General features: G+C 50.3%; 352 protein-coding genes and 12 non-coding genes across 364 annotated transcripts; 177 read left to right on the forward strand and 187 right to left on the reverse strand.

The window, feature by feature from the left end:
- Positions 1 to 5,821: 5,821 nt before the first annotated feature.
- AtWU_00212 (CAIB/BAIF family enzyme) lies at positions 5,822 to 7,686 on the forward strand (the record flags this gene model as incomplete). Its single annotated transcript, XM_035495328.1, has 4 exons — positions 5,822 to 6,197; positions 6,245 to 6,543; positions 6,592 to 7,092; positions 7,144 to 7,686. 4 exons carry the CDS (start codon positions 5,822 to 5,824, stop codon positions 7,684 to 7,686), a joined length of 1,719 nt encoding a protein of 572 aa, XP_035351221.1.
- Positions 7,687 to 8,107: 421 nt separating this feature from the next.
- Positions 8,108 to 8,744, forward strand: AtWU_00213 (uncharacterized protein; the record flags this gene model as incomplete). Its single annotated transcript, XM_035495329.1, has 3 exons — positions 8,108 to 8,291; positions 8,396 to 8,628; positions 8,715 to 8,744. The coding sequence occupies 3 exons, from the start codon at positions 8,108 to 8,110 to the stop codon at positions 8,742 to 8,744; spliced, it is 447 nt and encodes a 148-aa protein (XP_035351222.1).
- Positions 8,745 to 9,389: 645 nt separating this feature from the next.
- On the reverse strand, positions 9,390 to 10,504 carry AtWU_00214 (40S ribosomal protein eS19; the record flags this gene model as incomplete). The annotated part of the gene is made up of 4 exons (XM_035495330.1): positions 9,390 to 9,678; positions 9,754 to 9,814; positions 9,883 to 9,946; positions 10,475 to 10,504. The coding sequence occupies 4 exons, from the start codon at positions 10,502 to 10,504 to the stop codon at positions 9,390 to 9,392; spliced, it is 444 nt and encodes a 147-aa protein (XP_035351223.1).
- A 540-nt stretch (positions 10,505 to 11,044) lies between these two features.
- Positions 11,045 to 13,305, reverse strand: AtWU_00215 (RNA 5'-triphosphatase domain-containing protein; the record flags this gene model as incomplete). Its single annotated transcript, XM_035495331.1, has 2 exons — positions 11,045 to 12,816; positions 12,864 to 13,305. 2 exons carry the CDS (start codon positions 13,303 to 13,305, stop codon positions 11,045 to 11,047), a joined length of 2,214 nt encoding a protein of 737 aa, XP_035351224.1.
- Positions 13,306 to 13,841: 536 nt separating this feature from the next.
- AtWU_00216 (aldehyde dehydrogenase family protein) lies at positions 13,842 to 14,372 on the reverse strand (the record flags this gene model as incomplete). Its single annotated transcript, XM_035495332.1, has 2 exons — positions 13,842 to 13,988; positions 14,040 to 14,372. The coding sequence occupies 2 exons, from the start codon at positions 14,370 to 14,372 to the stop codon at positions 13,842 to 13,844; spliced, it is 480 nt and encodes a 159-aa protein (XP_035351225.1).
- A 370-nt stretch (positions 14,373 to 14,742) lies between these two features.
- On the reverse strand, positions 14,743 to 16,697 carry ilv3B (putative mitochondrial dihydroxy acid dehydratase; the record flags this gene model as incomplete). Its single annotated transcript, XM_035495333.1, has 3 exons — positions 14,743 to 16,196; positions 16,248 to 16,461; positions 16,539 to 16,697. The coding sequence occupies 3 exons, from the start codon at positions 16,695 to 16,697 to the stop codon at positions 14,743 to 14,745; spliced, it is 1,827 nt and encodes a 608-aa protein (XP_035351226.1).
- A 624-nt stretch (positions 16,698 to 17,321) lies between these two features.
- AtWU_00218 (pex2/pex10/pex12 family protein) lies at positions 17,322 to 18,885 on the reverse strand (the record flags this gene model as incomplete). The annotated part of the gene is made up of 3 exons (XM_035495334.1): positions 17,322 to 18,194; positions 18,245 to 18,508; positions 18,577 to 18,885. 3 exons carry the CDS (start codon positions 18,883 to 18,885, stop codon positions 17,322 to 17,324), a joined length of 1,446 nt encoding a protein of 481 aa, XP_035351227.1.
- A 1,735-nt stretch (positions 18,886 to 20,620) lies between these two features.
- Positions 20,621 to 22,090, forward strand: AtWU_00219 (acid phosphatase PHOa; the record flags this gene model as incomplete). The annotated part of the gene is made up of 3 exons (XM_035495335.1): positions 20,621 to 20,806; positions 20,867 to 20,928; positions 20,992 to 22,090. The coding sequence occupies 3 exons, from the start codon at positions 20,621 to 20,623 to the stop codon at positions 22,088 to 22,090; spliced, it is 1,347 nt and encodes a 448-aa protein (XP_035351228.1).
- Positions 22,091 to 22,480: 390 nt separating this feature from the next.
- On the reverse strand, positions 22,481 to 24,098 carry AtWU_00220 (aldehyde dehydrogenase family protein; the record flags this gene model as incomplete). Its single annotated transcript, XM_035495336.1, has 4 exons — positions 22,481 to 23,368; positions 23,430 to 23,863; positions 23,914 to 23,983; positions 24,042 to 24,098. 4 exons carry the CDS (start codon positions 24,096 to 24,098, stop codon positions 22,481 to 22,483), a joined length of 1,449 nt encoding a protein of 482 aa, XP_035351229.1.
- A 465-nt stretch (positions 24,099 to 24,563) lies between these two features.
- On the reverse strand, positions 24,564 to 25,066 carry AtWU_00221 (uncharacterized protein; the record flags this gene model as incomplete). The annotated part of the gene is made up of 3 exons (XM_035495337.1): positions 24,564 to 24,696; positions 24,767 to 24,905; positions 24,970 to 25,066. 3 exons carry the CDS (start codon positions 25,064 to 25,066, stop codon positions 24,564 to 24,566), a joined length of 369 nt encoding a protein of 122 aa, XP_035351230.1.
- Positions 25,067 to 25,785: 719 nt separating this feature from the next.
- AtWU_00222 (putative importin 11) lies at positions 25,786 to 29,286 on the forward strand (the record flags this gene model as incomplete). Its single annotated transcript, XM_035495338.1, has 7 exons — positions 25,786 to 25,950; positions 26,015 to 26,115; positions 26,179 to 26,316; positions 26,370 to 27,385; positions 27,441 to 27,913; positions 27,964 to 28,152; positions 28,216 to 29,286. 7 exons carry the CDS (start codon positions 25,786 to 25,788, stop codon positions 29,284 to 29,286), a joined length of 3,153 nt encoding a protein of 1,050 aa, XP_035351231.1.
- Positions 29,287 to 29,669: 383 nt separating this feature from the next.
- Positions 29,670 to 31,043, reverse strand: exg1 (glucan 1,3-beta-glucosidase; the record flags this gene model as incomplete). The annotated part of the gene is made up of 3 exons (XM_035495339.1): positions 29,670 to 30,448; positions 30,504 to 30,898; positions 30,967 to 31,043. 3 exons carry the CDS (start codon positions 31,041 to 31,043, stop codon positions 29,670 to 29,672), a joined length of 1,251 nt encoding a protein of 416 aa, XP_035351232.1.
- Positions 31,044 to 36,390: 5,347 nt separating this feature from the next.
- AtWU_00224 (protoglobin family protein) lies at positions 36,391 to 37,336 on the forward strand (the record flags this gene model as incomplete). The annotated part of the gene is made up of 3 exons (XM_035495340.1): positions 36,391 to 36,505; positions 36,562 to 36,832; positions 36,898 to 37,336. The coding sequence occupies 3 exons, from the start codon at positions 36,391 to 36,393 to the stop codon at positions 37,334 to 37,336; spliced, it is 825 nt and encodes a 274-aa protein (XP_035351233.1).
- A 1,523-nt stretch (positions 37,337 to 38,859) lies between these two features.
- AtWU_00225 (aldehyde dehydrogenase) lies at positions 38,860 to 40,520 on the forward strand (the record flags this gene model as incomplete). Its single annotated transcript, XM_035495341.1, has 4 exons — positions 38,860 to 39,326; positions 39,406 to 39,799; positions 39,857 to 40,299; positions 40,376 to 40,520. 4 exons carry the CDS (start codon positions 38,860 to 38,862, stop codon positions 40,518 to 40,520), a joined length of 1,449 nt encoding a protein of 482 aa, XP_035351234.1.
- A 2,951-nt stretch (positions 40,521 to 43,471) lies between these two features.
- Positions 43,472 to 44,227, forward strand: AtWU_00226 (GPI anchored serine-threonine rich protein; the record flags this gene model as incomplete). Its single annotated transcript, XM_035495342.1, has 1 exon — positions 43,472 to 44,227. The coding sequence occupies one exon, from the start codon at positions 43,472 to 43,474 to the stop codon at positions 44,225 to 44,227; it is 756 nt and encodes a 251-aa protein (XP_035351235.1).
- Positions 44,228 to 45,168: 941 nt separating this feature from the next.
- On the forward strand, positions 45,169 to 45,654 carry AtWU_00227 (DUF2462 domain-containing protein; the record flags this gene model as incomplete). Its single annotated transcript, XM_035495343.1, has 3 exons — positions 45,169 to 45,227; positions 45,379 to 45,463; positions 45,529 to 45,654. 3 exons carry the CDS (start codon positions 45,169 to 45,171, stop codon positions 45,652 to 45,654), a joined length of 270 nt encoding a protein of 89 aa, XP_035351236.1.
- A 384-nt stretch (positions 45,655 to 46,038) lies between these two features.
- AtWU_00228 (uncharacterized protein) lies at positions 46,039 to 48,705 on the reverse strand (the record flags this gene model as incomplete). Its single annotated transcript, XM_035495344.1, has 5 exons — positions 46,039 to 46,647; positions 46,699 to 47,024; positions 47,080 to 47,188; positions 47,240 to 48,395; positions 48,461 to 48,705. The coding sequence occupies 5 exons, from the start codon at positions 48,703 to 48,705 to the stop codon at positions 46,039 to 46,041; spliced, it is 2,445 nt and encodes an 814-aa protein (XP_035351237.1).
- A 3,191-nt stretch (positions 48,706 to 51,896) lies between these two features.
- On the forward strand, positions 51,897 to 53,205 carry AtWU_00229 (5'/3'-nucleotidase SurE; the record flags this gene model as incomplete). The annotated part of the gene is made up of 3 exons (XM_035495345.1): positions 51,897 to 51,908; positions 52,132 to 53,063; positions 53,136 to 53,205. 3 exons carry the CDS (start codon positions 51,897 to 51,899, stop codon positions 53,203 to 53,205), a joined length of 1,014 nt encoding a protein of 337 aa, XP_035351238.1.
- A 630-nt stretch (positions 53,206 to 53,835) lies between these two features.
- Positions 53,836 to 55,440, reverse strand: AtWU_00230 (DUF5427 domain-containing protein MTC1; the record flags this gene model as incomplete). Its single annotated transcript, XM_035495346.1, has 2 exons — positions 53,836 to 54,818; positions 54,879 to 55,440. The coding sequence occupies 2 exons, from the start codon at positions 55,438 to 55,440 to the stop codon at positions 53,836 to 53,838; spliced, it is 1,545 nt and encodes a 514-aa protein (XP_035351239.1).
- Positions 55,441 to 59,198: 3,758 nt separating this feature from the next.
- Positions 59,199 to 61,367, forward strand: AtWU_00231 (uncharacterized protein; the record flags this gene model as incomplete). The annotated part of the gene is made up of 1 exon (XM_035495347.1): positions 59,199 to 61,367. The coding sequence occupies one exon, from the start codon at positions 59,199 to 59,201 to the stop codon at positions 61,365 to 61,367; it is 2,169 nt and encodes a 722-aa protein (XP_035351240.1).
- A 380-nt stretch (positions 61,368 to 61,747) lies between these two features.
- On the forward strand, positions 61,748 to 63,112 carry AtWU_00232 (putative C2H2 finger domain protein; the record flags this gene model as incomplete). Its single annotated transcript, XM_035495348.1, has 3 exons — positions 61,748 to 61,910; positions 61,955 to 62,331; positions 62,381 to 63,112. 3 exons carry the CDS (start codon positions 61,748 to 61,750, stop codon positions 63,110 to 63,112), a joined length of 1,272 nt encoding a protein of 423 aa, XP_035351241.1.
- Positions 63,113 to 63,598: 486 nt separating this feature from the next.
- Positions 63,599 to 63,998, reverse strand: AtWU_00233 (TMEM14 family protein; the record flags this gene model as incomplete). Its single annotated transcript, XM_035495349.1, has 2 exons — positions 63,599 to 63,913; positions 63,996 to 63,998. 2 exons carry the CDS (start codon positions 63,996 to 63,998, stop codon positions 63,599 to 63,601), a joined length of 318 nt encoding a protein of 105 aa, XP_035351242.1.
- Positions 63,999 to 64,432: 434 nt separating this feature from the next.
- Positions 64,433 to 66,318, reverse strand: AtWU_00234 (MFS transporter; the record flags this gene model as incomplete). The annotated part of the gene is made up of 6 exons (XM_035495350.1): positions 64,433 to 65,016; positions 65,080 to 65,443; positions 65,508 to 66,026; positions 66,094 to 66,122; positions 66,184 to 66,207; positions 66,270 to 66,318. 6 exons carry the CDS (start codon positions 66,316 to 66,318, stop codon positions 64,433 to 64,435), a joined length of 1,569 nt encoding a protein of 522 aa, XP_035351243.1.
- Positions 66,319 to 66,818: 500 nt separating this feature from the next.
- Positions 66,819 to 69,269, reverse strand: AtWU_00235 (M28 family metallopeptidase; the record flags this gene model as incomplete). The annotated part of the gene is made up of 3 exons (XM_035495351.1): positions 66,819 to 66,875; positions 66,930 to 68,305; positions 68,357 to 69,269. 3 exons carry the CDS (start codon positions 69,267 to 69,269, stop codon positions 66,819 to 66,821), a joined length of 2,346 nt encoding a protein of 781 aa, XP_035351244.1.
- Positions 69,270 to 69,756: 487 nt separating this feature from the next.
- Positions 69,757 to 71,285, reverse strand: AtWU_00236 (RTC4 family protein; the record flags this gene model as incomplete). The annotated part of the gene is made up of 2 exons (XM_035495352.1): positions 69,757 to 70,024; positions 70,087 to 71,285. The coding sequence occupies 2 exons, from the start codon at positions 71,283 to 71,285 to the stop codon at positions 69,757 to 69,759; spliced, it is 1,467 nt and encodes a 488-aa protein (XP_035351245.1).
- Positions 71,286 to 72,264: 979 nt separating this feature from the next.
- On the reverse strand, positions 72,265 to 75,829 carry AtWU_00237 (DUF726 domain protein; the record flags this gene model as incomplete). Its single annotated transcript, XM_035495353.1, has 2 exons — positions 72,265 to 73,563; positions 73,622 to 75,829. The coding sequence occupies 2 exons, from the start codon at positions 75,827 to 75,829 to the stop codon at positions 72,265 to 72,267; spliced, it is 3,507 nt and encodes a 1,168-aa protein (XP_035351246.1).
- Positions 75,830 to 78,155: 2,326 nt separating this feature from the next.
- AtWU_00238 (C6 zinc finger domain protein) lies at positions 78,156 to 80,523 on the reverse strand (the record flags this gene model as incomplete). The annotated part of the gene is made up of 3 exons (XM_035495354.1): positions 78,156 to 79,084; positions 79,144 to 79,421; positions 79,472 to 80,523. The coding sequence occupies 3 exons, from the start codon at positions 80,521 to 80,523 to the stop codon at positions 78,156 to 78,158; spliced, it is 2,259 nt and encodes a 752-aa protein (XP_035351247.1).
- A 3,576-nt stretch (positions 80,524 to 84,099) lies between these two features.
- AtWU_00239 (putative mannosylphosphorylation protein (Mnn4)) lies at positions 84,100 to 85,381 on the forward strand (the record flags this gene model as incomplete). Its single annotated transcript, XM_035495355.1, has 8 exons — positions 84,100 to 84,253; positions 84,307 to 84,316; positions 84,384 to 84,407; positions 84,461 to 84,605; positions 84,660 to 84,974; positions 85,026 to 85,153; positions 85,206 to 85,247; positions 85,303 to 85,381. The coding sequence occupies 8 exons, from the start codon at positions 84,100 to 84,102 to the stop codon at positions 85,379 to 85,381; spliced, it is 897 nt and encodes a 298-aa protein (XP_035351248.1).
- A 1,371-nt stretch (positions 85,382 to 86,752) lies between these two features.
- AtWU_00240 (putative C6 transcription factor) lies at positions 86,753 to 89,259 on the forward strand (the record flags this gene model as incomplete). Its single annotated transcript, XM_035495356.1, has 2 exons — positions 86,753 to 87,361; positions 87,412 to 89,259. The coding sequence occupies 2 exons, from the start codon at positions 86,753 to 86,755 to the stop codon at positions 89,257 to 89,259; spliced, it is 2,457 nt and encodes an 818-aa protein (XP_035351249.1).
- Positions 89,260 to 89,793: 534 nt separating this feature from the next.
- On the forward strand, positions 89,794 to 90,511 carry AtWU_00241 (putative oligosaccharyl transferase subunit Dad1; the record flags this gene model as incomplete). The annotated part of the gene is made up of 3 exons (XM_035495357.1): positions 89,794 to 90,084; positions 90,186 to 90,373; positions 90,445 to 90,511. The coding sequence occupies 3 exons, from the start codon at positions 89,794 to 89,796 to the stop codon at positions 90,509 to 90,511; spliced, it is 546 nt and encodes a 181-aa protein (XP_035351250.1).
- A 378-nt stretch (positions 90,512 to 90,889) lies between these two features.
- AtWU_00242 (putative mRNA splicing factor RNA helicase (Prp16)) lies at positions 90,890 to 93,691 on the reverse strand (the record flags this gene model as incomplete). The annotated part of the gene is made up of 2 exons (XM_035495358.1): positions 90,890 to 91,246; positions 91,304 to 93,691. The coding sequence occupies 2 exons, from the start codon at positions 93,689 to 93,691 to the stop codon at positions 90,890 to 90,892; spliced, it is 2,745 nt and encodes a 914-aa protein (XP_035351251.1).
- A 444-nt stretch (positions 93,692 to 94,135) lies between these two features.
- Positions 94,136 to 94,735, forward strand: AtWU_00243 (putative prefoldin subunit 2; the record flags this gene model as incomplete). Its single annotated transcript, XM_035495359.1, has 4 exons — positions 94,136 to 94,175; positions 94,240 to 94,330; positions 94,435 to 94,627; positions 94,703 to 94,735. The coding sequence occupies 4 exons, from the start codon at positions 94,136 to 94,138 to the stop codon at positions 94,733 to 94,735; spliced, it is 357 nt and encodes a 118-aa protein (XP_035351252.1).
- Positions 94,736 to 95,078: 343 nt separating this feature from the next.
- AtWU_00244 (Zn(II)2Cys6 transcription factor domain-containing protein) lies at positions 95,079 to 97,641 on the forward strand (the record flags this gene model as incomplete). The annotated part of the gene is made up of 6 exons (XM_035495360.1): positions 95,079 to 96,429; positions 96,485 to 96,787; positions 96,837 to 97,252; positions 97,335 to 97,488; positions 97,543 to 97,563; positions 97,628 to 97,641. 6 exons carry the CDS (start codon positions 95,079 to 95,081, stop codon positions 97,639 to 97,641), a joined length of 2,259 nt encoding a protein of 752 aa, XP_035351253.1.
- Positions 97,642 to 97,955: 314 nt separating this feature from the next.
- On the forward strand, positions 97,956 to 98,939 carry AtWU_00245 (alpha/beta hydrolase; the record flags this gene model as incomplete). Its single annotated transcript, XM_035495361.1, has 1 exon — positions 97,956 to 98,939. The coding sequence occupies one exon, from the start codon at positions 97,956 to 97,958 to the stop codon at positions 98,937 to 98,939; it is 984 nt and encodes a 327-aa protein (XP_035351254.1).
- A 1,203-nt stretch (positions 98,940 to 100,142) lies between these two features.
- On the reverse strand, positions 100,143 to 101,870 carry AtWU_00246 (DnaJ domain protein; the record flags this gene model as incomplete). The annotated part of the gene is made up of 1 exon (XM_035495362.1): positions 100,143 to 101,870. One exon carries the CDS (start codon positions 101,868 to 101,870, stop codon positions 100,143 to 100,145), a length of 1,728 nt encoding a protein of 575 aa, XP_035351255.1.
- Positions 101,871 to 107,014: 5,144 nt separating this feature from the next.
- Positions 107,015 to 107,104, reverse strand: AtWU_t10. Its single transcript is given in 2 exon segments — positions 107,015 to 107,049; positions 107,068 to 107,104. It is a non-coding gene; the product is annotated as a tRNA-Asp (tRNA).
- Positions 107,105 to 108,234: 1,130 nt separating this feature from the next.
- Positions 108,235 to 109,514, reverse strand: AtWU_00247 (metallophosphatase domain-containing protein; the record flags this gene model as incomplete). Its single annotated transcript, XM_035495363.1, has 2 exons — positions 108,235 to 109,169; positions 109,313 to 109,514. 2 exons carry the CDS (start codon positions 109,512 to 109,514, stop codon positions 108,235 to 108,237), a joined length of 1,137 nt encoding a protein of 378 aa, XP_035351256.1.
- A 665-nt stretch (positions 109,515 to 110,179) lies between these two features.
- Positions 110,180 to 112,048, forward strand: AtWU_00248 (putative serine palmitoyltransferase 1; the record flags this gene model as incomplete). The annotated part of the gene is made up of 1 exon (XM_035495364.1): positions 110,180 to 112,048. The coding sequence occupies one exon, from the start codon at positions 110,180 to 110,182 to the stop codon at positions 112,046 to 112,048; it is 1,869 nt and encodes a 622-aa protein (XP_035351257.1).
- A 969-nt stretch (positions 112,049 to 113,017) lies between these two features.
- Positions 113,018 to 114,199, forward strand: AtWU_00249 (60S ribosomal protein uL13; the record flags this gene model as incomplete). The annotated part of the gene is made up of 5 exons (XM_035495365.1): positions 113,018 to 113,038; positions 113,223 to 113,358; positions 113,565 to 113,618; positions 113,708 to 113,966; positions 114,061 to 114,199. 5 exons carry the CDS (start codon positions 113,018 to 113,020, stop codon positions 114,197 to 114,199), a joined length of 609 nt encoding a protein of 202 aa, XP_035351258.1.
- A 1,807-nt stretch (positions 114,200 to 116,006) lies between these two features.
- Positions 116,007 to 118,055, forward strand: AtWU_00250 (putative AMP-binding domain protein; the record flags this gene model as incomplete). The annotated part of the gene is made up of 5 exons (XM_035495366.1): positions 116,007 to 116,186; positions 116,283 to 116,478; positions 116,548 to 116,994; positions 117,052 to 117,681; positions 117,751 to 118,055. 5 exons carry the CDS (start codon positions 116,007 to 116,009, stop codon positions 118,053 to 118,055), a joined length of 1,758 nt encoding a protein of 585 aa, XP_035351259.1.
- A 1,529-nt stretch (positions 118,056 to 119,584) lies between these two features.
- AtWU_00251 (putative ubiquitin ligase complex F-box protein GRR1) lies at positions 119,585 to 121,481 on the forward strand (the record flags this gene model as incomplete). The annotated part of the gene is made up of 3 exons (XM_035495367.1): positions 119,585 to 120,316; positions 120,378 to 121,064; positions 121,122 to 121,481. The coding sequence occupies 3 exons, from the start codon at positions 119,585 to 119,587 to the stop codon at positions 121,479 to 121,481; spliced, it is 1,779 nt and encodes a 592-aa protein (XP_035351260.1).
- Positions 121,482 to 122,150: 669 nt separating this feature from the next.
- On the forward strand, positions 122,151 to 125,126 carry AtWU_00252 (M28 family metallopeptidase; the record flags this gene model as incomplete). The annotated part of the gene is made up of 1 exon (XM_035495368.1): positions 122,151 to 125,126. One exon carries the CDS (start codon positions 122,151 to 122,153, stop codon positions 125,124 to 125,126), a length of 2,976 nt encoding a protein of 991 aa, XP_035351261.1.
- Positions 125,127 to 126,110: 984 nt separating this feature from the next.
- Positions 126,111 to 131,987, reverse strand: AtWU_00253 (DNA-binding ATPase; the record flags this gene model as incomplete). Its single annotated transcript, XM_035495369.1, has 4 exons — positions 126,111 to 126,405; positions 126,459 to 131,822; positions 131,889 to 131,906; positions 131,977 to 131,987. The coding sequence occupies 4 exons, from the start codon at positions 131,985 to 131,987 to the stop codon at positions 126,111 to 126,113; spliced, it is 5,688 nt and encodes a 1,895-aa protein (XP_035351262.1).
- Positions 131,988 to 134,275: 2,288 nt separating this feature from the next.
- AtWU_00254 (uncharacterized protein) lies at positions 134,276 to 134,797 on the reverse strand (the record flags this gene model as incomplete). The annotated part of the gene is made up of 3 exons (XM_035495370.1): positions 134,276 to 134,422; positions 134,506 to 134,642; positions 134,770 to 134,797. The coding sequence occupies 3 exons, from the start codon at positions 134,795 to 134,797 to the stop codon at positions 134,276 to 134,278; spliced, it is 312 nt and encodes a 103-aa protein (XP_035351263.1).
- A 225-nt stretch (positions 134,798 to 135,022) lies between these two features.
- On the forward strand, positions 135,023 to 137,957 carry AtWU_00255 (secretory pathway Sec39 family protein; the record flags this gene model as incomplete). The annotated part of the gene is made up of 3 exons (XM_035495371.1): positions 135,023 to 136,556; positions 136,606 to 136,759; positions 136,814 to 137,957. The coding sequence occupies 3 exons, from the start codon at positions 135,023 to 135,025 to the stop codon at positions 137,955 to 137,957; spliced, it is 2,832 nt and encodes a 943-aa protein (XP_035351264.1).
- A 1,474-nt stretch (positions 137,958 to 139,431) lies between these two features.
- On the reverse strand, positions 139,432 to 141,137 carry AtWU_00256 (pkinase-domain-containing protein; the record flags this gene model as incomplete). The annotated part of the gene is made up of 4 exons (XM_035495372.1): positions 139,432 to 139,561; positions 139,615 to 139,984; positions 140,040 to 140,331; positions 140,388 to 141,137. 4 exons carry the CDS (start codon positions 141,135 to 141,137, stop codon positions 139,432 to 139,434), a joined length of 1,542 nt encoding a protein of 513 aa, XP_035351265.1.
- A 6,681-nt stretch (positions 141,138 to 147,818) lies between these two features.
- On the forward strand, positions 147,819 to 148,562 carry AtWU_00257 (GPI anchored serine-rich protein; the record flags this gene model as incomplete). Its single annotated transcript, XM_035495373.1, has 2 exons — positions 147,819 to 148,399; positions 148,457 to 148,562. The coding sequence occupies 2 exons, from the start codon at positions 147,819 to 147,821 to the stop codon at positions 148,560 to 148,562; spliced, it is 687 nt and encodes a 228-aa protein (XP_035351266.1).
- A 2,033-nt stretch (positions 148,563 to 150,595) lies between these two features.
- Positions 150,596 to 151,426, forward strand: AtWU_00258 (uncharacterized protein; the record flags this gene model as incomplete). The annotated part of the gene is made up of 1 exon (XM_035495374.1): positions 150,596 to 151,426. The coding sequence occupies one exon, from the start codon at positions 150,596 to 150,598 to the stop codon at positions 151,424 to 151,426; it is 831 nt and encodes a 276-aa protein (XP_035351267.1).
- Positions 151,427 to 152,226: 800 nt separating this feature from the next.
- On the forward strand, positions 152,227 to 155,940 carry AtWU_00259 (nuclear GTPase SLIP-GC; the record flags this gene model as incomplete). The annotated part of the gene is made up of 9 exons (XM_035495375.1): positions 152,227 to 152,341; positions 152,397 to 152,600; positions 152,653 to 154,787; positions 154,833 to 154,908; positions 154,952 to 155,070; positions 155,119 to 155,135; positions 155,187 to 155,228; positions 155,275 to 155,564; positions 155,618 to 155,940. 9 exons carry the CDS (start codon positions 152,227 to 152,229, stop codon positions 155,938 to 155,940), a joined length of 3,321 nt encoding a protein of 1,106 aa, XP_035351268.1.
- A 996-nt stretch (positions 155,941 to 156,936) lies between these two features.
- On the forward strand, positions 156,937 to 159,271 carry AtWU_00260 (DnaJ and TPR domain protein; the record flags this gene model as incomplete). The annotated part of the gene is made up of 3 exons (XM_035495376.1): positions 156,937 to 157,750; positions 157,809 to 158,970; positions 159,019 to 159,271. 3 exons carry the CDS (start codon positions 156,937 to 156,939, stop codon positions 159,269 to 159,271), a joined length of 2,229 nt encoding a protein of 742 aa, XP_035351269.1.
- A 299-nt stretch (positions 159,272 to 159,570) lies between these two features.
- Positions 159,571 to 160,477, reverse strand: AtWU_00261 (translation initiation factor IF-2; the record flags this gene model as incomplete). The annotated part of the gene is made up of 2 exons (XM_035495377.1): positions 159,571 to 159,943; positions 160,026 to 160,477. 2 exons carry the CDS (start codon positions 160,475 to 160,477, stop codon positions 159,571 to 159,573), a joined length of 825 nt encoding a protein of 274 aa, XP_035351270.1.
- Positions 160,478 to 161,540: 1,063 nt separating this feature from the next.
- Positions 161,541 to 163,724, reverse strand: AtWU_00262 (uncharacterized protein; the record flags this gene model as incomplete). Its single annotated transcript, XM_035495378.1, has 1 exon — positions 161,541 to 163,724. One exon carries the CDS (start codon positions 163,722 to 163,724, stop codon positions 161,541 to 161,543), a length of 2,184 nt encoding a protein of 727 aa, XP_035351271.1.
- A 1,843-nt stretch (positions 163,725 to 165,567) lies between these two features.
- AtWU_00263 (putative serine/threonine protein kinase) lies at positions 165,568 to 168,647 on the forward strand (the record flags this gene model as incomplete). The annotated part of the gene is made up of 3 exons (XM_035495379.1): positions 165,568 to 166,450; positions 166,497 to 166,594; positions 166,641 to 168,647. The coding sequence occupies 3 exons, from the start codon at positions 165,568 to 165,570 to the stop codon at positions 168,645 to 168,647; spliced, it is 2,988 nt and encodes a 995-aa protein (XP_035351272.1).
- A 2,123-nt stretch (positions 168,648 to 170,770) lies between these two features.
- nut2 (mediator complex subunit NUT2) lies at positions 170,771 to 171,394 on the forward strand (the record flags this gene model as incomplete). The annotated part of the gene is made up of 3 exons (XM_035495380.1): positions 170,771 to 170,801; positions 170,852 to 170,948; positions 171,028 to 171,394. 3 exons carry the CDS (start codon positions 170,771 to 170,773, stop codon positions 171,392 to 171,394), a joined length of 495 nt encoding a protein of 164 aa, XP_035351273.1.
- A 955-nt stretch (positions 171,395 to 172,349) lies between these two features.
- On the forward strand, positions 172,350 to 173,615 carry AtWU_00265 (uncharacterized protein; the record flags this gene model as incomplete). The annotated part of the gene is made up of 1 exon (XM_035495381.1): positions 172,350 to 173,615. One exon carries the CDS (start codon positions 172,350 to 172,352, stop codon positions 173,613 to 173,615), a length of 1,266 nt encoding a protein of 421 aa, XP_035351274.1.
- A 1,152-nt stretch (positions 173,616 to 174,767) lies between these two features.
- AtWU_00266 (HET domain-containing protein) lies at positions 174,768 to 176,453 on the reverse strand (the record flags this gene model as incomplete). Its single annotated transcript, XM_035495382.1, has 1 exon — positions 174,768 to 176,453. The coding sequence occupies one exon, from the start codon at positions 176,451 to 176,453 to the stop codon at positions 174,768 to 174,770; it is 1,686 nt and encodes a 561-aa protein (XP_035351275.1).
- Positions 176,454 to 178,192: 1,739 nt separating this feature from the next.
- Positions 178,193 to 180,622, reverse strand: AtWU_00267 (uncharacterized protein; the record flags this gene model as incomplete). Its single annotated transcript, XM_035495383.1, has 2 exons — positions 178,193 to 180,490; positions 180,575 to 180,622. 2 exons carry the CDS (start codon positions 180,620 to 180,622, stop codon positions 178,193 to 178,195), a joined length of 2,346 nt encoding a protein of 781 aa, XP_035351276.1.
- A 286-nt stretch (positions 180,623 to 180,908) lies between these two features.
- On the reverse strand, positions 180,909 to 182,249 carry AtWU_00268 (putative erythromycin esterase; the record flags this gene model as incomplete). Its single annotated transcript, XM_035495384.1, has 1 exon — positions 180,909 to 182,249. One exon carries the CDS (start codon positions 182,247 to 182,249, stop codon positions 180,909 to 180,911), a length of 1,341 nt encoding a protein of 446 aa, XP_035351277.1.
- Positions 182,250 to 182,642: 393 nt separating this feature from the next.
- On the forward strand, positions 182,643 to 183,933 carry AtWU_00269 (uncharacterized protein; the record flags this gene model as incomplete). The annotated part of the gene is made up of 3 exons (XM_035495385.1): positions 182,643 to 183,486; positions 183,560 to 183,817; positions 183,872 to 183,933. 3 exons carry the CDS (start codon positions 182,643 to 182,645, stop codon positions 183,931 to 183,933), a joined length of 1,164 nt encoding a protein of 387 aa, XP_035351278.1.
- A 69-nt stretch (positions 183,934 to 184,002) lies between these two features.
- Positions 184,003 to 185,014, reverse strand: AtWU_00270 (putative inositol phospholipid biosynthesis protein Scs3; the record flags this gene model as incomplete). The annotated part of the gene is made up of 2 exons (XM_035495386.1): positions 184,003 to 184,104; positions 184,166 to 185,014. 2 exons carry the CDS (start codon positions 185,012 to 185,014, stop codon positions 184,003 to 184,005), a joined length of 951 nt encoding a protein of 316 aa, XP_035351279.1.
- Positions 185,015 to 185,370: 356 nt separating this feature from the next.
- Positions 185,371 to 188,304, reverse strand: AtWU_00271 (beta-glucosidase; the record flags this gene model as incomplete). Its single annotated transcript, XM_035495387.1, has 7 exons — positions 185,371 to 185,604; positions 185,656 to 186,514; positions 186,570 to 187,761; positions 187,813 to 187,865; positions 187,920 to 187,964; positions 188,013 to 188,155; positions 188,248 to 188,304. The coding sequence occupies 7 exons, from the start codon at positions 188,302 to 188,304 to the stop codon at positions 185,371 to 185,373; spliced, it is 2,583 nt and encodes an 860-aa protein (XP_035351280.1).
- A 4,280-nt stretch (positions 188,305 to 192,584) lies between these two features.
- On the forward strand, positions 192,585 to 193,861 carry AtWU_00272 (arsenic resistance protein; the record flags this gene model as incomplete). Its single annotated transcript, XM_035495388.1, has 4 exons — positions 192,585 to 192,816; positions 192,882 to 193,024; positions 193,071 to 193,157; positions 193,205 to 193,861. The coding sequence occupies 4 exons, from the start codon at positions 192,585 to 192,587 to the stop codon at positions 193,859 to 193,861; spliced, it is 1,119 nt and encodes a 372-aa protein (XP_035351281.1).
- Positions 193,862 to 193,912: 51 nt separating this feature from the next.
- Positions 193,913 to 194,709, reverse strand: AtWU_00273 (bZIP transcription factor; the record flags this gene model as incomplete). Its single annotated transcript, XM_035495389.1, has 2 exons — positions 193,913 to 194,629; positions 194,686 to 194,709. 2 exons carry the CDS (start codon positions 194,707 to 194,709, stop codon positions 193,913 to 193,915), a joined length of 741 nt encoding a protein of 246 aa, XP_035351282.1.
- A 1,168-nt stretch (positions 194,710 to 195,877) lies between these two features.
- On the forward strand, positions 195,878 to 196,743 carry AtWU_00274 (uncharacterized protein; the record flags this gene model as incomplete). Its single annotated transcript, XM_035495390.1, has 3 exons — positions 195,878 to 196,433; positions 196,495 to 196,576; positions 196,629 to 196,743. The coding sequence occupies 3 exons, from the start codon at positions 195,878 to 195,880 to the stop codon at positions 196,741 to 196,743; spliced, it is 753 nt and encodes a 250-aa protein (XP_035351283.1).
- An 839-nt stretch (positions 196,744 to 197,582) lies between these two features.
- Positions 197,583 to 200,395, forward strand: AtWU_00275 (putative C6 transcription factor; the record flags this gene model as incomplete). Its single annotated transcript, XM_035495391.1, has 2 exons — positions 197,583 to 200,323; positions 200,386 to 200,395. The coding sequence occupies 2 exons, from the start codon at positions 197,583 to 197,585 to the stop codon at positions 200,393 to 200,395; spliced, it is 2,751 nt and encodes a 916-aa protein (XP_035351284.1).
- A 704-nt stretch (positions 200,396 to 201,099) lies between these two features.
- Positions 201,100 to 201,171, reverse strand: AtWU_t11. Its single transcript has one exon. It is a non-coding gene; the product is annotated as a tRNA-Gly (tRNA).
- Positions 201,172 to 201,180: 9 nt separating this feature from the next.
- Positions 201,181 to 201,251, reverse strand: AtWU_t12. The gene has a single exon. It is a non-coding gene; the product is annotated as a tRNA-Gly (tRNA).
- Positions 201,252 to 201,750: 499 nt separating this feature from the next.
- Positions 201,751 to 201,822, forward strand: AtWU_t13. Its single transcript has one exon. It is a non-coding gene; the product is annotated as a tRNA-Gly (tRNA).
- Positions 201,823 to 202,298: 476 nt separating this feature from the next.
- Positions 202,299 to 203,837, reverse strand: AtWU_00276 (putative vacuolar sorting receptor (Mrl1); the record flags this gene model as incomplete). Its single annotated transcript, XM_035495392.1, has 4 exons — positions 202,299 to 202,484; positions 202,944 to 203,070; positions 203,118 to 203,405; positions 203,464 to 203,837. The coding sequence occupies 4 exons, from the start codon at positions 203,835 to 203,837 to the stop codon at positions 202,299 to 202,301; spliced, it is 975 nt and encodes a 324-aa protein (XP_035351285.1).
- Positions 203,838 to 204,218: 381 nt separating this feature from the next.
- On the forward strand, positions 204,219 to 205,810 carry erg24B (c-14 sterol reductase; the record flags this gene model as incomplete). The annotated part of the gene is made up of 3 exons (XM_035495393.1): positions 204,219 to 204,298; positions 204,350 to 204,654; positions 204,702 to 205,810. The coding sequence occupies 3 exons, from the start codon at positions 204,219 to 204,221 to the stop codon at positions 205,808 to 205,810; spliced, it is 1,494 nt and encodes a 497-aa protein (XP_035351286.1).
- An 82-nt stretch (positions 205,811 to 205,892) lies between these two features.
- Positions 205,893 to 207,564, reverse strand: AtWU_00278 (tRNA-specific adenosine deaminase; the record flags this gene model as incomplete). Its single annotated transcript, XM_035495394.1, has 3 exons — positions 205,893 to 207,195; positions 207,275 to 207,320; positions 207,396 to 207,564. The coding sequence occupies 3 exons, from the start codon at positions 207,562 to 207,564 to the stop codon at positions 205,893 to 205,895; spliced, it is 1,518 nt and encodes a 505-aa protein (XP_035351287.1).
- Positions 207,565 to 207,802: 238 nt separating this feature from the next.
- On the forward strand, positions 207,803 to 208,131 carry AtWU_00279 (splicing factor 3B subunit 5 family protein; the record flags this gene model as incomplete). The annotated part of the gene is made up of 2 exons (XM_035495395.1): positions 207,803 to 208,045; positions 208,120 to 208,131. The coding sequence occupies 2 exons, from the start codon at positions 207,803 to 207,805 to the stop codon at positions 208,129 to 208,131; spliced, it is 255 nt and encodes an 84-aa protein (XP_035351288.1).
- A 298-nt stretch (positions 208,132 to 208,429) lies between these two features.
- AtWU_00280 (uncharacterized protein) lies at positions 208,430 to 210,499 on the reverse strand (the record flags this gene model as incomplete). Its single annotated transcript, XM_035495396.1, has 1 exon — positions 208,430 to 210,499. One exon carries the CDS (start codon positions 210,497 to 210,499, stop codon positions 208,430 to 208,432), a length of 2,070 nt encoding a protein of 689 aa, XP_035351289.1.
- Positions 210,500 to 212,085: 1,586 nt separating this feature from the next.
- On the reverse strand, positions 212,086 to 213,123 carry AtWU_00281 (uncharacterized protein; the record flags this gene model as incomplete). Its single annotated transcript, XM_035495397.1, has 1 exon — positions 212,086 to 213,123. The coding sequence occupies one exon, from the start codon at positions 213,121 to 213,123 to the stop codon at positions 212,086 to 212,088; it is 1,038 nt and encodes a 345-aa protein (XP_035351290.1).
- A 4,546-nt stretch (positions 213,124 to 217,669) lies between these two features.
- On the forward strand, positions 217,670 to 218,041 carry AtWU_00282 (uncharacterized protein; the record flags this gene model as incomplete). Its single annotated transcript, XM_035495398.1, has 1 exon — positions 217,670 to 218,041. One exon carries the CDS (start codon positions 217,670 to 217,672, stop codon positions 218,039 to 218,041), a length of 372 nt encoding a protein of 123 aa, XP_035351291.1.
- Positions 218,042 to 222,131: 4,090 nt separating this feature from the next.
- Positions 222,132 to 222,541, reverse strand: AtWU_00283 (thioredoxin family protein; the record flags this gene model as incomplete). Its single annotated transcript, XM_035495399.1, has 2 exons — positions 222,132 to 222,429; positions 222,519 to 222,541. 2 exons carry the CDS (start codon positions 222,539 to 222,541, stop codon positions 222,132 to 222,134), a joined length of 321 nt encoding a protein of 106 aa, XP_035351292.1.
- Positions 222,542 to 227,553: 5,012 nt separating this feature from the next.
- AtWU_00284 (uncharacterized protein) lies at positions 227,554 to 229,924 on the forward strand (the record flags this gene model as incomplete). Its single annotated transcript, XM_035495400.1, has 2 exons — positions 227,554 to 229,830; positions 229,886 to 229,924. 2 exons carry the CDS (start codon positions 227,554 to 227,556, stop codon positions 229,922 to 229,924), a joined length of 2,316 nt encoding a protein of 771 aa, XP_035351293.1.
- A 642-nt stretch (positions 229,925 to 230,566) lies between these two features.
- Positions 230,567 to 230,983, reverse strand: AtWU_00285 (uncharacterized protein; the record flags this gene model as incomplete). Its single annotated transcript, XM_035495401.1, has 1 exon — positions 230,567 to 230,983. The coding sequence occupies one exon, from the start codon at positions 230,981 to 230,983 to the stop codon at positions 230,567 to 230,569; it is 417 nt and encodes a 138-aa protein (XP_035351294.1).
- A 570-nt stretch (positions 230,984 to 231,553) lies between these two features.
- AtWU_00286 (N-terminal C2 domain-containing protein) lies at positions 231,554 to 232,874 on the forward strand (the record flags this gene model as incomplete). Its single annotated transcript, XM_035495402.1, has 5 exons — positions 231,554 to 231,566; positions 231,659 to 231,675; positions 231,732 to 231,755; positions 231,815 to 232,227; positions 232,295 to 232,874. The coding sequence occupies 5 exons, from the start codon at positions 231,554 to 231,556 to the stop codon at positions 232,872 to 232,874; spliced, it is 1,047 nt and encodes a 348-aa protein (XP_035351295.1).
- A 313-nt stretch (positions 232,875 to 233,187) lies between these two features.
- Positions 233,188 to 235,530, forward strand: AtWU_00287 (putative respiratory complex assembly protein Rmp1; the record flags this gene model as incomplete). The annotated part of the gene is made up of 1 exon (XM_035495403.1): positions 233,188 to 235,530. One exon carries the CDS (start codon positions 233,188 to 233,190, stop codon positions 235,528 to 235,530), a length of 2,343 nt encoding a protein of 780 aa, XP_035351296.1.
- A 312-nt stretch (positions 235,531 to 235,842) lies between these two features.
- On the reverse strand, positions 235,843 to 237,033 carry AtWU_00288 (ribosomal protein S3; the record flags this gene model as incomplete). The annotated part of the gene is made up of 2 exons (XM_035495404.1): positions 235,843 to 236,803; positions 236,888 to 237,033. The coding sequence occupies 2 exons, from the start codon at positions 237,031 to 237,033 to the stop codon at positions 235,843 to 235,845; spliced, it is 1,107 nt and encodes a 368-aa protein (XP_035351297.1).
- Positions 237,034 to 237,857: 824 nt separating this feature from the next.
- AtWU_00289 (phosphatidylinositol-3-phosphatase YMR1) lies at positions 237,858 to 240,274 on the forward strand (the record flags this gene model as incomplete). Its single annotated transcript, XM_035495405.1, has 3 exons — positions 237,858 to 237,881; positions 237,967 to 238,461; positions 238,517 to 240,274. The coding sequence occupies 3 exons, from the start codon at positions 237,858 to 237,860 to the stop codon at positions 240,272 to 240,274; spliced, it is 2,277 nt and encodes a 758-aa protein (XP_035351298.1).
- Positions 240,275 to 240,893: 619 nt separating this feature from the next.
- Positions 240,894 to 242,192, forward strand: AtWU_00290 (40S ribosomal protein uS3; the record flags this gene model as incomplete). Its single annotated transcript, XM_035495406.1, has 3 exons — positions 240,894 to 241,047; positions 241,316 to 241,629; positions 241,860 to 242,192. 3 exons carry the CDS (start codon positions 240,894 to 240,896, stop codon positions 242,190 to 242,192), a joined length of 801 nt encoding a protein of 266 aa, XP_035351299.1.
- A 995-nt stretch (positions 242,193 to 243,187) lies between these two features.
- On the reverse strand, positions 243,188 to 245,448 carry AtWU_00291 (phenylalanine--tRNA ligase subunit beta; the record flags this gene model as incomplete). Its single annotated transcript, XM_035495407.1, has 9 exons — positions 243,188 to 243,351; positions 243,410 to 244,218; positions 244,274 to 244,515; positions 244,572 to 244,838; positions 244,895 to 245,024; positions 245,081 to 245,157; positions 245,217 to 245,236; positions 245,299 to 245,339; positions 245,396 to 245,448. The coding sequence occupies 9 exons, from the start codon at positions 245,446 to 245,448 to the stop codon at positions 243,188 to 243,190; spliced, it is 1,803 nt and encodes a 600-aa protein (XP_035351300.1).
- Positions 245,449 to 246,439: 991 nt separating this feature from the next.
- Positions 246,440 to 248,764, forward strand: AtWU_00292 (protein phosphatase 2A structural subunit TPD3; the record flags this gene model as incomplete). Its single annotated transcript, XM_035495408.1, has 9 exons — positions 246,440 to 246,502; positions 246,576 to 246,681; positions 246,750 to 246,901; positions 246,961 to 247,452; positions 247,515 to 247,629; positions 247,679 to 247,823; positions 247,882 to 247,982; positions 248,038 to 248,375; positions 248,426 to 248,764. The coding sequence occupies 9 exons, from the start codon at positions 246,440 to 246,442 to the stop codon at positions 248,762 to 248,764; spliced, it is 1,851 nt and encodes a 616-aa protein (XP_035351301.1).
- A 522-nt stretch (positions 248,765 to 249,286) lies between these two features.
- On the forward strand, positions 249,287 to 250,375 carry AtWU_00293 (putative metalloreductase Fre8; the record flags this gene model as incomplete). The annotated part of the gene is made up of 2 exons (XM_035495409.1): positions 249,287 to 249,611; positions 249,825 to 250,375. The coding sequence occupies 2 exons, from the start codon at positions 249,287 to 249,289 to the stop codon at positions 250,373 to 250,375; spliced, it is 876 nt and encodes a 291-aa protein (XP_035351302.1).
- Positions 250,376 to 251,466: 1,091 nt separating this feature from the next.
- Positions 251,467 to 254,318, forward strand: AtWU_00294 (uncharacterized protein; the record flags this gene model as incomplete). The annotated part of the gene is made up of 4 exons (XM_035495410.1): positions 251,467 to 251,554; positions 251,646 to 253,677; positions 253,732 to 253,800; positions 253,847 to 254,318. 4 exons carry the CDS (start codon positions 251,467 to 251,469, stop codon positions 254,316 to 254,318), a joined length of 2,661 nt encoding a protein of 886 aa, XP_035351303.1.
- A 2,081-nt stretch (positions 254,319 to 256,399) lies between these two features.
- On the forward strand, positions 256,400 to 258,521 carry AtWU_00295 (putative serine/threonine protein kinase (Nrc-2); the record flags this gene model as incomplete). Its single annotated transcript, XM_035495411.1, has 5 exons — positions 256,400 to 257,294; positions 257,348 to 257,521; positions 257,568 to 257,693; positions 257,747 to 258,128; positions 258,176 to 258,521. The coding sequence occupies 5 exons, from the start codon at positions 256,400 to 256,402 to the stop codon at positions 258,519 to 258,521; spliced, it is 1,923 nt and encodes a 640-aa protein (XP_035351304.1).
- A 774-nt stretch (positions 258,522 to 259,295) lies between these two features.
- AtWU_00296 (DASH complex subunit DAD3 family protein) lies at positions 259,296 to 259,957 on the forward strand (the record flags this gene model as incomplete). Its single annotated transcript, XM_035495412.1, has 2 exons — positions 259,296 to 259,487; positions 259,634 to 259,957. The coding sequence occupies 2 exons, from the start codon at positions 259,296 to 259,298 to the stop codon at positions 259,955 to 259,957; spliced, it is 516 nt and encodes a 171-aa protein (XP_035351305.1).
- Positions 259,958 to 260,317: 360 nt separating this feature from the next.
- On the reverse strand, positions 260,318 to 261,661 carry AtWU_00297 (mitochondrial 37S ribosomal protein uS5m; the record flags this gene model as incomplete). Its single annotated transcript, XM_035495413.1, has 2 exons — positions 260,318 to 260,565; positions 260,623 to 261,661. 2 exons carry the CDS (start codon positions 261,659 to 261,661, stop codon positions 260,318 to 260,320), a joined length of 1,287 nt encoding a protein of 428 aa, XP_035351306.1.
- Positions 261,662 to 262,098: 437 nt separating this feature from the next.
- On the forward strand, positions 262,099 to 263,700 carry AtWU_00298 (tRNA (uracil(54)-C(5))-methyltransferase; the record flags this gene model as incomplete). Its single annotated transcript, XM_035495414.1, has 1 exon — positions 262,099 to 263,700. One exon carries the CDS (start codon positions 262,099 to 262,101, stop codon positions 263,698 to 263,700), a length of 1,602 nt encoding a protein of 533 aa, XP_035351307.1.
- A 169-nt stretch (positions 263,701 to 263,869) lies between these two features.
- AtWU_00299 (MDR family NADP-dependent oxidoreductase) lies at positions 263,870 to 265,153 on the reverse strand (the record flags this gene model as incomplete). The annotated part of the gene is made up of 3 exons (XM_035495415.1): positions 263,870 to 264,007; positions 264,064 to 264,230; positions 264,310 to 265,153. 3 exons carry the CDS (start codon positions 265,151 to 265,153, stop codon positions 263,870 to 263,872), a joined length of 1,149 nt encoding a protein of 382 aa, XP_035351308.1.
- Positions 265,154 to 265,678: 525 nt separating this feature from the next.
- Positions 265,679 to 267,200, reverse strand: AtWU_00300 (actin-related protein 3; the record flags this gene model as incomplete). The annotated part of the gene is made up of 4 exons (XM_035495416.1): positions 265,679 to 266,578; positions 266,646 to 267,007; positions 267,072 to 267,094; positions 267,166 to 267,200. 4 exons carry the CDS (start codon positions 267,198 to 267,200, stop codon positions 265,679 to 265,681), a joined length of 1,320 nt encoding a protein of 439 aa, XP_035351309.1.
- A 1,181-nt stretch (positions 267,201 to 268,381) lies between these two features.
- Positions 268,382 to 270,104, forward strand: AtWU_00301 (asparaginase family protein; the record flags this gene model as incomplete). The annotated part of the gene is made up of 6 exons (XM_035495417.1): positions 268,382 to 268,488; positions 268,554 to 268,753; positions 268,823 to 269,719; positions 269,769 to 269,878; positions 269,922 to 270,028; positions 270,077 to 270,104. The coding sequence occupies 6 exons, from the start codon at positions 268,382 to 268,384 to the stop codon at positions 270,102 to 270,104; spliced, it is 1,449 nt and encodes a 482-aa protein (XP_035351310.1).
- Positions 270,105 to 270,440: 336 nt separating this feature from the next.
- AtWU_00302 (TFIIH/NER complex subunit TFB4) lies at positions 270,441 to 271,689 on the reverse strand (the record flags this gene model as incomplete). The annotated part of the gene is made up of 2 exons (XM_035495418.1): positions 270,441 to 271,549; positions 271,644 to 271,689. The coding sequence occupies 2 exons, from the start codon at positions 271,687 to 271,689 to the stop codon at positions 270,441 to 270,443; spliced, it is 1,155 nt and encodes a 384-aa protein (XP_035351311.1).
- A 471-nt stretch (positions 271,690 to 272,160) lies between these two features.
- AtWU_00303 (glycerophosphocholine phosphodiesterase) lies at positions 272,161 to 275,927 on the reverse strand (the record flags this gene model as incomplete). Its single annotated transcript, XM_035495419.1, has 4 exons — positions 272,161 to 272,403; positions 272,454 to 272,854; positions 272,912 to 275,725; positions 275,792 to 275,927. The coding sequence occupies 4 exons, from the start codon at positions 275,925 to 275,927 to the stop codon at positions 272,161 to 272,163; spliced, it is 3,594 nt and encodes a 1,197-aa protein (XP_035351312.1).
- Positions 275,928 to 278,884: 2,957 nt separating this feature from the next.
- Positions 278,885 to 281,326, reverse strand: AtWU_00304 (UNC45-central domain-containing protein; the record flags this gene model as incomplete). The annotated part of the gene is made up of 1 exon (XM_035495420.1): positions 278,885 to 281,326. The coding sequence occupies one exon, from the start codon at positions 281,324 to 281,326 to the stop codon at positions 278,885 to 278,887; it is 2,442 nt and encodes an 813-aa protein (XP_035351313.1).
- Positions 281,327 to 284,720: 3,394 nt separating this feature from the next.
- Positions 284,721 to 287,459, reverse strand: AtWU_00305 (protein arginine N-methyltransferase; the record flags this gene model as incomplete). The annotated part of the gene is made up of 4 exons (XM_035495421.1): positions 284,721 to 284,984; positions 285,045 to 286,606; positions 286,671 to 287,292; positions 287,346 to 287,459. 4 exons carry the CDS (start codon positions 287,457 to 287,459, stop codon positions 284,721 to 284,723), a joined length of 2,562 nt encoding a protein of 853 aa, XP_035351314.1.
- Positions 287,460 to 288,138: 679 nt separating this feature from the next.
- Positions 288,139 to 290,573, forward strand: AtWU_00306 (DEAH-box ATP-dependent RNA helicase PRP43; the record flags this gene model as incomplete). The annotated part of the gene is made up of 3 exons (XM_035495422.1): positions 288,139 to 288,452; positions 288,523 to 290,389; positions 290,445 to 290,573. The coding sequence occupies 3 exons, from the start codon at positions 288,139 to 288,141 to the stop codon at positions 290,571 to 290,573; spliced, it is 2,310 nt and encodes a 769-aa protein (XP_035351315.1).
- Positions 290,574 to 291,449: 876 nt separating this feature from the next.
- Positions 291,450 to 293,639, reverse strand: AtWU_00307 (uncharacterized protein; the record flags this gene model as incomplete). The annotated part of the gene is made up of 1 exon (XM_035495423.1): positions 291,450 to 293,639. The coding sequence occupies one exon, from the start codon at positions 293,637 to 293,639 to the stop codon at positions 291,450 to 291,452; it is 2,190 nt and encodes a 729-aa protein (XP_035351316.1).
- A 434-nt stretch (positions 293,640 to 294,073) lies between these two features.
- On the forward strand, positions 294,074 to 294,763 carry AtWU_00308 (nucleobindin SSP120; the record flags this gene model as incomplete). Its single annotated transcript, XM_035495424.1, has 2 exons — positions 294,074 to 294,188; positions 294,279 to 294,763. The coding sequence occupies 2 exons, from the start codon at positions 294,074 to 294,076 to the stop codon at positions 294,761 to 294,763; spliced, it is 600 nt and encodes a 199-aa protein (XP_035351317.1).
- Positions 294,764 to 294,916: 153 nt separating this feature from the next.
- On the reverse strand, positions 294,917 to 296,266 carry AtWU_00309 (tRNA(Phe) (4-demethylwyosine(37)-C(7)) aminocarboxypropyltransferase; the record flags this gene model as incomplete). The annotated part of the gene is made up of 1 exon (XM_035495425.1): positions 294,917 to 296,266. The coding sequence occupies one exon, from the start codon at positions 296,264 to 296,266 to the stop codon at positions 294,917 to 294,919; it is 1,350 nt and encodes a 449-aa protein (XP_035351318.1).
- A 646-nt stretch (positions 296,267 to 296,912) lies between these two features.
- AtWU_00310 (FAD-binding oxidoreductase) lies at positions 296,913 to 298,705 on the reverse strand (the record flags this gene model as incomplete). The annotated part of the gene is made up of 6 exons (XM_035495426.1): positions 296,913 to 297,190; positions 297,259 to 297,458; positions 297,513 to 297,852; positions 297,912 to 298,002; positions 298,110 to 298,171; positions 298,252 to 298,705. The coding sequence occupies 6 exons, from the start codon at positions 298,703 to 298,705 to the stop codon at positions 296,913 to 296,915; spliced, it is 1,425 nt and encodes a 474-aa protein (XP_035351319.1).
- Positions 298,706 to 299,915: 1,210 nt separating this feature from the next.
- On the reverse strand, positions 299,916 to 301,515 carry AtWU_00311 (phosphoinositide binding protein ATG18; the record flags this gene model as incomplete). The annotated part of the gene is made up of 5 exons (XM_035495427.1): positions 299,916 to 299,964; positions 300,018 to 300,894; positions 300,950 to 301,109; positions 301,243 to 301,397; positions 301,464 to 301,515. 5 exons carry the CDS (start codon positions 301,513 to 301,515, stop codon positions 299,916 to 299,918), a joined length of 1,293 nt encoding a protein of 430 aa, XP_035351320.1.
- Positions 301,516 to 302,029: 514 nt separating this feature from the next.
- Positions 302,030 to 305,520, forward strand: AtWU_00312 (tRNA methyltransferase PPM2; the record flags this gene model as incomplete). The annotated part of the gene is made up of 6 exons (XM_035495428.1): positions 302,030 to 302,134; positions 302,249 to 302,466; positions 302,550 to 302,914; positions 302,979 to 304,660; positions 304,717 to 305,007; positions 305,062 to 305,520. 6 exons carry the CDS (start codon positions 302,030 to 302,032, stop codon positions 305,518 to 305,520), a joined length of 3,120 nt encoding a protein of 1,039 aa, XP_035351321.1.
- A 2,971-nt stretch (positions 305,521 to 308,491) lies between these two features.
- pps1 (tyrosine/serine/threonine protein phosphatase PPS1) lies at positions 308,492 to 310,804 on the forward strand (the record flags this gene model as incomplete). The annotated part of the gene is made up of 6 exons (XM_035495429.1): positions 308,492 to 309,242; positions 309,294 to 309,380; positions 309,431 to 310,324; positions 310,384 to 310,504; positions 310,556 to 310,612; positions 310,678 to 310,804. The coding sequence occupies 6 exons, from the start codon at positions 308,492 to 308,494 to the stop codon at positions 310,802 to 310,804; spliced, it is 2,037 nt and encodes a 678-aa protein (XP_035351322.1).
- Positions 310,805 to 311,545: 741 nt separating this feature from the next.
- Positions 311,546 to 313,906, reverse strand: AtWU_00314 (mismatch repair ATPase MLH1; the record flags this gene model as incomplete). The annotated part of the gene is made up of 4 exons (XM_035495430.1): positions 311,546 to 313,204; positions 313,259 to 313,525; positions 313,580 to 313,759; positions 313,811 to 313,906. 4 exons carry the CDS (start codon positions 313,904 to 313,906, stop codon positions 311,546 to 311,548), a joined length of 2,202 nt encoding a protein of 733 aa, XP_035351323.1.
- Positions 313,907 to 314,368: 462 nt separating this feature from the next.
- AtWU_00315 (uncharacterized protein) lies at positions 314,369 to 316,569 on the forward strand (the record flags this gene model as incomplete). Its single annotated transcript, XM_035495431.1, has 3 exons — positions 314,369 to 315,041; positions 315,106 to 315,357; positions 315,413 to 316,569. The coding sequence occupies 3 exons, from the start codon at positions 314,369 to 314,371 to the stop codon at positions 316,567 to 316,569; spliced, it is 2,082 nt and encodes a 693-aa protein (XP_035351324.1).
- Positions 316,570 to 316,973: 404 nt separating this feature from the next.
- AtWU_00316 (proteasome regulatory particle base subunit RPN1) lies at positions 316,974 to 319,973 on the forward strand (the record flags this gene model as incomplete). The annotated part of the gene is made up of 5 exons (XM_035495432.1): positions 316,974 to 317,121; positions 317,223 to 317,287; positions 317,354 to 317,518; positions 317,575 to 319,884; positions 319,941 to 319,973. 5 exons carry the CDS (start codon positions 316,974 to 316,976, stop codon positions 319,971 to 319,973), a joined length of 2,721 nt encoding a protein of 906 aa, XP_035351325.1.
- A 705-nt stretch (positions 319,974 to 320,678) lies between these two features.
- On the forward strand, positions 320,679 to 322,016 carry AtWU_00317 (protein kinase RIO2; the record flags this gene model as incomplete). The annotated part of the gene is made up of 3 exons (XM_035495433.1): positions 320,679 to 320,741; positions 320,807 to 320,951; positions 321,022 to 322,016. 3 exons carry the CDS (start codon positions 320,679 to 320,681, stop codon positions 322,014 to 322,016), a joined length of 1,203 nt encoding a protein of 400 aa, XP_035351326.1.
- A 310-nt stretch (positions 322,017 to 322,326) lies between these two features.
- Positions 322,327 to 323,115, forward strand: AtWU_00318 (mitochondrial 54S ribosomal protein uL23m; the record flags this gene model as incomplete). The annotated part of the gene is made up of 3 exons (XM_035495434.1): positions 322,327 to 322,415; positions 322,505 to 322,795; positions 322,905 to 323,115. 3 exons carry the CDS (start codon positions 322,327 to 322,329, stop codon positions 323,113 to 323,115), a joined length of 591 nt encoding a protein of 196 aa, XP_035351327.1.
- A 359-nt stretch (positions 323,116 to 323,474) lies between these two features.
- AtWU_00319 (putative LON domain serine protease) lies at positions 323,475 to 326,399 on the reverse strand (the record flags this gene model as incomplete). Its single annotated transcript, XM_035495435.1, has 3 exons — positions 323,475 to 323,559; positions 323,613 to 325,845; positions 325,928 to 326,399. 3 exons carry the CDS (start codon positions 326,397 to 326,399, stop codon positions 323,475 to 323,477), a joined length of 2,790 nt encoding a protein of 929 aa, XP_035351328.1.
- Positions 326,400 to 327,170: 771 nt separating this feature from the next.
- Positions 327,171 to 328,241, forward strand: AtWU_00320 (porphobilinogen deaminase; the record flags this gene model as incomplete). Its single annotated transcript, XM_035495436.1, has 2 exons — positions 327,171 to 327,453; positions 327,520 to 328,241. 2 exons carry the CDS (start codon positions 327,171 to 327,173, stop codon positions 328,239 to 328,241), a joined length of 1,005 nt encoding a protein of 334 aa, XP_035351329.1.
- Positions 328,242 to 328,529: 288 nt separating this feature from the next.
- On the reverse strand, positions 328,530 to 329,720 carry AtWU_00321 (IGBP1/TAP42 family protein; the record flags this gene model as incomplete). Its single annotated transcript, XM_035495437.1, has 3 exons — positions 328,530 to 329,111; positions 329,169 to 329,445; positions 329,509 to 329,720. 3 exons carry the CDS (start codon positions 329,718 to 329,720, stop codon positions 328,530 to 328,532), a joined length of 1,071 nt encoding a protein of 356 aa, XP_035351330.1.
- A 791-nt stretch (positions 329,721 to 330,511) lies between these two features.
- Positions 330,512 to 335,852, forward strand: AtWU_00322 (putative RNA helicase/RNAse III; the record flags this gene model as incomplete). The annotated part of the gene is made up of 16 exons (XM_035495438.1): positions 330,512 to 330,714; positions 330,768 to 330,961; positions 331,016 to 331,119; positions 331,174 to 331,439; positions 331,489 to 331,596; positions 331,645 to 332,326; positions 332,377 to 332,435; positions 332,489 to 332,558; positions 332,611 to 332,679; positions 332,725 to 332,907; positions 332,966 to 334,036; positions 334,087 to 334,487; positions 334,543 to 335,056; positions 335,114 to 335,299; positions 335,349 to 335,501; positions 335,556 to 335,852. 16 exons carry the CDS (start codon positions 330,512 to 330,514, stop codon positions 335,850 to 335,852), a joined length of 4,560 nt encoding a protein of 1,519 aa, XP_035351331.1.
- A 691-nt stretch (positions 335,853 to 336,543) lies between these two features.
- Positions 336,544 to 349,706, forward strand: AtWU_00323 (dynein heavy chain; the record flags this gene model as incomplete). The annotated part of the gene is made up of 3 exons (XM_035495439.1): positions 336,544 to 336,826; positions 336,897 to 349,201; positions 349,260 to 349,706. The coding sequence occupies 3 exons, from the start codon at positions 336,544 to 336,546 to the stop codon at positions 349,704 to 349,706; spliced, it is 13,035 nt and encodes a 4,344-aa protein (XP_035351332.1).
- Positions 349,707 to 352,418: 2,712 nt separating this feature from the next.
- Positions 352,419 to 352,923, forward strand: AtWU_00324 (uncharacterized protein; the record flags this gene model as incomplete). The annotated part of the gene is made up of 2 exons (XM_035495440.1): positions 352,419 to 352,523; positions 352,765 to 352,923. 2 exons carry the CDS (start codon positions 352,419 to 352,421, stop codon positions 352,921 to 352,923), a joined length of 264 nt encoding a protein of 87 aa, XP_035351333.1.
- A 3,247-nt stretch (positions 352,924 to 356,170) lies between these two features.
- AtWU_00325 (histone H4) lies at positions 356,171 to 356,980 on the reverse strand (the record flags this gene model as incomplete). The annotated part of the gene is made up of 8 exons (XM_035495441.1): positions 356,171 to 356,200; positions 356,284 to 356,304; positions 356,362 to 356,379; positions 356,450 to 356,509; positions 356,561 to 356,648; positions 356,733 to 356,748; positions 356,804 to 356,835; positions 356,919 to 356,980. The coding sequence occupies 8 exons, from the start codon at positions 356,978 to 356,980 to the stop codon at positions 356,171 to 356,173; spliced, it is 327 nt and encodes a 108-aa protein (XP_035351334.1).
- Positions 356,981 to 357,402: 422 nt separating this feature from the next.
- Positions 357,403 to 358,808, reverse strand: AtWU_00326 (survival factor 1 family protein; the record flags this gene model as incomplete). The annotated part of the gene is made up of 5 exons (XM_035495442.1): positions 357,403 to 357,501; positions 357,555 to 357,931; positions 357,985 to 358,409; positions 358,491 to 358,706; positions 358,789 to 358,808. The coding sequence occupies 5 exons, from the start codon at positions 358,806 to 358,808 to the stop codon at positions 357,403 to 357,405; spliced, it is 1,137 nt and encodes a 378-aa protein (XP_035351335.1).
- A 614-nt stretch (positions 358,809 to 359,422) lies between these two features.
- On the forward strand, positions 359,423 to 359,997 carry AtWU_00327 (mitochondrial 54S ribosomal protein uL11m; the record flags this gene model as incomplete). Its single annotated transcript, XM_035495443.1, has 2 exons — positions 359,423 to 359,551; positions 359,665 to 359,997. The coding sequence occupies 2 exons, from the start codon at positions 359,423 to 359,425 to the stop codon at positions 359,995 to 359,997; spliced, it is 462 nt and encodes a 153-aa protein (XP_035351336.1).
- Positions 359,998 to 363,468: 3,471 nt separating this feature from the next.
- AtWU_00328 (putative protein kinase) lies at positions 363,469 to 366,285 on the forward strand (the record flags this gene model as incomplete). Its single annotated transcript, XM_035495444.1, has 4 exons — positions 363,469 to 363,520; positions 363,591 to 363,889; positions 364,061 to 365,438; positions 365,501 to 366,285. 4 exons carry the CDS (start codon positions 363,469 to 363,471, stop codon positions 366,283 to 366,285), a joined length of 2,514 nt encoding a protein of 837 aa, XP_035351337.1.
- An 865-nt stretch (positions 366,286 to 367,150) lies between these two features.
- On the forward strand, positions 367,151 to 368,205 carry AtWU_00329 (putative mitochondrial carrier protein (Pet8); the record flags this gene model as incomplete). The annotated part of the gene is made up of 2 exons (XM_035495445.1): positions 367,151 to 367,210; positions 367,288 to 368,205. The coding sequence occupies 2 exons, from the start codon at positions 367,151 to 367,153 to the stop codon at positions 368,203 to 368,205; spliced, it is 978 nt and encodes a 325-aa protein (XP_035351338.1).
- Positions 368,206 to 368,358: 153 nt separating this feature from the next.
- On the reverse strand, positions 368,359 to 369,030 carry AtWU_00330 (cupin domain-containing protein; the record flags this gene model as incomplete). The annotated part of the gene is made up of 2 exons (XM_035495446.1): positions 368,359 to 368,496; positions 368,554 to 369,030. The coding sequence occupies 2 exons, from the start codon at positions 369,028 to 369,030 to the stop codon at positions 368,359 to 368,361; spliced, it is 615 nt and encodes a 204-aa protein (XP_035351339.1).
- Positions 369,031 to 369,882: 852 nt separating this feature from the next.
- On the forward strand, positions 369,883 to 373,464 carry AtWU_00331 (WD repeat protein; the record flags this gene model as incomplete). The annotated part of the gene is made up of 8 exons (XM_035495447.1): positions 369,883 to 369,919; positions 370,070 to 370,148; positions 370,263 to 371,499; positions 371,547 to 371,757; positions 371,810 to 372,804; positions 372,852 to 372,937; positions 372,983 to 373,154; positions 373,204 to 373,464. 8 exons carry the CDS (start codon positions 369,883 to 369,885, stop codon positions 373,462 to 373,464), a joined length of 3,078 nt encoding a protein of 1,025 aa, XP_035351340.1.
- A 532-nt stretch (positions 373,465 to 373,996) lies between these two features.
- On the forward strand, positions 373,997 to 374,833 carry AtWU_00332 (nucleoside 2-deoxyribosyltransferase domain-containing protein; the record flags this gene model as incomplete). The annotated part of the gene is made up of 1 exon (XM_035495448.1): positions 373,997 to 374,833. The coding sequence occupies one exon, from the start codon at positions 373,997 to 373,999 to the stop codon at positions 374,831 to 374,833; it is 837 nt and encodes a 278-aa protein (XP_035351341.1).
- A 3,442-nt stretch (positions 374,834 to 378,275) lies between these two features.
- AtWU_00333 (NmrA-like family protein) lies at positions 378,276 to 379,325 on the reverse strand (the record flags this gene model as incomplete). Its single annotated transcript, XM_035495449.1, has 3 exons — positions 378,276 to 378,882; positions 378,933 to 379,165; positions 379,221 to 379,325. 3 exons carry the CDS (start codon positions 379,323 to 379,325, stop codon positions 378,276 to 378,278), a joined length of 945 nt encoding a protein of 314 aa, XP_035351342.1.
- A 513-nt stretch (positions 379,326 to 379,838) lies between these two features.
- On the forward strand, positions 379,839 to 380,646 carry AtWU_00334 (kinetochore Sim4 complex subunit FTA2; the record flags this gene model as incomplete). Its single annotated transcript, XM_035495450.1, has 2 exons — positions 379,839 to 380,090; positions 380,158 to 380,646. 2 exons carry the CDS (start codon positions 379,839 to 379,841, stop codon positions 380,644 to 380,646), a joined length of 741 nt encoding a protein of 246 aa, XP_035351343.1.
- Positions 380,647 to 381,024: 378 nt separating this feature from the next.
- Positions 381,025 to 382,704, reverse strand: AtWU_00335 (uncharacterized protein; the record flags this gene model as incomplete). Its single annotated transcript, XM_035495451.1, has 2 exons — positions 381,025 to 382,459; positions 382,565 to 382,704. 2 exons carry the CDS (start codon positions 382,702 to 382,704, stop codon positions 381,025 to 381,027), a joined length of 1,575 nt encoding a protein of 524 aa, XP_035351344.1.
- Positions 382,705 to 383,919: 1,215 nt separating this feature from the next.
- Positions 383,920 to 385,306, forward strand: AtWU_00336 (ubiquinol-cytochrome-c reductase cytochrome c1; the record flags this gene model as incomplete). The annotated part of the gene is made up of 2 exons (XM_035495452.1): positions 383,920 to 384,400; positions 384,462 to 385,306. 2 exons carry the CDS (start codon positions 383,920 to 383,922, stop codon positions 385,304 to 385,306), a joined length of 1,326 nt encoding a protein of 441 aa, XP_035351345.1.
- Positions 385,307 to 386,953: 1,647 nt separating this feature from the next.
- AtWU_00337 (retinol dehydrogenase) lies at positions 386,954 to 387,733 on the forward strand (the record flags this gene model as incomplete). Its single annotated transcript, XM_035495453.1, has 3 exons — positions 386,954 to 387,061; positions 387,116 to 387,408; positions 387,463 to 387,733. 3 exons carry the CDS (start codon positions 386,954 to 386,956, stop codon positions 387,731 to 387,733), a joined length of 672 nt encoding a protein of 223 aa, XP_035351346.1.
- A 63-nt stretch (positions 387,734 to 387,796) lies between these two features.
- Positions 387,797 to 388,888, reverse strand: AtWU_00338 (nitric oxide synthase, oxygenase domain family protein; the record flags this gene model as incomplete). The annotated part of the gene is made up of 3 exons (XM_035495454.1): positions 387,797 to 388,457; positions 388,512 to 388,630; positions 388,688 to 388,888. 3 exons carry the CDS (start codon positions 388,886 to 388,888, stop codon positions 387,797 to 387,799), a joined length of 981 nt encoding a protein of 326 aa, XP_035351347.1.
- A 2,444-nt stretch (positions 388,889 to 391,332) lies between these two features.
- On the forward strand, positions 391,333 to 393,247 carry AtWU_00339 (gamma-glutamyltransferase family protein; the record flags this gene model as incomplete). Its single annotated transcript, XM_035495455.1, has 4 exons — positions 391,333 to 391,479; positions 391,533 to 391,557; positions 391,609 to 391,958; positions 392,015 to 393,247. 4 exons carry the CDS (start codon positions 391,333 to 391,335, stop codon positions 393,245 to 393,247), a joined length of 1,755 nt encoding a protein of 584 aa, XP_035351348.1.
- A 499-nt stretch (positions 393,248 to 393,746) lies between these two features.
- Positions 393,747 to 394,859, reverse strand: AtWU_00340 (putative isopropanol dehydrogenase; the record flags this gene model as incomplete). The annotated part of the gene is made up of 1 exon (XM_035495456.1): positions 393,747 to 394,859. The coding sequence occupies one exon, from the start codon at positions 394,857 to 394,859 to the stop codon at positions 393,747 to 393,749; it is 1,113 nt and encodes a 370-aa protein (XP_035351349.1).
- A 1,087-nt stretch (positions 394,860 to 395,946) lies between these two features.
- Positions 395,947 to 396,909, reverse strand: AtWU_00341 (threonine ammonia-lyase; the record flags this gene model as incomplete). The annotated part of the gene is made up of 1 exon (XM_035495457.1): positions 395,947 to 396,909. The coding sequence occupies one exon, from the start codon at positions 396,907 to 396,909 to the stop codon at positions 395,947 to 395,949; it is 963 nt and encodes a 320-aa protein (XP_035351350.1).
- A 775-nt stretch (positions 396,910 to 397,684) lies between these two features.
- On the reverse strand, positions 397,685 to 398,428 carry AtWU_00342 (alpha/beta hydrolase; the record flags this gene model as incomplete). The annotated part of the gene is made up of 1 exon (XM_035495458.1): positions 397,685 to 398,428. The coding sequence occupies one exon, from the start codon at positions 398,426 to 398,428 to the stop codon at positions 397,685 to 397,687; it is 744 nt and encodes a 247-aa protein (XP_035351351.1).
- A 1,201-nt stretch (positions 398,429 to 399,629) lies between these two features.
- AtWU_00343 (MBL fold metallo-hydrolase) lies at positions 399,630 to 400,590 on the forward strand (the record flags this gene model as incomplete). The annotated part of the gene is made up of 2 exons (XM_035495459.1): positions 399,630 to 400,020; positions 400,100 to 400,590. The coding sequence occupies 2 exons, from the start codon at positions 399,630 to 399,632 to the stop codon at positions 400,588 to 400,590; spliced, it is 882 nt and encodes a 293-aa protein (XP_035351352.1).
- Positions 400,591 to 401,089: 499 nt separating this feature from the next.
- AtWU_00344 (metallo-beta-lactamase superfamily protein) lies at positions 401,090 to 401,563 on the forward strand (the record flags this gene model as incomplete). The annotated part of the gene is made up of 2 exons (XM_035495460.1): positions 401,090 to 401,203; positions 401,258 to 401,563. The coding sequence occupies 2 exons, from the start codon at positions 401,090 to 401,092 to the stop codon at positions 401,561 to 401,563; spliced, it is 420 nt and encodes a 139-aa protein (XP_035351353.1).
- A 583-nt stretch (positions 401,564 to 402,146) lies between these two features.
- Positions 402,147 to 403,049, reverse strand: AtWU_00345 (glutathione S-transferase family protein; the record flags this gene model as incomplete). The annotated part of the gene is made up of 4 exons (XM_035495461.1): positions 402,147 to 402,477; positions 402,555 to 402,738; positions 402,811 to 402,945; positions 403,013 to 403,049. The coding sequence occupies 4 exons, from the start codon at positions 403,047 to 403,049 to the stop codon at positions 402,147 to 402,149; spliced, it is 687 nt and encodes a 228-aa protein (XP_035351354.1).
- Positions 403,050 to 404,055: 1,006 nt separating this feature from the next.
- AtWU_00346 (cytochrome P450) lies at positions 404,056 to 405,577 on the forward strand (the record flags this gene model as incomplete). The annotated part of the gene is made up of 2 exons (XM_035495462.1): positions 404,056 to 404,094; positions 404,153 to 405,577. The coding sequence occupies 2 exons, from the start codon at positions 404,056 to 404,058 to the stop codon at positions 405,575 to 405,577; spliced, it is 1,464 nt and encodes a 487-aa protein (XP_035351355.1).
- A 1,941-nt stretch (positions 405,578 to 407,518) lies between these two features.
- Positions 407,519 to 409,399, forward strand: AtWU_00347 (MDR family MFS transporter; the record flags this gene model as incomplete). Its single annotated transcript, XM_035495463.1, has 4 exons — positions 407,519 to 407,737; positions 407,790 to 408,684; positions 408,758 to 409,218; positions 409,283 to 409,399. The coding sequence occupies 4 exons, from the start codon at positions 407,519 to 407,521 to the stop codon at positions 409,397 to 409,399; spliced, it is 1,692 nt and encodes a 563-aa protein (XP_035351356.1).
- Positions 409,400 to 411,943: 2,544 nt separating this feature from the next.
- On the forward strand, positions 411,944 to 412,578 carry AtWU_00348 (uncharacterized protein; the record flags this gene model as incomplete). Its single annotated transcript, XM_035495464.1, has 2 exons — positions 411,944 to 412,267; positions 412,336 to 412,578. 2 exons carry the CDS (start codon positions 411,944 to 411,946, stop codon positions 412,576 to 412,578), a joined length of 567 nt encoding a protein of 188 aa, XP_035351357.1.
- A 256-nt stretch (positions 412,579 to 412,834) lies between these two features.
- On the reverse strand, positions 412,835 to 417,613 carry AtWU_00349 (S8 family peptidase; the record flags this gene model as incomplete). Its single annotated transcript, XM_035495465.1, has 7 exons — positions 412,835 to 413,857; positions 413,919 to 414,120; positions 414,233 to 414,436; positions 414,497 to 414,926; positions 414,996 to 416,341; positions 416,603 to 417,374; positions 417,496 to 417,613. 7 exons carry the CDS (start codon positions 417,611 to 417,613, stop codon positions 412,835 to 412,837), a joined length of 4,095 nt encoding a protein of 1,364 aa, XP_035351358.1.
- Positions 417,614 to 418,339: 726 nt separating this feature from the next.
- Positions 418,340 to 423,878, forward strand: AtWU_00350 (uncharacterized protein; the record flags this gene model as incomplete). The annotated part of the gene is made up of 6 exons (XM_035495466.1): positions 418,340 to 418,540; positions 418,604 to 418,666; positions 418,740 to 418,805; positions 418,871 to 419,110; positions 419,183 to 423,463; positions 423,591 to 423,878. 6 exons carry the CDS (start codon positions 418,340 to 418,342, stop codon positions 423,876 to 423,878), a joined length of 5,139 nt encoding a protein of 1,712 aa, XP_035351359.1.
- Positions 423,879 to 424,794: 916 nt separating this feature from the next.
- AtWU_00351 (uncharacterized protein) lies at positions 424,795 to 425,652 on the reverse strand (the record flags this gene model as incomplete). Its single annotated transcript, XM_035495467.1, has 1 exon — positions 424,795 to 425,652. The coding sequence occupies one exon, from the start codon at positions 425,650 to 425,652 to the stop codon at positions 424,795 to 424,797; it is 858 nt and encodes a 285-aa protein (XP_035351360.1).
- A 2,276-nt stretch (positions 425,653 to 427,928) lies between these two features.
- AtWU_00352 (Zn(II)2Cys6 transcription factor domain-containing protein) lies at positions 427,929 to 429,879 on the reverse strand (the record flags this gene model as incomplete). The annotated part of the gene is made up of 5 exons (XM_035495468.1): positions 427,929 to 428,569; positions 428,619 to 428,881; positions 428,928 to 429,520; positions 429,588 to 429,654; positions 429,722 to 429,879. 5 exons carry the CDS (start codon positions 429,877 to 429,879, stop codon positions 427,929 to 427,931), a joined length of 1,722 nt encoding a protein of 573 aa, XP_035351361.1.
- Positions 429,880 to 430,862: 983 nt separating this feature from the next.
- On the forward strand, positions 430,863 to 431,924 carry AtWU_00353 (MFS general substrate transporter; the record flags this gene model as incomplete). The annotated part of the gene is made up of 3 exons (XM_035495469.1): positions 430,863 to 431,205; positions 431,265 to 431,722; positions 431,781 to 431,924. The coding sequence occupies 3 exons, from the start codon at positions 430,863 to 430,865 to the stop codon at positions 431,922 to 431,924; spliced, it is 945 nt and encodes a 314-aa protein (XP_035351362.1).
- Positions 431,925 to 432,551: 627 nt separating this feature from the next.
- AtWU_00354 (tRNA lysidine(34) synthetase) lies at positions 432,552 to 434,590 on the forward strand (the record flags this gene model as incomplete). Its single annotated transcript, XM_035495470.1, has 3 exons — positions 432,552 to 432,696; positions 432,747 to 432,929; positions 432,984 to 434,590. 3 exons carry the CDS (start codon positions 432,552 to 432,554, stop codon positions 434,588 to 434,590), a joined length of 1,935 nt encoding a protein of 644 aa, XP_035351363.1.
- A 413-nt stretch (positions 434,591 to 435,003) lies between these two features.
- Positions 435,004 to 439,768, reverse strand: AtWU_00355 (putative Rho guanyl nucleotide exchange factor; the record flags this gene model as incomplete). The annotated part of the gene is made up of 3 exons (XM_035495471.1): positions 435,004 to 435,564; positions 435,630 to 437,488; positions 437,539 to 439,768. The coding sequence occupies 3 exons, from the start codon at positions 439,766 to 439,768 to the stop codon at positions 435,004 to 435,006; spliced, it is 4,650 nt and encodes a 1,549-aa protein (XP_035351364.1).
- A 2,440-nt stretch (positions 439,769 to 442,208) lies between these two features.
- Positions 442,209 to 447,230, forward strand: AtWU_00356 (Sec7 domain-containing protein; the record flags this gene model as incomplete). The annotated part of the gene is made up of 6 exons (XM_035495472.1): positions 442,209 to 445,387; positions 445,443 to 445,788; positions 445,839 to 446,227; positions 446,286 to 446,392; positions 446,447 to 446,829; positions 446,883 to 447,230. The coding sequence occupies 6 exons, from the start codon at positions 442,209 to 442,211 to the stop codon at positions 447,228 to 447,230; spliced, it is 4,752 nt and encodes a 1,583-aa protein (XP_035351365.1).
- Positions 447,231 to 448,321: 1,091 nt separating this feature from the next.
- Positions 448,322 to 451,108, reverse strand: AtWU_00357 (mRNA splicing protein SYF1; the record flags this gene model as incomplete). Its single annotated transcript, XM_035495473.1, has 5 exons — positions 448,322 to 448,607; positions 448,662 to 450,673; positions 450,767 to 450,820; positions 450,883 to 450,999; positions 451,067 to 451,108. The coding sequence occupies 5 exons, from the start codon at positions 451,106 to 451,108 to the stop codon at positions 448,322 to 448,324; spliced, it is 2,511 nt and encodes an 836-aa protein (XP_035351366.1).
- Positions 451,109 to 451,474: 366 nt separating this feature from the next.
- Positions 451,475 to 452,672, forward strand: AtWU_00358 (H(+)-transporting V1 sector ATPase subunit D; the record flags this gene model as incomplete). Its single annotated transcript, XM_035495474.1, has 8 exons — positions 451,475 to 451,489; positions 451,568 to 451,680; positions 451,745 to 451,755; positions 451,817 to 452,142; positions 452,195 to 452,243; positions 452,295 to 452,304; positions 452,355 to 452,395; positions 452,443 to 452,672. 8 exons carry the CDS (start codon positions 451,475 to 451,477, stop codon positions 452,670 to 452,672), a joined length of 795 nt encoding a protein of 264 aa, XP_035351367.1.
- A 288-nt stretch (positions 452,673 to 452,960) lies between these two features.
- On the reverse strand, positions 452,961 to 458,315 carry AtWU_00359 (ARM repeat-containing protein; the record flags this gene model as incomplete). Its single annotated transcript, XM_035495475.1, has 7 exons — positions 452,961 to 453,358; positions 453,455 to 453,761; positions 454,626 to 454,791; positions 454,840 to 455,178; positions 455,225 to 455,507; positions 455,554 to 458,059; positions 458,142 to 458,315. The coding sequence occupies 7 exons, from the start codon at positions 458,313 to 458,315 to the stop codon at positions 452,961 to 452,963; spliced, it is 4,173 nt and encodes a 1,390-aa protein (XP_035351368.1).
- On the forward strand, positions 454,216 to 454,286 carry AtWU_t14. The gene has a single exon. It is a non-coding gene; the product is annotated as a tRNA-Gly (tRNA).
- Positions 458,316 to 464,163: 5,848 nt separating the features above from the next.
- AtWU_00360 (uncharacterized protein) lies at positions 464,164 to 466,246 on the reverse strand (the record flags this gene model as incomplete). The annotated part of the gene is made up of 2 exons (XM_035495476.1): positions 464,164 to 464,765; positions 464,815 to 466,246. The coding sequence occupies 2 exons, from the start codon at positions 466,244 to 466,246 to the stop codon at positions 464,164 to 464,166; spliced, it is 2,034 nt and encodes a 677-aa protein (XP_035351369.1).
- A 707-nt stretch (positions 466,247 to 466,953) lies between these two features.
- pkcA (protein kinase c) lies at positions 466,954 to 470,738 on the reverse strand (the record flags this gene model as incomplete). Its single annotated transcript, XM_035495477.1, has 9 exons — positions 466,954 to 467,015; positions 467,071 to 467,476; positions 467,530 to 467,731; positions 467,785 to 468,313; positions 468,371 to 468,784; positions 468,850 to 469,245; positions 469,295 to 469,876; positions 469,956 to 470,222; positions 470,306 to 470,738. 9 exons carry the CDS (start codon positions 470,736 to 470,738, stop codon positions 466,954 to 466,956), a joined length of 3,291 nt encoding a protein of 1,096 aa, XP_035351370.1.
- Positions 470,739 to 472,762: 2,024 nt separating this feature from the next.
- AtWU_00362 (putative MFS efflux transporter) lies at positions 472,763 to 474,253 on the reverse strand (the record flags this gene model as incomplete). The annotated part of the gene is made up of 1 exon (XM_035495478.1): positions 472,763 to 474,253. The coding sequence occupies one exon, from the start codon at positions 474,251 to 474,253 to the stop codon at positions 472,763 to 472,765; it is 1,491 nt and encodes a 496-aa protein (XP_035351371.1).
- A 691-nt stretch (positions 474,254 to 474,944) lies between these two features.
- On the forward strand, positions 474,945 to 475,414 carry AtWU_00363 (putative eukaryotic translation initiation factor eIF1a-like protein; the record flags this gene model as incomplete). The annotated part of the gene is made up of 2 exons (XM_035495479.1): positions 474,945 to 475,255; positions 475,309 to 475,414. The coding sequence occupies 2 exons, from the start codon at positions 474,945 to 474,947 to the stop codon at positions 475,412 to 475,414; spliced, it is 417 nt and encodes a 138-aa protein (XP_035351372.1).
- Positions 475,415 to 475,589: 175 nt separating this feature from the next.
- Positions 475,590 to 476,989, reverse strand: alg3 (dolichyl-P-Man:Man(5)GlcNAc(2)-PP-dolichol alpha-1,3-mannosyltransferase; the record flags this gene model as incomplete). Its single annotated transcript, XM_035495480.1, has 3 exons — positions 475,590 to 476,186; positions 476,258 to 476,781; positions 476,869 to 476,989. 3 exons carry the CDS (start codon positions 476,987 to 476,989, stop codon positions 475,590 to 475,592), a joined length of 1,242 nt encoding a protein of 413 aa, XP_035351373.1.
- A 456-nt stretch (positions 476,990 to 477,445) lies between these two features.
- On the reverse strand, positions 477,446 to 477,880 carry AtWU_00365 (uncharacterized protein; the record flags this gene model as incomplete). Its single annotated transcript, XM_035495481.1, has 1 exon — positions 477,446 to 477,880. One exon carries the CDS (start codon positions 477,878 to 477,880, stop codon positions 477,446 to 477,448), a length of 435 nt encoding a protein of 144 aa, XP_035351374.1.
- A 757-nt stretch (positions 477,881 to 478,637) lies between these two features.
- AtWU_00366 (serine/threonine-protein phosphatase) lies at positions 478,638 to 479,997 on the forward strand (the record flags this gene model as incomplete). Its single annotated transcript, XM_035495482.1, has 2 exons — positions 478,638 to 478,654; positions 478,734 to 479,997. The coding sequence occupies 2 exons, from the start codon at positions 478,638 to 478,640 to the stop codon at positions 479,995 to 479,997; spliced, it is 1,281 nt and encodes a 426-aa protein (XP_035351375.1).
- A 1,063-nt stretch (positions 479,998 to 481,060) lies between these two features.
- On the reverse strand, positions 481,061 to 483,990 carry AtWU_00367 (putative C6 transcription factor (NirA); the record flags this gene model as incomplete). Its single annotated transcript, XM_035495483.1, has 5 exons — positions 481,061 to 482,210; positions 482,269 to 482,637; positions 482,692 to 483,652; positions 483,708 to 483,762; positions 483,817 to 483,990. 5 exons carry the CDS (start codon positions 483,988 to 483,990, stop codon positions 481,061 to 481,063), a joined length of 2,709 nt encoding a protein of 902 aa, XP_035351376.1.
- A 1,077-nt stretch (positions 483,991 to 485,067) lies between these two features.
- Positions 485,068 to 485,718, reverse strand: AtWU_00368 (NRPS-like enzyme; the record flags this gene model as incomplete). Its single annotated transcript, XM_035495484.1, has 1 exon — positions 485,068 to 485,718. The coding sequence occupies one exon, from the start codon at positions 485,716 to 485,718 to the stop codon at positions 485,068 to 485,070; it is 651 nt and encodes a 216-aa protein (XP_035351377.1).
- Positions 485,719 to 485,814: 96 nt separating this feature from the next.
- Positions 485,815 to 486,255, reverse strand: AtWU_00369 (NRPS-like enzyme; the record flags this gene model as incomplete). The annotated part of the gene is made up of 1 exon (XM_035495485.1): positions 485,815 to 486,255. The coding sequence occupies one exon, from the start codon at positions 486,253 to 486,255 to the stop codon at positions 485,815 to 485,817; it is 441 nt and encodes a 146-aa protein (XP_035351378.1).
- Positions 486,256 to 487,424: 1,169 nt separating this feature from the next.
- Positions 487,425 to 488,834, forward strand: AtWU_00370 (aminotransferase class I/II-fold pyridoxal phosphate-dependent enzyme; the record flags this gene model as incomplete). The annotated part of the gene is made up of 4 exons (XM_035495486.1): positions 487,425 to 487,543; positions 487,636 to 488,192; positions 488,247 to 488,389; positions 488,457 to 488,834. 4 exons carry the CDS (start codon positions 487,425 to 487,427, stop codon positions 488,832 to 488,834), a joined length of 1,197 nt encoding a protein of 398 aa, XP_035351379.1.
- Positions 488,835 to 491,389: 2,555 nt separating this feature from the next.
- Positions 491,390 to 492,889, forward strand: AtWU_00371 (uncharacterized protein; the record flags this gene model as incomplete). The annotated part of the gene is made up of 1 exon (XM_035495487.1): positions 491,390 to 492,889. One exon carries the CDS (start codon positions 491,390 to 491,392, stop codon positions 492,887 to 492,889), a length of 1,500 nt encoding a protein of 499 aa, XP_035351380.1.
- Positions 492,890 to 495,439: 2,550 nt separating this feature from the next.
- On the forward strand, positions 495,440 to 496,069 carry AtWU_00372 (uncharacterized protein; the record flags this gene model as incomplete). The annotated part of the gene is made up of 2 exons (XM_035495488.1): positions 495,440 to 495,743; positions 495,996 to 496,069. The coding sequence occupies 2 exons, from the start codon at positions 495,440 to 495,442 to the stop codon at positions 496,067 to 496,069; spliced, it is 378 nt and encodes a 125-aa protein (XP_035351381.1).
- A 2,542-nt stretch (positions 496,070 to 498,611) lies between these two features.
- On the reverse strand, positions 498,612 to 502,130 carry AtWU_00373 (putative C2H2 transcription factor; the record flags this gene model as incomplete). The annotated part of the gene is made up of 7 exons (XM_035495489.1): positions 498,612 to 499,531; positions 499,588 to 499,732; positions 499,781 to 500,041; positions 500,097 to 501,455; positions 501,516 to 501,636; positions 501,767 to 502,004; positions 502,100 to 502,130. The coding sequence occupies 7 exons, from the start codon at positions 502,128 to 502,130 to the stop codon at positions 498,612 to 498,614; spliced, it is 3,075 nt and encodes a 1,024-aa protein (XP_035351382.1).
- A 1,933-nt stretch (positions 502,131 to 504,063) lies between these two features.
- irs4 lies at positions 504,064 to 505,545 on the forward strand (the record flags this gene model as incomplete). The annotated part of the gene is made up of 1 exon (XM_035495490.1): positions 504,064 to 505,545. The coding sequence occupies one exon, from the start codon at positions 504,064 to 504,066 to the stop codon at positions 505,543 to 505,545; it is 1,482 nt and encodes a 493-aa protein (XP_035351383.1).
- Positions 505,546 to 507,509: 1,964 nt separating this feature from the next.
- On the forward strand, positions 507,510 to 510,488 carry AtWU_00375 (uncharacterized protein; the record flags this gene model as incomplete). Its single annotated transcript, XM_035495491.1, has 10 exons — positions 507,510 to 507,655; positions 507,841 to 507,886; positions 508,116 to 508,266; positions 508,320 to 508,524; positions 508,582 to 509,158; positions 509,214 to 509,252; positions 509,306 to 509,374; positions 509,445 to 509,704; positions 509,758 to 510,386; positions 510,445 to 510,488. The coding sequence occupies 10 exons, from the start codon at positions 507,510 to 507,512 to the stop codon at positions 510,486 to 510,488; spliced, it is 2,166 nt and encodes a 721-aa protein (XP_035351384.1).
- A 1,037-nt stretch (positions 510,489 to 511,525) lies between these two features.
- AtWU_00376 (uncharacterized protein) lies at positions 511,526 to 514,308 on the reverse strand (the record flags this gene model as incomplete). The annotated part of the gene is made up of 5 exons (XM_035495492.1): positions 511,526 to 511,781; positions 511,842 to 511,991; positions 512,046 to 512,125; positions 512,185 to 514,086; positions 514,165 to 514,308. The coding sequence occupies 5 exons, from the start codon at positions 514,306 to 514,308 to the stop codon at positions 511,526 to 511,528; spliced, it is 2,532 nt and encodes an 843-aa protein (XP_035351385.1).
- A 501-nt stretch (positions 514,309 to 514,809) lies between these two features.
- On the forward strand, positions 514,810 to 517,400 carry spb1 (rRNA methyltransferase spb1; the record flags this gene model as incomplete). The annotated part of the gene is made up of 4 exons (XM_035495493.1): positions 514,810 to 514,827; positions 514,886 to 515,035; positions 515,102 to 516,776; positions 516,844 to 517,400. The coding sequence occupies 4 exons, from the start codon at positions 514,810 to 514,812 to the stop codon at positions 517,398 to 517,400; spliced, it is 2,400 nt and encodes a 799-aa protein (XP_035351386.1).
- A 477-nt stretch (positions 517,401 to 517,877) lies between these two features.
- AtWU_00378 (ATG16 family protein) lies at positions 517,878 to 518,645 on the reverse strand (the record flags this gene model as incomplete). The annotated part of the gene is made up of 3 exons (XM_035495494.1): positions 517,878 to 518,036; positions 518,097 to 518,473; positions 518,561 to 518,645. The coding sequence occupies 3 exons, from the start codon at positions 518,643 to 518,645 to the stop codon at positions 517,878 to 517,880; spliced, it is 621 nt and encodes a 206-aa protein (XP_035351387.1).
- A 512-nt stretch (positions 518,646 to 519,157) lies between these two features.
- Positions 519,158 to 520,140, forward strand: rab7 (Rab family GTPase YPT7; the record flags this gene model as incomplete). Its single annotated transcript, XM_035495495.1, has 6 exons — positions 519,158 to 519,187; positions 519,271 to 519,324; positions 519,387 to 519,482; positions 519,553 to 519,732; positions 519,828 to 519,975; positions 520,031 to 520,140. The coding sequence occupies 6 exons, from the start codon at positions 519,158 to 519,160 to the stop codon at positions 520,138 to 520,140; spliced, it is 618 nt and encodes a 205-aa protein (XP_035351388.1).
- An 880-nt stretch (positions 520,141 to 521,020) lies between these two features.
- AtWU_00380 (DMT family transporter) lies at positions 521,021 to 522,645 on the forward strand (the record flags this gene model as incomplete). Its single annotated transcript, XM_035495496.1, has 6 exons — positions 521,021 to 521,140; positions 521,228 to 521,587; positions 521,651 to 521,656; positions 521,710 to 521,782; positions 521,838 to 522,259; positions 522,319 to 522,645. 6 exons carry the CDS (start codon positions 521,021 to 521,023, stop codon positions 522,643 to 522,645), a joined length of 1,308 nt encoding a protein of 435 aa, XP_035351389.1.
- A 604-nt stretch (positions 522,646 to 523,249) lies between these two features.
- AtWU_00381 (PH domain-containing protein) lies at positions 523,250 to 524,591 on the reverse strand (the record flags this gene model as incomplete). The annotated part of the gene is made up of 3 exons (XM_035495497.1): positions 523,250 to 523,480; positions 523,554 to 524,285; positions 524,346 to 524,591. The coding sequence occupies 3 exons, from the start codon at positions 524,589 to 524,591 to the stop codon at positions 523,250 to 523,252; spliced, it is 1,209 nt and encodes a 402-aa protein (XP_035351390.1).
- A 3,763-nt stretch (positions 524,592 to 528,354) lies between these two features.
- Positions 528,355 to 530,091, forward strand: AtWU_00382 (glycosyltransferase family 15 protein; the record flags this gene model as incomplete). The annotated part of the gene is made up of 5 exons (XM_035495498.1): positions 528,355 to 528,626; positions 528,693 to 529,094; positions 529,149 to 529,235; positions 529,291 to 529,696; positions 529,750 to 530,091. The coding sequence occupies 5 exons, from the start codon at positions 528,355 to 528,357 to the stop codon at positions 530,089 to 530,091; spliced, it is 1,509 nt and encodes a 502-aa protein (XP_035351391.1).
- Positions 530,092 to 532,048: 1,957 nt separating this feature from the next.
- AtWU_00383 (uncharacterized protein) lies at positions 532,049 to 534,583 on the forward strand (the record flags this gene model as incomplete). The annotated part of the gene is made up of 1 exon (XM_035495499.1): positions 532,049 to 534,583. The coding sequence occupies one exon, from the start codon at positions 532,049 to 532,051 to the stop codon at positions 534,581 to 534,583; it is 2,535 nt and encodes an 844-aa protein (XP_035351392.1).
- Positions 534,584 to 535,157: 574 nt separating this feature from the next.
- Positions 535,158 to 538,710, forward strand: AtWU_00384 (putative Ran-specific GTPase-activating protein 1; the record flags this gene model as incomplete). Its single annotated transcript, XM_035495500.1, has 9 exons — positions 535,158 to 535,454; positions 535,658 to 535,916; positions 535,973 to 536,101; positions 536,162 to 536,228; positions 537,719 to 537,870; positions 538,001 to 538,146; positions 538,223 to 538,363; positions 538,435 to 538,555; positions 538,622 to 538,710. The coding sequence occupies 9 exons, from the start codon at positions 535,158 to 535,160 to the stop codon at positions 538,708 to 538,710; spliced, it is 1,401 nt and encodes a 466-aa protein (XP_035351393.1).
- A 1,309-nt stretch (positions 538,711 to 540,019) lies between these two features.
- Positions 540,020 to 540,975, reverse strand: AtWU_00385 (phosducin family protein; the record flags this gene model as incomplete). Its single annotated transcript, XM_035495501.1, has 3 exons — positions 540,020 to 540,035; positions 540,092 to 540,321; positions 540,385 to 540,975. The coding sequence occupies 3 exons, from the start codon at positions 540,973 to 540,975 to the stop codon at positions 540,020 to 540,022; spliced, it is 837 nt and encodes a 278-aa protein (XP_035351394.1).
- A 2,826-nt stretch (positions 540,976 to 543,801) lies between these two features.
- AtWU_00386 (WD40 repeat domain-containing protein) lies at positions 543,802 to 545,190 on the reverse strand (the record flags this gene model as incomplete). The annotated part of the gene is made up of 5 exons (XM_035495502.1): positions 543,802 to 543,822; positions 543,893 to 544,012; positions 544,083 to 544,172; positions 544,230 to 544,942; positions 545,076 to 545,190. The coding sequence occupies 5 exons, from the start codon at positions 545,188 to 545,190 to the stop codon at positions 543,802 to 543,804; spliced, it is 1,059 nt and encodes a 352-aa protein (XP_035351395.1).
- A 6,691-nt stretch (positions 545,191 to 551,881) lies between these two features.
- samB (MYND-type zinc finger protein MUB1) lies at positions 551,882 to 553,699 on the forward strand (the record flags this gene model as incomplete). The annotated part of the gene is made up of 1 exon (XM_035495503.1): positions 551,882 to 553,699. The coding sequence occupies one exon, from the start codon at positions 551,882 to 551,884 to the stop codon at positions 553,697 to 553,699; it is 1,818 nt and encodes a 605-aa protein (XP_035351396.1).
- A 693-nt stretch (positions 553,700 to 554,392) lies between these two features.
- On the reverse strand, positions 554,393 to 555,863 carry AtWU_00388 (putative oxidoreductase, 2OG-Fe(II) oxygenase family; the record flags this gene model as incomplete). Its single annotated transcript, XM_035495504.1, has 6 exons — positions 554,393 to 555,073; positions 555,157 to 555,310; positions 555,385 to 555,401; positions 555,458 to 555,511; positions 555,581 to 555,640; positions 555,693 to 555,863. The coding sequence occupies 6 exons, from the start codon at positions 555,861 to 555,863 to the stop codon at positions 554,393 to 554,395; spliced, it is 1,137 nt and encodes a 378-aa protein (XP_035351397.1).
- Positions 555,864 to 557,357: 1,494 nt separating this feature from the next.
- AtWU_00389 (heat shock factor-binding 1 family protein) lies at positions 557,358 to 557,863 on the forward strand (the record flags this gene model as incomplete). Its single annotated transcript, XM_035495505.1, has 3 exons — positions 557,358 to 557,411; positions 557,504 to 557,603; positions 557,685 to 557,863. 3 exons carry the CDS (start codon positions 557,358 to 557,360, stop codon positions 557,861 to 557,863), a joined length of 333 nt encoding a protein of 110 aa, XP_035351398.1.
- Positions 557,864 to 558,178: 315 nt separating this feature from the next.
- Positions 558,179 to 559,323, reverse strand: AtWU_00390 (disulfide isomerase; the record flags this gene model as incomplete). The annotated part of the gene is made up of 2 exons (XM_035495506.1): positions 558,179 to 558,747; positions 558,813 to 559,323. The coding sequence occupies 2 exons, from the start codon at positions 559,321 to 559,323 to the stop codon at positions 558,179 to 558,181; spliced, it is 1,080 nt and encodes a 359-aa protein (XP_035351399.1).
- Positions 559,324 to 559,806: 483 nt separating this feature from the next.
- On the reverse strand, positions 559,807 to 562,434 carry AtWU_00391 (MKT1 family protein; the record flags this gene model as incomplete). The annotated part of the gene is made up of 9 exons (XM_035495507.1): positions 559,807 to 559,896; positions 559,949 to 560,141; positions 560,196 to 560,427; positions 560,481 to 560,727; positions 560,777 to 560,863; positions 560,907 to 561,755; positions 561,817 to 561,914; positions 561,976 to 562,344; positions 562,428 to 562,434. 9 exons carry the CDS (start codon positions 562,432 to 562,434, stop codon positions 559,807 to 559,809), a joined length of 2,172 nt encoding a protein of 723 aa, XP_035351400.1.
- Positions 562,435 to 563,835: 1,401 nt separating this feature from the next.
- On the forward strand, positions 563,836 to 564,831 carry AtWU_00392 (RTA1 domain protein; the record flags this gene model as incomplete). Its single annotated transcript, XM_035495508.1, has 2 exons — positions 563,836 to 564,112; positions 564,173 to 564,831. The coding sequence occupies 2 exons, from the start codon at positions 563,836 to 563,838 to the stop codon at positions 564,829 to 564,831; spliced, it is 936 nt and encodes a 311-aa protein (XP_035351401.1).
- A 444-nt stretch (positions 564,832 to 565,275) lies between these two features.
- Positions 565,276 to 566,647, forward strand: AtWU_00393 (WD40 repeat domain-containing protein; the record flags this gene model as incomplete). The annotated part of the gene is made up of 2 exons (XM_035495509.1): positions 565,276 to 565,532; positions 565,582 to 566,647. The coding sequence occupies 2 exons, from the start codon at positions 565,276 to 565,278 to the stop codon at positions 566,645 to 566,647; spliced, it is 1,323 nt and encodes a 440-aa protein (XP_035351402.1).
- A 36-nt stretch (positions 566,648 to 566,683) lies between these two features.
- Positions 566,684 to 569,014, reverse strand: dbp7 (putative ATP-dependent RNA helicase; the record flags this gene model as incomplete). The annotated part of the gene is made up of 1 exon (XM_035495510.1): positions 566,684 to 569,014. The coding sequence occupies one exon, from the start codon at positions 569,012 to 569,014 to the stop codon at positions 566,684 to 566,686; it is 2,331 nt and encodes a 776-aa protein (XP_035351403.1).
- Positions 569,015 to 569,420: 406 nt separating this feature from the next.
- Positions 569,421 to 570,600, reverse strand: AtWU_00395 (pantoate--beta-alanine ligase PAN6; the record flags this gene model as incomplete). The annotated part of the gene is made up of 2 exons (XM_035495511.1): positions 569,421 to 570,487; positions 570,573 to 570,600. 2 exons carry the CDS (start codon positions 570,598 to 570,600, stop codon positions 569,421 to 569,423), a joined length of 1,095 nt encoding a protein of 364 aa, XP_035351404.1.
- Positions 570,601 to 570,724: 124 nt separating this feature from the next.
- Positions 570,725 to 571,075, reverse strand: AtWU_00396 (uncharacterized protein; the record flags this gene model as incomplete). The annotated part of the gene is made up of 2 exons (XM_035495512.1): positions 570,725 to 570,920; positions 570,963 to 571,075. 2 exons carry the CDS (start codon positions 571,073 to 571,075, stop codon positions 570,725 to 570,727), a joined length of 309 nt encoding a protein of 102 aa, XP_035351405.1.
- Positions 571,076 to 571,225: 150 nt separating this feature from the next.
- Positions 571,226 to 573,994, forward strand: AtWU_00397 (lysophospholipid acyltransferase family protein; the record flags this gene model as incomplete). Its single annotated transcript, XM_035495513.1, has 7 exons — positions 571,226 to 571,775; positions 571,826 to 572,044; positions 572,094 to 572,349; positions 572,402 to 573,080; positions 573,133 to 573,444; positions 573,497 to 573,750; positions 573,823 to 573,994. The coding sequence occupies 7 exons, from the start codon at positions 571,226 to 571,228 to the stop codon at positions 573,992 to 573,994; spliced, it is 2,442 nt and encodes an 813-aa protein (XP_035351406.1).
- Positions 573,995 to 574,196: 202 nt separating this feature from the next.
- AtWU_00398 (arylsulfotransferase family protein) lies at positions 574,197 to 575,786 on the reverse strand (the record flags this gene model as incomplete). The annotated part of the gene is made up of 2 exons (XM_035495514.1): positions 574,197 to 574,898; positions 574,962 to 575,786. 2 exons carry the CDS (start codon positions 575,784 to 575,786, stop codon positions 574,197 to 574,199), a joined length of 1,527 nt encoding a protein of 508 aa, XP_035351407.1.
- Positions 575,787 to 577,737: 1,951 nt separating this feature from the next.
- On the forward strand, positions 577,738 to 578,336 carry AtWU_00399 (ankyrin repeats (3 copies) family protein; the record flags this gene model as incomplete). The annotated part of the gene is made up of 2 exons (XM_035495515.1): positions 577,738 to 578,267; positions 578,324 to 578,336. 2 exons carry the CDS (start codon positions 577,738 to 577,740, stop codon positions 578,334 to 578,336), a joined length of 543 nt encoding a protein of 180 aa, XP_035351408.1.
- Positions 578,337 to 581,692: 3,356 nt separating this feature from the next.
- AtWU_00400 (LEA domain protein) lies at positions 581,693 to 585,112 on the forward strand (the record flags this gene model as incomplete). The annotated part of the gene is made up of 2 exons (XM_035495516.1): positions 581,693 to 584,536; positions 584,585 to 585,112. 2 exons carry the CDS (start codon positions 581,693 to 581,695, stop codon positions 585,110 to 585,112), a joined length of 3,372 nt encoding a protein of 1,123 aa, XP_035351409.1.
- A 3,140-nt stretch (positions 585,113 to 588,252) lies between these two features.
- On the forward strand, positions 588,253 to 588,747 carry AtWU_00401 (uncharacterized protein; the record flags this gene model as incomplete). Its single annotated transcript, XM_035495517.1, has 1 exon — positions 588,253 to 588,747. One exon carries the CDS (start codon positions 588,253 to 588,255, stop codon positions 588,745 to 588,747), a length of 495 nt encoding a protein of 164 aa, XP_035351410.1.
- Positions 588,748 to 591,724: 2,977 nt separating this feature from the next.
- AtWU_00402 (sensor histidine kinase/response regulator) lies at positions 591,725 to 595,498 on the reverse strand (the record flags this gene model as incomplete). Its single annotated transcript, XM_035495518.1, has 7 exons — positions 591,725 to 591,936; positions 591,986 to 592,100; positions 592,148 to 592,418; positions 592,466 to 593,494; positions 593,542 to 594,255; positions 594,312 to 595,391; positions 595,479 to 595,498. The coding sequence occupies 7 exons, from the start codon at positions 595,496 to 595,498 to the stop codon at positions 591,725 to 591,727; spliced, it is 3,441 nt and encodes a 1,146-aa protein (XP_035351411.1).
- Positions 595,499 to 597,244: 1,746 nt separating this feature from the next.
- AtWU_00403 (Zn(II)2Cys6 transcription factor) lies at positions 597,245 to 599,570 on the reverse strand (the record flags this gene model as incomplete). Its single annotated transcript, XM_035495519.1, has 5 exons — positions 597,245 to 597,784; positions 597,841 to 598,064; positions 598,113 to 598,411; positions 598,462 to 598,637; positions 598,713 to 599,570. 5 exons carry the CDS (start codon positions 599,568 to 599,570, stop codon positions 597,245 to 597,247), a joined length of 2,097 nt encoding a protein of 698 aa, XP_035351412.1.
- A 1,339-nt stretch (positions 599,571 to 600,909) lies between these two features.
- On the reverse strand, positions 600,910 to 602,614 carry AtWU_00404 (MFS general substrate transporter; the record flags this gene model as incomplete). The annotated part of the gene is made up of 4 exons (XM_035495520.1): positions 600,910 to 601,545; positions 601,613 to 602,040; positions 602,093 to 602,365; positions 602,425 to 602,614. 4 exons carry the CDS (start codon positions 602,612 to 602,614, stop codon positions 600,910 to 600,912), a joined length of 1,527 nt encoding a protein of 508 aa, XP_035351413.1.
- Positions 602,615 to 603,906: 1,292 nt separating this feature from the next.
- Positions 603,907 to 605,135, reverse strand: AtWU_00405 (ankyrin; the record flags this gene model as incomplete). Its single annotated transcript, XM_035495521.1, has 2 exons — positions 603,907 to 604,863; positions 604,926 to 605,135. The coding sequence occupies 2 exons, from the start codon at positions 605,133 to 605,135 to the stop codon at positions 603,907 to 603,909; spliced, it is 1,167 nt and encodes a 388-aa protein (XP_035351414.1).
- Positions 605,136 to 606,163: 1,028 nt separating this feature from the next.
- Positions 606,164 to 607,076, forward strand: AtWU_00406 (kinase-like protein; the record flags this gene model as incomplete). Its single annotated transcript, XM_035495522.1, has 2 exons — positions 606,164 to 606,196; positions 606,249 to 607,076. The coding sequence occupies 2 exons, from the start codon at positions 606,164 to 606,166 to the stop codon at positions 607,074 to 607,076; spliced, it is 861 nt and encodes a 286-aa protein (XP_035351415.1).
- A 960-nt stretch (positions 607,077 to 608,036) lies between these two features.
- AtWU_00407 (uncharacterized protein) lies at positions 608,037 to 608,443 on the reverse strand (the record flags this gene model as incomplete). The annotated part of the gene is made up of 3 exons (XM_035495523.1): positions 608,037 to 608,108; positions 608,179 to 608,288; positions 608,353 to 608,443. The coding sequence occupies 3 exons, from the start codon at positions 608,441 to 608,443 to the stop codon at positions 608,037 to 608,039; spliced, it is 273 nt and encodes a 90-aa protein (XP_035351416.1).
- A 404-nt stretch (positions 608,444 to 608,847) lies between these two features.
- AtWU_00408 (kinase-like protein) lies at positions 608,848 to 609,783 on the forward strand (the record flags this gene model as incomplete). Its single annotated transcript, XM_035495524.1, has 2 exons — positions 608,848 to 608,862; positions 608,938 to 609,783. 2 exons carry the CDS (start codon positions 608,848 to 608,850, stop codon positions 609,781 to 609,783), a joined length of 861 nt encoding a protein of 286 aa, XP_035351417.1.
- Positions 609,784 to 610,983: 1,200 nt separating this feature from the next.
- AtWU_00409 (sugar (and other) transporter family protein) lies at positions 610,984 to 611,363 on the forward strand (the record flags this gene model as incomplete). Its single annotated transcript, XM_035495525.1, has 3 exons — positions 610,984 to 611,156; positions 611,211 to 611,284; positions 611,344 to 611,363. The coding sequence occupies 3 exons, from the start codon at positions 610,984 to 610,986 to the stop codon at positions 611,361 to 611,363; spliced, it is 267 nt and encodes an 88-aa protein (XP_035351418.1).
- A 736-nt stretch (positions 611,364 to 612,099) lies between these two features.
- Positions 612,100 to 613,470, forward strand: AtWU_00410 (flavohemoglobin; the record flags this gene model as incomplete). Its single annotated transcript, XM_035495526.1, has 1 exon — positions 612,100 to 613,470. One exon carries the CDS (start codon positions 612,100 to 612,102, stop codon positions 613,468 to 613,470), a length of 1,371 nt encoding a protein of 456 aa, XP_035351419.1.
- Positions 613,471 to 614,484: 1,014 nt separating this feature from the next.
- On the forward strand, positions 614,485 to 616,580 carry AtWU_00411 (Zn(II)2Cys6 transcription factor domain-containing protein; the record flags this gene model as incomplete). The annotated part of the gene is made up of 5 exons (XM_035495527.1): positions 614,485 to 614,504; positions 614,590 to 614,786; positions 614,864 to 615,074; positions 615,125 to 615,621; positions 615,691 to 616,580. The coding sequence occupies 5 exons, from the start codon at positions 614,485 to 614,487 to the stop codon at positions 616,578 to 616,580; spliced, it is 1,815 nt and encodes a 604-aa protein (XP_035351420.1).
- A 531-nt stretch (positions 616,581 to 617,111) lies between these two features.
- AtWU_00412 (MFS sugar transporter) lies at positions 617,112 to 618,814 on the forward strand (the record flags this gene model as incomplete). The annotated part of the gene is made up of 4 exons (XM_035495528.1): positions 617,112 to 617,185; positions 617,266 to 617,568; positions 617,633 to 618,194; positions 618,245 to 618,814. 4 exons carry the CDS (start codon positions 617,112 to 617,114, stop codon positions 618,812 to 618,814), a joined length of 1,509 nt encoding a protein of 502 aa, XP_035351421.1.
- Positions 618,815 to 619,074: 260 nt separating this feature from the next.
- AtWU_00413 (short-chain dehydrogenases/reductase) lies at positions 619,075 to 620,171 on the reverse strand (the record flags this gene model as incomplete). The annotated part of the gene is made up of 3 exons (XM_035495529.1): positions 619,075 to 619,715; positions 619,770 to 620,048; positions 620,096 to 620,171. 3 exons carry the CDS (start codon positions 620,169 to 620,171, stop codon positions 619,075 to 619,077), a joined length of 996 nt encoding a protein of 331 aa, XP_035351422.1.
- A 791-nt stretch (positions 620,172 to 620,962) lies between these two features.
- AtWU_00414 (carbon-nitrogen hydrolase family protein) lies at positions 620,963 to 622,071 on the forward strand (the record flags this gene model as incomplete). The annotated part of the gene is made up of 3 exons (XM_035495530.1): positions 620,963 to 621,129; positions 621,195 to 621,634; positions 621,692 to 622,071. The coding sequence occupies 3 exons, from the start codon at positions 620,963 to 620,965 to the stop codon at positions 622,069 to 622,071; spliced, it is 987 nt and encodes a 328-aa protein (XP_035351423.1).
- A 1,089-nt stretch (positions 622,072 to 623,160) lies between these two features.
- On the reverse strand, positions 623,161 to 625,030 carry AtWU_00415 (MFS transporter; the record flags this gene model as incomplete). Its single annotated transcript, XM_035495531.1, has 4 exons — positions 623,161 to 623,214; positions 623,277 to 624,233; positions 624,282 to 624,647; positions 624,692 to 625,030. 4 exons carry the CDS (start codon positions 625,028 to 625,030, stop codon positions 623,161 to 623,163), a joined length of 1,716 nt encoding a protein of 571 aa, XP_035351424.1.
- Positions 625,031 to 625,681: 651 nt separating this feature from the next.
- AtWU_00416 (uncharacterized protein) lies at positions 625,682 to 626,218 on the forward strand (the record flags this gene model as incomplete). The annotated part of the gene is made up of 1 exon (XM_035495532.1): positions 625,682 to 626,218. The coding sequence occupies one exon, from the start codon at positions 625,682 to 625,684 to the stop codon at positions 626,216 to 626,218; it is 537 nt and encodes a 178-aa protein (XP_035351425.1).
- Positions 626,219 to 626,362: 144 nt separating this feature from the next.
- AtWU_00417 (putative MFS quinate transporter) lies at positions 626,363 to 628,172 on the forward strand (the record flags this gene model as incomplete). Its single annotated transcript, XM_035495533.1, has 4 exons — positions 626,363 to 626,637; positions 626,690 to 626,885; positions 626,934 to 627,062; positions 627,111 to 628,172. The coding sequence occupies 4 exons, from the start codon at positions 626,363 to 626,365 to the stop codon at positions 628,170 to 628,172; spliced, it is 1,662 nt and encodes a 553-aa protein (XP_035351426.1).
- Positions 628,173 to 628,593: 421 nt separating this feature from the next.
- isn1 (IMP 5'-nucleotidase ISN1) lies at positions 628,594 to 630,191 on the forward strand (the record flags this gene model as incomplete). The annotated part of the gene is made up of 8 exons (XM_035495534.1): positions 628,594 to 628,618; positions 628,671 to 628,681; positions 628,725 to 628,745; positions 628,800 to 628,814; positions 628,867 to 629,014; positions 629,068 to 629,862; positions 629,919 to 630,058; positions 630,111 to 630,191. 8 exons carry the CDS (start codon positions 628,594 to 628,596, stop codon positions 630,189 to 630,191), a joined length of 1,236 nt encoding a protein of 411 aa, XP_035351427.1.
- A 296-nt stretch (positions 630,192 to 630,487) lies between these two features.
- On the forward strand, positions 630,488 to 631,798 carry AtWU_00419 (NAD(P)/FAD-dependent oxidoreductase; the record flags this gene model as incomplete). The annotated part of the gene is made up of 1 exon (XM_035495535.1): positions 630,488 to 631,798. The coding sequence occupies one exon, from the start codon at positions 630,488 to 630,490 to the stop codon at positions 631,796 to 631,798; it is 1,311 nt and encodes a 436-aa protein (XP_035351428.1).
- Positions 631,799 to 631,923: 125 nt separating this feature from the next.
- AtWU_00420 (ATP-dependent 6-phosphofructokinase) lies at positions 631,924 to 634,377 on the reverse strand (the record flags this gene model as incomplete). The annotated part of the gene is made up of 3 exons (XM_035495536.1): positions 631,924 to 633,072; positions 633,119 to 633,580; positions 633,637 to 634,377. The coding sequence occupies 3 exons, from the start codon at positions 634,375 to 634,377 to the stop codon at positions 631,924 to 631,926; spliced, it is 2,352 nt and encodes a 783-aa protein (XP_035351429.1).
- A 1,448-nt stretch (positions 634,378 to 635,825) lies between these two features.
- Positions 635,826 to 635,898, forward strand: AtWU_t15. The gene has a single exon. It is a non-coding gene; the product is annotated as a tRNA-Lys (tRNA).
- Positions 635,899 to 636,363: 465 nt separating this feature from the next.
- AtWU_00421 (putative heat shock trehalose synthase) lies at positions 636,364 to 638,592 on the reverse strand (the record flags this gene model as incomplete). Its single annotated transcript, XM_035495537.1, has 6 exons — positions 636,364 to 637,022; positions 637,074 to 637,183; positions 637,233 to 637,697; positions 637,754 to 638,029; positions 638,073 to 638,479; positions 638,536 to 638,592. 6 exons carry the CDS (start codon positions 638,590 to 638,592, stop codon positions 636,364 to 636,366), a joined length of 1,974 nt encoding a protein of 657 aa, XP_035351430.1.
- Positions 638,593 to 639,430: 838 nt separating this feature from the next.
- Positions 639,431 to 640,989, reverse strand: AtWU_00422 (FAD binding oxidoreductase; the record flags this gene model as incomplete). Its single annotated transcript, XM_035495538.1, has 3 exons — positions 639,431 to 639,582; positions 639,637 to 640,792; positions 640,852 to 640,989. 3 exons carry the CDS (start codon positions 640,987 to 640,989, stop codon positions 639,431 to 639,433), a joined length of 1,446 nt encoding a protein of 481 aa, XP_035351431.1.
- Positions 640,990 to 641,731: 742 nt separating this feature from the next.
- AtWU_00423 (oleate hydratase) lies at positions 641,732 to 643,394 on the forward strand (the record flags this gene model as incomplete). Its single annotated transcript, XM_035495539.1, has 2 exons — positions 641,732 to 642,273; positions 642,323 to 643,394. The coding sequence occupies 2 exons, from the start codon at positions 641,732 to 641,734 to the stop codon at positions 643,392 to 643,394; spliced, it is 1,614 nt and encodes a 537-aa protein (XP_035351432.1).
- Positions 643,395 to 643,600: 206 nt separating this feature from the next.
- Positions 643,601 to 644,140, reverse strand: AtWU_00424 (3CxxC-type zinc finger protein; the record flags this gene model as incomplete). Its single annotated transcript, XM_035495540.1, has 1 exon — positions 643,601 to 644,140. The coding sequence occupies one exon, from the start codon at positions 644,138 to 644,140 to the stop codon at positions 643,601 to 643,603; it is 540 nt and encodes a 179-aa protein (XP_035351433.1).
- A 661-nt stretch (positions 644,141 to 644,801) lies between these two features.
- On the forward strand, positions 644,802 to 646,927 carry AtWU_00425 (mediator of RNA polymerase II transcription subunit 17; the record flags this gene model as incomplete). Its single annotated transcript, XM_035495541.1, has 3 exons — positions 644,802 to 645,157; positions 645,221 to 645,606; positions 645,657 to 646,927. 3 exons carry the CDS (start codon positions 644,802 to 644,804, stop codon positions 646,925 to 646,927), a joined length of 2,013 nt encoding a protein of 670 aa, XP_035351434.1.
- A 772-nt stretch (positions 646,928 to 647,699) lies between these two features.
- AtWU_00426 (kinase-like protein) lies at positions 647,700 to 649,125 on the reverse strand (the record flags this gene model as incomplete). Its single annotated transcript, XM_035495542.1, has 5 exons — positions 647,700 to 647,887; positions 647,945 to 648,110; positions 648,194 to 648,495; positions 648,548 to 648,870; positions 648,935 to 649,125. The coding sequence occupies 5 exons, from the start codon at positions 649,123 to 649,125 to the stop codon at positions 647,700 to 647,702; spliced, it is 1,170 nt and encodes a 389-aa protein (XP_035351435.1).
- A 2,807-nt stretch (positions 649,126 to 651,932) lies between these two features.
- AtWU_00427 (carbonic anhydrase) lies at positions 651,933 to 652,669 on the forward strand (the record flags this gene model as incomplete). The annotated part of the gene is made up of 2 exons (XM_035495543.1): positions 651,933 to 651,945; positions 652,035 to 652,669. 2 exons carry the CDS (start codon positions 651,933 to 651,935, stop codon positions 652,667 to 652,669), a joined length of 648 nt encoding a protein of 215 aa, XP_035351436.1.
- Positions 652,670 to 653,519: 850 nt separating this feature from the next.
- Positions 653,520 to 654,873, reverse strand: AtWU_00428 (uncharacterized protein; the record flags this gene model as incomplete). The annotated part of the gene is made up of 6 exons (XM_035495544.1): positions 653,520 to 653,961; positions 654,025 to 654,105; positions 654,151 to 654,273; positions 654,323 to 654,513; positions 654,561 to 654,677; positions 654,724 to 654,873. The coding sequence occupies 6 exons, from the start codon at positions 654,871 to 654,873 to the stop codon at positions 653,520 to 653,522; spliced, it is 1,104 nt and encodes a 367-aa protein (XP_035351437.1).
- A 2,297-nt stretch (positions 654,874 to 657,170) lies between these two features.
- AtWU_00429 (2OG-Fe(II) oxygenase) lies at positions 657,171 to 660,119 on the forward strand (the record flags this gene model as incomplete). The annotated part of the gene is made up of 4 exons (XM_035495545.1): positions 657,171 to 658,400; positions 658,466 to 658,815; positions 658,871 to 659,134; positions 659,183 to 660,119. 4 exons carry the CDS (start codon positions 657,171 to 657,173, stop codon positions 660,117 to 660,119), a joined length of 2,781 nt encoding a protein of 926 aa, XP_035351438.1.
- A 281-nt stretch (positions 660,120 to 660,400) lies between these two features.
- Positions 660,401 to 661,810, reverse strand: AtWU_00430 (transferase family-domain-containing protein; the record flags this gene model as incomplete). Its single annotated transcript, XM_035495546.1, has 1 exon — positions 660,401 to 661,810. The coding sequence occupies one exon, from the start codon at positions 661,808 to 661,810 to the stop codon at positions 660,401 to 660,403; it is 1,410 nt and encodes a 469-aa protein (XP_035351439.1).
- Positions 661,811 to 662,513: 703 nt separating this feature from the next.
- On the forward strand, positions 662,514 to 663,914 carry AtWU_00431 (integral membrane protein Pth11-like protein; the record flags this gene model as incomplete). The annotated part of the gene is made up of 4 exons (XM_035495547.1): positions 662,514 to 662,717; positions 662,783 to 662,819; positions 662,881 to 663,388; positions 663,440 to 663,914. 4 exons carry the CDS (start codon positions 662,514 to 662,516, stop codon positions 663,912 to 663,914), a joined length of 1,224 nt encoding a protein of 407 aa, XP_035351440.1.
- Positions 663,915 to 663,995: 81 nt separating this feature from the next.
- On the reverse strand, positions 663,996 to 665,117 carry AtWU_00432 (Gfo/Idh/MocA family protein; the record flags this gene model as incomplete). Its single annotated transcript, XM_035495548.1, has 1 exon — positions 663,996 to 665,117. The coding sequence occupies one exon, from the start codon at positions 665,115 to 665,117 to the stop codon at positions 663,996 to 663,998; it is 1,122 nt and encodes a 373-aa protein (XP_035351441.1).
- A 1,737-nt stretch (positions 665,118 to 666,854) lies between these two features.
- On the forward strand, positions 666,855 to 667,751 carry AtWU_00433 (CorA-like Mg2+ transporter family protein; the record flags this gene model as incomplete). Its single annotated transcript, XM_035495549.1, has 3 exons — positions 666,855 to 667,219; positions 667,283 to 667,508; positions 667,566 to 667,751. 3 exons carry the CDS (start codon positions 666,855 to 666,857, stop codon positions 667,749 to 667,751), a joined length of 777 nt encoding a protein of 258 aa, XP_035351442.1.
- A 759-nt stretch (positions 667,752 to 668,510) lies between these two features.
- AtWU_00434 (magnesium transporter CorA family protein) lies at positions 668,511 to 669,677 on the forward strand (the record flags this gene model as incomplete). Its single annotated transcript, XM_035495550.1, has 2 exons — positions 668,511 to 669,034; positions 669,089 to 669,677. The coding sequence occupies 2 exons, from the start codon at positions 668,511 to 668,513 to the stop codon at positions 669,675 to 669,677; spliced, it is 1,113 nt and encodes a 370-aa protein (XP_035351443.1).
- A 103-nt stretch (positions 669,678 to 669,780) lies between these two features.
- AtWU_00435 (cytochrome P450) lies at positions 669,781 to 671,334 on the reverse strand (the record flags this gene model as incomplete). The annotated part of the gene is made up of 1 exon (XM_035495551.1): positions 669,781 to 671,334. The coding sequence occupies one exon, from the start codon at positions 671,332 to 671,334 to the stop codon at positions 669,781 to 669,783; it is 1,554 nt and encodes a 517-aa protein (XP_035351444.1).
- A 773-nt stretch (positions 671,335 to 672,107) lies between these two features.
- Positions 672,108 to 673,170, reverse strand: AtWU_00436 (SDR family NAD(P)-dependent oxidoreductase; the record flags this gene model as incomplete). The annotated part of the gene is made up of 6 exons (XM_035495552.1): positions 672,108 to 672,297; positions 672,352 to 672,404; positions 672,460 to 672,482; positions 672,542 to 672,654; positions 672,709 to 673,069; positions 673,122 to 673,170. 6 exons carry the CDS (start codon positions 673,168 to 673,170, stop codon positions 672,108 to 672,110), a joined length of 789 nt encoding a protein of 262 aa, XP_035351445.1.
- Positions 673,171 to 673,820: 650 nt separating this feature from the next.
- Positions 673,821 to 675,731, reverse strand: AtWU_00437 (cytochrome P450; the record flags this gene model as incomplete). Its single annotated transcript, XM_035495553.1, has 7 exons — positions 673,821 to 674,202; positions 674,255 to 674,523; positions 674,590 to 674,834; positions 674,885 to 675,036; positions 675,090 to 675,281; positions 675,350 to 675,482; positions 675,536 to 675,731. 7 exons carry the CDS (start codon positions 675,729 to 675,731, stop codon positions 673,821 to 673,823), a joined length of 1,569 nt encoding a protein of 522 aa, XP_035351446.1.
- Positions 675,732 to 677,637: 1,906 nt separating this feature from the next.
- AtWU_00438 (uncharacterized protein) lies at positions 677,638 to 679,070 on the reverse strand (the record flags this gene model as incomplete). The annotated part of the gene is made up of 2 exons (XM_035495554.1): positions 677,638 to 678,978; positions 679,029 to 679,070. The coding sequence occupies 2 exons, from the start codon at positions 679,068 to 679,070 to the stop codon at positions 677,638 to 677,640; spliced, it is 1,383 nt and encodes a 460-aa protein (XP_035351447.1).
- A 1,567-nt stretch (positions 679,071 to 680,637) lies between these two features.
- AtWU_00439 (NAD(P)-dependent alcohol dehydrogenase) lies at positions 680,638 to 681,763 on the forward strand (the record flags this gene model as incomplete). Its single annotated transcript, XM_035495555.1, has 3 exons — positions 680,638 to 680,920; positions 680,986 to 681,415; positions 681,475 to 681,763. The coding sequence occupies 3 exons, from the start codon at positions 680,638 to 680,640 to the stop codon at positions 681,761 to 681,763; spliced, it is 1,002 nt and encodes a 333-aa protein (XP_035351448.1).
- A 1,367-nt stretch (positions 681,764 to 683,130) lies between these two features.
- On the forward strand, positions 683,131 to 684,646 carry AtWU_00440 (uncharacterized protein; the record flags this gene model as incomplete). The annotated part of the gene is made up of 2 exons (XM_035495556.1): positions 683,131 to 683,582; positions 683,632 to 684,646. The coding sequence occupies 2 exons, from the start codon at positions 683,131 to 683,133 to the stop codon at positions 684,644 to 684,646; spliced, it is 1,467 nt and encodes a 488-aa protein (XP_035351449.1).
- Positions 684,647 to 684,722: 76 nt separating this feature from the next.
- On the reverse strand, positions 684,723 to 686,196 carry AtWU_00441 (glycoside hydrolase family 76 protein; the record flags this gene model as incomplete). The annotated part of the gene is made up of 3 exons (XM_035495557.1): positions 684,723 to 685,289; positions 685,351 to 686,060; positions 686,118 to 686,196. 3 exons carry the CDS (start codon positions 686,194 to 686,196, stop codon positions 684,723 to 684,725), a joined length of 1,356 nt encoding a protein of 451 aa, XP_035351450.1.
- Positions 686,197 to 686,956: 760 nt separating this feature from the next.
- Positions 686,957 to 688,465, reverse strand: AtWU_00442 (monocarboxylate transporter; the record flags this gene model as incomplete). Its single annotated transcript, XM_035495558.1, has 4 exons — positions 686,957 to 687,124; positions 687,181 to 687,619; positions 687,678 to 687,932; positions 687,978 to 688,465. The coding sequence occupies 4 exons, from the start codon at positions 688,463 to 688,465 to the stop codon at positions 686,957 to 686,959; spliced, it is 1,350 nt and encodes a 449-aa protein (XP_035351451.1).
- A 367-nt stretch (positions 688,466 to 688,832) lies between these two features.
- On the forward strand, positions 688,833 to 690,431 carry AtWU_00443 (homeobox protein meis; the record flags this gene model as incomplete). Its single annotated transcript, XM_035495559.1, has 1 exon — positions 688,833 to 690,431. The coding sequence occupies one exon, from the start codon at positions 688,833 to 688,835 to the stop codon at positions 690,429 to 690,431; it is 1,599 nt and encodes a 532-aa protein (XP_035351452.1).
- A 928-nt stretch (positions 690,432 to 691,359) lies between these two features.
- On the forward strand, positions 691,360 to 693,293 carry AtWU_00444 (alpha/beta hydrolase; the record flags this gene model as incomplete). Its single annotated transcript, XM_035495560.1, has 6 exons — positions 691,360 to 691,404; positions 691,461 to 691,647; positions 691,716 to 692,855; positions 692,916 to 692,994; positions 693,049 to 693,109; positions 693,168 to 693,293. The coding sequence occupies 6 exons, from the start codon at positions 691,360 to 691,362 to the stop codon at positions 693,291 to 693,293; spliced, it is 1,638 nt and encodes a 545-aa protein (XP_035351453.1).
- An 873-nt stretch (positions 693,294 to 694,166) lies between these two features.
- AtWU_00445 (transporter, solute:sodium symporter (SSS) family protein) lies at positions 694,167 to 695,736 on the reverse strand (the record flags this gene model as incomplete). Its single annotated transcript, XM_035495561.1, has 4 exons — positions 694,167 to 694,263; positions 694,315 to 694,561; positions 695,038 to 695,158; positions 695,473 to 695,736. 4 exons carry the CDS (start codon positions 695,734 to 695,736, stop codon positions 694,167 to 694,169), a joined length of 729 nt encoding a protein of 242 aa, XP_035351454.1.
- Positions 695,737 to 696,363: 627 nt separating this feature from the next.
- On the reverse strand, positions 696,364 to 698,916 carry AtWU_00446 (sodium:solute symporter family protein; the record flags this gene model as incomplete). Its single annotated transcript, XM_035495562.1, has 12 exons — positions 696,364 to 696,573; positions 696,634 to 697,130; positions 697,179 to 697,497; positions 697,544 to 697,714; positions 697,762 to 697,812; positions 697,857 to 698,043; positions 698,091 to 698,174; positions 698,217 to 698,316; positions 698,366 to 698,552; positions 698,600 to 698,657; positions 698,703 to 698,766; positions 698,811 to 698,916. 12 exons carry the CDS (start codon positions 698,914 to 698,916, stop codon positions 696,364 to 696,366), a joined length of 2,034 nt encoding a protein of 677 aa, XP_035351455.1.
- Positions 698,917 to 699,698: 782 nt separating this feature from the next.
- AtWU_00447 (LLM class flavin-dependent oxidoreductase) lies at positions 699,699 to 701,523 on the forward strand (the record flags this gene model as incomplete). The annotated part of the gene is made up of 8 exons (XM_035495563.1): positions 699,699 to 699,765; positions 699,813 to 699,953; positions 700,008 to 700,218; positions 700,274 to 700,286; positions 700,337 to 700,396; positions 700,459 to 701,015; positions 701,070 to 701,247; positions 701,296 to 701,523. 8 exons carry the CDS (start codon positions 699,699 to 699,701, stop codon positions 701,521 to 701,523), a joined length of 1,455 nt encoding a protein of 484 aa, XP_035351456.1.
- A 146-nt stretch (positions 701,524 to 701,669) lies between these two features.
- On the reverse strand, positions 701,670 to 703,439 carry AtWU_00448 (histidine phosphatase family protein; the record flags this gene model as incomplete). The annotated part of the gene is made up of 3 exons (XM_035495564.1): positions 701,670 to 703,011; positions 703,076 to 703,229; positions 703,277 to 703,439. The coding sequence occupies 3 exons, from the start codon at positions 703,437 to 703,439 to the stop codon at positions 701,670 to 701,672; spliced, it is 1,659 nt and encodes a 552-aa protein (XP_035351457.1).
- Positions 703,440 to 704,375: 936 nt separating this feature from the next.
- AtWU_00449 (uncharacterized protein) lies at positions 704,376 to 705,299 on the reverse strand (the record flags this gene model as incomplete). The annotated part of the gene is made up of 2 exons (XM_035495565.1): positions 704,376 to 704,715; positions 704,782 to 705,299. 2 exons carry the CDS (start codon positions 705,297 to 705,299, stop codon positions 704,376 to 704,378), a joined length of 858 nt encoding a protein of 285 aa, XP_035351458.1.
- Positions 705,300 to 706,163: 864 nt separating this feature from the next.
- AtWU_00450 (pepsin-like aspartic protease) lies at positions 706,164 to 707,667 on the reverse strand (the record flags this gene model as incomplete). Its single annotated transcript, XM_035495566.1, has 3 exons — positions 706,164 to 707,059; positions 707,122 to 707,431; positions 707,497 to 707,667. The coding sequence occupies 3 exons, from the start codon at positions 707,665 to 707,667 to the stop codon at positions 706,164 to 706,166; spliced, it is 1,377 nt and encodes a 458-aa protein (XP_035351459.1).
- Positions 707,668 to 710,141: 2,474 nt separating this feature from the next.
- AtWU_t16 lies at positions 710,142 to 710,255 on the reverse strand. The gene is made up of 2 exons: positions 710,218 to 710,255; positions 710,142 to 710,185 (listed from the first exon to the last, which is right to left on the reverse strand). It is a non-coding gene; the product is annotated as a tRNA-Leu (tRNA).
- A 50-nt stretch (positions 710,256 to 710,305) lies between these two features.
- Positions 710,306 to 711,109, reverse strand: AtWU_00451 (FMN-binding negative transcriptional regulator; the record flags this gene model as incomplete). The annotated part of the gene is made up of 1 exon (XM_035495567.1): positions 710,306 to 711,109. The coding sequence occupies one exon, from the start codon at positions 711,107 to 711,109 to the stop codon at positions 710,306 to 710,308; it is 804 nt and encodes a 267-aa protein (XP_035351460.1).
- Positions 711,110 to 711,935: 826 nt separating this feature from the next.
- Positions 711,936 to 713,256, reverse strand: AtWU_00452 (uncharacterized protein; the record flags this gene model as incomplete). The annotated part of the gene is made up of 2 exons (XM_035495568.1): positions 711,936 to 712,601; positions 712,660 to 713,256. The coding sequence occupies 2 exons, from the start codon at positions 713,254 to 713,256 to the stop codon at positions 711,936 to 711,938; spliced, it is 1,263 nt and encodes a 420-aa protein (XP_035351461.1).
- Positions 713,257 to 717,497: 4,241 nt separating this feature from the next.
- On the forward strand, positions 717,498 to 717,609 carry AtWU_t17. Its single transcript has 2 exons — positions 717,498 to 717,535; positions 717,566 to 717,609. It is a non-coding gene; the product is annotated as a tRNA-Leu (tRNA).
- Positions 717,610 to 718,141: 532 nt separating this feature from the next.
- On the forward strand, positions 718,142 to 718,502 carry AtWU_00453 (FAD binding domain family protein; the record flags this gene model as incomplete). The annotated part of the gene is made up of 2 exons (XM_035495569.1): positions 718,142 to 718,191; positions 718,256 to 718,502. The coding sequence occupies 2 exons, from the start codon at positions 718,142 to 718,144 to the stop codon at positions 718,500 to 718,502; spliced, it is 297 nt and encodes a 98-aa protein (XP_035351462.1).
- A 237-nt stretch (positions 718,503 to 718,739) lies between these two features.
- Positions 718,740 to 720,226, reverse strand: AtWU_00454 (FAD-dependent oxidoreductase; the record flags this gene model as incomplete). The annotated part of the gene is made up of 5 exons (XM_035495570.1): positions 718,740 to 718,932; positions 718,990 to 719,065; positions 719,117 to 719,416; positions 719,487 to 719,772; positions 719,855 to 720,226. The coding sequence occupies 5 exons, from the start codon at positions 720,224 to 720,226 to the stop codon at positions 718,740 to 718,742; spliced, it is 1,227 nt and encodes a 408-aa protein (XP_035351463.1).
- Positions 720,227 to 721,536: 1,310 nt separating this feature from the next.
- On the reverse strand, positions 721,537 to 722,864 carry AtWU_00455 (uncharacterized protein; the record flags this gene model as incomplete). The annotated part of the gene is made up of 6 exons (XM_035495571.1): positions 721,537 to 721,830; positions 721,889 to 722,188; positions 722,244 to 722,435; positions 722,488 to 722,555; positions 722,604 to 722,640; positions 722,688 to 722,864. The coding sequence occupies 6 exons, from the start codon at positions 722,862 to 722,864 to the stop codon at positions 721,537 to 721,539; spliced, it is 1,068 nt and encodes a 355-aa protein (XP_035351464.1).
- Positions 722,865 to 723,489: 625 nt separating this feature from the next.
- Positions 723,490 to 727,110, forward strand: AtWU_00456 (putative MFS transporter; the record flags this gene model as incomplete). The annotated part of the gene is made up of 9 exons (XM_035495572.1): positions 723,490 to 723,696; positions 723,755 to 723,863; positions 723,921 to 724,468; positions 724,523 to 725,136; positions 725,721 to 725,870; positions 725,927 to 726,252; positions 726,303 to 726,601; positions 726,685 to 726,847; positions 726,899 to 727,110. 9 exons carry the CDS (start codon positions 723,490 to 723,492, stop codon positions 727,108 to 727,110), a joined length of 2,628 nt encoding a protein of 875 aa, XP_035351465.1.
- Positions 727,111 to 727,324: 214 nt separating this feature from the next.
- AtWU_00457 (cytochrome P450) lies at positions 727,325 to 729,272 on the reverse strand (the record flags this gene model as incomplete). Its single annotated transcript, XM_035495573.1, has 7 exons — positions 727,325 to 727,712; positions 727,794 to 728,065; positions 728,127 to 728,371; positions 728,426 to 728,577; positions 728,638 to 728,829; positions 728,885 to 729,014; positions 729,074 to 729,272. 7 exons carry the CDS (start codon positions 729,270 to 729,272, stop codon positions 727,325 to 727,327), a joined length of 1,578 nt encoding a protein of 525 aa, XP_035351466.1.
- Positions 729,273 to 730,202: 930 nt separating this feature from the next.
- AtWU_t18 lies at positions 730,203 to 730,274 on the forward strand. The gene has a single exon. It is a non-coding gene; the product is annotated as a tRNA-Ala (tRNA).
- Positions 730,275 to 730,698: 424 nt separating this feature from the next.
- AtWU_00458 (cytochrome P450) lies at positions 730,699 to 732,294 on the reverse strand (the record flags this gene model as incomplete). The annotated part of the gene is made up of 1 exon (XM_035495574.1): positions 730,699 to 732,294. One exon carries the CDS (start codon positions 732,292 to 732,294, stop codon positions 730,699 to 730,701), a length of 1,596 nt encoding a protein of 531 aa, XP_035351467.1.
- An 880-nt stretch (positions 732,295 to 733,174) lies between these two features.
- On the reverse strand, positions 733,175 to 735,384 carry AtWU_00459 (putative poly(ADP)-ribose polymerase PARP; the record flags this gene model as incomplete). Its single annotated transcript, XM_035495575.1, has 6 exons — positions 733,175 to 733,744; positions 733,793 to 733,875; positions 733,929 to 734,774; positions 734,827 to 735,096; positions 735,147 to 735,260; positions 735,318 to 735,384. 6 exons carry the CDS (start codon positions 735,382 to 735,384, stop codon positions 733,175 to 733,177), a joined length of 1,950 nt encoding a protein of 649 aa, XP_035351468.1.
- A 792-nt stretch (positions 735,385 to 736,176) lies between these two features.
- On the reverse strand, positions 736,177 to 736,260 carry AtWU_t19. The gene is given in 2 exon segments: positions 736,177 to 736,211; positions 736,224 to 736,260. It is a non-coding gene; the product is annotated as a tRNA-His (tRNA).
- A 271-nt stretch (positions 736,261 to 736,531) lies between these two features.
- On the reverse strand, positions 736,532 to 738,811 carry AtWU_00460 (MFS transporter; the record flags this gene model as incomplete). The annotated part of the gene is made up of 4 exons (XM_035495576.1): positions 736,532 to 736,805; positions 736,862 to 737,980; positions 738,053 to 738,603; positions 738,701 to 738,811. 4 exons carry the CDS (start codon positions 738,809 to 738,811, stop codon positions 736,532 to 736,534), a joined length of 2,055 nt encoding a protein of 684 aa, XP_035351469.1.
- Positions 738,812 to 739,376: 565 nt separating this feature from the next.
- Positions 739,377 to 740,408, reverse strand: AtWU_00461 (ketopantoate reductase family protein; the record flags this gene model as incomplete). The annotated part of the gene is made up of 1 exon (XM_035495577.1): positions 739,377 to 740,408. The coding sequence occupies one exon, from the start codon at positions 740,406 to 740,408 to the stop codon at positions 739,377 to 739,379; it is 1,032 nt and encodes a 343-aa protein (XP_035351470.1).
- A 374-nt stretch (positions 740,409 to 740,782) lies between these two features.
- AtWU_00462 (sterol desaturase family protein) lies at positions 740,783 to 741,832 on the reverse strand (the record flags this gene model as incomplete). Its single annotated transcript, XM_035495578.1, has 1 exon — positions 740,783 to 741,832. One exon carries the CDS (start codon positions 741,830 to 741,832, stop codon positions 740,783 to 740,785), a length of 1,050 nt encoding a protein of 349 aa, XP_035351471.1.
- Positions 741,833 to 743,648: 1,816 nt separating this feature from the next.
- Positions 743,649 to 745,834, forward strand: AtWU_00463 (GMC family oxidoreductase; the record flags this gene model as incomplete). The annotated part of the gene is made up of 6 exons (XM_035495579.1): positions 743,649 to 743,732; positions 743,779 to 744,161; positions 744,210 to 744,239; positions 744,295 to 745,171; positions 745,229 to 745,730; positions 745,788 to 745,834. 6 exons carry the CDS (start codon positions 743,649 to 743,651, stop codon positions 745,832 to 745,834), a joined length of 1,923 nt encoding a protein of 640 aa, XP_035351472.1.
- Positions 745,835 to 746,034: 200 nt separating this feature from the next.
- Positions 746,035 to 746,295, reverse strand: AtWU_00464 (uncharacterized protein; the record flags this gene model as incomplete). Its single annotated transcript, XM_035495580.1, has 1 exon — positions 746,035 to 746,295. The coding sequence occupies one exon, from the start codon at positions 746,293 to 746,295 to the stop codon at positions 746,035 to 746,037; it is 261 nt and encodes an 86-aa protein (XP_035351473.1).
- Positions 746,296 to 747,081: 786 nt separating this feature from the next.
- AtWU_00465 (zinc-dependent alcohol dehydrogenase family protein) lies at positions 747,082 to 748,237 on the forward strand (the record flags this gene model as incomplete). Its single annotated transcript, XM_035495581.1, has 3 exons — positions 747,082 to 747,598; positions 747,653 to 748,010; positions 748,063 to 748,237. 3 exons carry the CDS (start codon positions 747,082 to 747,084, stop codon positions 748,235 to 748,237), a joined length of 1,050 nt encoding a protein of 349 aa, XP_035351474.1.
- A 202-nt stretch (positions 748,238 to 748,439) lies between these two features.
- AtWU_00466 (lysophospholipase 1 precursor) lies at positions 748,440 to 750,418 on the reverse strand (the record flags this gene model as incomplete). Its single annotated transcript, XM_035495582.1, has 3 exons — positions 748,440 to 749,367; positions 749,417 to 749,556; positions 749,609 to 750,418. 3 exons carry the CDS (start codon positions 750,416 to 750,418, stop codon positions 748,440 to 748,442), a joined length of 1,878 nt encoding a protein of 625 aa, XP_035351475.1.
- Positions 750,419 to 751,436: 1,018 nt separating this feature from the next.
- Positions 751,437 to 752,924, reverse strand: AtWU_00467 (MFS transporter; the record flags this gene model as incomplete). Its single annotated transcript, XM_035495583.1, has 2 exons — positions 751,437 to 752,703; positions 752,767 to 752,924. The coding sequence occupies 2 exons, from the start codon at positions 752,922 to 752,924 to the stop codon at positions 751,437 to 751,439; spliced, it is 1,425 nt and encodes a 474-aa protein (XP_035351476.1).
- A 492-nt stretch (positions 752,925 to 753,416) lies between these two features.
- AtWU_00468 (uncharacterized protein) lies at positions 753,417 to 754,401 on the reverse strand (the record flags this gene model as incomplete). Its single annotated transcript, XM_035495584.1, has 3 exons — positions 753,417 to 753,791; positions 753,858 to 754,087; positions 754,152 to 754,401. The coding sequence occupies 3 exons, from the start codon at positions 754,399 to 754,401 to the stop codon at positions 753,417 to 753,419; spliced, it is 855 nt and encodes a 284-aa protein (XP_035351477.1).
- A 793-nt stretch (positions 754,402 to 755,194) lies between these two features.
- AtWU_00469 (putative integral membrane protein) lies at positions 755,195 to 756,277 on the reverse strand (the record flags this gene model as incomplete). The annotated part of the gene is made up of 4 exons (XM_035495585.1): positions 755,195 to 755,489; positions 755,540 to 755,682; positions 755,739 to 756,065; positions 756,134 to 756,277. The coding sequence occupies 4 exons, from the start codon at positions 756,275 to 756,277 to the stop codon at positions 755,195 to 755,197; spliced, it is 909 nt and encodes a 302-aa protein (XP_035351478.1).
- A 1,250-nt stretch (positions 756,278 to 757,527) lies between these two features.
- On the forward strand, positions 757,528 to 759,692 carry AtWU_00470 (choline transport protein; the record flags this gene model as incomplete). The annotated part of the gene is made up of 9 exons (XM_035495586.1): positions 757,528 to 757,665; positions 757,732 to 757,802; positions 757,919 to 757,942; positions 758,004 to 758,103; positions 758,157 to 758,229; positions 758,301 to 758,678; positions 758,746 to 758,765; positions 758,830 to 759,159; positions 759,240 to 759,692. 9 exons carry the CDS (start codon positions 757,528 to 757,530, stop codon positions 759,690 to 759,692), a joined length of 1,587 nt encoding a protein of 528 aa, XP_035351479.1.
- Positions 759,693 to 760,097: 405 nt separating this feature from the next.
- Positions 760,098 to 761,072, forward strand: AtWU_00471 (GNAT family N-acetyltransferase; the record flags this gene model as incomplete). The annotated part of the gene is made up of 3 exons (XM_035495587.1): positions 760,098 to 760,195; positions 760,350 to 760,672; positions 760,738 to 761,072. 3 exons carry the CDS (start codon positions 760,098 to 760,100, stop codon positions 761,070 to 761,072), a joined length of 756 nt encoding a protein of 251 aa, XP_035351480.1.
- A 557-nt stretch (positions 761,073 to 761,629) lies between these two features.
- On the forward strand, positions 761,630 to 763,630 carry AtWU_00472 (GMC family oxidoreductase; the record flags this gene model as incomplete). The annotated part of the gene is made up of 7 exons (XM_035495588.1): positions 761,630 to 761,681; positions 761,729 to 761,993; positions 762,063 to 762,216; positions 762,271 to 762,641; positions 762,695 to 763,003; positions 763,056 to 763,545; positions 763,598 to 763,630. 7 exons carry the CDS (start codon positions 761,630 to 761,632, stop codon positions 763,628 to 763,630), a joined length of 1,674 nt encoding a protein of 557 aa, XP_035351481.1.
- A 281-nt stretch (positions 763,631 to 763,911) lies between these two features.
- AtWU_t20 lies at positions 763,912 to 763,992 on the reverse strand. The gene is given in 2 exon segments: positions 763,912 to 763,947; positions 763,957 to 763,992. It is a non-coding gene; the product is annotated as a tRNA-Arg (tRNA).
- A 1,108-nt stretch (positions 763,993 to 765,100) lies between these two features.
- Positions 765,101 to 765,869, forward strand: AtWU_00473 (alpha/beta hydrolase; the record flags this gene model as incomplete). The annotated part of the gene is made up of 2 exons (XM_035495589.1): positions 765,101 to 765,478; positions 765,549 to 765,869. 2 exons carry the CDS (start codon positions 765,101 to 765,103, stop codon positions 765,867 to 765,869), a joined length of 699 nt encoding a protein of 232 aa, XP_035351482.1.
- Positions 765,870 to 766,030: 161 nt separating this feature from the next.
- Positions 766,031 to 766,736, reverse strand: AtWU_00474 (FKBP-type peptidyl-prolyl cis-trans isomerase; the record flags this gene model as incomplete). The annotated part of the gene is made up of 6 exons (XM_035495590.1): positions 766,031 to 766,088; positions 766,138 to 766,179; positions 766,233 to 766,253; positions 766,323 to 766,383; positions 766,433 to 766,500; positions 766,600 to 766,736. The coding sequence occupies 6 exons, from the start codon at positions 766,734 to 766,736 to the stop codon at positions 766,031 to 766,033; spliced, it is 387 nt and encodes a 128-aa protein (XP_035351483.1).
- Positions 766,737 to 767,594: 858 nt separating this feature from the next.
- AtWU_00475 (similar to An18g00890) lies at positions 767,595 to 769,145 on the forward strand (the record flags this gene model as incomplete). The annotated part of the gene is made up of 1 exon (XM_035495591.1): positions 767,595 to 769,145. One exon carries the CDS (start codon positions 767,595 to 767,597, stop codon positions 769,143 to 769,145), a length of 1,551 nt encoding a protein of 516 aa, XP_035351484.1.
- A 698-nt stretch (positions 769,146 to 769,843) lies between these two features.
- AtWU_00476 (alpha/beta hydrolase) lies at positions 769,844 to 770,665 on the reverse strand (the record flags this gene model as incomplete). The annotated part of the gene is made up of 1 exon (XM_035495592.1): positions 769,844 to 770,665. One exon carries the CDS (start codon positions 770,663 to 770,665, stop codon positions 769,844 to 769,846), a length of 822 nt encoding a protein of 273 aa, XP_035351485.1.
- A 2,010-nt stretch (positions 770,666 to 772,675) lies between these two features.
- Positions 772,676 to 774,388, reverse strand: AtWU_00477 (Zn(II)2Cys6 transcription factor domain-containing protein; the record flags this gene model as incomplete). Its single annotated transcript, XM_035495593.1, has 1 exon — positions 772,676 to 774,388. The coding sequence occupies one exon, from the start codon at positions 774,386 to 774,388 to the stop codon at positions 772,676 to 772,678; it is 1,713 nt and encodes a 570-aa protein (XP_035351486.1).
- A 272-nt stretch (positions 774,389 to 774,660) lies between these two features.
- On the reverse strand, positions 774,661 to 775,449 carry AtWU_00478 (FMN-binding negative transcriptional regulator; the record flags this gene model as incomplete). Its single annotated transcript, XM_035495594.1, has 1 exon — positions 774,661 to 775,449. The coding sequence occupies one exon, from the start codon at positions 775,447 to 775,449 to the stop codon at positions 774,661 to 774,663; it is 789 nt and encodes a 262-aa protein (XP_035351487.1).
- Positions 775,450 to 776,075: 626 nt separating this feature from the next.
- On the forward strand, positions 776,076 to 776,921 carry AtWU_00479 (type 1 glutamine amidotransferase; the record flags this gene model as incomplete). Its single annotated transcript, XM_035495595.1, has 3 exons — positions 776,076 to 776,444; positions 776,506 to 776,580; positions 776,637 to 776,921. 3 exons carry the CDS (start codon positions 776,076 to 776,078, stop codon positions 776,919 to 776,921), a joined length of 729 nt encoding a protein of 242 aa, XP_035351488.1.
- A 983-nt stretch (positions 776,922 to 777,904) lies between these two features.
- On the forward strand, positions 777,905 to 778,688 carry AtWU_00480 (O-methyltransferase; the record flags this gene model as incomplete). The annotated part of the gene is made up of 2 exons (XM_035495596.1): positions 777,905 to 778,424; positions 778,477 to 778,688. 2 exons carry the CDS (start codon positions 777,905 to 777,907, stop codon positions 778,686 to 778,688), a joined length of 732 nt encoding a protein of 243 aa, XP_035351489.1.
- Positions 778,689 to 778,810: 122 nt separating this feature from the next.
- AtWU_00481 (DsbA family oxidoreductase) lies at positions 778,811 to 779,694 on the reverse strand (the record flags this gene model as incomplete). The annotated part of the gene is made up of 3 exons (XM_035495597.1): positions 778,811 to 779,382; positions 779,442 to 779,586; positions 779,647 to 779,694. 3 exons carry the CDS (start codon positions 779,692 to 779,694, stop codon positions 778,811 to 778,813), a joined length of 765 nt encoding a protein of 254 aa, XP_035351490.1.
- A 743-nt stretch (positions 779,695 to 780,437) lies between these two features.
- AtWU_00482 (ankyrin repeat domain-containing protein) lies at positions 780,438 to 780,983 on the forward strand (the record flags this gene model as incomplete). The annotated part of the gene is made up of 3 exons (XM_035495598.1): positions 780,438 to 780,549; positions 780,606 to 780,634; positions 780,702 to 780,983. The coding sequence occupies 3 exons, from the start codon at positions 780,438 to 780,440 to the stop codon at positions 780,981 to 780,983; spliced, it is 423 nt and encodes a 140-aa protein (XP_035351491.1).
- Positions 780,984 to 781,235: 252 nt separating this feature from the next.
- Positions 781,236 to 782,472, reverse strand: AtWU_00483 (esterase/lipase family protein; the record flags this gene model as incomplete). The annotated part of the gene is made up of 6 exons (XM_035495599.1): positions 781,236 to 781,337; positions 781,391 to 781,564; positions 781,619 to 781,930; positions 781,990 to 782,046; positions 782,099 to 782,324; positions 782,381 to 782,472. 6 exons carry the CDS (start codon positions 782,470 to 782,472, stop codon positions 781,236 to 781,238), a joined length of 963 nt encoding a protein of 320 aa, XP_035351492.1.
- Positions 782,473 to 783,373: 901 nt separating this feature from the next.
- AtWU_00484 (uncharacterized protein) lies at positions 783,374 to 785,433 on the reverse strand (the record flags this gene model as incomplete). Its single annotated transcript, XM_035495600.1, has 4 exons — positions 783,374 to 783,900; positions 783,959 to 784,542; positions 784,602 to 785,085; positions 785,178 to 785,433. 4 exons carry the CDS (start codon positions 785,431 to 785,433, stop codon positions 783,374 to 783,376), a joined length of 1,851 nt encoding a protein of 616 aa, XP_035351493.1.
- A 627-nt stretch (positions 785,434 to 786,060) lies between these two features.
- Positions 786,061 to 787,338, reverse strand: AtWU_00485 (glycosyltransferase family 69 protein; the record flags this gene model as incomplete). Its single annotated transcript, XM_035495601.1, has 1 exon — positions 786,061 to 787,338. One exon carries the CDS (start codon positions 787,336 to 787,338, stop codon positions 786,061 to 786,063), a length of 1,278 nt encoding a protein of 425 aa, XP_035351494.1.
- Positions 787,339 to 789,956: 2,618 nt separating this feature from the next.
- AtWU_00486 (uncharacterized protein) lies at positions 789,957 to 791,226 on the forward strand (the record flags this gene model as incomplete). The annotated part of the gene is made up of 4 exons (XM_035495602.1): positions 789,957 to 790,139; positions 790,205 to 790,539; positions 790,601 to 790,952; positions 791,032 to 791,226. 4 exons carry the CDS (start codon positions 789,957 to 789,959, stop codon positions 791,224 to 791,226), a joined length of 1,065 nt encoding a protein of 354 aa, XP_035351495.1.
- Positions 791,227 to 791,605: 379 nt separating this feature from the next.
- AtWU_00487 (MFS transporter) lies at positions 791,606 to 793,559 on the reverse strand (the record flags this gene model as incomplete). The annotated part of the gene is made up of 9 exons (XM_035495603.1): positions 791,606 to 791,663; positions 791,717 to 791,789; positions 791,855 to 791,988; positions 792,051 to 792,107; positions 792,160 to 792,303; positions 792,383 to 792,606; positions 792,664 to 792,844; positions 792,908 to 792,964; positions 793,015 to 793,559. 9 exons carry the CDS (start codon positions 793,557 to 793,559, stop codon positions 791,606 to 791,608), a joined length of 1,473 nt encoding a protein of 490 aa, XP_035351496.1.
- Positions 793,560 to 794,258: 699 nt separating this feature from the next.
- On the reverse strand, positions 794,259 to 795,011 carry AtWU_00488 (alpha/beta hydrolase; the record flags this gene model as incomplete). Its single annotated transcript, XM_035495604.1, has 1 exon — positions 794,259 to 795,011. One exon carries the CDS (start codon positions 795,009 to 795,011, stop codon positions 794,259 to 794,261), a length of 753 nt encoding a protein of 250 aa, XP_035351497.1.
- Positions 795,012 to 796,857: 1,846 nt separating this feature from the next.
- On the forward strand, positions 796,858 to 797,167 carry AtWU_00489 (uncharacterized protein; the record flags this gene model as incomplete). Its single annotated transcript, XM_035495605.1, has 2 exons — positions 796,858 to 797,006; positions 797,065 to 797,167. 2 exons carry the CDS (start codon positions 796,858 to 796,860, stop codon positions 797,165 to 797,167), a joined length of 252 nt encoding a protein of 83 aa, XP_035351498.1.
- A 1,635-nt stretch (positions 797,168 to 798,802) lies between these two features.
- On the reverse strand, positions 798,803 to 800,790 carry AtWU_00490 (uncharacterized protein; the record flags this gene model as incomplete). The annotated part of the gene is made up of 2 exons (XM_035495606.1): positions 798,803 to 800,132; positions 800,204 to 800,790. 2 exons carry the CDS (start codon positions 800,788 to 800,790, stop codon positions 798,803 to 798,805), a joined length of 1,917 nt encoding a protein of 638 aa, XP_035351499.1.
- A 3,882-nt stretch (positions 800,791 to 804,672) lies between these two features.
- On the forward strand, positions 804,673 to 805,700 carry AtWU_00491 (muramidase; the record flags this gene model as incomplete). Its single annotated transcript, XM_035495607.1, has 4 exons — positions 804,673 to 804,696; positions 804,759 to 805,015; positions 805,089 to 805,396; positions 805,465 to 805,700. 4 exons carry the CDS (start codon positions 804,673 to 804,675, stop codon positions 805,698 to 805,700), a joined length of 825 nt encoding a protein of 274 aa, XP_035351500.1.
- Positions 805,701 to 806,316: 616 nt separating this feature from the next.
- AtWU_00492 (aquaporin-like protein) lies at positions 806,317 to 807,177 on the forward strand (the record flags this gene model as incomplete). The annotated part of the gene is made up of 2 exons (XM_035495608.1): positions 806,317 to 806,503; positions 806,567 to 807,177. 2 exons carry the CDS (start codon positions 806,317 to 806,319, stop codon positions 807,175 to 807,177), a joined length of 798 nt encoding a protein of 265 aa, XP_035351501.1.
- A 337-nt stretch (positions 807,178 to 807,514) lies between these two features.
- Positions 807,515 to 807,604, reverse strand: AtWU_t21. The gene is given in 2 exon segments: positions 807,515 to 807,549; positions 807,568 to 807,604. It is a non-coding gene; the product is annotated as a tRNA-Asp (tRNA).
- An 827-nt stretch (positions 807,605 to 808,431) lies between these two features.
- Positions 808,432 to 808,992, reverse strand: AtWU_00493 (Hsp20/alpha crystallin family protein; the record flags this gene model as incomplete). Its single annotated transcript, XM_035495609.1, has 1 exon — positions 808,432 to 808,992. The coding sequence occupies one exon, from the start codon at positions 808,990 to 808,992 to the stop codon at positions 808,432 to 808,434; it is 561 nt and encodes a 186-aa protein (XP_035351502.1).
- A 1,379-nt stretch (positions 808,993 to 810,371) lies between these two features.
- Positions 810,372 to 810,637, forward strand: AtWU_00494 (six-hairpin glycosidase; the record flags this gene model as incomplete). The annotated part of the gene is made up of 2 exons (XM_035495610.1): positions 810,372 to 810,425; positions 810,476 to 810,637. 2 exons carry the CDS (start codon positions 810,372 to 810,374, stop codon positions 810,635 to 810,637), a joined length of 216 nt encoding a protein of 71 aa, XP_035351503.1.
- Positions 810,638 to 811,217: 580 nt separating this feature from the next.
- AtWU_00495 (putative integral membrane protein) lies at positions 811,218 to 812,654 on the reverse strand (the record flags this gene model as incomplete). Its single annotated transcript, XM_035495611.1, has 6 exons — positions 811,218 to 811,818; positions 811,872 to 811,926; positions 811,977 to 812,113; positions 812,178 to 812,349; positions 812,416 to 812,458; positions 812,517 to 812,654. 6 exons carry the CDS (start codon positions 812,652 to 812,654, stop codon positions 811,218 to 811,220), a joined length of 1,146 nt encoding a protein of 381 aa, XP_035351504.1.
- Positions 812,655 to 814,974: 2,320 nt separating this feature from the next.
- On the forward strand, positions 814,975 to 816,443 carry AtWU_00496 (S-adenosyl-L-methionine-dependent methyltransferase; the record flags this gene model as incomplete). Its single annotated transcript, XM_035495612.1, has 5 exons — positions 814,975 to 815,142; positions 815,208 to 815,334; positions 815,409 to 815,532; positions 815,600 to 816,066; positions 816,130 to 816,443. 5 exons carry the CDS (start codon positions 814,975 to 814,977, stop codon positions 816,441 to 816,443), a joined length of 1,200 nt encoding a protein of 399 aa, XP_035351505.1.
- Positions 816,444 to 816,983: 540 nt separating this feature from the next.
- Positions 816,984 to 818,819, forward strand: AtWU_00497 (purine and uridine phosphorylase; the record flags this gene model as incomplete). The annotated part of the gene is made up of 1 exon (XM_035495613.1): positions 816,984 to 818,819. One exon carries the CDS (start codon positions 816,984 to 816,986, stop codon positions 818,817 to 818,819), a length of 1,836 nt encoding a protein of 611 aa, XP_035351506.1.
- Positions 818,820 to 818,954: 135 nt separating this feature from the next.
- On the forward strand, positions 818,955 to 821,154 carry AtWU_00498 (ankyrin repeat domain-containing protein; the record flags this gene model as incomplete). Its single annotated transcript, XM_035495614.1, has 3 exons — positions 818,955 to 819,532; positions 819,630 to 820,335; positions 820,396 to 821,154. The coding sequence occupies 3 exons, from the start codon at positions 818,955 to 818,957 to the stop codon at positions 821,152 to 821,154; spliced, it is 2,043 nt and encodes a 680-aa protein (XP_035351507.1).
- Positions 821,155 to 821,876: 722 nt separating this feature from the next.
- On the reverse strand, positions 821,877 to 824,145 carry AtWU_00499 (GMC family oxidoreductase; the record flags this gene model as incomplete). Its single annotated transcript, XM_035495615.1, has 6 exons — positions 821,877 to 821,968; positions 822,032 to 822,094; positions 822,173 to 822,625; positions 822,691 to 823,591; positions 823,662 to 823,703; positions 823,783 to 824,145. The coding sequence occupies 6 exons, from the start codon at positions 824,143 to 824,145 to the stop codon at positions 821,877 to 821,879; spliced, it is 1,914 nt and encodes a 637-aa protein (XP_035351508.1).
- A 1,116-nt stretch (positions 824,146 to 825,261) lies between these two features.
- On the reverse strand, positions 825,262 to 837,223 carry AtWU_00500 (lovastatin nonaketide synthase; the record flags this gene model as incomplete). Its single annotated transcript, XM_035495616.1, has 3 exons — positions 825,262 to 828,033; positions 828,117 to 836,864; positions 836,939 to 837,223. 3 exons carry the CDS (start codon positions 837,221 to 837,223, stop codon positions 825,262 to 825,264), a joined length of 11,805 nt encoding a protein of 3,934 aa, XP_035351509.1.
- A 1,118-nt stretch (positions 837,224 to 838,341) lies between these two features.
- Positions 838,342 to 839,815, reverse strand: AtWU_00501 (FAD-binding oxidoreductase; the record flags this gene model as incomplete). The annotated part of the gene is made up of 2 exons (XM_035495617.1): positions 838,342 to 839,616; positions 839,678 to 839,815. The coding sequence occupies 2 exons, from the start codon at positions 839,813 to 839,815 to the stop codon at positions 838,342 to 838,344; spliced, it is 1,413 nt and encodes a 470-aa protein (XP_035351510.1).
- Positions 839,816 to 841,467: 1,652 nt separating this feature from the next.
- AtWU_00502 (cytochrome P450) lies at positions 841,468 to 843,086 on the forward strand (the record flags this gene model as incomplete). Its single annotated transcript, XM_035495618.1, has 3 exons — positions 841,468 to 841,818; positions 841,888 to 842,463; positions 842,538 to 843,086. 3 exons carry the CDS (start codon positions 841,468 to 841,470, stop codon positions 843,084 to 843,086), a joined length of 1,476 nt encoding a protein of 491 aa, XP_035351511.1.
- Positions 843,087 to 843,995: 909 nt separating this feature from the next.
- Positions 843,996 to 845,652, forward strand: AtWU_00503 (FAD-dependent oxidoreductase; the record flags this gene model as incomplete). Its single annotated transcript, XM_035495619.1, has 4 exons — positions 843,996 to 844,779; positions 845,028 to 845,123; positions 845,213 to 845,244; positions 845,332 to 845,652. The coding sequence occupies 4 exons, from the start codon at positions 843,996 to 843,998 to the stop codon at positions 845,650 to 845,652; spliced, it is 1,233 nt and encodes a 410-aa protein (XP_035351512.1).
- A 1,518-nt stretch (positions 845,653 to 847,170) lies between these two features.
- On the reverse strand, positions 847,171 to 849,002 carry AtWU_00504 (MFS transporter; the record flags this gene model as incomplete). The annotated part of the gene is made up of 2 exons (XM_035495620.1): positions 847,171 to 847,974; positions 848,082 to 849,002. 2 exons carry the CDS (start codon positions 849,000 to 849,002, stop codon positions 847,171 to 847,173), a joined length of 1,725 nt encoding a protein of 574 aa, XP_035351513.1.
- A 554-nt stretch (positions 849,003 to 849,556) lies between these two features.
- On the forward strand, positions 849,557 to 850,418 carry AtWU_00505 (dienelactone hydrolase family protein; the record flags this gene model as incomplete). The annotated part of the gene is made up of 3 exons (XM_035495621.1): positions 849,557 to 849,644; positions 849,715 to 850,155; positions 850,210 to 850,418. 3 exons carry the CDS (start codon positions 849,557 to 849,559, stop codon positions 850,416 to 850,418), a joined length of 738 nt encoding a protein of 245 aa, XP_035351514.1.
- Positions 850,419 to 850,575: 157 nt separating this feature from the next.
- Positions 850,576 to 852,528, reverse strand: AtWU_00506 (Tat pathway signal sequence domain-containing protein; the record flags this gene model as incomplete). The annotated part of the gene is made up of 1 exon (XM_035495622.1): positions 850,576 to 852,528. One exon carries the CDS (start codon positions 852,526 to 852,528, stop codon positions 850,576 to 850,578), a length of 1,953 nt encoding a protein of 650 aa, XP_035351515.1.
- A 3,701-nt stretch (positions 852,529 to 856,229) lies between these two features.
- On the forward strand, positions 856,230 to 858,180 carry AtWU_00507 (sugar porter family MFS transporter; the record flags this gene model as incomplete). The annotated part of the gene is made up of 8 exons (XM_035495623.1): positions 856,230 to 856,298; positions 856,349 to 856,400; positions 856,453 to 856,708; positions 856,755 to 857,003; positions 857,054 to 857,295; positions 857,351 to 857,738; positions 857,794 to 857,924; positions 857,975 to 858,180. 8 exons carry the CDS (start codon positions 856,230 to 856,232, stop codon positions 858,178 to 858,180), a joined length of 1,593 nt encoding a protein of 530 aa, XP_035351516.1.
- An 859-nt stretch (positions 858,181 to 859,039) lies between these two features.
- On the forward strand, positions 859,040 to 860,416 carry AtWU_00508 (pectinesterase precursor; the record flags this gene model as incomplete). Its single annotated transcript, XM_035495624.1, has 5 exons — positions 859,040 to 859,201; positions 859,270 to 859,377; positions 859,444 to 859,835; positions 859,890 to 859,954; positions 860,010 to 860,416. 5 exons carry the CDS (start codon positions 859,040 to 859,042, stop codon positions 860,414 to 860,416), a joined length of 1,134 nt encoding a protein of 377 aa, XP_035351517.1.
- A 254-nt stretch (positions 860,417 to 860,670) lies between these two features.
- On the reverse strand, positions 860,671 to 862,354 carry AtWU_00509 (amino acid transporter; the record flags this gene model as incomplete). The annotated part of the gene is made up of 5 exons (XM_035495625.1): positions 860,671 to 861,494; positions 861,554 to 861,796; positions 861,880 to 861,995; positions 862,060 to 862,168; positions 862,237 to 862,354. 5 exons carry the CDS (start codon positions 862,352 to 862,354, stop codon positions 860,671 to 860,673), a joined length of 1,410 nt encoding a protein of 469 aa, XP_035351518.1.
- A 1,495-nt stretch (positions 862,355 to 863,849) lies between these two features.
- Positions 863,850 to 865,458, reverse strand: AtWU_00510 (metabolite transport protein; the record flags this gene model as incomplete). Its single annotated transcript, XM_035495626.1, has 3 exons — positions 863,850 to 864,773; positions 864,873 to 865,244; positions 865,333 to 865,458. The coding sequence occupies 3 exons, from the start codon at positions 865,456 to 865,458 to the stop codon at positions 863,850 to 863,852; spliced, it is 1,422 nt and encodes a 473-aa protein (XP_035351519.1).
- A 1,073-nt stretch (positions 865,459 to 866,531) lies between these two features.
- AtWU_00511 (seipin co-factor family protein) lies at positions 866,532 to 867,212 on the reverse strand (the record flags this gene model as incomplete). The annotated part of the gene is made up of 1 exon (XM_035495627.1): positions 866,532 to 867,212. The coding sequence occupies one exon, from the start codon at positions 867,210 to 867,212 to the stop codon at positions 866,532 to 866,534; it is 681 nt and encodes a 226-aa protein (XP_035351520.1).
- A 491-nt stretch (positions 867,213 to 867,703) lies between these two features.
- AtWU_00512 (aminotriazole resistance protein) lies at positions 867,704 to 869,489 on the reverse strand (the record flags this gene model as incomplete). The annotated part of the gene is made up of 3 exons (XM_035495628.1): positions 867,704 to 868,568; positions 868,634 to 869,143; positions 869,215 to 869,489. 3 exons carry the CDS (start codon positions 869,487 to 869,489, stop codon positions 867,704 to 867,706), a joined length of 1,650 nt encoding a protein of 549 aa, XP_035351521.1.
- Positions 869,490 to 871,040: 1,551 nt separating this feature from the next.
- Positions 871,041 to 871,720, reverse strand: AtWU_00513 (WW domain-containing protein; the record flags this gene model as incomplete). The annotated part of the gene is made up of 2 exons (XM_035495629.1): positions 871,041 to 871,572; positions 871,653 to 871,720. The coding sequence occupies 2 exons, from the start codon at positions 871,718 to 871,720 to the stop codon at positions 871,041 to 871,043; spliced, it is 600 nt and encodes a 199-aa protein (XP_035351522.1).
- A 974-nt stretch (positions 871,721 to 872,694) lies between these two features.
- Positions 872,695 to 873,033, forward strand: AtWU_00514 (uncharacterized protein; the record flags this gene model as incomplete). The annotated part of the gene is made up of 2 exons (XM_035495630.1): positions 872,695 to 872,717; positions 872,769 to 873,033. The coding sequence occupies 2 exons, from the start codon at positions 872,695 to 872,697 to the stop codon at positions 873,031 to 873,033; spliced, it is 288 nt and encodes a 95-aa protein (XP_035351523.1).
- Positions 873,034 to 873,699: 666 nt separating this feature from the next.
- Positions 873,700 to 874,497, reverse strand: AtWU_00515 (uncharacterized protein; the record flags this gene model as incomplete). Its single annotated transcript, XM_035495631.1, has 1 exon — positions 873,700 to 874,497. The coding sequence occupies one exon, from the start codon at positions 874,495 to 874,497 to the stop codon at positions 873,700 to 873,702; it is 798 nt and encodes a 265-aa protein (XP_035351524.1).
- Positions 874,498 to 876,902: 2,405 nt separating this feature from the next.
- On the forward strand, positions 876,903 to 877,430 carry AtWU_00516 (uncharacterized protein; the record flags this gene model as incomplete). Its single annotated transcript, XM_035495632.1, has 1 exon — positions 876,903 to 877,430. One exon carries the CDS (start codon positions 876,903 to 876,905, stop codon positions 877,428 to 877,430), a length of 528 nt encoding a protein of 175 aa, XP_035351525.1.
- A 412-nt stretch (positions 877,431 to 877,842) lies between these two features.
- On the reverse strand, positions 877,843 to 878,933 carry AtWU_00517 (Kelch repeat protein; the record flags this gene model as incomplete). Its single annotated transcript, XM_035495633.1, has 2 exons — positions 877,843 to 878,705; positions 878,774 to 878,933. The coding sequence occupies 2 exons, from the start codon at positions 878,931 to 878,933 to the stop codon at positions 877,843 to 877,845; spliced, it is 1,023 nt and encodes a 340-aa protein (XP_035351526.1).
- A 220-nt stretch (positions 878,934 to 879,153) lies between these two features.
- AtWU_00518 (Zn(II)2Cys6 transcription factor) lies at positions 879,154 to 880,494 on the reverse strand (the record flags this gene model as incomplete). Its single annotated transcript, XM_035495634.1, has 1 exon — positions 879,154 to 880,494. One exon carries the CDS (start codon positions 880,492 to 880,494, stop codon positions 879,154 to 879,156), a length of 1,341 nt encoding a protein of 446 aa, XP_035351527.1.
- Positions 880,495 to 882,248: 1,754 nt separating this feature from the next.
- Positions 882,249 to 882,569, forward strand: AtWU_00519 (EthD domain-containing protein; the record flags this gene model as incomplete). Its single annotated transcript, XM_035495635.1, has 1 exon — positions 882,249 to 882,569. The coding sequence occupies one exon, from the start codon at positions 882,249 to 882,251 to the stop codon at positions 882,567 to 882,569; it is 321 nt and encodes a 106-aa protein (XP_035351528.1).
- A 1,391-nt stretch (positions 882,570 to 883,960) lies between these two features.
- Positions 883,961 to 885,692, forward strand: AtWU_00520 (cytochrome P450; the record flags this gene model as incomplete). Its single annotated transcript, XM_035495636.1, has 3 exons — positions 883,961 to 884,008; positions 884,081 to 885,229; positions 885,336 to 885,692. 3 exons carry the CDS (start codon positions 883,961 to 883,963, stop codon positions 885,690 to 885,692), a joined length of 1,554 nt encoding a protein of 517 aa, XP_035351529.1.
- Positions 885,693 to 886,537: 845 nt separating this feature from the next.
- Positions 886,538 to 888,034, forward strand: AtWU_00521 (uncharacterized protein; the record flags this gene model as incomplete). Its single annotated transcript, XM_035495637.1, has 1 exon — positions 886,538 to 888,034. The coding sequence occupies one exon, from the start codon at positions 886,538 to 886,540 to the stop codon at positions 888,032 to 888,034; it is 1,497 nt and encodes a 498-aa protein (XP_035351530.1).
- Positions 888,035 to 893,213: 5,179 nt separating this feature from the next.
- Positions 893,214 to 895,088, forward strand: AtWU_00522 (amino acid permease; the record flags this gene model as incomplete). The annotated part of the gene is made up of 5 exons (XM_035495638.1): positions 893,214 to 893,542; positions 893,599 to 893,800; positions 893,856 to 893,897; positions 893,951 to 894,099; positions 894,161 to 895,088. The coding sequence occupies 5 exons, from the start codon at positions 893,214 to 893,216 to the stop codon at positions 895,086 to 895,088; spliced, it is 1,650 nt and encodes a 549-aa protein (XP_035351531.1).
- Positions 895,089 to 895,528: 440 nt separating this feature from the next.
- Positions 895,529 to 897,773, reverse strand: AtWU_00523 (Zn(II)2Cys6 transcription factor; the record flags this gene model as incomplete). Its single annotated transcript, XM_035495639.1, has 4 exons — positions 895,529 to 895,933; positions 895,992 to 896,283; positions 896,336 to 896,729; positions 896,825 to 897,773. The coding sequence occupies 4 exons, from the start codon at positions 897,771 to 897,773 to the stop codon at positions 895,529 to 895,531; spliced, it is 2,040 nt and encodes a 679-aa protein (XP_035351532.1).
- An 835-nt stretch (positions 897,774 to 898,608) lies between these two features.
- AtWU_00524 (TauD/TfdA family dioxygenase) lies at positions 898,609 to 900,003 on the forward strand (the record flags this gene model as incomplete). Its single annotated transcript, XM_035495640.1, has 4 exons — positions 898,609 to 898,858; positions 898,921 to 899,407; positions 899,476 to 899,781; positions 899,844 to 900,003. The coding sequence occupies 4 exons, from the start codon at positions 898,609 to 898,611 to the stop codon at positions 900,001 to 900,003; spliced, it is 1,203 nt and encodes a 400-aa protein (XP_035351533.1).
- Positions 900,004 to 901,186: 1,183 nt separating this feature from the next.
- Positions 901,187 to 902,127, reverse strand: AtWU_00525 (SDR family oxidoreductase; the record flags this gene model as incomplete). The annotated part of the gene is made up of 3 exons (XM_035495641.1): positions 901,187 to 901,527; positions 901,574 to 902,032; positions 902,097 to 902,127. 3 exons carry the CDS (start codon positions 902,125 to 902,127, stop codon positions 901,187 to 901,189), a joined length of 831 nt encoding a protein of 276 aa, XP_035351534.1.
- Positions 902,128 to 903,645: 1,518 nt separating this feature from the next.
- On the forward strand, positions 903,646 to 904,558 carry AtWU_00526 (uncharacterized protein; the record flags this gene model as incomplete). The annotated part of the gene is made up of 4 exons (XM_035495642.1): positions 903,646 to 903,838; positions 903,904 to 903,999; positions 904,092 to 904,285; positions 904,340 to 904,558. The coding sequence occupies 4 exons, from the start codon at positions 903,646 to 903,648 to the stop codon at positions 904,556 to 904,558; spliced, it is 702 nt and encodes a 233-aa protein (XP_035351535.1).
- A 432-nt stretch (positions 904,559 to 904,990) lies between these two features.
- On the reverse strand, positions 904,991 to 906,111 carry AtWU_00527 (mitochondrial carrier; the record flags this gene model as incomplete). Its single annotated transcript, XM_035495643.1, has 5 exons — positions 904,991 to 905,459; positions 905,516 to 905,688; positions 905,743 to 905,886; positions 905,951 to 906,019; positions 906,079 to 906,111. The coding sequence occupies 5 exons, from the start codon at positions 906,109 to 906,111 to the stop codon at positions 904,991 to 904,993; spliced, it is 888 nt and encodes a 295-aa protein (XP_035351536.1).
- Positions 906,112 to 906,379: 268 nt separating this feature from the next.
- Positions 906,380 to 908,726, forward strand: AtWU_00528 (C6 transcription factor; the record flags this gene model as incomplete). The annotated part of the gene is made up of 4 exons (XM_035495644.1): positions 906,380 to 906,451; positions 906,514 to 906,599; positions 906,653 to 906,984; positions 907,057 to 908,726. 4 exons carry the CDS (start codon positions 906,380 to 906,382, stop codon positions 908,724 to 908,726), a joined length of 2,160 nt encoding a protein of 719 aa, XP_035351537.1.
- Positions 908,727 to 908,845: 119 nt separating this feature from the next.
- On the reverse strand, positions 908,846 to 909,977 carry AtWU_00529 (DUF453-domain-containing protein; the record flags this gene model as incomplete). The annotated part of the gene is made up of 2 exons (XM_035495645.1): positions 908,846 to 909,667; positions 909,732 to 909,977. 2 exons carry the CDS (start codon positions 909,975 to 909,977, stop codon positions 908,846 to 908,848), a joined length of 1,068 nt encoding a protein of 355 aa, XP_035351538.1.
- Positions 909,978 to 911,086: 1,109 nt separating this feature from the next.
- On the reverse strand, positions 911,087 to 912,686 carry AtWU_00530 (sugar porter family MFS transporter; the record flags this gene model as incomplete). The annotated part of the gene is made up of 2 exons (XM_035495646.1): positions 911,087 to 912,512; positions 912,571 to 912,686. The coding sequence occupies 2 exons, from the start codon at positions 912,684 to 912,686 to the stop codon at positions 911,087 to 911,089; spliced, it is 1,542 nt and encodes a 513-aa protein (XP_035351539.1).
- A 2,570-nt stretch (positions 912,687 to 915,256) lies between these two features.
- Positions 915,257 to 917,231, reverse strand: AtWU_00531 (uncharacterized protein; the record flags this gene model as incomplete). Its single annotated transcript, XM_035495647.1, has 5 exons — positions 915,257 to 915,996; positions 916,067 to 916,401; positions 916,467 to 916,789; positions 916,861 to 916,937; positions 917,000 to 917,231. 5 exons carry the CDS (start codon positions 917,229 to 917,231, stop codon positions 915,257 to 915,259), a joined length of 1,707 nt encoding a protein of 568 aa, XP_035351540.1.
- Positions 917,232 to 918,067: 836 nt separating this feature from the next.
- Positions 918,068 to 918,956, reverse strand: AtWU_00532 (fumarylacetoacetate hydrolase family protein; the record flags this gene model as incomplete). The annotated part of the gene is made up of 2 exons (XM_035495648.1): positions 918,068 to 918,492; positions 918,902 to 918,956. 2 exons carry the CDS (start codon positions 918,954 to 918,956, stop codon positions 918,068 to 918,070), a joined length of 480 nt encoding a protein of 159 aa, XP_035351541.1.
- A 325-nt stretch (positions 918,957 to 919,281) lies between these two features.
- AtWU_00533 (putative metapyrocatechase) lies at positions 919,282 to 920,238 on the forward strand (the record flags this gene model as incomplete). Its single annotated transcript, XM_035495649.1, has 3 exons — positions 919,282 to 919,568; positions 919,628 to 919,697; positions 919,846 to 920,238. The coding sequence occupies 3 exons, from the start codon at positions 919,282 to 919,284 to the stop codon at positions 920,236 to 920,238; spliced, it is 750 nt and encodes a 249-aa protein (XP_035351542.1).
- Positions 920,239 to 922,186: 1,948 nt separating this feature from the next.
- On the reverse strand, positions 922,187 to 923,070 carry AtWU_00534 (class I SAM-dependent methyltransferase; the record flags this gene model as incomplete). The annotated part of the gene is made up of 2 exons (XM_035495650.1): positions 922,187 to 922,876; positions 922,939 to 923,070. 2 exons carry the CDS (start codon positions 923,068 to 923,070, stop codon positions 922,187 to 922,189), a joined length of 822 nt encoding a protein of 273 aa, XP_035351543.1.
- Positions 923,071 to 923,317: 247 nt separating this feature from the next.
- On the reverse strand, positions 923,318 to 924,205 carry AtWU_00535 (uncharacterized protein; the record flags this gene model as incomplete). Its single annotated transcript, XM_035495651.1, has 1 exon — positions 923,318 to 924,205. One exon carries the CDS (start codon positions 924,203 to 924,205, stop codon positions 923,318 to 923,320), a length of 888 nt encoding a protein of 295 aa, XP_035351544.1.
- Positions 924,206 to 924,523: 318 nt separating this feature from the next.
- On the forward strand, positions 924,524 to 926,215 carry AtWU_00536 (putative isochorismatase family hydrolase; the record flags this gene model as incomplete). The annotated part of the gene is made up of 1 exon (XM_035495652.1): positions 924,524 to 926,215. One exon carries the CDS (start codon positions 924,524 to 924,526, stop codon positions 926,213 to 926,215), a length of 1,692 nt encoding a protein of 563 aa, XP_035351545.1.
- A 1,530-nt stretch (positions 926,216 to 927,745) lies between these two features.
- On the reverse strand, positions 927,746 to 929,486 carry AtWU_00537 (MFS general substrate transporter; the record flags this gene model as incomplete). Its single annotated transcript, XM_035495653.1, has 2 exons — positions 927,746 to 929,218; positions 929,280 to 929,486. 2 exons carry the CDS (start codon positions 929,484 to 929,486, stop codon positions 927,746 to 927,748), a joined length of 1,680 nt encoding a protein of 559 aa, XP_035351546.1.
- A 954-nt stretch (positions 929,487 to 930,440) lies between these two features.
- Positions 930,441 to 931,297, forward strand: AtWU_00538 (beta-ketoacyl [acyl carrier protein] synthase domain-containing protein; the record flags this gene model as incomplete). Its single annotated transcript, XM_035495654.1, has 2 exons — positions 930,441 to 930,767; positions 930,818 to 931,297. The coding sequence occupies 2 exons, from the start codon at positions 930,441 to 930,443 to the stop codon at positions 931,295 to 931,297; spliced, it is 807 nt and encodes a 268-aa protein (XP_035351547.1).
- Positions 931,298 to 932,965: 1,668 nt separating this feature from the next.
- Positions 932,966 to 934,840, forward strand: AtWU_00539 (fungal specific transcription factor domain-containing protein; the record flags this gene model as incomplete). Its single annotated transcript, XM_035495655.1, has 4 exons — positions 932,966 to 933,488; positions 933,539 to 933,965; positions 934,016 to 934,304; positions 934,364 to 934,840. 4 exons carry the CDS (start codon positions 932,966 to 932,968, stop codon positions 934,838 to 934,840), a joined length of 1,716 nt encoding a protein of 571 aa, XP_035351548.1.
- A 1,072-nt stretch (positions 934,841 to 935,912) lies between these two features.
- AtWU_00540 (putative urea carboxylase) lies at positions 935,913 to 936,803 on the reverse strand (the record flags this gene model as incomplete). The annotated part of the gene is made up of 4 exons (XM_035495656.1): positions 935,913 to 936,071; positions 936,215 to 936,488; positions 936,553 to 936,672; positions 936,733 to 936,803. The coding sequence occupies 4 exons, from the start codon at positions 936,801 to 936,803 to the stop codon at positions 935,913 to 935,915; spliced, it is 624 nt and encodes a 207-aa protein (XP_035351549.1).
- A 1,177-nt stretch (positions 936,804 to 937,980) lies between these two features.
- Positions 937,981 to 938,823, reverse strand: AtWU_00541 (M24 family metallopeptidase; the record flags this gene model as incomplete). Its single annotated transcript, XM_035495657.1, has 1 exon — positions 937,981 to 938,823. One exon carries the CDS (start codon positions 938,821 to 938,823, stop codon positions 937,981 to 937,983), a length of 843 nt encoding a protein of 280 aa, XP_035351550.1.
- Positions 938,824 to 940,791: 1,968 nt separating this feature from the next.
- On the forward strand, positions 940,792 to 943,352 carry AtWU_00542 (Zn(II)2Cys6 transcription factor; the record flags this gene model as incomplete). Its single annotated transcript, XM_035495658.1, has 7 exons — positions 940,792 to 940,836; positions 940,917 to 940,998; positions 941,061 to 941,215; positions 941,276 to 942,215; positions 942,271 to 942,501; positions 942,579 to 942,850; positions 942,903 to 943,352. The coding sequence occupies 7 exons, from the start codon at positions 940,792 to 940,794 to the stop codon at positions 943,350 to 943,352; spliced, it is 2,175 nt and encodes a 724-aa protein (XP_035351551.1).
- A 2,514-nt stretch (positions 943,353 to 945,866) lies between these two features.
- On the reverse strand, positions 945,867 to 947,510 carry AtWU_00543 (F-box protein; the record flags this gene model as incomplete). The annotated part of the gene is made up of 1 exon (XM_035495659.1): positions 945,867 to 947,510. The coding sequence occupies one exon, from the start codon at positions 947,508 to 947,510 to the stop codon at positions 945,867 to 945,869; it is 1,644 nt and encodes a 547-aa protein (XP_035351552.1).
- Positions 947,511 to 948,127: 617 nt separating this feature from the next.
- Positions 948,128 to 949,444, reverse strand: AtWU_00544 (uncharacterized protein; the record flags this gene model as incomplete). Its single annotated transcript, XM_035495660.1, has 4 exons — positions 948,128 to 948,324; positions 948,711 to 949,049; positions 949,110 to 949,206; positions 949,250 to 949,444. The coding sequence occupies 4 exons, from the start codon at positions 949,442 to 949,444 to the stop codon at positions 948,128 to 948,130; spliced, it is 828 nt and encodes a 275-aa protein (XP_035351553.1).
- A 722-nt stretch (positions 949,445 to 950,166) lies between these two features.
- On the forward strand, positions 950,167 to 951,214 carry AtWU_00545 (nucleotide-binding domain-containing protein; the record flags this gene model as incomplete). Its single annotated transcript, XM_035495661.1, has 2 exons — positions 950,167 to 950,451; positions 950,759 to 951,214. The coding sequence occupies 2 exons, from the start codon at positions 950,167 to 950,169 to the stop codon at positions 951,212 to 951,214; spliced, it is 741 nt and encodes a 246-aa protein (XP_035351554.1).
- Positions 951,215 to 951,401: 187 nt separating this feature from the next.
- On the forward strand, positions 951,402 to 952,586 carry AtWU_00546 (nucleotide-binding domain-containing protein; the record flags this gene model as incomplete). Its single annotated transcript, XM_035495662.1, has 1 exon — positions 951,402 to 952,586. One exon carries the CDS (start codon positions 951,402 to 951,404, stop codon positions 952,584 to 952,586), a length of 1,185 nt encoding a protein of 394 aa, XP_035351555.1.
- A 961-nt stretch (positions 952,587 to 953,547) lies between these two features.
- On the reverse strand, positions 953,548 to 954,258 carry AtWU_00547 (sulfite reductase [NADPH] hemoprotein beta-component; the record flags this gene model as incomplete). Its single annotated transcript, XM_035495663.1, has 1 exon — positions 953,548 to 954,258. One exon carries the CDS (start codon positions 954,256 to 954,258, stop codon positions 953,548 to 953,550), a length of 711 nt encoding a protein of 236 aa, XP_035351556.1.
- Positions 954,259 to 957,930: 3,672 nt separating this feature from the next.
- Positions 957,931 to 959,488, reverse strand: AtWU_00548 (FMN-dependent alpha-hydroxy acid dehydrogenase; the record flags this gene model as incomplete). Its single annotated transcript, XM_035495664.1, has 6 exons — positions 957,931 to 958,058; positions 958,136 to 958,452; positions 958,522 to 958,967; positions 959,039 to 959,131; positions 959,192 to 959,256; positions 959,320 to 959,488. The coding sequence occupies 6 exons, from the start codon at positions 959,486 to 959,488 to the stop codon at positions 957,931 to 957,933; spliced, it is 1,218 nt and encodes a 405-aa protein (XP_035351557.1).
- Positions 959,489 to 960,095: 607 nt separating this feature from the next.
- On the reverse strand, positions 960,096 to 960,611 carry AtWU_00549 (aldo/keto reductase family protein; the record flags this gene model as incomplete). Its single annotated transcript, XM_035495665.1, has 1 exon — positions 960,096 to 960,611. One exon carries the CDS (start codon positions 960,609 to 960,611, stop codon positions 960,096 to 960,098), a length of 516 nt encoding a protein of 171 aa, XP_035351558.1.
- Positions 960,612 to 960,946: 335 nt separating this feature from the next.
- On the reverse strand, positions 960,947 to 962,473 carry AtWU_00550 (flavin-containing monooxygenase; the record flags this gene model as incomplete). The annotated part of the gene is made up of 1 exon (XM_035495666.1): positions 960,947 to 962,473. One exon carries the CDS (start codon positions 962,471 to 962,473, stop codon positions 960,947 to 960,949), a length of 1,527 nt encoding a protein of 508 aa, XP_035351559.1.
- A 469-nt stretch (positions 962,474 to 962,942) lies between these two features.
- nrps14 (PKS-NRPS hybrid synthetase psoA) lies at positions 962,943 to 974,456 on the reverse strand (the record flags this gene model as incomplete). Its single annotated transcript, XM_035495667.1, has 4 exons — positions 962,943 to 967,384; positions 967,434 to 967,992; positions 968,047 to 970,882; positions 970,936 to 974,456. 4 exons carry the CDS (start codon positions 974,454 to 974,456, stop codon positions 962,943 to 962,945), a joined length of 11,358 nt encoding a protein of 3,785 aa, XP_035351560.1.
- A 403-nt stretch (positions 974,457 to 974,859) lies between these two features.
- Positions 974,860 to 975,406, forward strand: AtWU_00552 (EthD domain-containing protein; the record flags this gene model as incomplete). The annotated part of the gene is made up of 2 exons (XM_035495668.1): positions 974,860 to 975,006; positions 975,071 to 975,406. The coding sequence occupies 2 exons, from the start codon at positions 974,860 to 974,862 to the stop codon at positions 975,404 to 975,406; spliced, it is 483 nt and encodes a 160-aa protein (XP_035351561.1).
- Positions 975,407 to 975,921: 515 nt separating this feature from the next.
- Positions 975,922 to 977,268, forward strand: psoB (hydrolase psoB; the record flags this gene model as incomplete). Its single annotated transcript, XM_035495669.1, has 1 exon — positions 975,922 to 977,268. One exon carries the CDS (start codon positions 975,922 to 975,924, stop codon positions 977,266 to 977,268), a length of 1,347 nt encoding a protein of 448 aa, XP_035351562.1.
- A 582-nt stretch (positions 977,269 to 977,850) lies between these two features.
- Positions 977,851 to 979,195, reverse strand: AtWU_00554 (aldo/keto reductase; the record flags this gene model as incomplete). Its single annotated transcript, XM_035495670.1, has 5 exons — positions 977,851 to 978,195; positions 978,268 to 978,602; positions 978,667 to 978,868; positions 978,931 to 978,975; positions 979,034 to 979,195. 5 exons carry the CDS (start codon positions 979,193 to 979,195, stop codon positions 977,851 to 977,853), a joined length of 1,089 nt encoding a protein of 362 aa, XP_035351563.1.
- Positions 979,196 to 979,548: 353 nt separating this feature from the next.
- Positions 979,549 to 981,511, forward strand: AtWU_00555 (acetyl-CoA synthetase-like protein; the record flags this gene model as incomplete). Its single annotated transcript, XM_035495671.1, has 4 exons — positions 979,549 to 979,602; positions 979,668 to 979,880; positions 979,950 to 980,641; positions 980,728 to 981,511. 4 exons carry the CDS (start codon positions 979,549 to 979,551, stop codon positions 981,509 to 981,511), a joined length of 1,743 nt encoding a protein of 580 aa, XP_035351564.1.
- A 1,039-nt stretch (positions 981,512 to 982,550) lies between these two features.
- AtWU_00556 (Zn(II)2Cys6 transcription factor domain-containing protein) lies at positions 982,551 to 983,843 on the reverse strand (the record flags this gene model as incomplete). Its single annotated transcript, XM_035495672.1, has 1 exon — positions 982,551 to 983,843. The coding sequence occupies one exon, from the start codon at positions 983,841 to 983,843 to the stop codon at positions 982,551 to 982,553; it is 1,293 nt and encodes a 430-aa protein (XP_035351565.1).
- Positions 983,844 to 984,859: 1,016 nt separating this feature from the next.
- AtWU_00557 (MDR family MFS transporter) lies at positions 984,860 to 986,673 on the forward strand (the record flags this gene model as incomplete). The annotated part of the gene is made up of 2 exons (XM_035495673.1): positions 984,860 to 985,095; positions 985,179 to 986,673. The coding sequence occupies 2 exons, from the start codon at positions 984,860 to 984,862 to the stop codon at positions 986,671 to 986,673; spliced, it is 1,731 nt and encodes a 576-aa protein (XP_035351566.1).
- A 658-nt stretch (positions 986,674 to 987,331) lies between these two features.
- AtWU_00558 (dimeric alpha+beta barrel) lies at positions 987,332 to 987,911 on the reverse strand (the record flags this gene model as incomplete). Its single annotated transcript, XM_035495674.1, has 2 exons — positions 987,332 to 987,688; positions 987,753 to 987,911. 2 exons carry the CDS (start codon positions 987,909 to 987,911, stop codon positions 987,332 to 987,334), a joined length of 516 nt encoding a protein of 171 aa, XP_035351567.1.
- Positions 987,912 to 988,462: 551 nt separating this feature from the next.
- On the forward strand, positions 988,463 to 990,152 carry AtWU_00559 (cytochrome P450; the record flags this gene model as incomplete). Its single annotated transcript, XM_035495675.1, has 3 exons — positions 988,463 to 988,528; positions 988,603 to 989,709; positions 989,823 to 990,152. 3 exons carry the CDS (start codon positions 988,463 to 988,465, stop codon positions 990,150 to 990,152), a joined length of 1,503 nt encoding a protein of 500 aa, XP_035351568.1.
- Positions 990,153 to 990,421: 269 nt separating this feature from the next.
- AtWU_00560 (amidohydrolase family protein) lies at positions 990,422 to 991,429 on the reverse strand (the record flags this gene model as incomplete). Its single annotated transcript, XM_035495676.1, has 1 exon — positions 990,422 to 991,429. The coding sequence occupies one exon, from the start codon at positions 991,427 to 991,429 to the stop codon at positions 990,422 to 990,424; it is 1,008 nt and encodes a 335-aa protein (XP_035351569.1).
- Positions 991,430 to 991,950: 521 nt separating this feature from the next.
- Positions 991,951 to 993,378, forward strand: AtWU_00561 (amidase; the record flags this gene model as incomplete). Its single annotated transcript, XM_035495677.1, has 1 exon — positions 991,951 to 993,378. The coding sequence occupies one exon, from the start codon at positions 991,951 to 991,953 to the stop codon at positions 993,376 to 993,378; it is 1,428 nt and encodes a 475-aa protein (XP_035351570.1).
- Positions 993,379 to 993,508: 130 nt separating this feature from the next.
- Positions 993,509 to 994,825, reverse strand: AtWU_00562 (serine hydrolase domain-containing protein; the record flags this gene model as incomplete). The annotated part of the gene is made up of 1 exon (XM_035495678.1): positions 993,509 to 994,825. The coding sequence occupies one exon, from the start codon at positions 994,823 to 994,825 to the stop codon at positions 993,509 to 993,511; it is 1,317 nt and encodes a 438-aa protein (XP_035351571.1).
- Positions 994,826 to 1,009,032: 14,207 nt separating this feature from the next.
- AtWU_00563 (uncharacterized protein) lies at positions 1,009,033 to 1,010,858 on the forward strand (the record flags this gene model as incomplete). Its single annotated transcript, XM_035495679.1, has 4 exons — positions 1,009,033 to 1,009,470; positions 1,009,602 to 1,009,844; positions 1,009,914 to 1,010,095; positions 1,010,144 to 1,010,858. 4 exons carry the CDS (start codon positions 1,009,033 to 1,009,035, stop codon positions 1,010,856 to 1,010,858), a joined length of 1,578 nt encoding a protein of 525 aa, XP_035351572.1.
- Positions 1,010,859 to 1,013,703: the final 2,845 nt, after the last annotated feature.

Genomic DNA, 1,013,703 nt, shown 5'->3' on the forward strand with positions numbered 1-1,013,703 from the left:
GTTCGCAAAGGTAGATCACAGTCGGGACAGCTGTGCAGACGCAACGCTGAGGCGTAGTATGCAGGGTAGATGCGATGCGACGCGCTAACTCAGCGTACTACTGGGCAGGAGAGTTGATAGGAAGGATGACGCGACAGGTCGAGACAAGCAGAACCAGGATGATCGAGCCAACAAGAACCAGGGGGGGAGGTCAGAAAGCCTTGGGGAAGTTCTTTGATGAGGAATAGGATGAGAGGAGAGAAAGGAGATTTGGCAAGTAGAAGGAGGAAATGAGACGGAGAGGAGAAGGAGGGGGGTAAACGCAAGGAGTGGTGGTTGCAGTCCGTCAATAGTAGTAAGAATAGCAATAATGGAATGTCTGTCAGCCGGGAAGGAGGCGCCTTCTTTCGGGGCAAAAATAAAAAGGGAATTAAGTAGGTGTGTGTGTATTATTGATTGAAAATAAGATAAAACAAAATAAAATAAAATAACTCAGTAGATGCCAGGTTTGAAAGGTACGGTATTTTGTTCTTTTTTTGAAAAAAGATCCCTGGCAAAAAGGAGTTAAATTAAATTGATCTGATTGATGATGAACCCCCTCTCTCCGGTGAGATACACAGTAAACTAAGTAGATAATTAGTGTGGGATGACGACCTCCTTTAAGGATGGAACTGCCTGGTATGTCCGAGTCTCCAGTACGACCCTCTTATCATCGACATCTTTCCCATAAAGTTCCCCTTATCCATCCTGTCAGACCCAGAACCTCCTTCTTACCGACGCAAGCAGTCCGCCGTACCAGCCCGTGGCCCGGCTGATTGGTTGCCAGCCTCAGGCCCGCCGTAGACAGCGCCGGGAGCTTCCGGGGGCAATCGGCCCTGATTTCAATCCTCGCGTTATCTTACCGTATTTTGTAAATTTCCACATACACGCACACACACACACACACACACCGGCTTATCACTCACACTTTCCATACCGAGAAAGTAGATAGTAACTCTGTAGATACTACTTATTGCAGAAAGCCACTCCATTCTTGGGCTCATATTTTTTATCTTTACAAACTAATTAATATGATTATCCCCATACCCCCCCCTCCATCCTAGATGCTTTCGTCATTAATTTCACACAGACTACAAAGAGTAAGTCGGTGACGAAGCCTGTGATACCCGCCCCAAAACCCAACCGACCACAAGTTGGTTGAATTTCACCACACCCCCCCAATGAGGTAATTTCAATAGGACGTATACTACAACCACCACCTCCACTTCCTTGGTTTTAAAGAGTAGTAGACGGAAAAGCAAACGTTTCCACTTGATTCCATCGAGCATATCAAGGCTGGTGCCTCGTGCCCGTGCGCCCCCTCCCCGCGTCTAGGAGGGTTGTTTGCAGGGTTCTTACCCTACAACTGGATTATCCTTCATGGATTTTTGTGGTACGCGATAACCTTCCATGATGACGGCACGTGGGCTGTCGGGCACCGCACATGCGCAGGTGGACGCTGTGGTGACTGGCTGTGCATCCCACCCTTCATCCAACCCCCATGGAGAGTTTCTTTCTTGCAGAAGCCTAATAAATGTGTATTGAAAAAAAGTGTAGAAATGTGGATTGTTCCTTGTGTGCGGGATTCATGGGTAGGAACTGGGCATTTTAGGTTGCACCGGAGCTTGCTCTCAATTTTTTGGGTTGGCAACAACAACGTGATTCTAGAGAGGCATTTAATTGATTGACTAGCGAGAATCCTCTACTGCGTATCTACTTCATCTGATGGACCCATTAGATGCGTTCCCAATATTCCCGTCATTGCATCATATACTTTTTGCTAGATATGTCGACGTTCATTAGATTGCCTGTCTGCTTTTTGCTCATGCAGCAGGCTTGCATCGAATAGTACGGGGGTGTCATGTCCTCATCGGCCATATCAGGCTGGTTGGGATGTCGGTTGGGGGAAATGGACAATCGCTCACTGGCTGAGACGGGCTCGTGATATCTATGCATCTCCGCTCGGGCCTTTTTTTCTCCTTTGCTTTTTCTACTCTGGTTCTAATGTCGTTTTGCTTGTGCCGCATGCGATCAACATTCGCCCCCACCAATCGTACTAGAATGAGGAGTTGACGGGGGATGGTTCTCCGTTCGTTGACGATGATTATAAACTGAGGTGTCGTTACACGTTGACTTCAAATTGTCGGGGTGGATAACATTATTAAATAGTGGTGTATCAGGATGCTCGATCTACTATTCAATAGAGTAAGTATCTACTGCAGAGTGGGTATGTTATTTATATCCTTAGAAGTGGATTCAATAAACTAGAGGCTAAACGTAGACTATTTCCAGCAACGCCGCATCTAAATAAATAGTGGTGGTCTATTATTGTCATTTCCCCCTAAACAATAGGGACTGTTATGATCTATCACCTTTATGCAGATTGGTTGGGAATTCGATGGAACTTTCGATTGAACATCCTATTTTCACGACTAGAAGGAAAAGGCAGCCTGAGACCCATAGTTGAAAAGCAATATACGGGATCTACATGTTCCATACGATCTACCGCAGCCGCAGCCACAGACTACAACCATAAACTGTGGCGAATCTGTACCACTTTTATAGCCAGGCCATTACCATAGCCAAATATATAGACTACCAAAATTACAACTTGCAACACAATGTAACTTCATAAATATAGACGTCGGGCAGCCGGATAGTATATTAGGGGTGATTGATCGATGCCCAATGTAATGTTATCCGGGTGCTACGATTCGTTCTGATACCACCACTGAGCCACTGAGCCACTGAGCACTCATGGAACTTATAAGCTCATACAAACTCCTGTCGTCCATATGACCTTGTAGTGCACTTGCATGTTTGACAATCGTACAGATGAAGGAATCGGACCGCAACACTTTTTGATTATATTTTTATGGGTGCATCTTACTGCTAGGGTCACAAGGGATCCAAGCATCATGCACCTACTTTTCTCGAACCTTTCTAGTGCCTAAGAGATAACACATCTGGGGCCTATAGGCGTTTCCACATACAATGCTAACCGTGGTGCTTTGACAGATTTTTAGTGTCTGGTAGTCCAACCATGTAAGACCTTTCATTTCTGCAACCCAATGTCCCTCACTCCACAGGATTGAGAGAGTCATGCTCCTATTGTTATCCAAGCCCAATCGATCAAGATATGTGCGAGCTTAGTTGACCCATGAAAATTCTGAGCTAAGGGAGGTCAGTATATGACCATGCAGAACCAATGTATACCAATAGGGCTAGAATATCAGATGTCAAAATGGCAGCGTGCTTGCCTCTTTCGGTAAAGACACACCGGCTTCCCCTCTGTTCCTTCCACTTCTTTGAATCATCTACTCCTTTTACTAACATGAATCGAATCATCAAAGGGAACAACACTTAAAACACCATGGTCCTCTCTGTTCGGCACGAACGTTATCTTGTCCTTTAGCGCTTCCGGGATGAAAGTGGCGTCGACCACGATAGAATGTTTGTTCTTGATGAAGAGATCAAGCACGGTGTATAGAATGCCAAAGGTAGACAATTTCTTTTGCTCAACGTTATAGACATTCGCGGGCTTCTCAATTTCAGCGCCAGGTCCGACCATAGCAATACCGTAGACGATGATCTTATCTTTCATCGGATACTTGTAATCGGTCAACTAATTTCCCGTCGAACGCGCCACCTCACCGAGTATGTAAGACCCACGGAACACTGGGTACCAGCGGATGCCCTTCTCTCCAGCCAGATGGTCGGACCGCGAGGTATGCGCTTGGGGTGTATGTTACCCTTTTTTATTGGAGTCACTAGCCCACCTTTGGCCTCGTGTAGTAGCAGGGATACTGGTATCATGTAAGATGACATAAAGAAATCTACGAGTCGGACAGGTGCGCGCAGGATGGGGGCTCATTCCATCGCGAGATGCCCCCTTCGATCGGCCAACACGCTTGGACGAATGGCTACTGGTACGACAGAATGGCCCCCGCTGGACATGCTACCAAGCTGCCGCGTTCGCTCAGGTCCCGAGCGTTCAACGACTTCTAAGCGGTGGATATAGGTTTAAGAAAGATGCAAAAGATGGAAATCATGATTCCCGAGCTGCGAAGACCGCCTCTGGCGTGGGGACCGGAGCGAACGCGACAAAAGTCATGTATCTCTGAAACAGTGGAAAATGGGCATTCCTCCCATCCTCTGAGTGAGGTCAATCTGGCGCGAAGACTCAGGCACCCGATCATGGCGTGGCTGTCCGTTGGTCTACACGTCGAAAGTTGGGGAAGTTGGGAACGCCATAAATCAAACCAAGGATTCTGGTTCCAGCTCCTACGGTCTACTAAACAGACGATAGGGGACAGATATAGAGGATACTCATTCACACTGGCTCTGGTCAGTTCAATTCCTCAAATTAGGACCTGCCTCAGACCTGTCACCATAAGATCCGAGTCTACATCAACCACTCGCAGTGGTTCTACCCGGGTGAAGCCTATAGATGATGTGCTAGGCTGCTAGGTATAGAACTCTGGTCTTTCACTAGATGACCGGGGAGTGGCTCGTTTGCAGTAATTGGAGTTTTTACATTTAGAGCGACTAGGAGGGGTTCTGACAGCCTCATCCCCTGTTTTTGGGTTGATTATCGACTCCGACCAGTTACGTGAAACTAGACCTATTCTCACTAGGAGACATCGAATTTGGATTACCTGTTATACTTCTATTACGCAGTAATAACATGCAGTCGTCTACCAAGCAGAGCTTGGCTATTCTCGCATAATGTCCTGTCAGACTTCTACTATAAATATCCGGCACAAGGTGTCTCAAATCAACTATATATGTAAGCCTATTTAGCTACACAGAGCGCTCTTTGGTCCTAGCATACTTACAGAAATAGGTTAATACAAAATAGGGAGAATATACTGTTTAATCTCCCCCAGTCGCCTGCGCGTCTGGTACAACAATAATTGGAGTGAACCTGCCAATATACTACTAAGCTATATGCGTAACCTTTTGACATGGTAACACTGGCTGATAAAATCGGACTAGAAGGTCTCGTTGGTGGAATACAAGCAACCTTCTTAGGTTATGTCATAATGGTGATCTGTCTAACATATCAAGCCAAATAGATATACCATTGAGTCTCTTGTTTCCCTTTGCATAGGAATGTCAATTGAGAGGTGACTTGGAAGGGTTCGTCTCCGAAGTACAATGCCGATGGTCTATAGACATGCAACATCTTGTCTATTGATCATAGTAGGTCTACAGCAATAGAAATCTAAGATGATGCGCGCTAGCTTGCCAATCTCTCGAAATTCAATACATGATATATGACATACAATAGAGATAAATGAGGTCGACGCTTATCTCAGCCGAGTCAAAGCCGGAGGGTTCCGCTTCCGATCTTATCGGCGACGCATCCGAAAAGTGCACGTCGCAAAGCCGGTCCACCTTTCGGAATCCCCTCTGCGGGGTTCGTCCCTCTGCCCTTATCCTGGCCCATAATTCGCCTCTCCAGCAAGCATAATGGTTTCCTGCGCCAATTCACCTACCGATTGGTCCACACCTGCGCGTTCACAGCTGTGCAGTTACTCACAGCCGTGCGTTCACCACTGCACCTTCACCCGACGGACCAAACATCGGAATATTCCCGGCGCAATATTCACTGCCATTGAAGTAGGCCCCAGCCGTGCCGAAAATCTTGCCTATTAAAAGGCAAGGTTCACCTCAAACTATTCCTTGAAACTGACAGCCGTGTGGGATCCCGCGCTAACAATTTGCTTTTGCAGTTGAGGAAGAATCGTTGTTGCACACACATCTACTCACGAAGCTCCACCTAGTACTGACTGACATCATGGCGGGATCTTCCGCAGTGGACTATTCACCAGTTCGCGAAGCTGGGCGCATCTTTTCTTATCTCTGTGATCAAGCTGAGCAGCTCGATTTACCTAAAGAAGTGATCGAGGGCAAGGATGCCGTTTCTTTCTCTTCAACACATGACGAAGTTTATTTTCCAATTCCTTTTAAGGAAACCGAGACGCTTGCTGCCCTTAAGGGTGTTGAGGGTTCCGTAGCCGGTGCTATTGCAGACCTCCGCTATGGACCTTCTGAACACAAGCGCAATGTCAACATAAGTCTTGAACGGGCGACTGCGTTCGGCTGCCAGGCTTATATGGCTAAGGTCGACGGGCTGTCCAAGTTGGACCCCGAGGTGAAGAAGAAGCTCAAGGGTAAGCTGCCCATTTCAAGCACATTCAACCCAAGCTAACAGACGTAGATACCGACTTGCTTGCAGCCCAATCCAATGGCTACCGCCGGATGTCGGCGAACCTCTACAAGACCAAGAACGACAACGAATACTTCCACATCCATGGCTCGTTGGAGGCCACCACAACGCTCAACATGATTGGCCTGGAAGGGCAGCGTCCCGACCTGACAGACTACGAGGAGATCATCAAGGTCATTGAGAGCCACGTGCAGAAGTACAGCGCCGCGGAGCTGGAGGAGATGAACAGAGAAAGACGACAGGCGGGTGTGACCGCATTCAAATATGACGATTTCAAGAAGACCCCACATGTATGATCCCTGCCATATACCCACCAAGCAACGCTGACAAGCTACTAGGGAGCACTCAACGTCCAACAACCTCCGTGGACAGTCAGCCGTCTGAATGGAGACTTGCCGCCGAACCCCTTCCCAGCCAGCCGCAACGGCAGCAAGAGAGTTCTCGAAGGTGTCAAGGTTCTGGAGTTGTGCCGCATCATTGCCGGCCCTACTGTTGCACGCATCCTGGCCGAATACGGCGCGGACGTTCTCAAGATCACCAGCCCCAACCTCTCCGATGTCCCTTTCTTCCAGGTTGACGGCAACATGGGCAAGCATGCCGCCGACCTGGACCTCAAGAGCGAAGCGGGTCGCCGCCAATTTGAGGAGCTCGTAGCCGATGCCGATGTTGTTGTGGACGGGTACCGCCCTGGTGCGCTTGAGAAGCTGGGCTATGGCCCCAATGCTCTTGCTGCTTTGGCTGAGAAGCGCGGCAAGGGCATTGTGTACGTTAACGAGAATTGTTTTGGTTATGAAGGAGAGTGGGCCGGCCGTCCTGGCTGGCAGCAGATTGCCGACTGCGTAAGTGCTGCCTCCAATTAAACACTATTATAAATCACTAACATGCAACAGGTCACCGGTATCGCCTGGGCTCAAGGTCAATTCATGGGCCTCTCCAACCCCGTCGTCCCCCCATTCCCCATCTCCGACTACGGCACTGGCTGCATGGGCGCCATCGCCGCCCTGACTGGTCTCTACAACCGCGCCAAATACGGCGGTTCGTACCACGGCAAGGCGTCTCTCATGCACTACGACCTGCTGCTCTTTGCCGTGGGCCAGTACTCAGACGCCATCCAGGAGAAGATGCGCGCCGCGCAGCCCGCAGAGTTCTTCAAGCTTCGTCATTGTGACAGCGTTGATCGCATTTCATCGACCGTTCTTAAGATAATGCAGGCACGTTTCCCTCACCTCTACCGCGCTCCTGAGGAGGCGGGCGCAGAGGCCCTTACGGAGAAATGGTTCTCCAAGGCGTACAATGCGGACATTGAGATCGTTCGCCCAATTGCAGAGATCGAGGGTGTCGATAACTCGTTTGTTCGGTCCAGTCGCCCCAACGGTACTGATGCAGCGAGCTGGGAGGACTTTGAGAAGGATGTTGATAGCCGGAAGGCGTAGACCTACGTACATAGGACCATTTATGACAAATACTACCAGTAATGAACATCACCACAAAGCATGCACAGTAAAATAACTATACTACGTAGAAATAAAGCAAAGACTAGCCAAATACCCCCCCAACTCTTACGCAAGCAAAACAGCCCTCCCCTCAGCCAAGTCGGATAAGAATACAATCACCATACGGATCGGATCCGATAACCATCGCCGCCATCCATCCATTTATCGGAAGTCCCTCCATCGGCCCGACAGATCTTGTTCTCCCCTCACTAAGTTACTACTTACATCACCGATCTATGCAAGCATCCCAATTGCCTTCTATTAAAATAAAACTATACCCCTCACAACTACCCCTACACTACCCAATTCACAACACCCACCCCCCAAACCCAAGAATAATTAGACATACTATACATCAAAAATGAGCTACACAATCACCACCCCCCCATCCACCCTCCTCCCCCCCACCAGCGCCGCCATGATCTCCTTCCTGGAGAACTTCTACCGCATCAGCGACACCGAATCCCTGCACAATGAATACGTGACGAATTTCACCGAAGATGCGACGCTCATTATGGGCTCGAAGGTTGCGAAGGGGTTGGATGGTATGCTTTCCCCAATTCCCATTTCTTCATGCAATCAATTACACCTACTATCAATGAATCCGAACCATAACTCTGACTTACACTAACAAATATTGATAATACAGAAATCCTCACCCTCCGCCACGGCCTCTGGACCCACGTCGCGCGCCGCAAACATACCCCCGAACGGGTGTATTTCGGCGCGGAGCGAGAACTCATGCTGTATGGAACGGTGAGGTATGTGCTGAGGAAGGATGTGGAGGCTGGAAAGCCTGATGAGGAGGTGGAGGTGCCTTGGGCTGGGAGGGTCGTGTTTGATGAGAAGGTTGAGAAAATGCGGTTTTATCAGGTTTATTTGGTATGTATCCCCCCCTCTTCCCCCGGTTTTTTTCTTGGTTGGTGGTGGTTTGGGGATGTTGGCTAATTGATTGGTGATGTGTTTAGGATCCGACGGCGCAGGGTGGGAAGAAGTAGGTGCTTTGTTGGGATTGAGGAGTAGGTTGTGGGGTTTAGAAGGGGAGGGTATCAAGTGTTGGATAGATGTAGTTGGTGGATGGGGATTGATTGCATGGTGATGGTGTATATAGTTGGTTCTTGTATATGGTTGTATGCATTACATTGTTCTTATGCTGCGGTTCTCGTTGATGGGCTTGCGTATATGCTCAAATACCTATGTCTCTGGTGGCTGGCTTCTAGACGGGCTCTATACATCTATCGGGAGAGGAAATCTAGGCAAAAATTCTACACCATGTATAAATTGTCCTTTATGCCCGCAGGAACAACCAATTGATCGATAAAAAAAAGAGAAAAGGTAGTAGTAGTAGTCAAGTCATCCTCTCCCTGTCGTAGCCACTCATTCGTCCCAATATTCCATTTCCCCATCTAACCCAACACACCCCCCCTGGGTGGCCCCCATCCAAACCCGCGCGGGATTTGGTGTCAGAAGACAAACGGGGAGTTTTTATAACAAAAACACAGCAAAGAAGCTAAAGCCTAGCTCAGCTTCAATAGGGAGTTTGCCAGGTGTAGGTAGAGAAGACAGAAGGTAAGGGGTTCGGAGAAAAAGAGTAACATCAGGACTTTTTCATTATTTTAGCTCGAGCATCCGGAGAGACTAATTTACTCCTCGTCCTCCTCCTCGTCAACGGTGGTCTTGGCGATACGGTCAAGATCACGCTGGCCGCTCTGGGTGATGCGACGGCCACCCTTCTCCTCATCGTGCTCGAGGACACCGATCTTCTCGAGGGACTGCATGACCTTACGGTCGACGGAGCCGGAGGCATCGACGTGGTGGGCGGGGCGGGAGCCGCGGTTCTTGGTGGAACCGTGGACCTTGCGGAGACGGCCAACACCGACGGTCTTGCGCATGTAGATGTGGCGAGCGACGGCGGCGGCGCGGATGTAGTACCTATTTGCAAGTATTCGTTAATCACGCTGGCTCTTTTTTTCTTCGAGATGTTTGAGTTAATGGCAGTTGTCGTACCAGTCGGCATCCTGGGGAGGGAGCTCGTTGGAGGCGGAGGTCTTGACAGTGTCAACCCATCCTATTTAACCGTATTAGTCTTTTGATCTGATTGTTGCGATTGTTCGAATGAATTCCGTGTGCACGAACCAGGAATGGGGAGCTTTCCCTGACGCTTCAGGAAAGCAGAGTAAGCAGCGATGAACTTCTGCGCCTATAGCCATGGAAAAGAATCCTGTTAGCCGTTCCGTCCACAAAACATCCTATATCGTAGATTGTCTGGCAGGTGCGCATTCAGGCATGGCATGGCATGGCATATAACATGGCACGGCACGTATCGGCAAATCTGGACATATCCTGCAAGTAGCGGCGGCAGTAGTCCCAGTTCGTTCCTGACTCCATAACATCCATTTCATCCAGAATTCCCATATTCCACAATATATGGCTGGAGTATACAATCGCGTAGTCGTGCAAGCATTGCATATTCCCCAATCGATACCCAAAACTCATCCCATCTGATACTCAGAGAGTATATGTACCCAGCCTTGCTTGATGCGCCCAAATTCGATCCCAGATAGATATATATGATTGTCGTTTGCTCCGTCGAATGCCGATACCAGATAAAATCTCATTTTTTTGTCGGTTTGTCCTGATCGTGCCGTGCCATATTGTGCCATGCCATGCCATCCATCCATTCCGCACCGACCAACCCAATCTCGAATCTTGACATGACATGACTTACGTCGACATCGCGAACGGTGACACCACCCATTTTTGCGACTTGTTGAACCTCGAACGGGGAATCGAAGAGAGGGACGAGGGAGGCGTGGAGGGGGATGGGTCGGTCGTTGTCGTCGTTGAAGGGGAGTCGGGGTCAGAAAGCCTCGAAATTTCGGATTCGCACACAACTTTGCGCGAGTAGTGCTTCTCGGTTGGCTGTGGGCGCTTCGCTTAGCCTCTTTGGGTTAGCCGTACCCTAAGTTGGTGCCTGGGGCAGATGGTGCTGGGCGGTGAGTTTTTTATGGGTCATGTGACTGGGGTCGTGCGTTCAGGCATGAATTATATTGATGCCTTAGTTTAAAATCATGTAGATCCGTGATTAGTGAGCAATTACTACTAACTAGATAAGGAGCATGTTCAACATACGTATTTCTCTATTTCATCTCCATCCCTACTGTACAGTCTATGGTATAATTATCGTAATTCATAAAGCGAAAACCCATTATCCTCCATTACGAGAAGAGAAGAAAAAAAAGTAACCCGAAATATCCCAGCCAACGCCTGCCTTCCTGCCAAACCTAACTCATTCTTCCTACAGCGTTGGCGCCCGCTTCAGGCCAACGCAGTATCGCACAAATAGGGTATCAATAAAGTGTTCGTGACGAATGCCTGGTGGACGTCGCCGTTCGAACTCCTCGATCGCTTCCGGCACACTGAATCCGCGCCGTTCGATCAGGTATGAGACAATCAAGAATCCCGTGCGATTGAATCCGTAATGACAGTGGACTCCCACCACTGGACGTGGACCCTCGGGATTGCCGGACTTCTCCATCTTCTCAGTGATTTCATTCTGTAGTCGGTCTACTAGTGCGATGAAGTCGCGAACCTCGTCTGGAGTAGGGGGGATCTTTGACACCGTGGGATGCTTGTGGTAGTGGATGCCGCCTTTCTCCATGGACGCGGGATTGTACACCGGATTCTCGTAGCTGATATCTATCACAGCGTAGATCTTGTCGCGGTAAGCTTGAGAGAACAGCACAGGGTTGTGTTCTTCGTCCACCTCCCGGAGCATCTTGAGCGCCGCAAAGGTGTCAGCAATTCTTTCTGATACTGGAGCAACCTTCTTCCACTTCGCCAGGTTCTTCACGTCCCACTTTCCTGACGTATTGAGATATTGCAGCTGCCAACCCATGCTGAGGCGGTTATCGATGTGCTGGCTGAGAAAGTCTTGGATGATTCCGGCAAGAGTGCGGTACGTCGCACGGTCGTAGATCAAAGCATGAGACGCCGGAGCAGGCAAGATAACAGTCTTGACCGACCGCCGAGATCCCGGCTGATCAGACTCACTCGTGATCTCCTTCTCTTCAATCTGTGGCTCCACCCCGAATTCCTCTTCGTGTGCCCGCCGATCATACGATGCCGGCATCTTATCGTGAATTGCGGATGCATCGGGAATGGAGCTCACTCCATCCGCGTCGTCATCCACGCTGCACCCTGCTCGGGCAAAGAACTCTAGGATCTTCTTTAGCTCTGCAGGTTTGTTCACCGCATCCGCTTCACCAGCCACTAGGAGAACGGGCGTGCGCACGCCTGCCCATACATCTTCGCCCGGGATGCCTCCGACGGCCTTGCCATTACTGTCATACGACGGCAGTGTTCCCCATGCCATCCGTCTCCACACGGCCGTCTTGCTCTGCTTGTTATAGCGGACTTGGAGGCCTCTGGTATCGGGATCTGCTGCTGCGCCGACAAGCCTGTTCACGCTGGTGCTGTGTAAACCGCCCCGCCGATCCCAGTAGCGCCAGAGGTCGAAGATTGGGCTGGGTACATGAAGAAGCCGGCGAAATTTGGCAACATCATGTGGGGGTGGGGGTGCAGCGCGAGGGCAGACGGCAATGAGACCAAGAATATGTTCTTTCAAACCAGCGCCTATCGAAGACGTGGAGGATGCTAATAGAGCAGACAGCGAACAGCCCAGACTATGAGAGATTAGAACCACTTCTTGGCCTGCTTCCTTGTCCCGGTGCTGCTCAATGGCTGTAGCAAGCAACTCTGCCAGCGCTTCCACAGTATACGCGTCCCAAGAAGTGGGCGAAAAAGACGACAAGCCGCACCCAGGGAGATCGATCCCAAAGCAAGGCCCGACATTGGAAAGACTCGTAAGCAGATGATTAAATTGCGCAAGAGATCCACCCAAGCCATGCACAAAGACCAACAACGGAATCGGCGAGGGCTTAGTGGGCAATTTGTCCTTTTGAGGATGCGGACGGAAGAACGTTCTGATAGAAGGATATGTCGCCGTAGATGTTGTGTATGACAGGTATGATGAGTGCTTCTTCAGGAGGCCTGGGTCTGTATCATGGGCTTGTCTATGTCAGTATCCAAAATTGAAACACTGAGAGAGTACCAACCATTCTCGCTCTGCTTTTGTTGAGGCACTTCCGTCTTCTCCGCAACAGTGCCTTCAGTGCCATGGCGTAGAGATCCCGTGCTATCATAGTCTTCCTCATCTGAAGAAGTGACCATTCCTTCAGAGCGCTTGGATAAGCCTTTGCGCGTTCGACGAAAACGTGCCTTTCCTGAGACTTGTCCCCAGGCCTTGCGCCGCAGGACGGAAGAAATGACTCCGCAACCCAGCATAGTGATGAAACAAGTAGTCAGGAAAACGACCTTTCCCCAATTCACCGTGCCATCGTAGCTATATGCTTGACAAAGACGGGCGAGTGAAGCAAAAGCACCAGAATTGGTGAAGGCAGTGTAAGTCGAGTCCCAAAGGCGTAGAGAAGCACCAAAATCCACAAGACCGGACCGAGAGGTGGTAGGGGAGGTTAAAGGGACATCTGTCGACCCCATCCCCGGCGGTGACGAAGACAAGGTTGGGGATATTTATAAGACTACCGACTGGTCCAGGCGCGAAGCTGCGTCGCCCCTAAACAGGAACCTTATTACCGCTCACCGATCGCCCACGCCTTAACACCTAGTGTCAGGGATCCCTCCGTTTAGGGACCAACGATCGGGAGCGAAGAGGATCCTTTCTGGAATGCGAGTCGAAGTTCACACGAGCCGAGAGAACGGCACCTCTTTGGCGGGCCAGGAGAGTCTCCGGGATCGATAGTGAGGCAACGGAGCGGGTCGATCGAAACACTCAGCAGCCGGCAAGCCCAACGATAGCGCGCTATGAGGCAACGAGTCTGGAGTAGACTAATTTGAGGTAAGGAGAGCTTGTTCTTAGGCACGACTTTAACTGCGCCCCGGGATGGTTTGGACCAATGAATGCTGCGTATCCGTCACGTTGGTCTGCTGGCTGCGCCTAGGCGTTCCGGACAATCTGACAGCTCCACCAGGTCTTTATCTGAACCAAAGCAAGGAGGACGACGGCCCAATTTGTTTTAAGGACTGTTCCCAACCGAAAGACGACGATATCTCAATTGTTGGTTGACCCAAGTAACCTCCGGGTCACATGGAGCGTTTTGCGCGGAGATTCCAGTCGGCGGGAGAGTGATGCGGAGGATGATGCGCCTGACGTCGCAAAAGAACTGTGAGGCAGGTCAGCTATGATACCAAAGCCACCCAAAAGCCAGTCGTACAGGGGACTCATGAGAGTACAGCGTCAACTTCAGAGTAAATGGTGGGCGGAGTTTGGCAGCGGTGGGCACACTCATACCTAGCTTTGTGCAGCACCAGCAATAGAAAATCGCAACCACACTTTGCGACTGAGGAACGCAAACCTTAACTGGAGTAACTGCAGGCGGGCTGGATCGCGGAGCGGAATCCGGAAGAGAAGCAGAAATGGTGGCGGATAACGACAGGGAGCGGCGACAAAACAACAGGCCTGTCAGAGGGTCGGAGGCAAGACCGTGGAGGATCTGCGATACTTTGGTTTGTCGCAAATTTGCCGGCGGTGATTCACATCCACTCATGGCGTCACGCTGCAGCTTCCTGGATGACTCATCCCTCGCTAGTCCCTTTGGGGTCTTTCGGATGCCGGAGTTCTCGCCGCTCCAAACACGAGACCATCTTCTATAGATTTAATAGGAAACTTGTATAATAGATGAATATGATCCTAGAAGGTCAGAGAATTACTACCAACTGTCCTTTGTTGTCATTCTGTATTTTGATTCCTGATGTGTACATAGTATCACACTATTCCAGAGTACTACCAGGACAGGACAGCTGCGTCATTGGAGACAGTCTCCACAGCCAAGTTGGGTTGTAGTATGGATACATCTTGGAATAAACAACCAATTTTATTGAGAAACTGGGAACTGAGCCAAATTCATACCAATCCACCTAAAATAGATCCGTCATGGCACCGTTCGAGGCATCTCCCACCAACCGGGCATATTTGGCCAGCACACCTCGTGTGACATGCGGTGCTGGGGGCTTCCACTCCCGCAGACGCTGCTGCACCTCCTCATCCGATACATCCATAGTGATGGCATTTGATTCGGCATCAATAGTGATCACATCGCCGTCCCGAACAACGGCAATGGGCCCTCCTACGGCAGCTTCAGGGACAATATGCCCCACAATGAATCCGTGACTAGCGCCAGAGTATCGACCGTCCGTAATCAGTGCCACGTTGGTGAGCTTGGCTCCCATGAGCGCTGCACTAGCCTTGAGCTGTTCCGGCATTCCCGGGCCACCCTTAGGGCCCTCGTAACGAACAACAATGACCAGGTTCTCGCCGTGAGGGATCTTGCCCTGGTTCAGGGCCTCGTTGAGCTGATGCTCCTTGTCGAACACGCGCGCCTTACCCGTGAACCGGAGCCCTTCCTTGCCGGTAATCTTAGCAACCGCACCGCCGGGTGCAAGGTTACCTCGCAGGATCTGAAGGTGGCCCGTCGCCTTGATAGGGTTGTCCAGGGGGCGGATGATGACCTGGTCAGCAGACAACGATGGGTGTGATGCTACGTTCTGTGCCAGAGTCTTGCCGGTCACAGTGGGAATGTCGCCATCAAGCAGACCAGCTGCGATCAACAACTTCTGGACCGACGGGATGCCTCCGACTTCGTAGAGGTCTGCCATGTAGTACTTTCCACTAGGGGACAGGTCTGCAATGAAAGGTATCTTGTTGCTGACCCGCTGGACATCGTCTAGTGTAAGGTCCACGCCGGCAGTGCGGGCCATAGCCAGGAAGTGGAGCACACCATTGGTGCTTCCTCCCAGGGCCATAGTCATGACCAGGGCATTCTCGAAAGACCGCTTGGTCAACAAGTCCCGAGGACGGATGTCCTTTTCCATGCAAACCTTGATGGCTTCGGCTGCTTTGACACACTCACGCATCTTGGTTGGGGAGGAGGCAGGGGTAGAAGACGAGCCGGGCAAGGAGAGGCCCATGGACTCAATTGCTGTAGCCATGGTGTTGGCTGTGAACATACCACCACATGCTCCCGCGCTCGGGCAGGCATGCCTCTCCAGATCATCCATAATCTCATCCTTGCTCTTGCTAGTATCACCTCCATCATCCGGTTGACGGAGAGTGTTATATGTGTAGGCACCAGCAGCTTCGAAGCATGTCGAAACGCTTACACGCTTCCGAAGAAGCTGGGAATACCCAACTTCTATAGTACCACCGTAGAGCATGATCGAGGGCCGATTGTGTCTCGCCATACCCATCACCACACCAGGCATGTTCTTGTCGCATCCGGGGATGGCAATGCAGGCGTCATGGTATTGAGCGCACGTTACAGACTCAACGCTGTCTGCGATGATTTCACGGGTCTGGAGAGAAAACCGCATACCTAACATCCAGTTAGACACGGCCAGCGTATTGGCGTTTATTCAGCACCAACCTTCACTACCCATGCCAATCGCATCCGACACACCAATGGTATTGTACTGCCATCCAATCATGCCTTGGTCCGTGATCGCCTTTTTCACCGTCTTGGCCAGGTCCAACAGGTGCATATTGCAAGGATTGCCTTCCCACCACACAGACGCAACACCAACCTGGGGACTCCTCGTCATGGCATTGTGATCGGGGATGCCTGCCGCGTAGAGCATAGCCTGTCCAGTTCGCATGAGGTCAACACTCGTCCAGAATCTGCGGGGAGAGGAATATGCAAGAAACACTGGTTACCAACCTTCGCGCCAGGGAACTCATGGCCTCTGGTGATAGTAGAAGACCAACGGTTCAAGACAGGGGTACCATCTTCGTGCTTGGTGCCCGCTGGTACGCAGGGAAATTCGAGGTACTTGGCCTCGCCCAAGGTGGATGACACGGCAGGTTTGGCGGGGTCCATTGTGCAGAGTCAGGAAGGGTAAGAGAGAGAATAGGGCTAGTGGAGTGGACAGAAGGTATTGAACAGCTGCACTGGCCAATGGGCCATATATGGAGGGGATGGAGGATGAGGGGTGATGAGAGGCTATACCGAACTCCGTGCTGTATGTGTGCGGTCTGCAGTCCCAAAGCCCCTCGTTCGCCTGGAGACTCGGAGGTACGGCGAGCGAGTGCCCCGGTTCAGTCGGCGAGCAGTCCGTTGCGGGGAAGACACGATCCGCGGTATAATCATCCTCGATGTGATTAGCTGCACTTGATGCTCGGGGGTAGGAACCGCTGGTTGTGATTCGAGCAGTCGGGCAGCTTGGGTGGGGTTCCGCTTGTAAAGAGTGGGCCAGCCGTCATTCCCAGTACAGTGCGAGATTAGTACTAATACTGCTCATCATATCTCTACTATTACTGCATTAATTGCGAGCACAGAAGAGGTCAAGAGGAGCATACGCTGCTGGGTATCTTCCATTAAGAGCCAACTCCAAATAATAACTGTCATCATCATCCATGCATGATACCGACGACTGTAGATCGGCAATGTGCCAGAACGATGCAATGCTATCCTCCAGTAACATCAAAACAGGACGCCGGATCTCTACTGTACTGAGCCGTCCGTCTCTGCCTCCTCATCATGTACCTCTTCCAGTGCATCCTTCTCGATGGTCGACCATTGGCTTGAGTGGTGAAGCGCCTCATCCGACGTAACCTCCTCCAATGGGCTTGATTTCCCAGTGCTATCCTCCGCCTCCAGCTCGTTTGCAGTGCTGTCATCGCCATCCACTGCAAATCCCACCATCTTTCCCGAGCTTGACTGGGGTCGTGTTTCTTCCAGTACATCGCCGTTCCAGGGTTTGCACTTCTTCACAATCTCGCCACAGCGTAGACAGACCCAGCCTTCTCCCTCTTCCCCTTCGAGCTTCTGCACAATGCAGACAAAACAATATATACAACCGCAGGGTATAGTTTCGTAGGGGTTAGTTATATCCGTCTGGGCTGATCCGACGATGCCTCCCGACGAGGCTGACGCGGCTATTGCTTCACCCTCCGTCGTGGACATGGGGTTGTTGTCTTTATAGCATATCGCGCAGGTTCTCTCCGGAAGGAAAGCCAATTCGCCCTGCTTCCTGGTCTGTTCTTCGTCCTCGCTGCCGGACTTGAGAGTGGACAGTGTCTTGCGCCACAGCCGGGAGAGCCACCGGCGCCACCGGCTAATACCCACGAGCGGCAAGAGGAAGAGGAGAAACTCCGTCATCGCGTGCCACACAAGTTGACGATTAAGATATTCGAATGACACCTCACGACTCGCCTGCGCGGAAGGCGGAATCAAGCGCATACGAAGCACGCGGTCGACCAGGGTCCGATATCGGCCATTCACCAAGAATACAAGAAAGGAGACGAAGGCGGCGATGGAGTGAGACGCGGAAACGAGGTCTGTCATGCGGGCGAGCATGCGTACTTCCTGGGACGGCTGAATTTGTGAGCGCCATACACAAGGATCCGATAGACTTGGATTCTCACCTCCTCGTACCCACTCTCTTGGTTAATCAGCCAGCTTTCCCATTTCCCCCAAGCGTAGCGGCCACCGACTGTAAGCAGACCATAGAGGGATTTCTGCCACTTTGTTGGTGCCGAATGCACGGGTCCTTTGCTGCGACTATCGATGTATTTTAGGTTCTGCAGCGCTGCGCCATAGGAGGCATCGTGGTCCCATATCGAGAGTTTGAAAAGGATCGCACGGAGGGCGAATTGAATCTCGTGAGACCAGTCTTCACGTAGTTGAGGCTGATACAGATTGACGTTAGCATTATCCACGAAATATCGCACAATCTCCTATCTGGATCTCGACTAACCCCGTAATATTTCAATGCGTCCCCCACCTGTCCTTTCAACAGTCCCAGTAATTCTTCATCTAACAGTTCGGCATCGACCTGGCCAACGCGATACGCAGGCCTGATACCCTCTCGGCCTCTAATTGTATTCCATAACGAGAAACCCGACTGGGGCAGTTTATTCAGGGGATAAGGGAGTCGCTGAAGATTGGGATGATTGAGCGGCGACGTCCGCTGCTGCTCCGCCAGCCGGGCGCGAGCTTCCGCTTCGCGGAGACGACGACGTTCCAGAACCCTTTCCTGGGCAGCGGCGAAATTTGTAGAACTCATCGTTGAATCATTGTCGGGATATCAAATCTGAAGGGTCTATAAGGGCGCTTGGAGAAGGTTGTTGAAGGTCAAGGCGACAACCTCGAAGTCGCAGTGCTGGCAATCATAGTAGGTTCGTTGACGGCTCCAGCTCAGTCGGTTGTCCGTTCGGAAGAGAAACAGCCGAGGTTGAGATAACAACACGTGACTTGACCGATGATAAGCCCTTCCTGTCTAACTATCAGGTTATCTTTTTACTGGATATGTGCAAACAAGAAGTGGTCGATGATCAGCTGCCCCTAGCAGGATATTGAGGACAATTGCCAATGCCGTTGAGCAATATTATATTTCCTATGTTGTTCTAATATAAAAAGCGTATCAATGCATGCCGTCCTACCGAAGAGCATGCACATAGTCACATGGCGATAGCAATACAGCAAGATAGGAGTCCATCTTCATCATCTTAATTTCCCGCCTGCTTGCCGGCTCCACTGTGATTACTATTCCCTGTGCCAGAAAAGGTAGCATATCACTTGACTACATAATAGACGTGAGTCTACCCCTCACCTTTGAGCCCATCACATAAGCCGAACAGCCTGCAGTCTCACAAGTTGTGAATGAATTGAATACAACCCTACCCTACTTGCTATCGATGTCAGCAACGGGATGCCAGTCGAAAACCAAGAGCAGAGATTGATTCAGCCATGAGTGAGAACAATATGTGCCAAGCATGAGCAAGGTGGCATGCGACCACAATCCCCGGCGCCCTGAAATGATGTTGTGTCGGTGTTCAACCGACATGGAGCTCCTGCTGGTGAAATCCTCCGAAGGGACTAGTAATGTTCCATCTGCTGCACGAGGGTCGAGCATACTGACATTCAGCACGCCCTGGTTGGTTGGCCTCCGATCCAGGGCCGAGAGATTTCCTAGCCAGTGGCCTTCACCACGCTGCAGGGTGTTCGGACTAAACAGAGCCAGCCAGCGGTGCACGTGCGGCCCTCGACTGCCTCTGACGCCCCGCTCGGGGTTGCGGTGCCAAGCCGCTGGGAAGCCTTAGTGCCTGCGGAGCTGAGATCCCTGGCTGGAGATATCTACTACTATACTATAATTCCCTACTTCATAGTTGGTCGAGCAATTCTTGTTGTCTTACCTTCCCCCTGTCTCCGCACATGAATGAAAAAGTGGTATGCCGGCATTCGGACGGATCTCGATTCCATCTCCCCACTTGCTAAGGTTTTGGCGTACCACACTCCCAACAATATCGGATGATGGCACCTTGGTCTTGGTCTTGGCCTTGGTTTAGGAACAATCCTGCTGTCGACGGTCATTCACTATCCAGTAGTTATTCCCAGTCAGAGCCAAGAAAGGGCAGACTGTCATCGAATAGGAACATCCGCCTTGGCCGCGTGCTTCTCTCAACCCTCACTCTGTAGTCGCTTGGTGAAGCGTTATCGTGTACCTGGGTGGATACGCCCTTCACTGCCAGGGTACCGAGTCGTTTGCGCCGTCAGCCCATGGAAAGGGCACATGGCCTCGCGTGCTGCTGCTGCTGCTGATGCTCACCTTGCTGTCTGCTATTCTAGTTGTAGTACCAACGCCCGCTCTTCTCCTCTCCCCTGGCAGTATAAGAAGTCGCAACCCGCTCATGTCTCACTGGAAGTTTCTCTCTCGTAGTTGACTGCTGATCATCCTCCTCATCTGTCGCTTCTCACCTGACGATTGCCAGCTTACTACCGTCAGAGAAAGTCATCTCACGATGAAGACTACTGTCGCTTTTCTGTTGGCGGCAGCCTCGGTAGCATACGCCCAGGTTACCAACGTGTCGGAGCCTTCCCTCTCTTCAATTGAAAAGGATGCTGCCACCATCAAGCCGTACTCGCCGGTGTCGAACGTTCAGGGTCTTGCCTTCAACCGCTTCTTTCAGATTTGGCTTGAGAACATCGTATGTGCCAGACTTTCTATCACGCCTGGGTGTACTCTTCTGACTTGCCATCTCATTCAGGACTATACGGATGCGGCCGCCGACGATAATATGAAGTGGCTCGCCTCCCAGGGTATCACACTGTAAGTCTCAAACTCATTAAATGAGACCACCCAGACTAGAAGCAGATATTGAACGCTTCATAGGACCAACTTCCACGCCGTCACTCATCCTTCTGAGCCGAACTACTGCGCCTCCGCCGGTGGAGACACCTTCGGCATGGACAACGATGATTTCATTCAGATTCCCGCCAACGTGTCAACCATTGCCGATTTGTTCGACACCAAGGGCATTTCTTGGGGAGAGTACCAGGAGCACCAGCCCTACCCTGGATTCCAGGGATTCAACTACTCCAACCAGAAGACTTACGACCCCGACTATGTGCGTAAGCACAACCCTCTCGTCCTGTTCAACTCCATCGCCGAGAACAGTACTCGTTTGCGCCAGATTAAGAACTTTACCAGCTTTGAGGATGACTTGGCCAGCCACAAGCTTCCTCAGTGCGGCTTCGTTACTCCCAACATGACTAATGATGCGCACGACACCAACATCACATTTGGTGCGAAGTGGGAGCGCACCTGGGTTACTCCCTTGCTCAACAACTCCTACTTCATGAATGACACTCTGCTCCTTCTGACATTTGATGAGGACGAGACTTACGCTAAGCACAACAAGATCTTTAGCATTTTAGTGGGTGGTGTCATTCCTGACCACCTGAAGGGTACCACGGATGATACCTTCTACACCCATTACTCTGTCATCGCTTCCCTCTCCGCGAACTGGGGCTTGCCGTCCCTTGGACGCTGGGACTGCGGTGCTAACATCTTGGAAATTGTTGCGAACAAGACTGGCTATGTCAATTATAACGTTGACACCACCAACTTGCATGTCAACGAGACCTATCCTGGCCCGTTGTCTGCCGGCATATACTCCAAGTACTCTTCTGTGTGGCCCAACCCCTTGACCAACGCCACCTGCTCCGCCGGTCATGGCATCCTGGACATTGTGAAGGAGACCTACGCCAACACTCAACCTACCTACAACTACACGAGCCCCTACCCTTATGACACCAAATCCGGCTACAATGTCAATGTCACTGCGACCAAGAAGTCGACTACCTCCAGCTCTAACTCCACCTCTTCTTCCTCATCCCCTAGTCCTTCCACAAACGCTGGTGTCTTCCTTGTGTCGCCCAGCACTGGTCTGTCCGGTCTCGTCATGGGACTGATGCTCATTTTGTTGTGAGGGTGATCTGCACTTGAGCTTGGGCTTAACTGTAAAGCGCCAATTGCATTTACAAATATAACTGGGGCATAGGCGATATGAAGTGGGACAGAATCATGGAGGAAAGCGGCTTCAATGTATTTTACGAATGGTAATGACACTCATGAGATGAGAATTCAGAGCATCACTAATGCCGAACGGCACTGAATCGTTCAATAACTCTTGCTATTTGCCTTCCTACAGAAGAAGCCGGTGTTCGTAGATGCTTACGAGATATGTGACTGCGCAGTATGTCATTGAGGTAGTCAATTTGTTTCGAGTAGATTTAGTGCAGCTAGTACAACCAGTTACGCGCAACGGCAACGCCAACCCTAAGTTGAAGTAAACAACATGCTATCTATCCACCAGTCATCAAGATCCCGTCTGGATCAAGATAGCTTTGGTCTCAAGATAACCATCCATGCTATGCAGAAAGCTCTCACGGCCCATTCCACTTCCCTTAAAGCCACCGAAGGGCATATCTTTCGGCATACAAGGACTCGTGCAATTCACACCGACAGTACCGGCCTCCAGCAGCTTCGACACTCGCACAGCCCGGTCAATATCCCTCGTGAAGACGGCCCCATACAAGCCGTATTCACTATCATTGGCTTTGGCGAGTACCTCTTCCTCCGTCCGGAATGTGTTGATGACAACTACGGGCCCGAAGATCTCCTCTTTCATAATTTGCGCATCCTCTGGAGCATTTTCGAACACCGTTGGCTTGATAAAACACCCATTCTTGGCATCACCTCCGAGTGTCAGTTCACCCTCCTTCTCGCCAGCGAGCAAGTATGATTTGACTCGCTCATACTGGACCTGATCGACCTGTGGACCAAGGGTAGTCTCCTTGTCTAGAGGATTTCCCAGAACCGCAGCTCCGAACATGCTTTTGAACAAACCCAGGAACTTGTCTGCCACAGACTCGTGCACGTAGATACGCGAGTTGGCATTGCAAGTCTGTCCACTAAAGATCTGGATACTGAATGAAGTCTGTGCTGCTGCAGATTCAAGGTCTGCATCGGGGAAGATAATGGCGGGAGTCTTGCCTCCCAGCTCCGCATGCACTGTCTTCATGTTGGACAAAGCAGCATATGACTGGATTTTTCTACCCGTCAATGTTGAGCCTGTGAAGCTGAGACAGCGCACTTCCATGTGTGAGGCTAGAATAGCACCGGTGGTTGGACCATAGCCTGAAAGCACATTGACCACACCCGGTGGGAAGCCGGCCTCAGCGATTAGTTTTGCTCCAAAAGCACACTGCTAAGTGTTAATTCTGCTAACTGAAGGGGTCTCAAGATATTCTGTGAGATTGACTTACTGTAAGGGGCGCTTTCTCGCTGCTTTTCAAGACTATAGTGTTCCCGGCTGCCAACGCAGGAGCAATCTTGATGCCGAAGAAGGCGAACGGGACATTCCAAGGTATAATAGCAGCCACCACACCATATGGCTCCTTAGATGTTATGTTGAGCTGGCCGGGGGTGTTCCAGCTAGACAACCCTTGGACGGTCCAGCCCGCTTCAGCAAAGTAGGAGAATGCATCAGCTGCCACGCTCGCATCGATGTATCGGGACACTGGCTTCCCAGAAGACAATGCCTCTAAGCGGGCAAACTCTTGTTCGTGCTCACGGATGAGGGAGGCTAATTTATGGAAGTATTTGCCTCTCTGGGTAGGTGAGAGATCCCTCCACGCTGGGAATGCGGCTTTCGCTCCTGCAACTGCATCGTTCACGTCGGCTTTATTGGCTTCGTGGACTAAGAGTATGTAAGTTCTACTGGACTTTGATATAGCCTTACCCACATACCGTCCGCAGCTAGCTCATGAGTAAAGGGATTGATCACAGGAAAAGTTTTGTCATCTGACGAGGTTCGAAACTATAGTTTGAAACTGCAATGAGTACGGAAACAACCATTTGCAGGACATCGACCCTACCTCGCCGTTGATGAAAAGCCGCGTCTCGATTGGAGTCTGGGTATTATTAATCATCATGATGTGATGGTGTTGACTAGGAGAGCTCACTTACACCCTAGCAGATTTTAACACAATGACTTAAGTATGCCCGAAAAATCATTTATTATATGCATCTCACAGCCATGCTGGCAGTAGAGTTCACTCATTCCAATGCCAAATGTAACCAAGCTAGCTTGGCTGTTGACGCGCACAGAGCTCTAAAGCAGGTCATCTACACATATAGCATGGAAGCAACCTGCGTCTCAAGAAACTTCACATGAACTACTGCTATGTACCTGGAGAAATGGGCAATCAAGCTCTACCGTTGTCGAGGTGGCATACAATTTCCCAGGTAACTTTTCTCAACTTCCTGGTACGAGAACGCCATTCCCGATCAACTCGGACAACACTACTATTGATTATCTGGAAAAGCAAGGCTAAACAAGGCAATCCAAGTTGCTTTTAATCTCTCATAAGGGTTTCATTATATCATACATAGCGTGTTTAAGGAGCCAGTCCCTCACGCTTCAAATCCTGGATACCCAAAGTATCTTGATCACCAGGGCGACGCTCAGACTCCAGCTTCACCTTGTCCTCAGGGCCACCAGGGCCGTTGTACTGTCCAGCCTTTGCGAGCCTGGAAAGCCAAATCATATTAGTACAACCCATACTTGATGGATGACCTATGTGGGTGACAAAAGACTTACCGGCCGCGATCATCACGACTGCCTCCCTCATCTTCTGGGATGGGCTTGCGGTCGCTGCCGGAAGCGCCTGCTTCTCTGCCAGTACGAATGCCTGTCTCGAACTTCCTGTCCACCATCTCGTTCACTCCAGACTCAAGGGCTGCAGTTGTTCAGTACATGATTGTCGCAAAGGGTGGTGTGTAATCTCTAGACGAGAAACATACTGGAATCGCTCTTGGGACCAAGGCCCTGCTTGGCCTGGTAAGAGTTGAGGTCCTTTTCGGCATCGTAAGCGATGCGAACCTTGTCGTAGTCGTTCATTGTGGTAGTGAGAGTAGAGTTTGTTTTTGAGTGCTTAACAAGAGACTTGGTAGAGTTTCATTAATGGTGAATGCTACAGAGTAAGTAGCAACAAATAGACCGAACTATATATGTGCCTTCTTCAATGTCTTCGTCGTCAGGGACACTATGAGTATTGCATCATCCTACATCATAGATATGTAACGAGTAGTGCAGGAGTCTCCAGTCGAACCCCATTTCTTACTGCTGGAACCTGGTCTCAACATCCAACCCAAAGAGGTGGCCAGTTGGGATATGATATCATCACCCCCGTTACATCAAACCTCAGGCTCTACCCTTAAATCCAGCCCTAAGTAGTCATGTCCGATCGGGACTAGCTGCCAGGGTCCGGCCCTAGGGTTTTTCGGAAAGGAACAACCATGGCCCGGACGGTCCCTCCTCGGCGGGGAAACCCGAAGGAGAGAATCCGTGAAGCCCGATGACTGGCGGCGAAGCTTGCCTTGGCCTTCATTGTTGCTTTGCTCCCTTCCCCGTCAAAGGATCCGATTTCGTGTCGACAGCCGGCATTTGAGGCACCAAGCCTATATATCTGTCCCATCTATATACTAAGTGGTCAGAGGCCCTGTTCTGGCCGTTCTTCGGTTTGGATCCAATTACCTTCCGAACTACTACTTTGTAGTAGTAGATACATCCCCCCTCCTTGACAGCTTCAAGCTGCCGACAATCATACATACCATACAATGGCCCCAATCGTCGAGTTGGCTGGGGAGGCCAACCCCCTGACCCCGCATAATGTTCTCAATGCACTGGTGCTTGCAGCTAGCTCAACTCAGCAACAGGTGCAATCGGGCACCCAGCAACTCCAGAATTGGGAGAAGCAGGAGGGTTACTATACTTCGCTTCAGGTATATACCTCAGCTTCCCTCCACCTTGTGCTTTTCTCTACCACTCTATGCTCACGCAGTGCAGGATGTATTTCTGGACCATTCTGTTCCCCCTGAAGTTCGCTACCTCTCCATCATCCAGTTGAAGAACGGCATCGACAAGTATTGGCGAAAGACTGCGACAAAGTATGCGCGTTTTCACCCCCCTCGGATCGATACATTGTGCAACAACAGACTGACCTCCTCAAGTGCCATCAAAAAGGAAGAAAAAGAACGTATAAAGACTAGGGCCTTACAAGCGGGTGTCGTCGAGCCGGCTCCTCTTCTGGCTCTTCACAATGCGTTGATGATCGCTAAGATCATGCGCTATGAATTCCCTCAGGACTGGTGAGTGCGGACGCGCTGGGAATTTACTTTGCATTGTTATTGACCATGTCTAGGCCGGATGCTATCACCTCACTCATTGCCCTCCTCCGCTCGTCTACCCAGCCTGGCGCGAACCCGTTGCAATTGCCCCGGACCCTTATCATCCTCCTACAAATCATCAAAGAATTGTCAACCGCCCGTCTGCAGAGAACCCGCGCGAATCTACAATCTGTCTCTCCAGAAATTTTCCATCTGTTGGGGAGCATATACGTGGACAAGGTGAACAACTGGGCTATTAACCTGGAACAAGGGGGGTTTGATGAGGCATCGTTGCTCGAGGTGCTCGAGCAAAGCTTGGTCTCTCTCAAGGTCATCCGACGTCTCGTTATTGCCGGATATGAACACCCCAATCGCGATAAGGATGTCTGTGACTTCTGGGTCCTGACCCATGCCCACTTCAGTAGATTCCTGGGATTCATCAATGGCCCCGCCACAATGTCGGAGCAAATTCATAGGGCCGTCGAGAAACACTTGTTGCAACTTTCCAAGCTTCACGTCGAAATGGCCAAGGATCGCCCGGCATCTTTCGCGTTGCTCCCGGACAGTATACCGCTTGTCCAGTCCTACTGGACCCTAGTAGTCAAGTTGGGCGAAAACTACAGTCAATTGGGCGGGGATGGTGAGCCAGAGGGAAAGTCCCTGATGGAGAAGACTGGCCTCAGGGCTCTCCTTCTGATCAGGGCTTGCTCCAAGATGGCCTTCAACCCGGCGCAGACATTCAAGTACCAGACACCGCAAGACAAGGAGGAGAAGAAACAGTCCGTGGAACTCATCAAGGCCCAGCTGTTTACCCATGATTTCGTCGTCAACGTCATGGAGCTTCTCGTCACCCAGTTCTTCCGGTTCAGGAAGAACGACTTTCAGGAGTGGGAGGAAGATCCTGAAGAGTGGGAGAGGAAGGAGGAGGATATTGCCGAGGCCTGGGAATTCTCCATCCGGTCGTGCTCCGAGAAGCTCTTCCTTGACCTCGTCATCCATTTCAAGGAGTTGCTCATTCCGCGTCTTTTGACCGTCTTCTACAACTTCGCAAGTAAGAAACCTCCACCGAGCCATTCCAGAAGCATCTCACTAAACGATCTCAATAGGCCCTGATAACCACGACGTCCTGTTGAAGGACTCCTTGTACGCCGCCATTGGCCTGTCTGCAGCCAGTCTGGAGCAACATTTGGACTTCAACAAGTTCCTTGAGACGACACTTGTGCCCGAAGTCCAAATCCAGGAGCAGGGATACAATGTCCTCCGGAGACGTATAGCCATCGTCTTGGGCCAGTGGGTCCCCGTAAAGTCCAGTGAGCTCAACAGGAACGCCATCTACCAGATCTTCCAGCATCTTCTCAGCAAGCAAGATCCGTTGAACGACCTGGTGGTCCGCATTACCGCCGGACGGCAGCTCAAGAACGTGCTCGACCCCTTCGAGTTCTCCCCTACTGAGTTCCTGCCGTATGCACCGGCCATCCTGCAAGACCTAATGTCCCTTGTCCAAGAAGTTGAGCTTTCAGAAACCAAGATGGGACTTCTCGACACAGTTCGAATGGCAGTTGTGAAGATGGAAGACCACGTAAGTGCCATCCTCACCCTACTTGCTCCACGCCTCTAACAACCGAGTAGATCGCACCCTTCTCAGACCAAATCTTGTCCTTACTGCCCCCGCTATGGGAGAGCTCCGGCGAGGAGCATCTGATGAAGCAAGCCATCCTAACGCTGCTTTCATCTCTGATCCACTCCCTCAAGCAGGAATCCGTCAGATACCACTCCCTGATTCTGCCTCTCATCCAGAACTCTGTGGAACCAGGCTCTGTAAGCATCCCCCTCCCCCTCCAATCCATCCCTCACCCAACCCATCTAACCGCCACACCCCAGGAAACCCTCATCTACCTCCTCGACGAAGCCCTCGACCTCTGGTCCGCCATCCTAATGCAAACGCCGGCTCCCGCCTCCCCCGAAATTCTCTCGCTGATCCCAGCCCTCTTCCCCATCTTCGAAGCCGCGACCGACAGCGTCCCCCAGGCCCTCCAAATCGCCGAATCCTACATCCTGCTCGCCCCACAAGAAATCCTCAGCGACCGCATCCGCTTCCCCCTCCTCGTCTCCTTCGAAACCCTCCTCAAACTCACCACCAAGCAACGCCTCGGCGTCGTCCCCCGCCTCGTCGAACTCCTCCTCCGCGGCGCCAACACCGTCGACAACGGCAGCGAAACCACCTACAGCATCATCACACGCTCCCTCCTCGACAGCTCCTTCCTGCCCGCCCTGCTCGAAGGCCTCCACTCCGCCCACGAAGCAAGCCAAACCACCGGCCCGAACCGCAAACAAACATCCGTCTACGGCGTCGTCGAAACAGACTACTTCTCCGTCCTGGCGCGTCTCGCCCTCGCCTACCCCAAGATTTTCACCTCCGCCGTCTCCGCCGCCACCAACAGTCCCGAGGAAACCGTCCTCTCCTGGCTCCTCACAGAATGGTTCCTCCACTACGACAACATCGGCAGCTCCACCCAGAAGAAACTCCACGCTCTGGCCCTCACTCAACTCCTTACCATCAACGGACCGGACTCTCAGCCCCCATCTTATCTTCTCAATAACCTCCAGTCCTATCTAACCATGTGGACCGACATCGTCACTGAACTCGCCGAAGGCGCAGACGATGGTAGTGGGGCTAATACTGACGACCCCCGCGGTGGTAGTGATTACTTGATCTATTGGAATAATGCCCAGACGGGGGCTGTTGATGAGCATGAGCCGCCGGAGAATGTGCGGCGTAGGGAATGGGATAACGAGGATGTGCTGCATAAGGTCAATATTAGGGACTTTATTCGGGAGAGGCTGCATTCGTTGATTGTTGGGTGTGGTGGTGAGCAGAGGTTCCAAGAGGAGTGGTTGCTCAATGTTGATCGGGAGGTGGTTGCGTCGTTTGGGGCTTTGGGGTTGTTGTAGATTTGCGAATGGGGGAGTGAGTTAGGTTTGAGGTTTGTGGGTGGTAGGAAGGGAGAGTGGTGACTTGACATTTGTGTTCGCCCGTGTGTCAAATCGTCTACTGGACAGTAACTTGCATCTTTATGGGATAGCATACTCTACATAGTTGAATACCCCTTACATAGATAGTAGCTCTGAATTTAGAGCTGAGCAATGAAATTACCATGCGAGACTGACTTTGCCAAGTAGTGTAGATGAAAAGGTAATAATAATAAGGCATGCAAGACTCAATAAACATCAGTACCAGACGGGTTAAGCCCAATCATGAATCACGACGAATATGGAAGAATGACCGGGATATCTTGAGAAGTGATAACCAAACGTTAAATCACCAGGTTGACCGTTCAAGAACACTGGTGGGGGTATTGTCTATCAGTAGGCGAGGTAGGGAAGAGTTGGTTAGCCAGAAGGTCTTGCAGGTCCCATCCTGGGGCACCCTCGGTCTTCCAGGTCCAGAAGAGCCATCCGCTCTTCATCTCGTAAGCCTCCAGCTGAGCCTCAATGTAACGACGGGTGTTCACTTTCTCTTCAGCTGAGAAATCAGCTACAGAACCCGTGCTCTTGCCCGTGCAGTCACCGTACTTGGTGGTGGACATGTATGTGCCATCGTAGCGAGCGGCATTACCAACGCCGTTGAGATATTTGGCACAGTCTGTCAGAGCACCGGTCCATTCACCCACGACGACGGGCTTATCTGATTGCATCGTATGCTGTGTAGCGAGAGAACAGGCCGTTTTGACATGGTCGTCGATGCTCATAGAAAGCAAGCCAGTGTCAAAAACCTGATAGTGATGTGTATCCATGACAACGTTGCTACCTTGCATAAAGCCGTTCCAGGACTCTACAGGCTGAAAGCCGTCCGACATGAACAAAGTAGTAGAAGGGTTGAGACGCTGGACATCGGCCAAAGCACCGTAATAGTAGTTCTTGAGGCCACCCTCGTTTACGCCACCAGGAATGTTGGGTTCATTGATGGCCTCGATCGCTGTGACGGTATCGGACTGAGCGTAACGCCTTGCAAGGGCGTCAAATGCGGTCATAGTCTGGTTAACCGTGTTCCCTTGCTGCCATTGGATAGGGCCTCGGTGTCCACTATTGTCAAAACCATTCTGAGAGCCCGGCGCTATGTTTCTGTCAGAAACCCAAAAATGAATTGCGCCTGAAATCTCACAACTTACCACCATGCAGATCAACGAGAACCTTGAGACCAGCAGCTCTAGCCCAGGTGACCGCCTGGTCAAGATAGTCGATCTGACCGCTGACATACGGCTCACCATCAATGGGAGCAACGGCCCAGTATCCAATAGGAATGCGGACATGATTCAGTCCTGCCTGAGCCATACGGTCAAAATCACTTTGCGTGACGAACGAGCTCCAGTGAGATGACAACTTGGCCTTAGCTTCGTCCTGGCCCAGCGTCTGACACAGCGTCCATTCATCTACCGCACCACCCCCCGTACTGTCATAAAGTGAAGGTGTAATCCATGGCTCGGTCACCAGCCAGCCACCTAGATTGACACCGCGGACTATCTGACTCTTGTAATCGAAAGAGCTTGCGTTGCTTTGCCGGCGCCTATACTCAACAGTAAGTCAGCGACCACAAACAGAAGGGATAGATTTGATGTATCCGGCACAACTGACACTCGTGGAACAGCTTGTGCACTAGCAGCCAAAAGAGACAACGCCAAAAGCGCCTTCTCTACACCTTCCACAAACATAATGAAGATACGGTTCCGTAGAAAAATCAGCGAAGAATATCAGAAGGCTGGAATGGAATATTGCCGTCTATGGGAAGCCAGCACCGGATAGGATGGACTTCGCCTGCTTTAAGTAGAGGAGGCTGAACACGCTGGCTGTCAATCGACCGCAAGCAACCAACAAGCCGTCTCCTAGATCTGGATCGCCAAATGATCTGCAGAAATCTTAATATCAACTGGTCTGTTTGCAGATATCGATTTCCAAGTCAACCACGACCTCCGCACTTGATTATGAGATGAGACCCACCGAAAGCAGACGCACGACAAAGCGGTGTTCGTAAGGATAGTAGATAAGGTTGAAGGAGAATGATCCACAATAGAAAATGTGGAGAACAGGTTGTCTCTACTTTCCTGTGTCGTAGACAACGTTACAACACCGCAATGACAACAAAAAACTGTCTAGACCTAGCCCTGAAGTAAGACTTATTGAAGTGCTGGATATCGATTCAGGCCGGCTGCATGGAAATACAGGATACGTGGACTTAGGCGCAGTGAAGTCACTCTGACAGGACAATAGATTTAAAGGATATAAACAGTGGAAAAGGTGAGAGAAACTGAGCACCGGTGATATAAGAGTGAGCCGGACACTCGCTGTCAAGATTTGCTAGGTCCTCGCCCATCTATGGTTTGGATGGGAGGACTCTACCACTCAATTCGCGTGGTTGAGGAAGGAACGGCCCAGCCAAGACTCGTTCTCAAGGCACAGATGCGGCATTTGCATCATTTTGGGCATTTACAGCCACTGTAGGCCAGGGGAGGCAAGGTAGAGAGACTCTGCCGCGGTGTAACATCTTCACCAATAACCCAGCTAATAGCTGCAGTAGCCTTACATGTAGCCAGGGGTCAATGCAACTGCTATGCAGTGCGCATGACCTGCGGTATCATCGTCATGAGCAACCATCGTCCTCTTCATCCGCATGGAGCTGTTCGATGTCTATTGTTGCGTACTATTCTGGGGGTGGGTAACATCTCCGCGCGAGCAACGTGGCAAGTCATTGTGTGATGCTCGATCCGGCGAGCATCCAAAGGAAGAAGGATACAGATCCGGAAGGCAATTACCAGAGGATAGCGCGGAGCCAAGACGATGAAAGTAGAATATCGAAGGAAAGGAATGAAGAGGGAAAGGTTAAAAGCCCAAGAGCAAGTAGAAGAACTAGAACATGGCGGGGACGGATCCGGTGACACCCCATCACGTGGCCCCCTTCCAAGCTGGAACTTTGCTCCCCGCGCATCCAAGAAGAATCTGGAATCCGAAACAAGTTGCGTCTTCATTATTACGACGCATAGATCTCCCCAATTGGACCATGGTACGAGATCAGGAGTTCCAACGAGTGACCGGCTCACCACCCTGCCAAGGAACTTACTTCAACCTCCTTCCCAGGCACGCCCCAGGAGTTCGCGTCAGGCAACAGCAATTAAAATGACTAACAGCTTTCTCTTAGTTAAATATTCCTCCGGACTCCATACCTCAGCCGCAGTGGATTCCAACGGTCGATAGTGTCTTGAAGTGGACGAACACCTGAATGATTAAGGGTGAATTCTCCATCCTCTCACTCTACCACCAATCGAATCAATATGGGGACTGTGATTATATTTCAGGGGAACTATGGCCCCCCCAAGACCCGATGTCCATTTCTATACTAAATGGTGGAATCCAGTCCTATTTCATCTAGAAACCTGTTTAACAGGCCTCCTGGACGAATCATGAGCTCGAGTCAACTTCTTTGGACTCGGATAAAGAACTCAAAGCGGCTTTTTTCCTTCGAGGCTAGGGGGCGGATACTAATGCGGAGAATTGCCCGGTTGACGTATGCGGCTTGGGACCAGGCCGAGCCACTTATGGAGAAAGTAATGCTGCTAGTTATACGGAAGAGAACGGAGGACTAAAGAGCCACCACATTTGAGAAAGTGCCCTGCCCCTGAGCATGGTGACGATGAACAACCCAACTGCCGACGCTAAGTCGGCTCAGAGATCCGGACCGCCTCGCCGCCATCCCGTCTAGTGTGGCCTTGTTTGTGCCAACTTGGTTGGCTAATATTCCTTTGCCATGTCCAGACGGACTTTACTTACTGGCTTCCCGAACAGGGCGGCGGATGAGACTTCTGCCTACGCAGGTCAAGGCTGAGCACAAGGACCATGTGGTTGAGGAGGCTGTGGTAGGACCTCACGAACTTTCGGGTGGAAGCTTCATGTCTCGTTTTACCCACCCTTCCGCTCTCGATTTAGATAGATGTTGTGACTGCTTGCTGTTGCTCTCCTTAAACCTCGACTACCGTAGATGCCATTACTAAAAGCTCAGATCTTAAGTCTCTCGGAACTCGGAACCACGCATTGGAGACCCATAGTAACATAACACCTACGTACGACTGCTACTCCGCTTCTGCTATCAGTCGGTCCATCAAGACAATGGCAAAACATGCCTAACGGTGGTTTCAGAAATGCCGATCGTGGCGACAGCGGCGCTTTCATCTGTAGTCACGAGTATCAAGAAAAGAAAGAGCGGTGACCATACCTGGCAGTGCGCACGCGAGTAGCGACTCTTTTCTCCAGTACCGACGCTCCTGTAATATGTGCCTGTAGATCAAATCCGTGATTTCGCCTACGTTTTACCTAGCCCAGGACCAAGGACAGTAGGTGGACTGGGATGACAGAGCAAGAAGTGATTGGAGGCGGACCCCTAATGGAAGGCAAATGGAAAAGAGTCCGACGTTCTTTGTTGAGATCTCTGATTTTGATCTAGCGAACGGAAACGTTGCTGATCAGCGAATGAAGACCATGGATCTTTACTTAAGATGGGCAGTTAACGGTAGGGACTGCCACACTGTTCTTGGCGGCCGCCTGCATCTCGGAAGCAATCAACATTCAATGTGCTGATGCGTAGCACACTAGTGGGCTAGGGGTCAGATAACCATATTCGGACATCAGGCATTTTGCCCGGCCGAGTCGGCGCAGATGTGATGGGATTTTACTCCAAATTAGTCATTCCACTTCCGAGGGGAAACAATACCCGTCAGTGGAATCCAGTTGCCGGGTAGTATAACCAGCGTATCGACTTGTGTAGCAGGTATCCATTTGGCGGGTGGACCGACCCATTCGTTTCAACGGCACTGGACCGCAGCGGACCGGAAGTCTGTGAGGCTGGCCTCGAACACACGGGAACCTCCTCCTTCGTATGTTGCCCACGGCCCTATAGCCATTCAAGGAAGTTGTATTCAAGCGAATCGATATAAGTAATATGACTACCCACGGTCTGCAAGGAAAAGACCATCCGGAAAGCTTGTAATCTGTGGAGCTGGGAATGATTTGGTTGCCCAAGATGGTTTGCCCACGCGGACGGCTACTATGGGGCACCAATTCCATTAGCATTACGACTCCACAGGAAGGGAGGAAGAAAATATTGCCTGCACTGGCAGACACTATTATGGCGTTGGAGCAGAAATAGAGCCATACGCACGCTGAACTAGTGATTGGTCAGGTTGACATCATAGCTTGTAGTGGAGCGTCTCAGGCCAGATGATGGCAAGGTAAGTAGACTAAGATAATAGGAGGTTGTAAGATTGACTACTACTCCGTACGATCTTCTCAACTGCCGGGTAAGCGAAAGTGCCCAGCGATGATGTGAGGGGTCAGACTTCATCTAATGATGACGATGATGGATAGCATTCTAGTGAAGCAGCCATTGTAGTCAGAGTGAGGAGGGACAACGGAAGGGCAATCCGAGAGTCGTGTGATCCACGGAAAGCCTCAGTTGGTTGAGTTTGGATGGAATATGTCTATATGGCCTGATGTTTTAAGGAGAACCCGGTTCGACGCGATCACCTGCAGCACAGCCAATCGGATACGAGCTTAGTCACCCGTCCCGACAGATCACATCCTCGACAGAAGAGAGAGATACCTCACATTAATATACGGGGCAATATATCTGACTTTGGTCGCAAGGAGAGACAGAGTTCTGGTTAATCAAATTGATGCATCGGTTGACCACAGACTCGCTCATCTATCTAGACATTCCATGAAGACAGAGCAGGGGCAGGGGTCACGAGCGAAGATGAAAGTCGTAGTACTCCGTAGGTACTCCGTAGTTAGTCGTGAAGATGAGAAATACCACCGCGGTCCAAGTTTAGACTCGGTCGCGCATCGGCTCCGACTCGTTTTGAGCCCGGCGGAGAAAGGGTTGGAGCCCAGATGACGACTGAGAGGGCGTTATTCCCGATGTTCTGAGGCGTTTGCCCCTTCTTCCTCTCTTCTTCCCGCCTAAGCGCCCTTACAGGGAAGCATCGAGATTATTTGCAGCCATTCCGATTAGCTGCCCATCAATTAGCGGACCCTCCCTAGGTTGTGCCATCGACCTTTGGGCGAGCGTGTCATTCGGCAGCTTTCTTTGCAGTTTGCACTAGTAGCATCTTCTCTCCAAAGTCAATTTTCTGGAGCCTTGAATTAGACGACCCTCTTGCTCATCATAATTTTTTTTTATTCATTTTTGCTTTTTTCTGTTCCTCCTTGGTGTCGCGATTACTGAGAAAATTTGTAGGCTGTCAATCAGCTGCGTCGAATTGCCCCACGGCTCCAGACTGTCATGAAGAGTCTGGCCCGACACTGCCGGTCGAGCGGCCTTTTCTTGTTTCTGTCCCGGCCAGAACAGCAGGCTGTAATCAAAGAATTGAAGCAGAAGGTGGTATAATCTCATAGATACTGTGTAAGCGTGTTAGGACGAACAAACTAAAAAGATTAAAATAAGAATAAAAATAAAAACCATCAGCATCAGCTGCACTAAGTCGGTTTAAAGGCCGCATCAGACCACCAAGACTCCTCAAGGCTCCAGATACTGACGGCAGGGAATAATATCGCCAAGGTTCGGGATCCCCCGTGGCCGTTGCGCGCTGTCTGGGCTGATGTTGGAACTTGGGTCTCTTTCCTCTCCTAGCCTGAAACCCCGTTGTCTTGCTTTTTTCCCTTGTGCCCACCATCACGATGGGTCCGCTCTTCTTCCCCCCCTTCCCGCGTGGAGGAGGGTCGGATGTCGGACTTGCTTGACTAACATCCATGCGTTGGGTCTCCCATTTGATATCCAGTCCAGTGGCCATGCATCTTAGCCAACCCTATATAATCGCATGATGTCTCCATGCCTCCCACAAAATCCCAGTCCTCCCATTTTTCCATCTTCGACCTTCCAAGCTTCCATTTTGACCCCAGGGGTTCGTGAAAAGAAATCAACCGCCCCTCTCGATCTAACCGAGCCATCTTTTATCTTACCTGTTCCTCGAATATCCACTCATACACCCCTCCTGCAAAGCCAAGGTTCCCAAAATGGAATACACTCTCGAGCCCAATCGACCAATGAAGCATGTCGACCGCAAAGCCCTGTACACCCGCCTAGAGGCGCGCATCACTTACCTGCGAGACTTTCTAGACTTCAATTCAGGTTCGTCCACTTCCATCCTCGTTGCCTTCGATCATCAATTAACCGCATGGATGTAGGTGACGTCGAGGCATTGGTGGCAGGCTCCAAGTATATCAAGGCCCTGATCCCCGCCGTGGTCAACATCGTCTATAAGAAACTTCTCGAGTCCGACATCACCGCTCGTGCCTTCCACACGAGAGATACCGCCGACGATACACCCGTTGAGGAGTTCTTCACCGAAGAAAGCCCCCAGATCCAACGTCGCAAGATGTTTTTGCGTTGGTACTTGATTAAGCTGTGTTCCGACCCGTCCCAGATGGAATTCTGGCGGTACTTGAACAAAGTTGGGTATGTCTTCCTATCTCTTAGTCGGTCAGTGTGTACAAAGTATCATGTGACACTAACGGTCATAGAATGATGCACACTGCCCAGGAACGTCTGTACTCGCTTAACATCGAATACATCCATATCGGCGCTTGCCTCGGATTTATTCAAGATATCTTCACCGAAGCCCTCATGTCACATCCTCACCTGTCTCTCCCCCGCAAGACCGCCCTGGTTCGCGCCATCAGCAAGATCATCTGGATCCAGAACGACCTCTTCGCCAAGTGGAGAATCAGAGATGGCGAGGAGTATGCCGATGAGATGTCGGAGATTATGGTTGACGACAAAGAAGGGTACCTGGGTGACAAGAAGATCCTGGGCGATAACAGCAGCACCTCCGCAAGCTCGAGTGAGGATGACCGCTCAAGCATTCACAGTGGCACGGTCCCTACTTCAACCCCGGCATGCCCCTTCGCAGATATGGCGAAGCCGGCATCGGAGACCAAGATTTGGGCCGGGTCTAACTGAACTAGTCGGTTGTCTGGATGGTAATAGAACGTCACGGATGGTATACATGTTTAAAGAGCATAGCGGGCGTCAGGCATATGTGTTCCGGTTATCTTGTTTGTTTCCTGGTTTTGTCGTTTCCAAAGAAATCGTTCGTATCTTGGAGCATGCATGGATGGTGTTGGGGTTCACACAGGCGATATAGTAATTAAAGATATCCAGATTTAGATATTGTGACATCACTTCTCCTGCAGTTGTCGGACAGATCTATCCGCTGCACGTCCATACTCGGTGTCGAGGCTATGCCTCTCCTTACCTCTCTTAGGGTGTCAATAACAGAACAGAACAAAGTATATCAGTCAGAAAGTAATGGACGCTCCCTTCCTACCTCGGCAGTATAGAAGATGATCGGAGTCTCTTTGAGACTGCGCACAGAGGTCCCCGACTGCTTTTTGTCAGCAACTTATGCTACCAGGTAGACCATCGCGTCACTTTGGTTTGGATCCTAACCGACCCCGAGTTGAGGCATCTGCCGGAGTGGAGGCCACGAGCCGTGTCTACCAATAAGCAGACGAATTTCTGTTGCGGCAGCTGCGCTAGGGGGCCAAAAACTGACGATCATTGGATCCGTTGAAAGTAAGGCCCACACACTTCTTTGGGACAAACGATCTGGTGTCTCCAATGTTCGCAGCAAGGGAAGAGAGGATGGACCTGCGGGATCCTATCGCGATCTTCCTGTGGGTGAGAGGACATTGAAACTCTCAGTTACAACAACGATGTTTGAAGTAGCATCCCAATTTTGTGGGTTGTCCAGCTGCAAGTACTAGTGAGGGTGACAGCCGAGGCGGCGCTGACAGGGGGCTAAAGCGTTACAACCGTCAACCTTATCTCCGGGTGGGGGGGAAGTGCAGGAAAAAGGAGGAATTCCGCAGTCGGCACGCATGGTCAAGTCACTGTTGCTGAAGTTGTGAGTCGCGGCTTTGAGTGGATAGTTCCCCTGGATCATCTCCCAAGGTTAATGTGTGCCATCGGGAAGTCTCCCCCACTCAACATCCGAGTCATGATGACATTTTCCAACAGACGCGCACATCTGCCTGCCAATTAGTATGCAGCCATGCAGAAGCTTCCGTAGTCACAGATGAGGGCCCTCCAAACCATGCGCCGGAAGGGCAATATCATTGACAATCTTTCGGCTCCATCACGTCGGGAAAAGTCCCGAAAATTGCCCCCTCACTTCTGTGGCTGCAGATGCAAGCAAGACCAGTGTCTGCGACTAACTAGATTATTGGGGTTTCGCGCTGTTCCATTATCGCGCCATTTGTTAGTCTTTGACCCCGTCTGTTTGACCCTTTCCCCTCATTTTTTTCGCCCTGGCCTGTTGGTACTTGGTTCAACTTAACCCCATACCCTCTTGCTCATCGCTGTCACTCCACTTCTCTAACTATCTATCTGTTCATCCCACCCTCTTTCTCTCTCTTTTCCTTTCTAAATCTAATGCCATATAGACCAACCCCTTCTAGATCCAAGTAATTCTCGAAGAAGCCATGATTGCCAAGAACCCCAACGGAAATACCGCGGTTATCCCGCTCCTGATTAACAACGAGTCCTCTGTGACCGAGACGATATTCGACGTTACGAGCCCCGCGACGGGTGAGGTGATTGACCGTTGCGCCGGAGCAACAGTCGACGATGCCAACCGTGCTGTCGCGGCCGCGAAGGCCGCCTTCCCTGGATGGAGCAAGACCAAGCCGTACGATCGCAGGGATATCCTCATTAGGGCTGCGGACATTATGCTCTCCCGGAAAGAAGAATTGATTCGGTATCAGATGGAGGAGACAGGTGCGGGACGTATGTTTGTGGAGAAAACCTTTATGCTGGGAGTCGGGTTCTTGAAGGACTTCGCGGCGCGGATCCCGTCTATCGAGGGTACAGTGCCGTCTGTTTCTGAAGATGGAGAGTGCGCAATGGTTATCAAGCAGCCATATGGCGTAGTATTGGGAATCGCGCCTTGGTATATTACCTATCCCCATTCCCACAAGGCATTAGCTCCCGCGTCAGTCTCATGGTCGCTAACATTATCACCTCGGTAGGAATGCTCCCTACATCCTTGGAACCCGTGCAGTCGCTCTACCCCTCGCCGCAGGTAATACAACGATTCTGAAGGGATCAGAGCTGTCCCCCAAGTGTTTTTGGGCAATCGGAGACATCTATCGCGAAGCTGGTCTTCCTGCGGGATGTCTCAATGTCCTTTACCACCGTCCCTCGGACGCAGCGGCGGTCACGAATGCCCTCATCGCTCACCCGGCTGTGCGCAAGATCAATTTCACCGGTAGCACCACAGTGGGCTCAATCATCGCGTCCACTGCCGGCAAATATACGAAGCCGGTACTCCTCGAACTGGGAGGCAAAGCCTCGGCCATCGTCTTGGACGATGCCAACCTGGAAAAGGCCGCCATGTGCTGTGCACTGGGATCCTTTATGCATGTAAGAGCTTAGACGTTGGTCAGTTTAGCATAGAATCGCCTGCTGATTCGAACATAGTCCGGACAAATCTGCATGTCGACGGAACGCGTCATAGTACAGCGGTCTATTGCAGACAGGTTCAAGCAAATGATGACGGAGGCGGTGGAGAAAGTATTCGGCAAGCACGGGCCGGCATTGGTCCTCGTTGCACCTGCTGCAGTGAAGAAGAACAAGGAGCTGGTAGAGGATGCGCTTGCCAAAGGCGCCAACCTTGTCTATGGCGACACCGCGGCCGTTGACTTGAACAACAGCAGCATGCGGCCTGTGATCGTTGGCGATGTCGCCAAGAACATGGACATGTACTTCACGGAGTCATTTGGCCCGACTGTATCCCTCATTGTCGTTGACAGCGAGGAAGACGCTGTGACACTGGCCAATGACACGGAGTACGGCCTTACTTCGGCCGTATTTACGGGTAACTTGTTCCGTGGCCTCAGGGTTGCCAAGCAGATTGAAGCAGGGTAAGTTATGTTGGTCGAGATCGCTCTCCGTCTGATCCGAAAGTGCCATCTGCTGACCCCTTTTGACTATGAATAGAGCTGTACACATCAACTCTCTGACCGTGCACGACGAACCTGTTCTTCCCCATGGCGGCTGGAAGAGCAGCGGATACGGTCGCTTCGGAGGAACCTCCGGTTACGACGAGTGGCTGCAAACCAAGACGATTACTTGGGTAGAATGAGGAAAGAGCGCGGGACTGCACCGACTCGTAGCGCTCAACGATCCCTGGTCGGGTTTGTAATTGGAGGCCTTTGGGAAGTTGTCGTCCACTAGGAGGACGAATGAGAGGCCACATGGAGTAGACCGATGCCAATAGTTCGATATTGGGACCATGGCTGGCATTATTACAGCGAAGGGGACTGGACTGGACCCTTGATCACAATACCCACTCGATGCAGGGTTCAGTAGGGCCCAGCAATACGAAGCACATCATCTTATTTGGCTTTTCGTTTTTTCAATTTATTTAGCGATACCGGGAAGAGCCACTCCCGGTTGCATCCAAGCCTTTCTCACAGTCTGGACCAGTAGTTTATCACTGCTCGCTGATGGGTGGCGGACCAGGAACCGACCGACTGTTACTGTAAATAGAGCGTGTATCCTGGGAGGCTTTGTCAAGCGCCGGAAGTCGTATATTGTGCACGACTGCAAGTGCACGGAGGATTGTGTAGAATACTGCACATCTTCGGATAAGTCCAATCCGGGATGCAATTGGTCACAATTTCACCGACAGTCTTTGGTGATGGCGTGAACTAAACTAGAAAGCTTCCGCCACCTATGATATCCACAGCAGATGGATCATGAGCAGTCAGACTGCAGGGTCAGGTATCGGAGTCCGAGACATTTGAACTAGTCTCCGACGCCACTGGGAAAATTCCTGCACTCACCCACACGTGGTAAGCGATACGACTACATGTTGTGTGGGCAGCAGAATTTGGCCTCGAGCGGAGATAGCTTGCCAACACGAAGGCCACTGGCAGGCGTGTTCCTGAAAGCCATTCCGTTGTTTTTGTTTGGTTGATCTGCAAGGTACATACTTGCGGGAGTGCTTGTCCCTTGAAGGTTCGCAGTATGACGGGTCATTTTCATTTTCCCTTGGTACGGAAGACCGAAACGAAGGCATGTTATCAGTTATCGTGCCTTGTTAGTGGCATTGGCAGTCGGAACGAGGGTCCACTAACCCAGTCAGGAACGAGGAATGAGCGACAGGAACCGGAGAATCTTCACCCAACATAGCCATGGATGACTTCATTGGGGACGTTGATCACAGCTCTTGCGGGACTTGATTGTAGAACGGTCAGGTTGCAGAATGAATGTCTCGTTCCGAGCCCCCTTGATAATCGATTGATCTGCAGCCAGCGGGAGAAAAGGGAGGGAATACGTGGGTAGTCGTCGAGTAGTAACATGACTTTTTTGTGTTTCTCCGTAGCAATTTAGGCGACTATCCGATTACACGGGGGTGGGGACACTGGACAGGTTCCTTGGTGCCTTTGGACTTTAGGAGAGGACACGAGATGGATTGGGTGCCTCTGGTCCCAATATTCGGAAGTGGTAATTAAACTCTGTGCCTGGCCACTTTGGTGATTTAACGCTTCGGCCTCGTGGCGTGTCTATGTCTCATTTGTGCCAGACCAAGACTGACCGGAAGAAGCTGGCAAGGCTCCGGAAGGCGAAGCCAATCAAGCACCACTTTATGAGGGGCACTGATCCATCCATCGTAAATTTTACATGAATGTAATTTCCCAGGTAATTTGCCCTGCGGGCTATGTCATTGAGAATGGAAAAGTCTCCGGACGTTATTTGCCAGAAATGTGAGATGTGTGAGAGGGGGAAAAAACGCTCGAGCTTCTGGAAGTGAAACAAAGCTGGAAGGAAAGGGACGAGCAGACGAGGAAAGGAGGTAAATGATGGTGGTGGTGGTGGTGTTTGTTTGTTTTGTGCGAATCCCTTGCGGGCCAAGTTCCACCAACAAACTTCTCTTTCTACTCTTTTTCCCTTCCAGTCGTTACTCCGGACTGCTGCTGCTAGTCATCACAACAACATCCTTCCTCCCTTCTCCGTTCTCGGGGTTCCTCCGTTGTTCCTGGCTTGGTCTGACATAAGGTTATGATTGTTTCACATGTCCCACGGCTTCGCCGGCTTAGAGCTGAGACCCTCTTCTGAGTCAAATGGTACCATTTTGCCGATTTCGTGGCTAGTTCTCTTACTTTTACGCTCTGGATTTTGGTACCGTTGGCATTAGTTTGATCTACTCCGTACTAATAACAAGCCTAGTTTTAGGCGGATATACACTGTTACCCACAGGTGGTAGCATTCAGTAAATATCTCCTCCCACTCTTAGGCTCCCACGCTGAGAGCCTTGATTCGATGTCTCTCCTAAAATTGCTAGGCTGTTAGCGCCCTGGCAGATGAACCCCCGCTCATCCCTCGTATCTGCGGTCTCAATTTATCTCAATTTCTGAGTGGCCCACGCCTCCGAGTATCTTTGAGCATATCCACGATGGAGGGGAGCGATCCAAGCGGACTAACAGCAGACTAAACCGCCGTGTAAGCCAGTCAGAGAGTCATACTGGCTTGAGGTGACATCGCCTATTCATTTCGCAAGGTTTAGTCGGGGAAGGGTAGGCCCCATACATTCCACCGTTCTCAAAGTTTACCAGGCATCTCTTAGACTAACCATGCAATAGTAGGTAACTAGCAGTAGTCTTGAACGCTGTTCCTGAGCAAGCTCCCAATCAGCAATTTGAAAGAAAGAATAATTTCCCTTGACCCACCGGGAAATGAGCCGCAGATTTGGCGATGTTGGGCTTGGAGCCTGGTAGGTTGTAGTGAATGTCATCCCCTCCATAGGGGGGAATTGAGAGGGGGGGCTGTGAAGGGACTTGTCCTACGCCTGTCACATCCCCATCATTCATATACTTGAATGTTTCTCTCCCCCCTCCTCCTTCTCTTTCTCTCCTTCCCTTCTCACGATTTGACGTCCCTCGCATTTTCGCCCTCTCCCACGGTAGTCACTCCTTTGCACTACATACACGAAGTTTTACTTCCAGTCACTCTTTGAATTACACTCTCCAATATCCCTACCTACTCTCATTCTTTACATCACACACAAGACACGAAAGTGAAATCGAAAAAATGCGTTTCTTCTCCACTGCCCTCGTCTCTGCCCTTGCGGCCCTGGCCTCTGCCTACACTCAGCCCGACTACTCTCAGAGCCCCACCGGCAATGCCATCCTCACCCCCGAACTGAACCAGATTGTTCCTGCTGGCAAGCCCTTCGAGATCACCTGGGACCCTACTACCTCGGGTAGCGTGTCTCTGGTCCTTCTCCGCGGCCCCAGCACCAACGTTGTCCCCCTCGAGACCATCGTCGAAAACATCGGCAACTCTGGCAGCTACTCTTGGACTCCCAGCACCACCCTCGAGCCTGACACCACCCACTACGGCATCCTTCTCGTTGTTGAGGGCACTGGCCAGTACCAGTACTCCGTCCAATTCGGCATCTCCAACCCTGCCTACTCTTCTTCTTCCTCTGTTGCCGCTGCTACTAGCACCACTGCCGCCGCTGCTGTGAGCTCTGATGCCTCCGAGACCAGCGTCATCATCAGCAAGATCACCAGCACTATCTGCCCTGAGACTGCCACCGCCACTGCCGACGTCAAGCCCACTTTCACCTCCGTCCCTGTTGTCGGTGGCAACAAGCCCTCCAGCTTCGTCGTTGCTCCCACTGCCTCCGGCTCTGCCAGCCTCATCCGCAGCTCTGCCACTCCCTCCGGCACCCCTGCTGCCAGCAGCTCTTCCGTCTCCCCCGTCTTCACCGGTGCTGCTGACCGCAACGCCATCAGCCTCGGCGCCGTCGCCGTCGGTGTCGCTGCCGTCCTTGCTTTCTAAGCGGAGCAGCAATCCAGCATTCTTAAGGAATTTGTAAAGTGATGGAGGATGTACCTAGCTGAGACAGTTGTATGTACAAGAACGCGCAAGAGCGCGAGTGAGTTGTTGAGAGTATTTACGTTTGCAGCGATTCGATTCGATTCGTCGACTCTTTACTTATGACAATATACCCCCATAGTTAATGAGCAAGGGTAATAATAAGAGCATTGTATTATACCAGAGCTGCACTCATGAACATTTAATAGTACATCGTAAATCAGCCTTAGAAGGCTTTCCACATAGAATCTTAGGATAGATAGTCTATACACAGTAAATGATCTCCCACTAATGTTTCATCTTAATGGACCCCCTTCGATCCTATCAATGACCGATAATCTAAGATGCCAATTTCCCTTCCATCCCTTCATCTTCAAAACTAATCTAAAATCTCCGCCCTGTTAATTCTTTCTTACGTATGTATGCCATACCAACGGCTTACACCGCATCCGCATCTTAAACTGAAACTTGCAAAGAATCCGACCCCATCCCATGCGCCCCCCCTTTCCCATACCAACAGATGACAAAACAAGATCCAACAATCCAACATGCACATGCAGATCATAACATTATCACATAGCTCCCTTATACACATACATAGTCTCCAAGTAATTAATTATGCAATTATTAGTATGTATACACCATAGAATTGTATCCCCAAAGCTTAGCTTACTTAACTACCTATTATACACTCCCTCCATAAACTAGATCTAGGCACGTGATATATCGATAAGCCCCCCAGCAACCACAACTCCGCCCGCCTCCCCGATAAGCAATTTTCTTTTCTCCGATCCGACTGCGACCACACCTCTGAACCAACATACACATATACATATTCATCGCTGCAGGCAGCTACCTTCTCTACACCAAAGAAAAAGAATCATAATAATATAAAACTCGCAACCATGGTCCAAGGATCTCTCAAGAAGAAGCCCGCCGGCAACAGTGGGAATCTTGTGAAGCGGTACGTCGATACCTATCTACCAAATCTACCTACCCATGCAATTGTCTATCTATGAATGAGATATTGGGGATCTTGATGGATCATTCATATCACATACACCAAGAAACAAGATGGAGATCAATCAAGCTAACCTCTGTGAAATCCCGTGCAGTCCCTCAGCCCTCGGCCCCAAGCGCGGACCGAGACAAATCGCTCCTAAGAAGACGACGTTGGTGAAGCAGCAGAAGTTGACTAAGGTATTTTCTTTCTTCTATTACTTATCTTGGTGGTTCAATAATGCTAATCATGGGCATATGTGTAGAAACTCACGGCGGGATTGGTGGCCCGGACGGAGAAGAATCTTGCAGAGAAGGCGGGACATTTGGAATTGTTGGCGGGAGGAAAGAAGGATAAGAAGAAGGATACTAAGGGGAATGTGAAGAAATAGAGGGGATATAGTATAATTTGGGATTCTGTGATTAAATAGAGGGAGCTGTGTGGGGGTTCATATTGCTGTTGCTATTACTTCATTCTGTTCAGTATATGATTAATGAACATACGATACCCTTTTACACACTACTGCAAAGTTTTTGCTTATCTATATTTGAAATAGAACCGAAATAGAATGAAATCTATAACTATGTATGAGAAAGATGACATATACACAGCCCAAATAATAATTATATCCACGAAAATTAGCACGGATCATCACTCATAATAACGCAAAAGTAGAGGAGACGAGACAAAAGTTATATCGCTTCAAAGGGTATCTCAAATTCAGTATCATTCCATCCGCCGTCTTTTTTGAGTTGTTTTCTCCAGGTCAACTCGTCTAGGCGTTCTTGCCTAGCTTCGCAACACAGGTCGGGGCACCGGACTGCTCGACCAGCTCTTGGCCGCGATCAATCCACCTCCGGAATCCCTCGTCGGTAGGGTCCACTGGGAAGTCATCCCACACGGCATTCTCGGCATCGGCATAGGTGTTCCAGATGCCCTTGGGAACATCGGCGGCGCACCAGGAAGGAAGCTTGGCCAGAACGCAAGTGTAGTAGACGTAGAGAATCCGGCAGAGTAGGTCGACCCGATCCACGTAATGTTGCTTACTGGGGTCGGGTTCGCGACCGCCGTCACCGAGACGTCGCCACCAGGAGACTCGCCAGCGGAGGGTAAGCAGGATATGGCCGAGCTCGCTCAGGAAACGCAGGTGGGTTTCTTGAGAGATCTGTTTCCACTTGATGTTGTAGAAGTCGCGTTCCAGCTTTCGGAATCCCTCCACCTCGAGCATGCGGCAGATGATGCGAGACAGCTGTGCTGCAAGGAGAATTTCGCGGCGGTCCTCAGGGTTGTTGATGTCCATGGTTCTCTCCTGGCCTCCGGCTTGAAGAGGAACGAAGCTGTAGCTAGCACGGCTAGGCATGTTGTTCCATTGCGAGAGTAAGGACTATTAAAGTCAGTAATTGTTCGCATTAAGCAGACATCAATGATCACTTACATAAACATTGTTCATCGGGTCGCAGTCTTTCACGCATGTGAGCCAGTTCTTGGACTTGTCCTTCGACTCGACAATGCGCCGATCAATGAAGTCGAGAAAGTTGGACTTGGAGTTGCCATTGTACTCGCTAAGTCCGCGGAGGAACTTGTAGGTCTCCCCAAGGTCAAGGACATAGAGGGATCCCCAGGATTGCTTGGCACGGATGTTGAATCGACCTTGTCGCTCACCGAGGAATGTGATCAGATCATTGAGGTCGAACTCAGAAGGAATGTCCATCCGAATGCGTCTAGCACCATCTGTGGTGGGATGGTTGATGGCTCGTTGAGCTGGTGTCCGTTAGCAACAAAGACCAATACTACTGATGTGGAGATCGCAACATACAAACATAGTTACATGTACCGTACTCGACGATGTTGGCAAAGCAGGCGCGTGCGCATGGCTGCTCGTGGAGCGTAGGGCGGCAAGCATCGCACGGGGCGTTGCCATCACACTTGCAATTTCGTTAGATGCAAATCTAGAATTAGATCGGCTGAGTGCATACCTTGCGCTTGTTCAGTCGACACTGGACACATGTGTCCTTGTTCTTTCGTCGCAGTCCAGCATTGGCCCTGCCGACCATGCTCAGAGGGCCCTTGCGGCGCGCTCCCCGAGGCGGTGATATGAAATCTGCTGAAGCAATAGATCCTCCTTGGCCGTCTTCCTGCACGATCTGCAAAGGCTTGGGCAGGTTCTGGTCCAGATGCACGCTTGAGTTACGTTGCTTGCGCTTTCTGACCGTGGCCACTGTCTGCAGTGCAAGAGCTTGTGGCCGAGCGGGCGCCCTCTGCGCAGATGACGAGGCTCTGGGTCTTGCAGAGACCGGCGTGAAGTAGGCCTCCGATGGGTCTTCACTGACCATGAAGGCGGTCGCATTTTGTAGAGGTTGAGATGTCTCCGAAGAAGTGCTCTCCTTCTGTGTATCTTTCCAGAGTCCATTGTCTTCGAGTTGGCGATCGGCAAAAGCGGGGATCTCATCGTTACTAGCGGGGAATGGTTCGTAGACGCTGGGAAAATCTCCAGAAACCGAAGAACTCTCCGATTTGTATTGCAAGCCGTCATGCTGAATTCTCTCCTCCTTGAAGAATGTCGCGTCCTGGGGGATCGACAAGGATGCAGGCGATGTCATGTTGGAAGACAGCTGAGACTCCAGTCCTTCAAGCCAGCGAGAATCCAGTGATCGCATCGAACCCTGGTAGTCGCGGATGTGTCCTGAACGTTTGGCAGCTGATTGCAGACCCATCGACAGAGATACCGGGGTCTGATTAGGCAGGTTGTCCGTGGGAGCGGGCGCAGTCGGAGCCGTCCAAGTCTCAGCGGTCGAGAAGGGGAACGCCTGGGGAATATTCTGGAAGGAGAGGAACGGATCGGGAGGAAGATCGGACAAGCCCTGTCCTTGCGGCAACTCTCCGGTGTCCTCTACAATAACCGTGTTGGTGGAGGCAGGCTCCTTAGCGTACGGGTACATAAGGGGAGCCTCCATGGGAAGGCCAGCCGTCATGGCGTTGAACAGTTGAAATGGCGGCCATGACTCATCCAGCTGGAAATTGTCGTCGGCGGAAGAGGGCAGCGTCCTGGGGCTGATCGTACCACTCACGGTGCCTTCGATAGGACCGTCGTTGATGCTGAACTTTCCGGGGGAAGTGGCACCATGTTTGCTGCTGCACGGGGAGGGGTACCTGTCAGCGGGAAGCTCCAAGGTTAGGGAAGATGAGACGAATCGCACCTGCTCTCACTACCTCGATAATCGCCAGCATGACCTACCACCGGGACGGTGGATTGGTCCCGCGACAGCGGACCACGAAGGTTGCTCAGATCCACGACATCCGCATCGCCTGGACTCGAGTCCTGGCTCGCATCCCACTCCAGCGGTTGGTCGTAAGCGGAATAGATCGGAAAAGTATCCGATTGCCAGTTATCTAGAATTTTGGGGTCGATGCCCGCAGCCGTGCCAGTCGTCCCGCAGTCCATACAGGGGGGCAGATGGAAGGGGGATGGTGATGTAAGAAAGACCTTTGTGAGAAGCCGGAGCAGGTCTTTGGCGCGTTCCTGAGTCTGTTGGGAACCGAAGCGGGCGGTGGGTTTAAGTGGGTTTTGGCGGAGGTTCGGAGTTATGTAGTAGTTGTTGGTGGTGGTGATCGGGAAGAGGGGAAGGACCGCTAGATATATAAGCGGACAGGGATGATGATGGAGATGATGACCGTAAAGGGCGATGATGAAAGTGATGCACGAAGCAGGAGTGAAAGGGAGAAGATGGATAGTCAGTGCTGGACTGACGAAGCGAGCAGAAAATCGGCGTCCGTGGCTGACTGACTTGGACCGACTGGGTTGGCGCTGCTTGGTCTTCCCCACCAAAGATTTTGCGACGATCGGCCTCCGAGGTGCTGCTTGCATTAAACATACTTGGATTTATTCTACTAATTCTACTAATTCCTCTGATAAGTTCCGCACTGACCAGGTCCGCATACGCACGAGCTGGGTTCCTCCTCCGCGGCCTCGTTCACTCATCGATGGCAGCTGCCTACCACTTGACTCGTTCTACCGTATATTAATCTTAATATATCTTGCAGCTGGTCCAGCGTCTATCCCTGATCATGATGAGGGGAAACCACACACACACACACACACACACACACACACACACACCGTGACCACACAACTACTAGTAGTACGTACGCCTCTCTATCTATTCATGTCCGTCGGAGTTTGATCCTCAGGGGTCCTCCCTACAAACCAACGCGGTACAAAGAGGGGTCAAGCCGTGGATCGTCCCCTCGCGCCTGAAACTACTGCAACCTACAATGAACAAGGAGGACCGACGGACACAACGACCACTTGCAGCCATTAAGCCAGTGTGCAAGGTGCATACACACACACACACTACTGACCACCCCAATCCTGGTTGGTGTGTGATAGCGTTTATGGCCCAACATGACAGTCGAGGATTACGCGAGAAAATCATTCCCGTTGAAACCGACTACGGGGGGCTGTCCTCCGCGGATGGATCGATATTATTGCTAGAAAAGGTCGGTCCAGGTGCCGGTGGTCAGAGGGGCTGTTTGACTCGCGGCTACCACGGAGTAACCACAACGCCATGGAGCAAAGCGTGGATAGAACAGACCCGCCGAGAGGAATGATTGGCAACTTGGCGCCGGTGGGATGGGACCGTGGTTGCTTTTCCAACTAAGAATAAGGCGCTCCTGAGCAATCAGCGTGTGTGGTCCTGCGGCCTAGCACAGTAGTCCTAATTCTTATTCTAGAAGCCTGTCCATGGCTGGTTGGGAAGTGGACGTGGGTTTGCATTTCCCGTTCAGGATTCGCATATAAAAATTCATAGTGTGGCCCCATCAGGGTCTGGGAAAAAAAGAAAAATTTTTAAAAGACAAGAGCAAAGAAAACCTAAACGACCAACAATAATCACTAATAATCAGTAGGGCACGGGACCACCCTAAGCCTGCAATAGCCGCACACACCCGTGTGCCATTCTGGACTTTGTGTGGATAGATAGTTAGTTAGTACTTAGTAGGTGGGTGTCATGATAATTATTCTACCGATTATTCATGAGTGATGTGCAATAATTAATCGATCAGTATGATCATCTTAGCTAAGAATATGCATACACACATGACCTCTTTTACCCCGAAGAGTTCAAAACCCTCCGTAGATAAGCCAACAGCACTAAATGGCACAATGATGCCAGGATCTAAGTAAATATGTGTGTGTGTGTGTGTGTGCGTGTGTGTGTCTTAATGTCCCCTACGTGAAGAAGTATGCAGACACTAGGGGCCTTCAGTGCATATGTACGGAAGAGTAGCATTCCCTTGGTATCCCAACTGATTGGTGACCACAATTTCCTTGTCGGATTTATCTGGTCTTCTGCCGTCTACCTTATTGTAGTCTAATCTAGGGTATCTGAGGCAATCGTTGTGTTGCATTGAACGTGCGCCGCCTGATGATGCTCGTGTTTCCTTCTTTTTCCTTCTTTGCTTTTTGCTCCGAGCCCCATAGTCAGTCACCTTGCCTGCACCTCCTGGTGCCTTACTCTACGGGGTATTTTCCATCATGCTCGGATCACCCTCTTATCCTACTAGACATCTGGCTAGTTCGTAGTAGTTTATAGCCATGACCGACATAGTGTCGTTTCACAGGGGTGCCCCGATGAAATGCCCTACTATTGACATGCGACGGGGATACTATTCTTCAAAGATCTACTTGACGAAATCAATCTATTATCTAAACAATAACCCGAATCACTTCTTCTTCTTCTTCTTTTCTCCTCAGCTGACCGTCTCACTGCCGAGTTCTCAGGCCGGGCGAATTCCCTCCTTGGAAATGCACCCGTTCTGGATGGTCCGATTCGTCTTCTTGAAATCCCCACGAGGTGTGACTTAATCGCAGGCTTTGCTTTTCCTCACCGCAGCCTCTTTTCGGCGTCCCTCGGCTGGTCTCCGTCCCGTCCTGTCACATACGGTATTATTACGTGTTTAATCCTTTCTATTCCATAGTTCAATCACTGTTCCATACCCGTCCGGTCACCGTCATAACGGACGCTCGCAACCACAGTTGACGTCTTCAGAGCAACGCCCCCCCGCAGCGCAACAGCTTCACCGTGACCGATTTGGAGATGGAGGCCAGATTCTCCCCGGTTTCTCTTCGAGGTCGGGGTAAACGGTGATCGAAAATGGCTGTCGGGCTCAACGATTACCCAGCTAAATCTTCCCTATAAATACCGGGGGGATGGAACAGCTGGCAGATGTTGATCTGGAGAAGCAATTATCATATATCATAATACACTATCACTGCAATACAAACTGCAACTTGAACCCTGAACCCGAGTCCGAGCCCCCGAGCCCCAAAATAATCCCAGTGCGGATCCATCCACTTTTTTTTCCCATCGGAGAAGAGCGAAAAAGAGTGCAACGCGCGTGTGTGTGTGTGAGAGAGAGTGTGTGTGGGAATCTGAGAAGAAAAGAAAAAAGTTGGGAAATTATAGGTCGCTGCTTCTGTAAAATCCGATTTCAAAAGTCCGAAGCATCAAATTCAATCAGTCAATCAATCCAATCCAATCCGATTCCAGAAAAGAAAAAGAAAAAGAATATACCATTATTCTTCTCTTATTGCCCCAACACGAGTCAAAAACACCTACTAGATCTTCCTCCATCATGCATATATTGGTATGTTTTTTTGCTTTTGCTTTTTTAACATCTTCCCTCCTTGTCATCATCAATTGAACTTTACATGTGCTGCCCAATGTCACCGCTTCTTTGCCAACCCCCATGTTCCCTACCTACCTACCTGTCTACCTATCTACCCTCCCTCCGTATACGGAGCACGAAAGCTACATGACTAGTCTCAATTAGCTAAACACACACACTAACACAAAAACAAAATAATCAGGTAGTCAACGATGACGGTCCGCCGTCCAGACGCCTCTCCCCATACATCGAGCCACTAGTGACGGCACTCGAGTCCGCCGGCCACCGCATCTCCGTGGCCATTCCCGCCGCCTCCCGCTCCTGGATCGGCAAAGCCCATCTAATCGAAGCCTCACTCACAGCCACCTATGTCCCACCCGCTGCCTTTCGCGGTGATGGCACATGGGATGAATCCTTCCAACAAGATCCCACTACCACCAACAATGCCAACGACGACTGGGTGATAATCACCAACGGCACCCCAGCCAGCTGCGTCCAACTCGGCCTCCACAACCTCTTCCCCGACCGCGGCCCCATCGACCTCGTCATCTCCGGCCCCAATCACGGCCGCAACGCCTCCACCATCTACAACCTCTCCTCCGGCACCGTCGGCGGCGCCCTGGAAGCGGCTACATGCGGGAAACGCGGCATCGCCATCTCCTTCGGCAGCAAAGATGAACAGCCCCTAGATATCATCCACGCTGCCGCTCGTCTCGCCACTAGAGTCGTTAACCATCTCATCCAGAACTGGGATGACCAGGTCGAGCTGTATAATGTGAATGTGCCCATGCGTCTGGACGTCGAGTCTCGTCCTGTCTTGTGGACTCGCACGTACCCGTATTACTGGGCGAGAGGGTACTTGTATTCCGAGGTCTCTGGGGAGAAGGCCGCGCCTGTTGTTAGTGGTGTCAATGGACATGCTGCTGCTGCTGTTGCTAATGGGGAGGAGGAGGAGCAGCAGCAGCACCTCACGAATGGTAATACCACGAAGACAGTCACACCCAAGACTGAGGGTGGTGGTGGTTTGAAGAAACGGAACTTTGCCTGGGCGGCCGAGTTGTCTGATATGAAGAGGGCGCTGCAGGAGAGTCCCGAGGGGACGGATGCTCATACGGTGTTGAGTGGGTGTACTAGGTTAGTTACCTCCTTTTCCTTTCTGTGGTCCTGCTTGGGGATTTTAAGGATAATGCTAACAATAATGTGCAGTGTCACCGCCCTCCGCGCCAACTTCTGGCATGTTCCTGGCCTGGAAGGGCAATTGCTGCATCTGGATTGAATCGAGTTGATTCATGCATGATGCGTGTGCGTGTGCGTAACGCAAAACGGAATGGAATAACGACCTTGTAGATTGAAGATGATGTGATAAGGAGACTTATGTGTCTTGTCTGCTTGTTACTATCTGGTTTACTACTTACTACCTTAGATACCCGCAAAGGTTGTGTTTGTTACTACTTATGTTCCCTGAGAATTCGGAATACAATATATGATTGTTTGCTATTTTGTTTGTCATTTCTAAGAGTTTGGATGTGGGCACGTGTAGTAGATGGCGTAGACTGCGTTGATTGTATTTGTTTGTTTGGCATAAGTCAGTCATATGTACATGGGACTGGTTGGATACGCGGTTAGTGCAAGGTATGTCTGTGTCTGTATGTATATGGTATTAAGGACGCCGCAGATGGCGCCAATATGGAAAAGCTGTCATGTCGTGGCTCAATAGAACGAAGATAAGAATATGTGGGGGTTGAAAGTGTAAGGGGAGAGGGGGGAAGTCATATCGTATCATGTGGTCATGTGAAGGGTTGACAAACGCCCCAAAAAAGGCAGACAAGATGAAAGAGTAAAAGACGCAAATACGATAAGGAATAAGAACAGGATTGATCGACGTATCCACCACATCAACCTAACTCTAAATCGCGCGTGCGGCCTCGCCTGCGCCACTGTCCACCACGGATGCCTGCTCAGCACGCATCTTGCCCTTGGCCGGTCCGCCCTCGCCGACGCCCATTCTCCGCGCCACGTAGCGTTGTGCAACCAGCCCCGCAGCCAAGGACAGGCTCTCCTCGATCCACTCGGCTGCCCATTCTCGGGGGTCGACGCCGCCGTTCTCGATAATGTCGGCGATGTCGTCGGGAATGGTGGTACGAGGGACGCTGGCGTCTTCGGACTCAGGGTCCTCCACTGGAATAGCAGGGGTCTCGAGCCAGTCGATCCATTTCTGAGGAATGGCCTGGGAGAGCGTGTGGAAGGCGATGCCGTGGATGGGGTCGTGGAGGTACAGTGCGAAGACGACTTCTTCCTCGGCGGCTTCGGGCACATCGACAACGCCTGCTGGAGTGGCTTGGTCGGTTGTGGGGCCCGCCTGGAAGAGCTCGGTGGAGGTGGTCTGGCTGATGGCCTGGATCGCGAGGAAGATGTCGCTGCTGCGAACCGGGTTGGTCTCGCTCAGATCTTGGGTAGCTTGTTTTGCAGCCGCTTCGACGCCGCCCTTGGCCGAGAAGTACTCAGTAGCGTAGGCTTCGGCGCTGGCCCGCGCAAGCTTGGTGGCCTCGACTGTGCCTCGGATGGCCGACAGAGTGCGAGGGCTGCCGGGCGTCACGGTGCGCCACCATGGGCCATCATGCCAGCCCGGGCCAGAGAACTGGGCGCCGCCGATATCCAGTCCGCGCTTCGGGGCTGACTCCTGACCCCGCTGGATGACAAGGAGGTCCCCGCCTTCGACCTGCGCCATCACGCGCGAGAAGACCGCGTACACCAGAGGGTCGATGCTGGGGTAGCCAGACAAATCATGTGTTACGTGGATTTGAAGACGTTCATGGGACGAGATGGGAGGGGCGAGCGTGTGGATGAAAGAGGTAAACGTAGGAATAGCCATGTTGCGCAGCTCCCCACCTGGTGGTTTGTCGTTAGCGGTCATTCAGAACGAAACAAGTCTGTCTAAGAAATACATACCTAGGTCCTTGAGAGCTCCCACATTGCCCTGAATCTGTTGAGCCCACTTCTGAGCCTCTTCATTCTGCTGGATCTCCTTGACCGCTGCCTCAGCCTGCTTCATGGCAGCGCTGGCGGTTGCAAAGATACCACCCCACCATCCACCGCCACCACCGCTCGAGGCAGGTTTCTCCTGGGCCTCTGGCTTCTCAGTCTCCGGCTTCGACGCATCTGCAGCCTTCTTCTCTGTAGCGGGTGCTCTGATGCTCTCTTCCGACTTACGAGGCGCCTGTTTCTCTTCACTGGAACGGCCGGTGGAGGGGGTTGTGGTAGTGGCAGCCGGTTTGGGCGACTTGATGGTAGGTCTGGGTTCGTTTGTGGACACGCGCGGGGTGCCAGGGCCACTGCTGGGGCGCTGAGTAGCTAGACTGTCCAGTTCTGCGAGGATGTCCTGCTCGGACTGTGCGGTAGTGGGTTTGGGAGCCGCCTTGGAGGGCTGCTGCTCGGGGGCAGAGTCGACACCCAGGTCGTCAAATTGAGCGAGCAGCTCATCACTGGTGGGTTTTGAAGACTTGGGGCGCATCGTGCAGACGGTAGCGATGCCTTATGAGTGAGGGTATGTTATATTGAAAGATGGTGGGCAGGTATAACAGTCAAGAAGAAGACAATAATATCGGGGAGAAATGGACGGCAAGCTGGAGCTCTGGGGAATCCGAGGTTGGGCGGTGGAGCCCGGATGACCTGCGCCAAGGGCCCAGGAGGCGTTAGCGGGTGAAGTATCTTTCTTACTCTACTTTTGGAGGGATTCGTCCAATGCCATACTTACTCTAAACTATAGATGGCGGGTGGCTTTCTCGCAGTGGCTTTTTGTCTCACTTGAATCGACTGGCGAGAACCGTCGACGCGTGTATACTAGAAGCACTGCAGGATACTGCAGTCGCAACAAACTAAGCTATAAATAGATATTCGACGGACAATCCAACTAGTACTGCATTGCCCACTGTAAAATATATATTGTCCACTAGCGAGTTATACTAAGTAGTACTCACATTTTAGATTCTTTGAGCTACCTTAAGGGGAAATTACCAACTAAGTACTATCACCCAGATTTTGCCTGTAGAGTGTAACTTACTGAATCATGATCAGCCACACCCTCAAGTCCCCATGTATATACCCAGTTCAACAAAGTACGCCTGCCGACAACCTTATGGTAAAACATAGTACTGTTAATACAGTCACACCCGATAACCCACTTGACAATAGCTTATATATAACGCTGAGTGGGACGGCAGCTGGTGCTTTTCTGAACATGCATTACCTGCTACCCAATAATGCAAGAGAGTCCAAGCGACACCAATAGTACCTCCTGCTAATCTCATAGTAAAAGAAGCAAAGGCCTCCCCACCTCACTCCGTCCTGCATATGAAAATTCAAAACTCAATCCTCAATCAAACAGACCGCCGCTATATCTATTGCGCAACATGTCTCTGTATGTACGGCCAATATTCTCAAAGATATTTTACCTATCTGACTTCATGCTCGACACGAGTTATGATTAGATGTTAACGTAGGGGTATGTGAGTGTCAGCGCTGCAAGTCGATCTTCCATGAGTTTTCACCCCCTTGCTTGCCAATATCCGGAAGGAAGACAACATCCTCGCTCAGTTTGTAGGTTTTTATGACCCCAGCAGCAATCCTGTTACCGGAGACGGCGCTTCTGCCCCAGTCCTTCATAGTCGAGGGATGAAACACGCTTTGCGTGCTAGCATTTCAATACGCTGCCGCGTGGCGGCTCCCTGTGATTCAATATCAAAAGAATAACAGCGCGCGTTACTGGAAACAATAAGAGCACGAAAGCAGTGTCAGGCTATATACAATATGATAAAAATAAATACATCTCAGAATCTATAGCAAGCTTCGCAGCAAGCTTTGAGGGGCGCGCGGTGATGTATATCGACGCCATAAAATGTATAATAGGCCAAGAAAACTTAATGCCTCAACGGCAGGGATATGGCGAAATCTATATCATTAAGCGGGTACTTTCGGAAGATATGAGAATTTCTTAGGTCTTAAAAAGCCATTGATTGCTACAGTGATATTATGTATGGACCATTCTAAACATTTTGCTGAACAATAGCGATGGGACAGCAGAAGAATTCCGTGGCGGTGGTGTTATGCCTGATAAGACCGGGAGATAACACAGGGATCAATTGATTAGGAGCAGCCCGAATCAGTCAAGGTGAGCTGGATATTAGGTCTAGCTTGCGCTATAATAACAATAGTACCATCATAATAATACTTTGTCAATGATAATGATGGGTGTGAGGAGGACTGGGCCCACCAACGCCTACGCAACTACCTAACGACCATGTCAGAATCTGCCAAAAATCGATCAATTCCCCCGCTCGTCTCATTTCATAGTATGCCTTCAGCATGGATTGTTACCGAGACATTCCGTGATGGTTCATCAACCACTGGCAATTTGACTGGTCGCTCCCGAACACCATCAGCCCATTTCTCCCACATTGCCCTTTGTTTGGAAAACAGGAAAAGGTCACTCGATCCTTTCCAGCTTAAAGTATAGCTATGATGCATTGGAAGGGAATAATCTGACTATTATTGACTAGAGAATTTTATCCCTCAATAAAGTACCGTAGTAGATGATGTCACGTAGACGGGGTAACAATACCGCCCCATGACTCAGGCAGGTACACGGTCGATGAATGTCCATCTATCAGGTTGGCAACCCGAAAGATGAGACCAAGTTGACGCCAACTGTGCTGTGATCTACCCCCGGTTCCCCAGGTGGAGTTGACGGCTACTGCGATAGTCAATACTTTACCTGAATCAGGGGTACTTTTTCACTCAAGAGTAGCCCCTGGTAGGGAAAAGGAAAAAGCATCCCTCAGCATCAACAAGTCCATCTTCAGGGCGCTCAAGGTATACCTCCGACCTGGACTACAGGACTGGGGGGTATTGTCCGGTAACAGACCAGCAGACCACTGCGATTATTTTGATTGGCCTGATCAAGACTACGGCGACTGCGTGACGGGGATCTATCCGGAGCTGGTCTTTTTCCGGGCGGATCAGAGCCCCAGATTGGCTATTTAGGTGGGTCCATACAGTAAAATAAGGTAACTTGCGTATGGCGCGTACCAGCACCAAGCGGTGCCGATACCAACCCAGTGCGAAAAGTTGATTGCAAAGGCCAGTCCGGCCAGGTAAGGTAAGTGTAAAGCTCAAGTACTTTCTTTACTGGGACTTACTATTCCTACTAGATCGCTTTGTGAAGGCGACCTGCTGCCTCTACAAACTAAACTCCAAGTCTTTCCCTTCCTTTTCTCCCCCCAGCATTCACTGTGTCTAAACATCCCACAATCCTCTCTTGCTTGCCTCTTCTTGCCCGCTTCCCGTGTTGGTGCTGGGCTGTTGGTGGTGTTCCTTGTGGTTAATCCCCCCTCTCCGAATCTTCTCCCTTTCATTCTTCCTTTTCCTCCCTCTTTCGCCATCTGCCCGTCTTCCCCCATTCCGTCAAGACTTCATAGTTCCACTGCTACGGAAAGCTTTGAAATTCCCACCCCCAGCTCTTTTCTCCTCTCTACAGCAAACATATCCTGCCATCTATCTCAATCCCTTCATCTTGTGCATCTTATCTTCTCTGTCTAGATCTCTTGCTTCTGGTTTCTTGGTTTGTTGCCGGCGCTGGCAGACGCATAGTTTTTCTGCTTACCCGCTCGGCTTCCTACTTTTCCTCTTCAAGAACTACGAACCTCTTAAACTATCCCTGCCAACCGTTCGCGGCGTCCACCGTGGTTGACTCTGCACAACAACCACAATACTTCTGCTCTATCGCGCTCCTCAGAGGGCGATCTTTTCACATCTTCAAATATTGTTCCTCTCAGTTTATTGGAATCACTGACGCGATTTTCCCTCGCCCAAAGGTATGTTACATATCACCTGCCTGACCCATACTACGCTCTACTTGTGCCTGCCAAAGCCATGTCTGCCACGTTTCTGTCAACGTTTTGGTCCATCCTCCAGTGGAGAGCAGCCCAATTCCTCATGCATCTCACTTGTTTCGATTGCTCGACCGTGTTTTGGTTTCCCCTTTCCCACCCTTACACTCTCGGGGCTCTGGTGTAGAAGATTGCGCTGCAGTTACTTCTGGCGTCTTGGCGCCGCAAGCGAACTTTTCAGCCGGAAGTTAGTCAACTAACACTATAGCCAGATCCCACGTTGGGCCCCTCGAAGGAGGATCAGATATCCCTTTCGCTAGTATTCTCACATCCTATTACTTTCTATCTGACTACTTCTTCTCCTCACCTTCTTTTTCTGTCCATTATGGCTCCGCTTCCTCATAACGAGGCGGAACTGGACAGCCATACTTCGGACTTGGCCAGCCAGGACTCTCCGCTGCGCCGACAATTCTCCGAGCCATTACACGCTCACTCTACTTCTACCCAGGCGTCTCCATCCCCTTCTCCCATGACGCACAAATCTAAATGCTCTTGGTGCGGCAAGGAATTTGAGTCTGCCAATGATTCCAAGTCGCAATATGATGCTCTCAAAGAACATATTGCTACCGTTCATCCGCAGATTGCCAAATTCTCCATGTATGAGGGTGCCGACGAAGATGAAGAGTCTCAACTCCACGAAGCCGACCCTCAAGCAGAGGACAATGCAGAGGTCGCGGCTGAGAGTGAAGCCGATGACGAAGAGCAAGATGAAGCCGCTGCAAATGGCGTGACTGAGGCGACGGAAGCTTACGATAACGACAAGGACCAAAGCCTCGATGGCGATGAAGCTGACGGTCCAGAGGCTGACGCTCTTTCGAATCAACTTCATGAGTTCTCTCGCGGTCAAGACTCAGTCTCGTTGGATCAACGTCTGCATAATCTGTGGAGTGTCAATGATATCCGTAAATTCTCGGAAGACTATGACGAGAAGTCGTCTGACCTAGATCACTCTTGGTCCATGGTGCTCCGGGGCCCGAAGCGCGCTCAAAAGCGTGAAGACAACGAATTCGCTGAACGGCCTGGACCGTACAAGCAAGTTAAAGCTGCCAAAGGGGAGTTCCTAGAAATGACTCCCCTAGAAGAGTTTTTGGCGCCGCTTCGGGATCCGGAGCACCGCTCGACCGAAGAGCTGTATGCTATCACAGAAAACGTGGCATATGCCTTGAAAGCGTGGCAGGACGAGTATATGGCCATAGAAAAGCTGCACAAGGTAGCGACTCGCCATAATGCCAAGCCGACCAGCGACCCGAGGAAGTTGCAAAGGCCTCAAGTATTTGAGGATAAGAAGGAAGCCATGCTCTACGGCTACAAGTACGAGGCCAAGGAGGATAAAGTGGGCAACCAGAACCCATTCACGCAGGGCGGGTTCAAGCCAACGCCCGCTCAATTCCGAAAGATGACGGCCAAGATTGGACCCAATCATCCTAACCCGGATGGCTGGCGCACCATCGTCAAATTCGGAGTCGAGCACGTGCCGAAGTTCCAGAACCCGCCACGCGAGGAATTTGTTGGCAAGGCAACGCGCAAGCGCAGGGCCGCGGAGCTGGAGGCGGCTAACCGAGAGATGGCAGCCTCTGGCTCCGAAGAGCCCACTATCGAGACACCGGCTCAGACTGACACCGAAGAGTACGGACCCAAGCGGCGCACGCGTGGCCGTCGTCCTGGCACCGAGGTCGACGAAGCCCAGGCATCCGCGACACCCCCTCGGGGTGCGGTTCGGGGACGTGGAAGTGGCCGCGGCCGCGGTAGAGGTGCAGCTCGCGGAGGTGGAGTCATTGCTTCGACGGAGATATATCAGCCGGTGGCCGCTGCGACCTCAGCACCACGGCCGTCATCTGGACGAGGGGAACATGTGGCTAGCTCCCTTCAGGCACGACCTGCCACTGCCCAGTTGGCACCGATCGAACCGGCACCTAGCACGACGCCTACGCCTCCCGCAAGCATCCAAACCGGTAGCACACTGGAGGATGGGGTGGATCCCGCTGAACAGGCCCGGCGACAAAAGATTGCCAACTCCAAGAACCCGAAGCGAACAGAGGCCATGCTGAACCACTGGGCACGTTTCAACCGTGAGGGTCGCGTACGCAATCCCAAACGATCTAAGGCTCAGATTGAGGCCGACCGCGCGGCGGAGGCTGCTCGGAAGGCATCTGAGCCCCCGAAGCCGGGAAAGATCAAGAAGAAGCCGGAGGGCGGGGTGTATGGGGAGCCTGCGCGACCTAACGCAGGGCTCGCGCCCGCACCTATGCCTGCATCGACACCTTTGGCTCCTGGTCCTCCTACGCATCATCAGCTCGCGCCGATTGCTGCACCACGACCGTCACTTACGCCATATGCTCCTATTGATCCTCGAGCGGTGGCACCATTTCCAGGGCCTCATGGTCTTTTACAGCAAGCGCCGCTGCAGCCGTATCGCACACCATACCCGGAGTACTACAGTCCTTATGGGGCGCCTGCGCCTGGGCTGCCACCACCGCATCCGCGACCTGCGTGATCCACCCTGGCTTGTATCCTAATTTCGCTCGTATGTATTATTGTGCTTTTGTTACCTGTGATTAGTGAGCGTGCTTTCAGCGACAGGCGTCGGGGCTTTGCGATCCGTGGTTGGTTGTGAATATTGCCAACCAGGTAGGATGTACATTGGGCATATAAAAAGCTGTATTATACATTAATGCCATACCTTTATTCAGCTGTCTCAGTTAATGTAGATATAATACTGATGATATTTGTATACTTGATGGGATGGATGACGCAGGTCACATGATGAACTCCACGTGACGCAACACTTCAACTCCGCGCTGGTCGGCGACCAAGTGAGCTGCTTCACCACCCATCACTTTTCTTTCATTTCACATCAACACAGACTCAATCACTATGGGTAAAAAGAGACGCGGTCCGACGCTGGATGAGCTTCTGGCTCGTCCATGGTGCTACTACTGTGAGCGCGACTTTGATGATTTGAAGATTCTCATATCTCACCAGAAGGCCAAGCACTTCAAGTGCGAGCGCTGCGGGCGCCGGCTGAACACTGCAGGAGGTAGGCCATCCAATGCGCCGTGGCGATATTTACTAACAGCACAGGGTTATCGGTGCACATGAGTCAGGTCCACAAGGAGCAACTTTCGGCAGTCGACAATGCTCTTCCCAACCGATCCAGCCTCGACGTCGAGATCTTCGGCATGGAGGGCGTCCCGGAAGACATCATCCAGTCGCACAATCAGCGCGTAGCCACCCAGTTCCAACAGGCAGAGGCCGAACGGCAGGCCGTGACAGGCAATCCGCCTCCGGGAACCGGTGTTGGCGGACAGCCAGCGAAGAAGCCCAAGCTGGAGAGCGTGTCGGATCTGAAGAAGCGACTGGCGGAGCACAAGGCTAAGAAGGCGGAAGCACGTACTGGAGGCAGTAGTGGTGAAGCTACTCCAGTGGGCGCAGGACAGACCCCGACTATGGGCGGATTCGTGAGTATTCTCTCCCATAACATTAGTGACGTGACTAACAATGAGGCAGGGCCAGCCTGCTCCTGCTGCTGCCGCGCCCGCCGCTGCACCCACCACTACCTCACAGTTCTCTTACCCTCAACCCTACGGCACCGCCTCTCCTTATCCTCAAACCGCCAGCCCTGTTTATCCCAATTTCTCCCCGGGACAACCCCAATTCCCTCCAACCGCACAATACCCTCCGGCGGGATATTCACCACAGCCGTTCCAGGGTACGCCGGCGGCATCGTTTGGAACCACACCTCCGGCATTCCCAGCACAACCGTCTCAAACCCACACCCCTCCGCAGACGGCTGGGGCATTCCCGCCCCGGTCGGGTAGCCTTCCTATGCCCCCAGGACTGCCGCAGCGACCGGCTGTGGCAGCACCACCGGTCAACGCGTATCAAATGCAGCAGATGCACATGGGCCAAGCGCCGGCCTTGAACGGAGGCGAGACGACACAAGCGCCTGATACAATCTCGACATCGGTGGACGATCTCATCTCGGGGGCCGCGAAGCAGGCGGAGACCACAGCAGACAAGCCCAAGAGCGAGGAGAAGCCCAAGAAGGACAAGTCGAAGGCAGTACGACTGGTTTACTCGGATAATGAGACGAGTCCGGAAGAGAAGATGGCACAGCTGGCAAGGTACGCATTTGTTCCCGAACAGAAGGGCGAGACGGTTCTGGAGGAGGTACCGGCGTCGGTGGTGACGGGCACGACGCGCGAGATGGATACGGTGGAGGATGCAGCGGATCGGTAGGCACCAGCCACCCGCCAGACGGTATAACAGCTTTACGAGCATGCGAATACATGGAGGGCAGCGACAGAGACAGGGGATCGGATCAAGCAGCTAAGTTCAGTTTCTTGCACGATTGGAAATGTCTCTTACAGTGTAGGGCGGCGAGCGACACGAACCGTAGCATGGAAGGCAGACAGACACACAGAAGGGGACAGACGGAGTCAGAAAAGAAAGAAAGAAAAGACAAACTGTAAGTTCAACATCGAGCAGGTAGGCTACATACAGACTACTACACCAATAGTTGAAACAGCTTAGCTTCTGTATACATTGTAATGAAGACCATCATCATCATCCATTCATCCACTTATAATAAATAGTAGTATACTATATCATACACCCCCATCTTCCACTAGTAACTAACCACCAACCTACCCACCCCCCACCTCTTCTACCAAGTACTAGTATTCCCCCACCCCCTCCATAACCTCCTCCTCAAATATCATCCAATTACTGAGAAAGAAGTGCATTCCCAAAAACCACCCCCCCAAGCACCGCCACAACCCCCAACCCCATCGGCACCCCCTTCCCCGTCTTAATCGCCCTAGGGATCGACGCACCGCCGAGGATAATGGACGCCAGAAGACCAATCTCTGCCCCGTAGGGCTGGTTCGCGCGTAGTCGGAGGTACGAGAGGAGGTACAGGAAGGAGACGGATAATCCGGCGATGAGGGAGGGGAGGGAGCGCGCGCGCAGGTACCCGGTTATGCCTCCTATGGAGGTGAGGATTGTGAGGAGGGCTGCTACTTTGGCTGTTGTGGTGGACTGTTTCCATGTCATTAGTTGGTTGTTGTTGGGTGGGTGGTAGGTATGTGGTTGAAGGGAGGAGGGGGAGGGGGGGACGTACCATTGTGGTTTTGTGGTTGTGCTGTTGGTGTAGGTTTGGGTGTAGATGTGATGTGGATGTGTTGTGTAGGTAAAGTGTAGAAGAGGTAGTAAGTAGGTGGTGGAGAGGTAAGCTAGCTATGTAATATGGAACTGGGATGATGGCATGATCTAGGTTCTGGGTAGTACCTAGGTAGGTAAGGTAGGCTAGTGTAATTTGTGGATGCTGATTGGTTGATGCTTACACTACCATCTATATAAGTACTCTCTACTATGTACTTCTCTGTATACATACTATATAGTTATATAACTCATGTCCATTCTATCATATCATATCATATCATAATATCACATCATCATATATATGCATGCATGCACCATATCCCAAACAAACAATCAATCAATCAGGCAACTTTTCTTTTCCCCTATCAGCCGCCCCTCCCCTCCTCATGATACTATTTACCTCCCCCCAGTAGCTCCATACCCCCTCTCCCCTCTCCCCCCCTCTTCTTCTCTTTCTTCTTCTTCTTCATCATCAACTTCCTCTGCATCATCCCCCTGCAACACATTCTCCTCCCCAATCCACCCCACCGGCACCGCACTCAACATCCCAAACACCCCACACACCCACCACGGCAAAATCCCCCAACCCCTCTTCACTCCCCAGGAATACGCCCCCCCAATTACCGCAGGTCCCACCGCCCTCCCCACAGCACTCACACTCGTACCAACCCCATTCAACGTCCCCAGCACACTCATACTACTCGCCGAGTTCGTCAACAGAATCGTCGTGCACGGGAACCCAAAGATCGAAGCGGCCAACTTCCCCAACATGAGCAGGAAAATGGCCACATTGCGCAGCCACGGAACTGGAAGCAGCACCGTGAATGGCGTGAGCATGTAGATGATAGGGAACACGCTGACCACGGCTTTCAGGCAGTTGAGTACGCCGAAGCGGTGGGCGGCCCATGGGAAGATGAGAAATTGGATGAACATGCCGAGAATGCCGATTAGGGTGTAGTAGATGCCGATGGTTTGGGAGTCTATTATCTTCATTTAGTATGGAGGGAGCAGGGGATGGGGTAAGATGGGGTGGGGATACGTACCGATGCCGAATCCACCAGTGAACTTGAAGGGCAGTTTCATGTCGGGATTATCATCGTATTCCTGCACCGGGCTATGTAGAAAGACAGGCAGGACGGAGTCAAATGCCATGGCGTGCATGGACATGAGAGCGTAAGCGAGCAGGACGAGTCGCGATTGCGGCGTGAAGATCTCGGCCCAGGTTGGTTTGGCTTTCTTTGTCGCTGTTGCTGGATGTGTAGTAGTTGATGGCAGAAGGGATTGGCGCTCTGCATCCGATGCATGGGACTCCGACTTCTTCTTCCGAGAAGAAGTACACGAGTTAGTCAGTGCCTCGCCCACAACCAACCCATAATCACGTTGATGTTTCTTCGCCGCCAGCGTTTCCTATACATCCACATTAGCACACCACGCCCCTCGATCCCTGAGATATAGAGGGGGATGGACGTACATGCAAAAACAACCACCCCGTTGCAATGCCCACGACAAAAAACGCCGCGGCAGCAATATTCGGCAACGCAAACGGCCAATTCCTCAAAAACTCCGACCTTCCAAACAACCCCGGATGCTTCTCCGCGGGTCTCGCCAACGCGCCTCCAAACGCCGGACCAAAAATACTCCCGATCGTCCACACCAACGGCATGATACTAAACGCTCGTGGCTGGAGTTCCTTCTGGGGAACCATTTCCGCGACCATGGTGCGGATGATGCCCACGTTGCCGTTCATGAGACCCAGCAGGGCGCGGGAAATGACGAGCATGGAGAGGGATGAGGAGAAGCCGAAGAGAAGCGAGAAGACCATGGTGCAGGTGAGTCCGACCAGGATGATGGGCTTGCGGCCGAGAGTGTCGGAGAGGGTGCCCCAGGTGACGGCCATTAGGGCCTGCGAGAAAGAGGTCACCGCGCTGGTGATGCCGACCCATTTGGCGATTTCGGATTTGGGGACCCCGACGTGGTCGATCATTTCGGGCTGTACATTATTAGTTTTTGGTTTTAGTTTGGGTTGGATGTTTGGGGATTGGGGGGAGAGGATGTACCAGGTAGGGAAGGACGGAGGTCAAGACGACTGTTTTTGTTGTATATTTATTAGAAGTAATTTACTGAGAGGGTATGTTGAGTGAACGTACCCGGCTCTGCAAAGCGACATATTGCTATGTATATCGGTCAGTATACAGCTACTAATCAGCTTAGGAGATTCATTTGCAGTACATACAGAGAATGACCAGCTGCCGAACAGGCAGCCGGGCGGGTTTCTCCAACATGGTGAGCAGACTACCCCCAAAAAATATTTTGAAGAGAGGAATGAAAGAAGAAAAGAAGAGGAAGAGGAAAAGAAAAAAGACAAGAGGAGTAAGACTCAACAAGCAGCGCGTGTGACCAGGGCCAACCAACTAATCGGCACTCGGCAGTAGAAGACAGTCTTAAGACACGCTAAGCAGGCCCTAAAATGGCGAATAGCCTCGCAGTGGGTCGATCGCCGGCGGGGAAAGTAAGCAATCAATCACTTGAAGATAATCGGTAAGCAATCAACATGCCCGCTTCTAACTGCTATCTATCTACTTAAAAGTACTTCGTACTAATTTCCCTGTCGTCCTATCTCATACTTCCCAACTATCTCCAACGAAAGAATGACCTTGAAGACTTGCACATACACCAATAAGACATACATACATACACAATCTCCTCCCTTGACTTCCTTGCTTCAACGGCAGTCACCTGGCATCCGCCAATCGGCATTCATCTCCAATCACGTCCATCTGACTCACTGCAGTAGCTTCGTCGCAGCTTCAATGCGCTCAATGATAATCGCGCGCCATTTCTAGACCTCGTTAGCCGCTGAAATTAATCAGCTACGTAAATCTGGGTTTCTCACCTGAGAATTCAGCAAATCACCCGCTTCCAAGCTCTCCACCAATCCTGGGTACGTCGCGCCCGAGTATCCCGTCCAGATGCCTGGTGCAAACACTACGTGCTTAAACCAGCTGCGTCCATCCAGACCCGGCTGGTACAGGAACTGCCGTTCAATTCCCTTGTACTTGTCGTTGACGATGCGGATCTGGAAGTAGAGCCGCACCTTCCTCCACCAGTGGTACCACGGCACATCGTCGCCCAGCTGCTCAGTCAGATCCGCCGCATAGGCGTCGAATTTCGCTGACACGGCTTGGAACTTAGCGATCGCTGCGTCAAGCGGCCCAAAGTCGAACGATGCTCCCTCGGGGAGTTGCTTCGCCGCCGGCTTGATCTTGTCAAGATACTTCTCCAAGCCCAGCGCGTAGTCCGTCGCATTAAAGGCGATCACCGGCGTCTCCACCAGCTTGGCCGCTGCCAAAGCCCAGATCTTGGTGGTTGTCTCATGGTACTTCCAGCCCGGGTCGCCGAACCGATCCATCCAGTCGAAGCTGTCGTAGTTCGAGTGGTAGTGGTACACTGGGTCCTTCGGACCGCGGCTGAATCCAAGGTCGTAGCTCGCCACACCAGCAAAGTCCTGGAAGGCCGTAAAGTCACTGCCACTACCCATGGTGGCAATGTCACCGTCCCATAGGTCCCGGACGGTCTGCCCAGGCACAGTCTGGTTGGGCGACTTCACCAGACCAGTAACCTCGTAGATCAGCTTGTTCAACAGCGGGCTGGCCCTCGGGCGCAAGCTCGTTCCTGACGCCGCCACGTCCACGTTGAGATAGGCAATGTTAGCCTTGGACAACCAGGGCAGCTGCTCCTCCACCCATTCGGTGGATCCGAGCAATCCGTACTCCTCGCCGTCCCAGCTGGCAAAGACAATGGTACGGAGCGGCTTCCAACCAGCCTTGAGCGCCTCGCCGAAGCTGCGCACAACTTCGTTGAGAGCGGCAGATCCGCTGTTCGGATCTCCAGCGCCGCCGGCAATCCAGGCATCGCGGTGGTTACCCATGATCACGACTTCATCCGGGATGGCTCCCTTGATGACACCAATGACGTTCCACAAAGGAGTCGTCACGTACTCCTGCTCATTGTACAGATTGATCTGGACATCATCCGGGGTCGGGCCAATGTAGTACTCGACGCCCTTGCTGCCCAGCTTACCGCCCTGCCAGTATTCGTTCAAGTCGGACGCCTTGGGACCGTGGCCGTTCAGGGCCTTAAGCAACGGCACCACCTCCTTATACGAGATGGGCAGGGAGGGAATCAAGGGAATAGACTCATACGGATCCTGACGATCACATCCCGGCTTGGACGGGTATCCGGGGGTAGTCGGGTCACCCGGTGCGATACCTACTCAGTCAGCTTCATCCAACAACCAAGCGGGAAGATAGGATAACTTACTCAAAAACTGGGTACTTCCTCTCTGCACAGCACTCGGGTTTCTAGCCGGTCCCTCCGGATACGGAGCATAGCCATTCTCCTCGATAATCTCCCCATCGGACTCGGGATCATCATACAGAATAACCCCAGACATACCGAGTTCCTGCGCTCTCTTGACCTTCAATCCGCGGAAGATCCGTCCATACTTGGCAATAGCAATCTTGCCTCCCAGACTGACATTCCGATCCACGAGGTCCTGGAAGTCATCCACAGTACCATAGTTCACAAACACATACGGCGCCGTGACATTCCCACTGGCCGAGTATCCATGAAACACAGGCACGCGGTTAGGCAACCCACTGGTGTGGTCTTCCTCCAGCACGTCCTCTTCCAAGGTAGCCTCGAATACGACCTCGTCTTTCTTCAGCAATGCCAACCGATGATCCACAGGGTAATTGAGGAAGATATCATATGCCACGATCTCAGTCTCCGGGACCCCGAACTCGGCCCAGCGTTCCTTGGTCCAGACCGCCTGGCTGAGGTTCTTCCCGGCCAGGTGCGGACCAGCGGTGTAGTAGGTGCTCCATTCGCGAGCCTTCTGGGCGCTCGGGGTTTCTTTCAAGACGGCTTGGAGCTCAGCATAGCTGAGGCCATGGCCTTCAGGCCAGGAGGAGTGGGGAAAGGGATTCGCCCAGGGGAGGTAGCTCCAGATGGAACCGTGAGCGCGGGGGAGGAGGGCGGTGGGGGTCAGGAAGAGACAGAGTGAGAGGGTAAGAATGGAGGTGAGAGTGATGGTGCAGAAACGGCGGAGAGAGTGATGTGGGTAGCGGTGTCGATGGGGGCGGACGCCGACCGTGGTGAGGAGAGGCGTAGATTCGCTGGGCATGGTGGAGTAATGATAGGCATCGGCCTTCTCCCGCATTTCGGGGGGCATGATCGGGATACTAGTTTAGAGATAAGTTGGAATACTATCCATCTCATGAAAGAGGGGAGATGGAAGTGTGATGGAAGAGTCAGAGTCAGAGAGAGATGGGAGGTGAGGAGTAACTAGCAGCAGCAGTAGTACATTCTCACTATGGATTGAAGGAAGGGTTCGGACAGCTCCGCACGACGTAACCAAGGCTATCAGCTAATCAGCAGTCTCCGCTATCTTATCGCCGGCTCCACCTCGGCCGGACTGAAGCATCACCAACTGTGGAGTCACAATGGTGTCAATTCGTCTCCTGCACGCGCCATATTCATTTTCATTTCTCCCGACAAAATCACGGCACAACAGCCTGGCAAGCTGGCCAGCTAACATAGAGGTATCACTCATCGCCTTATATACAACACAGCATTGGTCCCAGGACTGCCCAATAAACAGAGTCCGACCAGTATAAGAATAACAATCCCCAAATACATCATCACCTCTGCTATGCATCTCACTGCACCTCGGCTTCAGACTCCTCCGGCACCGGCACCTTGTCATTCAAGGCAGGGTTCACCTTCTCCCCAAGGTCAATTGTCTCGCGGAGAATCTGCCGTGCCGTCTCCTCATTGACCCCCATGTCCTCCTTGACCAGTCGCACCGCCAACTCTGGCACCAACACCTCCTGCGCATATCCGACAGGCCCGGCCATCTTCACAATCTGATCATCGGCCGCTAGGCGACGAAGCTTCCGCCCGTATCGCGAGGTGATCGCTTGTAGCCTGTTTCAATTAGCCTGCGCCCATAAAAGACCATATCAAGTAGATGTAAAGGTGAAGCGTACATTTTCCCTGCCCCTCGAGTCCCGTAATATCCACAAGAGATCTTTTCCAGTCCGTCTCCGTCCAGCGAAAGGCGGAAGTTCTTAGCCTGTCCGGTCTTCAACGCCGTGTCCAGACTATTCCGGTAGAAAGAGGTACTCTCCGGCACCATGACCGTCTCCAGGTCCGCGAAATGCTGAGCGATTCGCTCATCGAACGTATCCCAGTCAATCTCCGGATATCCCTTCTCCCTCCACTCCTGCTCCGCAGAAGTCTGTTTATGAGAGTCACAGAATTGTCGTTGTTCGCGCATGCGCTGTTTTGGTTGCGCGCGGAATCGCAACAGCGCCCCTGGGTCCACAGGCGCTTTGCACCAAGGACACACGGCCGGTTCATCTAGCAGCGCTGCTTCTCCATACTGCGAGAGCTCATTCATGAAGCTAGATGACGCCGTGCTAAGCGGCGTGCCGACCGAGGAATCATCATCATCAAAGACCGCCGCATCCAGAGCAGACGAAGTAGCATGTGAAGAGCTCGAGATCATATCATTAGTCTCAGGCATCGGAGGAGGCTGCTTGAATTCAGGCTTGGGGCTCGACGCACGCGCCTCGTCCTCAATATCCCTGGGAACCTTAAACTCCTTGCCCATCTTCTTAGCCCCATTACTCATACTCTTGCTCTCCTCCTTCGAAGCCTTCGGCGTTCTAATACTCCCCGCCGGCGACTGCGACGAGTTCACCAACGACTTCCTCGACTGATACCCGCGACTCTTGCGTCGCTTATTCCCATTATCTAATTCGCGAAACGAGGCGAAAAACCCCTCATCCTTATCTTCATCCGCGTCATCGTTTACCATCTCACGCGAGGTCCGTTTGCGGCCCGTTGCCGGGGTACTGTTCTTTGTATCGCTTCCTCTTTGTTGGCGCGGGGCGCGCGGCGTTGTCTGCGATCTGCTCTTGGCGAGCTTCTCATCCAAGCTAGGACCCGAGACTCGTGTGCGGGTTTCCGGCTCGGAATCGTCCTCGTTCAAGACATCGTCTTCGTCGCTAGAGCTAATGGGCTCGTCGTCTGTCGCGGGCTCCGGTTTCACGGGTTTCGGACGCTCATCTTTGCCGTTGCTGTTTCGGAAGGTGGAGAGGAGGGATTGGCTGGGGCCGGATTGTCGTGTGAGTCGGTTGGAGGCGTAGCTGGAGTTGGGTTTGGGTCGGGTTTGCAGGACCATCGTGTGTATATTGTAGCTGTAGTGGAGATCAGTTGGTCGTGGAGATGGATGGGTTGGCTATGGCTGTTGTGGAGACTGGTCGGTATCGATAGGGGCAAGAGAAGAATTGCAAATCAAAATGATACAGATAGAAAGGAAGGGAAAGCGAAGTGGCTTGAGTAAGTATTTGTTTCAATGATAAATAATCACGTCGCAACTGTGGCCGAGCTGCTTGGATGGAGAAGCACGAGAGCAGGTCGACCCCCGTTTGAGTGATGGAGTGAACCACGGAACGAGTGTGAGCATGTGCATGGGCCGCCCCTTTGAATGTAAACAGTAAAGATGCCCCGGGAAGATCTGTGCTTGCGGGGTCCTGGGCTGGGTGTCGTTCGGTGTGGAGGGCAGAGAAGAGGAGGAAAGTCATGAATCAAATTGGCTGGGGATTCGGATGAGGAGGGACGCGTGTGGTGACACGCTATTCTCCGCACCCGCTGCTATAATTATGATCCCGTCGGCTTGGGTTCTATGCCGACTGGTCGCATCGACCGTCAATCAGTGGATGGAGAACTCCTTTTTGCATTCAAGGAGCAGAAGATTTGCTTCGTATAACTGATACTAGAGGTAGTAATAAAGACTGCTTCATGCTAAACTAATGGGGATGCCGACCAGCACATCCAGAACACCTGATATCCAAACAGCCACACCGCAAGGTGAATCAAGCATGCATGAGAATTAGACTGGCTGTATCATGTCTGAGAAAAGTGTATGCAACAAAGAATGAGGCTCTAACTTGGCAATCGCATGCCAAGCTCTGAATCTATCATAACTGCAATCGTCCTCCCGCAGCGTCATGCACGGACACAAGCAAGTAGAATGACAACGAAAAAGAAATTATAGCAACCCATATTAAGAAAAGTAACCCCCGGCACAGACCCGGCTCGGTCTATCAACAAACAGCTTATAAACATACAGAAGCTCGTTCCCATCGTCTCGTTCATCGTCACTCAAATGTCATCTGGATCTCTTCTTCGCCGTGGCCAAAGTCGTGCTCAGCCCAAGCATTTGGCTCCAGAGCCATAGCGCCTAATGTGCTGGCCCCAAGGGCCGGCATCGTAAGGGAAGACCGAAGCTCAGGCCTTGTGGGGTGTACATCGTGAGAGGCGGCGGGCTCGAAGGACGACTGAGAACGGGGAGGGGTATCGTGGAAGGATGTATCGAAGGTCATCTCTACTGCTTCCTCTTGAGGTGCAGGCGTGTGTGCGTCACGAGTAGGACTGTATTCGCGGAGTGTCCCAGGAGACGCACGAGCCGGAGGCGCTGGACTTTCAGGGCTCTTCAGCTCTTTGCCGGTGGAAGCAGGAGCAGATGGAGCCGGGCTTGCTGGTGAACTCAAGTCTAATTTCATCGGGGGAAGTGTGGATTCAAGCTGCTTGACTTCGATACTTTCCGAAGCTAGCTCGGCTCGAATAGCGTCGATATCAAAGAGCACCGTTCCGGAGCCGTTGGTGTCGCTGGAGCCCCGGCGTATCGCATTGTTGCGTTCAACATCGTACGTTTCCCAGCCTTTCTTCTGCGCCAACTTTCCGCGTTTGAACAAACCAAACCGCTTCTTTTCCGGCTTTTGTTCAGCCTCTCGTCGCGCCTCGTCAATCTCACGGATCAGCTCCCTTTGCCGCTCAGCGTGGTTCTCGGGATCAGGATCCTCAATCTCGGCGAACTCTTCGCTCAGAACTTCCCAGCCGACTTCCTTCAACAGCCGAGGAATTGCTGCACGATAGTCCATATGGCCATTCACAATCTTGGTAACATCGAAGTTCTCCAAGCCGGGAACCCCCTCCACTGGTGCAAGTCCAGCCACCCTCATGATACCACCACTGGTGGCGCGGAAAAGATACCCTAAGATCCAGTCGTTGGAGGCGAATCCATTGACAAACCGCCCAGACACCACGCTGCGGGCTTTGAGGTACTCATCTCGGTTGGCCACAATCGGAGACCCGAAAAGATACACGTTCTGAACCAGCCCATGAGCGCCCTTGTCTGCAAGCTCCTTCAAACAAGAGAAGATGACTCGCGAGCCAAGTGAATATCCAAGAAGAGTCACTGGCCTCTTTCCCAGATTATGGTCTCGCAGCGAGTCAGCCAGAATCAGTCCGGCCGCATTTGCGCGTGTAAGCGATACGTTCCAAGGATTGTCGATCAAATAGGACAGCTTGGTCAGGACGAGTGGGAGTTGCAGTGAAGCCATCAGGGCAACTAGAACTGTCTGGCCAAGGACCTGTTGCAACCCCTGGGTCAAAGCCTATTCCAAGCATGTTAGTGTCCGCATGAGCGCATCTGAGCATAATGTTGCAGCCTACCTCCGTAGCGAGAATGTTAATAGTGTCACCCATACTTCGGAGCATCTCAGGCTCCCACAAGACTGAGTACAAATCACCCATGATGGGATCGACTGTACTGAAAGGCAATCGGACATCATCCACCTTTCCTGTCATCCAACCAGCGACGGTGATAATCAGGTTGACTCTCTTGTTATTATGCAAGGGGCGGTATTCAAATGTCTGGACAGGGCCCGTCCGTCTCTGAGAAGCCCTCAGACCAATGGTACTTCCAGTCAAGGTAGCGCCGGAGGCAATCAACGCTGTACCTCCAGCACCGCCCAGAAACGCGCTCGTCCCCGTAATTCCGACGGTGGTGAATCCAGCTGCTATACCGGCGCCGATGACCGGGGCCAACAAGCCAGCCGAAAGGCCTATCACCAGGCCACCACCGACAGTGGCTAAGCCCATAACCATATACTTGCGCTTGAGGGCCATCTTCCGCCGCTTCTCCATATGCTCCGACTCGTCCCATGTCTCCTTTTCTGCAGCCTCCTGCATTTCGAGGGCATCGATGACCCGCTTCTCGAAGCGGGCAATTTGCAGCCATGCCACCTCCATCGAAGCACCCACCCTTTCGAGCAATGTCCGCGACCGCGCATCATAGGCCGAGTCTGCAATGAGGACGAGGAACAAATCGCAGAGCACCGTCCATCGGAGATCAATGTCAATCTTCGCGGAAGTGGGCAGCTGCGATGGAGTCCGGACCTCTGGCAAGTCTTCCCCTTCGTGAGTTTCATATGGTGGAGGGGATGTTGATCGGGAGGACCTGTCCATTTCGGTGGATATGCTACTCCGGTAGTCCTCCCTGAGTCTAGGGGATGAAGGCGAGGACATCGACTTCTTTGGTGTTTCGGGCTCATCCGCCAATGGATTCGCAACACGAGCGTTACTCATTAGCGGTCGGACAAGGTCTGCCGGCTGCACGCCATGTTCAGCCAATTGCTCTATCATCACCTGCTCCGCGGTGTCGATTTCCATGTGAGAATAGAGCCTGGCCATCATTGCTTGCCCCCACTTCCGCATAGCATCGATACCAGCCTGCCTTGCCTTGCGTGTGCCCTTGATGGCGGGGAGCTTGTTCATGTCCAATGTCATTTGATGAATCGTCAGTCTAGTCACTCCAACATAAGCGATTCTCTGGCTCTCAGTTAGAAGATCCTTTGTCGCCTGCATTTGGCTCACGCGGTCGCGCAGCTCCTCCTCTACACCGGCGGCAGTGTCGGCGGAATCCTTGAAAAGATAGCTTGTATCTTCATCCAAGCTGGTTGCTGATTGGGCATCTTCGTCGAACTGTACGCGAGTGTAACCCTTTCCTGCACCACCTAGACCACTGTACACAGCTTCATTATCCTCCTGCTTCGCACCACGGGCAACTAGCCGGCCATAGTCATCATAGTAATCGAATTCCCCCAAAGCGGGCATTTCTTTCCAACCCCCATCGTCCTCTTCTGCCTCGCTATCATCATCCGACTGCCCGGCCACATAGAGTCGCTGATGAGACCATTCGGAAGGCTTCACAGATGCACGCTTCTTCTGCATAGAGGACCGATCGGCACTGTTACCATGATTCTCCTGAGCAGGACTCTCCGTGTACGGCGGTGGGGGTTCCTCTTGTGAAGGATGGGACGGGTAATCGGAAAGAGCACGCTTTTCGCTAGCCGTGGAAGTCTCTGGGACTTGCTCGGGAGAGTGACCATGATCCTCGGGCACAGATGTCGCAGACGGCAATGACGGGTCCTTATTTACTTGGTTTGCCGCTCCCTGAGGCTTTTCCTCCACCTTGTTATTCGTGCTCGAACCCTCCGGAGCAGTTGCTGGACCTTCTCGGTTCCTCACATCGCCACTATCATCCGCATTCCCGTGTGATTCATCCACTTCGTGAAATACTTCCTCGCTCTCGGACGACTCCCTCTTAGGACGCACGCGGATCGGCAAACCGAAGTCGTCAAACTCCTCCACTTTGGACTCTATAACCCGGCCCGAACCTGCGGCCTGCTCTGGTGCAGATTGTCCTCCATCCGGTCTGACATTCTCTTTCTGCGTGGCAGCATTGTCGGAGGTCGTGGTGCTTTCCGAGGCCGCGGCCGGAGCGGAGGGGGTCGGAGTATTGGATGGTTGTGAGATAGGTGGCTGATCGGCAGGGTGGTCGACAGAATGGTCAACAGCCGGACTGGAGACTGAGCTCATTCTTCATTGACGTGTCAAATCAAATAATGCATGCAGTTGTCCTCGTGCCGTTCTTCTCGGGAATACCTAATATCACCGTGCAAGTTCCGACATGAATGGGGCCAAAGATGACCCATTCGTGCGAAAAGGCACTTTGGGTGATTGTGGCTGATCTAGCACTGAGTTGCTCCCTGGACACTCGTTCTATCCCATGTACCTGACAGGGAAACTGAGTCGTGTCGGGGGGAGCTCAGTAGACAGCTGGGGAGATCTGGAGACGATGAATGGGACTGGGGTAGTGACGGAGGTGGGAGGGAAGGGTCAAGGTACTTTTGCGAACGGCGGGGACGGAGCTGTGACGGCGCAAGAGGAGATGAGATAGAATTAGGGGGGGTATTCTGACAGTCGATTGAGTGTGTAGGTAGTAGTGGACAGAATTGAAAGGATGGATGGCTCCTATTTTCTTTCCTCCCAGCTGGTTGACAGTCAGCCCAGATGAAATCGGGGCCGATTTGGAAAGCAGCCTGCGACCGGGAGACGTGGTGCCGCATCTGGGGAGGGAAAGTGGGCAACCACCGGCTCTGCTGGCCTCTGAAAGCGGTCATCCCCCTTCCTGCGGAGGCAATCCATCCCCCTCATGTTGATCGCGGATTATCCGGTTCAGTTTCCCTCTCCCCAACATCCTCTCCAGATATAGAGCTGAACATACTTTCGAGCTAGAGTGAATGATTTTGGATTTCAGGTCGTGCATGGACCATTATTGGGACCTTTCTCAATCGCCAGCCAGCTCATGCCATAACAATTTGTTTACATAGCTCGGGGCCCTTTCCGTCATCCCAATACATGCATGGATCGGAACTTCACTAGGCTGCCATTTGCATGATCGGATGACCACACAGCCACTTTCTTCAGCGTCACCTTGATTGGAGCTGAAGACGCCCTCAACACTACGGTTTATGTCAAGGCTCAAAGCTTGATTTTTGACAGCTGATGCAGGACCCAGCACGTACGTTTCTACTAGTTGTACTGCGGCTGTCCCATCCGCTGCATCGTCCCAGATTAGCCTGTTTGATGGGGAGATCTACCAAGAAGTGTCAAACTGCCTGTAGATGATTTAAAGGTTACCAAGAAGCAGACTTGTCCTCTACGATTAAGGCAGAAGATCCTCGCAATCTATGTCACCACTGTTATAACGTTGGATAGTAATTTGCGTATCCCATCTTGGACAAGCAATAACAGCCACCCTGCCATATGGGAAGGTTCTTACTAGATAGCTCCAGTGCTTTCAGCGAACACAACAAAAGATATGCGAGAGTATAAGAGCATCCATTATTCCAACAATAGTGCATAACCTGGAAATGGCTTTCTATAAAGCCTGGTGGGGACGGACGTGGCGCGGTACGTGGTTTGATGGAGTCTTCTGATGTGCTCAGTGTCATTGCACAAAGTATGAAGTCATGAGACTCGCACCAATACAGGTAATACTCGGGCGTGAGCATAGTATAGATACATCATACAAGTTTTGCAGGGACTCGAACCCAGAATAGCAAGATGAATGGCCATCGGCAAGGAGACGAGAGATTCGGCCCGATTCCGAATTGTCGGCCGATATCCAGAGACACTGGAACGGAGCCAGGCCAATTATTCGCCGTTGTGCAGTTCCGCATAAATCTCGAATATGCCCCATGTTCATGACATCTCACGATCATCAGGCGATCCTCTCTGATGGGTTATTTCTCCGTGGGTCAATCGCTTGCTCAATGTGCAGCTCCACATGAGCCAGTGGTACCTCCCAAGTCCCAACAGTCGAACTTGCAGCTAGCTGCACAAGGCCACAACCCACATGGTGACCGGGTCTAAAACAGCAAACCATCATTGAATAGCGAGCTTGAGGAGCCTTGAAAGTCTCCACAAATTCCCCTTTCGGAGAACCCCGGCAGCTGTGGACGCTGATGTTGGGGCCTTGGGGGAAATATACTACCCCAACTGGATGTCGGAGGTTTCATGTCTACCGAACCCCCGACGGAGTAACCTCGAGAGACATTGAGCATGCATATCGCTTACTGTGGGACAGAGTTGTTAGTTCTGCGGACCCCATCTTGGACTCTTATTTTTTTTCTTCTTCCTACTGTGTGCTCTTATTCGAGTTCTCTCTCGATCCTGAAGACTTCTTGTCGCAATATCCATCAAATACTGGCCTTCTGGCGTGCCTGCCTCTCCATATGGCAGGTGGATGAAAATGATTGGGAGGGCTTTCCATGTCTATGCTAATGTGTGCAAACAGATGGCCACTTCCAGGTGATCCATCTTCTCTATCTAGATTCGAAGGCTTTTCAGCGACTGCTTTTCAGAATCCAGGCAAGCTGGGCATCGCAAAAATACTGCCGTCCGGCATCCACTCATCAAGCTCCATGCCCGTTCTGGCCGGTGATGGGTTTCCTTGCTGACCGCTCTCTGGCGGTGTTCGCTGTTGCTGTACATCATATCCATAGTGAGGAGGCAACATTGCAGGCTGATAGCCGGCAAAGGTATTCATGTGAACCATGTTTTGGTAACCCCCGCTCTGGTCGGGTTGCCATATCTGATCCGTCGGCGGCGGTACGCCGTAATTCACATTCATCGCCTGGAAAGGAACCATGGAGGAGTACTCCGTCTTCATTACCAGTGACGCATTTGGCTGTGATGGGTCAAATGGCAGCTGATTCTGAGGGGCGGCATGACTTGGAGAGATTGGCGTACCAGCGCTCAATTGAGGAACGAAACCAGCATTTCTCTGCATCTGTTTCTGCTCAAAGCGGTCATACCAATTTCGAGCCTTAATGGCAACGACGAGATACCATCGGCTGGGAATTTTGTATTTCTGACCACCGCTTGCCTCCGCTAGTCGCCTGGTCATTGCATCCAAGTATTTCTCGACATTTACGGACTCGGCAGTCACAAACTCCCCTAGCGCGCCAGATCTAACGGAGAAGTATATTTTGAGCAGAGACAGGATGGCCACTCCGACCCGGGTGTAGATGAGGTTGGGGATCTTCCGCAGCATCTCCGTGTCACAGCCTAGGAAGAAGTCGAGCATCTCGTGGGCGGCGTTCAGCCACTTGATCGTGAAGTCTACACGGACCGCACTCAGTGGCGCGCTTTTTGACTTGTCACTCTTTTCCAGTGATGGGAGAGTATAATATTGTTGCTTGATCGCATCAGGATCTCGATAGCCTTCTCCAACAGCAAGCTCATAGATCGCGAGGTTGGTGTAATGGTACTCGAAATTCATGGGCACTGAGGTATGATATTAGCCACTTCACGTGCCCACATCAACCGTTTTGGGAACAATTTACCTGTGTGCATCTCCATGGATAGATCTTTCTTCCATGTCTGCATCCGGTTGTCAAACCATCGCAGGACGGCTTGCAGCCGCGACTCGGTGAGCGGGGCGGTCGAGCTCGTGTCGTCGAGCCCAAAAGATGTCATCGCCTCATCGACTACTCGCTGAAGCTCAAACCAAGTGGCCATATGTCTATCGACTGCATTTGGCGAGCGCTCCAAATGCTTTACACACTCGCTCATCCAGTCGTTGAAGAGAAGCAAATTCGGCCGGCGTGTTTTCATTGCGACACTGTTCTCCATTAGCAGGTCAATCTCAACAGTATCCGCATTGAAGCTTACATGGATGTCAAATGATAGCAGAACAAGATGGCTCTCGCTTGTTCCGCCATTGGCTCATCATATGCAGTCTTTTTATTCGTTCTGCGACTGGAGCTTGGGGGCACTCGTCGTTTTGAAGCCAAGCCAATCTCCAGGGCCATCGTGGCCGCTATATGAGTATACTGATAGAATTGCAGTTTCAAAGGAGAGTCGGGCGGGAAGTAGAAGACAATCATGAGCAACAATGCCTGGACTAATTCCAAGGATTTGTCGCCATTGATGAAGAAGCGTTCGGCATACACTCGAATCATCTCACGGTTGAGAGCAGCGGCCAGGTTGGCATCCAACGAGACAGCTGCTGCGGCAATGACTGAGAGAAACAGCACCGGCTTCGAGCAACGCAGTTGGTAAGCAGTTGTATCTGGGGGCAGTACGACGATTGGAGCAAAGGCTGTGAGCTCAGTGATAAAGAAGGCGACTAGATCGTTGGCGTATTCCAGTGATATCAAGCCTTGACCGACGACATCCCTTTCTAGAGTTGCTTCAAGCGAATAGCTCGACGATACAGGATTGGAAGCTAAGCCGGGAGTGGCACCGCTGTCGAAGGTATTGGGATATGGAGAGTTTGAAGGGAAGCTAGGTGAAAAGTCCATGGGTCTAGCCGATCCCGATGCGCTGCTTGGAGGATCTGAACCTGCGGGCATCGAATCATTGATGCTCGGCCCCAGGTCGGGTTCCCGAGAGTCCTCTCTTTCGCTGCCGACGCTTTCGGCACTGCTTTCATCCACGCGTAACCTGTCCTTGAGCAGAGAGCGCATCTGTCGCATCTCTCTCTCCAGCTGAGCGACCCGCGAGTCAGTCCGCTTGCGTGGCCGCCGCCTTTGGGGCGCCACGAAGATACAGGGTCTGTTGGCTTTCACACATCGTTGGCATTGGTTGGGCGTCGAAGGATCGGGTAAGCAACGGACTTTGAGTCCTCGACACGATTCGCATGATCGATTTAATTGTTGCGCGGTCGCCGCCTGGGGCATCGAATTTGAGTCGCCTGGAGGATTTGTGGGTATTTTCGACATTTTGGCCCCCACACCTTGCTACAAGGCGTAGTATCCGGGCCACTGGTGATCGACGATAGACGCAAGGGTCGGAGGATAGTAGACTAAATCCAGATTAAGTGTGCACAGCGTCTGTTGAGGCTGACTAGGCGATATTGCTGCTTCTTATTATTCGTCTCCGGAAGCGGTATGTAATCAATGGAAGATGTAAAAGACGGATATTAACATCGTCGTTTGCTGTCTGACAAACCAGGTTTGAGAGAGCCTCAGAAGTGATAACGTGGAGGATATCGCAAGAATGGAAACAAAATCAACAGGTATATCGAAAGTCGAATCTGGGAAGAAGACATCCAATTGGACGCCCGCCGGCAGGGGAAACTGCAGAACTCGCCATGTACCCGGTGCCGCAAGTAGTCGGAGTTGGTGCAGCAGCAGAATCCAGCTGAAGCAGTGGGACGCATACAAGCCTCAGTCATGTGAGAATCCAGCCACAAAGGGGGGAAAGGCTAAAGAGCCTTTTTCGGTGCTTTTAAGGGCCAAGATGGTGCCATTGCTAAGAGGGGTTTGGCCTGTAGGAAAGAAGTCTAAGGCTAGTGCAATTTAGTCCCCTGTTCTCTTTGGCGAGCGGAAGGCCAAAGTGGAGAGATTAGATCAAGTTGGAACTATGGTACAGTTAGTCTCCCATCTTGGGTGCACAGTAGTCGGGAAGATCCAAAGATTAATTAGTGCCCAGTGAGTGCTTACCGCATGTAAGCTACAGTCCTATGTCCCTGATCAAGAATTAATCTCAGTTCCAGTGCGTTGCTGGATATGGAGTGGAAGTATGCCGTTGAACGGGCTCGAGACTCTCTATACCGCTCATGACTGTTTCCAGTAGAACAAAGTTCTCAGGCGGCAGGAGAAAAGTCTCGATGTAGAGAGAGAGACAGCCTAGTGCTTGGTGCACCCCGTAGACGATACTTGATTAGTACTATTAGCCCCCCAAATTAGCAGCGATAACCCCGAAGTCAAAGATAGAAAAGGAAGACATCCCAAACCTGACGAATCATCGGAACCGATTTCCCCGATGCGCCGGCACACTTCCTCCACATCCCGACCAATCAGGCAGCCACGTTCGGCGGTATCGAGCGCCGCAAGGCACCACTTGGCCCGATGTGGTAATCTATAAGGGCCCGTGAATATCCTTGATTCTTTAGTGGAGGCTCGTGTTTACTGTTTATCATGCGTCAGCTTCTATACCTAGATAGCTGAGCTGCTTGTCTCCTACTAACTTTGGATAGATCCCAAGCCAATGGACGTATGCAAGTCACGGTCAATATCTTTCAATCCACCTCACGGTCTTATTTCGCCGGTGTTATCTTCCACTACCACCTGACAAGTATGTAGTTGTGACAATTTACATAATCACATGTCGAGAATGATCGCCTGCCGACAGCTTGCCGGCAGGAGAGCAGTGAGCTCAAGCATCAACATCCAAGGCAATAGTGGCATCCTGGAACATCAAGCAATCGATGAAACGTTTTACGCTTATACGCAGCTTTCCAGTCCGCGCTGAGTGAGGTTTCCATAGTAGTCCCAGTGCTTACGAGCCTTCGACCCCTTTGTATGGCCTCCTCTCTGAAGCTGACACTGCGTGCAGGCCGGTCATAACTCAGTTGAGCACAGCTCAAGCAATTCGGAAATATTTTTAGGTTTAGGCTCTACAGACTGTGTACAAGTAACGTCCTCATTGAAGATCGACTGCGTGTCATGGCCCTAAAGTTGAGCAGCATGTCTCGGCAGCCTAAGCCCGCCTCCCCGACATGCGATACTACCTTTCGTGCAGTGATAAGGCATGTTTGGTAAGTACTTAGATTTTACTTGTTATGCATCCTAATTTTTGTCTCGTGTACATGACTCGCTCTGAAAATAGAGAATGTGCATAGAGTTTGCTGACGACCAAGGAGACCCGATCCCGCATTGTTTTGATTAGGGGATCTTGTCAGAGATCTCAGTCGGTTCATTCAGAAAACAAATTTGCTTGTTATTCTTACTAAAGTCCAATGGTCGATGCTGAGACAATGTGGTCCTTGGTCAGCGCCCGAGACGGCAAGCTATGGCTGTGGCTTCTATTTATGTGTAAGGGCACAATAAAGGGAAAAGACTGGCAGGAACAGCGGAGAGCAAGAATAGCATGATGAGCGACGATCGCCGTACATTTTAAAGCCAACGTTCTGTTCGATGCAGCGGAGTTCCCCCACTTTTAACACTGCAGACTCCTCCCTACCCTTACAGTGACTCCGTGCAACACAAAACCGTCACGCCGTCACATTGGAGAAGGGGGCTTTGGGGGAAAAGCTTGACCGGAACAGTGATTTAGAAACCATTCTCGTCATCCGAGCTAGGGGTGATGACAGCAGCTGGAAGGACAACTGTCACCTGAAACTAGAGACAAAATGGATGCAGAGCGGGTAATTCAAGGAAGACATTGGACTCTGGCGGAGAGGGGGAGAAATGCCGCTATCAGACTATGACGCGGCCCCAGTGTTTAGGGCCACTTTGCACGCATTTCAGCACTATAAACTGGCGAACCCAGGACAAAGGTAAACGCCATCGGACCAAGTCATTCGGAACAGGCCGTGCGAGATTCGTCATGCTATTGGCCTGAGACTACGCACGCAAGGTACTAAGACGGGCGTCTAGCGGATTTCTAGTGTCGGTGGTTGGTAGGAGTCGACTATTCATGTAGTGCTACTAGTCCAGTCGGAGAGATCAAACCCGAGATGTCCTGGTGGACTGGGTGTATTGATGTATTGATGTATTATTGATCTCGTCCAAAAACGGTCTTTACATGACGATTTGTGTGAACCGACCAGGGTGCATCCGTAGGTTGGACACCCAAGGAAACCGATGAAATCGCTGACACCAACGAGTCAGACAGCACAGAGCGTGGCAGATTCTTCCAGGCGTTCCAGTCGGATCGGCACGGTAAGCCCAGTAAGCCCATCGCCAAGACTGGCAAGGCTGTTCAAGTTGTTTCCAAGGTTCCTTGCCACTCTTTGGGCTGGACGGTAACTGAGCACGCGACCGGGGGGCCCCCCGTAACAGTACACAGTAAAGTAGCACGCCGGTTTGGCGGCGGTTCTTTTTATTCTTTTTATACGTCTCTTCCCTGCCGATCGCCCTGGCGATTCGTGGTTTTTTTTTCTAGGCGCCCCCCATTTGTACTCAAATCTAATTTATTGACGACTATTCACATTACTCCCTCTTATGCGCCGCACTGATTACGTCGCTTTCCACTGAATAATTATACTCTTGTTTCTTGTTTCTTGTTCAATCTTCTTCTCTCTTTCTCTTCTATTCTGATTCCTCCACACACGTACATACATACATCTTTTGTCCCTCTCTTCTCGAACTGGGTGGCCCCTCCAACTTGTCTTCGTCCGTTCCCCCTTTGGCCCCTTCGGCCCCTACAACAAATCCCGCCCATTCCGGTTTTATTGGCAGCGCGGACATCCCCCGTCTTATCTACGCCATCGTGCAACCTCGGATAAGAGCATGCGCTTTACGGTCTCTCAACATTGAAAGAACAAGTATCGTCTATCGTTTCCCGCCACTATGTGGTCTTCGACGCCCCGTTTGATTCTCGGCCTCTATGGGTTATTATGTGCTGTTGGATCGGCAAGCGCCGATGTCGATTTCATGAGTGTGCGGCCTGATATGGTCAAGGATTACTCCGGAAAAGGGGGGGAACCGGGAGAGAAATACTTCAGTAAGTCTGGCCTAGTGCTGCGGTTGTTATCGGCTTTGTCTAACAAGTTACAGAGGAATCTAGGTATGCCATAGGATCTACTCGGGCGGTGTTTCTTTTGTTGTCTTTGACTAACTCTAATCTGAACTAGCTTCCACTACCACTATGATGGACGGTATGTCTGGTTCCCCACTGGTTGATTTTCACGATTGCTGATCTCCTTGATAGCTTCGCCGATGAACCTCTCTCCGAGGCGGAGACTGTTCCGCACCTGTCGGAACTCATCCGGACCTATCTTTCGACAATGGCAGACCTTGGGGCGGAAACCTGGATAATGCATGGAACTCTGCTGGCTTGGTGGTGGAACCAGAAGGTGTGACACAAACCATGGGTGTGTACGATGCGCCGCCCGCTAATGGATGGATAGATCTTTCCATGGGACAACGACCTCGACGTTCAAATTTCCGAGCCGACCATCCATTTTCTTGCCGATTACTACAACATGACCGAGCACCACTTTGAGATTTCAGGCGTCGACGGCGGCCGAACCTATTTGCTGGAGATCAACCCGAACTATGTCGTCCGATCGACCGATGACAAGCTTAACGTGATCGATGCGCGGTGGATAGACACATCGTCTGGGCTGTTCATCGATATTACGGCGGTACGCAAGGACGACGAGCGGAGGCAGAATGATCGCGAGCCTGGGGCATTGATGTGCAAGGATGGCCATCGGTTTGATGTAGGTGGCGCTTGAACTGGTGACACAACAATGTGGCTGACCTGGGGTTAGGAAACCGAGATCTTCCCACTGCGGAACAGTTACTTCGAAGATGTTCCGGTCAAGATCCCGTTCGAATACGTTCGTCTACTAAAGAAAGAATACGGGTCGAAGTCGATGACTGCTTCCGTGTTCCAAGGGTATGCTTCGATCTATAGTCAATGTCTTCGCTCTTACTAATGCGTGGCACAGATACCATTTCAACCAACAGACTCAAGTATGGGATAAGATGAGGTAGGTTTGATGCGCCCGAGCCATTCGCGATTCTTGCTTACATGTTTCGATTTAGCCGGAAGAGGCACTTTGGGCGACGGGAGACCGACATTCCCGTTCGGACTACGCCCCTCGGGCGCCTGTTCAGGGGTTGATCGTGCGACTGTATGATATCGACCGAGCTCCCTTGATGCGCTTGTATCACGTCGGGCTTGTGTATGACGGTAACGATTTGAAGTGGCCCAGCACCTAGACTTTTGACTTTATTTGCATATACGGCGTTTGCCTTCGGTGCGCTACCAACTCCCGCATGTTGGCTATATATGGCGTTTGGGAATGTTTCTATATATACTCTGGATCTTTTTTTTACTCTGGGACATGGGACATGGAATACCGTTTGAAAATGTGGTCGCCCATAGTAAGATGGGCTGCTGAGCATCAAAGCCCGTTGTGTGGCTTCTGTGAACATACTATATAATGCGACTTACTACCTAGTAGTACTACACAATGGTGTGAATGTATATAGGGGGGGTGGGTCTCAATTACAATTAGAGTGATGTCTGCAATCAAAATAGAAGTTACTCGTGTGACATCCTTGCTGTTTTCGTCTTGGCTCTACACTGTTTTCCAGCAGCCAACTCTTAAGCTTGGGCACTACCACAACGATCTCCTATTGACGAACAAAAGATGAACAAATATGAACATCTGTCATAAAAAGTTGTCTAATGCACACGAATTTATGAGAAGGACTGATTGTTCCTTCTGCAGGATCATCCTGCAGATAGATACCAAGTTAAACTGGATTACAGTCTCCTCCGCGGACCACCCGCGGACCATCCGCGGACTGTCAAGGAGACTGGTGCAGTTTGAAATAAGTACAATCGGAGAAAGCTTGGGCGTCCGGAAATAGAAGCGTGTTGACTTGGCGGACTTTGGGGGTTAACTCCGGGGTTGATCAGATAACTACGGAGTACTGTGTGTGGGCAATCCGGTGGTGAGAATCAGCAGCCCTGACCATCTGGAATGACGGTATCTGGCTAGTGACGTGTGTCCGTAAACTGACACTGCATGATCGCCCCAAATCCCGCAGCCAACAAAGTCCGAGAATCGCGCCGTCTCAATCTTATCCTTCTTTATCTTTTCAACTAATTCTTGCCCTACACTTCCCCATCCACGTGATTGTTCAGATGGGATTAGTAAAGCAGGGCTAGACATGACCAATCACAGACCCCTTAACCAAAGCGACGGGTCCAGAACAGGCCGGGTGTAGCCAATAGTGAGAGACCATCCATCCCGGGGTTCCACTAAAGTATGAGTCGATGACTGAAGATCCAAGTCAGGCGCGACAAGTTGATAATTTATCTAACCATTATTGTTGAAGTTAAATCCTTTATTTCTCACTCTGCTTTTTCTAACCGCTCTGTTCCTGTTTTTCATGTCCATCAATCGTCTCCTGCTACACATTCTCCTTGCGTGAGGATGAGGTTTGGTGGGGCTCCTGTCATTATCAGCAACAGTTCCACGCCATGTCCACTTCGTCTGTGATCTCACTCTCAGCCCCATCGTCCCTCTCGCCCAGGAACGGGTCTGACGTTGTGCCTGGCCCGCATACCAGCCACGACACCCACGGCATCCCTTCCCATTCCGCACAAGACCACAGCTTGCGCAGCTGCATCACTTGCCGTCGGAGAAAAGTTCGCTGCAACAAGAAAACCCCTTGCTCCAACTGCGCCAAGGCCGGGATCCAGTGTATCTTTCCCCCACCAGGAAGGGCACCACGCAAAGTCAAACGACCACAAGATGCGGAGCTCCTGTCTCGCTTAAGGCGCCTCGAGGGTGTCATTGAGCATCTCAGCGAAAAGAAAGCGACCGGTGCTGCGGTGTCATCTCCTGATACGCCTTCCCCGCGGGTACAACAGCATCCTCAAAATTCACCCGCACCCCCGGCCAATGCGCAGGCCTCGGTGCCTGATGGTGATGGTGATGGCTGCCCGCTTCTTATGGATGCAGCCAAGCTGGATCCTACCAGGCCGATAGCGCCGCGGAATATTGAGCATGAGTTTGGTCGATTGGTTATCGACGAGGGTCGAAGCCGTTATGTTAGCAATCGATTCTGGGCGAGTCTCGGAGATGAGGTGATTAACCCTATTTTCTTCTTATCTTGTAATTATGCTAACGTCAATAGATCGAGGAACTGCAAGATATTCTAGACCCGTCGTCTTCGGACGAGGAAGACTATCCGTCTCCTGAGACATCGTCAAGCCATTCGGCCAACCATGATGGGTTTTTATTCGGGTTCTATTCCGTTTCACACTCACTACACGATTTCCTACCGCCGAGATCCCAAATTCCCTTATTATGGAATACCTGGTTGGAAAATGTGGCGCCCTTGATACCAATCGTTCATAAAGCAAGCGCCAGGCAGCTATTCACTACAGCTTCCCAAGATCCAAACAGCTTGGATAAGAACTTTGAGGCGCTATTCCTTGCAATGTGCATGGTCGCGATTATCAGCATGTCGCCCAGCCAGTGTTCAGTTCACCTGGGAGAAGAGAGGGATGTGCTTGTCAAGCGATACCGGTTTGCAGTCGAGCAGGCGCTTTCCAAAGCGGATCTCTTGAATACTCAAAATATCACTCTTCTACAGGCTGTGGTCATATTCTTGATAGGCGTTCGTCGAGAAGATGACACCAAATTTGTCTGGTCTATGACAGCGCTTGTTCTTCGCCTTGCGCAAGGGCTGGGTCTCCATCGTGACGGCACCAACTTCGGCCTGAAGCCTTATGAAACGGAGATGCGACGACGACTGTGGTGGCACATTTGCTTGTTGGACATCCGGGCAGCCGAGGATCACGGGTCTGATGCACAGATTCATGAAAGATTGTACGATACTCGACTGCCACTGAATATCAATGACGAGGACATCACGCCGGACATGAAGGAGCCTCCTAAGGAGAGAGTAGGCTGGACTGAAATGACATTTTGCCTGATTCGCTGCGATATTACAGTTGCTGTGCGTCGAGTCAGCTACACTTGTCCGAACGCCCCTTTCATTTCGGCAACCCGACAGCTCAACCCTGATAACTGCTCCAAGGTGATTAGGGCGATCAACGACCGCATTGAGGACCGATATATTAAACATTGTGACATGAATATTCCGATTCAGTGGGTCTGCGCGACGATTGGTCGTCTGATCCTGACCAAACTCTGGCTCGTCATTCATCATCCGATGACCCGGCCTGAACGAGGCTTAACGCTGAGCCACGCAAATCGTGAGAGCTTGTTTGCTACTTCAGTGGAGGTGGCTGAGTTCCAGCGACTGCTGGATGGCGACGTCAAGACGTACAAATGGAGCTGGCTCTTTGCCACGAATATGCAATGGCATGCCATTGCCTTTGTGCTGTCAGAGCTTTGTGTCCGCCCACTCAGTCCTCTTACCGACCGGGCATGGAAATGCGTGAGCACCCTATATACAGAGTGGATCAAGAACAGCAAGCAGCGGAAAGGCATGCTCTGGCGTCCGCTTTCCCGCTTGATGAAGCGAGCAACCGCGTTCAGAGCCAAGCAAGAGGAGATGCGCGCGCAGATGAGTTCCGGCATAATTGCAGCTCACGATGTCACTGCCCCGAATTGCCCTGGAATCTCAATTATACAGCCCCCAGTCCTGCCCCGAGCACTGGACTTCCAGGCTTCACCAACAACCCAAGAGAATGAACCCTTGCATGGTGTGCCCGAGAACGGCGGACTCGATTTCGATTTGCGCGACGGACCAGTCAGCGTGATCAAGGATTTATTCCCCGACACGGACTGGCTGAACCCTGCCACAGCAGCCAGCATACAGCAGCAGGAGTGTTCGGGCGCGTCGATAGACACGCTAGTGAGGCCGGCGGAGCCGAGCGAGACCCAGCAGGAGATGCCTAATGCGAATCTCAACTGGGAAGAATGGGATCAGGTCATGACTGATTTCCAGATGGACCTGCAAGCGTCCAATACGCAGAATCCTTTTGGCAATGCCCTGGACTGGCTTGCTTGATGATGATACCAGTAGTGTTGATACCTTGATGGCCCTGGTGGCTATTATCGGCATCATGAAGATGCCTCTGTACTGAATGTCTCCTCTCTACACGACCACCAAAACCTCTCCATTCACGATAATGAGAAATTTAGCTAGGAAATGAGCTAAAAGCTAATGATAAATTATGTATGTACTATGTACCTTGCAATGCAGCCGAGGCAGTACTTTACCTGTATACCTACACAGTAGGCAACACAACAACAATGACTGAATACAAACACACCAATTAAACCTCTAAATAAGGAACAATCATAATCTTCTTCAAATTAAACAATCAAACACAACCAACCCCCAAACACAACAATAACAACACCCCCGATCTATAAATCACGTGACACCGCGTAACCACCACCCGCCCAGGACAGGCCAGCTTGCGTAACTATACCTCCACCTACCTCCCCTTCCCAATCCTTCTTCGCCCTCAACCCAACCCCGACCTCAATTCCATTCTCCCCGATAGAAAAGAAAAAAAGAGAAATACAAATACACAACATGGCTCCAAAACGCACCGCCGCACCAGCAACAACAGGCCCCGTCCCCGCGCCCTCACCACCCACCATGCCCTCCGCATCATCCTCCTCCGCACCCGCAGCATCCTCCTCTCTTTCCTCCGGTCCCAAAACCCTCACCCAGAACTCCTCTATCTACGACATCGCCCACACGGTCTGGCAGCAGTATTTGGCTACTACGCCGCAGCGCACAATGCTGCTTGATGCGTTCATGGGATTCTTGGTGCTGGTTGGTGGTGTGCAGTTTGTTTATTGTGTTGTTGGGGGGAATTATGTGAGTTTACCCATACATTCTTCCTTTTTTCGGTTGGGGGAGAGAGAGAGAAGTAAATATCTAAGTGGGGGTTTGGGCTAATGTGTTTGGGATACTTATAGCCGTTCAATGCCTTCCTGAGTGGTTTCTGTGCCGCTGTAGGACAGTTTGTTCTTACGGCGAGTTTGAGGATGCAGACTAGTGCTGCTACTTCATCTTCTAGTGGGGGGAGTATTGCGAAAGGAAAGGGAGGGAAGAAGGTTGTCAAGGGAGATGCTGGGGAGGAAGGGAGTGGTGTTTCGGCTGAGAGGTGAGTTCAACACTTTGTTTGGGTGGTGATGTGAGTATGTCATTGCTAACTGGTTTGTTTTTCTTGTGTAGGGCATTCGCGGATTATGTCTTTGGGAGTTTGATTCTGCATTTCTTCTGTATTAACTTTATTAACTAGATGCTATCGGGTCTGGTATGGATGGATATATTTGAAGTGTGGGTGTGCAGCGGATATGATGGGAAGAGGGTGGAAAGGCAGAACGCTGGATATAAAGTGTCAGGTGAGGATAGGATAGGATAGGAAGGGTGCATGCAGGCTGTTTCCCTGGTGGAGTAGCCTTGTCCGGTCTGAATCCTATCCGGGTTTGGGAAGGTAAAACAAGTCGAGGATCTGTTATTGCGTTATGTTAGCTAGCTATTACTATTTATACCTGTGTATCAATGTATCGATTCTACTGTTTACACCCGGCTTCAACACTCATATAGCAATGATATCAGCTAATAATCTATTCGTATGTCCCTGGGTATAGTATATCCTATATTCTACTAGTATAAATCAAAAAGCCCGTCCCGGTTTGCGCTTGATCTGCGGCTTCTTCACCACGCTTCCGCCTCCACTTCCGCCATTGCGCGCACCACCACCACTACTCGAGGCCGTCACACCTCCTACACGTCTTGCCGTTGCGACAGGCCTCCGTACCACAGACCCCACTTCGATCTCCTTTCTGCGTCTGGTCGGATCGTTCCTCTCCGCTTCGCGCTGCTTCTCGGCTGCGGCGCGTTCGCGATCCGCCGCCATCTGGGTCTCGATCTCCACGCGCCGGTTGAACTCTTGTTCCGTGATGCGGCGCTCGCGCTGAGAGTAGCCCTTTTCTTTGACGGAGTAGAAGACGCCTCCGAGTTCGGCGAGCCACTGTTATCATATCCTATTAGTTTTTCCACGTATTGAGGGATGGGGCGGTAGACTTACATGTGGATCTACAGCAGTCACGGTGGACATATACTCCTTACTGGTGAGGATCAGTTCATGGTAGACCACGTACTCCGGGACATATCCCAGACCGTAGAGGGCACTGGTTGGGTGGAGTTGCATGCTGACGCTGGTTCGGAGGTTAAGGAACTCGCCGATACCCTTGACGCGCGCGGCTTGGTGGTAGAAACCCGAGCAGATGCACTTGCGGATCTCGTCCCAGTCGGTGCCGCAGCTGACCAGGGGCATCTTCTGCACCGTCATGATGTCGTGCAGTTGGTCGCGCACTTCGCGCGCCCGCCGCAGGGCCTTGGCGTGGAGGAAGTGGCGTGTGCACCAGCCGTCGGAGTAGCCGTTTGCTTTCCATTGCGTGTAGACGTGGAGTAGAGTGAGATGGTCGGATTCCGGGACAAAGAATTTCTCGCGCGCAGCGTCGGATTCTTCTTGGCGCTCTTTGGGGCGGTAGAAGACGCTGGGGACGGATAGCATGGATACGATGGTTAGCATCTCCTCGCTGCAGCCGTAGGTTTCTGCGGCGGTGATGATGAGCTTTGCGAGTGGAGGATCCATTGGGAATGGTGTCATCTGACGTCCTAGTGGGGTGAGGTCACCGAGGTTGTCGAGTGCTCCTAGGGACCAAAGCTCGAAGAGGGATGTGGTGATAGTCTCTTGGGGAGGGGGGTCCATAAAGTCGAAGTCGAGAAGGTCTTTGACGCCAAGAGATTTGAGGAGAAGGACAGTGTTGGAAAGACTGGTCCGCTGGATTTCCGGAATCGTTTGCAGGTATAGCTCGTTCTTGTACGCCACCTCGGTATACAGACGATATGCCTTGCCCGGCCCCGTACGTCCTGCTCGGCCAGAACGCTGGTTGGCATTGGCCTGTGATATAGGCGTGATCTGCAGAGTGTCCATGCCCATCTTGGGGTTGTATACCTTCAGCTTGGAGTAGCCCGAATCCACAACGAACATGATACCGTCAACTGTCAGACTGGTTTCCGCAATGTTGGTGGCAACAATCACTTTCCGCACGCCAGGCTCAGCCCGTTCGAAAATTTTGGCCTGTTGCTCCGCAGGCATCTGACTGTAAATGGGCAAAATGCTCAACTTCGGCGGATCGTTTAGTAGCTTTAACCGCTCATCGACCAGCTCGCATGTTGCTTCAATATCTTCCTGACCTGTCATGAACACAAGAATATCACCAGGACCTTGCGACACGTGGATGGCCAAGACCTGCTTGACCGCGCTGTCAACATAGTCCTCGCAGGGTGTGCGTGAGAAATGAGTATCGACAGGGAAGGTTCTTCCGGGGATGATGAACTCCGGTGCGCCACCGTAGAATCTGGAGAAGCGCTCTGCGTTCATGGTGGCCGATGTGACGATAAGCTTCAAGTCCCTGCGTCGAGCTAGGACCTTCTTGAGAAGACCCATAAGCACATCCGTGTTCAACGCTCTCTCGTGCGCTTCGTCCATGATGATACAAGAATACTTGTCGAGGTCCTGCTGGACAAGTGACTCTCGTAGAAGGACACCATCGGTCATGTACTTGATGACCGTCTTCGGGCCTGTGCAATCTTCGAAACGAATCGCATACCCAACTTCATCACCAAGATCCACCTCCATTTCTTCACTGACACGCTTGGCAACACTCATAGCTGCCACTCGACGAGGTTGCGTACACCCAATCATGCCATACTTCGAATAGCCGTCCTCGTGCAGGAACTGCGTCAGCTGTGTTGTTTTTCCAGACCCAGTCTCACCAACTACAACCACAACCTGGTTATCCCGAATGACGCGCAACAAATCCTCTCGGACCGCGAACGCCGGCAGGAATTCCCTCTGCTCCCGAAGCGTCTTGCTCTTGCTGAACGAACTCTGTCCACCTTCATCCTTTTTCAAATGTTGGGCGAACTTGTTTCCGCTCTTGTAGGCATCCTCCACTGGCATAGCGACCGCACTGTCACCCTCATCCTCCTTTACACCCATGAGGTTTCCCAGCGCCGTTCCCGCCATCGTTGTCGCCTCCTGCGCTTGCTTCTGGCGTTCCCGCTGCTGACGTCGTTCGCGAACCACTTTGCTTCCTTTCCGACTGAATACTGCCATATCACTCTGCGGGTCTCGGACAGCTGAGATAGGCTCGAGCTGTTTGGTGAAGATCGTGCGGCCATCGAGGAAGGGCGGACGGAGGTCATGGACTAGCAAATGAACTCGGGTGGCTTCTTCATCTTCGGGCATGAAATCGCCATCGAAATCGCGTCTCTGGGCGACACCAGATGTGAGCATACGGTTCGTTTCCCAGTTGTCGATGTCCTTGCGCTTTGCGTCGCGCAGCTGTGGCGGGAGATTGGAGCTCTTCAGCCTTTTGGCTGGAGGCTGGTCGTTGGAAGCCATGATTGTGTGTAATTGATGATCGAACAACACGATCGCTTGCTAGAGCAATTAATATGTTAATGCTTCGCAGGGGGCTACACCTCCCGCCGATAGTTGAAGATGCAATCGCCGCGAATTGCGGAATCCATCGTTTCTATCGGAGTTGCAGCAAACACTGCAAACTATCGCCGCCCGCTTCGTCACGTGTAACATCCCCTCCAAAGACAGGCAGAAGATGGTGCGGAATACATTAATATATTAAATAGAGCTCTGGTAGTTAGTTAGTTGGCTATAGTCAATTGTACTGTTTATATCTTATTTCTGCATTACTCGTGGTTTGTTCGTTAGCGACGCAAACATACTAGTTGCAACAAAGCGACGCCGCAAGCACCGCCGATCCATATCGAAACTCCCCGCATCGCAACTCCGGCTTTGCAACTGCACTTTCAATCAGATTTCGACATCATGGCCAGCCAAGCGCAAGTCAATCCCAAGAGGCAACAGGGTATGTCTTGTACCGAATCTGCCTTTTTGTTACCGTCTGAAGAAGCCAGACTGATTCGAAGCAGAGCTCCAGCTCCAATACTCCAACTACAAAAACACGCTACAACAATTGGCGCAGAAGATCGGTGACATTGAGCAAGAAGCAGAGGAGCATAAGTAAGCTGCCCTATTTCGGAAGTTCCCTTGTTGTCAATACTTGCACAAAAGGGTCTCGCTTCTACGCTGTTTGCGGATGTCAGCTAACGCACACTCAACGCTAGGCTTGTTATCGAAACCCTCGACCCCCTCCCTAAGGACCGGAAATGCTTTCGGATGGTGAACGGTGTTCTGGTAGAGCGGACAGTTGAGGACGTTCTCCCGTCTCTCAAGACAAACTCGGATGGATTGAAGCAGGTCTTGGAGGAGCTATTGAAGCAGTACAAGTCGAAGCAGACGGATCTGGATAACTGGAAGGTAGGAATATTGTTCCCTGGTGGTCCGCGTATGTGGGATGATCAATGGATTGCTAACAGTTCTGTCGCTTTACAGAAGAAGAACAACATCCAGGTTGTACAGCCTTAGAGCAACGGCGCTTGTGTTCTCACGGTTTCTGTATCCTCTTCATGCAGCGTTATACACTGAAAAATAATATTTCTATAGTAAAATCATGTAATTCTAGACATCCGATCTGCTATCATATAGTAAATCAGAAAACACCGTAGATGATTGTGAAAGACATACAACAAATATTATATAAAGTAGCATCATTAAAGATAAACCTGTGGAAGGCCTGCGTTACTAATCTGCCCTTCCGCCAGTCTTCATCTACAACTTCAATTGATCCGAAAACTTAGCATATCCATCACCCAGCATTATCAAGAGAAATCGCTTCACTGCGCACCTAAATCTGGAAATATGTGACAGCATGTCACAGCGCCGTCAATTTTCCAGTTGCGATCCATGCCGTCGCTCCAAGCGACGCTGCTTTTTCGCCTCTCCCCGAGGAGAGAGGTGTACTAACTGCCAACGACTGGGCCATTCATGCACCTTTGACTTTGCCAGATCTCGGAGGGTAAAGCCCAAGCAAGACCTAGTGCGGCCTTCCCCATCGACAAACAGCACTGAGCTACCAGGAACTCCACTTCTAGGCTTTGATAGTCCTGATGGTTACTATCAGGCCGGTACCACGCCCCCCGGGGATACCCTGGTCCCGGGGCTCAGCTTCAACGAAGGCCATGATACACAGAAGAGCCATGACGATATCATGGACCTCTATCTGGTGAATCGACTTGCGTCGGATTTTGTACCTCCAGTGCAAGTATCAAGCGAGGCGCAAACATCCGTTCGCAGCAGTCTGACGGACAGAGTGTCCTACGCGATGCCATTACTTGCTGGTAGTTCACTGACGAGTCCTGTCCGCTTGCTGAATTCCAAGCTGGATGCAACAATCATAGACGATCGGCTGGCAAAAATTTACCACGCGATCATTACTGGATGTGCTTCCCGGTTTGTGGATTACGACTGCAATTTGTATGCAACGGCGTCACGCTACCGACTGGAAGGTTGGAGTGAACAGCCCTCGCAAAGACATACACCTGCTACTTTGGATAGTTCTACAAACACATTTTTTCCGGATATCCCAGCTTCGGTTACACCGTTGGATGCCATATCTTCTCCGGATTCAGGGATGCCATTAAACGATCTCTCTTGCACTTTTACTGTTATCGGGGCCGTCCGTTTCCTTGATCATTTCGCGGGTCTCTACGGCAATCGCATCAGTGCAACTGCGCGTAAACAGTCTGATGCTGCGCTGAAATCAGTGCTTCGCACGTTCTCCCTTCAGTGGCTACCTACCGAGAGTACATTAACCGGGGACAGTATCTTGCAGGACAGTGTTAATGGGATATCCACCAGCGAAGCATCCCAGAACGCATTCTACGATTCTTGGTTTCAGACACAGGAGATTCTCGAACAGGCGCAATCAGTCCGGTCGTTCAGGGTTGTCTATGCCATTTTGCTTTTTGGTGGCATTACCGTTCCGACTAAAGCTCCAGTCGATTCAACACGCGAGTTCCTTGACAGCGGCCTGCAAAGCCTTTGTTCTCTGAATGAGCTTGTTAGGAAACACTGTACTACTCTGGGTACTTACTCTATATACAGTGGTCTGCTGGAAGCCAGTCTGAATGCTGTGCATTGGGGCGGATACATCCGTGACCTTGGGGCATCGCTCACCACAAATCGTCCATGCAGACTTCCCATTCCGGGTCACAATAAAGGTAAGCGCATTGTTATGGGCGATAAGTCTTGGATATCCAAGCTGAACTCGAATAGTGCTTTTCAGTACCGGCTCGATCTTGTCCACATTCGACTGGTCGAGTAACCAAGATTTTCCTCCCGGTCTGGATGACAGCATCCCAACTATCTGTAAGAAGGCAGTTGCTGAGGCGTTTTACATATGCAGGCAGATAGTTGAGGTCAAGAATTTACTACACTGTGATCAGTCTTTGGCTTGCATGGAGGATGTCACCTCAACAGTGGCAGCCGTGAGCAAATTCGACCAACAGTTCCGCCCGTTCATTAACTACTGCATCAACAACCTGGAGTGTCTTTCCTTACACTCTAGAACAGCTTCTGGTGGGTGCTTAAGCTAATTGATGTGTCCACTCACTGACAAATTGAACAGTCTCGCTCGTATTATTCTGGGATCTGAGCATCCTCATCTTAGCCGAGGCGTTGGCTCTCAGCAGGGGAAGCGACTTTGTTGACGACTTTATCATCGCAAGTATGCGCTCCTATCAGGCTGAGGCAATCGCATCGGTCACAAAAACAGTAGAACACGTACTCTCGCTACCGCCAGACTCTGCCTTCAATCTTGAAAACGGACTTGATGCTGAAGTCCCTCTCATCGCCTATCACATTACCCCGAGTTTAACGGCAACAGTCTACCACAAGACCGTTGAAACTTTGATAAACTCTCAGCAATCGCCGCTTCATACTGGAGAGACAGCCGACGACGTTTGGCAACGGCAGGTTGATATCGTGCTGAAAGGTCTCAGCTCACTCGGTGAGACCGTCGGCGGATCCGAGGCGTCCACAAGGGTTTTGCAGTCACTAATGCCGCGATATGGGGATATACTCTCTGAATGCTGGACTTCAGATTTCAGCACTTGACCGGTTTTAGAACACCTGCGAAGTACAGCGGGTCCGACATGCGGCGTTTACTATAAGTACGGGCGAAGCTAGAAACACGATTGTGGTTCCTCTGCGGGTTTCCACCGACATTTATTTCGTGGCTGGGGAGAAAAAGCAAATATGCAAGCGCTGCGATCACCAAGGTGGGCTTACTTGCATCATGTTGAAGCTAGTACTGTTATCCTAACCAAACGAAGGACTCTGTTCCCGCAGTGAAGGTAAGGCCAAGCACCCTAACTCCCCAACAACCGCCTGTTACCCAGTAACTAATGCCGCTACTAGCAAGAATTATTTGAATATATGGATAGAACAGTGTGTCTCATAGTTCACCTGTCACTATGCAGATACGTCATTGGAATGCTATCGGTTCCGCTCTGTCGGCTCCGACCATCGGTTCCGCAACCCAGAACTTTTCTCGAGATGCAGTCTGCCGATCCTCGATATCATCAAACAGTTCTTAACATTTCAGAACAACAATCAATTGGCTTCACTCTCCTAGGGTCAGTCACTTACTATACTCAACTCAGACAACAACACCACTACACAGCTTCCACACCAGCACCTACTATCTCGGAAATATATCCCTCCTCCTACTACTATATAAACTACAATGCCTACTACTACAACCTCCACCCCCCTCCCAACCCTAATCTTCATCCCGGGCGCCTGGCACCTCCCAACCTGCTACACCAAACTCATCACCTACCTCCAAACCCACCACCCAACCCTCAACTGCACGACCATCACCCTCCCCTCCACAACCGGCGACCCCAGCGCCACATTCAAAGACGACCTCTCCGCCGCCCGCGCCGCCATCACCCACGAAACCCTCCACCACGGACGCAACGTTGTCCTAATCGCGCACTCCTACGGCGGGATGGTCGCCAATAGCGCCATCAAAGGCTTCACAGTCCCCCAAACACCCACATCCGGCACCATCATCGGCCTAATCCTCATCGCCTCCGGCTTCACCCTAACCGGCTTCTCCTTCATGGACCCCTTCCTAGGCCACCCCCCGCCCTCCTGGCGCGCAAACCACACCACCGGCTTCGCCGAACTAGTCACTTCCCCCCGCGAACTCTTCTACCATGACCTCCCTGAGGAAGAAGCCCGGTACTGGGCCTCGCAGCTCAGACCGCAGAGTCTGAAAGCGCTGTTCGAGGGCGGTGAGTTCTCGTATGCCGGGTGGAAGGACGTCCCGTGCTGGTATATAGGCACGGAGGGGGATAGGGGGTTGCCGGTGCTGATGCAGCGGGTGGGTGTTGGGATCGCGAGGGGGTTGTGTCCTCCGGGATGGAGGGTGGTGTATAGGGAGGTGGTGGGCGCCAGTCATTCGGTGTTTCTGAGTAGGGTTGAGGTCGTGGGTGGGTTGGTTTGGGAGGCTGTAGGGGGGGTTATGGGGAGGAAGGATCTTGGGTTTGAAGGGGGCGGAAGGAAGGGGGTGGATGGTTATTGGGAGAGTCAGGGTGTGGTTGTGCCTGAGGCGGATGTTTGGAGGGTGTCGACGTGGTTCAAGTATGGTGTGCCTGCGGCGTTGGGGAGGGGGGTAGGGTGGGGGTTTGGGTTGGTTGGGTGGGTTAGGGGGTGGTGGTAGGTAGATTAGATATGTTAGTCTGTCTGTATATATAGTAGTAGTAGGTGACTTGGTCTGATGTATATGTTTATTTGTGGGTTGTCTGATTACGTTCGAATCCGGGGGGTTTTTCTATTTGGTAGTTGGGAATACTCTCTTCTCTCTCATGTGATTACTTAGCCCTCGGTGTATGTATGTATAATTATGGCGGTGTATACAGTGGAATTGATAGAACATACTGTCTGTCTGTCTGTCTGCATGATGAAATACAGGTTGTCTATGCCATCATACTACTTCTCTCTATTATCATATCGTCTCATCTGTATCAACTACTAAAACGTGTGATGTATGACTTCACCGATGGAATTTGCTAGGAAGTATATACCGAGCATACCTACATCATATTATATCCACATCAGTGGAATGATAGGTAAGTAAGAACCATGCACCATCAACCTACGTACCCAAACCTCATCATCAGCCTTAACGATTGGGACACTAGAATCTCTTCGAAGTCCGAACAACTAATAGTTATATACTATATACGAACTGCATAGATACCCGATCCCGGGGCAGTTCTTTATGCCTAAGAAACCTAAAGTAAGAAAAAAGGACAAAAAAATATTTCCATGTCTATGGTTCGTCTGTTTGTTTCTTTCCTCTGTAGTAAATAGGAGCGGGCTAATGCAAAGAAAGCCCACCCACATCAATTTCGTCATTCGTGATCGTCATCATGTACTCCTAAATGTGTTCAGTCCCACCGCCGTGAAATTCATTCATGGCCACACCATCCAAAAAACAAAACCAAATAATCAAAAAAAAAAAAAAAATATAAACCAAAATGCAACCAACAGGGTAGATAGATAGCCCTGGTCCGTGCGCCGACTGAGTGGCGGATGTTGTTATAGTAGTAATAAAAACAGGTATATCGTAGTGGGAAGAAAAAGGGGGAGGCGAAAATATCAGAATCGAAAGGGGATAAATGACAAAATTATGACATGGTACTCATCGAACATGGACCGTATACGCAAAACAGTGATAGCTGGGAGGCCGTGGCATGTATTGACGTCTAACGGTCAGACATGAAAGACGTCAAGGCATGCGGGTGCTCAGAGACTATCGGAGAAGAAAATGAGCTTCTAGAGCGGGAAGGGTGTGAGGGTAAGTGGGTGGCTTGCTGTTGCAGCAACCTGTAGACCTGACTTCTCAAGTCATCATTGACGCTCATCCAGCATATGTGGATTGCCGCCGTTCAGGGGGCGGAACCGGGTACTCCCCGTATGGCTGTCGCATGTAAGCCTCGCGGGGTGCGATGTAATCTGGCCCCACCTCTCGCGCATACCTGTACTCTTTGTCTTTGGGCGAGCGAACCTCGCCATACACAGGCCGGCTTGAGGAGTGTCGGGACACGCTGGGACGAGCAGCAGACTCATAGCGCATGTGTTCTGTGGGGTAGGTGTAGGTGCTACTCCGAACGGGAGGCTTCGGCATAGGGCGTTCTTGACGTGGCGGTGAACCCCCCCTTGCGTATCTGGGGGACTTCTGGGGTAGCGGTATGCTGGGTTCTCTGAGCACGGTGTCCGGTTCCGTCACAATCTTGTAGCGAGTCGACTTGGGCGGACTCTCGCCGGTTGCCATCTCTGGCGTGCCCGGACTCGAGTAGCCCGAATCGTACTTGTCCGTTCGCAGTTTCGCTGTCCGACTCGCCTCATGAACCATGTTATGCAGTGGATTTTCGCGGCTCATTCCCCTGGGGCGGGAATGGGTTTGTGCAGCGCTCGCAGAGCGCGAGGGCTGAAGAGACGGCCGGACAGAAGACGGAATCTTCACTGACGGTGAAGTTGCCGCAGTTGGCATGCTAGGTACCTTGACTTCGTAGGATCGGGCTTGGGACCCGAGCTTCTCATATGATCCATTGCGAGAACTACTGGTCCGAACACTTTCCTTGCTCGGTCGTTTTGTGCGGCCCGAGTGTCGTGACGAGGAAGACTCTGGGTCGGCGGATTCATAGCCATGATTGCGCGGGGGCGAGCGGGAGGTTTGCGGACGTCTGTCAATTTCGATCGGAACGGATCCCTTGGAGCGTTCAATGTAATCTTTAGCGGTGGTGTGTAGCTTGTCATGCTTTGACTCATGCCTCGACTCATATTCATCCGTGTACTCATCGTCGTAGCGGGTCGACGTGTGCCGGCGCGGGAGATCCGCCGGTCGGGACTTTCGAGAAGAGGCCTCCCGGTTGCGCCTTTCCGAGGGGCGCTTAATTTTCACATAAACCGTGGACGAGGCGCTGGAGTCAGATGCGCCGCCATCGTCTTCGGAGTCGCTGTACGGAACGGCCCGCTCATACTTCTCGTAGGCATCCCGTTGTCGTTCCCTGGTACGATATTTGGCTCGACTGCTGTGGGTCGTCCTCGAATTGTCGCGAGCCATATCCCTCGCCGCACGAGTACTAGGGCCTTCACTCTTGCTCTTCTTCTTCTCGCTCGGGGGTTTGGAGGAGTATCGTTTCTTATACTCATCGTATTTTCGGGACGTTGAGCGCGACTCTTCGGAGAATTGGAGGTCGTCATCGGAATAGGTGGCTGCATCAGCCGGCGTCCTCTCCTCGTAGTACCGTCCGTTGCGATACTCGCGAGGGGCGCTGGCGCGCGGGGTGGCATAGGCCGAGGTACCATTGACCGGTACGCCTTGTTCGTGCATTTGGCGACGCAGCTCAGCCAGCCGAGCTTTCGCATCGTACTTGGCCCTTCTCGTCTCATCCGAAAGCGTCTCGTAAGCCTGCTGCACCTTCTGAAATTCATCCTGAGCCTTGCTTCTCAGCGACTCATCTTTGATCTTATCGGGGTGACATTTCAACACGAGTTTGCGATGAGCAGATTTGATATCCGACAAGGCCGCATCCCTTGCCACCCCCAACACTTCGTATGGATCGATATCTGGCGCGGCTGCCATGATGGTCTGTGTAAGACACTAGTGAAAGATGGGGTAGAAAACATATAAACCAGCTTCAATGCAGGATCAACAGGAGATTTAAATAGACAGTATGATGATAAATGCAGAGCGACAAGAAAGCGACAAGTGCCGCGGTGTGGCGTTGTATAAGAAAGCGTGGAGGACAGCAGAAGCGGTAAGTACCTGAACGGAGGGAGGCGAAGCCGGAGGGTTGCAGCGATAGCGCGGATGTGTAAGGTACGCTGAGATGGACAAGGCGGGCGGATAGACGGCTCGATGGGGTGACGTGGGTGCTCGACGATCAATGGCGCATAGTCAGGATTGTCCCGATCGGATATGCGGCCAATTCATGGAGAAGGCCGGCGAAGACGAAAGAAGGGGAAGAAGCAGGATGACAAAAGGTAGGGTGAAACCGGCAGGCAGGAGGGGAGTCAGTTGTAGTGAATTGGGATGTGAAATTAATGAGTAATAATGAGTAAAAGGAGAGACACGGGGAGTTTATGATGAGTGAGAATATGAACCATGCAGGATAAAAGTCACTAGTAAGAGTCTGGTTTGGAGTGTGCAGCGGGTTTAAACCAAAGAGGTAGACAGAGAGGGTGGAGGGGAGGGGAGGGGAGGGGGAGGGAAATTGCGAGGCAAAATAACCCAAAATAATAATGAATTAGTTGGTAGGTAGGTTTTAGGTATGGTTACTGATGGATCCCCAAGTTGTATGGCAGGAAGATTCCCAAGTACCCAAGAGAAGAAAAAGTAAGAGGGGAACAGCTGGGGGCAGTACTTGGCCCGGGTAATTTCGCCCAGCAAACCAGACCCGAAGTTAGTTAGTAGTCAGAGTGGATGCACTCCAGTTCAATCAAGAGGGGGGAATATTCCTATCTGGTCGGGAGAGGCGACCAGCGCTGAGGGGCAAAAGGGGAAAAAGTCAAAAATACTAAAGAGAAGGAGAGGAAAAATGCGAGAAAATCAAAAGGGATTTTCCCCCCAACGGGCAAATACCGCCAAACAATCGGACCCAAGCACACTGCGCCACGCTGCTTCAACTGGAGACCGGAAGAGTGTAAGCTAAAAGTAGAAAAAGCAGCCAAATCGACTAAGACTAAAGGATGGTCAGATGAAGTGGCACCACGTTTAGTCAGGGTTGCTGGTCGAGTGAGGGAGTGAGGGAGTTAGCTGGTCAGACGCCAACGTCGATGAATAATGGCTGATGATTAAACTAGAAGACGCTCGATGATGCCACCAGCTGCGTCTGGTTGGATTGTCCTTGCTGGGGTTTAGGCCAAATGCGAAGTATATCGGTGGTATAAGAAGTGGGCAGGAGTAGCAGCAGGGAGGACAACTGGATTCAAACAGGATTGATTGGCAACAATGACGATATAAGAGTCGGATCGTCTCGTGAATCTCTTGGGAGTGATGATGATGATTATGATGAGGACGAGCAGCAGAAGGATGACTCTGAAGAGAGTAGTATGATGATTATGATACTCTCTGCATTCGAATTCCTGGTGCAGAGCGAGCCAACAGATGGACTGTAAAGCAGCGGTGAAGTGGGAAAGTGAAACCAACGATGGGGTCTTGTCACAATCAGGAAGCCCAAGGGCCCGCTTTGCGAGGAACAACAGCAACAATCGTCAACAGGCAAGTTGCAATAATGGAGAACCAACGATGAACGATTGGCAAGGAGCGGTCAATCATTGATGCCTTTCAGCAGGAAGGCAGGATGAAAACAGGACAATTGGTTCATACAATGTCCAAAAAGTAGATCACAGGAGGCATAAGAATACGGAATACAGGATCGAAGATTATTATTATAAAACAGCCACCAGAAGGTGATCTAGAGAATGAGACGTATCATCCTGCAAACGAAGGGAAATGAAACTGGACCTGATGTGGTACAAATACCCCGGTGGTGTTTGACCGTGGGTTTATCTCCGATCCATGAAGGAACCATTTCCATTGGAGGGATTGGTACCTGGCGAGAAGACTTCCAGGTACAAGAGAGAAAGAACTCGTAGTATCTAAGCCTTGACTTTTGTTGACCTTCGTATCATGTTGGCTTCTCGCAAACCCTGAAGCCCTATGTGCAACTGCGGGATCGAGTGAGAGGAAGATGCTGGGCCGTTCTCAGTCACATCTTCATCACGGTCACGGCGGGCGCTTGGCCAGAAATCCATCTTGCCTGTCCCATTGCTAGCGTCAAAGTTACGACGCAGAGGAGACTAAGCCATGGGTGTCTGCAGGACGAGTGTCTGTTTGGTCATCCACCTGGTGGTCCCCGGCAGATGAGCGAATTCGACTTTGCGACCGTCAGTCATCAGCCTGATTGATCTGCGGGGCCTTTTCCACGAGGAGATGTTCCTCTATGGAGTAAACTATCCATCTATCCGGTAGTACTCTGTAACTAACTAGCAGTAATAGGTTAGTAGTAAATAGTAGCTGAACAGGGCACTCTCTGCCTAGTGAGCGTCTAGTTACTACTAAGCAGTAAGTACTACTACTGTTTGGTTTCTAGGTTGATAATGACTAGCAAGTAGTAAGTAGTAGTATCTACTGCGTACTACCTCCCATAAGTACTCCGTACATATGGTAGTACGTCGTAACAGAATCTTTCTTCTCTCATTGCTCTGATTGAACCACCGAGACTTCCAACACCAACTAATCATCGACGTTTGCTTCGATCGGAACACACCCTCTCCCTCAGCACCGGGAGGAGTTGACCAGTCAGGCCGAGTTGTCAACCACCAAAAAAGACGCCGCGAGGAAAGAAACCCCGCACCACCTCCACTTCCCTCACTTCCCTCACTTTCCTTCCCAAACGCCGACTGGCAAACTGCCAACTGACTGGATCGACTCCCACACACCACCTTGGGTCTGTTTTGCCTCCTTATAGGCTGACCCCATTAATGCCCACAGCCTTTGCCCTTCACCGGGAGGGATTTACAATCCAATCACATCAGCAGTCACCTGCGTATGCGCTCTGCTAGCTGCATCCTATTTTGGGGTCGCCTCACCGGACACGATGCGCTGGGTTCGGCAGTCTGTCTGGAATTGGCTCAGCGAATTCGCTGCTCTCCTTCCTCTTACCTCCTCCTCTTGGCTTTTGCTCCTACAGCAGCATCCTTACTACTTTGAATGGACTAGTCCGGTGGAGTGGAACCAGCCCATCGCAAAATGGACTCATCCGTACAGGGATGATACCTCTTCCTATGCGTGGGGTAGAGAAAGAAAGAAAGAAAAAAAAAGGTACCTCGGCTGGCTGACTGAACTTCAGGAACATGATGGTTATGGTACCTGGAGGGGCGTTGTCCATGGTTACAGTCCATCATTATCCATCGATCCGGTCCGGGCGCGCGTGAATTAGTCCCGTGGATTGTTCCCGGAAGGTCCCGCCCTTGATTTGTCTTTGTCCCTGGGCTGATTCTCCAGAAACTAGTACTACTCACTAGTTAGCTACTACTTCCGGTTCCTCACGGCTGTGAAGGGGAAGGAAAAGGAAAACCATGAATGCTCGTCAGTGGTATGGTCTTCCATCCCTCGCGACGGTTATCTTCTGTCACAAGGTGTATCCTGCGAGTTTCGCGGGGTAAGGCCCCGAATCGTGTAGATCTATCAATTTGATCGGCATCAAACGGCCAAAGTTAAAAACGGCTGATACAGAGCATGGCAACATGGCTGGCTTGCTCATCCTGGGATCGTAACTAGTGGTTGCAGGGCTTGTCTTGTACCACGCAATGGCCTGTCAGCCTATCTCGCCTGTCCCACCCCCAGGTTATCCGTGCCCATGACACGCCGCACCGAACGTTCCTCGCCGAGCTGATTGTTCTCGAAGGAGTAATTGGACCCTGTGCAAAGTCATCTGCACCCGATGTCTGCTGCACGGCTCAGCCAACAATTCGCGCCCGCTGTCCATGCAATGATTGTCCCGGCATTAGTTTGCATGATACTGCTTCACTTTCGCGGTTCCGCGCATCCAATGAGACGCTCCCAATAGCCTTGGATCAAGGGGCGCTGGTGATCCAGCTCTTCGTCAAGGCTCGCAAGTGCAGGATTGATGCAAAACGTTAACAGGAGCTTAAAGCAGCTGTTCTCAGGTTCAGAAGCTTTGCCCGGGCTCTGGACCCATCGTCGGCTCGGGCGCGCTGTCAGATGAAGCGCCCATTTTTTTGTCTGCCAGGCCGAGCGAGTCGATTGATGCGGCCCCGACATTTACCCATAGCCGAAATGGTGTGTAGGTGTGTACTACTACAGCATTCGTATGACACGTTCCGATGAACGCTGAAATCCCGGCCTGTTCCTTTGGGGGTGACAGGCAATAAGCAGGGGGCTTCCTGTGAGGCCCATGCCTGTGAGACTCGCTGACCACAATGTCCTATGGTACGTACCTTGCTGGCTCACATCATCCGCCAATGCAGGCTTTCATGTGGGGTGTGGAGGTCCCAAGTGCCTCGTGGTAGAGGTTACCTACGCGTTCAATGTTAGTGTTGCAGTAAGCATTGCGAAACAGGGCCCCCCTCATCAGCCAGCTACACCCGGGGGGTTTTACCACGGCGCCCACCACCAATGATGTTGGCGAATATCAACCCCAACTGCATCTTATCAATCCAGTTTGGCGGCTTCCTAGCCTTCTTGAGAATCGGTCGTTACCCACCGGCCCCATCACAAATCGGTGGCTACGGCTGAATGGAGGGATATCAAGGCCTCTTTAGCGCGCTAACCTCAGTTCTGTGGCGTTGCTCGGTTTCATCCCACGCCCTGATCCCGGCAGCGTCGTTACGGGCGGGCTGCCTACGTACGCATCTCTTAACCCTTTCAGCTTCTGCCTTCACAGCTGACTCTGGATGTAAAAACTATCGCATGCCTAGCACAGTTAATCACTACAATGAAGAGTGGAGGAAGTGGTGACGGTGTGGGTTCAATCCGCAGCATCAGGTCGACCCGTCGTCTGCCACCTTGCGACACAGTCAGGTGCTCGAGATGGTGGCTCGGTGCTCATGCTGTGCGATCGTAGGATGTCTCAGCGATTGAACCAATTCCATCTAGGAAGCGATGCGTGGTGCTGTCTCGACCAAAAGAACAATCGATACCAAAAAGGTCAGTCGCAGGTTCTTGTGGCGCACTTGCGAAAGCCTCAAAGGCAAAAAAATCTCCCCGACTGGGAGTCGAACCCAGGTCTCCCGCGCTTGTTCCTATTGAGGATTGACAAGCGGAAATCATGACCGTTAGACCATCGAGGATGTTCACTTGTAACGTTGTTTATTATTTTGCTTCATAATCTTATAGTTTAATCGGAAGATTGGCCAACCCGATTGACATCATAGCTTGTAGCGGAGCAGATCGGTTTCTTTCCAAATCGTGAACCATCCAAGACCCACTGTGGGTAAGGGGCGTCGATAACGATACAGATAACTCGACGATCTGATTCTCCACGCAGACAGCAGCACAGTACACGGCACTTTCCGAGCTGTTCTGATGTTCTGATGTTCTTCATGCACGCAGCATTAATGGAGATGGGCTCACAGGGTCCGCTCACACATTGCAGTCAGGGGCCTAAGTAGGGGTTGGTAGGACCCGATGCTCCGTCTCAACCCCGCCACACTTCTTCACTGTCACTCATAGGACAGCATCAAGCGCCTCCATTCCGCGGCCTGTTCTGAACAGTCTTTACTCCTGGACTTTGACTGGTGTATGCTCAAAGGACTGGTCATGGCTATCTCCCTCTGGCTCTGGTCACAGACCTCTAACTGCCATACCCGTCTCAGAGTGACTTGGTGATCCTGCTCCAGTCTACTATAATGAGCAAAGGATGTCATTCACCCACATCACGTTTCAGATGATCTTTCATGGCCATTCGACACCTGGAACTGCCGTCCTCATTTGCTGCTTAATTTCAACGTAAGCATCCAGTGATCATTGTGCTGTTTACATCCCCTCAGCTACCACGCTGCCCCTGCTTTCCCGATCTTCCACTTGTTCCATTCCGGGTTTCTGGTTCATCAAATGACGGCCCGACACAAGACAAAGAGCAAGGGAGCTAGGGAGCATCACCACCACACCACCGCCTTGCTGCTCTTGAGTCACAGCGTAACTTATTCCCGCTCCTCTACAACGACCGACAACCAGTCCCAACCAGGCCGGTGTATATACTCAAAACAGTTTGGGGCGGAGTGCTCTACATGGCTGAAGTGTCTCCCAAATCCAAGGCAGCCAGTGATGCATCCGACCCGAAACGGTCGGCCATACGTCAAACCGCAGGTCAAAGCTCAAGCTGCCTGCTGCACGACAAGAGATATTCCATCTTGCACAGCCAATCGTTGGAGTCAATGCTAATCTGGCCATTCAGGACAGACGATATGAGCTACACATTCTAGCCGTGGGGTTCATTTCCTCCCTTCTCCTCTTCCCAGACTGGTAGTTCTAGATCGACCACAATAGGGGCATGGAACCGTTTCCCACCCCGATGCGGCCAACTGGTCGCCACGATGGCCGCATTGACAATACATGTTTCGCGTCGCCTTAAATTAGATCCGTCTTCATTCTCAGTGTGTCCTTCCTCTAAGCACAAAGGCCGGAAGGATGACGTTGATTGATCGGCTTCAGAGCCTTGGAATCCTTCAGATGGCCACTCAAAAGACGGTAACAGCAGGGCCTTTTGTGATGATCGGAACAGTTGACTGGCTGGCGCTCGAAGGTTGTTGCCGGCAAAGTAATTGTTATCGATTTTGGGTGCCTTCTTGCCCGTGAGATCGACCAGGCTCTGCTTCTTACTGCCCGGGGCAGGCAGCATAACTGGATCCTTATGCTTTTGGACATCCACCGTTGGTGATGACGATGCCTGCGAAGAATACCATCGCACCCTCTCCGAGCCTCGCGACTCGTGTACATGGCCACATACTGCTAGTGATGGCCGAACTTTGCTTAATGCACCCCGCAGGGCTGTGCATCCGACTGAAATGCCTTCAACTCGGCTATCGCAGTGCGAATAAGGCGGCGTATGGGTCACGGTGATATCCGTGTCCAATGGAATGCTGTTCCAAAGCGCACCAGCATCTGAAGACTCGTATCCATACGCCCAAATTCCAGGTGACTGGGAGTATGGAGAGCCAAAGACCTTGAAGATGGTATTTGGGCCGTTAGGCCGGGTCAACCGGATTAGTGCTGACTGGTGCCTGAGATAGACTATTGACGGTGATGCTTGGGTTACTATTTCCAGACACTTCTGGGTATCTTCTAGATGTTGGCCGTGAAAGCTAGACCCGTATTCAGCGTAGAACCCCGGGTCTAGTGTGATATCATGGTTTCCTGATGATTACCGGTACTCAGTACATATTCTTTGGCCATCGAGCTTCCCCGTTTTCTTCAGCCCTACGAGTGGCCTTCTCGGACAACAAAAGACCGTACTTAGAGGCCCAACATTTGGCAGTCTGGGCGGGAGGGAGACGAACCGCAGATGATGATTTTGACTTCGAAGTCAGCTGTAGCAATCCAGCTCATTGTCTTACGCAGTTCAGCAGCGCTCCCATGGTTGGTGAGGTCACCAGCATGGATTAAGACATCTCCGGCGGGAAGCTTAAAACCGGCCTCTGACGGCGTGTAGGCATGCGTATCAGAGACACAGACAAAACGTGTCTTTCGACGCATCTTCATGCTTTTTGCCCTGATCCGACGCCCCCTTCGTGTTGAGCTGTCAGCACAGCCCGATGGCGTTACTATTTCAGTGAAGGCTTAGCGAAGCCGTTCTGTGTTACCTAAAGCGGAGCGGACTATAGCTGCAGTGACAAAGGCGTAGTTTCAAATGCTGCCGTCACTGTAGGGTTATTGTCCAACATCAGCTGCCGTCCATATACGGATGTCAGCCCTAGGCAAAGAATTTGCTAGAAGGTTTTAGCACGGTACCCCGAGGATTGTACCACCTGACGAAAGGACAAAGCCTGGCTAATATTCTCATTATGTGAATTAACATTAAGCAGCAGATGGAAATGCAACAAGTTGCGCCCATGTGCCATCAGGCCATGCTGAGTCAGCGGTCTGGCCAATGAACTCCGAAAGTCTCCGCCTGGCCCGTCGGAGGCATCCGGCATCAGCCACCAATGATCGGGCGCCAATCTCACCCCCGAACAAGCCGAGTGGAACCGCCTCTCACCATTACATGATGGAGGAATCACGCTTCAGCGACCTCACGATACAACCTTCCCCTGTTCCCCTTCCCTTCTCACCTCACCCTGCTCAGCCGCCGTTATCTTAGCTGCATTCTTCAGCATCAGTACTATTGCTAGTTGTGGCTGAGGGTTTACCGTCAGCCCCTCTGCTTCATGATGCCTCGCTGGAAGCGCAGTAAACCGCGCCCCGAGAAGGATGCAGCAATCAGCGGCGGCAATTCCGGTGTATCCCCCGACTCCCCGACGGCTCATTCTACTGCTGTGGCCTCCCTTCGCGCTGTTAGTGGCTGCTCTCCCGATGCCATGAGAACAACAGCAGTAACCCAAGACCAGGCACCCTCCGACCCAGAAGCGATTCGAAAGCTAGCCAAGCAGCACGCCGAGTTCGGACCCCTGGGCGATCCGTCGCATCTCTACACCAGCGAGCATCCCGGCGGAGAGATCCCTGACCCGGTCATTGATGAGCCTCCGTACTTCGTCGTCCTGACCACCTACGTCAGCTTTCTCGTGCTGATCTTTCTCGGCCATTTTCATGATTTCGTGGATAAGTGGTTTCGCTCCCATACTTACCGGCACTTGAAGCCCCAGAATGGCTATGCGTCATTGTACAGCGACTTCGAGAGTTTCTATACGCGACGTCTAAAGCAACGGATTAATGACTGCTTTGAGAGGCCGATCATTGGTGTTCCGGGCAGGCATGTTACGCTGTTGGACCGCACGACTGAAGACAATCTTCATTTCAGACTTACGGGCACAACGACGGATACGCTCAATCTGAGTTCGTATAATTATCTGGGTTTTGCTCAGTCGGAAGGCCCATGCACCGACTATGCCGAGGAGGTACTTCGCCGGGATGGCATTTGCATTGCATCGACTCCCGAGGGAGGAATCACGAAGCTTCATGCCGAGGTGGAAGATCAAATTGCCCGGTTTGTGGGGAAAGAAGCCGCAGTTGTGTTCTCCATGGGCTTTGTGACGAATGCTACTATCTTTCCCTCTATCATGGAAAAGGGATGTCTGATCCTGTCTGATGAACTCAACCATGCGTCCATCCGGTTTGGTGCTCGTCTGTCTGGCGCGGCTATTCAGGTCTTCGCGCACAACAACATGGCCGACCTCGAGAAGCGTCTCAGGGAGGCAATCTCTCAAGGTCAGCCTCGCACGCATAGGCCGTGGAAGAAGATTCTTGTTACCGTGGAGGGACTGTTCTCCATGGAAGGTACCATGTGCAACCTTCCTCGGATACTGGCATTGAAGAAGAAGTACAAGTTCCACCTTTTTGTTGACGAGGCACACTCCATTGGAGCTGTTGGACGTCACGGACGCGGAGTTTGCGACTACTTCAAAGTAGACCCGGCGGAAGTCGATATCCTGATGGGAACGTTTACCAAGTCCTTCGGGGCGAACGGTGGCTATATCGCGGCCGACAGGGCCATCATTGACAAGATTCGCTGCACAAACGCTGGTCAAATCTTTGGAGAAGCACCATCGCTTCCTGTCCTGGCCCAGATCTACTCCTCGTTGCGACTCATTGCTGATGAGGATCCTCTTCACCCGGGCGAGGGACGCGAGCGGATGCAGCGCTTGGCCTTCAACTCGCGCTACCTTCGGCTCGGATTGAAGAGACTGGGCTTCATCGTTTACGGACATGACGATTCTCCAATCGTGCCATTGATGTTGTACAACCCTGCCAAGATGCCTGCCTTCTCGCGAGAAATGCTGCGACGCAAGATCTCTGTGGTTGTCGTGACCTACCCTGCCACGCCCCTGGAGCTGTCACGGGCGCGACTCTGCATCTCAGCCGCGCACACCAAAGACGATCTGGATCGCATCCTGCAGGCGTGCGATGAAATAGGTGATGCATTGGAGATCAAATTCTCTTCGGGCATTGCAGGTGGCCTGAGAGAACCATTGTCTGCGCACGATAGCTCGAAGGGACCCCGGGTGATTGAGCCTCCCCGTTGGCCTCTCGAAGAGGTCATTGCGAGGGGTACTTACGACGCAAATCAGCCTTTATACTAGGTGGATGTCACCGCTTAATGTGATTAGAAACAGGATATTCTAACGCCGCATGATGTTCAAGAATATACACGCCAAGAACATATAGCTAATGCCCTCTTTTTGGATTCGACTTGGGCGTTACGGGTTGTTTGAATTTTCTTTCGCTGAACAAAAAAAAAAGCTGGCATGTGAAGACGCCAAAGCATACTTGATGATATTAATAATAATGTATACAATAATGTTTTCTTTCTAGACAATATACAGACCCTCGCTGGACCCGGAGATCTTGTTCATATGGCGCTTACTCTTTTAGATAATAAGAAGAATACTATGCTAATCAGAGGTCATTTTCTGATTGGAGTTGCAATAGGAGTTTCATTTGCTGTTCTTGGGCATGAATGCGACCGTGGAAAAAGTCATATTGTTGAGTTTGAGTACTAGTAATAAGGAGTGCCTGGACTGTCTGGGGGAAGACTGGGTCTCTATCTAGTGTCGCGATACAGTATTTGCGGGGTGGACTTAGCATTGGTGTCGATGGAACATGACGGCACGCATAGTCACAATGAAGTCTACCATCCAATGGGTGAAAAAGTTACACCCACTTCCAATATAAGTAGATGAAATACTGAGCCAACCTATCAGACCTCCATGGCCAAACCCAAAACCACATGGACATTAGGACTCGCATAATAACAACCATAATAGATAAGGAAAATCAAAGGGCCCTTTGACGATCCGGAACGGTTCACGTGACCTACAAGCCACGGGCGTTAGGGCTGTGGCCCTCGAACGGGGCTCTTCCCGCACAAAGAGGAAGTAGCGCCGCTCGCTTAGCGACGACCAGCGAACTCATCCGACATCGTTGTGTGCGTTGAACCTAGCCCACCAACGACAACAACCGCCGACAACATACATCCCAAGGGAGTATCCTAGAGCAGCGCTCTTCCTTTCGCTGGATATATCCTTTTTGAACCGGTGACAGAGAGCAGGATGTCCGCCATCGAGCCAGTCGTGCGTACCGCCCCATCCCGAAACCTATCATCCACATATACATACAATCTCCTTGAAATTGAATATACACACACAAAGACATGTCAAAAGGAAGAGGGCGTCACAGGGCTCTGGAGTTGGGGAATTCACACATATACACAAAAGTACAATTTGTCGCTGACTTGAGTTCTTGGGTTTTTCGCAGGTCGTCATTGACGGCAAGGGACACCTCTTGGGTCGCCTGGCCAGCACTGTTGCTAAGCAGCTGCTCAACGGTCAGAAGATCGTCGTCGTGAGATGTGAAGCCCTCAACATCTCCGGCGAGTTCTTCCGCGCGAAGCGTATGTTCTATCCGACCCGGTTTCTTTCGATTTTCTTTTGCAATATGGATTTTTCTTTGGGATGATTGGGAAGAAGAATGGGGAATTGTGCGACAATTCGCGGCATATTGAGGAGGGCATCGACAATTGCATGGAATAGCTGTGGAGGAACAAGCAACACATTCGTACTGGTGGACAAACGGGCTGACCTGGATTTCGCGATATAGTCAAGTACCACGCCTACCTTCGCAAGATGACTCGTTTCAACCCCACCCGCGGAGGTGAGACTACCCGATGGCTTTCCCCCTTTTACGATGGGGGAAAGACGACGCTTGATTGTTTTTAGGGACTCAGTGCTGAATCGCTACAGGTCCCTTCCACTTCCGTGCCCCCTCCCGCATCTTCTACAAGGCTGTCCGCGGCATGATCCCCCACAAGACCGCCCGTGGTGCCGCCGCTATGGAGCGCCTGAAGGTTTTCGAGGGTGTTCCTCCCCCCTACGACAAGAAGAAGCGCGTTGTCGTTCCCCAGGCTCTGCGTGTTCTCCGCCTGCGCCCCGGCCGCAAGTACTGCACCGTTGGTCGTCTCAGCCACGAGGTTGGCTGGAAGTACCAGGACGTTGTTGCCAGGTACGTTTATGCTGCATTGGAGAGGATGATATGGGGAGATATTGGGATTATTGGGTGCAGAAAGCTAACGGATCCGTTTTTTCTACTTGTACAGACTTGAGGAGCGCAGAAAGGTTAAGAGCAGTGCATACTACGAGCGCAAGAAGGCCGCTCGCCGCCAACTCGTCCACGCCCAGAAGTCGGCGGGTGTTAACGAGCAGACCAAGAGCCAGCTCGCTTCCCTCGGATACTAGATACCTAGTTGCGCGGCTGGTTGCTTGTGTTTGTGATGGGATGGGATGGGATCGCGAAACGGTTCTCTGCGAAGAAGATGGACAGCAAACCGATCGACCTTTTTCTCACTGTCCCTACCTTTTCATGAAATACCACAATTCTTATGTTGTGACGCACATGGAGGCTGGAGAGATCGATTCTTTCTACATAAAAAATACAGGAGTCACTTGGGATGAAAGGTTGTTCAAAATAGCTGACCCGTTATTTCGCGCCGTGGCGGTTTAATCCAAGAATTTCTTTTCAAGAGTTCAAATGACTTTGCTGTGACGAATCCGATGCACCATTTACCACCGCTACTACTACTTACTACTGGCCCCTTGCAATTATGTGTATTTCTAGCCCGCCCCCCGGACGGAGAGAGAGCGAGAGTACTGCCTATCTTGTACTTGATTTGCGATATGCGACTACCCAGGATGCCGGACGAGGCTCCATGTTCCATCACCTACCATGCCGTGCCCACGCGATGCTGCCCCTATTTTGTTCCTGTGTAGAATGTTGCCCTGAGCGCCACCGATTGCCAGTCCAGATGATGCGTAGGACGTCACTAGGAGCCGTATCAGTCACCTAGTAAACCCCCAACTTTGCTCATTGAAGTCCGATATCCACACCTACGATAACCGATACAGATAGTAGATAGTAGACAGTAGAGATAGATCACGACACCGCCTGGGCAGCGGATAGAGTCATTGGGATCCACCTTTTTCAGGATAGTGGTCCCGACTCAGTTAATATCGCCTGGTGTGCTAAGTGACCATCTGTCTGATTTCTAGTTACCTCATATCTAGATAGATTAACTAATCCTCCTCAATCATTCCGCACTAACATAGCTGCAGACTCTCAAACACCGGTCTCGTCCAATTGATCATTAGAGGCCATTAGCGCTGCTTGCGATATGACAGGCTGGTCATTGGCTGACTTGAAGAAATTTCTTCAGTCGATCTGTGCTAAGCATAATCCCTGTATGTGTTCTGCACACTACGTATTTTCTTTTCTTCAGTATACCTCGGTTATAAAGAGGGTTCAAAGCTCGGGCACGCGATGAGTGTACACCATACGGAGTAGATTGAATTCGGTCCGGAGATTGCTCACTAAGTGGGTACACAGACAGGCACTACTACAGACAGCAACTGTGGGTGGAAACGGATCCGGATCCGGTGAGTTTAGTCTACAGTTTATTAATGTATCTGTTTGTCTGTCAATGGGTCTAGTGAGGTAGTGATGGTATGGTTGTGGTATTGAGTAAATAAATCAATTGATTGATGTATGGGAAGAATAGTAAAATGATACTTCTGTAAGATATTCAAAACCCTCATCATACAACAAGTATTGCTGAACAGACCTTCGTTAGGTATAGATGGACCTCCCGGCACTAGTTCCAGCCCAGCCCAGCCCAAGAATTGGTCCCCGTCCGCTTTTCCCTTCTCCGTCTCCGCTTATCGACGGTGATGGATGATCGGCTTCCCCCGCATCTTGTTCCTCTCTTTTTACCTTGGCTACTATTACTACTACTGTCTATTGTAGTACTTACTTGCCCAGTAGTAATTAGTCTTGTTACCCTCGGTCCGGAGGTATCCCTCACTAAAATTAAATGTCTCCTCCCTTTTCTTCCCCCTCCTCCCTCTCTTCTCCTCATCATATCCCTCTTCTCGTCACACACACACACATGATTATCCCCTCTTTCTTCCTCTCTATTGGCCAGTAATTCCACAAATTCCCAAATATCACTTACTTAGTAGGACTGGCCCTCCCCTTTGAATCAATTCAACCATGTCTTCCGCCAAAGATAGATTATCCGGCCTCTTAGGCCATCTGATCCCTTCCTCTTCTTCTTCCGATACCCAAGGCCCTTCTACAGACCAGGGGCAGAATAACAATAACAACAAAGTCAACTTCCACACACTTTCGCCCGCGTATTTCCTGCAGAGGTCGGCAGCGATTGAACCGGACGTGAGTTCATCTACATTGTTTTCCAAACTGAATAGGCGCAATTGATGAACGTTAGCGAAATTGTGGCTAAATGATGTCTTCTTTTGGTGGTTGTAGGCAGAAGCTATTTACCACATCACATCCGATGGTCAGGAACTACGACGAAATTACCTCGAGTTTGCAGACAGGGCAAGAGGATTAGCGTTTTTCTTGAAGAAGCGCGGTTTCAAAAGAGTCGGCATTTTGTGTCCGAATACCCCGGCTTTCTTGGAGTCTATTTTTGGGATTGGGGCCGCGGGGGCGGTGAATATTGGTGAGTCCATTGCTTTCTATTATTTTGTGTGTGGTGTTTCATGCTAACGGTTCTAATAATCTCTGCTAGCTGTGAACTACCGACTCAAAGAAGATGATATCGCTTATATATTTACGCACTCGGAAGCGGAGGTGATCATTGTGGATAAGGAATTCCTGCCTTTGCTGCGCGTATATAGGGAGGCGAAGCCGGAGACTCCCATTATTGTTGATACGGACACCGATGCCGCGGAGGGTCAATTGTCGGGTCCCTTTGACGAGGCGGTTTTGGAAGGTCTCAAGTACGATATAGCTACTGGAAATAACGGCTGGGAGGGGCTGCAAGCTCAGGCTGGTTCGGAAGATGACGTTGTTGCTTTGGCATATACGAGTGGGACGACGTCGCGGCCGAAGGGTGTCGAATATACAAATCGCGGTGCCTATTTGGCAGCTTTGGGGAATGTGGTCGAGTCTGGGTTGAATGTGTTCAATGGTCGTTGTCGGTATTTGTGGATCTTGCCGATGTTTCATGCTGTTGGTGGGTGCTGTCGAGCTCAATTGCATGTCGTGGATGGTTACTGACTTGGTTTGTTAGGTTGGACGTTTCCGTGGGCTGTTACTGCTGCGCGCGGTACGCACTATTGCCTGCGCAAGGTGGACTATGGGCAGATTTGGAAGTTGTTCAAGAATGAGGGTATTACCCATTTTAATGCGGCTCCTACTGTGAACACGCTGCTTTGCAATCACCCGGATGCTGAGCCACTGTCCACGCCGGTTATCGTCCAGGTAGCGGGTAGTCCGCCTACGCCTCATCTGTTCGAGCAGATGACCAGTCTGAATCTGCGTCCCGTGCACGTCTACGGTATGACGGAGACGTATGGTCCTACTACCAGGTGCTATATGCTACCTGCATGGGACCAATTACCACGAGACGAGAAGTTCCGGAGGATGGCCAGGCAAGGCCATGGTTTCCTGACCAGTCTGCCAACGCGGGTCATCAAGACGGATGTGCCTGAGGGCACTATTATCGACGTCAAGCAAGACGGCAAGGAGATAGGCGAGATTGCGTTTGTCGGGAACATCTGTGCTCAAGGTTATTACAAAGATGCCGAGGCGACGCGGAAGCTCTTTGCTGGTGGCGTTCTTCATTCGGGCGATCTGGCTGTCTGGCATCCCGATGGAGCGATCCAGATCCTAGACCGAGCCAAAGACATTATCATCAGCGGTATGAGGAACCCTTGACTATTGTGGTAGCCTTCTAGGAGTCTGGGCGGTGCATGCTAACGTCGTACAGGAGGCGAAAATATCTCGTCTGTCGCACTGGAATCCATGCTGGTGACTCACCCGGACATTCTGGAGGTGGGCGTGGTGGCGGTGCCTGACACACATTGGGGAGAGAGACCCAAGGCGTTTGTAACCACGAAGCAAGGTCGGCACCTGGAGGGGAAAGAGGTGATCGACTGGGCCCGGAACCAAAGTCAAATCAGCAAGTTCATGCTTCCGCGGGAGGTGGAGGTGGTGGCGGAACTGCCCAAGACGAGTACGGGGAAAATCAGGAAGAATGTTCTCCGGGACTGGGCGAAAGGGGTACCGCGATGAACCTAAGCTGAGGGTTGGGTTGGGGTGTGCCCAGGAGAGGGGAAGGAGGGATGGTGTGATGGTGTGATATAGAATAGAAACTGCGTGGTGGTTATTTATAGGGCTATATGTAAGTGAGGTTGTTATAGACTGGGAGGGGGACTCGCTATCACGGTCCGTGTACTTTCCGTTGTTCTTGGATAGCATAGACATGTTGGATATTTTGATCCGGACTCTTTTTTGATTCTTCTGAGACTGAAGTTGGGACTTTATGAGCCGTGAAGAAAGTACAGGTATTTTTAGATGCGAGATGAAGATGGATCGGAGCGCACAGACATCCCCGGGGTCTCGGTGATGCCCTGAAGAGGAGAGTTGGACAACAGTGGCATTGTTTGGGCGACGGACAACAATGAAACGGGTTATGCAAGTGATGCTCGATGGATGGGTCAAGCTACCCAAATGGATACTTAACACAGATCGTCACATAGTGAAGCAAACAAGTGTGTCGATAGTACTTTGTAGCAGTTGTGCTGTCTTTGGGCGCATCAGAGAGGGCAGGCAGGCAGGCAGGCATACTATGCTCCCTCTGCCAGCATCCAGGCCTCGAATCAAATAACCCCAACCCATTGTCTGTGCACAGGGCAGGGCGTCTAAGGGAATGCCTTAATTCACCATCCAATACAACAATTCTCCCTCAGTTAATTGATCATCTTCACGCCACTAGGGAATGTCAAGATTGGGCAGTGCTGGTTGCTGCTGGGGCTTACCTCACCAGGCACAGTGACGGTGGGCTGCCGACCGGGGCTAAGATTCCCCCTCTCTTCTTCTTCTCTCACTCTCTTCTCTTTCCCTTTCACATATCGTCACACCCGCCCATGCGATAAGTTACCCGCCGCCCTGCTTTGCCTGCATCCCTCCCTCTCCCTCTCCCTCTCTCCCCTCTTCCTCCTCTGGTAGAACACTCAACTACCTTACAAACCCTCTCTCCCTTTTCCCTCAATATTTCACCTTTCCTAGCGATACTCTCTACTAAATCTCCAACTTGCCTCTTCACGACTGGCGCCTTCTCTTGCTCCCCTCGCATGCCCTTCCGACGCTGGGCCTCCTCCACACCCCTCCTCTCTCCCTTCCTTGCCTTCCGCTCGCCTCCTCTCCCAGCTGCAACTGCTGCAGGCACGCCCGACGCGCGTTCTCTTTTATAAGCGCCCTTGATCCGCTGTCCGCTCAAGTGGAACTCGATTCTCCTCCGCTGACTTGGGTCTTATTGGACATCGACCCTTTCCCTCTATCCCTCACGACCCGGCTTCGATCTCAGGAACCAACCGCTCTTACACCTGCAGACCACACCCTCCCCCCCGGTTGGATCCACTCGCATCGGACCCAACGCGCATCTCACTCGCTCTCTCTCTCTCTGTGTGTGACGACAGTCGATGAGACACATTCCATGCCGATCAGCCTTCCATATTCACGGTGAGCGAAACCAGGACGCAACTGAGCACGACCAGGGCTCCGTTCCCGCACACTTGATACCCACCCCGACGGCGGTCCCGATGCCCCGCCAAAGGCAACCCGCTCGGTTCTCGAGCGAAGCTCCCTCCGAATCCTCGACTTCGTCGACGTCTCCGGATCGCACTGCGGACGAGGATACCGACTTCTTCACAGCCCAGGCGAATGACTCGCAATCGTCGGTCGGCGTCGCGACCCGTGACGCCCATCCCCATCATGACGCCGACTTGTACCTGCCGCCGATCGGGCGTTTACCCCCGGAGATTCTCATCGCCATCTTCGCGAAACTGTCTTCGCCCTCCGACATGTTGAGCTGCATGCGCGTATGCAGGGGATGGGCAGCGAACTGTGTGGGCATCCTCTGGCATCGGCCCTCATGCAATAACTGGGACAACATGAAGAGCATTACGGCTTCGGTGGGCAAATCGGACAGCTTCTTTCCCTACTCGCAGCTGATCCGGAGACTCAACCTCTCTGCGCTGACGGACGATGTCAGTGATGGTACTGTGGTTCCCTTTGCCCAGTGCAACCGCATCGAACGTCTCACGTTGACCAACTGCTCGAAACTCACGGACAAGGGTGTGTCGGACTTGGTGGAGGGCAATCGGCATCTGCAGGCTCTGGATGTCTCTGATCTGAAACATCTTACAGATCATACATTGTATACGATAGCTCGGAATTGTGCGCGACTGCAGGGCCTCAACATCACGGGATGTGTCAATGTAACGGACGACTCGTTGATCACGGTGTCTCGGAATTGTCGACAAATCAAAAGGGTAAGCGCTTGTGCTGGTGTATCTGTACCATATTTTGGAGGGCTCGACTAACGTAGCGCAGTTAAAATTAAACGGAGTGACGCAGGTTACTGACAAGGCCATCTTGTCGTTCGCCCAAAGTTGCCCGGCCATCCTGGAGATTGACTTGCACGACTGTAAGCTCGTCACCAACCCGTCGGTGACGTCGCTCATGACGACGCTTCAAAACCTGCGCGAGCTACGACTAGCCCATTGTACAGAAATTGACGACACGGCCTTTCTGGAGCTCCCCCGGCATCTGTCGATGGACAGTCTCCGCATTCTTGACCTGACGTCATGCGAGAGCGTCCGGGACGATGCCGTAGAGCGCATTGTGGCTGCGGCCCCGCGTCTCCGGAATCTGGTGCTGGCCAAGTGTCGATTCATCACCGATCGTGCGGTCTGGGCCATTTGCCGGCTCGGCAAGAATCTACACTACGTCCATCTGGGCCACTGCTCCAACATCACTGATGCCGCGGTGATTCAGCTGGTCAAATCCTGCAACCGCATCCGGTATATCGATCTGGCCTGCTGCATTCGTTTGACGGACACGAGCGTGCAGCAGCTGGCCACATTGCCCAAGCTGCGGCGAATTGGCTTGGTCAAGTGCCAGAATATTACGGACAATAGCATTCACGCCTTGGCAGGATCCAAGGCGGCTCACCACTCGGGGGGCGTCAGTAGCTTGGAGCGGGTGCATCTGAGTTACTGCGTTCGCTTAACGATTGATGTATGTTTCTGAGGGAGCTTCTACTTGGAATTTGATAGCATACTGACTAGCGCACAGGGAATTCATGCGTTACTCAATAGTTGTCCGCGATTGACACACCTGAGTCTGACGGGCGTTCAGGCCTTCCTGCGAGAAGAGCTGACGGTCTTCTGCCGCGAGGCACCTTCGGAGTTCACGCATCAACAACGAGAGGTGTTCTGCGTGTTCAGCGGCGAGGGCGTCAACCGCCTGCGCGACTTCCTGAACCGCATCATTCCGCCTCCTCCGCCGACGCGAGACATGACCGAGGCCACGATGTATGATGATGATGAAGAGCTAGAGGACGAGGAAAACCAAGTGACAGGCTTGATGCATGCGACCGCCGCGACGGCCATTCACGACGACGACTACATTGACATTGGACATACCCATGGTTGATACCCCCGCCTTCTTACAGCGAGTCTATTCACATCGGAGCCTATCATTTTGCACTTGCTTGCTTTTATTTTTTCGGCGCCTGTGTTGTACTTATCCGCGTTTTGCTCTGAGGGAGGGGTTGATTTTCCCTCCTGACTGTTGCAATGGCTATTCGGAAATTTGCATCGGATCGCGGCTCACGGGGAGCTGCCTTCTAGGACAGAGGGAGGCTGTGGTTTATTTCTCTTTTATTTCTCTTTCTCATTCGGTTGGGACGAACATCTCTGTGGATTTTTCTTTTTACCGGACTGATATATACCAGGCGATGGCATGGTGCTGTAGAGAAGCAATCCACGGTGTGCGTGAGTGTATGGGGGGAAAGAGAAAGGGAGCGAGAGACTAGATAGAGTATCTATTGTTATCTGCAAAGGATGGCAGAGCGACCATGTGCATGGACGGAGTTTTAGCTAGCAGCATTTGAATCCCAGCATCGGCTTATTTTTATGGTGACTTTTTATCTCCGAGTGTATACAGTGACCGGAAGTACTTAATTAACAGTTAGTGGTACAACGTCACTTTCCCCACCGCCTTCCCGCCCACTTGATCATCAATCAATCGGCGTCTCCTCACTTCCTCCGCATCGCTGCTCCAACAACCAACCCAGCACTCCTGCAGAGCTGCAATCCTCCGATGGCTCCTCTCAGGCTATCGCGAGCCAATCCACTGGCCTTCACCCCCTGGCCTGTCACCATAATCACCACCGTCGTCTATCTCGCCTTCCTCATCCCACTGCTTATCGTGCATCATGTCGTCCCCTCGCCTCCAACCGCCAACCCCGACGGTCTCGACCTCGCCCAAGCCTGGGCCGATCTCCAAGTCCTAACCGACGGCTTCCACCCGTACAACTCCCGTCGCAACGACGAAGTTCACACCTGGCTCCTGCAACGCATTCATGAGATTCTCGACGCATCACCTTCGGCCGACCAGTACCTCTCCGTCGATGAGGAGAAGCCGAAGCCCGCCGTCTTCGTCTTCGACGATACACAATCTAACCTCTCCTTCGTCGGCAACTCCCTGTCCAGCTCCAACACCGCCGTTTACTTCGAGGGCACCAACATCCTCGTCTACATCCGCGGATCGGAGGATGATCCCGAGAACTGGTGGGAGGAACCCAACGGTGTGCCCTCCGGCAAGGGCGGCGTGCTGGTCAACGCCCACTACGATAGCGTTTCAACAGGATACGGCGCCACCGACGATGGTGTCGGTGTCGTGACTTGCTTGCAGCTGATTCAGTACGTCATGACACCGGGCCATGCGCCGCGGAGGGGCTTGGTCGTGCTGCTGAATAACGGCGAGGAGGATTATCTGAATGGCGCGCGCGTGTACGGACAGCATCCGATCGCCAAGTTTCCCCATACGTTCCTTAATCTCGAGGGTGCGGGGGCTGGCGGTCGTGCTATCCTCTTTCGCAGCTCGGATACCGAGGTCACTCGTCCGTATATGAGTTCGAAGTATCCGTTTGGGTCGGTGTTGGCGGCGGATGGGTTTGCGACGGGTCTCATTGCTAGTCAGACGGATTATGTGGTGTTTGAGGGGGATTTGGGCCTGCGGGGACTGGATGTTGCGTTTATGGAGCCGAGGGCTAGGTATCATACGGAGCAGGATGATTCGAGACATACGAGTAAGAGCTCGCTCTGGCATATGTTGTCTGCGGCGGTTGCGACTACGGAGGGGTTGGTCTCGGATAAGAGTGCGCAGTTTGATGGCGCGCCCAGGGATGATGCGAAGATTGCGAGCGGGTCAGGGTCTAAGGCTGTGTGGTTTGATCTGTTTGGGACGACTTTCGTTTTGTTCGAGCTGCATACGCTGTTTGCGCTGTCGGTGACGCTGCTCGTGGTTGCGCCGCTGGCTCTGCTGGTGACGGGCATTGCGCTGACCCGCGCGGACAAGATGTATTTGTTTAGAACGACTGCAAAGACGGATGATGGTCTGGACTCGACTTCTCTACGGGGTCTACGTGGTTTCTTCCGGTTTCCGTTCCTCTTTGCGATCCCTACGGCTGTCACTGTTGCTCTGGCGTACCTGGTGACCAAGGTTAACCCGCTGATTATCCACAGCAGCGAGTATGCCGTCTGGAGTATGATGCTGTCTGCCTGGATCTTCTTGGCTTGGTTTGTCTCGCGGGTGGCTAACTCTGTTCGTCCCTCTGCGCTGCACCGCATCTACACCCTGACCTGGATGTTCTTGCTGGCCTGGGTACTCCTTGTCATCTCCACGGTCTACCAGAACCAACGCGGCCTGGCGGGCGGCTACTCCGTCTTCTTCTTCTTCTGCGGCACATTCCTCGCCACTTGGATCTCCTATCTAGAGCTCTTCTCCCTGCCGCGCAAGTCCGAGTTCGCGAACCAAAACCGGCCGATGTCCCGCCGGGCCAGCAGCTACGGCGGCAGTCGACTAGGCACAGCGTCAGGTGAAGACCACGAAGACGACGACCACGACGCCGAAGAAGAAGAAGAAGAAGAGGAAGAACATGAGCCCACCGAATCAACCTCCCTACTCGGAGGCGGCCAGCGCACCACCTTCGCCAACTACGTCCGCGTCTCCGGCGATCACCGCGGCTCCGACACCGACGAGCACCACCACTACCCAGGTGTCTACGAGAACGAGCAACGCTGGAGCGGCTCGCTCCCAGCCTGGATTTGGACCCTACAATTCCTCCTCATCGCCCCGCTAGTCCTCATCATGGTCGGACCCCTCGCTCTCCTCCTGACCAGCGCCCTCCACCAAACCGGCCAAGACGGCAGCTCCTCCTTATTCATCTACGTCGCCATCGCAGCCCTAACCACATACCTCCTCACGCCCCTCCTCCCCTTCATCCACCGCCACACCTACCACCTCCCCGTCTTCCTCCTCCTCGTCTTCCTCGGCACTTTAATCTACAACCTCGTCGCCTTCCCCTTCTCCCCGACCAACCGCCTCAAACTCTTCTTCATCCAAGACATCGACCTCACCACCGGCTCCACCACCGCCTCCCTCGCCGGCGTCCAACCCTACGTCCACGCCGCCGCTTCCACCCTCCCCAGCACCACGAACCAAAACATCAATTGCACCGAACACACCACCCGCGGCACCAAATGCGCCTGGCCGGGTCTCGCCCCGCGCGTTGTCCCAGACACACCATACTCCGACTGGCTCGACTTTACCATCTCCCAGCAACACAACACCACCGGATCCAACAACGAAGATGAAGATACCCACCCAAAGCAAGCCCGCATCACCCTATCAGGCCGCAACACCCGCGCCTGCAAACTCCTCTTCGACTCGCCCATCTCCTCTTTCTCCGTCCTCGGCTCCGCCACGGATCCCCGCTTCCCGACCACTTCTCCGCACGGCACGAAGGAGATCCGTCTATGGAGTAGAGAGTGGGAGAATGAGTGGGTCGTGGATGTCGCGTGGTCGGGAAACACTACCCATACTGACGATGATAATGGTGAAGAAGAAGGAAAAGGGAAGTTAACCGGCAAAGCAGTCTGTCTCTGGAGTGACAACAACTCAAAGGGTGTCATCCCGGCGTTGGATGAAGTCAGACAGTTTGCGCCCAATTGGGTGGCGGTTAGTAAGGCTGCGGATGGGTTGGTGGAGGGGTGGAAGGGGTTTAGTATTTGATCTATTCATTTTTTTTCTTAGTTTGGAAGTTAGGTGGTGGTAGTGGTGGATACCTCTAGCTTTATCTGCGCGTGTGTGTGCTAGTATTTGTTGTGTTGTGTTTGTTTGTTTATTTGTTGATTGTTATCGTTGTTGTTATTGTCTGCCTAGCTGGCTAGCTTACTTACTTTGCTTGTTTGTTCTATTGTTCTATTGAGTGATTGTGGTTATTATGAGGCGATGAATTCCATGCGTTGCAATCAATGAGATAAGAGTATATCTATCTCATTCACCTGTTCCACATACAACTTACGATGTATCGGCGTTTACGTTACTACTACATCTCATCATCGCTGCATGTTCGAAAACTCAGTATGGCATTGTAGCAATACAGGTATAATACATTATAACTGGGAGCGAATCGGTGTGTAGAAAAAAAAAAAAAACAGTAGAAAGAACTAGGATACATGTGGTTTGGTAAAAGGTAGAAATGTAGGTGTAGATGTAGTAGGTGAAAAAGACAAAAGGAGAAGAAAGGAAAAGAGAAATAAAACAAATCTATCTTCAGTTTCAAGGCCGTCCGTCCGTTCCGTTCCAAAGGGGGAAAAGTTAATCTCGTAGCACTCCGAATCATTCGTTCAATCAATGAGTTAGGTCTTGATAAAAAATGAGAAAAATAAGACAAAAACACAAAGAGTAAGAATGGTAGAATAACATAGTAGGTAAAATAAAACCAAATGTCTCAAGTCAACTCCACGCCGGCTCCCTGGTAAAGAAAGTAGTTTAACACAACACCGCGTAATGGATGGATAAAGTGGTAGGTAGGAAAGGAGAGAGAGAATCCCTGAAGGCCTTGCTGGATTTTTCTTTCTTTTGGTACATGGATGTGTGTGTGTATGCGAGGATGATGGAGGGAATGATGTAGGTAGTGGGTACTAGCGCTGCTTGTTGCAGATGCTAGGGTATTGAACTGCCCTGGATAGGGAGGGCGGTTGGGGAGGTTGGTCATGACTTCATTGTGGCCAGGAACGAGTCCAGGTTGTATTCTTCCTGGTATTGGCGGTCGTCCCAGAGCTCGCCCAGATCGTCTAGCCAGCCCTTCTTGCCCTTTTCTTTGACTTCGCCGTCGATGTCGACCATGTCTACTTCGTTGCCGGCTTGCTCGTTGGGTTTCTCGGCGTTGTCGGCGGTTTCTCCGAGGTTGAAGAGGTCCAGGAGTTGGTCGGTGTCCATTGTATTCAGGCCCGCGTTTTGTTGGTTGACCACTGTGGAGGCCACGTCGATCTTGAATCGTTGGAGACTGGAGAATGGTTAGTATTGGCAAATCAGTCAAACAATGTAGGAGCAACTTACTTCAGGATCTTCTCCTCCAAAGTACCGCGTGTGATCAACCGGTACACGTTGACAACCTTCTTCTGACCGATACGGTGAGCACGGTCCATAGCTTGGATATCCTTCTGCGGGTTCCAGTCGTGCTCAACGAAGATGACTGTGTCGGCTCCCGTCAGGTTCAGACCCAAACCACCAACGCTGGTCGTCAAGAGCAGAACATCGTAGCTGGGATCCGAGTTAAAGCGGTTGACAATGTCCTGACGCTTGGTGGCTTCCACGCCACCGTCAAGGCGGAGATACTGAACCGAGGGGAGAAGCTTGCGCAGCACTTCGCTCTGCACGATGTCGAGCATCTCCTTCATCTGACAGAACACCAGAGCTCGGTGTGGGCTGACATAGCTTGCCCCGGTGCCGAGATCACCTTCAGTGGGTGGGTCAACACCGATGCCACAGTCGAGTAGCAGGTCGCGTAGAGCGCTGAGCTTCGGTGCATGGGACACATCGCGAATATGGGACTGTTTCGTGGTGAGGTATTGTTGAACCTCGTTGTACTGCTTGTGTCCCTCTTTCACGACCAGCGCAGGAGAGTTGCAAAGACGGCGCATGTATTGCAGTGCTTGGAAGATGTGCTCTTTGTCGGATTTCTCGGAGCTACCCAGCTTGTTTGCCAGTTCCTTCTGCTCCTTCTTGGTAAAGTCCTCGAAAAGTCTCTTCTGGAGGTCACTAGGGTCACAGTAGTAGTTCTGAATGATCTTCGGTGGCAGATCGTTCAGGACCTCCTCCTTCAGACGACGAAGCAAGAACGGAAGCACCTGCTTGTGCAAGGCCTCAATAGCAAGAGCGCCCGCCTCTTGTTCCTTGGAAGACGACTTGCTGAAGCGACTAGCCGCGATTGGCTTGGCGAACCGATCTAAGAAGACCTTCTCTGTACCAAGGAATCCGGGCATAAGGAAATCGAATAGCGACCACAATTCCAGGACATTGTTCTGAATGGGGGTACCAGAGAGGATCAACCGGTGGTTGCTGGCAATCCGCTTGACTGCAACTGTGACCTTGGCCTTGGGGTTCTTGATAAGGTGTCCTTCATCCAAAACACAGTAGTTCCAGCTGATCGGTCGGAGAACGTCGTTGTCGTTCCGGCAGATGTCGTAAGAAGTCACGACAATGTCGGCATCCGCCAAGTTGCCCTGCAGCTTTGCGCGCTCCACCGGGGGACCAACGTAAGCGACGCAGTTCAAGAACGGGGCGTATTGTTTAACCTCCTGCTGCCAGTGACCGGAAAGAGACGGGGGGCAGACAATCAAAGACGGAAGCTTCCGAACTTCCGCTGACTGGGTCCGTGCATACTCATCAGCGCGCAGATGGTGGTCACTCGCGACAATGCAGATTGTCTGCAGGGTCTTACCAAGACCCATGTCATCACAAAGAATACCATGCAGGTTGTACCGGTTGAGGAAAGCAAGCCAGTTGACACCCTCTTGCTGGTAAGGCCGAAGCTCAGCTTTGATCGCAACTGGCAGCTGAAACTCTTCCACCTTGCGAACATCCAGCATCTGAGACATGAACTTCCTTTCCCGGTCTCGTCCCTTGAGCAACTCCTCGGATAGGCCTGGCGGATCGGGAATGCCAGCTTCCAGGGGAACAAGCTTAACCAGGGTAGCAAAAGACGTTGTAGCCAAGAGGCGCACGTCATTGTCCGAGTCGCTCATCCGCCCCAAAACCGGCACCACGAGGAAGATGACATATGGAAGGATTCCGTCCTCCATCACATGGATCAGGTGGTAGATGCACTCCACAGCTCCCTGGCGGTGGTGAACATCCAAGGGATCATTGATGGTCGGCAGTACCTTCTCGACCAACATAGTCATACCCTCAACAGTAATGACACTGCAGACGGTTGCGAAGCACTTAGCGGCGGCATATCGGATGACTGAAAGTCGGCACTGCAGAGCCTTGACAATAAGAGGCATGAGCCCGATAATCCAAGGGTGGAGACCCTTATCGAACTTCGGTAGCAAGGCGCGCAGTGTTGACAGGCCATCCACAACCTCCTGACCCAATTCGTTGTCGGGATTGAGGATCTCTTGGGGAAGGTCGCCGGCAAGAGCCTCTTTTAGAGGCCTCTCCACCAAGGTTGCAAGGTTGGGCACCTTCTCCAAAAGCTGGGATCCGAACTTGACGGCCAATTGCTCGAGGGCTTCCTTGGCACCACGGCGCATGATCCTCGCCTCCTTCGCCTCTCTCTCGAACTTCGCCGCATCCGGATGGTCGCGCCTGTCCTCTTCCTTGCGCAGAGACAGAATGGACTTCTCCAGAGTCGCATTGTGGTGAAACTCGGGCGTCTCGGAAGTGTCCACACAGCAATACTTGACCAAATTGCCGATGACCTTGTCGACGGGGCCTCGTTTCGTAGCAGTGGTGTAATATTCAACCAAGAAAGCGATAGCTGTGGCAGAGCGTTGTTGCAGCTCCGCATTCTCTTCCTTCTTGATGCTGTCCATCATGCCCTTGATAATGTGGCTTGGCTTCTTGGGAATGTCGTGCAATGCCACCAACGCACCCGCGGCGGCAGCCCGCACACGCAGATCCCTTTGTTCCCGGACACTTCTGGCTTCCTCGATGGCGCTTTCTGCGGTCGCACGGGTGTCATTCAGAACTTGGAGGGCGGTGATTCGCTGGGCTGGGGCCAGACCCTTCTTCAGCCGCTCAAAATCGGGCCCAGCAACCTTTTCGGCGTCGGCAAGGGAGAACGCACTGGGCCCAGCCTGCTCTTCTCCTTGGACAACGACCGCCAGCGTGGGTAGTCTTGACCCAGGAACATGAGCGTGATCTTTGAACGCATAAAGGAGCGAGTGGCACTGTGCGCGGGCAACCTGTAGATAGCATGCGATGTCGCTGTACCACAGGGGGCGTTCGCCTTCGATGATTGGGCGTAACTGCTCAGTGAGAAGGGAAGCATACTTACTGCCAGGTCCAGAGACCCTAGCGTACTCCTCGACGATCATGGCTGTCGACAATTGCGACGTCGACGCCGTATGCCTGAGACCAGCCAAGATGGTTTGCCACAGGCTGGGAAGTTCATTCTTATCCCAGAGGAAGAGCAACTTGCCAAGTGCTCTGGCCGCGTAGATCTTCGATCGCAGCATTGTATCTGCGCCCACCAGATCAATATCGCCCTGAAGCATGTGCCCATCCACATTATGAGCTGAAGGCGGGGGCGCTTCTTTCTTTTCCGCTTTCCGCCCGCGCTTCTTCGGTCCATCGGCGGCGGCATTGTTCGCGGTGGGCGAGGACTTTGCGGGGGCCGCGGCACTATTTGGGAAAGGCACCCCAGATGGCTTGATGAAGAGTGAGGCGTCCATGGGAAGAGGATATCTTGGGACACCGAATGGTGACATTGTGAGGGTGATGAGCGGTTCGATGTAGCTTAGGAGGTCACCATCAGCCTTGAACACCCCCCGAGATTCCAGGGAATTTAGCAGTTCCGACCACACTTGAAGCGAGAGCTTGAGCACCCCTTCGTTTCGTTCCACCAAGAGGTTCTGAAAGATCAAGCGCAGTGCTTTTCCATTCACCCATTCGTTGGTACCTTCGCCTTCCAGCTGCAGGAAGGTCATCAGGGCGCGAAGGACCGCCGAGCGAACGCTGGTGATTGTATGGCGCAAAAACGGGTAGAGACGAGGCACGAGGTTTCCAAACGACGACTCTGGGTCCACGGCCGCGTTGGCCTTCATGGCATCCAGGACCTCGCGGAAGGTACACAGCTTCGCCAGAAGATCCATGACTGAGCCGGTACTGGCACTTAGGTCGTCCTGTAGGTTTGAAAGACAGTCCCAAACAATGTTCATCAGGCTTCCTAGCGTGCTCTGCCTGGACGCGACGAACTCCTCCGCCATGGGAACAAGCGTCGCCGCACTCACGGCACGAACATCGTCGTCATAGTCACCCAACCCTTTCATTACTGCCTCTAGTACGCCATCCATCAAACTCCGGTCCTTGATCAAGATGTCTTTCCGAACAGCTACCAGGTACCTTAACCCGATCATACCACCGTGACACACCTCCCAAATGGGACGCTCCAAGCCCAGATCATTCTGCATGACAATGCGATAGAGGCACTTGTAGACAGCGACCACAGACCGAGAGGGGAGCTGTGATAGAAGGGCACCCAACGTCTGGCCTACTGTTTCTCGGATGGGGGCCACGACATTGTCGGAGATGTAGTCACCGAAACGGTCGAGCATAAGAACACAGAGAAGACGACAGGCCAGATCATCTAGCCATTTACGGTTTAGCACATCGTTCTCCGACCTGCTTTTGCCTCTTAAGCGCCCAGCTCCAGCACCCTGAACACGGATGACCTCTCGGAGGGCCATCGCAGCCCCATGACGAACCTCCCAGTTAGGATCAAAGATGTCCATCGTGAGAATTTCACACATAGGATCATACGGCCAGGAGTTGCTAGGTCCTTCATCGGAGGTGTCTGGTTGAATCAAGGGCTTCTCGGGGGCGGTTGACCCTTTGAACTCCGAGACGATCTTTTGGTCGTCGTCGCCTGACGACCTTTCCAGGGAGAAATAGTCTTGCTTCGAGTCGCCATTCTTCTCTTCGCCATTTTCCGCCTTGATGGGGTGGGGGGTCGTAGCCGACGGGGTGGTGACATTATCCGAGGGCCTCCGCGTCGACAAATCCACGACGCGAACCTTGTTGGCTCCCATCCTCGCGCTCTGCTTGTTTTTCCGCTTGAGCTGGTTCAATTGCCGCTTACTCAACCCAGACTCTTCTCCGTTAGCGCTTTCCATGGGAGATGCCAGCGGTGGCGCAGAGTTGTGGTGGTTTGTTTCCTTCTGCGGGGCTTCATCCTTGATAGCGGGGGTCTTCAAGACGAGATCATTATCGTCGATCAAGTCCTCCTCGATGTATTCCCCGGCCAATCCTAGACGGGAGGTTAAAGTTTTCTTTTGGTGCTGCAACCGGGAGACCGGATCCATCGCGGCTAGCGAGTACTCATACTCCTTACCCGCGCTACCCAGTAGCCGCTTGCCATACTTGAGGATTGATGCCAAGTCCAAGGTCTCAAGCTGGAGGAGGGAATCACTTGGGGAAGAGGGTTGCTCTTCCTCCGACTTGATCTCTACATAATCCTCGTCGAGCTTCTTGATCGTTTCGCCATCTTCCTCATTAGGATCGAAGGTGTCGGCGTTGGCCACGATCAAACCAATCGCCTTGGCAGCTGCTGTTCGGGTGTCCCATGACTTGGACTTGAGATAAGGTAAAATGCGCCCGAGCAGGTTGAACAGCTCATCGGGATGCTGTTTCTGAACATCTGCAAGCTGCTGGGCTGCAGTGTTGCGGATGAGAGGCGTGCTGCCCGTCTCGAGTAACCTACAAAAGAAATCATTGGTCAGTGCATTCATCCCGGCTGCGGGCTGCTGGCGCGGTAATACTCACGTGACAAGCCGGTCGAGTCTAGTGCGGCGCAGTTAGCGTCATGTACCAAACGGATGCGGAATGGGCGGGACGGCAGATGGAAACTTACCTGGAGGACATGGCTGGCTGGCTGTCACTCCTCGGAACTTTGAGGAACGAATTATTTCACAAATAAAATAGTTCAGAATCCGCAAGGAAAAGGGGTATCAGCAGAGAATAACATAGAAAGAAAAGTAAAACGTGGTTGCAAATGATCCACAATATTAGAAAGTAATTCACCACAACCCCCACAACACCTCTCTATAATTATTAGGTATAGTAAGGTATGGTAAGACAGAGGGAGTAATAACGAAGAGAGGAGAGGGAGTGAGAGGAGAGTGAAGTGGACGAAAGAGGTAAGGTATGTAAAGTATACAAGACCGTTACACCCACGTCACAGCCATCGAGAAGCGTCGAAGCGTGACTAATTAAGCAAAGCTGGACAGTTTCTGAAGGGCGATCGGGAAACAGAAGTGGAGATCACGGCTTAGTAGAAGAAACGCGGGTATTGTATTGATGATCGGGGGGGAAAGGCGGTTTGGACGTGACGCGGACCAAGGCGATATTACTTTTTAAGTATGGTCAAGTAATGAATCATAAAACAAGTCACGAAGGGCAAATGCCGGGATGGGGAAACGGGACAAGAAAAATAAAATGAAAAATTGCGGATGACCAGGAGATGAATGGAATCGGATCGACAGGGAGTGAAGAGATGGTGGTGGTGGTGCGTTGACTGGAATGGAGGTGGTGGTGAAGGGAGCAAGCCTTGTCTGGCCTGCAAAGTAAATGCGCAGGAGTATCAACAAGTCGTCCTCCGGTCCTGCTTTGCCTCCCCTCGAGGTCACGCAGCCTGTTTATATCATTGGGGGCATCTTTGGCTGGGCGCGCCTACCCATACTTGGGCCCTGCGCGCTAGCCTGCCTCGGGGTTAGCGCCCCCCACTCCCGTAAAGGTTTTCTACTGGTCACGTGATTCCTCCCTGCGCCAAACCGCCGCTTGGATCGACAGGCGCGAAATTGCTGCACTGCGATTCCTGCCTTTGGAGTTCGAGTTCCCTTCCCCCCCCCAAAGCTGTTCTGTCCTGCGTGTCCATGAGGCTGACCGGTCGGTTTGATCCACGGAATTTTGCGCCGCCCGGGATACCTTCGCGGCTGAACTCTCCAGTTTTGACCCTCTTTTGTCCTCTCAGCTTCCTGCACGCAGCACAGCTGAGGTAACCTCCTCTATTGGTGCCTGTAATGTAAAAAAAAAAACAAAATGGAAATGGAAAAAAACTCTACTCCGTACTTGTAGCGGTCATTCCCTTGTCTTTTTCCTTAAACTTCGTCTGCCTACTCATCACCTACATACTACTACCACTAGATAGCTACTACTAGTACTGTTAGTGAGCAGCAAGATAAAATTACCTTCTCATCAAGTCCGCCATGTGAGCTTGTTTCGATCGCCCACCAACAGCGCCAAGAAATGCCAGATGGCCTCCTTCAAGTTTCGGAATCCGGTCGTCCCCCAAACCAATGTTTCTTTCTCGGCGGTGATTCCCTCTCCTCTTGTTGTGACAAGGTTCTTGCCAGTTGCCTGAAATGCTGGTAACTCCGTAGTTACCAACCAACCAACTACTTACTAGTTCGATTCCTCCCCAAGCTGTCATTTCCCGCGTAGATGACGTTGGTCATTCCCGCCAATCAGATAGTCCGTATTTCAAGTGAAACCTATTGAAAAAATATAGATCACATACTACTAGTCCTACCACTACTTCACGTCTAGGCGCGAACTACTATTCACTTCAACGGTCTATTCAGCCATTCTTGGTCCTAATCAAAGGCAGCTTATTGTTTTGTTCAATCAATAAACCATTGTGATCCACATTTGAAAATAGCGTAATCTAGTATTGGTTGTGAATTTCCATTTCATGGCGGCATGTAGATCCTGAGGCCAAAATATATATTGAGAGTTCGCTACTATATATCCCCACATATGTTGGTAGCGGCTTCACCAGTACGACCATGAGAACACCACTTGGACAAAGTTCGCTCCCCCTCACATCCCAATTGACAGCTCTGCGTCTAATTACTAGTCGGAAGCCGCTGTTGCAACTGCCGGTAGCTACTACTCACAAAGAGTTAGAAGCTACAGTGGAACTCCGCTACACCCAGACCACCGATACCTGTCACGTCCTACAGGGCTTAGTCGACCGATCAGATATCCCACCCTCCATCGAAATCGCAGCAAGGACCCCAAAATTGATCAATGAAACTGTCCATTTCTATACATCGAAGGACTCCACAGGGGTAAACAGAAAAAACAGCATAGCTTTAGTGACAATGGAAAAAATCAACACGTATTCGCACCAGATATGCGCATATCATCCCTCAAGCCTTGGCCAAAAATGCCGCTGCCTCCTCCTCTTTCCCTAGCAGTCCCAGACTGCGAATCTGTTCCGCCTTGGGCGCGTTTTCACGGGGGGTTGCGGCCTCAGCCTTGCGATAGGCGGCCTGCATCTTCATCGTGCGGAGAGCCTATGCGTTGAAGGGACAATGTTAGCAAGATCCGCAAGATTGAATATGAACATGATCGCATGAAGCTAGACAGATAGCCGTACCTCCTTCTTGTGGTGCAGGCACTCGTAGTAGTCCTCCAGAGCGGGCACACACTTCTTCTTGCCAGCTTCACCCTCTCCGCCGTTAACGACGTAGCAACCGAGAACCTCCTGCCAGAAGTTGTAGCAGCGGGAAGGACCTGCACAGAGCGATTGAGATTAGCCGGGAATGTCCGCGGGAGAGTGACATGTCGGGCGCCCAATGTAGGCCAACCCGGACACTCTGGCTGTCAATGAACCTTGACAGCAAAGGATATATAGACGTACCGCCGTTGTTACCGAAACCGGAAGCCATTGTGAGTGAGTGTGGTGGGGAAGGACGGGGGGGAGCACGACGAGGGGATTAGGATTGCGAGGGAGCGGAGGTGAGGATCGCGATTGAGGTTCTTCTTCCCTCGCCGATGATTCGCCTGTTCCGCCTTCCGCCCCGGCCCTGGCCCGTGCACCTGACGTCTTTGTGTCTCCCGAACACATCACCCTCTTCCATCATGCTCTCTCTGCTGCTCCCTCTTCAGACGTCATGGCGGTCCTTCAAGGGCTCTCAGGTGCTCATGCGATTCTTCTGGCGACTCATCTCTGTGCCACCGGCAATGTGGCTGCTCTTCCGCACTTGCAGGCAAAGTTTCCTGCCCACCTCCCGCTCGAGCGTGTCTTGCGCATCATCTTGACCTTTCTGCCCGAGAGCACAGAGCCTAGCTCCTACACACCGGTGCTGCAGGCGCTGGTAGATGAACAGCTACCTGAAACCAGTGGTGCTAGCATCGATACCTCCTCCGTCAAAGACCTACCCGCCGCGGTCGTGAGGAAACGTGTACGGAAGATCCGTTTACTACCATTACAGTATCCCGGCGACGAGGACAGCCAGGATCCCTCTGACCTTCTCACCAAATTCCTCATTCACCGGGCCCATCGCATTGATTTAGAAACCGCTCTTCAACCCCTCGTCCTCGACCTTCTTCTCCCCTTCTACCAACGCTCGGAAGTATTGCGCACATGGTTGATCTCTAGTCTTTTACCGCTACTTCGATTGAACTACGAGTATTACCCCAGCCAAGACGAAACATTCTCGCTGGATATCTTGGAGTCGATGGACAACAGTATTGCCATCAACGTCCTTCTTTCGATGACTGGTGCGACAAAGAGCAGCATGGACTTGGTACGGAACCTACGCGGCCTTGTGGGTGCGTGGATGTATGGCAGTAACCGTTCTAAAAGACGGAGACTCAATGAAGCGATGCAAGAGACCTCGATTGTCCTACCTCAGGATGAAGCGCAACCAAAATCAGCCTCAGGTGTCGGATGGCAGCAAGTCAATGAGTGGCTGCTGGCACGAAGCCTGGTTGATCATGAGAGCGCGGTGAACGCCTTCGTCAATTGGGATGGGCCTGAGGATGTCGATTTAGGCGGATACTCCGAAGAGAATGAAGGCCTGTCTGACGATGAGCTGCGAGACTTGCGAAGGAGGTACGGACAGACTGGACTTGCTGTCGTATATGCGAACGCTGATCCCAGCCCTCCGGCGCTGGACGGTTCCGTCCGAGTACTCGCGCGCATCGCGGAGTTCCTGAAGCTCGAAGAACATTCGTTCATTTCACCAGACAACTCAGAATTCCCGAGCGTGAGCTTCGATCCGGCGCCGATTTCGTCGGCATCAAGGGTATCTCTGTTGCAGAATGCTCTGCTGGTGGCCTCAAACCCTCTGACGCGCCCTTCAGCCTCTTCAATCTCCTTCCTCAGTGGTATCTGCCTCTCTCTTCGGATACTAAACGAGTTAGGCCACCCGACTCCGTGCAGGACGGCGGCAAGCATCAGTCTCCTCAATAATCAGGAAACGCAGCTGCTCGAATTGCGCGGTGTCATAGCCTCTGTCGTAAGACAAGCAAAATCGGGTCATGACTGGAGCAAGACTCGCCAACAATTGCTGTGGCTACGAGACTGGCAAGCCGATCACACGGAACACACCAGCGACCATCCCGCCTACCATGGTCTCTTCTGGAGAGTTCCGCAGGATGTCGTCGAGGCAGAAATATTGAAAGCGTTGCTTGAAGCCAAAGGTGAGCACGGAAAACGTCTTTGTTATTCTGCCTTTACTAACAACAACAGAATACCACCTTGCTGTGAGCATTTACATTGTCTCTGGCTCAACCCTGAGCTCTACACAAGTTGAAGAAGCCGTCAAAGAGGCCATCTTCACAGCCTACGACAACGCGAGCAACGGAAATAGGACCAGGGGCGGAATGAAGCGAGCATACGACATGTAAGTCAGAAAATTAAACGCGCATTGCCTTGGACAGACGCTAATGCCCTGCAGTCTACAAGCTTTCCAACCTCACTTCTCAGATTCTGCCTCCTTCAAGCAGATCCAAGCTCTCATATCCGCCACACACGCCCTGTCTTTCTACTCCCTTACTTTGCAGCACGGCGTCCCTTTCCAGCCAGTCAGCATCCGTGTCCACCCAGACCCTCTCTCCCTGATCGAGAAAGTTCTCGACCAGAACCCCAAGAGCTACACCAAATTGGACGACTTATTAGCCATTGGCCGGAACCTTGTCCTCGCAGGCGTCTCCCGCTCTCCATCTGACGAAGATGTCTCCCCCTTCCTATCCCCTCCCTCACAGGAAGATGCCGCTATCACCGCCGAACGCCGTATCATGTCCCTCGCCATTTCCTCCGCCCTCTCCTCAAACGACTTCGGCACGGCCTACTCCTACATTCTCACCCGTCTCACTCCCCCATCCCTTCTTCCCACTTCCTCCCCTCTCACCAATCCTACATCACCCAAAGACGACATCACCTGGCGAGCCGTCTACAACGCCGGCCGCTACCGCGCCCCAGCCACCAGCGCCACCCCCAACAACCAAACCCAAATCACGCACCTCTCCCAACGTATGGAACTTCTCTCTCTCGCCCTTGTACTCGCCCCGACACCCGAACCTCTTCCTGAAATCCTGGGCGCCTGGCGCCGCTGCGACGAGGAACTCGCGGCCCTCCGCGCACGCGAATCCGAGGAAGAGGACATTTGGGACACGAAAGCCGACAACCTCACCTCCACCACCCTTCCAGGAGGCTTTGGCCCCACGGACAGCGAACAAGACGCGTTCGAAACGCGACAGCACCAAGCCCGACGAGCACGGGCACACGCCTCACAGAACCGTCTGCATCATGAAGAAGCTCCCATGGGTCTGTTCGAGGTAGCCCGCGGCGCCGCACTAGCGTTGCAGAAGAACGCCTTCCCGCTCCGGTCAGCTGCAGCATCTGCAAAGACAAACACCCACGACCAGGACGACCACTCCGTCCCTTCTGCATCTCATCTCCGCAGCGGCTCCTCCATGTCGAACGAGGAACCAGACGGCGAAGGCCGCGTCCGCAAGAGAGACGTCGTCAGTAACATGGTCACTGATGGACTCGTCAGTGGTATTGGCTGGGTGTTGGGTGCTCAGCCTGTCAATCGGTGATCTATTTACAACCACCACTCTCCTTGAGATCCCACTTAATTCAAGGTCAGATTACGAAATACGACACGATTGTTTGAAGTCCATGAGATGGAAATGTATGTCCCATCCAACACAGAAAGAAAGCTAGATGCTATCTTATCCTTATTTGTCTGTTTTCAAGCGTGAATTTCCTACAACATTGTTTTCTTCTTACTTCCTTCCCTCTATACATATATCGTCCATATTTCCATAGCTTTGCATGAGTGAGTGGGTTAGTGGGTTTAGTGAACGAGTGAAAGGTTGCATGCATAATCTAGCATATTAATGAATGAGAGGATACCTACAAGTCATAACCATTTCTTTTTTTTTCGACCCCCCTCTCCTTTGCTAGTATCTGGTCCAAGTCTTTTTCTATACATATCAAGGAATAAGTAACGCTTGAGTTATTACTATCATCGGCGACTTTGATATAGAGAAGAGAGAGAGAGGGTGTTTTCTGGAAAGAGGCAGTCACTTAGACTGATCTGCATGCCGGTCTGGTTATTTAGAGTGCTCTCTATTCATTTCTTTGTTTTATTGCCAATTATTCTTTTTCCCCTTTCGAACTAGCCAGGGTTTTTGACTTCGCAAATTTTCTAGTAGTTCGTTTACTATGATATCATGTCTGAGAAAATGATGGATTGAGTGAGTAGTAGATCCACTGTACCCTATACTTCATGTTTATAGAGGACAACTTTTCTAATGAAATCAGTCTTGATATTCCTGTATCGCTATTCCGGTGCCAATCACTATACACAATATGCGGACCCTGCCTTGTCACAACGCACGCTCACAAGCAGAAAGAACAGGCTAATCAGACTGTAAATGAATATGTCTTCCGTGTGGCTGTATGTATGTATCTGCATGCGTACAATCGGAGAATGAAAGCCGGCAATGATGATGAACCAGATCAATGGATGAGGATGATAAGAGGATAATGTATGTAGTATGATATATGGAACAAACTCGACAGGATAGATGATAAATAAAAACCAAAGATACCAATCTCTCCCCGTCTCAACCGGAAAAGAGGAACAAGCGTCAGCACCGCTGGCGATGGTTTTGAACAGAAACAACCTCAGGTTGCTGGATGAAATGACAACGGTTTTGGGTAGAAATAAAGAACCGAGATGACAATCGGACGCAATGCACAGGACGGGACAAATGCTGAACCAGCGGGGAGGCAAATTAAAGGAAGGCGTGATCATGTCGGGTGATGATAATGAAGAAAACATTCCCAACTCCATGATTCCAATAAAGGATAGACAGTGCCGCGAAGAAAATGAGTGTCGTCATGATCACAATTCGTATGCTTTTGACATCCGGGTCAACCAAGGGCCAGCCACTTGTAAGCATCAAAGGAGAGACCGTTATGTGCGATCGTATTAGAGGTGGAGCATTCCGTCCGGAAGGTGCATGAAAGATTGCCGAGATCCAGTTGCTGTAGGCAGGCAGTCTAGTCTTTCCAATCCCAGACTTGCCTTACGAAGTTGGCCATGTTGACCTTTTTGTTTTTCATGTCCAGCATCCAAGGATGTTCGAGCATCCGCCAGGGAGTCGCTCGTCGCGGGGGTTCTTTCTCCAAACTAGACGGAAAGTTAGTATAATTCATACACCAGTAGACTTTTTTTCAACGTACCAGCATTCGATGAAGTATTTGAAATTCTCGGACCATCGAATACCGTTGTCCGGCTCATCCTTCAGCTTGGGAATCGGTTGGCGGACAATGTAGGTCAGTAGATCGATCAAACCGGCGCGTGGCTGCATTTCGGTGCCGTCGGCAGGGAAGGGGAAGCGATGCTGGGCGACTTCGAGCAAGGTCACACCGAGTGACCACACGTCGGAGGTGATGGTGTATGATTGGCCAGTGATGCGTTCAGGGGCCATGTAGTACGATGTGCCGATAAAGGTATTGGCGTCTCCCTTGGTGCCAAACTCTCCACTGACACCAAAGTCACAAAGCTTGACCTGACCATTCCGGCAAAGAAGAATATTCGATGGTTTGATATCTGAAACACGTGTTAGCTGAATGATAAGCAACTGCGGATCTGGAACTCGACTGACCTCGGTGAATGATCTTTCTGCTATGAAGGTAGGTCAACCCGTTCAAGACGCCCTCGGCAACCTTGCCTAGCACTTTCTCTCCCGTCCGTCCACCAAGCTTCTTGACCTCCTTGTAGATACTGTCCAAGCTGCCACCTTCGCAAAATTCCATTGCAATAGAAATCGTCCCCGTTGACTTGTCCATAAAAGCACCGTAGTAGCGACAGATGTGCTCTGAGGCACAATCTTTGTTGAAGTTGAGTTCTCGAACGATCTGCTTCTTCACATCGGGGTTGGGGTCCGTAGTGATAATCTAGAGAGAGCGTTAGCATCCCAACCACCAGACAATGCGAAATGAAAGAAACCCACCTTCAACGCAAACACCGTCTTGCCCTCCTTGAGCTTGCATCGAGTGACAGCACCTCCTGCGCCCTCACCCAAGCTACCCAATTCCACGATCTTCTTCTGTTCACTCGCTGCAAGCCAAGCCTCATCGTCCAAATCATCCACATCGAGGGGCCTGCCCTTTTCCAGACTCATCTTGTCCAGATCCGGAATTAGGCTGTTCACACTGCTATCGCGCTCCATCTGTACCCCACTCTCCCGGTCGGAATAGACAGAAATCGCTGACGACGGATCGGGAGTGCTGCCGTGAGGCTGGCGAAGGCCCATGGCGAACGATAGGGCTGAATAGTTGGAGGAGGAAGCGGAGGCGGGCCCACTGGCCTTCCCGTCCAGGTACGTGAAGCTACCCGATCTCGAGTGTCCGTTCGGTTCGTTCAAGCCGGTGGTCGCCAACGGTGGGGGAGCGGGTCGACTCTTCACTTGTTGCACATTCTGACTGCTGCCCATGGGAGTTTTCAGGCGTAGCTGGGGAGGCGCTGGGCGAGCAGCTGGGCGCTGCAGCTGAGGGACCTCTGCTGGAGCAGCAGGCGCGGGAGCGGGAGCGGCGGCGGCAGCGGCGGCGGCGGTAGCGACAGGAACGCCGGTTCCCGTGACCGGACGAACATTTGGAGATGGAGGGATTCCCAAGGTGAGTTTGGGAGGTCGGGAACCACTGTTGTTGCCGCGGTTGCCAGGTACGGGCGGCTTGAGGAGAGGAACCGGCGAGGATGACATTGCGAGATTGTTTTGCCTCTCACCAGGCAAAAACAACTCGTTGGGGTCAGCCAAGGTAGCCAGATCGGCGGTGTTTGAGTGGGACACTTTGAAAGAGGGACGGGGGGGAAACTGGGGAAAAGAGATTAAGAGAAAGAGGAGGAGGAAGAGGAAAGAGAGGAGAAGGTGTGATAAGTAAGAGGAGGAAGAGGAGGAGTTGGACGAGGTGGTCGGAACAAAGAGGGCCGTGGGGTTAATTGGCTGGACGAAGCGGCGGTTGGCTGACAAGAGGGGTTGGCTGATCGGAGAGGGGGGAATGAGAATGAAGAGAGAATAGAAGAAGAAAGACAAGAATACAATAATATGAAAACGATGAATCAAAGCACTAAGCGAATGTTTGATCCCCAGCGATGATGATGATAAAATAAGAATGGAAAGACAAGTGTAAGTAGATAGTAGATATATAGGGAAGAAGGAGGAGAGAGGAGAGGAAGCAAAGAAGGAAGGAAGGGAAGGAAGAAAGAGGAGAAGATGTGACTCGGCGAGGCCAGCGATTCTTGCTTTTGAAACTGGGGCCGAGTTTTGTGTCGATTTTGTCAGTTGGCGGCTGGACTCCACCGCTCGTAGGGTGACCACTCAAGTTCCTTCTTTCTTTTCCCACTTGACTTGACTGGAACTGTCGTTTATTGTTTAGTGAGTGAGGAGTTAGACTAATTTATAAACTAGTAGTCAGGACAAGAAAGTCACTGCAGCATTGGTTAAATAGTTAAATAGTTCAATAGCCATATTCCTGTCATCAGTACTAATTCAATGCTCCGCACTCCCGACCGGCGAGGGATCGAATGGAGGCGCTGGAGGGTCGCCGGCCTGGTGGAACCGGCCTGTTTCAAAATGGCGCCTAAAACGAGAAGTGCTTGCGATGAGAGATATTTTGGGAATCTAATGCTACTATTCTTGACAACTACAGAGCTCCAGTTCATTCCTATGTCTAAGCTTTGATGTTTGTGGGTAGCAGAGCTCTGATTGTTTCTAATCTATCCTAATTCCTCTCAATTTAATATACTAGTAGCATTCTATATTGTTTTGTATCAAGTTGATGGTTGAGTGGAAGGGGAAAGGAACCTGCTCGGGTGCCTGAATCATCTGGCCTGGCCAGTCAGGCATCCCACATCAAAAAATCTCTGAACTTAAAGATCGACTCCGCCTGAATTGAACCATGTTTCCTCAAAGTTTCCATTTCATGAACGGTCAACCCCGACAGACTTTCTTTGATGATGTCGACGGAGCTGCTGTCCTTCAAGAAAACAAAAATAAAAATAAAATCTAGTGTGTCAGGGTCCAACATCTCAACCGGATAATGTCGAAGGACAATTCACCCAAAACGACTTAGTAGCGTGCGGATGTTTTACATCATCCGCCGGTTGAGTGTCTCTGATATTCGGTGCCACTATCGATATTGATGGCTTGCTCCATCCAATCTGCGCCGGCATCTTGCTCCGGGGCTCCACCCTCATTATGCCCCGACGGTGCTTGTTCAGCAGAATTTCATCTCGGCGGCCGTTACGCAGTTCTAAGAATATACACAACACTCACGCATTAGGATTATGGTCCTCGATGCTGTCCGATCATAGTAACACGGGCCCGATATGATCAGACAATCGCATTGACATCCGACATACTAGTAGCACTCTGGTACATTGCACGGCTATACATGCACCGTAATATTAATCTATCACAGTCTGATTCTCAACGGTAGATCCCTAATCATGACTACCAAGCAACTACTAGTTACCGTGCATCAACGCGTCAGCTACCGATACCGATTGACACGTGCCATTCTCAGCCTTGTCAAATCCCTCACTCTCACAGACACCGAACCGGACACTTCTTTCCCACTTCCCCCCTATATGGATAGATAGCTACTGATTAGGGACAACTGACATCATCCGGTCCATCTGTGACGAATCTCTCTACCGTCTCTCCTCGATCCCGATGCCCGCCAACTTAGACGATTTCCGCAGCCACAAATCGATCCCGACCCACTCCGGTTTAAAATAGCAATCCCTCTTCCCCCCCAAGCCTTTGCACCGCCATAGCAACGGGGCCAAATGGCAACACTGCGCCCCCGACTGACAAGCCAATAATAAAGATGACACCCAATCTAAAGGGACCACTAAAGAAAGAGACACATCTTCTTAATCATCATCATCATCATTAATCAATCAATCAATCAATCAATCCTCGCAAGCCCTACCCCTAACGGTTCGTCATGACATCTAAGCGAAACGCTCGGGTCAACCCAATGACGTTCACCGGGGGGGGGGTTAGCAATGTTCATCATAGGGAACGACTATCTATCTACCCATCATCTATCCACCCGGACCATGTCAACCAAGTAACTAGTGCCAGTGACTCCATAGAATGAACAACACTTCTTGGAAGTTTGGTGCAGGGTCCTGCCCTGCTGACCAAGTGATGATTGTGCGTACCTGGAAAATCTTCCCGTAGACGCGCGGCATGACGATCCTCGCTTGGATAAGCCCTCCCCCACCCGATCATCCAGCCGTTTTGCTGGATCAGTGATGGTTGTGGCCCCAAGGATGCTTACTGTTGATGATTACTGTGGAGTAGAGGGCAGTAGGTCATGGGTGTAACAAACAGCCAAATCGTCGCTTTGACGCCGGCATTTGCCCAAAGTACGGAGTAGTCTACTTTGTATATGCAGGGTTCCGTCACCATCTGTGCGTTCTCGTCACATATCACAGGATTTAGTCGCAAGCCTGTTGTTGACTTGATGCAGTGTATTCAATCATTCTCCTTGCTCTTCTTCCCTATAGGCCAATATAGCGATCTCGTAGACGCGACGACCCAAGAAAGAACAACACAAGTGCCAAAGGGCAAATAGCCAAGCACATTGGCAATCCTCCCTCCCGGGGAAGTGGTTGGCAGTTAGCTATCAGCCGTCCAAGACGGCCCATACATACCATCATCATCATCATCCTTCCAACAACCCCAACACCTCCCCAGCTGGCGTCGCTTATTTGCCGCACCGATGCCAATATAGGGGCCATCCGCTGAATAGATCAATACACGGGACAAGAGGAGTAGCCATCGCCCACATCCATCGGCCACAAAATTGAGAAAACAACAAACACAAACAGATACACACACAATCTAAACTTATCTTAAGAGAGGAGCGAGAGGGGAGAGGGGATGGGGGAAGTGCCTGCCTTTTGGACGTACGCAACACTCCATGGATCCATCGCAAGGAGCCCCTAAAACTGGGGTAAACCGTAAAGGACATCCGCCGCTGTCCGCGTCTCCCCTTTGGTAGAATTTCACGCCGACTGCCAGCCCGCCTCTCCCCTGTTGATCGGTGGAGCATTCAAAACTCAATTCTTGCACACATCATCATCCCCATCAGCAGCAGCGTCGGCTCACTTGCAATAATTATGATGATGGCATGTGGTTTGATGATTCCTCGGGATTTATTTATTTATTACAAACGAGTTGGGTTCTAGTTAGTTACTTACACATGATTACTAAGTAAGATCCTCTTGCTTGCTAACTCCTCCTCTACTTTGTAGTTATAGTCTCCTCTACTATAGCGGTTCACACAACAAAGAACAAAGACGGAAGATAGTATATCCTCAGATACTACTCCATATATAGAGATAAACTACGACTAGACACTGCAACTATTGATTTTCCAAATCAGGGAAAAACTGTCGTCCCTAAAAGACTGGGCATCAAACCCTGACAGATCCCCCTTTTTCGCAGTTCGTCACGAGAGCGCGCGCCCTAAAAAAAGAAACCAGAAAAATCTCCGTTCTCAACGGGACTGGACTAACTACGGAGTACCGTGGGAAGGATTCCGGAGACCTACTGTAAACTACTTAGTCCCTTAAGTAAGTAACTAAGTAGTATGAACCAAATATTTGCAATGGCAGCACAAAGTCTGAGCTTTTAATAGAAAGAAAAGGGTTTCAATAGTTTCATTGCTGATAATAGTCATGATGTGCAGATGCAGATTTTTAGCCTTTGTGTTTGCTATACACACTTACAGCTCATCACTCAGATGGTAGACAGACTGGGCAATAATTCAAGACTTGGCAATTGGCCCTATTATTCATGCCACGGCATTTGATTCATAGATTCGACATTGAAGATCCATCCGATGTAGTTCACTTTCCTGATTGCTACATGATTGTCAACCGCCGTCTTTTCTCGGCGCTTAAGCTACTACGTACTGTATGCAGCAGTATTGCGCACACACAATCCCTCTCTCTCGCTCGCTCTCTTCCTTTCCCTCTGGCTCTTCCAATTAGATCATCGCTTGCTATTCCGCCATTAGCTAACTACAAGGAACACGATTCTGACTCGTGAGGACCACGTCAAAAGTTGACGCACACCAGCAGAGATATGGTTCGGAATGTGTGCGCGATAATAATATCAACTTATTTCGAGCCATATATTATTATCCTACCTAGTTAGCATGGCTAACTAATATGATAGCTAGACTACTAGCTAATACAATGTCCGACATCCAGACTAGTCAGAGAGCAGCCTAGTCACTACGCACTAAGCTTTGATTAAGCAATTAATGAATGCGACCGTGGCGCCGAGCCAGGCCTGGCTCTAAGCAAATGAAGGCCCCCTCATACCAATAGAAACGGGGCCGGAGCTGTATGGAAGAAGTCTTTTACCTGTCGGATGAGCTTCTAGACCGATGCTGACAGGGATGCCCAAAAAGCGCCGAGAAATATTCACTTCCTGATTTAGTAGAAGAGAGTGTAGTGTGTGTGCTGACTTGCCTGCCTTGTAGGGTATATTCTGCTCGGGATAGAAACAGCGCGTTCGCATCAAAAATAGCCGGTATAACTACTACATCGGAAGATGTGGAAGGCGTCATACGTGGGGTGACAACACCACTTTGCTAACTACTAGTATCTATCTACTTCCTTTGTACCTTACAGTAGTAGATCGGCTGCAATCCACGCAAACGACGGGAGAGAACGCTTCCGCTGACGAATGCTTCTGACAATGAGAGACGGTTGAACCCGACATTTTTTTTCTTCTTTGTCTGCTGTTTCCTTTTTTTTATTCTCTTGTTTATTTTTATTCTTAATATACGCCCTTATCTTATGGAATAATATTTTGTGGGACTCTTGCACCTGTCACCCAAACAGTTAACAATAGTAATAACAACCAACCCATGAGCACTTATCCGAAGCGACCCTACTAATGAAACCTCCAGATAAAAATGGTACGTCTCGAGGACGAGATTAGTTAGTACTTAGTAGTAGTTTCCGGTGGAAAAAAGAGAGAGACAGGGGGCACAAGTGGGTCCAGCATCCAAGCAGCCATTGGGCCAAAAGCGGGGAAGAGAGAGCCACAGCGGGATGGTGGCCAGAGCGATGAGTGGCCAACGGCATCAGGAACAGCCTGCAGGCTCCACTTTTCCCAACACTGATTGGACAGCAGGGAGAAACATGAAACAAAGTCTAAGTTGGCATTCAACGTCCTGTGGCTCAGTAAAGCGAGGTTTCTGCCCCCTGAACTTATTTCCTTTTGATTATCGGGAGGGTGGATGATGATGACATCCTAATTTTTTGGAAGGTTTATTTACAAGTGATTGAGAAAAGTGACCAGTAAACTGAGCCCATCTTTTCCCGCTTTTACTTGCCGTTGGGATGTTGAATGTTACTGCCTGTTAGACCGAAGTATTTACTAGTGAGTAAGTAAACTACTCATAGTGGTGATGTACTCCGTATTTAGTAGTACTAGTAATAGTGACGGGACGATGTGCCTGAACTTGATGCAGGTACAGAATCCCGCGCGGTCCATCAAAGTAAATAATTGCTATTTACTATTGCTTGAAATCCAAAAAAGTTCGAACCTAAAAATCCAGTAGGGGAACCATTGATGACCCAACTAAGTATCAATCTACCGACCCCATTAATTCCACCCCCCTCCCCTGAGCCGAAGAGTTAGTCGAAGTGTTCTTCCGGTCGAAAAGAGCAATGGAGCGACCGATCAACAGCACTTGTCTCGCAACGCATGGACAGCTTGGACAGTAATTCAGGGCCAGGGACGAAAGTCACTTGGCGGCACTAGTTGGTCTAGTCAGACAGGCGAAGGGGCTGGTTGGACCAACCAAGAGACGTGGATGAGACGGGCGCAGAACCCACGAGGCGCGAAACGAAAAATGGAGCCAGAGAACTAAAGAAGAGAGGAAAGTGAGAGGGGGGCCAATTCGCGGGATTGCCCCAAACTTACCTATGGAAAGTTGCTCCTCACCCTCTCACTCTCACACACCGCATCGGCCCTCTGATTGACTCGGGGGCCATCAACTCCACCCGCGTGCAGTTGCGCTCTCCCCTTTTCGTCCCTGAGACGATCTCCAGGTTAATCTCCCGGCTCATACAAAGGCCCCCCGGTTCCCCCCTCTCCCTCTCAGCTCGTTCCTGGTTCTCTCTGTTCTTTCTCTTTCAAGACCAGTCTTCTTTGCCTGCTTGAAGCATCCCATTGACTTCGGTCAGCCACTCTTTTAAACCAAACCCCAACGCAAAACCCCAACTAGCCACACTCTCTTTATCTAAACGCAGCTCTCCCTGTGTTTCACATATCAAACAACCCACACATAAAATCAAATTTATCGACCTTGACGGTTTTATTTTTTACCAACCACAACAATTCAAGATGCGTTTCTCTGCTGCCACCGTCGCTCTCTTCGCCAGCCTTGTTGCTGCCATCCCCCAGGATGTCGAGACTGTCTACTCCACTGAGGACGTGACCGTCGTCTCCTGCGCTCCCACCGTCACCAACTGCCCCGGTACCCTGCACGCCACCTCCACCCCCGAGGCCGTCGCTGCTGCCACCACTGGCGGTGCTGAGGGTGTCTCCCCCGTTGGTGTCACCAGCGCTGTCCCTGAGGCTCCCTCCGCCACCCCCGCTGCTGGCAGCTCCCCTGCTGGTGGTGCTGGTGCTGGTGTTGTTCCCTCCGGTGGTGCTGCCTCCGGTGTTGCCCCCAGCGCTGTTCCCTCCGGTGCTGCTGCCGTCGGTGGTGGCGCTGGCACCACTGCTGCTCCCCAGGTCACCGTTATCCCCGTGACCACCTGCGTTCCCACAGTCATCATGTCCACTAGCACCATCGGTGGTGGCTCCGGTGCCGGTGCCTACGGCTCTGGCTACCCCAGCGGCAAGCCCGCCAAGTCTTCCTCCCCTGTCATCCCTAGCGGTGCTGGTGCCTACGGCTCTGGCTACCCTAGCGGCAGTGCTACGTGAGTATCCTGACACCCTTTCTCAAAAGTAACCAATCATACTAACAATACGCACAGCCCCTCCCCCTCTTCTGCTCTCTACACCGGTGCTGCCAGCTCCGTCAACGGCAACGGCTTTGCTTTCGCTGGTGCCGCCGCTGCCGCCGCTTTCTTCTTGGCTTAGATTCCCCTTCTTGTTTATAGTAGCCCCGGGTCACTCGTGAGTCCGGTTGCCGCTATAGGCGGGGATCTTGGGCGCATGTGAATTGGTGAAGAGTGTCGGGGATTGGTTCATACTTAGTTGCGGTTTTGCTTTGGGAGAGAAATCCGATTCGTTGCTTTTATATCCTCTCTTATACCACTTTTATTCGAAATTCCCTTCTAGATATTTACGCTTCCCGGATTGCTTCGGAGTTCTGTTGTGAAGCAATTGGTGGCTGGATACGATTAATGTAACCCATGAAGCTTTCACATACCCAATTCGAAGCAGTTTTTAGATTCAATCAACGCCGTGCTAGAGCTATCATTTCCATCTGGTCCAGATCACCACGCCATACACCTGCTGTAGAACTGCCAGACGATCGGACATGTCCGACAATAGGGGCCGGCCCGGATCTCAATGGATGGATCTACCCATCACCTAAGTAATTGCCGTGATGACATGGGGCAAGTTGGAAGGAACTCAGCAAACAAGTACTAAGCAGGAGGCTGAATGGAGGGCTGAATCCGGGGAGGCCGCTCGATCTTGGGGGCTACAGCGTAAATGTTTCAAGATCTCGAATTAATTTTTTTTCTATCTCTTTCATTTATCGGTGACCGGCTGCTATCCGAATTTTGCGGTTCGTCTCGTTGCTGGTCTGCGCCCACTGGTGTGTATCACATTGGTCTCGCCAGTGCGGGCGATTGATTGGGTGGCTGTTTCAGATATTCTCTGGCTTAAAATCCGAGTGTCGCCCTCAGCCCTATTTGTGCCATATTGATTACTTCTTTAGGGGGGTTTTGCCGGGCGATTCTGGAAGGGATTGACGATCGTCGATTTGTAGACGCTGTCAATGTGTAGTAAGTAAGTATTTCACGATCGTGTATGTGTGTGGCTGTGTTTGGGGGTTTGGGAGATCCGTGATCTGGAGGTCGGGTTTGACGCTATTCTCCTTTAGCCCCGGGGCCACCAACAAACAACACGTGCTATTTACTTGGTTGACAACGGCAACATCCTCGCTGTGTTTGACTCGACTAAGGCTACCACATGGCCATCGCGGTGAATAATGCAATGCAATATAGATTAGGGATGGAAGCAGCATCCAGTGCTACGCAAAATACTTTTCCCCTCTGAATTGGACTCATCCAAAGCTCGGACGACAAAGGATGTGGCAGTGTTGATTTTCCAACCTCATTCGGAATCCTTCAACCAACGAACCAAATGCCCCCATTATCGCGCAGCCTCCACTTGAGGACATGCTATATCGCTCAGACCCATGGAATCTCTCCAGATGGCGTCTAAATTCATAGGGGCTTCTATCTGCGCTTATGATCGCCTCCACGATGAAACTACAGCTTCATGGTTACGATGACAGCACATCCAGTCTCGGACCCCAAATCCTTCTTCTGCCCCAGTTCCGGGCCCATCCCGAAGGGCAGAAAAGAAACTATCGAGCACCGGGAGATCCTTCTACGGCGGGGTTTAACGTGAGCCGACGGATTGGTTTCCTTGTTCGCTCCTGAACCAAGGCGAACATCAGCCGGTCAAGCCGAAAGCTTTGCCAACAGGGCTTGCGCCCTTTCCGCAGCTGCAGTCCACTATTAGGAGGTTGGAACGAACTACGAGGAGGAATCCACTGTGAGGCGCAAGGCGATTTCCTGACTGTCATGGGTGTTGTTGGCTCGTATTATTGTGTCTTTGTTGCTGTGCCCGTCAAAGAAATTGGCCATAGCCGTGCAGACAGAAGACAACACCACCCTTTTCCCACAGGGGACATTGTTCCAGCACTGCCTCAAGTATCAACAACTGTCTGATATATGAACTGTGCTCTTCCCTTTTGGACCCCCCAAGTATATTTCACTCGAGTCTTGACGATCATACTTTTCCACACCGACTTTAATTCCTTCATCGGTACATTGGTCGCGTGCAATGATCTTTCTGTGACATTTGCGTACAATTGCTTGGCCTACATCCACTTTTATCTACCTTCTCTTTATACCGTCTTTCACATCTTCACAATGGACCTGTCATCCTTAGAAGGCCCGCCTATCGCCGACACTCGGTTCACTGTCTCCCCGCGACGAGCAAATGTCCCTAGTATTCGTCTGGACACGTCCACTCCAGTCAGCCCGATCAGCCCATTAACACCTCATGACCTCCCTCCACGACCAAGCTCGACGGACGCGATCTTCAGTCCCGTGTCTGAATCAGAGTACTCATTTGCGCTGTATAACCACCACCATGAGCCGGAAGCCGATCTCAGTTTCTACCAACGCTGCCACAGTCCACAGCCCCCGGTCACAGCCGACGAGCATGAGTACCAACAACAATCAAGGCCACAACCAACACTAAACCTACCTCCTCCCCCTCCTTCTTCCTCCTTCTCCCTTCACCCGTGGAGCTCCCGAACTCGAAGTGTTTCAGACCTTACCCCTCACCAATCGCCCAGCCCTCTGCTGAGCACAACCACCACAACCACAGTCACCACTCATGCCGTGACCACCACCATTACCACCGAAGGTAACCGTCTCGTCTGGCTCGAGCACGAGAAGCTGTGGTTCTTGAAACCTTCCTCATGCCCCTCACCACACCTCAGCCCCGACTACGCCGTGATCACCAGACCCACCCCTGATGCTCACTATGCGCCTTACCGCCCTTCTTCGTTTCATGGCCAAGTCCATCTTGCTGCTTTAGCACAGAGGAGAGATGTACCCCCGCCATATGGGCGGCACATCCTTGATCGGCCCTTGCCTCCACTACCTACGGATGACGACGAAGACGAAGGCTGGAGCGGATCTCGGTGGACGGCGGTTGCGAGGAGGAGGGCCAACCGGGCTGTGTCGAGGTGAGGGTGCCCGTTTAGTGTGTTAGGAAAGAGGCGGAGTTGTAGAGATGGATTGGAACGGATATTATCAGCTGCTGGCCGGCTATCCTAATTTAACATAATCCTTGTTCTAGTATAGTGGCGTCCACAATTATCAAGCATAGCCGGGTGTTTTAGGGGGTGCATGTGTATTACTATTAGATTGTCTGTTCCTTGATGCCTTTCATCCTGTACATCATCTCATTCGCTCTTCTTTATCTGCTTACTAGGTAGTTGTTCTACTTCGCTCGAGATACCCAATCTGTCATAGATCACTTACTCCTTTCCCTCTCTTCTCATTTCTTACCTCGTACTTTCCATTTCATTTCATCTCACCTCGTTCTCACACTCTCTTCAGTCACTCACCCATCCCATCATGTGATACTTTACAAACTAAACCATACCACTATAATCCCGCACTTCCAATCCCCATCACCACCACCACCTCATCTCCCCTTCCTACCCCCACACCCGATCACCATGGCCACCCCCAAGACAAAAACAAGCACAACTCTGCTGCTCAGAGACGCAGTGAATGATCATAAATCAACAAACAAAATATGCTCGCAAGACACGCTCAATTCACTCCACAGCTCCGCGTCTCCCCCTCAACTAACTATGTTTATGATCTTGACCTTCGCGTTCCGCTCCCTCGTTCTCCTCGGCTACTGGATCATCTACATTTCCTTGATGGCAATCGCCGTCTTCATTCTCTGCTGCTTCTTGTATGCTGTGTTGCAGTACTTCATTGAGGTTTCGTCGTGAGGGCACAGGACTGGGTTAACAATGGAGGACGTTGCGAGACCGAGATCGGAAGCGAGCATTCTCTCACTTGCTCAGCTGCATTTCGTGGCCGAGCAGACTGCGAAGCATGAGCGGTACTGGGAGGGGAAGGTGAATGGTGAGTGTTCCTTTCTACTTCTTCAGTAACTGGAAACTAACTACCATACGCGAAGGACCTCCATGTCCCAACTTCAACGCGATCTGGTCTTGTGTTACGCCTGATTGGCGGAGGGTGTACACTGACTGTGCCGAGTATGTTATATCAAAAGGATGGGATTGGGTATACCCAGATGACAACGGTTCCCTGAAAACACTCTATGAGGACTATTATGCGCGTAATGATCAGAGAGTGGTTCAAGAATTCTCTTGTCTTGATCGTGAGTATGCATTTTGTCTGGTTTCGGTTGCATGTTGACTGACGGGATTTAGTTGCCGAATTTAAGGCCTTTATTGACAGTATCGAAGGGAAGTTGACTTTCACAGTGTCTAAGGGAGATGGTGATGATGACCATGTCGTTCCTGATTCTATGTTGGTTGATCAGGAGGAACAGAAACCAGAATCAGAAAGGGAAGCTGATTCTTCAGACGAGGATGTCCCTATGGCGGACCCGGCTGAGGAGTCTTTGGCGTGCGGAATCAAGGATGCTGAGAACGAAGAGATTATTGCTTTGGAAAATGCCGTGGCTAACGGTGCCGACGTGTTGAAGGAGCTCTATGCGGTTTGTGAAGGCTCTGCTGCTTTTGGCACCGAAACAGACTGGAAAGCTGAGATCGAGCGGATCAAGAAATATGCGTGCACGGAAAAGGTGATCATCGGAGTGGTTGGAAGCACTGGGGCCGGAAAATCATCACTCATCAATGCGGTCCTTGATGAAAAGAATGTCTTGTCGACAGACTGCATGCGTGCCTCTACCGCTGTTGCAACAGAAATCTCCTACAATTACGGAAGCACGAAGTACAGAGCCGAAGTCGAGTTCATCAAGCATAGCGAGTGGGAACGCGAATTGGAAGTATTATTCGAGGAGCTCCGAGACAATCAAGAGGAAGTGACTCGAGGTGCTATGCTCAAGAATTCCGATGCAGCGGTGGCCCTGGACAAGATCCAGGCGGTCTACCCTATGATGACTGCAGATAATATCTTGAACACCTCAGCAGCCGATCTGATGGCAAATAGGAGGGTTACTGATCTTCTGGGAACCACGAAGGCCTTTGAAGGGAACCACCCAGGAGCCTTCTCTACGAAATTGAAGTCATACACTGACAGTAAAGGCAAACGTGGGCGATCGATGAAGTCTGCTAGAGATCAAAATGCTGCTGAACATCCAGACTCCGCCAGCGATACGGACACAGCTAATTATGGTATTGGACTTTGGCCCCTTGTGCGTGTGGTGCGGATTTACCTCAAAGCACCAGCGTTGGCGACTGGTGCGGTCTTGGTGGACCTTCCTGGTATATTTGACTCGAATGCAGCACGAGTTGCCGTTGCCGAAGACTACATGAGACGATGTTCGGCCCACTGGATTGTGGCGCCCATAAATCGGGCTGTTGATGATAAAGTCGCCCGTGACCTGCTTGGGAAGAACTATAAGTCACAAATGCAGATGGATTGTGCTTTTAATGACATGACCTTTATTTGCACAAAGACCGATGATATTGACCCGACTGAAGTCATCCAGTCTCTGGGTCTCGATTTGCCAGCATTCAATGAGGTTCAACAGCTGCCAGCCAGGGTTGAATCAATGAAGAACGAAATCGACTCTTTGAAGGAATCCAAGAAACAAATCTCCACGCAGCTCGATTGGATAGAGACCGAGATTGAAGAGCTTGAAGAACGTCTCAACGATGAGTTCGGCTGTGAAATATTGGAGATCACCCCAAAACGAAAGAAGCCTCACGGACATGAGCCCTCTGAGACGTCAGCAGTCTACGAGACAAATACCGCGGAGCTTTCGGAGGTGGACAAGCTTAAGCACCAATTCTTGGAGCGCAAGGTTGAGCGCAGATCCCTACGGTCTCAGCGAAAGCATATCAACAAACAAATGGAGGACAAAGAGGTGGAGCTGCAGAAGCTTGAAGATGGAAAGAAAGATATGGAACACATTGTTCTGAGCTCCTGCATAGAGGCGAGGAACAAGTTTTCAAAATGCCAAATCAAGCGGGGCTTTGCCTTGGAGATTCAAAGTCTGGACCAGGAATTTGCAGACGACGCCGAAAACCCGACACAGGCCCCAATTGGCGATTATGACGAGCTGGAGAGAAACCTACCTGTTTTTTGCGTGTCGACCAGAGCGTACCAAAGTCTTCGGGGACGCTCTGATTTGGCAAAGGTCGTTGGTGGCTTCTCGCAACTGGAGGAGACCGAAATTCCGTTCCTGCAGCAGCATTGTGTAAAGCTCACCGAGAACGCCAGAGAAGAGTCGTCCCGAAGGTTTCTTACTCAGTTGAACGAGCTCTTTCAGTCGATGACACTTTGGTATTCTGCGAGATCGGCCGCAAATGTATCCGAACAAAGAGTGAAGGAACTCAAGGCCGGTTTGGAATGTGCTCTGGATGCCCTAGACGAAGTATGCCTCTCGGCTGTACTTGTTGGACCGATACTGACCCTTTAGGATATGAAAGCGCATAAGAATCGATTCAACCGTAATGTCAGGAACATATTCCACCAGAATATCCTGAGCAAGCTCAGTATGTCTTCTGAACATGATATTGGATACAGCTAATGGCACAGGCGGAGCATCGCGTCATGTAATCCTCCAGTTTCCCGAAGCTGTTTCGCGCTGGAATGAGGGATTTCGATGGATGACCTACAAGGCCATCTGTCGCCGGCGAGGAGTATATCGTACTACTGTAAGTATCTCGAAGTGGAATCAATACACGGAGCTGACAGTCGATCAGGACTGGAATCGCGACCTGTAAGTGGAAGCTTTTACAACGATGCTAAAGATAGGTCTAATCGCGTACAGAGCCCGACCGTTGTTTGACAAAATCGCTGCTGCTTGGAGGAGGTGCGTTCACAATATGAAAAATTCTGGACGAACCTAACATGAACAGGACTTTTACGGAACTACTACCGCATGCGATGCTTACTTTGACGGATGAATTGGAAGTCGTGCTGGGGAAATTCCACAGAGAGGCCATTGATTCCGTCCAGCAAGATGTCTCCGATGAGACTAAGAAGAGATTGCAAGGCAACCTCGTCGCATGCCAGCAGTCTATGCGTCAGCGATTCTTAGAGCTAGGGAAGTCGACCACGCTGGAACAGAAGCGCATCAGTCGAGCCTTTGCAGAGGCGATCGCCGAGCGACTTGAAAAGACCTACCGGGCGTGTGCCTCCGAGACGGGTAGGACTTCTAGCAGCTAGTCGAGAAGTATTCTAACATGATCATTACGATAGGAGCAGGAAGCTTGAAGCGCAGCAGGGCATTGATGCAACAAGTGGCAGACGATCACGCCGACGACGTTCTTCGAGGCAGTACGGATCATGCGAAGCATGAACTTATGGAGCTTCTGGACAGTCAGGAAGCCGAAGTGGATCGGATAATCCAGTCTCGACTACGGAAAATATCACGGGATTATCATGGAGCGCTGATCGTGCCACAAATCCGCATGTGTTCGGAAGAGCAAGTGCGGATTAAGAGCGAGGTCGAGCAGATCATCCAGAGAGCTGAGGCAAAGTTACAGCTGGGCCACCTTTTGGGAGGAGTTCGTTCTTCGTAACAGGGGATAGCAGCCGTGCCTAAGAAAGTGGAGCACTGTGGGGAGGCAGGATCGATGCAGATGGAAGGCGGGAGAGCAGGAGAAGAACAGAGAGGCAGCGAGAAGGAAAGCCATGTTACACGTCTGCAGTTAGGGTAAACGTGGACTGGACGCACCAACATGCGGGTGGCCCCAGCTTGGGTAGAGAGAGGTGTGACGGAGCGATAAGCCAACCGCAGTGTCAAGATAGTCTAGGCCACATAGTAAAAAGAGAAAAAGCTTGTCAAACTGCGACCGCCATGACAGGCTAGAGGCGTAGGATGGAGGGGAATCATTGGCAGCGCGTAGTGTTGCTGTTGGCAACTCGCATGACGAAGGCAAGACGCTAGCCAGTGATGGTCGGTGACCCAGCCTCCGAATTTTCGAGCGACTGGGAGGGCCGTCTGGATGGAGACTATTAATATTAGTAGCAGCGTGACAGATGGAGGCCAGCGCCGTTGAACTTTTTTTCACATCACTTCATTCATCTATGTTTTGTTGAGTATTGACTTTTGACTTGACTTGAGTGTTTGTGACATTTGCTGTGCTGTGCTGTGCTTTGCTTGTGTTTTATTCCGCGAGCAGTGAAGTGACATTAAAAGTTGATTGATACTACTCCGCGCTGGCAATCTTTTCCGAAGCTGCAACTGAACAGATACGACCGATCATGATGAGTGCTTGAGACGGATTTAAGACCGATACGAGCAGTGATAAAAAATCGGGATTACGACAGGACCGAAAAAAAGAAAGAGAGTGACAGAAACAGTGATAGATTAACACTGACTGTCCACCGACACGACTAATAATAATTGATAAATTAACCAGGTGCAGAACCGCGTCAAGTGAGGGATAACACCAGCGGGATCTGAAGAGAGAGAGAGAGACAGAGAGAGAAAGAAAGAAGAAAGCAGAGAAACAAATTCCACCGCCTTCGCTGCCCTTCGATCGGCGCCACCAATCACAGTCAGCCCAGCGGCGATGGGGCTCCCGCATCTTTTCTCTCGTCACAAATCTTCTTCCTCCAAATCCTCTTCTTCCAAGTCTAAATCTACTCCGACAACGACTGCTTCTGCTCCTGTTCCTCCTACTCCTCCCACTCGCTCGATTCCTGCTTATTCTCCCCCTCCGTCTTCCTCTCCTCTCCCCCCTCCTCCTTATTCTTCTTCATTTTCAGCGAGTTCCCCTCCTCCCCCACGTCCATCCGCAAGAGTCAAGACCGACGACTCATTCCCGACTCGACCTCCGCCCCCTCCTCACCGGGCAAAGACCGTTCATTCGGCTCCCTCTCGCCACCCCCATCCTCCTCCTACGCCTCCGCTACACCATCCGCAGTCGTTTCCTACTCCGACTCAACGTCCTTCCATTCCTCGAAAACCTACTCGTCCGGCGCACAGTCGTTCCACCTCCACTCCCTCCAAATCAGCCTCGGTCCGGTCGAAACCCTCGTCCGTCCCCCGGTCCGCGTCGTCGCTGTCTGCCGTTCATCATCGGTACTCGCACGACCCTAACTTTCACCCGCTCAACCTTCATCCCGACGAACTACGTCGTCTTTCCGCTATGGCTGCCGCTCGCGATGATATGCGAAGCTCGATGGACGTCGACACCAACGATCCCCGCCTCGGTTCCCCTTCTGCCACCAACGGTGTGAATGGCACTCACACGGAGAAGAGCCCGACCCCGCCCCCTCACCGGTCCAATGGGAACACCGCTGAGGCGGACTCCTTCAAGCTGGCTGGAAACAAATTCTTCAAGGATGGCAACTATGGCCGCGCCATTGAGGAATTCAACAAGGGTAGGTTAATACCTGACTTCAGGCAGATTCTGGTGGCAGTTTAGTAACGATGGTACAGCTCTCGAGATTAGCCCCAACTCGTCCGTCTACCTGTCCAACCGGGCTGCAGCATACATGGCGGCCAACCAATACCTGGCTGCTCTGGAGGACTGCGAACGGGCCCGCGAGCTCGACCCCACCAACACTAAGATCATGTACCGCTTGGCCCGTATCCTGACCGCTTTGGGCCGTCCGACGGATGCCCTTGACGTGCTGTCTCGGATTGAGCCCCCGGCCTCCGCTACTGACCGTGCGGCCGCAGAGAAGATGCTCCGCTTTGTCAGCCAGGCGGAGGAGGCTCTCTCGCAGGACCGTGGTGTCTCGATGGTGCTGTTCTGCCTCGACCAGGCCCGCCAGCTCCTCGGACAAGGTGTCAAGGAGCCCCGCAAGTGGACACTGATGACTGCAGAGGCCCAGTTGAAGATGGGCAATGACAACTCGTACGGCAAGGCACAGGACATTGCTATTAGCATGCTCCGGGTGAACAGCCAGGACCCTGATGCGCTGATGATCCGCGCCCGGGCTTTCTATGGTATGGGTGACACGGACCAGGCGCTGAAGCTGCTGAAGATGTGCCTGGGTCTGGATCCGGATATGAAGGCGGCGATCAAGCTGCTGCGTACCGTGCAGAAGCTGGTGCGCACCAAGGAAGAGGGTAACACAGCCTTCAAGGCCAGGGACTACCGTCGCGCCATCGACCTGTGGGGTGAGGCGCTGACCGTCGACCCGAAGAACAAGGACCAGAACGCCAAGATTCTGCAGAACCGGGCGCAGGCCTACATCAACCTGAAGGAGTACGACAACGCAGTGGCGGACTGCAACGAGGCCCTGCGGCTGGACCCCGGGTACCTCAAGGCGCAGAAGATGCGCGCCAAGGCGCACGGCGGTGCCGGCAACTGGGAAGAAGCTGTGCGCGACTACAAGGCGGTGGCAGAGTCGAACCCGACCGAGAAGGGCATCCAAGAGGAGATCCGAAAGGCCGAGTTTGAGCTGAAGAAGGCGCAGCGCAAGGATTACTACAAGATCCTCGGAGTGTCCAAGGACGCGGGCGAACAAGAGATCAAGAAGGCGTACCGCAAGATGGCCATCCAGTACCACCCGGACAAGAACCGGGACGGCGATGCTGGTGACGAGAAGTTTAAGGAGATTGGTGAGGCGTACGAGACTTTGAGTGATCCTCAGTAAGTTCATCGCTAAATGTGGTGTTTGGCATTTGCTAACCAGCATAGGAAACGTGCTGCCTACGACAACGGCGACGACCTCATGGACCCCGCTGACATGTTCTCGCACGGCGGCTTCGGCGGCATGGGAGGCATGGGCGGAATGGGCGGTATGGGAGGAATGGGAGGCATGGGTGGTATGGGAGGAACCCATATCAACATCGATCCCAGCGTGCTGTTCAACATGATGAACGGCGGTGGCGGCGGCTTTGCGCACGCAGGAGGACAGCGCGGAGGATTCCCCGGCGGATTTCCCTTTTAGACAGCGTGCATGCTAAAAGTTGCTGCTGTTCCTGTTGATTGTTCGATTTGCTTCCTCTGATTCCCACCCGCATGACAGACTGGGCGATAGACTGGTTTTTTTTTATTTTCCTTTGGTTTTTTCCTTCATCCGTTGTGGACGGAGTGTCTTATTGATTATTGATTGATAGTATGCTGGCGGATGCCAGAGGCGTTATATACCTGGGATGACTGATGAGTTGGGATAGGATGAATGTATGATCCTAATGCTGTACTGAGTGATTTCTGAGTAGATTTTAAGTAGTGAAACTGTATTTACACCTATCCTTCCTCCCTATCATCCCTGCTGTCATTCTTCTCACCCCGTCCCTCCCCTTCTTCATTCTGATCATACACATCATCACCATCATCATCATCACACGAAGCAAGCAACCCCCCAGGATCATGAAGCACATCCTCCGGCGAACTGGTAATTACAATCGGCGCCGCAGTGCCCCCACTACTCGAAACACCCCTATCCCTCTTCTTCCCACCACTTCTACTTCCGCTCCCATCCCCAGACGCAATAGCAGAAGACCCTTTCCCTGTGGTCGTACTCCTCGACCCCTTCCTCATCTTCGCCTTCACCCTCGACACGAGGATATGCAGCGCAGGGATACAGCTGCAGATGAGCCCGAAACCTCCTTCCGCGTTCCTACCCCCAAAACCAACTAGTTAGCAAGCACACCACACAACCACACCAAACCCCCTTTCAACCACCCTCAGTGAAAACATACCCAGACAAAAGTATCCTCGCATAAACCTGACTATCCCCCAACCCCGCAGCCCCAACGCCCACCACCAGCACAACCCTATAAATACTAAACCCCACAGCCAACCCACCACATCCCAACATAGCCCCCACCTTCACCTTCTTCACCACGCCCAGTCGTAGCGGGAACATCAACCCGATGGGGAGTAGCAGGATAGCCAAATCCGTAATGACACTCATGATCGCATCAGCGAGAAACACCGCCCCCTCTGAGAGACAATTAGGGTTATGTGGGTTATTGGGCGATGTCCAGAATGTGGAAACCGGGTTGCAGATGAAGATCTTGATGAAGAAGATCGTGATGTAGTAGATTGTTGTGAGGGTTATGGTGAGGTATACGGTTAGGGTTTGGGATCGGCGGACGATGAAGAGGCGGGCGAGGATGGTGAGGAGGGTGAGTTTGGCGAGGAGGGCCATGGGGACGTAGATTATTGTTAATGTGTAGAATAACTATTGTTTCATCTCTTGAGGTTAGGAAGGCTGTATGTCATGAAGAGAGGTATGGTAGATGTGGATGGATGGATGTATTGTAGGGGAGTGTATATGGGGATAGGTTGTTGTACCTTGTACACGATGGTTGTTTGGGATGGAGTGAAGGTGGAGGGGGGTTGGGTGCCGTTGTTGAAGATGTCTATCTTCTTTGTTAGATATATATATACTTAGTATGTATGTAGGGAGAAGGGGGTGGGACATACAAAATAGAACTAATATGCAGTATGCGTCGAAGAATATCTACCCTTTTCCATTAGTCTCTTCTATACTCCGTACTCCGTACTCAGTATGGATATGGGTAGGGTAGTGTATATACCAACGATACAAAACAAAACCCTATCAAGACCATTAGCCAACACATTCATTTATACAAAGACAAAAAGTAGGGGGCAGGGATGGTACCATCCTCAACATCAACCCCCTTCTTAAATCTCCACGCTACAACCCCCCGTAGCGCTACAAACCCCGTTACCAGCGCCAGACACAGGATCTGTGTGACGAGGCTGATTGTCCAGAGGGACATTCTTTTTCTTTCTCGGGTATCATTTCATTGTTTTGTTCGATTGTTTGTAGTTGCTGTAGTAAATTGTTATAATAATGGGAATGGTGCTGGTGGTGGTGTTGCGATGGTTATGTCAGGATGGGTTGAGTTGGGTCAGGTTGGGGTTACGCGGGGAGAGTATTGTTTGGTTCCGACGTCATGACCCTGGGAAGGTTGTAAGGGGTTTTCCATCATGCCTTGATTATTGACTGCGGGGTTGGTGATGATGGATTCTAATTTTGGTTATCTGTGGTTTTTATCTGTCTATGGTGTGTATGCATGGTATGTGTATACATGTTTGGATAGATATCTGGCTTAGGGCTAACACTACTATATTACATTGGCATACTGGCATACTGGCATACTGGCATACTGGCATACTGGCATACTGGCATACTGCTGTACTGGTGAAAGCTCATTATGTGTACTGGTATATACAAGGTATCATCACTCATATCCTAATCCTGATAATATCATCCGACTCTCATTCACTCCCAACCCCATCACCCCCAATGCCCGCGACAACGTCCCCCGTCGCAACCGCTGCAGCCCAATCGCCACCTTCCATCCCTCCGTCTCCTGCAACACAAACACATACCGTTTGCCCTCGTGGTCGCGCACCGACGCCCGCAACACATGCAGCGTGCGCTGATCATCTCCTCCCCCGGTCGATAATCGGCACGTGTTCTTGCACATTTTCAGCAGGTTGCCCAGGAATGCTTCCGATTCCTCTGGGGTCGGTTCGTTGCCCCGCCGATTGAATGGCCCCGGCGGGGGCTTCGGTGGTTGACGCTGCGCCCCGAATTTCGGACACCATACCTCGACGAGGTTCATCGTCCACGCCTTGACGTCCCATTCGCGTTGGCCAACGCCGCGTACATCGTCGTCGATGAAGAGTCCCTCTGTCGTGATCCTTAGAACCAGTCCATCGCTGACCATGCCCTGGCCTGAGACGAGCTGCGCCACAGGAGTGCGCACAAAGTTGTTGTTGAACTCGAACACACCCTTGATAACAATCTTATCAGGGTCTTTGGTCTCATAGGCCCCGCGATTTGACGGCGGCGGGGTCGTTCGTGCTGTTGTCTGTGACGGCGCATATGAAGAGTCCGAGTACACTGATGACCCCGAGGTGGCACCGCCGTACGGCCGGCGAGGACGGTCAGTCGGTCGAAAGTTGGAATATGAGCTGTCAGTGTCGGTGCGGGAATAAGCAGGCTTCTTGGGTGATGGTGTGCGGGGAGTGGACGTGCTAGACGCCTTTTGGCTGGCGGCCTCTTTGGCCGCCGCCTCCTGCGCATCTTTGGCTTTCTTCTCAGCATACTTCTTCGCGGCAGCCTCTTTGAGTGCCGCAAACTTGGCATCAGCTTCCTTCTTAGCTGCAGCTTTACGCTCTTCCTCCTCTTTCTCCGCCTTGGCCTTTGCCTCAGCAGCCTCACGCTCTGCTTTGGCCTTGGCCTCTGCGGCCTCGCGCTCAGCACGGGCCTTGGCTTCGGCGGCGCGTCGCGCCTCTCGTTCTCGGGCTTCCTTTGCCCGACGTGCTTCTCGCTCGCGGGCCTCTCGAGCCTCCTTCTCCGCTTTCGCCTTGGCCTCCGCGGCCTCACGCTCCGCCTTGGCACGCGCTTCCGCTGCTTCTCGTTCCGCCTTGGCTCGAGCTTCCGCGGCCTCTCGCTCCGCTTTGGCTTTGGCCTCAGCTGCTTCGCGCTCCGCCCGTTCTCGGGCCTCGCGGGCGGCCGCCTCCTTGGCGGCAGCCATCTCCTTCTCGAGCTGCTCCCTGCGCTCACGCAGCTCCCGCTCCATGGCCTCGCGCTCGCGCTTCTGCTGCTTCTCGCGCTGCTCGGCCTCCCGCTTCCGCTTAAACTCCTCCATCTTGCGGCGCAGCTCCTCCTTGCGCCGGGTCTCTTCACGGGCCTTCTCCCAATCAGCTCCACTTTGAGGTTTGCTTTCAGAGCCGGTGGCAGACGAACCTGTCTTATTTGATCCGCCTGCCTGCGGCGGCGGTTGCGGGGATGGTCCACTTCCGGGCCCACCAGCATTCTGGTATTGATGGTTCCCACCATACTGACCTGCACCCGGAGGCGGACCCGAATTGAAGTTGCCCCCATATTGCTGCTGTCCTTGCCCTTGTCCACCAGGATGGCCATTCGGGCCCTGATTTTGGGCCCCATGCTGCTGTCCCCGTGCATACTCACCTCCGGCACCATTGCCGGAGGGTCCACCCGCGCCTGGACCCCCGCCGGTATTAAATCCAAAATTGGGCCGTCGTCGGCCTCCCCCAGAATCGGATTGTGAGGCGCCCACGGCCCACCCAGCGACCCCAACTCCGATAGCCAGCACGGCGATGGCCAGGCCATTGCCACTGGCGACAGTGGCAGCGCACCATGCTTTCAGAAGGGGTGATATGAGGGACCAAAGCAGGACAGCAAAGAGTGTGCAGGCGGATCCTGCGATGAAGCTGTTACGTTGTGGCTGGAGGGAAGGAAGGTAAAGGAATCCGGAGCCGGCGGAGTGAGGGGGGATGATAAAGATGTCGTAATTCCCCGGAGGGAGGTCGGAAGTCTTGCGATATTCGCCCTGGGTGGTTTGTGGTTTCTCGCCGTGAGGGGGAGGGGGTGGAGGAGGACCGTCGTCCATGGTAGGCGGTCGTTAAGGATGATTAGGCTTGATGTTTATATAATATATATCGTTTGTTGATGACTAGTGGAGGCGCACTTGCGATCGAGGCGACATGATCAAACAACGGCAGGCGCTGGAATCAGCGCATCTAGATCGAGATAGGTGGTCAGATAGCCCAGGAATCGTCAGTGAGAGCGCATACCTGGTGGAACAATAATAGTAGGTGACACAATGATAGCGAGGGAGGAGAAAGAAGACGAAGAAGAAAGGCGACGTGGGATGAGAGATCGGCTGGCGGCAAGAGGAGCGCCTAATCAGGATCGACTCCGTTTGTGTGATCCTCGCAGCAACGCTAACGGATCCCTGGCGACCAGCGTAATGAGATAGATGTACTATGTATATACAATATCGCTCACCCGTTGAGCGGTGGGATATCTGCTGTGTGTGTAACGTAGCTGATGTGGCAGTGGAAGGAGATGGAATAGTTGACGATAAATCGGGACAAACGATGATCAATGGCTGGGTTTCAGTTGCTGAGCACCACCGATTGATTGTCTCTGATTTGATCCCTTGTCAAATGGAAATACCGATGGGATCGGCTTCAGCTGTCCACTACATTCTGGAGAGCGATTGGAATTCTAACTGCACTACCAATGAGCCCCGGTGCATCCTGCTATACAATGTTGTGATGAATGCAGTGGCACGTCCACATTCCAGCGGAAGTCTATAGAGCACAAGCATCCGCCGCGAACCCGGCTGGGATCTCACAACCTTAATTAGAACCCTGGCCGGATGGGCTTAGAGTTATCTACTGGGTAGACGACCATGGATTCCTTGTGGTATCCGCTGATTGCAACAATGGAGATCAGATATGTCGATATCTCTGCAGGATCACCAGATATCGAGTGTTTGTGTTTGTTTTGGTTTCGCTGTTTTGGAGCATCGCGTGGGGAACCGGCAGTCGTCTGATTGGTCGATGTCTCCGCACTCGCTGGTTGGTTCAATTCATGACTAATGACTATCACGTGTAAATCTTTTCTCTTTGCTGCCTCAGGCAACAGAAGAGTTCGGATGGCCTCACGGATGACTTCCAGTCACATCCAACACTAATCCTAAATCTCCGTCCAGTCGCAGTAGATAGTAAAGCTAAACTGACCGCTGCCATCACTACTATGGTCGGATTCTGACCGCCTGCAGCCGGGATGATCACGATGATGCCCGTCCGTGATCTCCAGGCACCAAGCGATCACGGGATGCGTTAAGTCAGTTGCGGAGATGGAAAGGAGAGAGAAGAGGGGAGATACTTATGCCTCCAAACTTCTGTCTCTCTCCCTTTCCCCAGTATATAGTAAAACCACTTCTGCGACTCTGTCAGCCTGGGAATCGAGATCCGCCTTGTTTCAGCCTTTTGCTGCACCAAACTTACTGCCAGGCGGTGACTCCACGCTTAACGGAAGCCGGCCGACGCCATCCAATCCATTCAGTCTCCAGTCTCCAGTCCTGACGCCTGCTGCGTTGCTGCTGCTGGTCAGTCTGATCTCCATCCGGCTCTGCTGGCTGCTGTTTCCCATCCCCTCGACCTGTTTCCCAGAAATTCCCTTTTCTTTTTCCTTCCTCCGCTTCCTCTCCTCTCCTCTCCTCTCCACCCCCCTGTTGGCGTCATTTCTTGCCCCTGGCCCTGTCAGGTACCGCCCCCTTCCCCGCCGCCAACTGTCCTCTCTCCGTCCTGCCCCGGCTTCAGCCTCACCCGACCTCTATTTCTTACTCTCTCGCGCGCAATCAGCGTTTCCCTTTGATGCCGCTATAGCCTGTCCTTGTTGAACATCGCTCTCGTGCCCCTCGAGGGCCCGTCCCATCCACCATGTCCTACCAGTCCCAGGCGGCTCCGCATCTCCCGATCCCCGTCTACAACCCCATGGCCGCCATCAATGCCCCCGCAGGCACCTTTCTGCCCGGGACCAAGGTCCAGGTTGGCAGCCACCGGGTCGTGGTCGAGAAATACCTCTCCGAGGGCGGTTTCGCCCACGTCTACGTCGTGCGCCTACCTCAACCCGTCGATGGCTCCGATCGTGCAGTGCTGAAGCGCGTGGCCGTCCCCGACAAGGCGGCCCTGGCCAACATGCGCACGGAGGTCGAAACGATGAAGAAGCTCAAGGGACACCGCCATATCGTCACCTACATTGACTCCCATGCGTCGCAACTGCAGGGCGGCGGTTACGAGGTCTTTCTCCTTATGGAGTTCTGCGCCGGCGGCGGACTGATCGACTTCATGAACACGCGCTTGCAGAACCGGTTGACCGAGCCGGAGATTATCAAGATCTTCTCGGACGTGGCCGAGGGTGTCGCATGCATGCACTACCTCAAGCCTCCGCTGTTGCACCGGGATCTCAAAGTCGAGAATGTGCTGATCTCCCGTCACGGAGGCTCCACGATTTACAAGCTGTGCGACTTTGGGTCTACTGCGCCGCCGCGCCCCGCGGCCACTTCGGCGGCGGAAGGCCGGCTGATTGAGGATGACGTGCAGCGCCATACGACGCTGCAGTACCGCAGTCCGGAGATGATCGACGTCTATCGGAAGCAGCCGATTGATGAGAAGAGCGACATCTGGGCGTTGGGAGTCCTCCTATATAAATTGTGCTACTACACGACTCCGTTTGAGGAGGTGGGGCAGATGGCCATCTTGAATGCAAGCTACAAATTCCCAAGCTACCCACCCTTCTCCGACCGCTTGAAGATGCTGATTGGTAAGGCCCTCTGCGCGAAAGGAAGGCGTGACACTGACTTCTCCAGCCTGGATGTTGAAAGAACACCCGCAAAAGCGTCCGAATATCTTTGAAGTGGTGCGCGAGATCTGCCACATGCAAGGCAAAGACGTGCCGATCCGAGACGTAAGTCAGATACCTGCAGACGCAATGCGAAGGCTCACACAGATAGATTTACGCCAATCGCTCGACGTCGGAAGCCCGCCGTTACCAGGAGCTGCCGCCATCCCCCACAGAAACGCCGCAAGTGGGCGCCGTCTTTTCTCCCCCAATGCAAGAGACGCAGATCATCCCCGAGATTGCCCCCATGCGACGAGGCCGCCCGACCAGACCAACCCCGTCGCAGCACAACTCGGCCAAGCCGAGTCCGTCGCCATTTCGCGGAGGTGGCGATCCATTTTCCGTCTTGGATGCTGGAAACCGACAGCGGGAGTCCGCGGATGAGTTCTCGAACCGGTTCCCGTCGCTGGATCAGTTCCAGATCCTGCACGAGAAAGGGGGCAAATTCGACTTTGAACCCACCGTGTCCGAGAAAGCGGAAGATGAAGATTTGGCTCAACGACTTACCAATGCTCTGGCAGATGATGCGTTTGCCAAACACCCCGCTGCAGAAAATGATCCTCTTCCCAAGACAAGTTCGGAGCCGACCATTCAACGTCGTCCCCAGCCGGCTCCGATCAAGACCAAGTCGTCCGAGGTGATCGAGACTTACCGCGAGGAGGCCCGGCCTCAGGTTCCCTTGTACCAGCCTGTGCCGCAGAAACCCGCCATGGTCTCGACTGGTACAATGACCTCTCCGCCGGCGACGCCTGGCGTGCCGAACTCCAAGCCATCCAGCCGGCCCATCTTCAAGTTCCCGTCCAGCGACCACCAGCGTCGGCCATCCAGCCAACCGTGGCCGACAGAGGCGGATAAGAAAGCAGCTCGGCAAAGCAAAGCCCCGTCACCCACCTCTTCGTCCTTCCCCAACCCGCGAGTCTCGAACGACCGCGTCTCCGATCTGTCTGCTTCACCACGGCCGTCGCTTGACGGACTCCGACCTACCAACTTGGATGTGGAGGAGCCTGCTCGATCTCGGTCAGCCAACAGCCGCTCCCGGCCTGTTTCTGTCCACGCTAGCGCACGTTTCGAGCTGCCTCGCGGTTCAGAGAGCGCGCGCTCCTCCCTTGACCTGCCACGCAGCCCGTATGAAGGCGGCGCACCGCTGCAACACGCGCGCACCGAAACGGACCAGCCGTACGACCGCAACATCTCGTCGGACGTGGACTATCTGCGCGCACGCGAAGAGGAGAGCAGCCGGAAGCGCGAGAAGCGGTACAGCGGCACGTCCAAGCACACGAAACGTTCGAGCTTGTCGACGCTGTCTCTGTCGGGCACAAAGACGCTGTTTGCGGGACGATTTGGCGATGCGTTCCGGCGGTTCGAACATAGTAACCAAGAAAGCAAGGCGCAGTCTCCCGTGGCGGAAGAGTTCCCCAAACCCGTGCTGCCTTCGGCGGAGGTGACGGCAGAGCCGGCCAGCGATCTGATCGAGATGGACAGTGAGGACATTTCGCCGGAGATGCGGCGGGAGCTGGAGCGGCGGCGGCTCTCCCAGGAGGAGAAGCGTGTAGCCAAGGCGGCGGAGGAGTACCGTCGGCGGGTGGCCGAGGGTGGAGCGGGCGGCTTCAAGGGCGGCGACGGGTCCCGGTCGCAGGCGATCCAGAGCAAGGTGCAGTCGCTGCTGAGCGAGTCGAACCGGCCACCGGTTCCGCCCAAGACGGCGACGGGCTACGGGCGATACACGGACGAGTCAAGCGCCGCTTTGCAGGCAAAGCCCACGGAGGCCCGTCCGGACACGCGGGGATCGCGGGTCAGCGGCACGACAGCGTCATCGACGCAGGAGCGATACGAATCGCGCGGAATGCCCCGACAGGAGACGGCATCGACGGGATATGCGGCCTCTCAGCGCACCGGGTCGTCGCGACCGGCCCTGCCACCCAAGCCCAAGGGGCTCCGAGTGGGGGATATCGAGACGCGGACGGAGAGCCAGCCGGCTAGTCCAACGGTGAGCTCGGCAACGACGGCAGGCGATGACTGGGAAGCCAACTTTAGTCGGCGATTTCCAAGCCTATCGGGGTTAGAGATGGAGACGGAGATCGAAATGGCGCGGGTGCCGCTGCGGACGCGCGAGATATAGCCGAGTCAGATGTGAGGGTTGAATATAGATAGAGCGTAATCTGGTATACATAGGTAGACTTGTATCAGCGAGCGAGCATTGCATTGAATCATAGTTTCTATGAGTATACACTGTTAAACAGCCGACGGCTTTCCATCTTAACAATAGGTTTAAGTTAGCGCCGCTTTTCGCTCTGGGAGCAGCTAGGATTGTGCATGAGCGTGTCGGTGCGTGCTGATTACTCATGGACTGTGAGAAGACTACTAAGAGAACATGTGGAAAGGTTACAATGTATAAAAGAAGCCTTTGCATTTGCATAACAGTATAGGGAAACCTAATTTAATAGGCAAAACCTAAACCAAGGCGTCTAGAGAACCCTATCCAGATTTAGTGCCTAATCATCCATGACATACTCACAGAGGAATAGTACAGTATAACTCGGAATTTCCAATAAAAGTTCGTTGGTGAACAACCAGCATAATGTAATTCAGAGAAGTCTTACATGATTAAGGGATTGGGCGATACTGCAATATCCGGCAGTTCACGGCAAGACGTTTACTATTGCTAAATCAGTACAACAAGTCAAGTCTTAGACAGTAAGGCTCACTCACAGGGACCACTATCCAGATTCCATCACTGTCAACCTATACTAATCTCAAGTCTTCTCTAAGGGCAAGCAGAGAAGGTTAATCACATACCGCCTATCAAAATTTCATCAGCATCATTCTATAGTAATGTCCAGTCATGTCTTGAGGCACAGGAAGGTCAATCACATACAATCTATTCAAATCACATCACTATCCGCCTATAATTTGAAGTTATATTTCAGGTAAGAAAGGTAAATCACATACAAACTATCCATATTCAAATCACTGTCAGCTTATATCATGTTATTTCTCTCGGTCAGGAAAGGTCACGTCACCCACCTTCAGGTAAGTCCTATCCACGTTCAATCACTGTCAGTTCATATTCTCTGGTTATCTCTCTCTTAGATGGGAAGGGACAATCACATACACACTATTCATATGTCATCATCTCTGTCAGCCTATAATCTCCAGTTATCTTTCAGACAGGAAGAATTAATCACATACAGGCTATTCATATCCCAGTACCGTCAGCCTATAATCTTCAAGTCATCTATCTCTCAAGCACGGAACCAGACGACATACACTCTGTCTCTTCTCAACTGTGTTCTCGTCTTGATCATTAGCTTGCGCGGGCATTGCTACCGCAAAGGTAGTGAAGAGCATTGCATAAAGAACAGTCAATAACTTCATCGTGTCGATGTTCTGTGTTTGTCTGTTGTAAGAATGGGATTTCAAAAGAAAAAGAAAAAGCAGTTGCAAGATAATCGATGATATGATGGTAGTTCATTCATGGAAAGAAAGCAAGATACGGGTACTATGTATATTTAAGCCTTGGTCTTGATAATTGCTTCTTTCTCAGCTTAGATACAGTAGATACTCACGGTGAGTCCTATAGGTATTTTGTTCGCTGATCAATGTATATTGCATAGACTGCATGTGGATTACAGTTTCAGTCTCGACTTCCAATAGGAAATATCACTGAGAAATACTGTATAACTTGACGGTGGTGATTGCTTTGGGTATTTTGTTCACTGATCAAGTTTTCTTGCATAAAATGGTGTCACGTTAAGGTAGCTGATGCATAAATTCAGCCGTGGGCTTTCGCACAGGCTCGCGATCTTCTTCAAAGGCGACTGGAGTGACTGAAATATTTCAATCATATACATTTCATTTGCCATATTGAATCAATATCAGGATAATAGAAGGTTAGACCAGAGAAGGGTATCGTGTCTTTACGCTGATTGTAAATGTTGCGTTGGGTTCTACATGTCCTCACAAGACGTACAGAATCAGCCATATCAATTAAGTACTCAATTATTTCTCGAACAGTTTCATTGGCAGAGTTAGGGACGCGACCATTCAAAGCAAAGTAAGATGTGGTGCATGCTCTTTAAGCAACGAGTGTAAAGCGGCGGGATCCGTAGTTGAGCTGAATGGATGGAGCATCGTATTACCCAAAACGGTTAGTCTACCCCGGACTCGACTCTTCTCTGCTCTCGTCATCATCCAACAAGAATCCGCCTCAGCTCCAAGCTTCACGTTTCAGAGCAGCACATCATGGCTCCCATTCCCCTCAGCACGGTCGACAGTACGTATACCCTGTTTTTCAATCCAACTAAATACTAAAATCTGCCTCAGCCGACCTGAAAGACGTAATCCAACACCTGTTCGAAATCCAATCCGCCGTCCACGGCTACCTCGGTCCCGAAACCCAACAAGAGCTCGTTCGCAAAATGTACCCTCCTTGCTATCCCTGCCATCTTCCTCGCCTGATATTTATAACTCTACTAACGGATTACGTGTTACGTGTATAGAAAAAACCTCACTATCGCGCTCTCCACACTCAGCACACACACCTCCGATAATCACCCCGACGCACAATCCCAATCACCAGGAAACAGCAACGACCCTCCCATCCACAGCATCCAACTTCCCCCGGAGATTATCGATTACGTAGATGCAGCGAGGAATCCGGATATCTACACGAGAGAATTCGTCGAGTTGATTCAGCGCGGGAATCAGGATCTGAAGGGGAAGAAAGAGGCGTTTGGGAGTTTTCGGGATGTGTTGGCGAGGGAGATGAGGGGGGCGATGCCGGAGGTTAGGGGGGAGGTGGATAGAGTGGTTGCTTCGTTTGGTGGTGATGGGAATGGGAATAATAATGGGGAGGGCAGGGGGTGATGGTTAGTTCATTATGATGATGGTGATGATGATGATGGAATAGAGGGATAGAATCATATTGGGATGGAGTTTGGGGGTGGAGTTATTTTTCGCATGCTTTATTTTTGGGGTTAATTAATTATTATGAGTGATTTGTGATTTGTGATGATGGAAGGAATGTGATGATCGGAATCCAATGCCGACTAGACTGAAATTCAAGTCAGCAAGCAAGTAATGAGTTCAGCCTTGTGTGTGGCAGTGGCTGCTGTTGCTGCTGTTACTGCCCCTGGAGTTATTATTATCTCTTCAGACAAGGAGCAGAGGGATAAAAATAACATGATGAATGATTAAAATAAAAATAATGGGGGGAATAATGCACGTGGGGATGCAAGGACTGTTTTTTTCTCCTTTATTCTTCTCCTATATGATTTCATATGGAAGGGGAGTATAGCATAGCAGGTATGCCAACATAACCCTATCTAGTATCCACCTCAGGACGGAGTATCTCAGAGTTTAACACAACATTAACCAAGCTAACAGGTTAAATGCTCAGCTGAACAATAATAATGACAACAGAGAGGACACACTCCCCGCCCAATAAACCAGGCGAAGGGCAACTGCAAATAACAATGCACCGCGTCACGCCGGCCCCCGCCCGTCAGCCGGGCACTGACTGCCTTTCAATGTCCCCAGACGGCAAGGATCTGAGCCCGACGACCTGTCATGATTCTTGATTCATTACATGTCGGGTAATTGCCCGCCTGCCCCGGATCCTGCATCGGCCTCTGCTTCTGTCTGTCTCTGTCTGCCTCTTCCTCTTCTTAGTCGCTCTCTCGTCTAGCCTTACTCTGACTCGCTTAGTCTCGCTTCCTCTCTCTCCTCTTCTTCCTCTTTCTCTACTTCTGCTTCCTCTTCCTCTCTTCTCTACTTCCCTTTTCTTCCTTCCCATCGTATATCGTCTCTCTGCAATGGCATCATGATCACCGGCCCTACCGCCTCCCCCGGCAATGGCGTGGTTGGGCCCTACTCAGGCAACAGCCTGGCCCTGCGCATCGTCATCGCTACCATGGCCGCTCTATCCTGGTATAACGCCATCGAACTGGTCATTCTCGTCTTTGTGACCTTTTCCCAGTTTCGCGGTCCCTACTTCTGGTCTCTTCTGATCTCCGCTCTCGGTCTGATTCCCTACTCGGCCGGCTTTCTGCTCAAATACTTCGCTCTCACGTCCGCTACCGCCCTCTCCATCACCCTCATTACCATCGGCTGGTACGCCATGGTAACCGGCCAATCCGTGGTGCTCTACTCGCGCCTGCATCTCGTCCTCCCCAACCCCAAAGTCCTCCGCCGCGTCCTCACCATGATCATCGTGAACGCTTTCCTCTTACATATCCCCACCTCCGTGCTCACCTACGGCTCCAACCTCTCCTCCCACCCAGCCATCTTCATCTCCGGCTACAACATTATGGAAAAGATCCAAATGACCGGTTTTTGTCTGCAAGAATTCATCCTCTCCGTCCTCTACATCTGGGAAACCATCCGCATGCTCCGCCTCGATCCCGACCGCGGCAAACGCAAAATCATGTACCAGCTCGTCGCCATCAACCTGATCATCATCGCTCTGGATCTGGGACTTCTCGTCATCGAATATCGCGACCTCTACATCCTCGAGACCATGATCAAACCCGTCATCTACAGCGTCAAACTTAAGCTCGAATTCGCCGTCCTTGGTAAACTCGTCCTTCTTGTGCGCAGCACCCACAACCTCACCTGGAAGCCTGATTCGCCGCTCTATGCTGCCACCTCGCCTGTCACTATCCCGCCGCAGATCCCGTGCCGCAACGGTGACATCGTTAACGGTAATTTCAACAATAACAATGACTTGCCCGACTTTGTCGATGCCACGCGCGTTCCCTCAGATCTCAACCACGCCGCGGCCGGCGCCGCACCCCGTCGACGGCCCCCGCCCCGCATGGACTCGGAGGAACTCTCCATCGCCATGTTCGAGCACTCCGAGAGCGGTGGTGCGGGGACGGGCAATATCCTGAAAAGTGGGATTGGTCGAGACCGAAGTTTCGAACGAGATCATGGACATAGTCTGGATCTTCCGCCCACGGGACACTCGAACGGCTCGCAATCGTGGAGTGGGGAGACACAGACGAATAACTCCGCCACGGAGCGGGAATTAAGTCCGTTGGACTTTACCAAGCCGTTTGGAAGGCAGGATAGTAGGAGTAGTTTCTAAGCTGCTATGACGATGATGATATTGATGATGATTATGGTTTGATGAATTGATGATTGCTTTTTTGTACAGTACTGACAACCCTTCTGACTACTAACATTGTGTGTGCAATAGTTAGTTGTTGTGGTTTGGTTTGGTTTGGTTGCCTTAGCGGAGATACCCGATACGATACCCACTTTTGATTATCTTTACTTTTTAACATTTGCCGTGGGTGGGAATCGATCCATGGGACGGCGTTTATCTTTCTTTTTCACATTTCTGAACTGAGTATATATTTATATAGTAAAATACATAACTGAAATTACACAAATAGTCAACTTCGGTAAAATAAGCCCATAAATGAGTTCTGTTAATTAGGGAAAGTAAAGCGACAACCGGTAACCGGCAACCGGCACGAAATCCCACAGTCGAAAAAAGTAAGTAGTATGGTGAGTGAGTCATTTCTCCCCACCAATCAGAAATTATCAAATTGGTTGATAATCTCACTGGCCCAACACGGAGTAAAGTAGTAGTGTAGTTGGTAAATGGTTAGGGTTAGTAATTACCCCTCATTTCTCCATGAATGATAATCATTGATTCAGAGAGATGGAGAGTTTGTGTGTCCACTTGGTTTCCGTTCTTGTTTCTTGTGCTATGGTACACTTTACCTGTTTTGGATTGCGGGTTGAGTTGGTTTGGTTTGGTTTGGGTTGGGAGGGTGTTCACCGACTTTTTTTGTGTGAACTGGGTTGGTGATGGATGTGGAGGTGGGAGGTGAGGTGGATGGATGGATGTTGGGGGTAGGTTCTTACTTCGGTGGTTTTGGGGTTTTGGGTTTGTATTTGGTTTAAGGTTTGGTTTCTTTGTTTGTGTGGGCTGGTGGGTAGGTTGTTGGTGCTTGGTTAATTTCACATAGGTAGAGTGGTAGGTATGGATGGTGTGGTGGGTGTGATTATATAGGCTTTTGGACACATCCACCACAGTGGATTAGAGTAGTACCTTCGCAGCAGCATGAGGAAAGGAAGATGTTAGATACTTTCTTGTGTTATAGATCTAACACCCTCACAGGAGAGCTCGAAAACGGGAGACTTGCCAGCAACCTATCTCATTGTATGAGCTCGGACATTCTAGCTCGTACGTAGATCCCTCAACCAAAGTTTACCCTCTCCATATAGTCTAGACCAGAGTGAAGTTCCGATAATCAGGCGACGCAGCAATCCAGTCATGAAGCTCGACTGCACCTATAGCCACTCGCCGACTGAGTCCATCTCGGGTTTCGACGATCAATACATTGACAACGAATTTCACCATAGTCTTTTCATCTGAGCCGAGGAAGCTTCCCTCGGAATCATACCACAAGCCCCATTCGTCTGGGAAGCGATAAGTATCGCATTTCTCATACATCATTGAGAGAGCAAGTACATCCACTTTGGTACAATGATCCGTGCTGTAATCATGGTCGAGAAATTGCCAATGGAGAGGGTTAGGCCGTATCCACAAGTCTACCTCGATTTCACTGATGCTGTGCAAGATTAGATGCACGTATCCTTCGATGGCAGGGCTTGGGCACTCTTGGTCTCCACGCTTGACAATTTGAGCATGGATTGATTGTGTATGTGATAGCAATGCTCCCGGCTGATCGGCATTTTCCATGTAGAATAAGCAAGACATTCTCTCGAAATGCATCTTCCCCGAGCTACTTGCTATCCCAAGTGCTTCCTCAATAAGCTTATTAGCTGACGCCCATCTGGACATAATTAGAGCCAATAAATTTTTCCAGGTGGTGCTGATATTCAGCATGGACGGCGATGGCTTTGGAAAGCAGCCTTCCTTCCACATCAATGCGATGCCAATCCCTTCATACGATTGAGGCTCATACCATGACGGTCTCGGATTATGAGACGGGATTATGTGCACCAATTTTTTAGTCTTCGAAGATGGGATGCCCCACGCACCCAGCATGATACCGGGCACTACAAACGAGCCTCTGCCTGCGCCTGAATAAACCTCAACGGGTGTTATCACAGAAGACCACGACCAGGTTGGAAATATATCACCGGTTTCTGTACTTCTGACCTCTGGCGTTTCGAGAGCAGAGAGTCCACGGGGAGACCAGAGCATCCCCCCCAAAAATTCAGAGTATGGTAGGCCAAAGTAATGCTCCGTGCCAAATTTCGAATGCATGACGCCAGATAATGCCTTGAGAATATCCGCACTGAAGGTAAAGTCTCTAGAAGTGAAGTCCTGCACTATACGATGGTATCGTTTGTTCTTGTTGAACAATAATAACCTATATTCCTCTTTCGGCCTTCGGGCAAATCTATCTTCCTGATAACCTTGTGAGCACTCAAAATATACACCTACATTTGCAAACATCAGCATTCTTGGCGACAACATTGCCTCCTGAAATATCCAGCCGCGGGAATTCCATTTTGATTTCTTGACGAGCTTGGGATATTCTTCATCTATGATTCTTAGGCTCATCCCTGGTATCTTATAGGTCATACGGACTGCTCTTGCTTGCGAGACCCCGGGGAGACCGTGATCCATGTTGGCGCCTTCTAAATCCACTAATGTAAGGTAAGAATGGCTGTATATATCACCCATGGCATTGATCTGTGAATTTTTCACGGCAGCAGTGTCGTCTTGCACAATGCACAGTCTGTCGATCCAGAGGTACCGTATCTTCAATTCGATGCAGGCACGGATGCTATCCCTAATAGTCGCCGGTAGAGGTTGCTTAAATAGGTAGCCTTCTTCCTCCAGTGCTCGGATGTTGCTTGTTGTTGCCAATGCATAGTTGTCAGCAGTGCCACCCCACACGTAGCTCAAGGTAGCATATCTGCAGGCAGGAGGAGCCATTACTACGCATCCTCTTTTAGTGTCAATAACTCGAAACTCGCGTGGCGGTGTTTTTAGGGGCCCATTGTCGCATGAAATTTCTCCATGCCTTTGGTGATGCTTTTTGTAATGCTTTATGTCACACTGTCTTAACCATGTGTGAACGGTGCTCCAGTTCACCATCGGCTGCTGCCATATTGTTCGTTTGGCAAGAGCACAAACTACCGCTTGGGAAGAATCAAAAACCCCACCAAATGAGCCTCTTATATCATCTAACTCAACTTATCAGCCTAGCTTACGCTTAAACCAATGATAGAGTATTATACTAACCACCTGTCTGGACTTGTATGTTCACATCGATACCCTTGTACTCAAGGTCAAAATCAAGTTCCAGGCTACAATGCGACTCAGGATTGCACTCCTCTAAGCACTCTTGGACAATCATGCGACACAATACACAGCTTTCAGACCGTTGATGTACTTCCTGAAGCTCCCCGAGGTCCACCTTAAATTCGACCAACGTCCGTTTATGTCTGAGGTGGCACAGCCTGAGATGCTTGCAAACATCACAGAGAGAAATATCAGAGACATCATCGCATCTAGCGCAGGGCTCGTGGAAGTAGGAATGCCAAAGATATATAAATTTCCGGTTGTGTTGCCAATTGAAAAGATCACGACGGTACAAGTCAACCCATTCAAAACACCGACACAAGGAACATGTTCTAGCCACATCAACGCCAGGGTGGTTCGCGTCCCTATTCTTGCCCGTAATGCCTATTCGACAAGACAGACCACGCAGTAGTCTTGACATGTTCTGAAGGAACTAAGACTCCTAAGAGCGAAATTGCAACAAGCTGTAGCAGGCAGAACGACTGTAGTGTCGGTTGTGAGGAGGCTGGGGTGGAGTTTATCTCCATTTCAATAGAGTCCCCCCCTGCTGAGTTGGCAGAGCTGAAAGACAGGGATCTGCCTCAATGCATGAACCCCCACCTTTTAGGCGCCTGCGTGGGTGATCGAGCTAATCAAATCGCATCATGTGGCACTTGCGTGCTTAGTGCTGAATGGATCATCGACTCGAACGTAAGCATCGTGGATGAGCTGAAAGGTCTCCAAAGGTGCTTGATGCTATTTTGATGACTTGCTAGTCATCGTAAGTGGAGGATATTGAAGAAGGTGAAGATGTGCAAGTCTTCGAGAATTATGGAGGAGACGAGAGGAAGAAAAGAGGAAGGTGTAGTCCATTGGATCACCTGATTCAACTGTCAGATAGACTGTTTCTAGCATAGTATCCCCACCCCAATAGACATGGAATGTGTCGGTATCAGCGATGCCTTTGGACTGGCATAGCCTCTGTCTGTACCTTACTTATGCGTTGCTTCCAAGTGCCTCATATGCACGCAGTGTTATCACAACCTTCCTTTTGAAACTACTCCCACTGTTTACCACACAATCTAAGGCCAGAACAAGCTGCTGAACTAGTGGTATCATCTACTTCATCCGTGTAGTTATGAAAATAACTCATTAACAAGTAATATGATACAGTCTCAATTTCTGTATTCACCAATCAAACAAATCATGAACGCCTTGCATACGATGCATCCCAGCGCCTACAATTTCACAAGAATCAAAGTCCCGCAGACACCAAGCCAGACCACTAAATACACGGCAGCCGCCAAAGAAAAGAAGCATCACAAGAAATGTCGCAGTAAGTACCATGCGTCCAACGCTCAGAAATGCAATCATTGTAAGTTTCATTCAATTTAGCCACGGTTCTTCGGCTGCGCCAGCATGTTCAAGCGGCTGACGCTCAACACGCCCCGGTTGCGTGCGCGCACACTAGCCGGGGTGCTGATGCGTGGAGTGCTCATGCGGCTGGTCGTCGCCGATCGAAGGGGAGTGTGCGAGCGAGGCTTGGTGGGGCTGGGAGTCGCGGCTTTGATTGGGCTAGGGGCCGCAGCCTTGCGGGCACTCAGAATGGGCGCCTTGATCGGTGAGGGCGATGTCATCTTCATTCGTTTAGCACTGCGCGCGTCCGCGGTTGTGTCGACAGGCGGCACATTCTCGGTGTCGGTCTCATCCTCGAGGGCAGCGCGGTTTCTCTTCTTCTGACCGATGCCGTGAGGGACACCCGCGACCTCAGGGAGATCATTAGACTTGGTGTCTTCACCACTCTCACGGGTCCTCTTCTTGTGGCCGATTCCGTGCGGCACGCCTGCAACCTCAGGCAGAGGGTTGGCATGGACATCTGATGGGCGGACATGGCGGATGGTTGGGGTTGTCGCTTGGGCGGGAGACTTGGCGCTGACCCTGTTCTGCTCCGGAGTCAACACCGGCAGGGTGGGATAGACAACGTCGGAAATGGTCCGCGATGGACTGGCAACCGGAACCTTGGATGGAGACGGCGAGAACATAACCTCCTCATGGCGGGCCTTCACACTAGGAGTGAACTCTACGCGTTTCTTGGGCGACGGCGTCTGTGCAGGTTCCTCGGTTGTGCCTCGCGATCCGAACAGCAGGTTCGAGGTAAAGTCTGGAGCCGCTACATGGGTGCCCGCGGCAATCTTAGCAGGATCCTTGGAGAACAAAGGCTGGTGGCGGCGGAGGATCGATTTCAGGTTACCCAAAGTAGGCAAGTTACTCTTCAGCCGAGGGTTGAACTCTGTCTGAGGCGTGCGCGGCACATCGGCCGGCTTCGCGGCTGGAGACCGGACGAGCGACGGGATCATCGAAGTGCGGGGCGGCTTTGCAGTGACGGACGAAGCACGCGCCGCAGAGGACCGCGTCGGGGTCATCAACGAGCTGCGCACTGTAGATCTGGGCCGGGGTTGCACAGGCTTGGGAGGGCTGGCCGCAGTGGGACGACGCGTCGACGCATCATCGGCCTTGTCGTGCTTCACGCGTTTGTTGCTAGCAGGGGCAGCAAGGGCAGGTGAAGGACGTGCAATCTTGGATGGCGATGGCGAGTTGCGGTCCGAATCGTCCAAACGCGCCTTGGAGTTGGTTCTCTTCAATGTCTTGACCACTGGCTGGAAGCGTCCCGGGGTGGCACGGAAAGCCGACGCGTGACCAGCAATGGAGTCCATCTTCTTGAATTCGGCCATGTGCACGTCGCTGAAGCGGCTGGCCTTGCCCTTGGGCTGCACGATCTTCCGATCCGCTGCCTCGGCGCGGTTCTGGTCGGGTTCCAGGGTCATTTGGGCTTTGATCTTGGCAGCATCCTCGCGCACGGTCTCCATGAGCTTCTTCGCCTCATCACTGAGCTGCGAGTCGCAGGAGAACTTAAATTCGAACGCGGGGGTGCCGTAGTAAGGAGCGGGTGAGGCCTTGGCTTTGGTAGGGGTGTTGTCGGCGAGAGTGTCTTTGATCACTTTGCCTTCGGCGTCCTTCTTGATGGGCTTGAAGCCCAGGATCAGACCGGAGTCTGCCTGTTTGGTGGTGCTCTGGCGGACCTTGCTGGGGTGCATTTCTTGGTGGGACGGACGCACGAGGGTGCTGGAGGGGGTTCTGGTGGGTGTGCTTTTGTGGACGGGCGTGCTTCTGTGGACGGGTGTGTTCTTTTGGACTGGCGTATTTCTGTTGACAGGCGTGCCCTTAAGAGTTGGGATAGATTTCTTAGGAGTCGATAGCTTGGAAGCAAGTTCAGGTATAGCCTTGGTAGTAGGTCTCTTTTCAGTCTCAGCAGCGGCGGGTTCAGCCATAGCCTTGGGAGTAGGTTCCTTTTCAGTCTCAGCAACGGCAGGTTCAGTCGCATCCGTCTTGGACTGAGACTCAGCGATCGCCGGAGTCACCTCAGCAACAGGCTCTTTAACTTCAACCTTGGACTTTCTCTTAGACGCGGTCTCAGTCTTGGTCCTCTTCCGCGACCGCTGCACGGGGGCATCCTTAGCAGCATCAGCTGGCTCCTCGTGCTCCACGACGGGAGGCAATCTCTCCGGCTGTTTGCCGAGACGAGCCATGGTTGTGTCGATTTCGGACGTGTTCTCGGGGTTGTTGTGATTGTTCGTGTCGCAGGGAGCGTTGTTGTTAGTGACGACGGGGTCGGCAGGGGCCTCAGGCTCCTTAAGGTCGAGTCAGTGAATGTCATGCAAGGGCGCGAGCAGCCCATCGGAATGGAGGCTGAGTGGGATGGGTGGTGTGCTCACCTCGGTGGCCTGGCGGCTGCGCAGGCGGGCGGACCGTCGAACCGCCATGGTGGTGTGCAATGTATATCGGGTGACGTTGGAATTGGGTATCGAGATGTCGAAGAATTGGATTGTGTGGGGGGATGGATCATGAATTAAATGAATGCAGGGCGAAGGCGAGATTCAAGAATAAACAAACACCCGCAGGCGGTGAGCTGACGTCAGGGCTTAGCTAAGCGTGTTGTGCTGTGCATGAGCTAGTTATCACATTAACTATATCGTCCATCACCATTAATTTAAAACACTATCTACTTTTACTCCTTACAGTCCATTTTACCAATACTTACAGTCTACTCTACAATCCAAATGGATACGTCTCCTCCGTACCCATCGCCGTCCGCGGCTGCACCCGCTCCAACGGCTTGACAGCCTCGGTGCTATCAAACCAGACATACGCATCGAACTGGTTCTGCAGATCAGCCTGCGAGTAATGCGACATGCGCTCAGTGTCAGGCCGATAAATGACGCCAATAAATCTCTCCAGCCGCTGATCCTCCGCAGCCATGAGGCTCCTCAACTCTGGACTCATCCTAGTCGGCCTCAAATCCAACAAGAAGCTCTCAATTCCCGTCTGATGTGCCAACCACTCCCAACTATCCGGTCTCGACGGCTTGACCTTCATAATCTCCATATCCTCATCCCACTCATGCGCAGCCGCCACAGTTCCGGTATGTGTCCCACAGCCGATCAGCGCAACCTTATCCCGACCGAACTGCTCGCGACATAGTTGCCCGATATTAACCTCATTGCGCCGACTGCCCATACTCGTGTATCGCGCATCCCCGCAATGCGAATTATGCGCCCACACCACGGCCTTACTGCCGGGAGGCTTGTGACGAAGGATACGCCGCAGCGTATCCACCATATGTGTATCGCGCAACGTCCATGACGACGCAGAGCTATAATACATAGCCTTGTAGTATCTCTCTGCGTCACGCACTAAATACGCATTCTGCTGACTACTATGCGACTCTTCGCCATTATGCGGGTCCTCCTCCGCATACTGCAGTCGTTTTCGCAGCAGATCGCGTAACATGTCCACGACTCCCTTTTCGCAGTCCGCCAATCCGCGCAACGCCGCGAGTCCGTATGCCGTCGGATCATCCACCCACGGCTGCAAACAGCCATAGCGACGACGCGCCAGTTTTCCTGCCTCTGGGTCCAGGCGGTCGAGGTAATCTACGACGGCGCGGATGGACGCGCCCATGCTGTACAAATCGAGGCCGTAGAACCCCGCCTTCTGGTGATCAGGTAGATTGGCGTTGTGATCGCGCATCCACTCGACTAGGTCTTGCATTTCGCGATTGCGCCACATCCAGGTTGGAAATCGCTGAAAGGGCTCGTCCTTTTCATTGGTGAGATGGGCTTGGGGACCGGGGCGTTGGCGCACGTAGCGGTCGATAGCTTCAGCGTCAGGCCAGTCGGCTTCGACGGCGACGATGGTGAAGCCATGGTGCTCGATGAGACGCTTTGTGATTTCGGCGCGGGCGGCGTAGAACTCGGAGGTGCCGTGGCTGCCGTCGCCGAGGAGGACGACGCGGTAGTTGGCGAAGCTGTCGAAGTGGGAGGCGAAGTTGGGGTCGTGGATGGGGGGGAGGGGACGGGCGGCGGTGGCGAGGAGGTTTTGAAGGGACATATTCTTCTTTCTTTTGGAAAGGAATTTGAACATAGATTATACCAGGACGGTATGTATGATACTGTGGTTAGTCCATGATGGTTGTAGTTGATGAGTATCGGGATGTACGAGACGGCAGTATAATAGATGTGATTAGGGTTAGATGAGATCACCTCCCGCTCATGATGACTTCACTGCATATAGACATCAAGCATACAATAACTGAGCTCTTCTGCCGAACAAATCAATTCATGCCATGCTAGTTTCAGTATATACTCCAACTCAGACTTGACCCTAGCAACTTACCATTCTCACCCCACACCACCACTATATACACCCAACCCTACCTACACCTACATTCACATCCATACCCACCCATACTACCCTCACCACCATCCCATCTATACAACCATCATGCCCCCTCCGACCCCCACCCCCCAAACCCTCACCCTCTTCCTCCGCGCCCAAACCACCCTCTACGGCCCCTCCATAACCACCACCCCCTCCCCCAGCACCTGGACCCCACCCCCCTCCTCCGGCGGCCACCTCGGCCGGTACCTCTGGACAGACGCCATCGGCGTCCTAAACTTCCTGACCCTACACCGAATCCACCCCAATCCCCCCAGCGAAAACCACTACCTAACGCTCGCCTCGCGCCTCATCACCTCCGTGCACAACACCCTGGGCCGAGCACGCGATCCTCCCCACACACCCCTCCCCGGTGCATCCCCATCCCACCCATTAGCAGGCGGCCTACGCATCGGCAAACCCTCCGCGGCAGGCCACGACTGCGACGGCCAATACCACCATTACCTGACGCTGTGGATGTTCGCGCTGAACCGGATGAGCGTGGCGAGCGGCGAGGGGAAGTGGAATAAGCTGGCGGTGGAGTTGGGTAGGGCGATACATCCGCATTTCTTCATCAAGGGTGTGGATGGGAGGAGGTTGGATCGGATGGTGTGGAAATTGGATACGGAGTTGAGGAGGGTGCTTGTGGGGAGTGAGGGGAATTTGGACCCTGTGGATGGGTTTGTGGTTTTTAGGGTGGTTAGGGCTTATGAGTTGGCCTGTGGCGGGGATAAAGGGGTGTTGGAGGAGGAGATTGAGGATTATAGGAGGGTGATGAGACGGAAGGGGAGGCAGAGGGTTAGTGATGATTTGTTGGATTTGGGGATGGGGTTGTGGACGGCGCATCTTGTTGAGGGGGAGGAGGAGGAGTGGGCCGGGGAGTTGTTGGGGAGGGGGGTTGAGAGGGTTTGTATGTCTCTCTCTCTTTCTCTCTCTTTCTTGTTCTATTCATGGTGTGGATGGTGGTGGCTGACGATGGGTAGATGATCTGTTTGAGATTAAGCACTATCTACAGCGTGATCCGCGGTATCGGTTGGCGTTCAGGGAGTTCGGTGCCGCGATGGGGATTAAGTGTGTTGCGGAGCAGCTGGCCGAGAAGGATACTGCGGTTGATTTGAAGGTGTATGCTGATCAGATTGTGGATTTCTGGGCCCCGTATATGGCTGGGGAGGAGGAGGATGATATTGAGGATTTGAGGCCCATTACGCAGGTGATGTATGCGGCGGCGTTGATTCCGGGAGGTGAGTTTATTCCAGTTCTCTTGAAAGGTAGTGATTGGGCTGATTGGTGCGTAGCTTTCTGTCGGGGGTTCTTCGAGAACGAGCCTGTTATACCGCCAGTGCTAAATGTGTATTAAGGTAAGAAATGTATTCATCGTGTACTATACTCTACACCATCTATCATGCCGTAATCATATCATGTATACTCAAACACCCGGCAAGCCTACCACATTCCTCCACGGCAAGACCCGTCGAGGCAAGATGTAGATCGTATAAACCGTGCCGAGGGCGATCAACAGCCCCGTCAACTACAATCATCAGCATCATCGTCATCATCATCACTTCACCCCCAATCAGACAGCAACATACCTTCTCAAACCACGTATGGAACCAAATACCCGTCATCAACAACATCCACCACCCCAACCCAGCAACCGCCCAAGCAAACCTGCCAGACCAAACCCTCACAACATCCACCTCCTCACTCACCTCCTTCTCCGCCTCCCCATTCCCATTCACATTCACATTCACACCCCCCTTCCCCCAACCCTGACTCCCCCCGACCAACTCAAACACAACCAACGACGTCGCCAACACCAACAAAAACACATGTCCACTAACATCATGACCACCCCTCCACGCCCCACCGGCATGTTTACACGCCGCAGCCGTCAACAGCGTCTTAACATCCGCCGCGGCGGGCTCGTTCTCCGCCAACGGCACCGCCCGCTCACACTTCCCGCCCGTCAGCACAAAGCTGCGATCAATAATCGGCGGGCCGAAGAACCATTGCGTCGTGAGATACCACACTGTCGTGGCGAGGGCGTAGCGGAGGACGGCCTGGCCAGTGCGTCGGGCGCGGTGACTAGCGGCGAGGGTGTAGGCGGGCTGGGAGAGCAGGATAAAAGCGAGAGCAGCGGTGGTCCAGAGCCAGCCGACTTTGACGAAGTATAGATTGAAGATGTTGTCTTTGCGAGCGAAGTAGTTGACGGGGCGCGGCGGAGGAAAGGAGAGGTTGAGGTCTGACGCGATGGACGGGGCTAGGGGCTCGACGTGTGGGTGGAGGGTGCTGGAGCCGTCGTCGCGTGTGCCTTGTGCGGTGGGAGAGAGGACGGAGAAGAGTGAGCCCACGATTAGGGTCGCTGGGTAGATGAGGAGCGCTGTTATGGGTGGTTGGAAGGGTCGTATCGCTGGGGCTGGAGGGTCGGGAGAGGGCATGGTTGCTCGTGTGTTCAGGCTGGTGTAATTATGTCGTTGTCGTGGTGTTTATGTTGAATAGGAGTAGAGTGTTATAGTGATCGGCTGTTGTAGGGGCAATTGGCAATGGTTTCTGGATTAAGCGGAGGAAGAAGGCTGAAGATGAAAAGAAGAAGACTGGCGAAGTCGGCAGCGGATGACGTCGCTTGGTTTCCGCCCCAACTAGCGCCACTCTTCCTACCATGTGTCGGCATCGCTTGTTTCATCATCTACACGCTACTACGCAATACTCGTTCTACATCTACAGTGGTCTTGTTATTGGCATAAATCATTAATTCATATACCACGGCCATCATGGTATGCCATTTAAGAGCTATTTAGTGAACAGTAGGCAGAGACGCCCGGAGCGGCAGCTTCCGCGAGGAGCTTCCGACAAACACCATCTTGGGATACGACGTAATCTCCCAGTCCTGCTTCTCAACATTCCAGTTTGCAAGGTCACGGCGCGTCAGAGTCGTGCTCCACTTCGTCTCCTCCGACGGCTGCAGCGTGATGCGCTCGAATTGACGCAGCACGATCTTGGGCTCGTTGGGACCGCCAAGCGAAACATACTGCGACTGATTAGCTTTGTTCAACCTCGTTCGGACCTCATGTTTACTTACCAGTTGGGGAACTTCATCACCAGCAACCTTGCCGGTGTTCTTGATGGTCACTGACACGCGGATGAGCTCGTCGTACAGGCGAGGGTTGCCGCCAGGACCGCCACCAGCAGGCAGGATCGGTTGCGCAGAGCCATCGGTGGCTCCCTCTGGAAGATAGTCCGAGGAGTCCTGCCCGTAGCTAGCATCCCCGGAAGATGCCTCGAGATCGGTACCGTTGAGCCAGGGGTAGATGAACTTGGTAATTCTCTGCAATCCGCTGGGGTAGAGGTAATCCGACGCATTTCCAACCTCTCCGAAGGTTGGCGCTGCCTCGGTCTCACCCGAAGCAGGCTCGTATGCAGGGGCGCTCAGCACCTGCACCTCAAGGTTCGAGTAGTTGAAAGTGGTGTAGCTTAAACCATAGCCGAATTCGTAGATCGGGGTCTCGTTGCGCTTGTCAAATCCACGGTAGTCAATGAAGACGCCCTCGACGAAGTCTTCCTGAGGGGCTCCGTTGCCGTTGTTGGGCTCGGTGACCAAGTAGTCTTGGTAGGCCTCACGAGTCTTGCCCCAGGTAAAGGGCGACTTGGCACCGGGGTTGACACGGCCATAGAGGACGTCGGCAAGAGAGTTGCCAGACTCCTGACCGGGCAGACCACCCCAGAGGATAGCGGTAACATTGGGGTTGTCGTACCATTCGTTAACCAAGACTGGGCCGACAGAGTGAATGACAACAATGGTGTTGTTGCAGTTGCTAGCAGCAGCCTTGATCACATTATCGCCGTTCCTCCACAGGGTCAGGTTCCTGCGGTCACCCAGGTTTCCGTCCACATTGATGTAACCCTCGCCAGAGTCGGCGTTGACAAAGACAAGAGAGACACTAGCATGCTGTCAGCATCCATAGTACAAGAAAAAAAAATTGGAGATCTTCTTACCTGGCGGTCTTAGCAAGCGCCTCAATTTGATCGATAGCCCAGTTATCGGTGGCGGTGAATACACCATTCTTGTGCTTAAGCACCTCGTTTGAGATGGCCTGCTCGGGGGTCACCAAGTAGGGGAAGTTGGCAGTACCACTTCCCCAGCCCATCGCCAATGTTCCATTGTCGCATCCACGGTCACTGCAGCCGTTGGCACCATAAGGGTTGGAGCCCGCATCTTCTCCGATAAGCGCGACCAGGCGCTCCTTACCAGTCAAAGGCAGAGCGCCGTCGTTCTTGAGGAGCACCGTGCTGTCCGCTCCAATGCGGCGAATCAGTTCGCTGTGGTTGCGTTGCACGTTCACGTACTGGTTGACCTTCTCGTACGGTCCCTCCGACACGTAGTAGTACTTGTAGCCGTATTCATCTCTGGTCCATGAGCTGAAGTTGGGAGGAGTCCACAGACGGTCACGTCCGACCTTGTAGTAGGCGGCCATGATGCGGACAGCCATGTCATCAACACGCCATTGGGGCACCGTTCCGTTGAGCACGCTAATGGTCAAGTTTGTACCCCAGTAAGACGTACCACTGTCGTAGTCGACGTCTCCTGGCATAGACATATCCAATCCTGCCAAAGCACCACTCACACCAGCATGGTGAGCAGCCCAATCACTCATGACAAAGCCCTGGAAGCCCAGCTCGGCCTTGAGCAGCTTGTTCAGAGTGTAGCTGTTCTGGCAGCCATAACTGTTGTTGATCTGGTTGTAGGAGCACATCACAGCGCCAGCACCTGCACGGATAGCATCCGCGAAGGGCCAGAGGTACAGCTCGTGCATAGTCTTATCGTCGAGGTTCGCACTTCCACTCTCGGAAATATTAAATCCATAACCTTGGGCTTCAGGCGCCTGACGGAAATGCTCTTGCTCGTAAGCAATGTAGTGCTTAGCCGTCGCAACCACACCAGCATCTTGGATACCCTTGATGGTCTCGGCAAAGAGCACACCACTTAGGGCAGGGTCTGGGGAGAAGCCCTCCCAGTTACGACCACCGTCGGGACTTCTACCGAGAGGGCCGGCAGCTGGACCCAATTGGATATCGGCACCCTTGTCACTAAATTCCTGACCCATAGCCTTGCCGCGAAGGTATGCCAGATTCTTGTCCCAGGTTGCAGCCACGTTCATGCCGGCAGGGAAAGCAGAGTTGTAGTCGGCTGCGCCGTGTCAGTAAGAGCATCGAAGCCTAACAACAGCAGATGGCTTACAGTCGCGAACGCCCAGAGGGCTATCCTGTAAACACATTCCCGGAACTCCCAATCTGTCACCGTTAATCAATAAATGTCCCCTGTCTCGACAATATTTTCAAACCTACCGGGGAACACCGCCAGTCTGACCAACACATAGTTCCAATTCCCATCTAGAAGTTGTTAGCCGGAGCATACAGATTGCGCCATGTAAGCCCTACCCAGTTCCTGTGGTCAGATTGACCTTCTCATCCAATGTCATTTGCGAGACAATATCAACAGCGCGCTGGTATGCCTGCGCCCAGTCGCCCTGGCCATTGGCCCAAGGGGATGGGTAATACGGTGGGGAGTAGGCCAATTCATCCTATGAAATGACCATTGTCAGCGATGATGAAACAAACAAATGAATCTAATTAAGCACAATTGCAATTCTCAGGACAAAGTAACGGCACGTACAGCGCTGGCCAGCGAGACGGCAGTCAGAGCCACCGCCTCGATCAAAGTGAACCTCATGATGGCAAGGTCGCCCAAAGGGGGAGCAAAACAAACCAGGTGAGCAACCGTGCAACACCTGTCCAATGGAGAGACTGGAGGTTTAGGGAGGACAGAAACGAAAACAGCGAGAGAAAGGGGAGCTGGGCCATATTAAATAGTTTGAGCGCCACAAAGTGACCGTCCGCCACGGCATGCGAATTGAGGAACCCAACGATGATGTATGCCAGTGCAGCTGTCTCCGCAAAGCTACCCACTCATGCAATTCACAGTCCCGCATGCAGTGTCAAAGAGAGACACGCTAAGCATGGGCGATGGATGTTTGGTCCGGTATGCTGATCGACGTGGGATGTCCCGATTGGGAGACTGGGTGGAACAAGCCAGTAGACCGGCCCTGGAGGAGTCGGAAATTAGGCAAGCAAGGCACTGTCGGAGAAGCTGGAAGGAGCTCGAGCGATGATGCATTCGGGCCGGCAGAGCCATGTACAAACTCTACATCGGTTGGCAAAAGAGGTCGGAGGGTCAGGTGAGGTTGGGTTGACCGGGGTAAGGATTATTCCTAGCCTATAGACCAGCACAACATGGGGAACGGCGTCCGTGGTCGACGCTGGGACAAGTCTGGAGCCCCGCTTCCTTTGACCATTTTTAGTGCAATAGTGACCAAGCTGGAGATGGTCTTGGGTAGTGGGAAAATACGAAAAGCTGGGGAGAAAGAAGCCATTCGGGGAAGGGGATTTAGTTTAGTTCACTAGTTTGGCCAGGGGTCGCCCCGGTAATTACGTTACACAATACCTCGTCCAGTCCCTGCAGCTGTGGGTAAACCAGCATCATTACCTGCACCATCCAAGTTTACGTCAATACCACCATAGTTAACTAGTTATTAACTAACTCATAGAAGCATGATATTTTGCCTTTCTCAACTACATCCTTGTTGATGTATGTCTGATTTGGAAGGTGTATCAAATCAACTTTTACATTCTTCACTGAGACACCAGTCTAGCAGTTCATCTCCATGCAAGTCTGGCTCATTCCCGCCAACACTCGATACAGCAGGTGGAAAAGCCAAACAATACTCCATCCAGAGCGAATCCCGAGTGGCCCTGCACATTTTAGCTTCTACTTACTCGACGTGAATACCTATGGCGCATGGGGAAATTGAGCATGAAGCAGAGGGAGTTTTTCCGCTCTGTCGTCATTGGAGGAATTAGTCCTCAAAAGGTACTACTTCGTACTATGACTTACTAGCCAGAGTCCCATGGATCCGTGCCGTCAAGTCTATTGTTGGTCCGAATCCGGCTGGGCGTCTTACCGTCAGTCTTGTGTGTATCCAAGTATCCACCGTGTAATCCCGTCTTCTTCCACTCATCACCCCAGCATTCCCCGCATTTCCCTTCATCATCCCAGCAGCTTCCCAGCGGTCAGACCGATGGCACAACCAGTGTACACCATAAACCCAGTTGGTTAAACAGGTGCCTGGCGACATGTCAGACAAGCAGATACCGCCAAGCGCGGTCTCTGAGCACAACAAATGTCATCGTACCGACATGGCTCCAATGCACCTTACGTCGACCCAACGGCCTCCCGCAAGGGTCAGCCCATACCTTCCACTTTCTAAACAATGCACTCCTCCCTTGGGAATCTCTTAATTTCGGTCAACAGTAGAAGGGATGCTCCACTTTGGGAGGTGAAGGAGATGAGGTAAGCAGCTCCTTCTTCCTACAACACGGATGGGATCCCGTCGGAAGAAGAACGGGACGTCTTCACTGCTCTCGATATTCCGGGCGTCACTCTTGACTCCGATTGTCCTCGGTGTCGCCTAAACACAAATGTCGCTCATCATTTATCCAGGTTAGCGGTTAGCCTGGGGGAAGAAATTACCCCACTTTCGGCTAAGGTGCTGCTGACGGTGATGGGGCGCCACTGCAAAATAATAGTGGCTTTGTCAGACAGTCAGAGTACTCTCTGAAGATGAGAAATTGCTTGCATGACTATGGGTGGTTATCTAAGTCCTAGTCAAGACATCCACTGCTTGTACGCAGTGAGTTCTCGGACAAAGTCCGGACTGTTGATCGTCCACGCATCGCCGGTAGAGCGGACATTGCCGACCACATGGCAGTCTAATGATCTTGAACCATAACGCTTGACCGGGTTACAAGAAAGGCATCGTTTTCGTAGAATTTTCTCGGAGGGTGGCTGCTCTCGGTCAGGTGCCGCATGCGCTCATGCAGAGACAGGCCATTCGGGGTTAGTTGAAGATGTGGGGAATTTCTCCGTGGGGTACTCACTACTACTCACTAGTATGGTCTAGTACCCTGAGGATTCGGGATTCAGACTCGATGAAAGTCTTGTTTCCGTCATGGACGACAAACTAGCCCGCTCGACCTCCGATTACGGGTAGAAGTTGAGCCATTTCTTCCAATTCTTCTGCTTACCAATACGTCGTCTTCCTTTGAGATGTAACCAAAGACCCAGTTTGTTTGTGGGTACGGGATATACTAGATTGCATGATCGAAGATGAGTTCTATTCTTCGACTCTGAACTGCCGAGTACTCCGGTTGCGGCCCCCTCTGAGCCCGACGTGCATTACTATTTGCCTCTCGCTTGTTTTGCCTAATTTTCTGAGATCAATTACTGATCTCTCCAGGCGTCATCTGCCAAGATTTGGCTGGCTTTGACTCGAGCCTCCCACCCCCGCACCATCCGCGCTCCTGGTCTCACACACCCAGGATAACAAGCAACGGCATCTTTCCGCCTGACATCCTGTTTGCTGCTAGGCATGCCGATATTCGAAAATCATGTTGACGCCGAAAGCCTCGAGACGGGAAGCAAATCAGCTACATCGACCCGAAAGCCCCGAGCCTGGTATCCGATGTCTACGGGAAGTCGCATCTGTATCACTGATATAGAACAGGTTCAGGTAAAGTGTGCCGGCCACTAAAAGCTTACAAGCAGCACGACGCCCTCGTACATGCATTGGAAATGAAACCAGGGCTATTCTCCAACTGCATACTAATCAAGCAAAGCCCGGCAGAAGGTACTCATTAAACGGTTAGATACCCGAGTTACCCTTCGCAATTTCAACCCTTCCCCGTGTGGGGTGTATCCCGGAACTGGGGCCTCCACCAGCCACAACCGCAACAAACCCGGGGACATGTAGCAACTCACCAAGGCTCATCGACGGTTGAACCCGAACGGCATCCACACTGAGCCTGTCTTCCTGCCGATGATTACCCGTACGACGGGCAGGTGGTATGTCCGGTAGAAAAATTCCAGTGTTCTCGTATCCTACAATAATAAGTAGTCCTATAGTGTCCACCAAACGGAATCACGTCCCGCGGATATTCATCGGCGAGTTAGACATTTAGTAGAGGGGTCCGAGCGAAGTGAAATGCACTAGGCAGTCAGAATAATGAATCTGGAGATGTAACTACTAACTAGATCTAAATCAGAAAAGTATATTATACCTAATAATGCAAAAGACATCTAGATTTATGTCTGCCTTGTCGGACAAAAAGGAAAGAAAACACACACACACACACAAGACTAATTACTCTCTTTGTCTCTTCCCTGTCAACTATGACGTTACCCTGCAGATATGTATCTACTAACTAATGTATCCATGCCCATACCATTTCCCCATTCTCCACGGTGCGTGCTCAGCCCTTCTACTTTATACTAACTAGTAATCTTGTTAGATGCTGCGCTTCGGATCATCGGATCGGTTAGGCCCGAATCTTACACAGATTCATTACTTCTTTCTCTTCCTGGGGGTTTACTTTCCTTTCTCTCTCTCCTGCATTTCATTCCAAATGTCTGTGGGTTATATTGCCACGATTTGGGTAGGGGAGGGAAATATGTATTATCATTTAGTGGAAGGGATTAGAAGAGACATTTTATCAATCAAGTCACTACTAATTCGCTTCAGACAATTTGAGAACTCCTGCAATCTGGTCTACAGTGTGTACTTGCTTTGGTCGATATCAAGCACGAGTTTCTGCATCGATAGTACCCAGGCAATACTCTTCCGCTAGTGTTATGTTGCGAATTTCTGGATAAATCTATGATGCTGCGCTCTGGTATCTTTCAAATCATTCAATTCTTATTGTTCGATGCTCTACATCTATACTTACTCATAACCCTGGCTCTGTGTATCACGTGACATGCAGTATGTCACTGCTCGATTCTGATTGGTTGCTTAACTTGGCGTCCCGATGTATGGCATCAAAAAGCAAGGACCATGGAATGTATTCTCATTTTACGCTTGCACGTCTAAATATATTATCGAAAGGGTGTTTCCCACGATGGCACACGAGGAGAAGGACCATCCCGATGTAGAGGCATGCAGCGAGAGTCAACATGACCATTTCGAAGAAGGCCCATCGTCTGCTTTCCAGCAATTGGCTTTACTGGATCGCTTCCTTGCGGTCTGGATCTTCCTTGCTATGGCGGTCGGTATTATCCTTGGGAACTTCGTTCCTAATACGAGCAAAGCGCTAGAGAGGGGGAAGTTTGTGGGCGTTTCTGTGCCTATTGGTACGTTGTTGTCCATTCATTGATTGAAATTGAATATGGAAGAGTGCATGCCAACAGAATTCTAGCTATCGGGCTCTTGGTCATGATGTATCCCATCTTGTGTAAAGTGAGGTTCGAAACGCTGCATCGGTCATTTCGGGAAAAAGGACTTTGGGTCCAGGTTGGATTCAGTATCGTCGTCAATTGGATCATAGCTCCGCTGTTCATGGTAGGTCCGTGTGATATCATGGGTGATAGTGGGCTAATTAAGGTAGCTTGGTCTGGCCTGGGCGTTTCTTCCTGACGAGAGGGGCCTTCGAGAAGGCCTCATCCTTGTCGGTATTGCTCGATGCATTGCCATGGTATGACACTCCTGCCTGGAAGCAGTGCAACAAGCTGACGTGCATAGGTCCTCGTCTGGACAGGACTAGCAGGAGGTGATGGGGAATACTGCGCGATTTTAGTCGCCATAAATTCGATCTTGCAAATGGTCCTATTTGCACCCCTCGCAATCTTTTTCATTCGCGTCATTGGTGGAGCGAACCACGGTCTAACAATCGACTATTCGCTGGCTGCAAAAAGCGTTGGCGTATTCCTTGGTATCCCCTTGGGAGCAGCCATCGTTACTCGTTTCTCCCTTAGGTTCCTGATCAGCAGGGAGTGGTACGATAAGCATTTCTTGAAATGGATCAGCCCACTGTCTCTGATCGGCCTGCTGTTCACCATCTTGGTTCTGTTCGCGTCTCAGGGGCGACATGTGGTCCACCAGATCGTATCTGTTATCCGAGTAGCAGCGCCTCTGGTCGTCTACTTTGCTGTCATTTTTGGTGTCACTCTTGCCGTAACACGGCGCTGCGGTTTCGGATACAGATTGTCTTGCACGCAGAGTTTCACTGCGGCCAGCAATAACTTTGAGCTCGCTATCGCAGTCGCGATAGCAACATTTGGCGTGGATAGTGACCAGGCATTGGCAGCAACAGTTGGACCTCTCATTGAGGTCCCCGTGCTTCTGGGATTAGTATATGTGGTCAAGTGGGTTGCCAAAAGACAAAAGTGGGCTCCTTAACCGTATTGATGAGCCCATATTGAATACCATCACAAAACAATAGACATAATGTCAGCTGTTGCTTATTTCATCCAAAACCTGAAACAGTATATGGTTCTGTACTCTGCATCCCTCCTCTGTAGTGAGTCCTTTGGAGAAACCGGCCCAGAGTTTCCTGCGGATCTCTGACAGCTCCACTCCACGTGTATTGTACTGGTCGATCAATTCATCTGCAATGGCACAAAGTGTGGTATTCAAAACATCACCATTGCTCGGCCATGACTCCACGGCTTCCCCCGGGCCACAACCACAGACAGATTGGTCTCGGACGGGCACTTCAATGTCTGAGGCCGCCTGCACAATCTCCGAACGAGGCTTTGTAACACGATCACAGCTTTGTCCTGGACTAGAAAGGCCCGGCTCAATTGATTGTAGTGCACCGGTAGCAGCATTTCTCGACTTTGGCATACAGGCTGGACTGTCTTGTGACTGGCATTGTGCTTCAGTCGAACGAAGCTTCGGAATGGCTACCTTCTCAGTCAAGGCTGGATCATCGATTTGCAGATACTGTTCTAATAATTCCGACGACAAGCCCGAGCGAGTCAGAAGATATCTCAACTTCCTGTTCTCTGCCTCAAGCTTCTGCACGGCCATTCTATGTTCCACATCCCGGTGACGCGCTTGTTCTTGCAAAGCAGCCAACTTGTTTTCTAACTCGCGGGTGTGCTGTTGTTTCCTAGCGCGACTGTTTCGCTGGTTTTCTCGGATGCGAGCAAGTCTATCGAGATCCTGTATCGACAAGTTAGCAATTTGTGTTGATCATAAGCATGCTGGTGAGCTTCAACCTTTTGGTGCTTCTTGGGGTCCATCTCTTACCAGGTGAGAATGTGGTCAGTGCTCACCCGAAGTGATCTTCCCCGCGAACTGGCAATTCGAAACGACTATAACGTAACTATATGCTGCCCAAATGAGTGGGCTTCTGTGGAGAAAGCTAGCACTGGCTCTGGGGACTCTTCGGCGTATCTTCTGCGCTCTCTGCTTTTACGGCAAACCGTAGTCGCTTCGGGGCATCTTTCCCAACTGGGATACATGGAGCGAAGGATAACCGGAACGATCGAGGCAGGTCGATGGATTCTCATCTCTGACAAGACATCCTCGGTGGGACTGTAGAAGGCATGATTGGTCTTGTCTGTGGACTGTTTCCAATGCTTGGTGAGTGGATTCTGTCTCGGCCCAAGCTCCATTGAAGCCATAAGCACTTTATTTGGTGCAACGATCACATTAGGGGACAACAACACCCACGACGACCCACCGGTTCGTGAAACAAAAAGGACCAGGTGTCCGCTAAGATGAAGATCATGGCTGGGCTATTGGTTCTAGACTTTTAGATTCTGCTGCAGAGCGACGTCCAAGCGGAAGGTTTACTACACTGTATCTGTTAAGTACACTACAACACTATATCGTGTGACAAAGCAGAACATAGTGTTTTGTAAAGATGAAAGCTTGTCCACACTCTACTCATCTCTTTATTGATAAATCAAAAGGTCTAGGATTGACTACAAGCGAGCAACGCAACTACGTGCTTGTTTAGATGTCAGCGCAGCAAGAGACAGCTATCGGATAAACGTAAAGAGCCAGGCGGCGGAGAGTATATCCCCCTTCCCTTCCGCGCACCGCTGCAATCCCCACGAGTGGAGAGATCTTCAATCTCCCGGATCTATTTTCAACAAAGATTAGATATATCCGAGCTATTTAGGGTCCAGTCCAGATCGGGTCATAGAAATCTCATGGAAGGGAAAACGAACCCACCCGTCATACCAGCGAACAGGTGGCGCTGGAGCTCAACTTGGACGACGTCACTAACCGTCACTCATACTTGGGAGCCCCCCAGAAGGACTGGTTCACTTTTTCGCATCCATGCGCTCAATCTTCTTAATGTCTTTCACATCTTTATCCTCACATGGATCTCGTGATTCTTTTGCCCTGCCAATAACCTAACTCCTATCGATACGCTTCATTGCTTAGACGTATATCATCATGGTTTCCACGCGACACCATCCCCGCGACTTTCCGCCCCCCGCGACTGGGAGAGCTTCGCCGCCATCAACACCTTCTTCATCTTCTACAGGTGCCAATGGCTCTGGGAAAAAATGGGTGCATGTCCCGTCTGGTGCCATTACACTGTGGTTGATCTTCTCTGTTCCACTAGTACTATGGGATGCCAGCTACGTGTTGCTGCGCCCTCACCTGAAGCTCGAAAGCAAGCTACATTCCCCGATCTGGACTCCGTATGCGCTGTATGGCACAATCGATTACCTCTACGGCTGGCCGGCATTCAATGCGCGCAATGAATTTACCATTGCGCAAACGATCCTGAACCTTGTCGAGACCGCTGGATATATCTACTACCTGGTGATTGTGTACACACATGGGGTTACAGCGGGAAACACGTCTCGAGGCCAACGCAAAACCAAGAAAGGACCAATGTGGATGCTGAAAGAGTCCAAGGTTGTTACTGGTCGTCCCGGCGCGACTGCGCTTCTGGTGGCATACAGCGCCTCGGTTATGACTCTTGCGAAGACGGCCCTATTCTGTGAGTCGCCATTATGCTGTCAGGGTTGGTTTGGAATATGACTCTAATGAATATTGCATAGGGCTGAACGAGGCTTTCTCTGGTTTCGCCGACGTTGATCGCAACGACCCTTGGACCTTGTTCTTCCTGTGGATCATACCCAAGTAGGTTTTGGTTCTTTGATGGTGTTGTTGTTTCATCTAACGGTCGCATTAGTGCTCTCTGGATCGTCTTCCCTAGCTATGGCGTCTATGCTTTGGGTTCAGAAATCCAGGCGTCACTAGAGAGTGCCGCACCGCGTCAGCGAGTTGGGCGGCCCAAATCGTCGTAGGATGGCCCCGGACCGCAGCAAGCTCGGGTTAATGCTAGGTTGCATCCGGCTAGAGACGCTTGACCAGGATACGAGAGGGGAAGTCGCGTGCACCACACTAGCACGGAGTTTGATCACCGGCCATGAATGAAGTGATTTGGGGAAAGTGGGAGTGGGAGGAATAATGGAGGACAGATCCAGATGTGGACATGTCGGAAGATTTGGGTTATATATCCGTACCGTAATACTATAAGCCCCGGAGATACAAGCTTAGATAAATGCAACAATCGAGGAAATTGAGTAAGGAGACGTCTGTCAGCAAAGAAGCCAGCACTAGACTAGTAGTTGATAGCGTAACTTTTCCCCGGGATCATTGCGGGATAACAGCAGCCAGTGATACTGCGGGCTAGAAACGCCATGCATTCGTTGGTATTTACCCAACGTCGCTGCAGGCTTCCGATACGTTCCCTCGCTGCACGATTCCATCCACCGCTATTGTGTACCTCATTCCCTTTTCGATATTATTTGTTCTAGTTCTCCTGGAGATTGGTCTTGTCTAGTGGGTTCCGCAAGGGTCTGGGGTGGTTGAGCCAGTCGATGGTTGTCCAATAACCGCAGCCCCATATATATTACCACCGATGACACTCCGGACTTGCACGTTCAGCTATTGAACCTTCTTCTTTACAACACCCATGTTCTGGAAACTGGGTTCCTTATTGGCGCTGTACCTTTTTTTTATTAGCATTATTATCACTCACCCAGAATCCCCAACTTGACATTTCCTACAACTATTTACTATAGTGAAAACAATATCCGGGGACGACGAACATCCAAATTACTAAAGGGCAAATTCCCCCAGGATGACGACGGCGAGAGGTGCCAAGCCTCCAGTCAGCGCCCGTCCCAGCCAGCCTTCCCCATACCCACCGATTTCGACCACCGCCTCATCCCGCGGTTTCGTCCCGTCTTTCTCCCCAGAGCACCAGCAGGACCAGACCCTGTGGCCAACTCCCTCCGCATCCACCCCCTTCCTACCGAACGATGATCCGGGTCTTGTTCTTGGGGTACCTGCGCCCATCATGATCCCTCCGGAGTCCGACGAGTCCCCCTTGGCCTCCGGCCTGACCCTGGGCCACGACGATATCGTTCTTCCCGAAGACCTCGACAACCACAGCCGGGCCAGCTCGCGTGATCCCGGCAGTGCCGTTACTGCCGGTGATCCGGGTACCTCGCACGAGTCGGGGATCGATGCCCACCGGGACGACGGCAGAGGCGACCCCGCACACAATCACGATCAACAGGGAGGCGAAAAACCAGCGTGGAGCGAAATGAAGACGAAAGCCGGCAAGGAGCGAAAGCGCCTACCCCTCGCTTGCATTGCTTGTCGAAGAAAAAAGATTCGATGCTCGGGCGAAAAGCCTGCGTGCAAGCACTGCTCGCGCTCTCGAATACCATGTGTTTACAAGGTCACTACCAGAAAGGCGGCGCCCCGGACGGACTACATGGCGATGCTGGATAAGCGCTTGAAGAGGATGGAGGACCGGGTCATCAAAACCATCCCCAAGGAAGAAACTAGGGATATGGGTGCCATTGGCCGGTCGGTGGTTCGACCGCCTCAACCCGGACAGACCAACAAGGCGCAGAAGAAGCGGACAGCGGAAGAGGCTTTTGCTGCGGAAATGGATGAGTGGGCTCGGGAGAGCCGCAATGGTCCGCAGGATACCTTTCCGATGCGCCGTGAGAGTAAACCAGGTGATGCGTCGGGCTTAATGAGTGCAGGTGCCGAGTTTTTACCGTCATTGGAGATCCAGGAGCACTTGGCAGAGGTGTTCTTCGATTGCGTCTACGGGCAATCCTACCTCCTCCTTCACAAGCCAAGCTTCATCCGAAGACTCAAGGCGAGAACCGTTCCTCCAGTTCTTATACTTGCCGTTTGCGCCGTTTCCGCTCGATTTTCAACCCATCCACAGATCAATTCCGAACCACCTTTCCTGCGTGGCGAAAACTGGGCCAATCCAGCAGCTGCTATAGCCCTGAGTCGCCATGATGAACCTAATATTACTATCCTGACTGTCTTCCTCCTTCTGGGTCTTCACGAGTTCGGTACATGTCATGGCGGGCGGAGTTGGTCATTCGGTGGCCAAGCACTGCGCATGGCGTATGCCCTGCAATTACATAGGGAGCTCGACTATGACCCTCTACTAGTCCAGAACAATGGCAACGGATCGCAGCTTAGTTTTACGGATCGGGAGATACGAAGGCGAACCATGTGGGCGTGTTTCTTGATGGACCGTTATAATTCATCCGGGAGTCAGCGTCCGCCGATAGGAAACGAGAAGTTCCTGCAAATACAGCTCCCTATAAAGGAGTCACATTTTCAGATGGAGATCCCGGGGCCCACGGAAGACTTGGACGGCAATGTTCTCAATCCAGTTCCAGACGATGTTGGTCAGCTATCTAATGCGAAGGAGAACATGGGTGTTTCAGCCTATATCATCCGTGCAGTTGTCATATGGGGCCGCATCGTTGATTATCTCAACCTCGGAGGAAAAAGAAAAGACACGCAGCCACTGTGGTCGCAGGAGTCTGGGTACATGCGCCTCAAGCGGCAGATTGAGGAGTTTTCCGCGTCTCTCCCTAGCCATCTCTTGTTCACTTACGAAAACCTTCAGATCCATGCAGCCGACCGAATCGCCAACCAGTTCATCTTTCTGCACATTATCATCCACCAGAACATGCTCTTCTTGAATCAATTCGCCATACCGCTATCACCGGGAGGACGACCTCCCCGTGACATGCCTAAGGCATTCCTGAGCAATGCCGGCCGAGCAGCAGTGGAAGCTGCTCATCATATTTCTATCCTCATCGACCGTGCATCAGCTTATCCTCTCACTGTCCCGTTCGCTGGATACTGCGCTTATTCGGCCAGCACTGTCCATATATGGGGCATATTCTCGAAAAACGCACAGTTGGAGGCGCGTTCCAAGGAAAATCTGCGCCATACATACCGTTACCTCAATAAGATGAAGAAGTATTGGGGAATGTTTCACTACATGGTAGAAAGTGCCAAGGACCGATACCGTCAATTTGCGGATGCGGCCATCAAAGGCACGGTGGTTACGCAGAATGGTGGGCAGATTGCGCCTATGTTCCAGTATGGTGACTGGTTCGACAAGTATCCCCATGGGATGTCGAGGTCACATTGGGAAGAACCCGATCCTCAAAAGGCAAAGAGCGACGATGGTGTCATGAGTCAACGGCCAGACCTTCAGAGCGTCGAGGAGTTCTTTGCCAGTCTTTCTCCTACACCACAGCCGAGCGCCCCACGTAGGCATTCGAAGAAGAGCAGCAAGGCTGACAGCGTGAGCGGGTTCGATGGACCGACTCCGCCGCAGTCAATGAATGAAATCGCCATGGACGGCGCTCCGGGCATGCTGGGAACCACCGGTACAGGATTCCCTCAGCCGGCCGTATTCAACCAAAACCGCGCAGGACAGCAGCCCTTCGCACAACCCGGCTTCGACTTTTCTATGCCCGCAGCAGATCAACTCCCGCAGCTGGATCGACAATTTGTCTACGGCTCCTTTGGCGACTTTGACCCGTCTGCATCCCTCGTCCCACCCGAGAATCCGGCGATGCCCGCTCCCGTGAACCGCCCCGAAGCTCCTCCTAATCAAGATCCCTCCACCATCTTTACCGGTCAATTAGACCCTAATGCCCCGTCCGGTGCAGGTGAATACTATCAACCCAGCGCCTGGTTCTTGCCCTTCAACCTCGACCCCGTGGGCGCCGGTGGAGGCCTTGATCCAAATTCACAGGCCGCCGGTTCTGGTAACCCTGTCGTGGGAGGTCCCGATCTGTCTGGGTTCGGAAACATACCAATGGGGGCATTTGACTTAGGACTGGGGGTGAACCGGGGTTCACAGGCATGAGCAATTGTAATATTTGTGTCTGCAGGTAGGAGGAAATATCATTTGATTTGGCTTTTAGTTTTCAGCGGGGTACATTCGGGCTTGGGGCGGACGGTCTGGTTTTGGAAAAGATTTTGGAGTTTATGAACGACCTTGGCTATGTGGTATATGCGACGCGACGCTTTTAGTCTGGTCTGGTCATGTCATGCCTTGATGCTGTGTATTTATATTATGGTTATATATTCAACAGGAATAAATATACCTCAATCAAGAATTTTTATTCACTTTCGTAGATAATTCGGTGTATCTAAATTAGAGTATGCCATATATCGGTTGGACACGGTTAAGAATCAACCACGAACAGATTCAATCTAGCCCACCAACCCCGCCATCTAAGCAAAAAGAACAAGAATAGTAAATCAAAAGAACAAAACAGATAGATAGGTAGAGGGAAACAAGCAAAAAATGCATTGTCGGGGAGTCGAACCCCGGCCACTCGCTTGGAAGGCGAGTATCATAACCGTTAGACTAACAATGCTTGGAAGAATGCATCATCCGTGAATCGAACACGGGCCTCATCGATGGCAACGATGAATTCTACCACTAGACCAATGATGCTTCCTTGGACAAAGCTGCCAGTTATTTAGTTTATACCCCACCATGCACCACCAGTGAAGTAGGATGCGGGATTTGCATGGGGTGGGGTGGTTTGAAGTTTAACCTGCATGTGTCGGAAGGAATTATATTTCATGTTGCATTATTTTAGGGTAAATTGAAGGTAGTGTATGGTTATTGAGAATAGTAAGTATGATTTTTAGTATGTATTCAGTCAATTATAATTGCGAAATCATCACATGTTTATTTACATTGTCTAGTCTAAGATGTAACTCATATGGTCGCCTTAGACGTATTTGGTCGACTTACATACAAGTACGTTGCGTTATACACGTTCTACCATCCAATAAGTCATTTCCATGTTTCAATCATACATACTCCCATTAAGCTCAGCATAGCAGAATATACTACTCTGTTCATTAGTTCAAGTGCCATACCATAGATCTGACATTAGTGCTTTGCGCATTGTGAGCTGTTGTAGGGAGTACATTTCAACTAGCCAGCATTGTTAGTCTAACGGTTATGATACTCGCCTTCCAAGCGAGTGGCCGGGGTTCGACTCCCCGACAATGCATTTTTTGTTCTTATATACTTTTTCCTTCAAGCTAAATGATGAGATGAAGTAGTATGCTATCTGGGTGGTAGTTCGTTGTTTTTGTATTTATCTAATGTTTCTTCGTCCAGGACTTGCATGTATTGCTTAATCGAGGACATGTCCAGCCAATAGGTTTAACATCCCTGGGAGTTGTTTATAGGGTGCTACTACACATAGTTGACTGTGAAATATATAGTTATGGTACTAGACTTGGCCTCGGGTGTGGTAAAATGCAAAACATATTCTCATGCTCTTCATAGTAATAATACTCAATGACGCTATAAAACAGAGCCAGCTTAATCAATCAATCGACAAATCAACCCATGCATGCTTGCACCATCCATATGATAATCGGCCATTGTACAACAAAATACAACCAATGCTGGCAGCAATATATCATATAGTTGCGCTATAAACCCCAGAAACAAACAAAGCTAGTTAACAAACAGATCCTTTTAATCCTCCCACTCCTCATCTAACTGATCTATCAGTCGATTTTCGGCATCCACGTCACTGCCTCGTCGGCCGAAACTGCCGCGGTGGTTGACGCTGTTACCGCGGGTGTGACCGTGGCCGAGAGTTGGGGAGCGTTTTAGGCGGAGGAGGCGGGCCAGGGAGGAGAAGAGGATAATGATCATGTCCTGTTTTAGAGGGGAAGAGAGAGGAGATGAGGTTAGCTTAGGGTTCTGTATAATGAATGTATTCCTGAAGAATAGCAAATGTGACAGTTGTATGTGTTCAGATAGATGTGTGAAGCAAGGAAAGATTTCTAGAATCAATCAATCGAGCTATTGACATATTTCCAGCTTATATGGACGTCTTTGCTAGGCCTGCACGAGCAATGACTGTATATACCGCGTTCAACACGGCTAAATGTCCAAAAGGCTAGATGTCCAAACGAGTGACTTCAAAGACAAGCAAGAAAGGCAAGCGTAAGGAAAGACGAATGGCAAGCACGCCTGATGTAATTGAGCTCCAGACCAGCCAAAGCAGATTCAATCCATCCTCGAAACAGGTAACCTTGCATTGCCAAACTCCTTGTACGGGGCCTGCTCGTGCCGCCGGGACCGTCGGAACGGGATTAACGCCAGTATACTTACTTTGATGAAGTCGAGCATTCCCGCCCAAAGACTATAGTTCGGGCACTGTCTCCAACCGCGCTGGTGCATAACAGTTCGTTGGTATGCGCAACCACCGACCAGGTACGCCGCCACGGCAATCAAGGCACTATGCTTGTCAGTGATTGGTCCTATATTAGGGTGTTTCTCACTTACATTACGCCGAAAACGCCGGCTGGCGAAAGACCCGGGTTATCCGGTGTGGGCGCGGTCGCGCCACAAGCGGCAGAGCTTCGAACCTCGAAAAAGTATGTGCACTGGTCCATGGTGCCGACAAAGGAGACTGTCGCTTGAGAGGCAGGGGTATCGCGCTCACAAAGGAACGACATGATGGTAGATTTGGTGCGGGCGGCATTTCCGATGTAGTCGCCGGCACAAGGGGAGCCATTGGTATAGTTCATAACCAGCTTTCGGCCGCGGAAGAAGGGGTCTGATGCTTGTTGACTGCACCGCGTCAGTTAGTGATTATGGTAAGTGGTATAGAAGAATAGTGTCACCGTACCCAATGGAGTAGACTTTACCCTCCCTCTCGTAGTAGGCGCTAACATTCCTCCACCTTGCGCGGTCCACTCCAACCACATCCTTGATATCTTCGACCACAGGCGCACAGATATTTAACGTAAAGTTGGCATTGTAATCGTGTCCTCTGGCGTGCCAACTCTCGTCTCGGGCGCCTTTGCGCGGTTTGTCCCCGTCTACTGGGGGCGGAGATAAGGAGATGGTGTTGAGATCGTAGAATAGGCCGGTCGTGGGAGAGCGAACGACGCAGGGAGAGAGGCCATCCTTGGGAGCAGAAGAATCAGAGGCAGCCTGAGAGACAAGCGGAGCAGCCAGGAGGAAGAGGAACCTCAGCAAGGAGGATGTGGGTGGCTTCATGGTGGGAAGATGATCTCCGGTGGAGGCAGCCGGGACGGTCGGCGATAACGGTTCTAAGCCGAGGAAGGGAACGAGGATGGATCAGGAAGCTGGAAGTAGGAACTGATCGGTAAGTTTGGGAAGGTCGAAGGAGAGCAAAGCAAAGGAGAGACCAAAGATAAAGAGAAGAAGAAGAAGCGAGAGAAAAGAGGGGAAGGACAAGGAGGAGCAGCAGATGAAGCAGGCGTCGTAATGCGCGGAGATGAAACGTCGCATTTCTTGCGGAGATTCCATCGAGAGCTTCTCACCGCCCGCATCGTCGGCTCCGCTTCTGCCAAAAGTTCCGCGGCTTCTTCTCCAGTTTCTCCTTAATCCCCATATCAAGATCCAGTATAGCCCGTCATGGCTTCCAAGAAGGACTCTAAGACAAAGGTTCGGGTTCAGCCGGTTCCAGAGAAACGTGGCTATGAATTCGGAGGACCGTAGGTGTTTAATGCTCTGTTACAATTGGCAATTGCATACTGACCCCACAGTCTCGGTGCGTTTGGGATAGTGTTTGGTCTGCCCGTGCTGGTTTACAGCTTCACCTTCCTGTGTAACGATGTCTCTGGCTGCCCGGCTCCTTCGCTACTACACCCCTCTACCGTGACGCTTGACCAATTGAAGGCAGAGGTTGGTTGGCCCAAGGGAGGGTTTGCGGACTTCTACGATACAAGCGTGACACTTTGGGTACTGGGCTACTATCTGCTTAGCTTGGTCATGTATGTGTTCCTGCCTGGCCAGGAGGTCGAGGGCACTGAATTGGCATGTGGAGGAAGATTGCCCTACAAGTTCAACGGTTGGTTTCTCCACCTGACTCGTATCTGCCTCTCTAACGCCCTGCAGCTTTTCTGTCGGCCGTCCTGATCCTCTCCGGCTGTGCGACGGGCACCTACGTCTATGGCGCGGACTTTGCTGTCTGGACCTTCCTCTGGGACAACTACCTGCAGGTCATCACCGCCAACCTAGTGATTTGCACTGTCATCGCCATCTTCGTCTATGCAAAGAGCTTCACCGTTCCGGCCCCCGGGCAGCCCAACCCCGAGCTCCGCCAGCTAGCTCCGGGTGGTCACACTGGTAACGCGTTGTATGATTTCTTCATTGGCAGAGAGCTGAATCCCCGGGTACGCCTGCCAATTCCCTTTGTCAGTGAAGCTTCGCGCACGATCGATATCAAGTCCTGGCTCGAAATGCGTCCCGGCTTGCTGGGGTGGATCATCCTGAACCTGTCGAACATTGCTCGCCAGTACCGCACCTACGGCTACATCACGGATTCGATCGTCATCTCGACTGCGTTCCAGGCGTTTTACGTTCTGGATGGCCTGTACATGGAGCCTGCCCTGCTGACTACAATGGACATCATTATGGACGGCTTCGGTTTCATGCTCTCGTTTGGCGACCTCGTCTGGGTGCCGTTTATCTACAACTTCCAGACCCGCTACCTGGCCGTCTTCCCGTACGAGCTGGGCTTCAATGGCATCCTGCTCGTTCTGGCCGTCACTGCCGTGGGCTACTCGATTTTCCGGGGCGCCAACAACCAGAAGAACCGTTTCCGCACCAACCCGAACGATCCCCGCGTCAAGCACCTCAAGTACATCCAGACGGCCAGCGGCTCCAAGCTGATCACGTCTGGCTGGTGGGGAAGCGCCCGCCACATCAACTACCTGGGCGACTGGGTCATGTCGTGGTCGTACTGTCTGCCTACGGGCATTGCCGGCTACGCTATTATCCAGAGCATCAACCCGGCCACCGGGGACCTGCAGAAGCAGGCCGTGCAGACCCCCGAGAGCCGGGGCTGGGGAATGATCTTCACGTACTTCTTCCTGGTGTACTTTGGCACGCTGCTGATCCACCGCGAGCAGCGCGACGAGGAGAAGTGCAAGCGCAAGTACGGAGCCGACTGGGACCGGTATACGTCGTTGGTCCGGAGCCGGATCATTCCTGGCATTTACTGAAATTATGGGTATAGACCGAACAAACGTTCTTAATGTATGATACTATTCGTCTGAATGAGTCACATATCGGACATGACATGTATTACCTAGACTGGACATCTTTATTCTTATTAATATCATCACGCTTTCTCTTCTTCCCTTTCTGATCCACCAACACTTCCAATCCCCATTCAACATCCCCATCGTTCGGCACCCACGGCACCAGCACCTTTTTGGCCTCCAGCATAGCACATTCCCGTGCCTTTCCCACAGACGTCTCAAGCGCAGCCCTCTTGAACTCCTTATACGACGATGCCCTAACCACATGCCTTCCATCTCCGCCCTCAGAACCATCACCATCCAACACCCCCCTCAACGCCCCCCACATCTTCGCCCTCGACAGCGCCGACGCGCCCTTCCCCACCGGCACCGACGCCTTATACCCCTGCTTCATCCCCCCAATGATCGTCTCATACAACCCGGTCCACGAACCACTCAACTTCGGCAGCTGCTTTGCCCCATTCTCCGCCGCATAGCGATCCACCCCACCACCACTACCACTGTTACTCCCCCCAAGCACCGGCGCAGCCGTCCAAACAGCCGAGATATTCCCGGGCTTACACTTCATCCCAGCCTCCTTACTCTTCGGTTTCCCAAACGCCCACAACTCCTCCACCACCTCCATATCAACAGAGAGAACCCGGAACGGATGATACCCATACCCATACCCGTACTCATCCCCTCCTCCCTCTTGAAACCTCGATACCAAAGGCCCCATCCTCCCCTCCACCCCCCAGGCCCTCACACACCCCGTCTCACTCACCTCCTCACGGGGCATCACCACCCCCGCCAGATACGCATTCTCCGTAATAGCCACTAGCAAACTCATCCCCCTCGAGAGGAGAGACGACACCTGTCGCAGGGCAAGTTTGTCCGAGCAGGACTTGCTTTTCGTGGACGGGGCGTCTGCGCGCGCGGGCTTGCGGCGGACAATGCCTAGCTGGGAGAAGTTGGCCCGGCCGGAGAGGAGGCCTGCTTCTTCTTCTTCTGAGGGGGTGATTTCCCATGGTGTCGGGTCGTCTTGCGCTGCCATGGTGAGTTCCATGCTGGCGTCGCCGCAGGGGGCGGTTGTGCAGTAGAGGTAGATTTTTAGGGAGGGGTGGAGTTCGAAGGGGGGTTCTTTGTTGTTGGTGTTCTTGTTTCGGGATTGTTGGCGCCGGCGGATGAAGGGGGAGGGATTGGATGTAGATGAAGATTGTTGATGTTCATGGTCTATCAATGCGCGAATCTCACTCAACAGCCAGTAATTGAATGCGCGGAGGGCCAGGATCTCGGCGTGCCAGTCGTGGAGGACGAGACCGGTGCTGGATGCGAGTTGTGTGGTAGGGAGGCATTTTGCGCCGGAGCTGGATGATTTAGTATTTACTTGTAAATAATGTGTTTGTTGTATGGTTATATAGGGTAGGTAGTGGTAGGTGAACATACGTAATAGCCACACAGGTCAATTCTTCCTCCGCTGTATCACCATTATCTACACCAACATATTGTAAGCATACTACACAACAATGCCTAATCATAAAATCCAGCAGAGAAAGAATATACAAACCCCTCACAACCACAACCCCACACATAGGAATCCACTCCCTCGTCCCATCATCCCTCAAAATAGGTTTACTGCGTGCGGGCAAAGCATCAAAGTGCGCGTGCACAACTCTTGCAATCCTCTCTGCAAGTGCATCATCCCTAGAATCCTTTCCTTTTTGTTGTTGTTCCATTATGCTATATATATATCGTCTAGCTACGCATGCTGTAGTTTGTGCATGTCCCACTTCTATATCAAGTGGGCGGGCGTCACGTGACTTATCATCATCAATTATTCTTATCCATCTCATCTCCAACATCTAACTTATCCACCGCATTCCAACTACCTTCAACTCAAACCACACTCCACTCCACCACAACCACAACCAAACCAAAACCAAACCAAAACCAAAGGGAAAAAAGATAATCAAAATGGCCGACAAACTCCGCACGATCCAAAACCTCGAGGCGATGCAAGCGCGGTACATCGGTACTGGCCACGCGGACACGACGAAATACGAATGGGTATCGAACATTGTCCGGGATAGCTACGCCTCGTATATTGGTCATCCGCCTATGTTGTCGTATATGGCGTTGGGAATGGGCGAGTCGAAGGAGAAGGTTCGCGCGGCGATGATTGAGAAGATGGTTAGAGGGGCGGGGAATCCGCCGGAGGTTGGTTCATTCTTTCTATTTCTTTCTTGTTTGGGGTTTGGGTTTGGGGATAGGGCTGATGATATGGTGCTTAGACGCAGGAATAAACTACTATTACTACTGCTTAGGGGATGATTGGTGGTGGGGTTTGAGGAATGGGTGAGATGATATGAGTTGAAGGAGTCGAGTGTTTGATGATGATGGGATATTGTGGAGGGGGATAGATGAGTGTTGGTGGGATATGTGCTGTCGCGTTTGTATCATGCAGGTACTTGCATACTACTGGAGTTCAATGGTGGGTTAATGGCGTTGGCGTGGTGGTTTCATGCATTACATTACATACTAAGGATATGGACTAAAACAAATCGATTATCATGTACAACGCTACGCTAATATACAATCACATTACATGCTAATATCTGCTTTGTCATTTCCGCCCCCCTGCGCCGCTGCCAACCGCGTATTCTCATTCTGCAATGACCCGATCAAATCCAGCCATTGCTTGCGCTCTCCGCGCAGTCGGTGCACCTCCTTCTTGAGCACCTCTACCTCGCGGCGCAACGCCTCTGTCTCTGCCCGCGAGCGATGCTTCTCCTGCTTGTCTGCGTGCTTCTGCTGCCGCGCCTCGATCTTCGATGCTTCCTTGACCTGGTCTTTCTCGATCTTGCCGAGCTGTTTCAGCAGCTTGGACTCGTCGTGGAACAGCCCCGACGCAACCTTGTGCATCTTCGCCGTTTCGTGGTCCGGATTCTCGGCATGACGGCTCTTGCTTGACGTTTGGCCTTTGTGCACGCTGCTTGCTGGGCTGCTGCTTGGCGGTTCGCTGCTGGCTTGGTCGTTTGCTGCTGCTAGAGCGGTCGTGGATGTCTTGTCGCGCTTGGAACCTTCGACTGGTGAGGTCACGCGGAGGGCTTGGATGTCGGCTCGTACTTTATCCAGCTGTGCTTCGACGTTGCGTTTGCGTTCTGCGAGCTTCGCCAGCTGCTTCTCGTGAGAGGTCAGCTTGCCCTTTTTGTTCTTGGCCATTAGCTCCAGCGCGGATACGTCGGGGCCTGCTTCCAGTGATGATTCGACGCCCGAGTTTGCTGATGGTGCTATCGACGCTTTGTCGTGCGATACTGCATCGTCTTCGTACTCCTTAGCCCCCTCGACATCTGGCTCCGTGCTGCTGGCAGGGACACTCTGGGCAGAGACCTGGCGTGAGTGCTGCGGTAGGTAGTCCAGCACCGTCTGCGGCGCATACCGCTCCAGACCTGCGTTCACCAAATACGCGAAGCTGGCAATCAACCCGTGATGTTCGACTTCAGTGTATGACTCGTCGTCACTGTCCTCCTCACTGCTGGACGCATCCTCCTCATCATACTGACTATGACTGCCCACCGATCTGTCCGTGGACCTCCTCTTCCTCTCCCCGTCCCGACAAGCCCAATTCAAGAATTTGACAGCATCCGTACAGATGCTCTTGGGGGTACCCTTCTCCACCATCCATCTGGGGATATTACCCCCCGGATCACTCCTCGTCACCATCACCCACTCCACCGGATTCATCGCCCCCTCAGGCTTACCCTCCACAGGTATCTCCCGAATAAACTCCACACTCTCATACATCCCCCGAATATACCCCGGCACCGGAGGCACCTCATCATGCTCGCACGGTCTCGACACCATCATCCACTCCCTCCCCTTCCCTTCCTTCTTCCGTTTCTCCTCCTCACCCTCACTCTCATCCCAACTCACAATCAAACTCACAAAATCCCTCGCAGTCGTAGGCTTCGGAAACTGCGCCGAAACATGATACACCTGCACCTTACCAATCACCCCCTCCCCATCACCACTATCACCACCACCCATAACCTCCACCCCCTCAACCAACCTCTCCGCCCCAATCCCCCTAACCGCCTGATCCGGCATCTTCCCCTTCCTCACCCGTTCCTGATTCCTCCTTAACGTCTCCCCCATCTCACCCGACAACTTCTCCCTCCACCGCTCAAACCCTAACCCCTCATGCACGCTCCGCCTCCCAAACCAATGTCCCTTCCCATCTCCCCCCTGCAACTTATATATCGGAATCTGGAGCGGATTGTCCCGAGAATTGGTCACTCGTATCGGCTTGCTCCATTGTTTCCGAAGTGCTTGCACCCCGCTTCCTTTCCCATTGTTGTTGCTCTTCCCGCTCCCGCTCCCGCTACCGCTACTGCTATCGCCATTATTCCCGTTATCGTGATCCACCAGATCATGCACGGGGACCGCCGCACTCGCTTTCACTACCTTGCTCGCTGGATGTCCGCCATACGCGGCTTGCTGCGCTTGGATATCGTCGTCTGATGGCAACGGCACGGAATCGACAATCAGGTGCGCTTTGGTGCGGAGGTCGGTGATGTAGGCTCGTAGGGCGGCGGGGTCGGTGCTGGGCACGTCGGTCCACGTGGTGGGGGAGAGGGATTCCAGGGATTCTTGGAGCGTGGGGAGGGGCATTTTTCTTTCTTTCTTTCTTTCTATCGACTTAGTTGGGTATGCTTGTGGTTCGGGTTCGGGTCGGTTCGGTTCAATTGTTGTGTATGTGGTGTGGTGTTATTGGTCATGTGAGATCTTTCTTTGTTGTCTTGGTTCTGGGGTTATTCTCTGGACGTGAGAGAATTCTCTGGAGAAATGCCGAGGTCCTGTGTAAGATGTAGGAAATGTTGGAGTGATGATGATTGTAGATTAGGGAAGTCTCCGGGCGATAGGTGGGGGAAGTAAGAGGAGGCTATGTCACAGGAGGATCTAGGCAACCAGGCAGACATAAAATAGAATAAAATAAAACACTAGAATACCCATTAGAAGCTAATCCGACAAGAGCAAGAGTTCGTCGTCAGAATGAAGATAATGAATGGTACCTCCGGTTCTGGTGGTGTTGCGGAGTTCGGTGTCTGACGTCACCGGTCCGGGGCACAAAACGACCGTTCTTGCCGATGAATCCAGCAAGGTTCGCTCTCCCCTAACAGCCATGAGATCAGTACTTACTATTCTACGCCTTACCCTACATCCTGTCTACTGCGCAGTGCCGATCGTCTTGTGGTCCATTATGTCAGACTAAGTACATCGTGCCAAATAATTGAAAAAGATCGTAGTAATGCTTAGAATAAAGAACGAAGATCCAAAGAAGACTGGGCGCAGCCCTCCAGCATCCGATTCCCGCTCACAGTCTCACCCAGTGAGGATGTGAACGGGCGTATCCAGGTAATTTCAAACCCAGCCTGGATGATAGGAGATGAACCTACCGGACAGCCACATTGACGGGACAGTGAGCCCAGGTTAGTCTCGTAAGGTTCCACTGACGGTCACAGACCATTAGTTGCAAACCCGATCAGGTCCGCCACAGGCGGATCTTCAGATCAGAGACGCCCCAGGGCTACCTGCGCCACATCATCTGTGCTGCCAAACTCTGCAGCCATCACATCCCAGATGTAGATAGCCACAGCAGTCGCTAGCCACCTCTGCCATCAATGGGTACCTGTACCCAGCAGACGATGTCGTCAGGACGACCACCATGCACAGCACAGCAGCCCTCCTGACTCCGCGACACGAAACGAAGGGCGAACATTCCTCATCCAAATCATATCCCAAGCCGCGAGGCTAACCAGGTCTTCATGACATATAATGCGGGATTGAAAGGGGGCATCCCCCAAAATCAGAACAAACAGCCGACCCGCCGCTCTTGATGCTAAAGAACGAAAATCAAACGAAACGCTAGCGCTGTCAAAGGCAAACGAAAAGAACAGGGCACTTGTGGTGGAAACTGGTGTCATCGAATATGAAAAGAGATAAGAAAACCAATGCAAAGACGTGAGGGTGTATCATGTGTTTCGCAAATCATCAAGGGTAACGCCGTCATTGATGCCAATTAGTCTGATGAGGGTATCCGTGGGGATAGGACCCCGGTCGTTCTCGTGACTGTGTATACGCGGGCCCCGGTGGTATGGAGCCGTAGTCATATTGTCGGTACGGATCCTCGGATCTATTCCAAAGACACGCGAAGTCAGGGATACCGTTAACATCAAGTGTCTGGTTCCATGGACCTGTTACATTGTTGTCCCGTATGGCAGTGTAAAATCTTGGTACCGGTTCTCCCATCCAAACCCCGCCAGACCAGCCACTGTGCTGCACGGTTGCACTAGCATGCTCGGCAGCGGGAGCGCCGCGATGGTCGCCGACGTCGCCGCTGTGCTGTAGTATTGTGTCGCATTGTATGGTGAAGTGGTATACGGCTGGCTGAAGGTTGGGGAAGTAAGCTGCGCTTCTCCCATGCCGTTCATGGTTGTCCACATACCAGCGTTCGGCTCGCCAGTGCTGGTTGTTGCGGGGCTGGATGGGAGGACCTTCCACGACTCCAAAGGCAGTGTTTGTGGCATCGGCTCCTGCCACCAGGTTCCCGGTACGGTCGAGCTGGGAAGGATAGGGGTCGACCGGAGGACGTCAACTACACGTGGCGGCGGGGGAAGTAGAGGCACGAAGAGACTGGTTATCGCCGCCTTCGCGTCATCGCTGCGGCCGCCAAGCAGTTCGCCTGCGCCATCCTCCTCGAGCCCTTCCAGCGCGAGCGCCTCTGTGCGATAGACAAACTTGTTGACGGCTTGCACAAATTCCTCCTGCAGCTTCTTCAGCTGGCCATCCTTGTCGGACCAGTCCCAAGTGCTGGCAGCCGTGTCGACGGAATAGACATCCTTGTGGTAGTCGACGAGAGCCTCGATGGTCTCCGGAGTCAATTTAAAGGCGACTTCGTTCTGCGAAACCATGTCGACATGCACGACGTACGCTTCGATGTGGACCATCTGGTAGTTGCACATGGCCTCAACGAGAGGGTTGTCGTCCTTCTTGAGTTCCGCATCGGGGGCCTTGGGAAACATCAGAGAGCACAGCGTCCAGATGGCGTCGGGGGATGACAGCGTCTCCGTAAGGCATCTGGTATGCTGGGTAACATTGTTAAGGGGTCGCTTGACTCGGTTCACTCTTTTGAGGGTGGCAGTCAGCCAAGGCTCGATGCGCGCATTCAACACCACGTTCGGCGACGAGCGTGGAGCGAATGCGGCTGCCGACGAGGGCAGCAAGACGGTTGGCATAATTAGACTGCGCAGTGACGAGCAAAGATGGTGCTATACTTGACGACAAACGAACGCAAAAATGAAGGGCGGATCAGTAAAGAGAGAGATAAGATAGGGTGGAAAAAGAGCATAGAGGCGACATTCGCCCACAGCGAGTGATTTATCCCGATACAGTCCGAAGCGTGACGGAAAAGTAACTTGAAGTCACGAGGACCGAGGCGAGTAGGGGCAGCGCGGAAAGACTAGAAAGTAGTCGGAAGGAAGGTTACCTGCCCGGAGGGAGGAGGTTGGTAGTATATATTAAAATCCCCACCGTCAGGAACCGGGAGTGGAGTGGAAAGCAGTACTACTTGAGTAGTAGTAGTGGTGGTGGAGGAAGAGGGTTGTATAGGTCAAAATTACTGTTTGTGTGTGTGGGCGAATGCGCAATAGAAGTGAGGGTAAAAGAAAGGAATGGCAACGATGATAAGCAAAAGGGTTTAAAATAAAATCAATCAAAAAGAAATAGGACCAGACGAGCGGCAGAAGAGGGGAGGAAGAAAAGAAAAAGAGCGAGGCGGGGACAAACGGGGGAATGAGAAAGACAAAGAGAAGGAGAAGCAGCAGGAAGCAGAAGAAAGAGGAGAAGAGAGGGAAAAAGAGGAGAGGGGCGAGGGTGACCCAAAAGGGAAAGCAAGAGTCCCGACCAACTTTTCGGGATGGATCAGTCAATCCTAAATGGAGGTAAAAGTCAACTGAGCGAGTTGATGGATGGATCGGATGGGATGCAGGATGGATACAGTAAGAGGCAGTACTGTATGAAGAGGGGGGGAGGAGCAGCAGTAGCAGCAGCCAAAACTGTGGTTCCGAGCGGATTTATACAGCCGCCAAATGAGGTGAGAAGGGCAGATCTGTCAACCACTGTCAAGAAACGTTGGCTCCGACTGTCAGACCAAAAAGAAAAGAGATGTCGATGGATAAATATTAGAAGAATAAAAGAGAGATCAAAGGTGATCAATATAACATTATAGAGGTCACTCATAAAAAAAATTAAAATTAATAAAAAATTCAGATCCAAATCCCAACTGTAAAATCCAGCAGCATACTTACACACTGATACATACCCATATCCATACACACACCCACGCACACACACACAACACGCGCGCACTACATTTACCCATCCAGCTTTTGCCTTGGAGTTAGAAAAAAGTCTCCAATAGCGCAGACCGGCGACTTTCGATTTCCCATTTTAAGAATTTTAATTACTTTTCTTAATCTTTTCCCCTCATTTTTTTACTTGTTTTCCGAGGTTTTTTTCTTTTTCCATTTAGTACTCTCATTTTTCCTCCTTTTCTTAGAGGTGAGGATTTTTTTTTTTTTCACTCATGCAGACGCGGAATCCCGATCGTATGGTACGAGAAGAAAAAAATTGGCCACCGTCCGGATTGACCGTCCGATCTCAGGTGCGCAGCAGCAGCAGCAGCAGCAGCGGCGGCGTCAGGTCTGTTCCCCTTCGGGCTGGGTTTAGCAGGATGCAGGCGTCCAGAAGTGTCGTCGGTGGTGGAGACACCCGACCAGTCCTGGCGTGGTCGATCCAAAGATGTCATTGCTAAGAGATTCCCTAACTACCGTCTCGTTTTCCCACACCCGAGTCAAGAAATGGGGCCAACTTAGACCACACTACGATCGGGGCGGGTAGGTAGCATATGTTAGTGACTTAGTGTGTATGGCACACTAAGTAGATACCACTACAAAATCTGTGTAGGGTGGACACTCTCACTCAACTCTCACACACATAGTACCTAAATACGGGATAAGTTTGGGTCAACAGGCGCTTAGTCTAGTTAGTATTATCCTCTTTCTTTCCACACCCCCTTTAGTTTATCTACCCCTCCAAAACAATACCGGGAACAAAAAGACGAGGAAATGTTCCAAACAACTCTTTGGCGGCATCGCAAGAAAGTTCGACCAAGACGCCCGTCGTTCCCTGGCGGCATTGCGACCTGATTTGGAGGGTTTCGGATGGTTCCTCGGCGGTCGAATCGCGTGGGAGAGACAGCACAAAAGCTAAGTAAGTAGTGGTAGTAGTGTAGTAGTATTGTTGGAATCCCTCCCGGGCCTAGGTGCTTTTTTCCACCCCTTTACCTTTTTTTACTTTTTTCTCATAGATTGTGTTGCGTGTATTTCTTCATTTGATTGTTCTCTTTGGTCATAAACTCCTATTTTTCCCCCCCCTGCGGAAATAGGGATCTTGTCTGGACTGCTCTGGACATTACGGAGTGCGACGGTGGGAATAAGAGGTCGGACTAGACCCTCGTCTGTGTGTCACAGGCACGACCCAGACTGACGGTCGGACGGACCGTCAGGTCTGACATCCCGTTCACGCATATGAGTTAGAAAGAAGTTGGACGTTACACTGGAGGAGAGAGAGACGTAAAGGGAGAAAATGATGGTGCATGAGCCGTCTGGGGCGGCAGCAACAGCAGCTGGGAAAAGTGGGAGGCGCTGCAGAAGACAGTATGCATTTCAGTCCGGCGTGCAGGTAGACAGGGCACGGCGATGCCAATTGCAATGACCAAGAGGGCTGGCTAAGCCCCGATGGCTGATCCACTTCCGGATGGATGGAGGGCTGGAGTGTATGCATGCACGGATGCATCTCTCTCGGCTCCTGGAAAACGGTCCTGTGGTCGGCAGAATTGACTGGTCGGGTCGATTTATCTGATTCTGCTCTGTTGCCTTCACTGACAGCATTATTTCAGCAGTCATCCTGGATGCTGTCCTCTAGTTCAGACTCCATGGATCTTGAATGCTGTCGTAAATGAAAAGAACGTGGTGAATATCCTCGCTGAACCCCCCACCATTATCCTGGTTTGTGAAGATCACCCGATTGCCCTGGAAATTCTAATGCCCAATCGAGTAAGACAATAGCAGCCGGCGCCCATTCCGCCACCTGGTGGATCCCAACTTCAGCTGGGAAGAACATCTGCCTAGTAAACCGCTGCTTATGGTAGGTTGTTCGGCCCTCTCATGGTGGGTTTTTGAGAAGGAATCTGGTTTAGTTTCACTCTTAAAATACCCAAAGAGGGCATTTTCCACTAAATTTGTTAACAAGGGTGGCTTATTAACCAACAAGTGTATTAAGTCACGGGACAAAAAGGAGAAAGTTAACCATAATTCAAAGACACGAAAAAGCACAAGACAAATAAGACTGTATCATCAAAACTTCATCTTCCACTGAAAAGAGTAAATCCCCCGCGCGCTCAAGTTTTGCGCGCAACGGGTTATACAGACCGCTGCCCGCGGCAAAAGCACAATAGAACCCACATTTGCTTGCTGCATGACTCACAGTAGCAGCGCGTTGGACTCGGCCGTGTACATAGTAGAAAGAATATGCCTTCAATAGCACCACATACTCCATAACAACAATAACTACTACTATAGAGGGTCTTTCCGGATCAAGTGTAGAGGAACCAGATAATCTACCCGAAATCCCACGCTTTATCAACCAAAGGTTCAGGAGGGTCCACAAAGCGCTGACCACCAGTACGCTGTCGCACCGACTCGGTTCCAAAGATCGTGACCCAACGGATACTGTCTGCCTGCTGCGTATTGTTGTGCGGCACACTGCACTACTTCTTATCGCTCTTATTCTATGTTTCTTGCAACATTGGAGAGAACACACACTAAGATAAACTTGTGATAGGAGGAACTTCTCTCCTCCAAGTAAGCCCTGATCGAAACATGGACGCAGCACGCAATGGGGAAAGGGCAACGTGAAACGAACTCGGCCTGGTCGTTCCAATCCACAACATTATTCGGATCCCCTAATCCTCTTCGGGTAGCGGAGGGAAAAAGACCTCAGACTCAGCTGATGAATCATGGAGGGGTTGAGGGCATCGTGGGGCGAGCTAAATGTCCTTGGAAGTTGGTACAAGGTCTCTTCTGGCCTCAGATTCGCTGACACCCTCACGGTCCGGCTCATACGCCGCAGCTGAGATCCCTGCTACGATCTACCATTGGACTGAGCTTCGTCGACGGTCATCTCCAGACTTTCTCGAATGGGAAGTCAGTCGGACGGGAGGCCTCCTCGTAAGAAATGATACTCCGTTATTACACGCAGCACAAAGGGAGCGAAAAGGGGATTTCTCCCGTCGAACCTCCCCCCGATCTGCATGCATGCGCTTCTCGCGTTGCCCTGAACTACCCTAATGTGTAGAACTTGTCGCTAGTCTGCACGCCCACCCGCTGCTTCATGGTTGGCTGACTGAGAGCCCTGGCTTGTGCTCGTGTCATCCAGGAGACACCGGAATCTGGAGATATTACCATGACCAGGCACAAACTCCGAGCACATGGATCTGTGGCAAGCCAATGCACAAGCCTGGTATTTAGGGGTAGTGGGCGCCCGGCGACACCGGGACTGGCTGAAATGGCGATGAAAAAAAAGTTCATCCATAGATGCGGTCATGTCATCCCCTAGACTAGCCGACCTTGCACGACCCTCCTCGGACGGCATCAACCCAACCAGGGCCGGAGCATCAACCAAAAAGCGGCAGTGCCTGGGGTCAATGGGTGAGGCAAGACAATGCTAAACTTCGGTCTCAGCACGCGCCCAGCAATGGACTCAATCAAAGCGGAGTACACTCACCAGGCATGGGAAGAGATTGGATGGATGGAGGCACGAGAGGAAACAATGGCAGAGCGCATCGCTGTGGTCGGCTGGAGTCGGTTCCGGGCACCAGATGGCAAGGTAGTCAGTCTGGCGCAAGAATGCGGCATAAGCAACCAGCGCGTCGTCAGCTGTGCACTAGAGACCATGCGACCCATCAGATTGGATGCGGAATGCTGGAACGACCGTTATGGCCCGCACTATGACATATCGTGGACCCTAGCCTATACATACTTAGCAAGGCTGGAGTCAAAAAAAGAGGCATGGATCGCCTCATGGGGCAAATAGAGAGACGGCAAAATGGTATAAAAAAAGAAATGAAGCAGCAGAGAGTAGGCAAGCAAGGATATGCAGGATGCAGGCAGGCAACAGGAAAAGCCCCGTTGGTGGACAAGACGTGAGTTGACTGACGGCGGTGTCGGCGATGGCCGATTGCTGCGCCTCACCCGTCGCTGCTGTCATTTTGAGCCACATCACTGTGGCGAAGTTTCTGCAGAACCACCATGACATAATGGGCGGAGAATTTATTGGGAACTAGGGGCACCGCTGGAACAATGTAGAGTCGAACTAGAAGAATATTGTTTGACTAGTTACCTGTCGATAGTAGTTGGTAGTGAAGAATCTCCCCACTACTATCAGATACATCATGCTTAGCCTCGGGTCATATGGGCGATGAGATGAGCGGGACGAGTAACTAGTTAGCCAATTAACTAACTAAACTTACTCTCCTGCGCGGTCTACTACTAACTACCTACCTGCATCTGCATCCATCGAAGACTGTATACGAAGTACGATGCCTGCTAACCCAGAAAATTACCCCCCGGAATGCAAAGGCTCTTCCTTCACATGACCTTGGATTAGCGCTGCGCCCCATTGTCTGCCTTTGATGACCTTCCCCCATCACACTCATCACACGCCTGGATGCAACGGGCGGCTTCGATAATCGGAGGTTTCATGCAAGATTCCGGATTCAATCCGGACCTCCACGACGGAGACACGGCATGGCAGCCTTGAAGAAAACATTGCAACCGCGCGCGCATTGAAGCCGCTCGCAGGCAGGTCTGAGATAGCCTAATGATACCGCTAGTGAGAATGCAACCTGCATCATTACCATGCATTACCTTACATGCCCGCCTAAGCGCTGAGTCCTCGCCCATCTTAACCAGAGTCAGACTTTAGTCCCCGACCCGGACTGCAACTGGCCAATACGGGCTGCCTTGCTGAGGCTAATCCCTGTTCTGTGTTTCAGACAACCCCATCCCCGTGCGGGCGACCAGGGGGGCACTGGGTCAGCCATGGCAGAGGAGGGGGCCCCGTACTACTGTAGGGCATGCATACTACCGGGAGATATCTTGGGCTTTTAACCTCATTTTTCTTCCTCTGATCCCGAGTGTAATGGTGGTGTCGACCCACTTGGTTCTGCTGACAGTGCATGCCAGTTTGGTCACCTGTTCTACTAGCCATCTTAGGAAGGGAATGGACTGGCCTGGATGCTCGAAGAGTGTTGGAATGAGGTCATCTCGTTCGGATTCATCCTCCAGGGGAGCTGGGGTTATCTATTCTCCTATCTAAGGGGACACCGAGCACAAACATCCTGGAGATAGGTATGCGTACTTTGTCCGCTGATCCAGGGGTCAAAGCTACAAGGAATAATGGTCTGGACTCATCACTCTCGTACTTCTGGAGAGGTCTATTTATGCTAGAGTCCGAAGTAGGAAGTCCCTATTTTGTGAGCTGAGCTACTGATCGATTTTATAGTTCTGTTGTGAGACAACAGTCCTTCGCTCCTGACGTAACTGTTTACAAACTTCCCTCTTCGATGCTGCCAATCCCCAATCCAGTTGAGGAGATACCCCTCGCTCGTCTCCACCACCTCTTGGCCATCTAGACCCATCACATCGGTTCAGGTCACCCTCTAACCATGGTCTGTCGAAACCGGGGCACATTAGCTGATGTCAGCACCTAATTGCGACACTATTGATATGGCATAGCATGTGGACTGAGACCACCACAGCCAGCCAAACTATATTATATAGATACCAAGAACATCTGAGCACAGAGTGCTTTGGCTCCAGAATGAGCCGAACATCATGCACAATATGTCACACTGTCACTCACCTCTGATACGTACTAGAGAGAAGATCACTTTCAGCTGGCTATTTTGCATCTGCATTGAGCGAAAAGACCTTGGACAGCTGACTCTAATGTAACACCGCACATGCTTTCCGACTTTCTTTCAACTGCTGTGAATGCTGAAACCGATAAGTAAACGCGCTTGTGAGATCTGTCTCTGATGCCTGATATGTCACAACGGTGGCTTGAAGCTTGTACAACATAAAGTAAAGTCGACCGGGTTACTACCATCATAATGACACTGCATGAGGTTCTGAAAGAGGACCGGTCGTCAAAAGTTCGACCCCTCTGGTTCACGACAGATGCGCTTATCACCTGACCTGTCTAGTTGTGTTGCTTTTTCTGTCCAATGTATGGTCTATTTCCTATATGCGTAACATGTTAATGATTCGGATGGGAACATAGCAATATCTTTCTCATTTTTTAGTGCTTTTAATTAGCATATACTATGGCTAGAAGAGCAAGCGAAGAAGGAGCAGAGGGACTGCAATACACTATTAGTCTGCACGAGCTAAGTGAAACTAAGAGACTTACTCACTCGACAAATGCATATTACTTATCACTCAGTCCTTTTTATGCTTCCCATACTGACACTACTTCCAGCGCATCAGCTAAATAATGGCACCAGATAAGACTACCACTTTTACCTTCGACTCTCTAAGTAACACCAAACCAATTAGCACCAACTCCTAAGTATACCTTCTCTACCAAGCCATATTACTCACGATTAGCTTTGAAACTTAACCAACTGCCAAGACGATTGGCAAGTCTAAGATTGAACATACAAAGTCTGCAGACCAACGGTAAAACTGTACATCCCATTATGAAGCTTGTACAGCCAACGTCACGGATAGAGTGTTACACAGCCACACGAAGCTTTATTTCAGGAAAGAAAAGTTAAATTCAGCTTGGAGGGAAACTTTGAGATAAACTACTGTTTTTCTTACGTGTTGGCTAATCTGTAGGAGAAGTTCTGTTAAGAGTCACGATTGAGTATGCGTGAAGTTCTAAGAATCAAAAGTATGTATCCGGATGAGAGGTCATTTAGAGATATGGGGATAACCATTAATTTTCAGACTGAGTACAATGGAAAAGATGATATGATTGCATTCATAGATTCTAGTATTTGATACTATTACGATTACAAAAGTAACCAAACAGACCTCCAACTTGAATATAGCTATCCAGTTCGCTATTAAATATCTCATATATCGTTTCCAGTATTTGTGAAGAGAACTAGTAGACACCTGAAACATATGTAAGGAGCCACTCCGTATCTCAAGCATAGTCGACCTACCATCCCATTCTCAATACCAACGCCAACACTAACACCAAGCATGATCATGGATAATGAGAAGAATAAAATGAAAAAGAAGAAGTAACACGCACGCACACACACACCTACTCCCTCGGGAATAATCCCCCCAAGAAGTCAATATAAGGATGAAAGTGAAACCTTCATCTCCGTCAGGACCCCTAGTGATCCGCAATGACATGTGTCATGTCTAATTAGCATTAGTTGCTATTCGCGGGGCTTTCTTTGACAACATGCCCTCATGTTGGATTAGAGTCTGACTTAAGAGTTTAGTTTACTTCTCTTTTTATCATCCCTGGAAAGGTAATATCACTGTGACGGTAGGAGTAGATAGCTAGACTATCGTAGTGTCTCGATTCTGTTGGTGGGAAGGGATGGGCTGGTCAAATAGGTTCAATTTGAGGGTGTTTTGTGTAAATGGTTCAAGTTGGTACGTTTCTATGGGATATTTGCAAGTGCAAGTAATACAATTCAAGATTATTTAATGCCAAAGGGTTGTGATAGTCTATCAGAGATCAGACTCGCCTCCTCGAGCGTTTCATGTTATAATTCGTTTATAGTATGTCTGTAGTACTATATAACCAGTGTAATGGCCTGCCTTACTGCTCACTATAGAACGTGACACTAGAGTGTATAGTGCTAAGTGCATCATCCAACGCTTCTACTTACTGTCACTAGCGACAGCTATTAGTAATTATCTTCCGTTACCACTGTATGAAATTAGTTATCCTATGTGCTTTACGTCTACTTCCTGCTACAAGAATCGAAAGTTATACTGTCAACATAACCAAATGACTAGAGAACCACCAAGTGATTGAGAAAATATACAGAATGCAGATCCAGCAATCTCAAATCGCTTCACACAAAGACACAAAGCACAACATAGTAGTAGTAGTAGTAGTAGTAGTAGTAGTATAATTTCACCCAAATTTATGCATGTCGCTCAACAAGCTTGCTTAGGCCTTGGGGACTAGCACCCACCAGCTCGTCCACTTTCTGGCCATTTTTAAACACCATGAAAGTAGGCAAGGATCTGATTCCAACCTCTTGAGAAATCTCATCCTGGGTATCAGCATCGACTTTGGCGAACTGGGTCGTACTGAGCGCAGAATTGGAGGCAAGCTCTTCGAAGACTGGACTGATCATTCTGCAAGGACCACACCATGTAGCCCAGAAGTCGATGATTACCACACTGCCCGAGTTGATGAGGGCTTGGAAGTCGGAAAGACTGGTAATGTAGAACAGAGAGATTGATCAGTTACTCATTTGGAAGTTGATCAGGATAGGAGATGTTTATAATGATGATAAAGGACATACCTCTCGATAGCAGGAACAGGCATGATGCAGAAAGGTTATTGATAAGGATTGGATTTGAGGGTGGAGGATAGCGGTAAGAAAAAGTGGTGCTAGTAGTTGGTTTTCTAGTAGTCACGATTTGGATAGTAGGGGAGGTAAATGTTCAGAGGAAAGACACAGTCGCGACGGGAGGGAGATGAATGGGTTTTATAGATAGTTACCAACATCATGCTGAGTTTGTCACTGATATCATAATCATCAACTCAGATCGTATTCAACCCCACTTCGCTTAGGCCCTCACGTTTGTTAAAATGGAGAATGGATTGGATTTGCTGGGTGAACTGTACGGCTGAGCAGCTGAATAGCTGAGTCGAATCATCGCGGTTGATAATATCCACTAATGGATCGTCAGCCTGAACCCCCCCACTTTAGTATTTCACGGGATAGATCTGCCCCTCCTTCAGCCGTGCAGATATCCCCATCTCAGCTTTTCCAGAAAATGAAAATCGTCCAGATAATTTCTGATAGGAGATTATGGAGTGATAATGTATTTGGAAGGCTGAGGTACTCGCAATGAATGTTTGAGCGAAACAACACACTACTTACTTGTGTAGAGTTAGGGCCAAATACCAAACAAAGGTGAATTCTTTGGTTCCTTCGTAAATTTATTTACTCAAGTTAGTTCCTATCTCTAATGATATTGTGTATTGAGTAGTACTGTCCACTCGGGATAGGGAAGTGCATGACTTCTACATGAGTTGCTGGTGCTGACTGCTCTATCGAAAAGACTCAAAATATGCCTAGTCCCTGTCATCTACAAAAGAGACATATAACCACTGGCAGATATTTGGCATGCCTTTTGACGGATACTCGAATATGATGAAGGGGAAGGCTTCTTCAGTTTCTTATCTGAGAAAAAAAATAGTGTAGCTAACTAGCTTAGAACCTGTAGAGGCAGAGTTAACAAGACTTATTACCAATCTGGACCTAGTTCGTAGTACCTCAGGTACATCATACCAACATCCCAAACCTACCTATATCCTCGTGACGCAAGCCATGTATACGGATCGTTTCTATTAGAGCAGAAAGGGAAATGAAGAGGGAGGGAAATCCCATGCTAGAGTAAGAGGAATTTCTTTGCAAAGCTCTCGTCGATGCTTTCTTCTATCACATTTTAAGCATGCAAGAAAAATGAGAGACTTTGTCAATTAGACTGTTGAAAAGCTCAGTTGGGTAATGATCAAGCCTGAACCACTTCGTATCTATTAACTTTGCTGTTTCATATTCTATCAGATCCTACTCTTCCAAGTCCGAGTTGGTAAATCTACTCCGGGTAGGGAACGCTGAACGACATCGAACTCGAATACCATACATGAGAGAAGAGAGGAAAAGGGCATAAAAGCTGTCAAGGCAAGGGGACGAATAGATTTGATCTAGCTAGGTCTCGAGAAGGTTGGGTTCGATGGAGGATAGAGGTGGTGGTCGGAGACCATGTGGGAAGAAGAAGAAGAAGAAGAAGAAGAGGAGGAGGAGGAGGAGGAGGAGGAGGAGGAGGAGGCAAATGATAAAGTGACACCTATCTGGCTGCAGTAAATGCCTAAACACAAATACCAGCTCAATGAATGTGCAAAGAGAGGTAGATTAAATCATACAGTTAGGCTTCCCCGTCTCCACGGTGACAGAGCACCTCTTCCCGGGATTTACTGGTAGGTAATTTCACAGGCGAACCGCTACATCGCTCAGTACATATTGCAGACAGGCCTGCTCGAACAGTCAAGGCAGGTCGAACTCGACACCGTCCCCAAAGATCCCTACCCAGGTCAGGAAGGAACACGCAGGCCCCAGAATCATAGGAATAGACGCCGAAGACACTGGGTAGAGGACCCAAACACGCCCAAACCGAGTCAGCGGAAAGGCTACGCATAGTTATCAGAAGAAATAGGAAAGTAAAAAGTATGCAGTTAGTGACAGAGAGAGATAAGATGATGACTGGCAGGTAGCTAGCTGGCCAGCGATTTGCGACACTCGTTTCTAGGATTTCTTAGCATGCTGTTTAGCCGCGGCGGCGACCTTCCTACGCCGTAGCATGCATTGTTGCAAGTTTCTGCAAGTTCAAGAAAGACAGGACAGCGTCCAAGGCTAGGTTCTTGCTTTGATTGGTGAAGAATTCGTATACCTAGCATTTTACATAGCAAGCCCGATGAGGTATAAGAACAAAAAATGCGAATTTTGAATTGAATTGAACAGAATGCTGTTATGAGACGACACCAAGGACCATCGCCAAGTACTTAGTTGCTGAAAATTCTGCGGCAGGTGTATACGATATCAGTGTTGAATATACCAGTTAGAAAATGGCAAGTAGTTTCCGTCTGCTCAAAAATCGTTCCGATGAATAAATCACGCAATGTGTTGGAGGACTCATTTAGTGCGTCTACCCCCGAAAAGTCTGCTATAGCTAGCAGTGTCCTAGCCTGAGATGGTATATAGGTGAGTTCTTAACGGGTAATAGGGTATGTGTGAAACACCGGCTCCTAAGTATTCCATTTTGATATGCATGGACGGATGAGCCCCGGTGAAGGAATGAACAGGACCCGTAAAATCCGTTGCATATTCCGCCTAAGGTTGTTGGATCAAGCACTTAGAAAGATAGACAACGCATCTAGAACCGAGTAGAACTAGATAAGAGAATGAAAAGGCGATAAGATGACCCTGAATTTCGCATCGCAGCTTGAAACAACCTCAAAGATATACCCACCCCTTCGTGATAACCAACGGTGCAGCAGGAAGGAAAGAACAGGGTTTTCCGAAATAGAGGAATAAGAATTAGGGATAAAAATTAAGTAGCAGATCATCCAACTGACTCCATATTTGGGCCATCCACTGAAGCAGGCTACCGTTACAAAATAGAGCGGAAGTAGATCCGGTCTGATTTTTGGGCCCAACCCAACCCAGACCACCACCACACACGCACACCATTCTGCAAATAATAAACAGAACAACTATAATAGCAATGAATTAACTTCTCGTACCTGGATGATTCCATGGGATCTAGAAAGTGTCTATAATTATCATCGTGGTAGAAAACTTATCTGGTTATCTACGATAGAAATGGAAGTAAGTCAGCACGTTTTGGATGCGGCAAGATCGGCCTCCCTTGCTGATCGAGAAAGTAGGGCCCGAGCCGTCAAATGACTTTCCCCTTGCCAGTTCCAATTCCTGCATTTGCCTCTGAGAGCGTGGTAGTCTGGAAGTAAGGTCTACGCTGTGTCATGTAGCACAATGTTTTAGTCTGCAATATGCGATCTACCAGAGATAGGGTAGCCCCCCTTGGTTGTCTCATCTTCTTGACATCCCAAGGTCGGTGGTGGCTGGTGCGGTCGTCGCTGCGGATCACAATCTTTTGGAGCCGCGAAAGATCAATTGGCTTTTGAACTCAGATTTTTGAAATCTTGAAATCCTAGGATGAGACATTGCTCTGGATATGAAGGATGAGGTGCGATGTTCGGGTGGTGAGAGGGAATACCTCGGAGTCACGCAAAGTTAATGCGGGTGTGGACCACCATCTGCATAACATAGCCCGCACACTGCATCGTGGAAATTTTTATTATGCAGGTCCAGTAATGTAACATTCCGTTTCTTTCTTCAATTGATGCACTGTCATGACGTTGAAAAGAATGACTCGCGACCGAGGGGGATCTTGTGTTGACTGGCGATGTGAAAATGCGGGAGGGGACCATCCTCAATAGATGATAGCCAACTCAGAACCAACGGTTATGGGTGTGCCCTGTCCCATTCCTTCCCCAGCTTGACCAAGAAATCCTTCGTGTGGTTGTCGAGGAACCACGGCGCCAACCCCGCTTGATGGTCGCCGTCGATCATCAAGCTAATTTAGACCGAGTCCGAGGGGGAAACCTAAATCGCCAACTGCCCGCTCGCCAATTCCAGTAGCCAGGGCCATTGCTACTTCACATGTTACCGAGCATCTCTCTTGCCGAACCTCGCAGCACGGCAACTGCTCCTTGCGCTGTTTCGCGGACTCCGAGTGCAACCTCGCTGCTGCGGGTGGGTTGGGCACTTATGTTGGCCATTGCACTGAGGGCATTCCAACGACTACTCGTGCGAGTACATTGTAGTTGCGTCCATCACTGGAGACCCAGGTTCTACCGGTAAACTACTATTGTTTCCACCCGTCCCCGCAAAATCAAGTCGGAGAACATTTGCCGTAGATGGCTTAGGTGATAGTCACCCACAGCTTCCAACCTGATAACCAACGTGAACGGCGAACACTGCCACTGGGTAACAGTCGAAAGAGTGGGCCTCCCAGGTCACACCCCTTAGCCAGGAACTAGGACTCTCGTTTCCCAAGGCACATCCAATCACTGTTTGGGTGTCAACACCCACCGCGGAGTCAATTGCGACATGGCATCATAGCCGCAAGGGCAAATTTTGTCAGATGCTCGCTTGACTCAAAATGATGGGCTTTGATGTCGATCACCGAGGTACCCAGGAAGTTAGAGCGGAAAAATAAGCCCATATCGGGAGCCAAACCATGATCCTAAGTGCACCTCGTAATTTCCCTTCCCATTCATTCGCCCCCCCGCAAGGCTAAGTGCCCCTAACGCAGCTTAAGGTGCACGGTTCACTCCGACAAGCATAGGCTGCTCCAGATCAAACCATCTACTCGGTTGGATCAGAGGAGCATTCCCCTGCGGTGGGTAGCCAGTTCGGGTACTCATCTGGTGGTCCAATACGGACGATCGTCACGTTGTCCTTGACCAGGGACCGAAAAGGAATTATCCCCGTTAGGTTAGGACGAGGCCAATCCGCATGGTCTCGGTAGTATGGCTATTATGAGACGCCCCAGCACGTCCTAGTCATTTCACATGTGGGGTTAAGGACAGCCCTCGGCCTTGTCTCGATATTGGATCGATGTGGAGAGCGCGGGTGGCTGCCGTGTATCTGCAGGCATAAAAGGAGCCCTGCCGTCTGCATTGATCTGGACCCTGACCCGTCCGTCGTCAATTGCTGGCATTCCCTGGTGGAGAGCACCCTCAACATGCGCGTCTCGTCGGCCCTTCTTTCCGCCCTTTTGCTTTCCAGCACTTCGCTGGCAACTCCGGCCCAGGTTTCCTCATCCGTGGCCATCTCTACACAGGGGAGCCCAGCGCCAGAGGAACATGTTGCAGCTCAAACAACTGCAGCAGCAGAGGCAACTGCGGCGGCGGCAGCGTCGGCGGCAGCAACTGGTGCATCCGAGCAGACGGCCAGTACGAAGCAGCAGCCAGACAACGATGCTAGTGCCGACCAGCAAAACGCGAATGCTGCCACTCAGCAGTCAAACGCAAACACAAACACAAACACAGACACCAGTAACCAGCAGCCATCTGTCGATGTAGCTGGCCAGCAAACCACCCCCAGTGCCGTACAGCAAACAGCCGCAGCTCCGGAATCGACAAGCCAAACAACCGCCACCCAGTCACAGGGAGGAGATCTTCTTGGTGGACTGGTGGGTGGAATTCTTGGTGGTGGGTCCAGCCAAAATGCTGGAGCAAGCAGCACTGCTGCCGCATCCCCCTCAGCAGCAGGTCTTGGTCAGTCTGCCACCTCCACGCAGGACACCGCGTCTTCTGCAACGACGAGTTCTTCATCATCCGCAGGCGGCTCTTCCGGAAATCTTTTGACGGACATTGGTGATGGCCTCGATGGCCTCCTGGGTCTCTTGTCGCCAACATTCTTGAAGAATGTGGAGTCGTTCTTCAACCACTTTGCATATCTGTTCGATGACAAGACTACCGACCAGACGAAGTCATTGATCGACACTGCGTACAACCTGCTCACCAAGCAGTTGATCACTGAATTGACCGGTCTCCTCAACAATGCAAACAGCCTATTGACACCGAACTTTGTGAACGAGACCCAGCAACTGATCAACTCGGTTGGCCCGCTCGTCACGCCACAATTGTTCAAGAAGGTCTCTACCTTGCTTGATAATGGCAACAACCTTTTGACTGCTGAGTTTGTCAAGGAGGTTAACGGCCTGATTGGCAATGCAAACAACTTGCTGACAGCCGACTTCGTGAAGGAGACACGTGAGCTTATCGAAGCTGTCTCTCCTGTACTGACACCAGACCTACTTGGTGAGGTTGGCACGCTGCTCAACAACGCCAATGATCTCCTGACTGCAGACTTCGTTAAGGAAACGAAGTCGCTCATCAGCGCGGTCGGCCCGATCCTGACTCCAGAACTGCTGAAGGAGGTCAACACGCTATTGACTAATGCCAACAGCTTGTTGACTGCAAACTTCGTTAAGGAGACGACATCTTTGATTGATACAGTCGCGCCTAATTTGACACCAGAGCTGTTCAAGGAGATCAACTCGGTCCTCAGCAATGCCAATGGCCTCTTGACACCAGGCTTTGTCAATGAGACTCAATCTTTGATTGAAACTGTTGCTCCTAACCTGACCCCCGAATTGTTCAAGGAGATCAATTCTGTCCTGGGCAACGCTAATAACCTGTTGACCACCGACTTCGTGAAGGAAACCAAGAGCTTGATCGGCGCCGTTGCCCCTGTACTTACACCAGCTGTTCTCGCAGAGGTTGCTGGCTTGTTGGGCAATGCCAATGACCTGCTCACACCGACATTCGTCAACGAGACTCAGGGCTTGATTGGCGCCGTGGCTCCAGTCTTGACACCTGCTCTTCTAAAGGAAGTTGGCAGTCTCTTGGGCAACGCCAACTCTCTGCTGACTACCGGATTCGTTGATGAGACCCAGACATTGGTTGGCAATGCGAACGACCTACTGACGACCGATTTCGTCAAGGAGACCCGTAGCTTGATTGGCGATCTTTCACCGGTCATCACACCTCAATTGCTATCAGAGGTCTCAGGATTGCTCGACAATGCAAACTCCCTATTGACAGCGAAGTTTGTTAATGAGACGCAAGGATTGATCGACGATCTCTCGCCAGTCATCACACCTGAGTTGCTCGGCGAGGTCGGCGGACTTCTCGGCAACGCCAACAAGCTCTTGACCACCAAGTTCGTTGAAGAGACCCAGAATCTGATCGATAGTGTGGCACCTGCAATCACTCCTGCTCTCCTCACGAAGGTGAACTACTTGCTGGGTAACGCAACGAACCTGTTGACACCTAGTTTCGTCAATGAGACGAGCAACCTCATCGACGAAGTTTCGCCGATCCTGAGTGAAGTTGCGCCTATCCTTACACCCGAAATGCTTGGCGAAATCGGCGGTCTCCTTGGAAATGCCAACGACTTGTTGACTTCGAAGTTTGTCAACGAAACGCAAGTACTCGTTGAGGACGCTTCCGAGGTAAGTTTCTTCTAAACAACAACCGCACAGTGAGCCACAGACTAACTTTTCATAGTTGCTTCCCGCTTTGGTTAAGGTCTTGGGATCGCTGTGAATGTAATGAGGCGTGATATTTGAAGGATATACGATCTGATGGACAACGAGTCTACTTTAATCCTATGAGTAATTATGTGTTTGATGTTGATGCATTCAATGTTCACGACGCTTCTGCTGCCGGTTCAACGTCAAGTACAGACGACGTCTTAATATTAGCACATCCATAGTCATAAGACCTCCTAACGCCGTTCCCGGTGTGGAGCTGGCTTTGCCGTAATCGCAAGATCAACTCATCGCGGTGTTCTTAGATGAACACTTCCTGATTGCCTCCAAGCCTTGTATAGGAAGTAGCTCGATTTGCCAGTATGTTTTCCGAGCCGTAGAAGAGATCTCCATCGAAGCCGAACCGTATTCAAATTTGTCACGCCGGGTTTTTGGAGAAAACAATCCTGAATGAAGCCGAGCACACGGTATGGCTTATTCATCCCATCACTGGGTGCCAATTCCAGTAGAGCGGCTCAAAGAGGAGTTCAACCTGCTCGGCGCCATCTGCTAGTCGTCCGAGTTTCCAGGTCGCACAATGATTCATCTCTCATTGTATTTGTCTCCTCTGAGAAGACTGGCGGCGCCCTTTTGTTGATGGCCATGTATGAATATGTCTGCATGGTTTGTGTAAAGCTTATCTGACTGAACACAGTATTTAAGACGCAATGTTCGAAGTCTTGACTTCTTGGTATTTGGACAAGACCTTCATCTCTGTGTTGCGTTCCTTGATCTTCTTGTCCATAGCTTTCTGCACTTCTTCGCGCTTCTTCTCGGCATCTTCCAGCTTTTGCCTCACTTCCCTGGCAGCTTCTTCTTGCGCCTTCAGGGCCGCTTCTGGTGTCGGATATTCCTGGCGTAGTTGTTCAATCTGGGAGCGTATTTCTTCTTCGTCGATGGGAGTGCAAGTAACTGGATGGTATTTGTGCGGCGGTAATGGTTCGCCCGGAATACGAATCTCAGGTAGCAGTTCGTGAATCGCAGTGGTGCGGACAGGGGAGTCCTGCGGGACCGCCTTGGCTGTGGGAGAAGGCGTCGGCTCAGAAGGCGGAGAGAGAGGGAGTTGTTGATCCATATTGATGTAGGCTGTTGAGAACGGGCGTTTACTGGACAACCATATACAAAAGTCGAGTTCAATAGGGTAAATTGTGCCAGAAAATAGTGAGATTTCGCAGGTTATTGGAAACTGAGGTGATGAGAGTTCTTGAATGTTCCTGGGATTTTGTCAGTTGCCATTACTGCCATCTGCCGGTTCACCGCCATTAATGGTCACCTGATCCGAGACGGTGCCCCGCAGCTCCATTTGTATTCCAATGAGCTTCCTTTACGGCTCGCAGCAATAACTGGCTTGTCCTTACAGTTAGTACTAGTACTTGGAGGCTGTCTATACTGCCTCTAAATATCCACCAAAGCGTTCAATTTTGCAAGCCTCGAACGTTAGCGCGTACGTGATCCTGATTAGATACGTTCAGGCGGTCAGTTCCTGCCGTCAGGGGGAAGCTCGCCGCCTTGGCTCCGGATGTGGGGGTTCGGGGAGGGCCTCGACCGGCAGCGCCTCTCAGGATGTCGTGAAGCTACCCGGTCACTCGAATAGATGAAAGACAGGTGATACAGGTCTGTTTACTTCGCTCCGGGCTTGCCAATCATGCAGGCCTTCGGTATGTTACCCATTCTATATCTCATCAAACAAATCGGGTCACCCAACAGGATGACATGTCTTCTGGCAATTGCGCTAATGATGCACCTCTAGTCCCCAAGAACCGGAGAGTAAGTCGATCATGCTCGATCCATGGGAGTATTGAAGATGCCAATTCCAGGTGCAGCCTCGGTTTGAGTTAATACTCAGAGTAAGAACCATTGATCACATTGCAAATGACCTACCAACTAACTGCTATGGTGGTTGTAGATCATTGACCTCAATAATGTCCCCCTCGTGAGCGGTACCGCTTTCGTCAAATGGCGCCTACCGTCATCTAGTGCGCCTGAACACCACGGCCACACAGATAAGGCGATCATCATAGATCATCGGGCATATTGGAACTATGAGAAGGTCCTGCAGGTCAGGCTCACCATTGACCGCAACCAGACTTTACACGAATGCGAATTGTACTTCGAAGTCATTCAAGAGTTTGCGTCAGGGGGGAACAGTGAGAAGAATCTGCTAGGGAGGATCAGACTCAATCTTTCCGAATATGTGGATAAGAGTGACGATGACGAGGGCATCGTCCGGAGATACTTGATGCAGGATAGCAAGATCAACAGTACACTTAAAGTTGGTATAGCTACACGCCAGGTCGAAGGGGATCGGAACTACATTACGTATGTCGTATACTATACTGGGATGCGCTGCAATACTTTCGAGGAGCATGTTGCTGATGACATTCAGGCCGCCTCTCAAATCAGCCATGGTCTTTGGCGGAATCGCTGGGGTTGTGTCCTCGGAACAGGGCGAACACGACGATCTGGGCCGGCTTCCCTCGATAAACACCCAGAGCCGCGAAGTGACAGATATGCAAGACATGTACCGTCGCACACTGGCCGCGTCTTGGAATTCGCGGGCGGACGATTTACCGGCCGACAAGCTGATCGAAGAACTGTTCTCCGGTAGCATTAGCTGGGCAGATGGGCATGATGCCCGTGCAGAGAAATCAGTCGAGAATCAGGCAGATCGACTGTCACCACATGGGCGCTCAAGCGTAAGGCAAGCTTCATCAGACAATCGATTGTCTCCTTCGAATTTTGAGAGGCGACCAAGGAGTTCTTCAAGCAATCATTATCGCAACGATGTGAAAGGAACAGACTTTGCCCCAGCCGCTGATCATACACGGAAAAGCGGAAGCATAGAACAGCAACTGTATGACAATCCCAAAGGCAAGGCTTGGAAGAATCGTGGTTCGGAATTTGAACTGTCCGAGTTCGATGTGCGCGAGGATTTGCGAAGTTGGGAGGTCATGAACAAGGAGTGATTCAGTATGGTGCTTTGTGGCGTTAAGCAGTCTCTTGGATAATACCCCTATGACTTTTACTCGTGCCTCTGTTCTTCAATATGTCTGGTTTCTCACTTATGGCACCAGAATGTTGGGGTAGATAACTGCCCCATGTAAGCGTAGTCTCCGATAACCATATCGATAATCGAGGAACTGCTCGGGGTGGGTCCACATTATGAGCTAATCCACTTGTGGACTAGCGGGTAGTTCAGATTGCATCAATCTGAGCTTCAACTTTCCATCCCGGGCTTTTCTTGAACTCCGGTCTGGTGCATTTGGTTTTGTGGTCCATATGCTGTCTCGATCTTCCAACAGTGCAGCAAGTCTTCTAGGCTGCCGGCTGCTCCCAGAATGCAGAGCAAGCTTACTCCCTCCCTCCTTGCGCCGGCATAATGTATCTATCCGGTTCGAATCCACCGAAACTGATGCGAATCACGACGAGAGGCCGCCGCAACACGTATCTTCGCGCCGTACCCCTGGTCACAACCGTCTCCAGCACCACCGACTCAAACGGAGACTGGGTAAAAAAGTACCCATTTCTGTGAGCTCGCTTGGAAATCCTGGTGAGGTAGTAGTGGTCAAGGACCGGCAACGCCGTCGACTACGCATAGCCAAGGATGAGCCGAAGGAGGTCACCGACGAAAATGCCCTTCCTCTCTTTTTGAGGGAAATCGACAATGACGATCAAGTTGTTGATAGCGAGCTGCTCAAAACTCGGGTCGAAAGTTTCCGTCTCGATTATGAACCTCATCACAAGTTGCCCGTTGCCGATTGGACGGCGCTCCGAAACGAATTCCAGGCGTCATTTACTTACCGGCAATTATTGGACTATATAATAGAATGGAAGGAGAATGAGTTGGACAGGGACGGAACACCAGAGACGACGCCCACACGCTGGACGCCCGGAGTCTCTGAGTTTCTCGACAGCAGTTATCTTTCCCGAAAAGGTGTCGCCGATAGAGTTGCAGCGTCGCAAGGTCTCAAGGGAAAATTTTTACTGGCTGAAAGAATACTCCGTGACTGCTGGCATCTCGGAGTCCTCGATGAAGTCGGTCAACTAGATATACAGCTGCCGACGCATATACTGTCTTTGCTCCTCAGTTCGCAGCATTTCTCTTTCGAAGAATTGGCCAACATGCACGACGCAAAGATTGATGTTACGCATTCGCTTGGTCTTGTGAGGATCACAGGAATGCAACGTATCTGCGAATCAATCAGTGAGATTGTACACGATGCCATAGCCAGGGTTCGACAAGAAAGCATTGAATTGCCACCTGACGAAACGAAGACGAAAGTCAACAACCGCATCTACACTCCAGAGTTCCTCTCGTGGGTGACCAAAACCTATAGAGTCGCATTCGAACAAAATACACCACATACGCCAAGCCAAATCTACTATCTTGCCGAAGACAAACAGGATGCAGATAATGCCCGTAGGGCCCTGCACCTTGCCTATTACAGTGGAACTGCTCCTGCTGTACCGTTCAGCACATACCTACCCTCAACTGAGCCAGCCAGCGTCCATGACATTGATCCTGAGAACAACACGTCATGGTTCGAGAGGCAAAAGGCGTGGTTCCGATGGGCCACACCAGCAACGCAGTCTGACGAGGTGAAGCCCTCGGACACGGTAATGTTCGATAACCATCAAACTCGGGTATCCGACGAGCTTTTCAAGCTACTTCGACAGAAATCATCCGTCACTCATCAGGCACATTCTGAGACCGGCGCCGACTTCCATGAATCTATCACGGCAGCCGTCGGCAAATGCCTCTTCTTACGCAAGCCATTCTTCGAAGAGAGCTCGGTCAACGCTTCTCAGCTCGGCAGAATGTCACTCCCAAGGACCTTCACCACCGACATCCCTCGCGCAGCGCAATTTCTCCGCACGCTCACCCCTAAACCAGTGGACGAGCACCAACAAGCCTACCGCTTCCGACTCGTCCCATCAGCTCTTAACGCCAACGTCTTCCCCCAGCTCGAGCTAGAAGTCACTGCCAAGACAAGCATCACACCCGAAGATGCAACCCCTGACTTCTCCATGCGCAGCGCAAAACTCATCCTCTCCGAAAGCAACGTCGACTACCTCCTCCCCGAGAACGGACTTGACCTCCGCTTCACCCGCAAACTCACCCGGGAGCTCCTCCCCCAGTCCCAGGACAGTAACTCCTTCTCTCTCTCAAACATCGAGGAATCCCTCCGAAGCCTCTTCTCCCGCACCTCCACAACAGACAGAGAACTCCCTCTTCCTCCGTTCACACAAGTCACTCTCCCCCGCGATATCCTTCCCCAGGACGCCGCCGACGGCTCCGCAGAGTACATCTTCCTCCCCGTCAGCGACATCCGGGGAACTCGTATTCACAAGTACGATTTCCGTGGCCAGCAGCTCAATTATGCTTTTTACGAGAGCGGCCCGTTCAACCCGTACCGTACCACGGACTTGTTCCTGAACATGGATATGACGGACGGTTCTGCGTCGGCTGATTCCAACGTTGATGTTTCTTCCGAGAATGTGTCGCGGGATGCTGCTGCGTCCAAAGACGAGTTCCACACGTTCTATAACACTTCTTGCGCATTGGCTTTCGAGTTGGATAGAGCGAGGCGCTTGGGGGCTGTTTGGAATGATACTATTTGAGTTAGGCTGGCGGGGAAGCAGTGTTCGATTGTATAAATAGATTTTTATATTGATGATGTATGTACAGTATGATATAACTTGTAATTGAGAAGACTATGCCCCTCTACTTCAGTTTTGTGTATTTTATAGTAGCTGCTAGTAGTCCTGATGTCTGATGGTGAAGTACCGTTGTTCTTGATCACGAAATATATTTCCGCCGCGGTCTTGAGAAGTCAATGCATAAGTAGTAACATCTCCACTATCACTCATTGCGCTTTATCAAAGACATAAAAAGACTACTTTCTATTATCGACCGATGATTGCTTTCTGAAATCAAATCCTGATAAAGTCGTAGAAATCGTTAATCCCTCTCCGAAGACCATCCTCCCATGCTTCCGAATTTTCCTCAAGCTGCTCCGGGTCTATATCTCTTTTGCGCTGCTGAACCCACAACTCTGTATCATAGATCTTGTCCGCACCTTTCCGCGGTGCCAAGATACCTTGAACACCAGCGCCAAAGAATCGCAACGCATCATCGTATCCCAAGTTCCAGCCATGGACGAAGCTTTGACGTTTATTCGAGCCCCAAGACTCCGAGACTTGCGACAAAGCCTTCTCCTGGAACTGTGATCGTTCGGCCTTGGCTTGGTTGGTTTTCGCTCGGACCTCTATTTCGGGTAGCGTCATTTGACTAGGTATTTGGACTTTACCATTTAAGATGTCGCTCCTGAATTGAGAAATATTGGTCTCGCAACCCTCGAAAACCCGTTTGTTGCATTGTGCCTGGTTGTCGTTGATGTATACAGGCAAAGATGCATCAATGGCATTGGCTATTTGGATGATCTCGTCGTAGCATTCGCACATGTCTGGGGCGGGTTCACATCCGGAGGATACGGAGAGTCCGACTACCCCGGACATAGAATGAAAGGTTATCTCCTGCGCAAGGAAGGCGACACAGTCCCGGGCTATTGTTCGATCTTTGGCACTGGCACAGAGGTTTATACCGCTGGCGCTGGCCTGGAAGTCAATGAGGATGCCGATACCGTGGAACCAACATTTTTCGATGAGATGCTTCACGGTACTCCAACATTGGTGGTACACTTCTGCTGGATCCCCTTCGAAGGATGTTCCCCGACTGAATACGGGTCCGAGGGAGTAGAAGCTCAATGGTAAGCGGAGGGTTCGGCAGTGCGCTACATCTTTGAGCCAGGCAAGGTCATTGTCGGTCAATGCGGAGTGCCAGTGGGATTCCCATTTCTGTTTGGTTTGCTCGAGTCCGGTGGATGCTATGGATCTGGTCGTGGTATACCGCGGTTTAGTACCTATAGGGTAGGGATTTTGTATATGGGGAGGATGTCATGTGTTTTCTAGTACCTACGTTTTGAGTAGCTGTAGTTCATTTGGCTCGTCAGCAGTATTACGCGGACCGAGTACAAAGAAAGATCCCAGACTCGCTCCAAATTGCTGCCGGAAGCGGTATATGTCCTTATCCCTGGGCGGTATAGGACAGTATAGTTCTGGCATATTTTCTTGGTTGGTTCGAATAAAAAAAAGGGTAAATTAGATATTGTTGGTCAGGTGACAAGGATGTCTATGGAAATAATAGATTGGATGTGGTATGGAATGGTATTAAAGAACAAGGGTAAATAGTAACACTGAAATAGATCAGATGAAGAACAATTGTTCCGCCAGCAGCATGATAGGAGTAGTAGAGGATGATGAAGTGTTATGAGAAGCAGCACTTGACCCTGAAGATCAGATGAGTTTCCCAAAATGGCAACCCCTCACAAGCAATAGCTGCCCTAATGAGGGGAAACATTCATCAGACTCAGAGATTTCAGGGGGTAGAAGTGAATGGAGTGCCACGTAAGAATTACCAGTGAAACCGGGAATCTTAGGGTGCAGGAAAGAACAGAAGTCAGAGGCAGAAAACATGGTGATGGGGGTTACAGAATAAAGAGAAACCGGAGTGACCAAACCATAGGATCCCCGGGCGGGACTGACGTAGTTGGCAGACTGGAGTCTGGCTTTAAGGCTTTTTTTTTTTTGGAGAAGTGATGGATGGTTCAACTTCCGTTCAGACTAGCGAGGGGCTCCGCATTTGGCCGAGTGTCCGTGCTGCTGTTACTGCTGAAAATGTCGCCTGTCATCTTTCACTTCTAAGCCTCGTTCCTCTCCATTTACATATTGTGAACCGTTTTGATTTCTTGCGCTCTCCTCTTTCGTTTGATTTTTCTCGTTTCACGGGTCTGCAGCTCCAGTAGTCGCTGACCGTGCTGCAAGTCCGTGGTGCCCAATCGGTGTGTGTTCAGTCATGAATTTGATGCAGACCGAGTAACCGGCCAGGCATGGAGAGAACACGGGTTGCTAAGGTCAGTGCTATTTGAGTGCTTCAATCCAGCAGTAGAGCGCACCCACGATGAGATATCCCGACTAACGACTTCTGTGATGCTTCAGGTTGAAGATGTGACCTTGGCGCGCCGAGGCGAGCAAGTGGTCGGCACTCTCCACCTCACCCCTCACCATATTATCTTCTCCCACACTCCTCCTCCTCCTTCCTCCTCCACCGATGCGTCTCAGGCTCCGGGCCCTTCTGGTCGGCCCAAAGAGCTTTGGATTACATACCCCATAATCTCCTTGTGCACCTGCCGCCCCACCCCCGCCGCATCCCGCCAGCCGTCCTCCATTCGTCTCCGGTGCCGCGATTTCACCTTTGTCTGCTTCTATTTCACCACGGAGAGCAAGGCGCGTGATGTTTACGAAACCATCAAATGCTGGACCTGTAAAGTGGGCCGCATTGATAAGCTTTACGCTTTCTCATACCGCCCTCCCCCTCCTGAACAGAAATTCAATGGCTGGGAACTGTACAATCCTAGCAAAGAATGGGCTAGACAAGGCGTCGATCAGGCTGGCTCTGGATGGCGGATCTCTCAGCTAAATACAGACTATGGGGTATATTTCCACGCAAAATATCATGTGAATTGTTGTGTTGACTCTGACTTTCCAGTTTTCTGCCACCTATCCAGCTCTTCTACCGGTCCCCTCGGCCATTTCTGACAATACCCTTAATCACGCTGGAAAGTATCGGTCCCGAGCGAGAGTGCCGGTTCTTACATATCTTCATCCGGTGAACAACTGCTCAATCACACGGAGCTCACAGCCTCTTGTCGGTGTGCGACAAAACCGCAGCATCCAAGACGAAGCGTTGCTAGCGGCCATATTTTCAACCTCGCGCTCAGAGAGACCTCTTGCAAGCTTCACCCCGCCTGGCTTCGATTCGGATTCCTCCAATTCGACCCCAGGGAACGCCTCACGCAGTCATATGCTGGCTGATCTGACTGTCCCTGATGACTTGGAAGATGAGTTGTTGAGCCCTGTCCGTGAGAATCCGGAGGGAAAAGCCCAAGTTTATGGTGCCCAGCAGCACAATCTCATTGTTGATGCTCGTCCCACGGTCAATGCCTTCGCCATGCAAGCTGTTGGACTTGGATCGGAGAACATGGACAACTACAAATTTGCCACCAAGGCTTACCTTGGAATTGACAATATCCATGTGATGAGAGACTCTTTGAGCAAGGTGATTGATGCGCTCAAGGATTCAGATGTAACCCCACTGGGCCCAAATAAAGACCAGCTTGCACGGAGTGGCTGGCTGAAGCACATTTCCGGGATTCTAGACGGTGCTCGGCTGATCGCTCGGCAGGTTGGTCTCCAGCATTCGCACGTCTTGATTCACTGTTCCGATGGATGGGATCGTACGAGTCAGTTGAGTGCACTGAGCCAGATCTGCCTCGATCCTTACTATAGGACGATGGAAGGCTTTATGGTACTGGTGGAGAAAGATTGGCTATCCTTCGGTCACATGTTCCGACACAGATCAGGACATCTGAACAGTGAGAAGTGGTTCCAAATCGAGAACGAGCGGATTGGGGGTGATTCCAACCGTGGGTTTGGCGAAGGCGGTGGTGCAGGCAGAGCTCTTGAAAATGCGTTCTTAAGCGCCAAAGGATTCTTTAACAGAGATAACAACAGCCGCGACGCAATTGGAGAATCAGATGGGGAGATGCAAAGCTACGACGCAGAAAATCTGAAGAAGCCTAACAATGCTATACCCCGAACCGCCGCCGCCGACAAGGAGGTTACCAAGGTGAAGGAGACGAGTCCAGTCTTCCATCAATTCCTTGATGCAACGTATCAGTTGCTGTACCAATATCCTACCCGATTCGAATTCAACGAGCGGTTCCTGCGCCGTCTTTTATACCACCTCTATTCATGCCAATTTGGAACCTTTCTTTTCAACAGTGAGAAAGAACGCGCAGATTGGAACGCGAAGGAACGAACTCGGAGCGTGTGGGACTACTTTCTGGCGCGGAGGGAGCAATTTACCAATCCACAGTACGAACCTCAGATCGACGACCACAAGCGTGGGCAGGAGCGACTGATCTTCCCCCGAATCAACGAGGTCAGATGGTGGAGTGAGTCGTTTGGTCGCACCGATGCGGAGATGAACGGCGTGCGGTCCTCTGGTTCTAGGCCACCCATTGGGCGTGATGCGACTAGTACTCAGCCATCACCAGTGTTGACCGGAATTGAAACCGCTAATCATTCTCTCGGCGCTGGATCGTCTGGGAAAGATACTTTAAGTGCAGCCTCCACTGGAATGGCGGCAGTAACTGCGGGAATCTCGAATCTAGCCTTCCCTAAGAGCAAAGAGGACGGGCAGGATCCTAAGAGCTTGAATCGGATGGAAGTGGAGATGCAGTAGCCCACGCAACGAAAGCTGTGATTATGTGGTTACGAGGCAGTGGATTATGGTGAACGATCTGGGTATGCCCGGCTCGAGCAAGAAATTTCGTATCATCTCTGCGACGTATGCTTGTGGATCTAGTGCGTGCTTGGGACGTTGCATCTCCGGGGAAGTAGAGTACATTTTACAGTCAGACAGAGAGACAGAGAGAAGATTATGATTCAATGAATACAAAAGAGCGGGAACCAGCAGAATGCATACAGATGCTGGAATCGGGATATGGGCTTTGAGTGTTAGTTCCAGTTTGTGATCTTGGATTGAAGTCCATAGCTACTATAACTAGAACTAGAAAACAATCAGAGTTAATGCCTGAACCCCTGAAATTTGAGGCAGAAAGCGGGATTGTAGACTAAGGGGCTTGGCGGCCCAAAGCGGGAAGGTGCCCGCCGAACAGCAAGCGAGGTTGAGCCCTAGCCCAGAAGGGCCAGCAGAAGCCCTAAAGGCAAAAACTGCCCACTAACGCCGGCTCTCTCAAAACTGACTTGACCGCCGCCGCCCATTTCGCCCTCGCACGACACACCCCCAACCTACGCCCTCGGCCGTTTCTTCGCCAATTCAATAAAACAGAAACGCAATCATGGCTGCTGTCCAGGGAGCTATTTCGAAGCGCCGCAAGTTCGTCGCCGACGGTGTCTTCTATGCCGAGCTGAACGAGTTCTTCCAGCGCGAGCTGGCTGAGGAGGGATACTCCGGCGTCGAAGTCCGTGTCACTCCCACCGTCACCGACATCAGTACGTCCGCCCGATATTTCATTTTGCATTTGATTCCAGACCCTATGTGTTATGTTGGAAAAGCCCGGAAATTGGAGATTTGAAGAATGGACGCGGGACGAATGAATGGTTCATCCGGGAGGAGGAAAAGGAAAACAGATATCGCAATACGGCCGGGAATATTTCAACCAACAACGGGAAACTACTGGGGATTGGAGACGATTTTTTATATGCAAAGGAAGATGGAATATATGTGCTAGTTGCTAACGGATGCTCTCTTTCTTTACAGTCATCCGTGCCACCCACACCCAGGAGGTTCTCGGTGAGCAGGGCCGCCGCATCCGCGAGCTCACCTCCCTCATCCAGAAGCGCTTCAAGTTCCCCGAGAACTCCGTTTCCCTCTATGCCGCCAAGGTCCAGAACCGCGGTCTCTCCGCCGTCGCTCAGTGCGAGTCCCTTCGCTACAAGCTCCTCAACGGTCTGGCCGTCCGCCGTGCTTGCTACGGTGTCCTCCGTTTCATCATGGAGAGCGGTGCCAAGGGTTGCGAGGTTGTCGTCTCCGGAAAGCTCCGTGCTGCCCGTGCCAAGTCCATGAAGTTCACTGTACGTCTATCAACAAGCGATTTGTTTTCATTTCTCGAATGGTCGGATCGGTCCCGAATCAGTGGTGGAATTTGCGCATATCCAACGACAACATTATCAACTACGATCTGCGAAAACGAAGCAACTGTGCAAGGACCGAACCGAAGATACACCCACCATTCGAAGAACCACTCCATCATATGCATGATAGAACAATATCAAAAAGAACTAACAATCATTCTTCCAAATAGGACGGTTTCATGATCCACTCCGGTCAGCCCGCCAAGGAATTCATCGACAGCGCCACCCGCCACGTTCTCCTCCGCCAGGGTGTCCTCGGTATCAAGGTCAAGATCATGCGCGGTTCCGACCCCGAGGGCAAGGCCGGTCCCCAGAAGACTCTCCCCGATGCCGTCACCATCATCGAGCCCAAGGAGGAGCAGCCCGTCCTGCAGCCCATGAGCCAGGACTACGGCGCTAAGGCTCTTGCCGCTCAGCAGGCCGCTGAGCAGCAGCGTCTGGCCGAGCAGCAGGCCACCGAAGCCCAGGAGGGTGCCGGTGCCGAGGCTTACGCCCAGGAGTAAAGAAAAAAAATCATATCCCAAACAAAAGAAATTTCATTTGGTTTTTTTTTTTCTTCTCCATTAGGCCCTGCTTCTCTTCTTCCCTGTTCTCGAATATCATCTTCATTACCTAGTCTCCTGTCCCACCCATTAACCTAACCTAACCTAACTCGAAACCTCTTTCCTATATCTCTTACCTATGACGCATCCAAATAAACAACTACTTTGGTGACCTCTAAGCTGTTTATTCAACTCCCGGCTCTCTTCCTATCATAAATGATGGGGGAAGGATAGTTGCGAGACGCCCTTCTGTGTTTGTATTTTTTTCTGTCTAGTGGAGACTCTAGGCGGAAATGGGAATGAGAAGATGGAAAGGTTGATCATACGTCATAGGCTCGGTCTGGGTAGGACCTGGAATCTTAAAAGTAGTACTAGTACCTAGGCACGTGGGGAAAAGAGTTTGTTTGGTCTGCTGGTATTGAATTTGTGTCTGTTCTTTCGTAGGATTGTGTAGTCTTGCTACTGGTATACGTAGTTGGTTCCCTACATACTATGGTTTATGTATATATATTACGTATCGGTTAGTACTAACTGAACTAAGTACATCTTGTTTTTTTTTGAGTTGCCCCATAAGCCTACTACGTAGTACTATAAGAAGTTACCACTGTACTCTTACGGCAGGAAGAGTTAGTATGAGGTTCAATGGGCTTGAACTAGTTAGTAAGTACTAACTATTACCAGACCAAGGAAGATATAGTACTCCTAGTACTAAGATTTACTGCAGCTGAGCCGAAGGAGTGATGGCGAAGTTTTCAACACCTGCTGTACTTATATATCATGAGTATTATTGACACACACTAAACTGTGATAGACTACTTTTGGCTTCTGACAGTTCTCATTCCTGGTAACGATGACATCAAGAAGTAACAATAAAATAAATCAATCATGGCATCAGCTATTTTTCTATGTAACATCTATCGTCTACGCATGACTTTGCTTTGACCTCACGCCGTCGCTTACAGGAAAGCTTCGACGTTGATCTCCAGAGTGCTGACGGGGTACTTCAACTCGTAGTTCTCCAACACCGTCGGGTGCAGGATACCGAAGGCACCGATGACGTGCTCCTTGCCAGCTATGCGCACGTGGACGGAGGCGGCGTGTCCGGGGAAGTAGGTGGGTTCTAAGGCGTCCAGTTAGTGACCTGTATATCTCGGGATGACTATTTGCTTCTGACTTACCGTCAAGCTCCTCAATCCAGTACTGAGAGTCAGCCATGGCGGAGTTCTCAAGGCCCTCCTCACCAGTGATGAAAGCGCTCTTGAGCATGGCCATGACACGGTCCAGGAGACCGTGGACAACTTCGAAACCACTCGTCTTGCCGTACCAGGCAGCAGCGAAGTGCCTCTCGTTACGACTCTTACGCTCCAGAGACAGGTCCTTGAAAGCGACATCGCTGACTTCGAAGACCTTCATGGGCACGGCGTGATGCTTGTTCTCACGGATGGTCTTGAGCAGACCGGGCAGCAGGCTTGTGCGGACAACCTGGAACTCAGTGGTCTTGGGGTTGGCCAGCTTGACGGCGGTGTTTCCGTCGTCCTTGCGGTTGAGCCAAGCGAAGTTCTCGTCGTGCGAGCACAGGATCAGGGGCAGCACCTCAGACCAGCCGGCCATGGCAGCCTCCATGCGCACAATATCGGTAAGCTTGTTGATGGGGAGGGGTTGAGCAATGGTACCGGACTTGCTGGGGAAAGACCGGGGAAGGTTGTTGAAGCCATAAGCGATGGCGACATCCTCCATGATGTCGGCTTGGTGGAGAACGTCGGCTCTCGTCGGAGGGATAAACACATCAATCAGATCCTTGGAAGCGGTAGAGGGCTTCGCATCGTAAGCCATCTTCTTCAGGAGAGTGCAAATCTCTTCGGGGGAGAGCTCCAGGCCGCAGCACTGGTTGAGGTAGGAGACCTCGGCCTGAGTCGTACGGGGCGCAATGTCGGGGACAACTCTAGTCTCGTTGTTGTGATCGGAGATCACCTTAACAGGCTCAATCCTATTCGTCCAGTGAGCAGGGGTTTATTATTAGAACCGAGAGGAAGCGGGCTTACGTGAAAGGCTCGGAGGTGTATTGAGAGAACATGGACACAATGATCCGGTTAACAATCTCAACCTTCGTCTTGTCAAGTGCAGTGATCTCGATGAAGACGTTCTTGGTGTCCAGGGTGATCTTGGAGTGATCGCCGTTGATGATAGGAGGAAGAGAGCAGACGGTTCTCTTGGAGTCGTAGATCACGGGGTAAACGGGGGAGTCGCGGATGATGTGGAGGTACTTGCCCAGGTGCTTGTCTTTCTGTTACATAGTAAGCACCTAGATTATTCGTCTCGTCAGACACCTGTGGGCCATACCTCGTAGAAAGCCATCAACTCCTCGCCGTTCATTTCTTTCGTCTGGTTGAGAGGGACAAACTTGATGTCCTTCGGGGGAAGGGCCTCGTATGTGAAAGGGCCCTGGATGGTGTCCAGATCGTGGGTACCGATGGAAACAAGGGTTCTTTGCCTGGCGAGGTTCTGGTGGAGCTTATCTTGCAGGGCAATGAAGGATTCGTAACGCGCTTGGTCGAACTTGATATTGCGGAGAATGGCACCGGAGACGAGGGGGCGGATCTTCATAGTCTACGCTCACATTTTAGTTTCACTCATGTTGAGCCAGATTTTCGGTCGTAACATACGTCCTCCTTGACGATGATGGTCTGGAGTTCACCATTGGCAGGCTCGACCAGCTTGTAGTTGGGGAGAGGCTGACGGCCCAGGAAGATGTTGAGCATGAGGGCGATACCCTCGAAGCACAGCAGGTCATATCTAGACACCTCTCAGTATGTGAATTTTGGATCATTAGAGTTATCGCGGGTGCGTACCGGTTGGCGGGGATCTCGATCTTGAGCTGCGGGGGTTCCTGCTTGCCGTTCACGATCGGTCTGTCCGAGTTGGTGGTCTGGATTTGAGTTAATATTATGACTCTCAAGAGGCGAGGACGGTCGGAGGAGAATTTACGTCTTCATCAAGTTCAATTCCTGTGGTAAAACAGCAGTTAGCGCATTGCCCCGCCAATCCCGGTTCAGAATGTCCGACGTACCGAATTCGAAGCACAGCTCGTCGAACTCCTCGGTGGTATAACTAGGGAGGTTGGTCAGTATGAAGAAAGAGTATCCAAGGGAATAAATTGCGCATACTCCCGACCGAGCGCCTTGAAAAGCGCCTCCTTGTCAACGGAGATGGTAGGCATGGTGATGAGCGGGGGAGGTTTAAGACAGGGCAATAAGAAAAGTTAAGAGGGAGAAGAAAACCAACAGACTGCCTGAGGAGAAGGATAGTCTGTGTAAGTCCCACCACGAGGTCAACCGCAAGTAATCAGCGGGGGGGAAAAGAGGACGGGCAACAAGAGCGCTGGGCTTCAATCGGACAGTATGCCACCGTTTGGGTAACTCTACAGTTAGTCTAGTCGGAGTCATAAAGTCTTTTGTTCCCCGTTGGGGCTTGACCCTCTGTGAGGGCGGCGGGCAAAGCCACTGAAAGCGCACCGCCACAAGGCCATCACCCCTCCTTTTTTTCTTGCTTGGAGGTTCGACCCTCACCGGACTCGGACTTCCATACGGGACAGTACACCGCCTGCTTGCGCTCTCCCCTTCACCAGCCACAGTCCGGCCTCCAACAAGTCCAAAGCAACCTCTCCAGCAAGCCCATCTCGTCACCTTCGCAATCCCCCCCCCCTCCACGGATTAGCTTGATATCACCGCTCACAAGTCTTCCATTCTAAACCCCTGTCGCATCATATACGGGGGCCTTCTATCTTTCACGATTATCTGAGATTGGACCATATTCCCTGTTTGGTCCCGGTCCAATTGTCGAGGTATGATGATACTGATGTTCTTGCTGCTGCTGTTGTTGCTCAAGTGTCCTGCGGCGGCCCAAACCCCACGAAACCTCGCTCCGGGGTTCTCAACTCACCCTCTACTATCTCCCTCTCCCTCCCACCACACTTCCCCCCCGCTAACTCGATACCTTTTCACCTCTGTATAGGTTCTTAGCATCCTCCTTCCTCTTCACGATATCCCCGCCCCCTTTTGCCGGATTGCCTTTCTTCCTAGGAAATATTCGTCGTGTTCGCGTGCGAGCGGGTCGGATCGTAGCCTGAACGAGGACTTGGACCGGTCACATCCTTGCCTCTCTGCGTATTTCCCTAACATTCAACCTCACACTCATACATCATTTTCGCAATGGAGGGCCAAGGAGAGAACGACGAGCTTTACCCTATCGCCGTCCTTATTGATGAGTTGAAGGTATAGTTGCCCTCGTGGTCATCCTATCCCTGACGCACGAACATCGGCAGTCCTGATCCTGAGAATGTCACAGCATGACGATGTACTCCTCCGCCTCAATGCCATCCACCGTCTGTCTACTATTGCTTTGGCCTTAGGGCCCGAGCGGACCCGGGAAGAACTTATCCCTTTCCTTGATGGTTAGTACCGTCAACGCAAGAAGGATAGCTTTCTGGTCAAAATGTGTCCCCTAACTCTTGCGCCATAGATTCCGTCGAGGATGAAGATGAGGTTTTGACTGCACTGAGTGAAGAGCTGGGTAATTTCATAGAGTATGTCGGGGGTCCGGAGTACGGGCATGTACTCCTCTCTCCGCTCGAGAACTTGGCCGCTATTGAAGAGCCTCTGGTCAGAGAGAAGGTTAGAGAGCCGCAACCGTTCTTTTGTGGTACTCTCCCTTTGTGCTGACATTGTTTCAGGCTGTGGAATCCCTCAATAAGATCGGCGAGCAGTTGTCCGAGAAGCAGATCGAAGAGAATTTCATCCCGATGGTTCTACGCCTGTCGAAAGCCGACTGGTTCACCTCGAAGGTTTCCGCGACCGGCCTGTACTGTGTTCCGTATAGGAAGGCTTCTCCCTCATCACAGCAGACCCTTCGGCAATACTATGGAGGCCTCGTACATGATGACACACCGATGGTGAGGAGACAGTCGGGCAACAACTTGGCGAAGTTTATCAAAGAATTGAATACCCAAATCGTTATCGAAGAGATGATACCCCTGTTTCAGCACCTTGCAACAGACGAGCAGGACAGTGTCCGCTTGCTTACAGTGGATGTTCTCATCTCGATCGCGGAAGAGATCCCCAAGGAGCAGCAGCCCAGCCATGGTGTTCTTTTGACCTCCTTGCGCAACCTGTTCGAGGATAAGAGTTGGAGAGTCAGGTACATGGTTGCTGATAGATATGAGAAGGTATCTTCTGTCCTGACGATGCTCCTTCCGCCGTGTGTTGTGCCTTTCTGACCTTGTGGTAGATCGCTAAAGCTGTGCACGAAGAGGTTGTAACTCGTGATATGGTTCCCTCTTTTGTCAAGCTTCTGAAGGACACCGAAGCCGAAGTCCGTACTGCCATTGCTGGACAGATCCCAGGTATGATTCTCGCCTACTTTATGCTCTTACAATGGCTAACTGGCGTTAGGCTTCTGCAATCTGATTGACCGAGACACATTGCTCAACGAAATCATGACTAGCGTGGAAGACCTTGTCTCTGATCCATCTCAGCATGTGCGCGCCGCGCTTGGTACTCAGATCAGCGGTCTTGCACCGATACTCGGAAAGGAGGAGTCAGTACCACCGATTCGCAGACGCTGTTTAACCAGCTTACTTACAAGTCATGTTCAGGACTATTGCGCACCTCCTCCCGATGTTTTTGCAGATGCTCAAGGACGAGTTCCCCGATGTCCGCCTTCATATCATCTCCAAGCTGGAATTGGTTAACAAAGGTGAGACGAACAACTCGCGTTCATTATAAAGCATACATGAACCTAATTGTTATAGTTATCGGCATCGATCTTCTCTCACAGTCACTTCTCCCGGCTATTGTCCAGCTGGCCGAAGACAAGCAATGGAGAGTGCGTCTCGCGATTATCGAATACATCCCCCTGCTTGCAAGCCAATTGGGAGTCAAGTTCTTCGACGAACAGCTCAGCGAGCTTTGCATGGGCTGGCTCGGTGATACAGTTTTCTCCATTCGCGAGGCTGCTACTCAAAATCTGAGGAAGCTGACGGAAGTATTTGGTGTCGACTGGGCTAAGGGCTCTATCATCCCCAAGGTGATGGGGATGGGTCAACACACCAACTACCTGTACAGAATGACAACATGCTTTGCCATTTCCGTATGTTTATTGATCGTTCCTACAGACATTGCCCTGCTAACTTTATTCAGACTCTCGCACCCGTTGTTTCTCTGGACATCATCGAGAACTCGATTCTCCCCATCTTGGATCGACTTGTCTCGGATGAGATCCCTAACATCCGTTTCAATGTGGCCAAGTCTTATGCCGTGCTGATCGATACCCTGCGTCGCCTCCCCACAGAGGGAACCCTCACAGACCTGGAGAAGGCAGGTAAAACTGCCACGCCATCCCCGCGGGGTCAGGACCTCATCCAGCAAAGAATCCTCCCCAGCTTGGAGAAGCTGCAGGAGGACGAAGACGTGGATGTTCGGTACTTCGCAACGACTGCCGCAGGCGGCCACGAGGAAGTCATGCAGACTTCACCGTAGGCTACTTTCCCAACTCGGCGTAGGCCAGCACCTGCTTGTTGATGCAAAGCACCTTGGGTGTGAGTGGGAATAATATCAACGGCACTCGCACTAATTTGGGTGGAACTCAGTTTTGTCAAACTTAGAAATAGTCAGAGCGTCTGACTGGTACGAAATGCTCATGGCGTTCTAAATGTAGATTCTTTTGGTCCACGATCAACCCTCCTGCAAAAAATTTTCTCTTGTGTTTCCCGAAAATGTAATCGCAAATGTGTAGCACGCAAGTGCTACTCCATGAGAATCGCTGATTAGAAGCAGCAAACAACTTGGTAGATCTCATTCAGTATCATGTGATCCCGAGGGCCTAGGATGCGCTACTTCCGTAAAGCCGTCGGTGTAAGCCAGGCATCCGTCTATTTAATCTTTAGTCCACGTGTGATTCCTGAGTCTGAGAGGTTGCTCAATATCTCTAAACCGCCATTGACGTTGCTAGACGCCTCATTTCTTAACCTTGTTGTTTATTTATCCGCAGCCGTGAATACAATGTCGTTTTCTTGGCCGTGGCATTTTACGTCTCTCACAGACGCTGAGAAGCTGCAACGTCGGGAGCTTCTGGATTTACGTGGATTCTACGCCCAGTGCTCGGTGTTGGCTGCTCTTGTTCTGATTCGAGTATATAAGAAGTCCTTTGGCGAAGCCCCTGGCACCGAAAAGCCAACCGAGAGGCGCTCGCGGCGAAAGAACCTGGAGAAATCATGGTTGGATACGCCCCCAGTTGCTGGCTGGATGGAGACTCGAAGACAATACATCGTCTGTCTCATCTGGCTTGGCTGGCTTCTGAGTCTTTGCATCTGGAATTCTGGTGAAGGTGGGTCAATATTTTCTATGATATTTCCCGATACTACTAGTACCCGAGATGGTCGAGTTTGGGGCATAGGATTACATTTGTCTGGGCTCCGATTTGCCAGAATATACACTTTGTGTTCATCTAAGCTCCCGCGAACTACAACAATCCTGTGTCTCATATACTAAATCACCCACATCGTGGAGACGAAAGCTAAGCCATTGTTGATATAAACAGATTATCTCCACTTTACCAAAGCTCTAGCCCATGTCAGCCTCTCCCAGCTCCCCTTGCAGGTGCTCATGTCACCGGCCCTGTACATGAGTCCATCACCAGGATCACCGTCCGTCGTGTCGGTTATCACATCCGTTCCGCAGCCGACCATCAACGCCTACCATCGTCTATTTGGTCGGATTGTTCTTGCGCCGCTGCTCATCGCCCACGCTGTCATGTACGATTCTTTCTTCCTGCAGTCGAGCCACCCTGATTTCGGCTCGCTCTTTGCGAAGCGTATCTGGGATTCTGATGTCCAGTGGGGTATCGCTGCTGCCACCATGGTGGGCGCGGTCGCTCTCTTTGCTCGTCCGGCAGCCATGCCTCGCTGGGTACGCTGGTTGAAGCCGACTTCTGCCAAGTCCAGGCAGCAGGTGTTCTACCTTGTGCATGTTTCCATCGTGGGAGCCCTGGAACTTGCGGCTTTCTGCCATGTTTCGGTGGCGCGCACCTATATTCTTGAGTCATTTGCAAGCTCTGCGATCAATTTCGCCTGTTGCTACATGATGCAATAGACTCGATCTTGAGTGAGACCTGGCACTTTCGTTGCTGATAAGCTATGCTAGAACAGCAAGTCATCAGGGTTGTGGCTTTGGGGTACGGCAAGTGTTAGCGATACTGGTGTCCGACACAATCATGTTAGATATTCGAGGACCGATGGTGTAGATATACGAATAAACATAATGGAATTTCTGGAATATAATATATAGCATTATCTCTCCGCAACGCAAGTACGCATCAATTTAGTAATACAGTTAAATACTTAGTAGATAGTACGTACAAGGGCCAATCCTACCGACGAAACGTACACCCTGCGCCATCGCATTAAGCATCCCATTTACTTCTGCTACCAATGGGTAGCATTTCTTGATGAGCTTCTGGAGATCGTCAACTTATCATTTTATCATACAGAAACACCATAGGACCGGTAACTACCTACTGGAGCCTTGTTTGACACAAGTTATGCTTCCTCGCTGTAAGTTTGAGACGGTGGGATGCTTTCTTACTTTGTTGTGGTATCGCTCTTGCTGACCTGCTTCAAGCGTCTATATCTCTATCATTCAACAGGATATGTTGGCCATCACCATCACCACCCTGGACTTCTGGCTGCCAGAGCTATCTCTTCTTGATGAATCCTCCTGCAAACTATACCACACCAACTGATTGGGCGGTTCGACCCCATCACTGCAATTTACGATCCACCCAGCTATGTATGTATTTCAACCAGTGATCCACTGCACTCGATTAGGCAATGTAGCTGGTACATGCAAAACAGACTTCATGAGACTCGCACTGAGTTACTTTCGGCGCGCCAGTGCCTAGACTGACTAGGTTACTGGCTCCTCCTCTTTTTCCTTCCGGCTTATCCCAAGGGCAGGAGCAATACCTCCCAAGTCGCGTGCGCACTTTCCTAGTTCGTGCATGAAGACATTCCTATCAGCACTTCCGATACAGTCAATTCTTCGTTGTAGCACGTTGTTCAAACAAGAGACAGAGTCCTGCGCTTCTATCCCTTTCTTTCAAGCCTTTCACCCAGAGCCACTAGCTGCTTGGTCGTTTTCCCTATTTTGCATCCACCGGTGTGTTGTATCCACTAGGAACAGCCATGGTCAAGTATGACATTCCCACTTTGCTGGCACTCAGCCACAACGGACGGATAGATTTCAGCAAATTTACTGAGCAGGCCGTTGGAAGTAAGTCTTTCTTTTTCTTATCTAAATTTAGTAGTGAATGCTGGAAACGAAGAAGGATATTTTGCTGACACAGAAGTCTCTTCATCACTAGATAACGTCCTTCGACAACGCAAAACCAGTACGAGTGTCTTGTCGGAGCAGCCAGTCAACCGGTCAAGGAATGCCTCAAACTTGTCACGTCAGAGCGAACGAACTCTTTCAGTTCCAGAGCACGCTGTAATTTATCCCTCTCGGCAGCCAAGTGACCCTCCACAGAGCATCCGCGCGCACGCCGATGCCGGATTTGTTCAGTTTCTAAAGGAGCATACATCCCCGAAGCACCAGCGTGTCACTGCTGGAGGCCGAATCGTTCCAATGGAACCACAGTCCCCTACCCCCAAGGCGAAGCAGCCAGTGCGCAACATAAGTGCAACAGCCAGTGATCAAAAGATATCTAAGCCTTCGTTGCGAGATGACACTAAAATCAAACGCGAAAATAAACATGTGCTGTTGCAAGATAACAACGCAAGTGTTAATATTTCTATAGCTGCACCGCAGCCTGCTGAAAGTCACGACAATATACGTACCATACTGCCTCAAAGCGGTAGTGCAATTGACCAGCACTTCTCAAACTATGGACAAGCACCGACTCTTCTGTCTACGGCAGCTACCACAGGGCTGTTCTCCCAACCCAGTCTTCCATGGGCCATGAGTGACCTACCAATGCCTCAAATCGCCTTACCAGCCCCAGAAGTTATACCAGCGGCCTCGGACTACCCTATGTATGCCTTTGGAGATGGTCCATTATCGTGGGCTTCAAACATCTATCCTACCCTGGGTACTCAAGGCCCCGTAATTCCTTCCATGCCAGCAGTCCAGCCATATCCCACTGTTACCTCGACTTCTGACTTTTCCGCGGAAAGCAATACAAGTAGCGGCAGGGCGACCTCATTTCTTGGTCAGCTTCCACCTACCTATGACTCTCTTTGCCCTTCTCTGGGACCTCAATGGCATCAATATGCAGGTGGACAAGTCCCAGCTCTTAATCAGCCAATGATGGTTAGCACTCCTCAAACACCGACGTACCAGAAGTCTCTGGAAGATGCTGCAAAGGAGCATGAGTCTCTTACCAGTAAGCTATCCGGTATTGATAGGTACATGGCTGTGCACAGTTGGGATCTCGACCCAAGTGCCAAAAAGATTCTAGTTGATCAGCGAATGAGTTTGGTGAGAGAACTGGATGCGGTTAGGATATACAGGGAACATCTCGAATGGGTTTCTGGAAGATTGAACACAACGATCCCAATCAGGCAACATCCCTCGAACGTCGCTTCAATGTTTGTCGCCAGCGGCCTCACAGGTAGTCCATCTCTAATGGGACCTTCGCTGTGCACACCCAGCTCCGCTTCTGCGCTTCCAGCTTTTTCGATGCTGCCACTAGCAAACGCCCTTTCGCAGTCGCTCTCCCTCAATGAGACGGTTAACGCATCAATGCCACTACATGCTGTATCTGATACCTACCCATACAATGCGACAATCGGCTCAGCAGAGGTACGTCCAAACCATAACTCAACCAAGGATGCTAGCTTTTCGCATGCCGCACGAGGAGTTGAGACACGGATCGAACCCAAGAGGTCAGACAAACAAGTCCAGACACATGGCGAGGCCAAATCGAGAACTACTGACGGAACTGCTGGATGGAAAACACCTACGAAGATAACCGCTTTGGACGTTGAAAAGGTGCATCATCAAATTGAGGAGGCCACTCGCCGAGGCGAACCTCTCGATGGGCTTCTTCGGGAACTATCAGCCGCTACTTCCCAATTGATTAAACAAAGGCGAGATGAACTTCATGAGCCGCGCGGGTTGCTGTCAGCCGTGCCTGCTAAGCACAACCGCAAGAATCGCGCGGAAAGTGAGGCGGGTGCCGTCAAGGGACTATCAGACAAGCATGAAGCTCATGCACCTCTGCTGCGACACTCAACCAAGGCCTGGAAGCCCGGGAAGGAGCTGCGAAGGCCTGGACTGCACAGCGCAATGGGCCCATACATGAGTGCGAAAGAGATGGAAGAGGGTGATGACCGTCAATCTATATCGTCGTATGTGTCAACGACGGACTCATGGGCTACCGTTCATCAAGGAGAGTAAGTACTGTCCGCCTTGGAAGGGCATAATTCTGGAGTATACTAAGTTTGCAGGCGTCGACGTGACAAGAAGCTACGGAAGATCAAAGAAAAACGGGCGAATCGAGAGATGGTCGAAAGGTAGTAAGAATCTCCGAGCATAGGCAAGCAAGCTGATGATGTTGCGCAGCAGACCCCGTGGTCCACTTGAGCATCCCCATGTATCGAATGAAGCCTTTTTACCAGGTCCTCAACGTTCTCGAGGGCAGAATTTGGGCCAGCCAGGAGGACCACCGATATACAAGCCACGCAGCCCCCCAACGTTGGTAAACCCGACTGACCCGGCGAGGCAGACCAGCGTGGAGGAAATGAGACAGCAGTATCCCCAGCTTCTGACGCAGTATTTTAACAAGGACCGTGGTCTAGCCTTTCAGAAAACGGCTGCCTTGGCTGTCTCGCAGAATGTTAATGCACATGGGTTTCTGCCCCCTTTTGAAGGCGTAGGGAATGCGCCCCATAAGAACAGGAGTGCACCAACGGACATGACCGAAGGTGGAATGTATCTATTCAGCGGAAAGATGTCAAGCTCCAAGCAGCATGAGGGACCCGGACAAAGAGGCAAAGAGGCCCCTGGACCAGCCAAGCAAGCTGGAAAGCCGTGATTGAGTCGGGTAGAGCGAGGTCCCCGCGGCGTCCACATATACGATTCTTTCTGGAACAGATGAACGGGGTGAGATTACCACCAGCAATCAGCGGTGAGTCCTAGGAGCAGGGTTCGAAGGGCATTGGGGAAAGCAGTTGGAGATATGGCCGTATGGCATCATTGTATTACATGTATTCAAGGGTACCTCTCGTCCTACAGAGTCGGACCCTTACGGTTGGAGTATATCTTAGAATGAGGGATAGTGTTAGTATGGTATCACTGGAAAAAGTTATTTTCACAAGTCTTTGAGGATGAAGATCAGTCAACTTGTGCTGATGCAGCGAAACACCCAGGGGATATTCAGATAGCAGATGCAGTCGGACCTGGGTTACTGGTAAAATCGTTTGGAGTGGTATTTATCGATCAGTAGCGATCAGGAGAACTTGGCTTCAGCCCACCTTCTCCAGGCCAAGATAGTAGTCAATAATTTCATTGCTGGAGAATCAGGTGTGCAGCGGGAAAGACAGAGTCGATCGTTACTCTGTAGTTGAGGAGGCCAGAGCTCCCCTTGCGTGGATGATGGATTCCCCCACATCCAGCATCCGTCGCCTGACTGGTTGGTCCTCCGCCACACACCCCGCAAAGAAGATGTGAGGTCGCATCTCGTATTCTTGGTTTTGACTAGAGAGAGAGAGCAGGTGGATGAAGGTAGACTAGTAGTAGTAGACCAGTGACCAGCAGGGTATGTGAGTGTATAAGTGTATGAGTGTGTGTGGGTGGATGGTGAGAATACTGTAAATGTATGTATGTAATTTATAAATAATAATAAGAATATAAACGGAGTAACAAAAAGAAAAAAGCACAGCAATAATAGCAGCGGCGATAATGGCTGTGTTTTTTTCGTTCCATGTTTTGTAAATGACCCACGGTGAGGAGGCAAGTGGGCAAGTTTCGGGGAGGAGGGCCGGAGTGCCTGATGGTCCTATCAGATGTGTTGGCAGGCCCATGAGGGATGGCGAGTCATCCATGGGAAGTTCAAAGCTGAATCGAACAAGTCCAGAATGTGGCAACTGGCTAAGGCACCGGCCAATCTGCTAACTCTAAGAGCGCTGGCTGGCATTTGTGGTGAGCCCGATCGGATCTAAGATAACTTACTTGGTTGAGTAAGTAGTACTACGGAGTAACTACTTACTATACTGGTTACTTAGTTACAAAGAGGAAGATGGCATTTAAGGGACGAGCTGAATGAATGGCAGACAATACTAAGTACTTACAGTATACAACAAGTAATAGATACTGTGTGACATCGGATATGCATACCGATTACATACCGAGTCAGGAAGGATAGAAGGTATCTGGGCTGGGCTGGGTTGAAAGAAAGAGGTGATTGCTGTGCTGATAGCAAGATGGATACGACAACCCGATACTACGGTGATAAGTGAAGTGACATTTATCTATCGCCCGGGCTTTATCGGCTCCCCTTTTACACTTCCACTTAGTATTCCTTACTATTTACTCAGACAGTTTAGTGCAAATGGTTAGTGACGGTGAGAAAAACTAACTAGTGACCGTACTATACCCGGTATGGAGGCGTATGATGTATCATGCCCGGGCTGCGTGACTAAGCCCAGGCTGTGCCATTCCAACTTTCCCTCCACGTCTCCACTCCGTCTCCGGCCCTTTCGCTTTCTCTCTCTCTCTTTCTTGTCTTCTTTCTCTTCCCCTGCTGTTTCTTTTCTTTGAAAGCCCGTCTTTGGCCCGGGGATTCAATTCTTCAGCTTCTGTTTCTTCTTCGGTCATACCTTTGCGACCTCTGCGAACGCTGCGTTCTTCCCCGCCCGCGATCTAGCCGAGGTGTTGTCCCCCATTCACAGCCAACCCCCATCGTTCCCGGGCTGGAAGTGCCTCTAAATCCAAGTTTCTGGTGCAAACTAGCACCACCGCCTACCAATTTCCCCCGCGGCTTCTGGCCCGTTACTGGGGCCCCTTCCCTCCCGTCGCAATTATTATCTCTCATCGCCTACTTGACCCGTTCGTTATCACCAAACTCAACTTGAGTACCTGGCCACGTTCCTGGATTCAATCCAGGCAGTCACCGGCATGACACAACTTTTCGCCTCCAGTCCGTCCTCCGTGACGAACGAGAAACGCGGGAACTTTCCCAGTCTCTCTCTGGCCTCCAAGAAGCATTCCAACGATTCGAGCCACTTCCCCACGAGGATCAAGAATTTCTTTCGCATCAACAGTTCCAGCAGCAATTCTTCCCATGCCAGCCACCACAACAATGACCCGCGTGATCGCGATGGCAATACCTCCCCGCCCGCAAAGTCTGATGCCAAATCCGGCTTTAGACAATCCCGGTTCCTTCCCACTATCGGCCGAAATCGCTCAACCACCGTTGCCAGTGAAGGCAATCCGCTAGACGAAGGCGTCTCTCCGACCGCAACGGCCAACCCATACTTTGTCCATCAGGGTCAGCCTTCGTTGCAGCATCGGAACGATGGCTCGGTGCCGTCGTCCCCTCCAGATACCCCCGAATTGCAGGTGGACGGCGTCTCTGCTGCCGAGCAGGCGACTACAGCCAACAAGGTTGAGTTGGCTCGTAAGCTGCGCCGTGTTGCTTCGGCTCCGAATGCGCAGGGTCTGTTTGCCCGTGGCGAGTCTGACGAACGTCCTCAGACGGCTGAGACTGGAAAGGAACTTTTGGAGCCGTCTGGGGTGGATGATCCACAGGTCACCACGGTGGAGGTGGCGTCCGACAAAGATGTGAATCTTGCCGTGCCGAAACTTGGCCCCCACAGTAAGATTCCTACTCCCGGCCAGATTCGGGATTCGGTTGCCTTCCGCAGGACGTATAGCTCCAACTCGATCAAGGTGCGCAATGTGGAGGTAGGACCGGGGAGCTTTGATAAGATCAAGTTGATCGGAAAGGGTGATGTGGGCAAGGTGTATCTTGTCCGGGAGAAGAAGTCGAGCCGGCTTTATGCTATGAAGGGTGAGTTTATGCCTGCAGCCTTGCCTATTGGCGAAGTGTGCTGACTTGACTAGTACTGAGCAAGAAGGAGATGATCAAGCGGAACAAGATCAAGCGGGCATTGGCCGAGCAGGAAATTCTTGCCACCAGCAATCATCCATTCATTGTTACACTCTACCACTCCTTCCAGTCTGAAGACTATCTCTATCTGTGCATGGAGTACTGCAGTGGTGGCGAGTTCTTCAGAGGTATGTTCTACGTCCGATAGATACCGGCTGTCGCTGACTCTTTTAGCTCTTCAAACCCGTCCAGGAAAGTGCATCTCCGAAGATGCTGCGCGATTCTATGCCGCAGAAGTTACTGCTGCTCTGGAGTACCTCCATCTCATGGGTTTCATCTACCGTGATCTGAAGCCCGAAAGTATGTACTGTAATAGTCAAAGGTGTTGACTTTCGCTGACTATGTTTTTCTAGACATTCTCCTCCACCAATCCGGCCACATTATGCTGTCTGACTTTGATTTGTCGAAGCAATCCGGACCGGGCGGTGCGCCTACAATGATCCCGGCGCGGAGTGGCAACTCCACGACGTCTCTACCGACGATTGATACCAAGTCATGCATTGCCGACTTCAGGACCAACTCGTTCGTCGGTACGGAAGAATACATTGCACCCGAAGTCATCAAGGGTTGCGGACACACTAGCGCGGTCGACTGGTGGACGCTTGGTATTTTGATCTACGAGATGCTGTACGGCACGACGCCATTCAAGGGCAAGAACAGGAATGCTACTTTCGGCAACATCCTGCGGGATGAGGTGCAATTCCCCGAGCATGCAGCGGCCCAGCCAACCTCCAAGTAAGCTCTCTCGGTCTGCTTTGTCACACAGTTGCTAACATTCACAGCCTCTGCAAATCATTAATTCGTAAACTGCTCATCAAGGACGAGACCAAGCGCCTTGGAGCTCGAGCCGGCGCTTCGGACGTCAAGACCCATCCCTTCTTCCGGCAAACGCAGTGGGCGCTGATCCGGCATATGAAGCCGCCAATGATCCCTCACCAGAGCCGTGGTACGGATACTCTCAACTTCCGCAATGTCAAGGAGAGCGCGAGTGTCGATATCGGCGGACCAAGCACAACGAAGATGAAGGGTGTACCGATGGATTCGGGACTTGCGACGCCAAATGGCGAGATAGCCGATCCGTTTGAGGAATTCAACAGCGTCACCCTTCACCATGACGGGGACATGTGAATGGCCTGATTGTCACCACCATGCTTTCTACCTGCCCAAGCATATGCTTTGCTAGAGGCTTATTTTACGACTATGATGCATGAAAGATCTCTACACGGAGTTCACCATCTTACAGCTATTACCTGGAGTATCGGAAGTTTGACGTTGGGAGTTCCTTTTTCTTTTTCTTATACACAGGGTGGTTATCGATATATGCTGATATCCAATGACTGCGTCCCCTCATGCATGGGCTAATATTCGGCTGTCACTTTATGGTTTGATGCGGCAGCGATGTAACAGTTTGACTGTTTCTTTGTTTCTATCACAGTTATTGCAGCAGACGGCGTTAGCGATTTCGGTTGTACCTTAGCAAACAGATCTTTGAGCAAAACAGTGGTGTGGGCTGACTTGTTCACACCAGGACGGTTTTGGTCGGGGAAGCTTTCTGTTCTTTATTCTGTATTTGTGGGCGACTTATTGATGCTTGGATGTCCGATGGGACAGGCCCGGTGCCTTATGGACATGATTACGTTTATGAATTTATATGTATTTTCTAGACTCTACAGACCGCTCTGTAAATGTTTCCTGATATAGATTCTGAACTAGATTCTGGTAGTTGATTGAATGAGACACGACGGAAATCCATCCGCCGCGACCCAAACAAACCAAACCAGATCCAAACATCACCACCTACATTCAACATACACCAAACAACGCACCTCCACCAATTCCCAATACACACAGAGACACACAAAATCAAAAGAACCAGAATACCAAGAAAGAAACACCATCAAAATGTCCTCCCCACCCGACTCCCACTCCCACACCCCCCTCCACGACCAAGACCACGACCAAGACCCCTCCCCCTCCTCCGCGCCAGACTCAACCCCCAACAACCCTCTCCTCCGCACCACCAACCCTCTCGTCAGCTCCCTGGAACAAGAAGTCCTAGATGAGTATACGCGGTTATTAGGGAATGTGAATAAGGTGTGTACTTTCCCCAGTACCCATCATTCTACACTCAATCAATCCTTTCATCCTTCCATCCATCCAATCCTACTACAAACACATACATACACACGCTTTACACATCCACTACACGCATGCTAACCATACCCCCGAATGGGATAAAGCTATCAACCAAACTCTCCACACTCGCCGAATCCCCCACGACCCTCACACTGGACGGCCTCCGCGGCCTGGAACGTCAAACCGCCACCGTCTGTACCCTGCTCAAGGCGAGTGTGTATAGCATTGTTCTCCAACAGCAGATTTTTAATGAGAGTGAGGAGCAACAACAACAGCAGCAGATGCAGATGCAGCAGGAGATGGAGGGGATGGAGGGAGATGGGTATTCGGGGATGATGGGGCAGGGGGGTGAAGGAGGGGAGTATGGGTATGGGGATGGGGGGTATGGAGGGTATGGGGTTGAGGGGGAGAGTTTTGGGAGGTATTAAATGATTCTCCTTGCAGGGGGGAATAGGATATGGGATATGGTGATGGTGATGGTGGATTGCATGGTATGGGTTGACTGGGTTGGGCTATGGGTGTGGGTGGTGTTTGATAGATGTGATTGATATATGATATACCCCGTTTTGTATGTTCTAGATTTATTCTATTGTTGACGTGTTGATTGAGTATTGCTTGATGCTGGATACAAATACATGTTTAGACTGTAATACAAGATTGAACAGAATAGGAAAAAAAAAAAAAAAGGAAAGGAAAACATTATATACACCGCCCATGACGCAAATGAACATGTCTGCTGTCTGTATGCAGTGTTGTGTTCAGAGAGATATATCTTTCAAACCCAACCCTCAAGCTGTTCGCCGCTCACGACGGCTTAGAACACCCTTGCCAGAGTAGTACACTCCCCGTACATCGACCATCTTCTTACCCCGGGCACGGGCAATATCCTCGGGGTTGCGCTGGCTCATGAGCGCCTCGTAGGCGGCCTTGACTGTGTTCATGGGGTTTCTGGACCGGTTGACCCGGGCGGCGATATCGTGGATACCGGCCGCGCGGCACATTTCGAAGATCAGGTGCTGGCAGCGGAGACCGAAACCTGTGGAGATATCAAACGTTAGCACTGAACTAATAGTTCATGTATCGGACATCGTACCTGGGGGACGGTGCATCAACTTCAACTCCACAGCTCCGACCTTGCCCTCGACGTCACCGAAGATGGTCCGCTTCTCGTAGCGCGGAACAGGTTGCATGTTCTTTACAGCACGAGCACGAGCTTGTTGGCAGGCATCGACAATTTCATCGGACTTGGCAATTCCAATTCCCATGAGACCGTTCTGGTTACCGGCGACCGTGACAACGGACATACTCGGGACCTTACCCAGTCGAGTCTGGTTGCTGACACGGCGAATGACGAGGTCCTTGATGTACAGGGACTTGATGTACTCTCTACCGTAGCCCGTGACCTGGAAAAGTCTCTTCTCCGCCTCGTTGGGTTCTTCGGGGTTCAGATATGTGAGCTCTCCAAATCTGGTCCGGTATTGCGGCCTCGGAACAACCTCGTCACCCATATGTTCCAAGGTTTCTCCGTCCTTCAAAAGATTGGGCGAGAGCGCGCTGTGTCCGTTGCGCTCGTTCTCCTCCTTGCCGTGGGTTACCCGGTTGGTCTCGAGGAATCGTACGAAATCAGCCGGCTGGGGGTCCTCCGATGATTCGGCAAAGAAGCGGGCGAAGTCTTCCATGAAATCATCCTCCGTCTTGAATGTCGCGTTGTAGTCGGAGTTGGTCTTGGGGGCGCGAATGTGCTTGTCGACGCCGGGCTCAATGACCGAGAAATCATCGAGATACTTCAACCTCATGGGATCCCGACGGAGACGGAACTGTTCAGCCAGGTCTTTCGGGTCAATGGTCTTCTCACCGGCCTCAATGGCGGCGATCTGTTCGGGCGTGTAATGTTCCCGGAGGGCGGCCTTTTCCTCCTCGGTGTAGTGCTTGAAGTCGTCAAGCTTCACCTCCCGGTAAATTTCATCCAGGGTCTTTCCCTCGGGGGCCTTGTTGACTTCAGGGACCTTCGGTTTCCGATCGGAGAGCTGTATCGACGACAGGTGGAACTGGCGACTAGGCACGCGAGGGCCGGCGGAGGCCGCACGCGAGAAGCTGCAGAAGAGGCATCGGGCCGGACGTGCGAGACTCATGATGAAGCGGATAGGGAGCTCTCTGGCCAGCAGAGGCCACTTGAGAGCAGATAATCCGGGGTGGTGGAGAAGAGGGGGGGAGTAAATGAGGTGATGGACGGGGAAGTTCAAGACGGCGAAGGGAAGGACATTGAAGTTCGAGTGAAATTCTCAGCGGGTCAACTCCAGCCAATCCCCGCCCGCCTTTTCCTGCTCACTCACTTTTTCCTTTTCCTCCATCACCCCAACTTTCTTTTCTTCCTCCTACTTCAACTTTCCCAATCCCTCCATTTTCTGATTAACTGATTCGGGATTTATATATGTTTGCCTTGCGATCCCTGCGATCATATACTCTTCGAAAACTCCCAACCAGTGTCCCTCGACAGGTCCAACGGTTGGCCCTCTTCCATCAATCTGCTTGCCCGCGCAATGCGCAATTAGCCTCCAATCCTCCCACCATGCAGAATTCCCCCAAGAAGCCCGACACCGTCGCAAAGCGGCGCAAGAGAGTCAAGGCTCCCCGCGATAACAAGAGCAGCGGCTTCGACGAGGTCCTCCAGGCCGATATTGACCAGCTTCTCCGCAGACACAAGCCCGAAACCGAGCTCGAGACAGAAGAAGCTTCTACACCCCCGCAACCCACCCTTCCCGAGCCTTTCACCGAGATTGAAGTCCAGATCGCCGAGATTTCGTCAACCGGTGATGGTCTCGCCTTGTCCGAGAACCAAGATCATGTCTACGTTGTTCCTTTCACAGTCCCCGGCGACAAAGTGCTGGTCAAGGTGGTGCGGCACTTCCCCTCCCTGTCCTACAGCATGACAGACTTTATCAAGGTCATTGAGCCTGGCCCCAAGCGCAACGATGCCGGCATTGGTTGCCAGTATTTCGGCCGGTGCTCCGGATGCCAGCTGCAAATGATGTCGTATGAAGACCAGCTCGCGCACAAGAAGCGCATTGTGGAGAAGGCCTATGCCAACTTCTCTGGCTTGATTCCAGAACTGATCCCTGCCATCGACGAAACTTTCCCATCTCCGCTGCAATACGGTTACCGGACGAAGCTTACGCCGCACTTTGCAGCTCCTGGCGGAAACAAGAGGAGGGGCAAGGGACCCCGCGAGCCGCACAAGGAGGTGCCCCCGATTGGTTTCACTTTCAAGAACCGACGCATGGATTTGGATATTGAAGACTGCCCGTTGGGTACCGATATTGTCCGACAGGGATTGAAGAGCGAGCGCAAGCGTGTGGCTGAGACCATCGGCAATTACACCAAGGGTGCCACTCTTCTTATGCGTGAGTCGACCACTCGCGTGCCGAAAGAGCAGGACAGCGAGAACCCTCCTGCGCCCATCAACAAGCCCGGACAGGATTCCGGCGACGTCATCCGCGTCGAAAAGGATACCTACATTGAAGAGAAGCGCTGCGTGACCGACTCGAACGCCACCAGCATTGAGTATGTCGACGACTACGTCTTCACCAACAAAGCTGGCGCATTCTTCCAGAACAACAACTCCATTCTCTCAGGGTTCACCGAGTTCATCCGCCAACACGCTATGCCCCCGAACAACGACCAAGACGCCAAACCCATCAAATACCTCCTGGATGCCTACTCCGGCTCCGGTCTTTTCACCATCACCCTCTCCCCGCTATTCAAGTCCAGTCTGGGCGTCGACGTCGCCGGCGACTCCATCGCCTCGGCACGGGACAACGCCCGCGACAACAAGCTCCCGAACACCGGTTTCGCCGCCGCAGACGCAGCCGTTCTCTTCAAGGACGTCCCCTACCCTCCTGACCAGACTCTGCTGGTCATTGATCCCCCGCGCAAGGGATGCAGTGACGACTTCCTCCGGCAGCTGCTGGCCTTCGGACCGCGCCGAGTGGTCTACGTTAGCTGCAACGTGCACACGCAGGCGCGCGATGTGGCTGTCATGGTGCAGGGTGATGCGGAGAAGAAGATCCGGTACGAGATCGAGAGCATTCGTGGATTCGACTTCTTCCCGCAGACGGGACATGTTGAGGGAGTGGCTATTCTGAACAAGACGAGTATACCCGAGTCTGCTTGAATTCATATATATGATGGCGTTGGTGGTTAAAAGGAGACATGACTGATAGATTCGCGTACATACAATGAGCAAATACCATTTGCAGTTTGCAATTTCTCTTCATCTATACTCTACTTATCGTGCTGGTTCTTCTGATAACCCGCTACAGAACTAATCAACTGAGCTCAGTCTACAAATCAGGATCAGCAATCTTCAAAACCGCCTTGCCCAAGTTCTCCCCGCGCAGCATGGCAACAAACGCCTCGGGACCATTCTCAATGCCCACCGTGATATCCTCTTTGGCATTGATACTGCCCTCCTGCAGCCACTACACATCATCAGCAGCCATCCTCATACCGTACCCAGGAAGAATGATACACTCACAGCAGTAACCTTCTCATCTCTCTCCTTGATCCACTTAGGCCCCATATCCTTATCCCCAACAATAAACCCACGCATGCGCAATCTCTTCGTGACCACATTATACAGATTCTTAACCCCATACCGCTCCTCCGGCTTGAGATTATACTGCGAGACCATTCCACAAGCCACTGCCATCCCATCCCATCATCAGTCAGCATATTTCCCAAACCCAACATCCAACATCCAAGAAAGAGAAGAAAAACTCACCAACCCTCCCCCCATTATTCATAACCTCCAAAACAGCATCCAACTGCTCCCCACCCACATTCTCAAAATACACATCGACACCACTGCCCCCCTCACCACCAACCAACCTCCCCAACGCCTCCTTCGCCCCCTCAACCCTATAATCAAAACACTCATCGAACCCCAATTCCTCCACCACATACCTCCTCTTCCTCTCCCCCCCAGCACTCCCAATCACCCTACACCCAATCCTCTTCGCCAACTGTCCCACCACACTCCCCACCGCCCCAGCAGCACTACTCACAAACACCGTCTCGCCCTTCTTCGGCTCCCCGATCTCAAACAGTCCCGCGTACGCAGTCAACCCCGTCATGCCCAAGATCCCTACATACTGGGACAGCTCAATCCCAGATGGTAGAGGGGTCGGGATCTTCCGGATCGGGCTGTTCGCTCCGTCGATGTTCTCGAGCGTCCATAGCTGCTCCTCTTCTTCGGCTTCGCCGGTGGTAGGGGCAGGAGATGCAGATACAGCCAGCACGCTGTATTCCTGGACAGGCAGACGCGCGTAGATGATCTCGCCCGGGGCGAAGGATGCGTGCGTGGAGTGCACTACTTGGGCCACGGCGTAGGCCGTGATGGGCGTGTTGAGCGGGTATGGTGGACTGTAGGATTTGATGTGGGCGGGGCGCATGCGCCCGCGCATGTAGGGATCCAGGCTGGCGTAGAGGAGCTTGGTGAGGAGGGCGTTGGGGTCTGTGGGTGGGGTGGTGATGTCGAGGGGGCGGGGGAGGGGGGTTAGGTCTTTGTGGGGGGTGGGGAGGCCCGTGGGGATGTTGGTTAGGATTAGGGAGGTGTTGGGGTACATTTTGATGGAGGTGTCCTTTGGGTACTGTGTGTGTGTGTGATGGTGTATTGGTTTGGGGGGGATTGGAATTGAGAGGAGTGAGAGGAGGAGGAAGAAGGTGTACTTGGTGCTTGTACTTATACTGCGATGTTGTCGTATATGCGGGGAGTGTATGGTGCGGCGTCTAGTCGGTTTAGAGTAGGTCTATGCTTCTCTAGTAGGGATCGCTGGATGCTGAATGGTGTGATTTCTGGTACTATACTAGTAGTAGTGTGATACTGGTGCTTACTGCTTCCTGCTTAGAAATGCTAGTAGTGCTTAGAAATACATCTGGCTGTTTCTTGATTTCTGAGGATGTAGCGGCATTTACCTCCGATAGTGGTTTACGAGGCAGAGGAAAAGGCAGTCCTGGACATAACATAGCAGAGTAACTATACATTTAGTATATACAAGCAAGACAAAAAGATAACCGTCATCTATTTACTATCACCGGATATTGGCAGAAGCAGGAGCATATCAAGTTAAACTATAGACAGAACCACATATTTACGAACTGCCAGGGCCTCCCAACAGCGCGAAGCGGCGCACGATACTAGGACCAATCTCATCGTACTCTGCCTTGGTGTGGCAGTAACTGCGGAACTCCGGCGTCTGTCCCAGCAAGCTACCTCCGAACCACGGTCCGTGGCGCTGTCTCTTGTGTGTCACAACCGCCACGTCCAGTCCACCACTTCTGGCACCTCCGCTGCGCGCCTCCGACGCCCGAATGCGTGCATCCACCAGATGACGGATGTCACGCTGAAGACGCCGTCCAAAGTCCTTGTACAGCGTAGATCCACCGGACAACACAATGTTCTTGTACAGACCCCTTCTCACATCGATAGGGGAAGACTGAATCACGCCGTCGACGACGTTAGGCAGAGGGGTCAAAAAGTCCGACGAATAGATCTCGGGATTGAAGAAGATCTCCGGCGCCAGGAAACGTTCGTAGCCCACATCGATGCTCACGGTCCGGCCGTTGGGCGAAGTCACAGTGTGCTTAAGCAGGCGGTCCGGCTCACGGTCGTAGCGGGCGAATTCCTTGACGATGTCGGGGCACACGTAGCAGTACTCTTCCTTGACCTTCTCAGCCGTCTTCAGGCTGCTGTCCGGCTCACCGCGGTCACGGAGCAAGCTCTGGACAAAGTAGGTGATATCGCGACCAGCAATGGGTATACTCTTGATAGATGATCCGATGACGTAGCCTTCGGCGACGGGAATAACGTGTGTAACACCGTCACCAGAATCGATGACGGTTCCGGTGAGGGAGCGGTCGGTCACCTTCGAGGAGGTCCACGAGGCAGCAAGGGCCAAGACAGCCTGGACGGCGATGTAGAGACCGGCACAGTTGAAAGACTCGAACATGATCTCGGCGGTGTTCTCACGGTTCTCCGGGGGGTTCAAGGGCTATGCACACAATATCCGGTCAGCATCGCATCCGCCGAAGGGCAATTGGAGGAGTCGGAGGTCTTACCGGCTCGGTGAGGAGGAAGTAGTGGTCCTCCGGCTCGACACGCAAGTACTTGAAGATGGAATTCGACCAGAACCGCTCCATGTGGTCCCAGTTCTCGATCTGACCATGGCGAATGGGGTAGTTGATAGCATAACCGGGCCCGTTGGCCGCTGCCAGAGCTTCATCGCCAATGAAGAAGTCCAAGTCCTCTGTACCACGCTTCGCGGATAGATGGGAGCCTGCCCCACCACCGGTAGCTAGGAAGGAGGGTTTGTTCGCAACAGGAGGTCTACCGGAAGCGGAGGAGCCAGCGCCTCCGGCACCAGCTTTGGTCGCAATGGCGGTGGGAAAGACGAAAGAGGGCGAGTCGTTACCGGCGAAACCTGGAGACTTGTCAGCCTGGAGCTTGCCGGCGGAGCTCCACGTGGAAGCTATCAGGAGTCCTACCAAGCTTGGAATAACCGGTACCGCTGAGCAGAGAGAAGGAGCGGATTAGTGACCGCGCAAGTAAAGTGTGATTTGGGGATGGTAAAGGGCATACTTGTCCATGACAACGGCCGGAGTTTGGGAAGCCATGATTGATGATGTGGAGTACACGCACACTCCCCCTGATCAGTGGTCGGACTAAGGAGGTAGATGGAAGAGGTGAAACTAGACGATTGAATGGGATTGCAGGGATGAGAGCGCAATCATCCAGGAACTCCGCCAGGAAGGACGGGCGAGAATTATGACGAGAAGGGGATTGATTGGAGGGGAAGAGGAGGGGGGTAAAGGGACGGAGATGGAGATGAAGGCGGGCAGTCAGTTCAAGGATGGATGGAATGCCTGGATGCCCTGCCTGGATACTGCGGCTGCCCCATACTTTACGGGTAACGACGTCACGTTTGGTATGGTACACCCACTGCATCCACAATACACTGCAGATGTTATTACCTTCAATTTCACATGTAGATAGAATCTCACTCCTTTTGGTGATAACCTTAACTAGCAATGCATAGTCGGGGATTATCCTGGTTCTGTAGTGTACCTCTCATGTGACTAACTCCCATTGGGAGGTGAATCAGTTCTGTTTTCAAAGATAAAGTGTAGACTCCATCTTCATGATATTCGTGAAAAAAGTAAACCCTCCTCAGGAAACCACCTCCAATGCAGTTGCTGAGGAAGGAACTTGATCCAATGATCCCATCTACATGTCTGGGCTTCACCATCCCCCTTCTTCTATACAATTGATACCTACCATATCCTTAAACATCTTCTAAACACTTCTACTACCTCAATTCCTACCTTCTTTTACTACCTCCTCATCTCTCTCCCTCCCGCTCCGCATCCTAGGTGATCATTTTTACTATATCAAACCTATCCTTAACGGTTATACTCACCGTTTCACCCCTGTGTTCACTACAATTACGCCGCTCAAATTCAGAAAATCACCAATCGCCCCGGCAGCAAGCTAGTATCAAGAGACCCGCGTCTTCCTCTGAACAGTCAATATTTTCTTTTGTGTGTTGACGAGTTCGTTTCTTCCTCTCTTCATCCCCTCTTACTGCTCGCTTCTACCATCTTCGTCCCAGTGTTGATACCAAACCCAACCCTGCAAGTCTACGTGTACCAAAACCACGGAGGGAACCTCAACAAGTGAGTTGCCGGGGCCTCCCGCCCTGAAGCACTCACGGCCTCCGAGACTGCGTCGTCTTCTCCAGTGCTTCTCCAGGTTGCACCTCTCAGTTCGCCTGAGAGCCCAGCAACTGGATCCTACAATGAGTCGCTCAAAAGGAGGCGGAGATATCTCTGCCATCTTCGTTCATGCGGGAGCCGGCTTTCATGCCCCGCACAACGAGAAAGCGCATCTAGAGACCTGTGAGAAGTGAGTTCTCCACGCCCAACCCACCCCTTCGCAGGTCATGTCTGAACCGAGCTAACGAGAAGCAGAGCGGCGAGAGTAGCAATGTCGTTACTGAAGAACGGTGGATCGGCCGTCGACGCTGTTGAGATGGCCATCATGGTGCTGGAGGATAGTGAGATGACGAACGCTGGCTACGGTAGCAACCTCAATCTTGAAGGCACTGTCGAGTGTGATGCTACTGTTGTCAATCATCTAGGACGCAGTGGTGCTGTGGGTGCCGTCGGTCGTGAGTATCTCATGTCTTTCCCAAACTGATCTGTACGGTCAACTATTCAGTGCTAACGGCCTGGTGTAGAGGTCAAGAATCCAATCTCACTTGCACGGGTCATCCTTGACGCTTCCTCAAAGCCGCTCTCGCTGGCCCGAGTACCTCCAAACTTCCTAGTGGGACAGGGTGCTACGGATTTTGCGTACGAACACGGGCTGGTGGTGCTACCCCCTGATGGCCTAGTAGCTCCGTCGGCTCGAGAAAGGTGGACTCATTGGAGACGTGATCTGGAAAATGCGACTCTCCGGGAGAGGAAGCAGTCTGGAGAACATACCCGCCTGAGCTCGCACTTTCGCCGACCCCCCACCGCCAGTCCAGCCCAGCTGCTCTCTGCAGCTTCGAGCCCAGGACCAGCCCCGGCGACTGGAGGAAGCACTCAAAGTACCAAGAGCTCACCCACTGCAGACCCACGTCGTATCGTGCCGCCGGCAGGTTCGGAGCTAGCACCCTTTGTTGCCCCCAGGGTCAAGGATGGCAAGCAAACCGATGGTGCGCGGTCCATTGCTGTTGGGAACATGTCTACGAATCACGATAACTTGTCTAATGCCGAAGCTCCCCATGGCGTCGACGCAATGGACATTGACCGAGTCAATGATACCGTCGGCGCCATAGCCATAGACAGTAAAGGAAACATCGCAGCCGGCTCTTCTTCCGGAGGCATTGGAATGAAGCACCGCGGGCGGATCGGCCCTGCCGCGCTTGTTGGTATCGGGACTGCGGTAATCCCCGTGGATCCTAATGATCCAGAGGCAACCTGCATTGCGACTGTTACTTCGGGGACTGGTGAGCACATTGCAACGACCATGGCCGCCAGTACCTGCGCGTCACGCATCTACTATAGCCATCGAAAGCGCGAAGACGGCGGATTCGAAGAGGTCACCGAAGATGAGGCCATGAAAGCGGTTATTTCCAACGATTTCATGGGTACTACGCGCCACCTACATTCGAAGCTTACAAGCTAACAGGTGATTAGGACATCCGGGCGTCAAGAACAGTATCTGTAATGGAGCTATTGGCATCCTTTCGGTCAAGAAGACGGTCGACGGAGCGTTCCTCCACTTCGCCCACAATACCGACTCTTTTGTAAGAAGCACCGCCTCAGAGAGGTCTATGCTAACTACGTCAGGCCCTCGCGTCAATGAGTAGCGTGGATAAGAAACCCGTGTGTGTCATGTCTCGCAATGGCGGGGGCGGCAGAATTGCCCAGGGTGGCCGCGCCTGCAGAGCCAAAAGGTATTTGATAAAGCTAATATACAGATCAAGCTAAGCTGACAACATCAGACCCAGGGCCCCTAAACCAGCGAAATAGAGCCCCTTTCTTGCGTCTTCCGTACTATGTGCATCTGGCATCCGTGAGCATTCCAGCGCTTGTTTCCGGGTCGATGACGTTCGCCGACAGAATGATCGAGTGCAGTGCCGGCCACGCCCCGTCCGTTTGGTTGTCAAGTGTCAGCGTACATCCAGATTGAAGCGATGCCGCACGGGTCCTGGGTATGGATGCAGGGGCGAGTAACTATTTGCTAATTCGAGCCGACGATACCTAATGAACAGTATTCATTGGCAGCTCTCGTCCAGCCCATCATCCCGTAGCCAGTACGTAGACAACTTCCTCTTCACGTAGACAATCCCACGCCCACAAATACCTTCACGGCCCCGGTGTCGGCGTAGGCGTCGGCGTCCCTGCCGCAGACACTCCATTCCCCTTGACCTTCTTCTTCTTCTTCTTTCTCGCCACGACAGCCGGTTTCGCCCCATAATCACTAACATCCAACCGACTCCCACAAGTCAAACAAACCCCATCCCCCAACGGCTCACAAAAAATACTCAAACAAATAGAACACACAAACCCAACATCCACGACCCGTCTATGACAAAAACACGCGGCCCTAAAATCCACATCCACCCTCGTCGGCAGCACCAAATGCCGTCTACTCCTCTGATCCGGCAAAAACGCCATCATCAAGTACTGCAATAGACCCTTCGGCTCATCCAACGCCATATACACCCCCTTGGTCGCATCCGACGCCTGCTGCAGGAACACCGCATCGCCAGATACCTTGCATACATCAATCGGGATATGAAGTCTCTGGCACGCGAATATGGCATTCATGATTGGGATGTATTGATGCGCTGAGCCGGTGGAGCTTGAGACAGAGAGGATGAGGATGCGTGATTGGAGGGTTGATTCCGCAGTTCCTTTTGTATTTGAGGAGGATGATGTGGATGTGGTAGAGGATGGGTCGTTGGGGTTGGAGGTGTCGATGTCCCCTCCGTGCGCTTCATTCCATGCTAATGTGCGTCGGTTGATGTGGCTTAGTGCGAGGGTTAATGCGCCGGCCATCATGGTGGAGGTGGTGGATTGGAGGGTTGAGGGGGTGGTTTGGGTCATTAGGTTGTGGAGGTGGCTGGAGACTTGTTCTTCGACGATGCGGAAGGGTCGGTATTTGTTTATGTTGGTTGTTGTTGTTGTGCTGGGGGGTTGGGGTTGTTGGGTGGGCATGGGGATGTCGCCGTCGGGGTCGTTGTTATTGTTGTTGTTGTGGGTGGGGGATTTTTCGACTGGGTATAGCCATGTTGCTTGGGAGGTGTGGGAGGATACTACGGCCACTTCGTTGGCGTAGTTGCTTGCTAGGTGGGCGTTGATGAAGACGAGGATGTTGGCGATGGCGGTGGAGAGGGGGAGGGTTGGGGATAGGAGCGCCCAGGCGTGGGGGTTTGTGTCGAGGATGATGGTTAGAAGGGAGGGGGGACGGTCTATAGTTTGAGTATTGTTAGTTTGGGGAGATGATATCTTGGGATTGGAGATCGGCGGAGTGGGATGGGATGATGATGGATGTGGTGGACGTACCGTGGGCGCTGGTTTCGTAGTGTTCTGTTGCGTCGATGGTGTTCATCTTGTATATATATGTGTGTGTTTAGTGTGGGAGATTGAGGTGCGGAAGGTCAGATCTGAAGCTGTTGGTTGGTATCTAAGCTGTATACATTGTCGTGTGGAGGTGAGCTCGGAGGTGTATGCGGTGCGGAGTTGGTTCGAAGCTTCGATTCTGCGTGGCGGTTGTGTGGTTGCGGGTATAAGTTCAGAGGGAGTTTTCTGGGCAAGCTGCCTATTTAGATAAGTGAAGAAGCTGCGCTCGATATCCGGTGAGGTGGAAATGACCGATCGAGAAGTTTTTGTAGAAGAGATGCGATTACTTCGGACGCCGCACGGAGCTGGAAGATCTCCGGCGCACGTGATCTATACTGCGGAATGTACCGATACAATGAGCCTACATTTTCAGGCATATGTGAAAGTAACTGACAAATTAATAACAATATGCATTCAACTATGTCATCCAAATTCTAACAAATGGTAAATCACGCTCTATTTATCGGGGGTTAGATGTGATGGCCTCCGGCCTCACGTGTAGATGGTCATCTTTCTGCTCCGTTTGGTTCAACACAGGGATATTGAGCGACTCCTTGAGAGAACCAGACGTCGCTCTGGCCAAAGGACTAGGCTGCGGCGAGACGCCCGGCGTGTCGCCCTTGCCCTCGTGCTCTGTAAGACCCTTACGAATAGCAAGAACCGAGTCCACGATGACAGCGTCGATTCCCTCCGCCACTTGGAGCTGCGCAAGCAGTTAGTAAATAGATGACACAACTGGTAGGAGCTACATACCTTGACGCTCTCAGGGTCGTTGTTAATGGCACCGTACGACACACAAACCAGACCAGACTCCTTCACGACCCGGACCAAACGCGGGCAAAGCACTAGCGCTTCGGCCTGCGAGACAACGCCCAGCAGGTTCCAGCGGGACGCGAAACGAATCGCTTCCTGCAAGCTGCTGGCACGGATGTCTCCCACAGGCGAAGCACCAGAGTCCGTCAAGAAGAGGACCGGAATGGATGGCTGCTTGAACGAGAGCAGCAAGCAGATATCCGGGTTGAAGCTGGAGAATATCATGTTCCGGCCTTGACCCATGTCGTAGACCTTAGTGAGAACCGTGTCCACGAAGGAGTTCAGCTCCACCGCATAGGTATCCATCTCTTCTTCCTCGCTCTCGTGGAGCATAGGATATTCTGGCGATCTAGGTCAGATCGTCGTGTAACTGTTCTTTCAAGGGAAGAGGTACTCACTGAGTTCGATATTGAATCCCACCGACTTGGGCAGCTTCTGGAACAACTCGGCCAATGTGGCAAATGGGGCCTGAATGTGGTTGCCGCGACTGTTTCCCTTGAATCCCTTCTTCTTGAAATCACGGGTATGCTTGATCTTCTCATTGAGTTCGGTAGGGTCATACTCGGAACCGCCTACAGACATAGACCGCTGGCGGAAAGCAGCGGTCATCCCCTCTCCGATGCCGTCCGTACCCGGTAACGGGGATCCCGGCCTGCGAGCTGGACCCTTGTCGCCCAATTGGAGGAACTGCTCTAGGGTAAGGGTGTGGACCGGCGCGTCGATACCCGTCTCGCTGACGAGGAAATCATGGTAGATGACAGGAACATGATCCTTTGTGAGCTGCACATCAAACTCCACGTAGGACGCGCCCAAGTTCGCGGCAGCGATGAAAGACTGGACGGTATTCTCGCCCAGCTGCAGCGAATTTCGACTCGCCATGTTCTTGCCCAGACCGCGATGTCCAATCACCATCGTTGAGCTCATACTCCTCCAATAGGTCTGCTCTCCCGTAACCGTCATGTTGGGATGCTTGAAAGGCGTAATGATGAGAAAGTTGAAGGTCACCGAGCCAATGACCTCGAGGGTGTTGGCAGCCACAATAGGAACTGTGGAGTCGCCCTTGAGGTTGATACGGTTCGATCCCACCGATTGTTTGATACTGGAAAGCAGGGCAACACCACGCCCGACCACCTTGTCTTTCGAGCCAGCGTACGTAGGAATCAGATCAAAAAGGAGCCTGACCTTCGTGGCGTCGGCAGCGTGGAAGACAATGGGTTCGGTGGAGATATTGTCATGCACAGGGAGATCGATCACCTCCGGCTCTCCATGAGCCCCGTTAGCAGAGACCACCAAAGACAGAGCAGTGTCAAGTTGGGTGGAATGCGCATTCTCCATCGGGATCCGGTCAAGGTTAACTGCTGCCGTATGCGCCCGCATGTCCATCGTTCCCAGGCTCACCAAAATCATGGATTCATCGGTGAGATACCTGTGTCCAAAGGTCTTGATAGGCTCTGCATTCCGTAGAGAGGTCGGGGCAGGAGTACCGTTCGATCTTCTCTCAGCAAGCGACGACAGGGGAGGAGAGGGCGGATCAGAGGCCACAGGAGGCACAGGGATCACAGGCTCCGATTCACTGATAGTCGGCGCGGGGGTGACCTTGGCAAGACACCGCGCGATGTCAAGGTGACCTCTCAGAGACGCATGCTCCTTCGCGGTCCAGCCAGAGGAGTCGCATCTCTCCAGATTGGCACCGGCCTGGATGAGCTGCTCCACTACACTCAGCGCGCCATCAACACATGCAATAAACAAAGGAGTCCAGGAGTATGTGTTTTCCGCAAGCTCTGTATCTGCCTTTTGTTCGCCGTTGCCCTCCAGCAGGATCTTGGCGCACTTATCATGGCCGAACCGGGCTGCAACATGCAACGCAGTTTCGCCTTGTTCGTCCTGATAGTTAATATCCACGCCGGCCTCAACCAACAGCTTGACGATGTCCACAAAGTTGGCTTTGGTGGCTAAAGCAAGCACTGCACTAGACCGTGAGACTTGCTTACGGATCTTCGCCTTGTCTTTGTTGGCACCATGCCAATTCTCTGCCTCGAGAAGAGCACGGGTCGTCAACGGGTGGCCCCCAACAACACTCAGGTGCAATGGAGCCCAGCCATCGTTGTCTTGCCAGCGCGGACTATCAATGCCCTCGGTCACATCAAACAGGTCCCACGCCTGCAAATGCTCGATGATGACTTCGCAGACAACCTTGAATCCATACTGCGCCGCGTAGTGTAGCGGCGTGCGTCCCGCAATGTCCTTGGCGACGAGCGCACCTCGTTGGTTGGGCTGGAGCTGGTCCAAGAGATGCTGCAAAACCGACACAGAGGGATCAGACCGATCCAAATGACTAGGCTGGCCCGCCTCCATTATGACTGGGCGAGGGGGCTGCAGGGTCGGCAGGGCAGCGGGAGTGATGTAATTGGACGTTTCCAGAGGGAAGTCCAGGACCATGGACGCAGACTGCTCTGAGTCTGTGGTAGACTGCGCCCGGCCAATCGATATCACCAAGCGATGTATACAATTGCGCCTATTGATATCATCCTCTTCGTCCAGAGAGTCCATGCGACCCAGAAGGACCGAGATGCAGCGGGTGGAACGGTAGTTGATGGACCGCTGAAGGAGGCTGCTAAGGACCTTAGGGTATACATCTTCTCCCGACTCATCTGCCGCCGCTTTGAGAGTTTCAAGTAACTCCAGCAGCACATGAGTATCATCCTTGCGCAGCGCCTCATCGACCGTCTGAAGCATGCTCGCAGGCAAGTTCAGGTTGGGGCGTGCAGGGCCGTTCTTCAATGACAAGGAGGAGCGTATGGAGCTCGCATCGTCGTCGATCTTCTGCTCGCCCAGGACGGACAAGCGGTCATTAATCTTCCTCAATGCGTCAGTGACCCGAGTGTTCGAAGCGAACGGCGCCGGATCGACCTTGGTCTGCAGATACTTTTGCTGCGCTTGAGCGCCAACCTTCTTGTCGAGCTTCTTGGTGATTTTGACGAATCCTTGACGGTTGAGCTCGCCGTACCACTGCAGTTTACGCATCTGGCTACGCAGTTCCAGCAAAGCCGCCAGAAGGTCTTCGACATCCTGGGAATCCAATCGCTGACCACCATCCAAAGACTGCCCGTATCTGTCCTCCAGCAACTTAAGACGGCGGGAGAAATCGGCGTACTTTTTGTTGTAGAAGTGATCGACATCCTCGAGATTTCGATCGAGGGAGTAGAAGAAACCTATGCGACAGAGTTAGCTAGGATCACATTATGATGAACAACGCAATTATCCGAAGAGCGACTCACCAGCAAGGTCCGCCTCCTGGCCAGCCTTCACTTTTTCCGCCGCAGCCTTGATGAGCTTCTTCAGGGCCTTGTACTTGATGTAATCATCGCCCCACTCGGGGACCACTTTGTGGGATAATTGGCGTCCGAACTTCATTTTCGAAGAAATGTGTATGCAGGTTGTTTTGAGCGGTTTGTGTGAGAACCCAATGAGAACGGATTCTTGAGGGGGGAGTATATAAATCTGAGATCTGAGACACCACGGCTTTCTTTGGTTAAGTGAGATTCAAGAGAACAGACTTTAGCCCACGAACCCAACGGTGTAAATGCCACGTAGATCAAATATTATTCGACGGGCAAATGCGAGAAAGACAAAAGGAAAAGGACAGGTGAAGCTTGAAGGAGAAGAGCGCCATGTGTCAGTTTTATTGCGGAGACATGGAGAATGGTAGAAGAGACAGTTGAATTGAAAATATGGGAGGTGAAAACCTGAGGAATTAGGCGGCTTCAAGAACAAACCGTGGTTCGTAGAAGAAGATGCTGAAGAAGAGAAAGAAAAGGAGGAAGACGGAACAAGGCGAAGGAATTAGTGTGGTTAAGAGGGAAGGATGAAAGAAAGCGCAGTTCATATACTACTTACTACTTGATTGATCGTCAAGTAGTAGTTAAGGCGAATCCCGATAAAGGGGAGACCAACCGACGGAACCTATCAGCACGTGCCCAAAGGGAGGGTTTTTGTAGCTTCGAGAAGTTCCAGCAAGGTCCAGCAATTGCAGCTGCACCCCAGCTAAAGTAAGCAGGTAAGCAAGTAAGAAGAGAGAGGGAGAAGAGGGGCGAGCAAAGGGCCGAGGCCAAATAGTCTTTAAGTCTAAGGCGGTGCTAGCGAAATTCGCTAGTTAGACATGGTCTCCATCGTGACTAACAAAGTAACAAAAGATACTTCGAATACAAACTCCACTTGGCGACGTAAGAGGCAGTCCAGGCGACTCACCTCGACTTATCCAGATTGTTGGCCATTAATCGCCGGACGCTGGATCTGCTGCCCGGCGGACGCTCTCTGATTTGCCCGCGGCGCAGCGCGGATGAGCGGTTCGAACCACCGGATGAAGCAAAATGCAAAATTTCGAGTTTGCAAGGCACGGGATGATTATGATTGCCAATAATCTGAGAGCTCAAATGGCGGTAAATGAATGGACGATGATAATGATGCTGATGCTGCTGATGATTATTTTGCTTGGGATGAAACCACCCAGTAGAGGAAAGCTGATCCCTTTCACTGCACGAGTAAGGAGCAAAAGTGTAACTGGACCAAACAGATCACCACTATTGGTGCAGAGATTCTTCTTTCATCTCTATCCAACTTGAAACTTGTTACTTGTCAGTAGTGATAGACACTAACTTCTGTAACAATCCCGTCAGAGTTGAGTTAGTATGAGTCTGGAACCCCCATTCAGCACCAGAATCCCCACCCTATATATAGCCGGACGACCCGCCACCCACTCCTAGGGCCTGAAGGGGATCCAATCATGTCACTATCGTGAGATATTAATCGGCCACTGGAAGGAAGGGGAGAGGGTGCTCATGATCACCATCTCCTCTCCATCTCCTCCTTTCCCAACACCGCTTTCTCTTGGGCGCAGGATGATGGGTGGGCTGGAAGGGAGGGGAATGGGAAAATCACATAAGGGGGAGCCACTTTGTGTGGGGGAAACTTCAGGGTGGAAACTTGGCCTGCATGGAATGGATGGAAGAAGTGGGAATTCAACCATGATGCACGTCACATGCTCTCCTCCTCTAGTTGTCGGTGAGGTTTCGTTTCTTTGAAACTCCGAAAAAAAAAGTTCTGGCTGGTTGTGGTTCCTGACTCTGGTTTCTCCTTCCTCCGATATTCCATATCGTGATCACTCGTCGGAGGGTTTTAGTCTTTGGAGGGGAATGCCACTGATTGCTCAGGTTTCGTCCATAATAAACTATGTTAATAGATTACTACAAAGTACCTATCAACTGGGTGGGGAGCAGACCATGTACTACTTACTACGAATCTGACCATCTGCTTCCGACACCCTCCTACTCCGATGTAGCATCTATCACTTCATGTTGATCACTGCCCTCATCCACTCAGCTTCCTTCCTAACGATCGACCAGCGGGAAAGCTTATCATCTGTCACTTTCCTTTCCCCTCCCCTCCATAACGGATAGTACTCTGCTCGTTGTGTACACTAGTAAGGACAATACTACTCAATACTACTAGACTGGGGGTTAGCATCAGCCAAACTTCGAAAGTTATGGACCCTCGCGAGCTAGTATGTATATGATTCCGTAGCTTGTGAATAGTGTACCGACGTTTCTCGGTTATCAGCGGCATCCCAACGACTCTGTAGTACGAGGCCGCAATAAAGTATCCGTTCCAGAACTCTGGGATTCATCCAGGAAGATAGACCTGAATTCCTACTGCAACATAATAAGCATCTACACGGGACACAAATGCTATGGTGAGCCCCGCTCCAAGTGGCGTGTTCTGGTGTCGAGGCCAGTGCGACACCATCCCAACATCCATCGATTCCTATCAGGGCTGACTGCAGAGACAAGGATCCGGACGCTTCCGAATGGAACACTCTGGTTCCGACGGGGTCCTCCCAAAAAACCGCGCATTGCATCGTGAGTATCATTCAGCTAGAACGAGTAGATAGTTACTTGGGTAAATCAGACACGGCAACGATCCTGTCGACCGGGTCTATCGCGCTGTCAGAAAAGGGAATCCCACTCGATAATCCCTCATATCGCATGAAATTCTTGTCGACAATGACCCGGACACCATTCCCACGCTCAGAAACAACCCAGATTTATGGACAAATTGACATCGGTCACACAACGTGACGTGAGAAGGAACAACAAAACACCGGGCAAGTAAACTACCAACGCCATAAGGAAATCTCCATAAGAACAACATAGAATGTGAGAGAACACCAAGAAAACCAGAGACCCAGCCCATGAACTTGCAAAATCGAAATGACCGCTATCACAATCAGATCCAAATCACCCAAAAGGAATCATAAAAATGTATTAACCGCCGGAAGATACCCCAGCAAAGCACGCCGCTCGGTTGTCGGCTATCTATTCGACCAATGGCTTCAAGGCTTCGACCCCGACTTGGAGTACCGCGGGGTTCTTCGTCTTCTTCAGCACACTGCTCAGTATATTAACTCCTCCGTTTGCCTTGATGGCTTCCTTGGCCCGCCGGCCAATATCCCCCGTGGCGAGGCAGGTCATGTTCCGCACACAGGCTACACCGCGGTGCACTAGACCCTCATCTTCTTCCTGGCACATGGCCAGCAGTAACGGGACACCCCGAGGCCGTTCCAGGATACCAGCAATGGCTGCTTCGAATTCGGTCAGCATCGCAAGAGCTCCACCAGCAGCGCTCCGGGTTGCCATATCGTCCGTGTCGGTGAGAGCCAACAGCACATGCAGCCGTTGCGCAGCGCGCTTCGACCCATCGGCATATTTGACGATACCGGACTCGCAAGTCATCAAATTGCAGATCAGTTCGCAGGCAGCTCGCTGAACCATAGGACTACTGGAGAGTAAGAGGTCCTCTACTACGGGCCAGGCCTGACGGACGATAGCTTCAGGAGCAGTCTCATCCGGGTGAGAGGCCAGGTTCGTTAGAGCAAGCAGACTCTCAAAGACCGGTAAAAGATTCCGCGGTTGCTCCGCCGTCATGCTAGTCGTCTCCGGGCTTACCAGAAGCGCGGTCAGAGGCCGGATAGCGGATGTGATCTGGGGGAAGCCAGAAGACGGGAACACGTGGACCGGGTTGACGGAAATTAAAATTCGTGCAAGTGCTTGCGACGCATTCTGTACCGCTTCGGTGGCGTTTGTCCCCGCGGTCCCCTGCTTTGCGGCTGCCATAACGAGCAAGAATTTGACAGCACCTTGCTGTGCCAAGGTTCCCCGAGACTTTCGGTCCCATGACAGGGCAAGGACGATCTTGCCCATGAGACCTTGCACCGAGGAGAGATTCGTCTTGCCGCAATCTACCAGTAGAGGCATGACACCAGCCTTGATAAGCGCATTGCAACGTGCTATGACATGTTGCTCGTCATCAAGGGGGTCTGGCTTGGCTCGGGCTCCGCTAGGAGAGGCCTCGGCATAAGACTTGAGTTGGGACATTTTCTTCTGCTCTTCTGTCAAAGTGGGTGGGAATTGTGTGAGGTTCACAATGATCATGAGACCACCGTAAAGCACTGACGAATCGGTGCAGTTTTCGCGCAGAATCTTGACGAGATCCTGTAGGAATGCCACGTCTGTGGCAAGCTGTTCCTTGACAGTGGACTTAACCGATGCATAGGCCAAGCCCTCGATCACGTTGGACAGGTTCTCAGTCTTACGCTTCGACATCAAGTCCTTGAAGCGATCGACGAGCTCAGTGACCCGGCTGTTTTCTTCCTCTACTTTGCCGTTGGAGTCGGAAGAACCAACTTGAGCAGCAGTACGGACCTTGGCCAGAATGACTGCCGCCATCTCGGAGCTCTCGTCGCAGCCATTGGTGAGAAGGTGGGAAAGCCAGGTCGAAAGATGCTTTGAAATGGCTTCCCGACAGGCCGTGTTCATGCACGCAGCATTCAACAATTCCAGAAAATGGGGCTCGACCTTGCGGCTCTTCGCGTCCCTGGAGGTCAAAGGCGCCAAAGCAGCCAGATAGCTCTCCGACAGGAAGAGGTTGGCCGCGACTTCTGGTATCACGGGGAAGACTGCAGCCGTGGCCGAGAATGCCTCGATGAGATCATCGCTGCGACCCTTGACGACCTTGGCAGTTACGAGCCGAGAGAACCGCTCTTCGCCAACTTGCTTGGAGATTTCGAGGTACTTAACGGTTGCTAGGGTCGCCTGACTTCTCCACTCGAGGGGAAGCCGGCTGTCCAAAGAGGACAAGATCACGTCCAGTCCTTCATCGTCAACCAATTCTTGCAGCTTCGCCGCATCGACGGCAAGCAAACGTGCAATTCCTTTGAGGGAGCGACCGTCCATGTCGTGGCCCGACTCCATGAGCTTGGCGATGAAAAGCAAGAAAAGCTCGCGCTCACAGTGTAGACGAGCATCTTCGGACGGCCATACAGTGGGGTCCAAGACAACGGTGTCGAGGCATACGGCAGCCCCGTCGCCTCTTTCATAGATCTCATCGAAGAACGTGGTCACCGACACCTGGAGCTGCTCTGAGAAGTAGCGTCGCACGCTGGTGTTCTGGCGAACCAGCCCCGAGATAATGTCATCCTGCAGCGACGACAAGGCATGGGGCCTTTGCGCCAGCAGGAGCTTGACACATTCCAATGCAACCTCCTCGGGAGGCTTGAGTCCGTCGGTACGGAGATAGAGAGCGGCGTCTTTGCCCGCGGGCTCGTCCTTGCCACCGGTATAGCGTCGACAGAGGTCTAGCAGGTGATGGCCATTTTCTTCTTCCTGCTGGATCTTAACAAAAGCTTCCTTGACTGCCGGATGCTCTGGAGCTAAGGAGAGAGCTTCTCGGAGGTTTCGTGAGGCGGCCTGCAATGACATCACGAGCGAGTGGTTAGTCACATGGCACGAAGGTACCTATGCTGGCGACGGATGATAACCACCCAGCGGGGTCTGATAAAGAAGAAAAAGAGAGAGCAGAGCAGACATACCTCACGATGGCCAGCATCAATTAACTCAACAGCCTCCCGTGTCAAATGTACAGCGCGTTCCTCGCTCGTAGAGTGAACCATTTCAGGCCGGGTACAACAAGCCGACAATTGTAGGGTGGGATGCAAAGAGTGATGTTGATTCCGGTTTGGGGAGGAAATAAAGAAATCGGCGGGTGGAGGGACTGATAAGAAGAAACCGGTCGGAAGCGCGACGGAGGGAATCCGAAGACAAGTCAAATAGGTCGCCGGGGGAGTGGAGATTGAAGTAGTCGTAGTCAGAGAGAAAGAGGTAAAGTAGGTAGGTAGGTAGGTAGGTAAAGTAGAAAAAGAGCTGCGTCAACCCACGACCTCCGAAGCGATGGTCGAGCAACAGGACACACAGGCAATCATGGAGGGAAAAGGACGAGTAAAAGAAGTGCGTTGCGGTCGCAGAGACAGGGTAATGCTGACAGGCTGCAGGATGATGAATGAGAAGAAAGGTGTGGGAGGGAGAGGCTGTGTGGTGGGTGTGGTGTCTTCTTTTTTTTTTTTCCACTTGATTTCCCTTATTTTTTTTTTTACTTCCCTTTTTTTTCGCCTCTGGGCGTGGATGGAGGCAAGTAAGTTAAGTTACTTTTTTGGACTGAGCGTGTATGGGGGAAACGGAGGGGGAGGATTGGCGGGATGTGGGTTTGGAGCGTGAATGGCTGATACCGTAAGGTAAGGTGTGACAGACCCTCGGAGCTCCGAACGCCCAGACAAACCGGGGGAAGACGAACGCAAACCGTTTTATTACGGGGGTCTCCAGCAGGGACTCTATTTCCACCCCCGGCGGAGTTTCTCCCAAGCAATCATCCATGGGAATTTCATGGAGGGTAATCTACTTAGTACCGGTCTGCAGCTGCTCCCAGACGGGCCCCTTCCGCCCGACTGTCGGAGGTCTCCCCCCCCTTGGTTCGGCCGCCCTTCGGCGTGCGCTTAACTCCGGACTATTTCTAAAGAATATTATGGAGACTTGGAAGAGGGGGGGCTTTATCATGTTCCTCTGAATCATCAATATCAAGTAACAGGATCAGCATCACATCAGCATCATCATCGGCAAGCTTATCCTCCTGCTGTTGCTCATCGCACCCCCATTAATATAAAATCCGGCCAAAGAGAACGCCGGGGAGAGAACAGCCAGAACTATAATCCTTCCCCGTGACAGGAAGCCGAAGGAGTAATAGGTCTATCCCAGACGGTGTGGATTCCCCGGGTGGCTGGAAGTTTGGGTGGACATACTCCGTACATACTCAATAGGCATTTAGTGTGGGAGGCACCAGCGCCCTCCCAAGATAAGATGAATGGCTAAGAATAACTAAACCGGACACTACGGCCAACTTCCCACCACGCTTGGAGTCGGGCCTTCTAACCGATACACACTAGAAGATACTAGTAGCAGCCAGATCACAGTTACAGACTTTACAGGAAGCTACGGAGAACGGTGGACTAGACTACCTATCACACCCACTCAGTCACTCACTCACTGTATACCTTTCCCCTCCCCTCCCTCTCAACGCTTGGATATCAATGACGCCTTCACCGGCCTAGATGGGAACTGAAAGAGAGAATGGAAATGTCCAGCCCAGCCCAGTCCAGCCCCATCTCATCATCACTGTGCAAATAGTAGGTTTCAATGATAAGCCCACGCAGCTTCATTCAAATCAATCGAATCGGAATGATTCTTTCCTCATGCCGATAACACCAACCACAGGGGTCCGTTGCATCACGTTGCCCTGCCCGCCCTGCCGCGCCGAGCAGAGCACATCCCCCAACAGTACGGAGTAGTAGACACCTTATTCCCAGACGGACACAGGCCCCCTTTCCGTTCCAAGAAGGATTAAACACAATTTAGCCTGGAAAGAAGAAGGAAGAAGGAAGGAAGGAGAGAAATGATCCGCAAAACCCCCCAACTGTCTGTCCCATTTTCCGCCCCAAGAAGTTCTTGGTCCGAATAGTCCTGTCGCACTAGTGGTCGTCTGGTTGGCTTGGCTACATGTTCCGATCTACATCTGGGCTTTCCTCCTTCAACTGCATGTACTGCGCCTCCCCCCCGGCAGTAGATGGGTAGTAGATAGATAGATAGATAGAATCTGTCTACTGCGAGGTACTAGTTGGTGTAACTGTATGTATGTATGTATGTATGGTCCAGCCAGCCAGCCAGCCAAGCCAAGACTATCTACTCGACTATCTACCATTAACTACTACGTAGTAGGTACATGGATACCTACAGCTAGTAAGTAGGTAACTATCTATGTGAATATACGGAAAAGTAAGATGAAGAAGAATGCACAGCAAATACGTTATCTGCTGGGGATAAACATACTGTACTTATTCACCCCCCTTCTGAATTCCTAGGCAGGGCAATGGGACTAAGCACCTAGATACTACTAAATAGATACGGGATCTACGGAGTACTACTCCGTACTTGCGTACTGCGTACTACAGTATACATAACGCATACTTTATGCACAAGCGTAACCAAAGCCAAGTAAACTAAAGTCATGCAGGAATAGGGAAAAAAAAAAGTTCGGTTCCATCATTCTTCTCAACATTTTCCAAATGGGACGAAGCCACGTCCTACTTACTAACGAGTACCCATCCGGGGGGAAGACGCACTGATACATTAGTGCACCTTTCTTCCTCCCCATAAGTACTAGTATGGCTCGGTCGGGGAGGAACCAATGGTAGCCTTTTCATCTGCAGTGAGGCAGACGGTGGGTTTTGGGCCCTTGTCAATCAATCTCAATGGATGGGTGGTTTTGTCCTCCATCTATTGTACAAACAAAACACGAACAAACAAATAGGATTGTTGGGGGAGGACAAGATATGATAGTAGGTTCGGGTTCGGATTTTAGGTTTGGGTTTCTTACTTTCTTTTTGGAAGGGTTTCTTTTTGATCTGAACTACTAAGCAAGATTAACTATCATGTCAGATGGGATTGTTTAGTTAGTTATTTAGTAGTTAGTTGCTTATTATGTAGTTGCTTAAAATCTGTGCAAGTCCAGCCAGCCAGGCTACGATGCAACTTTACCTAGTCTTGACCGAAGCGGACGGCTGAAGATCCGCTGCAGCTGAGCTGACTTCTTACTACAAGGCCTTCTTCGGCGATCATCAATCCTTCTCGGTCGGAATAATTCATAGGTATGCTTTAACTACTCTTCATCATATGTAATTTTTAAAAAAGAAAAATGTCCATCATCACATCTTAGTCAGATTCGTCTGCTTCTGCAGCCTTTCCTTCTTTTCTTCTACACTTCACCACATCACATGAGGCAACCCTCCTTGATGCTGGAGTGCAGCTCGCTCGTCCCAACCCGGACACGTCGCCCGCCACGTGATCTCTGGGGCTGTCGCTGCAGATTGCCAGCCGCTGGAGATGTACCTTTGCCCCCACTCATCACCACTTCCTCTTCGTTGCCTTCCACGGCGAATACTTCCACCATCCACTCATACCATACCTTGCGGTCGTCGGTCTGCCGGTACATGGTCACCACCACTTCGCCATTGTCGGGCACATTCAATGGGGTCTGTGGATAGCAGATTGTTAGCATCCCACGTCGTAAAGCTAATATGTAGAAAAGACAGACCTTCAATGGGAAGTAGATCGGGAACCAACTGATCATGTCGGCACTCTTGGTGTCCATTGTGACGGGGTTGGTGGACAGCTCGATGTCGCGGTATAACACCGTCTCAAAGTACCCCGCCAGGCCATGGCACACTCCGCGGTTGTAGACTGGGAATGACAGACGAGTCCGGCGCACGTTATGCGAATTGGAGATCGTTGACGTGGTCGGCAATTGAGGGGGGATATGCCGGTTGGGATGCTCAAACGACCAGGTCGTCTGCACGAATGGGATGGGCGCTTCTCCAGAACCCGGTAGCGTGGAGATTGAGTCTCGGGCACTATACTTAGCGCCCCCATGACTGGAGTTCATTAGTGTAGATGCAGAGGGCTGATTCGTGGAGAGGAAGTCGATCGCGTGTAACATGACCACATACGGCGTCTCCGGCGCTGCTGGGTTAGAGACGGATTGATTCATGACATCGGCATGGAGCTTCGGCGCAGCGATGGGCGTAAGGTGAGCCGTGTAGGAAGCCGGAATGGAGATACCGTGAACAGGATTGAGTAAGTGAGTTACGCCGTCAAGGCATTCTGGCGAAAGCTCATTGTCGCCGAACGAGCCCAGCAGCTCTGAGATCAGAATGTCGATCGTAGTGGGAACGAGCTCGGTGACGGGGGGCGCGGCTGCTGATTCGGACGTCTGTGCCGATTCCTGCTCCTCGTTGGCATTGTAAAGTAACGAATCTTCGATCCCAAGGGATTGCCCTACCGGTCCTGTTTGTGCTCCCGAGTCACCCTGCTTCTCAACCTGCGGGCCTTTCCAGGCTCGCATGTCCGACTGCACAAGCTTGACTTGTCCACCCCATTTCTGCTCATTGTGGCGTTGGAGAAGGACGAAAGCATTGGTGTTCTTCTCAACTGCCCAGAGGTCAATCTTGACCCCAGTCTCGACACTGGCTTGGAGCGCCCGCGACACGAGCGGTCCTCGACCCGCACCAACCACGGCCACAACCACCCGGCCGTCGGGGTTCGAAGTTGGCTTCCCTTCACTTGCCCAGTCGGTAAGAGCTTTGGCGACCGCGCGCTCATACCATTTGTATTTGATAGGATCTTTCTCGAATACCTCATAAGTAATGCTCTCCAGGTTGACAGTCAACGGCTGCAAGGGCGCCTGAAGATAGTCTTGGTATCCAACTCCAAACCTCTCCATGGCACTCCTAGAAGGCTGGCGTTGCTGTAGATTTCTGAGGTAGGAAAGATGAGGGGTCGGGTCATAATGCTTCTTGTTGGATACTGCGGCTTGAGTGAGGCTAGGATAATCAGAGCCGGACAGAGCGGGTAGTTTGGTTCCCGAATTTTCTTGCTCATCTACGCCCGGAATTGGGCCAACATCGCAGAGAAGGATCCATGGGGATGTCCGTAGGCGCATGAACCGACCGATGAGCGCCTGGTGTGTCTTGGACAGTACGGGATAGCCCTTCTGGTTCTTGATGAACGTGTTGCCATCAAAGGTGAGCATGTGAACGGGCTCGGAATACCAGCGAGACTGCACGGACATGGGAGGGAGGTGCTTAGGCATTGACAGTGCTAATGATACCATCTTAGCAGCAGGTAGGAGACGCAAAATGAAGACCATGGGTGATTATCTTACCTACGACAAGCCTGGAGTGGTATTTACAAGTTCTTCGTATCATATCCCAAGCATCCCAAGTGCCAAAAGGATCCACTCGCAATGGCTGCCCTGTGAGCGGTTCTCCAAGGAACTCCTGACGAGCAAGGCGAGACAGATCGGCTATTCCATCTACTTCCAAGTCTGGATTATCAACCATAGGCATCCAAATGTGAAACTGTATGTAAGGAGCGAGGTTGATAGCATCCTGTATCGCTCTCGCATAGTAGCTCACGCCTTCTGCATGGATCTCTCCATGGTGCAGTTTCGGGCCGGGAATCAAGAGATACCCAAGGCCACAGAAAGCTGCGTACGCGACCTCCCGCATGAACACCTGACGCGAGATGTCTGCAATCAGGGGATCCGGGGAGCATAGATCGATCCAACCGCTGGTGACTCCAACTATCTGCGACATCGTCTCATCCGGGGTTAAGTGGCTATCGGCGGGAGTTAAGGGAGGGATAAAGATGGGGCGCATATTGTCGGTCGTCATCAATGTCCCATTGGCAGCCGGAGTCAAAGGAGCGTTTGGTTTGGAGCCTAACAGGGTGAGGATGCGAGAATGGAAGGCCTCCGTGGTAATTGGTGCCGTAAGCATGTCATACTGAGCGATCCAAGTTAGCACATGAGCCGGAATTTGCACGAAGACATGCGTACATTGCTTTCATGGGCTGCCTGTACAATTGCAGCCGTGATTGGGTTCTTGCGGTTGGTTTCATGCTGTCCGATGCAAAAGCTAGGAGCCATGTCTTCTGGATTGAAAGAGTCCATGTTCGACAACGGCGGATATTCTAAGACGAGAAAAGGGCACTGGGACCTGGTGATGGGGCGATATGACAAAGTTAAATGCAACTAAACAGTAGACACATAGGCTGAGATTATGAGGCAGAGAATCGTTAATCGGATTGTATATAGGGAAGGAAAGGCGATGAATATTGACAACGGTCTCTATCTAGGTAGTAGCTGGTTAGTCCCGCATCGCAGATCAATTGAGTTTCCCGGCAGTTTTCATCTCAAGGCCAGGCAGGTTCTGATATAAGAACGGCAACAAACATGGGAGAGCAAAGGAGGAGGTACAGTCGCGTAGGGATGCTAACCGAGAAATTAAACGCCCCTTCAGTGGGAACGTCGCGCGACAATGGGCTCCTGGATAGCCCCGCGTACCTGAGCAAACGTGCATCGCGACGGACTTTCTTTCATGCCTGGATGCCTGGATGCCCCTTGCCGGCGGTAAGCGATTTCTGTGGGGTTTCCAGCGGCAGAATACAGGGCGGTGAGGCGCGGAAAATGCAGCTGTGGCGACGGGCGGCCAACCTGCCTATCCGGGCCGCCTTTTTTTTCTGAAGCCGTTCGGCGACAATCCCATCTCTCGTTTGTCGCTCCGCAGCCAACTTCTTTCCTCTTCTTCCCCCACAATTTTCTTTCCTGGCTTCGCTCTCTGCTAGCCGTCATGGTTGATCGACGATCGGATTCTGAGAACGGTTCGCGTGCTAAACGTCAAAAGATGGACAAGTCTGAAACCGATCCCAAGGACAACCCGTACCTGGCTCACATGTATGCGGACAACGGCAACTCCAACACATGGACCGATGGCACCACAGATCTTCACCCCGCCTTTGGGAAGATGAAGAGGCACCAGACCACCGCTGCGTTGGCTAAGAAGGTGGAAGATGGCGATATCAACCCTTTCAACGGTCAACCCTTCTCCAGCAAATATGTTTCTATCCTGCAGACTCGTCGCGATCTGCCCGTACATGCTCAGAGGTGAGAATTCAACACCCGTGCAGATGGTTTGCTACATCGCAAATGGGTTCTAACCATGGTTTTTCTATAGAGATGAATTCTTGGAGCTTTACCAAAAGTCGCAGATTTTGGTCTTTGTCGGTGAAACTGGTTCCGGAAAGACCACGCAGATTCCCCAATTCGTCCTCTTTGATGACATGCCGCAAACTCAGCGCAAGATGGTTGCTTGTACCCAGCCTCGTCGTGTCGCCGCCATGTCCGTCGCTCAACGTGTCGCCGCCGAGTTGGATGTCAAGCTTGGAGAGGAAGTCGGTTACAGCATCCGTTTCGAAGATATGACCAGTTCCAAGACTGTGCTCAAGTACATGACGGACGGTATGCTTCTGAGAGAAGCCATGAACGACCACAACCTTAACCGCTACAGTACCATCATTCTGGACGAAGCCCACGAGAGAACAATGGCTACTGATGTCCTCATGGGTCTTCTCAAGGAAGTTGTGCTGCGCCGGCCTGACTTGAAGATCATTATCATGTCTGCTACTCTGGATGCACAGAAGTTCCAGCGTTACTTCAACGATGCCCCTCTCCTTGCGGTTCCCGGTCGTACTCACCCTGTCGAGATCTTCTATACCCCTGAGCCCGAGCAGGACTACGTCGAAGCTGCCATTCGCACCGTCCTGCAGATCCACGCGACAGAAGACGAAGGTGATATCCTTCTCTTCTTGACTGGTGAAGAAGAAATTGAAGACGCCTCACGGAAGATCTCGTTAGAAGCCGATGAAATGGTAAGAGAGGCTGATGCTGGGCCTATCAAGGTCTACCCTCTCTACGGTAGTCTGCCCCCGCATATGCAGCAGCGCATTTTCGAACCGGCTCCCCCTGCCCGCCGTCCGGGAGGCCGTCCCGGCCGGAAGGTCATTGTGTCCACCAACATCGCTGAAACTTCGCTTACCATCGACGGTATCGTCTACGTCGTCGATCCTGGTTTCTCGAAGCAGAAGATCTACAACCCCCGTATCCGTGTCGAGTCTCTTCTGGTGTCTCCCATCTCCAAAGCCTCCGCGCAACAGAGAGCTGGTCGTGCTGGTCGTACGCGCCCCGGAAAGTGCTTCCGTCTGTACACCGAAGGAGCCTTCAAGAAGGAACTCATTGACCAGACATACCCCGAGATTCTGCGCTCCAATCTTTCTTCTACCGTGCTGGAGTTGAAGAAGCTAGGCATTGATGATCTTGTCCACTTCGATCTGATGGATCCTCCTGCTCCGGAGACTCTGATGAGAGCTTTGGAGGAACTCAACTATCTGGCTTGCTTGGACGATGATGGAAACCTCACTCAGCTGGGTCGCTTGGCCTCTGAGTTCCCCCTTGATCCCGCACTTGCTGTGATGCTGATCAGCTCCCCCGAATTCTACTGCTCCAACGAAATCCTTTCGATCACAGCTCTGCTTTCCGTCCCCCAAGTCTTCGTCAGACCTGCTTCTCAGCGGAAGCGTGCCGATGAGATGAAGGATCTCTTCGCCCACCCCGACGGTGACCACCTTACCCTTCTTAATGTCTACCATGCCTTCAAGAGCCCCGAAGCGCAGGACAACCTGAAGCAGTGGTGCCACGACCACTTCCTCTCTCTGAGATCGCTGCAATCCGCAGACAACGTGCGCATGCAGCTTCTGCGCATCATGGAGCGTGAGGAACTCGAGATGGTGTCGACCCCCTTCGAGGACAAGAAGTATTACGAAAACATTCGCCGTGCGCTGTGCGCCGGCTTCTTCATGCAGGTCGCCAAGAAGGAGACTCAGGGCAAGAACATGTATGTCACGATCAAGGACAACCAGAACGTTCTCTTGCACCCCTCGACCGTCCTGGGCCACGAAGCAGAATGGGTTCTCTACAACGAATTCGTTCTCACCACCAAGAACTACATTCGGACTGTCACGGCCGTCAAGCCCGAATGGCTCATTGTAAGTCATACCTTAACTCTAACACCTAGACCAGTACTAACACAGCACCTACCAGGACATCGCACCCACCTACTACGACATCTCCGGCTTCCCCAAGGGCGAGATTCGCTCCTCCCTCCTTCGCGCTGCCGAGAGACTTTCCCGCAAGGAGAAGATGCGCTCTGATTCCAGCAGAAGACGATAGACTAGGTTAATTCTTTGTTGTCACGATATCTATAGATCATGTTTTCTTTTCACTTCATGCCCATGATAATCATGCAGCTCAATTAAAAAGGGTGTATCCGGTTCTTCCTTTTTCCATATTCTTTTTCATCTTATTCACAGTACTTATACATTCGTCTGTTACTTTATCATCTTTCATGTCTCCGGGCTTTTTCTTACTCTGTTACGGACTTTGGTCTTCCCGGGGACTATGCAGTATTTATTATCCACCTCAACAAATATACCTCTGAACTTAGATAGGGTACGGATTAGAAAGAGTGTTTGTCCCGGGACATAAAGTAAAACATAACTCAATCCCAGTGTAGATCGTAGTCGTTAGACCTCTAATCGAAATGCCCACGTCAAGTACAATAAACTCACGGAACAGCATACTTACTCCGCTAGTAACTTTATGCAATACTGACAACCTAGTCACTCCATTCAAGAGTATGGACCGGATAATACCTATTCAAGGGACTAGGAACCCAACGCTCAATTCTAACCCTTATTTATCATCACAAGAAAAATAAAATGATAAAGGAAAAAGTACAAGCTATAGTATAAATACTGTACACATGTTATAGGTAGTAACTAACCACCTAGAGATATAAAAACATCCAAAGCAATCCCAATGCAGGCCAGAGGTTGGCGAGCTTATCATCGACACTTTCACCGTACATGAGTGGTATAACGTAGGTATAGGATAGGATGTGATGGGTATACGGAGGGAGTATGTTCCATCTGAGTTTTGAGTTGGGGGAGAGGGAAAAGGGGGAATAGGAGGATGCTCTGAGGAACGGCAATTATTCGTGGCCCAGAGAGTAGCGTAAAGTACCTCAAGGGGCTGAGGTAACTGAGTCTACGACTTCATGTATCGAATGCTGACTTTGTTGAAAGAAGATTCGAGTTCCGGCGCAGGAGCAATGTGTTCGTGTTTTCGACGGAGGAGGTGGTCTTGGTGGTGGGTAGAGCGAGGGGGAGAAGGAGGGGGCGACGGTATGGTAGACTCCTGCTTGCGGGTCTGGTGGAGGTCGAAGACCATTTGCTTGAGTTGTGAGATTTCGGCCTTCAGGGAGGTGATCTCTTGTTCCTGGGCTGCGGCTGTGGACTCGTTCTCCTTTTTGGCTTTTTCGACTTGTTTGCTGATTTCTTGGAGCAGGCTCTGGCGGTCCTTATCTTCGAAGACTTGCTCGGGAATTTTAGGGGCGTTGGCTGACGCTGGGGATCCGGCGAGCATGGCGTTTAAGACTTGCTGGGAGTAGAGCTCTATCATGTCTTGCCACTTTTTGGAGGGCGATTTGCCCTCGTAGGCGCTCAGACGCTCGTTCATGACGTTCACGAAGGCGTAAGCTTTCTCCCATGCGAGCTTCTCTTGCATATCCTTTGGTGCGGCCTCCGCTGCCAATGACCATCTCTTGTGGTAGGGGTCGTGGGAAGACTTGATGTCTAGTTGCTTGCTGGCTGCTTCCCAGTTGAAACCGCTGTTCATGGCTGAGGTGATGATAGCCTCGGACATGTCGTATTGCTCGCAGGCATCGCACATGTGTACCATTAGTACGATGAGTCGTTCAAGACGGAAAAGCTGGTGCTCTGTTGACGAGACCATGAATGCCAGTGTTCTTTTGAGGGTCTGCACTCCCTTTTCCCAGTCGGTACGGATAGCACAGAACCGCAGGTAAGAGTTAAGGATTGCAAAGTCGTCCATATGCCCTGCAGATCTCGCAGCAAGGAGGTATGCATCGGCGCGATCCGGCTGATCGAAGCGCAGGCAAGACACAATAAGGGTGGCGTAGATGACAGGGTTCGCCGAATCCACTGGTGGGACGATAATCTCAACTCCATTGACCACTTGGCGCTGATACAGACCCAAGCCGTTCATGTCTACTGGATAGCCGTGTCCGTTCAACATCTCCAGGAATATGTCGAATCCCATAAGATTCTTTGACTTCCGGAAGAACGTAAGGATCGTGAGGATAAGAGAGGCGCTGAGCGGGAACTTATGTGGAAGGATGGTCTTCAAGATCAAATCACAGATATCGTTCTGACGGGTCTTGGTGAACGCAAGAATCATCTTCTTTATGACTTCTGGCCGGTCCGGATCCGTGCACTGCATCAGGTTGTTGGCTAGCCGGAGGAGTAGTTCCTGCAAGGGCATCTCATTCCGCATATAGATTTCGGTATCACGCTGGACGTCCCGATCGAGTCGATTCCGCTCTTCCGTCATCTGTCGTATCGAGTGCACACGAAGGTCCTTGGCTAAATCATCAATGTTAGCCTTCTCCGAGCCCTTCACTTGACGCATTCTGCGCCGAAGGCTGTTCAGTTCCGCTAGCAACTGCGGCACTCTCAATTGGGGTATTGAGAAGTCGGCACTGTAGTTCATCTGAACCCCCTGATAGCTGTGAGCAATTGCCGGCCGCAACAAAAGTCTAATGGCTAGCTGCTTGAGCGCAAGCTTCCGGATGACCTTCTGGCGAACCACATCCCCAGTAAGCCATGTGGGCGTATCGTCATCCTCCAGCGAAAGGCCATAGTCCTCATTCGCGTCCTCCGCCAGCGGATCCTCGCTCTCCGCGACCAGATCACGAATTATCTGATTATCCCTCTCATTCGCAAAGGCAGTCGTTGAGTGGAAGGATGCAAACGGTGCGTTCCTTCTGGGCCATTGGTATCTCATAGGTGCCGGGCGAGTCGCTGTGCTGAACTGTCTGGTCTGTAACGTTCCATTGAGAAATCCCTGCTTCCGACGCGACATAAGAGCCTCCACCAGACGCTGTTCCTCATCCACCAGCTCAATGACCTCTTCCTTGACTGCCGCGATCTTTTCCTCCCATTCGTGACGGCGCTGGCCCTTGGCCTGGGCGTCTGCCAAAGCAGCGGCGGCGAAGATGCTGGTGTATAGTGCTGTTACCGAGTTTCCGAGCCGGAGGCGTTTCTTGCTGGCAGCCGAAGTACCTCTCGAGGCCACCCCATTGGAAACGGTACTTAAGCAAGAGACGCAGCGGCAGGTGGATTGCGCCGGAGCGGCGCGGGACCAAAGACCTTGCATTCTCAAGTCATTTCTGCCGTGAACCGACTCCAATGACGAGAATCAGAGGATGGGGAATGTGACCAATTGATTGATCACAAGGATCCGACGACCAATGGCGGGACAGAATCGAGGTCGGGGGGGAAAGATGAAGGGGGTCGGAGGGGGAGGAAATATCGGGGCGGAAGGTCGAGAATCTTTTGATGATGATCCAAAACCGGCTAAACGAAAGTCGGACCACCGGCAATGCAAACCAAACAAACTGGGGGAACTTCCAGCTGTTGGAACCAAGACTGACTGGCTTGACTTGGTTTGGAATGGAATCAGCCATCCCTTTCTTTGTTCCCGGCGATCTGTCACATTCGCGAGATCTCATTCATTCTGCAATTTTACGACTCGTCGGATCTTCGCCTGGCAGCTCGTGGCTCTATAAATAAGTATATCCTCACCTGACAATGCTTGTCGTCCTCGCTACTGCTCTATTGGCCCTGAGCGGCAGCTTGGTGAGTGCCCACGGTTCTCACCCCGACCAGCCGCCCTCGTCGGATTGGGCCACCCGGCATATGCAAGGTATTTACTACTACCATCTATCATGTTGATATCCGTCCCGAAAGGGAAGCAATTGATTGTGTGACTGACTCTCTGGCCCCAATTGAACAGAGGAGCATCACATTGATGCCTTCGATGCTGCTTCCTTCTTCTCCCTTCACGACTATGATGAATCCGGGGCATGGACTCCCGAGGAAGTGCGCAAGACATACGGCATGGACGATGAGACGAATGCAGGTGCCACAGAGGATCGCAAGAGCCAAGCCTTGAGAGAGGTGTTCACGCTCTTCGACCCCACGAATACTGGCTTCATCACCCGCGACAATTGGATGCGCATCATCGCCGAGGGCACTCGGCTGCCCGATCTGGGATTCGGTCCGGGCCACCACGGCGACATTGAGTATGAGTACGAGATCCACCACTTCGAGAAGTACCATGGCGAAGATGCGACAGAGGAGGAGCTCACCCACCCCGAAGACATTGAGCACTTCCGGCGGCACGACGAGGAAGATCTGGCGATGGAGCGTCTCGAGCAGCTCGAGAGCATGCAGATCGTCGAGGCCAACATACCGCAGAAGTTCCTCAAGCAAGCTTAGATGAGTGTACATTAGATTCCTTATGTTGTTGTTATAGTTGATGATGATACTGTACATAATAAATGTGTGATGAGACGAACATCCTCGTGGGTGGTCATACCTTGGAAATAATGCCAACCCAATTCAAACGAAGCGTCCATGAGCGTTATAACGTTATACCTCCAGCGCCGGCACCTTGACATCAAACACGCAATGCATCACCCCCGGAGCATACGTCTTGACCTGTTCAACATGTCGACACTCCGCCACGACCTCACCTTCCACCTCCAAAACCTCCCCCCTCAACCTCCCAATCTCACTCGTGACCCGATCCCTCATCTCCTCAATGCGCCTCACATCCACATTCTCATGCACATGCAACCAACCCCCCAACCTTCCATCCACCATCCGACACGCATCCCCCCAAGCAGCCTCCGACGACGGCAACAACCCCAAATTAACATGCCTCACAGGCGCCCACCGCCCCCTCACCTCCATCACATCCCTAATCGTCGCCAAAACGCGCGCCGCAAACCGATTATCCCCATGAAACACCACCACCTTATCCCCATCCTCCCCATCCCTCAACCCATCCACCAACTCCTCCACCCCCATCCCACCCTCCAACACCCCATCCTCACCAACCCTAACAACCCTACATCCCCACCCATTAGCCACACACCCCCTCCGTAACCCCTCAACAGACCACCCATTAATCTCCCATCCCCAAACCCTCCTCACCCCGCGCCGGAGGTACGAAAACACAAAATACCCTATCCCCGCATACATATCCACCACACTCATCCCTCGCCCTGCCCCCTCAATATCCTGCCTGGCTAACCCCTCCATCCCCGATCCCAATATCCGCGCCTTCTCCGTAACATTCCCCCTCGAGAACATCGTATACATAGGCGCCCAGATCTGCTCAATGCCATGGTTCTGCACCGTGCTTACCCAGAACGCGCGTCCCAGGTCCTCCGCTGTTGGCGAGTCGAGGTTTCGGATTGTGCTGGGCGCGGGCCCAAAGTCTCCGTGCAGTGGGAGTAGACCGCCGGGACTGCGCATGCGGTTCTCGGTGCCTTGTGCGTCGGTTAGGGCGATGGGGGCGTTCATGGCGATGTGGGTCAGGTTGTAGCGGGAGAAGGCGGAGAGGATGCATTCGTACAGAGTCGTCTTTTGGGTTGGTGTTAGGGTGCTGTAGAGGGTGTGCCAGGCGGGTGGGGTGGTGAGGGCGTTGACGGGGAGGAGGAGGAGGGGGGCGTAGATTGTGAAGCGTTTGGGGAGGGAGGATATGGTGAGGGTGGTGTCATTGTTGTTGTGGTGGTGGGTTAGGTAGGTTGTGATGCCTTTTTGGAGGGGGTTGAGGAGCGTTGGTTTGGGTTTGCGGGGGTGGTTGTGGTGCTGGTTGTTATGGTTTTTCGTGGTGGTGGTGATGGCATTGTCGGTGGTGAGGGGGAGGGGTGATGTGGTGGTTGTGGTTGTTGTGTTGGTGGTAGTGTCGGGGTTGTCCGGGGGTGGTAGCATGGTGAGGGAGGTATGTAGGTGGGTGCCAATTGCTGTTGAAGCGTGTGGAAGCTGTAGATATAGATGCAGGAAGATATTGTACCTTGGTGGTTACCGATAGTGTATTGATCTGACGGGCGACGATGAAAAATACATGATCTGCGGGGAGTGGGGAATGTTTTGTGGTTCGGAAGTGGGCAGTCTAGTTGAATGGTACTATAGAGTGCAAGGTAGGAATAATAATGCCACAACAAATCCGAACTAATATCCGGTGGTAAGGCTGCTGGATTAAAGCCTTGTTATTCTGGATGCTATTCTCTTGGATGTAATTCGATTAAAAGACTATTTTCAGTATCTAGGAAGTAAAGAATATTCAGAGTCAATTCTTGTAAATGCGTCATGAAGTCAATATTATAAAGGTTGGATTTATTAGATCGATTGATTGCTTTTATTATTTTTCTGATCCTAATTTCTCTACATTTTCTCTCTAGATACTTCATGGACGACTCGTTTCTATAAATCTACATAATCCTGGAGTATAAAATCAGCCGGTGCCACTCTACAAACACATATCTTGGAATTAGAACATTCGGAAAGAAGTAGAAACCTCCCATAGCTATTAGACTATAAATATGTCCGCCTCCGTGCACCTCCCCGAAACAATCATCTAGACATTGTCCCGTAGAAGAAAGCCACCATTCTGCAGCTTCTGAAAAACGCCCTCCGGGTCATACTTGGCCGCCACCTCCTGCATCCGCTTAACATTCTCGGCCCTGTAGCTGCCCAGAACCTTCTGGGAAGCGGTAGCAAAGCTCATACACTTGAAATCCAGCAGAAGTCCTCTCGCCTTAGCCAGGTTCTGCACTTTTTCTGACATGGTATTAACAGCACTTTGTGCAGCAACATCATCGCCATCTTTGGGCCATTCGCAGGTGAAAACCCACCCTATTACAATTGGGGGAAGTTGCATTAGCCTTAACAACTGACATGCAAGGAATGGGGAGTAAACATACAGCATTGTGGAACACTCTCGTGGCCCATGATATTCTCACCACGGTCTTTACCAGCTTGAACAGCAGCTGTACCGACTGGCTGAATGGTATAATGTAGGACGGTATCAGCTGGAAGGGTCTTACGGACCTCAACCCAGGTTTTATACACTTCTTCGTATAGCTCGGGTGAGTTCCGGGTGGTAACTGTACAAATAGATCGTCTATATCTATATTAGTAACCATAAGAGTAAGCTCCAATTACAACTAGTACTTACTTGAGAGGTGTCTGGGCATGACCCATAGCTTGAGCTAGAGATAAAAGGGTACCATTTGTCGAGGGTAGGACTGTTGTCACCAAGCTTTTGAGGTCATGGAACGGCCTGAAAGTTTCCCGGGCCTCAGACTCAGCTGGATGGTCTCCATAGAGTAGGCCTACTGCAACAAAGCCGTTGTTGAAATTGGTAAACAGCCCTATCTTGGGATCTTTCTCCATAATTTGTTGAACTTCGAAAGTAGCCTGGTTAACTGCCGCATGATCCTCGGGGTTGTAGAGATTGATGGTATATTGGACATTGATCAAAGGGTGGGTTTCAAGATCAAACCGTGTCACAATGCCTGTTATGATAGAGATTAATTAACATATATTCTGAAGACAACTATGCCATTAGACATACCAAAGTTAGAGCCACCGCCCTTGAGGGCGCGGAAGAGATCGGAGTTCTCATTACTATTAGCATTGATGAGTTTTCCATCCGCGAGTAAGATCTGGAGGACTCGTTAATTTTAAATCCTGGTACTGCCATGCCCTACACTCAACTCCTCGCCCAAAATAGAACAAAAAAAAAGAATGTCAAAGATACTCTCGAACATACCTCAAAGTTCTTCACTCCATCAGCGCCGAGTCCATAAAGATTAGGCAAAGCCCCCAAACCTCCTATTGCGAAGTAGTCAGTGACTTACACCAAGAAGAGAGAGACAGAGAGAGGCAAGAGACAAACAAGCAAGCACACATACCTCCTAACAGAAACCCTCCCAGTCCTACCTGGGAATCCCTCCCCCCAATGGCAGACAACCCTCGCTCCTCCAGCCAAGCATACACCTCACCCCAGGTATTTCCCGACCCAAAGCGTGCAATACCTTCTTGATCAGACAGTAGTTCTTTTGACCTAAGCTCCCTAATATCCAACACCACACCTGCTTCACCGGCACTGCTGAATCCCACATTCGGGTTATGACCGGTTGTGCGGACAGCAAACTTGGTACCAGTCTCTTGTACAATAGCCAGGGCCTTCGTCAATTCCTCAACAGTACACAAGTAGACATATGCTGCCGCAGGAGTCCAGCAGGTCTGTGACCAGGGATAGGTCACAGCAGCTTGGTACCTGTCACCAGATTCGTTGATCACCACTTTATCGGGAGTATCATCGGGAAAGATAGATTTAAGCTGATCCAAAGCAGCGGCTGCCATGATTGTCCTGTGTAAAGGTGAGGATGGGGATTGAATTGTTATTACTTGTAGATAATGAGAGATGCTGAAGGCAATGAAGTGAGAGATAGCTGTCTTTTTGTTTTCTTCTCTTTTGGTTCTCGCACGAGCTCGACTGGAGGTGTCTGGGAGTTTTATATTACAAGAGACGCCTGTCACTCCGGCTCCTAGTCTCTCTTGAAGTCTCTGACTAGGAGGGATGTGCCCAAACGTGCATTGCTTGATCCACTTCACTCACTTTCTCTTTGTCTTTCATTCTCCTCCCACTGCGCCTCTCTCCGCTCCATCCAACCCCAACCCCTGTTTCTGTCCAGATCGGGGCAATGACAAGGCAGGATGGATAAGCACTAAAAGCACAGATACCCACATAAGGTGGAAAGTGGAGCCTAGCGGGAATGATCGGTTATACTATATCATACTAAGTATCTATCCAGCCGAACATGTTGGTTGTCACAGTTGATTGGAACTAGCAGTCTGTTGGTGATTCACAGCTAGTGATATTCCGCAGATTTGGTCACCCGGTTTCTCTCATTGGTGCCCTGCTGGACACCTTCGTGTCATTCAAGCAACTACAGGGTCTTCTGCGTGGTCGTGCGCTGATAATTCAAACTTTTCGTGAATGTTGTCTCTGGCGTTGGGATATAAGATCAATTACTCTAGATTTGTTGAAGTGGTTGTTGGTGTCGAATGTAACAGGCAAGAGAAGTTAGCCCATGATATGACCTCACCGTGATAAGGGTATTATTTATTCGTACCATACGACTTGTGGGTTGTATTACAGACGTCAAAATTGCTGGGGGAGGGGGAGGGGGGGGGGAGTCATGTGGGTGTTAGACCAAGTTTTCATGCATAAAGTACAATCACGTACAGTACAGCGCTCGAATATCAGAAATGCATGACACTCGAGGCGGAACCGACCTCCGTCACAAAGATACCCAGGGTCTAAGACATATGAGGTTACATGGTAAAGGCATAGAGACGAGAAGAAGTCAGTCATCACATGATAGTATTCATGCAAGGCGGATAGGAGTAGCGCCCTAAGAAGGCTTAAAGATAGAGTAAGAACAGATAGGAAGGCGTATACTGGCCCTATTAGAAGTATATGAACGCTCAAATAAAAACAGAATGCAACGGGCGCTGTAACGATCGACTTGTAGCAGCAGTAGACGTAACGAGTGGTATCATGGCGAGATTAATAGTCCATCACGGAGTATCCCAGGCGGTCATTTGTGTCGAGCACACTGCTTATCAGTCAATATCAGTCATTCTATACCTGTAGGTAAAGCACACTCACGAGTATTGTTTAGTCAACGTCCCTTCACCACCCTTAGAGAGATCGATGTTGAATACATAGAAGTTGCCGTCGCTTGTCACCACCATAACCTGGGGAGTGTTGGCGCTCATGGCGACCACACTGCGCAACGGGCCGTTGTTCCCGTTTGCTCCAGGCCCTTGGTTAGATTTCGGCAGTTTAATCCAGGCAAAGTCTCGGGCGGGCTCCCACATCTCGCTGACTCCCTTGGGGAGGTAGCCTCCAACCTTGGCAGCAAATGTGCTCCCAACGTTTTGGGAGGTGCGCCGGATCATGCCCATCAGAGTTCCATTGTGTTTCCTCGACGCAAGCTCGGATGCGGCCATGTCTCCACCTCTATCATCGGCATCGGATAATTGTCCAAGTGAGCTTTGGCTAGACCTTCGATCAGCGGCCGTAAGTGAAGAGGATGGTGTAGCGTCTGGCGACTGTGATTGAAGGCTTAATTTGAATAGGTGGATCGTTTCCGTGGAAGATGATACACAAAGGAGGGTCGAGGTGGTGTTGAAAGACATGCTGTAGATTCTGGATGGTATCGACCCTCGTCGGAACTGGTAAAGCTTGCGCCCGTCGGGGACAGAGAATACCCGTATGATCGTTCCTTTGTCCGACGCCGTGGCTATAAGTGTGCCGTCGCTATTCAACGTGATACACGCCAGCGGGGACCGATGCGCTTCAATGACGTTGATCGCTTCCAGCTTCAGAGTATCAAAGATCAGAACCTCGCCACTTGTAGGTGTAACATGTGTTGTGCCCGGAGGCGCGTGAGCTGGAGGTTGAAACGTAGAGGGCGGCGCCTTTTGCGGAAGAGGGTATGCAAGATAGCAGTTATCCGAGGATGGAGAGAGGGCACAGAGTGCTGCCAACAGTTAGACAACCAAGCACATCCGTATCAAAGGTAGTCGCAGCCTTACCGTTTGGGTTGGGAGAGGTCTCGATGGTATACAGGAGCTTCATCGTCTGGATGTCGTAGAGGTATATCTGGTCCTCCAGCACAATGACAAGCCGTTTCCGGTTCAGCTTCACAGCCAGCACGGTCGTGGGAAATGTCAATTCGCATATCGTCGATTGGCGCTATATGTTGCAGATGTGAGAAAAAGCGTTAACCATTTGCGCCTCGTGAATCGCGCAGCAGAATACAGGGAGAGATCATGCGATTTTTGAAAAAGAAGAATCTAACATCATGCGCGAAGGATTTCCTACGAACCTTGGTATTAGTTATTTGAAGGCGACGTGGTGATAAGATCAGCGCAACCAGGGACGTCGAGAACAGCATCTCAATAATAGCTATATTCCCTTCTTTCGTCTCATAGCTTTTTGCGAAAGGGTCCGTGGTGAAGATGCGAAACCCCTTGGAAGTCGCTGACAGGTGTCAAGACATATTTCATGAGTGTAGAAGGGAGGAGTTGGGAGCATGAAGAGCCTTACCCACAGCTAGATAGCTATAGTCCTGGTTAAACGTCACGAAGTTCATCGACATCGTTGCTTTGTCGATCACCGGGATCGACCACACCTCACTCCACTCTGCTTTCCTATTAAACCAATATATGACAGCACAGTATGCCGTGTGATGAATAAACCGAGAATTCCGAGATGAGCTTTGGTGATATCACGTCGCCTGGAGGAGTAACACGCTTTAGTGTCGGGTATGGAGGGGTTAGCAGATCCCTGGTTAGAGTCGGTTCCGTCACTGTTGATGGGCCTTGATTTGCATCTCTCGCTTGCGCAACTGTCACTCGAGTAACGGTTCGCCGTTTATATACTCCGAGCGCCTCCACAACCGCGAGGTGACGCCGACTTGGTTGGTTGGTAGCGGAGGTATCCGGGGGAAGAACAACAGTTCCTCTCCTTTGCCGCGGTCTGCGTCAGGCGCGGCAAGCGAAGCACCTGACGCTTGGGCCACATCTTGATCGACATTTCCGCCTTTCTTTTCGCAAATTTCCACTTTATTTCTTCCCTCTCCTACGATAACCCCGCACAACGTCAATTTCACCATGACGGCAAAAAAGGAAGCCGGCCCTGTCAAGGCAGCTACGAAAAAGCCGGCAATGGCTACAGCCAGCACGAAAGCTGAGAAGGAGGCCGATCTGGTTATGGGGGTAAGTCGCAATTGCATACTATGACGGAGTCCCACTATGCGCCTGGCGCAGACACAGACCACCCCCAGCGCCTACATATCTCTCGATTGCCTGTGCTACATCTAACAGTCCTAGACCAATAACAGTAGTATCGTATCTAAACGCAGCGTCGAAATGCTCTACTATCCCAAGCCCCATTTCTTTCGGTATTTCGTCAAAAAGCCCCAGCGGCGGTCGCCGTTGATCAATCGTGGATATTGGCTTCGTATGCATGCGATGGCAGAGTCGGTGCGACAATTTATGAGAGAGCCTACGGGAAAACCCAAGTTTGTCCTGAACTTGGGGTGTGGATTGTGAGTCGTAGCAAACCGGAAGCAACCGCTTGGTTGCAGAACCTATTGGTACCTGGATCGTATGCTAAGATGGGTTATCGTAGTGATCCCCTACCGTTCATTCTCCTCAGTGAAGATCCATCCCTGTGTAGAGATACGCAATTCGTCGATATCGATTATGAGAAGCTCATGATCAATAAGAAGACCGCCATCAAAAGGACCGATGAAATCACACAGGTTCTCCAGGATGTAGAGTTCCTATCCGACGAAAGCGCCGTGCAAATACGCAGCGCGAAATACCTAGGCATTGGATGCGATCTCAAAAATCTCAAAAAGTTGGACGATGTGCTGAGAGCCGAGGTCCTGCCCGCTGAGTGCTCAGTCCTCTTCCTAGCTGAGGTTTCCTTGACTTATATGGATGTCAAGTCTGCCAATGCGGTTGTCGAGTGGGCGTCAAAGTTGAACAACGGTACGGTGTCTATTCCGTGCGGCTCCGTGGCTGATCGCATGCAAACTAACGTCAAACCTCATAGATGCCAAGTTCTGTATTCTTGAACAGTTCTTCCCCGACGGACCCGATCATCCTTTCGCCTCGACCATGATGAAACACTTCAAGAAGCTCGGAGCACCGCTGTACTCGATTCACGAATACCCTTCACTTAACGAGCAAGAACAGCGGTTCAGGAACGCCGGATGGCAGCAAGCCAATGCCAGAAGTCTGTGGGATCTATGGTCGGATGACGGATTTGTGACCAGTTCGCTGCGATCCTCTCTGGATGCTGTGGAACCGTTCGATGAATGGGAAGAATTTGCACTTTTTGCTTCTCATTACTTCCTTCTCGTCGCCTCTACATCACAAGGAGAAACAGATCGCAGCGCAGCAAAGACCACGCAGGCCGAACAGGAAGTCGACGTTTCCAACCAGTACGCGCTTCTTGCAAAGTACCCGGCGGGAGGTGGCCAACGCAGGTTCGGAGCGCTTGTTCCAGATGGCACAAACTCGGTCGGTTACCATGCCGGGCTGGGACGGCAGACGCGACTAGCAACGACGGATCTGTACGCGAACACAAGCGACGTCACCGGTCCTACCCTGCCTGTACCTTCCCGCGACATCCCAGCCAGGATGTGTCATACCGTAACACAGCTATCTGGTGGCGATTGTTTACTTGTTGGTGGCCGGGCTTCACCCACTGCTGGTCTTCAGGATTGTTGGCTAAGACAGGGGACCCAGTGGCGTCCGACACATAACCTCCCAATCGAGCGGTTCAGACATAGTGCGATCAGAGTGACCTTGAGCTCCGATTATGTCTTGGTCTACGGAGGAAAGACGAGCAATGGCACGACGCTGGACACCTGGTTGCTATGGAGCAAAGAGGACGGGTGGCAACCCGTTGAAACGGTCAATGGAAGCCCAAATGCTAGGTTTGGGGCATGCCTGGCAAGCATAGACAGTACGTCTGGATTCCTCTTCGGAGGAATTGGAGCGGATGGCACTATCGTGGAAGATTTCTGGACATGGAAGTTGCACCAGCGCAGTGACGGATCGTACTATGTGGAGTTGCACGATGGCACAGAAAAGTTGCAGAAAGCTTCAACCACCTTTGAATATCTCAGCCGCTTCGGCGCCACCCTCAGTTGCTCCTCCCGGGGGTTGCTTCTTATTGGTGGTATCATCCCTCGACAGATTGTGCCCTATGAGAAGGAAATCATGCTATTGAATACGAAAGCGATTGTCGAGTGCCTTACTGGCGACTCTGCATCGCAGTCTGGTAACATACTGTCTGCAATAGGGCTTGGGCTAAACTTTGGTGGGCCAAGACCTTTATTGGTCGGCCATGCGGCTCATACCGTCGACGCGGACGAGGTTTTGCTGCTGGGCGGTGGTGCAGTTTGTTTCTCCTTTGGGACCTTTTGGACGGAAGGCACCTGGCTTCTAAAGAACATTGACACAGCTCTTGAGAACGAGTGGGGTCGGATCTCTGAGATTGCGCAACCATTGAAAGCTGAGGAGCCGTCGGTGGAGCCATCCAATGTGGACCAACAAAGCACCAAGGATGTCACATCGATTCCTCGTGTCAAGGTTGAAACTGCCGCGCAATTCCAACAGATACTTGTGGAAGGGAAACCAGTAATCATCGAAGGTTCCGACCTTGGTCCGTGCACCGAGCGTTGGACAAAGGAGTATCTCGCGGATGCTGTTGGCAGGGACCGCAAGGTAGAAGCCACCGACCCTGCTTGCCCTGAGAAATCTGGCTAAGAGCCTCTCGATAGGTTGTCGTGCATGACGCTCAGTCCGACCATATGAGTTTCCAAACGAAGAATTTCTCCTACACAACCAAGGAGTTCGGCGCCTTCCTGGATGAAGTGCACGCAGGTGGTCGTCAATATCTTAGAAGTATCTCCACTGAAGAGCCAACCAAACAACCTGCCAAATTAGCCGTAGATTTTCCCAATCTCAAGGATGATTTCAGACTCCCGGAGCCTTTTGCTATGGTTGTTGAGAACGAACACAGTTCTCCACTCAGGATCTCTGGACCAGTCACCCTGTGGCTGCACTACGATGTGAGTGTGCATGTGAACAGATACCTGCAGAAGTGAGGCACTGACTATGTCCAGGTCATGGCAAATGTTTTGTGTCAGATCCGTGGCGAGAAGAGACTCATTCTCTTCCCACCTAGTGATGTTCAATACCTCCAGGTCCCTGCTGGGGCATCAAGCTCCACCCTTAACATATTTCAGAATTCAGTAGACGGTTCAATTGCTTCGGTGCCACACACGACGCCACATGAAGCAATCATGCGTCGTGGCGACATCCTGTTCATTCCCCCGTTGTGGTTACACACTGCATCTCCGACTGGCCAGGTCAGTGTGGCCGTGAATGTTTTCTTTCGCAATCTATCGAAAGGATATGCAGCTGGACGGGATGTCTACGGGAACCGTGATTTGCAAGCCTATGAGAAAGCGAGGACCGATCTTCAGAAGATGGCAAAGTCGTTTGATGGCCTCCCACCTGACATGGCTCGTTTCTACTTGCTGAGACTTGCAAAGGAGCTCAGAGACAAGGCCGAAGCATAGATGAACGGAGTGTCCAGCCTTGACCCGAGGAAGCTGTATTGGCCGGCTGGCGTTAATCGCCAGTTGGCAGTCTATCAATCTCGCCACGAGATCGTTTGAGAGCAAGGTGGCACGACTTGTCTGACTCTCAGAGCCTGGCCCTGTGTTCGGGACTGCACATTCTGTCTGACCCCTCAACGACTGACTGCCTCACGATGCAGGCGGGTTGCATGTGTGAAGATCGGGCCGCTTTTCAAGGCCAGCAAGGCGAGAGGCACGTGGTAGAGGAGTCAAGTAACGCCGAGTGAACGGGTGGTGGAGTAGGCAGGAGCAGCGAGGAGCGGTTTTGGGTGGGAAGAGGGGCTGAGTTCTGCGGAGAGATACCCGGTTTAAGCTTGGCTTCTAGGGAAAAGCCGAAGTGGGGACGAGATGGACACGCCCGTGCACTCACTGGTTTGACACTTGGTTCGGGTTGGTTACAGCCAACGCAACACGGTCGGGAGGACTAACTGTGGGTGACCGATGCCCGATCTGCAGCAAGTGATACCGTAGAAGCCATATCAATGGAAAAGCAGAAGAAAATCGTGATACTGTGATCGGGTTGATTATGACTGTTTACCCACCCAGAAGGTTCAGGCGACACCATGGAAAGCCTTACTTTATCCGGTCAACGTTGGATCGGCCTCAAGATACTTAATTTCACGGCTTATAGGACCATGCTTGTCCACAGACCCCTCTCCTTGTCGCGTGCCTAATCTTAGGCATGTAGATGGCTCTGCATGGCTGTGAGCTGCACTTTGTAGAACCAGGGTGAGTGCGCTACATTATTACAACGCATACTACATGCAGGTCCCCCACGAGGCAGAAGAATGTACATGGGCTCTCGAGGAGTACAGCAATAGACCAAAGAAGCAATGAGGTCCATCGACTAGAGCAGCAAAGGGGCAGAAAAAGGCAAACAGAATTAAATTTTGGAGAAAAGTCAAAAGAAAGACATGCATACCATGATGGTCACGCATATACCCAGGGGTACATCTGCACTAGGACAAACAGCAATTAATGGGTCGGTAATGTAGATGTCATGTCGTCCAGATGAGTCCGCACCCAGACTGTGGTTGGGTGATAAGTTGGAGATGGGGGTGGGCAGACGCATGACTTGACAAGAACCACGGGTCCCTGTCAGCAACCGTTGTCAAAGAGATCAATGGCGAGGAGGGTACGGGACGTGCGTGGATGCCAATCATAAAGCCGGACCAGTCAGACTGAGTTTGACGGGCCTGCCACTTCTGTCGACCAACGACCTCTCATTCGGCAGAGCAGGTGCCGCACCTTGCCTTGTGTCGCCGTATCTGCGGTCCCCAGCCGGAAGACCACTGCTTCAAGGCCCTATTGGGCGTTACACTAGAGGTGTTGGCGTCAAGACTCCCAGGGAGGTGTGGGGGTTGGAAATTCTGAGACGACCCAAGAGTATTGAAGCAGCCCAGCCTATTGTGTAGCAGCGCACAGCATATTCTGGGCTGTAGTGACTAGTGAGATTTGCCTGAGCGCCGGGGGTGTGTGTGGAAGGAGAAAGGGGAGGGTGGAATCATTGGCCGCAAACGGGGAAGTTGTATTATCTATCATCTTGACACACATCTTGGACAGGCCGGATGTGGGGACCTTCTGCCCGAAATCAAGGATGGCCGATGGTGACGACAAGGTCGGGCCAAGGTTCCTGTTATCTACCACACTAGAATGATCGGGAGGGGCTGCATGAGATGGGTAGCAGATGAGACGAGAATCCCTGCTCAGTGGGAGTGAAGTGGCAGCAAGGACCATTACAATCAATTGGGATAGATTGGAAGATCGATGCACTAGATACTGCAGTAATGGATGGATGATTTGAATTTCTTTTCTTTCTTTTTTGGGGGGTGGTGAAAAGGGAAATGGAAAGCAGACGGGGCAGCCCCATCGCAGAGAAGCCGCGGCGCTACGGCGGGACTAAGTGGCCACTAGTGACGGAGGCCCACCGCGCGTTTCCTTAAGCCCCTCCCCACCCCCATACTGGATTGACCTGCAGTGAGCCAGTCAGTAGTAGTAGGAAGACTATTGGGATTCCTCTCCCTGGCTAATTAGTTAGTAGTAGTAGTAGTAGTCTTATTGTACTACAACCTTCCCTTTTCCCCTCCTCCTCCTCTCCGTCTCCTCCTTCTTTCTTCTTCTCCTCAACTTCTAGTCTTCCTCTTCCCCTTCCACGTCTTCTACTCCTCAAGAAGTCGTCTTCCCCCCCTCCCTTCATTCCTCCCTTTCTCCCTCATGATTCACTTCTGTTGGGTTATTACTTAACTTCACCTTATCTCCTACCCTTATCTTTCGCTGACTTCATCTTCATTTACACTTTCCACTCTCCCACTCCTTTCCCCCACATCCTGATCGTTTCTGGATCGCCTTGGGGTGCTTGTGTTTCTGGTTCCCTTTATCATTGTGGGGTTGGGCGTATCTTAGCTTGCTATCTGCTGTGGGTAAACCTTCTCCTCCCAGTTCCCAATTTAATTGACTCCCCCCCTCATTTAACGATCTACGCTGCCATGTATCTTATCACCTGTTGTCTCTTCTCATGACTTGCAAATTCACACACCTCATCTATTCCTGTTTCTTGGTTCCCAGACATACTTTCACCGGAATTAGATCATCTAAAGTTTAGTGTCTTGCTGGTGTATTGTGTATGTCATCGGCTCCCCACACCCCACCGCGCCCCCCTTCCTATGCGGAAACACAAGACGCGTTGTTGAGCCTCGATTCTGAACTACAGATGCTAATTTTATTCTAATTACAGAGAAGAATCGCTCTTTGGCGACTGAACCCGCGCGTGGTATCCTACAGGGTCTCGAAAATAAGGAATGCGTTGTTGATTGGCCTCGTTTGCACTGTCAAGATATTGGATAAATTCCGTTTCAAGGGATATACATCGCTGGCGGCACACGGAGTATAGAGGGCTTCCTACTTCTAGATCATGGCGACAGTTGTGGTGCAGCAGCAGACGCTGCGACACTCAACACCTCCCCCGACCGGCTTGACTCCCGCATTGAGTCTGAACAGAACTTCGTCTCCCATCCCAAACAAGCATATACCTGTTTGCCCCACGGGTCCCTCTCCAATTAATGCTCATGCACCATCTCCAGCTGCCAAAGACAGCTCTAATGATCAGACCTCGTCGCTCTTATATCCGCCTGATAAATCCCGGCGACTGACTCATTCACCTACGGTGTATACAATTGACCTCAAAACCCTGTCCGCTTCTTTGGAGCATTGGGCCGCCCAACCACTGCCAAATCCCGAATCGATGTTTCCATGGCTGCACGGGCTTCATCCAGATAATCACTTGCAACTGGGATTCTTTACGAAGGGAAAACGTTCTCTTCGTCGGACTCCGAGGTGCTGGCGGGGCATCACCATTGTCAAAGTCGGCGGTAATCTATCCTCCTGCAGGATCAAGGGTGCGGTAGCTCCAGAAGAGGTTCTGGCCCCGTCGGGAGTGGAATTCCTTGCGGTTGACCCTCGGGAAGGCTTCTCAGTGCGCAACTTCCAGATACAGACCGCAAAGTTGGCACCCTTATCTGACATTATCGTCTACGGTGAGAATAGTGCAACCCAACAACAGATTCTGGATATTGCAAGGCGAATGGCAACGGCACAGCATAATTGGAGAATCAAGAACGACCCTGACCGTAACTTTCCTGCTTACAACACCTTTGTCCTTGATTGTGAGTAACATGGTTCTACTTAAGGGTAACCGGGAGCTAATCAATCACTAGGTCCCTTCTCTGAGGTTGAGAAGAGAGCGTCGCACTTGGTGGCTATCAATTCCAGTGGCCAGCTTACGGGACAAGTCGTGGACTTCTGTAAGTGACATATAGGATGCTCGCTGGTTGCCAGTCTAACATGTTACTAGTCCAGTGGGAACGCTTGGAGATGTGTGAGATGTCCAAAGCCTCCGAGATCTCAACGAATGTCTGGCTTGGCCCTACACCCGATTACCTATTACGGCCTGGATCTTGCGGGCCTGCACCTACCGAGAACTTCGACCTCTTGATTGAGGCCAGCGAGCTCGCAAGTATTCCTGGCCCTCGCTTTCTGGCGAATCTCAATAAGCAACTCGAGGAAGGCCCACAGAAGTTGGAGTTTCCCTCATCCGGTTCGATCCTTTTGCCCTCAGGTGAAACCAGAGAGATCGATGATCTAGTGAACACGGTCCGCTGGATCTATTACCTGGCCAACCCGGATGAGCCAGACCAGAAGGCTGATGCGGATGGAGATATCCCAATGATCCCCCTCACCAAGACAGCCCGCAAAATTCTCATTCATTGTCCGGACGGCTACACTGAAAGCTCACTGCTAGCGATAGCTTATTTGATGTTTGCAGAGGGCATTTCGGCTCCGAATGCTTGGCTCAGACTGCACTGTGAGAAGAAGCGAAATTTCTTCGCCTATCCTTCTGATATTACCTTCATGAGCGGTGTACAAGCACGACTATTGCAGGAAAGCCCTGCAACTCGATCACACAAGATCAGGAGCCTTCCCGATCCTGCTTGGTTCAGATATTGCGATGGTTCCCTTCCAAGTCGCATTCTGCCGTACATGTACCTGGGCAACCTGTCCCACGCCAACAACCCGGAGATGCTTTCCGCGTTAGGCATCAAGCGCATCCTCAGCATAGGCGAAACCGTGACGTGGAACAACGACTCTACTAAGGTGGACGAGAAGATCATTCTGCACATCACTGATGTTCAGGACAATGGGATTGATCCGTTGACACGGGCGTTCGATCGCTGTCTAGAATTCATTCGTAAGTTGATATGATGCTGGCACCGATAGAACGAATGCTTATCAGGACTGGTCACTTAGGACAAGGAAAGCAGGACGGAATGGCCACCTTGGTGCATTGTCGCGTGGGTGTCTCACGTTCAGCGACCATCTGTATTGCCGAGGTGATGGCGTCATTAGGCCTATCGTTCCCTAGGGCATAGTAGGTCCACTGGATCATATTACATGCGACTTACACTAACGTTTGCCCCAGCTGTTTTGTCCGAGCACGAAGGCTTAACGTAATCATCCAGCCTCATCTACGATTTGTGTAAGTCCCAGCTCTACACCTGCTAAGCATAATCCTGGACGCTGTTAGCTAACGGTATATTTTAGATACGAGCTTCTTAAATGGGAGGAGTTACAATTACAGAAGCGAAACAAGCCTGCAAGACGGGAACTAGAATGGGCTACCGTGGCTCGCGAGATCGCATTGATGAACAAACCGTATTCTAGACAGTGAAAGCGACTTCGATCATGCAGGAAGCCTGCAGAAGTGTGACCCTGGGAGCTGTGCTCCACACGCCACATTCCGCCAGGTATCCTCTATACGGAGACAGACCGCGTCTCCTGCAACAAAAGACAACAGATATGATGATGACCGATATGTTTGACATGAGGGCACGAACAACAGCTAAATGATCTACTTTCTTTTTTCGCCGTTCTTGATTTTGGGCGTTCGAGGGACTTAATCTAATGGCACTGAGATGTTTGATTACGCATCCAAATATATGTTATGTGTTGTGTGTATGTGTGGGATTTCTCCAAGGACGGCGTTATCGTGGCTTGGCCTAGGAATCGGCATGATGTCTATCGTTAAAGGGTCGACCTGCTTACTGCCATTGATGTTGGGTTTGATCCTGGTATATTTATGCAGCTCAGACGCGCCGTCGTCTATGTTCAATGCCATTTCAAAGTCTAATTCCTGAACAAATGATACTTACTAGTAGCTTCTTTTACAGTACACTGTATGGCTATGAATAGTAACTCGTATCGCTGCCCTGGTTAAGTTCGTATCTGTACCACTGAAAAAAGTTACTAAGTTTCAGAACTATACAGTAATAACCATGTTGTTCCGGATACAACCCTTCACCATATCCTTCAACATAACAGCCAGATGTAGTATTTCCGTTATTATTACACCTGAACGAATACACTCTCTCACAACCATCAATAGATACTCGAATATAAATATCCAGCTAAATCAACACCGCTCGAAAACCCTATACAACCCCTTCAAATCCGCCACCTCGACCACCCCCTTCAACAGCCGCGTCGTAGCAACCATGCGCGCCCTCAACGCCGGGAATACCACATGTTCCAGCATCCGCGCCATCTGCGCCCGTCTCTGCGTGATGAACTCCTCCTCCACTTCCCCTTCCCCTTCTGCTCCTGTATCATTACTCTTCTGCACGTTCGGAGGCGGGGGCAACTGCTCAGGAGTATAAAAAGCCGCAAGCTCTCGGAGAAACGTGCGGAAGCATTCCTCCTCGTTTGTCCAGTCGACGTAGGGACCTAACCTGAGGAGAAATCGGGGCAGTTTGCCCAGGCTGGGGAGGTAGCCTTTCAGGAGTAAGGGGATGGAGAGGAGGTCCCCGTCTGGTGAGATTTCGAGGGAGAAGTACTCGTTTAGCATTTCGCGGCGGTCGATGAGGGTTTCGGCGACGAGGTCCGGGGCGTTGGTAAAGATTTCGTTGGCTTCTTCTGCTGTTGATTCTTGGGACGATTGGGTGCGTTCGGTGTCTGCGGCGATGCGGAGGAGGTCAATGAGTTTGGGTGGTGGGGAGAGCTTGATGACGCCGAAGTTGGCGAAGTCTGTAAGGCCAATTTGGTAGAAGAATTCGGTGCAGAACATGCCGTAGTCGATTAGGTAGAGTTTGACGCCGGATTGGATGGCTGCGATTCGGCGACGTTCGTCGACGAGCCCGACGTAGGTGTGGGAGGCGATGGTTTCGGTTAGGGTGTTGTGCATGGAGTTGCGGACGGAGGCGCGGAGGTTCTTCACGGATGTGAAGCTGATGCGGTGGGGTTCGCGGGAGGTGGTTTCGTATTGGAGGCCTTCGTCGAGGATGGTGGTGGTGTCTGCTTGGGAGGCTGTTGGTGTGTGTGGTGTGGCTGGGGTGAGCATGGAGGTGATTTTGCGGACTTTGGAGTCGGTGCGGACGAGATTGTGTTCGTATGGCTTTTTGGTCGTGGATGGGGTTTTGGGTACGGTGTCTGTGCTGCCTTCGGCGTCGCGGTTTGCGGGCTCCATTGTTGTTACACCTGGGAGGAGGGTTTGGGTTAAGAAGGTCCGGCTTGAGTCTACTTGGGCCAGTTTGGAGCGGATCTCGTTGCAGATGCATTCGATGATTTCGTCTTCGTTGAGGAAATTCACTTCGCGCTTGGTTGGATGTACGTTGACGTCAACACGCTGTGGTTCAATCTCGAGGTCGATATAGGCAAAGGGGTGTCCTCCTTTGGGGAGGAAGCTGGAGTATGTTTGTTCGACTGCTCGCTTGATGGCTGTGGATTCGACCGAGCGGTGATTGATGAAAAGGAGTATGGTAGTTCTCTTGACATGGTAGTTTGCGTTCGTGGCAAAGCCAGATGAGCGAAAGCCCAGCTTGTCATCTTCGACATTGAATTCGACAAGTTCGTTGGCGACTGCGCTGCCGTGGATTTGACGAATTCGATCTATTGTATTCGCTGCAGCTGGAGTGGAGACACTGACGCCTGAATCACCATGCTTGCGGCAGGAGAAGGCAACACCTGAGCAATGGACGGAGTATCGGCCGACTACATCGAGGATTTTGGCGTATTCTTCACTTGCTGATCGGAAAGCCCGACGTCTTGTCGGGACATTGTAGAACAGGTCCTCTACCTGGGATTCAAATGAGCTGTTGTACATTCAGAGATGAAGTAGTATCTCACTCACAGTTATTTGCGTGCCGCCGCGTCCTGCGGTGGCTTTGGGCGCAGCACTTTGTCCAGGTTTTGGGGGGACAAGCTTCCCATCGCTATAGTGTGCTCTCCATGCGCAGCTGGATCCGGCAGTTTTTGTGGTCACGGTGAGATGGGCAATATGGCTGATACTTGCCAAAGCCTCGCCCCGGAAACCGTACGTGCCTATGGATGAAAGGTCCTCAAACTGCTTTAGCTTGGAGGTTGTGAATCTTTCACACAGGATAGGGAGGTCATCTCTCTGTCTCTGAAGTCAGCCACTTTATCGCTGAAGAACTGTGATCGCTCTACTTACGTCGATGCCATGGCCATTGTCAGTAATCTGCAGGAGCTTCAATCCACCGTCTTTCACCAGAATCTCGATCGATGTCGAGCCAGCATCAACAGCGTTCTCAATTAGCTCTTTCAACGCATGCATAGGAGCCACAATAATCTCCCCTGCTGCAATCTTGTTTACAACATCGGGGTCTAAGGCCTATGTCGCGTTAATACCTAAGCGAAGATACGACTGGAAATGAGAACTGACTCTGATCCTTTTTGGTCTCTGTGGCTCCTCATTGTCCTCGGCAGATCTTTTCGTGCCTCGGGGCTCTGTATTGTCCAGGTCCATCTGGGGGTCCATGGTTTGAGAGGAATGGAACAACTGAATCAGCAAAAATGTTGCTTCTCTGGTATCGTGCGCGACTATATGAACTAATCCGAGCCACGGGATTGGTATAAAGCAATGTTCCAACCACTGAAAGCACGGGATACTGATGGTGACAAAGAAGCTGTCAGCCCATATGAAATTAGCTATAGCTCGACGCCAGTCAGATGTATTGGCCTGGCAGGCTTCTAGAAGCAATGGATGTTGACTGGAGGCGGTGGAGAAAGGCCGACCGAATGAATGGCTGTAAGGATCGGGGATAAGCTGCGGAGAGCCCATGGCTGATTAGTCGCCGCGGCCATCCCGCAACCGTCGAACCTCCACCGCGTGGCCCCTTCAAGATTCCATGCCATCCATTCATTGCTCTTCCGCCCCTCTCTTCAATGCTTACATCTGTCGCGCCAGCTCCAACGGAGCAGCTATCTTTATGTTTGAATAATGTGGCCCTCCAAACGGCCATTTTTGGCAGATGAGGAGCTTGGGAAGAAGGACGATGACCATCAGTCTCGCACAGTTCATAGCCAACCATGGCGCTCAAAGCAATGGAAACCACCACGGCCGCGACGATTCGTGTTAGGCATTGTGGCTCTGTATTTACTTTATCTGTTCTTCAAAAATATGCCAACTGATCTTGCTCCTGCTCCGGAGCGGTTCAACCCTGCATTGGCTCAAGCGCGACAGGCCGCACTTCGATTCCAGCAAGAGCACCTGCAACAACAATCGCAGCAGCAGGGGCAGCAGGAGAAGGAGGAGCTTCAACCTCCACTATCTGGCGCTCCTCCGCAAGGCCCTCCCGAGCGAAATGAAGCCGACGCAAAGCCCAGTGATGAACTCTATTACAATGGAAAGATCAACTTCTACTATTTGGCTAAGTCACTACATCGGTTTCAGGGACAAGTCTCCCGCTATCAGAAGCCAACCAGTCACGCCGTTGTCTTTGCTGCTGCAAGCCTGGAAAGCGTGTCGGATCTCCTTCCTCTTGCCTGCCAGATGGCAGGGAGAAAGCTTAACGAAGTACACATGGTGCTGCTGGGAAGAGACGACGTGTCAATCGAAGGTATTCAGCGCGTCAATGGTATAGATGATGCGAATTGTCCAGTCAACTGGCATGGTACGTTTTGCTAGTATCAACCCACCATAATTCATCCTCAAGTACTCATCCATTTGCACTGCAGATGCTAGGCCAGACTATGCACAATGGTCAACAGATGCCCGTATGGAGAGAGCGGTGGCGGCGGGTCTCACTTATGTCCGCTCCTACCTCCTTCCGCAAGTAATCCTGACACAAGGCGAGCAGATGGAAGAAATTTTCTTCTGGCGCGGCGTGCAAGGTTGGGCAGATGAATCAGGTGTTCCCCATGTCTCTCTCCCTAGCACAGCAAGGGATCTCATGTGGATGTCAACCCTAGACAGTGGCGCCCTTCAAGGTAACCTTCGAGACTCTGTCGGTCAATGTCTAACTCCGTGCTAATGCTTTTACAGCCTGGAATAACGTTCAAGTTGAATTTCTTGTTCATGCTCCTTCTGAGTCCTCTGGTTCCCTGATCAGGTTGCTCCGGACGTTGCAAAATGCGGACTATCTTGGCGGGACACCTAGCTTGACGATTGAATTGCCCCCTCAAGAAGACCCAGAGCTGCTTCGCTACATTAAGACGATAAAATGGCCTCCTCATTCTTCTGGAAAGGTCACTCTCCGTCGTCGAATCCAGCCACATGACATGAACTCCGCCGAAGCCTCCTTGAAGTCTGTTGAGGCCTTCTATCCTAGGGACCCGGCTGTGTCCCACGTGCTTGTGCTTTCTCCACAGACGGAGCTAGCCCCATCATTTTATCATTATTTGATGTATACCATGCTAAAATACAAACATTCCCGCACCAAACAGCTGTCTAGCAAGCTTATTGGCATCTCGCTTGAGCTTCCGTCTTCTCTTTTGACTGACGGCAAACCATTCGAACCACCAGAAGCTGACAGCAACCATGTCTCCAGTCCGGGCGATGGGGAGTTATTGCCTTTATTTCTTTGGCAGGCCCCCAACAGTAATGCAGCTCTATATTTCGGCGATAAGTGGGCCGAATTCCACGAGTTCTTATCAAACCGGTTCATGGTTCAGGAAAGTATGGGCCAGCAATCACCCCAGGAGAAGCTCATATCGAAGAAATACCCAGCCGTGATGGAGTACCTCCTTGAGTTTATCCGAGGCAGAGGATATTACCTGCTTTACCCGACGTTTCCTGCCAAGGGGAGTTTTACCCTTGCTACGGTGCACAACGAACTATATCATGTTCCCGAAGAGTTTGTTGAGGATGATTCACCTCAGCTCACCGAGCCGTCACCAGAAGCGATAACAGACCCCTCAAAGCCGCTTACACCAGGTCCTGCGGAAGGGCTCGGAGTCGTTGAAAAGCCACTGAGTCGAGCCTCAACAGTAATGCCGCTTCTTGAACGATTTTCCTTCAAGCTGCCTACTATTGATCACTTGCCATTGTTGTCCTACAGCGGTGAGAAGCTCTCTGGCTATGCTTATAGCCGGGACCTCGATGAGTACAGGGAATGGTTCCGCACTCGACATGGGGGATGTGCCGATGGAAGCCTCAGCAGCCAAACGGGTTCAGGGGGCTTATTTTGCCTGGGCGGATGATATTCGCTGTATGTAATGATGCATGGTCTGGGGCTATAAGAAGCTGCGGCTCATACCCCGTGTAATTCGTTCAACAATCAAGTTCGATTTTTGTCAGTACATTGGTAGAACATTCCAATCGATGCCTTAAGGCTGAAAGTGTAGTAGTTAATCTCTTGGCGGGCGCTGTCTTACATAAGCGGTGGGAGCTCCACAGGAGCGCAACGCCCGAGCGGCGACGAAGAGCGAGCTCTCTCTGTTTCCCATCAACAAGCTTATAACCCAATCCCAACTTCATCGCCTAGAGTGAGGAGGCTTATCGCATCAAAGCTCCCACTCTCACCCTCATCACTCGCGTTTTCTAAATCTCCCGTCTATCCGCGTTCCCGAACACACCCCGACTACTCGCCATATAACCGTCAGAGATGGCGCAAGACGGCGAGCGGTCAGCTCCCGCCGACAAGGGCAAGGGCAAGGTTGACGATATCAAGGAGTTGTCTGGAGGAAAGAAGACAGCAGCTGATGAGAAGCCACAAGCTGATGGCAAGCAGAAGGATGACGAGTCGAAAGAGGGTAGGTGGATATGTCGAGTCAGGCCGCGGACCTCCCGACGCCGCACCTGACATCACTAACGCCGTGCTCTGACCGAGGTGCTAACACGATGGGTATTACAGAAGAACTCAGTGAAGAGGATCAGCAGCTGAAGAATGAGCTGGAAATGCTCGTGGAGAGGTTAAAGGTACGGGGATGAAGCTGTTCTGTTGGGGTCCCGAGCGATGACGTTAACTCTCAACCTGCCATCTAGGAGCCCGATACCTCGTTGTACGCCCCTGCCTTGGACGCGATTAAGAACTTCATCAAGACCTCGACATCTTCTATGACTGCTGTTCCTAAGCCCTTGAAATTTCTAAGACCGCATTACGATGAGCTCACGGAGCTCTATGAGAAGTGGGCGGCCGGCCCGGTTAAGGTTCGTTGCCCGTCATGCAGACCATACTATCAACCTAACCAAGTATGTATTTCTAGGACTCGCTCGCCGATATGCTCTCGGTTCTTGGCATGACCTACGGAGATGAGGAGAAGCTCGAAACCCTGAAGTACCGCCTTCTCACCAAGTCCGAAGACCTCGGTTCCTGGGGCCACGAATACATCAGACACCTGGCACTGGAGATTGGGCAAGAGTACCAAAACCGGCTTAACGCTGAGAAGGATGTACAGGACTTGATCGATCTGTCGCTGTCTCTTGTTCCCTACTTCCTGAGCCACAACGCCGAAGCCGATGCTGTCGATCTTCTCAGTGAGCTCGAGATCATCGAGGAGATCCCGCGCTTTCTGGACGAAAACACATACGGAAGGGTCTGCTTGTACATGGTCAGCATGGTCAACCTTCTCACATACCCCGAAGACCAGCAATTCCTTCGTACCGCCCATGAGATCTATGTCCGCTACAAGGAGCTCACCAAGGCCGTTGTTCTTGCTATCCGTCTGAACGACATTGACCTCATTAAGAGCGATATCAATGCCACTGAGGATAGGTCGCTCAAGAAGCAGATGGCGTTCCTTGTTTCTCGGCAACAAATATGGCTTGACCTTCCTGAGGAAGAGGAAGACCAGTCCTTCATGGACAGCTTGAACAACACCTCCATTCCAAAGCACTTCAAGTCTCTTGGAAAAGAGCTCAACATCCTTGATCCCCAGATGCCGGAGGACATTTACAAGACCCACCTCGAAAGCAGCCGCGGTGCTGGCCTTACAAATGTCGACTCCGCCAGGCACAACCTCGCCAGTGCCTTTGTCAACGCCTTCGCCAACGCTGGATATGGCAACGATAAGATGATGCTTGTGGAGGGTGACAAGGGCCCCTGGGTCTGGAAGACCAAGGACGACGGCATGCTGTCGACGACTGCTTCGATGGGTATGCTTCTGCACAGGGATGTCGAGATTGGTCTGGACAAGATCGACAGGTATACCTACGCCTCGGAGGATCAGATCAAGGCGGGTGCATTGCTTTCTATCGGTATCCTCAACTCGGGTGTGCGGATAGACTCCGACCCTGCTTTGGCTCTCCTCAGTGACCCCGACAATCTCGAGGCCAAGAGTGTGCCCATGAGAGTTGCTTCTATCATGGGTCTCGGTCTGGCTTATGCCGGATCGAACAAGGAGGAGTTGCTTGAGGTTCTACTCCCCATTGTCGAGGATGGGTCCTTGGACATGCAGCTGTCTGCCATGGCAGCTGTATCCCTGGGTCTTATCTTTGTGGGATCTTCTAATCACCAGGTCAGTGAGGCCATTGCCACCACATTGATGGACGAGGAGCGGCAGAAGCAGCTCAAGGATAAGTGGACTCGCTTTATGGCCCTGGGTCTGGCGCTCCTTTACTTCGGTCGTCAGGAAGAGGTCGACGTCATCCTTGACATCCTGAAGGCAGTCGATCACCCTATGGCCAAACCGACCTCGGTCCTTGCTTCGGTCTGCGCCTGGGCGGGTACTGGCACCGTCTTGAAACTGCAGGAGCTCCTCCACATCTGCAATGATATCATCGACGAGACTGAGGAGAACAAGGGTGATGAACTTGTTCAGTCGTATGCTGTTCTGGGTCTGTCGCTCATTGCTATGGGTGAGGAGGTCGGGCAGGATATGATCTTGCGGCAGTTCGGCCACCTGATGCATTACGGTGCCAGCAACATCCGCAAGGCTGTTCCCCTTGCCATGGGCTTGATCACACCCAGCAACCCTCAGATGAAGGTTTACGACACTCTGTCCCGGTACAGTCACGACACCGACAACGATGTCGCTATCAACGCCATTTTCGCCATGGGTCTTTGCGGTGCTGGTACCAAGAATGCCCGTCTGGCGCAGCTGCTTAGGCAGCTGGCCAGTTACTACCACCGCGACCAGAACACTTTGTTCATGGTCCGCATTGCCCAGGGTCTTTTGCACATGGGCAAGGGTACAATGACCCTGAACCCCTTCCACACAGATCGCCAGGTCCTCTCGCGCGTATCAGCCGCAGGTCTGCTCACCGTCCTGGTGTCTATGATCGATGCCAAGCAATTCGTCCTCGCCGAACACCACTACCTCCTCTACTTCCTCATCACCGCCATGTACCCACGCTTCCTTGTCACGCTCGACGAAGACCTGCAGCCTCTCACCGTCAATGTCCGGGTCGGTCAGGCCGTGGACGTTGTTGGCCAGGCGGGTCGCCCTAAGACCATCACTGGTTGGCAAACACAGAGCACGCCGGTGCTGCTGGCCTACGGCGAACGTGCAGAGCTCGAAGACGAGCAGTACATTCCTCTCAGCAGCACTCTAGAGGGTCTGGTCATCTTGCGCAAGGTAAATAATCCGTGCTAGTGATAATATGATAAACCATGATGCTAATGTTATGGCAGAACCCCAACTGGGAAAATCAAGACTCGGTTTAATGGTCCTTCGACGTGACACGACTGTGTGGGTGAGCTGAGCAGGGGGCTTGCTGCTCAGGTACTGTGTTTTCATGTAATCAGCACGAATTGGAAAATAGCAGGCACCGATTGTCATTATATTCGATCTATCAATTAGACTGGTGGATGTGGCACGGGTGATTAATGCTAGTATGACTTCTAGGCTTATATATGTCTGAGAAACCTCAATTGAAACAGATTCTTTCACCAATAGACTAAATTAGTAGTAATAATATTAGTATTGCTGCTATGAAGTGATTCTTTAAGCTACTACTATTTTCCAAACTTGAAGCTGTTTCTCGACACCCGTCCGTAGTAGATGTATATATTATACAGTGTAACTAGTAAACTACCGGATTCGATAGGTGATGAGCAACTTCGAAGTCATAGAGGGGCATCTAACAAGTCAATTAAACATACCTTTACGATTTACAACTAAACCAGTGATTCTTTATATTCTCTTTTGGATATTTTCGTTGAGCAACCAACTACTCTGGACTATATATTCTGTAGGACCTTGGAGACATCCGAAATAGGAAACTAGGGCATAGGGCAGCGGCATCCTGACTTTTCCGCGCATCAATGTACTGGTCGACGCCTTCATCGACAGCGCAGACTCACGTTCCACGCTATACGCAGTCGGTAGCTTAACTTGTGAGCCGATCCCGACATCGAACACACTGCATCATGAAGCTCGATCCGAAAGCGATCCGCTACCTCACCTCTGAGGACTTCCGCGTGCTCTCCGCGGTATGCCCCTCCCCCGCCCTCTGATCGCAGCCTATTGTCTGACAGCTAACAGAACTGTGTCGCAGGTTGAACAAGGAAGCAGAAACCATGAAGTCGTGCCCACGCCTCTGATCGCGCAGATTGCTGGCCTCCGCGGTGGCAGCGGAGTGCACCGGTCTATCTCCAACCTCGCCAAGACCAACCTGATCGCTAAGGTTAAGAATGCGAAATGTACGGTTGTCGCCTATGTTGCTGTACGGAACTGAGTATAGTGAAGAATTTACTGACAAGTGCCTGTTAGATGATGGATACCGTCTCACCTACGGAGGTCTCGATTACCTCGCCCTCAACGCCCACCAGAAGCAAAAGTGCATTTACTCCGTCGGTAACCAGATTGGCGTTGGCAAGGAGTCCGATATTATCGTCGTCGCCGGCCACGATGGAACACAGCGCATTCTGAAGATTCACCGTCTCGGTCGTATCTCCTTCCGTACCGTCAAGACAAACCGCGACTACCTCCGACACCGTAACACTGGCTCGTGGATGTACATGTCGCGCCTAGCGGCAATGAAGGAATACGCCTTTATGAAGGCCCTACGAGAGAACGGCTTCTCCGTCCCCGAACCCATTGCGCAGAACCGCCACACCATCGTCATGAGCTTGATCGATGCGTTTCCGCTACGACAGATCTCCAAGGTCGCCCATCCCGCATCACTGTATTCGGAGCTGATGGATATGATCGTGCAGCTGGCGCGGTTTGGTCTGATTCACGGTGACTTCAACGAGTTCAACATCCTGATCAAGGAAATAGAGGATCCGGATGCTAAGGGGAAGGGCCGTGAGGATGACGAGGATGATGAGAATATCCAGTTGGTGCCAGTCATGATCGATTTCCCACAGATGGTGTCGATCGACCACCCCAATGCGGAGATGTACTTTGACCGTGATGTCAACTGCATCAAGCGCTACTTCCAGCGCAAGTTCCACTTCACTAGTGATGCTCCCGGCCCTTTCTTCAAGGATGCGAGGAAGCAGCTCATCCAGAACCCCGGGAAGCGGTTAGATGTGGAAGTTGAGGCGTCAGGATTCTCGAGGAAGATGGCGCGCGAGTTGGAGAACTATATGAAGGAGGTTGGCGCCAATGGCGACAACGATGAAGACAAGGAAAGTGACGAGGAGGAAGAAGAGGAAGAGGAGGAAGGCTCCGGCTCTGAAGGGGAGGAGAACGAACAATCACAGGAGGTGGACGAGAGTGCCCGGCGACTTGGGAACCTGCAGGTATCGGAAGGACAGTAAACAGCACACCAGTAAATGATAGTAATGACCATGACGAATATAAAATATTTCTCATTCAACCATATTTCAAAATGAACAAATTTTTATTTTCCTCGTACTTATAATAATAAATGTCTAGGACCTGTTACAAAATATCCGACCAAAAACCACACTACGGTACCCGACGCGGCCAACCACGCAATTTCACGTTTGCTCCCGACGAACTTTCCGCCGGGGCATATCAAATCAAATCAATCTTCCCTCTACGAATATCACCACCACCACCACCACCACCATCACCTCAATCGGACCCATTCAATTCACCCTGAAAATGGTCCGACGATTCTCCAAGTTCCCCAAAAAGCCCGCCGACTGGCTCGGTCCCGCGGCGCCTCTGTCCGAACGGAAGCAGATCTTCCTGTACGCTCCATCCTATACAATCCCATACCAAATTCCCATTCCATAAATAAAAAATGTGCAAAACTGACATCTGGAATTGAATAAAATAGTCCCGACTTCACAATCGCCCTAATCCGCACGCCGTTCCTCCCTCCCCGCTACGCCACCTTCTACGTGCCGCTCAACTTCAACAAACTGGATATGCGCGATTACCTGCAACGTCTGTACGGCGTGGGCGTCGTCAGCGTGCGATCATTCGTCGAGCAACAGAAACTGACGAGGTTGAAGTCCCTGGGTCGTTATGGATATGGCAAGATTCGTCGCCCGCAGTCGAAGAAGAAGATGACGGTGGAGATGAAGGAGGCGTTTGTTTGGCCTGAGGCGCCGAAGGATATGGCTCCGTATGTTTATTTTTCCTTTTTTGTTCTCTGTGGAATTGTTGGGTTTCGATTTGTTGTTGTTGGAGGATTGGTGGGTTTTTGGGATAATGCTGACTCGTGGTTTGTGCAGATGGGAGAAGGACCAGTTCTTCAAGGCTCAGAAATACCAGGAGGAGATCCAGGATAAGCAGAAGCCGGATGCGGGAATGAAGGCGGATGAGAAGGAGAGGGAGGTTTATAAGGAGGATGCGAAGAAGTTGTTGGAGGGTGCTAAGCCGTGGAGGCCGACTTGGAGGGCTTTGGGGTTGGGGCATTATGAGAGGCCGTTGGTTAAGTCGTGAGTTCCTTTGATTCATTGATATGTTGGTTTAGAAATTTGTTGTTTTGTTTGGTATATCAGGGTTCAAGTTAGACAGTTTGTGACTGAGGGCTGTCGTCGTGTATTATATTTACATTACTACCTACTTGTGTATGTTCAATACTATTCATTGTGTTTGGGATGAGCTGGGTGATTGAAATAGTATTTGGTTGTAACTGACAGATAACTATGTGTGGAATTGAGGATATGTTGACGCTGGTAAAGGAAAGTGGTCGCTGCGCTTAGAAGGACAATAAGAGAACAAACAATAAAGCACAAGTACTATCTACACGGGCTATTCTGCCGTGTTGGGATTGAATAGTGAGTGAGTGGAGAGAGCCCTTACAGTCGGCTCTCGATGAAGTTGGTGTGCTGACCAGGCCAGTGGGCATCTGGCCACACCTGTCGGATAGCTTCCCAGATATGCCTGTCTAATGTTAGCAATATGCAGCAGCAAGTATGGATGGTTGAGATACTCACGTTACATAAACAATTTCAAGTCCTTCGCTGACCTCCTGCGGCACGTCCTTGACATCCTTGCGGTTGTGATGGGGCAAGAGGACGGTCTTGACGCCGGCGCGGTGCGCACCGATCAGCTTCTCCTTGATGCCGCCAACAGGCATCACCTTGCCGCGGAGCGACACTTCGCCGGTCATGGCAACACTGGGAGGTACTGCCTTGCCGGTGAATAGGGAGATCAGACCCATCGTGTGTGCCAGGCCTGCCGAGGGGCCATCCTTCGGGATGGCTCCGGACGGGCAGTGGACGTGCAGGCTGCGGTTCTTCATGATATCCTCGGTGGGATCCGCAGTCAGTCCAAGCTCAAAGGCATGGGCTTTCACCCATGTCAGAGCCACCTCCACGCTCTCCTTTAGCACGTCTCCCAGCTTTCCGGTGAGCTGGACCCGGCCGTTGCCTGGCATGTCTGCAACCTCGATGAACAGGATGCTGCCTTGACCTCCAGTGGAGTATGCGACAAGTCCAGTGACAACACCGGGACGACCATGCTTTTCGGCGATTTCTTCCTCAAAGCGCTCGATACCTAGTATATCTTCCAATTCGTCCATACTCACCATGGGGTTGTACGCATCAAGTCGGCCTGCATCGCCCGCATCCGCAAACTGGACGGCCTTGTATCGACAGACCGAGCCAAGCTCACGCTCTAGGTTACGAACACCCGACTCTCTGGTGTAGGACGTGATGACTTTGTCAATCACTTCGTCAGACAAAACAACTTGGCCATCCGAAAGCCCATTCGCTCTGATCTGCTTGGGAATGAGGTGTCTCTTGGCAATGTGTCGCTTCTCAACCGTAGTGTAGCCGGACAGAGAGATGGTTTCCATCCGGTCGAGTAGGGGTGCCGGGATAGTGTCCAAAGAGTTAGCAGTGGCAATGAAGAGTACCTTGCTCAGGTCAATAGGAATGTTGATATAGTGATCCGAGAATGTATGGTTCTGTTCAGGATCCAGGACCTCGAGCATGGCTGCTGATGGGTCTCCTTGGAAATTGGCGCCTCCGACCTTGTCAATCTCGTCGAGCAAGAACACTGGGTTGGCAACGCCGACCTTTTTGAGACCACTGACAATCAGTCCCGGCATCGCAGCAACGTAGGTCCGGCGATGGCCTCGGATTTCAGCCTCATCTCTAACGCCACCCAGAGAGATTCTGTGAAACTTGCGACCGAGCGATGAGGCCACTGATCGCGCCAAGCTGGTCTTACCAACGCCTGGTGGACCAACAAGCAGGAGGATGGGCGACTTGTCGCCCATGCGACGAGTCTTCAGCATATGCAGCTTGGTCTCAACAGCGACTCGATCCGTCTCGGACAACACAGGTACCTCCTTCTCGAGGTCGCCTCCATCGGATGCCTCAAGCTCTTTCGACAAGGTCTCAATCTGGCGCTCAACATCTCTGTTGGTAGACTGCTTGAGTCGGAGCACGGCCAAGTACTCAAGAAGCCTCTTCTTGATCTTTTCCAATCCATAGTGATCATCGTCTAGCTGCTTCCTGGCTCTCTTCAAAGTCTCCGGTCCAAGCTGGTCCTCGGTCATCTTCGTCCATGGGATATCCGCGATATTTTCGAGGTAGGTCCGGCAGACACCGTACTCAGCATTTGCTGGGTTCATCTTACGAAGACGTCGCAGCTCCTTGTCCGCAACCTTTCTCGCCTCAGGGCTGAGCTGGGCCTCTTGCAACCTCTGCTGCAGCTCATCGACCTCGTTTGATTCCTTGTCATCGTTGTCATTGTTTCGACCGGCTGACAACCCGGGTGGCGTCAGTCCGCTAAGACCAGCCATCGCCTTCCTTGCCAGGATCTCACGGTCACGAGGATCGATCTGGTTAATGTCGAACCCAGAGCTAGGAAAGCTGTTGGTTGTGATTGTAGTGACCTTCACATTGCTCTTGATGCTCTGTAATTGCCTAGTTAGCATCTCAACAACTCTCTCTAGTCTGATCTTGACGTCAAGCGATGCTAAAATCCGAAGCTTTTCTTCGAAGCCGGAGTCGGCGACGTCCGCCATAAAATCGGCCAGTCTACCCGCATGGGAGACATCGGACTTGGTAATGAACAGTTCGAACTTCCGGGCAATGAGTGGCGAAAGGCGGCTTCCAGGAGAAGGTAGTAAGGAAGACAATCGCAGCAAGGTCAGGAGCTCGCGAGATAGTTGTCGCAGCTGTTGGAATAACTCTACTGTTTCAGCATCGCCGGAGACTGTTTCTAGAAATGACCAGATTAGACACTCGTCCAGATAAGAAGTAGCAACAACAGCGCAGACCAACAAAAGAAAACCGACCTTTCTCATCATGAACAATAGCTTCAGCCTCGAAGTACGGCCTTTCCTTCAAGACGCGCCTAACAGTGAACCGCTGGACACCCTGGACCACGAGAGCCGGCTCCGAATAGACACGGCGCTGGATACCAATCACTTTACCAACGGTACCATGACGAAACAGATCCTCCTTTCTGGCTTGTCCAGCATCAATCATCTCAAACTCCTCCCTCCGGTCTTCATCCAAGCTTCCGTCATCGATGAGTCGCTGGCCGTCCTTGCTCAGATAAGGTGAGCTGAGGGGAACGCATCCGAAGGTGATAGCCGTTCCATCGCGCTTCACCACGGCCGATCGATCAACGATTGTCGACAGTAAATTGGCGAGATCCGGGCGATTCGAAACAGGAATCCGTAGCGTAATGCCAGGAAGTAGGACCGATCCTTTGGGCAGCGGAACCAAGGGGAGCTTGGTTGTTCTGCCGCTGTTGGAACCCATCTCGGTATGCCAGAACACAAAGGCACACACTCAGTGGCGATGACAAGATTAAAGTTGATGGAGAGGTGAAATGAGAGGTTTGTTTCGTCTGGGGAACGATGGTAGATCAGGACGACAGCGCACGGGGCTGTCGTGGCGGTCGGGTTATAAGGCAACTAGTAGAGGTGAGGTTCCACTGTTCCAGAACCCCGTCGATAGATGAAGGCGTGACTCTGGGGAGGAGATCCAATCCGATAAGCGCCCTTCTCTCCGATGCCGAGGTTCGCACGGGGCAACGTCAATCCCCCCGTCTGCGGAAACCGGAGTCCTGCAGCACAGCTTCCGCTCTTCCAGAACATACCATGGCAGGCTGTGAGTCTCTGAAGACATTGTGACCAATCTACTCTGTATCTTCTCTATTGAATCTCCGAGGGAAAGTACATTGACCGGGGCTAATCAGCGTGATGTGGCACTCGATGCCCCAGAAGCACGAGACCCGCGAAGAAAGGCGGTGTCTCCTCATCCGGTAACATTACCCGGATGTATAATTACCGTCGGGGGCTGGGCCGAGTCGTATGACAAACGCAAAATACGAGTAAAATACCCAGCGTCAAATGTCAAGATTGTCTCTGAAACATTTCCCCTCAATGCTTGAGAGCCGTGCAGCCCACTCTTCTGTTTAGTACTTCGACGCCCGCAATATTCTTCGCCTAGATCACGGTTAGATATACCTCAGTTCAACTCTCTCCCTAGAAACCCAATCGCTCCCTGCATACACCAACCATCGTCGCAATGGCTTCTGCCCCGCCCCACGCCACCAACCCCTCATCGCGCAAGACCTTCACCATTGGCACGCGCAAGTCCAAGCTTGCTCTGCTTCAAACGGATCTGGTTCAAGCGGCGCTCAAGCAAACATGGCCCGACTATGAGTTCAAGATCCACTCTCGAGAGACCGCCGGCGACCAGAACACGACCATTGCGCTCCGTGACTTCACGACCAAGAACCTGTGGACCCAGGAACTGGAGGACCTTCTGATTGCTGGCCAGGTTGACTTTATTGTACACTCTCTCAAGGGTACACATCCGCTCGTTCTTTATCTCGCCTTAAGAAGTAAAAACTGACTTATCTCTATCATTGCAGATGTGCCGACTCTCCTCCCCTCCTCCTGCACCCTCGGCCCCATGATGAAGCGCGAAGACACAAGAGACGTCCTGGTAATGAAGAAGGGCCTTTCATACAAAAGTCTGGCCGAGCTGCCCGAAGGCTCCGTTGTCGGTACCTCCTCCATCCGTCGTACCGCCCAACTCGCCCGTCGCTACCCCCACCTCAAGGTTATGGATGTGCGCGGTAACATTGGTACTCGGTTGTCGAAGTTGGATGCAGAGGATGGCCCATTCACGTGTCTCATCCTGGCTGCGGCTGGCTTGCTGAGATTGGAGCTGGGCGATCGTATCACCAGCTATCTCGACTCGAAGAACGGGGGAATGCTCTATGCTGTCGGTCAGGGTGCGCTCGGCATTGAGATCCGGAAGGATGACCAGCAGGTGCTGGACATGCTACAGAACATCGGTCATAAGGAGACCACTTTCGCTAGTTTGGCAGAGCGCAGCCTTCTGCGTACTCTTGAGGGTGGATGCAGTGCGCCGTTGGGTGTTGAGTCCGAATGGGTCAATGGTGCTTTGAGGATGCGCTCCATTGTGGTTAGTGTGGATGGTAAGGAGAGCGCTGAGGTTGAGATTGATGGGGCTGTTGATTCGCCTCAGGCTGCGGAGGAGTTCGGTGTTACTGTGGCTAAGGCGTTGGTCGAGAAGGGCGCCGGCAAGATCTTGGAGGAAATCCAGCGCAACAAGCAGACTGCTTAGATAGAAGCTGTAAAGTCTATGTGGTGGAGATGCTGGTCTTCTCCTTCACGGGAGATATGATGATACAATGGACATATATAGATGGATACCCATATGAAAAAAAGAAGAATGTTACGTGTCTGCTGAAGATACTTCTCCATTGCAACTAACTTGTTTAGTACCAGTAGACTTTCTGGGAGATTCATGACAGGGTGTGCAGTACTATTCTATCATTTGGTACTCATATCAGATTGGCCAACTTGAATGGCCAATCAGCCGTTAGAAATATATATATAAATTTCATGCACATCAACCCCGATTCAATGTATTGCCAGAGCCTCTAGGATTCGCCTCTTTATACTCGTCCCAAGCTCTGGCCTTCATTGTTTCTTCATCAGCCAAATCCATGTCATCTTCATCAACCTCAGGCTTTATGCCTGACTTCTCTCCCCCGCCTTCGATGACATTACCCCTCCTTTTCTCCTCTTCAAGATATTCATCAATCGTCATAGTGGGTAGATTATGTCCCGATCGGAAAACCCCTTGCTGGAGCTGCGTCCTGCGATCAAGCAACGTGAATGGCTGCATAGGCTTCCCCTCCTTGCTCAGGATAGGTCCGAACTTCCCTCCTCTCAGCAGTTCGGCAATCGGACGATCTAGCCGCTCGGAGTAGCTCGACTCGCTTGCCTGATTCCGCCGACGTGGATCATCCTGCAATGACTCAGCGGGGTTTGGCGGAGCACTGCGGATGGTTGACAGCATAGTCAGTTCTTGCGACAGCAGATCCAAGGACTGGAATGACTGGTGGATGTAGAGGTTGATCTCGGCGAGGTAGAGTTTCCGAACATCCTCCTCGTCGCTTTGTAGCCGGCTTTGGTTATTCGCAAAATACTTGAGAGAGTGTAAGTAGATCGCTCAGTAACATAAAATGAGCAAAGCCTATCCAACCTCTAATTTCTGCTTCAGCTCCTTCTCCTCCTTGAATCTGTTTATCTTCACTTCTCGGCGGGTCGCAGCATCATTGGTTGTGGTCAGGGAAAAAGAGGTGGGGTTCGAGGTGTAACGTTCATAAAGCTTCTTGTCCTTCTCGTTAAGGACGTCGTAATCGTCTAGTCGGGCGAGGAAGCGTTCATATTGCCCAAGCGCACGTCGGAGGAGAGCTTCGCGGTCCGAGCTGTAGGTTCTTTGGAGAAGGTCTGCAAGATGATACTCTACCGTAAGGTATCTGGAGGTAGGCAAGAAGTTAGCGCATCCTCATGCAGCTCCGCTAGGTATGTCATAGCTATACTGGATATCTGTCGTGGAGATGTCCTCCAAAGGTTCGTTCGAGCTGAACAGAGATAGCAAGCCCACTTGCCGCTGGCATTCCTCAAGCTTGGCTATTGTTGCGTTGACATCACTGCGGTATGCATCCGTGTTGCTGTCGGGGCGGGCTTCTAAAGCTGACTTTTCAGCTTTCGCTTCCGCAAAAAGGGTTCGTAGATTTTGCGGCTGCTCCATTGCGCTGCTTTGGGATTGTGAGGGGTAATGTTGTATGAATTCAAAAGCTCCGCTGGAGAATGACTGCCGATCGGCAGATATGAGGGCTGTTTCATACACCGGCGTTTCTTTCTTACATTAATTACTGCCCAGTATCCACCTCACTAAGCTAAGCACGGCATTATAAAGGTCACGTGATATATGCGTAGCATAGTGCATGGTTCATCTTTGATCGGTAAGAGGATGATTACTTACGAAATGCCTGGGTTATTTACACTATTGCAAGAAATATCTACTTGAATCAGGAAAGCAACGTAAAAGGACTAAGCAATGTCTGGAAAAATCCATGCATGGATTGCCCCGCGTATATAGCCTTTGCCCCGCGGTGCTTCCCTTCTCTGAAGTATATATAGTGCCATCTTGTAGAACTCATCACTACTACTCAGTACTCCGATGGAAGTACATCGATAAAGCACCTCGTTGCTTTATAACTCTCACAACTATCAGCACTTATTAGTTCTTCACCTAATAGCTGTCACACACATCAACCTTGACCAACTAACAGGGGTGAAAGCAATAGCCGGTCTCCATCTTCCGCTGTTTGTCTCCGTTTGTGACACGACCATCGGCTGCCAGTGACTGCTCCCGGTGACATATTCACATCCTTTTTATCTTATTTTCTTCACTTACTGCTTTTAATGGGAAACACAGTCTTCTCGCACCTTCGATTGTTGATTTAGCCTTGAGCAGCTTTTCTGCTTCAGAACCAACTGTAGGATAAGACAACAATGCCATCAGCTCACGCTTTCAATATGGGAGTAAATTCCGATCTTCATGGGCCTGATCAGAACCTACCCGTGGAAACAATAAAAGGGCGCGCCGTGACGATGACTGAGGATATACTACAGGAAGATGACAGATCATCGGATGAATCCGACAATGACGAGCACGAAGACCAGATCATAGCAGGAGTTTCACAGCAACGTATTACCCAGAACGCAAAGTTCAAAGACCTGTCAGTACTTGAGTCCCTAAAGTGAGCATACAGGAGCGCTAATATCCATCAAGTCTTGCACAGCGTGCTGATTCAGGCCCCATCCATGACGCTAAAGTCACCCATGACCTGCCAGATGCTCAGCTTTCCACTGCGCACTTGGTAGCGAAACAAGACCTTGGAATTGGTACGCTGGATCCAAGAGAGTATCAATTGGAACTATTTGAGAGAGCGAAAGCGCAGAATACAATTGCTGTACTTGACACGGGTACTACCTTCACACAAAGATGAGTTGACTTGATGCGAGCTAATGATAATGTAGGCTCTGGGAAGACTTTGATTGCAGTGTTGCTACTTAAACATACACTGGAAAAGGAACTGAATGATCGCGCGGAGGGGAAGCAACATCGAATAGCCTTTTTCCTTGTGCGTTTCGCAATCTTCTTCTGACCCAAAATAGATGCTCTAACACAGGAACAGGTGGATAGCGTTACACTCGCATACCAACAGGCCGCGGTACTACGCAATAACTTGGATCAGAGTGTCGGGCATTTCTTTGGAGCTATGGGAACTGACCTGTGGAGCAAAAGTGTCTGGGAGCAGCACTTCCAAAAGAACATGGTGATCGTCTGTACAGCGGAGATTTTAAACCAGTGCCTGCTCAACTCCTACGTCAAGATGAGCCAAATTAACCTCCTAATATTCGATGAAGCGCACCATACAAAGAAAGATCATCCCTATGCACGGTGTGTATGATCTGACTTGAAACACATACAAAAGCTAATTACACTTCAGCATTATACGTGAATCTTACCTCGAAGAAGACCCCTCAAAGCGTCCACGAATATTTGGAATGACTGCATCACCCATTGACACAAAAGGTGATATAGTCGATGAAGCTACGTATGTTATGAAAACTGGAGCAACAAATGTAGTACTAATGCAGAATAGGAGACTTGAGAAGTTGCTTGACAGTAGGATAGCTACGACTTCCAACATGTCACTTCTACGGCAGGTGGTCAGGCGTCCGGTGGAGAGAGTATGGTCCTTCAACAGGTTGGAGCAACCGTTTGCTACTAGCCTATATAAGCAGCTTGAAGATCGTTTTGGAGACATGGCGTGCTTGGAGGGTATATTCAGATTTGCTTGGCAGGCCAGCTCTGAGCTAGGCCGATGGTGTTCAGATCGAGCATGGGCGCGTGCTTTAGCAGATGATGTATTGCCCAAGCTCGAAGGTAATGTTCGTAAGACGGCAAACTCTGAAACATCATCTGATGTGCCCGAAAGTGCTTACAAAGAGATCTTGCGGATAACGGAAGCCAGTGAGATAGTGAAGGGCTATGAATTCAGCAGTCCTGAGGCTTTTGGCCAGCTTAGCCCCAAAGTGCAAGTCCTTCGCGAAGAGCTTGTCCACTATTTTGGACGACCGACGGAGACAAAATGCATTGTTTTCACGCAGAAGCGCTACACAGCTTTGATTCTGTCTGAACTTTTTCAAACCCTGAATGTTCCCTTCCTTCGGCCTGGTGTGCTTATTGGTGTCCGGTCTGGGGATTTAGCAGGAATGAACATAACTTTCCGCCAGCAGTTTATTTCCTTGGTCAAGTTCAGGACCGGCGAGATCAATTGCTTGGTAAGTACTAGAATCCGTCTTCCAGTGTATCAAATGCTAACAAATCTTAGTTCGCTACATCAGTTGCTGAAGAGGGTCTGGATATTCCTGATTGTAATCTGGTCGTTAGGTATGGTGGTAACTCTGCTGTTCCCTACCCGAGTGCCTAACCTGATCAAATAGGTTTGATCTTTATCAAACGTTGATCCAATACGTGCAAAGCCGTGGGCGGGCGAGGCATTTCAATTCAACGGTAAGACCAGATGCTAGACGTGTGTTACAGGAATTAATGTCCGGAATTACAGTATGCGAGTATGGTCGAAAGAGGAAACCTGGATCATGAGCAGAGGCTACTTGAGGTTCAAGATGCTGAAGTAAGTCCCTATGAACAAGAAGCTGTATTCAAACTAACATGACAGAAAATGATGCAAAACTTTTGCAGAACCCTCCCCGAGGATAGGCTACTATATGGCATTGACCACGATCTTGATACAGTGTTACAGAAAGACGAGGGCAACAGGACTTTCAAAATCAAATCTACAGGTGCTAAGCTAACCTATCATTCAGCAACGGCGATACTTGCTCGGTACGCTAGTTCTTTGGTATGTGTGACATTCAACTAGGATTACGTGTCAATCCCTAACGAGTCGCGGTCTGTAGCAATACGAAAAGGAAATTTCGGCCCAAGTAACATATGTAGTGCTTCCTATCAACGGTGCCTTTGTTTGCGAGGTTATTCTACCGGAAAAGTCACCTATCCGAGGCCTCACAGGAAGCCCAGCAATGAAGAAGTCCATTGCGAAGCGCTCTGCGGCCTTTGATACATGTCTTTTACTTCGGAAGAACAAGTTGCTCGATGACCATTTCAATTCAATATACCATCGTCGCCTTCCGGCAATGCGAAACGCGAAACTTGCAATAACATCGAAGCGCACCAGCGAGTATGACATGATATCGAAGCCATCTCTATGGGGCCGGAAACAAGGAATGGCCCCCAAAGAACTTTATGGCACCGTTATCACGTTCTTGCCCTCCAGTCAACTATCGCACGAGGCCAGACCTTTGCTATTGTTCACACGAGAGAGACTGCCACACTTTCCACAGTTTCCCATCTTCCTCGATGACGACATAGAGACTACAATACTCACGACTCCCTTGGAAAATCAGATTCTACTTTCAGAAGAGGAAGTTGATGCCCTCACAGTGTTTACTCTTCGTGTTTTTCGTGACGTGTTCCACAAGACTTACGACAACGAGCCCGAAAAGATGGCTTACTGGCTAGCCCCGGTAAGGGTTCAAAGCTCATACATCCCGTCATTCGACCCAAGGCAGATCCTTGACTGGGAGAGCCTCAACTACGTGCGCGATAACGATAGCATTCCATTCTCTACGGAGATACGCCCAGAGAGCTTGGTTGATCTCTTTGTGTTCGATGCCTGGGATGGAAGATGCCGATTTTTCACAGTAGGAATCGAGGAAAGTCTGACTCCCTCTTCTCCTCCACCACCCTTTGTAGCCCGGCGCAGACACATGACCGATATTATGAATTACTGCTCGAGCCTCTCCAAGAACTCCAGGGCTAAATTCTTGTCGACTTGTCACTGGGACCAACCTGTCTTAAGGGCAGAGCTCGTACGACTCCGCAGGAACCTTTTAGACAGAATGACAGACACCGAGAGAGAAGTTGAAACGAGGTGCTTCATTTGTCTTGAGCCTTTGAAAGTATCTGCTGTAAGTTTATTCTCTTTCAAACGGAGAACAGACACTGAGCGCTAGCGAAGATCCCTGCAGCTACAGCATTCTCCTGTCTCGCATTCCCAGCAATCATCTCTAGAATTGATGCATACCTAATCTCTCTCCAAGGCTGCGAAAGCCTAAACTTCACCGTCAAGCTGGACCTCGCCCTTGAAGCATTCACAAAAGACTCCGATAATACCGAGGAGCACCGAGCTCAGCAGATACATGTCCAACGAGGAATGGGAAGAAATTATGAGCGATTGGAATTCCTCGGAGACTGTTTCCTGAAGATGGCTACCTCGATTGCTCTCTTCACACAAAACCCAGACGATGATGAGTTTGACTATCACGTAAACCGGATGTGTCTCATTTGCAACAAGAACCTCTTTAATGCAGCCGTAAAAAAGGAGATCTATAAGTATATTCGTAGTCGAGGATTTTCGAGGTAAGGCCTCTGCCGTGTGTGAGGGTTGAACCAGAAGACTAACAGTTGTGGCAAGACATACATGGTATCCAGAGGGTCTGAAGTTACTACAAGGTAAAGACCACAGTAGAAAGGCAACCACGGAGAGCAAGCATGCCCTTGCAGAGAAAACAATTGCAGATGTTTGCGAAGCTTTGATAGGGGCGTCTCTGCTTTCCGGTGGTCCTGAACATCGATTCGACATGGCTGTCAAGGCAGTGACTACTCTGGTGAACAGTCCCAGTCACATGGCTGAGCGATGGAAGGACTACATTTCTTTATATACGATACCGAAGTATCAGCGCCGAGCGGCGGATGGTGCCGAGATACACCTTTGTCGAAAGGTCGAAGAGAAGCTGAGCTACCGCTTCCGTTACCCGACGCTTCTTGGATCAGCTTTCACTCATCCTTCGTATCCATCTGCATGGGCTAAAGTGCCCTGCTATCAGCGCTTGGAGTTTCTTGGTGATTCACTGATCGATATGGTGTGCGTGGAAGACTTGTTTGCCAGGTATCCTGACCGAGACCCCCAGTGGCTCACAGAACACAAAGTAAGAAATCTTGTACAACCATTAGTAACCAAGCATTCATTAACAATACTGCTGTAGATGGCCATGGTATCCAACAAGTTTCTGGGTGCTTTAGCCGTGAAATTGGGGCTCCATACGCATCTAAAATACTTTAGCGCTCCGTTGCAATCTCAGATCACTCAGTACGCCGAAGAAATCCAGACAGCAGAGGGCGAGAGTGAGGGCGCGGTGGACTATTGGACTGTGACAAAAGACCCTCCTAAGGTAATGCCGCCCTTCTGCAATGCAGAACGCAGCTAACGTGGATGACCAGTGTTTGCCCGACATGGTTGAAGCGTATGTAGGTGCAGTTTTCGTCGACTCCGATTTCAACTTCGAGGTCATTGAGAAGTTCTTCCGGGATCACATCAAACCATTTTTCGAGGACATGGCAATTTATGACAGCTTCGCAAATAAGCACCCTACGGTAAGGCCGACCCTGACTGATTGTAATCTGGGCTAGATGGCTGAACCGAACTAGACTTTCTTGTACAATCGACTGACTAATGAATTCGGCTGCACGAACTATTGTCTGAAAGCTGGTGAGATGCCCAGCATTGATGGGGCCCCGGCTGGGGTTTTAGCGGCCGTGATCGTGCATGATGTTGTCATTGCCGAAGGTACAGCATCATCTGGTCGCTATGCTAAAGTTAAGGCCAGTGAGAGGGCACTCGCAGTGCTGGACGAGCTATCGTCAGCAGCTTTCCAGAGAAAATATCGCTGTGATTGTCGAGAGTCAGGAGACTTGGCAAGACCCGACATTGGAACGGCTATCTGAAGGAAATTGGGACTAGGAGCTTAGTACATGCGGTGAAACAGCCTGGGTAATTAGCAGATGAAATGGTAGGTGCGTGACTCAGGAAACATGTAAAAGGGGCCATGAAATTGTGCTAGCGGCAGTTTTTATATCATTCGAAATATTCATTTTCCCTCTGTCTTCAGATGTTGTGCCAGAATACTAGTAGATGCCCAAGTCGAGAGCAGTAGTTAGATAGGTGGTAGTCTATCTAGTCTAAGAGTAGATCCATGGACGCCGTCGACCCGCCCGCTGCTGTCCGGGACGCACTAAGCCCCATCTGGATTAGCGGAAGTTCCCCCTGAAGTGTACCACTTTCTTCTGGGTCGTCGCTCGGGCTCGCTGCAGCATCCGCAGCAGCAGCAGAAAACACGCCTGCCGCGTCCCCCAACTGACCACCACCCAACTCGACTGGTGGAATAGACGAAGACGGAGCTTTACTATGAACCTTTAGATTACTTTCTTTCTATCTTGTACAACTTTTGTTTTCTTCCGTTCTCTTCGTCCTCTTTCCCCCGTCCGTTGAACCCTCCCGGTTAATCCTCCCCATTCGAAGCCGACACCGCGCCCATTTCCCGTCAACATACAAACCAGCATTCTGTCGCGAATCCACGTCACAACCTTCGGTCGGCCTCTATGAGCTCTGCGAGCCCTCTTTCATAGAGTTACAACTATGGAGGTTGCTAACGCGGAGGTGTCAAATGGCGTCCCTGCGCCAGCGCAAACACCTTTGGTTGATTCAAATGCGGTGATCGAGTACCTGAGCGAAGTGCTGCGGGTGACTTTGGGAGCTCTGAGAAGTGAGCTTGAAAGCACCGGCAGTTTACTCTCCCCTGCACGATACAACGAGACCGTGCAGCGGTGTACGCGATTTGCGTCGGAGTCGCAAGTTGCCCTCTATGTACAGAAGGATGTTGTGGCCTCCGAAGAAGCAAATGGAACGGAGACAGGTGAAGGTACGTTGCCCCCGTGCATACCCTGCTGCCAGCTACAGCGTGCTAACTAAGAATCATCTCATGCTTCCAGACCTGTCGTCCAAATACGTCTACAACCTTTCCGCCGAGATTTCGTCCTCCTCGACCACGGTCGCTACGGTAGTTTTCATCAAACGGCCCACCGCCATTGACCCGTCGCTCCCCATACCATCGCAGATCCAAGTCGTGAACTTCCCTGGCCCAGCCTCACTCAGCAATGCCCAATCCCAGCAAGGAGCGTCTCAGTCGCCATATGAAATTCTACACTTGATGGTACACCACGGACTGAATGCCTACTTCGAAGCCAACACTCGGAGCCAAGAAGCAGCTGGTGGCGCAAAGCCCAGGACAGATACAGAGGCAAAGACCGGCGTGTCTAGTACGAAGAAGAAATTCGCGGAACTGGAACTTGGGCTTCGGCATTTGCTGCAAAATGTTGAAATCCCGGCGTTGAACCTGCCACTGCACGAGGTGGTCCAGGCTGCCCTGGTCGATGCAGAAAAGCGCGGAGTCAAGCCTTCGGTAGAACTGATTGACCCCGCCATCCTGGAGAATAGTACGTTTGTCAATAGTATTCAGAATACCGTGAATGCCTGGATTCGCTCCATCCAGACGATTACCAAGATGTCCCGCGATGCCGATAGCGACTCGGCCGCCCAAGAGATCAACTTCTGGCTGTCCATGGAAACCGCACTTGAAGGAATCGAGAACCAGTTGCGTGGTGATGGAGTCCAACTGGCTATGGACATCCTCCGACATGCGAAGCGTTACCAGGCCACTCTTAGTTTCGTAGCCGACACAGGTCTTCGCGAAGCAACTGATCTTGTGCAGAAGTACAACCAGCTCATGCGGGATTTCCCGCTCGACGAACTTCTCTCGGCGACTACCCTGCAGAAGGTGCAAGAGTCTCTTAACTTGATCTTCAACCATCTCAACAAAAAGTTGAAGATCTGTCCCTACCCGATCAAGCGTGCTCTTGCTCTTGTGGAAGCCATCTCCGGGGACCTAGACAACCAGATTCACTCCTTGCTCCACGGCCGGACCATTTTGCACTTGGACTACCGTGAGTTCCGTTCCCTTATGAAGACCGCTGGTGCGATTTGGCGGACTTGGGACGAAAACCTCAAGGAGTTCACCAATGTCGCTCGAGAGTCTACTAGACGCCGCAACGAAAAGTTCATCCCCATCAAGATCGCCGCGCGCCATGAGAAGACGCAGGAACGATTGAAATATATCAACACCTTCCGCGTCAACCATGAGCAGTTGCAGCGAACGATCGTCAACGTCCTTGGCCCGAAGACTTCAACTGCGGGAGATACGGCTGCCGGAGCTGGTTCTGACGGGGCCGTTATCGTTGAGGAAATCGGCGACGTCGACGCAGTTGAAGAGGTGGCGCAAGCTTACGCCGCTCTGCGGAACGTGGATGTGCTCGATGTTTCTCCAGAAGGAACTCAGCAGTGGATCAAGGAGGAGATCGCGTACAATGAGCGTACCTCCCGCGTTGAGAACTCGATCATTGCCCGTCTGCGTGATCGTCTTGCTACTGCAAAGAACGCAAACGAGATGTTCCGCGTCTTCTCGAAGTTCAATGCTCTTCTTGTCCGCCCGAAGATTCGCGGTGCAATCGGCGAGTACCAAACCCAGCTCATTGAAAATGTCAAGCAGGACATTTCTTCGCTGCATGAGAGGTTCAAACAACAGTATGGCCACTCTGAAGCACATGCTATGGCGCAATTGCGAGATCTGCCCCCCGTGTCAGGCGCTATCGTCTGGGCACGCCAGATTGAGCATCAATTAGATGGCTACATGGGCAAGGTAGCAAACGTGCTTGGAGAGGACTGGGCCTTGCATTCCGAAGGTCAGAAGCTTCTGGCCGAGAGCAATTTGTTCCGGAAGAAGTTGGATACTCGACCAGTCTTCGAGTCATGGCTACATGACGTGCAAAGACGGCACATCACGATCTCGGGACGTCTCTTCAACATCATTCGTAACCGAGCCGCAGGAAACACGTTTGAGCTGACCGTCAACTTTGACGCGCAGATTATTGCTCTTTTCAAGGAGGTCAGAAACCTCATCTGGCTCAACTTCCAGGTACCTCATGCGGTGAGCAACATCTCGAAGGAAGCCAAGCGTGTGTACCCGTACGCCATTAGTTTAATGGAAAGTGTCAGAACCCTGCTCCAGACCAATCGCTCTATTGCGGCCATGACTGAAGTTGCGATTCTTCTGAACGGCTACGTCAATGACACCCAAAGTATGATCATAAAGGGTGTTCCCCTCCGTTGGGAGTCGTTTGTGCATTCCTACGAACTTCATGTCAAGCAGTCAGCATTGGCTAATGGAGCCATTGACGCGGCCATCCCGACCAGAGGCGAGAGCAAGCATGTTCAATTCGTTCGAGAATTCGCTGGGTCGGCATCCGTGCTCCAGTCCAAGACAGCTGTTTTGGCTTCGATAAACGAAAGCATCCAGAAGGCAACCCATGAACTCAAGACTTGCCCTTACGAAGCGGCTGCATTTAGGCAGCGCCTGGACGCCATCCAAGTTGCCGTCGATAAGCTGAACCTCGAGAACTATGTTAATCTTGGTTATTGGGTGGCCAACTTGAATCAGAAGATCGAAGGCATCTTGCGCGAACGTCTTCATCGTGCTATTCGCGAATGGATCAACTCATTCCAGGAAGCAACTTACAGCTCGCAGAGTCTTCAAACATCTAGCGGAGTGCAGACGGGTGAAGGAGAGACGCTCTCGTACAACATCGAATTCCCAGAGCTCACCCACGAGATCTCCATGCGCAACCAGTTCCTCCATCTCGATCCACCGCTCCAATATGCTCGCGCGAGCTGGTTCGCGCACTTTGATAATTGGCTTGGTGTGATTTGCAACCTCGAGAAGATCAAGTCGTCTCGTTATCAGATCTCAATTGACGTCCAGAAGGTCCAGTTGTCTGAAGCATGCTTCGCCACTCTCCCACAGCACTGTACCAACGAGTTGGGTCAAGTCTACAATGCAGTCGAATCGAGGTTGAGTGAAGTATCTGCGTATGTCGACAAGTGGCTGCAGTTCCAGTCGCTCTGGGACTTGCAGTCCGAACAAGTCTACGACATCTTGGGTGACGATCTGTCTCAGTGGCTCCAGCTACTCCAGGAGATTCGCAAGAGCCGTGCTACGTTTGACACTTCGGAAGTGAGTAAGTCGTTCGGAAATATCAAGATCGATTACGAGCAGGTTCAGACACGGGTCAATGCAAAGTATGACCAATGGCAGCACGAGATCTTGCTGAGATTCGGCTCCAAGCTCGGTGGCCGGATGAGAGAGGTTCATTCTGAAATCGCCGCTGCTCGACGCGATCTTGAAGGCCAGACCCTGGAGGCTGCCTCCACGGCCCATGCGGTTTCATTCATCACGATTGTTCAGCAATGCAAGCGCAAGGCAAAGGTTTGGGAACCAGAGGTTGACCTCTTCCGGCAAGGCCAGGCCACACTCGCACGCCAACGCTATCAGTTCCCTAGTGATTGGCTTCACGTCGAAAACGTGGATGGTGAATGGGCCGCGCTGAACGAATTGCTTGCACGAAAGAGCAAGATCGTCCAGGACCAAACAGAAGGATTGCGTGCAAAGATCTCGGCAGAGGACAAGGTTATCAGCGACAAGATCACTGAAGTCATCAGCCAGTGGAACGAGGAAAAGCCCGTGTCTGGTACCATTCCTCCCGAAGAAGCATCTCGTACTTTGAGCATGTTCCAGTCTCGACTCGAATCTCTCCAATCCGAATATGAAATGGTCTCAAAGGCGAAAGAGGCTCTTGATCTCCCGGCTGGGGTTGAATCTTCTTTGCCTGCAATTCTGGAAGAGGTCCAGGACTTCATGTCCGTTTGGGCGGCCCTGTCGACTATCTGGAAGAGCCTCAACGACCTCAGGGACATGCTCTGGACAAGCGTGCAACCGAGAAAGCTTCGTCAATCTATCGATGGCTTGATCAAGATGACCAAGGAAATGCCCAGTCGCATGCGCCAATACGCGGCTTTTGAACATATTCAAAATGTTCTGCGTCAGCTGCTGAAGGTCAACCCTTTGCTCTCTGACATGAAGTCTGAGGCCGTCCGTGAGAGACACTGGCAAAAGATCTACAAGGCCCTGAAGCCAGGCAAGCGATTCTCTCTCGTGTCGCTGACTCTCGGTGATGTGTGGGACCTCCAGCTCACTGCAAGCGAGGTTATTATACGCGATATCATCGCACAGGCGCAGGGTGAGATGGCACTGGAGGAGTTCCTGAAATCCGTTCGTGAGACATGGCAGAATTATTCGCTGGACCTTATCAACTACCAGAACAAGTGCCGACTCATTCGCGGGTTCGACGATTTGTTCGCAAAGTGCAGTGAGAACCTGAACTCACTTCAGGCGATGAAGCATTCTCCGTATTACAAAGAGTTCGAGGAAGAAGCTACATCCTGGGAAGACAAGTTGAACAGAGTGCATGTTCTCTTCGATGTCTGGATCGATGTCCAGAGACAGTGGGTCTATCTCGAAGGTGTCTTCACTGGTAACGCGGACATCAAGCACCTTCTTCCCCTTGAGTCCAGTCGCTTCCAAAACATCAACTCCGAATTCTTCGCTGTGATGAAGAAGGTGTATAAGTCTCCCTTTGTACTGGATGTATTGGCCATCAATGGTGTGCAGAAATCGTTGGAAAGATTGGCCGAGCTGCTGAACAAGATCCAGAAGGCACTGGGTGAGTATCTTGAGCGCGAGCGTGTGTCTTTCCCTCGCTTCTACTTTGTTGGTGATGAGGATCTTCTGGAAATTATCGGTAACTCCAACGACATCGTCCGGGTGGCGAAGCACTTCAAGAAGATGTTCGCTGGTCTGTCCGGTGTTCTCATGGATGACGACAACAACATCGTTGGCTTCACTTCGAAGGAAGGCGAAGAGGTCCGCTTGAAGAAGGAAGTCAACCTCGTCAAAACACCCAGGATCAACGACTGGCTTACTGCTATTGAGACCAACATGAAGTTGACGCTGGCCGAGCTTCTCGCTGAAGCCGTGGAGCAGTTCGAGCCGCTTTACAACGCCTCAGAAGTTGACCAGACTGCTTTCAACGACTTCCTCGCCAACTACCCGGCGCAAATCGTTGTTCTTGCCAGTCAGGTTGTTTGGACCAGCGCTGTCCAGAGAAGCCTGGAGAACGGTGGCAGCACTCTTCAGTCTTTGTTCGACGCCCAGGTTCGGATTCTGGAGCTGCTCGCTGCCACTGTCCTTGGTGAACTGGATGCAATTAGTCGAAAGAAGTGTGAGCATATGATCACTGAGTTCGTTCACCAGCGCGATGTTATTTCCAAACTTGTTACTGCAAACGCTACCACACCCATGCACTACCTCTGGCTCCTTCAGATGCGCTATGTTTACCAACCCGAAGGGGACTTTCTTCAAAGACTGTACGTTCATATGGCGAATGCGAAGTTGAACTATGGCTTTGAATACCTGGGAGTCCCGGAACGTCTTGTCCGCACGCCTCTCACGGATCGCTGTTTCTTGACACTTACCCAAGCACTGTGCCAGAGACTTGGTGGTTCGCCCTACGGACCGGCTGGTACTGGTAAGACCGAGTCTGTTAAAGCGCTCGGTCTTCAATTGGGACGCTTCACTCTTGTCTTCTGTTGTGACGACACCTTCGATTTCCAGGCTATGGGCCGAATCTTCCTTGGTATCTGCCAGGTCGGTGCCTGGGGTTGTTTCGATGAGTTCAACCGTCTCGAGGAGAGAATCCTCTCCGCTGTTTCCCAGCAAATCCAAAACATCCAGATTGGTCTCAAGAATGGTGAGACTGATGAAAAGGCTCAGATCGAACTGGTTGGCAGACGGTTGTCTGTGAACCCCAACACTGGTATCTTCATTACTATGAACCCTGGTTATGCTGGACGTTCCAACCTTCCGGACAATTTGAAGAAACTGTTCAGGAGCGTTGCTATGTCTAAGCCCGACAAGGAGTTGATCACCGAAGTCATGCTCTTTTCTCAAGGTTTCAAGCAAGCCAAGCACTTGTCGAAGCAGACCGTGCCCTTCTTCGACCACTGCTCTACCCAACTGTCGAAACAGGCACACTACGACTTTGGTCTTCGTGCTCTGAAGAGTGTTCTCGTCAGCTCCGGAGGACTCAAGCGTACTAGAATCGCCAGTTCCGAGGAGGACCTGGGACCTGATGAAGTTATCGAGCCCCAGATCATCGTCCAGAGTCTTCGGGAGACCATTGCTCCTAAGCTGGTTCGGGAAGATGTGGACAGGATGCTGGAGATTCAAAAGCAGGACTTCGCCGGTGTGGAGTACGTGCCAGCGAACTACGAGAAACTTACGGCCGCAATCCGCGACATCGCCAAGGAACAGCATTTTGTCGACAGCGAGATGTGGATCACCAAGGCGTTGCAGCTTTACCAGATCCAGAGCATCCATCATGGTGTTATGATGGTTGGAAAGTCCGGTGCCGGAAAGTCTGCCGCATGGAAGATACTCCTTCAGGCACTGCAGCGTACCGAGGGCGTTGAAAGCGTTTCCCACATCATTGACTCCAAGGTCATGTCTAAGGAAGCTCTCTACGGTAGTCTGGACGCCACTACTAGAGAATGGACTGATGGTTTGTTTACCGGCATTCTGAGAAAGATCGTGGACAACCTTCGAGGCGAAGATTCCAAGCGGCACTGGATCGTGTTTGATGGTGATGTCGACCCAGAGTGGGTTGAAAACTTGAACAGTGTGCTTGATGATAACAAGCTTTTGACTCTTCCCAACGGTGAACGTCTCAATCTGCCGCCCAATGTTCGTATCATGTTCGAAGTCGAAACCTTGAAGTACGCTACACTGGCGACGGTCAGTCGTTGTGGTATGGTCTGGTTCAATGACGATACTGTCACGCCTTCTATGATGATTTCGAACTATGTCGAGTCTCTCAGAACGCGGACTTTCGAGGACCTGGATGACGACAGTGCTCCTTCTGGTCAAGCTGCCATCAAGACTCAGGATGCTCAGGATATGCTGGCCACCATTCTTAAGCATCTGTTGCAGACCGAAGACCTTGTTCTGCAGGCCCTCGAGGAGGCTAAGAAGTACAACCATATTATGGAGTACACTTTCATCCGCGCCCTCAACACTTTGTTCAGTCTTTTGAACAAGGCCTGCCGCAATGTTCTCGAGTATAACATCCAACATGTCGACTTCCCCCTTGACTACGACCAGATCGAGGCCTATATCTCTAAGAAGCTTCTTCTTGCGCTGGTTTGGTCATTCACTGGTGACTGTCCCCTTGCGGATCGCCAGTCTTTCGGACAGTTTGTGTCTGCATTGACTACTACCGATCTACCACCTGATGGTGCAGCATCCATCATTGACTTCGATATCACCCTGCCCAAGTGCGAATGGGCGAGCTGGCAGTCCCAGGTTCCTACTATCGAAATCAACACACACTCCATCACGCAGACCGATGTGGTCATTCCTACTGTGGACACTGTTCGTCATGAAGATGTTCTGTACTCTTGGCTCGCGGAGCACAAGCCTTTGCTGCTTTGCGGTCCTCCAGGTTCCGGTAAAACCATGACTTTGTTCGCTGCTCTCCGCAAGCTTCCAAACATGGAAGTGGTTGGCCTCAACTTCTCGAGTGCTACCACTCCTGACCTCCTGATCAAGACATTCGAACAGTACTGTGAATACAAGAAGACGCTGAATGGAGTCGTGATGTCTCCTAACCAGATCGGTCGCTGGTTGGTCATCTTCTGTGACGAAATTAACCTTCCGGCTCCTGACCGTTACGGAACCCAACGGGCAATCTCCTTCTTGAGACAACTGGTCGAGCAGAACGGCTTCTGGAGAACATCGGACAAGACCTGGGTTACCTTGGATCGCATTCAGTTCGTGGGCGCCTGTAACCCTCCGACCGATGCTGGACGTACAGCCATGGCAGAGAGATTCCTGCGCCATGCTCCTTTGGTCATGGTCGACTACCCAGGAGAGGTTTCGTTGAACCAGATTTACGGAACGTTCAACTCGGCCATTCTGAAGATCCTTCCTTTGTTGCGCGGATACTCTGAATCCCTTACGAAGGCCATGGTGCAATTCTACTTGGAGTCTCAAGCTAGGTTCACACCCAAGATTCAGCCTCATTATGTTTACTCGCCTCGTGAACTTACGAGATGGGTGCGTGGTGTGTATGAAGCTATCAAGCCCCTCGAGACTCTCTCTGTTGAAGGCCTGGTTCGCATCTGGGCGCACGAAGCTCTGCGACTGTTCCAAGATCGTCTGGTTACGGAAGACGAGAGAAATTGGACCGCAGATGCTGTCCGGCGCATTGCCCTCGATAATTTCCCCACTATTGATGACCAGGAGGCTCTGAAGGGTCCGATCTTGTTCTCTAACTGGCTGTCTAAGAACTACGTGCCCGTTGAACAAGAGAGGCTGCGTGATTTCGTTAAGGCTCGTCTGAAGACCTTCTGTGACGAAGAGGTCGACGTTCCCCTCGTGCTGTTCAATGATGTCCTGGAGCATGCGTTGCGCATCGACCGTGTCTTCCGCCAGCCTCAGGGTCACCTCATTCTCATTGGAGTTAGTGGTAGTGGTAAGACAACTCTTTCTCGTTTCGTTGCTTGGATGAACGGTTTGAAGGTGTTCCAGATCAAGGTGCATGGTAAATATTCATCGGAAGACTTCGATGACGATCTGAGAACCGTGCTTCGTCGCGCCGGTTGCAAGGGCGAGAAGATTTGTTTCATCATGGACGAATCGAACGTCCTTGATTCTGGTTTCCTGGAACGCATGAACACTTTGCTTGCAAACGCGGAGGTGCCCGGTCTGTTCGAAGGAGACGAATTCTCGTCTTTGATGACCGCTTGCAAGGAGGGAGCCCAACGCCAAGGTCTCCTTCTCGACACGCAAGAGGAACTCTACAAGTGGTTCACTTCCCAGATCGTCAAGAACCTGCATGTCGTGTTCACGATGAATCCTCCTGAGGAAGGCCTTTCTTCGAAGGCTGCAACCAGTCCTGCTCTGTTCAACAGATGTGTACTCAACTGGATGGGCGATTGGTCAGACCAGGCTCTCTTCCAAGTGGGCTCTGAACTCACACAATCCGTCGACTTGGACAAGCCGAACTTTATTGCTCCTGATAGTATCCCAGTGGCCTACCGCGAGTTGAGCCTGCCAGCCTCTCATAGAGACACAGTCATCAACGCCATGGTTTACATCCATTACTCGCTGCAAAGATTCAACCAGCGTTTGCAGAAGCAACAAGGACGCACAACATTCCTGACTCCGCGCCACTACCTCGACTTTGTTGCTCAGTACGTGAAGCTCTTCAACGAGAAGCGCGAAGACCTCGAGGAACAGCAGAGACACTTGAACGTTGGTCTCGAAAAACTGAGAGATACCGTCGATAAGGTCAGCGATCTTCGAGCCAGTCTTGCCCAGAAGAAGACGCAGCTGGAGAAGAAGGACACGGAAGCAAACGAGAAATTACAGAAGATGGTCGCAGACCAGCGAGAGGCAGAACAACGTAAAGCAGTTTCTCTCGAGGTTCAAGCTGCTTTGGAGAAGCAAGAGGCGCAAGTGGCTCTCCGAAGGGAAGTTGTGCTCAGTGATCTCGCTAAGGCTGAGCCTGCCGTCATTGAGGCACAGAAGAGTGTCAGCAACATTAAGCGTCAGCATCTTACTGAAGTCCGTTCCATGGGTAATCCCCCTGCTAGCGTCCGACTGGCACTTGAAGCCGTCTGCACCCTGCTTGGCCACAAGGTCGATAGCTGGAAGACGATCCAGGGTATTATAAGAAGAGATGACTTCATTGCTAGCATCGTCAACTACGACAACGAAAGACAGATGACTAGGAACCACAGGATCAAGATGCGGAACGAATTCCTTTCCAAGGAAGACTTCACCTATGAGAGAGTCAACCGGGCTAGTAAGGCTTGCGGTCCTTTGGTGCAATGGGTCGAAGCTCAGGTGAACTACTCCGAGATCTTGGACCGTGTTGGACCTCTGCGTGAAGAGGTTGATCAGCTTGAGGAACAAGCCCTGCAGACCAAGGCCGAGGCCCAAACCATTGAGAACACCATCAAGGGTCTCGAAGACAGTATCGCTACATACAAGGCTGAATATGCTGCACTTATTAGTGAAACTCAAGCGATCAAGACTGAGATGTCCAGAGTGCAGTTCAAGGTTGATCGAAGTGTGCGCTTGCTCGACAGTTTGTCATCAGAGCGGACGCGTTGGGAAGAGGGAAGCAGGTCTTTTGAGACTCAAATCAGCACTCTTGTTGGAGATGTCCTCATCGCGGCAGCCTTCCTTGCTTATGCTGGTTTCTACGACCAACAGTTCCGTAAGGCCATGATAGACGAATGGGTCACCCACCTGACGCAAGCGGGCATCAACTTCAAGCCACACAACCCGATTACCGAGTACTTGTCTAATGCCGATGAACGTTTGGCTTGGCAGGATCACTCGCTGCCGGTTGACGACCTCTGCACCGAGAACGCCATCGTTCTGAAACGCTACAACCGGTACCCCTTGATCATCGATCCTTCGGGCCGTGTCACCGAGTTCTTGGAGAAGGAGAGCACCGACAGGAAGCTCACTGTTACTAGCTTCTTGGATGATTCGTTTGTCAAGCAATTGGAGAGTGCTCTGCGTTTCGGAAACCCCATCCTCATCCAGGATGCTGAACATCTTGATCCTATTCTCAACCACGTCCTCAACAAGGAATACCAGAAGACGGGTGGCCGTGTTCTCATTCAACTCGGAAAGCAGGAGATTGATTTCTCGCCATCCTTCAAGCTCTTCCTCTCGACGAGAGATCCTTCTGCCACCTTCCCACCGGACGTATGCAGTCGCACAACCTTTGTCAACTTCACTGTCACGCAGAGCAGTTTGCAGACCCAGTCTCTCAACGAGGTCCTGAAGTTCGAGCGTCCAGATGTAGACGCGCGTCGTACCGATCTGGTCAAGTTGCAGGGCGAGTTCAAGATTCACCTGCGTCAGCTCGAGAAGCGACTCTTGCAGGCACTGAACGAGTCGCGCGGTAACATTCTTGACGATGACAACGTCATTGAGACCCTCGAGACTCTGAAGAAGGAGGCCGCAGAAATCTCCAAGAAGATGGTGGAGACAGAGGGAGTCATGACCGAAGTTGAAAATATCACGCTCAACTACAGCATTATTGCCCGTTCTTGCAGTGCTGTTTTCGCAGTCCTGGAGCAACTGCACCATGTCAACCATTTCTACCAGTTCTCCCTGCAGTTTTTCGTTGATATCTTCAACTCTGTACTCTACCAGAACAAGCGCCTCGCTCAAGAAAAGGACCACTCTGCACGCGTACAGATCATTCTTCGCGACCTCTTCGTGACAACTTACCAACGTACTTCATTGGGACTGATCCAGAAGGACCGCATCACATTTGCTATGCTTCTTGCCCAAGCAGCCCCCTACCCTATGGACAAGAGGATCATTGATATGATCCTTGATGAGTCCATGGAGAGCGTGGACCTGTCAACTTCACCTGAACTCAAGGACCAGGTCTTGAACAAGATTGCCAATATGTCGCTCTACAAGTCGATCTTCCCTACGATCACATCAGAGCAATGGGAGCAGTTCTTTAGCGATGAGCTCGCGGAGAACTCGATCCCTGTCGTCTGGGAAGAGACTACAGAGAACATTGACAGGCTGCTGCGCTCATTGTTGCTTGTGAAGCTCTGCAGAATGGACAGATTCGTGCCAACTGCGGAACGCTTCATCGAGGCCGTCTTTGGCAGAGAGCTCTTCGAGGGAAGCACCGACTTGAAGGACATTGTTAGCCAAGTCACAGCAACCACGCCCATTGCCCTCAGCTCCAGCCCTGGTTTCGATGCCAGTTACAAGGTCGATGCTCTTGTCGAGCGCATGAATGCAACCTGTGCCAACATCGCTATGGGTTCGAACGAAGGTCTTGAGAGTGCTGATAAGGCAATCAGCAATGCAGCTGCCGCAGGTAACTGGGTTCAAGTCAAGAACGTACACCTGGCGCCGTCATGGCTGCAAAGCTTGGAGAAGAGGCTCGAGTCCCTCAAGCCTCACAAGGACTTCAGACTCTTCCTGTCGATGGAATCGAGTCCCAAGATTCCAGTCAACCTCCTCCGTGCTTCTCGCGTGCTCATGTACGAGCAGCCTGCTGGTGTGCGCGCCAACATGAAGGATTCTCTGTCTTCGTTGTCTACCCGGGCCTCCAAGGCACCGGTCGAAAAGGCTCGTGTCTACCTCCTTCTGTGCTTCTTGCATGCTGTGGTGCAGGAGCGACTTCGCTACGCCCCGAGCCTGGGCTGGAAGGGATTCTGGGAGTTTAACGACAGTGATGTAAGTCAACCAACCCAACCTACTTTATCACAGCATCCCACTAACATAGTTGCTTTAGTACGAATGCTCCGCCCACATCATCGACTACTGGGTTGACACCATCGCCCAAGGCCGATCCAACGTGGCTCCTCAGAAACTGCCCTGGGACATGATCCGCACCCTCGTGACCGAGACCTACGGTGGCAAGGTCGATGACTTCGCCGATTTCAAGCAGCTCGAGAGCCTGGTGACTAATCTTCTTACACCGGCGGCTTTCGAGGACGAGCACAAGATCGTTTCCGGTGTCGAAAACGACGACTGTCTTACCCTGCCTGGTGGAACAAGCATTCGGGACTTTGTCGAATGGGTCAATAAGCTGCCGGAGCGTGAACCCCCGACGTACTTGGGTCTGCCGGCCAATGCCGAGAAATTGCTTCTGGTTGGACATGGTAATAAGATGATTTCGGATCTGTCTAGAGTGACAACGTTGTTGGATGAGGGAGAGCAGTTGATGATTGAGGCTTGATTTGAGGGGCGATAATAGAATTTTGGGGTTGTGTGACATCGCTTGTTTATCCTATATCTAATAGATCTTACATTGCGTTCAATTCTAGATCGTTGGTCTACTCTATTTCTTTTAATTGTATGTTTACTGCTACCACTGCTGCCACTGTGCAAAGTGCATTAGAGTAGCCGGCACCCCCCAGGAAGACCACAGACAAGAACTGTTTAATATTGTAGCTTGATGTTTTAGCGTAAATCCATGCTAGAAGCACATATTACTCCCCAGCACCTAAACTGTCAATGCATAAACATCCTCCACTTCACTCTACCAACCACCTAGTAAGTCTAGCTTCAGATAAACAATGCCCTATCTATGAACCCCTGTATTTCAGCGAATAATTCTCGAATGTCCGCCTTTCAGCAGAAACCCGGAAAGCTAGCCCTTGCTCCGATGTCTCTTCGTGCATCTTATGCTGAACATCCCTTGGCGGGCGATTCTCCCCAGCCCGGCAAATTTCTCTAGGCGCAGTGCCGCATGGTTGAACCTATATAAAATCCTGTGGTTCCTCACCCTTCTTCTCCTTCCAGGTCATCATTATCAGAGTCACAGACTTCAGGGGCTTCTGCAGTCGACGAGGTTCTGCCGCTTTTAGCGGTCAGAGGAGCGGTCAGACTAGACAGAATTCGTCCATTTCGGAGTAAGGCTTGGTCGCGGAGTATTCCAACCATTAACCTCATCTTAGGTGAGCCCTCAAGTATTACTAGATAGTTCTTGGGCTTCCTGCTCGAGACTATTCTGAGGCGGCTTCATGAACTTTCGGTAAAACAATTTCACTTCGTCTTCTTGAACAACAACTTCTTTTTCCCGGAGCTTTCTAAGAAATGCTGGGGTGAGAAGGCCTCTCTTAGTGGCGGCAACACTTTATCCCATGTCCTTCACGGTGACCAAGGCTTCTAGCATGATCAAAGTTGCTTTATTTCTTTATTTTTTTTTTGTTTCAAATATGATAGATATTAGCTGGCTTTTCTGCTGCTGTGTCTGATCTGATTATAATAGTTTTGTAGATTACTGTTTGTTCTTTTATGATATTTTCATAATTTATCAACAGTTTCTTGTCAAGCGGGTGATTCCATTACCAAGGATATAATATTCACAGATAATTGGGTACTAACAGACGCCATTTTCTTGTAACCATACGGTCACCCCCTGAGGCTCACGGTTGGGTCGTATCTCCCGATTTCTATTATTATTGCTCGTCCATCCCGGGCCTCGTGAAGCAATAGTGTTGATGAAACCAATGTCCTGGAAGGTAATATGGCGTAGGGTTCTTGAAGGATGAAGTGCAGCGTTCCAGCGTTGCTGCCGAATCGGGTAATTAGTTCCTCTTCTCTTTTCTTCTACCCTTCTACATATAAGTAGGAAGCAGTGGTAGCATGTCCTGGTTTAACTGTTCCTGTAGCATCCGCTCTCGGTTCTGCATCTGCTCCTGGTGAGTAGTGTAGTTTGGATCTGATTGGTCCAGGGTTTGTCTGGGATCCAGCACTTCCTGCCGTAGTCTTGCCATTTCAGCGGCCTGTTCTTCGGCCTGCCGGCGGCGGACACGCTGTCGTTCGCCCTCTTTCTCTTTGACATTCATGTCGTTGCTTTCATATACGTCTGAAATATCACATTCATTCAGTACTCGACAGGAAGGTCCGCGTCTGAAGTTTGCCACGATCTCTGGCAATTCCTCCACGATGCGTTTGAAACGAGTAGAATCAGTTGAGCCAATATTGGTTGTAGCGTGTATCTCCTGATACCGATTTTTATTCAGAGTATAATGTAATTAGGAAGCATCTCTTAGCATGATACAATCAACAAAAAATTGAACTACCTTCTTCTTTACCTCCGTTTTCTGCTCCCTGCACGGACCGTGCGGGCGCATCTAACATCTAACAAGAGATCAAAGATAGATAGAAATCAAAAGAAAAGATCTTTTCATTATGTTGTATCTCTTGTGTGTTACTAAGACTATATAAAATATAAAGAAAATAGATGATAATATTATTCTGCATAGAAGAAATAAGGAAGGCGTGGTATACCCGCTGTAAATACTCTTTTTTAGTAAGATGATATCCTGATGCCACTACACTTACAGGAGATGCTGGCCTGGCTGGTTAGTTATGTTGGCGGTCTGGATGTTTTAGGCTTAAGAATTAAGTAGATTAATTATGATATGTATAGCCCGCTGAACAGCAGTCATGCTATCTAGATTATCTATATACTGTGCCACAGTATACATACAGACTTTCTCCAGATATATGAACAATCATGGATGGTGTATCTTTTTTATTAAAATCTTATATTTATATAACAAGTATACCATGCGCACTGTGATATCACGGAGATTTTATTAGAGATAATTAAAGTACTTAATCATACAGACCAGGGTATCTGACTAGTTACTATTAAGTACTAACAGTGCTGCAGCCGTCCCAGGTACCGGAGATGCCGGTGGAGCTGGAGGTACCGGAGGCAGTAGAAGCAGTACAAGTGGAGGAACCGGTGCTCCGTACTGGAGCGAACGGATCAATGATGTCGGATCTATGTCTAATAGGATGTGAAAGAGGCAAACGTAGGCAAGGCAAATCATCTTCATTGTAACTAACTAAGTGTATTCACGTAAGAGATATCATTATACAAATAATGATCGTTCATCCGTAACCGGAAGGGGCGTCCTGCCCGCTGCAGAATATGCCGTTACTGGCCTGGCGCTGGTGGCTGGCCAGCCGTATTGGCGGCCGGCTGGGCGTTGGCATTCTGTTGGACGTTGGCATTCTGTTGGATATTGGCATTCTGGTTAGCGTTGGCATTGCGTGGAGCAATCACAGTATACATGGAGAGCTAAACCGCAGCGACACCATCCGGGTTATCTACATACTGAGCCAATGTATGTACACAGACCTCTCCCAAGATTATGAATAATTATAGCCAGTATATCTTTCTTACTAAAATCTTATAATCACAAGACACACGTGACATACGGACTGTAATATTACAGAGATTCTATTCTAGATAACTATAGTGCTTAATTATATAGACCAAGACTTCCGACCAGGCATTATCAAGTTATAGCAGTGCCGCAGCTGTCCCAGATACAGGAGGAGCAGGTGGTGCTGCAGCAGGTAGTGCCGGTGGTGGCAGAGGCAGTGCTAACGGAGCAACCGGAGATGCTGGTGCCAGTGCCAGTGCCGTATGAAAATCATATATAGCTATGTTCACCATGCGAACAGTTCTGGTTGCCATGTCAGGCGGTAGAGTATTTGCAGGCGGGTTATTAGTTATCAGATTAACAGCGGGTGTGCGTGTATCCGTCATATCAGATATGACTAGGTTAGTCCAGGTATTAATATGGGTACGGAAGGTGGAAACAGAATATTCAATCTGCGCTGTAGCACCGACAACCACTGGTCTGTATACAAATGTCTGTGACATGCTACCATCTTGCTCCCTGCACGGACCGTGCAGGCGTATCTAACATCTAACAAGGGATCAAAGATAGATAGAATTCAAAAGAAGAGGTCTTTTCATTATGTTGTATCTTTTGTGTGTTGCTAAGACTATATAAAATATAAAGAAAACAGATGATAATGTCATTCTGTGTAGAAGGAATAAGGAAGGCGCGGTGTGCCTGCTGCATTTTCTTCCTCATTTGCATAGAAATAGAACTGTTTGCTCCAGCACGGAGCATGAATCCTGGTCATGCCAGAATTGGGTGAGATCTATGGTGCAATTTTAGTAATTTGTATGGTCCTTTGGGAATGAATAGGTCTGATGTGTTGCGGCAAAGTCTGAATGAGTGAGTGTAAGGCTTTTGGTTGCTATATAGATGCATAAGTAGTAGAAGGCCGATGCTACCAAGATTTCCGTAAGATTGGATCAAACATGCATCTTCGAGAAGCTAAATCAATAAAATCGCGATAAATTTCCAAGCGAAGCTCTTCAATCCTCCTGCAGATATAATATTCCATATACCGTTTCGCCCCATGTAGGCAAATTCAGCATGCGAAATATAATGGTACAACCTGGACCTCCTGCATGTACCTCAACCACCCAGGGTCGTATTCAGAGACCGAGATGCATATATGTTTATAATTCTCTCTTTCTCCCAGTTGGCCTATCTGATATATTCAGCTACTGGCGACCCCCGCACATGGGGAATGCTTTACCCATGCTACCATCTCGGCCACCTCTTGTAGAGTGATTTTCCTCCAGGACGATGTCTGTATATCCTGCATGGATTCTTTGTATTCCTCAGATCGATGAATATATTGTATGGTAGTAGCAATGTTTTCTGCCCGATATGTGTTCTGAGCATAACTAGAACATATGATATATTTTAGATATGTCCTTTTGGTTATTATAAGTAGGGTTTTGGGCCAAGTATTGCCAGACCTCAATCCAGTAGGGCTTACAAAGTCTGATTGCAGCCACTCGCGCCAATCGTTCTCTGAAGCGAGCTTGAATAGCTGCATCAGTCCTTTGTTACTCTTCTTGGTGAACCTACTATGATTCCATTATGATATCTAATCATCCAAAAGAATGCTGGCCTGCATCGAGTGTAAAGACTTTTATCTCTTCCAGGAACTCCGTAGATGTAGCCATTTACCCTGAGCCAGGAAGGGGTTTAGTGTAGCAGGTATATTGATTTGGTGCTTATAGTTGGCAGAGTCCTACATCGATACTTTAGCTAATATAGATAGGCTTCTGCATATAGGTCCTGTGATCTGCGTATTATTCAGTCAAATGTCGGGATAATTACTGCATTCCGGCAACGGCCTTGATGGCACTCACGAAGCTATCCGAAGCGGAAATCCAGCTGATATATCCAGTATCACCAGGCAGGAAATGCACATTCTCGTAAGACTGGCGCTCCTCGAGAGTTGCGTAGAGGAGGCCAGGGTGACAGATTGCCTGGATCAGAAGAGTACCCGAGCTGTAATGAACTTTCCATACTCGATGCTGGCACATTGTCGAATTCCCTGTGATCGATCTTTCTTGGGGGGTGGGGGAGGATATCTGGGGTTTATATATGGGTATCATATCCATTCGAGACCGGTGCAATGAGACATTCTCTGAGGATAGCGAGCACCAAGCTCATCATCCGGGATATCTCTAGCATCCCTGCCAATGTATGACTCCTGTTTGTAGTATAGTGTGACCACAAAGATATATATATTTAGTAGATTGATTCGTTTTGATCGTAGTATTACTAGTAGGCTCTTCAGATATATAATAAGCTTCAAATCTGGATATAGAGATGGAGAAGAAGGAGAAGCAAAGCGGGTTGGAAGACGATATTTATACTGCTGCTACAGACTACAATGCACTTCAAGCACGGTGAAGAGAAGGTAATACTATGAAGTTCAAAGATTGAAGAGAATCCTACCTATTCACAAAACTTATTCCCAGCAGGTTAGTTGGGGAATAGATATATCAGTATCACTGAATGAAGAATGGAGGACTACTGCTAGTTCATCTATGCAGAATATTAAGCTTATCAGATCGTAGTTAATGGCATCGTTTTCGGTTGGCCATTAGGTGGCTTGAGAGTTTATTTTAACTTGCTGTGGTAGGATTTATGTTTTGGATGAATGGTAGTTTATATGATGTATGCAGGTAGCTTGATGGAAGAGGGTTGTCTTCGGGGTCAGTTGATCGTTGGTGCCAAGTGGATGGTGGTGATCTGGTGGATCCCGGTTACTTCTAACTTTAGATCGATAGTACTTTATATATGGGCTCCGCAAGAAGGAAAGAGAGGGTACACATGGACGAATCGATGCTTTCACCATCCAGTCGGTGTTCATTACACTACTACCTACCATCTTCGATGGACAGCCATTGATACTTGCCTGCTTCCGTCCTACTTCTGAGGAAGTAGACTACGATAACTACCTATCCTCATCACATCTTATAACATACCTTACATAAGACACATACTACTAATACTACTGCTGCTGCTACTATACGTCTTCCATGGCAGGTCTTAATCCAGTCTCATTAACATACCCCAATGTAAACCAGGTCAATTCTTCCATCCGACGAACAACAAGATCAGAAATAGCAACAAAAGGACAAAAAACACCGGGAAGTTCAACAATCACGTGCTGGACTAGATAATATGCCAATCGAAAGGAGTCATCGACGACATCACCAGAAGACAGCACCAGAATAACGAGACATATTGGGATTCAAGGTTGAAAGTTGACCTGGTTATCCATGAATGACATGATCAAGCTTGCTGCAGATCCTGCATTGCTCTCTCGTGCAAACCAACCGGAATGTAACTGTACAAGGCACCCTCACCATCCTCATTCAAGCCTGCTAAAACAGCAAGCACCTGATAAAGGAAGAAGTCTTTCTGGTAAAGGATCGTTGACAAGCGTTGGGCACATGCTCTCGCGAAATGAGAATTCCGCGTTGGTAGCTGTACATGAAGAGCGGTTCTAACCAAATCCGTAGAGAGTATGACCCATCTATTTCAGTGGGAATATGTTAGTATATGTCCGTCTGACGAGACTGGAAGTGGAGGCAGATCCAAGTAACCGGATTTACTTACTCTGTTCAATGCAAAAACGACCTTCGCCATCTTATGTCAGTATACGCATATGAACTAGCTAGTATGCTGGGTGCTCACATCTGTGGTACGGACAACCTAGAAGAAGTGATGTCAGTCCATGTTGTCAAAGCCATCTAACAAACTGAAATATTTATCGAAAACATACCTTGCGTTCGTGGCCAGGAGTTGTCGAGGACTCCATCACAAGAAGAATTTGCCGGATTATCTTGAACAATCAGCTGATAGTTCCCGATATATACATATCAAATCCACGTACCTCAGTCAGCCGGTTCTTGACAGTCTTCCGGACTTCAGGATAGACATCAGCGCTAATGCGAATGACGCCACCGCGGCGGGCAAGACGACTAAATCAGCGATGAGTTAGTGGTGTTATTCATGGTACACGTGTTGCTATCCTAGGAGACGCCTGTTTGATTGAGTTTGCGTACCGGAGCGAGGGGCGGGCTAGCCTTTGTTAGTGGGAAACTTGTGGTATTGTTTGTTGATTGTTTTGACTTACTGATTCCGTCTATGTTGTTCCGCAAAATCTTGCTGCAGTGGGATCCATTGTTAGTATATTTTACTGACGTAGGACAGCGTAACTCCACAGAGAGATTCGTGAGGGGATACGATACCGAAATCGCTTCTTAGGGAGGAATCTTTTCCCTCTTCTGTCCGTTACTAGTCTCGGGTCCATGGTAACTAGATCTGTATCTACAGACAATATGCAGAGGTGATCTGGGGGACTGGTAGACGTGATCTGGAGACGAGTTGTAGAGTAACAGGATGATGAGATCGGGAGAGGCTTGATATACTGCATCATGAACTGAGTGAATGCACCGTGCAGTTGCCATGAGTGTTAGTGCTCGGTGCATGGTGCATGAAGCAAACGGGGCCAAGGGGAATGTCATGGCAACAAGCGGGTCTGTGCAGTGAAGCATGAGGTTGAGGAAGACATGATTGAGTAACATTAGATATACCCTCTGGGAGGTTTATGAACTATTAGGGATGGATATTTGCGTAGCATAGCGTATAGGTAACGTCAACGGGAAAATATCAAACAACACTCAGAACGCCTTCGATGGGGTCCATAACCATGCCATATGCACCTGGATCGGTCTATGAGATGAACGTGGCCTCGGAGAACATGGTTCCCTCCTCGGTGACTTCGGAGTCGCCGACCTTGAGCTTCAGAGAGAGCTTCTCCTGGGGGCAGTACTAGGGTTGAAGTTAGTATGCTGCACCAGTGACATACGATTCAAAGGACATACCTGGAAGATGTATGGTCGCGTGCCGGCGACACTGCCAGCAATGGTCTTGATGAAGCCGGGCACTTCCGCCATCACGTCGATCCGGTCCAGTCGGTTGCCAAGAGCCCCGTCAAGCTCCGCATGGACTTCTTGTCCTTCCTTAGACTTGCCATCCCAGACCCACTTGATGGACTTGGGCTCGGGCCAGTCACTTTCAGCATCTTGCGATGAGTCGGTGTGAGTGGCACTGTTGTTAATACCAGCATAGATGATCTCTCCATCCTTGACGATACCGCCGACGTTGACCGTTGTCGATCCGTACGACGGAGGGGTGGTGTATTCCATCATCATGGCGGAGTAGGTAGGGGTCTGGAAGTTGACAAAGTTCCACCGGGCAGCTATACAAATGTCAGAAACTTCGCTCTTCGAGGTGTCATGGCGAGAAGCTTACCCGCGTGGTGAGGCTTCATGCCCTGAAGGGCATGGATGAACATTCCCCGGCCCGTAAGGTCGTACGTCTTCTCCTTGGTCGTGATGGTACCCTCAACGGCACATCGGGGCCAGAAGGCATGGCTCATCGAACCCCATGGGTTCTCGGGGTCCGTGCCAAAGTAGGACGTGCCGTCCTTGCCGATCATGAAACCAGGGGAAGAGCGCTTGAATGTCAGGTTCACCAGACTGTCTTCGTTCACAGCGGACTTGATGGTATAAGTATCGCCATCCTCGTTGAGTTGGACAGCGAGGTTGTCGGCACCAAAGGAGAGCATGCTTTCATCGAACATGAAGTTGGACAGGGGATCCGAGTGCCAGTTGTGGGGTCCATCGCCTTTGAGGTTGAAGATCTTCGATGTGAACTGAGCGGTGGTGTGGAGACCTCTGTGGGAGCACGAGCAGCATTAGAAGATGACACGAGAGTGAGGCGATGTTGAATCATTGGTAAGAAAAGGTACAACTCACACGATGTTGCTGTAGATCAGCTGAACCATCGCCAAGGTACCATCATCGGCCATGATGTAAAAGACCTTGTTTTCGACATTGGTGTACTGGTAAGCGCGCCAGCGCAGGTCATTCTTGCTGAGCTCGGTATAAGGAGTCTCTTGGGCCTGGCGGGCGACAGATTGAATAGCTTCAGGCCCATAGATGGGCTCCTGCGTACCGGCAACGGAAGCGAGACTAGAGGCGGGGGATTTCAGTTAGCAAACAAAAAACATGTATATCAGCTGATTCAGCAGAGTGAAAAGAAGAGCAAGCATACGTTGACTTGAGCCAGTTCATTATGGGCGATATGTGAGGTGTCGTGAGGAATTACAACGAACAGAGGGAGGTTGTGAAAACAAGAGAATGGGAGATGTGAGGAAAGATGGAAATCAAATCGATAGCGCGCGGGGCCACAAGGGGGGTTCGGTCGATCGTTCTATAGTAGCTTCCGGTGGTCTGGACAAATGCTGGGTCGAGCAGCTGGCGAGCGGGACAAGACGGGAAGAAGAGCCCAAAGTCACAAACAATCACAGTTGGTTTTCTGCCAACAGCAAAGGATCAATGGGGCATTAATCCAAATGAACTTCCGTGCAGCAGATGAGTGAGTTGGTGGCAGGTGAAGCGCTGACCGCCAACTGAGCGAGGAATCCGGATGACGTCCAGCACTCGAATAGCAGTCGGATTTCCTGTTTGGGCTTCGCTTGTGTCCCAAACGGAAAGTAACGCCGACCCCGCGGCGCCATCCCGAATCCAGAACCCCAAGAAAACTTGGCCGCAAAAGACGCTCGCCGACTGCCGCATTGATTGATTGTTGTCAGTTGCTGTCCGGACACCCCCATACGCTCCCTCACTTCAGCTCCAATTCGCCTTCACTTTAATCTTTATCAAACGTATTCTCGACCCTCATCATCATGGCGAAGAAGGCATTGGCCAAGGATCAGATCGTGAAGCTCATCGTGGGCGCCGGTCAGGCCAGTCCCAGTCCTCCCGTCGGTCCGGCCCTGGGTAGTAAGGGTGTGAAGAGTATGGATTTTTGTAAGGTAAGCTGAGAGCACACTCCATGGACGGTTCAATTGGATTTGTCTTCTGCAAGACGTCCAATGTGAGCTATTTGCACTAGAAGGACGCGCAGGGCTGATATGGTATACTGTAGGAATTCAACGCCAGAACTGCACACATCAACACCGGTGTCCCCATTCCTGCGCGTGTCACTGTCCGCCCCGACCGTTCCTTTACCTTCGACCTCCGTACTCCCACCACCACCTATTTGCTGTTGCAAGCGGCCAATGTGGAACCACGCAAGAATCGCATCCGTGGCGCCCAGAACCCGGGCCATGAATTCATCGGCAAGATCTCCCTCAAGCATGTCTACGAAATCGCCAAGATCAAGCACTCCGAGACGCGACTGTCTGGATTGAGCCTACAGGGATTGTGCAAGAGTGTCATCGCCCAGGCCAAGTCCGTTGGCATTCAGGTTGTACCATGAGGTTATTGCGGAGCGGGCGATTGGTGATGTCGTTGTACACTATCTTGTGCCCTTACTCCCGTAAGGTTACTCCTCTTCTTGTCTTGGGCTTACGAAATTGGCGTTATGTGGAACTGGGTTTGTTACCATCTGTATCATAGGCATTGCATGTTGTATAGAAAGCGTTGGCTGGTGCCTCAAGCGATCACATGAAGTGGATTTGACTGTCTGACCATGAAGGGCTCGGCTCTTGGGTATAACGGTGGGCGTAGGTTGCTGACGATGCATTCCTGACCAGGGCCTGCGTGCGGGCTGGTTGTCACGATACCTATACGAAGTAGTAAGAAGTCGGGTGGAAGCCCGCGAGTCAGCAATAGCGATATACACGCCTTTCTTCTTCACCTAAACCAATCCATGCCCATACACTTGACCAGGGGGCTTTATACACCCCCAATATTCACCAGCGGTTTAGAAAGTGTTAGAAAAGGGATACTAGACAGTCTGTTGCTAAGCAGTCAATATTGGCGCTGGCCCCTTGCCAAGTTGGAGATCGGAGGGAAGGAAAAAAAGCTGAGCAAGACACAACAGCGTGCCCAGAAATACCGCCGAGAAAGCCAAGAGGCGGAGGACACGCAAGTTTCCTCCTAACGTCTTGGATACGCGGCCAGGTGAGAGGTCGGGGGAGGAATCGTCGTACGGTTCTGTAATGACAAGCCCCTTTCTTCCACTATTTTGCTTGGCAGGCCTGAAAGCTGTTTCTCCGCTCGAATCCTCAGCAGTGCTCTTCTTGGCCTCACAACTCAGTAATTTAGTCGACGGACGGCAGAGGTTGACAATAGCAGCAAGCCAGGAAGCAAGTAGGTAATGGCCTGAGATGATGATTCCATAATCTGCAGATGTGATGTGATGGGGCTACCCCACATTCTATACGTGCTTCTGGAAGTGTACCAGAACATCCTTGACAAGGGGCAGGTGGCGACTATCTTGAAAAAGTAAGTAGCTGGCCAGATTGGGAAATGGCGATATACACTCCTGGCTGAAACTAGCGTTCATCAGAAAATAAATTAGTTGGGAGCCTTCAGCAGCCTGATTATACTTGCAGTGGATAGCCAGCCTTTTACTTGGATGTATGATAGTGCTTGTGAGGCGGCTGTTTCTCCATTGTTGACTCATTATACCCCAGCCGCGCTACACTACTATAAGTAGTAGAGAGACCCAGCCGTCATTATTCATTATTATCTCCATCGAAACGGAAACTTTCCAGATCGGGCTGGGTTTACCGTCCACTGGATACTTAAAGCGGAATGAGACGCCCCACAGAAGCACTAAACCCAGAACAGCATGGTGACGCTATCCGAACCAGGGCGCGGGTTACCTACCTGAACAGACAGATGAGGTGCTAGTTATCAAATAGTAAGGTTATAGTCCAGTAGGAATTGGGTTAAATCGGCGAGAACATTGAGCGGATAATTTCACGCGTCTCCGATCCCGAAGGCTCCGATGATTGACAGGAGGTGTGTGAGAGAGTTGTCCATGGACAAGGGCAGGCAGCTGACGGACGGACAGATGATCAAAGGGTGGCCGATTCATCAGCTGAGTGGACCGTGGGTTCGCCCTCACTCCAATCTGCATGCATTAAACCCACGCCAGATGAGATCCAGAAGAATCTAGCGGGGTAAGCGACCAGCCCATCCATGCCTGTGGGCTGTGCGGATCGGGGAATCTGGAGGGTCGTCGTCCAATACTGTTCGCGGATGACAAACTGTCCGGCTAGACGGCACCGGCAGCTGCTGTTCCTCCTCTTCTCGGTGCCAACTGACCTCCGGAGCAGATAGGATAGATGGATAGATAGATAGTGGAATGAATGAATGGATGAATGGATGATGGCAAAAGCCCGTATGCAAGCCATATAACATAACTAACCAATTACTGAATCACTAATCATCGGCTTATGACGGGCGGCCGTTCGGACAACTGGCGCAGACGTTACCGGTATTTACATGCCTGCCTGCCTGCCTTACCCGTAACGGCCGTGCCTTTGATGTCATGGCAGCCGTTCTCCGGGTCTACTTGTTTGTTCTCCATCTGTAGATGGTAGACCACGTCTGGGGGGTAATGACTCCTACTTTATGTACGCTACTCCGTTATGATTCATGATCCACACCCATCCCACATCCTCGGTTAGACAGATGCTTGCTTCAACTTCAATGTAAGAGGTGGGTAATTCCCGCACCATTACAGTCACCAGCTGCCTTTTTCCACATCTTTTGTTCCCCTCCTCTCCGCGGATTTCCGATTGAGAGAGTAGTCAAGATCCAATCTTTGGAGCACGGGGGGAACGCTTCGCTCCGACCGACCGCCAAGTTAACACGGTACAGACTGCATGTAACTTTGTGTGGGATACATTTGTTCCTTTGGGTTGGGATTTGCAATTATAATGATGATGATGATGATGATGCTTCTTCTTTTCTGTCCAGCCCTTCTGTTTTCTATTTTAGGCCGGGTGACCAGCTGGGTAATCTAGACCTGGGCATCCATCCCTTCCTGGGAGAAAATGGGCGTGTGGAGGAGGCTTCTAGAACGGGGGCTAAAGGGATCGAGTGGTAACGTGTAGATGGGTTTATACAACTCACCTAACCTCGTTTCAAATGCAAACATTCAATGAGGTGCAAGTATTTGAGTTGGTGGAAAGTTCAGTAAATGTGGTGGTGGTGACCGTAATTAAGAAAGAAATTATAATTAATCCACCGCCCTAAAAGAGAATTGTATTTTTCTCCCCGTCCATCCCGCCGCTATTGCCGCCGCCGTCGATTTGGCTGGTGGCTCCCAAAATCCCCCCCCAAGACCGCCGCCGCACCTGCTTTGCTTTTTTGCTTTTTGACTTTCTTGTTCAGTTCGAGTTCCAAGTCTTCCCTGCCCCGGTGGAACCTCTCCGGTCTGCCTTCTCCCCTCTACTTGTGTACTAGTCAGTAACTAGACTAGAACGAACTGCCTGACTAGTCTAGCTCCTGCTCTTGCTCCTCCTCCTCCGTCCCTCACTATTATCTCCCTCAACTCACTCTCCCTCTCCATCCTCGTCGTCGCTCCTCCTCGTTTCTTCACGACTGTCGGTCTCTCTCCCCTCCTCTTGACTCACCAACGCAGCCGTTCTTGGATGGGGCGAATCTCTCCCCGCCCCTCAGCATCCTCCCGCCCGTCCAAGTTCCTGCCCTGCGTCGACGTGAATTCGAACCACTACTTATCTCCCTCCCGCACCCCGTTTCTCGACGAAAGATTTGTTCCGTCTCGCATACTGAAACCTCCGTGCTCTCCCACTCTTGTCCCACGAACTGTCCTGAATCATCTCCTCCCCCCAAGCGACGTCGCTATTATATAGAGTATTACCGCTCTCCTTATTACTCTGCAGCCGTTGTTTCCCCATTACTGTTGAGTTCATTTTCCCGGTATCTTCCGTGGAGGGGCATGTGTCCCACCCTGTGGTCTTGACCAAGTATGACGTCTGAAGCGACGGATTTTGCCCAAGCCAACGCCAACATGAACTCCGGTAAGCACCACCCTTCCACAACAACCAATTCAGACTCTTCCCACTGACTCGGCAACTTCTCAACTTTTAGCTGCTGAAACTACCCAATCTCCTGACCAGATGACCCCTGGACAGGCGACCGAGTTTGCCGACAATGACTATAAGTTCAAGTCGCAACCCAGCCAGGTCCGGTTCTCGACCATAACGGAGGAAATCGAACCTTCGGATTCCTCGGTCCCTCCCCAAGTACCGCCGGCCGATGACACGATGAAGGATCAGAAGCAAGAGGAGGAACTGCGGTCCCTGGCTGCCAGCCTACAAAAATCACAGTTGCAGGAGACGCGGTTGCGACAGTTCTCATATGACCCGATTTCTCTTCCATCTTCTAGGGTATGTACCCCATCTGTTTACTCACAATGGCCCTGTACGCTATCCAGCATCGACGGTGGCGTGGAAGATCATGCCGCCTCCTCCGGGACAGTCGGCTCCTCGCATGGCCCTGCATGATCTTCCAGATCTTCCAGATCTGAACAGAAACTGACTGCTGCATCCCCCTTACAGGTTGCGTCGCGAGAGTCAAGCGACCGCAGTGGTCGCGAAGCCAATGGATCAGGACTGCCCTCTCCCCGAGACTCCCCGACGGTGTCCGCTATGCAGTCACCCCCGCTTACACCAGCTGCTACTCACTCACGGGAAGCCAAGTCTACTGATACCTCGTCAACATCAAACACTACGGACAAAGGAGCCCCGGGGCAGTCCGCTGCCATGACCCCCACTACTTCTCCACCGACAAGCGCGACTCTAAAGAACAAAGCCTCCCAGAGTGCCCCCTCTTCACGACCTTCTTCAACCGACCAACTGTCGAAACAGAATAACGTCGCGCAAACATCGTCCCATCCGCTAAATTCCCCGAAACATAGGGCGCAGTTCTTCGTTGGCCCTGCGGCTGATGGAGGTGCACAGGATGAAAGCCCTCCGATGACTCCGAGGGTTGAAAGCTATACCCCTCCCGGTGCGATTACACCCGTCGGAGAGCCCAATGATCCATATGCTCGCAGCAAACGGCCCCCACCACCAAAGAACCTCGCGCAACTGGACCAACGCTTTATCTTCAATGGCAGAGATGCGAAACGTCGCACCAACACCTCCTCGTCGTTCACCCGCCCTATGTCTCCTCGGTCCGCCAGTGCAAGTGATCTTAGGTCCACCGAAAAGCGCAGCGGCTTTTTTGGCAGCAAAAAAGAGGTCAAGCAGCAGGAACCGGAAAGCAAGCCCCACGGCCACATGTCCGAGCTAAAGCGCTTTTTCAAACGGAACCACCACAAGCATAAGCGTGCTGATTCTCCCTCATCTATACCCTTCAAAAAGTCGAGCCGGTCTTCGGGCAAGAATGGCCCTTTCCACACATCGGATAGTGTTCCGTTCGCTGACGACCATGGGCTCAACTCAAAGTACGGGAAGCTAGGCAAGGTTTTGGGTTCAGGAGCAGGTGGATCTGTTAGGTTGCTCAAGCGTAACAGCGACGGCGTGACCTTCGCTGTCAAGCAGTTTCGTGATCGCCATTCTTGGGAGAGCATGAAGGAGTATTCGAAGAAGGTGACTGCGGAATTTTGCATCGGCTCGACCCTTCATCACGGCAATATCATCGAGACACTGGACATCATCCAAGAAGGCAGCCATTGGTACGAGGTGATGGAGTATGCTCCGTTCGATTTGTTCGCCATTGTCATGACAGGAAAGATGGTGAAAGATGAGATTGCCTGCGCTTTTAAGCAGATACTCAGCGGGGTGGCCTACTTGCACGGAATGGGTTTGGCCCATCGGGATCTGAAATTGGACAATGTGGTCGTCAATGAACATGGCATCATGAAGCTTATCGACTTTGGGAGTGCGGTGGTTTTCCGGTACCCCTTTGAGAATGATATTGTTCCTGCTTCTGGTAAGTCGCGCCTCGCTGATCGATATGGGTGAGTTGGGCTTTCACCTTCTAACGCGTGGCAGGCATCGTCGGCTCTGATCCCTATTTGGCTCCGGAGGTGTACGATGAAAAGAAATACGATCCACGCCCCACGGACGTCTGGTCTCTGGCCATCATCTTCTGCTGCATGACCTTGCGCCGATTTCCCTGGAAGCAGCCCCGTGTCAGCGACAACTCTTACCGACTCTTCGTCTCCCCGCCCACTCCCGGCACACCAGTTCCTGATACAGACCCCAAACGTCACCGAGTCGTTAAATCGTCTCCTGACCTCCAATCGGCGGCTCACGAACAAAAGCCCCCGCAGGTTGTTGACCCCAAGAAGGGGCCCATCGATCAACCCGTGCAGGCTAATGGACGTCAGGAGCCCCCGAAGAGTACTGCTCAGACCGGGCCTACCGCTGGAGAAGAGAACCGTCCTCCGGAGAGTCCACAGGAACGTACACCTACCAACAAGACCGCGGTAGAGGACAAGAACGGCCCTACTCACAAGCCCACCCGCACCACAAGCAAAGAAGCCCCCCCTCTTCCCGCTTCATCCCAGCCTTCCGGCCAACGCCAGGAAGTAATCAAGGGTCCCTGGAGACTTTTGCGACTTCTGCCACGCGAGAGCCGGTATATCGTCGGGCGCATGTTGAAGGTGGGCGTCAATGAACGCGCAACCCTCGATGACGTCCTAACCGACGAATGGGTTCGCAACATCAAGGCATGCCAGCAGGAGCTTTCTGGTGAGGTCATCCGGGCCCCTGGCCATACCCATGTCCTGGAACCACCATCGGCCAGTGTTCCCGTTCCCAGCAAGGCCAAGTGATCTACTTCCTCCACTAGGTGTATGCGCTAGTGTTGGATCTCCGTCCCCGTTTCTATGTCTTATCATGTCTTATAATTCCCCTGAACCGATTCATCCTACATCTTTCTTCCCATTCTCGTTTGGCACTTTTCTCTCTACCTGATTCCCTACGGCCATGATGTTGGTCCGTTTCTGGGCGGGCTGTCATCATGATCTGGCTTGTTACTTTCTCGACGGTGGGATTCCAACTCAGCCAAATATACACCTGGAATCCACAGTAATCACCTCCCTTGTCCACTGTTTTGTTTATTTTCTCACCGCGCTTGTGCTGTTGGAAAGAGGATGTGGGTTTCCTATGCTTCTGGTGTTTTCTCATTCGATCTAGGCGTTGAGGTCACTGTGTTGTGGAGCGGGGCTGCTCAGGCAAATCACTCTCCCCTATAGAGGGTCGGCTGCTAGATTTTCTCCCTGTGAAATGCTGTTTCGCATGTTCCTTGCTGCGATTTCGTTCGCTTTGGTGCTTTTGGCTTCCGCATCTGCCTCGGGAGGGTTTTATCGTTTGCGCATCTGTCATGCCTCGGAGCCTTGTTTTTTCACCCAAATTGTCCTTTCACTGTAACCATGGAGAACAACTACTTTAGTAGATACTATAAATAAACGAGTGACTGTATACGTGCTCAATTTGACGTTTCATTTCGCTCCTTGTAGTTTCGTAGCAGCTGTAACACCTCGGAAGCAGTTGACGTAAGGCAGGAGATGCGGAGATTGCGGAGTTTAGACCGGGGCGATAATCGGAGCCCATCAAAGGCTTCTTCCCACGCGACCGGCTCAACAGATCCTGGACTTCATCTTCCACCACCCTTCCACCCACCAACTCTATCTGATCATGGCTCAACCAGGTGAACCGGAGCCATTGGTCTCCTCTTTATGGACGCGATCCCTAATTGTACGTCCTCCTCCTTCTCCCCTCTCCGCACAGCCATCCTCCAGCCAACCAAACTAACCAACCACTCACTCACTCAGTCCGGAGCCATCGCCGGCCTCACAGTTGACTGCTCCCTTTACCCCCTCGACACGATCAAAACCCGCCTCCAAAAAGCGCGCACACAAGGCCCTTCCACAACATCCGCCGCCGCATCCAGCCTCTCCCTCCGCCAAACCATCCGCGGCATTTACGCCGGTCTTCCCTCCGTGCTCTTCGGCTCCGCCCCGTCCGCCGCATCCTTCTTCATCGTCTACGATGGCGTGAAACGATACCTCCTCCCGTCCCCCTCCTCCGGCGTCAAAGATACCCCCTCCCGCTCCCACATCGTCCTCACGCACTCCCTCGCCTCCTCAATGGGCGAAATCGCTGCCTGCGCCGTCCGCGTCCCCACCGAAGTCGTGAAACAGCGCGCCCAAGCCGGTCTCTTCGGCGGCTCGAGTCTCCTCGCCTTCAAAGATATTCTCGCCCTCCGGAATGCCCCCAATGGTGGGGTGGGCCAGGTCCTCGGCGAGTTGTATCGTGGTGCTGGGATTACGATTGCGAGGGAGATTCCGTTCACTGTGTTGCAGTTTACTATGTGGGAGAGTTTGAAGGAGGGGTATGCGAAGAAGGTCGGTGGTGGTAGTGGCGATGGGGTTGTGCCTGCGTCGACGAGTGCTATGTTTGGGAGTGTTGCCGGAGCTATTTCGGCGGGTTTGACCACCCCGTTGGATGTTGTTAAGACTAGGGTTATGCTTGCGAGACGCGGTGGGGATGGTGAGAGGGTTAGGGTGAGGGATGTCGTTAGGGAGGTTTATAAGGAGGGTCTTGGGGCGTTTTGGAGGGGGATTGGGCCGAGGGTTGCGTGGATTGGGATTGGTGGGGCGGTGTTTTTGGGGAGTTATCAGTGGGCGTGGAATACGTTGGAGGGGAAGAGGGAGGGGGAGAGGGAGAGGTTGGAGAGGGAGGTGGTTTGATGGGTGGTGAGTCCTGTATATAATTTTGTGGTGGGTGTTGGTGGTCTGTATACTAATTAGGTTATGGTTGTTGGGGATGGTGGTGGTATACTTATAGACTAGATGGATGGGATTGGTTCTATAGAATGTTTATGGTTTGATTGATGATAGCATTTAGCTTTGGTTTTTCTCTATGGAGTTCTCTCTCAACATCCACGCCATATCTTCTACTTGTTCTGGAGTGAGGAGCTCCTTCATCTCCTGCAATGACAAGAAGTCATGATCCTCCATCGCGAACCCGGGCTCAACTGTCTACACCCAGCGTCAACTACCTGCATTTAGGATATTGTGTTATTGAAAAGAACCTACCTCAGTAATTAACAACCCCCTCTCCTCCCCATCGTCATCCTCATGTTCCTTCTCAGGCAACAAATAGCTCCCCTTCCACTTGCCACCCTCCACCACCCACTCCACCTTCTCCCCTCTTTCCACGTCGTGTCCCACCACAAACTGCTCTACCGTCGCCTTTCCCCCTTTCCGCTCATCCGCGTGAATCACCACATATCGCCCCCGTCCACGATGTAGTGTATGCACGGTTCGACTCTTGTTCCGGTGGAACGCGCCGAGCGGCGACCCCGGCGTCAGCAAGTAGTGGATGCAGGTACTGGCGGAGCGGGTGGCCGTGCCGTTGGCTATGGGGATTTCTTGTGGATGGCGGAAGGTCTCCTGGTAGTAGCCGCCTTCAGGATGTGGCTGGAGGTCGAGAGATTGGATAGTCCGGGTGGCAGAGGGGGATTCTTTGGTGGGTTGGGAGGAAGGGGGGAATGGTGGGTGGGTTCTGGTCATGGTTTAGATGGTGTAGTATTGTGATGGAGGTGGTTTCTTTGTTCAAAGTGCTGGAGACTGTTGGATGTAAGCTGTGAGGTGGTATTCAGTGGAGTTAGTATGCCTTTTGTTAGTAAACGGAGTTGGGGCAGGGTATTTAAGTAGTATAGTGGATGAAAGGTGGATTGAGATGATATCAGAAAGGAAGAGAATTGTCCTTGGCTATTGCCGCATCAAGTAGTTGATTGATTCAGGGCATTAAGTGAAGGTTTAAGTTGTCTAGATGGCCATTTGACCTCTCTTGTATAGTTCAGGTTCTGTGATATCATGGTGGAGATTAGTGCCGGTAACTGGGAACTCAAATCCGACTCTCAGCATGGTGAGAACAGAAGAGGGTAAATAGGAATAGCCTGTAGAATCCACATCGTATTTGAATGGCTGCTCATCAGTAGATCAAAGTGAAGATCAAAAGCAGGAGGGGGGAGAGAAGAAGGTGGAAGACGAGCAGATCCCCGAGGGAAGCCGGGGCTCGTGCCTCCCGCCAGAAAGGGAAGGAACGAAGTGAGCCCATCGTCAGTAACATCTCCCATTTCCATCCCCCATCCGCCATCCTTCCAGGCAACAAACTTCCCTCTTCTCCTCCTCCTCCTTCTCCCCGTCCTGCTCGCCCTCCTTTTCTGCTCTCTGTCGGTTTTTATTCATTCCTTATTGTGCTCTCTTCCCCTTCGGGCCTGTTTCCACTCCCTACCAGTCGGGGAATGTTCCCCTCCCCTCTGTCTCTGCGTGCCTGAGCGATCGTCGCTTCTGCCTCCGCATCGTCCCTTGCACCTCCGCATTTCCTCTTCCACTGCATTTTCTCTCCCCGCCCACTGCATGGCCCGAAAGTCAAGCCACCAGAGGGTCACTTATGGTATGTCTATTGTCTGAAGTCGGTCTGCTGGGATTTACTGCCATCTACTCCTTGGTTACACCACGGCTGCGTTCCGCGCTTATCTGATCCTCCCACTTATGCGCCAAAGTGGACTCGAGACTGACATTCAATCTCTTCTCTCCCCTCTAGTCCTCCCTCTGCCTGATGCCCCTGGTGGGCATAGACTAGGCGTCAATGGTCTGACTGTCGATACGGACAATTCCATCCTGTGAGCCTTCCCCGTCCTCTTGCGCCAGTTGGTCCTCCGCAAACCCGGCTGTGATAAACTCCGCCCGTTCCCGAGTCAAAGCCACGCCAGTTCTAACTCCACATTCTTGCAAAGGTATTCCGCTGGTCGCGATGGTGTTGTATGCTCGTGGGACCTCAACCGCCCCCTCTCCGGCGCATCGGCGTCGAAATCCGGTTCGACAACCTTCAGAAACCAAGTCCAGGCTCACAGCCATTGGATCAACGACATTGTCTTGACTAAGAACAACTCGGCGCTCGTTTCCGCATCGTCCGATACCACTGTGCGATTATGGCGACCGCACTCGGAAATCACGGAGGTGCCGCATCCCATCGGCAAACATGCCGACTACGTGAAAGCCTTGGCAACCCCCGGAAATCACTCCTCATGGGTGGCATCAGGCGGCCTGGATCACAAGCTCTATCTATGGGATTTGAATGGCGGCGGTGAGGTCCTTGGCATCGATGCGTGCGGGGAGGATCGGACGGCAAAGGGTTCGGTCTATGCACTAGGCGCTGTATCGTCCGTCCTGGCCAGTGGTGGACCGGAAAGCGTGGTCAGAGTGTGGGATCCGAAATCCGGAAAATTGATCACGAAGTTCGTGGGCCATACCGACAATATTCGAGATATCCTCATTAATCAAGATGGCGATACCATTATGACCGCGTCCTCCGACCAGACGGTCAAGGTTTGGTCGCTGACAGCAGGAAGATGCATGCACACCTTGACAATGCACAACGACAGTGTCTGGTCGCTTTATTCGAATCATCCTCAGCTGTCGGTGTTCTATTCGAGTGATCGATCCGGCTTGGTTGCCAAGACGGACACGAGGCACTCTGCGGATATCGAGCAAGGTGTCTGCGTTGCAGCGCTGCAGGAGCACGAGGGCGTTATCAACGTTGTAGCTGCCGGAGACTATATCTGGACAGCAACACCGAAGTCTAGTATCAATCGGTGGAGGGATATTGATACCACAGCCGAGATAGAAGCCCCAGCTTCAGGGGAACGAAAGTCCAGCGCTGAAAAGGATGCGACTAAAGGAATGCCCAAGAAGATACCATACGAATCGGTTCTCTTACTATCAAACACATCTACGTTCCCTAATTCGAGAGTTCCTCACGACGCGGCCCCAGGCGGCGCATCACATGCACAGGGCCAAGCTTCCGGCTCAGACATGGAGGATGAACTGGGATTGACCCTGCCCGTTCAGTCCTTGCCAGAGGAGACTATCGAAGGACAGCACGGATTGATCAAACACTTCATGTTAAATGACCGCAAACGGACTTTGACCCAAGATTCTGCGGGTGAGGTTGTCTTATGGGATCTTCTCAAGGTATGCTATGATCTTGGTCGGGACCGAACAAATGCTGATAGCTACAGTGTAAACCCATTCAATCCTTTGGCAAGCGGCATATGGATGATGTGGCCTCTGAGATTAACACCACGGAGAGTATTGCTCACTGGTGCACGATCGACATCCGCACCGGAAGGTTATCAGTGATTCTGGAGCCAGGGCGCTGCTTTGACGCGGAGATATACGCCGACGAAACAGACATAGAAGATAGTTCGCAGTTCCGCGATGACCAGAGAAGTATGACAACAACTCTATAGTTGCTGCGTGATCGAGTGCTGATGACGAGCAGTCAACCTAGGCAAATGGATATTGCGCTGGCTCTTTGCACCACTGGTCGATGAGCACGTTCGGCGCGATGCCCAGTATCGTGCCATGGCAGTTGCAAGAGCGGAGGAAATGGCCAAACTGACCACAACGAGTGCCTCTGCGCCAATGGATATACCGTCAGCAGATGGTTCAAGGCGGCCGTTAGGTCTGCAGACTCCTATAGATGCCTCATTCTCAACCTTCCGGTCCGGATACGACACTCTTGGTAGCCCTACGACGCCCGGCTTCGGTATCGGCTACGCAACAAGTCCGGGGACGTTAGGGTCACCCGTGCTACCACCACATAGCTACAACAACAATAGCTACTTTGGAACATCTATCGGCGAGACTTCGGACTTTCTGTCATCACAGCAAAACCCCGACCTAACTCGAACGTCTTTCTCGGACCGGTCGAGCGATTACTTTTCCTCCTCATCCAAGCCCCCGGGTCTGACTCCGCTAGACACAGAGAAGGCGCCAGGGACACCCGGAGAGCCGACGCCAACTGCTCTGCCTCAATCACCGGTCGAGCCTGACAAAGAGGAACGAAAGCGGGGAGGATCTATATTTGGGAAGAAATTTCGGATGGATTTCCCCAAGCGAATGGGCCGGTCCTCGTCGGAAGCCAAACCCCAGATCCAAGAAGAAAAGATTGAAGAATCGGACAAGTCGTCTGTCAAGGAAGAGAAGGTTTTTGAAACTAATCTGGGTGGCTTCATCGAGCGAACCCGGCACGAGTACGAGGAATGGCTGTCTGCCAACCCGGGGCAGGAGTTGGTGTCTGCCTTTGCTCCTAGTCCTGACAACGAGACACCCGAACTGCAGATACCTCCTCGCACGGCTGTATTCATCCAAGAGGAATCTGGCGACACGGCAGTGGCTTCGGACTTGTACAGGGGTACTGTGGCAGGCATTAGTCAGGAGATTGACAAGTTGGAGAAGTCCATCCCGTTATGGCTTGCGGACTTGCTGCTCAAGGTATGAATGCCCCTCCTTTGAATATGGTATCCAGCTAATATAGGTAGAATCAAATGCCATTGAAAGAGCCAGTGAAGATTGCGTTTACGCTGAAACCTTACGACGATCTTCTGCCGCCTGTGGTCAAGCCAGAGTATGTACAGTGTACCCGTGGAAGAGCTGTGACTAATCAGGACAGGCCGGCTACGAGCGCAAACGCGAACAACAATCGGCTCAACGCCAATCGCATGCTTCGAGCCAAGAAGATCCTTGCATATGTTGCAGAACGGATCGACCCACCTAATCCCGATGAGCCGCAAGAGGATGCGATGAAGCCGGAAGAGTATCTGGAGTTGTATTGCCAGAAGATGGTATGTAGCTTTAGTGTCCATGTACAAGTGTAAATGCTAACCAAAACAGCTGATCCCGCCAAACATGACTCTTGCGACAATTCGGGCACACATCTGGCGCTCGTCTGGGGATATGCTACTGTATTACAAAGCGAACGGAAAGAAGGAGATCAAAACCACTCCCGACGGAGAGAGCAACCACCTTGAGGGTGGCTCTCATCGATTCCTTGATCCCGCAAGCGCCGGCGGAGAAGCTGGAAGCGTGCCCCCAGGGAGCATCCACTCGCTGACAGCCTCAGGGTCGGGTGCTGCCTCGATCAGCAATACCTGATGCGTGTGGTATTAATTCTCTGTGTATATTGGTGTTGGCATACCGAGTGTATGGCTGTACATAAGCAATAACAAGTTAGCGTAAATCAACCAGTTCTACGGATATGTTGAATGAATGCATGCATGCACATCAGACTATACTAAGAGGTGGGAGTGACATCTGCATGAACCGATCTTCATGCATGACCACGGGTTCGGAGACTATTTCGGTTATCTACAGTGTTAACGGAGCTCTCACGTGCTGCCACGGGTCTAGATAATATTCATTCAATGGGGGAGGAGGTTCGAGAGAAGAACGGAAAACAAATTATAGTACTATCATTTCCTTTTATCTTCAAGATCATTGATTGGTAAATCTACAGGAGACTTCCAATGTAACAGGATTATCATGCAATCTCTAACCCCACTGGAAAATATATAAAGGCACCATCACATCCTGATATGGCTACCAACAGTAATAGTGTACTATCTCCCCCTCATCCCCGCTTCTCTTCACAACTAACCCACATACCAACTTAACTACTAGCAACATCATGTCCAAATCATCATCTCGATTCACCCCCTCCTTTCGCCTCCACAAACAACGAACATCTAATAGTACCTCCCCTTCAACCCAACCCACCCCAGAAACAATATCCGATCCCGATCCCCAACCCCAACCGCAGACCCAGACCCAAATCATGAACCCCAACATCAACCTCACCATCGAAACCATCCACGCCCCCTCTACCACCCCGCCCAAACCAACCAGCATCACAATCTTCCTCGCCGGCAGCACTCCCCCTTCACCCACAACCACTAGCAAAGACTCATCCAATCCAATCCGCATCTCCTCCTTCTCCTCCTCTTCCTCCCGACGAGACCACCACCAACAACCACCCCCAACATGGCGCGATACCTTCTCCACCCACCTAGCCCACTACTTCCTCCCAAAGCCACAGCCACAAACACACCCAGACAACACCAACACCAACACCAATACTACCCCCCAAACCATCCACCTAACAATCCTCGACCCCTTCCGTCCAGACTGGGACAGTTCGTGGCGCGAAGACCCATCTTTCCCGCCGTTCAAGGAACAGGTCTCGTGGGAGATGGAGCAGCGGGAACGGGCTGATATCGTGCTTTTTCACTTTGATCCTGCGAGTATGGCGCCGATCAGTTTGTTGGAGTTGGGGTTATGTATGCGGGAGCCTGGCAAGGTGGTGGTTGTTTGTCCCAGGGGGTATTGGAAGAGTGGGAATGTGAGGTTGGTTTGTGAGAGGTTTGGGGTGCAGGTGGTGGAGGGGTTGGAGGAGGGGGTGGGGGTTGTGGGGGAGTTTGTTGAGAGAATTAGGGTTGGGAAGGAGAGGGAGAGGGAGGGTTGTTGATTGCTGGTTGTTGGATGGTGATGGGGGGAGTTTGGGTAAGAATTCGTGGATTGGTTGTTCATGGTTTAGGGGCTCTGTTTGGGTATTGGGGGACTATTATAGATGATACTACATGATAAATTCTGGTCTTGGTCAATGGAATTGCTGTGTCATAGCCCGATATATTATATAAGTCTATACAGTTTGGGAGTAGATTATGTAGCTGAGCGAGGCAGTAGTAAGTATAATGTCTCTACAGCAGACAACCAGACCATGGCTAGAAAGCGGCAACACAATTAGCATTAAGTAGGGGATAAGTTGCTGTTTAGTTCAAACTTTCAATTCTGATTGCCATGCACTGGAGAATGAAATGTAGAACACTGATAATAAAAGATGCTGGAGATACCGAAAACCACATGAAGATCTTTCTGCATGTCATTCGCGCAGTATTTGCTTCAAGATATCTTGTTTTCTCTTTTCTAGGATATGACCATAGAACAAACACTCTCCTCTGTTGTAGATGATGAAATGAACATCATCATAACTATATATAACCCATTGTACACCACAATTCAACGGAAGAAACCGTTTGGGCTAAGTAGTGCAAGGAATGAGCAACACGCTGGGAATGAAATCCACATATGCTGCTTGTTTTGGATTGCGCACCCGACCCTCAACATATCTTGTGATAGGGATGCTAGGAAGCAGCGGATCTGTATAAAGTCTAGTTTGAGAGGTGTGCTAGCCTGATCAAGCATCTTGATCTGTCTGTGTCGGAATTATACTTCTTATCGAGATTCACGAGAGGTAGAATTGATAGAAGAACCGCCAAGTCAGAAGGACTAAGAGGCCTTTCATGAGTATGACTCCCTTGACAGGAAAGGCGTTTTGACCGAGCCGCTGAAGGAGTATCCTTCTATCTGGAGGAGGTGAGGCTTTTCTTTGTTTTGCATTAACCACCTGAAGCGTATTTGCACAGGAAAAGGCAGATGCTATTATCTGTAACGGGCAGGAGGAATGGTTAGCTCACGAGCTATCTTCCAGTTCGAAATTCGTAATCTCCAGGGAAAGCCCTATATTACTCATGTCACATGGACGTTCTTGGTACTACTCCAGCGCAAACCCCCGCCGATTCGAGTCTGGCATATCAACATGGCAGCGAACCCTCGCGTATTCCACTTTCCCCATTCCTAGCCAAAGGAGACTACTACTACCTGATCTTCCCTTTCAGGTCTAATCTTCTCTCTGTCTATCCAGTCAGAAACTAACACCCCATGTATGATAAACGCATAGCTGAGGGTTCAGCAAGGACCGAAATAGTCTCTGTCTTGATATGCACAGCCGCACTGTGAGCCCCCACGTGATGTTCTATCCCTTTGCAGGTGATGGTTGAGTTTGGATTGAGAACAACATTGGCAATCGTTGGATAGGGGAGAGGTAGCAATATAAGAGACCAGAAAGAATGGGTAAGGGTGGTAGCCATAATAGGGGAGGGGTAGATGTAACTGTGAGAGGATATGGTGACAGTACTGATGGATGTGGTAGTGGTAGTAGTGATGGTTGATAGTAGTATTGATAGACCAAGAGACACCATGACCTGATGGATGGTAATTTTCTCTTGGTCTTCTTGGTAGTATTCTCTTCAATCGTGATAGAAGCAGTTGTGCTAACAGTATAGATGGCAGCAATAGTAGTCATGGCAGTCACCGGCGCACGAGCACGGAGTGTATGCCGGTACAGACTCATCGATACAAATATGCTTTATGTAGGTCCACATCTCAGTCAAACGTGCAGAGTTCTGCGGGATCACCACATTCTCGTTATCTACTCCTGATTCCGAGAAGACGGGGACACCCACGAAGTCCTGCGACATGGATGATAGAGCAATGTTAATCAATCCTATGGTTCAACTAGGGAGATGATGCACGATGAACCTCCTGGGGAGTACAGGGATCCTCAGATGAGGCCGGAATCATACAAAACCCGCCCAGGACAAGGTATATCCTTGAGCTGCGCGTTGCCTCTAACTGGCTTGTCGGAATCACCGTAGCAGTACAATGGCTTGCTGGCCTGTTTTTCTATTACCAAGAATCAGAGATTCTGTTCGGGCAGTCAGGCATCAGTGTGTGGATATTTTTCGAAGCAGCCATGGGGTAATTTGTATCTGTTTCTCTAGAGATTCTATTTTCTGGTCCTTTCTGAGTGAACCCCTTGTGTTCGACGGTGTCATGTCTTCATGGTGCCGGGAGGTGTACCAGTATGAAATGCTTGCGAATTAGTAGGAGCATTCAGCATCACACCAACGATTATGCGCTATATCCGTGCTCGTTTACTTGGCGCGGTACTGGAGCGTGTTTCCTTGTATGCTGCTCGACGGCCACGCCACATGTTGTTTCAGGAACGTCACATATCTTGTAATATATATAATTCTTTCAGACCAGACCTTCGGAGAACCCCACCTGAACAAATGGAATCTCTCTTTATATATTCAGCAAACGCATAGAAGGCACAGTGGGCGAGACTGAGCGTCGCTGATTAAGAACGGTCGCATCCGTTGTCTCTGAAACCAAGGACGAGCACCCACATGGGCTAGTGTAGACGCTGTTAAACCCTAGATTGACCATATCACTTGTCCTATAATTATCAATGGATTCGTGATTAATGAGTATGTATCGTCGCATCTGTGACTTTGGAGACGTAGAAGCGATAGTATATAGACTTGTTTATATCTGATGACTGATAGTGCATGTGGAAGAGGCACTGTTGGTCATATCTTTTTGATCATGAAGGAGGAACGCCAGTCATGCGTGGTCGCTGCAATATCAGCACATGGTTTTGGTCTTGGGGCTTTCATCTTCATATTTTCTGCCAAAGCTGTTGCAATTGGGGGCAGAGATTGACTATTGTGTCCCACAGAACTTCTACCTCTACATGACCCCCATGCTGTTGGTTTCATGAGCGCCAAAAGCCCATGGGGGTTCTCCCAGGGTCTTTACCTGTATATAGATGGCTTGTTTGATGACAATGCTGAAGAGGATGATAGCTGAGGGAAACGGCAGTCCTTTATATAAGGTGGTTGCTCGTTGAAAGGCTTCCAAGTTGTGTAGGGAGCTTCCGATAATATGGAGAAGAGATCAAAAGGCAGAGACAGCGGGATTCTCCGGAAGTGCATCTAGAAACACGCAGAATGGAATTCTCCGTTGTGGTTAGGATTTTGTGGAAGTCTGTAAACATACTGCTTAACACATAGTGTACTAGGTGTCTGTATCCATCTGAAACAATCTTCGTGCTTCTATTCGGCTCTCTGAAATACCAAGTTCATCCCATCAAGTCTGCGTTCAAGATTGTGAGACACTGCAGCCAATGTTCAGGACCATTAGTAGTAGCCCCAGCCAAGCCCTACCAAGCCTATGAGATTTTGGTATTCCAGGAGGAATTGTGGTGCAATAATCCATCGCTATCATCACTTGACGTCAGTCCTCAGATATTGTTCCATCATCTGCCTAGCAGTTAAAGGCTTAATTTCGGGGAACACTTCATTCAAACTCCCCTCCCTAGCAATCTGCGCCTGGCCCGTAACCATCCAGGTCTCAACGATAGCCAAGAACCACTGAAGTCTGTCTTTGGGAAACTTGTTGTACGAGTTCACATGACCAGGTAGCTCCGTGATTTGCGATGTCTTGAGCTTATCGATATCATCATGGACAACTTCAAATTTCACCCCCTTTACCTCTTCGGCAAGCTTCAACAACTCATTGAATGTCATTTCGTCACCGACAATGCGAAACTCCCGCGGCCACTCTTCGAGGTCCAAGGCAGCAACAATAAAGCGCGCAATATCAAAAGTGTACGTAAAAGTGACTGGCATGTTGCCATCCCCTGGAATGGCTGCCATATTGTTCTCCACATCAAGCACCAGCACACTGTGGGGATGGTACGACTTCAGTGTTGGCGGTGCGATGTATTCCAGAAAGGTGCCATTATAGACAGGCGCCCATTCGAGATTACTATTTTCAAGGGCCCTGAAAGAGGCAAAGTAGTGTTCGAGAGGCGGAAGGATAGAGACGTCTCTGCGCAAGTTAGAGGTCATTAGGGTATGAACAGAAAGTTTGAACCTCACTCTTCTGGATAAGGAATTGCGAAAGAGCTAGGAATAAATCTCTTTGTTACTGAAGACGCTTTAGCAGCTTTGATGAGATTTAGTTGCGACTCTGCGAGAGAGGTAGCGTTGATGCCAAAGGCGCAGATGATCGTGTGGATACTGTGATCTTCCAGGAATAACTTGAGCGAATTGATATCTTCATAGTTGACTTGGAATGTCGGGGCAGGTAGCTGGTCATCTTTACTGGGATCCTAGGAAGAATCAGCTGATTTGTAGTACACAGCGCAGTAAGCCAGGCTGACTTACTCTTCGTGTGAGGGCGAATGGCCGATGGCGGGTCTGGGAAGCCATCACCTCCAGGAGGGTACGCCCGACAGCACCTGTCGCGCCCGCAATAGCAACATTGACCATCCTGAGACGAATATGCCAAGAACTCGATGCCAAATTATTGTGACTGCGATCTGTTCAGTAATGTGGAAGGGCACAGAGCCCTTTAATATACTTGTGTTTGGCGAAACAATGACGGAGTTAACAACCGGAGATAGGGCTGAGATGACAGCTGGACCAGCTTGGCCGACTAGTCGCAAAATTGTCGGCCCACATCATTCCCTAAATTGCAGAACCAAATGATTCCCTCTAGTCTATTCGATGACAGGACTTAGAGTGTGAAGCAGTATGATTTTGAAATCGAGTAGGGGGATGTTCGTGGACACATGCATCACGTGATTCAAAGCAAGGAATGCCACACACTTGACAATGAAATATCTTGCGCTTTACTTGTTTGGGCGCTGTGTCCTTTGTGTCAGCCACTTTATGTGACCTCCTCCTTACGGGCATCGTCCCTGATTGACGGCCTAATGTGATGCTTCTCTTATCAACTAATCGCAGTATCCTTCTAATGCCACTGCTGAGATCTTTCTCAAGATGGAAAATCATAAACAAGCACAACCGTATGAACTCTTAGTTGACCTATTCCTGTCAGAAGAGATTTTGGACGTCACAACCACCCGCGACTCCTCCATCATCAACATTAAGGAGGTAGTGAGACAAAGTCCCAGGTTAAAACGATTTGCTGGGCATGCAGATGACTTTGTTAAGCCTGTATTCATCGACAATGGTCAGCAAGGGTTTGTTTTCCGGTTTGAACACAACAAGCGAGATCTCTGCTTGAAGTTGGTAGGTTCCCTATCCAATGGAACATACTCAAACTAAGAATCATTGTTATGACTAAATGTACGTACAGTTCTATGACTACCAAGCACCCTACACTGTCCAAGAAAGAACCTTGGCCTTCATCTGCCCGTTTGCATGTGAAGCACGTGCCTTTGCGCGTCTATGTGATTTGCACGAAAATGGTCACTGGGCAGTGCAGTGTCATGGGTGGATGTATCTGACTGATTCCCAACTCCAGCAGCTTCGAAGAGTAAGTGGAAGAGAAAGGCATGGCCCAAGCTGGAATAACGCCCGCTGGGCGATTGTCAAAGACTTCATTCCTGAGGAGCCACTAAGCCGACAAGATGAAGGGTTCCAGCAAATCCTTTCCAATTTTGTCATTCCAAGGCGCGGTCAAATCATGCCCCAGGATGTCAAGAAAGAAAACTATAAAGTTAAATTAATCGTAGATCTGGGGTCTACTTTCACCTTTCCATTTTATCCGTCCTATGCAAGCCTGTACGAGTTCAATGCCATCTACAAAAGCCTAGATGAATATGGATTACCTTATTGGGATTAAGCTTGTCAAGTTCCTCAAAATCGGCACAAAAACATAGAATAAATCGATGCTGCATTCAATAACATGCAATGAATACCAATTTCCTAGCATACGCAATAAAGCGAGGACATGGAATTCCCAGAAAAATAAGATTGTAAGCAGTCCCATAAAAGCCCCACCAGCTATGTTTTACGAGCATGATAAATAATAGAGCGACAATAGACGCCTTAATTATTCTGTCAACCTCGACAAACACTAGAAGCTATTAAGATAGCGCTGACAACTATGCAGGCCCATTCACCTAGCTGAACAAGACTTCAAATCCCTTATTACTACCTCTCTCCTTCCACTTTTTGCATTCATCCTCACTTGACAAGAGCTACATTATCTTCTATCTACCTATCCATCGTAGCTGGAGTTTGGCATCTCCCAGGACCCAGAAGATGAGCTGGACTTGGGCATGGGTTCGGGCTCGGGCACGGGCTCAGGTTCAAATTCTTGAGGAGGAGGACACTCATCAGTTGGGATAGGTGATCCGAAATCGTTACCCGGGATGATTAAAGATGATAATTCCTGATTGTTCTTTTTCTTCTTCTTATCCTTCTTCTTCTTGGAAGAGGTCGACGGCCAGTTGTCCCAATCATCCTCAAATGCGGGTTCTGAAGCAGGAGGTTCACATTCCGGAAGAGGGAGTTCGAAATCTTTCCTGGGGATAGGATATCCCATTTTTATCAAATTTTTCTCCCGTTTCTTCCTCTCTTTGTATCCGAGTCCGTCCCAGTCCGAATAGAGAGGGTGAAAGGGTATTCCAGGAGCTATAAATTCAGGCTCAGGAGTAGGCTCTGCTTGCTCTGGCTCCGGTTCTGGAGTTGAAGGTTGTCTTGGCTCTTCTTCAATGGGTTCTAATAGTGGCTCATGATCACATGCATGGTCACACGGAAGCTCAGGCTCAAGCTCAGGCTCAAGCTCAGGCTCAGGCTCAGGCTCAGGCTCAGGCTCAGGCTCAGGCTCAGGCTCAGGCTCAGGCTCAGGCTCAGGCTCAGGCTCAGGCTCAGGCTCAGGCTCAGGCTCAGGCTCAGGCTCAGGCTCATACGCAGGCATAGGCTCATACGCAGGCTCAGGCTCACAAGCAGGCTCAGGCTCACAGTCAGACTCAATTATCGGATCAGGTACAGGCTCATGATCTCCCCTCAAATTGCCCAAGCTCTTCATCCTGTCTCGCTCCCTTTCGTAGAGTGCCAAGACCTCATCAACAACGAAATTATCGAAGCTTCCACTATTTCCAACTCCATAGTCCCTAATGATTTGACGCAGCTTTCCATCCGTGTTTATAAATGCCACATCCAACTGGTCTCGAACAAAATCCTCAAGCCACGTGCGTCCATAATGTTCATCGAGAAGGCTGCTGTACACACATCTTATGGCACGTAGAATATCGTCTATTGACAATCTCTCGGCAAATCGGGCCATAAAGTGCTGCGCCATGCTTAGTAGCCCTGGGATCTCGTACCGAACGGCAGCCTGATATACATAGGCTGCACGCTGGAACTCTTCTCTATCACGAGTGTTGAGCGTTGTGGGGATGTCATCCGCCGACTGAGGGATGTTGAGTGGCGTCTTGAGTGTCTCATACTGTCCAGTGTACAAGTAATGAATGAAGGTATGGGCACTTTGCGGCTCAATGTACAGCTGGTGATGATGACGCTCACTGCCCCAGCATTGGTGCATAACCTCCGGTTCGAATTGCAAAGTTTTATATGGTCGGAGGTACTGTTGTGGAATCCTGTAGTAGTTGTTGTTGAGCATGAATGTGATGATGGGAGTCGTATAAGGACTATATTTCAATCTTAGCAACGGCTCAATAGCACTGAAGGTATGGGCCTAATAGACCATGAAGAGAAGGTACGATAATGGAAAGGGAGAGAGGGATGGTCCTTACCATTCATCTACCTGGGTATACTCTTCGAGCTCTGGAATAACTAGGTCCGTGGGTTGCTCAGGCAAGTCATCCTCAACAGGGGCAATGACTGTGTTGGATATCCCCTTCTTCTTCTTCTTTTTATCATGACCTCTAGCCATGGTGATGGTCGTGTCGGGAATTTTGTCCACAAGCAACGGTGGTGGTGTCTTAAAGTCTGAGTGGACACCTTTATATCTGGGATCCCAGGCGGTAATAAACAGCGCCAAAATCCAGGTGCTATGGCGGGGATGAATCCAGCCCCTAGACGCAACGGACACGTCATACTCTATCGCTGTATGCAAGGCTACGATACTCGAGACATTTTGGGGTGTGTTGGCACGCAAAATTGTTGCGGGGTTCTATCCTGCTGGAACGAGGCAGCCTGTAAGAGCGGCAGCATGGCATACATATTTGGCTCAAGAGCCATGCATGGAGCTGCGAGACGCCAGCTGATACTATTGCCTACAGTAGCACCCTGTGAGCTATACAACGAAATTGTTGGTGGTGTTGTACTTCCATTTTAGGATAGCTGGAATAGATTCAGCCTTGCGCGCTTTCTGCCGGTGGTGTATTGCATGACAGAGTCTCAAGGGACTCCAGAGAATACTCTCAGAAGCTGAGAGCCTATCAATATGAGTGACTAGCAAATAACCAGGCGCTTAGGTGGAATACATGAAGCATAGCATCTAGGTGCCACCATGATAGCTGTTGGACGGCTCAGCACTAACCGAAAAGAACCCCGGTCATGTTGTCCGATATCTGTTGGATCTGCTAAGGACGCAAGCTCGCTGGAAATATTTCTGGCTGTGGTAGCCAACGTACTGATGCCGTTATGCCACCTGGCCCGGCAAGCTTGCCCGAGGCTGTACACATACCCCGCCGGACACCCCTGCTAGGCGCCTGCGCCAACTTGCATCTGCCTGCTGCGGCGGCAAAGGAATAATACCTTGACGTCCAATCAATTGAACGATTGTGACCAGCGATGTCTAGAATACTGCTAACGCTTTTTTCTTTTAATGTAGACAGCCTTGTTAGGGTCCCCTTTGGGCTCGTCCGGCACAGCCATTTCCCCAGCCACACAGAGGCGCTGGAGAGAAGCAATGACGATACTTTGCAGATGGGTGTCCAATATATAGTGAAGCAACAACCCTGGTTAATTATCGTACCAGTGACAGGCCTGAAAAGCCTCTTCTCTGCAGTCTACGGATTCTTTCAGCTCTAGGCATTCTATTCTTCGGTTCTATTCTTCGGTAGAATCGTTACAACATACTTCTTTCCTCCCATTACTGGCAGCCCTATCATATCACATCAGCCCCTATTACATCAGCCCAGTCATGCCAGCAGCTTCAACATATGAGCAACGGCAGATCTTTCTTGCCTGCAGGGCCATCTTCAGCGGTGCGAATGCAAGCATACGAAAAACGAAGACTATCCGCACACGCTTGGAAATGCATGAGAGCTCCTTGAGAAGGCTGATTCCAGGTTACCATCTCACTAGGGTAGTGTCGATTGCCAAACTTCTTCTAGAGAAAGGCCTTTTCGGTTCGACGGCCAAGGCTGAAGCTTATTTTCCTGGTCTCTTTGACCCGTGTCCCGTACGGCAGACGCTGAATGCAGTACTTGAACAGGAAGCGGCTCGCTCAAATGAAGAAGTGCTCGAGGTGGTTTCACAATCGTACGAAGAACACGGGAGTGAAGGGGAAGACGAGCGAGTGGACGCTGTTGCAGTTCCAACCACTGCACCAGCAGATGTTGATTTCACCCAAGAGGTGAAGGTTGAGCAGGACGTGAAGGTTGAGCAGGGCGATGATTCAGGTATGCAATGTGTAGATGGTGAGATGTCCTTTTCGGTTCATTAATAACGTGGAATTCGCAGATGAAACATTGATCCCAGAGAGACCTACAGCCTCACTTTTCCCATTGTACCTGCCCTATCATGCCCAACATCGGATCTTGACCAATGTGCAGCAAGTCCTAGAGGAGTGCATATTCGACTTTATGAAGAAGTGGCTCCCTAATTATCTTGAAAGGAACGGATGGGACTGTGCTGCAGCTGTTGAACTGACCAAGTGGACGAGACCTCCTTTCCGATGGACGACCGAGATCCCAGAAGATGCTCTTCGTCCAACAGACCATAAAATTGAGTCGATCCTGTCGAAAGTAGTGAAAGTGCGTCATACTGCTGTACATCGACTTCCGACGACTGCACGCGGGGTTTGCGATCTTGTTGGGATTGCAAAGCAGTTGACTGAAACTCTTGGAGATACCCCACGCACTTCACAGCTTGAGAATCTCCATCATGATCTGCAGGATAAGATCCAAATCCTCGAGTTCAACAAGAATGTTCTGGAAGAAAATCTAGCTTGTCAGCTCAGAAACATTGAGGCAGAGCGCGAACTGTTGAGTCGTCGGGAGGAGAGGCTGAGAGCCAAGACAGTCGAGGATGATAGGGAAAATAAGCTTATGATGGGCCATCTGTTAGAAGAGTCAATGGAACAGATATTCAGAGCTGAGGAGGTCCAGTCGGAGACTGAACGAGGCTGGTTGCGTCTGGGTAACAAATGGACATCCTTTAGTGGAGCCGTTTCCGGCTGGGCTCGAGACAGACTGGCTAAAGACGCTTTAGCCCTTCGTCTCGGGATTATTACCATCGCTTGTTTTATTTTGGTCTTTGTGTGGGTGCTGCTGCAGCGCTTCATACATATGACTGGGTTGTTGTAAGACAGGATGAGCGTTGAATGGGTTCGGCATTAAAGAACGCTGTCGTATTCATTGACCTAAATAGATAGTCAGTTAGATCTTTTTGGTAATATTTTAGCCGACGTAACTCCTTAAACTAGCACGGTCCTATTTTCTTCTACCCTAATCGTCACAGGTACCACACAGGAGCAATGGGGGTTACCCAGAACATGTCATTAGATCAACTGTTATGAGGTATTCGAAGTATTATAGATAAAGCGAGGGTGTCGGTGAAGAAGCCTACAAGAAAACAATAACAACAACAAGACAAAAAAAAAAAAAAAAAAAAATAGAAAATAGAAAAGAGGAGGAGAGAGGCATTTTGGGACAAGATCAATGACTCGTTTCAAGGAGCGAGGGAATTCTACTCCGTGCGATGATTATAGTAATGATCGCTTTCCGGTCTAGTCTGAATTAATTCCTCTAGTCAAGAAGTTCGCCGTCAGTCAGACTGCGGACTTCGGGCCGGAGGGGTTCTAAGAGGCATTAGAGGCGGCTGGGAAGCTGAGCGGTTTGGGGTGGGCATGTTGTGGTGAAGCTTTAGCACAAACAAGCAATTCTGTTGCCCATCATTGAGTTTAGGTCTCGTTGAAGGTTGGGATACTCAGGACGAGGCCTATATACCTATATACCTTCTCAACCCAGAAGACGCCCGTAGAGACTAGAATTGAGACGGCCGCGGCATGTGGCCTGTACCAGCTATGTAACAATAATCATTTATTGCGCAATCCGAGCCGTAGAATCAAGAAGAGCCAGATAGGAAGTGATGAGAAGAGTTTCGATTCTGCAGCACTACATTGCTAAACCTCCGGGAAGTTGAAATAAATGCCACTAATAGTATATTTCATCAAGACCACATCAGGCTCGCCTTAAACATGGACAGGACCAAACCATAACGATTCACCGAGCAACCTATCAAGGCGATTGTATCCATACCCTCCGTTCCCGGTATGGGGTAACCGTGAGTAAAATCCTCCAGCGCACAGATAATCGACCCACACCCGCATTTGACATGCGGCCGCACCCGCACCCGCACCTCGTCATTTGCCTCCGTTGCCCTCGAAGACTGGCGCATCTATACCAGTATTCGAGACAAGCATCTGCAGCTGCCCGGTCGAAGTATTATTGTAAGATAAAAGAGCAGAACAACCCGCAGCGTGAGCGAGACACAACGCAGCACTGTCCTTCCCCGGGTTCAAGCAATGAGTAATACTTCGCATGATTTTATCCCCCATCTCACTGGGAAAGTCGCCATCGTAACGGGTGGACACACAGGACTGTATGCCACTTCCCCTAACTCGATTAATTTCTTTCTCGTCCAGCTCTCATTTCTTCAATCTCTGACAGCGGCTTCGGCACCAGCATCGAACTTGCGAAACATGGCGCCCGGGTGTATATTGCCAGTCGGTCAGGCACGAAGTTCAAGGCTGCAGAGCGGGATATCCTTTCTGAGTGCCCAGATGCAGATGTGCGGTTTCTGATGTTGGAATTGGCCGATTTGAATAATGTGCGGGAGGCAGCAAAGATGTTTGCTCAGTGAGTTGTATTAGCGACTTTTGACATGTGTGAATCCTGTCTCTGATAATAGATGGTGTAGGCAGGAGTCATGTCTTCATTTACTTGTGAATAATGCTGGCGTGTGTAGGGTTCTTCTCCTCCTCAGGCATGGCTTACTCGTTCCAGGTTATGTGCGTTCCATACGAGGAGACAACGGAGGGGTTTGAGATGCAGATAGGGGTAGGTACAGCCTTATATACCAGCTTCGTTGGACCTATAGCTAAGCGCAGTTAGGTGAACTATATCGGCCATTTCCTGTTCACAAAATTGCTGATCCCGATACTCCAGAAGACAGCAGAAATGACCGAAAAGGGAAGCGTGCGTATTGTGAATGTATCTAGCGACGGGCACGCCAAACTCGCACCTAAGGAGGGCATAATATTTTCAGACATGAACATGAAGGATAATTTCTCTGTCTGGGCCCGATACGGCCACTCGAAGCTTGCCAACGTTCTGCATTCGAAAGCATTGGCGAAGAGGTATCCAAACATTCTTACATTGTCCTTGCATCCGGGAACGGTAAAGACGTACGTTGCTTTTCCCTGTCCAACCATTCGAAGCACGGATGTGACAATTATTAGGAACCTATCCGCAGGGCCGATCTCGTCAACTCCGCTCTATCGGCTGATAAAGCCTCTTGTTGAGCTGGGTGCGCCTGGTCCACGGAAGGGGGCAGCGAATATTCTTTTCGCCGCCGTGTCGCCGAAGCTACGGCTAGAGTGCGACAATGGAGCATATCTGCTGCCAATTGGAAAGGTGTCTGCGCCTAGTAAAGTGGGATCAGACCCGAAGATGGCGGAGGATCTCTGGGAGTGGACGATGAAGGCCCTTAGAAGTCGAGGGTATGAATAGGCGAATTCATACACCATTTCGTTCACCAGTCGATCCGTAGCAACCGTCTCCCAAAACAGCAAGCTAGTTATCATCTCCAGCAAGACCTTTTAGCAGGCGGAAATACCTCCACCCTTGCCGTATAAGAGTCAGTTCTTCGTCGTCGATGGCTGTCAATATGGTTCCCGCTTTGCTGATGAAAGCAACGCACGTATCTTGGTGCTCCGACGCAGCCGCGCCGGTAAAGGCAGCCCATGTGAACACTTCCGGAGCGTTGCGGATCCAGTATAACGGCTCTATTTGCGACAGGTATTTTAGAAGCTGCCGGACTGCATGGTCTCCAGCCATGTCTGGTGCTTGTTGAGAGTGCGATGATCGTAGAAGCACTTTCCAGAACAATTCGCAGCAGATTTGGCAGCATACATTAAGCGTCTCTGGCGGAGTAAGGGGGAGGCTAGATTCGGGCCTACCAGTCCAAGACTTCGTGGTTGCGAAAGAGAGCGCACGCTCAACTTCAGCAGAAATACTACCGCGTTCGCCGTGGACTATATAATCAAGCCGTGATATGGCTTCGTACACGTCCAATATTGCATCTGCAGTCTCTTTCTCGAAAGACGACTCATCGTTGCCCAAGGTGGCCCTCGACACGACATTCCGAAGGATGGTGTTCGGGCGAACTGATTCAGAGGATAAGCAGTCCCAGACAGGGAGCACGTCATATATGCAGGCGAACGAGAGCATGGCACTAGAAGGATGAGCAACAAATTAATCAGCTCAGGAAGGAATAATGGCCACGTACATCTTGACAATGGCAATCAGGGGTCCTATGTCGGCTCGAAAGGATTGGGGCGTCGCAAGAAGCATCTTCACCAGGCCTTTCTGGTGCGCGACCGCGGAATCTCGGTCAAGTGCAAGCATCTTTGAGTCGTTAGTACTATCTATCTGCATACTGTATCCTATAGGACGTATACCCACGTTGTAATATAGCAAGGGTACTACCGCTCCCAGAGTTCCATAGTCTAGGACTGGCTCTGTTTGTGCTAACCGTTCGTTGATCAAGCGGATAGCCCAGGTGTGGTGGTACAGCGTTCGTGCGCTATGCTGCTGGCCTTGCAGCATGTCAATCGATGCGGATGCACTGAACAGTGTGGCATGGAATAGACAGGGATCGGACATAGCGTGTTGCATCCATTGAGAACGGAGATGGTGTGCCAGACTGTAAGCCACCACTGTATCCGAGGGTAAAGCTATAGAGGTGAGAACTTTCGGGTGGTGAGTAGTTAGTGTATTTAAATGGGGCTCTGCAACATGACCCACAGAATTGTATTAAGTGCAACATATAGGAGCGACACCTCACAGGAGGTTCGAACGCCACTCCTAGGTCTGTCTGTGCCAATGGAGCGGAATCCATCCTTAGTTGGGCTCTATAGGTGCCTGCTTCAGTATCACCAGGGACAACGACCGTGGGCCGCGGGTTCGTCGCTCGGTATGTACAGCTGGATCCTATTCTAAAGATATTCCTCGTCAATACAATTTGGCGGTCCAATTATGCCCCCCTTGCCCCCCCTGGGGCGGCCCGGTAATTCCCAGCAGTCTATACGTACCTCAGACAGCGGGAGCACTTTGGAATGATGCGGTCACATCCACGTTTATGCACCTTACACCGGAAACATGCATCAGGCCAGAGCCTCTCCATGAATGACCCTGATTGGATCGGCTGAGCCACAGGTCCCGGTTGCGAGGCCGTTGGGTATTCGCATGGCTTGTCTAGTCTACAGGATAAATTAAAGTTAATATCCGTGGTGCATGGAACCTGTTTGGTCTTCAGTACTAAGGTGTCAATCGGACGTCAAACGTACTTTCTGCATCGAGAACAGATTGGAAGTCGCTTATCGCACTGTCGCTTGCCTGACTTGCAGGTCAAACAGACCAGCGCAGCTCTGCCCTGTTCTTGTTCGGCTCCATTTTCTCGGTGGGACGACGACATGTTAGCGACTGGGACGCTGCTTAGATAAAGTAGTGGAAGTGCCAATTCCGGGCCGGGGGCGGGGGCGGGGGGCCACAACTCAAAACGTGACCCAGGGTAAAATACGCTTTGGACTAACGCCAAGGCTGTCAGTCACATGATTATGCTCGTGGCTTACTATATTCTCCCTTACCGTCCTTATCCCGATAATTCGGTGCCGTTACAACTGCAGGACTGCGGGTATGTGTAGATTTTATGTCATTCCACCGGCCGTACCGGGAGTGGGTTCGTCTCACCCGCTGATTACCACCTGGCTCCCACCTGAGCCGGTTTTAAGCAGTTCGAGTTTTTAATTCCGACGCACATCACTGTCCCTTACAGATATCGCAAATCTGGCCAACTTAGTATCTCTGCGCAGCTTAATCAGATATTGTCCGGGTGTACTAGGCGTACAGGAGTCAAACTACACCGGAACAGCCATCCCGTCATCCTTGAAGCCACTCCCAGCTTCAAGGGCCTTTCGGAACCTCCGCGGTGAAACGCCCGTTTAATCTGCCGTCTCCCACAAAACTCTCTATCCCGCCTCGCCCGTACATAAAGGCACATAATGATGGGACACAACCCGCTGAGCCGGGACAACGGTGCTCGCAGATTATTTTTGAGGCTTGGCTTAAGGGGATTATTTCTACCCGAGCGAATGTGACCTCTAAAGTTGGATGGACATACACGAACCATGTTGAAACATACGATGGAGCCACAGCTATGTTCATTGATGGCACTGCCGCAACGCGTACAGACTGAACTCGCTATCTCGTGGGCTGTGATGGTGGCAGCAGCAGAGTCAGGAAATCTGCCGGAATTAAAATGCCTGGAGGTCAGATGTATGGACATTCTCGCCCTGGACCTCTTTAGCTTTACCAATTACTAGTGATCTTGCTGCTGCTGAGAAGTCACGTACGCTTCTACCTGGTTCACTTCTGATCCACAGAGCTAGCTCAGAAACTGCATTTCGGACGTTTCTGGCACGCGTTTCCAGTCGCCACCGGGTTTCTCATTAACCAGGACGAGAAGGATACCTTTACAGCACACTATCCCCTCCCTGCTGGTATCACCGAGCCTATGGACCCACGTGAAATCATCTATAAGATGCTGGGTGGGTGTCTTGGTAAGTGGCAATTCAAGATCGACGAAGTCCTCATGTATAATTTTATATTGATTTAATATTTTTATATTCGCTAGCATATCAGGAACATAATATTCTATTAAAACAAAAAGGGTAGATACGCAATAAAATAATATTTTAGATAGAATATTCAATATTAGCAAGACCTCGATATAAGCAATTCGATGGTGTGTCTCATATAATTGCTTATAACCATGTTTTACTGTATTTCCCCCTCCGCTCCTTAACTCCGGTACTCCGTTGCCATGTGGGCCTTGCAGCCGTCGTTGTGGGCCTTGGCTGGTCCTTGCCGGGGAGGACAGCACCAATTCCGGTGACGTTTACTTCAACCTCCTGTAGCGCTACTACAACATATATGTCGAGTCCACGAGAAACCTCTTAAGTCCTACGATGGCACGGCTCTCCAGAACATTCATAGAGACCTACTCACTGGCAAATCTGCTATCCTTTCTTGTTCCGATCTCATTGAGTATGGCTTTTCCCTTCCAGAAAACCCCCTTTAGCCCCTTCCTTGGTCGGAGGAGCGCTGTCTACAGTGTGGCTGGCATGATAGCATGCTCGCAGCCGCTGGCAGCGAGTGCAGGACAGGCCATTCTGGCGAAGGGCGGGAATGCAGCGGTTAGTCCTCCATAATCCCAGGGCGAGCACAACGGCGAATGACAGTCTACCAGGATGCAGCTATAGCAGTAGGTTCGTGTAAGCTACAACCGCTTATCCATTTATGCTCATTGACATTTCCACCGTAAGCGGCTGCTTTAAATGTTACCGAGCCAGGGTCAACCGGTATTGGCGGCGACATGTTCTGTCTCTTCTACGAAAGCAAGACCGGTAAAGTACGCGGACTGAACGGGTCTGGCCGTAGTCCCATGAATCTCACGCTTGATATTGCGCGGAGAAATCTGGAGATTTCATCTGGCCAAAGTGGTAATATTCCGCTTAACAGCGTATTGGCTGTCACGACACCGGGGGCAGCGGCTGGATGGGTAGACACTTTGGGATGGTTTGGTAGCGGGAAGCTTTCACTGGCGGAGATGTTAGAGCCTGCCGTCTCTCTTGCCGAGGACGGATTTCCAGTTTCTGAGATCTCTGCGAGATTGGTAAGGTGGTTCCTTCCCAGGATTAATACTGCTCTGGTGAAGCTGACGGTTTACAGTGGCAGGAGAACGAGCAGTCACTGCGAGAGGCGTCATCCAATTTCCGCGAACTTCTCAAACCCGACACCAGAGCGAAGGACGGAGTTCGCGCCCCCTTGGCCGGAGAAATTATGACAAACCCAAGCCTTGCACGGACATTCCGTACACTTGCTACGCAGGGAAAGGATGGCTTCTACCGAGGCGCAGTCGCGGATGCTATTGTCAAGGCAGTGGAAGATCGTGGTGGGTTCCTCTCCCACGCAGACTTGGTCTATCATGTCCATATGGGTACCGCAGAGACCGACCCGGTTCGCGTTCAGTTTAATGGAAATGTCGATGTCTGGGAGCACCCACCGAACGGCCAAGGTCTCGTTGCTCTCATGGCCCTGAAATTGTTGGAGGAGTTAGAACGCACCGAGCAATTAGCTTCCTTCGCGAGCCTCCGCCACAACTCCGCAGACTACATCCATGCACTTATAGAAATCTTCCGCATCGCCTTTGCCGATGGGACGTGGTGGATAGGGGATCCGACCTTCTCTCAAACACCTGAACTCTTGTCCGAAGCCTATATAGCGGAACGAGCCCGGCATTTCAGTCCGACCCAGGCTTCAGATACCATGACGCACGGCAGTCCCGCCTTCAACTCGTGCGATACAGTGTACTTCGCCGTCGTAGACAAAGATGGCAACGCCGCATCCGTGGTAAACAGCAACTATCACGGTTTTGGAACCGGCATTATCCCGCGTGGTTGCGGGTTCACGCTTCAGAGCCGTGGCGCCAATTTTACCTTAGTACCGGGACACCCTAACGTACTTGCTCCTGGCAAGAGGCCGTATCACACGATTATACCGGCCATAGCTACGAATCCAGACGATGGATCGTTACATACGGTGTTCGGGATTATGGGTGGGTTCATGCAACCTCAGGGACATGTGCAATTATTGATCAATATGCTCGTCTTCGGGATGGATGCCCAGAAGGCACTCGATGCCCCAAGGGTCTGTATTGGGCCTATGGGCCATTTTGGGTCGGCGAGCGTGGATGACAGAACGGTTTACATAGAAGAGGGGGTAGATATGTTGGTTGTGGAAGAGCTTAGAAGGCGAGGCCATGTTGTTCGCATGATGCACGGGTGGGATAGAGAGGTTTTTGGTCGAGGACAGGTCATACGGGCTGTTCATGGTGAGGGTGGGCAGACGGTTCTTGAAGGTGGAAGTGACTTCAGGGCTGATGGCATGGCCCTGCCGGCGTAGACCTTTCTGTCAGAGCCTAGTACAACACATTGTTGTATGATAGGTGCTCGCTTGTAGTCTCAGATGACGCTATGCATAGAACCCGTGTTCGTTGGGAGTAAACATCCTGCCCAACCGCTTTGGAGATATAAAGTTGTATCCTCTTCTATCCTCCTCAATTGCTTCGATGCTCTTTGGAAAAGCATGTTTAGAGATTGGGTTCTATGGAATGAATGAGAACCTTTGGAAGTCGGATCGGTAACCGCCGTCTGTGGTCCCAGCTGGAGGCTACGCTGTCTGGTCTCTATATGGTGTAGGGAGTACGGAACATTTTAACCAACATTTTAGCGGATGAAATCTAGCAGGCATATATGGAATGGGAATTGATTTCAAAGTGTCGTCCACATGAGACTACCCATGCAACTACCCAGCTGCCTTGCGAGCTGAGCCCGGGATTCTGCCCATCCACTCCACGGAGATAGCACATAGAGTCTCCGGCTGGTGTGAGGCTTTGTATACTCTACGGCTTGAGCACCACATGCTCACCCCAACCGCTCAGATTACCAGCGGACTCCAACGCCTGTTGGATCTCTTCAAGCCCAAACACCTTCGTCTGAGAGACACCAGACTTGCTGCCAAGAGGAAGCAATCCCGACTCGACCATCTGGATCATCTGCTGCACATGCTGGCGATCGTACATAAACCGCCCCTGGATTCGAATACTCTTGAACATGATCTCGAGGTAAGGGAAGTCGATATTTCCCGAATTGCCTCCCATAACAACGCATCGACCGAAGGCACGCAATGATCGAATGCCAGATGCTAGGAGCGATGACCCCTGAACTGCTGGTGGCGAAAGATCCAGATACACGTCTGCTCCATCCGGCTTCCCAGTTGCTGTACGGAACAATTCTGTATCAGCGGCAGCATCCCCGGTGATCCGGACCGTTCTTAGTCGATTTGTAAGATGAATACTCTTAAGCTTCTCTAACATGGTCTGGTTCCGCCCACCAGCAATCACCGTCGCGCCCATTGCCAGGGCAATGTTCACAGCGGCGCCGCCGTACCGCCCTGTTGCGGGAGCCACGATCACTACCTCGCCAGGCTTCAAGCCGACCTCTGAAAGACCGCCAAACGGAACAAGGCACACTGGCAAGAGACAGAGATCATTAATGCTGTATCCTAGTGGTCCAAGAAGAAGCGCTTCATCCAGGCGGTATAAATTCTCTAACGGGAATCGCGCGTACTCAGCGTACGTCGCGTTACGCCAGACGCCGTCCATAAGTTTCTGTGCTGCGGGATATCCGCCGCCATGGACACCATAGAGGATAGAGACAGCCGGGTTATCTCGGGCGCGAATGGTGATGTCGCAGAAGACGAGCTGGCCAGGTGTTAGGTCCACGGCATCCGGTCCAACTTCGTGTATTCGGCCAATGGCGGTGTTCCCCGGTGTCATGGGCACGGAGAGCGGGTAAGGGCGCTTGTTGCTAATCACGTCTCCCATGTAGGGTACGATATCGGCAGCGAGGATGCGAACAATCGCGTCACCGGTTGATGAGATGGGCCGGGGGACAGTTTCAAGGATGAGTGGCTGATCCCGGGCGTGGAGCACCAGGGCTTTGTGAGTCGACATTCTGATCGGAAGTGTTGGCATTCGTTCTATGATTTCTTACTGTTGTCCGGTCCAATTCACTGAATGAACTAGACTGAGCTGCGTCACCAACACTTTATAACACGCGAGGATGTTCAAACCGCGGATCAAGTTCCCAACTAGGTCCATGTTTAACGCCGGGAAAAGGTTATCTCCGTACAACGGGGCCATTATCCTTCTAGTGGCGGTGATAACGGTTGCGTGCGGCCGCAGGTTGACCGGTAATAAAGAAAATGGGAGATGCACGGGACAGCAACCAAGGAGAGGCGGGGAAGGGGACGGGGACAGTGTGGCAGAAACAAGTGGTCTCATAAGTGAATGTAGTCTAATTCACTTACGGCCCGTGGCACAGGGGAGACCTCCTGCGATCTAACCCCAATCAGACGGGTCATTGTAGACTTGGCTCGGACTAGGGTTGCTACGGAGTCTCTGACGTACTGCGCCTTTTCCGCACCCGCACCCGCACCCGCACCCGCACCCGCACCCCCTACATTAGGCACCTCTGCTGGAAGTCGGCCAGTGTCTCCAGTGAAAACGAATTTCGCCTCTCGTGACGAACAGCTGCTTCACCTTTGTTACCCCAATGGTTAGAAATCGAACCAGCCCATAAAATTGTCCCATCACACAATACGGGCCCCATTGGACACCCATTTCTTCTCCACACCAGGCGCGACTCTATAGTATTGAACCCAGCTTACATTTGGACAAAGTTGACCTCGATCGTGTTCTGCAGAAACAGACGGTAACATTGCTGCTGTCAGCTGCTGTCAGCCGCGGCTGAAGTGGGATGCATCATACGGGTCATCTTTTGATTTCTTTAGGTGACGCAAATTTATACATGGCGCAGTCAGCAAACTGCAAATCTATATGTGTTGTTTCCTGACTAGCGCATGTGTCATCGCGGAAGACATATACTGGAGTGAATGAGGTTGGACTTTGAGCTGAGTACGTCTGTTGGCTGGTCCAGAATCCGTCCAACGAAGTACGCTTGTGATAAAGTTAAAAGGGGGGAAGGGAGGAAGGGTGAGGGGGTTCGCCGAATTTATCATTTACCAAATCCATTCAAATGCTAGCTACATACTACCTTCTGGATATAATCATGATCAACATTCCCACCACATAGAAGGATGACACTGGTTTGGCCGGTCAATTTCTCAGCGACTTTATTGAATCCTGCAAGAGCAAGCGCCGCAGAGCCCTCGACGATAATGTTCTCCTGAGCAGCAAGAGCCTTCACGGATCTCAGGATCTCTGCTTCGTTGCACTCAATAACGTAGTCCACGACCGCCTTTGCGAGAGGAAGCGTTATCGTGTTTTGGTCAATACCGCCGGCCACAGCCTCGGCCAGGGTAGGGAAATGATCCGTTTCAACGACATGACCAGCCATTAGAGAGGCTGCCAACGCTTTGGAATTGCTGGCGGAGACTCCATATATCTTCGTCTTGGGGGAGAAAGATTTGAGAACAGATCCGACACCGCTGAGAAGCCCACCACCGCCCATGGAAATGAAGATGTTATCTATTTCGTCCAGCTGCTCAAGGATTTCAAGTCCGATTGTTCCTTGTCCGGCAATCACTTCAGCGTCGTTGTACGGCGAGATATAAGTGTAGGAACCCGACGAAGCAAGCTGCTGCGCGTGCCGTTCAGCCAGACCGGTCTCCGCACCATGCAGGATCACGTCGACACCGAACGACTTGATATTTTCTAATTTTGTCTGCACCACTGTCTCGGGAAGGACGACGGTAAGGTTCTTTGCGAGCACTCTGGCGGCAAAACTGGCACCGATGCCGTGGTTACCTGACGATGCTGTGATCAGAGGCCCCTGTGCTGATGGGGACGACAGTTTAGAAAGTGCCCCTCGTATTTTGAAAGACCCGGTGAGTTGAAAATTCTCTGCTTTAAACAGAACCTTTGCGTCCTGATCATGACCGATTCGTCTGGCTGGTATTAGAGGGGTTTTGTAGATGTGATGGCGAATGCGTCTCCTGGCTTGAATGGCGTTGGCCGCAATCTCCTGAAGTGAAATTTGCATGATGGATGATGTCCAGATTGGATTAGGCGAAGATGATGTCGGGTTGTTTGAGGGACGGCCAAGGGATGCCATTAATTGATAAAATACTCCACCGCTGTGAGTCACCCCTTCCTGGTCCCTGTCTGCGGTGCCAAGGCCTTAGCTTTATCAACAGGAGGTGACATTTTATATAATTTAATTCCTAAGTGCATTAGGATATTTAAGTCTAGTACATCCCTGATATCCACGACATCCCCGGATAAGACAGTTGAAATCTGGCGGTGGCGCTCGTACGCGGGGTCCAACTACAGAAAGCGGTAAATCTACAGGTAGAGCATAGGCACGTGAAGTTGCACGGACTGCGGGCTGTTTTCGTAGAGCCCGTATGGTAGCCCGCAGAATGTGTGTGTGGATCGCGGTGTGTTTGCAGTGCGGAAAGGGGCCTGCAGACCCGTGCAGGTTGTTTTGTTGTCCCCTGGGTTGTACTCAACCTGCACCGAGCGCTCCCTAGCAATAGATATAGAAGACGTCTTTCTTGTATTGTTTTAAGGTTTCCGCTTGAGATCCTTGTAGCTTCCGAGTATTTGATTCCTACTTTTAGGGAAGTGACTGCATAGCTGGTCTCCTCTACAGAGAGATTATATCTACCACTCTCAATTTCTAGTTGTGACTTGGTATAGCGGCCATTTTTGAGCCGGATGTAGGATTCTGTATATCGCAAATTTCAATTCTAGAGACATGTCTATCCAGAGCATCTCGGACTGTAGTCATCGTACCCTCTCAACATAACCTAGGATCACTGAGTAGCGGCCTTGATGGCATCTGCCACATGGTCTGGCGCTGTATAAAAAGGACTGTGAGATGCATCCACAAGGTGAGTTTGAATCTGGATCCCTTTAGCAACCTCCTCCACCATCGTTTTCTGCACTGAGAGTGAGATGGCCTCGTCCCTCAGACAATAGAGGTACGTGGACGGAACATGCTTCCAAGCCGCGAAGGTAATGTTGCTATGAAATGTCTGGTAACTATGCGGTTTTAGTGCTTCGACAGCCTTTTTTGCATCAAGTTCATTCATGTCGTTGTAGAATGTTTCTCTGGGGGTAGCCGGTGTCACAAGCAATCCATCGTCCGAGACTTGGAACCAAGGGAGATCATAGCCGCCAAAAGAACTCATCAATGATTTCCCCTCCGGAACGATAAACGAACAGCAAAAGAAGAGATGAACGACACCCCCTGGTTGACCCTGGCGCTGTCGAGATGCCCAGTCTAAGCCGCGAATTGCCTCGCAGCCCGGAAGCCCACCGTACGAGTGCATCGCGACCACCACTCGTTGGTCAGCATTGACAGCACTCTGGATCTGTTCCCTGATCTGAAGGACATCTTCCAAGAAATCGGAATGTGGCTTGTTAGGACCAACAGAGGGCAAGTGAACGACGTCTGTGTTGTAACCATCGGATTCCAGCCGTTGAGTCACTTTGTCGAAACAATGAGGGTTGTGCCACGCACCAGGGATGAAGATAACTGTTGTTGATAAAGCCATGAATAGAGTTTGCTATAGCGTCTTGTTGTAGCTGAGGAAAAAGCAAGGTGATGACAGAATGAGGCAACCTGCGTCCAAACCTGGCTCCATACAACATTTTATGTACGTTTGGTGAAGCTAGAGGCCATGCGGTCTCAGTCGTATGGGCCCAATGGTAACGGTAACTTGCTGGCGGAAATAAACTTTGAGGTCTTGTCGATGGAAGGCATGAGGCTGACTAGAAACTGTTGAGCACCCCTCGCTGCTTAACAGACGTGAAACTACGCCCCACTCCGCACGTACAGCCGCACCTATGCACCTCCGCGGAGCTGATGTCAACGAATCATTACTGACGCCGCATGTAGTTATGTAGTCTACGGGCAACGGGTTCCGTCGGAACGCCGTAATATACGAGCCTCATCCATGTTCATGTTCGGACAACAAGAAGTGGAACAGCCCAAGACAATGGCAGATATAGTAGTTTCATCATACGTAGCAAATAGCGTGAACCCGTCATGTTCGCATGTCGATTAGTGTCGCATCCTGTCGTATCAACAATCGTCCGCCGATACCGCTTATGAGAACAGAATGCAGAACTGACTACTGCTTTCAAATCGGTGGAGATGTTCTACTCCTCAATTTATAATCATCGGTCACCTTCAGCTATCGGATTCAATTTGATTTCAAATCTCTGAGAAGTCCCGCGGGGTACGATGCATAATCATTCTTGCTCGATGGCAATCCGGATGCCCAAATACCTCCCGGGCCGGATTTCACCTATACACTGCCACAGAGTTTAAATAGACCGATGTCTCCTTAAAACACAACCACTTGATCTATAGTAAAGCTTTCCGGTTCATTACGACAGACCAAATTATTTCTATTCGCCCAATATATTCTCGGCTTCATGAACAGCAATGGCGCCGTTGCTACCGTACGATATGGGCACGATTGTGGAGGTATCGGTTATCCACGCGGGACGAACGACAGTACCCACAGCCTACGTGGTTGACAGGCCAATTGCTGGGCATAGTGTGCTTGACATGCCTTGCTACAGCTTCTTAATCGAGAACAGAAGGCTGAATAAAAAGGTTCTCTTTGACCTTGGGATAAGAAAAAATTGGAAGGAAAAGCTGCCGCCGTCTAGTGAGCAAGATCCCCATCTATAGTGTATACCGGGCTATTCACCCGTGCAGCAAATGTTAGTCCACTATATATGCTAATGGTGATCGAACAAAAAGTCCTTCACCAAATCCAGTCTGCTAAGGCACTAGTGGACATTGAGCAAGACGTCGCCGATCAACTTCGCAACGCGAATGTCCCCCTGGAATCGATCAACGCTATTATTTGGTCACACCACCATATGGACCATACAGGAGATCCATCTCTTTTTCCCCCATCCACGGATTTAATCGTTGGACCCGGCTTTAAGCGCAATAAAAGGACGTTCCCGGGTTATCCTACCAATGCCGATGCTCTGGTGACTGACGACGCCTTCTCGGGCCGTAGCTTGGTCGTGCTGGACTTCTGGAACGCCATGACCATTGGTGGCTTTTTGGCCATCGACTTCTTCCAAGATGGAAGCCTGTATCTGCTCAAATCAACCGGACATAGTGAGTATCGCTATGTTGGCGCAACTTGATGCTTCTTGCTGGGTGGTAAGTTACTGATACTTTAAAAAAAAAAACATAGCGCACAACCACATCAGTGCTCTCGCCCGGACGTCGAAGGACCGATTCATCTTCCTGGGGGGCGATATCGCTCATCATCCCGGGGAGTACCGTCCAACCAAACACCTCCCGCTTCCGACCGAAATCAGGCCATCGCCACTCGGTGAGGATATCTCCTCGCCCTCCGTATGTCCCGGTTCCATTTTCGAGGCAGTTTCCTCTGCAAATATAAGAGGCTTAGATGCCAAAGTCACTCCTTTCTACCAGTTGAACGCTGCAATGAACGAGGATCTCAAAGATGCTGAGATCGCTCTAGAAAAGCTGCTGCGCTTCGATGGCTCATCCAAGGTTATGGTTATCATTTCGCATGATGCAAGTCTCCTGGATGTCCTTCCTTTCTTCCCAAGGAGCATTAATGAGTGGGACGTCAAGGGATACAAGGCAGAGGGGACTTGGAGATTCTTGAGGGATTTTGCTAGGGCTGCTGGTGGGACAACAGACGAAAGTGTATAGTCATTGGGTGTGAACCCGGAATTACTAGTCCGCTTCGGTCCGCAATTGTTAAGCTTTCACAATGATTTATGTCTGCATGAAAGAGACATTAGTTCGTATCAGGGGCTCTGCAGAAAGCCGGATGCGTGGACGCCGTGTTCTTTGCATTCAATTTGGCTGCCTTGCCTTTCTCGGTCCGTCACCTGCCATTCCACAACACATAATATGAAGGGCGTGTTTCCCGGGCGTTCTTTAGTATTTCTCCAGGACCAACAGGGCCAGCCCACTGGGACTTGTTCTTCTTGAAAAATCAGAATTGTCTGGTTATTATTGCCTTTCAAAAAGATTCAGCAATGGTAAGATGCTTGGCCGGTACTCGTCTTTCCCTGTAACTCGCCCATCTCCAGTGCTCCTACAGAATTATACAAACACAACAGCCGACCCCGAATACTACCAATTGCTTTCCTCTGTGCTCGCGTCTGCTAGGAATACCATATTCCCCAGCCAATGTACCTTCGACATGGCAGGTCTGGACGACTCAATCACATCGGTTGCATTCTCCGAGACCATTCGTCTGCGGGCCTCCGAGCAGTTTGAACGGGACTTCAAGGCCGGTGCAGCCGGAGAACTATTCGTAAGCCATCTTACCTATACCCTTACCACTAAGAATATATATCGATCGCAGCAGGTATTCGAACTCCTCTCACGACTAGACCCACCCCTACCTGCCTTCACCCGCGACAACTGGCAAATCGTGATCCGCAAATTCGTCACAGTTGTCTCCGAGTATTCCGACATGACAGCATGGCATGGTCGTGAGACAGCAGACATTACCTACGATGATCAGGACGGAGTTCTCACGTCCCTCTTCATAGACAAAGGATACCTACGGGATGATGTGTGGAGGGGAAAGACACCTCGGTTCTACATAGAAGTCAAATCTTCTACTGCGGACAACCTTACGCCTTTCTTCATGAGCAAGCACCAGTACTGACGGGTAAGAGAAGTCACCTATCTGTTGCAATCATATTACTAACCTATAGTAGATGCAAGAGATGTCCAATGGCGAGACACGGTCTGATAACATGGACATGGTGTATGTGATCTTCCGAGTGTATAATCTAGGACAGCAGGGCATGAGAATGAAGGTCTATGTGGATCCAGAAATGATGCGCGTGAGAGAGGAGTTACTATTTACTGCCGAGGGGTGGTCGGTTGTTCCCGCTTGATGATTTGTTTCCGGAGTGCCATTTGGATTCTGATGATCTTCATGAGGAAGTCTGTTGTATTGGGTCTACGACCCAGAAGTAGAGCCTATATGTTTAGTATCGAGGCACCTTTCGTTCTTCCGAGTTATATATTACAACTTCTAAGTATGCCCTCCCTTCCGAATATAGCTTTGCATTTGTATAATAAAGATGACAAGGCGCAATGACCGCGCTTTGTGTGTTCATCACACCGACAAATGCATTATTACTTAGGAAAAGAAATATATAACCAAAGAGGCCTATCGAAGATGGCACCGGCAAACATTCCAAATGTTTAGATATTTCCAATGATCAAACCCACCAATCTAATCAAGAGCTCTTCACCTCTTGATCCATCAACACCCCAACCACCTTCTTGACCGACTCCCTCGCCAGCATGGTTTGCTGCCAGCGTGTGAAATGAGGAAACTCCTCAGGACGCCACGCCTGATCGCCTTCACGACCAGCCATGAAGAACGCAATCTGCATATTCCACATGACGAACGCCAGGTCTGCGTACGTGCACTTGTCGCCCACTAGCCAATCGCGCTCCTTCAAAACAGAGTCCAACACGCCCGCTACACGCTTGACCTCGGCACCGTAGCGCACCTTGGCGCTTTCCGGGGATTCACCATAGATCTTCTCGTGGAAGATATTGAACCTTAAGAAGTACAAGGAATGTGTCAGAGGGTCGAACGTTGGTGGGCGCAAAAGGCTGGGTGGCATAATTTAACTTACCATGCAGATTGTCCAAAGTACGGACCCTGTCCTGATGCCTGGAAGTAAGACCACTGGATCAATTGATATTGTTCCGGGAATGTGTCGTAGGAAATCTTGTGGTCTTTGTCGTAGGTGTCGATGAGGTACTGGACAATGGCACCTGATTCCCAGAGAGTAAGACCGGTGTTGGGATCGATGATAGCTATCAATCGATTTTCATCAGGACCTGTAGTGATAATGGCGTGTTGCGGAGGAATGGATAGATTCTACATACCGGGAACTCGGCCGTTAGGGTTCACATCGGTGAAGGGCTTGGTCTTCAGGCCGTCAAGTTCGACCCATGAGGACTCGTAAGGAAGGTTAAGCTCCTCGAGGATGATGAGGACCTTGGAGGGGTTGGGTACTTGGTCTGGATTTGTTTTTCCGCTTGTTAGCATTGCTTTATCGGGACGGTAAGTTAGGAAGACGGAACATACTTCGCCAGAAAAGCTTGATGGGCTGCAAAGACGTCATGTTGGAATTGCTCAGTTCTATTTCTTGTTTTCTTTCGGAAACTGAGAATTAACGGCGCTTGGAATTGAGAGTGAGGACAATACCAGCGAGAGCCTCGCGAGGAACAAGGGCTATTATGTGTAAATGGCCAGGCTGGACTGGTCGCCGAAAAGATGACTTTACCGAGTGGTGGAGCAGATGTCTACACTAACGCACCAGAAGCACTTTAGCTCGAGATAGAGGGGTTACTTCGCCTCATTTCTTTGTTCCGACAGCATATATGGGAGGATCGGTCCAGGAATTTTCCGCCCGACGCACCGATGGACCAGCGGACCGAGATCCTTAGCAGATCCGGATATACTACACACAAAAGACACAGACAGGAATTAGGTGATCCCATTTGCGGAGGAGGGACGGTATCTAGTTTGCCTTGTCTCGATCAATCTAGAGCGAGGTACCCCTGGCACCATAGAGCTGCAACTAGCCTGATCAGGCAGGTTATTACATGAACTGTGATTTTAGGTGCGGAGTAGGATGCTATCTACTAACGAGCCTGTCATGTCTGGGCCGCTTTTAATTAGCTACCAGTCGCAGGCCCGTGCAGCAAATAGAACCACTATGCCCTCTGCTTGGGCTGTCAGAACGAGAACCACACAGGGTATGTGGGTCCCTCGGTTCTGGGGCGCTGTATGTCCAGAACCTACTGTGGCATGCCCTGTGTAAAATACGGCGTAGTTAAGGGACATGCCTAGTGCTTATTGTGGGGGCCACATCACTTTCTTGTTTCCATACAACCCCCGCATTTTAATTTAGTGTCAGCGAACTAACATGCTTAGCCCTCATGCTAGTTTAGAACGTAAACTCCGCCTCTCGCTAATCATGTTGCGATCGTTACCGATTATGCCCGGTGTACAGAGAGGCTACCTCACCCCGTACTCTTCCACCTCCTCGCCGGTTGTTTGTTCCAATTTTTTTTGTTCTCAGTATCTCGCCGTCCAACACCCCTCTCCTCCTTCACCACAAGGCAATGGCTCTTTTCATTATTGCGGCCATCCTGCTTATCCTCGTAAGTACTCATCTCCAATTCCCGGAAATTATGCAAGTCAAACTAACTAGAAAGTCAGTATCTCTCCACCCTTGTCATTTATAATCTCTTTCTCCATCCTCTCGCCCACTACCCCGGCCCTACTCTCTGGCGTGCATTCCGTTTCCCCTTTATTCTCACCAATATCAGCGGCCAACTTCCTCATCGTATACATGACTTCCACACCCAATATGGTGACATTGTCCGTGTTGCACCTGATGAACTCTCGTTCATAGACGCGCGCGCCTGGCGGGACATCTACACCTCAGACCGTGAATTTGTCCGCCCGCATCAATACAAAGACCAACCGCCCGGCAAGACAGCACCGAATCTAATTGCCTGCTCGGAGGCTGATCATGCTCGTCTTCGCAAGAACCTGGCACCGGGCTTTTCGGAGAAATTCACTGCACTTCAGGAACCGATTCTACAAAAATATATCGATGCACTTTTTGCTAAGCTGGACGCAAAGATTACGAGCAGTGGGCCCGACAGTGCCACCCAAAGTGCTGATTTAGACCTTGTGGAATGGATCAATTACCTCGCCTTCGACGTGATAGGTGATCTCACCTGGGGTAGCTCATTTGGGTGCCTCGAGGGTCTGCGGTACCATCCCTGGGTGCAAACAGTTAGCCAGTTTAAAGCTGCCATTGTTGTTGGCTCGATGAGATTCTATCCTCTGCTTTATCGTTTCATGATGGCCATCGCCCCAGCGGATGCCCTGAAGCCAGTTATGGAGATGTGGAAGGTCACGGATGAAAAGGTGGCGGAGCGGGTAGCCACCACTACTTCTAGTACAACCACGCGACCAGATTTCGTGGGAATAATGATGCAATCGGGCGCTATGACGCAGGAGGAGATGGAAGTAAACTCCATGCTGATCATCGCAGCGGGGAGTGAGTCAATTACGACCATTATCACGGGAGTCATCAATTATCTTCTGCGCGACCAGATGACCCTCCGTGAATTGGTAGACCTGCTCCATGACACCTTCCCGACGGAAAAGGATATTACAGCCATTCGGTTGAAATCTCTCTCATATCTCGACGCAGTTTTGATGGAGGGCATGCGCCTATGCCCAACTATCCCAGATGCAATGCGAAGACAGGTCCCGCGGGGTGGAGCCAGGGTGGCCGGGCATTTTGTACCAGAAGGAATGATTGTCTCAATCCCTCCGTTTGCTAGTTACCGCGCACCCCGCAATTTCACTGGGCCGGGCGAGTTTGCCCCGAGACGGTGGCTGGGAGAAGATATGAGTAAGCAAAAGGAAGCTTTCAATCCATTTTCACTGGGCTCGCATAATTGCCCTGGCCAGAATTTGGCTTGGATGGAGCTACGGCTCATTCTGGCACGGTTGTTGTGGAGGTATGATCTAGCGGGGGTGGATGTGCCGGCCTGGGAGAAGCAAGGGATTTGGTGGTTTTGGGATAAGAAACCTCTTATCGTGAGGGTTGGAAGGGCTCAATAGGGGGGTTGATGTGATGGATAAGATTTCCGCTCGTGGATCCACCTCCGGGGTTAAGAATTACTGGCTATGATTCGGTCATATCAGATCCGCTTGTGAACTCATGCTGCAAACATGTTTTCTTATGCAATTCAGTCAAACCCGGATACACCTGACCAAAGCGAGGAATATGCAGCCCCAGGGCCATGGAGACAGACAGACACTGGAGATGCAAGATAGAGAAAAATGAGTTTCTCCTTAAGTCAGCAGGGAACAACACACGCCTTAAAAGAATCAAATACATTGGAAGCAAGAGTATGGACAAATAACGGAGAGGGAGCAGTAAGTCACAAATAGCTGGCTAGACAGGTGACTGGATAAATGCGATACTCATATGCAATATCAGTCTTACCTTTCGTCATATTCCGCTTTGCTTTTTGTATACTTAGTTGTGTTCAGCTACGGGGAATACTTGCTACATCGTACCTTGCGTTGTTTCTACGTACTCCAGTGCGAAATTTGAAAAACTTGACAGCATTACGGGCATTATTCTTTTCTTCAAGCAGTTAAGCACCCCCACAAAATCCCGTCATACCAACTCATATCACAATATTACTTGACAAGTAATGACAACATCATCACGGGCCCATGGTACCTAATTCCGTCGACGCATTCACTGGTCATTTGCAATATCCTCAAGCCAATAGAAGCTCATGAAACTTCGAGATATTGGAAGAATCGCCAAAATCCACTTTGCTCCCCTAGCCAATAGCGACGCGGCGCTCCAATGTGTGGGACGCGACTTGTGGATGTGAGGAAGGATGGGGTAATCGAAGGGAAAAGGAGGATACGGTGGATGATGCGTCAAATGCTCATCATCTGTTGGGACATCTATCTGAGTCATCCTTGCTGCTTGGTGGCCATCAACATATCATTTTAGTCTACTTGGCAAATGTTCCAACATCATCTACTACTAACTGTACTCCCAGCTGTATAACTTATATATTATAGCATAAAGGGGCCTTCTATCGTTACACATCTTACAGTCCTAGTCAGGAACTTGTCCGACGGTATTTTCGGTACATTCATATAGCAAAGAGTTGTTATACCTACTTGCATAAGGACTATTGAGGACTTCACCCAGCTTAGGCATAGCGGTGACCTGCAATGCTCTGTAAATAAGGCTTTACATATTGCTATCAGAAGTGAGTGGTGACAGACGCTTGATACTATCCTGAATATTATCAATCTTAAATTTGGATAAGTTGCCTTTAACTTAGTAGTCACTTGTCACGGTCCTCGAAGGGGTGGTGCATAAATATATAATAAAAGAATATAAGAGAAAGGAGGGATTGTTTTGAGATACAGAATAGACAAGAGAGAAGTAAAAATGTACATGACATTCCCTGCCAGTAGAAGGCTAAGGTCGACCCAAATGAATTTCGTAAGACTTCGCTGATAGGAGTTAGGAGAAATTGGACTGATGCATACCAGGGGTAAGAAGCCGCGATGCTCAGCTTGGCGAAGCGTAAAGTTGGCGCTGATTGGCTGGCTCGTCAATCACCTTCCGCGAAGACGAAAAATGTGCCCTAAATGTCTGGACATATCCAGAGATAATCTTATATAAATGTCAATGGCAAATAGGATAGAAGGGGGCATTACGACTTGATATCTCCGTGTATTCTCTCCCTTTTGATTCTTATCATTGTCCAGTGGAGAGATCGCTCTCACAATGCCAGCAAAGCCACACTAAGACTTATAGTTCTGTTTGGGATGCGGCTAAGCAGGGATGTACGGTAGGAACCGGTGACGTTCAAGTGTCGCAGGAATCGCACCGGTCCAGCACTCTCCCGAGCCCGATCACGAGCCCGAAATAGCCTCCTGTGAGCTATTAATTTGACTCATTCTTCGACTATAAGAAGCCTCTACTCCCCTTGTTTAACAATCAATATTTATATTCCCAACATGGCTGCATCCTCCATAGATGAGACCGGCATAACTGCCAACTCAGGACAGGATGCTAATACTTCTACCGAAGGCCAGCATGCGGTCAGTACCGATGTCAACAATGAGGTGCCAGAGACAAACCCGAATGCGATGCACGGATTCAAGCTCTTTGCCATTTTTGTAGGCATATGCTTTGGCGCGTTTCTGATGTCTCTAGACATTTTTGTCATTGCGACTGTACTATTCCTACTCCCCTCCTGTCTCTATCAGAATATCTAAACATGCCTAGGCCATTCCCTCTATCACAGCGGATTTCCATGATACCGCGCAATTAGCCTGGTATCCAGCTGCCTACTCGCTCACAACATGCGCATTGACCCCGTTAGCAGGAAAGCTCAGCTCAATGTTCCCTCTTCGGTGGATATATGTATCATTCTTCTCCATCTTCCTCATCGGCAGCCTGGTGTGCGGCTTTGCACCAAACAGCAATACCTTTATCGCGGGCCGTGCCATTGCAGGTATCGGGGCATCCGGGGTCGCGAGTGGCGGCTTCGTTATCGTCCTCACTGTGTCTCCCGAAAAATCAAAACCAGTGCTCCTCGGCATATGCAGCAGTTGCTTCGCCATGGGCCTTATCCTAGCACCCGTTATTGGTGGTGCATTTACGCAGTACGCTACATGGCGGTGGTGCTTTTGGGTCAACCTTCCCCCCGGGGCTCTAACGCTGCTCACAATGCTGTGCTATTTCAGACCCCCGTCCATACAACGGGATCGGACGGCCGTCCAACGGATTATTGATCTGGATCTCATCGGTTGTGCCATTTTTATCCCATCTATCTTCATGTTGTTGCTCGCTATGATGTGGGGAGGTACGAAGGAGTCTTGGGATTCAGCGACAACCATTGGTCTGTTTGTAGGCTCTGGTGTCATGCTTATGATTTTCGTTTCCTGGGAAGGCTACAAGGGCGAGGACGCAATGATACCGGGGAATATCGTCGCCAGAAGGACAATCACCTTCAGTGTGTTGTTCTCCTTCTTCCACTTTGGGTCTGTTGGTATCTTGAACTACTATCTCCCCGAGTGGTTCCAGGTCGTGGAAGGCGCGAGCCCGTTGCAAAGTGGTACGCGAACATTGGCTTCGGTGCTGGCTCAAATAGTTGGAACTCTTTCTGCTGGCTTCTTTGGTGCGTTCAACATACTCAAACCCCACTTATTCTCGGTATCAAGCTGGAGCACAATCTGACACAGCGTTGACAGCACGCAAAATCCACTACTACAACCCCTGGCTGTATATCGGCCCCCTCTTCATGTGCACAGCCGCGGCGCTATACACGCACTTCTCGACCTTCCATACCCCGTCCAGCCACTGGATCGGCTTCCAAGTTATTCAGGGTCTCGGTGTCGGCATGGCACAGCAAATGCCGTCGCTCATTATCCAGCACTCTGTGCGCGACAAACCAGAGTTTATGCCTGCCGCGATTTCATTGAATCTCTTCTTCCAGTACTTAGGGGCTACTATCACACAATCACTTGGTGGGATTGTGTTTCGCTCGATTCTACTTCCTGAACTAGCAGACCATGCTGGTTTGAATGCTGATCAGATTGCATTGGTGTCTGCTGCTGGGATGGCGGATGTGCGTGATACAGTCAAGCAGTATTTTCCGGATCTGCTGGACTTGGTTCTGGAGGCTTATAATCAGGCTATTACTTCGACCTTCGTGAGTGTTGCTTTTTGTTTCACTGGTACTGTTGTGGAATGGAACTAATCAGATGAGATTATAGTATGTCGCTGTTGGGACTACAGCTGCGGCCTTCTTCTTAGCTTTTGGGGTGAAGTGGGAGAGGATTACCGAGAAAGCGACGACTGGACCAGAGGAAGTCGTAGCTGAAGAGAAGTAGATGTTTCCCTCATTGTGGGGGAATTTCTAGTGATTTCCTTTTTCCGTCCGATTCTGTGTATGGTAAAGATAATAAAATTCTCAACTCATCTTCGACTTCCGCTTGTCCACAGGTACAACTGACCGCTACTTATCAAGGTTCAAGACCATGCAGGGCCTTCGATTGCTGCCAAGTATGTCTCGCATGTCTGAAAACAGCTTTTCACTCACATGATATGTACTCGTAAGCTAAGTTCGCTCGACACTTTGAATTTACGGACGACAATTAGAATACCCGCTCAACTATGCTAGAGCAAAAAGACAGGGAAGCATGAGGCTGCCTAACCTCCCATTAAATACGCCGGTGTCCCGACGGAACATACTGTGGACTGATGCACACAAAAGCGGAGCATGATCGAGCAATCACCGGCCAGGAGAACTCATTAAGCTAGATAATCAATCGGGCATCTCCCGAAGGATTGTTGTTGTGTACAGATCCACAGTGGATCAGAGGATGGATTCAATTTTCTGACTGGCCGATCGGGCGAACTGTTAAAGGCTAATTTAGTGCTGCGACGGATTGTCTAGGCAGTGACTTTATGAGGCAGCTTACGGCGAACGGACCGTCCAATCTTTCTGTTTAAGATTAGGCATAAATATCTAGAACGGCTCTATGAAGATGAGATTCCTAATTGCAATAAAAATGAATGCTGTGTTCTCTGACTTCGGAAATCTCGTGATATAAAGGGGCTAATTACAATGGGGGAATGTATTTTGGGCTTATATTGTGGACTCTTTTAGGGTTACTTTTAGAGCTACTACAGACTGCTATGCCAATGGCTGTAAAGATAAATCGCACATCCTGCGATTTGGCGTGCGAAATGAGTAATGCATAATGCCACAAAACAAGAATGTCAGCCTTATCAAAAATCGAGATGCATTAAGATACCGTGTACGTATATGCTTGTCTTATAACCTATGTAGTTTCATTAGCGCAGTATGTGGAGTCTAATGGGAAAAGTAATCTCCTACGATTAGACCAATAATGGTGAATGGGTGGACGGGAAGACTCCGGTCTTTGTGACCATTCTAATGTCGGCTGGACCTGTTGATCACTGACGTCACCAAGAATTGCTTCTGGTCGAATGATCAGCTGTTAATGATTGAGCAGGCAATATGACCTGCGGTAGTGTTTTATATCTTCTAGGTTTCGATGATAACCCAACAGAGTTGATTACCTGAGTGATGCAAATAGGCTCCTGAGGCTTGGTAAGAGTATCACCCTGGTCCCCCTCGCTATGCATTTTCTGTGCGGAATGGCCTGTCGATGCTCATATTAAGCAAGCCAAGATGGCTGTGGTATACCGTGGTTCAAGAGTGATACATTAGTTGCAGTGGCCTACCACTATTATCGGTTATTCAGAGCCCATCACACTCCGAAATAGAAACTGGCAATGGGCTATTCGGTCTTCATTGCTTTAAGACGCGAGGATACCCGGTTTTGAACCAATTCCTGATAGAGTCCTGGTATTTTGGACTGGAGACTTGAATCTTTCTGCAGAAAAACCCGATGTTCTCCAACATAAAGTGAGCATAATTCCCTACTACTGTTCAATGAGCAATCTTAAATTGATTCGGTAATATAGATATAATCCCGAACTCCGAGATTATATTTATTTATTCGCAGTCGAACCTCTACGGAGAGTAAAAAGTGCTTATCGAGGCCATTTCTACACTAGCAAACCGATTGTAACTACCTAATGAGTCAGGATAAATGCCAGTCTGCTTGACAATATGGTACTAGAGCGGTGCTCGAACTTGCTCTTTCGACAGCATGGTGCTCTGTCTCGTGAAAGGCGCATTAAAGATGTAGGCTGCTAGATACCTGCAGAGAAAGATGAGGGGTCCTAATGTCCCAAAAATCAGTCTGATGCAGGCTTCAGCAGTAGCGTGATAATATACACACAAATCATGAGCTATGGTAGTAAGGGACATACTAGTCAACCATGGCGTTCCTAGATTTGTCACGCCATACTAGAATAAGCAAAATATGTGGAGACGATGGTGCCTTCCCCTCTTCAGTCCAGCGAGATCTACTCCGAGCTGAATAACGTGTATCCGAGCTAGTTATCGTAGAGCTAATAGTTCATGCACTGTGATGGTGCTAAGCAGGGTGATAGCATTGCAGAATTCGGGATTTGAATGGTGACAAGAGTAACAACAGACGAATTCCCTCTCATACCAAGGACGTTGAGCAATCAGCGCAGGACGATTCTGCGAACTATCCGGATAGATCCGGGCGATCACTAACTACCTGTACAAATACATGTTACACAGACGTTCCAAATGCCTGCATGAATGTATCCCCACATCACAACCCGTCGAAGAATTCGGACACACGGGCAACCGCATGAAATGCCTCATACCCGCATGCTATTCACTAAGTCTTCACAAATATAAATACCCACCCATGTCAAGTTCGATTCTGAGTATACCGAAACCAAACACTCATACTACCACAACGAAAGCTAGCTACTGGTGCAAGAGGACGAAGAATACCTACATCATGCGTTCAATGATCCCTTTTCTAGCCGCCGGCATCTCTCTCCTCGCCAACACCGCCACAGCCCTCTATTGGATTCCCCTTCCAAAAGGTAACGGCTTCTTTCTGATCTATGCCGCAGACAACGACCAAGAGGCCATCGGCTGCCTTGCCGAAGACGGCAAATGGACAAACGGGCAGGTCACTGCATGTGGTATCCCCTATTCTGATGGGGAGGGATACGTGGAAGGGTTTGACGGCTACCTCAAAGTGAATTCGAACCGTGTCATTACGACTGCGAAGGATGAAGCTGATGCCTCGGATTGGGGTTCATCTGCCACTGTTGACGTGAGTTATCCCACACTCCTCCTTCTTTCCCAAGGTATTGCCACGACGTACATGTTCGAGATATGTAGCTCACTATTTCTCTCATCTCGAAGGCTCTCCCGGCAATGATTCTGGCTGATGGTGGTCAATACCTGGACTTCGGTGGTGGTGGACCCTTTTGGTATGCTGCGGCTGCTCCGTCGGGGGCGGAAACGGTTGAACTGAATGCTGTGCCTATGGATGGGGATCAGGTTCAGAATGTTACGCTGTCGTGGCTGGACTATGATAGGTATAAGGCATGGAGCGCGTCTAACGATGCTGGCGAAGAATGAAGAGTGGCTGCTAGGTACGCCTTTGAAATTTTGAGGCAAATGTAGGGTATACATATCATTGTGTACCTGTGATATATATGTTGGTCGGACAGGCAGTCGCGGGCAAGTTGCAAACCGTGGTATATTGATTTCATGGTGTTTCGATAACTCACTATTTGAAAGTATTGAGGCAATCGTATTACGCGAACTTTGGGCGAGCCCTTGAAGCGGCAGATTGGACTGAGCCGGGCCGCGTTCAAGCCCTGAAAGTAATTCACTAGGCCTCAATGTCATGACATAGGTACCTGACTAAATCTCCCAACCTCTCAACTTTTTGCCACCCCTTGGCACTGTTCAACTTGTTGGTTGTGTCTGCAAAAAGACGATACACAGGAAGCTGTTTTGAATCCTCTGGCTCCTCTGACCCATGTGATCTGGCAATATTTCTCAATGCGATCTGCATGTTCTTGTGTATACGAAGGCTCTTTGCCAATTGCTGGAATGGATTTTTCTCACTGGAGGCATTCTGTGCGGGCTCTCGAGCTTCTTGACACTGGTCCACCCAACGAGCACAATGGAGGATAGTAGATATTAACCCAGCAGCCAGCGCAGTGGCTATCGAAGACCCGTCATGATATACAAGTGGTTTCAAGGAGTGTGGTCTTTGTGCTTCTTGGACTTGAATACCCGGGAGAAAATAGGAAATGGTTGTTCTGTTTTCAGTCATGGGGTCACGCTGCGCTTGAGAATCGCAGGAGCCGATGCGAAAGATGTTGTGCTCCGCTGCACAGAAGGGTAGATTGTCCTTCCCGAGGAGTTCTATGTCGTCCGCCGCAGAACACACCATGAGAATATTGTTTTCCGCCGCCTCCCTTATGGCCATTTCCAGTCGCTCGATTCCGACCTCATCGATTGACTTCTTCCCCAATGATCCAGGATCAACGGGCGAGCTGTGCAGTTGTGAAATTTGCTTGCGTATGGTCCACGACATGGAAATTACATCGACGTTGTGCTTGATGGCCGCCTCGACGGCTCGGGCAGCGCTGTCGGGTTGGATGGTCCGCGAGGGCGATCCTGGATTCGCGTAGGAGATACCATCCTCGATTCGAATGACCAAGAGATGTACCCACGGATTTATGCGGAGGATCATATTGGCCATTGCAGTTCCATGCCCGTTGGTCGACTTGTGCCATGGATGTTCGGTCTGCCCAGTGCGTGGATAGCAGCTAAACCCTCGCACTTCTGTGTGTGGATAAACGTCGAAATCACCGTAATCTAGGCCATCGTCGATAAGGGCAACCTGACGAGTTGGCATAGTTAGGACAGGTTAAGTAGTAACATAAGAAAGCCAGGCATCCTACTTTAATTCGCGGTAAATCCGCTTCAACTTTTGGAGAAACTTTATGCACCTCCAGCATCGCATCACGAAAATCTTCCAGCCGATTTATCCAAAGATACTGCTTCTCGTTTGTAGAGTCGCCAGGGCTGGGGATAGTACAGGTCTCTTCATCTTTTCGTGTGTCTATCACTCTTTCCTTATGGAATTCGTTCTTCACCTGTACTCTATTCTCTGTTATGTTTTCTACCTTTTCTTTAAATATCTTCATCATGATGTCTGTTCGCTCTTTAGTCTCAGATCCCTATGATAAGGAGATTTGGGAGTTAGTCCTCATACTCATATCGTAGGACAAAGGCCAGTACCTGATATGCATGCAGATAGACACAAGTTAGTTCCTTGAATTCCGTGTAAAGCACTAGGATTGCATCCGCCCACCCACGAAGAACAGTCTGACCTCCGCTCCAGTGCAGGTGAATGGACTTTACGTTGGGTTCCGCATCGTGAATCAGTTCAATGTTTATGTCTGGCTTTCGCCAATCCCTAGTATGTATTGTGAGCCCGGGAAATGTCCAGGTTGACCCAGATGAGGGAGAGGACTACCAGGTTTCTATATTCAAGGCCCCGATTCTAGTACCGAAGGAGGTTGACTCGCCACGATGGTCCGATCCAGTAATAGCCCTTTCAATAGCTGCGTCTGAATGGGCCATGACATCGCCGTTGTCTTCGACTTGGAGCCGTAGAATTTGCCGTACACCTGCAAGGGCCAGCTCGTCGAAGACGGATATTAGTGAGATGCGCCCCATCAGGGCCTTCTTGGGACCAGATGCACTATGGATCCCTCCTTTCTCGCTGGCTGTATTGGATATGGTAGCAGTTTCTGGGAGCCCGTCTGGCTCTGACACTTGCGGGATTCTGACGTAGGACAGAGTGTCTTCGAAACCCCCAGCGCGGGTTAGTTTTCTAATTAATTGGACAATCTGCGCTGCCCCGCGTCCTCTCAGGTGTGTGGCATCGAAGTACAAATTCTTGGCTAGAATGCAACGAACAGCAACATTAACTCAAGTATTCAGAACGATATTCTCGACTGTTTACTACCTACCTGAGGCGATATTGCCATAGAGCAAATTCCTGGCATCTGCGTCGGACATGTTTCGTATGTACCACATCCTGAGGTACTGCCGAATCGAATCTGCAGCCTGCCTTCTGATTTTGTCGTCAGATTCATCTTGCTGTATTTGATTGGGTGTCAGCTCTTTGGTCGCACTTGAGCGCGGCATCGCTGATGGGAACTGTGGGGTAGACGCCGGTCCTGTAGCCTTGCTGTTATCCTGGGAACACTGGGGGTTTTGTCGGGTGCGAGAATGTGTCGAATGAGGCGGCACTGTGACCTTGTAGACTGTGGGAAGCTCTGAATGTGAAGGCATCTGGGGCGGCTTGAACAAACCATCCTGCGTCTTTCTGATTTTTGTTTCTTCACCCGTCTTTTTTCCTTCCGCCCACTTCCCTTCGAGTCCGAGTTCCCGCCGATTTGGCTTCGACCCAGGAGTCGTTTTCACTGTATCAGGCTCCCAAGACGATGAAGTACGTTTCTTCTCAGCAGAGTCGGCTTCACTCTCGAGATAGATTAGGTAAGGAGATTTGCCGACTCCGTTCAGTTGGTCCTCGGCCTGCATCCGGCGACAGAGGCTCCTGTCGATTAGAGCGACGACGACTGGTCGGTAGACTGTCGAGTTCAAGTAGTAGCATAGGTTATAATGCATTGCATAATGCAGAGGAGTATTTCCATGAACGTCTTTTGCCGCGATGGCCGAATCTGGGGCCAGCTCGACCCACTTTTGGATGATCAGCGTGAGCATTCCCAACTCTGTTTTCTTTGCCTCCCTGTAGCTGTGGTCCTTAAACCGACCTACATTCTTCTGCCACCGAAGAAATATTGAAAATGCCTCGTGTAGTGGGTTGCGACCATCACCTGTATGGGAGATCTTGAGAAGGTGTGGCAAATGGTGCTGAAAACGGGTCGCGATGGTGTTGAGGAATCCAGTAATGCTATGTTCGAGGGCAATAGTGAGAATGGGATAAGGGTGCTTATCCTTCCCTATTGTATTGGCCTGGACGTGGTCTGGAGTTGCGCTTTGCTCTTCCAGATGAAGTCGAAGGAGAGAATCAAGGATGCAGTCGCGCGTAGACTCAGGAAGGTCGTAGAATCCATGTGCAAACTTGTCCTTCGACAGGTGATGAAGTATGGTTGGGACATCTCTGTTTTCATAATCGCGAAACTCGCTCACTGTTGACTGCATTCCTTCCCATGTCCCACCATTCGTTAACTGTCCCGTCAAATCTTTCATTCGTTCCTCCCATGACAACCTTTCCCACTCGTACTCGGCCTCACTGTACGGGGCGTCGTCAGATCTAGCGTCCAGCTCAAAGGAGTCCATAGCCGGGGAACTAGGAGAGACACTATGTGATATTGAGGCAGGGACCATGACAAGTACCATTAGGAGAAAATGATCTAGGTTCCCATACATTTAGTTGACTTTGCGGAAAGTAGCATCATAGCACCATGCAGGCCACGCTCACCTTGAAAGTCAACAATTTTTATCTTCATTAGGTCTGGGAACTGAGGGTACGGCATTCTCTTTACGTCCAGCCTTCCTCTACAGTGACTCCACAACATCGTTGCATGTTGTGTACATGGTACAACCCCACAGCCGATCTAGATTGGTGGCTCCCAGATTTTCCGCGTCAACTACAATCCCCTTTTCCAGCTGATCGAAGACCGGCTCAGAGGGACGGAATCGGATAGGATCATCCCTGTCCCGAGACGAGAACACCTGTCCAACCCAAGTCTTGAAGTCTGGAGTGACATGGATGTAGGGAACACAAGCAAAGTCATCCTCCGTTCCCCGCTTCAAAAGAATACAGGCTCTCAGTCGCGTAGGAATCCCGTCCTGCTGTGATACGTTCTCTGACAGCGAAAAATGTGCCTCATGCTGACTGCCGTAGATATCTGCAGGTCGGTCACCAGTGACAACCGTGTGATGAACTGTGACCTTCTCTACATTGTCCGAATTGGATACAGCGATTGAAGTGTTCCCAGCTCCTGCCAGTGGCTGGAACCCAAGCGTAAGCTCGAGGCCGGTTGTGCATTGCTCGGATTGCTCGGTGCGTGCAACTTTGAACACACGATCCGGCTGAATCCCAGCGACAGACAGTTCATTTGATTGACCTGGTATCGGCTCGAATCGGAAGCGAATGTCGGCTGCCTTGAGTCGGCACCCACGGTAGGAATGGAACTGGAACTCATACACCAACAGAGTGGCCCAGTCGCACGAGTCTTGGCCTCCCCCTCCCCACCGGCCATGGATCATAGCCTTTGCTTGACAGCTGACCTGGTAGGCAGATTTGCGTCGTCGCCCCATCTCAAAATTGGACACCATGGGTCTCTGTAGCTGGCCTGGTTTGTTGCGAGTCCGGAAGTCTATTCCCGTCCGTCCGTGTTACAGAGATGTCAGTCACATCAGGAGTGAAATCAAAATGGAACAAGGAAGTCACCAATTTGAAGAGACAGTAGGATTTTCAATTGTCAGAAATTGACTTACCACCAGCAGGTCCTTGGTACGTCAATTCCAAGGAGAATGAACGTGGATCTGTAAGCCCGCATTCCTCCTCTTCAGTCTGGTCGCTCAGCCAGAGCTCGTCATCAAAGCCAAAACTCATTGTCTTTCGGTACCTCTTCGTGTGTGGCGTACTAAAACGATAGGTTTATTTAATGTTGAATTGCTAGAAGCCTCCGAGGGAGGACACGTAGGGGAGATCCTCCTTATGACTACCACACGCCTATGATTGACCCCTGTTGTGTTCCAAGGCAACACCATGTGAGTGATACCCTAATGGAGCAAATGCCTACAGTGTTTGATTAGCTCGCGAGGCACATGTCCCTCTTGTCAAGCGTCCCCGCCAATTGGATATCATGCCTCCTGTTGGGCATCCCTTCCCGTGTTACATTATTGGAATAGTATGCGGGACTAACCTGGTAATAACTCTGGGTTACCTTTCCACCTCTAGTAATCTTAGGCTAATTTGGTCCGGGAAGAAAGGGTTACACGGACGCGACTTCCCATTTAACGTTCAAAATGCCGTCCATGAATGACTAAGAGGTAACACATATATAAGTTGCTTGCTATCCTTCTTTCTTCTCCAATCAAGAAATTCATTATTCATATGCGCCTTAAAGGATGACGCGAGAGTCCTCGAAACGCCCTGTTGCTTTCAGGATAGGGCAAGCCTTCCACGGCCTCGAACTTTCGCGGCAATTGACAACATTTGCACCTGACGCGGCCAGCGAGGATGACACTTCATCGGAATATGTGGAGTAAGAACAATACCCTTCAGCAATATAGGCCCTACCTACTAAGATGCAAACTCAACAGTATCGTGCATGTAATGGGAATCTCGCGACCGGAATGCATGAGCTTGGAAGCTGTCTTCGGTGATCACTTCGCCTCTCACACCGAACGACGAGAATTCGTATATCGAAGCAATGCGAGTCATTTTCTCTTTGGAGATCTGACTGGCCACTATGTTGAGAAAGAGGCACTCCAACTGTTAGCTGGGTTACTTCAATTTCGACGGTCGGGCGAAGGGGTAGGTGTTCTCAGCATATCAGACTTACAGAAGGGCAACAAGTACTGACATTACATGAGGCAGGCTAGTTACAGTCGATCTATTATCTTCATTGCTTATGAGCTGGGGGCCTTGGTTGTGGAAAGAGTTCGTTCTCCTCTGAAGCACACTTAACAGTCCGCTGGCAGCAGGATATGTTTCTGATACAAGTGATGTACAGGCTATTGCGATTGCTGGTTTCCATCAAACTAGCTGGACTAGTATATTCACCGATACTGTGAGATTTGTGAGTTGAATATGGACGCGTTGGAAGGATCGCGAGCACCAGGACTTATTTTGACATGGTGACAGATTTTCGCAGGCTGTTTCCACCGCAGGACGGATGCCCCCTCATTCGATGCCCGGATATGGAAGTTTCTAGAGATACATAAAACAGAAGAATGGGGTCATCTCATCAGTCCAACTGCAATCAGGGCGTTGGCAGAGACCGCCATGGAATCAACCGGTCTGTTTCTCAGCTCCCGCATCACCTTGCGCACTCGGATAATTAGCATCTATGCCAATCCGGAGACACCGGGAAAGATTGATTCAGTGAGTGATCAATCAGCATTATACACAGGTCTATGTGAGATACATTGGTTCTGACTTGAGGATTGACTCTAGGCATTTGATGAATCCACCGCGGTTCTAGGTATATGTACTGAGTTGGCTCTACCCGAAGAACCCACCGGCGAAGCGCATAGCCCGCTCACCTCTAGGCTGTCTGACATGGTCTTCAATGGATCATGCAGCTGGAATCGATCGTCATCGCGCACCGCCATTGAACGAACCCTACTATCAATGGCCCTTCCGCACCGTCAGTTCCTGTCAACACGCGTCATAGACTCACATCCAGTTTTTAGAAGCTCGGAGTATAGATTGTGGAAGACATCCAGAGGCCCCCAGATATTGTATATTCATGGTGAAAATCAACGGTTGACTACCGAGGCAGCTGAGCAGGTTATTCTGGCATGGCAACGGGAGCGGTTTGACAAGAACCTTTATGACACTGAAGTACACCCATTCTCTTTCTCCCGCTATGATCGAGCGCGTAACTCGATGGACGCCATAGTTAGTACCCTTTTGGTCTACAGCTTCTCACGCCTCGCTGAAGGCGTGCCCAACTTCACTACCTGGCTCTTGGAAAACCAGGGTTTGCTGCAGCACGGGTGGACCGACAAGGATCTGCAGAATATTTTGTGCCTAATGCTGCGAGATCACATAGAAAGTACAATGTTGTGTCTACAAAATGCTGATGACTGTAATACCGCCGAAAGTCGAAAGGTGTACTGGAAGGCCATTGCGAAAGCCTATAAGTTTACAGACATGCGCCCGAAGCTTCTCATAACATCAAGGAGGCCCGACGCCTTAAAGGAAGAGCTCCAACTCAGTGCCCCTAACATGACCCTACACTGTTACAGGGTAGGAGTGGGCAAGCCGCATGACTGCGAACTGGGTAACTGTCCCAGGGAGATGCTTATATCGCGTTTCTGTCCCTGTGAACACAGAAAGGCTTACATGCAAGCCCGTTTGAAAGAGCTTGCCTCAATGAATTGTGCTGTTCTGAGTGCGATCATGGATATCATCTCGTCTCATACGGGATGGCCCGAAGTCACATCTTCACAGACACATCTGCGATTTGATCAGTTCTTCAGCCGTCTATCTGTACACAGCACGACTCAGTCTGTTCTCGAAGACATATTATGCACCTTGCCAGACAGGTCTTGGATTCGCTCAACTCTCACCTGGAGCTTGTGTGGATACCGACCACTGTCATACCAGGAAATGGCAATGTTTTGTCGCTATCAGTTAGACCCAGGGGTTGAACAGCTACTCGTGAATATTGAATCCAGTATAGACCAGCCAGATATGGCCTACTGGATGAAGGGACTGCTGGAACCCCATCAGAACCAAGTCTGCATTCGTCAAGAGATCTTGGAAGTCTTCGCACGCGATGGCGATAGCCCTTGGACAGAGATCCGGTCGAATGGGCCTCAACAGACCTGCTGGTTCTTATATCGCTTTCTGACCTCGGCGAGGATCCAGAGGCAACTCTTGAGCATCTACCATGGATATCAGGAGAGGGTCTACTCTTCCAAGGAGCATATCACTCCACCACTGGTGTCAGATGGTCAGGATATAATCTATTATGCGACTGAATCTTTCCCATATCACTTATCCAAGGCCCCACTAGTACTTCAAGAAATTGCACCGGTCCTCCTAGAACGCAATGGGCCGTTGAGCGCCTGGATGAAGGTTTATTGGGCGATGCAAAACCCTTATTCTCGGCCGAAATTGTCCGATCTGGACCCTGCAGGCGTGTCCCTTCTCACACTGGGGCTCCAAAGCTTTGGGCTCCATGAATCCTTAAGTCAAAGTGGACATGAACTGCCTATCAGGGTAGCAGGGCTCTCTGAGGCCATGCGGGTAGGGGATGAAGATGCTGTTCTTTACTACCTGAACCAGTCCCATGGTTCCTTGTCAGTTTCGCTATTATGGAGAGCAGTTTTTCTGGACATGGCACGCGTGGTGGATACCCTTCTGAAGTATGGGATGGACCCCAATCCTTCCCCGGATCCTGACATCTTCTATCCTTCCCCGCTGTACCTAGCATGCAGTCTCGGCCATTGCCAGATCGTACAGACCTTACTGAAAGGAGGCGCTAACATTGATATTCTTATGGATGGTTATGTTGGCATCATGTTCAAGGCAGCTGCAGAAGGAGCTGATGATACCATTCGGGCGATCGCGGCTGTCCAACACACACTCTTGGATGCGCCCCAACCATACACACCCCTCTACGCGGCATGTTCCCGAGGTTTGTGGAAGACAGTAGAAACTCTGGTACAGCTCGGTGCCAGTGTCGACCTCCCATTTGACGGCAACAATGCTGAGCGAGGGTGGCAACCTCTATGTATTGCTGCCTTATATGGCTATCCCAGAACTATTCGAATACTCTTAGACAATGAGGCTGATCCTAATCTGAGGGGCCCGGGTGTCAATATCACGGCTCTGTCACTGGCTGTTTGCGAGTCAGGAGATCCAGAATGTGTCCGCTTGCTCCTTGGCCACGGTGCGAATCCCAACCACGAGCTCCACCAACCTGTCTTTCCAGTGCTCCTGTCCCAGAAGACAACGCAACTAAATGCCAAGCTTGAGATTTTGGATGTTCTAGTTAACCACTCTAACCCGGTCGATGTCAACGCCGTCGACAACTGCTGGTACCGTGCTATGACACCTCTGATGTATGCTGCAGCATCCGGGGATTGTAATCTTGTCAGGTGGCTTTTGTCGCATGGGGCAAACATTGCCATGGTTGATGAGAAAAAGCAGAATGCACTGTTTCATGCCGTTGAATGGCATCACAACTCAGTCGTGCAACTTCTACTCGAACAGGGCTCCCCACTTATAGAGAAGAACACGGAGGGCACTACAATGCTTGAACTCGCCATCGAGGAAGTTGCCATTCTGCAGCTCCTCTTGGACGCGGGAGCTGATCCGGAACTGGAAAGCAGCGACGGTTCGACCGCGATCAACAAGGCCGCCAGCCAAGGCCAAGTGGATTCTATTCGTGTGCTCATCAGGCGAGGTGTGAACGTCCACCACCGGGACGACGCGGGGTGGAGTCCCCTTCTTGATGCTTGCGGAACGACTCCCAATGAAGAGGCTGTCCGCATCTTATTGGAATCTGGGGCTAGATCGACAGACACAACCCCAGGGGAACAGACTCCTTTGCACCAGGCTGCAATTAAAGGGCAACTAGACATTCTCAAGATATTGCTTGAATATCGCAATGTGCTGAATATCGATGCACAAGATAATGAGAAGGACACTGCTCTTGCGGCCGCTGTCCGATGCAATGAACTTGAATGTGTTGTCACACTCATTCGGGCCGGTGCTAACATCAACTTGGCATCTCATAAAGGATGGACGGTTTTTCTGTATGCTTTGGTCTTAGAGCGACCACCAGAGCTCATCAATATGCTTTTATCCCAGCCAGACCTGGATATACATAGCGTCACAGAGGGGTGGGGAGCCGCGATTCACATTGCCTGCCAACATCTGCAACTCGACACGGTTTATAAATTGATATCCCGTGGAGCAGATGTCAACCAGCGAATAACAGGGCCTAATTCTACCCCATTGATTTCCATCTGCAACCCCCGACCCTCTGGAAAAATGAATCGCCAAGAGAGCCTGGACCGACAGGAACACCTTGTCCGCGAACTGGTCCAGCAGGGGGCTGACATCTCGGCGGAGCACGGCTTTATTGTCTATAATCCGCTTTCAGCTGCGTGTCTTGGTACAGGTAGGAGTATCATCAAATATTTGCTCTACAAAGGCGCTTCCCTCCAGCTTCGAGACCCACTGGGCCGTCTGGCAATTCATTTTGCTGCTGCCAACGGGCTGGAAAATTTCGAGACCGTACACCACGCCGCTCCTAGGCTTCTTATGGCGCCAGATAAAGCCAAGAAAATTCCCCTTCACTGGGCAGCTCAGTTTGGTCGCGCCCAAACCGTTGAGGCAATTCTGAACTATGTGAGCCTCCCAGCAGACCGGCAACGATACTTGAATGAAGCCGACATTGATGGTTGGACTCCGCTCTGCTGGGCACTTCGGCCCACAGAGTTGTTTTGGGACCCTAACATGCCCTCCGAGTATGCCAACTATGCAGAAACCGTTCGATTTCTGCTGGACAACGGCGCGAATCCGTCGGTACGCTGCCGCCTGGGCAGTGAGCATGACTTGTATACGCCCCTCCAGCTAGCCCGTCTCCATGACGCCGGTGATGCAATCATCGAGCTTCTCCAAGAGGCTTTAGGCAGTAGTATTTCAGACAGTCAGGACCTATCTAGTAAAGTATATAATCGACCTCATGGATATTTCTGTGGAATTTGCTTCACGGTGAGTAACCTTCTACATTATTTGCACCATGCTTGTTTCTGGGCCAGTGGGTATACTAACCTGTTCGTCACTCCCTCTCCGACTCAAGTGTATCTATGGAATCGCTTACGACTGTTCCATTTGCCAGAACTTCCTGGTCTGTCGAAAGTGCTACGGTCGGATAGACATTTACTTGGGCGATCGGCCGGTCCCTGGACCTGACGCGCATGTTCACAAGTTCCAATTATGGGACAGCGATGAGCCAGAATTCCAGAAAACCTGGCCGACTTCGCCTTCTGACGTTAACGAGTGGTCGAGCCAAGGGCTGGACAATCATGCTGGCAGTGACGCGAATGATCTTATTTTAGAAGATCCTCCTGGGTCTGTCGGCAGTAGCACAGCATCTGGATCTAAGAATCACGATGATAGGTGGTAGGATAGGGACGAGAAGTGAATCATTGCTTGACGTACAGTTTAGTGTGACATATTATCTTGATGGAAACATGTTAGATGATATCGATAATATTTGGACACTTTGTTGTAGGAATGATCTCATAGCTTTAATGACCCAGTAACCATTATGACAGTCTATGATGTCGCAGTTATCAACTACGCCTTCTCGAAGGTAGGTAGGGTCAGATCCCAATGAACAAGCTGGCTAGTTGGGAAGACATACAGCTCATCGTAGGCTGCAGGGTGCTTAATACATCATACATACACTTTCCCTCGAAACCTAGCGGAAAAGGAGGAGGGGAATAAGTAATTACATTGTCCGTATGTGCTAATATATAAAATTCTTCCCACAATCCGAAGCTCATATGACAAGACTCCCCGTATACATAAATCCATGCACATATGCAGGTGATGACCATCTCTCCTATCCCACAAGTCATTCGGGATATCCCACTGCAGCATTCATCGCCAATAAGCCCATGTCTCCATATGCCGGATAATAACCGCGGATCATAAAAACAATACTAGTGCTTTCTTTTGGAGTTCTATCACAATCAGGCGGTTTTATCTCTTGACATGCACGCATGGTAAATAGTCACTTTTATCGGTGTAAAGAATCTTACTGTGTGAGAAGATGGAGTACGACGCGGGCTATGAGTTGTCGGTTGACAGGTCTCTGTCAAGTGTACCCAGTATGGGTCGGGGCTAATGCTGGGTCTGCCAGCGGTTGGTTCTGGGGGACTGTATGTAAAGCTCAGGCACACAAGAGATGTGGCGTCGCAAATCTGATCGAAGGACAGTGGGTATCATTGTAGAATATGCTTAAATGTTCATCCAGAATAGTTCCACGATATATAATTTGAGACGCGAGTGTCTCCATAAGATTATATTGAAGGGCACTACCCTCCAGGCCTCTCGTTCATTGCTGGCAGTTCAGCCGGGTATCCTCCATCTGGCGGTACTTTATATTTCCCCGGTCCCGGCATGGGATAGTACGTATCAGCTGGTAATTCTGCCGTAAATCCTTGCTTAGGATCCTGCCGATACTGCTGCGCAAAGGCATAGGGCGTCTGCGAAGTCATTGACTCCGACCGTGAATACTCACTCGGGGACATGGGCACCTGGTATGATGATCGTCGGGACCGTTCATCCGGCTGCATCATAACGGCAGTATGTGTTCGGTCCGCTGGGTTATACGTCCTGAGCACCCCGTCTTCCATGATACCATGCAAGACACCTGCGTCGAGAAGTTCGGCTTTCTTGATCAGGCGATCCACTAATATCTTGGATGCAGCGCGCAGCTGGCTCTTCACGAACGAAATCAGTGTTATGTTGCATTCGATCTCGACGTCTTCGCGCAGACACAGTCCTCCATTGTTATTCCCCGCGGATTGTGTAACTGTAAAGGCAGGCGACGGGTCGTTGATTGGGTTCTCTAAAATGCGATACGTGTTGCGCAGATCGACTCCCATGGGCGCGTAGGTGTGGGTTTTGAGCCCCCATGGCTCGTCGTGGAAGCAGCCTTTAAAGCTGATTGTTCCGGGGACGTAGCGCACTCGCTCGGTAATCTCGTACCATGTTGAGTAGTACTCGTCTGCTGGGGCGTTGCGCGGTGCTTTGATGGGGTGGTGGGATATGACGAGGGGGTTGAGGGAGATGATCTCGCCGTGGTTGTGGAGAATGTCGATGGCTAGTTGTCGGGGGATGTTGGAGGGAAGGGAGATAGTGTTGGTGTAGACTTCTTTCTTGCGAAGCATTCTGGTGGACTGCCGTCAGTTGCGGACTGTGGTTGTGGAGATGCAGGGCAAGATGGTAGGGAGGCGCGCAGACTATGGTGGTGATGATGATGATGATGACGAGATAGTTGTTGATGCCTGCGTGGGAGAAGAAGTGGGGGTCAGCCGACCTCGTATTCGGCAGCTCAACCCAGAGTTTATCATGACGGACCAATGTCAGCCATCAGAGCGGAAGCAGAGATAGAAGTAAGCAACAAGGTAATTGTTCGCCTAGCAGGTTGATCTTTGACTTAGTATACCTAGGATCAACCTAGTATATAAAGGGTAAGTACTTCGCGAGAGTGGATTCATTCAGCTCCTGGGCATTCAGTGACCGTGTATCGCTGCCATGACAGTAGATAGTATGCTTTGGTATCACTTCAAAGGGCCATAGGACATATTCAATAAGGCATTGCAATAGGGGAAAGTCAATTGTTGTCTTTCAATTCCCAATGAACTATGGAATCAAATAACTCTAATGGGTTAGACTCAGAAGTGGGGAGCCTGGAAAATCACTTACCTAATCAAGATTCTGCCTTGTCGGTTTAATGTTCCTCCCTTCCGAAGGTATACCTCTCATAGTTGATTCCTGGGGAACCAATGGTGATTACACCTCCACCAAAGAATAAACTTGTTCAAGCAGTAACTTCGAGCCTTCTAGCCCGTGCAGTCACTATTGCCCCCTTATATATTGTCTTGCGATAATTTCTTGTCTTCATCTCGAAGGGGTCTGAAGCTTCTGTTGCGGTATATTAGTCCGTTGGATATACTAGCGAGGTATCGACTTACATACTCATAGTAGCAAATCCAGGTCTCATGAATCCTCCCAAGCTTAGCATCGGCTGTCTACTCCGTCGTTGGGTTAGGTTTTTAAAGGAGAAGGGTTACGCATCGGAGACTAACAAGGCCATCAACAAACTCATCCATCATTCTTTGTTCACGTTCCAACCAATCCAGGTGAGATTGTTTAATCGACTCGGACATGAATGTTTGCGCGCGACCAAAATCCATTCATAACACTCTATCAAAGCTTATCTGAACCATCATATTACGAGGATACGGATCTCCATGGTAAACACCAGCACGGTGCATCTCAAGCAGTATCTGCCGGAGCTTATGGAGCCGTTTTGGGGAGTAATTCGATAGATCAATTGGGTGAACATCTGGTATATACTCCATTAAAACTGCGTTCACAGACAAGGTATCCTCGATGAAGTCTTGAAGATGTGGTAGATGTTGAACTGGGTTTATGTGTTCGATTAGACCATAGAAATCTGGGATATCTCCTCGGTCACAGAAACCATGTTCTCGCAGTCGCAGAAAGGCTGTGCTCTCGCACTTGAATGGATTGGTCTCGCGAATTCGTGGGCGGGTTCGACGCCCGACAGGTAATGGCTGTGGAGAGTGATACTACGTGTAATCAAAGGGTCAATGGCCGTGGCAAGGATACTAGGCCGACTGCTTCATGACGCTTACCACTTTCAAGACGCAATCTTTCCCGCGCCATGTCGTGCGGAAAATACAAGATACCGGTGACTTCCTGATCTGATCCACAAAGATGACCTCATGAAGGCTGATAGCTGTCATGGCTGCTGGTTCTGGTGGTGCAAAGGACATCGAAATTCTATGGTGTCGGCAACCCCTTTGGTGACAAGCAATAAACGATAACTGCATACGAGGCTGGGGCTTCCCATACCTCCTCACATGACCCCCACATGATCTGATATCTGTCCCGCAGCCATGCAGAAAGGAACTGGCCCGCTGTAGAAAGTCGGCAAGCAACGTTTGAGGAGGATTTACTCATTGAGGACAGAATTTACCGGATACACAGGCTGCCACTCCCGATATCTCAGTAGTGACGAGTCCATTCAAGGTAGATAGTCCTTTATCTCCAGATTAACCAAGTCCCTCTCGTCATGATTTTCCACGGCTTTTGAACTAATAGTAGCTCTAGGCTTTCACACTCAGCCTTCTCAAACCACCCGAGCCTCCTAACAGAACGTCACAACAGTGATTATGACTGATAGTTGGCTGTGATGGAGACTGCGGTATGGGGCAAGTGAAAACATAAAAGTGACTTTAAGCTGTCCGGGCACCAGTCATATAATGCGCACAGTCTTCCAGTGCTAGAGGCTACTTTATAAATAGTGGTTTGCCATGTTGGACGGTGGTGGCATACTTCTCCAACTACTACTCCTACTCAGGCATGCACCCTTCCCTTTCAGTCGATCATAATATATCATTCAGTCGAAGGGCTTTTAGAATTCAGGCCCCTGAAATGAATGTACAGCTGATTGCTGCTCCACTGGGATTCCTCCTATCCATGTCAGATCTTGTAACATCTGGTGCCATACTATAGCATCCCAATCTTCGATCACAGCGGGCTCTGTGACTAGAGGAGAATCTTCAGGTACTGGCCCCGGCAATGGATCGGGGTTCTCAACTTCCTCTTTTCTTGATGTTTCTCTAGGAAGTTGTATTCCTTGAGACTTTGTGCGACTTTTTTCTAGCCATGAGAGCATGGACCCGGTCACTGCACGGCAATTATCCCAAACATCGTTGCCTCGTGACATTGTCTCCATCTTCTGCATGGCTGCAAGACCGAGATTGTGGATATCTCTGCTATGAACTTCGAGTGACTTGTCTTCTGTTGCGGCAGCCGAAAGCAAGCTCAACTTCGATAGAACAAGGAGGCCGTACCAGATAGAGGTGTAGCTGAACATAGGGAGATTAGGTGTTACCGAGGCTGGCGTTGCGAGGAATGCTGTCACAATATTGAATGCGGAACGCGCAATACGGAGGAGCCGATGTTGATTATGCTGGTGATGGCTATCTCTTTGACTAAGTGCATGTCCGAGAACAATTGCCGGAATTGCATTGAGCTCCAATCGCAGCGCCCCTATTGAAGTAAGTAAATGAATAAGCTGAACAGTGTCAGGTAAACACACAGGTATTATAGTTTTTGTTCTGTGCGAAAAGCTGCTCTATTTGATTCTCAAGTACGTCAATAGACCGGAATAGTTGGTCCTTATTTATTGCGTGAATAGGGTCATCGACCTCTAGCTCTGCTTTTCGAGCAAGTAATTGGATATCAATCAGTGCTTTGATGTACTGGTCACTGGGATACTCTGCTCTCTGCCCTAAGCGTTCGGCACAATAATTGACCCAGTCCGTATGCTTCATGTTAAGCTGTCGCCGGAATATTGAGGCCCTTGTTGCGTTAGTGGACAATCCCGTACCGATTGCGAAAGTCTCACTTAGAACATAGATAATAGCAACCTAAAAATGCGCGCTGCCCGTCAGGGGTCAGATAGAGTACTTGGCCCCCCTGGGAACCATCCATGTCTTCCCCATGGTCATAAATGTGTCGCATTCTGAAATTGTCGTATCTGTCAAGCCCCAAGTCAACAACGATAGCCATAGCCATCTGAAGAAGCATATACACCTGGGTATGGTAGTTGCGCCAATGATAATGAGACCATGCAATATGAACCAACAAGCCACGAAGTATGTCCATGTCCCTCTCCATATTCATCATTATACGGGTAGATATCACAGATCGAACTTCCAATTCGAACTTCTGCTGAAGAGCGGGCTTGTGCTCGAGACAAGCCGTCATTATGCATAATAGGAGAAAGGGAGACTTCTCACGCAATTCACCAAAGTTTACTTCATGTATAAGGACGAATGGGAACAGAGGCATCAAGTCGGTGCTGAATTTCAGGAGGAGCTCTTCACCTTCCGCAATATTGAGAAGTTCCCTATCAATGAAGTCGTTGCGCCATTTGGGCTTGGGGCTTACAGAACAGGTTTGCGTTTCTGATACGGGTGTCAAATTCATTCCCGAGCCCTATTGAAGAAAAGTCAATGTATATTAATCCGGGGGGCAAGGGCCCGGATCAGGTCGGAGTAGATACCTTATCAGCGTGCACTTGAGCAGCAAGTCTGTCGACCTGGTGCTGAATGGTATCAATGCGGCTATTTCTGGAGACAGGTGTACAATGTTACCCAACAGCCTGCACCGGCATAAGGTAAGTAGTCATGGGCGAACCTGATGCTTGTATTCCTGAGCGAGCCGTCTGGGAAGGTACAGTGGCGATCAAGTCTCGCACATCGCTGACACCGTCCATTGTCAATCAAGACGCATTTCGCTTTCAATTGAATACATCGTATACACGCATGCCGCCTTGACGGGGTTTTTGGATGCATTGCACTCTGCGTTGAGAAATACTTTGGTCTGGGGTGGTGGATGACTAAAGTAGAGTGTCGGAGACACACAATCACGGCGTGGATCGGAGTCGGCCTCGAGTCGGTCACGGGGCCGGAACCGGCGCCGGCCTACCCTAACAGTAGACTACCCAATTCAGTAACTGTCAGGAAATAGGGTTAGCATAAAAGTTGACTGCCATGACCACCAAATCTATCGCTTTGCTCATGATCAGACTTATTATTGATGTCTTCAAATTCACCTGACATAATGTCCAGGACACAGGCCGTTGGTTCTGTGAAGCTGTACAGCATTTTGGCCGGTATCATGATAGCCACGTTCCTGATATCATTGGATGTTTCTATCATTGCTACTGTAAGCTCACTGAAACTTGCTGCTTTCATTATTATTCTTCGCGTGGCTAATATCATCTTTCAAGGCCATCCCCTCGATATCGACTCAATTCCATGCTACGACAGACATCGGCTGGTATGGAGCTACATATCCTCTCACGATGTGCGCTCTTCAACCTATCAGTGGCAAGCTCTCTTCGTTGCTGTCATTGCGATGGACATACCTTTCTTTTTATGGCATATTCCTTCTAGGATCTCTGATATGCGGGGTGGCAAGCAGTTCCAAGATGTTCATAATTGGAAGAGCAGTTTCTGGTGCTGGAGGGTCTGGGATAGTATCGGGTGGACTCTCTGTCATTGCGTTGATAACTACTCCGGAACAGCGCCCCCTGTTTACTGGGCTGGTGACATCTCTCTATGCTTTGGGGACTGCTGTCGCTCCAATCATCGGAGGCGCTCTAGCTGAGCATACCTGGAGGTGGTGTTTTCTCATCAACCTTCCAGCAGGAGCAGTGACTGTCGTGACGTTGCTTTTGTTTTTCCATCCTCCTCAAACCACTGGGACACAAGGTGTGCCCTTCTTGAAACAACTTGATTTAATCGGATGCGCTCTCTTCATACCCTCCGTCATAATGGTGATGTTGGCGTTGCAGTGGGGCGGTGATGAATATTCCTGGAACTCGGCGACCGTGGTCGGACTTTTTGTCGGCTTTGCCGTGACGATGACAATCTTCATCTGCTGGGAGTGCTACATGGGCGATAAGGCTATGGTCCCCATTGTACTTCTGTGGGGCAGGTCCACAATGCTTAGTCTTGCATTTGCCTTTTTGTTTCTGGGTTCATTCGTCATTCCGGTCTACTATCTACCCGAATGGTTTCAGATCGTCAAGTCAGCAAGCCCTATCCGCAGCGGAGTCATGCTTCTACCTTCGGTATGCACTCAGGTTTTTGGTTCTCTTGTCTGCGGGATCTCAGGTAAACACAGAATAATTTACTTCGTCTATGTACATTCTACTGACGCTTTATAACTATAGCCAAGCACCTCAGATATTACAATCCGTGGCTCCTGGTGGGCTCTGTCTTTCTCTGCATCGCCAACGGTCTATATACGACACTCACTGCATCCTCATCATCTGCATCTTGGATTGGTTATCAGATCTTTCAGGGCCTGGGATGTGGATTTGCAGCCCAGATTCCCTTGCTTACAGTTCAGCTTGTATTGAAGGACATACCGCGGTACATTCCAGTTGGAATAGCGACTGTCCTCTTCACGCAATACTTTGGAAGTGCAGTAATGCAAAGCATAGGAGGCGCTATCTTCCAGAACGAGCTGAAGAAGCAGCTACAAGTTCAAGCATCGTTGGATAATAAGCAGATTGAGATACTTCTGAATGCTGGAACCCTAAAGGTGCGGGAAGCTGCTGCGCAAGCATTTCCGGACCGCTTGGTCGATATCATCAATGCATACAATGAAGCCATCACGACTATCTTTGTGAGTTGATCCCCAGTTCTATAACTTCTTCATCGGGTTACTAACGATTATAATACAGTATCTTCCAATAGCTGGTAGCGCTCTGGCATTCATTCTGGCCGGTGGTATTTCATGGCTCAATACTCGCTCGACTCCGAAAGATGATGTAGACTGTACAGAGGAAGCGGATCAACTCCAGTCTGACAAGAATGCCAATGTGTGAGATCAACACCGTGCCTGTGGTCATCAGGGATGTCACTCCAGGAGAAATATATTCTGTACTAGTACCTCGGACCGTCAACAGGTGGTATATTTTCGCACGACAACGGCATACGCACACTACTACGTTTCACTATTCAGGTACCCCTCCAAATTGTCTCACAGGCGATCCTATGTTTCTGCAGGGTGTCGAGCACAAAGCAACGACCATACATTACTTCACTATATTTCTTAACAACATACTCCTTGACAGTGTCGGAAGTTTATTTTCCCGATGACAAGACCACGTGACTTTAGATTTAATTGGTTGACAGAAGTCGACCGCATTAACATCAATATACATCCTGAATAGAGCTTTTCGCGTCTATTACCCCAACAGCCATGCCCATCGGGCTCTTGTAACACTATGCACACACATAAACATACAAACTGAATTCGCATTCCATATGCTGGTCCAAAAACGGCACTCGTCCCAGCCGTCCACATCACTTAATTCAATCCCCCTTCTACCGTATGTTTATAATCCTACGATCCACAAATGGTAGAACTCAATATTCCATAGTATCAAATACCAGTCCTCAATGTCCTCTTGACATTCAGTTTATCACAACCAGCCAAACGACCATTTGCCATGGCAATATCCCATCTCCACCGCCACACCTCCCCCGGCCCCCTAACCGTCAAACACTTCATCGACTCCTTTCAACGCATATGGCTGGAGTCACGACCAGCCCGAACAGGGCGGAAACATGACCCTCATCTCCCACGCAGACTCGGTTTGCTCCCTCCCATGCACCTACTTTAGTCCCAAATTAACACCCACCAGGCCTCGCCATAAGCGGCGGCGCCGACTCCATGGCCCTCGCCTACCTCTGCAAACAATGGGAACTTACCCAGAGGCAAACAAGCAACAACACCGTCTCCGTGACAGCATTCGTCGTGGACCACAAAGCCCGCGAGGAGAGTACTCGCGAAGCGAACATGGTTGCAGGCTGGCTTGACGATATGGGTATATCACTCCCATACATCTCATGATTCCATCATATATTAACCACAACAACAGGCCTAAAGACACAAATCCTCCCCTTGACCTGGCCATCCCACTCCATCTCCGCCTTCGAAACCCACGCCCGGCGCCTCCGCTTCCAAGCTCTCGGGCAGGCCTGTCGAGCACAGAACATCGAGACTCTCCTAATGGGCCACCACCAAGACGACAACGTCGAGACGACCCTCTGGCGTCTCTGCACGGGGGCAAGGGGCGCCGGACTAGCGGGTATTCCGGCGGTGACGCGTATTCCTGAATGTCATGGGTTGTTTGGGGTTGCGGAGAGTGGATCTTCAATGTCATTATCGAAACCGGCAAACTATACTAGCTATCGCATCAAGACTACGAATAACAACGAACTAAGACTTACAAAATCACCACCAACCCCCACAACCCAGGACCAACAAAAGCAGTATCTAATATCAACAGGCGGCATCTCAATAACCCGCCCCCTCTTATCCTTCCCCAAACGATCCCTCCTCGCAACATGCAAAGAAAACAACATCCCCTACGTCGACGATCCAACGAACTTCGATCCAACGTTGACTCCCAGAAATGCCATACGGAGTCTCCTCTCGGAGAAGAAACTTCCACGTGCGCTGCGCGAAGAATCTATACTTTCATTGATGAGGAAGAGCAATTCGCTTCTGAGGTCTGTAACGGAGGACTCAAATGAGATTCTTGAGCGATGCGAGGTTATTGAATTCGCGCCGGATACGGGGTGTTTGATTATCAAGTTCCCTCCACCATCTCCATCAGAGAAACCCACCCCAACTGAAACGAATAAAGACACATCATCCCTAACCCTCCGACGCATCACCGAACTCATCTCCCCATTCCCGGAGAACCATTTCTCATTGCGGAGTTTCGAGCCTTTTGTTTCTCGTGTTTTCCCTTCTTCTCCTCCCTCTTCCATATCCATATCACAGGAACGAGGAAATGCCCCAGCAAAGCAACAATCTTTCACGCTAGGCGGCGTTATGTTCCAGCCTCTTCGATGCGATTCACCACCACCCCCTTCCTCAACCACCACCACAACCACACCGGATATCACGAACCATGGAAATACATACCTCCTCACCCGCCAACCATACATGCGGAACCGCCTCCCTATTCTTCCCATCACTGTGCCTATCTACCCACCCTCATCCTCATCCTCATCCTCATGCTCTTCAACCCAGCACAGCGGGAACACAGAAACGTCCCAAATACCCATTAGTACATCGGACTGGCATCTCTGGGATAACAGGTACTGGTTCCGAGTTACGGGGACGAGTATACCGCCTCCATCAGGGGCAGGACCGACGTCGCTGTCGCTGGTTGTGCGGCCGCTACAAAAGTCTGATTTGAAGGGTATTCGCATGGCTGCGGACAAGGAGGAGATGCGAGCGTTGATGGATCGGTTGGGACGGGATGCGCCGGGGTTGGTACGGTTTACTTTGCCGATGTTGGTATTGGTTGGGGATGGGGGGAACGAGGTGCCGGTGGCGTTGCCGACTATGGAGATGTGGTTGCCTGGAGCTGAAGATACTCTAAAGTCAATGTCTTGCACTGTCCGGTGGGAGTGGATGTATAAAATGATTGATCGGGAACCGTTGGAACGGATGCGTTGGTTGAAGAACTAGCTAAGCTATGCTACAAAGAGATTTCCAGACAAGGAATGTACGCATAAGTGAAAATATCACAGAGAATAGGAAAGGAAGAGATCGACATGCATAACCCGCCAACCCGAAGCAAACCCCGTCGGATGCAGTCCAGAATAGCCAAGCAGACCCGCAGGCTATGCCACGACACAAAGGAAAGAGAAGTGTTATGCACAGTGCGGAATAAATGAACGACGCTCCTGAGCATCACCATGGCTCAGACGCCAAAACCACCGTAAAATAGATTCCAAGAAAGAAATGAAGGAAGGAAAAGAAAGGGCATCTCCAGTAACAGGCATACACTCATATCCAGTTCGAAGATATCCCAGGAAAGAAACAAAACATTAGAATAATGAAAATGTACGTCATGATGCGAGCCTGCTACCATACAGCGCTCACTCACTTGCCTTCAATAAGGCCACTGCGGCTTGCTGCGCACGTAATCCTGCCACTTCACGTTTGAGCCGGAAATTTTCCTTCTTCAACCGGCCAATCTCCTCCAGGGCCGACGACAGTTGTGTTTTGAGCGCATCCTCGACATTTCCAGCTCTCACATCTTTAGCGATTTTGCTCAGTTCGGAGTTGAATCGATCGTAAAGAGCTTCGTTTTCAGCGCTGGCCTCACGATAAAGTTCGTCGAGCTTCTTGGCACGTTTCTCGCTAACCACCAGAGACGACTCCAGATCCTTTTCGATCGCCGCGGTGCGGCCATTGAACTCCCCAGATAGCGTTTCAAACTTCATCTCGAGGTTGTGGACGCGGGACACCAAGAACGAATTGGCGGTTGGCGAGGCAAATGGCTCGTCAAGGGACTCGTGCCCTTGTGCATCACCTCTGACTAACGATGGAGTGAGTCTCATCGCCCGTAGTTCCTCACCAATGAGATCGAGCTCGTCCTTGAGACCTAGCTGCGCCATGTTTTGTGCTCTCTTTTCACTATTGAGGCGATCCCGAAGCTGTAACATCATTGTTAGTTATCATGCCTCCCAACGATCGCACATCAAGCAAGAGACAAGCTTACCTTTTGGGGACTCTGCAACCGCAGTTTGGGGGTCTTCTGAGAAGACGTCGGTTGCAGGCGTCTTGCATCGGAGCCGTTAACTTGAAGCGGTCTCTCCTTCAGACCAGGGGCCCGAGAAGAAGGAATACTCGTAGCCCGTGACCTTCTCTTGGCCTCTTGCGTGGGAGACACCGAGGCCTCGCCTTTTCTTCTCGTGGCGCGTTCCGTCTGCGGCATTTTGGGATCGATATTTTCTTTTCGGCTGGGCGTCACTGGGCGTGTCGGTGATCGGCGGGTTGGCGAAGGCATCCGAGTGGGAGAGCCTCCCTTGGCCGGTGATGTGCTTCGGACGGTAGAACCTGAGCCATGACTAGTTTGCGGTCGCGCCTGTCCAGCAGGAGTCGCCACGTCGGCTCGGGGTTGATTGGAAATAGACGACGGAGTTGCGGGTCGTTGTCTCACACTAGATACGATAGATACATCGGAAGAGGCAGTGCCGGGTCGCAGGTCCGAGAGGGAACTTCTTCTCTTGCGGCGCACTTTCACCACTCCATTTGTATTTGTCGGGATCCCACGAACGGAGGACAGAGACGGTGGTTGCTCTTGAGAACTATCTGGTCGTCGAAGATGTTCTTGGGAGAGGGATGCACCTGGGCGGTCGCGGGAGCCTGGTCGTAACAAGGATCCTAGACTGGTATCGATGTCGATCGACTTGGACCGTAGCAGCGACCCCTTTGGCGTACCAGGCTCTGAGTCACCCGAGCCTTTACCCTTGCTCAGTGTGCGGAGAATAGACGATACCTTGCTTTCGCCCTCCAGCTTAGAGTTTTCTCGGTGCAGACCGAAGCCGAAACGCTTCCGGAAGGAGGATGCGTTCGAATTCATGGAACCTGCAGTCTGGGAAACCGACTTTGTTTGGTCGCAGTTGAGGGTCCCTTCCAATGAAGCACCACCAGGAATGTATTCATCGAACAGGTTGTCAAAGTCATCCACTAGTCGGTCCAGCAGAGAGATGTGCTGCATTGGGTCGCCGTCGATAGTCAGAACTTCTGCAAAGGCCGCCGTCAAGGCTCCCCGATCACCATCGCTACCCGAGGCATCCAGCAGCTCCGCCAGCAGCCGGATCATGGAAGCCAGCGCACGCCGATTCTGGGGGCTCTGGTCTGCCAAGAACCGTCGGAAGCTCTCGTCAAAGTCCCGCGGGAACATGTTGTCAAATTGCGCTTGCAGAATCCTTAGCGACGGAGAGTCGATAACGGGGCCCATGTGTTCCCTCCACGCATTGGTCATGAACGTCTCGAAGGCCACGAAAAGCGTGTCGACGGGAACTTCAGCTGCCGCTTGGATCCGCCCAGGGTCTTCCAGCAGAATGTTGTACAGCTCATTGACCGACGACCGATCGACATTATCCCTCCCACGAAGAGACCGTCCGACAATGTTCCCACTCCGAGACTGCAGGGCGAGTGCATAAGCAGCAAATGTTTGCTCCAACGCACTAAATGGACTTTCCTCCCCCTTGGTCGGTGGAGCGCCCACCACTGAGATCTTGACTGGACTCTCCTCCTTTCCAGGAAACACCGAAGGCAGTGTGTTGGAGCGCGACATGTTGCCTCGGGGCGGGGGCATTTTAGGGTACTCTCCCAGTAGAGTTGCCGAAGTCGGTGCCTTGGAGCTGGATGCATTGCTGTCCTTGGACTGACTCCCCCCGAGAAGGCTGGAGAGCAATTTTGAGGGCGAAGGGGGGCGGAAGCCTCGGGGAACCTTAAACTGAGCCATGAGGTGGCCGGCAAGGTACCGAAGAATGTCAAAGTTGGAATGTACAATCGACTCCGTCATCGTCCGATTTCGAGGCCCATGGAGAGGGAGGAGCACATTCAGCACTGCCAGAGTCAGCATTCATTCCAGAATTGGTCAATTGGCGAGTACTTACAGCGCTTGGAGAGCACGGGCACGAAACTATCCACGGTGACCATGTCTGAGGAGGCAGTGCCGACTACGGAATCAACATCTACTCGGTATTGGTCTTCATTGGCCAGAGACACGGATACTATCACCTCCAAGTCGGAATCCTTCAACTTTTGGCTGCACTCCGCCCTAGGAGTATCGAAAATCACCCGGATCTTCGACAGATTGGCTCTCTGCGCGGCCTCTTCCGGCGCTTCTTCGAACACACATGCGAGGATCCCGAGATTTCCCACTGTACCGGTGGGGCTGCGCAGCGACCACTTGCCACTTTCGCGCTCGCTTTCAGAGAACCGGCCCTCGATCTTGGCTTTCGCAATCTCCTCTATGATTCGGCTCGCACGGCCTTCGTACATGGACACCGGCTCGAGTGCAAGCAGGTCCACTGTCGTATTCTGGTCGGGCCTTGAGGTGGCGGATGCTGGGGCCAAGAACAAAATTCGGCCACACGTGGACTGCGTACATCGCACAGTGTGTAAGTCGTATACTTGCACCACTCGAAGTTCGGATGAGGCGGGCGAATTGGGTGCAGTATTGGTTGCCGCGGCGGCGTTATCCAGATCGGCCAGGAGACCACGCGCTGTGGTCTTCGCACCCACTGGCTTCGATAGTAATACCAGACAGTTCTTGTAAATCAGCATAATGCCCGCGCTGGGCTCGGTGGGTGGGACATCGAGATGATAGGGCGGGGTTAGCTCGTTGAAGTCCACGGCGGTGATCAGGCGGCCGGTGGGTAGAATGGTAGAGGGCCATCCGTCCACCAGCTCTTTCAACCGTCGGAAGCTCTGGTCGTGATTCGTTGACGAAGCGTCATCCAGCGAGCAAATGTCCTTAATAACATCGCGCGCTTTCAGTAGTGGTCGGACGGCCGGGTGAACCAGAGGGAGACTGCCGGTCATAGTGTCGATCAGGAGACTATAGCGAGGAAGACGTTGCACCGGCTCCATGAGGAGGGAGCGCAGCTTCTGCTCTCCGGTTTCATAGACGCGCTTCGAAAAGCTCGAGTGCTTGTCTCTCATGAATGAATTGAGCGTCTGTGTGAAGCCGGTATGAGCCCGCATATAATCGGCGTATGGCTGGGAAAATCGGGGAAACCAGTCTAGAAGTGCATTGGCAAAGGCCACTGCGCCAATCGCATCCGTTTCCTCCCGCGAGAAAGATCGTTGCGACACCGATCCCGGCAGTTCTGTATCATCGGTGAGGTCATCAATGGCTTCTTTTTCCGTCTCCTCGAGAACTTGTCGAATCACCCCTAGGAAACCCATGTTGACCTCAAGAATCTCATTCAAGCATGGTGGAAAGAGCGTGGCCAGGTCGGACTCATTGGGGCTGGTGCTCGATGGGCCTCTGGCCTGGGCCTTTAACCGAAACTCCTCCGCTACATGACACACCAAGGTGTAGAGCTTGTTCACATATCTCTCCTCCGTGTCCACCACTTCGCACATGGTCAAGCGCAGAGCTTGTTTCTGGCCCTTCGAGAAGAGCCGGGACTTGCTCAGGTTGGTCGGTTGCGACGGGGCGCGCTTGAGTCGGGAAGTGGGGAGGAACATGGGCGCTCCGAGGGATCGTACCAGAGATGTATAGCGTCCGTATTGAAGATCGGGGGCATCGTACAAATCCGCATTACCATCATGAACATCATCATCGTTATCGGGCGGGGTAGGAGGCTGGATGACACCGGCGGGGAGGACCACATCGATATCCACCCAGGGAACCTTGCGCTCTTGGAAAGCGCCACGAATGTCGCGCACAATGTCGGCGGTATGTTCTATCTTCGTCATGCGATTTGCAATTTCCGCCGCGTGCATTTCATCGAAGAGCTTGGGCAGTCGGAGCCCCGGTTTCCCGGCGCGGGCGAAAGTCTGCAAGCACTCCTTGGCGGGGTCCGACAGCTCTGCGAAGTACTTCAGCATACTGACGGCGAGACCACGACTGACTTCATCGCCTTGCTTTTCTCGGGGCAAGTGGTTGACCGCAGCGTACAAGGGGGCGGCGGGGGAGACGGTGATGCGCGGGTAGCTTTGGAAGCCGGCGGGGGTGAGGATATGCGCCTGAATGCGCGAACTGCTGACGGTGGCATTTGCAGTTGCGACGGGACCGTAGAAGATGAAGATGGACGATAAATAGGGATCGGAGGCATGGTATAAGGAAAGCTGCTCCAGAGGCAGGTCCGATGGGGCGGTTGAGACCGTCGCCATGATGGCGGGCGGGGGGAGAGGGAGGAAGGAAGGAGGGAAAGCTGGGTTATCGCATGCAACGAAAGCGTGGGAAATGGCCGACCGATAAAGTGGCGGGGGTGTTGGATGGAAAGAGCGATCAAGGATTAGTTGCACTAGTAGATAGCCAATAAGTGGGACAGATTATTAAGGAAAAGGCCAATCTTAATGTCAATCAGAAACCGAGAACGATAAGAGAAGAGCTAAGCAAGTAGCAGGAAATAGGTAGGAAATAAAAAGTAGGCAGAGTTAGTGATCAGTGATCCGCGATCAGTGATGCCCAACCACAAAAGAACCGGATGGGCAGGTCCCAGGGAGGGGATTAGAATTAGTAGGGAAGGACTATGGCAAAAGAAGGTCGATGTAGTAGATGGACGAAGACATAATAGAGAAAAGCGGCGATGTCGCACAGTCAGTGGGCGTAACGAATGAGGGTCCTCACACAGCGGAAGGGGAAAGAGAAGGAAACCCCTCCATGGGAGGAACTGGTGAGGAGTGATAAGAAGAAGAAGAAGAAGAGTGAGGGAGTGAGTGAGTGAGTTGGGGAAGAGAAAGGCGGAGGAGGAGAAGGGAAGAAGAGGAGAAAGAGAAAGTCAAGCAGCGGCGGTGATGGCGATGATTTAATTAATCAATCAATGGATCGATCGGGATCGTAAGACGCGTTTCTGAGGGGAAGGGCCCAGACACACAGACACTGACGGACACTGAGATGGGGAGAGAGAGACGAGAGATACAGAGAGACACAGGAATAAGCTTGTAAGTGTGTTTGTTTTCGTCTTTTGACAGCCAGGTGAGGGACTTGCAGGGGATTTGCAGCGTTGGACCGAGCGACTGGCGACTAAAGTTGGTCGCTGATGGATTTAGTGCTGCTGCAGCCCTCCACGATGAGGGGAAGAGAAAGAGAAGATCGGGTCTGGCCGGTTTGGGAGTGTGACGCGCCCTTTTTCTCTTTTTCTTCTTTTTTTGTGTTTCGGACACGCGGGGGAGAGGATCTGGCAAACCCTTAATCTGGTTTAGTTTAGATCGGTGGCAGATCGACTATCCTCTTTCCTTCATTCACAGTGAATAAAAATTTAAGAGTGACACATAGTACGGAGTATGACACTCTTAATTTGGGAAAGGAATGCTAATAGCTTATTTCCTACAGTATGTACCCTTACCAAGTATACCATCTATAAAATTGTCCGGATTACTTCTAGTACTTTCCTTCCATTCCCAACAGCACAGAATCGAAGAAATCACACGCCGACACGTGTAGAAAGGGGGAAAGTGCGCCAACTGTCAACAATTGTCCGGAAAAAGAAAGCCACGGGAAGATTCATGGAATGTCCACGAGAGGGTCACACCCGCGCCGAAGTTACTCAATTACTACTCAGGTAAGGGTGGATTAGGGTGCATCATGGATGTGTTGATCATCCTGGAGGAAACAAGCAGTTGTTTACTATATCGTCAGTCAGATAACCAAAACAATACTAAACGATTTGATTTAAAAATAAAAATAAAAAAGACCGAATGTGGGACCGGTACATAGCTACTGCGGACTGCCAGATTGATAGATCGAGGCTACTGCTCTCACTGGCCACACCGCCCATACCTTCAAAACATCACACAATCCCAACCATGGATCCTTACTATCCTTAAACCCAGGCCCAAACCACACAATCAATCAAGCAATCAATCAATTGTTCTTCATGGGTGTGGATCGGGAATACCCTCCCGTTCCTTCATATATGTTCATTATAAGATTTTACCATAACCATCAGCTCTTCTCCTGAACAAATAAGTTATTACAGGTTTAACTTTCTGAGGATCAAGCAAGGCATCCTCATGCAACCCCCGCAACTATCCTCAGCAAATCGCCATGGGGGAAGCAACCCTTGCAGATTTCCCCTCCTCAAGCGACAAGAGTTATAAAGTAGTTACTGCAGCGACTGTCGCTTGGGTGCGTAGTAACCATGAGAGTTATTATTTTTGCCTTAGGGTTGATGTATTTTGAAAGGAACTTTAATGTCATAATAAATTACCTCACCGGTCAAGAAACCCTTAAATATTTATATTGTATGATATACCGACATGAAATATCTAGACACTAATAAATAGCATCGCATCTACTGCAGTGATTCTACTGTTTGGCCGCCGGAGACGGATTCGGGCCTAAACCCCATCGGGCAGGGATGGAGAACCTCAGGCAGGCTCTCCGCTCGCCGGAGCCCAAAGAAGACCAGCTGTTGTGTTCCTCCCGCTCGCCGAACTCAACTTGCCTCCTCCCCTCGGCTCCTTCAACTTCCTCTCCTCATTCCTCCTCCTCCCCTCCTTCCCCCTCCCTCTCGCTGCTCTGTTCGAGTAGGGCCATGATTTGAATTGCCTCCCACTGTTCGGCGACTTTCTTTTGGCCGTTCCCTCTCCCTTCCTGCTCTTCATCATGTCGTCCACGCCTTTACCCATCGCGGTCGATCCGGTCGCGTTGGTCATTACGGAATGCATCACAGTCACATCGGCCATGCGAAAACATGCCCGCTGGGCTCACTCGTCCGTCTCTGCCATCCTCGGCGGAGGCGCCGTCTCTCGTGTCTACGACCGAGATACATCGGCGCCCCCAAGCCCCCGCAATGGGTCTACGCCGCCCCGTCCACGATCGAGAATGTCCTCCGCCGATGAGGATCACGTCCTCGCGAACCGCTGGGGTCTCCGGGGCAAGAAGGGCAAGAGTATGCAAGATAACCCGCTGATTTCAGCCTTTGCCAGGTTGCGGAGCGACCTCAAGGGTTGCAAAGATATCCGATCCTTTGACGCTCCTGCCTTGCTTCACCCGTTCCTCCAGGTCATCCGATCCTCTTCCACCTCCGCCGCCATTACCTCCCTGGCCCTTGTCGCCCTGACCAAATTCTTCGCCTACAACATCATTAGTTGCGATTCTCCCAGACTCCCCATGGCCATGCAACTCCTCTCGGCCGCCATTACCCATTGTCGCTTCGAAGCCAGTGATTCGGCCGCCGATGAGATCGTCTTGCTGCGGATCTTGAAACTGATGGAAGGGATGCTGTCTCGGCCCGAGGGCGAGCTGCTCGGAGACGAGAGTGTTTGTGAGATGATGGAAACCGGTCTGAGCATGTGTTGTCAGGTCCGCCTGTCGGAGGTGTTGCGGAGATCGGCCGAAATGGCCATGGTCAACATGTGTCAGGTCATTTTTATGCGCCTGTCGCACCTGGAACTCTCCGAGGACGACGAAACCGGATCCCAAGCTCCTTTGCGCACCGAGTCCGAGCAGACCAACTTGAAGATGGATCCGTCCGTCGACGGGAATACCGTGACCTCGCAACATCCATCCGCCATGGGTTCCGACACCGGGGTCACTGATCGCGATCGCGGCAGCCGAGATGGATCGCCGGAGCAGATGCTGAATGGAAGTGCCGTTGCCGCCCCGCCCAACCCCCAGGACGACACCGGTGACGAAGTGAAACCATACTCTTTACCGTCCATTCGTGAACTGTTCCGCGTCCTCATCGACCTGTTAGATCCGCACAACCGCCAACATACCGAGCCGATGAAGGTCATGGCATTGAGGATCATTGACGTTGCCCTGGAGGTCGCGGGTCCGTCTATTGCGAAACACCCAAGTCTCGCGACGCTGGCGCAAGACGACCTATGCCGGCACCTCTTCCAGCTGGTTCGATCAGAGAACATCGCAATCTTAACGGCGTCACTGAGGGTCGCCGGCACTCTGTTGCTAACTTGTCGGCCGGTCTTGAAGTTGCAGCAGGAGCTTTACCTGTCCTACCTGGTCGCCTGTTTGCACCCGAAGGTCGAAATTCCGAAAGAGCCCGGCATCAATCCGGCCCTTTACGACGGTGTCCCGCAGGTGCCCAAGCTCGTGAAGCCGTCGCCATCGCAAACGAATAGTGGAAGATCCACGCCGGTTCCCGTTAAGGATAGACAACAGTTGGGTCTGGAAGGTGGGTCGCGGAGGCCGGAGACCCGGGAAGCCATGGTCGAGAGCATTGGCGTGCTGGCACGCATCCCGAGCTTCATGGTAGAGCTTTTCATCAACTACGACTGCGATGTCGATCGGGCCGACCTGTGCGAGGACATGGTCGGCTTGCTCTCACGTAGTGCGTTTCCGGATTCAGCTACGTGGAGCACGACCAACGTGCCTCCGCTGTGTCTGGACGCCCTACTTGGTTACGTTCAATTCATCTACGATCGACTTGACGACGAGCCGTCGCACGAGGGTTTCCCCCCCATCGAGCAGCTCCGGAGCCAGCGCAAGACGAAGAAGCTGATCATTCACGCCGCCCAGAAGTTCAACGAGGATCCCAAAGCTGGGATTGCTTATCTGGCATCCCACGGTATCATCGAAGACCCGAGTGATCCCGCCCTTGTTGCTCGTTTCTTGAAGGGGACGACTCGGTTGTCAAAGAAGATGCTGGGTGAATATTTGTCCAAGCGCAATAATGAAGAGCTGCTCGATGCCTTTGTCGAGCTGTTCGATTTCTCTGGAAAGACCATCGTAGATGCCCTCCGTGATCTCCTGGGTGCTTTCCGTTTGCCTGGCGAATCACCCCTCATCGAACGTATCGTCACCACCTTCACCGAGAAATACATGCAAAAGGCCCAGCCCGCTCAGATCGCCGACAAAGACGCTGCCTTTGTGCTAACGTACGCCATCATCATGCTTAATACAGAGCTCTACAACCCCAACATCAAGTCCCAAAATCGCATGTCCTGTACCGATTTCTCCCGGAATCTGCGGGGCGTGAATTCAGGCCAGGACTTCGCACCTGAATTCTTGCAGGAGATCTACGATTCAATCAAACATAATGAGATCATTTTGCCGGATGAGCATGATAACCAGCACGCATTCGACTTTGCGTGGCGGGAATTGTTGCTGAAATCCTCCTCTGCCGGAGAGTTGGTTGTTGGTGAAACCAACATCTACGACGCTGAGATGTTCGCCGCTACCTGGAAACCGGTGGTCGCGACTCTATCTTATGTCTTCATGTCTGCCTCGGATGACGCAGTTTACTCCCGGGTTGTCACTGGATTCGATCAGTGCGCCCAAATCGCTGCCCGTCATGGCTTAACCGACGCCTTCGACCGGATCGTCTTTTGTCTGTCCTCGATCAGTACCTTGGCTACCGAAAAGCCCCCCAGTACCGCTCTCAACACCGAAGTGCAGGCCGGTCAGAAGAGCGTGATGGTGAGCGAACTTGCGGTGAAGTTCGGGCGGGATTTCAGGGCCCAACTGGCCGCGGTGGTACTCTTCCGTGTATTGGCTAGCAATGAAGCCGCAGTTCAGCAGGGCTGGACCTATGTGGCTCGAATCCTTAGCAACCTGTTCATTAATTCTCTTATTCCTGCGCTCGATTCCAATCTTACCGCTGAGCTTGATATCTCGCCAATTCCATTGCAGACTCCGTCGCAAGTCGTGGACCGCGATGGACGGAATACGGAAACTGGGCTTCTATCTGCTTTCACGTCATACCTCTCCAGCTACGCAGCTGATGAGCCTCCGGAGCCGTCGGATGAAGAGCTGGAGAACACCTTGTGCACTGTGGACTGCATTACCGCTTGTTCTACAGCCGACATCTTGGCAAATATCAAGTGAGTAGTACCATTCGCGGTCCTTTGTTACTCGTATCTCTAACCTGATTTCTAGGTCCCTTCCATTGGAGACGGTGACTTTGGTTGTAGAAGCGCTATTGGCCCAGATGCCCGAAGAAAGTGCTCCGGCAGTCATTGTCGTGAAGCCCGAACGACCTTCAGCTGGCTCAAGGGCGTCCAACGGCAGGACCGATGGCAGCAGGTCCAACTACGACCCAGGCATGATGTACCTCCTTGAACTAGCGACTATCCTGACCTTGCGGGATTCGCAAACCCTAGAGGCTCTCGGGGAGAGACTCCTGACCACGTTACAAGCGTTCATTCGCGACGCGAGAAACATCCATTCTTTGGCCTTGTCCCGAATCATTCATTATCTGCTGAACCTGCTCCGGCTGAGCCACGTATGTCAGCTCCCTCCTTACGACCTTCTAGTACACTGACCAGCGTTTAGGATCAGCCTTTCATGAGGGTTCCTGTAATCTTGCACGGCATCTCTGGCTTTGACCAGGACATCTTGGAAAGCGTCGCCGTTACGGTAGTGAAGAGCTTATCCCGCTGCATCTCGAGCCCCGGGCTTTTGCGGAACGAGATCACCGTCTCTCCTGATTTCTGGTCCATCTTGCAGAGACTGCTGCCTCACAAGGAAGCTGCTCCACTTGTGTTCGATCTGCTACACTCCATTGTGGACTCGAATCCTCCCATAATCACTGCCGATAACTATGAGGCTGCCGTTGGCCTTGCAAATGACTTCATCAGCGCCGGTAGCGTAGGCTATATTGAAGAGCGTCAGCGGGACGCGCATGGAAGACGTGGCAAAGCTGTCAAGCCTTCAAAGCCGAGGTACGCCCTTGAAATACTCACGCTTGTACCGACTTTGTAATACTGACGATGCTGGTAGTGAGAATGAGGTGGTATCACGTGGCGTTAAGGCCATCGGTTTCGTCCTGCAATTGACCCGGCGTGTGCCGAGCCTAATCAAGCAGTCACACCTCGAGGAAAGCGAAGGTTCGTCTAAGAGGATCTCTATACATTAAAACTTGAACTAACCTGTGTTCATAGCCTGGTCCGCCTACTGGTCCCCTATATTCCAATCATTGACTGCGCAATGCATCAACCCATGCAGAGATATCCGTCACCATGCTGTTTCAGCTCTACAAAGAACTCTCCTTTCCCTTGAGATCAGCTCCACCGATGAGAAGGAGTGGACAGCCATCTTCGACCAAGTTCTCTTCCCTCTTATCCTCCGGTTATTGAAGCCCGAAGTATACCACTCCGATCCCTTGGGAATGGGTGAAACCCGCGTCCAAGTGGCCATCTTGGTGTGCAAAATCTTCCTGCGCTACCTCGACCAGCTTCCCAACCGTGACGGCATGCTCGATCTGTGGCTCAAGATCCTCGATATCCTCGACCGGATGATGAACAGTGGCCAAGGAGACAGCCTGGTAAGTTGCCTTACTACAACCTGAACTCATAGCCCAACACTAACCCCAAACAGGAAGAGGCAATCCCTGAAAGTCTCAAGAACATCCTCCTCGTCATGGCAGACGGAGGCTACCTGGTCCCTCCTTCCCAGGATCCCAGCAAGGAGCCCATCTGGACAGAGACCAAGAAACGCCTGGAACGATTCCTGCCTGATCTGTTCAAGGAAATCTTCCCCAATGCATCCGACGAGAAATCCGCCCCCGTCTCCGTGGCTCCCTCCCCTGCCCCGTCAACTCCAACTCCCCCTGCTGAACCCCAAGAGCAAGTCAGTACCAGCGCAGAAGAGCAACCGGCCTCATCTGAAGCTGCCGCCGAAGCCAAAGCAGAAGAGACCGAAGCACCGGCGGCTAAACAGGATTAATCATTCCAGTTACTGAGACACGTCAGGCACTGACGGGCACTGTAATGATCAATTTTATCCCCAATATTCACTTTTTTGTTACCCATTGTTTTCCATGTACCTCGGGCATTTTATAGCGTGGGTTATATTCGATTTTGCCTTTGCCACTTACCATCCATGTTTTGCAAAAATACCTACCCACCTACCTGTGTACCCTGTAAATATAATCAACTGCTCATCATGAAGAAAGACCGTTTTGCCTTTTCTTTGGTTTGATACATTGACTAATCTAGTGACGGGGACTGAACTATCCCCCAAGCATGCATATTTCATGTTTCGTTGTTTGTGTATGTGTCGAAAATCTGCGAGGTAACTAAGTACCTACTTGAAGCATAGATAGAACCTGCTGTTAGTTTCTCTCTTCTCGATGGTATTAATCATACAATCAGAACCATTCATACATAGGATCGAAAGAGAAACCTCCTATTTCCACCTTGGTAATTATAATTACAAATACCTAGTAGACACTGAATTGGACGAGAGAGAGAAAGGTCTACAACCTGAAACTCATTCACAGCAAGCATATTCTATAAAGGGTAAAGAAAGGTTCACGATCGATCAGCAACAGACAAATAAGCTCAGCTCCGATTCAGGCTGTCTATACTATACTATATAGTAAAGCAACGCCGAAGAGAATAATGGGATGTACTAACTAAATAGGTATCCTATAAGTATAACAAATATAGAGCGAGGTGGGAAACGAAAAACGCGTGCGCGTGCGCGGGCTGGTAGAATGGATTGGAGATCAGAACAAAGGAGAAAGAAGTTGGATGGTCGAGTGGTACAGATGATCTGGAGGGGTTGTTCTGGGCTATTCAAAAGGGTCCAGTAGCCACAGTGACTGCTCGGATGGGGTAGATGGTAAGTGGGGAAAGTATAGAAGAGTGATTGATGGCGATGACGATGGAAAGTCAGGAGATTTGCAGCAATTTCCATCTTGAATTTGATGGTGGATGATGAGATGTTGTCATTGAGATTGCAGTGCAGCTATTCAAAAGATAAAAGGAATGGTATACAGGTAAATTGAGCAAGAAGAAACGAGAAAGAAAAAACTAGTCAGCATCCATGTCGTCATCGAGGTCTATCGCATCCGGGTTGACTGGAGCAGCCGAAGGCTGCTGTTCCTGGCCAGCTGGAGGTGACCGATTGCCACCTTCTGGTCCGGTGCTGGCGGCGACAAAGCCCACGGGGGCACGAGCCTGTCGCTCCAATGCTGCCATTGCGTCTGCACGCTCCGCCGCCGCATCCTCGCCATCTTGCTCGTTTTCTTTGCCGCCGTCTTGGGTCCGCTGTTGACTGCGGGCAATCGCCTGGGAAGCGATGAAGTTGACATCGGTGCTGTTTTGAGGTTAGTCATGAGCTGGTTGCTTAATATATGTGGGTATCACTTACTTGTACTGTGCTTGAACACTGCGCTTGATACGAAGCATCTCCTTAAAGGTGTCCTCGTTTCCATGCTGGACTTCGAATGCCTCCCATTTCTGCCAGAAGGGCGCATTGGTACGGGGATCGCAGAACTGAGACGCGTGTCCATAGATCGCACGGGCCCGGTCGATTTCTCCGAGTCTCCGCTCCATTTCTGCAAACTTGAGGCACATTTCCTTCGCTTCTTGGTCGGGCAAGGCTGCAATGGCCCGTTCGTAGATGGGTCTCGTGGAAGTTAATCCGAAGTTTGAAGCCGACTTCGTGATGTAGAACTCGAACATCTCGAATCTGTCCTCGTCTGAGACGGCGCGGGTAGCACGCTCGTAAATTCTCATGGCATGTCTGGCCAGACCGCGCTCCTCTTCCAGGTTGCCGTACATCAAGTAGAGAGGTTTGGCAAATTTGGGAGGACATCCGTCCAAGGCCTGTTCGAACAGGTCGCGGAGTCGCTCAATTCCAATCTTCCGGTCAACGGCCTTGGTCAGGTAGAGATTCCACAGCTCGAATGCAACAGGGTAACTGAAGAGATCCAATCCACGCTCGTAGACCTTGAAGGAATCTTCGAAGTATTTGTTCTCTTCCAGGAGATTGGCGTAGTTGACGACGGTTTGAGGGGTAGCAATGCGCAGTTCGAAAATCCTTTCGTACACCTTCTTGGTCTCCTCCAGGGAAGACACACTTTCGACCAGATCGACATAGAAACTCCACAACTTCCAGCTCTTGTGCACACGTTGCTGAGGTGACAGGTTCTCGTCGAAATAGTCAACAGTCGATTTCTTCGGTGCTTGCGTTGCCTTCGCCATGATCTCCACGGCCTTGTCGAAGTTCTCGCTCCGGAGTTCCATTTCCGCCCACTCGCACCATGTCTCGGCCAGTTCAGCCACTGATTTGAAAGGAACCTTGACAGCCTTCTCAAAGATGACTCTAGCTGTGTCCAGGTCGCCTCCATTCTCGTAGAATTTGGCATAGTTGACCCAAAGTTCGGAGAATTTGCCATGGGCCTTCTTGGGGTTGATAGCTGCAATAGCTGCTGTGTATGTTTGCACGACTTCGTGTTTGTTGTCTCCCCAGAGGGCCACTCTCTTCTCCCACTCGATGACATTGTTGGGGTTCTGCCTGAGCAGCACATCGTTAACAAGGAACGGTCGTCGGTCCATCAGTTGCTCAAATCGCATCATCCGCAGATCAAGGTCGAAGTCGGCTTCCTCGTCACTTTGTCCCTTGTCAGTTCGGGTTGCTGCTGACTCCATCAAGCTTCCGATAATAGACTCCTCGAATTCGACATAAGAATCAAAGATCAGGGTAAAGTCTCTGACTGTCATGACCGTCGTGATACCTTCCTCAAAGACATCTCTAGCTTTTTCGAAATTGCCTCTGGTGATCCAGTACGTGGCCAAGCCAGCCCACAGCTTGCCCCTCTGGTCGGCAAACCGATCAATGCCGCTGCGCAAAATGGCGTCGACATCAATTCCTACCTGAGGGCCAGTCTCGATCTGCTTCGCCTTTGATACCAACAAGTCAACCATCTCGGTCCACAGCTGAAAGTTACTCTTTCCTTCCTTGGACTGGAAACGGGGGTTGTCGAGGATCTCCATGTACCGCTTCACGGCCTCCGTGTATTGGCCCATATCGACGAGCAATTGAATGTACTCCTCGGCATTCTCAGGGTGAATCTGCATGTACCGAGCCCAGATCTTCACAGCTGTCTGGCCTGACGCGGAACGCGCGAAAATCTTGTAGAGCTTCCAAATCCGATTGTGTTGTGTGATTGGCAGAGCTCGCAGCGCACGATCGAACGTCCGTCGAGTTTGCGTGACAAGAGGCTGCTGGAGCAGGAAGGAGAGGTACATTTCCCATATCCGCGGCATCTTATTGAGCAGGATGAGAGCACGCTCGAAGAGCGCGTTGACTTTCTGGTATTCGGCCCGATAAACAGTCGCGTTGCGGCCCTTTAGGTGGTGTGTTCGAAATTCGAGGTACTGCCTCTGGTCAGCTGTATTCTGACACCACGATGTGACACGGAATATAGTAATATGAGGGGTTCCGCAGGTAGAAAAAGAAAGGTTCCATACCATCTTCCATAGCTTGTAAGATCTCGGCAATTCTCTGCACGCCCGCTCCATGACCTGCACATGACTTTGGTTAGCACGTATATCGGGACGTCATTGCGACGACAGAGAAAACGTACAAAGGCTTGCTCGTAGAGCGTGCCATGTTGCTGTTTATATTCGATATAGGCAAGCCATGGCTTGATGCTACCGGGACTGCGAAGGAGATCCTGTTCGTAGACAGTATCCTGATCGGCCTGAAATCACATCGCACAGTTAGCCAGGGTTGTCTGGTAAATCAATGGATGCGTCGCCCCCACTTACAATCAGGTAGAGATCCGGCCCTGAGGCCGTCGTTCGGTCCATCTGAGCGTGTTGCCGGTGGGATCTCGGGGGCAGGATTGTCCCTGGCATTGCGCCACTCAATCGAGCGGGACCAACTCACACGGTCAACACGAAATCCGCAGAAAAGGGGGTCGCATGAACGGGTAAAGCTTGTCTGGTCGCGCGGGTTGGAGAAAAGCGCCGAGCGCTGCGGGCGATGAAGTCGGACGTTGTGCACGTGACCGGCAGTCATGCGGGCGGGCACGGGGTGGTCCAAGCTCACTATCGCGCATCGTCATCGCATATCGCGGCCCTCCCTCCTCGCTGCAGCTATCGTGGCCTTTGTCGGGTTTGGAGTGGCCCTGCTTGTTCCCTCTTTGTTAATTTGTGTTTTTGTCTGTATCAATCATGTCGGGTGCTGTGGTATGTCCAGATTTGATCCTCCAGTCTCCTTTCAGAGCTGTGCGGGGGCATGCATACTAATTACACTCACCTATTCAGGGCCGTGAGGCAGTTTTTCCGACTCGCCAGTCGTTGGGGTTGATGAAGGGTAAACTAAAGGGTGCCGAGACTGGACACAGTTTGTTGAAGCGGAAGAGTGAGGCTTTGACCAAGTATGTTCTTTGACTGGCGCTATTTAATTGGATCTTGTTATCACTAACCCATCCCGATCTACAGGCGTTTCCGGGGTATGACAGCCCTTCCTCACTGAAGCTCCCTACCATGTCGGACACTAACCCCGGTGTCTAGAGATCACTCGGCGCATCGATGAGGCCAAGCAGAAGATGGGACGGGTCATGCAAATCGCCGCTTTCTCGCTTGCCGAAGTCAGCTATGCGGTCGGAGGAGATATTGGCTACCAAATTCAGGAGTCCGCCAAGCAGGCCCGGTTCCGTGTGAGGGCCAAGCAAGAGAACGTCTCTGGTGTCTTGCTCCCTCATTTTGAGAGCTACACGGAGGATGGAATCAACGACTTTGGCTTGACGGGTCTCGGAAAGGGTGGTATGCAGGTCCAGCGCTGTCGGGAGACCTATGCCAGAGCGGTGGAAACGCTAGTGGAGCTGGCGAGTCTACAGGTTGGTTTTATACACTCGTGTCGTTCGTCAGACGAGTTAATGCTGTTCTTAGACCGCATTCGTGATTCTAGACGAGGTCATTAAGGTGGTGAACCGGAGAGGTACGTGCTACTGTCAGAATTTATATCGTTCATTAAGCTAACTTGTCACAGTCAACGCCATGTAAGATATGCAGCGGTTCGCCCATTAACCCAGATACTAACCGGTTACAGCGAGCACGTCATCATTCCCCGTACTGAAAACACCATTAAATGTTCGTATCCCTACCCTGACATCTTCCTCACCACTAACACCACCCAGACATCAACTCGGAGCTAGACGAGCTCGACAGAGAAGAGTTCTACCGCCTGAAGAAGGTTTCCGGTAAGAAGCAGCGCGACAACGCCGCTGCAGACGCAGAGATCCTGGCTGCGCGGCAGAAAGAAGCAGCCAGGCTGCAGGAAAGCGCGGATGCTGAGAAGAAGGCAGAAGAGGCACCTGAAGCACCCGACGTCCTCGGAGAGCAAGAAGATGCCGACGTGATTTTCTAGGCGCCGTTCAGATTCCCTTTCGCCCTGTAACTAGTACCTCACTCACCTACACTTTCTAGCCTGGAGCAGTTCTTTTTCGTCACTTCATATGCCTTACACTGTCAGATATCACACCGCCAGCCAAATGATTTACCTCAAAAAGAGACATCAGACATGCTTTCTTCCCAGATACCATCCAACAAATCAAGTAGGTAGTAATAGTAATAAAACAAGAGACATACTAGACACGAGGGAGAAAAAAAAATAGAAATACCCACCCCAACGCCAAACAAGCCACAACCACCCCAATCATTGTCTCTGGTAAGTAACGCGAATGGGCTTTCCGGCCTCTCCCATAGGCATCCCCGACGTCGCCTCCTTGGCACTGATAGCTCCAGACTCGTTCTCGTACTCGACGAACGCGATACCCTTGCGTCCGGGGACCAACCGAACCTCCTGGAATCCCTCGAACCGACCAAACACAGCCGTCAGACTGTCCTGATCCGCAGTATCGGGCAAATCGCGCAAGAAGAGAATCTTGTTCGGAGGCAGATACTCGTCCGGAATAACCGCCGCCGCAGCCCCACTGGTAGGCTTGAGACCAGCGCCCTTGGCAGTTTTCGCAGGACGGCCAGGTTCCGTAGGTGCACCGGGGGGTCGCTTGAGCTTCTTCTGAGCTTCGAGGGCTTCGTGCGCTTGTTTGCGTTCTACACCAGACACACACTACCATTAGCCTTGTCATCCAGAATGTAACCAACCCACAATATCAACTAGGAAAGGAAGGTAAAGGGGAATATGCATACCCTTCTCAGCCAACCTCCGTCTCTTGTGCGCCTCCAACTCATCCTCCCCGCCCTCACGTAACACTGTCATATCACTTCTCGTCTTCGCGTAATCCAACACCATGGGTTTATCGAAGAGTTCGAAGCCATTGATTTCGTCGATGGCGCGGGTCGCCGACTCCACGGTGTCGAAGACAACAAACGCCTGTCCTTTCGCTTTCAGGTTCGTTTTCGCGACGATTTCAAGTACCGTGCCGTATTCGGAGAAGATCTCTTCCAGTGCTTCTTTTAGCTGGTCGACTTTGATGCGCTCTTCCAGGTTGCGGACCTATTTTGTTTCGTTGGGCTGTTAGAAGATTGGTAAAGTTGTGGGGATGGGAATTGTGGGGGAGGTAACTGTACGTAGACTCTGTGAGTTGGTGGTTAGTTTGTGTTATTGCTATATGGGTTTGTTGCGATGCGGGTTCGGAGGATGAAGAGATGGGGGGAATGGCTTGGACTTACGTGCAGTTGGGGGGTATCGGGGTGGGCGCTGTTATGGACGCCATTGTTGCTGTGATTTTTGGTGGGATGTACCCTTGTTGGTGGAGGAGTTGGAGGATTGGTGTGAGAGCTCTCGGAATTACCTACCTGGAGTAGGTCTCGAACTGTAGATATGTCGGCGACGGGGCCGGTGGATGGGTGCCGCTTTAGCGGGTGAGCTTCGGGTCAGGTGATTGCTGCTGGGTGGAGCAGCCGGGCCGTTGATGATGTGAAACATGGACTTTTTTTCCACCACAACAGCATCATTGGTCTAGTGGTAGAATTCATCGTTGCCATCGATGAGGCCCGTGTTCGATTCACGGATGATGCACAGAAATTTCTTTTTTGCTTTTCGCATTTCTATCTTGCCGTTACTACATAGTAGACCTTGTATGTATCTCTTATTCATTATTCATTTTTCATCTCAATTCATTTTATGCGGAATGATAAGTCGCCGAATCATGGGATATCCAAAACTCCGACGAAATGCGCTAATTACAACTTAATGTCTTCCTCAACTTCTCAACCTGCTCTTTCAACTGCTTGGTCGGTTTGGACCAATCTTCCGTCTTGACGACTTCAAACTCCGTCTCTATGTATATATACTCGGCCACAGTGTTACGTACCTACTCTGATTAGCTGTAAACACCGCAGAGAAATCGCTACTCACCCTAGGGAACGGATGCAGTAGCAGCGCCGTCATTTTCTTGATCACTTCCGTATGTAGCTGCTCTATCCTCGACAGAGGTGCATAAGCCCGGACTGCCGCTTCGAGTCGGGCGATGTTTGACGATTTGAAGTGCGCTCTTTGTACGAGGACAAATAGCTTCCGCAGACTACTCCATGTTAGTAGACGTCGTAGCCTGCAAATGGGAGAAAAGCACCTTGGGATCGAGTCGTCGGGCGCAGAAGAGACAAAGCTGTCCAACAGGAACGCCAAGACCTCAAGCACAGGAATCGCGAACCGATCGTCTTGCAGGTTCTCGCCCAAGATGGCAGCCATGTCCTTGATTATGGCCAATACTGCAGCCTGTGGATCTTCTGCTTCTTGAATGCTCTGTACCAGGGCTGAGCGAGATGACCGAATCAGGCCTTCGCTACCTGCAACGGCCGAAGTTGCTAGGCCTTGGAACAGAGGCTGGCGCAGCCAGTCAATACTCTGCAACTGAAGCAGCTGCAGCAGATAATCTGTTGAGGATACATGACTGAAGTGTTCGTATTTCCTGATGTAATCAGTATCCTCATCTTGAAAACACATGGTAGACACACCTTGTCAACGGCGGAAAGCCATTGGCTGTTTCCCAGTAGCCCTGAAGACAATTCCAAGCTTGCACACGTACTTTGTCGAGCTTTTCCGCTGCAAGTCGGCAAAGGCACCCAACAATATCTTGCACCCCAGGCAATTGATTGGGAAGTCTTGGCCCTGCTCCTAGGACCGTCTTTGCGGCCTGGATCGCTTCAAGCCGAATCAAGGAACCGATGTCTCCTCGCCTATCGGTTGTATAATCATTCAAGAAACGTACGAGGTGATTCAGGATATCATCGGTTACGTCTTTGAAGCGTCAGCAGCTGCTTTACTTTTTGGTAATCAAACATACCTATATGCGGCAGAACACCGGTAGCCAAGCTCTTGACAGCGGCCACTCTCTTCTCGATTAGTTCTTCTTTCTCTGCACATTCTATGATGCTGTCTATGATAGATCTTCTGAGAGGACTGTTCTTGTCAATTTGTTTGAACACTGTGCCCAGGGCCGTGATCTGGCCGCGGCCCGTTGGCAGGTTCCAGGTAGTATGAATGTGGGAAAACCACCCCTGAATCATCTTCTCTTGTTCGTCAGGTGGTAAAAGAGGTAGGAGTTCGGATACTGCATTTGATGAGCTCTCAATAGAAGTGTCCTCGCTCCGTGATATGCATAGCAAGAGCGTTTCTTGAGCCTTGGTTAGTAAATCCACTGAGGGTTGAGAGATTCGTGGTTCACGGGCCAGGGTAACTGATTGAGCAAGAGAACATATCAACTGAGAAGAGGCCTCCGCTGTCAGCTCAGGCCGGAAAGTCTGAAGGGTGAGGTCATCTTTGGTTGGTCCGAGCGAAGAGCCAAATATCTCCCACGCCTTGGCCACATAATGCGAGACACTCGTTGCGTCCGATGCATCTATGGGATCCCTCTCACGGTGGGCGTTGAATGCGTCAACCGTAGCCGCGATGGCCAAAAGACAGCCATGTCTAGTCTCCACGTCACTGTGTGGAATACTAGATAGCCTATTGAGCAGCCGCTGGAACACCTGTTGCATTGTTTTGTATGACTGCTGCGTACTCAAAACTCCGATTGCTTTGGCTGCATGCCTGCGAGACTCTGCATCAGGCGAGCCAATACCTCGCCAGTGCATCAATGATTCGACAAGGGGGCTCCAGTAATGGAGGCTGAGAGCAGCGGTCGCGTTGGCAACATCGATCATTGCCCGCGAGCGCCGAGCCACCGCATGGTAGTCCACAACTTGCACAAGCGGTATACCTTCGGCAATTGTGTTGGGGTGACGCCCGATGAGCTCTTGCAGTGCTGCAGAAGCACCCCTCCGAATATTCCCAGACGGGTCAACGCACGCGGCACACACAAGTTCGATCGCCAGCATCTGCAATGTGCTTTCTTGTTTACCTTGAGCCGTGGCTGTGCTGATTGTCTGCGGTTTCAAGGCAAGCAGTTCCTGGGTGGTATACTTGCGAGACAGCGCCCAAATTCCGAAACACGAGGCGTCACGTACACCTGTTCCGACAGAGCTTCCGGTTGATGACCGTTGTTCGAAGTCAAGGCCCGAAACAAGTGGCTGAAGTACATCGCCAAGTTGATGGGTAGGAGGCGCACGGCGAAACAAGAGATGGCCGAGCGTCAAGATCAGCCCCTGCCACCTCTGAGCGTCCACTGCGCTCAAATTCCGTTTCAACGTGTTGATCCCTATCCTCCGAGCCTCCAGCGGTGTCACGATGGTGCCGTCCCGCTTCTCATACAGAATGTTCTCTTCCAGAGAGCCGGTAACAGCCTCGATGACCTCCGCGGCCATATCGGGATCCAGCTTCAATGTAATAATACTTAGGGCTTTACTCGCTGCGAAGCGCACAGGGGTATCCTTATCAGCAAGAGCGACAAGGAAGTGATCAATTGCATCTTCCAAAATCGTAGAAACCTGATCGTCCGAGATTGTACTGTCTCCCCTCTCACTGAGCGACAAGGCCATGACTGTTACCGTACGCAAGATTTTGATGATAGTCTTCCGTGCCAGTGCAGAAGACTTAATAACATCCGAGACCGCCGAGTTTCCTTGCAGGATTTGCAGCGTCTGTCCAAAGACGGGAGAAACCAGGGGAGCAAAGTCCTCCACCTGGCCCGACGCACCCAGGCGAGCGATGAAAGACAACACGCCAATACACGTGTAGACTGAAGGAGGTTCAAGATTACCTGCAGGCTGAACAACCGAAAACGCCCAGTCCGTCAGATTAGTCAAAAGCCCAAGCGCCTGCATATCACGCCGAAGCACCAGTCGTGCCAAAACAATTGTAGCGGCTTCCCGCTCTTTACCTGAGACGTTAACATAATTCAAGGCCACAGAAAGTAGAGACTTTGCAACCACCGGTGTGTGGTTTGGCATCTGTTTCAAAGTCCCAAGGTTGTCATACGGAACCGGGATATCATCCGACGACATCGAAGCCAGGTCGAAGGGAGCAAGTAACAAATGCGACAGCCAAATCAGCATCACATATCGTTCCTCCCAGACCAGTCGCAGGGGAATGTCTCCAAGGCCTAGCTCAGGCTCATCTTTGATGGCATCCCATTCAACGAAAGCGCGGAGCAGCGGATCAAGATACTTGGGCTCATTGTTCAAGAACCTGCTGATAACTTTGACTCCACGGACTTTGCAAAAGGTATAAAGCAGCCTGCAGATCGCTCTTGGAAGGGGATACGCTGTCTTCTGGCCTTGCAATCCTGCGGGTTTGGACGCGTATTGATCGCGATGCTTCAGCAAATATGCCAGAAAGGCATCAACTAAAGGGGGTAGAAGGGCCTGCAGGTGGGGGTCCAACAGCTGCGGCCACTCCTGAAACGGCTCTAACTACAAAGTGGTCAGCTGTCACTAAAAGGAAAATTCGTAGACTAGACATTGGGATCAGGCACGGCGTGGGCAGCTTGCTTACCAGGCCGACGAGTCTTTCTGTTTTTGCGGCGGGGGTCCATCTCCGTGGAATGCGGGTGTTTGGCTGGTCGGGTCGGGTCTTCCAAAGGAGAGATGGCAGCTTCTCGGAAAACTCTTGGACGAGGTCTCCAGAGGCACGCTGGAGCTTAACCTCCCTATCTTCGGCCGCATCCATGATGGAGTGCCACTAAGTATACTGAAGCGTTGAAAGCATCGAATCAGGAAGACTGAAGTCGCCGCGGGGATTCCATCTGCTGGTCGAGTGCTTAGTCATCATTATACAGATCGATTCCAACTGCATAATCATCCTTCTTAAACCAGTTCAACATGATTCTATGTACCTATTGTATATAATTATTTACTCTATTAAGTATTCTAGACGCTATTCTGACATTGCTACTGGTTTAGATTATCGATCCCGTTAAGGGTGTCGCCTGCTAATATCAGTCTGAGTATTATATATTTCTCTCCGTCGGCCTTACCCGTTTGGCTACAATGAGAGTTCATAGGTACTAGCTCATGCCCCGATATTGATCAAACCCCAAGTCTCTTACTCGATAAATATAGATAAATTACGGATTATACGGAGTCTACATATAAAAAGTCTTTCGATCCATGTATGTAGAGGAAACCCCGGTTGACGACATTCACATTCCATGCTGTTTTCTGAGGAATTGTATGAATCGCATTGAAGCACTATCACCAGTTGTATAGATTCGCCATATTGTGAATGATGCCTCATCGTGGGAATGTAACGAAGCAGAGTTACGATGAAGAGTAAATTTGGCTCAGTGACGATGCGATTGCAGTGAAGTCTCCAAGAGATCCGGTCTATATAAAGGCCTCAACCACCCTACCTCTCCAACTTCCCCAAATAATCTAAAAAGGATCTCTATTACATTATCACAAAGCTATACAATACGATTCATATATAAGCCCTTACCGCTAAAAATTGACATACAGGGATACTCCGTAACTTAACCCTCAATCGCAGGGGCACAATAGCATCTTCATGAAATCCAAGATAGAAAGATATTCGTACCTGACGACAAGGATATTGACCTACGAGGTACCACGAGGGTAGACCGACTTAATGGTCGGGTACATCGCAGCTACGGTATGCCTGTTGGTTGTCCGATTTTGGAAACCTGTCTGACCGTATCTCACAGAAGTCCGACATCAAAATCTCTATAATCGGTCCTCTGTACCATTCTGTACCGCGTGCGGGATCCTCGCTCCGCATAGTGAGAGCTTGAGACATGACATCCTTCGTTTTTTCCGTCTTTCCAGCTAATATTCTCTATCCGGTCTGACATCGTTTGATCAAAGAGCCACCACGCGACTGCGGCACATTGGAGCAGCGCTTACAGTATGGTTCACCATATGGACCAACAATCAGTTGATATAACTAGCGAGACATGAGACTTGATAGCTCATTGGCGCAGTGTCTCCATTGGAGAAAGTTTCTATTGAAAAGAACTCGAAGCCTTTTTCCCCAGCTCAGGGCTTTCTAAACGAGGAATATAGAGTGGAGGTGGCTGTTCATTGGTTATGAACCCCTGTGAGCCACATCAACAGACAGTACAATGAGAGTACCAGGTAGAAGCCGGGATATGGGGAGTATAGGCGTGCTCGGTCTACCATTCATACTTTACGTGGGTTTGTAACCTGGGCCCGGACTGCACCGTGTGAATAAGCCAGAAGAAGACGTGTTACCGAGTGAACACGTCCACAAACTTAATTACACCAAGCACACAGCGACTGATGAAACAAAACACAAACAACAACGGCAGATGGCATTTGGGTAGCATCCTGAAGTGGTTCCAGAAAGACTGAGCCAGGGCTACCCGGCGCCACAAGTGTGGCTTTCTGAATACGACGGGGGACCTTTGTTCCCAAAACCACGCATTTGTTGCTTGCGTCGAAAACACCAAGCTCCAAGTCTCTGCTCCGTAGGTCGGGGTGGAGAGAGATAGCCACGATACTACTGGGGCTGGGTCCCTCTGTGACTCGGAGGACGAGGCATAAGCTACAAGTTACTGGGATTACCGGCTCAGCCAACAGCTAATCTGATAGATATTCCCAAGCCGTGGCACATTGGTCACCTGGGGCACAACAACATCAAAACCAATTAGGTTCTGGGATATCGCAAAGAAACACCACAGGCCGCGACTTGTAGTCGCCACAAGGACTCCAACGCCGTGTATTGGGCGGGAATAACATCGACTGTCCTTGTGAGTGAGATGCGATGTTGGGAAGACATGAGCGATGCAAGACAACTGATGTTACTTGACATTGTTATATAGGGTTATAGAGTCTTCCTCTTCTTCGACCGCAATAACGAGCAAAAAGCGCAAAGCACAACATCAAATGCTGGTCGCCTCTTTTTTCATCCGACCTTGGGTAATACAACCATTTTGAAAGTGCCGAATCCGCCCACACTCGAGAGCACCCCATGAAAAGCATCAAGAAGGCTGTTCATGTGAGCATATGGTGGATCGTCACGATGGCGAAGGGGACTCGCCGCCTAAAGCTATACATGCCCGTGAGCATGAAGTTCAACTCCCGTATGCATTGTCTTCGCCACGCGATCAACAACTACAGACCTGCCCAAAGAGTTCCTTTTGATATCGGGTGCCAAATGGATGCGCGTGCATCTTTCTATGTAGCTTTTGTTTCGAGTATAATAAGCTATGCGCACCAGTGGGTTTCGCGCGCTCCCCTCTACTTAGTGTACTGATTGAGATGTCGAAGGCTCAGCAACAAGGAGGACTTTCCTGGCTACAGTCAAAATTCCCTGGTCCTTCTTGCTTCAATCGACCTTCCTCAAGCACATCCTGGACACTGATTTCTTGAATGAAAGGTCGACTGCCTCGGCTGATGGTTTTCAGTTCCATGCCACGAGACGAAGAACATCCGCCCTGAGCGCAATGTTCCCATCCGAGCACGTTACAAGTTCTATATACACTATCTTCGACATATCATGCCAACTAAGACTGCTGAAGGTGCTCTATATGAAATTGGATACTATATTAATATAAGGCTTCCGTGCTCTGTCACTTCGCTAACGGCGGCAAGAATACATGCGAACCAGTACGTTTCGAATGCTCCCTGGCTGCCTATTTTTGACTGACACCATGGAGACTATGTTAGGTATGCTGGATAAACGCCCACCATCTAGTGAAGATCGTCGAATAATGGCCCGCATTGGTCTTGAGTAATGAGAATTGGGACGACAACTTAAATTTATTGATCTCTGCAGATCAATACAACCTAGAGATTGCTTTTGGCAATGCTGAGGGCACGCACGCCCATGAACACATAAGGAAATGTGATAATGAAGCACGAAGATCCGGCACCATGTTCTCGATCTTCCTCAATCTATCGATTTATCCGACATAAATAGATAGCCCCAGACAGAGGCTCAAGGCCAATCATACTTTCTGACTCGATATCAGAGTTAACCACATAGCCATGAACTGGCTGGCTGGCTGGTTTCCGGACCACGATAAGGTCATAATAACGAACGAATAGCGCAAAATGCGAAAGGAAATACTCACTTTCTTATTCCTGCCTTAAATAAATCACAGCAGACATCAAGGACGGTCATGACGAACCCACTATGATCTAGCCGCCTCGCTGCGTGGCTGCGTGGCTGATGATTCACACACCACGATATACTTATCGCCACGGGGCAAAGCACCAAGCGACAACAATGAAAGATTTGCCTCTACAAATGCAGAGTGTTACTGGCGCCTTGATCAGAAACTGGCGGATTTCACAGAGACCATATAAATCCCTGCCTGATCTCGATATCGAAGAAATGGGGGCTTGCTGGCGAGTTGATCAGCGGTTCCTATACCACGACTAAATGCACCAGTTTCATCTAGCTGGCAAAAGCGCCAAATTCCAGTGAAAGAGAATCATCCAAAATCAACCGTCTTCGCTCATCACATAAATATGCATAACCAGCAAGGACGGAATGATATGTTAGTACATTCTTGACGAACTACCGGCTAGCCGAATGGTTCGCTGGTGGTTGGTGGTGACCACCACATCATCCTTCTAACGCCGACAATGTGTTCAGCCTAACACATACTTCATATCTCAGGTCCTTTGATTCCACACCTAATATCAATTCAAAAGTGTCATCAGCGAGGAAGTGACACTACGCTAAATGACAACATAACTACGGCCTTGTCGAATGGCTCTGCTGCAACTAATAGAGACGTCTGATCCCAACTTTCCTGAAGAAAATTCGAGACAAGGAAGTGGTTATTGGTGAGGACGAGGTCAAATCACTATACTAGAAGTTCAAGAAACTACCCAGGACCAGTCTTATGCAAGATACTCAACAACTGGCCGGGATGTTAAAAGGCTCACCCAGGATGAGATTTATAATTGGAATACTGCGTGACCAAGTCCTTCTCCAAAGTAACATGGCACTCGTGTGTACCTGCTTTCCAGGCGAGGATAACTACATATATACAACTCCGAAAGCCGCGGGTTTTGATTGCATGGTGCTGCACTCCGATCTTGATCACAGCAAGCATTATAAGCTCGTGAACAACTTTAATGAGCACCAAGATAAGAAAAATTCTCATCATGTCCTATGTGATGAATTTAATGGGATTGAATCTGCAGCAATCTTACAGAAATGTCCATCTTTTCAGCGTGGCTCTTGCCAGGGCCATTATTGAACAGGCAATCAGTAGGGTATCCAGAGTCGGCCAAACCCATATCGCTTAAGTGTTCGACTATTGGGTCCCAGACTCTTTTCAGGTTATTCTCACCAACCGCTCTACTGAAAAGGCGCTGCCCGACATAATGACTGATATGTCACCATCGCTCTCTTCTTTACTACAGCCTGAAGATGACTTTATGATCGCTACTTCATGGGCTATCCGAGACGGCCGGCTGGTATGGCCATCTGGCAGACTTTTCGATGGTCTCCCAAGCATCACAGTCATTGATGATCTGGATGATGTTACAGTCCTATACATACTCTGGAGATACAGACATTCCCATGGAAGTCCACGACATATGTTATTTGGGATTTGTCGTGGTATCTGGTAAAATAGCCATGATGATGACTACAAAATCTGAACAGCTTTATTTCATGAGCTGCTGTTAGCAATAAGGTTGGACGATAGCCCGGTATTAGAGCTGGCAGATACGTTCCACGCTTTTTTAGTAGTCAAGGGTGGTAAAGTCAACTTGACATTCTGCCTCTCTATGGTTTACATGTGCATAGAACTGGGGTGGGTGGGATGTGGCGGAGCCGACAATCACAACTATGACCCCAAACGAGGGGCATTGCAATATGATATTGAACGCCATATGGAAGCACACGCGCATCGATCCATTGTTCGCTCATGTTCCCACACCAGTAAGCTTGGAGAACGCCCAAGCGTGTGTGTTATACTTGAAGTATACCGGGAATTGCGAGATACCCTGGCGATTCGTTGGGGAAAATATTCCATAGGATTCCAACATGGAATATACGAGAAGAGAAGTTTATTGCAGCTGGCTCGTCGATCCCTTCTTTCTTTCGTAGTATTTGATTTTAGGAGCTTGTGAGAGGGAGAGGTTCAGGGCGTGAGGAGAATTATCATAAAATAGTGCGTATGATATTAAGAGATATGCATGGGATATGTGCACCAGGTACTATATTTCGGAACATTAATACTATAGTATTATAATACCAATTAGGCAAGAAACTTGAATTAAATTATCCACCCTACATCATCATCGGAATCACCACGTCCTCCGTAAACCTCCAACTTCTGTTAATGCCAGGAATCAGAGTGGGTAGAGTGATACTGCAGAAGTAGGGTCAATTTTGACCTACACTTGTAGATACAAACTCAAGGACTAGTAAATGTGCATCTCTATCATTTCATCTGAACATCTCAAGACAATTAAGTATCTGAAGTATCTAAAATGCACTGCAACTTGAATCACGCCACCTACGCAACTCCAAACCCATTACAAACAAACCCACCATCAAACCAACGATCCCCTCAACGATCAACATCAAAAGCCGAAGGACTACGCTTCCGTCCAGGCCGATAACTCCCCTTCCCTTGATGCGCCAACATCAACATAGTCCGACGAACATGCATCACCGTAATAGCAATAGCTAATGAGTTCCACACATCCTGACCGCGTTCCGACAAGTCAAACTGAGAGATGAACCGACCATCTTCTTGGCCGTTGCCGATCTCTCGAGGATCAGTACTATGGGTCAAGATGGCGACGATGGGACCGCAGATAATGAACCCGGTGAGAAGGGGGAATTTGGCAGCCTCAAGTATTTTCGCCATCTCTTTCTCTGTATAGGTGTTGTTTGCCACGCCGAGGTCTTCTTGGTGCTGTCGGGTAAGTTTCTGAAGCCTTGTGTTCATCTTGCGGACGGCTGTAATGGTTTTTTCGTGTTTCTTTTGAGCATAGATCACATGGACTGGTAGTGCATCTTTCATGGTGTGTAGGTTGACGTCAAAGAGAGCCCAGGAGATGTATTTCTGGATCGCTAGTTTGATCAAGGGTTCGGGCTGCTGGTGTAAGATATCGCAGTCGCGGACACGGCCTCCGACGGCAAATAGACTTGTCAAGGCTTTAATAGCTGGATATATATTAGTATCTCTCTTGTAACGCAGTAAGTGAATACTCACCATATAGATTAGAGCTTCGAGTGACGTCGATGATCGGCTTATCAGTCTCCTCGGAGCTCCTAGGATACAAGGATTCAGGTAGTGTCGGAAAGTCATACCGCCAGCTCCTGGGGACAACCGGCTCGAATCCGCGCATGGCAAGGCGAAAGAACAAATCTCTTTCTTCTTCATTGAAAAGACCCTTCGGCACATTGATTGCGCTGGCCCAGCGCTTCGCTCTTTCTACCGAGAAGTCAAAGACAATACCCGTCTTCTCCGTATGATGGATAGGCCTGTCCTGATACTCTTCGTTATCATCCTCGGTAAAGTCGGCTGGGATTACATTCTCGGTCTCGATGGACTTTATCGGAGTTCCCTCCGGTTCGGGAGACACTGATTCACCTGGGACGTACTCCTCATGTTCTTTTTTCGGAATCTTCTTCGGGACATGGCGAGCACGAGGAAGTGCAGACGAAGTGATTGCAGCTTTAGTTATAATTTTCTTTCGAAGAGTATCCGGCGTGGGATATGGGATCGCACCAAGATCCGTCATCACATTACCATTCTGCGAGAACCCAGTCACCCCATGTTGATACACAGGAGCGGTTTGAGCAGACGGCGTCACAGGAACCTCTGCCTTCACCGGCTTCTCAGGGGTCAGACGACGAGCATCAACAGACGATGCTAATGCAGTATGTGGCATCACCCTCCTCTTCTTGGAAGCCCTGACCGTCCCTTCTTCGGCCTGGCTGCTATCCCCACTATCATCTTTTCCAGGCAAGTATGTAGCATCCACATCCGGTCTCCTCTTCCTATTCCTCTGAGTAACCCTGTCGATGATCTCACTAGGATCCATCTCATTCGCATCGGGGTTGAAGACATCATCGTCATCCTCCTCTTTCCTCGGAATGTATGTGGCATCTACTTCCCTCTTCTTCTTCCTAGCTCTCTTAGCCTCTTCAATCTTCAGTTCACTCGGATCAACCTCATCCGCATCCGAAACAAACTCCTCATCATCCTCTTCGACCTTGATATTCTCTTGAATGTACTCCGGATCCTGCTCCGCTGGGACCGGCGCGCCCCTCCTCAGAGAGCCCCCTGAAGATACAGATCGCGCACGAATAGTCATCTGTGCGTTATTTTCCGGAGAATGAAACAAAGAGTGAAGACTCTCGCTGATGCTGTTACGTCGTTTCGTCGCTCCTTGTACGACGGTGGATACACTTGGGACAAAGCGATCACGATGCAAAGGCGGAGTTGGTAAGGGCGGCGATATATATGGCGAACAGAATGAGAAGCCTGAATTAGTCGATAAGAGGCTTTCGAAATCGGACGAATCAAGCTCTGTAAGGTTCGGGTCGGTATCGGTGTCGGGGGTTAATGGTGTTGGTTCGGAGACATTCTGAGGCGGAAGTGAGGAGAGTAGCTCGAAGAGGAGTTGGGAAGAAGACATGATGTCTTTGTCCAGTAGCATCAATGATTCTGTAAGTAGGGGCTCCTTGGATCATGCTTTGTTGAGCTGTGGATGAAGTGTTGGACGTTGGACAAAGAGGGACAGAACAAACAGAGGAGGGGATCTGTTTGGGAGACCGAGACAACATACTGGTCTGGGGCAACAATGGACTCAACTCCAAACCTTGGAGAAGTAACACTGCAGTCACTGGGTGAGACAAAGGATAAATCTAGTGTCTTCCCTCCGTACCTTGATTATGGTGCTTAAGTGGACAAAGCAAATCCGAAGAATCGGCTCTATAGAGCATCTACATTATATGCTATTCCAGATGCATTCTTTCACTCGTCAGTTCCGCGTCTTCCATTCAGTCATACAGCATTAAACAGTGAGTCGAGAGAAACGCTGAAGCAGAATTACATTCCAGGAACGGGAACTCGCCCGCAAAAGAACAGGAATTAAAAACAGCCTAAGATGCTGAAGACATATAAAGAAAAAATACTCCCCAATCAACCCCTCATTCCACATTCACAAATGCCATCATAGCGCTTACACCAGCTCTCAAAACTCTTATGGGTATGTGGGAATCCTTTCAGCGCAAATATGCCGAGCAGCCGGCATCAAGAATTCCGAGAATCAGATCGTGCCAATGTTGACATGAGGTAACGAGCAAACAACAGAAAGTCCGGACAACATTGAAGACGGCGCGATTACGCAAAGTCCGCGGTGTACGAGAAGCCGCGGAACTCTTCCTGCATTGCCTGGGAAAGGACTGGATACAGTGTTAGCGGGGAGACTAGCAGACACAAAATCTATCAGAATCTTACCTGATTGTACGGGTGTCAGGACAGGAGTGACGCTGGTAAACTCCTGGTCGAAGTTGCTAGTATCGGTAGGGCTGCTGATTTGAGGCATGAACGGCGGGGGGACCCGCTTGTGGTAGATGTCATCCCAGTTAATGTTCCTAAAGAAGGCATGGGACATGACTTCTTGGGCGTCGGTAGGTCCGGAGCCAAGACGCAGTTCCGGCTCACGGGTGAGGAGCTTCTGGAGAATCGAGACCGAGTCGCGAGGCATGTGGATGGGGTATAGCGGCTCGTCGGCAAGAATAGCATCGTAGATTTCGTCCTCATCTTCACCACGGAATGGAGACTGTTGAAGAAGCATCTGGTAGATAAGGACACCGAATGCCCACCAATCAACAGCACGGCCATATCTCTTATCCAGGAGAATCTTTTGAAAGCATTAGTACCGACTAAGACACGGATCACGAGCATTGCACTCACCTCGGGCGCCATGAACTCCGGAGTACCACAGAACGTGCTCGTGGTTGCACCATACCACATGTTCTCCTTGCAAAGACCGTAATCAGCAACCTTGATGTGACCGTCCAGGGTCAACATGATATTATCGAGCTTCAAATCACGGTAAATGACACCGTTCTCGTGGAAATACTTGAGTGCCAGCAGGACCTCCGCAGCGTAGAACCTAGAATAATCAGCAACTTTCTCTTCCGCCCACCGTGCCCGTGTATAACTTACTGTGCTCGCTTGAGACCAAACTGGCCGCGCTGAATGTGCAACATCAGATCACCACCGCTAATGTATTCCATGACGAAGTAAACACGAGTCTCCGTCTGGAAACAGGCGTGCAGGTTCAGCAAGAAGGGGTGACGCTCCTTGTTCGCGATCATGAAGACTCGCTTCTCGGACTTCGTGCTTTCCACTTCGTCATTCTCGATGATGAACTCCTTCTTCAACACCTTGATGGCGTACAGCCTCTTGGTGCTCTTCGTCTCTGCCAGCATGACCTTTCCGAAGTTACCCTTACCCAGGACCGCCAGGAAATTGAAGTGGTCCAATCCAATCCGGACCTTGGGCTGCTGAGGAGCCTCAGGAGGCTGCTGTGGAACCATCTGCATAGCCGGCTGCTGTGCAGGCATGCCATACGCGGCAGGAGCTGCATGCTGCATCGCCTGAGGCGGCATGCCTTGCGGGGCATTGGCGTACGGCTCGTACGCCTTGGGGTCATATGTAGGCAGCTGAGGCTGCATCGGGCGACTCTGCTCCACTGTACATTTCGAGTCAGTATCTAAGCAATGTTCGAGAACTGAAGACGTGAACGAACCTGGCATTTGCTGGGGAGAGGGCATTCCCGTCGCGACAGTAGCAGCAGCCACAGCCGCACTCGACGACGTTCTCGGGGGCATCTGCTGCCTTGCAGCGGCTGTCGGGGACTGAGGAGGCATGTACGAGTTGGTCGCTGCGCTCACAGCTTCAGCGGAAGGCTGCCGCTGAGGTGCTCCGTATGGGCTCTCGACGGGCTTCTGTGGGTAGGCCATAGCCGCACTGTCCTGAGGGCCCTGGGGTGTGCTGCTGGGCCGCAGGGTGCGGCCACTAAGACCGGAACTCACAGAGGCGGTCTTGTTATGGTTCTTGGTGCGGATCAGGGTCTCCAGGATTTGGTTGGCTGCCTCCATAGACATACCACAGAAATCAGGCACCAGATGTGTACAATGCGAGTGACAAGTAAGACCACACTCTGCGAAAAGTTAGCATATTCCGTCACTGCAAACCCCTTGAATATTATAATGGAAGACCGCATACCTGTACATCGCTTGGCGTTCTTCCGTCCAAAGGGAAGCAGATAACCACAGTGACAGCACCAGTTGGCGGAGATGTTGGAGAAGCCCTCGAAGCGATGGGGAATGCGGTGGTTGATCTTTTCTTCGTCGGGATCGGTCTCGTAGTTGGCTTTGCTGATACACTTGGTGACAACCTTCGGGTAGCACTTCTTGTGGCAAGTGTATTTGCAGTCGGCGCACTGCATACCGGCAGCGTACTTGAGGAAGTCGCCGCAGAGGGCGCAACGCATGATGTTGTAGAACTGCTGGGTGACGAACTTGTGGCCCTGCTTCTCGTGAACCTCCTCCTTCTTCTGACGAACTGCACCCTGACGGTTGAGACCGATATCGAATGGCCGGCGGTCCTTCAATTGCTTGGCTACAAAATGGGTCAGTACAATCGGGGTGCAGCTTTCGAACAAACCTACCGAAACTCATTGACAGGTAGATGCGACCAACTGGCTCCAGCGCGAACCACGAATCGATCATGACCTGGTTCCCGCCAGGCGCTCCGGCGCTTCCATCTCCGTAGCCTTGACTCGGCGCCGCACCAGGGCCCCCGGGCCCTGATGGGTGAGCAGAGCCTGGTCCCCCAGCGGTGTCCGGTCGTCCCGGCGCACCTCCATGCTCCATCTTATCCGCAGACACCCAACCCGATGCATTGAACTCAGACTCGATCTTCTTACGACGCATCTCTTCAGCGATGTCGGAAATGCGCACCCAAAGCATACCAATCGGCGTAGGTCGGTCACCGGACTTATCGTAGACTGTGAGCTCAATCTCGTTCGCCTTGTCGATATCGATGTTGAACGTTTCGTCCTGCCACCTGTCGATGCGTGTCGCTTTTGTCCGAGCCTTGATGGTATCCTCCACTTTCAGCACAATGAACGTCTCGGGACCTCTGGAGAACCTCGAGCTGGCGGCATGGTCGACGTCCTTCACGGCGTGGATGCGGAGGGTTAGCAGACCAGTCAGTGGCTTGCGCAGATTGGGGGTGCTTAAACTCTCATCTAGGAGGTGATATTAGCACGTTAGAAAACATGGCACGACAGAAATATAAGGGGAAGCCTCAATGGCAGGATTACATACCATCGGGAGTATCCGTCGATTCGATGTCGACATGGAGATCTTCATATCGCTTAAGGGCCTGCTTCAGCAACTGAATCTTCTGATTACTCTCAATCCGCCGGCCTTCGGCGTCCGCACGGCTCTTCCGATCACCCTCATCCTGATATAAGCGAACCATCTTCTCAATACCCGCCTTGTACTGCTTCTCCACACTCAACTTGAATTCGAGCTGCGACAGCATGAGCTGGATCTTGGGTCCGAGATATTGAGTGTCATATTTAATCAGGTCTAGCCAACGACGACGTCAGTCCCAGAAGAGCTAATGCAACAGACAGCGACCTGAGCTCCAGCAGCTGCAGAACAGTACATACCAAGCTTTGTGTAATTGGGCCGGGCCTTGGGCACGGGAGCGAAGGGTCGCGGGTCTGCATATGGGGCCCCTGACGGCATAGAACCAGCACCACCGTGCGGGTAGGCTCCGGAAGCATCGCCATATTCCTCGTTACCCCCATAACCCGGAGCATAATCCTTTTGAGGAGGGACGGGACCAGCCTCAGGATTAGGCGGGAGACGCTTATCGGTGGGGGAACCACCACCCTCGTGCTCCATGCGACGGAGCTGCAGCTCCCGCATCTTCTCCTCCAAGTAGGCGATGTTCTTCCGGCCATCACGGATGTTCGCATCGACTCGCTGTTGCACTAGAGGATTATCGGTCGACTGTCGCATATTCGAGGCGGCGGTGATGAGGGCCTTTTCCCGCTCGATCTTGCGGTAGACCGAGGCGATGAGATCGTCCCCGTCCATGGTGTGAGGTGTGGTCCGCGGACAATGGGAGAATCGAGGGGAATGGAACGGGATCGACGCAATGCGACCGGGGGGTTGCGGGTTGGGAGAAGGTGGGGTGTGGCCCTTTATGAATACGGGGGGAGAAGAAGGAAAAGACGGGAAGGAGGAAGAAGAAAGAAAGCAGAGGAAGTAACTAGATAAGTTACAAGGGGGAGAAGGGTGGGGAGAGAGAGAAAGAGAGAGAGTAAGGGAAGGGGGAGGGGAGGGGAGGGGGGGGGAAGAGGGATGAAGATGGGAAATGGCCGACGATCGGGGGAAGGAAGTTTGTTGTGGTGGTGAGGTTACGGAGAAGAAGGCAGAAAGAAGAAAAGCAACGGCAACAGCAGCAGCAGCAGCAACAACAACAACAATAATAGTAGGTGTCGCGGGGCTCTTGTTGACAGTTGCAGGGAGGGGGGGGAAGTCCGATCGATCGCGACGACGGGATGTCAGGTCAAGTCAGCTTTCTCCAAGGCAAGCAAGGCAAGGCAAGAAAGTCCAGGGTTTAAGCCACTCGGAAAACGTGAGACAAAGTTGGGCCCGTGGCGATGAACTTGACGGCTCAGAGTTCCTAAATTCCACCTGTGGCTGAGGCCGTGTGGAAATGTGGGAAAAAAGATAAACGGGTGTGAACTTCCAGTACCAAGTTAAGTATAGGGTTTCACTACAAAGATAAAAAGAGAAAGAAAAAAATAGAAAGGTAGTAAGTAGTAATAGTAAAAGTTAGGAAGAGAAAAAGAATAAACTCTGGTTAGTTCTTCATGTTATTATTTTTTCCTATTCAATCCATTCTGGTTCCTTACCGCCCGCAATAGTCACTCACACTCACTCTCACTCACATTCACGGTTCTTTCTCCTTCAGGCAAGCAGTCGCGGGTTCGGAATGTGATGGACTGACTGACTTAGTAACGGGATCGGGCAAAAAGTCAATCCGCACTGCTTTTCCTTTCCCCATAATTGATGGACTGATCTCTGGATCGACCATCGGGGCAACGACACGGCCGGGAAGAATGATGCAATCAAATCTATTCTCTCTCTTCAACTAACTAGATAACTGATCTGACTGACTGACTGGACTGGGGCTTGTTCCGCACAGGGTCTCTGGTCCATCCAGGGATGATCTGTTTCATCTTGCACACACGGAGAATATTTGCCCAGAGGAACAACAAAAACAACCCCAACATCAGTAGTTCTTCAGCCCAGGCACGCAATTCGGGCCCAACCACCCGAGATATCCTCGCCGGAGATGCAAGATAAACTACCGTTAAACTATAACGTCGTGTTCCCTGTCTTTCGGTCCTCTCTCCTACCATCATTCTGCCGTGGTGTTGATGGAATTGGCCCGATTCTCCTTCCTCTTGTGCCGGCCTTCGGGTGTCCACTTCTTGACCGTTTCCTCTCACCCTGCGTCTGCCGATAATACTAAAAAAAAATTTGTGAACTAAAAAAAGGCAAAAAGGCACTAAACAGTTTGTTTCCATGGCTGCTGCTGGGATCCTCCCCCATCAAAAGTATTGACTCCCACTTGGCATCCGAGATCTATGATCCCCTTAAACCCACAGCCACAGTCCCCGTGAATGACGTCTACAAAAAGGTCGAGGTCCACCCTCCCCTCCCCTCCTGTCGCCTGGATGAGGGGTTTGCTGGGGCGATTCTAGTGCCCCTTGCTTTTCAACCCACTCACATGTCTGCACCACGCTGCTTGCAGGTCATGTGCCGTCGGATCATCCGTCCATGGCTGCCTTACTAGCTTGGAGTCCTGCGATTGGGGAGACATATGCACCTAGAGAGACACCTGAAGACCGCGAAAAAGAAATGGGAAAGGCAACAGCTGAATAGGCCCAAACAACAGAACAAAGAGAACACATTCCCGAGAAGTAGGGAGGACATACGGTACTGGGATCAGAAGCGAAGGGGCATAACCACACTACAATGAACCTGTGACATCAAGCGTGACGCCAGATGACAAATTGTGACTGCACCCTGCAGGATGGCGGGCCGGTTTACTCGGATCTCTTCGAGATACGAGGAAGAGACAGCCACCCCATAAGCATTACGCCGTACAATCCAATGCATATTGGATGCAAGACGTACGTGCTCACTGTTTGGGCCAGCAGACCGGTGAAGAATGGCGATACTGCTCCCCCGCTGCTTCCCATGGCACTGATAATGCTCAGACTGGACGTCTGCATCGAGCGCGGCAGTAGCTTGCTGAACACTACCGTGGCGCAAGGATACACTGGTCCCAGTAGCAGACCCACTACGGCTACAGCCACGGCGTCCCCGATAATGTTGGGAATGAGCCAGGTCATGAGCTGAAAGGCAACTGATCCGAGCACCAGTAGGATGACGGATAGCTTCTCCCCGACTAGGTGGGCGGGATGCGATAGGACAAACCGTCCAACGGTAATGCCAGCCCAAAACCCGGCACTAACGTAGCCAACCCGTGAGGGGTCCCCATGACGATAGTTGATGAGGAACGAGACAACCCAGCCGGAAATGGAGACTTCCGCCCCTTGGTAGGCGAAGATAAACAGAGCCCCAAGTAAAGTGGGTCGACTCTTCAGTGCTTGCTTAAGAAGGTGTGTTCTGGCCGGCTGGACTGGGCCAGGCGTTTGCTGAGAAGTGGTCCGATGGAGCGCCGTCAGTAATTGTGTTGGGAGTTCCTTTTCATATTTCCGGAACGCCCAAGCGGAGAAGACCATGTTGATCAGCGACATGGCCAGGTTGATACTGTAGAAGTAGGACCATCGGACCCCATGAGATGCCAATGCCGTCGCCACAAGCGGGCCTATGATGCCACCGATGCCATAAGCACCATGAAGAGCGCCCAGAGCTGCAGTGCCGTTCACAAGGTTCGCGCAAAAGACATTATTCAGGGCTAGGTTGACAGCCATGCCGAGGCCTAGCAGGAAGAAACTGGCCACAACGGCAGGGAATGGTGGCTTGCAGACGAGGATGACATAACCAGCGGTCGTCAAGCTTGTAGCCAAAGAATAGGTCTTTGACCGGCCGAGCTTTAGCTCCAGCATCTGGGTCAAAGGGGCAGCAAGAATGAACCCCACCGCATTTGTTACAAAGATCAGCGACACGATAGCATAACCGATATTGTAGTCTTTTTCCATGTAGGGGATAAGGGCTCCAGGAGCGCTGTCGTTCAAACCCCCAGCGAAGTTCATGAAGCAGGCACTCAACAGTCGCCATTTAGTCATTGGCGGACTCTGTATTGCGGGAATGGAGTCCCCAGCTTCCTCTCCCGGCGAAGTGGGATGACTTTCCAATTCCCCGGGGCTCACAGGCGTCTGCAAACCCAGTGTGTGCTGAGAGGGTATATCGGCGGTCTGTTGACTGCGTTCTCGTCGGAGACCCTCTAGTTCATGGTCCGAGGGAGCATGAGGAATCCCTTGCTTATCCTTGCGCACCACCGCTGCAGGACTCGTGATTAGCGGCGGACTCTGAATGTCCACGAGAGTACCCAAGGCCGAGAACGACATTTTCAGCGGAGTATCCAGTCAGTAAAGAATTTCCTAGGAAAATGTAGTACGAAAACTGTGAGGACCCTAGGAAAGAGGATTCTTTCAGGGAGCTCTGGGGATCCCCGACGTGTCGGGATCATTATTAATATCAAAAGGAAGTGAATTAGCTTCAGCGGAATATCACCCCGCAAACCCCACCAGTAAGCAAACATCAAAGAGATAGGATTCCGAAGCCAATCAGGCACATGCAAGTTTCAAAATATGATACATCCACTTCAAGTGCCGGCAGAGGTGTCCAAAACACGAGGTCAAGTGGTCTAGATGCCAGGGTTTGCCCACACATTGTGCAGGAGACCTGACTCGCAAGCAAGGCCCTGGATCGAGGAATTCCATGGTGTACTGTGTAGCTGGCTTAGATGTCACATTTCTTAACGACCTTGTACTGAATATGAGCAAGGCAGTAGGTAGTAGACAGAGAGATCTAGATGGCGGGGATGGAGAGAGAAGAGAGAGCGAGACTGGCAAAGAAGCGGATGGGGACCCACACTCCCCACCGGGGATTTTCTACCGCCCGAATTTCTTCTCTCGAGAAAATCCTCCGCAGTCGACCGTTTTCGCATTTTGCTCGCGCATTCTTCAGTCTCCATAATAATCAATCAACGTCAGATCTTCATAACCTTCCACCGAACCGCTCGTGTGTACTTTCGAAATGGGTCCTCCTAGGCGCAAGGTTCTCGCTACGGCGGAAGAGACCATGTTCCCGCCGGATGAGCTGCCTCAGGGCCATCTGATCGCCCGGGCTGTTAAGGCGACCGGAAACAACATTTACTCAGTCGAGCTTCCCTCGAAGGAATCGGTTTTGGTGGAGCTCCCTGCCCGCTTCCGGTCGACCATCTGGATCAAGCGGGGTTCCTACGTGGTGATCGATGCCAATGCCCTCGAGGGCCGCGACAACAAGCTCAAGGGAGAGATTGTCAACATCGTCCGTGATGAGAAAGCGTGGCGCAAAGCCCCATTTTGGTAAGTGGATACTTTTATCGCGATGCCTGGGGCTATTACTGATTCCTTTGCAGGCCAAAGGAATTCGCTAAGCAAGCTGTTGTTGTCGCGGACGACTCGGACGAAGAGGATGAGTCCAATGTTGGCAAGATGCCCTCCTCAGATGAGTCAGATGCTTGATTGGAATCTTGCTTGATGCTTCAGGCATCAGGCCTTATCGCATGGGCAATAGACTACTTAACAGAGCAGTCTTACTTGTTCACGGCTTCTCATTTATTCCTCATGGGTACAAGGCCGATTGCGATCATCGATGCACCTGTCACAGCCCGATTTCGATATCGGCTGGATGTCACTTCTATGAAATATGCTCTTTACCGCTAAGTTTCGAACGCATGGTATCAAAGGCGCTGGCGCTATTCGCAAGGACGCCGAAACTCTGGGCAGCAAGTGCGAGGACAACAACGACGGAACTGAGGTTGGTGCTGGGGAATACGTTCCAAGCCCACTCTTGCATAGCCCAGATGAGGTACAGCAAGATGGGATGAAACCCTGCGCGCCAGAGGAGGAAGGGTGTCGCCCAGGAGAGATAGGCGAAGAATTGGTAATGAAGGGACCTTGCGCACAACAAGCCAACTGCAAGAGACGATAGCATCACGGTCATGATGTAGGGCCTGGAGAGAGATACTGTGCGCTGTCGACCCACAAGCAGATTCTGGATGAATACGGGCAAGCTAGACCCGGAGGGCCTCAGCCAGCCAGTAACGGCAAAAGCGCCTAGCAGCACAATGTGGATGACCAGCAATGCCAGGGAAAACTTCTTGGACAAGAATAGTTCTTCACCGACAAACCTCCAATTGACTGTCCATTTGAACATGAACTGTCTGGTTAGCTCAAATGCCCGCGAGAGATATCCTGCGGGGTTGTTTTGTAGGAACGGTATAGCAAGTAAAACCTGTAGCTCAATGTCAGACTAGTCTCCACGCAACTCGCCCTTGGCCAACCTGCAGCCTCGCGCGAACCTACCTGTATAAGCACGGCCAGAACCCCCAGTCTCACACTAGGACCAAGCGAAAGACTAAGCACCGTGACAACGGCAATAGCCGGAGCCAGCAGCAACAATGTCATCTTAATCGCAACACCAGTAGACCACACTGCGACCGCAGCCGTCCACTTCCGATTCATGAATAACAAAATGGCAACCCACATCGCCAGCGCTGCCAAGCCATCATTGAACAGGCGCAGGACATAAACGCTATGAAGTCTCTTGGAAAGGACCAACAGCGGGAGCAAATACGGCGGAGCACCCGACTGTCTATAACAGCACAGCACAACCACCAGCGTGATCAAGTAGAGCACAGCAAACAGTATCTGACCGAAGAAAATATCCCGCCCCTCATCGGTGAGATGATAGAGAAACGTATAACTGTATACATGGCCGGCCGGATAGACAAGGGGGCCAGTGGATCCTTTGATGAGAGTGTAATCGCGTTCACCGGACAAATAGAGCGATATCTGTTGCATATACGTAGTCCAGTCAATCTCGGTATCTGTGAGTAACAGCAACGGGGCTAGGTTAGTGGCATTGCTTCAACTTGTCGCAAAACGGCGTGAACGGAGCTTAGCTTTAGCCTTACAGGGAACTTTCCAGATGATCAGCGTGCAGAGAAAAGCGTCACCCAGGACCAGGAGCGGGGCCATCCATTTTGTGTGTCGGGGATCGAGACACAGATCGCGAATTAGGCGCATCCAGTCCATCTTGCGTGTGGTTGTTGATTCAGACTACATTCTTTTACAGTTGTAGATGTCGGGTGGCCTCTTCGTGCCGGAGAGCCAATGAGAGCTGCCCCGTTTGGGATTAGCGTTCGTGGACACACACAAGTCCGCGCGGCCGCATGTCTGCAGAACAGGTGGGTTCGTTACCATAGTAGAATTGAGGCGAATTGTACATCAATTGACAGTTGTATTTAATCGCGTATGCATAATCATATAGTAGACAGTATTTGTAGGTACACTATCGATACAAAGATGGGTATATTGCTGCCATGGGTCAGATTTTGTGCCCGGCCGAAAATTTCCGAAGCCAACCTCCGTCGAAGCCAACACGGCTGCTTCATGGCTTAATTCATAGTTTGATCCATAATTCCTTCACGCTGTACATGCTCAAGGCCAAGATGAGCCTTAATTGAGTCCTCCCCGCTTTCCTTTTGTCCGTTACCGACCCTCCCCAACCCGTTGTGACTGTGTTGTCGTCGACGTTGGCATATCTCCACTACTCGTAAAACCCAGCAGTTCGCCCAAAATCCCCCTAGGCTTGGGAACTGGACACTCGTGGCCTGCCTTGGCCAACCTCTGTGCTTCTTCTTCTAATTGTAGAAACGTAGACACCTCCTCATCAGCAGCCGGCTGCGTCTGGGCGAGCGGAATGCCATCCTGGCTGAGAAGTTCTTCGTCTTTCCGACGTCTTCTGCGGATTCTCTGAATTGGTTGCCCATCTGCCGACATTATCATCTCGGAATCGGCGAATGTGCGACGCGGGGCGGGACAGGGAAAGACATGTGGTAGGCCGACGACGACCAAGGAAGCCAGGAGCGTCCCGGCGAAGAGGGAGGACGTTGACCGTGACCGGGGATGTAGATGCGGCGGCATGTTGAAAGATGGATGTGATCAATTGAGGAGTAAGGAGAATTATTATGCGGAGCGGAGGGTGATGGTGACAATGATGATGCGTTGACTAGGTCGGGGACATCGGTCAGTTTCAGTGCATAACAACCATTGAAAAGAAAGGGCCAGTCAAACCTTGTAGCGACGAGAGCACAAAGGATTAAAGACAGGAAAGGCAGGAGGCCCCAATCACGGTATGGCCTCACCAATGGATAGCGGGGGGCGCGATAGAAGGACCACCGGGGAAGCCGGGGAGGGGAGAGAAGTTATGATGGGGAGACTGGAAAGGGAAGGGAACTGAGGCAGCAAATTCAGGCTACAAACTTCCCGAACTGGATGAATTCGGTCTAGTCTTGGCGATCAGATCTAATCTTATCTTTACAGCGTATGATTGGCCATCAGGGACAGCGGCGAGGTGCAAACTGGAAACTGAAGGGACTCAAACCGCCTGAGCTGCCATCGCCCACCTCTCTCACCTCTGCCTCCACTCTTCTGCCCCCTCCCCTCCCTCTTCCCATCTCGCCCGTTCTCGCTCTGCTTCAGTCGAGCACTGCATTAGACGAGAAAATGAGCGTTCTGTTTTTCTGCGCTTAGCGGTTTCCTCCTTCATCCATCTTGCGCCCTCCCCATCGGCATTGACTCAAGTGCCTCCTCCATTCTTCTGCCGTCAGGACCCACCCTCCCTGCTCCCTGCTCCAACTCAGTTGCTCATTCCGATTATCTCCTGCTGCGCTCGAGCACCATGAGCGACCTCGACCGGTATTCCCTCCCTTCCCACCCCTCTTACCCTCTCCCCCTGAGACCACGATAAGCTAACATCCCACTTTTTGTCGCGTAGGGCTATCGCGCAATTACGCGCTTGTCGGTTGATACCCGAAGCCCAGGTCCGCGAACTCTGCTACAAGGCGCGCGAGCTCCTAATCGAAGAAGGAAATGTAGTCTCCGTCGACGCGCCCGTGACAATCTGCGGCGATATCCATGGCCAGTTCCATGACTTGATGGAACTGTTCCGCGTGGGCGGCGACGTCCCGGACACCAACTACCTATTCATGGGCGATTTCGTCGATCGCGGATTCTACTCCCTCGAATCTTTCCTCCTCCTTCTCTGCCTCAAAGTCCGATACCCCGATCGCATCACCTTGATACGTGGCAACCACGAATCGCGCCAAATCACCACCGTCTACGGCTTCTACGATGAGTGCATCCGCAAATACGGCAGCGCCAACGTCTGGCGATACTGCTGCGAGGTCTTCGATTACCTTGCGCTCGGTGCCCTCGTCTTGGGCGCCAGCTCAGAGCTCGAGCCCACCGGCCCCAGCATGGATACCACCCAATCCACCATGCCGATCGATGACGAACTTGAGACCGAAATTCTCAACTCCAGAGGCGAAGTCACCATGAGCACCTATCGCCCCCGCCCACAATCCTCCTCCGACCCATCATCCATCTCCCCACCCCACGACATCTCCGCCACATCCAACCAAGCCCCCTTCCGCTCCGGCGCTGCCGGTACAAGCGCCTCCGGCGACGCCGGCGGGAGCTACGGCAGCCGCACCGGAGCCGTGCTCTGCGTGCACGGCGGCCTCTCCCCGGCCATCGACACAGTCGACAAGATCCGCCTGATTGACCGAAAACAGGAAGTGCCACACGAAGGCGCCATGTGCGACCTGCTCTGGTCCGACCCCGACGAGATCGACGGCTGGGGTCTCAGTCCCCGCGGCGCGGGGTTCCTCTTCGGCGGCGACATCGTCAAACGCTTCAACTACCGGAACGACCTATCACTGATCGCGCGCGCGCATCAACTCGTCATGGAAGGTTACAAGGAGATGTTCGACGGCGGGATCGTAACGGTCTGGTCCGCCCCCAACTACTGCTACCGGTGCGGCAACGTCGCCGCTATCCTGGAACTAGGCGAAGATACAAGCAACGGTGGCACCGTCGCCAGAAGCAATGGCGACTATGGAAGGAGTAATGGGATCATGGGATCGACCAATAAACCAGCCGTCCGCAGTCCCGGGAGACGGTATAGGGTGTTTGAGGCCGCGGCGCAGGATACCAGAGGCATGCCTGCTAAGAAGCCTGTTGCTGATTATTTCCTGTGATACCATTTGCCGTATGAACGAATGCATTTTTTTTCATCCCGTTTTATCTATCTACATCTGTTCTGCCTGTGCGTCTGCGTCTGCGCCTCCTATGTCTGCCTCCCAGCCGTCCTCCCATCCTCCCTCATATCCTGCGCATCTTCTATCCATTTATATAGGCCGGCCTGTGCATGAACATGACTTGTCTTCCCCTTGACTTCTTTTCGTTGTCATCTTTTCAACTACGATGTTCAGTCGTAAATGTATCGTGTTTGTTGGCTGGGACCGCCGTTTACTGGAGACTTAACATGATGATACATGCATGCATGCTTTCTTGCATTTCCCATACAGAATTTGAAGCTTTTAACTTCCTTGATCTCTTTCTTCCTATGTACTGTTGTGTTGTGTTTCTTTATTTCGGGCATATGAACGACGGACGGGATTTGTATGTGTGTGTGTGTGTGTATGTGCATCATCCATGACTGCTAGCATTTGGGTCACGATTGCCTTTTGTTACTGGTTGTTTGTATCGTTGTGTATGATCGGGATGACCGAATCCATTTTACTAAGGCTCTGTTTACACTTTACACTTACTCTGGTTTAGGTAGTTCATGGGTAGGTTTGTATATTTCGGGTTTTCATGGTAGTTGGGTTTGGGCATCCGCGATCACTACTTGATTACCCTGCTGCCCTCCGGGGCGAGCTAGTGAGGGGTTCTTGAAATGCGAGGAGGGGAGCAGATAGCGATAGGTAGGGTCAAGGCCGATCCTCTTGTAATGATTTTTTCCATTATACTGTTTGAATCGATATCTCTAATAAATCGCCCGAAAGGGTATGGTAGGGTGTCCATCTTCATATGAACTATACAAAAAGCCTGAAATGGAACCCGAATGCCAGCATCCAAGGATGATCCAGATTTCCAAGAAAGGCGAAGCAGATAGCACAAGACAAACATTAGTTCAGGCACATATGCCAAACTTATCGTAACATCGTAATTATTTTTCTTTATCTCAAGGCACTGCGGGGTGCAACTTGCGTTGCCAAGGACTGCAACGGCATTATCACCTTTTGATTGTCCCAGCAATCACACACCACTGTAGCCAGAGATTCCTGGATGCTGCTCTGGATTAGCACTCCCTGGAGGGGCTCCAACCCCAAACCTCATCGTTGGGGTTGGTCGAGAGCTATTCTCGGCTCCCGATGTCTGCCCAACGTTGGCGTATTGGTTTCCGAACCGCATGTCGGGTTCTCTCCCAGTCATACCAGGGTTCCATCCTGGCGCCCAATGGTCCATTCCAAAGGTCATGGCGCTCGATTCACGAGACCACCAGTCTTGGCTCTCTTCTACAAGATTTTCCGGCCCATCAAAGGGTGTTACAGGAGACGATGTCGTGGTTGCAGGAATGTTCTGCCCAGTGGTGAATGCGCGGATCTGTTCTTCGTCCGGGGCATACCAGACCTCCTGCTGGGCCACCGGAACGGGCTGGAACTGATTGTAGGCGTTGGTTACGGGCCGGAGATACGTAGGCTCAGGAAGCCGGGTAGCGCCCTGCGCAAGCTGGACGTTCAATGACCGCTGCGCTGCACGCACAGCCGACACAGAAGGTGGTATTGGAGGTCCCGTTGTGTGTGAAAATCCCATGGACCCCACCGAAGTGGGTGGCGACTGCATCACAGGACCGCCATGCTCATGTGAACCCATCGGTCTCCCAGCCTGTGGATAAAGCGCACTGCTTGGATCTGCAACCGGATAATGCATGGTTGGAGCTGGCGGTGACTCCTCGGAAGGCGGAGGAGATATCGCTTGATCCCATGAGCCCCAGGATCCCCATTTGGCATGTGTTTGTTCGAAAGTGGCTGTAGCCTCTGCCGGCAGTTCGACATGCCACTTGTTGGCAGAAATCTCTAGAATCCTGAGGGTGCGCCGTGCGCAGAGCCAACTCTCACCCATCTCTTCGAGATGCCGCAGGCCATGAATGACGTCTCGCTGAGCATTCTTCTCTGGAAGATTGAGAAGATGTACAGTCAACGCGGTATGGGCAATGTAGACTGCAATGTTGCATATTTGCTTAAACCCGTAGGTCCGTTTGTACATCCTCAGCAACTTTGAGATTGCAGAAGCAGCCTGTGTGCACAATTTCCGGGGAGACACATGTTGGGGAAGCGGAGAATTGACTTTAGAATATTTGAGGAAAGGTCGATAAAGGTGTATGAGAAGGAGCTGGTAGAACATACTTTTGGTCTGTCAGTGATACAGCTTAATGCGACAGCAGCCATCACCATGAAACTTACTGCATTAGAAGTGCCTGAGGAAGCTGGCCCTCTTGTGGTCTGAGTTCCTTTGGTAGATCCTTCTTCCAGGCTTCAAGCCTTGTATGCAGATCGCTGAGTTTCTTGAGTTCAGCCTGCTTAGTGGTGGGTTTCTCCTTCGGAGTCGGGTCGTAGAAGAATACAAGCAGGTCGCCATTGATCTCGCACAAGCGAAAGATCTGAGAGGCAACGGCTCGGATCCGCGACGGTTGAGTGTGCTCACGACCTACTCCCGTATCCATGTATGGGGACCATAATTCAGCTTCCTCGTTAGGCAATATATCCACTTTCGGGACGCTAATGCTAGATCCCGCCAACTGGGGCTGGCGACCGAGGTAATTAGACCAGCACCTGCGAATGTTAGAGCTCATCAAAGATCCCCTAAGAGACTGTATGGTCACGTACTTATCGAACAGAAAGCAACCCCAGAATGTTATCCGGCGTGCATCCACTTCTTCCTCGCCCAGATCCCGCGCCCCGAGCCTGGTCGAGTCAAAGTTGAGGCCCAAATCGAAGGCCATCCGAAAGCTCATCCCGCTGTAGACCCAGCCCTTGCTCTCGCGGCCACAGCCCGCCTCGCGTACCGACAGCAGAGCCAGCGCTTGTACGGTGCATAGCTTTGCATTCGCGTGTTCATCGTTCTCGAAGAATAGCCTTTTGGCCTCTTTGAAGAAATGATCGCCCGCCGTGGCAGAATTCTCTGGATCCTCCCGAGCGCCTTCCCAGGAGCTGAAATGGCAACCCAGAGCTAGCATTGCATTGACGAGCAAAGTCGAGCAATACTGGCTGGGCACCCCGCGTATATAGTCCCGATAAAATAAATCCTTAGAAAGGGTCGTGAAGAACGGGTAATGCCAGGTAAAGTACATTGTCATGAGATGACTGATCAGTCTCTCATCCTGAGTAACACGGGTCCACCGTGTGACGGAATAATCACCATGGCCCTGGTCCAATTCCTGGGCACCTAAAGATGATCTAAATTCATTCAGCTCCGACCCGGGAGGCAGGAAGATGAGGTTCGAGGTGCCCCCAATGAACTTGCGGGAGCCGTCCAAAACAAGCTCACTCATCTTCCCTGCTAACTCCGACTCGAACTGGTCGGTCTGCGTTAGGGCTTCATCTCCGCTAGCTGCTGTGTCGTCAGGGCCTGCCGTGGAACCTCTCCCTTGGCCGAGGATCGATTGTGCGACATCTTCGAGATTATCGCAGGACCGAATCTGACGAACCAAGTCGAATGCATCCTCTTCTTCGTAGTTCAATAAGGCTTGTATCAACGTCAACAATGTAGTGTTTTTCGTTCTCAACGCGTCGGTATCCTTCTTATAAACCCCTTTCCTGCGATGGTCGGAATTCGGATCGTAGACGCCTAGGGTATTGTGAGCCTCTATCATTTGAAAGCAGCATGAAAGGCAGTACTATACAGGCTGTATGATAGACAGAGGAACAGGCTGCGCAACTCGGTAGATTTCCATCGCACTAGACCACACCATCAGCTACAAAGAGCATGTACAGCGGTAGGATCGGTCGTACCTTGGATTTCCTCCTGCGGCAGGCGATACACGCCGTACTGACACAACGTCTTTTCGAAGCTGGGCCATTGTCCGATTTTGTAGCTTGAGTTCTGGTCGAAGCTTTCCCTCGAGAGCCTGTCAGGGTGGGCGTGGCGTCCATCTCTTGCGACTTCTCCGCGGAGCTGTCTTCCATCGCTGTCAGGTCCACCCAGGAGTGTTCGGAGAAAGCGTCAAAACAGGGCGAAGCATGCTTCTCGAGGGGGGAAAGAGCGGGTCGGGCTGCTGGAGAGGGAACCCAGAAGGCCCCTGCACAAAATGGGTGGAGGGGAAGCGCGGGTCGAGGGTACCGGCATAAGCTCGACAGCAAGAGAGCGAATCTGAGGCCGTGGTAGAGGCATTAGTTAGGCAAGCGCGCAGGAGCTAGGACGGTACTATTGGCAAAGTCGCAGAAGGAGCTAGTGCAGAGGAAGGATGGAGTGTTGCGCAATCGGCAATCGGAGGATGTCAGGAAGTCGAGAGATGCATGCTGGGCGACTCACAGATCAGTCCAGTCAGTCAAGCCGAGATTGAACCACAAAAAGAATTAGGCTACCCCGCGACGTGCAGGAATGGGTTGACGAAATGACCCGCAAGTGGAGGCGACGGATTGCTCTGGGTAGAGAAGATGGAACCGGGGAGGGGGTTTGTACGGGGTAAAGCAATGAGCATGGAATGAATGGAAATCGACGGAGGATGATAAGAGGAGATGATCTGGACGGAATGATTGGACAATGCTGGAGGGGGGGTGTTAAGTAAAAAGGAAGAGATAGCGAGTCTGTGCAACTGCGCGCCGGCAGCTCGACGATCTGGCCCGGTTGGTTGGATGTGCGGCGATAAGAAACGGTGGATGACTAATGCGCCCTTCCAGAGTTAACTTTATAACTGGCAACAGTTAACTATGAAAGAGGGTACTGTGGAAACATGAATGTCAGTTAGGCATTGGGCCAAATTATAGTGATGATCAACAGACCATGATAAATACTTGGTTATCTATTAGTCTTCGTCCATCTTAGAGAGTTCTGCGTGGAAATGACTAGTACTTCCCACTGGTGTTCATATCTGCAAGATAGTCAAGATATGCTTTCTTTTTCTCTATTCTGCCTATCCGACATATCTTATTGGAAGAAAGCATAACATCCCACTGTCGAAGGAATGATTTGGGTCGTTTCCGGTCGGCACCATCGCAGTTGTGTCACATGGCCCTCCATGCTTCATATTACAATCTGACCAGTTACAAGTAGTTAGTTACAAAGTACCGCTGGTTGGTTACTACTGAAAGAGGTTTAGTGTATGTGCCTGATCTATAGAAAACCTTGATGCTTGACCTGTGTATCGCGACGGCCGATGTAGTCCAAGAATCCTGGTTTATCCCGTCGCCATGCATGCCGCTTTCCTCGATAGGCTCCAGGTTATCGTCTAGCAGATAAAAAATTGCGTTTCCAATGGGCTGGCCAATACTGATGCGGTCTTCCAGGCAGTCCGGCAAGGTTACCCTGTACATCGTCGTCAGGGTAGTCCCCTCGGTAGGACCGTACCCATTGCACAGGTTTCCTGGAGGTTCCTTCTCCAGGACAGATCGCAGCGCTCGTGGATTCGCTGCCTCGCCAGCTGTTATCACATGGCGCAAAGCACGAAATGCATTGGGGGCTGTCGACGCAATAACATTGAATAGGGCCGTTGGGATGATCATCACGCTCGCTCGGGTGTCAGTCAAGAAGGCAGGAAGACGGCTTGGGTCGGTTGCGACTCCCTTTGGCAGGACCACGATAGTCCCCCGGGCTATCAGCGTGGCCCACATTTCAAACAGACTCAAATCGAACCCAGGATTGTTGAATGCGGTCACGCGATCGGTATGTGACAGCGGGGTCATGTTGTTCTCCATTGCCAAATGGAGGATGCTGCTTGTCTGGATCTGAACGGGTTTCGGCTTTCCCGTGGACCCCGATGTAAAAAGGATGTGACTGCGTCCGTCCTCTTTCTAGGGACAGTCTTTCTGAGTAACCAGGTGACCATCGTGGCGGAATAGCGCGGGTTCGAGGTGTTCCATCGGGTAAAGGTCGAAGCCTTCATAACGATTGGTACACAAATCCTCAATGATCACTCGTCTGATGGCAACATCACGAAACAATTCATAGATCCGCTTCGGGGGCTGGTTAGGCTCAAGAGGGACGCATGTTGCACCGACGAGACGGACGGCCACTTGGGCCACCACTTGACCCAGGCCAGGGTTGAGAAGAATACCGACGGGCTCTTCCGCCTCAACCTTGTCTTTCAGCTGAAGACTGTCCGCCAGGCATGTGGCACGGGCTAGCAGTTGCCCATACGTGAGGGCTTGAGGCCCGTCCAGCACGGCCATAGCGCCTGGATGCTCTTGAGCATGTTGCTCCAGAACTCTTTCCATCATGGTATAGCAAACCATTGTGAACTCCATCAGTTGAACTGGACTCTTCTCTTAGCGGAAAGTTGGGTCCAGTTCAGAAGTTAGTGACGATGTCTGGACTGAGCAGGTACATGCAAATGGAGGGTTTGATGAAATATGTATTGATTGAAAATCAAACGTCTCGATGCTTTCATTTGTGGTTTCTTCCTGCGGGCAAACAGGAGAGCAGCAAGGCAAGTACTTATCATAAATCCACGGCACCCTCCAAACGGCATCGCCGTTCAAAACGTACTCCGCTAAAGTCGCTCGGGGTGTTTTTCTCCACGGCAGTCCAACATCAACCTCGCAATTCCGCGGCCAACTGCCATGTTCGGAACGACAGCGACCCGATTGCCGTCCCATGCGTGGACGACGGGTGGCTGAGATCATCACTGGTCGCGACAAGGTGATGTATTCGACAAGAATTTGTCACTGCAACTCGCCGGATCCAGCAGGTGGACGAACTTTTGACTTTCAACTCGTCACGATGGCCATTCTTCTGACAATCTCCTGGCCCGCGCATGCTGATCAATGAAGGTTTACTCCACAAGAGAATAAGAGATCCGGTGCAAGGTGACAAGAAGACAAAAGCCGTCCAAAGGAGCATGGCAATCAATTGATCATTGTGTATAATCTGATCTCAGATGTGAGTCAATGCATATGCATAATTCTCGTCAGATGAGTGGGTCTGATGGCTAGATCGAGATGTCATGTAGCTATATTGTTGAAAAGAGGAATCATTGATATCATAGCATTCCATGTAAAGTTTGACCGACGACTGACAGAGAAGACTTTCATTTGCTGTCCATGCCACCTGCATCCCATATTGCGAATGGATCCCCTTGGGAAGCGAGAACGAGGGTTTGGGTCATATCCCGCAAGCGTCGGCCGGACGTTTGTCACTCATGGTTTTGAGCATTTCCTTTTCAAGACGCCCACTGGGTGCTACCCACCATATGCCAGCCAGTGTCGTTTTGTTTGTCCAGATCGACGTGCCCCAAGGACAGCAAAGACACACATTACCATGGATAGGAACAAGTCCCAGGCTTCCATACTTTGACTTATAAAGCCTCACCGACAGACTTAATCAAGAAATCAACTGCCCTTTGCACGCGTGGCTTCACCTGCCTGCGAATCAGTGGAATAAACGCTATACCTGAACCCACACGATGCAGCTCCCGCCCTCATTGACTGCGGCCCTGCAGTCGGGCATCGCCAAGCGACGACAGCAAGGCCAATACTTTGAAATGAGCCCTCCTGCCACTGAAATGGGCATGGTTGATTTCGGGTCCAACGACACGCTTGGCCTCCGATCCAGTTCCTCCATGCACAAAACCTTCCACGGAGAATTAAAAAAGAGCCCTGAGTTCGTTATCGGAGCTGGCGCGAGCCGATGCCTCGGTGGTTCACCAACGAGGTCACGAAACTGGAGAGACTACTAGCCGACTTCCACCACGGCAAAGAGGCTGTGTTCTTCAACTCAGGATACGAAGCCAACGTTGGCATATATAGCACCTTGCCTCAACCGGGGGATGCCATTATCCACGATACCATGGCCCACGCGAGCATCCGTGATGGGATCCGTTACGGCCGTGTGTCTATCGTGAAAGCTTTTGCACATAATAATCTCCAGTCGCTAGATGATGTGCTTGAAAAGGTTAAGCTCGGCTCGGCCGATATTAGCTGCGGGAGAAGAACGGTGTTCGTTGCTCTGGAGTCATTTTATAGTATGGAAGGGGATATCTCGCCCATCCCGGAGATTCTTTCGCATGTTAGATGTGCCCTACCGGCTGGCAATGGGGTGCTCATAGTTGATGAGGCTCACTCGACGGGTATTGTTGGACCCAACGGCTCAGGATACATATGTCATTTGGGACTGGAGAAGGAACCCATCATTTCAATGCAGAGCTTTGGCAAAGGCCCCGGTGCCTTGGGTGGTATGTGTCCTTCAGCTTCCTGCCTCCGTCACTGGCTAGCTTAACGTGCACCAGGTGTGGTCATTTGCGATCCTTTGATCAAAGAATACATGGCCAACTTCGCACGAGGCCTGATGTACTCGACCGGGCCTTCCTTCCCCACAATCGCCGCCATCAGAGCTTCGATCGCCACCCTCAGCAGCGCAGACGGGGAGCAGGTAAGAACACTAGTGATCAAACCCTCCAATATATATCCCAAGTCTAATTAGTGGTAACTATGAATAGCGCCGCCAGAGGCTCCGCGCAAACATCAGAATCTTCCACCAGCTCATCCTCATGCATCCATGGCGGCAGGCTCTATCAAATTCTGGGGTTCTAAAGTTCCCCTCCATTGAGCAGACGAAGAACGATGAGGTGTTCGTGGCCATCATCCCCATCATCACGGAGCAAGGACAATGCCACAAATTACGGCAGAGATTGCAGGAATACAGGTTCCGAACCCATGCAGTCCGATATCCCGCCGTCCCAAAGGAGGAAGAGCGTGTCCGCTTGATGCTGCACGCGGATAACCAGCCGGACGAGATCAGAGGCTTTGTGCGTGTGTTGATGGAATGGGGCTGGGAAATGATGCAGGTTGGGGTCAAGCCGGAGTCTCGACTGTAATTGGGCAGGACAGATGGCTCGTGTACAAATGTTGGTTCGGGATGGTAGGTTATTACGCTCCTTTGTATAGTGCACAGATCACACAACATCACTGTAGATAGTCACTACTGCTCAACACAAGCGACGAGACTCAGCGTCAGGACGGGTCAAGTTCTCATCTATGGGGACCATGTCGATAATGTCCCCAATAGATGCTCTTTCTAAGCCACATGAGATGTTTCTAGAACGCAAGGCGAGCCGAGGCGAAGGGCAGATCGTTCACAAATTGTTTGAATCGTCATCAGCCGTAATCGTGGCAAGGGAGCGGACAGGTCCGACTCGGAAGGAAACTCCCTCCTGTATTCGCGGATGAGCCTGTATTCGTCCCTTTTCCCTTTACTTTCTGTGTTCTGTTTCTCGCTAATCGCTATTTAATTGGTTATTGTCTTCCAAGTCGTTAGAAAGGGATATCGCCAAGAACTATGCAGCATTAATGTTTGATCACTCCTTTTCTCCTGTATTAGTAGAAATATGTTGGTTTCGCTCGAATCGATCCCTTCGATGACTAAGGATATATAGCAGCATGATTTAGGCCGAGCAGCTGTCTTGTCCATATCTGGTATGGTTATCACTGCACGTAACTGCAGATAGCCTGAGGTTGCTTTTTGCTGGGCTCAGTAAAACCGGGCCCCTAGAACAAACGATAATGACATTCTAGTAGATATCCGGTGGGCATGATCCCATGACCTTCGAGTTCCAGCCATCGGGTTTGGCCGACTTGCTGGAGGCCTTGCATAAGTCCACTGCTTTGTACAATGACAAGAACGGCCAGAATCAGATGAGTCATCTTGCTTCACTGTTCATTGATCAACCGGAGACAGATTGAATAGAAGGAGTAAATGTTGACATTCCCAAGGGACACTTTCTGCGCTTTACCGCTTCTTTCCAACCGCATATATGGTCTTGGCTTGATGCTGTTCTCAAAAAGTAGACGAGGCATTGGTCCTCGGCAGAGTGAGCGTGCATCGGGGAGACTCCGCAAGCGTCCTCCGTGCTTGACCCAATGAGGCCCAAGCAAATGCGATCCTCGGCGCCAAGCCTTACGGATCGTCTGGAGGATCCCGGATTATTAATTACCGGAAAAACAAAATGTTGGAACCTCTTTAGGGAAGAAATCGATATCTGCAGGCAGTCAGCCAGGCACAAGGCTGTCCCCGTCCTAATGTGTATGGTACTTTGGTGATACCCGGCGAAATCAATGTTTACCAGTATCTCACGGGATAGTCAGTATGTTTGCATGGAGAGGAGACGGACAAATGTTCCTTTGTCCCGACAGCATTTCCGAGGAAATGACACCCACCCCACGAAGATCAATCTGGGTGGTTGGTGGTTGGGCAGACACACAAAAGTCCGACCACCCCCGTCTCCCACAATAATAATGATGCTAATCGGTGATGGTAATGGCGAACCACCAAAGTTACGGTGTGACGGGGGAGAAGTACGTAACACTCGGTAATATGGAACATTCTTTAGTGGGGAAGGAGACATTCTGCCGCTGCCTCTTTGGGACACTGGCCGTTCCAGAAGTTACCGTGAGCCGAGGTGATACACGGTTGTTACCGCGCTAGAACAATTCAGGGTCACACGGTGGGCGTTGGGCAGACTGCTGCGGTGTACGAGGGATGTTCCGGGAGTCGGCACCCGCCCTTACCGCCTGAAACCAACCAACCCCCATTTGGCGCCTCACTGTTAGGTACTGGCGCTAAACTGTTTGGGGGGACTACAGACGACGAGGGCGCTAATGCTGTCCGATGCGGTCAGGCGCCTGCAACTTTTCTGTTATGCGATCAATATTACCTTTGCAGTCTAGTGGACTCCGCCGGGACCCGATGTTACGGACAAACCGTCATCCACCCACGTAACTAGTACTGGTTCAGCAGAGGTTAAGATTAATTGTTACCGTCACTTTCTCTTTTAGTGTGTTTCCCCGTTATCTGCCTTTTCTGGATTTCCTGGTTTGAGATCATTACTACACAGTTATTCCCTTTGCCGCTGACTGTCCTGGCTTGGCTTGGCTCTTCCTTATCCTCTCCCTCTCTCTCTCTCTCTCTCCCTGCTTCTTTGGTTCCTTTGAATCTTCTCCCTTGTCTACTCTCTTTTCATCCTCCTCATCTTCGTCGTCTCCCTATTCTTCTCTCTGAACTCGTTCCGGTGGACATCTACTTCACTTTCCGTCCCCATCTCTCTCGCTGTCTGCAATAGTCGCGTGCCTGCATACGGACCCGGCCGTCTTCCGCTTTTGGCATATTCCGCTCGGCTGGGTCTTTGGCCAGTGCCAACACAGCAAGTGTGTTGTTGCAAATAGCCGATCTGCTCAAACTACTACTAGTAGTGCTAGACTATATCTATCAGATATACTCCCACTGGGGAACCGCCCACTGGACGTTCCCCTCCCTCCTCTTCTGCTCTCGTGCTTTCTTCCCATCCATGTATCTCGTTCAGACTCTCGACCAGAGCGCCTCGACGGGCCTAGGACGCCTTATTAAACAGTTTTCCTCTGGATCTAAATTGTGAAGATGATGGTCCCAAGAGCTTATCTTTTCAGTTCCCTACCTCCGTCTCCGAAGACATCTCTCCGTCAACATGGTGAGAGAACTCCGGTCACCAAGTCCTCCCTGGATCTTCTCCCCGTCCAAGATTTTGCGAGTCTCGAATTTCCATCCGACTCTTCTCCGCAAACCATGCACACCAGTCCGGTTGTGATACCCCCGAAGCGGGCTCCTCGCGTGACCTCGGTACATTCGCAGACCGCAAAGAAAGGGCCAGCCACGCCGAAGAAGTCTAGAACGGTGTCTCACAAGTCGTCGTCGGCCACTTTGACTGACCGGTCCGTGCCAAGTTCGATTGCGTCGATTCTGGAAGCCACGGCAATCCCCGTGCCTCGCCGGGGCTGGACTGTTCGAGAGTCTCGCAACCGCAGAAAACTGCCTCGTGTGGATCATGTGCAGCAATTCAGCAAGCTGTTGATGGACGGTGTGGGCGATAATTCGATGGAGAGCACGGGCAACACAGTGCTGGATCTACTTCTGAGTCCCCCGGATGAGGTCGACAAGTCCACAGTTGGGAGTGATTGTGACAGTGAGGCGCCATCTTTCTCCGCTTGCTCTATGTCCCTTGAGTCGACGCCGTCGTTGGAGCGCGACTACGACTCACCATCCAGTCTCCCGGCACCGTCTACGCCGTCAAGCCAGCGGAGCCCGTTGGAGCGAAAGTTTCACCGCCAATCACCTTGTGAGAACTGCATCTTCGACCACCCTTTGCTAGAAAACGAAGTTTCGGACACGGAAGAGGATTTTGTCGAGCAGGCCTCATTGCCCGATCTGACCCCGAAAAGCCCGACACCATCTCGAACGTTCCCGCGGTTAGGATCCACATTCAAATCTAACCTAACGGCTTCTTTGCGAGCAATCAAATCTGCTGCGCAGAGTGTCTCGGCCTTTGCTACTCCTTCCGTTCAGCCGGACGACTTTCTGACCCGGTCGCTCTTCACGATCACGCCGGAGATGACGGACGACCGACGGCCTCCGCCCATGAACGAGCCGCCATCTCCCGCACTCCGACGGTACCTGAACCCAATAACGGTCTCACCAGCGGAGATGTATGCTTATCAGGAATACCCACACGAGTCCCTTGATAGCCCCAACTGCCCTGTTTCCGTGCAAATGCAAACGTACCATCGCTCGGGTAGGCGCGGCAGTCGCAGGAGCGGGTTCCACCTGGCACGCTCTGAGGGCCGCGACCGACAGCTGCTACCGTTCGACCCGGAGATCCCGCCCATGTCACGCCAGCGCGAGCCGCGGGAGAACAGCGATTTCCTGCGCATGGTGGTTCTCGAGATGAACATGCGACGCAGCGGCAAGCTTCGGGACGATGTTCCGACGCGGGCCCGGATCTGGCTGCCTCCCCGCAAGGGCAGTCAGGGCCGTTATGTTCGGTATGACTATTACGAGGATGAGGATGAGGACGAGAACGCAGTTCCCTCTCGTTGGGTCGGGATTTCCGTGAGCAGTCTGTAAAACAGTGCCACTTCACCTCAACTTCTTTTTGCTTTACACACACTCAATGCGCACAGCGAGGCGCATGGATTCCGGACTTGGCTATTCTTTTTACTTGGCTTTTTTTGTACATATTTTTGCATAGATATTGGAGGCGTTCCCCTTTGGGTTAAAGGGGCATAGCGAGGCGTTTGGGAAGGGGGGAGAACCACCTATTCATTTGGAATATTGCTAGAATACACCTGGCTGGCTTTAGGAAGAACAATTGCTACTATCATTTACTTTGGACATCATTTACAGACACCGCTTATGTGCGGGACAAACCGAACACAGTGAAACAAGTTGTTATCACCACCGATGAGAAAGCGATAAGTGATAAGTAACGGAGTCCGGAGTACACTACAGCGACTAAGACTACTAATTCCGGATCGAACTAACTAACTAACGCAGCTACTAAGTAGATAGTCCTTCTCTAGCGACCTACCTAATTCATCTAGCTCCAGGCTGTTTACCAGGCTACTCTACCCGTGCAGGACTGTCCCGATACGTGTTAGATTATTCTGTATTGGGCTTAGTTAGTTGGTGTTGATGCTTAAGTGCGCCTTCTCGGAACAGTTCCGCTGGATTTAGATCATCGTGATTTGATTTGCTTTGTATATTCTATCGCTAATAAAAAGTCGAAGTTCTAATCATCAAGATGTTTCAGATACATTTGTAATGAGTTAATAGTAAGTCAGGAGATGATCATAATGAAAGCATGCGTATGACAGAAAGTTTAATTCATGTGGTTGTTGGGTATCACGCGAGCCAAGGCGCATTACTCCGTACTACTATTATAATATTCCTTGGTAATATTGTGATCATTATTATTATTATTTTGTTTTGTTGTCCCCTGATCCCCGAGCCCAACCGCTGCATGTTAGTTACTTATGTCGTGTGTTGTGTGTCATTAGGCAGGGGGGACTGCCTTGTCTGTCTGCCAGGGATAATTTGAACTTTAGGTAGTATTTTCGATGAGTCCAAAATCATTCCCAGAGTTATTTAGACACCAAGACAAGGATACTTTATGCTTTAACCTTCACTTCTCAAGACAAGACAAGACAAGAAAATAATACGATCGCTGATCTACACCCACAGGAGATAAATATCTGGTATTGTTCCACCCCACGGTCAATAGGGAAAAATAAACTCACCACGCGGAGGTTAAATAATGGCCTGATGACGCCATGACAGGTGGGATAGAGTTCACGCCTATTGTCATCAGTTGTTGTTAGGTTATCCAGTCATGTTGGGGTATTTATGTATGTATGTATGATACTCCCGTTCGTATGTTATGTTATGTATCCTTTCAGAATCATCGATGCAGAGATTAGAATAGGAGAGCTTGAACAGGTAAAATACGAATCCGGTTTTATTGTAAACTACTACCTGAGAAGGTATGATGGCTGGCTGCCTGGCTGGCTAGTGATGGATGACACCGTGCAGGGTTCCCTTATCTCTGTCCAATGGGGATTCGATATTCCCATGACTCTTTCAATATGATGTCTCAGCCATCAGTGTTAGGTTTCATTCCTGATGGATTGCCTGACTGGCTTGGTTAGATTGGGAGTTAGACTATTCCTGAGTTTGTTTGCCTAGTTAGTGGTAAACTACTAGTAGTAGTAGAGAGTAGCTTGTGGATGAATACGGGGCTAGATTGCAGGGCTGAACTGGGTATTTCTGCTTAATTTCATGGAGGATGGGTGTATGATTTGAATACTAGTATCGTATCCAATCCATGCGATCTATTTGGACAATATAGTGGCATTCATGTCCTTCAAATGGGCGTATATTCTCCTGATACTGTGAAGTATTAGGGACGCTACCATAGAACCCCAGCATCAGGGGTTCTTCATAATTTCAACCCACGATAAATGGCAGAGACGGGTGTAAATTATGTATATGTTGGTACATGAGATCTTTAGATGGTGCATGGTTGGTGGTAAGACGTGGTGGTCAGAATCCGCTCCTAGTGTGCTTTAATATAAAATCTTCCGGATTCAGTATCGCTAGGCTATCCGGTAAGAACTGGAAACGTGAGTCAACAGACTTAGGACGCCCACCCTTTGTAAGCTTAGAAGAGAACGTGAGATCGGCCGGATCTCTCAGTGGTGGGCGTAGTCAGAGATCACGTAGGCAGATATGGTAAAGGATCGATGATGCCTGGCTATAGTGAGTGTCTCAACATCTCACATTCTGCAAAGCTATATGAGGATAGAGAGGACGATATCCTTCAAATAAAATACGAGATAGTATAGAGTATCTAGTATGGGAAAACTACTAACGAGAAATGAAGATTGAATTAGCAGCAAATGGTCACTATATTGTACGGCTGATATATTCTTCCGCTCCGTTATCTGCCTTCAGCTTGACGGCAGTGACCCACATCGTCGCTTGCTGCTTGTCACTACTGGACTATTTACTAGTAATAGGTTCATCGCTACATGTATACTTGCAACCATTGAGCTCATTAGCACCCTTGCACGCGAATAAACTAATTCTGTCTTATCTGTCTAACAAGAAGCTACAATCATGTTTTACCGTGCGGCTTACCGTTTCCCCACTACCTTGTACAGGACCAGACGATCGCCTTCAGCTCGGTATTTGCATCAAGTTACGGCAGACTTCCAGAACTACGACTCAAAAGGGAACCTAGTCACTGAAAAGGTCCCTGTCATTGCCGGTGATCCAGGCGAAACCTACCTTCTGGTGTATCCAGAAGTCGGCAGTGCTTTCCGTGCTGCTGCAAAGAAAGCACACATATCTGCGCCTGTTGCGGACGTTATACCAACATGCAAACTTATGTTCTTTCATGAGTCGCAGCATTTTGGGTTTGGTAAGCAGTTCTCTGTCATTCCAGTCAACATGAATCCTGTTTATTATATTGGTTCATGAATCGATATCAGAGTCGCCCAGTTATCCCCGCCTCTACGCCCCAACGCACATCCCACGTCAAACGGAGTCAAGTATATCCCCCGCGACATTGTTTCTGGATGGGAAAATGCATGAGTTTTTTCTAGATGGAACTGCAGATGGTATATTAATACATTACGTGGTTATGATTGGATGAACTCTAACATTGACATAGCTCAGTTTGCTTATCATGCAAGCGCTAGTGCACAGAATCTCAAGCATGTCTTGGAACAGTTAAAGGATGTGTGAAGGGTACTTACTTCTTTTCCTTGCGAGCACATCTAATGCTCATGCACTTATTAGGGGTCCTTTTTTCGTCACTAATTATGACAGACATGTTCCGCATAATCGAGATCATGACTAGATAATGCTTGATACTAACTTTGATCTTGCTAATGACCCAATCTAGCTATATTGCTAGAGAGTAGATAACGAATATTATCTGAAACATTTCTAAATAGTATATTTCTACTATCGCTTAAGGCGAGTTAAATATGAAGTCTGTGTACATTTTAAGGTATAGACTCTTCTCCTTATTGTATAAAAGGCCAGTCTCTTGGTCCAACCGTCATGGTCCAACCGTCATGCGCACAGCTGTGTCTTCCAAGACACTTAATAATAACATGATAGGCATAGTAGTACACTGTCTCATGGAGATGATCCCTACCATCTAAGTAGGAACTATCATGAACTAGCTACCCATTCTCATGAGAAATAACAAACTCATCATACATGATATAAACAACACAATATCCTATGTTTAGTATATAGCTCCAACACCTTATCTCTTTCTCTCCTACTATCCACTCCAGTCAGTTGTATGCACTATCCACCGAAATCCATCAAAAAAAAAACTAATAGTAAGATAACAGACTCCCTGTAAGATTATAGTTAGTTAACCGGTCACAAGACCATAACACGAACAGTCATTTCCACATTATTAATCAAGATCGAGCGTATGCGATCCACTGTAGCTAATTAATCATGAAATGAATCCCTGTCAATAGCAAGCCTTATTATATTGTAGTGATCTCACTGCTAGTCGGTGGAATTAATAACTACCTGTTATTGATATTTACATCATAATATACTATTCTCAGATCTGACACTAAGATATAATTACTAGTCATCTGGACCAGAATAGTATTCATTCTACAGCAAACACACAATCCAAAACACCCAAACGCAGAAAACACTCAAAACAATTTAGTATTACTTCACAGTCTACCTCATTTCAAATCAAGATAATACCAGCACATCCCACCAAAACGACCGAATAATACTTTAACTTCCCCACCAAACGGCCCGTCGCGGCCCAAACAAACACAAACAGGCACAAAAACAAACTTTACAGCCGCCAACAAAGCTCCATCCAGACTGGCTGTAGATAAGACCGTCATACTCCTCCCCTCATTCATCTATTATAGTTTTTTTCGACTGTGGCTGTGGCGGTCAGACTATTGGTGGGACAGGGGTAGATCCCGTGGGGTGGAGAGGATGTTTCTCCGGTGATCCATCGTGAGTCAGAGATAAGCACAACCCCATGGCCGTATGGGGTACATATCCATCTACCTACCTATCAACTTGATCTTCATGCATCATTCTTCTTTCAGTTGAGTTCATTCTATGCATCAGTTTTAAAGCGTGGGGTGTACAACGTATAGAGGATGGACTGACTGACTGACTGATCGGTGCACATGCAGCCCAGCCATCATCTGAGAGATCACAAACCAAGCAGAGGAATCGAGGATAGGCACAACGTTGCACCGATTACTGCGTGTATACCCGAGCTGATAAATCCTTGGTGTTTGATTAGCCCCTGCATTTGGTCGATCCTGTCCTTGTTGCCTTGCTGGTTTTGTTGCTTATCTATCCGTAGTGGAGTGGTGCAGCGGTGTATTTTGCCGGAGTTGATAGATCAACCCTGTAAGTAGTAGTCTCTTGTAGAGTAATGGGTATATTACCGTCTTGTTATGGATTGTTTACCCTTAGTAAAGTACTGATAAAGTAACTGGGTGGTATTAGGCTGTGCACAGTGCAGGCTAAGATTCTTAGACAGCGTACTTTTGGCTGGTTCTCTAAAAGGCGAATATCTAAGCTTTTTAGTAGTAGCTTCTCACGATGTAATTATAGCTGCTGGATCCACTGGTGGAGGTCTGAATATGGTCGCTATTTGACTGATCTAGATGGCAAGGTCTCATGATTTTAAATCCAAGGAGTAGATTCTTATCTCAGTCTGAGTATTCTGGTGGAACTCACGTGTCTTATTTATTGCACTGACGCCGTTCGTATACTATCTTACTCTAACTATGAGTCGGCATAGTGATAGTATACAGTGCTCTTTCATCCCATAGGATGCAAGGAACATGGTGATAGAGGCCATGTTGCTTGTCGAGTATACTTGGTGTTATGAATATTAGCTGGTCATGATGGTCAGAATATAGTATTATAAATGTTAACGGCGCTACTTACTTTCATTTCCATTTATAGTTGGTCACGTTGTGAGACTTGTTGGAAGCCTCTCTGTATAGCCATCTGTCTGTTCGTCAATTACTGGCACTTCGATGTTTGTGTGTTGGACCGAGGATGCATTGAATTATTGACAACCGTATATACTGTCGACGGAAGACTTTGGGAGCATGTGACACGACACCTCGACCACTGAACACAATGGTCGAATGCTACGAGAATACTCGAATCTAATGAAGACTGTTCTTTCATGATCTAACTATACAATCACTAATATACAACACGCCAGTGCTCATCACTTCAACGTGCTCAATAAGTCTGTCTACGACTTGGATGTTATCTCAGAAAGCTTGCCCAAGATCGCGGTGAATCGCTTGGATATTCCCCACGACGAAAGACCAGCAAGTATAAGACAACCAGCTTTGAGGGTCTCCGCTGGTCCTTTCGGAGCACATATATCCCCAACACCGGTCAGAACCGCTTTCATGCCATGGCCTTCGCGCACGAAGAGTTGGGCTAGTTCATCATCGCAGGGTCTATCGAGATGAATAAACAGAGGTTTTCCTGGCATGCCGTGTCCTGCTTCACGGCAGCTCGTCATGTCAGATAGTGAGGGGTAGCATGCGCCATACGCCCATAGAACTAGGGTTGCCAGGAAGACTGCGACAGGCTCATGGAACGAACGGCTTGAAAAATCGCGGGCATGTCTTAGCAGTGCACCTGCGTGTACAACTGCCAGGCGGGCCTTATACTGGTCATGTTTGACCCAGCGTAGTATGTAGTGCCATTCAAGGGCCTGTTCGCGTTCATGCCAGTGGGACTCTTCCATTGCTAAAGATGTTGCGAGTGTCCGTATTTCACGAAATGGGGCAAGGAGGATTATGCGAGCCAGATGGAGATGCAAGATTGTGGGATGTTCGAGGCCAGCGGACCTGGCTACTGTGCTGCCAGCAGCCCAATGGAGTATATCGAGGCAGTCACATGCACTGTTGCGCCATTTGGAATACGATGGTATACCGGGCAGCCATACAGAGCCAGATGGGAGTGCGGAATGCCGTGACTGCTTTTTCGAGGTTGGATTCCAGAAGGACAAGGGGCGGCGGAAGTAGTCTCCCACCTCCCACATACGGTGATATAACGCGTGAATGAGAAGAAGCTGGCTGAATTCACCGAGATCAGGTACTAGCTCCTTCTCGATGTACATCACAAGGACTGCATCGTAAAGGGAGGATTCTTTCTGGTCTTCAAGGCAATATATTAGCTGTAACTTCCGAGCTGAAAGACAAGACAAATGATACCTGATATTCCTCTCCGTACTTCTTCCCAGGCCTCTGGAGATTCTGCCTCCCAAAGAGCTTCATGGGAAGGCAGTGTTGCTTGGCTCTCGTCAAGAGAGAGCAGAGGACGCTTGTCAAAATGGTATGCTATGGTGCAGTCGAGAAGCTATTAACGGTTAGTGTTAGACCTCCTAGACGAAAGCAAAGCACGTACCCATATCAGGTAGCCTGTCCGTCTTCTGATCTCATCGTCGACCCAGGATACCCAGCGCAGCTCTTTCGTCTCCCCGTTTGAGGATTGTATAGGTCTGTGACCAAGAAGTTTCTCGCGGGTCACAAAGCCTACCAAGTTGCCAAAGGTGTTGAGTGCCAAAAGCCTAGCCCGTTCATCACAACTGTAGAGTATTCCAACGCAGTTGAGTACTGATGCTTGAAGAAGCCACACGGGTGCCCGATCGACAAGATACTTTTCTTCCTAGAGACAATACTAAGTCAATGATGGATCACCCTGTATCAAAGGACTGTCTCACCTCAACATTCGTAGCGCGTCTAAGAAACTCATGAAACACCGGTGCGCACTCAATCTGTTCTTGGGAACCAGCAAAATGGCTACCAACGGCCGACAGAGCTAGCACCACTATCCAATGGCACTTGTTTATATCGAACGTAGGAGTGTGAAATATTGGGTAAACAGGCTGAAAATGCACAAAGTATAAATTAATAAAGCTTGACAGTGTCTCCGCACCAGGTAAGTGATCGGTTTCAAACTTTGGATACAGTATACTCTCCACGCAGCACAATTGATTGAATGCACTGCGTATCCTCTCATATGTCGATGGTTCAAGTACGTGGTGATGGCCATTCTCAATTTCGTTCGTGGCATGACCCCTCGTCTCTGGAAATTGAGGGAACAAGTATTGACGCCGGGTATTCGCTTGCTGCAGCTGTAACGACGCATCCGCGGAAGCGGCACATAATAAAGACCAAGAATCCTGATTCAGTCTAGAGCTCGATGAGTTCGGAATAGCACCATCCACTGAGTGATTTCTAGCACGCCGGTTCAGATGTGATTGGCTTGGGCTTTCAGTGGTACCACCTAGAGACGTGTACCCAGATGGTGTCTGAGAGACATTTTCTGACACCAATGAGCTACTATCAGCACCATGTATGGCGGATGGATACCACGAAGCTTGATTAAGGGAGGTATCTAGAATTCTGGGGGTCTTTTGGTAGGTATTTGTCGAATGACGGCGGTTGCTAGACGCATTACCAAGGTTCTGAGGCAACCAGTTGATTGTAGGAGCAGTGGTCTGATCCAGTAAAGGCTGTATTAGTTCCATTGGTACCTGCTGACTTCCCACTGTTGGCATCATCGCTATACTATTAGAGCTTTTGGCGGACTGGAGCCCCTCAGTTCGGTGAGGGGGTTCTGTCATGTCTTCAGTCGATGTTGCGATTTGTGAGTATAACCCTTGTGTTCCCGCGTCACCATATTGCACAGAAGGGACCCGCATCTTCTTGAGCTCTCTAGTAGAATCGTGCAAGGATGAGCAAGTAAAATTGTCTTCGGCGCTGGAAGTTTGCCCATTTATCCTGGTCTCATCCGAACGCCTGTTTTCCGGTTCTATATTGTTGTGATCTGCGGACAACTTAGATGAGACTGCGTTTGATGCATTCGACATGGGCATCTGTAGCTGAAACTGTGTCATCTGGTAATGAAAGGGCGGCGGCATCGATTGTTCTCCATTGCGTGAAGGACGCAAGTCGATGCCATTTGTCCATGTGGGCTGAGCCAAATGAGAAGCTTGGTCGTACGATGTGTCGTCTTTTGTAAAAGAGGGCTGAGTCTCCTTACGCGTTTTCGCTTTCGATCGTCTCTCGGTCGGATACTGACATTCAAGGGATCGACTTTCGCAACGTGCGCATGGCGAGCCCCCACTGCATCGTACCCTTGCTATGGCGCATTTATAGCAAGCACGGAAGGTTTTGACGGTGATGCGGTGCGTACGATCCTTTCCCCCTTCCATTCCAGCATTATGATGACTGAGTTCGTGACGATGAAGAGTATCCCTAACGACGGTGTCAGTTGACCCTGCATCCAATAGATTAAATCCGGTAGATCAGGGGCCGTGTAAGATTTGCCAAGATCCTAAACAGCATTGGGGCACAGGGTTATGAAGGACTAAGCAGGGGGGCATACGTTCTGGAGAAATGTCGGCCACACTGCGCACACTCGAACGGCTTCTCCTTTGTGTGACTGCGAAAGTGGCGCTTTAAGTGCTCTGGCCTTCGAAAGCTGCTTTGGCAGATGGAGCATTTAGTCTGACCAGCCCCTGTCGAGCTCTGCGGTGCGTCATGATTGTGGTTGCTGCCACCGCTGCTGCTGCTTCTGCTATCGTCTTTCGTCGGCTCTTCGGCCTCAGGGCGGGTCACGGTTTCTATGTAATCATTAATCTACCTGCACGCCAGCGAGCCACTACAACTGCACACCCCCTCATTTGTTCCGCAGATGAAAGTAGGTCTGATCTCTTACCTTGCCCGACATCGCTGTTCTCCGGAGACATGGCGTCTCATGGGCGGTTTTCCGTCGAGAAACAACCGAGGGAAGTCTGGCATGGCACCTGAGGTTCACTGATGGAATCAAGAGCGAGTCGAACACTGAACAGCATCCCCGGGAAGTCTGTGGACAATCACCATTGTGTCGCTCTCAGGGACTCCCGTCGCGTGGTCCAGGGGTGGGAGGGGTGGGAAAGAGGTAACCGGGAAGAGAGAATCGGCGGAACGTGGTCAGACAACAGTCTGCGCTGGACAATACTGACTAGTAGTGGAGGGAGGAACCATTGGAACCAGTCTGGCTGTTAGTGTAGTTTAGACGGGGAGAGGGAGAAGCGGGGGAAGCTGGAGGTTGACTTGTGACTGGCGGAGGAGCCTCTTTTAGTGTCTTTAGCGCCGTTATTTCCTCGCGGGGCCCACGAACCCATCGCCCTCCGCGTGGGCGCCAATCGCCTTGATTGGAGGGGTCCCGAAGGTTTAGATTAATGTTGCATGTCTCGCCCAACAATTTGCGCCCGGATCCTGGGCATTTAGACCGAGGTCGGTTAATTACGCCTTTGAGGATCGATGACCGAATGGAAAGCTGTTGGTGTGAATATACCCTCAAACAGGGATACCTACCGTATACCTGGGAACCCTGTCAGACACTACATAGTATAGTAAATCTTAGTACGCCAGATGATGACACCCGTATATACTACGTACTCTAAATCAGATTCAAAACCAAATAATTATTATTGATCTTAGACAATAATAATAACAGGGTTTGCTCCCCCGAGTCATGTAGTGTTGCCTCCTCATCCCTTAACGACGAGCATAACTGTATATGGAAAGAACACTCATTCTCCACGGTTGACGCCGAGACCCAATTAACCTCTCATTATATGCACTAGTTCGTGGCCTCATACAACCTAAACATCCACGACTCGTAGATATAACTTGCATATGACACGCGTAAAAGTCATGAAGGCAAATGTCAACACCACCACCGAAACTGTCGGACAGAGTTTATTGCGATGCATATAAGCGCCATCCGATCGATAGCGGTGCTTAGCAAACCCACATGGTGGTCGCCTTAACCATAATGTGTCATGGAGTGATATGTCAGATTCTTTTTTTCTGCTGTCAGATATAGTTTTGACAAATACTTGTTTCCGTTTTTGTATATTCATTGGAATAAGTACTAAGTTGCTTTAGGGATGCGGGAGTGTCATCATCATCTCCCCGAGTTGTTATATATAATATACTTTGTACGGCCGGACAAAGCCGATATCAGTGCTTTCATCAATTTCAATAAACTCAGGAATCCACTTACACAGATTGATGGGTTATATTCTGATAGAGTAGTAGACTTGTAATATTATTAGTAGAATTGGTACCAAAAAGAAAGACCATATTATCTGGTTTGTTTATTTACTCACCATTAACCGCAAGTAGTTATATGATGTTATGGTGAGGGAGAGACGCTAAACTTCGGACGGCCGAGAACGCACGGACCCATTAGCTCAGCAGACTTGCAGTCAGGGTGTCCGTTGCCTTTCTGTATCTCCACGCCGCCATCATTCCGTTCAAGAGTTTCAACAACGTACTATTGAAGTGTGCCCATTGTCCTCAAAGACGCTTGTTGGTGCCTTTTGATTACATAAAGTGATCCCGCTGTGGTCGCTGTCCGCCCCCGGATCAAACCTAAACTACCACTCTTACGACCGCCGCAGAACCTTGGGTCGGGGTCCCCCATGAATGGCAAGTCCGACATCAGCTCTGGATAGCCGGTTGCCTCGCCATGCATCATCGGCACATGTTAATAGTACCGTGACAGCCCTTCAAGGAGCCACAGCTGCATTCAATGCAAATCCTGCCAGCAGAGCACGGTCACCTATTGCCCATTATAGGTCTGGCGCATCACCCATGGAGTCTGTAGGGGTCAGCCACAATAGTCCCGAAATGGTTCCGCCTCGCAACATTCAGACGCCAGAATTGCCCGAAAGTGGCTCAGTCAAGGACAAGATCGGGAAGTTTAGTGCCTATCAGCAGCAGCCCTCTAGTCTGAAAGATGCATTCGGGAAAACTCCAGTCAGCATAGGGGCGAATAGGTCACGCACTCCGCAGCAGATCGCTGCCCAGCTGGCCGCAGGACGATCGACGCCAGGTGAAATCATTGCCACGCATACGGGCGTAAGCAGGACGCAAGGTTCGATGCCGAAGCCCTCAAAACGCAGTGATGACAACGAGGGCCCGCCGTTGCTAGCCCCGAAGCCGGTATGGGCTTCGAGTGCAAATTCGGCCTCGTTAGACAAGCTCCTTCACAACGAGGCCAATTTGCCGATTAGAGACAAGTCGCTCCAACGAAGGCCAGTAGCTCAGATATCTCCCATAGAGGCAGCAAAGCTGGCGGCGAAGAAACCTCGTCCTCCACCCGTGCCACGAAAACCAGCTGCAGTTGTCACTGGTCCTACCTCAGTTCCTATCAACGTACATTCCAATGGCCCAGAGAGTCCAGAGCAGACCTCCAAGAACCACTCCTCACGTCCCATTGAGGATACTACTACTATCCCTTCCAAGGCTCCGCCAGCACTTCCTCCCCGAACGGGTGCTTCGTCCGTGCCCCGGAAAGACCTGACAAATCATCGACGGCTTTTAGAAACCAACCATGGGTCCCGGACGCGACCATCGACACCTGGCACTGCATCGCTCTATGCTGCATCACTGAGCAATAGTACTACGAGTTTGCTCGACAGCTCCTCAGGGCGGGACGAAGGGGCGTTCTCAGATGCGGTCGTGGCCTCGTCCAGAGCATCGATTCGGGCTTCACAGGAAAGAAAGGTCCCACCGCCCCCACCGCCAGAGCGCCGGGCGAGGTCTCGATCAATCAAGCGATTCCCGCATACTGCCAAGGGAGAACACACAGATTCCCCTAGTCCATCCACACATTTACGACAGACCCTCCGCGAGCCGACCAAGGTCGCCGAAGATGATGAGGGGTACCAAAGGCATAAGCATCTGCTTCGCAAGCATCCGCATAAGCATCACGAAGGTGATCGCAGAAGATGGCGGAGTGAGATTACGGAGAAAGAGCGAAGGCGGTACGAGGGTGTCTGGGCTGCGAACAAGGGATTGTTACTCCCACCCTCGCACTTGAGGGTCCCCGAAGCGTATCCGCCGGAGTGCTCCGAGATGGTGGTTAATCTGGTGGCCGCTGACATCTGGTCACGTAGTCGCCTGCCGCGGCATGTGCTAGCACAGGTTTGGGAGTTAGTGGACGGGCAACATATTGGTCTTCTGACTCGAGAGGAATTTGTGGTAGGGATGTGGTTGATCGACCAGCAGCTGAAAGGCCACAAACTTCCGCCGAGGGTGCCCGCCAGCGTGTGGGGAAGCGTCAAGCGGATATCAGGAGTGCACATCCATGGTCTTCCTCCTGCGTGACGAAGATGATGAATCGCGGGCCTTGACAAAGGAGTGGGGACATGTAATAAGCCACGATGGAGAATCCACGCCGGTGCCTTGTGGCTAGACGATCGCATAGTTTAATAAGATTACGCTAGTTAGGAAGATTTCTTGACTGCCTTGTAGGAGCGGGAAAGCTCCCCTCGATTGAACATTATTTGCAGCATGCATGGGCCACGGAGGACCGGCCGTGAGCTCGGCCGCGTTACGCCCGAAGATATTCCTTGTTTTTGAGGGGATAGGTGCCGGCCGGCTATTTCGCTCATTATTCATGGAGACTATGGATGCTGAGGAGGACAGATGCAGATAGGCTACCTAGCTAGTTCCCGGTAGTAATCTCCCGTGAGGAACTCAGCAAAAGGAATAACTTGCTTGCTTTCGTGCGTGTGAAGATTTGAAAGTTGCAGGGTGTTATTATAGGCCAAGTACTTACAGTAAGTAGTCGCTCGGGGTTTCTGTGGAGCCCGTGGATCGATCCGAAGTTTGCCCTCCCCCGCCTTCTCTTTTTGGTTTGGGGGAGAGAGCGTGAACGAATATACGAATGCAATAATGCAACTAGGAGAGTAGATAGACTACACCGTAGATAGATAGTCTGGGTGAAAGATGCCGGTCTGTGACAGGGGTGCTTCGGGAGAAGAGAGGGGAGGGGAAATCCCCATTTCCAGGATACCAGACAGCCGCCCCTCCCGTCGCCTCGATTCAAACCACCCTAAGAGAATGGGGACCTGATCCACCCGGACTGACGCGAGATCAATCCATTCCCTTGACAATAGTACCCAGAAGGTACAAGTGGTATGTGAGTGGTGCAGCGGGTGCGGTGACCTTTTCCGGTTCATATCACGTGATGGGCTGAGACGGGCTGCTGATCGCCCGATGGGGAAGGAGACGGATGGCGAGTGTCGGGCACCGCCACTCGCTGATGGTCCCCGAACGGTAAGTTAGTACGTAGGTAAGTACTTAGTACTACTGTACTAGTAGTGGGAAGAGGGCTAAGAGGGGCAAAATGAAGGAGGAAAGGAGGATTGAGGAAATTTTTTCACAAAAAGGTAGAGAAAGTAGGGTAACGAATCAAGCAATGCAGCAGCTGCAGCTCGTTAGTAGCTGCAGGCCCTCGAATTATAAAAAAAAAACGCTGTCGCAAGTTCTAGATATTTAGTATAGTACGTATATTGTAGACTGCTTACTTTTAGTCCGATCTGCCCCCAACAAGCCACACTTTCTTTAGATCTGTGACCCATAAAAAAATTGAATTGCAATTAAATGAAAATAGAATAGGATGGGAAAAATAAAAGAAGAAAAATAAAAAAAAACCATAAAATTCAAATATTGCAGAAAAATGGAATGAAAATGGTAGGCCATTCCAGAGACACCCAAGAGTTCAACGACAGGGGATCGACGATCGTGATTCGAAGAAATGCAGCCGACCCGGCGTGCATATTTTGCACTAGAAGGACTAAACTAATCGGGGGCCCCAGTTTGAAGCGCCACCTTACGCTGGCCTGCAATTTGACTGGCCTTCCAGCAAGCAAATCCCGAACGGCCACACTTCGGGATTTGCCTCTTCGGGCCTGGATGATGATTAAGCCGTGCAGGGTTCCCTTCAGCTGGAGGTCATTGACGCTGTGTATACCAGTCCTCCCCGTCCGTCGATTTGCATTAAAAAGGGCCTGATACATTGGCTCCCCTGAGTCAGGGAACTTCGATGGCTTTATTGTCTGTGCCATTGTTAATATCGTCGTCGTCGTTGTCGTCGTTGTTGCGGTTCAGACGGGTTTTGGCTTGGGACGCTTCCCAGTACTAGTCAAGTCAAGTCGGTCAAGGAATGCTTTGCCTTCGGACGCCAACGGTAACAGTAGTACACTCCGATAGGCGTTTCATGACCTTCTCCTCGGGCAGTCGCGCTCGTTTCGTCCACCTTCGTTGTTTGCCCAAAACCCGCCGTCATGGTTCGAGAGGATCCCGAACAGCCTGGTGGAAAGAATGGGATCCCGGCTGTGGCACTGGCAGTTACACAGTCCAAGACCGCTAGACCCACGGTGGTCCGCAAGAAGTTCGCCAAACCTCCCGTCAAAGTAGCTTGTTTGGCCTGGTAAGTACACTGGCCCCCCCGTCCCCTTCCATCCTTCCTTCCTTTTACCTTCCTCTCCGTGAGTTGATGGACAAGGATGGATACATACACACCTTGTCCTTTTTTGTTCTCGTTTGCTGCGGCAAACCCATCTTATCATGCGGTTGGCTATTGAGACGGGACTAATCGGTATCTATTTCTATCAGTCGTGCTTCAAGAACACGTTGTGATGGTCAAGACCCGTGTACCAATGTAGGTATACCTCCTCATTTCTGGATTGTCAGAGCTTCTCAACATCCTCCCGCGGGTGTTCTTTCCTATCTTCATGCTGTGGACCCAGTCTCTTCCCTCTTTCCCCTCTGCAGCTGCTTTTCGGCTCACCGGGCTGTTGTTGCTCTCCACACCTTGGTTCTCAAGCTTTTGCCTTCCCTCGATCACCCAGAGAACGTGTGAGTGCTAATCTGCTTGTCTGGAACTACAGTGTGCCAGTAGGAATAAGAGTTGCTCTTATCTGCCCAGTAAGCGGGGTGGCCCAAGGAAGAAGAAGAACAAGCCATCTGCAGCTGCAGAACCTCAACACGATGGTGTCGAGGATCCTACCATTTTCCCGGTGTCTTCGGGATTTGACGAATGTGCGGTCAGACCCCAGTTATAACCCCAAGTTCATCCACTAACGCACGTTTAGCATCCGGGTTGTTTGGACAAATCGACGTTTTGTCAATTCCGGGGGCAGGGTTGAGAAGCCTAGACTTCCCCTCTGATGTCCACGCCATGTTTGCGGATCTTTTTGTTCCAGGCACAGAGAACACCCATGGTCTAGAGCCGACCCCTTCCCCATCAAATATACCGTCTCGGGCCTTGGTCAGGACGTACGGCAGTGAAGATGCTCTGTGGGTGCTGACTCGTCTCATTAAACTTTTTTACAGCATTCTGACTTGAGATTACAGCCTTAACGCATACTATGACTTTATCCATAATTATTTCCCCATACTTCCACCAAGGGTTGACCCCCCGACTCCTGATCGGCCCCTGGATTGTGCTGGCTCGTTCACGGATTCCCCGTCAGAACAACCCATCCTCATCTATAAACCGAGGTCCCCTTTGAGTCTGGCGATTTCGGCGATTCTGGCCCTGGTACCACATCCAAACGACCCAGAACCATCGGGGCCTGCGTCCGTCATCCGCCGTCGCACTTTTGCACACACATATGCCCAGCTGGCAAATACAGCTATCGAAACCGATTGCGAGCTTCACGCTTCGTCCACCTACCCTTCAGATGCATTGACAAACGAACGGCCTCTCATTGATCGAGAGTCTTTTCATCCCAAGACTCCAGTGGAACTCGAAAGTCTGCTCGCACTTCTCGTACTTTCAATTTACGAATACAATCAACGAGGTAACCTCCTCAAGATGCGTTACCGTGCGGGTCAGGCTCTGGCCATAGCGTTGGATATGTCTTTGCATTGTCTTGGGGAAGAGTTCGACGAGTTTGCGGAGGCTCGGAGGAGAGCTTGGTGGATGACTGTATGTATCCTTTCTCTGCTTCGCGCCATGGTCACTAATATACGTGTGTTCGCAGTATTATTGCGTCTTGCAGGGCTCTATCGTCAGCACTACAGTAAGTATTTTCTCGCTCCCCTGACAGTGCGAATGCTAATGTCCGCTTCACAGCCTTTAGCTATCATCGCGAATGACCCCCAATTTGTCACTCCTTATCCACGGTTTTCGGCCGATCCTGATGTATGTCTTCCTATCGGTGGAAATTAAAAGCTGTGTTATGCGGATAATTGGCTTCTAACACGCTGTACAGGGCTGGTCAGTATTAATACAAGCTCAGCAAGTTCTTGTTTCAGCAACACAATTCATCATCGATCTAAATAAATGCCTATCCACGAGGACCAACATGTCATACATATTTGAACGGATGCAGCAACTTGATGCATGGGCGAGCTCTGTTCTGGCACAATCAAATCTACTTCCAATCTTGCCTCAGTCTATGGCATGTGGCGGGGAGATAGAGCTGACAACAGCTCAAAGTATTCGTGCAATATCACGAATAAAGCTGTCAAGGTGTGTATTCTTTGGGCCCCTCGACGACGGTCTTGTTACTAATGGTTCCCTAGCGCTCAAATTAAAGTGCATCGGTTCAGGGCATTCTCAGACTTACCAATTTTCGTTAAGAAACACTGCGATCTGACATCGGCTAATTCGAACAACACCATGCCGAACAATGCTTCCAAGAATTCCAAATCGCAAAGTGGGATTGCAAATATCGGATGTTCGTGTAGCCTGGAGCCGTTTCAACAGGCACCCAGTGACTACTCATCGTCGTCGTCTTCCGTGGCGTCAGATGTTCCGCAGTACCCTTTCATGCAAGGATTTCCATACAGCATTCAGCATTCGGCGAAAACGTGTCTGAGAGCATCCCTTCTCATCTCACGCATGTTCTACAGCCTACCCCTGCCGCAACCGCTTCTTGATGAATGTCAGACTCAGCAGGGGTTGCACATACTGCCGGATCAGTTACCACGAACTATGCCGTCATTTGCGTGCTGCCTAATGCAGGGCAGCTATGCTATGCTGATGATCTATTACAAAGCGCGCGGGGAGAAAAGGTCTCCAGAAAGTGGAACCGACAATACCCCCAACCCCTCGGACAGACTCATCGAAGAAATCCGCAAGGGGCTAGAGCGAATAATTGCTACTGTTACAAACTATGCGATTGCATTTGAGGCGTTAGATGGGATGAGGGGTAAGTCCAGTGCAACCTCAAATTTATTGACAGTGACTGACCTAGTACGTATCTGCAGATGAGATTGAGTGTGCATATCAAACGGCGTTTTCTCAAGCGTAGGCCTGCTTTTGTTTTGGGTGGACCCAAGAGTTCTATTTATTTCCATAAGAGTCTTCCAGGATGGGACTAGTCGCATACTACTACTTTATAGTATCCGCAACACATGGCGCGGGAGCCGTGATTTTTTCAATATACTCTCCGTTCCTTCCAATTTCGTATACATGAACACTTTTAAGTATTTTACTCACGATGACACGATGACGCTGATACCGCTTTCTCTTGGTACCTTTCAGCTTCCTGAGCTTGGTAGTTGATGCCTACTACTCCACATTTACCTGTAACAACAGCTTAATAAGTATAATACAGGCCACGATGTAAAAACTCCAAAGATCCACACGCAGGATCACTTAACTACCCAGCTCACATGCATAAATTATTTATCTAATCCATCTGCGTAACCTATATTTCTAATCTAGAAGCTAGCGAGCTTTGTATTTGGAATACCCGCCAAGAAACAAATCCGACACGTACAAAAAAATGAATGTGTGACGACATGAAAATTGATATGCAGATCGTGAAACGAGCCAATAAATGCATGAAAGGGGGAGAAAGTTAGATTTCCAGATGTAGTAAAACTAAAGTAAAAGGTCAGATCAGGGAGGGCTATGCTGGGTTTCCTGGTCTGGTTAAATTACTTGTTAGAGTATGACCCCCCTGTTGTATGGACTGGGGTGACCTAGGTCTTATTGAAGGTAATACATAGCCTTTAGTTTCGACTGTGTGAGTTCTTTTGTGGAGGTGGGTTTAAGTCTGAATGGAGGATGGATTGGGTACTTAGTAGTACTAGTATTGGTTTAGACGCCAAGACGAGGATATATATACATGATCATTATTCGAGTAACAGTACGATGGGTTCAAAACTTCTAGCAAACAAACAAACAAAGAAAGAAAGAAAGAACCTCCCATTATTTATCTATGCTTGGCTTAGCTTGGCAAACTATTGCACTTAAGTGATAAAGTAACTGCTATCTATAGTGAAAAAACTCTTTTTGTGTTTAAGGGAAGAGAGAAAGCTGGGATAGGAGAGGAGATAGGCTTCACAGTTTCGACCGTATCCCCTCTAACCGGAACTTGACATCCTTGAGCACCTTGCTTGTTGGCTTCCAGTCGTCGAATTGGCGGAGGAGTTCCATCGTCTCGTTGTAGAGTTCGCGGCGGACGTATTCCTCTTCGAGAATACCGCGCATCGCGAAGGGGAGGATGTAAGGGTTTGCGGGCGCTGGTTGAGTGCGTTTGATGTGCAGATTGGCGCTGTGAATGGTGGATGTCTCGAGGGCAAATTCGATGGCCAGTCTTGTTTTTCCTCATTAGCTTTGGGGTTGAGAGATTAGTGGGGCGGGAGGTATAACGTACCGGTATACAGATGGATCGTCGTAGAGACGGGAGTGCCCTTCTCCACTGTATAGACTGCCTGCTAGGGGGGAGCTGAGCTCGCGGATGAGACCGTGGTCTGGGATGCCTAGGTTGCGGAGCTTGAGGACGAAGCCGACTAGGTGAGAGAGACTGGTTGAGTGTTAGATGCGCTTTTGGTTTTGAGAGGGAAGGAAGTTGGCTTACAAGCTTGGGGCGTGGACTCTGCCATCAACGAAGGCTGCGCGATAGATGTATGGATGGGTCACCGGGGCGAAGAGGGATGACTAAAAAAAAGGTCTAGGATGAGTATGAGAGATGAAAGGGGTGATGTAAGGCACTTTACCTCAAGAGAAACCAGCTGGTCATCGATGCTTCCAATGTACGAAATCCGAATGCCAAAGTCGAGACAGGTTCTCAGCGCTGATTCATAATCCTTGGAGACTTGGCTATAAGGCAAGGCAAACTCGAACAGCTCTCCGGCGGAGCCACTAATCCAGCGGGATCTGAAGTCTGCAAATGGACCTAGATTGACACCGGCCATAGCACAGATGCCAACACGCGCTGCATTGAGACAGCCAAAGGATATCAACTTGGCGACCAGCATGATCGCAACAGGAACACCCTGACTATGACAAGCTACCAGGATGAAATCGGCTTTTCTGATCTCCTCCATCCAATTGAGTAATAACTTCCATAATAGGTCGACACGCTCAGCTATACGTCCCTCGCCTTCCAGGGCAATCTTTTCAATGTCGCATTTATAGCCATGGTCGTCAGCCCAGGTATTTATGGCTTCCGCTGCCATGTTCGAGAATCGGATCGAAGTGCCTGTCGGTTGGCCGAGGACACTCCGGATTAACGGTGCAGGAAAGTACCCATGTATCCCGATTGCCAATGCCCTTTTGATAGGGGGCGTATCCTTAACCATATGGACGTGTCTGTTATTCGATTCTTTACCATAGTGGAAGTATCGCCCTATTGTCTGCAACAAACTGGGCTTTTCTTGCACAGCAAAAGTTTCGTGGAACCTTGGCAAAACCTGATTGGGTAACACTTTTCGCAATTGTTTTGAAGCTGCAGCTTCAGGTGGTCCCGGAACCAAGTCATTGAGACCTGCTTCTGGACGTAATGTGGTTTTATCAGGTAGTGCAGAGCTGCTCTTGTTGTTCTTAAGCTTAACGCTTCCCTTTTTCGCAATCTCAGCCCTTGCTTCTGGCTCCGGTTCGGCTTCAATGGCTGCTTTTCTCAAAGAGGAATCTGGCAAAATAGAGGCGCTAGCCACCTCAGAATCTTGTGGGGCCTCTTTATCAGATCCCTTTGAAGACTCTTTGAACCAGAATGACCATCCAGAGGGCTTCGGGTCCTTCACAGGTATCGTAGCGGGACTGCTTGCCCCTTGCGTATCATGGTCTTGAGTTGGTGCAGGTTCCGTCTGCACGTCTTGCGTGGTTGGCTTATCCACGTCATCTGGAGGCTTGCTTGCAGGCTCTTCTGGCCCCTTTGTTGATGAACCGTACCACATTTGAAGCCAAGAACGTTTTAGAGTGTTCTGCGAACTATCATGCGTTTCTTCAGGCTTATCCTGTTCCGGCCTATCTGGCTCTGTTCGCCCCTGATCTTCCGAGATTGCCTGCTCTTCGTCTTTCGATACAGGGGGTTTCACGGGTGATTCTTCACTAGGCTCTGGTGCACTGGGCTCTGGCACAGGCTCTGGCACAGGATCTGGTACCGGATCTTTTGGGGCAGAATTGTCGGTTGTTGACGGGGCATAGAACCATGAAAACCATCCACCCGTTTGGACAGTCGACGTCGGGCCTGCGTCAGCACTGTCCCGGTTATCATCTGTAGTAGACTCTGGAGCAGCACTCAAATGGCCCTTATCAGCGTCATCCGCAGCTACTGTCTCTTGGTCTCTCGGTACTTCTTCCTCGGTCGGTTGCGTTGTTATGCCAGCCGGGCACGACTTAGCATCCTCTTCAGGGGTGAATGTAGTGCCATCAGAAGCTATGTTTATCTTCGTTGTCGCAGCGTCGGCGGGAAGAGACCTGCTGGATGCGCCGACTTTCCGAGTAAGCTGGAGGGAGGGATTTCGGAATGGTTTAGGAGAATCAAGCTGAGGAGTTGAGCGGGAAGTGAGTCGGGGTGCTAAGTTTTGAGCAGCGGAGATGCTCTCACGGGCAACCTCGGTAACGGGAGCCGCTTTGGATGCTCTGGAGACTGCCGGCCAGACAGCAGGATACCAACTCTGATAGTCCAAATGATATATTAGATACACGGGACGGATGCAGAAGAAGATATAGGGCTACTGAAAACCCGGACTCACCGCAGTGCTCCCCCTGTTCCTTGATTCTGCATGGTCTCCGCCTGCGGAAAGCGATGTAGCACCATCGTCGGACGCTGTTGGGGACTTGGAGTCCGCGCCGAGGGGGCTGGGCTTTACTCTCTTACGAGATCCCATCGACGGCATGAAAGCTTAACTAATAACATCACCGAATGCGAGATGAGGTGCAGGTCAAAGCATGGAAAAGCCGAAGACCAAGTGAAATGAGATGCTATGATGGGGGAAGGCCAGCAGACTAGCCACCAGCGATGGCAGCCGGAGGATCAGCGCGGGTCTTTGGTTGGTTATCAGCCAAATCGGGCCAGCATCACGCCTGACATCACGTCACATGCTCTCCGCTGACCGTCTTTGTTTGCCTCGCCGCCTCAGGCGGTGAACGGGTGTGCTGTGGCTGGTGTGCAGTGCTCCTGCACCGCCACGTGCATCCGGGCTGGAAGGGGAAATTTTTGTTTTTCGGGGCCGATGTGGAGAAGGCCAGGAAAGGATCCATCCAGGCCGCCGATAACTTTTTTTCCTGGATACATTCTTTTGTACCGCTTTCACCATTCCTACCCACTTGCATCCGCAGTCTTCTGTTTAGCGGTTTCGTTTTTTTGTCGAGTGTGCCTCGACCCCCCATCTCTCAAGATGGCGATTCAAAAGAAGGTAATGCGGCATTGGTCTGTCCCGCGGTCATGGAATTCCAGTACTGACATTGACTTAGCATGGTAAAGGTCGTTTGGATAAGTGGTATCGCCTGGCGAAGGAGAAGGGATACAGAGCGAGAGCTGCTTTCAAGCTGATTCAGCTGAACAAGAAGTATGGCTTTTTGGAGAAGAGCAAAGTCGTTCTCGATCTTTGCGCGGCACCCGGTGTGAGTACAACCCATCTGTGTGATTCTTAACGCGGAGTCTGGTGGCTGACCACTCTCGCAACACAGTCGTGGTGTCAAGTTGCTGCAGAATGCATGCCCGCACAGAGTATCATTGTCGGTGTCGATCTTGCGCCTATTAAGCCGATCCCCCGAGTCATCACTTTCCAGAGCGATATCACGACCGAGAAGTGTCGCACAACAATCAGACAGCACCTGAAGCACTGGAAGGCTGATACCGTACTTCACGATGGTGCCCCCAATGTTGGTACCGCCTGGGTTCAGGATGCTTTCTCTCAGGCAGAGCTGGTGTTGCAGTCTCTGAAGTTGGCTACGGAGTTCTTGGCGGAGGGCGGTACATTTGTTACGAAGGTCTTCAGATCCAAGGACTACAATCCGCTCCTGTGGGTTTTCAAGCAACTCTTTGCGTCCGTGGAGGCGACGAAACCTCCGTCTTCTCGAAACGTTTCTGCAGAAATCTTCGTTGTTTGTCGCAATTACAAGGCACCAAAGCGCATTGACCCGAAGTTCCTCGATCCCAAGCACGTCTTTGCAGAACTTGCGGACCCTACCCCCAACAACGAGGCCAAGGTGTTCAACCCGGAGAAGAAGAAGCGCAAGAGAGAGGGTTACGAAGAGGGCGATTACACGCAATTCAAGGAGGTCCCGGTTACTGAATTCATCAACACCACTGATCCCATTGCCATCCTGGGTTCATGCAACAAACTCAGCTTCCAACAGTCACCAAGTGGTGACCTTGCCCTCGCCACTCTGGAGAGACTAGAGGAGACGACCGACGAAATCAAAGCCTGCTGTGAGGATCTCAAGGTTCTGGGTAAGAAGGAATTCAGGAACCTGCTCAGGTGGCGACTGAAGGTGCGGGAGCAGTTCGGTCTCGCTGTGAAGAAGGGTGGTCAAGCCAAGGAGGATGAGACCGAAGAAGTGGCGGAGGTCGCTCCTATGGATGACGAGCTGGCCATTCAAGAGGAGCTGATGCGCCTTCGTGAAAAGGAAACCTCCAAGCAGAAGAAAGAGCGCCGCAAGGAGAACGAAAGGAAGCGCAAGGAAATCGTTCGGTTACAGATGCACATGACGACACCCATGGATATCGGAAAGGAGCAACTGGGACCTAATGGCGAGGATGCCACATTCTCGCTCAAGCGCGCCGAGAGAGGTGGAATCAGGGACACCCTTGCTGCCGGCCATGAAGCAACGATTGAAAGTGATAGCGAGGACAGTGCTTCCGAGTCTGACTTCGATGAGAGCGATGACGAGGAAGACCGTCTGGAGCGGGAACTTGACAACCTGTACGAGCAATACCAGGACCGCAAGGAGGACCGGGACACGAAGCTACGGGCAAAGAAGGCCAGGAAGGACTTTGAAGCCGACTCCTGGGACGGCTTTTCCGATGACGACAAGGAAGATGGCGAGGACTCCGACGACGAGGGTCTTGGAGTTGGCTCTGCCGGCGACAAAGCTCCCAAGTCAGCTTCCCTTTCCAACAGTGCGTCGCTATTCTTCGACCAAGATATATTCCAAGGCCTAGAAGACATCGACGATGTCGAGGATGAAGATGACGAAGTGGCAGATGAAGATAGCGCTATCGAAGTTAAGCCTAAGGGCAAGGAGTCTGAGAAGAAGAAGAAGGCAAAGGAAGCCAAGAAGCCTGTCCAGGCGATGGAAGACTCGGATGAAGAAGATATTGAAGAGCTTGAGGACCCCCGGAAAAAGAACGGGCAGCTCGGTAAGTTCGCAGATGTGGCATGTCATTGCCTTGTACCTGGACATATAATGCTGACTCGACTACTTAGATATCGACATCATCACTGCGGAAGCTATGGCACTCGCCCAACAGATGGCTACTGGAGAGAAGAAGTCTTCTGATGTGGTTGATGATGGCTTCAACCGATTTGCGTTCCGCGATAGCGATGGTCTCCCCGAGTGGTTCCTTGACGACGAGAACAAGCACAGTATCCAGAACCGCCCTATCACCAAGGCGGCCGCAGCCGCAATCAAGGAGAAGATGCGCGCCATCAACGCTCGCCCGATCAAGAAGGTTATGGAAGCCAAGGGTCGCAAGAAGTTCAAGGCCGCCCAGCGACTGGAGAAGTTGCGCAAGAAGTCTGCACTGTTGGCAGATGACGAAGCCCTCAGCGAGCGTGACAAGTCGCAGGCCATTGCGAGGTTGATGAGCAGAGCTACCAAGAAGAAGCCCAAGCAGCAGGTGAAGTTGGTGGTTGCCAAGGGAAACAACAGAGGTATCTCTGGACGTCCTCGTGGTGTCAAGGGAAAGTACAAGATTGTGGATTCTCGTATGAAGAAGGATATCCGGGCTCAAAAGCGTCTTGCCAAGAAGAAGAAGAATTAGTGATGGGGCTTAGTTGTGGAACTCGAAGCGATCTTTTTCATCATTGTCCATGTATATACCCGGCTAACATTATAGATCTCTGTATCATATCCATGGTGAAAGGGGTACGTACCTGTTATTGCGATCTAAAATTCGTTTCCATGTTCCGATGTAGATGGCCATGAAGCTGTCTCCTTCAGGACATATCAACATATGACACTTGAACTACCATGATACTGGCCAGTTATTTGCTTACGTCTATAGGAGTACTACAAACCTCTAATTAAGATGTAATACGTAGGGAAAGATAATTTTGGGATGATAAAACGTAGTAGATAATGACATTTCTTGAGAATCATAGCTTCTGCTCGTGTGCCTGTAACAGACACAGCATCATTCGGATATAATGTGTAATCTACGAAGATATTATATATCAATAATCCATCCAATTCAGGCAGATAGAGACATCATGGCCGTGTCGGTTCGTCGCGTAGCCTTCTATGAAAATTTAGAGGCATCGTTCAAGGCTTCTGCTTCCTTACCCATTCTATCCATCCAGCGATCAACAAGATCTTGGTTCTCCTTCTGCAGCCGGGATGACCGCTCTTCAGCCATATTCAGTTGAAGGTTCAACGATGCCAGCTCGTCTTGGAAATCCTAAAGTGGTGTCAGCAACACTAGAAGGACTCCAAGAAAGGAGGGATGGGAGCAGCATACCTCCAATAACTTTGCCTTCCCGCGCAATTCCTCATCTCGATCCTTTAAGCGTAGTTGAAGATGGGCGATCTCATTTTCAAATAAGCGAATCCGTCTGCTATCCTGAGTGCTTCTCTTCCGCAGCTTCTCCAAGTCAGCGGTCATGCGTGTGAGCTGGTCCTGCAGTTCGGAGCGTGACCGCTGCGCCTCAGCCAGGTCTGCACGTGTTGCTAGGAGAGTCTCTTGTAGAGATGGGTCTTGTGCTCCTGCTCCTGATGGCGCCTTGCTGGAGCGGGATGCTAAAGTGTCGGATGGCACATGCTGTGCTTCAACCGGATCTGAGCTCGGTGGGTTGCTAGCCGCTGCTCCCTGAACCGTGCGATCGGCCAGTTTGGTATCTAATGGTTTTGATCATAATGGTCAGCGAATGGTCAGAATACTTCCGGAATGTGAACTACCCCAGAAAGTGAGGATGATCGACATACAAGCATCGTAAATAGCTATGCTGGCTTTCTCTCGTCGATCACGAGCCGCCAGCGCGGCGGAGTACTCCTCTTTCCAGTGGGCCATTTGATAGCAAGTGGTGATAAGGTGAGAGTCTATCTAGCGGACGGACGGCGGACCCCTCATATCATGGAGCCATGGTGGAGCTCAGAGTCGCCGAGGGAGAGACGTATAGCTATATTCACAGATGTTACTAGGTTAATAAAGGAACCAAACGAGTTAAACCACGACAACCCCAACGACCTGCCACACTATTTGGAAGCGTGAGGGGAAGAATGGCTGCTGCTTGTCACTGACGGGTGGATGGGGCGCTGACCGCCATCTCCACCGCCCACGTCCGCGTGCATCATCGAAAGCCGCCGTCGCCGTTAGCTCGGCTCAGTTCACCGTCCAGGCCCAACCATCACTCTTCCTGTTTGTTACTTGACAACAACTACCCGACTCGCTCGGTGTCTCTGCCAACTGACTGCATCCCTCGCTGCGCTGACGGGATTATATTGAACATCCCTTTGCTTTTTCCCCTTCTATAGACAGAGCTTGACTTGTCCATACACTCACAGCCCCCTCACATCTCCACCATGTCGTCACGGAAGAAGGTCTTGTTGAAGGTACCTCGCCTCCCCCAACTCATGCAAGCCAAGCCGCCTCGATGAAAGCTTCAATTACTCACATAGCTCTCCGAATCTCTTAGGTTATCATTCTGGGTGATAGCGGCGTCGGTAAGACGAGTTTGATGAACCAATATGTCGGTGGCCTTATCTCCCAGCTGTTCCTCGGATCCCCACTCACCCTCATCTCGCTCAACAGGTCAACAAAAAGTTCAGCGCAAGCTACAAGGCCACAATCGGAGCCGACTTTCTCACCAAGGAGGTTCTAGTCGATGATCGGCTAGTGACAATGCAGGCATGTACTTCCCCGCTTGCGAAGATGAACGGAGCGATTCTGGGAATTGGAGTTAACCAGTTTTCAACAGATTTGGGACACTGCAGGACAAGAGCGATTCCAGTCCCTGGGCGTTGCATTCTACCGCGGTGCGGACTGCTGCGTTTTGGTCTACGATGTCAACAATTCGAAGAGTTTCGAGGCCCTTGACAGCTGGCGCGACGAGTTCCTGATCCAGGCCAGCCCTAGGGATCCTGAGAGCTTCCCTTTTGTAAGGACTTCTCTTTCCTTCAATCTTATCTGACCTAGGCGCATGATTTGCGCGATGGCCAAGACTGGTAGACTCGTATACTGACTAGGATTCAGGTTGTGATTGGTAACAAGATCGATGTGGAAGAGAGCAAGCGGATGATCTCTTCGAAACGGGCTATGACGTTTTGCCAGTCGAAGGGCAACATTCCCTACTTCGAAACGAGTGCCAAGGAAGCCGTCAACGTTGAGCAGGCTTTTGAAGGTTGGTTACTTATCCTGGCTACTCGAGTTCAATGCATGGCTAATTTTGCACTCAGTCATCGCCCGGAGCGCTCTGGCACAAGAAGAGGCAGAAGAATTTAGTGGGGAGTTCAGCGACCCGATCAACATCCACCTTGATGGTGAGCGTGACGGATGCGCTTGTTAATGACCCCTTTACTAGACATGCCTTGCGAACGTTTTATATTTCTGCTTCAAGCCCGCTCCATTTTCGCTGTACGCGCCTCCGAACGCTCCCACTTCGTGCTTGTCAGAGCACATCAATGCCTCGTATGAACTTTTGAGCTTGGAAGAGCGTAGCTGTTCTTTTGGGAACACCTGCACTTATACAGTTATGGAGCTCCTCATGTGTCACGCTCCTTGTCTTGTGTTTGCCTGCCAATTCGCATGGGATATCCGTTGATGGTCTTGATTCTGCTTAATATTTCCCTTTTGCTTTTCTGGTACGAAGGTACTATCATGTTCTGTAGGAGTCTGGAATATTATTGCTTATCTGCTGAAAGCTTGTACATTATAGCCGGTTAAGTAGGCAATTACCACACATCTAGTGTTGTATTACGCAAGACCTATGCTTCTCATAGTCAGTTCAAATTCCCAATTAGAACCCGAGAAGCAAGGAGGATCTCCGCTGGCCAAAGAACCAGTGGTATGGTGGAGGAGATCAGGATCGGCTAAGCGTCGCGTGCTTATCTCGGCGCATCTCGTGATGCTCGACGTTATCAGTTCGGGTTACACCGCAGAGTCACTCCGCCTCCGGTTTCCCTCTCTCCTCCGGTGAATCCCCCCGGTCTTACTCCGTCCACGCCCCCTTCTTTATCGCCTGCTGGAACAGGTGGTGTTCTCAACTTGTACGGCCTTTTATTTGCGCCCATGATCTAGGACAGATCACTCGCGGTCCGGGGGATCTAGTATACCTCGTATCGCGTGCGCCGGCGGGGAACTCTATAGAGCCTCGACTCACAGCGAGTCCTTCTCTTATCGCCCGCTACTGACAGCCAGAGAAAGTACGCGGAAAGGACCCAGAAACCATGGAAGTACCCGAGACCACGGAAGGCTCGATCTTGGTCGGCGCCGCGAGACGAACATTGGGCATTTGCCTGCTGCTCGTCGTGGTCTTCCTATGGACGGCCTCGAATTTCCTCGCCAGTGTATGTTATGTGCTTGACTACTCTTGACCCTTCATTGAATAATATACCCGGTGCAGTGCTAATCTAGTCTCTATCTATGTTTCACAGACGATATTCGCCGACGATACATACTCGAAACCGTTTTTCGTGACATACATCAATACTTCGTTGTTCATCCTTCCTCTCTTCACAATTCTCTCTAGACGGCTCTTGAAACTATGGCGGGCAGGGAAGCTCTACCGGATTCGATCTTTCAAAAGCCTATTGGAGCATCTCGATTCTCACGATACGAACGTCGAGGCACGGGGTATACTCAGTCACAATGCAGGTGGGGAGCGTTGGCGCAACGAGGACGAAGACCCTGAAACATGGGCTGGTGCTAGGTTCAATGCTGCATTCCGGGGTCAGCCATCTAAGCTGGGATTGAAGGCGACAGCTAAATTGAGCTTTGAGTTCTGTTTGTTATGGGTAAGCATATCGCTACACTGAATCTTTAACCTGTATAGAAACGCAGAAGCTAACAAGCACCAGTTCTCCGTGAGTACTAGCGATCAGTAGAGTCATCCATCCTCCAAAACTGACTGAATCAGGCAAACTACTTCGCAATGGCCTGTCTCCAATACACAACAGTAGGAAGCACCACTATCCTCACCTCAACAAGCGGTACGTACGCCATCACCCCGCATCATCATCCCACCAATAACTAACCCTAAACCAGGAGTCTGGACCCTCATCTTCGGCGCCCTAATTGGCGTTGAGCGCTTCACCATCCGCAAACTCATCGGGGTAATCGCCTCTTTAATCGGCATCATCCTCATCTCCCGCGTCGACATGTCACCCGCCGACAACCCCAGCAACAACAATACCAGCGGCAGCGGCAGCACCTTCCCCTCCAAAACCCCCGGCGAGATCGCCCTCGGCGACGCAATGGCCGCATTCAGCGCCATACTATACGGCGTATACACCATCGTGCTAAAAAAGCAAGTGGGAGACGAATCCCGCGTCAACATGCAACTATTCTTCGGCTTAGTAGGACTATTCAACACGGTCCTCCTCTGGCCGGGCTTCATCATTCTTCATGTCCTCGGTATAGAATCTGTAGGAATGCCTGATACGGGGAGAGTCTGGACGATTATCTTGGTATTGCCCCTCTCTCACGTCAGCAATACACAGATAACTAATACCAATTCTGAATATAGGTAAACGCCCTCGCCTCCCTCGCCTCTGACATCGCCTGGGCCTACGCAATGCTCCTCACCACGCCACTAGTAGTAACCGTGGGATTGAGTCTGACGATCCCGCTCTCGCTCGTGGGCCAGATCGTGCTTCAAGGGCAGTATGCGAGCGGGTTGTACTGGGCTGGGGCTACGGTGGTGTTCTTGTCGTTTTTGGTGGTTAATCAGGAGAGTCGCGAGGTGGATGGGGAGGGGCCTGTGGTGGTGGTTGGGAGGGGAGGGGCTGGTGCTGGTGCTGGGTATGAGGCTATTCCTGGGGATCGGGATAATGAGTTTGGAAGGGATAGGTGATAGGTATCTATACCTGCTATGGAGGTGTTGGTACGTTAGATAGGTAGTAGGCAAGGGGCTTACTTTACTATCACTGATTGAGGAACTGTTGAGGATGGAAGCAAATTTGGTAATGAAATTAGCATTGACACAATGTGCTCATGTCTGGAGCACAGAGAGCATTATTGGTACTAGATAGAATTACATGACCACAGTCAGACACAAGGTGTGCTGTGTGGGAGGAATGGAAAGAAAAAGAAATACATGAAGAGCACGCAAACCCCGCATCACTTTTCATGTCATCCAGGACAATCAAGCCATACGCGAGACTAACCCAACTTGTAATGTCTCTTACTCGCGGGGTCTCAACATCTCATACAATCAGTTATAAAATCACAAGACATTAAGACAAAATATCATGAAGAACATTGGGTATGTATCATCAAACAGGAGCAAGTGCGAAGTAATATAATACCGGCGAACATAGAAACCACAAAGGAGAATAATTGGGTAAGAATTGAAGTAGACTAGCCAGAATCCAAAGTGATATCGAGAAAACTTGAAGGAATGTATAGAAGGGGCGGGATCCGAAGGGTTCCGGAATCTGTTATACAGTGTACTTCTTTTAACGGAGGCCTGCTGCTCCGGGCGCAGGCTCCAGTTTCTTGCGGGCGACGAGAATGCTCTTCAAAGCACCTAGCCACTTTGCAAGAGATTCTTCATCTGGTGCGCATAGTCGATACGACTTTTCTTCCGCGATGATTTGAAGACAGAAGTGTTTCGAACGTGACATAGGGTCGACTTCAGCAGCGTCGATCACCTGTGCCATGGGTATGACTTTGACGGCGGAGTATTCCTTCAACATGGCACGGTTAGTCATGACTATAGAACTTGATGCTAGAGGAATAGCTAAATAATAGAATCCATACCTGTTCGTCTTTATAGAAACCAAGGCTTTTCGGGCGCAGCACAACCCATAGTCGCTTCCAGTGGCGCATAGATCCCTTGATTTTGAGGCATTGAAGATACCCGTTGCATACAACTCTCTCCGGGTCACGTAGGACTGCGGACTCATTGCGCGGAATCGAGGAAGGGCCGTCGCTATGAAGTGATGCAGGCTGGTTTTGAATGGAAGGCGATGTCATGCCAACGCCGTTGTTGTTCCCAGGGCCATCGGACCATTCTGAATATGACGTGATATCATTTCCCGAGTGATCATGGGGCGAGGCGAAACGCCTCGAATGGTAAGTGGGTGACAATGAATCTCCGACTTCCGGAGAACTTGGTCGTCCGCGCTGATCAAAATCGGAGTGGTCGGTGGTGTCATAGATGCGGCGCTTGTTGTTTCCGGCGGTGTCGCTATTCTTTGATAAGGCGAGGAAGGCCTCTTCGTCTTCGTCCATGCGGGTTTCTGATCGAATGTGTCGAATCCAAGCTTCGGCCTCTTTTTCCGAAGATGCCTGGAAGCGATAATTCTTCGACGGCGAGAAAACGCCAAAAACGTGCTGTCGGTTGGATCTGGGGGACCTGACCGACGCAACGGCCGTGACCTCAGACAACGTGATAGAGGCTCGGAGCCTCGTGGCCTCCTCATCCTTGTATACCGACAGAAGGTTGGGACGTAGAACGAGATATGCCGGTTTCCAGGAGGCCCTGAATGCCTGGTTTGACAGAGTTAGTTGGTTCTAGACCGAGCTCGGCTGACGGCGCAAACGACTAACATGTTTGTGCTTCACGCGACGAAACACCTTTCCAGTCTTCAGGACCCGATCGAATTCAAAGCTCCCATTTTCATTGACAGGCGAGAAAGTATCCAAGTTGACATGGCCGCTGCGATAGTGAGCGGATTGATTATTCGGGACTAGAAGCGCCGACGTCTGGACGGTGCCATCGGGTAGCTGGATCGCGGGAGCTTTGGGATTCCCTTCTGCAACCGGTGCGTACGATGTGGGAATTGGTTGAGTCATGATTATAGGAAGCTCGTGCTAGGAGTAAAGGTCTGTGTCGGAAATAGCTGTCGTGTGCAAGTGGTGTTCAAACGGCGCGCGAGCGGAGAGAAGGAGTGTATAGCGCTATCTATACCGGCTGGACGGGCACACCGGGACGGCGTCCACTTTAAGAACTGTAACGAGAAAAGATCGATATATAGTGAGTGGTAGTGGTTCGGCAAGATTAGAAGAAGGTAGGCAGAAATATTGGCCAAGTAGTAGTATCTGACTGCTGACGATTAGAGTCGGTCGCGACCGACAGGGTCATGGAGGCTGTGCCAAAAGGAGTGGTGAGCGGGTGGGAAGCGACAACGGGGGGAGGAGCAATGAGGGAATGCGATGAAGTAACGAAGCGCTCGCCGTGACGACAACCAGTAAGTACTAGGTTCACACAGAATAAAGAAGTATCATGACTCAAGTGAAAAAGGCGCAACTCCCTCACCAAACGAATCCCAAGGGTTAGGAGGAGAAAAAGGGGATCCTTTTTCGGGGACGAAAAGAGATGAGGAGAGAGGGGACGGAGGTTCTTTTTCTAATTTTCCCAATTCAACGGGACGCATGGACGTTTTTTTTGTTTTGGAGATCATCTGGGTTTAGTCCCGTTGGAAGCTGGAACCTCGACCCTCGACGGGCTCTTTCTTTCCCCTGCCGTTTCACCTTCGCGCCTTCTGCCATCCTTTTCCTCGCAATGGACCGGTTTTCTCAAACCCCCTTCCTTGAATGGGACTGCAAGACTCCCTTTATGAAACCCTTTGTTGATTTGATTCAGTTTGAAGAAGGGAAGGGGGAGGACGAACAACCACAATAACAATAACCGATGCGGGAAACAATCATAATAACAATAAGTGTGACTGAAACGGGCTGCTATACCTCGTGGGTAGTAGCCATGACCCCGACGACCCCCATTTCTACTATCTACTAGTAGTAGTAGTTATCATCTGCTCCCTCCCGCAACAACCACACCACCACGTTTTTGAGTTTCCAAAGACAGGTCTTCTTCCCCGACATTCTTCGGATTCATCAAACTACGTGAATCATGAACGGATATGATCTCTACTACAATTATACACGGCAGATCCACGGATCTGATTGCCCACACGGGTGGCTAATAATAGTACTATGTATGTACTGTAAGTTATTACTTACTCTCCGGAGAGCATCGAGTAGTAGATAGATAGATAGATGGATGGATTGTCCCTTGACCGCGCTGCAGATCATGACGGACAATACGTAAGTACTACACTACATACAGTACCAGCATTAATGCCTGAAGACGGCCGTGCATGAGATGAGTTATCGTCCCGGCATGCATGTTGCGTGTACCTACATAAGGTGTAGTATATGAAGGGTAGGTAAAATATCTACCGACCTACATGCTTTCACCGACGCATTGGATAATGTGACAGCTCAGCCGCGAAGCTCCGCACGATGCTTCCTCTCGCCATGAAAAAAGACTTGCAGTTATTCTCCCGGTAGTGATGTCATTGGTGAGATCCCGCGATGGACAATGATCAAAACTTACTATGTATGTAGTAAGCTCTGTCAAGCCAGTTGCGCATGCCTTGGGCGAAACTCAAGCGGGCGTTCCTTTCGGAATCCTAACGAGGGCATCCGTCTCTATCCAGGATCCGGGATAGAGACTGCCGTGTCCCAGCAAAGCCTTAAAAGGCCACCTTGACAGATCCCCCCTTAGGACCGGGGTCACGTGTGGGTCCCGGTGGGATTTCAGGGTTCTGGATGCATAAATTACCGGCTCGTAATACCACCAGGTACCAATGGCCCGCTTTTACCATACAATACATCTCCTGCTCAGTCGGGCCGAATTCACCGGCTAGAAACTACTATTAGGGAGTATCTATTCTATCTACTTAACTAACGGTATGGAGTAGTTATCTCCTGGTAAAACACGTAGTTAGGTTGCTAGAGCTAACCTAAGAGATAGTAGTGTAAGAAACTGGACACTAGACTAGATAATTTGCTACAACTTAGTCGACTCCAGATCTCCTATTCTCCTGCCATATGCGTAGGAGATAATCAGTCTTGATTTCATACAATGAATCAACCCCAGCAGAACTTGCATCCGAAAACCGAGTCAGATCTCGGACCCGAGTTGCAGGACATTGAAAGAGACATGCTAACGGGCCCATTTATTACACGACGAACGAGCCATGTCCGTCCGTCTGTCTCTATCGGCATCATGGCTAGGTATGAAGATGAAGGTAAGAAGGTAAAGGTGCTCTCTCATTCCTATAATATTGTAGAGGCAGAGAAAAACAAAACAATAGCTTGAAGCAAGTTAGTGTTGGCCCCTTTTAGGGAAGTTTGTCTTGCCTACTTACTACTACTTACCTAGACACACATGCGTGGTCAAGGGAGAGTGGTTGCATCCCGCGGTTACGAAGCGCGGCCACCAAGAGATCTAAACCCTCTGGTGTCTGACGACGGTCGCGCCAAGCTAACGAACGAGAGGAACTGGTTCTGGAAAACACTAAACATAAATAGAAATCTAATGTGGTCTCTCAACTTCTAATTGCCCTTCAAGGTGGTTCGCCATGCTGATCGTGAACTCAAAGGGTCCAGAAAAAATACCCTTTGACACTTGCTGACGACTGCCAGATTCCACCCGGCCAAAATTAAGAATGATTCAAGGAGGACGTGTTTTGCAGGTTAAGCTTCAGGGTCTTTTGCATGCACCAACTCTCCCAACTCCCAAAGTAAGTACCAAAGGCTGGGTCGGTAAGGCCTGTACAGATAGATTCCTAGTTCTTACCGCCCATCAGGCCCGAAATTTCTCTCGGTGGTGCTGTCTTGACTCGTTTCCCTTTAGTTCCCCCCAATAACCACAGTACAAGGGTTGTGTGGTTTCTATAGTGCCTTTTTTAGACGTAATTTTGGTCATTCTACTAAAGTGCCACCAATCTAACCGACCAAGTCAGCAATAATTTACCGCCAGTGATTTGGTCTGGGAGAAAAGAGGGATTTAGGAAGAGGGTGAAAACGAGACAAGAACGAAAGGGAGAATCAGTTGGACTACCGCAAATAGGCTAAGTGTAATACGTTACCAGAATACCAGTCTGGAAAGGAGAGCCGCGACTCCCGAGCTGGAGGGTAGGCTGTAAATTACCATCTGTGACCACGACCGCTTGCGCCTCCCTGGCCTTGGCGGAACTTCCACCCATCCCCATCCCCAAATAATCCTCTCTCGAGCCTTCATCTCATCGGTTGCCCTCCCGCAGCTCTCGGCTTCCACCCAGCCTCAGCCTGCCACCTCCCCCTCTGATCGCGATTAATGACCTCGTCGACCACAATCGTGTCTTCGGCCTCATTGCTCCGGACACCAGTCCTTTGCGTTGCTGTCGACTTTCCCCCCGCCCACCTCTGCTTGGCCGACTGAGAGGGAAAAGTTGGCGAGAAAGGAGGCTTTCCTCCGGCCGCTCTTTATTTCGACCCTTCGCTTCGTCTAGATCGGGATCCTCCATCCGTTCTCGATTATAATACTCTTTAATCGCTTCTTTGTGTTCTTATATCGCTCGGCTTTGGAAAGTGAAATATAGACCAGAGTCTCGCTCTTCGGCGCTCGCGTGCGGACGTACATATCTCTTTGTCATCGAGATTCCCTTTGGGTTAATATCCGACAAGAGAGGTCTCGATCTGAGAAACTTGTTTCATTTGACTGCTGATATTTGAAAACTACTGTGTGCCATCGCTGTTCAATCAGCCGTGTGGCCCATCTTTTGCACCCATGGGCCTCGTTCAACGGGTTACGAAATGGCTGCCCTCCACGCCGAGTCTGCCCCTAGATGACTCGTCGCGCGAGAAAGGCCGTAATCTGTCCAGATTCGCTTTCTTCAAACGGAGGATACGCTTAAAGGGCAACTCCTCGATCTCGATACCCCTGGGATTTGTTTTACTATTTCCATGCCTTGTAATAGTCCTTATCCTACTACTTTTTGTTCGACATCCTGCTTCCCCTGGGGGGATTCTCATCCCTGCCGGTACTCCGCCTTCTATCAGGTTCGTTCCACTCGCTAGGCACAAGATACATAATTTTCGATAGCTAACCACGCGCCGATTTGACAGGAAAATAAGCGAAAAATATGACAAAGTCTTCGCTACCGGCTGTCTCCCCGTCGAGAAAACCGACGCCCCGCGCGCAAATGCCGCCTTCGTCGTCCTTGCCAGAAACAAGGAATTGGACGGAGTTATTCAGTCGCTCAAGTCCATTGAAAGACACTTCAACCGCTGGTTCCACTACCCTTACGTCTTCCTGAACGATGGTGATTTCGATGACGCCTTCAAGGCGACGGTCAAGAACTACACCAGCGCCCCCGTTGAGTTTGGCAAGATCGATGAGTCCATGTGGGGTTACCCCGACTGGGTTGATCATGAAGTCGCCAAAGAGGGCGTTCGGAAACAGGGTGACGCCGCCATCATGTACGGAGGCATGGAGAGTTACCATCATATGTGCCGATTCTATTCCGGGTAAGTTTCCCAACCATTTCCGCTCCGCTGTCACTAATCCTGACCGTTGAATAGCCACTTCTACAAGCACCCCCTGCTCATGAAATATGAATGGTACTGGCGTCTTGAGCCAGAGATCAAGTACTTCTGCGATATTACATAGTACGACCCTCCCACGGATCCTTGCGTATCGGTAGTATACTGACATCCTAATCAGTGATCCATTCATCAAGATGGCGGAAGCAAACAAGACCTACGGCTTCACGATCGCTGTCAAGGAGCTTCGCGAGACCGTCCCCAATATCTTCCGTTACGCATCTGCCTACAAGCGGAAACACAACTTGGAATCAAAGGGATTGTGGGAGATGTTCCTGGAGAAACCCGAAGAAGAGCCTAAGCCCGAGGAGGAAAAGCAAGAGAAACTCCCTGAGGAGATCCTCCAAAATGAGCCTGGTGAAAATACTGTTCCCGATGTTGACCCGGAAGCCATGGAAGGCGAGAAGTACAACATGTGCCACTTCTGGAGTAACTTCGAGATTGCGCGGTTGGACTTCTTCCGCAGCAAGGAATATGAGGAGTTCTTCGACATGATGGATAAGAGTGGAGGTTTCTGGATGGAGAGAGTATGTTCTCGCGTACCTGACTCGTCTTCGATATGACTGACTGACTGATCTAGTGGGGTGATGCGCCTATCCATTCATTGGCCGCTGGTATTCTCCTGTCCCCCGGTGACATCCACTACTTCCGTGACTTCGGCTATCGGCACACTACTATTCAGCATTGTCCCGCCAATGCTCCTGCACGGCAATTGCCCCGAATCCCCTGGCTGGAGACGACAACCGAGGACGAAAAGGAGCGCATCGAAGAGGACGAGTATTGGGCGAACCCTGATCCCGTCAAGGAGAACGGTGTCGGCTGCAGGTGCAGGTGTGACACCGACATTGTGGATGTTGAAGGCAAGCAGGGCAGTTGTCTCGCCGAGTGGGTCGAAGTTGCTGGAGGATGGGCATCCCCATAGATTCGGATTGTTGCCCTTTAATGTTCGCTGTATAATCTTCGCCTCCTGGTTTCCGTACCTATTTGTTCGACTATGAGCATTACTCGGTTCGCCCTTGGAGTTATTTGCTTGAGCCTGCATGTTACGTTGGCTGTGGGTTTCTGGACGGCGTTATACGGATCTGACGGCTTCTTACGTGGAAGACGGTGTGACCATTCTCATCAATATGGACAAATACATCTAGCGTGCTTCGTATATCTCACCTGGTTTGCCGCAATCACTCTAAAAAGAAAACAAGTGTATGCTCAGAAGGTCGTGCTGTTGGGAATCCAAGTCGGCTACCAAGTCATTCGTCTGGACCACGTTTCTGGTCGGCTCACTGGAGCGATGGCAGGCCAGAAGCAATCTCGTTCCTCGTATTGAGCACAAACATACGTTGTGAGGTTGCGTGGCTGGATGCGTCTGCTTGTGATACCCAATGTCTGGTGGTGGTGGGCATGCTTTGGTGGTTTCTCATTCGCCCTCGTGGCTTACCCCTGACATTGTCAGGCAGCGAACAGCAAATCTCCAGTTGGTATTTGGGGGGGTGTTGTATGGACAAGCGAAGGATCGCCGACCGACAACGACCAGACATTGTTGCAGATCTCTTAGAGCCTACTTATTTACCTCCTGCTGAACGGGCCATCCGCACCGTACTAGCACCTATCAAATGTCTTTTGTCCCTACTTACCACCACCTGGTGCAAGCCTCATGTGTTCCTATTTTGCTGTTTTGACATCAATTTGCTGTTTTCTTTTCCCCTTTGAATATTTCTTTTTAGTTCGATGCCCCGTTCTTCCCACATCATGTCATGAAATGTACATATCTACTTTATATGCTTCTCTCTGTTCTCTCGTGCTGAAACGGGAGGTTTTTCATTTCATTTTCAATCACACAATCACGCGCATCCATATATTGTCATGGTCTCAAGTCTTGAAGTTACTGTTTGTCCATAGTTGCATGGGATGTTCTAGTAATGTGAAGTCCTCCTGGTATTTGGTGCTAAAATAATACTGTCTATCTGGTCGGTCATCTTCAGTTCTCGGGACAGTTAAGGAAAGGGTCAAAGGGGAGAATCAAGACCAAGACTTGGACCCTCTCCAAGATTGGGGGAGGGGCCTACTAGTCTAGATCGGGTGTAGTGGCCTGAGAGTAGCCTGATAACGGATGCCTTATCGGCGATAGTTTGGAGCTGGGGTCACTGGCGTCTCCTGCAGCCATGATAGACAGCCAACAAACACCTGATGAGATATGTTCCTACTACTTACTTACCGCTAAGCCTGAGCAACGGAAACCTTAACTCCCACCTGACCCAGCCAGAGAGAGGGTTGAGGTATTACTTAGTGACATCCAGTCACGACTGCCGTGATAATCCCATGTCAGGTGCCCCGCGCAAGATAGCCGTCACCTTCTCTTCCGGTCCAGTCACTCCAGTCATCTCTATCTATCTATCTCCCTTGACCGTTGCATTTCCCTACTACCTTTGCTCCCATTTTCCCCAACTCACCTTCGGTCGGTTTCTCTTTACAAGGCTTTCCCCCCTCCACTTACCGCTAGTTTCCGAAAACACGTTGATGAACTAAATCCATCTTGCCCCGAGTGAGGCACCTGACCTAATCTTCCGCCCGGGCCGCGAGGAACAACAGCAGCATCAAGCGCCTCACCCCCACTTGCAATTCATCGTCCGCCTAGGCTGTCATCGGGCATCTGCCTATTAGGCTCGGACAATCCAGGCAGACTCTCCCCCAGCCAGAGTGTTCCTGTAGTAGACAGCAGAACTTGCTTTGTTGAAGTTAACGTATACTTCCGCTGACTCTTCATCCTCTTCATTCCTGAGCTTATCCGTCGTCCTCTGCTTCCGGTCAAAGCTCCACTCTGCAGCTCTTCACTTGCTCTTTCCCTCAAGAACCTTACTGATGAACATTCACTCGCAAACACCATGGCTGACTCTTCAGAGCCTCACCCCAGGCCTTCCCAACACCCTTCAACCGCTTCAAGCTTACAGTATCCCACTCTCCCGCCGTTGAGTGCCTCTGTAGAGGAGTGGTTATCGCGATCGCGGCCTATCAGTATGACGTCAACTCCAATGGAACACCACTCCAAGTCCCTAAGCGAAAGCTGGGCGACGATGAGTGCATCCGACGTGCACTCGGAAGATGGCACTCGCTCTGAACAAACAGATCTTGGGTCTTTGATCGATCAGACCGGTCCTGATGACGTAGCAAGTCTCGATGGCCGGTCCAGCAACAGCGACATGGATACAAATGACGAGGATGGGTTTGATGGTGATGGCTATGAATCCAGGAGCAACGTTTCAGTGTCCCAGGAACTCTCATCGGCCTTCCCTCACATAAGAAACTCGATCGATGACAGCAACCTAACTACCAAGACGGCTTTACGGCAGTCGGTTGAGTCCATCGAGTTCATTGAACCGGAGAACTGGCCCGAAATTGAACGGGTAGAACTAAAGCATACCATCCGAGTGTTCGAAGGATCTGACACAGCAGAATTGGAGCAAGAGCTTCCTAACAGGTCAGAAGGCTCGACTGTCACGGCCACCGTGCAGCAGACCATGACTAGGAAAAGCCTTGACACCGACAAGCCTTTCCATGTGGTATATATTGGCAGCCCTGAATTTCGAAACATCATTCTCGATAAAATCGGTGATGTGTTAGTGTCGAGCACCTATAGCGGTTTCGAGAGCAGTTCTACAGAGTCCTCCAGGTATCATGTCGTTCCAACGTCCTTTGGTGCAGGCGCAGTTCCCAATTTCGCCGAGCTCCTTCCCATTCATGTTCAGCTTATTGTGGACGAATGCACCGAGGCTACCGCGGATCCCCACATGGACAAGCCCAGCACAATCACACTCAAATTCAAGGGTCGGCCACCATGCTCTTCGATGTGGTCAGGGGCCGATTATTGTATTTCATCTTCGGTCCAATGGGCGCTCCCTGATGTCGCCATCTTTTTCCTATCTGGCACTGATACTCCCGAAGACATTGAGACCCAGAAAATGGCCCGCATCCTCATGGAACGACACGGTATTCCGACTATGGTCATCTCGGAAAAGCCGCTCTGGACGATGTCTAGAGACCCTGTCCCTCTTAATCCCCACAGTCTCCACATGTGTCTGGAATTCCGCAATGCCCTGGACGGAAAGTCCAAGGTTCTCAGGAGGTATCCTATCGATCTGAAGACCTTTGAAAGTATTACACCCGGGCAACTCAACAGAAACCTGGCGTCCCTAGCAACCATCTGTCCCAGAAAACCATGTCAAATGGCGTTGGAGGATTTGGATTCCCCGCGCACCAAATCATTTTGGAAATGGTGCACATCCATCCATAAAGACCTCTCTCGTCCTTATATTGGCGACTATGGGGTGTCGATGTCTGCGTATCGTTTCATTGCTTTCAGTATCCTATCTATTGTATTCGTATTCTTAGGCCATACAGCCATGCTCGCCGCTAACTCGACCTTTTCTCGACAATATGCTGACCATACACTAACCAAAGCTGTCACCCCTGTTTCGAGCAGTGTCCCAGCTACCAGCTTCTTGCATACAGTGACATCACTTTCCGTGTTGCCTACATCGCTTGGCGACCTCGAGCTGCGAGGGGACCATGTGGGCAGCAACACGCGATTACACGACCTGATAGAAGGCGTACAGTATGTTTCCGAACGGCATGAAATGACGGACTCGTTTGAAATCCAGGTGGTCGGTGATTGTCATCTTGTAATCAAGCCGCCTCACAAACTTGGCAAAAAACAGCCAAAGTTTAACGTCCAAGTCAGTCGGAATGACAAGCCTCTCGAGTATGAACTCTCGATGTTATTCGACGGGGTGTACACGCTGAAACTAGATCGCGCGGATGCATACGGTCAGGTGGATGTGACACTAACTACGATTACAACGAAACCCCACATACAGACAACATCTGTGGACTTCGGGACACCGTGGTTGAAGATCCAGAACTGGAAACGCGCAGCCCATCTTATTGCCTCTCAGATTTTACGAGACTTTGCTACTGCGCAGACCGGACTGTCCGAGGTCTATGGTCGGGTCTGCACCGATTTGCAAGTGCTCATGGGAGATGTTGTAAGAAGGGCGCACTTTCTACGGAAAGAGGCGTCTACTTTGCGACCCGAGTCGGTGCAAATATCCCGCGAAACGAAGGACATAGTAGTGTCCCGATCAGAGCAGTTTACCGAAGTCGTCAAGAAAGGTGCCGTGCAGCCACTTTTAGCTGTCTCGTCTGCACTGCAGGCTCAGACCCATAAAGTGCATACAGGAGCCAGAGAGATGATGAGTGGCACATGGGACAAGATCAGCTCCCATGCACATGCGCTTGACCTTGGTGCAGTGAAAGAACGCCTCCGAGATGCGAGGAAATGCAAGGCTTTGGATACGGCGCAGAAGAGAGCCCGAAGTCTGGTGAGACGGAGGACTTGTCAGCAGTCGGAGTGTTCACAATAGGGCTATTGTCGCTGTGCCTCATAATTGGAGGCCAACATTTCGGCAGTAGTTTTTTCAGAATAACATTCATTCCTTTCATGTAATTTCCTATGTTGATTGCTTCTTGGGCTGGTTTATTGGGGTTGCTCGCAGGCGAAAGGATGGGTCAGATATCAGGGTCGGACTGAATCATGGGATAAATTCCTGAAATACATGCTGGATTATGTATCAGTGGAGTATGTTGACACTTGCCACGTGCATGACCTTTTCGATTTTCCTCACGAGTGAATTCGGTCTCTAGACGTCTCTCTGTAAGGAGTAGTGATAGAAGTTATAGTTACTGCGGATCGCCCGCCGGCATCAGCAAAGCCAGACTTGCAGGGCGGTGGCGCTAGTGCGGCCTTAGGCGCTTAGGCAATGAACCTACCCACCTCAAAACAACCCCGTCCATATTTTCCCACCCCTCCTCAGTGACTCCCACTTCCCCGATACATTTCTTCCTTTCCTCCTTCTTACCAGGTACATCCCCAGAAACATCCATATCTATCGGAACTTCCCCGCTTATAAATTTGACAGCCAACGCATACCACCCACCATGTCTGACGTCGCTGAGACCAAGCCCGACCCCACCATCAGCGCTCCTGAGGGCGCTGAGAAGCCCGAGGAGACGACCACCACCGCCACCGAAGAGACCAAGACTGAGGAGAAGCCCGAGGAGTCCAAGTCGGTGACCGAGTCCGCTGCCGAGGCCGTCAAGGACACTGCCACCAAGACCACCGACAGCGTCTTCTCCATGTTCGGCGGTGGCCCCAAGAAGGAGAAGCAGGAGGAGCCTGAGGATGCTAAGGACGAGCCCTCCGGCTCTTCCAAGGCTCAGAAGGGTGAAGATGAGGTATGCATTTGATTTTCGCTATGCTGGTGTCGATGGTCCCCTTACGCCAGTTCAACCGTTACCCCGCTTTCCCCTCCATTGATGTCCACTTTTCCTCTTTACCCCTGATTCTTCGTCCGCCTTTTGCTGGATTCTGCAAACGTTTTACGACAGAATCGTTATATTGGCTACTGGTGGCTAACCATGTTGTTACAAACTTATAGGACGAGGCCCCCGAGTCCCCTGAGGTTCACTTCGAGCCTGTCATCCGCCTGACCGAGAAGGTGGAGACCAAGACCAACGAGGAGCTGGAGGAGCAGACCTTCAAGATGCGTGCCAAGCTTTTCAGATTCGACCGTGACAGCAAGGAGTGGAAGGAGCGTGGTACCGGTGACGTCCGCCTGCTCAAGCACAAGGAGAACCAGAAGACCCGCCTCGTGATGCGCCGCGACAAGACCCTCAAGGTCTGCGCTAACCACTACAGTGAGTGTTGCCGTTCATCGTTTGGTGTGGACTTGGATGGCTAATCGATCTTTTAGTTGTTCCCGATATGAAGTTGAGCCCCAACGTTGGCAGTGACCGCAGTTGGGTCTGGAACGCTACCGCTGATGTCAGTGAGGGTGAGCCCGAGGCGCAGACCCTGGCCATCCGTTTTGCCAACAGTGAGAGTAAGTGGACATCGAGATACAGAAGGGGGGGAGGTTCATTTTGCTAACATCGAATTCTAGACGCCAACCTCTTCAAGGACGCTTTCGAGAAGGCCCAGCAAGAGAACGAGAAGCTGCTTAGCCAGCAGTAAGCAGGTTCCTGGCCTCGGATTTTCCCGGTCATCAGTGATATAGAGGGCTATTGTTAATGAACATTTTGATTCCCTTTCCCCCAGCATAACGAGTCTGATGTGGACTGCTCATGAAAGACCTATTTCACCTTCATCCCGACTTATCTTTGTTTCCCCCTTTCTCTTCTCACAAGCATCAAGCTCCTTACCATTTTCACTGCCCCTGCTTGAGAGAAAACAGAATTAATGACGCCGGTCATGGCGAGACCATGAGTCGATGCATGCATGGGTCCTTGGTTTTTCGGCCATGTGGTCCCTTGCATGTCGTGCGACTTGGTACACAGTAGATAGACATCACATGCCCCCAAAATATACGTATGAAATTCACGAAGTCTCTGCCTGCACCTATTGTACCTATACAATCGATCGATAGAGTTTGACTTGGCTCTCCCTCTGATGATAGTAGTAGTGGAGGGATTTCCCTTGTTTCCCTCCCCCCAAAACTTCGAATAGATGGATTATCCCGCGATGTTACATTCGAAAAATTGAAGTGAATTCCCGAGCACAGAAAACCCCCCTTCCTTGAAAAGCTAGTAGTAATGAGATGCAACTCGAATGTGGGTGGCTGTAGCTGTTGGACGCTGGCGGTTAGTTAGTGAGTGAGTGACCCTTGGGCGTCGTCGCGCCGCCGCGTCGAAAGAAAGAGGCCGTCCGGCAGTCAATAACCACTTCCAATCCCCCACCCGGCTTTCAGCCCGCGGAAAGCTTCACTCTCGCTCACTCCTCCTCCCTCTCTTGTTTCTACGTCTAACCCCATCCCTCGCTGGTCGGACACCTTTTGAACTGCACCCTTCCCCCCGCTAACAACCATTCACTCCGCTCCGAAATCTGCAGGATTTCCGACAGGAACTCCCGCCAAACATCCGACTTTGCCTCACCTAGGCATCGCGCGACCTCTACATCCGATAGCTCCTGCATCCCATTCAGACTTTCGCGGGAAGGGTCTCTGGGAAGACAACCTCTAGTTCTTTTCTTCTGATTTTGACGGGCGATTGATCCACCCTCCTCTTTCAAGATGCCTGACGTGAGTTCCGCTTCCCTCCCCAGATTCAGCAATGGCACCACTCTCCCACTGGCGCTTGACGCGAACAAACTCGGTCTACTTTCCACTCGATCGCATGACACTGACGTGACGCTTTTGCTCTACTTCTACAGGTTAAGAGAAATGTCAGATTGGTGACCGAGCAGCACATCGTGTACGTTGTCTCCTACTAATCCTCCCGGTTCCCGAGTCATTTCCTGAATCACCGCCGCTTCTCTTCCCCGTCATCGCTGCCTATCCTTCTCCCCTTCTTCACACATCTGTTGTCGGTCCTCGCGCGATGGCGATTCGGTGTGCGCTTGGCTTCCTACACGGTTACCTCTGCAGAGAATGGCACAAGGGCAGAAGCTTGAGATGAGGAAAGGTCTCTCTTTGCTGACCTCGTGCGCGTCTTCGCGTCTACAGGAACAAAGACTCCGGCGTTGAAGGATTCCCCCTCCGATCATGGTCAATTGAGATCTACGTTGTCAATGAGCACGGCGAGCAGGTGCCTGCCAATGTCTTTGACAAAGTGACATACACGCTGCACCCTAGTTTCGGCGACAGGGCCATTCAGAGTACGTCACCTCTGCGCTTCAGATACCCCTCGATTCGCGTCAGGCCATTGAAAACCGGGCGATAGAGCTGGTCGACTTTACACAAGAAAGTTGGGAGATGGATCACTAGCAGCTGCTGACATCGGAACAGCTTTCAAGAACCCCCCTTTCAGAATCTCAGAGGAAGGATGGGGTGAGTTCGACATGCAGATAGGCCTCACTGCCGCCGACAAGGAGCATTTCGTTACGCACGATCTGAACTTTGCTCAGCCTCGTTACGAATCCAAGCACGTTATTGTGAGTAGATGGCTCTCAGTGTTTTCCCAGCACTCCCAGACACCATTGATTGTGCTAATTCTTCTCTCCCGCACAGACGTTCAAGAACCCCAAGCCTGCCCTACTAGCCCTCCTCCGCGAATCCGGACCCGTCCCAGGAGACGAGAATGGCGTGAAGTCGAAACGCGCCGCAACCGGAGAGGAGGGATCCAAGAAGAAGAAGCGGACAGAGAAGAGTGTAAGCGATGTCTCGACCTCAGAAGAGGAAAAATCATACTAGAAACACATCTGACATGATCCCAATCCCAGGTCGACATGGACAAGCTGGCCGACGGTCTGCAGCGACTCGGCGAAGACGACCTCCTTCAGGTAGTACAGATGGTGCACGACAACAAAGCCCCAGACTCGTATACCAAGAACGATGTTGAGCGTAAGATACCAATACCTTTTTTGAAATCTCTCATCCCACTAACTAACCAATTCAATCTCATCACAGAGGGAGAATTCCACGTCGACCTATATACTCTTCCAGACACCCTAATCAAGATGCTGTGGGATTTCACGCAGGAGAAAGGCGCTTTGTGAACAAAAGCAACAACAACTTAGTTACCCCATATTTTCTCTTTTCTTTTTGCTTTTATCAGACCTCTTTTGGGCGAAACAATTGCTATCTTGTTGTATCTCTCTGGCTGTTATTTTCCCTCCCCCTTATTCCACTCAAAGTTTACTAACTAACTACCTACTACGGAGTACTTTACTTACCTTACCTTACCTTACTGGCTACATTTCGCATCTATGAACAACTACTAGGACTTGTCTATTGTCTATCTTGATTGATTGCTTACTTCTACCTAAACCTACTTGTCTATTTACTAGTCTCCATTTGGGTTGTATTTTTGGGTGTGCTTTCTCTCTTTACTATCACAAAATAAAAACAAACCAGGAAGAAGGGGAGAGAATTAAAGTGGTAAATGGATGCATGGATGGATGGACGGGTAATAATGATATCGTGCAATAAGTAGCGGAACAGAGACAGGCGGGGGGTGGTTTGGCTAGTATCGAAATAAAAAACAATAATTTGGGCACTGTATTGTGAAACAGGCGGGAATTGAGAAGAGAATTACCTCATTTTGAAGTATTGCACTTGATGATGATGATGATGATGATGATGGATACTGGCTTGACTTCAGTAGTAGTGGTAGTACGAAGTAGTAGTACTTTTGGTACTTGGTAGTTAGGTGAGGTGGGTGTTCTACTAAGTACTTTAACACTGGGTAAGGGTTTTGTTACGGGAAAATATTATGTATATAGTATCGTAATGATGTATGCTGATGAGTGTAGAGTCCGTTTGCTATGTGTTTATGAGCTATGGTATGATGTAATACAATGCCTGGTGGCATGATGTGTATGCTACGTATACGAGCGGTACTAAGTAGGTTCCGAGCAGTAGATAAATAAGTAGATAGGTAGTCGGTCTCGGATAATAACACATCGTGGCATCTGAAAGGAGATAAAACGAAAAGGAGAAAAACCAAGAACCGTGTTGGATATCTCAAGCTCAAGGTCAATCAAGCAAGCAACAATCAATCAATCAACCATGTAAATCAAAGGCCCAGCCTTGCCTGCCTGAACACCAGTAGTACTGTCAAGTATGTACTGTAGATCCGTCTATATGCATGCATGTACCCGAACAAATGAAAAAGAGAAACAAAAGGAAATAACAAACAACCAAGACACACTGCCGGCCAATCGAGGATGCAAGAGAAGGAAAAGAGGATAGAGATGACCTGGACGCCCGCTTTGCTGCATTTTGAAGTGTTCGTGCAGAGAACATTATCGCTGTCATATGAACGTGAAGAGAGGAATATTTAGCGTTTCTAGAATGCTTGTTCGTTTACAAGATACGGTATCTGTTTGATTGGTCAGTGATTTGGTCATTGGTAAGGGATACGGGGATGAAACATACGATCTGAGCAGGTCTTCAAGACTGTCTGCGCTGCAGCTCCGACCCTTGGGAATCTGTCTCAGGATCTCGACGATCGTAGCAAAGACATCGCCGTCCTTGTATGCTAGCAGAGCGGGGGCTTCGATGTGATCCATCTCGGCGATCTCGTGGTGGAGCTTGACGAAGTGAACAGTGGGTTGACGACGAGCAATGGTGTTGAGAGAGTCTTCAACAATGCTGCTGGTTGTGGACTATAGAAGCGTCGGGTCAGCGACAAGTTTTCTTGACAAATAGTACAATTGGGTAGAACATACCTCTGGGTCATAAACGCAGACGACTACTACCGTGCCGGATGTGACCTTCTCAATAGCATCCAGGTATCCCACCGCATCGACAATATCCACAGACCCGTACAATTTGCGACGCGGACTAGGCTTCCTCAGGCTGCGGGCCTGCATTTCCTGCATGCGGGCCGCGCGCCATTGGTGAAGAAACCGTTCCTCATCATCGCTAGCGGAAGATCCATCTGGTGGGGAGGAGTTCTGGAGGAGTGTAGCGTCATCGTTGACGGACTTGTTGTAGTGGGAGCGATCGAGACCAGCGACGCCGAGAAGGGTTCTGCGAAAGGAGCTCTTGCGAGCACGCTCAAAGGCCTGGGCATCGGCGATGACACCCTTGGGGCCAGTGTTGGCGTCGAACACGGTGTTGGGGACGCGATAACTGCTGGGGTTGCGGGAGTGCATGGCAGAGGGAGTGTCTTCGGCGTCCGAGAATTGGGGTTCGTCGTGGTCCGAGGATGCGTCAGAGGAGTGAACCGAGTCGTTGTCACGGTCCTCAGGATGAGAAGAGAATTTCTCCCGATTGTTGTTTATGAGTTGATTGAACTCGTCTTGAGCAGATGACATCGTGAAGGAGGAAGCGGGGGGGTTCCGGGCTTTAAAACAAGGTCGAAGACGATGACAATGTCAATGATATTCTTAGAGCTTGGCTGCGCCTTGATCTGCGTCGACGATGGGGTACCGTAAGGGCCTAGTTTATTTTTTCGATTTCAAAAAATTTTTGCCTGGTAAGGAGCAGCTGGCGGGGGGGAAGAAAGCGAATGAAACGAGAAAAAGAAGCGAAACCAATGACGAAGGGTCGTATCCAACACGAAAAATAGGGGGGGTAGAGGAGCGTGTCCCAGAGAGTGTTAGTACACGTTTCAGAATATTTTTATGGTTTTCGCTCCGGTGCTTTTCCTAAGAGAGAGGGAAATCCAGAGTGTTGATCCAAGGGAAGGCAGCAAAAGGCAAGAGAGGGAGAGAGAAGAGAGGCTGAGGGGGGATGTGGAAAGAAGGAAGTGGCGGGAGATGAAACAATCGAGGCCCGAAGGATGGAAGGGGAAGAGAGAGAGGGACGGGCTGCCCGAAAGCGAAGATCAGCCAGTAGGAAAAAGGGGCGGTGTTTCAGAAATCGGAGATCAGCCCCCGGGGAAAGAAGCCGCGAAGAACCTTCCATTTCATCCTATTCTGTTGCCCCAGGTGCCATGGTTGATCCCCCAATGGCTGTGGCCATGGTGCGGCTGGCGGGCTCAATTAAAAGAATAGCAATGGTTTTTCATGATTTAGTGTGTATAAGATCGAAATATCAATCGACTAGGGCTGGAATTAAAGCGAATGGCTAGCTCAAAATGTGACTTGGAAGTCCTTGTAAAAAATCGTACTATAGAGCCCACAAAAGCCGACACTCTAATTCATCCACAACGACGTGGGATCTCGTGGCAATGCTTTGGCTCTCCCACACTCTTTTCTCCCCTTGTACCCCCCAAACCTTCATGCCACCGCGTGATTACCCTTTAACTCAATGTCCACACGACTGATGACGTGGTGTGCTGGAGGACACGAAGGATGGGACTTCGCAAAGAGAGGGCCATTTGCTTGGATGGTTACCTCCAAATGGAAATCAGGATCCTCCTTGCTCTGACAACTGGCAGCTCCCCAGTGGATCTAGCAGCATCAGATGTGTTTCATCGCCATCAACGGAGAAAAAATCCTGTCGCTCCTCTCCCTCAACAAGAACTCCCAACACCGCTTCTGGTAAGTTTTGCGTTCGACGTGTTCACCTCGGATCCTAACGGTTTGCGCATCGCCCGCGCTGGCCGCCCTGGTGGAGACAACAAGTGACACATCTTTTGGATAGGGCCCCCAGATCCAGTGGGCTCCGCCGTCGGGCGAGATCCGGACAATGGCCTTCCAGGTTCTGGCCTTCCAGTAAAAGCTCGCCCTGCCCTCCCGGTTTAGACAGTGTCATCCTGTACCTGTTGATCTGGCCCCGTCCCCGGTGGAGTACGGAATCGTTGCCTTGCCTGTTCGTTACTCCTCTTCCGCGGGCAAATCCTTCATCCCGAGAGTGGTACGTAAGTAAGTATAGGGCGATAGATCAGCCGACCCCACGCGTGTGGGAACTATTAATAACTTGGGACATCCCGTGTACGCTGGTCCGTTGCCAGTAGGACTGACCTTTTGGCCGCTGCAAGCGATCCCAGCGCCCTTTTATCTATCACGGATATAGCCCCCTGGTCTCCCCAACTGACACTCCCGGTTCTATCCCAGCGAACCCTACCCAAGCAGGGTGAACCAAGCAGGAACAATGACACAAAACAGGATATTGCAAAGAGATTATTGAGCTTTTCCAAAAAGTATTGCCTGTCATTTGTACTAGTGGCTGCCTAACAACTCTCTGCCACACCTTGGCTGACCACCAGGCCGGGACATAAGAGTGCCGCGGAACATGACTTCGTGGGGCGAACCCCCCGAGGGATAAAGGAAAGATTTGCTGGAAACATGGTCGATTTCAACACCAGATATAATAAAGGAAAAGCCCGCTTGAAAACACTCAAATGACACAACCGACACTTTCAAGACGTAGGCTGATGATTAGAACAGAAGGAGATCGCAGTAAGAGTCAAAGGAAAAACGTCATGGCCTATCCGGAAACATTCCCTCCCTTTCCATCCATCACCCGCAAAAAGTACAGAAGATAGTGAGTAAGAAAGGTCAGAGAAAAGAAAAAGGGGTGGGAGAAAGAAAAGGTGAAAGTGGAAAGGAAAAAGAAAAAAAAAAAATACTCGATCAGGGTAGTAATCGAGGTCAGAAATTGAAGAAAAAGACAAGGGGAAAGACGTCGAAGAGGGGGATGGGGTTAGTAAGGGTGAAGGGTAAAACGAGATCGAAAGAAATGAACACAAGTAAGAAAATTAAGCCCGCGAATACATAAGAACAGGGGCCTGCAAATCTTCGAAGCTCAAAAGATGACATGTGAGATGCGCTGCCTCTTGCCCAGCAACGCACTGATATCCGTGCAACGATCCCGAGGTCTCAAACATCAATAGCATTATTACAACCCACCGCACCAGTAGTCGAGCATTGTCGGTTCGTGTTGGCATTCTGCTCTTCTCTTTGCGTATTCTTGCTCGTCACACCCAGCTGGGAACGGCGGCAGAATCCCAACCCCGACATGCTTAGGCACCCTGACTGCCCCGTGATTTTTCGCTTCTTGGTAACTTTGCCGGTACTCCGAGATAGTACATTATGGAGCAAGGGCGACAAGATTTGCTCCCGGTGAAAAAGATTATCGTACAATGGCGGACATTTAGCCTAGTGGCGCAGAAAAAGGAAAAAAGAAACTTGGAATGAGGACGTCGCAAAAGACTGAGACAGGGTATCTTTGCTGTTTTTGTTCGTTTTGCTTTTTTACCAGGCCCAGACCTTGAGCTGTAAGACGGAGGACGATTAGTATGCTGCACAGCCCAGTCCACCAAAGTGATGCTTTTGCTAAGCTTACCAGAGAATCCCAGGATCCAGTGCACAAGCTGATGCCATCGTTGCTGACTCCCAAGCAGCTTACGCGGTTCTCGTGACCACTCAGGGATCCAACCTTGTCTCCGCGCAGGACATCCCAGACCTGCAGGTGAAATATGATCAGCCGGTTGTCCTATATTACAACTAATTGGGCAGCTTCAGTCAGATCTTACCTTGCACTCGAAGTCATCGTAACCAGCAAAAAGCAATCTGCCAGAAACGGAGAAGGCCACGGAGGTGATACCGCACAGTATTTGGTCGCTCTGGAAAGATCATTCGTCAGCCACTGATTTATTCGCGAAACAGATTGCCAGCATTACCTGGTAGGTGTTGAGTTCGCGATCCGCACGAATGTCGAACAGACGGCAGGAGGTGTCGTCAGAACCGGTTCCGAAAGCGTTTCCGTCGGGGAAGAACTGGATGGCGTTGATGTCGGATTCGTGTCCAGCGAAAGTTTGCACCGCCTTTCCGGTACGGATATCCCACAGCTTGGCGAAGGCATCGCAGGCGCCCGAAACGAAAACGTTCTGGTTTGTCGGGTTGATGCTGATCGACATCACGTCGCCAAGGTGATCAGCGAATTCAGTAACCTTCGAGCCCGATTCGATATCCCACAGCATGCAAGTCATATCGCCGGAAGACGTGATGATTCTGCGATCGTTGATGAACCGACAGCAAGAAAGGTAGCCGGAGTGTCCGGAGAGCTCACGCGCGACACGGGTCGGACCCTCACGAGAGGAGAGGTTGTAGATCGAGCAAATGTTGTCGAGACCACCGCAGGCGACGTAGTTTCCACTCGGGGCATAGGCACAGGTCATCACCCATGATGACCTCAGCGGGATCGCATGGACCTTGTTCGTGGTGTAGGCGTCCCAGATGATGAGCTTTCCGTCCTGAGAGGCGGAGACGAGATGACGGCGGTCGGTCGACCAATGCATGGCGTAGATCTTGGCCAAATGTCCCTTGAGCGTCCGCCGGGGCTTCATACCAATACGAGGCAAGGTTTCAGTTTGGTTCTGCGCGACTTGACGGACTGTTGGGGGGGAAGAGAAGGAACCAGAGTCAGCAAACGAAACACACGACCAATCAAGAGTACAACGACGATTTGTTGTCCCCCATTGCGAGAAGAGGCCATGAGATGCGAAAGGGAAAAGAGGGATGCGTACGAGTTGTATCGGCCAACTCATCCTTTCTGCGCTTGATCTTGTCCTTCAGGCCTTCAGCTTCGCGCCTAGCCGCGGTAATCTTAGCCTGCATCTGTTCGCCGGACATGTCGGCCATCTTGACGGAACGAGCCCCTGGAGAGGGAAGATGTCAATTGTGAAACGGAAGACGGGCCTGAGGGGAAGAAATTGAGTTGACGGCGGGCGGCGGCGTCGTGAGATCCAGGGGACTGAAAGAACCGCGAGAGGGGGGTTGCGGGAAGAGGGCGGTAGGGGGAGGAGGAATGGGAATAGAGAGAGAGGGAAGGAGAAGGAGTGAGAGAGTGAGAGAACGAGGAGGGGGGTTGATTGGGTGTGGAGCGAGTGCACGGCGGAAGCGACCGAGCGAGAGCAAAGAAAGTTTCGACCCGGGGCAATGGTGAGGTGGTTCGGGCGTTTAAGTCAGCAGGGGGGGGGGAGGAGGGAGAGTAGTAAGTAAGTAGTAGTTAAAAGTAGTTAGTGGTAGGGAGGAGTAGTAGCAGTAGTGGTAAGTGTGGGAAGGAGGGGGGTGGGTTTTTTGGTTGTAAGTAAAGTGAGTGAGTGAGCAAGCAAGAAAGCAAAGCAAGCAATCAACTGCTGAAGCAGAGAGAGAGCACGAGGTAGTAGTGGTAATCGGGATGGGATAGGATACGATCTTGGGAAGAGAAAAAAAAAAAATTAAATTAAGATAAAAAACAAAAAATAAAAAAAGAGGGAAAGGGGGAAAAGAGAGAGGAGCCTGACGGACGGAAGGGCCAGAGAGGGAAAAGGCAGGGAAAAATCCAGTTGATGACAAGCAGTTAAGATGGAAGGTGGTCGTAGTAACTCCGTCGTAGCGCCAATAATAATCATGTATGGCCTCACCAGACTAAAGCAAGTCGTGCCCTTTACTCTATCGGGGCTCTGATGGCTTCTACTAGACGCGGCTGTACGGACTATGACCGCGGACTACTACGACGCCAACAATACATAATACACAAGACCGCAGGGACCAGAGTTCAGGATAGGATGGGATTAGGATGGGATTAGGATGGGAGGGGATGAGATGAGATGAGATTACATTTGATGATGTTACTCTTATTGCGGCGGTGGTGGGCGGCGATAATATTGGGCTGGTGATCCTGGCTGGTGAAACAATACCAATTATACAAGAACACTGCCACCAAATGGGTTCAAAACAATAAGACTGTGTGCCAGAAGAAGGAAGAAGCAGCAGCCAGCAGATGATGATTATCGGAGAACCGGTTAGTGAGTTAGTTAGGGGGAGCTCCCCTCTCTCTTCCTCTTCCCTCTCTCCAGGAGGATCGGGGGGAAAGAGAGAACGGAGCCTCCTGATGAAAAAGCCAAATCCGGTGGAGGATTAAGTTACCTTCCTGTGACAATACGAAAACCGTACCCGGCCAGCCCTTCATTCACCAGAAAGGGAACGTGCCATCCCTGATTGGCCAAACCAGCAGAAGAATTGGTCGGGTCAATTTCAACCGGTCCATCTTGTTCTCCTCGTTACATTACCCAGGGGTAACTTATCTCCTCCTCGTTGGTTTTAAGGGGAAACCAGCCAGAAGAAAAGACACTAGATACCACGACCACTAAGTCAAGTAGTCTAGCTCCAAGTACGAAGTGCCCAGGTAGGTAGGTACTCCGCCAAATGGTCCCAGGTCTCCATCAAGGCCACTAAGGGGGGGAAAGTGGTCTACACCCTGGTCAACCCGGTGGAGAATTTCCGCTGCCATTCCCCTCTGGTTGGCCAGATCGCCGACAAGTGGAGGTGCTCGGGACGCGAAAACCACAGGGGAATTTCTGAAAGGGGGGGGCATTTCATCGAATTAGTTGGGATTATTCTTCCGGGTCTTCCTTCAAATCTGAAATAGGGGACCTCCATACGGAGTAGTCGAGTATCTATTCATCTAACTAGTAAATCTCCAGCAGTTGAAGGAATGTTCATGGAAGGTTCAATGTAGGACAGGGTTCACTAGACACTTACATAGTACATAATCTCTACCGTTGACATTTGACATCTGCCGACTTTCATCTCCTTGCCCACGGGGCAAAGTCCGACAGTGCATGAATCGCCGGTTAGTCCAGGTTGCATATCCACAAGGATTGGTACCAAAAATACGCGAATTGCTCTCTGCATGCCGAATGGCGGTCCATCTAAGCCTTGCACGAGTCGACCCTCCTCCCCTTTCCCAAGACTATCTACTTAAACGGGTAGGAAAGAGGAGAATGAATGCTCTGCTTGCAGATCATGGTCATAGCTAGATAACGTCTACATTACGGTTCACCATGTCTGTCTCCTGCAGAATCGAGTATCGAATCCGGGATAGATGGGGACTCCGACGGACTTCGAGATTAATTCCACATCTACTCCATACTGCATGTTGCTTCGATCAACAGTTTGTCCCGTTCATAATGAGATACACCCTTTTTCAGGGACCGTGAAGGCATAAATCCGTTATTTGTTGTGCCAGGTTATTGGATTTTTCCGATTTTGCCTTGCAAAAAGATATCGGAATAGGTGATGACGAATATCTAGTGGATTAGTTACCCGCCGCATCCTTCGAGACTACTATTAGAGCCGTATCGTCTTTCAACCGTTCTCGCAAGATATGCATTGAGAAGTAAGCTCCAGCTCCAGCTTCATGCTGTGCATACCATGCAGCAACAATTCCTTGTGCAGATTTGCTAGGCGTTGAGCCGAAAGCCAAGCGGGGATGGATTATTGCGATGGCTGGGGCAAATGCAAGTCAGAGGTTATTCTCCATTCATTCCACTTGTTGGCCAAACATCGGAATTTACTGGGTGCTTAGTAACACGCTCACTTACTGCATCCAGTTGTATATCCGCAGGGAACAATGCTATTGTTTTCCTTTCCATTTGCTTTTGCTTCTTGTGGTTTGACCTATCTGCTGGGGGATGTGCCGGACCGGGTAGTATCTACCTTGCTCCTCAGGTTTCTCTAATTCTTTAATTCATTTGTGCGGCAGCGAGCCAACTCTTGTCCGCAAAGCGGCAGCGCCTACTGGTCATTTAATCTATAGCGTTGGAGACGGTAATATCCACCTACGTCAGGTTCCCGAATCTTATTGCCGGCTGCAGCTGCAAGAACTCATTCCTTTTTATCACGGCATAAGTTCGGCATGCTCATCCTCGGTGATGCATCACGATTACTACTTACTATCCAGGGCCGCCCCCGGCGAATTACTTCCGATTATTTTTGAGAAAGTGTCTCATCACAAAGGACAAAAAGTCCAAATTACGGGAGTTGCACCCCCAATGACTCGTGAGACTCGCAGGGGAGATGAATAGAATTAGATAGGTATGGTCAGTGTGCGTTGAAGCGGGTCTAACCTTCGGAAGGGAAATTGGTCACCACTTGTTGTCTAATTAGATGCCTATCGACTATCGACAGGAGGTCCAATACCAAGGCAGATATGGGGCGGGTATTGCTGCGTACGGCTTGTCCACCTGGAGAAAGGCGCTCCACTGGAGAGGAGGATCGCTCAACCTGTGCCTGACTAGCCCATCCGATGCCCCTCCGCCGGAAGGTCTTCATTTATCGGAATTATTAATGATATTGTCTAGTCGCATTCGTAATGGAGCTGCTGCGGCTTATTAATACCTGGTCAAGGCCAATTGTCCCCTGATGCCTTACGGAGTACGGATACTATCCGCAGCATGTTTGTTGTCCCCATCATTCTGCTTTGACGGCCTGGGCATGCAAGATGTACCATGGAACTCCAGTCCCTTTGTTGTTTCTGCCTACAATGAAGCTGCATGAAAGTATTTCAGCTGTTTTCACATACTTTCCTATATCCAGAATTTATTATTTTCATAATATTGCTCCACGGGCAATGGTATAATGCACCCACTTTCTCCTAACTTACATGTCCGTCCACTGCTATTCATTGGTTTTATTGGCAGTTCCGATCGTAACGACCCGCTGCATCATGATTTATAATTTTCATGCAGAGTGCCCTTTACATGCAGATTACTACTGCCTGCAGGCTAATAAAGCAATACATCGGCCCCTTTGCAGGAATACACATTGAATTTCTGCCTGGTGCAGCGCCTCATGTCCGAGCCGAGGCTGTGCCAAATCGACTAGTACCTAGTATGTAGTGCAGTTAAATAGTCCGCCTTACGGAGGACACCTTGTACTACTACTGCAATGTACCAAATTCACACAGCGGAGTTGGATGTCCGAGAAGCGCCAAGGTATAGATAGTAGTAGAGCAATCTAGACAAGGCTGGGTAGCGATCCTGATTTCAAATATAGACTTAGTAGAAGGTGACGGAACGGTTGTCTCTGGTCCCCCGGTTACAACTAATTTTCAAAGTGGTTTGATTCTGACACTTGAACAAATCTCGAACGTAGTATACTAGTAGCCGCCTGTGTCAATAATAGATATAGGCTCAACGCATGAACCAAACGAATCATGCACGTTAACCAAATCTCAATGCCGGCTATCAAGCAATCAATCACTGCGCATCAATGATACAGCCTGCCAGCCTTTCCTGCGAAGGACAAACAAACTCCGTCCTTCCAGAAGCAACTCCCCTCAGCGCTAATTAAAAACCTTAGCCCGTTCTATATATAGTCAAGGCTGACTTCAATGCCTACTACTATCAATCATCATGGACTCGAACCCGGTCCATCGACGATGAAACTTGAACCCTGCACACACTGTCTGGGGGATAAGCAGGCCTACTAGTAGTCTATTTCGCAGCATCTTCAGCCCGCTCGATGCATGTGGGTGTATCTGGAAGCTCCATGATCGTGCGTGATTCGTCCGCACCGGCATTGGCTTTTCTTCGTGGGCGGTTAATGCTGGGTACTTAGTATCTTGTCCGCAGCGGTTCGCGGCTAGATTGTGCCCTGTGTTTCTAATCATAGAATGTGACGGACTGGACTGTCTGTGCGCTTTGTGATAGAGGGGTAAGGGGGGTGCTTTGGTTGTTGATTGCTTGCCGGGTTTTTTTCAGGATAATAGTGATTGACTGGTTGATTTGTGTCTTTTGGGAGGATGGTCTTGATTTCTTCACGAGGACTGGTTGGTTAGTTATGGGTCTAGCAGGGGTGTTTACAGTTGACTTCTACTACTTATTAGATAGTAGATACTAAGGATTCTGCAAATCTAAATATATCATCTGTGAGAGTTATTATGCAGGAAAATTAAATTAGTTTTGAGGACTTCACAGTCTGAAGGTTTGGTTTATCGATATCCCTATCTATTTGTATCTGCGGGTAAAGATTATCTATCTCCTGCGAGAATCAGGTAATGAATGTCACATATTAGGGAGGAGAGATTGCGGAAAGATAGCTAGATCGGATATATTACGAAATTATCAATAATGACTGATAATCAGAAACACATATTCATATGAAAGGGATACCGATCATGTCGCACGGTCCCATACAATAGAATAGTAAACACCCTTCTGCCTCCCCCCTGGGATATTAACCCCTAAGGGTCATGAAGACCGGTGTACCTTGAGGGACTTAGCGTTGTAGTCGTACCACCAGCGACATGAAGGGGAGGGGGGGAACTCGTGACCAAGGCCGAGAAAGAGACTATAAGATGAGTATTTCAATGTTCTTAACCACTTCAGTCATATGCAGGACCACCGGTGGGTGCTCGGGCTGGTCATTGCTCCTGGATCTACACAGGACTCCGCTTGTTCTGGTAAATGGGGACCGTTCGAGAGGATGGATTATGCGCGCGACCTTGGGGGCAGCGACACGGTGCTATTACTGTAGATGTGAAAGTGGTTGACCAGGGATAATACCACTGCGAAAAATCTAGGACTGTGTAGCAAGAGAGTCACCAGGTAGATCTTCAGTCAGAAGGGGGTCAGGTTGTCGGATGCTGAATTCGGTGGCAAACCCCGAGAGGCAGAGAAGAACACCGAAGGGAATTGGTCATCATGGTGGTAAGGGCGCAAAAAGACACGGCCAAATATCGCTCATTAATTGTCAGTTCCGTGATGGACCAAGTTGATATATATAATTTCCGGGCGAGAGAAGGACCTGGAGTAGATCCCTTTTTTTAGTAAATCCGAGAAGGAGGGAGAAGACAGAGAGGGAGGGAGGGAGTAAGAGAGAGGCAAAAGGGTGGCGGGCCAAAAAGCCTGGAGGACGAAACCGCCTGACACGGCCAGCGGTGGTCTCTCTGTCTCTCTCTCTCCGCTTTCGCTTTTCCAGTCCGACCATCTCTCCTCCTCCTCTCCTCCTTTCGATTCTCAACTTCCCCCTCGGTCGCCATTTTCATTAACCCTTCGCCTTAACCCCAAGTGCCTTTTCGCGGCATCATCCAATTTAATCTGGCGTATTCCCGCAGTCTTTCCCTCGCCTAATCTCAGTCCCTGCGTCTCGCTCCCCCGTCTTTCGTCGACGCCTACTCTCCTTCCGTGATTCATCGTGGCCGCCAGGCTCTGACGGACCGGGTCTTGGCCTGAACAATCCTCTCTCCCCTTTCACGCCGCTCGTCTATCGTTCTACGATCTCCTGTCCATCCTTCCCGTCCATCAGCCTGCTCAACAGCACCCTCTCGTTGTTCACCTATTGTATATCTGACTCAGACTTGATGACGGGATTATAATCGATACGGATTTCGCCTCAGACTCAATTCTCCTCCTTTCCTCGTTTCTTCGCCCGGTCACGTTCCTACCGTCGATCTTCCCATCTCACCATAGGGGCTGAACTACATCGCCCTTGATCGAGACATCACATCCTCCTCTTCATCCGACCGGTCTTCATCCCGTGTCACATAGCCATCCTCTCGCCCACCATGCGGGAGGTCAACTTCAGCATCCCAAATGTCAACAAGGCCTCTGTAAATATCACAACCACCCTCTACGACCGGCGTGCCTTGGATTGCACATCAACGCTACCACTCATCAACTCCCTCAACCATTTGGCCTATCTCACCACATCATCAGCCCGTATCCGCGATATTCTGACCGTCGATGGCGGCATCGAACGGCTGGTATGTATCCTCAAGGAGGGTCGGAGTCGGGATTTGATGGAGATGTGGAAGTGGAGCCTCGCCTTCCAATGTGTTGTCAATATTGGTGTGCGGGGCTCGGAGAGCGTGAGGACTCGAGTCGTCGAAGCCGATATGGTGCCCGTGATTGCCACCATCCTTGATAACTATATTAAAGTGGTCGAGAAAGCCCGCGCACGGGCGGATTCAGAAAATCAGAGACATTCATCACGACACCACTCCAAAGGTGCACCCATCACCAGCGACGCCCCTTCGCGTCCAGTGTATGTGGACCAATCGACGAACACCGAGCAACGTCCCTCTCGCCGCCAGGCGCCACCGCCTCACATTGAAATCCCCCCTTTCTACCAAGACAGCCATGCCTCGGATTCAAACGCCATGGACATCACATCGTCCCCTCGGGTGCCTGTGACCTCCCCTCCGGAACGGAGCACCTTTGGACAGGATGCCCACAACCTTAGATCCAATGATACCCGCTATGCCCATGCTGCTCACCGCTACCGGGTGATGCAGCCCCTTGCCACTGCCCTTCCTCCTATGGATGCAGCCGATGGCTTTGGCCTACGCCCCGTGCGCGACACAGAGAGGCTTCCCAGCATGCTACCTGGTTTCCAGAACGGCCTTGCGTCTCAGCCTGACTCCCCAACCACTCCCAGCGGTCCTGCGCAGCTGCGCAGCAACACCCAAGCCCCTTCCGCCCGACCACGGCCTACCCTGAGGCAACAGCAATCAGCCTCTGGTGAGTCTGATGATGGAAACGGCGAGGGCTCGACCCTGGGTGACGACCCGGGTTCTGGAGAGACCGCTGAGCCGATCGTTGGTATCCAAAACCGGATGGAGATCGACGATGACGGCGACAGGCAAACTGTGCTGGAGGGTGTTTCCAACACGCACGACTTGACTGTCAATGATACCTCTGAAAGCCAGGAAGCCGAGACATTTAACATCACTCACCGTTCTACTGTGGATGGCAGCATGATCAACAACGATGCAACGCGCACGAATGGGGCCTTGGGCCTCTCACCCACGCAAGCCCCCAATACTACCAACTCGCCTGCTGTTGTTCCCAGCCCATACTCACTGTATGTGCGTGACCGATCAACCACAGCGGTGCAGGGCGTCTTGACGACGATGCCCAAGGACGAAGATGTCCTTATGTCGCTTCAGTTACTCGCATATGTTTCCAAGTACTGCAACCTGCGCTCTTATTTCCAGCACTCCCACCTCGTCCCTAAGCTCAAGGTTGACCGTGAGCTCCAAATGTTGGAGGACGGCGTGTCGCCCATCGAACCTCCGGAGGAGGAAGATGAATACCTGCTCCCGGACGATGTCAACATCTTCCCCTTGGTGGAGAAATTCACGGTTCGCCACCACTCCAAGGACATGCAATACTGGGCATGTGTGGTGATGCGGAATCTCTGCCGCAAGGACGAGTCGCGAGGCGGCATCCGGCAGTGCGCATACTATAAGTGTGGCAAGTGGGAGGAATTCCAGCGACAATTTGCCAAGTGCCGGCGCTGCCGTCGCACCAAGTACTGCAGCAAAGACTGCCAGAAGGCAGCGTGGGTGTACCATCGTCACTGGTGCCACACCACGCCATGATATGAACGCATGAAACTGTTTAATACCTCTAATGCATATCGGCTTGCATAGCGTCGTATCTGTCATCTGTTACCATTTCGTCATTCCGTTTCGTTTCCGAGGGTTTCACGTCTACCCGTGCATGGCATTTCAAAACCTGGCGGCGTTGCTCTTCATCCCAAAGATACCTCTTGTATGTCGTCGAATTTTATTTCATCATCATATTTTGATTTCTCACCTGTTTGATTAACGCGGGGCATAAAGCCTGATTCCCGGTCATATGGATTGATACTAGCGGTCATGAATGCGTGCACCTTTCTACCTTCTTCCTTGGATTGTTCTGTCTTCATCATCTTTTTTTCTCTCTTGTCACTGTTCGAGCCCCTAGTTCCTCCCCGTCCTGACGCCCAACGATTTTCCTTTGTGAGTAGCAGCCTATCTATCTAGCATTGTGAACCACCTCTCCCTCCAAACACAATCTTTCTGGAAGCGATTTCTTTGGGCATTGTGATTTACCTCTTATTGCTTGTTACTAAGAATCGGGCTGGGGCCGAGCCCGATCCGGTTTTAGTTGGGTTGTTGTGCATCTTTGGAACCTGTGCATACACGAGTGGCCTCCCTATGAATTGGACGGTGGCTATTGATCTAGTACTTATTCTGTTGACACTTCACCACCACCACCCTAGACCTTGAATAATCATCCTACTGTAATATTCATTCATCCTTCCCCTGCTTCTCCTCCCTCCGAAACCCATACGTAGCATCCAACCTCGCCATCAAATGTTCCTGCGCCGTCAACGCCCTCTTTCCCTCCTCCAACATCCCCGCCCCACCCCCAAACCCAACCCTGACCCCTCCTTCTCCCCCTTCCGTACTCTTACTCCTCCTAAACTCCTCCACAACCCTACTCGGCACAGGCACCAACTCCGTCCGATCCAACGGATGACAAAAATACACAATACTATAGCGGTCCTGCGCATTAGGCCTCTGCTGCTCCGACGTAGGGAACACCACCCTATGCACGGTACTCTTGAGTAATCCGTCCGTCCAGTAGCTGAGTAAATCTCCGATGTTGACGAGGATGGGTGGGAAGGGGAATTCCTCACCCCCCTTCCCTTCTTCGGAGGAGGAGGTGGTGCTGGTGGTGGGAATCACAGGAACAGGCGCCCACCCCTTCCCATCCGGCGTGAGGATCTCCAGCCCCGGTTGTCCGGGACGCTGGAACAACAGCGTGATGGAGCCGTAGTCGCTGTGGGCGCCGGCTCGGACGTCCGTCTTGTGGCTGTAGGTGGAGGTTAATGGGGAGGTTATGCTCGGGTAGAAGAGGTAGCGGAGGATGCTGCCTGTTGGGCCTGTGGTGGGGTCGTGCCGGGTGGTGAAGAATGTGGGGGGGATCTGGATTTATTTCATTTCATTCTTTTAGTGGGTGTTTGGTGATGTGAATATTGATGTTGGGAGGGAATGGGGGATGGGCTTACGCCGAGTCCCAAGGCTAGGAGGGTTAGGATCCGAGTACAGGTTTTGTTGCATAGGGAGGCGAAGTGAGCGATTTCGGACTCGTGCGGGGTTAGGGACGCTGGGAGGGGTTGTTGGGCTTTGTTGGATTGGGTGAATTCGCCGAAGTTGAAGGCTCTATTGATTGGTTTTAGAGTGATTAGTTGGTGGTTGTGGTGGTGGTCATGGGTATAGGTGGGTGGGTGATGTACTCTTTGAAGTCGCCGGTCTGCGAGTGGTTAGTGAGTGAGTATATGTTGATAGATGGGGGATTAGTTTGCTTACGCGTTGATGCTCAGGGTCCAGGGTCTCGGAGTGCATGCCGGACCAGCCGCGGTTCTGAGTAGGGTTGATTAGTTGTGATATCTAGATATTATATGTTAGAGTGTCGGGTGGAGTTTCACGAACGTTGGGTTCAATGCGACAAGCGGCCTTTTCCTCAACTGGGGAGGCGAAGAACTTCTTGGACTATAATTTGATACATTAGTATATATTTCTTATAGTGTATTGGGATATGTACCAGCTCAAATGCACGATCCACCTCCGCGGCCGTAAAGTCGGTCCCCCGGCTGTCGACATACAAAAAGCCATACTTGGTGGCAGCTGCCAGAAGGGCCTTCCCCGCCTCGGGATCGAGGGGGTTGGAGATGTCCAGCACGGGGAGGTCGATGGGAGGGCCAACGTCGGACATGTTGTTATGTCTTGACTGTATATAGATAGAATTAAGGTGATCAAGGAAGAGAGAGAAACTGCTGAAAGAAGGTGGAGATTATGACTTTATATTTAAATGGAAGCGATGTTGTTATCGGACAGCTGCAATACAGTTGAATGCGGGTCGAGCCGATGAGACAGTCATTGGCCCACCAAACCCTCAGGCTTCGGGTCCGCGGCCGTGGCTATCGGCTATCGATCGAATCGGGTCCAATGGCATGATTAAATGTCGGTGATTCGATTTGAAATGCGAATTCAGCTGTGGATTGCTGCGTTGTTGTATTATTAGGTAGTATGTTCTTGCCGAGGATGTGTTCTGCAGAGTTATGTAGGGTTCGGCTTTATACTGGCAGATATTGATTATGCTCCAACTAACAACGTTTGGGACTAGAAGTAACAAACGCTTCTATTTTCCTAGTAGTTGGTCAAAAAAGGATGATCAAATTTGTCTACAATGATACAAAGTGAGTGCAGTGAGAGGGTCTGAAGTATGACTCAATGTAGAGGGTAAGCCCCACTACTGTCTTGCAATTGCATAGCTACCATTCGGTTATGTGGACATAGAATTGAGATTTGTTTATCAGTGCTTTCTGTCATTCACATAAGTCATAAAATCCTCACCAGGCATCCTTCAAACTCCATTGATGGTGTACGACAATATCTACTAGCAGGAAGCCCTTCCATTTATACATGGATGTGCTTTTGACTCGTGATTGGCATCTGCATGCATCATGACTGCGGTCGATATATGTATGTCAGTCATGCCGGGAATAAGATGTTCAGTTGTATGCAAATATATATACTGGTACTAGTAGTATGCCGCAGAAACCATGCTCGCACTAACTATTACTACTAGTCGAAGAATAACACAAGAACCCCCACTACTACAGTCACACATAACATTCTAATACATTTCCTATTTCAAGAAAGAGGGTCCAAATAAAGTACTCGAAAACAAGTACCAGCAAACACCCGCCTATGCAATCCGCGGTACGTGACACATTTATACTTCAGAGACAAGTGCATTCACCAAGGACAGTTCCAAGGTGCAGTTACACCTAAACAATAAATTGTCTAATTTCATATCATACCAACCAGCACAGCAACTACCTCTATAATATAACAACTTCAAGACTGCCCAACAAATCTATACAACCACAACTATAACCACAACCACTGCCTCAGGCACACACACAGTCTAACGCCAAGCCCCTCTCGGTCCCCGTAAACGCATGGCACCATACCCAATCCGGCATCCAGCATCGCCATCCATCATACTAACCCATCTTATATCACCATCATTAAACTTACCTTACCTCCTATACTCATACTCATACTATACTCCCTCTCACTACCTTATATACAACACTCACCCTCCACCCTCTTCCACAAAATACCACTCACACACCTCCCATATCTAAATCGCAACCAACCCAACCAACCACCAAACCAACAAACCAAAAAGCAATCCAAAATGTCCGATCCCACCGCCGAAGCCGTCCCTCCCCCACCAACAACCTCAACCCAGGTACATCTTACCCCCTCCCTTCCTACCAATAACAAACCCACCTACACGATATAAACCGGTGCAGCAGCAGCTAACGGCCTTGATAATACCAGAACCCCGACGCACAAGGCCAATTCTCCGCCGCCGTGGACGATCTCCTCGACCAGCTACAACATAAATTCGATGGTGTTTCGAGGGAGATGTTTGGGAAGTGTACGCCATACACCCCCCCCTTTGTACCTGTCGATCTGTGGGAGTGATCGCAATGCTGATTATCATGGGTATTCTGTGTAGTGGACGATATGGCCAGACGGTTGGATGAGTTAGAGGCTTCGTTTACGGTTGTGGATGGGACGACGACTACGTCCGGGGGTGGTGGTGGTGGTGGTGGTGCTGCGTCGCAGACGGGGTCGGGGACGGGGACAGGGTCCGTGGTGGGGAGTGCGGCTGGGAGTGGGAGTCCTGAGAAGTGATTGATTACGGTTTATACTGTTTGGTAATGGGGTTATGGTGTTATGGGATTTGCTTCTTTGTGTATACTTGGGGGAGCTCTCTTTTGTTGTCTGTGAATTAGGGGGTGATACATACGGCTGGGTTGTGGTGGTTTGAGGTGGAATTGAAGATACCCTTACACTGATATTTACATTTACAATATACTACATGCACATAAGATGGATGATGTACTGTTCGCATCGATAACATTCTCGTAACTGCCTCTCGATATCATACAGAGTAATAGAAACTAGGTGACTGCCACCCAGCTAAACAAGTCATAATCCATACAATATCTACAGCTCATCCTTGGCCTCCTTCTCCTCACCAACAAACTTGCGAAGGATGTTGCTGCGGGAGATGAGGTCGTCGACCTTCTCAGGGGCCGATCCTCCCTTGGCCAGGATCTTCTCCAGACGAGCAAGCTCCTTGGTGGCGTACTCGGCGTTCTGGCTCAGCTTGTCGGCAACCTTGACATAATACTGAGCGTACTTGTCCTTCAACTCAGCAGCAGCCTTCTTGACCGCGGCGGCGAGATCAGCAGCGGAAGTGCTGGCAATCAGCTCGTCCAGACTGGCAATGGTACCGGCCTTGGTGTCGAGACCACCACCAACGGTACGGTGGGTGCCGGTCTTCTCGTTGAGGAAGTCAATGAAGGCCTGCTCGGAGCGGGCACCCTCGTAGGGAACAGATTCCGTGGAACCCTTGGGGAAGAACTTGATGGTGGGGTATCCGGACACGCCCTGCTCTCTGGCGGTGGCCTTGCCGTTCTCAGCGTCGGCATCGACCTTGGCGATCACAACGTTGGGCTCGAGGACGAAGTCGTTGGCCAGAGCCTCCCAGGTAGGAGCGAGGTTCTTGCAGTCTGTAACTCAGCGACAGTGTTAGTAAACAATTCCTAGAATGTAGTAGCAAAGCTGGAATACGCACGTCCACACCACGGCGCGGTGAAAGCAACCAGAACATCATTGTCACCACCAACAGCACCCTTGAAAGTCGCGTCGTTCAGCATCTCCACCTTGCTGGGCTCCTTCTTAGGTCCACGGGGCTTGACGCCGGTCTTCTCAGAGATGAACGAAGACAGACTCTCCAAATCACGACCACCCTTGTAGTCCTCCGGCTCATCACTCTTTCCATCGAACCACTTCAGCGTGGGGAATCCCTGCACGCCGAACTTGCGGCCCAGGTCACGGTGCTCGTCCGCATCAACCTTGCCGACGGTCACCTTGTCGGAGGCGTGGGCGAATGCCTGGCCCAGCTCTTCATAGACGGGCGCGAGGTTCTTGCAGTGACCGCACCAGGGAGCGAAGAATTCAACCAGAGCGGGCTTGCCGGACTTGAGGACAACGTCGTCGAAGTTCTTGGGGACGAGATCGACCACGGCTGCGGTGACCGCGGAGGCTAGGCCGAGGCAGCTCACGAGGTTGCTGAGACGGACCATGATGGGTGGTGTTGTTTGAGTTAAGGGAGAGGCTGAAGTAGGGCAATTGACAATATACTTGTCAATACCAGGTCTGTCCGTTCAGCGAGGAAGGGGTGGTTGCTGGGCGGAGTGTAGATATAGTCGTATGAGCTCCCGGCGTGGAAGGCGGAAGCGCTGCGGAGACCGAGCGGGTCGGAAGAGGACACTTGGTAAGTTAAGCATCACTAATCAACTCCAGCTCCATCAGCGGCTTTACGGCTAAATATATCGTTGTATTCGCCACTACGCTCTCTTGCAGGTTCTGACTACGCGGGGGAATAATAATACTGGTGTAGCGCCTGCCAGCCCCTTCAATTCCTAATTATACAACGTGGTTGGAGTAGAATTGGGCGAGGCTTTCAGGTGGTCCTGGACCACCCAGCCGCACGACTGCCATGGTTCGTGAAATCGTGGACAAGTAGTGTTTCCTCGGGTTCTAGGAGGATACTCTATACAAGTCCCTTAACGCCGCTCGGCCAACCAGCGGTTCGCATCCTCCCACTGCTTACCCTCCTTAAGTTCCTTGCCTGCGCTCTGCGTACCGCGGTATACCTAGGAAGTAGATGAGTAAATATGCCGGCAAAGATAGACAGTTCAGACTCACCGCATCCCACAGCTTAAACGCCATGTCCAGGTTGCCCGTAAAGCTGTCGCTATGCTGGAACCATTCCTTGCCCTTCGATTTCACTTCTGCCCGTGCCTCTGGCGATGTGGGATCCGCTTGCAAGGGCAGATCATCGAGGTAGGTACGGACAGCAATTCCAAGACCGCAGTCGTTGTCGTCGATGAACGGAAGCCTATGTTGCGTCAGATCACGTCACATGGCGCATCATGTCCACATGTCCACTTACTTGATGCTCAGTTCGCCCCAATCGTTTCGCTCCCGGTCAGCATCGCCGCTCAGGAGCAGACTGGCCAGAACCACCTCAATGAGCGTCCGTAGCGTAGAACGAACCTCGGAGATCAGGGATCGGTAGCAGAGCAGTTGCCGGCTTAGTGGTCCAGAATAACCGATGCTCTTGTGCTGGAGTTTGGCGATGCAAGCAAGGCGGGAAACAAGCATGTTGAGACTCTTATCCTCGTCTGGGGTAGATTGGATCAGCATCATTTCATGACTACAGAAACCTCAAACTTACCTGATCCTCTCATAGGACCTCCCGAAACATGGGAGAACCATTGCTTGGAGTTAAGCAGGCCGAACCGGATCATCTCAATGGCAAGGAATGTTGGCTCCTCAAGCGCATCCGCCGGATCAAGTCCCGACAATGCTTGCTCAAGGCAGACACCCCACTGGGTCAGCTGATGTTTCTCATCAATGTAGCCGCGAAGCTGTAGGAAGCGCCAGAAGACATTGGCAAGCAGCTCATCTTGTGACGATAATTGCTAGCATGTGTCAGCTCACTCGATTGCGATCTGGGGCAAAGATGCCTACCTTAGTGTCTTTCGTAGCCTTGGACTTCGCTACAAAGTCACTATCTTTCAAGCTCTGGACAGCAAATTGGAAGCGTCCGCACGAGCCCTGATCTTTGGTTAGCAGCGCGTACAATGGTAACGGAGGTTACACTTGCCTGCAGTTTCTGCAAGCTCTCTGGAAGCTGCTCGGTGGGAATCTTCCAAGACTGGATCGAATCCTTGACTGGAGGAAGATCTCGGAGGTTGATCGTCGAAGGGGATTTCTCATCAAACCATGTTCGCACATTGATAACCTTGGTCTGATAGAACCGATGGAGGGAGTTCGATAGCAGGCAAATCGACTGAGTCCGGATGGGTGTGAGGGTGCTGCCGGCAACTTGGCGGTAAATCTCCGTGTCCTCAACGCCCAACGGCAATGAGATGAGGACTTCACCCGACGTCAGATAGTTGGGCACATCAGGGCCCAGAATTCCCTTGGACAAGTAGAAGTAAAGCTCTTCTGGGAGGCGCAGGCCGATCACTGCGTGCATATCGGACGAGGCATTCTCCTGGTCCATAGGACCTACTCTGCCGTCAACATCAATATAGACATGGTGTTTCACAGTCATGCATGCGCGCTTGTAACGATCCGTGTATTCGAGCTCCTGCATCCGGCGATCCTCTTCAAATTGAGCGCAGAGAGCGAGAGCGCTTCGTCCTGCCGCGTTGAACATTGGCAGCGCATCTCGGACCGTCGGGTTCTTTCCGGGGAAGACATGGGTTTCGAACCCAGGGAAGGGCTGGAGGAAGGAAGAGCCCAAGAGAAGGCAAAAGTCCAAGAACTGATCATTTGATAGGCGGCCTAGTTCTTCCAGACATGTCTGTTTGTTGATCCAGAAAAATTGCGCCGGGTCAATCTCAATGCGGGTGATCAGCTTTTCCACGTCGAACATCAACACTTCGGAGGGGCCGCAGATAGCATCGATCAGCGGGTTCGGTCCCTTGGCCAGGTAGGAGAGCTATAATACACAAAGGTCAGAAAGGCGCAAATGGTGCCAACCGAGGCAGCGGCATTCGTACCTGAGCTGCAGCACTATAGGGAGCAACGATGTAATCCACGCCATGTTGAAGAAGTATGCGCTGCAAGAAGCGGTATAGCGACTCGGGTCGAGGGGTGCCTAGGACAGACGACAGTCAGGACCAGACGCTCTCAAAGGTCGGATTCCACCATTAACATACCGGCGCTGCTGAACGCATCCACCACTTGGTCCGCCTGCTGTTGATCGTAAAGATCCCAGGCCTGCTCGAATGCCCGGACCGACTCCTGCTGCACGTGGGGTCGTTGATCCTTTTTGCCAAAGTCGAGACCATTGAACACGAAAATACAAGCCACGCCCAGATCCTTGTAGGCCTTCAGTTCTCTTTCAATGTTGCTCTTCAGTGCGAATGGAAAGCCGCCGAGGGCGACCAGAAGGGGCTCGCGCGTAGACGGTTGGAGGAGGTGTTGAGAAATGTAGTGCGACGCATCGATACCGACAACCGCCCCTTTGAGAGCTGAGAGGGGGAGGGACTGGGTGCGGGTCGCGGCCCATTCATCAAGCGGACGGACTGTTGTGACAGAGAAATTATATTAGCTTGGAAGAAGACGAGACACAGGAGCTCCGCGGGAGCCACGACCATAGCAGACTTACTTGGCATGGTTTTAGCTGTAGCTGTGTCGCGGAGTTAGACGCCGGAGCGGACACCAGGCGTGGAGAGCCCAGGTGGGGAATGAGGGAGAGGATATATGAAGAGTTGGTGCGAGGATGACGGGGAAAGGAAGAGAAAGGGAGAAATTGAGGAGAAGAAAGGAAAGGAGGAGGGGAAGGAGAGGAGGGCCGGCGAGAAACCAACAGCTCAGATGGAGAGGGGAATGATTTGGTGGTGATGGGATGATGCGACAATTGAGAGCAGCAGTTACAGCTTGAAGCCAATCACGAGGGCGGTGTTGCCCGGGCCAACTGGCGGATCCTCACTCCGCTGCGGGATATTTGTAGTTCTTCTACTTCTCCCTCTTCTTCAGCTTATATCATGTATTCCAATTGTTAGCTATGGGAGTTACTAACCCGGAAAGGAATTTCCTATCAAAAGATGCATCATGGGATATTCTGGTTACCTGGCTTCTGGATTCCAATGGTTGATTATGAGTTCATTTTGACTTCTATGTTATCTCGACATCCAAACATGAAAGAATAATGAAGTCAAAAGCTGCAATGATGACATTATCACCTGACAGGCTGGAAGTTTGAGAGCGCGAATTATCTTTACTTTCATCTCAAAATACTACTAGCACTACCTTGCTATACTGCATCGCCATGAAACTCGTCACTACTTACAGTCATCTAATACACCCTCAGCCTGACACAAATATCAATACACTCCTGGGAGTGAAAACGGATTCTTACATCTTGCAATTTGTGACATCAGATAAATCAGAATCAGACCTCACCTAGCTATGATGTTCTGCTTACCTACAGAGAACTGTCACTCATTAGTCTCGCTGAGGGGACGTTCGCTGCCTGTTATTACCTTCGTCTCCTCTTCTCGCTCTCTCCCCTTCTTCACACCTCTATCCTACTTTGACTTTCTGTCCTTCCTTCTGCCTCCCTATCCTTCCCATCTAACACCTGAGGTCATTCATTTCCATGTGCTTCTCCATCCGCTCTCTGCGTACACATCTAATGCCTTCTATCGATCTGAGCAGGGCACATAGCGTCTCTTATTTTTGTGGGACCTCCACTCCCTTGCGGTACTCCTACCATGAAAACCAGCACTGAACACTAACTGAGACTAGAATGAAGTGCGCGACTATATGTTAGACATCCTACGCTGGCCGTAGATGGAATTGCTAGTTATGGTGCCGGCTGGGAGTTGGCCAGGAGCAGCTTCCTTTCTTACTCTTGGCTGTTGCTGCAACTGTCAGCCTCAACGCACCTGCCGTTTACTGATACCAAGGCTACCTTCTGCAGTCTCGATCGAAAGATGTGTCTTCTTCCTTTTCTCCTACTTAACGAACTTCCTACAAGTACGAGCAAGATTCCCCTAACCACACCGGACATCATGTCAACGTGGAACTGCTATTCATTCGATCCGGAGGTTGCACCGCTGCTCGGTTATCGCCCTTCTATCACAGCTGGAATCCTTTTCACGATTGCTTTTCTTGGTGTCTTAACAACCCATGTTTCGCAAGCATGCAACACCATATATCCCTGGATAGGATTGGTGCTATCACTTGGAGCTGCCCTTGAGTTTATCGGATGGCTTGCTCGTGCTATGGCTTACCGCTGTCCATATAACTCCACCATATGGGCAATACAGCTGTCAGCTTTGATGTCTGGTAAGTATACAATTCAATGAGTTTACATTGGCAACAACCCTGGCTAAAGCATACAACTAGCTCCATACTTTACAACCGTCGGAATCTACGGAGTCCTAGACCTCATGTACGCAATTATAAAACAAGTTCGACTGCCGTTCAGGCCGAAACGGTGGGCGATTACGTGCATGTTTATCGCGCTTCTTAGCCTCATCCTGCAGGTCATTGGGGGCTCGCTGGCACACAAGGCCTCCAGTGTTGACGACTCAATCAGTCTGGGAATAAATATTTTGTACGCAGGCAGTCACCTGCAACTCGCATCGCTTAGTATCTTCGCGGTGTTGTTCAAGTGCCTCATAGTTCGTACAAAAGATCGGCTCATCTGGAGGATGCCAATGATCAAAATGATAGGTGTACTTCCGTTTGCTTTACTTTGTTTAACGGTTCGGGATACCTACCGCGCCGTGGAGTCTACGAATGGATGGCGTGGTTATTCCTTCACATATGAAGTTTTAGGTTGTCTTTTCGATGGGCTGCCTATGTTTATCGCCAATGTCACGCTTAGTATCTGGCATCCCGCAGTGTTGTTGAACGAGGCGAGGCTAATGGAGGCGAGAGTTGCGCGAGCGGAGGAGGTCGAATTGCGAAGCATGGAAGATCAGAACGGGCGAGGAAGTCGCTTGCTTGCCGAGTACCGACCCGTTTCTGAGGAACTTGAGCAAGCCCTTCGTAAACGATAGTACTGATCTTATGGCTGTTTCAGGCTCATAGCTCAGCTCTAGTTAGCAGACGGGATCTTGCTTCAACTGCTTTATTGATACTTACCAGATAGTACTAGTTGAAGTAGTGGATGGGCTAGCATGTAGCAGTGCTTGTCTACATCAGCATCGATTACTAAGAAGCCAGAAGTGCTTGTCAAATTCTCTCAATAAGAAACAAGAGATTAGTGCATTCATTACCACCCGCACACTGTAATACAATGTAGCTGGTAACATCCATCTATGCTGGCGGAGACCAGACATATTGCCAAGACCGCAGTCATTCTGAATTCCCGTTCGGCATCTTCTCTCACTCAATCGCACGGCAGTACCATGACAACTAAATGAACAAATAATCTGACTGAAACAGACTTATCATACACACTACACCAATATCATACACAATAAGAAAACCAGAGCCACCAAATGAGCGCACAATCTCCGCAGGTGCGGCAACCACCGGCAACCCCCACTTACATTTTACGCGGCCATGCCGCTGCCATCCACGCGCTACAGATCTTCCACCAGAACCTAAGGCTTGTTTCAGGAGACGCAGACGGATGGATTGTCGTATGGGATCTAGTATCAAAACGCCCTCGGGCGACATGGAAGGCCCATGACGGCGCTGTCCTTGAAGTCAAAGGTTTTAGCTTCGGAAACGGTGCTGTTACAGAGGTGTTCACGTGCGTTACCTCCCCATTCTTCCCATGAATCATCTAACTTCTTCTACAGGCATGGAAGAGACCATAAACTGCGCGTCTGGAGATTCAGCGTCCAGGACGAGGAAAATCTTCAGAAGACCCTCCCCGTGGACATCGACAAAACCTCATCAGCTGCCGCAAGCCAGCCATGGCTGGTGCATTCGCTTCCAGTAAATGCGCTGAATTTCTGTGCTTTCTCCATGGTTTTCCTTCCCCAGGAAAAGGCCAACATGGCAAGCGATGCCGGTGGCTCCTCGAAAGAGAACACTTCGCTTTCAGCTGTGCTTATCGCTGTCCCTAACGCTCTGAACTCTGGCGCGATCGATCTCTTCCATCTCCCCCAGGAGAGACGTATCTGCACCATCCCAGCAGACACGGACGTACAGACCGGAATGGTCATGGCGGCCAACCTCGTCATATCTCCATCTGGGGAGCTATACGTTGCTTCCGCTTACGAAGACGGTCGCGTTATGGTTCATGGCTGCAGGGGATCCTTGCAGGAGAAAGACTTCACGCAGAGCGCCAAAACGCCGTGGAAGTGGGAAAAGCTGTATATTTGCCGCGCTCACTCGCAACCGGTGTTGTCGCTTCATGTCTCGCCTGCTGGCAATTACTTCTTTTCTTCCTCGGCCGATGCGGTGCTGGCGAAGCATCCCATTCCGACGCTGGGTAGCCCTGGACATGCCCCGGAAGAGTTGCCGATCAAGTCGATCAATACGAAGCATGCGGGCCAGCAAGGTGTGCGGATACGGTCTGATGGGAAGATTTTCGCTACTGCGGGGTGGGATTCTAGGGTCAGGGTCTACTCGTGCAAGACGATGAAGGAACTAGCTGTCTTGAAGTGGCATAAAGATGGATGCTACGCTGTGGCGTTTGCGGATGTTGATGTATTTGATGTGTCCGAGAAAGCAGATGAAGAAAAGCAGCCTGAGGTTTCGTCGAACAGCAGTGGGAATGAGACACAGCTCGCCACACGGGCAGAAACGGAATACTCGCTTGCAACGGTGCATCGCCAAAGATACGAGAAGGTGCAGAATACGCATTGGTTAGCGGCTGGGTCAAAGGACGGAAAAATCTCATTGTGGGATATCTATTGATTTGTCGTCAATTACTATTTACATGTGTGTTGCCGATCAAGCAAGATTGAACTCGCTTGCTCCCGCCATGTGCTCCTTCATCTTGGCCCTCATCTTCTGAGCTGCCGTGAGAGTGTCCGTTTGACGAGGAGCATCGTCGTCGTCGTCATCGTGACCACCAGCCTTTCTCTTCTTTCCAGCGACTGGTTTGCGGTCGGCCTTGAAGTCCTTCTTGGTGTCGGCCTGTCCTTGGCGGAGACCAGGAACGTTGATCTTGCTGGGACGATCACGCAGAGCGAAACTCTTCGCCAGATGTCCGAGATGAAGCTCCTTGATGTTGAACATGCTCCGCTCGTTGGCGATATGTGTGGCATAGGCGCGAATGTGAGACTGATAAGCTCGCCGGGCCATTTCGAGGTAGTTTTTGTTTTCCAATGCCCACCGTTCCACATCCAGCTGCCATTCGGTGGCCTTCTCCTCCCAGTCTACGTTCTGTGACTCGACATTTCCTCCAAAGCCGCGCTTCAGAATGTCGTCCGCGGTGTTGCGTGTCAGCGACTTTCCGCCGTCACGGTATCCCTTCTTCAGAATGTCGACGTAACCCTCCTCACAGCCGGGCATGAGGAAGATGTGTGCACGACCGTCACGTCCCAGACGCGCAGTACGTCCGATTCTGTGCAGATGGTCCTCGGCGCTGAAGGCAGGGTCGTACTCCACGACCAGATCAACGTTCGGCAGATCCAGACCACGGGACGCAACGTCAGTACAAATAAGCACGGATGGTTCGCGATTGCGGGCAAAGGCACCCAGGGTGGCCGTCCGGACATGCTGAGGCAGAGAACCGTGCAGTCTATGCAGCGTCACCGGGTTGGAGGGATTCGAAAAGGCCGTAGCAGGCGCGATAGTTCCATGAGCCGAAGCACCAAGCTTCTTCCTCTTCTCCTCTTCATCCTCCTCATCACTATCCTCGCTCTCTTCCTTCTTCTCCTCCTCATCTCCATTCTTCCGTGTAAACACCTCAAAGTGAAAGTCCACAGAGTCCGCACAAGACACAAAGATAATAGCCTTCATGACAGACCCCTTCCTCATAAACGTCCGTTTCATATACGCCGTAAGCGTAACAAGCCGTAGCTTCGACGCGACAATCGCATACGACTGCTTCAGCTGTGCCGGCACGCGGAACGCATCATCCTCATCCTTCTTCCTCGGCTCGCCATCCTCATCCGCCGGATCCGCCTGAATATGCACCGCATCCTTCAAACTGATCTCTCCCAGCTTCTGCACCGTCATCTTCAACGTAGCCGAACACAATATCGTCGTCCTTTTTGCCGGAATCCCAGGAATCCGACTCGGCCGCTGCCTAGCATCCAGCTTCTGAATAATCCCCGCCAATTCCTTCTCAAACCCCAACTCCATCAACCGATCTCCCTCATCCAACACCAACCACCGCACATTACTCACATCCAAGGCCTGCGTATTCTCCAAATGATCCGCCAACCGACCCGGCGTCGCAACCAGAATATTCAACCCTTTCCTCAACCGTGCCTTCTCACTCTTCTTCTTCTCTCCTCCAATCACCGTCCCCGCCACAATCCAATGCGCACACCGCAACAACCCCTCCAACACCACCGAAATCTGCTTACACAACTCTCTCGTCGGCGCCAACACAATAGCAAATAACCCACTATCGCGCTGCACTTGCTCCGCTTCCTCCCTCTTCTTCTGATTCAGCGAAATCGTCATGATCCGCTGTACAAGCGGCAACAGATACGCCATCGTCTTTCCGGATCCCGTCTCCGCCTGTATAAACGCATCGCTCTCCTCCTTCAATAGTTGCGTGATACTCGCTTTCTGAATCGCCGTCGGCGCCTTCACCTCCAGCTTCGTCAGCAAATGCGCCGCCAGCGGTGCCGATAGTCCCAGGTTCGTGAATGTGTCCAGTCCATCAATCAGCGGCGCGTTCGTCGGCTTGGCGTCTTCCTCTTCTTCGGCTCCGTTCTTCTTCGCTTCGAAAGCGGTTCGAGGTCTCGGGTTCTTCGAGAAAAGCGACGATACGACATGTCGGGGACCCCCAGGATGTTGTTGTTGCTGGCGTGGTTGCTGGTGCTGCTGCGATCCTCCATTCTCATCATCGTCACCAATGCGCTGTCTCTTCACCGGCCGCGGACCGGATACTTGAATGCGATTCGGGTTCCGGGGGTTGCTAGTTTGTTGCTGCTCGCCATCTGTGGATGATTTCTCTTTGCGCGGGTTGTTCGTTCGGTGCGCGGCGATTTTCTTTGCGCTGAGTCGGTCCCGCCATGTGCCGCCTTTTACTTTGGTTTTTTCGGGTTTGAGGACGGTTGTGTCGGGGATGGTGAAGTTGAGGAGGAGACCGTCGTCGGCCATTTTGGAAGATGTAGGGTAGGTAGGTAGGTAGGTGCCTGCCTGCCTTTCTTTTTCCTTTTTTCTTCTTCCGTTTTTGTTGTTTGCTGGGGGAGGTTCTAGTACTGGATCGATCCGGGAAGAAACTTTACTTTACTCCAGAGGGAAATTTTCTCGGGCCGGGGTGCTTCCGAAACCCTGCGATCTTGCCCTATTTTCTGTTTTTGGGTGATAGCTGGATATTGCAGAGGGGGTTTGTTATGGGGTTATTTAGGTGCTTTGGAGTAGTGTGTATGATTGTTTTTATTGTATGTGAAGGTATAGACTTTTAGGTACTCTATATACGCTATTGAGTTCTAGTTAAATGACGTCGGGTATATGACACTTGCTTTTGAATGGATCGGGTAACGGACAGACAGAACGAGCTTTTTTATACCCGCGGCTTGAAGATCAAGTTGTCGATCAAACGCACAGGAACTTGGCCATCACCGAGGCCGCAGTCCTCGCCCGGCTTCGCCTCCTCCAGCGGAGCCATCTTCACCGCGCCACTCAGAATGGCGCCCTTAGCGGGGTCGACAACCTCCAGCTCGTCCAGAGTATCCGGATCAGCCAGAGAGATGTAGTCAACCTCATACAGAGCCCTCTCCGTGGGCGCCAAGGCCTTCTGCTCAGACAGAACCCGTTCGGTGACGCTGTTCGCTGCGTCAAGGATTTCACTGCGGTTGACCTTGCCGGCGTTGTAGGCATTCTCCGCCGCCTTCATGGCTTCGTAGAGGACCAGACCCACTGCCCGTCTTCTCTTGCCAAGGTAAACGTTCCTCGAACTCATTGCCAAGCCATCGTGTTCACGAACAGTGTCCCCGATCTTGATCTCCGTGTCGATGTAGAAGTCCTTCACGAGACGCTTGATGACCACGGTTTGCTGCACGTCCTTCTGACCAAAATAAGCCCGGTCGGCATGAACAATGTTGAACAGCTTCATGCAGACAGTCGCAACTCCACGGAAGAAAACCGGCCGAGAAGCTCCCTCCAGCTTCCGGGAGAGAGGGGTGATGGTCACGAAGGATCCGTCGCCGTCGATATCGGACGAAGGCGGCAGCGTCGGGTACATGACCTTGGAGGTAGGCGCCAGAATGGCGGTGATGCGACCGCTGTTGGTGTTCTGGCGGGCCAGCTCCGCATTCAATTCCTCTAGCTTCGCAACATCACTGTCCCAAGTGCGCGGGTAGCTGGAGAGGTCTTCCGTTACACCGAACTGTGTCGGGTTAACGTAGATGCTGACGAAGACGTCGGTGTTCTCGGCCGCGGCTTGTCGGATGAGGGAGAGATGACCTTCGTGGAGAGCACCCATGGTCGGGACGAGACCGACGGTCCTGTTGGAGAGGAGGAGCTCTCGACGCAGCTTGCGAAGTGGGGGCACATCGCGGAAGACTTGGAAGGTGTGCTGCTGGCGGGAGGAAATGGCCATTGTGGTGGTTTTGAGGAAAGATGTGGCGGCTGTGAGAATGTGTGAGGGGATAATTAGCAGGTGTCATTCAGCAGCAGCAGGGGATAAATGATTGTGCGTTCAGGGGTTCCATACTGGAGAAGCGCCGTGTCCAGCCGAACATGGTGAATGCGAGTTCTGGGAGGTTGCAACGAAGGGCCCTGTCGATTGTACCGCAGGTGCCTCTTAAGAGTCCCGCAGTGGAGCAAGTCGCACAGCTCAGGCCCAATTAGCCACAGTGATGGTGTTTAGGAGGGAGACCGCAGCTGTTGGTGTCTGCGACGATGCTCAGCCCGGGTGAAACCAATGTAACCGAGACGGCATGCTTGGTGGTGTGATAATTTGGGCATGAAAAGCGTGCTCCGAGCTGCCGCGTTGCGCTCATCCCTCAAGCTTTCGGTGAACTGAAGTTCCTGGACGTCCAGTGCCATTGCCCAATCCAGCCTAGCGTACGGTTGCACGGGGCGCAAGGCCGTTGGGACTCACGTGAGCGGCGGCAGCACGAATCGTCCCGAGGCATTTCTGGGGAAGAAGCCGGGGATCTTCGCCTGGTTGGGACCCTCGCTTGCCTCCTCAGGAACCAGGCGCTGGTCGATCATGACAATGCCTATTATTGCTCTCCTTCTCTCTTGATGTCGCTCGACTCCATCCCAGCAGTCTATGACCGCTGAGATCTATCGACTTGCTTATTCAATCACAGAGCTCTCAAGTGAACATCCCCTCCCTCCCCTCTCCCCGCCCGAGACGCTATGCCTTCCGATAAGTCCCCGGTCGGCGACTCCGCACCGGATCTCGAGATCGTGGGAAACAAAGTCACCATTCATCCCAGTGGAGTTACTGGAGGGCTGGAACCTCAAGATGAACAGATTACCGAACGCAACCTCGTCCGCCATATGGCGAGGTTTCGCGAGAACCCTTTCGATTTCCTACGAGAAGTGAGCTTGTACATGTCAGGAACCGGTTGGCGCGCCTACGATGATGTGATCGGACAACCCATATTCTATTCTGGGTTTACGGATCGAATGAAGTCCCGGATTCTTGCAAGTCCCTTGTTGCAAGGGAAGGTGAAGGAGCTGGCGGAGGCACGGTTAACAGTGGAGGAGAAGGAAGGATTGTTGGATGTGACACCAGGACCCCTGGAGCAGAAACGGATACACCGCCGGAATGAGATACAAAGTAATCTGAAAGAGGTGGTAGATTCTATGCTGGATAACATGATATGTAAGATGGAGAGCAAGAGGTTCATCCGGGGGGCGTACTATCTCTGCACGCAGCTTCTGACGCGCGCTTACCATCAAGGTGGGAGGGTATCCGACGTATTGAAGGAATCCTGTTAACGAAAGTCTCAGGAATACACGTGTCTAGCGAAGAAGTCCTCCGGCTGAGATCTTTTGCGCAAGAGGCAGCCGCCAAGAAGCAATCCATTGTCTTTTTGCCGTGTCACAAATCGCATGTCGACTATGTGTCGCTCCAGCTTATCTGCTATCGCCTTGGAATTGGGCTTCCGGTCGTGGTGGCGGGAGAGAATCTCAATATCCCGATGCTGGGCCCTTTTCTCCAGCATGCAGGTATGGCTTGATACGCCTCAGAACCTAATGCGCTTGCTGACTTGCCTAGGCGCGATGTGGATTCGGAGGAGCTTTGGAAACGATCCGCTATATAACACCGTTGTACAGGCTTATATTGATACCATGCTGCAGCAAGGGTTCAACTTTGAATGTTTCATCGAAGGTGGTCGTTCGAGAACTGGAAAGCTTCTTTCACCCAAATTCGGCATTCTTAGCTTTATCTTGGACAGTGTTCTTTCCGGTCGCGTTGAGGACACCATCATATGCCCTGTCAGCACACAGTATGACAAAGTGATTGAGACTGAGTATGTGCTCTCCTCCTGATAATTGACTACTGAATACTAACCATACGTTCAGGTCCTACATCAGCGAACTGCTTGGTCAACCGAAGAGAAAGGAAAACCTGGCTGATTTCCTGTCCTCGTCCTCCGTCCTCTCTCTGAAGCTCGGTCGGGTTGATGTTCGATTCCACGAGCCATGGAGCTTGAGAGAGTTCATCAACCAGCAATTGACACGAATGCCGGAACAAATTGTCGCAAATGGTGGGCCGCAGCTGAGCTATGCTGATAGAGGCCGGGTTTTGAGATCCCTGGGATACAGGGTCTTGTCTGACATTAACGATGTGTCTGTAATGATGCCTACAGCTCTGGTTGGCACTGTCCTTCTTACGCTTCGCGGTCGAGGCGTCGGCAAAGGTGAAATGGTCCGGCGCGTCGAATGGCTGTGTGAACGTGTTCGAGCAAAGGGCGGACGGGTCGCTCACTTCTATCGTTACCCAACGGATGTCGTTGTCGACCGTGCGCTAGAGGTCTTGGGGCCGCAGCTTGTGGGCGAGGTGAGCGGACTGGTCGAACCGACATACTATGCTGTGGATCGTTTCCAGCTTTCGTTCTACCGCAACATGACCATCCACTTGTTCATCACGGAAGCGCTGGTGTCTGCGGGAATGTATACGAGAATCAAGCAAGGCGGCGGGCCGTCTTATCAGCGCATTTCCTACCAAGATCTCCTGAACCAGGTTTCGTTCCTATCTCAGGTGAGTCAAATCTATCATCATACCCTAGGATTCTCCCCGCTAACCAAACCAGCTCTTCCGTGGCGAATTCATCTTCCCTCCTGAGGGCCTGACAACAAACATGGAAAAGACCCTGCGTGGACTCGAAAGAGACAACATAATCACCGTGAGCCGAGACGCGGCCGGCGCGCCACAATTCGTGGAGCTCAGCGACGCAGAACGGCAATGTGGCCGCGAAAACTATGACTTCTACTGCTTCCTTGTGTGGCCATTCATCGAAGCCTCCTGGCTCGGCTCCGTCTCACTCCTAGGGCTGACGCCCCCCCTCAACGGCGCTGAAGATGTCTGGATTGATCTGAACAAGGCCCAAAATAGCGCCCAACTGGTAATTCAATTCACCCCCAATCCTTTCTAGCAACCACTAACATACAACCCAGCTCGGCAAAACCCTCTACCACCAAGGCGACCTCTCCTACTTCGAAGCCGTCAACAAGGAGACCCTCCGAAACTCCTACCAACGCTTCGCAGAGGAAGGCATTATCCAAGTCGCCAAAAGCAAAGGATCAAAGTTATCCACGATGAAGCTTGCCCCCGAATGGACGCCTGAGCGGGATCCAACCACGGGAAAGCTTCTTCCTCGTGGTCGCCTCTGGGACTTTACTGAGCTGATTGCACAGTCCAGACGTGAGGGGTGAGTTGACCCATAATCTTTCTTCCTTGTTATTGATTACATCCATTGGTCTGGTATACTGACATTTCGAAGCAAAAACCGCCGTGACGGCGCAACAGTCTCGTCGCGGGTTCTGCACATGTCGGATGTCGTGGGCCGCAAGTTATTCGAGGACGCGAGTCCTAGTCCCGCTGCGGCGGAGGAGGTTGATGTCTCCATAAGGCAAATGAGGAGGAAGGCCATTACGCCTAGTTCGAAGCTGTAGATGGATTATGCGGCAGGCGCATGAGACGAAGCGAAGCGTAGCGTTTAATACCCTTTTGTATATTTAAAGCCTTGCATGTGAGGACTACCGTTGATATCATTATGGCCTACTCACCAAGCATTAATTCATATAATGAAATAAATCATTCACGATATATACCTTACTCTAGCTATATACAGTCGACTAGTAGTAAGTAATCATACTATGAACACCCCTCACCCACCTTAACAACCCCAGACTGCACACCATCCCCGACCCCCCCAACAGCCTGCACAACCACCTTCTCCCCATCCCTCCCCACCACCCCATCCAGCACAATCCTCGTCTCAAACCCATTCTTCTCCCTCACATCCCCCACAACCCCCAACTCACTCCCCATCCTTACCTTCCACCCCCTCACATCCGTCGCCCCATTCCAACTCACATAAACCACCACCCTGCCCCCCTCCCGACACGCCACCGCCTCCGGCCTCGTCGTCGGTTTCCCAACCCACTCGCGGAACCGATACCCACGATACGACTGCGTCGACTCATCGAACCCAAACCGCGCGTTCATCACCAACGCCCCGTTCTCATCGTATTCCTCAATCACCGGCATCGCGCCGTGCTGGAGCAGCACGTGTCCGTTCGGAAGAGGCTGGAAGCCGCCCTGGCTTACGGCGAAGAGGGGGGCGTCGGGGTTCCAGAGCTTGCGAACGGCGGTTGCGGTGTGGTTTTGCATGTCGAGGGTGAGGGTTAGGCCGGTGGTGATGGTTGTGGGGGAGGTGAAGACGTTAGCGTTTTCGTTGTTGTGTAGGTGTAGTGTTAGGGATGTCGCGTTTGGAGAGTAGTTGATGAAGCGTGGGTCGTGTTGGTAGCAGAAGCTGCTGCCGGGGAGGAGGGTGAAGGAGGCGCCTTTTTGGCCCTGTGGGTGGGTGTGTTAGTTGGTAAAGGGGAAGAAGGAGGGAATGGGAGGGGAAGGACGTACGTGGAGGTGCCAGGTTACGTTGCCGTGTTTGTCGAGGAGGAAGATGCTGCACATGAAGCGGGAGGAGAGGAGGTAGGAGTCGCCGTATTTGGCTACGGAGTTGAGGTGGGGGTATTCGTAGGGATCGGTCTTGCTGGTGCCGGATCCTAGGAGGGGGAGTTCGGTGTTTGTTAAGGGGATCTCGGAGAGGTGTTCGACTGTGCTCCAGCGGAAGAGGACTTTGTTGGTCTTGATGTCGATTTCGTAGAAGAGCCCGTCTTGGACCCAGCCATCTTTGGGGCCGCCGATTGGGGAGAGGTCACATTGGGTGACGTTCACGGCTGTTACGAGGATCGTGCCGTCTGAGGTGATCTGGCTCTCGTGGATGTCGATGTAGGAGGGGAAGGTTTCCGGGTCGGCGGTGGTGACGAAGTGTTGGTCAGTCCCGGGGAGTGTTATGCGGTGGATCTCCTGGTAGGAGGCGTTGAGGATGCTGATTGCTCCAAAGCCATAGCCTAGGTAGTTGGCGCCCTGCCAGTAGGCGAGGACGGGTTCGCCGTCTAGCATTTGGGGCTGGTAGGCGGATGTGTTGGCATTGGGGCCTTGCCATACAAGCTGACCGTCGTCGGAGTATATGGCTGGGTAGCTCCATTCCATGCTCGAGGAGGACGGAGAGAAGAAGAGGTTGCCTAGTTCTGTTTTGCCATTCTTGGTGACGTTCAGATATGGCGCTTGGATAGAGGTACTGCGGAAGGTCTGCTGGGGCCAGGTAGACTCTGCGGCAGAATTTGTGGCCAGGAAAAGAGTGAGGAGATTTGCAGCATTGTAGCTGCTGAATTGGCGCATTTTGAGTCTTCTGTGATTCCTTGAAGCAGGCTTAGTATCCAAGGAGCCGTGGCAAAGGAATTGACATGATTTATAGCTCGCGAGCGTCCCCGTATGTGATATCATAATATGCAGTTTCGGCCATTATATCGGCAATCCCAGCTCGAAGCAGTGGGCACCAGCGGGGTAACAGGACGAAGAGCCCTGTGGCATAACGATTCGGAAAGTGGACATTGCCGTTCTTCCAGCTAAAGAAAGTAGTCTATGTTGGATGCCCAACCTGAGGAAGTCCGAGCGTATCCTCGGTAAAGTCTTCGCGGTGGGTGAGATGGACCTCGCCGAACATGCCCTGTCTGAACATGTTAGTAGCAGATATCCATGAGCTCTTGGGAAGTCGAAGTGAGTCAGTGGAGGTGCCATCTGTCAAAGGGATTGGATGATGGGATTTCCGAATGCGGAGAAGTTCCGGAACGTAATAGCAAGTGATGACATTGTGGGGGTTCGTGCTAGATCGACAAGTCGACAGGGTCGCTTAAGCGAAGATAAGATGCGGAGAGCCCGAGTTCTACTGAAAACTAAGCGGAATCGTTCCTGATGCGATACTAGGGCCCCATCTCCCCGGACTGCTGTGGGGTGGCGTGTGGGGACTCGGGTCTTGATCGTGCTGCTGCAGCAGGGCATTCGCTCGCTACCAGCCGCAGCCTAGTATAACTCCACGCTTAGAGCGCGGCATATATGGACAGGGCTTGGGGAACAGCCGACGGAATTGCCGAGCAGTGTTCAGGTGACCTTCTGCTGTTGTTGAGCAGCTAGGCATCGGTAGAATGAGGGGTTCTCTTCTAGCGCAGACTGAAGCCAGGTCTAAACACCTGTTAGCACAATGTCTTTCATAATCTAGTAATTCAGAGGAGCTCACGATGTTGTTTGCAGGAAGTGGACAACTGGTGGAAAGCCAGGCATACCGAAAATCGCGGCACGCTCAGGGTAAGAAGACAGGAGACAGAATGCAACCCAACGTAGAGAAGTTCCGAGACACCTGGTCCAACACCATTTCCTACCTCTAAATTTCGACTAAATTATCTGTTGTCATTATTCATGTCGCCTAGCATGTCAACTGCTAGCTCAGAAAGCCTGTAGGATAACCAGAACTTGGGAGCCTGTGGGAGAGGCTTTTTTGACCACATCCTGGCACATCGGTGAGAAAGAAGGAGGAGAGCTTCTATAAAAGATGATTCTTAATCACCTGACACATGCAAAGACATTTCGCCATAGCATTGTCTTATGTCGCAATATCGTTTTGTGATAGTATTTATGTTTGAGATGTGAGCGTGTATGCATGCATTCAGTTCCGCATCTAGTATCTCCATGAAGTAGATCAAGATACCCAAGATCTAAATGCCTGAGATGCACTATTCAATACTACCACTTCTCGACTGGGATGTGGTGGTACTCATAATGTCCTGAGACTAAGGTATCGTCCAGCGTCTAATGCAGCTGATATCGCCGCAGTTTCATCGTTTGATTTTCATTCTGTTTCTTCTCACATCCAGACCTATACTCATAGCAAGTGAGACCATAACTCTTGTCCAAATTGCTTCGATCTAGCAGATCGCAGATTCATATATCCGCGTGGGAGAAGAATATGTAGGGGTATATTCCAATAGAGGCAAGCTAGACAAACCAGCCTGCCTCCGAGGTTAATACATGAATTGAGTTACATGGAACCTGATTTCCAGGTATACATCCGAGCTGTCTGACCAATGGTACTCCTCACAAAGGCCATTGTTGGCAGGGCAAGTCCTGACGTCAGAAGCGGACGGTCCAAGCGGCTCCCCCAACTGGCATCCCCCATGCATCTTCCCCGCCATTCCCGTCACCACTTCTGCATCAACTGAACTATCGCTCCGATCGAGAACTGATAAACCGAATTCAATCTACAGCACATATTACTATAGCTAAGGGTGCGCTAAGCATGTTGCGAAATACGAAACTCCTCAGCTCCAGATCCCATCCATTTATACCCGTAACTACAAGAGCTGGTCAGCTGTGCCACCCGTCGGTATCTTCCTACCAGCATCGCTGCCTTGTGACTTCCCAAACCATCCACAAAGAAAGACATCTCGAGTCCGATCTGGACCGGCATCTACTCCGACCTGAGCATAACGAGAATACCAAGTCGGGCACCGACGACGAAGCAGCTCATCACTGGTCTTCGTACGATCCCACTATCACCGACCCGGACCTTGAGGTTCTCGCCTGCGAGGAAGAGTGCGAACTCGATGGTGAATTAGATGACCCTTTGTTCGTCAGCCCAGGCAATAGGGAAGTCAGTCGTTTCCTTGATCCGATGATCGGAGGGGCGGTGCATGGTGCTACGAGACCGGGCCCAAGTGGGAGGGGATGGACAAGAAAGCATAAGGAGGTGATCATCAAGAAAATCCCCGGAAGTCAGTTTGAGAAATATGATCGAATACTGCAGGAGCTGAGGAAGGCAGATAAGCGGTGAGTTGAAGACTTCCTCATCTGTATCCAGTGTGATCATGTTGATACTCGTCCAGGGCCACGAAATGAGTGTTGTAGTAAAGGGGTCTACCGGCCAGGAATTACTTCCTGCATGAAAGACCCCTTGTTGTCCGTGGTTTGCCAACTTCAACCCGGTATGAAGTTAGCATACATTGAATATGGATTCTTAGTGAGATGTTGATGGATGTGCATGTATAGTGTCGGACTCGGTTATGGCCAGAAGACGGGCCACTGTATCACTCACTCCCAGATTGTACCAAAATGTGATATATGAAACAAAGTAAAAACGATGCATCGCAAAGTCAATGTGAAGAATTATCACCTGTTATACTTTATACCTTGTTGAGCTGCCATCGACCGTACCTAGCCTTCGACCGAATGTGTAATGGGTTCAAAAAGACCGTGTTTCCGGCGTTGTCTGCAACTGCAACATTCCAATCAAACTAGATAAGAATTTGTATAGGCTATCTTTTGAATATCTAATTATGAAAGTGGTACAGTATCCAAGAAAACTCTACTATGACATGGATGGAAGTCTCTAGTCGACATGACCAAAACGACATCAACAAAGCCCCACTACCATTACCAAAACCGACAATTCAGGGCTTTTTCTATTCATGAATAAATAGAGGGCCCATTCAACTAGTGAAATACATATACTGTTGCCTCATCCCTTTTGCTCGTCACAGAATTTAGAAAAGTATCCCTGAACAGCCTTACCATTCAGGACATATAACAAATCAATATAATGTATGAAGATCACTTCTCGAACAGGACATCCACATAAAACCCCAAATCTTGGAGTGACCGGATAATGCCCTGGAAAATAAATTAAAGATAGATTAATATCCCACCCGCTAGCGTGGCCAGTCATCGTCGCATACGCCACCCGATCTCCAACCATTACGTCAGTCCGCGCACTGTGGCTGGATGGATGAATAGACTTGGAGAGTTTAGAGTTTGCTATTGTGATTGTACCTTTTTGTGATTGATTGTTCTATAGCTCCAGTTCATCGAATGTCTGTTTCGGATGGGACTTTTTTGAATGAGCCGAACTGGTAATCTGTACATTTTATACCATTGTATACTTCTGGCTTTATTGGGATGGCGTATAACGGTATGGGGTCAAACTTCACCTAAGCGTGGGATATGGAGTCGCTGTTTTGTGGGTATACCCAGGAACTACTACTACGTAGTAGACTGAATGTACGGAAAGGCAAGAGTATCGCATGTGCTCAACTTTTTTTGGTTATGAAGCAGGGAATGTGTAAGTAGACCTCAAGTCTAGTCTTCCTCAAGATAGCCTACAGACCCTAACACACTGATAAGAAGTTGATATGCCTATCTAATTCTGCAGTCAAGTTATTCAAGTATACATAGCTTCGATGATGGCTATTTTGAATAGTGCGTAAAGCCTCCTCTTCTGCATTCTCATCATTGGGGAAGGATCCGTATGCATCTATAACCAATCTCTGCAGCGCGGCGGCCTTTCAGCTTCTGGTCGACTCTCTGCAACCAGACACGCGGACAACGAACTCTGATCGGCAGAGATGACCTGCAATTTTTCTACTGCCCTAAATCATACTTAATATTCCGTGCATTATCGAGAGGTTCACGGGTGCACTTGAGTACACCGATAGGCCTACCTTCTCACAGGGGTGGCCTAGGCAGAAATAATCTTCTAAGGACAGATCCAAGCGTATAACTGGGGCTCGCGAGGGCTGATAAACCGCAGTGTGGCCTGTAGTGTGCTCGAAATATGGTGATTAGTACTTCATAGTCCATGCATATTTCTTAGCCTTTATTCGCAATCGTTTAATGCAGGTCTGAATGACAAACGTGCACAAGAATGACTAAAGCTTCAGACTATTTACCGCAACCTACGATCATGATAGATTTATCACGATATTTCAGTAAATGATGCGAAATCCAAAACATAGGGTCTGATATTTCGGGACCTGGATTTCCGGGTCAGTGGAGTGGAAGGTTTGATGTGTAGAAGATCGGAAATAGTGTCAGATAGTCGCTTGTGGCGCGGGATCAACTGCTAGAGGGAGATGCTAATTCTCCGACATGCTAGTAATTGGCTGCGGAAATGTAGGTATTTCCCATACACGATAAGGATGAGAGTGTAGAAGAGAAAGATTCCTGTTTTGGTAATTTCCTTTTCTTCACATCATCCTCAATAATAATACCTGATATTAAGATAAGAATCATAAAAGTCGAACTTCGACCAAGCCACAGCGTCAATCTCCGGCCTGAAGCTGACCCGTCCACGGATGAGATCATTCCCCACATCTGCAACACGAATCGGAGGATAAACCGCCCACAATGCCATCATTGCTGAATCGCGACAGAGCCACGTTGTCCGCTCATTGGATCTGATCCTAGCCGTTACATGTCAGATCTCATTTTATTGACTGGGGAGTCAATGCTCCTTCAAGTGCTGGAGGTGGTACGGGATGACGTTATCCGATGCTCGGCCGCGTGTCGACAATGCGATGCCCTGCGATCCGTGGTTGAGAGCCAAACTTTCGGCCGCGGACTTGATATCCTGTTTTCTGTACCATTGTGTTACTGTTGACGGGATGTGATGATGCTCGGATTTATTGGGCGATACTGGAGATGTATTTCGAAGTTGGGATATTGACAGTGAGATATGACAGTGAGAAAACTATTGTAGTAAATATTATGGAGCTGTCAGGGCTCGAAGGCATGGTTCCTGACTAATCTGCACTAAGGCACCTGATATCAGGTGTCTTTGCAGCGGACAAGAATAGAATGCCCCAGTTAATCTCCTCGAGAAGGAAAGCAGCAGAGATGATCCATCCACTTCTGACGCAAGAATGATCCAGCTCTCCGCGCTAACTGGGGCAGTGGGTCAGCCTTCATCTACTTTGTCTCTATTCTTTGTCTCTGTGCTCGATTCTAGATTCCGTGAATCTGATGGGCTGATCCTGCACGCCATCGTGCTGCTTGCAGCGATGATGTGACAGGCTTCCTACGCCACGGAGGCCCTGCATGTATCTGCTCGATGGTGACGGGGATGATAACACCCCAGATTTGATCCAGGCGCAATGACGTAAGTGGGCTTCGCTGCATAGTAGATGCATTTAAAGGGCCATGAAGCGTTGGACTGATGGTAAGCATCTAGTCAATAACTTATTCCTGCACATACCTGACACATACCTGACCTTAACCTCAAGATCAAACCTTACAATTGCTATCTACTTCTCAATTTTTTCTACTTGACGAATCACGAGCTACAAAAGGCTGTACGACTGACGAACGCGACGACAAATCAGCTACCTCTACTACTCTAAGACAACTATCCAATCAAGATCGGCGCATTTTTCTCTAATCCTTTTACGTCTAAGCAATCCATCCCATCTAATACATCAACTATGGCCTCTCCTATGACAAGCAAAGTCTCCAAGCTCAACCTCAGCCCCGACTCTAAGCGAGGAACCCCACCCAAGATCCGCCAGCAGACCCCCCAGAAGAAGACCCCTCCCAAGCTTCAGGCCCAGGGATCAGCCTCCCAGGCCGAGGAGCCAAGCGCCCCCTCTACCCCCACCCCCAAGGGTAAGGTCAGGCAGCTGCAGTCGGAGCAGCGCGCTTCCCCTGCTCCGGTCCCAGATGATGCCCAGTCCCAGGCATCTGGATCGGCAAGCCAGATCGAAAGACCCGCCTCTGATCTTGGAGACAAAGCCCAGGACACTGCGCAGAGTGTGCAAAATGGCGTCGAAGACCAAGGCGTCGGCCAGATTGACTTGTCTGTTCTGAAGGGTCTGCAAGTCGGCGAGGATGGTCTAATTCATGACCAAGATGGCAATGCCATTGGCCGACTTGCAGAAGGCCAGGCCGAATATCTGACCGGATATACTGTTGGTGACAACGGAGAGATCCTCGACGAGGATGGGGATCTCGTCGGAGTTGCCGATGTCCTTCCCGAGGCCTTCCAGAATGACGTTGGCAGCATCCAGGAGCAGGCCGAAGAAAAAACCGATCAGGCAACAAAAACCATCAACAATATCGCCGAGCTGGCGGATCGTCCTGTCTCAGAGTCTGGGGAAATCAAGGATGATGATGGCAACACCATCGGCAAGCTTGTTGAGGGCAACCCTGAGGATTTGGCTGGGTATGCTCCTGACAAGGAAGGAAATATTCTCGATGATGATGGTGACCTTATCGGTCGGGTAGAGATCGCATCTCAAGCTCAAGAAGCAGCTGAAGCAGTACCCGAAGCGAAACCAATCACCGATATTGCGGCCTTGGCTGATCGTCCTGTGTCGGCATCTGGCGCTATCAAAGACGACCAAGGGAAGCCGATCGGCAAGCTTGTCGAGGGCAATCCCGAGGAATTGGCAGGCTACGCCCCCGACAAGGAAGGGAATATCTTGGACGATGATGGTGATCTAATTGGCCGTGTCGATATTGCGTCCCAAGCCCGCCAAGGCGCTGAGAGCGTTGCCAGCTCCCAGAGACCTGCTAGCAAGCTGAGCCGTGAGGCTGTCGATGATGCGGAGCAGAGGGACACTTCAAACGCTGATCAAGCCAAGGAAGATGTCGAGGAGGCTGCTGAAGAAGCAGAGGATGACCTTCCTCCCCTTTCTACGCTTGAGGGTCTCAAGTGCAACAAGCTGGGCAAGATCGTCGATCGGGAAACCGGTAAGCCTGTCGGTGAATTGATCGAGGGCGATGCGAAGAAGATCTCTCGACTGGGAGCCCAGCTCAATGACAAGGGACAGTTCTGGGACAACCGCGGCAACGTTATTGGAAAGGCCAAGACCCTTCCCGTCGAGGAGCATCCCGATGAACCGCCCTTTGGCGGGTTGGAGGGACTCCACGTTGTTGAAGATGGTTGGGTGGAGGACCAGAATGGTAAGCGTGTTGGCAAGATCAGCGAAGGCGATCCCAAGAAGGTCCTTGGACGTCCCGTCGATGAAGATGGAGACGTCTTGGACAAGAACGGCAATGTCATCGCCAAGGCTGAATACTATGAGGCCGAAGACGAGCCCGAGCCCGAGCCGGAGGAAGCCCCTGACCTCTCCAGTCTGGAAGGTCTCACTCCTAACAAGCTCGGCTACGTGATTGGACCAAAGGGCGTCCCGATTGGCCGTGTCGTGGAAGGCAAGGTGAAGGAACTTGCCGGCAAGGAGATCCATGACGGCCAGATCTGGGACGGACCCAAGCCGATTGGACGTGTTGAGCTTATTCCCCCGGAAGAGCGGGAGAAATCAGCCGAAGGCCCATTCGCCGGACTGGAGAACCTTGTTGTAAACAAGGAAGGCCTCGTCGAAGATGACGATGGCAATGTCGTCGGCAAGGTCATTGAGGGCGACATCAAGAACTTGCGTGGACGTGCTGTTGATGAGGATGGAGAGATCATCGACAAATACGGCAACGTCAAGGGCCGTGCAGAGCCCTATGAAGTAGAAGAGCCGGAGGAGGAGGCACCGGACTTGTCGATCTTGGAAGGAAAGACTGTCAACAAGGCTGGCAACGTTGTGGATGCCCAGGGTAACGTCTTCGGAAGGATTACCTCTGGTGACAAGCGCCTTGCTGGACGGAAGGTTGATGGCAAGGGTCAGATCTGGGGTGATAACGGCAAAGTAATTGGCACAGCTGAGCTCATCCCAGGAGCCGAGGAGCAGAAGCCCGAAGGCGCCTTCTACGGATTCGAGAATCCCGTGGTCGGAAAGGACGGCGTTATCACTGATGCCTCGGGTCAGATCATTGGCCGCATTGTTGAAGGCGATGCGCAGCGTCTCCAGGGCCGCCAGGTTGACGAGGATGGCGACATCTTGGACAAGAACGGAAACACTATCGGCCGAGCTGAGCGCTGGCAGCCCGAGGAGAAGCCGCGTGATGTTAACCCGATGTCGGGCCGTAAGGTCAACCGTGAGGGTGAGGTGCGCGATGCTGATGGTAATCTCATTGGCAAGCTGACCTCTGGCAACCTGCCATCTCTCATCGGCAAGGAGATCGACGATAACGGATACGTGGTGGACAATGATGGTAACAAGATCGGAGAATGCACTTTGATTGAGAACATTCCCGAACCCGAACCCGAGCCCGAGGAGCCTGAGGAGCCTGAGGAGGAACCCCAGGAGCCGGAGATCTCCCCCGAGGAGCAGGAAGCTCAGCGGAAGATAGAGGAAGACAAGCAGTTGGCTAAGAAGATGAGCGGTATTATTGCCCAGACACTGGACCGCATCCGTCCTGTCTGCAAGATGATCTCCGAGGTATGTTCAGCTACTTTGATCACCGTGACATTACTAACCCTTTGATAGCACATCGAGAAGGCAGACCGCACACCCAAGGACGAACTTGACGAGGAGCAGCTGGTGAAGGATGTGAAGCCGCTCCTTGAAGAGGGCAACCAAATCTTGCAGGAATGCAATGGGGCCATCCGCGCTCTCGACCCGGATGGTCATGTCGCCGCCACGGCCAAGGCCCGTGCTGCTTCTCACGAAGCTTCTTCAGAGGAATACGCCTTGGCTGAGCAGCTCAAGGAGCTCACCGATCTGGTTGTCAAGACCATTGACAACGGCAAGAAGAGGATTGCAGGCATGCCTCATGCCAAGAAGAAGCTCAACCCTCTGTGGGCACTGCTCAGCGAGCCCCTCGGCCAGATTATCACTGCCGTTGGCCTGCTGTTGAATGGTGTCCTCGGACTGGTGGGCCGGTTGTTGCAAGGTCTTGGTTTGGGTCCCCTGGTGAATGGATTGCTGGGCGGACTGGGACTGGATAAGTTGCTTGGCAGTCTGGGATTAACTTCCTTGACGGATTCCCTGGGCCTGACTGGAAAGAAGAAATAATTGAATAGGCGATGGGATGTATGCTTGTGATATTATTCTTCTTGATTCAATATTTGCCATTGATGTCAGATTGACGATAATGATTTTCACCATGTCGATAGCTAGTTAATTAATTAGTGCTTCACCTTATCAACTCTATTCCATATCTTCATTCATAGTAGTCGGAATGTACCCACTAGTATGCACTGCCTCCGAAAGACGGACTATATATTCCTGCCCTCCCTCCTTACGTCAAATTATTCTTCTTCTACTACACTCCCCAGGCTTTCAGCACTATATAAATTCTTCCATATACCTTATTTCCCTACTATCTTGATGCCTCAAAGATAGCATTGGGTCACCTTATCTACATTACCTATATTCCACACATATACCACTTCCCTCACAAAAGCGGAAACTGTAACGCTTGTGGATGTATCAAGGTTCAATTTTCCACCCATAAACTCAAGCCCAACAGTCACCACAACACTCGTGGCAAAGTCAGCATCAGAGCCAGAGAAGGGAAAATAGAACTGGGAGAAGAAGGCTTTCTTCTCATGCCTCGTCTACATCCCCGACAGATACTGAATCCCGCGATGATTGTCGACGGAGATTCTTCATGAGATAAACGTCCCAGACACATCGGTGTTCCATTAAGATACTACGCACTGAAATGGATGACTCCAAACATGTCTGCGTTTTATAAAGAACCGACTACAAAAGGGAATGCAAGCCAAGAGCCTGACGGGCATTGTAATCACTGCCAAGATTAAGCAACTCCGTGTTGCAGAGGAGAACTACAATGTGTACAAAGCTGAGTTTGACCTAGTGGCTACAGAAGCGCCTTGAAATATCGATAATGCTATTGGAGCCTTTGCCCCATTCTGCATGGCAATATATGCTTCTAGTATATATAACTACCATCATGACAGATAAAGTGATCGTCGTCTTGTCAAAATTGAATGATGAGAACTATCTATGTTCGCTTGAAGTCTCACGAATTCGTGGGCCCTGAAAGAAATGCAGAGACACATTGTGTCTTGTTCATTGGATAGAACATGCGCCAATTGCAAAACCCGGTCTAGGTTTGATAATTAGTATAGTAAGTTCTCTATATTCAGCTCACGCTTAGTTGCTAATGTTCGCATTGTAGGGCTTGAAATGAAACGTCCACCGCTGTAGCACCAACTACGATCAACATTAAGTCTGAGTATGTCATGGTATCCGGTGCCAAACGCTCGCTTTGTTATATTCGGAAGACATATGCAAGCGGCAGATACGCGGAATTCTATCCAATAGACGGTGTTAAGCTTCTACTATGAGGCTGGGATTAGTATTCTTGACAACCAAGTTTCAGATATTTAACCATCTCAGCTTACGCTATCTCTGAATTGAGTTACCTCGAGTATAAGCCCACAAGGGTCTCTATGTCAGATAGCCTGATCTAGCTGCTTATGCAAAGGTTGAAGAGCCGTACTCAGCTTGCATGGAGTAGTTACCTTCGTGCAGAATATGCCCATTGCGGTTGGAGAAGATAAAGACGAAGGTGTTTCCTTACTATATATACTACGCGATCTATGGTTTGACCAGTGAGCTTTAAAGCCCGCAGTCTGTGTCATTGGAAAATCTCCAATATACTTTCCAACACCCGCACTTACACTTGTTAAACGTTATCAAACAGAACGATAGATACGTTTACAACAGGGGCAAAATTGCGGACCAACTGAAATGAAGCGTCTTTATATATCAAGATCTAGCTTTGACCAAGTGTTGCGCATTAGATAATAGGGATAGCGTAAGGTTGCATGATTCACTTGCAACTTCTGTCAGGGTGTCCTTTTCCACGTGCAACAAAAGATTCTGCAAGGTTTCGTCAAAGCGGTCGTTTCTATATATACATGACGCTTTTAGAAGCAGCAATCTTACGGAAAGGAAATTTGTTAGAGGCACATTTTCTCCTGATCTGTCGCGGGAATGAGTCATATGCGTGGAGGACGCCAGATGGCCATGTTGCTATTCGAGAATGCTCTACTTGAGAAAGGCCAATACAGTATTGTCTGCCACTGGAGAGGCTCATAGTTCTTATTCAATGCCCGTCCATTTCTGTCCAAGAAAGCTGGCGGGTCAGTGTCCTTTATTGACGAGGAAGGCCGAAAGAGCAACAACAGACCCGTTTCTAAACAATACTATATGGTGAATAAAACAACCTATGAACCAGACAAGCTTGCAGTTGAATGATAAGTACATGTCCCTTAGTATCACGGTCAGGCTCACAAATTTCCCCGGAAACAGGGGTGCAGGAAGTGATACGCACTGTCGGGATCATTCTCAATTTTACCGGAAATCGACTATGATCAACCCGCAGTGACAGCCCAGACTATATATGCAAAGCAGAAGAAGGTGATGAAGAAGTGCGTTCTCTCATTACTGACTATGTATCTTGAGCTCTATAATGACATGATCAACCAATGGACCGAGTACGAAAGCAAATAACTATGCAAGCCGTACAGATGTGCGCGAGATGACTGAACCACGGCACCAGAAGAGCCCAAGATGGATGTTTGCATGCAAGAATGTTGCTATGGATATAGAGGCGATATACCGATGATAAGGCAGTACCTAGATCTTCTTCCAATCAGGACTCCATGCTGAATCACGCTGTAAAGTAACGACTGTCTTCACAGTGATAACCTCCATATCGAAATGGATATTACACCTCGAAATAAAGTTTTATGATTATTGCTAGCACTGTCTCACTTAAAGACCACAGAAGGTGTCATGGCATCGCTGATTCTAAAGTTCCAACTTACAAAATGCGTCGGGATTTGTTTGTCTTCTCACACGAAAAGTATTATTTGGGACCTACACCACTTGGTCTAAATCTGTCTGCTCGCAGAAGCCATTAGCCTCCATTTTTAGGCAATTGTTTTGAATGAGCTATGTTTCCATATTTCTCCAACGATTGCTCTCTGACAACAGTGATACGATATGAGCACCATGCTTGAGGGTTAGGATCCAACGCAAACATTAGTGGCGACTTGCATTCTAATCATCAATACTCGAAGGGCTACAACATACCTGGAATCTACTCGATCAATTCATTCGAGACTTGAGAAATGCCTTCCTCATCTGTTGGGCCTCTCTCCTGTTTTGCAGCCGCAATGTCATCTCCTGCGAACACCACCAATGCTTCTGATGCCGACGAGGCTACGTCCAATAACAATGAGACTACTGAGCCCCTCGGCGTGACCTTTGCAGGTGTACAAGCCGTTCTGACTGAACACAGCCTCCCACTCAATATCGGAAGGGACGATCTTCGCGACCTCATGCTATTGACATTGGCTGACCTTCGTGACAACATACTCTTGGAATACGGTACCCAGCATACTCGTGTGGCTCCCGCTGCTCTGGCAAGATCATTTGAAGACTATGTTCGTGATCTTCTGCGTCTGATTGACGAAGCACTCACTGCTCTTGGGTTGATCGTTCTTTTCTTATTGCTACATTATCTAATCTTATCCAATGTCTTTCATATATCACCCCTCTTCATTCGTAAACATGACATGATGCACGCTAATTATCTAGTTTCATCGCAACAACACCCAGAGCAGCGCCGGCGATTTCAACCAAGGTATGAAGATAAAGAGGCCGCTTGAATCTTCCAGGCGGACTTTGAGGACGGCAATACAAGATCAAATTTTTGGCGAAAGGATTAGTCTTCCTGGCTTGTCCATAACCTTTGTCCTTTACTCATATAGTCTGTATATGCAGGATCCTACCCATTCTCTCACTCCACTATCCTTGTGGATCTCTTATCCTCCCCGGATCCTTTCTATCTTGGAGCATCTGCGGGAACTCAAGTTCTCTACAAATATCAGATACCCTCCTCACAAAATGCCACGGCTGTCTTCTACTCAACACTATCTCACCAAGTTGAGATCCCGCTACAGTGATCAGACATAACTATATTCGTTAACCACCGTTATTATCAAGCTCAACTCGACTGTCACACTGATCCCCGATTCGTGGTAGGAGTGCTATACTAGGGTGGATGAGAAGGCGATTACCAGCCTTTATGAGCACGGAAGTGATAGTAACTGATTCCTATGGATACATTCGAGTTGGGAAGATACCGTTGGACAAGAGCATGATGTAGTCCTGCTCTCCTCGATTGTCACACGGCCGACAGATATGAATTGTCGTACATGCGAATAATAATAATCTCGATGATCCAATCCAGTCAACAACGGAATTAGCCAGATTTTGGAGACAACACATCATTCAGTTTTATTTTTAAGAGGTCGAGTGGTCCAATGGTCTGGCAGACACTTGGGATATCACACTATTATCTTGTGTGTCGATGTGTGCGAACCTTAAGTTCAAATCATCGAAGCATGGATACATACCAGATTTAAGAGCACGACATGGCTGCCGTTGGATACGGGGGACGAGTATTACTCTTTACCAGTGGAAACTACCTGTTGAGAAATACAGAGACCACTTCCATGTACTTGGACATCAAATTGGTTAGCTCATCACATGAATACCCTAAGCATTCCTACAAATAGAACACATTTACAGGAACTACAAGATGCCTGGCAATAGAAAAAGAGCCCAACGACCTGATGGAGGAATAAACGGAAACATGGACCTGTTGAAGAGAGCACTCATTTGAAGTCTCCCGAGTATCATAACCTCGGTGTCAATCCAGGAAGGTAGATGAGGCATAAGAAACACTTGCAGATCTACATAACAACAGCGGCATATGTTTCAGAAGCTTTGGGTGCCTAATGTTCATTGCCCTCACACAGGATGTTTCAAACACACCGCTAGAGGCCAGCCATCACTCTTGCAGCAGTGAGGTCCTCAAGATTGGGCGCTCGCTCCTGATTATTTTATCAGAACCTGAATTATATTTCCAGATCATCCTGCGGATTCGAAATCTTGCATGAAACTAAGGGACCTTACCGTACCCATCAGCAATGCATATCGTCTGCGGCTGGCCCTATTTTGGGACAGGACCGGAACTATAGGGAATAATTCATTCATTAATCATCTAAAAGCGGCCACCTGCAACGCTTTTCTGACTACTCACTACTGGGTCCCAAGAATAGATAAAATTTTCGTCTCATCCTGGGAGACACAGGCTACGTTATCTGCTTGGCGGCGAACAAGGTTCCTAATCCTACATGGGAGGTAGCAAAGAATGGGAACTTGGTGTTGTTGTCCGGTACTGACAGCATTGAGTAAGTGGTTCGCGCAGAATACCCGCATGACGAACACCACGATCCATACAAACACAAGAAGTCAACCAGAGAAAACAACCGAAGCTCTGGTACATTGAACAGCCCCCAGAGTAGTTGGGCTTTGGATGAGCTCACGCGGTATAATGACCAGACGATATTCTTTAAACAAGGTTGGGCTTGAGACTAACAGTCAGCCCTGAAATTCTGCTTTGAATATTCTGAAACACATCGTAGTATGGTTCGACCCTGGCTTCAGATATCAGGCTCAAAACCAGGTATTTTGCAAACATGCCGCCGACCTGAATATAGTTCCGCTCCAAGGTGGAGGACTTGAGCGACGAGTGGGCTGAGAAAACGCTGGCTTGTCTTTCGATACGGGCTGGGCATGATTGGCATCATGAAATCAACAACGGCTAGTGACTGGTATTATGACCTAGTTCCCGGGCTTGGATAAACGCATGATTAAGCGAGCGTGTTGCGATACTCCAAGAAAGGAGTGTCCTTTCTATAGAGCAGGTCTATTCAAGACCAAGGCCAATGACGCGGATGCCAGCAGCGTCGTGAAGGTGAAGATGATCATTCGAGCACATATGCAAAACGACCGCAGCCAGCCTCCCGTTCAATTTCTCCCGATGAGGAGGGGGAGGAGGACGACGACGCTATTGATGAATCAGCCGATCTTCAGGACAAACTAGTAGGAACGACAGCAGAGGATCGTTTGAAAGAGTGGCGAAAGTCCAGAACCTATCAGTCAGGGATGACAGGGTATTTCGATCAATTCATTGCTGGCGAAGCACACTATGTCATGTCAATATGAAGCCGCAATCGCCCTGCATGGTACGCCCCTCTGGCTTCGATTTCCCTTTTTCATGATTGAGGCGAAATCTGCCGCACCTGGGGGAAATCTATACCAAGCACAAAACCAAGCGGCAGTAAGCGGTTCAGTGGCACTTCGGATTTTGGAGCCCTCCCTGATCCGTCTAGTCACTGGTCCTTCTAGACGTGAAACTCAAATGGTTTCTGACAGCTACACCCATGTGAAACAGGGCGATTGATTTGGGCGAGTCCCTGTCATAGGATATGCTACCATAGGAGGCGGTGGTTTATCGTGAATAGAGATGACTTAGGTTATTGGGCAGTTATACTGAAGATATGTATTATTTTTGATCAGATTTAATAATCTATTTAGATACTCTGTTCCACATATGAGAACATTTCGAGATACCCTGACTCATATTCGAGTCTATACTGATCCACCCTATACTTGCCGTGTCACGTAAATATTTGATTCCCAGTAAATACCTAGGACATTAACGCCAAGCGAATGTATGGTAGCTGTAAACCGTCAACGCCGTATCGCGCCACCCGTCCGAATCTATATGTAAAATCATGCAATATTCATTATTCGTTTCAGGTCGTGAAGTGAAAGAGGTTTCACCAAGTAGTCGTCAATGCCTGCTGCAAAGGCCTGCTGTTGCATCTCGCTCGAGGCTACGCCGGTAACCGCCATGATGGCCGCTCGTGGGAGCGAATGTTGTTCTTCGTATTCGCGGATCTTACTCGAGGAGACGATTCCGTCCATAATTGGCATTGAGATATCTGCACAATTAGTAAGCGATGCCGAGCGAATAAGAGGTAATGTACGTACCCATGAGGATGTAGTCGAAAGGCTTTGTAGAACTTTTGTACTTTTCTAATGCAGCTAGGCCGTTGGATGCTGTTTCGTAACTGCAGCCGATCTTTCGTAGGAAGGTGGCGAGGATCTGGACATGTTAGTGCTTATTGTAGACAGCTAATGGAGTGTGCATACCTTAAGGTTAATATCATTGTCATCCACAATCAAGACGTGGAGGTTCTTGCTAATCGATTCTCGCGGAGGCGATGGGGCGAATTCAGACACGTTTTCTCGAACCACGGGTGGCGATTCCGTGCCCTTCGCCATAGCAAATGCATCAGACAAGCTCCGGCCTCGGAGCGGGACACCGGAAAGGGGCCCTAAAATCGGACTTTCCGCATACGAAATCCCTTGGTTCGAGTCTGTGATCCGCTGTAAAGCTTGCAAGATCTTGCGAGGTGCAATCCTGTTCAACATTAGCAGACAGCTTCAGAAATCATTGAGCAGACTTACGGCTGAGGAACATAGAAGACATCAGCTCCTTTGATGGCAAAATCTCCGGGGAGTGTGACGCCCTGTTCGCCAATGACCACAACAGCCTTGAAATTCACGTCGATGAACCCCCTTTCCGAGAGGGCTTTTAACGTAGATTCCTCGATGACGGCAATATCTCCGGATGCCTTGTCTAGGTGATCGGCGAAAGATACCATCCACCCAGGCTGGCTCAGTAACACATTGCTGAGTGCGCCTCTTAGCGACAGCTTACGCTTCGCTTCTGTGCTCAAAAGACCACTTGGTGCTTCTTTGAGGTCTGCGTATGCATTGAGGCCCACCAAAGACACCCGGGTCATTGTCCGCGTTCCCGGGGCACCACAATCCATTGCGGAGGAGTCTTCCACGAACTCCACCGGAATGTACACGTCCATTTGCGTACCAGCCCCTACATCACTCTTTACCTCCACTTCGCCGCCCAGGTATGTCACCAGCTGTTTCAATACACTCAGACCCAATCCAACACCCTCTGTCAAAATGCTCTCCTGCGCAAATGGTTTGAAGAGGTGGTGTTCCAGGAAGTCTGGCGAGATCCCGCAGCCAGTATCCGTAATTGACAGGTGGGCTAGAGTCTTCTTCGTGTAGCCGGACCTTTCCACCTTCTTCGCCAGGGAAACTTCAATGAAGCCGGTTCTCGTGAATTTGAATGCATTCCCCAGGATGTTCATGATGATCCGCCTCCATGCACCAGAGAGTGACTGCAGGTGCCATGAGCCCAAGTCTTCAATCCGAACGATCACCGACAGATCATCGGTTTGCGATTGTGGTGCACCAGCAGGCCTGTTACCTACGGCAGATCCACCTGGTAGGTAGCGACTGGCCACCTTCGCAGCCTTGATGAGAGACCGGTGGCCTGCGTACAAGGCATCAGTCACGTCTTCTACAATTTCGTCCAAGTCAAATTCGGTCAACAGATTATCCATCCCTTCACCATTTGAACCGCCTCTTTTGCGCAGATGGGTCAGGTTATTGATTTTCGTAAATTCGAGCCTGCCGAGAATTAGTAAACATCATATAACGGAAGGAGGCGAGCTTACAGGTGATTCATCGTGTCCAATAGCGTGAGACCACATGTTTCTACCATGGCGACCATGTCTTGTTGAGCGGTGTCCAAAGACGTGGTTTGCAGAAGCTCTGTGCTGGCAAGCATGCCATGCAACGGGGAGCGAAGCTCATGACTAACAGATGCCAGCAAGTCTGACTTTGACTTCTCTGTAGCCGTCCATTCTATCTGGCAGAACCCAGAAACAATTGTATCCCCGAAGGACCTGAGAAAGTGCAGATCATCCTTCCCGAGCTGCCGCTGGTCATCGCAGGTCCAAACAAGTGTTCCTGCAAGCCAGCGAGATTTGTTCCAGTTCCACAGCGGAAGAAAGATCATAGACTTGGCCTCCGGATAATTGTGTGCCAATCGGGTGCTGATAGAGTGCCGCAGAGGGATCTCACCCTGGTTGCTTTGTATACTTTGCCTACGCTGATGCAACGAACTCAGGGCTGGCCAGCCGGAAGCCAGATGTGGGTGGATTATCTCGCCTTGCGGAAAGGCAGTGAACATGTCATGTAGCAGACCTTCTGTCAAAGGAATTCTAAACATGCTGGCGGTGTTTCCAAGGGCACGCTCAGACGAGGCTACCCCAAGAGGTTCACACTGCTTTTCAGACCAGCCACCATAGGACGATACACTAGGTGAGCGGAGAGAAAACCCGGAGTCACTTTCCTTGTCCCACTCCCCAACACTGGCGGTCGATTCACTGTGTCACCGTTAGCGACATTAAATAGCTTTTAATAGAAGTGTCATAACACTTACCCCCGAGTGTTGCTGCGTGACGCGTCCACAAAGAGAACCCCATCTAAATCCATACATTCCTGCAGTAGCCCACTTGCACGAGAAAAGAGTATCGAAGCTTTGTCAGAAATGGGAGTGCTTTCTGGCACCATGACGAGGTTGCTCGTTTCATCGGAGCTTTTCCTCACATGTCGCTGATGTATCCCATTTGGCACTGAATTATTAGTTCCAAAGGCTGGTATCTGGAAGAAAGGGGATTCTGGAGGTTGTGGTGGCGGATGTCGCGTGGAAGATGGTGAGACATCGCGATGATCAGTTGTTGACACGGAGAGGCGGTCGATCTCTGGGACATCAGATGAACGAGGCGAATTTGGCACTTCCGATGAACGGGGCGATACAAGACTAGCCGCCGCCGTACTTTTCCTTCGGCTCTTCCATCCGTCGTTCTCAGTTGGCGACTGGCCTTTGACGAACTTCATGAGCCCACCCAGCAAACGGTCGTTTTGGCGATAACGCCGTATTGCCCCGACATTCTCAAGGTGACTCGCAACAGCGTTGGCAACATCCTGCAGTTCGGCCAATTCACCTGCACCAAAATGATAGCAAGGCTTATTGTTCACAACACAATATGTTCCAATTACTTCTCCACAGGATGCAGTCAATGGAACCTCCGCGTATAGCCTGGGTCGAAATCGTTCCACGAAAGGATGAGACGCCAGATTTGCTTCCATACTAACATCACGAATGATGGTACTGAGGCCATCACTGATGATATTCGAAGAACGGGTGCCTTGAATTGCATTCTTTCCCAGACCTAGAGTGCTCATACCTATCGTATTACCGTTCAGGGATGTCTTGTTCCCGCACCGTGAGCCCGACGGCGTGGCTTCGGCGATAATATACGTCTCTGAGTTATCGACCAGCGAAACAAAGGCGATAGTACACCCTAGGCGGTAGGTCCCTAATTGTGCAAGAGCCACCAACGCGGGATCCGAGGCTGGGGTAGCCATCGTGGAGTGGTTATGCCCATTGACGATCGAGCCTGGGAAGACTTTGTGCAGCAGCCCGTTGGCTTGATCCGGAGCCTGGGAGCTGTAAAACCTGTTGCCATGATCTATCAGTGAGCAGTGCTTCTATAAGGCACAGCAGCCAATGCTGATGGGATGGATGCTTAGCGTGAAGTCGTACCTGAGAAGTTCCGCAGTCATCCGGGGCAGCTGCAGGGGACTAAGAGCTGCCGAACCCACAGCGTTTGGATGATCGCCTAGGACATTGCAAATGGCCGCGGATATTTGTTCAGGGCCAGGAGATGGTACACTTAACGGAAAGAACAAGCACCAGATATATTCCCAGATCTCTAGCCACGGCAGAGTTAGTCAGAGGCTTTAAGGTTTTATCATCCGGGCGCCACCGGTTTTGCAACAGATGCTTGCAAAGAGGGTGCTAGAGCTGACGAGAGCCGGCCAAGCGGTATGCATGCAGGTCTAGGCCACGGGCTTGATGTGCACGATTTTCTTAGTGCACCGTAGCGATGGGCGACCCCGCCGGCTGATGGCCCCGACCCCGGATAAGGGGATCATCGCAAGGCTCTGCATGACCGGCCCTGCCGAATTCCGGGTACGACCGTGGCGTGTTCCATGGTTCGGCTATCCCAGCTCGCCTTACAGACATCGGCCGAATAGCTTCAGATACGGCCGTGTCGTCGGCTCCGACGATTCCCTCGCTTAGGTATAGGGAAAACAGCGGGAAACACCGCCCACTGATGGTGGAAACGAGAAGATTCGATTGAAAAAGGATGTTTTGACGATGTATAAACACTGCCTTGCCGAGATCAATGAACAGGAGGAGAGTGGGATGAAGGCAAAGGTGAACGGGTCATTGATGTAACCCAACTCTATAGACTTGCGCGTGACGCGCCGCGATTCGTCCGGAGTTACTTTTCCCGGCGCCGCTTTCGGATCGTGTTTGCCTGAGGCAGGAACAGACCTGGACATGCCCTGGCAAGGTCTTGCCGTCGTCGGAGACCTTGATCGGGCTCGTAAGATCTCACAGTGTGTTGTCCATTTTGACACAGCGGAAAGACAATCGGCAGTTTTCCTAGCACTATCGTGTGGGTAATGGTTTCTTCACTCTTCCCGTATACCATTGGGCGGAAATTTACTCGTAGAGTAAGCAGGATGTGGCCGGAAGCTTAAAAGTTACTTAGGTGGCAGAGCCCCCTCCTTAGTCGATCCGTCCACTCAATTATCAGAGTCTAAGCCATGTCAAATACTCTTACTCTTTTGGAAGTCTGCACGCAAAAGTAATTAAGATAAGATGGAAGATGCCACGAGTATGTACGACTCCAGCTCATGGAGCTACTGCAGGGACCCTCAGTGATCCACAAAGGGAAAGGATCGGTGGTCATTACTCATCGACTTGGGGCATGATTCATCCAGTCACGTGGCGGTCGTTGTCACATTCATCCAGAGTCGTGTCAACGGTCTAGATCTCCTACCCCCTGCCGAACAACCCTGAGACTACTAGGCAGAGCAAGTGTTAATGATTTTGTCTCAGGAAAGTCTCACTGTTGTACGTATTAGGGTAGCTAAAGGCGTCGAAACCGCTCGTTAATCTGACGGCGCATACATGGCGTATCACTGTTTTAAAGCTCGTATTCGGGATCGCGCCCTGCAAGGGGCACATGCCAGCAGCCAGTCAGATCTAGGCTCGTGTAGAGCAATAGGCCCGTGTGCTTACTCTGTCCTCGTCAAGATCAATGGCCCAAGTCCAAGTTCTAGACCCACCCGCCCACATATAGCTGGTGGTGTAACCTTGCAGACAATGATCAGTCAGACCCAGTCAGATGCCATCTGATCGTATGAATGTAATGGCGCCCAATTGTCCCCATATAAGAGCCCTCTGATTCCGTTGGGCGAGTGTCGTGCAAGACCATGACCAATGGAACTCAGTTACTAGAACAACGGAGGGTCTAGAGTCGGATTGATAGAAAAGAAAGCCTCAAGGTCCATTGTTGAGAAGTCAAAGTCCCAACCCATATCGGACTGGGTAAAGTCGAGCAGGTCCTCTCCACTACCCAGGCTACCACTTGGCATGCGTAGGCCATCCTGCAAGGAGTTACCTTGAAAATCAGATAGCATAGAAAGACCTCCCCCGGCTAGGTCTGACTGCAGAGTGTCGGGAATTGGACCTTGGGGCTGATGAGCGACGCTGCTGGGGTAGCGTCGCACAGCACTAGCTTGGTCAATGTTATAGGAATTCCCTTTTAGCATTGCACCTGGCGACCATTCATACGATGGGTTAAGTTTTCTCAGGACGGTTTGTATAGCAGACATGGAGCTGGTAATCGGTTCGCCATGTCGCATCGATGAAAGACTCTGCAAGGCGGCGTGTATCCAAGGAAGGTGGGTGGATGCCAAATTTTCTCCATGCATTAGATCATAAATTAGGGCGAAGCTAGAGCTGCCCAGAAAATATCCGTGGTAGCGCAGTTCCTGGAGCGTCATCAGCACCCCTTTCTATTCGGCAGATGGACTGCGTCAAGACTCACCCGAACCAGTTCATTGCATATGGAAGCTTCGTATAAATGATGGATAGTCCTGCAAGCGGCACTGAGAGCTTGATTACAGGCTTCATTCAGCCATGTGGGGATTTCTGTTGGTCCCTTGGCCGTGCTGCTCCCTGGCTGTTGCGAGGATATCTTCATTTGGTGCTGCCACCGACCTCGAAAGATCAAAAATGGTCGAAAGGTCAATAGAATGGTATGATAATAGACTGAACTGTCAGCTTAGATCCCAGGTGTCAGATAACTTCGGAACATACGAGTTATTAGAACAGTCTGCCGTACGCCCAAGGTCCCCGGCTGAACCGGCTTATCAAGCCCAAACCCTAGTGCATGTTGCATTTTCGAGTCGTAACATCGCATGTCATCGGTTATTGATTTAGCAATCTTCCACATCTGCAGTAATGATTCATGCCGTCGGCCATACATCTCATCGGCTGATCGGGAGAATATTTTCGATAGATGGACTAGCACCTGCAAGAAGGGGTCCTTTGGTAGTGCAATTCCGATATCTTTTGCAGATAGGGATCTCGGTCGTCCAAGATGGAAACAAGTCCAGCTGTTCAAGAATCAGTATACCACATAATGATAAGCTCAGGAGTGACCGACACTTCGTAGAAGTACAATGACCAGAACGTGCATCGTCGTTCCTCAACACTATCAGCATCGTCACTCTCGGCGGGAGCTTCTTTGTGTAGACCAGCAGAAATGGCCTTTCGGGCAGCTGCGCCCATCAGGAGAAATGCGGAGTTAGGTCTTCCTTGCTCATTCTGGAAATGGACGTGCTGGCCAGAAGGTCAGTATTGTGTTGTTTGACTTCTGAACAGGCGTTTACTTATCATGAAGAGTGACAGTTGTACAGTCTGAAGGTTCACCACGTCGTCAAGAGAAGAGATAGACGCCTTTACACGCTCGTACAGGATATCCCCCCAGCTATGGTGCTGTGTTCCTAGCGAGCCGGTGGCTAGCCCCAGCAAAAGTAGTGATCGCGCCCATTTATCTGAGCGCCAATCTGGTGTTGGACGATACAAATGATCGAGTTGTTGATAGAAGGCTTCCTTAGACCAAAACGGCACGAGGTGATACAATGTTGCCAAAAAGCGTTCCAGAAAGATTTTGGCCAAGTCGTAGGGTAGAAACAGCACATTTGCATCGGGTCCGTTTAGAGTCTTGTTCGAATCATGCGACTCAGCCTGGGTTCCGAAGAAAATCCGACGGAAGCTAAACATGTCCAAGCCAGCTCCGGCTTCTTCAACTTCGCCCTGTGGCTCCTCCGTCTCCGCAGATTGATTGCCGGAAACCAGGCCCCGGTAAATTTCGTGCATGAGTGCAAAGTGAGAAGTCGAGCCATAGTATAACTGGACTTTGCACGATGGCGATGTCATATGCGTAGCGGAAACGCTGTTGTTGAAGGTCAAGCTGACGGAGGGATTTCTCCGTCGGGCTGGCTGCATCACCCCAGGAGACTGCTGCCGTGCGCCGTAGTCGGCCCGCGTGGCCCCATTGGAGATATACTCATCATTCGCGGGAGCATCTGTATATTGGTGTTTTTTCTTGCGCTGTCGAATAACTTCGCGATAGATACATGGGGTATGGCGCAGTTCGCAGGTTTTGCACGGATTGACACCATTGCATTTGATCTTCCTCTTCCTGCACTCTTGGCACGCCTTGGGGATCCGCCAGCCTGAAGGCTGCGCTGGGGATATGGCGTCTGCCATTTGTAGCCGGCCAGCAAATTAGGGCGATAAGAGGCCCCGTTATACTCATAAAATCCGTTGCAAGGCCGTGTTGCTTCTCGGGTTTATTTTTCCTGATGTTCCTGCGTCATGGACTGTTGGAGCCCCGAGCGGTCGGATTTATCGCACGTGAGTTTATCCGTTATTCCGAACCCCATTTAGTTTAGTCTCTTTTCGCATTTGGCACCTGACTCTCGCATTTCATCCCAGAATTAATCATAAACATTTATTGATTGCAAGTAATGATTCATCTATGCTGGAGAGGTGAGGACATTTTTGTTGAAGTTGTTTCTATCAACAACATAGGGCTACCACCACTGCTACTGCTACTAGCGGAATATATATAGCATCAATTTGCCGAGTCCCCACCTGCCGTCCATCAATCGAAGTAAATGATCTAATGTCTCCCACCTCATCACTACTCCGTAATTTAGTGATTTGCGAATCTTATACCTTAAGCCCGAACGACTGTATCAAAGAATTATTCAGGCTGGTACATAACACTGTTAATATTAGGACATCTGCGAGCCATTGTCGCCCGAATGTGAGCATTGCTTACAACAGATAGTATTGCCACTTAAGTTCCTTCTAACAAGGAAAGCCCTTTAATACGATAGAACCACAACGGTAATCGTTGCACCAAGCCGGGAGATATTGCCTGGGGAAAGTCAAGATATGTCGTCGGTGACACATCGTCGGTGACATGATCCATTCCCGAGTGGAGTACTAAGGACCGCCGGCGAATTCGAAGCCAGCCGATGACAGTTGGTGTTACAGCAGTTTCCTGTTCGAGAAATAGATCGACTATTACTGATACTGTGTAGTAAATATAGTCTCTAAAGAGTAAAGTCGGCTATTGAGCGGTAATTAGTGAGACAAAGAGGTGCCAAAAGACCCCCTGCGTCTCCCAATTAACCACATCATTATTGTGGCAAATTCTCATTTCTAAGCGGATTCGGTGCAGCGACGTTGGATTTTAGGTGTCTCGGAACAGAGTACGTATTGATCATCATCATCTGCGTTTTGGCTTATAGGCTACTTGAGCTTGCTAACATTGAAATGTTGACATACATACTGTAGACAAGTCAATTTCCTGACGCCTTTGTGTTTGCTTAATTTTACAGTAGCTCTACATTAGAACTTAATCCAGAAATCCCTGCTTATCTTATAAATTTCGTTAGGTACTTTCTAGTATAATCATAAAGAAGACGGAGAATTCGAATCTAGGCCAATATCTGGAGACTCTACATCAGCTCCATATATTTATAGCATATTGGTAAGCTATCTAAATCGATCATAACCCACTGAAAACAGCAAAGCATCAAATAGTGTACCTAAACGCCTTGTCCTCAACATCCGTATGATCCGAATCCACAGAAACCCCCATACGACCATTCCCATCGTCCCTATCAACGATATACTCAAAGTGCCCCTCGCTCGCTTTGCGATCACGCCTTCTGTTTAGCCTCTTCACCATGAGCACATAAACGAAGAAGGTAAGAATTAAGCAAGCCATGGCCGCAATACTCAGAATACAACCCTTCGTATACCTAGGTGCATCGTCCTCTGTCCAAGCCTGCGGACTAACAATGCATCCAACACAATATGCAACGAAGAAAGCAGTTGACACGATACTTTTCTTCGTGTTACCCTTCACATTACTGGCGATAATGCTGGCGGCGCTACTTATCAAGGAAGAGCTGCATCCTCCGAGCCAGGTCGCTACCACAATTCCCCAGTCTGCACCGCCGGAATATGGAAGCGTCATGAGCAATATTGATCCTAGGAGCGGGACGATGGAGAGACCGATGGCGGTGTAGACTCGTGTTCCGGGTATAACGCGAGGGATGATGGCGCCGATCCAGACGGTAATGAAGTTGAAAGCTCCGGCAGGTGTTCCGACGAGCATCGTTTTGTATGTTGAGTAGCCGAAGCCGTGTATGACGGTGGAGCTGTACTTTGGAGTGGGAAGAGTGTGGGTTAATACCTGACCGACGTATTCCAGATGAGGATGGCTGGCATACCTTCATTATGGGGGTCGTCAGGGTGATACATATTCCCATCAGGCAATAGATCCAAGTCATCGGCGACAAGAGTGCCTCCTTGAGTTGAGCTTTGCTGAACACTGCATGGTCTCGGGTAGCGCGATCGATCGCCATGCGCTGAGTTGCCACTTCTCGTTCCTGTGGACTCAGGAACCAAGCCGTTGTCGTATCTCGGGGCATCAAGAAGATGAATAAGAGGCCAGTTGCGGAGGTTAAACCTCCACATATCAGGAAGAGGGAACGCCACGGGGCAAGTGACATGTTTCCCTTTCCGATACCATACATCATGAGGGCGCCTATAATATTGGCTATACCGTTCATTGATACCCATGTAGCAACGCGAATTGGATGTTCCTTGCGCTTGTACCAGATACTAGTGATGATAATGAAAGCTGGCGAGACGGTTCCTAGTGGATTAGTTAGTCTTGGAAGCGGAAGGGTATATGAAGTGAGTCTTGCCTTCGGAGAACCCTAAGAAGAATCGCACCGCTGCCAGTCCCGCAAAGTTGTGAACAGCAGCCAGACACATATTTACCCCACCCCATATTACGATAGTTACTCCGACGTAGATTGTGATCGGAAATCTGGAAAGCATGATCGCAGCTGGGTATTCTGAACAAAGCTGGCCCAGATAGAATAACGAGACAGCCCATGAGAACTCTTGACCTGTGAGCTCGAGGTCACTTCGTAGACCAAATACCGCGGCCTGGTTAATTGTCTGCTTGTCGAGATCTGGGTAAAAAATTAGACCCGAAGGGAAATGAGTAATGAGTATCAGGATATCGGCTGACATTGGAAGAAATATACGAGCACCATCAGAGGCAGAATCACGCAGTCAAGTTTTCGAACGACCTTCCTCTCGATTTCGGGGTCAACGTTGTAGAACTGCGTATCATCTGCAGCTTCTAGTTGACGCAATTCACTCTCAACCTTGTCGTCGACTGGCTTCTCCGGGCCAGGGTTTGCACGGTTCCGAGCCATTTTGTAGCGTTCGACAACTCGAAGAGTTACCGCTATATGGAGAAGGAGTTCAAAGGGAATACAAAAAATCTCTCAGATATTGGCAGCGTGAAGACAACTTGCTTCTAGAGAGACATTTAAATAGTATCTTCGTCACCTCGAACGAGGGGTACAGCGCTACGTCGTTTCTACCCCACGGGGTACCCCAGATTGAGGGGACAACGGTAATAGGTTCTCCGCATCTCCAGCCACTAACCGAGAAAACTAGGTCATTGAATATTCTCAGAGTGTACACTCAGGTAGCAAGGCACAAACCATGGCCGAAATAGTATATTGGGAGGCCTATGTCGGTGTAATGTCAGAATCCCGAGAGAGTGCATGGCCAAGCAGGATAGTGGCTTGGCACTAGGAGTTCGTTGAAACTATGTTTGCCTGCGATACCATGATTCGGCGTCTATAATACCGAAAAGCCCCATACGCCCCCATCGACTTATTCGATGGGTCTCAGTTGGTGGTCACTTCTTGATGCTCTGCACGCGGCACTCGCAACCCTAATTTTCATTGGCACGGATAAACTATCTGGTACATCTTTATCCATTATACAACTGTAGCAGATCCCGGGATACGATTCGCAAATGTATTGGCATCGACGTCTTGGAAGGATGGTCAAACAGGCGAAGCCGACACATTTCCTACACATCAATCAATGGATAATGCCTACCACCCTCGTTAATGATCGAGTAGCATGGTCTTCATACAAACTCTCGCCTGTCGGGCAGTGAACGCAACCATATTGGACCATTACTGGATTATGTAGACATGCAGGAGGTCTAAGATTGTCATATTGTCGGATAGGTAGATAAACTATTATACACAATCTTTTATTGGGGCTCTAATCGAGATATTTAAAGCGGGGGCAAATGTGGAACGAAGGTGGTATTATACGTACTTTGAACTTTGCTATTCTGATTGGTGTAAGGGAGAGGAGGTGTCTGTATTCGGTTAAGATCATACATTTTCGGGTTTGGGAGGTAGCCTTTATAAGGTAAAGAGCCTTACTGTAAAAGAGAGCGGCACCATACAGAGCATCGGGAAGTTATACAGAAGCCGACGTCTTGCGGGAACACTCTGAGCATATATTTGGAAATGAATCAACGCACAGATTCTTTAGAGCCAAAGGTAAGAATAGATCGTCCCTACCAAAGCATTTATAACAGTTCCTGGAAGAAATGGCAAAGTGAGAAAGTATAGAAGACTTTATAATTTGAAGTTGTCCCAATGGGAAAGTCGGAAGGGAAAACCCCATTGTGACGCTACTGAACACCCATAGCTTGCTTCAACTTTTGTAAAATTTGCTTCGCTTGAAGTAAACGCGATCCTTCTAGGCATCCCCATGCGGAGGCCAGCTTTTCACACTTGTCAATGAGAACCTGGTCATATGGAAAATGGCGATTCTCGAGCAAGAGCTCCATGGCTGTCAAATATTGATATTCGATAGCAGACTCAAGTGGTTCGAGTTGGAGGGCCACGTCATGCTCCCAGGTTTCATCACCCCAACCCCAGAGTTCACCGCGGGCTAACAACGCTCGGATTACATCCAGACGGTTAAGGCTCACAGCACTCTCAAGCCTAATTATAGCAGCAACTGTAGGCTTGACATCTTCAGGCAGAAAATTAATGCCTTTGTTGAGAAGGTAAACTGCATTACTGGGACGTGAGTCAACGCATTCGTAACCGTAGGCCGTGCGTTGCAAACTGGTCCCGTACATGTTCAAAAGACTTGGTTTGACACTCAGAAGATATTCTAGAATGTCAGTACTGTTTGCAAACTCTGCAGCAATATGAAGAGCCGTGCAACGCTTTCCCTTAAGGTCCATGGATTTGTTGATGTCTATCAAATCCTCCTCAACCATGTACCGGATAAGCTTCAGAGCACAACTCGCCTGGCAAATGCTCCGAAAAAGCCACCCGACATTATCCGGAACTTTATACCCTTTGTCAAGAAGTAACCATGCAAGTGCTTCCTGAGACTTGGGGGGAGCAAAACGAAGAAAGTGCATTGGACTGAACCCATAACGCATGGTGCAATTGGGATCCGCGCCTCTATCTAGCAGCAGGTTTGCGAGCTCCACATCGCCATTGCGAACACAAAGGTGCAGCATTGTGCGACCGCATAGGCCAAACGCATTAGCAAAGACACCTGCATCAAGAAACAGCTTAACTGAATGATAAGCGCCACCGTTGACTAAATCCGCAAAAACCTCCAGGCCCTGTCGTGACCTTCGTGTAAGCGGTGAGGTATATCTACGAACCCATCGTATTCATGGCTTACAGTAATGTCTGGTATGAGTTTGACATTTGCCATATCGTAGTATTCCTGTTTTGGAAAAGCAATTTCCTTTGCAATTTTGAGTAGATAACCACGAGCAAATCCATCAAGCCTCCTGTTCGTCAAGCGAAGACAACAAAGAACCTTGAAATCTAGGTCCTCGATGATATAGTGGATAATCTCCGAAGGTAAGTGAGAAAGCTGAGCTTGCATCTTGGGCTGGTTCATGAAGTCTTCGTACAAGGAGAACTGTAAGTTAGAAAGTGATTGAAGTCGCTTCAAAACGATGTTGACAAGAGAACCTGACCTAGCATTCGGTATTTAAATAAAGTTCACGTACTATTCGACTCCAATTATTCCATTGCTCAACTGCAACCCTCAAGAATGAATAGCTGCAACGAGTATCACCAGTATCTTTGCATGGGTTTCGGGAATAACATCCCTTGTCTACGTCATCTTCGGGAAGGCTCCTGTTATAGGGTGTTGCACGAAGATATACCTCCCGCCTTGATGAAGGTCCCGTAGACGGGACGAGGATTAAGGGACACAAGTCAACGGCAATCTCTTTTCATCAAGGTTTTTCCGCAGAACAAGGCTTCTAAATTGTAGTTCACGCCAAAAGTTCTTCAGTTTCAGAACTATGCCGAAACTTTGTCCGGGACGGCTAAGGTGATTGTTTGACACAGAACTGGGAAAGTCCCTGGCTTAGTGGAATGAATAAAGAGTACTCCGTGGCTTTGTCTTACGCAACGAAGAGTTATTCACGATTGACATCATCTCGTCAGGTTCCGTACCATTAATGTACCCTACTGAGAGCAATCTCCGTCAATCTATCGACAATCTTTATTACGTTGTGGAGTTTACCATTCGCGCCTTTGGACCGACACGATAAGCGCTAGATGTGCAAAAGAATAACTTTTCTAAAAAGGTGTAACCTTGCTATGTAAGCAGTCAATAAAAAGGGGTCAACTTGTCTCCATTTTCCTCGTCTTCCTCCAAGCGCAGCGAACTTAAGAAAGGCGCAGATCATCGAACATTTTTGAATAGACGGGCTAGGCAACTGGCTGGCTAAATAATCCGGGTGAATCTCAAATCCTCCGATATTGCTCACCCTTATGCAGAGCCTTTCACCTCAATGCTGACCACACTGCGATTACTTTGGTCTCCGCTAGATACTGTGTTTATTTTTCTCTACAACCTTTTTGCCTAGCTGGAACCCTGACAAAGTTGATATCGAAGAAATGGATTCATCTTCCACTTTGAGCCCCAAAGATGTTGGTCATAATAGCTGATATCTCTTGTTGAAACCCCCTCTAACTCTCACAGGCCATCCCAGCTGCTGCATATGAAATTCCCGATCACCCTCCAAACGTCGAAGTGAGAATTGTTCGTCCGTATTATCCTCCTGGCGTGTCCCAGATCATTGGCCGCAGTGGTCGACATTTTATCGGCCTGCTCAATGAATCAACCGTTCTCAAGTACCCATACATTCCTGGTGATCGTGTAGGTATCGAGGTAGAGGCGGAGCTTCTCAATCTCGTCGGAAGCCACCCACGGATCATCGCCTCGAGAGGTCTCAATGAGCATGGCCTAGTCCTACAGTATGCAAGGAATGGCAACGTTTGCGATCGCTTCACATCGGGTCACGATATTTCCTTCGACCAAAAGCTCCGCTGGTGTAAACAAGCTGCGGAAGCCGTCAAATACATACACCAGAAAAAAGTTATCCACTGTGACATCAATGTCCGCAATTTACTGCTGGACGATAACTGTGACGTCTTACTTGCAGACTTTCAGGGTGTTTTCAAGTCGGAGAATGGCGAAAAACTGCTAGATGGGGAGTCTCGAGAAAATTCGAAAGCATACATGCCTCGCGTTCATGGTGACATTGTGAATGCCAAGACGGATATGTTTGCACTGGGATCTCTATTTTACCATATCATGATGGGACATGAACCGTTTCCGAAATTGAATGACTGGGAACATGATGAGGAAATTGAAGAACGTTACAAAAATGGCCATTTTCCTACTGATAGCCATGCATGCTCTCATATTACAGATAAGTGTTGGAGGCAGTTGTACGAGTCTGCTGATGAGATAATCTTTGACCTTTCTCAGATTCAGGCGGCAAAGGATGCTGGTACGGAATACTAAGACAATAGATAGATTGCAATTCGCAAATACGATTTGATTTCAAAACTATATAGTTCCCCCTCGTACAGTATTGCTGTTGCGTGGTCAGGAGTTTGCGTTTATCTCTGTCGCTATCTCAAGGCCAAGATTCAGAGTTGACGAAACTCCACGTATCCATTATCAACACTTCGGACAGGTTCCGAATCTCATGGTTAAAATTCCCCTGGTTTTGAATCCCATGTGCACATCCTTATATCCTCCGCAGTTTGGCCTGCCACAAGGAGGCAGAGGATCATAATAGGTAATTTTATGCTTCGGCTGTGCAGTGCAATTGACATAATTGACAGTGTTGACGAATCGCTCACACATGTTGATATGGGGAAAGAGAAGCCGTGCTATGTATGATATGGTTAGTCCTGGAATGGCCTCATGGAGAGATGTGGCACTTACGTTGATGAGGAGCACTTGTAATGGCAGTTAGAAGAATGATAGCTATCGATGGGCTTCGCAGAACTTGAGTGGATATGTTCTCTCACACGAAGAGTGGTGTTTGCATGATATTTATGCACAACTGGGGCTTTCTCTCAATGCTACCAAATAACATCGATTCGGAATATTCCTTGAAGTTGTGAAGGCATAGCCTGCGTGCATCGTGGGAACGTGAAAGGCAACAGCCGGAGTAATACATGATCCATACCAGTTCGTTTTTAAGGAGAATGATCCAAGGCATTTAAATCATCACACAGGGTGTCGACGCGCTGACTGCTAGACAGAAAACGATATATCGCGTCTATCCGATCAGCCAATGGAGAGGTATGTCTCAACAGACAGTCTTGTCAACTAGACCTGCGTGCCCCGGCGCATCGTTGGAAGATTCCTGTTGCAGACGGCACTGTCTTTGATATACCCATGTTAACAATGACATCCATTGAAAGCGAACAACAAACTATGAGTGCGTGCACCTCCAGGAGAAGCTCGAACCTAGCTGCATTGCTGATGCATGGCTTCAATCCAGCGATCATGGCCTGTGGCACCGACATGTCCCGTCCCGTCCTGCCAGGTATGAGTGAGTTATGAACCCATGAGCCCTTGCTCGCGGTTTACACCCAAATGATGGGAATACAATCGATTCTCCAAGTGCCGATGTACTGCCGTTGTATGAATTGTGGCTATCGGGAAATAGAGCCGTCAAGCATGTACTGGAGGATAGGTGGATGAAGTTGAAACTGGTTGCTGGCCGAGGCATTATCAATCAGTATATTGCGTACCTCTCCTGACAGTTAGCCCTAGTACTCACCTATAATAGGATGTCTCATATGTCGAATCTTATTTTGGGGTATCGTGGAGTCAGTTTCTTGGTCCTTGATGATTATGTTCTTGGCAGGCATGTTCTGTGTGGAAATAGATGAACAGAGTATGCAGAAACAAGATCCCATAATTCAAATAAATCACAACTGCTGTGATAGCTCGAGCTGGTTACATTAAGTGAATAGCGCGGAATAATGTATACCCTTCGTCCGTTCGTGATCGCCTTCACGCTAGACCTAACACCAGAAGTATGAGAGCATGATGGCTATCCGGGAAGTAGTTAATAATGTGTTAGTTTATTTCTGTGTAGAATTTCCCCTCGTAGCGTTCTTTTGCTCTCGTGGTTGCACCGTCGAGAGTACTATCTCTTGTGATTTAGATGGTAGTGAGATTTCGCTATCAACTCTCACGCATTAACGTACTGTTGAAGTTTGTTAAGACAGCGAGTTAAGCGGATCAACCCAAGAGAACTAGTGAAAACACCATGGGAGAGGAAAGAGTCAGTACTCGTGTGCCTTCTTGTACTGGTATAACCCAATCAATTGAAAGCTGCTTCTAACTTCGCAATGCCCAGACGATGGAAAATGGACCATCTCAAGCGCCAGGGTACCCAGAAGCCCTGCATTACAGGTTTATCCCCCCAAGTCTGGAGGGTCTCAATTTTGTGCCCAACTTCGGAGACATCGTTTTTCATGTGAAGGGCCAATTCCTAGCCTGGGGAGGAACTGCGGTCCTAGAACGTATGCCCTCAGGAAATGTGGTCAAGACACCGCTGCCGAACCCATACTTTCAACGTGAACATGAGCGTCATAGGAAAAGTATGCATATCGAGGCCATTATCTATGAGATTCTCCAAGATCATCCGCGCGTACCAAAATTGATGGATTGGGACCCAACCACCTGTTGCTTGACGATGGAGTATGTCGAGAACGGGAGCCTTGCGGACTTCATAGGAAGGAATCACCAATCGATAACTGATACTATGAGAAGCAAATGGGCAAGACAGGCAGCCGAAGGTGTTCAATTGCTTCACCATCATAATATCATTCATTCCGATCTATCGCCTCACAATTTTCTCGTCGACTCGAACCTGGACTTGAAGGTCTCGGATTTCGCTGGCTCCTCTGTTTTCGGTGCACCTGGCTCTGCTCTTCCCGGCACCCGCTATCGTGATCCACATGTTGAGGGGTATGTTCTCCGGTTCTCAGATGATATCTTCAGCCTGGGATCAGTCATTTATTTCATAATGACTGGCAAGCACCCCTACCAGGACCTGCCCAGCGATAATGTCAAGTATCTCTTCCAACGCTCTCAGTTCCCCGAAGTCGGTCACCTCTCATGTGGCAGTGTTATAAGGCGGTGCTGGCTGTTGGAATTGAATGCCACTGAAGTGTATGACTACTTCAGTAGGCATGGATGATTGGATGGTTTTTGTATTTCCTGATTACCAGCCAAGCATATGAGGTTCATCTTTTGTCCATTCTCAGTGGCCATCAGCACTGTATGTCATGGTAGTATTCGTAATTGCTATTTACAGTATAGTAACTGTGTACTATATGAATTATATCCCTTTTCTCGATGTGAGGGAAATCGATTGCAAGTTGCTGTCCCGACCGATAGACGTTCATCCTGTTTCTTGCAGACGCGTCGAGTAGTTGCGTTTTTCGCACATCAATTTAACACTCATTCACGGCCACCCATAGTGCAAAGCAGTAGCAACCAGTACGTCATATGTCCAAAATCAGAAGGTTTGCACATTTGGCCTTTTATGTTTGAGTCAAACGTAAGAAGTATTAGTGCCGAAATATTTAGCTGCTGAACAATCCAAGGAATCACATAATTGAGGTTAAATAGAAGGTTTAGTTTTAGAACAGCAGTAAGATGTGCTTTGTATATGCTTTATTGGGCTAGAGGTCCTCTAATGAGGACCGTATATTGGTTCTGGCCAAGGCAGGGAGAGATGTAGATGGTGGGATTGAGCCACAGGAGCCGCGATTTTACTAGCTTTCGTAGACCTTCCTTGAGTGAATTATAGAATTCAAAATGGCTACAGTATTCGGGTTCACCGTTTATCCGAGTGAAACCTTCGGAGCGTCATGTGAATGATCCTGTTCACCATATTGGACATTTCCTATATATGCAATGCAATCTAGAGAGCACATTTTCTATGTATCTCGCTACTATTCAGAGACCATTGTTTGATGTCTTGCTTTTGTTATTGATGTTACGTTTATGTCGCAAATTATGCTCTGAACAGCCAAAATCTTATTGGCTTGGCTGTTCTCTTAAGGAACCCATTTGTTCTGAGAAAGCATATCCTAGGCAATGAGATGTTAGGGTTGAAACCAAAACCTAAGGCTGCTTAGCATGACTATTGATGTAAATTGAAGTACGTAGAGCTATCATTCAATGGGAATAGACCTATTGATTCAACTCCTGGGCTTGGCATTCCAATGCGCGGTGACCCAGAAAGTTAATTTGGATGAGAGAAGAGTAGTGAAGTCATCCGTCAGATGACTCCCGCAGTTCCAATTTTCTCATATATACAGCCAGACATGAGAAATTGTTGAATACTGAAACCATATACCGTCCATTTTGAATTGGAATTTCTCATTTCATCATGTTCCCAAACCTACAGAGCTTGTCCGAAGAGGACGAATATAAGGATAACCCGGCACCTTCCGGCCGGCGGCGGTCGTCTGTGGTTCCACCTAGCCTGCAGTTCCTCGTCGATCAGGACTCTCAGCAAGCTAGTAATGAGCCCGCTGAGTGGGAAAAGTCATGGGATCAAACGTATGTTTCATATATCGCTGCGTGGTGAGCCAGTAGGTCTTCTAACCCCACCAGGACTGAAAACCCGGAGCTTTGTGATTTCTTGGATCGAGTCTCCTCTCGAGATCCAACTGATCCAGACCGACAAGGTGGGGACAGAATGAGAAGGGGTTCTTGAGTTAAAAGAAATCTCAGATGACGATCTCAGGGACTCAACGAATCATGTAATTGATGTTGTTGGAGCGTAAATGTGATTACCATTCTCTAATTTGTTGAAATTGCCAGACCCAATGGATTTTAGTTGACAATGTGATTATAATTGTCCTCCCTTGGTAGTAGGGTCGCTCAGCTGAGTATTGCTACGCGTAATGCGTGAAAATTGCTGTAGTCTGTAGCCAAAAGAAAATGCGCTATTGGGAGCACAGCTCGGAAGGGGGACAACTCTTGAACTCGGAATACCCGAGTATCCATCGAGACATTTTGTGTACAAGATGCTAGTGGGTCGAACCGGAGGAAATGGCATGTTCCAATAGTGATGGCATCACCACGTCAACGGATGTGGAAAGACTATAACCTAATAAGCTTCAGCTAGCCGAACACTCACCAATCGCCATGCATTTGACCCACAGCAAGTGGGCCATATCAGCCCATCAGAATCAGCCCATTTTTCATCCCTCCGATTAGCAGCGATTCTGACGTCTGCCCCGAACACCAGGATATCATCTCCACCTGGTCTACAATTGGCTACCAATGGGTCTAATTTTGAAAATATGTCGCAATAAGATGGCTTGCTTCTTCTTTCTCTTCCACAAACATACCGCAGAGTTCACGCATTTTTATCCAGGCACGGTGCCCGTCTTGCAGGGCATTTTCTTTGCCACGGTGTGTCGGATATAGATCAAATCGTCATCTGTCCCCTTTTCATCTATTGATTCACCTACGGAGTGATCCATAACTCCACAAAATGGACCGTCGCCTCACAATTGCATCCCAAGTCGCCGTCGCGGCCGTGGCTGGCTATTGCATCTACAAGGCCTTCAATGACAGAAAGCAACAACAATCCCTGAAGGATGCGGTGCCCAAGTCGTCTGCTGCTCCTTTGACACCAGAGCAGATCAAAATCATCAAGGCCACAGTCCCTGTTCTTCAGGAATATGGCACCAAAATCACCACTGCCTTCTACAAGAACATGTTGACAGCGCATCCTGAACTCAATGCCGTGTTCAACACCGCCAACCAGGTCAATGGCCACCAAGCACGTGCGCTAGCTGGTGCACTGTTCGCATATGCATCTCACATCGACGATCTCGGGGCCCTCGGTCCCGCCGTTGAATTAATATGCAACAAGCATGCATCTCTGTACATCCAAGCTGACGAGTACAAGATTGTCGGCAAGTACCTCTTGGAAGCTATGAAGGAGGTGCTTGGAGATGCCTGCACCGATGAAATTCTCGATGCATGGGGTGCCGCATACTGGGCCCTGGCCGACATCATGATTAACCGCGAAGCCGCACTGTACAAGCAGAGCCATGGCTGGACCAACTGGCGCCAGTTCCGGGTTGCCAAGAAGGTGCCCGAGTCGGACGAGATCACCTCGTTCTACTTGAAGCCAGTTGACGGCAAGCCACTTCCACCTTTCAGGCCAGGACAGTACATCTCAGTTAGTGTTCAGGTTCCAGAGTTGAAGTATCCCCAAGCCCGCCAGTACTCGCTCAGTGATACCCCTCGCTCGGATTACTATCGTATCAGCGTGAAGAAGGAAACGGGGCTCGATCCTCGTGCTCCGGGTGCTAAGAGACACCCTGGATACGTCTCCAACATTCTCCATGAAATCATCAAGGAGGGTGATCAGATCGATGTATCTCATCCCTATGGAGATTTCTTCTTGTCCACTGCTGAAGCTACCCATCCGATTGTTCTTCTCTCGGCCGGTGTCGGTATCACACCCATGATGTCCATCCTGAACACCATCACTCAGAAGAAGCAACGCAAGATCCATTTTATTCACGGATCCCGTACGACCGATGCTCGCGCCTTCAAGAGCCATGTTCGCAAACTGGAAAACGACATCCCTGATATGCAAGTGACCTACTTCCTCAGCAAGCTAGCTGGCAGTGACCAGCTGGGCGTCGACTACCACCACGCCGGAAGAATTGACCTGCAGAAGCTCGACGGGCCGTCTCATCTGTATCTGGACAACCCTGCTACGGAATATTACGTCTGTGGCCCCGACACATTCATGACGCAAATGGAGCAGGCTTTGAAAGCCTATGGTGTGGGCGATGACCGGATAAAGATGGAGTTGTTCGGTACAGGTGGTATTCCTCATAACTAGAACACTCTTCTGTTATGGCTTTTCTGTACTATACATTAGTTGAGATATGGTGTTTATTATGATATATAACGAATGGATTTTATAACCAGACTTGATGCCCATAAAAGGGAAGTATTTCGCTTGTTTCTTTGTGTCAATCCACAAAGACACAATGTTTGTACCTCAATGTATATAAAAGGAGGAGGAGAAAGATCTCAAGATGCCGGGGAGTCAGGGTTCATTCTAGACCGCAGGTAGCCCGAAACACAAATGTCAACCCAAGAACAGCCTCCATCACGTCTCAGTGCTCATCCGCCCCATCCATATTGACTTCATGCCAGTCAGCATACAAACGAGCGCCTAAAGTAAAGCTCACCGATCTATCAAATATCAAATAATTTAATATGATGCCTCCCAAGGTACTCTCGGTAGCATTACTAAGTTAGCTACAATAGACATTCCAGAATACTGCTTCGATCACCATGTCATTCGCCAGGATTGTAAATCTACCTCCCAGTTAGCACTACGTACTTCAGCGGCATAAAGTCATTGATAGATATCGAATAACAATCACACGGACTTCCGTATATTCGAAGGCAAAGCAAATCACCATTTCACTGAACTATATGCGTAGCAAATATAGTTTCAGAGCCCGGATAGACCAGATCCACTGGTTCTAGCGAGGATGCCGCGTTGATAACTGAATGGACGGCGCCTTCAAAGGGCAAGCTGAAATTCAGGCTAATTGGAGCAATATTTCCCCGTGGGACTTTCTTATCAAGGCTCCAACGAGATTATCATTGATGGTTGTGATTCGTTAATTAGGGTGTAGAACATACAGCTATCCGATGGCTTATGGCCGGCCTCGCTAACGTTGCCACTTTCCGAACCACCTAAAAAATTTTCCTTTGGCGGATCTCGCTAGATTTTCCTTCTTCGCCCCGCCACGTACACTGCCAACACTATTTATCTCCTGCACCAACAAATCGATCTATCGAGCAATATTCCCGGCCTGATGATTGCCTTCGGGCAGACATGCGCTCACACTTTGGCTGGTAAGGTGACGAACCATACCCACCCTTTTCCTTCTGTTTTTCCCAGTCCAGTTTACATAGAATCCCCTTATAACAATATATTTAGTGTGACATGTAGACAACGTAAAGTGAAATGCAACGAGGAGAGGCCTATTTGCGGCCCATGTGCCAAGTCCTCTCGTGATTGTGTCTTCTCCGACTGCATACTATTCCGTCACTACAGTGCCAGCGATCTTGATGCCAATGAAAGGGGATTTTCCTATCCGGAGGAAAGGCAGACATGGGTCAAAATACCATCTGATCGTAAGCTATACTTCTGTTCTTCTGGTTATTGTCGAAGATTAGAAGGATGGATTGAACAGATGCTAAGATTTCCGCAGTCATCTTTATCCAGGTCAAAGATCCTTTCGCTGAAGATGAGGAGCCAACACTCCTCCTGGACAAGCATCGCTCAATTTCCTGTACACCGATAACTCCTGTTACTGAGCATGGTGTGATTCCGAGTTCTATTCACAGTCCCGCCCTGCCTGCAGAGAATGGGGGTTTGACAACAATCTTGATACGACATTTCAAAGAAGGTCCTAGTCAATGGCATCTCTACCCGTTCGACTGAATGAACGATGAACTGACAGTCCTTACAGGTTAGACTGCTTTGACACTAATGCCTACTACTCCATTAAGGTGCCTGTCATGGTGGCTACGCGGCCCATGTTGAAGGCTGCTGCATGTGCCCTTGCCGCCAAACATCTGCACCGTATGTGCCAGGGAGAGCCTCGTCGTATCTTGCGGTTACCCCATCTTCGAAACAGCGCCCTTAAATGGGCCAATGGAGGAATCGACCTGAAATATGAATCAGTACGCCTGTATGACGAGGCTATCGGATACCTGAAAGAAGCGATTAGACTGGAAATTCCGGACAATCGGCGAGACGAGATGTTCGCTGTTGTTGCCATTCTATGCATGTATGAGTTGATCGATGCTCCCAGTACCGAATGGCGAGCCCATCTAAGTGCCCTGCCATTCTTGTATTGCGGGACATCAGATGATTTCAGCTCGACATCCACTTTGCCAAACTCTCTACTGCACATATCCCGCTCGGTCTTTTGGAGTCTTGTGCGCCAGGACTGTCTTTCTGCCTGTAGGTTAACCATTTACAACTTCTATCGACTGCATCCTACGTTTAATCGGATACTTATCATGGAAACAGTTATCAATGAAACGCAAACTCGCCTCGACCTCTCTGACCTCGTTATCTGGCGCAACTTTGGCCTAACTATCTCCGCTCACGGTCATCTCATGCCCCCATCTGTTTCCTCCACAACAGTGAACACTCCCATTTCCTCCTCTCCGAATCCTCATACCTCCGTCGCAACGCACTGTACCTGGCTCGAGGAAGATACCCTCAGCAACGGCTTGATTTGGATTATGGGCAAAATTATCAACTTCATCACGAGCGGTGACGGAATCTACCCAGGAGATTATGAAAGCCCTCCAGGCCAGCGTCCATGTTTTGGCACTACACAAGAGGACCTCCTGGAACGATGGAAGCGACTAGAGTTCGAACTGAGTGCGTGGTACGACACCTTGCCCGAATCCTTTACCCCGTGTGGTCGTACACAACTATGTCTATCCAATCTTGAGGCGACACACCACAGAGGCAACCCAACTCCTACAGAAAACGTCGGAGATGTAGGTACAATCGACGCAATCATCTTCACTATTCCCATGTGTGCCGTCACCATCCAGACCTACCACATGGGCCGCATTCTGCTTTTGAGCAATATGCCGCAGGAATCCACGGCTATTCGGTCAACCGTAACGGCAAGACTGCGCCATTATCGCCAGATCGCCGGGTTGGTGGTGCATCATGCGCGGGAGATCTGTGGGATTAGTTTGGCTGGGTTGCCGGATGCAATACTTTCGCATACGGTGCAGCCATTGTTCGTGGCGGGACAGTGTTTCGAAGGGGCCGAGGAGAGGCGCTTAGTAGTTGATCTGCTGCGACGTGTGGAGAGTGATACTGGATGGGCGACAGAGTATCGGGTGAAGGAGTTGCAGAAGCAATGGGCGGATGGGGGTTTGCGGTGTGGGAGATAGCCAAAACCATTCCAATTGTAATTTTGAATGCACTTGCGGTGTATCTTGGATAGCCGGCACATTGTGATTTGGTAAAAAGGGAAATGTGATGCATCTGATGCAATTGGGCCCTGCAGACATGATTCGACGCAGATAGCAAGATTATCATCACCGCATCCTATAGTACAGATAGTGGGGATACCCTCCCACAATGAAGAAATTTTCCCGAGACAAGTCTAGACCCAGTTTCTATTCACTCCACTACGCTTCTTCCCGCGCCCCTCAACTCACAGGGCAGATAGATAATACCCGATGGAAGTGGATCCATGCAATTAACAACGAGGAAATCTTCCCGAGAGTAATCTTTCCGAGCCGCCGATTCTCGCCTATCGCGGTTTTATCGTGCTTACTGCCTTTGTAGATCACGACGCCTACAGATTTTTAGGGCCCACGAAGATGATATAAAGGAGGGAGTAGGATCTGAAAAATAATCTTCTAGTCAATACATACTTCTGGAGTCCTAATATAACTCCCCTCGGCCTTCAGATAAACATGGCGCTGATACCAGGGCTATCTCGCTATGTCTGGGCTAGTATTCTATGCTCCATGGGGGGCTTTCTTTTCGGGTGTGTACATCTTGCGCTTGTCGCAAAATATAGCTTTGCAACGTTATCACAAGTTCGCTAACCATAAAACAACTATGCAGGATGGACACCGGCATCATTGGCTCCGTGGTGGTAATGGACCAATTCAAGCAGAAATTCGGCTCCTTCTCATCCATCGTCCATGGTCTAGTAGTCTCCTCTATCCTGATCCCCGCTGCTTTCTCCTCATTCTTCGGAGGAAAGCTAGCCGACTGGATTGGACGACCGAAGAGCATCGCAATCGGTGCCCTTATTTTCGGCATCGGATGTGCCTTTGAAGCTGGTGCAGTGCATCTAGCCATGTTCATCGTTGGCCGCGTCGTCGAGGGTCTCGGCGAGGGTCTATACCTGGGGACCCTGGTAGTGTATGTCGCTCACCCCATCCTACTCTGCTACCTACCAAACCAAAAATCTAATAAGCAACGAAAGATACATCTGCGAAATCTCCCCACCAAGTCAACGAGGCCCACTAACCACCGGCCCTCAACTCCTCGTGACAATGGGCCTCGTAGTCGGCTTCTTCACCTGCTACGGCTGCGAGAAGATACCTTCATCCATGGCGTGGCGAACACCGTTCACCGTTCTGGCCTGCATTTCCATCGTCTTCAGTGTCGCTGCGCTCTTATGGCTAATCGATTCTCCGCGATGGCTTACACTCCATAATCGCGTCGACGACGCCACTCGCGCTTGGGAGTATCTGCAAGTAAGCGAGGCCGATCGCGAGGAACTCCTCGAAGAGGAAGAGGAAGTCGACGTTCATGAAGAGGCGTTGACGCATCCGCTCGCCCCGACGGGGAGTGTCCTTGCGCCGAATACCCTCGACCAGGTGGTTTCGCGCCATAGTCGCGTATCTACCCGTGGGACGAAGGGTAAAGGAATAGAAGAGGCCTCGCTCTTCGATGCATTTAAGCCCGATGTGCGTAATCGCACGCTCCTGGGGTTGTTTCTCATGGGCATGCAGCAGATGGCTGGAATTGATGGGGTGTTATATGTACGTTCCACACTTCCTGTTAACTATCTTGATCATCAATTAACATGCAGAAGTACGCCCCCATGCTTTTCGAACAAGCCGGCATGACTTCCTCGCAAGCTAGCTTCCTCGCCTCCGGCATCTCCGGCCTCGTCATCTTCGTAGTGACAATCCCGGGCCTCATCTATGCTGACTCCTGGAGCCGGCGCGCCAACGTCATCCTCGGTGGTCTGGGACTCACCATCACCATGTTCGTGATCGGGTCGTTGTACGCTGCCGATGCCGTTCACCATTCCACTGGCGCAGGTCGCTGGGTAGTTATCGTTGCGATCTATCTCTTCGCCGCTATCTATAGTGTCTCGTGGGGTGTGAGTTGCAAGGTCTACGCGGCGGAGATCCAGCCCCAGCGGACGAGAGCGAGTGCGACGTGTCTGGCGCATGGGAGTAACTGGGTGTCGAATTTCTTTGTTGCGCTTATTACTCCCGTGCTTTTGGCGAGGAGTAGTTGTGCGGCGTACTTTCTGTTTGGAGGGTGTACGGCGCTGACGATTGTTGTTTGTGGGTTTTATATGCCGGAGACGAAGGGACGGTCGTTGGAGGAGGTGGAGAGGTGTTTTGTTAGGGGGAAGGAGGATTCATAGATTCGTTGGGTGGAGTGGGGTTAGTTGTAATGAGTGATGATAGATGATAGATATGTCAATAAAATGATAGAGTTTGGTCTAGAGACAATGCTGTCTCCATTATTGTCTGATCATGAATATCGAAGGGTTATGATGCTAGTACTTCACCTTTGTCCTGTGACCTGGCCATCATGCTTCATCCTCATCAATCCAAAACAACTCTTCCATCATAATTCACTAATTATTATTACATCATTTCATATAGTACATATACGCAGTCACTAATTCCCAGTAGCTTTCGCATACATATCCCTCGTATGCTCCCACACTTTCTTACCCACTCCACTACCCAGATACCCTTTAACCAACTCAGACTTCGCCTTAACAATAGAACTATCATAATCAACCCGATACGCACCACTTCCCTTCGCGCCATCAGTACCCACAGTATCCACCCCCTTCACCCGTGGCGCGAACAATGGACTCGTAGCCGCATACGCATGCCTCTCTCCAGACTCCTTGACAGAAATGAGCCCGATCGACGATAAAAGAGGCGTCAACACAAAAAGAGCACTGGTGAGTCCCCTGATAAGCGGGTTGAAATCTCGCGTGACGTTCGTATTCACGGCACCAGGACGGCTATGAACCCAACTAATGTTTGGATGTGCCGCGGCAAGTTGCGCCATGTAGAGAGATGTCATGGTGCAGCCATGAGCGGCTGCATTCGAGAGACTGTAGTTGCGCTGGAGGTCGAGATCATCTTCGATGAGTTTGCCCTCGTTTCCTGGGCTGAAGACGGAGACTACGCGGGCTAGGCGGTCTGATGAGGCGGCCTGGTCTAGGAGTGGGAGGAGGTTGTCGGCGAAGCGCATCCGGGCGTAGTAGTGGAGGCTGAGTTTGCGGTCAAGGCCTTCGGAGGTTTCTATTTCATGTTGAGTTGGTGTGAAGGGATGGGTGAAAGGGGGTAAGTACTCACCAGTCCTTCCCTGAGTGGTCAAGATACCCGCGCTCAGGAAGAGAAGGTTTACTTTTGACTCTTTTTGAGCGATCTCGCGACATGTTGTGTCGACGTTCTTTAGTAGAGAGATGTCACTCTTGATGAAGTCAACTGTTGCGGATTGGTTGACGGCACGGAGTTCTGAGATGATCTCCGATGCCTGCGCTTCGTTGCGTCCAATCAGGTAGATGTGGGGAGCTGTCGCATAACGAGTGAATTCCCTCGCTGTCGATAGACCGATTCCGCTAGTTCCACCCACTACTTATTGTTAGTTGGCGTCTAAGATAGCAAGGTCATGCACATACCGAACACAGCAACCAGACCCGAACCCAGGTTCTTGATATTGGGTAGCTGCCCGCGGACCTCTGAAATGGCAACCATGTTCTCAGTGATTTGTCGGGTTGTGTCGAAGAATGGATTATTATTGATGAAAGGGATGCTTTGCTATTGAATAATCTGGTTGGGATGGTTTTTCAAGCCATCAATTCAGTTGACTTTGTCGCGTTAAATAGCTGGGTGGGAGATAGATGTGGCTAACGTCAGCCACGGCCCGGCTGACCAGATCCGGCAGATGGCTGAAGTCAGCCACTACCCTACCTCAACTGCCTCATCAGTTTCCTGATGGTCTTGGGTATTGCACATGAATTATATGTCCGAATAATATCTCTGCTATTGACTTGGACTGGCGTTAGTCATTCGACGAGTTTACGCAGATCCACGCGGTTAGGTCAACGCCTAGTATCAGCTCAATATATTTTCCGTCAAGAAACATGCCGAACATCCGTTATCGGCGCCTTAATTGTCCACCACAATGCAAGGGATGGATGGCATTTCATCACCATTATTACAATGGACCAAGCAACATGGTCTAGCAACAACTACAACCACCATTAAGATGAATATGGGCCACACCATGATGTTGTGCATTGGTTGCCAAGTAACCTTAATCGTGAGCATGTCTGTACACGGGTGTCACAACAGCATCAAATTCAGCTGAAAATGGTAGTTTATCAACCTCATTATCATACGATAAGTCGGCTTGGCATGAGGGGTAGTCCGTACAATCGGCCGAGGTGCGAGTGTACATGGCATATAAATCCCGAGAGCTCCCTGCATGCAAATCCCGGACATCCTCCTCAGTTTCAAACATTCCGAGTTCCCACAACCCCGCTATGTCTTCTCAAGTACGCGTCGCAGTTACCCAGGCAGAGCCTGTCTGGCTAGACTTGGAAGCGACCGTGAATAAGACGTGTAACCTTATTGCGGAAGCAGCTGCGAATGGCGCTCAGTTGGTTACTTTCCCCGAGTGTTGGATCCCGGGATATCCTGCCTGGATCTGGTGGGTACAACTGCACCATGTGGCACGAATCATACAGACTGACAAATGATTATCGGTCTGCAAAGGACACGGCCTGTTGACATGCGTCTGTCATCTACTTATATACAAAACTCCCTGAAAATAGACTCCCCGCAGATGGCCAGCATCCAACAATGCGCAGCGGAGAATGAAATCGTCGTTGTTCTGGGCTTTTCCGAGAACTTGCATAACTCCCTGTATATCTCGCAGGCTATTATTGGAAGTGATGGAAAGATCCTCACCACCCGCAAGAAAATCAAGCCCACTCACATGGAGCGGACCATTTTTGGGGACTCATTTGGAGACTGTCTGCAGAGTGTAGTTGACACGTCGGTCGGTCGCGTCGGTGCTCTTTCCTGCTGGGAGCACATCCAGCCTTTGCTCAAGTACCACACTTATGCCCAGAGGGAACAATTCCATGTTGCCGCATGGCCGCCTCTGTTCCCTCACAGCGAAGACGGTTCCTTGTTTTCGATGTCCAGCGAGGGTATGGATTCCAACTGGACGAGGTACACAGATGGAATGCTAACAAGTCTCCTTTCAGGTACCATTTCCATTGCGAGGACATATGCTATCGAAAGCCAGTCTTTTGTCCTTCATACCACGACAGTGATAGGCCAGTCGGGTGTTGACCGAATGGCAACACATGGTGGTGCTCTGATGAGCACCCCTGGCGGAGGCTGCTCCGCCATCTTCGGGCCTGACGGCCGCCAATTATCGCAGCCCATTCCCAGCACAGAAGAGGGCATTATTTACGCCGACCTCGACTTGGATCAGATTTACCACTCCAAAGCCTTTGTAGATGTCTGTGGACACTATAGCCGACCGGACCTTCTGTGGCTGGGTGTGGAGGGCAGTGTCAAGCGCCACGTTAGGGAAAATGCAGCGACTGTCGCAGGAGAAGCGGAGCAGCAGGATTTATAGAGAATATAAGTGTCGAGATATCTCTGAAGCTCAGGATGTCCTGATTCTCTGCACTGCTTGACAGCGGAATCCTGAGTAGCCGGGAGAGAGCCGGAAACACACCCTTGATATACGCTCTGCACCTATAAATAGCGAAAGTTCACATTTCGCACGCATCGAATATAAGAATTAAATGCTGAAACTCAATATGGGAAACTTGCACCGTTCCTAACAGCCACTTCTGCTTGGCTGTTTCCTAGGTCTACCGGAATCCCTGTCCTCTGAATAGTAGTAGTTACTGGTCACTGGGGTGTGATGCTTACTATGGGTAATCTTTCATATTTTTTAATTCCCTCTCAAGGCTACCATCCTATGTCCTATGGTGACTGGTCTAACGATATCAGTTACATGGGGAAAGATTAGCACGTAAGTGGTGAGCCCATGCTTACTGGGTAGCTAGATAGCTGCTTACAATTCGGAAGGACCGGATTTAATCCAATGAAACTTCGCGGTCATAACTACTACATAAATTCTTTGGGCCGTGCGCACCAGCCTCAGCCACAGCAAAATGTACTTGCTTTCTGTTGGAAAAGGCTAGTACTGACCGGCATCCGATGGAACATCTCTGATTCGTTGAGTAGATGATACGGCTCTGCAATTTAGGTCTATAGCCTTGCAGTGCACTGATAAGGCTCTCAGCCTTGCTAGTCTCTTCTTAAAGCTCTTGCATACCTCCAACCTGCCGCTGAGGTCTCACATCCATCAATAACCTTCTGTACTGACGCTTCAGAATGCCACCGAGCGACGCTGGCCAGCGACAACATCCCGCATACGAACCACTATACAGTGAACACGACAACCCCGATATATGTGTGGTGCTTCCAGCAAATTGAGTGGAAAAGACCTCGGAAGTATCAAGAATCATGCAAGCTGACTCGCTGGTTGGTATCATTTATACGGTCGGATTGAACCAGATTGCTTTATTATCTAATAATACAGATAGTACATTTCCCACTATATGTTAACAGTGCTACGTAGACCAAACAACCAGTAATTCCATCTATTCCTCTACCCCAGCACTAGGACCCCAGTCTAAGGAAATCAACTAACCTATATATCCTTCCGCGCGTGCCTGCTATACCTCTTCCTCAACGTCTCCCCGTACTACACACCACATCAATTAGCCCGATTCCCGCACTTCCCCTTGAAAGGAAAAGAAAACTCACCTTCATCAACACAACCGGAATTGGAATGAATGCACAGCCCAAAAACGCCAACGTCGAGCTCGCCCAATCTACCCCCAGATTCTTATACATCGCCGTCGCGAACAGCGGAAACCCAGCACCAAACGCACTCCGAAACAAATCATTCCCGGCAAGCACACTAGCCGCATACTCCGGATATGCATCGGAGAGATAATTCAGCACGGGGTTGAAAAGCAAGAACGCACCGACGGAGAAGAATCCACTGCCCACAATCGGCATGATCCAATGAATAGAGGGTCGGGCACTCCATCCGAACCAAAAAAGACAGATAGGGATGAAGAACCCGCCTACAATAGCGGGCGGGAGACGCGCCTCCGGGGGAACGTTGCCTGTTTCGGGGTCGAATTTAGGTTCGAGGTATTTGTGCATCCACCAGTAATATGGGGGGATTGTTATCAGAGCGCCGGTTAGGATGCCGATGTAGGCTAAACCTTGCTGGCCAAGGTTGAAGCCGTAGATGCCTGCGAAGACGATGGCGAAGGATTCGAACCATACGTAGAGTAGACCGTAGATTAAGGCGATGTATAGGTTGAGTAGGAAGACCATTGGTTCGGTGAAGTTGAGTGTGAAGGGCCGGACGAGCGTCATCATGGCGAGTTCGCGCGCTGTGAGATGTTCACTGGCCAGTTCGGGCTCGCTGCGCAGGTTGGGCCGGTTGGTCAGTTTGCGGAGTCGGCGGGCGCGTCGGTACAGGATGTTGCTCGAGGATGTCTCTGGAAGGAAGATGATTAGTACGACTAGTGTGAATCCTGATAGCCACATTAGTTCCCAGATCGTCCAGCGCCAGCCTTTGGCTTGGGCGGCGAATCCGCCGACTAGGGGACCGAGCACGGGGCCGCAGATGGCGCTGATGCCCCAGATGCCGATGCCGTAGGCGCGTTTGCGGGGGGCGAACATGTCTGAGAGGGTGGCGCCGCCCTGGTGCTGTTAGTGCAGGACAAGGAATGAGGGGGAGGAGAGGGGTACAGTTGCGAGAGCAGGCGAGCCAAAGAAGCCAGTCAGAAAGCGAAAGGCTAGTAGTGTGCCCAGGTTTCCGGCCAATGCGACTGGGACTTGCAGGGCTACAAACACAATCAGTGTCGCGATGTAGACGGAGTTGCGCCCGATCTGGGGCACCTCGCTCATGGGTGACCATAACAGCGGACCCAGTCCATAGCCAGCCACGAACAGAGTCAGTCCTAGAGTAGCCGCTACTTGACTGATCTGGAACTCGGACATAACTGACTCGATACCGGCGCTGTAGATGGCGCTGCCGATGTACACGCTGAAGGTGAGGAGGCAGATTTCAAAGGTCACCACGACTTTCTTCCATAGCGGCCAGTGTTGGGGGTTCTGATGAGTTAGCTTTCGCTCAGCATAGAACAGTATATGCCTACCTCCGGATCACGATCACTCCACCAGTCGACGATAGTCACGTCGCGTCCCTTCTCTGGGTCGATGACGGCCCCAGTGATGCCTTGATACCGACGGCCATTATGCGACCATGCCGTGGAGGGCACCCTTGTCATGGACTCGGTGTCGGCAGCGCTGAAACGCTCAGGCAGTTCTTCATCGGCATCGGGACGACCAGCGTAAGCCATGCGGCCCGATTTGTTGAGGTTGACGTACTGCTGCCATAGCGAGGGGTCTTTTTGCTCCTCGAACCGGAAGTATCGGCCGCGCGAAACCAGGCGGATAAATTGGCCGAGGATGGAATCTTGGATGAGGCAGGACATTCTACCTATACTATTTTCTATCGACGGACTTTACAGAGCTATGATCTACCGGGATGAGTTATATAGGTGTGAACCCTGCTCGGTAACTGGTTTGGTTCCTGAATCAAGCAAGCCAGATGTATGATGTAGCCATGATCACACCTCGCCACCTGTAGTCAGCCAGACTCAATTCTGGTCTGGATGCTGCAATCGCAAACTCAGATCAACCAGATAGGTCTGGAACTTTTCACTATCTGAATAACAATCATCAATTACTTGTCAAATTCCCATGTTATCATTCTCATGATGGTAGAATGTGGACGGAGAAAATATTATGATGCTGATCCCACGGGTCTCACCCGCAGGTGGGGTAGGGTTAGGTTAGGCTGGAATCCCAGTGCCAGTGGGAGAGTAAGAGATATCTCATTACTAAATCACAGCTCTGGAACCCGTCGATCTTTTACCAAAAACTCCTCGCGACCGAGGCAATTGGCGCTGCACCCCGGATTGAGAGACAGCTGATCGATCGTGCCCAGCAACGTCATGTATCCCCCACCCATCGGCTTTGACCGACCAGCAGGATGGGCCAACCACCATCATGTTTGCTTTCTTAGTGCCCTATTAGTGTTGATTAGACCCTGCGCGAGGGACCCCCTTGGCTGAACCCCCCGCATGACCCCAAAATCTCACGCCGCGTGGCTCCCATCGAACATTCATCTCATTTCCCCAGGAAGCCATATCCCGTGCCTGCCAGCACTGGTTCCATCTCCGGTCTCCCGCCTGCCAAGCCTACCCCGAAGCCTTTCACTCGCATCTCGACGGCCTGCTTCCGTTAGTCCTGAGCGGAAGTTGACCGAGCCTCGTCCCCAGATTGTCGGTCTGTCCCACCATGACTCTCAGGACCGGGTCTTGGGGGTGACACGAAGAGGCTCGATCCCCGGATTGTCCCCCGCAGCCAAGGCGCTCCGTCCCACAACAAACCCAGCGCGTTTTCGGATCTTTGTTGCTTTCCAACTCGCCAAGCTGTCCAGCATGTCAAGCGGTGATAAGCTCGTCGCGACAAGTCGGATGCCAACGTGGGATGTCTCCCTGGTGGATATCGTTCCCTGCGCGATCCATTGGCTGCTCTCTCCCCGATTCCCCCGCATGATCACATTTGTCGTAGTGAATTCCCTCCCCGGCTGGTTTGTCCTACCTCACCATGAATAGGTGCCGTTCCGACTGGCTGTCGGTAACCGACGTAGTTCTGATGGGGGTGACTGCTATAAATGCCCCTCCTCCCTTGCAGAGGCCAGCTGGTTCAAAAATCCGTTGTGGCTCGTCCAACCTTTCTCCAGTTGACTGTGTACAATCATGGCGGGTTCCAAGAAACCAGTTAACATTTTTCGTTTGCGCAACCTCGCTGACCCCAAGGAGGTCTTCAACTGGAGACTATGGTTTGCCGTGCTCTCCTTTGGTCTCATGGGCGCTGCCCGTGGTGTCGATGAGGGGTTGATCTCGGGTGCTTTCAACTCCAAGGACTTTCAGCGCACTATTCATCTGGATTCGTACAGTGAGGTGGAACAGACCAACATCAAGGCGAATGTGTCTGCTATGGTGCAGATTGGCTCTGTGGGAGGAGCACTCTTGTACGCCTTCACAAAGATGACCCTTCAAGTCTGTCTGCTGACATTGTTCTAGTGCATTCCTTGTGTGCGACCGTATTGGACGGCTGTGGGCAACTCGCCAGCTATGTGTCCTTTGGATTCTGGGAATTGCCATCTTCATGGGTGTTGGTGCCAACGGTAGCTTGGGTGCTGTCTACGCCGGTCGCTTCGTAGCCGGACTGGGGGTGGGCCAGACTGTAGTCGTAGGACCTGTCTATCTGGCTGAGATCGTGAGTGACACATCTTATTCCCTGTCGAACTGAGTTGACCAGTAATAGGCCCCTGCATCCGTCCGCGGTCTCTGTACTTGTGTCTTTACCGGCTTTGTCTACCTGGGCATTGTGCTCGCCTACTTCACCAACTATGGCTGCCAATTGCATATGGGCGACCACACCCACAAGCGATGGGTAAGACATCATTCACCTTATCCATAGCAGGTTACTGACCCTACGTAGGAAGTTCCAACTAGTCTTCACATCATGTTCGCCGGTCTCATCTTCCTCCTCTCCTTCGTGCAATATGAATCGCCTCGCTTCCTCGTTAAGAAAGGCAAGCCCGAAGAAGCGTTGAAGAACCTTGCCCGTCTCCGCAACCTTCCTCCGGACCATGAATACGTTGTGGAGGAGTTTACAGGTATCCAGAATGCCCATCAAGCGGAGATGGAGGCTACAATGGGTGCTGGCTGGTTAGGTATTGTCAAGGAGGCCATCATGGTCCCTAGCAACCTGTACCGACTGTACCTCGCCGCCATGGCGCAGCTACTCTCCCAATGGTCCGGAGCGGGATCCATCACGCTGTACGCGCCGGATCTGTTCAGTCTCCTTGGCATCACAGGATCCAACGAGTCACTCCTAGTGACAGCAGTGTTCGGTATCGTCAAGCTGACCGCGGCGGTAATCTGCGCTCTGTTCCTGGTGGATGTAATTGGCCGCAAACGCGCCCTACTCCTAGGTATCACGTTGCAGGCTATTTCCATGATCTACGTCGCTAGCTTCCTTACTGCTGTGCCGGAAATGGGCATCGTCGATGACTTTGTCCTGCCCGAGTCAAAGAGGGGCAGTAGTCGCGGAGCCATTGCTATGATCTACATCTCCGGTGTAGGCTGGGCATTGGGCTGGAACTCCATGCAGTACCTGCTGACAGCGGAGCTGTTCCCGCTACGTATCCGCGCTTTGGCTACCTCTGCTGCTATGACCCTGCACTTTGTCAATCAGTATGGTAATTCCCGGGCGGTACCAAACATGTTGCTGGGTACTGCGGAGGGTGGCATCACCCCCAAGGGCACGTTCTGGTTCTTCTCAGCAGTGACGGTGCTGGGTGGACTGTGGGTGTGGTTCAGTGTGCCTGAGACAGCAGGACGAAGCTTGGAGAGTATGGACCGGTTGTTCGCACTGCCGTGGTATCAAATCGGACGGCATGGCAACCGTGATGCCGACCAGCAGGACCAGGTGGTGGCGGATAAACAGCAGCAGGTGGAGGATGGATTTGGAGGGGCGGAGCATCGCGAGCGGGTGTAACTGTTGCTTGATATGTTACTTAGCTTAGGACCTTGATCTATATGAATTAAATGCAATTGACGAAGCACATTGACCAGATGGATACCCTGTAATGAAAGCAATAGCTGACCGCTTGTGCATCCCCATGTGCATCTCAGCCCGCCAACTGGCGTGTCGGAGAGCTCCGATGTTATCTATGATTGGCTGGCAGCCCCGCTAGCCCGGTCAGATGACAAGCACTGTGTCATCCCTATCTCAACTGTTCAGCTCCTTCTCCTCCCTCCTTGCATGGTTTTTTTCCTTTCTTGTTTACTCTGTTCCATTCTCATTCATTCATTGACAGTCGTTAAATATCTTGTCGATCCCCCCTCGTTCGTGGTTGTGCCATTGACTCCCTCACCGCCGATCCCAAAGGACAGCTTCCACATAGCTTCCCCTCACGATGACTACCCGCTATCGTGTTGAATGTAAGTTGATGGTCCTTTTATTTTCCATTGGCTCATCTAATTAACCTCGCAGATGCTCTCAAGGTAGGCAGTCATCTCTGCTGCCAGTTCATGCTAACTTGCTCAGTCTCACCGTCGAGACCAATTGGTACTTCCCATTCCCTGTTCCTATTAGCATAGGACATGACTAACAAGTTCCCAGATTGAATGGATTAAAGTACGACTCCTGCCAACCATTAATTCAAATACCTCAATACTAAACAATGTAGGGCCTCCTGGCCGTCCCCTTCGTGCTGCACTCGCAGCCCACCGCCGTCTACAAGGAACACAGTGAGAACCTGATCGCCGTAGCGGCCGACACGCACCAACGCTATGCGGAGATCTTCCGCGACGTGGAGATGCTCATCCGCGACCACAGTAGCTTTCCCATTCTCTCTTAATACATGGACAATCGCAACTGACAAATACAGTAACCCACCAAGAAGACGACGCCCCGGGGAAATCCAAACTCAAACTCCTAGTCCCCACCGTAGGCACCTTCTTCACCCCCTTATACCTGGTCGACGCCTTCCGCCACCAAGACGCCCAACGCTTCATCAGCCGCCGACGCTTTGTGGCCCCTTCTTTCAACGACATCCGTCTCATCCTCAACTCAGCCCAACTTCTCGGCCTGGCCCGCACCACCGGCGTCGACCTCGTCACCTTCGACGGAGATGTCACTCTCTACGACGACGGCGCCTGTCTCACGGACGACAACCCCGTGATTCTGCGCATTATGCGACTCCTCCTGCAAGGACAGAAAGTCGGCATCGTCACGGCAGCGGGCTACACCGACGCCGCAAAGTACTACGAGCGACTCAAGGGGTTGCTCGATGCGATGTACGAGTCAACCGAGATGACAGATGCCCAGCGCGCCGGACTGGTCGTCATGGGCGGAGAGAGCAACTTCCTCTTCCGGTATGACCATGCCTCCCCCTCGAAGTTGAGTTATGTGCCCCGTGAAGAGTGGCTATTGGAGGAGATGAAGACGTGGCAGGAGGGGGATATCACGCAGTTGTTGGATATTGCCGAGTCATCGTTGCGCGCGTGCGCGAGTAATCTCAATCTGCCGGTCGCGGTGTTGCGCAAAGATCGCGCGGTCGGAGTGTATCCCACGGAGAGAGGGAGGATTAGTCGCGAGCAGTTGGAGGAGACGGTGTTGGTGGTGCAGAATACCGTCGAGCGGTCGGAGGTGGGGGCTAGATTGCCCTTTTGTGCTTTTAACGGTATACTTTCCCCCTCTACTTTAATGTAGGTAATGGTTATACTGATGCCTATTTAGGCGGCAATGATGTGTTTGTGGATATTGGTGACAAGTCATGGGGTGTGCGCGCATGTCAGCGCTACTTTGGGGGGATTGAGCCGGCGCGGACACTGCATGTTGGCGATCAGTTCTTGTCGGCGGGAGCGAATGATTTCAAGGTATCCCTATTCCTTATAATTTGAATACTATGCTGGATGCTAATAATAACAGGCCCGACTGGCATCGACGACAGCGTGGATCGCAAGTCCCGCCGAGACAGTGCAGCTCCTGGACGAGCTGCAAGGGATATAACCAGGGTATTTAATAATTTAGTAGTTACTTAAGATTATGTGAGAGTAAGAAAATAGTAGTTAATCTTACTGCTCCATCGGCACCATACCAATAGTTAGTTGAGTTGTGCAGATCGCCCGGGCGCTTATCAAGCAGCGGGAATGTCTGACAAACTCTCAAAGTATAAGAATTCACTAGCAGTAGCCACTACTACTTGAATCTACTTTAATCCCAAGTATTTATTTACATCCTTCCCTTTCATCACATACCACCACACCAACTACCTAAGTAATTAATCCGGTATACCACAACCCACAATGACCAATCCCGAAACTACATCAACAATAACAATCCCCATAATCGGCGCCTCCATCACCGGCCTCACCACCGCCCACTCCCTCCTCTCGCACTTCACCACACCCAACAATACCACCAAGAACAAGGGCCCAAAAATAAAAATCCTCCTCATCAACCCCACCCCAAGCTTCTACTGGGCCATCGCGGCCCCGCGCATCCTCACCAAACCAACTGCCTTCACAGAGTCACAATACCTCATCCCGATCGCCGATGGATTCGCAAAGTATTCTCCGGATGTCTTCGAATTCATCCTAGGGAGAGCAACCTCTCTTGATTTCGAGAATAAGGTACTAAATGTTGAGGAAGTAACCGACACTGAGAGTACTAAGACACTGAGAGAAATCAAATATGATTACCTCGTTCTCGCATCGGGGAGTACGCCCTCTGCTTCGTCAACGGAAACATTATTCCCTGGTGAGGATGGGGAGAAGGAAATATACCCATTCAAACTATCCCCCACTTCTACCACCACCATCACGGAGGCGATTAAATCCGCCCAGACCACCATCTCCTCCGCAAAAAGAATCACCGTCATCGGGGCTGGCCCTATTGGTGTCGAAATAGCAGGAGAATTGGGTGATCTCATCACCCCCTCTTCTCCCTCCTCTTCTTCCGAAGGAGAATCGAGGAAAGAAATAACCCTCATCTCCTCCACCCCACGCATTCTCCCGACCCTAAAACCCTCCGCCAGCGAGACAGCCACATCCCTCCTCACTAACAAAGGCGTGCGCGTTCTAACAGATCGGAAGGTCATTTCTGTTTCCTCTAAAGAACAGGGGGGTTATGAACTCAAGCTTAATAACGGGGAGACGCTCGAGACAGATATCTACATCCCGACTATCGGAGTCCTGCCTAATAGTTCTTATATACCCCGCGAAGTACTCGATGAACGGGGTTGGGTGAGGGTTGATTCGGAATTAAAGGTGGAGGGGGTGGAGGGGGTGTATGCGGCGGGGGATATAACCACTCATACGCAGAAGCTGTCGTTTAAGGCGGATGAGATGGCTGGGGTGGTGGTGGGGAATTTGGTAGATGATATTGGTAATATTAATGGTGTTGGGAAGGGGGGTAAGGGGAGGGGATGGTGGAGATGTGGTGGTGGTGGGAGGAAGACATATGATGAAGGTAATGATGTGATGATGGTGGTTCCTGTGGGAACTTCTGGCGGTACGGGGCAGGCGTTTGGGTGGGTGTTGGTCAGTTTTATGGTGTGGTTGGCCAAGGGGAGGGATTATTTTATTTGGAAGGCTAAGGGGTATGTGTTTAAATAGACTACCTTTACTGTGTACTGCTATCATTCAAATGTTACTTTGTATTGTACTTAATTCGGTATGCTCATAACCTTTCATCATCATAGCCTGACTCTATGTCTAGGCGTTTATCGCTGCTTTCTGCGCTAAACATTCTCGTAGCAACTCCACGTCGCATTGTTCACACTCGCCCGGCCAGACAGAATGTTCACCGTGTCCTGCAGCTCCAGCCAGAACTCCGTCTTGGGCCGGCGGCGAGCCCAATCCGTCTCGGTCGCTTCCAGTCCGTTCGCTCCGCCCATCGGCGAGAACAACACCTGCGAGCCCTTGATGCCAATGACCGATGCAGACAACTCATCGGCAGCGATCTCGTCCGCAGACTTGCCTGCATAGCTCTCCAGGTGCAGCATACACTTGGTGGCCATCCGCAGCGCCCGGATACGGTCCATCGGCGACGGCTTGCCACCCTGCTGGAAGTGTCCCGGCACCGCCGCACGGCTCTCGAAGCGTCCCTTGGCCTCCTCCTTGATCATGTCGGCCACCACCTGCGTCGTGTAGGTGCTGGACGCGCACTCGTTGCGCAGGATGATCTTACCCGCGCGGTTCGCTCCCTTGTCGCGCGCAAAGTTGTCACGCAGGAAGTCAATGTCGCGGGCCAGCATTTTAATGTCGATGCCCTCCTCGGGAATGTACACGGCCACCGCGCCCACGGACAGACCAGCCGTCGTGGCGATGTAACCCGATTTGCCACCCTGCGTCTCGATGACGAACACACGGCGACGAGAAGACGAGGCCGACTGGCGGATGGCATCGCAGAAGTCGATGAGTGTGTTAAGGCAGGTGTCGCTACCCAGCGAGTATTCTGTGCCCGGCACGTTGTTGGAAATAGTTGCCGGCAGCACGGTCATGGGGATCTTGAACTCGGGGTACTTCTTGCGCGCCTGACGAAGCTGGCTGACGGCGGTGAATGCCTCAAATCCACCCACCACGAACAGCGCGTCAAAGCCAAACTTCTTGAAGCTCTTGGCTGTCGTCGCGAGGTCATCGCCGGGCAGACCACGGTTGGTACCGATATCCGAACCACCCTCGTTGACCCAGCTGTCCGATTCCTGCCACGCCACCTCGCGCACGGAGCAGATCGGAGTGTCGTCATAGTGCCGGCACAGACCGGGGAAACCGTTGTGAATAGCCAGGGGGGTGTGGCCGCGAGTCAGGCAGTAGGCAACGGCCGCGCGGGTAGCCTGGTTCATACCACCGGCGGGGGCGCCAACGTGGATAATACCGATGCGCATTCTCTGCGAGCTGTTAGCTCAGTACCCAACGATTTCCAATGTGACATACCTTGTTCTCTGGGAGGAGCAGCTTCGGGTGGTCGGGCGTAGAGGTGTTAATGTATGAATAGTGGTACTCCTTGAATTCCGAATCACGGAGGGCCATAGCTTCGGCGAACTCCTTGTTCTGGATGTGCTTGGTGACCGTCTTGGTGTGCTGCACGGCGTCCATCAACGGCATGCGCAGGATCTTGTTCTCGCGGATGGTGATGACCGGGGACGGGGCCCCGGGCTGCATGTCCAGCACCGCGCGGACAGCCTCAACACCCTGCAACGTGGACAGCCAGCGGTCGTAGGCACAGGCAGCACCACCTCTCTGAGTGTGACCCAACACAGTCACACGAGTATCCAGGTTCAACCGCTCCGTCAGAATATCCTTAATCTTCGAGCTCGAAATCTTGTTGAGATGGCGATCCTGGGCACCTTCGGCCACGATAACGATCGTCCTGCGCTTTCCACGCTCCTTTCTGTTCTGCAGGGAGTTAGCGATGTCTCTGAGAGCTCTTCACGAGTCTCTGATCAACCCACCTTGGTGATGATAGCACACATGTCATCCTCCCATCCGTCCTTGGGCGGCATTTCAGGCACGAACAGCCAGTCGGCACCGGTACTGATAGCGGACATCAAGGCCAGCCAACCGCAGTGACGACCCATGACCTCAATGACGAATCCACGCTGGTGGGAAAAGGCAGTATCGAAGACATCGTCGACGGCGTCACAAATGCGAGTGAGGGAGGAGTAACAACCGATGGTAGCGTCGGTACCGGACATGTCGTTATCGATCGAACCCACCAACCCGACGATGTTCAGAATCTGGTATGGCTTGACCTGCTCTTCGGTCAATTCGCCCGTCTCGACCAATTCCTTCAACAGACCGGGCCACTCGGAACGGAATAGGTCGGCACCAGTCAAACTGCCATCACCACCACAGACGACGAGGGCATCAATGCCACGGAGGACCATGTTCTTGGCAGCGCGCAGACGACCGGGGCGCTCACGGAAGGTCATGCAGCGGGCGGAACCGATCAAGGTACCACCGCGGGACAACCAGCCGCGGACATCCTCCCAGTGAAGCTGACGGATCATGTCGCCGCCATTGACGAGACCCTCGTAACCTTCGTAGACGGCGAAGGCCTCACAATCGGAGTGGATGGCCATCCGGACGACAGCCCGGACGACACCGTTCATACCGGGAGCATCGCCACCAGAGGTCAAGACACCGATACGGCGTCTCTTGGGCGGTTGCACGGGAGCTTGGGTGGGAGCCATCGTGCGATGGGATTATGTGGGGGAGGGTGTTCAGCAATTGTTCGGGAAGAGCAACAGCTGAACAAGAAGGTTTTTAGAAAACAAAAGCTGGAGAAGAAAGAATGGAGTAATGGAGAGAAGAGGAGAGGCAAAGAGATAACTAACTTGTGTTTGAAAGGGTGGGGGAGAAGAGCAGCGCAGGTGCCGGTGAGAAAAAGCGGGTGTGGGCAACCAGTACGTCACTGACTCCGGCCGTCACTGCCCCGCTATACAAATACCTTTATTATTTGTTCCTTTTGTAACTAAAGTAAACTGACTGCCCACCACGGGGGAGGAAAATTCCCTGGTCTGCAGGTGAATGGGCTAGATGCTTGTCGAATGCTGATCGGCCGGGTGACCTTGCTGCACGCTGCAATGGGCAGATGCTACTCCAGTAATAATAATATTTAATAGCAAGGAATGTTCTTCCTCCGGCCATTTCCTCTTTCGGTCTGCAAAACCACACCTGATGTCACCGCCTCTGCTGGATCGGGACTAGTGCGGGACAATTCACGTGATATATGGGTTAGGGCCCGTACTGCACGTGATAGCTATACACGCTAGTCCCATTCAGGCAGACACGCCCCTAATCCCTCGTCGCTGATTGAACGATGCTACCAGCTATACAATACTTACCTGGGTATTGTTAAGGAGACAGGTGGCATGATAAAGACTCCTTCTGCTTCTTTCCTATCACCTCACTACCCCTGCAAAGGGATGGGTGCATGCTATCTGGACATTTACTCAAGCATGATGTTACGCTGAAGTACTTCCACTGCCGGACCCCTGTGGTCCACCCCCAATGCCCGGTTTGGCGGTGGAGATATGACAACATAGTCACCTCCAGCTACAGAGTGCCGCTCTACAGAGTACTGAGTGCAATCATATACTGTGTACTGTTTCTTATCTATCGCCTGTACCTTCGAACCCGGGGCACGATGATTCATAGGCTGGATGCTGCAACACACTCGACAGTGGCACTATCCCGCCGAGACCGTGGTGCAACACTAGTGACACGATTCGTACACAGCAAGTGGCGCGGTCTATCTCTACCCCTGTCTAAACAGCCTCGCAGTATAACCAAACCATCTTTCAGCAAAATTTTTCAGGATCAATGAAAGTGTGGACTATCACAAGATCCATGGCACCACCATATACACCACACCAGACACAAAGCCTTCGCCAGTACTAGGCAAACACCCTGCTAGCTGACACTCGTCCACGCTAACCTGCCATCAGTGCTCGGAGACAAAGACACGCAATTCAGATATGTCTACTAACATTCTCTCTAACATCAGATACCCACACCTTTTCTGCAACCCCATGTCCCTCTTGCTATCATGTGAACATTTCCTCTGGCATCGCACGAACCACACAACCTTCCCATCCCCCTCTTATACCTTCTTGACCAAGCATTCCTCAACGAGCAAGCCCGGCTAGCTCAATCGGTAGAGCGTGAGACTCTTAATCTCAAGGCTGCGGGTTCGAGCCCCGCGTTGGGCTTTACTTTTTGCTTTTGAAGGTTTTTACCTCTCACGGTGTGGTTCGTGATGGGGAAGCATACTATTTTTTTTTCTGGATCCGAAGTTGTGGTGGATCCACCGGGTCCACCCGTGATATTGGCCAATCAGAGATGTCGCTTACCGTCTACTCCAAAAGTGCTCTGTAGGAAGGAAATACAATTTACTTACTTTTTTAATTATTCACACTTACAGGTGAGGTAAAGCTTAGACACTCTGTTTCTATATATGATAGTGGTCATCGTCGGATGTTCTGACGCATAATAAGTCTGCCATGATAAGTAACCCGTTAGTAAATGCCGTGGTGGTACTGAACCATACAGGACGTGATGGTATTGAACTAACTACTACCTGATAAATATATAATCAATCTTAACACCGGGATATTCATACATTCAACAGCCATCACACAGTATTTTAATCCCACTTATATCCTCTTGGTAATTAACTACATACACCCCGCCTCCTCCATTGCCAACTTATTTATATCTCCCCCCCTCGGCTCAAACTTCACCCCCTTCGACAGCTTCGACGCCAAATACAACCAACCAACCGCATTCCCAACCGTAGTATTCGCATCAGACAGCCTCCTAAACCCCGCTCCTGCCTTCCCCCGAGACACCCTATCAACACTAAAAATCCTCAAAATACACCGAGCAATTCCCTCCTCATCCCCCTTGTCGACCAAAATAGCATTCTCCGATTCATGCACAAAAGGAAACAGCTCGGCTTCCCGAACAGCAACGACAGGCGTCCCCTTCTGAATAGCTGCAAGAAGCAACTCAGGGACCCCATGCAAAGTGGATAGCTGAACGAGTGCTCTTGCATTCGTGAGTAGGGTGTTCCACATTTGATCGACGGCTCCGATGGGGATGATGCAGACAGATGCAGATAGAGTCTCGCTATTGTCAATTTGGGACATTGCTGCGTCGTAGAAAACGGTACTTTCGGGGGTTCGGAATGGGCCGCGGTGGCAGATTAGGAGCTTGGGGACTTGGCGGCTTGGATGCTCTTTGGTGTAGATGTCGCAGAACTTGCGGTATGCCTGGAGAAGGCAGAGTGTTCCATCTCCGGGTCGGAATTGGGATAGGTGGAGAATGTATTGTTCTATGTGCAGACTGCTTAGTATGGCTGAGAGGCTGGGCTTAGGGATCTTACCCTCTGGATAGCGTATGATGGTCATCTGAAGCGTTCGGCATAACGAGCTGAACTCACGACCGTAGAAGCCGACGTCCCAATCAGTTAGGGGCTTGTTTTGACCATCGAGTCTATACTGCATCAGCATGCCTGCAAGGCATAGACGGGTGGGAACAGTACTGGTCAATAGAGAACGACATATAACCAACATTCTCCTCCGGCATTATACGCGGCGCAAGTTCCTTAGGGAGTAGCGACACCACCAAGTCCACGTGGGTTAGCCGTGTTCGGATGAAGTCCCATGCTCGGGACTGCGGACTATTGGGATCATTCAGTGACTCTCCCTGGGGCTGGAGACTGCTCTCAAAAATGACTGGCCGCCCAGGATCTTGTTGCTTGGACAGGAGAGCCAATGTTAAGAGCGGTGCACTGTCAATAATCACTACGTCGACGCCTCCCTCCGCACGAGGCCTGAGGGGCCCATTCTCGCACAGCCAGTATCTCCTGGCATTGGAGTATGCAAAGTCGAGGATAAGTAGCTCATCGTTGATGGTGATATCTGACAGGGGATCACCTAGTCCTTCCAAGGTGTCCTGCATCTTTCGAATGAGGGGAATCATTCCTGGACGTGGCTTCGGCACAAACCTGTAAGAACGATGTAAGAATCACAACTAACCGGCTCCAGGATATAAGAGTCATACCATTTAACATGAACCCCAACGCTCTCGGTAAACCTTGACAAGGCATGTCTGGTCGGAACATCAGGCTTGCCTTGACAGGTCATACTGAAGAAAGCGACCTTCACCTCCCTTTCCCTCAGATCCTGGGCAAAATATTGAGCCAAAGACCATGTGGCAGGATCGACTGTTTTCTCGTAGTCTTCCGCACTAGCAAGATGTACATGGTAACCTCTATCGACATCCACTGAACCATCAAAATTTATATGATTGTGCAGCACATGGCCAATACCAAAAGAACTACACAAGTCAGCATTAGCAACTACCACCAAGGCATACTAACCGAATGCACTTCCGCACCATTGAATCGGCTCGCTCGTCGAGCTCCTTTTTATGCCACCCGGCAAACGTCGCCAGCTCGCCCCGGTCATTATGTTGTCTTTCACGGTCCTTATGGTCCAAAACCAACGGGACAATGTCGAGTTCGCTCCAGAGTCGCGAGCATAGTGACGGACATCTATAGACAAGGGATTGGTGCAGAGCAGCGCTGACTATCTTTTCAGCGTGCTTTTCTCTGTATATTTCCAGCTCCGCGATTATGGTGTCGGTTGGGTAGTCTGAAACATTTGGACGCGGAGCGTGCCAATTACACACGAGGAAGTCGACCAGATCTGTCAGATTTCGGATAGCAATTGCAACTCTTCCGCTGGAATTGTCGCTAATAAGCTCTGTAATTCCAGCGTATATAACCTAGACATTGTGTCAGTATCTCGGTGGTATGTCCCTAAAGTGGTGGATCATCACACATTTAGTGGTCTTCCTGACCAGGACTCTGCGTCGAAATGTGAGCTAATGGAACTCATGTCTTATGATAATTAGAACCCTATATTGATCAATTTTATCATGACCGATCATACTCACCATGTAGATCAACAGATTATAACGCTCATATACCCTCTACTATACGTACTTTTGCCTTCCGGATTGCTTTCCGTACAACCCTACATGGGCTGTTGTTGCCGAACGCCGGGCCTGGAGCGGGGAAACTTTCGGCGTCCCAGAGGAACAAAGACGCCCCCTCTCGCCCTGACGCAGAAATGACATTCACCAACACTATTGCTACAACTAGACGATGGCGACCGTATGATCCAGGAGTACAGCATAGCCAGGCATCTCGCTTAGAAGCAACAGTCGCGTATTATCCGGCCGACGACGGCATCAACTCGGAAGGTAGGTGTTGGTTCGGCCGAGTAGGGCCTTCATACATTCCTTGCAACTATCAAGAAGCTGATGATGGAACGAAGTATGCTACTTAGATCTATACTTTCATGTAGCGAGAGAATCATTCTTCACACTAGTGAGTGAATATGGTTGTAGCAGTCCGTTATAATTACTCGACATTAGGATGAGCTATATCCAAAAATCAACAAGCCCACGGAGAAATGAGCAGGCCTTTCCCAGGGCAGCTACGAATGGCCTGAATCTCCAGATGGCCTCGAGGCAAATTACAAACTTTATTACTAGTCAGTGTGCCTGTTCTTTTAGTCACTGGCGAGCCTCTACGTCCTGTGTTGCCTGACATAGCACACAATCGGGCGATTGAAGACTGGCCTTGTTGTTCTTTATGAGGATGAAGCAACTTTGTTATTCAATCTCTCACCAGACTAGCACAACCCTCACATGAATGGGTTCAGTCAGACCCTATGATTTGTCCGTGTGCTCTACATGTGACTTTGCTGGTGCAATTAAATCATGCCACTTGCGGAATACATTATGTGGATCATACTTCCTCTTCAGCTTCTGTAATCGAGGCAGGTTAGGACCGAACAGTTTCTCGGCACTAATGTCATGTCCTATAGACATTAGCAAGAGAGCTCTTTATGCACAGCTTTATCATAGCTACTTACCGGCAAGATTGGGACACGCCACAACCTGATCATCAGGAATGCCTCGTTGCGCTTCCAAGATTTTGGAGATAATGCTCCGTTGAAAAGCATGCATCTTCGCATCCAGCTCAGAGTCATGCCAACATAATAAGAGCTTGGCGCTGTAATAAGACCCTCGATTGGCACACGCGGTTTCTTCAACAGGAATCTCCCCAGTTTTTTTGTATGGTAAAATATCGAACATCAACACGCTGTCTTCCATACGGGGGTACGCATTCATAGCCTCAGCGAGCTGAATGTAAAGATCTTGCAAAAGGCTTGTCTCGAGCGGTCGCATGATGTTTGCACCACTGATGCTTTTGCGGCCTTCTGGCACTGGGTCGACATTAGCAAATGCATTCATCTCTACATACGTCCTCATGCCAGTATGGTTGGTCAGAGGGCTCATCAGAGGGTTCTGATATAGGATGGGGCCAAAAAATATTCCGCCTTGATACGCAGACCCGTCGTAGAAAACCACGGCCCGCAATACCATTTGCTTTTCGACTCGTGAATATGCGAATCCAAAGTAGAAGCCACTGTTCGGATCCTGACGTCTATCGAACTCGTTCGCAAAATCGACAAGCATTGGTAGCCTATCCACATCGTACTCTATCACCCCTCCGAAAAACTCGTCTCGGACTTTATGGGCACGGAATACAAACTCAGTAGCAATACCAAAAGCTTGTCCTGCTCCGCGCATCGCCCAGAATAGGTCCTGGTTATCCTCGTTTGATGCTTCAACAATGGTGCCATCGGCCAGGACCACCTTGACACCCACCAGCTGGTCTGAAATCAGACCGTACTGCCCTGTTAGCCATCCGGAGCCACCTCCTAATGTTGAGCCGCCCACCCCAGCGTGGCTGGTCATGGCGCCTACCACAGCTAGCCCGTAAGGAGCAGTTGAATCATTGACCATATCCCAGGTCGCGCCTCCCTGGACACACACCGTCTCAGAGGCAGGGTCTGTCAAGACCTTGCGCATCTTAGCCAAGCTGATCACCACACCCCCATGCGACGAAGAAGCCCCGGTGGTGGAGTGTCCACCAGCCTCGACCACGAAGTCGATGTGATTCTTCCGGCAGAAGCGGACCACCTCGGCCACCTCTGCTGTGCTTGCTACACGTACAACGGCACCCTGTGCTTGGTCAGAACAATATTCAAGCGATCCGGAGGAGAGAGAAAGTAGTCACATACAGCTTCTTTTTCGCAGGTGTCACTCCATCGCCGAATGCTCGTCGCATAATCATCGCACCCGATACAGATAACCTCAGCTCTAGTTCCTTGCAATTGCCTCCTCAGTTCCAGCGCACGGGCATATGACAGGAACGGCATGGCTGAGATTTTGGTTACACGACCTCGGTTGGTTCACCGTGGAAATCATCAAATCGACAAGAGATTTGTAGCCCCGACCATACAGCAGGAGATGGGAACCGACTTATCTGCATGTTCTGTCAAGTGCCAACAGACGGTCGCTGTTTCGCTGGTAGATGAGAAGACCTACATAGGTGACATGGAAACGCCTCCAAGCTGGCCACTAGGACGTTCAAATCTTCTACAGTCGTGCAACGTATCAACTGCTTGACGCAAATCATACGATTTGACGGCTTTTTCATGCCGCATCCCCGACGTTCCATTAGACGTGGCTGATCCCGCCATGGATGGCTCTGCCTAGATCACGAAGCTGCACAACTTAAGGTTTCCCCAACCGCGGGCCCTTCCCACACGTGGGGGGATCTGCTAAATAGCTCTCCTGGGCTGACGAAAATGGAAGACACCTTCCGGCCAATAGTCATAAATACCATCCTTTGGGTGCACCGATTATGCTGTTTGTACTCCGGTTTCTCGTGATACTGCATCCCGTCTCATGACAGTCGGTTCTTCGTGATGATATCATGACACTGTGGCTTCTGAGCACTCCAAAGTATTGCAACCACTTCCCACTGATATCCAAACCTGCTCAGTACATAGTCTACGATTCTACAGGTTATTCTCACACAGATAATTAGTTCCCTTGTATCTTTTTAAATCATCGACCTACAACAACTAAGGATAAGAAGTAATCAATATAGTCAACATGAACCGCGGTAACGGATTGAAGCGGGATCCAAAAACCACGCAGGCCTGGCTCATAGGCAGTGGAATATCATCACTGGCCGGTGCAGTCCACCTCATTCACGATGCGGGTGTTCCTGCAGCGAATATCCATATCCTTGACGTGCACTCCCACGCAGGTGGCGGCATCAAAAGTTGCGGCGACGCAGAGAACGGTTACGTTCTGTACACTGGAAGTCTGCCTTACTTCCATGATCGATGTGTAGAGCACCTTCTTTCCCTTGTTCCCAGCACCGATAATCCAAAGCAGTCACTCCTTGATAGCATTAAGGAGTTGGACCGGGCAACCTCTCCCAAACGGGCAGCGCCAACACGTCTCATAAAACATGGAGATAAAGGCCCAGAATGCCTCCACTCCAAGCATCTCCAGATTGGACCGAAGTATCGAATGGAACTGATCAAATTGATGCTTGAGAATGAGCGTATGCTCGGAGAGAAAGCCATCCAGGACGTCTTCGATGAAGCATTTTTCAAGACTAACTTTTGGACGCTATGGTCTACTACGTAGGTTGATACAACGATTTCCCACTGTTACAAGGCTGATGGTATACAGCTTCGCTATGCAGCCATGGCACAGCCTGGCAGAGTTCAGAAGATGTCTTTGCAAACATCTGGCCGAAATTGAACGCCTGAATGACGTGAAGGCTCTGGATCGAACTAAGTATACAATCTACGAGTCAGTTGTTATGCCAATTGAATCATATTTGAAATCGCAGGGAGTCGACTTCCACTTCAACGCAAAGGTCACAAGCCTGCAGATGAACCCGAAAGAGGCCCAAACTACCGTCTCCGGGATCATTCTCAAAGATAACGGCGAACAGAAGACCATCGACGTGAGGCCCGAGGACCTTGTCATGGTTACCCTTGGATCAACAACTTCTGCAACCGAGAGGGGATCGAACGACAAGGCCCCGAATCCTGTACCCCAGCATAGCAAAGAGTTCCTGGATGATGACTGGGGCCTGTGGATCGACCTAATGCAGGCCTCTACGGATTATGGAAACCCGTTCAACTTTCACAACAACGTTGACCAGTCGACTCTAGAGTCTTTCACAGTCACCCTCCGCAACAGCGACTTTATGGAACGCTACGAGAAACTAACCAACAACAAACCCGGCACGGGGGCTCTGCTTTCCTTCTCCGATAGCAACTGGGGCCTTAGCATCAGCGTTCCGCGTCAGCCCGTGTGCTCTGACCAGCCCTCCTCCGTCGATGTATTCTGGGGCTATGGATTGCATCCCGAGAAGACTGGAAACTTTGTCCACAAGCCCATGTGTCATTGTTCTGGCAAGGAGATTCTGACCGAGGTGCTATCCCAGCTAGGAATGCCAGTGGATGACATACTCCCGAACTCGATCACGAAGCCTGTTCTGATGCCCATGGCCACGGCACCACTGATGCCCCGTCGTCATGACTTCCGCCCTGAAGTCATGCCTTCCCAGAGCAAGAACTTGGCCTTGGTGGGACAGTATGTTGAGATTCAGGATGATACGACTTTGAGTATGGAGTACAGCGTGCGCGGTGCCCAGATGGCTGTGTTCTCAGCTATGAAGCTGAACAAGCATCCTCCCAAGATTGAACGACACCTCTTGTTATCTGTTTTTGATTTGCTTGGAGGCGCTTAGTCGATACCTTCCAAATTAGGATCAGTGAAGTACTTGTCTATCGCTGTATTTCTTCATGGTTACTGCGCACTCTTTACCCAAGCAAACTGTATCATGTCTGTCATTGTCATTGCAAATATCGCTCAATATCCCATGCTCCTACTTAATGTGACATAACACCAGACTGACCAAATACCAATCCCATTACCAATCAAACCCCTCCCTTTCTACCATTTATCATCCTCATCCCACACCTCCTCCGCAAACGAACACCTCCCAGCCTTACACCCCTCACACAACTCCCTATTATGCGGCTTGGTCCTCTTCCTCTCATCATAAGCAGGCCTCTCCACATCAACCCCATACCACTTCTTCATGCGATACGCAATCCTCTCCGCATAGCTATCTTCATCCAAAAACGGCCGACTGAGCGAATTACACTTCTTACAACGCTGATGATACACCCGTGCATTGTACTCGTCGTCTGGGTACAGCCGGATCGTAATGGCGATCTTCTTGCTCGTCCAGCCGGTTGACGTGCACGAGTCGTTCGAGCAGACGAACCGGCCCATGATGTTCGTGTCGTATTCTTTTTTGCTGCTGCTGGCGTCGTCGAAGGGGTGGAAGGTTAGCGAGGTGATTGGGAGGGAGGAGCTCAGGTGGTTGAGGACGTCGCTGTGAAGGGCTGGGTACATGGACCAGCGGTTGCGGGGGAGGTTGGATTTGGGGTTGGATTTGGGGTTGGATCTGGATTTGCGGGAGGGCATGTTGGATGGGTGTAGCTTTTGGTGAGTGTATGGAGGTGATGGCTGCTGATGATATTTTTGGAGGGGATATTCAGGTTGATTGAATGTATTGGCAGGCTCAGGCAGAAGCGGGGTGTATTGGGTAGTTGTGAGAAGGCATGTGATGTGCTTGAATCGCATGGGTGTTCCACCTATAGGTATCTCTCTCCGGCTGTAGTACCGGGGTAGCTAGGTTTCGCATATGATTGGCTTGATCATAATTATGTTTTCGTCCAATTTAGATGCATAATACCATGTAACTGTATAGGACAGTGAGGTATAACATATGGAAGGCGTTACTGTTCACATAATCACATATTAGGTATGCTGAAGCATCTTAGGATATTATACTTATCGAGTTGGCTATCGCCGATGACGCTGCCACCGGTTATGCCTTATGAAGAGTGGCCTGAGCAATGTTTAGACAATGAGAGCCATCAGTCTTGCCCATACTACGGCAAGTTCTATGTAAATAAAGCTGGTGATGTGTATGAAGCAATTGAGACCCTAAAGTGAAATATATCCAATGGCACTATATCCATAAGGATTTCTTCCTGAGGCATAAATAAAGACCCACCATACACACCAGTCCATATCCGGACTAGCCCCTAGCTCCAGAGCAGTCACGTGCCTCCTACCAGCCATGCGATCATCCGTCACCATCACTCCATTATCAAACAACAATACACCTTCAACTCAACCTGCCCTCCGGCAGCGGACCACAACCATGGCCGACTCCTTCAGCCTTCCTCTGCGCCCGCTCACGGAGAAGCCCGACCGCCCCGACACCCTCCCAATCGAGATCGCCCAAATCAACGCCCGATGGGGCTCCTTCCGCGACGTGAACGAAGAGACATTACTTGCCAAGATCGAAGAGGACAAGAACAAGGACCCATGGGAGGAGGAAGACGAGGAAGATAAACCCGCCGAGGACGTGGACTCGACTGAGCGTCTGGAAACATTGTACAAGCGGCGGGCCGAGATCTTGCAGTTCGCTATGTAAGTAGGTGTCTGCTGTTGGCATAAGTGGGCATTGGAGCTAATGGTTTGCTGCGGGTGAAGGCAGGCGCATATGGAAGCTCTGTTCGCTTTGGATTTCGTTTCGCTTTTGCTTTCGAAGCATACCCCTCGTCAAGCGGAGACTTCTATGTCGACGTTCTTGAAGCAGGTTGCGCCGCTGGGGTCCTTGAATGCGGAGATCGTAGAGCCGCCGCCGAAGTCGGAGGCCGCTGTGCAGGATGTTAAGACTGTGTCGCGGGGTTGGAGGGCGCAGAACTTCAATGCTGCTGCGAATAAATTGCTCAATTCGGCGACACGACTGGAAGAAGAGGTCGTTTCGGAGACGAAATACTGGGATGAGGTCCTGGCGGTTAAGGAGAAGGGATGGAAGGTCTGCAGGTTGCCTCGCGAGAGAACTGCGCTGGGAGTACAATATGGGTTCTTGGAAGGTAGGATTGCTACTTGCTTACGGTGGATTGTTGCTAATTGCGTTGTATAGCCACGCCTATATTCCGCGACCGGGGTCTTGCTGCTCTACGGAGGGCTGATAATGGAAGTTTGATACTGGATAAGGGGCTGGCGCCGCAGAAGACGAGGACGGTTCGAGTGCGTGTGAAACACCGCGGCCAAATTACGGGATGCTCGAAGATGCCGGATCCGATCCCCGATGCGGCTTCGGTTGAGCGCACGATCTTGCAGGCTCGCGACACAGTCTATGAGGAGGAGCTATTCCATGAACTGATGCGCGAAGCACGTATTATGGGAAGTCATGGTGTGACGACTCGGCAAAACCTGGTCCGTGTACCGATATCCGAAGAGCAAGAGATCTTGCTGGATTTGGTAGATGCCGACCGTGAAACGCCCGACGAAGACAAGATCGAGTCGACAGAACACGACGTCCTTGCCAGTGGGCTTTCACACTCTATTAGGATCCTGCTCGCGTATGCACACCGTCAGAACCTGCGACGCAGAACCCAACCACCGCCTCCGCTCTCCCAGAAACGTCGACATACCCCCGAGTATCAGCTCTTGCGCCCCGTCATGGCGTATCTCCAACACAGCTCGCACGTCAGATGGCTGGAGTCCTTCATGAATGATATCTACCGGGTTCTCCGCGCGGCAGGGGTCGCGCGTGATTTCCACGCCCTGCCTTTTGCGTCTGTCAGCCTCCCGAAGGTGCAGGCTGTCCCGAAGGTAGAGAGTCTGGTGCAACAGTTCCTGATGCCCTTCGAATCGACATTTTCCGGCCATCTGATTACCCCTCAGAGCTCTTTCCGCGTGAAAATCCGTACCAACCCGGTATCACCGCCTTTTGGCACCCACTACGACATTTCCATAGACCTTCCTCACCATCCCGAAGTGCAGCCTCCCAGTCGGATTGGGTTGCAGAATGAAGCAGCCGCAGCTCTCATGCATTTCGTGAAATTGGACATCGTGTCGGCCATCGCGCTTCAAGGCTCGAAGACGGCCAAAAACACCAAGAAAGAGGGCGCCGAGGGAGATAAGCAATTGACCTGGGAGGCGGCATACCCACACCACGGTGAACTGCTGGCATTATCGAACACTGGCCAAAGTAAGAAGCTGAAGATTAGCTTGTCGCGGGAGGAATTGAAGGTGGAAACATTTCCGCTTCGAGGGCTTGAAGGGTTTGGCCGATCCGGCGCCACCAAGGCACCGAGTTTACATTCCCAGACATGGACATCGGACCAGACAGCTTCTAAGCCTGGCTTGATGGAGTTTGTGGCTGAGGTGTCGCGGGAGCAGTCATAAGCAGCTGCCGTCCCGTATGCTGAGCACGTAGGAATATCCCTCAAGATAGAATCGGAGCATGTGGCGAACTCCTGGATAGATAGGTGTTTTATGTATTGATACCCATGACAAATTATTCCAATATCTGGCACAAATGTTTGACTTGTCCACAGTTCCATGAAACTAACCTACTTGTTTGAAATAGCTAGGATGACCGCCTGACGGATTCGGAGACGCGGGACGAGGGAATGTTTTCACGTTGTGCATTCATTCACATTGAAGCCATATGCGCTGTCTAGACTAATTAACGTGTGCCAGTGACACAGCGACATAAAGACAAGCAGGGGAAGAGAATCAAATGAGTTCTAGTTGAGCGTCCAACTAGATCTATGCCATTGGTGTCCGGTAGGTTGGCAGCAACTCTATTCTCACTAGCCTGTACCAGAATGCTCCTTACCGTGGAATAGCGCTATGACGCCTCTGACAAGGCGATCAAGCCAACCAATGAGGGTCCGAGGTGGAGCTCAAAAGGTACTAGTATATCCATAGTGACCAAAATATGGGGGTTTGCCCGAATTGAAGCGCCTACCGATTAATCTGCGTATTCGCTAATAGAAATCATAGAAGAGAGCATAGTAAAGATAAGCCAGACCGTGGCGGCAGTGCCCGCATGCTTTCCACAACTACAATGATAATGTCCCCCCAAGACCAGAGCGTTAATATTTCCCAACTGCACAGGCTCTGGAGAAGTACAGCGTCGATTTATTCCCTACCATCTGACACAAAATGAACTTTACTGTATCTGTTCATTCAGCCAGGGATCTTTGAGGAGCTCCTTTGCCGTCTTCCTGTCCTCTGGGCGCCACTGGAGCATCCCCCTCATGAAATTCAGAAACATCTTCTTATTCCTGCCTTCGAGAAACTCTTCTGATTCCTCTAGACCCCCTGTCTGCGGTATTGCTATATCTTGTTTCCATTTCCCTGCTCGAACTTGTGTAAGTCCCCCATGCTTTGACAAGGTACACAATTATGACATACCGTCTTCGTTGAAGAATTCATGACTTCGTTTTCCACGCTTGATCATATCTAACGGGGGAGGTCCTATGAGACCCATCACCTCTGCCAGATGCGCACGGGTAGAGTACCCTTTCCCGTCGGGGTCATTTCCATAGAACATATGCTTGCCCTCAAATAGATCCCATATCTAGTGATTCCGTGTTAGTACTCGCACGGCGACAACGACAATTATAAGGAGAGCTATCGACAGCCAAGAAGAGCATAGCGTACCATAACACCCACGTTCCATATATCAATGGGATAACTCCACTCAGTCATCAACATCACTTCCGGCGACCTGTAAACATTGGGCTGGGCATCATGATCTTGCTTCTCATCGCCTCGTACCGCAGATCCAAAGTCACTCAATACTGCGCGTCCGAAAATTTTGGGTAGTTCGAATCGCCGCGAAGCATACACCGGTGCGCTATTTACAAATTTGCGGGGAGAGGGACTGTCCATTTCAGCTTTGGTAAATGCTTCAAGTATGGAGCTGTCTGCAATTTCTTGCAAAATGTTATCGCTCTTGATATCTTCTCAGTCGTCAGTATTCGTATCATTCATAATTAAAGGGGACTTATGTACCTGTATGAACAAGCTTGCATTCAGTGTGCAGGTAATCCAGTGCAAGGAATATCTGCATGAGACCGGCTTTGAGTAAATCCTCGGTAAACCGATGTGTGGGATTCCGATAAAGCAGATGGCGGAAGCTCTCCCACATGGGCTGCTGGACAAGACAGTGATGATTGCCTCCATTACGAGGAATGGTGAATAAATCCAGAGCTGTTCTCACGTGCGCATAGCCAGGGTGGGATGACTTGTGCTCCTTCAAGTGATTATAGATCTGGAATTCCTCTGCATTGTCTTCATCCCGAGTATAAACTTTCAGTGTCACATATCGATGGCCCCTGGCTGCATTAACACATCATGGCTTGTTACAATCATGAGAACTGCTCGGTAGATCAGACTTACTCGAGATCACGTGCAAGCCAGACAGTTGAAGTAACGCCAAATCCCAGCTTGCCAACCACTTGGTACTTGGAGGCGAAAACTTCCCCGATATTCACTGGATAATATTGCCCCTTCTTGAATCCATCGAATCGCTCCTCGTCAAGTATTTCCGACGCAGGGATCGTCTCCCATCCGCTGGTCGGGAAACACATAGGAGGGGATGGAGCCCTCCGGAAAGAGTTTCTGACCAACCTTAATAGCGACGCCATTGGGAATTACACAAGAAACAGAGTCATATAACGCTTGTGCAAGACCTCCATGGAATTGACGAGGAGGATGTGAGGATGCATGTAGTTGCGGGTTAGGCTATTTATGGCATGTGATGACTAACCCACCTCACCCATATCATTCTAACTGTTTCAGGTAGTCTGGTCGGATATCGCTATCCCTAGCATATAGCATGCGTTCATCTGGCTGGGCCTGTCCTCGGCGCTTAGCTGGCTCGCCTGCTTCCGCTATATCTCATTTCATTACGCAAGTGCTGTCGCTGGGTGCGGACACCGTATACCTGTAACTGGCTCTATTGGCTAGGCGACGCGCCGCCCCATCTATGCGTCAGTCGTGATAATGTTCGCCTCCATCTCAGCGACCACTGTTAACCTTGCACACAAATAATTCGGTCTACTTAGCGCCGGTGTTACAGTTTTGGGAGGCACTGAGCATGGAAGAACTGGGGTTGGTTATCTGCGCCCTAAGGTTACCGCCCGAGTGCAAGGCTGTGAAAGCCGCAAATAAAGGAGATGCCATGGCCTACCATCAGCACCTGACTGGAAAGTTTATGAATCACGCCAATTGCACACGATAGGCCCTCGTGCGCGCCCATCCCGCCAGCTAAGCGCGAGGATCGCTACCCATGAATATTTTGATTCCGAGGCTGATAGAATCGAAAGCGGGCAATTCTATGAATGTGGCATGCAACAGCCAGATTATTGAGACCATCGTCTAATGTATTGGATCAGAGTAACCTAGGACTCGAAATATGGGTTTCAGCCTTTTGATTACTTCTAAGATTAGGTCAAGGCAGACAAAGTTATACGATTGGAATCGCAAGATGCGCCTACAGGAAAGGAAGGCTTGCTCTATTATCTTGAAGGAAGTAGAAGCTGAACCGATCGCTGCGCGAAAGAAGAGCATAAATTGGGCACCATCACCCTCCATAATTCCCAGTAGATAAGAATCCCGGAATCAATTTTCAAGCTTCACACATCAGTTCCAATTATACTTCATTCAAGCCCCCATTTCATTGACAAAGCTCTTGTTCGACTGTGGCTGTCACCATGTCTAGGCTTTTCAGTACAACAGTCCGGACCCTTCTTGAGTGGACTGGATTTGATAGGCACAGGCTATCCGACACCTGGAAGGCTGCTGTGGAAAAGTTTACCCAGCCTGGTGGTGGTGCTGAATCTGTGAGTACTCCTCTTTTGGCTAGTCTAAGAGAATCATCTACTGATTAGGGATATCAGAGACTCGGAAAAATACACTCCGTCAACATCAAGCAGGTATTCGCCGGACTTGCAATGGTACCCATCTAACTAGCTGACAGGTCCCGCGGCGACAACCCTGTTCATCAATCTCACTTCAATCCTGCAGATAAAGAATGGGTCATCAGTGCGGAAATTGTTGGCACAAGGGCCAAGAAGACATGCCATATCTATGCAGATGGATCAGGCACGACCAAAAAGGGGGACATCAGGCGTTAAAACCTGCAACTGGTTGAATGTTGGAATTCAATGCTGGTAGTGTTGATTGTGGTGTAAAGCTCCTGAAGCACTGTTGTTTGATATCATGGACGGTTATAGTTACTTCTCGTTAGCAGTTTTCATTGTCTGTTAGTCATATTCTTGTGCAGGATTTTTGGATATTCGCATATTGCTTGTGACTGGAGTCCAATCCTCGGACTCAACTTGTGGAAATTTGTATTGCTGACCCTTATGCAACTGATTTATTTGGTATATGAAGCTGAACACGCGCCAGCGAGCCATCTCCATAGTTCCATAGACTGCATTTGTGCCACACTCTCTCTACACGTTCAGATGATGTACCTGCCTGCCTGTCTTCTAGTGCCATAGAATACCAAAACCTTGCATGTTCATTCTAATTATCTCATGGCTGTCTGCGAGAATAGACATCTCGTAGCAGCGCCACATCTCGGAGCTAAGAGAGTTCGTTGGTAATTGGCGTGTCTTACAATATTGGGCAGATGTTGATGTCCTGCCTTTTTAGTGGCCACGTTATAGTGGGCCGCTCCTAACAACCAGCTCAGCTTTCCTTAACTGATGGCACAATTATGTACGGTTAGCTATCCCCAGCATTCCAAGAATGACCAGATGACCGTCACATACGTGGAATCCCAGTAATCCAAATGCCACGTCCGGGGCTACTCAACCACTCGAAACAACTCGACAGTGCCGACACACCCGAACACTAGCGTTTCACCTCCTTATCAACCTGATAAGAGCATCACCACTACTATTTATATTTCCGCAATAGCCGATGGATTGATCCAGATTACCTCGGAAGTATATCCCTTGGATATCTGTATATTAATCCCTCATCCTCATCCCTTTTCGCATATCATATCCATACAGACGGAATGTGTATATGCCTCAACGATGGTGCAACAAGTCTGTGCTCGGATAGTATTGGCGAATGGGATGTGCCGGACGCAGAGATTATGCGCTGTAGGGCCAGTGTCATGTGTATAGATCGATCCATATCATGCAATCTAGATCATCTGGTGATAGATGATGGATGGAAAGGGGACGGGTATACGGCATGCTTACTTGGCAGTATCCCCGTCTGAAGGGAGGAAAGGTATGTAGCACTCTGTATGAGAAGTCAATAAGTATTTAGTTCATTCCTCATCGTCAGTCTTCTGCTACATACTACCAAGTCATCTCTACAATCATCTTTACCAACTTCTAACTTCAATATACCACTAAGTATACACCCATAAACCATGGCCGTCACAGGTACATCCTCCTCCCTCCCTCCCTCCCTCCCTCCCTCCCTCCATCAACCCCTCACCTCTCACTAACCAACCAACCAACCAACCACACAGACCTAACACCCCAAACCCCCAAAAAAGAAGGAGATACATACACCAAAGCCCTAACCCTCAACCACCTCTGGGCCGCAAAAACTACCCTCCAAAACCCATCCCTCTTCCCTACCCTCGCGCGCGCCCAACACCCTCAAATCCTCTGGATAGGATGCTCCGATTCACGGTGTCCGGAGACCACTCTCCTCGATCTAAACCCAGGCGACGTCTTCGTGCATCGCAATATCGCCAATGTGGTGAATAGCCAGGATGTCAATTGTGCTGCGGTGGTGGAGTATGCGGTGTGTCATTTACGGGTTAAGCATGTTGTTGTTTGTGGACATACGTGCTGTGGGGGGGTTGGGGCTGTTCTTGCTAGTTCTTCTTCCCAGGAGGGGAAGGGAGATGAGAGTGTACTGGATGCGTGGTTGAGGCCGGTGAAGAGGGTTAGGGATAGACATGCGAGTGAGTTGGGGGGAATACATGGGGAGTATGAGAGGGGGGTCAGGTTGGTGGAGTTGAATGTGTTGGAGGGGGTGAGGGTGTTGAAGGGGATGGGGGTTGTGAGGGAGGCGGTGGAGAGGGGGGAGGTGCAGGTTCATGGGGTGGTGTATGATGTGGGTTGTGGGGTGGTTAGGGAGTTGGAGGTGGAATAGAGTAGGGTGTTGTTTGTGAGTGGGTGGATGTTAAGTTGTACTTTATTGTATATTATGGGGTGGTATAGATTTCACGGTTGCATTAGAAATTTAGTGGGAGAAGTGAGAAGAAGTTCAAGATATTAGCAGAATCTGATGATATCATGATAAAGCCAGTTTACTGCCTGCTGATTGTCTAAATGAGGCTGATGATACTATCTGTGTATATGGTGCGATTACTTGCTCGCTGTGTCTAACTGGATTCCCCAAGTCGTATTTAGGGTAGAGGAATAGTATGATGCCAATCGACACAATTATATATGATATATATACTATGCACCATATCAAAGAGAATATGAATTAAGCAAGCTTCGCAGAACAATCTCTGGTAGTCAACCAAATCCATGGAGTGTACCGGTTACTGCGAAATTTGAGATAGTAACAATAGTAGCAAAAATATAGCAGTTCGCGGTGGTGCCACCCCACATACTACCACTAGTACTAGACAGGCTAATCAACTTCTAGAACAAACACAAGAAGACTACAGAGAGAAGAGAATAATCTAATTGACCACGTTGTGCAGTCCTGATCGTATGATCCATCACATTCCCGCGTGGTAATAAATGATTGTCTGACTCGCGCATATATTGAGTCCCCCACTGCAGCCGTTAAGGCTTGGCGTTGCTTAGCCCAGCAATAAATTAAAAATCTTACCCTGTTTCTATGAGCCCACTCATGCTTATAAAGATACTGAATCTCTATATGTGACTTTTTTGTAGTATTTATCGTTATTAACAAAAAGGAAATGTATGCAAAGAATGTAGTATACAATACCCCAACTCCAACCAGCCAGCCAACCAACCTCCAAATGCTAATCATACGCCACAATAACCTGCCGACTAACAAGAATATCCGTATCGCCTGGAGGTGTTCCGCCCGCAAGAATCTGCTTCTGACTATCTCCATCGCTCATCTGACTAGGTCGTCGCGTATGATCGGGTACCGAGGTAGTGGTGATCTTGTTGGTATGCTTCCCCTGCTCAGCCAGCTCGTAATTGCGAGAATACATGTTTGCCGGTCCCGTGCGCTGAGAGCTGTAGTATCCCCGGGAGTTGTATCGGTTGTTCGACGATGTCTTGCGGTCGCGGAGGACGCGGAATAGTGGGCGCAGCGTTGCGACGTTGCCGACGATCATGCCCAGGGCGTTTTCGGCGAATCCCCAAATCACCACGTTGGTGACGCTGTAGAGGTAGTTGGATTGGCTGGTTAGGGCGACGGTGTATTTGAGACGGACGCAGGCGGACATAGAGGCGCTGGGGAGACCAATAGTTAGTTCATGCTCACCAGTGTGTAAATTAATAAGAAATTGTTCATACAAGACACCCAGGCCCATTAGTCCGACAATCGAGATCTTGGTGTTGCGGTTCAGTTGGACATTCCATAGGAGAGGTACGGGCCTGCTTCAGTCAGTGGTATTCGATAATAGCTGGAAGTGGTCGTACATGAAAGCCGTCACCCAGTCAGTGAGAATGTTAACAGCCGTGCAGGCGTAGTAGACATCAGCCAACACGTAGGATGGCTGGCAGTGTCCTCCCTTGGCGAGTAGTGAGGTATCCCAGGCCGCCCTGTAAAGTCAACATCGGTTGTTACGCTCAAATAGGTCGGGTGTCGTACTCAACAGGGATGCAGTTGATCAAGATAAAGATCAATGCGATGATATTCATCAGCACAAAGACAACAATCACCACGTATTGCACGTAGAGGTACGCTTTGCGACCTTCGGCCACTCGGATCAACATCCAGCTGATACTGAGCTTGATGGGAATAATGGCAGAACAATAACCGACTTCGAAAATGAGGAAAAACTGAAGGGTCAGTCCGATGTAGCTGATAATATTCGTACAGTTCTTACCTTTTGTCCTTCTCCTTGGTATTTCACATTCTGTGGCTCTGCCAATACAGAATCACGAATACCAATGCCATTGAAAGCACCACCAAGACATCCCGCTACCAGCACGGCGAATGGAACCTTGGAAAATTAGCCACCAGTAAGACCTGCAAGGCTCTAAACCCACCAATGCAACCGTCATGATCCAATCCTCCACACTCCATGACTTCCTGGTCACTCTGCAGTAAACCCGCAGGCCATAAGTCAATAATGCCAGCGTCGTCAACATAATGACACTGCCCGCCAGCGAAGGCGCTGCACCACCGTAGATGGCCATGGCGTCACGATTGAAAGCAGAGTCAATATCAGCCTTGTGGTGCAGACAAGGACATGGGTGTCAGACATAAATTTGAGGCAACATGGGGGAGTGGACATGAGTGGGGAGTTAATACGGTTATGTTAAGTCGCCGCCATCATGGCAGCTCTGGTGAAATTCCTGCTAGTACCTGGTCTAATACTCTTTAGGGATATCGTCGAGCACGCCGAGACAACTATGGCTTGTGGCACGGAGTCGCCATCTCTTCCACTTCGGTAGCCGGGAATACGAGTGCCCCCCTTTGCTATCTAAACCTTAAGTGATCGCCCGTTTGGCTTGACAAACGGAGCCCATCTAACTGTATTCATGCGTCCCCACAGTTGCGCTAACGTCCGACAGGTTAAAGTCGATGCCCTGACTCGCTGGTGCGAGGCAAAGGTTTTCCCGGAAAGTGGATCAGGACTGCCAACAGCATGCGTACCCTCGGATGACACACCGCTGTCGCCATGATCTGCCAATCTAGAACTCCTGGAAACGGAGAGGGTCGAACATTCTGCGACCCTCATTTGGCCGCAGGAGGGGAACGGGGAAATTACTGATAGCGATTGTCCTGGAGTGGTCTCCGGGCGTCTTGGCAGCTTCTAAGCGAGATGTCCACTCCACGTTCATTTGAACATTACTGCGTGGAGGTCGTATTTGCCACAGAGGCTAAGAGTCCAGCTATTCTGACTATTGAATTGGCAACATAACCCGGGATAAAGAAAGCGCTTCGCAAGAGAAAATTGAAGGGGAGATGGAATTGCCGATAATCGCCGGGAACCCTAAAGGTAGTCCCCGCAATTGCATGTCTGACGCACTAAAGCAACAAAAACTGGGTCACCCCAACCGGATGGAAGGAATTGATTAGGAAACGACGAGCGCTGCAGGGAGAAAGCATGACTCGTCGGGCAACTGCTAGCTTGCAACACAGTAGGACAGAGTCGCAATCGATTCCCTAAATCCAGTTAGACAGGAAACGCCTGTCCCGTCCAAACGCCATCAGGGAATTCCGATTGCCCTCATCCCCACTGCTTGCGACCGAGCGCCAATCAAGGAATTCTTACCGATTGGTATGGAGGTTGACTGGAAAGCTGCCAAGGCATCCAATTCTGGGTCGATGACTTACGCACACAAATAAATAGACTTCTTACCTCTCCATCCGTCCCAAGGGAAGAGTCGGGGAACCCGAGCTGTCGGCTCCCATCTGCGCGGGATTGACAATTGACATCCTCTCTTTGGCTAATTGCCCGATGGAAGAAACTAACCCACTACTAGTTATCCTTGGATCATAGATAACCAGTGGATGGCGGCTAATTTCCTGCAGGGGCACCTACTAGTCCATCAGTAGGGCGTTCAGGGGCTGCTGTGTGTGTGTGTGTGTGTGTGTGTGTGTGTGTGTGTGTGTTTGGGACGGGAGGAGTCACAACTGGCGGGGGAACCGGAGACTGCGCGACCCGAATTCGATCCATGGAACGTCTGTCCCAGGGAAATTGCGTGAAGAGCTTTATTCCTCGTGTCGGTCGTCTATGAACAGGATGCCATATGTTGCATGCTGCTATGTTGCTACCAAGCTTTACGCTTCATGGCGGCGCAGGGCACGAGCCAAAAGACTGCGTCTGCGGTGAGCTGGTCAGACGTGGATTTTCCCTTTCTCTGATTCTAAATAGTCGATTTGTACGGAGTTCAGCATCTACATCTTCCCGGGCCGCGGTTATTGATCCGTTGATCGACAGGCATCACACTCTCGAGTCGGGGTCGATTGGCGTGGATGATCTTGAAGCTATATATAGAACTTGACGGCTGAAGGAGGAATAGGGGTAACTAAGCACTCGGAATCTTCTCCCCGGAGACGCCTCCACACAAGTTAAGGAGATATTGTCCGAGTCAAAGGAGGATTAAGTATCACGGAACCGCATTCGATGATCCCTGGATGAGTGGTGTTGGGTTTGCTGTCGGTGGATGGAATCTGTCGTCGCGTTTCCACTTCCAGTATCTACGCAGTAGGAGAATGTCCGGCCTGCCGGCAGGTATACTACAGAATGTCAAGTTTGATCCAGACATCCACACTATTGGGCGAGTCATAATAACAATTGTGATAAAATGTGAAGGTGACAGGGATTGATGCGATGGCTGGTTTTTGCCCGATGGCCACTAATGGCAGCATGTAACGCGACGCGAGTCGCGACCGGATAACCCTCTTCCCTACGAAGTTGAACTTTGACACCACATCCTCTATCTCGGCACCCACCACCCCAGCTCATGCAAGTAACAGAGGCAATATGAGTTCATGTTCGGATGAATCGCTCGAAGATGATGGCCACCTTGACCTCAAGCAACAACTCTTGTTCACCTTGGACACCATCCAATCTTCCGGATCCTTCTTAGCCGGGGAAGCTTCGCTGGGCCTTGCCTTGCCTGGCCTGGACATTCCAGGCGTAGGCAATATTCGACTTCCCATCTCAGCCGATGATGCAAAAGCCATCATCCAGTGTTGCGATCGCAGTCCCTACGGGAAAGGTTCCGAAACCCTGGTCGACGAATCCGTCCGCAAAACATGGCAGCTCGACCCTGGCCAGTTCTCCCTTCAAAATCCCCACTGGCAACAGCAAATTGGTATTCTGGTGAATGACGCCGTCACCGGCCTGGGTCTGACTGCTCAATCGGAGGAGGTCAAGGCGGAGTTATACAAGCTACTGATTTACGAAGAAGGCGCATTCTTCCTCCCACACCAAGATTCTGAGAAGGCCGATGGCATGTTTGCTACATTAGTAGTGTGTCTTCCCTCGAAGCACAAAGGCGGAGATCTCATTGTATCCCACCGTGGTACCAAGATCAACTGGCGAAGTGCGCCATCCTCAGAGTTTAGCTTTTCCTGGGCTGCTTGGTATGCGGATGTTATCCATGAGGTGAAGCCGGTCATCTCTGGATATAGAGTGGCTCTAGTGTACAATCTGATCCATCGCCCGTCGCTTGGGGCTAGGATGCCCATTGTCCAGACAGACAAACTGGCCCTTCTCTTAGGATTCTGGGCTTCTCGCATTGACGAACAGATTCACCCCGGCCACCCAGCTTGGGATCGTTATGTCGATCACTGCTGCCCGCCAGCACTCGTCTACGCTCTCGAGCATCAGTATACTAGTGCCGAGCTCAGCTTTGATCGACTGAAAGGAGTTGACCAAGCTCGTTTTGCACAACTGCAACATGCGTGCCAGAGGCTTGAGTTCGGCATATACTTAGCCAATATTGAGAAGACCGAATCTGGCGCAGCTGAGGAACCATACGATAGCCGTCATCGGAAGCCTTACTGTGAGATAAACGTGACGGAGACCAATCTAGAGTTCTTAAAGATAGTGGATGCGCTCGGAACTGTTGTCGCAGAGCATCTGCCATTTCACGAGGATTTGCTTATCCAAAGCGGGTTCTTTTTGAATCGAGACCCGAATAAAGAAGAATATCAAGGCTTTACAGGAAATGCGGGTGCCCAGGCCACTCATTTTTACCGAGCGACAGTAAGTCATGCTTTTGGTTCCCACATTCGCTGTGTTTGGTGTATGTTCGCTTCTCATAGTCATAGGGAGCCATAATTGTTCCAAAGGCTTTTCGCTTTTCGTTCATACTCCACCGGTTGAAGAACTCCGTAGATAATGGTGAAGAACTTCTAGATGAGTGCCACCGTTCCGTCTCAGAATGTCTTGATGAAGGTTTTACGCAGTGGGATCTGGTCGAGGCCTGCAAAATAACCTTACAAAAGGAGTGGCTGCCATCCGAGATGATTGACAAGGTCATGCAGATAGCCATTGACGTTGATGACGTGGCTCTATTTTGCCAAGCAGTTGAATCTCTTCACGGCACTGTTTCGCCCTCTCAGATTACTAACATCGCGAATGTCATGGCGAAACATGGACTCGAAGCTGTCCGCGAAGCGTATGTTCACATACACATATACCATGTACAGCGTGTGCGTCCTGACACTTTCTAGGGTGGACCATGTCTTTCAGGCCCAACGCCGTTCCCCCATGATCTATAATTTGATTTCTGCGCGATACGCCTGGCTTGATAGCTTGGTCCGGGAATATATTGAGAGCTGCGAGGAACGGGGCCGAGAGGTATCGCCCGACGTGCTCGATTGGGACATCACTACTGCCAGCAAATTGATCTCCATACATTCGAGGGACACAGCTCGTGATGGCCACGAACTTGCGGTGTTACTAGAAACTTTGCCCCGGGAGAAGTTATTCGCAAGGTAGATAGACGCCTACTGGTTCCTGACTTATTACGCTAACAATACCAGAATCCACCCTTTCCTGGAGACTAAGATTGAGGACAGCGCTTTTCTTGCTTCGTTTTTTGTCTCGGCCTATGATTACTCCACTCCGGATGATTACGACCTTAAACGTGTGGTCGATGCAATGATCAAAGATCTTTTTCCGCGATTTGCTCGCGCTTTCCATATTGAACGCGAGCATACCTTTGCCTACTCCCGGAAACATACATTGACTTTCAGCGTTAAACCGGATACGATTGTAAGGGTGCTCCGGATAGCTGATATCAAGGACCTCGACACCACCGCATTATTCGATAACCTCACGGGGTTTGCTCTGGATCTGCAAGGAAACGACATGGATCGTGTTTTCTCCGACTTCCTGTTGCCAGTGGTAAAAGATATTTGCGACAACGTCATCACGTCCCGGAGCCCTTCCACCACTTATAAACGACGATTTGTTAAACACGTTCTGAACAAATATGTGGTTGACTATGTCCAATCTCCTCCTCTCGTGCCAGCCGACTATAAGATCAAGACCCGTATAGACTGCTGCTGCCATATCTGTACTAAGCTTAAGCTAGACACTTTCATCGATGATCCTACGAGAAAGGCCACCGATGTTTTCATGGCTAATTTCGACAAGAAACACTTTGATCGCTACCTCGACGACGCTTATTTCACCAAAACTCTCATCGGACCTCCCCGTTCGGGCATGCTGCGAATAGGAAAAACGGATGCGTTGATGGCAGTTTCCCACTTATATGCATGGAACAAACGAGCTGTTGAGGCAAAGAGTCAGCTGGAACAGTTGAAACTGTATAGCTCTCTGAGAGAACTTCTTGGAGATAGTTACTATTCCTTGATGAATCACCCCAATCTTGAACTTCCTGTTGGTCATCCTGCGGGTATACCAGTTGAGGCTCTGGATGATTATCCTGTGCTAGGGAGCGTGGTTCCGAGTTAGCGTCGTCAAGAGTGGTGATCTACACCTCACCTGAATATGTTGCAAATACGGGCAGAGAGACTTTGAATCTGCTTGCTTTGTATATGTTCTTATAATACCCAACTTCATGTAATTTGATGCTACATTTCTACCACCAGATAGGCATTGAGTATGCGAAACCCTGCACCTGCTGCATGTGCTAACCTTTTACATACAACATGCGTTGGACTTGCTAGAGCAGCGCTATAAAAACAAGTCCTGTTTACCTACATATATATTCCGCCAGAGACAACCACATCACCTCACCGCGCCACGGCATACTTCATCCACAGCGGATCATTAAGCAGCCTCTCCAAACATCCATCCGCCACCCCAACCAGAACCTCCATCCCTCCCTCGCGCGGATTCGGCAACACCACCTGCAACCCATTGATCACCCCGACATGCGGCGCCCGCACCGACTCGATATGTTCTCCCAGCAACGTACCCCAATCCAGATTATACAATGCAAAGTCAACCCACGAAGTCAACATGCAATTGAACCCAGGTAGATCAACCAGCGAGGCAGGAAATATCTTCCTAATATCGTCGAGCTGCTCAATCAAGGAAACCACGTCGTCCGTGTGCTGGCTGCTCACTCGGTGCAATGCCTTCCGAATCAAGACAGCTAGATCGGCCAAGCGGGCGGAGGTCAGCATTTTGCGCACGGGCATCCTTACGCCGATGTATTCGAGGAAGCAGCCAAGCGTGTTCGGGTGGACTGGAGGATCAGTCCGTAATCGGCCGTTCAGGGCGATGTTGAAGAATGATTCTTGATCCTGGTTGTCACTATCTAGGGTTTCTAGCGGCCACTGGACGGCCATCACCGTTCGCCAGAGCAACGCGGACAGAGCATCGTTGGTCGATACCCACGGAACGTCTGTTGGTTCCGAGGCGTTCTTGGGAGATGCTTCCTTCTTCAAGGCGGCCAGAGCCTCCGGGGAGAAATAGAAAACTTGAGCCCGGTGGTTCTTGGCCAACATCTTCGGCGGCAGGCCTTCGGGCGGCTTGAACGGAAGGACGACGTATTCGGGGTGGTCTTCTATTCGGCCTGGATTACGCCCTGAGGAGCGCATGACTTTCTCACGGTCTGTGAAAATGGCTGGTGGAAGCACGACAGGATCGGTTATTTTCAGCCCCTGTGCGCGACGGCATTCCTCTGCCCAGATCTGCATCCATGTTTGAAAGGAGGTACCGTCTCCGGCCATATGCAGGATACACCATGTTAGAATCAGTCCGCCGCGGATGAAGTTAGCTTGGACGAGCGAGATGGGTAGGTGCTCTCCCGGGTCTGTTGGCCAGATGTCACGGCGGCACATTGAGTCGGCGTCGAAGGCGTCCACGGGAAATTGTCGGGCTTTGAGTTTGGCATAGCTTGGAATCGTTTCTTGCGTTCGTAGGTCTTTTACGAGGATAGCCTCTTCTGCGTTGGGCCCTAGCATCTGCAGCTTCATTACACTGTCCTGTCTGACGGTCGGGTCGGGGATGGCCTTGCAGGCTAGAATGGGGAGGCGCAGGGCTGCCGCGTCGTAGCCTGCTTTCAGGGCTCTGGACACATCTTCCAGCACGTAATCCTCGCCTAGGGGGAAGGTGAACACGTATCGCATGTAGCCTCGGGGGCCGATGAGTTCGAGCGGAGTGAAGGTTGGCACGTCGGGGGCGATGGAACCCATGGCTGTCTGCTGGGGAGGGGGGCTAAAGATTGTCGGATTGGCAGTAGGCAAGGCTGAGCTGTTCTTCTCTGGACTTTTTATCTGTCGCACCAAGCAGGCAGTCGGGTTGTACTTGCCCCGCTGGTTTATCTAGGAGTACAGCCTAGGGGGCATGGTTCGATTTGCATGGAGTACTAGTAGTGAGATGAACAGAATTAGCCGTGATCACTGCTACCTCTCCCAGGTTGTCATGATCATGACCACTATAGCTTCTTATGCTAATGTAGCACATTATCCCTTTTCAGTAACAGACAACCATGCTCCGGCTCGATACTACTGCATCGCCTGTTCGCTTGGAGTATCGGTTGAGGCTAAGGGCAAGCGAAGGAATCCGCCCCCGGTCGTGTGCCTTTGGGGCCCCACGCCGGCGACTAATTGTCGGTCCGTGTGGCTGCTGTCAGCGTTGAACTAAAGAAACGGTGGCTTGTCTTAATATCCGCTTGTAACGGGTTTCATCTCCGTGCCGGTATTGATTGGGTTGTATGTCTGGCCCCCAAGCTAGTCGGCCGATCTTAGGATGCGCCATTCCCGCTGCCAGGATGCTCAGCCGTCCGTAAGGGTCATTCCTGGTCGCCTTTATACCACTGTCTTCTGGTTTAATGAACCTGTTCGTGAGTTTTCCTTGTCGCTGCTGTTGTTTTGTTGTTGCGGTCAGCGGACCATTATGGCCGTGGATCCTGCCATTGTCGCTATATTCGGCGAGCCTCCGGATGATATTGATTTGACGGATAGTAGGGTTCAGCAGGATAATGCCGTCGTGATTTTTATTCTCTGTTTGGCTGTCATTTCGGTTGTCTTGCGCTTTGTTGCTCGGCATGTTTTGCGCAATTCTCTCATGACGGATGATTGGGTCATTATTCTTGCATTGGTGCGGTGACTTGTCTCCCACATGAGATCGTTTCGGGAAGGCTAAGCTAATTATACTTTGTATAGGTGTTTATCTGCACGACATCTGGTCTGAGTATCTCCGGTAAGGTCTACTTAGCTACTGCAAGCTTTTGCTTGACAACAATTGAGACTAACGAGAACAGGAGGCTTCTTCGGTGCCGGCAAACATGTCTGGGCTATCAGCGTCATCAAGCTGATGACACTATTCAAGGTTAGCAGCACCACGCATAGCACTGTAGCCCGCGCACTGACATTTCAGATCCTCTACATCTACGTCATGATATATTCCGCCGTATGCGCCGCCTCCAAAGTCTCGATCCTCTTCTTCTACCGCCGCGTCTTCATGGCCTCCCACGCAGACCTTTCTCTGCGCATCGGCATTTACCTCGGCTTCTTCCTCACTCTGTCCTACCCGATCATCATCTGCGTGACAATGGCCACGGCATGTAAACCCGCCTCTTACTTCTGGGAACAGTTTGGGGGTGCAAGTGGCACATGCATTGACACCGATACCTTCTTCTTAGCGCTGGGGATAATCAACATGCTCAACGATATCGTCGTCTTGTTGATTCCTTTCCCGCAGATCGCTAAACTGCAGATGAATCGTCGCAAGAAGGTGGCTATTAGCGGTATCCTGGCCGTAGGCAGTTTGTAAGTCTCCTCTCCTCTACACCCTTCAAAAGGAATAACATTGGCTTGTAGTGCCTGCGTCGCCAGCATCGTCCGCATCTACTCCGTCGACGAATTCACCAAACGCAACGACGTCACCTGGACCCTCGGTCCCGTCTTCATCTGGTCCACCATCGAGCCAGGCCTCTCCATCGTCTGTGCTTGCCTGCCTCATCTCGCCCCGTTGGTACGGTTGGCGCATATCAAGCTCTCCTCGAGCCAGGATAGCAAGCCAACACATCCGAGTACACCATGGCGATCCCGTAGTGGCATCGCCAATGGAGCTGGCACGCCTTCAGCGGGTCGACGCGTGCACAGTGTCCTGTCGACCAAGTATACGTTTGATGGGCAGGACGATGAAGAGATTGGACTTACGAATCATGTTACGACGAGTACGAGTCTAAGGAAGCCGCACTCGATGGAGTCGGTGGAGAGGGGGAGGGGGAGTACGGCTGATCAGTCGATTATGGTGCATTCGAGTTTTGAGCAGTCTGTTTCGAATAAGTAGAGGTTTATACTGTTTAATTTAATATCACACTATCAACCAGGCTAACACATCTCTACTTTCCACCTCACTTCCTCCGAACAGCTACTCATTCCTGGCCAGAATCTCCTCAACACTTTCCACCTTAACCACCTCCTCCCTCTCCATCGCCCTCTTCACCGCATCAACCACCACCAACGCCCTCAATCCCTCAACAGAATCACACCTCGGCGCCTCCCTCCCCTCCAGAACTTGCACAAAATGCTCTAACTGCAAATCAAACGGCACTCCCTCATCAACCTCAAACTCCTCCACTTGCAACTTCTGACTCCACCCCTTCTCCCCCTCAACCCCATCATAGCTCCACCTCTTCAAATCCGGCACACTCAACGACCCCCGACTACCCAAAACCCGATAAAATCCCCCTCCCTCACCACCCACCTTCGGAATAATGGGATTCTCACCCGTCCCGGCCTCGAAATTCCACGGCGACGGCGCACAATCACTCACCACGAAGGTACCCACCACCCCGCTGGCAAATCGGAAAGTAATTGCCGCGCCTTCTTCCGCCGTGTGGTCTGCATTACCATCTGGACCTCCGCGCTGGGGCAGGGTTTTCTCTGCGTAGACGCGCGTGATAGGACCGAATAGGTAATGCAGGAGATCCACGTCGTGGATGAGGTTGATGCTTAATACGCCGCCTTTGTTCTTGTCGCTTCTCCATGAGGTAGCGCCGGTGAAGTATGATGCTGGCTTGTGGAGAGTCCATAGGCCTGATAGAGCGAGGATGGAGCCCAGGGATCCCGACTCGAGAATTTCCTTTGTTTTGGTAATGTAGGGGTTAAATCTCCGATGGTGGCCGATGAGGATCTTCACGTCTGGGTTCTTCTGGTGCGCTTGGAGTAAGGGAAGCGCGGTGGTGATAGTATCGCTGATAGGCTTCTCGAGTAGGATGTGGATGTTGTGGCTGATGAGTTCGAGAGCAACGGGGACGTGCGTGTGGTTGGGGGTGCAGATAATGGCGGCGTCTGGGTGCGGGATGTCGGGTACAGAAGAGAGGAGGGCTGATAAAGAGGGGAAGTAAAGCGTGTTGAGGGTTTTAGCCACGGATGAAGCGCTTGGAGAGGGGTCGACCAAGGCAAGAAGATTAGTGGAGGGGTTGTTGATGACGGATTGGGCGTGGCGGGGGCCGATGAGGCCGGCGCCGACGATGATAATGTTAATCATGGTATTTACAGGTTTCAGGTTGCAATTGCGTGAAGAATGGTGGGTTTTGTGCTGGTGAGAAGGGTGTTTTTATATCGGTGAGTCAAGTTGGGATTCTGTGGTGGGTCTGGTCTGGTCTGGTCTGGGGTAAATGCAGTCCCTGACCGGGGAGTGGATCTGGATGCATATGACGCTGCATAGTAATGCGGCTGTTGCTCTGGGGCAACTTGTGGTGGGAATTATGCCTGACATTGTGCTAGGTAATTGGGGTGGCGTGGGAGGGCCGGAGAAGCGCTTACCCAGTTACATAATGTGTTTTGCCGGTGGGGTGCGGGCATTGATGGACATGGAATCTGTTCCGGCGGTATCTCCGCCGCTCGGAATCTATCCCGAAGACTGCTAGAGCACGAGGGTCTGCACTACGATTAGTGTGTTTGGTGGGGTTTACCCCGCTGGTCTACATTGAACTGGGAGATATATTGTCCGGGTAATGCGGTAGAGGTGTCTGAGTGTTTTATTGTCAATCAAGGTGGGAGATGGGATGCTAGAGATTGGAAGCGGCAATTTCCTGTCCCGAACACAGAACACAGATTCTCTCTGGTAATGTGACCACAAATCAAGTCCAGATTGATGACTGAGGATGAAGAGGTGGACTGGCTGCTCCCGATTACCAGAAAAATATCAGGGTACTGTAGATGTAATAATAAATTAATGAGGAGTGATGCTTTTGCGCAAGGGAAAGTGTGCATGTCAGGGTAAAACTCAGGATACTGAGACACTGCACAGGAGAATTTCATGAAGGAAACCTCTTGTTGACGGCGAATGATTTGGAATTTCAATGATTCTCACAGTTCCCATCTTGGTCACCATTCAGGATCTGTATAAGTTGCGTGAACAAGACAATATTTTGATGTTTCCATCAACACACCACGCAACTGCTATTGTGAATCTAATGTTGGTCTTCTATCCTCTGCTTTTCACTAGCTCAGGTGGAATATGCATAGCAAGTAAGGCTATTTTAGAAAAACATCATTGATAGTTCCAATTTCCCCCAGCCGAGTGTTCTCCATGGTTCATATTGATGCATTTTTGAGATGTGAATGCAGTCATGGGGGCACCGCATGGTGAAGATAGTAATTATGGCCATCATTATACTCTGCATATGAGATTTTCATGACAGGTGGTAATATAATCATTATTGGTGTAGATGGTGAGGTGTGAAGGCCATGTATAATTGGTTTGTATCGTGGACGACTTGAGAGCACTGCATCAATATAGCTGGAAGTCTTGTGCTTCGGCTTACGTATGCCAGTCACTGGAACCAAGGGGAACGTGTTACAGGAAATTCATCCAGTGTGTTCGAATTTACGAACATGTGTTCACACATGTTGGTCTTGTGAAGATGCAGGTCTGATTTACTACGCGGATATCCTAGTCGGCGCATCAACGGTGCAATGGGTCAAGAACGGAGGGTGAATGAGAAGGCAGGATCAATTGCCACCATGCAGGAGCAGCGGTTGGCATATAGCCCCGGGATTAGTAACTAAGTCTACTTCTTCTTGTTTCCATAGTAGACCAGAATCCTTTCCCTATAATGTAGGTGCTGTCACTGAGAGGTTTTGAGTAAGGTATCAGTTTCCGTATTCTATAGAGGACTTGGCCTGGAGATGCTTGCCTCAGGCCGCAATAACCGTCGCCAAGATTCGATCTCTCCCCCTTCCTCTCCAGCTCATCATCACCTCTCAGGACTCAGTAATCATGTCTGATCAGCAGCTTCTTCTCGAGCGACAAGCTCGTCGACATGCTTTGGCCAAAATTGAGGAACACATCAAGCAAACACCAAATATGCATGTTGAACCAAGCGACCTGAAGGCGGCTGGTATCCGCCATTTTCCTTTGTCCCTCGAGGGTGCCAAGGACCGGACGTCTTTCTTCAGACCTTACGAAGAGGAGCTGCCTCTTCCAGTTGAGGAAGACGAATTTCTTCAGATTGAGCTGACCCCGGATAATATCATGTGGGACACTCGTGCGTTGGAGGTCTTCCTCTTTGACCACTTCCATGACTGCAGAGGGTCTGCAAAGCGCGAGTATCCCCAAAACCCTCCGTATGGTGTGTACCGGGAGTATGTGACTTCTTTCCCCGCTATTCCGGTATGCTAGCTGGCTTTCTGACTATATCATCCTAGAATTGGGGATTTCAAGTTCGGCCAATTATTGGAGTGTGGGAAGTTTAACTGGTATGCTGTTTCGGTGACTGATTACCCAGACGAGAACTTGCCCCACATCAAGGCAATAGTGGAAAATGAAGCAATTGGTGATGGTAGACTACTCCGTGGAGAAATCATGACAATTAAAGACATCATGAGGGCCCGTCCAAGAAGCAACACACTGCGACTGCATATTGTTGCTCCGGTACAGTCTTTCTCTGACAGATTCCATCAAAGGCTTCTACTAATCCTTGTCTTGTAGATGCTGGTTCTTTCCCTCATGGGCCCCCGTCATGCCCGTGTTCTAGAGGCCGATTTTGATGGAGCGATGCTCAACATCCGTGCTTCGAAGTTGTATGATTTCACGCGGAAGAACACAGATGCTGTGCAGCTGCTGACGCGGTATTGGCTGGGTGGGGCATGCGGCCAGACCACGATGAAATCCTAAGTCGGTATATCTGATTCTGGCGTTCAGGTTTGGCGTTGTATATGAACTGGGACGGAACATGGGCATTGATCACGATAATATAGATTAGCTGACTGATAACGAGCGTCGTTCTGGCAATGACGTCGACATCTACGAGTTAGGTACAATGGGAAAATACTTTGCATTCATCATGCTCGGGAAATGGAAATTTCAAGGGTACATGCACAGAGAGCACTTCTACTAGAAACAGGCCATAGTATAGTAGACTCACTTGACATCACCAGTTCGTTCTAATGATTGCCTGTCCAGCTACTTGTCACGTGCTGTTTATGCCGAATGCGGCAATGCGGAGGAGATGACGATCCGCGACTCTGATTGGTCAGCGTCTAAGAGGGCGAGGAAGGACCTCTAGAGCCTCGGTTATTTTTAGATGATACTTGCACAGTTGATAGATCAGAGATATGGACTGTGAAGTGTCAAGGTGTTGATCAACTTTCTGTGAAGACTGACCGGGCGGTAACACGTGGATGGCCTGATCCCGTTCTGATTGGCCCACAGGCGGGATGGCAGGTGCACCGCCACGGCTCCGGCTCGACTTTTCTTCTCTCCCTGTCTTTCATCGCATCATCGGGCTTCATCCATCGCACACACAAATCGTCAGGATGCGCTGCGCTTCCCCCTTGGAATCCCTGTTGATGTCTTCTCCATTCCAGCTGTGCCCATAATCTTCAATCCGGCCTTCCCCGCCCAGGGATGGAGCCCGCCCCGCTGGCTGCAATCATGTCATCTGATTCGACCACCGACCCCCGGCTGGAGAAGCCCCGGCCGGCAGCTGTCAGCCGCATCAACTTCTTCACCTCGCAGCTAAATACCTCGATCGAGGCCTCCAGTATCGAGGACTTGTGCTCTGTGTATAAGCCCTTTGACCTCCTTCTGGAGACAGGGGCCCACAGTGGCCTATGGTGGCTTGATATCACGGCTCCAGCGGAAGAAGACATTGAAGCTTTAGCGCGATTCTTCAACCTCCACCCTCTGACTACGGAGGATATTAAAACCCGTGAAACCAGAGAAAAGATCGAACTTTTCGGTCACTACTACTTTCTCTCTTTGCGACCGCCGCGCCGACTCGAGACGGACACTGGCGTACGCATCGTCTCGCACAACCTCTACGCCGTGGTGTTCCGGGGCGGCGTTCTCAGCTTCAGTTTCGACCCCAGTCTGCACACTAGCCATGTGCGACAGCGTATCAAGGAGCACAGCAGTCATCTGCTGTTGACCAGCGATTGGATTTGCTATGCCCTGATGTAAGCCACCACTACTTTAGCTCTGTTACGGTGATGTTTACTGACGCTTGACAGCGATGACATTGTTGACGGCTTTGCCCCGTTTATCAGTCGTGTCGAAACTGGTGTTGTAACAGTGGAAGACTCCGTCTCCATCACTCGGCCCGACGACATGGGACTCGCCTTGCAGCGTATCTTCAAACTGCGCAAGGAGGTCATGAACATTCGTCAGCCGCTGCACGACAAGATCGACGTCATCCGGTCCTTTGCGCGGCACTGCGATATCTCCGACACCTCGTCATCGCAGGTTGCCCTGTACCTTAGCGACATCTGCGATCACGTCGTTACCATGATTGCAAACCTCGAGCAGGCCGAGCAGATGCTCTCGCGATTGCAATCCAAGTACCTCACCCAGGTTCACTTCGATTCCGGGCGCATGCGCAATGGTATTGCATCGGCACTCAGCAAGCTAACGGTTCTTGCATCTATTCTCGTGCCGATGCAGTTCATCACGGGTTTATTTGGAATGAATGTCAGAGTGCCAGGGAAGACGCATGATGGGGACAACTCACTCACTTGGTGGTTTAGCATTCTAGGTTTCATCCTAGGACTGACTGTTATATTCGCCTGGGTGGCCAAACGGATCGGACTGCTGGATCGATAACTGCTACACATACATACTATGTTGCATAGAGGCTACATCTTCATCGTACATATTTAATACCATATACCTAATACTATACTTTTCCTTGGCCGAATCCCCTTATTCACGCCCTAATATCCAGCCCAAGCGCCCGCTGGCTCTCCCGCACCTTATCCATCAACACCGCCATGTCCTTCTCTGCGTCATTCCACTCCCGCTCTACGATCGCCTTGGCCTTCTCACTGCGCGGCACAAACAGCGCCTCAAAAGGTTCCGGTGTCGACACAAAAGCTGAATCAAACGCCATATCATCCACCGGTACCGGTTTCCCATCATCTCCCAGCGGCGCCTGGATATCAAACGCCCAAAGAATCCTAGCCATTAGTAGAAACAACGAATTCCTCGCAATATGCCGACCCGTGCATATCCGCCGCCCATATCCAAAGAAATTGCGAAACCGACCATCCTCCTTCCCAGTCGCCTCGAACCACCTCTCCGGCCGAAACTCCAGCGGATCATCCCACGGCTCATCAGTCAGACACATCGACCAGAACAACGGAATCACCGTCGCCCCCTTTGGGATCCGATATCCCATGTAAGTATCCTCCTTCCTCGCAGCATGCGGTATCCCGCCCGGAGCCATCGACCTCCACCGCAACGTCTCATCCACAACTGCCTGCACATACACCAACTTCTCCTGATCCTCAAACGTCGGCATCCTATCCTCACCCACCACCTCATCTAACTCCTTCCTTGCGACCGCCACAAACCGCGGATCCGTCCGAATCGCCAACACAAAGATCTTCATCACCGCCCACGTCGTCTCAAACCCCGCATCCACCAAAATCCCCAGGTTATACGCTAAATCCATCCGCGGCATCCCCTCCGCATGCTTCGACGCGGAGAACTCCTTCGACCAATTCCACGCCTCACTCCTCAACCCCTTCTCCAGATGTCTTGTGTGTACACTCGCCTCCAGCCGAAACAGCTTCTCCGCCAGCCTCTTCCACGGCGCCACCACCGCCGGCAAGTAATTCAACACCGGAATCGCATCCACAATCCACGTTCCCACTCTCGCCGCGTAGGTAAAATTCCCCTGAATGGTCCGCATATCGCGCAACTCCTGCCCCTTTGGCGAGAGAAGTCGGAACCCGTACGCCAACGCGAACATCAAACTCCCACTATATCTCTCGAAATGCGCGTCGAAGTCATTCGACCGCAACAAGTCGAACATGAGCTGCTTACTCTCCAGATCCTGTATGGGGTGGTATGTATTCGACGCGCGGGGACTAAGCAGCGGAGCATCGAGGCGCTGGTGGAGTCGTAACCAGTCGTCGTATTGCCGGATGAGCATGTGCAGGCCCTTGGTGATGTTATTCGCCATAACGAGGTCTGGGCGGTCGGCATAGATGCTACCGCGTTTGTCGAGAAGATCGCGTGCGATGGTGGGTGAGGTTATCAAAATGAGGGTTTGGCGCCCAAATTGGGCGGACATGATAGGCCCGTAGGTTTTGCTCCATTGGTCGAAGACTCGCCACGGGAGGGTTTGAGGGGCTTGGTGCAGGTTGCCGATTAGGGGGAGGCGACGTGGGCCTGGTGGAAGGTTGCGGTCGCGTTTGTATTCGTAGAGGAGGCGGAGGGTGAAGAGGGCGAGGAGGGTGAGGAGGATGGTGGGCATTGTTGTGGTATGGATGGATGTACAGGTAGAGGGTGTAAGGTATCAGACTGGAGTGTTGGGCGGGGAGAGGGTCATGCTTATAAGGTGGTACTATTCTTATATACTGGTGCTAAGTATACTCTTCCCCGCTCTGATTACACGAGCAAGGATATTCCTTCAACACTACTCGACTCTCGGTTACGTTGCAATGACAGCCTTGCATTAGTTTGTGCTTCGGGCGGGTTGAGAAAGGCCTATTAAGGTAGTGGGGAAGTCTAATATCGACAATGGTAGGAGCAATATCGTCACGCTAGTTGTTGGATGGCTACAGTTTGGTGTCACTAAAACGTCCATGCATGACCTCCCCCTCCAGCAAGACAGTTGTGCCGTCTGACGACCCGCTCAGATGCATTAGTGCACTGACGGGGCGTCTGTCACTTGACGCACGGCCGTTGAGGGACAAGGGCTGGCTGGTGAAGAATTGTAATCGGGGTTTATTATTGGTGGGTGTGTGATTTGGGCCGTTCTGCGCTATATGGGTCTCCAAGGCAGGAATGCAGAATGGGAGACTTACTACCCGGTAGTTAAGAGATATATTTAATTGGTACTATCATAATTCGGACTAGCGGGACTGTGATCCATGATGTTCGCCAAGAGAAGATTCAGGTGTTAACGAGCATAGCATTGAGCCATCACGATGTCAATATCTTACAATTGATGCTGATGAAATGAGTAGCAGGAATAAATTTCTAGAAGTGATAAAGCCAGTGTGCCAACCATTGTCATCTTTAACACTAAAGTCCATATCCTCCATCAACAACTAAACCTGCTCCATAGACATAGCTGCTCATAGGCGAAGCCAGGAATAGAATCGAGTCGGTGATCTCCTCCACATCGGCTGCTCTCCCTATTGGTGTACTCTCGACTTCTTCCTTAAAGGCCCCCGAGTCTACTGCATCCGATATCATTGGCGTATTCACAAACCTGTATACTCTTCAGGGAACTGCAATGGGAGCAGCAAGGAGAGAATTGACATACCCTGGACAAACGGCATTTATGCGGATTCCACTCGGGGCGTAGTACTTGGCATCCTATGCCATTAATCAGCTGAGGTAATTGCTATCAGAATTGGATGGGTATTGAAACCATTTTCGTGAGTCCCATCACGCCTATAGATGCGCATAAGCCATGAGCAAAAGTATATCATGGATGTTCTAGACAAACATACCGTGTTTCGAGGATACATATGCAGGGAAAGGTATACCCGTAGCCGAGGCAGATATGCCTAGTGAGGAGCAGACGTTAACAATAACTCCACGACCACGTCGGTAACCACACGATCTGTACATTATTGAAACTGGCACCTATACCCATACAGCTGAGACCATTACATACGTCTGAGTAAGCATCTGCTGAAGAAGTGCCCTCTGCGACAGCCACACCCCCGTCTGGTTAATGTCAACTGTGCGCTGCCAGTCCCTTAGGGATAATTGATGTGTGGGCTCTCCTGCGTCACCAACCCCAGCACAATTAACTCCAATATCCACCCGACCGAACTTAGTGGCGGCCGTCTGGACCGCATTGTTGACTTGTGCTTCGTTCGTCACGTCAACAGATGCTGTCAGCAGTTCCGCATAGGGAGATGTTTGTTTCAGCGACTCGGAGACTTTTTGAAGACTGGAAGAATTGATGTCGACTAGCGCTAGCTTAGAAATGCCATTCTGAATGAATTTATGAGCCACGCCGGCTCCGATGCCTATATTTTATTTCAGCTTTGCTGGTAGATTCACGTGGTGCTGCCGTCCTACCCGAGCCTGCCCCGGTGATGAAAGCTGTTCCGCGTAAAAGATAGGTCATGGTCGCTTTTTCAGATCTTATTGGATATAACAATGATCCAGTGTAAAAACTGGAACGGGGATACTGGGGGTATCTTGTGAGACACTGACCTTGCCCATTCTTCATTGGATGGATGGTGCCCGCGAACGCAAGAATGCCATTTAAGGCATCTAGTGCCCAGGTACACAGCTCATGCAGTCTGTCTTTTCTTTAGTAAAATGTCGTCATCGTCCTTCCTTGCGTTTCGCGCTGCTTTTAACCCCTCGCATTTCCGAAGTATCTCAGCTGGAGGTCTTTACCTGCATGGGAAAGTATTCAGACCTACATAAACTTCTGCAAAGGTGACAATACATCCACGATGATAAGGCGGCATGTCCCATTTCCTTTTCTAGGATAATGCGCAACTTCCTATTTTGCTTACTTGCAGGGCACGTTGTATTGCGAAAATTTGGTGTTGATAGGTTTGGATTGGTGGCACTTAAATGGATAGCTTGCAGTTGTGAAAAAGCAGCAGTCTGAGAAAGAAGTGTATATGGTAAAAGTTGTAAGATTACTCTTCATTATTACCGGTCTATCAACAGTTAGGATGAAGCTCCTAAGCTCCGGAACAAGGTTTATGATGGTGATAGACTAATCAAGAGCACAAAGATATGTATTAAAAACCGAATATCTCAAACAATGACGATATCCCCCTTGTCCCACGGATGCTCTATCTCAATAGAACGAATAAACAACTCATGCTCTTTACTCCTTGGTGTAATAGAAATCTCAAAAGCTTTGGGGTGACTAATCACCCCTGGCAGATAATCCACAGCGGGTTCGATCTCTCTTCCATCTCTGACAAGCTTGCCAATCCGGAAAGCCTGCAATGACCGCACGACAGTAAGAAAAATGGTAGAGTCAGCAAACCCACGACCGGGACATATTCTACGACCGAATCCAAAGGCAAGATTATGGGGATCGATTTCTGCGGGATGGGTCTCCGTCTCCAGAAATCTCTCGGGGTTGAATGTCATCGGATCTGAGTAGACTTCGGGATCATGTAGAAAAGCCCTAGAGTCCTAGATGAGGGTGAGGCAAACACGGTTGGTACTAGACAGCTCACCATATATTTGGGACAATTGTTGCATCCTTTGGAATCCGATATCCTTCATATACATCTTCCTTCGTAGAAGCATGTGCGACGCCAAGAGGAGTGACAGGGTTCCACCGGAGGACTTCTTTGATGACTGCGTTGATATATGGTAGGTTTGTGCGATCTTCTGTTGTGGGGAGACTGGTCCCTACAACGCAGTCGAGTTCTTCTTGCGCTTTGGTCTGGACGGTAGGGAAGAGGGCCATGGCCAGGAAAAAGGATGATAAAGCGGATACCGTCTACATTTGTCAAGCAGACCCTAAATGTAAACTATTTTTTCATAGTTTTCATGACGGTGTACTGACCGTATCTGCACCAGCTCCGTAGAGTGTCGCTGCCGACCACTTGATTTCCATTTCTTCCTCTGAATCGATGTCGGGTCCCGCCTGTGTGAGGTGCTTGGAAACGTAAGATGGCTGGCACGTCCGGTTCTTCATTTGTTCTTGGACAAACAGATATGGTTGTTCAGCCAGTTTATCCAATGTCGATCTCCATTCGCGGGCTTTAGTCTGGAATCCGGCCCCAGGAACCCATTCTGGGAGGTATCTCACTAAGAGGAGGATTAGGAGGTTCTGTTAGTACTGAGATTCTAGTACATACATAGAGGGAAACTATCCACAAGCCATGTTCCTGGCGTATGTGCTTTTCCAAATTGCTCCGTCGATGTATCCGCAAGATCAACAAGAGGATCACGGCCGTGAGGCTGCGTGGTATACCCGTAGACAATTTTCAAGATGGTAGCTCCTGTTTGGCTGTTTCTATCCGTGAGCTACGTGGTAGTGGATTAGACGGGCATCATATATACCTTCTAATATGATCCACGAGTCTTTCAGGGGACTGGAGAGCCCGAAGAAGAAATCGTCGAGCTTCAATATCCTGCTGGGTGTAGAACGATGAGAGAGCATTAGCTGAACCCAGATATTGGTGGATCCGCCTTCGCTGTCCCCGAACATGGACAGGGTTGCGCTTCATTGTGACCATGCGCTCCCATCCCGCCCTATCCCGGAATGGAACATTCTTAGCGCAATTTACTAGGTTGTAGAATGATCACGATTCAGAACTTACAATTCAGAGCCAAATATCATGCGAGCTCGGGATGAGTATTGCGCCGATCGCTTTTCGAGAAGATCAATCGCAACCTTGGCATCATTGATGATGATCAGAGTGTTTCCTGGCGTCGACACAGAGCTGATAGAGCCTGGTAATTCAGCTTCACTAGACGAAGCCAAAGCTCCTACGAGATTGACATACCGTAGATATCTTTATGCTTTAACCAGTGCTCCCATTCTCTACTCCCGTGAGGCGGGAGATCGTGTATATTACCAACCAGCGGCAGACCCTTCGGCCCTGGGGGCAGTGGAAGGGCACCTCGCTTTCGGAAGTGGCTGAGCCTGACGACATTGAGAGCTAAAATCCCAAATACAGAGGCATATATAAGAGTATTCATTGTCAATGTTCTCCATTAACACCAGTCTGTTGTGGTGGACAAATGAACAAAAATCATGTGGTAGTAAAAGCTCCCAAGAATGAAATGGAGTAGATAAAGATGTGCAGAAAAGGATTTCTCCACTCGATATTTCTGGTGCCGATAGTCATACCATACGAAATGGAATCTGGGAAGAGGGTATGACAGGATGAAGTTTCCTGATACAGAGTTCGTAAAGGATTGCCAGGTTAGCTTGGGTACAGAAAATTTCTCTTTCCCGTATTCTGAAGACAGCATACCCGCGCTGCCATATCATACCGCTTGGAAAGGGCATTGATGTGATATTTATGAAGATCATAGAGTTCTTTGTCAGAATCGTTTCGGTTGAGGCACTGCGTGTGTAGAGAAGATGCTAATAGGAGCTTTTCTTGGGGAGAGTGTCTGAAGAGGAATGAATTATGTCAGAAGTAGGAATACGCCAAGTGTACCATGGGACAATACAAAATATCTGCCGATGAAGCAAGGATGCAGCTTCGGCAAGGGATCATCTGATTTGAGCTGTAATTGTACTGTAACAAGAGCTGTTCATGAGCAATGAACCATCATACCATCTACGCCGTTTTAGGCACCAAGCATCTATTCTGCATAGATTGTGCACATTCCAACCACGAAAGACGCTGTATATAGACGTCATATCACACTGACTTGGGTCCTGTAAGGTCCTCTTCCGTATTTTATGACTTATTATAAATCGTCTTAACTTACTACAATTTACATGCTAAAACTGCCTCTGAGGAATTACCGAAGTCCTATTTGAGGCTTGGGGCTAGCCTTACATGCAAGAGATGGCAATATTGCGTCAATAGCTGCGGAGGCTTTGTAGCGAATTTCCTCTTGATCAGCCTCGCAGATTCAAGTGATATCCCCCGACAGCACCATGGTGTGATGCAGAGAGAGTTCACACTCATTATTTGACTTACTAAAACAAGACTCGAGCAGCGAGTGTAATGTTTCATGATATTGGAGACATTGTATGTTTCTTACTCAGCTGAAAATATGAGTCAAATCAGCCTGATTTCCAAATATTCACCCAGCCATCCCGGACCTTCGGCTCGCCAGTGCTGCAGCTGGATCCCCCGTCTTCATGGTGCCCGAGTGCCTACTCGCCGCTTTGACCTTCAGCGACTACGGCTCGGAGCTTACACAGTTAATGAATGACCGATTCTGGGTCACTATGCTTCTCCCGTGGATATCTTCCGTGTGCAATGTTGGACTGCCTAGGCCATTTTCTCTGACGATAGTCTCCACGCCATCTTCCCAAAACCCATAGGGTGTATTAACTTGCTTACACCCATAGTCATTGCGTTGTGCTTGGGTATTCATGCTTTAAATAGTGGACTTGTACTTTGGCCGACAGTTGTGCTTGTAAGGATGGTGATTGTATGTTCGTGTTGGTATATGATGCGGAACCTTCAGCGAAAACGCCTACTATAGCGAAGATCCTAACTCATATTTCTCGTGTTTATATTTTGCAGCAACCTTACTCACCTCAAAGAATTCTTTCTCGTGGGATTATATGTAGGAGGCGCATTTCTACTGTCGCCCCCCACTTGCAGAAAAAGAAAACGTCTTCTAAAGTGTACGGATTGGCGCACCCCTTCCTTCCACAACATTTCATGAGCTCACGCATGACGGTTGTTTTGAATTTATGCTACAGATCTTGCCTAACTAGAGGCTCAGGTATCCTTAGCTTGCTTCTTGTGACATCTTCACCAGTCTATCGCATTGATGATCGAGGAATGCTTTCCATGGTCATCGAAGCGTGTAAAGCTGAATTGCTTGAACTGCAGGGAAAAGAAGGAGAAAACAGACAACACTTGTCCTGATACGTCTCTAGGCCTTTTTCTATTGCCGAGCACCGAATCTGTTATATAATGCAGAACAGTATCCAGCAAATAACCCACTGCAGCACTGCAGCCCTGATCACGCTGTATATCTGTTGAGGACTCAGAAGGTTCCACGTCACTTTCTCCACCCATAGTTGTATTAGACATGAGATGTAGTCCTCTTGGATATGGGGCGGGAGGACATTGCAAACAAAGCAATCCATGAACGAGGGAGTCAGCCAACGGCGAAGAGAGATTATGAGTGACGACAGTCCGAAGCTGGCTTTATCATGATTCCTGATCTCTTTGATGGTCACATCAAATAGCTGTACGAATAGAGGTATATCGGAAGCAATGACAGGGGAGGCTAATGCATCAGCAGGTGACCTTCCAGGTTTTGTTTCCTTTGCCATAGCAATGCATGGGTTCGAAGAATTGACGATTCGGGAATAGAAGGCTGGATCCATAACTTCGAATTTCAACTGCATGGGATGGTTCTCTTCCGAGTATTGTGTAGATCTCAGACAAGTTGTGGTTTTCGACACTGACTTGCAAGGTATGTATGTGACTTCCAAGTTCCCTGGATTAGAGGCAACGATGTGTTCCAGATATTCTCGGAAGAAGTGTTCGAGCGCCCTATTGAATAGGTCAGTAACTAGCCCAAAAACATCATGTAGGATTCTGAAAGATGTATCTTGCCTTTCCCCGTTAGTGGCCCGTCTTGGCTCGCTCCCCGGCCGTATATCCGGTCGGTCCATCATCCTCATAAGGTTCATAATGTGAAGTCGAATGGCTATAAACAGGATCCTCGGTGTTGTCAAGGTGATATTCACAGTCCATGTCAAGAGGAGACGAAAGATTTGGAAAGACGATGCGTGGCTCGGGTCGATGGGCGGTACCTTGCACTTAAGCCTGGCTATCATTCTAGGACTTCCAGAGGGGTCTAGATTGATCATATTTGAGAGAGACCGATTTCCTGACCATGATGCCGGTGTTACAGGATCCATGAACGTGGTAGATATGGTATCTCCGACCTTTTCAAATGGACTGGCAAAAATATCTTTCTTCCAGGTCGCCCTGTAGGCGTATGGTTCACGTTGTGGGTTCAGCGAACATACCCTTCTGCCCTTATCTAAGTACTCCTCCTTAAGATCCACGGGTTGTTGATGGTTCCTTGCTGGGTTTCCAAGTGTGTTTGTACGCTGTACCCTGAACAAGATATTTCTTTTTTCATCAAATGAGTTGTTGATCTCCGTAATCACCGCATCTAATTCCTTGCTTGGTGAATATAGATACCACCACGTCACCACGCTCCGTTCCCACCACAAAAACCGCGGTACGCTCAGCATATACGCGTAAGGCCATTTGCCAGGGTCTTCATTCTGAATACATGTCAGCTTAGCTCTCAGCCTCACAACATCAGACGGCATACATGCTCCTTCAAAAAATTATGTAACTTGATCTGTAAGTTCATTGTGTCATCTCCACGGTGGAGGTATCTTGCCGAGTCAAAACTTAACCAGCTGGAAAAGAGGGACCTCAACCAAGCTAGGACTATGGAACCCTCACTGCACTTATTCTCATCTACATCTTCTGCATCAATAGAAAGCAGTCGCCCGAATCGGCAGCTGAGTCCTATCGGTATCCCGACAAACAAGACATTGAAGGTGAATTTGTTTTTGATTGGTGATAGGCGAGTATGGTCAAGCGTGGCAGGGAAAAGGAGAGGCTTCCCTATGACAGTCTGGTCGTGCTTTGACAGACATCTAATTTGACGCGAAGTAAATGAGACGAGGAGAAGAAAGCCCAGAAGACCGATGGGTGCTATTGCCAAAGTGGAGGCGACAGTGGCTAGTATGACATTTAGCATACAGGGCCACCCTCCCATATGAAAAACCTGAATACTCGTGAAAAATGCAGCGTGAAGCAGTAACCCATCGAAGGATATTGGCGGTAAAAGGTTTCGCGACACAGAACGCATACTGGCACAATTTATTTTATGTTATAAATCATATATGGCTGGTAATATCAAGAATGCTGAACAGGTTACCTGAACTAGGGAGTAAAGGTAATATCTTGACGTTCCCTTTTCCGTCTCTTTTATCTGAAGGCCTTTCGTCTATAGACCAAGCATAAAGCCTTATGACGTGGTGCAGTTCACTCCGCCTCTACCGCCATGGTCCGTGCAGATATGTGGTACAACACATCAGAAAACCTTGCATCCTTTCACATAATGAAATCTACCGGATTAATGATCTTGGTTGGCAATTCCTTCCACCCTTGTGCGTTATCTCACTGACGTAATATACAAAGCAGCTTCGATACATACGGCCTCCTCACTGCTTGACTCATTCCATGCGTCAATACTCATGTCACAGGACAACCACGTTCGAACACGTGTTCTTTTCCCTTTGATTTAGAATGGCAATGATCTTCTATCCTAGATAGTCCGTCATTGTAAAACACGATCGTTCGATATTTGTAAGAACAAGGGGATACACTAGGCTGGTGAGATGAGGAGGTTTAGCATATGGTAACGGTGTAGCACAAACAAAATGAGCATAGATCTGAGGTAGGCAACCTAGGGGTGCCAGAGAAATGGAAGCTCAACTACGACACCATCGAAAGGGTGTAAATTTTGACACTCCTACATGATTTCCTTCCGCCCTAGTCATCTACATATTCTGCATTCATACTCTCTGAAGGTATTGTAACTCAAAGTACAGTATCTAATCTAAATTTAAATGCGCCCTTGCTGCTCTCTCGCTGCTCTCTTGAACCTAAAAGACAAAAAGGGATACTAGCATATGCGGTCGACCAGAATAAGCCAGAAAACGCCATTAGTAGGGACTGCGACAATTCCACAGCTTTAAGAAAGTAGCCCACACCGCCTTGGTCCATATAGCAAGTAAGAACTAGGTTGCCATTGTTAAGCCATCGCATAAATTGTTGTCTCCGGGAACCCTTCCAAGCCCCGCTCTCCTGTCACCTTTCATTTGAAAGCTTATACACGCAATAACAACAAATCCTACGCGGCCGCAATGGAATTCAAATTCAAAGTTCTGTGCGGATCGCCTGATGGAAAGATCGTGGAGAAGCTGACTACTCGGCGACTTGGCGACAATGATATCTTCATCGAGACCACACATTCCGGCCTATGTGGAACAGACGAACACTTTCTACACAGCCACCAAGCTCTTGGACTTGAGGGAGTAGGTGTGGTAAAGCACATCGGTTCCAGCGTAACAAGTGTAAAGGTCGGAGACCGGGTTGGATTCGGCTTTATCCGTCGCGTGTGTGGAAGATGTGACAACTGTATTAGTGGTATTATCATTATTCCACATTATCCTGAATGCAGTCTTGAAACTAATTCATATGGGACTCGTAAGGCTGTGACAATCATTGTAGAGAAAAGCGAGCATATGGCCAACATGACTTCGATGTTGGATCATTTAGCCACGGAACTGTTTGGAATGCCGATGCCGTCTATCCCATTCCAGATGGATACGATTCGGCTCATGCAGCACCACTTCTATGTGCTGGCGCTTCGGTCTGGGCTTGCTTGACTAATAATGGAATTCGCCCGTCCGATCGCGTTGGTGTCGTGGGAATAGGTGGGCTTGGCCATCTCGCTATCAAGCTTGCTGCGGCACTGGGATACAATGTGGTGGCATTTTCAGGTTCAGAAAGGAAACAAGAAGAAGCGCTAGACTTTGGAGCGTCAGAGTTTCATCGCTTTCCCAGTACTCAGGGGTGTATCCGCATTAAACCCGTGAAACATCTTCTATTGTGTGGGAGCTCCGATGTTGATTATGCCTCGTAAGTATGCCAATTACCGTCTAGATATGCCCGAAGTGTCTGACCAATGTTCATCGCAGTCTAGTTGATTTGGTTGATACGAATGGAGCTATCTATCATATTTCTGTGACCCTGGAACCTACTCCTATCCCTCTCGTTCCCTTCGGTCAGAAGGGGATACGGATTCAGGGATGTTTCATCACTTCGCGGCGTAATCTGCAAGAGTTATTGGAGTTTGCTGCGCGGCATGATATCAAGCCGACTATTATGACTTTCCCTCTTACCAAGGACGGTCTTGAAGAGGCGTTCGAGAAACTCAGAGGGGGTGGTGTCCGATACAGGGCAGTCCTGGAGCACCAGGAATTATAGACCCGCACTTTGACTTAAAGTCCATATACGAGAGGAAGTATTTTGCAAATACCAGAAGATGTTGCTCTATCATGCTCTTGACTTTTAGGTGGCATTCCTCATTGAATATAAAAGGACGAGCCGATAGTATTATGCGTTCATGCGAATCTGTAGTCTGTCTCGCCACCTGTCATTGCAATAAAAACCCGAGGTTGAATAGAAGCTAGGAAAACCTGTCGTATCACTTTCCATATTAACATCCATCAGTGAGGTCCTGCCTTGTGGTTGCTTAGTATATCGCTATCAAGACACCTGCTGTGAAGCAGCGCAAGTCTTGCGTAGCTTTGTTAATAGAATTCAATTTCCATGGTCCCACAAGAAGACCACACCTGAATGTCTCATATTAGAGCTTATAGGTAGGATGTAAGTGAATGGTTAGAACATGAGAGGCTTAGTTGCAAGGCGGAAATACTCTTAACTAGTGAATTACATGGACAATATCTATTCTCAGCGATCTAGATGAGTGTAAATAGTCATAAAAGATACGGCTTATTGGTTTAGTTTCTTTTCAACCCATCAAGAGAAGCTACTGGATGTTTTTATGTCTAGAGATATAACGAGTGAATCGAAGATCTGGTGAGCCTTTGCCGATTCCATTCTAAGGAAGTTATTTGTAATTACGGACATGTTTCTTCTTTGAATCAGGCAAATGTTATATAAAAAACCCATAACTCATGAGGCCTCTTGCTACAGCTACGATCAGAGAATATTTAAGTTTTTCTTCTGTTATCTGCGTCTTACACCGATAGGTACTAGTTATAAACATAACACGAAAAGGGCACGTCCAGTGGTACATTTCATATCTAATAATTTGACCAGTGAGTGTAGGTGCGAGACTAGTAATCAAAACCACGCTAGTACACGCGGTCTTGGAAGCGCCCGCAGAGCTGATTTTTTATTTGCAGTCTGACTCTTATAACCTGCCAGCTGGCGTTAATACTAACCAGGTAGATTGAAAAAATCAGAAAGGGGGTTAACTACCTTATATGATAACTGAATCAATCATAGAGTGTGTTGACATTTAGCAATCGAGGGAACCACGAAACTTTCAGATATCCAACTTTAATTTCTCCAGAAAGGGCTTTTCCCTATATTAGGAGGTCTAGATCTATTTGTTATGGTAAAGTGAGAAGATTAACTTCAAACTACCAAATAGAACAGGCGAGATGGTGAGAGGCGGGCCTAGACCATTGCAGTTCACTCGCACGTCCCCCTCATGTGCGAGTGGAACCACCCGAATGTGCCGCCGCCGAAAGTCCCCCCTCCAGCCGCGGCGAGTAATGCAAGTGTATTCCAACCTCACCTGTTCCTATCCAATCCCCACAATCATGCCAGTCCTCTCCATCCTCCCCGCTGACGTGCTCTTGCATGTCATCTCCTTTCTCGATCACAGCGGAGATGTCTACTCTCTTTCTCTCCTCAGTCCCTCACTGTTCACTCTTATTCACGGCAACGACCTCGTAAACAAAACCAAATACCGCTGTATCCGCATCACCTGCACACCAGACCTGAAACATGCATATACCATCCTCCTCGACATTCTGCGTGACCGTAACCTCGCCAGTTATGTTCGCCACATCGAAATGGATATTCCTGTTCGCTCTCCGCTGAACTACAAACCGCGGGAATACGATCGCCCCGTCGACCCAGGCGACATGCAGCGACTCCGTGTTGCCGCCACCCGGGCTGGCTTCATCGGTCCTGAACAGGAGAGACTACTCAACATGGCCATGCAGGAGACAGACTACACCAAAGCCTGGCAGTACCTCACTTACTACAAGTATGTTTCCTATTACTCTTGATAAACGCGAAATATCTAACCCAGTCAGCACCCAAGAGGACGCCTACCACGGCAAATCCCCCTTCATCGCTCAAGCCCTGGCAGTCCTCCTCATCGCATCATCCCCAAACCTAACTTCTCTCGCCATATCTCCTCCCTTCTGGGAATACACATCCCCCCGATTTGATGACCCTTCTGACAACCACCATTCCGCCGCCAAGATTGAAAAGTATCCACTAGCCAAGTTCCTTCAACGCGCTAGTTTGGGTCATTTCATCAAAAATGGAGAAAAGAGAATCTCGTACTTAGCCCATCTCAAGTATTTTCAGATTCTGACAACAGAAGCCTCCAGTTTTCATATTGCGCGATCCCGCGCCTGCGCGCCCCAGGACCTCTGTCTCTGCATTGAGCTGGTGCGTACCCTTCCCAACATCGAATCGCTACGAATGCAGGCCATCCAGGGCTTCGGGACTGCGACTAGTGCTGCGCTGGAAGGCTTGCTTCTGCCTTCATCGGCGAGTATCTCGCGTTTGGATCTGAGAGGGTGCGATTTCAAGTCGGATTTGTTATGCAAAGTTATTCATGCAATGAGGTGCTTGAAGGAGCTGAAGTACTCCGTTGTGCACGGTGGCTGCTATGCGGGCTTTGCGGAGTTCTTTGACCGGTACAGTTTGATCAAGGCTGTCTTGCGCCACAGGGCCACGTTGGAGGTGTTGGATTTGGAGTTTGATGACCATTTGTCTCATTTTGTCGCTGCTGGTGGAAGTGAGGTGCGGGAGGATGCTGAGGATGAAAGTGTGCTGAAGGAGTTTGTGTCGTTGAAGAGCTTGAGCCTGGGAGTGAGTTGTCTGTGGTATCTCGCTACTCGGATGGGTGAGTTAGGTGATATCGTCCTGGTGGATCATTTGCCGTTGCAACTGGAGTACCTCCGCATCAGAGGCTACGAGAAGGGACATACGAAAGCACTGGACAACATGTTATTTGGTATGGAGAGCGCGAGAGACAAGCACCCTGCTCTGTGGACAGTTCAAGGTATCAACGAGTACATTCCTGTAGGAAAGTAATTCTGTGACCAGCATAGTTACCATAAAGAATGACAATATGAACATGTACATAATGAAATTCAAAAGATCCCACCCATCACTCGTAAACCATCCACCCCGTAGATCCAATAACAATCATCGAAAGCATCACCGTCATCATCCCTGCCCCCGCCCTATCCGCCTTCGTGATTTCCAGCCTCAACCCCTCTGGCACTGGCGCCGGCGCGGGTCCCGGCTCTCCTCCTGCCGGATTGCCCTTACTCGTACCTCCCGTATCCTGCGTCACAGGAGGATCAACTCGACTGATCAATGTCGACTGCATCACCTCCAACGCCGCCATCTGTATCCCCACGTCATCCATTCCATCCCACTTCCGATCCGTCCACTTCAGCCCGCATGTCGCCTGAAGCTCACCTCCCGTGCACGTCTCCGCCGCTGCCTTGGCCGAGGCCCGCAGCTTCGGCATAACCAGGTCATACGTGAACGGCGCCATCTGCGTTGTCGCAGCCATCCACCGCGCAAGGTACCCCTTAAAGGATCGCTGATCGACCTGGCATGTGTTGACGGGCTCGCATGCCCGCTCGTACATGACATCATCCTGGAAGAAGACGAAGCTGGCGTTGAGGATCCCTTCTGTCCTAGCTTTCCAGACAGGCGATTCAGTCTGCCATGTCATTAGCACCAATCTCACACCCCAAACACCACAGAACCGAAGGGTAACCTACTAAGTTATACATAACAGCAGCCCCCAACAAATAAACCCCCGTATTATACGTCCACTCAATATAATTCCAATCCCCACACCCACTGCTCACATCCGCGCCATCCCAAAATCGATACGTATCCGTCATGAACCCTACCTCGCCCGTCCAATCCCACACTGTATCCGCCCAGTCCGCATACGTGCTATTCCCCGTATACTTCGCCAGCCTGGCCGCAAGGTTAAAAAAACACCCATTGGAAATGGTATTCTTATACGTCCAACCGTTATTAAACGTAAATATCTGCCACCGTAGTCCACCGTTACAAGTGCTCGTGTCCCAGCGCGCGGCTTGCGTGTTGAATACGGCTTGCGCCATTGCCAGCCACCCTGGACTTCCTGAGGAGGGTGGAGGGTCGGGGAAGTTTCGCTCTGCGGCGGACATCGCGGCAAACGCCCAGAAGGATTGGTCGTCGTTGCCTTCGGTGCGGGTTTGGTTGGCGGGCATGAAGGAGCCACTGGGCCCGGCTTGCCAGGTTATTCCTTGGGTTGTTATGTTGTTCCATGTGTCGTCGGAGGTCAGGTACCAGTATTCCACGAGGGCTGTGAACATGGCGCCGGCTTCCCACCAGTAATAGGGGTCTGGGAGGTTGCCTGGGTTGTCGCCGGGTTGGTTGCCCGTGTAGTGGGTTAGCATTTGGCGGGCGATGGAGTGGCAGGCTGCTTTGATGGAGTCTATTCAAATTAGTTGATCAGGATTTGCGGGCTGGAGGGTTATGGAGGGAGTGATACCGGGGTCGTCCACATCGTAGTCAATGGCCTGCACGACTACAATGAAGGTATACAGGATGTGCCATATTCGCAGCAACATGGTGATGATGGTGGTGAATCAGATCTGCTCTGCTCACTGAGCGGCAGCGAAGTGGAAAGGGAAAGGAAGGAAGATTGAGTTGTGTTGATCGGTGATTCCCATCTACGCTACATTCCCATTCCCGCATCGGAATGTGGCATCTCATGCTTCCATAGAAACGGACCCCACCTAACAAACCATCCAGGAACGCACCAATAGGGTTGAATCTACCATTAATCTCGAGATTTGTGATGCAGTGTCAGGTCACACTGGATCTGGGGTTGAATTTGAGCCAATAGGCAGTAGTTTGGGTGTGGATGAGGGTGGGTGTTTCGGCCGGATCCGGCAACGTCGCATTCCTGGGGTTGTAACTTGTGCACTTTGTTATTGTGGCTTATTGGTCGGGGGGTTATTGTCACATTTTATTTTGATTACTTTGCTGCTTTGTTTGCTTGGTGGTACTCTGGGGTTAAGGGACCTGTGGTAGTGGGGGTGGGTTCGTTGGTAGATGATACGGGCAGACGACACCTTGCACTCAGCTTTGCAGTCGGGTGTACCGGTCGGGAGTACCAATAGTAAAACTTGGTTCATTAAGGTATTGCGTCTCGATACTGTTGGGACCCGCACTCGCAGTTATCTTCAATTCCCGTCTCGCCAGGGTATGTCGCCCCTCCCGCCTACAGTACTACTACTTTATATAACCATATCCCCTTTCCCCAAGAGAACATTAGTACGATTCAATTCATAGAGCATCCTATGTCGATTCTGGTTCAAATGTAAGCTACACCTTCTTAAGCAGCCGCGTATCCGTCTTCAAACGTATAAAAGCAGCCAGAATCGCCGCTCCTAAAGCCATGAAACCCGCATACAGAATTGCCGGTCTGTACGCCTTGATCCCGGCATCCTCGCCACCCGAGGCATCAAGAATGTAGCCCGCAATTGGGGAGCCCTACATATCACAATTAGCATCCCAATGTTAAGGCATATTAACAGCACTGCGCTCACCAGAAGATACCCGCCGGCCCAACTAGTAACAATCATACCCATGGCAACAGACACCCTGGCAGACCCAAACACGTTCCCCACAACCGTAGGAATAGTAGAGAAGAACCCCCCATTCGCCATCCCGTTGATGATCACGAACACGACCAACGGTCCAATGGACGTTGAGACAGGCCAGATGATCAGCATACTCAGGGCGCTGAGTAACAGCGAGACAAACAGCGTGTTGAGTCCGCCGATGGTATCGCTGGCAAATCCACAGGTCAGTCTTCCTAAAGCGGAGGAGAAGTTGAACGCTGCTACGACACCAGCGCCTGCGGCTGATCCTAATCCCAGAGAGTCGGTGTACAGGGGCAGGAAGAAGGGTGGAACGAGCAGTGGGAACGTGGCGATGGCTCCGGCTGCGAAGAGGAGCAGGAATCGGATGTCACGGAATAGACGCCTAGTGGGTTGGGAGTCAGTCCGGCGTGATGTATTTGTGAGGGTATGGATGTCCTTACCACTCCACGAAAGCAGACGGGGGAATTGGGATCCGCTGCTTCACTAGGAAAGCTGCAGGGAGACCAGTGCCCATCGTGATAAATCCCAAAATACGGAACGTCCAAGCAGTGCCGACACGGGATAGCAGGGCATCTAGGATGAAACTGATGGCGGCACCGCCCAGGCCACCAGCTGCATAGACGATACCGTTGGCAATGCCGCGCTTTGCCTTGAAGTATTGTGCGGGTGTGATTGAGACCACCATGAAAGAGATACTACTTCATTAGCATAGTACAATCAGTAGTAGTACGGGTGCGTACCTAGTTCCGAGTCCCATCACCACACCGGATGTAACAAACAGTCCGCCAACCTCGTGGACGGCGAATCCGCTAAGGATCTCTCCCAATCCGAGTAGGAAAATACCCAGCAGTGCCGACGTCCTGGTACCTAGTTTGCGGATCACGCGAGCATTCAGGATTCCCAGAAACGAGATGCACGCTGGTGCTAATGAGCCCACGAAAGACAGAGTAGATGCAGATGACACTCCTTCCTTAACCAGCGCTGCCTGTAGCACACCCCAGCAGTAGGACGTCCCGATAAACCACCAGGTAATTACTGCACAACCTGCGATAACTATCCATCCTGCTCCTCCTTCAGGAACTTCGGCGTCGGCCAGACGGGAGGCCTCCATGACCTCATCAGTGGGGTCAGAGACTGGAGCGACGGCATTTTTGGGAGCCCTCGACTCAAGCTCAATCGGGGGACCCTGCTGCCATTCGACGGCAGTGGTGGTTGACGTGGAAGTCATAATGAATTGATTATGTAGGTGACGCGATTGCTATGGATGTCTACGGATCGAAGAAGAGGTTAGAATAAACGCTAGTAGGGTGAGAACCCTAACTGCCAAGATGAAACCTACAGTGCAGTTGAGTGAGTCAATCTAATTGCATCTAAGACTCCGTACAAACTTTATGATTAAGTTACCTAACTATCGCCCTCCGATCTCGGCTACAGTCGGGACAAGCGACGAATAAGAAGATCCATGGAAGGCGGCCGACAGCCGGCAAGTGGAGCGGATGTCAATGGCAGGGCGCAGAGGATTTTGTCCGCTTGCAACCTCAACTTCACATCGATCTAGGTCCGTACTCTGGTGAGCATGTCCGCACATTATCCAGATGGAGCACGCTCACCAGGCGCTCCCTAAATTATGTGATGATATCTTATCCCTGCCACCGTTGTACGATGAAGACCCTGTTTTATACCCCGCTAGCGTAGATCCCATCTTCTCGCTACCGTCGGAGCTTCCTGACAGCTTCTCTCCGCTTGCATCCCAGGAAGATGCGACATCAGTATCTCCAGGTAGCGGGCCTACCCCTCCTGCCCGTCCCCATCAGCGTCTATCCGGGGAGGCTGTGAGAGCTCTCAGGTCATGGCTCAACAACCACCCGGAGAACCCGTATCCCACGACACAGGAGAAGGATGAGTTGGCGCAACGCACCGGCCTGACTCGGGCGCAAGTCTCCAACTGGTTCATTAACGCTCGACGGCGTAAGCGCTCCAGAGGGTATATGTCTGCCCGTCAGAGCCCGTCATTTCTATCCCCCATGGAACGTTGGAGGAGCTCGCCACCAGAAAGTGAGGCCGCAGCCACGGACGACATCTTGCGAGCTCTCGCCGATAGCGATATCTCTGCCTTATCAGACAGCTCGCCATACACCGTTCCCCAGTACGCCTGGTCAAGCAATGACTCCAGTGGCTCCTTCATCCAGGGGGATGCTTCCATCAGCAGTTGCGCTCGCAGCCAGTCATCTAGCTCCGAGATATCAGTCGCCCTATCATCGCACAGGCCTCCCCAGCGCCCACCAACTCCACTCCATCGCCCACAATCTCGTCGTCATCGTCGGAAACACATCCGCCATGCAAATCGCCTCCAGTGGACTCGTCGGCCCTACCAGTGTACATTCTGCGCGGACACATTCGCAACGAAATACGACTGGCAGCGCCATGAAAAAGCCCTTCATCTTCCAGTCGACCAATGGCGTTGTTCCCCTGAAGGCGGACTCATCGACAACAACGGCACACCCACGTGCATCTTCTGCCAGGAAACCAATGTAACCGACGAGCATCTCGAAATAGTGCACAACTACAGCATCTGTCTCGAGAAACCACCCGAGCAGCGCATCTTCACCCGGAAGGACAACCTCCGGCAGCACCTGAAATTAACCCACCGCGTCGACACCTTCCACGCAGCAATGAACACCTGGCGAGAAAGCCGAAGCCACCACATTCTCTCCCGCTGCGGATTCTGTAGTGCAACATTCCAATCCTGGCAGGAGAGGGTCGACCATGTCGCAGAGCATTTCAAGCACGGGGCGGACATGAAGCAGTGGATGGGCGACTGGGGATTCGAGCCGGAAGTGCAGCGGCTCGTTGAGAATGCGATACCGCCGTATCTAGTTGGGAGTGAAGCACAGACGCCTGATCCGTGGAGGACGTCAGATGTGCTTCCTATGCCGAGGGAGGAGGATGAAGAGGACGATGAGATCCCTTTTCGGTGGGATGTGCCGACTGCTTTGGATCGGTATTTTGATGTTCATCGCGATCTGTTGGAGTTCATTCGCAGGCAGATGGCCAACGGATGCAGGCCGTCGGATCAAATGATTCAAGATCGGGCGAGGCTGTTCGCGTATGAGAGTGATGATCCGTGGAATCAGACGTACGCCGATGACTTATTCTGGTTGGAGGCGGTCAAGCAGGAGGCTGGGTTGGTTTAGGCAGCAGGTTGGGTCTAAACTGTATAGTCTGTCTTTAAATAGCTTTTCATTTGGTTTTGAACTACTATCTCAGCGGCTCGCTGCATATGGTAGGCCTTGGGTCAATCTTTCGGCATTTTTGCCGGTAGCATGATATGCCCTGATAACCTTCAGCTTCTTAAGCGCTAGGGTGTATATGCGGTGTGCTTACAGGGATCAATACCTGACATGAAATGGACTAGTATTGCAATAGTTCAAGGACAAACATAAAGAAAGACAAAGCCGAGCAGCCACTGTATCAAAGAAATATAGTCCAATATCCTGGCATATATCTTCCTTCATGCATGATCGCCTCAGATAGCGAATTTATGGAGCTACGGTTCTTTATGCCTAGAGTAATCACAGGACAGCTGGAGACAATCGGCGTTGCTTCGATGCTGGTGGCTCGTGTCGTCCGCTGGGCTGCCTCCCCCAAATTTGAATTCAGGGAAGTATTGTGGGCAACCCTTTCATATAGAAAGTAGTATGTGATGCTTTCTTTCATCCTTCTTGGGTCAATCTGAGGCAACCTTGAGCATGTTGCCACTTTGTAGACACTTGGGGATGATGAAGGATATCTCCGGGGGTAAGATCAACGGCGTACCGGGCGCATCCGTTGATCAAGGCCGCAGCGGCTAGTTCCTCCGCTCAGGGATTGTACTACCGGGTTTCTGATCTCGAATAGCAGTAAGCATTCAGGTTCCAGCATAAGTGATGTTCCTGTCGTGACGCATGGTAGGCTTCCCAAAAAAAATAAAAAAAATATAAATACCTACTTTAATGCTCTTTAAGGGATGATCATTCCCAAAGTTGTCACCTCAGCCACAGTTCCAGGTATAAAATAGGCCGTCTGCGCCCTCGCCTCCTTCATTTCTCATCTCTAGTTCCATTCACGACGCCATCCCCTACAATGTCGTCAGCCACGGCTCAAGTTGGGAATTTCTCCTGGAATAGCGTATGCATACTCTCTCCATATCTTGATATCCTCCGTTTTCTAAAATGTCTTACCAGACGGCTCCAGCGTCCACCCTCAACTTCGTACCCTGCTACCAGAACTATTCCTGCGCGCGTCTTGAGGTTCCCTTAGATTGGTCCGATACCACTGACAATGATACCGTCATTTTGGCAATAATCAAGCTCTCCACGAAGGTTGACCATAGTGACAAACGCTACGGTGGCTCCATCATAATCAATCCAGGTACACACTTCTCCTACAACATCAGATAGCTTGAAAACATTATGTCATGATTACTCACTTTCAAAAAGGTGGCCCCGGTGATTCAGGAGTGCAAGAGATCCTCAACCGCGGAAAAGAAATTCAGAACATCGTCGAGAGCTCTGGCAAGGAAGAGCGGTATTTCGATATCGTTTCGTTTGATCCTCGAGGCGTCGGGAACACCCTGCCCCCTCTGTCATGCTTCCCGGATCTTCTGTCCAGCTATCTCTGGAAGGAGGCTGTACAGGTCGAAGGTCTAGTTGGTAGCTCTGAGCATGCAGAAGACTATCTTTGGACTCGCATGCAGGCTATTGGCACCGCATGTACGGATACCGCGAAGGGTAGTGCTGATATTGGTCCCTACATGAATACCTGGAGCACAGCACATGACCTGCGCCATCTTTCCCAGTTACTACAGCCAGATTCTAGCCCCAATGCAATGCTACAATACTGGGGGTACTCGTATGGGACTCTTCTAGGGATTACCTATGCCAGTCTCTTCCCAAACCAAGTTCATCGCATGGTATTGGACGGAGTGGTAGACGCACTAGGCTGGTATTCAGGACATCTCTCTACTTCGTTCCGCGATGCAGATCTCATAGTAGACAATTTTTTCCGCTATTGCCACCGGGCCGGCTATCTCCGATGTGCATTTGCTGCATTGCCTCCCGATGAAGACGAGGCAGAAGCGATAAGTTGTCTTCAAGAGCGCCTTACTGACATCCTAGCAGACCTGAAAGCCACTCCACTCTGGACTAGTCAACCCAGCCCTGAGATCATTACATACTCCGATGTCAAAACTTTGCTCAAAACCGCCCTTTATGCCCCGAATGATTTATTCCCTATTCTTGCTACGATCTTATCAGACCTTGAACAGGGCAACGCAAGCAGCATGGCAGCATGGAAAGCTGCTCTACGGGAGGAAACACAGCCCGCTCATTGTCTCGATTCTGCATGCCAATCTTCTGCTCCATGCCGTGAAGCCTGCCAATATGGCTCTCGAATTGAACTCACGGAGGGTATTGCGTGTCTGGATCTGAATCGGAAATTACTCAATATCACGCAAGAGGAGTATTCAGAGCTATACCTCCAGCCAGTAATGGAGAGCAGCTACTGGATTAAAGATACATTTGCAGATTTCTATATGCCATGTGCTAGTTGGAAGGGTCGGGGACCAGGTTCTTTTAATGGTATGCTCACTACACCATCCATCTTGCTGTTGGCTTAGACGCATGCTAATTTTCGTGAAGGGCCTATCGGTGTTCAGAATACGTCTATGCCCATTCTTTTTGTCAGCAATACTCTGGATCCAGTGACTCCACTTGCCGAGTATGTTCCAAGTAACAATCATCTTTGGTTAGGATATGCTAACAGTCTTTGTAGCGTCCATGCTATGTCCGCCTTGTTCAAAGGGTCCGTGGTGCTGGAGCAGCAAGCTGAAGGTGTATGTTCATCCCGATTTCCCTCATGTATTCTCTTCGATTTATTGACATTCGCTGTAGCATTGCTCGTATGCTTCCCGTTCGGTGTGCACCGCCCATCATATCAAGACATACTTTCGCACGGGAGAGTTGCCTCCTGAGGGGACGCGTTGTGAGACGGAAATCCATCCGTTCTCGGCAGAGTGAGAAACAGGTTTTTCTCGATGGATTAAGGAAGGACAAACTTGTGATGAGTTCAACAACATTTTGTAATTAGGTGAGTTGTAGGGAGGACTAGAGCAACTTTTAAGAGAGGTGCCTCACAGATCGGAATATAATTCACTTCCGCATCTTAGTCTTGCGTACAATGTGATATCTTGTAACATACTCCGTGTCGGCCAATGCGGAAGCTATGTATCCAATCCTAATCGGTGTGAGTTGGTGTGAGCTAGTGTGAGTTGATGGAATCGAAATGTATACCATCGGAATACTTTTGTTTATGGTTATGTGACGATGATACCCTCTCGACAGTTATAAATTGCTTTGTAAATCTAGGCAGCATATCTTGGGGGCTGTGGAGCGACATGCTCACACATTAGGGTCAAATTCAATGTGTTATAGGTACATTACTCCAACTGCATGGTACGGTACAGTAATTGGTTGGATCTGCTTGTATTCGAAATAATTCTAGTACGGGCCGCTCGAGCGTCTGGTGTGTCGCTGGGTAGCTCTGCAGACCTTCAATGACTAGGAAACAGGGCAGTACCTCTTTATATTGATAGGTCACTATAGAATTTCAGAATTTTGTCCACAGCGCCACAGCACATAAGTCATTGAAGACTGCAGAAGCTTTACACCATATTCAGCAGACGGACAACGGTGGAGAAAGACGTGAATAAGAACTACGTTCTATGGCCGTCTTGAATTATTCCTGGCAGTGGGCATCTAGCCAATTATCCCTCCTCTGTTGTATTCAGTTGTAGTAGCCACATGATTCAAGCCCAATACAATTTGGCAGTAGACATCAATAGGGTCCTCTACCATTAGATGCATACTCAGTGTCGACTAGTATGGTTACCATTACACCATGTGGGTCATAAACCGTACGGAATATACCATCTCCCCGAGCGCTGCATGTCTCAGGTCCTCCTCGCTGAAACCCCATGCACTGGCGACTCTGTGATCCGGTCGATAAGTTGGTCTGGAGGACCAGGTGGCAATTGCGTACCTGCCGGTGATGACTTGAAATCCAAAAGTCAACTCGGTCTCCGCACCAGGGTGGAAGTAGTCGGATGATAGGCGGGGCATATGTTGGACTGCTAGGCCCATAGAGATGAAAAATCGTTGAAAATTCTCGATTTCAATGACAGGCTGCGATAGATGACTATCGTCTGAATGATCATGGCCTTGTTCCCATTGCTGTACAGTAGCGATCCGAGCTTCGGCTTCTTCGGTTGGAAGAGTGAGCCAGTTCCCTGATCCGTAAAATCTTAGCTTCTCCACAAATATATAATCATATATATGTCCCTCTCAAGTCGTACCTTCATCAGTCCAGCAAGTGACGTTGTGTAATGATATAGTCTCCAAGTGTGGCCAGTACACGACGGGAAGAATAGGCTGCCCTTCTTTGTTGAGGGGGCAAAGGAAATCTAACATTAGCGCGGTATTTTCCAACTTCAAATCACGAATACTTGCACTAGAATTCCTAATAGTTGTAGCGACACTGTGCCTCCGAAGTCAATGCCTTCACAAGAGGCATGACAGTTCTTCCCGGTGTTTCAGTCTCGTTTCTGAGGTGGAAGACCTTTAGACTGCGGGGTAAAATGGTAGATCCACGAGGCACACCTGGTTTGCCAAAGAACAAGAAATTAGTAAGTGAACAATCCGATGATTCTGTATAATGCTGAAAACGAAAAGATGGGGGTTCAATAGACAAGATACTTCTTCATACCTAAGCGTCTGGCACGCAAATACTCCAGTTCCTCCGGCCTTTGCAGATAACCCAGATTCATACGCAACTCCGTGATGTACGGGCTATGCTTTACAATGTCGTAGATTATCTCGGCGTAAATCTGGTGGTCCCCAAGTCTGTCATATGGGTTGCAAAGGCCCGCAAAGAAGATCTTATCCAGGTAAAAATATTTGGTAGCATGGAGGCTGATTGGTGCGAACTTGACGGTTCATTCACTTCGGTCACCAGCCTGAAACCCACTATTCCCACGTCGAAAGAGAGACAGCTGGACCGGGGCCACGCACTGAGCACACGGAAGATCTCAAGGATTGCGGATCGGAAGGCTTGGTTCATTATTCGTCCAAATGGTTTTGCTGGGTCATAGTGGCTATACATGTAGCCAGACCAGTTTTCATGCTTATACGGAACACATACCCGATACTCAATTGCCCGAATCATCATGCGACGGGCGGCTCCAGCGTGTGAAGTGATGTCCTCAAAAACATCAATAGGTATTCCGGACACCGGTGCTTTCTCATTGGCATGCGTACTACAAACCACAACCCGAGAATAAATGAAAGGCTCAAAAGCCTCCTTCCACCAGCGGCAAACAGTGGTACAGGGGAATAGAGGCACTCCTTCCTTCTGCAGACTGTCTCCAATCAATTGGAGCAGCTCGAGTGGCAATGTCGCAGCCATCATTTAAGTATGTAGCCAAGTTCCGGAGCTGGACAATACCTGTAGAAGTCGAAGGAAGGCTTTTTTATATCCAAGATCCGTCTAGATTCCCAAAAGTGCAGCCTCGGGACAAATACCAGTAGGAAAATCCACATAGATAGCAGATACGACGGAGGATCTGATAGGTGCCTTGTTACAGTGACTGGATGTCTCAAATAATCAAGTACCCTAGCTGAGTAAGCAAGTTCAGTCCCAATTTCGACTGATGTCCCTGAGAGACCTGATTTGCAGACACCGCAAAGCAGAACCATGATTTTCTCGACTGAGAGATCAATCTGTCTATCCAGCACTGACAGCCCAAGCAATCCTTCTGTGTAGATAATTGCTGCGTGAGGAAATGTGTAACATAGGATAACATGGATATGATATATTAAAGGGCCAATATATATATAGACAAGCAACCGACTCGATGATAGTAGTGATGAAGTTCTTGAAACTGAACGACAAACGACAGCGGTCTCTTATAGACATTTACACGCGCTAAAATAGCGTCACCACTTAACATTCATTATTTCTGCCGATCGTGCGTAGGCAGGATCCATAGACATCCCCCTGTAACTCGGAATGTTCCACAAAATGACACAATGATCAAGACTTCTCATTCACTCTGAACACCTCGGGACAATCATTGGTCACTGATGGCACTGATGAGGACGTGACTGCGTTCTTCCTTTCACGCAGCCCTCGAGATATTTGCATCATCTGCTGCACTCCCCCATCGATAAGGGGATAGAATATCGCCACGAGCATTGTGATCCACAACCAAATAATTCCCACAACGACCCAAGCAGTGAAGAACTGACATTTTGTTAGCACTTCACCGATCATCATACGTGAGTAGTGGTGAAAAATACTTACTCCCTTCCCAAAAACATATTTCGATCCGTACATCGGCAGTGGCCACAACACCCAGTGGCCCAAGAAAGTTGCAATCGACCAAAATGCAGCAATGCGCCCCCATCTCTTCAATTCCTGGGAATCAAACGAGGATCGAGTTTGCTGCGCCTCATTACCTGGGCCGTTCACCGTGATATCGCTATCACTATCCAGTCGCTCGAGTCCTAGCTTTTCCTTGCGGAATTCCGCCCAGTCATATCTCTGAGGCTTTACTAGGGTGATCACAACAGAGTATACTATGGGCGAGAAAGCAGACGCTACAGTTCCATATACACAAGGTAGAATCTGTCCCGTTGAACTGACAGATACTGCACCGTAAAAGTGCTGCGCTGTGCCAAGCCACACCCCGATGCCGGTCGCCATCCCCAGAATTGGAGCCAGAATAGCGGCTGCTCTGCTCTGTCGGCGCCAAAGGATCGTGAACGCCATAGGAAAGATTCCAGGACAGGTTACCACACCTATTTTCATGAGTATTTGCACCCACGGCAATTGAAGTGGAGCCTTACCGAGCATATATAATGTCCAGCCCAGATCAATACCGACGTAATGGAGCATAGTGCTGAATCCGGCAGAAAACGCAGCAAAGAAAATGACACCAAAGTGACTTGCACGGATAATGTCTCTGTCTGATGCTGCCTTGTTGATATATTCTCGGTATACATCAAAGCTTAGGATAGAGCTGACGGCGATGACTTGGGCAGAGAGGGTCGAAGTCACTGCCATAAAGGTGATAAGAAGGACTGCCGCCGCCCCGCCTTTCCCAGCAATAGTCATGGCTGCGTATGGAAGGACCAGGCCATTGCTGACTTCCGTGGAGGTCATGCGCTGCATGGATTAGTATCTTCGACGATCAAAGGTGGACAGGACCTACGCGGGGATACGTTGGAAAGGAAGACGTATTCTCGAGGCCTAGGGCAAGAGAGCTCATGATGGTACCTAGAGCCCAGGGAATGGCAAAGTAAGCAATCCCACCGATTGTGTAGCCCGGTACTACAGAGGAGGGAGCAGCGGAGAATGCTTTTATGAAATAGCTAGTATCCATCTGGCAGAAGTGTTAGTCATTCCTGAGACTGGTGTGTTTATACTTACAATCACTAGGCCGAAGTTGGAGCAAATATGAAGAATCCCGAACAGGATAGCCTGGGCTTGTTAGCAGAGACAACAACATGGACTATAGTACGTACGCCCTTCGAGGTCATGGTCAAGTATGTCCCATCTTGATTTCCAGACACAGGATGGCGCTGCGCAGCGGCTTGCACGAGCTCATATAATTTTCCGAACGAGCCAACCTCTTCGAAGGTAAACGCTTTGATAGAGAGATAGCATGCAATAATAAGAATGATCGCCGTATGGAAGTAGTCGGTAAGGAATCTTATCCCGGTAAGCATGGCGTACTCTTCATTCAGCTAGGCACTTACGTTGCTTTGATGCCGCCAACGAAGGTGTATACGGTAACGCCAACAGGCAACAGGAACGTCGCAGCAATAATGTGCATCCCAGTTCTATAGAGTCAGTAAGATTCGAAAATCCGGTGAAGCACTCACATGGCTGTTATAACCGCAGCAGCACCCAGAAGCATGTTAGCGCAGGCAAAGACGTTGTTGATCAAACACAGGGTCATGAAGACCGCGTGTGCAATGCGACCTGAACGCATCAGCATCAAGGCATTAAGCATAAATCCTCTGCATCATACCATATCGGATTCGGACCACTTCGAGGGATGTATGCGCATCCGGAATCTTTCTCTTGCAGGATATCCCGATCAAGGCAAAAAAGACAATCATCGGACTGCAGCCTGCGGCAAACCAGAAGGGACCAGCCACGCCATAGTCATACCCCACAAACGATGCTCCTAGCATTGCTGTTGTCCATAACCAGGACTGTTTACTTAGTAAGGGATAAATCGCTACCGAGGGTAAACTCGTACTGATATTACTGCGGATGCTGTTAAGCCGGTTCGAACGGTGCGATTGGCAGTCATGAACCTGAAGGATTAGCAGGTAAAATACCATCACTGTAATCGGACATACATCTCGGTTTTCTTGTTGTCCTCGCCTGTTGTTTTCTTGAGTATTTTGGTGATAACCATCATCACTGTTTTGTCAGCTGCAATCCTCGTCTAACTTCGGTGAACATACCACCGGCGATGATGAGCCCTAGCACCACGACAATAACATATCCAACAGCCTGAGACAGTGGCGGCTGCACAGATGCCCCTGCTGCGCGACCTTGAATTTCCGACATCCTGTCAAGATACTCCAGTGGCTAAACAATGCAGCACTCAACAGCGGCAGCAAGTCAAGGCTGACTATGTGGACGCACCCCGACAAATGTACCTTTAAGATCTACATCACAGCAGACATTATTGCTACTATCACGCTATCCGCCGATCATTGTATGCTACTGCGAACATCGTGTTCCCCGATGATACGATGGCCTATGCATATGAGGTGCTTTGACCGGGTTCCAGGATCCTGGGGGTAATATATCTGGATTTAAAGTTATTCGGCCGATATACGTGCATGATTTTCCGTATAGCGTAAGGTCAATAAAGTTAAGTTATTGCGTGACAGGGACCATAGTTGGCGGAAGAGGACCAAAGATAGGGCAGGGGTGGATGCTCCGGGAGCCCGAGGTGGCTTGTGCCAAGTTTTCGACCAACTACCGAGTACATGTAATTCTCGACCAGAAATTGTTGTGTCCAGATTTCAGATAAAGAGATTCAGACAGATCCTTGCTCTTATTTGGGGTTGTATTGAATATGTGATCCCTGTAAGTGGGCGACCCCTCATCTCCCCATCACGTCATCCCGGCCCACTGTGATGCTACTGAACATCCCCTCCAGCGAGGTCTGAATTGCACACTTATGGTCCATACTTATCCGCAGTTGATCTCTGAACAGTATTTCTATAATTGACTGGCCTTCTTTTCTTATATTTCATATCGAAGACTCAGCCTTTGCCGGTTCGAAAAGCCTAAGCCAGCGCCTCTCCGTCACTAACCTCACCTCCTATCTACCCTCCGCAATGGCTACCGACAACGCTACATCTCGACCCCGCAAACAGTTAATCCTCAATGCATTCGTTGAAATGTGTACGCACTCCCAAATTAATTCTTCTTCAATCGCTGACACCCCCCAGGTAGTGGCCACCAGTCCCCAGGGCTGTGGCGACACCCAGAAGACGAATCGCACCGATTCAACGACATCGACCACTGGATTGAGCTCGCAAAGCTTCTAGAATCCGCCAAGTTCCACGGCATCTTCATCGCAGATGTCCTAGGTAGCTCTTATCCCCAAATACCTCTATGATATACATAGATAGTAACCTCCCCAGGCGGCTACGACGTGTACAAAGGCCCCCGCAACCTCGAACCAGCCATTGTATCTGGCGCGCAATGGCCCGTTAACGAGCCATTAGCTGTCGTACCTGCTATGGCGGCGGCAACACAAAATATCGGCTTTGGAGTGACTGTCACAACGACATATGAGCAGCCATATCATCTTGCACGTCGGCTCTCTACTATTGATCATCTCACTAAGGGACGGTAAGTCACTCTTCACGACCCTCGTCGTCACTACCAAAACTAACATCAAAACCAGGATAGGCTGGAACGTAAGCACCACCCACCGAACTAATAACAATCACCTAACTAACCAGCCCAGATCGTAACGGGCTACCTCGACTCCGCAGCCCGTAACCTAGGCCACACCCAACAACCCCAGGTACCCTACCCCAACCCTTACTCAACTCCCACATGGCCCCAATCAACACTAACCACCCACAGCACGACGACCGCTACGCCCAAGCCGAAGAATACATCAAAGTAACCTACAAACTCTGGGAATCCTCCTGGCGCTCCGACGCCGTCGTGCTCGACCGCACCCGTGGAATCTACACAGACCCAACCCGAGTCCGCGAAATCAACCACACCGGCAAATACTTCACCGTCCCCGGCCCGCACATCTGCCAACCCAGCCCGCAACGCACACCCGTGATCCTCCAAGCGGGGACATCCAAAGCCGGGAAGGCTTTCGCAGCACAGCATGCCGAGGCGATCTTCGTGGCGGGACATAGTCCGTCCGTGGTGGCGAAGAATATTGCGGAAATCCGGGAGACGGCGAAGACGCAGTTTGGACGAGACCCTGCGGGGATTAAGTTCCTGGCGCTGTTGTGTCCGGTGCTCGGGAGGACGGAGGAGGAGGCACAGGAGAAGTTTAGGTATTTTAGGAGTCTCGGGTCGATTGATGGTGCGTTGGCGCTGTTTGGGGGCTGGACGGGGATTGATCTCGATCGGTATGGTGAGGATGAGGAGTTGAGGCATGTGGAGAGTAATGCAATTCGGTATGTTCTTCTTGTGTTTGGTGATGGGTGGGAAAAGTGCTGATTGTGTGATAGGTCTGCTGTTGAGGGTTGGTCTAAGGCTACCCCGGAGGTTGAGAAGTGGACCAAGGCTACTGTGGGTCAACATATCACGGTTGGTGGATTGGGTGCTACGCCGGTGGGAACGCCGCAGCAGGTGGCGGATCAGATGGAACGGTGGGTGAATGAGGCGGATGTGGATGGGTTTAATTTGGTATGTTGCTGGAGATGGTTAAAGTGTGTATTTGGCTAACAGGTCCAGGCATATGCTATCAAACCCGGCTCCTTCAAGGATATCATTGACTTGCTGATCCCTGAACTCCGTAAGAGAGGCCTCTTCTGGGATGACTACACTGTCAAGAAGGGAACGTACCGCGAAAACATCTACGGCAAGGAAGGGCAGAGCGGCCCGCCGGCTGATCATCCAGCTGCAAAATATCGCTGGCATGCGGGCGTTGAAGCGGCAGACCATCCGGTCCCGGAGAACTGATTTGTACGCGGCGATGCAATGCTACTACATAAATCAAAAACTCCTATTTTAGATCTCGTATCTCTCATATTCCAACAGATACTATATGCCCATACCACACTAGCCTCTGTGCATCACACTATATGATACATCATCGAAATCCAGCATCAAACCGGAACACCATCAGTAACAGTCCCATACTCAGTCACAGTCCAATTACCAAAACAAGCATACTCAAACTGAGATCTTTCCAAACTCTTCTTCTGAACATTCATGAACGTAGACAGCTCGCACCAACCATCATCACGATACTCACAATCCGCAAAGCTAGAATGCAGAGGAAGCGTACGCTGATTCTGCAAAAAATGAACGTAGAACGTTTCCCCAGTACCATCCACATAGGCATTTCCTTGATCACCCGCAGGACGCGTAGCAGACACTTTATGAGGCGCCTTGATGATCTCAATATTCGTCCGTCCACCAAAAGGAACAATGTTACTAGCCTTGAACTGCTGGTATAGAGGAGGTCCAGTAGGAGGCAGATACTGGGCGAACTGACTGAATCCAAACGCAGTGAGAACAGCGACTATACCCGCATCATGCGAGAAGTCAAGGTAGAGATTCTGATCCGTTGGGAACGTCACAGGATTCGTGTCCAGGGTCATATTGGCATTGGTGCCTGTAGTCTGGAGTAAGTGACCCTCCACACGGGCGAGAAATTCCTCTACCCAGGCAATTCCCTGCGCGCGGCCCGCGGGACAGGCAAATCCGACCATGTTGGAGAATTCGATGTCGAAGGAGTAGCTGAAGTTTTCGAATTCTTCAAAGGTGAAAAGCTCGCAGAAGCGGCTGTAGCCGTAACTGATGGTCTCGTAGGCGCACATACTCTGCGCGTTGTAGCTGTCGGTCGTGGTCCAGTTGTAGGATCCAGTCAGGGTGTGGAGTGCTTCGGTGCGCTCTTTGAGATAGATGTTTTTCCATGTTGATAGGGGTGTGGTGGCATTGTATGCCATGTACTCTAGTGCGCGGGTGCAGGAGTAAGTCCCAATTAGGGAGTTGTTGTAGCCAACACCTTCTATTATTGGTAGTAGGTTGGCCTTTTCTGTCCATTCAAGGCCAAAGAAGCCTGCGAGGAAGTTCTCTGCGGATTTGAGCATGCGGTCCTGGGTGGTGGTGCGCGCTACGAGCTTACGGGTCGAGCTGGAATTATAGAGGTGCCCGTAGTTGTAGAAGTTTAGGACGCCGCTGTCATAGAGCTCCTGACGGCCTTTGGGGACGAGGATCTCTAACCCCAGTCCGTAGTCCCAATCGTTCAGGAAAGAAAGTGCGCCCGTGAAGTTGTTACCACTAGCCGTAGAATTGATGATCTTCTGGGCCCATGAAGCCAGACCTTCTGAGGATGAAGGATACCGAGAACCATGGCGGTGAATCATATGCATTTGGGTGATGTTAGATCCTTGCGGGAGAGGATATTCATCCACTCCAAAGCCATCGGGTACATGATAAGGACTGTATCTGTTAGTGTATTGGGTAACATTGAGAACAATGGGAAATCCATCATTAAGATACGTACCTTAGGTTGCCCATGTAATGGAATATATTGCGGCCAGCGGCCCCCTTGATCGGCTCACTTGTTTCCAGCGGGTCATTGGGAGACAGTGTCTTTTGTCCAAACGGAGCAGGATTTGTCTCGGCTAAGAAGGGAGCAACCCCGGTTGCAGTCGTGCCTTCTGGAGTCAGCCCAACACAAGTCTGCAAAAGACTAAGCACATACCCTGGTAGCTCTCGGGCGTGGTCTGAAACCAATCAACTCCGGTTGCGGTAGCTGAGGGACTGGGAGTCAGTGGAGTTGAGCTCTGTGAGCGGGCTTCAATGGCAGCAGCATCAGCTAAAGAGGCTACTGCCAGTATAGATAGGGTAGTGAAAGTCGGGTGCATGTTGATACTCCCACTTAATTGACAAGAAACCATTCATTTAGTGACAATACCACTCAGGGGTGGATGCGACGCCAATTTGTAGGCATGCCGTGCTCCAGGGGAAGCAAAGAAATGCAAAGCCATATACATGTCCATCACTGTGTTGTGCATTATTGTGTATACGACATGCTCAGATATCGTTGGAGTGTACCAGCAGCTGCAGAGCATCGATGCACGTGGGCATCTCCTTGATTCAAAACAGCCACGGCACCACAAGATAGGGCATCTGTCATGTCTCGGCTGCAGCCATCATCTCGCTTACATGGGGTGTGGAGACGCGAGTCGTACCCCAGGCTGAATGCGAGCCTTTTCCCGGGTCCTTGCATTTCGCTGCGTCAGCCACGCGACCTTTGTAAGATAGATCTCCTGACGTTCGAACGTTTTAAGTTCTCATCGGCAAGCAGGAAAAGCACGTGGGCTTACCGAGTGGTGGTTATCTTCCCACTATCTGCTAGTAGGTTTTAGGGCCTCGGCATCGGCTGTTGGGTGGTCTAACTTGCACTAGACATGTATACCTTCAGAGCTACATCGTCTCTCCAATCAATCACAAAGAGCCACCATGTCGAAGCCTGGTCGACTTCCGCTCTATGGTTGATATTTTAATTATAGTATAACAATGGACCATGGCAGCTAATTGCTGCGCCGAAGCGGCTTGGGTCCTATACAGCGTCCCAGATGTTAACAATGATGACATAAGTACACTATCTGGGTAGAAAAGGATGATTGCAGTATATTTGCAAGAATTCCCATAATTATCGTTTCACCTCGTCATCATATTCATATTAACCTAGCATACGACTTCTGTCAATGTACTAAATTGTTGACGTCTAGAATAGCATAAGCCCACTACATAGCACCGAACTAATCTTGACTCAAGTCAGACTGCCCATCCACCTCTTAGCAGGATGACTGCACCGTCGTTTTCACCCCCATAAACCAATGCACATTTGTAGTCGGATACATAACCGGCGACTTTCCCGACCGAAACTCCCAATTCTCCAAACCAGGCGCATCCGTCCGTCTGACCAGATCGTGCAGTTCATCTGAAGTCCGACAGCGCATGATAGACACAAAGCCATCAAAAACCATCAGCAGAGGCGCCAGAGGCAACACAAATGTGAAAAGCAAGTGTAACGGCGACCGCCAGAATCGGAGCAGGGTGTGTTGGCATGCGATCAGTATCAGGCCTGGTAATATTAGCATCGAGCTGAGATCGCGCGCGGTGAGTTCGAAAATACTGATTATCTTTGTTAGTATAGTTGATACTCGATTTGAAGACATGGGTATGGGGTTAATTACATACATGAATGCATCAGCCGACTCAACCGCACTCCGCAACATGGGTACAGCAAGCGGGTCGTCGAAATGATGGAAAGCCACGTTGAACATTCGGCATTCCTTCCGGTTTTGTGGGACTAATCGACCACATTTTGACGCATCGACTGGTTCTGAGATGTATGAGATATTTTCTTGCTGTTTGGTGAGAGCAGCCCATTCGCGAGGGTGAGGATTGAGGTCGGTCAGCAGGAACTGGGCTGGAGGGAGGTGCTGAGCCCGCAGGCGGGCGTTGAGAAGTCTTTCAAAAGTGGCGGATGGGCCACCTGCGCCCGAGCCCAGATCGACAAACGTGAAGGACGAGAGGTCGGGGAAGTTATCTGCAAGGACTTCGCAGGCAACAACGGCTGAAGAAGCCTTGGTGACGGGCGGTAGGCGCAAATTCCAGCAGTGAGTAAGGCATAGCTGAGCATATTCGATCGCCTTGTGGGGACACCATGGCTGGTCGGCGATCTCGAAGAGGTGGAGGCGGGGGAGGAACGACATGATGGCTGTCGAGGAGGTTTCAGATTGTTTGGAAGAGAAGTCTGGTTGGGATAAGGTTGGGATGAAGATATATCATATTCTTGTCTGTGCTCGGCGTTGCTTCATTTCGCCCCATCCGGGTTCTGCGTAGCTTTGCTTCCTTTCATTCGAGACTGGATCTCCTTAGTGCGATCCTGGTCACATACGATGGGCATTTAAAGTGCTCCCGACCGTCTCCGAATACTCTTCAGGCCCGTCCACGCCGAACTTTCTGATTGACGAGGGAAACACTTCCAGAGGAAGGGGTGCTTCAGGTTCGAAATGATAGTCGTCGAGATAATGATGGACACGGATTGGTGAGGTTGACAGGCACAAAACCTTTAACGCCCTACTAACGTTTACACTACGTCATCATCCGAATAGCAGGCACAGATCATAAAGATACTCAATCCTGTAACCAGAGACTGAAACTGACTCGTTACAGCCACATCCCATATAAGAAAGTACGACGAAATTTCAAGAAAGCCGTTCTGATCTTGGCAGGCTACCAACTCCCCGGTCGCGGGTGGCCATCAACGGTGTGGGTACAGCCCAATGAGATAGGTCACACCGGCATGGCATGATAATTATAGTAGCAAGGGGGTTGACAGATCATCACAAAGTATGATTGGCTCTTTTAACTGGCTTCGTGCCGATCGGACCAGCCATGCGGCAGTGAAACAAACTATTCGATCAGATCTTGCATTCCGAGTTTCATTCAATTCCATGACTGAGCATCAAACGACGGGATATCAAGCTAAAAACAGAATAACATTCCATGAAGTAAGGGACAAAATTAGGAAGGTCTATGGTATATCATCAAGATGCAACGTGAAATCTCTATATTTACAGAACCAAGAAAACGCCAACCACGACTCCCGCCACCAGCGAGGCAATCTGGCTGCGCGGCACTGTAGCCGAACTCTCTTTGTCCGACTTGTCGCTCGAGCCCGTCGACGTGGCGGCCGGTTCCGTCGGTTCCGTCGCTCCCGTCGCCTTGGGCACGGCATCGGATCCCGTGCCGATCTCCAGGACGTGGTCCTCGCCGGGGTCGAAGTTGGCCTTGGCCAGGGAGATCTCGTTGTTGCCGAGATCGTAGACGACGTATGCGCTGCGCAGGAAAGTGTCGCCGAGAAGGGCCTCATCTTCGATCACTGACAGTCCGAACGTACAGATGTTCATGTCGGTCATGTCGGAACTGGTCTCGAGGATCATCTCGCTGATGTCAACGCTCATGTTGAAGGATCCAAAGTCGAAGAGGAAGGTGAAATCATCGTCCTTGACAGAGCACTCGATCACTCCGTACCCGTACTCGCTCATGTAAGTGGCACCGACGGCGTTGTAGATGCTGGCTGCGGCGGAGGTCGGGATGTAGGTCAGGGCAGTGCCGCTGTCCAGCACGGCGGGGATGGGGAACTGCGTGGCGCTGTTGTTGACCGAGACGGGGTTGCCGTTCTTCTCGAGGTGCACGGCCGTCAGGTTGACAGCGAACTCGATGTACATGTCTTCGATGGAGACGATAGGCAGGGTCTGCAGACTGCCGTAGTACTTGGCGGTGTTGACTCCGCCGAACAGGATGGTGCCTTTGCCTTCGTCGAGGTCATCCAGCCAAAGACTGTAGGCCGGCCAGTTGATCACGCCTTGGTCGACGAGGGCTTCGGGGAAGTTGGTGTATTCACCACCACCACCGTAGCTCGCATCGCTGGCTTCATTGGAGGCGTATCCGATACCGAGGACGCCCTCTACACGGAAAGCAGTTAGCAAACTGTTAAAACAAACTAGTCAGGGAATAGTGGGAGCCTACCCTCGGAGTCGCCGTCATATGCGACGGCAAACTGAAAGTTCGTCAGGGTGACATTGGAAAACTTTAGGGTATCGTTGACGTAGTCGCCCGTGGCTTCGCTGCCGTCGACATACTCGATATAAAAGTCATCGTTCACAAAGGTGTAGGTGGAAGATTCGCTCGAGTTGTAGGAGCCATAATCGGTACAGGGGCAGGCGGACGAGTTGGCGCCATTGACCCAGAGATCGCTGCTGCCGGTGTCCAACGTCACACTGACTTCCTGGCCGGGAGTGCCGAGAGTGAGGTTCATCGTGTAGCCAAGATTCGTCGCCTAAAGACCTGCATTAGCGACCGTCACAATGCCCCTGATCCAGAATCGGGATGTCAACAACGTACCAGGTTAACGAGGTCGGCCGAAGCCGTCGATCGCTTCCGGCGGGACCGGTCGGCGATCTGACGACGTTCAAAGTTGAACTGAAGCGTAGATGGTTCATTGCGCTCATGGATAGAGAGGGAATAGGCGGACTGGGCAGCCCAGGCCAAAGAGAGAAGGGTGGTGCTCTTCATGGTGGTGCTGTGATGATTTCCCTTCTCACGTAATTTGGGGGCGAACCTGTCGGGGGGATGTTGGGGGAGCGGAGCTTCTTATATGTTCGGTGCAGAAACGATGGATCTGGATAAAAAGTTGCCCATGGGAGGCGCAGGGAGGGGCACGGGGAAGTCGGAGAAGTGCTCAGCCTTGCGCGGTCGCTTCGTCTTGGTCTGTTCCTGAGTTTTTAACAGAAAGCCATCCAGCGCCAGAGACCCGCTCCAATGTCAGCCTTCAGACCCTGGGGCTGTTGCTTTTTTGCTGACAAGCGCTGGGCTGTGAAGAGGCTCTTGTCTGGCAACCAACGAATCCCATAAGGGGGAAACTTAGACAAGTGGGTCGTTGGCAGGCAACCATCAAATGAAGAACTCTTCTATCCGCCACCCCGAGGAGGAAGAGGAACTGCGAGACTATTCCCTCGCTCGAACTAGTGGATAGACGGGGGTTTACTCCGTCGGTCATACCGGAAATGATGACTCTTGGCAAAAGCATGGCCTCTGACATGGCATCTTGACTACTACAACATGAACATCATAGCCCTTTTGCTATTGAGATGACAACTGCATGCTGTTCATCACTTGCAAACCCAGCAGTGACGACACCCCAACGTGGGATGGCGTGGCCACGCATCGCTCGGATGCAGGCGGAGACACCCGATTCTTCGACCGGCGCTAAATCTTGCCCTCATTAGTCACCGCGGACTTGCTCCCCTATCCAATGACAGTGTGTCATCCGCGCCTTTCCACGCCTGCAAAAATTGCGGTCGATGGAGTTTGTTAATAAGCCGTCGCGATTAATGTTAGCTAACTAACCATCCTTCGACTGGAACAAACATAAGACAGTTGCTATTAAAGGCTTAGCATATGACCATTTGAGTTTGTCGGTCCTGGCCGGTTTCACAGCCTTGTTCAACGGGCCTTGACACAGTACAATGCAATTTAATCCCTGGCAATAGCGCCTCCTTCGTGGTTATCGGCCCGTTCGCCTAGAGATCAAAGAGCTCTTGGCAAGACCCTGATTCGCACCCTGGCCGTGAACTGCCATATCCACTTCGTATAAGGTGGATCGAGGGGCTAATTCTGCCGTTATCATAAGCAGATTTTTACTATCATGCTCGTGGTGAAAGGGGTAATTGGTGTTTACTGGACTTGTTGTTTGACAATGTCACAGACATGCAAAACGACCGGAAGATATGACGCAGGACACAGAATGTTAGCAATTGATCTATACGAATAGAACGTAACCCCTCAAACTCGGAAAAAAAAATCAGCAGTTCGATAACTCTGAAATGCCATTCTCACCTCACGAGAGAAGTCAAATCAGGGTCCACTACATCTCTCTCTCCAATGTCGATAAAATTCCTGACCAATCCTATCCACCTAGCGCTCAGTCCACCCCTCCGCTAATGTTCCTAATAATGAGAACCCAGGCTAGTGACAAACCGCCTCATACTCTCATTTCTCTTATCCACGATAGTTCACTTTCACTACTACTACTACAGCTTCCCAATTTGGTTATCTTCTAGATGAAGCTATCTATCATTCTGGTTCGGTTCATTGTGCCGACGGTCTCCGTATCGGCCGTGAGCGCTTCAGTCGTTAGCCCTGACTCTAGATACCTGGTGGCTCGAGCTCAAAATTAGGCTGAGGCGACAGTTGGATATGAGTCACTGGTATGACGCAGAGCATGGTAACTAGACGACCAGATGAGCAGATGACTTCAGTCTCGCCTATCCGTCCTTGGCATTATCAAAATACGAAGCTTGTTATGGTGATACGGGAGATGTCGTGGGGGAGGGAACTGTCTACGAGGGGGCGATGAGCTTGGCAAAGTGTGAATTGCATTCACGATACTTTCAAACAGTGGTTGTTCAGGGAGGTCAGACTCTGGGATTTCGATTTTGAAAGCTTCCTTGCTCTAGTGGGGAAATGATAAAGCACTCACCAAGGCCCAAGCATGTCCTGTAAGCCACAGTGGGGTTCGAAGCAGCTAGCACAACTGTTCCAGGTTCTCAGGGCAGAATAAGGGCTACGATTATGTCTCTGGGATACAGCGCCCGGTGGGAGGCTGTTCCTATACCGCCGTTGTTTGGGATTCTCGGGTTGAAACTTGCCCGGTGACAATAGGGACCATACGGGTCTCAGGTATCCGTGTTTGATCTCTCTTTGCTTTTGAGGATGATGATGCAAGGAATATCAGTGTTAGAGCGTTTATTAGCTATTTACTTAGTCGTGATCGCTAAATTGTAGATGTGGGTGGCTGGGTTGAGTATAGATGATCGGTGATAGATATATTGTAGTCTCGCCGGCGATGATAGATACAGAAGGCACCGCGAATAAAGGAATCAACAACATCAAATTTAACGAGAAACACGATCATAAAATCTATTTTCGATCTATACAGTTTTCTCCTCACACGGGAGGTGTAAAAAGAAAAAATGCAAAAAGATATGTGACAAGAGTGGGATTCGAACCCACGCCCCTTTCGAGACTAGGAATGCTCCGAAGGAACATGTCTGATCAGATACACCTGACCCTAGCGCCTTAGACCGCTCGGCCATCTTGCCGTTGATGTATTTTCCTCCCCAACTTACCCTTCATATTCCACCCCCACTCTCTATCTATCTCCAGCAGCATAACCCCTCACCATCCCCGCCACTCCCCTCGCAACATCCCCTCCCATCCCATCCAAACCCCTCAGCACCCCTTCCCGATCCCCCTCGCCTCGTTCCTGGCTCATCTTAAACTTCCCCTCCATGCGCTCCACAGTCACTTCGATCCCGACGATGTTCTTCTTCAGGATATTGATGTATGTCTCTGGCGCTTCGTCGACGGTCCATGCTCGTGGACATGATTTCTCCTCCGGGTTGTCATGAGTATCACTAGTGCTGGTGGTTGTATACCCCATGATATTCCCCTCACAATGCGCCGAGAGATCACGAAGCTGTTTATTCAGAAACATCGAGGCCTGCTGACCCCCTTCCCCTTCCGAACGGGGGTTGTAGATCCGCGCGCGGCCGTAGACTTGCACGGCGGCGTAGTTCCATGTTGGGGCGACTTTGCCGGTCTGGGGCTTGGTGGTGGTGTAGAAGTGCGGGGTGATGTAGCTGTGGTAGGGGGAGGTGAAGAGGATGAGGACTTCGGTGGGGAGGATGGATTCAGATTGGGTGGCTAGGGAGTCGAGGATGGCGGCGCATTGGGGATTGGCGCGGGCGATGTGGCCGCGGAGTTTGATCTTATTGTTGGTATCATCAGTGGTGGTGGGAGAGGGGATGTCGAGAACCCAGGGGATGTGGGTGGATTGGAGTAATGGGAGTGGAGGGGAGGGGATGGCGGTGGTGAGTACGCCGAGAGGGTTTTGTTGGATGAAGGTGTGTAGGGTTGAGGGGGTGGAGTCGGTGTAGATTTCTTTCATGTACATGATGGTTGTATGTATGTATTTGTAAACTGAGAATAGAGATAGAGAGATGAGAGATGCAATCGGGCTGGAAGCAAGGGGGAATGAGATGCAGATAACCTTAGATCTTGTCCCCGTGCGGGGTTTGGGACAACTCAATTATGGGGTTCATTCCTATTGGCTTGTCGGCTATGTTCCGAGTTTATGATGTATGGTACAGCATCATCGTGGTATTTCTTTTTGTTTACATTCGTTTGTACTTGTATCATGACAGTAAGGAAATATGTACAGTGAAGTGTAGATGGCAGATGTTGTTGTCCTCCGCCAAAATCATTATCCCCGAGGATTATTAGCATGGGGGCCATTCTCATTCATTGCGTGGCCAGCGCAGGTCAAAGCGTTGCAAAGCCTGTCTGGCTTTGGTTATCGGTTAGGAGTTGGGAAAAAAGAATTGCCCATTGTAAGTGGCATTTTATCGCCATGGGCTTTGCTTTCGAATAAACTCCGATGTGTTTCGCGGCGCATGTGGTATGACCGCGCCAGCTAGTGGCGGAGCTGGGTCGTCGCTAACCCAGTGAGGGTTTCGGTCCTCTAATGTGTACGGAGGGACCTTCAGGCAATGCCCGCGTCGGTCGCAAATCGGTCAGCAACGATTGCTTGCGGGCGCGCGATGCTCGCATATCTGTCGCGAGATGTATTGTCGCAAATGCAAAGGAATGAGAACACAGTTTCTCAACTGGTCGAGTAGTAGGATGGCAATGCGACTGGATTAAAATCTTATAGACCGGCCTTGGTGTTCGGCCGGTAATCTCAAATAGAAGGTGTAGAATCATCAGGGCAGCTTAGGAGTCTAATGGTAGATGCTGCTTCGCTCGCGTTGGCCACTTAGATTGCTTGATGCAGAGTCATAGGCCGCCTCATGGGTGACCTCAATCGTCGTGTGCTGCAGCACCACTCCCATCGGGGCCAGCTCCAACCCATCCTTGCCGATCATCTCCTCGGTGGAATCGCTGCGGCCGCGCGCAATCGTGGTGTTGGTCGGTCCCTTGCCATCGATACTGTTGCCATAGTGGTGTGCGACCGACGACTTGTTCGGTCGGCTGGAGTATTTGTTGCTGCTGCCATGGATCCTGGCTTCGGGCTCCAGCACCACGCTGCGGCGACTCAGTGTGTACATGAGGGAATCACAGAAGCCACACAGAGTCATGAAGGAGCCGGCAAAGCAGAAGTAGAGAACGCTGGGGGAATGGCCACTGGCAGAAGCCATTCGACCTGCGGCAAGAGGTAAGGTAAGGCAGATATACACAACGGGGTATAACGCCATGTGAAAAATGACACGCTTGAGTCGGGTCAGACTTTCGGAGTTGTGCTCGCCCAGAATGGCTGACTCGGCGATCCTCTTGCGCAGTTGGAGGAACATGATCGCATACAGGACGACGGTGAAGAACTCCGAGGCGAAAATCCAAAAGTAATGAGTCCACAAACGCATCGACTCGTACTTGGGGGTCATCCAGCACTAGATTAGGAGAATGTTAGTGACTTATGAAGATATTGTAAAGAGATGATCAACTTACCCAGGCTACAGCCGGATACCAGACGTACCGACCGTGTGCTGCGATCGGAATGACAGTCGTGATAACCCCAAAGAGCCAGAGTCCGCAAACGATGGAAACAAAAAGACGGTGTGAGATCTGGTAGCCCAAGGTGACGTGCATGAAAGTGTGCGCGGCAATAGCGAGCACGAACAGACCACTCATGGGATCACCAATCTGCAGCCAGATGCCCTGCAGGAAGCATGCAGGGTCTGCGGCCGTCACCGAGTTGGTCTGGATCCATCGCAAACTGATGATGAAGCCCAGACTTTGAATGAAGTCAGCCAGAATGAGGTTGAACATGAGCACGACATATTGGTTGTAACCGATGTAACGTTTGTAGTGGCGTTTCCAGAAAATAAAACGATAGGTAAAGAAAGTCAATAAGGAAAGAGTGCAAATGAGTGAGACAGTGGCCAGCGCCGAGATAACGATCAAGCCCTTGGTCTGCAAACTCGGCAGTGGGCTCATAACAGCCTCGCCCTGGGTGCTCGACGAGGACGAGCGACGCTGCAGGGCCGGGTTGGCCGCATGGGCGTCTGCCTCGTACAGCAAGGACTGGATCGCCAGGGACAGCATGATGGGGAAAGGTGACCGGGGGTGGAATTGTTTCAGGCTTCCTTTCCACCGACGGCATTTGACCTATATAACCGCTGTGTCCTTCCACCCCCTGGGGTTGGTCCTAGCAGGCAGCGTGGCCAGGAGCCCTCACCCGCTCTAAGTCCAATTAGGAACGTCGCGTCAAGTGTCGATCGAGGGTACCGTGGATTCGACGGATTTTACGGAAACGACTCAGTGCAATTACCGGGGCGGGTTCGGGCATGTGCCGAAAGGAGTTATCATCTTCCGTGACGACTGGGGGGTCCCATCTCCACCTGGGAGGTTTTGGGAGCGAGCTTGGCTCATTTAGCTGTCCATCTGAACCTCCGCAGCGAACGGCGTCTCTCTAGTCTCAACCAAGCTTTATAAGAGGGCAATAGTCCCCCTGGAGACGGCTCAGAATGCGACCTCCATGCGATGGTCCCAATGGTTCTAGCGCTAGAGGAAAACCCTAGAAACGCCACCGAAGCTTGTTATTGGCATGAAAATCCCTATCGGCCGGTTGATAATGACTACTGCTGCTGGCTGGGGCCTCGGTTGGGGCTACTGGACCATCGTGAGCTATGTTGAGGGCATCAGACAACTACAAGCGGTGATGGTTTCGATTTCTCGGCATCAGAATCACTCGCTGCGTTAGAAAAAGAGGCTATCTCAGTAGCTGTCTTGGCAAAGGGTCAGGGTTCACGTCGTTTCGTACTTTTTGCCTTTTTGACTTTTTCTCATTTATTTTCTTTGTTCGTTGACCTTGTCTAGTGTGTGGGCTTATGCAAAATAAGACCAGAATAATATAGAATAATAGTAATCCTCCTGCCAGGCCCACGTGGGGCGACCAACGCCAGTCGGAAGCCGGCAAGCGAGTCAGAAAGTGGCTCCGGGTTTCATCCTCGGCCATGGAAGAAAATGCGAGAAGCCGCGCTGGGACGGAGTACTTTTTACTTTTTACTTTTTACTTTTGCTACTTTTTACTTCATGGGTCGGGTATCCCCGGACCTGTCCCTGGTTCCAGACTTTTTTTTTTCATTGCGTCTTGCTTGGTTCCTTGTGTTGATCCTCGTATCGGGCCACGAGTGAATAAGAATAACATTGACAAGAAACTCTGTTGACAATGTCGGAAAGCTACGTTGCCCGTGTTGCGCTTGGCTGTGGTGGCGATAAACGGGCGCAGGTAGAAAAATCTCCGCCTCCGGCCACGTTTCTGAGTGGCACTCAAGGTGGCACTTGTTGTGCGCTATCGCAGGCACCAACGATGATGGTTTCTAAATAGCTCCTTTGCTCGTTGATCTACAAATTGCAATCCTGTCCTTATCGCAACCACTATCGGGTTGGGTCGGTCCTATGGTGCGGAGTCCCGGTAAGAGAAAAAGGGATGATTAGGGTGATCACCTCGCGACGCGCCACGGTTACAAGGCGGGAGGATAAAGAAGCTTCGAACCTTTCGAAGCACGGTCTGCCTTCGGCTTGCCTCTTTAAGAAGGAGGATCAATCTAAGCTGGTGGAGATTGGATCTCCAGGGGGGTGGATGACAGAGTCAGACACGGCCCTGGATCCATGGTTACGGATTTCGCGGGCCGGACTAGATACGGAGGACTTGCCGTATGCCGTGGATTCGTGGAAAACACGATGATCCTTTTCTGTGCGTCAGGTTGCGCCCTTTTTAGTCCTTCTAAACTCTTCGCTAGTTCTGAGTCTGTTCACGGTGACACTGTTCCTCAGCCCTATCACTCGTGGAGCGCGCAACTGGAAAAGAAAACCGCGCAGTGACATCCACCTGGTCCCATTGTAGTGGTCCAACACTCCTCTCTCGACAAATGGAATTGTTGACATTGGCTGCAATCTGTGTGGACGCTACTCGGCTAATTGCATGTCCTGTGTAATGAGTTCAGTAGTATAACTTGATTGGGTGTGCCGAGTCAGTGTCCTATAGCAATGGCGCGGCACAGCGAAGAGATTTAAACTCTCGTCTGAGATTCCCGAACCGACGCGAGGCGGGGGTGGTCATGAGAGTTTGGAAAAAGCACAAAAAAGTGTACCAGAGCTCAATAGCCTTTTCTGTTTCCCCAATGCCTTTGTTCGAATGACTGGCAGGCAGTGGAGTGAAATTCTTGCGTGACTAGTACTATGGTGGCGTTCTTTAGGCTGGCCAGTTGAGAGACAAGTTACAACATCGGGGGTCACCTCCCTTTCGGAATGTCGCCCCGCCTTGCCCATAAAAGATCGCCTCAATTACCAAGTCCTTGGGAGGCCTGGGGGATCCTATCACATGTGCTCTATTGCCGTCGTCCACCCCTTATACATAGTACTAGTCCCTGGGGTACGAGTTAGGGTCCCTCCCAGGCAGAAATTTGAGAGGCGGCGTCCCGAGTAATTGGTTGGAACTTCTTCCACCATGGCGACAAGAGCCTAGTTAAAATTGCCAAAACAAAGCCAAAGAAAGCATAAGGGCCACCCCCGTCGACATCTATGAATAGCTCCATCCTACGCCTCGTGCTCAGACTCCAGGGAGCTCAGGGGCTCATTTAGTCAGCGGGTTCGTATTTCCCCTCACGCCTCCTCATTTCCCCTCACCTCCCCTCTTATGCCAAGAGCAAAACATCCGGTGGGAACGGCAGGATTCAATATATTTGATCCTTTTCATACTCTTATTTTGACCGTTGAAAGCATCGCGTGGTGCACGAGCCCTTCGTGCGCAAGCTAGGTAGGCCTCCTGGCAATTCGACTGCTGCTTTCAGACCATCGATGCATCGAATAAATTAGCGAACGTTGGACTAAATAACATGCCATGAGGGGGTTTGGCCCTGTTGGCTCGTGCTCGTTCCCGAGCTAGGCGTGCTAGAGACTGGAGTGTGGTGCGATTGATTTGACAATGCAAATCACATCTCGCACTGGCAGAACTGGGATGACGCGTCTGAGTCAGTCCAAGCAAAAGGCGCACATTGGCACTGCTTGGCCACCTTTCCTCTCCCCGCGTTCTTTCTTCGCACTGGCAGCGAGAACTGAGAATTCTCAATAAATCGCAGCGTCGCCGAGACTAGCAAACAAACTTGCTTCCGAATAATGCTCAACATTCATCCCAATATCCCATTGACTAATAGGAAACTTAATGTGCCATCTTCGCAATTCTCCGGCACCGTTGCTACTAGCTACTATCAGAAGGTGTTCATTGTGTATGGGTGGTTTAGCTGGCTAGTGCATATATGTGCGCTAGCTGTTCCCTGGAAATTAGCTCAATTCTGGCTATGCTCGCAGTTTGCGTCCACATTGATCCTCGATCCTCACCTCGATGTGCACACTCAAAAATCGGCCAAGCCAGAAGAGCGATACGGTGATGATCCGACCGAGTGGATTTCATGAACTACTCTTCATAACTGTGCTGGTGTCTGCCTAGGGGTGGAGTAGCACGGAGAGGGAAGCTCTCCTGTTCCTGGCCCCTTTACCCCTTTAGTCTCTTCTGTGCTGTCGATCATGAGTACGGTGTTCTATTTCTACTGATATCTAAGAATGAAATGATGTACAGCGTATTCTCCTTCTGTCATCGTTGACCGGCCTGCACAGCAATTCTCTTCGGCGACCCACTATCCTCCTTGTGAGTTTCCTGAATGGGTATACAATCACTGTTTCACGGCGCATCCTGCAGCGGGGAGAGTCTATCTCCGCTCGGTATCAATGCTGTCCGGTCCGATGCGTGCTACGTTATCTCTGGGTGCATTTATGGGAAATTTTTGGGTTACGTAGGAGATCGTGCTCGGTCGCGAGCAGCCGATTCTATTGCTGTGTATTTGATAGTTACTTGTAGGGTTGCATTCGATCAATTTCGACTACATAACAGTCTGTACTCGCGGATGCCTACTACTAGCGCTGCTGCGATCATGCATGTCGGACAAGGCTGGATATCGCTCGACGAGGGCATCCATCTGGGGCTGGGTTACTTGCTACTGGTACCAAAAAGCATACCACAAAGGGCTCCCGAAATATATACATTCGGTTCATACAGGTCAATGGCCTAGTCAATCGATCGTCGAACCATTACACACTAAACTGTCAATCATTGAGATCAACGCTATGTCTTAGAATATGCATATATTATTTCGTAATATGACTCGCACCTCGTAGCATCAGGCATTGTCTGTAGCATGTGAATGCGACAAGCTTCAACTTCCCTACGCGCAGTGGATAGTGAAAGAGCTCATATAGCCAAAGCAGCCAGCATCTTTCAAGCAACAGGCAAGATGGCCGAGCGGTCTAAGGCGCTAGGGTCAGGCTATCTGATCACACATGTTCTTCGGAGCATTCCTAGTCTCGAAAGGGGCGTGGGTTCGAATCCCACTCTTGTCATATCTTTTTGCATTTTCTTTTTGCTCCATCCGATATACAACCACTTCACCCGATACAGAATAAACCGATGCAATGATTTAATTGTTTCTAATGGGTCAGAGTGTTCCTTCACCCAACCGCTAGCATCGTCACCTCCCACTTTACCATCACGGATCAATCCAGTTCTCCCGCTCATAAGAATTCCAACAATTGTCCTAAGACAATCTATAGCGTAAACCAGTCTGGACAAACCCTACAGATGTCAACAAAACTTGCAAGTAAATCAATTCCGATGAATCTAACAGCATCCGAGCTCAGCCGCTGGAATCATCTTCCCCATCCACAACCACTTCAAACCTTACACACTGCCCACCAAAGCTAAACACAGTCTGGCCAAACCTACATCCCACCGCAGTCATGGTTGTGTCATCGTGGCGACCGTCCGGATTCAAATATAAGAGGAGTTAAACAGCAAGTATTGTCTCCCAACAGTAACAACCAATTTTGATTATAGGGGTACATACATCATATTCTAACTTCTGAACCATCAACCATGCCCAACCCAAGTCTAAGTTACGGAAATGGCATGTCATCCGGAGCCAAGTGAGCCGCACCCTATCCCTTCACCTACACCATCGTATACTAATGATATCCGATGGATTGATAGGTCCCGGACTACCGCCTTCCTAACCATGTTCGCGGTTATCTCCGGCGCCTTGCTCACATTTCGGATGCAGTCGCCACGCAAGGAGCAGAGGTACTCTCCCGAGGGAGACCAGCAGGCTATTGACGGGGAGAATAAGCTTGGGCGCTCGATGTTCGTCTCTGATGGGGACCGGGAGGCTGTTAGGGGTGGGAAGCCTGGAGAACCGAAGGTTGGTCGGGCGCCGCATGAGGGGTTGGGTGGGCGGTGATGATTTTATATGAATGTGTGGGTTGCGTGAGGGGAGGTATCGTGCATGGGCATGTTGCATAACGTTGTTGTTTCATCGTTGGGCTTGAGAAGTAGGGCATGTGAAATAGGTCTGGTACCTTGTACTTGTATATTGTGTTTGTTCTGGTCATGCATAGAATTTTTATTTTCTTGGATTTATTGAACGCAGGCTCATTATTCTGTGCTGGTTCTCCGTGAGTCCTTAGGAGGTTCTCAACTAGGATTCCTTCTCCGCGGCATCCTCCTTCAGCACCCGGGCTGATACCAATGGACTCTCGTCCAGGATTCGGGTGAAGTCATGAGCATCGACACAGGCCTGACGCGAGTTGAGCACACTGGGTTCCGCACGCCTGAAGACGTCGTTCTCGTAGACGTCTAGTGCATCTCGCAGTGCTTGTGTCGACATGGATCTATTTGGACGATTAGTTAGTATGTAGTAGTATATCCCGCGAAGCGCTGATACTCACCCTAGTGAACGCATATCCACACGTCTAGTCAAGTCCAGTACATCAACGATGGCATTATTGGCCCCTTCTCCGCGGTCTAGATACTACTGTTAGCATGCAGCCCTCCCACCCAGCACAGAAGACATACACATAGTCATCGTATGCGCCGAATCACCCATCAGCACAACTCTAGGATGCGAGCGATTCTGCAGCGGTCGGAACATCCAATCCGCGATGCGGATTGACCGTGCCTCTGTGTCCTCAGGTAACCCGTAGACCAGGGTCCTGAATGGCTCCGCCCAATTCGAGGCCAAGGATTTCATCAGGGCGATTCGCTCCCTGTTGTCGCTGGGGACTGCGATGTCCTTGGAATCTGCCCATGATATTATGATCTGGCATTCGTATTTGTCCTTGCTGCTTTCTGCGAAGTTGTTGGGGTTATCGAGGACTAGTCCGAAAATCAAAAGTTAGCTGCTGAGTACATGTTGCTTTGTGATAGGAGGATGGTATATGCATACTGCTGAAGAACAGGAAGACGTTGGATTCAGGATGCGAGCCCTGAAAAATGAACGGATCAATATCTGCGGCGCCGGCCATCTCCTCTGCTGTATATAGAGTAGCTGCGCCGAGGATCTGCACCGGCAGTGGATTCATCTCATGGCTGTCCGGGTACAAGATCTCGCGGGTGGGGGATCGCGATCCATCGCAGCCGATCAAGAGGCATCCTGTGTAGGAGGTGCCGTCTGCGAAATGCGCGGTAACGGTGTCGGCGGAGGACTCGATGTCTTGGAGAGTTTTGTTCCACTACAGTTCTGGTCAGAGGGCCCGAAAGTGAAGGATTATTTCATTCCATCCCATCTTACTAGGCATTCAAAAAGGGTCTTACCTGAACATCAAGCCCCGTGGCCACCAGCTGCCTCAGTCGAACGCGACTGACCCGAATGCGCTCCGCAGCGGGGACACTGTACAACGCTGATCCTGTTTTGAGATCGAAGAATGAAAAGCGACCGGTGTCACCGCGGGCAGCAGCAGCTTTGTTGACATATGCCTCTGGGAGGCGTTGCACAAGGTCGTCCGGTAGGAGTTCCCGCAGTGCAGGGAGCGCCCAATGGAGCGTCAACCCCCAACCCCCGCTTCGTGCATCGATAGCGGCATCGCGCTCGAAGATCTTGTAAGGGACACCGAGTTTCTGGAGGTGCTGGGCCAGAAGGAGGCCACTGATGCCAGCACCGACGATGAGGACGGGAAGATCAGCCATGATGGGGGCAGCGAGGAGGCACGGATGTTCGGTTCCACGGGAACACGGGTTCATCCCTTGACCCTTTTACCTGAAGACGCATCGCTGTAATACTGCTGTAATCAAGGACCGGTTGGAATCGGACGGTGGCTTATGTGGCAGGTGCGCAGGAGTTGGATTGGTGGAACCGTTATCGTATGGGAATGTGCCAATGGGAAGAGAATGTGAGGCGTTGTTGAGATGGGGTCAGGCCGGCAAAACCATACTAATTGGGTGGCCTTAGGGCTTGATGGTGCTAAGGCTCGTGTTTGTCTTTGAATAATTTATGCTTATCCTTTGCAGTTAGACTGGGAGAGGTGCTCGATGAGATTGATGCGCATTCACTGATCACTAAGGGTTGCTTCTGGAAAGCATCATTACCTTGAATATGCAAGGAGTTAGAGACTCGTATCTGCGCTGCTGAGGACAGCGAACAAGGGCGGTAAAGTTGACGACCAGTAGCTGGGATACAGCACGCCATTAGGCAATGGAAACCTCTGCCAACCTTAATTAATCAAAATTAAACCGTAATAACGACGCAATAAAGTTACATTGGATGTCTCGTGCCAGTCTAATGCGTGAGGTGAAACAAGGCCGGCCCTAAAAGATCCTTAACAGCACTAAGAATGTTAGGCCGGCATCGCGTGGGGGACGGCGTCGTGCTTAAGACCTTAGCGCCGGTCTCTAGCCCTACCACCGCGGTCCCTTCTCCGGTGTCAATCTGTCACAGTCCGTCCGCAGTGGATCATATTCCATTCTGATAGTGGTGTCAAATCTCTAGTAGCTAAACAGCACACCGGCCAGACACTAATGTCCAGTTACTGGTTCGATTAGGCGGCCACATTACCCATTTCTTACCAACAGGCCAGCTGGCGTGTGCGGAACACAGCTCGGTGGCCGCCCGGGGATGACTTCCCGAGTGGACCACCTTTAAGGTTTCACGGGACGCACAGGATTCCTCCTGGATGGAGCTGGGCTTGATGGCCGGGAAGATCCCGTCGGGGGCGGTTGGTCTGGCCTGCTCTGCTCGACTCCATTGGCTTGTCTCTGTTACATCGGCCCAGTATGATCCCGGTCTGGTTTGATCCTGAGAAGCGTAAGCACTATTAATCCCATAGTGCTAAGCACCTACTAAGATTCCTGCATTGCACTATTCAGGAATCGCCGGAAAGCTGCGCTTGATAGGACGAGAAGAAGAGGAAGACCCAGTGAGTGATTAATATACATAATGAAAGTTTAAGAGATTGGTTTTCAAGGAATGGCGCCATCAGTCGATGGCAAGAGTACGGGCATCACTCTCTGGCCTCTGTTGTTGGCCTCTTTTCTAGCGACACGCGCAGCTCCACCGTCATATGAATGCCTCCTTCGTCGATTCCCCCACTCTCGAGGATAAGCTCTTCGCTGGGCGTGCGTTTGGGTTGCGGCGCCGCCGAAGTTGTCGACCGTAACTGCGAGCGCGGATCTTTCGACCAGGTTTGCAAAGCATAACTACGGCTATCGTACCCTTTTCGACCACTGTACGATCGGAAATCGCGCACCGCACCTTTCAGCAGAGGCGCGAGAAAGGGAACACAAGTTACAATGTTCTAATTCAATTGGTCAGTGGCTCGGTGCATCATTCTGTTCTCTCTCGTGGAAACTCACCCCGACGTTGAACTCAATTGTGCCCCACAGTACCAACATGGTCGAGTTCCCATCGCCATAAGCCACCCGATTGATTTGTGTGAGGCGGAGGATCGAGCAGATCGTGGTGAACAGCCCCAGAAGAAACAGACAAACCACACCTGCTTTTTGTGCTGTCTTGATGTTCAGTTGGAGCAATAGCGGAATGGGAAGGATAATGATGGTGATGTCGCAGATGATGGTGAAGATGGCTAATCCATAAAATGTTGGCCCTGCTGGAAGACAGGACCCTGAGATGTTGGGATTCCAGGCGCGCTCAACCTTTCGATCGTTTTATCAGCAACCTAGCACTGCGACTGGAGGAAGATTCTCTCACCGGCTGACAGTCGAATATCAGAACTAACGTTCCAGCAAGATGACCAAGTGTCGAGATGGTTATTACGGCCCATATAAGGATTCGGTAGTAATTCTTGGACGTTCCGGAAATCAATCGCAAATAGTTGAGGCAAAGAGAAGCTTTAAACCCAGCGATTCCGAGCTGATAGAATGGGCGACCGGCATAATTGAGCTGTTGGTGTTTATCAATACTCTGTCTCGATCGGTTCAGGCACAGCGCATACCTTTGTGTAATCCGGAAGGTCTGCCTTGGGGCGCAGCGACAAGGGCAATCCAAGACCATATCTGCTTTCTATTGATCCTTAGCAGTTGTTGTGTACTGAAAGCTTGTTGGACTCACGAGCGATGCACAGTGCGCTGTATATGATACTGAAGGCCTGACACTAGTTAGCGGCCGGATCGTCTACTACCAAAGGCAACCCACCATAGTCACCAGCATCACAAAGTCGGACGCTTCCAATCGGCGGGCATTAAACCGAATCGCTAGGCGCAGGCAGACAGTGATAACCATCAACAAGGTCAAGCCCAGACATACCCCTAAAATCAGGCGGTATTGCGACTCAGCCTCCACTTCAGGCGAGGCATGGTGCACCCAGCCCATACTGGCAGTAAATGTAGAATATCAAGGAGAAAGAGAGAGGAGGCATGAGGAAGAGAGGATATTTGCGTAGTGATTATGCAAGTCGTGATGTGCGCTGGCTGGAGGGAGTTTTTCGATCCTGGGCTTCGCAGGATCATGCTGAAGCCCTACAACAAGGGGTAAAATCTTGTCCTTAGAGCTGAAGGAGGGTTCGGAATCATGATCCTTCAGCAATTAACTTCGGTCATGCCGAGAAAACCGTACTCAATGATATGAATCCTGGTGGGTTCGCAATCAAAATCCTTCGGCGACCAGAAGAATCAGGGCAGAATCGCGCGCACTAAAATCTCGAGCCCTGGTCTAGCGTAGACTTGAGAGCATTTGCAAACTTCTGCAAGATGAAGTGGCCAGGCAGTTATCTTGACAAATATATTATAACTACTGGAACCCAATGGTATCCCTGCGGCCAATCCGGTTGCACTTCCCGTGGTTTTTTGCCTGCAGGATCCTGCATGTAACCTCCCATCCCAGCATTCCTTTCTCTGACTACTTCTAATTCTTCGATTAATTTCCCGCAACCCCCCCTTGTCTTTTCTCTTTGCTTTTGTCTCTATTCTGTCCTTTAGCAACATATTATAGATATAACATGGAGGAGAAGTTGCCGGGTGCCTTTTCACAGGCTCTGCCTGTGGATTGCACCGACGATGCTGTGGAATACCTTCAGGGCCATGCGGTCGGCCCCGACAGCTCTCAGATCGATCTGCGGGCTTTGCGTCGAAAGATTGACTGGCATTTGATACCTTTCATGTTCTCCTGCTATGTGCTGCAATTTCTGGACAAGGTCATGCTTAACGTGAGTCGTCGCAAGCTTCCAGCCAACACACCCCTCATTGACGCAAGGGGGGACACAGTATGCTGCCGTCATGGGAATGAAAACGGAACTCCACCTCGCGGGGAATGAGTACACCAACACCGCAACGTGGTTCTTCTTGGCCTATCTGATCGCCGAGGCTCCTAATAGTATGTCCTCTTACCTCAACAAACATAAATACCGTGCTAATATCTAATCACTATCAGTCTACTGCCTCCAGAAAGTCCCTGCCGCCAAGTGGCTCGGTGCAAATGTCGCTCTCTGGGGAGTTGCTGCTGCAGCGTCCGCAGGCGCCAAAAACTATGCGACCCTCCTCACTGCCCGTGTCTTCTTAGGTATCTTCGAGGCCACGATTGGACCATCTCTGATGCTCATCAGCAGTCAATACTATACAAAAAGCGAACAAGCACCTCGATTCACCCTTTGGTATAATGGTTTGGGAGTAGCCCAGATCATTGGTGGTCTAGTATCCTTTGGCTTCCAGCATGTTCACCACGGGGCCACCCTTGCCGGATGGCGCATCATGTTCCTGGTCATTGGCTTGGCCACTGTGCTGATTGGTGTGCTCACTCTACTCTTCATTCCCGACACCCCCATGAAGGCCAAGTGGCTGTCTGAGGAAGAAAAGGTGGCTCTCCTGCAGCACGTCAGTGTCAACCAGACGGGAGTGTGGAGTAGCTCCATCAACCTTAAGCAAATCTGGGAAGCTGTGCTCGACATCCAGCTCTGGCTGTTGGTCTTGATCACCATCCTCGTAAGAATGATTCTATTCCATCTTGCTCTTTACTCCAAGCTAATCTCGTGCCAGATCTCTGTTTCTAGCGGTGTCGTAACCACCTACTCCGCCACTCTCATCTCCGGATTTGGATACTCCGGTCCTATTTCCGCCCTTCTCAACATGCCCTCCGGCATCGTCAGTATCTTCTTCACCCTTCTGGTTGGCTTTGGTATCCGCAGAACCTCTCACCGCTGGGCGTGGAACGCCTTCTGCACCATCCCCGGCATTATCGGCGGTGGCCTCCTCTCATTCCTCCCCAAGAGCAACAAGGCCGGTGTTCTCATTGGTATCTACCTGGTCAATGCCATTGTTGCCACCCTTCCCATCCTGTACCAGTGGACCATGGCCAACTGTGCCGGTCATACGAAGCGTGCTTTCAGCAGTGCTCTGATCGCCGGTTCCTTCTCGGTCGGAAACATCATCGGGCCTCAAACCTTCCAGGCCCGCGATGCCCCTGAATACCGTCCCGCGAAGATTGCGGTGCTGGCCACCCAGGCTGCGGCAGCTGTCATGTCTGTCGTGCTGTTCGCATATTATGTGTGGGAGAACCGGAGACGGGATAGCCGGTACGGTAAGGTGGAGGATTCGATGGTGGATGAGGCCAAGTGGGCTGGTTTGACTGATAAAGAGAACACGAGATTCCGGTATGTGTATTAAAGAGAGGAAGATGCGAGCTTTAAGAAAAGTTATATAGCAGCCGGTAAGGGCTCATATTAAGTCTCGGTTGCCTAATGTGTGCTGTCCTTGCATTTCTCCCAGTGTTTTTGTACAATATTGCGTAATTATAGCATTATTATGCTCTTTCTGTAGATTTTCGGTAGGATCACATTCAAGTATACTCTCCACGTAACTCTTTCAACTTGATCAGCACCTGCATAGCTATGCATATGCAAGTTATATTGCTTATGTCATCTATACAATGCCCATCCCCCTTTCTGGATGGCTGAATGGATCTCGCGCTCCACCGACCCGTCAACAACACGATCTATTCAGATAAGATAGATAGCTTAACCACGGTTATCCCCATGGCAGGCCGCATCACCAAATGCGCCCGTCTTTTAAGAATACCTCACACTAAGTTACACCTCCCTTGTTATCCTAGTATACGTACCCCAACACCACATCTCCGTATCATCACACGCGCGTCCTATCAAACAATCCGTTACTCTTCGCAATGGAAGTCCTCCTTGAGAGTATTCCCCACTACAGACCTCCTTATTGATCCCAGTATAGAGATTGAGGAAGAAACTCTCCCTACTTACCGGCCTGAAAAGTACTACCCCGTGCAGCAGGGCGAAGTGTTGAATAACAGGTACCAAGTACTGGCCAAGTTGGGCTACGGAGTGACTTCGACAGTATGGTTAGGTCGCGACCTGCAGTATGTCTGATAGCCCCCAATTTGCTTAGCTTACCCCTGACAGTATGTCATCGAAGTGACTCAAAATATGTTGCTCTCAAGGTCTATGTTACTGGTCACAAAAAGAATCATGAGCTAGAGATATACAACCGTATGGATGCTGCAGAAGTAGAGCATCCTGGGAGAGATCTCATTCGCAAGCTCTTCGATTATTTCACCATCACCGGGCCCCACAGCCCTCATGTTTGTCTTGTTCATGAACCTATGGGTATGAGTGCAGAAACACTCCTGCAGAAATACATCCCTGGGCAAACCATGACTCTGGATGAGATGAAGTCTTGTATCAGGCAGCTATTGATCGCTCTGGACTTTCTGCACTCGTTTGCTCGTATAGTGCACACTGGTAAACCCCCTACTTCTACATCTTTAATAGTCGGACTAATCCAAGAAAAGATCTTCAATTGAAGAACTTGCTCCTCCCTATCCCAGATGCTAAGACACTCGAGGATCTCGAAGAGCGGGAAGTCAATGATCCATCACCTAGAAAGGTGCTCAAAGACAGAACGATCTACCTATCTACTGTCTATAACCCCGGAGGGAGTGGCCTACCCCTACTCTGTGATTTCGGAGAAGCCCGCTTTGGCGATGTTGAGAACAGCGACGACATTATGCCGAATATGTACAGAGCGCCTGAAGTCGTTTTGAAAGAGAGCTGGGGCTACAAGGTTGATATTTGGAATGTTGCTATGGTGGTAAGATCCTCTCCCAAATTCCTAGGTGCTAGTGCAGCTGGTATAGACTACGCCCTATCTCCATGCTGAATCTTTTATTATAGGCATGGGACATCGTAAGCCCTCGCCACATGTTCGACGGCAGAAACCCAGATGGCATCTTCGATGACCGAGTACACCTTGCGGAGATGATAGCGCTCATGGGACCTCCTCCAGCGAGTTTCCGCGAGCGGTGCAAACTGGCTTATGTTTTCTGGGATGAACAGGGTAAGACCAAGTACTTTTTTATCTCAAGTCCAATTTAACTGATATCTGTAGGAAAGTGGAAGGACTTGGCGCCGATCCCGGATGTTTCTTTGGAAAGTTTAGGTGCCGACATTCCAGGGGAGAATAAAGAGGGATTCTTCCGGTGGCTTCGGAAGGCATTGCAGTGGAATGCAGAGGATCAGCCGACTGCGACAGAATTCTTGTTCGATGAGTGGTTGATGGAGGGGCTCAGACGGCCGAATACTGAGGAGACGAAGTCATAAGGCGGGTGCATCTGCTTGTTGGTGATTGGTATATGACATCCCCTTGCTTACAGCTGCTTGGATATGATATCCCTATATAGATACTACTGTAACATTATATACCATGGGCTTTACTGGCCTTAAATAGAATATACCCTCTACTCAGTCGATATACAACAGCTATAGCCACCAGCATCCCCGCTCCCAACACCAGGAATCCACTACCACCTCCTTTCTAATATTGCACATTCCCCAAATCCTCCGCATTACTCTTCTCCCAAGGATACTTCTTCTCCAATGACCGAAGCATTTCCAAATGCTTCGCACTCCTCGGCCGAATAGACACATTAAACGGCGCTGGGTGACTGATGACACCGGGCAGAAACTGCGGTCGAATATCCTTGACTTCCCCATTCTCCACTGGCTTTGAGATCTCAAAGACAGCGAGAGCTTGGGCAATGGTGAAATACACATTTACATCAGCTAGAGTCTTCCCCGGACAGACACGACGACCGAATCCGAAGACAAGGAAGTGGGGATCTCGCTCTGGGTTTGGGCCCAGGAACCGTTCGGGTTTGAATGTCATGGGGTCGTGGTAGGCGGCTGGGTCGTGAGTGAAACCCCTGTATGCGTTTCAAGGGTGTCAGTTGGTGGTGGGTTGTTAGAGTCTTCCGGATCAGAAAGGGATAATGGGGAGAACTGACCATATATTGGCAAGGATTGACGATCCCTTGGGAATGAAGTATCCCTCGCAGACATCATCCTCGGTTGAGGTATGGGCAACGTTCATAGGTACGACTGGATGCCATCTGAGCGTCTCTTTGACTAAGGTGTTGATGTAAGGTAGTTGTTCCCGGTCTCCGTACTGCGGCAGTCGGTCTGTTCCAATCACGGTGTCGATTTCCTCCTGTGCCTTGCGCTGCACTTCGGGGAAGAGAGCCATTGCGAGGAAGAAGCTGGCTATGGAGGAGACGGTCTGTTGATTGAATAGTAAGTACGGCATTGGGTTAGGAGCAAGGAGGACGGAGGGTCCTTACCGTATCAGCTCCCCCAGCATAGAGCGATCCAGCAGACCACTTGACAGTGTTCTCTTCTTCGGATCCGGGCTCGAAAGCACTGCTCTCAAGAAGGTTGGAGAGAAAAGACGGTACGAAGCGGCCTGTACGCATCTGTTCCTTCACGAATGCATAAGGGATATCGCTGAATGCCGTGACATTCTTTCGATAGCGTTGTGCGATCTTCATGAACTCTGTACCTGGGAACCAGGTTGGAAGATACTTCACTGATTAACTAGTCAGTCTGGTTTGTTCCTGTATAGCTGCGGGCTATGGCTTACGGGGTGGGAAAAAGTCCACTGCCCATGTGGCTGGAAGCATGGCCATCGAGAAATCCTCCATCGCCTTGTCGGCCAGATCAACCAACGGGTCTTGATCATGCGGTTCGATGGTATATCCGTATCCTACTTTTAGGATGATTGCGCCCGCCTCTCTGGTGGTTTTGGTTCAGTCTTAATGGTTGATACTGATGTATGGTAAGGGGTAACTCAACTTGCGTATATGCTGCATCAACTTGTCCGGCGCATCCAGTACCCTCAGTAGAAACCGACCCACTTCCGCTATCTGGATCTCATTGAATCGAGCGACCGAATTGTTGGATCCGATCTCCCTATGCAGGTTCTTGCGCGTTGCTCGGATGCGCTGAGGCTGCTTCACCGCTCCGAGGACGTTGTTCCAGCCCGCCCTGTACAATTCATCAATTGATCTGCAATATGATAAGGTAGGTCTTGTTGTCTCACATCTCTGCGAAGTGTTGCTGTGGACGCGAGGAGTGGATCGACGATCGTGACTCGAGTAGTTCCACCGCTAGTCGGGCATCGTTCAAGACGATGATGGTTTGGCCCATGATGCTGAGGGAACTGATTGGGCCTGGTGGCAGTCAGACATGCAGCCCTTCGTTTCAGAGTTACTTGAGTGCTTGGTCGTACCATAGCGATCCTTGTGCTTCAGCCAGTGCTGCCAATCTTGCTGACTTGGGTCGGGCAGATCCCAGAGATTACCCACAATAGGCTTTCGTCGGGGACCGGGAGGTAAAGGCAGATGCTTGCTCTTGCGAGTAAAGAATGAGAAGAAAATGTATACGCTCGTAAGGGCGACGAAGACGCCCGTCCACAACGTTACTGGCATGGTGGCGATAGGGGGATCGAATATAATAGCATTGAGGAGGACAGTGGGCTAGCTGGGCGAGATCCCGACTGTTTTATATTGTAGGGTAGCTGAAGGAGGGGTCGTGCCGGTATTGCATAATTAATATATTTCTTATTGGTCTCTGTGTTATCGCATCCACATCTGATCAGAGATGCTGCATGGATGGTGCATTAGTTCAACTGCTCAGCTCTCGGGTATGCATTGTGGTTGGTGTGGCCTCGACAAGCGGCCTCCGATCAAGGTTGCAGAACGCCATCGTGAGCCTGCTACGGTCGCTTTTGCAATTACAAGTGTGGGACCTTGTAATTGCCTGGTGCTTCTCGGTGGCTGACTCTTTTCTCAGGATTGTTTGTCGCTGACGCTTACCTGTTTCCCCGCAGTTGTAAGGATATCTGGCTGGACAGGTCCAAGTTCTCGTAGACTTTTGCACGTAACTGAGAGGTTCGGTTCTCTTGAATGCGCTTGGAATGCATTGTTTGTGGAATTAAGTACCTTTTAGTCGTACAATATGTGTCGAAACTGGATCACATGTTGGTCGAGTCGCCAGCTCTCCTCATATTTGGAGAAAACCTCTGTCTGATGATCGAGGGTTAAGCAATATTGTTGGTTTTCACTTTGGCTAACCCTGAGCAAACCAGCACGCCCGAGGAATATATTTCCGAAGATGAGCTGTCTACCTGAACAATGCCATTCATCACAAACCACGTTCAATCATCCCTCATCAACTCGTTTAGAAATTACTCTAGACATCCGCTTTCTGACCAAGCAACTAATACTAAGAATTCATTGACCACCAGCCGCCCTCCAGGTGGATTGTCAACACCACAACCACCTGTCACCTTTGATTCCTTCGATCTATGGTAGGACTCATATTATATAGCAAATGTATATCCCTGTCTTTCAACAAATGGGGCTGTGGTTTAGTGGTATAATATTCCCTTAGCATGGGAGAGGTCCGGGGTTCGATTCCCCGCAGCTCCATTTTTTGCATTTTTCTTTTGGTGGTGGTTGTTGTCTTTTGCCATTGCAGTATCCACTCCTCCCGAGATGGAGACTTGAGATTGGCACTATCCGAGACTCACCTCGGTCACCATGCAGACATGCTACTCCTTGAGAGTACTCACCCAATTACCATGATTCTTAAGATTTATGCCGCAACTGTCTGGCAAAAGTAAGTCATACCAGTACGTGTTTCATCAAATCGGAGTAAATCATGCAATGTTAGATAGCCTACCTGAAGCCCGACATACTCACACTGTGAAACACCTAATTTCAATAACAACGTTCAGCCCCGAAAGCATATTCTATTTCAAGTCAATCAGCCTTAGGCTAGTGCTTGAGTTCCACCTCTAAGCGTACTCATATACCACGGCAATATATAGTAATATATATAACATCATAATCATCATGCCTCTCTGGGTCGACATGAAAAACTCCCCGCATCATTCACATCACCATGCCCATCATACACCAACGTCGCCGGATACCGACACAACTCCCTCGTCACCTCCGTCCCATCCGCCCTGACAGTCGCCGCACTTAACCGATCAGGAGGACTCCCTTCCTCCACCCAGCGCACCAATGCACCCAACGGATCAACTGGTTTCGGCCCATACCCGGCCGAGCAGTGTCCCAGTCCCGGCGCAAGGAACACTCGATAGAACTCATCCGCATCTCCACCGTTCTTCCTATCAACCCTATCCCAGAATGCATTCGTCCACGACGCTGGGATCAGCTCATCCGCCAACCCATGCCAGGTCAACAGCTTCCCCCCTGCGCGACGGAAATCAGAGAGAGTGAAATCATCCGAGCCGAATATGCCGTTGTAGCCGTCCAGCGTGAGACGGTAGACAGTGTCGAAGTCATCGAGATTCATATCGAATACATCGTAGCTCGGGTCCTGGAAGACAAAGTTCTTGATCCAGCCGATGATGGGGAAGAAGGGGACGGGTCTAACGATCGATCCGTTGATTACTTCGGTGTTTGCCGTTCCGCGGAATGAGGCGCCTGGTGGGAGTCCTGTCCAGAGGTTGGGGTGATCTGGGAGTTCGGGACCTTGCAGGACTTGCTTGACGAGGGTGACGTGCTGGGCTGTGATGGTTACTGGGGAATCTGAACCCATCTCCGGACATGGTACCGTTTGGCCGAGAAGTGTTTCGGGATCGAATAGGCAGCTCTGTGGGTTGTAATCTGATATCAACCCATCCGTGGCTCCATCGAGTGGGTCACATTCTTCGATGATTGCTCTCAGGAATGTGTCAAAGACGCACTGCGCCGGCGCTGCGGACTGGAACATATGCACCGGCGGCCAGGACATATATCCGATCAGACGGGGGAAATTGAGGGCCGGTGCACCGGCGAGAATTCCGTCAAAGAGACTCGGATACTTTGCTGCGGCGAAGTATCCCTGTCGGCCGCCGGTAGAGCAGCCGCTCCAGTAGGAGTACTTTGGCGGAGATCCGTAGAAGCGTTCGGTAAGGGTCTTCCCGATGATGGTCATGTCATAGATGGAGCGATGGGCGAAGTTCTCTAGCAGAGCGGTGTTGATGGAGCCGTTGGGGCGCAGAGCCCAGGCCCCCGTCTGGGGATTACTGGTTCCATTCAAGGTGAGACCGCCATCTGTTGCAGCTGTTGCGTAGCCCTGGCTGACTGGGCGAGCTGAGGCCATGCCGATGATGCCGGCTGCGAGGCCGCCGCCACCAGTAGCCTGGAAACGGCCGTTCCAGTTGGCGAGGGGGAGCCAGACGGAGACAGCGACAGTGTCATTTTCACCGGGGTGAGTCAGGGTGATGGAAACGTTGCAGAAGTCGAGGTCGTGTACATCCGCGAGACTGTATGGCGGAGAGGCTGCTACGCTGTAGTTATGGACCTCTTGGCGGGTCATGGATATGATGTCAATCCCGGGTATATGCGGCAGTGTTAGGCTGCCGCAGGGCTGTTGTTTCGGTCGCCAAAAGTAGGCGAGCCATGCTATAAAAAAGTTGGTGAGGTAGACTAGCATGATGAGAGAGGATGAGATTCCCTTTGCGGGGTTGAGGCAAGGGATTGTGGGTTGGAGGGGATGGAGTTTATTCTTATAAGCTCGGTACTCCGGCTCATTTCTAAGCGCACGAACCCTTTCTCATGCAGGCTGAGATGGGGGTTCGCAAGATGCATGTAAGCATCAAGGACCATCCAATAGAATTAAATCCTCAATATTCCTTTGCATGGCCATTCGGTGTCCTTATCTACCCCTTACTGAACCCCATGCCTGCTCTTCTTTTCGTTACATTTTCTAATATAGTTGACTTTATGCTTGATCATTTCGGGGGTTTTTTTTTCTCTTTGTGAATGCCTATATAGGCAGGGTAAGCGGTCTGTTTGGTCATCACTTAGGAGGGGGATCGTCGGGGAAATAGTGTTAGTATGGATAAGAAGGAAGATAGTCGGTGGGCCCAGTAGTCAGCAAACTGGATGTGTGTTGCCTGGACTGCATACATAATTCTTGAGTTGCATTATGGTTTGTTGCGAAATTTACTGTAGCCATGCAGCCTACAGATCCTTCGCTGCTGCTGCCTACGTGCCCTACCTACTTCTTTCCTTTGGAGGATCTTGAGGATCGAGGTGAACAATAGATACAGTCAGATACTTCGTTGCCTTGAGATAATTTATCATCGTCAGCTGAGAATGATCCAATTCATATTCTTATACCCAATCAAGCCTGCCAAGTAGGGTGCTAGCTATGCAGGTGCGCCAGCTAAAACCATAACCCCTAATTCCGGGCCGATATATTATGAAACAAACCCCGAGATCTTGCTCAACGCCATAATCCGCTCCAGATGCCGCCGCTAAGCTAATATATGCGCCATACCATAAAACCAAAATCTAAAACAAGAGCCAGACTACCGCATGTTGACATGGAACAGATACTTCTGCTGGATCTGCGCCACATCATACACGATGTACTCATTGTACATCAGCCCCCTCGAGTTAGCATTAGTGGTTGGCACCTGCACATCGGGCATCAACACCCCCTTCAGATCTTCATTGACACAGCCAGCATCTTTCCATCCACCAGGGATCGAGCGACCGCGACCAAGGGTAGCAATCTTGGCCTGCCCTTTCGCTTCGTTGCCCGCGTTGTAGCTTGCCGTGTCCAGCTCATACATGGGATTGCCGACCTCAACGTCACAAAGGAGGAGTAGTCCCCGGTTTCCACTCCCCCAAGAGCAGCAGTAATTCGCTGACTTGGTCGACATGTCCGCGAAGTAGACACCTTTGCCGAACATGTACCCGCTGACGGGGGCCTCGGGCGGTGCAATACGTAGACCCTGGCTGAGGATACCACCGAAATTGGTGCTGCGGGATCCGTGCCACAGGAGACGGCGACAGGAGTTCTTGATATTGGAGTACTGGGATGATTGGAACCGGTCTTTCTCGCCTTGGCGCTCGATGCGGAAGATGTTTATGACCTGTTACGGTTAGCTTGGTTCATTTGATAAGGTACATCAGATGCGAACCTTGTATTGAATGCCGTGGGTGTGACCGCGAGACTGGTTGAGGTAGTTGGCCAGCTCAATGAATTCGGTTGATTTGTGTTCCACTGCCTAGAGTTAGTACAAGTCAAAGGAACGAGGCTCTAGAGATAAGACGTACATGGTGTCATCTCTTGCATATTCAAGCCCTGAAATTGACGGTCGAGAGGGTGAACTGTATCAGTGTTCTTGGCCTCTTTCATGATATTGTTCGCAACTTCCATGTCCGTCAATGCCTCCAGCAATTCGATCTCTCTCTTGAGCAATGTGTCGGTGCTCAACACTGGGGGCCTATTGCGTCCGAACGCATGGGGGATCACGGTAAAATATAGGTTGCTGAGATGCTCCACTGCGGCAGCAAAGCTAGTATCATATCTTGTACTCGCCAGGGCAGGTGTGGCAATAAGCTCTGATAGATCCTTCAGTGCCTGAAAACCGTTCTGGAGAGTGCGCTTGCTCAGTTTTCCCAAAGGCAACTTCTGAGCGTCGTAGGACATGGAAGCCATGGTGGACTGAAAAAGATCCTTGTTGAAGATGAATGACACGAGGTCTTGGATAGGTGGTGATAAGGTGCATTTCACTTCCTCTACCTTGGGCTTGGTGGGTTTCTTCGCGACGACTTTGTCTTCATCCTCGTCTTCGTCTTCTGTGTCGTCCTCGTAGTTCTTTTCAATGAAGGTATACTTACCCTTCTTTGGTGGATCCAAGCGTTTCTCCCAGGTCAAGCCGGACTTGTCCTTGAACTTCTTCTTGAACTCATACTCTGCCTCATCCAAGTTGCCATTACCCAGTATAGCATTTTGTCCATGTTCGCCCACCCGGCCCCAGTGGGTCCAAGTCTTGAATTCGTTGTTTCTGTGGAGAAGCTGAATGCGGTAGAATTTGTTGTTATTGTTAGTCGCACTCGTCTGATTAAGGGTCGCATCCCAGATGAGGCCAGTGGGATCAATGTATACGGTGTGAGTCACTATTCACGGTTAGAGTTTCCTCCAATATGATCAAGAGTTGGTGCCTATTACCTCGAAGAGGACATGTTTCATCAACAGGGACGTTGATTCCTTTGGCGCCAACCGTCTGTGCATCCTTGAGCTTCTTCGTACTTCCATCCTCATTGATTCCCAGAGCCTCTTCTAAGGTACGCTTCTTTGGACTTTCCGGTTCATCATTTTTCTTGATGTCGGAGCCCATCAGGAATTTCTTCTCATCTAACTTCTTTCCTTCACTGTCTGACTCGATAAGCCAGTCCAGGGAGACGATGTTGCAGGTATAGACCTTGCGAGCCTGTGTGTCTAAAATTTGTCAGGAGAAGTTGTACAGACAGGGCCCGGCTTGTACTCACATTTGACACTCTTATTGTCCACTTCCCTCTGGGTGGTCACTAGATGGGTGCAATCTTCTGTTACCGCTGAGCTGAATGTTCCCCCATGACGCTGAACGATAGTCTTTAGTTGTGCTGTTGTAAGAGTGGAGTCAGTATGTGACTGCTGGCGGTGATGTCAGTCATGCTCACCTTGTGTATAGCCGCGAAAGGACCCAGCAACGGCTATGACCGAGCCCTTGAAAGCTTGGCCGGTCATGGTGATGAGTAGAATGTGAGATGTGAGTTGTGAGGAAGGATGAAACTGGGAGAGATAGAAGGAAAGAGATTCAGTGAAATTGAGGCAATAGGAAAATAGTGAGAGTAGCAGATAAGAGCAATTATGTCGTCAGATTTTAGTCAGGAGGATCAGAGGCGGAGGGGAGTAGTTCCGGATAGCGGAAGGTACTCGTGATATGATGCTTAGAAGAGAAGTACAAGAGAGATGGGAGAAACATGATTATATAGAGGTGAGCATGAGGCGGAGATCTAGTGGACGGTGATATTGTTTTGTCTGCAATGCCCCAGCCTGAGGCTCCCGTGGCTGCTGCTGCCTGAGCTCTGGGGGAATTGCCGAGGCAGATGAGATGTGATTGGTCGGAGCTTGGGTGGGCTTCCAGGCACCAGCAGCGCACGTGATTCTGCCTGTGCGGAGGGCTCCTTGGAAGTTTAATTACTTAGTTGACTGGGTGTGCGAGATCTTCAGGGTCTAATTTATCAGGCAGCAAAGGACTCTCATAATTGTAAGACCAAGCTACAGCCACAATTGTGCGAGATGGACATTATTCTGCTTGTAGCCATGTTGTATCTCAAATGTTCATATTTGGCAGATGGCTGGAGGAAGATCAGCTAGTATATATATACAATGTAAAATTGTGAAAGAACAGAGTATGAATACAATAGAAACAAGTAAGACAGAAAAAAAAAGGGGGATGCTGATGAAGATGAAAAAACATCATCACTGATCGAGACGCAAAAAGTAAAGAGAAGTAATCAAGCCAGTCGCCAGTTTTGGCGCTGCTGGGAATCGAACCCAGGTCGAAACGGCGCTGCGGAAAACCACAACGTTTCATGATGACCACTACACTACAGCACCTTGATTACATAAATTTGCTGCTATCATTGCCTACATAAACGAGAAGGACTCAGATGGCGGTAAAAGGAACAAGCAAACAGTCCTGATAGCATCTGCCGCCAACATCTCAACACCGAACGACAACACTGCTACCAAACATTGTACGGGGTACGCGCGTCTAATCATTATCAATATTCCTATTATCCACATTAACATTAATGATGTACAGGGTATGAAAAATAGCAATCGCCCAAATAGCTATATGCAAAACTTTTGTTGATTAATGCTGACTTTAGTGCTCCGCGACGCCGTTCTCCTCCACGGGGTCCTCCGCATGAGACTCGGCAACCTTATCATAAAACGGCGCGAACTTGCTCCGCTTCCTCAGGTTTTTACCATAGAAATAGAAAGCAACCGGAATAGGCACCAGAATAGACGCCACGCAACCCAGCAGCGTGGCAGCCCATTGGATGCCCATGTTGTTGAACATCTGACGTGAGAAGAGGGGAAAGCTGGCTGCCACCAGGGAACGACAGAACGTGTTCGCTGCGATAGCCGATGCGGCACTGGAAGATTGATTAGAATAGGGTTCATCAGCAAGGAATAAGGCAAGGCAACTTACAACATCAGGTAGGTATCAATCAAATAGTTGAACAGCTGGATGAAAATGATCAACAGACCAAATCCAGTGAACAATCCACTCAGTGTGGGTACAATCCAATGAATACTCTTAGTGAAACCGGTCCAACCGAACCAGAACAGTCCCGCAGCGAAGAGCACACCACCAATCATCACAGGCGGCAAACGCCATTCAGGGACGGGAATGCCCCCATTGGCCTCTAACTTCTTGTTGTACCCCCGACTAGCGAAAACGATATAGGAGGCCGCAATGAGCAAACCGACCACCATGCCGAACAGTGTCAGTCCACCAACACCAGCAGACATGCCGTATACGCCCTGGAAGACGAGTGTGTAGGCTGTCAGGAAGCAGTACAACAGGCCATAGATGAAACTGAGATAGATTGTCACCGCCAGAATCAACGGCTCGCCAAAGAGAAGCCGAAGGGGACGGGAGAAGTTGTTGACGAGCAACTCCCGCAAGTCAACCTCGATTTCCTCCTGTTTGGCGTGGATGCCCCAGTTCTTTGTGCGACGGCGCAGTTCCGAAGCCTTCGAGACCAGAATAATCGGCGGATAGGATTCCTTCAAGAAGAACATGTTCAACACGAAGGCGGCATAGCCCATGAACGCGGGAATGTAGGCGGTCCAGCGCCAACCGAGGTATGATGAGTTGATGAAACCACCAATAAACGGAGCCAGAAGCGGGCCCAGGAACACTGTGCTGGAGAACATGGCAATGGCGACACCACGGGTGCGGTTGTTATAGATATCGGAGAAAACGGCAGCCACAACCGCCAGCGGACAACTGCCAAAGACACCACAGAAGAAGCGACAGATCATGATCGTCTGCAGATCCTTGGCGACGGCGACAGCAGTGTTGAAAATACCGAATCCCAACATAGCTACCACAATGGGTGGCTTCCGTCCCTTCAGCTCGGAGAGGGGTGCCCACACCAAGGGTCCGGACGCATAACCGCAGATATACAATGAACTCGACAGGGTGGCGACTTCGATGCCTACACCGAACACTCGCGCAACGTTGGTGGTTGAGGAGCTGAAGATAGCCGAATCGAAGGTACTGCAAATACTGGTGAAGGCGAGGATGGCGCTGATGTAAACCCTAGGCGAGTCATAGGTCAGTATTCAGCCGATCAACATGGCTTTTGTGCGCGACAGGGTTGAGTTGACATACTTCGTCCCCAGTTTCCAGTTTTGGGGGTATAGAGGATCCTCGGGGCCGTCAAACTCGACGACATAGTCTTCTCGATCGGGAAGAGGGGGTGGATAATCCTTGTTGGCGCCCATGCGAGGTAAGGGCGCTCGGGAGGCGCGAGACTTGACGCTTTCACCCACGGTCAACTGATGCTGAAGCCGTTGGGTTTCGATCCTGCTTAGGGCATGGGAAGTGGCTGTGCGATGACGCTCAAGGTCGAGTTCGGTGTTTCGCGAATGAAGAGTGTGCAGCTGGGGGTTGTATTCAATCGAACTACTGTAGCTGGTCGAGCCAGTGGTGCCTGAAGATGATGGCCTCTCGAGGCCTTCCTCCTTGCTCGCGCCATTAGTATGGGGCCGAGCATCGACCTCCGCCATCTCTAGTTGCTCGTCGATGGGAGACATATTGACAGCCAGCGGGGAGCAGGATCTGGTCTGATCTAGACGACGGGGCCCTGGAGTCAGGGACAACAGGATTTGCTTGCACGCAGAAAGACCGATAGGGACAGACAAAGACTGAACGATGGGGGTCTAGCCTGAATAATAAACGAAAACAGCTTGCTTGCCTCCACTGGTGTGGCTCCTAGGCCAGCATCCGATTTATCCGTCCTGCACTCGGGAGACCCACCGTGAACGGCTGCCATTCCTCATTGCGATTGCCGATTGAATGATCATCGGGGACAAGCCAGGAGGGATTCCAGGCGGAAATCTGATTCAACTGGGAGTATATGGCTTCCATGATGTCTGTTGAGTATGATGGTGCATGTCTCGTTCATAATTTTCAATATTTGCCAGATTTCTGAGGGGTCGAGTGATATCTGCCTGAGGCAGCTGATGCAGAGCCCCTCGAACGCCAAGGCTGAACTCCGCCTCCCTGACGTCACGCGCACGAGTCATTAGTCAGGCCTGCAAATCTTTTTGCAGGATTTGCATGGAATTTTCGCCTGGTTCGATCCGCCAGCCAGACCACTCTGGCACTATCGATCCGCTTCTAGTAATGGACGCCGTGCCCAATGGCCCCCAAGTGCCTGATGGTGAAGAACATGCTGCTCAATGTGGGCATATGATCCATCAATGAACCCCTGACTATCATTTATCCAAGACATATATACTAGTACTAATTAGCATGCTCATGAGAAGTACAGTAGTGGTCATCTAGCGACTACCGGTGTACTGTCTATTGCTGGTCTAACCCTGATACCGCAGACTGAAAACGGACTGTGGACCATTTCAGCCTGCTGGGGGGCTTATGCTTGTTTTGTTTTGGACCCAGTGTCCCCTTTCCACACCAATTTCTCGCCGGCTTAGCGCCCTTGGCTAGTCTTAGCCAGGATTAGCTGGGTCAGGCACAGATTTGTAGGACATTCCAGCCCCAGTTGCTGGCCCCGTCGCACTATCCATCCATTGATGAACGCAATCTCCGTGGCTCGACCTGCTCGCACATCCTCGCGCATACTGCTGGAATTACTGGCCGTCTTCTCAATGTTCCCAATCAATTGCTCCTCGAGTCTGGCCACGGAGAATTGTTCCTGCACGTCGGGTAGACCCTGGAACTCCGGAAGACGACGGAACACCAGCGAGATCTCCTGGAGAAGCTGACGTTGCATCTCCTGCAGCTCGGGGTTAGCTAACAGCGAGCCGTTCCGCACATCCAGCAGTGCCGTCAATGGATTGACCACACAGTTGGTCGCCAGTTTCAGCAGTTGGGCCTGGTGGAGCTCCATCCACGGCATTTCGGAACATCGGACGATCGGTGCTTCGACCAGCCGGTCGATGAGAAATCGAGATTGGGCGGATGCCGTTGATGAAGATGATAACGAAAATGCCTGCTGGCCATCGCTGACGATCCCCAGAGCGCATGATCCGGTTAGCCCCGCCAGCACAGCTTCAAACGGCGCTTTAATGTAGACCCCATGGCGCATAATGCCAAACATGTATGTCGGTCGTGTCAGCGGGTCCGTGAATAGGCGCTCATTGAGCTCTTCGATCTGGCCTAGGCCATTTTGGAAGAGACAGATAACGGAATGCCGTCCGAGCCGGTGCTGGATCGATCTGAGAGCGGGGATGGTTGCGCTCGCCTTGACCGCTACAATTAGGTGATGGATGGGCGATTCACCCTGTAGGAGTTCGGCGTCGTACCCGGTACTCTCTTGTGTTGGTCCGTCTTCTCCAATTTGGAGACGCAGCTTGCTCCCCTGAGCGAGAAAGTCGTGGTATGTTGACTCGCGATGGAGCAGAAGGGTAATAGGCGGGGGCGCGGGGAGGGAGCGAAGCGAGTGAGCGATAAGGGTCCCGATGCTTCCAAGTCCGATGAGGTGAATCCGCTGGGATGCCATTGTGCATGTGTCACACAATGGTAGAATTGGCGATCAGGTGAGGTGATCGGTGGGAAGATTGGAATGTTTTGTTCATCTGTTTCACCGGGAATAACTCCGCGGCTATTTTGGGTGGCCTTCGCTTGCGGAGAGGCATGCGGGGCAGTGCCCCTTGTTCTTTAGTACAAGGTTCTGGTTCCTGCACCCCATGTTTATCACTCTAATTGATACTTTAGATAATAAACAAGGCATATATTCATAACTTAGTCTCCATCATTATATACAACTCCCGCAAAAATGAACAATAAATCACAAATCTTTCCCATCCATAAATACAACCCATCCCTAAGAACATATCTTCCTTCCCCCCTTCTAATTCCCTCCCCCACACAAGACTAAAAGATCGGCATCCTAACCGGATTCTCATAATCCACATTCTCCTCCCGACTCTCAATCCGCTCATGACACGTTCCAAATATCTTATCCCACAGCCTAGTCTGCTTTCCATAATTATGACTCTTCTTCCATCCCTTGCGATGATGCAAATCATGATCCTCAATCACCAATTCCGCTCCAACCAACTTCAACAACCAATCCAGCGTTGATGGCGGCGACGCATGCATCCTCAATCCACTGTGGCCCGCTAACTCCGTGAACATCACATACTGATGACAGATCCACCACTCATAGAACCCCATCGGCATTCCCATCAGCTTCATACTGAAGTATGTCATGAGCGGGATGCCCGCGATGTCGAAGAACTCCTGCTCTGTGTCCGCGTATAGGGTTAGAAGTGGGTTGGGGTGCTTGGTCAGGTGGTGCGTCCGGTGGTATTTCCAGAGACTGCCCACGTCGTGCATCAGTCGGTGGTACCAATAGAACCAGAAGTCGAGGATGATGCCGTATAGTCCGATTTCGAGTGGTAGCCAGCCCCAGCTCATCTGTGCCGGTGCTTGGCTGACTCGGTAGCTGAGGAAGACGGTCATGATGGGTCGGAAGGTTGATGTCGATAGCAGGGACCGGACGACCTTGGCTACTCCGACGTCGGGGACGCCGTCACGGCCGTGCTGGTCGCCGTCTAGGAAACCGAGGACGTGGCCCATGCGGCGCATGACTTGGAGTTGGTGGATGGCGATGAGCTTGAAGGCGACGGAGTAGAGGATGAAGGCGCCCACGGCGGTGAAATTGTGGCCCGTGTAGGAGACGTAGACGTGGTGGACGGCGAGGGGGAGGAGGGCATGGTAGAGGATCCAGAGGTGCTGAGACCATGATCTCATGTAGGGAACCTTCTCGGTTTTCGGATGCACGGGGACCTCCTTGTCGAGGTTGCTGGGGTGCACGCCGAGGATCTCGAAGAACCAGTGCCAGACGCTCCACTCGGCGCGATCCAGCCGGCGCCATGTAGACTTCATTGAATCCTTAGGATTAGGGTGTGTACCGCTCATGATGGGTGGTAAGGGTGGTGGTCAACTCATCTGCGAGGATACCCTTGTGGGGGGGAGGAGGGGGTGGGATGGGTTATATAGGGCTGCTGGAGTGCCGGATTCTCACACTGCAGCGGGAGGCCATCTCCGAACGCAAATAGGCAAGTTTCTCTTGCCAATCGCATGTGATTGAGAATCCGGGGGGGGTTCATGTGGGCATCGGATGTTCTGAACGGGTTAAGTTTTGGGGTTCGTTAGGCCGCTTAACGAGGGGAAATCGCCGCGGCTTTGCAGATCACTCGAAAAGAAGGCCCGTCGTTGGTTGGCGTAGCGGCTCAGCGCTTGACTCAACTGAGGATCCTTGACACATGAAGGTTGCTTCTTGTTGGGAATAAGGTGTGCCTCGGATTTGTGTCTGGAATGTTGGGATGAAGTGGCATGCGGCTTGGAAGCCTGATTGCGGCCATTGATCGATATGTGATGTCTGCTCTCTCCACTTGGCCAGTTGCCACGGGGCTGATGAGATGGTGCTTCTTAACAGTATGTCGTCTTATCTCATCGTTACACATGGCTTCTATTTGGGGCTGGCAGTATCTCGTCAGCCTGTCAGCCTGCCAGCCTTTCAGGGTCTGCTGTGATCTGTCGTAGCCGTCAGGAATCATCCTGGATGATGGTGCCTATTGCTTGCTCGTGAGAAAACCTGTACGGTTGATCAGGTCCATGAAGGAAATTACATCCCAACTATGCATCGGAAGAATTCGAAACTATATTTTTGAAGACAGGCCAGTGAATGATGGTGTTGGGACAGATGTGACAGCGACTCGAAGTTGTAGCTTGCAGCAGAGTGGTTCGCGACCATTACCGCATTGGGAAATCTGGGCAGCGGCCTCGGGATTGGGCAATTAGCAACCACCTGAACATGACGCTGCTGAAAGTGGTAAAAGCAGTCCGTAGGGGCAAATCTCGAAGTCTAGCGAAATTTGTCGAATTGGGCCCATACTTGGTAAACAGTTGTTGATCTGAAAGTACTTTTACTTGACTGTACTGAAGTGTGGGCCTATAACACGTTGATTTATGCATAAACAAAGTGTAGGCGCCACCAACGCATCAATAGCACGATTTATCCTACTTTTTTTTACATCCTCACTTACAAGACTCATAGTATATCTACAACCATTCCACACACATGTAGAGGTCATTGTATGTGGCCCTGGATTGTCACCAGAAAGGGATACGGGAAATTGCTCTAGCCAGGGGTAACGAGTGACCTACACGCCTGATTTTCAGTCATTGTGTTGGTGTACAGCCAGTTTAGTAGCCAGAAAGAACAGAAGAAGAGAATACCATCTCAATCATGGTATTGCAGACGATCCTTATCTCAAGATAATCAATCGGAACAGACGGTAATGTAATGCAAGAAAGCTGTTATAACGGACGACCGTTGAACCCTAACACATCATCCGACCGGAAAACAAACAAACAACGCAGTAGGCCAAATATAACCAGAACTCAGGAGCAACAAACATTAGGTTCTGAGCTATACTATTTACTGCTGGGAGAATCCATGTGGGCGACCCAAATTTGCGCCCGCCCGCCCGATAAATGAGGCGGCCATACCTGATTGAACTGCATCTCCGACCGGGGGATCTCCACCCGCCCGGATAGCCGTTTCATCCTGACCCCATTCTGGCATCAGGAACCCTATGTCCGTGTGCTCGATTGTGATTGTAAACTTACATCCAGACAGGGGTCAGGAAGGTGAAACCTAGTTCGAAATGGTAGGTAGCACTTCAGCTTGGTCGGACCGAAGGGGATCATGCAGCATACTTAACCCCTGATGCCGACGGAATGTACACCATTCCCTGCCAAGCGCGTCGTTCTTTCCGTGTCCATCCCAGTCGCTCCCTCGGATTCACTCATTGTATGTCCTCCCGCAGCGTGTTATATCGTGATACTAATTCTCTAAGATGATCCGTCGCGTTCTCTTGTCACTCGCTTTACAGTGCATGGTCACCGGGACCATTGCCAACCCTGACACTCTTTCGCACAACTATGACGAGCGTGGCCTGTTTGGTGATTCGGAATTCGATTATGTGGTCGTTGGTGGCGGTACAGGTGGAAACACTATTGCAACTCGGCTGGCGCAGAAGAATTTCAAGGTGGCAGTGATTGAGGCTGGAGGATCATATGAATTCGAGTCGGTGGCCGAGGTGCCTGCTGCGGACGTGCTTCCAGTTGGGTCGGATCCAGAAACAGCTGCTGCTCACGACTGGGGATTCGTCGCAGAGAATGTCCCTGGTGCGAATGGCCGGTCCATTCACTATGCTCGAGGGAAATGCTGGGGTGGATCGTAGGTGTCGCATATTGCTCAGATGGGACAAAGCTGACGCATATACAGCTCCGCGATGAACTTTATGATTTATCAACGGTTTGTGTTTATGCTCAAAAACATTTCATGATTGATTCCACTAACGGTCTGCCAGGCCAACCATCGAGTCCATGGAGCAATGGGCCACTGCCGTCAACGACAGCAGCTACACCTTCGACCAGACGCTGCCCTTCTACAAGACCAGTGTGAAATTCACTCCCCCTAACACTCAAATCCGGGCCAAGAATGCCACCGCTGGCTATGATGCCAGCGCGTATGTATCCACTGGTGGTCCGCTGAAGGTGTCGTACGCGAACTATGCGATGCCCTTTTCGACATGGATGGACCTCGGCATGAAAGCCATTGGCATCAACGAGACGCAGGACTTCAATCTTGGCTCATTGATGGGCGGCCAGTACTGCGCGTCAACCATCGACCCCAGCGGCGAGATCCGGAGTAGTTCCGAGGAGTCATTCCTTGCGAACAAACCGTCCACACTGACCACGTACGCAAACACCCTCGCCAAGAAGATCATCTTCAACAACCAGAAACAGGCGACTGGCGTGCAGGTCAAGGGCTCCGGAGGTAACATCTTCACCGTCAAGGCAAACCGCGAAGTCATCGTCTCCGCGGGTGCCTTCCAGTCTCCCCAGCTGCTCATGGTGTCTGGAGTTGGTCCGCAAGACCAGCTCGAGGAACACGGCATTCAGGTCGTGGCTAACCGTCCGGGCGTGGGTCAGAACATGTGGGATCACCCGTTCTTTGCGCCTTCATATCGTGTTAACGTGCAGACCTTCACCGCGATCGCCAATGACTTTTTGGGTATCGTCGGCCAGTTCATCAATATGGTCGGCTTCGGCAACGGCCCACTTACTAACCCTATCTCGGACTACCTTGCCTGGGAGAAGATCCCAGCGGCCCTGCGTAGTGCATTCAGCAGCCAGACTACCAAGCAACTGGCTTCCTTCCCGAGTGATTGGCCTGAGGCCGAGGTACGTGTTATTTTTTGCATGTATGCATCATACTACAGACACGCTAATGCAATACAGTACATCTCCGGCGCCGGATACATGGGCAATGTGTCTAATCTGCTCACTACCCAGCCCGAAGACGGCTACCAGTACGCCTCCATGCTGGCGGTACTCATCACCCCGGCATCCCGCGGCAACATTACGCTTCGCTCTGCTGACACCGATGACCTCCCCGTCATCAACCCCAACTGGCTCGCCACTCAGTCTGATCAGGAAGTCGCCATCGCCATGTTCAAGCGTGTTCGCGCGGCCTTCCAGAGCAAGGCCATGGCGCCAGTCGTCATTGGCAAGGAGTACAACCCCGGTCTGGAGGTACAGTCGGACGAGCAGATCCTCCAGTGGATCAAGGATAACGTCATGACGCTCTGGCACGCCGCTTGTACGTGCAAGATGGGCACGTCTGATGATGAGATGGCGGTGGTGGATAGTCAGGCTAGGGTGTATGGAGTCCAGGGTGTGAGAGTCGTGGATGCGTCTGCATTCCCGTTCCTGCCGCCGGGGCATCCCCAGTCTACCGTCTGTAAGTTATGCCTTTTACCTTGTGTTTCGATCTGGATTATAGACTGACGCGGACCAGATATGCTCGCGGAGAAGATCGCCAACGAAATTATTAACGGGGCGTGATTTCTATCCTTCATACCTTGAGCTCTTTCGTACTTTTCCTTCGTATATTGTACAATATATAACCAGAGTATCATAATTTATGAGCACATATTATCACGGAGAGCATCTCCGGAAATTCGAAAACATGTATACATAATCATAAGCCATCATCCTCCTCTCTCCCTCCCATCTATCTTGACATGTCAAGTATCATAGCAGGATTAATCCCAACCCCTCCGCTGCACCTTCTCCTTCTCCTGCTTCTCCGACTCCAAAACATCACTATCGTATCGCGGATCTAGCTTGTTCAACAACTTGTTCGAATGCGGCTTCGAGGTGGAAGGGGCAGTTGTGCTCGAACCGGGGCCGGGGAAACGAGGCTGACTGGCGGAGTCTTCGGGGTCGGTTTGGTCATTGTGGTCGATAGGGTCGACGTTCTTTGCGTCGATGAAGTCGCGGCCCATGGGGGGTTGGTCGGCCATGATGGGTAGCGGTGGGATTATTGTAATAGGTGGAGGGTATTGAGAGTGGTAAGTGATGTGTTCTAAATTGATCAAGACGCGTGTTTTGTTTAAGTGAATATGATCTTGATGATAGGAATACTAATGTATGCTTGGCAAAGGTGGTGGTTATATACTGATTGTTGTATCTGGAAATGGCCACTATTACATCATTGGTATATCATCCCGGCTACACTAATTACCAGTTAACGTGGAAATGACGATAGTCTGGAACTTCCAGAAACCGGACAGAATGCTGGACTCCGAGGAGATACTTATCATAATATGGCATTATCATAAGGATTATATAGCAATTGACGTCAAGGCCATAATGCTGCGACTGGAATTGAGGACGCGGGCTGGGGAGTGTTGATCCAAGCTCTCGCTAGCGGAAGACATGAGAACTGTCCGGGCATGCCGTGGGACAGCTCAAAAGTACACATAGACCCCGATCCCTGAAAGCTTAGAAATCATAAGTATCATTACATGAGCAATGAATCTCCTTGTATTTTGCCTTTTATTGTGATCCCGAACAATGGCTATCCTATCAACCCGAGTATTGTCTCGGATGTCGGATCTCGGATACCCCATGGATTGATTCATAAGCCCTTTCTCCCATCGGCTCGGCTGTCCCATCCGAACCACAGCTGAAAAGCATCCAGAACGCGGGGTATATAACAATATAACAACTGACGAAAGCATGAATCTGTACAAACAATCAATAGTTCTTCCGTAGCTACTCCATCCATATCAAATTCACCAGACAAGATGTCCTCCACACAACCCACCCACCGTCGCGCCGTCCGCCGAACAGACGACTACACCCCGAACACCCCGAAAGTGAACATCGTAACAGAGCCACTTACCCTCCCCTTATCCCCCACGGCAGTTCTCATCCGGGTCCACGCCGTGGCCCTCAACTACCGCGACGCCAACATCGCCAACGGCGGGAACCCATGGCCTGTTCTCCCCCACGGGATTCTGGGCAACGACGCCGCTGGGGAAGTAATAGCCACCGGGGATAAAGTGAAGACTCTGGTTGTTGGGGATCGCGCGGCGCCAATCACAGACACCGAGCAGATTACAGAGCGTGCGACGAAGCGGTCGTGGCTGGCTGCTGATGAAGATGGGGTGATGGCGGATTACATCGTTTATGATGAGAGTGTGCTGTGTAAACTTCCGACTTACTTGGATTGGGTGCAGGCGTCGATGATTCCTTGTGCGGGGGTTACGGCGTGGTCGGCGTTGAAGGGGATGAGGATTGGGCAGACGGTTCTGGTGCAGGGTGAGTCTTTATTTTAAGTAGTGGTTTGATTTTGAGATTGACGAAAGATTTTAGGGACCGGGGGCGTCAGCATGTTTGCGCTGAAGTTGGCGCTCGCGGCTGGCTTGCGTGTGATTCTGACTTCGTCGAGTGATGCGAAGCTTCAGGCTATCAAGGAGAAGTATTCTGGTTCTGCTATTTTGACGGTTAATTATAAGGACACGCCAGAGTGGGATGAAGAGGTGTTGAAGCTTACTGATGGTGTCGGTGTGGACTTGGTGGTGGAGAATGGCGGAACGGGCTCCCTGGTCAAGAGTATGCGATGCACTCGTCGTGGCGGGGTGGTCAGTCAGGTGGGATATCTTGGGAAGCAGGATCCGTCTGAGCTGCGAGAGCTGGTACCGACTCTTATTGATCGGAGGATTACCCTCAGGTGAGTGTTGTGGGAAGTAGTGGAAATGGGAAAAGTTTACTGACCTGCAAAGGGGCATTAACGCGGGCTCGAAGATTGATATGGAGGACTTTTGTGAGGCACTGTCGGCTTCGCAGACGCAGCTCGAAGACCTTATTGATAAAGTGTTTCCGTTTGAGCAAGCCGAAGAGGCTGTTGAGTATGTTTGGCAGGGTAAGCAGGTTGGGAAGGTTGTGTTGCGTTTGTAGTTAGATGTCTATATTTGTCGCATAATGAAGATACAGTGAGTTAGTATTCGAACAAATATGATAAGACTCTCTCCAACTAGCAGTATCATATCATTTTGGTCTATATAGTAGTCATGACAAATCATCACATCTTTAATCATAATGCCTTAATAGCAAACTGCCTCCCTGCCAGCTTTCAGCCAAACCCCAATCATGGCGACAATCAATAAGGATTCGTAGCATTCCACACCTCAAACCCCACCCCCGGATTCAAAATCAATGTTGGGTCCAAAACTCCCGGATCCATCTCAATCAGCTCCCTCTCATCCAGCTCCCCATCCCAACAATACCTCTCAAAGCACCGCTCACACTGCCTGGTCCTCTCCATCCCTACCCTCTTCAAACTCCTCTCCACAGCCGCACACCCGATACACTCCGCCCACTCCCCATCCCACGATCCATTCGCTTGCGTCACAATGTCGAAACTATTGATGAAGATGTCCTCCATCTGCTCGCGACTCGTCGCCGTCTGCCAGAACGAGAAGTTCGTGTATGCGCTATACGGCGCATTGGCCATGTACAGCACAATCGGGGCACGATCGTCGCCTGTGGTAGTGAGGTTCGCATCGCAGCCGAAGAATTGTGGGTGGAGTGTGTAGTTCAGGTTCACCATTGTCTTGGAGGGTGGAATTACGGGAAAGGGAAGTCCCGTTGCGTTGGCAGCGAGGTATGTGTTGTAGAGGTTTGTGCCATTGTTCCAGGAGTATGGGTCTGCGTCTTGGGAGTCGTCCCAGGCTATGATAAAGTCGACGTTGCGTGCAGGCTGGATTTGACCCCATAGCGGGATCGTTTGACCTGTTTCGCTGCCGTCGACGAGTTTTAGGGTTGAGGATGTGTGAGCGTTGCCGGTGGAGAGGGAGAGATTGGTGAATGGGTTGGGGAATGTTGAGTAGGCAACTTCTGTTAGGTTAAGATCGAAGGTGTCGGCAAACGCTTCGACGAGTCCGTTCAGGTTGGCGGGTTTGCTGAGTCGTTTGACAAGAGAGGGCTTGTGGGTGGTGGAACGTTTGGCAAATTGGCCGAGGGTTCCGTTGGAGACGCTTTCGAGATACCAGAAGTTGAAGGCGCCGGCGGAAGTGCCGATGACCAGTCTAAAATAAAGTCAGAAGCGTGCCAGACTATATGCACCGAATTACTTACGAGGACCGATCGAACCCTTTCCAGCATGTACTTGAATTTACTGGAATTCCGTTGGACAGCTGGTTTCCGAGCCACTCGGTGGGTGTAAATGCATGCACATCTCCTTCCCAGGCGCCGAATTCGAAAGGAGTCAAGTCGAACTAATCGGATTAGCTTGGAGCTGGTGGTTTATTGAAAAGGAGTGTTACTTACAATCGTCCCATTAGATGACGGTACCAAAAGGTCGTAGTACTCAGCATCTTGCGGTTCAACTGAAGCCAGGTGAATGATAGGCATCGGCATTTGGTGATTGATAAAGTTGCTCAGATTGCGGATCCCCGAAAACGTGGTGTTGAGGCCCCCGGATTGTCCGGGTATGAACTCGTACGCGAACCCCCGCCCCAGATAATCACTTATACCTATCTCGAAGCCAGCCTGATGCTTTGTAGCAATCTGTTCGAACATGACAACCTCGGTGGCAGCTTCAGCAGAGGTGTTTGTGACTGTGAGGAATCGGTCAATCTCCGGTTTCCAGTAATCGACGATCTCGTCTGCAGTAGGAAAATTGTAGGATGGGAAGGACACTGCGGGCCAGGATCCTCCGGACAGGCCGGATAGGTAGGTCATGCTTTGCAGAAGTCCGCCTGTACGTTGCTCGTTGGCTGCGGGAAGACGGTCATCCAAAGCACGGATTAGACCTGCCCCGGTGAAGGCGGACCCGAAACCTCCGCCGCTGATGGCCATTCCCATAACTGGGGTCTGGTTGGTGTAGTTGAGACGCGAGATGTATTCATCTGTGTCAAAGTCGTCCAGGTTGAGTCGTTCCAGATATGCCTCTAGTGAGCCCAGGACGACCTTCTTGCGCCCTTCGACCCATTCCGATTCATCTCTGCTGAGTCCAACTGCCGGTCGGATCCATTGTAAACTTGTTGGGCAGGAGACAGGATCTGGCGCATAACCTTGGGGGTGTTCCAGGGCAGAGGCAAGAGTGGCAGCTGCTGCTGAGATTAGAAGCGGTAGCATTGCAACGATGTTCCCGAGACTGATAGAGAATTTAGAATGCTGCTAAAGTTGGACTTTCAGACTCGAATGTACAGACCATTATATACACATAGATATGTGCGTTCAACATCCTGGATACCATATTCAGATCGAGGTGTTGTTGCCTGTATAGCATGTAGCATTCAGTGCCATCCATTCAACCTCGCTGTGATCGGTCCCCCGCAAGGCCTTCCTAAACAAGTATGCAGTACTCCGTAGCAGTGCGTCATATTCAGCCCTGGAGAGTAGTATGGATGGCAGTAACGTCCCAGCGCAGCTGAAGCCTTTAAACAGGGAAGCAAAAAGAACTATCTGCTGCGCATATTGCGGGCAACTTCACCAGCCACGGGCTTCCGGAGTCTGCGATTCGTTGTCTCGTATCCACAGTGAAGGCGCCACGATCAACTAAATCCACTTGGGCTGAGCAGATCTGCATAGCTAGTGGTCTAACCGCCTCGATCAATAAATAGGAATTGAGGCAGTCCACAGCCTTACCCATGGTAACGGCAAACCATACTCCTTCGGGTACCAACAAGAGCTTCGATCGACATGTCATATAATATTGTCAAAGCACAAGTATCAACAAGACGTTCCATTGGTCTGGAACTGCGCCTCCAGTGCATTATATACTTATCCGCCGTCAATCGGAAGGATCATGAGTTGGCACGGACCTGTCAGAAGCTTGGAAGGTGGAGCGTCACGGATGGCTGCGGGACTCACAATCCTGCTGCCTACAGGGCACCAACAAGCATCATTGCTGTAGGGTTAGACTTTGGGCATGGCATCATCCTCGAGTCCAAGAAGGGTATCTCTTGCGACTGTTTCTGTATCGATGCCCTAGGAGCACAGCCTCATTTGCGACCGTGCAGAAGGATAATGTGACTTGCTCGTCGAAAACAAGGAAGAACTGCGAAAGTGGGATCAATCCCAAACAACATCATTACTATCATTGTTCATGCTTTTGTCATACTAAATATATCATACAAACACCCTCGACATCTCAAGCATCTAGCAAATTCTTTCCCCGCAGTCTCTCGCCATACTTGATGAAGATCAAGGGCATCAACGAGAACACCAAAACAATCAGCGCCAGAAGTGTTCCGCCCCAGTTATATCCAAGGTGCTTGAACAGTGGTGGTCCTGCAAGGGGCAGGAATGCGGCGCAGGCATTTCTGGGAACCAGCATTGCGCTGGTAGCACTCGCGGCGTAGATGCCGAAGAGGTCCACGACGTAAGTTTGCAAAGTGATGGTGGTAGACACCAGCCCAAACCCAATGATGCCCGTGCCAATAATTGGCGCAATCCATTGGACATGATACTGCGCAGTCCAGCCAAAAAGAAAAAGGCCACCTGACATGATGAAGCATGCGATCAAGACAGGAGGCAGGCGCTGCTCTGGCTTGGAAGTGCCGGACCGTGCCCGGGCTGTGCGCACATAGCGGTCTAGCAGGAAGCTGCACAAGAAGGCCCCGAGAATGAGCCCAAGGCACAGTCCTAGGAAGGCTAGACCGGATGCTCCTTCGGAGAAGCCGTACACATCCTGGAACAGTGTTGCGATGGTTGTCATCACCAGGTAGGTGTAACCATAGACCACGCTGAGATACAGGGTAACCAGTATTAACATGGGAGACCGGATGAGCAGACGGAGTGGCCGGAGGATAGTCTTAAAAAATACGTGGCTGGCTGTCTTTTCTGTATCTTCCGGACTTTCAGTGCCACCTTCGAGACCCTGCTGTTTGGCTTTGCGTTTCTGGAGAGTGACGCTGTATGTTTCACGGTACACGACAAGAATGAGCAGGGACAGAGTCCCAGTCGCAATAGTCGGTAACCAGAATGCCCATCGCCATCCGGCCTTTTCACCTAGATAGGAACCGATGATAGGACCTACGACTGGTCCTAATGCACCGGTCAAGGACATAATGGACATGGCACGTCCGCGATTTTCCTCGGGGAAAAGATCGCTAACAATGCCAGGACCGATGGCTGAAGCTGCGGTCGCCGCACCACTCAAAAACCGGAAGGCAATCAGCATCTGGATACTAGTGCTGGCAGCAGTTCCAGCCAAAAAGGCGACAAAGAAGAGATTGGCAATATTCAGAGGCCATTGTCGGCCATACAGCTCAGAAAGCGGTCCCCATAGCAATGGCGCTATGATTTCTCCGAGTTCCCAGATGGAAACAATGAGGGTACGGTAGAGGGCATTGTCGGAATGGAAATGAGACAGAATGGACGGGGATACGGGGGCTGCTATGATGGTGGACAACTGACTTTCCCGGGCGCAACTGTCAGACACCTTGACATTGAGTTTATTGATGGGGGTTTAAGCTTACACCATGGTTGATAATCCCGCGACAAGGACGACGGTGATCCACTTGTACGTGGTGGAGCGGGTTTGGGGGTCAAAAGGATCATAATCGGCCGAGTCCACGGGGCTCGTCGACTGGACGGTGACCTCGGTTTCTTTGCAATGGCCATCTTCCTCATCCATTTTGGACTGGTGTAGTAACCACCAATGAGAAGGTAGGGAGAATTATTCTCAAAACTTAATGGAATGGGAAGGAAGACTGAAGATGAAAGGGAGGAGCCGATGTGCTGTTAAAAAAAAAAAGGAACGGGATGAAAGGAATGGAGGGGAAGATCGGACGAGCAAAGGGTTTGCGCTCAGACCGAGGCTGATCAGGCTTGATGCTCCTTTGACAGTAAGCAGATAAGCAGATAAAGTACTTTGTCCACTCAGACCAGGCTAATGGACTAACAGAAAACAGAAGGTGGTACTGTTTGGCCCCCAGTGGGCTTGCAGGGGGGCTTGCAGATTTACTGGCCACTAAACGTTGCTACTTTCTTAATTGCATTGAAGCTAAATAAGCTAATTTAGGTGCTGACTAGGGTTTTCTGCGCTAAAAGTCCCTTTTCCCCTCCTCTCGGCTGCCCTTCTTGGCTAGTTTCTCCCCCAGCCGAACCAAATCAGCCTCGCCCTTGTCTATTCCGAAAAAGGATCGGCATAATGCCCGTGTTCCTCGAAATACTTGCTCATCGTCGGGTAGTGCTCACTATCCTCAGGACAGAAAGCGTAGCGCTCAATGCTATGGACGATCGGCTTGTAGTCGGTCAGTCGCTTGTAGCAAGCATTGCGTTCCGGTGCCTTCGACCAGGCGACCAGCTTATCAAAGTCCTTGCATTGCATTAATTGGCCTTCTCCACCACCATTCAGCAGCTGAAGAGATGGCATGGGGGTATCATCGGCCTTGCACATCAGATCCTGTCGCAGGGAATCGAGGCAGTGTTCGATATGAGGAGCGGGGATCGAGCTCTCTTGTCCGGACCAGAGTTCATGGTAAGAGTGGCGCATAAGTTTCTAGTAGAGAAAAGTAGAATTTCAGCGTCTATCCCGAGTTTGAAATGTTGCGACGGTGACACTCACGAGACAGTGGAGTTGATGGAACACCTTGACGAAGTAGATCCTTCGGTTCGAATCCCAAGGGAAAGCCCAAGAGTCCGACAGACCCTTGCTCTGAGCCCATTCCCAGGTGGGAGCAATAACCATGGGGTCCATGCTCAGGTTCTCCCACATCTCATCCGCATGTGTCTTGTTCTCGCTAGTATACTCGGAGTGGTGGGAGTAAGGCAGGTGAGTATCCCATGCGAGACCGGCTGGTCATACGAAGCAATGTTAGAGATGAAACTTCAAGTTGAGGCTTGTGAGATAAGTACGTACTGTAAGGAGACCGCTGCTTAGCCATGGCCGCATCAGGATCCAAGTCCTGAATGGGGACATTGTGACCCTTCTGGAACACGAACCATCCCACGTTCAGTGAGAGCGAAAACAACAGTCCCAAGAGCAGCAAAGCGTTCGTCCAGCTAGGGAATCTGGAGACTCTGGGCTGAGGTGCGACTCTCTCCGAGTCCTCAGCCAGAAGCCCCTGGTCACTGTCGTCGTCACGGTTGACTTTCTCGTAGGAATACATTGTGAGAGGGGGGAATGAGCATGGAGGGGTTTGACAGCCGGAGGGGCGTCGGGGGTCAACGCAATGCTCAGATTTTAAACACCGAGCCCTTGTCACATTTGTCACATTTCTGATGGAACGTCGGCTCCGGAACACATCATGCGATGCCGGCAATGGGGCTGTCGGCGATGTGGGTTCACATTGCATGAAAAGAGCTCAAGCTAATGCAAGGCTGGTCAGCACGGCACACCGGTTGATAGTAGCGTCGCAAACAGGTAATCCTTCGCTATCTGAGGCTCCACTATGTGACGGCCTGCTTCTATCCCACCGGATCAATTGTCTTCGGACCTTGCCGGTCCTCCGCCGCTGGTTCCTATGTAATCCCCTCAAATCCCCCCTCGCTCCTCGTTCATTCAGCAGCAAACCCTCAAGTCTTCCAGTCTCACACTTCTAGTCCTCCTACCACAAAAGGTATGCTCACCTCATCTGGGGCGACACCAATTTGCAGTGTTCTTCGGGTTAACATAGCTCTGTGACAGACTCCTGCCTTCCTCCGAGACATTCTTATCTCAAAACATCCACATCTCACAAAATGCGTGTCGCTACTCTCGTCCTCGTCGCCTTCTCGGCTGTGGCTCTCGCCCTCCCTACCACCAACAACGTCGAGCGTGCCGCTGCTGACGCCAACGTCCGTCAGATGGACGAGCTGACCGTTGCCGCCATCAGCAAGTAAACGGTTAAGCGGGATACTACAAAGAATATATGATACAATGGAAAGATTTATGTATTTAGTTGTGAAATTCAAGTTGATTAACTAAGTATCTTTTGTCGATTCCGGTCTCATTAATTCTATATCACTGTCCGAACACTTGGTCGCATTGTATGCCGACTGCACCGTAGGATGTTTGAGCTCAGTCGGCTTGAACATACCACTGGGGAACGACTCCAGGAATTCTCGAAGGTATGGCACACAGGCAGATAAGATAGCCACCGTTTGAAGCACTTGACTGCAAATCGCCCATTGCCAGACATTGGTCGGTAGAGGGGAGTCGGCGTGGAGCTTGAAATTACGGACGTAGCACAGCTGCACAATACTGCCAGCGATATCCCTAGAAAGAGGTCAGAAGTGTCGAAATCTCGGTAAAGTATTGCGACATACAGGATTCGGATACCGAAGCAGCTTATTACCACCAAACGCCTTTTCAGACTCAGTTGCAGGCGGAAGATGATGAAGGATGGGACTGCGATAATCATAATCTCGACCAAGACGTTCATGACCCCAAATGCTATCCAAATTCCGGACTTGAAGACATTAGCAATGTTTTCGTAGCCGGGCTAACACATCGTATTCTACTTACCACGTCAAGACACTTCCCGCCGACGATGTTCCAAACTTCGGGTGGATGGCATTGTAGGCATACCACGATGGCCATCACCACAACCCATATCAAAAGTAGACCTGTCGCTGCCAGGACAGACTTCGACTGGCCTGTCGACGAGAGCAGACTGTAGAAGAGAACCATGACAGACAGCTTTCCCAGTCCCAGCGTCAAAACATACAGCACCTCCATGGAATAGAGGGCCTTCTGCATGACGACCACCTGGTCATCTGAGAGAGGGGAAGCTTGTCCCAAGCCATGAGTAGCAGCGACGGATACAGCTGCCCCGGAGGCAATTGATGCGATCTACTGGCAGTCAGTTTTACTATACAGATGGCACGAAGCAAACAAATTATCTGAGAGAGCTAGCTAACCAAAGTGCTCAAAAGGAGCGTCACACTAGACACCTTCCTCCTCAAAACCTGCCAGTTTGTCGTCAAACAGGCTACGACAGCGATGAAGGAGACGATGAGGAGGAAGCATGTCACGACCTTGACTGCTGCAGAATGGTCTGTCATGACTTTCAGGCGTGAAACAAAATAACCTTCATGGTACCGAATCGGATTCCAAGGCACAGGTAGTGAAGGATTTTGGCTGGCTACGAAACTGATCGTGATTGAACGATTTTAGGCATATAAGGTAAATAAGACCGCTGGCTGAAGAGAAGGCAGATCCTACTTGTGAGCAGTGCGTGAACAGCCCCATACACAGCCCAGCAAGCAAACATGCTCTCTGCACGAGCGGAGATGGAGCACGGGTCGCACTGGAGACACACAGGAGCGACAGGATACGCTGGATAAGACTGGATCCCACTGGATACTACTGGGGCTGGCGCGTGCCGCCCGGAAAGTTTAGTCGGGGAGGCCCGATGATCGCCAAGGCCGTCGGCCTATAAGCGTCGCACTATGGCTCTGCGCCCCTCCGCCTGGATTCTCTAGCGGCCGCCCTCTCTGCACACTGCAGGAATATCTAACCCTAATGGGGAAACACCAGTCAATACATGTGAGACGGTTGGCTGTCTCGGTCTTACTGCTTATGGCCAAGACTGCTTGAGTAGCCGAGCTGCCTTGGCTAATATGCTTCTTGGTTTTGTGCTGTGTTGGTGGTCGTGGTACGTAGTGGTGGTGGGTGGGCTTTCCCGGCCAACCCGAACAAGATGGACAGCTAATAGACTAGGGCTGACGTTGGATGGTCCCATTGTTGTGGTGGTGGACGGGTGGTGCACACCCTCCCCTCCCTGTCTACTTCTCCACTTTCCAACTCCACCCCCCTGCTTGCCAGCCTTCATTCCTTTCTCTCTTCCTTCCGGAGTCGCTTGGTCGCGTTCCAATTCCAATTTACGCCCATATGAGACACGCGGCAGCCAAGATCGTCTAATTTAGTAGTAGTTGAACATTTCTCGATAGGCTAGACTACTAGAACACTGGGGATGCAATTTCGTTTCCTCACACTCAGCCATCCTTCAGATATCGAAATAACGGCCCCCAACTTACAATGCATCTGGCCCCCAATCATCGCACGATACTTTCTGCAGCTGATAACGTAGAGGGACCCTTTGCTTCTTCGGGTAATCCGGCCGATAATTGGTCTAATGGCAGGACTGTGTGTGGCAATCCTGCAGGGTTTACCGTCTACGTTGGATTTTATCCGGCCGCGCTTGCATAAAATGACTCCGAATCAGTCTCTTAAAATCCATGCCTTCGAAATCACACCTTCTCTTACTTGTCTAGTTGCCTGCGTCTTGGACTGGTCGTGACGAGTTCCCAAAATGGCCAGGAACAGCGATGTTGAACATTCGATCGAGCTGCGTGCTCCAACGAACCGGGATTCTGGCACGCCGAGCAAGGCTACTTTTAGTAACGATGCTTACGAGCTGGCCAGGGTCGGAAAGAAGGAGGTGCTGAAGGTAACCAACACACACGTTATCCCCGAGATTCTACTACCATCAGCCGCTGAGATCTACCCTTGCTAGCGACGATTTGGTCTAACGAGTACTGTCGGGTTTGCCTGCAGCTTGATGCTGACTTGGGAAGCGGTTATAATGTATGCGATATTTTTTCAATATTCTTTTTTTTCTCTCTTTTACCCCTCTTTTTGTTTCCCCACTCCCCCTTGCTTTTTATCCCGTCAGAACTCTACAAGCTAATAGGGATAATTAGGAACATTGGCTTGGGACTCACCAAGTAAGGCCTACCATGGAATGAGCTTACCTCTGAAGAAAACTGTTTGTTAACCCTTGTGCAGTGGTGGTCCCGCCGGTTTGGTGTATGGCTTTCTTGGGGTCTGGGCGGGCATCATTTCCGTGTTCATTTCGATGGGGGAGCTAGCAAGCATGATGCCGTCGGTATGTGTCCGACACTTCCTGCAGCTGAGAATGAGCCTAATTTCTCACCACAGGCGGGCGGACAATATCATTGGGTGAGCATCTTGGCCCCCAGGTCGGCCAGGAAGTTTCTCAGTCATGTCACTGGTATGTGTGCGACTCCATGTGCCGAGTATGCGAACCGCGGTCCGAATTAGCTAACGCAAGGAAACATCCAGGCTCGGTCTGCATTATTGCGTGGACAGCGGCCCCCACAGCCGCCATCTACCTGGCCGCCAGTGTGCTGCAGAGCACCATTGCCATGAACATCCCCAGCTATGATCCCAAAGGATGGCACATCACGCTGATCATGTGGGCGATTCTGCTCGTCTGCACAGTTCTCAATACTTGGCTGGGGATGATCTTGCCGGTCATTGAAGTGCTTATCCTACTTGTCCATGTGCTTGGCTTCTTCGCCGTCTTGGTTCCGCTCGTCTATTTGGGGCCCAAGGCCGATCCGCGATCGATCTTTACTGTATCCTTCGATTATGGCGGCTGGGGTGATCTGACCTTGGCTACCTTTATCGGGTTAAAAGGCACTGTGGCTGCGTTTGTTGGTAAGGCAGACTTTCGCGTCTAATCAACTTCAACATGATATACTGACTCGGGTTTTGTGTTCACTAGGTACTGATGGCGCGGTTCATGTAAGTGCTTCCTTCTCGGTGTTTAGCCGCTGTTTGAGTCAGTTGCCAAACTAACCCCTTACAGATGGCCGAAGAAGTCGCCAACAGCAGTCGGGTGGTCCCCCGTTCTATGCTGCTGGCCCTCATGATCAACGGCGCAACTGGCTTTGCCATTCTGATTGCCTTCCTCTTCACCGCTGGAGACCTGTTGAAGATTGTGGAATCCAGTGCCTCGTATCCCTTCATGTACATGCTGGCGAGCTCGACGGGCAGTAAGGGTGCTGCGGTTGTTCTCTCCAGTATGATGGCCATTCTGCAAGCGTGTGCAGGACTCGCGGGTATCTCTTCCGGCAGTCGTATGCTGTGGTCATTCTCCCGCGAGCAGGCCATTCCCGGCTGGCGCTGGGTGCGACAGGTAAGTGATGGGCCTAGCCTCTATTCGCCCTCGGGTTGTTTTGTTAGGAATATTCTAATTGCGATCGCTCTTATCTACAGGTGAACCAACGGACTCTCGTGCCCTTCCACAGCACGTTGGTGGTGGTTATCGCAGCCGGTCTGCTCAGCCTGATCAACATCGGGTCGGCAGTGGTGCTGAACATCATTCTGTCGCTGGTCCTGGAGGCCTTCTTTGCCTCGTACATGATCTCTCTGACTCTCCTGCTCTATCGTAGATTGCGCGGCGACCTCACCGAGCCGGGTCAAGGCGGCGGTGTCCTCAACTGGGGGCCCTTCCGAGTCAAAGGGTGGTTGGGCACGGCAAATAACATCTTTGCCATTGCCTACTCCATCATCATGATGTTCTTCGGGTGCTGGCCACCGGAGAACCACCCTGCTCCCAAGAATATTAACTACAGCATTGTCATTTTCGCGGGAGTAACCCTCATCAGTATCGTGTACTATGTGGGATGGGCGCGGAAGCACTACAAGGGCCCGCTAGCCGAGATTTAGTTGGATGCTTTTGACTAACTAACAGCTCGGGAAATGGCGCAATTTTCCACTTGATTCAGGGACTTTTCCCCTACTTGACAGTGGCGTCGCCCTAAAATAGTCTACCTTATACCATAGTACTACTTTTTTTAATTAAAAAGAGGGATTCATTTAGTCCGTCCGTGACAGGGTAACATCGGCTTCCGGCTACTAAATTAGTTCATTACTTGGTAGATAATTTAGGGAGGATAACTAATCTAACTAATCTATTTTCCATTCACTACTCTCTATTAGTCAAGTCAGATACTTTTTTTCTCTTTCTCTTGTTGTTTCCCCTCATCCCGCGCGCGCCCCCTCAATTTCCCCGTTTCAATCGATCATCCATCCATCAATCCTTTCCCAAGAGTCCAGCCAGCCCAGCCCATCATGACCAAGTCGCAGTTCGAAGTCCGGGAAATTCACACCAAAGAGGAATATGCCCGTCTAGTCGACGTCCTCTGGTCGGCCAACTTCAACCCTTACAAGTAAGTGAGCGCGCAATTTACCACCACACATTCCTTCCCTTCCTTCTTCCTTCATTAATCTCCTCCCCCAATCCTCCCTCCTATCCTCCCATCCCCGTACAGTAGTAGAGTTTCAAACTAATCTTGCCGGTCGCACCACCACCACAATCAACAGCCCAGTATTCACCGCCGTCCACCCCGTAAGCGGCCACACCGCAGAAGACCGCGTAAAAGACAAAGCCCTCGACACGGAAATCCGCTGGGCCGCTCACGAGAAGAATCCCGCCTCCCATCTCATCTATGTGATTGATACCGAGACCGGTCGCGTCGCCGGTGGCTGCGAATGGCTCATCTTTCACAAGAACCCCTTTCCCAATGGCCCTCAACCGCTGTCATGTACTTGGTACCCGGAGGGTTCGGAACGCGCGGAATATGCTAGTCGCATGCTCAGTCAGGCTTTCTTTCCGAGACAGTGTTGGTTGCAGAGGCCTCATGCTGGTATATACCCCTTCATTACATTTACTTTATCCATTATTGAAGAGAGCTAACTGATGAATGAATAGGCGTAAATGCCATGGGCGTCCACCCCGATTACCGCCGTCGAGGCGTAGGACGACTCCTCATGCAATGGGGCCACGAGAGGATCGATCCCCTAGGATACGAGAGCTGGATCGAGGGCAGTCCCATCGGTCGCTGGTTGTATGAAGAGAGCGGATACAAGCGTGTCATCAGTCTGAACATCGACTTTGCGAAGAAGAACCCCAGTGATGAGTGGAACAGGCTGGTGCATGAATGTCAACCGCCCGCGATTCTCTTGCTTTGGCGCCCTCCGCGCGGTGAGTGGAATGATAAGGTGCCTCCGGGTCCGTGGGCGGTTACCGAGGATACCTGGAAATAGGTTCGTCGGTTCGTCAAGAGTGTTGCGATCTTAGATGTAGAATAGATGAGATGATGTTGATGATTGATATGATGATGGAATAAAGACAAGACTTCTTTCTTAGTCACTGTGTTTCTTGTTCGCTGATACTCGGGGAAACTTGATGCGGAGACGCCGTTTCCCCTCACGCTTTTAGGTTTCGCATCCAACTCTGTTCTGTGTCCAGACCAGCCTTCATGCGGTCATAGTGCACGCCTTAAGGCCAAAGCCTGCTGAAGCTGGATGTAACGATATGCTTATATTTTTCGTGTTCTTTCATTGGTAGTGGTATTTCCCTGCGGATGGCGACTCCCATACAAAGGGTCCTTTACGAAGAGCTGACTCTCCTCGTGTAATTGCCATCCACGTCTCTCTGGCCGGTTATACCGCAAGCGGACGAGGTCTAAGTATCATCAATACAATCTTACCCTTCAGGCCACCCGTAGCTTCGCGTATATCAATCACCTGTTGCGTTAAGACGCATACAATCTCCACCTTCTATTGTGTCTGCAAGTCCCCTCATACTTCACATGAACAACATGAAGCCAGAAGAAACATACGACTTCATCGTAGTCGGAGCAGGCGTCGCAGGTAATCCCCCAATCACAATATCTCCCACTCATACTGATAAGCAACAGGCTGTGTGGTAGCGAGTCGAATCTCGCAAAGCCGTCCCGATCTGCGCATCCTGCTCATCGAAGCCGGCGTCGAGAAAGACGATCGGACATCCGGCGCAATGGGCTTCGCGGCAGGATTCGGCTCGGATCTCGAATGGCCCCATCGCTCGGTACCGCAGGAGCGCGCTTTCGGAGGTGATACGGTGTGTCTGGCCTCTGGCAAAATTGTCGGGGGAGGGTCCGGGGTAAATTATCAGGTGTTTACGCGCGGGCCGGCTGTTGATTAGTGAGATTCCATACTATTAACGGTGATATGGTTACGAAGATTGTTGCTGATATGACTGTGTTTGGTTAGTGACCAATGGGCAGATCTTGTTCAAGACCGGAGATGGTCGTGGAATGGTCTTTTGCCGTATTTCAAGAGGGTCGAGACGTGGTATCCTTCTGTGGAGATGAAGGAGAGAGGCCTTCTCACTGTTGATTCTCATGGAGATTGTGGGCCGATCAAGGTAGCTATCGCATCTATCTTCTGCATTACGAGTTACCTTGTTGATATCGTATAGGTCAGCCATGCGACGAACAGTGGACTGCCACGAAATTACCCGTTGCGGGAGAAGAGTCGCAGATTCCACGAATTGCTCGGTCGCAAGCAGGTGGATGATATGAATAGTGGACAGCAGCTGGGGTACTCGGAGGCGTTTAGTTCCACCTATGCGGGATTGAGGAGCTTTGCGAGTAGCTACCCTTTGGGGAGTAACGTCACTGTCTGGACGAATTCAACAGTGGAGAGGCTCATGATGACTGGGAAGACTGTGGAAGGCGCCATTATTGCGCGATCAGTGGGAGATCAGATTGAGCGCGTCCATGTCAAGGCTCGGAAAGAAGTGATCCTCTCAGCTGGGGCATATGGATCACCCAAAATCCTCCTTCTAAGGTGAGTTAGCATTAACTGCTTCTGAGGATAGAAAAACCTAATAACAGTAACAGCGGCATCGGCCCAGCAGAAGAATTGCAGCCACATGGCATCACTCCAGTCGTAGACCTTCCCGTGGGGAAGAACTATGCTGACCACCCTCATATATTCACCTACTGGTCGATTGACGAGCACAATGCTACCCTAGGTGATGGGGAGATGGAAACAGAACAGGTCCATTGGCTAGCGGGCTTACCATACGACTGGATGTCTTTTGCACCTGCGGATGCAAAGACACAAGAGCTGGCCAAACAAGTTCTGAGCTCAGCCGAGCGCAATCGGTACTTGGCTGAGGGGAAGATGCAACTTGAAAACTTTATTGTGTATGCTGTTCGTCAAAGCTCGCAGAAAGAAAGGCACTGCTAACCAAGTCAGTTACACCGCCGTCGACACGTCCGCTCGCAAGAAACCCCTCGAAGGCTGGCCCGGGAAGCGCGTCATCAGCCTCATGCACGTTCTCGTCGACTCAGTATCACGGGGTACTCTCACGCTGCGATCATCTGACCCTGCTGACACCCCCGTGCTCGATCCCAAACTCCTTGCATCCCCGATTGACCGATCGGCGATGTACGAGAATGTGCGGGAGACTGCGCGTGCCATACAGGCCGTCGAGGGTCTTAATGCTGTCGAGTTCGGCGTCGACGATTCCCTCCGTGACAATTGGTCCGATGAGGCGATCGATGTCCGGGCGAACCGGAGTGGTGGTAGTTGCTTTCACTACTCGGGGACTTGTGCGATGGGGGAAGTTGTCGACACTGAGTGTCGGGTGTATCAGGTTGAGCGATTGAGGGTTGTGGACTCTGGTGTAATCCCACTACCGTTGGCGGCGCATTATCAGGCGCCTACGTATGGTGTTGCTGAACAGGTAGGTATTGGAGCATGGGGGCATAGTGCTGCTGCTGATATGTGCATTGTAGGCTGCTAATATGATTCTTTCCTCGGTGGCGTGACCAGCCGGATCTCTCACTATTATCGAGAACTGGCAATAAAAGGAGTAAGATACATGGTTGTTGGAAAATGTGCCTATGTTCGATGCTCGATGTAGGCCATTGTCGTGCCAAAAAGTTGCGATCCCGGGCGGGGCCGCAGGCCATGTCCACTTTGATGAAAATGGATGGAAAGCACGGAGAAGAGGTTATTCATAGCCAATAAAAAGAAATGATGCTGCCGTCACTCACTCCTGGTGGGAGAGGAGGGGGGGAAGAAGCAAATACAAAAAGAAAAAAAGAAACGACCGAGACGTGACTCGAACACGCAACCACTGCCACATCCACTACCGGAAGGCAGCGCGCTACCATTGCGCCACCCGGCCGTACTTGATGTTTGTTGCAAACACTTTTGCCTTATGCCTGAAGATTGTACCTTGTTCCACAAGAGGATTCCTTGCAGACAGGCTAGGTCAACAGGCGGCAAATTTGGGTGTCAACCTTAGGTTCTTATCTTTTCTCGGTTATATTTTTTATGTGGAGCATGTATAATGTGCCAGTTGACTTATTAGACTATTCCTCCCGTAGGCGGGCATGTTCACGATTCCACCACCTGGACACTGCAAGATATATATTCTCTTCCACTAGTATACCGAGCATACTCACTAGTAGACTAGCAATTACACTTACAGGCTTCATCTCACTTGCCCTATTGCCGACATTTAGCACCAATAAACTACCATGCAGTGTCTCATAGTGTACACAAGGCTATATATGCGATCGAACATACTCCTTTACCTTGCCAAAAATCACCACATACTGATCCAAAAACCCAGTGACACAGTAAGCCTAAACGTCAAGTCTATGGGTAAGATCTACTATTCTACTCCGTAGAGCTGCTTCAAGAATGGCAAATTATGATTATACAAATAAACTGGTCCACTGTTATTCTCTATAGCCCACTGACAGGCGGCAATGAGCTGAGTGCGAGCTAGATGCTAGTCGATTGGACGGAAAAAAAAAAAAAAAAAAGCGACCAGAAAGCTTAGCAATTAGCGCATCACTAATAAGCCAGTCTACCAAGGTTTCATTGGCCCATTGATCCGTTAGATCTCGACCTTGTCCGTGCTCAAAAAAGGCTGGAATCGGAGTCCCGACTCGTCCGCCTGACGTGAGATTTAAGTGGATGTTGAGCTTACCTTTGTATTGGGTGGTGCAAATAATACCCCATGTCTACGCACTACACGACACTGCAACCAGCCGAACGTCGTTGGCTCGCACCAGCTGGCCTGCAATGGCTTGCTGAGCCCCAGTAGGTACACATGTAGTGCGAATCAGCAGTATGGTGCCTTTAGTGACAGCTTTGTACCCCTCCCTCATCTAGACTACCATAATGCGCTAGCGATAGATCCATATAATCTACAGCCGCCCCTCTCTATCACCCATAATCTGACCACCGTAATCTCATCAACCGTATTATTACCATCCAGCCAAATGGCACCCACCATCCTCTTCGTCCCCGGTTTCTGGGAGGGCCCCAAAGTCTTCACCCCCGTATGCGATCTCCTGAAGGCTGATGGCTTCAAGACAGAAGTCTGCACATTACCCAGCACGGGCACCACCTCGCCCGGAAACCCGGCTATGACCGATGATATAGCCGCCGTGCGCGACCATCTGACGAGCATCGTGCACCGCGGAGAAGAGGTCATTCTCGTATTGCACTCAGCTGGTGGATTCCTCGGTAGCACTGCCATGGAAGGCCTGAGCAAGTCGGCTGTCGGACAGGGTGGAGTCGTCAAGATTGTCTTCTTGGCTGCGGCGGTTTTTCCGGAAGGTCATGAACACGAGGATTTGCCATTTGCTGTTGTTGAGGTTGGTTACCCAGCCTATTTATGTTCTCGCCCCTAATATGGTGGTGTCTGGTTGACGTGTGAATTGACAGGGAGGTGCGATGTACTGCGTCGATCCTGAGGTGCTGCTTCTCAACGACGTTACTGAGCCAGAGAAGACAAAGTGGCTGGCTATGCTTGCCCCCCAGCCGGCTGATGGTTGGAATGGCAGGGTGCCCTACGCTGGGTGGAAGGATGTGCCCAGCGTGTACCTTGTCTGTGAGGGTGATAATGCTCTTCCAGCGGGCCTCCAAGAGCAACTAGCTAACCTGGCGGGGAGCCAGATCGAGCGGTGCAGTGCTGGCCACATGCCTCAGCTCAGTCAGCCATCGCGGGTGGCAGAGGTTATACGTGCTGCTGCGGCAACCATTTGATGGCAGCGAAAATTAGAGCATGAGTGTGATGAAGAATACGATAAATCAAGCAAGATTGAGATGTTGGGGCACTGTATATCTGAAGCGCAAAATGACGCGAAAATAGAAGAAAATGGTATATGACGTGAACATTAATGAGCGATTTGGATAGTATTGTACAGTTATTCAGAATCATCCGACTCAATCCCTTGGCCATTGATGGCGAGTAGCTGGACATCACTGCACGACAGTGAGTCAAGAGAAGTCTTGGTTTGGGGTAGGAACTTACAAGACAAGGGTTGAGTTGCCAGGAATAAACGGAGGAGCTCCCCTGGAAACAACATCAGCGCAAATTCCAAATCTTTGGGATATAATGAAACTTACCTCTCGCCATATCCAAAGTGACTGCCGGACATAAGGAATAGTTAGTAGTGGACATGTTGAAAGGAGATAGCCATTGTAAATAAGACATACGGGCCGAATGTAAGATAGGCTCTTTCACCCAGACTCATCCCCAAAATACCAACATCCCATCCTGAAACTGATCAGCCTAACATTCTGCAGGGGTTGCTGCACTGACGCACCTTTGATCACCTGGCCGACACCGACCTTGAAAGTAAAAGGAAATCCCCGTTTAATACTGCTGTCGAATCTATAGTGGGACCAATATCAGTATGAAGAACAGCCCAGGCCATGCAAGTAATGGTAAAACAAACGGCAAGCCGTGTCTTCCTGTTTGATAGGAACATACCGACGCCCTCGGTTCCTTGACCGTGCCGGGTCGTAAAGATAGCCGTGGTAATGCACGGTTACCATGTCACCCGGCTTGGGATAATCCACGCCATTGCCCGGGCGCAGAATATCCTTGATGAAATCGATAAACCCCATATTTTTTGGTCAGGTAATCTGGTAAACTCCAGATGGATTGTGGGGAAACAATGGGGTTGTGAACGGGGCACGTCTTCCTGCCAGCAGGTCACATGACCAGTTGAGATTGTGCCGGAACGGAAAAAGTTTATGATTTGAGCCCTGCAGAAGAGGCTGGGTGGAAGGTATGTCTGCTTCACTGCGGTCGGAAGATGAACTCTATGGAATGAAATTATACTAGATAGAATAACACAACAGAGCATCTGTTTCAGCTAGGTTTGATACTGATTTCCTTTGATTTTGACTACAAAGTAGTAGTTGTAGCACATCAGTGCCTGAGGTATCCATACATTCACAGACAGGTGTGAATCCCCGGTATGGAGTACACTGGAGACAGTGAGTGTATTCACGGCTTCTCACTAGTTGCCCTGAAACGCGTCCCGTCCTTCACCGAGCCAATCATTCACACTAGCCTAGCATAATGAGGGGTTTTTGCTATTGGATAAAAATATAACAAGGTTGCACAGCAATTCAACTAAAAGACGGCGCATCCTCCGCTAAATCTCGAGGAGGGAGTTAACCGTTGTTATCCCATTACCCTGACTGGAATTCGCCACAGAAGACAACGGCACTGTCTATTATCATGCATGAAATGTTATTGTCATTCATCGCATTGCGCCTAGAACCAAAGGGCAGGGCTCAACCGGCTTGTCACTGTCATGCCGCTAGCGAAAGTCTCCCTTTTATATCCCGATTCCCTCTCCAGGGACCAAGATGTTTCCTATCTCCTGCAGTATCGGTAGCAAGACACTATACTATCACATCAAGACATTATCATAGTAAGTGTTCACTGCAGCAAAGCAGCTCCGAGCAGACAATATGCCTGCCTCACGCCTCAAGCGACAGGACAGACCCAAGCACTCTGAGCTTGATACACAACGACATGCAGTGCGCGCCGGCATAGAACGTGGAGAAAGCAACTTTGAAGAGGCAAACAAATCAGAGAGGGAGACATGGGCCAAGGCAAATAGACACCTGCTGATTCAAGTGTCCGGTATCAGCGAAGAAAGTCTGATTGATGAAGGCCGGGCTGGACGATACTCATGTCCGCCACTTATGTCGGCAGATTCGGAGGCCTTTCTAAGCCCCGAAGAGACCACCGCCATGCCTCGTCCCGCCTTCTACAGACAAGTATGGAGTAGGCCTAGCCTTGTCATGCGGCCAATGTATCCGTTGACGCCTGACGACAGCCCCGAGGACGAAATGAATCCTAAAGCACACAATGCTTCGAAACAACTCCACCAGACTTTGGAACAATTTACCACCGGCACTACCAGCTCCAGTTCCGACCTTGCGAGCTCCACCATATCCAACTCACAGGGGCATATCAAGAGGTGTGCACGGCACCAGAGACGTTCGACCCCGTACTCTCGGCCTAGCCGTGCCCCCCGACCGAGCCGCATCCATTCGCCGAATGAGTGGCTCGGTCGGATGCAGGATTGCTTGAGCGAGGTTGACATGGAGGTTATCGATCAGCAAACGGACCTTGTTGGGCTCCGTAATTACGACCTGAGCCATGTCATTGTCAGCCACCGAGAGTACCCCTTCAGGGAGATCAACTTTATCATGCTCGTATGGAAAGATGTTACGGGCCCAATAGACGTCGATTGGCCTGCTTTGCAGGTTCCCCTTAAGAATCGCTTGGCAGCATCGTACCACGGACAGAATGACCACGGAAGCCGAAGGGCCCTCTACGGTGGGATCGTAGTGGGCCAATTGGCTCAATTTTATGTCTTTGTGGGAGAGGGACCGGCGCAGTTGAACCTGTCCATTTTCGAGGACAACAAACTGACGCTCAACCTGGAGCATGACCAGGAACTTATCGACGGCCATCTGTCCTGGGTTAAGAACGAGTTTCCGCCGGAAGTATACGAGGAGATCGAGAACGATCCCAGCATACAGGCAGCTGCCTGTTGCATCGAGGACTTTTTTGGCTCCGTGAGCTCGTCTTCAACTGCGTTCGACCTACTGCCCGAGCCCGAGATCGTGCTGGTGACCGACCAATCCAGCACGTCAGCACCATTGCCTCAGCCCGAGTTCGTGCCGGAAGAGCTGTCACCAACTATCCTCGAAGTGGAAAATACCTTTGAAGATTTCCTTAGGGAAGTCACCTGGCAGTCTGCCGAATCCGAGCATAGTCAAGACGAGAATGAGCAAGCCGGCAATGATGACGACAGCGATGGAATTAAAGAAGACAAAATAGATGATGTAGCCGACATCATTGACGAGGACACCCTAATAAAAAAAGCCCTGAAGTACGTGGGTGAAGGAGCACTCGACACAGTAGTCGGGTCCGTATGTCTAACAGACGAACTGAACTTTGAGACCGATGACGAGCAGGGACGTTATATCAAGAACGAGCTCTGCTGAAGTGGTTGGAGGTTCTCATGGCCACCACTTAAACCAGGTCATATGGCTTCGAAAAGTCCACGATCCTAAAAGTCCACGATCCTAAAAGTCCACGATTTTGTACTGCAGAATTTCGAGAAACTTTGTCGAAGATAGCTTGAAAATATGACTGTTGCTTACCACTTTAAAAAACCCGATGCCTTCGTAGTACGATTCAACTAAGAAGACCTTTGAAGTGAGAGCTAAGGTACGAAGAGGACACTGTCAGTTGGGGCTTATGAAGAGTTGAAATAAGGTTTCTAGGTTGCGCACGAACCCATGGATTAACAGGCTGCTAATTAAGATTCATGGGTTATGTATGTTGTAGTGTGAATGACTGCTGGAGCTTCTGATTGATGATTGGTCCACAGAGCCAATTAAATAAAAGGTACATAGACACGATTGTTGAAGCATGCCGTCACTTGTTGGAGGCCACATGACACCAAACCAGATCATGTCAACCACTATCCTCGTGCATTAGCCCCTCTTGTACACCTGTCCATGTATACAAGGTGGAGTTGGCGTCCTTATGTCTTGTTCCATATTCTTTTGGGTAGTATTTAAATTCAATTCAGTCAAAGTTCTCAATGTGTAACCCGTCCCTTCCTATCTATATGCTGACTATACAGATGCATCGCCGCTCAAATAGTATATAGCAGCTTGTAACCTACAGAATCACATCAAGACGCGAGTTTCCCTTTGATGAACATGATCATCGCATCTGTATACAATTTGCTGGTCGGCACAGAATGACCACCCGGGTGAATGAGCACTTTCTCTTCCTCGGCACCCGTGGTCGCATCAATCAGAGTGCGGCTTCTTTTGTAGTACACAACATCATCAAATTGCCCATTCATATGAAGCATTGGCCCTGAGATTTTTGGGGAATAGAAGGCTTTGTACCGAAGGTTCAATCCAGCGAAACCACAGCAGCTGATTGAGAACTTAATCGGGTCCACCCCGTCGAACGATTTTGGGAACGGAATACCTCCACTCTCCACTTCGGTTTTTTCAAAGACACTCTTCCTGCCTGGCTCGAGCAGACTCGTAATAAGTCCGGTTAGAAAACCTCCTTGGGAAAATCCAATGACTCCAGCAAAGGGACCCTGCGAGCGCATAATGTCACCAAGCTTCTGTAGTCCATCGAGCAAGCCTGGGAATTCATCGTCATCGTTGACCTTATAGAACCATCCAAAACCTGGATCGGTTCCCGGTATATAGCGTTCCCAGTCGGTTGGCTTAAGTCTCCAGGTGCCATCAGGGTACACAAGCTCTACACCATCCGGGTAATCGGGATGGTATCCAGGCGCAGGCGCTGCTGGAAAGGCTTCCATGAGGGCTTTTTCCAGGCCACGTATGTCGGCGCGAAACGACTCTCCGGTTTCAGTATAACCTATCGAGCGTAATTTATGGTCAGTGGTGGCAATGACATCCGTGCTTAGAGTCAGGATAGTACCATGGATCATAAGAATCTTGAGCTTGGAGGTCGTTATTCTTGTCATTGTAGAGATTGATTTAGGGACTTTGAGATCAATTGAAGATGTATCAAATGGTGTTATTTTTCTCTGAGGGTTTATGTTGATGAGGTGATTGACACCGTGGTATTCGGCTTCCTATATATGACTAGATGCGGGGTACTTGCATGATAGGTACACGCACGTCAACTGACTTCTTGGAAATTGCCCAATGGCACTGACTAAGTTGATATGTGCCATAATGATATAGAAGGTGCTCCCATAATTAGATTCAAATCAAAGCGTTAAAAACGTGCAATAGATCAGTAGGTGCTCTATATCTATATCTTCTCTTGCCTTGAAGACAGTGAATAACATCTAGTACTTTCAATACTCCACCAAGAACCTTCCGAACTTGATCAAAATTCCAATGAGCGGAAACGGTCATTGTAGCCAAAATCGGAACTGAAAATTCGTATCAATAATCGCATATATTACGATCCGCTATGGTCAGGGTAGAGAATTGGGCGCTTATCTTAAGATGACGCAATACGTAGTCCACCTGGAAGATAGCTAAGCGGCTTGCAGGGCTAGTATGAAATGATTAGTGCTATATCGCTCCGAAATTGAGTTGCTGCAGTTTAGCGGCAGCATGCAACTTATGGATAAGAAGCGTGAGAACCGCTTTGATGTGACTGGTAAAAGAACAACTGTGTCCATACTTTGAGTGAACAAATCCAAGCGTGGTCAAACATTGTACACAACCTGAGGAGCATAGGAAGATGGATGCTTTCTTTTCTCCAAATAGTCGATCCTTTAGGAGACGGTGCAATCAATACTCCTTATCATTTGTCATTTATCGAAAGTTAGAACTATTGTATTCCATCCAATCACTTGATGCGTACTGATAACGCTTTCCCGCAAATTACGACCCACACTGATAGACCAAGTCGGACTTCAGCCCTATCTTGCTCTGGCCTCTTCATGTGGATCATCTTATGTATTGCCCCTTCTGAATTCGCTCGCAAACGCAAAAGACATGGTAAATTGAATTATTTATCCCTCAGCGAGAATTGACAAATACGAAATATACGGCGTATATTCCTCGAGTTGACCCCGATGGGTGGGGACGAGAGATCAAGGCATTTCTGACATTCAACAACCTGCACTCCTTCTGTCGCAAATGAGTAAATACAACTGATTAGAGCTCGCATTGTAATGGCCAATAGAGATCATATTATCGCTTCAAGCCATGAGAACAGGTGTAGCAAATTTTCCGGCATTTGCAAAAGTAATTATGAACCTGCGCCAGATGAACAGAAGGCATTGCACGAGGATAGCTCGTTACTTCCATCCATTTCCTCCGTCGTGGGAGAACCCGAGCATCGGAGGCCCATCAAATCCATGCAACACATGGGGCACATGCTCGACCCAGTCCATAGAGACCGCGGGCTAGAGGACTGTATTTCCCGTGTCCAGGAACAATCAATTGATCTGGCCGCAATTAATTTTGTCCAAGATTGTTCCTCCGATTGTTCCGCCAATTTGACGAAGCAGGTCTCTGACCAGAAGCAAGTCTGTTTCGGACAACGCCGGCGGAGGATGACTAGGGGTCTTAAGTGTGGATAGCTCGGAAAACTCCGTTGTGTGATTATCCAGCACTGTCCGGGTGAGTTTAGAAACCCATCTCAATTAGTGACCCTGGCCGGTCATTGAATGGTGGGATAATGGCGGCGGGATGGATGTATAATAATGCTTCCTCACGGCCCATACCGGCTCAAGGCGACTGCCGTTTTACATTGGCACTGCTGAAATTTCGTCTGGAGGGAATTCAAAGGCCAGTTTGCGGGCGATCTCCTTGTGGCCTGCATATTGGTTGCACAAGGATCTACCCGAAAGCGTCGATTCTCTTCCGAGGGAGCCGGCCGGGCACTCTTTGGAAGTGCCTCGCTTAACCACCTGTCCAGCTGTCAGGGACGATGAATAAATCAAAAATGCTGCGTACAACATGCGATTAGATGTGCCCGGTCGGAAAGTGTTATTCCATTGTCGAGTGAATCAGACATCCAGGGAGATGCATTCTTGGAAAAGACAATCGAGGTTATGGTCTCTCCCATGAAAGACGAGACTTGTAATTGACTGGCTGTTGTACCCAGTAAGCTTGGGTGTACCACCGCCATCATCCACTGGTTGAGTGACAGCAAAAACATCCCGGCCGATTGCCCTCTGTTGATTGATGATCTTGACCACGTTGAAGGTCTGATATATTGGAAACGCCCCCTCTTCGGTTGGTTGCAGATTGATGAGCGTCTGCAACCAGTTTTGGATCTCCAATCCGACTGATAGGCTCTGGCACCGGAGAATACCCGCCAAGAGTAAGCCCGAGAACCCGATAGTGTAGCTATTCTTGGTAATGGACGTCTGCATATCGCTCCACTGTGCAATCCGGACTAATGTCTGAACCCAATATTCCTCTTCATTACACTCCCGTCCGAGATGGGCGTTTTCGGGATCACAAAGGAGTCGCAGAACACCCGTGCACTGCATGGCTCGCGCAACTACGTAGTATGCATAGTTCAGCGCGGCATCGTGGGACTGGAAGCGGATTGTAGTGCTGTCTATGTCGTTGAACGCGTAAATTGGCTGCTCAGATGGCGGAAGTTGCAACACCCACGCATCGAGCTTCGCCGCTTCTTGGTGTAATAGACTAGTGCAATATGCATAGCGATCATCAAAATCGGAACCACTAACGTCGTCTGACCGAAAAATTTGAAATTGCTGCAGTATGGTACTGAAGTTTAATCGATGTGATTCACACATGATGCTAAGGACTTTCACACGTCGCTCATGTAGTGTCTGAGGTACGTCTAATAGGGAGGCCGGCAAAGGTATCGATGGAAGATGCTGACAAACTTCCAATGAACTGAAATAGGCTCGAGCCCACCATACAACATAGCGGATTTGCATCCACGAAGCAAGCAGCGACTTGGTGGCTGCGTCTTTGACGCCTTCATGCCACTCAAGAAGATTCATCATCCCCCGGACGTGAGTGTAAAAGCCCTGGAAATTGCCCATGGCTTGCTCCAGATGAGCGAACAGAACAAGAACAGTTAGCATTGTGACTGAGTTTTGATGGTAGTCTTGTGATTGCATGATGGCCAACTTCTGGATTGCGGACGAGTAGTATAGCTGACTCCGTGTCTGGTGGATGAGACTAGGACTCATTGAACTCATCGTCCCGGCCGAGGGTGTTCTGCGCTCAGCATGAAGGCGCCCGATATTGCACGAGGAAAGGGCCAAAAGGGCGTCGTTGAGAATGGGATGGGCAGCGGCCAATGAAGTGGCAAAATGGAATACTGGGTGCAAAGCTGGTAAGCAAGAGCCTTCCCAGTAGGTGGTGTAGAAGATATCGCGGTCCGTCATTTGCAAAGACTGGATAATGCTATGGCTTCCGATGGAGGGGATATCTTCTGCAGCTTGGACAGCCAATGTCTGGTCCCTAGTCGGTCTTGGGCTTGTCTCTTCTGACGATACACTTGATGTTGTTGCCGATGCTAGCTGCTTTGGTGATGGCTTCGGGTCGTCGACTGTCGCGATTTGAAATTTGAAAGCTGGTCTAGCATAGTCACAGATCTTTCCAAGTCGTGCGCAGGTCCCGCACGTGGGCTTTCGCTCATCACACTTGGTTCTGCGGCTGCGGCAACTCTGACAGCCATTGCGGGAGCGGATGATGTTTGTCTTTTTGGGTCTGGGTGGCGCAGGCTTGTACATGTGTTGTGAATAGGATAAGAGAGATTGTCTTCTCTTCCATTAATCCGACCTCTGATGTCAGTAGTAGCAGAAACACATCAAGTCTGTGTCTGTCCGATGGAAGCCGAGGGCAATCAATGGCGGGAGTTGAGTCACTGTTAATTCAGTGCACGTGATTGTGCAACCAGTCAAATATTCACACGCTAAACCGGATCAAGAAATGCTTATCGCCGATCTATTCGGCACAAAGTAGATAGTTAGATACGTAGTATAGTATATCTTTTGATGCTATTCTATTCTATTGACGAAGACTTTAGCGCCTTCTTCTTATCAATCAACTCTCCCCGTTCCTGAACCAAAGCCGACACAGCCTTCCCCGTCTCTCCTCCCATAGCGGCGAAGCCCTTAACCACGCCATCTCGGTCGCCGGGCCTCATTTCCTGACTCATCTTGTACTTGCCCTCGATTTTAGTAATCTCGATCCGAATTCCTACCACGTTCCTCTGCATCAGTTCAATGTATCGCTCAGGCGCGTCGGCAACCTTCCACGGCTGCGGTCGGTCCCCTCCGGTGAATCCCATGATTCGTCGCTCGCATTGCTCTGACAGATCGTGCATTTGTTTCGACAGGAAGGCGCCCGCCTCTGGGGTCCTGGAATCATAAAAAAGGGAGAGCTTTCCGTAGATTTGAACGGCGGAGTAGTTCCACGTCGGGACAACCTTCCCAGTGTCGGGCTTTGTCTCGGTGTAGAATTTGGGGGTCACATAATGATCATGGCGTCCATTGAATACCACCAGGACATCGCGCTCGAGTGGAAGGATGCTCGGTGGTGCTCCGCTGGCAAGCTCGAGCATGGCTTTGGCTTGGGGATTTTGCTTAGCGATATGGGCACGTAGTTGCGGATTGGACGACGGGTTCTCTTCGGTCTTGGGATGGTCTAGCACGAAGGGGACGTGGGTGCATTGGAGAAAGTCTTGGGCGGAGGAGTCAATGCCCGTGATGAGCATACCCAGAGGGTTCTCCTTGATGAATTGGAGGAGCACCTCCTCATCAGATTCGGCATGTGCGCTGGCAAAGAACATGGCTTGCTCGACTTGAGGAAGAGTACACTGTGTGGATTGTTCGAAGACTGAAGGCAGGGTACTGGGGAGGAATGGATCAACTTTATATTGATGTTATGCCTACTTATCTTGCTTTGCCACTAGCAATTCTGGAGGATCAAGATCCTCGCCTTATCTGTCTCAAACAATAATCCAAAAGATGTGATTTGACCAGCGATTGTGACTCTAGTCCTATGCCTCTTTCCATGTCAAATCTCCGCTCGGCATCGTTCTCGCGCACCCGATCCGGTAATTTGTGGGTCTAGATCCACTTTCGGCCAGAGATCCGATCGCTCTCGGTCACCCGGTTGGGGTTACAGTTGCCTTTGCCCCTGTCAGTCATGGCTCGGTATTTCGTGGCGGCCTCTATTTCTGGTGACCCAATCAGATCTGCGGAGGTGATCTTACTATAACAGGTGTGCGGGTGCGATGTACTGTCTCTCTGGAGAGAAAAGACTCTGTTTTTCGGGTATGGCGTAGACGACAGCCAGTAAATCATAAAGAATATAAGTATCCGCCAGTTTTCGCTAGCATAGACGAGGACTAGCATCCTGGAAAGCTTATATCGTCCATTTAGTGTAGCAGGAACTACCAGCTCATCCAACACAATGGCCAACCAATCGCCACTACGCATCGCAGTCCTCATCAACACACCTCCTGGCAATGAGTTCTGGAACGATGTCCGCGGGTCTTATCAAGATGCCTTTGATGTTATTGCACCAAATGCCAAGGTCAATATGTACGATCCCGTATTTGAAGGAAATTTCCCCAATCCTCAAGAGTATGACTTGATCGTCTTGAGTGGAGGGAAAGCCGATGCCTCATCCTCGGAGCCCTGGGTCCTTGGTGTTTTGGACTTTCTCCGTAGGACTGCGCGGGAGTCACCAAAGACTAAGATCCTGGGTATCTGCTGGGGCCACCAAGCTATATCAAGAGCATTTGGCGGAGAAGTACGAGCAGTGCCTACGGGACCCATTGTATGTGTCGCAGCCCGCCCAGCTCATCATCACCCACAAACTGACATATCTTCTATGATAGGCCGGCCTTGAAGATGTGAAGTTGACCGAAGCTGGAATGAAGTTTTTCTCTACCCGATCAGGTGTTAAGACCTACGTGCGTTGTTTGATGGCTGCCCTTTGGTTGTTCGCCCTGCTGATGATTCTCCCCAGAGGTTACCGGAGTTTCATGTACGAGAGGTGGCCCGACCTGGAGTAGGCTTCATTCACCTGGCGGAAAATCATGAAATGTTTGTTAATCAAGAAAATACTGTGTTGTCGTTCCAGGCGCATCCAGAAGTCCAGACTGAACTGGCTAAGAAGATGTTGTTGGAAGAGGATGATGTGTACAATGGCAATCTTTCGGACCGGGAACTACAAGATCAATTGGCGAAGCTGGAACGGCCAACAGATGGCTTTGAAGTACTGAGACGGGTTATAGAGTGGGTTAGGGAGTAGATTTACCCTATTCGCAATATAGAGCATGGGTCATACTAGCATGATAGAGGGGTTCTTGATCTTAGCAAATTTTCTTTCTTTGCTCGTGTACATTCGCCATGTGACTGGTAAACCAGATACTCAAGCTTCATAGTCTCTTGCCCGGAGCGTTGGGGTCTTGTGATAGAGCCATGATGACTCATGTTAATTCCATAACTAGGGCCGATTCTCTGTATTCTCTGTATGCAGTGTAACGGGGAAAGCTCACATCCGGCGCCACCTGATCCTACGAAGACAGCAGTTATATCCATGAATGCTGCTAGAAAATAGAGTCAGTATCTTGAATTTACCGCTTTCATGAGCCGATATGTTACGTTCCTCTTGTTGTGGCGCCAGATGACTCAATCGCCTTCTCCAAAATGCCAAGAACTATGCTCGATCTCCGCGGAGTCAATCTTCCAAAATTTCTGGACCTGGCAACTTCATTTAGTCAAGAACAACCATAGAAGCCGAAAGAGATCTAAAATCAAGTATGAATCTCTGGTGACATATGTACCGATAAACCATTTCATGAAGGGAGATGGACAGGTAGACGTAAGCTTAGAAATGCCATTACCGGCTGCAGCCTTGATTTGGCCTGGAAGAGTCTTGACTGTGTACGACGCTATATTACCACATCATTGGATGCTAAAGTCCCATTTACCGGCATCTGCTCCCTTGAAAGTCTCACTGTAGTTACTGGTCTCTGCATCGTCTTTGCCGTTCCGATGCTATCCGGAAGAAAACATGCCCCTGTTGATGCTACTCCGAACGCCAAGAGCCCACTTTTCCCCCACGTCCATCACTCATCCTGTTCTTCCGGCGTGATCAAAGCAACGTATTTCATCTACCATCTACCTTAAGCTACAGCAATCTTGAAAAATTCCTACCTTATAGTTACTTTCTGCTCGAATTCAATATATCTGTTAAGTAGCACTCATTTTGACATCTAATAACAGCACACCATGTTATCCCCCAACCCCGTCGATGCCCCGCAACATGTCCTACAGCTCCTCTCCGAACTTCACAAAAAGTCATTGGAACAGGAAGCCCTGATCTCCAAGAATGGCAAATTTATCTCGACAGCTGTTCTCAGCAAGCTGGAAGGCAAAGGCCCTGCCGCCAACCCGCAAGCCGAATTCGATCAACTCATGCTCGACAAGTTCATCGCGCTGGACGAAGACAAATGCCAATTTACCTATCAACTGATCAACTCCATGGGCGCCACCAATATCATCGAGGCAGGCACTAGCTTTGGAGTTAGCACCATCTACCTTGCTCTGGCTGTTGCAAAGACCACCGCGGCGACAGGCAAGTCTGGCACTGTCATCGCGACGGAGAAGGAGAAATCGAAGGCAGATATTGCGCGGGGCTACTGGCATCAGTGCGGTGAGATTGTGGAGAAACAGATCGATCTCAGAGAAGGTGATCTGCTCGAGACCCTGAAGGAAGGGCTGCCGGAGATTGATCTTCTCCTTCTTGATAGTGAGTTCTCTGACCCTTGATAGACACTCCACATGCTAACTGGGATCCGTAGTCTGGACTCCACTAGCACTTCCTACCCTCAAAACCGTTCTCCCTCGCTTTCGACACGGTGCAGTTGTTCTTACTGATAATACGATCTCCGGCGCTCAGGGCTACGCGGATCTGCTGTCGTTCTTGAGATCGCCTGAGAATGGCTTCCGCAACATGACTTTGCCTTTCACTAATGGGTTTGAGATGAGCGTTTACTTGCCGCAAGGAAAGTAAACAGAGAAGCAGGGTTATAACAGTGAGGATGAAGCAGAACGTATCCAGACCAAACTTGTACATAGTTGCATGAGCTCCTTGACTCAGTAATAGTACATATTCACTTGACGCATCTCATAAACTCAACACGAAGTCATGGCCTGACCTGCCTCCTGGTCCGCAGATTCCAGTTCCTTTCCTGTTTTATGTGCAATGAGAGCTTTCAAGAACTCATCGACATCCTGGGCACCACTTAAAGTCAACGCCCCATCTTCAGCAACCTCTCCTCCGCTAATCCGAAAGTATGGCACACCGTGAACGCCTTCCTGACGAGCCGTTGCCGCCATATCATCAATCTCTTCCACCCCCTGTCCCTGCTCAAGCCAGGCCCGGACTCTCGCTTCCTCCAAATACCCCTCACTAGCGTACACGGCAACGCGCACCAGGGTTTCAATATCAGTGATATCCAACTCATCCTCGAAATGAGCTCGGAAGATGCCTTCAGCAACAGCCGTAGCAATATCGCGATCACCACGTCCATCATTCTCTTCTTCCCGACTAACCAACTCGCTCAGCAACATCACTTGATGCGCACGTAGACTACTTCCAAATCGACCTCCGAACTTGAAATGGATCCCTTCTTGTACGCCTAGTCGCTCCAACCGAGCTTTTGCGGCAGGAACTTTATCAGCTCCGAGTCTTTGGGTCATTCGCTCTGTTGTGGGTAAATTGATTAGGATTTGCCTCGATTTTGGAAGATGTAAGGCTACAGACCTATGTAGGGTACACTTTCCATTGGAGCCTCGCGGTCTAGAAAGTACGGTTTCCAGGAGATGCGGATGCGATCTTGGCTTCCACCAGGATAGGTTTTCTGGTATAGGCGGATGGCCTTGGTTAGGCGGCGATAGCCGATATAGCACTGTGCATGGAAGTTTATTTTCAGATGGATATAGGAAGCCATGGGTGGATTGTAACATACCCATGGGCAAACTGGATCCGAGATGACGGTGAGTTTAATGAGTGCCATGGTTGCGAACAAACTGGATTGAAGACGAAATATGGTTGGGAAGGGAAGGAAATCTAGGTAGAGGGATTTCATGGGTTATATAAGTACTTAATGCTGACACTTGATTCGGGGTGGGACGAAAGATGCCGACTAGAAGAGTGGCATTGTAAATGTAGTTGCCTCAGAGAGAGACATGTTTGACTGATTTTAGGCGGCAATCATTCGGCGATCGAGCGAAGCTAAGGTTCTTCGCTGAACGCTAGTAAGAGTGCATTTAGAAGTTAGCCTGCTGAAGAAGACTAGTATTTCTGTCTTAAATTCTAGATATAAGATGCCATCACTGGATGATTAACCGCAGTACGTGCCTAGCAAGAAGTACCTGCATAGACTCAGGATACTCTAGTCGGGCCACTCATGCTGCGTCCCCCCCCCTGCCCCTCCTCGGATTCGGCGGGAATAGCCTGCTCTGGAGGACTTTCCATGCTAACCGACCAATACTATCATAGCCTGCAACTCTTGCATATTGATACCTGCAGACCCCACTGAGCTTCAAGGCAAATGATTCCCAACGAAACGATGGAGCTAGTTGAGCTGGACAGCGAAGTGCAGTTGTAGGGCAGCAACCTTCAGGCCAAACAGCTTGACACATCTTAACTTCGAATTTTCTGTACCTCCTCACCCCTTTTTATTTTAAATCATGCCAGTAACGATTTTAAATCGAATTATCATTTTCTTCGACTGATTACAGTGCCTGTTGAGACGAGATGGGTGACGGAAATACCTTCGACAACAAAGACAATACGGTTCATAACCAGGCCGGTAGTCAAGTTGTTTATGGCAGTATTTATAATAATACTTTCTATGCCTATGATCAAGGTATATCATTCGGTCAAGCTTCTAATAACTGCACTAGTACTGATATCCAGTCACAGATGGCGTGCGGCATATTGCTGAGGATAAGGTAGACAGATATACTGTTCAGCACCCAAATTTATTATCACAGACTAATATGACATCTCTGATGCCAGTCTCATCTTGATCAGAAGCTCCTAGAAGCAGCCGCCAAAGGGGAGACTGCGAAAGTGGAGCATCTACTGGACAACGGCGCGAACGTTTCGGCCGCGGATTCGCAGGGTCACACAGTGCTTCATGTCGCTGCATCTGGCGGACACGCTGATATTATCAGCATTCTCTTGCGGCGAGGGGCCGACAAAAATGCGAGAAACCGTTCTAATCACCGTCCTTCGGAGCTCGCCAGATTGCTTGGTCATATTCCCCTTGCGAACAAGTTGGAGCTGAATTTGCTTTAGAGGAGGGTTTAACAGCTATTTCTATTTTCATAAATCATAAAGGATATTCGCTCTTAGCAATCTTCGATCGTTCCCTGGAGGCACACAAGTCTACTATCGATGCATACAGAACTCTTGATGAATGAAATGCAAGCATCTTCTAAGTTACTGTCTCATCCCACACGAACAAGATATCATAACTCAGCGACAAATGTTGCGATCTCGTATCATATTGCGGTAGAGAACCAAGAGCCCGTGTTTAAGTACGCGCGTCTACCGTGCAAACGCCCCAAAGTTCATTCCCCCATTGATAGTCTGCTGGCCTGCCTGGTTCATGATGGAAGCTCCATCATTGTTGAAGTTGAAGACAGGGCTCTAGAATGCAAATTAGCCGGCGTAGCAGTGAAAATCGAGCAGCAGATTCTTACACTCGACTTCTGCTTCACGGGTACCTCAACCATCATCTTCCTCAGTGCACCAAGCACCAATCCGTATCCTTCATCATCCTCCCTCGATCGGAACTTGCAGATGTTCTTATGATCGGCTTGGATGGATATCATGTCTCCGCGACCGGGGATAGTGGCAGAATTTCGGTCAACCACCTTTGCTCATGTTAGCCTAACTATTGAAACTTCCAAGATCTGCAGTTCCATTACCATTACTCCCTGTGTTTTCAACTGCTCATAGAAGAAAGTGGTCAGGATACTGTCGTCGGAGTTATCGCGTTTTCGCAAAACGTTTGCAAACTCTTCGATCAGGTGCTGCAGTGTGTCCGATTTGCTTTTCAGATCTGAGATATTTGCTTTGCTGCTCTCGAAGATATAATCCGCTACTTTGTTGAGACGAGACACCCAGTTTGCGATTTCGGAACCGCAGAATGGGGTTCCCAGGAAGACTATTCCTCGGACGTGTTTGCTGATAATCTGTGTATTGTCGGAGGGGGAGCTGCGGTTGCCTGCTACGACAGCCTTCGACGGCTTGTTAAATCTCCCCAACATTGGGAATAAATGAAGGGTTGTCAACTTACCTGTGCGCAGACCAAGCCGCCCAAGCTATGAGCTACGAAAATTATCGGGCGCTCTGGCTATTTGGCATCCTTAGCTACGATACTCAGAAGTAGTAGTATTGCCTCTTACCGAAGAGGCTCTGAACCGCGATAGCTGAGCACAAAGATCCTCAGCATTTCCCACAATTCCGTTCTGCGATAGAGCTGATGTGAAGCTGACCACCCGTGAATCATATCCAAAAGTCATGATACGGGTCTTGGGTAAGTCCTGCGGAAGAAGGGCTTGAGGCCAGCACACATCGTCGATCGTCCAGGTTGCGTCGCGACTTCCGCCAAGACCGTGGACGAAGACGATACTGAACGCAAGTCAGCGATGGGAAAGGATATTGGCTTCTAGGGATTAGTCACATACTCTACCTCCGCTTCGTTGGAGTCGTACAACACTTTAATGCCATACTGAGGTTCGCTCTCACTGGCCTTTGCCGAGCTCCGGAAGATAGTCATGATGAGTGTCTGCTTTATGCAGAGAATGGCGGGGTAAGTGCTTGAAGCTCTTCAGTCAGTCACTGAGGATGTAAGTGGTTTGATTCCATGTCTTGAGTGCCGAAGGAAGCCTGGATGGCTTTATATCTGCCTTCATAATACGCAAATAGCCAGGCACTCAATTTGAATCTCGCTATAGGTATTGCCCACCCTCTTTTTTCTCTCTGCCCCGCCCATTCCTTGGGCATCCTGCTGGTCTACCAGGCGAAAAAAGACAGGTCCAAGCCATCATGCATAAAAGCCCGGCGGATGTCGATCATTCGCAAGTCGAGATGCTGTTGGCTACTGATGCGGCCATGTCACCCTAAATGAACCCGAGGTCTCCGAGATAGCACCACGGAGGAGTACCATGGTATTAAAGCCCTGTTCCTCCAAGGCTGGGATTTTTAAGGTGGGCGTGAATCAATTGTATGTGGTCAAGAATCTCTTTTGGGTGATTAATATAAGGCTCCAATATATGTGGAACCTTCTATGATGTTGTCTCCATTGGCCAGTTAGGCACATGCAACTTCCCCTCATTCTTGCATGAGGCCATTTCGTTTTTCGTACCTCGCCACAGAGAATTTCACCCTGGGTAAAAAACCCAGAAGATGCAATAACCCATCGCTATAGTATAGCATTTTGCGCTCTCGGCAAAGGTTGTATTGGTCGAGGATGACAGAATAACTCTCACATCTATAGAATAAAGCGGACATTCCGAGCTGAGTAACTAAACTATTACGTGCCACAACTACGCTCTTTGTTCCAATAGCACCCCATTTTAATAGTGCAGTAATATTGTTCGTCACAATTAAACATTAATCATAATATGTACCAACAGTCCATCCCGGATATACTACGCCGAGTCTACTATATCATCAAGTCATATCGAGCCCCTCTTCAACGGAGTAACCTCATCCACAGAACCCAGTCCAGCCATGCGCACGCCATCCTTCCCTTGGATTTCCCCGAACATGACCTTCAGGTTCCTCAACTCATCTGGAACATTCTCTCGACCTCCCAAGCAGCCCTTAGCCGCCAGATCGTCTAGCCGTGCACTGGCTCGAGTAGTACATAATGTTTGGAACATGCCGGTCATGCTAGCAGAAATACCGTTGCTGATCAGCGCGTGTCCGCCAAAGAGAATGAACGCCAACGCCGATCCAAGGCACACAAAGTACGTGGCGATCAGGCGTGCCGGTCGGCTAAAGGAGTATACGTTCACCGTTAGATTGTTCGTAACGGTAACTTGGGTGGTTGTTTGGTTCATGGTCAGGAGAGAGATTGTAATGTTTTTCAACAGATCTTGCATTGAAGCGCCTGTAATGTTGAAGGTTGGTGTGTTTGATGGGCCTGTGTATAGGTCTGTCAGGGAGATAATAGTGTTGGCTGATGGCTGACCGTGGATGACTACAATTGGTGAGCCTCTATTGCTGTTAATCTATTACTTGCATGAAGGAGTACTCACCGAGCATGTCAATGTATCCTGAAAGTGCCAGTACCAGTGAATCCTGGATAGCGGCCAGATTCGCCCGACGAAAGATGTCGATAACGTTACCTCCGGTGTCTCCCGTCGTGGTCGCATTGATTTGCGAGTCCAGAGTCCCAGTCCGAGGAGATACGCCACCATCGTCGTACATATACGAGCTGTTTAGCTGGCGAATTGGATTGACCTCCGCCGACACGTATTGTTGGCTCCCTGTGTAAGTGATGTGCAGATTGTAGGTCGCCTCGAATGCTCGGCAGGTGAGGTTGTCGTATTCATTGTCCCTCTTCCAGCGCAGGCCGAAGTCAAAGAAACTTTCTGAGCGGTTTGTGCGAGCAGCGCTGTCTTGCGATGCGATGTAAAGATACCCCCTCGTGTTCGTCTGAGGGTAGGTCTGGTTGACCCAGTCGTAGAGATCAGGAGAGGAGTAGTTGCGGCACTCGAAGCTGGGGCCCGGTATGCTAATACTGTAGGAGCAATCGGTAGCACACGGAGACGAAGCTGGAAGGTAATGCCCCGCCATCATGGCCTGTCTTGCGACGCGGGTAAGCTTATAACTAGGTCCACTAATAAAGTCGTTAGGGCCTCTGTCCACAGTGCAATCAATAATCACGTTCAGTCTAACCTATAGACATCGTAAGAATTGGGCTGCCACAGTGCTTCGGTCATCATGCCAGCAAAAGTGCCATTTCCAATGAAGGCTGGGTCAAATGTCGGAACCGATTGGTTGGCCAAGGTATGGAACGACTTGGACTCGACGGTCAGGGCACCCGCTGGGAAGATCATGGCGATGGGGATACACCAACATATTAAGGCGCAAATAAACGGGATGGGAGCCACCGTTAGGAGCTGCACATTTCCGAGGTAGAGGGGGTTCGTCAGCACTGAGAGGAAGGCGTCAATGTCGCCGATGCGCATCGGGCGCGCGCGCAGGTCCTTCCACAGCATCTGAATGAAAGACATTCCCAACGCGGCGGCCAGAAAGGTACGGAACCCATTCACGAATACAACAGATAGCGCTGTCACGTATGGCTGCTTGATGGTCTTTTCGACTTCACGCTGGTCCAGCCAATGAAAGAGACCGAGATGCATAGAGGCCACAGAGGCCGCTGAAACGCACAGTTAATAAAGCTTCCATTTTTGGTAAAGAATAGGCGCCGACATAACAAGGCACCTCGTCCTCTATATAAGGAAAGCCTACCTAAGAGAAAGCAAGTAATGATGGAGCTTGGAGTCATCCACCCAATGGTCCAGTGGGACGTGCTGGATGTGCCTTTTTCGAGCGTGGATGCGACCGACGAAGGGGTTGCTGGAGGTTCATCGGAAAATCCTTTTTCATTTTGGGGTACAGTAGCCTCTGCGTGTGCATTTCCAGTTGAGTTTGTATTGCTCTCCGATACTACCTCTACTTCTGGTTCTCCTTGATCCGCCAGCGTGTAGTGATGCTTAGACGCCATGAGGAAGGCTGCAGTCTGCCAAGCGGACGGCGAAGAAAAGTGGACGAAGGAATTGCAAGACGGCCTCGAGACATTTAAGGCCCGGCTCATCTCCGAACAAAGGACGAAAGTAGGCCAATGCGGCGCAGCAACCCCGCCTCCAGGGATGAATTGCGAATTTGGCCGCAGGGCCTAGATAGGCTGAGCTTCGGAACGGGCCACCCTCCAATGCGTTAATCGATTCCGGTGCAACGGAGACTTGGAACATGCATCCGGGCAGCAGCATCACATGGAGGGGAAATTCAGCTAGAGCAGCCAGGTTGAGAACACAGCGAGCGTGTCAGCGCTAGTCAGCAACGGCGCAGGATTAGCTCCAACCGGGCCCTGATCGTGAGGTTATCCCTGCATTCACCCGCTTTCAGACGGTCAGCTATTGGCTGGAAAAGTCATTGCAATCAACGAGATACCTTTAATAACCATCCGCAGGTGCGCCAGGCAGGGTTCATCGCAGGCCACGTACACGCGACCGAACAGTCGGGTGGAAGCACTGCCTCGCTCTGCCTCTCTGCCCGCAGCAAATAATCCATTATCCTCTGGGAATGCACATCACAATACATTAAATCACACTACGAAAATGGCTCGGATTGATTAAACAGCGTCTACCCAGGACTGATCGTCCCAGGCTGGCATGCATTTGATCTGCTTTGGTGGCTCTTTCTGCCAATGGACGAGCTCATCATGAGGGGAATATCGCCCTTCCAATATCGTATGAACGTAACCCTTCTCCTCCTTAGCCCTCAATGACCAGCGATACTCATATGCAACATTCACAGTGGGAATAGCAAGCACTTTCCCAAGACCCAGGCGCCAGAGATCTTGTGCCAGCAGTGTAGGCTCCCCCATATAGCACTCATCCTCCTCTGAATACCGGAATTCCACGTGCCCGTCAATGAATGGGCCACTGTCTAAGGTAACCATTCCACCCCAGCAGCTATAGACCTGCACGGGAAGATGCTTAAAAAAGCGTTCACGAGTGGGACCATGATGGGAGAAAAGGTTATGAGAATCCCATATCCGCCCATCAGATGAAATGTCAAAGAAGAGATCTCCAGAGAGGTCTCGGGATACCCAAACATCATGAATGACTCCCTCATCTCTCCAGTCAAATGCGCATGTCATTGTCGCATCTTGCACCTTTTGCTGGTACACTAACTCTAGTATGTCCTCCGCGCAGATGCCGATGTCGTTGATGAATATGATCATGGGATCGTGGCCAAAGGGACTGCCCTTCTGTCTGGCTCCTGTGATCAGGGGTTCAAGGGCCATATTTCGAAGTTCAGACAGATCCTTGATGCGATTTTCCCCGGGCCCGAGTGGATTTATCGGGCTTCGGGAGAAGTAGTATCGCACCCCCATAGCATCCAGCTCCGGCTTCAAACGAGACAGGATCTCATATGTTCCATCTGTTGACCGACCCTCCACTATCGACAAAGCGCAATGTTCCGGCCCCAGGTATCGAATAGCCTCCAGGATGCTTCCCATCAGAGGGAGGATAATATGAATCACTTGGTAGAGATTGAGGGCAAAGAAGTATTGAATTTTGGGGTGCTTTCCGTCGACTGGAATCAGTGTATGGTAACGCTGGCTGATTGTCGCGGGACACTCAAGGTGAGCTGTCGCAGTCATGTTATGGTTGATAATTCCGCACACGAATTGATGGATCTCGACCGGGGTGTAGTCGCTTTCAGCCTTCATGCGCGAGTGGAGGTCTTCGGATACTGATGCAAGGTCGAACCCAGTGCACGAGCTATGGGCACGAGTCTCTAACCACCGTGGTTTCTCATCGCTGAGAAGAAGGAAGAGAATAGCTGAGGCCCCAAGGATTAGCAAAAGCCTTCGCCATGGTCTCGAGCGTCCGAATGTCATCCTGGCTCAGGCATCAGAAGAATTGAGGATTCGCGCAGACAAGATGAAACAAACGGGTTGTCAGGATTGATTTGGGAGTATCGGTCTTTTAAAAAGAAAGCAAAGCCTTGACGCCCACGCTAACATTATAGCATCATTAGCATGGGTGCTGGATCTACATTGTGAACTTCCCTGACGGGTCCTGAATCCTTCTCCGCAAATGTTGACTGTCGGCGGCGGTTGTAAGCAATGATACCAACTTGATACCTACTGGTCAGAACTTGTCAGATCGAGAATCGCACCACTCAGGGCTGTGTTGTCTCGGCAGTGCATTCTTGTGACGACGATGCCAACTGCAAGAAAATCATTGTTTTGTTAGCTTTTTATTGAAGTGAGATTTCTCTCTCAATCTAGCTACTTGTATCTGACGTGGCTTGCGCCAACAGGCTCAAACTTTCTGCCCTACCAGATGGCGAACAAAGTTAAAATAAATTTAGATGGATGGTTAGTAGTTGAGATGATTGAGGCTTCTGCCTGTAACATCGGGTAACAATACAATACAGATATGGCCCCAACAGACCAAATCCGACTACGAACCCTTTAGTATAATTAGTATAATTAGTATCAAAGTAGTGCGCAATGGCGGCTGCACAGTGGAGATGCGTGTCGCCGCAAAGCTTCTCTCATTCGAGGAGCATCCACACTACCACCTCCAGCCTAGCCGGGGTCCGCGTCACTAACTTCATGAACGGCGCGTATCGCCAAGCGAAAAGTCAGCTGGAGTGGAGATTCAGGGGCTCGTGCTTGCTTTCAGTTCTTCCGACTCTCCGAGGGTCCCGTCCAGAACTAAGCGGAAGGGACAAGGACAAGGCCTTTCCAACATTCAGCCTTGCGCCGCGGAGGTCGATCGGAAATTTGCCAAGTAAGAGGCACAACTCAACGCTTTAAAGCTGACGTAGAAGCACCTACCCTATATGTATTAGCCTCTTGGTCTTGAGTGCTTATGGTGTCAATGCTCTTACATTAATTACTGGGGCTAATTAATCTTCGCTATGAGCTGTTTGGACTGACTTGATCATTGTCTGTTTCATCTCATTCTCGGCTCCTACGGAAACGAGCTTCCTGACTTGGAGTCTCTCTTAGTCTTGAGAGCTGGTCTAAACTAAGCAAGTCTAGCCCAACAAATTGGCGAATGGCCTTCCGTTGACCCACTCAATTTCGAAAGATATGAGAAAGAAAGGAGGGGAAAAGAAGACTAAAAGATAGAAATAAAATAACGATTCTCGGCCGATCACACCCTTCCACCTCTATGATGAGCTTGTGTCCGCTCTACAATATGGAGGGCTCTCTAGCTCCCAAATAAAGGAGAATTTCAAGTCACTGTCACAGAGTAGAGCCTTCATTATCCAGACAGTTTTCCTTCAGTACCGAGACCGGCTCATTGCAGTCTCATGTTGGTAGTATGCTGTCTTAGTGAGCGGAAGGAACATTGTGGGCTTCCACGCAGGCTCTGATAAGAACCACCAAATCTAGCTTCTAAGGCCAACCCACTCTTGTGAGATAAGTCAATCTTACTGCCGCATATACGCAGGTCAGCCGTTCACCTCTATCTCCTAGTTTTGATGCTCTATACGAGGGTAGTCGTGTCTGCTCCACAAACTTGGCAACCGTACTGCTTAGGCCCTCCACTTCTGAGGTAGAAGTCACTAAGATACCTTGACCTCAAAGTTCAGTTACTCAGCGATCAGCGATATCTAAGGCAGAGTTTCGTTGTAAAGAATTAAGTTAAAGTTATAAGTTCACCAAACCAGGAACCACACAACGCTATAATCATGGTGACTTGGTCAGGTGATCTACATTTCCTGTTGGGTATATATGCTGATTGGGTCGATCTTGGGTAACTCAAGATTCGCGGGATCATTGAACACAAATCTCTCTGTGTGATGGCTGTGCAAGCCATACCCGGCCTTGCGCGTCTCGGCAATATGCTTACGCTTACAGCCTCAGAGTACTCGCAGCAAGAACCATAAACAAGCATAATCTGGTTGCGGGTCAGATCTGGCACCTTGATCCAATGGTAGCAAGCACGGAAGTTTCCTCTTCTGATACATCCAGTCTAGGCTCGAGAAACCCTGGCCAATACTCCCCTGGAGATGCCCAGGTTAATACCGTAGCCTATATAGCATCCACCAGGCAAAGTTCCATGTATGGGTGGAGCTTACGTGGGTTAAACGCCCGTAAGAAGGCTAGTCTGCTTGGACTTCCACATGTACACAATTGCCTTCGTGTACCGATCTTCTTCACTGACATAGGCCTGAGCTACCCGTATTCGACTACTGGCACGCCTGTCTCCCGGCTCGGCGTAGGCATATAGACCTATTCTAACATGTCATACGTGCAGGTGTACGGGGTTACCGTGAATGGAGCAAGGGGCGCTGCATAACTTTATCTCGATATGGCAGTAAGCTGTCGTTGATCTTTACTTCACACGGCTTCCACCGGCTCCCCAATTGGCAATTGGCCTACGTGTCAGGCGTACTGCGATTATATGCCGAATACCTATATAGCTCCGATGGCCGCACGTATACTTCATCTGTAGAAGTCCTCACTAGACCCAATTCAAGGATAAATCTGCGAAAATGACTACATTTCTCGTGCAAGAAGACACTTACAACGCAAACAACCTCGACTTTAAGATACGGGGAATCCCGGAATCCTTTAGCACTTTCGTCATTGACTTCAAGGCTTTCTTCGGTGTCAGACCCCAGCATGTCAGCCGGAGATTTAGCATCTCCCTCTCAGATCTCAGCTACCAGCCGAAGGTACGTAGTCCCTTTCCGTTTTCATCCCGTCTCTCGGATACCAACACCACCGTACCACCGTATAGATCTATAACCCTCGTGCCGACTGGGCAGTAACTGCTGCCTTCAACTCGTTCCAGGCGCTCCAGGCTTCAACTCACAATCCAGTGCAACGCTTTGCAACTATCGGTACTGGCTCAGGTACCGACGCCATTGCAGCGCTGGATGTCTTCCCTCAACTCCGCAGCATCGTCATGACAGATCTCCATGATGAAGTTGTCGACAAAGCCAAGATCAATCTGATGTCTGCCACTGAAAAGGTCGATGGCCGGGTGAGGGCGGTTGCCAGAGACACTACTGGGCTGTCTGGTCATAGCTTAGTGCCCCTCAAGGATCAGGTGCCTTTTGACCTGATATATGAGTGAGCTTTCCCTCACGAATCTCACGACCCTGAAGTCGAAGAATACTGAACAACATTCTAGAAATCTCCCCAATATTCCCCTACCGGATGACGCTGATCTCCTGGACGGTCAAACCTCCTCGACTTATTTCGATTGCTCAGACGTGTCGGGGGTGGTTCCCCCGTTTGTGTCCACCGCTCTTCTTGACCTCCATTATGTCTGTCTCTTGCAGGCGAAGACCTTCAATCTGCTCACCGAAACTGGCATCGTCCTGTCTAGCATGGGCGGCAGAATCCCAATCGACACCATGCTCCGGCTAGCAGATGCAGCAGGTTTCACTGGAAGGATCCTGTCCATGTCTTGGAAAGTGCAGAGTGAGCCAGACTCGGTGATTGAAGGATACGCTACTCAGCAGGAGAAGGGACTTGGACCGGTAAGTTTACTGCCACTCCGCATCAAGGGCTTCTGAGACCTTAGTAGGCTGAAACGACAAGCTAATCTCGTACGTGCAGTTCTATTTCTACCGCGTGAGTACGCTACGGCGCGTTTTCGGTCACCTAACAGCGGCTGAGGCTGGACTACGTGCACTGGAGATAGAGAATGAGCTTTTGCCTGACCGGCTGGATGCAGTGACTGCTTTGAAAGCTCACAAGCAAGGTATCGATATTGGTCACCCAGTTGTCGTTATGGCTAGCACTAGACATTGAGGTTGTCTTGTGATTGATTATTTGTTATCGGTGTTTACCTTTTTACGATATAACTCGAGCCCGTAAAAAAGAAATTGGAATCCATTTAGGAAAGGATTCTGTACTAAAAGTACTTGTTGCTTTGAAAGACTATGATCGCGGGCTTCCGTCGGTCTTTTAGGTCAATTTAATTTGCATTTCTTCTCAAATTGGCACCTTATCTCGGTGAATTGAATGAACTCTTACTTTGTTCTAAGACCATCCTCTTTGTCTGACTAAATTATGAAGGTGACATACAAGCTCACTTTATCGATCTTGGATTTAGCACTCAGGTGAGAAGGTATTTGGCATTCCCATCGAGACTAATATGGTACAATCCAACAATTCCTTCCCATAACTTTTAGGCCGCAAAGCGACTTCTGCTTCGAATCCTCTTACCGTATCTAAAGAAGATGTACCTAAAATAAAGCTATTAATACAATATACATTATCCCTTCCGCACTTGACTTACGGAAATGGAGCCATAGCAAGACTCAGAAAAGCAAGCAAGGATGTAGCCCACTGATCACCCAACTTGTGGTACACTAGTAGTGTGATGTAATTGTCAGCGACTGCCAGAAAACCTATCCAATACAGTCAAACGACTTACTCGCCACGCCAAAGAGAGGGAAAGCAGCCGCAAAGGTACTCCTAGTAAAACTGTTGGCACCAAGCGCACTGGCTGCGTACAGTGGATAAGCGTCCACGAAAAACGTAAAGACCCCTTGAAATACGAAGATCATTCTATTTACGGTGTCAGTGAGAGCGCCATCAGGCATCCAGTCTCCGAGACAGTGTGAACTTACCCAGCTCCAAATACGGCGCTTCCAATGATAGGCACAATCCAATGGACCGAAGGAAAGCTGTTGTCTTTCAGTCATTTGCCACGTGTAAGGGGTGAGATAATGTACTCACGCTGTCCATCCAAACCAAAATAATCCAATCGTCATGAGCGGAGCTCCGATGACAGCGGGGGGTAGACGACTTTCCGGCTCATTGTTCCCAGTGTCTCCTTCCTCCTTATGGCCTCGGGAGAAATAGGGATAGATTTTGCAGCACCTGCTCAGCTCTTAGTACCAGATTTCCCATCATGATGCAAGACAATGTGCGCGTTCACATCGAGTTGCTCATCACCTACCATGGATCAATCACGACCGCCAGGATCATCCCCACCAAGAGGCCAGTGAATGCTAGTCCCGACTGCCATAGTCCGAAGTTATACGCGTTGCCATACACTACCCCAAACGCTCCGAAAAAGAGATACTGAACGCCTAAGGCGATGGACGAGAGTAGGCAAAGATTGAGACACATCGGCTCCAGGAGAAGTAGCATGAATGGTCGATACAGTGAGTGAAGAACAGTCTGGGTCGAATTAGTGGTTAGCCACCTATCAACGAAGAAATGTGGTATCATGTCTACCTTCAAAACAGATCGATCCATCTTTTCGATCGCAGCCCTCCATCGATCGTCCCCAGTTTCCTGCCGCAATTTGCGAGCCCTGTTTCGGAGCAGCACTGGCGCGTATGTCTCGGGGACGAAGATAATAACAAGGATAGACTGGATACTTGACCAGATGAGCAAGACGTAAAATGACCACCTCCTGTACGCTCGTTAGACTCAATTTGCTGGGATTTTCCAGGCCCCGGGGGAATTTCTCGCTTACCATAAGGCCCACGAATTTATCAGCCCGCCCAAGATAGGCCCTATGCTGGCCCCGGTACTGCACAGCCATTAGTCGCTAAACGATACCACAAACAACAGATTTCGTACAATGGTGAAGCTGTGTATATCAGCATGGGAGTATGCAGTGTGCTTTTGGTGTACATGTCGCCCACGGTAGCCCCCGCGACCGAGGTAAATGCCGCCCCTGCGAGTCCGTCTAGGAACCTCGCAACTAGCATTGTTTGGATATTGTGGGCAGCAGCACAGGGTATAAGGAAGACGATGTATAGAGGAAGCGAAACGAGGTATATGGGTCTTCTGCCGTAGAACTCCGACAAAGGGCTCATCACTAGAGGTCCCCATCCCAGTCCAGCAATGTAGAAACTGAGTCCGAGAGTTGCGACAGTCCGAGAGCAATTGAATTCGGCCATGATCTGATTGTACGTCGCTGTGTAAAGCGAGCTAGTGACGCATACGCACACCGTCATGGTACTTACTAGGCTCACGATGATCCATTTACGCTTCGATGTCATAGCGTGTGGGTTTGCCGGATCGTCCTCCTCCCAGTGAACCTCGTAATCGTCCTGGTGGTCATGTTCTTCACTTTCAGTAGTGATAATCGCCTCCTGGTCACCGAGCTCAGCGTGAGCCATTGTGCGAGGCATCGCCTTCCGGGCCGGAGGGGATGATGATCCTTCGTGGTGGGGCGCGCATGGTGCTGAGAAGAAGTGCAAGTTCGTTCTCGGTCAACTAATCTTCTCTTCATGCAGGTAAGCATCAGGCAAACCGGGTTGTTGGGGTGTTGGGCGCCACTGGTGCTCGGAACCGGATTTTAACATTTCATAGGGTTCCGGGTAGTACGCCGGACTCTGTATTTGGAAATAAGCCGAGATAGCAAGGTCTGATAGTGCAACGCAGCAAAGGCCTCACAGAGACATACGGTTGGAAGGTGGTACAGAGCCTGGGCAGTGGGTTGACAACAGCAAATTCGCCGACAAGGAGGTCAAAATGTGAGGCAAACATCGACTTCTATCCATTAGGGTTAACGCAGCATTCACTGCTATCTGCGCCCGAAAGAAGTACTCAGGAAAAGTAGTGGCACTGAGAATTATCAAAATAGCGATTGCAGGTGAATTTTTGTTCCTGTGGTCGGATGTTGCCAAATTCTCAATCAAAAGCCATGACATGCCATTTCACCTTGGAGTATCTCCGAGATCATCAATATTGAGGAATTTTGTAGCCTATATTAGTCTCTATATACATTGAGGAACCGCCATTGGTGACACTAGTATCCCGGTCCACGTGGATGGAACCAGGTGTATATAAGGCCACGTCACACATCCTTTTCATGATCAGATCTCTTCCCCAGCTGCTCTTCTGATCGCCGTTGTTACTTCAGTCGGCTTCGAGAGGAAAGGACTATGGGAGGCGTCGAGGAACTCTGTGCGGATGGGATAACCTGCCGCCCAATCCTCCACCATCATTTTTTGGATCCCTAAGTGGATAGCATTATCCTGGGCACAGTAGAGGTAGGTACTGGGAACTTCTTTCCAGGCAGCATATGTGCATGGGCTGAGGAAGGCCTGATAACTGTGCGGACGTAAAGATTTGACTGCCGCCTGAGCATCTTCTTCTGATAGGTCATTGTAGAAAACCTCGTCTGGTCTGTCTGGGTTAATTTCCAGGCGATCCGCAGAGACATTGAACCATGGCAAGTCATTTCCCCCGAAGGCGCCGATGAGAGATTTCCCTTCAGGAATGATAAACGAGCAGCAGAAGAAGATATGAGCGACTCCGCCTTCTTGGCCATTACTCTGCCGGCTGTCGCAGTCAAGCCCTTTGACGGCTTCGCTTGAAGGCACTCCTCCGTAAGAGTGTACCACGAGCACGACATTCTTGCCGGCATCGACTAGACGCTCTATATGGCTTTTTATTTGGGCCACATCGGCAGAGAAGTCTGGCAGGTGCTGAGTTGGTCCCACAGAAGGAAGATGAACGAGGTCCGTCTCGTACCCCGCAGCTTCGAGTCGGTCGATCACTCTGCGATAACATTCCGGGCTGTGCCATGCGCCCGGCACGAAGACGATAGTGGGAAAGGGAGCCATTTTATTATCCTAGCAGAAAGAGTCTGACGCCAGAAGTGGATGAATATTTGGTGCTTTGGCAGGAATATAAATGATCACGGGGAAGGCTATGGTGGCGGGTGACCGCATGCGGGAAAGTCATGAACTCATCACGGCAAATGGCGGTTTCGTATCAACCCGGAGAGTGACTCGACTAACGTGTCGATCGGTGTCAGTGCACGCGAGTCCATTGCCGGTAAAACATCGGAGAGTGTGAAGTGGCCTATCTAAATGCAGAAAGTCTGCAGATGCGGGGAAGGAAAAATCTTCCATATGCGCGTGCTTCGGCTTCATTCTGAGTATGCCAGACCCTTCAATGCGATCCCTCAAAAGCAGTATTGGTTCTATATGGCCCACTAATCTTACCATGACACTTAAGTAAGTAGGTAGGAAAGCAACTTTTAGAGCTGTCAAACCAATCGGTCGTAGTGTAGATATATCAAGGGGACGGCAGGCAGATGAGGCCAGACCCACGGAGCCCTCATTCTCGGAGCGGGGCAATGCGAAGGTGGGGGGAGAAAGCATCCCGTCTCGAAGATAGTGTTCAATTCGCTAAGTAGCTAGCTTCAGTGTGCCTTTTCGAGTAATAAAGTTCTGCGAATGTACACTATTTTGGTGTAGGGAGTGGCATCGACTCCAATTTCTAGGCCACCACGGGACTATGTCACGAGCTGACCCCAAAAGTAACCGTAGTGGTACTGGAGTCCAAAGTCAGTTTATCAGTATATTGTCAAAACAAATTGCAATCCGATCATAAAGCGCACTTCCACTGAATGGTTAATGGTCCAAGCGCAAGAGCCGTCCATATGTACCAGGCCAGCCGTGGCATTTGCAGTCTACCTCATACACCAAGTTAGCAGCTCAGGCAGCTAGTACGTACCTTGTCTGTCCATATGTCCTCGTAGAAGACTAACTAGGGTGTATGCTGTCCCTGCATGAATCTACGCCAGGTTGTCCGATCAAGCATAGTCATGATCGGAAGTGGCGATCGAACCTGAGCCAAGCCAGATTCCACAGATCGAGATGAGCATAGGGAAGAAGGTAGAAGGCAGGGGGTCCAAGAATCCCCATCCGTCAGATAGTAGTTAATTTTCTACTAGCTTTATTCATTGTGCAGGTCATTCCCCCTCCGTGTACTCTAAGTTCTAATACCATCCCTCTCCCATCGAATAATAATATAATAATCACTCCAATCAAATGACTTGGGCTCACATGACTGGACTGTCCAGATGCGGTTAGCTCCAACATACATGTCAACCCGTTTATTGCCTCAGGCAGCTAGGTGTCCAACTCAAGGTGAAACACGGTTGCCTAATCGGGAAATAGTCAGGGGGCAAAGCCCCAAAAATGGAACAAAAATGATTCCAGACACCCTAATGGAGGATTGAGACTACCAGCCTCAGCCTCGAACAACTGATTCAGAGCAAGAGATTGTGCCCTGTTGATCGCTACCAGGTTCACTACCTAACTCTGCTACAACTCGAAACCGCAAAGACACTTCAAAGGGTTTTAGGGAATGGGTCAGTGGGGAATGGAGAGGCCGCCGGTGGACAGTTGGAAAGGGGATGAAACTATTCCCGGCAACAATCTCAAACCGCCCAGGGGCGCCAGGCCGTGAATTGGACCAAACAGCATTCCGCATTCACTTCCCCCTGCTGGTCCGTGCTGAAGCCACTAGTCCTGGCAATGTCTTATCCCCTTTTGAGGGCGCCAGAGAGCAGGTTCGATTCAGAACGCGACCCTCGCGTCCCCTTTTTTATCTGCCCCTTCCCCGTCTCTTCCCTACGGCTTTGCCCGTTCCCCGGAACTTGCATATCAGGTCCCCCCAATGGAATCATCCCAAGCCTTCTCTCTCTCCCGGCGAGCAGTCGCTATTGCGATGCCTCTGTGGGCTCGCGACGACTCGGATTCCTCGTCTGGCGAGAAGCCCGTCAGTAACTTCCTCAAGAGCGGCGTGCCAGGCATCATCGTTGGCATGTGAGTACTGCGTGGCTTCTTCGCCTGCGACCTTGGACATGCTAACAACGGTCCCTAGATTCTTCCTTATCGCAGTCTCTGTATGCTGCTATTTCCTTTGGCGCAACAAAAAGCGAGATGCCAAAGAAGCCGCGGCGGTACGAGACTGGAATGATGCATGACCTCGGATGATCTGCAGCATCATCGGCAACCATTCTCGAAGTTGTGCTACCAGGGCTGGACCTATTCTTCCTTATTCTCTCTCTCTCTCTCTCTCTCTCTCTCTCTCCCCCTTCCTCTATAGCTCTACTTCTCTCCCATTTTCCTCCTCCCACCCCGACCTCCAGCTCTTTCTCTCTTGCTCCGTTGCTTTCTATCGGCCTTCTTTCGGTTTCTCTTTTCTATCCGGTCTCTGGAGTTTAAGTGGGTTCGGTTCTCTTATACCTCTGTTATCGTCCTCGACAAAGTTTGCATGTCTGTTGCCATAGCATTTTTCAACTGGCTCGCCATACTACGTTTCGCATGGCTCGTCGCCCATAAAATCCACTGAACGCATCAACGAACATGTACTCTCAATCCTACGTCTCTGCCCTTTTGATGTCTTGGAGCCTGGCCTACCCAATTTGCCATGTATTATTATCCAATTGAGGCTGGCACCCCTTGGCCGATACCTGACTTGGGATGGCCTAGCGACAATCACTCCCTCATCGTCTCTTTCATACCCTCTGTAGATCGTCCCGCACTGATTAGTATTATGTTGTACAGTATGCATTGCATGGTTCTAGAAACAACACCGACAAAGTTTTTTCAACGGTTCTCAGAATAGCTTATGCCTTCCCGTTTGAGCTAGCAGAGTTTGTTTGGTTCTTTCGTTTTGGGAAAGTCTGGTATGTGGGGCCACTCAAAAAGGAACCAGGCCCACGTGAGAACCAGATTTGTACAACTCACTGAGATCCTCACATACTAGAGATACTCCCTTACAACCGTCAAACTGCAGATGGCAAGGTCTCAACGTAGTAAATCAGGCCAAAAATGGATGCTCTCTGACGTGTAACTGCTTCACACCGATAAGCAAGTTTAAGCATTTTTTAAGACATCTGCGATGGATAAGAAAAACTCTGCTCTGAAACATAACCCATAGCAGTGGCCACTGAAACATTGTTCCACAACCTCACTATACCAGGAAACATAACACACTTCCCCCATCTACTAACTTTACATTTCCTACTACCCGCTTCTTTTCATCATCCCACCAGAATACGAGGTCCCAGCTTCTAGCCTCAGCCTTGCAGGACCCCTACTTTCGACGTGTCTCCACAAAATCACACATTGACCGCTAATGGAGCATTCATGGAAAGTAATGTAATAGAAAAAGTGCTATCATAGACCAGGGAAGCGTTCAGCTGCCTTAAATTCGAGAAAGCGGCTGAGCCTCAGACGATAGGCTGATCGATGAGGCTTGGTGTGATCCTGACGGATTCTAAACTGTTATGATTCGCTGAGTCCTGGGGGGTTAGGGGCCAAAAGATGCGCCGTGGAGCTCCTTCCGGTGGTCAAATAACCGAGAGCACCAATCATCTGAAAACAGATCGAAGGGTATCGGGTAGACGGGTATAGCCGATAGTAGAGTCATCTAGGACGCATTTTGGGGGGGTTGATATCTTGTAGCGATGGAGATTGGACTTATGAAACTGACCTTGAAATTTACTGTCTATGGTAGGCGAACCGGAGAAAGACCGATGGGAATAAAAACTGCTAATAAGTTATTATTGCCACTCTACTCAGATGGTCTATGTCTATAGCAGATAATTACATCATCAAGCACTCTCACCACTGATCAGCCTAGATCTCTCAACCGCCACAGAGCCTTCCCTCACATCCACCGAACTCGATCTAGATGTATCCCAACTTTTGAAAACGTACACCCCATCCTCATTCTCCGGCTCCACAGCCACCCGTCGGCTCGGATGTCCAGCATACTCCTCGTACATTTCATCAACAGAATGAACATCCTTGCGCGATCCGGGATCCTCAAATCGATCTGCTATAAGACCCGAGATTCCAAGCCGAGCATGAACATCAGGGACTGCTCCCCGGGCGGTGCTGATAGCGATTCCCGCAAAAATCAAGCCCACGATGACATACAAGAAGTTCACGGCAACCAAGGTGAAGAGTGGCGCCATGGGAACCCGCGATACCAGGGAAGTCTCCCTCTGCTGCGCTGCTAGTGCTGGGCGCGATTCAACCCCGTCTGCTCCAAGGGCCAAGATTACCTTGCTGAATGACTGTGCAATCTTGTCTGCGAACTCCTGGCCTGTCTGGCTGAACGCCGCGGCTCCGATCTCCAGCTCGATGGACGGTTCCCAGTCGACTGTCTGCGCGATACTCGTCTGCCAGATGTTGGATACCGAGGTGTTGCTATCGGTGGGCACGAAGCGGGTCACGGAGTTGTTGACTCGGTCGTACACGATGTCGTAGATTGTAGTGTTGCAGCCAAGGACGTAGCCATACACGCCCGACTCATTCTGCACAAAGTCTGTCGAGTTGGGGACGGTCCCCCCAGAGGTACTTAGCACGCCGGCGATCACGTAGTAAAATGGGTTCTCTGTGCCATAGTTGGAAGTCTCATTGTCTTCGATGTCAGTTGTCATACTGGAGTCTGTAAAAAAGCCCGTAATCAATTCGGTGGAGTCGATGAAGCCGGCAAAGGCACTCGAGCAATTGTATCGGAGAGAGGTCGTCACTTCGGTCAGGTTGCATCTTTTGGAGAACATCTCGCACTGTGTCGCAGCACCATATGTTTGAGCTTCGTAATCCCGGTCGGTCACCGAGGCCGTGCCCTCTGGTATTCCTAGGTAGCTGTACATCGTGCCGTTGTTGTCGTAGGTGTACACGGTCGCAAAATCAGAGACGTTGTTCAGCACGCCGAGACTGACGGTTGCATTTGCCAGGAACTGGCCCGTAACAGCCATCGAAACACTGCATAGGCCAGTATCTTCCTGTGCTGCGACTGAATTGTTCCCTTTCAAACACTGAGGGGTCAGGCCAAAGCTGTAGTCGGTATTGTTCGTGGCGGCAGTGGCGCGAGTAAAGGAGACTGTCGTTGTAGTCAAGTGAAGCCAGGTATCTGCCAAAGAAACCAACGCTCTGATTTGGGGCCTATCAGACAATGTACAACTCAAAGAATGGAGGTGCATGCAGTAGCTCTCTGTACATACCCAAGTAATGTCGCTAGCAATGCCACAGAAGCGGCTGAGAACAGTGTGGAAGTCTGAGGCTGCCGCTTCTTTTTCCACGAGACGAGGTAAACAATCCAGCTCCAGGTTGCTCCGAGAGTGCCCCCGTCGAAGAACTTGAGCATGAGCGTCAGTTGGTATGGGGTAGGCAACCGTTCAAAACGTCCTTGTTGTATGTCCTGGAGGTACCTTCTCGCGATGGGAAACGACGCAAGCGTGATGAGAAAGCCCGACAGCATAGGCGCCAAGGTACTAGCCCATGAGGTAACAAATAGAAGGATACTCGAGTTCATATTCACGTAGTAGGCATCTGATGAACCTTCTTTCGCGAGGCCCACGCGGAGATTCTCAAACGGGGAGTCTCCATGTCCAACCCGGTAGCTAAAGACCAGTGCGAGGAAGACAGCTGTCAGTGATGAGAGGGGAATGGTGAGTAGAAACCAGCTCCAAATTATGAAGATCCAATGAGAGGTAATTCCGATCTTTTCTTCTTTCGACTTGAGGTCCTTTTTTGGATTGGATGACGCAGGGTCACTTGCGACAGAGACAACGGTATCAGACTCGGTCATGGTCAAGCTGTACTGTGGTCAAACCGATACTGAACCTGAGGACAGAGAGAAAGAATGGTTGTGAATTGCACCGACTCTGGAAGAGCCTGCATTATATACAGGCGAAGTAATAGGCCATTGCTCATGCGTCTCGCGAGGCTGAGCGGCTGTCAAAACTTCAGTGCTATCGATCGGGGTCATTCTAGACCTATATTGAAAAGAGAAATTTGCTAAGCAAATCTGACATGTGGAGACTGCAATCTCAAGTCTGCCAGGTTTTCTGGCAGCGCTACAGCATTATGTAGAGCCACCAGGATGTAGTGGCTCCTGTTTGACTGGCTAGACTAGGGAACTGATCCCCTCATTCGTGGAAGTCAGAGGTAGAAGGATCACGGGCTGGCGCGTGTCAGCATTCACTCCACCCACCTCATTACCATTAAAATTTCTTTATAACACACGGTCACTCCCTGTTAAGGTAGCGACCGTGCCCTTACTGGAGCAGACTACCTGAAGGTCTAGGTTAGAAGAGCTTTATCCGGTATCGGTTTTTCACTGCTCCTGACATCGCTTGGGGTGGTCAAGGTACACTTGCACTTGGCCAAACATTGTAATATGAACTACTTTTCTATCTGTGGTGGTATGAAAAAGAAAATTCTGTCAGCTTGACAGGGCAACAAGACGAACTCCCATGTTGACAGGTCGTCGGACATGCCGAAATCCATCGAAAGGGCGCTAGGCACATATTATGCCACTTGCTCCTGTGTTCCTGCATTGTTTTGTGTATATGTTCCCAGCTTCCACCAACGGATAGGCAGGGATGCACGCAGTCCGTTCATGCTCCTATGTGAAAGAAATGGCGGGCAAATTTCACCTCGGGATAGGGTGTCCAATGGTCGGGCAGCATGTTATAGTCTGGATATTGGAGCCGGGAAAGAGGTTTCGAGAGGCTTCGAGTAGAGATGCCTTTCATCCCATCGGTGCGTTGTCACACAATATAACGCCGGGGGAAGCATGGGAACGAAGGTCCTCTCAAGGAGTTGAGGTCCCAGCCACATTCATTCCTTCGATGTTTCCACGAGACCAACTTGTCGTTGCGTTTTAAAGAGAGATCGTGTTTCGTCATGCAGGTTCGTTTCTATATGAGGTGCGTTAGTAACACAACTTCGGTCAGCAGGAACGCTTCTCTGAGCCTGGAATGCCTCTTAGTACTCTTATCAAGCCAGTTGGTAGCCCGTGGAGCTTAGCATAATGTTCCCTGTTCTTGGTAGAAACCGGGCAGACCTGCTTTGGCAAAAGGTATAGAAGATATACGCTTGTCAACTCAAGCGTGTAGTCTTCACTGTCATGCCGGCTCCAATGTGCAATACGACATAGTACACATACCATGCCTCTATGGCGCTCTCATCGTCCCTCAGTGCCGAACAGTTCTTTCCACGGTCTATCTATATAGCTGCAATGCTTGCTGCAAGTGCCAACAGGAAAGCCCAAAAAGATAAGTTGGAAGGAAAAAGTTGCTAGGCCATTTGGAATGGGGTGTCAATCGAAGGGGAGGACAGTTTGTCGCAAGAGCTTGTTGTCAAGCGAGTTCACAATAAAATAGCCCCTAAGAGAATTGAAGCTGTATGACAAATTGAGGGGGGACGACATAGCCACAAGGGGTTGATCCTGCTGTGTTGGGTGGAGCTCTTGTTAAGGCCCCGAACCCTGGGGATGTCACTGCAACATCAGCAGATGCCAACTGCGGGAACATAGTGAAATACTGGGCCGGTATATTGGAGTGGTGTAACCCAGAACGTGACCGATGTGGTTTATTGGTCTGGGTGACCCGGGGTAGAGTAATTGCTCCGTTAGAAATTTCCCATGTCAAAGAAATCGCCGGGACACCAGCTCCGAGAGATATAGTAGCTTGTTCCGTGTCTGACGAACAGTACCTGCATTGCATTCTTCATGACATGACGAACACCCCCAACGGGATGGAGTCAGAGTTGGGGGCCGAACCTGCACCGGGCCAGAGCAGTGTCTGCATCATCCTTTGAGGCAGTGAGACGGAATTAAACTCCTCGTGTATGTCTATTTGTCAAGTAGTACTTGGCATACAACTTGCGATGTTGCAGAGAGAGTGGGTAGTCGAATGCCAACATCTCCAGTTAAGGTGTGGCTAGGACCCCTCGGAACAGCAATCCGGATAGGTCGGGGCTGTAAAAACACATGGGTAAGAAAGTTTCTGGCCTGAAAGCATACATTCCATATGACTATCATGGCAGGGTTAGAGATGGAGAGGATACCAGCAGTGTGATGAGAAGCTGAAAGGGGGGTAACATCTGGATAGCTTCTGATCCGACGCCAAGGGAAAGTCTGCCAGACTAGCCTGTCTCGCTAAGGACGAATTCGGCCGGCGTGCTCGCTCATGTCCAGCAGCGTCAGACCCCACCCACCGCCACAGCGCTTGGCCGGATCCGCCGTCTGCCAATGTCAGCTTCCTATGAGCAATCGAGGCGCCCGGAGAATAAACTACGCAGGAACGGGAAGCCGAGATGTTGGTTCTCTGCCCCCAGATTGGATCGCCACAGCCACCATCTGAAACACAAACTCAATCCCTGGAAGCTGAAACCGGCCCCTTCCGTTACACAGTGCCTTGCACAGTACCAATGCTGAATAGGGGCATCTCCACTGCACTACATGACTGTTCTACAAAGTTTCTCGGGGAATCTCTGTGTGCCTTAGGGCTGCTGGCATGTGTGTAACTCTCGAGTCTCCGAGAGTGCGTCGATGCGCAGTCACTAGCCGAGGGAAACACAACACAGGAAAGGCTTGAGTGTATACCGGATGACTTTTTTTTTCTTTGAGTGCGTCCTAAACAGAATAGTTCTGGCAGTCGGTGTGTGTTTGTCTCGGTGAAGATGGAAACTCACGAATCGATGGAGATTTCGGCCCCGCACTAGTTCGGCCTCAGCCCGAACGTGTCTGCCTGAACTCAGTCAACTCACACATTGGAGGTGTCCCCCTCCAGTCAATGATGCTATTTGGCACAGGCAGTGTGTGCTCTCGGTTCCTCTTTCCGACTCGCGGTGGCCCATGCAAAACCTAACGTTGGCCAGTTCATCCTCCTCACTGGTTCCTCGCGCCTGAACCTGCGACAGCCGCGGGGTGGAGACTTCTCCCAATGATGGCTCTCATGGGCTCGGCCAACACGGATGCTCGCTGAGCTTGGCTCTGTCGGCCTTGCGCACATGGCTCCTCGGGCTTTTTTCTTGCGCTAGTCTCTATCATGGAGGGAGGATTATCCATCCTACTGGTCTGGGATTATACCCCCGGTGGGCTGGTGTCGGCGTAGTGCCGCACGATCTTAGGTTTCCGCATCTTCAAGATGTTGGACGGACCTCTCAGATGCATCCTGAGGGCAGAATCGGATAGACGTGATGACATTATCCTTCATTTCGTACTGTCACACGTCAGCCCCGATTGGCAGCTAAATTAGCGGGCCGTTGGTGATGACCGACTATCATCGCTGATTTGCTCGGACCCCTCAAGTCACTCAGCCCACCGTTCACAAGTAGTATCCAACCAACGATGCCTTGGAGCATCTCCTGCAAATTGGGGCCGCTCACAATCCTTCACACCTTCTGTTCCTGAGAGGGGCTGAAGAGATGCCATACCGCCAGCTCGTATAAAGAGCGCGAGTGCGCTGCTTCAAAATGACTCTATCCAAGCAGAGCATTTTCACAGTATCAAGTCGATTTCGACAGTCCTTCCTTTTTTTTCACTTTTTTCACAGTTTATTCAGAAGCTATTGACTAGCTTCACCACATTCCTTCAATCACATACACTCCTTGCAGAGCACACAATCATTAGCATTTGTCCTACTCGTCAACCAATTTCCACTTACAATACCTTTCTATCAAGATGCGTTTCACTCAGTTCTTCAACGTGAGCAGCCACCCTGCACATATCCGGCTCTCAGGAACAGAGTACTAACATCTGTCCTACAGTACCTTGCTGTCGGCTCCCTTGCCGGCATCGCCGCCGCCGCTCCGTTGGGAACTCGGACCCTGGAGGTCGAGGAGGGAGAGCAATTGGCCTCCCGTTCCACCAACGCAGTGGTGAGCGTCAGCGCATTGGCTGTCACTAGCGTCAACGACAGTGTTGGCAAGAGCTCCGGCTCGAACTCTTACACCAAGTACACCGGCGATGGTTCGACGGCTGATGGATGGCCCGCCAAGTCCGACTGGCTTTCCTTCGATGCGATGTATGCTTGAGACCTCCCTTCCGTCGGACTTGCTTTCAGAAGCATTCATTGTGCTAACCAAACACTACTATAGGTGGGAGGCCAACAAGGAAGCTGTCATCGCCAAGTCCTGCAGCAACAATGGCTGGGGCCAGGACAACTCGGCGACCGAGACCGCAAACATCAAGAGTGCCATTGAGAAGGTCGCCAAGGAGTCCAAGGTCGACCATCGCTTCATTCTGGCCGTGGTTCTGCAGGAATCCAAGGGCTGTGTCCGAGTCCCGACTACCGCCAACAGTGTAAGCAACCCTGGCCTCATGCAGAGTTTCCAGGGTACCGGTACTTGCTATGGGAAGAGCACCTGCTCTGACTCGGAGATCGTCCAGATGATCCGCGATGGAGGTACGTTATAATCTTTGTCAATACCCTTGAGGGACCTGCCGTTTCTAACATCAATCTCCCTACTTCAGCTATTGGAACTTCCTCCAGTGGTGGTTATGGCCTCGCTTCTTACCTGGACTTGGCCGATCGGACTGGTGTTGCGGCCTACTACCGTGCCGCCAGACTTTACAACTCCGGTGTAAACTCCCTTAAGTCGACCACCAACCTTGATCTTGCCTCCGGTGCCACTTCTTGCTACGCCTCTGATATCGCCAACCGTCTCACTGGCTGGACGACGGCGACCTCCAAGTGCTCTAGCTGGTAAGCTGCTTCGTTCCCACGTAGTAGTGGGATAGCAGATATATCTTCCCAGCGTTGGCATGAACATGCCTTGAACACTTGGATATGGCGATTGTTTCCGTTCACTTCTTCTTCTTCTTCTATACGATCGGGGTGGCACAACCGTGCTCAGGGAGCAGTTGTCCCCTCATCGCGATTTTGCCTAGCTTTTTCTGTTCGTTCCCGTGATATCATTCTGTCTTTGTATTTCAATTGGTTTTTTACCTTCAATTAGAAGCATTGCTCGCTCTGAATAGATACCCGTCACCTGCTTTGCAGGTGACTAGATTTCATCTGAAAAGCTAGATCTACTTGCTGAAACGGGTAACAGGCTCTTCCATGGACCCGAAAGAACCCGAATGGCGACAGGCAGAAGAAGAGAACAAGTCTGTTTTGTTCAACTTGTAGGTCAGAGACAGTGTCATTCCTATTTGTGATTGATAACAATTCCCCGTCTAAGAGCATCTCATATCAGCGATCCACTTTCCTCGGGTCGGCAGTCGCCGGCCGCCGAGCAAACCACAACAACTTCATACTTCAGTTACTGTCGAACTTGGCACTTTTACCATGTGCATGGTTGCGTTTTCTACTCTTTCGACATCATGATACCTGGGATGGAGAAGAGTGGCTGTCGCGAGAAGCCAGCGCAGGGCATCGCACCTGTGACCCGCTTCCCTCAGAGCCGTGGCGATGAATATCAAAGTACTATCCAGCCAGGTACAGACCTGTCAGACTGGAAGCGCTTGGCGGACGTCACTTTGTGGAAGTGCACCTTACTAGAATGTGTCGGTAAGATGGTGACCCCGATATCAATATATTACGATCGTATGGAGCGCTAAACCAGAAATACAGCCAGCATAATGTACACGTTCATGTTGACATGGGTGACGATTGCACCAGCATCCAAAGATCGAGTCGATATCGGTAACCTCTCCTACCTCAGCACGGACAATTACGATTGGGTTCGCTTCTTACCTGCGAGTATCGTCAATATGTGCCTCCTCCCTTTGATAATCGTTACTTTTACGCGCTCGAGTGGCGGCTATGTCAATCCGACTATCACATTGGCTGCGTACTTTCTTCGCCGAATGTCCTTATCGCGGGCTGCTATGTACATGGCTGGACAAGTTGTTGGAAGTGCCTTGGCAGTGTGGGCTGTGCAAGAAGCATACGGAAGCACGGAGATTGATATGGGGTGTATCATCAGTCTTGAAGGAGTTTCGATACGCGATGCATATATTGCTGAGATATTTGGCAGCTTGACTATAGTAGTGGCTGTCATGTACATTGCTGCTGGTCGCAAAGCCAGGGGGTTATTTGGAGATGCGATGTCGCCTTGGATGGTGGGCATTGCCATTGAGGCTGGGTTCTGGTTACCCAGATTCATATGGCAGGAGTATCCCCGTGCAAGTATACCATTGTGGCCTGCGTTGTGGGGCGCTATGATCAATGGCAGCTGTTAATGAACAGTCTTGAATGAAACCCGTCTTACATTAACAGGAGTTCTGCTTATTTGGGAGTGGTAATAGTATCGCTGCAGTCTACGGGGCTGGTTCACTATCTTCAAATTTTTATGAGCTTTGCGATCAATTTTTACTGGAATGGATAGATCCAGCATCATGAAAAATAACAAACATGGTCTATACTAGTAGTATGGGGGAAAGAAATGAATACTAAGAAAAACCACACATGGCGCTTAGAGATAAGATCGCATGTGGCGCGATCGGGCGAAGTCGGAATTCGGAAGATAAGAGAGCACGGGATCGAGCCTGGGGGGAAAAAACAAAAACAAAAAGAAATCTCCCCGACTGGGAGTCGAACCCAGGTCTCCCGCGCTTGTTCCCGAAAGGGATTGACAAGCGGAAATCATGACCGTTAGACCATCGAGGATTGGAGATGTTATCTGTCTCTATTTCTTGCTACATAAGCTACCAGTAAATCACTACATCATCATCTGTAAGTCAAGCTGCTGCTCAAGATATCCCAATAGAAACCACATGTCTTGAGTATTTTTTGACGTTTATAGACTATTTGGAGGCCATTATTGACTGTGGTCTGGTATTTTCGCTGCAATTTGCACATTTGGTTCGTTTTGCTTTTCGTCCGTGATGTGCCATGGAGATATATATAGTTACAATCAATCATCGTAAGTTGAAGTATGCTACAACAGACTACAACTACTCTCAGGTCACTCTATTTACGCCATTCATCGTGTCATTCAACATAGGGATTACCAGTAGCACTGACCCAGGCTACTATATAGCCGGGCGCAAAAGGTAAGTGGCTGCGCTTGTTCGCCGCAATGGTAGCATATGCAACATGTGGGTCGACACCGGGCCTTGGCGACAACAGTATGAGAACCATAGGAGTGATCTATGTACGAGGCTCATGACTAGTGCTTCATAACCTCAAGACGTATTGCGATGTTCGTGTGTCAAGTCCAGTGGTTACTTCTACCCGAGAGTCATTACAAATGGAGCGAAAGAGAGAATTCAAACTTTCAAATAATGTATAGTATTACTAGGATACAATACTAGAAAGGAGCGACAACCCAGCAACGACTGAGAATGCACACCTCGACTATTAGACACTAATCCCCCAGCAGTCTGGCTCAGATAAGATGCAAAGAGAATGAAGACAACAGAGTAAAAACATCACACGCTATGGAACAATTTCGAAACCCATCATCAAGTCGTTATCCGTCGCACCAATCACTTTTACTCGATGGTAATCTTCTTCGAAGAAGGAGCAGCCGCCTTAGGCACGAAAATGGACAGGATGCCGTTCTTCAAGGAAGCCTTGACAGCGTCCTGGTCGACGCGAGTAGGGAAGGAGAAGGTGCGGTGGAACTCGCCAACGGAGCGCTCGCTGACCCAGTAGTGATGCTTGGTCTTGGACTTGTTCTTGGAGACCTGCTTATCGCCCGAGGGGACGACAGCGCTGCCCTCGCCCTGGTTGTTGTTGTTGGTGTTCTCCGGGGCAGGGGTGTTCTGGGCCTCGTCATTGTCCGAGGAGTGGTATTCGCGCTCAGTGCGACCCTTGATCACGAGAGTCTGAGGGTCGGAAAACTCAATGTCGACGTCCTTCTGGGCGATGCCGGGCAGCTCACCATCGAGGTGGTAGCCATCCGAGGTCTCGCGGACGTCGAAGCGAGGCGCAAAGGTGCGAGCAGAAGTCACTGAGGAGCCTTGGCCGGAGCGGTGGAGATCATAGTCGTCCAGCAGGCGGAAGAGAGGGGCGAAGTCGCCAGCAGTAGGGATGGTTCGGAAGAGAGACATTGTGGTAGGTGGTTTTGTTATGATAGTGGTAGTGTTAGATGTAGTAGACGTTGGTTGCGATTGGTAGAGTGGTTGCGATTGTTGTATTCGTAGTAGTAGTAGATGCTTGATGTCTGTTGCGATGATGAGGATCGACTGGAAGAGACCTCGAAGGGCCTTATATAGCTTTTGGACCCCATGATGGTGACTGGTATAGGCAGGTACCAGCTCGTTGGGGTAGCTGCTGGAGGAAGCTGGAAGCTCCGTGAACGATCGCTGGCACCACTGGCCCAGGAGGGTTAGTGCCCGCCAGAGACAGCGGGAAGGCCCCAGGCACCCCCGGACGCTTCTGGCGGGTTCGATTCTCAGTCACGTGATAATCACCTGGTTTGCCACCCGCCACAAGGAAGGGAGGGATGGAATCTGGATCTTATTCCAACCACCACACTGTGTGCTGCTGCTGCTGGAATATCGCAGGGGAGCAGCTGTCATGCCAACTCATTCCCCGCTCGTTTCCAGATTATTCCACTGGCGTGCATCCCTTCTGTGGTACAAACTACGGAACACAAACTACACGGTGCCACTGCAAGCTGTCGTCGGTCGCTTTCGTCATGGTGAAGCAATCATCCCTTCCAAATGTCCCAACTTGCGTTGATCTCGCATATTCGCCCAGTTTCGACGGATATCTGGAGCTCAATATCAATGTACACGAAGTTTCGATGGTCGGAATCGCCACCTGAGTCTCTATTGAACTTCACGCAAATGAGGGCGTGCCGGCCCGCTGGTTGACCATGTATGGCCACAAGCCGCAAAGGGTCGTGTTGGAACACCATATCATCAGCTATAGTGTGGTGATGATAGACAAACCCTGACTTTAGGGTCACACAGCAGTGCTGACTGTTTCCGTGAAAGGGCTGGCTTCCTGGCACGGTCTAGGGGCCGTTTCCAGTGCAACGGAAGGCGAAGTAGGATGGTAGGATGGCCAGTGAAATGCCACGAGGTAGTGCAGATAGTGAGGGTCACAAAGACCAAAGCGCTAGAGATTTGCGGGGTAGTCGCATACTCCTTCTCAGCAAGCAGATTGCGGCCATGCGAGCCGTGAGTATAGCAAAGGGCAAGGTCTAGACTCCAGGGACTCCGGGTATGTCCCAACCAATGAACAGGGCTAGCTGGGTTATAGGAGACGGCGTAGAGCTGTAGCGACTGGACGGAAAATGGCACCGGAATGGTTACTTATGACGAAGGAAATAAGCAATACTACAATGTAGTACAGACTTGGGGAAAATGTGGGGTAGCATATATAAGGGGTTGAAGATCTTCTTGAACGAACTTCCAACGCACCAAAGATCCATTCCAGAACAAACCCAAGTATACTAGGAACCAGTCGCTGTTATATCAACATGCCTTCCAACCAGATGAGCAAGTCGGATGCTTCCCGCATCCAGTCCACCCAAGTTAGCAGGTGCTGTATGCTGGTATAGATTACAAGCTCACAAAGCTACAGGCCCAAGGTGGAAAAGATATGAGCTCTGGTGGCTTTGCTGCTCGAGCTCAAGGAGCTGCCGATCGCAATGCCAGCACTGCAGAATCCAGCACCCGTTCCTCTCAGGGCCCGTCATCGGGAACGCACCAAAGTGGCCAGCAGTCCACTCCCGGAAAGAGATGAGCTCGTGAAGTAGCACAAGATCTCACAATTTCGTATGGCCATGATATCATTATGGAACTTTTTATTCTGTCGTGAGCACACATGAATACGAAGTTGGTTATGCCTCGTACGACAGTTGTTGCGGGGTGCTTTTTCCGAGGGTGTCGGTATGTTCTTGACGCATTACCTACCAGAAATTAGTAAATGGAAGCTTGGAATTCTCAGAAGACTTACATATTGAACAAACGGGCGTTGGTGTGGCAGCCTATTCTCTGGGTTAAGAAGAGAAGCCTGTAGCCATAGTGCTGGTGCTAGGATGGAGGCATCACAAGGAGTTGTGCATTCACAGTGACGCATTTTGCTTAGTAGGTGACGTAGATCTATCAAAATATCGTGATGTATTAAGCATTAATTGATATGGTCATAATAGAACAGGGCCGTAAACATGGCAATTCGCTGGGGACACCAAGGAAGAGCCGTGTCGGCCAAACATGGGTCATTCGTGTACACAATATGGGAGAGGATATCGCCTTAGATTGACGCCATTCAACATGCTGAGCATAATCATGTTCCATCCAAGCTCTGTAGACAGCCACTGGCTTCAGTGCCCATATGGAGGGGTGGTGGATACATTGTGCAGATCTTCAGGAGAGGCTTCTTCATGCGCAAGAGTCACATCTGTCGTAATCATAATGCCCATGTTTCGTTCGGAGTCGCCCGCGTAGCCCTGTTGTGGTGCCGGCAGGAAATCCATAATATGTTCCTGGCTCTCTCCCGACGAATTTTGCCGTTTTTTTGACCAGCCCATGGACGAGAGCTCGTACGGCTGAGGCTCACTGGTGCTGACCACCGTAACATCTCGACCCCCACTTTTGGAGTTGAAAAAGGTCGTTCGGCTTCGGTCCTTTTTATCGTATCCGCGGGAAGAACTGTAGGATGCAAACCACGAAAAGCGAGAGAGGAGAGGCTTGATCCCCGGGGCGCAGACGATGATGGCTGAGACAAAGGCCTGCCGTGATGCCCAGCCCAAAGCTGTAGCGAGAGTTGAGAGGTCTTTGACGGAGTAGTATGCTCGAAGAGCGGCAGCGATCATGACGAAGATGCCGGAGGAAAACAGACCCGTGAGAATCCACTTCTGAGACGTTGGAATTTTGGCGACGATAATCAGTGGAATTGGGACGCACATGATACAGAGATCAGTTCTGGTGCAATAAGTGAGCAAGCATAGATGATGGTCGGAGAATACTGCACTTACAAGATGCTTAAGACTTCGATGACGATGTAGTTCAATGGTCGCACAGTGCAGTTGTCTTGGATCGTGTTAATAGAGGAGGATAACCTGCAAGGCATTATAACCCACTTCCTGCATATGGCTTGACCTGCCAATTTTTCTCGATCGGCCTGCACATAAGAAGGTCAAAGAGCAGTGAGGTGACAAATGTGCACATTGTGAAGGCGCCCACAGCCAAGGCTAGTCGGTGTTGCGAAAGGCCGATCCTATAAGCTGTCAGACTTATGCCTATCCCTATCCCGAAGCAATGGGTCTAAGCTTAATGCTTACGTGAGTCTGTTGTAGAGAAACACAAGCACCCCCTTGAAAGACCACACCATGAGAATGTACGAAAGCCAGGCAAGAAAGGCATAGATCGAGCCTTTGGTTAACGATGGGACCTGATCATCGGGTACCTCAGCGGCAGTGGTGGCATTGAGGCCTATATTGCTGCCATAGACAGCTAAGCATGGAGTGAGTATTCATGAACTAGTGTCAACCAATCAAGGTACGAATCGAACCAGCTTACCGGTGCACATATATAAGAATACAACAAGGAGAGTCCAGAAAAGCTGATGCTAATTAGCCCGCCTTTCACCGCAAAAGGCATACTGGTCTCTGAAATCCTACCGTTCCAAGCACCAGGCACACATCGTCCCAGCGGAACATTCCACGGTCCACGGAGAAGCGCGTGTACAATCGAACTGCAATGACTACCAGCCCTATTGCCCATTCACTGAACATCTCTGCGGTGAGATTGTAGCCCATTTTCTTCGACAAAAGATCACCAAAGGCAATGGGACTTGTGTGTACTGAGTAAAAGACGAAAAGGAACCACGGGATGAAATAACGGTCGGGGTTACGGAGACAATGTTGTATCCGAACGTTGCGACATGGTTGAAGCCCTTACCACACGGCCAAAAAAGGGGAAAAGCAGTCAAGGGAAAGGATATGGCGACAATGACCGTCGCTCTGCACTTTGCATCCAGTGACACAAACATAGCAGACTATCGGTTACCCAGCAAGGAAAAAGGAAACCCGCCTCATAATTTCTCTGACTAGATTGGTGAAGCTGGAGTGGAGAGGGAATCCAACACACGCTAAAGCAAAGGATTTAGCACTAGCCTTCCATCGCCAGACAAAGAGGCTATCCACGCCCATCTGCGGCCGAGTCTCGTCAATGGATCCGGTTTCGGAAAGCCGCAGATCACTCTTTCCTTCTCTCGCTGCTGCAAGAAGAATGCGAATCATACAGAGCAGAACTCAACTAGTCGTTCCTCAACCATGGGTGAAGTCGAATTAAGCCTAACTCAAACGGCTACCGGTCGGAGTCAGCCAAACCTTGTAGGTTCTCATGCCTCATCGGACGGGATGAGGGACGTGCCGTGCCAAGGGAAGGACTGTGGCAGGCGTCAGGGCAGCACCAAAAATGAGGTTGGCATGGACCACTAAATGCTTCCAAATTACTGGGCGGTTCTAGAAAGCCTGAGTAGTGGCAGGAGCACCGGACGCTCTTTGCGTCGAGGGGTTGAAAGCCGAGGCCGACAGTGGACCCTAAGCATACACTGCTTGGTGCTTACGTACTGTATTCAAGCTGTAGGAACTTAGGAAGAGCATCCAGGTGTTTGAGCCAGGTGGCAGGCGGCTCCATCGTGGGCTTGCCCACTCGTTCCGCCTCTAAAAAAGAAGAATATTAACATAAGGTTCCGTGGTCTGAGCCCTCCGCTGGATATAGTTGTTTTCTTAGTGACAAATAAGATTGGGGCGTTGAATCCATCCGTCACCCCCGACACGGCATCGCTGCCTGCGATCGACGTTTGATTTACCAATCGGAATCATGGTCCGGTACATTCTCCACAGGAGTTTAAGGTTCTAGTATCAATTGTCGTCCCGTGTGAGGAGCGGGATCCGCACAGCGGTTGATCCATATCGGACTTGGCCCTGAAAAGGAAATTGAGACCCACGAGAGCCGCGGAAGCATCTCTCCCCGGCGGACCGTCAAATGTTGCCCACCACAGGCGATGCTTGGACCAGGTTTCTACTGTACGAGGACGATTGAATGAGGGAGAGGCTGAGATGTCAAGGAAGACGTGAAGACCGACCAAACAAGAACAAATCTACTATATACTATGGGAGATGATCCAGGTCCCTCAGGCGCTGTTTAACTCATTAGCTACTGTATCGTCGTCAGCGAAGGATTGGCACTAAAACCGTAGCCTCTCTTTTCCCCTTCGAATATTCTCCACTAAACAGATCATTGGATATAGTCATTTCGTATTATGTTATTTTTTCTCCCCCCTTCCTTTCGAGTGTTCTCTTTGCGGACTCCTGGATAAGCTCTGTTCCACGCACATCCCAATGTCGTATTTCATCATCCTCGTATCAAAATTGCGTTAAAGTAACCCGTGAGGGATACTACTGCACGACTATCTGGTAGGGATGTAGATCGTAGCCGTGTCGACCAATTTCCTCTTCGACCGCGAAGCTCAGAACGTCAGGAGGTGCTGCGCAAAGATGCGGAATTGCGGGTGGTGGAGCCGATTTGGGGCAGCAAACGAGGGAAGATTAATGACGGGGCAATACTCCATACCAAGTACGAGACATCAGGGACATAGCATTATATCTTCTTGGCGCGGCATTGTGGTCCCCACTGCTCTCTGTTAAACGGTTGAGGCGTATTCTTTCTTAAACGGTGTTGGTACCTGCTAGTTACGTGATCGACGGAGTGGAAGGAAATGCACATGATGTCTGGCTCCAATGAGCTTAACCACCTGTCACTATCATCGTAGCGGGACCTAAAACTGATGACAGCCTGACCAAATGAACCGTCTTAGTGGTTTTCAGCCAGGTCACCTCAGGACTAGTTCACATTGGCGATGAACGCTACAGGATTCCACCCGCCTGCCAGTTGGACATCCTCCCGGACTGGACCTGCTGTTCTCACTACCCCCGCTATGTCTGAATCCTTGGACAAGCGCACCCCGCAACAGGGAGGCGAAGGATTATAAAAGGAGGGGTGTCTCGAGTCGTCGATGGCCGCTCTTCCCACATCGCCCTTCGCTATCTCAGAGCACGTTCTCTTGACACGATGAACACAGATTCACTCCAGAGTATTTGGACTGATGTCCAGTCGTCGCTGGAAGCTTTTCAGGCTGATGGAACTGAATATAACCGGATCGATGCTCTCGAGAAGGCAACCCAGCTGGCGAGAGCACTGGAGAAACCTCGCGATGCAATTCTGAAACTAGCATATACGGTGAGCCCGTAGACCCTGAATCGTTGGGTTACTTTAGATGGCCGCTTATGCTAATGATGAAAAAGCCGACAGCCCTGATGGCTGTGAAGGTAGCTCACGACATGAAGGTGTTCCCTGTTTTGGCCAACGCGACGAGCCCAGTCCCCGTGAGCGAGCTTGCAGCGTTGAAGCCTGCGGATCCTCTCCTAGTCGGTATGTCCGAGACCTATGCTATGCATTGGTTGACTAGCTTCTAATGCTGACTGCTCAAACTTGAACTATACTAGAGCGAATGATGCGTCTCTGCGTGGCATTCGGCTTTGCGGCCGAGCCAGTCCCCGGTAAGTATTTGCCGACTGCAGTAACCAAGGAGATGGTCAACCGAACGTCTGTTGGAGTGGTGGAGTCCCTGTAAGTAGCTATATGGGAAAAAAAGTCAGTAGTTCGTGACGGTCACTAAGACGCAGGCTTGCACCAGGTTCTGCGAATTCCTTCCCACCATCCAGAAGACACCGGAATACCTTCAAGTCACCAACTACCGTAACCCCGAAGATCCTCTGTTTGCGCCCCTACAGTACACCAACAACATGAAAGAAGACGGATTCATTTGGCTCTGCCAGAACCCTGAAGCCCTAGCTCGGTTCAACAATTTTATGGAAGGCCAGCGTGCGGATCGCCCGCACTGGGCGGACTGGTTCCCTGTGCAAGATCGGGTATTGGCAGATGCTGACAGCAACCCCGATCGGGCTTTGATTGTGGACATCGGTGGTGGCCGAGGCCATGACCTTCTGGGATTTAAGAAACGGTTCCCCGATGCACCAGGGAAGTTGGTGTTGGAGGATCTGCCGGTGGTGATCGACGAGGTGCGAGGGGCGCAGGACTTGGAAGGGGCCAACATTGTCCCCGTCAAGTACAACTTCTTCACGGAGCAACAGCCCGTCAAAGGTAAGATCCTTCATCTTTTCCAATATGTTTGAAAACGACCAGTGACCTGACGAGGGTATGAAGGTGCTCGTGTCTACTACTTCAAGAATGTCATGCACGATTGGTCCGATGAGAAAGCCCGGATCATCCTCAACTATGTCGTGGAAGCGATGGAGCCGGGCTACTCCAAGCTAATCATGGAAGAATATATTGTACCCGACCGGAATGCTTCGGCGATTCACGGCATGACAGACGTGGCGGTGATGGTGTTTTGCTCGGGACTGGAACGGACGACGCAGCAGTGGACTCAGTTGCTGGACTCGGTGGGATTGCGAGTGAATAGATTCTGGACGCGCGCCGGCGATGGACTGGGAGTGGTCGAGGCTGAGCGGATCTGACCGTGTAGAGAGACAGGAAAACATTGATATTCTGTTGGAATGAGAAATGAAATTGATGGTCTATATTCATTCATTGTCCACTCAGCAGCATGCACCCTTTACTAAAAGTATATGTGTTGGATCAAGCACGAAGAGTGTTCAGCGCCAGACATAGTTCTACGGATGCGAGCAAAAGGAAGGGCTATTTCAGACCGGCGTGGGATGATCATGAAGCGGGGGTGGAAGAAGGTAATGGTGGAAAATTGCCAGTTCAGCAAATCAGGCATCAAGCCCACTGCAAGCTCTGCACTTAGTGTGATTATATGCAGGAAATGCATACTAAGTACACTGCCACGCCATCAGACCTGGCGGGGCTGAGAGATTCGCCGGTCGGACACTTGGGCGCTATCAATTGATGGCTTTCTTCCACTTTTCCCTCATCTGCACAGAAAAAAAAAAAAACCGTCTCGAGACTGATTCACCAACACCCGGGCATAAAGACGCTTGTTCTAATAAGTCAAAGCTGTGGGAAAAGCCCGTCACATCCCTACATCTCCTCGCATGGAGCATCGACAGCCTCATCTCCTGCATCCCCCCCCGAAGCGGAGGAAACTCGACTTGGGAGAGAGCCCCAGGCGACTCTCCCACGATGATTACACCATCGGCTGGGTGTGTGCTCTTGCCATTGAGGCAGCGGCAGCAATGGCCATGCTGGATCAGATCCATCCAGCCTTGCCCACCCACGCGCGAGACAGCAATTCGTATACCCTCGGGTCCATCGGCCGTCATAATATCGTGATCGCTTGTCTCCCCGCCGGCATCTATGGCACCACATCAGCAGCCACTGTCGCCAGCAATATGTTCATCAGTTTTGGATCGATTTGTCATCTAGTTATGGTCGGGATCGGGGGAGGGGTGCCGTCTGCATCGGTCGATATCCGGCTTGGGGATGTCGTGGTGAGCATTCCCACTCCCTGCTGCGAGGGCGTGGTGCAATACGACTATGGCAAGGCCATCAGCCAAGGGCACTTCGAAAGAACAGGCACTTTGAATAAGCCATCCACTGCCCTCCTGACAGCAGTCAGTAACCTTCGGGCGGCGGACCTCCGCAATGGCAGCCAGATACCCGTCCTGATATCTGAGATGCTGGCGCGTAATCCGCGGATGGTAGAAACTTTCACGTCCCCCGGCTCTCTGAGAGACCTTCTTTTTGCTTCAGATTACGAGCATGACCCAGCTGAGCCGACCTGCAAGTCTTGCGACCGTGAAAAACTAGTGATCCGGTCGACACGCAGCTCTGATCGGCCGGTTGTTCACTACGGCCTGATCGCATCCGGGAACCAAGTGATAAAGCATGCACAAACCCGCGATTTGTTAGCAGCGGAGCTCAATGGCATATTATGTTTCGAAATGGAGGCGGCTGGGCTTATGGACAACTTTCCAAGTCTTGTCATTCGAGGTGTTTCGGACTACTCAGACTCGCATAAAAACAAGGACTGGCAGGGCTATGCGGCTGCAACCGCGGCTGCATATGCAAAGCAGCTGCTTGCTACGATCGGTGTCTGCGGCCCTGGGCCTATCTCTGACCCTGCTGTTCCCGAGGCAATCACGGCTGCCCAGCACCGCGCATCGATGATGGATGCTCTGCGACCTGATCAACACGAGAGTCGGCAAGCTACGATAAAGCCTGCGCATGCCAAAACCTGCAAATGGCTTCTTGAGAAGCAGGAATACGTGAACTGGATGGACAGCAATCGTTTCCCCGAGCACCGTGGCTTTCTCTGGATCAAGGGAAAGGCAGGGAGTGGCAAATCCACTATGATGAAATTCGCATTTCTACAGGCCGATGCAAAAGTGGATGCAGACACCAAGGTCTTCTCATTTTTCTTCAATGCTAGAGGGGAAGATTTGGAAAAATCGACATTGGGGATGTACCGGTCCTTGTTGGCGCAAATGCTGGAAAAAGTCCCAGAACTCCAGGTACTCCTAGACGAACTTAACTTTGAGCGCTGGGACGAGAAGTATCCTTGGTGTCATGAGTTACTTCAGTGCACCCTCCGCCGGTCAATCTCACAACTTGGCGGTCGTCGTGTCATCTGTTTCATCGATGCTCTTGACGAATGCGAAGAAGAACAGGTCCGCGCCATGGTTGGTTTCATCCAATCCCTTGGAGAGCATGCGATATCATCAAAAGTCCGCCTTCACGTCTGCTTCTCAAGCCGTCATTACCCCCACATTGCTATCGAGAAGGGGCTTGAACTGATATTGGAGGATCAGGAAGGTCACGCTGACGATATCACTCGATACCTGCAAAGCGAGCTCAAAATTGGGCGCAGTAAGCAAGCCGAAGATATTCGACGCGAGATCCAGGCGAAGGCCTCAGGGATCTTCTTGTAAAAGGTACTTGTTGTGCGGATCTTGAACCGCGAATTCCAGCGCGGTCGCTTGCATGCCCTCCGCAAGAGACTTCATGAGATTCCGGCCAAACTTAGTGATCTTTTCAAAGACATACTGACCAGGGATACTGCGAACATGGAGGATCTCTTACTGAGTATTCAGTGGATTCTATTTGCAAGACGACCGCTCAAACGAGAGGAATTGTACTTTGCCATCCTTTCTGCCGATCCCGACAATTTGACGGAGGCCTGGGACCCTGAAGACGTAACTGAGCAGGATATCGATCGATTCGTACTGAGCGCCTCCAAAGGGCTCGCTGAGACAACTAGATCAAAAGCAAAGACCGTTCAATTTATACACGAGTCTGTCCGAGATTTTTTGCTGAAAGAGAATGGATTGCGCGAGCTCTGGCCTGAGCATCAGGGGAACTTCGAGGCATCCAGTCATGATCAACTGAAGCAGTGTTGCAACAACACCCTCCTTTCCGAAACTAGCAACCGCATTGCAGAGGAGCAGTATGTTGCATCTGCTTCCAGGGATGAGCTCAAGGCCTTACGGGGCTCTGTTTCTCGAAAGGTCCCATTCCTACAATACGCGGTCCACAATGTCCTTCAACACTCTGAAGCTGCAGAGAAGGGTGGCATCCGCCAGGGATGCTTTCTTGGCAACTTCAATTTCTCTCGCTGGAAGCGTTGCAGCAATTTTTTCGAGAGGTACAAAGCCCGTCGTCACACGGAATCTGCATGTCTTCCTTATATCCTTGCCCAATATGACCTATCGAATTTAATTCTGGCAATATGTAAAGACAAGCCATGTGGTTCTATACCGAGCAGGCGTGAACTTGACTTTCTGGTTTCCTATGCTGTTAGGAATGACCATAGAGAATTTCTCGATTCCATCATCCGAAGCCAGCTGCAAGACGCTTCAGCTTCCTCTACCGCTTGCATCGAAATGGCGCTCCGTTACACCCATCCAATTTGATCGAGAAGCTATGTTCGCGAGCCTCATGACACGTACCAATGTTAACCTCAATCTACAGGACAAAGATGGAAAGCAGTATCTACATTACGTGATCCAGTACGGCCGCGACTCCATGTTCGACCGAATGTTAGCTATGCGCGAGATTGACTTGAATGCACCCGATGTACACGGCGACACGCCTTTACATTACGCCATTCGATTTGAGCAACAATATATCTTCACCAAACTTATCACAATGGATCGGATAAATTTGAGTGTCCAAAACATGGCTAATCAGGCTTTATTACACTGTGCTATGCAATATGGACGGGAGAAGATGTTTGATTTACTGATAATGAGAGACAATGCCGATATTACTGCTCATTTATGCTCCGCTATCGAGCGTAATGACGAGCTTGTGTTCAATCGACTGTTAGCAACACGGCCCGTTGATGTAAATTCCACAAATAAATTTGGCAAGAAGCCAATGATACTGGCCATCGAACGCTCAAATCCTGCCATGATTAAGTCGCTCTTGGAAATGAGCTGCACGGAGGTAGGTGTTGCTCATCCTCGAAAGAAGCCCCATTGGCGTCTGGCGTTATTCTAAAATTAGTTGTTACGTCTCCAGGTACCCCTCTCCGAGCAAGGTTGGAACAGAATGCTTCAATGCGCAGCCCTAAATAGATGGGGTGAGATTGTAGAGCTACTAACTACCATGGATGACCTCTTCTCTCACTTGAATAGCCCGTGTGCAGAAGCCGTTTTGCTCTACGCCGCATGGAGTGGCAATAAGACCCTTGTGGATAGGATTCTAGCTACAGAGAAGCCTGATCCAAACGCAAAAGCCTTGGATGGGAAGACAGCACTTGCATACGCTGCATATGGAGGCTACACAGACATTGCCATGCAACTACTGTCAAAAGAAAACGTTGAACCTGATGTCAAAGATTGGTATGGAATGACACCACTTGCATACGCTGCATCTAGAGGCCACGAAGATATTGTTATGCAGCTACTCTCAACAGAAGGAATCAATGTCGATGCAGCAGATTCACTTGGAATTACGCCACTCATACACGCTGCCACTAGCGGCCACACAGCTGTTGTTCACATACTTCTGTATACAGGAAATGCCAATCCTGACTTGAAAGACAGATTTGGGTTTTCGCCCTTGTCTGAAGCCGCACTGAATGGTCATGAAGACGTGGTACGTCGGTTACTTGCAGTCCGAAGAGCTGATGTTCTCCCCGAGGATGTTGGGGGACGAAAAGCACTTTTGGCGGCGAAGGCTTATCAGCACGATAGGATTGTGAAGATACTGGAGGACTGGCTATCACCTTCCCCTCATTTCGAACAAAGATCAACTGCATGAATCACGTAAGACATCTCTTTTATTTCTGCTTGTATACATGAAAAAACATTATGAGGGTTGAAGGCCGCTTTCCAAACATATTCCTCTCGTTCATCTTGACCCAGCAGCGGACATACAATTTGATAGAAGACTTGGTCACACGGAAATTGAGAACGGAAGTTGTACTGCGCTATGAATAGGAAGGGGAAAAGTGGCATACCATAACTTAGCGTTGAACCATATATCGTGATTGCAAGTGGAACGGGACGTCAACTTGGCCGCGCGCAATGTGAGGTCATCGACTCTGCTCCAGGTAATATTGCCTTATTTGGAAAGCCGTTTTAGAGCAACTAGCTCTGTAACATAAGAGAAAACGACTTTCGTTTTGTCTCTGTAAGCGCTTGAAGATGTCTAGCATTTTTGGTAAGCTTAGCTCCCACGGTTGTGCTGCCCCCGGATCGTTCGAGTTGAAGCTCGTAGTTTCATCCTGTGGGCAAAAGTCGCCGAAGTAACACATTGCACGTCCTCCAAACTCTCATGTTCTCCCATACAGCATGGACTTAGAGGGAAATTATCGACCAAAGAGAGGCCATAATATCATTAATAAAGAGACTTATTCTACAACAATGGATGCAAGTGAATGTGGCCAGTGACAATTAGACAGTATAGTCTGCCAAAAGCACCTGTCGCAAGTATAGCACCATTTCCATAGACAAGGGCTACTATTTTGAAAGTCTAATCATCTACAAGTCCGTGCGCAGCTCATCGTGGCCTTTCTTCTTTCCGCTCTTCTTGTCGTTGATGATGTTATCGGTAATCTTTTCGGCCAACATGACTGCATTATGTTAGTGTCCCAAGTTCCATTGGTAGGTAACTGGTCTGTAAGAGGTAAACTTACAGGCAGGGGCAAGAGGCAGACCGGGGGGCAGGAAAGGGAATGCCGAAGGATCGACAACTCGGACTGAAGAGAAGCAGACAGATTAGCCAACCGTTTTCACCTGATTATCACAAGGGGACAAAAGGATAGATAGTAACCTACCGTTGTCTAATCCCTTGATTGAACCCCGACTATCACAGACGGCATTCGGGTCATCCTCACGACCCATGCGCAGGGTGGCCGCCGGGTGGTGCATCGAACGGAAGCTGTTCTTCAAGGCATGCTCAACTTCAGCCCAGGTGGCGGCTTCAGGACCAGGAGCAAACTCCTCGCCGATAATGATGGGCTCCATGGCTGGGTTTTCAAAGATCCGACGCATGTATTTGAGCGATGCAATTGACACTTCCAGATCGGTCGTGCTGGTAAGCCAGTGCGGGTGCACAATAGGCTTATCGCTCATCTTGGTGGAGCTGAGAGTGATATTTCCTACTGACATGGAAGTCATAGGAACGCCCATCAGGGAGGCATAGTTGTAGCCATCGTCTGGGTAGTCATGACCCAGCGGGAAGGAAACGACAATAAGTTCGGGCCAATCCTTGGGCAAGGAACCCAGGTCTTCGAAAGCCCCGTCAGTAAACCCATCTAAAGTGTGATAGAAAACAAAAACATCTAACACGTACCTGCTTTGGTCGATGACGAGAAGTTTCGCAGATCGCTGGGAATATCCACAATACCTCCAAAGTCGGGACCACAATTGGTCATCATGCCGGTGACGTTCTCTTTGAACAGATCTTCTTCATGCCAGCGCTTCTCATCATCCAACAGAATTGAGCTGGTTGGCGTTTTCACCCGATAGGCGACTGCGAAGACAATGTGATCGTGCATGTTCTGGCCCACCGCATCATTTTCCAGGACTGGATCAATGTTCAACTCTTGCAATTGTTTGGTTGGCCCAACTCCTGAGACCATAAGGAGTTGCGGGGAGAGTACACCACCACCAGCCAGAACCAATTCGTTCTTCGTTTCGATGGTGAACTGCTCAATTGACCGGGGACCGCCGGACTTTTTGGGAATTTCGCGGGTGACGGCCACTCCCGTGGCCTTGGTCCCATCGAACTGAATCTTTTCCGCGAGGGTGAAGGTGAAGATATCGAGCTTCTTCTTTGGCGGCGGGGCATTCTTGACGTAGGCTGTCCAGGAGGTGCTCCGGGTGCCGTCGGTGCTGTTGATGGTGTCTAGGATCCAGCTGGAGCCAAGAAGCTCGCCATTGGCATAGCTCAGGGTATGCTTGACCCCCAGAGCATCAAAGGCCTTGGCCAACCAAGTGCTGAAGGGGTGCACCCAGCGCGGGTAGGTAATCTCCAGAGGCCCAGTGCCCTTGAGGCTGGGATCATACTCGGGTGTAGCATTGGCCAAGCGCGTAGTGGAATTAGGAGGAGTAAACTTGATGGACTTGTCGAAATATTCCTCTGTGTTGGGGTAGGTCCAGGACTGATCCCCAACCTCATCGGCCCATTTTTGCATGGCTCCGTAGGTTGGACGCAGGTAACCAAAATAGGAGAATGCATGACTGCCACCAATCTATCTCAACAGTCAGATCAATATTGTAACAGTTCATAGAAGTAATGGCATAGCCGGGGAGATTACTGACCATCTTTCCACCAGTGAAGTTCAAGGCGCGGTTATTGGTTTCCTATGCAATGAGGAGTCAATGCTCTGCTGTATGATGGAAAGAAAATATTGGGTCTGGGGAGAAGGGCTAATCCTCATACCGGCGTCCCGGGGATCTCCCACCAATGTTCCACATCATCACGGGGAGGAGTGTTGCTGTTGTCAAAGAGTTCTGTGTATCCAGGAACTTGACTCAGGTTGCCTGTCATCTCCTCATAATAACCGCCCCGCTCCACGACGGCCACATTGTAATGTTCAGCCAGGCGGCCGGCTGCGATGAGGCCAGTTACTCCGCCACCGACTACCACGTAGTCATATGGCTCCGTCGGCTGGGGTGGGTTTTGATCCGCCTCAGGGCCCAGGTACTCTTGCAAGACCGGCCGGCGATGGTAGATATACGGGCTGGCCACCGCCGAACCGAGGCAGAGTGAGAAAAGGACGGCAGACTGCAGATGAGACCGCATCTTGCTTCAGGGCAGATTCTAATTTCTGTTCGATTGGCTAATGGACTGATCTAACAGCATTCCCCCGAAGGCCCTCTATATACATACTATCTGATGAAAGTTATGGTAATAGTCATGACGGATAGGGAGTGGAACAATCGCACTCGATGACGACCTCACAGCTAGCCGGATATCGCGTCAAGACTCCGTCCGGACCAGAATGGCATACTGTCTGCGATGGAGACTCGCCAAGCAAGATGAGAATGGGAGTGTTGGCCACACGTCGTCTGGCGACTCAAAACTGTCATCAGTAGGCCAAAACTACCATTGCCTTGTTACTCAAGTTGCCTAGACGGGGCCATAGAATATAGACCACAGAAGTCTAAATGTAACTGCCGGTTGGCGTGCCAGTGGCGGAGCGGAACGTGGAGAAGCAGATTTTGTTCGAGATTGATAGTGAAGTCGTTCGACTACTGAACTAAGCTTACCCACGGACTTGTCAACAAGTCATGGCGTCAAGGACGAGTTGGAGGTTGTGCTAGCGGATCCTGGGTACTCGGTCCGCGGAGAGAATGAGGTGGATCAGGGTTACATGACGTGAAATTCAAGGTTGCCTTCGGTCCGCTCCCGTGAGCCTAGTCGTACCTTGCCAGGTCGACTCATCCGCGGATACATGAATCAAAAAGGGGTCTAGTCTAATCCAAGGCGGTAGAAACTAGATTCATACATTTTTCAACTGTTTGAAGGAAATGAAACGTCGGCGGTATGCAACCTGAATTCAACAAACTCTCTCTCCCCAAGTGTGGCCCTGAACCAGGAAGTGCTATCAAAAGACCCATACAGCGGGGATCTTCAAATGGAAGACGTCAAGAGGATACATGTATGAGATCAGAAAGCGACAATGACGTGGAGAGCTACGTGATTGACTAGGGATTTGAGTTGACATGCCGAAAGGTTTCATCACGACTGATCTTGTCATTCAGATTAGAGATACTACTTCACTATTTGCATCAACAGGAAAGACGCCTTTCAGGAAGAACAGGCCGGTCCCGGTGGCCTATGGAGACACAACTAATTAGGTTTTAGATCCCACAAAGCAACGAAACACTCAAATCAAAACAAACATAGTACTAGCTTCTAAGCAGTCCCCATCCACAAGTCTCTCAAATAATTTTCATCCACAGGAGGGCAAGCCACAAGTTCCTTCTTGTCTGCCAGTAAGGCATTTGCCTTGCGGCAGTTTAGAGCAAACATGTTGTGCCCATTGAGGAAATAGTTTCGCAAAGTCTCGAGACGCAGCTGCTCATCTTCGCCGACCGCCTGCTCCAGCGCCTCGAGCCAGCCCTCCACGCTCACGGAGCGAGCGCTGTGGCCATCACCTCGAATGGCTGCTGCCAACCGAGGCAATTGGTCAAGCGAGAGGGGCTTGGGGTTGGTAATGTGGAGGACCTCCAGCCCGGCGGGTCGAGTGGTGTCGTGCACCGCGGTTAGATGGCCCAATACGTCCGCGAGATAGTTGACGGGAATGAAATCGACCACGAAAGGAACATCGGACGTGCCAGCCTGAGGGACGACCCCATGACGCACCATGTCCATAACCATACCACGCACGATATCCTGGTCAGAGGAAGGGACGCCAGTCACGGTGTTGCCCGAGATGGCTGACGAACGGTAGATGGTGACGGGGAACCCACGCGCCGCGGCCCGCGTGAGGAGCATCTCCGTGGCCCAGCGGGTCTTGAAGTAGCCATTGTCAACGGTCGCAGGAGGAGCGAAGTGGATGGGACTGATTTCGTCGACTTGAATGCTGGAGAAATTGCGCTGCGACTGCTCCCAGGATTGCAGATGGGGAACACTCCAGGTGGACAGGTAGTGAATACGGCTGCCCCGGGCCCCCAGATTAGCCAGCTCGATGAGGGTAAGCGCTGAAGTCGTGTTAAGGTGCTTGAGATCATGGTATGTCTTGAGCAGGGACACCTCCGAGGCCAGATGGTATATCGCATGGATAGAGATGGCAAGGCGCTGGAAGTCGGCGGCAGCGAGGCCAAAGTGGGATTCATGGGCCAGGAATCCGGGAACGACTTGGATGCCTGTCAGAATACGCTCCGGCGTAAGGGCCCCATTAAGCAGCTTGTACTCCATGAACTTCTGGAAAATCTGTCCATGATCGAGCGGAGCATAGCTGCCCAGCACGTAGACAGTCACACCGGGCCGCTGGGTAAGGAGATGGGCTAGTAGATGGACACCCGAGAAGCTATCGGCACCGGTCAGTAGGAGGTTGGTCACGGCTGCAGGAGGATGAGATTCGGAAGGATGGAAGCGATCATCCATGGGAAGGGTTGTCTCTGCAGTCCAGTCAATGGCTTCTGCGCTGTGACTGCTCATGGCCTTCTTTGCCTTGGCCTTATTGTCGTCGTTCTTCATCCCTTCTTGGCTGGGGGCCTCTGCTCCACGGAGCTGTCGGTCGATCAAGTCGGCAATGTGCTTAGGAGTAGGTTCTTGGATCATGTCCTGCAGGCTTAGTGTCACTGGGTATTCCCTTCTCAGTCTGCCTTGTAGACGTAGGAAAAGCAGACTCTGGCCTCCCATCTGGAAGAAGTGGCTAGTGGGGTCAGGTGGCGCGTCTAGCTTTAATATGGCCTGCCACGCACGGCGGACCGCGTCGAGGGTCTTTGGCTGGGCCTTCTGCGGAGCCGATTGCTTTGTCTGACCAGAGGCCGTCGGGGTGGCGGAAGAGGAGGCTGAACTGTCTGCTGCTTTTTGGATCGGACGAGTCAACTCGACCGGGCATGTAAGTAGACTACGTCGGTCGGTTTTACCACTGGTGGTGGTTGGAAGAGCGTCGAGGAACTGGTAGGCACTGGGCAGCATGTAATTGTTCAAGGAACCCTTGGCCCGTGCCTGCAAGAGCACAGCATATGCGGCCTTTTCGTAGTTGGTGGGCAGGGGTTTCTTGGGCACGACGAAAGCTATCAGCTGTCGATCATCCGTTAGCGAAGCTGGATCCTCGTCCTCCGTCCGGGCCACGACAGCCAGGTCAACGATTCCCTGTCCCTCAGAGGTAAAGGATTCGCGATGCAGAACATGTTCAATCTCCCCGAGATCAATGCGCAGCCCGCGCAGCTTGACCTGCTTATCACCCGAGATGCGGCCCAGGAATTCTAGTTGGCCGTCGGGCAAGAACCGACCACGATCACCCGTACGGAAGAGCATGGTCCAGCCACGCTCCTCATCGTCGAGGCTGCAGAAGGGATTGCGCACAAACTGCTTACGGTTAACCTCGGGACGATTCCAATAGCCCTGCGCCACTTGCGGACCGCCGATGCAGATCTCCCCCACGAATCCCGGCGGTAACGGGTTCATGGCGGCGTCGACGATGTAATGACGGCAGTTGCCGAGGGCATAGCCGATGGGGATGTTGAGCTGCTTTGCCATCGGTCCTTCGCAGCGATGGATGGTCGTCTGGACCACGGCTTCGGTGGGTCCCCAGCAGTTGTACAGCGTGGCCGAGGTGCCTAATTTGTGAAAGGCGTCGGCCAGGCGCGCGGGCAATCGCTCGCCACAGAGCAGAGAGATACGGTAGTTGGGATTTGCGGCTATGGCGGCGCCATTGTGCTCAAGAACGAGGGCCAATTGGGTCGGCGTGAAGTAGGTGAAGGTCACGGCGGCCTCGCGGATGTAGTCACCCAGCTGTACGGGGTTACGGCGTGTAGCCTTGGTGGCAATGCAGAGCTGCCCTCCTGCTGTCAGGGCCCACCATAGCTCTCCTACAGATAGGTCGAATGAGGGAGAGATCTGGTGTAGGAATCGGTCTCTCGAGTTGAAATCAAAGTGTTGCTGTGCGGCTGCCAGCATTTCAACGAGGTTTGTCTGGGACAGACGGACGCCTTTAGGAGTTCCAGTGCTACCCTGTATTTCGCGGAGAGATAAAGGGATCCGTGGGTTAGCCTTCGTGAGCCGTATCTTAGATGTGACAGCCTATATCAACTTACCGAGGTGTACAACATGTAGCACGGGTCGCTGGGAAGGGGGTGATGCACATCGGACAGCACGCAGGTGGCTGTGGCATCGCGGATACTCAACAGGGCATAAGATCCCTGACTTTGGGCCCTGACCTGGGACGCCAGTCCGCGACAGGCCTCATCAAAGAGCAACAACCCCATTTCGGAGTCATCCGCAATGAATGCCAAGCGACCCACCGCCATAGTCGAGTCCATGGGCAGGTACCCGCAGCGGTTGAACAAGATACCGAGCATGGAGACCACGAAGGGTATGCCGGGTTCCGCCAGGATGGCCACATGTTGTCCTGGACGAATGCCTGCATCTTGCAGCGAGAAAGCCAGGCGCCGGGCAGCAAACACGAGATCCCGATAGGTGATGCTCTCGCCCTCGGATGTGCTCGCCGCCACAGCCGTTGGTTGGGTGTCAGCAAAGCCGAGCACTCTTCCAATGATCGAAGTATCCTGCCAACTATGGGCCCGCAGCGGGTGATTCCAGAATTGGACGCTCAGCCGCTCGATTTCACTTGCGCCGGCAAGAGGTACACTCGGAATAGGCTGGCGGTGGTCCTGAACGAGGGAGCACAGGAAGGTGTGGAAATTCTCAAAGAAGCGCTGCATGTCTTTTGCTCCGTACAGGGTGGTAGAGTATTCCAGCTGCAGCTGTAGCATGTGCTCTGCATCTTCGCGCGCCTCCAAGCTCAGCTCACAGGCCGAAGGCATGTTCTCAGCCTCAAGCTTGTGCAAAACAAAGTCGCCGGCTTGATAAACGGCCTGGCCCTCAGGCTGCTGGTAGTTGACCATCACCTGGCCCAACGGAGAATGTCCTAGGCTCCGGGGGACCTTGGTCTCGCTGACAATCACATCGAAGGGAACCATGCTGTGGGACATGGCTTCACGGATGCGCCCGCTCATGGTGCGAAGCAGCTGCTCAAAGGTGCCCACGCAAGCATCCTGGCATCGGATGGGAGTCATGTTTACGAAGAAGCCTAACAAGTCACTGAACTCTGCGTGTGGCCGGTTGCCATCTACCATCAGCATGGTCAGGTCCGGATCTTCGGTGAAGCGGTAGAGGAAGGCCCGGAAGGCGCTAAAGATGAACTGGAAGGGACTGCTTTGGGCCTGGGTGCAGATTCGCTTGATTCGCTTGAGCTGAGATGCGTCAATCTGGACGGCGAGCTTCTCGCGCGAGTAATCGTCGACCGCGGGGCGTTCGGTCAAGGCGAAGGGGAGCAGAGGACTGGCGACGGGAATGCCGGCTAGCGTGCGTCGCCAGTAGTCAATATGGGATGCCATCAACTCGGACTCGAGCAGCTGATTATGCCACAGAGTGAAGTCGGCATAATTGATCTTCGGGGCAGGCAGGGAATTGAGACTCCGGCCACTGCGCAGGGTATCATACAAGGTCGATATCTGCGTGAGGAGGGGATCGGTATTGGCGCGGTCAGTGCAGATGTGGTGCATTATGAGCACCAGTGCATAGTTTCCTGGTGTCACCTTAACGAGGGTGGCATCAATCAGCTGGCCGATTTCAATGTTCAGCTGTATGCGCTTCAGCGTGGAGACCAGGGCTTGCAGGGCTTCTGTTGGGTTTTCTGCAGCAGACACATCCCGGAACTTGACCGTCAACGGAGAGGGAGGGAGGACCGTCTGCTCCGCATACTCGTCTCCCTCCTGGTAGGCCGTGCGGAGGATTGGGTTTCTTGCCTGCAGTTCGAATAGCGTTTGACGGACGAGAGAGAGATCCGGGGTTCCACGCAGATGCATGGTCACTGGAATATTCAGGAAGGATTTGTCCTCAGCAAAGCTATGGGCGAACCAGAGACGGTGCTGAAAGGTGGACAAGGGCAAAGGACGCGACACATCTGCCGTAGGGATGCCGATGGTGGTGACATTGCCGCTGCTTCCTGGGGACGAGCTTGAGGATGCAGAAGCAGCAGCGTTATCGGCCTTCTTGGGCGCGGACTGGCCAGTCTTCTTCTCCTGCTCGCCGTACAGGCGCACGGCCTTCTCAATCAAAACACGAATGGACGGAGCCCCCATCACATCGAACAAAGCAACGTCGACGCCCAGGGACTTGGTAAACCAGTTGCGCAGATCGACCGCCAGTAACGAGTCGAGTCCATAGATGGGATCCGCCGGTTTCAGCGACTCCTTGCTGGCGCCCAGGGAGACGGCCAGCTTCTCGACAAAGCGCTCCAGCAACAGACCAGCCCGCTGTTCCGGGTCTGTAGTCTGCGCGAAAAGAACGGGCAAGCTGACCTCTCCAGGCTTCTGGCCTGAATGCCGATCGAAGTCATGGTTCTGATAGAGGTTCTTGAACAGGGAATGAGAGGCCCAATACACGTCGTCACGCGTGAGGATGACTCCGGTTATTGTCTGATAGAGGTCGACGCCGCGATCGGAGACCACTTGAGACTGGCCATCCCCGAACACGGCCTCTTCGACTTGCTGCATCAGCTCTTGACCGTTGACGCCGTCAAAACCTTCTTGCTCCATGAATCGCTCCAAGGCCGCTGCCTCGGCAGCGACACCCATGCCAGTGATGCGACCGCAGTTCATCGTGGAAGCAGGCAGCCCAATCTGGCGTCGGTACCGCATCAGAGCATCAAGATAGGTGTTGGCTGCAGCGTAGTTGCCCTGGGACCGCGTGCCAAAGCAGGCTGAAACCGAGGAAAATGTCACAAAGAAGTCCAGGGGCAGGCTCTTGGTGGCCTGGTGGAGATTGAAGGCGCCAACCACCTTGGGCTGTACGCACTGATGCCATTGCGCGTAAGTCATGTTCTCCAATGCGGCATCAGCCAGCACCATGGCTGCATGGAAGACTCCACCCAGGTTGCGAATTCCACCCACACAGGCTTGCACATCGGCCGGATTGGCCACATCCCCCTTATACACGGTCACGTCAATACCGTGTGCCCGCAGCCACGATACGGTGGCCTTGGCCTCAGCGCGAGACTCGCCAGACCGCGACAGAAAGACCAAATGCTTAGCATTGCGTTGCAGCATCCACTCCGCCAAGGTGCGGCCCAGCCCTCCCAGACCTCCTGCCAGCAGGTAGGTCTTATCTGGGTGGAACTGGTTGGCGCGCCGACTCCAGGTGGCAGGCCTGACGGGCACCTGCGTGTCTTCGCGAGCAACCAGTACCACTTGGCCAATGTGCTCCCCGGTTTGCACGAGACGGAAGGCTTGAGGGGCGTCGGAATAAGACACGCCCCGGATAGTTTCGGGGAGCCCCAGCTTGCCGACATGACACAAGTCACAGACCTCTTGGAAGAGACGGGCCCCAAGGGCCTGGTCGGTGGCATACAGGTTCACCAAGTCAACGGCCGCAAATAGGACATTGCGCTGGAAAGGTGCCATTTCCAGCATGGCATTCTCCCGGATGTCGTGCGTACCGATCTCCACGAACCGGCCAAATGCGGCCACACAACGCCAGGATCCATGCAGCAGCTTGCCCGTGAGACTATTCAGAACGACGTCCACGCCGCGGCCGCTGGTCAGCTTCTGCACCCCATCCACGAAGCTGAGGTCCTGCGACGAAAATATCCGATCTGCTGACAGTCCGTATCGCTTGGTTAATAGGGCGCGTTCCGCCTCTGAGCTGGCAGTGGCGATGATACTGGCGCCCACCATCTGGGCAATTTGGACGGCCATCTGGCCCACCCCACTGCCCGCGGCATGAATCAGCACGCTTTCCTTGGCTTGCAGGCGGGCGATTTCGATCAATGCATAGTAAGGGGTGACCAGGATCTGGGGCAGAGCTGCCGCGTCCTCGAAGGGCATAGGTCCCAGTCGGAAGCAGCACGAGGCTGGATTGCGGACGACCGAGCGATGCGCCCCTTGACCCGGGCGAATGGACAGCACCTTGTCGCCCGGCTGAAACTTGGTCGGATCCACGAGGTTCCCTACGCGTCGCACCAGACCGGCGCATTCATCGCCCAGGCGATAGTCGTCAATGGCACCCGTGGCGGCCGCGACATCACGGGCTGACACCGTGGAGGCCTTGACTTCGATCTCGATCTCATCTGGCCCTAAGTCATCCTGCAGCATCTCATCGTCGTCTTCCCAGACCAAGCTCTCCAACCGGCCCACTTGACCGACGGTCAGCTTGATCGGACGCTGTCTGCTGAACGACTCCAGCTTCGGCCCTGAACTGACACCGCCACGAACCTTGGCATTCAGTGCATCATCGGCTTCGATGCGTGGGATAAACAGGGTGTGCTCGCGCAGGGACCATTCCTCGTCTACAATGTCGCGATTCAGCAGTTGCGTAATGAAGGGGACCACAGAATTGGGAGAAGATTTAACTGGCACATCCAAGGTGACAATGCGGGATCCTTCATTCTCGATGCGGGCCACGCGCATCAGGCCAATGATCATGGCGCTCACCGGGTTCTCGGGCACTTGGTCAGTGGCACCTTCAAGGAGCCATACAAGGTTGAGCTGGGGCCGCAGTAGCAAGGCTCGTGCTGCATCAAATACAGATTCGCTGGTGGAATCCCGCATCATGAACAGAGGGCTGTCCAAGCTGGCCAAAACAACGACATCAGCGTCTACAAGTGACATCTTGGATACCTCGTTGAACCCTATACAGGAGGTCGGGCGATGTTTCAGGGAGGCCCCGAGGCGGGAGATGAGATCAACCGTCCGGCTGGAGGGGGGAGATGCATGGACGATCACCAGTGGCCTGGAACTGGATTCATCAGGGGCGGTCATAGCTGTCTTCCAGACCGAAGCCTGGTCAGTCTGGAGACGCCTCTCAAGCTGGGGCTCCGAGAACCCTAGAGGCGCAATCACCTGGCCGTCTTGCTTGAGGAAGGACACCACACTGCGTGATGTGGGAGCTGTAATAACGGCAAGGTCGTAGCCCTGCTCAGTTGGCTCCTCCAGAAGAACCAGTCCTGGCCATCGGCCGGCGAGCTGCTCCCATGCTTCGCCTGCTGAGCAGCCACCATCCGCAGTGATGGGGGTGAGGGTTTTGAATCGGCGTCGCTCTTGGCTGGGGCCACTCAGGGCCTGGAGAACCTGCTCCGTCTCTTCAACCCCATTGGTGACATGGAGAATCTGAGTGTTGGGGTGCTGGTGAACAAACATATCGACTAGTTCCGCCCGAGAAGTTTTTGCCAGCCGGGGGGTATCAGCGCTGAGCTGATCGAAGGCCACCTGCCAGCGCGTGCGGAAGAATAGAGACCGGTCATTGGCATCAGTGCCACTGCCAAGCGAAGTCACTCGCAGGCCTGAGAAGGCCAGAAGCGGTTGGCCAGTGGCCGCCATCTCGACGTGCAGCTGGCTGATGGCCGAGCGGAAGCCAGACTGCTGCGTTGCGGTGTCCACCCATACCTCCTGCGGCCCGACAGCATCCTTAAGGGCCAGCATGGTTGGATAGATGTGGCAGCTCTCCACGAAGGTAGGAATAAAGGCGGAATCCAGGTCATGACCCAGCACTTGCTCCAGAGCCGGGAAGATAGTGTGGAAGGTGGCATCCAGCATCGTGGGATGCACAAAGGTCACATCCGCTGGTTGCTGCGCATATTGATCCGGACTGAAAGTGAGGCTGGCGCAGGCAAAACCGGGCCCGGATTCGATGCTGCCGGTCAACAAGCGGAACTCATTGCCATACTGCAGGCCGATGTCGCTGAGATGGCGATAATAGCGACTGACAGGCGCAGAGGCTGTGCTGCTTTTCAGTCGCTGGTCGCGATCGGGGGCGGCGAGGATAGTGGACGGTTGGTCGACGGCCACCAGTCCCGAGCAATGCTCCGTACAGTTATACTGGCTGTCATAAGAGAATATCTTGAACTCATACCAAATATCGGACCGTGACATGGCGGAGGTGACCTGGGGTTGCAGGTCGACGATCAATTCCCTGCCCATGTCCGAGTCGTCGAGCACCAACGCCGCCTTGATGGATACGTTGCGCAAGGCAAACCCTTGCGCCGGCTGGATGCCTCCGCGGGTGCGCGCCACAGCCTCGAAGGCCAGACTCATGTAGCCTGCCGCCGGGAAGAGCACCTTGCCGTCGATGACATGATCCGCCAGCCACGGCAGCTCGCGCAGACGCAGATAGTTGCGCCACCGCACGTGGTTGTCGATGGAGCCGGCCATCTGATGACCCAGCAGACTGTGGCGATGTGTGCGCAGTCGGTGGTTGTGGATCAATCGGGTTTCCGCCCAATAGCGCTCGGAGTGATCCCAGGCATAGCTGGGGAGGTCCTTCAGGCGACGGCCTCGAGGTGCGATGCCGATAAGACCCGACTCAGACAGGTAGGCATCGCTGTTGACAGCTGGCAAGTCAACGGGGTAGCCAACCTGGAAGAGCTGCCCGGCGAGCCCGAGGAGGCCGTCGTAGTCGGGAGTGCCACGCGTGAGGGAAGAGAAATAGGGAAGGTCCATGTTCAGACTCTTCATCACCTGCCGGGCCGGCCCCTTGAGGGCTGGATGGGGTCCGATTTCCACCAGCACATCCACATTCTGATTCTCCGAGTCGTCCAACAGGATACCCACCAGGGCATCAGAAAAGCGCACGGTACCTGTCATGTTGGACGTCCAGTACTCCGCTCCCATCTGATCGGCATCGGCTACGCGCGCCGTCACACTGGAGAACATGCGGGCCTTATCGGAGGGCTGCGACGAGAAGCCCGGGCAGTCATTCAGTGCCTTGGCGTAGGCTGGGGCCAGAGGGAACATGTGGTGGGAATGGAAGGCCTGCGCGACCTGCAAGCGGCGGGCGAAGATTTTGCGGGCTTCCAGGTTCTTCTGGACTTCGATAATGGCATCCTCATCGCCGGACAAGGTGACACTGGACGGGCTGTTCACGGCGGCAATGACAGCTCTGCCCTTGTAGGCCTCTAACTCAGCCAGGGCCTCTGTCTCACCCAGACCAACGGCCATCATGGCTCCAGGAACAGCATCTGGACCGGCCTGTGCAGCGCCACTGGACATGTGGAGCCCCCTGTAGTACGCGGCGTACATGGCGCTTTCGAAGGAGAGAATGCCAGCTGCATAAGCGGCGCCCATCTCGCCGGACGAGTGTCCGACAACGGCGGTGGGCTCGACACCCCAACTCTTGAGAAGCTCGAGAATGGCCAGTTGCAAAGCGGTGCAAATGGGCTGTGACAGGTGAGTCTGACTGAGTTGGGAGTCCTCCTTGGTCCGGGAGAGCTCTTCCACAACCGACCATTGGGGTCCATCGGGGAGCGCTTTGAGCACCTGGTCCGTCCGTTGCAGGGTCTGAAGGAAGATTGGAGATTCCTGCATTAGCTGGCGACCCATGGCGTACCACTGCGCACCCTGACCCGTGAAGACGAACCCCAGTCGTGGGGACTGCTTGTTGGCTTTGGTCCAGGCCGGCACTTTGCGCAAGCTATCCTTGATGGAGGTGACATTCTTTCCGATGGCATAAGACCGCTGGGCGTGCATCGAGCGGGAGGTGGACAGACTTAGGGCCAAGTCGGCTATATCGCAGCCCTCGTGTTTGTCCAGATACTCCACGAGCTTCTCGGTCCAGAGGTTCCCAGCTTTATCCGTATGGGAGGTCAAAGGCACAAGGAACGGGCGCTCGTGCGCCGCCGCCTTGAAGGCGGCTGGGATAGCTATAGGCGGTCGTTCCTGGATGGTGTGAGGCCGGTAATCCTCCAGTACGACATGTGCATTGGCACCACCATAGCCGAAAGAGTTGATGCTGACGCGCCGGTGACCGTGTGCGTTGAGGGGAAATTCAACCAGCTGAGTGGGAACCTGGATCTGCCATTCGTCAAACTTGATGTCGGGGTTGGGAACCTTGAAATGCATGTTGGGGGGAATCTGGCCCTTCTCCAGGGCCATGGTGGCCTTGATAATGCCGGCCAGCCCAGAGGCCCCCTCTGTATGACCGATGTTGCTCTTAATCGAACCCACATATAGTGGCTGCTGGCGTCGCTTGGAGCCAAACACAGTCCCCAAGGCTTCCGTTTCCAGGGGATCTCCGCGACCAGTTCCCGTTCCATGGGCTTCTACGTAAGTGGTGTCAGCCGGGTCCAAGCCTGCCGACTGGTATGTCTTCCTAATGAGCTCCTCTTGTCCCGCGGCAGAAGGGAGAGTGATGCCCTGTTTTGTCCCGTCATGGTTGGATCCGGTCGCTCGAACGACCGCTCGAATATCATCGCCATGCAGCTCCGCCTGTCGCTGTCCGCGTAGTATGACTGCGCAGACACCGTCACCCCGCGCGTAGCCCTTGACACCAGCGGCAAAGGCACGGCTACGGCCTTCCTCGGAGAGCATGCCTAAGTCTGTCATTGTGATAAAGATGTTTGGGTCAAAATGGAGGGCTGAGCCCACAATTATGGATGTATCGCAATCCCCACTTTGGACAGACTGTGCTCCCAGATGAAAGGCCACCAGGGACGAGGAGCAGGCAGTATCAATGGTGAGACTCATTCCCTGCAGATTGAAGACGTAGGAGACCCGGTTCGACAGGATAGCATTGCCCGTGCCGGTCACGGTGTAACTCGGATAGTGTTCGAGATCTTTGGTCAGCATCGCATTATAATCATTGGTAAAGGACCCGCATAGCACAGAAGTGCGTGAGCCGTTGATTTCTTCCAAGGTAATTCCGGCATCTTCCAATGCCTCATAGACCACCTCAAGGATCAGTCGTTGTTGGGGATCCATTGCCTCGGCCTCCTTGCCTGAGATCCGGAAGAAACTTCGATCAAAATGACCCAGGTCCTGATCGAGATAGTAGCCATATTTTGCGTTGGTCTGGTGCGTTCATCAGCGTAACATGCTCGGACACAGCGTAGCGACAGGGGTATGGATTGGGAACTCTCACTGACCGTGCCCTTATGGGTGCCATCTGGATGAAAGAAGTTGTCGACGTTGAACCGATCCGCGGGCATTTTGCATCGCACATCCTTCTGCTGGACGATATTTTCCCAGAGTTTGCTGGGCCGGTCTGCACCTGCAACACGGCAGGCATAGCCTACCAGGACAGCCGGGTTGGGACCATCGATGGAGGTAACCGAGGACGCTGACTCAAAAGGAGAAAAGCCCGGCGAGGACTCCTTCGTAGAGACCTCTGGCTCTTGGGAAGTTCGTCTCCCTCTTAAATCTCCAGCCATGGCTTTCCAGGCGCGGATAGAAGGGTCGAGAGGGCAGGAAAAGTAATTATTATCAATATTAGGGCAAGAAGGCGGAAAAGGGAACGGTCCAGTCGAGAGGCATGAAAATATATTCTACGTATTGAATGAGCGAAAGCGGGAAAGACAGAGAGTTTTAAAGTCACGACGGAGATGGAGGTGAATAAGGGTAGCAATTGATATTCCAGATTCAGATATTGCTGCTGCTGCTACTCGGGCTGTCCACACGTAGTTCCACCCACACCCCTCCCCCTTTCCCACCGCCGGGTGGTATCTGCTGTTCACTGCAATCTGCGAGCTTCGTCCTCAGTAACTTGGCTGGCCGATCCATGACTGTCTCAGGAGGTTCTGCAGTTACTCTTCTAGACCGAAAGACTGCACGATTCTCCGCGGGATGCTTGGGTCACTTGGGGCCACACTAGTCAGCCCCTTCGCCCTCTCCTCCGGCATGGGATGCTGGCCAAGTCTGATAACTGAACAACAGCTGGATATCTTTGTTCTATTTGTCCAGCATGCGTCTGGCATATAACCCCAAGGTTCGAAAGTGTTCGACGTAGGAGGCTTGACCGACCCCCCCTTACGGGAGCCGGACGAGCAAAGCAGGCAGGTTAGACTCCCGACGACCTCCCGGCAGGCAAGGGACTCGTGGGAGCCACCATCGGAATCCGACCTTGCTGCACCGGCGGCATGTGGCGGACAAAACCATCCTGTATCAGCCCAAAGTATGTACGAAGTCGGCATGGTAGTGCTGAAAGAAGGGATCTGTCTATATCTTGTCCGATCACGCAAAGCCGTAACTTGAGGGAAGCCGAGCCTGAGTGAAGCTCTTGGCTGTTTCCCATTAAGGCTATTATTGAATTAATGCATCAAGTTGTAGGCAGTCCTAAGAGGCTCATTTCTCGTTCAAATTTACTATCCTGAATGCTGTAAACCCTTCGACTAAAGACGTGAAAGCGAAGAACCCTCAGGGGGGACAAACCCGGTTGTTCCGCTACGGTGTGTAGCCCATGTATGAGGATTACTGTTTTGCCATCTTACATACTAAAGTATACTAAGGTCATAAACCAAATCCATATTTATCGCATCGAACTGATATTTGACTAAACCTGAACATCTTCCTCAGGAAGCAGGTTCAACCACTTCTTGAACACATTCTTGGGGTCGTACTGCTTCTTCAACTTCTGCAGCCGGGGCAGATTTTCCCCGTAAACGTCCTTCGCTCGGCCGTCACTGTGCGAGTAATTGGCATATGCTCGAGCATGGGCACCACCACCGGCGCGATCGCCAACCTTCCGCATCAGGGCGCGTTGTGTCTCGCGCATAATCTTGTCCAGGCTGGGGTCTTCCCATCGGAACGCACAACCTACATTGTACCAAGGACCTCGGGTCGAGTAAGACATGGTATCCTTGGGCACCTGAATGGCCTTCTTGTGCGAAACCAACTCGAAGAGAACGGCGGTGGCACTGACCCCATCGTAGGTCTTGATCATCGTCCCGTAGTCCTCCAGTAGTTCCTGGAAGAACTCGACCTGCAGAGGCAGCTTGACGAAGGCTCCGCTGAACGACTTGCGACCCCCATACGTGGCAATGGGGTTCTGGATGCTGTTCAACTGCTCATAGGGCATCATTTTCGCCGTGTTGATGGTGGGTCCAAGACTGAGAATGGGGTCGAATTGCCGCTCGGCCTCGTCCTGGGGTCCATTGTAGAAGATGGCCGCCACGATGCTCACCCGGCCAGGGGGCATGGCACCGCAGAAACCAAAGAAGATGCCCATATCCCCTTTATTGGTGTCGTCTTCGAAGTGGTTGACAAACTCAATGATCTGGGGCAGGCACTGTGCCGGCCAGCTCAGCAGGCCTGCATACACTTCGTTCGTCTGATCATAGGCTTGGAAGATAAACTCGGTGGTGACACCAAAGTTCTGACCAGCACCACGGATGGCCCAGAACAGATCCGGATTCTCCGTCTCAGAGGTCTTGATGATGCGGCCATCCGCCACCACGACAGTGGCTCCCAGCAAATTGTCAATGGTCAATCCATAGCGGCCTGTCAACCAGCCATAACCTCCTCCAAGAGTAAGCCCACCAACCCCCGTATGGTTGACGGTGCCGCCGACTGTGGCCAGCTTGTAGGGGGCCGCCGCACGGTCGATATCCTCCCATACGGTGCCTCCCTGGGCCGTGATGGTTTTGCGTTCGGGATCTACCACGACGCGGCGCATTTTGGTCATGCTGATGACGATCCCCCCTTCCGTTGCGGAGGCGCCGCTGGTAGAGTGACCGCCATTATGAACCACCATAGGGATCTGGTGGTTACTTGCAAAGACTACGGCCGCCGAGACCTCCTCGGCTGTAGTGGGAAGAACTACAGCACCCTATAAGAATTCACAGTCAATATGATATCATTAGAGTGTTTCTTTCCCAAGGACCACTGACAGCTTTCTTTTCGCATGTGTCACTCCAGCGCCTGATTCCTTCGGCGTATCCGGGTTCGCCCTCGGTCAGAACGTCAGCATTGGTTCCCGCCAGCAGTTGGCGCAGTTTAATGACTTCCGAGGGAGTGATCGAATGCATGATGGCGAAATATTGGTCTAGTCAACAGAGAGATGAGCTTAGCCGCGTTGCTATCAGGCTGCCGTGTGGTAGTTGTTATTGGTTTACGAGAATGGGTCAGAACAGGAATCAGAGGAGAACCAATTGGGCCAAGTTATTTCTTCGACGAGATCCAGCGCGGAGTACGGGGCGGATATACTCTATATTACTTTAAACCCCGGTGCCTAACCTCGTGCAGTGAGGAGGCGAGCTTCGAGCACTAAGCTCATGTCTCCATTGTTCCAGTGGTCTTCATCCCCAGGCACCCTTGCTTTGAGTGCGGTCCGATTTCTCGCCTCTTTCATTGTTGCAGCTCTGCAGTATCTCGGATACTGCAGGACAATCACCTAGTCAGGGTTGGATCTACTAAGGAGGACTCTAACCCCAGTAAAACAACATTGTCAGCAACACGATGGTGACCGCCCCGGTGTGTGACAAATGATTGGCTAACAGGGAATCTCAGCATTCTTCAATATAGCAGGCAACTTTTGTGGAGATTTAAGGAACGGTGCCAAAGTGGTATCAACCATGAAAATAGCCCGGGGAAGCCCTGATGGAAGGACACTAAAGACTCGTCCGGCTGCAAAAGATCTCCACATGCAACTCCTGATAGAATTTGTTAGCCACAGAAAATTTGACCGCCCACTCCAGCTTTCTACCGCTTGCCCACTCCAGAAACATGAAGCTATACACATGACTAAATGAATGACTATCAATGTTTCCCCCAGAGGACTTCAATAACCGACCAAACCTGAAACCGACGTTCCAATGTAGAGAGGAATTAAAATGAGTTCATTGGGTCCGCGCACGATGCGTTCGACAACCAGTACTAGAGTAGTCAGGTGATTTAAGGCGGACCTGAGAGGGCGGTGCGGGTGCAAGGGCTGGAAGGCGCAGGGCCTCATCGAAACTATGAATCTAGCAGGGTAGGCGCTTCTGCTCGAGCTGGCGTAGGTGTGGAAGCATCAGATGAGAGCCGATCTAGATCTTGGCGACTCCCTCGTTGTTGGCTTGGTGCCGCAGCAAATTCATCCAAGAAGGTGTTCTACCATCTCTGTCGGGCCGAGTGAGCATTCCGACCTGCGAGGAGGTAGGTCGTCGATCTCCAGCGGCACCTACTTCAAGTCAACGGGACTTTCTTCTGCACCTGCTTCGGGGGAATGTGCATATGTAGGGGCTTTCTTTGCCTTTTCCCTCTAAGGATATAAGCCAGGCTGGAAGATACCCACCGCTACCATTGTGCGTGGTACTGGTTGGCCAGCACTCGTGCCCAAATTGCGGTGGGAATCCCTGCAGCCACTACCATTGTAGAAAGATATGGATGGGCGACCTGTATGGTCTTCCCCGCATCAGACATTTTAATATACCCCCTCCGAAATACGGAAACCGGGAGGATTTGCTTCTTGCAGCCAAACTTTGAAGATCCTCGGTCTCGAACTTCCTGTCTTGGGGGGTGCCCTGACTCGGCGGGCATTTCCTGCGGCGCAACCGGCTCACCTCAGAGCAAGCGGAGGCCCACAGGACTTTTATGTCTTGGGTAGGAACCAGAGGAGCAATCCTGGACATAGATTGTCCACCTCTTGCTTCGAATCTCAATTTCATCTCAGAATCTGTCTAACCGCTGACTACCAGTGATGGCGAGCATGATTGAGGCTATGCAGGCCCGTTTGGCCTACGACGAGCATTTGCTCGCGCAGCCCATAGTCGTGGCAGGAGCCCTCTTCTTCTTGCTGGTGGTTTTCCAGCTGCGCCGAGCTGGAGGCTCGAAGGCCTTCCCATCACCCAGACTGGGATACCCTCTAGTTGGCGACGCATTGGCCTTTTTGAACCGCCCCGTCGCCTTCGTGCAAGATGCGACGCGCAAGTGTGGCCCCATCTTCCATGTCAAGATACTGTTTGCGAACATTGTCTATTTGAGAGGTACTCAGCTTAATCGCATGTACGTGGATGTCAAGGAAGATATCTGGTCGTTTGGTGGCGGTATTGTAGGCATTCCATTCCTCTCCTCCTTCTTCCTACTGTAAAGAGAAGAACATCATTCTGACCTTCCACAGGGCATATTCTTGAAGAAAATTGCCATCCCTGGGTATTTTGACCACTTCCGCAATCTGGTGGGCTCTCTAAATCGCGGTATCAATCGCAAGGTGACACTGGATCGTTACACCGAGCTTGCGGGCGAAGAGGCCGATAAGGCGCTGCTTAAATGGAGCCAGCAATCGGACATTAAAGTTTTCGAAGAGGCGTCCAAGTATGTGCATCGGGTGATTGTGCGGACTCTTATGGGACAAGACTTCTACGATGAACATGTAGACGAGCTCTACGATCTTGTGCACCGGATGGAGGACGAGATCGGCCACCCACTGAATCTTTTACTGCCGGACTGGTTTCCTCACCCGCCAGCACGACGACTGGGCAAGGCCAGAGACCGTTTCGCTGAGATCTTCGCCCAGCAAATGGAGATCCGCCGCCAGAACCCTGAAAAATGGAAGGGTTCGCTGGACTATATCACCTATACACTGGAAGATCCGCGAACGGCCCATCTGCAAGAATACTATCCGTCGCACCATACGGTGCTCATGTTTGCCGCCCACACGAGCACTGTGGCCAGCATAGCCTGGACTGCTCTGGAGGTCTGTTAACTCAATTTCTGCTTCTATAACTCTCTTCCAGCCCATAAGTATCACCAAGCTGACAGTATTTGCAGCTGATCCGGAACCCAGAGTACGTGGAGGCCATCCGGCAGTCTTTCCAAAGTAATGAGGACGTTCACCAGTCTCCTGTGCTACTGGCGTGCGTCAAGGAGAGTGGCCGTCACTACTCGGGTGTACACATGTGGCGTACGACCCATCGCCCTGTGCAGCTGGAGGATGGCTATACGGTTCCCGAGAACTGGGTAGTGTGTACCTCGCCCTATCTCACCCACCATGACCCCGAGATCTATGAGCAGCCGCAGCAGTGGCTGCCGGAGCGGTGGCTGAACCCAACGGCGCGCCTGCAGAACCTTAACAACGCCACCGACGCGGCATTCCTGCAATTTGGCGCGGGCTCCCATCGGTGCCCTGGGGAGAATATGGCCGGCATAATCGCACGTGAACTGGTGTCGCGTTTGGTCAAGAACTACGATTTCCAATGGGGAAGTCAAGGACCGGCCAAAATTGATGTCTCTCGTATGGACTTTAGCAAAGTCGGCAGTCCTTGGCTTCAAGGTGATGCGCGCATTCGCCTCACCCCTCGGAAATCTGCGTCCATGTGAACGAGTTGGCGTTGTGTGAGCGGAGAAGGGGAAAGCGGCAGATTGGATGCTATGGTGATATGTGCTTCACTTTTAGTAGTTTCTTTACCTAGTTCAGTAATCGATTCAATCTGGTATCTGTCGAGGTATTCATCCCTACGTTAGAATCTCTTGTAACGCCCCTGCACTTGCACTCGACGCTGGTGCTGGTGCTGGTGCTGCTAGACCAGAACAGCATGAAGAACAGAGCAACTTCTCATTGACACGATTGTTCTAGTAAGGGATGACGATAGTAAAGACCCTTACTACACTTATGTTGGTATACCAGAGGTTTTAGAGCTTATTTTGATGAAAGAATGTCAAGCGGACCTTGCTCAGGCCACACCGGCCACCGCTAGTTTGGAGTCCGTTTAGTCGTATCTTCGGTTGTCCTTTTCGAGTCGACAGATGCAAGGCACGAGAGTTGAAGGATATGGATTTACCCTTTCTGGGTTTTACAGTGCGGATCACCATTATTTACCATATCCTGCAAAGAGTGGCAGAACTAGGTCTGCATGCAAACAACAAAGATAAGGAACTCGAAGACACTCGAAAGAGGGTCGCCTCTGGGCGCTGCGGCCATCTGCACCTGTTTTGCCGCCGCATTGCAAAATCTACAAGAACTGGAAACAGTAAAAACCTGCTAAACGTGTAAGGGCATTGTGTGCGATACTTAAGAAGTACCAGCAGATTGCGATGAACAAAACCCAGACTCGATCTTCACCAACAGCCCAATCAAGCGGTTCTTGATCTTCTTCCCTTAGCTTATCATCTGGGCTCTCTCACCACCACTTTCTCTATCCCTTTTCTTTGCTTCGCCGTTATTTCCTGGGTTATCTTTTCTATTCCCTTTGTCTTTCTATCTCTTTCCCATCAGGGCGTCATTGCACAATGGCTCCTAAGGCCGATGTCCAAGTCCTAATCGTCGGGGGCGGCATTGCCGGGCTGACGCTGGCCAACATCTGTAAGAAAATTGGGCTCAGCTACAAGGTGTTCGAGCGTACTGCCGAGGTAACCCCGGTGGGTGCAGGCATCTCGCTGGCCCCGAATGCTCTCCGGTTGCTTGACCAACTCGGCTTCATGGACATTATTCGAAAGGAAGGCCAGCCGCTGCGAAAGATTCAGGTCTATCGCAACACTACCCGTTGGAGTCTACTTGACTTTGAATGGCTCGAGCCAACATATGGCTACTCAATGTACTCGATGCCCCGGCACAGCATGCACCGCGCCTTGTACAACCGGGCGGATTCGGAGCACGTCATCCTGGGAGCTGAGGTTGTTGGCATTGAGGATGAGCCCAACTCTCCGACGGTCAAGATTCGCCTGGCAGATGGCCGCGAGTTCAGCGGTGAGGTGCTCGTGGGCGCCGATGGCATCCGGTCGATCGTGCGGCGGCTCCTTGCCGACAAGCAAGGGCTGGCAGGCGTCAACACCATCCGCTTCACCGGGCGCACCCACATGACGGGCATCTCTTATCCGTTGGAGCATCTCGGACCTAACGATCTCGGCGTGGCAACCTGGGTTTTCTACGATGACTGTATTCTCACCTCTTGGCCGTGTACCGAGAATCGCCAATGGTTTGTCGGGGTAAAGGTCCGTCACTCCCTTACCTCCCCCTCCTCTTCCCACGCACCCCTGTCTCAGCTGTCATCACCGGACCTCAGACTAATGAATTGTATGAATTGTAATTGCTGGATTAGCCCTCCGAAGCCAAGACCACCACACGATCCACTTGGAAAGGTGCCACTAAGGAAATGATCAACGAAAGCTACGGACACCGCTTCCATCCGTTTGGCAAGAATCACACCGTACGCGATGGCATGTCTCACTTGTTTCTTTGCTTCCCCCTCCTTCTTCCCACCCACACTTTCCACTTTCACATTGTCCTAGTGGACTGAGTGACTGACTCACTCTCATCTGTAGTGGTCGATGTGGCCGAACGCGTGACGGCGAGTGATGTGTTTGAGGAAACCGCCTTCCCGAAGATGGCGCATGGCCGCGTGGCCCTGGTGGGAGACTGTAAGGAGCCAATCTGATCCTCGAAGTATTAAAAAAAAGAAAAGGGAATATGAATGGATCGGAGACTAACTCGACATTGTCTTGCTCAGCGGCGCACTCCATGACATCTTTCATTGGTCAGGTAACACCCCATTTCTCCGAGACAATCCTTCCGCCAGGGGGAGGGGGGAAGAGAAACACGGCTAATTAGATTTCTTTTCCGCTGCAGGGCGCCTGCCAGGCAATTGAGGACGTGGGAGAATTGGCGAACCTGCTGCACACCTACTTTGCCGGCCAGTCGGGCGATCCGCAGGTGCTGCAGGGCTTGCTGCAGGAATTCCGCAAAAGCCGAGAGCCACGGGCACGCAACCTCGTGTACTACTCCAGCATCTTCGCACAGGTGCATACAGGACGCCTCCCGTACGGACTGGGGCCACTGGCACGCCGGATCGCCTTCACCTATGCCCCCGTGTGGTGCTGGAAATGGGCTTGCAATCCACTGTACGGGTACCAGCCGCGCGTCCACGCGTTGGATCTGTTGTCGCGGTAGAACTATATTTTCATTCGAAAGGATCATAATGCAATTGGACATCAATCTTTATACTTTATCCGATCCGTCCTAGTAAAATTACTATTTTGCTTCTTTCTCCATTCATTCTAATCATCGTTGTATCATTAATTTGCCCTCTCGATTCATTTAATTTATTTTTATTTTTTCTTTGGCAGGGTAATAGATCCATATTCCCCTATTGGTGGGTATTCGAAGCAGGGGGGATGCAAGGGGGCAAGCCTACCGAAATGGTTCTATGGTTCACACCTGAGACGGCTGTTTATGCTGAACCAGACTTGATGGTGTGAGCTACTGGATAGATTGCGAAAGAGACCTGTCAAAGGCGAAGAGTTACGGTATTCGGCCATAAGCGTAGTCTGCCTGCTGCTTAAAGCCGGTCTGCGGTTAAAAGGTACCCACGGCTATAGTAATTGAGAGGCAGTGCTCTATATAGTGTATAATTCCATGTGTAGAATGCAGGTCCTTTTATCGTTATTGGTACTTACCGGGCCGACTTGATAGATATCTAAAATTCAATTTCCTGAGTGTCTGTGCAGTGGTAAAACATATCTGATATAATAATGGTGTGAAAAATTGAAGATATCAATATTATCTTCATCTCCGTTGGAAGAAGAAAAGAATGCTAAGATCCAGATTATAGATAATCAGTATTTCTCTTGACAGGACTAGACTTGCCTTGCTGTCAGAACCCCAAAGTATTTATATACTACCGATACTCAAGAATATATAATCCAATTACCTTGTCGAATGATCGAAAGAGCAATATCATTCTTTGAATTAAGTCTTTAGGAAGCATCTATCAATCCTTTAAAGGTTTGAGAGAGTCTCTGATACATGTCATTGCTAAGTGAACGCTGAGTTTGTGTGAAGCGCAACCATCCTTTCTTGTTAGATAGTCTTAGTGAGTGTTGTATTCTGGATTCAACCAATATTCCATGGACAATTCAGGCGTGCAGAACGAAACAGTTTTATCTTTGGAACGTTAGTTTTGCATAGCAGTAGCTAAATCTGTGCAAAATATTCTTGAATAAAAGAAAAACGAAGGCTAGTCTCCAAACTAGATCTCAATGGGTGAAGCCACATGCGTGCTAAGTGTGCACCACCATAGCTTCTCAAACTTACTGTGTAATTAAAGGGGTCCCATTAGAGAAGAATACATGTTACCGACTGCCCAAAAGTTCTGCTACGAATGCGACGACGTCTACAGAGAACAACAGCATATCAGATTCGTTCAGGATGGCTATCCATAGGACGATGACCCTAGCTCATGCCCTAGCACTAAAATACATGATGCAATGACGATCAGCATGGATAAAGAGGTCATTATATCTTTACTCCATGTAGTGTTTCCATTCGCTCTGAAAGACGAAGCAAGAATTAATTTTACATGGATTTCCGAATAGAAATTCTATTATTATCATGAATGTTCTGGGGAACGTGACGCGTTGTGTAACTGGAATGATTCACCACAAAGGCTATTCTTCTGGGGCGATTCGGCTAAGTTGCAAACCGACTGCGACTTCGCAATGCAGGTCCAAACCAGTAGAGCACCAGCACTCCCACAATGCAGCCCACTGTCAGACCAGCCAGCAGGGTCGTGCCCCGTGCCACTCCCAGTCGAGCATACAGCGGGCCAGACCACAGGATGGCTGCAAAGGCCAGACTGGCGCGCGCCAGATCGTTGATGGCAAACAGACTAGCGCTGTACTTCGGATACGCTACGGACAGGTAGCTGAAAATACACTGCAGCACCAACGTCATGCCGGATACCTCGATGACCAAGCCGATGGTGGGTACAATCCAATGAATACTAGCCCGCGAGGTCCAGGCGAACAGAAAGAGTCCCACGGGGATAAACACACTGCCCACGATGGCGGGGATGAGCCGGTGCTCGGGATGGGGAAATTGACCACGCCGGAAGGCCTTGTTCAGCGAGATATGCACAAAGGCATAGTAAAAGGGGAGTGTTAGTAGCGTGCCAATCACGCAGCCGAGGAAGATTAGCCCCAGCTCGCCCAGGCTCATGTGGTAGATGTCCAGGTATACCAGCGGCAGCACCTCGAAGTAGGAGTAGAAGATGGCGTACACTAGCCCAATGTAGACTGTCGTGAAGAGCACGGACGGGTCTAGTGCGTTAACTTTCCATGGAATAACTAGTGCATCGTAGGCAACCTGCATGGGGCTGGCGTTCTGCGACTCAATCTCCGATCGCGACCGGATGGCCGTGTTGCCCGTTAGCTGGCGCAACCGCTTGGCTCGCAAGTGTAAGATGGCAGGTGCAGATGTTTCCGGGAGAAAGAGCTGGTTTTGGCAAGAAAAAGGGAAAGGCGACGACGGTCAGCACAAGACATGTCCGTTAATGCCAACTATGGCCATCAATCGCCACGAGGGTAGTAGTGAGTACATACCAGGGCCACGAAGCACAACGCGGCTGCCCATAGGATCTCCCACATGGACCAGTGCCAGCCCTTTACGGGAACACTGAATCCCGATATTGTCGGCGCTATGGCGGGACCAGCAATGGAGCATGCTCCCCAAATATATAGACCATAGGGGAGGTTCGGGATGGAGGTCACATCTGCCAGAGATGCACCTCCCGTGGCCAGTCCGGGGGAGCCGAAAAAGCCTTGCAAGTAACGCAGGACTAGGAACCCTGGCACGTTGTTGACTAGGGCTGTGGGGATTGCGAGAATGAGAAAGATGGTGACGGAGATCACATACGGTGGGTTGCGACCCACGGAGGGCACTTCAGACATGGGACTCCAGATCATGGGCCCCATGCCGTAGCCCAGCACATAGAGTGCCAGCCCTAGGGCGCTGACGGTTTGCGTTACCCCGAAGAGAATTTCGAATTCTCCCTCAGCGGCAGCGAAGTTGGCAGCGGCCATGAAGACCAGAAAGGTGAACAGATTTACTTCGACATACACCAACAACTTGGCCGCGAACGACCAGTTGTGCGGATTGTCTGGGTCATCGGGGGAGTACCAGTCCACCACAATGGTCCCCTCTGGCGTCACCTCGGGATCAATCCACGACGATGATGACTGCCCCGATGATTCGGGCGGTGTTGGGAAGGCTTCCCCTTTAATCCCATCAACTTCCTTGCACGCCTCGTCGGGGGGTAGCGCATGGCTAAACAACGTACTTCCATCCGCATCCGAGGTGTTCTTCTTCTCTTGTGATGGTTGGACTGGCCTGTCGTTGACTGCCTGCCGATATGGCGTAGGCAAAGTGAAGTCGGAGCTGAGTTCGCGCGGCTTGAATAGACGGCCACCGGATACGAGGTAGGCGATCCTGCCAAAGGCCGAGTTGGCGAACAGGTGTGGCATGACCGCTGCAGTGTCGGTGCTTAGACAGAGCAAGTGAAGCACAAAAGCCCACAGGGAGGGCCTGACCTCAGTATGTACTTCACGGGCAAATTAGGGAGAGAGAGAGAGATAGAGAGAAAGGGAGGAAAGGGGCGTATAGTCGGAGCTTGAGCAGCTTCAGACCGCTTCCGTGCCAATTCCTCCTTTCTCTCCCCTTCAGCCCTAGTAGGAATGTAAGGGGGGAGGCGTTTTCGTGGCCGCAAAACCAGCTTCCCTTCCGAGGAATGCCAGTAATGATCGTCGAGGTTCCATGGTTGCATGGCCGGACAGGGATGGAACCGGGATGCCACCGTGTCTCGCGGTTGGCGTTTCCACTCCCCCTTCCTCAAATAATGGATGAGCTCATGTCGATGCAAAGCCCTACTACACGCAGGGAAGGCAATCACCGGAAATGGCAGCCCTCTCCAGAAGGCTGGGACGGGAGAGAGAAATAAGCATTCATATTTCCATATCCCTGCCGGCCGATTTATTTCTGTTTGTAAGGCAACATTGACTGCGACAGCAAGTCTGAAAGCATGACTTCTCTTCCTCCAGCCCAATGCTGCATTGCTGGCCATTTGCACAGTGGTACTCCCAAGGGAGAATTGAAGAAAGTAGATGACAGTAAGGCGCTTCCCTACTCCATCCTGACTTCCTCAAGGTCTCATCCTAATGTACATGTCTCCTGCACTAGTCCTCACCTATGTGTCTTACCCTCCCGACAAATCAACTCACAATGCCATCCTGTTTCTCTCCGACATCTTCGGTCCCAAGTTGGTCAATTCCCAGCTGATTGCCGACCAATTTGCCGCAAATGGCTACTTCGTGGTCCTGCCGGATCTATTCAATGGCGATCCGGTGCCCGTCGAGCGCGAGGGGAATTTCGACGTCATGGCCTGGCTGAAGAACCACCTCCCGCCAGTGACAGACCCGGTAATTGATAGAACCCTTCGCTACATGCGCCAGGAACTTGGCTGTCAGCGCATTGGAGGGGTTGGGTACTGCTATGGGGGCAAGTACGTCGCTCGTTACCTCAAGCCCGGGCTGTTGGACGTAGGCTATATGGCGCATCCCACCCATGTAGAGGTGGATGAATTGAAAGGTATTCAGGGGCCATTGAGCATTTCTGCCGCGTGTAAGTTTCAACAACAACTATTGAGCAAAAAGGCTAGGGACTGACTTAACATAGCGTCGGATTACCTCTTCCCGACCGAGAAACGTCGCGAGACCGAAGACATCTTGTCCGAGCTGGGCCATCCTTACGAGATAACTGTTTATTCGCATGTCGAACATGGATATGCTGTTCGCTGCAACATGGACATTAAGCAGCAGAGAGTGGCCAAGGAGAAGAGTTTCGCCCAGGCAGCTGGTTGGTTTGATGCTTATTTAAAGGTGTGAGCACGATGCCGGGAACGGAAGGATAAGAGAACAACGTATTTCTGTATCTATTCTTATAAAACAAGCGTGTCCGATGAATCTACAACCAGATAAGATACAAGTGCGCTGCATATCTATGTACATGTTGGAAAGAGTATCTCCCGGTCGATGTCTTTCTTTAGGCTGACGCCAAAAGATCGTTTGGGATATACAAGGGCATAGTGTCCTCCCATCGACTCTGCGTCAGTACTGTCCAATTCGACCCATCCGCCTCCATCTGCATGATAAAAGGGTACGGTTGCTGATTGTTGTCGTAGATGGTCGCTTCATCCTGGAAGCCAAACATGCCCGTCGCCCAGGCAATTTTGCCCTCGTGGGTCCAGACGGCGTGAGCATCGTTGCACGCCAACGTTGTCAGCTGCTTCACATCACTGCCGTCAACGGCCATGGTCATGACATCGTAGTTGTCATCCAACGGTCCAGAGATGGGCCAGCTGGTGCGACGAGTGAAGACAATACGGTTGGAGCCATCGGGGGCGAACATGGGAGTGTTGTCCCAGGAAGAGCTGAGGGCCACCACTTCGCCTGTCGTCAAATCCATGCGGCGTAGACCCAGTGGGAGGGGATCCTCACTGGCGCTGTAGGCAAACTCACGCCAGACCAGCCAGCGGCCATCCGGCGAGATGGTGGGGAAGCCGGCGTTGGTGCTGCCGTTGGTCATGGATCGCGCCCACGAGCCGTTGGCGGCCACCAGATACACCCAGCCAGGGTTGGCATAGCGATACTCGAACCAGTCACCCAGGCCGACGGCCAGAACTTCGCCATCGCCGCGCCACGAGCCCTGGAAGGTGCCGTTGGTGTTGGAGCTGTTGACGCGGACGGGGAAGCGAGAGCCATCGAAGATGTCATTCGAGCCGGTGCCGTCGGCGTTCATGGTCACCAGCGAGGAGTTCACCGTCTGCTGTGAGGTGTAGACCACCTTGCCCTGTGCGGACATTTGCGGGAACACGTCGGTGAAGCGGTACTCCCAGTCCTTGCTCCAGCTGTACAGCGGCTTGTTTACGGGCCGGACAGGGTCCCACTCAACGTGCTCGTAGACCATGTGGCGGCCATCGGGGGACCAAGCGGGCGAGCGATGATAGCCCACCAGCGAGGCGTTGCGGTAGGCAGCACTCACACTACCTTCGGGCTGTGCGGCCGTGTAGTTGATCGAACCCGGGTAGGTGGCATTGGTGAGCAGGCTCTTGACCAGGTAACCGATGGTCTGGTTGTTCACATACTGAGGGAACAGTTTAATGCCGCCAGAGTCTCCCGACGCATGCTCCTGCCGGTCACTTCCCGTGGCAAAGTCAACGGACACGATGGCAGTGTTGACATCGTAGAAGGCGGATTCGGCCACACGCGCATAGTAGGTCAGCTCCATGGGGAGTTCATAGAAGACGATACGTTTTCCATCAGGCGAGAATTTGGGTGAGCCCTGACAGTAACCTGTGCGGTTGGACACACGACGGAAGCCGGTGCCGTCCGGACGGATGGCGTAGATGGACAGTTCCTGTGTGTGCTCCCAGCCGCTGATGTTGTTATGCCCGCGCCACGGAGTGTTGCGATCCGAGGTGAAGACCAGCCACTCGCCATCAGGCGACCACGCAGGCCGGAAGTGGCCATCGGGGAGGGTGTAATCACCTGCGACCTCGGTGGAGTTGGTGACATTCCACAATGCACCAGTCTCCAGATTCTGGATCCAGATGTTGCTCTTGTAGTTCCCGAGGGTGCCAGCAAAGGCCACCAGACTGCCATTGGGAGAGATGGCTCCGGCATCCTCCACGGCAGGGCTTGTGGCAATGGGCTGCAAGTCGGTGCCATCGGGACGGACACGGTACAGATCCGACTGACCATCTCCGGCACGCTCGCTAGTGAAGACGATCCATTCGCCGTCTGGAGACCACTGCGCATGGTAGTCAAAGGTGCTCTCATTGCCCAGCAGTCGCCGGGGGTTAGAGCCATCTGCATTGGCGACATAGAGCTCCGAGATGCCCGGTGCAATGCGATTCATTAGCATCGCCCCCTTCTTCCCGGCAACAGTGGTGCCGCGGGCTGCCAGGGTTGAGGGCTGCTCATCCGAGCGCGCCATATTGGCGTATGGACATGATGCCGCTGTGGCCAGCCCACTCAAGAGAGGAAAGAAAAGAAGAGAAGAAAGACGCATCATGATGCGGTGCCAACCTGGCGGCTGCGAACTCAGTGATGCAGGAACCACAACATCCGGAGATTTTGCAGATGGGCATGGCCCTACTTAAGCTTCACGCTGTTGTGGAGCGTCTCGTTGCGAGAGCATTGATCGATAGGCTCTGGTGCTTGTTCGGAAGAAGACCTCGGGCTTCGCAATAGCCTTCCCAATGAGGTAGGGACTGTCGCTGATGATTTTGACGAAGTTGGGCTCCCGTTATTGGCCTTCGGCTACACATGCCGATCACTCCACGGCCCAGACGGGATGGACATGCTTAGCAGCACCGCTTGGAGCCTTGGACATCCCCTTCCACGCCTCAGCGTTGAGGGATTAGCATTGCCTACTCCACCCAGGGCAGACCATGGTTGGATCCTGCGATCCTGCCAAGGAATATTGAGAGGAGAAATCCGCATCATCGCCGGAGATAGATTGGGAGAAGAGGGATGGCACCTATAGAAAGCTCGCTCTATACGTATTCAGGCGAAGACATCACTCACAGGGTACCCTTGTGGTTTTGGACTTAACGTGCTGTCAGTTTGATATCAAAACATACGACACTGGGTGGAATGGGAAGGTCCGACGTGGATGTATCGCTTCCTCCCTGAAGTATTTCACGCCAACACCAGTGAAGCTTCATCTGTCATGCTTATGGCTGGTCTCCGAAAGGATTAGGCTTGGCATACAGGACGCCACGACTATACTGTCTCCGGCCTAACCGCCGCCGAGACTCATTATCTGTGTAGTATCTCCGACATCTTTCGGAAGCCTGGTTCGGAGATTGATGGAATGGGGTTTCTGGCCGGCGGTCTTGGCAGCAACTAATTTCTCCGCGAGTCTCCGCATCTTTTCGTTTGGCTTTGGAGAGAGAGGTCTGTGAGTTCTTGGGGGAGTGGACCGTTTGCTGGCTCATTTTGTGGTTTTCTTTGAAAGCTTGAGGTCATTCTCTCGCTCCTACAGAGTTGCAGCTGTTTTAAAAACCATGGGGGGAGTCTTGGTTGGGAGGATTCGAATGATGGATTGAAAATCGGACGCAGTGCTATCTGTTGGATGACTCGTTACACAGGGCCCCGACGAGTCCAAAGCGCCACACCGTAATCCTGAGGACGAAGAAAAGAGTCGGGCTGCCGAACCAGGGACCAGGAAATGGTCCCCGCTTAATCTTGCTAATTCTAGTGGGGAGTGGAATCCATCTTGAAGAAAGATTGGCTTGAGACTGTTCGGACCGCTCCCGTTCGGCCCTCGCTTCACCCTGAATGGCGGTGCTGAGGAAGTTCAAATTGCAGCACAACAAGGGCAATTGGCATCTGACCAGTCGGCATTGATGAGAACTAAGAGAAAGAGAGACTGAAGAAGAACGAGAAGCCCTCATTTTTCTTTCGCGGACTTCATCCGATCCCCTCCAAAACGCAGTCAGTCTGACTCTCTTCAAGTCATGATCATCGTTTCTCCCCACTCCAACTCCACCCGATCCGCGCCGAATGAGATGCAGGGAAATTGCACGCTTGCACGCACGCAAATTAAAACACGAGCTGATCGCTTCCCGATAAGCCTGGGGAGGTGGAGAATTTTCAAGGAAGGGAGAAAAATCAGCTTCTTTGCCAAGCCACTCCTCTCTTCCTCGGGTTTGGAGGTTCGATTAGTCATTAATTCCGAAGGACTCAATAATCCCGTCTGGCTGTTATGGATGCTCCTACCGAGGCATGTCCCCCTGATTACCCGATACGATATGATTCGTAAATCTAGTCTTTAGGCTGAACTCACCCAGTTTGCGGAGAGAGCACGTTGCGTCAGTCTTCATAACGTCCCAAGTACTACGGTTAGTTTCAAATCACGTTGCCTGTCTTTTTTTTTTTTTTTTTTTTTTTCATCGTCGCCATCCTAATCACCGTAGCCTTCTTTATTATTCTTGTTTTGATTTATTCATTCTTTTCTTCTCTTTTCTTGTTCTTCCACTCTAGAATGAAAAGGTGGGAAAGGAAAATATATAGAGATTTGGTATATATATGTGTGTGAACAAGAACATCATGATGTGCTATTCAAGGAAGCCGGAAACTACTTGAGCACTTCAGATGAGGCGCTGGACAGCCTTCTCTCAAAAGATGTAGTACCTTTAAATAATAAAAAGCCTGTATTGGTATTCTTCTGGTGTGGACTGAGGGGTAGGAGTTGCACTTTGCAGGTACCTGACATGGTGTATCGCAGTGCCTTGCAGAATTAGGCTGACAGAGATGGGTGAGAGTCCCTCGATGTCCCGCATCGCGTTCGGTCCTTGTACTCGGTATCTCTAGAATCCCCGATACCTGGAATGCCCACACCTTAAGGAAAAGGATGCCGTCTGGGCCAAGATGTGTGGCCGATGTGCCACTACAGCAGCCGGTGCAATGGCTGCCACATCGTGAACCGTCTTGATGAGTTGTCGCTTTCCATAATGTGCAGGTCAGAATGCGCAGTGAATTAAGTACCCATGCAAAATCCCTAGCATTTGTGCCATTCATAGCGGTACTGGCTTCGATGAAGCGATAGAGCGATTAGTTCCGCTCGGGTCACCAGCAGCGTCCGCGAAGATAAGCGTTGCGCTAGACTACCTCATAGAAATGGGGAGTAGTGTTCAGAATCTGAGAAAAAAAGAGGGGTAAGAGAGAGCAGTAAAGGTAGGTATACAACTGCACCATGGCAGAGCAAAGGCAATAAAATACTAGCGACCTAACATAGAGCAGCCCACAAGTGACTCGGAGCAATCGTCGAGCTTGAGTCATGTCTACTTTAATAAATCATTCAAGGCTCGCGAACAAGATTCCTCCACATTCTTAGCCATCCAGCCAGGGCTTGAGTTCATTCTCGGTGATATGGGGTTATAGCTATGAAGATCGGGCGCAATAATCACGTATATGAGCCTCTCCTTTGTATTAGAGCCTTCTACAAGGAGTGCAAAAAGAGGTAGTGGATCCGACGTTAATAGCATCTGATGTCGTAGAAGAGATCTGGCAGCGCCCGTTGAAGAATGCACGGGATAGCAACGATTCAGCGTTTCCGTAAGGAATGCGCCGACCAATGCGAACAAGCCATCGGGATCTTCTGAACTCAGAAGACTGGACAGATGGGGAGAAACAACCTGACAGGCTGGTCAGGAAAAAAGATCGACGCATTGTCTCCGAGATCTTATCTTCCCCGCATTTCTCTCATGCCCCCCGGATTTTCATCTGCATCCATTCCCACCTCTTTGCCCAACCTTCTTTCCCACGGAGATCGACCAGCGTGGGGGATGAAGCTTAACCTCATTATCCTCGGCTATTAACAGGAGGATGTGTATGACTATCAACCAGTATCATGACGCCATCTCCGGCAGGACTAAGAAGCCTTTGATTGCTCTCCCCAACAGCTATCGGATGTAACGTAACCATCGAGTTGCCACCCTCGTCATCTATTCCCAAGCCATGGGGCAAGTGCATGCACCAAATGCAGCCTTGTTGATTGAAGCATCAACCCCCACGATGGTACCCCACCCCCGCGCTGTTGACTTGGGGTAAGGCGTCTGCCTCTTATAAGAGTATGCGTGCCCCCCCACCCTGATTCAGTCTGGCCCATATATCTATACTGATCCCACAATGACTGACTCAATTGCAAGGAAGCCCTACTTTGGGCTTGTCGGAGGATGGCTCACCTTTTGGATTACGGTACAAGATCAGCGTATGCAAAGAGCTAGTGCCCAGTACTGATTGTCTAGGTTGCTTGTGCTACGGATATGACCCTGTTCGGGTATGACCAAGGGGTCTTTAGTACGTCTTCCCGGCAATGACTTCCCAGATCTCATAATCTGATGCGTGGCAGGTGGCGTGGTTGTTACCCAGAACTTTCTCGAGGTCCACGATTTGGTCGGACCGTCAAAGACTTCCACTCTGTCGACCGTCACAGCCATCTACGACGTCGGCTGCTTTCTCGGGGCCCTCTGCGCCTTTGCCATCTCGGAACAACTCGGTCGGAAAAAGTCGATCTTGATCGGAACAGCCATTATGGCGGTTGGCACCATTCTGCAGGCGAGCTCGTATCATCTCGCTCAGATGTTTGTTGGCCGAATCATCCTAGGGTCAGAGATAACATACCCGGGGTATGGCGTTCGCTGACAGCTGCAGAATTGGAAATGGCATCAACACCTCCACAGCACCCATTTGGCAAACCGAGACTGCTCAGGTCTCCTGGCGAGGCCGACTGGTCATTTTGGAGATGGCCTTGAATGTTGGAGGCTTCATGCTCGTCAACTGGATCAACTACGGGCTTTCTTTCCACGGCGGAGCTCTGGCCTGGAGACTTCCGATTGCCCTTCAGTTTTTCTTCATCTTCGTTCTCGCTGCCACGGTTCCCTGGCTGCCCGAGTCCCCCCGGTATGTGCGCACCACAGAGACCCTTCATGTTAGTCCACTGACACAACCAGATGGTTGCTATGCCACGGTCGCACAGAAGAAGCTTTACACGTCATTTCGAGCATCGAGGATAAGCCGAAAGATGATCCCTATGTGGCAACGCAGCATCGCGAGATCGTCTATAGTATTCAGTATGAGCGAGAAAATGCGGTGCCCTGGCGGGATCTATTGACTGGCCGGTCTACCAACGATACCAAAACCTTGCGACGGTTGCTGCTGGGCGCCGGCTCACAGGCGCTGCAGCAGTTTCAGGGTATGATAGTTATTGTGATACAATGTCTTCGAACTGTCGACCTAACTGCACCTAGGGATCAACATCATGTCGTACTATCTGCCGCTGGTGCTCATCAACTCGGTCGGACTTTCCAACAGCATGTCGCGACTGCTCAGCGCATGCAATGCGACGGTGTATTTCGTGTTTGCCAGCGTGGCTGTCACGATGGTTGAGCGATTTGGCCGACGTGGTCTCATGCTGCTCTCCACCTTCGGGCAGTTCGTCTGCTTCTTGGTGATCACTATTCTGCTCCGCTTTGCCGAAATAGACACACGATATGCGACTGCTTCGGTGGCGTTTTTCTTCCTCTATTATATCGCGTTCGGCATTGGAATGTTGGGGGTGCCCTGGCTGTATCCGACCGAGATTAACTCGCTGCCCATGCGGACGAAGGGTGCAGCCGTGTCGACAGCGACGAACTGGTAGGTGCAGCTTGCAGTTGGTGCGGATTATTTACAGCGGCTGAGCATGCGATAGGATCACCAATTTTGCCATTGTTGAAATCACACCAATTGGCATCCAGCAGATTGGCTGGCGGTTCTGGATCGTCTGGACAGTCACCAACGCGGCCTCTCTGCCCATCTTCTACTTCTTCTACCCCGAGACTGGTGAGTCGATCATATCTCCCTCTCAATCACCCTTCACTGACTCGGTGCAGCAAATCGGACTCTGGAAGATCTGGACGACTACTATCGCTCGAACCCACCGTTGCTGGTTACGCGGGATCCAGACGCAGTATCCACGCAGCGTCCCTGGCGATACCGACAGCGCGAGGAGGCAGAGTACGAGCGACAGAAGAATGCCCAAGCAGGTCTAGATGCGTCAAAGGACAGCAGCGCGGCCTCGGTGAGCCACGTGGAGTGAGCCACCCTGTTTGGATGACTGGGAGGGAGACAGAAGGGATGGAGGAAGGGATCGTCGAGCGAAGAATGGGGACGGAGATTATCGATAAATAGTTGGCGCAAGATGGTGCTCGATCAGTAGAGGTTCCCGCTTGACAATATAGTAATAACTGTTTATATATTAATCGCCGTCATACTGTGGGTCTCTCTTTCTATTTCTGTAGCCAAAAAGGGCGCCGGTTGTCAATAGCTTCATCGGGATCTGTGCTCTCTCCCTGTGGACGCTCTGACGAACTGTTGGACGGGAGACCGAAGAGACGAGGCCTCCACGTGGTGTTTATTATAGTAATCAAGATCTTCCTTCCATCAACTCCTGATGATAGAATATACACTAAATTCAACTGTCCTCCGGATGAACCGGACTGCCGGGCTTGGGGTTGGCGGCGAGTGTTTGGTAGCGAGGGCCGCTAGCATCGATCTCGCCCGCATTGGCACTACCATCCTCCCATCGCATTGGTTCCAGCCTCAAAACACCGAGTCAGGGCCAATCTCGCATACAGGTCTGGTGGGCCTGCCCAGAGTCATGGCCTTCCTAACCCAGGCAGTTGAGGCGTGACCAAGAGTCAGGGACGCTGCCCCTGGGCGCAAACAGCTCCACTGGTTCGCTACGACTCTTCAACCATCATGGCTTGCTCTGTGCACATCAAAAGCCGGACCCGCGTGGCTGAAACAGCAACATTTTTCCAGCTTCTATCCAGTCGGGCCCACGGGCCAAATGCCCACCGCAATGAAAAGTCGCGACATTCCCTCAGTGCACCGCAACACTTTGACTTTCTCCCCGTCCCCGAGTTGCGTCCACCAAACATCTTGCGTGATCCAGGATGAGTGAGTCGCTGCCCTTGGTGGGCCGCAGCCTCGCCATCTTCGTCGTTGCGGCGGTGATGATGGGCATAGGCACGGTTGCAGTTGCTTTGCGCACGTTTGTCCGTGTGCACTTGGTGCGGGCGTTCGGATGGGATGACGCGCTGATGATTGTTGCTTTGGTACGGTCGCCTTGACAGGTGTTATGTATGATGCTGGAGGAACAGAAAAATAACTAACTCTCCGGCAGGTGCTGTTCATCTTCCTTAACGTCTGCTGCATGATTGGAGCAAAAACCGGAGTGGGTCACAAGATGCTGGACTTCACCAGTGTTAAGACAATAGAGAAAGCCATGCTGGTAAGAGGCATCCGCCCCCTTCACTTGTCTGTATGTAACCTTTAATGCTAAGACGGAGAACTGTAGTGGTGGTGGCTGGGTCAAATGTTATATCTCTGGGCCTCTGCTGTCGCCAAAGTGTCCATCGCGCTCGCTTTGCTGCGATTGACAGTGCGCCAAGCGCATCGCATCATTCTGTGGACCATCATCGGAGTTGTCACAGCCATCGGCCTGATGTTTTGGCTAGTCCTGCTCTTTGACTGCCACCCTGTCTCGTACTTCTGGTTGCGTCTAGAACCCACTCATTCGGGAACCTGCCTGTCGATCGGGACCCTGCTGGCCATTGCCTACTTGTACAGCGCCATCACCATCTTCTGCGACCTCACTTTGGGCATTTTGCCCGTGTTCTTGATCTGGCGACTGCAAATGAACGGTCGCACCAAGGTCGCACTGGGCGTGATTCTCAGCCTCGGAGCCATGTATGTGTCTGTTCGTTGAGATGCTCTAGTCGTGATGTCCTAACCCAGTTCCAGTGCGAGTGTTGCTGTCATCATTCGACTCCCCTTTCTTCATCACTATGGTGACACCGATTTCCTCTGTGAGTGACCACTCCACAGCTCCTGGCATAATGCATATTTTCTGACGCGACGCAGATTCCACATACCAAATCGCCATTTGGTCCATCATCGAGACCGGCCTTGGCATTACGGCTGGCAGCCTCGTCACCTTACGCGCTCTATGCCGCTGGTTCCTCGAGAGTACTAGCTCCCAGGGCCGCCGGGTTCCGGGGAAACAGGCTAGCGATGGCCCCTACGCACTGTCCAGCTGGACGGGAGAGGCCTCGAAGAAGAGCATGCGCGATCCCCGATATTGGCGTCCTGACCTCGTCCCTGGTCAGATGGATCATCTGACCGTCACCACCGTTTCCTCACCGATGGCTGGGAGCCCACGGAGTGATGCCAATAGCAGCCAGGAGATACTGAACCCGGAGGGAGAAGCCTGGTATCATGGAAACCAGGTCAGCATCCACCAGACGTTTAAGCTATCTGCGGGAGAGTAATTTGGTCGGGTATCGGTTTGCATCATTTGTTTCAATACACCTCTCCGATTTAATATAATATCGTCATTATCGTGTTAGACGTCCAGTCCGTTGTGCTGACGGAAAGAACAGCCCCTCCGGCTAATATTATGGGAAGCAATATCTATAAATCTCGATAATCGAGGAGAGAGTCATGATCATAACAACCTTGACGGAGCATGCTGACGCATCGAGGAATCAATACAAGGAGTAGGAAAGAAGAATCACAGCGCCCATTAGATCCCCAGACTGGCACAACTGAACGCCGGAGAAACCGATCCAGAGTAATCCGTGATGATGGCCTCTACCGCCGCATACAATCCCGGTCCCAACAGAAACAAGCCACAAGCCATGACGAAGGCATGCAGCAAGGTCATCGCCGTGCGCCCGAGTCCCACAAAAAGCTTCCCCCGGTAGAGATGCCAGTAGGCCACCGCGAAGAAGATGAAGCCGAAAAAAGAGTCAAAGGCGGCACCCAGCAACGAGAGAAAGTCGCCCATGCTGGGGACGACCTCGGAGAAGATGAATCCCACTACCCAGATGGCAATCATGACCAGGGCCCAGACGCCCCAGCCCACGACGGTGTTGCTGTGCGCGTGTCTGGAGGTGCCCAGGAGATGGGAATAGATGAACTTGGCGGTGACGTTGGCGTAAATGGCGCCGATGATCAGCGTGGGCACGATGACAAAACCGAACGAGGCCTTCCTGTACACCGCGAGGCCCAGACTGCCAAAGGCGGGCGCATTGGCGTATTGGCCCAGATAGTGAAAGCCGATGGCGGGCGGCATGATGAAGAGGATAGTGGAAATGGTAGCCAGGACCGCCAGTGACTTGGGGAAGTCCTCCGGATGCTCCATCTCGGCGATGAAGGTGGGGAAGAGAATCTGCGGCACCCAGAGGAAGGTGATGTTCAAGACGGCATTCATACAATCCACCCAGCTGGTGCCGGGCAAGGGGAAGGCGTATGTTCGCACAGGTCCATCGGTCGGATAATCCAGGGGAGCCTTCTCAATGCCCGCGAAAATAAGGAACAACAGAATGGCAATGCCCATGCAGGCCGCTGACATTGTTAGCGAAATACAGGGCGCAGACATTGCAGTGGAGTGGATTATAACTTACCCGAGAACATGGACATGAAGGAAACATGATGCAGGGTTCGCGGAGCGGACAGGACGATGCCCATGATCATCACGATCGCGGAGAAGGTCACGGTACACAGAGAGTGATCAGACAAAGTATCCAGCACCTTGGCTCCAGTCAGGATATGGAAACCAATCAGCAGGATGTTGTTCGCCAGCAACATGAAGCCTGAAAAGATGTATGCCGTTTGGCTTTTGCCGAAGACATAGTAGCCAAAGTCACCTGTTCCGGGGAAGACAAACTCGAGTCAGCCTTAACATTCCATCACAGGGGTCATAGGGGAGAGGGAGAGAGGAGTTACTGACAAATGTTTTTGATTTGCGGGTGCTTCATGATGTACTTGTGCATGGTGAGGGAAGTGACCCAGAAGAGAGCGCCGGACACAACCATGGTAATGATGCCGGGTACCCAACCCAGTACGCTAAGGGGACCCAATGATGATGGTTAGTTCGCGGGCCAATAGACGAAAATCTCTGTTGACTTACGAGAGTGACCAGGATTGAGCCATGATAGCCAGACAGACTTGGTCTCCGGCAAGCAACCAGGCGGCCTTTTGCCAGGACATGGTTCGGAGTTGAATCTCATGTTGATGGTCTATATTCCGCCATCCCAGCGAGTTAGTCTTGGCCTTGCCAAAGATGTCGAATTGAGTTGCAGCTTACCTTCGGTCACCAACGCGTTCCAGATCTCGGTGGAAGTGGACTCATCGGATGTCAGCTCGGCCACATCAGTGGGCGCCTCTTCCAGCTTCTCCTGGCGATACATCGGAGGAGCTGTCATGGTGTAGGGTGAGAACTGCTGGAAACCAACTAGCAGATTCTAGTGGGAAGTTGACTCGATCGGAACGCAAGGATCGACGAGCCCTGCAGCAGCAGAAGTATTTAATTTATTAAGTAGATAAACAAAGGTCAAGAGAAGTGAGGGAGAGAGACAAGAGAGAAGAATCTGGTTGGGATGGTTTGAGGATATCGAAGCTTTGATTGGCAGGCGAGGCGGAAGTGGATATGGCGTGATAAGCCCCAAAATGGCGAGGAGAACATTTTCATTGCTTTGATTGCGGGCTGGATCGTATAGTTATCGCGTTAGTTTATCTAGTTTATCTACAATGTATTCTGTCTGGCTTATCGTCTCCCCGCGTGGGTCGCGTGTCAACCCGTCTTGACCTATCCTGCTCCTGACTAAACTATTTCGATCGTCCCGGTCGCATGTCATCATAATGGCTGTTACGGGCTGGAATGGCGTGAATTGCATCCATCGTGGTTCTTCGCAGAACTCCCCACCCTCAGCACAACATTTATTGGATCTTCCGAAGTGAACTTGTTTTGTCATAATGTTCTCTCGATTACACTCACCATTTTCGGAAAGGCTCGGAGTGACTGAGATGGCAGTGACCAACAAGTAACGGCAGTCTCCTCGGTCACATCTCACCATGACCAACACTTCTCGGTCTGCTCATTCGTGAGGAAAGTAACCGACGGTCCGACCGGTGAATTATTCCCGGAACTCAATTGAAGAAATGCGGCACGTGGTTAGATAAGTATGGTACTGCAGGCACTCGCTGAATGGTGCAGCCAATCCCATATTCGGCTTTGCAGCTTAGCTGAATATCTGATTGCTAATAAGCTGCACAGTGGTGATCAGGCACCTTCGAGGCTATATCGAATCATAATTGACAGGGTCTCACCGTGTCACATGCGGGAACGTGTTACCGGCGTCTCCTCACGCAGCACTACATCACTTACATTCCTCTCACAATGCGTTGTACCGGTAGCGCAAAGTACTGAAGGAGGAGGAAAAGAGCTAGTGATATCGCACAGAATCCAGTCGTATCCTGGCTAATTCCTTCGGTCATGTTGCGCGCGGCCATCTTCTGCTGCTGGCAATCGGCTGGGCTGGGGTACTACATGCCCTACCTAACCCGCAAGTCCGAGGAACCATCAACAAGCGCCTTCCGTATACTTCCGACGAAACTTTTCACCCTGCCGAAAACGGGCTGAACATGTAGTGGTTACGATGAATAGGGGCATGGAAACGAGGCACCCAGCAGATCTTTCTGGACTAGCGGACTCTGAGAACACAGCTATCCACCTGGGTCCGGCTGGGGGATGGATTAGCATCGAATAGCTTCGAAGGAAACATAGGAGGTTGATACGCCTACGACTAGAATAGGTCATGTGAGCGAATCTAACAGTCGATAGCGCCGTCATAATCGTTGTCATTTCACATTTCAGATATAAACGCTATATATACAGATATATATACTAGTCAGTATAGATTAGTATTTCTTCTCCATCACGAACCCATGCCCAGCCAGATACTCTTCCAGCTCGCGATCCTCCTTTTCCAGATCCAATTTCCCGCTTTCCGGCAGGAACCAGTACACAATCATGCCCAGAATCGCCACGCCACCGAGAAGGTAAAATGTGGCGCTATCTCCCGCGGCATCCTGCAAGGGTGTAAAACATTGCGTGCCCACCGCCGCTCCCGTGCGACCGAAAGCCGTGGCCACACTGTATCCCATGCCGCGCATGGCGGTGGGGAAGGATTCGGTGGAGATGAGGCCAATCGTAGCGCCCGGCCCCATGTGTCCAAAGGCCTGTAGCAGTCCGTAGAGCACCACAAAGGCCGCGATGTGCTGAGAGAGCTTGACGTAGGTGCCACCGATGATGAAGCCCAGGACCACGTAGCCCGCGAATCCGGCCATTCCGGTGTACCGGCGACCGATCGAATTGGTCAGCCAGGCGCCGACGATGACGCCGGGGACGGGCAGTGCAGCCAGGATGACTTGCCAGATGGCAGTGGTCTGGATGTTGCCATCCTTGACGAGCGAGGAGATGATGGTGCTCGACATGATGCTGTTGGGGAAGTTGATAAAGTCGTAGAGGAAGAAGGCCAGCGAGGTGGTGAAGAGGCGCTTCCAGTAGCGGCGCACTAGTACCCAGTAGAACCGGGCGGGCTTCCGCTGGCGCTTGAAGTTGGAATGGTGGTACAAGGTCGAGTCGGTCATGAAAAACCGCAAGACCATGATGATGGCGGGCAAGATGGTGGCAATGCTGTAGATGGCGTGAAAGGTGACGGGCAGGTTGTTGTCGCTGGCCTTGAGGCAGATCAGGTAGATGATCATCAGAATGGGAGAGGCGGTGGTGGCCATCAGCGTGGTGAAGGAGACGAAGACGGGGCCTCGGTAGCGGCGCTTGAACTGCATACAGATATTTTGTTTAGCTGCACATTCTTGAAGTTCTTCATCACGGTCTACTTCCTAGTGCGCTGGTAGTGGAGAAAGGGATGGGAATCATACATCGTCAGATTCTTCCAGACCGGCCGCAGCACTGGGAGGGTATTCCCCGCCCACGCCAAACCCACAGATGCCACGGACGATGACAAAGTACCAGAGCATGTTGTGAGAAGGGTGCACTTGCAGGGCCAGGGTGGCCATAAGCGTGGAAATGGTGACCAGGCCCGAGGTGAAGAGGAGACCTGCGCGTCGGGAGGCCATGTCGGAGACGTATCCCAGCACGACTACTCCCAGGATAGCACCGATGAGCAGTGAATTGCTGATGCGCGTTTGCATCTCCGATGGGTAGCCGGACTTGCCCAGCAGCTTCTTGAAGATGACATTGGTGGGGTTGGCCAATTGGTTTTGAAAGCCATCACTGAAATTGGCGATATACTGTCAGAAAAACTGGTTAGCGATGCGTTCTCCGAAAAATTTTAGTCGGGGAAGAGAGGAAAATGAAAGTTCATCGGCTTTGACTCACGCAGCTCAGGATGGTCAAATTGCTCTGCCAACGCGTGGGACGGTAGGCTGCCGGCGAACCATTTTCCACCTCCTGGTCGGCCACCACCGTTTCTGCCACCCTCTTGTCGGACGTGCTTTCGCGCATTGGGTGGAGTTTCTGCAGACTGACTTTGCGGAGGGATCAAACTGGTGCCCCTGGAGGGTAGGAACAGGGCAGAAATTTAAGTTGAGGGGAAGCTTTGGCGGGAGCCCTACAACAGGCCCGGCACCGGCCGCGGAACCGATTATCATCAGATAAAAAAGATAGTAGAGCAGACCCAGTTCCGATAATGTCCGAGGCTCTGGTTGGCCGATTAGATGGAGTTAAGCATTCTTCTCTGCTCAGGCCATTCAATCTCCGCGGGGAGGAGAAGGAAAAGAATGGTTGATTACTGGCCAATGACTAACCATGGTCGATCCCCGAGCCAGATGGAGGAGAGGAGAGGATGATCCCCACTTACTGTCCCATTGCTTCCTTTACCCAAAATGCTGATATTATATCCCTAATTTTAACACTTACGATGAAGAATCAACACTGAGGCTGTCCTGAAGACGAGGGGAGGGGGCCGTGAAAGAAGCAGAAAAAAAAATCTTGTTGGACCCTGTTGGACGACCCACTTGCCGTGCGTCGGTACGTAAGGTGCACAACTAGTATCCAGTGAATATCTAGAGAGGGCTGAACTACTTTGTAGTGTTGTAATTAGTGCGAGAAAGGACAGAAGAAAAAAAAAAAGAAAGAGGGGCATGCTGGGCCTCGCCGGTGAGCCATGATTCCAGACTCTTGTCACCTCAGGCTAGAAAATAAAGAAAAAAAATTTGACCGCAGTAGCCGAGATTGTGTGTGTCAGCGGAAATGCTTCGGAGATTCTGGGCTAGACAGGAACAACTCATTACTAACATCCATTATAACAACTTGATAAGTAGTAGTACTGCTCACTTAGTAGTCAAAGACTCAGATGTTTATTTACTACAATCATATCGCATATACTACTATTTGATGCAGTCAACGGCTACGAACGAGCACTTCAAGGACATCCCGAACCTACTACTGCTTCAAACCATATTTACAATTTGAATAGAACTAACCAACTATAGATACAAGAAGAACTGACAAATTCGAGCATTAAGATAATCATGAATCATCAAACGGAATGAAGAGCATTCAGCATCATTATCACCTTACTGCGCTTTCTTCTCTTGGGTTCCATCCTGTCCTTCTGCTGACTGCTGATCCTGACCCTCCGGCGATGGCATGCGCGATAGCCAGAACCGAGAGATCAACCCGCCCAGGTATTTTTCATCGATCCACTTGACGAGGCCGTACAGCAACCAACCCCAACCCCACAGCGACACGCCCATCATGCTGGCCACCAGGAGTACCGGCCCCAGGATGAGAACCGACAGTACCGCCCAGAGAAGAATGGCGACCGCAGCGAAGACAAAGACACCGGCGAGAAAGACGAGTAAGGGCACGCCGCAGCAGATGGCCTGGCAGATGAGAAAGGTGGTGCTGGCGGGACGACGCGCGGCCTCATCGTACAGCCAGGCCTGGCGCGGTGCTGGGAGGATCCAGGAAAGCAGTCCGGCGAGATGGGCTTCGAAGCGATCGAGCAGACGAGGGAGGGACTGGCGACACCACTGCTGGAGAGGCGCCAGCACGGGTCCGTTGTTGGTGTCGTCGCGCTGCGCATCATGGATGTGATCCGAATCACCAGGAAATTCACCGGGGAGGACCGAGTCGGACAAGTGAGTGGCAGTTTGCGTGGTGGTGTCCTGGGTTTGCTGGACGGTGGATTTGAGGTCATTGGTCAACTTGGGCGGACGGCCAGCCAGGTTGCCGGTCGCGGAGCTGAGAGACATGGCGGGAGATGTTGGAGATGGCGGAACGAGAGCCAGCAGGTCAGGGAGAAGGGAAGGTTAGATGAAATGAAATTGTCGAGAGAATCAAAAGAGGAAGCGAGATTGCGAAGGGAGATCTCGAGGACAGATAGTTCATCTGGAAGGGGAGTAGGAAGAGTAGCGAAGCAATGACGTATAGGGCGGGGGATTCCAGGGTTGCCCTGACGGATGGACTGACACAACCAACTGACAGTCATCGCTGTAGAACTCTAAATCTTCTCCATCTGGTATCTGGTACCTATTAATCTACTGCTTCCCATACCATCTTTTCTCCCTCCATTAGGACAAGGCTCCCCTTCGTCTGTGACGTCACTGCCCTCCTGCAGCACATCCTTGGGGATAGTTGGTACCTAACACAATCCTAGGCAATCACAATAAGCATGTGGCATAATGGGCTGAATTTTCATCTATACGGGATACAAAGCACATGAGGTACCCCCTATCTTTGTTGCCTATACAGTCGAATTAATATGTTCATCCTCGATCGCTTCCTGCTTGGTCCTGCGTCGCCCACACCAACTGCTTCGCTTCCCCACCGCCGCCCGCGCCTTGTCATTCCCGCCATGTCCCTGTCTTCCGATACGTAAAAAGGCACACAAGGGAATACTGATGGCCGATATTCCAGCACAGTAGAGCAAGGTGGCGCTGTACGGGGCGATTGCATCCCCGGCAAAGTACCCATGGCTGGTGGGCCCGCCCGCCTCGACGGCATCGAAGATGGCCGTGCTGATGCCCATCCCGATCGTCACGCACAGCTTGGTCACCGTCTGCAAGATGCCGCCGGCAATGCTCTGCTGGTCGTCTGGTAGCGCGCTCATTACATACATGTTTGCGACGCAGAACTGAAAATCCGCCCCCACCACCGCCAGCAGCAACCCAGGGAAGATAAATGCCCAGTAGCTGCTGCTCGAATGCTGCAGACCCATGAGCAGGAAGGCCCCCGTGTACGCCGTGGCCCCGATCGTCATGAGCAACGTGTTGGACACCCGATGCATGATGAGCCCCGCCACAATGTTGACCAGGATGCCGCCAATCGCCATGGGGAGCAGGTGCACGGCCACCATGAGGGCGGAGTAGTGCCGGAGTTCCTGCAGAAACAGCGAGATCCAGAAGGTCATGATGGGGAAGGCGAGAAAGCCCAGTAGCAGAATCGTGATGACCAAGGAGAAGTCCCGGTCGCGCCAGATGAACATGGGCACCAGGGGGTATTCATACCATCGCTCCCAGAAGACGAAGCCAACTATGAACAGCGCGCCCAGGATGAGCAGTACGAGCACGTATGGTGTTTTCCACCCAGAAGGGGCATCCGAGCCAAGACTAGAACCGATTCCACTGTCAGTCTTGAAAGATGAGGATATGATGAGGACAGTCAGGTAACGCACCTCAAGGCGCCAGAAAACATGCCAATCCCGGCGATGGTCAGAATCGTCCCGACGACGTCGAACTTTTTCAGAGCGAGAAGGGACAGAGGCTCTTTGGCCCCATGGTCCGTCGGCACCACCCAGATTGCGACCGCCACCACCACGACGTAAATGATTGCCAACAAGAAGAAGCTCGCTCGCCAGTTAAACAGTTGGGTCGCAATACCCGAGAATATAGTGCCAAACACGAAGCCCAAAGGATTGCCAGCGCTGAAACAGGCAAACACCCGATTCTTGCGCTTGGACGGGCGCGGGTAGAGGTTGGCCAGCATCCCCTGAGCCGGTGGGATCGAGGCAGCTGACATCAGGCCCATCACGCCGTTCAACACGTCCAGTTGCAGGGGCTTTTGGGAAAATCCGGCACCCAGAGCGAACACAGCATAGAAGATGAGGCTGCCGAGAAAGAGGGTCTTGCGGCCAAACAGGTCTGCCAGGCGGCCGAAGCAGAGGAGAAAGGAGCCACAGGCGAGCCTAGAGATTGCTCATCATTAGATACACGGATAGGCGAAGGGACATAGGGGAGGAAATGAGGGATGGCGCACGAGGAGGAACCGGCCAGCCAGGTGAGTTCAGCGGTGGTCATGCCCAGATCCGTCTGCACTTGCGAGGTGAGGACGGTGACACTGCCGGTCAGGAGCGAGGACATGGCAATGGCCATGGTGGCCACGGCGACAAAGAGGATCTCCTGAACGGTGGAGGAAAAGACCGCGGGGCGAACCTCATCGTTGACTGGTAAATCGTGGAGTGCCGTGGTGGAGGATGGGTCCTTCTTCTGCGCGCTGGATATGTTGGACTCCATTTCCCCCATGTTCGCCATTGAGAGCGATGGCGCGAAGGGTTGAGGGAAGACCGTCGAAGAAGTAAGTACTAGTCGTCCGAGGATAGCTGACGGTGGGAGGGGGGAAATTGAAAGAGGAAGGCGTAATTGGTGCCACCTTTGGTGCCACCCCAAGAACCAGTGAAGGGAAAGAAAGGTATAGACAACAAATTTAATTATTCACTAACAAAAATCCCAGTAAACTAGTTAACTAGACTAGTTAGTCGCTTCTCACGCGGCTTACGAAAGACGCGGGGAATTTCCGCAGCGAGATCGGCAAACCCGCCAACTGGTTCAATTGTTGCACGGCAGATCTCTGCTTGGTTGACACCGCCAGTTGACAAAGACTGAGGTCAAGGCTGATCGCTTGTCCAAAGTGGCGAGAACTTTGTAGACTTGAAGAGCATAAGATGGCATCAATGTATGAATGTAATTCTCTTGGTCTGCTAATCCTCCAAAGATGCACCAGCACCAACAAGCCGGGGTTGTCGGTCAGATCATCGTGTATCGATCGGGGCCAGACAAGCCAAGGAGGGCCGGAAACCGAGACCCGTAAGCTCCAGTCAAGCTGCAGGTCTTGTCCGGGAATACCAGCAATCACAACACGAGGATCACTTACAACTTACTGGTCTGCCACTGGGGATACCCAGGTGTCGAAGAGGTGAATTGAGTGGTTGTTGTGTTCCGATTCTTGCCCACCCTAGGTCTACTAAGTACAATACGGGGATGGTTGGTGGGAGTCTACCACTCACTGGTTGTCTTTTCCGACCGGAGCCCAACTTGTTCAACTATGAGATAAATCGCTGAGACCTTGTGCAGGGAATAAGGATGGTCGACCTACCATCAACTCAAAAATGAGTCACCAAGGACCGTGAAGAATGGGTGCTTACACCCTTTGGTCTAATATGATAGACATGTCGGGTGGGGTCTTTCGGTCCAGCTGGCATCCAGCGGACTTTAACAGTGATCTTTTGCGTCTTGTGGGGTGTGGGGACCCTATATCCCCATCGGAATTAACACGCCTGAGAGAATCAAAGTTATTTAAAGTTTCATCCACAGGTGGACCCGGGCATCGTCTTCCAGACGTCCCTTGGATCGGGGTTTAGCCCACTGCGGGGAGCATACCCTTCCCCTCCCCTATTTATTAGTATGCACGGACAATCCATGGCAAAAATACCCAGAGGAGAATTGGGTTTTGCCCCGCTCTCCCAATATGTAAACCGGGACGAACTTTGCTGGGTATGACAGCATATTGGCTGACATTGCCTGCAGTGAGTACAGTATTTAATGGGGTTCTAGATTACGTTATTAAACCCCCAGGAGAGGAGAGAGAAAATTGAAGAGAGAACCTAATATGTCATCCACCCCTCACCGCAGTGTACGAATACACCCACTTTTCCATCTCAAATCGATCGAAAGCTTAGTATCCACCGATATAGTGGCTGAAGGAGTCTGTATTGAAGTCTATTGGGTATCGAGTTGGCATAAACAGTTCTCCTACAAAACATCATATCGTCGTCGCGAAAATAACCACAATCAAGCACTAGAAGGTTAAAAACCTCCTCCAAAGTCGTCAAAGTCCGGTCCTGGCGGTGGTGGACCATCAAAATCATCCTCCAACGCCTCGATGCCTTCTCCGAGCAGAAATCCTCCCAGCAATCCTCCGCCCACTCCTAGGGCAGCGGCCCCCATCTTGCCCATGCCTTTCTTCTGCTTCTGATTGCGCGGGGCTTGGGCTTGATCGAAGCCGTTCTGGTATGCATTGGGATACTGATTGGGGTAGGCAGGTTGCGGGGGATACGCAGGATTATAGCCGTAGCCATTGTACCCGTACTGGGGCTGCGGGTAGCCATAGGCTGCTTCCCCTCGATTCGGCATATAGTTGGACTGCGAAGCAGGTCGCGGGGAGGAGTAGTAGGCATCCGGACGATCCCGAGCTCGTGGATCTGGATCTTGTCGATCACGCGTGGTGGCCTCGTAACTGGGCGGGGGACCCTTCGGAGGGGGAGCCGCGCCATCAGGCTGGGCTGGCCGGTCTGGCCGTTCCCATTGCGAGCGTCCGGTGTGAAGATTGACATAGTACCTAAACGGTAACAGGGCCATTAGTACGGGAAGTGTTGAGTGGAAAAAAAAAAAAACAAAAACATCACGGTAGGTGCTTACCATTCCTGATATCGGTCATCAAATTCGGCTTTCCAGCCCTCGGGAACAATAGGGGCAGGTGGAGGCATTCTTGACACCTTATGAGTTGGGATAACTTCGGGGAATATTTTGATGAAACGAACGCGTAAGTACTGAAGTAAGTACTGGTCTATGTTGTGATTGAGAGTAAAAGATGACAGACGGGATATACCGAGTGGATCTTATATCTCCTCTTAAATAAGGCACCGGATATGGCGGGCCGAGTTGGCCGGCAAAGTATTTAGGCGCCTGCGCCACTTGACATCATCCCGACCAGCGCAGAGGCTTGTCTATACCATGCCGAACAACTGGGCAACCACACTGTTGATGGTGAGGGCATCCAACGCATCCTGTTTCATATTCAGCCGGCCGAAAGTCCTGCAGGAGGCGGTGCAGCTAGCCAACGTGGCAACAAATCCCAGGGAGCCTTCCAGTGAATTTCCGAGCCACGAGGAACCACTCCCGTCACGATAGCTTCAGCCTGATCCGATTATTCCTGAGAACTTCCCCCCAGCCTTGGAGTATTTCTTCTGAAGAGATTCAAAAATAGTATGTCGCTGTCGGTGTGTTGGCGGCGCAACTTACATTAGTCCAAGTAATGTCCTCGACTATGGCGGACTATCATCACCTCTATGCATACGCCGGATTGTTTCCCCATTACATTTCCTGGATAGATCCCAGCATCTGGCCCTGTATAGGTGATAATAGCTCAACCATGGTGTATACCTCGGAATTGGGTTATCTAGTTGGCGATTGGTAGGTTCTTGAGGCCTGACGAACGGGAGTATCCACTGGGTTCCGGCTTCTCCGTGCGAACAGGCAGTTATATTCTTCCGGCGGCGATGTTTACGGCGTACATTAGTGGGTTCATATTTCCTGTAAACCTATCTCTTGATTTCACTCTACACTATTGTTCTCCCTCCAGTGCAAATCAGCAGCTATACACGTCGTCCGGAGCTTGGAAGCCCCTCGGAGTCTAGTATAGGTTATCATATATCCACGAATCAAGGAAACATGGCAGAAAATGAACGTCAATACCAGCCCCCGGTAAGATTTGAACGCTTATGTGAGGTGAGACAGTCGACTAACAGCCTTTAGCCTGGTCCTCCACCAAATTTCTACGCGGGCCCTCCTCCCCAAATGCCCCAGCCAGCTGCAACCTATGGATACCCTCAAGGGCCGGCTTATCCACCACAAGGCCCACCACCACAGTCGATGCAATATCCAGCCCCGATGGCGGCTCAACAAGTCCCCCAAGGACGTATACAGCAGAGTAACCAAGCGTCAGGAGAAGAGGAATGTTGCACAGGCCTTCTTTCGGCCTTTGCATGTTGTTGCTGTCTCGATCTGCTGTTATGATTAGAATGCTTTCTTCGGGAGGGAAATATAGTGGGAGTTATTGTGAACCGCTCAACTCACCGAATGGAAGCATGCTGACAGAACTTTTCCTTTTGAGCATAGCTGGCCCGATTCTACCAGGCGATGAATTAGACATGTCAGCCAACCAAGAATTTTCCCCAGTGTAGGTCTCAAGCCTCGCTTCTGGACCCATATATCCATCCACTTACTTTCTGTCGTGACCACTCTATAATGACTTACTACTCGAATTATACTAAAATTACAAATACGTGCTATGAGCTACGTACATGAGGTACGATGGGCGCGAGGCCGAGACCCATGTCCAATGTTACAATGTTCCAATGTGCTAGTTGTGGAAGTAAAAAGGCCCATCCTTCCGTACGCAATAAATCGAGTTGATTACTGCCCCGCACTAAGAGTACAAAAACATCTCTAAACCCATATGTTGGACAATGTTATGTCAAGTCACCCAAGCCAAGGACGGCCAGTAATCAATCTCTCAGCCTCGTTGTCAAGACCCCCATGGTATACCTTGGGCGTCTTTGGGAAAGAGAAGCGCTTCGGTAGGTACTTGACTTGTGTTTCTTGCCAGGGTTAGCGATTGAAGCAGTTAATAATCTGGAAGCTCGGATGAATAATGATAGACTTGGCTTACCAACATTCGCATCCATCAGTCAGTGTACCTATTGGCTTCGATAGGAATAGAGCAACCGGCTGGTGCACGATTATTGACGTATTGGGAGACCCATGGTCCTGCATCCAAACCATTCCAGAACTCTGGTCCGCCGGGAGGTCCGCAGTAGTAGTTAACTCTTCTGTCTGCGTTTCCTGAGCATTGCACCACACCGTGCTGGGCGACATTTATACCTCGCCCAGCAATACTGCCCATTTGGTTCGCATTGGGTGCATAGACTGTAGCAGTTCCCCGATCAATGGTTGATCCCCCAGAACACTCACAGGCAAGTACCTGGGTTACATCGACGGTAAACGCAGTAACGGCTTGGTAGAAGAGAACACATATGTCCCCTCCCTCAGCAGCAACGCCGTTGCAGGTGAAGGTGTTAGAAACCGAGTAGGTCTCTGACTCTGAGACACCGAATCCTGCTGATGAGAATGCTGAATTTACACCAAGAGACAAGCTCCAATCAAGAGTGGTGGAGTATCCTGTCCCTGTGGATGTAGTTGATGTGGCGCAGTTCACCAGTGTCCCGCCCTTCTGGGTGATGACAAAGTTTTGATGTGGATTGCCATCCCCTACTTTGGTGTAATGGTATGTGGAGGTACAGCCTGTGCAGATAATATCAGGGGAGCTGGACTGATTTGTGAGCGTACCATCCTGCCTCACGGTGACTTTTTCCAAGTTCATGAACTCTTCGGCGGTAATATCAATGATTGTAGGCCGAGAAATCCCCACGGAGGCAAATGCCAACAGCACTAGGAGTGCGAATGAATTCCACCAATGTTTCATGATTACTTTGTTCATAGATACCATGATCAGGCGAGTTGGCGACGTCAGGGATTTGGGAACCTAAGTACAGAAAAAAAATCAATACCAAGACTCAAACACGAGATTGGACAGATTGACCTTCGGATGGAGGAGGATTAAAGTACCGAGCAACAAACAAATGAAGGACAAGATTTCCATTGACGGTGGTGAATTGAAAGAACGAGATGACCAAGTAATTTATAATATAAGGTCCGGTTGTCTGAGGGGTACTGCCATGGTTTAGTTGGAAGTAGGCTGTGTCTCACCAACCCACTACCGTTCATGATAAGAAGTTCATTTCCGAAGACATCAAGATACTAGCTTCATACCACAATCGCCATGTGATAAGCATCACTTAGCGCTAATACTGGATGTTGACTCTCTATTTCCTTACATTGGTGGGAACAATGAACCTTAATGTCTTAATACATGTAATATCCATTGCATGCAGCAGCAGCTGTGTTGTATGGCTCCGTGACTCTGGTAATATTGGGCCGATGACCTACAGGCATCACGATGCCTATGCAAACAAGGTACTTCATGTCTAAGTACGCAGGTAATATTGTATCACCTCAATCATTGGGCCGGCGATCGCTCGCCGGTTAGAGCCATACGTCTTAGGGCCACCAGTTTCAGCGCTACTGCGCTTGAAACCTTGTACACAAATAAACTACCACCGAATATAATTACTTGATATTCCAGGCGGTACAGCTTGTGACCCCGGCCGTGATAATTTCCGAGCCTGAACTCAATATGCGGAACCCTTGTAGGGAGGTCCCTGACCTACAATGGGACCGAGTGAGACTAGCCCTTCTGAAGCGAAGGGGTCTCTGGTAAAACCCAGGATTCCATGTCTGATCACCCAAAACTAATAATGATTGGCCCGAGAAAACTCGTCGTGGTATACCACTGTTGCTTAGTGGCTATTCTCACAGACCCCGTTTGACAAGTATCAAATTTAGCCCGACTTCCTTGATAGGGCAGTATATCGCATTGACCACGAACTCGGTCTACAAAATACACCATCGTAAGATGGTGCCATGTAGTAGTGCACTGGCTAATTTTCGAGTCGTTTGTGGGCCCGGAATACCCGACGTAGATGAATTTTCAGGTAATGCCGGTGAGTATAGCGATACTGTTAGACACTATCATGATGTGCTTCATTACGTCATTACCCCGAAGAAGAATTTGATTGGTATTACTCTGTACATGATGGTTGAGTTCCTGGACCCTCAGTTCAAGCTACTCGACCGGCCATCGCTGATCTTGCCGGAAACGCAAGCCGACGGAGTCCGGCTCTCAGACGTGGGAACTCACTTTGCTGACCTAGTAGTATGCAGGTAGACCCACAAGTAATATCCCTTTATCCACAACATTTCCTTTCAGCTGAAGCAGAGGTATTAGCCTTATGAAGCAGCAATCATTGTCGATTAATGATAGGATAATCTCTGCGGCCATTTCTCCACTCCATATGCAGTCACCCCCACCAATGCTGTATGGTCACCGACGGACTCCACTTCCAAAAGACATGGGTCCCCCCAATTTCTCATCTGAAGTAGAAAAGATACTACCCAGGGTCTAACTTCCATGCAGGGTTTGTCTAGCACTTGATTTGTACATGAGCGCGGAGCTGTCACCGTGCACCACATTAGGCAGGTGCCTTCCTATCGCTGGAGACTTTTGACCCCTGCATAGCAGTGACCTGAGCGTCTTGTGGTGAGGTATTTTGACAGAATGTCTCTGATTTGTGATAGGACAGGTTTCAGAGCAATGTATCCCAAGTAATAGCCTGATGTGACCTAGTAATCCAATATGCCCTTTGCCATTGGGTGCATTGTCCTTTGGGGTCAGGAAGCCCACAGGCCATCGTGTACGAGCTATTTACTCGACGTTGCCCATTCGCTTCTATCTAGGCCTTATCATGTTTCCTGAAGTGGATCCATAACTTGAGAACAGTATATGTTTCGGGTCCACTAGATCTAGTGCGCATGACATGTAATGACCACAACCTTCTCGTTCGGTAGCCACACTGTCTATTATACCACTCATCAGTTTGGTGTTTCTTATCTTCCTTGCACAAATTTATCGACTTAGGTTATTTTTTCATTTTACCTTTTATCTTCATCATTGGTTACGTGGCCGAGGTCAATGGGGTACACTTTACCGAAAGTCACCGCATAAATATCGCATCACTCTCCGTGTTGCATACAGTTTGCACTGAAATACTAACCCACCGTGGGCACGTCGTGAAAAATACTCCCATAAAATTGCTTGAGATTGGGATCTTCGGTGACAGTAAGCAATAAAGACTCGCCCATAAACCGCCTGAAAGAGTAATGACCTGACATGATAGGATCCTTCCAAGTCCATACTTGCAAACCTGCACGATGGTTGAACGCTTTTCTGTAGAGCAGATCTCCGCCTCATCCAAGCAAATGTCCGGGATGTCAAAGACGAAGACCCTACTTTTCAACATCTTCATCATTTTCCTGTCGCTCTGCGCTGTAGTGGCACTCATCGTCGCCTCGATCGCAATGAAAAAGACACAGGAGCTTGAGAATTTCAAGTCTTCGCTCTTCATCAGTGACCTGGAGCGCATCTTCAATAGCACGGCCTATGCTATTGCAAATAGTGGAGCAGATGCACCGGCATGCAGTAACCTTACTGCGGAGACTATCACCGGCCAAACGACACTACCTGGTGTTTGTGTGTCTGTGAAAGAGAGCTATGATATGTGGGTGACCAGGCTGGCAGATAACTGTGCTCCATATACTTTCGCCGAGGAGAACTGTACTGGTGCTTTTAGAAACTTTGGTAAGGTGGCTACCCCTGCCTGTATCGTCGCAGCAGGAGGAGGCCGGTTGAGCGGGAAGGATGGTAACTTTTACAGGAGCTTTCAGATATCATGTACCTAGAGATCGGCCTGGTGAAGCTGCAAGATATAAGAAGGGAAGGAAGAAGTATTGTCATTTGACATAGATCGTTGTCTGAAACATTACAAAGGCAAACTTGATGGGGTCGAGAATTACGCGTTCTACTGTACTGACCAAGCCTGTTGCAGCCAGCATCTTGTTGTAAGGCTTTTTCATTTGGGGGATACTGTTAAGGTAGCATCGTGCGAAGTTTCGGATGGCCTACTGTTTGAATTTTCATGTCACATTGTGTAGCCTTCCAATCATTGACTGTCCTTCTCCTACTAGCCTATTTAGTCATACATCCAGATATGCGGCGACACTCAAAATCATTACATATGAGTCCAAGAGAAGACAACACCCCGATGTAGTATTAAGTAGGCCAACAATAGTCCATTACAAAACAACGGCAGGACTAGACAAAATCTAGTCGCCACACATCATCCAACCGCTCATTTGACTCAGCAAGTCCACCGTGAATTACTATACTTCCAGTATTGCCATCTGCTTCAGGGACGATGACGTCCGCATCAAACCAGCCACGCGCCGGAGGTCTGTTTGGCTCCGCAATATCCACCTGTGCCCACCGCTGAGATTGGAGATCAAACGCCCATATATCCGCCAGCATCTTTCCAGCACCCTGGTGTCCCAGGCTACTGGGATCATGCTCACCAAACATTGTCACCAGAGACTGCCTTCCACCGATCGTCGTGGCGAGCAAGCAGCCCACGCTTCGCGGACTAGGCCCGGAGATTCCATCCGATGCATAATTGAGACTGGTCCACTCGTTCGTCTGTACATCGTACACGTCCAGGGACCCACCTTGCTCTCTGGTCCCGTCAAATCCGTTCATCCGGTAAACTCGCTGGTCAACGTACGCGATCGACGCACCGCCTCGTTCCGGGCCGGGCGCCGGTGGCAACTCTAGCCATTGCCTGGAATGGATGTTGAAGGCCCAAAGATCGCGTAGACGACCACTGGATGGGCAGCCACCGTGCAGATAGATAGTGTCCGTGCCGTTATTGGTGAGCGTGTGGTAGCTTCGACCCACAGGGTATTGCGAGTTCGAAGTTGCAGGGGTCAATTGGGACCAGGTGTTCTGGGTCGGATCAAAGACCCAGAAGGTGCCAGATTCCTCGATCGGAGCCATGGCAATACCGCCCCGGCCAGAGAAGATGTAGAGTTTCCCAGAAAGCGCGGTCGAGGCGGAACCTACGCGGGGCTGGGGGTGACTGGCAGACGGGGATGTCTGTATGACATTATGGTTGCTGGATTTTGCTAGTTTGTGTCAATCAATATATTGTCTTGATATATACTGACGGGTGACAGAGACTATGGCGACTTACAAACGTCCAAAGACAGACAGTACACAGCAGAATCGACTGGTTCTCTTGGCCGCAGCTCTCCGCCATAGATATATGCGTTGCTGGCGAGGATGGCGAGGGTTTGGGAGGATCGCTTGATGGCGACATCCGAGAGAATTTTAGTCCAGATAGCACGCGGCATTGTGAACAGATGTCTGCAAACAAACAAGGAGGTAGGTAATGAGTGAATGGGATTCGAATTCTTGATGGTCAACCTGCTGCCTTTATACCCACGACCGTACCGAGTAGTATTATGGAAACATGGATGATATGGAAACGAGAGTACGCAGGGTGGGGTCCACTCTCCCCGCGTAACGGTGTTACCGCGTATAATTTGACCCGATCGGGTTTAGCTCCCTTGCTCAAGGGAGAAGAATCTTATTCATCCACACCGTGTCGTCCGGATCATTTCCGCATATCACCATTTCCATTGGATGGTTGAGGTCGAGGAGTCTCACTTTCGGGATATCCTCTGGAACGGCGGGCAACACGAGGGTCACAGTCTTGCCCCGGGACCAATAATCCGCCACCAGGGAGATGATCCGCTTCGCGAGGTGAGTGGGATAGTGCGAGTGCTCGAATCCTCTAGTCTTCCCCTCCATGTTCGGCCACGCCACGTCCAGAATGAAGTGAAACAAACTATCGGACCGCCAGAGAACGACCAATTGAAGGAGACTTTCGGCCAGACTAAAGGTGTACACATCGGCCGTACCTACTGCAGCAAAATCCAAGGTGCTCACAATGTGGCAGAAGTTCTCTGCCAGACGAGAAAGCGCAGTCGCGGCAGAGTGCTGCTCCGACGCGAAGTCAAATGCATACACCGCGTAGGCTTCCCCAAAGATCATCTCGCAAAGTATCTGATACAGGGTGTTCATCGCATCTCGATGAGTTGCAAGGCTCCACTCTCCTGGAGACACCATATCACGATGATTGTCTGCCTGGCGACTGACAGGCGATCGTTCCGTGTGCCGGAGAGATTTCCACACAGATAACCGTTCCTTTTGCACCTGCAATAGCCCCAGTAGGTGCGAGCCACGCACAAAGCCTTTCTGGGCCTCGGAAAGCTCTTCGTGGACGAAGGGTCTGCCTAACATCTGGGTCAGGAGACTGTGAGCGAGACCACCCACCTCTCTTGATGACTCGGGAATCCGGTAATGGTGGGCAACGCAGCGGAACACTACTAGTCGCGAGCGGATCTCCATAGATTTGATAAGGATGTCGTAGATCAGGTCATCCATGCTCATCCCCAAAACGGTGCCAAGATATAATTGGTCCGTGGCGTCTGGAAAAAAACTTGGACTGAACGAACTTCTGCCCTCTCCCTCCAGAAGCAGTGATGGTGGCTTAGATAGACGATGAGAAACACATAAGCGATGCCACATTTGCAGGGCCTCCATACCCCCCCGGGACCGCATGATGTACTCCCTATTCCGAGAGACAAATTCAACAGTATCCCACACCGCCGACCGAAAGCGTTGGTGGTTGGTCGACGCGTGATGGTAGTATGCCAGAAGAATTTGTGTTACAAGAATAGCAGGAGCGTCATCCAAGAGCTCTTTCATGTCTGCCATGCGGCAGAGTTGTAATGCGCGATCGTGATAGTCCCGTGCTTTGGTGTGATGTAAGCCATTCACCAGTGGGCTAAACCAAGACTGACGATGGCTTCCCACGAGGATACGACTCTGTACTTGTGCATCCAACATTGAGAGATTGGATGCGGAGATGCACAAGGCAGCAGCTCGGAGGTACGGTGAGTGGAAGGTCGTGTCTGTAGAGGGCAAAGGGGATGCGGGGAGCAGATGTCGCACATGCCTCTGGAAGTGGCTTATGTAGCACGTCTCAAGATTATCCCCACAGTCCAGAGCTCTGGCGATTCTTGGGGTAAGAGGAGCTGACCGGGATCCCACTGCCAGAGCGGTCGGCTGTCTTTGCAAGTTCGTCGGAGTGATGTGATGGAAGCTGTAGTCAATGCCATAGATACATTCCAAGGATAGCCGGGCGCAAGCTCGGCAACGCGGTCTTGATTCATCGCACTGTCGGGATAGTGAGCAGGATTATTCCGATTACTTATACCCCTGGAGACAACTGACCTTTTTGCCTCGCCGTCGACAAGACTTGCAGCCTGAATGTTTTCTTGTGATTCGCGGCCGATTGCTCGTGTCCTCCATGCCCTGATCTCGTAAAGGCATATGTGGATATGAATTGCGATCGGAGGTTATTGAGGGAAGAATTGAGTGTTTGCTCCGAGCCGGTTTCGGAGACCGAGTTGGTTACGCCCGTTACCATTTCCGTTACGTTTATTACACCCCCCAATCTTCTCGATTACCGCGGTTTTCAAGTATGCCACCGAGATTCGTCCTGTGCATGGCCATCCAACGGTACTTGTCAATAATACCGGTGTGCTGAGGATGAGATGGTACTCAATCCGTCGGCCAACCTTTGTAGTAGTGGGTGGCAGCTCTTCCAAACTTTATCACAGGAAGTCATAGTATGGAACAGTGCATAGAAGTAGTGATAATTTTTTTTCCTCAGACTCTCAAGCGTTCGAGGCCTTATGAGGCCATGTCCTATCAGACAAGGACTCCTAACAAAAGCCCTGATCCGCGTGGGTGTTATCGTCGTCATGGCCAAAACAAGAGAACATTCCAAGATTTTCTCATGAGAGGACCGTGATTGGGAAATGTACAAGAATCGTCATTATATCTACGTCGCACGGTGCCTTTACAGAGGGGCTGGATCATAGTAGATCTCGCCGCAATACTTTCCACACTGTCGGTTAGCCCTGACTCCACCTAAACAGCACTAGCCTGGGGTTGAGAGGCGGAGTTGGTCGGCGGAGAGTGTAATGTTCCTACTCAAGTACGCAATGATTCAGTAGTTAGATTCCATTTGTCCTTGTCTTCCCCCCGAATCTTACAGAGCGGACAATACTGCTAGGTATATATAAGCTACGGGACGCAACCAACTCAAGAGCGAGTAACGAGATAGATTGGCTCACCATGGATATCTTTCACTTTCGGTGTTTTAGACCGTACCTATAGACACCGGCAGATGGGTAATGCGTACTATGGTACTGATTCTATCCTTGTTGGGCACCGCAAGATATAAGAGTCGCACTACCCTGACCGACAGATGCTCTCTCACAGCCCTTTCCTTTGCGCCCGTTGCTCCCACTTCTAGCGCAAAGCGAATACATATTTGCTTTTTATCTAGTTACAAAGATGGCAATAATCAAGCACCTAATTCGCTTCGACACTTATGTGAAGCGGCATCCGTCCCTCACCGCGGAAGTGTTTCACCAGTAAGCTCGGCTCGAAGTCCAGCTACAAGCCATATTGGAAAGCTTGTGCTGACACCGTCGCTCTTTGTCGCTCCCCACAAGCATCTGGACTGCTAGTCACGCTCAGTTGTTGAAGAATTGGTTGGCACGCCATGGCGTATATCGCTATACCCTTGTATGTTCTCCAAAGGCTCACGTCAATTCTCCAACATTATTCCATTACTAATACCGTTTTTCGACCAGTTCCACACCCCACCAGTCATGGCCCAGCAGTACCTGGGCCAGACGCCCGCAGACAGCGATCAGGCAATGGCATCCTTTGACGGACACGCGGAGATTGTGTTAGAAAACTGGGAAATTCTGAGCCGCCTGCGTGCAGATCCCTACTATCAAGAGGTGGTGGAGCCGAGCGAGGCTAAATTGATCGATAAGGCGTCTGTTGTGAGAAGGGTGGGATATGAGGAGGTCTGGGTGTCAGATGGCAAGGCAGCCGACTAAATCAAATTCGCCATCTCCTCTTCCAGACCCTTGTCTCGGGTCAATCCACCAAGTGTCTTTCATGTTGTATGGGTAGTCTAAAGGATACCATCCTATCATCCAGTATGTGATATTCCGGGATAGGTGTAGATTGTTTCACCCTAAGAAGCACACTTCCAACTTAGCTGGCATAGTACTTCGTAGTAGGCTGCCAGCCTTGAGTTCGGGCCACATTCCCCGCCTAAGCCTGGTCGGCCCTCTTTAGCGCTCAACGGAACGGGCAAACGATCGGCATGAGATGAGCAGTCTCCGTGGCTCGCTTGGAAGGGCACATTACTGCTAGTTCCATTGGTTCAAGAGCAGGGAGCAGGGGTTCACGTAGCGTTGACCAATCTCAAGTGGGAGATCAGATACCATTGTTATGAGAGGGTGCTGTGGACGCTGCCGGGTGGAGCCGAAAGGTTAACTCATCGCCAACTGCCCTGGCAGCCAAGTACCAACATGACAAGTGTTGGCCTCCTTGACTGGCACAGAACGGGGGTACTACTGTGCTACGGGTATTTCATAAGATGCTCTGGCTTCAAGGGGGGTTTTGAACCAACAGGTGCAGCTTGGGACTACTCAATCACAACCTTTATTATAAGCAACTAGAGCGTAACGCGGAGTTCACAGCCCCTACTTCTCCCGTTTAGTTATTCCTACCTCTTTGACAATATAGCTAGGGAAGTCGACTCCGATCGCAAGGCGAGTCAAGGGTTAGTTGTCGTGGCTCAGCTTGTCGACGGGGCAGTGGAGCGGGTGGAACAGACCGGGTGCAAAGGCCGCGTCCAGCCCCTTCCGCACCGTTGGATTTGGGATCGCCCGCTGTGCCTTTGCCTTCCTACTTCAGCAACTCGGCCAAAAGCCCTCATAAAGATCGGCATTCTCTTTGTTCGAATGCACCCGGTTGCTTCCTAGCTTATGGACTTCTTTCTGGTGCCCTCTTTTTACGGTCGGTTCTTTACCGTTGTGGATTCCTGCTGCCTGATAGACTAGAATTGGGCACAGGACAAACCCAAGTGTACACCGTGATCTTCCATCAATCAGCCATCATTTTTAATAGTACCGAGTAGTACTTAGTAGTATTGGATGGATGGTAGAGCCTCTTGGACACACAGGGCTCTTCATTCAAGCTAATGGCCACACTAATTCTCATCCGCAATCAAAGCTCCCCACGAAGGCTTGTCAATTGCTTGGGCCTCATTTGTTATTAAGCTTCAGTGGAGACACACGTCAATGCCTTCCAGATTCGATTTTATGACCTCTGCCCGGGCGGCAGCTTATATTAAACACGGCGATCCAGCGGTCCAGCTCTCCTGGGCCGTTTACCCTCGCCTCTTACTCTCTGCTTCTGTTACGTCCTGCGCACGATCATGGCAGCCCCTTCATCAGTTAATGCCATTCTCATCACCGTCCTACTGGTAAGACCACTGGCGCCCACTGCGGCCACAAGAACCAAAAATTTGTCCCAATCTCTGATCCGTGCCTTCTAGCTTCCTATCCTCCTGGCCCTGAAGCGGCTTTACTTCCACCCGCTATCTCGGTACAATGGACCGCTTCTCTGGGCATTAACCCGTGTGCCGTATATGCTGGCATTCCGCAATGGCAAGTTGGCGCACAAAATAAAATCGTTTCACGAGGTTTATGGCGAGACCGTCCGCGTTGCCCCGAATGAGGTGTCCTTCATCAACCCCGACACTGTCAAAGACATCTATCAGCGCCGACCGAGCGGCGGCGGTTTCAAGTCACTTCCCAAAGATCCCATCCGCCAGGCACCTCCAAGGCCAGGGCAGCCTATTAGCATCCTCGATGCGGGCGATGCTGACCACACACGACTCCGCAAGGCCTATGCGGCCGCCTTCAGCAGCCAGGCCTTAAGCGCCCAGGAGCCGCTCGTTGCCAGCTACGTCGACAAGATGATCACCCAGATGCAGTCCCAGAGCGAACTAGCTACGCAGAAGGTTGATCTACAAGAGTGGATCAGCTTCTGCACCTTTGATATCGTCTGCAAATTAAGCTTCGGCGAAGATTTCGGCTGCTTGGACAATCGACGCTACCACGAATGGGTGGGCCAACTCGTCTACTCGCTCAAAGCCAAAGTCCAGCTAGCCTCCTGCCGCTTCTATCCCTGGCTGTTTAACTACCTTGTCAAGCGCCTCCCAAAATCTGCGGGTGTGCTCATGGCCCAGCACCAAGCCACAACCAAAGAGAAGGTGAAGCGCCGGTTACAGCAGCTGGAAAGCGATGCCAGTACGGGAGTCAATGATGCGGCAGGGGTTATTAGGCCGGATTTCCTAGCACACCTTGTGCAGCAGCAATCCCGCCGGGAAATCTCCGAAGGCGAGATGGTAGCGAACGCCGCAACTCTCATTGTTGCTGGGAGCCACACACTTCAAACCGCCATCACTGGCATTCTCTTTCACCTCCTTCGGAATCCAACAATAATGGATCGCTTGACAAGCGAGGTGCGCGGTGCATTTCCCTCTACCGATCAGATAAACGTGTCAACCCTGCTCAGGCTGCCCGTACTAGAAGCAGCGATCAAGGAAGGCATCCGTCTCACCTCCCCCGTGCCCCTGGGGTTGACTCGACTGGTTCCCATTGGGGGCCATACCATCAATGGGGAATATTTTCCAGAGGGGGTAAGTCAATATTATCACCACCTTTCTCATTACTTGCGTGTCTGCTCTGGCCCAGAGTGGGGAAAGGAGACAATTTAGACTCATAGAAGCTAACGATGAATTGCAGACCGTTGTCTCCTACATGCAATGGGCTGCCAATGTCTCCCCACAGAACTATACTGACCCTCAGGCCTTCCGCCTTGAGCGCTGGCTCAACTCGCGCCCGTCGATTTCATCTCCGCCGGATGACCCCTTCGAAAAGGACCGGCGACATGCTACGCAGCCGTTCCTACAAGGCCCGCGGGACTGTATTGGTCAGAATTTGGCCCGCATGGAGATCGTCCTCATTCTGGGCAAAATTCTGTATCACTTTGACGTGCAGCCAGAGGGGCCCCTCGGACGCTGGGAGGATCAGGAGACATATGCTGTCTGGGTTAAGACCCCGCTGGCAGTGAATTTACGAACAAGACAGGACATGAGATGACTGTCTCTTTTCGGAACGCATCCAATTGGACATTGATACGAGGCTGCAGCATTTCTTAGAGCAAAAGCTACCGCCTATCTGGACAGATAAATTACACTGATCATCTGTAGCCCTCACAATTAGGTAGACTCGGTGGTGTGATTGGGATATTCAAAGCGTGCGTGAAATATACTGGGTTGAGATGATTATGTTCTCATACGAATATGGGCAATGCTCATTACGGGGTTGAGTAATTTGCATTTCAACAACAACTACGATTGGTCCGTTGGCAGTAGCAACAGCTTTGCAGATTATGACCTGATCAAGAAGAACGGGCACCGATACTGAGTAGCACAGGAAACGTCCATCACTCAGCTACATCACTGGCTATTGGACAGACCAAACTTTATATTTTCACGCTTTATCCAATACATCATTGGAGGGGTAAGAGCAAATTGTGGGATGTGAGATATGGGTCTCAATATGTGTGTAACCAGATAGGGCCATTTGATCTTCAGTCCTTTGCGCGAAAATCAGAGCATTGCAACCCAATGTTTCCTGATCGGGTATTGTTACATCAGTAGTTACTGGAACCCGGGTCTTACGCGGCCAGCAGTTTAGTTGTAGTTACTATCATTTTCCTTGGGACCTAGTAATGCAACATCGGCCTGGAATGTTTATCAAAGTCACACTTATTAGCGCTAGTCTATAAACACATATAAACAGCAAGCGCAGCATAACATTTCTTGAACGCATCACTCACTACATTCCCTCAACTCTAAGTGGATTCTATACTTCGTGTTCAAATGACTCCTTCAAACCAATCCCAGCAAGATATGATCAAAGAGACCTTTTCAAAGAACACGATGCAGCCCACCCACGCTGTCAAGCAAACCCCACCTTATTTCTGGGGCAATACCCATGTGCCGAAACCTCCTCCAGTGGCCGGATATGAAGAATGTCGGAACCTAATGGGTGATTGTTCCATTGCTCAACTTGAAATAATGGTTGATAGCGGCCTGCAGAAACTTAGGTCTATCTTCGAGTCAATTAATGAACCCTCAACGTCGAATACTACTCATTGCCCAGTAGTCAATCTCAAGTTATCACCAGAGCTGCAGCAATGGCGGATTGATCAACAACATAATGGGTGGATATTACCATCCAAAGGCAACGGACTGGCACGAGTGCCAGAGAAGGTAGTCGAATTGCTGAATGCACGGAATTGGCCTGAGCCGCTCTTAACGCGAGCCGCACTCTTCGGAAGTGGCCTGTTCAATATGTTGTGCGGAGCCTACGACGCCCACACACTCTACTCGAACTACTGTGTTGACATGATTTTTTTTTGGGAGCATGCCTATCACCAAGTGTTTCCCGACTTTGTGAAGACCCTCGAACAGGCAATTCATGACCCCCAGGCGCTAGTTACGCCAGGCGGCAGAGATCGAAGGACCGCCGCGGGTTTGGCCCTGCGATACACGAGAGAAAAGACATCACTAGAGGAGCAATACGTCACACAACTTTCGGGTAAAGTGGCACGCGCCAATCGTGACCAGGCGCTACCTTTATGGATTTGCGAGAGTTCTATCTGGCAGTGTGGCGTTGAGGCGATAGCACGCGGCTTTGATTGTGCTGCCACAGCACATGACTTGTTGCAGAGTGTTTCGTTAACAGACATTGTGGATGTCGGATCCGATAGTCTGAATTCGGAGCTACTCAACGCCCTGTTAAATACAGCAGATGTATGTGATGAGGGCGTTATCACTGAAGAAAAGCTGAGGCGTGTTTATGATGCATGCGCATATAACAGTGCTAGAATGTTGACTGAACGCTGGTCCGATCCATGTGCAAGATTGACCATGGTACTTTACCCCTGGCATATCCTCAATGGCAGGCATAATTTCCTTCGCAGGGCGTTGCTCGGCTACCCCAAGGCACGGAAAACATATACTTGTCAGAAAGAGGCAGACTTTGGCGAAACATTCGATCGTGATTACCGGACAACTGGCTTCAGCCGACCTCTCCAGAACGCCTGTAATGGACATGTATATTGCGATCATGTACAGCAACACCTGCAATCATGGAGTGACCCAAGCCTCTCAACTTTGTGGTGGTCCCTCTCACCAGCAGTGCTGCAATATGCGGCAGCTGGTAATATTGACGAGGAAATGGAGCAGCACTTAGTTGAACAGCTCTCAGTTACAATAGCAACAACATACTCGAAGGGTCTGGTCAGTGAGATGAGCTGGCTAATAGCCCATGCCTGTCAGCATGCACTCCAGGTCAATTACTTGTTTGAAGCTGCAATGTTTGGCAGCTTGTTAGACGATGGCAACCTTCAAGGAAAGTTGGATAGAGGGTAAGCAGTATTGGCCTAATATGTTTTTGTGGCTTTAGAAATGCACACGCTGGGGTACGCAGGAATGGCCAGATGTACGGTTTTGACCCACTTTGTACCCCTTGCCCCTGGGAGTTCAATTGTGATTAAACCTTCCCTGGGTTTGCGTTTCTAATTCTGAGTCTGGAAAGCCTAGGACATTGGGTTGGGGAACTCGCTGCTTAGTAGCCCCGTACTGTCGTCATGACAGATGGCCTTTTCATGCCAGCGTTATTTCTAACGACTTTTGAATAAGATTACATTGATTGTTGCATACAATGAAGTCATATGACGATAGCTAAGTAGTAGTGACCTTCAGCATCACACGCTTTGGGATGTTAGATACATAGATTCACCTATTATACACAAAGCGACCATCGGCAATATACCCTAAGAAGATACTACCATCCCAACTGAAGCTATAAGCCATGTAGAGTACATTACTGCACAACTTCCTCTCCGGCTTCTGTCATAACCTGTCTGCTACGTCATCGGTCCACCATAAGGCTGTAGCGATGTGCCCCTAATTGCACGCTGCAAGGGCCGTTGTGCCACATAATCACCTGATTCACTGAAAGAACGACCCAAACTCGCAGAATCAGGTTATTTCTTAGCCGCAGACGATGTTGTAACCATGTTAGATAACTGCCTGACAGAGTAGAGTACATGTCACACAGTCTTATGGCCTGCATCACACTTATTGTTCAGGCGACAAACACTGGGACACCTACGTTCTGTTTGAAATGACTGAGCAGGAAGCTTCAGACAGATTACTCAATTCCGCGTTTGTTTCTACAGTGGTTACAAAATGCGGTCTTTCCTATCGCTAAGAATCATGATAAAATCACCAGCTAATATTCTGGTCTCCAGATATGTGCCACCCTCGATATCATACTCAATGCAGGCCCGTGGGTTAAGGACAGCATTATCCGCGACAGTCACAGCGTTATCGGGACAGAGGTCACTGTCTAGAGAGTAACCTCGTATTCTATAACATGACTAGAGATGTGATCAGTAACTTGTAGGGATTAAAGCATTACATGCATCCATGATCGGATTCCATCGTATAGCTTAGACTCTTGACATCTTCTAAAAGTACGATATTCTTCAACATGAAGCTTATCACATCAAAACGAGGTATTCGGTACGTAATTTAGCTGTTCACCTCGCCATGCTAATTGTACTAGCATGATTGGGATAAAAGATTCTGTCTTGAGAGGTGAACACATCGGAAGCTTCCTGACTCCCAAGATCAGCTCCCTGGACATTGAGACATGATGTTCAGCTTGGCTTGCTAGATCCTGGTACTCCTTCATGTTCCTAGTATTATGGATTAGATCCACATTCAAGATACCAGCGCATCCGGATCTCATTGTTAGCCATCCACTTGCATTACCTTTCGTATGGACGCCTGTTCACCAGTGAAATATGACTCGTTAACAGTTAACAGAGATTCTTCTGGGCGGCGTGTTGATATTCTATGCGTGATGGAGAAACATCCCTAACACATGGAACGTATCGGTGTTTCAATGCCTTCCGGCCACGGTCGGCGTGACCTGCAGGTTTCGCTTATGCATTAGGTATTTGGCGGTAGCTAGTAAGTTTACCGCCACAATTTCAACCAACAGCGAGGAAGATCTTGGTGAACAGGCTTGGTTTTAACCAGTGTGAGGTTTGAAGTTCATCCATTTCAACATGCCAGTAGTCGTTGGCTTGATCCACACACATGATATATCTGCATGGGACTTTATTCACGGACTTCCGTTTCCTAAGTGGCTTGTTGACCCTGCAATTTGGCCAGGGCTCCAGTTTCGGCAGATGATCCCATATCCTCAGCGAGGATCCCAATGATGCTCCCTCAGTCAGACGGGTTATGAAAAGACAAAGAGTTTAATATGCATGTATCTGCACTCTCCGATGAGTAAGACTTGACTGTCTGGGTGACGAACCCTTTAGGTTCCCGACGCTTAGAAATAATGCCTGTGGCATAAATCTTGACAAACGCAGCTGACAAGTCACACAGTAGAAAAGGTAGTTGTTTAGCCGGCGTGTTGGAAAGCCGGGAAAATGTTGTCTACGAAGGGACAGGGAAGTTTGCAGAGCCTACTGGTAGCAAGGACCTTTCCTTGATTCTTGTCCATTGGGGCAATGATTGACCCAAGGTTCCTTATCAGTCGGATCCGACTGATACGAACCATCTCCGGCCAGATCATCCAAAAAGGGGTTCGGCATTTTGGGATACACTGGACAGACCCACATTGACCAATGATGGGAGCAATATCAATGCCTGCCTTATTATGAGATAATAATCCATTACTACTTAACTTACGCCTATCCCGTTACCCAAAGGGGGCTATGTGTGTCTTTAACCAAGGCCGACCGGACCGGAGTTCGCTCCGATCATAGCGGCCATATCCGCGCCAGAAACCTTCAATTTCTGCGGCAGTCATTTCCTCGAAACATAATGCATCGTGGTTTAATTGACACATCACTTTCGTATCTAGGCCATCAAGTAAGAAGAGTGGCTTAATGTTACAGGTTGTCATCTTTTGGGGAAGTCTTATATTGTTTCTCAAAGTCTGGGACGTCCAAGACACTCGATAAGCTCATTGTGAGACCCTTGTACATTATCCCCAGTATATACCTTTCGTTGGCTCCGTAACTCGACATTACTATCGAGAAGGAGGCCGTGTCTATGATGCGTTTGATTAACCGAACCCGTCTATTCTATCGCCACATTTTACCATAATGATCCATCCATCCCTCAAGCCAATCGTTCGTCAAGCTGCTTCCGACTGTCATGCTGTAGCTGTTCAAGAGACTTTAAGACTCGAAGGTGCTCTTTCTTAAGAGCCTCGAATCCGTCATCGAGCTGCTTGTGCCATGGATAGAGGACAAAGACTTGGAATGCGAGTGCCGACGATGCCACGACAAAGTTTGTCAATGATATTCCGCGCGTGACAATCATCTTGCTGTCTTCGCAGACCGTTAGAATAGGCCCTTTCTTAAATGTTGCCTCGCAGATAGAAGACTTACATTAAACTGGAGATCTTGGACTTTTGCAGCCCAATGGAAGTGGATGAGTTTGATAAAGAGGCAGAAGAGTTCAAAGCATAGAACACAATTGTCCTTCGGAAGAGCGGTATTAAATGACTGAGGGGAAAGGAAAGGAGCATGGAACATGGTATAAGAGGCAATTTTGGACCAAGGCTGTTCGGCCGCCCCTTTCAATTCCCCCGACATTATCGGAGAACTAGCCGATCCCTAGTCCCGATTAGTGGTTAGTCTCTTGTGGCTGCGTCTGCGCATCCCCGAAGATGATCCTCGGGCATTGAGCACACTGTGGGTGCGCGATTTAGGTTACTTCAGCTCTGTTCTGGCTACTGATTGACGTGTATATTCTGATTGCTTCTGTCAATGAATATCCGAGGCACCCCGATCGAATTCTTCCAAGAGATGTGCCTTCCTCTTTGATAGTTAAAGCTCCACTATGCTTTTAGTTGATGACTCAATCCATGTGCCAGACCAAATGTTAGGTGCCCTGGGCAGTCAGCTGTTTCAGGTAGAGAGACTGCACTGGTGGATGTACTATGAATGTATCCGTCTACAGTAATAGAGCGTGCTAGTTATCAATCAAAGAACAGAGCCAGCACTAAGATTAATACTGGGTCGATCTAGTATAAACATGATGTAAATGCAGAAATTAAACGTCTATTGGCTTTTGACATTATCAAAGCTCCACTAACAATATGGGAACGACAGTGGTTGGGTAACTAAATTTTATAGTGGTCCTCATCTTCAGGGGCCATTGTAGACACTATTGAAGCCCGCCCGCGCAGATGACAGTAAGTTACCATATTGACAGTAAATTTATTTAGACTGGCAAACTACCCGGTCAGGTATTTGTTTGCCACATTTAACCCGTGTAGCTTTTCTTCTCGGGGTAACCCTTTTCGCTCTTGGACTTGCAAACCATATCTCCAGAATCTCGACAGAAAATATTACGGGAAATCACTCTCGGTATCAATAGTCATATACTCTCCCTAAATGCCACTAGACGTCTAAAAGCCTAATAGAACCCACAGGTAAATTTTCCTACTGCTAGACTACCCCGAACAACTCAATCCAGCATGAACATCGAAGTAGTCAAAGTCACAGTTTCTATATACTGACAGCATAACTTGAATCTATTTCTTCCAAACTAATAATGTGACACGCGATGGCTTCTCCCTAGCGTCAACCTAAGCATGCAGGAAGAGGATCATACTGAGCAATATAGGTACCATTAATCTAAGTATCACATGAGTAACGCAAATCAGAAATAGTTTGCCTCGTCATGCATCATTATTTTGCGATCCCCGCATGCCTGAAAGGTTAATGGCTAGTTGTTCATTGTATTTTTGACCATGCATCTGGCCTTTGCTAATTGGCTTGGAGGTGTTATACTATGAAGGCTCTGGGATTCCCTGGAAATCTTCAAGTAAACCAGCTATCTACGAAGATTCCAATTGCAGCTCTAGGTACAAGTAGCAGGTAAATCCTTCTAAGTTTCCCGAACTAGGGAGCACACGGGAACATACTGATGGCTATAATACTTTGTTGGATGCAGTCCCATTTGAGGTGATAATAATACTACTAAAATAATTTGTCACGAAAACGAAAAACACGAGCAGGCATGAAAGTCAACCTATATGCGATTGAGACGCAAAGCCGCATCGAAGATAATTATATGCATTTAGTTTCCATTTGTTGAACACCAAAACTCCAATTATACGGTCATGTTCGATTCTATATTGATAATCAAATGCCAATGTAGGAAGTTTGGTAATACCGTTAGCATATAAACATGGTTACCGCTCACCTCGATAGCATGCAAGTTGGCAATATGTCAAGGAAATGCTGCATTTAGCGGCCACGGGATAGAATATCAGCTAACCCCATTGACCCTAGGCTTCGGAGTGTCGAATGACGACAGCAGGAACGTTGGATTGCTCATTTGTCCTCCCGCCGACTGGCTAGCGGGGATTGGTAGACCCACAGCTTCCAACAGTGGCAATCATATAGTATTGAATGCATCCTCACATCCGGTAACATATATACAAAGCAACGCTCGTTGACCAGCAGTATATGAATTCCTAAGAGAACCGCTGCTTTCGCCCACCAAAATGTCATTTTCCGACGCCGAAAAGCTGCAACCTGGCAGTACGTCGAGACCAGTCCCTCCAGCTGGTCCTATGGATGGAGAGTTAGAGGATATTAGACCGAATCGACTGGCTCGAAAATTGTCCCCTAGACAAGTTCAGATGATTGCCATTGGGGGTACTATAGGAACAGGGCTATACTTGGGAACAGGCGAGGCGCTCGCAACTGGAGGACCCGCGTCGACACTGTTGGCATATACTATCTGCGGTGGCATTGTTTTCCTTACCATGCTCTCTTTGGGAGAGATGGTAGCATTTATGCCTGTTGCAGGCTCGTTTTGCACCTTCTCAGGGTATGACGAGAATCAATGAAAGCGTCGTTCTCGGTTTTCTTGCTGACATTGACCAGGCGTTTCGTCGATGATGCACTTGGATTCGCCTTAACGTGGAATTACTGGGCAAATGACGCTGTCTCCACAGCTTCAGACATTATAGCATTGCAAGTCTTGCTGGAATATTGGACGAAGCATTTTCCTGGCTGGGGTTTAAGTCTCATTTGCCTTGCGCTCGTTCTGACCCTGAATATCTGCTCAGTCAGGGTCTTTGGAGAGGTATCTTGGTGATAACGAAGAGTGAGATGTGACATTCTACTAATCATCCCTCCAGATCGAATACTGGCTGTCATTACTGAAAGTCCTGACCATCATTGTATGTGCGCAAGCCTGTCATTTACATCCGTGCCTCCATCTTATGTCATTCAGGTCTTCATCATTGTCGGGATTGCTGTGAACTGTGGCGCTAATACTGACCAAACATACCTGGGCGCTAAATACTTCTACACCGGGGACGCGCCCTTTGTCGGGGGGATTGGAGGCTTCGCTTCCGTTTTTGTGACAGCTTCCTTCGCTTAGTAACACTCACATGCATGGCCCAAGCAAATCTGGATTATGATCGCTAATTTTAAGTATTAGTGGCGGAACCGAAAATGTGGCCGTTACAGCTGGCGAGACACGGAATCCATCTCAGACCTATCCTCGTGTCATCCGCAATGTCTTCTGGCGCATTCTTCTCTTCTACGTGGTATCTATCATCATCATCGGTCTCGATATTCCTTACAACTATCCTGGTTTATCGACAGAGAGTGCTTCAACCAGCCCTTTCACTATTGTCTTCAACAAAGCCGGCAGTACCGTGGCGGGCAGCTTTATAAATGCTGTAATCATGACCAGTGCAATATCTGCTGCCAATCACGCCCTCTTCGCCGGCGCACGCCTTCTCTACACCCTTGCCATTACCGGTCATACTCCCGGTGGTCGTTTCTTGGGCCACCTTAACCGATTCAATGTCCCATGGGTGTCAGTCCTTTCGACCGCAGCCATCAGTGCCCTCTGCTTCGGGGCAAGTAAGATTGGTGCCGGTCAGGTCTGGTCGTGGCTGCAGAATCTGGTGGGGGTGTCAAACCAGATATCCTGGTTCTTCATCTGCCTGACTTCGCTGCGTTTCCGGTCCGCCGTCCGACATCAGAGCCTCGAACACCTGCTACCTTTCAGAAATTTCACGTATCCGTGGGGCCCGGCGCTCGCTGCCGGGTTGAATCTCTTTCTGGTACTCATACAGGGCTGGAAATCCTTTAGCCCAAGATTCGATGCCGCTGGGTTCGTATCATACTATATTGAGCTCCCAATCATGGGCTCCCTATTCTTGATTTGGAAGCTTTACAAGAGAACCAAGCTTGTTCCTCTTGGTGAGATTGACTTGGAAACGGACCGATACCAGCGGGAAGATAATGTTGATGATCGCGGCTTGCATGTCTCCGAGGGATGTCCGAACAATGTTCGGCTAAGGTGTGTAACATGGTTGTTAGCTTTCCTCAAAGGAGTCAGACGCTGGATGTTTTGATTTGATCAATGTTAGGCGAGTAATGGCCGAATTACATAGATTGGTAATAGCATCAGATGCTACAACAAGATATTGGAAGACTCGGGACTATATTCAAATCGAATAGTAAAGCTCTGCTTCCAACAATGATTAAGTTGTAAATGCCAGGATACCGTAATGTGTAAATAATGCACAGCAGCGAGCTGTGGTACCTGTGCACCAAAGAAAGGCCAGTAGACTAGTGTCAAGGCCTCTAATTAACCCATGAATATCAGTAGAATCCACCAATGCAAGCTGCAGACAAGGAACCGATGTTGTACTCTTCGTTAAGATTCTACCATGTGTGACATCCACGTCATTTTGTTGATATATACAGCTCGCCACACATAAGCCCTAAGACCCGACGCGAAACCAATGCATACCTGATCATAATCAATGCACAATCAGTATGGAAGTGCGTTTTATTGGTTTAGCGACGGGTGGCCAGCAAGATTATGCCAGAAACTGAGCTCAAATTCTTGAAGGTTGGTATTGTCCGATAACCACCAGGATCCGTCATCTAGAGTTTCCCTTTGTTCGGAAGCACCTGGATGTTCAAGTTGGTTATCTGAAGCGACCATCGTATTGTCCGAGGAAGGCGTCATCATCCGATCCAGGATAGCCTTTATGGTTTGGGTCGCGCGAGCTAGCAAGGCATAGTTGGGTGAGTCTATATATACTAAGGTTCCGCGTTCGATTTCTGCGGCAAGGATGCTTAGTTCTTGGAATATCTTGGAAAAGCTTGTTGTGAAGCTCTGGATGGCGAATGAGCGTTTGACAAGCGTTAGACAAATCATTCCCGCAGCGGACAAGCCGTAGTATGCGACCTTTGATATCGTTCTCGTTAGACAGGATATTGCAACTTTGGATGCAAACGGAACCCACCTTCCATACGAGCGATGTACCAGAGTTCACTATCTGGTCTTTGAGGAGAATGGTTTCGACAACAAGGCCCAGCATCTTCAAGGAAATATCGAGCAAGTCGGAGTCGGGCTCCGTAGACATAGGGCGGACTAATGCAAGCCTTAGAAGGAATTGGACATGTAGGTAGTTCAACTTCATATTAACCATGAAGTCTCGTTCTACTGGTCGTCGATCACAGGCTTTAAGACCACATTCCAGCCGGCAACTTCGAGGAACCGCCAGCCATTGGGCCTGGATATCAGCCTCTATCAGCCTTATTGGGGTTAGTACTACATTTAAGGTTTTGTACACAGAACTCAACCTACCATGCTCTTCGGGCCCTTTCATCATAATTGTCCTCGGTGAACAGGTCCAATATATCATCCTTCAGAATGGCACAGAGACCAGCCCATCTCGAATCAGTAGCAAAGTCCAGCTTTTGAGTATCAAGCCAAACTGCTGGGCTGCGGGATGCCTCGTGTGAATTCGCGTCAAGATCACCCGGTAGGTAAAAATGACAGAACCTACGTAGGATTCGAGGTGGGCGGCCAAGAAAAATGGAAACATTTTTGTCGGCAGAGTATGCTCGACAGAAGGCGGCCTGACGCAGATCTCGTAGGAATGCAGGAGCTGCACGAAAGGATTCTGTTTGCTGTTGGTGGTAACCAAGGGCAAAAAGAGCCGCTGCGACATCCCCCAATTTCCTCCAGGACAGGTAACCTAGAATCACATCAATTAGTATTTAGTATTACATGTGTAGTTAAAGGTTTCATTTTTCCTTTGTCTTTTGGGGGTCGGGAATCGGAATCACATACTTTGGTCGCCATCAACCTGCGAATGAGATATGAAGTTTTCGTAGGTTAGAAAAAGTTGAAGGTCATTCATACAGTCAAGGGGTAAACATAGATCCAAGAATTGATCCGAGTACGAGAGGGTCAACTTCTGAATTCTACGACGCTGTTGCTCCGAGCCATACATTGGTTCTGCATAAGTCAAGTCAATAGAGGCTCGACAGACAGCGGTACAAAAAAGACCCAAGGTCTCCCATCGCACATGAGGCCCACAAAAGTTAGCACAGTATTCGTCCAATGTTGTGTCATGGTTGAGACGGAGAGGGCAGCGCGAATTGTAGAAGAGGCGCTTGGAAATAGTCGTTGCCGATGCATGTGTTCCATGAAAGTTTGAGATTAGGTGAGAAGTTGTAGATGCGCAGGGCGTAGTCAACGGGCCAGCTAAAGCAAGATTGGTCCCCGTAGCTATCCATCTTCTGAAAAGCTGAGTGAACTGTGGAATCAATGATTCTCGGTGCAGTTCGAGAATTAGCTCGGCACCTTTGGCGATACAGGTGTCATCGAAGATATAGTCATCGGCCGGATTTGGGTGTGAGTTGATTTCAGTCGCGGGGCCTAATTCTGCGGTCTTCTGGATTTGCAATTGATCGAAGAATGTTGTATGACTCGACGAGCCTAAATAGCCTGGGTTGGGGTATTGGAAAGCTGCTGGAGGGTTGACAGTTTCATCGGCCGTGACTCCAGTATTATGAGACTGATCATTCTCTTGCCTTCGCCAGTTTGCAGCCCGAGCAGATGGTCTTTTGAAAGGTCGTGAACGATAGGTACAATCAGCACTTCGGCCACGCTCCCTGCAGCGTGAGCAAACCGGTTTGTCATGGTCGCACCGCAGCTTTATCGCTCGGCATGGATCACAGGCAGGGAGCTTGCCTGATTTCGCTGTTAGTCGATTTGATGATGTCGGAGTCGGCATCCTGAGGCATCGGTGACTGCAAATTTCTGCACCGAATGCCACACCGCCCGCTGTGCGATGTTTTCCTCTCCGGCGGAAACGGTTGAGACTCGTGAGACTCCGAGTTTTACTCCGACTCCGAAATTAGGGTCTCGCGAGCATTCAAATGGAGCAGTAGGAGAGAAGGCCTACTTAACATCATCGGCATAAAGTAATCACATAATTTTTCTCCAAGATTACGACATTATTGCGCTCCGATACGAGCATATTCAAGCCAAACGGCCAATTACACTGGTTTGTCTTCAGTTAATGTTCTTAGGTCTCGGTTCTAGGCAGGGAGTCGACAACCAAAGACTCGGCGGGAATATGACTAATTAATCAAGGACAAACAAGTTAGTTCATATGACAGTGCCAACATCTTCATCAACGTTTTTGACACTATGGCGACTCACACGAGACGATGGTGATTGATAGGGTTTAAACTGGACTGATAGTCTATTACCAAAATTCATGGCGTCAACTCATCATCTGAGCGGGTCCTCTACACGTACGCCAGCGCAAAGATCTTGGGACGCCGACAGTGACGCCGACACCCCGATACTGGCCCCGACATGCCGCAGTTGTCATTCCTTACAGAGAACTACATTCTAAGTCCAATCATTCGACAGTACTGTTAGATAGCCGTACATGATCGCAATTGAGGTAGCCCGGCTTCACGATGTACTATCACGCCATACATCTCCCTGAGTGATATAAAACTCAGTGTCCTTAGATGCAACCTCTGTCACGTCTCTCTGTCCACACTGGTTTTCAGCAATCCTGCGTGCCTTAAAAACCTGGTCATATGTCGCCCACCATGGTTGCCTCTACTATTTCACAGCAAGCTGATATTGACTACATGCCTGATCATGACAAATATCTGGCGCGTAGTAAGCGCAGACAGGAAACCGAAGAGCTGGCTATGCATCTTCCTGAGGGTTTCCCTGCACAGCTGTCAGGTGACCTAGTGTGGGATGCAAGAACCATTGCTGATAGATATGATTGGAACTATCAACTCAGCACTGTGGATATCTCTGAGATAGATGGGGCTCTCCGATACTTCCAGTGTATGTGACTATTTCCCATGCTTCCTGGACCATCGGCTCCGACTCATCCTAATCTCTATCAGCCTTAGGAAAGCCATTGGGCAAAATCTGTCCGAACAACTTCCCACTGCCAAAGTTGCATACTACATTGCGGGATATCTCGAGGCAGGTTCACGAAGGCCATGGCTTCAAAGTCATCCGGGGTCTGCCAGTCGACAAGTACACACGCGAAGAGAACGTTATAATTTACACTGGTCTTTCATCACACGTCGCCCCTATCCGCGGTCGCCAAGATAGTAAGTGGCAAGGAAGGCCAGCTGACGTTATGATAGCTCATGTCAAGGATCTGAGTCAATCATGCAACTCCAAGGACATTCCTGGTCCGGTGGTGACGGCTGACAAGCAGGTGTTCCACACTGATGCTGGTGATGTCATCGCCCTATTCTGTCTGAATGAGGGTGCTTGGGGTGGTGAGAGTTACCTTGCTAGTACCTGCCATGTGTACAATGTCCTAGCAGCTACACGACCAGACCTGATCAAGACGCTGTCAGAGCCTTGGCCGTTCGATGAGTGAGTCAACCGCTACAGAATGACATAGGTTCCGGTGCAAGAGACTAATAAGACATGTCTGCATTTAGCTTCGCGTCGACGGGCGATGTATACAAGCTACGACCGCTTCTCTATTACCAGTCTGCCACCGAGAAAGACCCAGAGCGATTGATGATTCAGTATTCGCGGCGAAATTTGACAGGATACATGGACTGCAAGCGATCAGCCCATATACCGCCACTCACTGAGGCTCAGGCAGAAGCCCTTGACGCGATCCATTTCACAGCTGAAGCTCACTCCATTTCTTTGGATTTTCGCAAGGGCGACATTCAGTTTGCCAATAACTTGAGCATTTTACATGCCAGGGGTGCCTTCACCGACTCCGACGAGAAACAGTAAGTATCCTGACGTCCAGATGCTTGGGAGAAAAGAAGAGCTGACTATCCTTCCTGGACAGGCGGCACCTCCTGCGACTTTGGCTGCGTGACCCAGAGTATGAGTGGAAGAAGCCCTCTGAGTTGAAGGAGCGATTTGATCGAGTCTATGACGGCGTCACTGTTGAGAACTCAGTCTACCCGCTGGAAGCTACCATACGTAGTAGCAACGTGGCTACATAGAGAACACAGATTTACAACAGTGTCGTGGAAGTAGTATATCACATGAGCCTGTAATGCTCGTACAGACGCAATATTGCGGGGTGGGAATACTACGAAAATATACTCCGTTTAGCGAAATATTGTCTACTCGAATTTATATATTAGACGATAGTTGGCTTGTAAAATCAAGGTATCGTATAATGCATATAAGATAGTAACTTCAATATTGGAGTTATGTCTAGATGCTTTGAAAACCCTACTTCATCCTGGTGCTCAATTCGTTCACACTAATCCCATGGGAGCAGTTACTGGTGAAGCACGATGGTGATCGCCATGTAGGCATTGTGATCCCTTGGCTCAGAAAGAGGATATAGGGCTTCTCTTGGTCACCTTACAGAGGCGGTCTGTCCTAGGACTATGCTCCGATTAGGTACACTAGACTTTGGATTTCTTCTCGCTGCAATCCCTGCCAGATTTTGTAGAGATTGGGCTTCCTCCACCTTCACAAATACTGTAACAAAGCTTTACTTGCACTATGTCGTTATCGTCCACATAGAACGAATTTTTTTTCCATTTTTTTCCAATATATATAAATTTTTTTTTTTTTTTTTTTTTTTTTTTTTTTTTTTTTCACAACTTGATCTCATGGGGAACGATTCTTCTGTACAGACAATATTATTAATTTGGGTGGAAGAGCAATAGTAACCCCCCATATCGGTCATTACGTTGTATGCTTTATGTAGAAGGTCGTACGTCACCCAGATAGAGAGATTATGAGTGTAAGCAAGCGGACTGAGATCAGTCATTTAGATCAATAGCGACTTACATCTCATTTTAAGAGGCGGGGAATAATTGAAGAGGAGTGGTCGAGTCGGAGATAAGCCTTCTGCCCATATAGTGACTAACTGTCCACTATCGCCTATCATGCAAATTACGTTCCGATTGAAGAATGACTAAGTATTCTGGAAACACTATGGATTGGTGGGTACAGTGAAACTTGTTCAGGATCCATTAAAGCTTGCTTAGTGGGTTCAATACTTATCAACATAAATATCGTCAAAGCATTAATGATGAGGTGCAGACGATCTCAACTCGGCGTTCCAGGGTCACCATGACTTCAATCGTCGAGAAGCAAGACCCCCGGGGCGTCTGCTTTGACAACCAACTATATAAACGAAGAGTAACGTCCGGCCTCTTCCACCCATCAACCCATCATATGCTGATGAGTTAGTTGCGTCTCCTCATCAAAGTATTCCGGCATGTCGACACAGTAGTACTTCGCCCCGGACACTAGGATTGCTTGCGAATGAAGCTGATCGCGCGAGACAAACGTCCCCTTTGAATCTGTTACGTCGTCTTGCGAGATCAGCTTGAGGATCACGTTGGTCACATCACTCGTAGTGATCAGGACATTCTCCGAGAAGTAAGCCTTCAGCTCTGGTGTTATCATAGGTGTGATGACTACTCCTGGGCAAATTGCGTTCACTTTCACGCCTTCGTTCCACAATTGTTTACCGACCGAGCGCGTAAACCCAACCAAAGCATCTGGCGCTATTAGCTTTGATCCGCCATGGCGGCATCGTGTACTTACGTTTTGTCGCTGAATATACCGGCGTATGCATGCATGGATATAACCCACCGATGCTCGACGTGATAATCAGGTTTCTCTTCCCCATCGTCACCTCCGGCGATCGGCGAAAATAGTGCATGGCGAGGTAACTTGTATAGATGGCGCCGGTCAAGTTAATATCCGTTAGTCCCGCAACATCAGGGCGTGGCGGGATTCCTGTTTCATGCTTGGAGAAGAATACCGTGTCTTCGGCGACGCCGGCATTCGCAAAGACAAAGTCTAATCTCTTCTCCTCATTGAAGATCTTCTGAAATGTATTGCCCTGCTGCTCGTACTTTGTCACATCAGCCTGGTGAAATGTGGTATTTTTAAGCGACGCAGCGGCCGCTTTGCCGCGTTCCAAGTTGCTACCAATGATGTGAACTTTCCAGAGGCCGGTGAGGTCGAGTTGTTGAGCGACATCGAGGCCGATGCCACTGGCTATGAATGGTTATTCACGGTCGGCCATTACTAGTATCATGGGCATATGGGGATGGTAACTTACTTCCTCCTGTGATAAGTGCTACCAAAACCATACTGTATTACTCGGTTAGAAATGCTGATGACATCAGTGGTAAGTGAAGTACTAGAAGAACATCATGGATTTATATTTCCTATGGCGATCATGATGGAAGAGGATTTGTGCGATTTACCGAGATATGCTAAACAAAGATGGAATAGAATGTGGGTATAGCTGAAGAAGAATGTTACCAGTGCTGTTCACCTTGTTGCCGATCAGCTCAACAGTAAACAGTGACCCAACTGCCATTGTTCTGACCCTTTCTAGTCACGCGTTACACTCGGCTCACCATTTCCTATATATATATACCTTGTAAGTTATAAATGAGAAGGTCGTTTGACCAGTGGACACTGTGTCATCGGATTGTGTCATTCAATCCCTGATACTGTCTCGACTAATGTAATCCACGGTCACATTCCCCGCCCCCTCCTTCATAATGGCCCAATAAGGTTCAACTGAGGCATCTCCTCCCATCAATAAATATTATGAGAGGTTGGAATGTAATACTAGCCCATTACTAAGTACTTAGTTAGCCGAGGTCACATGACTCCAGCATTGCAGCATTTTGAACCCCTCATCCTGAGTCAGCCCGGAAATTAAGTCCGGGAGTTTTATTAGACCAGCCCAGCTGAGATTTTAGCTTTAAGGGAATAGATGAAAGTGCACACACGCTTCATGTAAGTTGCTGGCCAGATCAGGTACCTAATACAAATTGGTTATTTTCCTTACTATGATTCACTGATATTCGGGCGTTATTGGAGATGGGTATTATTTTCTTGCGAACGGCTGTGGCTTGCGAAATGTCGGCAACCTTGGACAGCCGTCTTGACCCACTATCTTGGGAGTCTAATTGATTTGTAATGGTAATAAGGACAGATTAGCATTTCTAACAATGCCCGAGCGTCTTCACAATAGCCGGCCAAGGGAAGGCTATTATTCTCGTTGGCACAGCTCGGATGGTGGGGCCTCGGCTTCAGAAGGCATTAATAAGGCACCAATCTGTGGAAGTAGGTAGACCAAAGACGGCCCTAATGATGTTGACGATATACCCCATAAATAGGATCGGTTTGACAGGTTCTGTCTCGTTCTGGGGTGTACGAGTGTGTTAAATGTGATCTAACACATTTGGGTGATAGGGCAACTCATAGGAAGATGCTACTTCGATGTTAGAGCCCGAATTTCCTCGGAGGACGAACAGTCGAAACATAGACACCATAGAAGTGTAGAAAGTCTATTACTACCTCGTCACTAGACGTCCTCATACCTGGCAGAGCAACATTCAAAGCTGGAAACATAGAATCCACTAGAATGAAACCAGAAACAGTGTGAATATAGTGATAATTCTAAGAGCTCCGCCTTTGGAAGGACCAAATGCTACCTTCCTTATTAATGCAACTACCGTTCACGGCTATTAATGAATCATGACTACCACATCAATGCGATATAAGTAGCAGCAACGACTACTCGTACCTTTTGACCCTCACGGCCAAAGTAGTCCTGCCTTCTACATTAACTCAGTCACTTGCCTTGAAACATGCCTGACCATACCATCCACGTCGTGAACAACTCCGGCCGCAAACAGAAATATGTCATTATTCCCGGTCCACCCATGATGACCCTCGGAAGCAACAACAATAAGCATGAAGGGGGATGTCTTGTCTGGCACGCAAAGGAACTCGACACCGAACAGACGTGGGATACTTCAACCACGTATCAACTATACGGATGTGCGTGACATACTCTACCCACCCTTACACTTCCCATTAGATACACCAGATTAATACTAGCAAAGGGGTTGGGACTACCGCTGAGAAACCCGGGTTTGGCGTGAAGGTAACATCGATAGATGTGAAAGACGCTGATCCCGCGACTCCCACGACGCCTGCAAGTATGTATACCCCATTATCATCGCTTTATAGGAGTTGTCGAAGGCTGGAAGGAATAAGCAGTGTGACTAGAGTCTAAATGAGGGTATTACAGGTACTTTTGGCCTCACGAAAGACGAAACAGGCGACCCAGTCATGACGGTGAAAGAGAAAACAGCACCAATGGACATGGTCCGGTTTGATTTCGGTGGTGACCTTTCTCCATCGGATGGGAAATACATCGTGTATGGAATGGCCAAGGGCAACAGGTTGCCCGATGGAAGTGTGGGCACGAGGCCTTTTGCTTATGTATGTTCCTCCGCTCCCTTGTCCTATGGTAAAAAGCAGCTAATCTAGTTGTAGTATCCGGCTCCCACCGATGCCAATGCAATTCAATTTGCTGTCATGGCGCCCGTAATCCAACTTTGGGTTTGTGCATATGACGCCGAGGAAGGTGAGATAGTGGATTTTACCAACGCGATCCAGCATGCGGGCATGCTTCGATTTTTGAATACCGATGGCGCGCTGCTCGCCAATGTAGAACATAGGAAGGATGGGACTTTTGAGATCACTTATTCATAAATGGACGGATTGGACTGGTTATGCTTGGAAGACATTATACTTTTGTAACGTCTTGTGAGAAGTTAAACTAACCATCCATATATAATGTATATTGGGCGGTAATATGTGTATCAAAAGGCTTCTGGTTTTGGGGGAAGAGATGAAACTATGAGAGAAGCAGAATTTGAATAGATATATTCCTATGATCCTATTGACCGGATACTGAGGTAAGTCTATAAACATTATTATTTACCTGAGGATTCTAGAACTTAAACTTCACTCATTGAAACTTTACAAGATTTCGGGCTGTTTCGTTCTTTCTTTTCCCCCCCTTTTCTGTGCCCTTCTTTTTTTCCCTTCTTTGTCCTTTTCCTTTTGCTGTCTTTCTTTCATTTTTCGTTAGTAGGAAACGAAGTAATTAAAAAGTAGATTTCCATCTGATCTGCTGAACATTCACTCGACCCGCACATTCGGATGCAGCAGATATGTCATTTTCTCATACACCGAAAAGACAATCCCGCCACTCAGAAGCAGCCTGCCCAGCCGCATTGAACTGCCCTTCCAGAAACCCCGAATTCCATAGTCACTCTGTATGTTCCGGACGGCTTCGACAAGCCCTGCCCCTTGGACCCCTTGCGCCCGCGTCTTGATCGTGTCAAAAGGCTGCGTCGCGTACACAGTGACGACTCCCGCCAAGGCTCCCATGCAAAAGGTAGTGAGAACAGTCGGCGCAATGTCGTGTGCCTTGACGATTTCTTTGAGGATATTGTACGTGCCCATTCTCACGGCCGATGTTGCTGACTGTTTTAGCGTGGTGGACACAAGTCCCCGGTAGAGCTCGCGCAAACCGTGGGTTCGAACTAAGACTTGCGTGGCGTGGAGACTCGATCGGAACTGCCTGGCGTTTTTCGCATCGTCGATCCTTCATCAATCAGTGAAAATGGCTTTTGGGAATTGTGTGGAAAGCAGGACACAAACAGTGCTGTCTTGATTCTTTCCGTAGGCGTTACGGCCAGAACACTTTCTGTGGCCCCTGCGACAACGCCGGCCAGAATGCCCCGTGTTGGGGAGAGCGATCCACGCTCATCGGAGAGGGAGTTCTTAATGGTGTCGTATGAAACAAATCGCACAGCGGCCTTGGCCGTCGTGCCCTGCGAACTATTAAATCTTTATCCCTAGCGAAAGAGGATTAGATCAGAACGCACAATGATCAGCGTAGAACATCCGGTATATAAAGCACCGATGCCTTCCCGTTGCGCAACGGTATATATGAGCTGAAATGGGTTGGAGGGGGTCGATTTGCTGCTCCTCAAGAGTTGCACGCGGGTCTTCGCGTATTCGAAGGGGTACTATTCATCATCTTGTCAGTCCTGCATCTAACATGCTGCAAGCCCGAAGAAATTAGTTACTTACCGTGCACGCAGCTTCCACCCCTCCAGCCACTCCGCCGGCAACCAGAGAGACCCACTGTGGAGTGTATTGCTGCGAACAAGTTAAATTGGGTAATGTCCTTCCCGGTCGCTGGAGGGAGATGAGCCGACCTTTTGCGGCTTTGTTGAGGTAGGGGCAGCCATGATAATACCAAGTACCAGTAATAGAGCGACAATGGTTAGCTGCTGAGTAGTCCAATCGTTTGCACTAACTTATAGTATATTGAGGTACTTCCATAGTAAACTGTGATACCAAATCTCCACAATAATTGCGGGATTTGCCGACGGAGGATGAATTGCCGCGGAACCTGTCCTTCCGTGCAAACCCGGTACGTATATCTTCCATCTGCCATCTTCCATCTTCTTTTCCCCTGTCCGAGTCTCATGCTCTCCACGGAGACCCTGTCAAGCCATGGAAAGAATGGTTCCGTCGTCCCGTTCTCGCAGAGCAGCCAAGGCATGCAGCTTCTGTCGCCGGAGGAAGGTGAGTTGAGATCCACTGTTTCGCCCCCTCCGACCGTGCCCTACCGCTCACGGCTGCTATAGTTGCGCTGCGACGAAAAGCCAACGTGCTCCAATTGTCAAGGTTACGGCAAAGAATGCGTGTACATGACTAGCCCTGCAAGGCCCAGGTGCGCGGAATTGAATCCGTCTGCAAAAGATGCTGATTACCTGACCCACCTAGGCCATCCAAAGCCTGGATCGCTCACTTGGTGACTGAAAATGAGCAACTTCGGCAGCGACTTGGCGACGGAAGTGCCGCGCCGGCGCATGGAGAACAGGCAACCCCTGATGCAGATCTCCACCAACAGTCGGAGTCCACCAAGATGGATCATCCGCAGTCTGTTGTATCCGGCATCTTTATCTCCGCCAACGGAGACTCCAGCTACCATGGCCTCACCAGTACCCTCTTTGACGGTGCCCCCGTCAGCCGTCATGGCTCGGCCCAACTGGCCAATCGTCCCGGTCCTGTGGAGCCCATTCAGCAACAACTGATGGGAGAGGCCGCTTATCAAAGTGAGTCGCGATCCATGATGTCCTTGCCCATTACCGAAATTGGTCGCCGGCCCTAATATTCTCATGTCAAAGGGCAGCTAGAAACGTTGAACTTCCAACAAGGAAAGTTGGACTTTGATGGCGTAGATCCCGAGTTGGGGATGCACCTGCTGTCCCTGCATTGGAATCGCCAGCACCACTCCTTCCTGATAACGCATCGCCCGAGCTTTATGCGTGATATGGCCACCAACGGGCCTTACTTTTCCAAACTGCTCCTGAATGCGATATACTTTGGGGCGGCCAAGTTCAGTAATCGTCCCGAGGTGCGTAGAGACCCGGATGATGCTCGCACGGCTGGGTGGACCTTTCGCATGAGGGTGAAGGAGCTGCTCGGAAGTGCCTTGGATCGGAGTGAGATCACCACCATCCAGGCACTGCTAGTCATGACGAGCTCTCTCTTCGCGCTGGGAGATGAACGTAGCGCCGCATGGCTCTATTCTGGTACGGCATTTCGAATGATCATTGACCTCGGCATGCACGTCGACGCCACGATGCTCCCCAACATGCGCCGTCTTTCGCCAGAAGACCTCGAAATCCGAAGACGTGTATTCTGGGGTGCCTTTGTTGTGGACAAGATCCAGTCCCTATACCAGGGGCGACCCGCTAGTCTTCAGAGTTTTGATACCAAAGTCCTTTTGTCCTTCCTGGACCGTTATGAGGAGCTGGAGCCCTGGCAACCCTTTGCCTATTCTGATGTGCAGTCATACCCTGGATCCCCGGCATATAGCGTGTCGACATTCACATGGCTGTGTAAATTGTCGCTAGTTCTGAATGAGATTCTGAACAAAGTTTATTCAGAGCGAAGTTCCAATCGGTCACCCCACGACCTCATCGCTACCCTTAACAGACTCGATGGCCAGTTGAAAACTTGGTACGAAAGCCTTCCAGATCACCTGCGCTACAACAGTCTCATGGGGATAGTGCCGCCACCACACGTTCTCTCGTTACTCGCTCTGTACAATGTCTTGGTCATCCTGCTTCACCGACCGTTTGTTTCCGAGGGCCATCTTTACACTGCCGATCCATCGGTGGCCAAGAGCTCCTTTACCACCTGCACCACTGCCGCTTCCAGCATCATTCAATTGCTGCAGGCCTACGATAATACATTCTCCATCCGACGAGCACCGTATTTGATCTCATACGCCACATACGTAGCAGCGACAATATTCGTCCGAGTCGCAGCCCAACGAGAGCGTGTCAGTCGGGCCCACACCAGCCTCCAGAGCTGCCTCGACATATTCAAGAAGAACCAGGAGACAAACTGGGCAGTGCGGCGAGCCCACAACGTGATTTTACACCTCATGGACCGCATGGGTGTTCGGTTAGATGATTGCACGACTGTAGACGACGACAGTCCCAATCGTATGGACGGCCGATCAGACCATTTGACAATGCCAACCGAAAGACCCCTGGGACCGGCACCTGCAATCAGCCACGACTCTCCGCCAGAGATTGAACCTTCCGAGCTAGACATTGAAATGGTCATTCAAAGTTTTATCGGAACACAACCCAGGCCCACAGACGGACTGATGCGCGAAGCTATGGATCTCTCTTTTGGTCCACCGGTATCTCATTCGAACATTCCGGCTCCTATAGCTCCCGTTGTCGGGCCGTACGAGGACGCGTACTCTTATCCCAGATTTGACGATATGCTATTTGGGTTCAACGGTTCTCCGCAGGATAATGCATTCACGGACAACTAAAATGGATTTGCTCCTTGCCTAGCTATGAGTGTCGGTCCAGTCGATCGGAACTTCCCGCATCCTAAATTGGGCCAGTGATGGCATAGTCTCGTTTCAGCGAACCCCGTAACCGCTGTGTCTTAAGGTCTATAAAATACACGGCCCTCAAAAAGCCGTCGAGCCGTTCGATATACCGCTACCCGATCCACGTCGATCGCGCCCTTCCTGTCTATCCCCAGGACTGTCTCCGCATGGATGACCCCAGCTGAATGGCGGATGCCGACCGGCACCGCGCCTGCAATTTGGTGGTCTCCTAGCGACATCCCATGCTTTGGAATCTCCTTTCCTACCTTGACATGGGCCAAGTCCCAGGCAATGGTGCCATGTATGATTGTCGCCGCGCCGAGACATACCGCACCCGTCAGCTGCAAACTCGGATGGGGTTTTCCCATGCTGAACGCCTTCACCTCGATGTCCACGCCATCTACATTACCACTGGCGGGAGACAAAATAGCAATCTTTGGGGTTCCGCGGACTTGGCTCGCAGCCTGCACATTCTCCGCAAGGCCAAACCGCACCGCACCATGTTGCCGGATATCTTCGATCAATGCCAAAAAGGCTGGATCCGCAGCATCCGTGATAGCGGACGAGGCTTCTCGCGGCAGGGACGCAGCATCAACAAACACAAACGGATTCGCGGCATCTACAAGGCTGACTCGCACGGATAATGATCCAAATCCCCGGGACTGCACCGTTAGCATCTCCTGGTGCTTCCCGCTCGGAAACATGTGGCCCGTCATACTACCGCACGGCCTGAGGAATGCAACTTTGATAGGACTGGCCGTGCCTCCAACGCCTGGAATCGCATATTCGCCATCCTCTCGGAATGAGCCGTCGGTCGCGACCTGGACTGTTTCGATGATATGTTGTCCGGTATTGGTGTTGTAAATCTTGATATCAATCTGTGACCCAGTCAGTCTCTGCCTTCCTGATACAGTCCCACTGAAAATTACGAAGGAAACAAACCTCCTTCTTCCGCTCAGGGACGCTGACAAGACCCTCATCCAATGCAAACGGCCCCACTCCAGATGCAATATTGCCACAGTTCCCAGTCATATCGATTCGTGGCTGATCCGGCGCCACCTGCACAAACGTATACTCGACGTCGACACCGGGACGACTCGACCGTTCTACAATGGCGACCTTGGAGGTTGTCGAGGATGCACCGCCCACTCCGTCAATCTGGCGAGAACGACCCGTACTGGAGCCCATCGCGGATAGCAAAATCGGTTCCCAGAGCGTTGTCGACGTGGGAAGATGATGGCGATGGATAAAAAGGCCTTTGGATGTGCCGGCACGCATCCATACCGCTGGAATGGATCTCCGAACTGATTCTTTCGACCTGTATGTTATTTTCGGTAAGACGGGGATGGGTTCACTCCGGGTGACTGAATATGTCTGTGTCATGATTGACTCGAGTCGAAATGGACGGTCTCTTGCATGAAATCTTAAAATGCTTTGTACCCAGCGCGTGAGTTAGAGTGTGGTATTTGACTTTCACAGATGTCAAAAACTTGTTGTTATACCATATACCTCGTTTATATATTTTATCTTACATGATAGTAGTAGTCCTAGGATTATAACTGGCTTCAGGGATGCGAATTCAGATAGAAGATAGCTGCTTCCTGATGTAATTCCCATGGGTACTATTCCGCGGCATATCATGTTCCGTCCGTCAGCCATGATAACTATGTACCCACTCCACTACCTAGCTGAAAGACTGTATGTTCATGGGGCTTCCGCGGAACGGATCACGCCACCGCAGCCCCATGTGGACATGAGGGCAACAGAAGGCAATAAGTCCGAGCATCGAACAAATCCATTCCCGCTCGGTGACTGGTACCTCGCGACACCAGTGGCCCAACATCAATGCCTGTTTCGTTAGTACGTGCTGAAGTAGTTGACCGAAAGGTGCTGGTCCCTATGAACCCGCAAATCAAGTCATATAATAACTATGCTATATTACGATACTATGAACAGTTCTCAGGGCTTTGTGATAGGTTGTACGAGATAGCATTGGTTCATTTTGGTAAATCTCCGCCTTCCCTATTTATTATTAGCCATGGCTGGTTATATACTATAGTGGACATTAGGCTCGCGTTATGTGATTGAACAGTCACAATCGAGAGACTTTTAACTTGGTGCCTTGTGCTGTATCTGGCATTCCATTATTCTGCACAGATGATAGGAGTCTACCTGGATAGCCAATGCAGAGTGATCTTCATTCAAACAACTAAACATGCATTGGTGCGGCTCGGGAAAGCATGAAAATGAAATGGAAATAACAAAAAGTAGAAACAGAGACAATAATAGCAAGAAAGTCAAGCATGCTCCTTCTGCTCCACAGTACACTTCTCCTCCTCGATCTGCACATCGACGTCCGTCACATCTCCTTGTGGAAGCCTTCTAGCCATCGCCACAATATGCCATGCGGACGGAGCATCGTGGAACACCTCGTTTAAGGCTTCGAGATTGCGGCCCATGGTCTCTGGGTAGAAAAGATACACAGTGACTGGGATACAGGCAGAGATAACAGCATATACAATATAGTATCTCCACCCAATTGTATCAAGAGCCACAGGTGTAACCATCACGACAATAAAATTCCACAGCCACTTGTTTGCGGTTGATGCGGACGACATAGCCACACGCAGACGCATAGGAGCCACTTCAGTACAATAGAGAAAGTTTGCGCCAGAGAATCCAATGGGATAGAACATGTTGAAAAGCCAGATAAAGACCACAGAGACAATTGAGAGGCCCCGACTGGCGTCAGAGAACTTGGTCGTAATAGTTAATACTATCATGCAAATGCACATTCCAGCCCCACTAAGCATGAACACCTTGCGCCTGCCAAAGCGGTCGATTGCGAAGAACGGAATGAAGTTGCATACGAATTTCCATGTGAGTGCGCTGGCGCCTAGTATGCTGGACAAATCTTTATCAAGGTGCAAATTCTCCTCGAAGATGGTGGAAATGTAGGTGGAGATCAAATTCCCTCCGCACATTTGCTGGAAGAATTGGATGACAAGACAAAGGGCGAATCGGTACAGTAGACGTTCTTTATCATCGCCCATAAATAGCTCTCGTAGTGTGAAGTTCTTGAATTGCGCTGTGAGCTCCAGTGATGACTCAATGCTCGCAATCTCCCTTTGGACCAAGTCATCGTTGACGGGGAGACCCCTGTACGCCGCTAAACTTTGAGCTGCTTGGTCCCTCTTGGATACCATAACTAGCCATCTTGGTGATTCCGGAATCATAAATAACGACCCGAGGATAATCAGGGGAAAGGCAAGAGCCAAGGCTAATGGGACACGCCACTGGGTTTCACCCGCCGTCTTCCCGAGCCCGTAGGAAACCCAATTCGTGATCACGAAGCCTAGGACCATACAGATCCCATCTACTACCACATGCTGACCACGATGCTTTGCAGAACTGCATTCAGCTTGCCATACCGGTACAGTGGCGCTCAGTTGCCCGACCCCGATGCCAAGAATGACTCGACCCAGGGTGAACTGAATGATGCTATAAGAAGATGCCTGAAGCAGCTCCCCAATGATCGTAAGAATAGTAGCCATAAAGACAGTTTTTCGCCGGCCGAAGCGGTCACCGACATGCGCACACACAAGCGCCCCAAGAAGGCCTCCCAGTTGATAAGAGGCAATGACTGCACCTTTCCTTGTTGAGTTTCTCTCCTTAATGGCACCATGGGTGCTGAGCGTGTCAATCTCTGGAAATGTGGTGACCCTACATAATTGATCAGCCAAACCTAATCTTTCAACAACCTCTTTAAGGGGTAAGTTACCATGACTGCAGATTGGCAAGGGGTGCTACTCCGGCTTGGTTGTACCCGTATGTAATGAATGCAGGAGCTACCGTGAGAAGGACCTGTGCGAGGTGGAGCGACTTTCCACGAAGCATAGTGAATTGTGTCAGTATCAGCTGCCTGTAAAGTATGATGTTGATCAAATTGAGCCAAGGATGTCAATGCATTTTATATCATGTCAGAATTCTTCCAGAAATCCGGGGACCCCGCAATATGCTTTGGCCATGCCATTTAGGGCTGGAAGACACGAACTTCGGTAATGGAGTCCCAGTGCAAGCATTCGCTTAACTGTGAGTCTTTTTACCCCAGTGTTTGTGTGCGGGGATTGGATAAACCGCCACTCAGAAGTGTACGTTTTTGTCCTCCCGCGGAATCTAAGATCCCGTGGCGTAAAATGGCTAACACCGTTGCCGGCTAAGATCATACAGAATTCTGCCTGTACATTCGGAGCTGACTGGCGGTCCCAGTTCTTTCTCGGAACATTCCGCTTTTGTGCACCATACTTCGTTTCCTTGAAAGACATAGCATTTTACTGTCAATAATAATTGATGCTATTAGGGTACCAGACCCGAAAAAGCTTTAATTAATTTAAATTGTAAAAAAAGACTGGAGATATATGCTATTATATTTCCAGGTAAAATATAACTAATTTGGTTCACGAAATAATAAGATGTAATATATATTAATGTAACTACTGTTAGATTTATCCTTAGAAGATGTCCCAGAAACCTAGAGATCCATCTGATCTATGATAGAATGAAACTAATACTATAAGATCAGTGGGATAGTGGTGTATAGTAGTCTAACGTCTAATTTATATAATCGATATATAGAGTAGTAATAGCAGGATGTTGACTGTTGGTAAGAGTATGACTATTAAGCCCTGGTGGACAGCGGCTATGACGAAATAACATAACATTCAGAACAATTCTAGTATATATCTTAGTATAGTCAGTTTGTCATGGATAGGTAAGTTGATTATTTTAGGGGTATATTATTAGCGGAACTCTCCAATTATACAATTATAGCTAGAAAGTAAAGATATGTTTATCTCCTGCCAGAATAGTATCTGAGTAGTTACCTAGATAGTTGCGGCTGGTTTTGGGATTGATAAACACATTATGTAGTAAGATCGTTATTTGTCTGGTAGTCATATTTTATGCACGGATCTATATAAGTAAGATAGCTGGGTGTTGGGCAAATGACAGTGAAGAAATCGAAAACTCCGAATCAAATGATTCAGCTAAATATTCAGACATACTATCTATTTTATTTATATAATACCTGTGAAGGTTACCATTATCTGAGCTTTATCTATATAGTTCATTGACTCATGTAATTCAGAGTTATTGTTTCTCCTTCTATCTATGATCTTCTTTCATCTCATTATATCATAGGCAAGGGGTTGGTCTTTTCTTTTTCTAAAGATAACATATTACATTAAGGCCATACTATCTTGAAGCAGTTTTTATCACAGAAGGAAGGACAGGCGCGGCAAGGATTTTAAAATCTATAGTAAATGACGTATTAGTCCGACGGTGTCTTGGATTAACATATACCAGGAGATCATTACTTCACCCGTCTTTGTTATTTGGGCTGCCAGAGGGACTGGCTGAGTTTAAACAGAGTCATAAGTGTTTCTATCCTGGGTGAAAGTGCGGTATACTCCTTACTTTCTTGTTCAATCGTTTGTCAGAGTAATAGATCTGGCTATTTACCCCCACTAGCCACTTTCCTGATACTACAGCCTTTTTTGTAGGAAACACAGGTGGAAGCGACTTGCTCGGGGCACCTTCTATTCTGACCCGCTTTGATCTACCCTCATTGGCTGGACATCGTCTGGACATCCATAACATCTTCAAGGAGAGCTAGAGAACAATTTCAACAAGTTCGGGTTGCCTAACTGACTGTTGTCTCGCGGCATGCCGCGTTGCTCACGAAAATCCACACGTCAGTGGAGTATAGTGTTTGCTCGGACACCCGTAAATCCGTGGAATGTTGGCAGTGTATGCCAAGCCTCCAATCCGAGTAGGTCCCACATTCGGCAAAGCTGAGTACATCCGCCTCAGCCCTGCCGTGGGGCTATTCTCCATACTCAACTTGGGGAGGGAAGTGTGTGGGACGAGAGAGAGTTCGTCGTGGTGACCTATAGCCCAATGAATACTTTCAACAAGATGTGGGATCTATCAGTGGCACGTGAGAGATTTCCGCCGTGGAAGGACCGACGAGCTGCTACTGATCAAATAATTACGTATCTCCTCAACTATCGCATTATTTCCATTAGCAACTACAGAAAGGAAATAGAGAGCTACTCGGAAAGGGCTAGCTCGACGATCTCTGAATGAGCATGTTGTCGGCGCCAGACGAAGCAGCGGATGTCCTCATTTGTGGATGTCGTCCGACCGGCGCGATGCTCTCTGGGTATCTGAGTGGCCTGGGAACTAGAAATATTGTTATCGGAAGAAAGAACCTCAGATCACCACTGATCCACAAGGAATAGCACATAGTGTAGGCCCCATCTCGGTGCTCTACACTACTGTCCCCACATAAACTGTCCCTGTCGAATAGAGCACCAACCACCCCAGATCAGATTCATCCCGAACAAGTTCGCTTCCTCGGCGAGAAATTTACTTCTATTGACTCTACATAGGGGCCACTGGTTCTCTCAGTAACCTAAGCACCTCCTCAGAACTCTCTCGGTGCCTTCCTTGCTCCAAGGTACATCCGTCTCACCACTCCGCCAAGCCACATGCATATCAGGGCGTACCAAAACAGCAGATCTCTCCCACAACTTCCGAGCCATGGTCTCCTGGGGCAAATGTACAACAGTCAGCCTCTTTGTGACCTTGGGGGTTGCCCTGTCGAGCTCCTTTGCGTAGGCCCCATCAATCGTAAAGTCGACCAGAGTAAAATCGGGTCCAAGGCGGTCGTGAATCGACACTCCGTCCTTCAGCATGATGTTCGGCACTCGAGAGCCAGGCCATGTAGTCGCGACATAGTCCCGCTCACTACACCTCGGCTCTTTTATTGGATCCTCTTCCAAGAGAATGATCGAGGAGCTGAGTCTGTACCCCATCTCAATTCCCAAACACTTATTCTCCCCGTCGTTGGCATAGACATGGCATCGGATGCGCTCACGAAGTGCCTGTCCTTCAGGACTGTTACTGCGAACTTCCCCCTCGCTTGTCTGTCGAACCCATCCAGCATAATCCATGTGAACTTGAGCATGTCGACCTGACATCGCAACATTACGCACGGCGACTGGTCGCCGCTCAGTCTCATACGATTCGAGTAGCCGTTCGCCGCCCTGGTCATTCAGAAACATGGCCAGCTTCCATCCGATATCATAGGCATCTCCAAGTCCAGTATTCATGCCATATCCACCGAATGGAATGTTCTGATGAGCTGTCGACGTGTCAGCAATGAGAAAGTCCCTATACCCCAGTGCAGTGCCATAGGTTATACACAGTCGTACCTGAGTCACCCGCTAGAAAGACGCGTTTTTTTGGTGAGCGGAATTGCTCTGCGACACCTAAGTTCGCCCTCCATATGCTACTAACCATTATTTTGTCAATTTTGATTGGCTGTGGAGGACCCGAGTCCCCAAGCGCAGCATAAACGGCTTGCTCAAGGTCAATATCGGCAAGGTCCGTGTCAGGCGGAATAGGAGTGTGGATCGTCCAGGTATCTTTCTCGTCTTGACTGATCACCACACTCCCTTTCGACAGGAAAAGGTGCCAAAATTGACCTTGGCGGTGAATAACTTCAAGGTCTCTGGACTTTAGGTGAACTAGAAGTGTCGGTCCGGAGCTGCCGACATCAATGCACGTTAGCACAGCGGTATCCTGATCTGATCATGACTAGCGAATTCTTACATCGGAGACGTGGTAAGCTTGATTCCGGTGGAAGTTCGCACGCGACTACTGGCGCCATCACAGCCAACGAGGTATTGGCTCTCGATAACGTGTTTCGCTCCCGTAACTACGTTGGTCACAGTCGATAGAACCTTATCCGTCGACTCGGTCATCGCTTCGAATTTCATCCCGAAGTAGGAATCAATTAGCGGCTCCCCTTGAATAAGAGTTTTTAGCCAGGCTTCGACGATGGATTGGGAACATCTCTGATACGGGTAACGCGGCATCGTCCCGTCACAGTTACCCCGTATTTTCTCTGCTTGCTGATCTGGAGACGGTAGATCCTGAATCCAATAAGCATGTGAAAATGCTACATATAATATTCAGCCCGAAGTCGAATGAAATGCTTTCATACCCATTTCGCCAGAGCTTGTCCCCCAGGAGATAGTCCAGTGCTAAAAATGCAGTCAAACGAGAATTGCGATGGTACACCTTGAAAGAGCGAAAATATTAGCTAACTGCTCCATCTGTAAGCAAAGAAAAATGTCAGAAACCTTTCTCTCGTAGCCCATCTGCAAGCCCTAGACGTTGGAGCAACTCCATTGATCGTGGATTGGTGATATCCATCTTGGGCCATTTCGTAGTTTCCAGGTTGCGCTCCACAAGAACCGTTCGAATACCCCGTTTTGCGAGCTGGAAGGCTGTTATCATTCCGATGGGTCCAGCGCCAACTACCAGGACAGGAGCCTTCACCTGGTGTGGCATATCGACAGTGGTCTTTGTCATGGTGAACCTGTGGGAACGGTGCCTGTGACTATGCTAGGATACTGCCTGACCTGACTGATTTACCTATCGATCGAGATTTCCGCAGCTTTGGGAGAAAGCGTCAAAAATACAGCTATAAATAGAGTGTTTCGATAGGACGTAGTTATATGAACAGGGCGTTGCCAATAAGTAGTGTCGGCGGGTCCGTCCTCCATACTGTGGTATCCTAATTAGAGAAATCACCGTTCCCACCACGGACCTCGGCTGTCCCCCATAGTATCAATCAGTAAAGAGGGGGCGGGGAAACTCCAAGCACCATTATAGACGTCAAATGAGCAGAATACACCCAAAGCTCGGTGCCCAACAAGCGGGGGCGGGGAATGAGGGACCGCCATGGTCGAGATCGAATGTGGAAAATTACCTCCAAGTGAAGATCGACACAAGTTCGGCCGGGTAGTATATCGGAATAGCTACGATTGAGGCCCCGCGTAAAAAGGAATAGTGCGAGATTTGGACGTCATCCTCTTTACTGCTACCTTGACTCAAGACATGGAGGAGTCCCACCGCTGGTGTCCCGTCGGCGTCTCGGCTTCCCACATATCGACACAGCAGGTAAGTGCCACTATTGAGAGCAGAACGAACACCTGCACGTAGGATGCGACCACAGTAAGATTGCTCGTTAAACGAATATTATTAGTCTGTTGCATGGCACTATTTTGTCAATGGCATGTAAACCTATATGAAGCTAACGAAGGTTATATAGCTGTCGTATACTTCCCCGGACGTTCTATAAGGACTTTGGGTCTATTCCACCCTAGAAACACATACGCAAAGTTGGTAGTACCCACTGTTCCCAGTTACAGATACTTCGCCGTTTTCTTCACCCTCGGCATATCTCCGTGCTGCAAGAACTCCTTCCGGAAAAAGCCTACTCCCGACGGGGTGTCAGTCATGAACACGGTGCCCTTTCTCAGGATCATCCCGCGCGACAGATGCCCAGTGATCTCGCGCACCACCCAAATAATATTAATGCTATTGGTAGTCTGCTTGACCTGGCCATTCATTTCGTCGACCAGGCTCATCTGCTGCGGGCCCTGCACCTCCTGGGAGCTGATGAGAACATGTCTGATGGGAGCGAGCTGGTCCAACGACTTGGCGTAGCAAAATTGATCGCCAGACGCCCCAGGGAGCTGAATGTTGCGCTCCGAGAGATCATTCCCCGGGGTGTATTTGAGCACATCATCTAGAGCGTTCTCTGTGGAGACATTCTTCGGATCCTTGCCTATGATGACACTTAATTCGCCCTCGTAGTCGAGGTGAGATTGGGCATCACGGTGAATGGGAATGTTTCAAAGAGTCAGTGAGGGCGTCCGTGGGTTTGATGAAGACTGGAGGGTATGTCGGGACATTCAACTATAGAGGTCGTTCAATTAGTGGAATGGGTCCGTCTGCGTTGAAAGATGAGGGGCTTACACTGGCCTCCTTTGCGTGCAGATAACCATGGGAGTACTTGGGGCGGGCGATGAAAGGTGATGTTTGTTCATTGAGAGTTTTCAGTGGGCGTGTTTGCAAGGCCAGCACAACATACATCAGTCACGGTATGAATTTTATCTGTTGAAAGCAACTCGTCGAAGGGAGTACCATCAAGCTGCTGCACTGTGTACTGTTGCCGTCGATGTTGATCAGCTCACCGTAATGCATGTGATCGCCAACGGAGAATCGAACTAGCTGTTCGAAAGTGACCATTAGAATTAAATGGAATCTGGTGAAAGGAAAATATATCCAGCACGGAGCTTTACAAGTAGAATGGTCATCCGTAGCCCACACGATTCCTGACGGACTTGTCACGCGTTTTGACACCGGCGGCAAGCGGGTGGGACCTATCGAACGTTGCGGGGACAATCGCTGAATGACGGCACAAGGATAGAGGATAGCGGACGCTCATAAACACCTTAACCGGTCTCACAATAGGCCTTTACAGCACTCAACTGTTTACAACAGCAGACAGCCAAATATATCCCTTCCTACAATTTTAGCAAATCGCGGAGGCGCGCTGCCCAACACCGAGGCGATGGGGAAAGACCTGAAGTCACAGTTCAGCTGGCTGCACAAGCAGAGCATCAACGAAGATACCCGTATCAATCTCAAGAAGCTGCCACATGTCAGATACCAATACCCAAGTCTAGGTGAGATCCATCAGTTCATGCTGGACTTTGAACTTCAAGCTGCGCACCAGACCGACGAACAAAGCGGATACCGCGGATATGACCCCGATCACTACGTGTATGATAGGCAGAAGGGCGACGGTAAGTCTCTGAGGAGGGCCTTCGAAGCAGCTAGTCTAGAAGGCTCCAGTCGGTAAGCAACCAGACGCTTAACAATGACCTATAGACTCCCGTCACGCCAATAGGCCCCAGAGCAGCGGCCTTGCCCAAGGCCGGTCCCATGCAAGAACTAGCGGATGCCCCAGGCGCTGGCTCCTTGGCAGTGATCACCGACCCCGAAGAATTCCCTTCCTGATCTATAATCAGAATCCCATCAATCCTCCTTCGAACTCAGACCAGCTGCAGTTCACAAAATCAAATCTCGCGATCTCGAGATTTACAGTGAATAGATAGCTAACTTTGCACTTCAGCTGGGTCATTTCGGCCGTTCAACGCAGGTTTTCGCGGCCCAATTCCAGAGCTACACCTCAACATTCAACATTGTAACCACCGACTTTGTCTACACTGACCAAGATGGTCAGCGAATTCCCGTCACGGTATTCATGCATCTGTATCTGGAAAAGGAGCCCGCAGACTACGCGTTCTACTCGGCGCCCACCCGAAGATATCACACGTCCACCATTGCTCATTCGAGGTCTATGACTACGACACACAGCATCTTGGCCATTATACATTACCCGAGGAATGCAGCGGGTAGTCCAGGGCCTCAAATCGCCAACGAACCTGGCCCCGCAGGGATCTCTGCATTTCACCAAGTCGCCATCGGCTTACGCTGCGGATCCAAGCACAACGATTACTTGTGACAAACCTCTATATCCAGTCCACATTTCTAAGGCAACCTGCAAAGGCATGCTGGATCATACTGAATTGGACTTGGCTCAACCGAGTATCGGACATTTACTTTCTCTACGGCATTTGCATTTCTTCTATATTTGCCTGGGGTCTCTTTCTACTGCGAATTCTGTGGGCAGATAAAGCTTTGACTATCAGGTAGAACCAGTGTAGACGGTTCCGACAAGGGATATTCCTCTTCTTGAGGACCGGCTGATCTAAGTAATAGCGAATTCCCGGGTATTTCTTTTTATCTCCATCCCTGACACATATGAATAACAGATATCACAGCATCTTTGCCCTGTTCTGCTATCTCATGTTCTGGTGAGATATCGTGGTCATGTAATTGGTGTGTGGAGCTGGCTGACCTCTCTGTAATATGTTCCTGCCCAGTTGCTCCAAGCTATTAGGGTAATCGGATGGCTCGAGATACCTGCCAAAGGCAAAAGATATGAATGCTATTTATTGATATATTCAATCAGTCATATAAAGTATTATTCTAAGTAATTTACACATAGCTAAAAGTAACGACGACATTTAAAATGAAAGCACAACAGCTGAAAATAGCTGGATTTGTGAATAATAAAATAGAATATAAAAGACCGGGCTAGAAGCCTGTTCAAATAATTCATTTATTTAATCCTAATCTACTATGGAATTACAATTAGCCTGAATACCATACAGTATTATGCTAAAGGGGCGGTGCAGAATTTTTGAAAAACACAACCCAAAAACCCGCCCTGATCCATCCAACACTACTGGATACTTGACAACAATAATTCCTGCTTCAAAAATTCGTCATCCTACGTCCCACTTCCTTTCAGGTCAGTACCGGAAACCTCAGATCATTGAATGGTAATGAAATAAGTCATAGAGCAGCTCTGTTTGTATATATATAAAGTACGCAAAGGGGACAACTGAAGACACCGATTAATGAACCATGTAATCCTTTCCGAAACGAAGTAGAAGTTATGGCTTTGTACAATAGAGTAAGGATTTGATCATGATACATACATCTGGAAGAAGGACCTTTTACACAGTTAAATACTAGAAATGTGGTGTTTAGCAGAGAATTCATATCTTGGAGTCTTGTTCTGGGTAATAATGGAGCCCATTATAAACTTACGGAGTCGTCTAACCGAGTGTAAAAGGCAATTATTCTGTAATAAAAATCAGCCGGCTTTCTTCTCTCTTTTTTCTTTTTTTCTCCTACTCACTCCTTTGGCACCGAAAAAGATAAGGCAAAGAGTGTCGGAAATCAAATTTGTCGACTACCGAAAGAAAGGAAGCAATGAGTAGATACTTCATTTTTGACTCACCAGGATAATCGGCTAAATTCATGCCTTTTGTCCACAATCATGCGTGGTTTGCCCTTCTATTATATATTCAACCGCACTATGGAGGTTTCCTCTTTCAGGACGAGCAACGAGAACATGTATCGATACAACCAATCCTACCGTATGATGTCATATTAACAAAAAGCAGATAATATTCAAGAAAAAAAAAAATAAAAAGAGCAGCTTTTTTTGTAATCTATAACTATTATTGCCACAACCTTAACCCGCACAGCTGTAATTCTGGACGTTGTGGATACAATCTTCACGGTTAGACTACTCTTCATCCCACCCAAGCGAGCGTATAGGAGACTTATCAGCGAAGACTGTGGAGAATAAACTTCCGATGCGTCACTCCGCAAGCGACCGACCCATCAAAGCCCACTCTCGATCCTCTTCACTCATTGACAGCTGTCATACACTTATTGGCTTAATTAATGAACTATGTGGATCTTTATGGACTCTGTTGTCCAGCAGTTCAGCGGGCCGTCCTCAGCAACCAAGATATTTCAGCTGGGTGGAGAGACTTGTGAACAAATAGTTTGTGCAGGGAAATGATCTCCGCTCCTCATCGGAACATCACACATCATCGCACCCGACTCAGATAGAAGTTCAACCCCTGGTGGTCTGGCGGCATCCACTGGGTATCTTCGGTCTCCATACCCCAATCTACCAAATCCACCAACGTGGCTTCAACCTTCCACTCTGTCCCTGACTCTGCCGACACATGCGCCCAGAGCTTCTGAAAACTCTCTAGATTATGGTAAAACATCATCCCCCAGGGCCGGATGTATTCTCTCGCGGCACGACGCGACTGCTGATATCCGATAAGGATGGTACCTGGCCGGGACAGCTCAACAATCCGCTTTCCAGCGTCAATTTGCCCCTGCCAGGAAAAGAGATGGAGAAATTGCCCCGCAATCATGATGTCTATCTTTCCGCGGAGCTTTTTCAGCTGCTCCGGTTCATCGGTGAGGAAGTGAGCGGGGATAAACGAGACAGCCTTCATTCGATCGCTATCGTTGAACAGTTCGTAACCTAAATGCCACAACTCGGGACTGAGATCGAGGGCCCACATCTGAGACGGAGAGACGCCATTCGCGGCGAGCAGACGCAAATTCTGGCCTAGCCCTGTGCCGAGATCGATGATGGTTGTGCTTGGTTGGAGGGCGCGATCGATGACAGCAGGGAATTGGGGGAACTTGGCAATGCCGGGGAGTAGGAACATCCACTGGCCTACGCAGGGGTATTCGCCGTATTGCCACGCTTTGTCGCGCTGTGATTGTTAATAGGTGTAGTGTAGTGCTGACTGTCAATGGAATATCTCGGCAGACATACCACAGTGTGAAGATGGGCGTCAAGCTGACCCTCGCTTACACCGCTCCATTGAGAGAAAATGTCCCGCATGGGCTGGCTGAGGCGAGGGCCAATATCTGCTTTGTACCAGACTGATGTGTCGATCTCGGCCATACTGTTTAAATTTGTTTCCGGATTTGTAAGAGCGCTATGGATCCAAATGGTCCTGTAAGGCAAACCGAAGATCGAGATGAGATTGCTCCTTGGAGAGAGAGGCCAAGCCAGCTATCTATACCACGAAGCACATATCACGTGCCATAAGCACAAAGGGAAAGACATAAAAGCCGTTCCAGCATTGTATATCCTGATTCATTGATCTAGCTAGCAGAGTATAAGGACTCATTATGGAGCAGACGCCATCCTAGAGCGACGATCTCTTCTGAGCCACACAGACCACCCTTGGCATAGACAAGTGGAACCCCCTTCGCGATTCTTCAGCGAGCCCAATAATCATGTCATAGATACGAGAGGCCTCCTCCACCTTTCCCGCAGACTTCAGCCGAGCTGCAAATTCCTCTAGCACGAGTATATACTGGTCTCCATTCGCCTTGCAGAGTTCCGGCCGATCGATAAAATGAAACAGATCGGCATTGACGAATCCACCATGCCCATCCATCAACGATTGTGGTAGATCCAGCACCCAATCATTACGTCCGTTAGACTGGGCAAATTGCACGAATGCATCGCACGCTGGGCTGGCCTGGTTGCTTAGCTGTGCAGTGGGGGGCTTGGCCACGATGGTGTCAGGATAGTTCAGGTCGTCCCACTGGATGTATCCACCTGGCTTCAGGAGCTGAAAAACTTTATCGATGATGGGGAGAGGGTTGCTCTCCTGCACGACCAGGACGAGAAGGCGTAGGTGGACGACGTCGTACTTTCCGCGCAGGTCCTCAGGGACTTCGTCAAAGATGTTCCATTGGCGAAGACTGATGGAGGGCGCCACCCATTCTGGTACAGGGGCATTCTTCAGGTCCACGTCCAGACCGTCGAGCTGCAGAGTGTATGGCGTCATGGCTGGGTCCCGCATAAGGTCGCAAAGCCAGATTGCGGTGCCTGTGGCTAGATCGGCGATTCTGACAGTCTCACCGGCAGGGCCAAGGTCGATGGAGGGGTGGAGGTTGAATTGGAGTGATTCTTTCCATAGGTAGAATTGGAAATTGAGGCGTGAAGCTGCTGTGTAATTTCGATCCAGCATGTAATCGAGCTCGTTGCCCATGTTGAAGCCGGAGTTGTTAGTTTCAGGTTCCATTGTCAGCGGAGTGTAACTGGTCAGGCCGAGTGCAAAATGGGCTCAAGCGGTGGACCTGAGACTGCATGGGATCATCCGATTTATACCTTTCGTTTACAGGTCACTGGGAATCCACTCGAATACGTAGCAAACTCAACTGCTTCAGCTCATGTCACCGGCAGATAGGTATGTGTTGGCATCGATCCACCCAGCTGAAGATCTGTGGCGTAGCTGAGGACGCATTCCCTAAAGATACACAGGTTTTTTGTCTATAAATACTCGTATCGCAAGGGTTCAATAGGCCTCTGTCATCAACAACCATTCTCTTCATTCCTCAACATGACTATCCAAACTGTTCGACTTGGCCTTGCCGTTGGCCATGGCACCGGCCGTGAATTGGCCGCCGTCTTTGAACGGGTCATTCAGACACTCGCCAAACAATATTCGGTCAATTTTGAATTTGTTCGCTCTTCTTCTACCTACCACTCCTATCACACTCTCACTGTCTCCGGCGAGGACAAAAACTTGATCACGCACATTGCAGATGAAACCACCAAGGATGCAATTGACTACCAGCATTTCTGTGAGAATGCTGCTGCCGCTGGCATTGCGGCAATCTTCCGCACCGCCATCCACGCCCAATCTCTCTACCTGGTTCGGCAACACCTCCAAGCGGCCAAGGTGGAGCACTTTAGTCTCGGAGAGGGCAACGCCCTTCTCATGGTTCGCGATGAAGCACAGGGCTTCTACGCTGGCGACAACGCATACAGCGCCGATCAGCTGAGCATCACACGAACCACCAGCTTCAGTAAGCCCGTTTTCGACCGCATCATCCGCTTTGCACTCGACAGGGCGGCCGAAAACTGGGGTCCGGACAACGTCCCCAAGAAGGTGACCATGGCATACAAGTTCCACCTCTTTGACGGCGTGTTCCAAGCCTGGGAACCCCAATGGAAAGACCAGTTTGGCATCGACTTCAATTTTGTGCAGCCTGACACGCTCAATCGCAGCTTAATGGCAAATGGAGTCCAGGGCCGTTGCATCATCATTGCAGGAAACGAATACGCAGATGTCATCCAGCCCGTCTTCCTCAACTGGTTCGGTCAATCGACTCCCGAGACCATGTACGCCGAGAACGTCTACCTGCGCCCAGACGTGAACGGCCTCAGCGAGTACCAAACTGTCCATGGGTCCGCCGATGCCATCGCTGATAAGGGCCTCGTCAACCCATTTGCTACCATTCGTGCCGCAGCCGCGATCCTGGAGCGACACGCTGGGGGCAAAGGTATCCAGAAGTTGACAGAGCAAGCTATTCAAAACCTCCTCCAGCGCAAACTCACTACCCCCGACCAAGGCGGTTCATTGAAAACAGAGGAAACAGTTGATTATTTCCTCCAAGCCATCGCAAATCCCACACAATCTATCGCATCTACCGCCACCGCCTCCGGTGACCTGCAAGCCTTCCTTGGTCTGAAATCTGCCCTGGTAGTCATTGATTTCCAGAACGATTTCATATCCGGAAACCCCAGCCCTGCTATGGCAGGCGTCGTCAATAACGTCCCTCGCGCGATCGACTTCGCCCGCGCAAACAACCGCCCCGTCATTTTCGTTCGATTCCTCGGAAACACCACCTACCAAAGCGCCAGCTGGCAGCACCGGGACGCCGTTCTCCAGAAACCCGAAAAATGCGTCGAGGGGACGTGGGGTGCGGAGGTTGGTCCTGGGGTGACGGTTCAGCCTGGCGAACGCATCTTTGATAAGAAGGCATTGCTGGATCCGTTCTTAGTTCCGGAGTTCACGACATATTTGGAAGAACAGGGTTTTGAGCATCTTGTTCTCGCGGGCTTGTTCTCAGATGTTTGTATTGACTCAACTGCGAGAACCGCGTTCCAGAAGGGGTTGAGGGTTACGGTTCTGGAGGATTGCACGACTTCTCTTCATTCAAAGCAGGCCGATCATTTGCAGTTTATGAGCAAGCTCTACGGAGCCAGAGTGTCGAAGCTGACGGAGCTAGTTCGGATGGCTGTGTGATGATATTTTGTTTCCTTTACTTCGTGTGAAAGGAACATGTCTCATACACTTAGATAACCATCGTTTACATTGTCTTGAATTATCAATATATAACGAAGGAAGTAGTTTCGATTCAAGGAAGTGCATACCTAATTGACTAACATAGAGGCCCGGGGTCGCACGTAAAGAGGCTAGAGTAGCAAAGCGCGAGGTCAGGCCAGGTCAGGTTAATTGAAATTCTCATACCTGCTGCTAGGTTAACAGTCAGATTAAGAATGGCTTTTATTGGGAATAAAAAAACATGATGATGAAGCTACTATATATACCTCCCCAAATCCTACCTGTACCCTTGCTCTATATTTAATGAATTCGTATATAGTTATAACCTTTTGAGGGTCTATCTAACACTTGCTAAGTATCTGTTATACAAGATTTTATAGAAACAGTAAGGATATCAATTAAAGATATCATGTAAGGTTATCAAGAAGCCGGTGGAGTGTTCTATATATGTCATCATAGAAATTCTAGTAGTAATTAATAATAAGCCTGATACTACACAGTATTGTACTAAAAATCTAAAGAATCCGAAGATATGAATTAATAAGTTTTATAATGATTATAAAGTATATATTGACTACTAGTAAATCTAATTTAACATAAGGAAAGTCATTCAATATTCACACCTGCATATCTCAAAGGGATGAATTTATTGTAATCATCATTAATGCTTTAACATATCCATGCTTATCCAACAAATCTAGAACTCTAGAATCGCCGACCGTCTTCCAGGGTCCTCCACTGGCACAGGTCCAGGTGGGTACATAATAAGGGACCTCATCCCCTCCCGGTTGAAGCTCTTACCGCTGGTCCCTGGGAGCCGGCAAGGTCACGGCTCAAAGGATTGCACATCTGAATCCTCCCTTCATATACAGACGCAAACAGCGCCAGCACCAGCGCTAGACCTAGGGGTTACAGTGCACCTAGACGACGTGGCGGAAGCGCACGTACGCGCCTGAACGCTTTTATCCCGGGGAACAGACTGTACATTCTGGGCTCGGGCGGGGAACTGGGGACGCAGTTGACTGAGTGTTCTGGGTTATGGCGCGGTTGTTCCCCGAGGCCGTTGAGAGGCGAGTATTGCTGGGGAAGGGGAGTCTGCCGTCGTCAGTGTTTAGGGTTGGTGCGCAGCAGTCGGCGAGTGTTCTGGGAATGGAGTTTACACGATTAGAGAAGCAGTTGAGGGATGTGGTTGCTTATTTCCTTTTGTGTTCGGGGTGGAGGGGTGGGGATTGCCCTACGGGGATAGGTAGGTAGGGTAAAAGGGGGTTCCTAAGGTTGTGGATAGCTTGTGCGTTGTTGGTGTGTTATAGTATACTAGTTATACGGCTGCAGATATATAGAGGTAGAGTTTCTGTTTTATTGGAGATTATGTACAGGGCTCTTTTTGAACTGTCTACCCTAGTTAAGATACATCCCAGTGCAGGGCAGAGCCCTACCCACTCAGTCAAAACCAGAACCAAGACTAGACCAGTTCAAGACCACTTCCCAGTCCTACGAAGCCTCCGGCACCTTCCACCCCTGTCTCCCAACATCCTCCTTCTCCAACGAATTCTGCCTCGTAAGCAACGAAAGTGCCGCCGCCAATCCCGCAATCGTCGCCAAAACCACCCAGATAGTATGGAACGCATCCTCATACGCATCTGTCACAACCCGTATCACCCCTGCATCCACATCGTGAATTTCCCTCATCCGCGGAATGAACCCCACCGCCTGGCTTGCATCGCGCAGCACGGAAATGGACTCGGGCAACTCGGTTCCGGTCCCGGTCAGTGGCGACATTCCGCGCTCGAATATGGAATTGAACACCGTCGAGCAGATCGCCAGGCCGAGCAGGGATCCCACGAACCGCGCTGTCACCAGCATCCCCGCTGCGAGACCTTCGTCGTTGACCTTTCGCACGCTCGCGAGGACAGTGATCATTGTCGCTACGAGAGTCATGCCAAGTCCGGCGCCTAGGATTGATTGGAAAGCGTAGGCTTGTGCGCGGGTGGAATCTGCGTCGATCACGTAGTTTAGGCCTAGGAAGATAGCGGTGATAATCCAGCCTGTCCAGAGGGCGATGCGGTACTTGCGTCTCCAGTCGATCAACAGGGAGACTATGATGCTCATTGCCACAACGAGGCAGCAGAGCGGGAGAATGGATTTGGCCGCTTGGATCGGTGTTTCCAGGTAGACGGCTTCGAAGAAGAGCGGCAGGTAGAGAAGAACCGGGTTTAGGAGGGCGCCGTAGAACGCACCGGATAGGGTTCCCGTGATGATAGAGATGTTGTCGAAGATCTGGTATGGAATCATGGGCGCTACGGCTCGCTTCTCGACGTACCCGAAAGGAATAATCAGCAGGAGGCCGATGAGCAGCAGGACGAGCGTCTGCCATGAGCCCCAGGGGTAGAGGGTATCCGCCCAGCTGAGCGGTAGGGCAATAATTGTGCTGATGACGACGAACAGCGCAAAGCCGAGCCAGTCGAGTCTGCGGATCTTCTCATTGACGCTCCCTTCTAACGGAGTGAGATGGAGGAAGAAGAAGGCCGGAACGCCCGTAGCGCCCGCGGTAATGAGATTAATCCAGCCCAGCCAGGGCCATCCAACCGCCTGCGCGAACTGGCCGCCGATGAAAGGGCCCGTCACGGCGCCCACGGCATTTGCCATGGACATGACGCCCAGCCACCACGGACGCTCCTTCATGGTCGTGATGTCACAGAGAATGATACTTTGCAAGACGTCTAGCCCGCCCGACCCCAGACCCTCGATCAGCCGGCCGACGATGATAATGTCCATGTTTGTTGCGGTGGCGAAGACGATCGACCCGACCCCGAAGAGAATGATGGAAGCGTAGAGGACGTATTTGCGGCCCACCACATCCGAGATATTGGAGCAGACGGGCTGAGTGACGGCTACGCCGAGAATGAAGGCGATGTTGGCCCAGAAGGACTGGAAGTTGGTCCCGTGAAGCTGGTCAGCTATGACCTGCGAGATAAATTGGTTAGCTGGACAGAAGCGCCGTGGCCATGTGAAGCAAAGGTCTTACCGGCAAAGCCAAAGAAAGGGCCGTCACATCCCAGGACACGATCAGGGCAATCAACGCCAGCATCACGATCGACAGGTAGAAAGAGTAGTGCTTTTTTTGCGACGCCGGCGTTGGTGACTGGGACCCGGACGCGGCCTCGTCTTGCCGGGTCACTCTGATCTCCGGATCCTGGTCGTGGCCCCGGCTCTGGCTCGTGGTTTTTTCCATGCTCCCTTCGTCCTTGTCTAGTTGACGTTGGTAGATGTGAGTCGAGGCTGAGATGGAATCAGAGCTGACGGGGGAAGGCGGATACAGCAGTTAAACACACGCCGGGCCACGTCCTCGCCTCTCAACTCCTACTCCTACTCTTACTCCGAGCAGGCACCTGAGCCAGGCAGACGTCGGACTTCTCATTGTCCTCCTCTGTTCTGTTCTTGGTCCTTGGGCTCCAGGACGGGCAGCTGAGAGGATGAATGTGGGTGTGCTTAGCGTTGCATTGACGACTGACTGACGGGCTTACTACGCGAATACTCCCATACGAGACGATACCTAGTATTGTGTAATAAACTATCCCGGGAAAGCGGTAATGATGGGTGTATCATTGGAACCGTCGGTCTTATACTAGGCCTTTTTACTCTTACCCTGGACAAAAGATCATACTAACGGACCAAGCTGATGGTGCCCAAAATTATTTTGATTGCAGCTTGCGCATAATCATACGGATGTCGTCAGAAAATTGTGATTTTCCTCTTAATAGGCGACCTTGAATTACAGAGTAAATGAACAAAGAGCATAACAGAGCAAGCAGGCATAGTAACCTGGTGGATTGTATAATATCCTCCTATGCGTACAGAAAGCCCAGGCCTCGAAAGCTGAGTGAAGTATGATCTTGCAACTATAGAAACTGCTCCGAGACAGCTGGAGCCATCTTTGCTTGCTCTATAGACACCACATGACACTCTCTGCAGTATTACAATGTCAAAAATGGACGAATTATGATCAAGAGAGATCAATAGGGCAGACGGCAATACTCCCATTTCAAGTTCGTTGGAAACAACTATACCATCATGAGGGGCCACTCCAACGGTACCAATGGGTCCACAAATCACCTCGGCCGAACAAATGGAAACACTTCCACGAACAGGGACAACGGCCTCAACTGTCTCAATGCCAATGGTCATAATGACTCGACATCAACGACCAACGGGACAGGCAACACCACAAGCCCCCGACCTCACGCTCAACCTTAGCCCCGACCTTCCAGCCTGTTGCCACGGCATCGCATGTCGACTGCCCGGAGGCATCCACTCCCCCTCGGAGCTGTGGTCCTTCCTCCACGCTGGCCGCGACGCTCGCGGCCCCGTGCCCGCCTCGCGTTACAACATCTCCGCGTTCCATTCACCGCACAAAAAGCCTGGCACCGCCATTGCTCAGCAGTGGTACTTTCTCGATTCGACCAACGACCTTGCCGCGCTGTACACCTCGTTCTTCTCCATGCCGCGCCGCGAGGTAGAGACCTTGACCCCAAGCAGCGCTTGCATCTCAAGTTCGCGCCCGAGGCCATCGATGACGCCGGCGAGACGCGGTGGAAGGGTACCAATGTTGGCGTGTACATCGGCTTCTACGGCCAGGACTTGTACGATCTCTTGGTGCGGGACACGCAGGCCCGTGGTATCTACCAAGTCCTAGGCCAGAACGACTTCATGGTCTCGAATCGCCTCTTCCACGAGCTCGACCTACACGGCCCCAGTGTGGCGCTACGAACTGCTTGTTCCGCTTCCCTCATCGGTGTCAATGAGGCATGCATGTCCATTGCGCGCGGCGACTGCACAGCCGCCATCGTTGGCGGCACCAACATCATCATGGCCCCAGCTTTTACCGCCGCCAACTCGGAGCAAGGCGTTCTCAGTCTCGATGGCTCATGCAACACCTTTTCAGCCAACGCAAATAGCTACGGGTGCGGTGAGGATATTTTCGCAATCTACCTTAAGCCCCTGGCGGACGCGGTCAGGGCGGCAACCCTGTCCGCGCAGTTGTGACCTGCTCGGCAGACAACCACAACGGTCACGCACGAACAGTTTCACTCCCCAGCTCTCAGACACAAGAAGTGCTACTCAAACAAGCATACCTAAATGCTGGTATTGCGGGAATGACCCGAACAGGCTTCTACCAGTGCCATGGCACGTGGGCAAGAACTGGGGGATTCATTGAAGTGGCGGCCCTGTCTCCATCCCTCAGCAAATTAGGCGTGCACATTGGCTCGGTCAAGGTGAATCTCAGCCACGCAGAGGGTGCCGTGGGCCTTGTCAGCGTTCTTAAGGCTGTTCCCTCCTTAGAAAATGCATTATCTCCCTAACACCTCACATTCCTCTCGTGCAGCGCTGGGACAACCGACAGACACAAGCTCTTCGTGAATGAGATCCAAAGCATGGGCTGTGAGGTGCAAATCATACCGTTAATGTCACTAATGTGGCAGACGTGGCGCGGGCAGTTGCAAAATCCCCCTCACCCCGAATACGGGGTATTCCAAATGGCCATGGTGCTTCATGACCAAGGCTGGCAGAAGATATCCATCGACGTGTGGAACGAAACAACGGCGCCCAAGATTAAAGGAACATGGAACCTTCATAACGTGACGCAGTTTAAAAAAACCCTAATAATGAAATAGAAACCCTAAAACCCGAATAAAGAAAACTGAATCTCAGAGAAGGGTGCGGCTCCCGAATGTCCCGCTCTGTTGTGGGATACTAGCCATTGCACTGCAGTATCCAGAAGGTCGGAGACTGCGGACACGCCGTCCAATGTTCCCGGATGATGGTGATGTTTTCAACTTAACTGTTTATCCTAGTATCTGTGAATGGCAATGTGTTTTGTTTCTTCAGCATAGCACTACTTACTTTGGTTCCATTTTTTGAGCGATGAAATAGCCTCTATAAGCTCATCTACCTAACTCGTCTTGCTGGAATCTTTGGAGGAATGCCGAAGTTGCAGGGGTGTTGGTACTAGGTATTGTAAATAACACCTTGACAATGCCGGTACAGGTCCGATACGCCTGTCTATTTGGGTCCGAGATGTAGTCCGATACATAGCTTGGTACCGGTCTTGTATCGGAATAAGAGTCAGCTGATAAACCTCTGATAGTGAGACCGCACTCTCACCTGCAGCTGGCAAGTGTTACGTCTTGACACAATTTCTCTAAGAAACCAGACGAAATGACTTGATTCGAAATACTGAGGCCGCATAATACCGATTCTTATACAGTGGACCTGGAAAGCGAACGAAGGAGCACTGAGTCGATTCCAGACAGGTCATTGAGTATGTCAGCACCCACAACCAGGCGCAATCGAGCCCTCGCCTCATGTGAACCTTGCCGAGAGAGGAAAACTCGATGCGATCACGGCAAACCAGTCTGTGCCTCCTGCCGGCGTCGTGGCTTCGACTCTCGGTGCTACTACCATCCTGCCCCTCTGACTAAACATCGAAATGCCAGCGCACAAAGACTGGCCGCGCCTACGCCAACCCAACCAACCACAGCTGCGCCATTATGGAGCAGGTCCAGTGCAAAATATCCCAGATGCTCTGCGGCTGGACCGCCCAAATTCCACACATGGCCTTTTATGTCGACCGTCTCTGACAGTGGGACCCTGCCAGACATTCCCTTGGCGGGCTCGCACGACAGCAAGGCCCATGAGGCCCACCTAGCCACCATGAAGGAGATTGTGTCTCAGTTGAGATACCTTCCTGTTATTGAAAGGTGTATCCATCAGTACTACTCTGCTAAACACAACTCACTTGTACCGAAACCAGTCGTTCTGCAGCTTCTCAAAGCGCTTCGTACAGATCTAGTATCGTCGGGCTATATCTTTGGAGAAACGGGAGGTCGAGTTGAGTTGGGCGATATTTCGCGGTTATCAGAATCTGTACTGCTCTCTTCCTCTACAGAGGTTACCATCACCGCATCCTTGGACCTGCATGGTTTCTTAGCCTTGTTCTGTGGCCCGAATCTTCGAGTCGAGACTCTCGGTCTTTTGTATACTATGGCTGCCCGTGCGTCGGCTTTTTTCGTTGACCGCGACGAGGGTAAGGATGCCGCATTTGTCCCAGACATGGTTTGGTATAGCACGGTGATCTTACGACTAGCTCGGGATCTTGCACCCCAGTCAAACGATGTCATTATATGGTTGGCGAATGAAAATGGACATCTCAGGTCATTCCTTGAAGGAGATACGAGTAAGTCACCCTATACATATCGAAAATGGGTGGATACTGATTTATTCCAGGCCTCGGTGTGTGGCGTCTAGTGGGCGATCTCTCGACCGATTTATTGGCTCTGGGCTTGAATAGGGAAGCGACATATTCCCCTGAGAGAATCCCGTTTTTTCTTGCAGAGTGCCGGAGGAGGTGCTTTGTAACTGAATATTACTTGGAGAAGATGTTTGGCTTGTTATTCAATTTACCTCCTCGTATTACCTCTCAATATGTGGACGTCAAGCTCCCTCTTGATTTGTCAGATGACGAACTTTTTGCCCAAACTCCCAACGAGCTAGAGAATGCAAAAAGTCGACTCACAGAAGATGGCTGGAATACAGATGGAAACCTTAGAGCAGCAACATGGGCTCGATTGCGCTACATCCTGAGTCAGTTTCGGGAAGGAATTGTGGAATATCGATTTCAAGCATCACAGACAGCTAACCCTGCCCAGCTCAGGTGTGTACAATCGTTCGGACAGAGGTTGAATAGTACTAATGTTGTTGTAGAGAATTGTCTTCTCGATGTTGTCAGACGTGGGATAACCTGCTTCCCCACCTAAGGTATACTAAGGACTGTTGGGAATCCGACATGCCCCTGAGCACTTGTTATATGCACGCGAAGGTTCATCTAGCCTATCTCCAAATCCATTTCCAGATATACCACCTTCTTGGGGAGAATAGCTCAACTCCGCTTCCCGAGCTGCTGGACGTGTCTGCAAACATTCTGGAGACAGTGGTTCTGGTGGGAAATACCCGCAGAAAGGGCGCCTTTACCTCGCATGATCTACCTGAAATCGTACGTGCTGCTCCGCCCCTTTACCGATCATCTTCTTTGTCATAGCTGACAGGGTAAAGCTTCTGACCTGCGGCTTGCCGTCTGCGGCAGTCCTCCTAGCTACACTAGAGAACAATACGCAAGATTCTTCAAGTAATCTTCCGCCTGGCATGAGGACATCAGCCGTGATTCGCAATGTTTCCGTCCTTACGTCGCAACTCGAAAGGGTGGCTAGTTCGCGGGAAAGAAATCGAGCCTTTTGCTTGCAGGCGGCAAAGGCCATCACGGAGAGATTGGACAAGATTCTGGACAAGCTTGCGACGTCAAAGTTTCAAGCTCGGACAATTTCTGATGTTGCGACAAGAGTTGATGTAATGGACTCAATGCCGACCCCGACCACTGATCTTGACGCTTCTCTAACTAGTGAAGAGAGTTCCGGAGATGGGGATAGAGAGATTGGTGCTTTCAATCTGGATGACTACGAGAACCTCGATCTAATGTCTTGGGTAATCGATTTTGACCTTGGAAACACGGCCAGCGACTGGATAATAATGTAAAACTCCATATCATTGCCGAGTTCTACGACGCCCAGGTATTCATACCCGTCGTTCGGAATTCTTATAGTCTTATTATTCGTTTGATAGTCCGGCTTTGGCAGCCCAAAAACATTACTGGACATAAATGATTGAAGTATGTTTTCTGCCAGATATATTAAGCCAGGTGTCGTTTGGAAAGATAATATATCAGAAAAAGTGTAAGCCCCCTATTTCAGTGGTTATAAAAAGTAATGTAGCAAGTTTGATTCCTCCTGTTAATATCTAGGATTTCATAATTAATATTTCTACTTTTAACTAGAGGGTTTTTGTTATGGGATAGATTCCTATACTATGAGGGACTTGGCTAGCCGGTCTTATTATTACCAGCTAACTAATTATTACTTATATATAAAATCCTGAAACTCCTGAGACTCTATTTATAGATTAATCATTTTTTTTATTTGATAAAATAATATTTTCTTAGAACCAAGAAGTGATCTTTAATATTAAAAATAACCTATCAATTTATTTATAATATAAAGTCTACCCATGTGAATAATAGAATAGAATAAAATAAAATAAATAAAAAAAATAAGAAATACATAATATAATTTTAATTTTTTACTGATCTGATGAGCTAGTATATTATTATACTACTAAAGAGACTTATTTTATAAAATAGAAAAAAAATAGAAGATAAATAAAAAGAATAAAAAGAATAATATAAGAAAGGGAAAAAAGAAGTACAATATTAATAATTTATATTTACTACAAAAAGAAACACGGAACCTTGTAATAATCAAAATAATATATAAATCAATATAATCTAATAATATATTATTAATATTTATAAAAGCTTATATATAATAGCCACACATGTCTTCTGTGTTAAACAATATTGTTAGGGGTCGTCCCTTGGTTCCAAGAGTATGTCGCCTGTTGGACAAGAAGGAATAGCTGGTATTTAAATAAAGGCCTCAAGATATTCAAGATTTTATATATATTAGTTAGTCAATAGGCAGTTATAAGACTAGATAATTAAGTCTTTTAGTAAAAGCTTATTTTATAATATGGGACACTCTTCGATAACCTTCTAGTGACGTCTCTGAATCGAACACTCACGCTCTCCGACATGAATGGCTTCACCTTCGCTATTGCCAAAGATTTGGACCTCGACGTGATGACTGACAGGATAATAGCGTTCGAGGAACACGCCGGAGTTTTTAAACAGAATATCGCCCCTCGATTTAACCTGAACCTAACACCTGCGCAGTTCCTCAAGACTGTGGCAAATCATCAAACCCATACCACCGCCACCGGCTGTTGACTTTAACATAATCTATTTACAAGATTCATTGAAGCCAGTACACAAACAGCATCACACAACTTCCTTACAGGATATCCAAGGGCCCCTGCAACCACCGCAACTTCTTCCTCAGAGGTGAGCAGCTCTTCCGAGCCGGGCACAGTGGGCACCTTAGCTCTAATTGCCATCTCACGCGCACAATGTTTCAGACCAAACCCTTCAATCACATCAGGGCTGGGACCGACAAACATCATGCCGCGGTTCAAGACCTTTTGAGCGAACTCGACATTCTCAGACAAGAACCCGTATCCAGGGATAATGGCATCGACATTATTCGCCTGGGCAATCTCAATGATCGCATCACTGGACTTCTGTCAATCTATTATGTTCCTTTTTTAGAAGGAAAACTTTGAGGTAATAACTATACCCATCAGCATAGGCGGTCGAGTCATCTCCGGGCAGAAGAGCTGCGATATCTGCGGCCAGAACATGCTGCGAAGTCGCATCTGCGACCGTGTAAATGGCAATAGTACAGATCCCCAGGCGTCTACAAAGATGAGTCGCAAGCTAACATTGGAGGAATACTGATAAGGTTCGAGATATTTACTTCGCAGTCTTCGCGATCCGTACTGCGATTTCACCGCGATTCGCGATAAGCAGAACCTTGAGGGTCTCCATTATTGTTAACCGAGGACAGCAGAAACAAGTCACAGGGAGAGCGGAACCCAAGAGATAATCTAGACGTATATTTGTTGCTTATTTCAACCCGCCATCAGGAGTTTCGGGACACTATATTCACAACCTTCACTGAGTCCGGCTGATGTCGGAAACAAACGGCTACGTCGGATCCGCCACTGCTTTCCAACAGCTAAGGCTCCAACTGTCACCCTTTCACGAGAGAGGAAGACATGCCAGATGTCAAATGTAAGTTAAACCATATCTCCGGGGGAAGTCGGCCCATCCGATCTGAGATGGACCATCCATATCGCTGGTAAACACACCAGCGGGTTTGGTGGTTGAGCTTGGTCGCTGTGTATCCGACAAAATCCGGCAATCTCCAGCGATATTTGACTGTGCCCTCGTCTCACGCTGGAAACGCTATCACGCCAGGCCTCAAGCACTGATGAACGGCGCTCTAGGTCAGTCCGTCCAGATTATTACCGAAGTATCCCCAGTGATTCATTGCAAAATACTCCAGGGCTGGTTCTTGATCTCGCGTTCAATCCTTATAGCCTTTTTTTCATTTCTATCCTAATTGGTGGTATAGTGCCTGGGCAAACAGTGAAGTGCGCCGACATGTCACAGAGCAGATTGAAACTTCATCAGTCATCGCAGTTGATGGCACGACAGAAGAACTGCCTATAGGAAGCCACCCCATTTCGCTCTGTTGCCACTCAGATGTTCCTGCCTGTGTTGAGGTGGTAAAGGAGGCACGGGCAGTGGTGAATGGGTTCAACAAGAAATACTTCTCCTAGATCTATGGCCTGAAAGTCTGACTGGTGGCATTTATTATGGATTTGGTACGAAATCAAATCCTGTACGATCAATCCAGACCACGTCAAACGCCATTCTATATTCCACTTCATTATCTTCACTATCACTCATTGCTTAAGAACTGTGTTTTGCCGCATAACCTCAGACGGCCTAGCTGATGTGGGGGATGAAATTTGGGAAAAGAAGTACGGGCTCCCATTGGTCGTTAGCATCATCTATTTAACAAGGTCTGCTTACAATCATACGGTTGTATTAAGCTTGAAAAATGCAGTAATTGTATTCTATTGAGAGGGGGCCAAGTAAATACATTAACGCATTGATGATCTTAAAATCTCAACAGTGTCAATCAACCCGCCTCGGGTTAGACCTCAGGCACACTGCCGTAGAAGGTGGTATCTTCACCCTCGCGCAAATCCAGAATCTCACAACCATCCTTGGTTATAGCAACCACATGCTCCCAGTAGCAAGCAATAGACTTGTCAGCAGTAGCGGCAGTCTTAGTCACGTTGTCCAGACGAATACCATCGCCCTTGCCCGCACACAAGAAAGGCTCAATGGTAATAACCATGCCCTCGGTAAGTACACGGCCCTCATTTCGTGGGTCGTGATAGAAAGGAATGTGCCAGCCATCGGCGTGAACCCGACCGATCGAGTGCCCAGTTCCACTGTCAACCTTCAACATGGAGAAGCCAAAGGACTCAACGTATTTCTGCACTGTCACTGCAATATCTTGCACCTTGGCGCCCGGCTTGACGAGCTTGATGCCCAGACACATGGCTTGGTATGCGACAGCGACAAGAAGACGAGACTGGGCGGATGTGTCGTCTCCGATGATCCACTGACGGGAGGTGTCACCGCACCATCCGTCCTTCTTGATGGAGACGTCAATGCCGAAGACGTCACCCCTGTTCAGGGGCTCGTCAGAGGCTTCTCCGTTGAAAGCAATATCATTGTGTGAGAAGGAGACACTGGCGAAGCTGCTGGAGTCGTAGCCAGTCAAGTCCTCGCGGTCAACCTCGGCTTCGTACTTGTTCACGATGAGCTCGTGCAGCTTCTCGTTCAGCTGGGTTTTGGTCACGCCTGGCTGAACGTGCGGGGAGATGTCCTCCAGAATTCGGGCACAGATCCATCCTGCCTTGCGGAGTTTGGCGACCTCCTCAGGGGTCTTCAATGGAATCTTGTTATAGTCCACGACGAGAGCCATTTTGAGTGTGGTTTTTCGGCGTGGCGGGGAATAGAGGGATTGTATTCTGTTATGCGACGGATTATCAGTGAATGAATATGATAAGGCTCTAAATACCTTTCTCAGATGAGGATGATGTGCGACTGTTTGTAGACCTCCACAGTCGGAGTTCGTCGGTGATGATCCTGGACCGATGCTATCCGAATGTTTCCTCTAGCTTTATCTCGTCATCGATTAATTGAGTCATTGATTTACGCATTTCTCGAATAAAGCATAGCAAACGATACTCTTGCCGAGCGCCTACGGAAAGTATGGCCGTCAGGCTGCGAGATTCGCTATGTACAAGATCCTATGTAAGTTATGTTGTAATCAGTGCTATCTTAAATTAGATCTTACAACAGCTCTGGAAATAGCCCTTACGATAACCTTCCCGGCATGATGATCTCATCATAGTTGAGGCTACGGTAATAACACGCACACGTCTCCTAATAGTTGCATCCTGTCTATTCTTGAATGGAAGCTTGGCCTTCTTGTAGAAGTGATTAGAAGTTCTGTTTCTACGGAGGCTTTTTCTGAGAAAATATATGCTAGATGTGTATTTTTTGGGGAGGTGTGTCTCTAGTTATTGCTCACACTGTATTGGGTCCCCTTAGTACGAGGTACGCCTGCCAGTCGCGAGCTGCACGTCTCGGCAACTCTAATAGGTCATCGTATTATGCGAAACGTTTTTCCCCTCGACATCTGTGAATCGGGCATATCGGAAGGTTTGCGATAGACGTACATTAGCAAGATGTTAATGTGGCTACCGACCTCTATGATTGAACTAATCGAACCTGATTTGGTTTCAGCACCCAATTGGTGCATTGAGATGCAGATGTTCCGAGCATCCGATTATATCCGATATTTAGGAGCTGTAAGTACTTCGAGCGATTGGCTCACACACAAAACTGAAGTGCTGTCTCTGGCAATCAGCAGAGGCTGTTTCCCCTGGGAATAACCCCCTAACAACGGCCTCTCAATGGGCAGACAATAGCAAATGCCTTTGGTACGCCGGGGGCGCGACTGATAATGTTCACCATCTATACTATCTGGGAACGGGTGAGGTTGACAATAGACTAAACATCCGATCATTGCCGACCGAATCCGAAACCCGCTTCTACGAATGAAACCAAGCAGCCTTCCTTGTCATGAACTATTTTCAATTACCACCACTTGGATTGAAGAAAGTTCCACCACCTGCACACACACAGATCCTTACTGGAACCCTCCTTTCAAACATGCTGATGTGGTTCCCGATTAGCCTTTTTATAAGTGCTGGTGACACGTGCTGTCGCAGGCTGTGGCCCTGAATAAAGAGAAATACCAAAAGTGTGGCGTAATTGAGTGATGACATGGAAGTTAAACATTTGCGGCAACAGGTGCAATGATTGGACGAGCATGGGTGGAAAAAAATATATCCTTGATGTCTAATCGAAAGGAATAGGTTTAGATATCACTGGATATTACAAAGGATTGTCAGATTGTAACGTAGCTAAAGAATTTTAGATCATGTTCGACCGCATAAAAATATATTTGTGCGCGAACATGTCCTATGCAGGCTGCGAAGGTTTCGGTGATTCATGCGTATAGCTGGATCAAGGCTCCTCCAACACGCGGTGAGCATGCGTAGACGCGCAAGTAGCGATTAATCAACGAAGTTTAGTGACCCTGAAGGAGGGGTTTTTCCCTGCATGGAAGGGAAAATAGGGTCAGGGCAGACGCATAATGTGGCAGGTTCTGGCAAGTGGCCCAGAGGCTGTCCAGTGCTTTGAAACTTGCCACATTATATTAAACGAATGAGTGCAAAGTCCTGATATCGGGGCGGTGGTGATTGGTTCTTGGCCCCGCCACGCAATAAGGGCTTCCCCAGAGCCTGGAAGATGAATGTTGCGCGATCCGAATGTATCCGGCATCCCAACATCCCACTCTCCATCAAAGGAAAACTCCAACATGGATGCACCACGAGCACCGGTAAAACATGCCAGAGTGTATCAGGTGCGTCAAAACGTCAAAGGCTGAATCTGAACGCCATAAAGTCCTATTCTTGCGCTAACCGCTAAGTAACGGTGCAAAAGGCCTGTGAGCCTTGCCGTTTAAAGAAGGTCAAGTGCAACCTGGGCTCTGTCGACAGTCCAGCGGACCCACCCTGTGCACGGTGTAGGCGCGAAGGAAAGAGTGTATTTTTACAGCCACGAGGAAGAGAGTATTGCCAGATGCAGATTCGCACTCTTTCCTCCTCCGAAACAAGAGGCGAAAGCATACCGCGGGCTCGCCCGACTCAGCTCCTCCAAGGCACGATAGTGACACTGCCCGACCCCGGGGTGAAGACTCGACCCAGAATAATAGCACACAGGATGACCATCGCACCGACTCTGTGAGCTGGGCCTTCCTAAATTGACTGCCCCAGATGTGAATATGCTAATGAAGGTGACAGCCGGCAATCCGAGCCAGATCTTCAGAGGACTTGGTACACGATGTGGCATATACAGAGGAAGACGCGCTGAAACTACTTTACCGAGCTGGAACTACTAGTACAGTCAAAGATGTTCACAGCCCCGGACTACAACGTGACGGCAAGCCCAGCGCAGATCAAAACCTATCAACATCTCCCAATGTCCCTGATCTCTCGGTCGGGAGGGAGCAAGCACTCGAAGCTTGGTCACATGTACGTTTCATCCGCGACGGTCTATTCTCAGCGGAGGAAGCTCTGTTCTACATCGAGTCTTTTTATGAACATCTCGAGCCATTTACTCCAATATTGTCAGTTGACTTCAGGCCCCCGAAGAAACATCAAGAGCTCATCGAAGACAATCCGATCCTCGCTCTCACGATGCTAATGCTCGCCTCTCGTTACTCGGATCTGCCAGGCTCAGGCCACGTGTCTCGACGTTATATCATCCATGACCGCCTCTGGGATGCCTTGCAAACAATGATAATGCGAATATTCTGGGCGCAGGATTCCTGTTCCAGCGCGACATTGCAAAACAAATCAAACGGTCTCCGAACCTTGGGGACATCTGAAGCTCTGCTTGTCCTGACAGAATGGCACCCGCGGTCACTTCATTTCCCCGTTGGAGGAGATGGAGCTCATATCTTGACAAATAAGCCGATGTTCAACAGCAACTCCTTCACATATAAGAACCCGGTATTTTGGCTTGAATGGTCCTGGCGTTCTGATCGTAACTGCTGGTCGCTTCTCGGGATGGTCTACACACTGGCCTTTGAGCTAGGACTGTTTGATGACTGTGATGATACGACCTTGGGAGCCCGCGAAACGACCAATCGAAGTTGGGAGAACCCGGAATTTAAGAAACGAGCTTATCGAATCCGCCAATACTTATGGATATCTTCTACTCAAATGTCGGGAAGGCTAGGTAAGTCTGAAAGCTGCGGCAGGTCGCTAGACATGAGACTAATTCGATGAATTAGGCTGGAAATATATCGCCCCAAATAATCTACCCGAAAGCCCGGAGCTTATGAGGGATGATACCACTAGGATGTGGACCGGGCTTGCAACTCTGATGAGGAAGGGTAATGAGCTCCTCTTCAAGTCTCGGCAGCACACCAAGCACATCATCCAGAATGGCCTTTACATTGGCCTGTTATATACATTTCAAACTAGCCTCCAAGAGTGGCAAGAGGAGTTTGTCAAAGCCAAGGGTAAGCACTCCAAACTCCCTTAGGACAAGTACGTGGAAGGGTGGCAGGAAATAAGTCACATTGCTAACCCATAATAGTAACTCGACACATGCGCATAATGCTTGCCATTGACTTCAATTTTATGCGAGCATATTTCAATAGCTTAGCCGCCCAGGCTATCGTTGAGAGCAAACGTAATGGAAATACACCGCTACGTCGAGGTAATGAGGATTGTGTGACAGAGATAATCGACGGTGCAAGGTCCATCTTGAACCATGTTCTGCAAGACCTCCTTCCAGATGGAAGCCTGAAGTTTATTCCCATACGCACCTACTTTCGGGTCTTAACAGCCACACTGTTTCTACTGAAGGTAAATACACGACATTCAATCCTTTTATTGTTGCACTACTAACGCCCTTTAGACAGATCATTTGGATGTGGCCGCCTTGACGCGTCACGAGTCATCTTTGTCATTAATTGCGCGGGTCGGTAACGCCTTCCAGACATGCTCGCCAGATGATGCTCATCTAAGTTCAAGATGGGGCCTCCTTCTCGCCACTTTGTCTTCTACGCATAATGGCCACTCAATAAAGGCCCATAAAGCGGCCGTTCAGCTGGGGAATAATAATAACGCGGAGCAAAACAAAGCATCATCCCATACGAAAGTAATCAATGAAAGAGCCGGCAGCCACGCCATCGAGATTCAAGATAATCTTTTTTTGGAGAACTTGGACACGTTAGACTGGCTTCTGTTTCCCGCAGGCTTTATGGATAGCGCGCCTTCGGAAGGAAGTTTTGAGGCGGTGCAACCGGCATGGGATATGATGAACCAACAGATGGATCTCGGAATGCATTTTTCTGAGTTTCCATAGAGTTTTTGGAACTTACATAAACGATAAAAGCACCGACACAGTTTACCTACTGGTGTGGCCACTCATAGTGATCTGTGGAGCAATATAAGGACCTGTGAATTTCCCATTGCAGTTAGTTTTGCCGCTCTCGGCTTAGTTGCCCGATACGCCGTACTTCCATCACCTCCTACACCTCCTGTGAGTATATAAGTGTCCAACCCTAGGATCGCTTCCCTGTCCCTGTTAGCTTAGCTTCACTGGTATACGTACCGTGGACTTGGTCAAGGGAGTATCAGGCTGATGACTATTTAAGAGCAACTGATCTTAGACAAGAGAAGAGAAGTAAGGATGAATAGTACTGTTCAGCTATATATAAGTACAGAAAGGTGTTATTGCTAAGCTTCCAAATATATAGTTATTTAAAGACAAGTTAATTGAGTATAAGAAACAGAACTATCTAAATATACGGTAATAAGTATCCTTTTATATTCCAGTATGGTATGGTGCTGGTATATGACTTGGTATAAGGATGAATATAATAAGATAGTATAAAAAGTATATCTTATTTACAAATACTAAATATAGAGTTGATTTTTTCAAAGTAATATTATTAATTATTGTTAGGGGTGATGTAGGAGACGTGATAAGTTCAATTGTATACACAAATACTAGCTAATATTCTGCTTTGAACTGATTACTGGCCTCCCGCAGTATTGGAGGGGCTAGTAAAATATAATATAAAAATAGATTACATAATCTTATCTAATTTATGTAATTTGTGACTGTATATTACTTACATAATTTATTAACTTACAGTAAACTGGTAAGTGTATTTTAATATTATTTTTTTTCTGGAGACGGTATCCCTGCAGTGTTAGGGGTCGCCCCTTGGAGTATATCACCTGTTGGTACATGAAGGAATAACTAGTGTTTAAATAAGTGTCTCAGGATTTCTCAGATTTTGAATATATTAATTAATTAGCAGATAATAATAAGACTGGATAACTAAATTTTTTAATAAGAACTTATCTTTTTATATTATTCTCTCTCCTAGTATAAGATTAAACCAGGATACCAGTATACTTATAAGTTATGATATTTGGAATTTAGATTTTTAGATAATTTTATTTTATTATAATTTTAGATTTTCTATTTTTTATCTGCAGTTTTTTAAATATTTTATTTAATTTATTTTTTTGATATTATGTAAGTGCTTGGTTCCTATAAAAAATCTTTTTTTATAATTTATTTTTTATTATTTTCTATTATAGTAACTGCAATCATCCTGGACAGGGGTTTATTTTTTAATGAGAATTTATCTTATATTAATTCTCTGGTTTTATAACTAGTTTAAATTTTTATAAAAACTTTGTTTTTTTTTTCTCTTTTTCTTTCTTTTTATTTACAAGTAAAAGTCTTCTGTATTTAGACTGAGTATTTGTTATGGGACAAGTCCCTACTAGGGGACTCGGCTACCCAGCCTCATAGCTGCCTGCTGACTAACTGATATTTATAAAATCTCAGATATCTTAAGACCCCTGTTTAAACACCAGCTATTTTTTCTTATTTAATAGATAATATATTCTTGGAAGTAAAAAATAACCTCTAATATTAGAAATAACTCTTCTAAATAATCTATAGAATAGAGTCTGACTGTGCAGCTAATAGAATAAAATAAAATAAAATAAAATAATAAAATAATATATAATATAATATAATTACAGTTTCTTACTATTTTTATGAGCAGGTTAGAAAAAATAAAATAATAAATAATAAAATAATAAAATTATACCAGCAAGCTTAATAAAATAAATATAAATAATTTAATTAATATATTAATAAATTACAGAGCATTATTAATATATAAATTATAAATAATATATCTTATTATACTATTACTTTTCTTTAATATATAACTTTATAACTAAGACTTTTATATCCTGAAGTCAAACTATCTAATAAGTAAGATAAATAAGATTATTTAAAATTTAAAATATAATTTAAGAAAGACGTGCGTTTGTTGATTGATCCGCTTATAGATGGTTAAGAAACAAGCAGAGGCCTGCCCCTTGTTGCGTTGAATATATTCTCACGGTGTTTACGCTACTTCTCTACGAAAGATATTTCCTTCCAAGTACGAGGATCGTAGATGCATGGTGGTGGTTGATCGTTTGACTTCTAATGAAGATCCCGAACTCGCAACATCTCCGACCGCGGAGCAACTTATCATGAGTGTACAGAAGAGATGATATTCCCCAAGAAAATGAAGAGCAACTCGCTACAGAATGGGAAATTAGAAGGGATTATGCATGCGTTGCCCACCTCCCTTTTGAAAGCGGTGATTGATCGTTGCAATATTGTAGCTATTACATCGGGAACCACGGGCTATCTTTAGATGGAACCGAGGTTGTTCGTCTTGTAACCTAAGTTGTAATGCCACGGAGTATATGTTTTAGGATCAGAAGGCCAAATATATAATACTAGCATCATGCTTGATCGTATTCTTGCCTATGCAGCAAATCTAGAAATTGCCCTCTATCTTTGGGGATTATTCAATGGCAGATGTCCCGCTGGATAGCTACTACTAATGGTCCTCATCCCTTCCCGGTTGAAGCTCATACCGCTGGTCCCCGGGAGTCGGCAAGGTCCACTGTCTAAGGAGTTGCACATTTCCATTTGAAGCTGCATGATCCATCGTTTGAGTGGTATGCTCGCTCGCCCAGCATCAAAGTAGAAATCTAACAAATGGCCACCCGTCGGATCAGAATAGATATCTCTCGGGTCGATAGAAGGCTGTGTGCATGAATCCGGCGGTGCATCCGGTTGTCCGCGTTCCATGTATAAGTCGTCTTGCAAGTTTATCTCTCTTCCACGGTAACCAAGTTTCGACAACTGGACAAACTGCAACTTTAGATTATCTGCCAAGAATTCAAAGGCCCGCATCCAGAGCTGCTTTATCTCGTTTGTCACTGCAGTGGACAATGAAGATCCCCAACTACTTCTCTCTTCGGTGATGGGCCCTGGATCTCGTGCTGCAATTATTGGATCAGTCAAGCTGACCATGCTCATACGCAGACGTTTCAAGGTTGGCGCTGCTGTGTGAAGGAATTTTCTGAGAGTATCCACTGTCACCTCGATCCAATGGAGATGAACTTCCTCTAGCTGGGAAAACCGGATCTTCTCGGAGAGATCCTGAAAGTAAATGGGCGATAGTTCTTCCCAGGGATTCCACTGTCCAAAGGTCAGACTTGTCAACTTGGGTGCGACTGTGACCAAGATATCGAGAAGACGTTTGAAGGTGTCCTCGTCGAATATGTCTTCTTCTTGATCCTTAATGCGAATACACATATGGAGATTCATCAGATCGCTTAAGAGTGGCAACAATAGTTTATACCTTGACTCTGGGAGCATCGAGGAGCCCAGATTCATCCCGCAAGTGTAATTGCCGCACGTATGAAGGGATTGGAGCTTCCGGTTGGATTTGATTATGGCATGGAGCACTTGCGAAATTGCCAAACCCAGAGACATGGACAACATATCCTTGCGAAAACTTGCGAATGATAGATGACCCCGCACATCATCGGTGTTGAACTTCTTCAATTCACGTAAGCCAAGGCAGCGAAATGAGCGATAGTCTGCTTTCAACAGAAGGTATTCAATGGGGTACGATCGTAATCCGACTGTAGTGACGTTCTCGAGGCGCGGCAGGCATGTTTCAAGGACCCCGAACAGTTCCGAGTCGAGGATAGCACGGTGGTCTGCTAGGGTAGCGTCGTAAGCAGCAAATAGAGCGTCAAGCTCAGCCTCAGCATTAGTTGATGTTGACTCCTCCTTTTCACCGCGCATCATTCTTAACGTCCTCCTCCGTCTCCTCAATGACAATCCCAGATCTTTGAAAGTTTCCTTGTCCTTCTGTGGCCACCCCTCAAACAAATTAGGAATGATCCAAATCTCTTGAACCCAACGCCGAAGAGTCTTACTTGCTGCAACCTCCTGAAGATGGTCGAGGCTTTCGCGAGTGAGAAGAAGTGAGAGACTTTTAAAGAAGCGCGTCGCATAGGCCTCCAGTGTATTGCGATGCATCTGGTGGCAAGTGATCCTAAGCGCACCCCACTCTTGGGGCTCTAGATACTCACAGATGTGAGTCAATATCTCGAGAGGCAAACTTGAGATAGACATCTTGTACCAATTCCTTGTAGCCGCACAAAGAACACGACAATCGTAACCTTGAATCAATATTCCCGTGAACTGCGTGGGGTGAAGTTGAGACTTGTAAAGGGGTGGTTCAGCGCGGATTGCATTTTGAGGAGATGCCGTTACAAACGCTTAAGTAGCGAGAATCCCTCCAGTCCGCAGGGAATCCGGGCACCCTCGGCAATTCTCAAGTCTGATTGGGACTTCGGGCGCGTCGGAAGGCAGACGGGGGGCACCACATACACTAAGTAAAGGTTAGCCTAGGTTAGCCCCCAACTAAGAAGGATCCACCCACACTGAACCAGCAAGAGAAACAAGACTACTCTTGGAAGCGATCTACTAGATCACTAGTCCGTTATATATACCCACAGTGTCATTATAATGATGGTGGTAGTGAGCGAAACAGAAAGCGAAAAAGAAAAAAACAAACAGAAAAGACTTGCAACTTGTGTTGATTTAGACCCGGCCACCGGAGCGAGAATAACACATAGTAGGTACTATACCTCTCTAACTACCCATCAGGCGATCGCCAAACTCCCTCCCCAACTACCAGTTCCAGTGGTGTTAGAATCATGATTCAAGTGGCCGTATATGGGCCCTACTTAGGTATGGTCCCACTTTTGGAGGAATCCAGCATAGAAGGTGGCCGGGGTCGCGGTCCCGACGGTTTTGCAGTTATAGTACCACCAAGCCAAAGCAAAATGGACATAATTTTCGGTGTTCTGATATGCAAATTGTGCCACACCGGTACCAAGCGCATAGGGATCCAGCGCCAAGCTGAGACAATCCATCATAAGATCTGGTGACAAATGGATAATCGATAATCAGCATTCATTATATACAAGGTCGAACGCAAGAGAACGTGGGAATTCATCAGTGACACTCACAACTATGATCCACAATTTGGTTTTGTCTACTTATCACAGCGTTACCACTCTGTTCCCACCTGGTCACCATATGCAGGATTTCATGAAGCATCGCGGTGGACCTAGGTTTGATGAAACTTAGTTGTGCCCTGTCGATCAAGTCCGCGGTCACCGGTAGGACGCCAGTATCACTCAGGAGGGTGTTACCAGCCGACGTGTCGCTGGCCGTGTTGTCCTCCAGCACATTTGGGCAAATCAACACAAAATCCGAAAGTGCCTTTTTAAAAAACGGGATAATTCAACCCTTCGTATTCCATACTCGTGAGAGATGGAGAATTGCCGAAAGAATTTAGCCCTTCCAGCCCACTGGTATCAGAACACATCGCATCCGCCGTGAAAGTCGTGGGGGATATGAGATGGTACTCATTCAGTGATGGAACCCAGTAGGGTACTTGCGCACCTCCGATGTAGCTCGCCCAATCTCCATACATGTTTTGAACTGTCGTAGGGGGATCTATGTAGTCGCCAGCGCTATCAAACATATAAAAGTCCCAAGACAATGGTTCTCCAAAATCACCACAAAATAGATTTGCAGGAGAAGTCCAAGCCGGATACACTCCGTTATTCGTGATAACATCTTGGAGACGCTGGATGTGATCTATTTCAATTGAATGTGCGGTAAGTAACCTATTCTTTCCGAGGATTGAGTGCAGCTTACCCGTGACAACGTTCCACGCCATCTGACTCTCCCAAAGGAGCACTCCATTGCCGTCAAATTTGATAACCAGACCACGCAGTAAAGAGCTCCCGGGCAACTATTGTCTGTCGTGTTTGTTCCGCTTGCTGAGCCCATTGAACTGCGTTGTTCATCTGTGTAGCCAGTGATGAGAAATCGCTGGCGTAGTTGGTTAACCTCGCCTGGTGCGAAGAACAGTCTCCATACGCATTGCCACTAGCAGGGAGATTGAACAATTCGGTGACATCCAGAGCTACAACATTGCTGACCAGCAAACTCAGGGCAACCCATAAAACTATTCCCTTTGGTCCCAACATGACAGCAGCAACAGAAAGTGAGAGAATGAATCTCGCAAAAAGAAAATGGCAGTCTTTGCTGTGATAATAAAATCTACAAGTAACCACCAAGCCTCTTTATACACAATAGGGAGACCAGTGGTGTTCATCGTGCTCCATCGTTCCTTGGTCTTTTTTGTTTTCTTCTTTTTTCCACCCCTGGTATCTATCCCCCACTTCCCCTTCAATTTCGCTTATTTCTCAAGATGGTGCACATGCTGGTAATAACTTTCATATAGTATCTAGCAACACACCGATTCCGCTATAGCATACTAAAAACACATAGTAGAAACTAAGTGGGACCACGAAGGATCAGGGTACCAGGGGCTATCGGGGGTCAAGCTCAGGCCATCCCTGCCTGGGTAGAGCCTCGGCCTCAGTAATCGAATCCCCCAAGCACCTCAATTCGTCGATTGATTCTTTCAGAGGCAACTCAAGCTTCTGCCAATCACGAGCAGAATACTTGAAAGTAGTCCACAAGCGTAGGAAAAGGAATAAGAAAAAGAAAGAAAAACCCACATGCTGCATCGGTCTATCTACCGGGGTGAGCGTTAGGCGTCAAATGGGCCCTCTAGTTTAGCTGCAAATGAACACATACGGAGTAGACCGTCAAATACCAACGAGAGACAATGCCGAGCTCGTGGATTTTGATCGGGTATTGTGAAACTATCCTTTTGAGACAATTAGATGCTACAACGAATCCCATGTCAAGTCTGCTGTCAATCGCCACACTTCTGTCCAAGGAAATTTCATCTCTTTATTCCGCTGAGCAGTACTCCCTCACAGCCGGGCTGTACACAACAACCACATCGACAACATCCACCTCGACGACCTCGACATCAACGACCAGTACATCGGATGCTGCGACAGCCACGCCATCAGAAAGATTCATCATCGCTCTTGCTGAGAACGACAACGAGCTTGGAAACCCCTATAGCTGGGAATACTTCGATCCAGCATACAGTGGGTCGTGGACTGTGTGCGATGGTGTAGGTAGTGGTGGAGAGGCACCCTAGTTCCAGGGAAGCCACTTCTTCTGTTGTATACTGTATTAGAGATTAAAATAAATAGATAGAAATATACCAAAGTAAAGCCAAAATATCGACGGACTTACCTTAGATAGTGTGCTTACGGCTTAGTACGCCTCACTAAGCAAGGCGGAAATAGAGAGTAAGCATCACTGCACAGATCCCGGTCAAGAGGCTGGAGCAGGCGTTGCATGTCAATAGGAACAATCCTCCTCTAATACTTGAGCAGCTGCAACGAGAATGGTAAACTGGCAAATACGCTGTCTAGCCTAACATGAAGTTCCTGATCAGCGCCAACGTGCCGAAATTCCGATCTGTGCTCGGCGATGAGTCTTTTCAAGTTTCGTTCTGTCAAAACCATTCCGGACTCGCAGCGCAAATCAACGGTCTCGATGCGATAGTCATCTGGGTATGCGAGGGGGGTGAAGTCACCGAGGAGCTACTGGATCAGTGGCTGGGTCGGGGTCAGGACTCCCCAAAAGCTCTGCTGGTCAGCGACGCCAAGCACATACCTGAGGTCGAAAAGCTGCTCAAGAATCGTGTGACTGGAATTCACGCAGTACCCAAGCAAGAAAATCAATCCGATGGGTCCTGGGTGGTGTCGACGCTCTCCAGGCAGGAGAGATGCTTTATGCTCAGGGTTGGGCCCACGGCGCACTCCACCACAACGAAAACGATCCCAATGCCGACGAGACAGTCGTACTTGTTGGCGCGGGAATTATGAATCTTGTCACGGCAGAGTTCCTCGCTACACGTGGGTTTCGAATGAGGATTATAGACGCCAACCCGGATCCTCGGACCTGCAACGACTGGTCGCGTTTGGGGGTTACCCACGGGGGCTTCAATGCCCGCATGTTCACGTACACCGAAGCGGATAGCCACAACGAGAGAAGTAGCTCCATCTATGTCATATGCGCCATGTCTTCCGCAAGACCAGTCTCAACGGCGGCTGGAGTCTGAAATCCCCGTCGAGTTTCACGGCGGCCGAGATCGCCTGGGTCAATTCCTTTGAGCAGACTCCTACTTGGTTGGCACAATCGATGAAAGAAGACATCTACTTTGTCAAAGAGGAAGCTGCAAAGCTCTGGGATGAGTACATGGACCGTGCCCCGGAGCTCTTCAATGGTGTCTCGCTCCACGCCGACATTCTGCGCTTATATGCCGAAGACGTCGCTCTGGATGCAGCTACTGAGGTGAACCGAGGCCTAGGGTCGCTCATGGACGAGATCTCCCAATCCGAGCTCGTGAGGGAATACCCCGGGTTTGCTGCGGCTGTCAAGTCCAAAGAACTTGCCGGTGCGCTTGCCGTGCAAGGCTTTACCCTCGGCATCCACTTGTTCGTGGGGAAGCTGATCGATCGAATCATGGAGCTCGGTGGAGAGTTCACCTGGAACTGCTCGGTCCAGAGAATCCGCCGCAACGCTGCTGGGGAGGTAACTTTGCTGGAATCACAGATGGGACCTCTCCATGGGAATCATTTCGTGATCAGCACTGGGGTGACGAGAAATGGACTCCTAGATGGCACGGCCTCGGAGGGACTGGTGCACGGAGTGTTAGGCGTGTGGCTGCAGCTCCCAAACCTGGACCCGATGATTAGGAATTCCATCAAAATTCATCGCCGCGGCTCGCTGGTCGAAGACATCAACGTGACCGTATCGAGAAATGCTCAGACGAACGAAGAGGTGCTCCTTCTTGGGGGCGGATACGGGTATGTTGGATTGGATCACCCGTCCCCAGAGACTCCAGAACTGCAGGCCCTTTTTGACGAGCTCGAGCGAGTGGCGCATATGTACTTCCCGGCGGGATATCGCTTGGCAAAGGAGCAAGGGACCCTGTGGCCGGAGGGGGAACGGAAATTCTGCATTCGACCGTTCACTTGTACGGGGTTGGGTATCTTGGAGGACATCGGCACTGCAGGGGGTGGACATCTCCTCATCACGGGCGGGAACAACACCGGCGGCTTTGCCCAAGCGCCCGCCATTGCACGTGCCGTGTGTCGCGCCATTGCTGGGGAGCACGACCCCGTCCATGTGCTCTTTAACCCCCATCGGAGCAAGCTGGTCTCCCCAGTGCAGTACAGTAATGCCAGTCTGTAGGCAGCTAGAGAGACCCAGGATGTATATCACAGTCAAAGACGACAATAAGCTTAGGATAAGCGCAGATAATCTAGAGAGTAACCCATCTGTCAAAGTCATCAACCCAGTCTCCTCCCTCCACAGTTCCTCTTCTTCTTTCATCTAAGCTTTGAACTTTATATCCCCGCCTTCTCTTCCTCTGCAATCGTCACCTCCCTTTCCCAACCCAATCCGTCCCTCATCCATCCTCCATTTACGGCCCCTAATGTAGTTTTTGACCCACCATCCGGCGTAATCATAATACAGTCGAATAAGGAAGCAGAATCGGAAAGTAGATGTATTTTTCTAACTAGATCCGCTTATCGCGTGGCTGTACAACTGCCAATAAATTTATAGTAGTAATATTGTTCTTATAGTCGAGATTTGGTAGCCCAAATACCTTACCGGGCATAAATGAACGAAGTATGTATTTTGCCGGATATATCCAGGCAGGTCCCGTATAGAGAGATCTCGAACCAGGGGGACTCTGAGCCCCCAATTTCAGCGTTCATAAAAAGCAAGGTGACGAAGGTAATTCCTCCTGTTGAGACCTAGGGTCAAACATTCAACATTTTTGCTCTTAACTGCAGAATTTTGCAATCTTAAACTTGTTCAGCAGACGTAAAGAATTGATTGAAACACTTGGTTATACTAAAAAGCCGAAAGACAACACCCACCCACAAACCCCCGCTTTCTATCTAGGCTGTTACATGAGATAAAACCCTCTAACCTCTTACTTGTATTACCGCAACTCAGTTCAAATTCTGAAGGTTCATCTTGTTATAAATGTAGCGGACGAACCTTACACCAACCTCAGAGTTTATTCTTCGGGTGTCAACAGCGCTACTTTGACAGGCAGCCTGATGACAATATCCCAGCTCTCCTGACGGTCTGGCATGCTTTCCAGGCTTGTATGATATAATCATGATCAGAATTCGATCACTTATTCCGAGGATCTACAGTTTTGCGCAAACACAACACCCGAGCCGTAGATAGGGCTATCCGAGGTATGATGGTTGTTGCGGTGGAGATCCGCCGACGTACCCACTTTTTCATCTTGCACCTCGGGGGAAGTAGTCGTACCCAGAGCAGCAAGTTGCTTCTGTATGCCCTTCATATTCCTGACATGTGCCCCATCAGTCGGATCATAAATAATACCAAAGGAAACCTCGTCGCCCTTCATCCGCATTCTTGTCGTTAAGGCAATCGTTGTGACAATATTCGCAACCTCTTTAGCATTAATGCCAAGATTGGCTTCTTGGGGCATAGATGTATCCCAGTGGATCCATTGTTTGGGTGTTTCAGTGGTGTTGTCATTGGGAGAATGTGGCGGTAACGTGAGATCGAATATGAGACGGGAAAAAGGTGGGATCTTCATGAGCTCTTTCCTCCAGGCTTTACCCAGTGGATGCAGATTGAGGAACTCGCTCCGGGATCTGTCACACGTGTAACGACACGGTTGATGTGTGGGGGCGTTGGTTGGGCAGCGGCATAGTTCAAGTATATTTGCTTTCCCGAGAGGGTGTAACAAAGCTAGCTTTGCCTGACGGATATGAGGCTCGGACCCCTGATCAATGCTAAGCCGAGACAGATCGTCAGTAAGACAAAATTCCTGCAGCAAGTTGGGATCAGAAACAGGGTGAGGTATAGACATCTTGGATTTGAATGTGAAAATATTTAGGCAGAAAACGATGACAGATGTCTTCGGAGCAGCTGATATATGCAGCAAGCCGGGAAAGGCTGACGTCACATGTTATATCAAGTGGGGTAAGCAGGACGAGAAGAATAGCCTGCAGTCTTGTAGCAGGTGACTTTTTTTCTTAATATCTTTCTTATTTTCTATTACCTTTTTCCTTCCGTCTTTTGCTTGCCATCTCAAGATTCGGTGTCAGCCAAGACTGACTAGTGGCTGCCCCCGGGAACGCACGCCACTTACTATACAATTGTTAGTAACCAAGATATCGAGTATGGCCCGACGGCTGTAAGTTACAGAAATTCAAAATACCTGCGTATAATCTGTCAGCCTTACGCTCCGATACCTGTGTGGTTATCACAAGCACGTTAGTGGAGCAAAGATGCACGGCTCCCATTCTTCCTACCCTCCTTTCGATATTATTTGCTGGACTACCGAGGTCTTAAAAGTCCCTGTCAATACAGTGTCTGCTCAGATACCTTGCTCCTTCAGACATTGACTCCCGCTCTCTAAGATCATGTTTCATTTCACAGAGTTTGTGATTTGGTTTCCGGATCACTTTAGACTCCAATGACCCTGGTAGAGTTGTGAGAAATCTGCGTCTTTACGCTATCTACATTGGATATTAAACCCATGGTTCGTTGCATTTATATTTCATAAGGATTTTGTAAAGAAAGGCTTTGCGCAACGGCTCTATATACTCGAATCTCGGCATTATTACACTGTAGACGTTCGTCAGGATCCGGGTAATTTTCCCAACTCTGGCTCTTCACAAACGAATCAAGGAACAGTTAATCCTAGATTATGGTATAATTGCATCGGCATTCTTTTTATTTCCTGAACTCCAAGCGCACGTTAGGTGTTCGGGGTACTGAATTACCCGTCACGGTTCAATGTAATCGAGTTTCAATGAATCTCATATGGTAGGACGACAGGAGAGATTCTCGACCCGAGTGTTGTTCCTCGCAGCCGAATCAATTTCAGCAATGATGTCCTCAGGCACCCCGGAGCTTATGTTAAAGTGGCGGTGGCTGCCCAGGGAAGTGTTATACAAGCCGATTATATCAGCTATTACTGTATGCGTCGTCTCCATAGCTGCTCTTTTCTTGTTGTAGTGGAACCAAGTACCCCCTCCCAGAATAGTGAAACTGCAATCAACATATTCGGTACTCTGTCCGCCTTCGGACTCATAGGCGCTTTTACATTGTCCTGTAGCACTGATAAATGCGGATACCTTAGGAAAAAGATATAGTAAGTGAAATAGTCTTATAAAAGGTGAACTGCACTACAAGGTTTTCGAAAGACAGAATGGGGGTTTCGCACTTGATCAGGTACACTGACGGTATCCAGTCCAATACCTTTCACTGCAAAAACTCCGCTGGTATAGGAGCAACAGACCCCAGCCGCGATATTAGAGCACTGGGAATATGAGCTGGTATCATCACAACCAGCAGCAAACATGTTCCAGTACAGCCGAATATCCACGGCATAAACAAGCGGGGCTCTCACCACTGCTGCTGTCACATACCGCATTAACCATATAATGTGAGATATATTCGAGGACCTCAGATATATAATTGAATGCGATAAGTAGTTAGGAAATTTGAAATATCTTTTCTGAAACTCTTCTTGATTATATAGTGTAGGCGGTTGCATGGATACTATCACAAGACATATATTTGCAATGGACTAGGACTACTGTGGGGTGATTGAGATATGGTGTATGCTAGTACCGCTAACCTCTTTTGTCCCTATTTTAGGTAAATGCCTACGCTTGTGATGAGATATGGTGTATGCTAGTACCGCTAACCTCTTTCTCTCCCTATTTTAGGTTAGTGCTGTTACGCCTGCGATTACGGTCATGATTATGCTTATGATTACGCCCATGATGATGGTTTTGCTTACTTATGGTTTTCCATAATGCTTATTAAGACTGCGACTTTTCTATCCTAAACTAGAATGCAGCTAACCTTCAGCCCAAGTAGTTCCATAGGATCACGGCTGTTTCTTCTGAAGCGGGGTAGGGGGTGAGCGGTTGATTTGTATAATCTCCCTGGCTATCTATAAATGTCATTACCGTCTTTACGTACTATAACATATGATTCATTGTACTCTAGTCTATCACACACACATTTTTGCCAGGAATTAGTGGCTTTGTTCACAAAACTGTAAGTGTTAAAATGTAGAGATTGAGTTGTCCGCTAGTACCAAGGGGCTACTGCGTTTACTGTTCTTAACACTGCCAGTCCATAGTCTAGACTGGATCGGTGTCCTCTGAATCATATGATTGATTGAGCTATCCGCTAAAGGCATGTTCCTTATACTCTAGTAGGGCATTTAGGGAAGTCTTCACAACAGCACAACAGTCAAATATTGTCTGATAAGTTTAAAATTAGTATTATTTAATAATACTCTATACACAGAATATATTGAGATAATTTTCATTTTCTTAGTCAATTATTCTGTGGAGTTATAAATATTTAAAAATGATAATTTTTATCTTTAGATTTGGTTATCAGATTGTGATAGAATCTACTTGTCAGAGTTGAAGGCCTGTTAACTAGGTAAGGAATTAATCACTAAATATTATAGTTTTATCGAGTAACAATAAAGACAGTCTATATCTATGAAAATAAATTAATTCCTGAACAATCAGTACTTTATAAATATAAAAAAAGTATAAACCTGCTATTAATTATTAGTAATCTCATGACTTTATCAATTATTATATTATATTTTTCTAATAAGCCTTACTTCTAATAGTTAAATTATTTTATTATAAATAATATTTTTCTTTACTCGGACGAGTTATCTGGCTTTAATATTATAATAATTTTATATAATTTTAATTCAGAACAGGGGGGATCTAATAATAAAAAAATAAAGAATTAGTAAAACATATAATATAAATAAAATCATATGTTATATCAATGTAACTCTATTTGTATTTAATTATATTTACATAAATAAATCTACTGGAATTTACAATATTAAACATGAGAAATGGAAGAAGGAAGTATAAAGAATATATATAAATGATAAAAATAAATAAATATAATAAAATAAGATAAATAAAGAAAATATAAATATAATATATGATCTAGTCACATGTCTCTGAATACTGCTCGGTATCACAATAGCAGTGTATTGTTGAGTGTATGGCTTCATCTTTCATTCAACAATCGCCGCTAAGATTAAAGTCTTCGGTACGTAGATGAAGAATAGCGATACTTCTAATACAGACATGAAACCATTTCATGAAACAAGGTCAAAACATGGGAAGAATGCTCCTAAAGATATGTCCATGATATATGTATATACCATTAGAATATTCCTTCCTCGTATAGCGAAGTGAAGTATCATTTATAACCAATACTAATCGACCCGCCTATTTAATATACTAATTTACACCAGCAACATGCATCGATATAAGCTTTCAGTTCAACGAGGTATAGATTATATTCTTAATCAATTAGGGTGTCATTATATTGAGACAAGCGTCGGCATGGTGGACATGAAGGTGGCTGCAAATGGGTTGTACGATGTTAACCACAGGATAGGTACTAGGCTGAATGCAGACGACATGCCAGAAATATGTAGACCCGTTGTTGTTGTATGTTGTTTTGCCTTACATCACAGCATTGACCTCGCTTTCAAGACCGCCGGCGTACAAGCCTTCAGCGAGGGAATCCCTGCTAAACCCATGGAGCGGTCGAGATCCGTAAGCAAGCCTAGCAACACCTCCTTTGCTCCCTCCTTCCCTGTCATGCATAATGTGAGCATATCCGCTGGTTCTTCATTCCACATTCATCGACTAGTGGGGAGAAGAAGAACTTACCGGCAATCGCATACCCAGCCATCACAGGTCGTCCCACGAGTACCCCCTTGGCCCCGAGACATAGAGCCTTGAGGATGTCGGCGCCCGTCCGGACACCCGAGTCGAAGAGCACGGTCAACGAGTCACCTGCCGCTTCCACAATAGACGGCAACATTTCGAGGGATCCAACGGCGCCGTCTAGCTGCCGACCCCCGTGGTTGGATACAATGATTCCGTCACAGCCGGCACGCACCGCCATACGGGCATCATCCGGATGTTGGATGCCCTTGAGGATAATGGGACCATCCCAGTGTTGACGCAGGAATGGAAGTCGTTCCCTGGGAAGTGACATTAGCTCGATGGCCATTACCTGGATGGCCCCGCAGCAGGGGGGGAAACCGCCCTACCAGGTTGATGCCACTCCGGAAATGATCATCTGCAACCACATCCGGCTGGCAAATGGGATGTCATCCTCCACCTCCTTGCCGTAGGCATCACGGAATTTTCGCCGAAAGACGGGGTCGGAAAAGGCAACTTGGTTGCCCACACCGGCAATCATGGGCAGGTAGCCGCGGTCGAGATCGAGGGGGCGCCAGGCCGCCGTCCAAGTGTCGACCGTCACTACCAGGGCACTATAATTGGCCGCGCGAGCGCGTTGAAGAAGGGAGATGGTGATCTCATCGTCAGTCGGCCAGTACAGCTGATACCAGCGAGGACCAGGGCCGCTATGCTGCGCGACCTCTTCAATGGTGCTAGTTGCGGCGGTAGAGAGCACGAATGGGATACTCAGCTCTGAGCAGACTGCGGCTAGTCCGGTTTCTTTGTCCGGGTGGAAGATGGACTGCACGCCAATCTGGCTTGCCATGAAATCGAGGGTGTCAGCGGAGACGAGAATGATGAAAACGAAGGCTCCTTGGAGCTCACCGGGGCTTGGATCAAAGGAGATGCGTATGTCTCGCCAAACAAAGATGTTTCCAGGGTGCGATGGGAAGTGTCAATCATCATCCGAGGGACTAACTAGAGAGGGAGGTTTGGGTTGGATCAGATCAAGTGGAAGCCAGAACAGAACCCTCGTACCCGCCAGTGCCGAAAGGCCGCGCGATTCGCCTCTTGGGTTGCCAATTCACCGGCGCCGCCATGCACTGTTGTCGTACATCGTCACCCGCCCGTCAGTAATGCTCCAGTAGTGGGGAGAGGCGCCTCACAATAATTGAAGGCGGCCGCGCTGAGATGTTGTTTCGCTTGTTCGACGATGCGCGCGGTCTCTGTGGTGACTCGTGGGTATTCGTTACGGAGCATGCCTCTTTCATAGATGTCCAGCTGGTTGGCGCGGTACTGCGCGAGTCGCAAGCCCAAGGCTGCTTGAGCCACCATGGTCGCTGATTGTAGTCGACTGATGAGACAGATGTGCCGGTAGGATATTTATGTCCTGTACCGGTTCGGAGGATCACCCCCTGTAAGGGGACGTCGGCGTTAAAGGCCGGACAAGTTCCGTCCTGCAGAAGTGACTATCTCGAAGGGAAAAGCCGCACACTCACAGGTTGCACCGACGCTCAATCATGCGATCCAGCTTGGTGACGAGGCTTTGCCCAAGGACGTCCGTCCGGGGGATCCTTCTGCAGGCCAGTGCCGCAAGTCCTACTACTGTAGATCAAAACCAGAAGATCCTGGTCAATATCTCAGGGGAATATGATGACTGGCTGATGCACTGCAATATCTATATTGCAAATATTCGGTCCCAACAGGGGAATATTAGCGGCTGGCCTTACGAGCTGGTCAGAAACAGGACGAACCCAACCAGTGCGCCATACACTCACAGGAAAGTACCTTGAGAATACATAATCCGTTTATCTCATGCCACCAGTAAGAACACTTGCGTTGACTAGCTGAATCGAAGCTCTAAATCCACAAACCAGGCATGGGAAATACCCCTCTGGAATAAGTGCCGACACCACTCCCTACCCTCCCTACCACAGCCCATCTAAACCCTCACAAACGTCGCTGTGGCACATACAAACATCAGCCATGCCGGAATATTCACCAACCACATGCGCCGCCAATTATTCCCCAGCCAGCCGCGTAGTCCATCTTCGTTGCGGAGGCCGATCTTTTCCTTGGAACAGATGCGACTGTTCCAGTACATGCTCCAGGCCCCAAAGTAGTAGTGCGCGACACTCAACACTCCCCCGGCGTAGTAGAAGTAACGGGTCTGCGGATTGATACCGGGGGCGCGGCTATTGATGACGGCCACCACGCCGGCCAGGGGATAGGCCAGCAAAATCACCCACTTGGTGGTGCGCGCGAAGGCGGGGAACCAGTCATGCACCAGGTTGCCGGAGACGTGGCCGGGTCGGTTGGCAAGCTTAGGAGTCAGAAAGGACCGGAAGGCGTTTTGTTGGTCAATGGCACACATCAGACTGGCCGAGGAAATCATCAGGGGGCTCAGGCGGAGGACGGCCGTGCCGAAGTCGGACGCACTGGAGAGCGCGGTAGACATTTTTCTACTCTGTAGGAAGTAGGGAATGGATTCTTGTGGAGGGAGGAGTAAATTCAATGGAATTCGCTAGGCTCTATCGACGATGAACACGTCCTCTGAGAATAATATGAGCGGGTAGAAGAGGGGAGAGGGGATGTGAGGAGGGTGGGGATAAGTGAAAGATGTCGTGGTAATAGCGCCACGAGCGATGGCATGGCGGCCATGTAAGGAGGTGCGCCGAATCAATGTCCGACGCAGTCAACACCAGGCCGGACAGGCCCCTTCGGCGAAACACTCACATACCTGGTAGAAGAATGCGCCAATGACATTTCACTACCGGTGTAGATGGAAGAAGCCTAATCGCGCTTCACCTCCTTCGGTTTCTCTCCGCCTCCTGTTGTGGCCCTGCTGAACCCGCTGCCGGGGATGAACTCGAGCCCCTGTTCCAAGTCGCCATACTTGGCAAACCACAGATCGGTGAAATAGTTATCGCGCCGTTGCCAGGGCTTCTCTGCGGCTACGCGCGGCATAAAGCGCGCCGCGGCGTGGATATACGTCGACGTCAGGGCAAACGTGGGCCGTGGAGTGAGAGGCGGCCCCTGGGGATCTACGCGTGGCACAGCGACGGTGTGCCCGCGGGCGTGGAGGAGTTGAATCAACCGGCAGATTGCAATCATGGTTGCATCGGCGCCCAAGGTCCACGACGCGTTGGTATATCCATTGACGACGACCGCATTGGGGACGTCCTGTAGCATCATGCCGTTCCAGATGAATTTTGACGACAGATCCACCGGCACGCCATCGATATCAAGCAGGGCTCCTCCTGCAAATTGCATCTGGAGCCCCGTGGCGGTAATAATCAAATCGGCGTCAAGATGCTGGCCGGACCGCAGCTGGATCCCGGTGGCCGTGCAGGTCTCGATCGTGTCCGTGACCACGCCAACGTGACCTGTATGCAAGCTGCGGAAGAAGTCAGCGTCTGGGCTCACGCACAGCCGCTGCTCCATCGGCGCATAGAGCGGCGCAAAATGCGGGTCGTAGGCCACCGCCGGGGGTAACTGGCGTCGGACGTGAGACCGCAGATAGGCGCGGGCTAAATGCGGCCATCGCTCGCAAAAGAGGATGAAGAGCCGCGTGTACACGAGCGACAGGAAGCGCTGCACCCAGTAGAAACGGGGACGAGGCAGCCAGCGTGCCAACCAGGAAGACACACTGGGTATCTGCCGGTTCGGCATCGACACGATGTAGGTCGGACTGCGCTGCAGCATCGTCGTATGCGCTGCCTTCTCGGCCAGCTTGGGGATCATGGTGATTGCGGTCGCGCCGCTACCGATGACGACGATCTTCTGGTCACGGTAATCCAGTCCGTCAGGCCAGAATTGAGGATGCACCACCGTCCCTTGAAACTGTTGTAACCCTGGGATCTCGGTCTTGAGGGCCTGACTGTAGTTGTAGAACCCAGTACCCAGGATCAAGAACCGGGAGCGGTAGATGCTTGTGTCCTCTGGCGATTCGACAGTCAGGTGCCAGACCTGGTCGGACGAGGACCATGACGCTCTTGTCACCCGGTGCTGAAATTTAATCCGACGGTCGATGCCATGCTTCGAGGCAGCCTGTTGGATATACTGTAGAATGGTCGCGCCCTCGGCGATGGGATATGCTTGGTCCCAGGCGTGCCAGGGAAAGCAAAAGGTGAACAGGTCCGAATCTGATCGGATGCCAGGATAGCGAAAGAAATCCCAAGTTCCTCCTAATGTGGCCCGACCCTCGAGGATAGTAAAGGTGAGATCGGGCAGTTCGGTCTGAAGCCGGTAGGCCGCGGTAATGCCAGAAATGCCGGCTCCAACGATGAGGACATCGTAGTCAACTGCAGGTGAAGCCATGTTTGGAGGTAGGGACCAGGCTATTGCAGTGCTCAAGGGGTCGACGAAAGTCTGCGTTCTTGTTTGTTGTCTTTATGGCTCGGGCTGCTCACATACCTGGCAGTCATCAGGTGATTCCAGGGCTTGCAAGGCAGCAGCATTGCGGAACATCCGATCATTCTGGTACGGGATTGCTAGTTGTTCATCGGAGCAAGTAGGAATGCGTACTGGTTGAGCCTGTCATGAAGGGCTCTCTTGCTGCTAGGATAGTTTATATCGCCCAAATCGTATGCTTAGCCTGTTCCCAGTCACCTTGTAACGTTGCTCCCTTCCACGGTACATCTCTTTAACATGTAGCTACGCTTTGCGACTGTCCTCTGATTCTACAGCTCCAGGATCCTTAAGGTATTCTTACAGAGGAAGACAGGAATGCAAACTTAAATAAACTCTATTGGATTCAATCGCGGGACTACCTAAAGTAGTAATGACTTCAGACTGTTCGGTAAACCCGACTTGTCTTCAAAGCGGGCATCGACGGCCCCTGTCCGGTCTCATGCATCAGGGTCAAGAAACCGGCTACCAGTTCATTCATGCCGTTACCTCGGGCCCGAGCAATCCATTCATCTAGAGGCAGAGTCTCAAACTCATTTTCCCCGCCCTCTGAATTCTGTAAATACTCCCGCACAAGTTCGACGGGGACCACAGTCTGCCCGGACTCATGGAAGTAGTGCACGGCAGGTGTATGATTCCAATCAGACATCAGCATCGTGTCAAGGATATTTTTCGCGACTGCGTCCACCTCTACCATGTCTAGGTAGCCATGCCATCCGGGCACGTGGGGAACCGCGCGCATCTTGCGCGAGAAGGCCAAGACGTTGTTCATGATATCGAGCGGCGGGGCGCCCGGGCCGACAATGCTGGATGGACGATGAATGGAGACGGGGAGATACAGCTGGTGATGAGCAGCTTCGAGATAGACCTCGCTGGCCCATTTGGAGGCGACATAACCATCGGAGCCATCCACCGGTGGCAAGAATTCGGCGACGGATTCCTCATCATAGCTGTCAGCCGTGCGTAGATGGACTACTCCTGCAGTGGAGATGTAGTGAAAGGGCACTCGGCGTGGTAGGGCCATATGGACCAGCTCGCGTGTAGATTCGACATTTGGCCCCCGTAGAGAGTGATATGTTTTCATGAACGAGACATCGGCGCCACAGTGAATGATCGCGTGGCAGGTACTGAATACCTGGGTCGCCCCCTCCTCGGAGAGACCCAGTCGGGGGGCAGACAGGTCTCCAGTGTAAATGATGACTTTGTCGGACTTCATCGCTGGGGCCTGTCGTCCAAGGCCCTCCCCAGCCGGCCGCACGGCGATGCAGTGCACTCGGGAGACGTGCGGCGACGCCACCAGGTGTTGTAGCAGACAGTGGCCGAGATAACCCGTGGATCCGGTCAAGACAACTTCCCGCAGCTCAGGGATATTGCAGTAGCTCGACTGGACGGACTTGAGACTTAGGGAGAGGGCCGTTTCTGCTGCCCAGTCCAAGCCCGTATGGGCTACTGCTGCTGCCTCAGCCGTATCCATGCTATCCAGACGCTGCGCCAGGCTCTCCAGGCTGGTGTTTTGAAAGAGCTCCGCCAGCGGTATGTCCCGATGCAAGGTGTCCTTGATCTGCCGCTGCATCTTGAGCAGTAGGAGTGAGTTGCCGCCCACCGAGAAGAAATCCGACTCTCTGCGGATCTGGAGTCGCACTCCGATTTCGGACAGAATGCTCGTCCAGATCCCCTTCACTTTAGCCTCCGTCTCGGTGAGTGGTGTGTCTTCCCGGTCGGTGAAAAGGTCTTCTGGCAAGGGGATTGCCCTCAAGGCGTGGCGATCGAGCTTGCCACTGGCGTTACGAGGGAGTCCGGGCAACGGGATAGCTACCGAAGGCCTCATATAGAGTGGTAATGGTAAGGTGGCGAGCAAGTTGCGCAGGTAGCGCGCTGGATTCGCGGGCGTCCTGCCCACGATGAAGACGACGAAGGCGATTAAAAACATGGATTCACGCTCTCCAGAGGAGTCGACCGCGGCATTGGACAGAACTCCGTGGGCGCTCTGAAGAAGAGAGGCCGAGACATCTTCCAACTCAATCCGGATGCCGCGCAGCTTGATCTGCGAGTCGCCGGCAATGCGGCCCTGGTAGACAATGGAGCCGTCATTGAGCATCCGGCCTTGGTCACCAGTGCGGTATAAACGACCCCAGCCCGGTTCTTCAAGCCCAGAGATACGATCGGTGATGAATTTCGCAGCGGTGAGGGTTTCATTGTGCAGGTACCCTTCACTAACAGACGGTCCCCCAACACAGATTTCTCCACTGCAACCAGGAGGCATGAGCCGCGCCGTCTCGGGGTCCAGGATGTAGACTGCGTAATTTGTGATTGCAGGGCCAATGGCCGCGGGGGAGTCGTCCTGCACTGACTCGCGATCGTACGGCACGACACCGAAGGAGGACGCGACGGAGATCTCGCTGGGTCCGTACGCGTTAAACACTTGCAGGAGAGGATTTTGTAAGTCCTGAAAGGACTGGCGAAGATGGTTTGCAAAGGCCTCACCACCACACATGGCAATGCGCCAATTGGAGCACTTCTCCAGCCACTCGCGGCCGTATTGGAAGAGGACACAATACTCAGACGGCGCGCCTAGGACAAAGGTAATGTTTTCCTCATACATCAACTGTGCCAGATCCGACATGTCGATACGGTTGCTGGAGACCACGAGAGATCCCCCGTTCGCAAGCGCGTAGAAGATCTGGGCGAGCGAGGCATCATAGCCGTACGCACTCTGCTGAAGGACGACTTCTCGGCTCTGGTGTAAGTTCATCGCTCGGCTGGCGGCAGCGACATGGTTGAGGAAGCTGGAGTGCCGTAGCATGACCCCCTTCGGCTTCCCCGTAGTACCGCTGGTGAACATAATAAAGGCTCTGCCATCAGCCGTCGACGCATTTGGGATCGGATGTGCCGGCTTATCTATCTTCGTGATGTCGACCGGCTGCACATTGGCATCCAGCTGCAGTTCCCGGAGGCGATCAAGGGTATCTAAGTGGCACACAATAAAGCCGGCTTGGGATTCGCTCACAATCGTCATCAAACGCTCGGTTGAGTTGCGCACATCCAAGGGGATATAGACGGCTCCGATCCGCATAATCGCCAACAGCGAGCAGATGGCGTCGCTAGACGGGTTGCAGAGCATGCCGACATGTGTACCGACCCGGGCGCCTGCGGTCAAAAGGGCATGTGCAATCTGATCGATTCGGTCGGACATTCCCTTGTACGTCAGAATTCCCGACGGGTCTTTGATTGCCATGGCCTGTGGCTGCGTGGCGACGAAACTATCAATCTGCAGGGACAAGGTGTCCGCCCACCCAAAAGACGTTATAGGCCCTTTTCCAAGCGCGGTACTCGCCTCGATCTGGCGGGGGCTGAATATTTCACCTGCGCCGATTTCTAAACCGGGATGACCCACAAATGTCTCGAGGAGGTGGATGTAGGTCGAGAGCAGGGAGTCTCCAGCAGTGCGGTCGAACAAGTATTCTTGCACGGACAGGGTTAAGAAGCCCTCCCCGTCATTCTCATCGACGGTGAGGATGAAGTCAAATGGATGATTGGCATCTTCGTAGGTTGACCAGTCGAGCGCGACGTCTCCAATGGTTTTCTGCCCCAGGACTCCGAGCCGGTAATTCAGCACCGCCTGGAAGAGAGGTGGACAGACCGAGAGGGACGGCGCATTGATGTCCTTGAGGATAACATCTAACGGGACACCCGCGTGACCCATGGAGGCATACACCTTGGATCGCGTTGCAGTGAGTAGGTCACTGAAGGATTGGTCTCTACTCAGCTGGAAGCGCAGCGGCAGCATATCGATCAGGAACCCGATAGCATCCACGAAAGCTGCATCGGTACGGTTCGCATCCACGATTCCAATGCAGAAATCATCAGTTTCTGACAGGCGATGGAGTAAGACCTGCAGAACGGAAAGATAGAAGTGGAACGGCGTGACCCGTGCGGCGGTGGTGAAATTCTTGATGCGCCGGACCAGATCCGATGGCAGATCGATAATGAGCTCAATATTGTCGTAGCGGTTCAGACTCTTGCGTGTCGACCTTTTGGCGAAGGGAAGAATGGGGAGAGGCTGTGGCAGGTTCACAAACTCCTGTTTCCAAAACCGGCGGTGCTCCCGGGTGGCAGGACTCTCAAGGGACCTTCTTTGATGTGCAGCGAAATTGATATATTGCCCCACAGGAGGTACGGCGTCTACATCTGGGGCGGAATAGCATTGATGCAGGTCCTGCAGATACAGCTGCCAGCTCACGCCATCCATGATGATATGGTGGTAGCCGAAGATAATGGTGTGCACGCTTGCAGGAGAGCCGCCGTGGATGAGGAGCGTAGCGATGAAGTTGTCCCCTCGCTCGAGGTTGTATTCATGGTCAGCCACGAGCTTCTTCTCGGCCTCAATCTCCGCAGCAGCATTCTCAAAAGGTGCTGCAGCCACTTGACGTAGCTGGAACGGAGAAGATGCCTCGACGCGCTGGAAGACCTCTCCGCTGGCCTCATCGGTGAAGAAAGCAGTACGTAGGGAGCTATTGCGTCTGATGACAGCGTGAAGGGCGAGTTCAAAGCGGTCAATATCCAGGGGGCCACGAAGCTGGTACGTGGTGGTGCAGTTGTACGCGGTTTTATTCTCCAGCGAAACGTAGGGCAGCCAGATCGTAGTTTGCCCGAACGACATCGGCTCGACGGCTGATTTGGGGAAGGCAAGATCAACCTCATCGTCATCCGTTGTGGGCGTCAATATGTCACCGCGTGGCTGCCCTCGATTGGGACTGGATACGGTGCTCGATGGCGCTTGTTCAGGAGCACTTCGTAACTCGGCTACTGCATACTGACACACTGTGTCCCACTTAGAGATGTGGTTACTATGGGGAAGGGAGATGCATACAATCTTCAACCGATGCGCCTGCGAGGATCTTCAACACGGGAATATCTACCTGCATCTCCTTGGAGAACCAGGCTCGGATGTCCATAGCCACGAGTGAATCTACTCCCAGGTCGAGAATCACTGTGTCGCGCGCTATACCTTTCGCAGACAATCGCAATAGGCCAGCCAGGTACTCTGTAAGCACAGGGCACAGTCCCTGGATTGCCTGGCGTTCAGACTTCTCCGGGGACAGCACGTCTTGTAATGGTGAGACCTTGTCTTGCTTCTCGTTATTTTCACCAAGTTCCCGGGCCGCAGTTAACAGGTGTCCGAAACGAGCTGGTAAATATTCTATATTTCTCGCCGGCTGTAATCCCACGATTAAATCCACCTTGAGGGGGTCAGAAAAATCACGAGCGAGATGGATGGCCTCCGTTAATGACCGGTGGAAATCGCGTTCCGAAATAGCGCCCAAGTCCCGTTCGTCACTGGGTCGTTCAATGCCAACAATGGGACTCAGGTCGAGCACAGAGGACGGCAACCCCTTCGCCTTTCGTTGACGGCACAGACCCGCCATGTACTAGACCAGCCGTTTGTCAGTGAGGGGGCTTGTTGGAGGACTGCGACTACTGACCATATTCACGACCGTGGTCGGCTCAGTGGAAGGTGAGCTACTGCCAGCAATCCTGGACGCCGATGACAGAGCCACAAAGAAGGCCAAAGTCGGATTGGAGAAAACATCGTGGATGATATTGATGGCGGCCATCTGATTTTCCACAGATTCATCCCCCAAGGCCGGGCCATAAAAGACCCCTTCAATGGGAGGGCGTTGTGCCTCAGTCACAGCGTAGAGTGCCTTTATGACCTGATGCTTGCAGCCCAAGGTTGGAACTTCCACCACATCAATATGAACCCCGGATTTTTGTAGTTCTTCGATCCACCCATAATCCCCCTCGACCGAAAGTCTTCTAGGCCCCTGTGTTAGTGAGAGAACCTGCGAGGCATCAGGAAAACCATACTGGTGTAAAAGAATGAAGTTCCGGGCCCCAATGCTGACCATCCACCTGCAAAGGGAGTATTCCAGGGCATGAGGCATTGAGGCAAGCAGATACGTTCCCTGGGAACACAAGAGATCAGTGGGATCAATCGGTCTGTCATAGATAACAACCGGCGTTTTAAAGTCCAAATTAACGATGCTGAACGGGTCACCACAGTGTGGAGCCTTGCGGCCCAGCAGATCTTGGACATCAATGAGGGTAATCGGAGACCCGCAACGGTCCTCGGCTAAAGACTCAACATGCCGAACCGCAGACTGGAGTGATGACTGAAACGTAGACCAGTGATCTTTCGAAGAGGATGTCGGCTCTGGATTCACACAGACAAGGTCTGCCGCTGAAAGATAATGGCATCTCCGCGGGAGAGACTTCGGTAGACTCGTGGCTAGGCCAGCCTGGCAGGACAAATCGACAAAGTAGCCCGTATCGCGCGGGGTGGCGGCGCGAATCTCACTGACCATAGCCCGTGGCGATATATGGATCCACTGTGCACCCCGTCTGAATCCGGTGGGGCCATGAGTGAGGCAGACGAGGCGTTGGTGCGTACCGGTATACAGATCCTGCAACAGACCTCCCAACATTTCCTTGGGGTCGTAGATTGTCGTGACATCTCCATAAGATCGATCGGCCAGCATTTGTGCCACCAAGCAGCGAACAGAGAGGCTCAGATACCGATCATAAGATATACCTGTAGCCTGAATGGGGCAGGTAAGGGGATACGGAACTTTAGCGATTGATGCTATGGAGTCCTGTAGCGTGATGAAATGTGTCCCTGTTGAGAGATCAGCTCCAATGGCAAGGTGAAAGAAGGAATCGGTATGGTCTGCCATTCTGATCCCAAATTGCGTAGCACAACACACTCGGACTGTCGATGCTAAGTCGTGAGGCGAGAGATCAATCTTCCTGGCACAGATCTGGATCGCTTCATAAGCAAGGCCAGGCCCGGTCGACTGTAGCTGGATCGGCTGCTCCGCAATGTCAACCGATCGTTGCACCGGACGACGATAAGTTTCAGAACGATCATTGAGCTCCTGAATAGGCTGCAATCGGGGCACCAGGACTTTCCCGTTCTTTAACCTCAATTCGGACTCGAAAGATCCAGGCTGGTCTGCACTTCTGGAGGCTAACAAGCGACAGAATATCTCGGTGATTGTAGTGTGCATTCCATCTAGGGTATCGATATCAAGGAACTGTAGGCGTAGTTGTGGTATTTGTGATTGCAGGGTGCGACCCAATCCCAAGGAGGCAGAATGGTAAGGGTTGCCAGCGCAAAGGCCACTGGTCAACCACAGAGTTACCGGTGATTGTGAAAGCGTCGCCTTCACGATGGCTAGTCTCTCCTCGCTGGGCTGAGTGAAGATAGGCGCCTCTACGTCTTCCAAAACCAAGAGACCAGCCATATTAGATACCGCAAGGAGATCGACGTCCTGGAACGAGGGGACGTGCACCACGTTTACGTTCGGTCCGGACAACATCGCTGTCAACTCTTGGACAAAGCCGGACGCTTTCGATTGCATACCTCCAACAACCATGACCTGGCCCTGTGGATACGATGTCTCATGGCCGATTTGATATCCTCCGGCCACCAGACCGCTGGTCTCCCGTTTCCCTTGCTGAAACACCGTCACCGCCGCATCGCTATTGATCGGACTAAATCCCGCACACTGCACACGCTCTGACCATGCCGCCTGGAGTAGGTGATCATTATCTTGCCAAGTAGGTGCCGAAGGGCAAATCACGTAGCCTGCCGTTCGAACAAGGCTCCCGAGATACCCCGCTAGTTTGTCGTAGTGCTGAGGATAATAAAGCGTAGGCTGGATGACAATGATATCAAAGCTGTGCTCCTGCCATTCCTCCGGGTCCAGTTGCTGGTCAGCTATCTCCAATTGCTGAATATGGTATTCGCCGGGGATTTGAGTTTGACGCGACCAGGGACTCTCGGTATCTGCCACCGTATATGACACCAATGATGACAGGATCTGCCTGTTGGATGAAACCAGCATCAAGCTAGCGAATCCGGGACAAATCTCCAGAACGTGCATTTGTGGCCTACAGTGCACAAACTGCCTAAGGACGCGGCCACTGATCTGCTGATAGGACATCCCCTCTCCTGGAACTGCGACTCCGTACTGGAGATCATAGTCCCATGTTTCTTGCACATACAACCGGCGATCTTGCCCCGGTGTTCCCTGTGAAGCCAGTGTCAACCCTTCAATTTCAATGCAAGGCTGGCCAGTCTCGTTCCAAATTCGCACGTCCGCAGTGAAACTGGGCGACAGTCGTTCCGCGTCTGCTGGAAGTGTGTCTGTGACCTGGGCATGAGCTGTCAGGACCGTGCCGCGACCACTAGGCAACGAAGGCGTGTGAATAGTGATCCGTTCGATTTGCTTGGGTAGGAATGCGGTCCAGAGATCTCTGTATGGTCATTAGGATGCGCTACATATCTGATCTTTGTCCTGAACACTTACTGGTCACCTGGGCCGGCAAATGCGAGTAGGGCCGATTGTACCGCACACTCTAGCACACTGGGATTGGCGAGCAACGTAGTAAAGCTCTCTGGGAAAGAATCCACGAACTGTGTTGACGAATGATCCAGGCATCGAGTGGCCGAGAGTAGTCCGCAAAAGGGTCCATCATATTGTAGCCCCCCGTGCTCGAGCCAGTTGTAAATTTGACTTTTGTCGACATGTTGGGTGTATGCTTGTCCAGCGAAACAGGGAGGAGAGGCCTGATTGTCATCAGGCATCCCAATGGTGACACTACCCTTGCATACTTCGATACCGTCGTTGGCAGAAATGATGTAGAAAGCCGCGCTATTCTTATCATCGTCATTTGAACTGGGTAGAACCACTGTGATGGTCAAGTCTGCTCCCTCGCTAGCATCGGCGAGTCTGACGTGATGAGAAATCCTGACATCGTGCAGACTCACGAGGCGACACTGATGGCCCCATGGAGACGCAATAACGGCCTCGATGATCATGAGGTAGTATATCGACGCGGGAAGCGTCACTGTCCCTTGTACACGAACGGACTCGAGCCAGGGAAGCTGCTTCGAAGTAAGCACATTTCTCCAGCGCAGTGTAGTGTCGCTGCTCTCGGTGTGGCAACGATTGCCCAGCAATTCATGGGGTGTTGAACGAGTGAGGTATAGTTTTGAGGAACGAGACTCCCGCCAGAAGGCTGTCTCGTGATTCCAGGGATATGAAGGTAGACCTTTGAGTACCTTGGGTGGCTCCCGCCGCAGGGACGCGGCGTAGCGGTCGAAGTTGACGACTTCGGGTCCCAGGTGCTGCCAGAGAAATCCTAGGGCCTCGCTAAACGAGGCCACGTCATCTTCCCCACGACGCAGAACCCCGGAGTATGGGATTGCATCGCCATTTCCGGTCTTACCTTTGAACGTCTGCCCCACTGATGCCTTCAGGGCCGGGTGAGGCCCGATCTCCAGAGCCACATCGAACGCGCCTCCATCGATAGCACGCTCGAGACCCTCGCAGAAGAGTACGGATCCCAGCATGTTGTCACGCCAGTATGGGCCGGCCAATTCGTCCGGAGTGGGAGTGCGATCCGGGCCGTATACACTGGAGATCCATTTACAGGGCTCAACCGGTGTAAGGATCTCAATCTTAGCACCTACCATGGAGGTGAGAAAGGGTTCTGCACATGCTTGCATGTGGAATGAATGGTAGGCGTTGTCAACTTTTAAGATGCGGGCAAATTTCCCCTCGGCCTCCAGCATCGCTCGTGCCTCTTCCACGGCTTCGAGATCGCCGGAGAGCGTGACGCTGACGGGGGAATTGCTGGTTCCGATCACAATTCGAGCTTTCAGCGACGGGCGATTGATGAAGACAGTCGCCTCTGCGGCACCAAGGCCAGCGGCCAGCATTGTGCCACGCCTGCCATCTCGTCCGCCGGCGAACTTGGTTGAGACCCCACGGTAGTAGGAGATCCGCATGGCATCCTGGGGGCGAATGTATCCTGCCGCGTAGGCCGCTGCTAGCTCCCCAGAAGAATGGCCAATGACCGTATGAAACCGCACCCCCAGCGCTTTGAGCAGGTCGACCAAAGCCATTTGTATGGCACTCGACAGTGGCTGCGAGATCGGCCCCTCGGCGATCCGTGACGTTGGCTGAGGCTTGAGGAGTTCTTCTTTCAAGGACCAATCGGGTCCATCCGGGAGAAGCTGTAGATACTCATCCAGCTTTTCTATTGACTCACAGAAGAGGACACATCGTAGAATCAGTTCCTTGCCCATGGTGGCCCATTGTGCACCCTGTCCGGTGAAGATGCCTAGGATTCTAGGATGGCGGGCAGATGTGGTCAATCGGATTCCCAAGTCTGCTGATGGATCCTGAACTACCTTTTTGAGGGAGGCGTCCATCGCGGCAAGCAGATCACTTCGTGTTGATCCTGTGAACACCGCCCGGAATGGGTGTGAGCTTCGGCGGCATGCCAACGTCCACGCCAGGCGATGGAGGTCGACGGACTTGCTGGTGCGGAGGACATGATGGAAGCGAGCCACAATCGCAACCAGAGCACTCTGACTATGGGCGGAGAAGACCAATGGTAATGTAGTCAGGTCACAACCCTGCTCCCTCGTCTGTGCCGCATACCCAGCATTGGCAGGGGCATGGATCTCCGGCTGATATCCCTCCACAATCACATGGGCATTGGTACCACCAAATCCAAAGCTATTCACGCTGGCTCGTAAGGGTTGGCCGAACTCGACAGGCGGCCAGGGTTGCGCGGTTGTGGGGACGTGAAGATTACTGTAATATGGCGCAATGTCTGGGTTCAAGGTTTCCAGGTGTAGATTGGGAGGGATCACACGATGTTGGACGGCCAAAGCTACCTTGAGCAGGCTGGCTAGCCCCGAGGTGCCTTCCGTGTGACCAATAATGGTCTTTACTGATCCCACCTGGAGCTTGGAGCTTTCACCATCATTCCTTTCTGGAGTTTGTGAGGGAAAGAAAGCACTGGCAATCGCTTCAGCTTCGCGAACATCGCCTACCTGGGTTCCAGTCCCGTGGGCTTCAAAATACTGACACCGGCCCCAGGACGTTGTTGGGTCTAGCCCAGATCTGCGGTAGGTTTCTTGGATCAGGCGTGCCTGTGCTTCAGCACTGGGCATTGTAATGCCTTTCGTTCGCCCGTCCTGGTTCATAGCAGACTCTCGGATAATTGCTTCGATGTGATCACCATCAGCCAGGGCGTCGCTCAATCGCTTCAACAGAACGACGGCGATTCCCTCCCCACGGGCATAGCCGTTTGCACCCGCATCCCACATGCGGCACCGGCCCTCAGGGGACAGCATGTGCAGAGCTGATTCTGTGATAAACAGCTCCGGTCCGAGAATGAGATTGACACCAGCTGCGCACGCTACTCGGCTTTCCTTTGAGCGTAGGCTGCGAACAGCCTGATGGACAGCGACGAGGCTTGACGAGCAGGCGGTATCAATCGTCATAGAGGGACCCCGCCAATCGTAGAAGTACGATATCCGGTTTGATAGGATTGAACGGTGAGTCCCGGTGGCGGTATATTGAGACAAAGTGACGGGATCTCTCATGACGATATCGCCGTAGTCGCACGCCACGCTGCCGACATAGACGGAGGTCGAGCTACCCTGCATCTTTTGAATAGACATTCCAGCGGACTCCAGAGCCTCGTATGTGACCTCAAGGAGCATCCGGTGCTGTGGATCAATCGCCTCGGCTTCGAGGGGTGTAATATTAAAGAAGCTAGCATCAAACATGCGAGGGTCTTCCTCCATCCAGTAGGCGCTTTTGGTATTGGTGGTACCAGGGTACTCGGGGTCCGGATGGTAGAAGCCATCAATGTTGAAACGATTCGATGGTACCCTCTTGGAGAGTTCCCTTGGAGTCCGGAGCACATCCCATAACTTCGACGGGGACGTCGCATTTCCTGGGAGACGGCAGCCAATGCCTACTATGGCAATCGGCTCCTCTTTTGGGGGAACATATCCAGAAACCATCGCTGGGTATCAAAGCGAAAGTGAAGTGTTGTGCTGGCAAATCAAAGTGTGGTTGAAGGGAAGCAGAGAGCCAGACTGATCGTTTATTGAACTAGCCACGCCTCTCAATATTGGGCCAAGTGGAAAATTGTATGATACTTTCTTTGAGTGCAGGCTATATGCGAGGGTGAGCCTGCTGACACTTGCTTCTCTTTCCAACAAACGCCGAACAGACATGCATAAGTGACAGTCGGAGAGGGCTGTGCTCTGCCCCGAGGCCGAATCTGCACAGCGGTCCCTCTAAACAAGTCGGTCATGGGAACAATATAAAGAGGCAACATGGAGGAATGTTGAGGAACAAATCTTAAACAGGGTTCATCCTTACTTCAACCTCCTCTAAGACCTTCTGGGTTTCGCAGCCACCATGACCGAACGCGTTCTCCGACTCAGCGTCTACCATTGCTTCAACCCTAACAAGCCTGAGGCAGAGGTGCACGAGTTCGTGACCAATGACCACGCGGTGAAGGCAGCCAAAATTCACCAGAAATATGGACTACTCGGCTACACGTTGGTAGGGATCTCTTTGTTGTTGTCTCTAGTCGTTGCTCGGAAGGATCTAATATGCCCAATGGCAGTACTTCGCGCCTCAAAGTGCCCAGAAGGTCCTGTCGGACTGGAAGAGGGTTGGTGGACGGAACTGGGAGCTGGATACCTACGATGCCTGCGTAGAGTTCTACTTCACGGACTTTGCGGTTATGGGAGCTATTGCGCAAGACCCAGACTTTGGCAAGTTGCAAGAGGCTGAACTGCCCTTCTTGGACGCCAACCGTCCGCCCCGAGCCCACCTGGGATGGGTCCAGGCCTACATCCACGATGGTCGGATCATCAATATCGAGGGGAGCAAGTCCGTCTTTCCTCCCTTTACCGAGCTCTCCCAGATCGTCTTCCCCGGGGTGTCTGAGGGGAAATGATTGGGGATAAGAAATTGCCAGAGAATGCTTGACAGCGTTGTCGATCATGTGTTCCGAGCATATTCTAAGATTAGGATTACAATCATCCTGCGAAACAGGTCTGCAGTAGCACGAGATACTTGAAAATCACAGAAAGCCATCTCCAGGCACACCGCTACATGCAGAATATGACTAACGGCGCGCACGAAACGCCGACGTCGGCCATCTGTAGGCACCACGATAAATGCTTCTGCACACTGCTGGTAGTATTGACCCCTGATGGGCTTCTCGGTAGGCTCCAACGCCGAACGGGGTTTCACTGGGAATGCAGCCCGAGCTTATGACAGCTATTTCTATAAAGAGTATCTCAGGGCCTACCTCACGATGAGGCAGGCCTCCCTTCCGCGTCGAAAGCCTACAGGCTCCCAAGCAGATATTGTAGCTGACCTTTCCGCCATCATCCGTCTTCTTCTCCGTACCTCTCTCTTGCTAAATCCCTTACACGCCTCATCCGTGCATCTCGTACATCCGCCACCATGACGGCCCACAAGATACAAGCCCAGGACAGTCAAAAGGCCATGTTCCACTTCTTCAAATCTGAGTGGTTCGACTTTGAGTTGGTGCGCCTACTGGGATTCGCTCCTTACGAGGGTGCGGAGATCGCCGAAGTGCTCCAGGCGGTTGGCTCCATCCGAGACAGTGATGCAGAGAGCTGGCACACCGCATGGCTGCGTGCAGGTAGCAAGACTGAAGCTTTGGCGCAAGAGGCCGAAGACCGGGGAGATCGTCTCACGGCGCGTCGGGCGTACCTGCGCTCCTCCAACTACATCCGGGCGGCGCAGTACATGCTCTCCAGCCGAAAGGGCCACATCGACCCGCGCGTGCTGCCGACGCTGGAACGCGCTATCGCTAATTTTCGTCGCGCGACACAGCTGATGGATGGTGATGTGCACTGTCTAGAGATTCCCTACGAGAAGCACATTGCCTTGCCCGGCTACCTGTATCTACCCCCAGCCGAACGCAGGCTCTCCGACGGCAAGATCCCCATCCTCATCAACATCGGTGGCGGCGACTCCACACAAGAAGAATTGTACTTCATCAACCCAACCGCGGGGGTTCAGCAGGGATATGCAGTTCTGACCTACGAGGGACCGGGACAGGGGATCCTTCTGCGACGTGAGGGACTGACGATGCGACCGGATTGGGAGGTGGTCAATGGTAAGGTGCTGGACTTTCTGGAAGTGTATGCACGGGAGCATCCCGAGTTGGATCTGGACCTCGACCGGATTGGCGTCTGTGGCGCTTCAATGGGGGGTTACTTTGCGCTGCGAGCGGCGGCCGATGCGCGGGTCAATGCGTGCGTTTCCATCGACCCATTTTACTGCATGTGGGACATCATGAAGGGGCGCATGCCCGAGTATCTCATCCACATGTTTGAAACAGACCAGGGCTGCGCGCCTGACAGCTTCTTCAACGGGCTGGTACGGTTCCTCCAGTGGGCTAACTTCCAGGCTCGTTGGGAGTTCAACCACCTCAAGACCATCTTCGGGGTAGAGGCTCCCTCCGACGCCTTCCGCGCGATGATGACTTACACGCTCAGTCGGAGCGACGAGAAGGAGTACCTCGCTGACGTTCACTGCCCTGTGTTTGTCACTGGCGCCGCCGCCGCCCTCTACGCAAAGCCCGAGTTCAGCACGGACCGCATCTACAACGCCCTCGGTCATCTCCGTGACCAGGACAAGCTCAAGTGGATTGCCGCCGATGCAGCTCAGGGCGGGTTGCAGGCGAAGGTCGGAGCCTTTGGTCTGTCTGCTCATCGAACATTTGCCTGGCTGGATCAGCATTTCGGGATCGACCGCAAGATTGCATGCAAGCCGAATTAGCGTCGCCGACGCAAGGGGCCCTAAACATAACGCCGAACCACCGAAAGTACCGAATATTCTAATAGCGCTGATCCTGAGCCTGGCATGCTGCATGAGTTTGAGTCTCTTTCATGGTTTCGCCTCATCCCTCGTGGTAGTGGAGTACTTCATAGAATCCAATCAATTTGTTGACGCCTCAGCCACGCTCGCAGCACGGCCATGCCAGACCCCCATGATATTCAGGGGTAGCACTTCTGCTCTTATCGCATCGTAAATGGCTATAGTAAAGATCTTCGAGAGTAGTATGTATACAAGTAGCGCGGACTTCCTTGTATTCGTCCACAAAAGGAGGGTGAGTTAAGGCATAGGTGACCGAAATATATATTGTCCGTACTCTACCAACACCAAGCGACAATGTTACGTAGGAAGCCCGTCAATTGCTTCGTTTAAGACCTCTGATTAGGTTGTGATTGTTCTCACTGAAGTATAGATCTACCGGTGGAGTGAAAGACGCTCAAAACCCCAGTCTCAAATCATGGTGTAGCCTGTCTGTCCATGTATACTACATCATCATGTACAGGCCATCCTATCCGGTCTTCCGTATCAACAATGCCCCTCGATTTCTTTCGCCCGATAAGGTTCCTCCAAATATGCCTCCTCTTCTGGAGACAGCCTTTTCCCGCGTGCCATCAGGGCCTCCTCGATACGTTTGACACTGGTAAACCCGATCACCGGGGCGGTCACTCGCTTGTTCAGCCAGGCCAGCGCTACCTCGGTCATCGTCCATCCCCGTCGGATGGCCACCGTGGCAACGCGGGTAATGATCTCTCGGTCTTCAAGGCTCTTCCCGTAGCTGAAGCGCGGATTCTCGGAGTCGTCCGCGGTGCGTGGTGATTGTCCATAGACGTCATACGGACATGCGAGATGCCCGGAGGCCAGGGGCGCCCACTACACCGGATAGAGCTCACGTTAAGGGACATTCGAGCAGGGGCATTGGGGGTCTGAGCAAGATACACTTACCGGTAGGAGTGCGATGTCATTCTGACGGCAGTACCGGTTCATCTCGCGCTCCTCCTCGCGGTAGAGCAAATTGTAATGGTTTTCCATGCAGACGATCTTGTGCCAACCGTTGCGCTCGGCAATCAAATTGAGTGTGACGAGCTCGTGCGCCCACATGGAGCTGGCCCCAATGTAGTGCACTTTTCCCATCGTCGCCAGGTCATGTAGAGCCCGCATCGTCTCCTCGGGCGGGGTTTGAGGGTCATATCGGTGGATCATGATCACGTCCAAGTAGTCCGTGCCCAGCCGGGTCAGCGATTCCTGGACTTGGTGAAAGATGCTCTTCCGTGAAAGGCCTGTAGGAGGTGGAGCAGAGCAGTCAGCATGATTGCTGCGTTATCGTGAACTCATTGAACCTACCGTAGGTATTGACTAGGTCCTTGCTCCTAGCCGCCAGCGGGGCCATGAATGCCACTACATCCTTCTCGCCGCCATCGTCGGCCATCACTCGACCGACTTTGCTGATTAGAACTACCTTCCTTCGTGGAATTTGATACTTGCGCAGCGCCCGACCAATCAGTGTTTCAGACAGGCCATTAGAGTAGACATTGGCCGTATCCCACTGTAGCGAGCCGAAATGCCGTCAGTGTCAGCGGGTGGCATCAACATAGGACATTTACATACCGTATTGATGCCGCGATCAAAAGCGGCTTTGAGGAGCGGCAGCGCCTGATGGAGAATTGTCAATTAACTACTGGTGCATCCTATTGCCAGAGGGGGATCCTACTCGTTCTTCTTCCACCACCCAATTCCACCATTCGGGATCGCCGATCCCCATACATCCCATGATTGGATTCGACACCACCAGACCTCCCACTTGGCGATATTCCACCTTGGTGTCCGCAATGGACTGGGTAAGCTGTTCAGGGATCGTCGTGAATGGCGCCATCACGGAATTTTGGCCAGACAATATGGGCCCATGTCAGTCCCACCCGAAGGCAGGCTATATCATCCTCTGTCATGTAATGAGGTTGATGCCAGCATTCCACGAACGACGGTCATCCATGCACGACGAAGTATCACAATCGCCGATGGCGCATCGGGAGCTGACCACGTCGGCAGTCGATCATTTTCGGTGAGCCGAAGCTTGCGATATGCAAGCCCAGCTGCGAGGGAGATCATTTCTCCCCCTCCCCGATTCGGCGGGACACTGGCTTGGACATTCATCATTTGGCGTGCGAAACAATGAAAAAGAGCAACGTTGAACCGGGCTACGGTCCAAGACGGAGAGCTCCCACCACCATGCCTCTTCTTATCGAAACACCGACCTTAGCCCGCACTGATGGTTCTGCCCAGGTCTGTCTGTGCCAGTGCGCCCTATGATTATCCCTGCGGAACCTAACCGTTCATGTGCTTGATAGATCCCCCTCTTGGAAAAGCCAATCGGCGAGTGTTTCCGGAGAGTGGTAAGCGCATCCCATGACCGGATGGCCATACATAGCGGCACCCGTCACATCACGTACGGAGAGTTGCACGCGCAGAGCGATGCCTTTGCTCTGGGACTGATCGAGCTCGGCATTCGGGCTGGGGATCGGGTGGCCCTCAGTCTGGGCAATGGGATCGAGTACGCCGTGGTAAGTCTTCGCGGTTGATCCACACTGAGGCCGAATCAGCCCTGACATTTTCGTCGCCCGCCGGTCTAGATTGCCTACGCCTGCTTCAAATTGGGGGCCATTTTGACCCCCCTCAACCCTGGCTACCTGCCTGGGCAGGTTATCCATGCTTTGAACCACATCACCGCGCGCTGCTTCATCACCAGCACCGAGATCAAGTTACCGCACAAAGACCCGCGTCTGACTAGCGAGCTCCTGCAGGAGATCGCGACCAGTTCCGATCCCGACACCCTCTCCATCACTGTCCCTTCTCTGCAGCACCTGCTCATCATTGACAACTCCGCAGGTCGGGTCGATGTCACCACACTCCCCGTCACCGCTGACTATGAGGCCCTGATCCTCGCGCACGGCAGCCAACGACTGCCACCGCAGGACCAACTGGGCGTCGAGGACTTGGCCAATCTGCAGTTCACGTCCGGTACAACCTCCGCCCCGAAGGCCGTATGCCTGACGCATCGCAACATTTTGAACAACGCCTACCTGGTGGGCCAAGGCATGGATCTGACTGCGGGAGATGTCGTCTGCTGTCCCCCGCCGCTGCACCACTGCTTCGGCCTGGTGCTTGGCCTCCTGACTGCCATGGTTCACCGGGCGACTCTCCTGCTGCCATCCCCCAGCTTCGATGCGTGCGCCACGCTCCAGAGCATTGCTCAGCATAATGCCACCGTGTTGTACGGTGTCCCGACGATGTTTCTCATGGAACTCGACCTGATGTCACAAAGGCAAGTACCCAAACTCCCCGCCACCACCTCCTTCCGCATAGTTTTGATCCATCAACCCCGACCACGTCTAACTTAACAGCGTATAGAGTCTTCCAAAAGTCGGCCCTTCGACACCTCCGCACGGGCATCATTGGTGGCAGCCCCATCGCCCCTAGCCTGCGCCTTCGACTCCACCAACACATGAATCTTTCCGGTTTAACCAACTGCTACGGCCTCACTGAAGCCTCGCCCATTGTGTGCATGACGAGGGTCCTGGACTGTCTCGACAAACGTCTCACGTCCGTGGGCCAGGTGCTGCCGCACACGGCGATCCGCATTGCTGACCGCAACACCCCCACGCGCACACTCCCCCGCGGTGACCACCAGCGCGGGGAACTGCAGATCAGCGGCTACGCGGTGATGGCCGGATACTGGAATGCGCCAGAGGAGACGGCACGGACCCTGTTGGTGGATGAGGAGGAAGTTGATCCGCAGACGCAGCAGAAACGAATCTGGCTGCGCACGGGGGACGAGGCGACCATGGGGGTGGACGGCACGATCCGCATCACCGGGCGCATCAAGGACATCATCATCCGCGGCGGAGAAAACATCTACCCTGGCGAGATTGAGGATGCCTTGCTGACCCATCCGCAGGTCGCCAATGTCGGTGTCGTTGGGCTGGCGGATGCCATGTATGGGGAGGTGCCAGCCGCGTTTGTAGTGTTGCGCGTTGAGACGCCGCCGGAAGAGTTGCGGGCGTGGGTGCGCCAGAAATGTCCTGCGGCCATGGTGCCAAAACATGTGTTTGCAGTAGACCGGTTGCCTTTGACGGCGAGTGGGAAGTTAGAGAAGTATAAATTACGCGAGATGGGAGAACGGTGGCTGCAGTAGGATTATCCTGCATTCGCCTTGGATCGTGTGCATTCCCTTCTTCGTCCTTTAGGAAATATGTAGCGTACCGTTCAGTTATGGTCCACATTATTTCATGACTTAAGGACTTGGGCGCATATGTTAAGTATTCGGAAGTACCTATTCAACTAATGCCCCCCTACATATATACATATATATTCACCCGCACGGCGTTTGTAGAACTCTACGCGCGTGACGTTTCCATACGATCAAATATATGTCTTACGATACTATTATCACTGTTATTCAATACCTATCGAAAAACCATAATGATGATGTTATTATTTGTTAATTATTCGTGGTAGTTGCCATTCTCAAGTAATCAGGGAGTCCCTAACTCTTAGACCAAGGGATATGAGAATAATGAAACACCTCAGCAAAGCGTCAGTACCACCCGAATATCATTGGAATCTGCTTAGGCCAACAGTGGCATCCGCTCATGCCACACCTGCCAAATAAAATGCCTACGTGCGTAACAGAATCTGTATTCCCTGATAAGAAAATTATTAAGAAAAGGCAATCCAGAGTGGCTGTGTAGATTTATTTCTAACGCTGCCCATAGGGCCGTTGGCATACTTCTTCGAGAGCCTTGTCATTTTACTGACTCCGATATTCTCCGCTTCCTCCGAAGTTTGCACCCAGCTGCAAATCAAAGCGCGGGTATGATGGTATCAAAGCAAGGTAGAAAATGTGGAAGATGAGCATTGGTTGCAGATATCCCTGGACCTTCCCTAACGCCGATTCGGAAACGGCCCACAAAGATCAGGTAATCTAGTATGCACGCGAGCTATATATTATCAGCTTCATCCAGTCGTTCAGAGCAATCGCCAGCATCGTCATGAGAATTCAAATGCAGAGCAACGCTTGCTACGGAAAAGACACCAGAGTGTCTCTTAGCGCATGCGCCACAACAGTGGTCATTAGTCCGACACGACCCCCCACGGTCCGTGGCATCGTCTATCTCCAATGAGACATGGTAAATCTATATCTTGTAGGGCACCCGGGAAGGCCCCCTTTGGGGCTAGCTCTCCTGTAACGACCGCTTGATCCAAGTGATCGTCTTGGTCATCCCTAGCTCCCGCGCACTGATGGCCTGGAGGGTGATAGACACCACCTCGTGCATCGCCGTCGAATGGTGACTGGCGCCCATCTCATGGCACAAGCTTCGGGTGGCTGCCAGTGCCGGAACATCCGGGAGCAAGACCATCTCGCGCAGCCGACTGAGCAGTTGCTCTGCAAGCTGCAGAATGACGGCGATCTGCAACCGCGGGGAGGAGGCAGGCAGGGAGAAGGCGCCGATGTTGAGGGCGGGGAGCCCGATCCCCGTGGCGGCGAGGGAGGCGCCGCCGTGCTCCTGCCAGGCTTGAACGTGGGCAAACATCTGGCTATAGCTTTCTAGAACCCGCAGGTGGCTCGACAGCACGAGCAGGATGGACGCGGGGTCCAGGCTGCGCAGAGTTCGAGGCAGCTGCGGTGGGCCAGGAGGCGGGCTCTGCGCGGGTGCCCCGGTGGCGAACGGGGCGTCCTGCTGGCTCAGGAGGTCAATGAGCTGCTGAGACAACAGGAAGGTTTGATCCACGGCGAAGGTCGGTCGGTCCTCATCCAAGTCATGGTCACTGGCCGAGGTGGGCGAGGACATCCGTGGCGTTTCTCGTGTCTGTCGGTGCGCAATCTGCTGGGAGTGTGTGAGCAGCTTGACGTTGAGGCGGGCGAGCTCTGCCAGCCATTCGGTGCGGTTTGCAATGGAAGTGGGCTCGGGAGGACTACTGTGTGGCTTGGGGGCTATGCGTGAGGCCGGCGGGGTCTGGAGGGGAAGGCTGGGCGACAAGGGGGAGGTAGAGGTAGAAAAGGTGGTGGTCGTCAATGCCAGCTCGCCGGGGATGAGATCCCCGAGGGCCATTGGGGGTGAGGTGCTCAGCAGATGGTCCCAACTGAACCCCTCGACCGGGGTGAAAGGGTCGCATGTTGCGGCGGGCAAGGGGTCAAGCATCCCCACCTGCTTCGGGCATGGCAGCCCCGGATGAAGAGGCGCTACGGACGGGTCGAGCTCCAGCAGGGTGGACGAATCGGGGGACCACAGGCAGCCCGTCCTCGTCGGATGGAGGGCGCTATTTAAAGCTTGAGAACACCCAAGCCTCTTGGCCTCGCTGGGCGATGTGCGATGCCGGGTTGGGGGACTGAAGACGCAGACGAGGCTCGCGCGAGCACATCGAACACAGGCCCTCTCATGTTCAGACCGGATACAGCGCAACTTCTGGGTATGGCACCGATCGCATGCCCGCCGGATCTTCGACGTGGTGGTTAAGTTTGTCATCTCAGGAGCCAGCAAAGGAAACCTCCGCGCCCCATCTTGGCCTCCATTTGTGAGAGCATTGAGGATTATAAGGGAGCGAGATCCCAGAGAAGGGGGTGGCTGACTCTGTAGCAAGCTGGGAGAATGTCCAGACGAGCCTTACTGGTCTTGGCCAAGCCACCAGAAACCTAAAGCAGCTGTAACATCTGTCTAGCAGCAGGCAGTTCAGAGACGTGGTCGTCAGCACCGCGTTGGTGAGATAATGCATCGAAGAGGATGATACCTACGGAGGGTTGCCAGACAACCCAGTATGCAGGCCAAGAATGCTTACAGTGGAAGACAGAGAGAGTCATGAAGAAGAGAATTAGATAGCCCGAGCCTATGTACATGCAGAACTTTGTATAACCCCCTCCGGCAATGGACAACGAAATACTTCTACTAGAGCGAAGGAACCAGCAGAACCTTCCTTCCTTACCTTTGTTATATATATTGTGATATCCCAGGCATCCGATATGGAAAAGAAAGCTAACTGCTTCTTTATCTCACTTATAAAATAGACCACGGTGGGTATCGCAGACCTAGATCAAGGGGGACAACAAACGGAACTATCCGCGCCGAGTGGACGGAGGGAGGAAGCAAGGGGGGAAGGCAGTCAGCATCAGTTCGGGACATGGATCGCGAAATCACAACCACCCTCGCTGGCGCCGGAGTCGAGGCGATCATCAGGCGGTCATTTGGAGGAAGAATGCATCCATGGGTTACCGTTTGACAGACTGGCCGAAGGTCGCCTGGTGGAGAGGCTCTGGAAACAACTCTAATTCGAGGCTGTCGGAGGGGCGGTCTTAAAGTGCTTTTAACTCCGAACCTGGAGAATGATGGGCAACCCTAGCTAGCATGGGAGGCCCGTTACATTCACCCAAGTCCCCCCAGTGTTCCCCCTTCTTCCTCCCGAATAAAGATGCTTCGGGACCCCTGAACCTGCACCTGCACTTGAACTTCGAACTACGCTCCCCTCTCCCCAGAAATACTGAGCCAAAATGTCGAGTGAGAAGGAAACCGCCCCGAATGCTCCCTCCCCTCCAGCACCACCGCCACCGTCAGATCCTCCGCGGCGAGATTGGCGTTTTTGGGCCATTTTCCCTCCGCTCTGCGTGGCTACATTACTGTCAGCACTAGAGTCTACGGTAGTGTCGACGGCCCTGCCCTCCATTGTGGATGATCTCCACTCGGGAAATTTGTATATCTGGTTTGTCAATGGCTACTTCTTGACTTTGTAAGTGTCCCCTTTCCCCTCCCCCTATGAACTGCTGCTGGACATCTCATCCTGGACGCGATCTCACACACACACACACACAGCACCGCATTCCAACCGCTGTATGGCCAATTGGCCCAAGTGTTCGGCCGGCGCTGGCTGCTGATCGGGGCCGTGGCAATATTTGCATTGGGCAGTGGCATCAGCGGCGGTGCCAGCAGCTCAGCCATGCTGCTGGTTGGTCGAGTCCTTCAAGGCGCAGGTGGCGGCGGCATCAGTCTCATGACACAGTTGGTCATTAGTGACCTGGTGTCGGTGCGTGAACGAGGCAAGTTCATGGCCATCATCTTCACCACCTTCTCGCTGGGGACCTCGCTGGGCCCGTTTATTGGGGGCGCGCTGGTCGACAACACCACCTGGCGCTGGGTGTTCTACATCAACTTACCCATCGCCGGCGCCGCCCTCGTCTTGCTGTACTTCTTTCTGCAGGTCCATTTCCAGCGGCGACTCACAGTGCGACAGAAGATGAGCCGCATCGACTTCGTGGGTAATGCCATTCTGATTGCCTCGGTCACCTCCATCCTCATTGCCCTCTCCTGGGGCGGCTCCCGGTATAGCTGGCGCTCCTGGCATGTGCTGGTTCCCCTACTGGTCGGATTTGCGGGCACGGGCTTCTTTCACTTCTACGAAAGTACCCGCTTCTGCAAGGAGCCGACATTGCCCACACGTATCCTCGCCAACAACCGGACCACCTCCATTGTCCTCTTCTGTTCGTTCTGCCAGTTTCTGCTATCCTTCTGGACCATCTACTTCCTGCCCATCTACTTCCAGGGCGTCCTCCTCGTCTCCCCCGAGCGCAGTGGCGTCTTACTCCTCCCGTTTGTGATTACCAGTCTGCCCATCGCTATGCTCTTTGGTAATCTTCTCACCCGTTGGGGCCGGTACAAGCCCATCCACATTGTGGCTTTCATGCTGATTACCCTGGGCACCGGGCTGTTCATCCGCCTGGATCAGCACTCGTCCATGGCGGAGTATGTCATCTTCCAGATCATCACCGCTGTGGGCACGGGGATGATCATGTCGACCTTGCTGCCCGCCGTGCAGGCCCCATTGCAGGACACGCAGGTGGCCCCCGCGACGGCGACTTGGGGCTTCTTGCGAGCGTACGGCGGCGTCTGGGGGGTGGCCATCCCGGGCGCGATCTTCAACTCCCAGATCCAGACCAATCTGAGCAAGCGCGTGAGTGATCCGGATGTGCGACGCACCCTGGGGAGTGGATCGGCCTACTCGCATGTCTCAAGCTCCTACATTCGCTCCCTGCCCGCCGACGTCCGCGATGATGTGGTCAGCGTCTATGTCGACGCCCTCCGCATTGTGTGGGCCACCGCCACGGCGTTTGCTGGACTGTGCTTCCTGCTCACCTTGCTGGAGAAGGAGGTCCCCTTGCGCACATCGGTGAAATCAGACTACGGGATGCGTCGTCGTGAGCAGGAGAAGACGACCGCAGGGGACAGCAATGGGAATGCGGAGTGCAGCCAGTCCAACTCGAGCCCGGTCGCCTCATCTACACCGCGCCCTGCTGACCCGCATTCATCATAGCCTTTTTTTTTTTTTTTTTTTTTTTTTCTCCAACTCTTGCCTCTTCTGTATTGATCCCTCCTGTGAGAAACCTGCCTTGTTTTTTTTTGGTCTTTTTTTCCTCACTTCTCACCGGTAGCTACACTGGCAAATAAATTGTACCAGTCCCCGTCAGCTACGTCTCTAATACCATTCAAATCGATGTGAAGGTTGTGCCGATTACCATACGTAGTAAGACGTTGATGCGATGTTACAGTAGTCGACGTACGCTCTTAACTCTATGTTATACGGTAGATGGGTGTGAGACAGTCACCGTGCCAGGCTGTGTTTTCCATTTCCAGGAAACTGTCAGATATTAGCATTGTAGCTTATTTATTCCCCCGTCCCTCGGCCCCGCTCTTGACCACCCAAGCTTCGCTCACCCAGTGAACCCTGCTACGAACCCATGGAACCCCCGATGGAGTCGGCGGCTCTCCATTCCGCTCGCGGAAGCTCGAGACTCATTGTATATTCTCTCAACGCCTCAGGAGGCTGTGTGATCGACCATTCTACCCAGATCCTGCCTACGCTCGGCTTTAGAACACAAAACGATGGACGTGAGATTGGGTCTCAATTAACATAGGATTTGTGCAGGCTCGCTAAGTTACTCGGCGTGCTCACTCCCTCGTCAAGTCTTCTCCTACTGCGAGTTGGTGGTGCCGTCCGCGGGCTTGCGGTAGTTGGGATCCATGGTAATCTCCTGCATCTCCTCGAACGTTCCGTAGGTCGACTTGCCGTTCTCAATGTGCACCACCTTGCCGTGCTCGACAAACGTTTCGACCCAACCGAGACTGGTGACCACATGGTGCTTGGAAATGTAGGGCACCTCCTCCGCCTGCAGAGCGTGGAATTCCGGGTCCCGGCTAACCTTGGAGAGGTCCTCGAGCGTCTTGAAGTAGAATTCGACGGCAAAGTCATGATCGTCTATTACCCATCCCCGGTTCGCCTTCTGATTCATGGCTTCGACGACCTTGCGGGTCTTCTCCGGGGTGTAGACCTACAGAAAAGAGTTCAGTCCGGGACAATTTGGGGCCCGAGAGGAGCGGAGGAAGAAATCCTACTTGAGCGTATCCCCAAATGCCATGCTTTTCGTGCAAATGGGCAGCCTTTTCGGCAAAGAGGGTGCCGAACTTGTGGGCTTCAGCTTCCGTCTTGTCCTCGGTCTTGTAGTGGGCGATGCGCAGACGCAAAATACGGTCGCGGGTGCCGTAGGTAGACATGATGATATGATGAGATGATGAGATGATGAGATGATGATAGTTGGGGTGATGATAATAGGAATTGGGATCAAAAGGAATGTTAAGGCCTTGCGGGGGTGGTTCTTTTAGCTGCCAGCCTCTTTATAGCCAGGACAGAATGGGGAAATTGAGTCTCAGCTTCAACCTCCAAGCGGATGAACGGACATAGCGGAGTTAAGGGCCCAAAGGACCGGTCCCAGTGACAGAGAGGGTATCTGGCAGAAAGTCGACAGCCTGAACACATGCAGCACCCGATCGCGCATGTCGATCCATCCCTTGCCTAGTCCAGCCCGTTCTAGGGTTGTCATATCACCATGCGACCGAAACGCCGACGCAGCCGACAGCGCCGAGGAATGGGCTGGGGATTAGGGATGCATATGCATGCATGCCTAGAGTCCAGATCAAAGACCGTAAGAGATCGACCAGACCGGATGGGGTCTCAAAAGAGAAAACCCGGCGCCTCTGGCCCTCCGCTTCTGGCGAACGGGTGAAGGACGACACTCACTTGAAACCAGACAGCTGGGGCATCAACCATGGAGGTGGGACTGTTCCAAACAATGGTGGCCAATGCCAATGGCCTCATACTGGCCGTGCTCGTGGTAAGGCGCCCGATGCTTTGAAGTTTAGGATGGGATCGACCAACCTCTAAAATTGGGCTGTGCGCGTTTTCTAGTGTCTGAGTTGCTGGGTGATCTACACGCTCTATTTCCACCCCCTGGCCCGAATTCCGGGCCCCAAGTGGTGGATCATCAGCCGGATTCCCTACTTCCGCAGCATCACGACCGGCCAATTCATCCACTCAGTGCGGGCCCTGCACGAGCGCTATGGCCCCGTGGTGCGCCTGGCGGCCAACGAAGTCTCCTTTACCGATCCTCAAGCGTGGCAGGATATCTATGGCCATCACGGCGGCGAGCGGGCCTTTCCCCGGAATCCCGTCTGGTATCAGCCCGCCTTGAATGGCGTGCACCACATCTTGTCTGCAAGCAACAGCGACCATGCCCGCATCCGCCATCTGCTCTCGCACGCCTTTTCCGAGCGGGCGCTCAAGTCCCAGGAGCCCATGATTCAGGTCTTCTTCAACCTCCTCATTGAGCGCTTGCGCCCGCTGGCCGACGGGCGACAGGCCATCAACATCAATGACTGGTTGCAGTACACCACCTTCGACATCACCGGCGAGCTGGAGTTCGGCGAATCCTTTGGCTGTCTGGAGAAGGGCGAGTATCACCCATGGATCAAAGTGCTGTTGTCGAACTTTCGGAAAATCATTCTCTTTGGGGCCAGCCAGCTGATCCCGGGACTGCGATTCCTGGTTGGGCTGACCATCCCCAAGGCCGTGATGCAGCAGCGCCAGCAGCACTTCCGCTACACCGTTGACAAGGTCAGCCGCCGGCTGGCACGAGGCAACGACCCCATGCGCCCCGATTTCCTCACCTACATCAACCGCTACAACGAGGATGAGAAGAAGGGGATGAGTCGCGCTGAAATCGACTCGACCTTCAACGTCCTGGTAATCGCTGGCAGCGAAACCACGTCGACCTGCATGACCGCCACCCTGCACTGTCTCCTCCGCAATCCGGCCACCCTGCAGCGTCTCCAGACCGAGATTCGCTCCACGTTCGCCCATGACTCGGACATCACCTTCGACAGCACCATTCCCCTGCGCTATCTGAATGCTGTCATCGAGGAGTCCCTCCGCCTGTGTCCCCCCGCCCCGACCATGTTGCCTCGCGTGACTCCAGCCGCGGGGGCGTATGTCTGTGGATACTGGCTGCCAGGAGGGGTCAGTTCTCTCTCTCTCTCGCTCTCTATATATAGATATATCTCCATATATCTCTCTCCCTCCCCCGTCCCTAAACCGTCACTAAATCGCTGACTCGTACCCGAATGCAATAGACAGCCGTCGAAATCAGCCAATATGCCATGAGCCGCTCCCACGCAAACTACGGCGATCCCGATCGCTTCATTCCCGAGCGCTGGCTCGCCGACGAGAAGCCCAATTTTCACCCGCATGATGCCCGCGCGCACCGGCCCTTCAGCTTCGGTCCGAGGAATTGTCTCGGCCGCAGTCTGGCCTGGATGGAGATTCGCTGCGTGCTCTGCAAGCTGTTGTGGAACTTCAACCTGCGGATGGAGAGCCCGGACTACGAATGGAACGAGCAAGGCACCTACGTGATGTGGGACAAGAGGCAGATGCTCATCAGTCTAACGCCCGTGAAGAGGTAAAAGGGGGTGGGTGCCATGCTTAGCTGGGGGAGGAGGGGGTATAGCACGGAACACTCGGAACTCTGTAGTTACTTCGTCCTGCGAAAGTGCGCCACCTACATATATCAGAGTACACACGAGAGTAATTCACGTATAGAAGTACAACACAATCAGAAGTTTAGAATGCATTGCTAGACATATATGTGCACTCTCTACAGACCTCGATCATTAGGATATAACCTCGGATAGCTCATCAATCATATAGTTAGAAGCGTCACGTAGGCACATGCTTAGACTGCTTCCTTGGTCCAGGGATGCTGGCAGGCCCGCTCCGCCGCGGCGGGAAACAGCTGCCAGCCATTCATTCCAATCGTCGCCGGAGGGATGCCATTCTCCATCTCAAACCGTCCGACATCCGAGCGATTCTCATCCATGGTGGTCGCGGTCGAACAGGGCACACCACAATCCGACCCATACACACAATGTGCCACGCCACACATGCGCACCGCCGGAGCCAAGCCGGTCTTCGCTGTCGCGGCTGTATCGACATAGAGACGACGCAATGTCGCCTCGACCTCCTCGCGACGAAGCCCCTGCGGGTTTGGGACCCACCTCTCCGTCCCCAGGAGGGCCAGGCGACCCGAGAGGACCGGCACCGCGGCGCCGCAGTGGCCCAGCACAAACAGAATGTCCGGGAAGTCGCGGAACACCCCCTGATAGAGCATCGCCACGACGGTGCGCGTCGTATCAAGGGCCACTTCGACCAGGGGCGCCGGTAGCCCATGCTGCGGCGGTGCCAGGGCATTCGGGTGGATGTGCACGACTGCACGGCGTGTGTGAAGCTCCTCCCACACCGGCCGTAGCCGGGGGTCCGCCAGCGACACCCCGTTGTAGACCGTCGAGGTGGCAAATCCATCGGCGGGAATGCGATAGTGCTCACTGTTGCGGTCCGTCACCCTCTGTATCTCCTCCAGACAGGCGTCTGGATTGTCGGTGGGTAGCCCCGCCAGCAAGCCGAATCGGCCTGGCCACTGTCGCACCATCTGCGCCCCGTAGTCATTGGATTGTCGGAGGCCCTCCACGGGGCCCGGTGGAATCGCGCTGAGCATCTGCAGCTGAACGCCGGCGGTGTCGTTGTACCGGAGGGTCTCTTCTGCCTGCCAGTGGTAGGGCTCCTGCACCAAGAAGCATGCTTGATGGAAGGCCTTCATGCCTTCTCGGGCAGCGGCCTCGCTCTTGGGGACTTGGAAGTGCCCATGGATGTCCAGCCACCCGGTCGGTTTCCTTGCGGACGTCATTTTGGATTGCGGGATGATGGTCTCTGCCCATGCCAGAAGACCCAAGGGGCAAGTTGGTTTTAGGCGAGTCGGACCTTTGGGTTGTCAGAGACGCTGCAAGGGATTGCGGGTTAGGGCGTTCGCTGCAAACGTCATGACCGCGGCCTTATATCCGCTAACCCCCGGACCCAGACACCCAACCTTCTCTGCGTTTGAAAGCTTATCTCCGAGAGCATGAGCAGTTAGGTCCGTCTTAACTCCATCTACGTTCGGCGGTCCACTAGGGCCGTTTGATACACGCGATCATGGTGATCGCATCCTTGCTTCATGACTGACCATTCACTATGCCGTTCGCCGCAGTCGAACGTAGATCCATAGGGCAATTCGGACGCCGATGACGCCCACGACAAACGCGGAAATAATTGTCTGGGATATCTAGAACCGGCGTAGTTCAGTAGCAGCATGACCTTCGATTATCCCTCTTGCCGAACACTGGCAGTCCTTGCATTCCTTCGGGCCAGCTCTCGCGCACCAACCTTCCGATGGCTCGTATCGATTTGTCCGAGTTGACTATCGCCAAAGTGCACACGGCATTCCACCGGGGAGACTACAGTGCCGCGGATCTGGTCCAAGCTTATTTGAGACGCATCGACCAGGTGAACCCGCGGCTCAATGCCATCCTGGCCATCAACCCGAATGCGGTCCAAGAAGCTCAAGCGCTGGACGATGCCTTCCGAGCTTCCCGCACGTTACGTCCACTCCATGGGGTGCCAGTGCTGGTGAAGGACAATATCTTCACCAGCGCGATGCCGACCACTTATGGTTCCAAGGTCGCCGCGTGGCGCCCAAAATTACCCCTTGAAGATGCCCAGGTGATCAAACAGCTACAAGGCGCCGGGGCCATCATTTTGGGGAAGACCACTCTGCCGGATTGGGCGACTGACTTCTTCAGCGCCTCGACTGTCTCGACGTGGACCCATAACCCCTATGATTTGGCTCGGGACCCAGGCGGTTCCAGCAGCGGCACCGCCGCGGGGATCGCAGCCAACCTGGCCTTGGTCGGCGTGGGTACGGACACGGGGGGCTCCATCCGGCTGCCCTCCTCGTTCTGTAGCTTGGTCGGCATGCGGCCCACCGTCGGCCTGACCAGCCTCAATGGCGTCTCCCCCTTTGTGGGCTGCCAGGATACCGTAGGACCGATGTGTCGCACCGTCACCGACGCCGCGCGCTTACTCGACACGCTCGTCCTGCCCACCAGCCCGCAATCTCTGGCTCCCAGCGGAGGCCTCTACGCGGCGCATCTCCTGCCAGACTGCCTCCCGGGTCCGGTTTGTCTGGGCCATCTGCCACAGCTGGGTGCGGAGGAGGCGGCCGTGGAGGCACTCTTCACTCAGGTCCTCACCTGTCTGCGCGGACATGCCTCGGTCACCGTCCGGGACCTCGACATTCCGAGTCTCTCCTCCACGCTCGCAGCAGCCTCTATCATGCTCAGCCGTGGCCAACATGATCTCGACGACTTCTTGCGGAACACGGTGGGGACCAGTCTGAAGACGATCTATCGGGATCAGGCCTACCCGCCCACCAACTTCGGAATACCGGGGGTAGCAACGCATGCTTCGACCCTAACGGACGGCTCCACGGCCTCCAACGCCCGCGATGCTCTCGATCGGATAATAACAGCCCATCTGAGCCAGGCGGGCGTCGAAGTGCTCGTGTTTCTGACCGCAGGACGGGCAGCTCCGCTCCGGGAGGAGATCACCCCGGAGATGGGAGTGACCTTCCCTGTGCATGCCATGCTGGCCAGCACGCTGCAGTGGCCAGCCATCTCAGTGCCAATCGGGTTTACAGCGACCGGCCTGCCCGTGGGACTGGAGATCCTCGGCAGGCCGCTCAGCGACCAACGCTTGTTAGAAGTGGCCTTTGTTATCGAGCAGATTGTTCAGGGACGCCGCCCCCCAACCGTAGATTGATTAGTTGTAGATTACCCTATAATGCCTGTCTGGCAAAAGTATCTTCATGGCAATATATATCTCCCACGTGTGTTAGCTCCTAAGAATACAATAACAAAACAACGAAGACATGCCCTCCTCGTTTCACGGGCTAGTCGGTCTCCGTTAGCAGCCGCCGGATTTCCGCTACCCCGCGGTGCGTCGTCAGCACGCGCTCGACATCGTTCTCGTCATTGTGTGAAGAGAATTTGGCAATCACCAGCTCATTGTCCGGATCCACGAAAAGATTCTGACCGTGAATGCCCATGGCGAAAATCATGCGCGGCGCGTCGTGCACTACGTACCAGCCATTGCGGTAGGACATATTCTGGTACACCGGAGCGAAGAGCGGCGCGAAGGCGCCATCATTCCAGGCCTGGCGGTCTCCGTTGTTCCAGGTGTCTTCGAGCACGTCCAGAGGCACAACCTGTCGCGAATCCCATCGTCCGTTCTGTAGGAGTAGCTGTCCCACGCGGGCTAGATCTTGTAGGGATGAGCACAGCCCCCCAGAGGCGCGGGACTTGCCCCCGCGGTCCAGAGTAACTTGAGCATCACTGGCGCTGCCCAGCGGCTGCCAAAGGTATCGGCTCAAGAGGCTGGGGAACTCCTCCCCAGTGGCAGCCTCCAGCACGAGGCCGAGTAGGTCGCTATTGGGCGAAAAGTACCAGAAGGTACCCCCGTGACGGGAGTTGGCGGGCGCCTGGAGGTAGGTGGCAAAGTAGTCGCGCATGGTGAGAGGCGGATCCGTAGCCTTGGGCTCGGCCCAGTGGATGGCGACTTCATAAAGACGCGCTTCGTCGTCGGTATAGTAAACTCCGGCACGCATGTCGATCAAGTCCTGAAGCGAGCAGCCCCGATAGGCACTGGTGGCGGCCAGCTGTGGCAGATAGTGCTCGACAGGAAGCTTCGGATCTAGTTTACCCTGTTGGGCGAGGATGCCGACCAACAGTCCCGTCATCGATTTGGAGGCTGACATGTAGATATGCTGGTCGGCGGCCGAGTGGCCCTGGTAGTAGCCCTCGAAGCAGACTTGGCTGCGGTGGAGCACCAGTATGCTGTCCGTGTCAGTGTGCTGGAGGAATTCCTTCCAGTTGTACTGAGGGCCCTCCGGGTTCTGGGGGTCCTGGGGGATGGAAAATGCCTCGAACGAAGTCTCCTGGCGGGGCAGGTCCCATGAGACCTCCTCGTCCATGGGGATGGACGCTGTCGGAATAAACTGGTCGACGGTGCGGAAACTGGTCCTGCTGACGGGGGCCATCTTCCAGTTCGCTAACGTTGGTTGCGGGTGTGGTGGGCGCGGTGGGCGAGAAGCCGCGGCAGTGGATTGCGGTCGAGGATGCGTGGACCTTCCAAGGGCCTTCCGACCGCTGCGTGGACAGGGTCGGAGATTATACCCCATGGCCAAGATGGAGCGGCGCATCATCATCATAATGACGATAATGATGGAGACTGATGAAGGGTGATCAGTTGATGACCGAGTGTGCGTAGCAATCAGCTTTTGTGTATGTTTGCAGGAGTTGCAGGGAACGGCGCGGCTGAGAGTCCAGTCGACGTGGCCAACGTGGTGACCAATGACGTGCAGAAGCCCAGTAAAAGCCAGCTGATCGTCCAAATGGCCTATATTCACATAGTTCAGTTATCGACCGGGTCGCAATAAGTGGTTATTATATCCACAATTTATGTGGAGGGTAGTAAAACATAATGAATCATTGATATGTTCTGGTGAAACTCTTAAACCCAATCCGGGACTTCCGCATCCAGAAACTATCATTTATTCCTCAGGCGAGCAGCAATGCTCATTCGCTGCTTCAAGAAGCGTGTAGCTTGCGAGACTACTGATTTCGATGCACCCGACTGCTGGTGAGAGGGCTAGCCTACTGATACTCAACTTTCCGCTTGTGGTTGCCTCACGCGTTTCACTTTCGGGCTCCCCATAAATCTGTTCAGGTAAGAGACAAATGATGCAAGGGACATTACTGTTATTAATATTGTCTTCGTCACTTTCGTCGTCACCTTCTTGGTACCCGTAAACAGGGAGTGTAGCGACCCTACAAAACTGGAAGGTGATTCTAGCCAACCTCAGGTGTGTGTTTGTGGTTCGCGGCCTGAAGAATAAGAATTTAAATGAGAGAAGACAAGCGCGCTGCTTCTTGTAGGTTCTGTATTGGACGCGATCGAGCTTGACTGTAAACCTGGTATTACGAGCCTCCTGATGTATAATGATGTATTGAATTTGTACATTCTCCTTCCCAAGTAACAGCTTCTTGTCGGGAAGTTCAAATCTTGTATTAAACAAGGAGCTCAAGTATTATTGAGGAGGTTAGTGGGTCTCTGAACCTACTTTGTTCCGGCCCTGGTGGCAGGATTATCTTCCTTGTTTCTAGAAGAGCTACTCTTTCTATTTTATTATTCTATCTTATTACTTATATATTCCTAATTATTATTACTATTTTAATTAAATTATGTGAATCAGTTATTTTTATATTCTATGAGCCTTATCTTTTTATTATTATAGATATATTTATTATCTTAGTAACGGAACTGGGGCCTGAAATACTACAAAGATATATTCTAAAAATAGATAAAAGAATATTAGCCCTGGTGCAGTAAAACCTTTTAAAAAAGTTTCTATAGATCAATCTGAGTAATATATATAGTCAGATTTATTTTTATTACAATTTTATTTATAATCTATTTATATAATTAGCAGAGGAGCTAGCAGAATGTGAGAGCTAATCTAGTAGGGAAATCTTTACAACAGGACAACAGTCAAATGATGTCTAATAAGTTTAAGATAAAATTTTTTGATAGGACTTCTTATAGAAAACATAACAATATAATTTTTATTTCTTTAATTAATTATTCTGTGGAGTTATAAATATTAAAAAATAGATAATTATTAACCTGAGTGTACTTTACCTATACTAAGATTTAAAAAAATATAATAAATAGATCTTGATATCAAGAATAGTTAAGATAATTAACTATTTTATTTTTGGCTGTTCCGCGGTTAGGTATAAGAAAATCTTATATTTAACTATTAACCTGACAGCAGGTATAAATTTTTCCATTAACCTACCCTACCCTGGCTGTTAACCACTCTATTCTAGTCTATTTATCTTTTATCTGTACTTTTCTAGATATTATATTTTATTTATTTTATTTATTTTATTTATTTTATTTATTTTATTTATTTTATTTATTTTATTTATTTTATTTATTTTATTTATTTTATTTATTTTATTTATTTTATTTATTTTATTTATTTTATTTATTTTATTTATTTTATTTATTTTATTTATTTTATTTATTTTATTTATTTTATTTATTTTATTTATTTTATTTATTTTATTTATTTTATTTATTTTATTTATTTTATTTATTTTATTTATTTTATTTATTTTATTTATTTTATTTATTTTATTTATTTTATTTATTTTATTTATTTTATTTATTTTATTTATTTTATTTATTTTATTTATTTTATTTATTTTATTACTTTATTAGTAATATCATGTTTTAATACTAAATAAGAAGTATATATAATTTAAGCTTTCTAGATTATAGGATATATAGAATTCTTGAATTGTATTATAAAAATATTAATATATTAATTTATATAATGCTTATTGACATAATACTTATTATTATAATATTTATTTTTATAATATTTAATAGACTTAATTAGACTTAAAGTCTGTAGAAAAAAATATTAACTTGATTTAAATTTTTATTATATATATTAGTCTAACTAAATTTCTATTATATATATTAACTATATTTAAAAAAGAATATTATTATTTCTAAATACTTATAGCTCCATAGAAGAGTTAATTAAAAAAATAAAAGTTATATTATTATATTCTCTGTAAAGAGCTCTATTAAATAACATTATTTATAAATCTATTAAATATCATTTAACTATTGTCCTGTTGTGAAGATTTTTCTACTAGATATAACTCTATTTCTTCTTCCATTATACTATATACTTAGAAAATATAATAATAACTCTATTCTAATAAACTTTATTTTAATACAGAAGCTCTACCAGTACTTATACAGACTCATCTATCTCACCTGCACAACCTTGTGGTATTAAGTTGTACTATTTCAGAATATAAATTTTAATCTAAAGATTAAATCCTTTCCTCTTCTACCTCATCCTATATATTCAAAATTTTTTATGGTTCCTACTATCATGCTCCTGTATATCCCCATATTTTTTCTTTATTTCTGGGTCATGTTGACTACTGTTTTCTATATTAACAAATAGGACTACAGGACTTTCTATATATGATTACAGTTAATTACTGTCATCAAACCTGAATACTAGTTATGTTTAATTTTATAATAAATAATCTTTTAAGCTTTCTTCTTTATTTTTCCCTAGTATACATTACACCCTGACTATATCTTAATAATTTTAATATTATTAAATCTATATTTTACCAGGTATAGATTACAATTATAAAAAATTATATAAAATAAAAATATTTAAATTAATTAACATAGAATTATAAATCCTTTAGTAGTTATTACCCAGTCTGATTAATCTAGTAAATTAGAAATAATCTATTAGATAGATAATTAATCATAAGATAAAGTAGAAGCAAATCTAGAAATTATATATAAAAAAAATTCAGATATTACAGATAGAAAGAAATTTATTATTAAATTTTTATCTGATACTAATCTCTATTTCTAAATATTTCTAATAAATAACAAGAATTGACTTTCTTTATAACTATATTAATTTATAATATATATTTAATCTATGAAAGATATCTAAAGTCTGTAACTATTCCAGACTAACAGAGTGCTTTCATAAATTAATATATTAAATCAGCTTAAATAATCATACTAGATCAGGGCTTTAAATATAACTTAGCTATTTTTTTTTTATTAATTAAAGAATTATTCCAGCACAGCCACCCCAGATAATCTTCTAAATCAGATATGTAAAAAATTGGTTGATAATATCTGCTTAAAAGAAGTTCTCTAAAAAGCTGTTCAGACAGGTCTAGATTTAAAATAAAATACTAATTAAATACAGTTAAATTAATATAGTTTTCTATAATAATCTTATTAACTGACTCTGCATCATATTCATCTGTACTAATGAGCAAAGTATTTTTCAGTAAATATTAAAATAATTAAATAGATATTAATAATATAGATAAGATTAACTCTGCACTATTTTCTCTATTAATACTTCTAAAAAAGACTTCTTTATTATTTAATTAGTTATATCATAGCTTTATTATATATATATATACAAGTTTCCTCTCCTCCAGTGATATTGAGAACACTGAAAATATAACTAATTAATTACTATCATATATCTTCTAAAGGACATGATACAGCATGAAATGAATAATAATCTAATTATTCCTAATAACTTCTATAACAGTATCTACAACCTCCAGTAGAAACTTGAGTCTTGTCTTAATTACTAGACTTCTATATTTATTATTTCTAGTATTAATATTATTATACACAAAGCTGTTAAGTAAATAATCATTTACCCTGTAAATTTTAATACTATTAAAACCAGTAATTCCAACAGCTAGTTATACTGTATATACAAATATATCTATAACTTTTTTAATATCTTTTCCTATTATTACATGATTCTCTACATAGGATTCTATATTATTTTTATCTCCAAATAACATATATATTCCTGGTAAATGTGCTGATATAAAACTTAATAATATTAATTTATTAATCTGACTGGATACTGAAACTCATCTAATATACTAGAACTGTATAAAAAATATATTTCTGTATTTATAAATAATATCTATAATAGACTTCCAGGCTAAGACTTATTTATAAGTTTATAAATCAGAAGTATTCAGAAATCCTTTCCCACATGGATAGATGATTATTTTTTCTAAGATAAGAAATAAGCCTGAGGTTATATATTCAGTATAATATATTATAATAGAAATATTTAAAATAACTATACTATCTGAGGAATACATCCAGGTTATAAAAGCTAAGATAATATAATAGTTAAAAATTAAAGAAGAAAAGATAAATAATTATTAAAGTAGAATTATTTTAAAATTTAAGATAATAATAAAGGAGTACTAGTAGATAGTATTATTATAATATAACAAAAGAAGAGTTACTTATTAAAAAATTAAAAAAAATAATAATCTGAGGGATTCTTATATATTTATATTTATATATATACAGACAACCAGAGAGAGTAAAAGTAACTAGTAAAAAATATTTATAAATCTAGTATAATAAAAGAATAAAACCAGACCAGTATTTTATACTTATAATAGATTCATTAGAAACATATACCTGAGAATTATAATTAATAAAAATAAATATAGTAAATATTCTCTATCTAGACAGGAGACCTGTATTCTATTTTCTATATACTAATACTAAATATCCCTGTTATAAGATTATAAGTATTTCTATATTATTCTAAAGAACTCCTGAGACAGCTGTAAAGCAGTTATATATAAATTAATTCTTATAAATTCTATTTATTTATATTAACTTACTTTACTTATAACTAAATGCACAGTATATTATAAAAACAGAAAATTAATTAATCTTAGAATTATACTACCGGGCAGTTCAAACTTTAATATATATATAAGACTAATTTTAATTAACTTGTATAAAAGCAGTATCCAGCTCAGTAAGTTATACAGTATTAATATCCAGATTATTCTTATATAAAAATATAATATCTGGTTTACTTTATAAGGTCTCTCTAATAGCTTTCTATAATTATAATATTATATCTATCTCCAATCTCCAGGCTGGAAACAGCTGATTATATACCTCTAGTATATTAAATATATAAGAAATTAATCTACTGGTAATTTTTTCCCAGCATTTAAATAACTCTTTATTAGTAAGTATTTCTATTTTTATATAAATATACTTTTTGTGAGTAAGTACTGGCTGTTTAAAAACTATCTTAATAAAGATCTCTATATTTTTTCAATGGTCACTAATAATAATAATTAGAATAAATAATTTAACTGGTTATATCCAGACATATTTACCACTAGTTTTAAACAGACTGGGAGTAAAAAGCAGGAATATTAAATTAAATATATAATATATAATCTAAAGAAAAGTAGTCTTGGCTGTAAGATTAGAAAATTATTTTAAGATATACTTATTAATACTGGCCTTTAATTCAAAATGCAGTATATAGTATTTTTTCTAGGATAATATAATAAATAATAAAAAAATTAACTAGATATAATAAGATAATCTACTAGTCTCAGTAGCAGTCTTAGCCAGATTTTTAAACTAAACTAACTCATACTTCTCTACTTTTTTTAGACTGTATTTCATGAATAACTTAAAAAAATTAATCATAATAAAAATAATATATACTTCCTGATAATATTAGTAAGCCAGTATTATTAATTAAATAAAAAAAATTCCTGTCCTCTGAAGGCTTTTACTAAGCTAGTTTTATTATTAAAATTATTATAAATAATCTCAACATCTTAATCATGTAGAGACTGAATTTTTGCTAGAATAAAATTACAAAGAATAATATAAATTTAATAATATCTAGATTTAAATAATATATTAATTACTGAGCTGCTCTGGTTGCCGGTAATACTAGTAATAATAATAATAAGCTTCTCAAAATATATTTTATAATAATATTATATTCAAAGGAGGTAGCTAAAGCGGAATCTAACTTATTAAATATATTTTATAAAGCTTGAAGCGCGGTTTTATAAATATAAAATATAGATTACTATAAAAATTAAATAATACCAGCTCTATAAATTTCTTAAAAAGTCTTATATTATATCAGACAAGTATACAGTACTAGCAGATTTATAATTATATTTAATTTTTATTAATAGGGCAGAAGACTCTTTATATATAAATATATTTTTAGTAATAATAAATTAAAAGACTAATTTAAAGAAAAAATATTTTTCTGTATTTTCTAAAAATCCATTTACTGGTTATAAGAATACTAAATCTTGCTTAAAATATAAAAAGTAATTAAAACAGTAAAATATATTTAGACTTACAGAGGATTATCCATGATTTTTTATAAATTTTATAGACTCAAAAAGGAGTAACAGAAATATTAAAATATAATATTTATTATAAGTCTTACTGATAACCGCCAGTCAGTTAGTAAAAATAGAATCTCTGTATTATAACTAAATTATTTTATGTTTTAATTAGATAGTATTATTCTTATTAAATTTAATTATAATCTTTCATAGATGCTTTTATTCAATTCTGTCTCAGAATTAAACTAGTATATATAAAAAAATTCTATTTATTTTTACTGTTATAATATAGGCTACCATCTCACATGGAGTAATGATTATAATAATTAATATATAATTTAAATATATTTTTTCTTTAATATAATTATTCTAAGAAATACAGAGAACTGTAAAGCACTATTTATTATATCTGAGTTATTATTATTTATAATATATTATTACTAGCTTCTTATTTATTAGCTTATAATTATATATTTTTTCTTTCCAGGATAACTCATGTGCCATAGTTACAATGTATTATATATATTAAAAGATAATAAAATATCTAGATAAGTTCAGGCTAATCTGACCTGCTGTTCTATAACAGAAAATATTTGTAATCTTTTAATAAATCTAGTTTATTTTTATTATTATTTTTTTCCAGATAAAGTGAGCCCACTCACAATTTATATCTAGTTAATACTGTTATTACTTTAAATCTGTAATATAATACTCCAGTAATAAATAAAGCAATAAATAAATATTTTTAAAATTATGTAAGTTAACTTACAGAAGTCCTGTAAATTATAAAACAAGACTGTAATAAATAATAATAAAAATAAAAAAAAAGATATAGAAATATTTTAAAATTATATAATATTATAGAATAGAAGGCCCCGTCGTTTGTATACTCAAAATATTATAAAATATAATTATATAAAAGTTATTCTAAGAGAGAAAAGAAAGACTTTAAAAAGAAAAAATAATAAATTATTATTAAATAAGAGAATATATTCTTGCCCATTTCTTTACTATTATAACTTTAATATTAATTTTTCTATTTTAAGTTTTTATTAAATTCCATGAGACCTCATGGTCCTTTCTAAAAATAATCTGGTATTTAAATAAAGTATTATTAATCTTTTTTATAAGATCAGCTCTAGCTTTCTGGATAGTTTTTATATTTTTTTTAATTCTGTTTTTTCTATTAATTAAGCTCTTAACTAAATTATTTAATTTTATATAAGTCAGAGTATCTCCTGCTACATAGATAATCTTATTATTAAATACTAAGTCTGACTTGGGCCTTAAAATAATCTTAGCTGTAATTCTTCTAATATTCTTAACTACTATTATAGAGACCTGGTTGTTCTGATGGCTCAGTATAATGATTCTCCTGTTAAAAATATCTATAATACTAAATAATGATTTAAATAAAAAACTTATAAATATTCTTATAAAGATAGTTATCTATTATATCTTATTATGATTATTATCACTGTTAGATATTTCTATGGTATACTATAGTATATCCCTTATATTAAACTGCTTATTAAATAAATCCTATACTAACTTATATCTAATTATATTATAGTTGATGCCAAACTGCCAGAAGATATACTAGGATACTTTAATAATAAGAATAACTCTAGTTATCTTTATCTGTATTCTACAGCCAGCGGAGAATCCTGTATATTTAATAACTATATTAAAGATATAAAAGATAAAAATTAAATATAATTCTATATTAAAAACTATGTCTACAGAGATATATTTAATATTTTAATTATATAGATAACTGAATTCTTGCACTTGATAACAGTCTGGTAATATTATATTAAAAAAATAAAAAAGCACAGATATATAAATTATTATATAAAATAAATACTGGACCAGAGCTTAAATGACTTGAATATCTAGTTTACCTGCTCTAATTACAAGAATTTATTATAATTTAAATATCTTTTTGTATTGCAGGCTGTAGATATTCTACTTTAATTTTTAATAGTAAAAAGATAAATAGCTATTTATATAAAATATAAGCAGAACATAGAGATTTAGATAATTAATAATATATTAATTTTAGATAATAACTTACTATCTGGTAACAGATATATTATTATTTAAATAAAATATAAAAGCTAGATTACTAAGCAGGTTAACAGGGATAGTAGACTCTTATTAAAGATTATTTAATAAATTTCTTCTATTCCTGAGTCTTAATGTAAATTAATCCAGCAAAAGAATTTTATTTTAATATACTATATAAATTACAGATATTAATTCAATATTTCTTTTTTATATTTTAGAACAGAGGTTATCTAAGATAATCTTTTACAATTAAGATCTAGGACTCTGTAATTTATCAGTAAAATATACTAGATAAAAAATACTAGAATCTAATAAAAAAAAAGTAATTACTCTATTAATCCTAGTAGTAGAACACCCTGTACTAATCTAGGTTTTAATAATTATTTATATTTTTTCCTGCAAGAATATAACTATTTCTAAGGAGCATTCTTCAATTAAAGATTTATAAAAGAAGAAGGAAAGTCTATATTAAATTCTTTTTATAAAATTATTTATTATTATCTTATATATTTATATAGTATTATAATTATTTAATTAAATTTAAGCTTACAGAACTTTTCTGGTTTTATCTGATATACAGTCAAGCTAAGTAAAAAACTATAGAGTTTTTAAAAACTTATTCTATATTATTATTTTCAAGCTATTACAGAGTTTTCTGGCTTTTCTAATAAACTAAGACTAGATTACTGGTATTGCATTAATATAGATATCTGTAATAATAAAATATTAAAAAAGAATCTTAAACTCAGTCTCAAGTCTCTGTTTTTTTAATAGTAATATATATTTATAAATCTTTAAGATTATCTTACAGCAGATCAGTGATGTTTGAGGAAATAATAAAACTATATAAATACTATATAAAAAAACTATTTTTTAGCTAATAATATATATTATAGTTACTCTAGCCTGGTCTTTAACAGTATATATCTATTTATAAAATATCAAGACTAACTAATCTGTCTGGCTGGATAGATTATATAAACAGTATATTATATTTAATTATATATTTTTAATAATTATTAAAAACTGATTACTATACAGCTGTCCTGCTAAATATTAAAGAATTTATATTATCTCAGTTAAATTAAAAAAGATATAAATAATAATTCTCTTTACTAGAGAATAAAGAAGAGCCAATTACTAAAATCTAAAATTATAAAATATTATATATTAAGATAATTAGCAGACTGTCAAGATTTATAAAAGTATCCTGTAAATAAAAAACTTTTTATTAGAATATATCAGCAAAAAGACTGGCTTATAATCAGTATTAACAGTAATAATTAATTCTGATTTAATAAAATGACATGAGTTTTGTCTGATATAATAAAAAAAAAAAAAATAAGAAAAAGTATTTTTTAAAAATAATTTATATATAGATAAGCTAGACTAGGCTGTAGAGTTTTATAGTAAACAAGTTTTCTTATTATAAAATAATATATCAAATAATCTGCTAGTAAAAAAATTAAAACTTATAACTGTTATAAAATTCCATTAACTGGAATCTCCAGAAAAATAATAAAAAAAGACTTTTTTCAGAAAATAATATCTAGTCTAGATTTTTATTAGCTGTGAGATAGAGAATACTTAGTAAAATATTATCTATAATATTATTAAACAAATTATTACTATTTATTATTAATAATTTTTAGTAGATTTGATTTAGAATAAACTCTTTAAGCTATAGATAATACGTGGAAAGAATTATAACTAAAATTATAAGATCTAAGATAATTATAAAGTCCGGAGAACCATATAAAATTAGTAGAATATATAAATTAAATATAACTGAGTAAAAAAGAGACTGTATTATTATCAAGTCTTTATCTGGATATAGATAAGCTTAAAAACAATATTCTATAAATTTATTAGACTAAGCTATAGAAAATATTATATATAAACCTGTAACTAGAATTAGCAGTAAATTATAAAATTATTTAATTATAATTATATTACTAAATCTATAGTTATAAAGCAGGAAATTAAAATAATCTATTCTATAATTATTTAAAAGAAATAGATCAATGCAGCAGGAAGCAATTTACTAAAGATTTATTCTAGTAAAAAAAACTTAGATTTTATTTTCATAATATTAAATATTAATTAAAATATTATTAGCATGGATATTCTTCTAAAGAATCTGTAATTATTTTTTATAGTATCTCTGGTATATTAGCTATAAGTAGATAAATAATATATTCTTAATATTATAATAAATAATTAGGCTGCAGATAAGTATTAAGAAAGTAAAATTAGTCATATTATTTTTTCTATACTATCCAGTAATAATAATAAAATAATGTATATCAGGGAGCTGGAAAAAAGAGAATAACTAATTATATAATAAAAATTATAATAGATAATAATTCTTATAGATTTTATTAAAGAAATCTATCTGTATTAATATATTCTACTATTAAACTAGTAATATAAATTTTAATCAGATCCATGGCCTATTTCTACTATTAATTTATATATTTATTAAAATACTTTATCTGATTAAGTATATCTCTATATCTATCTATTAAAAGATTTAATTATTAATTTAGCTAGATATTTAAACAGATCTTTAGATACTGCTTGCCAAGTATTTTTTATTTTAATCTTAATCTATTAGCACCAGGCAAGTAAGGCGGTAATTAATTAATTATTTATAAATATAAATAATATTACTAACTGATTTATTATTTATTATCTTCTGATAAATATTTTACAGTATTTAAAATTATTAAGTAGTTCTGCTGGTCCGAAATAAATATATTTTAATAATATATTAATTACTAATATAATTATTGTTTATCTTTCTTAATTATTTCTTTCTTTCTATATATCAAAGCTTAATTATCCTTTTTTTTTTATATTATATTTTCTACTCAGCTCAAGAAGCTGTAGCTCCCTGTCTTTAAAATCTATATTTTTTATTATAAATTTAATATATAATTAATTCTAGTAATTCTTCTTTTCTATAGCTTCTCTTTCTTATTCTATTAATATCATAACCTCATCTCTATTTTAGTTATTAAGTACTGGATAATTACGCCTGACTTTCCTGGCTTTAATTTTACTGAATTTAAAAAAGCTAAGACCAGAAATAGTATCTACTATATCTTTAATATTCTGGTTACTGTAGTCCTCGAATTTCTTAATATTTTATTTATTATTAAATTTTTTATATTTATTTTTAATTATAGTTCTTTTACAGGTCTGAGACTAGTTTTCAAGTATTTATATTTTATCCAGATAATTATTACCCAGAATAGAAATATATATAAAAACAGTCTAGATTAATTTTAGAACTAGATCTAAGAGCTTTAAAAAAATAATAATAATTCTAAAATTTAAGTTAAGCTAGCGACTAGTCTACTCAGTCTTAAGATAACTAAGTAATAATATAAGAAAGAAATAAAGAAACTTATTACTTTAAAAATATATATATTAAACTATGCTTTTCTCCAGCAGCCTGGAAATATAAAAATTTAGTTAGATCTATTCTAGAACTACTAGAATAATATAAAATTATATTCAGAATTTTATTAATATTTCCGGGAATCTCAAGTACCTCTTCTAGCTATTTAAAATAAATAAAATCAGATATTTATTCTCTCTAGAATAGAGGTTTTTAAGCTTGATTTATTTAAAATAAAAATATTTTTTCTTAATACTGGTCACTTTGCTGCTGAGACAGAGATAATAGAAATTAATATATTAATTCTAGATTTTTTAGTCCAGAATAATATTTAATAAATATAAAGTTCAATTAGTGGACTGCTTATTTATTTAAGATTATTTATATTTATTAATTATATAATATAAGACTTTTATGAGTCATTTAAAATGCAGTTTATAATTAAAAAATACCAGAAAAATTAGTAATTAAAGAAATATATAATCTTATTTTAATAATATAAAAGAATATAAATTCTAAATTTCTTTCCTGAATAATCTGAATAATATCTATTATATATTATATATTATAGACTTTCTAACAGCAGTATTAATATAGCTTGTAAATCTTTCCCTGACTATTACTTTACTATATAATATTAAGAACCTGAAGTTCTTACTATTCTTTAACTGGCTAATCTGCCTGAGTATACTAAATAATTTATTACTGATTATCTATTCTAAGAGAAAGTAAAAACTAACTAATTCTAAATAAATATTATTACAAGACTGGGATAGTATCTATATACTCTATAAACTAAATCTATTTAGGTCTATATTCCTATGGAATAGAGATATATTAAGAATAATTTTAAAAGATCTTAATTATTTTAGAAACTTATTAATAAGAATTACTAGTATTATTAATATTATCTAGTTAGATTATATAAGATTACTTCCCAAGTTAAATTAGAATTATATATATGTATTCCTGCGGATACAGAAAATAAAATATTATATTCTAACTGCTAATATATTAATATTTTATAGCTTGGGACTTTATTTACTTTAAACTTAATAAACTTATACAATAATTATCTGTTTTAAAAGTCTATCTTTTACTATGCGGCACTATCTATGAGATTTATACTGTAATATAAAAAAAAACAAGTATTAGAAAGAATTTTTTTAATATATTTATAAATTAATTTAAATTCCTTCCAGGTACAGCAGGACTAAGTATTTATTTATTATATTTTATAAGCCTATATAGTAAATCTATTTTATCTCCTGTTATTAACAGATATTATTCTCTCTTACCAGTCTAATAACCATTCCATTACCATTGCTGCTTAATATTATAATAAAATCAGACTACACTGACAAAGCTATTATTAATATTATTAAATCTAATTTAATAAATCTCAAGGGCCCCCAGAGTCACTTATATAAAAATAATAATTATTAAAGAAAGATTTAATACTAAAAATTACTATATTACCAGCAGCGGTCTACTAAATAATAAATCTAAAATTATAAAATATAACAATATTTCTAAGAGTACTAAGAGTAGGGGTGAGCCAGACTTATAAACTTATAAAAAAACTATAATAAATATATATATAAATATTAAATCTTCTAGATCAGACTGAGAGGCAATGTCTTATACTAGTAATTTTAGACTAAAGCTGAAAAATTACAGTGATAACAGCAACAGGTAATATATATAATAGTAGATAATATCTTGTCCAAGAACTCACTCAAAGATTTATCAAGTATTTAGCTGGTATTATTCCTATAATTATTTATATATAAGAACAAAGAAATAACACTTCTTTATAATTATATAGAATTTAGTATTAATCTTCAGGATCTCCGAGCTACAAAGCCCAAGTGCAAAGCAAACTACTGGAGATCACAGCAAAAGCAATGACTCCTAACTAGAAATAGAGATAGAATCTGTGGATCTGATTAGCTTCAGAGTGATGCATTGGAGCAGCAAATGCGCAATGACTAATTTTTATATGATCCAGATGATGTTCATGTAAGCGCTACAATACTCTACTATTTCAACTCCAGGTCCTTCATCTCAGCCTGTTTTGAACCCCTACTGACAATATATACACACCCCCACATTCTCAAATCTCCCGGAATGCCAACCGTTCCCTCTTTCCGCAAGATGAACCACAACCCAGATCTCTTGAAGAACCTCCCTGCCAATTTCTTAGCCGGCCACGACAAGCTCTCGCGCGAGCAAGCTGGACACCTACGGCATTTCCACAACCTCGCGACCCAAAGGGACGGCGAATGGGGGGTTATGGGGTCCCAAGACCCCGGACAGGAGTGGCTTGATGCCTACCGCTACCAGCTAGCCACAATGGCCTATGCAGCTGGGGCAGCGCACTTCCACCGCCTACCTGCTCTGCGGTCAATCTTCCAGTCTCTTATTAGTGGCCTTATCCATAAAATGCTTCGCAGAGAGGTCTGGGGATACTGGTTTCTAACAAGCCATAGTGGCAAGTTTGTAGACCCGGATATTAAAAAACTGAGACAACCATGGGCAGATCCTGTTCTTAAGGAGAATATCATGGTAGGTGATTTACTTTCCTTTAATCCTATTGGCCTCTTCTTCTTGGTGTCGTGAGACCGTTTTTACGTGCTTCTGTTTGCTTTGCTGTTGCCGCTGCTCACCTTCGCAATCCCCTGCTTAACTACCAGCAGTACTCCGGCCATCTTCTCCTCATGGTGTCGTTGTATACGATGCTTTTCAACGATGACAAATATAATCAGGAAGGGGCGCTCACCTTCAACTGGAGCCCAATATTCTGGGGCATGGGATCGGAGAAGTTTTCATATACCCGCGAATCTCTCCAAAAGGCCATCTTGGCGGAAATGGAGCGTGAGAAGTGGCTCGGTGTCTGCTGCGAGCCAAACTGCATTTTCATTGTTTGTAATCAGTTTCCGGTAAGTCCCAGTCCTAACAGATTGCAATAATATCCGTCCCAAACAAAGAGACTGCTAATGTACCCATAGATCATTGCTATGAGATACAATGATGTTCGGGACGGCACAAATGTTGCAACCGAGGTACTCAGTAAGTACACAGCTGCTTGGGAAGCAAAAGGCATGGCGGACCCAAATGGGCTGTTCATCAGCTGGTACTCGCCAAAACAGGATACGAAGATGCCAGCGCTTGATCTTGGGTTCACAGCTTGGTCAGTTACTCTATCATGAACTTGGAATTTCATCATATCACCGTACAGGAAGGAGGGAACAATAGGCAAAGTGTCCCACTTAGGAGCTAACTTTCTGTTCTTCGAATTTATCAGGGCCACTGCATTCATGAACGCCTGGAACCCAATCCTTGCAAATGAGACATTTCAAGCGCAATCTATAGGCTTCCTTACTAGAGTCGACCATGACCGAATCAGCATTAACAGAGGGCCAGTGGCATTCGCCATCCGTGAGCTCGCTGACAAGAAAGGAGTCGATCCATATTCCCTCTCAACCATGGAAAAGGCACGATTTATTGTGGCAAACAACCCTACTACGGCAGAGCATCGAGAACCTTTTCCTCGACCAATGTTTGGATACATCCTCATGGCCATGTCCGAAATGGGTGATGAATCAAAACTTGCAGGTTTACTCAATCATGTTGATCGATTCTTCCAGCCAACTTGGCGAAATGGGGGTCTCTACTACCCTGTTAATGCGGAACAGCATGACAAAGACGGAAATTGGACAGAGGTTGAACCATTTACGGGAAACGGCGCTGTTGGCTATGCGCGGTTGACAGTTCTCGATGGTCAACGGAAGATGTGGGAGGAGCCTTGGTCTGCAGAGCAGGTTTCTCGGGCGCCGCACATCAGTGGCATTGATCTAGGCAGTGGGGGGGATTTCCTGAGAGGCTGCTGGGATGAATCGCATCAGGCGATGGTGGTGACAATGCGGACGTGGGATCAGTCGGAAAAGTTGTGAGTGTGCACCCCCACCGCCTCCTGCAGTGATTCTATAGATTGGCCCCTTCAGTACATTTCTCACGACCCTACTATTGCTGACTTCCAGTTACCATCATAGCGTCCGACTTGAGAATCATAACCTTCCTGTGGGGGCATATGGGATCTATCGCAACGGGGTTCTGACGGAGACAAAATTTGTCGATTGGCCGGGAGATACGCTTGAAGTATATGTCCGAGTCGAAGGGGTTGATTTTGACCTTGTTCTGCTGAAGGCTTAAGCATATAACCAAGTACGAGGTTAGATGAAGAATGTGTTGGACGATATTCGTCAGCAGCTAGCATTGATAGGGCACGGCAATATCGACTTTCTTACTCGCCACTCATGGTCGGGTATTTCGAAGAGATGGAGATTACTATACAACCGGGTCGCAGCACCGATCCCTCACAGAAGCGTACAAAACATTGAGCGTAGCGCTAGCATTGCTGACTGCGGCTGAACCATAGATGCCTTCCAGAAGCCTGGTGGTAAAAATGCTGATTAAGTTCCTTCTTGTGTCGCTTCCTATACTGATGACAGTAAGTCATCGGGGGGGGATCTCACGCAGATACACCGCCCACTGCGTAAACCGCAGCCATGGGTTGGCATCTACGATAGAATCAGTCTGAATCAGCTGGTTCGCCTGCACCTGCTCCGCCGCCTCCCACGCCTGAATAACCTGATCTACCGCCTGCTGCGCCTGATCGGGCGGGGGTGGGGGGGACTGTCGGCCGTTAGAATACCAGATCTGGATATAATGGGATCCGCGGCCACTGGGAAACACTTACTGCCACGAGACCGTCTGATACAATTACTGGAGTTCCGCCTCACTACGAGCCCGTTCCCCGAGCGGTAGTAGGCCACGGCGGGTCTATTACAGCCATTAATAAATCTGACACCAATACTTCCGTAGAGAATCAAGATTCAATACAATAAAACAGCATGGTCCGGTGTTATGTTAGCAGAGTAAGCTATTTAAATAACATAGCAGAATGAGCAGTGGGTTATTTAAGATTATCAGAATCTAGATAACAGAATTATCCTGCTCAATCTAGAGCCACTGCTGAATAGTCTGGACGATGGCGACGACAACACTATGCAGTAGTTGATGCTGCTTTATTAGATAATTCTCTAGTTCAAACAGTCGGACGCCATACTGGCAGTAATGGCAGATGAGTACTTTGAATCTCAGAAGGACAGAGAATAGCTCATTTTTCATTCTGAACAGTAATAGTAGGTGAGAAGAAGAAACAATTTGGTATAGGAAACTGCTATACCCCCTAAAAAAATATATATAAATAGACGTTCTACCCGGCACACATAGATCAGATCTGACGGGCGGCACCCCACCAAAATCAGCCCTGACTACCCGCCAACTTTACACCACCACTACACAATATATAGTTGAGATAATGCGTTAAAGCAATACACAGTTAGAGTTAAATATCCAATCTACTAACTGGAAAATTTAGAAATTCGTAGCTGCGCTGTAGCGGACAAAAGATAGAATCAAAGTGAAACCGACCAAGCCAGTAGACATTATCCGCCTAGACTTAGAAACCCAACCACGTCCAAGACATACCAAAAGAACCCTAGTATATATTGGGCTTTAGAACCAAGACTTGTTCCGTATCTCACTGAGGTAGCCAGTTATTAAGAGTCACCTTCCATTCAATTGACTAATGAAGGCAGCTCGGGGATTGACCGTTGCTTGTTTGTCCGTTTCCTGGTTCATTCTCTTAAAGTAAACCTGTCTGGTTCGGCGGATGTTAGGACGGGAACGTCCCTCAATAGATGGTCTGATAACAAGCTAAACACAGATAGCGAATTCTTATGACTGAAATCACCGGGGATGGCGGCATGCGACGGGGTTCCTTCCCGTGGACTGAGGTATTAAGACTGAGAATTATAGTATACTACACGGGCTGAATATCATTTCCTCAAGACAACAAATGCCAGCAACAAGCCTAAATTAATACCATGCATGTTAGCCTGCAAAAGCACCAGGATCTAGTCGAATAATTGATCAAGAAATGCTCCAGCTCACAAGCTCAATAGGGAGATGACTAAAGTTATAAGCGTCGTGACTACGACAAGATGATGTAAATAGAATACTGCAGTCTTGGTCAAGCGAAATAAGCAATGTAACCACTCCTAGTATGGTAAGATACTCAAAAGCCGTATCTTATGTCAGCAGCCCACCACCCCTTCGGGCGTAGGCGGAGAATGAAGAGAATCAAGCTGTCGAATCCAACGAATTAGCGCTTGTTCTTGTATATCGTCAAGTGCTTTTATTGAAGTAGGACGTTCAGAACGAGTTGCTCGTCCATTAATGCGTGCCCGGAGCCGATGATAAGGAACGTCGAATTCACGCGACAACGCACTGATATTCGGATTTTCGACGCGTTTAGCGGCTTCGCAGGCCTTCAAGATGCGATACTCGATCTCAGAATAGGAATTCATGATGGTGGTGGTAGGTAGTGAGTCAAATTGCTTCAAAATTTTGCGTTGAGATGAAAATTTGCGTGGAGGTGAAGCAGACCAACACCCGAAGAGGTGGTGGGCTGCTGACATAAGAGACAGCTGTACAGGTCATGTGTATGGGACAGGGCTTACAGCTCGGTGTAGTCTGAAATAAACTCCGCGTGGTCTAGTACTAAATATAGAATAATACTTTTCTATTTTAACTATATTTAGGGTCTATTAGGGTTTTATTATTAGGGTTTAGGGTTTTATTAGGGTTTTAGGGTTTATTAGGGTTTAGGGTTTTAGGGTTTTAGGGTTTATTAGGGTTTTAGGGTTTTTAGGGTTTAGGGTTTTAGGGTTT

This window comes from Aspergillus tubingensis (genome assembly GCF_013340325.1).
Source record: "Aspergillus tubingensis WU-2223L DNA, scaffold_1, whole genome shotgun sequence".
Taxonomy (NCBI): domain Eukaryota; kingdom Fungi; phylum Ascomycota; class Eurotiomycetes; order Eurotiales; family Aspergillaceae; genus Aspergillus; species Aspergillus tubingensis.